Source organism: Heteronotia binoei, chromosome 15 (genome assembly GCF_032191835.1).
Source record: "Heteronotia binoei isolate CCM8104 ecotype False Entrance Well chromosome 15, APGP_CSIRO_Hbin_v1, whole genome shotgun sequence".
In the NCBI taxonomy this organism is placed as follows: Eukaryota; Metazoa; Chordata; class Lepidosauria; order Squamata; family Gekkonidae; genus Heteronotia; species Heteronotia binoei.
Genome location: NC_083237.1, coordinates 54,033,831 through 55,129,217, shown reverse-complemented (window position 1 = coordinate 55,129,217; position 1,095,387 = coordinate 54,033,831). Strand labels below are relative to the sequence as shown.

General features: G+C 47.0%; 7 protein-coding genes and 2 non-coding genes across 14 annotated transcripts; 4 read left to right on the top strand and 5 right to left on the bottom strand.

Annotated features, from left to right (window-relative positions):
• Positions 1 to 19,238: 19,238 nt before the first annotated feature.
• On the bottom strand, positions 19,239 to 49,357 carry LOC132583622 (1-acyl-sn-glycerol-3-phosphate acyltransferase alpha-like). Its single transcript, XM_060255240.1, has 6 exons — positions 49,167 to 49,357; positions 35,480 to 35,613; positions 33,144 to 33,319; positions 25,524 to 25,619; positions 24,149 to 24,221; positions 19,239 to 19,393 (listed from the first exon to the last, which is right to left on the bottom strand). Exons 1-6 carry the CDS (start codon positions 49,355 to 49,357, stop codon positions 19,239 to 19,241), a joined length of 825 nt encoding a protein of 274 aa, XP_060111223.1.
• A 62,066-nt stretch (positions 49,358 to 111,423) lies between these two features.
• PRR29 (proline rich 29) lies at positions 111,424 to 124,535 on the bottom strand. The gene is made up of 6 exons (XM_060255239.1): positions 124,455 to 124,535; positions 121,591 to 121,684; positions 118,213 to 118,328; positions 115,725 to 115,927; positions 114,755 to 114,825; positions 111,424 to 111,455 (listed from the first exon to the last, which is right to left on the bottom strand). Exons 1-6 carry the CDS (start codon positions 124,533 to 124,535, stop codon positions 111,424 to 111,426), a joined length of 597 nt encoding a protein of 198 aa, XP_060111222.1.
• A 27,213-nt stretch (positions 124,536 to 151,748) lies between these two features.
• Positions 151,749 to 938,021, bottom strand: ASIC2 (acid sensing ion channel subunit 2). The gene is made up of 10 exons (XM_060256113.1): positions 937,302 to 938,021; positions 270,421 to 270,571; positions 210,884 to 211,011; positions 183,209 to 183,359; positions 179,648 to 179,704; positions 176,938 to 177,091; positions 175,276 to 175,367; positions 161,826 to 161,905; positions 158,263 to 158,331; positions 151,749 to 152,715 (listed from the first exon to the last, which is right to left on the bottom strand). Exons 1-10 carry the CDS (start codon positions 937,992 to 937,994, stop codon positions 152,614 to 152,616), a joined length of 1,677 nt encoding a protein of 558 aa, XP_060112096.1. The 5' UTR covers positions 937,995 to 938,021; the 3' UTR covers positions 151,749 to 152,613.
• Positions 525,515 to 525,586, bottom strand: TRNAT-UGU (transfer RNA threonine (anticodon UGU)). The gene has a single exon. It is a non-coding gene; the product is annotated as a tRNA-Thr (tRNA).
• Positions 716,679 to 738,984, top strand: LOC132584269 (Golgi-associated RAB2B interactor protein 3-like). The gene is made up of 6 exons (XM_060256117.1): positions 716,679 to 716,805; positions 726,364 to 726,560; positions 729,956 to 730,205; positions 733,163 to 733,452; positions 736,424 to 736,479; positions 738,728 to 738,984. Exons 1-6 carry the CDS (start codon positions 716,722 to 716,724, stop codon positions 738,835 to 738,837), a joined length of 987 nt encoding a protein of 328 aa, XP_060112100.1. The 5' UTR covers positions 716,679 to 716,721; the 3' UTR covers positions 738,838 to 738,984.
• On the top strand, positions 746,817 to 758,628 carry LOC132584557 (Golgi-associated RAB2 interactor protein 6-like). Its single transcript, XM_060256462.1, has 5 exons — positions 746,817 to 746,839; positions 748,608 to 748,758; positions 754,594 to 754,790; positions 757,081 to 757,327; positions 758,275 to 758,628. The coding sequence occupies exons 1-5, from the start codon at positions 746,817 to 746,819 to the stop codon at positions 758,626 to 758,628; spliced, it is 972 nt and encodes a 323-aa protein (XP_060112445.1).
• A 14,668-nt stretch (positions 938,022 to 952,689) lies between the features above and the next one.
• On the top strand, positions 952,690 to 952,757 carry TRNAP-AGG (transfer RNA proline (anticodon AGG)). The gene has a single exon. It is a non-coding gene; the product is annotated as a tRNA-Pro (tRNA).
• A 3,360-nt stretch (positions 952,758 to 956,117) lies between these two features.
• ATP6V0A1 (ATPase H+ transporting V0 subunit a1) lies at positions 956,118 to 1,024,454 on the bottom strand. Of its 6 annotated transcripts, none has more exons than XM_060255329.1 (22): positions 1,024,293 to 1,024,454; positions 1,020,770 to 1,020,848; positions 1,019,014 to 1,019,111; positions 1,017,953 to 1,018,081; positions 1,010,003 to 1,010,106; positions 1,009,204 to 1,009,330; positions 1,005,614 to 1,005,696; positions 1,004,215 to 1,004,308; positions 1,000,408 to 1,000,620; positions 998,231 to 998,381; positions 996,086 to 996,225; positions 995,106 to 995,263; positions 992,904 to 992,994; positions 992,130 to 992,248; positions 990,388 to 990,601; positions 988,704 to 988,811; positions 987,353 to 987,427; positions 982,968 to 983,075; positions 981,715 to 981,732; positions 971,609 to 971,745; positions 970,277 to 970,429; positions 956,118 to 957,825 (listed from the first exon to the last, which is right to left on the bottom strand). In XM_060255329.1, exons 1-22 carry the CDS (start codon positions 1,024,407 to 1,024,409, stop codon positions 957,732 to 957,734), a joined length of 2,610 nt encoding a protein of 869 aa, XP_060111312.1. In that variant the 5' UTR covers positions 1,024,410 to 1,024,454; the 3' UTR covers positions 956,118 to 957,731. The 6 variants fall into 6 exon arrangements, with proteins under 6 accessions (XP_060111312.1, XP_060111313.1, XP_060111314.1 ...); XM_060255330.1 differs by having other exon boundaries at positions 1,010,003 to 1,010,085; XM_060255331.1 differs by lacking the exon at positions 987,353 to 987,427.
• A 14,837-nt stretch (positions 1,024,455 to 1,039,291) lies between these two features.
• Positions 1,039,292 to 1,088,308, top strand: CAVIN1 (caveolae associated protein 1). Its single transcript, XM_060255761.1, has 2 exons — positions 1,039,292 to 1,040,099; positions 1,084,450 to 1,088,308. The coding sequence occupies exons 1-2, from the start codon at positions 1,039,677 to 1,039,679 to the stop codon at positions 1,085,137 to 1,085,139; spliced, it is 1,113 nt and encodes a 370-aa protein (XP_060111744.1). The 5' UTR covers positions 1,039,292 to 1,039,676; the 3' UTR covers positions 1,085,140 to 1,088,308.
• Positions 1,088,309 to 1,095,387: the final 7,079 nt, after the last annotated feature.

Below are 1,095,387 nucleotides of genomic sequence, written 5' to 3'. Positions count from 1 at the left end.
TAGCTTTACCGTAAAGGACTTGCTGAGACAAGATAAAATGAGCAAATACATGTGATACCTTTGCATCAAAAGGCTGAAGAATTCAGTTTGTTCCTGTAAAATTTGGGCAATACGTGTGCAGATTTTCTTAGGGCTGTGTGAACTTGGATCTTGGAGAATCAGGTGACCTCAACAGTGTGATGCGGTGGCTAAAAAGGTAAAATGCAGTTTTGGGCTGTGTTAACAGAAGTATAGTGTCCAGGTCACGTGAAGTGATGGTATTGCTTTACTCTGCTCTGATAAGACCTCACCTGGAGTTTTGGGCACCACATTTTAAGAAGGATATAGACAAGCTGGAACGGGTCCAGAGGAGGGCGACGAAGATGGTGAAAAGTCTGGAGACCAAATCCTATTGAGAAAGGTTGAAGGAGCTGGGCATGTTTAGTCTGGAGAGGAGGTGGCTGAGAGGTGATAGGATCACCATCTTCAAGTACTTGAAGGGCTGTCATATAGAGGATGGTGTGGAATTGTTTTCTGTGGTCCCAGAAGGTAGGACCAGAACCAGTGGGTTGAAATTAAATCAAAAGAGTTTCCAGCTCAACGTTAGGAAGAACTTCCTGACCATTAGAGAGAATCCTCAGTGGAACAGGCTTCCTCAGGAGGTGGTGGACTCTCCTTCCTTGGAGGTTTTTAAATAGGAGCTAGATGACAGCAATGTGGATCCTGTGAATTTAGGGGGAGGTGTTTGAGAGCTTCCTGAATTGTACAGGGGGTTGGACTAGATGACCCTGGAAGTCCCTTCCAACTCTATGATTCTATGACCGGACTTAAATCAAGGTGGGCCTTTCTGGATCAGATCTTTAGCTAATGTTCTCTTTCCAGTAACAGCAAAGCGCCTAGCTGTGTTTCTTCACAAACCAAGGCACAAACATGGCTGCTTTTTCCTATTGTTTCTCCCTGGCACCTTTGTTAGAAGATACCCTGCCTCTCTCTTTGGAGGTTCCATTGACAGCCAGCATGTTTTTTTGGCTAGAGTGCCAGATTAGAGCTTGCGATACTAAGGTTCAGCTTCCCATTCTGCCACCAAAGCTTTCTGGTTGACCTTGGGCCAGTCCTTCTCTTTCAACCTTGCCCTACCTCACAGGGTGATTGTTGAGATAAAATGGAGGAAGGGCAAATGATGTTGGCCGTTTTCTTACTGACCTTACTCCGGAGCGACATCCCTCTTCACCGCGCAGCGTCTGCGTGGATTTCCCACCAACTGCTCCGCAGAACCAGGAAGAACCGCGGCTTTTGCGTCACAGATGTAAACTGGTTTTTAGTGGTTTACATCTGCGATGCAAAAGCCGCGGCACTTCCTGGTTGTGCGCAGCAGTTGGTGGGAAATCCGCGCAGACGCCGCGCGGTGAAGAGGGACGTCGCTCCGGAGTAAGGTCAGTGGGAAAACGGCCGTTGTAAGCTTCTTGTGGTCCCCACTGTGGGAAAAAAGCAAGGTAGAAATTCTCTCTGCCTTTCATAGACACGTTCCTGGACTATTATCAGTGTCTTAATCAGTTTTATGGAGAGCTTAAGCTGGGGGTGTCAAACTCATTTGTTATGAGGGCCAAATCTGACATAAATGAGACCTTGTCAGGCTGGACCGTATTGAGCCGGGCAGGGTCATGTCGGACTGGACCATGTGTGGACCTATTTAAAATTAGGTACCAGAGACGTAAACTTTATAAAGCACACAAACACAATTAAAAGGGTTTTAAAAAAAAAATAACTTAAAACATTCTTAAAACATTAGTACTAGGTCTTAAAGGTGCTTTCTTTGTATTTCCTTCCTTCCTTCCCCAGGGGATGTGTCTCAGCCAATAGAATGAAGAGAGGCTTGGCTCAGTAACTGCTGTGCAACTGAGAGCCTGGCAAAGCAAGCTATCCCTCCTCAAGGGAGGAGCCTCAGCCAATGGAGAAAATAGAGGTTTTGTATTCAGTTCCTGTGCAATTGAGCAAGTCTTACAAAGCAAGCTTTGATGCAGAAGGAAGCAAGAGAGAGGGAGAAGGAAGCAGATGACAGCCAGTTGCTTGGGGGCCTGATAGGAGCCCTCCGGGGGCCTGATTCAGACCCCGGGCTGCATGTTTGACATCCCTGGCTTAAGCTAAGTAGCTGTTCTATTGGAAGCAGAGGAAGACACAGCCTTTGCCCTCCAGGCACACACTCTTAAAAGGGGAAAGGCAGGGAGAGGAGAAGATAAGAGGATATCACCTTGGCAGTGGCAGTGCAAGGGAGCTGCAGTTAACTGTGCTGTGCAGTTAACTGGCCTCTTTAAGCAAGAAGACATCTCACAAACCTTGGGCTGGCAAATCTTATAATTTAGGCTTTGTCTGAAGAAATGCCTCCTTTTTCCAGTCTGAAACTTCTCTGACAATAAATTTCAGGGGCATTTCCCAAGTATTATGAGCAGAGGAAAAAAGGGGGTGGGATTGTTTGGTGCATTGGGACATACCGGAGCTTTATTTTGAGCAGGAATGCAGTTCCAGCTGGCTTAGTGTCAGGGGGTGTGGCCTAATATGCAAATGAGTGCCTGCTGGGCTTTTTCTACACAAAAAGCACTGGGACATAGTAAGATTCAGTCCTGGTTCTAGTCCCTAACCCTGCACAAACTAGAAGCCAGATGTGCTTTGCATCTGCCCTCGCTTGATTTCTGCTATATAAAGAAACTTCTGTGGGTTTTCTCTAATCCCCACAAGCCTGTTGCTACATAGAATCACACCCTCTGTCATCTCCCTCTCTTTCTCTCGCATTTTCTCTCTCTCTCTCTTTCTAGCAATGTACCTTTTCATTTGTACATGCTAAATCTAGATGGAAAATTGTGGCCTGAAGAAGCACATGCAACTACTTTAATTCCAAAAATAGAAACCAGTAATTTAAATATGAAAGTGGGAGAAAACTCCCATATTTTGCCAGTGGAGGTATGCCTTAGTTAATTATTTTATCTGTTGGAAGTGGTTTATAGGAAAGGTCAGGGGTGGAATTCTAGCAGGAGCTCCTTTGCATATTAGGCCACACACCTCTGATGTAGCCAATCCTCCAGGAGCTTACAAGGCTCTTTTTTGTAAACTCTTGGAGAATTGGCTACATCAGGGGTGTGTGGCCTAATATGCAAAGGAGCTCCTGCTAGAATTCCACCCTTGGGAAAGGTTAATCTAGGTTAGCATACTTCTGCCCCTATCCCTTGGTCACTAGAAAGGAACACTGTTGAGTGGAAGGATGACAGGGAAGAAAGATGTGTTTGTGTGAATTTACACAAAGCAAAATGCTAGTGCTCCATTCCCTTCTCTCCAGTAAATCCCAAAATGACTGTTGCTGAATCTGAATGTATTTGGTTGCAGCTGTTCTGTTACTTATTTACTTCATTTATACCCGCCTTTTCTCTCCAATGAGAACCCAAAGCAATTTACATCATTCCAGCCTCTTTCATTTTATCATTCTCACAGCACCCTTCTGAGGCAGGTTAGACTGAGAGTTTTGACCAGCCCAGGTTACTCAGAAAGCATCGATGGCAGAGCGGGGATTTGAACCTGCATCCCTCCCGTCCTTCATCATCATCATCATCATTTTATTTGTATCCCGCCCTCCCCGCCAAAGCAGGCTCAGGGCGGCTAACAACATTAAATCAATACATTAAATTATACAATAATATTCGAAACAATAACTAATTTAACAATTTAATTAAAATTCTAAAATTAATAAAATCGACATCCTGGTGCTATTACAACAGATGGTAAATTTTGTTTTTTTCACTTAGCAGTCTCTCTCTCTTTAATCAGTGTAGGCCATCCTAGAAAGGATGGTCTTGCAGGCCCTGCGGAACTGTTCAAAATCCCACAGGGCCCGCATTTCTTCCGGAAGCTGGTTCCATAGGTGTGGAGCCACTACAGAGAAAGCCCGAGTGCGGGTACTTTGTAGTTTTACCTCTTTCGGCCCGGGGATAGTCAGCAGGTTCTTTCCTGTTGACCTCAGTGCTCTCGGGTTCGTATGGGGAAAGACGGTCCCTCAGGTAGGCAGGTTCTCGGCCATATAGGGCTTTAAAGGTGATAACCAGCACTTTGTAACGAATCCAGTATGTAACTTGCAGCCAGTGCAGTCCACGCAGCCCCGGCTGTATGTGCTCCCACTTTGGGAGCCCCAATAGCAGTCTAGCAGCCGCGTTCTGCACCAGCTGCAGCTTCCGGGTTCAGCACAGAGGCAGCCCCATGTAGAGGGCATTACAGTAATCTAGTCTCGAGGTGACCGCTGCATGGATCACTGTTGCTAGGTCCCGACGCTCTAGGAAGGGGGCCAACTGCTTTGCCCGCCTCAAATGGAAAAAGGCTGACTTAGCAGTGGCTGCTATCTGGGCCTCCATTGATAATGAAGGCTCCAGTAGAACTCCCAGGCTCCTGACCTGGCACGCCGCTTTCAAAAACCAGGAGAGGTATTTCCCTCCCCAGAGCGCCCCGACCCAGGCAAAGGACCTCTGTCTTCACTGGATTCAGTTTCAGCCCACTCAGCCTCAACCAAGTTGCCATGGCCTGCAGTGCCAGGTCCAAATTCTCTGGGACGCAGTCAGGCCGGCCATCCATTAGCAGATAGAGCTGGGTGTCATCCGCATACTGGTGACACCCAAGCCCATAACTCCGGGCAATCTGGGCAAGGGGGCGCATATAGATATTGAATAGCATCGGTGAGAGAACTGCTCCCTGAGGCACCCCACAGTGTAGTGTGCACCGCTGAGACAGCATCAGCACCGCCACACCACCTCGATCCAGATGCCGCTGGAGGTCATCCGCCAAGGCGACCACTGTCTCTGTCCCATGACCTGGACGAAAGCCGGACTGGCAAGGGTCTAGGACGGAAGCATCATCCAGAAAACCCTGCAGCTGCAACGCCACTGCCCTCTCTATAATTTTACCTAAAAACGGTACATTGGAAACCAGTCGGTAATTTGCCAATTCAGCCGGATCTGCTGTACTTTTTTTCAGGAGGGGACGGACCATAGCCTCTTTTAAGGATGTTGGAAAAAGCCCCTCCAAGAGGGATCTATTTATGATGTCCCGTAAAGGACATCTAAGCTCCCTCAGGCAGGATTTAATTAGCCAGGAGGGGCACGGGTCCAAATCACAAGTTGTTGGGCACGCAGAGGAGAGAATTCCATCGACTTCCTCCAGGCTGAGTGGGTCGAAGTGATCCAGGACTAAACCCGAAGACAGGCACGGAGCCTCCAGTCCATGTACTGTATCCAATGTGATGAGCAGGTCCTGGCAGAGCGACGTGATTTTGTCTGCAAAAAATTTCGCAAAAGCCTCACAGCCTATTTCTAATTCCCTAACATTTGGTCTGCCTTGGGCAGTGTAATTAAATGTCCAATTATTTTAAATAATTGTGCCGGGCGCGAATTTGCAGACACAATCCTGGCTGCAAAGTAATCTTTCTTGGCGGCCTTGACTGCCATCTCATAAGACCTGATAAACATTCTGTAAGATGTTCTTGTCGCTTCGTCACGAGTGCGCCGCCACTGCCTCTCTAGTCGTCTGAGTCCTTGTTTCAGCTGGCGTAACTCCAAGTTATACCATGGGGCCAGCCTCATACGAAGGCACAGAGGACGTCGAGGTGCGATCTCGTTGATCGCCCTGGATAGTCAATCTTGCCAGGCATCAACCAGGGCGTCAAGGGAACCGCCAGGGGGTCAGGGATCCCACAGAGCCATTTGGAACCGTTCCGGGTCCATCAGGCTCCGCGAGCGAGCCAAAATAGGCTCTCCGCCCTTACAGGGTTGGGGCAGCATCTCCATACGAGCCTTGAGGGCTAGGTGATCCGACCATGGCACCGCCTCCGTCGCGATATCGCTCACCTGAATCCCGGACGCAAAGATCAGGTCTAATGTGTGCCCAGCCTGATGCGTAGGAGTCGTGACAAATTGAGAGAGTCCCAGTGTCGCCATGGAAGACACTATATCCATTGCCTGACTGGAGGCCGCGTTGTCGGCATGGACATTGAAGTCACCCAGGACCATAAGCCCTGGGTACTCCAACGCCCAGCCCGACACCGCCTCCATCAGGGATGGTAAGGCTCTGGCTGGTGCGTTAGGCAGACGGTACACCAGCCAGATCGCCAACCCCTCTCTGATGTCCCACGCCAGGCCGGCACATTCAATTACATCGATCATTGGGGCCGGGAGAGCCCGGAAGGAGTAACCCTCCCGTATGAATAATGCCACCCCTCCCCCCCGCCCGCCAATCCGTGATTGGTGAAAGACCGAGTAACCCGGGGGGGTCATCTGGGAGAGAGCCACCGTCTCCCCCTCTTGCACCCAGGTCTCGGTCACGCAAGCCAGGTCTACATCCTGCCGAAGCAGGAATTCCCTAAGGGTCTCGGTCTTATTATTTACAGACCTGGCGTTGCATAACACCAATGACGGACGCGGGCAATTCCTCTTGGTCCCACTACCTGTCATTGTTGGGATGGGAAGTAGACTGGAAGGGGGCCGAGCACTGTTTTGTCTCGGCCTCCTTCCCTTGCATCTCTGTCTATTCCCACCGTCATACCTTCCCCTCCCCAAAAGCACTGAGATTCCCTGGCCGGGCATCCACACCTATGTCCCGGTATGATCTTATTGATTGTAATAGGATGGCCGTACCCACCTAACTGAGTTAGATTATCTAAATTCACAGCGTAAGTCTCTAGTCCACCCTCCACCCTCAGCTCCTAATTGTCTGACTCACTGTAGTTTAATCAGTTTAATTAGTATCAGGACCCACCCTAGTCCTCCCTCTAATTGATTAGTCAAATAATCCCTCTCTTTCTTAGCACATCAATAAAATAGAATCCCCATTCCTATGTCCGAATTTAAAGTGCTGATATGAATAAATAAATAGGTCAATATGCATTTAAAGAAATAAATACATAATAAAATCCAATGCTAATCAAACGACAAATCTCTAATTAATAATAGTTCTAATTAGTGGTCGTTAACAGATAGGAATCGAGGATGTTAAATTAAAAGGTAGACTAGGACATTGTTCTTAAAGTGCTGTTGTTGATGTTAAAAGTTAGAATTAAAGTGCCAGAGTTTGCAGGTGTCCGTAGTACTCCGTAATGCTCTTAGAGTGTGGGTGCAGTTCTTAAAGTGCGGGTACAGTTCTTAAAGTGCGGTTTCTTAAAGTGGGTGGTGGTCGCAGCTCTTACCCACACTCTGAGCCTCCCGGCCTCCGAGCCCCATACAAAGCTTCGTGGCCGTGTCTCATCTCATTGATGTCCGCATGATGAGAATGAGAGAATGAGGATGAGAGAGTGGGAGGTGGGGGGCGGGGGTGAGGGCAGGGGTGAGGGCGAGAGGGGGGGGCGAGGACGGAGATTGGGATGTTCGCCAAGGCCAATGCCCCGGGACCAGTCCACCACTCGGCCCACTCCCCACTTCCATCTGCGGTGACCCTCAGCTACACCGCACACTCCGCTCACCACTTCTACCCCTCGTCGCACCAACCCGCACCACAGTCCTCCGGCGTTGGTTCGGCCCCTCTCAAACGCCAGCCCGCGGCCGCACCCCATCTCGGCGTCGGCCCGGGCATCAGCGATGTTCCCCTCACAGCAGGCAGCAAGAGCCCCTCGTCGTACCGGCCCGCACGGCCCGCGCTGTGCTCCCTTCTCCGGCGTTGGCTCGGCCTCTCCCGCACGCCAGCCCGTGGCCGCACCCCGGCTCTGCCTCAGCGTCGGCCCAGACGGCAGCAATGTTTCTCCTCCAGCAGACACCGAGAGTCACCGCCAACGTCGCCACTCTTATCGTCCTACAGACTGAGTTGTCACTCCAGTTAGTGGAAGTCTGCTACTAAGCTTGTTGTTGTTATAGCTATAATTGTTGTAAGCCGGCGGGAGCCCTAGCACCTAGCGTCGCCATCTTGTTCAACCAGCTGAATCATTATACCATACTGACTGTGAATGCAGACAGACCCATTATGATTTTTAACATTCTATCAAAGCTTCCAGGGTTTTTTTTTTTTAAAGGAAAACATTATAAACTGTTTACTTGCCCATAGGGCTTTTTTGGTAGAAAAGGCCCAACAGGAACTCATTTGCATATTAGGCCACACACCCCTGACATCACCATTGTTTCACACAGGGCTTTTTGCAGAAAAAAAAAAAGCCCTGCTTACCCACCCAATTTAAGAAAACAAAACACTGGGCAACTGTTGTAGGATGAATGAGTACAGACAACCTCTGACAGAACAATGATGCTTTCTGTCTAGAGTAGCAGGACAGAGGGAAGGGTCAGGCAGTAATTTGTAATGTGAGAGCAGGGATTTTGTATGTAGAGGTGTGTATTTGGAAAAGAATACCAGTATCTTCTATGTATAATTCAATCATAAAGCATGCTGTTCAGAAATCTTAGGTCATCACTGTCTTGCTTTTCACAACTGCAGCAGATGGGGAGAACAAAAGAGAGCATAGCAGACAATCCAACTGACAAGGGTGTCTTCCAACCATATTACTGTAGCCGATGTTCCCACCAAACAGGATCAAACTCCCCTAGCAGTTTCTGTATGAAGGGTTTCCACTTTCTGCCAAGTGTTGCACTGCCCCCACTGGCTTTGGAAAGACTTATTTGATTATAGAATGTCATGATTGTTTCTAGTTATCAAGAGTTCATACAAAGGGGTTACAGAGAAATACTCTTAATCATAAATTTTGCACTGGAGCTTTGCCTTTCTGCACAGGTTAAAACGTTTAGTTAGCGATTCTCTGCTTCCCCATGCTGCTGTTTCCTACAAAAGATGGCTAGGTTTCTTCAAGGGGGAAAACAATAGATGCTTTCTTTGTATCATCTGAGATGTAGGCAGGCTTGCTTCAGAACGTGTGGGCAAGATTGAGACAGAGGCAAGTGGTTCCTTGTGAAAACAAAACTGGAGCCCGATCACGGGATACAAGGTATTCTTGATAAGGATGAATGTAAGATTAGTGAGCAGCAAGTATCAGCCTTCTCATGATGTCTTGATGAGTCAAAAAACAGTGTTCCTTCCGCCACTTCAATGCATCTCCATTCCTGCAGCTACTATTCACCTAACTAAGGCCTAGTGCAGAAGGCAAGAGTTTTGGACTAGGATCCTGAAAGATCTGGATTCAAATGTCCACTTCAACCGTGGAAGCTCGCTGGGTGACCTTGGGCCCATCACTAACTCTCGGCTTGGTCTACCTCACAGGGTTGTTGTGAGGAGGGAGAAATGATGTTTTAAGCCACCCTGAACCCTGAGTGCGATGTAAATGAAAAGGCAATCCCTCCCATTTAAGCAGGGGGGGGGAGGGGGTGGAATAGCAGGAGGTTGTCAAAGCTGAGATGAGCGAGGGAGCCGACTCCTGCCTCACTGCAGTACTTGAAGTGTTTTCATCATAGCCTGACTCGTTCATCAGCTAGGCTCCGAGAAGAGTGTTGAAATCAGCTGAGGGCAGTGACGTCATATGTGGGAAGGTGCCGGACTTAGCTTCCTGCGTTTGAAATGCCCTTTTTTAAGTTCTGTTCGTGAGGAGACCTCCCAGCCTGCAGATCTCCGGAAAGAGGCAAGTTCACCTCTTTCTGCTCATCTAGGCGGGACTTGCTTATAAAGTGGGGACACTTTCTCTTATCTGTGAAATTTGGCAGGAAGGGTCCTACAGGCAAGGGGCTATAGAGCAGGGGTGTCAAACATGCGGCCCATGGGCCAGATCAGGCCCCCAGAGGGCTCCTATCAGGCCGCAAGCAACTCCCTGTTGCCTGCTTCCTTCCCCCTCTCTTGCTTCCTTCTTCAACACAGCTTGCTTTGTCAGGCTTGTTCAATTGCAGAGGAGCTACAGAGCAAAACCTCTGTGTTCTCCATTGGCTTACCCAACACATGAAGCAACATGTACAAAAGCTCACAATGCCCAGCCATTTCATGTTTTCCTCTGGGTCTTAAGGTCAAAGCATTGCCCATGAGATTTCTGTAATGAATGTCAGTAAAGCAAAAGTAGGTTTGCAACTTACAGATACATACCTGAAAAACATACCCGAGAGCCAGTTTGGTGTAGTGGTTAAGTGGGCGGATTCTTATCTGGGAGAACCGCGTTTGATTCCCCACTCCTCCACTTGCACCTGCTGGAATGGCCTTGGGTCAGCCATAGCTCTGGCAGAGGTTGTCCTTGAAAGGGCAGCTGCTGTGAAAGCTCTCTCAGCCCCACCTACCTCACAGGGTGTCTGTTGTAGAGGGGAAGGTAAAGGAGATTGTGACCGCTCTGAGATTCAGAGTGTAGGGGGGGATATAAATCCAATATCCAACACCTGAACAGCCTACTCTAGATTGCTATAGCATAGGCAATGTGTCCAGATTTTGATGGAATAATTCAGAGCAAGAGGTGCCAGTAATCAGAGACTGTTAAATAAACAAAATATTGCAAAAGTGCTAATGTTTTAAGCATGTTTTATTTAAAGTGTTTTTTTAAAAAAAAATATTTAATTGTGTTTATGTCCTTTATAAAGTTTATCTCTCTGCTTCCTGGCGTTACATTTTACAACATGCATGGCCAAGTCCGAGAAGGTCTCATTTATGTGAGATCCAGCCCTCAAAACAAATGAGTGACACCCCTGCTATATAGAGTCTCTGAGACCTTCCTTGTAACTGGGCTGGAAGCGAAAGAAGTCTAGATCTGAGAAGCAAACGCAGTGTCTCCTGTTGGTCTGAAATTTGGCAGGGAGGATCCTACAGGCAAGGGGCTGTACAGTCCCTGAGACCTTCCTTGTAACTGGGCTGGAAAGCAAAGACCGCGAACAATCTAAACAGGCGCAACAGCTACATTTATAGGAAATATTAAGGAACAAGCAATTTAATTTAATTTTTTCAATTTATACCCCGCCTTTTCCCGCAAATGGGCTCAGGGCGGCTTACAACATTAGAATGAATCAAAACATCATCACCACAAAGATATCGATCAGATTCGAGAGCAGGAGTCAATACAACAAACCACACCACATCGTGTAAACTGGAAGCTTTCGACACAGCTTGCGCACCTTGATGGTAGGGTGCTGGACGCTGCGGGAGCAATGGCTTCATAGGACGCCCACTGGATCAAGTAAAAGCCTGGTGGGAAAGCTCCGTCTTAAAGGTGCTGCGGAACTTGGATAGGTCCCGCAGGGCCCGGATCTCCAGCGGGAGTTCATTCCACCAGGTAGGGGCTCAGACCGAAAAGGCCCTGGCCCTCGTTGAAGCCAGATGGGTATCCTTAGGCCCAGGGGTCACAAAAAGATGTTGTGTAGCTGACCGCAGTGCCCAGGCGGCTCATATGGGGAGGGGTGATCCCAAAGATATGCAGGCCCAAAGCCGTAAACCTACCCAGAACTCGATGGGTAGCCAGTGCAGTTCGCACAGCACCGGATGCATCCGCGCCCAAATAGGCCTCTATGCCAATAAATATCCCAAACAAAATCACATGTACGGGCATCCGTAATGCTTATGACTAATCCGTGTGTCACACATTAAGGGTGGGTGGATTGCGCAGGTCGGACCTACAGCCATTGGGCATTTTGTAGGTAAGCCTATGCCAACCACTGCAAGTCAGCAGGCACAATGAGGACAGGCTGGCATGAACTTGACACCCACTGGAACACGCTGATTGAAATCTGGAGAGGGTGGTTGCATTTCCAGATCAGTAAGGAGCAAGTGTTTATAATGCAGGTTCCCCCCTAGTTCATGTGCCCCACAGCTTCTCCTGTGGCATTCTGAAGAGGGCGGACGCGGCATGAGCGATTCCCTGGACGCTGCTTCCCGCCATCGTGTCTTCTCACTCTTGGCTACCGAATGATTGCTGTTCAGGCACAGCAGCGCCCTGCAATACAGCTGCTCATAGCTAGATCAGCATCTTCCGCTGGAGCCTCATGAAAGAGGAGCGAACGTCAACCTCATGCCAGGGAAGGAACCTCATTTGATCTTCAGATAGGGCAACCTACTTAGCAGATAAGAGAAGATATCCCAAGGGTGTAGCAGGCTCAGTTGCAGGGCAGGACTTTTCAGGTGTTTCTGTTTGCGCTGTCTAAGCACCGTGGATTGATTTATTTGCTGCAGGTGTGAAGTTTGGACATCTCCCGTTTGTTGCATTCACTGGTGAGGCGCAAAGTTCCTTTGCATTCTGGGGTTTTGGAGGGCCTTGCAAGAGACTGTAAAGGCTCAGCTGAGGACTATCCTGCCTGTGGACAGACCCAGGGCGTTCTAGGAGCAGGAATGCAGTTCCGGCTAGCTTGGTGTCAGGGGTGTAGCCTAATATGCAAATGAGTTCCTGCTGGACTTCTTCTACTAAAAAGCCCTGTGTGGAACAATGGTGACATCAGGGGTGTGGCCTAATATGCGAATGAGTTCCTGCTGGGCTTTTTCTACCAAAAAAGCCCTGTGTGGAACAATGGTGACATCAGGGGTATGGCCTAATGGGAATAAGAACATAAGAGAAGCCATGTTGGATCAGGCCAATGGCCCATCCAGTCCAACACTCTGTGTCACAGAAGAACATAAGAGAAGCCATGTTGGATCAGGCCAATGGCCCATCCAGTCCAACACTCTGTGTCACAGAAGAACATAAGAGAAGCCATGTTGGATCAGGCCAATGGCCCATCCAGTCCAACACTCTGTGTCACATAAGAACATAAGAGAAGCCATGTTGGATCAGGCCAATGGCCCATCCAGTCCAACACTCTGTGTCACATAAGAACATAAGAGAAGCCATGTTGGATCAGGCTAATGGCCCATCCAGTCCAACACTCTGTGTCACACAGTGGCCAAAAATTTACATATATATATATATATACACACTGTGGCTAATAGCCATTGATGGACCTCAGCTCCATATTTTTATCCAATCCCCTCTTGAAGCTGGCTGTGTTTGTAGCCGCCACCACCTCCTATGGCAGTGAATTCCACATGTTAATCACCCTTTGGATGAAGAAGTACCTCCTTTTAGGCAAATGAGTTCCTGCTGGGCTTTCTCTACAAAAAAAGCCCTGTGCGAAACAATGGTGACATCAGGGGTGTTGCCGAATCAAATGAGTTCCTGCTGGTCTTTTTCTACCAAAAAAAAGCCCTGGACAGACCTATTTCTTTAGCAGGCAGTGTAGTTTTGTTGTGTGCGTGTGCTGAATGCCGTCCAGTCACTTCTGACTTACTGCAGCCCTATGAGTGAATGTTCTCCAAAAACTTCACTCACTAACCAGCGTTGCTCAGGTCTTGCAAACTGACGGATGCGGCATCCTCGATGAAGTCAAGCCATCTCAGGCTGGGTATTCCTCTTTTTCCTGATGCCTTCAACTTTGCTTAGCAATGTTGTCTTTTCCTGTGACTCTTGTCTTTTCATAATGTGACTAAAGTAGAATAGCCTCAGTTCCATCATTTTAGGGAGAGTTCAAGCTTCATTTGATCTAGAATAGGGGTGTTCTAGATCTGGCCACTAGGGTCGCCAATCCCCAGGCGGGAAGAACAAACCAAGCCCTAAGGCATCCACGAAAGACCAGCCTCAAGAATGAAAATATAAAAAATTATCAAACAGTTTAAGCAAAGGTGCAACAAATCACCCAGAAACCCAAAGTCCTTTCGATTCATAGTAAAAGTTCATAGTCTTTATGGTGGAAGTCCGGGAAAAAGTTGGTGAAGCCATGAATGAGGAGTCCAATGCTCCAGAGGTTTCTTTCACATGCCGGTGTAGGGACAATCGGCAGCCCAGCACGAGAACGCAACAGGGAGGCGCGTATTGCCCTGTTTTCAAGATTCGAAAAACATTCAAAAATTTACAAGAGGCACAAAGCTCAAATATTCTGCAGAATATTTGAGCTTTGTACTCTGCAGAATATTTGAGCTTTGTGCCTCTTGTAAATTTTTGAATGTTTTTCGAATCTTGAAAACAGGGCAATACGCGCCTCCCTGTTGCGTTCTCGTGCTGGGCTGCCAATTGTCCCTACACCGGCATGTGAAAGAAACTTCTGGAGCGTTGGACTCCTCATTCACGGCTTCGCCAACTTTTTCCCGGACCTCCACCATAAAGACTATGAACTTTTACTATGAATTGAAAGGACTTTGGGCTTCCGGGTGATTTGTTGCACCTTTGCTTAAACTGTTTGATAATTTTTTATATTTTCATACTTGAGGCTGGTCTTTCGTGGATGCCTTAGGGCTTGGTTTTTTCTTTCCTTTCCACATTACTCTTTGCGTTGCTAAATCCTCAGGTGGTGGCAGGGGATCCCCTGGTTTGGAGACCCTCCCCCTGCTTCAGGATCATCAGAAAGCGGGAGGTGGGAGAGGGAGATGTCTGCTGGGCACCCTATTATTCCCTATGGAGACCAGTTCCTATAGGGTATAATGGTAAATTGATCCCCGAGTACCTGGGGGGGGGGCTGTTTTTTGAGGTAAAGGCACCAAATTTGGAGCATAGCATCTGGTGACTCTCCTCAAAAACACCCTCCAAGTTTCAAAAGGATTGGACCAGGAGGTCCAATTCTATGAGCCCCCAAAGAAGGTGCCCCTATCCTCTATTATTTCCAATGGAGGAAAGGCATTTAAAAGGTGTGCGGTCCATTTCAATGTGATGGCCAGAACTCCCTTTGGAGTTCAGTTATGCTTGTCGCAACCTTGCTATTGGCTGCACCCCCAAAGTCCCCAGATATTTCTTGAATTGGGCTTGGCAATCTTACGGCCCACGCAGGGTTCAAATCCATCCCCCAGGCCATTTCTTTCTCCTGCTTCCTTTTCCAGGGCTGCTATAGCAGCCACAACATAGCTTGTTTCCTCCACCCAGCTCCCTCAATGGCTCTTTGCTTCCTGTTTCCTGTCTCTTGCCCCCCCCCCCCCCGCCAGGCACACAAAGAACTCCGTGGCTGCTTCCTGTGGGAGAGACAAACTTCTGTGTGCGTGTCTGTCTCTCACACACACACACATGCAGCTTCTGCTTCCTTCTTGTGGACTGCTGCTCCACCGTTGTTGTTGTGTTTTTTGGGGGGGGGGGGAGGAAGAGAGAGAAGAAAAAGTTGGAGTCCAATGATGGCAGCTTCAAGAACCAACCATGTTTTATTCCAGGTAAAAGCTTTTGTGTGCAAGCACTTCTGTGGAGAGAGAGAGGTTAGGTGAATGGATAGATTCTTCTGACAGGAAAAATTAGGTGGGGGCAGGGGATCCTCCGGTTTGGAGACCCTCCCCCCCACTTTAGGGTCGTCAGAAAGCGTGGGGAGGGGAGGGAAATGTCTGCTGGGAACTCTGTTATTCCCTATGGAGATTTATTCCCATAGAAAATCATGGAGAATTGATCCACGGGTATCTGAGCTCTGGGGGGGGCCTGCTTTTTGGGATAGAGGCGCCAAATTTTCAGTATAGCATCTAGTGCCTCTCCTCAAAATACCCCCCAAGTTTCAAAAAGATTGGACCAGGGGGTCCAATTCTATGAGCCCCAAAAGAAGGTGCCCCTATCCTTCATTATTTCCTATAGAAGGAAGGAATTGAAAAGGTGTGCCGTCCCTTTAAATGTGATGGCCAGAACTTCCTTTGGAGTTCAATTGTGCTTGTCACAGCCTTGATCTTGGCTCCACCCCAGTGTCTCCTGGCTCCACCCCCAAAGTCCCCAGATATTTCTTGAATTGGATTTGGCAACCCTAATTTACATTGAGGAAATTATTTTGGTTTACGCCATTCCGGCTGGCTTGGCATCAGTGGGTGTGGTCTGATATGCAAATATGTCCTTGCTGGGCTTTTTCTACAAAAAGGCCCTGTGCAAAAAAAATGGTGATGTCAGGGTGTGTGGCCTAATACTCAAATGAGTTTTTGCTGGGCTTTTTCTACAAAAAACTAGCCCTGAAGTGGAGTAATTTCAGATACCAAATGATGGCACACATTAGTAATGAAAACTAACTCTCAGTTCAGTCCTGGAGGATGCATTGTCTTGAGCTTCATTATCAACTGCAGTTCAGCAGTCTCTCTTTCTAACCTCCCTTTTAAATGCCTTTGAAAGAGCTACTGCTACTCTTAGGTCAGTAACTGAATGTTTTTTATGTTTTATTAACCTACTGTTTTAAACTGCTGCTAATTGATGTTTTAAAGCCAAACCTATGTTAGTTTTTATATGCTGTAAGCCGCCCTGAGCCACTCCGGTGGGAAGGGCGGGATACAAATCGAAATATAAATGGATGGATGGATGGATGGATGGATGGATGGATGGATGGATGGATGGATGGATGAATGAATGAATGAATGTTGGGATTTCTAGTGTCAGACTTATGTTGATTTATTCTCTGTATAATCCCACATGTGGTGGGATTGTCCCTTAGTGAAAAAATTCTGGATGCAGGTTGGCATAGAGATGACAAAGATTATGGGATGGAAAATAAGTATATCCAAAGCAATGGCAATTATTAATTTGGATGGTGTGGGATTAAGATCAAAAGAGGATAGTAAATGGATTAATTTGATGTTAGTAGCAGCAAGACAAGTGATAGCAAGGAATTGGAAAGAAGCTGAGGAATTGACAATTAATCACTGGAGGGATAGAATGAATAATATAATTATTTTGGAGTATTTAACGATGAAGATACGAAGAATGAACGGATTAAAGGTTAGGGAACAGGAGGAGGGGTGGTTTAGGAAGATGGTGAGATATTTGGAAAAGTTTAAACAATTTAAGACGATTGGTTGGTTAATAAGAAAATGAATGGATAAGATGTTTAAATAGAGTGATGGAGTTGTATTTGGACGAAATGTTAATAGTTATAAATTTATGGAATATTATAATTATAATGTATCTATGGCCTGGGACTCTCACAGAGGTGGATTGGTGGTGGAATACATAACAATAAAATTTTTTATTAAAAAAAAAATATATATATATTCTCTGCACCCTCCAGAACAGAATTGAGATCTAAGTTTCCTGTCTCGTTACCAACACTGGTATCTCTATGCCTACTGTCCCTAATCCAATCAAACCTGCTGTTATTTGACATCTGGAATCACCTTTATAAAGTTTCAGTCTCCAGTACCTCGTGTTACATTTTATGGCATGCGTGGCCTGGCCCAACGAAGTGACATTTATGTCAGATCCGGCCTTCGTAACAAATGAGTTTGACGCCTCTCATCTAGAATCCACAGTTTGGTGTAGTGGTTAAGTGTGCGGATGCTTATCTGGGAGAACTGGGTTTGATTTCCCACTCTTCCATTTGCAGCTGCTGGAATGGCCTATGGTCAGCCATAGTTCTCGCAGAGTTGTCCTTGAAAGGGCAGCTTGTGGGAGAGCTCTCTCAGACCCACCCACCTCACAGGGTGTCTGTTGTGGGGGAATAAGATAAAGGAGATTGTAAGCCGCTCTGAGTCTCTGATTCAGAGAGAAGGATGGGGTATATGCAGTCATCTTCTTGTTGTCTTCTGGGCAGCCCACAGTATCTGTAAAACTCTCCTCCAACAGCACACTTCAAATTGAGTAACTTTCTTCCTGTCAGCTTTCTTCATCGTCCAACTTTCACACCCATAAATAGTAATGGGGGGAATAGTATTGCATGGATTAACTTGAAGCATTTTCTACTACTCTGGGAGTGGGCCTTCATATTTCAAATGGGACTGGCGTTAGCCTTGCCCCGATCTTTATGGGGAGGGGAGAGGAAGCCAGGAGACTGCTTCAGCTTGGCCCTCTCTTTTGATTGCTCAGTACTCCGTTGCTTCAAAAGAAAGATTTCCTGGGACCCCAGAGAGATATCACATTTTGTAAGGAAGGAGCCCTTTGGTCCTCGATATCTGGTAGCTTGCTCTGCTTCTACAGCGCTAGTGGACAAATACTCTGCACATACTTAAAGGCATCTTTATTATTTAAAAAATACATCTTTGGCTTACAAAAGGCTTCCAAGGAAGATTTTAATAACACTTGAAATGAAACAAATAAATAGTACCTCAAATAAAAATCACAAAAATCTGACCGCAGCTTCCATAAATCAGTAGCCTGTTAAAATAACCCAGTTGTGGGACAAGCAACCCACTTTTCTTCCAATGAGCCCAACTCTAAGGAAGATCTGGTCTTGCCCTTCCATAGGGCACTGCCTAACTTCTCTTATCAAAGACCTACGGCCCCTGCCCCAGTTAGTGGCTTGGTTTGCTCTTCATAAATAAGATGTGTACAGAACGCAACAAGCGAAATCTTCTATTCAGGCACCAACACTACCTCTAAACTGTGGAGTCTTGTGAGCAAAAATTCTATTCTGTGAGCTACCGGCATGAAAGTTGTGAGCTACTGCATACATTAGTTGGCTCTGACGCCATTTTTTCATGAGTTCAGACTAAAATGTGTGAGCCAGAGGCTAAAAAACTCTGAGCTAGCTCACACTCAGCTTAGAGGGAACACTGCCAGGCACCTTTCTGTTGGTATGAGACTGTTTGCAAGCTCTGCAGTTGCACAGAGAGTTGCAACAGAGGCCTGTGGGCCTCAGAAGCTTATATACTCCTATCCCAGCAGTCCTTGTGCGACTGAAGTTCTCTGGCTGGCCTTGGGCCATTTCCATTCTTCTAGATTAACCTACCTCACAAAATGGTTTCTGAGGATAATACAGGAAGGAACGCAGGCTGGTCTGAGCTCCTTTAAAGAAGGGCAAGATTAAAGATGCACTAGATAGATAGAAGCACTGTTTGGGATTACTTAGGCATTTTTTGTTGTTTGACATCTAAGAACATAAGAGAAGCCATGTTGGATCAGCCCAATGGCCCATCCAGTCAAACACTCAGTGTCACACAGTGCCTAAAAAAACCCAGGTGCCATCAGGAGGTCTGTCAGTGGGGCCAGGACACTAGAAGCCCTCCCACTGTGCCCCCCCAAGCACCCAGAATACAGAGCATCACTGCCCCAGACAGAGTGTTCCATCAATATCCTGTGGCTAAGAGTCACTGGTGGACCTCTGCTCCATATATCTATCCAATCCCCGCTTGAAGCTGTCTATGCTAAAACAGATTTGAAGGTTGCGTCACCTCAGGATTCAAAGGCCTCTCTGTGTCTGCTCCTCATCCCTTTTGTGGTCAACTTCGCCTCAAAGAGGCATAAGTAAAAGATGTCATAGCAAAAAAGTTTGGCTTGCAGAACTATGATTGGAGTAGACCATGCTTTTGGATGACCCTGCAAGGATGATAGGTCAAGATGGACCCTGTTATTCAGGCCAAAACTGGCCTGCCCAGTCTCCCCAAAGTCTCTACTCCTCACCCTCCTTCATGCCCCCTCTCTGGAAGGGAGTAAGAGGGGACTCTCATGGTTTGGCATCCTTCCCCCTACTCGTTTCCCCACAGATTTCATTATAAGTGTCCTGCATCCTTTTGTGGATGCTGTCTGTAAGCGCTGTGATGTCTTCTGGACCAAGGTCTTTCGTTTCTACCTTGGGCAAAATCCGGATTGTAAGATTCCCTGTTGGAAGAAGAAGAAAGAGAGGATGCAGTTAAAGGTATGCAGGAGGACAGATCTTTGAGCTGTACCAGCACAGAAGTATTCAACACGGGCAGGAGCTAGGAGCTATCCAGGTTCATGTATTTCCTGTTCCAGCAGATGTTGCCAGTGATAATTTAAAACCCACAACATACATTTTTTTGGTTACTTTGAACTTTAAGTAGGGAGACTGCTGGAGGGAGGGGATGTTGAAGAAAGACTTCCTTGGACCTGATCCAAGTGTGAAAGCTAATGACACAGCAACATCTTTGCAAGGGCGAGATCAAGGAGTGAGCACAGCTATCTAGGTAACCACTTATTCACCCAAAGAGTAATGAACATGTGGAATTCACTGCTGAAGGAAATGGTGGCGGCTACAAGCACAGACAGCTTCAAGTGGGGATTGGATAAACATCTAGAGCAGAGGTCCATCACTGGCTATAAACCACAAGGGACATTCTGCTGGGGGAAGTGTATTCTTGGTGCTTGGGGGGGCAACAATGAGAGGGGTTTCTGGAGTTCTGGCCCCACTGGAGGGACCTTGTAATGGCCCCTGGATTTTGACCTCTGTGTGACACAAAGTGTTGGACTGGATGGGCCACTGGCCTGATCCAACGTGACTTCTCTTATGTTCTTACCATGTGGTCAACTAAAGGCAGGCCCATAGCCAGAAAATTTTGGGTGGAAGGGCCTGAGAAATAAAAAATTTGGTGGGGGGGGGCACAGAGCTTGGCTGCTGCTTCCCTCCAGCAGCCAGCCCAGCCGGCCCCAGCTCTCTCTCTCTCTCTTCCTCCCTCCCCCTGCTTGCTCCCTCCCCTCCCTGCTCACTCTCTCGCTCTCTCCCCCTTGCTCCCTCTCTCTTGCTGTTGCTCTCTCGCTCTCTCCCCCTCTACACCAGGGGTTCTCAAACTACAGCCCGCGGGCCAGATGCGGCCCGCTGAGGACGTTTATGCGGCCCGCCGGGTTATGGCGAAATCAGACCGGAAGTGACGTTCGACCTAAACTCGCGTTAGCAACGCACACTTCCGGCACTGGGCTGAGGCGGCGGAGACAGAGTGTGAGGTGATACCGAGGTGAGGTGAGTTCCCAGGCCGGGGTGTGTGGTGTGGGGAAGGGAGAGAGATGCAGAAGACGGAGAACTGACGGCCCGCGGCCTTGTACAGTAACGGCAGTCCGGCCCTCCAACAGTCTGAGGGACAGTGAACTGGCCCCCTATTTAAAAAGTTTGAGGACCCCTGCTCTACACTTTGGAAAGGGTGCACAACTTTCTGGCTTCAAGCGCCTTTGGCCCTCTCCAGCCAGACAACCCTGCAGCTTGAGGTGGACCAAGCAGGAAAGGGGTATTGCTGAGACAAACGGAGGTGGGGTGAAAAACACAGCGCTGCAAGCAAGTCCCTTCCCAGCTTGTTTCTGGCTGTATTGGGCTACTGGGCTTCAAAAGCGAGGCCGCTCTGTCCTTTCCCACACTCTCTCTCTCGCCTTCTCCCCCTCCCAATGGAGAGGCCCTACAGAAGGAAGGGAGGTTTCAATAGAGCAGCCTGTCTGCCCTGCCCGCCCCCCCCCCGGTAGCTGCGGGTCTGACTACAGGTGGGGAAACTGCACGTTTAAATGCTCCACCAGAGAACAAAAAAGACATTAGGATTTTCTAGTTAAGGAGACTAGGCAACAGAAATAAGTTCACCTGGAGAAATAGCAACTCTCTGATCGTTTTATCAAGTGATCAGCATTTTGCGAAGGCTGGCCTTGCATTGTGCAATGTACTTGGCAGTCCAGTATATTATTTCTAATTTATTTTACTTCATATATATATATTCCCATCTTTCTCCCTCAGTGAGGAACCCAAAGCAGCTTACTGTCAAGCATGGTAAAAGCTCAATGGTAATCTATGGTTTTAGGGCCCTCCATAAAGCTGGTCTGTGAAACATTATGGAGAGCCGGTGTAGTTTGGCTCTGTTGTTCTCTCCCCCCCCCCTCCTTGCTTTATTGCTTTGTGTAGAAGAATAGTGAGAAACGAAACTAGCAGCGGGAGAAGAAGAACGAACACCTCCCCATACATTCCTACATGGGAGTGTATGCCATCTGGGACCCCCTCCTTTGAGGATTCTTTGAAGTATGTCTTAAAAGAATTGTATCAATGTATTTCTAGCATCACTCTCAAGGTCCTGAACCAAGAGAGCATCTCGATTTAGCAAAAACGCAGTTTTGTATCTACTTGACTCGTTCTTTTGGAAATCGCATGCTTGACACTTACATCATTCTCTTCTTCTCCGTCTTATTTTCACAACAATCCTGTAAGGTAGGTTAGTCTGAGGACGCGTCAACAAATTCCATGGCAGAGGGGAAGATACAGACTTCATCTCCCAAATCCTAGTTCAGCCCTCTAACCCAGTATTTCCCATTTGCAGGGTCGCGACCTGGCCCCGGGTCACGGACCTCTGAATACTGAGTTGTGGGGAGACGGCAAAGGCAGTTCCCGGGCTTCCCTCCCTATTTAAACACCTTGGCAGGGTGTTTAAATGGGGAGGAGGCAGATCGCCTGCCTTTTCAGTCTCTCCGCCAGGCGGGGAGATGGCAAAGGCAGCTCCCAGGCTTCCCCTCCCGTTTAAATGCGGGGGGGGGGGAGGCAGATTGCCTGCCTTTGGAGGATCCCTGCCAGGTGGGGAGACATCATTCCCTGTCTCCCTGATCCACCCCAAAGTCCCCTAGCTCCACCCCCAAATTTTAGTGGGCAAGGAAGGAGCAGTTTAAAAATAACCAGGCCACGGGTGTGGGGGGAATTTGGGAAACCCTGCTCTAACCCACTACACAATGCTGGCTTCCATGGGTGGGGCGGAAGATGAATCATTGTGCTGATTACAAAATACATTTTAATGATAATATTTGAATCGAAAAGATTCCAGATAGAGAAATACCTGGAAGTTTGGGGGTGGGGCATGGAGGCTGAGGAAAGTGAGATGTGGGGAGGGAAGGGACTTCAGCGGGGTATAATGCCATAGAGCTCCCCATCCAAAACAGCCATTTTCCCCCAGGGGAACTGATGTCTGTTGCCTGGAGATAAGTTGTAAGCCCAGGAGATCTCCAGTCATCACCTGGAGATTGGCACCACTAGTATGTATATGTAATTAGTGTTCAAAATCTATTTCAATTGTTCTCTACAAATGAATATGATGGTTTCTCTAATAGGATAGTTTCTGTTATGTATGTGAGGGCATGCCTGGACATGTTGGGCGTTGTGTCCTGAGCTTGAGGCACAACACAACGGATTGAGAGGATCCAAAGATCTGCATCCCGATTGGCTGCTTAATTCAAACTGGCCAATCGGGAGGCAGTGTCAGAGAATCCTAGGACCTGCCAATAAGAATGCATATTCTAATGAAGGATCCAAAAAGGGCACAATCACTGGAGGTTTTCTGCTTCTTGGGGGTTGGGCTTCCACTGCCCCAACTGTATATATTGCCACATATTCTGGTACTTAGCAGTAGTTTGTAGTCACTTAGTAAAGATGCTGAATCACTAATAAAGAGCTTTAATCACTACGCAAGAGCCTCCTCATGCACTGAACCGGAGGCGAACTGGGTCTAAAAATATTGGTTGCCAGGAGACATAAGAACATAAGAGAAGCCATGTTGGATCAGGCCAATGGCCCATCCAGTCCAACATTCTGTGTCACATAAGAACATAAGAGAAGCCATGTTAGATCAGGCCAATGGCCCATCCAGTCCAACACTCTGTGTCACAGAAGAACATAAGAGAAGCCATGTTGGATCAGGCCAATGGCCCATCCAGTCCAACACTCTGTGTCACAGAAGAACATAAGAGAAGCCATGTTGGATCAGGCCAATGGTTCATCCAGTCCAACACTCTGTGTCACATAAGAACATAAGAGAAGCCATGTTGGATCAGGCCAATGGCCCATCCAGTCCAACACTCTGTGTCACATAAGAACATAAGAGAAGCCATGTTGGATCAGGCCAATGGCCCATCCAGTCCAACACTCTGTGTCACACAGTGGCCAAAAAATATATATATATATATATATAAATATATAAATATAAATATATATATATATATATATATACACACACACACACACACACACACACTGTGGCTAATAGCCACTGATGGACCTCTGCTCCATATTTTTAGGGGGCCCGCCCACAACTATAAGGCTATCATTTAATTTTTATAAGAAATAAATAAAATTTTCAAAAATACATGTGGAAAAAAGGTACAATTAAAACTTGTGAACTAAATATATATATTTCAGTAATTACAGTGTGCATATATTGTATATATCACTGGCAGTATGCAGTAGATACTACATGTAAATACAGACTGCATTTTCTCCAAGGGAGCTGATCTCTGCCAGCTGGAGATCAGCTGGAAAAGCGGGACATCCCCAGGCCCCACCTGGAGGCTGGCAACCCTAAATACAACGTAAATTTTAGTTGCATACTGGAACTTCAATAATATTTTCAAGCTACTAAAAAGTCATTAGCATTTTTAACATATTGCCTAATGTTCAAAGGGGCCCACTTGCCATTGGGCAACCTGACACCCTGGCCAGTCCACCACTGCACTGAACCCAGTATTTAATAGTTTCTGCAAAGAATATGTTGACCATGGCGGGGAATCCAGCTCTAAAACAAGATCGCACTTTGATCTGATTCCCAGGTAGGGTCTGGCATGTCGGAAGGACCACTGAATATGCTCCAGTCCAGTCCCCTGGTCACTCACCGGCAGTGAACCGCTTCTCTTTGGAAGAGTAGAAGTTCTGATAAGAAGAGATCACAACGGGAATGATGGGGACCTGTGGCGAAAGAGAGTTGGAAAGTGAGTTCTCTTGCATCGCTAGCGAATAATTGCGGGCAAAAGACTTGATGTTGTAATCAAAATCTTAACGTGGACTGTAAAAGTGCTTGCTGGTAATCTTATAGCTTAACACAACTCAGAGATAAAATATGCTGGGTTTATAATATGGTGGCCAAATCCCCCTTGCTCACTCTCTCCCCTTGCTCGCTCTCTTGCTCTCCCCCTCGCTCGCTGCCTCCCCCTTGCTCGCTCTCTTGCTTGCCCCCTCACTCACTCTCTTGCTCTCCCCCTTGCTCTCTCACTCGCTGTCACTCTCTCGCTTGCTCTTTCCCTCGCTCGCTCGCTCTCCCTCTCCCTCTTCCCCTCGCTTGGTCTCTTCCCCCGCTACACTTTGGAAAGGATGCACAACCTTCCAGCTTCAGGTGCCCTTGGCCCTCTCCAGCCAGACTGGACCTTACAGCTTTGATGCAGTGGGGGGAGGAGAGTAGAGTTGCCAGATCAAGCTTGAGAAACTCCTGGAGATTTGGGGATAGAGCCTGGGGTTGGGCAGGGACCTCCGTGGGGGTACAAGGCTGCAGAGTCCACCCTCCAAAGCATCCATTTTCTCCAGGAGAATTGCCCTCTGTAGGCTGGAGATGAGCTGTAACTCCAGGGGATCCCCAGGCCCTGCCTGGAAGCTGGCATCCCTGCTTTGTAGCTAAGCATATCCTGTTCATTTACAAAAGCAGTAAGCGAAACTTGTTGATATAGCCAGGGCTTTTTTTTTTCTGGAAAAAGAGGTGCCAGAACTCTACAGAGGGAAATGGAGAAACACATAGGTGTCCCTCATGAACTTAAAAAAAATTTTTTTTTTAATTTTGTTTCCACAAAGAGGACCCAGAACTCCATTCCGCCATGTTCCCCTGGATACAATACATTCAGCATTAACCAGCTCCTACAGGCAACATGTCACTGAAATATTCAGTGATATAACAGTGCTCCAGGAACTGTCTTCACTACTATCATACCCATCTGTGCTTAACCATTTCTTTAAAGACATCTAGATTCACCCTGACCTGGAGAGCCCAGGCAAGCCCGATCTCGGCAACTAACCTGGGTCCGCTCTGGCAACTACTTGGATGGGAGACCTCCTTGAAATACCAGCAGTTGGGAAGACAGGGGCAAGCTTTATTCAGCCACCTCTCTGAATATCCTCCAGGCCCCCAGTAGGGGTCATTCCCCAGAGGTTGCCGTAACATTCAGGTGCAGGTGCACGCGGGCACAAAATACAAAAACAACACCAACCACATTCACAATTTACCTGGGCCTGCACAGCAAGATGAAAAGCCCCCCGTTTGAAGGGCAGGAGGGTTTTCCCTTTGTTCCTGGTTCCTTCTGGATAAACCCAGATCCTCATCTGGACAGAGGCAGGGGGAGAAACAAGGGGAGGTTGAATGTAGTCCGATACCGAAAACTTTTATTGGCATAACAATAACTTTTAAAAAAAAAGATAGCAGTGCAAATCAGCCTATATGCCAATAAGGAGAAACAATCGAAGTATGCTTTGTAACATTAAGCTGCGATCGTACACACTAAATAATGCACTTTCGATGCACTGTGTGAACGTGCAAAACCCAGTTGGAAAGTGCATTATTTAGTGTGTGTGACCACAGTCTATATGGAGCAATAATAATAATAGGACGAAGTGACAAAAAGTTGTGTCACTTTTAATGGAGTAATAATAATAATAGGACGAAGTGTCACTCAAATATTACAGTAATTAAAATGCTTATAGTAAAAAGTTTAACTATCCGAAGAGGAATCATAGATACAACTTATTTCTCTCATTCACTCTTCCTGTCCTTTCCTCTTCCCTCTTTTCTTTCCTCTTTTTCTTGGCTCCAGAGTACATTTGTCAGGAACTCTGCCACCTGCTCAGTAACTTCTTCAGGGTTTTTGTCTGCTAGCAAGAATTCAATACCTCTATTGGTCGCAGCCTTAGAGAACTGAAAAAGAGGACTAATCGAATGTAAACGTAGCTGAGTAAACAGCGGACAGTTTCAGAGGATATGATGAACAGAGTCAGGTTCTTTACAGAGACATCTGCAGAGTCTTTCCTCATCGGGGATACCCTTGTATCTGTTGGAGATCAGTAATAGTGGGAAATCTCCAGCTACTACCTGGAGGTCAGGCAAAGCAAGAAAAACACCGCACTCCAAATGCTGCAATATAAGTGCAAAACACTTCTTTTACTCAACCACTATCCCTGTAATTCTTAAGTGTCCTTCAAAACAAATAAACAGTCCTTAGTAGAAACTCAAACTTTAAATGTTGCCAGGTATGAAACTCTGCTGTCTTCTTGTCTTTCTGTCGAGAGACGCAGATAGCCCAGCTGTTCCTCTTTGAAGAGTAATTCAACACGTGTAGTAGCAGCAACACGAGTCCTAGGTTCAAGTTCGTGTTTCCTTTACACTTCCTCTGGCCGCTATTTTTACACTCTGGAACCCGAGCTTAAGCAACAGCTCACAGTCATATCTTATCAGTATGCACGAACGGTCATTTTTAAACTCCCTTCCTGTTGAAATTACGTTTATGGATTTCAATGGATTCCCTATGTAATCTAATATGTAATCCACGCTCTCACTTTGCCCCGGATGTGTGATTTTATTTTGTTTTGAGGCTGCTGTTGCGTCTATACATCCAACTTTCTGGGTTGTACCTCTGAGGCTGCCAGTCACGGTTAGTGGTGAAACATCAGGTCTCACAATGCCAAGACCACGACCAGGGGTGGAATTCCAGCAGGAGCTCCTTTGCATATTAGGCCACACACCCCTGTGGACACTTAAGAATTAAAGTGGTTGAATAAAAGAGTGTTTTGCACTTATATTGCAACATTTGGTGCGCGGTGTCTGTTTGCTTTGCCTAAACTCCACACTGCAAGTTTCCTTATTTACCGCACCACCTGGAGGTTGGCAAGCCCATCTCCAGATGACAGAGATCCGTTCCCCTGAATGAAAGGGTAGCTTTGGAGGACAGACCTTATGGCACCACATGCCTGCTGGTGCCACCCATCCATGGCATCACATTCCTTCCCTTGCATTTTATGGTTTTAGCTTGCCGTTTTTAATTGCTTTAATTTTTGTTGATTGGCGCCCTGAGCCTGCTCGCAGGAAAGGGCGGAATACAAATTAACACAAATGAATAAAGACATAAAAGGCAGTGAATTTAAATCTCCAGGGATTTTGCAATTCAGAATTGGCACCCACAGAGAACGAAGCTGCTGCATGAAAGATGGCCACCCCAGAGCATTCCCAGCAGCAGGCTTTAACGATGACTCATGGAAATGATTGTCCTGCCATCCCCACCGGAGGTGCTGATGCTGCAGTCCTAAATAGAATTAGGCATAGGCGTAAACTACATGGAGGGCTTGAGCATTTCCCCCACCCCACCCCAGAGTTTCCCACCCAGGGCTCAGCCCCGGCTGGCAATCAGTACAGGACTTCAAGGCTCCGCAACCAAGCAACCAAATAGTGACAAACTCCTTTAATGTTTTTTTCCTCTAGGCTGAAAACAAGAAAGTCGGTGGTGTAGGGTTGCCAATCCCCAGGTGGGGACAGGAGATCCCCCGGTTTGGAGACCTTTCCCTCGCTTCAGGGTCGTCAGAAAGCGGGGGGAGGGGAGGGAAATGTCTGCTGGGCACTCTGTTATTCCCTATGGAGATTTATTCCCATAGAAAATCATGGAGAATTGATCCACAGGTATCTGGGGGGGGGTGCTGATTTTGGGGTAGAGGCGCCAAATTTTCAGTATAGCATCTGGTGCCTCTCCCCAAAATACCCCCCAAGTTTCAAAAAGATTGGACCAGGGGGTCCAATTCTATGAGCCCCAAAAGAAGGTGCCCCTATCCTTCATGATTTCCTATGGAAGGAAGGCATTGAAAAGGTGTGCTGTACCTTTCAATGTGATGGCCAGAACTCCCTTTGGAGTTCAATTATGCTTGTCACAGCCTTGATCTTGGCTCCACCCCTAATGTCTCCTGGCTCCACCCCAAGGTCTCTTGGCTCCACCCCCAAAGCCCCCAGATATTTCTTGAATTGGACTTGGCAACCCTATGGTGGTGTGATGTGATTTCCTACCCCTTCTTACAAATGCTAATGAGCTAGCAGAGCAGGAATAGAATAGATAAACATCCCCCGCCCCCCACTATCTCTGGAGAAATAAGGGGTGGGGACTGGGGAAAGGAAAGGGCTTTTGCTGCTAGATCCATGGAGGAGGCACAGATCTGGCCGGCCTAGGGGGTTGAAGGAGAACGCTTGAAAGGAAATTCTGATCTGCAAATTTTTTTGCTATACCATTAAGAACATAAGAGAAGCCATGTTGGATCAGGCCAATGGCCCATCCAGTCCAACACTCTGACCGTTTTCGCACACAGCTTACCACGGGGAACATTCCTGTTCTCTCCACGGAGTCTGTCGGATTTCCCATTATCTGCACCGAAGTTACAGGAAGTGCCGCAGCTTTTGCATAGCAAACGTAAACCACTAAAACCCAGTTTACGTTTGCTGCGCAAAAGCCGCAGCACTTCCTGTAACTCCAGCACAGATAATGGGAAATCCGACAGACGCTGCGGAGAGAACAGGAACGGGGAGAGCAGCGGTGGTGAAAACGGGGCTGCGGGGAGAGCGAGGGAGGCAGGGAAGAGCCCGGGGAGAGCGGCGGTGGTGAAAACGGGGCTGCGGGGAGAGCGGGGGAGGCAGGGAAGAGCCCAGGGAGAGCGGCGGTGGTGAAAATGGGGCTGCAGGGAGAGCGGGGGAGGCAGGGAGGAGCCCGGGGACAGCGGTGGTGGCGAAAACGGGGCCGCAGAGAGAGCAGTGAGGAAAGGAGGGGCTACTCTGGTGGAAGTGGGGGTTTGGTGGAGAGGCTGTGCTCCCCCTGGGCCCCACCGTGGCTACTAGACTGTGTGTAACCCCAGAAACTCTAGTGTCTGAAACCATATCAAAAGGTAAGAAGGCACTGTGAAGGGGCTATAGACACCACTTTGTTGATGTTAAAGGTGCTTTTGTTGTTCAGTCTCACAGTCGAGTCTGACTCCTTGCAACCCCATGAACAAAGTCATGCCAGTCCCTCCTGTCTTCTACCATCCTCCGAAGTCTGCTCAAATTCGTGTATGTTACATCAGTAACACTGTCCAGCCATCTCATCTTTTGCCGTCCCCTTCTTCTTTTGCCTTCTGTCTTTCCCAGCATCAGGATCTTCTCCAGGGAGTGCTCCCTTCTCATTTGGTGGCCAAAGTTTTCAGCTTCAGCATCTGACCTTTTCGGGAACAGTCTGGGTTGATTTCCCTTAGTACTGACTGATTTGATCTTCTTGCAGTCCAAGGGACTCTCAAGATTCTTCTTCAGCACCACAGCTCAAAAGCATCTGTTCTTCTGCGCTCAGCCTTCCTTATAGTCCAGCTCTCACAGCCATACATTACTATTGGGAATACCATCGCTTTGACTATACGGACTTTTGTTGGCAGGCTGATGTCTCTGCTTTTTGTTATACTGCCCAGGTTCACCATAGCTGTCCTCCCAAGGAGCAAAGGTCTTTTAATTTCATGGCTACAGTCACCATTTGCAGTGATCTTGGATCCCAGAAATGTGAAGTCTGTCACTACTTCCATGTCTTCCCCTTCTATTTGCCGAGGAGTCATGGGGCCAGAAGCCATGATCTTAGTTTTTTTGATGTTGAGTTTCAAGCCTGCTTTTGTGCTCTCCTCTTTCACCCTCAACAAGAGGTTCTTTAGGTCCTCCTCACTTTCTGCCATTAAAGTGGTGTCATCTGCATATCTGAGGTTGTTGATGTTTTTCCTGGCAATCTTAATTCCAGCTTGTGCTTCATCCAGGCCAGCATTCCGCATGATGTACTCTGCATATAAATTAAATAAGCAGGGTAACAATCTACATCCTTGTCGAACTCCTTTTCCTATTCTAAACCAATCAGTTGTTCCATATCCCGTTCTGACAGTTGCTTCTTGACCCTTATACAAGTTTCTCAGGAGACATGTGAGGTGGTATGGTACTCCCATCTCTTTAAGGGGATTAGAGTTGTATATAGGTTTGGCCTACAGGCCCTTAGTCAATCTTTGTTGGGAGCAGCCTTCACCACACTTTCCTTAATAAAGAGCTTTCTTCACTTTGATCTCGTCTCTGAATGCTTTGAGCCCACTATATTATAGAATATAAACTGATCTTTTCCAATCCTGCGGCCACTGTTGTGTTTTCCAAATTTGTTGTCATAATGTGTGCATCACTTTAACAGCATCACCTTTTAGGACTTTGACTAGTTAAAGGTGCTACTGGGCTCAGTTCTCACATTTGTTGACTGCTTCATTATCTGTACTAGGAGTAAGGCCTGTTGTGAAGAAAAATACCGGCTGTAGAAGGAGGCTCTGGATGAGTGCCTGCCACCCTTGCTGTCTTCCCACCCACCCAAGTGAAGGCATTGCCCCCCCCACCTCAAGGGGAGCTAATGTCTGCCATCTAGAGAACAGTTGTAAACTTGAGTGATCTCCAGTGCCTCCCTACAGGTAAATGGCATTGTACCTGTCTGAGGTCCCATCCCTTCTCAAACCCCACCCTCTCCAGACCCCACCCCTAACCTGGAGTTGGCAACCCTATCTCCTTTCCTTTATCTGCCCCTCTGACTTCAGCTTTCCATTTCCTTCCCCCTCCCTGCAGCTTCTACAGTGGGGGAGTCAAAGCAGTTTGCATCATTCTCCTCTCCCCCCATGTGATCTGAACAACAACCCTGAGAGGCAGGTTAGGCTGGAAGTCTATTCCTGGTCCAAAATCACGCAGTCAGCTTCCACAGCAAGAACCTGGGTCTGGCAGATGCCACTCTGAAGCCCTAACTTGCATGTCCTCTGTATTGCTATGTTGCATACATATTGTATAAAGTTCAGAGTTAGTTAATACAATAACACTGTATTGCTATGTTGCATACATATTGCTATAGTATTAACTAACTCTGAACTTTGTACATTGCTCAGAAATTGAGCAACCAGAAACTGTTTTGTATTCTGCCCTGGGTCAGAGACCCATGAAAGGTATCTGTGATGCCATAGTTTTGTCAATTTCAGTAGAATCGTACTTTATTAATGAGGCAGAAACAAGACACCTGTAAGTGAACATCCAGAGAAACTTATAAAATGTTCCCCTAAAGCTTTTCTGTATTGCCTTTTACTGTCAAATTTGTGACCATTGGTTTGTCCTATGCACATGATGTGTATACTTGCAGATCTTAAAGTGACTATTCTAAAAGTGAATTTCAAAAACAGGACACAGCAAGAGACCTCTGAGATACCACTATAACCACTGGCAAACTCCCACCTTTTCCTGGGTTTGGTCCAGTCCATGGGCATTGTTGGGGGGGGGGTGCTCCCTAAATTTACGGGGAGGGAGCTTCTCTATAAATTCATAGGTAGTGATAATGGAGGCCCCTCCCTGTGATGTCACTGGCTCCTCCCTATGATGTCACTGGATCAAATGCCTCTGGCTGGGCCCCAGCCCCACCCCCTGGGAAATTGAAAAGTCTATGCCAATGGAATTAGTTCAAGTCTCTGCCCAGTGTTGTACCGGAATAACTCTGCAGCACAGTTAAACTCCCCCTCACCGCAGGCTCTCTCTCCAGCTTGGAGCAGCAGCAGAGTCACATCCCCAGAAGTGATGTCAGAGCATCATGGCACTGCTCTAGGAATTCCCCAAATCTCTAGAGATCTGGGAAGTTCTAGAGCATTGCTATGATATAGCCAGATCAGGTGAACTGATCTTTGTAGTCTGGAGATGAGCTGTAATTCCAGGTGATCCCCAGGTCCCACCTGGAGGCTGGAATCTCTACCAAAATACAATGGTGTCATCTCTGGTTACATATAAATCCAAAGATAGACAGACGGACAGACAGACAGACAGATAGATAGATAGATAGATAGATCAAAGAGAGAGAGCTAGATAGATCGATGAGAGAGAGAGAGCTAGATAGATGAGAGAGAGATGAGAGAGAGAGATCGATAGATAGATAGATGATGATAGATAGATAGATAGATAGATAGATAGATAGATAGATGATGATGATAGATAGATAGATAGATAGATAGATAGATAGATAGATAGATAGACAGACAGACAGACAGACAGACAGATGAGCGAGAGAGAGATGAGAGGGAGCTAGATAGATGAGAGAGAGATGAGAGAGAGAGAGATCGATCGATAGATGATGATAGATAGATAGATAGATAGATAGATAGATTAGATAGATAGATGATGATAGATAGATAGACAGACAGACAGACAGATGAGAGAGAGCTAGATAGATGAGAGAGATGAGAGAGAGAGAGAGAGATTATATACAGCAAAGGCAACAATTGTTTTAAAGTGGAAAGACAAACAAAAACTAAAGTGGTAAGACAAACAAAAAACAAAATAAATTGCAGAGTACGAACTTTGAATCTATATGGTTTCTAATTCTACAGTATATAATCTCTCAGGGTGAGATTCCTGAATATTTTTAATAAATGCTATCTTTATTGGGTATTACCATCTCTGTATTATATACATCAATTTTTTTTGAATTTATATACACTGCATACGCACACACATATGATATTGTATCTGTGGTCACATTTATAAGGAGTAGTAATTCATTTTAACTCCCTTTTGTTATGCGTGATAAAATTTAATAAAAAGGTTACAAAAAAGATATAGATAGATATATTGATCGATATAGATAGATGATAGATAGATGATTGATTGATAGATGATAGATTATGATGATGAAAATAGATAGATGATAGATTATCGATCAATAGATAGATGATGGATGGATGGATGGACAGATAGATAGATAGATGATAGATAGATCTTCTCAGAGCCCACCCGACTCCTCAGCCCCCAGTTCTCACGTTCTCATGCCACATGGACTGTGCAGCCTGCCTTAAGATCTCTCTGGCCTCATCCTTCTTCCTGCGATCGATGAATATCATGCCAGCCAGCCAGCAGGCATGACCCACCGGGCCCAAATACATCACCTCCTTTTTGGCCACAGGGACACAGCGATCTGGGAGTACCTCCATCATCCCTGAGGAAGGAAAAGGAGCATGTCACAATTTGCCAGCTCATTTGCCAAGAGGGCATCTTAGTAACTCAGGTACAGAAATTCTTCATCTCCTGCTCACAGCAAAAGGTGTAAAATTTCTAAAAATTCTGAAGCTGGGAGAAACAGCTAGGATTTTTATCAGGAGAAAATAAGATTACGATCCCTGATGGATCAGACCAGTAGTCTATCTGTTTCGCATCCTGTCTCAGACAGTGTCCAACCAGTTCTTCTGGACAGCAAACAACAGGGCAGAGAGGTTGAGGCCTTCCCCTGATAAGAACACAAAGATGATCTCTGCTGGATCAGGCCAATAGTCCATCTAGTCTGCTGTGAGAGCCCTCTCAGCCCCACCCACCTCACAGGGTGTCTGTTGTGGGGGAGGAAAGTAAAGGAGATTGTAAGGTAAGGGAGACTCAGAGTAACGGGCGGGGTATAAATCCAGTGTTTCCTCTAAGCTGAGGTAGTGTGAGTTAGCTCACAGTTGTTTATCCACCGGTTCACACATTTTTGTTTTAGCTCAGTAAATATGGCAAACTGATTTATGCAGTAGCTCACAACTTCAATGCCAGTAGCTCAGAAGACTCCGCAGCTTAGAGGGTGTATTGAATGTAAGTAGTCTTATTAATAATATTGCCACATCGCTAGTTATTGCGCAAAATGACCGGCAGCCATGATCTCATTCCTCCCAGTGGATTAGGATTCTAAACACAAACAACTGTTGAAATCTGGTATTGGAATGACATTCTGATTTCTGGCTGCTGGTTTGGATTACCTGGATACATTTTTTGCAAACTCAGACTTGAGAGTTGGAATTTGGGGAGGGGGTGGGTCAAGAAACCCAACAAAAATCAAGAGGGGGAAGGTTTGGAGTCAAAAAGTGGTACTGAAGCTGGAGCTATTGATGCAGAATTTGAACTCTGGACAATTTAAAAAATCTCATTTTGTCTCATTAAAACTTTAGAATTTTGGTTGCTGGGGGGCACTACAAACTTGAAGGTTTTAGATTATTAACAGTCTATTGGGTTAGCCCTGACTTGGAAAGCCCAGACAAGCCTGATCTTGTCAAATCTCGAAAGCTAACCAGATTCGACTCTGGTGAATACTTGGAATACCAGCAGTCAGGAGGACAGGGCAGGCTTTATTTAGCTACCTCTCTGAATATCCTCCAGGCCCCCAGTAGGGGTCACAGGAGGTTGCCAGTTCTTCCAGGTGCAAATACGTGTGCACACACACGCACACACACACATACAAATTTACAAAAATACTCCCCCCCAAAAAGGTCTATTGGGTTGGATTTAAGGTTGACAGTTCTGGGTTGAAAAATTTCTGGAGATTTGAAGCTGGAGTCTGGGGTGGGGCAGAGTTTGAGGAAGGCAGAGTCCACCCTCCAGAGCAGACATTTTCACCAGGGGAAATGATCTCTGTAATCTGGTAATCAGTTGGAACTGCAAGAGATCCACCTGGAGGCCTCACCTCACCTGAGGGTTGGCAACCCTGTTTGGATCCAACCTGCTTTTTCTGTTGATGAAGAAAGGGAAGAAGGGTCCCTTTGATAATCAAAAAGGCCCTGGTGGGGATCATGAGGCCTGAATGGACAAAAGCCTTGTGGGCAGGGCTTTTGTTGTAGAAAAAGCCCAGCAGGAACTCATTTGCATATTAGGCCACACCCCCTGATGTCATCATTGTTTCATGCAGGGCTTTTTTTTTAATAGAGAAAGCCCAGCAGGGACTCAATTAGGCCACACCCCTGATAGCACCATTGTTTCAAACGGCTTTTTTGTAGAAAAAGCCCAGCAGGAACTCATTTGCATATTAAGTCACACCCCTGATACCAAGCCAGCCAAAACTGCATTCCTGCTCAAAAACAAGCCCTGCGTGTGTGAAAGAGGTTTTTTTAGGAGGGTGATGGGACAAGTATGAAAAACAACATTGTTTTCTAATTTTTTTTGGGGGGGGGACCTTTTAATACCCCATGTAGAATAGCCAGCTTCCATCTTTCTTTTTCAGCCAATAAGATTCAGCCATATCTTATTTTCATTCATTTCGTCTGCCTTTAGAGGTCAGTTATGAAATATTAACACAATCCAAACCTTCAAATGAGTTTCAATGCAAGGCTCCAGGTTAGCCACGCTAGCTACGTACCCAAGAGGTCAAGGTAGGTCTGGTGGTTGCACACCATCACATACGGCTCCTTCGTGTTCAAGTGCTCAGAGCCTTGCACTGCTATCTTGATGCCATAGAGATGTTTGAGTGGCCAAGTAAAGTTGCGTAATAACCTGTACAGGGCAGCAAAGGGAGATATTGAATAGTGTGGGCTAAGGACATTGTGAGACTATAGGGCTATCTGTATAGCAGGGGTGGTCAACCTGTGGCTCAGCAGCCACACGAGGCTCTTTCAAACATATTGTGTGGCTCTCTAAGCCCCCATTGCCCGGCTGGCCAGCTTGGAGAAGGCATTTCTCCCTTTAAATCACTTCTCCAAGGCCAGCCAGGCAGCAGCTTGGAGAATGCATTTAAAGTTAAAGTTTCTTTCTTTCCACCTCTCCCTCCCTCCCCTATTTTTCTTTCTTTCTTTCTTTCTTTCTTTCTTTCTTTCTTTCTTTCTTTCTTTCTTTCTTTCTTTCTTTCTTTCCTTCTTTCCTTCTTTCTTTCCTTCTTTCCTTTCCTTTCTTCTTTTCTTCTTTCCTTCCTTCCTTCTTTCTTTCCTTCTTTCTTTCTTTCCTTCTTTCTTTTCTTTTCTTTTTTCCTTCTTTCCTTCTTTCTTTCTTTCTTTCTTTCTTTCTTTCTTTCTTTCCTTCCTTCCTTCCTTCCTTCCTTCCTTCCTTCCTTCCTTCCCTCCCTCCCTCCCTCCCTCCCTCCTTCCTTCCTTCCTTCCTTCCTTCCCTCCTTCCCTCCCTCCCTCCCTCCCTCCCTCCTTCCTTCCTTCCTTCCTTCCTTCCTTCCTTCCTTCCTTCCTTCCTTCCTTCCTTTCTTTCTTTCCTTCTTTCCTTCTTTCTTTTCTTTTCTTTTTTCCTTTCTTCTTTCCTTCTTTCTTTCCTTTTTTCTTTCCTTTCCTTCTTTCCTTTCCTTTCTTCTTTTCTTCTTTTTTTCTTTCCTTCCTTCTTTCCTTCCTTCCTTCTTTCTTTCTTTCCTTCTTTCCTTCCTTCCTTCTTTCTTTCCTTCTTTCTTTCTTTCCTTCTTTCTTTCTTTCTTTCCTTCTTTCTTTTCTTTTCTTTTTTCCTTTCTTCTTTCCTTCTTTCTTTCTTTCTTTCTTTCTTTCTTTCTTTCTTTCTTTCTTTCCTTCCTTCCTTCCTTCCTTCCTTCCTTCCTTCCTTCCTTCCTTCCTTCCTTCCCTCCCTCCCTCCCTCCCTCCCTCCCTCCCTCCCTCCTTTCTTTCTTTCTTTCTTTCTTTCTTCCTTTCTTCCTTTCTTCCTTTCTTCCTTTCTTCCTTTCTTCCTTCCTTTCTTCCTTCCTTCCTTCCTTCCTTCCTTCCTTCCTTCCTTCCTTCCTTCCTTCCTTCCTTCCTTCCTTCGTCATCTCTCCCTCCATTAATAAACCCAAGTTCCATAATTTCTTCCTTCAACAGGTTAGTGGGAGGAACAGATTACATATCTAATTCTGAACCTGGAACTTACAGTGTCGATATAAAAACCTGAACAATGAGACCAAGAACAGACAGGCGAGTTATTCTGTCAGCCTGTGGATTTCCCCAGATTGGCAAGACAGCCCCAAAACATTTTTTTTAAATGGAGTGTTTAAAATGCATACACATCCCACCCATCGGAGAATGTCAGCTGAAATCTCCACAAACTGTGCAAGATTGTGGGTAGAATTCTAGGATTGCCTGGTAATTCAGACGTTTATCACATGGATGAGAGAATCTGGCAGTGGGAGGGCCCAGAGAAAGTGGTGGGGGGAAAGGGGGAAAATGTAGCGGGGGTGGGGGGAAGAGAAAGTGGAACTAGGAAATGGCAAAGAAAATAGGGCAGGAAAAAAAAGGTAAAATGGTGGTAAGGCATAGAAAGGGAAATCGGCAGTGGGAGACAGGAAAAGAGAAAGACAGCAGGGAGTGGGTGGTAGAGAATTTGGAGTCTGGGAGGGGGAAAATTAGATTTCCCTTTCTGATGACTATCGCAGGTCTCCACTAGCCCAGGAATATTTATGCCATCTGCATGCTAATGCCCGGCAGCTGTTTAATAAGACTCTTGTGCTTGTCTGTTGTCAGTCATCTCCTTAATGTTAGGTTTGATTCCTATTTTCTAAGTGCCACTCAAAATATGCAACACTAGATGACCGCCATCAAAACGCTAAACGGGATTATTTTCCTAATTGTTTTATTATAACGTGTTGCAGCCTCTTCTGGGGTGAGTCGCTAGCCTCGACAGAGAGAGCCTGCAGGACTTGAAATGCAGGTCTATGAGTCAACGGGAAGACTGCATCGCACACTGGCATTTCACAAAGGGAACAGTCATGCACGCTTCGCTGCAAGGCTGGTCTCCCATCAGGGATGACTGACTGAGTCTTCCACACCTGCACACACCAGGAGGGACTTCCAGGGGTGGTCCTGGAGCTAGGCTGGTTGATTGACACTTGCAGCGCTGCAATCCAGCATGGCCACGGTTCAGCAGCACCAGCAACAGCCATTGGCTCCAGGGCTGGATTAACAATTAGGCCAAGTAGGCACTAACCTATGGGCCCCCACACCTTTAGGGGCCCCCGGCTGGCTCCCCTCCCTCCCCAGTTTCCCCCCTGCTTGCAGCTCTCTCAGCCTGCATGCACATGGGGTTGCCAAGTTCAATTCAAGAAACATCAGTGGCTATTTATATATATAATTTTTTTGGCCACTGTGTGACACAGAGTGTTGGACTGGATGGGCCATTGGCCTGATCCAACAGGGCTTCTCTTATGTTCTTCTGTGACACAGAGTGTTAGACTGAATGGGCCATTGGCCTGATCCAACATGGCTTCTCTTATGTTCTTCTGTGACACAGAGTGTTGGACTGGATGGGCCATTGGCCTGATCCAGCATGGCTTCTCTTATGTTCTTCTGTGACACAGACTGTTGGACTGGATGGGCCATTGGCCTGATCCAACATGGCTTCTCTTATGTTCTTATGTGACACAGAGTGTTGGACTGGAGGGGCCACTGGCCTGATCCAGCATGGCTTCTCTTATGTTCTTCTGTGACACAGACTGTTGGACTGGATGGGCCATTGGCCTGATCCAACATGGCTTCTCTTATGTTCTTATGTGACACAGAGTGTTGGACTGGATGGGCCATTGGCCTGATCCAGCATGGCTTCTCTTATGTTCTTCTGTGACACAGACTGTTGGACTGGATGGGCCATTGGCCTGATCCAACATGGCTTCTCTTATGTTCTTATGTGACACAGAGTGTTGGACTGGAGGGGCCACTGGCCTGATCCAACATGGCTTCTCTTATGTTCTTCTGTGACACAGACTGTTGGACTGGATGGGCCATTGATCCAACATGGCTTCTCTTATGTTCTTATCTGGGGACTTTAGAGGCGGAGCCAGGAACAAGGGTGTGACAAGCATGACTGAACTCCAAAGGGAGTTCTGGCCATCAGAATTAAATGGATTGCACACCTTTTTAAATGCCTTCCTTCCATAGGAAATAATGAAGGATTGGGGCACATTCTTTTGGGGCTCATAAAATTGGACCCCCTGGTCCAATCCTTTTGAAACTTGGCGGGTGTTTTGAGGAGAGGCGTCGGATGCTTTGCTGCAAATTTGGTGCCTCTATCTCAAACCACAGCTCCTCCAGAGCCCCAGATACTTGTGCATCTATTCTCCATTATTCCCTATGGGAATTGGTCTCCTTAGGGAACAATGGAGTGCCCAGCAGACATTTCCCTCCTCTCTCCCCGCTTTCTAATGGCCCTGAAGTGGAGAGAGGGCCTCCAAACCAGGGGATCCCATGCCTCCACCTGGGGATTGACAACCCTAGCTCAAGTGCAGAAAAAGTGCAATGTCTGCCTGCAAATGTGTTGGTGTGCCCATAAACAACATGAACAGTGTGGGGAGGGGAGTCCCAGACAGTACTTGACCAGACATGCTTGGAGCAAGCCAAGACCCAGCATCTGAGCAATTTGCGTTGAACTTGGCTGGCTTCAGCTATGTAGATCTGGGAGGCAATGACAGGCATAATGGAGAATTGATCTGCAAATATCTGGGGGGGGGCTGTTTTTTTGAGGTAGAAGCACCAGATTTTCAGCATAGCATCCAGTGCCTCTCCCCAAAATACCCTCCAAGTTTCAAAAAGATTGGACCAGGGGGTCCAATTATTTGAGCCCCAAAAGAAGGTGCCCCTATCCTTCATTATTACCAATGGAGGGAAGGCATTTAAAAGGCATGTAGTGCCTTCTAAATGTGACAGCCAGAAGTCCCTTTGGAGTTCAATTATGCTCGTCGCAGCCTTGCTCCTGGCTCCACCCCCAATGGCTCCTGGCTCCACCCCCAAAGTCCCCAGATATTTCTTGAATTGGACTTGGCAACCCTAACTTGAGCCACAAAAATTGCCTTCCCCGAATAACTTTTGGAAAAGGTTCGCATTGAAAAAGCCTCTCGCCCAGGTTGCTTTTATCCTCAGTAGGGGAAAAGACAGCGGTATTGTGCCTAATCCCTCCCACTCATTTATTACATAGGAAACCTTTACGCTGCTTCTCCAGGATCCTGTTCAAGACAGCTTGCAATTAAAACAATAAATACTCAATATAGAACAAGCAAACCATAAAAACAAGACATAAAGTACATTAAATGAGCCATAAATCAGGCCTCATGCCAGAAGCACACTGTAAAGCAACTGAGAAAATAAAAATCTCTAAATAAAAGCCTGGGTTTAGCACCTGGAAGACCATGAAGTGGGCACCAGGTGAGCCTCAAAGGTTAGAGTATTCCATAGCTGAGGTGCTGCCACAAAAAATATGCCCCATCTCTAGTTGCCACCCACCTCACCCTAAAGGCAGGGGCACAGAGAACAGAGCCACATCTTAACTGGTGGGCTAGACAGTACAGGAAGAGATGGTCCTTCAGGTTTCCTGGCTCCAAGCTGTTTCGAGCAGGGGCTCTGAGACCAGAACAAGCCTAGTGAGAAATCGGTCTAGCTTTACCAGCCTTAGAATTCTGTGAACTTTAGTTGATTTTATTCTGGACTGGTGCTTTGGATTAGAGTAACTGTATTAAATTTAGGCACATGAAGCCTCAAGCTGATGAAGGTCTTCTGATCGAAACCGGTTCCCTAGCCATATCTGCTGCATCTCACCACACTTATCGGAGGGCTTTCGTGAAAGAAACTTTCACTGACTTGTGAACCTACGTCTCTGCTTTATTATGAGGACTCTGTTCTGTTGAGCCCATAAACTACTATAAATCCGGTGGTTTGATTATGCAGATGTGTTAAATATTTTGTACCAGACGTTCTTGTATGAGAATTTATTGGAATTGTTTCCTCATAAATGATACCTTGTTTAACCGTATGGATTAATTTGTATGATATTGTAGTGCTACACAGTTCTAGTTTGGATTACAACTGTACGGATTAACTGTGGATTCTTAATTCAGGCCAAAAGATCTTTCAGCACAGGGGCAATGCAGTTCCTGCAACCAACTCCGGCCAAATTCCTGACTGCCATATTTCGGACCAACCGAAGTTGCTGGACTGTTTTCAAAGGCAGCTGCATGTGGAACATATTCCAATAATTCATCTTGGACGTGCAGCGTATAGAACACTGCAGCTAAATCCAGTTTTTCGAGGAGCGGACATGCCTGGCATATCAGCCAATGCTGATTATGAAGGAGACCAGAGCTTATAGCCGTAGGCCTAGATCCAGGAGCAGTACCAAGCTACAAACCTGATTTGTAGGGTAGCCAGCTCTGGGCTGTCAAAATTCCTGGAATTTTTTTTTTTTGGGGGGGGGGGTGTTAGAAACTGAGACGGGAAGGGGTTGGGGAATGGAAGGGACCTAGAGAGCCAATTTGGTGTTAGGGTTCCTAGCCGTCCACCCGTGTTCCCTCTAAGCTGAGTAGATGTGAGCTAGCTCACAGATTTTTGTCTTAGCTCAGGAAAAATGGCTCCAGAGCACAATAATTTATGTTGTAGCTCACAACTTTAATGCCTTTAGCTCACAACTTTAATATCAGTAGCTCACAAAGTAGAATATTTGCTCATAAGACTCTGCAGCTTAGAGGGAACATTGGGGTTTCCCCCGATTTGGAGGCCCCAACCTGCCAGCACCGAGCTGAGTGTCGGGGGGATCCTTGCCCTGAAGAGCTCAGTCTGAGCCCAACATGCCCGGCGTGATGACATCATTCAGAAGTGACATCATCGCGTTGTGCAGGGGATGCTCTAGCATTTGGGTTGAGAACTCTGTCACGTTGCTCAGTGGATGCTCTATAGAGTTTTTAACCCAAATGCTAGAGCAGGGGTGGCCAAGGGTAGCTCTCCAGATGTTTTTTGCCTATAACTCCCATCAGCCCCAGCCAGCATGGCCAATGGCTGGGGCTGATGGGAGTTGTAGGCAAAAAAAATAATCTGGAGAGCTACCCTTGGCCACCCCTGTGCTAGAGCATCCCCCACACAACATGCACGGCATGATGACATCACTTCTAGGTGACAATATTGTGTCGCACATGCTTTGTGCACATGAGGGACATCCCCTGCTGAGAAGAAGACTGCAGATTTATACCCCGCCCTTCTCTCTGAATCAGAGTCTCAGAGCAGTTTACAATCTCTTTTATCTTCTTCCCCCACAACAGATACCCTGTGAGGTAGGTGGGGTTGAGAGAGCTCTCCCAGAAGCTCCCCTTTCAAGGACAACTCCTACAAGAACTATGGCTGACCCAAGGCCATTCAGCAGCTGCAAGTGGAGGAGTGGGGAATCAAACCTGGTTCTCCCAGATAAGAGTCCACACGCTTAACCACTACACCAAACTGGGTCCCAGAACCTGGCAAGATCTGGAGAATCAGAAGATCCCAGAAAGGACCCAGGAACCCCCCGCCGGCTTCCAGGTAGGACCCGGAAGCCCTACCTTGGGTCAGTCACCACTCTCTCAGCCCCACCTACCTCACAGGGTGCTTGTTGTGGGGAGAGGAAAGGGAGGTGATTGTAAGCCGCTCTGAGCCTCTTTTGGGTAGTGAAGGGTGGGGTGTAAAACCAACTTCTTCTTCGAATGCCGTAGAGACCACCATCCAAAGTAGCCATTTTCTCCAGGGAAAGTGGTCTCTGTATCCTGGAGACCAGTTGTAACTCTGGGAGATTTTCCGTCACCACCTAGAGAATGGCAGCCCTGCATGTTAGAGGGAAGTGCTCACAGACTGATTCTCCTTTACCCTATGGGGACCAGTCTCTTTCTGATAGCCCTGAAGCAGGGGGAGGGTTTCCAAACTGGGGGATCCCCTGCCCCCTTCTGGGTATTTGCAACCCTACCAGAAAGGCAAGAGTATGCAATATGCCAATGCTATACAAAAGCTTTGGTTGCCACCTTTATGCTGAACGCCAAAGTTCAGCAAGTGGGATTTTCCCCGTGACAAACAGCTGCATGCGTGACAATAGCTGCACTAGCCTTGCGGATTGCTTCATGCCACGCTGCTCATAATCAGAGCACTAGATATAGGGTTGCCAAGTCCAATTCAAGAAATATCTGGGGAATTTGGGGGTGAAGCCAGGAGACTTTGGGGGTGGAGCCAAGATCAAGGCTGTGACAAGCATCATTGAACTCCAAAGGGAGTTCTGGCCCTCACATTTAAAGGGACAGCACACCTTTTCAATTCCTTCCTTCCATAGGAAATCATGAAGGATAGGGACACCTTCTTTTGGGGCTCGTAGAATTGGACCCCCTGGTCCAATCTTTTTGAAACTTGGGGGGTATTTTGGGGAGAGGCACTAGATGTTATACTGAAATTTTGGTGCCTCTACCCCAAAAAAGCAGCCCCGCCCAGAGCCCCAGATACCCACGAATCAATTCTCCATGATTTTCTATGGGAATAAATCTCCATAGGGAATAACAGAGTTCCTAGCAGACATTTCCCTCCCCTCCCCCCACTTTCTGATGACCCTGAAGCGGGGGGAGGGTCTCCAAACCGGGGGATCCCCTGCCCCCACCTGGGGATTGGCAACCCTAAGTAGATAAAATGTTTTCTTTCCATTCAACGAAAGGGGAGGAATCTAAAGTGCAAAGTTTTACTAAGCAGGTGCGCCAGTAATATTCTACACTGAGCCTAGGGTGCCTGCGTCTGGGTGGGGCCTGAAAATCTCCAGGAACAAGAACTCATTTCAAGGGAATGGCGATCAGTTCCGCTGGAGAAAATGGCTGCTTTGGAGGCTGGACTCTATGGAACTATTCCCATTGGGGGGTCTTAGCCTCTCCAAATAGGGTTGCCAAGTCCAATTCAAGAAATATGGGGGTGGAGCCAGGAGACATTGGAGGTGGAGCCAGGAGTAAGGGTGTGACAAGCATAATTGAACTCCAAAGGGAGTTCTGGCCATCACATTGAAAGGGACTGCACAAGTTTGAAATGCCTTCCCTCCTTTAGAAATAATGAAGGATAGGGGCACCTTCTTTTGGGGCTCATAGAATTGGACCCTCTGGTCCAATCATTTGAAAACTTGGGGGGTGTTTTGAGGAGAGGCCCAGGATGCTATGTTGCAGATTTGGTCCCCCTCCTTCAAAAAAACAGCCCCCGTAGAACACCAGATACCCGCAGATCAATTTACCATTATGCCCCATGGGAATCGGTCTCCCTAGGGAACAACAGAGTGCCCAGTGGACATGATGACCCTGAAGCGGGGGGAGGGCCTCCAAACCAGGAGATCCCCTGCCCCCACCTGGGTATTGGCAACCCTATTTCCAAATGCCTCCCTCCACAGACTTCACCCCCAAAATCCCCAGGTGGTTCCCAACTCAGAGTTGGCAACCCTAACAGAACCAGATTTCGGGACAGGTAACAGCCAGCGTTTATGGATTGACATGGAGCTTCTCTATAAAATGTAGTCTGGCATTTGGCATAAGGCCATTTCCTACGTTCAAATCTTCAGTTTTTGTTCCAGATTTCAAGGCTTTCCCAAGGAACGTGACGCCTTGTCATTAGATAACTGACGCAATTAACATGCTACTGCTCCGCAGATTGTTTATCAGAGAGTCTGTCAGCTACCACAAGTGGTGATGAATCCCAGGCATTCAATGAATTCCCTGCAGCACTGAAGAAACGCTTCCTTTGGCCATTCCTGCACTCCCTGCACTCCATCAGTTGCATCAGGTGACCCTGAGTTCTGGGAAGGTCACATTGAATCACAGAATAAAGCAGGAGGTCAGTAGATCCCTGAATACTAATCCTAGCATAAGCTTTCATGAGTCAGACTGCAATGGTGCAAGGGAGCACACATCCACGCTAGGGATGGCAGCCTCCGGGTGGGACCTAGGGGTCCCCTGGAATTACAGCTTATCAACAGACTACAGAGATCAGCTCCCCTGGAGAAAATGGCTGCATTGGGGGATGGATTCTGTGGTCTTGTACCCTGCTGAAGTCCCTGTCCTCCCTGGGCTCCATCCCCAAATTTATTTGTTTATTTATTTCCTTCCTTCCTAGGGTTGCCAAGTCCCCCATGGCCTCCAGCAGGGGACTTTTTTCACTCATGCGTAGCACACGCGGCACAATGATGTCACTCGCAAGTGATGTCATCACGCTGGCGATGTTGCGTGCCGGCTGCTCTAGGAGCTTCCGGGAAAACCCTATTGCTAGAGCGTCTTGGGAAACCACAGAGTTTTCCCAGAAGCTCCTAGAGCGGCCAGCACGCGACGTTGCCGACGAGATGACATCACTTGCGAGTGATGTCATCACGCTGGTGATGTCGGGAGGGGGTCCCCCCAGCAGCCCAATTTCAGCTGGCATGTTGGGGACCTCTGGAGTGGGATTCCTTCCTTCCTTCCTGTGCTACCCAAGTGAGTACACCTGTTCAATTCTGCCACAGTCCAAGGTCCAGGTTAGACAGCCGCTGCTGGAAACTAATTTCCCAGGCACTGTAGAGACCCAATCAGGACAGAGGTGCATGAGTGAAAAGGGGCTTCAGCCTTCTCCCTGCACCATTTTCCTGATCCACAGTAGCCGCACGGGCATTACTTGCCCCATTAGGGCACTGCATATACATACTCCACAATGTGAAGCTGAATGGGACACACACGAGTACCAATCTGAATGGGACCCCTGTTAGGGATGGCAGCCTCCAGGTGAGACCTGGGGATCCCCCCAGAATTATAGCTCATTTCCAGACTACACAGATCAGTTCCCCTAGAGAAAATGGATGCATTGGAGCATTGTACCCAGGGCTTTTTTTGTAGCAGGAACTCCTTTGCATATTAGGCCACACATCTGTACTAAGAGCCCTGTAAGCTCTTGGAGGATTGGCTACATAAGAGGGGTGTGGCCTAATACGCAAAGGAGTTCCTGCTACAAAAAAAGGCCCTGATTGTACCCCCACAGAGGTCACTATCCTTCCCAGGCTCCACCCCCAAATCTCCAGGAGTTTCCCAACCCGGATTTGACTACCCGACCCCCTCTTCCTCTGCTGGTGGACCTGGCAGCTCTAGCCCCCCGTGGCACTTGGGAAGTTAGTTCCCAGAAGCTGCCAACTGAGTGGAAACTTTCATCCAACCCTTAAAAAAAATGTAACATCCACTTGGGCCCTAACATCGTCGTTGAAAACTCATTCTAGTAATCTGTGATGGAGAACTGCAGGCTTAATGGGTAATTGGAGTTACACACAGAAACACGCGTGCGTGCTAAGCAGGATTCTAAATCCTGATTAAACTCTGCTTTAGAATTCTAGCTAGTGTGTAGGGAGGGGATCAACTCTATTTATCTTGCATGCCTGCATTCATACACCATGACTAACTAGCTAGTTTTTTTTTTAAAGAACTGCAGTTCTCTGACAAGGAAGAAGGTGTGTGAGACATCTGCACTGGCCTGCCCACAAGTCGGGTTTGTGCACATTTTTTTCTTTAACCGTGGTTAGACATGATGCCAGAATGCACACAGGGAGCTTAGTAAGCTCTCCCAAAGTGGAATATCCTTTCCTGGAGATGGATGGGGCGGGGAGGCAGGAATGGAATGGCTGGACAGATATCTGTTTGGGATGCTTGGAACCTAGGGTTGCCAAGTCCAATTCAAGAAATACCTGGGGACTTTGGGGGTGGAGCCAGGAGACTTTGGGAGTGGAGCCAGGAGACATTAGGGGTGGGGCCAAGATCAAGGCTGTGACAAGCATAACTGAGCTCCAAAGGGAGTTCTGGCCATCACATTTAAAGGGACGGCACACCTTTTCAATTCCTTTCTTCCATAGGAAATAATGAGGCATAGGGGCTCATAGAATTGGACCCCCTGGTTCTTTTGGGGCTCATAGAATTGGACCCCCTGGTTCAATCTTTTTGAAACTTGGGAGGTGTTTTGGGGAGAGGCACTAGATGCTATACTGAAAATTTGGTGCCTCTACCCCCCAAAACAGCCCCCCTCAGAGCCCCAGATACCCACGGATCAATTCTCCATGATTTTCTATGGGAATAAATCTCCATAGGGAATAACAGAGTTCCCAGCAGACATTTCCCTCCCCTCCCCCCGCTTTCTGACGACCCTGAAGCGGGGGGAGGGCCTCCAAACCGGGGGATCCCCTGCCCCCACCTGGGGATTGGCAACCCTATTGGAACCGGACCAATGACTGATTAGCTGGCTTCTCTTTCTAAGGTTCTTTGGCTTCTGTGGGAATGGCTAGATCCAGTCTGAGGGACATCTCAGCCTGTGTAGTGTCCTGGATCATCATTTTCGGGGTCATCCTGCAAACTGCCTCCATCCCCACTTTGATATTTTTTTTTCCCCCAGCCCTCCTGCTGCCCTGGGAAAGGTCGGTAGTGAGAGAGGAGAAATGGGAGAGAAGAATGAGCTTGCCATGCTCATTTCCTGAAGGAAGAGGCCTCTCCGTGAGGTAGGAAATGATGTGTTTGGTTTTTATTTGGGAATGGGGCTTGGCCAAACTGAAAACAAACAGGTGTCCAATAGTAACCTTTGGGTTCAGGGGTGAAAGTAAGCTGCTATGGAGCACTGTAAGAGAGTGGGAAAACGGATACCTCCCACCTCAGAGAGATGGTGTAGCTTATGAAATGTTAGCTAATTCCACCCCCTTGTCTGTGTCACTCTCTGTTCCAGGTTGTTTTGGGCCTAGTCAAAACAATTCTTGACAAAAATCCAATGGTAGCTCTCCAGATTTTTTTTGCCTACAACTCCCATCAGCCTCAGCCAGCATGGCCAATGGCTGGGGCTGATGGGAGTTATAGGCAAAAGACATCTGGAGAGCTACCGTTGGCCACCCCTGGATAGATAAGATGTAAGGAAAGCCCCCTACTTTATGTTAGTTACTCCCACCCCTGTCTGTGTCACTCTCTGTCCCGAGTAGTTTTGTGCTAGCCAACACCAATTCCTGAAGAAAATCTCTTGGGAACTGTGCAAAACAAAAGTGGACTGCCCCCCACCTCCCTTCCAGGACTTAGAACATTCCTCAGAGACTTTTTGCTTGTTGAAGAAAGGGATGTGCCTACAGGCTTCTTCAGTGGGGGTAAGGGTGGTAGACTGTCCAGCTAAACCAAGGGTGTTGAACTCATTTGTTATGAGAGCCGGATCTGACATAAATGAACATATGAAGCTGCCTTATACTGAATCAGACCCTTGGTCCATCAAAGTCAATATTGTCTTCTCAGACTGGCAGCAGCTCTCCAGGGTCTCATGCTGAGGTTTTTCACACCTATTTGCCCGGACCCGTTTTAGTTGGAGATGGCGGGGATTGAACCTGGGACCTTCTGCTTCCCAAGCAGATGCTCTACCACTGAGCCACCATCCCTCCCTTGAGATCTTGTTGGGCCAGGCTAGGTCTTGTCAGGCTGGGCCATGTGTGTTCTATTTAAGATTAGGTAGCAGAGACAACTTTTTAAAGGACACAGACAAAGATGACTAAAGATTATTTTAAAAAAAAAAAACTTAAAACATTAGCACTTGTTGGTCTTAAAGGTGTCTTCTTTGTATTTATTTATTTATTTATTTATATTTTATTAAATTTATATCCCGCCCTTCCCTAATGGGCCCTACCCCACTGAAGAAGCCTGTAGGCACATCCCTCTCTTCAACAAGCAAAAAGTATCTGAGGAATGTTCTGGAAAGGCGGGGGCAGTCCACTTTTGTTTTGCACTGTTCTCAAGAGATTTTCCTCAAAAATTGGTGTTGACTAGCCCAAAACTATTTGGGACAGAGTGACACAAACAGGGGTGGGAGTAACTAACATCTCTTACCTATAGCGTGATTTCTCCCATGGGATCTGGGGAACTGGGCAAAGGAAGCCCTGGCTTTTTCCCTCCTTCTCTAGGGGACCAGGAGGGGGAGGAGATTCAGCCAATAGAGAAAATAGAGGTTTTGCTCTGTAGCTCCTGTGCAATTGAGCAAGCCTTGCAAAGCAAGTTGAGATGCAGGAGGAAGTAAGAGGGAGATAGAAGGAAGCAGACAAGAGCCATATGCTTGGGGACCTGATAGGAGCCCTCCGGGGTCTTGATTCAGCCCCAAGACCTCATGTTTAACACCCCTGAGCTAAACCATTCTGGAGGTGATGTGATCACTCCATAACCAGAGGTAATCCAGTCCCCCAGCCACTGAGCCAATGAATCCTATCCTTTTGGTTCAAGAACATGGATGCCAATGCGTCCTATTCCAGGAGCCGACCCACCTCATTCTCCTAGAACTGCCCGTTCCCCAAAAAAACCAACAACACTGGTGATAGAGCCAAGGCCTTCTACTCACTTCATATGATCTGGATTCCTCCGCAGGAATGGAGACAGGAAAATGCTCATGTTGGCTGCCCAGTATGTACACCAGCCAAAAAACAAAGCCATCTTGCAGTAGAAATTGAAGGTGGTGCTCCATCGGTAAAAGAGAGAGATCCCAATTACCAAGATGCTAAATAGCAGTAAGCTCCACTGGAACAGGTCCATCGCAATGCTAGATGGCAGGGTGGAGACTCAACAGGCCTAGGTAAGTCTGCCCACTGTGATGTTCTCGGTGAGGTGGAATTTGAAGGCAACCAAGCATACCAGGGAAGAGAAAGGCTTTCATGTACAGATAGCAAGGAATAAGCGGGAGCTGCCTGTGGGAGTTGCAGGGATGCGGGACAGTGTCGAGATATTGACACTGAGGTATATCAACAGAGACTTGTGGGAGGGACGTTACTTGAAGTTCACAACCCACACACACATTCCAGTACAGGTCCAACTAAGGGCAGCATGAGTAAGGACAGTCCAAAATGAGTCATCCTCTCAGTGTATCTTGGAGAACAGCGTGAGGATGAGCCAAAATGTGGGTTTGTCATCTGTGACTTTGTCTAAGTGCCTGACAAGAGGTTTATCTCAAAGGCTAGGATGGAAGGGCAACAGGTGAGATGGCAGGACCATAATGGTGTGAAGGTTCCTTCTGTGAGTTTTTTAAAAAGGATGTCAGACAGGTAAAGAAGACATTGGACTTTTTTGTTAGGATTGCCAGCTCTGGGAAGGGAAATCCCTGGACATTTTTTTTGGGGGGGGTGCAGGTGGAATCTGGGAAGGGTGGGACTTGTAGGGAAGAGGGACCTCAACAGGATATAATGCCATAATGTTCATTTTCCAAAGCAGCCATTTTCTCCAGATGAACTGATCTTGGTTACTTGGCGATCAAAACTGTAATAGCAGGAGATCTCCAGGTATTACCTGGAGGTTACTAGAAAAATACCAACAGTATCATAACCAATACTCCCTCTAAGCCATGGAGTCTTGTGAGCAAAAATTCTTCTTTGTGAGTGACTGGCATTAAAGTTGTAAGCCGCTGCATAAATTAGATTGCTCTGGGGCCATTATTCCTGATCTAAGTCAAAAGTGTGTGAGCCAGAGGCTAAAAAACTGTAAGCTAGTTCACGCTAACTCAGCTTAGAGGAAACACTGATCATAACCCCAAATTACAAAATACAATGGTCCAAAATGATATGGAAAATATTGTTATTCTCAAGGCTTTTCTTTTGTAGCAGGAACTCTTTTGCATGTTAGGCCACATCCCCTGATGTAGCCAATCCTCCTGGAGCTTACATTAGGCCCTGTACTAAGACCCCTGTAAGCTCCGGGAGGATTGGCTACATCAGGTAGGTGTGGCCTTATATGCAAAGGAGTTCCTGCTACAAAAAAAGCCCTGGTTATTCTTAAGTGATATAAAAAAAGTTCTTAGATGACTCCTTGTTTGGGACTCTTGGGACTTTATCTACTTACTCTTCAGAGGAAGTCTTGGTACCTTATAGGCTTGCCAATCCCCAGTCCCAGCGGGGATTCTTCCGCTTTTCCAGGTTCCTTCCCGCCCACAGTCAGCTGGCCGGAGGGGGGAAGCCCCGCCCCCAGAGGACCATGTGCCTTTCCACCTCCAGAGACTTCAGTCTCTGATTGAAAGGCTTTCTCTTGGAATGGTGTTACTTTGAAGAAGTTGGCAGCAACTCATGAGTAGAGAGGCCAATCCCTCGCTTCAGAGTCGCCAGAAACGGGGCGGGGGGGGGGAGGGAAACTTCTGCTGAGCACTTCATTATTTCCTATGTGGAGATCGATTCTCATAGGGTATAATGGGGAATTGATCTGAAGGTTTCGGGGGCTCTGGAGCTGTTTTTTGAGGCAGAGGCACCAAATTTTCTGTATAGTATCTAATGCCTCTCCCCAAAGTACCCGCCAAGTTTCAAAATGATTGGACCAGGGGGTCCCAAAAGAAGGTGCCCCTATCTTTCATTATTTCTTATGGAAGGAAGACATTTAAAAAGGTGTCCCTTTAAATGTGATGGCCACAACTCCCTTGGAGTTCAATTATGCTTGTCACACCCTTGTTCCTGGCTCCACCCCCGAAGTCTCCTGGCTCCACCCCCAAAGTCCCCAGATATTTCTTGAATTGGACTTGGCAACCCTAGTACCTTAAGAAGATAAGACAAGGTTCTTTAAAGGATAGCGGAAATTATTTCCTGTTGGTGGCATTCGTGTTTGGATCTGGAGAAGGACTTGTATTCACAGTGGATGAACACATGGGACTTCCAGATATTTTGTAAGGCATATAAAATAGAAATAAGAAACTTATTGTGTTTATCTGAGTATAACAATATTTGTCATATAATTTTGGACAACTGTATTTTGTTATTTGGGATTATGATATTGTTGGTATTTTTCTAGTGTTCTCTTGTATAACCCTCTCCCTTATTACTCCATTTACCACCTGGAGGTTGGCAACACCATTTTCCATCCTGGGTTTTGGCTGAAGCTCAACTTCTGAACAGCATTGTTTCTCTCACCGCACTTCCCTTACACACAGTATTGTTTGTGGTCATTGATCACCTGGTTCCTTTTTCCTTGAGTTCTATGAATAAAACTTAGTGTGGCCAGCTCTGGGTTGGGACATACCTGGAGATTTTAGGGCTGGAGCCTGAGGAGAAGGGACGGCGATGAGCAGGGCTTTTTTTTTTGTAGCAGGAGCTCCTTTGCGTATTAGGCCACACACCCCTGATGTAGCCAGTCCTCCCAGAGCTTACAGTACGTGCTGTACTAAGAGCCCTGTAAGCTTTTGGAGGATTGGCTACATCAGGGGGTGTGGCCTAATATGCAAAGGAGTTCCTGCTACAAAAAAGCCCTGTTTTCCAACCTTTTCGATGTAGCGGTACCCTTGACCTCGCTCTTCATATCTCACGACACCCTTATTTATTCCTTCCTTCCTTCCTTCCTTCCTTCCTTCCTTCCTTCCTTCCTTCCTTCCTTCCTTCCTTCCTTCCTTCCTTCCTTCCTTCCTTCCTTCCTTCCTTCCTTTTATATCCCACCCTCCCCACCGAAGCAGGCTCAGGGTAGCTCACAGCATAAAATCACAATCCCTTGAGGAAAACACCTATTTTTTTTTGAAAATTAATTTACTTTCTAGTTACGTGAGAGACATAATAGTTTATTGCTGTTAAATTTCTGTTTATTCATTAATGAATGATGTTGAAAAAGGTTGGGAAACACCGGTTTAGGATGTGACTCTGCTTAGCACAGTATGGTTAGACCTTGATTGGGTGCGCTGCAACTTGGCATCCGTTCATCCAAGAGCAGCTACTCCAAAATAAACCTAATTAGAAAACATGTCGAAATACTCTGTGCTATTCTTTCGGATCATTAAAAGTAAACAGGAGCTGAGGATGTGACCTGCCTGGGAGAGTTGTGCTGCAACTTAGGGGGAGGATCTCTCCCCCACACCCGTGAGGGTCCATTTTGCACCAGTTCGGCACACACCATTTTAGGTGCCTTAGTGAAGAGGGGCAGAGCTCTTGCTGTCGCCAACGAGGCCGCGCACACGGCGCCTGCTCTCTGCCTCACCTCCCCGTCCCCTCAACCCACTTATCTCCCAGTAGTCCCGTCTCTGTGTGTTTGTCTTGCCTTGCTGCCTCCCGCCCACCCCATGCAAATGGAATCACACTCAGAAGTAGGGCTGCCAAGCCCCCATCTGGGAGGGGGTTCCCCTGCCCAGGAGGTTCCCTACCGGCCAGCCCACATTGGGCCGGTGAGGGGAACCTCCCCCAACATCGCCAGTGTGATGATGTCACCCGGAAGTGACGTGATCACACCGGCGACGTAGCTCAGTGGCCACTCTAGGTGTTTCCGAGAAAACTCTATGGTTTTCCTGGGCGCTTTAGCCATTTGGGAAGGAAAACTCTATGGTACAATAGGTTACCAAGGGACTTGGCAACCCTACTCAGAAGCCTCAAGAGTCTTGGCCCCCGAGTCCCACCCAGCCTATTTCCCCCTGCACGCCCTCCTCATGGAATGGCATGTTGCTGAACTTGCTGCTTACCGGTCTGCCGTCAACCCAGGCTGGCAGCGGTGCCCAGCCATCAGTCCAAGGGATGCAGAAGGAGGAAAGCAGCCGGGTGATCTGCCAGGTGGGGGCAGAGGAGTCAGGCATCGGCAGCAGTAGCAGCAGGTGACACGTGCTGCTCTGCTCACTGCCTGCTGCTGATCGGCACAGCGTGTGCAAAAAGGAGGACCCTGAGGAGGTGGGGCCAGGCAGTGCCTCCTTGCTTGCGCTGCCAGCCTCACGTGTGTGCATTTTTCGGAGTCGCCCTGTGCCTGGTCGGCCTGGTTGGAGGCAGGTGGGGGGTTGGCCGGCATTGCGGTACATCTACATCTTGGTACCCTAGGAAGTGTTTGTGGTACCCCAGGGTGCCACGGAACCCTGGCTGGGAATCACTGCGATGGGGTTTAATTCAATGGAGCCCATCTTCCAAAGCGGCCGTTTTCTCCAGATGAATCGATATCTTTCACCTGGAGATCAGTTGTAATAGCAGGAGATCTCCCACTATCACATGGAGAGTGGCAACCTAGTCAGTCTTGAAGAACTGAGAGAGGAAACGATATTTCGGGCAAGGGAGGGGATAGAATGATGAAGGGAAGAAGCTGAGTCCCTCCCCTCCTCAGATTCCACCCCCTCCCCCAAATCTGCAGCCTGCAGCTGCCCACCGTCGCTATGCAATCTTTTATAACGAAAGCAAGAGATCAACCAAGAGAGCAGGGATAAGAAAGCCCATTTGCATAACTGAAACTAGGCAGCTTAACTGAACTGATAATTCCACAGGGTTGCCAGCCTCCAGGTGGGGCCTGGAGTTCTCCCACTTTTACCACTGATCTCAAGTTGCCAGAGATCAGCTCCCCTGGAGAAAATGGCTCAGGGCTGGATTAATAATTAGGCCAAGTAGGCACCGGCCTATGGGTCCCCATGCCTTTTGGGACCCCGGGCCAGCTCCCTCCCCTGCTTTTTCTCCTGCTTGCAGCCCTCCCAACCTGGACGAGCAGTCAGCAACTAAGCCGCTCTTTGCCCGACTTGCCTGTTGCGGCTGCTGCTGGCGTCACCAAGTTTGCCTCTCTCTGCCTCTCCTCCGCAACTTTGTCAAAGGGGCTTTTGAGAAGGTGCCTGAAGGTTGCAGTGGGGGCCGCAGGTGGTGGGGTAGGCACTCGGACTCTGAGATAATTTGCAAAGGGGCCTCTGCAATTTTGACTGCCTAGGGGCCTCCACAGGGTTTAATCCAGCACTGAAACGGCTGCTTCGAAAGGTGGAGTCTATGGCATTGTATCATGCTGAGACCCCTCCCCTCTGCAAACCCCGCTCTCTCCCAGATCCACCCCTGAAGTCTCCAGGTATTTTCCAACACACACTTGGCAACTCAGCCATTGGTGGGGGATGGGGGGTAGAGCTGGCAAATCCAGGTTGGGAAGCTCCTGCGGGTTTGGGGATGGAGCCTGAAGAGGGCAGGGAGCTCAGTGGAGTACGATGCCATAGAGTCCACCTCCAAAGCATCCATGTTCTCTAAAGGAACTGGTCTCTGTAGTCTGGAGATGAGCTGTGATTCCAGAGGATCCCAGGTCCCACCTGGAGGCTGACATTCGTAGATAACCAGGGGTGGAATTCTAGCAGGAGCTCCTTTGCATATTAGGCCACACATCCCTGATATAGCCAATCCTCCAAGAGCTTACAAGGCTCTTTTTTGTAAGCTCTTGGAGGATTGGCTACAACAGGGTGTGTGGCTTAATATGAAAAGGAGCTCCTGCTAGAATTCTACCCCTGTAGATAACTAACATGTTGATTAATAATCTGCAAAGGGCCCCCCCCCCCAAAAAAAGCTGATTGCTTTGGGTCTTTTTAAAGGAAGTGATATGCACACAATCTCACGAAGTTGGAGTCCCGTAGCACCTTTAAGACCAACCAAATTTTATTGAGAATGTAAGCTTTTATATGTTAAAAGCACACTTCATGAGACAATAGTATGGGTTGGAATTAGCAGTCCTACATATAGAGAGAGTGGGCAGTGAGTGAATTAGTATGCAAAATAGTGAAAATGTTTTTAGAAGATTAAAAGAACAATAAGTTGGGGTCTGGTATTCGTTGGTTTAGGTTGACTGGGTGGGAAAAGCAGCAAAGGCAATAAATGGCAGAATTGCAGATTGATAGCTACGTCATTAGGTTTCTTAATAGTGAAGAGTAATACATTAGAGTCTGTTGTAACGTTCCCTTGGTCTCCTCTAAAGCATGGGTTAAAATAACATTTTCCTGTAGAATGAAGCCACAGTGGGGAGGGACAGTGGCTCAGTGGTAGAGCATCTGCTTGGTAAGCAGAAGGTCCCAGGTTCAATCCCCGCCATCTCCAACTAAAACGGGTCCGGGCAAATAGGTGTGAAAAACCTCACACCCTGGAGAGCGGCTGCCAGTCTGAGTAAACAATACTGACTTTGATGGACCAAGGGTCTGACTCAGTATAAGGCAGCTTCATATGTTCATATGAAGCTGGAGTCTACTCTGTTCGAATACTAATACAAAATCACAATATGCAAAAAAGAAACATGAGAAGAATATCCCATGAGCTTATTTCAGTGCTCCAGTCAGGAAGGGCTGCAGAAGCAGCTTGCCGCGACATCCCAAGATGCTGGGCAGGTCAGGGGCCAGCCAGCAGCAGAAGCAACAAGTGTGGGAAAGGAGCAGCAGGATCTAGCACAGGTGAAGGCCCTTTGCTCATCTGTCAGGGTTGCCAAGTCCAATTCAAGAAATATCTGGGGACTTTGGGGGTGGAGCCAGGAGACATTGGGGGTGGAGCCAGGAGCAAGGTTGTGACAAGCATAATTGAACTCCAAAGGGGGTTTTGGCCATCACATTTAAAGGGACCGCACACCTTTTAAATACCTTTCCCTCCATTGGAAATGATGAAGGATAGGGGCACCTTATTTGGGGGCTCATAGAATTGGACCCCCTGGTTCAGTCTTTTTGAATCTTGGAGAGTGTTTTGAGGAGATCCACTGGATGCTATGCTGAAAATTTGGCACCTCTACGTCAACAAACAGCCCCCCCCCCCGAGCCCTAGACACCCACAGATCAATTCTCCACTATACTCTATGAGAATCAGTCTCCATAGGGAATAAGGGAGTGCCCAGCAGACATTTCCCTCCCCTTTCCTCGATTTCAGATGACCCTGAAGTGGGGGGAGGGCCTCCAAACCAGGGGATCTCCTGCTGTCACCTGGGGATTGAGGAACCAACAAAGAGCTATGTGGATAATGAAGCAGGAAAACAGGGAAAACTCTCCGCAAAAAACCAGCCTCCAAATTATAAATAAATAACAGTTTTCATTGATTACATAAATAACTGAAGTTTGATAATACAAAATATTCCATAAATTAATGAAAGTGTATAAGGAACACCAACCCACACCCAAGGTCCTTTAAGAGACAAATCAATGTCCAATCCTTTTCAATAGTTGGGTGTAGGTGAAATACCATAAACGAGATATAAACGGAAGTCCACACTCCGAGGAATACTATTTCAGTGAAGCAGTCTTCAAAGGAGACCTCCTTGGAATACCAGCAGTTGGGAGAACAGGGGCAGGCTTTATTTGGCCACCTCCCTGAATATTTTCCAGGCCCCCAGTAGGTGTTAGTCACCAGAGGCTGCCATAATTTCCAGGTGCTCACACACACATGCACAGAACAATGATAGAGAAAGAGAGAAAAAGTTTGGCTAGTCACAGAAACATGATACTGAGCACAGTAAATAAATCTCCCAAGAAGAATATTGCAAACAAGAAAAATTTACATCTTATTCAAGTAGATCCAGTTCACACTCAGGTTGCAGTCAAAGGAAGAGCTCTAAACCGGGGGCGGGGGGAGTCAAACATGTGGCCTGGGGGACAAATCAGGCCCTCGGCGGGCTCCTATCAGGCCCCTGAGCAACTGGCTGTCATCTGCTTCCTTCCCCCTCTCTGTTGCTTCCTTCTACATAACAGCTTGCTTTGCAAGGCTTGCTCAGTTGCACAGGAGCTACAGAGCAAAGTCTCTATTTTCTCCATTGGCTGAGGCTACTCCCTTGGGAGGTTCTCTCAATTGCACAGCAGAGAGCTACTGAGCGAAGCCTCTCTTCCTTCTATTGGCTGAGCCTCCTCCCCCTTCTGGTTCCCTGGGGAAGACTCTGGAAAGAGCCAGAGTTTCCTTTCTCCAGTTCCCTGGATCACATGGGAGAGATACAAAGAAAGCACCTTTAAGACTAAGTCTAATGTTTTAAGCATGTTTTAAGTTTTTTTTTTAAACAAATCTTTAATTGTGTTTGTCTGTGTCCTTTATAAAGTTTATGTTTTTGCTACCTAGACTTAAATAGGTACACACCCAGCCCGGCCTAATGTGGCGTGGTCCAACAAGGTTTCATTTGTGTCAGATCCAGCTGTCGTAACAAATGAGTTCGACACCCCTGGTCTAAACAGTACTTTCTCCATCACAAATGGCCAGCTAAATCCAGCATTGTATGTGGGAGTATGAGGGCATTGCCTCTACAGGAGAGACCCACAGAGACATGTTGTCTCCATGGAAGGCCATGTGAAGCAAGGGAGAGGATAAAGTACACAGAGAGAGGAGGGGTCAGAGGGCAGCTCCTGGGGGTAAGACAAAGGTCGTTTTCGCACTCACCTTAATCAGCAGCGACGACCCTCAAACGGAAACTGGTTTTTGGCGGTTTCCGTTTGCGCCGCAAAAGCGCCAGGACTTTCCGGCTCTTCTGGGTGCTCCGCGGCAATTAGTGCGAAATCCGTGCAGATCCTGCGCGGTGAAGAGGGTCGTCGCTGCTGATTAAGGTGAGTGCGAAAACGACCTAAGTGAGTAGGCAGATACAACGGGAGTTCAGAAATAACCCCTCTCCCCAGATTGATGGATTTGTACTTCTACCAACTAATTCCGATGTCTTCTATGGCCATGCTAGCCTGTTTCATTGCCAGAGGCTAATATTGCTACTCATCTGGAACATTACATACAAAATTCGAAAGAGAGGGGTAATGAAGCGTGGAAGTGAAAACATTTCTTTTTCTTACAGAGGAAACTGTAATTGGAGGCAGATAACACAATTTTAAAAACCACAGTGTGATCGTGACGTGTGTTTTATAGGTGGCAAGAGAAATCAACCTTTTGAAATTCAGATTGGGTTGTGTGCCACAACACAGAGACAGACAAAGAGACACGCAAATTAGCTTGTTTGTGTTGCTGTGTTTTGTTTTTGTTTTCTTATCCTCTTGTCTGAGGAGCTGAAGTGTATTTTTAAAAAAAAATGCTACTCACTTTCCCAGGCAGTAAGAAGATTCAGCGGAAGCTCTCCAGGATTATTGTGAGAAGAAAAGGCTGAAGATTTCACACGTTTCTGTAATAAGTTTACTGTTATCCCACCATTTCCATCCTCATCATTACAACAACCCTCTGAGGTAGGTTAGGCTGAGAGTGGGTGTCTGGCTCAGTGAGCCTTGTGGCAAACGGGAGCATACAGCATAGAGCAGAGGTTACTGGGGGAGTGGGGAGGAGGTTAGCTGTGAATTTCTTGCATTGTGCCAGGGGTGGACTAGATGACCCCTGAGGTACCTTCCAGTTCTATGATTCTATGAGATTTGAACCTGGGTTCCCAGGTCCTAACCAGGCATTTTAGAAGAAGAAGAAGAAGAAGATGTTGGATTTATATCCCGCCCTCCACTCTGAAGAGTCTCAGAGCGGCTCACAATCTCCTTTACCTTCCTCCCCCACAACAGACTCCCTGTGAGGTGGGTGGGGCTGGAGAGGGCTCTCACAGCAGCTGCCCTTTCAAGGACAACCTCTGCCAGGGCTATGGCTGACCCAAGGCCATTCCAGCAGGTGCAAGTGGAGGAGTGGGGAATCAAACCCGGTTCTCCCAGATAAGAGTCCGCACACTTAACCACTACACCAAACTGGCTCTCCAAAGATGGGTATATGGGTAGGCTTGCCATCGTCCAGATGGGGAAAGAAAAACAAAGAAGGGAAAGAAACTTAACCCAAATACTGGAGTAAGAAACCTAAAAGGTTAATATGCAATTAAAGGGCCCAACATTAAAACCAAAGTGTAAAAAAATCATAAATCAACATACATGTATTTATTGTAGAAAGGGACGGGACGGTGGATCAGTGGTAGAGCACCTGCTTGGCAAGCAGAAGGTCCCAGGTTCAATCCCTGGCATCCCCAACTAAAAAGGGTCCAGGCAAATAGGTGTAAAAAGCCTCAGCTTGAGACCCTGGAGAGCCGCTGCCAGTCTGAGAAGACAATACTGACTTTGATGGACCGAGGGTCTGATTCAGTATAAGGCAGCTTCAAATGTTCATATGTTCAAAGCTAAAACCATTTAAAGGCCCATCATAAGCCTCTATCCTATGTAAAATCATAAAACCTCAATGGGAACCCGGTGTGTTGGTCCCATCCTCCAACACACTGTTAGCTGTAATAGCGCACAAATAGAGACCAATTTTCATTAATGTCAATGATGACAAAATCATGTAATATTTTTTACACAATATTATTGCCTCTTGACATGGAGCATTACAGCAACAGGCAGAGTACATAGAGTCCAATAAACAAAGAAATGAATTCACAAAGTCCATTATAAGTTCACACTCATTTGTTCTCAAATGGAAACCATCAAGTCCATGAGAAGTCCAGTATGAAGTCCCAGTCCACACGAGGATTCTAGATAATCCCTTTTTCCAATGACTTCTTCCTCAGTGAAACCCAGATAGTAATGGCATGTACCAAACTGTGCCATCATAGTGGTTTTTATGTCCACCTTAGTCCCCCTTGTATGGACCAGTGGTCCCCAACCTTTTTGGCACCAGGGACCGGTATTGTTGAAGACAATTTTTCCACGGACTGGGGTGGGGGGGCAATGGTTTTGGGATAATACAATTGCGCACTTTATTTCTATTGGTTTGGTGTGGTGGTTAAGTGTGCGGACTCTTATCTGGGAGAACTGGGTTTGATTTCCCACTCCTCCACTTGCAGCTGCTGGAATGGCCTTAGGTCAGCCATAGCTCTGGCAGAGTTGTCCTTGAAAGGGCAGCTTCTGGAGACAGCTCTCTCAGCCCCACTCACCTCACAGGGTGTCTGTCATGGGAGAGGAAGGTAAAAGAGATTGTGAACAGCCCTGAGACTCTGAAATTCGGAGTGGAGGGCAGGATATATATCCAATGTTGTTGTCTTCTTCTTCTTCCTACTACTACTACTACATTGTAATATATAATGAAATAATTATACAACTCACGGCCTGGTCGTTAACAGGCCACGGACTGGTACTGGTCCACGACCCGAGGGTTGGGGACCCCTGGACTAGGACTTCATATTGGACTTCTCATGTATCTCATGGTTTCCATTTGAGAAACAAATGAGCGTGAATTTATAATGGACTTTGTGAATTCATTTCTTTGTTTATCGGACTTTATGTACTCTGCCTGTTGCTTTCAGGCTCCGTGTTAAGAGGCAATAGAACTGTGGGTGAAAATATTACAAGATTGTGTCATCATTGACATTAATGAAAATTGGTCTCTATTTGTGTGCAATTACAGCTAACAGTGTGTTGGTTCTATTTGGTCTTTCATGATGTAATCCTTAAATATTTTTTATCCTCCGGATGGGGCCTGGAAATCTCCCAGAATTACAGCTCATCTGTAGACTACGCAGATCAGTTCCCCTGAAGAAAATGGCAGCTTTGAAGGGCCGACTGTATGGCATTAAAGCCTGCTGAGCTCCCTCCCTTCCTCAAAACCCATTCTTTCCAGCCTCCACCCCCAAATCTCCAGGGATTTCCCAACCTGGAGTTGGAAACCCAATAAGACAGGGGTGTCAAACTCATTTGTTATGAGGGCCGAATCTGACATAAATGAGATCTTGTTGGGCCGGGCCGTGTCAGGTTGGGCTGAGCCATGTCAAGCCAGGCCATGTGTGTATCTATTTAAGATTAGGTAGCAGAGAGATAAACTTTATAAAGGACACAAACACAATTAAATATATATTTTTTAAAAAACATAAAACGTGCCAAAAATGTTAGCACTCGTTTAAGGTGCTTTTCTTTATATTTCTCCCATGGGATCCAGGGAACTGAGCAAAGGAAGCTCTGGCTCTTTCCTTCCTTCTCCAGGGGAATGGAGGTGGGGGGAGGAGCCTCAGCCAAGAGCAGGAAGAGAGGCTTGGCTCAGTAGCTCTGCTGTGCAATTGAGCAAGCCTTGCAAAGCAAGCTGTGATGCAGAAAGAAGCAAGATACAGGGAGAAGGAAGCAGATGACAGCCAGTTCCTAGGGGGCCTGATAAGAGCCCTCCGGGGGCCTGATTCAGCCCTGGAACGCATGTTTGACACCCCTGCTATAAGACTTTATGTCTAACCCAAATGCTTTGAGGAAGAAAGTTCAATCAGCAAAAATCTGCAAATGCCTCAAATAATGATGAATTTACAGGCTCAAATGTCATAAATTCCAGGTGTCTGAAGTCAAATCTGCAATGGGTGGCTCAAAACTGAGGTATCTCTTTATCCTGTCATTGAAAAGAAATTATGATCCAAAGATTGTTTTGAGGTGGTGACTGGAGATCTCCTGCTATTGCAACTAAACTTCAGGTGACAAGATATCAGTTCTCCTGGAGAAAACGAACACTTTGGAAGTTGGACTCTATGGCAGGGGTTGCCAACGGTAACTCTCCAGATGTTTTTTTGCCTACAGCTCCCATTAGACCCAGCCATTGGCCATGCTGGCTGGAGCTGATGGGAGTTGTAGGCAAAAAATATCTGGAGCGTTACCATTGGCCACACCTGCTTTATGGCATTATGCCCCAAACCCCGCCCTCCTCAAGCTCCACCCCCAAAATCTCCAGTTATTTCCCAACCCAGAGCTGACAAGCCTGGGTCCGTCTGTGTGATTGTCCTGTGGGCACCTCATTTTGAAGTAGTTGGCAGAAGAATTGGTCTTTGGACCAGGAAACACCATATGTCCCCTCGAAGGGAACTGGCCCTTGAAAGTGGGGGTATATGACGTGCCAGTGGAGGGCAAGCAGTTTTCAGATCCTTATTCAAATCTTCTTGGTGGGACTCCAAATAGAAGCTTGTGGTGGGAGAACGAGTGTTTGGACTGGTCGCCACTGTATGTCCTCTTGCAGGGCACAGCCTCTGGAGTGTGGTGATGAGAGTTATGGTCATTCCCATGGAGAGAGGATGTGGCTAACACCTCCAGAGCAGTCAGAATGCAATGAGACCAGAGTTTAGCTGCCATTTTCCTGTAAGATAGCTTCACTCTTGACCAATGTTCCCTCTAAGCTGTGGAGTCTTGTGAACAAAAATTCTTCTTTGTGAGCTACTGGCATTAAAGTTGTGAGCTACTGCATATATTAGTTTGCTCTAGAGCCATTTTTTTCTGAGCTGAGACAAAAATGTGTGAGCTGGAGGTTAAAAATTTGTGAGCCAGCTCACACTAACTTGACTTAAAGGGAACACTAAGAACATAAGAACACAAGAGAAGTGATGTTGGATCAGGCCAATGGCCCATCCAGTCCAACATTCTGTGTCACAGAAGAACATAAGAGAAGCCATGTTGGATCAGGCCAATGGCCCATCCAGTCCAACACTCTGTGTCACAGAAGAACATAAGAGAAGCCATGTTGGATCAGGCCAATGGCCCATCCAGTCCAACACTCTGTGTCACAGAAGAACATAAGAGAAGCCATGTTGGATCAGGCCAATGGCCCATCCAGTCCAACACTCTGAGTCACACAATGGCAAAAAAACCCAGGTGCCATCAGGAGGTCTATCAATGGGGCCGGGACACTAGATGTCCTCTAGTGCCACTGCTCTTGACAGCATCTCTGGCTGGACATAGTGGCTCCAGCAATCCATCGCTTGGATCGGGGCAGAGGAAGACCTGCTGTGTTGGAACCCTTTGAACTTGAGCTCCCCAAGTGTAACCCTCCCTTTCAATTGTAGGATCCTTGTAGGTTTTGGGTTCTGAGTCACTCAGGTTCATACAGCAGAGACGGCTGTGCTCCAAACAAGGGAGCTCATGAAGTCTATAGCATCGAGCTAACAAACAGAACCAGCTAAGCAGGGATTCCACCCCCATGAGACTGAAACAACTCGGCCAAATGTCAAAGGAGACGCAGACCATTCTGTTACGTTATGCAATGAATATGCCATGCCAAGGACAAAATAATCCGTGTCACAACAAGAGCAAAAGTTTGGTAAAGGAGTCAGAGGTGAGTGAGTTAAGCAGTTCTGAGAGTTCAGCGGCTATTAAATGGCAGGAAACAGAGAGTAGGAGTGTAAGGCAGTGTTTGCGATGGAAGCCTGAGGTGGAACCTTTTAGCAGGAGAGCCCCAGGGCCCGAGAAGTGTCCCGGCTATTGGGACGGTCTGACAAAGAATGCTTGCACACGAAAGCTCACAGCTTCAATTGAACTCTGTTGGTCTTAAAGGTGCCCCGGATTCAAACTTTGTTCTGATAAAGAGTAAAAGATGAGTGAATTAGGCAATTTTGTGAGCTTGAAAAGGTAAAGGTAGTCCCCTGTGCAAGCTCCAAGTCGTTTCCGACCCATGGGGTGACATCACATCACAATGTTTTCATGGCAGACTTTTGATGGAGTGGTTTGCCGTTGCCTTCCTCAGTCATCTACACTTTCTCCCCAGCAAGTTGGGTACTCCTTTTACCGACCTCAGAAGGATAGAAGGCTGGCTACCTGAACCCAGTTTCTGCTGGGATTAAACTCAAGTTATGAGCTTAGCAACTGCTTATGTGATAGAAAACAGCAGCCAGGAGTATATGAACAGTTTTTGTATTAGGGTTGCCAACTTGGCTTGGGGAATTCCTGGAGATTTGCGAGGGTCAGCAGGGTTCGGTGAGGCGAGGGACCTCAGTGGTGTATGATGCCACAGAGTCCACTGCCAAAGAGCCATTTTCTCCAGGGGAACCGAACTTTGTGGTCTTGGAAATCAGTTGTAATGTTAGGAGATCTCCAGGCTGTACCTGGCAGTTGCCATTTTGCATGTAAGCAGTGGGCTTCCACGAGAGCCAGTTTGGTGTAGTGGTTAGGTGAGCGGACTCTTATCTGGGAGAACTAGGTTTGGTTCCCCACTCCTCCACTTGCAGCTGCTGGAATGGCCTTGGGTTAGCCATAGCTCTCATAGACCTTCTTCCCCTGTAGTGGTTAAGTGAGCAGACTCTTATCTGGGAGAACCGGGTTTGATTCCCCACTCCTCCACTTGCAGCTGCTGGAATGGCATTGGATCAGCCATAGCTGTCATAGACCTTCTTCCCCTGTAGTGGTTAAGTGTGTGGACTCTTATCTGGGAGAACCAGGTTTGGTTCCCCACTCCTCCACTTGCACCTGCTGGAATGGCCTTGGGTCAGCCATAGCTCTCACAGAGCTGTCCTTGAATTGGCAGCTTCTGTGAGAGCTCTCTCAGCCCCACCCACCTCACAGGGCGTCTGTTGTGGGGGAGGAAGATAAAGGAGGTTGTGAGCTGCTCTGAGATTTGGAGTGGAGGGTGGGATATAAATCCAATATCTTCTTCTTTTAATAGGACCAGTGCTATAGAACTTGTTTATAAATTATCTGGAATTCGGGATTAGTAGTGATCAAGTTTGCCCTCAACTCTGAATTATTCAGACTGGTTAGATCCGCAGTGGATTGTCATGCTCCTGGCCTGCCTCGCCCTCCCCTGCGCTGCTGCCACCTCTTGGCTGCTCCTCTGAGATGGGCTCAGCCTGGGCTCATCTTGGAGGAGCAGCTGCGGTGGGAGGGGAGGGGGCAGCAGTGGCACGGTGCGGCGGCCTCGCCGGCTCCGAGATGCGGCAGCTGGCCATGCTCCCCGGCGCCGTTTCCACCCCTCCCCCCACTTCCATTTTTTGGGGGAGCGGGGGAAGAGGGTGGAAATCCTGGGGTCCCCCGCCAGGGTGGGAGGGTTGGGAAGCCTACTGTGCCTCCATAGACAGAGGCATCCAGGAACACCTCCAGGCTCTTCACCTCTGCTGATGGCATCAGGGCTGGTGCGTGGGAGTAGGCTAACCCACCTGGGGGCGCCACAAGGCGCCCCCTTACCAATGCAGAGTGCTCCTCCGACCCTGCCTTGAAAGCTTTCCCACTGCAGTATGCTCAGCACGCTGTTTTAGTGGTGCTAGTCGCTTTCAGGTTGAAAGCGGCAGGGTGGTGCTTTTGGAAGGAGCCGCACAGGTTGAAAGCAGCCGGCACTGCTGCACTTATTGCAGGGGGAAAGCGGTGGCGCAGCAGCACCGTTGTGTGCTCTCTCATCCCTGTCACTCTCTCGTCTTTGCTGGCCTGTATGATGACGTCACTTTTGGTGATGTCATCGTCCCACGCACATGCTTTGCTTGCATGCGATATGTGCTCCATAAAGGAAGCTTTGGGGGGAGGTGCAGCGCAGGGGGCTGCCTCGAGCGGAGAACCCCTAACACCGGCACTGGATGGTGTCAATTCGGTGCCATCGAAGGGTGGGACTCGAGAGCCAGATCCCACTCCCCACCCCCTTCTGACCCAGTAGGGTTGCCAATCCCCAAGTGGGGGCAGGGGATCCCCCAGTTTGGAGGCCCTCCCCCCGTTTCAGGGTTGTTAGAAAGCAGGGGGAGGGAAATGTCTGCTGGGAACTCTCTTATTCCCTAGGGAGATTTATTCCCATAGAAAATAATGGAGAATTGATCCGTGGATATCTGGGGCTCAGGGCGGGGCTGTTTTTTAAGGTAGAGGCACCAAATTTTCAGTACAGCATCTAGTGCCTCTCCCCAAAATACCCCCCCAAGTTTCAAAACGATTGGACCAGAGGGCCCAATTCTATGAGCCCCAAAAGAAGGTGCCCCTATCCTTCATTATTTTCTATGGAAGGAAGGCATTGAAAAGGTGTGTCGTCCATTTAAATGTGATGGCCAGAACTCCCTTTGGAGTTCAATGATGCTTGTCACAGCCTTGATCTTGGCCCCACCCCCAAAGTCTCCTGGCTCCACCCCCAAAGTCTCCTGGCTCCACCCCCAAAGTCCCCAGATATTTCTTAAATTGGACTTGGCAACCCTATGACCCAGACACAGGACTTCTGGCTTTGATGGATTCAGTTTCAGCCAGCTCTGACGCAACCAAACAGCCACACCTGCAATACCTCACCCGGCTCTTCAGGGTCTGGGCGGCCGTCCATAAGCAGATAGAGCTGGGTGTCATCAGCATATTGGTGACAACCCAGCCCATAACTTCGGACCATCTGGTTGAGGGGGTGCATATAGATATTAAATAGCATTGGGGAAAGGATTGCCTCCTTCGGCACTCCACATTCTAGTGGGTTCCACTGGGACAATTCCACACCTCCCCCCCCCCCCAAGAGCCACCCTCTGTTCCCGACCATGGGGAAAGGAGGTCAGCCACTGTAAGGCTAATCCCCGAATCCCTGCGTCAGCAAGCCAATGCAAATCAGTTCCTGGTACTGTGGACTGGTTAGTTAATGCATGAAAGCACACCAGAATTAAACAAAAAAAAAACAAATCAAGGGAGGGGGTTAAAAACTCCTAACAATTCAGATTTCTACATGGGTAGAAATGGAAGTTAAAATGGAAGTTAATAATGCCTTTATAGTTGCCTCTTTTTAAGGCTGTAGGACTTAATGAAGCATTAATTACCCTATTTATTTATCAATCTATTGGATTAGTCCGCCCTTCTTACCAGGAAAGGACAGCGTTAATGGTTCTCTCTTCCCTAATTAATGCTTGTAACAAATTTGTGACATAGGTTAGGCAGAGAGGTGGTTCACCTAAGATCACCCAGCAGGTGTCCATGATAGAGTGGGGATATGAAGTTGCATTTCCCAGATCATAGTCCAGCGGTGTGGAACTCATTTGTTAAGAGGGCTGGATCTGACATAAATTGGACTTTGTAGGGCCGGGCCATGTATTTCATAAAATGTAATGCCAGGTAGTGTTTTGTTTCGTCTGTGTCTTTATACAAGACACAGACGAAACAAAATTAAATTTTTTTAAAAAAATTAAAACGGGCTTACAATATTAGCAGTCTTGCAATATTTTGTTTAAGTCTCTGATAACTGACGACTTTGGTCTGAGGAGCCTTGGCCAATAGAAGGAAGAGAGGCTTGACTCAGTAGCTCTGCTGTGTGGTTGAGAGAGCCTGGCAAAGCAAGCTCTCCCTCCCCCCCCACTTCTTCCCCAAGGGAGGAGCCTCAGGCAATGGAGAAAATAGAGGCTTTGCTCCATAGCTCATGTGCGATTGAGCAAGCTTGGCAAAGCAAGCTATGAGGGAGAAGGAAGCAAGAGAGAGGGAGAAGGAAGCAGATGACAGCCAGTTGCTTGTGGGCCTGGTAGGACTTCTCCAGGGGCCTGATACAGCCCTTGAGCTGCATGTTTGACACCCCTGTCCTAGCCCAATAAAGGTAAAAAAGGTAAAGGTAATCCCCAAACATCAGTTGTTTCTGATTCTGGGGTGACATTGCTTTCACAACATTTTCATGGCAAGCTTTTTATGGGGTGGTTTGCCATTGCCTTCCCCAGTCATCTACACTTTATCCTCAGCAAGCTGGGTACTCATTTTACCAATCTCAGAAGGATGGGAGGCTGAGTCAGCCTTGAGCCAGCTACCTGAACCCAGCTTCCACTGGGATCAAACTTAGGTTGTGAGCAGAGCTTGGACTGCAGCTTACCACTCTGCGCCATGGGACTCAATGTCCTAGTCCAATTCTCTAACCCCTGCCTGGACCAGGGACTTGGCAGCCCTAAGCTTGCCTCTGCCTCCCACTCCTGGTATTCCTTGGAGGTCTCCCATCCAAATACTTGCCAGGGCTGGCCCTGCCTAGCTTCCAGATTCTGACGAGATTGGGTTTGACTGGACTATCCAATTTGGTGCAACTCTCCTTCCTCAGTTGCTGTGCCCTTCGTTGCTGCAGTTCCATTTTGCCCCATTCCCCAAAAGTAGGGTTGCCAAGTCCAATTCAAGATATATCTGGGGACTTTGGGGGCAGAGCCAGGACACTTTGGGGGTGGAGCCAGGAGACATTAGGGGTGGAGCCAAGATCAAGGCTGTGACAAGCATAATTGAATTCCAAAGGGAGTTCTGGCCATCACATTTAAAGGGACGGCACGCCTTTTCAATTCCTTCCTTCCATACGAAATAATGAAGGATAGGGGCACCTTCTTTTGGGGCTCATAGAATTGGACCCCCTGGTCCAATCTTTTTGAAACTTGGGGGGTATTTTGGGGAGAGGCACTAGATGCTGTACTGAAAATTTGGTGCCTCTACCCCCCAAAACAGCCCCCCCCCAGAGCCCCAGATACCCGCGGATCAATTCTCCATGATCTTCTATGGGAATAAATCTCCATAGCGAATAACAGAGTTCCCAGCAGACATTTCCCTCCCCTCCCCCCGCTTTCTGGCGACCCTGAAGTGGGGGGAGGGCCTCCAAACCGGGGGATCCCCTGCCCCCACCTGGGGATTGGCAACCCTACCCAAAAGGCTTGTACTGTCAAACGTGCAAGGCAGCTTTGGAACATCTGAGCCTGCCACACAGGCTCCAGGGCTTTTGTTGTAGAAAAACCCCAGCAGGAACTCATTTGCAAACTAGGCCACACCCCCTAATGCCAAGCCAGCCAGAACTGCATTGGAATTCCACTTTCATACAAGACTTTTGGACTGAAAGTGATATCCTTACAAAACAATTGAGGGAACTGCATTCCTGCTCAAAAAAAGCCCTGATGGGCACATTTCTTAATTTCCTGTTCCAGACTTTGATAGGACTTCAGCAGAATTTCTACTCATAGTAAAAACAAACAGCTCTTCTGCTGTCGTGGAAAGGGAGAGTCTTGAGGTCTGAGGAGGAGGGATGTGACCCCTAAGAAGGGACCCTTCCTTCGGAGGTGGACCCATATCCTCTCGTACTGAGGATATCCCTGGGGGGCAGGGGGAGATGGGCTTCGGGTAGTGGGTGGTTCAAAATTCGACAAAAGAAAAGCCCACAACAATCAACCAATAAAAACGTCTTCAAAAACAAGCAAGCTAAAAACACCAAGGAAACAAAGCAGGGAGCTGTTAAGAATTGAAAGGTAATTGCAAGTCAAGGGCCAATAAAAGCAGTTAATAGAACTGGCTGTAATAAAACTGGCAGTAAGAACCAGCAATTAGAAGTAGGATCAGCAACACAAATTAAGCAATAGTACAGAGCTGAGATGGCCAAACTGTGGCTCAGGAGCCACATGTGACGGTTTCACACATACTGTGTGGGTCTTAAAGCCGCCACCACCCCGTCGGCTGACTTGGAGAAGGCATTTGTCCCTTTAAATCACTTCTCCAAGCCAAGCCAGCCAGTTCCTTGGAGAATGTGTTTAAAGTTAAAGTTGCTTTCTTTCCACCTCTCCTTCCCCAGCACCTATTTCCCTTCCTTCCTTCCTTCCTTCCTTCCTTCCTTCCTTCCTTCCTTCCTTCCTTCCTTCCTTCCTTCCTTCCTTCCTTCCTTCCTTCCTTCCTTCCTTCCTTCGTGTCTTGCAGCTCTCAAGCATCTGACATTCGTGTCTTATGGCTTTCAAACATCTGATGTTTATTCTATGTGGCTCTTATGTTAAGCAAGTTTGGCCAGCCTGGTACAGACTGAAGACAGTATTAAGTGACATTAACTCAAAACTGTCTGGAATGAAAAGCGTTTTGAAAAATCTCTGGAGGGTCAAGAGAAAGAGTGCCTGATGTGATGCATGAGACAGAGACAGGGATACCAATTCCAGTTTTGGAAATTCCTGGAGACTTGGAGGTGGAGTCTGGGGAGGGCAAAATTTGGGGAAAGGAAGGAGTTCAGCAGGAATGCAATACTGTAGAGTCAACCCTCCAAAGCTGCCATGTTCTCTAGGAGGAATTATCCCTGCAGTCTGTTGATCGGTTGCAAATCTAGGGGAACTTTAGGCCTCATCTGGAGGTTACAACAAAACAAATAGGAGAATCACGGAAGCAACAGCAAACCAGAAGCCATGTTGGATCAGGCCAATGGCCCATCCAGTCCAACACTCTGTGTCACAGAAGAACATAAGAGAAGCCATGTTGGATCAGGCCAATGGCCCATCCAGTCCAACACTCTGTGTCACAGAAGAACATAAGAGAAGCCCTGTTGGATCAGGCCAATGGCCCATCCAGTCCAACACTCTGTGTCACAGAAGAACATAAGAGAAGCCATGTTGGATCAGGCCAATGGCCCATCCAGTCCAACACTCTGTGTCACAGAAGAACATAAGAGAAGCCCTGTTGGATCAGGCCAATGGCCCATCCAGTCCAACACTCTGTGTCACACAGTGGCCAAAAAAACCAGGCGCCATCAGGAGGTCCATCAGTGGGGCCAGGACACTAGAAGCCCTCCCACTGTTGCCCCCCCCCCCCCCAAGCACCAAGAATACAGAGCATCACTGCCCCAGACAGAGAGTTCCATAAATATGCTGTGGCTAATAGCCACTGATGGACCTCTGCTCCATATGCTTATCCAATCCAACCGTGAAATTAATAATTTACCAACTGTGAAATTAATAACAAAAAACCCTATTTGAAAAATAACATTTTAGAAATTTATCAAACATGCAAAATTTAAAGTGACAATATAATACTATAGCAATATCACAGTTACAAAATTCAGGGTGATACACCAATCACTATTCGTAGAATACTAACTCACACATACAATTATCACAGACACACCACTCTCTCCGACTCACAACAATGTCTATATGATTATTTCCCATCCAATATAATGCTACTTTTCAATAAACAGAAAAATACTTTACAAACAATGAAAAAAGTGCTTGTGTGCTGAAAAGGTCTTGAAGGGGGGGTCTTTAAATCTATGTTTGTTATTTCAGCACTATTCAAATCTGCTACTCAAAAGCACTCAAGATTCTCTTGGCATTTTGGAAACGGCGTGTCAAAAGAACGCCAGCATCTGGCTCCATCAGAGGTGGCTGCAAGGAGTCCTTTGAAAACAGTGACTGGATGAACTCTTATAAGCATTTTCGGCATACAAGCACTTTTTTCATCCGATTAACAGTGTCAGCTCTAGATCTTGCTTGGTTAATAATTCTAATAAGGTATCCACATTCCCTCAATTGTTTTGTAAGGATATCACTTTCAGTCCAGAAGTCTTGTATGAAAGTGGAATTCCTTTTAATTCTAAGAATTGACTAAAAGGTAAGTTTTGTCTCCGATGGGCAGGATGATGTGAAGAGTAGTGTAAAAATTGTTTTTATCTGGGTTTTCTGAAGTTCTTAACTGCCAATTTGTTTGTCTTAGTCCTATATATAATAGTATCCAGAAAAACCATACTATCCTTGTCAATTTTATGAGTAAAGGACCGTTTTCGCACACAGCTCACCACCCAATCACAATCCTGTTCCCTCCGCAGCGTCCGGTCAGATTTCGCATCATCTGCGCCGGAGTTACAGGAAGTGCTGCGGCTTTTGCGTAGCAAACGTAAACCGCTAAAACCCAGTTTACGTTTGCTACGCAAAAGCCGCGGCACTTCCTGTAACTCCGGCGCAGATGGTGCGAAATCCGACCAGACGCTGCAGAGGGAACAGGATTGTGACTGCGTGGTGAGCTGTGTGCGAAAACGGTCAAGGTTAAGAAGTCTGCTGTGAAAATGTTGTGATGCAACGTTGCCCCAGAGTCGGAAATGACTGGCACTTGAACAGGGGAATACTTTTACCTTTTTAATAGTTGGATGAACAGTATTCATCCATTCAGCCCACTGTCACTCCATTAGCATTCTTAAAGATGGCCAACACATCATCAGTGTGCCGTTTGAACCATAAGATATTATCAAAAAATGGATTATACTCTCTGTTGCAGAAAAAATGTTGTTCTAAATAAGCTATTCTAGGGTTGCCAAGTCCCTCCACCACTCTGTCACACCAGAAACTCTCTAGGATTTGCATTAAAACTCTATGGCAGGGATGGCCAACAGTAGCTCTCCAGATGTTTTTGCCTACAACTCCCATCAGCCCCAGCCAGCATGGCCAATGGCTGGGGCTGATGGGAGTTGTAGGCAAAAAACATCTCAAGAGCTACCGCTGACCACCCCTGCTCTATGGTACCACAGAGTTTTTAGTGTGAGTCCTAGAGCAGGGGCGGTCAACGGTAGTTCTCCAGATGTTTTTTGCCTACAACTCCCATCAGCCCCAGCCATTGGCCATGTTGGCTGGGGCTGATGGGATTTGAAGGTAAAAAACATCTGGAGAGCTACCGTTGGCCACCCCTGTCCTAGACCGTCTCCGGTGTGATGACATCACTTCTGGGTGACATCATTGCGCCGGGTATGGTGCGCGCCAACGGGGCTCTTGGGGGGCAGGGATTCCCCTGGCACCCTGCTCCCTGCCGGTGGGTTGGGGCCCTCCCAGATGGGTGATCCCCCGCCCCGGCGAGAGCTTGGCAGCTCTACCGTATTCACAACCCATAGCTGACAACTCTACCCCTTTGCCCCCAGCCAGTGGACAGAGGTGGGGCAGAACCTGACAACTCTACTGCCATCCTGTTGATATAGAGTTGTGGCTTTTCAGTCCAACACATTCCCTTACAAGGGCAGGGCGGCTCTGCTCTCTTGGCTGAAAATCTATATCAGATTAAAGTAATTAACACCAGATTAAAGCCATGCCGTAATGAAACTGTGGTGCAGATTTACATAGCCTCTGCATTCAATAAACATGACAATGCACCAGAGAGTGAAGAAACTTCCTGTAGTCGCCGTCTCCCTTGGACAGCAAAACCAATGGTGCCATTTAGGACCTGCCCAATGCAGTATGGGGACTTCCGCACAAGACTGGATACTGTGCTACTGTGATGCTCTATCAAGCATTTGCAAATGAATGTTCTTGTCCACACCAGGCAACCCAGTTGCAGAATGTCAAGTATAGCTCAAAGACAGCACAATATCCAGTAATGTGCAGATGTGGCTAAAGCAGCAGGTGGACTGCATTCAGTTTGGGGTTGTCACATTATATATGTCTACAGCAGGGGTGGCCAAACTTGCTTCATGTAAGAGCCACATAGAATAAACTTCAGAAGTTTGAGAGCCGCAAGACATGAATGTCCGATGTTTGAGAGGAAGGAAGGGAGGGAGGGAGAGAGGGAAATAAGAAAATAGGAAAATAAATGGGGGATTGAGCAGGGAGAGGTGGAAAGAAAGCAACTTTAACTTCAAATGCATTCTCCAAATTGCTGATTGGCTTAGAGAAGCAATTTAAAGAGATAAATGCCTTCTCCTAGCTGGCTGACAGAGTGGTGGTGGCTTCAAGAACCACACAATATGTGGTTCTAGATCCATGCTCTAGAACAGGGGTGGCCAAACTTGCTTAACGTAAGAGACACATAGATGTTTGAGAGCCACAAGACAGGGAGGGAGGAAGGAAGATGGGAGGAGGGAGGGAGAGGTGGAAAGAAACAAATGCCTTCTCCAAGCTGGCTGATGGGGTGGTGGGGGCTTTGAGAGCTATACATGTGTGAAAGAGCCACAGTTTGGCTATCCCTACTCCAGAATATGGTTCCTTGATATATGCTTTTTTTTTTCCCTGTTTGCATCTTGCAGTGGAAAAAAACCCTAATTGTTAGGTCACAGTGACCTGGACCTTTGGTTGCGCAAAGTGCCCTGCACACGCCTAAAATTAATAATGACAATTTCGGGAGGCTATTGCAATGTTATAATTAGGAACTCTTTATGAATCAATAACAATGCAGCCAGGAGACACTGGTGCGGAGTCAATACCTTGTCTTCTGGCTTGGGATTATCTTGGTCTGTTGTGGAGGTGGACCTCTGTGCTGCAACAGCATGTTCCTTTGGCTCGAGGCGCTTCCACTGCAGGACCGATGTCTTCCAAGGAGCCCAAAAGGACCTAGTATGAGAGGAAACCCGTCTACAATAGAGGGCTACCTCTGCAGCAGAACAAAAAGAACCTGACTGGAAAGAAGCTCTAGGCTCCAAACCATTGCCAAAGCGTTATGAGCAGGGGCACCCCACATTCTCACAGAGTCACAGTTATAGGCTGAAGCAAACTAATTCTTCACAGCTTCTGCAACAAGCAGGTGGTTGTTCCTGGTTCTTGTGGCCCTTTACAGCCATGGTTGAACCCGCGGCTTTTTTCCTGGAAAAAGGAGCAGTTAGGTGATTTTAAAGCTTGGAGATGCCAGGGATTGAACCTGGGACCTTCTGCATGCTAAGCAGATGCTCTGCCAGTGAGCTCAGTCACAACCTAGGAAACTTTTTTGGGTGGTCCAGAACTTGCTGTCTCCAAGGTACTTGACAAGGCGATCATGTCACTGCTTTAAATTGCCTGAAATATTCTGTGGGAGTTTTTGGAGATGCCTTTTTTTGTCTTCCTTACCTGGAAAATCTCAAAGGAGGCACTTGAAATTTGGAATCATCCACCTGACTCTTGCTATGCGGAGCACTCTGAGGTTCACCGCCAGTTGTGTGGTTGCTGAGAGTCTCTTCCCTTTGGTCATAGATAGAATCATAGAATTGGAAAATTGGAAAGGGTTCTCCAGGGTCATCTAGTCCAACCCCCTTCCCGTACAATGCAGGAATTTACATATACTTCCCCCTAAGTTCACAGAATCAGCATCGCTGTCAGATGGCCATCCAGCCTCTGTTTGACAACCTCCAAGGAAGGAGAGCCCACCACCTCCCGAAGAAGCCTGTCCCAGTTAGGAATCACTTTAACTGTCAGAAAGTTCTTAAAGTTTAGTAAAAAAAACAAAAACAAAACCCTTCTGATTTAATTTCAACTCATTGGTTCTGGTCTAACCTTCCGAGGCAATAGAAAACAACTCTGCACCATCTTCTATACGGCAGCCCTTTAAATACTTGAAGATGGTCAGGGCTTTTTTTGTAGAAAAAGCCCAGTAGGAGCTCATTTGCATATTAGGCCACACACCCTGACACAAGTGTTCCCTCTAAGCTGCAGAGTCTTGTGAACAAAAATTCTACTTTGTGAGCTACTGTTATTAAAGGTGTGAGCTACTGGTATTAAAGTTGCAAGCTACTGGATAAATTATTGTGCTCTGGGGCCATTTTTCCTGAGCTAAGACAAAAATGTGTGAGCCGGAGGCTAAAAATTTGGGAGCTAGCTCACGCTAACTCAGCTTAGAGGGAATACTGCCTGACACCAAGTCTGCTGGAACTGCATTCCTACGCGTTCCTGCTCAAAAGAAAGCCCTGAAGACAGCGATCAGATCACCTCTCAATAATCTCCTCTCCAGGTTAAACATACCCAGCTCCTTCAGCCTTTCCCCATAGGACTTGGTCAGCTGAGTTTGTTGGCCTCCGTAAGGCAGCTTTCTCGGTCGCACCTCCATCTTTATGGATTATCCTGACAGAGGCAACCTCTCTCCTATTGCTTCAGAAAGGCTGCAAGACTTTCCTCCCCTCTCCCCACCCCCAGGATAGCTTCGAAGTCAGTCAACTGGTGATTGCGTAGTGTGTATCTGAAGAAGTGCGCGTGCACACAAAATCTCCTATCTTGAATAAAAAACCTTGTTGGTCTTAAATAGGATTACCAATTCCCAGGTGGGGGCAGGGGATCCCCAGGTTTGGAGGCCCTTCCCCCACTTCAGGGTTATCAAAAAGCAGGGGTGGGGGAGGGAAATGTCCGCTGGGCACTTCATTATTTCCTATGGAGACCAGTTTCCATAGGCTATAATGGAGAATTGATCTGTGGGTATCCAGGGTTCTGGAGAGGCTGTTTTATGAGGTAGAGACACAAAATTTTCAGCATAGCATCTGGTGCCTCTGCTCGAAACACCCCCCCCCCCTTCAAGTTTCAAAAGGATTGGACCAGAGGGTCGAATTCTATATGCCCTAAAAGAAGGTTCTCCTATCTTCCATTATTTCCAATGGAAAGAAGGCATTTAAAAGGGGTGCAGCCCCTTTAAAAGGGAAGAGCCCCGTGGCGCAGAGTGGTAAAGCTGCAGTACTGCAGTCGGAGCCCTCTGCTCACGACCTGAGTTCGATCCCAGCGGAAGCTGGTTCAGGTAGCCGGCTCCAGGTTGACTCAGCCTTCCATCCTTCCGAGGACGGTCGAATGAGTCCCCAGCTTGTTGGGGGGAAAGTGTAGATGACTGGGGAAGGCAACGGCAAACCACCCCGTAAAAAGTCTGCCTTGAAAACATTGTGAAAGCAACGTCACCCCAGAGTCGGAAACGACTGGTGCTTGCACAGGAAACAACCTTGACCTTTAGTCTGGCCAGAACTCCCTTTGGAGTTCAATCCTGCTTGTCACAACCCTGCTGCCAGCCAAACCCCCTCCCCCTCAAAAAAAAAAAAGTCCCCCCATATTTCCTGAGTCGGACCTGGCAACCCTAGTCTTAAAGGTGCCACTGGACTCTAACTTGGTTCTATTGCGTCAGACCGGAACGTCTATCCACCCGTATCTGTGAATCATTCTGTTGGCCTATAGCTTTTTCTCTGCAAATTGGTTTGGGTTTTGAAGCCTATTTTTATGCAGAACATATTGGACTGCTTTATTACTGTTCCGGCTTTTTAATGCATTGATTCCCCCCAACCTCCGCAAGGAATGGGCAAAACCAACAGCTGCCCGTACATGCGCCGTCTCTTTTGTGGCCCCCGCCTTGTGCAATGGCCTGCCTGAGTTGGTCAGGAAGGCTCCACATTCCTGGTTTCCCACAAACTGCACAAGTCAAGAGAGCTTTTCCACAGGCAATAGAGTTGCCCTGGGCTAAATGATTCACAAAGTTACTTATAGAAACGCTATTAGGGACTGTGGTTTATGCTACCGGGTTTAGCTTGTTGACTCGAGGATCCTGCTATGGAATTTTGTGTCATTCGATGTGTCATTTTAATACTTATCCTTTGTTTCCATTCTGTTTTTAGACTTCGGTTGGCTCTACAACCCTAATCCCATTGCATTAGTTTATCACGTGTCCCATCCGTCGATTGGATTGACTCACTCTGCAATCTGCCTTGAGTCCAAGTGAGAAAGGAGGACTAGACGTAATGTAAATACATAAAATCATGCTTGTAAAATGCCTTCAAGCATCCAGGAAAGGTTGCTCATAATCAGGGCTTTTTTGATAGAAAAAGCCCAGCAGGAACTTATTTGCATCTTAGGCCACATCCCCTGACATCACCATTGTTTCACATAGGGCCTTTTGTAGAAAAAGCACAGCAGGGATTCATTTGCATATTAGGCCACACACCCTGAAGCCAAGCCAGCCGGAACAGTGTTCCTGTGCGTTCCTGCTCAAAAAAAGCCCTGTTCATAATGATTTTAATTTTAACCTAACTTTTTAAAGTTAGAGGGTATTATGGATATAGACAGTTGTTGTTGTTGGTTTTAGCAGGAACGCAGTTCAGACCAGCTTGGCATCAGGGGTGTGGCCTAATATGCAAATGAGTTCATTCCGGGCTTTTTCTACAAAAAACTCCTGGTTTTTAGCCATCTTTATAACGTGAACCACAGTGGGATGAGTTCTCAGCACTGTCTGCTAGTATCAGTTTGGAAGAGATGGAGGATGTAGAACAGGGGTGGGGAACTTTTTTTCTGCCAAGGGCAATATGGGTATTTATAACATCATTCGTGGGCCATAAAAAGTTATCAACTTATAGAAACAGTGCTCCGCCAAGGGAGAATGATTCAGACCGGCAAAATTAATACAAATAATTGTTTTTCTATTTGAAGTCATGTGGGGAGAGCCTAATCTGGCGCACACACACACACACACACCCGGCCCACTGCCCTAGTCAAATGCATAGGTCCAGGGGTTTTTTGTAGAAAAAGCCCAGCAGGAACTCAGTAGCATATTAGACCACATCCCCTAATATTAGCATATTAGAACACACCTCATTAGCATATTAGGCCACACCATCTGGGATAATCAAGTACAAACTGAACTGTGGCAGTAACTTTTCCAGGCCCTGCAGCAATTCTGACTGGCCAGCCAGGCCCCAGGGAGGCTGCCGCACAGTACATCTGGGCCCTGTGATCCCTGCCTGGCCCTGGGGAGGCTGCTGCACAGCAAGGCTGGGCCCCACAATCCTCGCTGGCCAGCCAGGCCCCAGGGAGGCTGCCACATGGCTGATTCGGTCCAGCAATCCTTGAGGGCCACATCAAGTGACCTTGAGGGCCGCATAAGACCCTCGGGACAGAGGTTCCCCACCCCTGATGTAGAACAAATGTGGGGTTTTTTTCTCCCAGGATCTGTCTCCATTAATCATATCCAGTACTCAGTCCCTTTTGTGAAAACTAGGAATGATAAAAGCCTAATGACATTGCTAGAGAGTCACTTCTGAAAACTAACAAAGATAATATCTTAAATGCAATTGGAATAATACCAAACCATACCATTCCATTGTTATTTATTTAGTTATGAAGGGAGGCTCTTCAGCTTTGACCTAGAATTTAAATAAATGCTTTGCGCCATATGGAAATATCCCTAGGCCCATAGCTTGTACCTAGAGTGAGGCCTGATTTAAATTATTATTCATTTACTTCATTTATATTCCAATTTTCTCCTCAGCTGGGGATCCAAAGTGTCTTGAAATTTTCCCCCTTATCCATTATCTCCCCTTGTCTAACATTATCCCCTTGTCCTGGAGAGCCAATTTGGTGTGGTGGTTAAGAGCAGCAGACATTAATCCGGAGAACTGGGCTTGATTCGCCACTCCTCCACATGAAGCCACATGAACTTGGGTCAGTCACAGTTCTCTCAGAGCTCTTTCAACCCCACCTACCTCACAAGATGTCTATAGATGGGGAGAGGAAAGGAAGGTGATTGCAAGCCATAATCCAAGTGAGTGGTGAGGTATAAATCCTATCTCCTCCTCCTCTTCTTCTTCTTCATCCTGAAAGAATGTGATTGTTCCAAGGTTACCCTAAAAGTTTCCATGACTGAGTAGGGATATGATTAGGGTTGCCAAGTCCAATTCAAGAAATATCTGGGGACTTTGGGGGTGGAGCCAGGAGACATCGGGGCAGAGCCAGGAACAAGGGTGTGACAAGCATAATTGAACTCCAAGGGAGTTCTGGCCATCACATTTAAAGGGACTGCACACCTTTTTAAATGTCTTCCTTCCATAGGAAATAATGAAGGATAGGGGCACCTTCTTTTGGGGCTCATAGAATTGGACCCCATGGTCCAATCGTTTTGAAACTTGGCGGATACTTTGGAGAGAGTCACTAGATACTATACTGAAAATTTGGTGCCTCTACCTCAAAAAACAGCGCCCCCAGAGCCCTCAAAACCTCCAGATCAATTCCCCATTATACCCTATGAGAATAATGAAGTACTCAGCAGACTCCCCCCCCCCCCCCATTTCTGGCACACTGAAGGGGGATCGGCCTCTCTACTCTCGAGTTGCTGCCAACTTTTTCAAAGTAACACAGACACCCCATCCCAAGAGGAAGGCTTTCAATCAGCAACTGAAGCCTCCGGAGGTAGAAACGCACATGGTCCTCTGGGGGCGGAGCTCCCCCCCCTCCGCCAGCCAGACTCCCCGAGGAGATGCCTGTAGCAGCCGGAGAGGATGCAAGGACTATGAGTCCCAGCATGCACCTCACGAAGGGAGGCCGCGTGGTTTCCCCCCCACCACCCCTCCCGCTTCCACGATCTTGGAGATCAGGGGGGGGGGAAGGCTCCTAATCTAGGGGTCCCCCGGCAGGGCGGGGGGGTTGGGAACCCTAGATATGATGCTGGTTAGGTGAATGGAAACTAAAACCTGGAAGCCCCAGGTTTGGCTCCGTACTTGGCCATGAATCATGCTGGGTGATGTTCATCAGTATTTTTCTGCCAGTAACATCTGCATATGTCAAATTGTTAATGTTCTGTTTTCTTCCAGTAACATCTGCATATGCCAAATTGTTAATGTTCCTTCCACCAGTTAGATTCAGGTGGGTAGCTGTATTGGTCTGAAGCAGCAGAACAAAGAGTTCAGTGGTACCTTTAAAACCAGCTAAGTTTTACTCAAAGTATGAACTTCTGTGTGCACACACACTTCCTCAGATGAAATGAGATGGAATTGTATGTGGCCAATGCACATACATATGGCCATTAACTGTGACTCCACCTTCATCTAAACCTAATCCAGCTTCGTTCTGCATACAGATAGAGAGATGAAATACATCCTTGTCTGATAACTGTGCCAACAGGAAACCATTTTGTTTCTCCATATCCTGTCCCAACAGTAGCTTCTTGTCTTGAGTACGTGGCACATTAGGTAAGGTAAGGTAAGGTAAAATTTTATTTGTATCCCGCCCTCCCCCACCAAAGCAGGCTCAGGGCGGCTAACAGCATCTAAAAGTAAACAATACAATAATAAGACATTAAATTAACATTAAAACCAATCAATAATTAATTAAAACATTTCTAAATCTAACAATACTAAATCTGGCAGTAAACATTATTGTTTGACGCTATGTCTGTCAGATGGTATAATGATGGCAGATCCCTAAGCCGGACCATTTTGGCGTTTCCTTTATTATACACCTATAGTTCAGTCGTTGATGAACGCCAGTTTAAAGAGGGTGGTCTTGCAGGCCCTGCGGAACTGATCTAAGTTCCGCAGGGCCCGCACCTCCTCTGGGAGCTGATTCCAAAGGTGTGGGGCCGCGGAAAAGGCCCGTGTGTGGGTATTTTGAAGTTTAACTTCTTTTGGCCCAGGGATAGTCAATCTGTTTTTTCCTACTGACCTCAGTGCTCTCTGGGGCTCATATGGGGAGAGACGGTCCCTCAGGTAGGTCGGTCCTTGGCCATATAGGGCTTTAAAGGTAATGACCAGCACTTTGTACTGGATCCGGTATACAATCGGCAGCCAGTGCAGTCCGCATAGCCCCGGCTGTATATGCTCCCATCTTGGGAGACCAAGCAACAGCCTGGCCGCCGCATTCTGCACTAGCTGCAACTTCCGGGTCCGGCACAGAGGCAGCCCCATGTAGAAAGCGTTACAGTAGTCCAGTCTTGAGGTGACCATCGCATGGATCACCGTTGCTAGGTCCTGACGCTCTAGGAAGGGGGCCAACTGCCTCGCCCGCCTCAGATGGAAAAATGCTGACTTGGCAGTGGCTGTTATCTGGGCCTCCATTGATAATGAAGGCTCCAGTAAAACACCCAGGCTCTTTACCCACTGCGCCGTCTTCAGCGGCAAACCGTCAAAGGCCGGGAGAGATATTTCCTTCCCCAGAGTGCCACGACCCACATAAAGAACCTCTGTCTTCGCTGGGTTCAACTTCAGCCCACTCAGCCTAAGGCACGTTGCAACAGCCTGCAGAGCCCGGTCCAGGTTCCCCGGGGCAGAGGCGGGTCGGCCGTCCATTAGCAGATAGAGCTGGGTGTCATCTGCATATTGATGGCAGCCCAGCCCAAATCTCCGGGCAATCTGGGCGAGGGGGCGCATATAGATGTTGAATAACATCGGGGAGAGAACTGCTCCCTGAGGCACCCCGCAATCTAGTGTGCGCCTCTGGGATCGCTCACCCCCAGTCGCCACCCTCTGTCCCCGACCCATGAGGAAGGAGGAAAGCCATTGTAAGGCCAACCCCTTAACCCCTATGTCGGCGAGGCAGTGGATCAGCAACTGATGGTTGACCGTATCAAATGCAGCCGACAGATCTAATAACATCAGTACTGCCACACCGCCTCGATCCAGTTGCCGCTGGAGGTCATCTACCAAGGCGACCAGGACCGTCTCCGTCCCGTGGCCTGGCCGGAAACCAGACTGGCACGGGTCTAGGACAGAAGCGTCATCTAGAAATCTCTGTAGCTGCAACGCCACTGCCCTCTCGATAATTTTACCTAAAAATGGTAAATTAGACACCGGTCGGTAATTTGCCAATTCGGCCGGGTCTGCTGTAGTTTTTTTCAAGGGGGGGCGGACCAAGGCCTCTTTCAGAGGCGCTGGAAAATGCCCCTCTAAGAGGGATCTATTTATGATGTCCCGTAAAGGACATCTAAGCTCCCTCTGGCAGGATTTAATCAGCCAAGAGGGGCAAGGGTCCAAATCACATGTTGTTGGGTGAGCAACAGAGAGGATTCCATCAACTTCCTCCAGGCTGAGTGGGTCGAAATGGTCCAGTGCTAAAACCGAAGACAGGCGCGGAGCCTCAGTTTCACTTACTGTATCTAATGTGATAGGCAGGTCTTGGTGGAGCGACGAGATTTTAGAACAATCAGGTGTTGTGGCATAACTGCTTCTTTTAAAACCAATCACAGCTTTTCATGATCCACTCAGTCAAAAGCTTTGCTGTAATCTATGAAACACCAGCCGATTTTCTTCTGAAATTATCTCATATGCTTCAGTTTTGCTGTTGTTGTTGTTCAATTGCACAGCCGATTCCAACTCTTTGCGACCCCATGGACCAAGTCATCAAATCCTCCTGTCTTCCACCATCCTCCGAAGCCTGCTAAAATTTGTGTTAGTTACATCAGTAATGCTGTCCAGCCCTCTCATCTTTTGCTGTCCCCTTCTTCTTTTGCCTTCTGTCTTTCCCAGAAAGTAAGCAGTGTAAATTTGGTTGGAAGAAACCTTCCTTTTCTGAATCCATCTTGAACATCAATATCTGTAGTTGGGGCATAAATGTGAATGTCCATTATCCTGATAGGCTTTCCATGAAGTCTGAGTGATTTTATTTGGTCAGTCTTTGCATTATAGCTCCTGACTGCTTGTTCTACATCTCACCTCAGCACTAGAGGGACTCCATTCCTTCTGTGTTTGTTATTGCCCCAAATAAAATACTTTGTAATTTTCTGACTGAAAATGTCCTAATCCAATCCACTTTAGCCCAATCAATACCAGCATTGGGGGATGGGGGAGGCGGCGACGCGGAAGATGGCGGATGCTTGAAGCAGTGGCTCCCGGCTCACAGTCCCTTCCTGCTTCTCCCGCTCCCGTTCCCAACCATTTCTTTCACCTGGCATGGGCAAACGAACTGCAGGGAACACCAAGGCAGTCAAGAAAACTCCTGCGAAAGCCACACCGACGCAGCAGGTATTAAACTTTCTTCCAATGAGCCCCGGGCCCTTACCTCTCTCTGAAATGGCGTCCAGCCCTTCCCCCGGCCCTGCTCAGGAAGAGGGCTCTCTATTAACGACCCAAACATTTCAAGAGGCGATTTCACGCTTGGAGGTCTCAATAGGGGTCACAATGGGGGAGAAGATCAGCAAAGCTATTACCCCCTTGCAATTAGAACTAAAAAAAATTAATGAAACACTTTCAGCAGTCACTCAAACTGCAGACTCAGCGCTGGAAATGGCTACGGTGGCCCACGAGGCTGTACAAGCCCTGCAAAGCTCAGACTTATGGCTCCATGAGAAGGTGCTTTACCTGGATAACAGATTAAGGGCTGCCAACCTGAAATTTAGATGCCTGCCAGAACAGGCGGAAGAGAATCAGGAGGTAAAAACCTTCTTAGCCTCGTGGCTCGCTTCAGCCCTCCACCTCCAAGATGGAGTCGCCCCTCTTATTGATTCTGCCTACCGTCTGGGGGCATTACAGCCCAAGTCAAAAGACTTTTCAAGAGACATACTTGCCACGGTTCCAGACTCCAGGACCAGAACCCTGATTTTACAGAGAGCCCGATCTGAAGAGGGTCTACTCTACAAGGGCAAAAAGATCTTGGTTCTAGCTGATCTTTCACCAGAAACCCTGCAGCATAGGAAAGAAATGAAGCCGATTCTAAATTCACTATTTGAACACAAAATACGCTTTCGCTGGGCTTCTCCTATCCAGATACTGGTTGTTCACCAGGGCCTTCGGCTAACAGCTTCTGACTTCACCTCCGGCTGTGATCTCCTTAAACAACTAAACATTGACTCTCCTTCATCTCCTGACTCAGGTGGGGCTACTTCATCTCGTTCAACTAACCCACCATTTTCTTTCAAGCCAAGAAGACGACGCTGACTTCTTCATGGTCGTTCAGTTCACCTCCTGTTACTTCCATCTCCTGCTACTGAACAGTCGTATTTGCACTGCCCATGCCATCTTGTTCTGGTTTAAGGGAGCGGGGTTTTTCTTTCCTCTTATTATGTCACATTGTTAAGGGAACAGCCGGGATGTTCCTTCCTTTTGCTCCCTTCATATTAGATTGTATATTTCTTATATACTGAGTAAAGTTGCATTGTTTCCTGGTAGGAAACAATGAACAGTTTGGTAAGATTTATGTTGTTAATATTGTTGATTTGTTTTTTCAAAGGGAAAAGGTACCTTTTACTGGTGTTTATTTATGGCCCTCTTCAGACGGTGCCTTTTGACCAGCACTGGTATGTCCTGGTATATTCTGGCCACGACCCTCGAACTCAGTGGATCCCTTTAGCGGTGTTTAGGTTTTTGGAAATTTTTACATTTATACTGAAAAGTGTTTTGTGTTTGTTCAATTTGGTTCAGACAAATATGGTTGTTGTTGTGAACCTAGACTTTGGCAGCCAGGTCACCAATCCTGGTACTCCCACCCCAATGTTCTCTCTTTGTTTATTCTGTGTTTTGAGAACAAGGGAAATCTGGTCATTGTCACCTGTTTATTCTATTTTTTTTTCATCATTGTTATACTGAGCCCCAGTCCGGGTTCTGCAGGCGTTATATGGATTTTAACAATGTTTTTTTTTACTTTAATGTACCTAAATTATGTCTGACTTAAAGCTAATTTCTCTTAACTGTAGAGGTCTCAACAACATTATTAAAGCCAAGCGGCTTTCTTCTGCTTTGACCAAATTACAACCTGATCTTCTTTTTCTACAAGAAACTCACATTAGGTCGGCAAGCTCCACCATACTTCGATCTAAATGGTTCCATACACAGTATGTAGCTCCCGGTTCTTCTAAATCACGCGGAGTCGCCATCCTACTTTCAAAAAATACCCGATTCGTTTTGTCAGCTCAAGAAGTCGATCCCCAAGGACGTTATATCTTTATAAAAGGTACACTCAATGACTCTCCTTTCACTTTGGTTTCTCTATATGCTCCCAATTCCTCACAAATTACCTTTATAAAAGATACGCTTTCTAAACTTGCCCTTTTCCAAGAAGGGGCAGTCATTATAGGGGGGGACTTTAACCAAATCATAGACCCCAAGTGGGACAGATCATTTAAGCCACACTCTCCCCCGACTTCTCTCCCAGCACCTATGCAATCTGTCCTTCATAATTTTAACCTATGTGACGTTTGGAGATTGCATAACCCGGGGGTTAAGGACTACACCTACTTTTCGGCACTACACAATACCTTTACAAGGATTGATTATTTTCTTATTTCTCCCTCCTTATTGAACCAAGTTTCTCACTCCAATATTGGCCTTAGGACACTTTCCGACCACGCTTGGTTGGAGTGCACACTGCATGTTGGTTCTCAGGACAGGCCTTTATTCAATTGGACATTAAATAAATCACTCCTTCTGAACCAAGAATTTTGTACACAATTAGAGCAAGAGATCAATCTCTATTTTAAAAACAATCTGGATTGTGGGGTTTCTAAAGAAATTGTGTGGGACGCAATGAAAGCTGTTCTGCGAGGCAAGTGTATTTCCCTGCATTCGGCCTACAAAAAAAGAAAATTAGAACTGAAACAACTCATTTTAGACAATATTAAACACTTGGAACAAAAACACAAGCAAACCTGCTCTAATAAAGTTTACCAAAAACTTGTTCTCGAAAGACAGAAACTAGACTTATTGGAAACATCCAATATTCGAAAAAATCTACTATTCGTGAAACAAAAATACTGGTATAACCATCCCCGTTCGTTGAAACTACTCTCATGGAAACTCAGGAAAGAGTTAGGTGAGAGACAGATAAAATGTCTTAGAGACAACTCTGGCAAAATACACTCATCAAACAAAAAAATCTTGGACACTTTCCATCAGTTTTTTCAACAGCTATACACCTCGTCCAATCCTCCTTCTCACCTAATAGACCACTTTTTTCAAAACCAGAAGATCCTTACCCAACTCTCCCACGAACACCAAGCCTTTCTAGATTCTCCGATTTCTTCTCTTGAAGTTGTTGACGCCATTAAGGCCTCTAAAATCAATAAAACCCCAGGTAGAGATGGACTACCTTCAGAATTTTACAAAAAATTCAATCTTTCCCTGGTACCTCACCTTACCACTGTTTGCAATTTCATTCTGGACTCCGGCTGTATGCCTCCCTCCTGGTCCCAGGCGAAAATAGTTATGATTCCCAAAAAAGACAAAGACCCATTAAATGTTAAATCTTACCGCCCCATTTCTTTACTAAATAACGATTATAAAATATTTACTTCCATTTTGACTGCTAGATTGAACACAATCATAGGGCTCTATATTCACACCAACCAATCAGGCTTTATTCCGAATCGCGATATCACAGACAATACTAGACAAACAATTAACCTAATTCAATATTGCACTTTTCAGCCATACGACTCTTGCATTCTTGCTTTAGATATAGAGAAGGCCTTTGATAGTGTAGAACCTCTCTTCCTTAAAAAAGTCTTATATCATATGGGTTTCGGACCTAGGTTCAGAACGGTTATAGATTCTTTGTATTCCTGTCCATCGGCGTTTATACAAATTAATGGCCAACAGTCCCCTTCACTTATCCTAGAAAGAGGAACTCGTCAAGGGTGCCCCCTATCACCACTGTTATTCGCCATGGTCATAGAGCCCTTTGCAAATTTGATACGGCTTTCTTCAGAGTTTTCTGGTATCACTGTCCAAAATGCTACTTTCAAAATAAGTTTATTTGCCGATGATATAGTCTTATATATTACAAATCCACTACAGTCTATTAAAGCTGTTTCCTCTCTCCTGTCTGATTACAGTAAACTTTCAGGTCTTACAGTTAACCACTCAAAATCAATTCTCTACCCAAATAAAATCTCCGATACTTCTAAAAAAGACATAATTGCAAACTACCCCTTCCATTGGGTCTCTGATTATTGGTCCTATTTGGGGCTGAAAATTCCCTTAAACATAGCTGGCCTATTAAAAACTAACTACACGGCCACGGCTTCTGAGATTACTACCACGCTAAAGCAATGGGATAAGTTGCAATTATCCTGGATGGAAAGAATCCATATAATTAAATCTTTCATTTTCCCCAAGTTTTTATATCTCTTTCGGGCTCTTCCTATTGAGATCTCTCAGCCTATCTTAAAATCCTGGCAACAAATACTGACCTCCTTTATCTGGAAATATAAAAAGCCTAGAATCAAAGTTTCAACTTTATGTCGATCAAGACAAAAAGGTGGCCTAGCAGTTCCCGACATTGCAAAGTATTATAAAGCTACTATTTTATCCCAGATGACCAAAATACTGTACCAACATCCCCCACCGCCATGGACGCCCATAGAGGAAGCTCACTTTACCCCACTGAAATACTACGAACTACTATGGCTTAAGAAAAATGAACGCCCACCATGGCAATTTATGAACCCATTCCTCAGGGCGCTCTTGTCAGTATGGGATTCGGAGCGTTATTTTCTAGCTCCAGGTCTCTCTACCATCTCATCCTTTGTAGGACAAAAATATTTCCTCCCTGCTCAACTACCCTTCTCTTTCAAGGTCTGGAGAGACTCCTCAAAAGTTTTTTTCTTTAATCTTCTTTCATCTTCTAAACAACTTCTACCTAAAAATGACCTAGACCAAGTTTTGACCAAGCCAGCACCTTGGTTTGAATACTTTCAAATCAAGCACTTTCTTCAGGACCCTAATGTGATTTCTTCATTTTCTCGCCCTTCATCTGACTACGAATATCTGGTTCTTCATTTTCACGAAGAGAGAACGCCTAAAAGTCTCATTTCACGGCTGTATCGAATCCTATTGTCCAAACTTGAAGCAACCTTACCCTCTTACACCACTCAATGGCATAAAGACTGTGGCATCACCCTTTCCCCCGACCAATGGGATTCTATATGGGCTAGTGATGCCCTACAATCTACTATTATAAATATATCTCAACAAAACTTTAAATTGATTGCACGTTGGTACCTTACTCCTAACCAGTTCTCCCATATGACCCAGTTAGGCTCTTCAGACTGCTGGAGAAACTGTGGGCTCAAAGCCTCTTATTTTCACTGTTGGTGGGACTGCCCTAAAATCAGATCATTCTGGACCTCAATTTGTGCCCATCTCTCCTCCCTAGTTGGGGTCCTGATCCCAGATGACCCATCAAGGATACTTCTTAATCATTGGTCTGATACCCGTCTCTCACCTTCTAAAAAATCCTTGATAGTTAAACTCCTGACAGCGGCTAAAACCACGATCGCGCAGTCCTGGAAAAACACATCGAATTTGACACTTGACAACTGGCTACTTAAGGTCTGGGAACACATTGTAATGGATAAAATTCAGGCAGCCATAGACCACAAAGATCCATACCAAGCCTACGCTAAATATCTGGCAATTTGGCTTCCCATTCTGGAAAAGCTTGACACCGATCCATTTTATGCTAACTCTTATTCTAAAAATAAAATGTATAAGGATTTCCTGTTGTTATAAATTTTGTTTTTTAACAAGTTAATTTCAAGTTACTTAAAGGGTATTATATCTTCCTTTTTCCTTTCCCTGATCTTATTTTATTTTTAAATACTGTGTTATAACAACTATAATTATTATTACCTTCTGTTTGTATTTTGTTTATTTTGTTTTTTAAATGTTGTTGTTTTTGCTCTGTATTTTGTCTATTAAGCTTACGACGTTATCTCTGTTAATTTTCACGGTAAACTTCTTGTGTTATGGATTGTAAGCTACTTTTATACCTCAATAAAAATGTTTAACTTGGGGGAAAAAAAAAATACCAGCATTGCAATGTTTAAACATTCTATTTATCATTTTATGATTCAAGCTTTCCTTTGTATATATATATACATTTCTTCTTTACAAGTTCCTTTTTTATCACTAAGAAAAAGTAGTTTATTGAACCATATGGAGATTTTTCAAAAGCAAGGACCCTCTCCTCCTTACGTTGTATAGGACGCCAGAGCTTTAACAGGTACTGTCTTCAGTTACCCCTTTGAGGATGGAGAAAGAAGCAGGGCTGTTTAGATAGAAAAAGTCCAGTAGGAACCAATTTGCATGTTAGACCACACCCCCTAATGCCAAGCCAGCCAGAACTGCATTCCTGTGCATTCCTGCTCAAAAAAACCCCCCACTTAAAAGTGTTTCTTTTGCAATCTTTAAAGATATAGGAGCTCTTCTTTATTTGAATCCTGGCAATCCTGAGGTGCCAATTGCAATAATTTCCTCTTCTTTATACCTGAGAGGTCTGAGTGCCTCACTTTGCCTCAGGACTTACACTGCCTCAATTTGCTCAGAACTTATACTGCCTCAATTTGCCTCAGAACTTATACTGCCTCAATTTGCCTCAGAACTTACACTGCCTCACTTTGCCTCAGAACTTACACTGCCTCAATTTGCCTCAGGACTTACATTGCCTCAGTTTGCCTCAGAACTTACACTGCCTCACTTTGCCTCAGAACTTACACTGCCTCAATTTGCCTCAGGACTTACACTGCCTCACTTTGCCTCAGAACTTACACTGCCTCAATTTGCCTCAGGACTTACACTGCCTCAGTTTGCCTCAGAACTTACACTGCCTCACTTTGCCTCAGAACTTACACTGCCTCAATTTGCCTCAGAACTTATACTGCCTCACTTTGCCTCAGAACTTACACTGCCTCAATTTGCCTCAGAACTTACACTGCCTCAATTTGCCTCAGGACTTACATTGCCTCAGTTTGCCTCAGCACAAGGTACTTAACCGTCTTCCATTTGGTTTTGCTATTTGAAACTAATTCCCTTGCTCTTCTATTAGTATTCTTCCAGCCTCGAGCAATTAATTTAGGAAATATCTTCATGGGCTCAAACTTTAAAGAAGTAATAGTCGTCATTAAACCCAGAGCCAAGGTTGGGTGTGGTTTTTTAAAGTGGAAAAAACTGACAGTGCATGGCAGACAAGTGCTAATCAAATGGTTAATAAAATCTTTAATAACTACCTTAGCAAGTTTCTGTGAGTTGAATCAAACCTCAGGCCAACTTCATGGCATACTCTTGAACAAAGTAGAACACTAAGCTGATGGAATTTCAATGTTGTTTAGGAGATTCCATTCACATTAATATTTTGAAACCAGGCAACTCCCCAACAATCTCTAAAGAGGAATCATACACTTTGAGCGAATTGATATCTGATGATTGATAAACTAGCCTATGCCTACTATCGTCCTAGATCTTTTAGGTACTTACTGGACCAACATCATTTCCTGATTGTCCACTGATATTCACAGGGGTCATTTTGTAGAAAAATAGGTGGCGGAGCTTATTAGCATAACTCATTAGCATATGCCATCACCACCGCCAGCCAAAAGCACCCCAATGTGAGAAAGGAGAGCCCCGGGCAAGCGAGGCCTGCTTGGGCTGGCTAGAGATCCAGCCAGCCCAAGCAGGCTTCGCTCGCCTGGGGCTTTGCCTCCCCATCCCAGTCAAAAGGCCAGCAAGCCACCCACTGTCCAAAATCACATAAGAAGTGGAGAAAGGGTGGTGTGGGCTTCTCCAGGGGTTAATGAGGGCTGCTGGGGGCACAGCAAAGCCCCTGGTGGCTGGCTGGCTGCCCGCTCTCCTAATCCAGAGATTGTTAAGAAGCTGTACCTATTATTCAATGGACAAGGTGGATGGGAAGGAGGAGGGGGAACCCTCAGAAAGGTTCAGGAGCTGTGCTCCTGGGAGCTCCTGCTGAATCTGAGGCCTGGGTATTCGTTATTAATCTTCCTTTCATGCTAAGAACTGGAGATTGAGTATCTGTTGAGAAATATGTGCCAGGACATTATATAAAACCTATTTAGTCCTACTACTGATGTAGATGGAGTCTTTGGACTTGGTACAAAACTTCAATACAGGATTATATGTAGACACAGACGTATGTGATATATACAGTCTTATATGGTACATATTTTCTTTTTTTTTTAAATGCTAGTTTAATTCTGAAATATATAGACCACATAATGGCAATGGGCATGCAGGCCAGATTGGATTCTCCCTGGATTTCTGAGCCCTGGTAATAATAATTATTATCATACAGCAGCGTGTGTAGTATAGGCAGGCAATCCTAAGATTATCTGGCAGCCAGAAGCTCGAGCTCTTTTACCATTATGCACCACTAGGTGGTGAACTAAACTTGTCTTTAAGGCAAGAGATGTTTCAGAGGTAGTTTGCCATTGCCCGCGTCTGTGTCATGACCCTGGTATTCCTCAGAGGTCTCCCATTCAAATACTAGCCAGCCAAGACCAACACTGCTTAATTTTCAAGTTCTGATGAGATCAGGCTAGCCTGAGCTATCCAAGTCAGGGCAGCCCTGGTAAAGTATAGTTATACTTTAGTCCTGGTAAAGTATATCCAGGGCTTTTTTTTTTGTAGCAGGAACTCCTTTGCATATTAGGCCACACACCCCTGATGTAGCCAATCCTCCAAGAGTTTACAGTAGGCCCTGTACTAAGAGCCCTGTAAGCTCTTGGAGGATTGATTACATAAGAGGGGTGTGGTCTAATATGCAAAAGAGTTCCTGTTACCAAAAAAAAGCCCTGAATATATCAGATAGGATTCAACCAACAAGGATGAATAAGGAAGGAGGGGGGTTCCTTTTGACTACCCCAAAATACAGGGCCTACTGTAAGCTCCAGGAGGATTGGGTATATCAGGGGTGTGTGGCCTAATATGCAAAGGAGTTCCTGCTACAAAAAAAAGCCCTGAGGAGAGCCCACCACCTCCCGAGGAAGCACTGTTCCACTGAGGAACCTCTTGAACTGTCACGAAGTTCTTCCTAATGTTGAGCTGGGAACTTTTGTGATTTAATTTCTACCCAATGGTTCTGGTCCTACCTTCTGGAGCCACAGAAAACAATTCTGCCCCATCCTCATTCTGATAGCCTTTAAAGTACCTGAGGACAGTGATCATATCACCTCTTAGCCGCCTCCTCTCCAGGCTAAACATGCGCATCTATGACTCTCTGAGGCTTAATGAGTTTACACAATGTGGGATGACTCTCAAATGTTTCCTTGTTAATCTACCTTTACGCTTCATGCAGTGCAACAGCAACAGCAAAAGGATTACTCCAAACTGTGTAATAGATGTATTTACCCTTAGGTGCACAAATATTTTCTAGAACTGCATGTCGAATCACAGATAATGGAAGACGCTTCGGTTTACTTTCTTCGATCTTCCTGTTACCTGCAGTAGATCCAGGCCTTGGATTCAGCAGGAGCTCACAGGAACACAGCTCCTGAATCTTTGTGAGAGTTTCACCTCCTCCTTCCAACCTTGTCCATTGAATAGCGGATGCAGCTGCATAACAATCCCTGGATGAGCTCCACCACCTATTTTTCTACAAAACAACCCCTGAGTAGATCTAAAGCTACCATAAGAAAGCTAAAGATAGAGAGACCATTACACCACTAGTTCCACAGCTTCCCAGTTTATTTCTAGAGTGGAACATTCATAGGTAGAAAACAGTCAGAGATTCATCTGTGATAATAATAAGTCAAACCCATTATTTATTTTAGCTATGCTCAGTCTGTGAAACTGGGATTTGGTTTGCAGATGATCTTTCAAATCCCGGCTTGTCTTCCAGATCCTCTTTGCTGAAACAAAATTCTCAAAAAAAAAATGTTTAGAAGTTCACAAGGGGCACCCATGTGTTTCTCTTTCATTTCCCTCTTGAGAGTACGGGCACCTCCTTTTCCAGGGGAAAAAAAAGACTGGGGTTTCATCATTCTCTTCCTGCTTCTTCTTCAGAGACCCAGGCTGGTATCGTGGACAGTATTGTGGCTAAAGCAGTGCTGAGAAACAAGCAAAGGTTAAGCCATCTTCATGCACTTCATGGGTTGGATCCAGCCAGCTTTTCTGCTGGTATTTTGACCATCTAAAAAGGCTCTGCTGGGGGATCACGGAACTTGTGTGGACTTTGGGATGTGTGTCAGGTGGGAGAGAGGTTGTATTAAGGAAGGGAACTGTGAGAGATTGAGGAAACAAGCTGACTGAATCCAACCCATCATGTATAACCAGGACTTTTTTTTGTAACAGGAACTCCTTTGTCTATTAGGCCACATACTTCTGATGTAGCCAATCCTCCAAGAGCTTACAGGGCTCCTAGTACAAGGGCTACTGTAAGCTCCAGGAGGATTGGCTACATCAGGGGTGTGTGGCCTAATAGGCAAAGGAGTTCCTGCTACAAAAAAAAGCCTTGTATATAACCATCATTAAGGATAACTTTGGTTAATCAGGGCTTTTTATGAGCAGGAACGCACAGGAACGCAGTTCTGGCTGGCTTGGCGTCAGGGTTGTGGCCTAATATGAAAATGACTCCCTCCTGGGCATTTTCTACAACCCCACCCCACCCCTGTGGTTAATAAAGTTGAAACCATGGTTTCAGATCCTGCTTTGAGATTCCCAGATAACCACAGTTGGTGACATTAATTCAATGAAGCTTTGATTTTGTGTTACATATGAACTGGCCCACCAAGTGCTTTCTTTTAAACTGGCAAAAGTTTATTTTCATTTACTTAGGTGAATTGTATTCTGCCCTTTCCCAAGAATGGGCTCAGGACAGATAACATCATCATGTGGCTGCACGGTTGTTATTGGGGCTCCCCAGGTGTTATTGGGGCTCGCCCTGGCCCTGGTCGAGGCAAGTCGGATGTCCTTTGGGCCAGGTACGGTCAGTAGGTGTTGTGAGCTAGATCGTAGTGATCTTCCGGGCACATGTAGGGAGAGGCAGTCCCGTAAATATGTCAGTCCCAGGCCATGTGGGGCTTTAAATGTCAGACCTTGAAATGGAAGTGAACAAGAAAAACAGAGGCCACATTATTCAAATCTTCCTAAATTCATGGTGTTTGGAATATGGCTCAGGTTGCCAGGTCCAGATTGGGAAGATTTTGGAGTCTGGGAAGGGCAGGATTTAGAGAGGGGAAGGACTTCAGTGGTCCCTAGTGCCCTAGAGTCCACCTTCCAAAGCAGCCATTTTCTCCAGGGAAACTGATCCTTGTCATGTGTAAATCAGTTGTAAACGCAGGATATCTCCAGCCACCACATGGGGATTGGCAACCCTAAATATAGCACCTTAAAATGGCAACTGTAACCAACTTTGATGTGCCTAGGCTTTGAATATATTTGGGATACCTTCCCAAGTCTAAGTGAAACAATTTATTTCTGTTGTAGCATTGTAAGTCAAAAATTTATTGTGTATAGCCAAATAGAACACAAACAACAAAGTTCCCTGTCATTGTTCTGAAGTTTAAATGGAAATCCCAGTCTTCAGTTTCCTACATCCAAGTTTGATCCTTTGGATTAAACTCATTTGGCTAGTCATTAAATCAGGGGGCCCAGCCCTTTTGAGCCTATGGGCACCTTAGTACTTCTGATACAGGTAGTGTGTAAAATGGCTGTTGGGGAAGGTGGAACCAAAGACAAAATGGCTACCACAAGAGGCGGAGCCAACCACAAGATGTCAGGGAGTGCAACCATGCATAACTCTAGTAGTAACATTCCAACATTTCAGGCAGAATCTCTGTTTAAATGAATACCTTTGAAAAATATTTTCCTGCAAACTTACAAGTTCACTGCATGATTGAAGGTTAAGATTTTTGTAGTGCGGAGGAGGGAGGGGGAAAAAGATTTCTGTACTGGGTAAAAGCCTCAGGGACTACCTTTACCTTTTTAAAAGCCTCCATCCAGTCCACTTTTCCAAAGCACGCTTGGCAAGCACCAGGAAAGGTATCTGTGGGTATGATGCTCATGGGCAAAGTGTAGGGGACCCTTGCATGAAAGTATCAGACCTTTGTAGAAAACAGTTGTTCTTAATGAACAAACACATCTGAAGCTGCAAAAGTTCCAAGTTTCACATAGCAAAAATTATTTGAGAAAAAGGAAGCAAGCCTGTTCAGTTGCAGGCATGCGATGAAGTTAGACAGGGTAAAGATAGCTGTTTCTGTACACTCGTACAGCTTTGCAGAATAACTCTTTGTCTGATTTCCCACTAGCCTGACGCCGCTCTCACGCTCCTCTTCACAGGGCTTCCGTCAGATTTCACACTGTCTTCCCCGGGGCTGCAGCTAGCTTCGCCTTTTCACACGGCAAACAGAAACTGGTTTTTAGATGATCTTGTTTGCTGCGCGAAAGAGGCAGAGCGAGTTGCAGTCTTGGGGCAGCTTATGCGAAATCTGACAGAAACCCCGCTGAGAAGAGGAGAGTGAGGTGAGGCTAGCAGGAAATAGGTGTTCGTTTTGGTTTGTTTTCTACATTCTGTGTGTGCGTGCGTGTGCCTGGAAGCCATGGCGATCTCTGGCAACTCCTACTGGGACATGGAGGAAGTTCAGAGAAATGGCATGATACAGCCTGCCTCTGGCTCTGGTATTCCAAGGAGGTCTCCCATAACCATTCAAGTGCAATAGGTCCCACAGGGCCCTAATTTCCACTGGGAGCTCATTCTGCCAGGTAGGTGCCGGAACTTACCTGCTACTTTAGAACAATCAAAACCAAAATCTGCAATACCTTTTATAAGAGCCAGCCAAAATGACCCAAGTTCATTGTGCTAGCCTTTATCAGAAATCTTCATCTGGCCAATTATCATAAAAAGAATTTTTAAGGGCCTTATCAAAAGGCTGATGATATCATACATTGCCTATACAATTTAGATATGCCAAGGCTGTATCATATCACTAAAACAGATAACCATCACCAGCATTTGATAACCACCTTGTCTGTGTTGTCAAATGTTGGTGATGGTTATCTTTTTTAGTGATTTGAATAGACATTTTTTTTGTATTTATTGTTACCCCGTTAGGTCCTGAGAAAGGCAAGGTGTAAAAAATACTCTAAATAAATGAGGAGGAAGTTGGGGTGGGGGATCCCCTGATTTGGAGGACCTTCTCCCAATTCAGGGTTATCAGAAAGTGAGGGGGGGAAGGAAATGTCCGCTGGGCACTCCATTATTCCCTGTGGACACTGATCCCCATAGGGTATAATGGAGAATCAATCCGTGGGTATTTGGGGCTCGGGGGAGGCTATTTTTGAGGTAGATGATCACAGTTTCAACATAGCATCTGGTGCCCCTTCTCAAAAAAACCCCACATTTCAAAAAGTTTGGACCAGGGGGACCAAAGTCCAATTCTATGAGCCTCCAAAGAAGGTGCCCCATCCTCCATTATTTCCAATGAAGGGAAGGCATTTAAAAAGAGCACAGTCCCTTTAAATGTTATGGCCAGCACTCCCTGTAGAGTTCAATTGAACTTTTCATAACCATGCTCCTGGCTCCACTCTGGAAGTCCCTAGATATTTCCAGGGTTGGATCTGGCAACCCTAGGAACTTGGAAGTAATAGGATAAAAGTGAGCAAAACTCCCCATCCAAATGGGTTGGACCCAACTGGCTTTCTGCTGGTGCAAAAGGAAAGAAGGAAAAGGTCCCCTTTGAGCACCCAAAAAGGCCATGCTGGAGACCACAGGACCCCTCCCTATGGACAAAAGCCATGTGAGATGTGAGCTGTACAAAGGAGGATATTTAATGAAAAAACTGACTGGATTCAATGCAAAATCTTTTTTTTTCTGGGATATTTAAAGCAGAGTGGAAATATGTGTAGTTTCATGATTGCCCCCCCCCCCTTTTAAAGCACCTGCAGGTAGTTTCTGATCAAACAGCAGTGGGGGTGGGGGAGGGTAACCCTTTCCTTGCTATTTGGTCTCCTCAGAAAAGTCTATCTCCACTGGTTTTTCCTCCTCCACTACAGTGTGGTATAGTGGTTAAGAGCAGCGGACTCTAATCTGGAGAACTGAGTTTGAATCCTCCCACCTGAGGCAGGGGTGGCCAAACGGTGACTCGGGAGCCACACGTGGCTCTTTCACACATATTGATTGGCTCTCAAAGCCCCCACCACCCCATCAACCAGCTTGGAGAAAGCATTTCTCTCTCCCAATCACTTCTCCAAGCCCAAGCCATATGGCAGCTCGGAGAATGCTTTGAAAGTTAACGTTGCTTTCTTTCCACCCTCCCTCCCTCCCCCCTTCCTTCTTGCTCTCAAACATCTGACATTCATGTCTTGCAACTCTCAAACATCCAATGTTATTAAGCAAGTTTGGCCACCCCTGACCTGAGGCCTGCTGGGTGACCTGGGGCCAGTCACAGTTCTCTCAGAGCTCTCTCAGCCCCACTACCTCACAGGGTGCCTGTTGTGGGGAAAGGAAGGTGAGGCGATTGTAGGCTGCTTTAAGACTTCTTAATGGTAGAAAAAAGGGGGGTACAAAATCCAATGCTTCTTCATCTCCTGGCAAGGCAAAAATACTATCTTTTTTCCCCCCTCAGGAGAAAAATAATCAACTGGGAATGGTGAATATGAGTGGATAAATTTCTGTGCAGCTGGCTTCCCCGCTGACCCTCTGCCCCACCTGCCAAGCTACTTCATTACATAAAAGAGAAGCCCTCGTGATAACAACGACAGGTGAAAGGTGGGAGGATGGGCAACGGTGTTTTCCCTGCCCTAAATCTGCCACTTTCAATTAATGTTCATTTAATCCTCAAGCCCACGGCTCTTATTACCCTGATGTAATGCAGATCACAGTCCTGTCCAAACCAGTTCTTATATACTTGTTGAAACAAGTGCTCCTTTATTGGGAAATAGATTCACCAAAATAATTGGCGATCGTCAAACCAGTTCGTATTTTGAATAAATACATACATCCAGCCAATATTATCCACAGCAAATACATTCATCATCTATGGCCATGGGAACTGTGTGGTGGAATTCGCCAGAGCCATTGCCTACCTGAAGTTCCAAACAGAAAGATAACCAGGTAACAAGCTTAAAGATTTATTTGCCAGGCAAATGGTGATGACAGAAACAGTTCTGCATAGAGAAAATCACACCCTTGCAGGGGTGGCAACACAATTATACTCTTAGGTTACTCTGGAGAGCAAGTCTGGTGTAGTGGTTAAGTGTGCGGACTCTTATCTGGGAGAACCGGGTTTGATTCCCCACTCCTCCACTTGCACCTGCTAGCATGGCCTTGGGTCAGCCATAGCTCTGGCAGAGGTTGTCCTTGAAAGGGCAGCTGCTGTGAGAGCCCTCTCCAGCCCCACCCACCTCACAGGGTGTCTGTTGTGGGGGAGGAAGGTAAAGGAGATTGTGAGCCGCTCTGAGACTCTTCGGAGTGGAGGGCAGGATATAAATCCAATATCTTCATGTACCTCACAGGCTGTCTGTTGTGGGGGAGGAAGGTAAAGGAGATTGTGAGCCGCTCTGAGACTCTTCGGAGTGGAGGGCAGGATATAAATCCAATATCTTCATCTACCTCACAGGGTGTCTGTTGTGGGGGAGGAAGGGAAAGGAGATTGTGAGCCGCTCTGAGACTCTTCGGAGTGGAGGGTGGGATATAAATATAAATCCAATATCTTCTTCTTCTTCTTCTCTTAGGTTGCTGGGCTTCCCAGGTCCCCTAGCCATCATGGCAGAGGTTTTTAGGGTAGTGATGTCATTGCACTGGTGACATTGCATGTGATGCTCTCACTTGGGGGCAGAACTCTTTTGTTTCTTGCCTTCAAAACCGTAGATTTTGCCCCAAAACCCAGAGTGCCGCCACACAACATCCCCAGCGCAATGATGTCATCTGGAAGTGACACTGTAACGTCGGTGTTTGGAAGTGGGGTTTCCCCCACTGACCAGCCAGCTGGATTGAAGCCCCCAAAAGCGGGGGAACTCCAGCTGGGACTTGGAGGGTGGCAACCCTATTTTAAGGTTACATATCACTGAACATGTGCAAAAGCTGTAACCTCAATTGAAACTGAAGACTTCTGAGTACATTTCCACTGCAGACCCCTATACATTCCAAGTGGCCACTTATTCAAACCAGAGTCCTTGATGCAGGGTTGCCAAATTTAACTCAGATAATATCTGGGGACTTTGGTGGTGGGCCGGGAGACTTTGGGGGTAGAGCCAGAAGACTTTCCCTAAAATAAATAAATAAAAACACAGCAGTGCAGTTCCCCTGAATATGGTCTTCATTTCCTCATCCAAGCAGCTTCAAATCATCTCTCTCTCTCTCTCTCTCTCTCTCTCTCTCTCTCTCTCTCTCACACACACACACACACACACACACACACACACAGAAACAAAAATAAAACAGTTTGCAATCCCACACTCGTGTGGTCTCACTGGGGCAATTTACTCACGAGCTGCTGAACTTCCAATAACACAGGGAAACCAAAGGTTCAAGTTTACCCTTTACTATGCAAACGACCTCTGAAAAGCTTGTACAACAAACAGAGGGTCTGGGCTGCTTTCACAGCTACTGAGAGCAGCCACATTGTTCTGCCTGCTCACCCCACCCCCATTCAGCCTTAAAGGCACAGACACACCATCCAAAAAGGAAACCTTTGCAAGCTTTCTCCTAGCATTCTGAAGAGGAAAGGCACTTGGTAGCTGTGGGTGTCACTTCTGGCCAGCTGACTGGGAGCGGGAAGGAGCCTGGGAAAGTGCGAGAACACCCACTGGGACCTGGGGATTGGCAAGCCTATCTTGATGTCTGTTACAGTCTCCTGGATTTGTTTATCCAGAAGGTTTTAGCTGACTCCTCTAGATAAGCTTATCTCAGCACTTAGAACATGCTTGTTCTCCTGTTTTTGCCAAAAGAACCCCACTTGCAAGTTGCAAAACAATTAGAACTTTTTCACACAGCCTATGTATTCCGGTATGGAAGCTGGTCAGTTACTGAACAGTAACAGGTTTCTGCTGGCATTTCAGACAGACCCGACTCAGTAACTGGCTGCTACCGGAATACTCTCACCTTTTCACACAGTCCCGCGGTTGTCCCGGTAGTGAGGCATGCCTGAGTCGTTACTAACAAAGAGCAGCTTCTTCCAGTTTTCAACCCCTCCTTCCGGGTTGAAATCGGTATGGGGCGCTGTGTGAAATGTCCAGTATCTAATCCGGGAGCAGTTTTCGCACCCTTTTTCGCCCGCCGGCACACGATCTCTGGCTTTTGTTTGGGGGGGGGGGGGGGGGACGTCGGGCTAAGATTGCTATAGTGGATAAAATCCGGTCCTAAATGCCTGACGATGAGCCAAAAATGGATTTTCCCTGTCTGATTGCAGCAGCATTAGCGAGTCATCACAACTTGCATCCCAGATCGGCACCATTTTTAAAAAAATCTTAGTGATACACGCATAACCACAGAATCAGTGAAAGGTGGCGGGGGCTCCCGGGTGCCTTAAGCACCACAACAGATGCATTCCGAGCAACTGCAAACGTTCCTTTTTAATTTGGGGTGGGGGGGGGTTTTGAATTTTGTGACACAATCGTTATTTAGTCCATGCTTCTAGAAATTAGTCCCTACGAGGCCGAGCCAATCAGTGGCATTGTTTATGCGCATACGCAAACGGGACAGGCACTCTACAAGGTGGATTATGCTTGGGATGTCTGATTGGGCAACAGCATTTCAAATAAGGATGGACAAAACAGGAGCACCTTGCTGATTAATTAAATGGTGCATCCGACCGCAGCCCAGGAGTATTTAAAAGTTAAGTAAGTATTTAAAAGTTAAGTAAGTATTTAAAAGTTAAGTAAGTATTTAAAAGTTAAGTAAGTATTTAAAAGTTAAGCAACTCCTGTGATAGTGATGGCTGACCCAAGGCCATTCCAGCAGGTGCAAGTGGAGGAGTGGGGAATCAAACCCGGTTCTCCCAGATAAGAGTCCGCACACTTAACCACTACACCAAGCTGGCTGGAATTCAAAGAAATTCAAAAGAAATTGAAAAAAAAAATTCAAAAAACCTCAGTACTTAAATATCCAAATCTATTTACGTTCAAAGACACCACATAACAAAGAAGAAAATTCCATGCATTATATTGCAGAAAACAATATAATCTTGTCCAAGTGCATGTACACAAAGTTCATGAAAAGCACTCAGTTTTTTTCAAAATCTTTCACAACTTCTGCATGGATTCCAATTCCCCGAAGAGGTCCGGCTCCAAAGGAAAAGGTCCTCCTTACGTGTCAGTTGACTCAGGACCATGTTTCGCATTAAGATGCTTTTCCCACAGCCAGTCTGTTCTAAAAGGTACAACCCCTCTAATTAAAAATACATTATAATATATATAAAAAACCCTCTTTATTCCTAAAACAACAAGGTTGAAACAAACATACCTGAAATATTCTCAGTTTTGACGTCAAGAAAAATACTTATTTCATTCCCATCAGGCACAAGCTCAATAACCATAATGCAGCACTCCAGCAGTTTAAAAGAAACTCCAAGTGTTGCATATAACCTACTTAAAGGTAACTTATAGCATTCCAAAAAACCTTTTACAGCAGTCAAAAAAAAAATCACAAAGTGGACCCAGTTGCAAAACATAAGTCAAATAAAACGAGATAAATCATTACATAACAAGCAAAGAATCTTTGCTTGTTAATAGATTTGGATATTTAAGTACTGAGGGTTTTTTGAATTCTTTATTGCACAGTAGTTTTTTCCTCCGTTCTGTCCTGTGCTGCCAGTTGCTGTTCCAATTGCATCCTCCACAGCATGTGATTCATAGGCTGATCATCAGTACTGAGCGTAACTGTTCACCTTTGCACTGACAGCAACCCATGTATGACTCAGTACCAGTTCAGTAGCTCTGCCAAGCTCAGGCATTTCAGGAATCCTTTTCTAGGCTGGGCAAGGACACAGTGGCCGGGCACGCTTCCAGGAGGAGAGGATTTCCTCAGGCCGGGCAGCAGGATGGTTGTTACACTTCATATGGGTAGCTCATGCTTTCCCCAGAATTCCAGCAGAGCCTATTGTGGTTTCATGGTTGGACTTTCGAGACACGAGTTCAAATTGCCACTTGGCCACAAAGCTTTCTGGACCTTGGATGGTTCACTCTCTTTCTTGGCCTGCAGGAGAGTTTTGGTGACAAAATGGAAGAGGGGAGAACCATGCTGCTTCAAGCTCCTCAGAGGGGAAGGGTGGATAAATAGAATCCCCTACAGTAGGGATAGGAGCCTGTGGCACAGAGTGGTAAACTGCAGTACTGCAGTCCAAGCTCTGCTCACGACCTGAGTTTGATCCTGGTTGTAGCTGGTGTGACGGTAATGAAAGGGTTAACAAGAAAACTAAGGACGCATAGAGCCTGCGTCAGGTGATCTGAGGGTGGGGGCCAGAGTGCTCAGAACTCTCAGAGGTGATTGACAGCTAACGGCTGAGGGCAGTTAGTGACAGACAGAGTCTGAGGGAGACTGCTGAAGAGAGCAGTTGGTCTGAGAAGGAGCTGAGACAGGAGCTGAGGAGAGTCTTCGAGAGAAGCAAAGCTCACTGTTCACTCTATAAAGACAGCCACGGGACTGTGTGTGACTAGAGAAGAGTCACAGTAAAAGACCTGAGAGGTCACAGACACAGAGACACTTCTCTTAAGAGCTAAAGAGGTGGTTGAGGGAAAGATGTGGGTCTAGAAGTCTGAAGGGCTGGGAGAAGAGACACCAGTCGGCTTAAGGGACTTGGCACATTATACCCAAGAGGCCAACCCAGAATAGTGTTGGAGAGTGAAAGCTGTATGATCTGTGAAACCTGAGAGACCTAAGTGAATTTGATATTACAAAGCCTGAACTACGAAAAAACTGTTAACTGCTTGAGATACAATATAGCCCATGTATATATTTCCCATTCCCCAGTTGAAGACGGTGTGTGTATGTTAATAAATTTCTGTGGTTTACTTTAAAGTTCTCTGGTGCCAGTATATTGGGAAAACTATCAAAACTGCTGTGGTCCCCTACCAACTAAGTTTATATCCATCTGAAAGCAAAACAAAACCCCCGAAGAGACTAGTAGTGAGAAATCCATATTACACCCACCCCTTGCGTTTCATAGTTGTGAGGTAAAATTCAAAAGGAAGAACTGAGGTGGAAGAGGGGCTGGGGTAGCCATAAGCCGCAGATAGAAGCGATCCAGTGAGACCGCGAGGCGCGCTGCTATAGCTGGGTTCAGGTAGCCGGCTCAAGGTTGACTCAGCCTTCCGTCCTTCCAAGGTCGGTAAAATGAGTACCCAACTTGCTGGGGGGAAAGTGTGGCTGACTGGGGAAGGCAATGGCAAACCACCCTGTAAAAAAATCTGCCAAGAAAATGTCATGATGTGACGTCATCCCATGGGTCAGTAATGACTCTTTGCTTGCACAGGGGATTACCTTTCCCTCTTTGCAGTGGGGATGCTGGTGAAGAATTTGTATTAGGGTCAGACCTGCCTTATTTCCACTTCGGAACTTAATTAAGAGGGTCCCCATGGCTGCTTTAAAGTGGGGCCAAAACGGACACGGTTAGAAATCCAGTCATGAATCTGTCACATCCTTCCTAGTTTAGCCTCAGAGACAGAGAGAGAGAGAGATGATCAGCAAGGCTCCACTTTAATCGATGAGTCTGAAAAAAAAGAGCAAACTCGCAACTTAGTTCTTCCCTCCTTCATCATAACATCGCAACAACAACCTTGTGGGAAGGCTAGGCTCTAACAGAGGGACTGCCCCAAGGTCACCTAGCCAGTGACAGCTGCAGGATGGGGATTCGAATCTGGGTCCAAGGCTTTAACCACTCCCGCCTTTCTTGGGCTACAGGGCTCAGACATTTATCTGTCTCCCCATCCTGGCATGGCCTGTGAATACTGACAACAGAGATAAGGCTGGTTCTGCGGCTGAGCCGCTCACATGATAGCTTGGGGAGAGGCATAATAAGGGAGGGGCACTGTTGGAGCTTGGCTCACTTCCAACCAATGCTGGTAGACCAGGGCTTTTTTTGAGCAGGAACATACAGGAATGCAGTTCCGGCTGGCTTGGCATCAGGGGGTGTGGCCTAATAGGCAAATGAGTTCCTGCTGGGCTTTTTCTACAGAAAAAGCCCTGAGTATAAGGCAGCTTCATGTGTTCAGGTACGCGGGGGAGAGACTTCCATCTTGCTCATCCTTCTGTTGTACTCTCACAGAAAGCCAAGCGTTAGCAGGGAAGAACAGTGTCTTCTTCATGTGCTCGAGTTTCTCTCTCTGCTCACATCTCTAAACTGTCCTCAGGCGAGGGTTGCCCCTGGCCAATGGCTGGAGAGGAGGAGGTTATAGGGTTGCCAGGTCCAGGTTGGGAAACTCCTGGAGATTTGGGGATGGAGCCTCAGTGGGGTACAAGGCCACAGAGTCGCCCTCCACAGCATCCATTTTCTGTGATCTCTGTAGTCCCACCTGGAGCCTGGTGACTTTACCTCAGACTTGGGACAGTTGAAGCAATACCAGAAAGAGACCTCTTCTTGAGAGGGATGCTTTCCAAACAGGGATAGCCTTGGGTAACTTCTCCATTGTTGCCATGGCACCCAGTGCAGTTCCCACGCAGCGGGTTTCCTCAGTAGTCCCCCCCCCCCCCGCATCAGTGATTTAATAGCATCATATCAATACACTGTTATACCATATTATGCATCAGCTTCCTTGAAGCTCCGGCCTCAGTTTTAAAAAGGTAAGTCTGTATCCCAATTTGTTGTGAACATATGCTTTTCCTAAGGGGGTAGAGACTTCCCCCCACCCAAATGAGAGCTGGGAACTCAGAGAACCTGATGCATATTTTGATGTAACTGAAGGCAGAGCTGAGTCTAGAGTCCAGCTGTTTGAGGAATAAATTCACACTTCGGCTCGTTACTTGGAAAAGAAATGTGTGTCTTTTAAAGTGCTGTCAAGTGTCTTCCGACTCACGACGACTCTATGAACTAAGGACCTCCAAAATGTCCTCTCATTAACAGCCCTGCTCCTGTCTGGCAAATTGAGGGCCACAGCTTCCTCGATCGACTCGCTCTTCTCATGGTGACTCACTCCATCTCTTTTCTTGTGGCCTTCAACTTTTCTGAGCATGATTGTCTTTTCCAGTGACCCTGGTCTTCTCATAACAGCCTTCGTTTAGTCTTAAAATAGCTCTTTATTATGAGAGAACTCCATATTAGGTAGGAAAGGCAAAGGCTTCTAAAGATCTAGCTAAGTCAGGAGGGAGAGAGATTGCAGAAAGCATGTCCCCTTATGGTGGAGAGAGGGGGAGAGACAGGGAGAGAGAGAGAGAGAGACAGAGGGTGTTTTTACATTCAGTTTGATCCAGAGTTTTAGCGTCTTCAAATCGCCTGCCACCGTTCCGCTTTAATCATTTTCCTTTTACATTGGTGGATTTGCTCTGCTCATATTGTGTAGCCAAACTGCTATATTTCCTGCTGAAAGTGTTTCAATTTGGGGGGGGGGGGCTCTGACCAGAGGACAGACAGAATACCAGTGCTTAGTTAAATGTATACGATTGCTTGGAAATCATGTCAACTCTGCAAAAAAATTACAAATTTTAATTTTACAAGATGAGGTTAGCAATGATATGTAAAAAATTCACGTGCTGTCAGTTCTCATGCAAATTACTGCACCTTGTGGCTTTAGGAGGAGTCTTTTAAAACACATGAAAACTTCTACAATACAAGTTTGAAACGCCGGTAGAGAAATGACCGGATCAAAACTAGTTTCGAGAAAAACGTTGCAGCAGCAGCGCCAGAACTCATCTCACCGAAATAAATGTAGATGCTTCGGGCAGCAATATGCAAAACAGTTGTGCGAACGTTAGGTAATGTAAAAGGTGAGTTTCCAATGTGGTGATAGAGGCTGATTACAGACCAGCACTTTGGGTTGACTCAGAGACGCCTCTAAAGTCAACCCAAAACCCCCATCCAGATGGCAACATCTGCCGCCCACCCCGTCCCGCACTTACCCCGTCTTCGAGGATGCTCCAACCGCTTCAAAATGGCATCACTTGGAAAGTAGTCCCTTTTCGCTGGGGTGGCTCTGAGGTGGCGCTCGGCCATCTGAAAGGCTGGAGGACGCCTTATGAGCGCCCGGAGAGCCGCGAGCGGGATGCGTGAGCATTCCAGATGCTCCCCAACCGCCCAAGGTCCGCCCCTTCTTCCAGCACCGTCTGGAAGCTCTGAGGCACTCTTCTTCTGGCTGGCTTTCTTCGGTCATCTGGTTTCAGCCAGAGAGTCACAAACTGCCAGTGTAAAAACACCCAGAGAGACAGAGACAGAGAGAGAGACAGAGAGCACGAAGGGAAGTGACTGGAAGGAAGGAACCCCTGAGGAGGATTGGCCCTGCCCCTAGGCAAACTAGGTGTTTGTCTAGGGCCCTTGCCTTCTGGGGGAGCTGAATTGGATGCCCCATGTGACTTAGTGACATTACCAGTTGAGGGGGGGGGGGGGGACCAGAAGTTAACCTTGCTTGGGATACCAGGCAGTCTAGGGCTGGCTCTGCCCCTGAGAGTAGAATTCTGGGTAAGAGAGAGAGAGCAGAAGAAGTGAACAAAGGGCCTGAGAGCACCCTATCTCCCCTGTACTGTCTCTCTACTGCCCTCCCCCGAGGCACCGAAATCTGTCCTAGGGTTAAGCGACACTGCAAAGTCCAGTTCTTCCAACAAATGAATGTTTTTTGTCAAACATGGTTTTGCCGATCGCTTGCAGGGACTATAACTAATTTCAAACCATGGAAACAGGCAGGCTGTCGGCAGTTTATAGGAATTCGTTCATCATTTCTTAAAATGTCCATTTGTCCCTGGGACAAGGCATGCACTAGCACGGACCACCGGGCTCCTCACAATGCCTCCATGGGAAAAGTTCTGAAGAAACACAGAGGAGAGCGAGAGCAAGATCTCTGTGAAAGGACTGCTAGTTTGTAAAAGATAAGAGATCTTGGCCTCGAATGCAAACGGTAGAGGTAACTGTTCTAAGAGTTTGTAGGATTCCCGTGTAAGCTGGTATTTTACGACTGGGGAAGTCAGGACTTTTGGGGGGCAGTTCTGGCTGGCTTGGTGCCGGGGGTGTGGCCTGATATGCAAATGAGTTCCTGCTGGGCTTTTTCTACAAAAATAGCCCTGGGGGAGGTCATTGTTCTTTCTGAAAGGAGGGGCAGAGGATCTGTTTGGAATGCTGAAAGTCCCAGTTTCAATCCCCGGCACCTTCAGTTAAAATGACCAAGCAACAGGTGAAGCGAAAGACTTCTGCTTCTTTATTGTGAGCCTGGGAACCACAGTGGGGTACAAGGCCACAGAGTCCCTCCTCCAAAGCATCCATATCCTGCAGGGGAAGTGATCTCTACCATCTGGAACTGAGCTGTCGTTCTGGGGGATCCCCAGGTCCCACCTGGAGGTTGGTATCCTTCCTTAAACAGTATATTAATTTTGAACATATGAAGCTGCCTTCTACTGAATCAGACCCTTGGTCCATCAAAGTCAGTATTGTCTTCTCAGACTGGCAGCGGCTCTCCAGGGTCTCAAGCTGAGGTTTTTCACACCTATTTGCCTCGACCCTTTTTTGGAGATGCCGGGGATTGAACCTGGGACCTTCTGCTTACCAAGCAGATGCTCTACCACTGAGCCACCGTCCCTCCCTGATGATGACGATCTTGGATTTATATTCAACCCTCCATTCAGAGTCTCAGAGCGGCTCACAATCTCCTTTACCTCCCCCCCTCCCCACAACAGACACCTGGTGAGGTAGGTGGGGCTGAGAGAGCTCTCCCAGAAGCTGCCCTTTCAAGGACAACTCATACGAGAGCTATGGCTGACCCAAGGCCATTCCAGCTAGGGTTGCCAAGTCCAATTAAAGAAAAATCTGGGGACTTTGGGGGTGGAGCCAGGAGACTTTGGGGGTGGAGCCAGGAGACTTTGGGGGTGGAGCCAAGAACAAGGATGTGACAAGCATAATTGAACTCCAAGGGAGTTCTGGCCATCACATTTAAAGAGACAGCACACCTTTTAAAATGCCTTTCTTCCATAGGAAATAATTAAGGATAGGGGCACCATATTTCGGGGCTCATAGAATTGGACCCTCTGGTCCAATCGTTTTGAAACTTGGGGGGTATTTTGGGGAGAGGCACTAGATGCCATACTAAAAATTTGGTGCCTCTACCTCAAAAAATAGCACCCCCAGAGCCCCCAATACCCACGGATCAATTTCCTATTATTCCCTATGGGAATCGTTCTCCATAGGGAATAATAGAGTGCCTAGTAGACATTTCCCTCCCCCCCCCACGCTTTCTAAAGGGAAGGAGGGCCTCCAAACTAGGGAATCCCCTGCCCCCTCCCTCTCACACACACACACTTACCAGATCTTCCTCCGGACAACTCTACTTCCTGTGAAAACGAAAGCAAAAGAAAGGGAGGGGCCGTTCTCAGAAGCCCTTTCTGCTTCCTGCCCAGCCTTAAAGGGGCAGATATTTTGCAAACGGCTCAGGAGCTCTACAACATGAAGCCTAAAGGTATGTTCTCCCCCCCCCCCGCTTCCAGAGTTTTAAAGAGCGGGAGATGAGGCTGCGAACCCAGAAGTCTCCCGCCAGAGCGGGAGGTTTGGGAAGCCTAATTCCAGCAGCTGCAAGTGGAGGAGTGGGGAATCAAACCCGGTTCTCCCAGATAAGGGTCCGCACACTTAACCACTACAGGGGAAGAAGGTCTATGAGAGCTATGGCTGACCCAAGGCCATTCCAGCAGGTGCAAATGGAGGAGTGGGGAATCAAACCTGGTTCTCCCAGATAAGAGTCTGCTCACTTTACCACTACACCAAACTATTATATACGTAGTCGGTTTTTAAAAACCCTCCGCAGGACAGAGAGGAAATGGCTACTGAAGGGGCAATGGTTGCTGTGCGGGTGAGGCCAGGAAAACCTGACATTTCCCACCCACATGACAGAAGGCTTTTCCATATGCTCAAATTACTCCTGAGTTGGTTTTGGAGGAGGTGGCAACAGGGCTTTTTTTTTTTTTGTGGCAGGAACTCCTTTGCATATTAAGCCACACATCCCTGATGTAGCCAATCCTCCTGGAGCTGACAGTAGGCCCTGTAAGAAGAGCCCTGTAAGCTCTTGGAGGACTGGCTACATCAGAGGGGTGCGGCCTAATATGCAAAGGAGCTCCTGCTACAAAAAAAGCCCTGGGTGGCACTGAACCCAAGCGTGAAGCTGGCAGCAACCGCTGCCGCTGCTTGTGTTCTCCCCAGCACAGTGTGCTTCATGCTATTGGGGCTGGGAGGAGGCCAGACAGAGCCTTGTGCACCCCCTCCTCCACATGTGTTTTGAATGCATTTGGAAACCCCAGGAAGGATCCTCGGAAGTCAGACAGGAAGGACTTCAAGGTACGGCGGCATGCTGAGAAGGCGTGAGATCACTGACTGCAGAGCGGAGGAGAGAATGTGCTTGGTGGAAGAACCGTTCAAGAAGATCAGCTTTCCTGGAATGTGATTGTAACATAACCTGATAAAACCTTTATGAAATGTAAACAGAATTGCGTCGCTAAAGTTCCTCCACTTGCAAGTGAAAAGCTGCAAAGAGTTCATTTTTACATTGCACCTAGATTAACATGGGGTAGGACCACCAAAAGCCAGCGGAAGCTAATTCAGGAGCCAGAGCTTATTTATTTATTAGTCTTATATCCCTCCCCCTGCCCCACAAGCCTGCAGGTTCAGCTCAAGATCCAAATTTCTTACTTTCAAAAAATTCCCTGCTAGATATTGGGCGCCCTCTGCTGGTTAGATGTTTCCCTGCAATAACTCCTGCCTGAAGAAGTGTGCGTGCAACAAAACCTATAACCCAAATTAAATTTTGTTCATCTTAAAGGTGCCACTGGACTCAAACTCTCCCCCCTTACAGTGTTCTGCCAAAGTAATTTTTAATTTTTATTCTTCCGTCAGCGGCCAGAGCACCCAAAGCCAATGGGACAGAGGGCAGGAGATCTCCCTCCAATGGTGAGCAAATAGCAACCTACTAACACACATCGGGATGTGGGTGAGACCGTGGGTAGGGTTGGAATTTTTGGCCTGGGAAATCCTTGGAGGGGTGGGGGGGCTGGGCGGGGTGCCAGGGGAGTTGGGGGAGAAATTTCACCTAGAATCTCTGGTAGACCATGGAGTCTGTCCTCCAAAGTTGCCATTTTCTTCAGGGGAACAGACCTCTGTTTTCTAGAGATCAACTGTACTTTTAGGAACACTCCAGACCACATCTGTAGGCTGGCAACCCTAAGCCTGGGCCATCCAGAAATGGAGACAAGTCTGGTCAGTGCAGAAGTTGGGCCACAGAGCGTTATCTGTCATGGAGACCATTTCTGTTTCTAACAGTCTATGCCGGGGGTGTCAAACATGTAGCCTAGGGGCTGAATCAGGCCCCTGGAGGACTCCTATCAGGCCCCTGATCAACTGGCTGTCATCTGCTTCCTTCTCCCTATCTTATTTATTTCCTTCTGCAGAACAGCTTGCTTTGCAAGGCTTACTCAATCACACAGGAACTACTGAGCAAACCCTCTATTTTCTCCATAGGCTGAGTTTCCTCTCTTGGGAAGGAAGGGAGGGGGAGGGATAGCTTACTTTGCCAAGCTCTCTCAATCGCACAGCAGAGCTACTGAGCCAAGCCTCTCTTCCTTCTGTTGGCTGAGGCTCCTCCCTCTTCTTGTCCCCGGGGGAAGAAGAAGAAGATATTGGATTTCTATCCCGCCCTCCACTCCGAAGAGTCTCAGAGCGGCTCACAATCTCCTTTCCCTTCCTCCCCCACAACAGACAGCCTGTGAGGTGGGTGGGGCTGGAGAGGGTTCTCACAGCAGCTGCCCTTTCAAGGACAACCTCTGCCAGAGCTATCGCTGACCCAAGGCCATGCTAGCAGGTGCAAGTGGAGGAGTGGGGAATCAAACCCGGTTCTCCCAGATAAGAGTCCGCATAGTTAACCATTACACCAAACTGGCTCTCAGGGGGAAGGAAAGAGCCAAAGCTTCCTTTGCCCAGTTCCCTTGATCCCTGGGAGAAATACCAAGAAAGCACCTTTAAGACCAACAAGTGCTAATGTTTTAAGCATGTTTTATTTTAATTTTTTTTTAAAAAAAAAATGTGTTTGTCTTGTGACCTTTATAAAGTTTATATCTCTGCTATCTAATCTTAAATAGGTACACACATGGCCCAGCCCAACAAAGCCTCATTTATGTCAGATCCGACCCTCATAACAAATGAGTTTGACACTCCTGGTCTATGCTGTGGATGCACAAAAATACATAGAGGCAGCCTGCTCCTGAAGGCCTCGATCCGACGAAGGCTGCAACATGCCAGTCCATGCCAATGCCCCAGCCCGAATCTGTTTGATCAGGAGCCCAGCTGGGTCCGAAAGCCGTGCCGCTTCCTTGTAGAGAGGTGCGGGAAGCCACTGTCAAAACCGTCCTTGGGTGTAGTCGTAGTATTCTGGAAAAGGCAAAAGAAAACTGCTGACTTCAGCCTTGTTGAGACATCAAGCGTGGAGGTCGAAAGCTGTCTGGATCCGTTCCAGAGATGTTCTGCGCACATCAAATATATTTCGCATGATTTAATCAGTGCAGATGGCGAGTATATTAAAGTTGGCAAAAAGGATGTGCAGGGGACTCCAGAGGACTGAGATCATGCTGTAGGGAGGAGCCTTGAGACGAGGGGTCCCGAAAGCCAGATGGTGTGAGAACACCCACAGACAGCACAGTGTAGCGCAGAGGTTGCCAAACTGTGGCTCAGGAGCCACAGTTGCCACATGTGGCTCTTTCACACATATTGTGTGACTCTCAAAGTCCCCACCAGCCCGTCAGCCAACTTGTAAATGGCTTTTCTCTCTTTAGATCACTTCTCCAAGCCAATCTACAATACATTTAAAGTTGCTTTCTTTCCACCATTCCCTCCCCCATCTACCTTCCTTCCTGTCTTGTGGATCTCAAACATCTGGCATTTATACTATGTAGCTCTTCTATTATCCCCTGGTGTAGTGGTTAGGGTTAGGGTGTCAGATTAGGATGTGGGAGATCTAGGTTCAAATCCCCCACTTGTGCCATGGAAGCTTGCTGGGTGACCTTGGGCCAGTCACACACTCTCAGCCTAACCTGCTTCACAGGGCTGTTGTGAGAAGAAAAGGGAGGAGAGAAGAATGTTGGACGACGCTTTTGGTTCCCATTGGGGAGAAGAGATGGGTAATAAGCAAAGTAAATAAATAGAAAAATACCAGGGGTGGAATTCTAGCAGGAGCTCTTTTGCATATTAGGCCACGCCCCCTGATGTAGCCAATCCTCCAAGACCTTACAAGTCTCTTTTTTGTAAGCTCTTGGAGGATTGGCTACATCAGGGGTGTGTGGCCTAATATGCAAAGGAGCTCCTGCAAGAATTCCACCCCTGATAAATACTTTACTTTTACTTCTTACTGTTTGATAGAGAAATGCAAGGATCTCCCTTCGCCCCTTCAAACGTCCTGCTGCTGCACTCCTAAGGTAAGTGGGGGTGGGGTCGCGTGATTTTGGAAAAACCCACCCTAGCCAAGGGATTCTTGGAAGGACAGAGGCAGGTTTGGAGCCCTGTTACCTGCAGGGGGGAGACATCACTAGCCGGCGATATTTTCATAAATAAACAAAAAACCCAAATTCTAAAAACACATCTTTACATGGAAGGTGTTTCCTAATACAACGCAGCCTCGTTTTGGAATGCCGTGTACCGTTCTGGTTCTCCAAAAGGACACTGCAGAACTGGAAAAAATGCAGAAGAGGCTGAGCAAGGCAATGAAGGGGTTGGACAGAGCTGGCACGTGGGAGTAGGCCAAGTAGGCAGTTGTCTCAGGCACCATTTGGCCTAGGGGCGCCACTTGGCCTACCCTCTCCCCGCATACCTGCTACCACCTGCCTCCCCGCGCCCGCTGCTGTCTACCATCCCGCGCCCACCTCCCCACACCCGCAGCACATGCAGTGCCGGCTAGGGTTGCCAAGTCCAATTGAAGAAATATCTGGGGACTTTGGGGGTGGAGCCAGGAGACTTTGGGGGTGGAGCCAGGAGACATTGGGGCGGAGCCAAGATCAAGGCTGTGACAAGCATAATTGAACTCCAAAGGGAATTCTGGCCATCACATTTAAAGGGACGGCACACCTTTTCAATTCCTTCCATAGGAAATAATGAAGGATAGGGGCACCTTCTTTTGGGGCTCATAGAATTGGACCCCCTCGTCCAATCTTTTTGGAAACTTGGGGGGTATTTTGGGGAGAGGCACTAGATGCTATGCTGAAAATTTGGTGCCTCTACCCCAAAAAACAGCCCCCCCCCCAGAGCCCCAGATACCCACAGGTCAATTCTCCATGATTTTCTATGGGAATAAATCACCTTAGGGAATAATAGCAGACATTTCCCTCCCCTCCCCCCGCTTTCTGACGACCCTGAAGTGGGGGGAGGGCCTCCAAACCGGGGGATCCCCTGCCCCCACCTGGGGATTGGCAACCCTAGTGCCGGCCAATGGCACTTGCATGCAAGCGCTCAGCCCAGCCCAACCTCCCCTGCTTCAAAGGGAGCTGGCCACAGACAAACAAGCGCGCATAAGCGCTCAGCCCGGCGCGGTCCTGTTTCAAAGGCTGTGACGTCATCAGGCCACGCGTGCTTTGTGCGAAAGGGAAGAGACAGGGGTGGGGGAACAGGCCTCAGCCTAGAGGCGCCGGAACCCCTAGTGCCGGGCCTGGGGTTGGAGCATCTATCCTACGAGGACAGGCTGAAGAGTCTGAGACTTTTAAGTTTAGAAAAGAGGTGACTAAGGAGTGGGGCGTGATGGAGGTTTATAAAATGATACATGGGGTGGAGAGAGTGGACAAAGAACTTCTTCTCCTTCTCCCAAAATATTAGAATTTGGGGGCATCCAATTAAGCTGATGGGCAGTAGGTTCAGAGTGGACGAAAGGAAACACTGTTTTTAATAATAAATTCTTAGTACAGCCTGGGATCTTTTTGGTTGCAGGAACTCCTTTGCATATTAGGCCACACACCCCTGATGTAGCCAGTCCTCCTGGAGCTTATAGTAGGCCTTGTACTATGTGCCCCAGAGAGCACTGAGGTCTAGTTCTCAGAACTTACTAACAATCCCTGGGCCAAGAGAAGTTAGGTTGAAGGCTACTAGGGAGCAGGCCTTCTCGGTGATAGCCCCTCGTTGGTGGAACGACCTTCCAGAGATGCTGCGAGCCCTGCGGGACCTGAACCAATTCCGCAGGGCTTGCAAAACATTTCTTTTCCAGCTGGCGTTCGAGATAGAACCTGATTAACCCAACGAGCGGACATCTAGCCGTCTTGTGTACATTATGATTACAGCATTTTAGCACCTATTTTATATATTTTACCTATTTTAAATAACTTATTTGTAATTGATATGTTTGAATTGCTCATGTTGTTTTATGTGAATCATGGGACTCCCATGTCTGTTAGCCGCCCTGAGCCCGCCTGGCGGGGAGGGCGGGATATAAAAATAAAATATTATTATTAAATATTATTATTATTACTAAAAGCCCTGTAAGCTCTTGGAGGATTGGCTACATCAGGGGTGTGTGGCCTCATATGCAAAGGAGTTCCTGCTACAAAAAGAGCCCTGGGTACAGCAAATCAACGATCCAGGTCGGCCGGTGGACATCCCTGCAACCACCTTCCCACTACAGAACTGATAGAATTGGGATAGTGCTGGGGAGGAGGGGAAGACCCACTGGAAAACACAGTATTGTCAATGCTTACCTTCTGCTGGTGGGACATCAGCTGTCACCGTCCCGGTTGCGCTTGGTGGCGGGGGTGGAGGGACCGCTTCGCTATTGGAACAAATCAAAAGGTAGTGACAGTAAAGCGAGTACAAGCAATTCTGTGTATCCCACATTGGGACCTCTCTGCACAGGTGCAGAATTCTGCATCCTACTCCCCCTAATCAGCTCGCATGTGTTTTAAAAGCCAAGGTTCTAGTCCTTATGGCAGTAGGAAAAAAAAACATCTGTACACTGCACAGGGCTTTTTTTGTAGCAAGAACTCCTTTGCATATTGGGCCACACATTCCTGATGTAGCCAATCCTCCAAGAGCTTACAGAGCTCTTAGTACAGGGCTTTTTATAAGCTCCAGGAGGATTGGCTACATCAGGGGTGTGTGGCCTAATATGCAGGGCTGGAATTCTAGCAGGAGCTCCTTAGCATATTAGCCCACACACCCCTGATGTAGCCAATCCTCCAAGAGCTTGAAGGGCTCTTTTTACAGGGCCTGCTGTAAGCTTTTGGAGGATTGGCTACATCAGGGGTGTGTGGCCTAATATGCAAAGGAGTTCCTGCTAAAAAAAAAAAAGCTCTGAGACTGTCCCTCCAACCTTTGCACTGCTGGGGTGCAAGTCTGAGTGCTAGGGCTTTTATTATAGAAAAAGCCCAGCAGGAACTCATTTGCATATTAGGTCACACCCCTGGCATCACCATTATTTCACACAGGGCTTCTTTTGCAGAAAACAGGCCGGCAGGAACTCATTTGCATATTAGGCCACACCCCTGGCATCACCATTGTTTCACATAGCTTTTTTTTGTAGAAAGAGCCCAGCAGGAACTCATTTGCATATTAGACCATAGCCCCCGATGCTGAGCCAGCCAGAACTGCATTCCTGTGTGTTCCTGCTAAAAAAAAAAAAGCCCTCCTGAGCGCTGCCCCCCATGCATGCTCATTCCCAGCTGCGCTCACTCATCCTGTCTTGCTTCTGGTTTGGGATCAGGGCCCACGTGGCGAATGTTAGGCTGTGGCCAAGCCAATGGCTGAGGCTGGGACTGAGGCTGCCACGCTGTGAAGGGCAGAGTGGTAGGACAGGGAGCGTAATGGTGATGGAAAACCAGGGGCTCTGGGTCATCGTCTTCATCCTCTTCTACCTGCCAAGGGAGATGGGTGACCTGCAAGGAACAAAGGATAGAGGGAAACTTCAGAAAAGCTGGATCCCAGGGTTTGGTTGAGGCACACAGGGTGGGAGCCTTGGAGATGCTGAACCAACCGGGGTCTGGTCAGTGCATGATCAGGAGCTCCAAGGAAGCTCTACGTATAATCCAGGAAGCTCCATATACACTGCCTGAAATTCCATGGTAGGCAGAATATAAATGGAATAACTCCACCCCCCAGCACTGATTTATTTATTATTAATTTATTAATTTCTTATATTCTATTTATATCCCGCCCTCCCCGCCAAAGCAGGCTCAGGGTGGCTCGCAACAATAAAATCACAATAAATTTCATGACATTAATACATCACATTTAAATTTCATGACATTAATACATCATAATTTAAAATTCAACAGTTAAAAACAACCTGGTGCTAGTATCATTTGGTGTTGTTTCACTTCCGATGGCTTCAGTAATTCTTAAATTTTCCCTACAATACCAGTGACTCAGAATCAGTTAAAAGCCAGCTGGAAGAGTGTGGGAACTGGGCGAGGTCCCACAAGGCCCTAACTTCCTCCGGCAGTTGGTCCCACCAGTTGGTGGAAGGCCCTAACTTCCTCTGGCAGTTGGTCATGATAACATGTCACGTTGGTCATGTGACCAAGTCACATAGGGTGCCCAATTCGGTGCCCCCAGAAGGCTGGCGCCCTAGGCTGAAGGAAAGGGCAAAGGTCTGGCAAACCAACCTTGTCCTGAATTCATCTATAGACTTAGAAGGGAGGCTTAAGCCTTCCTGTACTTTGCCCTATGCAAGAATGCTGAGAGCCTCGGAATGTGCTGCCCTTTTCACCTCCTTCCTGGAATACACATTTGGGGTAGACAGCTAAGGTAAACATCTGTATACTTCTAGTAAATGATTATGTAGAGCAGAATGTATAAAATAAAACACCACCATTGTCAAGGCAGCAGCAGAGACTGGTGTGATGAACCTCAACCCTGAGTCGTGTGACATTCCTACACTAGGCAATTGCCTACTTTGTCTAGTGACAGAGCCAGCCGTGTGTATTGTGTTGTTAGGCCCTGCCGGCTGAGACTGTTGGAGTTTTTTGCAAGTTCCCTCCCTGAAGTCATGAGATAATTAACTGTTTGCTCATGCGTGCTGATGTCTTAGCTAGCTTAAGGTTACAGACCAATAGAATAGCCTGCACGTATTTGCCACCAGAGCTAGGTGCGAACATGAATAGTCAGGGTGCTTCAGTTGGGTAATCAATATGTTGGGGCTGGACTGGGGATTAAGGATCGAGTTTCATTTTATGGTCCTTTGTTTGTGAACTTCTAGTCTTTCCTCAGATGAGGCTTTGAAGTCTCAGAGTAAACATGCAGGCTGAGAATTGTTAAAATAGTTAACTTTTTCAACTCCAGGTAAACCCTCCTTTTATTAGAAAGTAAAGTTTCTGTTTTAAAAGCTAATACATTCACTGTGCTGTGTTTTTAAATCTCAGCTACATTTACATTTGCCTAACAGAGCCCCGCGGCGCAGAGAAGTAAAGCTGCAGTACTGCAGTGCGAGCTGTCTGCTCCCAACCTGAGTTTGATCCCAGTGGAAGCTGGATTCAGGTAGCCAGCTCAAGGCTGACTCACCCTTCCAAGGTTGGGAAAATGAGTACCCAGCTTGCTGGGGGGAAAGTGTAGATGACTGCAAATCACCTGGTAAAGTCTGCCATCAAAACATCATGATGCGATGTCACCCCAGAGTTGGAAACGACTAGTGCTTGCACAGGGGACTACCTTTACCTTTTAACAGAGACATGGTTCCTCTCTGAGTTACATTTGGGTGCAAGGAAAAAGCAGTTTGGGGATCAGAGAGAGAGAGAGAGATTTCACTCCGTTTCTTATGGCCTGAATTTTCATCACACCCGCTGACTACAGCCAAAACAAAAATTGGCGCAAATTCGACACTGGCTCGTTTATGAACTTCACTCTTGAAATTCAGCATAGGGTTGTGTGTGTGTGTGTGTGTGTGTGTGTATATATATATATATATATATATATATATATATATATATATATATATATATATATAAGCTTACTGCATGATCCAAAGCTCTTTCAAGGCCACTGCTTTCAGCAGGTGAGAAGGGAGAAAGCCCTGGAATCTATGGGCTTTACAAAGCGCTTCCATTAGGTAGCTCATAAACACAAGGCTCAAGCTTTATTACTCCCCTGACTGACCAGCAAAGGACGATTTTGACAGGGCATGCCGGTGGTTGTGTGTGTAAGCATCCCAGTCCTAGATACCTACCTGGGCTGCAGGTTGGGCCGAGGTGAGCCCAAAGGAGGCTAGCGACGACATGGCTAAGTTATTCATGATCACCTGGTGCATCTGGGCATTTTGAATCAGCATAAGCTCCATCAAATCTGCCCCGAAAGAAAGAGAGAGAGAGAATGCAACAGAGAATGAAGGCAGGCTAATGGTTGACGAGAAACAGGAGGGGGAGGGGATAGCATTTGTAGTTAGTGTAAACTTTCATTAAAGCGTGGATCTTGGCCAGTAACCAAGGGATTTTTCCACACTGGGTTGTGCTGCAGTACAACGTCTTTTAAAATTTTTTAAAGCAATAAGCAAACAATGCTTTATAACAATGACGATTCTCTAATTTCTCAACATATAAACACTAACACCACACGGAAATCGTTCAAAGTAGTTCACTGAAGACCTGAGAAGAAATTCCCTTCCATAGCCTTATCGTTTCCAAAGACTATGCCCGTAGCCCAAAATTCCATAAACTTATGTGAAAGATCAGAAGAGTTTCTTATATTCTTTGGTGATGAGTTAATAAGGATGCTGTGTCTCCCCAGCCACCACTGGAGAATGGGGTGGAGGGGTGCCACATCCAAGTTGAGAAACTCCTGAAGATTTGAGGATGGAACCTGGGGAAGACAGGGACTTCAGTGGGGCCACCCTTCAAAGCAGGGGTGTCAAACTCATTTGTTATGAGGGGCGGACCTGACATAAAAGAGAGCTTGTTGGGCCAAGCCATGTTAGGCTGGGCCATGTGTGTACCTATTTAAGATTAGGTAGCAGAGATATAAATTTTATAAAGAACACAGACAAACACAAATATATATTTTTAAAAACTCAAAACATGCTTAAAATGTTAGCACTCGGTCTTAAAGGTCTTTGTATTTCTCCCATGGGATCCAGGAAACTGGGCAAAGGAAGTTCTGGCTCTTTCCTGCCTTCCCCAGGGGACTGGGAGGAGCCTAAGTCAATTGAAGGAAGAGAGGCTTAGTTCCGTAACTGTGCTGTGTGATTGAGAGAGCCTGGCAAAGCAAGCTATTCCTCAACAAGGGAGGCGCCTCAGCCAATGGAGAAAATAGAGGTTTTGTTCTGTAACTCCTGTGCAGTTGAGCAAGCCTTGCAAAGCAAGCTGTTATGCAGAAGGAAGCAAGATATAGGGAGAAGGAAGCAGATTGTTTCGGCCCCCAAACTGCATGTTTGACACCCCTGCTCCAAAGCATCCACTTTCTCCAAGGGAACTGATCTCTTCCGGAAATGAGCTGTAATTCTAGGGGATTCCCAAGTACCACCTGGTTGCTGGGACCCCCAACGCTATGTTCTCCCAAACAGAATTCAACCAGTTTCTTGGGACTCAAGAATCTGCAGATCAGCTTCTTAACTATATTGGGTTTTCCTCTCCCTTACAGATGGAGTCATTTGTTTGTCCTTGCTCTCTCCTTTTGGAAACCATACAGGAGAATCTTGGCAGCAGTGACAGGATGGGAATAGGACAGCAACAACAGACAAACAGTCCCATCTGTAAGGGAGGGGGAAAGCTGATGTGGTTCAGAAGCCCAGCTGCAGCCAAAACTCAGTTCAGAAAAGCCTCAAGTCACATGAAGTTCCCGAAGGTCAAGGAGAAAACGAGCACAGATCCTGCTGTTCACATCTTTCTGTCCTGACCATGTCTACTCAGAAGGCTGAGCCAGTGACTTCAGTGAAACTTCCAAGCAGGCCTGTTTTAGAGTGCAATTCTTTTATTAACAAAACAAAACATAAAGCCCAAGGAATCCTTGCTAGTTGGATCGCCTAGCTTTTAATAGCACAAGAGGAACTAAGAGCATTTTCGCACTTACCTTAAGCCGGAGCGACGTCCCTCTTCACCGCGCAGCATCTGCACGGTTTTCGCACTAATTGCTCCACAGCACCTGGAAGAGCCGCAAAGTCCCGCGGCTTTTATTTATTTATTTATTTATTGATTGATTGATTTGTATCCCGCCCTTCCCACAAGTGGCTCAGGGCGGCTTCCAGAAATTAACCAGTTTACATTTGCGACGCAAAAGCTGCGGGACTTTGCGGCTCTTCCAGGTGCTGTGTTGCAATTAGTGCGAAAACCGTGCAGACACAGTGCGGTGAAGAGGGACGTCGCTCCAGCTTAAGGTAAGTGCGAAAACACCCTAACTGACAATGTTCCTCTCGAGAAGCAAAAACAGCATCCTTCTTTTCATTTCTCCCTCCTTTCCAGGCAATGATTGGCTCTTGTATGATGATGGACACCTGCAAGAGGAAATGTTGTGAAGGATTGCAGGACTTTCCCTGCGGGCCAAAATACAATTAAAGAGCCATTTGAAGGGCCAGTCCAGGTGTCTGTAATGTTGATTCATTCATGGGAAGCTGGCAGACCAAGGCTGCAATCCGATAAGCCCTTTCCTGGGAGTAAGCCTCATTGAACAAAATGAGTCTTGCTTCTGAGTAGATTTGTTTTGAATCGTTCCCCGCAAGCCCTTTTGGTCCCATTGGCCTTGGATTGCATGCGTTTCATGGGAAAGCTTTTGAAATCCCTACGTCAGGCATTTTCAGAAAGGACTTGTGGAGGGTGAGGCTCAATGTCATTTTTGCTTCAGTTGGACTTCAACACAAACACCACTACAACAGCAAAAGCGAGAACGGTTTTTCCCGTTGGCTTTGCATTGGCGGTTCTCAAATATTTCAATAAACAGAAGCCCAAAGGTGAAACCTGCGTACAAAAACCCCTCTGAGTTGGTGCTCAAATTAATTATTGGAAACAAGAACCAAAAAATAAAAGAAGAACCAACCAGCAAACCAAATTTAGAGCCTTTTGTTAAAAACAGTATGGATAACTTCAGTGTTATCAAAAATACATGCATTTATTTTAAAATGGTTAAAAGCATTTAAGGGCCCAACATTAGCCTCATTACAAATTAAAATACATAAAACTCAAGTGGAAACCAATGCGACCCGACACGTTTTGGCCCTAAAAGGCCTTCAGCTCACGCAAACTGTATACATACAGGCTCGTGATACAAATGGAAACATTTACCAGGCAATTGAAATTATACATACATTTTAACAAAAAGCCCTAAATTTGGTTTGTACTAGCTTTTTTGGTTCTTGATTCCAATATTTTTAGGTTAAGTAGCCTCCTGCCCTTTGTTTCTTGTTCAACTTAATTAACCAACTCTTGGCCCATGGTCCATGTTTGCTGCCTTCCAGTCTAGAACAAACTCCATATAATCCCCAACACTGGAATGTAGCAGTCCCCCCCCCTCCCCCAATTCCCCCCTTCTAGTCCTAAAAGCCAGCTCTGGCATTTTCCTGGAGCAGTCAAAACCCTCTCGCTTGCCGTAGGCACGGTCTTCTCGTTTGCTGGCTCCCTACCTTCCCTGATTTGGCCTCCTCTGTTGGACAGAGGAAGAGAAGATGGAATCCAGGGCATCTGCTGGAGAATCGTCACCTCTGGCTGTTGGGGAACCTGGGAGAAAGAGAAACTCAGTCTGTTGGAGGGAATCCCATTCACAACAGCCACTTTTGCCTGGCTGTGTTTGTGCTACCTTTAACATCGTTGTAGAGGCTGCTTTAACAATAACAGAGTCAGTTTGGCATAGTGGTTAAGAGCACAGGCTCTAATCTGGAAGAACCGGGTTTGATTCCCCACTCCTCTGCATGCAGCTGCTGATATGACCTTGAGTCAGTCACAAGTTCTCACAGAGCTGTTCCTCTCAAGAGCAGTTTCTGTCAGAGCTCTCTCACTCCCATCTACCTCTCGGGGTATCTGTTGTGGGAAGGGGAAGGAGACAGTAAGCGGCTTGAAGACTCTTTCAAGTAGTGGAGGGCAGGGTATAAATCCAGCCTCTTCTTCATCTACAGAAAGGACGTGACTCACATTGGACATGAGGGAGGAGGAGCACCCCTCCCCCAGCCATTTGTTGCCGTGCCAACCTAAGCCCACTAGCTTCAGTGGCCTTAGTAGGGTTTAGTTCAACTCAGGGTGGTACTGAGAATATCTTCCAGACATGCTGGAAGAAGAAGAAGACCGCAGATTTATACCCTGCCCTTCTCTCTGAGACCCGTGGCGCAGAGTGTTAAAGCTGCAGTACTGCAGTCCTAAGCTCTGCTCACAACCTGTTCAATCCCCGGCGGTAGCTGGGTTTTTCAGGTAGCCGGCTCGAGGTTGACTCAGCCTTCCATCCTTCTGAGGTCGGTAAGATGAGTACCCAACTTGCTGGGGAGAAAGTGTAGATGACTGGGGAAGGCAATGGCAAACCATCCCGTAAAAAGTCTGCCGTGAAAACGTTGTGAAAGCAATGTCACCCCAGAGTCGGAAACGACTAGTGCTTGCACAGGGGACCTTTCCTTTTTCTTCTCTCTGAATCAGAGACTCAGAGTGGCTCACAATCTCCTTTATCTCCTTCCCTAACAACAGACACCCTGTGAGGTGGATGGGGCTGAGAGAGCTCTCATAGAAGCTGTCCTTTCAAGGACAACTCTGTGAGAGCTATGGCTGACCCAAGGCCATTCCAGCAGCTGCAAGTGGAGGAGTGGGGAACCATATGCGGTTCTCCCAGATAAGAGTCGGTGCACTTAACCACTACACCAAACTGAACTGCAGCTCTGAGCAAATAAATAAATTTTGCCCATTCTCGGGGGGCTGTTTGTTGGTTAAAAATTACCTTCCCTGAAGCTGTTTTTCCGCTTGCAGGAGAGATAAAGAGGAACAAGGGGCAAGAGAGAGTAAATTTAACAGACTAACAATGAAAGAATTAAAAAATATGTATTTGAAATTACATTCTGTGCATGGTATTAGGGTCCTAACATCCTTTCTAGCGTGATACAGGTGAAAGAAACAATTTATAACCTAGAAGTTTTATAAATAAACTAAAAAAAAAGAACTCAAGATGAATATTAATAAAAGATGTCACACTAGGCAGTAAGTTTATTTTAAGTAACGTTTAACATGGTGAAATATTTGTATCCACATTTACCTGTTATATATTATTTGTACTGATGTGGTTGTATCTATTTTAAACTCTATGCTAATGATTATTCTTTTCTGTGGTGAAATTGTACTTTATGCGCCATCTGTTTATTATGATTAGTGTACTGTGATTAGTCTTATAATTTTTTAAAAAAATTAATAATTATTTATAGATGTTTTATAGATGCGGAAAGGGACCAGCTGGGTATTAAGAAAAACCTTCTCACAGACAGAGCTGTTCAGAGTTGTTAAATCAAAAGAGTTTCCGGCTTAACATTAGGAAGAACTTCCTGACTGTTAGAGCGGTTCCTCAGTGGAACAGGCTTCCTCGGGAGGTGGTGGGCTCTCCTTCCTTGGAGGTTTTTTAAACAGAGGCTAGATGGCTGACAGCAATGAAGATCGTCTGAATTTAGGGAGAGGTATTTGTGAGTTTTCTGCAATGTGCAGGGGGTTGGACTAGATGACCCTGGAGGTCCCTTCCAACTCTATGATTCTATAAATTCAGCAGTGGAATCAGCTCCCTAGGGAGGGGCTGAGCTCCCCTTCATTGGCAGTCTTTAAGCAGTGGCTGGACAAACACTTGGCAGGGATGCTGAGTCTAGGTTGATTCTGCTTTGAGCAGGAGGTTGGACTGGATGTCCTCTATGGGGAGGGATGGTGGCTCAGTGGTAGAGCATCTGCTTGGTAAGCAGAAGGTCCCAGGTTCAATCCCCGGCACCTCCAACTAAAAAGGGTCCAGACAAGTAGGTGTGAAAAACCTCAGCCTGAGACCCTTGGAGAGCCGCTGCCAGTCTGAGTAGACAATACTGACTTTGATTTACCAAGGGTCTGATTCAGTAGAAGGCAGCTTCATATGTTCATATGGCCTCTTCCAACTCTGTGATTCTCCAACCCTACTCAATATCCCATTGCCAATTGCCGGCTCCTAACTTAACGTTGCTGTTGCTATCCAGAACTTTGCAGGGATTGATCCAAGAGGGCAGCCGGGTTGGTCTGAAACAGCTGAACGAAGCAGGAGTCTAGTCACACCTTTAAGACCAACAAAGTTTTATTCAGAACGGAAGCTTTTTGCACACGAAAGCTGACATCCTGAATGAAACTTTGTTGGTCTTAAAGGTGCCATTTGACTCCTGCTTTGCAGGGATCGGTGAGGAGTGGGAGAGAAGAAAGCAATTCACAGTCACCACCAGGGATCCCCCCCTCCCCTCCCCGCAGCTCATTCCAAGCTGGTTCTCTTTGGATTCCACAGCCCGAAGGGACCCCTCACCAGTTGCTGAATGAAGTGAACCGGTGGTGAGGCTGTGCTTTGATCCGCCCAGGGATCTCCGCCGGCTGACCCCAAGTCCATAGCAAAGTCCCACGCTGGCTGGTAGCTGCCGCACAGCAAGGAGGAAAAGACTTGGGAAGGTTGCCAAGGAATCTGCACGCAAACATGCCTGTCCTGCCCACAGGCGGCTGGGAGTTCAGTTTGTAAACTGTCTTATCACGAGGGCTGAAGGTGCTATAAGCAACCGAACAGAATGGGAGCACAAGAGACCGCCCTCCGTGTGGGTTAAAGTTGTGCCACCTGAGCAGGGAAGCTGAAATTTGGCACACGCTGATTACTAGAAACTTCTGGACCTCCAGGGCACCCGAATTAAGACACCAAGAGGGGTTATTAGTTGTTGTAGATTTTCTGGGCTGTACGGCTGTGGTCAGGAGTGGAATTCTAGCAGGAGCTCCTTTGCATATTAGGCCACACATCCCTGATGTAGCTCTTGGAGGACTGGCTACATCAGGGGTCTGTGGCCTAATATGCAAAGGAGCTCCTGCTAGAATTCCACCCCTGGCCCGTGGCCAGTTTGGTGTAGTGGTTAAGCGTGTGGACTCTTATCTGGGGAGAACTGGGTTTGATTCCTCACTCCTCCACTTGCAGCTGCTGGAATGGCCTTGGGTCACCCATAGCTCTTGCAGGAGTTGTCCTTGGAAGGGCAGCTGCTGTGAGAGCCCTCTCAGCCCCACCCACCTCACAGGGTGTCTGTTGTGTGGGGGAAAGATATAGGAGATTGTAAACCGCTCTGAGTCTCTGATTCAGAGAGAAGGGCAGGGTATAAATCTGCAGTCGTCGTCTTGGCATCGTGAGACCTGATGTTCCACTAGCAACTGTGATTGGCAGCCTCAGAGGTACAACCCAGAAAGTTGGATGTATAGACCCAACAGCAGCCTCAAAACAGAATAAAATCATACATCTGGGGCAAAGTGAGAACGTGGATTACATGTTAGATTACACAGGAAAGCCATTGAAGTCCATAAACATAAACGCAATTTCAACAGGAAGGAAGAGAGTTTAAAAATGAATAGGGCACGGCTTCCAGTCCTGAAAAACAAAAAATGCTCTACAGTTTACAACAGCACTACAGATTAGATTAGAAGTGCAATAGCTAATCCATATACAAAAGAACCTCCTCAGGAAAGTTCCTCCGTTAGCATGTCACAGCCTGGGAAGCTCTTACAAGATAATGCCTCAGCCCTACCCCACCTTCCTGAGTAGATATAAATTACCTACCTACCATCTTCTTCTCACTTTGACCCAGAGAGAACTCCAGTTTTCTGGGCTATACCTCTGAGGATGCCAGTTGCAGTTGCTGGCAAAACGTCAGGTCTCACAATGCCAAGACCATAGCCATACAGCCCGGAAGATCTACTACAACTAATGAACTCTGGCCGTAAAAACCTTCAACAACAAGAGGCGTTAATTACCACAAATATAAGAGCTGAATGCTATCAATAGGGATGCCAATCCCCAGGAAGGGGCAGGGGATCTTCTGGTATGGAGGCCCTTCCCCCACTTCAGGGTCATCAGAAAGTAGGGGAGGGGAATGTGTGCTGGGCACTTCATTATTCCCTATGGAAACCAATACCCATAGGCTATAATGGAGAATTGATCCACAGGTATCTGGGGCCCTGGGGGGGGGCTGTTTTTTTAGATAGATGCACCGAATTTACAGCACAGCATCTGATGCCTCTCCTCAAAACACCCTCCAAGTTTCAAAAGGATTGAACCAAGGGGTCCAATTCTATGAGCCCCCAAAGAATGTGCCCCTATCCTTCATTATTTCCAATAGAGGGAAGGCATTTAAAGGATGTGGGGTCCCTTTCAATGCGATGGCCAGAACTCCCTTTGGAGTTCAATCATGCTTGTCACAACCTTGATCCTGGCTCCACCCCCAGTGTCTCCTGGCTCCACCCCCAAAGTCCCCAGTTATTTCTTTAATTGGATTTGGCAACCCTAACAATTATGAACATATGAAGCTGCCTTCTACTGAATCAGACCCTCGGTCCATCAAAGTCAGTATTGTCTTCTCAGACTGGCAGCGGCTCTCCAGGGTCTCAAGCTGAGGCTTTTCACACCTATTTGTCTGGACCCTTTTTTGGAGATGCCGGGGATTGAACCTGGGACCTTCTGCTTCCCAAGCAGATGCTCTACCACTGAGCCACCGTCCCTCCCCTGCTCTCCAGGGTCTCCAGCTGAGGTTTTTCACACCTATTTGCCTGGACCCTTTTTTGGAGATGCCAGGGATTGAACCTAGGACCTTCTGCTTCCCAAGCAGATGCTCTACCACTGAGCCACCGTCCCTCCCCTGCTCTCCAGGGTCTCAAGCTGAGGTTTTTCACACCTATTTGCCTGGACCCTTTTTTGGAGATGCCAGGGATCGAACCTGGGACCTTCTGCTTCCCAAGCAGATGCTCTACCACTGAGCCACCGTCCCTCCCCTGCTCTCCAGGCTCTCAAGCTGAGGTTTTTCACACCTATTTGCCTGGACCCTTTTTTGGAGATGCCAGGGATTGAACCTGGGACCTTCTGCTTCCCAAGCAGATGCTCTTCCACTGAGCCACTGTCCCTCCCCCAAAGCAGACCACTGAGTCCATCAAGATCAGTACTGTCTACTCAGACTGGCAGCGGTTCTCCAGGGTCTCAAGCTGAGGTTTTTCACACCTATTTGCCTGGACCCTTTTTTGGAGATGCCGGGGATTGAACCTGGGACCTTCTGCTTCCCAAGCAGATGCTCTACCACTGAGCCACCATCCCTCCCCAAAAATTAAAAACATAAATATTAACTAATACATGATAATTTATTACAAATTAGATAAAAACAGATATAGACTCAACAGCAGCCTCGAAACAGAATAAAATCATACACAGTTACCGAAAACAGAAAACATACGTGACCAAGACCATAAGCATTTCAGCTAATTTGGCCTTCTTCAGCGGTCAAACATATATATTGCACGTTGGCTCCAAGAAATACAATAAATATTAAAACCGGGATCAATTAAAAATGATTTTATAAGAAATTTCAGGGACAAGGCAGGGATACAATACTGAGGCTTCATTTTCAAATATCTTCTGCCCTGGTCATAGACTTGGGTCTTCAGTTTTGTGTTTTCCTCTCTTGGTCCAATTGCACCAGAATTTCCTTGGACCAGAAATGAAATATATTTTGGAACAAGTTGCAACCCAGATTTGCTCTCACGGGTGAGGGTCATTGGCTTGTCTCATGATTAGGCCACACCTCTCAGTCGGGGGAGGGGGGGAGTTAAACCTAACCTCTCCCCTAAGTAGACAACAATGCATCCCAAGTCTGCAGACTGCTCAGCTAATAGGCAGTCAGAGGTAGGCTTGCCAGTCCCCAGGTCCCATCTTTTCCAGGCTCCTTCCTCTTGTTGTTTTTTGAAAGGTGTGTGTGTGCCTTTAAAGCTTTGGAGCTGGGCTGCTTGGGGGCGGGGTGACTCTGCAGAACAAGATGGCTGTTGGGGGAAGTTCCCTCAGTTTGTTTTACAGCCTCTCCAGAACTTGTTTGCATAGTAAAACAGACCCTCTGGTTTCCCACTGTGACTCTGATGAACTGGGTTGAGTGTACAGCATGCAACAACTTCCGTGGTGAGTAAATTGCCCCAGTGAGACCACAAAGGGTGTGTTTTCAAACTGTGTTTAGTTTGGCTGCTGCTGCTGTGTGTGTGTGAGTGAGAGAGAGAGGAAGCCAGCTGCTGGGTGAGGAAACTGTATTCAGGGGAACTGCACTGCTGTGTTTTCATTTATTTTTGGGAATGGGAAAGTCTCCTGGCTCCACCCCCAAAGTCTCCTGGCCTCACCCTCAAAGTCCCCAGGTATTTTCTGTTTCAGACTTGGCAACTCTAATTCTCAGAGGGGTGGGGGGGGGGGAGAGGAAGAGCAAATGTGAGTTTCCTTCCAGCCCCCTTTTGTTTCACCTGCTTCAGGTCCCAGCCTTTCAGCAATCATTCTTAAGTATCCACCATCATTTCAAGGAGCCTGGGGGCTGGGCTGGATAATCGCAAACGCAGCCCAATGAACTGTAGGAGAAATAGATCCAGGTGGGCAGCCCTGTGGGCAGTAGAACAAAGCAGGCGTCCAGTAGCACCTTTTAAGACCAACAAACATTTATTCAGAATGTAAGCTTTCGTGTGCATGCACACTTCTTCAGACGAGGAATGAGGTACACGGTGCCGGATTAAACCCTATGGAGGCCCCTAGGCAATTGAAATATTGGGGGGAGGGCCTTGCAAATTATCTCAGGGTTTACCTACCCCACTGCCCACGGTTCCCACTGTAGCTTGCAGGCACCTTCTTAAAAGCCCCGTTTACTAAGCTGCAGGGGAGAAGCAGAAAGAGGCAAACTTGGTGATGACACCAGCAGCAGCCGCACCTGGCAAATTGGGCAAAGAGCAGCTCAGTTGCTGGCTGCACATGAAGGATGGGAGGGCTGCAAGCAGAGGGGAGGGGAACTGTGGGGGAAAGCTGGCCTGGGGCCCCCAAAGGTATAGGGGTCCATAGGCCAGTGCCCACTTGGCCTAATTCTTGATCTGGCTCTGAAGGTACTGTAAGCAGAGCTTCATATAGCTGGTGGGGTTTAGCATGTAAAGTGGTACAAAGTTAAAATCCAATAGCAGAAGAGTAAAATTAACAAATTCAGAAAACCTTTGATCTGGGTTGCCTTAGCGTGGGAAACCAATAAAACAGTAAAATGTGAGAATGTCTGCTAATTATTCTATTGCTAATAAGCCTGGGTCAAAATAAGGTCGTTTCTTTCCCAGAGGTTTTTCCTGTCCAGCTTATTTACTTTATAACATGTAATATAAATATATACAATCATTCCAGTTTGCCATTAGAAAAAAAAATACATTAAAAGAAGATACATTAAAATACATGAAAGAAGTACTTTTCTCCCTTTCTCACAATACAAGAACTCGTGGGCATTCGATGAAATTGCTGAGCAGCCAGGTTAAAACGGATAAAAGGAAGTACTTCTTCACCCAAAGGGTGATTGGCATGTGGAATTCACTGCCACAGGAGATGGTGGCGGCCACAAGCATAGCCACCTTCAAGAGGGGTTTAGATAAAAATATGGAGCAGAGGTCCATCAGTGGCTATTAGCCACAGTGTGTGTGTATATATAAAATTTTTTGCCACTGTGTGACACAGAGTGTTGGACTGGATGGGCCATTGGCCTGATCCAACATGGCTTCTCTTATGTTCTTATGTTCTTATATAGAGTGGAAGATGGGTTTAGTATATGTAATGAGATAAACAGCCAATATCCCTTGTTTGAGTATGTCAGTACAAAAACATTATTCTGATACACTATCCTAAAAGAGAAACACACTGGAATACTGTGGATATATAGCCATACTTGGTGAAAGCGGGTTTAGCATATGTAATGGGAAGAGGTGCCTTGTGACTTTTCAGGGTGCCTTTAACGTGAAAACTGGCTGAGACCACCAGGGGTCGTAGTTAGCCTTAAAATGCAAACCCACAAGTGCGTTTCGATTCCCCCCCCCCCTTAATTGCAAAGTTGAATACTGCTGCTTATTATAGCAATGAACTGTGTGCAAAGCTACCAAGATAGTAACAAATAGTTAGGATTTTGCTGGCCTAAACTTGCGATCATGCAAAAATCTCTTCTCTCTGATATATTTTCCCCTCGCTTGGGATGAAACTGCAGTCCTCTTTTCTTCTAGGGCGTGTTAATGAAATGCAATAGAAATATGACAGTTAAAGCGGCTGTAAAGATGCCTCCAGAGAAACAAGGGCAACACTTGAGAGGTTTGAAACAGCAAGATTTATAAAAGAAGCAGAAAGGGGGATGGGATTCAGTGGCAATTCCAACTAAAAGAAGGGATTTCGGACGGGAGAGTGGAGTTTGTTTTCCGGGCTTCAGTTGCAGCGTCAAATGATCCCATAAGTGCTGCTCCTAGGGGCAGAGAATCCCACCCCCAACAGCATAATGTAGGGCTGCCAAATCTGGGTTGATTTGCTTATTCATAAATTAAACTTCTAGACTGCTCTCCCCCTTATACTCAAGGCTGAGAGCAGTGAACGGCAACATAAAACACATTCATAAGCCGATAAATATAATTCACAATAAAATAGCACACCTTTAAAATGTTACCAGATGGTGCCCGGGCTTTTTTTGAGCAGGAACACACAGGAACGCCGTTCCAGCTGGCTTGGCATCAAGGGGTGTGGCCTAATAGGCAAATAGGTCCCTACTGGGCTTTTTCTACAAAAAAGCCCTGGGTGGCGCTAAAACTACAGGGTATGCCTCGTGGAGGGCAGAAAAACAAAGGGGGGGGGAGTTCCAGGTGAGAGGGAAGCTGTCGCTGTCCTCAATCCAAAGCCTGGTGGAATATCTCTGCTTTGCAGGCCCTGAAGAACTGCAGAAGGTCCTGCAGGGCTCGGATTTTATTAGGCAGAGAGAGTTCAACTAAGTGAGTCAGGGCTGAAAGGGCCCCAGCTCTGGTCAAGGACCACTGGGTATATTTCATTCTGCAGAGTCTAGCGCTCTTGGGGGGGGAGGGTGTAAACTAGAGGAAACGGTCCTGAAGTTACTTGAGACCCTGACCACTTAGAGCAGGGGTGGCCAAACTGCAGCTCTGGAGCCACTTGTGGCTCTTTCGCACATATTGTGTGGCTCTCAAAGCACCTCCACCCTGTCAGCTGGCTTGGAGAAGGCATTTGTCTCTTTAAATCGCTTCACCGAGTCAAGCCACCTAGCAGCTTGGAGAATGCATTTAAAGTTGCTTTCTTTTCACCTGTCGTTCCCTTCCTCCCTCCTTCCCTCCCTCCATACTCAAACATCTGATGCTTATTCAATGTGGCTCTTACGTTAAGCAGGTTTGGCCACCCCTAACTTAGGTCAATACCAGAACCTTGAGCCTGATCCAGTACTCCACTGGGAGCCAGGGCAGCTGGTACAGCACAGGTGGAATATTTGCTGTTCATATGATCATATGAAGCTGCCTTCTACTGAATCAGGCCCTTGGTCCATCAAAGTCAGTATTGTCTAATCAGACTGGCAGCGGCTCTCCAGGGTCTCAAGCGGAGGTTTTTCACACCTAGTTGCCTGGACCCTTTTTAGTTGGAGATGCCGGGGATTGAACCTGGGACCTTCTGCTTCCCAAGCAGTTGCTCTACCACTGAGCCACTATCCCTCCCCTGCTCTCCAGGGTCTCAAGCTGAGGTTTTTCACACCTAGTTGCCTGGACCCTTTTTAGTTGGAGATGCCAGGGATTGAACCTGGGACCTTCTGCTTCCCAAGCAGATGCTCTACCACTGAGCCACTATCCCTCCCCTGCTCTCCAGGGTCTCAAACTGAGGTTTTTCACACCTAGTTGCCTGGACCCTTTTTAGTTGGAGATGCCGGGAATTGAACCTGGGACCTTCTGCTTACCAAGCGGATGCTCTACCACTGAATCACCATCCCTCCCCAATCCTTCGTGATGTTCCCGTAAGGACCTTCATGGCCACCTTCTGGAACAGCTGTAATTTCCAGATCAGTCTCAAGGGTAGCCCCATGTAGAGTGAATTACAGTAGTCTAATGGAGGTGACCATTGCGTGGGTTACTGTGGCTAGATCAGGGCAAGACAGGAAGAGGGGCAGTTGCCTAACCTGACACAGTTGGAAAAATGCCCGTTTGCAACATTTGTGATCTGGGTCTCCGTTGATAAGGAGGTGTTCAAGACCACATCCAAGGCCCTGACAGTCAGTGCCAGTATTAGGAGCCTACCAGGGTTGGGAAATACCTAGACGTTTTGGGGATGGAGCCTAGAGAGGGTGGGGTTTGGGGAGGGGGGGGACCATAGGGCACAATGCCAGAGAATACCCCATCCAAAGAAGCCAGTTTCGCCAGCTGAACTGGCCTTGGTTGTCTGAAGATCAATTGCAGGGGTTGTTTTGTAGGAAAATAGGTGGTGGAACTCATTAGCATAACTCATTAGCATACACTGCCTCCCCCAGCTAAAAAAAAACCCAAAGCAAGAAAGGAGAGCCCCGGGCGAGTGAGGCCTGCTTGGGCTGGCTAGAGATCCAGCCAGCCCAAGCAGGTCTTGCTTGCCTGGGGCTCTCCTGGGCTGCCCCCCCTTCCCAGTCAAAAGGCCAGCAAGCCACCTACTGCCCAAAATTACATAAGTCGTGGAGAAACGGTGGTGTCGGTTTCTCCAGGGGTTAATGAGGGCTGCTGGGGGCATGGCAAAGCCCCTGGTGGCTGGCTGGCTGCCCCCTCCTAATCCAGGGATTGTTATGGATCTGCACCTACAATTATATGGACAAAGTAGGTGGGGAAGAAGAGGGGGAACCCTCAGAAAGGTTCAGGAGCGGCGCCCCTGTGAGCTACTGCTGAATCTGAAGCCTGATCAATTGTAATAGCAGGATATCTCCTGGTGCCACCTGGAGGTTGGCAACACTAAAAATCAGGGGTCTGCAGTGGGAGGCTGAAATTAGTGACACTCTCCCCCTCTCCTCTGTTAATGGAATTTTCCCACTGGATCCAGCCAAGGGGATATTATTTGCTGCCAGCTCCAGATTGGGAACACCTGGAGATTTTGTGGGTGGAGCCGGAGGAGGGTGGAATTTGGGGAAGGGGAGGGGCTTCAATGGATAGAAGGCCACCTTCTGAAGTCACCATTTCCTCCAAGGGAACCGATCTCTGTCCCCTGGAGATCAGTTCTAATCCCAGGAGATCTCCAGCTACCACCTGTAGGTTGGCAACCCTAATCCCACATTTCTAGATTTTTGTTTCCCCTGGGTTTTAAGCATATGGGGGCATGAGAGATTCTGTAAAGAAAGGATAGGGGAAATGTTAATTTTCTTGTTACTAGTGAAACAGATAGGCAAGAAGATAGATATCCAGGTGGGCAGCCGTTTTGGTCTGAAGCAATAGAACAGAGTTAGAGTCCGGGGGTACCTTGAAGACCAACACAGTTTCATTCAGGGTATGAGCTTTCATGTGCCGGCCCACTTCTTCAGATATAGAAATGGAAGTTGACAGTCCCTATACATGGACAGGTGCCTCTCTACACAGGTGAACAGCAAATTAGCAAACAACTTAATGAGGATGTTTTCACATGTGCGACAGGCAAGAAATTCAGGAAACTGCCCCCCCCCCCCGACCCCGGTTCAAAAGCATTTCTTTACAGAATAGATATAATTTAAGATTACTGCCACAAAATGTGCCAATGTGCCCTGGTTTAGATGGCTTTAAAAGGAGGTTTTGACAAATTCATGCCAGGGAAAGGTATATTTGAGGGACATAGTCATAAAAACTTAAATGGGATTTTCAGATGCAAAGGCACTTTAAAAACCTATTCAGAATATTTATTTCCTGCCTTGGTTTGCTCATTTGTTAAATTTTATTCAGACATTTCTATGCACTCTTCTCTTCAGTGGGGACTCAAAGTGGCTGACAACATCATCCGTCTCCTTCATTTTGTCCTTGCAACATCCCTAGAAGGTAGGCTGGGCTGAGAGAGTAGGACTGGCCCCAGATCACCCAGAGAGCTTCCATGGGACAAATGGGGATGCAGATCACTATGCCACACTTACTAATGCGCACATATGCTCCCAGGGGTAGAATTCTAGCAGGAGCTCCGTTGCATATTAGGCCACACGCCCCCCTGATGTAGCCAATCCTCCAAGAGCTTACAAGGCTCTTTTTTGTAAGCTCTTGGAGGATTGGCTACATCAGGGGCGTGTGGCCTAATATGCCAAGGAGCTCCTGCTAGAATTTCACCCTTGCGTGCTCCCATCTCTCAGTCAAGCACCCTCTTGGGATAGGCAGCTCCACACAAACACACAACCCCCCCTCCCGCCTTTCGGATGGCATCGGCTATAACAACCCCAGATGGCATGTTAGCGGCTTCAGCAGCAGTGAGCAGAAGGAAGCCAGGGGATGAGGATTTAAGAGAGTTGCCAGCCTCCAAGTGGGGCCTAGAGATCTCCCAGCTGGCAGAGATCAGCTCCCCTGAATGAAAGAGCCCAATGTTCACGCTGAAAATGAGAAGCTTAACGCTGTGATTAGAGAATGTAGAATGGGGTTCCTAAACAACTGAGCCATTAAAGCTGATAGGCTTCCCAATCCCCAGGTCCCAGTGGGGGATCCCCCAATTTTACAGGCTTCCCCCCTCCCCCAGCCAGCTGGCCAGCGGGGGAAGCCCCACCCCCACAGCCATTATGCACCTCCACAAAAGATTCCCATAGGAAATGATGGGGAATTGATCTGTGGGTATTAGGGGCTCTGGGGGGCTGTTTTTTTGAGGAAGAGGTGCCAAATTTTCAGTATAGCATCTAGTGCCTCTCCCCAAAATACCTTCCAAGTCTCAAAAGGATTGGACCAGGGGGTCCAATTCTATGAGCCCCAAAAGAGGGTGCCCCTATCCTTCATTATTTTCTATGGAAGGAAGGCATTTTAAAAGGTGTGCTGTCCCTTTAAATGTGATGGCCAGAACTCCCTTGGAGTTCAATTATGCTTGTCACACCCTTGCTCTTGGCTCCGCCCCAATATCTCCTGGCTCCACCCCCAAAGCCCCCAGATATTTCTTGAATTGGACTTGGCAACCCTAAAAGCTGAAGAAGGAATTGAAACGTCATCAAAATCTAGAGAGACGTCTTTTTAAGAAAGCAGCGGCGCTGAAGCTGTGTTCCTTAGGAGCACCCACCTTGTGAATTTCAGTTGGACTGTTTCCAAGTATGGACTTACATCTATTCATTTGGGGACAGGGTTTTTGGCCCCCTTGGGGTTTCTGTGACATTAAAAGCCCTTAGCACTGCTGGCCTCTTATCAGCATTGTATTGTTTATTATGTGTTGTACGCAATCCTTGTAATATATTTTTGCAAACTGTAAGACGGTGCATTACTTGGTGGCTTTGATCAGTCCCCTGGAGAAAAGGGCTGCTTGGAAGGGTGGACTCTAGGGCTTTGCACCACCCCATCCCCTCCCCTCCCCAAGCCCTCTCCTGGATCCACCCTCAAAATTTCCAGGTATTTTCCAACCCAGATCTGGCAACCCTAGGAGTGCAGAGAAGGAGGACTGTGAGAGGGAGGGAAAAAGGAAGAGAGTGGTGATGGGGAGAGGATAGTAAAGTCAGCAGCAGGTGAAGGGGAGAGCCCTTCCTGTCTCCTCCCTGCCCCCCCTCCCTTTGTGTATATATGTCCTCGTGCGTATGTATCACTCAAGGCAAGCCACAGGTTTTTTTTTAAACAAGCACACTTGACTAAAACAAAGAATAAAGCAAAGCAGAAAACCCCCCATGTAATGTACTCAGTGACGAGTCGTGTTGAAGGCAACATACTTTATTAGCTGGTACATCACAAGAGGGCGAAACGTGGTCCGGGTCCCAAATATATACATGCCCCGGAACAACCCTCCATCTGGCCAGGTCCAATCCTGGCCAGTTAAACTTCCCGCCACAGATCTTGATAGGCGGAGCGTATTAGCGAGCTACATCCGGGGACCAGTGGGTTTCCCCTGGTCGCCTCTGTAGCGTTCGCTGTGTTATACCCGAAGACTTGGATGCAATACATAACACCCCAGCACAAGAGTAGCAGCCTCAGATATCAACATGATTGCAAATGGCGGCAATTCCGTGAGCGGATCGGACTGACCACCTCTTGAGACTCAAAGCAGAATATCTGAAGGCCAGGAGGGAGAAAACCCAGCTGGCTTCTGGGAGGGGGGAATTCTGTGGCTCCCCTCTTGCCCTCTTAAGCATGTTCATCTCAAATCCCAGGTGGGATCTTGTGACTGGCTGAAGGCACTCTTTATGGGCTACTCAGGGCTGCCAACCTCCAGGCGGTAGATGAACATCCCCTGGGATTATTCCTGATCTCCAGGCAATAGAGGTTCACCTGGAGAAAAAATAGCAGCAGAAGAAGAAGAAGGGGAGGAGGTGATTGGATTTATACTGCACCCTTCCCTCAGAGTCTCAGAGCAGCTTACAATTTCCTTCCCTCCCCTTCCCCACAACAGACACCCTGTGAGGCAGGTGGGGGTGAAAGAGCTCTGAGAGAACGGCTCTTGAGAGAACAGCTCTGAGAGAACTTGTGACTGATTCACACAGCAGCGTCATGTAGAGGGGGAGTGGGGAATCAAACCGGGTTCTCCAGATTAGAGTCTACCGCTCTTAACCACTACACCAAACCGGAAGGTGGACTCTACGTATTATATCCCATTGAAGCCCTTCAACAGTAACAGTATGTTAATTCAGTTTCAGTTTATTATTACTACAGCCCATGGCCAACATAGATCAGAACAAACCAATGTATATAACATACAGAAAGTGCACTGCCAATGAGAATATTATAGTATAATATATGAGGATTTAAGAAGGAGGTATTTAAGGGGAGAGGAGACCTTATAGCATTCTTGACGGGGTGTGGGGAGAAAATAAAGGAAGAAGAATGCAACGCCTAAGGGACATTTCTATCACTCCTTTGTGTAGCCTTTGCGAATTTTAAAGGCTGCGGCCAAAAATCTGGAGCAAGCAAGTGTAACTTGGGAGTTAGAATCTGCCAGAAGTATATTCCTTAATTCAGAGTCCGCAAGGCCCTTAAATTAATTTAGATGATGATGATATTGGATGTATATTCCACCCTCCACTCAGAGATTGGTAGGCTGCCTGATGAGCCCTAGCCAAAAATTGTACCGTGAGCTGCATTTAAAAATGTATAGCGAGAGAGCCCTGCTGGATCTCTGGGTTTCTGGTGTTCTGGCCCTGCTGGTGGCTTTCTGCATTGCACCTGGGGTTGAGCTATTGTGTTGGACGGGACAGGCCATTGGCCGGATCCAACGTGGCTTCTTAAATTTGGGGATGGAGGCCTTTCCAGATCTCTGAGGGGGCCTGCATGTCACCACCACCAGCAGCAAGAAATCTCCGGGAGATTTCTGGGGGGGACCCTCCCCTCAGAAGCTAAAAGGTGTTCAGGTATTTGAGTCTGTTGTCTCTCATGAGCCCCAACTGCCACCTCCACAGGAAAACCCTGCCAAGAGTTAATGAATTTCCTCTCCCGGCTGGGAGCTACAGCAAGAAACCTTGTGACTCGGTGGCGGCAGCTGGCTTTTGAGTTCCTGAGAGTTACTTTGTCTTCTCCGCAAATGAAACGTCTCCGCGAGACAGAGAAAAATGTCCTGGTGATGTTGAATGAGTTGGAACGGAGATGGGTCCTCTTGTTGGGACGGGGCAGGAGATTAATCCGGCCCCAACGGTCCTTCGTGTCGTTTATGAGGCCCCATCCATCAGTGTCGCCAAGCGCTGCTTCCCCTAGACCTCGAGCTTGCTTACTTCTGTTCATTAGAACACCAGAATGGAGGGGAAGCTGAGGCCCTTGGCCACTTGAGGCGGGGTGAGGGAAAGGAGAAACCTGCTGGGGAGAGAAGCCAGCAGAGAATCATAGAGTCGGAAGGGACCTCCAGGGTCATCTAAGCCAACTCCCTCAACAATTCTCAAGGTACAGATGGAACTCTCTGCGCAGGGCAAGTGATGATTTGTATTCTTGGTTCTTGGGGCGGGGGGGAAACAGTGGGAGGGCTTCTGGTGTCCTGGCCCCACTGATGGACCCTCCTGATGGCACCTGGGTTTTTTGGCCACTGTGTGACACGGAGTGTTGGACTGGATGGGCCATTGGCTTGATCCAACAGGGCTTCTCTTATGTTCTTAATTCACAAATACTTCCCCCCACACCTTCAGTGACATATGCTCCACACCCAAAAGATGGCCACTTCCCACCCCCCCACTCCCCGCCCCAGGATCTCTGGCCAAAGTGGCCTGAAGGAAAATTGCTTCCTGACCCCAAAGAGGCAATCAGCATTTCTCTGGGCATGTAAGAAAGGAGCAGACTTGGGGGTGAGCAGAGCAGGGAAACCGGAGACAGATGGGTCAGACCCACAGATCCAGCCTTTTCTTTAAAACATTTAAAACAGAAGCCTTTAAAAATCATTTTCCCCTTGTGAGCCAGTGTAGTGCAGGGGCTAAAGCAGGGGTGGCCAAACTGTGGCTTGGGAGCCACGTGTGGCTCTTTCACACATATTGTGTGGCTCTCAGCCCACGCTGCCCTGTCAGCAAGCTGGAGAAGGCATTTCTCTGTTTAAATCACTTCCCCAAGCCAAGCCATCCAGTGGCTTGGAGAATGCATTTAAAGTTGCTTTCTTTCCACCTCTCCTTCCCCATCTTCCTTCCTTCCTTCCCTCCCTCCCTCAGTCATCTGACATTCATGTCTTGTGGCTTTCTCACATTTATTCTGTGTGGCTCTTACCTTAAGCAAGTTTGGCCACCCCTGGGCTAGAGAATCAGAATAGGAGACCCAGCTCAGGCACGGAAGGAAGCCTGCTCAAACAGGGATGCCAACTCTGTGCTGGGAAATACTGGGAGATTTGGGGAGTGGAGCCTGGGGAGGGCAGAGTTTGGGGAGGGGAGTGGGGATGTCTATGAGGTGTAATGCCACAATGGAGTCCATGCTCCAAAGCAGGTGTTTTCTCCGAGCTCTGTCGCTTGGAGAACAGTTCTGATTTTGGGAGATCCCCAGGTCCCGCCTGGAGGGTGTCAACTCTACAAGTGACCTTGTCCACTCTTTCAACCTAGCCTACCTCACAAGGTGGCTGTTAAGATAAAATGGAGGAAGGCCAAACAACGCTGTAAGTTGGTTTGGGGGCCCTTCGAGGGAGAAAAAAGCAGGGTATAAATATAGAAATAAGAATATTTCCAAACCTGTGTTTCTCCAGTCACTTGCAGTTTACAGATAACTTTACATTTTCTTTAGAAGAACAAAACTGTATTTTGAAAAACGGTGCCACTTTGTTTAAGAATCAACCTAGCTTCTCTATGGCAGATGGGTCGCAATTGTTGAACACCTATAAGAAAAAAGTCAGAGTAGCTCTGCACCTTTTGGTTACTCTAGAGTAGTGCTTGCAGAAAGGGGCATGGGAAGGGCAGCTCTAAGCAGCATGGGAGGAGGAGGGACGGCCCCCACCCCCATTCCATGCTGCTGACCCCCAACCCTTCCTCCTCCCCATTGCCACCATCCCCCCTGTAAAGTGTGCCGGCTCTCTGCTCCATGGCTACGGTTGCCAGGCCCCACTCAAGAAACATCTGGGAACTTTGGGAGTGGAGCCAAGAGCAAGGGTGTGACAAGCAAGATTGAACTCCAAAGGGAGTTCCGGCCATCATGCTTAAAGGGGCCACACACCTTTTAAATGCCTTCTTTCCATTGGAAATAATGAAGGATAGGGGCATCTTCTTTTGGGGCTCATAGAATTGGACCCCCTGGTTCAATCTTTTTGAAGCTTGGGAAGGGGGTGTTTTGAGGAGAGGCACCAGATGCTATGTTGAAAATTTTGTGCATCTTCTTCAAAAAACAGCCCTCCCAGAGCCTCAGATACCCGTGGATCAATTCTCCATTATTCCCTGTGGGAATCAGTCTCCGCAGGGAGTAATGGAGTGCTCAGCAGACATTTCCCTCCCCCACCACCTGCTTTCTGATGACCCTGAAGTGGGGGGAGGGCCTCCAAACCAGGGGATCCCCTGCCCCCACCTCGGGATTGTTGGTGATTGTTGACACTACAAGTAAACCACAGCTAATGGGTAAGACACACTTGATGAAGCTGCGTGTTGCTATTAACAATTTTTACTTCAGTGTAAAACTTATGCATCTAATTGCTTATAGAATCCTTCAGAATTCAAAATACAGTGATAGTTGATAATTCGTGAAAATGCCATATCTGTCCAAAGACGTTATTTAAAGGTACAGTCCCAATAATGTCCACGTGTGCGTGTTGTCTCAGTCGATGCAAACCTCTGATGGGAAAGAAACACTTCCTCGTTGCGCAAAACAGTTGGCTTCACATTTCCATGCACTCGGGAACTTCACAATGTATATGCAGTGACATGATCCTAGGTTAATTCATGTTTCCGTCACCCTTCGTCCTGGCCGCATTTTGATTGGGAGTAACGTACATATACAATAAAGTAATGAACACATTCCGAAATTTTCATACAAAAAAACTTACAAAGAAACATACAAATACAATGTACAAATTAAAGACTCAAAAACGCACCCCATGCTACCAAAATCTCATCTCATGGCAATAGCTGCGCAGTCTCAGTACAGCATGAATATTTCTCGATGAAATCATTGGCTTTCTCTCTCTCGGCTTGGCTTCGCGAACGAAGATTTAAGAAGGGTGCAATAGTCCACGTCTGCTGCAGGCTCGCTGCTGGCTGACAAGACCAATCATTGGCTACGTCCTAATTAAACATCCACTTCTCCAGAAGCCCCACACCTGACTATAATTACATCTGTACTGCCACATTTATAATTACATCTGTACACTGGGTACTGGCAACCCTATGTGGCCCTCAAATCCCCCCTTCCTTCTTTTTGCTCTCTCTTTCCCTTTCCTGGCCACACTGTAACACTGCTGCATGGCTCAGCAGAGAAGTGGGGGGAGGAACCCACTTAGAGGGATAAATGGTGTGGGAGGGGATGGTGCAGAACACCATCCCCTCCCACACCATTTTGCAAGGGGGTCTTAGCTTCGCCTCCTAGGTCAGCTATGAGTGGAGTGCCCACACCACATTTCCATGTGGAGAGGGGACAGTTGAGGACACAAAAGACGCACGCACACCAACGAGTTCCCCATTATCTGGATAGTTGTGCAGAAGACAGAAAGAGGCAACATTTAGCAGATTTATAGTGCAATCCTACAGAGCTATTCCAGTCTAAGCCCATCAAAATCACTGGCCTTAGACTGGAGTAACTCTGCGTAGGACTGCACTGTTAGTGTATGTTTGTGCGATATGCGTACAAGCGAGGGGCCTGTGAACGATCAGGGGTAGGCGAATAAATGAGTTGGAAATTCTCCCCTGCCCCAAATTGTGCCTTCCGAGATATAATAAATCCTTAGGATTCAAAGCAGTCCAATTTGCCCGTCTCCCCAAAGTGCTGGCTATTACCTTTACAGCTTTCCATAGCTCCAGGCTCTCATCGTTCCTGAACCGCAGTTTCCAATATCCTCCCAGGTGGCAGCGCCATTCTTCAGACAACCTCCTCCCCGTGGCACTCTCTCTTAGGCCTGTGTATCTGTGGACAGGCTGGCATCTTCTGTGGTAGGTCCACCGGAAATCTTACTCACAGAGCAGTTCTAGGGGCAGTTACAACTTTCTAAGTCCATTGAAGCTTAGAAGAGTGCAACTCTGTTTAGGACAGCGCTGTCAGTCTCCTGCCTCTCCCTATTGCTTCTGGGATGTCACCAGATCTTACACACCGTCTTCCTATGCGCCTGAGGAGCTAGAAACCCAGTATTGGATCCTGTACTTTTGCCAGTTTGGTGTAGTGTTTAAGTGTTCAGACTCTAATCTGGGAGAACCAGGTTTGGTTCCCCACTCCTTCACATGCATCTGCTGATGTGACCTTGTGTCAGTCAGGTTCTTGCAGACTTGTCCCTCGCAAGAGCAGTTTCTGTCAGAGCTCTCTCAGCTCCACCTACCTCACAGTGTTCCCTCTAAGCAGAGTTAGTGTCAGCTAGCTCACAGTTTTTTAGCCTCCGTCTCACACCTTTTTGTGTTAGCTGAGGAAAAATGGCCCCAGAGCACACTAATTGATGCAGTCACTCGCAACTTTAATGCCAGGAGCTCAGAAAGTAGAATTTTTGCTCACAAGACTCCACAGCTTAGAGTATTGCTCACAGAGTGTCTGTTGTAAGGAGAGGAAGGGAAAGGAGATTGTAAAATGCTCTGAGACTCCTTTGGGTAGTGAAGGGCGGGGTATAAATCCAATCTCCTCCTCTTCTTCCTCTCCTCCTCCTCTTCCTCTCCTCCTCTGTAGACTTCTCTCCTGGCACTGTGGAGGCAGTTCTCTGCTATGGAGGTTGCTTTGGAATGATTTACCAAACTGAGTGCGGAGCGCGAAGGATGCCTAACATCACTTCCTGCACCTTGGAAGGGGCATCCCATTGTTTTATATCTGATGACATTTTATACGGGACAAAAGGTTCTGGCAAATCCAGCTGGTTTTACTTTGTGTGTCCTTTTTACCTTATTAATGAACTATTCAATTATTTTTGGATTCACAACTTCTCATTGCTCTTGCCCCTGTCTTGCCTGGAGTCTAGGGAGATAAGGTGGAAAATGCATATTTAAAATAAATAAAATGAAATATATCCCTGCGTCCCCTGTTTGCCCTTTAAACGATTCTCAGCCGCTGTCCATTTGCAGAGGGCAACAAGCCTTCTCGGTTCTTACCAAGGTTGTTTTTTTTTTTTTTTAATTTGGAGTGGGGATTGGTGATGTCTTTGTTTTTAATTTAGAAGCAAATATATTTCAGCATACTGAACAAAGATGCAGAAGCCGTATCGTTTTATTGCTTTCTCGATAAGCGGGAATAAAACTGCCCTTCTGATCCAACACTGCTGATAGGAGGCAATGCAAAAAAAACAAAACAAAACCCAACAACCCAGAAACCTGCAGCCACATTGAAATTAAATTGTTCATCCATATTATTGAGTGGTCATCAATGGATTAAAAAATCAGAGGCATTTATGCATTTTGGATTTATTATGCTGGGGAGAGGCTGCAAAGCACTTGAAGAGGCAAGAGGGAAACTGCTCTACCCAGGACCGATTCCAGGGCATGGGAGGGGCCAGGCAAGGTTCCCTCCCCTCCTCTGTCAGCCATCACGTCCTGCTGACACCCTCATTCCCTCCCCCCCATTAGGGTTGCCAGAACTAACTCAAGAAATATCTGGGGATTTTGGGGGTGGAACCAGGAGACATTGCGGGTGGAGCCAGGAACAAGGGTGTGACAAGCACAACTGAGTTCCAAAGGGAATTCTGGCAATTACATTTAATGGGACTGCACAACTTTTAAATGCCTCTCCTCCATTTGGAGTAATGAAGGATAGGGGCACCTTCTTTTGGGGCTCATAGAATTGGACCCCCTGGTCCAATCTTTTTGAAACCTGGGGGTTGTTTTGAGGAGAGGCATCAGACGCTATGCTGAAAATTTGGTGGCTCTGGCTCAAAAAACAACTCCCCCCAGAGCCCCAGATACCCACTGGCCAATTCTTCATTATACTCTGGGAATTGGTCTCCACAGGGTATAACGGAGTCCCTAGCAGACATTTCCCTCCCCTCCTGCTTTCTGATGACCCTGAAGTGGGGGGAGGGCCTCCGAACTGGGCGATCCCCTGCTCCCACCTGGGGATTGGCAACCCTACCGCCCAATTGGCCTGGGTGTCCCCCCCCCACACCCCTGCTCACAGCCACTTGCCCTTTCCCTGGTGTCGCTGGAGAGGACATGCATCTGGAAGCATGGGGGGGGGGGCAGAGGAGGTGTTGGCAGCAAGGGGCCTTCCTAGGATGGGGAGACCTGGTACGTTCGTCCCCGTTCCTTGCTAAATTTGCAGAGTGCACTAAAGGCTCAGAATGCAGCAGAGCTCCTTTGAACAGCATGTGCTTGTAAGACTGCAACGTTCCACAGAGCCACTTATCAGTTTAAAAGAAAATAAGGACTGATACGTTTAGGAAATAAATACATACTGGATAGTGCAGCATAGAGAAAGGGACAGCCGCCCTGAGCCTGCTTCGGCAGGGAGGGCGGGATATAAATCAAAATAAACTGAACTAAACTATTCTATTCTATCTAGCAAAAGGGTGGCCAAACGGCAGCTCAGGAGCCACACGTGGCTCTTTCACACATATTATGTGGCTCTTGAAGCCCCTACTGCCCCATCAGCCAGCTTGGGGGAGGCATTTCTCTCTTTTAAGTCATGTTGCCAAGGCAAGCCAGCTAGTGGCTTGGAGAATGTATTTAAAATTAAAGTAATTTATTTCCATCCCTCCTCCATCTATTTGCCTGCCTCCCTTGCGGCTCTCAAACATCCGACGCTCCTGTCTTGTGGCTCTCAAACATCTGACATCTATTCTATGTGGCTCTCATGTCAGGGAAGTTTGGCCAACCCTGATTTCTAGCTAGTGATGGAGATGGCAGAGAGGCAGCCTGCATCCATGGTGCCGAAGACGGAGACATGTGGCCTTCCTCTTTGTGTGCATGTGGGAAGAGGGAGAGGGAAGGAAGGGAGTTGTTTTCCCTCCCACCCAGCGATCTGCACATCCAAGGCTTCAGTGATGGAAGATGCTTAGTGCCTGCCTATCTGTCTGCAACTCTCTGGTCACTTGTTTCTTGGAGACTGAGGCGTGGCAGTTGGTTCTTCCAACACCTAGAAGCTCTGGACTTTGGCAGCTGTCCCACCTCAGGGTGTGATAATGTTGACCCTGCATCTTCCTTTCCTGAAATCTCCCTTTTCTTAGGGAGATCAGTGCAGTCCCCAGCAGGAGCTGGTTTCTCTGTTGCGTGACAAGGACCGATTCTGCACTTAGCACTTGCTAGGACTGTCCTTTCCCCCACCTCTCTCCTTCGACGTTGTACCTGCCGCACAAATATGCACTCCAGTGCGCATATTTTCAGTGACCGGTTAAGATCGAGGGTCTATCTCCACCACAATGTTTTCTTAACTTCCATGCTTGAGAGGAAATGAATGGATCTGAGTTAATTACTCTTAGCATTTCACAATTAAGGATACGTTTACACAGGGGTGGAATCCTAGCAGGAGCTCCTTTGCGTATTAGGCCACACACCCCTGTTGTTGCCAATCCTCCAAGAGCGTACAAAAAAGAGCCTTGTAAGCTCTTGGAGGACTGGCTACATCAGGGGTGTATGCAAAGGAGCTCCTGCTAGAATTCCACCCCTGCATTTACACATTAGTGTAATTTACACATTTGTGTAAATGCACACATTAGTATTTCGAAATATGTATTTGCTTCGCTGTGTTTCCTCCATAATTAAATCCAAACAAATGGTGGCTATATACACTTGGCTTGTTATTTCTGTCCAGTCTTTGCATCTGTTAAAACATCTTCATTGTGTTGTATGTCGATTTGCTGCTCACCTTCTGCCTATGTGTATGGATTGTTAACTTCTGTTTCAATGTATCCGAAGAATTCCACCCCTGGACCTCACCAAACTTTGTTCCAAAAAACTCTGGAGCTGCACATGAGTGCGATCTGGCTGCGACATCTGTCACTCCATTGATTACCAGGGTTCATGCGGCTGATCTGGCTGGCTAGGCAGGTGTCCTCTACTTCCCTCACTGCTCCATATACATCCTTCCCGCAGCTGCACGCTTAGTGGAAGCTCCTCTTCTAGAACCTCCAAACAAGTTCAACAATAACACTTTTCTTTGATGCAGTCTGAGAGTACCTCTGGGCATTTACAAAGTGTTCTTCTCACAACACCGAGTCCTCAAAGTCCAGGTGTCCCTAACCTTTTGAGCCTCTGGGAATCTTTGGAATTCTGACATAGGATAGTAGGCATAGCCACAAAATGGCTGCCATAAGGGGTGGAGCCACATACACAAAAGCTCATACCTTGAATAAGGCTTCTCTGGCCTTAAAGGTGCCACTGGACTGAAAACTTAATTCTACTTCTTCAGACCAACATGGCTTCTCACCTGGATCTTTTAAAGACCGGTTCAGCGATTATTGTTTCCCATAAAAAGTGTACATGGAATTGTAGTTTGGTGATTGAGAGTTCCTTGTTAAGTTCCCTAATCCCTTTCAAAAGGACATCTTTCGATGTGTTTGCGTCTGACAGAACTACACATGCCGTTTTGAAGGAAGTGTGGGAGAAAATGGGATAAACAGAAGGGCAAGGCTTCGAAACCAAATTAAGGCTACAGTGTAGATACACCTATTTATCTGGCCCTTGATCGAGAGGTAGGAGGCTGGATTTTGCACCTATTGCTAAGTTCCGTGTGTTCTGCAGTGCAGTTTTAAAATCAGGGGGATATTGGGTAGAACCAGGGAGGCCAAATTGCGGCTCAGGAGCCACATGTGGCTTTTTCACACATATTGGGGAGGGACAGTGGCTCAGTGGTAGAGCATCTGCTTGGTAAGCAGAAGGTCCCAGGTTCAATCCCCGGCATCTCCAAAAAAGGGTCCAGGCAAATAGGTGTGAAAAACCTCAGCTTGAGACCCTGGAGAGCCGCTGCCAGTCTGAGAAGACAATACTGACTTTGATGGACCAAAGGTCTGATTCAGTATAAGGCAGCTTCATATCTTCATATGTTCATTGTGTGGCTCTTGAAGCTCCCACCACCCTCTCAGCCAGCTTGGAAAAGGCATTTTTCTCTTTAAATCACTTAGCCAAGCCAGCTGGTAGCTTGAAGAATGCATTTAAAATTGCTTTTTTCCACCTCTCCCTCCCTCCCCCATCTTCCTCCCTCCCTCCCTCCTTTCCTTTCTTCCTGTCTTGCGGCTCTCAAACATCTGATGCTTATTTTATGTGGCTCTTATGTTAACCTCCGACCTAGGCTGTGTTCAGTTTTCTGTTGAGCATGGCTGTGAACTCTCAGCTTTCATCTGCTACCTAGGAAATGGGAAGCTTTTTGATTTATCTCATAAAAACATGAGAAGCCATGTTGGGTCAGGCCCATCCAGTCCAACACTCTGTGTCACACAGTGGCCAAAAAACCAGGTGTCATCAGGAGGTCCATCAGTGGGGCCAGGACACTAGAAACCCTCCCACTGTTGCCCCCCACAAGCACCAAGAATATAGGGCATCACTGCCCCAGACCAATTTCCATCAATACCCCATGGCTAATAGCCACTGATGGACCTCTGCTCCATATGTTGATCCAGGCCTCGGATTCAGCAGGAGCTCACAGGAGCACAGCTCCTGAACCTTTCTGAGGGTTCCCCCTCTTCCTCCCCACCTACCTTGTCCATATAATAGTAGGTGCAGCTGCATAACAATCCCTGGATGAGCTCCACCACATTTTTTTATTAAAGGTATAAGTTTTTGAATGCTTCTTCCCAAGGGCTTTTTCCCTGGGGGAACGCTGAGGAATGGAGTTCCAGAACCTCTTTGTGGAAACAAAATTCTCAAAAAAAAAGCATTTAAAAAGTTTATGAGAGGCACTCCTGTGTTTCTCCTTCGTTTCCCTCTTGAGAGTTCTGACACCTCTTTTTTCCAGGAAAAAAAAAGCCCTGCTTCTTCCCATCTGAAGAATCCAGCTACTCAGCTTACAGCGAACAATGCTCAAGTCGAGCGGCACCTTTAAGACTGACAAAGTTTTATTCAGGATAAGCTTTCGTGCAAAGGAAGACCAACAAAGTTCTGTTCAAGGTATAAGCTTTCAGATATCTGAAGAAGTGCGCAGGCACGTGAAACCTATACCTTGAATAAAACTTTGTCGGCTAAAGGTGTCTCTGGACTCAAACTTGGTCTGCTCTACTCCAGTTCGCCTTACCTTGTGCCATTTTCATGAGGAGGAGCATCAGAGCACATCCTGTATGATGGAATTATTTCATGCTGAAAGATCCTTGGGAAATAAGAAGGAAAGGAACATCACATGCTCTCTCCTATGGTGGCAGCAGCAAGCATGGACTGTGAAGGGCACCAGCATTAGACAGTGCCCATTGTTGCAGTGCCCCAGCAATAAGCTTTGGAGAGCCTTTCTTTCATAAAATGGGTTGTCCTCTTTGAACGCTGACAGGAAAGGCAAAGCTGACGCATAGCGTCCTGGGAGGAAATCCCAGTCTGAGACAAGCTGTAGTTGCTCAGTTGTGCGAGAAAGGGAATCTGTGCACGCTCAGAGGTTCTTTACTACTCTATGTCTGTTTCTGGTGGGAGAACGTGGTAAAAGGGGTCCAGTACCCTTCAGCTTCACACTTCAAGAACGTCTGAACGTGCCCTGCCCTGGGTAGCCCAGGCAAGCCCAATCTCATCAGATCTCAGAAGTTAAGCAGGGTCAACCCTGGCAAGTGCTTGGGTGGAAGACCTCCTTGGAATACCAGCAGTTGGGACCTCCCTGAATATCCTCCAGACCGCCACCAGGGGTCAGTCACCAGAGGTTGCCATGAATTCCAGGGGCAGGCACAAACACACACCAGAGTCGGAAACGACTGGTGCTTGCACAGGGGACTACCTTGACCTTTTCATGTAAGGCCAGGGCATTGCGCTTGATCAAAATTTGGTGCCAGACACCTAGCAGTTACTTGCCCACTGGCAAAAATCCTCCTTTTATTTGCCATCAAGTCATAGCTGACTTACAGCGACCCCCTGGTGGACTTTTCAAGGCAAGAGGCATTCAGAGGTGGCTGCCCACTGCCTGTTTCCATGCAGCAACCCTGGTATTCCTGGGAGGTCTCCCATCCAAACACTAACCTGGCTTAGCTTCTGAGATCTGATGAGCTCAGGCTAAGCTGGGGCTACCCAGGTCAGAAGCTTTAGCTCTGCAGAAACGTTCTTAAATTATCCAGTTTTGCGACCAGGGCTCATTTTGTAGAAAAATAGGTGTTTGGAGCTCATTAGCATAACTCATTAGCATATGCTGCCCCTCAGCCAAAAGCAACCCTATGGAAGAAGGGAGAGCCCCGGGCAAGCGAGGCCTGCTTGGGCTGGCTGAGACCCAGCCAGCCCAAGCAGGCCTTGCTTGTCTTGGGCTCTCCTGGGCTGCCCCCCACCCCCCGTCAAAAGGCCAGCAAGCCAACTGCTGCCCAAAATCACATAAGAAGTGGAGAAAGGGTGGTGTGGTCTTCTCCAGGGGTTAATGAGGGCTGCTGAGGGCATGGCAAAGCCCCTGGTGGCTGGCTGGCTGGCTGGCTACCCGCTCTCCTAATCCAGGGATTGTTATGCAGCTGCACCTACTATTCAATGGACAAGGTGGGGAGGAAGAGGGGAAACCCTCAGAAAGGTTCAGGAGCTGTGAACATATGAAGCTGCCTTATACTGAATCAGACCCCTGGTCCATCAAAGTCAGTATTGTCTTCTCAGACTGGCAGCGGCTCTCCAGGGTCTCAAGCTGAGGCTTTTCACACCTATTTGCCGGGACCCTTTTTTTGGAGATGCCGGGGATTGAACCTGGGACCTTCTGCTTCCCAAGCAGATGCTCTACCACTGAGCCACTGTCCCTCCTGTGAGCTCCTGCTGAATCTGAGATTCACATTAGCATAACTCCCCACCATGAATAGATCTGTCAACCTCTCTGCTGCCACGTAGTCCCACAGCACCGACACAATTTATTTTCGAAAGGAAGGCCTCTTTCTCCCACCTTAGTCTTTGCCCGGGCAGGTTGTAAACAGCATGTGTCATCCTTATGGAGAAACGAGCAGAACGCTCTTCCTACCTTCTCCCCCTTCCTGAAATTGCACCGGCTGCAATCCTTCCTCCCACCCCCACCCCGCAACCCCCTCCTTCGCCAGCATCCTTCAGTGCAGAGACCTCTCTGGAAATACATCAAATGTCCTGTCATCCTGGAACGGCTCCCCTGATATTTACTGGAAGATGAGCAATATATTTTTGATGTGCCAAGAGCACCTCGTTCGCAATTAGGCATTATCACAATAGACTTTTAAGCCATAACCTGGAAGATGAGTGGTTTTCATTCGGCCTGCAGATTCTTTTTCGGAACAGCTGGCGCGAGGCTAGGAAAGCATGGCAGAGCACCGAGGAGGAGGAGGGGAGCAGCCCCAGATTTGCATAGCAGTGGGGTGAGAGCGCTACTTGCTCTGGAATGAGAGGAGGCTGGAGGATTTCGGCGGGTGCTGAATTTCTGTGCCTTATGGTTTTCTTCTCACAACGTGTACTTCCAAAGAGACAGAGAGGTTGGAGCCAGGGTAGCTGTTCTGCTCAACGTTCCCTCTAAGCTGCAGAGTCTTGCGAGCAAAAATTCTATTTTGTGAGCTACTGCTATTGGAGTTGTGAGTTACTGGCATTCAAGTGGTGAGCTCCTGCATAGATTACTGTGCTCCAGGGCCCTTTTTCCTGAGCTAAGACAAAAATGTGTGAGCTGGAGGCTAAAAATCTGCGAGTGAGCTCATGCTAACTCTGCTTTCAGGGTTCTGCTAATGGATGGGGGTGGGGTAATTTTCGCCGGTTCCTCCCTTCTTGCTGCAGACCCCCGATTTGCCTCTCGTTTTTGCCTCTTTTGGGGTTTCCTGCCCCCCAAAAGCAGCATTTTGGGGAGATCAGTGAACTGGAACAGAAGGTGGGGAGGGCACAAAGCAGCGGGGGCGGCAGGAATGCCTTGCAAGCAGAGCCAGATTAACAAGTAGGCCAAGTAGGCACTGGCCTGTGCCCCCATGCCGTTAGGGTCCCCGCGCTGGCTCCCCCCCTGCTTGCAGCCCTCCCAGCCTGTATGGGCAGCCAGTAACTGAGCCGCTCTTTGCCTGACTTGCCTGGTGCGGCAGCTGCTGTTGTTGCCAAGTTTGCCTCTCTTGGCCTCTCCCCTGCAGCTTAGTCAGAGGGGCTTTTGAGAAGGTGGTTGCGGGCTGCAGTGGGGCAGGCGTTCAGACTCTGAGATGATTTGCAAGGAGGACCCCCAAGATTTTGACTGCCCAGGGGCCTCCACGGGGTTTAATCCAGCACTGCTTGCAAGAACGGAATACGGTATTTTGTCTGTGTCCAACCCAGAATGTTTTCCGTCACCACAAATTTTGCCTTTCGTTTGAAAGTGGGGTGGGGTGGCTTCCCCACAGCTGTTCATACCCGCTCCATTTTCTTTTCACCCCATTTCTGTTGGAAGGTGTTCGACTGAAATGCTGTTGAGATCACGTGAGTCCACAGAGTCGCCTGAGACGACACTGAGCTTCAGTAAATCAAATTAGCTGAATCAACATAGTGACATCATCATGAGCAGCCACAGTGACATCATGAGTGGGCACCATTCATGCCATCGTGTTGGCCAACACGATGCGGTTGATAGTGGCTGTTGGGGTGATGCAGCTGTGGCTGCTTATGATCATGTTACCGTGGCTGGTCAACTGCGTGTGTGTGTGAAGTGTCCTCAAACGGCAGCCGACTTCTGGTGACCCCAGCAAGGGGCTCTCAAGTTCAGTGACAAGCAGAGGTGGTTTGCCATGGCTTTCCTCTGCAGAGTCTTCCTTGGTGGTCTTCCTTCCAGTTCCTGACCCTGCTTGGCTTCAAAGATCAGGCTGTACCACGCTGCCTTTCCTCCCAATGCTCAGTTAACGAAAGATGACAAAATTTAGTTAACCTTTTCAAGAGGATGATGACAAATAGCCTTAAAAGGAGGTTTGGTTTCCCATTTTGTGGGTAAGGGGAAACAGAATAAAAGCATGTAGTTTTGGAACTCCCGCCCCCATACAAAGCCCTCCCCTCAAGCTCTCGCCAAGCGTCTGTGAGGGTGGAAATGAGACAAACGACACAAATGGGCCCCTTCCACAAGACCACCTTTAATAGCACTGTTAAGAATGAGGAAGCAGGTTAGGGTGGGCAGGCTGTGGGACTCGGCCTCCCCACCCCCCAGTCCTGAAACACGCCGTTTTACACGCTGGCCTGATGACAACAGTAGCTGTGGCTGAATGTGTGCCAATGGGGCAGGTGTTTGTGTGTATAGGTGTGCGTGTGGGGGGAAAGATATTCCTGGCGGTAGATGAGGCAAGCTGTTTCACCGGGTCCTGCTCACCTTCGTGACCCATGGCCGAACCCACACAAAGCTTGAGCTCTGTGACCCCAGTTGTGGATTTTAGACAAAAAACGGGGGGGGGGGGGGGCGGTGGTCCGTGAAGCGGGATCTTTGATCCCTCCCCCTTTATTCTAACTTGGCCCGTGGAGTTTTGAAGTAATGGTGAACTCGTGCCGTGGCCTTCTCCATCATATTGGGGGGGAAAAAACCCAGACAGCTTTTAGACAGAGACGTGGCTCGTAAAGAAAAACAAAAGAGGGAGATCTTGCCATCAAAAGGACTGGCATGCAGGCTTCTTCTGTACAGTTGGTTGGCAGTCTAGGAAATGGCGGCTTCTCGGTCGTCCGGTTTGTACAGTTCAGATACCGGGACACGAGCTCTGCCGGTGGAGACGACCCCTCCCCTCCCTCTCCTCCCATCTCCACACGGACAGGGGTGACGCTATCGAGTCCAAGGCATCTCTTGCTGGATTTTGGCAAAAAAAGAGAAAGAGAAGAGTTGGATGCATAGCGGGTTCCTCAGCCGTTTTCCCCCACCCCCGTTGCGGCGAACCTGCGCGCTGCTCCCTGGCTCTTGGGGAGAGAGTTCGTGCGTGGGGCCCGGGGAGGGTGTGGTCAGCACGCGATCTCTTCCAGCGTGCCCAGCGTCGTCTGCAGGGGGACTGTCACAGTGTGGCTGATGGGGTCCGAGTGATTTGGCAAAGGATCGCACGTGCTCTGCAGAGGGGGGGGGGGAGGGAGACAGAGAGAGAGAGAGAAAGAAGCTGGAGTAGTTTTCAGGGGCATGGAATTATGGTTGTCAACCTCCAGGTGGTAGCTGGAAAGCTTCTGCTATTACAATTGATCTCTGGACGACCAAGATGGAGAAAATGGCTGCTCTGGAGGATGAATATTATAGCATGATATAGAAGAAGATACCAGATTTATATCCCACCCTCCACTCTAAATCTCAAGAGCCTCAGAGTGGCTCACAATCTCCTTTCCCTTCCTCCCCCATAACAAACACCCTGTGAGGTAGATGAAGATATTGGATTTATATCCCGCCCTCCACTCCGAAGAGTCTCAGAGCGGCTCACAATCTCCTTTCCCTTCCTCCCCCACAACAGACACCCTGTGAGGTAGATGAAGATATTGGATTTATATCCCGCCCTCCACTCCAAAGAGTCTCAGAGCGGCTCACAATCTCTTTTCCCTTCCTCCCCAGCAACAGACACCCTGTGAGGTAGATGTTGATATTGGATTTATATCCCACCCTCCACTCTAAATCTCAAGAGCCTCAGAGCGGCTCACAATCTCCTTTATCTTCCTCTCCCACAACAAACACCCTGTGAGGTACTGATATGAACATATGAAGTGGCCTTATACTGAATTGGACCCTCAGTCCATCAAAGTCAGTATTGTCTACTCAGACTGGCAGTGGCTCTCCAGGGTCTCAAACTGAGGTTTTTCACGCCTACTTGCCTGGATCTTTTTAGTTGGAGATGCCAGGGATTGAACCTGGGACCTTTTGCTTACCAAGCAGATGCTCTGCCACTGAGCCACCATCCCTCCCCCAAATCAAGATCAGGACCAGGTAGGGGTGGAGCTGAGAGAACTCTCACAGAAGCTGCCCTTTCAAGGACAACTCTGAGAGAGCTATGGCTGACCCAAGGCCATTCCAGCAGCTGCAAGTGGAGGAGTGGGGAATCAAACTCGGTTCTCCCACATAAGAGTCTGCAGACTTAACCACTTCACCAAACTGGCTCCAGCTGAGGTCTTTCCCCTCCCCAAGCCCCATCCTACCCAGGCTCCACCCCCAAGGTCCCTGGGTATTTCCCACCCTAGAGCTAGCAATGCTTGGCATGATCCAGAAAGACTCCAATTCCAAACTCTCTTAGCCATAAACTACTAGGTGATCCGCAAAGCAACAGTCAATGGTTCAAGCTCAGCCTGACAGTTTTTGTGAGAAGGGATTATGAAAAGCAAATTGCTTTTGGGTTTCGAAATCCAACAGTATGGATTCAAAATATGAACGGCTCAAAATACTTTGCATCCTTCTAAACGTACTCTTCGAATTTTAAATCTTGAATTCCAGATCCGTGTTGCAGATTTCAGGAAGAAATTTAGAAATTGGAACCAAATCTGAACGCCAATTGTACGTTCTATGTATGTGTTGTTTGAAGATAATCTCAGTGCCAAAATGCGTGTTTAGGCAGCAGTTAGTATGAATGTTGGACAAGATCCAATCATAAAGTGCTTAAATCCTAATTGATTTTAATGGAGGGGATTAGGCACTTAACGTTAATCTCTTTGGCTGAAATCAATGGGATTGTAATCTTATTTTTTAAAAATGGAAGTCATGACATTTTCCTCAAGAAACAGTCAACAATTTTGCACTTTGAACCACTGCATTTCTGAATGGTGCATTTTCCAGGTGGTGGTGGTGTGGTGTTGGTTTAAGTTCTGAAAAGCAAATCCCTTTTCAGTTTTCTGACTCTTGACAGTTTGAATAGGATAATTTGTTCAACCTGAAGTTCAGGAAAATTGGCTATAAAAATATGCCTGGCGTGATATTTCCGTGGGAGAGATTTAAGCACGCACTTCACTCTCCATGGAAATCGATGAGATTTTAAAAACGTATAATTTTGGCTGGATCATGCCCATATTACATTTTCTCTCTCAGAGCCAATTCAAATGTTATAAAGTTCTTATGGGCCACCTTCATGACTTTCTATGAGATATTCCCTGCTAGGAACTCAGTTCTCACTAGTAGGGTTGCCAGTCTCCAGGAGGTGGCTGGAGATCTCCTGGGATTACAGCTGGTCTCCAGGCAACAGAGATCAGTTCTCCTTCAGAAAAATGGCTGCTCTAGAAGGTGGACTCTGTGGCATTCTACCCCACTGAAGTCCCTCCCCTCTCCAAACCCCGCTCTCCACCGGCTCCACCCCCAAAATCTCCAGGTATTTCCCAACTTGGAGGAACCAACTGCGGGAAGAAGTTAGAGCCTTGCAGAACCTCACCCAGTTCCGCAAGGCCTGCAAGACAACATTATTTCGGCTTGCCTTGAACTGAATTGCTGATATAGTAGCAAAAAAGGATACCCAAGAGCACTGAATGCCACTGGAAACTAAGTGATATTAGCACCAAAACTGTTTTAATTTGTTATAATTGCTAGTTTGGTGTAGTGGTTAAGTGTGCAGACTCTTATCTGGGCGAACCGGGTTTGATTCCCCACTCTTCCACTTGCACCTGCTGGAATGGCCTTGGGTCAGCCATAGCTCTGGCAGAGGTTGTCCTTGAAAGGGCAGCTGCTGTGAGAGCTCTCTCAGCCCCACCCACCTCACAGGCTGTCTGTTGTGGGGGAGGAAGGGAAAGGAGATTGTGAGCTGCTCTGAGACTCTTCGGAGTGGAGGGCAGGATATAAATCCAATATTATCTCCATCATCCTGTAGATCTGATGAATTGTTTAAATGTTAAATTGAGTGAATTGTCTTGTTACTATGATCTGCTTATTGTTGTGAGCCACCCTGAGCCTGCTTTGGCGGAGACGGTGGGATATAAATCAAATCCTTAGTTCTCAGGCACGGTAGAGCCTGATTTGGATCTGGATCAGGACCAGAACGTGTGAGGACAGAGGACCTAACCTTCCCTCCCACACCTTTTTTTGGAAAGCAGTTTCCCTAAATCACAGGAAGAGAACATACATGAGCACACTTTCTCCATGTGTAGGCACACTGCTGATGTGCTCATGTGCGCTCTCCTCCTCTGCACACTGACTGAATGCACAGAGAGACCATGCGCTCAGGGCTCTGGGGACCACTTAATCCAATCTGTCTTTTGTCACGGTGTTCCACGATGGGTATAATCTACCTTCAAGATTACAGGTTGGCTGTAACTACCGTTTAGCTCAAAAAAGGAGTCAGGATTTCTGAAAAGTCCCCCCCCCCCTTCTGCAATCATTGTGGACAGAAAACACATTTTAAAAATTTCATCTGATCCACGAAGGTATAATTTGCTTGATTAGCAGCATCGGAGCACAATTGACTTCTTTTTATATTTCCAGACGGAGAACTTCCATTTTCTGTCCCGGCACACTTCTGTGAACCACAGTAGTTTCACACAAAGCTTACTGCTAAACCCAGCCTTGCAGCCGTTTAAGGAGGTATTCATTTATTTGGCCTGAGCATCAAATACATGAATGAGGGACCAACCCTAGGAAGGTCAGAAGTAAGTCCCTTGTTATTTGCTTCGGGCTTATTCTCAGCAAAGTATCCTTCAGCTCCTAAATGGTTCTAACCAATGTTCCCTCTAAGCTGCAGAGTCTTGTGAGCAAAAATTCTACTTTGTGAGTTACTGGTATTAGAGTTGAGAGCTACTGCACAAATTATTGTGCTCTGGGGTCATCCTTCCTGAGCTAAGACAAAAATGTGTGAGCTGGAGGCTTAAAATCTGTGAGCTAGCTCATGCTCGCTCAATTTAGAGCAGGGGTGGCCAAACTGTGGCTCAGGAGCCACGTGTGGCTCTTTCACACATATTGTGTGGCTCTTGAAGCCCCCACCACCCCATCGGCCAGCTTGGAGAAGGCATTTGTTTCTTTAAATCACTTCTCCAAGACAAGCCAACGGCTTGGAGAATACATTTAAAGTTAAAATTGCTTTCTTTCCACCTCTCTATCCCTCCCCCATCTATTTCCTTCCTTCCTTCCTGTCTCGTGGCTCTCAAACATCTGACATTTATTCGATGCGGCTCTCACATTAAGCAAATTTGGCCACCTCGGGCTTAGAGGGAACACTGATTCTAACAGAGTTTGTCTGCCCAAAGTTTCCTCTGTTTCTCAGGGATGAAATAAATTTTCACATGAGACTTAATAGTGGTGCTTTCTCTCAGAAGTAGTTTTGAGCCATATTTCTTTTGAAAATCTAGACATCTTGGATCAGGCCGGTGGCCCATCCAGTCCAACACTCTTTGTCCAAAAGTGGCCCAGATTCAGGTGCCGTCAGGAGGTCCACCAGCGGGGCCAGAAGAATGAAGAGTTTCCCGTTATTCAAAGCTCAGAGTGAAGCTTGGTTGATCTAACAGAGGTCTTATTTGACTGCCCTTGTGAATTCTTTTCTCATGGACTGTTGCCACTCTTGAATTGTTGACTAGGATAACTTGGGTGAAGTCTGAAAATGTCCAGAGCAACATATGAACATTAGGCTGAGGAAGGAGAGAGCACCTCTGAATAGGAGCAGAGTGCATTCCCTGCACCACTGACAAATGCAAAGGTCTCACACCCGTGATTAATGTTCCTCATGAACGGTAGCCTGCCCAGCCAATCATTTTCTTCGGGTGTGCCCGCTTTGTGGAGGAGACTCCCTGGGCAGGAGTTGGGAGTGACATCCTTGGACACTTTACACAGCTGAGCTTTTAATGGAATAATTGCAGGGATTTTAATTGAATTTTATTAAGATGCATTAGATTAGGGGAAGGAAGGAGGGAGGGAGGCAAGGAAGGGAGGAAGGAGAGGGAGGAAGGAAGGAGGGAGGGAGGCGAGGAAGGAGAGGGAGGGAGGGAGGAGGGAGGGAAGGGTTGGGCTTGAAGGCCCAAAAGCACGGCAGGTAGGTATCCCTGCGCCTTTATTTTCCAGAAATTACATGTCACCCCTTTCCCCTCACCTTAACTTCAGGAAGCCTCCACAGAGTACCTGGCTGCACCACGTTCTGCTATCTGATCCTGGACTCAAGCCCCCAAACTTTTCAAAATGTCAGCATTCCACTTTGAAAGGCATGAAGTAAAAGGCAAGAAGAGTGCTCCTAAGCATGTGCGAACTGCCTTTCCTTTGGCAGGGCAGAGGGCATGGGTCCCCAAACCATGTCAAGCCCCTGGGTCTTCCCTCTGTCTTGCAGGGCAATGCGCCAGTGCTGCTTGCGCTGACTTCTGCTTTCGCATTCTCTGAAGTTAAGGCAAGAGCCCCGTGGCGCAGAGCGGTAAGAGTACTGCAGTCCAAGCTCTGCTCAAAACCTTAGTTTGATCTCGGCGGAAGGTGGGTGGATTCAGGTAGCTGACTCAAGGCTGACTCAGCCTTCCATCCTTCCGAGGTCGGTACAAGGAGTACCCAGCTTGCTGGGGGGAAAGTGGAGATGACTGGGGAAGGCAATGGCAAACCACTCCACTAAAAGTCTGCCAAGAAAATAGTGTGAACTGACATCACCCTGGGGGTCGGTAATGACTCGGTGCTCGCACAGGGGACTACCTTTACGTTTTAAAGTTAAGGCCCACGATAACGTGGGGTGGAATACTTACCACATTCTCATCATGGCTTCCTTCCTCCTCCTCCTGGCCCAGAAAGTCTAACAACTTCTCCTTGATCAGCTGCAAGAGATGGGAGACAGGCTTATGCTCTCAGGCCCAACAGACCCCTGGCACAGAACATCCGTATCGGAACACAAGGGAAACAGGCACTGACTTTGAATCAGGCTCGCTCTCTGCCTGGCTTCTTCTCCTTCATGGAAACTACCTCCACCTGGCAATACCTTTGCAGAGAACACAACTGGCATAAGAACCCAAGATAAGGAACAAGATGAAGCCATGGGAAATTTCTTCCGCTGCTTAGAAAGGACAAAACAGTAGGCAGAGAGGAGAAGACTTCCTTTTGGAAGACCTCAAACTCAGGGGTTGCTTTGTAGAAAAATAGGTGGTGAAGCTCATTAGCATAACTCATTAGCATATGCCCCCCCCCAGCCAAAAGCAACCCAATACTAGAAAGGAGAGCCCCAGGCGAGCAAGGCCTGCTTGGCCTGACTAGTGATCCAACCAGCCCAAGTAGGCCTCGCTCGTCTGGGGCTCTCCTGGAGCATCCCCTCCAGTCAAAAGGCCAGCAAGCCACCCACCGCCCCAAATCACGTAAGGAGTGGAGAAAGGGTGGCGTGCGCTTCTCCAGGGGTTAATGACAAAGCCCCTGGTGGCCGCCCAGCTGTCCGCTCTTCTAATCCAGGAATTGTTACAAAGCTGCACCTATTATTCAATGGGCAGGTGGGGGGGGGGAGACCCTCAAAAAGGTTCAGGAGCTGAGTTCCTGTTGAATCTGAGGCCTGCTCGATCTACAAGTCTTTCTTCATGTACTGGTGGGGTTACCAGCTCCAGGTTGGGAAATATCTGGAGATTTTGGAGGTGGAGCCTCAGGAGGGTAGAGTTTGGGGAAGAGAGGGACTTCAGTGGGCTATAATGCCATAGAGTCCACTTTCCAAAGCGGCCATTTTGTCCAGGGGAAGTCATCTCTGTGGCCTGGAGATCAGTTGTTATCCCAGGAGATCCGCAGCCACCACATGAGCAAATGTATCTGGCAACAGAGACACTTTCCCTCTAGTTCTGGCTGGTGACCAACCTCCAGCTACATCCCTTTTGTCTTTTCAGTCAACATCACGTCTAGACCAGGGGTGGCCAAACTTGCTTAATGTAAGAGCCACATAGAATAAACATCAGTTGTCTAAGAGCCACAAGACATGAGCATCAGATGTTTGAGAGTCACAAGACAGGGAGGGAGGGAGAAAGAAAAGCAAACAGGAGTGAGGGAGAGGTGGAAAGAAAGCAACTTCAACTTTAAATGCATTCTCCAAGTTGCCAGCTAGCTTTAAGCGATTTAAAGAGACAAATGCCTTCTCTAAGCCAGCCAACGGGGCAGTGAGGGCTTCAAGAGCCACACAATATGTGTGAAAGAGCCGCATGTGGCTCCTGAGCCACAGTTTGGCCACCTCTGGTCAAGACTCACGCTGTGTGTTAAATGACATAGTTTATTGGCAGGGCTTTTTTTTTGTATCAGGAACTCCTTTGCATATTAGGCCACACACCCCTGATGTAGCCAACCCTCCAAGAGCTTACAGGGCTCTTAGTACAGGGCCTACTTTAAGCTCCAGGGGGATTGGCTACATCAGGGGTGTGTGGCCTAACAGGCAAAGGAGGTCCTGCTAGAATTCCTTACAGGGCTCTTAGGACAGGGCCTGCTGTAAGCTCCAGGAGAACTGGCTACATCAGGGGTGTGTGGCCTAATAGGCAAAGGAGGTCCTGCTAGAATTCCTTACAGGGCTCTTCGTACAGGGCCTACTGGAAGCTCCAGGAGGATTGGCTACATCAGGGGTGTGTGGCCTAATAGGCAAAGGAGGTCCTGCTAGAATTCCTTACAGGGCTCTTCGTACAGGGCCTACTGTGAGCTCCAGGAGGATTGGCTACATCAGGGGGGTGTGGCCTAACAGGCAAAGGAGGTCCTGCTAGAATTCCTTACAGGGCTCTTCTCACAGGGCCTACTGTGAGGTCCAGGAGGACTGGCTACATCAGGGGTGTGTGGCCTAATAGGCAAAGGAGGTCCTGCTAGAATTCCTTACAGGGCTCTTCGTACAGGGCCTACTGGAAGCTCCAGGGGGATTGGCTACATCAGGGGGGTGTGGCCTAATAGGCAAAGGAGGTCCTGCTAGAATTCCTTACAGGGCTCTTCGTACAGGGCCTACTGGAAGCTCCAGGGGGATTGGCTACATCAGGTGTGTGGCCTAATATGCAAAGGAGCTCCTGCTACAAAAAAAGCCCTGGTTCTTGGTGGCTTTTGGAGGCATCAAATTGTGACCACACAGATCTCTCGGCTATCAAGGTGGATGTGAGGGGAAAAAACTGTGGTACTTGAAAGAGAGAACACAGTGATGAGGCGGCTGTGGGCTGCGGCCTGATGGTTCTGCTTGATTTAGTTTCCAAACTCTTGCAGTCTGAAGGCCATTCTGACATTTACACAGGCATTGTTTAGAATAAATAGAACTGAAGTGACTCAAAACCTATCAGGGTCACTGGAAGAGGGAGAAGGCAGGAAAAGGCCTGTAATGGCAACCGGCATGCGTTTTATTATTTATAACACCTCACTCCCTGTTCTTACAGCTTACATTATTCCCTTCTCCTCTGTTTTATCCTCCCAACAGCCCTGTGAGATTGTGGCCCAAGGTCGCCCAACAAACGTCTTGTCAGAAGTGGGGATCTGAACATGTGTCTTCCCAAATCTCAGTCCAGCATTTTACCCAGGGGTGTTTTTTTTTGTAGAAAAAGCCCAGCAGAAACTCATTTGCATATTAGGTCACACCCTCAACATCATTGTTTCACACAGGGCTTTTTTGTAGAGAGAAACCAGCAGGGACTCATTTGCATATCAGGCCACACCCCTGATGCCGAGCCAGCCGGAACTGCGTTCCTGCATGTTCCTGCTAAAGCAAAGCCCTCATTCTAACCATGGAAACAATGTCAAAACACTAGGGAGACAAATTGGCTTGTGTGAGCAGAGGGTGCTGGGGACCAAGGGGATACAAAAAGAGTGGGTACTAAAGATTAGGATTATTATTTTTATACAGGGCTTTTTTTGTAGCAGGAACTCCTTTGCATATTAGGCCACACACCCCTGATGTAGCCAGTCCTCCCAAGAGTTTACAGGGCTTTTCTTACAGGGCCTACTCTAATCCTCTTAGAGGACTGGCTACATCAGGGGTGTGTGGCCTAATATGCAAAGGAGTTCCTGCTACAAAAAAAGCCCTGTTTATTCATAGAATCATAGAGTTCGAAGGGACCTCCAGGGTCATCTAGTCCAACCCCTTGCAGAATGCAGGAAATGCATCAATACCTCTCCCCCACCCCAATTGACTCCTGCTTCATGCCCATTCTGTCTCCTTCTATGCCTTCCTTTCTCTCCTCTCTCCACAGAGTGGCTGGCTGCTAAGAGGAGTGGGCAGGTATTAGAAGGGCCAAGCAGGCTGACGAAGGAGGACACACTCTCTCTCCTCCTCCTGCTTTGACTGCTGCAGTAGCTAACTGACACCAGACGAGAAAGGGTCGACGCTTACCTCATAGATATAGTCAAATATTTCCAGAATGGTGAGGATGCTAGCACCAATAAAAAGGCCCATCTGACCTCCGATATCACCTGAGAGAGAAGAGCAGAGCACTGTGATGCAACAGGTTTTGTAACCATGCAAACCATTATGTTTTTATAACCATGCAATATAAATTGCTAGAGCCAGTTTGGTGCAGTGGTTAAGTGTGCGGACTCTTATTCAGGAGAACCGGGTTTGGGTTCCCACTCCTCCACTTGCAGCTGCTGGAATGGCCTTGGGTCAGCCATAGCTCTCATAGACCTTCTTCCATTGTAGTGGTTAAGTGTGCGGACTCTTATTTGGGAGAACCGGGTTTGATTCTCCACTCCTTCACTTGCACCTGCTGGAATGGCCTTGGGTCAGCCAGAACTCTCGCAGAAGTTGTCCTTGAAAGGGCAGCTTCTGGGAGAGCTCTCATAGCCCCACCTACCTCACAGGGTGTCTGTTGTGGGGGGAGGAAGTTAAAGGAGATTGTGAGCCACTCTGAGATTAGGAGTGGAGGGCAGGATATAAATCCAACATCTAGAAAGAGTGTGATGTATGGCAAACAACCTCAGATCATGGAGCCCGTGGACATCTTTCCTGGAGCCCGCCAAGTGCTTATAGAAAGCGAGAGGGGCTAGTCGGGTGTCTGCTCAGCAGGATTGGCTGTGCTGATTAAAAGGCATCCTGTTAAGCAGAACTTCTGCCTGAAATGTCGAAGCGTTACTGTTACCTTGCTCCCTGGCATTTTGTGGGTGGCTCCACCTTCTGCTCAGCCATTTTTTTATTGGCTCCAGCTCCTGTGGCAGCCATTTTCTGGTTGCACCCACCACCCTGTGTCAGAATTCCAAAGGTGTCCACAGGCTCAAAAAGGTTGGGGACTCCTTAATTCTAGGGAATTAAGTTGAGAATTTCAGAAGCACCTTTTCCAACGTGTGTGTTCAGACTCAGGGAAAAGAGGAACAACTGTTCATTCTATCCCCCAAAACCAGCCAGAGCCCACTGTCCTGTGGTCTCCATTCTTTGCTGGGCATCTCTGCGGTAACAGAATTTGAGAACTGAACCAGGAGTATCATGGTCAGAGGTTGCATCCTAGCAGTTAAAATACTTTTTAGAGCTTGCGTTATTTGCATTTGTTTGTCCTCCAGATCTGGAGAACTCCATCCTCTCCACAGCATTCAGAAAACCTGGCATCAGGATCTGGGGTGTGTGTTGCAAGTATACTGAAGACCCGGGTTCAAATTCCCCTTCACAGCACTGCTGGGAAGTTAAAACCCCACCAGTGTTCTGAATGTCTTGGAAGAAGGCCAAGATACAAAGAGAATCAATCAACAGTAAACTAGCTAATCTGAAACCCAAATCCTGACATTAAATAATAACAAGACAGCATTTTTTATAGCATGCTCAAAGCACTTCATTATTGCAATAACCTTTGCAACTGCTCTCTCTAGCAGATTGTTATTATTTTCAGTATGTTGCCTTCTGGGTGGGTGGGGTGGGCAGGGAGGGGCTGAGACTGAGATGCTTGCCAACTCGTTACAAAGACACATCCTGGAGTTGTGTACCTCCTATGTGCTTGCTGGCCCAATTCAGATTGGGACTGTGGTGCGTGGTGAGAAAACCTCTCCTTCCCTCCCAGCATCGTTTCCCTGACCTGAAAATCCCACGGAGAGCTGCTATTTTGCCCCTTTGGGGACACTGATATGTAACCCATCAGTATATCTAATTTTCCCCAGATCCCTGGGGCCATTCAGGTCAGGAAAATGGCACAGGGAGAAGGGTTAAAGGCCCTGATCTGAATCTGGTCTGTGCATACCTGGGAGCCACGGAACTCCAGAAGGTGTGTTTCTAACAGGTCTCTGTCTCACCATGCATCATAGTCCCAATCTGAATTGGACCTGCAAGCGGGGGGTTTTTTAATAGCACGAACTCCTTTACATACTAGGCCACACACCCCTGATGTAGCCAATTCTCCAAGAGCTTACAGGGCTCTTCTTACAGGGCCTACTGTAAGCTCCAGGATGATGTGCTACATCAGGGGATGTGGTCTAATATGCAAAGGAGTTCCTGCTACAAAAAAAGCCCTGCTGCAAGCACATAGGAGGCATGGAACTCCAGAACATGGTTGCCAGCTTTATGTTGTGAAATATCCGGAGATTTGGAGGGGTGGAGCCTGAAGGCCATGGAGTTTGGGGAGGGGAGAGACCTCAACAGAGTATAATGCTATACAGCCCACCCCCAAAGCGGCCATTTTCTCCAGGGGAACTGATCTCTGTCATTTGGAAATCAACTGTAACAGTAGGAGATCTCCAGGTGCCACCTGGAGGTTGAGAACTCAATGTCTTTGTAATGTGTGAATCAGCCCTAAGGCTACCTAATGAATTTGTGGTTCAGGTTAGTTGCTAAGTTGTATCTTTCTCAGTTCTGGGCCCCAACCTGGTGGAATCAGCTGCCTATAGAGATCCGGGCTCTACCTGGCTTGTTAGCCTTTCATGGGGCCTTTTAAAATGGAGCTGTTCCGCCAGGTCTTCGGGTGAGGCGACGGGCAGCTACCCATTAGATCGGTTGGCCTCCCCTACTGTACTATCTTATTGCACTGATTTGCTGCACCATCTCATAGTGTTCTGCCAGGCTATTTTGTTCTATTGAAACCTGTAATTGACTTTTATTATTATATGATTTTATTATTTATGTTGTGCTCCACCCTGAGCCCCTATGGGGGAATGGGCGGAATATAAATAATAATAATAATAACAACAAACAATCGCTGCTCAAAGAATGTCAAAACTCACAAAATGTATGACCTCATATAAGCATCTATTCCGACAGCAAGCTAAACTAAAGCCTCTCCTCCACCCCCCCCCCCCCAGCAGCTTTGCAGCAGAGTGGACAAAAATCAACCATTAAAAAAGTTCAAACCCATTAGATTTTAAAACTTTAAATCAGATTTTTTTAAAAGTGTCGGCTATAACACGTTTCTGCATTTTCAATTAACGTGGTTTGAAAATGAAATCTGAATTTAATGCAAACGTGTCTCTTTTCACACTGAATTTTTATAGCCCCGTTATGGGCTCATGAAAAGCTGCTTTTCCTTATAAAGGAAGAATGGCTGAACCCACTGTACAGTCTAGCAGCTTGTACAGCTTGTACACTTGTACTCGGGGCTTTTTTTTGCAGCAGGAACTCCTTTGCATATTAGGCCGCACACCCCTGATGTAGCCAATCCTCCATGTACACAGACTGGGGGGCAAAGACCAGGGGGTTTTTCACTGATCCAGGGTTTCCCAAACTTCCAGGGCACTCCCTCAAACCTGCTTCTTCTGAAGTAACTTCGTTTCCAGAAAAATCTCTCTGAAACTCATGCTGAGCCAAAATGGGGGTGGAAAGTGGGTGGTCTGCAACTTTTTCATACATTCCCAGGGTCCTCTCTTTCCACCCTCACACCTGCATGGACCTATCTGTTTGTGTGTTCTTCTTCAGCTTGCAAGCACTCCTAATGCCCATGTTCAATTGCCTGCACCACCCACACATCCCTTCCTCAACAGCACCGGCCAGTGTATGCAGTTGGAAGTGTTGTTGCCATTGCCATCAAGAATGCCAGTGCTGTGTACCACCCACACTGGGCCCTGGCAGCTGCTGTACCTCAAAATATGCTGACACATTTAGTAGGCCCTTCCTTCAACTGCTACTACTGGAATCCTGCCTCAAGCTACAACCAAGCTTGCTTGGTTTCAAGAAAATCTTTTGACAGCTATTTTTCATACTTTTCCTTGACTGAAACTCTGGGAAATTGCTGCGAAAGGTAGCAGAGAATTGTACTGCAATTAATGAATTAATTTCAAGTTATATAAGGTTCATACAAGCTTTTCTGCAGTTATCCCAAAAAGGATATTTATGAGGGGCTTGCAGCTTTTTAGTGCTTTAAAAGCAACCTCTTGTGCAGATATTTAGCCAGTGAACTTCTTTCATCCTTTTAAATATCTACAGGGGTACAGTCAGACGTACCATTAGCGGCAACACAGCTCCGTCTGGCTGACGGATTAAATGTGTTCGTTCAGACATCCACATCTGGCAATCGAGCGTCATCCAGGCTTGCTACGCCTGAATGGCGCATTAATTTGACAGCACAGAAAGTCCGGCCCTTTTTCAAAACAGCGGCACAAGATCGGCTTTTTGCTGTTTGGACAGCTCACGCGCGATACTGCCCCCCACTTAAAAAAAAAAAAAAGCCCCAGCAGACATGCGCATTGCCAGATCATCCAGGAATCTGCTTCTGCTTCTCCAATCAAGACAGGATCGGGGGGGGGGGGGGAATGTTATCCCACTATTCAGAACAGGAAAGAAATCTTTTTTTTCATTGTGGCAGTTCCTGGCAGTTCCTTGGTTTGAATCGGCAACGTTAATTCCGGAAACTTTCCCCCTTCCCCCCTGCCTCTGAAGCAAGGTTTGATTTCCCAGCTCCAAACAGTTGGGCGCATGTTCAATGCCCCCCCCTCCCAGCAATCACCATCTGATTAAGCATGCTCCAAGAAAAGAGCGTTGATAGTACTGAATGTCTGATCGAGCAACAACAGAATGAATCGCATTCTTGGATGCTCGTCTGAACTGCCCTGCATCGAATCAATATTCAGCGGTTCAGATTTGAGAGCTACACACCCGCTTTTAATGGTACGTGTGACTGCACCCCAGGAGTAGTTTAATTTTGGTGTCAGACAGCCGTTAAAAGCAGGACCAGTAAAATGGTGCCAAGTTCATAGTACCATCACTCCCAGTGCTGTTGAGATATACAGCAGTAATCTCCAATAATCTTTTTCTGCCCCACACCTCTAACTCTCACTCACACAGAAATCTCATAGAAAGGTCAGCTGGCTACAACTGGGGGTGCCAATTTTTCATTGACAGAGCTCTGCAACAGTATGATGAACAGAAAAGTTTCATCCAGTAAAAATGGAGGAAAGAAAAAAAGGGAAAGAATGAAATGGAAGGAAAGGAAAGGAAAAGAAAGACATGGAAAAAAAGAACATAAGAGAAGCCATGTTGGATCAGACCAGTGGACCATCCAGTCCAAAATTCTCTCATACAATGCCCAAAAAGCACCAGAATGTCCACCAGTGGGGCCAGGGCACTAGAAACCCTCCCACTGTTGCTTCCCCCCACCCCCAGCACCAAGAATACAGACAGAGCATCTCTTGCAGACGGAAAAAGAAAGAAAGAGGGAAAAAGCGGGGGGGGGGGGCAGCCAGATTACCCCAGCCAGCAACAATTCTGCTTAGGAGTTGTTTGGTAAAAAAATAGCTACTGGAATGCCCACTTCCCGCCCCTCCCAGCTGAAAAAAACACATACCCCTTCTTTGCCACCCAGGACTCCTGGGAAATCTCTCCAAAAGAACATACTGCAAGGCACATGAAAGCTCATACCCTGAAAAACACTTCATGGGTCTAAAGTGCCAGTGGACGCCAGCTTTTCTCTCTAACACTGGGAGAGGGGGAGAAGGAAGGAGAGGCAGCCCAGCGCCTCTCTGCACAACCCAGAGACGGGGGAAGGAAGGAAGCCAAACACAGCTCAGGCTTTGCAGCCTGTGTCAGTCTTCAAGGCTAGCTTTTCTCTGCACAACACAGAGATCTGATCCCTCCCCATTGTTTTCTTCTTTGTCCGCCTGCCCCACCTCCTCCCCATCTGCCGGCCCAGCCCCAGGGAAACCCATCTCTGGAGCGAGAGAAAACTTGTAAGGCACTTTCAGCCAAGTCAGGTGGGGAGGAAAGGGAAGTCATTGCAAAACTCCGTCTGGGCTCTGGTTGAGTGGTGGGCAGCGGGCACAGGACACTTCCTCCCCCCCCCCCGAGCAGAAATCCAAATTGCATGCAGAAAAAAAAAAGTGAGAAAGCCAGCCAGACAAGCCGGCTCTGTCAGGCTCATCTGCCCTTCAGCAGCTCCTCAGCCCTTCTTCTGCATCTGGCAGCGCCAGGCCAGCCAACACTTTAACTCCTGGGGGGAGCTGGGGGCTGCTTTTGCTGCAGGCTCAGCCCCTGTAGCCAGAAATCTCGGGGGGGGGGCAGGGCATAAATTTTTTTTGGGGGGGAGCATGGAGGCTTGCCTGCTTTTTCCAGCAGCCAGCTGCCCGGCCCCAGCTCACTCGCTCTCATGCTCTTGAGGGTGGGAAGAGCCTGGGGAGAGCAGCAGCGGGGAAAATGGGGCCATGAGGAGAGTGGGAAAGGCAGGGAAGAGCCCAGGGAGAGTGCAGTGGGGAAAATGGGGCCACAGGGAGACCGGAGGAGGCAGGGAAGAGCCCAGGGAGAGTAGCAGCGGCAAAAATAGGGATGCAGGGAGACTAGGGGAGGCAGGGAAGAGCCCGGGGAGAGTGCAGTGGGGAAAATGGGGCCGCAGGGAGACCGGGGGAGGCAAGGAAGAGCCCGGGGAGAGTGCAGTGGGGAAAATGGGGCCGCGGGGAGAGTGGGAAGGCAGGGAAGAGTGGCAGTGGGAAAAATGGGGCTGCAGGGAGACCGGGGGAAGCAGGAACGGGGTGGGAAGAACCTGGGGAGAGTGGAAGCGTGAAAATGGGGGAATGCCTTTTTAACCACTGGTGCCTGCCGGCTGCAGCAGGGGGCATGGCAGTGGGACGGGTGCTCCAACTCAGAGATAATTTGCGAGGGGGCCCCCAAGATTTCGACTGCCTAGGGGCTTCCACAGTGTTTAATCCGGCCCTGCTCTCTCCCAGCCTGTTCAGTAGCCATTTTCAGTCCTTGCCTTTAGCTTAAATGCTTTACTTTGGAGGGGACAGGAACAGAGCAAGGGAGGACCATTTCCAGGACAAGGGAAGGCTAAAGTACCCAGGAATCTGCAAAGGTGCACCTTCTACTGTTGAATCCAGCCAGTTCCTGTCTCCATCAACCTGCCTTGGCTGCAGAAGAGACTCTATTTAGGTCATCAGAGTTGTCTAAAAATAATCCCTGGGTTGTATATAACTTTCTAAAAAATAGTAAAAAAAAAAAAAGTAGTACGTTATATATTCCTGAAATTTATTTCTGTACCCTCAGAGGTCACTTAAAGGCTATTTGGTTTTAAATCAATGTGTTTAAAAGATGATAGAAAAACAGACTGATATGCCCTTTTATTCAGAATGAGTCTAAGTTTTCTTATATAAACCGGAATGCAATTCTGACCTTTTTATTTTCCTCCAGTGGCTGGAATCATTGATTTAAATTGCCTTGATTTTAGATCAAGCCTCCCAGTTTTTACAAAACCCTGGCAGAATGAGATTCCGTTGTCTACCTAAGCAGCTGGTAATACCTGGAAAACTGAGGAATTCAAACCTACCCTCTCTGTACAGTTTAAATCCAAGTCACTTCTGACTTATGGTGACCCTATGCAGGGGTCGTTTTGTAGAAAAATAGGTGGTGGAGCTCATCCAGAGATTGTTATTCAATGGACAAGGTGGGAAAGAGGAGGTGGAACTCTCAGAAAGGTTCAGGAGCTGTGCTCCTACGAGCTCCTGCTGAATCCAAGGCCTGACCCGATGCATTGATGTTCTTCAAAACAGCCTGTCATTGATGGCCTCGTTCAGGCCTTGCAAACTGCGGGCTGTGGCTACTTTGGTTCAGTCAACCCATCTCAGGTTGGGCTTCCTCTTTTCTTGCTGCCTTTGACTTTTCCCAGCCATTATTGTCTTTTCCAATGACTCATGTCTTATACAACCTAAAACGGCAATAGGTCTTTTTGCTGCATAAACGCAGTTTTAGCTCCTTCACTGAAGTCTCATATCCAGGGGTGGAATTCTAGCAGGAGCTCCATTGCATATCAGGCCACACACCTCTGGTGTAGCCAATCCTCCCAAGAGCTTACAGGGCTCTTTTTTGTAAGTTCTTGGAGGATTGGCTATATCACGTGGGTGTGGCCTAATATGCAAAGGAGCTCCTGCTAGAATTCCACCCCTGCTCATATCTCTTCTCACGGCAATCTAAGCCACCATGCTACAATTTGGCTCTTCTTTCCCACATGTTGGGCTTTCTTTTATAGCAGGAACTCTTTTGCATATTAGGCCACACACCCCTGATGTAGCCAATCTCCTGGAGTTTACAGTAGTCCCTGTGCTAAGAGCCCTGTGCTAAGGATTGGCTACACCAGGGAGGTGTGGCCTAATATGCAAAGGAGTTCCTGCTACAAAAAAAGTCCTACCCACATGAAACATTTGTTCTTGCGAAATTTTCAGCCTATTGCTGAGCACGCTTACTCAGAAGTGAGTCCTACTAATTCAACACGATAGTCCTGAGGATACGAGCCTAGAATGTAGCCTTCATTTTATTGATCTGCAAACCTCTCTGGTTCATTGAGAACTTCTGTCCAACCTCCGAAGCGTTTGCAGTTTCTCCCAATTTTGCATCGCCCGTGAATTAAATTATCTTAAAGCGATAAGCTGCCTCATCACTTATCACGGCTGTGCAAATCTGGTTTCTCTTTCCTACAGGCAATTCACTTCATTCATCATCACCAGCCAAGTTCATCTCTGCTATTCATTTCAAGCTCCTGACCGTTAGAGCGATTCCTCGGTGGAACGTGCTTTCTCGGGAGGTGGTGGGCTCTCCTTCCTTGGAGGTTTTTAAACAGAGGCTAGATGGCCATCTGACAGCAATGCAAATCCTGTGAATTTAGGAGGAGGTGTTTGTGAGTTTCTTGCATTGTGCAGGGGGTTGGACTAGAGGTCCCTTCCAACTCTACGATTCTATGTGAAAGACCTCAGCCTGAGACCCTGGAGAGCTGCTGCCATTCTAAGTAGACAATACCAACTTTGACAGACAAAGGATCTGATCAGTCCCGTAGCTAAGAGTCACAGGGGAAGGGGACCACAGGGGGGTTGTGAGAGGGGGACACGCGGGTGAGAGCAAGAAGCTGTGATTTGAATTGCACGTAAGCGCCGAGTCCCCTTCTACCTTTCTTGGAGCTCAGCCTGCAGTGATCAACTTCCAGTTCTGAAGTTCAAAAGAAGGCTGATTTGTATCTGTGCGCTCCCTCCCCATTTCCCTGCTTTCCTGTGCCCTTCCCCAACCGGGAGCAGCAGGGAATGCGCACGGCTTGTACACACTGGTTGGCGGAGACACATCCCAGCTGCCCTCCTCCCTCCCCACCCTGAAAGGACTCTAGCTGCCCTGTGCAATCTAGGGGCCTCTCCTCCCACCCACCCAAGAACTTCCTATTCAGGGTTAGGGGTCCTGAGGGGGAGGGGGCCCATAAAATCCACAAGGAGGCTGGGCCCTCTGGGCCCCATGAGGTGCTACAGGCCTGGATCTGATTAAGTTTTATGTGCTTTCACGACCAGCGAAGCTTGAAGGAAGTTATGAACATATTGGAGGAATCTTTCTCCTTCCCCTGCCTTTAAGTATCACAGAGACTCTCTGCACAAACCTCCCTGCTTGGAAAGGACAGGTTTGTATCCCCATGGCAACAGAGTGGATGCTTAAACGTAGCTTTTCAACAGCCCCGGGACAAACAAACAGAAATTAAACTTGTCTTCCTTTCATCCAGGCAACAGAAAGGTCTGGAGAATGACATTGACAAGAAGATTCGAGAGGAGCCGCTTTCAGGGCGATGGATGGGAAGCTAAAGCCTTGAAGACGGGGTGGGGTGGAAACAGGAGGAAAAGCCGCCGCCCCCCCGCCGACTGCTGATTCGCTGCAGAACTGAAATTAATATTTGGCAGGAGAAGTTCCAATGCAAATTCTCCTAAATGTATATTAATAGTTCCTCATCTTTAATTTAAAAAGAATCCCCAATTATGGATGCTGTATGTTCATTAAATGAAGAAGTATATTATTAATGACTTCACTGAATCGATCCTCAATGCTATGGCCAGTGTTCCCTCTAAACGGAGTTAGCGTGAGCCAGCTCACAGACTTTTAGCCTCCGGCTAGCATATTTTTGACTTAGCTCAGGAAAAATAGCCCCAGAGCACAATCATTTATGCAGTAGCGCACAATTTTAATGCCAGCAGCTCACAAAGTGGAATTTTTGCTCATAAGACTCTGCAGCTTAGAGGGAACATTGGTTATGGCCTATTAGGATTTAAGATTTTTTTTTGAAGTATCCCTCAAACTCAAATCTTGAAAACAGAAGCATCTTTTTTAGTGTTTAGAAAATGCATTATGGCTGAAACAGTTTAGAAAGGCCTTGGCACAGTTCACTGTGTCTTACTGTCTAAACCCTGCAGAGATTTCGGGAGTTTCTGTTAAGGCAGGGTTTTCCCAGAGTGTTTTCAATGGTTTTTAAGCGCAGGTCAGTTATTACGAAGGGGTTAAATGGCTTGCTCTAATTTTGTTATTTTTATTGCGTTTTCGTGAAGAGAGATTTTTGCTAGCTATCAAGATGTCAGCTGCTTTAAGTCCTGCTGATTGGGAAAAAAGAGGGATATAAATAGTCTGGGGGATATAACATATTTTATTTATATAAATAACATGAAATAAAATATGCTGGTTAGCCCTAAAACGAATGATTTTTGTCAATCCCCTGATGCAAAAGTTTAATCCTTGGTTCTTCTTTTACCAAGAGTATGTATGGAAAACACCGGGAATGTTTACTGTCTTCTCACAAGCAGTATGTAAATATTTTTAATGAATACCTATAAAATGTGTGGAAATTCAAAACTGGGAGTTCGAAAGAAAAAGTGAACCCTGCCCTTATGCCAAACGTATGCAACATTTAATTCTTGCTGCAGAGGGACAAAAGCAGGGCTTTTTTTTGAAGCAGGAACTCCTTTGCATATTAGGCTACACCCCCTGATGCAGCCAATCCTCCAGGAGCTTCCAGTAGGCCCTGTACTAAGAGCCCTGTAAGCTCGTGGAGGATTGGCTACATCAGCGGGGTGTAGCCTAATATGCAAAGGAGTTCCTGCTACAAAAAAAGCCCTGGACAAAAGTATGAATACAGCCTGCAGATTTGGGGTGGGGTGGGGGAGAATACAACTTATGCCACTCCATGGTCCCAGAGGACTGATCTGGTGGCAGTGTTGTTTGGCAGTATTGAGGCCCAGAGTCAGGACCTGAACCCACAGCACGCCTTCAGTTGTGGCTTTGGAGCTGTCAGATGGGGATTCAGACTGTAGGCTGTCACCCAACTCTGATCAAAGAAAGCAACTTCAAAAAAATCACAAAATGAAGCTGCTTAGCAACAGACCAGCGAAGGGCAGGTGACTTCTAGAACAACTTCAGAGTTGAATCTGATCAGCAACAAGGAAGAAGAAGACTGTAGATTTATACGCTGTCCTTCTCTCTGACTCGGAGACTCAGAGCAGCTTACAATCTCCTATGTCTTCTCCCCCCATAACATAAAATAATGAGGTGGATGGGACTGAGAGGGCTCTCACAGCAGCTGCCCTTTCAAGGACAACTCCTGTGATAGTTATGGCTAACCCAAGGCCATTCCAGCAGCTGCAAGTGGAGGAGTGGGGAATCAAACCCAGTTCTCCCAGGTAAGAGTCCGCACACTTAACCACTACAGGGGAAGAAGGTCTATGAGACCTATGGCTAACCCAAGGCCATTCCAGCAGCTGCAAGTGGAGGAGTGGGGAATCAAACCCGGTTCTCCCAGATAAGAGTCCGCACACTTAACCACTACAGGGGAAGAAGGTCTATGAGAGCTATGGCTGACCCAAGGCCATTCCAGCAGCTGCAAGTGGAGGAGTGGGGAATCAAACCCGGTTCTCCCAGATAAGGGTCCGCACACTTAACCACTACAGGGGAAGAAGGTCTATGAGAGCTATGGCTGACCCAAGGCCATTCCAGCAGGTGCAAGTGGAGGAGTGGGGAATCAAACCCGGTTCTCCCAGATAAGAGTCCGCACACTTAACCACCACACCAAACTCCAGTCTTACTGCTGGCTACAGAATTTCGACTGTCTTTTGGCCCTTGCCTTGCTTTCTATGTCGCACATCAGGGATCTCCAACACAGTACTCAGGGGAACCATGGTGCCCGCTGACACCTTTCCTGGCACCCCATTAAGTGGTTTTAGAAAGTGGGTCACTTTTTGTCCAGCAAGGTTTCTAACTGGCCGTCGAAGACCAGAACGGCAGTGCAAATTTCCAAAAAGTTCCTTCGGCCGCAGCTATCAGCACAGCATGAGGGTTTTCACTGTGTGACGGGAAAAGACAACAGCTGCTGGTGAACTTGGCCCAAAAGAGCTGCCGGAGATCCCTGTCTAGCCTCGAACAGAGCCAGAGCCTTTTCAGCTCTGGCCCCGGCTTGATGGAACACTCCCCCGTATGAGATCAGGGCCCTGCGGGATTGGCTTCAGTTCTACAGGGCCTGTAACTCAGAGATGTTTCACTAGGCCTTTGTACGAGGTAGCAGGTGTCTAAATTACACCAGCCTCCCCTTCTCTGCTCTACCTTGCTGTTTCCATAAGGTGTATTGACTTTTGGGGGGGGTATTTTTGTATTTTATGTACATGTGTATGTGTGTGTGTGCACCTGGAAGTCGTGTCAACCTCTGACCCCTTCTGGCAGCCTGGAGGATATTCTGAGAGGTGACTGAAATAAAACCTGCCCCTGTCCTCCAGACTGCTGGCATTTCAAGTACCTGCCAGAGTCGACCCTACTTAGCTTCCGTGATCAGGTTTGGCTTGCCTGGGCTATCCAAGTCAGGGCTATCTGGTACATTGACCACTTTTGCCCACTGCCCAGAAACTGGTCCAACGTGGGAGCATCTACATGCAGAAATTTTGGGGAGCACTCCCCAATTAGGCCATACTGCAGTCTGGTGTACTCTTAACTGTTACTACAGTTTTAATACTGGATAATGTTTTAACTGATTGTTTTATTTTTGTTGTAACCTGCCCTGAGCCCTGCAGGGCAGGATAAAAAAAAATCAAACAAGCAAAGACGCAAGCAAGCAATGAATAAATAAGATAAGCTGTATGTATACAAGAAGGTGTTTATGTTTGTTTTAAAAGAGCACAGAGTTTCTGCCTGATATGAAGAGTTATTATTAGAGATTTTCAGGGGTGGAATACTAGCAGGCGCTTCTTTGCCTATTAGGCCACACCCCTCTGATGTAGCCAATTCTCCAAGAGCTTACAAAAAGGAGCCTTGTGAGCTCTTGGAGGATTGGCTACATCAGGGGTGTGTGGCCTAATATGCAAAGGAGCTCCTGCTAGAATTCCACCCCTCGAGATATTCATGCGCTCACTCCCTGAGATTTTGTGGCTGACTCTGCCTCATGTGGCAGCCTTTTTGTGGTTGTGCCCCCCCGCACCAATCCAGTGTCAGAATTCCAAAGGTGCCCACAAGCTCAAAAAGGTTGGGGACCTCTGTCCCACACCACCTCCTGACTCCCCTTTTACTGAAACCAGATCCAGTCCTCAAGTTTCAATCCATTACTATCTCCATTCTCCACCCACATTGTCCAATTTATACACAGAGATGCACATGTCCTTTTTTCCCCCTTGCTACTCACCAAGTAAAGCTGCCACCTCATACGCTTTCTTCTGCTCAATGGTCTCATAGTTGAGGGCTTCAAAGAATATGTCCAGCACGAGGATATTCTCCCTATCGAGAAGAAAGAAAGGAAGTCAGGAAGAAGTCAGGAGCAAGGAGTTGCATCCATTAAAATAGGGGTGTTTCCTGCTGCTGTTGCATATTTTCTGTCAAGAGCTTAGAGATCTCGTATACCCAGTGTGCAGCTTGAGAGAAGTCTTACGCCTATCCAGGAGAAGAAGAAGATGACTGCAGATTTATACCCTGCCCTTCTCTCTGAATCAAAGACTCAGAGCGGCTTACAATCTCCTATATCTTCTCCCCCCACAACAGACACCCTGTGAAGTGGGGGCAGATTTATACCCCGTCCTTCTCTCTGAATCAAAGACTCAGAGCGGCTTACAATCTCCTATATCTTCTTCCCCCACAACAGACACCCTGTGAGGTAGATGAAGAAATTGGATTTATATCCCACCCTCCACTCCGAAGAGTCTCAGAGTGGCTCACAATCTCCTTTCCCTTCCTCCCCCACAACAGACACCCTGTGAGGTGGGTGGGGCTGGAGAGGGCTCTCACAGCAGCTGCCCTTTCAGGGACAACTCCTACAAGAGGTATGGCTGACCCAAGGCCATTCCAGCAGGTGCAAGTGGAGGAGTGGGGAATCAAACCCGGTTCTCCCAGATAAAGAGTCTGCACACTTAACCACTACACCAAACTGGCTCTCATGAAGGGTCAGCCCCAGTCAGTATTTGGATGGATGACTATCAAGGAATTCCAGGGTCATTAAGAAGATGAAGAAGAGACTGGATTTATACCCCACGCTTCACTCAGAGTTTCAGAGGGGCTTACAATCTCCTTCCCTTCCTCTCCCCACAACAGATACTCTGAGGTAGGAGGGGCTGAGAGCTCCAAGAGAACTGTGACTGGTCCAAGGTCACCCAGCTGGCTGCCTGAGAAGGAGCGGAGAATCAAACTCGGTTCTCCCAGATCAGAGTCTGCGCACTTAACCCCTACACCAAACTGGCTCTTGAAGAGATAGGCTGGAAATGGTGAACCACCTCTGAATGTCTCTTGCCTTGAAAACCCAACAGGGTTGCCGTAAGTCGGCTGTGACTTGACCCTGGAGGTTCCTTCCAACTCTATGATTCTATGTAAATTTAGGGGGCGGTATTTGTGAATTTCCTGCATTGTGCAGGGGGTTGGACTAGATGACCCTGGAGGTCCCTTCCAACTACGATTCTATGTGAATTTAGGGGGCGGTATTTGTGAATTTCCTGCATTGTGCAGGGGGTTGGACTAGATGACCCTGGAGGTCCCTTCCAACTACGATTCTATGTGAATTTAGGGGGCGGTATTTGTGAATTTCCTGCATTGTGCAGGGGGTTGGACTAGATGACCCTGGAGGTCCCTTCCAACTCTATGATTCTATGTGAATTTAGGGGGCGGTATTTGTGAATTTCCTGCATTGTGCACGGGGTTGGAGTAGATGACCCTGGAGGTCCCTTCCAACTACGATTCTATGTGAATTTAGGGGGCGGTATTTGTGAATTTCCTGCATTGTGCAGGGGGTTGGACTAGATGACCCTGGAGGTCGCTTCCAACTCTATGATTCTATGACAGCAAATAAATCAATGACTCTTACGAGATGTATTTTTCGGACTTGTTGAACTTTTTCTCGAGGTACTTGGCTGAAGTCTTGCTGGGGATCTTGACCATGGAGAGCTCCTTGTTGTAGCGGGTCAGATTGCACGGTGTTTGGCACACACAATAACTGCTGTCCTTTTCACCAAGAAGGCCTAAAAAATGAAGTAGGAACCAGGTGAGTAACTGGGAGAATCACCCGATGATGCACGTGGACAGGGAGGGTGGCTATGTTGGATCAGATCAAAAGCCCATCTCTGTCTCTAAAGAACAGCCACGTCACAGGTTTTTGAGCTGCAGACTGGCACTTTTGAGATGGCTGAAGCTGAGGATAAACAGAATTCTGTACCTGACCATTTATTATTCTGGAAAGTCTGATGCCTTCTTCTCACCCAAGGAGACCTCCTCCAATGGAAGACCAGCTTAGGTCAGATGAAGGGTCCTTAGGCTAGATTGGAAGGCATCAACTTTTGATGAAGAGAGTGTTGGGATCCAGGCCAGTCATTCCAGGACTGAGGTAAGACCTGAACTTTGATCACTTAGATCAGCGGTGGCCAGACTTGCACAACGTAAGAACCACACAGAATAAATTTCAGATGTTTGAGAGCTGTAAGGAAGGAAGAAGCAAGGGAGGGAGACAGGCAGGCAAATAGATGGTGGGGAGGGAGAGGTGGAAAGAAAGCAACTTTAACTTTAAATGCTTTCTCCAAGCCACCAGCTGGCTTGGCTTGGAGAAGTGATTTGAAGAGAGAAATGCCTTCTCCAAGCCAACTAACAGGGTAGTGGGGGCTTTGAGAGCCGCACGATATGTGTGAAAGAGCCACAGATTGGCCACCCCTGACCTAGATCCTGGTGCTTATACTGAATTTAATCTCTATCCAAATCCCAACCCTTCTGGCAATCCAGCCAAAATGCAATGTCACACAAATCTGAAATTTCACAACATTTCTCAAATGACAAAGCTGTCCCAGACCTTGCTTTTGAAATTTTACCGAATGATACTTTTCAATCTGCAGTTCGGGTGGCGAATTGTGAAACAGCAGCTTTAACTAGGGGTGTGTGTTCGGCATAAACTGAACTGAAAACAACACCTGGAAAATACCTTAAATAATAATTTAAGATGAATTCAGATCAGAGATCTGTATTTGGTTACCAGTATATCTAAGCCTGGGTTTTTTTCAGCTTTTATTCGGGTGTATCAGCTATACAGCAAGCTAGCCCCAGCTAAGGCATCACCTTGTTTGGAGCTGTCTAACTGCTCTTGCTCCTTGGTTTAAACTGAGCTGCAAGAGGAACCAGCCCAGGATCGTCTGGGGCAGCTGGTGCTGACAGCTCCAAGACACCATAGCTGATCCTCTTTTGCAGCTCTGTGCTCACTCACCGCTTGGAGAAGGTGTTTAAAAGGATTGCCTTCCTTTTAAACACCTTCCAGGTGAACTTGCTCTTCACAGCTCACTTGTGGTGCAGCTTGCAAAAGGAAGTTAAAGGGACCACATTCCCTATAAATGCCCGCCCCCCTCTCTATTGAAAACAATGGAGGATAGGTGCACCTTCTTCTGAGGTTTGTAGAACTGGCCCCCTGGTCCAATCTTTTTCAAACTCGGAGGGGGAGGGTTGATAAGAGGTGCTAGCAGCCATACTGCAAATTTCTACCTTAAAAAACAGCCCTCCCAGAGCCCCGGATACATCAGCTCGATTCTCCATTATAGCCTATGGGGACCATTGACTATAATGGTCCCCACAGGGTATAATGGAGCTAAAAGTATTTGGCAGTCCCAAATATTTCTCAAATCTGAATGTCATACTGATATTGGGATTTGGGAATACTGGGAAATACTGATGTTTTTTGGGTTCAGTACACCAGAACCCCCAAAATACAATTTTTTTTTGCATACCCCTGGCTTATCCTAATCAGGAGGCTACCCCATCTTGCCAAATCTAGAAAGCTAAGCAGGGTCAACCATGGCCAGTATTTGGAAGGGAGACCAACAAGGGTCATGATGCAGAGGCTGGCAATGGGAAACCACAGTATAATATAGTGAGTTCAATGCAAGGAAGAGGCGAGGTGGTAGTGAGCATAGCTCTTTTATTAGCACAACATATTATAGGGCTGCACTCTAAGACTGAAGACTGGGCCAACAGGGCCAAATATACATACACTCAAGGTTGCCGTGCTAGCATGCTATTGGACCATTCAAACCAGCAGCGGGGTCGTGATTGGAGCAGGGCAGCAGGGATTTGGATCCTGCCGCCTATTGTTCCCAAGTCCCCAAGCTCAGTTCTCCAGGCTCCAATGAGCCAGGCAAGAACCCCATACGATATACACATTCCAGATCACATATATAACACACAGGGTCGCCGTAAGTCAACTGTGGCTTGATCACAACCTCCTCCCAAACCTAAACCCTTTAACTTTCCCCACCCCTAAATCCAACGGCATCCAGAAATGTACATGTTAGGAAAGAGGGAATGCATCTGGAATTCTGCAAACAAATGCATGCTGAAAGAACGTGTGTGACGATTTTACCCCTCCCCGTCATCCTCCCATTCCACATTCTTTTACCCCTCCCCGTCATCCTCCCATTCCACATTCTTTTAGCCATCCCAGGCACCAGTGCTTAATTTCTGAAAACACAGATGATGCAGCTGCTCACGAAACCCAGAGAAGCAGACGTCACTGACGAGAAAATCCTGTGTCCTTCACAACTCACCTAAGGCAGGCTCCGCACATTCTTTATACTGCTCTGGCGTGCAGAATGGAGCATCCCCTGAATAAAAAGAGGAAAATACACATGGCCTATTTTTATGCCAGCTTTGCAAAGAATGTAGTGATTTGTACAAAAACATGATTTGCCATTTGGTCCTCCAACACACACACACAGCCAGACAAAAGGAAAAGGAAAATACCCTCCCCTCCATGTAAAATGCATCGATTTGTACAAAAACATGATTTGCCAATGGCTCCCCCAATACACACAAACACACGCACACACAAAACTGAAAAAGAAAAATGCCATCGCACCTGTTCTGTGTTCAATACAAGATCTGAAACCTTTATAGCTACTGGCAGGGCTTTTTGTAGAAAAAGCCCAGCAGGAACGCATTTGCACATTAAGCCACACCCCCTGACACCAAGCCAGCTGGAACTGCATTCCTGTGCGTTACTGCTCAAAAAAAAGCCCTGACCCTACTCAATATCCCATTGCCAATTGCCAGCTCCTAACCTAACGTTGCTGTTGCCATCTAGAACTTTGCAGGGATTGGCGAAGGGTGGGAGAGAAGAAAGCAATTCACAGTCACCACCAGGGATATCCCCCTCGCCCCCCCCCCCCCCCCGCATCTCTAGCTTTGGTATGCTGATTGGCTTATTTACTAAGCCACTACAGAATGTTTACGCTGATTGGCTTATTTACTAAGCCACTACAGAATGTTTATGAACAGTTCAATTGCTTAGAAATATTTCTTAAAATACCACCAGCACACCAGGCGTAGGGACCAGATAAAGTTACTGGTAGGAAAGGATAGGAGTGCTGTCTCATTTACACATTTGTAGTCATTTGTTAGACTGAGTTGCGTGTGTGAAAAATGGTAATACATGAAAGGCTGTGCATGAGCCGAACGAATGAATGTAAGAAGGTACAGTTTATTTGTAGTAATTCATGCTTTGGACTTCAGTAGTTTGCATTGTTCGCTCTCAGTAAATAGAGGTGGCTGGAATCCAATACAATTTTCCTGGGTAGTGAAAATAGGCATTGCACTTAATACATGAGTTATCTGTGCAGAGGGTGTTTAGAGCACTACAACAGCCTCCCAGCTACGGTCAGTTATTTCAGACAGTGATGAGGACAAGAAGCTAACTTGTCCTGGAAGCTGCGCACCATAGCCTTAAAAAAGCTGCTAAGCCAGAGCCGTGGCGAGTTACAACCTTTGGATCCGCTGGAGCATTTAAAAGGCCAGTTCAGCATTTATTGACGAAAGTCAAGCTAGAACGACTTTAATGTGGGATGCAGAGGGGGGCTGCCGCCTCCCAATTCCAGTTATAGGGGAATGATAATGTAACCACCCACACCACCACGAAAGAAGCCTGTTACTGTAACAACTCAGCAAGCTCAGAAAAGTCTACCGCCTGACTCATGAACAAAAAAAGTACAACAAAGTAGGAGTCAAGGGCACCTTTAAGACTGACGAAGTTCATCAAACTTCGTCTGCGTGGAGCACACAAAAGCTTACGTTCTGAATAAAACTTTGTTGGTCTTAAAGGTGCACTTGACTTCTACTTTGTTCTACTGCTTCAGACCAACACGGCTGCCCACTCGGATCTAAAAAAGGTACAAATTACAAATGCGCAGATGTGGAAGCAAGATAAAATACCAGAAAAGTGGGACTGGATTCTAAAAGTTATGCATTGGAGTGAAATGGACAAGCTTACAAGAATCTTAAAAGAATATGATTTAGAGAAGTTTAAAATTGAGTGGGAGAAATTTCAAAAATATGTTGAAAAGCAATGGAAGGTAAAAGGACACTTGGTGATTTTTGACAATAGTTGAATTTTTGTGGAATAATGGACTAAAATTATAAAACGAGATTAAGTGAACAATTCTTTTATTTTTTTCTTCAACTTTTTCTTTTGACAAGGACTAAAATATAAGAATGAAGATGGATTATAACTATTTTATATGTTTTTTTTCCTTTTCTTTCTTGCTGTTTTAAGGTTTTTTTAAAAAATGAAGATTCTTTAATTGATAAAATTACCTTTTATTTTTAGCAATTTAAGTAAAATACACCGGCGGGGGTCATGAAAAGGGAGGGAGGAGGAAAAAATGTAATGTATTTATATTAACCTTTTTAATCACAGATGATGAATATTATTACAATATATTGCAGAATAATAAAAATTGTTTTAATAATAATAATAAACTTTTATTTATATCTCACCCTCCCCGCCAAGGCAGGCTCAGGGCGGCTCACAAGACATGGAATGTACCATGATTATGATAAATACATTATAATAAAATACAATAAAATACATTTAAATAAATTAATTAAAACCACAACAGTTAAAGGTGCTACAGTACAACGCAGTATATATGTATATATCAAGATGGCTAGGTGTCACTTCAGGATTCCATCTTATAGGCCATTTGAAAAAGGACAGTTTTACAGGCCCTGTGGAACTGATTATAGTCCCGCAGGGCCCGTATCTCCTCTGGTAGTTGATTCCACCAATGGGGAGCCATTATTGAGAAGGCCTGCTCCCGTGTTGTTTTCAGTTTGGCCTCCCTTGGTCCAGGGATTTTTAAGAGATTTTGGGAACTAGATCTCAGTGCTCTCTGGGGATACATAAAAAAGGTACAAATTAGAGTTCATCTCTGGTCAGAACAAAAAGAGAGTTTGTGGGCTCAGAGGCTCAGTGGTAGAGCATCTGCTTGGTAAGCAGAAAGTCCCAGGTTCAGTCCCTGGCATCTCCAACTAAAAAGGGTTCAGGCAAATAGGCATGAAAAACCTCAGTTTGAGACCCTGGAGAGCCGCTGCCGGTCTGAGTAGAAAATACTGACTTTGATGGACCGAGGGTCTGATTCAGTACAAGCCAGCTTCACAGTGGCAGACTGGGTCTAAAAATATTGATTGCCAGGAGACAAAGGGGGCCACAGCTATAAAACTATCCATTTTTAAATAATAAATAACATTTTCAAAAAATGCTTAAGGTACAATTAAAAATTTTGTGAAATAAATCATAGGCTGTGATTCAGCCTCCCAGTTAACATTCAAGTAAGAACCACTTTGCTTCTAAACCGCTGCCCACCAGTTACACATAGCTCTGCTCACCGTACCTCATTCCGCATCTGAAGAAGTGTGCATGCACACATGAAAGCTTACGTTCGGAATAAAAATTCGTTGGTCTTAAAGGTGCTACTGGACTCCGACTTTGTTTCAATAAAATAGTAATGCAAAGTAAATTTCAGTTGCTTTACAGTAACAATATCAGAACTTCTATTATATTTCATTTTTAACATATTGTTTAAAGGGGCACACTTGCCATTGGGCAAGCTGACACCCTGGCCAGTCTGCCCCTGCAACTTCACATGTTCACATATCTGTGTTCATATGTTCGCTAGGTCAGCTCTACTGAATCCTTGCCACAAACTTGACTTGGCTTTGTCCCTACCTGGCCAGATCCAGTTTTTGCCTCGCTCTCAGGGCCTGCCCCGGACTTGGCACAAGTCGACTCGGATACCAGCAGAGCTTCTCGCAGCTCATCTCCGAAGACGTACCTGGCATGTGAACCATCCGGCAGTTGCAGTTTTCTACCACATAGCGGGTTTCGCAGTCAATCCTGCAGGCGGTGACGCTGTAGATGGGAAAGAAGTCCAGGCCGTAATCCGAGGAGCGGCACTCGCCCCATGGAGGCGGAAGGTATGTCAGCTGCGGGGGGAAAGAAGAAGAAGATGATATTGGATTTATATCCCGCCCTCCACTCTGAAGAGTCTCAGAGCGGCTCACAATCTCCTTTATCTTCCTCCCCCACAACAGACACCCTGTGAGGTAGATGAAGATATTGGATTTATATCCCACCCTCCACTCCGAAGAGTCTCAGAGCGGCTCACCATCTCCTTTCCCTTCCTCCCCCACAACAGACACCCTGTGAGGTAGATGAAGATATTGGATTTATATCCCGCCCTCCACTCCGAAGAGTCTCAGAGCGGCTCACAATCTCCTTTCCCTTCCTCCCCCACAACAGACACGCTGTGAGGTGGGTGGGGCTGAGAGGGCTCTCACAGCAGCTGTCTTTTCAAGGACAACCTCTGCCAGAGTTGTGGCTGACCCACAGCCATTCTAGCAGGTGCAAGTGGAGGAGTGGGGAATCAAACCCGGTTCTCCCAGATAAGAGTCCACACACTTAACCACTACACCAAACTGGCTCTCCACTACACCAAACTGGCTCTCCACCAAACTGGAAAGGGAGCATGATCAGCATATGTCAAGAAGGCATTCCCCCCTCCCTATGAAATTCATCCCTGAAATAGAAAACCTGAGAACGTACGTGCATTTTGTGCACTCATTCACACAACTCCTTTCCATATGTCACACACCCCTGGCATCTCCGAAAGGTGTACTAAATTATATCAGCTCAGCATCTATCTTAAAATGCTTCTTGAATCATAATTGTCATAATAAAGCCTTACACCCATCGTAGTTTTTAAATTACTTTCTCCTATGTGGCCACAGTGCCATGAGGAAGATTTCCGTCCGTCTGCTTTGGTTATTTTCCCATTTTTTTGTAGGGGAAAATATTAGAAAGGTTGTCAGATCTTAGATTTCAGTAAAATTCTCACAGGGGGTATGAACAGCAGTGCCCAGAAGCAAGTATTTGGCAGAGGGGTGGGTGGTTAAGAAGGAGCACAATAAAATTCAGAGGTTCCAGAGCCCTGCTCCTGTGAGCTCCTGTCTAAAATGAGGCCCGTGTACACTCCCCCCCCCCCCCCCCCCACTGGCCACCTTGATTCCAGCTTAATATTGCTGGCACAGTCCTTTCAACAATCCCAGTCTGATCCTAAACATTCTGCTAGGAGGGAGGTCCCATTAGGTTCAGTGGGAACTGCTGCTTGGTAAATATGCTTAAAACTACAGCCTTGAGCTCAGACGGAAGTTCGCTGCCTTGTTCAACACGCAGATTACAAAATGCAGCCGGAGTCTGCCTGGGAATCATGCAGGGCAGGGAGAGAGAGGCTTTAACTCTTTGCACTCCCGCTTTTTTGACCCTTTTTAAATATAGAAACTTTATAAGCAGGGTTTGCATTCATTTGATCCCCCATGGAGAGCAAGAATTACCCCAAAGCACCACGCCAGGAAGTCTTTGCAAATTCAGGAAGAGAATCAACGCTTTCTTGTTTTTGTCTTTTTAAGACTTTCAAACGAATAACCACATGTGAGCAGATGGCTAGTAAAACTTTTTAGGGGCTAATAACCTCCTTATTTGGAAGGTGCAGCAAACTAAGAGTTTATTATGCATCGGGGGAGAAAAATCTACTGAAATGAAGAAGGAAGAAGATGACAGTAGATATATGGATGCACTCTGAATAAAAGTATTCTGAAATGTCCAGGCAAATTATACCCAACGTGCTATTGTATTTAGCTGTCTCCTGAATTTTAAAATTACTCCCCACCCTCCCGAAAAGAACAAAAAAGTACTGTAGGCTGGCGCCGAAGTAACCTTTTGCACAAATTGGGATTCTGAAACGAGGATTCCCAAATGCAGATACAACGTCCCTAACTTAATTTGAACGCTGTGAATAAAAGAGTGACTTCGCCCCAACTTTTAAGTGGCCAGACTGGCCGAGAAAGAAGGCCTGTGCCAAGGGCTGTCATGAGACCCCCTCGACATCTGAAAGTGGAGGCAGCACCAGCTCAAAAGGCGTGGTCTTGGGGACACACATCGGTAGAAGAATCAAGAATTTCCCGATGACAGTGACAAAGTACCATCAGAGGGCCTCCATGCCTCATTTGCGTTCCTCCAGCAAGATAATAACCCGGCATCTGCTGCCGTTTAGTCATCTGGAGTAGGGAGCGACACCCATATGTTACAGATGGGATAATAAGAGAGAATAAATAATCGTCATCTCCGATGACCTCGGCGTCTGCTTCAGCGCCGCTTTCAAACAATCTTTTCAGTTATTCCAATTGCCGTATGGAGCTGTGTAGGTGACGGGATCGGAAATGATGGAATGATCACACATTCAGCCTCAGCGCTTCTCCCGCTTAGCTGGCCTTGGCTTTGAGCCACGTCCCTTCCAAGTCGGCCCCTGAAGTCTGCGGGAAAAGCACAACCTGAATGCTTGATTGCCCCCTCTTCGGATGTGCCATGAGTGACAGAGGTGGGGAAATTTGCACGGCTCTCACAGAAACGCTCCGATTCTAGGCTTGGAACGCCCCTTTTCCAGCTTACAGTCCTGGGCGGCAGTTGACAGAGACCGTGCTTGAGAGGCAACAGGCACAAAGTTCAGCTCTACCGGCCAAGCAAGGCCCAGGCTCCTTGCATTTATGCCAGGCCTAGCCAACCCTTATACTCTGTACCTTTTGCCATTTGCAGGGATCCATGTGGATGTCATCGTAGCCTTTTTGTGGCTGAAATTTACACAGACCACAGCTTAGCCAAAACTTCTGGACATGTCGCCCTTCAACAAGTCTGGGGAAATTTAGGGGGCAGGGATTCTGGTAGGGGCTTGGGCAGGCTGGAATCAGCAGCTCAAAGATTCTAAAGGTTGAAAAAGGTGGAGTCAAACAAGATGGGGAAAAGAAGAGGAGGAGGAGGAGATTGGATTTATACCCCGCCCTTTGCTAGCCAAAGGAGTCTCAGAGCGGCTTACAATCTCGTTCCCCTCCTCACAACAAACACCCTGTGAGGTAGGTGGGGCTGAGAGAGCTCTGAGAGAATTGCTCTTGAGCAGAACAGCCTTGAGAGAACTTGTGGCTGACCTGAGGTCACACCAGCAGGTGCATGCAGAGGAGTGGGGAATCAAACCCGGTTATCACATATAAGAATCCATGCACTTAACCACTACACCAAACTGGCATTTAACCACTACACCAAACTCACTGTGTTAGTCTGTCTGTAGCAGCAGAAAAAGAGCAAGAGACTACTGACATCTTAAAGACTAACAAAATATGTGGCAGGGGATAACCTGTCATGAGTCACTACTGACTTTTTCAGACATCTGAAATATTAGAAGAGATGTATTTATTATTCATTTTTCGAGTCCATTTTTATCCTGCTTCTTTGCTAGGGAGTTCAGGGTGGTGCCACACATAATTCTCCTCTTCTTCCATTTATGCTTTTTTTGTAGCAGGAATTCCTTTGCATTTTTGGCCACACCTACCCCTGATGTAGCCAATTCCCCTGGAGCTTACAGTAGGTCCTGTACAAAGAGCCCTGTAAGCTCTTGGAGGATTGGCTACATCAGGGTGTGTGGCCTAATATGCAAAGGAGCCCCTGCTAGAATTCTATCTCTGGACCCTGTACAAAGAGCCCTGTAAGCTCTTGGAGGATTGGCTACATCAGGGTGTGTGGCCTAATATGCAAAGGAGTTCCTGCTACAAAAAAGCCCTGCTCCTAATTAACTCTGTGAGGCAAGTTAGGCAGAGAAGGAATGATGTTCTCAAGGTAGTCCAATAAGCATTACGGCAAGTAGGGACGTGAGCCCAGTTAGACAGAGATGGCCCTGTCACTAGGCAAATTAGGCCAAGGGGACGTTGAATTGGGCTCTCTCCCCCTCCTGGTGCCCTAGGCAAATGCCCTGGCTGCCACCTGCTGCCCTCCTCCATGGTGGCAGTGTGTCCCACCGCCCGCACCCTTCTGCCCCCCCAGGGGGGGTCACGTGTGGTGAAGTAGGGTAGGGAGGGCACCTGGTCAGCTCCCGGCATGCAGCGCTCTCTTTAAGTGCCACAGAGAGCTTGTGTGCTGGCCTGCTGGCTTTGCTTCACCTCCCTTCCGGGGGGGGAACCCCACAGCACTGCGGAGGAAGGTGGTGGGCTTGCCTAGGGTGCTGTGTGCCCTAGGTCTGTCCCAGCAGCTAGATTTTCTTTTGGGGGATTTTTTTTGTACTTTGTGTGTCTATGTGTGTGTGCAGCATGCCTGGAAGTCGTGGTGACTTCTGGTGACCCTTGTTGGGTATGGAGGATGTTTCAGAAAGATGGCTTGGTATGGCCTGCCTCTGCCTCCCGCTCCGAGTATTCCTTGGATGTCTCCCTTCCAAGTACTGGCCTTTCTTGGCTTCTGAGATCTGATGAGATCAGGCTTGCCTGGACTATCTAGGTCAGGGTGACCCAGCCAGGTTTTCTAACTGTGATAGCTAGTAAGCTTTAATGCAGTTCAGTGGCCCAGAATGTCCATGGGACCACCAGCATATCACAACAGGCCTGTGCTTGCTCACATATGAACATATGAAGCTGCCTTATACTGAATCAGACCTTTGGTCCATCAAAGTCAGTATTGTCTTCTCAGACTGGCAGCGGCTCTCCAGGGTCTCAAGCTGAGGTTTTTCGCACCTATTTGCCTGGACCCTTTTTTTGGAGATGCCAGGGATTGAACCTGGGACCTTCTGCTTACCAAGCAGATGCTCTGAGCCACAGTCCCTCCCCTCACTTGGAATGCAGACTTGCGACTGAATTCTCATTACGCTTAACCATGTGCAACTATCATAGGTTTCTGCAGACCAGGAAAGAAATCCCTGGAGACCAGCAATGTCTGTCACTTCAATACATCTCACTCTATTCATCCTCCAAAGAGCTCAGGTTGATGTACTTGGTTCTCCATCACTCTTTTATCCTCACAACAACCCTGTGGAGTAGGCTAGGCTGACAAAGAGTGCAATGGGCCCAAGGTCACCCAGCAAGGTTCTTGACAGAGTGGAGATTTGAGCCTGGGTTTGTCAGATACTAGTCCGACATTCTAACTCAGGGATGTCGAACGCATTTGTTATGAGGGCCGGATCTGACATAAATGAGACCTTGTCAGGCCGGGTCATGTGTGTACCTATTTAAGATTACCGTAGGTAGCAGAGATATAAACTTTATAAAGGACACAGACAAAACAATTAAATATTTTCTTTTTTTAAAACTTTAAACATTTGTCTTAAAGGTGCTTTCTTTGTATCTCTCCCATGCAGTCCAGGGAACTGGGCAAAGGAAGCTCTGGCTCTTTCCTTCCCCAAGGGACCAGGAGGGGAAGAGCCTCAGCCAATAGAAGGAAGAGAGGCTTGGCTCAGTAGCTCTGCTGTGTGACTGGGAGAGCCTGGCAAAGCAAGCTATTGCTCCTCCCTTCCTCCTCAAGGGAGGAGCCTCAGCCAATGGAGAAAACAGAGGCTTTGCTCTGTAACTCCTGTGCAGTTGAGCAAGCCTTGCAAAGCAAGCTGTTATGCAGAAGGAAGCAAGAGAGAGGAAGAAGAAAGCAGATGACAGCCAGTTGCTCGGGGGCCTGACGGGAACCTTTCGGGGGCCTAATTTGGCCCCTGGGTCGCATGTTTGACACCCCTGCTTTAATTTCACGTGCAGCTGTTGGAATGACCTTGAGTTAGCCATGGCTTTCGCAAGAGTTTTCCTTGAAAGGGCAGCTGCTGTGAGAGCCCTCTCAACCTCACCCATCTCACAGGGTGTCTGTTGTGGGGGTGGGATGATATAGGAGATTGTAAGCCACTCTGAGTCTCTGATTCAGAGAGAAGGGTTGGGTATAAATCTACAGTCTTCTTCTAACTGTTGCATCACACCAGCAATTTATCACATTTAGATTTATTGGCAAGTCTGTGTTACAGTTAATTTTCCTGGATGTGTTCAGATATGTGCTTACAGAGGACAGAGTGGAGTTGTTTTCTGTTGCTCCAGAAGGTTGGACCAGAACCAATGGACTGAAATTAAATCAAAAGAGATTTGGGCTAAACAAGAGAGCCAGTTTGGTGTAGTGATTAAGTGTGTGGACCCTTATTCGGGAGGATCAGGTTTGATTCCCCACTTCTCCACTTGCAGCTGCTGGAATGCCCTTAGGTCAGCCATAGCTCTGGCAAAGCTGTCCTTGAAAGGGCAGCTTCTGGGAGAGCTCTCTCAGCCCCACCCACCTTACAGGGTGTCTGTTGCAGGGGATGAAGATAAAGGAGATTGTAAGCTGCTCTGAAAGTGGGCCCCGTGGCACAGAGTGGTAAAGCTGCAGTACTGCAGTTGGAGCTCTCTGCTCACAACCAGAGTTCGATCCCAGTGAAAGCTGGTTCAGGTAGCTGGCTCCAGGTTCACTCAGCCTTCCATCCTTACGAGGTCGGTAAAATGAGTACCCAGCTTGCTGGGGGGAAAGTGTAGATGACTGGGGAAGGCAATGGCAAACCACCCCATAAAAAGTCTGCCGTGAAAACGTGAAAGCAACGTCACTCCAGAGTTCAAAACGACTGGTGCTTGCACATGAGACTACCCTTACCTTTAAGCTGCTCTGAGACTGATTCAGAGAGAAGGGTGGGGTATAAATCTACGGTCTTCTTTCTGACAGTTGGTGTGGTTCCTCAGTGGAACAGGCTTCCTCGGGAGGTGGTGGGCTCTCCTTTGGAGGTTTTCAAACAGAGGCTAGATGGCCATTTGACAAAAATGCCAATTCTGTGGATCTGGCAGATTGAGAGAGGGAAGGGAGGAGGAGATGAGCCAGTGCTCTCCTCTTGTGGCCTTTTTTTATATGTCCAGGGTAATCCCATTTGCCCTTTGTGGTCAGGAAGGAATCTTCCTCCCAGACAGACTGGCCAGGGATCCTGAAGGGGTTTGTTTTGCCTTTCTCTGGGCATTGGGTGGGGGTCACTGGGAGAAAAGATGGAGGGTAGTTGTGAATTCTTCACCCAAAGGACAATTAACACATGGAATTCACTGCTACAGGAAGTGGTGTCAGCTACAAGCATAGACAGCTTCAAGAAGGGATTGGATCAACATCTGGAGCAGAGGTCTATCAGTGGCTATTAGCCACAGCTTATTGTTGGAACTCTCTGTTTGGGGCAGTGATGCTCTGTATTCTTGGTGCTTGTGGGGGGGGGCACAGTGGAAGGGCTTCTAGTGTCCTGGCCCCACTGATGGACTTCCTGATGGCACCTGGGTTTTTTTGGCCACTGTGCGACACAGAGTGTTGGACTAGAAGGGCCATTGGCCTGATCCAACATGGCTTCTTTTATGTTCTTAATTCCCTGCGGTGTGCAGGTTAGACTAGATGACCCTTGAAGCCACTTCCAGCTCTATGTTTCCAACACGTCATCTTGACCTTCCAGGGTTACAAGCCTATTGCATGCTCCCAGATTCCATTGTCTGGTGTCTGCCAGACCCCCCACAAAACAGACCGCTCCTCTTACTCCTTGGTCCACCTTTTCCCCCCTTGCATCCATGTACCAACCACACAAAGATGACTCTTATTAGCTCAGTGGCCTGCTTAAGAGAAAGTTTTGCCTACTGCCTGCGACAGAAGGACATTGAGGGTTCCTGCTGTAACCCTCGGGGGCAGAAAATTAGCATCTTCCTATCATAAACCCCCACTGGTGGCCTTATGATTCCATCTGGGTTCAACTACTGTAATAGTAAATAAAACAAAGTTTGAAACCGGTGGCACCTTTAAGACCAACAAGTTTCATTCATGGTACAAGCCTTCGTGTGCACGTAGAATTGTGCATACTCATGAAAGCTTATACCTTGAATAAAATTTGGTTGGCCCTACGGATGCCACTGGAAAATTCAAGAACTTTGTGCTGCTGCTTCAGACCAACACAGCCACCCACCTGAATGGTAAATACATTAGATTTGAGTCCAGGAGTACGTACGAGACCAACAAGCGTTTCAGGGTGTAAGCTTTTGAGAGCCACAGCTCCCTTCATCTGACACGAGCAGAACAGAAGTGGAGATCTGAGTCTTTTTATCCTGGGGGGGAGGGTCATTGTAAAGAATTCCTGTGAAGGATTCAAAGCTACAATGCATATTGTAATCAGACTGACTAGGGCAGAGGGGGGACATTTGGGGGCAGAAAATGAGCATCTGTAGTGAGATATTAGGGTTTGTAGAATCTTTCGGGCTCAAGTGCCGTGTTCTACTGGAGAAAGTTTTTCTTCCAGACGTTTCGTTCTCAGCTGCGGAGAACATCCTCAGTGGCGCAGCCGGAGCAGGCGTTCTGACCTTCTTGGCTGCTGTGCATTGTAGTGAGATAGGTAGGAGTCCCGTGGCGAAAAGTGATAAAGCCGCAGTACTGCAGTCCAAGGTCTCTGCTCATGACCTGAGTTCGATCCTGGTGGAAGCTAGGTTCAGGCAGCCAGCTCAAGGTTGACTCAGCCTTCCATCCTTCCGAGGTCGGTAAAATGAGTACCCAGCTTGCTGGGGGGGGGGGGAAGTGTAGATGACTGGGGAAGGCAGTGGCAAACCACCCTGTAAAAAGTCTGCCGTGAAAACGTCATGATGCGACGTCACCCCATGGGTTGGAAACGTCTGGTGCTTGCACTGGAGCTTTACCTTTAGTGAGATAAGTATTCCGCGGGGAGGGGTGTGTATAAATAGTTATCACTGCAAAGTCAAGGCCAAAGGGAGGAAGGGTCACAGCTCAATTTTACTCCTCAAATCTCGGAGAAAAGCAACCTTCCTTTGCTGCTGGTTGACTGCTGGTAGCAAAGAGTAATCACATCTCCCCTCCCCCCCTCCTTGTGTAATTACTTTGCTTTTGCCTTTGTGTCTGATCAATGGGTCCTACGGTCTCCTTTGCTATGTCTTAGAGCAACTGCGTTATCACCTGACCACGTCTTTATTAGCAGCATTTTAAATAAGTATCTCCAAAAGAGACATTAGAAGGAAAAGGTGCTCCGCTCTCTCAGAGTGCCAAAGGCTTGGGCAGGGGAGACCTCTTGCCCGAGGCCAAGTCATAATCCCTGATCCGTGGGCCAGATTGGGCCACGCCGTTTCTTACGGCTCTCGTGCCTTTTTGAGGAAGACAGATGGCTACAGCTTAGACATAAACAGGATAGGGCAATTCTGAAACGATAAAAATGAATCATTCCTACATCTCTATGGCATGGCAGTGAGTCCGCGCACATCATCTCCGAAATCCTTCCGACAGTGCTTTAAATTCATTCTGTATCACATGAGCACACGAAGACGCTTTATACCGAATCAGATCAGTGATCCATCAAGGTCGCTGTTGTCTACTCAAACTGGCAGCAGCTCTCCAAGGGTCTCAGGCAGAGAAAGGTCTTTCGCAACCCTTTCTAACTAGGACCGATTTTCCACTGGCCTTACCTCGCTCTCGCTCTCCTCTTCTCCGCGGGGCTTCTGTCGGATTTTGCACAAGCTGCCCCGAGCCTGCAACTCGCTCCACCTCTTCCGTGCAGCAAACAAGATCCAGTTTCTGTTTGCTGTGCCAAAAAGGTGAAGCTCGTTGCAGCCCTGGGGCAGATAATATGAAATCCGACAGAAGCCCCGCAGAGAAGAGGAACGTGAGAGCAGCGTAAGGCTAGCGGGAAATGGGTCACAGTGAATACGAAACCTTTTAAAAATCTGTGCTGTAAAACTGTCCTTGCCAAGGCGTTTTCCAATATGAGGCTTATATTGCCTTTCAGACTCTCCTGCGCTATGGAAGGGACAGCTAGTGCACTCCTTAGCAGAAGTTACACCCTGCTAAATCCACTGAAGTCAGTGGGCTTCAAAGAGCGTAAGAAGAAGAAGAAGATATTGGATTTATATCCCGCCCTCCACTCCGAAGAGTCTCAGAGCGGCTCACAATCTCCTTTACCTTCCTCCCCCACAACAGACACCCTGTGAGGTAGATGAAGATATTGGATTTATATCCCGCCCTCCACTCCGAAGAGTCTCAGAGCGGCTCACAATCTCCTTTCCCTTCCTCCCCCACAACAGACACCCTGTGAGGTAGATGAAGATATTGGATTTATATCCCGCCCTCCACTCTGAAGAGTCTCAGAGCGGCTCACAAGCTCCTTTACCTTCTTCCCCCCCAACAGACACCCTGTGAGGTAGATGAAGATATTGGATTTATATCCCACCCTCCACTCCGAAGAGTCTCAGAGCGGCTCACAATCTCCTTTCCCTTCCTCCCCCACAACAGACACCCTGTGAGGTAGATGAAGATATTGGATTTATATCCCGCCCTCCACTCCGAAGAGTCTCAGAGCGGCTCACAAGCTCCTTTACCTTCCTCCCCCACAACAGACACCCTGTGAGGTGGGTGGGGCTGGAGAGGACTCTCATTGCAGCTGCCCTTTCAAGGACAACCTCTGCCAGAGCTATGGCTGACCCAAGGCCATGCTAGCCGGTGCAAGTGGAGGAGTGGGGAATCAAACCCGGTTCTCCCAGATAAGAGTCCGCACACTTAACCACTACACCAAACTGGTAAGTGGCCTTAGGATTGCACTCTTAAGTAAACAAGATGGAGAGAGTGCAAGAGGGGCATGTATAATTCAGATGAGCGTTCTGACAAATACTGGCTTGAATCATATAGCGACAGGTGACCCCCCACCAAGTGGATAAAAAAATCTGGCAGGGTGGCCCGCCCATGGTTAGAGTATATCTTTCTGAAAACCTAGAGAGAAGAGAAGCGTGAGAGTGGCATTAGGCTAGTGGGAAATCGGTCTAGTTCTTTTTTAAGCTGGCGATGCTGGGGATTGAGCCCCCAACCTTCTGCATGCCAAGGAGAGGCTCCACCCACTAAGCCACGGGCCCTCCCCTGTATTGGGTGTACTCAAGGCTTGCCCGGCAGCACTTGGTAACTGGGTTAGGCTTCAGCAAGATTTGAACTGTGAACTTCCTAGCCGACAGTTCCAGATTCATGGCCACTATGCCCCATACTAGGAATTGTATTGATGGGCTACACATTCCCACAATGGGGCGAATAGCAGCTCCTCGGTGTCATTTCACATTCAAGTCACCACTCCCCACAATCCATGTTAGCCCTCCCCTCCCCACACCCCCCCAGGAATTAAGTTCCAAGCATGGAACTCCAAGGACACATCTGCAGACAGGACAAACCGGGGCACGAGGACTTCATAACATCCGAACAGGCCCTTTCAACAGATTCTTTTACTTTTTACCGTTTTTACAGCCTAAGTCATAAACAGCAAACCATGGGATGTAGAACGTAGAACAGGGGTGTCGAACTCCTTTGTTACAAGGGATGGTTTTGACATAAACGAGACCTTGTCGGGCCAGGCCATGCGTGTACCTATTTAAGATTAGGTAGCAGAGAGATTGAGAGCCCCGTGGCGCAGAGTGGTAAAGCTGCAGTACTGCAGTCGGAGCCCTCTGCTCATGACCTGAGTTCGATTCCAGTGGAAGCTGGTTCAGGTAGCTGGCTCCAGGTCGACTCAGTCTTCCATCCTTCCGAGGTCGGTAAAATGAGTCGCCAGCTTGCTGGGGGGGGGGGGGAGTGTAGATGACTGGGGAAGGCAATGGCAAACCACCTCGTAAAAAGTCTGCCGTGAAAACGTTGTAAAAGCAACGTCACCCCAGAGTCGAAAACGAACTACCTTTACCTTTTTTTAGCAGAGATATAAACTTTTTAAAGGACACAGACAAACATGACTAAAGATTTTTTTTTAAACCCTTAAAACATGCTTGAAAAATTAGCACTTGTTGGTCTTAAAGGTGCTTTCTTTGTATTTCTCCCATACAATCCAGGGAACTGGGCAAAGGAAGCTCTGGTCAGCTCTTTCCCCCTCTCCTCGGGGAACCAGGAGGGGAAGGAGCCTCAACCAATGGAGAAAATCGAAGTTTTGCTCTGTAGCTCCTGTGCGATTGAGTAAGCCTTGCAAAGCAAGCTGAGATGCAGAAGGAAGCAAGAAAGAGGGAGAAGGAAGCAGACAAGAGCCAGTTGCTCGGGGGCCTGATAGGAGCTTAATTCTAGGTTTCATAAGGTTGACGCACACAACAAAAGCTTATACTCAGAATTAAACTTTGTTAGACTTAAAGATGCCACTGAACTCCAATGTTGTTCGATTTTCTATGAGGCATCTCAAAACCACGTGGTGTAGAGGCTGCTTGTCGAACTAAGTTGTGAGAGATGCAGGTTCAAATCCCCACTCTGCTGCTCTGAGCGCACCTGCTGCCTTTCCGGACTTTGGGAGGCCTTGGCGAAGTTGGGGGTGTGTGGCAGTGAGTGTGCTCAAAGCCGGGCTCTGAGTGCACCTGCTGCCTTCCGGACTATGCTGGGGCCTCCCAAGGCTCAGGAGGCCTCGGTGGTGGGTCACAGTGACATCATCAGTGATGTCACTGGGGCTCGCGTGCGCGGCTATGATGATGATGATAATGATATTGGATTTATATCCCGCCCTCCACTCCGAAGAGTCTCAGAGCGGCTCACAATCGCCTTTATCTTCCTCCCCCACAACAGACACCCTGTGAGGTGGGTGGGGCTGGAGAGGGCTCTCACAGCAGCTGCCCTTTCAAGGACAACCTCTGCCAGAGCTATAGCTAACCCAAGGCCATTTCAGCAGCTGCAAGTGGAGGAGTGGGGAATCAAACCCGGTTCTCCCAGATAACAGTCCGCAGACTTAACCACTACACCAAACTGGCTATACCACTGGGGGGCGGAGGAGTGGGGTTCGGCCTGGGGTGCAGGTACCCCTAGCGCCGGGCCTGGCCCTGAAGCAAAGGGAAGGGCTCCAAACCACGGGATCCCCTGCCCCCGACTGGAGATTGGCAAGCCTAACAGAAACACAGACACAGATCAATGGGAGAGAGCAGGTGCTTGAAGTGGAGGGCTTCTCTCCAACACAGCTCCTACTGGAGAGAAGGTGATGCAGAAGCTCCTTCTAATCTCCCGGTCTTGGCTTGGGTGAGGATGACACAGCGGGGGCAGTCACGGTTGCTGGCTCGTCAGTTCAATCGGAAACAGGGCCCCTGTTAAAACAGACTTGCCAATCCCTGCGAGATGTGTGCAAACTTCAGCTCCGGCAGCACTAGGGAAGGGAGCGAGGGCTCCCACGCCTCACCGTGCTTGGACCACAGACGGGAGCCGTTTGCCTCTTCTCTCGCTCTCCCCGCTAAGCAGAAGGATGCGATTTTGTTCGAGACGAAAATACCAGCCAGAAATCCAGCGCTCGTTAAGAGGCACCAAATGGGACCACCCGAAAAAGAACCGCTTCTGTGCTTGCGAGACATTTACAAGCATCCCTTCCCGCAATGCCTCCCCCCCTCCATGTGTCATTTGAGCTGTCGTCAGCTGCAGCAATTGGGAACAGAGTCCTGTGGTTCACCTCCCCCTCCCTTCTCCATCTCCCAAGGGAAGAGGCACACATGGTACTTCTGAATTTCCTCTCTTCACACTTTCGTCTCTTCGGGGAATTTAATATCGCACATTCACAAAATTGGCACGACGGCACAGGCCGGGGAAAGGCTGCTTTATATAGTCACCAGAACAGAGGAGGGAAATTGTTCTGAACGGAACCACCTCAGTTGCAGGCAGAGACCACTCAAGTGTGGCGTGAGGGTCAAGAGCAGGGGTCCTCAAACTACGGCCCGCGGGCCAGATGCGGCCCACTGAGGACGTTTATGCGGCCCGTCGGGTTATGGCAAAATCAGGCCGGAAGTGACGTTCGACCTAAACTCGCGTTAGCAATGCACACTTCCGGCACTGGGCTGAGGCGGTGGAGACAGAGTGTGAGGTGATACCGAGGTGAGGTGCGTTCCCAGGCCGGGGTGTGTGGTGTGGGGAAGGGAGAGAGATGCAGAAGACGGAGAACTGACGGCCCGCGGCCTTGTACAGTAACGGCAGTCCGGCCCTCCAACAGTCTGAGGGACGGTGAACTGGCCCCCTTTTTAAAAAGTTTGAGGACCCCTGGTCAAGAGTGTTAGACTAGAGACAGGGGTGTCAAGCTCAGGAAGGCCAGATATGACATAATTGAGACCTTGTCAGGCTGGGCCATGTGTGTCATAAAATGTAATGCCGGGTAGGTGAAGTAAACTTTGTAAAGGACACAAACAAAATTAAAACAAAATTGAAACCTGAAATAAAATACGTTTGAAACATTACAACGCTTGCAATATTTTGTTTATTTAACAGTCTCTGATATCTGACAATTCTTGCTGTGAGGAACCTCAGCCAATAGAAGAAAGAGAGGCCTGGCTCAGTAGCTTCGCTGTGTGATTGAGAGAGCCTAGCCAGCAAAGCAAGCTTTCCCTCCCTGCTCTTCCTCTCCAAGGGAGACGCCTCAGCCAATGGAGAAAATAGAGGCTTTGCTCTGTAGCTCCTGTGTAATTGAGCAAGTCCGGCAAAGCAAGCTGTGATGTAGAAGGACGCAAGAAAGAGAGAGAGAAAGAAGCAGATGGCAGCCAGATGCTTGAGGGCCTGATAGGAACCCTCCAAGGGCCTCATCCGGCCCTTGGGCCACATATTTTAACACCCCTGGACTAGAATCTTGGAGACCTGGGTTCAAATTAGGGCTGCCAGTTCTGGGTTGGAGAATACCTGGAGATTTTGTGGGTGGAGTCTGGGACCTCAGGAATGTATTATGACACAGAGTCCACCCTTCAGAGCAACCATTTTCCTCCAAGGACTCTTGAAAGTCTGGAGATCAACAGTAATAGCAAGAAAGATCTCCAGGTGATACCTGGAGGTTGGCAACCCTAGTTCAAACCCAGTCCTCCATGACGCTCATTGGGTGCTCTGAGGACAGTCGCATTTTTTTGGCCTCACCCCACTTCATAGGATTTTTGTGTGGATAAAATGGGAAAGGGAAAAACATATATGTCCCCCCGCCCCAAGAAAATCTTGGAGTTGGGCTGCGGTAAGAATGTACTAGGTATATTTGAATGTTTAAAGTAAAGGTAGTCCCCTGTGCAAGCACCAGTCGTTTCCGACTTTGCGGTGACGTCACATCACGGCGTTTTCATGACTTTTTACGGGGTGGTTTGCTGTTGCCTTCCCCAGTCAAAGTGGATTCTGAGCCACTTTCCCCCCTGCAAGCTGGGTACTCATTTTACCGACCTCGGAAAGATAGAAGGCTGAGTCAACCTTGAGCCAGGTACCTGAACCCAGCTTTCGCCGGGATCAAACTCAGGTCATGAGCAGAGAGCTTGTACTGCAGTACTGCAGCTTTATCACTCTGTGCCACGGGGCTCCTTATTTGAATGTTTATTCACCCCAAAATATCTTCTGGCACATATAAATGGGTAGAATGTCAGGGAGGCGAAGTTGTGCTTTTTTCCCCACAACGTGCTTTTTCCAAGTGTGACGGCTGCTATCATGGGGAGTGTTTGAACACGGAACCCTACCCCACCCTTCTTAGAGAAACTGCCACTCAGTTCTTCTCACACTGATCAGCTGGTTCCAAAAAAATGGTGAAGGGAGATGCAGTTGAGAAGAGGTTTGGCACGGAAGAAAGTCTTGCATCCTCTCATATCCCATTTAAATCCCCTTCTCTCCACCCCAATTTCATATGGCTTTGTTTCATTTTTGCTCTTTGATACCCTTCCCTGCCATCTCTACCATGATGTTCTCTGGAATCTGAAACAGATTCCCTATCAAACGTCTCAAATTTTTCCTAGAAGTACTCCCTCTTTAAGGGGCCAAGTCATACATATTTTGGAGTACACAGATCGGGTCTGGGGTCCCCACGCTGTGTCCTTTGTAACAGTCAGATGTGAGTTCTTCAAGCCCCCCCCCCCCCAAGGCAACAACCAGCTATAGGGTTGCCAAGTCCAATTCAAGAAATAGTGGGGACTTTGGGGGTGGAGCCAGGAGACTTTGGGGGTAGAGCCAGAAGGTTGTGACAAGCACTTTGGGGGTGGAGCCAGAAGGTTGTGACAAGCATAATTGAACTTCAAAGGGAGTTCTGGCCATCACATTTAAAGGGAGCTCACACCTTTTACACGACTTCCCTCCATTTGAAATAATGAAGGACAGGGGCACTTTCTTTGGGGGCTCATAGAATTGGACCCCCTGGTCCAATCTTTATGAAACTTGTAGAGGCACTGGATGTTATGCTGCAAATTTGGTGCTTCTACTTAAAAAAACAGCCCCCCCCCAGAGCCCCAGATATCCACAGATCAATTTTCCATTATACCCTATGTGGAATCGGTCTCCATAGGTAATAAAGGAGTGCCCGGCAGACAGTTCCCTCCCCGCCCCCAGCTTTCTGATGACCCTGAAGTGGGGGAAGGGCCTTCAAACCGGGGGATCCCCTGCCCCCATTGGGGATTGGAAACTCTAACCATCTATGTAGGTTTCACTCACAGGCCAAACACTGTTCCCAAAACTGTTTCAGGCTTGGAAAATGGCATGAGGAGGGGGGAAGACTGATGCCTCTTCTCCACACATGGTACAATCTTGGTCTACAGGAGACACTGACAGATTTCGGACTAGGGCTTATTTCGGGCAGAGAGCCCTTTTGCCTCCAAAGCTTATCTCCGTTTTTACACAAGCTGCCACAGAGCTGTGAGTTGGCACACCTCTGTCCTGCAGCAAGCAAGATCCTCTTATAAGCAGTTTCTGCTTGCCACGGGAAAGTGGCATGCCACCTCGCAGCTATGGGGCAACTCGTGCGAAAACAGAGAGAAGTGCTGGGAGCAAAAGGGCTCTCCACCTGGAACCAGCCTAGTGCATCACATTTTAAGAAGGATGTAGACAAGCTGGAACGGGTCCAGAGGAGGGTGACAAAGATGGTGAGGGGTCTGGAGACCAAGTCCTATGAAGAAAGGTTGAAGGAGCTGGGCATGTTTAGCCTGGAGAGGAGGCAGCTGAGAGGTGATATGATCACCATCTTCAGGTACTTGAAGGGCTGTCATCTAGAGGATGGTGTTTTCTGTGGCCCCAGAAGGTAGGACCAGAACCAATGGGTTGAAATTAAATCAAAAGAGTTTCCGGCTCAACATTAGGAAGAACTTCCTGACCGTTAGAGCAGATCCTCAGTGGAACAGGCTTCCTCGGGAGGTGGTGGACTCTCCTTCCTTGGAGGTTTTTAAACAGAGGCTAGATGGCCATCTGACAGCAATGAAGATCCTGTGAATGTAGGGGGAGGTGTTTGTGAGTTTCCTGCATTGTGCAGGGGTTTGGACTAGATGACCCTGGAAGTCCCTTCCAACTCTATGATTCTATGAAAATTGGTCACTATGTGCGAAGGAAGTGACATCTGACCGTTACACCGGATCGGGACTGTGCATTCACATTGTGTACTTCATAATGTCTAAATTGGCAATGCCGTCTGGATCTGATGGGACAACTCAATCCCTGTTCCCTCTAGAAATCAGGCATCCTACATCTTTCTTCTTGGCTTTTTACGGTCTCCATGCTGTGCCAAAGTTTTGCGGGACGACTCCCCGAGGCACATTTCAGCCATCCCACCCAATATCGTCCCAACTGCATCTCTAATCTGTTGCTTAATTGAAACCTCTTAGATTTTTTATGGCTGAGCTGGCAGAAACGGCTGTTCTAGGGAACCTTTTCATCTTCCTTAGCATGCCTGCCGCGGCTGCTAAAAACAGGGCTGGGCGGAAGAAAGGCCTTCCAACCCCCAGCAGTTCATTCCATGGTGGTATGGCGTTCGCAATTCACAGTGTATTGATTCCGGAGAATATGATTTTGAGCCGCTTCCCTCCCTCCAGCTGGCAGGCACCTGGCGCATTCGCTTGCAAATTCTGCTGGGTTTCCCCAGCGCTTTTGTCCTGGAAGCGGTACAGGCTGCGCGCTGCTTGTTTGTGCAGGTGGTGGACAGAAACATCTGGCTGGGTGAGACAAGAATACGATGCGTGGGATGATCCCATGGAGAACTTCTTGTCCCCCTCTCCGCCTCCATTATCAAGGAATAAGGACCAACTGCGCTGAAGACAGCCAGCCAGCCATGGCTATCTTCTCGTGGGTCAGTAACCTTTGTTCTGGCAACAGCGTCCTTTGGGGAAATGATATGCTCAGATGGCCAGAGTACCCACTGAAAGGAACGGGGTTGTATTATTATGGCACTGTTGATTGCACACGACCATGTTTTTACTGCACTGTTTTCTCATTTTTGTAATCCAGCTTTTGCATTGTTTATGGTAAGTCGCGTCCTTACATGGTTTTTTTTTAAATTGCATCGTTTTCTAATTTTTTTTTTTTTGCAATCTGGCTTTATTGCCTTGTTTGCTGTACGTCTTGCAATTTTTATTGCATTGTTTAAAAACTTTGTGATCTGCTTTGAAGCTTAGTAAGAAGGAAGGATCATAAATAAAGTCACTAAATAAACACATATTTGCTTCAAGGTTGCTCATTTCCTAAGGGGATATTACAAGAGGGAGGGCCCACAAAGGATTGCAGTGAAGTGAAATCCTGTCCTGTGCCCCCCACTTCCTCCCCCCCGCCTTTGTTTCTGCATCTGCCCCCCCCCCACTTGCCCCAAATGCCTGTTTTTCCTCCTCCCAGTTGGAGAGCCAGCTTGGTGTCACGGTTAAGAGTGGCAGACTCTAATTTGGAGAACCAGGTTTGATCCCCCCCCCCACATGCAGCAGCTGGGTGACCTTGGGTCAGTCTCTGAGTTGTTCTCTCAAGAGCAGTTCTATCAGAGCTCTCTCAGCCCCACCTATCTCACAGGGTGTCAGTTGTGGGGAAAGAAAGGAAGGAGATTGTGGGGAAAGGAAGGGAAGGGTGGGGTATAAATCCATCTCTTCCTCTTCTTCCTCCTCCTTCCCCCTCCCCAATGCACCCAACTGGTCCTTTCTCATTCACCCAACCCATTTAACTTCCCTCCAAGGGTGGAATTCTAGCAGGAGCTCCTTTGCATATTAGGCCACACACACCCCCCTGATGTAGCCAATCCTTCAAGAGCTTACCAAAAAGAGCTTTGTAAGCTCTTGGAGGATTGGATACATCAGGGGTGTGTGGCCTAATATGCAAAGGAGCTCCTGCTACAATTCCACCCCTGCTTCCCTCAACCAATTCCTCATTTTTGTTTTAGCTGGTTACACCTGATTTTTGTTTGCAATGTCTCCACAAGTGCATTAAGTACAGATATTGCTGCCTACATTTGGAATATTTGTTAACCCCTCCCTTCCCCACACCACCACTTTGATATTTTTGCGCAGACACGGGGGTCACCCTAGGTTTTCAGAAAGATATACTCTAACCACGGGCGGTCCACCCTTCCAGATTTTTTGATCCACTTGGTGGGGGGTTACCTGTCGCTATATGATTCAAGCCAGTATTTGTCAGAACGCTCATCCAAATTTTACACACCCCTCTTGCACTCTCTCTGCCTCCATCTTGTTCACTCACAGTCAGTGTGTCCCTCTAAGCTGAGTTAGTGTGAGCTAGCTCACAACTTTTTAGCCTCCAGCTCACACATTTTTGTCTCAGCGCAGAAAAACGGCCCTAGAGCAAACTAATCTACGCAGTGGCTCACAACTTTAATGCCAGCAGCTTACAAAGTAGAATATTTACTTACAAGACTCCACAGCTTAGAGGGAACGTTGCTTACAGTGCAATCCTAAGGCCAGTTACACTCTTCGAAGCCCACTGACTTCAGTGGACTTAGCAGGGTGTAACTTCTGCTAAGTAGTGTACTGACTGTCGCTTGCATAGCGCAAGAGAGCCTGAGAGGCAATTTAAGCCTCATATTGGAAAACGCCTTGGCAAGGACAGTTTTACAGCACAGATTTTAAAAGGTTTAGTGTTCACTGTTTCTCCCTGCCTTCTGCATTGGGGTCCCCGCCTTATGGAATGGCTTGGTTGAGGAGGTCAGGAAGGCTTCCACAAACTATGCAGAACTGAAGAGCAAAGTTGGAGTCCAACCAAGTTTTATTGAGAATGTGTTAAAAGTAGGGCTTTTTTGTAGCAGGAACTCCTTTGCATATTAGGCAACACACCCCTGATGTAGCCAATCCTCCAAGAGCTTACAGGGCTTTTCGTACAGGGTCCAGAGATAGAATTCTAGCAGGGGTTCCTTTGCATATTAGGCCACACACCCCTGATGTAGCCAATCCTCCAAGAGCTTACAGGGCTCTTATTATAGGGCTTACTGTAAGTTCTTGAAGGACTGGCTATGTCGGGGGTGTGTGTGTGTGAAACCTAATATGCAAATTAGTTCCTGCTAAAAAAAAGCCCTGGTTAAAAGCACACTTCATCAGGCGTATGGGATGGCATTAGCAGTCCTACATATATAGAGAATGGGCAGTGAATTAGTATGCAAAATAGTGAAAATGCTTTAAACAGATTTAAAGAACAGCAAGTTGGGGTCTGGTAATTGTCAGTTTGGGCTGACTGGGCAGAAAAACAGCAAAGGCAAAAAATGTCAGAATTGGAGATTGCTGTTAATGTTGTTAGGTCTTTTAACTGTGAAGAGTAATAAATTAGATTCTGTTGCAATGTTCCATTGGTCTCCTCTAAAGAGTGGGTTAAAATAACAACATCTGCCTGTAGAATCAAGCTGGAGTCTACTCTGTTCAGATACTAATACAAAAATACATTAGAATACAGCCTGTTGGCATATTTAGAATTTTGAAACAGCATGTTGGGCCCAGCAACAAAATGGCTGCTGCAGAAGGTGGAGCCAGCCACAACACAATCGCCACAGCTTAACTTCAATAATACAGTGCAGATCCTTGAGCTCCAGTGGCAGCTGCTGCAAAAGCACCATTTTTAAAAAAAAACCCAAAAAAACTGCACAGCCAATGAAATCTCCAGTAGTCAGTCAGAAGCCTTGTGGGGCCAAAAGCCCTACCTGGCCTCAATCACTTCCTCAAACAACCTTGACAGGTGCCAGAAAAGGGGTCAGCAGGCACTGTGGTGCCCATGTGCACCATGACGGAGACCTCTGCTCTAAGCCCTGATCTTACTACTGGTTTTCTTGGTGCCTCCTTCCTCCTACTCCCCTTCGTTCTTCCATGACAGAGGTAGCCAAACTACGTCTCGGGAGCCACATGTGGCTCTTTCACACACATTGTGCGGCTCTTGAAGCCTCACCACACTGAGCTGGCTTGGGGAAGGCAACTGTTTCTTTAAATCACTTCTCCAAGCCAAGCCATATGGCAGCATTTAAAGTTAAAGTTGCTTTCTTTCCACCTCTCCTCCCTCTCCAATCTATTTGCCTTCTTTCCTTCCAGTTTGGTGTAGCGGTTAAGCGCGTGGACTCTTATCTGTGAGAACCGGGTTTGATTCCCCACTCCTCCACTTGCAGCTGCTGAAATGGCCTTGGGTTAGCCATAGCTCTCACAGAGTTGTCCTTGAAAGGGCAGCTGCTGTGAGGGCCCTCTCAGTCCCACCCACCTCACAGGGTGTCTGTTGTGGGGGAAGAAGATATAGGGATTGTAAGCCACTCTCAGTCTCCGAGATTCAGAGTACAGGGCGGGATATAAATCTAATATCTTCTTCTTCTTTCCTCCCTCCCTCCCAGCTCTCATACATCTGATGTTCATGTCTTGCGGCTTTCAAACATCTGACATTTATTCTATGTGGCTCTTATGTTATGCAAGTTTGGCCACCCCTGGTCCATGATGTCCTCACTCCTTCCTTGTACAGTCCTCCGTTGTCCTGCAGCTTGTCTCTTCGCTTTCCCGTTCAAAGCCTTTCACGGATCACCCCAGCCACCCTTGATCTGCTCCTCCAGCAGCCCTGCAATCCCCTCCCCTTCTCCCCTTCCTTGTCTCGCAGCCATGCAATTTTCATGACCGTTGCTGAACAAACTTCCTTGAACCCAAAGAGAGAAAGAAATCACACTGCCAAGCAGCTGAACGGTCTAACGTAATTGGTCCTAATTGGAAGCGGGATGATCTTCTCTGTCTTCCCCGCTCATTTCCAGACTCTTAATACGAAAACCTGCAAGATGACGAGCAGTTAAAGGGTGCCGATTTCAAAAGCGTGTTTGGGGAAATGTGGATAGACGGGGAAAGTAATTAGCAGAGACCTGCACGTATCCAAATGTTTGAGGATGAAATTAGCATCGACTTCACAGTCACTGGCTCTGAGATTCAGAGGATGCTGTGGGCAATTTTTCTTGGGGCGCACAGAAGTGTCTGTGAGGGGGGCTAGCCCAGCTGCTAGCTGGTTGGAGACAGTTTGCCTCAAGAGTCAGATTCTAGGATACTATTCTTGGGCAGCAGCCAGAACGCCATCTTATACCGCTGTAACCATCTAAATCCACTGAAGTCAGTGGGCTTAGAAGTATCACTGCTTAGGACACACTGTGAATGGCTGCTGGCAATTATATTATTTCTATCCTAGGGGGAAAGACTTTCTGCTTCAAGGCCTACTTAGGCACTATCAGGGATTTGGGGAGGGGGCTTAATGTGTGGCTGCTGGTACCCAGATTTCCGCTCCCACATATTCCCAGCAATGTCTGGTCAAAGCAATGAATGATGGGAAACCAAAGGGGCCAACGATTTTGACTTGGCTCACTGGTCAAGCTGTTGTTTGCAGCAGGGCTTACGGGGTTCTTCTTACAGGGAGCTGCTGGAGGATTGGCTACATCAGGGAGGTGTGGCCTAATATGCAAAGGAGTTCCTGCTACAAAAAAGCCCTCGTTTGCAGTCTCCACTGACCGATCGCTGAATCCCGTGGTATGTGAGGAGAGTATAGGGAATAGGGGAGCATTTGGGCACCTGGCAGAAGACCCATGGAAGGGTAGAAGGAATCCTCCCTTCTTCTTTCTGTGGAGAAGGGTGGGAGATGGGTTTTCTCTCTTCCTCTTGTGTTGGCACTTTGTTTTGCAAAGGCCCACATGGGAGAAGGGGAAGTCACATATAAAGGATATTATAGCATTGGAGAAAGTCCAGAAAAGGGCAAATGGTTTTTATTTAAATGGTTTATGAATATGTGTGTTTGATGTGTTGGTATGTTTGTGGAAGAGCACCTCATTTCGTTGCTCTCTTTTTGTTGAGAACAATGACAATAAATTCATCTATCTATCTATCTATCTATCTATCTAACTAGAATGATTAAAGGGCTGGAACACTTTCCCTATGAAGAAAGGTTGAAACGCTTGGGACTCTTTAGCTTGGAGAAATGTCGACTGCGGGGTGACATGATAGAGGTTTATAAGATAATGCATGGGATGGAGAAAGAAGTACTTTTCTCCCTTTTTCACAATACAAGAACTCGTGGGCATTTGATGAAATTGCTGAGCAGACAGGTTAAAATGGATAAAAGGAAGTACTTCTTCACCCAAAGGGTGAACATGTGGAACATGTGGAATTCACTGCCACAGGAGGTGGTGGCGGCCACAAGCATAGCCAGCTTCAAGAGGGGGTTAGATAAAAATATGGAGCAGAGGTCCATCAGTGGCTTTAAGCCACAGTGTGTATATATATATATATATATATATATATATATATATATATATATATATATATATAAATTTTTTTTGGCCACTGTGTGACAGAGTGTTGGACTGGATGGGCCATTGGCCTGATCCAACATGGCTTCTCTTATGTTCTTTCCTCCAAGGAGCATTAGACAACACCTTTCAAGCAACATTAAACTGATGTGTGGTGATTGCTGCTGCCCTATGAGGAAAGGCTGAGGGGCTTTAGAATGTTCAGTCTGGAGAAGAGGAGGTGGAAGGTGGACATGATTGCTCTCTTGAAGCATTTGAAAGGCTGGGAGGGCAGGGAGCTGTTCTAGTTGGCAGCAAGAGGACTCATAATAATGGGTTTGAATTAAGGGCAGGAAAGTACCCTGCTGGAGATTAGGAAAAACTTTTTTTACAGTCAACGATGGAATCAGTTACCTTAGGAGGTGGTGAGCTCTTCCTCACTGGCAGTCTTTACGCAGCAGCTGGACAAACACCTGTCAGGGATGCTCTAGGGCTGATCCTGCATTGAGCACAGGGTTGGACTAGATGGCTTGTAGGGCCCCTTCCCACTCTGTGATTCTATGAGTCTATTGTGACTCTCCATCCCCCTTCCTTCTCACATGGAGACTCTTGGTCTGAAACCGATTCCGTCTGCTGGTGATGCACACCCCCCTCCCCAAGATTCTAAACTTGGATTAAACTCTGATGATGTTCTCAGTTTGTGGTAAGAAAATGAGTCTCAGTGAAAGCACATCTGTGCAAGACAGACAGAATGAGTTTCTAACTAGGATGGCTTGATCATGTGCAAAGGAGAGAGGATAGAGGCATGGATGTCTGGCAAGAAGTCACGTTCATACACGTGCCAATCTGGCATTGGTTAAAATATGTCAGGGCATTTTTTTTGTAGCAGGAACTCCTTTGCCTATTAGGCCACACACCCCTGATGTAGCCAATCCTCCTGGAGCTTACAGTAGGCCCTGTAAGAAGAGCCCTGTAAGCTCTTGGAGGATTGGCTACATAAGAGGGGTGTGGCCTAATATGCAAAGGAGCTGCTGCTAGAATTCCACCCCTGATGTAGCCAATCCTCCTGGAGCTTACAGTAGGCCCTGTAAGAAGAGCCCTGTAAGCTCTTATAGGATTGGCTACATCAGGGGCGTGTGGCCTAATAGGCAAAGGAGTTCCTGCTACAAAAAAAGCCCTGAAATATGTCATTTTTCACCTCCTCCATTTTGTGCTCACAATAAACCCTGTGAGGTAGGTTAGGCTTAGAAAGAGTGACTGGTGGGCTTCTAGGGCAGAGTGGACATTTGAACCTGAGTCTCCCGGATCCCATCTCAATGCTCTAACCACTATACCATGCTGGCTCTTCTTCAAGAGCAGGTCAATTGCAAGAAGCACAAAGGTGCTCACCAGTTCGGATAGGGATGCTCACTGCAGGCAAGCAATTTATCCCCCTCTCTGTGACGTGGCGCAGAGTGGTAAAGCAGCAGTACAGCAGTACCGTGGTCTGAACTCTCTGCTCATGACCTGAGTTTGATTCCGGCGGAAGCTGGATTCAGGCAGCCAGCCCAAGGTTGACTCAGCCTGCCATCCTTCTGAGGTCGGTAAAATGAGTACCCAGCTTGCTGGGGGGGAAGCGTAAAAGCCTGGGGAAGAAAATGGCAAACCACCCCATAAAAAGTCTGCCGTGAAAACATTGTGAAAGCAAAGTCACCCCAGAGTCGGAAACAACTGGTGCTTGCACAGGGGACCTTTCCTTTCCTGTGACATCAACTATGCTCCGTAGTTTCATGGCCCTTACTCCCGTTCATTAGCTGATGCTTGCAGGAGGTAGGTAGGCCAAGGCTGATACGTGCTGACATCACAGAACTTCCCTCCACTAGACATTACCAGAAAGCTGGGTAGGAGAAAGATCCGGGCTGAAGGCAGCCACATGATCCCCACAGCATCTAATTAGCAGATGCTAAAATGTTTTGGCCTGAAGGGCTCTGCCTGCACGACCAGCTGGCTGCTGTGCGTGGTCCTGGGAATACCCCAAACAACAGATTTGCAGGAACCTGTTTTCATGAGCAGGCTGCTTTTGCTAGACTGAGCTTGAAAATCTCCAAGTGCCATTTTCCCACCGGCGATTCGAAATGCACTGCGGGCCAGGTCTGAACATGCAAAATTCGGTTTTGCACGGCTCAGTTTATTTTGGGTCTTGCATTCAGGATCCGTGTATTTGGATTTTTGTCGTTCAACTGCTCTCTCTGACAACCGCAAATTCATAGTCACAAGGCAAGTTTAAACTAACTTCAGTCCTGCCAAACAAGGGTTCTAATGCACAGGGCGGAGTGTGACATTTGGGCACCTAAGGCAGAAAATCTGTATGGTACCCCTTTTAAGACAGTGCAGAATCTCCCTGTGGATTGTGCCTCATCTGATAGGGCTGTCAGCATTCGGCACGCAGATTGCGTAAGGTAAAGAAAGAAGAAGACTGCAGATTTATACCCCTGCCCTTCTCTCTGAAGCTAAGGCTCAGAGTGGCTTACAATCTCCTATATCTTCTCCTCTCACAACAGACACCCTGTGAGGTGGGTGCGGCTGGGAGACCTCTCAGAGCAGCTGCCCTTTCAAGGACAACTCCTGTGATAGCTACAGCTGACCCAAGGCCATTCCAGCAGCTGCAAGTGAAGGAGTGGGGAATCAAACCCGGTTCTCCCAGATAAGAGAGCTTTGGCTGACCCAAGGCCATTCCAGCAGCTGCAAGTGGAGGAGTGGGGAATCAAACCCGGTTCTCCCAGATAAGAATCCACACCCTTAACCACTACACCAAACTGGGTCTCTGAAGCTCCATGTACAAACACAGCCTCACCACCACTTACTCATTCACTCTATGGTTTATATAAATAAAGATGAAATTTTATAATTCAGTCTCTGACAAATGTCCATTTCATACCCATACCAGATACATTCGCATGTGGAAGAGTTATCAATCTCCAATCCATTCACAATTTGTATTTTGAATGGACTGGAGATTGATTACTTTGTGAATTACTTGCATGAGGAATGGAAGAAATCCTGGTTGAAGCATATAATGAAATGTGTTCTAATATAAGAGGGGTATTTTTTTAACCAATTGGACTGTAAGGTTTTTTTTTACCAATTGGATTGTACATGCAAATATATCTGGCATGGCTACATACAGGGCTTTTTTTGTAGCAGGAGCTCCTTTGCATATTAGGCCACACACCCCTGACATAGCCAGTCCTCTAAGAGCTTACAGGGCTCTTAGTACAGGGCCTACTGTCAGCTCCAGGAGGATTGGCTACATCAGGGGTCTGTGGCCTAATATGCAAAGGAGCTCCTGCTACAAAAAAAGCCCTGGTGCATACTTAAGGCATCATCTCACCTTTATTTTCAATAAGTCCAGAGTTCCCACAAGGAACTTACAAGGAAGGCACCACTTTTCCCTTCCTGACTTCAGAAGAAATCAACACAGAAAGCCCAGTAGGCTGGATCCAGCCAGCTTTTTCATTCAATCTCATCCAGTTGCCCTCATTACAGCCCATGTTCTGCGTGGCTTTTGCTCATGCAGGCCCCATGACCTCTAGCAGCACCTTCATTTGGTGGTCAAAAAGGGACCCCTGTTTTTCTTTTCCACCACAGAAAAAGCTGGTCGAATCCGACTCAGGGTGTGTATGGCAGAAGAAGAAGACTGCAGATGTATACCCTGCCCTTCTCTCTGAATCAGAGACTCAGAGCGGCTTACAATTTCCTTTATCTTCTCTCCCCACAACAGACACTTTGTGAGGTAGGTGTGGCTGAGAGAGGTCTTACAGCAGCTGCCCTCAAGGACAACTCTTGTGATAGCTATGGCTGACCCAAGGCCATTCCAGCAGCTGCAAGAGGAGGAGTGGGGAATCAAACATGGTTCTCCCAGATAAGAGTCTGCACTCTTAACCACTACACCAAACTGGCTCTCTGTGTCAACAAAAGTCAAAATGTTGTCAATTGGTAAATGGCAAAGATGAGATGGCTGGACAGCATTACTGATGTAACTAACACGAATTTGAACAGGCTTTGGAGGATGGTAGAAGACAGGAGGGCCTAGCATGACTTTTTCCATGGGGTCGCAAAGAGTCGGACTCGACTATGCGACTGAACAACAACAACAAAAATGGCAAACAGATTGGCATACATGAAAGAGGCTGAACTCACCCTTTGTTCTTGCGTAGCCACAAAAGTCTGGAATCCGGGTGCCACTCCGAATCCTAACTCTTGGACAAACGGTGGCTCAGACTGACTGTGGATCTGGACTTTGACTCCTGCTTCGAATGTAGTTTCATCTGTCAAGAGAGCAAGAAAAGTTTCCTCAGCTGGGCTGTCTCTTGTGGTTTCAGTGCTCATCCATGGACAGATGCTGCAAGCTGGAACAGTAACCATAATAATTCTGTGCCAACAAAAGTCAAAATTTTGTCAACTGGTAAAAGGCAAACACATTGGCATACAATCGCTCAGTTTTTCAAAGGATATTTTACCTTGGCAACCAACAGGGAGAGCTGAGTGCTTTTAAGCAACACAGGAGGGCAGTACTGACAGGCACACACAATTTCTCTTTTTAAATTTGGATTATTATAGTCTGCCTTTCTCACTTGTACTCAAGGCGGATTACACACAGAGAGTCAATACAATCGACAGATGGGATATTCAATAGACAATGCAAATGGATTAGGGTTGTAGAACCAACCAGAAGTCTAAAAACAGAGCTGAAGCAAAAGGTCAACATGACACACTAAAGCAGAGGGATTGAACTCATTTGTGGCTCAGACTGACTGTGGAGTGGAGGAGGGGGGAATCAAACCCGGTTCTCCCAGATAAGAGTCTGCACACTTAACCACTACAGGGGAAGAAGGTCTATGAGAGCTATGGCTGACCCAAGGCCATTCCAGCAGCTGCAAGTGGAGGAGGGGGGAATCAAACCCGGTTCTCCCAGATAAGAGTCTGCACTCTTAACCACTACAGGGGAAGAAGGTCTATGAGAGCTATGGCTGACCCAAGGCCATCCCAGCAGCTGCAAGTGGAGGAGGGGGGAATCAAACACGGTTCTCCCAGATAAGAGTCTGCACTCTTAACCACTACAGGGGAAGAAGGTCTATGAGAACTATGGCTGACCCAAGGCCATCCCAGCAGCTGCAAGTGGAGGAGGGGGGAATCAAACCCGATTCTCCCAGATAAGAGTCTGCTCACTTAACCACTACAGGGGAAGGTCTATGAGAGCCATGGCTGACCCAAGGCCATTCCAGCAGCTGCAAGTGGAGGAGTAGGGAATCAAACTCGATTCCCCCAGATAAGAGTCCGTACACTTAACCACTACACTGAACTGGCTCTCCAGATACAAACTTTATAAAGGACACAGGCAAACCCAATTAGCAATATTAATTTTTTACTCAAAACACAAACAAAAGCAATTGATTCCTAGCAGTGAAAGCAACTGATTTACTGGGGAGCCCACAAAAGCCCCAATAAATGTATTTAATCATATGCAAGATTAGGTTTTCCTCCCAAGGGATACCATAAAAGAGGGAGTACCTTGCATTTCCGTACATTCCAGTTGCTTGTGGGCCAGGTAAGAGTCCCGGACAGGCCAGTTCTGGCCCCCAGGCCTTATGTTTGACACCCCTGCACTAAATGATGCAGAATCTCACAGCAGGATCATGGCTGAAACAAGCTACGCACAGCTGTATAGACCAGAGTCCCTAATAGTTTTTTTAAGTAACTTTGTGAATCATTTAGTGCAAGGCAACCCTATTGCCTGCATATGCTAAAGAGGGGACAGGATGGTAGGGGACCAATTTCACACTAAACTTTTAATCCTGGTTTAACACTGTCTCCAAGTTGACATTCTACACTAAAATCCTAGAATCATAGACTGATTTCGCACTCACCTTACGCCGCTCTCACATTCATCTTCTCAGCACGGCTTCCTTCTGATTTCACACTATCTGTCCCGGGGCTGCCGCAAGCATTGGCGTTTTCGTGTAGCAAACAGAAACTGGTTTTTAGCAGTTTCTGTTTGCTGCATGAAAACGCCAATCCTTGGTTCAGCCCCGGGGCAGAGAGTGGGAAATCAGAAGGAAGATGCGCTGAGAAGACGAACGTGAGAGCAGCGTAAGGTGAGTGCAAAATCGTCACAGAGTCATGGAGTTGGTTTCTCTGATTCTAGTGTAGAATGTCAGTTTGGGGGACAGAATTGAACCAGGATTAAAGGTCTAGTGCAAAATGCATTTTGAGACTCAGATTTCCATCAGGAGAACAAGTTACAGCAGAGTTTGCTAACCTTTTCTCTATGAGCTACTTTCTTCATAACGGAAAATATCCCAAGCAATTGCCCCCTCCCCCACATGTTACCTAGAAACAGAAGTTGCATAGGAAGAGTACCAGAAATGAAGCTATTCAGCTAAGCAGCAAAAGGAAAGATCCTATGAAATAGCAAGTTGTTGGGGGTTTTTAAGCCTAAAGCAGACTTTTTCCTGGTTTTCTACAGGCTTCACGAGCTATTCTACAGAAGCCAGGGAGCCACTGGAGGACTGTAACACTGGAAGCCCCTGAACTAGGGACGAAAAGAGACAGGACTGTATGATATTGCAATTGGGATCAGCACTATAGCGCTAGAAGGGGTAATGGTGATGGTTAACCGTTTCCTCCTGGAACAACATTAGCGGAGCTCTGCCGGATCAGATCAGTGGTCCATCTAATCCAGCATCCTGTCTAACACAGTTGCCAACCAGTTCCTCTGCAGGGCCAACGACAGGGCATAGAGGCCAAGGCCTTTCCCTGATAAGAACGTGTGGCGGAACCGGCCCGATTCTGCCTTCAGACCCGGTCCCGTCTGCTCCCTATTGAGTCGCCAACTCCTGGAGGGAGCTATTTCTCCTCCTGCCCCTTGGGCTCGCTGCCACCACCTGCTCAGTCTAGGGGTTCAGATTGAGAGGAACAGGACTCCCAATCCCCCTCTCCAGCTATGAGGCCCGGCCTCAAGGTCCTCTGCCACCCTGTACTTGGGTATCACAGAGACCTCAGCACTTCTTTGGGGAACCCCTGTAGGATTGGCACCTTATCCAACTGCATGCCTTCCCCCTTCCCTGGGGCCCCCTTCTCAACACAGCGTGGTCTAAGCGGTTTGGGGATCTATGTGGTACAGAGATGAACTGTCAGCATTTAAAACAGCAAAGAAAAAAATATTTATTTAAAAGAGAAAAAGAAAGGGAAAGAAAAACAAAACAAAAACAGTTGCCTTTTAAAAGTTAGTACAGCACAGTACCCGTACAGCAAACAGCATGATACACAAAATGTGGTTTTAAACGCGTCCTGCTGTCCCTGATCTAAACACGCCCTGCCCTTTTGGATGACTTACTTTGTCTGGCTGCCTGGGGCCTTTTCTCTTGAATAGGCCGCATGCACAGGCAGGAGCTCCCACACTGGCAACCTCTTCCTTCGAGCTGCAGCTGAGAACTGAAAACTCTTCCTCCTAACTCACATGCAGAGAACAAAAGAACTTCCTGTCTCTCTAGGAGACTTTCCCCCTAGCGTTGTTGGTTTGGCTCTGGAAGGGAGGGGGGAGTGAGGGGAAGGCTAGGCCCAAGCCTGCTTCGCAGTTTCATGTTTTCCCTCCCAATGAAGCTCCAACCTGGATTAAAATGGCGTTTCTCCACAGAACGTAAGAAGAGCCCTGCTGGATCAGACTAGTAGTCCATCTAGTCCAGCATCTGGTCTCACCCAGCAGCCAACCAGTTACTCTGGAGGGCCAACAACAGGGCAGAGAGGCCGAGGCCTTCCCCTGATAAGAACATAAAAAGAGCCTTGCTGGATCCGACCAATGAGGGTCCATCTAGTCCAGCATCCTGTCTCACACAGTCGCCAACCAGTTCCTCTGGGGGGCCGACACCAAGACATAGAGGCCAAGATGTTCCCTTGATGTTGCCTCCAGGCACCGGGATTCAGGCACCAGGCTGCCTCTGAACATGGACGTTCCATTTAGTCAGCATGACTAGCAGCCACTGATAGACCTTTCCTCCATTAATCTAATCCCCTTTTAAAGCTGTCTGTGCCTGTGGCCACCACTGCATCTTTTAGCAATGAATTCCACATTGTGCACACTCAGTGTGTAAGGTTCATCCTGTGCACACTCAGTGTATAAGGTTCATCGAAGCCGCCCTGAGCCACTTCGGTGGGAAGGGCGGGATATAAATCGAAATACAAATAAATAAACAATTTACTGCTCATCAGCTTCATTGGATACCCTCAAGTTCTAGCATTTTGGGAGTTGGAGTAAAAGTGCCCTTTGTGATCGCTCTCCACCCTATGCATGCCCCTTCCCCGGTCATCTCTTTTCTAAACTTAAAAGTCCCAGACTCTTCAGCCTTTCCTCAAAGGGAAGGTGCTCCTACTGCTAGTTACCTCAATTGCCCTCTATCTCGTGGCACAGAGTGGCAAGCTGCAGTACTGCAGTCCAAGCTCTGCTCACCACCTGAGTTTGATCCCGGCGGAAGCTGAGTTCAGGTAGCCGGCTTCCATCCTTCTGAGGTCGGTAAAACGAGTACCCAGCGTAGTGTAGATGACTGGAGAAGGCAATGGCAAACCACCCCATAAAAAAAAAGTCTGTCAAGAAAACATCGTGATGTGATGTCACCCCATGGGTCAGTAATGACTCGGTGCTTGTACAGGGGACTACCTTTACCTTTATACTTTTCCTGCTACAATTTTGATGGTGGAAACTAGCACACATATTTTTGTAAAAAAAACTTTTTTGAAGGAAAGATTTTGCATTATGCTTTTGGGGATTTGAAGTAACCTCTGTCCCTCTCTCCCACCCTGCCCCAATAATGCCTGTATCAACTTTCCTCTCAGCATCCCCCTAGGATGCCAGCTGTCTCTTTGGGTCGCAGATGGCAGGGATTGGCGATCCCACTGTTTCTCTTTCGCGTTCTGGCATCAAAGACATTAATTTGTTAAACCCTTCTCTCCAGATCAATCTTTGTTTAAACCCCCCTTGACACGCCAGCTTCTGGCCATACGCTTACAAAATGGAGTGAGGAGCCGATGGAGGGAAAGATGGGCGCATTTTCGGGACTTCTGCTGCCTGAAACTTCTTTTAAAAGGCTTTTGTGACTGCGGCACAGAGGATAGCCTATTAATACATAAGCTTTTCAGATTCTTGCCTTTCTATCTCAAAAGTACAAAAACAGCTTAAAGATAAATAGGATGTTTTTTTTAAAGCCTGCCTTATATAACGCCGAGCGGCCTCTCTGGCAGCCCGGCTGCTTCTGTGAACACCCGCAGCAGCTGTGGGGTTTCTTTTTTCGGGTAGGCCTTCCAACCAATCCGAGGTTTGCGTCGATCAATAAAAATTTGGCTTTGAAACTTGGCCCCTTTCAATCAATCCTTTCAGCGTTTGTGTGGATCCTTCTTGCGCTGGGGGTTTCATCTCGCGCATGGTTGCGTCAGGCAACAAGACACCCTTCCCTCAGATGTGCGGATTTATCCTTACAGACGGTCATCGTTATTGTTGCCTGCTGTTGCGATGGCTCTCCAGCGTCCAAATGGATAGATATTAAAACCCATTCATTAGTCAGCGCAGGAAAGCAAGGAGACAAAGATGTGGCACAGAGAAAGTCCAGAACAGAAGGGGAAGGACACACGGGGAGAGTTTAATTTCAAAACTGGGCCACACCAAGGCTTGATCAAGGCTTAAGGTGACCAATGTTCCAGGAGCTCAAGCTTGATCTTTGATGCCAGAGTTCAGTGGCAGAGATGGAAAACAGAGGTGAATGCCCATGTTCAGAGACCACTCCCCTACCCGCAAGGCCCTGTGGAAATGATGCACCGTCTCCAAACAACAGAACAAATTTGAAGTCCAGCAGCAACCTTAAGACTGGCAAAAGCTTATTCAAGGCAGGCCTCAGATTCAGCAGGAGCTCACAGGTGCGCAGCTCCAGAACCTTTCAGATGGTTCCCCCTCTTCCTCCCCACTTACCATGTCCATTGAATAGTAGGTGCAGCTGCATAACAATCCCTGGATTAGGAGAGCGGTCAGCCAGCCAGCCACCAGGAGCTCTGCCACGCCCACAGTAGCCCTCGTTAACCCCTGGAGAAGCCTGCACTACCCTTTCTCCACATGTGATTTTGAGTAGCAGGTGGCTTGCTGGCCTTTTGACCGGGGGTGGGGGCAGCCCAGAAGAGCCCCAGGCGAGTGAGTCCTGCTTGGGCTGGCTGGAGCTCTAGCCAACCAAACAGGCCTCACTCACCTGGGCTCTCCTTTCTTGCATCGGGTTGCTTTTGGCTGGGGGGGTGGTGGCAGCATATGCTAATGAGTTATGCTAATGAGCTCCAACACATATTTTTCTACAAAACGACCCCTGATTCAAGGTAAGAGCTTTCGTGTGCAGGCACACTTCCTCAGATACTGCTTCAGCGCGCTGGATCCGTCCCCAAACAAGTTGAAGAAAAAGGATAGAAAGAACTTTTTTCTCCCACTTCTTAATACAGAGGGTAGCCATGTTAGGCTGCAGTAAAACAGCTAGATTAAAATCTAGCAGAACCTCAGAGACCCTTGGATTTAATTACACTTAGAGGCACCCAATGAAGTCGATGGGCAAAAGATTCCAGACAGACAAAAAGAAGGACTTCTTCATATAACAAGTAGTTAAATTCTGGGATGCACTGCCTATATATGTAGTGATGGGCATAAGCATAGATGACCTTTTTTTTTTTGCATTTTTTGGTACTGTGCATGCGCGTGTGCATGTCTGGAAGTCATGGCGATTTCTGGTGACCCCTACTGGGGCATGGAGGATATTTAGAGAAGTGGCTTGATACAGCCTGCCTCTGCCTCCCAGTCCTAGTATTCCAAGGAGGTCTCCCACCCAAGCACTTGCCAGGGTTGGCCCTGCTTAGCTTCCAAGATCTGTTGAGACTGGGCTTGCCTGGGCTATCCAAGGCAGGGCTAGCATAGATGACTTCTGAAGGGCACAGAAGAGATTCATGGAGGAAAGGTCCATTACTGGCTACTGGCCATCGGAACTAAAGGGGACCTCCACATTCAGAGGCAGTAAACCCCTGAACACCTACGCTAGGAGGCAACATCAGCTTCTACGCCTCGTTTGTTGGCCCTCCAAGGCAATGGGCTGGCCACTGTGTGAAACAGCGTGCTGGACCACCAATGTGATTTAATTTAATTTAAAAAAAATTTATACCCCACCCTATCCTGCAAGCAGGCTCAGGGCGGCTCACAACCGTAAAAACAAACATCAGGGGAAAAACATCATAAAACGGTTTCAATAAATCAGAGCAGCCTATTCCTGGAGACAGACACTATTTCAGGCATAGGCAGCAAACACAGAACAGCACGTATGGCCAATGACTGTCAACTCTATGCAAGCACCATGATTGTAAAATGGAAGGGGGAAGCAATGACATTCAGAGGGATGCCTGCTGGATCAGTTAAAGGCCTGGTGGAAGAGCTCCAACTTGCAAGCCCTGCGGAACTTTGACAAGTCCTGCAAGGCTCGAATCTCCAAGGGGAGCTAATTCTACCAGGTAGTGGCCCAGACCGAAAAGGCCCTGCCCTTGTTGAAGCCAGCCGGGCGTCCTTAGGCCCAGGGACCGCAAGAAGATGTTGTGAAGCAGACCTCAGACCTTAGAAGCAAGCCCAATCTCAATGCCTCATATGGGGAGAGGCATTCCCATAAATACGCAGGACTCTTCTTACAGTCTTATCTTTGCAGTGCTGGAGGTGCTACAACACTATGGCCCAAACAGAATATATATTGGGAGAGACTGATTTGAGAGCCAGTGCAGAACAGTGCTTGAAGTGGCAGATGGGAAGAGATGGGCTCAAATCCTCACTCAGCCATGAAGCCTGCTGGGTATCCTTGGGCCAGTTAATCTGTCCTGATTGGACCTACCTCACAAGATTGCTGTGAACATAAAATATAGGTGGGAAGAACCACAAATGCTGATTTCAGGGTCTTGAAGGAAGGTAGGGATGTAAATACACTAGACAAAAGAGGGAGAAAGTGAATATATCCCCCTCCTGTGGGACTAGCAGCACCCCCCCCCCATATCTTTGGGTTTACAGAGAAGCAGCAGCATCCTCCATGGGGAAGGAGCTGGAACTGGCTTTGGGGCTGTGCCAATGTTCTGGGCCCAACTGGATTGATTTAGATTGTGACCTCATGAGCCAGGATCGAGTGTTCTCAGGGCTTTTTTTGTAGCAGGAACTCCTTTGCATATTAGGCCCCACCCCGCCGATGTAGCCAATCATCCAAGAGTTTACAGGGCTTTCCTTACATGACCTACTGTAAGCTTCAGGAGGATTGGCTACATCGGGGGTGGGGGGTGGGCCTAATATGCAAAGGAGTTCCTGATACAAAAAAGGCCCCGAGTGTTCGTATTTCTGTGCGGTGTCCACCATACTTTTATTTTAAAAAATTAATTTGATAAAAAATTAAATGACAGAGACAATGTTTCACAAAGACAAGAGACTTGAGTCCTCCGCGCTTCTTCCCAGGGAACTTTCACACCATGTGTCTCTCTCTTATTTCAGTAAGGCTCATGCTGGAGAACTCCTCAGTAGCCTTCTCTCTTTCTCAGGCCAAATCTGTCTGATTCCAGCTGAGCCACTAGTAATAAAAGTGATGCATCAAAGTACAGGTTCCTAATGAAAGTACAGGCTGGGGGGAGCTACAAGGAACTGAAGCGTTGCATCGAAGTATAGGAGGCGGAGGGGAACATACGCTGCACACTCAATGGAAAGGAATGCCACGTGCAATTTGAGGCGCATTAGAAAGGAGACAGTGGCCGTTGTGCTGTTATTACTTTCACTGAGATATGCAGTTCATATCTATCTTTTTTCCCCCCTCGCCCTTCACTGAAAAGGTTCAGGGCTGAGTGTTCTTTTCCCCCTTTCTTCAATTTATCCTCACTACCACCATGTGAGGTGCATGCAAATGAAACTGCCTACTATGGAAGCAGACCTCTGGTTTCATCGAGTTTAGCATCACGTATCAGCTCTCAGAAGTCTCAGATAAAGCATTGCTCCTGTTGCTTAGTAACGAGGGACTTCTCCCTCACCTGCATCTTCAGAGTCAGGACAACAGGAATGCCTCGTTCGTTCTGAGGGCCGGAGCGTCACTTTATCAGCCTGGGCCGTGTGTGTCATAAAATGTAATTTCCAGGTAGGGGAGATGTAAATTTTATAAAGAAAACAGATGAACACCCACACTCAGCCTAATCCACTTTACTGGCTTGCTGAACCTCAGCCAAAAGAAGGAAGAGAGGCTTGGCTCAGTAGCTCTGCTGTGCAACTGAGGGAGCCTAGCAAAGCTAGCTCTCCTTCCCCCACTTCCTCTCCAAGGGAGGATCTTTGCTCTGTAGCTCCTGTATGGTTGAGCGAGCTGTGATGCAGAAGAAAGCAAGAGAGATGGAGAAGGAAGCAGATGACAGCCAGTTGCTCAGGGGCCTGAGAGGAGCTCTCTGGGGGCCTCATTTGGCCTCCGGGCTGCATGCCTGACACCCCTGCTTTGGATTCTCCCCACCTCCCATAACATCATCCGTGATTGGCTGGGATCTCAGTAGTTTAAAGAAAATGGCACCAAAGCAAGAGATCAGGAAAGCCCTGGCTGTGAACAAGCGGGGGGTCTTTTTTTGGGGGGGGGGCTGGACCACCCCTCCCCTGTGACAATTTTTCTATTTGAAACTGAAGCTCATGAAATATCAGGGCAGCCCAAGTTAATAGAGAAGAGGTGAAGAGATTTATACTGTCCTTCGCTAACCAAAGGTGTCTCAGAGTGGCTTACAAATCTCCTTTCCTTTCCCCTCCCCACAACAGACACCCTGTGAGGTAGGTGAGGCTGAGGGAGCTCTCTCAGAACTGCTCTTGAGCAGAACAGTCTTGAAAGAACTTGTGGCTGACCCAAGGTCACATCAGCAGGTGTATGCGGAAGAGTGGGGAATCAAACCAGATAAGAGTCCACACATTTAACCACAACACCCAACTGGCTCACATCTACCACCTGAGGCAGCCAGGGTCGATGCTGTGTAGTGGTTGGAATGTCAGAGTAGAATCTGGGAGACTTAGGTTTGAATCCTCACTCTGCCAAGGAAATTGATGGGGGGACCCTTGGGCAAGCCATTCTCTCTCAGCCCAAATTTTTTGTGAAGAGAGCAAAATGTAAGCCATTTTGCATCACCGTTGATGAGATAGGCCAATGATATATAACAGTGCTGCTCAGCGGTAGAGCAGCTGCTTGGGAAGCAGAAGGTCCCAGGTTCAATCCCCGGCATCTCCAAAAAAGGGTCCAGACAAATAGGTGTGAAAAACCTCAGCTGGAGACCCTGCCAGTCTGAGAAGACAATACTGACTTTGATGGACCAAAGGTCTCATTCAGTATAAGGCAGCTTCATATGTTCATATGTTCAACAAACAGGGCTTTTTTTGTTGCAGGAACTCCTTTGTATATCAAGCTGCACACCCCTGAGTGTCAAGTCGGCAGATTCAATAACCAGTCGTTGTTGAAACAAAATAACTAGTTTATTGATGCTGTTGTTCTCGACTACGATAGCATTGAAAGACTAAAGATCGTACAGTAGAGTGCAATCATATAGGTACACTTCAACGGGATTCTTTAGGGAGGGGGGACTATGCAGGGCACATTCACACATTGATGTTACCACTTCGTTCTCAGGCCTGCTTTGGCCTTGAGCGTTGTAGGCTCCAGACTCCCCCTGAGCAGAGCCTGAGAAGGCGCAGATAAAAACGTTCACATATTCACATTTCAAAGCAATCCTACATAACAAAGTAAAGGAGGGGGGTATGGAGAGTTCAAGCTAGCAGCAGCTGAATACAGTTTGGCTTTAGCCAGGATGCTCTCTGCCTGAGCCACACTAGGTACAGACTTGACCAGAGTTTTATGCAGACTTGACACTGAGGTAACCAATCCTCCAATAGCTTACAGGGCCTAAGGTACAGAGCCTACTGTAAGCTCCAGGAGGCTTGGCTACACCAGGGGGTGTGGCCTAATATGCAAAGGAGTTCCTGCTACACAAAAAGCCCTGATAACAAATGCAGTAGCTGCTTCACCTAGTGATACAAGCAAAACCACCTCTGCAAGCATTAGAGCAAATATTATCATTGGACTGCACCTTCCTGCTTTATTTGTAATTTTGTTTCCTCTGCCCTTTGGGAAATGGATTTTTATTTCTACTGCTGACTGGCTTTGTTCATGTAAAAGCAACCCTCCGGTGCCCTCTCCCTCCCTCCGTTCCTCAAATGAAACCTTGGATTCTTCCTGCTTTACCAAGTAGATGAGGGAATGAAAGAGAGCTGGGTGATATCTAGAGTTACTGCAGGCAGAAGACTTCTGCCGGATTAGACAGAACAACACAGAGCTCATTTTGGAAGCCTACAAACTGGCAAAGAGAGTCACCCCCCCCTCCCCCCCCACAACCTCCCACTATCACATCATCCGCTGTATCTCATCCAGCTAAATTATTTAGGGCAGTCTGCAGCTTAATGACTCCTAGGATGGAGTCAGCTGAAGAGACGGGGTGGTGATAAACTGTGAGGTTTTTGCAAGAATCTTTGCAGATAAAAACTGCTCTGATCCCCTCTGACTTGGAGGCTGGCTTGGCTGGAGATCAGGCGGCAGAGAAATCCTAATGCGGCCCTGCCAGTTTGTTGTTATGGTCAGATTTCAAGTGATCCCTCTTCTGATGGACACCAATAGGGCCAATGGGGTTGTGAAAGCCGCCACCTGGAAACAGGTCCCTTGCCCCTTTTGACTTGTAAAAACGTGCAGGGACTCTACAAGCAAAGACAGCGGGTGGAATCCAACCAGTTTTTCCACTGGCGAGAGGCAGCAGTTCCCCATTGACCTCCACAATGGCTATGTTGTGGATCATGGGCATAGACAATAGCCCTGTGAGATTGAGGGCACAGATAATAGCCCTGTGAGACTGAGCAGGAAAGCTTGCTGGATTCATAAGTGAGGTAATTTCCCCCAGCGTGCTGAAAGAGACTGGTTTGGATCAGGGATGGATGACTACGCTGCACATTATGTGGGGCTAAACTAAACGTAAAGGCAACCTGGAAACTTAAATTGGTTCAAAACACAGTGGCTAGAAAACATCGTTTTCATCATACTACTCCAGTTTTAGAAGTCTTACATTGCTTGCGTGTTTGATCTACTGTCGAGTCCCAACTGACTTATGGCAATCACAGCAAGGGGCCTTCAGGACAAGTGAGAAGCAGAGGTGGTTTGCTATTGCCTTCCTCTGCAGAGTCTTCCTTGGCGATCTCCTATCCAAGTACAAACTAGGGCTGACGCTGCTCCCTGAACAAACGAGAACGTTTGCACAGCTTTTTGTCTGCACGGTTTCCTAAATTCTGTAATTCTAGTTTTATTGCATCATTTATGGGATGTCAGGCCAGGGGTGGGCAAGCTTGCTTAATATAAGAACCTCACAGAATAAACGTCAGGTGTTTGAGAGCCACAAGGCATGAACAAATATCACATGCACATCTTTATTAAAACTCTTAATGCCTTCTTTGCACCAAAAGATAACATATGTATGTATGCACTTTACAACACAAACATGCTAGAAGGAGACTTTTTTCAAAAAAAGAAAACTGGGAATAACAGTCTCCATAAGACCAGCAAAGGAAAGGATTAGGGAATTATTTCTGGCACCAGTGGGGGGAAAAAAACCCACACATGGACCATATTAAATCACTGACCACCGTTTGCATCATTATGCATCTCTTTGCCTTGATACCAAAGTTGGTAATTACAGCTCCTACAAGAGCTATGAAACTAAGGGGGAACCCTGTGCCACCCTTTTTAATTCCATCCCTCCTCCCAGTGGCTCCCTAGGTTCTTGTGCTCTCTTTCTCTGCTCTAAGTCCCAGGGTGACCTCTGTGGTAATGGAGAAGAGCTTGCAAGCCTGCCTATTTTCCCCGTCTTCCCTGCTTTACACACAGCGTAAGTAGTCACCTACCTATGGGTCAGTGCTCAGATGCTAACTGAGGTCCCAACACTAAGCAAGCTTACTTGAGAGTAAGCCTGCATTAAGTTCCTCCTCGACCTCCGGGAGTCACACAATACGTGTGAAAGAGTCGCACGTGGCTCCCGAGCCACAATTTGGCCATCCCTGTCTTAGGCTGTCTGACTGTATTTTGAAGAATATATTTTGTTATCTGCCTTGAGTCTCCATAAGAAAGGAAGGCTATAAAAGAAGTAAATGGATAAATAAATTAAAAATCATGTCAATTCCTCCTCACATAAGGAGGGTGGGACAGCGGCGGAGGGCTTCCTCCACAGCTGCACGGATGCTCTTGAAAGTGCTACTCGGTTGCTTCCTCCCTCTCTGTCTTCTATAGAACACGCAAGAGGATTTCTCTCAGAACAGCTTTTTTGTTAAGCTTTTTTTTTTCTTACGCTGCTGGTTTGAAAGACGTATCTGGCTTCCAGGCGTCATTAATTATTTCTCTGGGTATGTGTATACCGGGGTTTATTGAGATGTTTTTATGGCTTGTTATTATGTACGCACTGTAAACTACCCTGAGCCCACATTTTGTGGAGAAAATGCCACCCGGAAACGTTATGACTAAATAAATAAATAATAAAGCAGTGCTTTTAAATTGTTTTATCGACTGCTTCAGATAATCATCCCATCTTTGTTTATTTTTTAAACCATGTCGTTCCCCATCCCGGGAGGCTGACGATTGACGGATGGCACCAATAAAGCATTGATGTTAAATAACCAACGGAAATAATTCTAAGATCAACGACACTTATTGGTCTGAGAAAAGCACTCGTGTACAAACGTCCGTGTGGGGGAAAACAGAGTGGAAATCAGAAGTCAAATACTTTTAGGCACTCGCCTTTTGACACCACATAGGTTCTCAAACTTGCCTACCTGGCAGGGCTGTTTTGAGGGAAAAGTGGAGGAGGAGAGAGTGACGAGGGAAATGGCTAAAGAAATAAGTAAGGAAGCAGCAAACACTTTCAATAATTTTATATATCCCGCTCGCTTACTGCTTAATCTCCAAACACACACATTTTCCCCTCAAGATTGCTGCCTTTTTCTTGAACACTCTACCCCAACCATGGAACGCTAAAACTCAGGGTGTGATCAAGACAAAGGCTCCAGAAAGCCCACAAGTTGTGCTCTGGATCGGCCTGGTGTCATATGTAGGGTTGCCAATCCCCAGGTGGGGGCAGGGGATCCCCCGATTTGGAGACCCTCCCCCCACTTCAGGGTCATCAGAAAGCGGGGGGAGGGGAGGGAAATGTCTGCTGGGAACTCTATTATTCCCTAGGGAGATTTATTCCAATAGAAAATCATGGAGAATTGATCTGCGGGTATCTGGGGCTCTGGGGGGGGGTGTTTTTTGGGGTAGAAGCACCAAATTTTCAGTATAGCATCTAGTGCCTCTCCCCAAAATACCCCCCAAGTTTCAAAAAGATTGAACCAGGGGGTCCAATTCTATGAGCCCCAAAAGAAGGTGCCCCTATCCTTCATGATTTCCTATGGAAGGAAGGAATTGAAAAGGTGTGCCGTCCCTTTAAATGTGATGGCCAGAACTCCCTTTGGAGTTCAATAATGCTTGTCACAGCCTTGATCTTGGCTCCACCCCTAATGTCTCCTGGCTCCACCCCCAAAGTCCCCAGATATTTCTTGAATTGGACTTGGCAACCCTAGTCATATGGATGTTCTTTTTAAACCTGGGCACTTCCTGCTCTCTGTGAGGAGGAAAACTCTCCATGTGGAAGCAGCCAGTGCTTCCCAGTGTTCAGAGCAATTCACGTGTGTTTCCTTGCGGTAATCCTGTCAACAATCATCTAAGGCAAAGGTGTCAAACTCATTTGTTATGAGGGCCAGATCTGACATAAATGAGACGTTGTCTGGTCAGGCCGTGTCAGGCCGGGCCATGTGTGTACCTGTTTAAGATTAGGTAGCAGAGATATAAACTTTATAAAGGACACAGACACACAAGTAAAGATTTAAAAAAAACCCTTAAAACATGCTTAAAACATTAGCACTTGTTGGTCTTAAAGGTGCTTTCTTTGTATCTCTCCCATGCGATCCAGGGAACTGGGCAGAAGAATTTCCGGCTCTTCCTTCCCCAGGGGACCAGGTGGGGGAGGACCTTCAGCTAATGGAGAAAACAGAGGTTTTGCTCTGTAGCTCCTGTGCTGTTGAGCAAGCCTGGCAAAGCAAGCTCTTACGCAGAAGGAAGTAAGAAAGAGGAAGAAGGAAGTAGATGACAGCCAGTTGCTTGAGGGCCTGATAGAAACCCTCTGGGGGGGCTCATTCGGTCCCCAGGCCACATGTCTGCCACCCCTGATCTAAGGTAAGCAAGAATAATCATCTTGATTTTTTTCCAGTGGGGAGGCTGAAAGCCTGGCCTAAGTCCAGCCTAACATCCATGCTAGGATACATTAGGCCACAGCTTTCTCCAACTTAACTCACATTTTCTGCAGCACGATGGTATCTATGGGGAATTTATTGCTAAAGCACCATAGGGCCCAATTCAGATCAGGCCTGGAGGGGGTGAATAACTTTGCCTCCCAGCTCTTACTGTTTTTTGTGGTGGGGGTTGCACACAAGTTCTCTGCAACTGCTGGCTGGCTGGCTGCAGGAATACCAGTTGGGTTGGGGGAATCCATCTTTGAGAGCCAGTTTGGTGTAGTGGTTAAGTGCATGGACTCTTATTTGGGAGAACCGGGTTTGATTCCCCACTCCTCCACTTGCAGCTGCTGGAATGGCCTTGGGTCAGCCATAGCTCTCATAGGAGTTGTCCTTGAAAGGGCAGCTGCTGTGAGAGCCCTCTCAGCCTCACCCACCTCACAGGGTGTCTGCTGTGGGGGGGGGGGGAGAAGATATAGGAGATTGTAAGCCGCTCTGAGTCTCTGATTCAGAGAGAAGGGCGGGGTATAAATTTGCAGTCTTCTTCTTTGGACCTAAGGTGCTCAGAACAAAAGTGGCAAGTAAACCAGGGAACGTCCTGATTCTTAGCTCTTAGCCATATTGGCCCTCACCGAGAAACAACAGGTTGTGTATGTGCGTCCATCCACAAAGAGGCCCTTGCAAATTTGGGTTTCAAAACTGGTCAGCCATTAGTTGCGGATGACACTAAATTGTTCAGGGTGGTGAGAACCAGAGAGGATTGTGAGGAACTCCAAAGGGATCTGTTGAGGCTGGGTGAGTGGGCGTCAATGTGGCAGATGCGGTTCAATGTGGCCAAGTGCAAAGTAATGCACATTGGGGCCAAGAATCCCAGCTACAAATACAAGTTGATGGGGTGTGAACTGGCAGAGACTGACCAAGAGAGAGATCTTGGGGTCGTGGTAGATAACTCACTGAAAATGTCAAGACAGTGTGCGTTTGCAATAAAAAAGGCCAACGCCATGCTGGGAATTATTAGGAAGGGAATTGAAAACAAATCAGCCAGTATCATAATGCCCCTGTATAAATCAATGGTGCGGTCTCATTTGGAGTACTGTGTGCAGTTCTGGTCGCCGCACCTCAAAAAGGATATTATAGCATTGGAGAAAGTCCAGAGAAGGGCAACTAGAATGATTAAAGGGCTGGAGCACTTTCCCTATGAAGAAAGGTTGAAACGCTTGGGACTCTTTAGCTTGGAGAAACGTCGACTGCGGGGTGACATGAGAGAGGTCTACAAGATAATGCATGGGATGGAGAAAGTAGAGAAAGAAGTACTTTTCTCCCTTTCTCACAATACAAGAATTCGTGGGCATTCGATGAAATTGCTGAGCAGACAGGTTAAAACGGATAAAAGGAAGTACTTCTTCACCCAAAGGGTGATTAACATGTGGAATTCACTGCCACAGGAGGTGGTGGCGGCCACAAGTATAGCCACCTTCAAGAGGGGTTTAGATAAAAATATGGAGCACAGGTCCATCAGTGGTATTAGCCACAGTGTATGTGTGTATATAATTTTTTTTGCCACTGTGTGACACAGAGTGTTGGACTTGATGGGCCGTTGGCCTGATCCAACATGGCTTATCTTATGTTCTTCTGTGACTCAGAGTGTTGGACTTGATGGGCCGTTGGCCTGATCCAACATGGCTTCTCTTATGTTCTCATGTTGTGCGGGGAGGTAGCTTGGAATGGAAGCAAACAGACGACAGGCCAAGGAGACCCATCTTGGTTGCCGCCATTAGCGCCAGAAGGGCCAGAAGGCAGAACAACCCTCTTCTCTCCTTTCCCTGCCGTTCCCCATCTGCTACAACCTGACAACCTGTAGACGAAGAAGCCAGCCTTTGCCTCCTCTGCTTCGAGCCACTTTGCAAGAAGCGAAGCTGTGATTTTCCGATTCCCCGAGAAACAGGAGGTGTCGCAACAGAGCGCATTACGCATGCCGGCTATTTTTAGCCGAGCAGATTGTGCTCGCAGCCAAAAATCCAGAGGCCATATGCCCCGAGGTGTATTATTTAAAAGCACATTATGCAATATCTGGGACAGAACGGTGCCGTCCCTGGTTCCTCGTGGGGAGCGTTACCTGCTACGCTTGGAAGTCTCGTGCGGAGCGTGCCCAGCAGGCCTGAAAACCCAAAGGGACAGATGCAGGCATGGCTAGTGGCACCCCCACCGCCCCCCCAAAAAATCTGTTCAGTGGGATGCAACAGCCCACCAAGAGAAATGCAGAAGTGTGTAAAAGACAAGACAGTAGGATTTCCCTGGGGAGAGTCACACTCTCCATGAGAAGCCAACTGTGCGAGAACAGCAACATCACAAGTCCACTGGCTTCTCCCTGTGCCTGGAACTCCTCTCCCCGAGGCATCCCCTCTTCCTTCACATCTCTCCTGCAAGCAGGCCTCAGATTCAGCAGGAGCTCACAGGAGTGCAGCTCCTGAACCTTTCTGAGGGCTCCCCCTCTTCCCACCTACCTACTTTGTCCATTGAATTGTAGGTGCAGCTGCATAACAATCTCCAGATTAGGAGAGCGGGCAGCCAGCCAGCCAGCCACCAGGAGCTTTGCCACCCCCCCCAGCAGCCCTCATTAACCCTGGAAAAGCCCACGCCACCCTTTCTCCACTTCCTTTGTGATTTTGGGCAGCAGGTGGCTTGCTGGCCTTTGGCTGGGGTGGCAACCCAGGAAAGCCCCAGCTGAGCGAGGCCTGCTTGTGCTGGCTGGATTTCTAGTCAGCCCAAGCAGGCCTCGCTCAGCCCGGGGCTCTCCTTCTTGCAATGAGTTGCTTTTGGCTGAGGGGGGTGGGCGACGGTATATGCTAATGAGTTCTGCTAATGAGCTCCACCACCTATTTTTCTACAAAACGACCTCTGCCTGTAAGCAAACCTTTTCTATGCAAAGGCTCTGCTTTAGCTATTAGTCCCCATCCTCAGCTTTTTTTGTAGCAGAAGCTCCTTTGAATATTAGGCTGCACCCCCCTAATGTAGCCAATCCTCCAAGAGCTTACTGTAGGCCCTGTACTAAGAGTCCTATAAGTTCTTAGAGGATTGGCTGCACCAGGGGATGTGGCCTAATATGCAAAGGAGTTCCTGCTACAAAAAAAAAAGCCCTGCTCATCCTCTACTGAAAGGAAGCTGGCGCACACACAGCTCCAACCATTCACATCCAATGTTCCCTCTAAGTTGTGGAGTCACGAGCAAAAATTCTACTTTGTGAGCTACTGGCATTAAAGTTGTGAGCTACTGCACAAATCAGTTTGTTCTAGAGCCATTTTTCCTGAGCGGAGACAAAAATGTGTGAGCTGGAGGTTAAAAAATTGTGAGCTAGCTCACACTAACTCAGCTTAGAGGGAACACTGGTCACATCCTTCTCCTGCTACTTTGCCTCTTACATTTTCCTTTGTACTCTGCTTTTCTCCTTGAGGGGGATCCAAAGCAACTTAGAATGCTGTTCTCTCTTTCCTGTGTTTTACCTTCACCTCAGCCACCCTGTGAGGTATGTTAGGCTGAGAGAGACTGGCGGGCCCAAGGTCACTGAGCAAGCTTCAGGGCACAACAGGGATCTGAGTTCAGGTCTCCCAGATCTTAGTCTGACACCCTAATCAATACATCATTTTGGCTCCCCAGTTCCCAATATTCCATAATTCTCTAGTGTAACCAAGGAAACCAGGATGGGGCTCGGCAGAGCAAGGAACAGGCTTCGTTCTCATTGGATGTCAGGGCAAGGGAGTCATCGGTAACAATTTAAAAACCTTTCTCCAACAGGGCTCCCAAATGCAACCTGGAAATCTTAGCCTTCAAAAAAGGGGAGGGACAGTGGCTCAGTGGTAGAGCATCTGCTTGGTAAGTAGAAGGTCCCAGGTCCAGTCCCCGGCATCTCCAACTAAAAAGAGTCCAGGCAAGTAGGCGTGAAAAACCTCAGCTGGAGACCCTGGAGAGCCGCTGCCAGTCTGAGTAGACAGTACTGACTTTGATGGACCGAAGGTCTGATCCAGTATAAGGCAGCTTCATATGTTCCTCCTCCACTGCACTGGCTCTGCCAATAATATACACTGGCTGCCAATAATATACCGAGTCTGGTACAAGGTGCTGGTTATCACCTTTAAAGCCCTATATGGCCTAGGACCTGCCTACCTGAAGGACCGTCTCTCCCCACATGTTCCCCAGAGATTGCTGAGATCGGGAACCCAAAATCTTCTCGTTATCCCCGGGCCAAGGGAAGCCCGCCTGCAATCTACCAGGGATAGGGCTTTCTCTGTAATGGCCCCTTCCTGGTGGAACCAGCTGCCGGAAGAGGTGAGGGCCCTGCGGGACCTTGCTCAGTTCTGCAGGGCCTGGAAGACAGCCCTCTTCCGGCTGGCCTATAACTAACCGGCATAGGAAACTAAGTGTAGCTCTATTAGACTTCTGCTTTGTTTTAATGTTTTTATATTTTAAATGTTTTTAACTGTAAATGCCTAAACTTAATATTGTTATGTCGGATTTCATGTGTTGTGAGCCGCCCTGAGCCACCTTGGTGCGAAGGGCGGGATACAAACCATAAATAAACTAAACTAAACTAAACTAGACTCCATGAATGAATAATCTTGTCAATGGCTGGAGCAGACTGATTTAACCTACCACCCTTTTATCAGATGCTCAATTGTCCTCAACATCCCAGGTTTCTTCTGGAGCATATTTTATACTCATTCAGGCCCCTTTTAAAAGTTTTTTTCCTTGTGCTTAATTTACAAAGTCATACTCTTCTCCATACCTGGAGAGACCCTCAAAGAGACGGGGACATTGTCTTTGGGTGGCCTAGTTTATTGTCTGCACAGGGACTAAGACTGCCACTTTGGGGATGGGAAATACCTGGAGATTTGGGGGATGGAGCCTGAAGAGGACAGGGTTTGGGGAGAGGCGGTACATTAAAGGGATATAAGGCCATACTGTCCACCTTCCAAAGTGGCCATTTTCTCCAGGTGAACTGATCACTGTCGCTTGGAGATCAGTTGTAATCCCAGGAGGGCTCCAGCCACCACCTAACCCTAACAGAGAGGATGAGGCCCACCATTTTTTTAAATATATATTTTATTGTGCATATATCAATACATCTCATTTTATGAGGGCCACCATGTGCTCCCATTCATCTCTTGTTACATAGCAGCCAACTGGAGAGCTTGATAACCTGTCAAACCGATTCCACCCACTAGCACTGACCTGGATAGCCCAGGCAAGCCCAATATAATAAGATATCGGAAGGTAAGCAGGGTTGACTGCTTGGTTGGGAGACTGTCCTTGAAATACCCTGTCGGGAGGCAGAGGCAGACTTATTCAGCCACCTCCCTGAATATACTCCAGGCCCCCTATAGGGGGTTAGTCACCAGAGGTCAACATGACTTCCAGGTACACACACACACAAAATAAAATAAAATAAACTTATTCTATCCATTCTAAGGATCTGGCAAAATGGCTGCTACTGAATTCCAGGGCATAAGAACATAAGAGAAGTCATGTTGGATCAGGCCAATGGCCCCTCCAGTTCAACACTCTGTGTCACAGAAGAACTTAAGAGAAGCCATGTTGGATCAGGCCACTGGCCCATCCAGGTCAACACTCTGTGTCACAGAAGAACTTAAGAGAAGCCATGTTGGATCAGGCCAATGGCCCATCCAGTTCAACACTCTGTGTCACACAGTGGCCAAAAAACCTCAAGTGCCATCAGGAGGATCACCAGTGGGGTCAGGACACTAGAAGCCCTCCCTCTGTTGTCCCCCCCCCCGCCAAGCGCCAAGAATACAGAGCATCACTTGCCTCAAACAGAGAGTTCCAACAATACGCTGTGGCTAATAGCCACTGCTGGACCTCTGCTCCATATGCTTATCCAATCCCCTCTTGCAACTGTCTATGCTTATAGCTGCCGCCACCTTCTGTGGCAGTGAATTCCATGTGTTAATCACCCTTTGGGTGAAGAAGTACTTCCTTTTATCCATTCTAACCTGACTGCTCAGCAATTTCACTGAGTGCCCACGAGTTCTCGTATTGTGAAAAAGGGAGAAAAGTACTTCTTTCTCTACCTTCTCTATCCCATGCATAATCTTGTAAACCTCTATCATGTCACCCCTCAGTTGATGTTTCTCCAAGCTAAAGAGTCCCAAGCATTTTAACCTTTCTTCATAAGCTCCTGACAGCAAAGCCCCCTTCCTCCTATGTACTTTCCTGGCATAGAACTCCATGGTGTTTACTTCTGTGGAGGACTGCTTCCTGACAATGCAACCCTAGGTTAAGTCACCATCCATGGGCTCAGTCTGGAGTAACTCTGCTTAAGAGCATTGTTAGCGAGATGTCAACAAGAAGAGGACAAAGGCCTGTGGCAAAGAGACGAAGAAAAAGATGAAGAAGATGGAGGAGGAGGAGAGGGAGGGAGAGGGGGAGGATTGGATGTATACCCTGCCTTTCATTTAGAGTCACAGAGTAGCCTACAGCCTCGTTTCCCTTCCTCTTCCCACAACAGACACCCTGGGAGGTAGGGGGACTGAGAGAGCTCTACGAGAACTGCTCTCGAGAGAACATCTCTGAGAGAACTGTGACTGACAAGGTCACCCAGCAGCTGCATGTGGAGGAGTGGGAAACCGGGTTCTCCAGATTCGAGTCTGCTACTCTCAACCACTACATCAAACTGGCTCTAACAACAACCACAGTGGTCCAGTGGGAAGACAATTCTGTTGCAATATGCTAAGAGCTGCCATCTGTGGAATATAAAAGCAGCAATGCTCCCGCTAAACCAGGTTCTAGATCCCCAGATCCCCCTGAGGAAGCTCAGTTCAAAACACACAGGGGTTATTAACATATTGGAATAAAATGGTCTTCCCCACTGCACCATTGTGTTTTTTTTCCCCTTTGTCTCTTTAATGTTAATACGAAGTGGAAACTTCTTGGCTCACGGTTTATAGTCCCAGCTATGAGACCGCTATCAGCAATCCTTATTTTCCTCACAGCTTCGCTCCTGAAGACCTGGGTGTCGCTTGAAATCAAAGCGCTTGGCTGAGTCTTATCCTAATGCTGCTGGCAAACATTCCCCTCTTCTTCTGCCCCAAGATGGAGAACAAAAGAGTCTTCAGGCAAGGATTAACTAGGCTTAACATCGTAGTAATACTATGAAGCATCTATCATTTTACCAAGCAGCCCCGTGGCGCAGAGCGGTAAAGCTGCAGTACTGCAGTCCGAGCTTTCTGCTCACAACCTGAGTTTGATCCCGGTGGAAGCTGGGTTCAGGTAGCCGCCTCGAGGTTGACTCAGCCTTTCATCCTTCCGAGGTCGGTAAAATGAGTACCCAGCTTGCTGGGGGGAAAGGGTAGATGACTGGGGAAGGCAATGGCAAACTACCCCATAAAATGTCGTGATGTGATGTCACCCCAGAGTCAGAAATGACTGGTGCTTGCACTGTGGAGTGGGGACTACCTTTACCTTTATTATTTTACTCCTGTCTTGTACATGAGTGTTTTGTAGAGCTCAGAAAAACCACCCATGTCTGAATGCTGGTTAGAGTCCAAGCCTGCACTGAACTTCTGGCTCTCAGTACAAGTTTGGTTTCTCCCAGGTGAACCTGGATTGTCCTGGGCAGGTTGTGGGGGATGTTACATGCTTTAGTCTGGCAACAGAGCAGGAAATGGAAGATCAGTTGCACCAACTGCAGAATCCCCCAACTCAAAGCGAATGGGTGAATTCCAAGTTTGAGAGCTCAGATTTTAACAAATTTGTCATCCAAATGTCGTAACAGACAAACGTAAGTACGGAATACAAAATAACTAAAACAGAACTTGATAAAAATATGAGGCAAGTCAAATAGAATGCACCTCTCTGTCCCAACTCTTCCCTCTTTCCCCATTCCCTTCCGTGATTTTCTATAAAACGGAGATGTCAAAGTTTCTTCCTCCTATTGTATCTGAAGAAGTGAGCTCTGTCTCATCAAAGCTAATTCTGAAATAATAAACAAACAAACAGATTGGCCGTTTGTAAGATACAAGAGTAAGCTAGCAGAGAGGTTAGTTTGCCAGGAGCCACATTTTTAAAGTATAATTTTTAAGTATATTCATTCCCCACTCCACTCCAAACTGCCTCAGAAAGCAAAAATTCTGATTATCAGCTATACAGTACGTATCGCATAGCAATTAAGAGTGTTGGACTGGGATCTGGGAGACCCAGATTGGAATCCCCACTTGGCCACAGAAGCTCAGTGGGTGACTTTGGGCCATCACACACCTTTAGCCTAACGTACCTGGCCATGATGGTTGTAAGGATAAAAGGCAACAGAAGAGAATGGTGTAAGCTACAATATACGGGAAGGAAGGGCGGAAACTATTTCAGTTATACATGGCTCTCTGGAGAAATTTAAACTTCAATGCCTAAGACAGCTGTGTCAAACATGCGGCCTGGGGGCCGAACCAGGCGCCTGGGGGACTCCTATCAGGCCCCTGAGCAAGTGGCTGTCATCTGCTTCCTTCTCCCTCTCTCTGGCTTCCTTCTGCATCACAGCTTGCTTTGCTAGGCTTGCTCAATTGCACAGGAGCTACAGAGCAAAACTTCTATTTCCTCCTTTGGCTGAGGCTCCTCCCTTGGGGAGAAAGGTGGGGGAGGCAGAGCTTGCTTTACCAGGCTCTCTCAATTGCACAGCAGAGCTACTGAGCCAAAACTCTCTTCCTTCTATTGGCTGAGGCTCCTTCACCTCCTGGTCCCCTGGGGAAGGAAGCAAAGAGCCAGAACTTCCTTCGCCTGGTTCCCTATATCACTTTGGAGAAATACAAGTGCTAATGTTTTAAGTATGTTTTATTTTAATTAAAAAAAAAACCCTTTAATTGTGTTTGTCTATGTCTTTTATAAAGTTTATATTTCTGCTACCTAATCTTAAATAGGTACACACATGGCCCGGCCTGGCCCAACAAGGTCTCATTTAGGTCAGATCCGGCCATCTTAACAGATGAGTTTGACACTCCTGATATAAGAGGCCCCAGGCCTACCTTATTGCACTGAAAAGATGCACAGAGGGGCTGCAGATTTATTTTTTTTAAATGCTTCCAGAAATTTCATTCTGATATCATACGATGACCAGGTGCAAACTCATAATGAGGAAGGGCATCTGCCTATCTCAGCGGGAAGCAATTCACACCTTCCGGTTTTCCAATTTTGTAAGATAGATGGGTCATATTTTGCTAGCAGAAGAGGTAAAAATATGGGTGGAATGGCACAAAGTCACGCTGCAGTCTGCACGCACAAGCAAGAAATCAGGTGCAGCTACCTGCCAAGCAGCTACAGCTGGGCAAGTGTGAATCAGGAGCTAATCTTCTAATATCCTGTATTTCTGTGCATGAAGACTAGAGCAGTTTAGGTTAGAAGAGAGCCGCTGACTAGTGTTTGGAGTTGCAAAAATTCTTCCTGGAAACATTGCAACTCTGAACATCTTTCTAATATTCATCCATCAAAGACTGATGGCCTATTCCAACTCTCAAAAAGCCCACTTCCTCAAACACGGCTGTACAGCTGTTGTGCTTGGAAAACATGGAACCCCCTCCTCACTGACCCCCTCCCACTTTTCTCCCATATCACTGATGTAAAGGTAGTCAGTCCCCTGTGCAAGCACCAGTTGTTTCCGACTCTGGGGCGATGTCGCATCACGAAATTTTCACAGCAGACCTTTTACGAGGTGGTTTGCCGTAGCCTTCCCCACTTTCCCCCCAGCAAGCTGGGTACTCTGTAGCAACTATCTAAAATTGTGCTCTGGGTTTCCCAGGATGCACCCAGATTCAATGGGATTCCCCCTGCATCTCCTTTCATTCCACTGTTTAGCACTTCACTAAAAAATTGTGGTTTGCTTGCTTTTCATAAGTCCACCACCCCATCCCAGCTCCCATAATGGCATCCGAAGGGTGCTTCTTGTAATTTACAAAGTGCAAGATACAGTTTTTCATAACACAACGTTTCAGGTAGTGAGTTGCAACGTTCCCTCTAAGCTGCAGAGTCTTGTGAGCAAAAATTCTACTTTGTGAGCTACTGGTATTAAAGTTGTGAGCTATTGTTTTCTGGGGTCATCCTTCCTGAACTAAGACAAAAATGTGTGAGCTGGAGGCTAAAAATCTGTGAGCTAGCTCATGCTAACTCAGCTTAGAGGGAACACTGGTGAATTGTATCCTCTCCCTCCGTCCAGCCAACTGTGAAGTCCTCCTTTGGTCCAAGGAGTCTTCCTCTGATGGAACAGACTCTCGTCCTGGAAGAAGGATGCAAGTTGGGCTAAGTGGGGTAGCGGGATACAAGCCAACCTGGCACAACATTTTTATGTGTAGCATGAAGCACATGCAGCCTCACCATAGTGGAAAGCAGTTGGATGCACTGGATCATCCATGTTTTCTTTATTCTTAAATTACCCTGTGGAGTATCTGTGATTATACACTCACTCATTGGGAACTGCCGTGTAATGAGGGAAACCAAGCCTGTGGAATAGAATCTTTTGACAATGAACTACAGTTCTTTGAGCGTGAGAAGGGTATCATGACAATTAAAACAGGTAAAAAAACCTGATCTGCATTTGTACAGCTTGCACACCCTGGGAATAATAGCAATCTATCCTACAGGCTTTTTTGTTTTAAGGATGAATGAGTTAGTGTAAAAGTGACGATGTTCAACACTTTCTTCCTTCAGGGAACCCTTTTGACTTGTCTGCTGAGGAACGGCTGTGTGGCACAGAGGATTCTGGGGAAACATTCTAAGACAATACATCATGTGGCGTGCGAGCTAAGCCAACTGGGTCTCCTTGCTGCACACGTTCAGATGATCATGGGGAAAACTCTGAGATCCGTCTCTGCCTCACGACTCTGCTACAATGGCTAACAACTGTCCCCTGTGCATTCATTTTATGTAGCGGCTAGTGTGGAACTAGGGAGACCCCATGGCGCAGAGCGGTAAAGCTGCAGTACTGCAGTCCGAGCCCTCTGCTCATGACCTGAGTTTGATCCCGGTGGAAGCTGGCTTCAGGTAGCTGCCTCAAGGTTGACTCAGCCTTCCATCCTTCCGAGGTCAGTCAAATTTTATTTTATTTTTTTATTTTTTCAAATTTATCCCACCATCCCCTGGTGGGCTCAGGGCGGCTGAGTCCCCAGCTTGCTGGGGGTCAAGTGTAGACGACTGCAAAAGGCAATGGCAAACCACCCCGTAACAAAAAGTCCGCCATGAAAACATTGTGATGCAACGTCAACCCAGAGTCGGAAACGACTGGTGCTTGCACAGGGGACTACCTTTACCTTTTTAGTGTGGAAATGCCCAGCAGTAGCCTTAAAATAAAAAACAGTCGCCACTGCTAAAATCTGTAATCTTTCATTGAAATCTGCCTCCATTCCTGAGGACTGGAAGGTAGCAAATGTCACCCCCATCTTTAAAAAAGGTTCCAGAGGAGATCCGGGAAACTACAGGCCAGTCAGTCTGACTTCAATACCGGGAAAGTTGGTAGAAACCATTATCAAGGACAGAATGAGTAGGCACATTGATGAACACGGGTTATTGAGGAAGACTCAGCATGGGTTCTGCAAGGGAAGATCTTGCCTCACTAACCTGTTGCATTTCTTTGAGGGGGTGAACAAACATGTGGACAAAGGAGACCCGATAGATGTTGTTTACCTTGACTTCCAGAAAGCTTTTGATAAAGTTCCTCATCAAAGGCTCCTTAGAAAGCTTGAGAATCATGGAGTAAAAGGACAGGTCCTCTTGTGGATCAAAAACTGGCTGAGTAATAGGAAGCAGAGAGTGAGTATAAATGGGCAGTCTTCGCAGTGGAGGACGGTAAGCAGTGGGGTGCCGCAGGGCTCGGTACTGGGTCCCATGCTTTTTAACTTGTTCATAAATGATTTAGAGTTCGGAGTGAGCAGTGAAGTGGCCAAGTTTGCGGATGACACTAAATTGTTCAGGGTGGTGAGAACCAGAGAGGATTGTGAGGAACTCCAAAGGGATCTGTTGAGGCTGGGTGAGTGGGCGTCAACGTGGCAGATGCGGTTCAATGTGGCCAAGTGCAAAGTAATGCACATTGGGGCTAAGAATCCCAGCTACAAATACAAGTTGATGGGGTGTGAACTGGCAGAGACTGATCAAGAGAGAGATCTTGGGGTCATGATAGATAACTCACTGAAAGTGTCAAGACAGTGTGCGTTTGCAATAAAAAAGGCCAATGCCATGCTGGGAATTATTAGGAAGGGAATTGAAAACAAATCAGCCAGTATCATAATGCCCCTGTATAAATCGATGGTGCGGTCTCATTTGGAGTACTGTGTGCAGTTCTGGTCGCCGCACCTCAAAAAGGATATTATAGCTTTAGAGAAGGTGCAGAGAAGGGCAACTAGAATGATTAAAGGGCTGGAGCACTTTCCCTATGAAGAAAGGTTGAAACGCTTGGGACTCTTTAGCTTGGAGAAACGTCGACTGCGGGGTGACATGATAGAGGTTTACAAGATAATGCATGGAATGGAGAAAGTAGAGAAAGAAGTACTTTTCTCCCTTTCTCACAATACAAGAACTCGTGGGCATTCGATGAAATTGCTGAGCAGACAGGTTAAGACGGATAAAAGGAAGTACTTCTTCACCCAAAGGGTGATTAACATGTGGAATTCACTGCCACAGGAGGTGGTGGCGGCCACAAGTATAGCCACCTTCAAGAGGGGTTTAGATAAAAATATGGAGCACAGGTCCATCAGTGGCTATTAGCCACAGTGTATGGAGCACAGGTCCATCAGTGGCTATTAGCCACAGTGTATGTGTGTATATAACATTTTTTGCCACTGTGTGACACAGAGTGTTGGACTTGATGGGCCGTTGGCCTGATCCAACATGGCTTCTCTTATGTTCTTATGTTCTTATGCTATATGGTAACAGGGGACTGTGGCCCGCAGTAAGTAAGCAAGCAGCTCTTTCCAGAGATCTCCATGTGGTATTCATTGTGCTGGCTCCACCGCCAAGAATGCACATTAGAAAACACTCAGCACATGCTTCAGACTGTGCTGGAGTGAAAGAACTGCAATAAGAAATCTCAGGGTTAGAGGGAATAAAGTTTGACTAGGGTCACTAGCAGGAGCAGCTTTGATTGGACAGATTTATGGAGGGGAGGATTCATCAGTGGCTTAACCATGGTGACTGAAGGGAACTTCCACATTCGGAGGCAGGCACTGCCTCTCGATCAATGCTGCACTTGTTCAGAGCGGCAGTGAGTGGCGGTAAGCAAAGGAGGCAGACTGGAGGCCCTCCAATGGAGAGGCCATACAGATGGAGGGGGGGCGGTTTGAGTGGAGTGCCCTTCCCCCCCAGGCCTGAGGCAATCCCACTGCCAGGTGACAACATCAGGGGGAGGCCTCACCCTCTATTGCTATTCATTGGCCCTCCAGGGCAACTGGTTGACCACTGTGTGAGACAGGATGTGGGATTAGACGGACCACTGGTCTGATCCAGCAGGGCTCTTCTTTTGTTCTTATCAGGGGAAGGCCTCAGTCTCTCTGCCCTGTTGTTGGCTGTCCAGAGGAACTGGTTGGCCCGTGTGAGACAGGATGCTGGACTAGATGGACCACTGGTCTGATCCAGCAGGGCTCTTCTTATGTTCTTATCAGGGGAAGACTTTGGCCTCTCTGTCCTGCTGTTGGCTGTCCAGAAGAACTGGTTGGCCCCTGTGTGAGACAGGATGCTGGACTAGATGGACTATTGGTCTGATCCAGCAGGGCTCTTCTTATGTTCTTATCAGGGGAAGACTTTGGCCTCTCTGCCCTGTTGTTGGCTGTCCAGAGGAACTGGTTGGCCCGTGTGAGACAGGATGCTGGACTAGATGGACCACTGGTCTGATCCAGCAGCACTCATCTTAAGTTCTTATATGGGAATATCAAGTGGGAGCGTGTGAGGAATTCCAGAAGGCGGGAAAAACTTATTAAACCCCCCCTCCCCACATTTGCATCTATGGATCGCCAGGTTTCACTGCTTTTGTGGCTACGTGAATATGACCACCCTGTTCTTCAAATAAAATATGAAGTTTTTATTTTCAAGGGGGAAAAAAAAGAGGGAAAATGGAAAATGGAATTAGACTGAGAAAAGAAAATGCGACGAGAGTAATAACAGCACTGAGAATGAAAGTAATAAAGGGAAATTTCAAAGACAGGAGATACTTCAAATTGTGGAACAATTTTACAAAAAGCTATATGGAGATAAACAGATTTCAAAGGAAGATCTAGACGATTATCTTAAACAGAATAATCTTAACAAATTCACAGATGATCAACAGAAAATTTTAAATGAGCCAATAATGATAAGAGAAGTATGTGAAGCAATAACCTTTCAAAAAAAATGGCAAATCAACTGGTCCAGATGGTTTACCTGCAGAATTTTAGAAAGCCTTTGAAGATTGCTTATCAGTTCCATGTAAGCAGCTTATAGAAATGATCCAAAGCAAGGCTGAAATACCATTTTCATGGCAAGAAGCTACAACATCTCTAATTCCAAAAGAGGGTACAGATCTGAAAGATGTAAGAAATTTTAGGCCAATTTCTCTCTTGAATGGGGATTACAAAATTTTTGCCTCAATTCTGGCACAACGTCTGAAGAAAATTTTGCTGACTATTATACATCGAGACCAAGCAGGATTTTTGCCAAGAAGATATCTGAAAGGCAATGTTAGGACAATATGTAACATATTGGAGTACTATGAGAATCATCCAGAGAAGCAGTTAGCCTTAATCTGCTTAGATGCAGAGAAGGCCTTTCACAACCTTCGTTGGCAGTTTATGATACAACAACTGAATAGTATGGAATGTGGCATTTGAGGGCATTTGCAGATGACTCGGTCTTCATTTTAGAACAACCATTTGATTCAATTGATTCTCTGATAAATAAGATTAACCAATTTGGTCACTGGGCAGGAATGAAGATAAATTATGGCAAAACAAATTTTTTTGGCCAAAAATATGACAACAGAACAAATTCAATCTTTCCAAGAAAAGTCCAGATTTTCTTATGAGAAGAAAGTGAAATATTTGGGTATTTATATTTCAAACAAATGTAGTACTTTAAAGGCGGATAGTTATGACAAACTGCTTTAAGAGATTAAAAGAGACTTGGAAAAATGGCAGGACTTGAATATATCATTAATGGGAAGAATAGTTTCAATAAAAATGAATATATTGCCAAGATTGTTATTTTTATTTCAAACTATTCCGGTACTCCTAACTAATGCTTTTTTTTCCCCAAGAGTTGAACAAGATGATAGCTGTATATATCTGGCAGGAAAAAAAAAGCCAAGAATTAAACTAAAAACGCTACAAGACTGTAAAGAAAGAGCAAGTCTGGGCCTCCCAGATTGGCAACTGTATTATAGGGCCTCGGTATTGCCATGGCTAAGAGATTGGGTCTTACTGGAAGATAGAAGACAGTTGTCTCTGGAGGGCCATGAACTTACCCAGGGCTGGCATGCGTATTTGTGGAACCAAAGACTAGAAGGACGTTCTTATTTTAAAAACCACTGGCTATGGAAATCTCTCTATCATACATAGACATGGTTAAAACCAAAAATCTATACAAGAATTCCGAGATGGGTATCTCCGGTTGAAGCATTTACATCACCAAATCTTTTTAAACCAGATCAATGTTATAAATATGAGGAAATACTGCAACAAGATAATCAACTGAAAACCAAGGAAGAATTACAGAGTTAGAACATTAATTGGTGGCTCAGAACGCAAATAGTGTCCAGATATGTTAAAGATAAGACAGCAGGGTTTAATGTTGATCGATAACCGTTTGATAAAATTTTCCTGGGTCCTCAGGAAAAACTGATCTCGAAAATATACTCTTATCTACTACAGATGAAGATGCAAGATGAGATTGTGAAGGACTATATGGTATAATGGGCTAAGAATATAGGGCAAAGTATTATGCAAGGTGAATGGGAAACCCTTTGGAAATCCAATATTAAATTAACCAAATCAGTATCTTTTAAGGAACATTTGTATGTTTTACAGATGGTATGTAACTCCTCAAAAGCTTTCTAATGTATTCTAATATGACTAACAAATGTTGGAAATGTACAAAATAGGTGGGATCATTTTATCATATGTGGTGGACTTGTGAGAAGGCGAAAGACTATTAGAAGATGTTACATGAACTATTGCAAAAAATGTTAAAGATGCAGATTCCTCTTAAACCATAACTGTTTTTGCTGAATATGTATCCTAGTGATTATACAAAAGAGACAAGACATTTAATGGCACATATTAATACTGCAGCTAGGGTTTTGTATGCTTAGAAATGGAAGCTCCAAGAACTACCCACGAAACAGGAACTGATTTGGTAAATACTGGAAGCAGCAGAGATGGACCATTTATTGCTATTGCTTGCTGGGAAATCCAAGGAAGAAGCAAGGGAATACTGGGAGAAGTTATATGAATGGCTAGACACTGCTTTGGTGTGAACTGTGGTTAATATTCTTCAATTTATATGGTTGAAATACAAGCTAAATTGATAACCTAAATGGGAACTTACAATATAATTCTATACGACTACTGTGATGAGAGGCTAAGCATGTAACAGTGTGATGAAATTCTTTTATTTGAATGTTACAGCGACATGCAGAATGTACTCTATTTTTCTTAACAGATGTATTATTACTTTTCTATTTCCCTTTTCCCTCTTTTTTTGACAATAAAAATTTCATATTTGATCACCCTGTCCTTCAATGTTGTATTCCTAGTACTATGGCATCATTCATTGTCCCATACGTATGACATCCCCCCCCCTTCTGTACTCTGTAATTCATTGTGTCTTTTTTGTATTTGTGTGTGTGCATGAGTCATGGGAGTCATGGTGACCTCTGGCAACTTACCCCTACTGGGAGCCTGGAGGATATTCAAAGAGGTGACTGAATAAGGCCTGCCTCCACCTCCCAGCTCTAGTATTCCAAGGAGGTCTCCCATCCAATAACTTGCCAGAGTTGCCCCCTGCTTGGCTTCTGAGATCTGACAAGATTGGGCTTGCCTGGGACATCCAAGTCAGGGCATGCACCTTGAATCTTAGTGAGAGAGTTGGACTATAAATAAGCGTAATAAATAAATACAGTGATGCTCTATGGTAGGGATCTGTGGCCAGTAATCTGGCTGTTATGAGTATAAACTCAGCTCTCCTTCCCTGCCCAAGCTCCTTCCATCCAGCACCAAATAGCTTCCTATAGCACAACAATGGAAGTTACCAACGGTGCCTACAAAACAACAATGGATAGCTGAAGTATGGCAAATAGCAGCTTTAGATAAACTTGCTATGTCGCCGAGGTTCCAACGAAGGACAATGACTTTTTAGATAAATGGTTACCCTTTTTTGATTACATTAATGACAATGGAGATTTTCAATCTAATATTCCAAAGAAAGATTAACTTTTCTTATTAAAAACGTATGCAATTGATCGCTAGTGTATTATTTTATTATTGGTGATTGTTAATGTAAACTGATTAGTATTACAAAATACTGTATTATCTATTTTTTTAACTTGTAGTTTATTATGGTTATTGTTGTTCTAGAAATTTAATTAAAATTTTTAAGTTAAAAGAAAAAAAGCACCCTATGTGATCTCCCCCATACCAACTCTCAGTCTCCATGACCCACATCCCTGTACTCTCACTGTCTCTATGGGACAGTTTTCTCCAACTGTGTATCTCCTTGACCCCTTATCCATCGACCCTTCCATTCTCTCTGCTTCCCAAGCATTCTGGTGTACCTAGAAACCAATCCCACCTGTGTACACACACATGAAGCTGCCTTATACTGAATCAGACAATAGGTTCATGAAGATCAGCATTGTCTACTCAAACTGGCAGCGGCTTGGGTCACAGGCAGAGGTATTTCAAATCACCTACTGCCTGGTCCTTTTAACTGGCAATGCTGGGGATTAAACAGGGCCTTCTGCATGCCAGGCAAATGCTAGATAAGATAGATAGATAAGAGAAATTTATTTTTATATCCCGCCCTCCCCCGCCAAAGGGGGTGCTCTGCCACTGGGCCACACAGCCCCTCTCCATGCCTCTCCAGTGTCTCCAATGAAGATCTTTCACATCACCAGCCATCTGGTCCTTTTAACTTGAGATGCTGGGGATTGAACCTAGGACCTTCTGCATGCCAAGCAGGTGCTCTGAGCCAAAGTTCCTCTCCATGCGTCTCCAGTGCCTCTGGTGAAGATCTTTCACATCACCAGCTGCCCAATCCTTTAACTTGAAATGCTGGGGATCGAACCTGGGACCTTCTGCATGCCAAGCAAATGCTCTACCACTGAACCATGGCTCCTGTCTTCCTCAGGCCTAGGAAAAGTGGGAATCTAAGGTCTTTGTGCTTAACCAACTACCAGGGGTGGCCAACGGTAGCTCTCCAGATGTTTTTTGCCTACAATTCCCATCAGCCCCAGCCAGCTTTCCCACTCACCTTGTTTCAGTATCATTGCTCCTTTTCCCTGTGGGACTGTTGCTGGATTTTGCACAAGCCAGCGAGTTGCCCCACCCCTTTTCAAATTCCCTCCACGACAGACAGAAACCGGTTTTCAGAGGATCCTGCCTGCTGCAGAGGGAACTTGAAGAGAGATGGAGCAACACGCTGGTTCGGGGCAGTTTGTGAGAAATCCAGCAGCAGCCCCACAGAGAAGAGGAGAGTGAGACCAGCGTAAGTTTAGTGGGAAACTGGTCCTAGTCTCTAGAGGTCAAGAGTGCTCAACCACTGTGGGGGCATCTGAAGATCATGATAGCATCTGAATAAGTGAGCTATCACTCAGTTATGCCATTGGACTTCTTTTCTATTTTGCTTCCAGAAACTAACAGTCTATACTAGGGGTGTCAAACATGCGACCCGGGGACCAAATAAGGCCCCCGGGAGGGTTCCTATCAGGCCCCGGAGCAACTGGCTGTCATCTGCTTCTTTCTCCCTCTTTCTTGCTTCCTTCTGCGTAAGAGCTTGCTTTGCAAGGCTTGCTCAATTGCACAGGAGCTACAGAGCAAAACCTCTATTTTCTCCACTGGCTGAGGCTCCTCCCTTGAGAAGGAAGGCTGAGCTTGCTTTGCCAAGTTTTCTCAATCGCACAGGAAAGCTACTGAGCCAAGCCTCTCTTCCTTCTATTGGCTGAGGCTCCTCCTCCCCCAGTCCCCTTGGGAAGGAAGAGCCAGAGCTTCCTTTGCCCAGTTCCCATGGGAGAGATACAAAGAAAGCACCTTTAAGTCCAATGAGTGCTAACAATTTAAGCATGCTTTAATATCTCCGCTAGTAACAAAAAAAAAGGTAAAGGTAGTCCCCTGGGCAAGCACCAATCATTTCCGACTCAGGGGTAACGTTGCATCACAACGTTTTCATGGCAGACTTTTTATGGGGGGGTTTGCCATTGCCTTCCCCAGTCATCTACACTTTCCCCCCAGCAAGCTGGGGACTCATTTTACCGACCTCGGAAGGATGGGAGACTGAGTGAACCTCGAGCCAGCTACCTGAACCCAGCTTCCTCTGGGATCGAACTCAGGTCGTGAGCAGAGAGCTCGGACTGCAGTACTGCAGCTTCACCACTCTGCGCCACCTAATCTTAAATAGGTACCCACATGGCCGGGCCCAACCAGGTCTCATTTATGTCAGAACCAGCCCTCATAACAAATGAGTTCGACACCCCTGGTTATACCACTGGAATGGCCACGGTGGAATAAACCAGAGGAAACCACGTTAGTGGAGGGGGAAGGGGTGAGAGACAGCCCTGGTGTGCACAAGTGCGTGGCAACTCCTCTTCCTCTCTCCGATTGTTTCCCCAGCCCCGTGCTAACAATGCTTAATTATTCTTGCGGCAGGCTGAATATTTATAGAAGCTCGTATAATATCCATGTAAATAACCAAATCAGGCAGTTCTGATTGTTACGGATATAAATACCCCTGCTGCCGGCGGCTTTCAAGATGAGACAGTGGAGATGGATTGCCGCTGGCGTGTGGGAAGCTTGTTTGGATAAACATTGACATTTGTCAATCTCTCCCTCAGGGCCTGGGGGATGTGGCGAGCTCAGCGCGGGAAGAAACACAGTGGAACAAGGCAGCCCTGGGCAGGTTCTCGCAACTCACAGGCAACTACTGGGCAGCAGCAGCTCTCACTTTCACCCCTCACCGACCTGCTCCCTGTCGCTCCAAGGGAACAGGGAATTGTAGGAAGGTGTTCTGACACGTACTGGGTCAGATCCTGTCAGCTTTCTTGCTCCATCTCGCCTGACTCTCTTCCTTCCTGCACTTCCCCATCACAGAATTGTAGAGTTGGAAGGGACTTCCAGGGTCATCTAGTCCAGCCCCCTGAAATATGCAGGAAGCTCACAAATACCTTCCCCCACACACACGCACATACATCCCCAGTGACCTCTGCTCCATGCCTAGAAGCAGGGCTTTTTTGCAGCAGGAACTCCTTTGCATATTAGGCTACACCGCCCTGACGTAGCCAATCCTCAAAGAGCTTACAGGGCTCTTAGTACAGGGCCTACTGTAAGCTCTTGGAGGATTGGCTACATCAGGGGTGTGTGGTCTAATATGCAAAGGAGTTCCTGCTACAAAAAAAAGCCTTGCCCTGAAGATACAGCTTTAGCTATGGCTATTACAATACATCATACGCAGCTTTGGAGGTCCCGTGACCTCCAGTGCAGACTGCTTGGGGGTCAAAGGGGATCTCCCTTTTCCTTCACACCAGGAGAAAAGACTGCTGGATTCAACCTGTTGACAAGAAGACTGCAATCCTCATCTTCTGCACAAAAGAGTATGGGTGCGTCCACAAGGCAACGGCTTTCTGGGTTGCTTCCGCTGCTGCTGTGAATGCAGGGGGCATTTGCAGTGGCAACACAGAATCTGCACAGCTGTTTTCCCCCTGCACTTTCCACGCCGCACACCCTGCGGCTGCAACCCTTTCCCTCAGCCACTGGAGTGCTTTTTTAAAAATGATAATTGATGCATCAGGATAACGCCAAGCTATAATGGTATATTAATTACCAATTTAAAAAACTGGGGGGGGGGGGGAACGACTTCCAGCGGTGGAATGGCAGCCGTGGGGGATTGATGGTGTGGGCAGGACTCATACCTCCCCGCAGGGCTTTTTGTTGCAGAAAAAGCCCAGCAGGAACTCATTTGCATATTAGGCCACACCCCTGACGTCACCATTGTTTCACACAGGGCTTTTTATAGGAAAGACCCGGCAAGGACTCATTTGCATATTAGGCCACACCCTCTGATGCGAAGCCAGCCGGAACTGCATTCTGGTGCATTCCTGCTAAAAAAAAAAAGCCCTGCCAAGGGGGTTGGATGGTGATTTTTTCCAAAACACAGAAAGTGGGCAATTATATCGGGGAGGGACGGTGGCTCAGTGGTAGAGCATCTGCTTGGTAAGCAGAAGGTCCCAGGTTCAATCCCCGGCATCTCCAAAAAAGGGTCCAGGCAAATAGGTGTGAAAAACCTCAGCTTGAGACCCTGGAGAGCCGCTGCCAGTCTGAGAAGACAATACTGACTTTGATGGACCAAGGGTCTGATTCAGTATAAGGCAGCTTCATATGTCCATATATTGTGTGGCTGCTCCAAAATACAAAGTAGAACAGTTATCCTGCTCCAGTTTAGACATTGAAACTGGAGCAAAACCTCTGTGTAGAAGTGGTGCTAAGTCCCACCGAACCAAACTTGACTTCTGATTAAACAAGCTTGTTAGTCCTACTCTGCAAAAACTATCTTTTCGTGCTCTTAGCACTCATGTCTCAATGTTGCTGAATGTTATTTTTAAACCCCATGCAGGCTTCAGCCAAAGCATATTTCACATCTGAATTACCAATATCCAGGAAAGAAAACATCACAAAACCATAACCTTGTCAAGATTTTCTTTTTTGGTGGAGGAGATGCGCTTGCGGAGCGAGGAAATGCGCTCTCACATAAGCTTCAAAAGCTCCCCCTTATTTCACATGTCCCTGGTTTGAATCCTGGAGCTTGAAAAAAGATGCTGAGCTGTAAGATTTTTTTTGTGACCCCCAGCTTAAAAAAAATTGGCATTGGCTTCTCAGAATATTTATTTATTTAATTTGATTTTTAGCCCACCCTTCCAGTAGAACAGGCTCAGTGCAGGTTTCATCATAAAATACCAACACACCTCCAGGTCTGCTAAAGAGCCCCGTGGCACAGAGGGTTAAAGCTACAGTTCTGCAATCCTAAGCTCTGCTCACAACCTGAGTTTGATCCCCGGCGGAAGTTGGGTTTTTAGGTAGCTGGCTCGAGGTTGACTCAACCTTCCATCCTTCCGAGGTCGGTCAAATGAGTACCCAGCTTGCTGGGGGGAAAGTGTAGATGACTGGGGTAGGCAATGGCAAACCACCCCGTTAAAAAAGTCTGCCGTGAAAACATTGTTAAAGCAACGTCACCCCCAAGTCAGAAATGACTGGTGATTGCACAGGGGACCTTTCCTTTTTCTCTCCAGGCCTAGCCCAGACGACAACGCTCTACTTTAGCGTACTTTATTCAGGGGAACATGTAGCCATCAATGTCAAGGCTGGTGCATTTGGAGCATTTTTTTTTATTTTTTAAATGCTGGTCTCGATAATCCTCTAGTCTGAGCAAGCAATTCTTAATTTGGAACCTGCAGTTGGGGGCCTCGTGAATCCTACAGAGATGAGTCCTTCCCACTCCCTTCTCCTCGCTTCGATCCCCTGTCCTGCTTCCTGCCACATTGATTTTACTCTCCTTTCTCCTCCAGCTGTTCTCTCACAGCCCCGGAGTCACCATCTGAGGACAAGGGCTGCCTGCCTCTGTGCATTCCTGCCCGAAGCTGCCTTTCCCTGGGCTACAGGTTGATTTCCACTGAGCTTGATCGACTCCCTTTGCCCTCCAGGCCTCTTTGTTACTGCAACTGAACTCCAGGTTAGTGCGAAGCTTCGGACTTTGCGACCGGTTCCCTTTCATAAGAGTCCAGTGAGATGCTAAGTGATGCTAACAGTTGTCTCCATGGTAACCCTGCCAGGCAAACTCCCGCATCCCTGGACCACGAGACACAGCTGTTTGTCACCTGCACTTTGTCTGTGCCCCCTCCCTGAAACAGCAGCTCTTGTTCACAATGTTCAAATGCTTCCTAACGCTTTGCAGGTGCAATGCCTGGGGATGCTGTCTCTCCTCCCCGCCCCCCCCCCCCCAACGTTCCCTGCTGCTGCCACACAAATCCATCACCGTCACCACCTCGCTCTCGGCAGCTCAGGTTGAAGAAAGCAATCAACAGTTACAAAGCTTGGTGTTGAATGTACTGTACAGAGCCAAATTTGGCTCGAAATCTAGTTTCCCCCCTCCCCACCGCCATAACGCATCATCCTACAAAATGAGAACAGAGATTAGATTTCTAGCTGCTGGAATGATGAGCTTCCCCGGAAGCCATGCTTGCTTTTGCGGAAGCCATGCTGCCCCGGCTCATCAGGGAGAGATGCAGGCTGAAGCCAGACTCATGCTGAGAAATACTGAGGAAGAATGCAGAGAATACCACCTTGTTCACACATGTGCATTAACCATGCAAGGGTTACGAGATCAAGCAATAACCCGCATGTCTGAATGAGCACTTTTCTGGACATTATAATTTTGGCCAACTGAGCAAGCATAAAAACAAGGTTGCAATTACCTGTAACTGTTGTCCATTGAGTGGATTCAGTGTGGGCACACGTGTGGGATTGCACTGAAGACATGACAATTAAGGGGAGACTGTGCTATGTATAAACCTCTTCCTATGCATTATCAGGGCTTTTTTTGTAACACAAACTCCATTGCATATTAGGCCACGCCCCCCTGAGGTAGCCAATCCTCCAAAAGCTTACAAGGTTTACAAGTACAGGGCCTACTGTAAACTCCAGGACCGGCTACATCAGGGGTGTGTGGCCTAATATACACAAAGGAGTTCCTGCTACAAAAAAAGCCCAGTGCGTTATTGACAACTTGAACAAATAGGGCAAAGTGTATGTTTTTCCAGTTAGTACGTGTGAGTGGAAGCACACATTTCTGAGGAGTACAAGTTTGTGAAAACCAATGCTGAAAAACACGCGCGCTGACCGATTTACACAACTTGTGAATTGAGGGGACCATGCACAGCAAGATTCTCTGTTGCGCACAGACTGTTTGCCAAACCTGTAACAGATCGAAAGGGCTTGCAGATAACCACAGATAGAACCAGGCCTCAGATTCAGTGGGAGCTCACAGGAGCACAGCTCCTGATCCTTTCTGAGAGTTCCACTTCCTCCTTCTGAGAGTTCCATCTCCTTGTCCATTGAATAGTAGGTGCAGCTGCATAACAGTCCCTGGATGAGCTCCACCACCTATTTTTCTACAAAATGACCCCTGGATAGAACTATGGAGAGGGAGGCTGGGGAACTTCCCCCTCACTGGCAGACTTTAAGCAACAGCTGGACAAACATTTGTCAGGGATTCTCTAGCTAGGTGATCCTCCATTGTGCCGGGAGTTGAACTAGATGGCCTGTAGGGCCCGTTCCAACTCTGTGATTCTTTGATTCTGTATAGCTTCGATGCTTTTAAAGAGGTGTCAATTCACACATTCAGCTCCAGCTCCAGTGTGGAGAAACTCAAGTGATGGACCCCTCTGTGCAAATCAACATCGCGCCTCTCACTCTCTAGCCAGTCTGCATGTCCTCGACACCATCGGTGCAACACATATTCCAAAGCTGAGCTCAAACGGGGTTCTGAGGCTAAACCCTCATAAAGCTGAGGCTGCAATTAAGCTGCACCTCTGATTTTCTACCGCAGGGCCTCTTGGCCGAAATTTCAAAAACGCAGCTTGTTGGAAAGCAGCTTAAAATAGCTGTGGGTGGGTGCTTCTGTAGATTGGAAAAGGTCGGGCTGAAGTACAAGACCTACATCCCTTTCAAAGGTTGCCGGAACGCAGACACGTGTGGGTCTGATCTCCACTTTGGGAGACACGGGTTTCAATTCGCAAACAAGGTTACCCCTTCAGTGCATGTTCTTTCAACAAAAGGTCCACAGGAGCTGTGTGAGCAGTTTCCTATTAGTTGGTTTTTTTAAGCTGAAAAGCTGCACTGAAAGCTGTGATTGGAAATGGAAGAGGAACTGCTAAGTATTTCTGCTCCTCTCTCCTTTCCTCGGGAGCTCAAAGCAGCGCCTTCTCTTTGCATTTTAGCTACAAAACAGCACTGCAAGGTGGGTTCACTTGAGAGAGTGACCAGCTTATGTTCACCCAGTTAGATTCACGGCAGCAGGAACAAAACCTGGACTTCTCCAGGCTTAGTCTTTCCTAGACTTCCCAATCCCCAGGTCCCAGAGGGGGATCCCCAGGTTTTACAGACTCCCCCCTCCCCCAGCCAGCTGGCTGGCGGGGGAAGCCCCTTCCCCCACAGCCATCATGCACCTCCGTGAACGATTCCCATAGGGAATGATGGGAAATTGATCCATGGGTATCGGGAGCTCTAGGGGGGCTGTTTTTTGAGATAGAGGTGCCAAATTTTTAGTATAGCATCTAGTCCCTCTCCCCAAAATACCATCCAAGTTTCAAAAGCCCCAAAAGAAGGTGCCCCTATCCTTCATTATTTCCTATGGAAGGAAGGTGTATAAAAAGGTGTGCTGTCCCTTTAAATGTGATGGCCAGAACTCCCTTTGGAGTTCAGTTCTGCTTGTCACACCCTTGTTCCTGGCTCCGCCCCCAACATCTCCTGGCTCCACCCCCAAAGTCTCCTGGCTCCCCCCCCCAAAGTCCCCAGATATTTCTTGATTTGGACTTGGCAACCCTAGTCTTTCCTCTTCCTACCACTTTCCCCTTGCAAAAGTCACCCTCTTCCAGCTGCTCCTCTCCTAGCAAGGAAAACATGCTCCAACAAAGAAATCCCAAATGCAGCTACAACTTTCTGTGTCCAGTGAAGCCTGTAGGCCCCTCGAAGGGTGCATCTCGGATTGTGCTGCAAATCTTACCCGCTTAAGGTGGGAACGCAGCACGAAGGGAAAAGAAAGGCCAGATGGAGGAAAGGGCCTCTGATAATGGAAAGGAAATGTTAAGCTCTTCCAGGGAGGTTTGACGACTGCTCTGCGTAATCGGGCATGGCATCTCCATCGCCAGGAACAGCATTCCCACCTTGGAAACAGGGTTGCCTTCTCAGCACACGGGTTTTCCATTAAGAAGGGTTGTTATTAGATATGCAAACTGCCATTCCGTGTTGGCTTCATTCAGTTTGTGAAAAGGTTAGATTCGAGACTGTCGCGCCTTGGAGACCAGCAAGAGTTTCAGAGGAGAAGCTTTTGAGAGTCGAAGCATCCCTTATTCTGAAACTCTTGTTGCAGCAGCAGCAGCAGAAGAAGAGGAGGAGAAGGAGGAGGAGTTGGATTTGTTGGAAATTTTGTGAGGGAAATTATTTAAACTTTCTCAGATAGCTCAATGGACCGCCAGATCACAAAAGAGTTGAGAGATCTTTAATATTGAAAAATATATTTTATTTCTAAAGGGGTAGGGACATTGGGATGAAAATAATAACACTATTCTCTAAGCTATCATGAACAAGCTGTTACTCAGTCAGCTCACTCCAGATCCTAACACAGAACTGCTAAATGCTCTTCTTTAACCGTAGTTTTCCAAGCCTCTGCTTAACATTCCATCAGCTCTAGTCTGATTGACACATCTAACGCTATAATGACTGAACTTTAGACATTGCCAAGGCATACAATATACAAATACAATATAAATATTCAAAATTCCAACAGGATTTATACCCCACCCTTCACTTGGAGTTTCAAAGTAGCTTACAATTGCCTTCCCTTCTTCTCCCCACAAGGGAAACCCTGTGAAGTAGCTGACGCTGAGAGAGCTCTCAGAGAACTGTGACTGGCCCAAGGTTACCCAGCTGGCTTCATGTGAAGGAGCAGGGTGGGGCTGAGAGGGCTCCCACAGCAGCTGCCCTTTCAAAGACAACTCTGCCAGAGCTATGGCTGACCCAAGGCCATTGCAGCAGGTGCAAGTGGAGGAGTGGGGAATCAAACCCGGTTCTCCCAGATAAGAGTCCGTGCACTTAACCACTACACCAAACTGGCTCTTTAAGGAGAACAATACAGCAAACTGCCCCACTCAGGTGGTAAAAGGAAACAGCCAAAGGTACTGGGGGACTTAATGACCAGGCGCTAGAAATGCCAAACAATTACAACTCCCCCCCCCCCCCCCATAAAATTGCACTCCTTGCCAGCTGCGGTCAGGGTGCATTTACTCAGTTAATTGTAAAAATAGCAATTGCATTGGAAGCCCAGAAGCTTTGCGTAGCATCCCTGACCCTCCACATTTCTTGGTTTAAGGGGAAAATTATAAAGATGATCTGTCTCCAATGGTAACAAGAGAAAGAAATTTAACTTAAAAATAGAAGCATGTCATTCATGGAAGGCTTGAACTTATTGTGAACGATTACGGTAACTTCCAAAAAGGTTAACTTGCTACAGCTCCAAGCCCCAGTAAGATGGAGAAGAAGAAAGCTCCTATATTGGATGAAACAGACGAGAAGCAAATGGCTAAAGAGACTCAGCATCTAACTAGTGAGAGGGTGGGGCAACTACTGAGCTTACCGGAATGAGAGAATGCTCTTAACCAGGGGTGGAATTCTAGCAGGATCTCCTTTGCATATTAGGCCACGCACCCCTGATGTAGTCAATCCTCCAGGTTCTTGGAGGATTGGCTACATCAGGGGTGTGTGGTCTAATATGCAAAGGAGTTCCTGCTAGAATTCCACCCCTTCTTTTAACCCTTTCCTTCCCAGATTCTCTTGCCACTGGTACTGGACAACATATTTACTTACTTATATAGTTCTAGCCTACAGCAACTCAACACATAATCTTCATTGCCTGCCACGATCTCCACGGAGTGCTGGCACGAGATTTTTTCCCTTCGTATCAGGATCTCACGAATATGCTGTAATAATCTGCTTCCTCCCCATCTGGCCTTCCTCCCCATCTCCCCTTCTAACATCTGGCCTGATGAAGAATTCTGGGGAACTGAACATTTTTGTGCCATTAGGTTGGTCCTAATAAAATAGTGTCACATGGGCTGCATCCACACGTCACTGGATATTGCATGGTTGCCACACTATGAAAAAACAACAACATGAGATCACAGTTCATAGTATTTATTTATTTATTTATTCCGTAATTTATATCCCGCCCTTCCCACAGAATGGCTCAGGGCGGCTCACAACGACGACAAAACGATAAAACAATAAAACAGAAGCAAAGTTATTACATTTAAAAGTTAAGCATTCAAAAACCTAAAAACTATAACATTATAACATTAAAACTACACAGTATAAAACACAGCAGTTTAGCAGGCTACATTTATCCAATCAGGCGTAGGCTAACCGGAAGAGGGTTGTCTTGCAGGCCCTGCGGAACTGAGTAAGATCCCGCAGGTCCCTCACCTCTTCCGGTAGCTGGTTCCACCATGTTGGAGCCATTGTAGAGAAAGCCCTGTCTCTAGTCGCCTTGAGACGGACTTCCTTAGGCTCAGGGATGGTGAGGAGATTTTGAGTAGGGAAAATACACTGTTCACAGTGTTTGTTTATCTGGTTGTCACACTATAGCAATCATTCGTAAATAGGCTACACTGTGTGAACAAGTTGCAAACTATTGCTACAGCCAGACGAAAAGGCAGTTTCCAGTGCTGTGTGGATGCAGCCGTTGACTGTGGAGTTGGGGTTTTTTTTGGCTTTCAGGGTCTATTCAGAAATACCTTAGAGTTCTACGTTTGACCAAGTTTGATGCGTCAAGTATTCGTTTCAAAGGGAACTTCAGTATACATATGATTATATGCAAGTCGTGGTATCACGGCTCAGGCTGAGCTGGCTAAAGCTGAATCCAACGAAGACAGAGGTTCTCTATCTAAGTCACGGCAGCCAGGGAAGGGTGATCCCTTTACCAGCCTTTGATGGGGTCCCACTGACACCAGCATTGAGGGTTAAGAGCTCAGGAGTGCTCCTGGAGTCTTCCTTATGGAGGCCCAAGTAGCAGCCACTGCCAGAACCACTTTTTTACACTTTTGGCAAACACGGCACTTGGTCTTCTACCTTGAGCTCGGTGACTTAGCAATGGTGACCCACGCCTTGGTCACATCGAGAATTGATTACTGCAATGCTCTCTACCTGAGTCTGTCAGGGGAGGGCGGGATATAAATCTGATAGATAGATTAGATAGATAGATAGATAGATAGATAGATAGATAGATAGATAGATAGATAGATAGATAGATAGATAGATAGATAGAAGAAGAAGATGATATTGGATTTATATCCCGCCCTCCACTCCGAAGAGTCTCAGAGAGGCTCACAATCTCCTTTACCTTCCTCCCCCACAACAGACACCCTGTGAGGTGGGTAGGGCTGGAGAGGGCTCTCACAGCAGCTGCCCTTTCAAGGACAACCTCTGCCAGGGCTATGGCTGACCCAAGGCCATGCTAGCAGGTGCAAGTGGAGGAGTGGGGAATCAAACCCGGTTCTCCCAGATAAGAGTCCGCACACTTAACCACTACACCAAACTGGCTAGATAGATAGATGATAGATAGATATGAATGAATGAATGAATGAATGAATGAATGAATGAATGAATGGGGCTGCCCTTGACTCAGATTCAGAAGCTGCAGCTGGTGCAGAATGCTGCAGCCAGGCTACTAATGGGACTTCCCTGGCAGGAGCACATTCAGCCTGTGCTGAGAGTGCTGCACTGGCTGCCTGTTGCATACCAAATCCGTTTCAAGCTCCTGATATTAACCTTCAAAGCCCTATATGGCCTAGGACCTACCTATCTGCAGGACCGCTTTGCCCCACATGTTCTCCAGAGAGCCCTGCGACCAAGCTCTCAAAATCTTTTGGCTGTCCCTGGGCTAAAAGAGGCTAACTTCACCAGAGCAAGAGCCTTCTCAGTTGCAGCCCCAATACTTTGGAACACCCTCCCAGAAGCCATTGGGGCCCTGCAGGATTTATTGCAGTTCCGCAGGGCCTGCAAGACTGAACTGTTTCAGATGGCATCTGACATCTAATGGGAAAGGGCTGCCACCACATTTGGATCTATCGCGCTTTAGTACTAACTGCCTAGAACACGTTGAGAAAGAAAATATTATACGCCTGGAGTGACACCATTGCAATTCACCTGATTGTTTTATTGTTTTAATATTGCTTATTGTTTATTGTGTATTTTATGCTGTTAGCCGCCTTGAGTCTACATAAAATGGGAAAGATATAAATATAACATATTTAAATAAATAAATAAAGTTCTAAGGCCAGGATATGGGACACATCAAGTACACATCACTGTAATAAGTGAAGTTATCAGGATGACAAAGCCTTTTCAGACATTCAGTTTTCGGCATTTTTACTTTGCATCTCAGGTGCCCAAAGGCTGAGCAACTAGAAAATAAAAAAAAAACACAGCTGTTTATTATACAGTGCTCAGAAGTTTAGGATTCAAAATGGCCCATACGGGATTCCATTCAAAACTCAAAAACAGCATACAGCAACAAGACAAAGTTGCACATCCAATAACAAAGAATCACAAGAATGGTTGCACATGTATATTAACCAAAGGACTCGACGCGTTGGCCCTGAGGGCCTTCTTCAGAGGTCAAAATTATACTAACACACATAAGACTGTTAACTATATCAATATAACATTCTGAAACCCTTGATGGTGACGGTCGAGCTGAGCAGGGCAGGTCGACAAACACAAGACCCATCAGAACAGGCAGGGAAAGGCAATCTCCAGCAAAGTGCTGCCACACTGAGCAGCGCCTTTCAGTTAGAACTGTGCAGGGGAAGGAAAGACAGCGGCAAAGAGGGAGGAGGGGGAGATAAATCTTTCCAACCGGCAGCATAATAAGAATGACAAAGCTGCAAATGCCACTAGCAGGCACACAGAATGCAAGCCCCAAGAACAAAATTGAGCTCTCAGTTCGGCATCGATAAGGCCTGGCCGTGCGTTCCTCCCATTCACAAAGCAGTTTCAGAGTCGGTCTGTGGTGGAATAGTTAGATTTGAGTCCAGTAGCACATTGGAGACGAACCAGAGTTTCAGGGAGCAAGCTTCTGAAATCCAAAGCTCCCTTTGGCAGACACTAATAGAGCAGAAATATAGATCTGACTCCTTTTATCCTGGTTAGAAGCATTTCCCCTCTGGTCTAATCAAGCCGATTACTGTATATATTATACCTTTGCATCATTTACAAGCATTCTTTACAAGACCCCCTGTGCCACACACACACACACACACCCTCTAAGCAGGCTAAAAGAGCAACATTTCTATTCTCCTCATGTCTGATGAAGGCAGGGTTGCCAGGTCTGGCTCAGGAAATATCTGGGGACTTTGGAGGTGGAACTAGGAAATTGGGGGTGGAGCCAGGAGCAAGGTTGTGACAAGCATGACTGAACTCCAAAGGGAGTGCTGGCCATCACATTTAAAGGACTCATGCTCCTTTTCAGTGCTATCCCATCCTTGGAAATAAAGAAAGATGGGAATACCTTCTTTTGGGGCTCATAGAATTCGACTCCTTGGTCCAATCTTTATGAAACTTGGGGGTGGGGGTGGGTTGAGGAGAGGCACCAGATGCTATGCTGAAAATTTGGTGCCAATTCTTCAAAAAACACCTCTCCCCAAGTCCCAGATACCCAAGAATTGATTCTCCATTATACCCTATGGGGACCAGTCTCCATAGAAGAAGAAGAAGATATTGGATTTATATCCCGCCCTCCACTCCGAAGAGTCTCAGAGCGGCTCACAATCTCCTTTATCTCCCTCCCCCACAACAGACACCCTGTGAGGTGGGTGGGGCTGGAGAGGGCTCTCACAGCAGCTGCCCTTTCAAGGACAACCTCTGCCAGAGCTATGGCTGACCCAAGGCCATTCCAGCAGGTGCAAGTGGAGGAGTGGGGAATCAAACCCGGTTCTCCCAGATAAGAGTCCGCACACTTAACCACTACACCAAACTGGCTCTCCAGTTAGGGTATAACGGAATGCCCAGCGGACATTCAAACCCCACGCCCTGCTTTCTGATAACCTTGAAGCGGAGGGAGGGCCTCCAAGCCAGGGGATCCCCTGCCCCCAACTGGGGATTGGCAACCTTAGATGGGGAGCTTTGACCTTTTGAGTTGGTCTCTAAGGTGCTCCCAGTCCTGGCCAGGATGTCCCAGGCTTGCCCAGTCTCAGAAGCTAAGCAGGGCCAGTCCTGGTTAGAACTTGGATGGGAGACCACCAAGAAAGCCTAGGGTTGTGACACAAAGGCAGGGAATGGCAAACCACCTCTGAACATCTCTTGCCTTGAAAACCCCACTGGGTTGCCATAAGCCAGCAGTGATTTGATGGCATTTTCAACCCCCGGGGAGCTACTAGATTCAAATCTAACCTACCAAAACATTTTCCTTTCCTCTTCCAAGTCTTCTCTCAAGATCCACTTCCTCTGCAAAGGCATTCCTGAGCCAGCCCTTCTTTATTTTAGATGCACTCCCTTGACCACTTGACTTTCCATCCCTGTTCTCTCCCCTCCCCACCCCCCATTCTACAGTTTTTACCTCTGAGAGTTCAGAGCCTTTTGGAAATATGGCACATGTTTTACACGAAGCACATTCATAGCTCCGCTTTGCCACTGTGCTGCAAACAATGGTTTACTACCAAGTTCAAGGCCTCATCCCTGATACCTGCAGTGGTTGTTGTAACTCTAAGATACCCTGTACCTTCTTTCTTTTGCCACTGTTGACAGCTGCCCTAAATTTAGTTTCTGGTAAATTGCCCCAGAATCCACTGCCCAAAGGCAAGGCCTTCTAGCTTTCACTCTTAGCCCAAGCTTGGATGCATTCCCTTCCTTCTTACTCACAAGGACAGCCCTGAGGTCACAGATCAGATCAGACAACTGTTAACATGGTTGTAACAAATGTAACAAAGCTGAGAAAATCACTGCTGCTTGGCTGTGGGTCTGACAGTTATGACCTGATGAAATGTTCAGCAATGTTTAAGCAGCCAGCTTGAATTCCCAACACACCAGGGTAGCAAGAACTCCTTTGCATATTAGGCCACACCCCCTTGATGTAGCCAATCCTCCAGGAGCTTACAGGGCTCTCAGTGCAGGGCCTACTGTAAGCTCCAGGGCTACATCAGGGGTGTGTGGCCTAATATGCAAAGGAGCCCCTGCTACAAAAAAAAGCCCTGCAGCACACCCTTCTTCTGATTTTGCACTCACCCAACACCGCTCTGACGTTCCTCTTTTCAATGTGGCGTCCTTCCGATTTCCCACTATCTGCCCCAGGGCTTCAGCTTGCATCGCTGTTTTTGCGCAGCAAAGAGAAACTGGTTTTTAGCGGTTTTTTCTTTGCCTCGCAAAAACGGCGATGCAAGCTTTAGCCCTGGGGAAGGTAGTGCGAAATTGGAAGAACGTTGCGCTGAAAAGAGGAACACCAGAGCGGCATAGGGTGAGTGCGAAATCAGTCACAGTCTATATTTCAGCTCTAATTTATGCAAAGAAAACAATCCAGGGACATGATTTCTATCAAGCAACAGAGGTGCTCCTATAAATCCCCCCTCCACACTTAAATCCCAGTCGGATGTCGAATTATCTCGCCACCAATAATGAAAATCTACCCTTGTCCCAAGTTTACACTCCAGCCCTCACAATCCCCGTTGAAGGGCCTGAGAACATAGCCCAGAAGTACACTTCCTTGTATCCATACTTAAACGATCTTTCCCCAGGTCTGAAAAGAATGTTTAAAAGGCCCCCCCCCCCCCCACTTGCTCCCTGAGTAATGGAAGAGCGCAGAGGGCCCTGAGAAAAGATTGGTGGAAGAGGGAGCGTCAGGCCAAAGCATGACTCATTGGGAACAGGAATCAGCTAAAAGGGCAAAACAGCTTTGGCAACAGCTCCGCTCGTTCAGTTCAAGTGCTCCAGAGAGACCGCCCCTTGCCGCTGGAACAAATCATTCTGCTCAATGATCCAACTGAGACAGCCGGAACCCAGCTGACCTTTGCAGGACCGTTTCTTTTTAAGAAATAGCTTGAAGAAGCGGATCAGACACATTCAGGGGAGGAGAGGTCTATTGGCGACCGTAAGCCTCGCTAACCGAGTGAGACTTCTGTGCCTCTAAAGGCCGGACGCCTGGGGCCAGCAACAGGAGGAGGCCATAGGAACAACCATGGCTTCCTAGGCAAGAGATGCTTCCTCAGTGGCTTGGGAGCCACACATGGCTCTTTAATGTGCCACCTGGGGTTCTTCTGAGCACCATTCCCCAGTGTGGCATCTTCTCTATGTTTCAGGAAAGTGGACAAGGCCTTTGTGCGGCGGGGCTTGCAGCTTGAAACAGCCACAACTGGAGGAATGGGTAAGCTGCAAGCAACCTCGAAAACCTCACGTCAGCGAAGCAAATGGCTTGTGGTTGATGGTAATTTTGAATTCGGTTCTTCACAAAACGCAGAGTGAGCACCACTGTCCTAGATGCTTCAAAGAGTCGTAAGAACATAAGAGAAGCCATGTTGGATCAGGTCAATGGCCTATCCAGTCCAACACTCTGTGTCACACAGTGGCAAAAAAAAAAACAAGTGCTGTCAGGAGGTTCACCAGTGAGGCCAGGGCACTAGAAGCCCTCCCACTGTGCCCCGCCCCAAGCACTAACAATACAGAGCATCACTGTCCCAGACTGAAGAGCTCCAAAGATAAGCTGTGGCTAATAGACACTGCTGGACCTCTGCTCCGTATGCTTATCCAATCCCCTCTTGAAGCTGTCTATGCTTGTAGTCACCACCACCTCCTGTGGCAGTGAATTTCATGTATTAATCACCCTTTGGGTGAAGAAGTACTTCCTTTTATCCGTTCTAACCCAACTGCTCAGCAATTTCATTGAATGTCCATGAATTCTCGTATTGTGAGAAAGGGAGAAAAGTGCTTCTTTACCTTCTCTATCCCATGCATAAACTTGTAAACCTCTATCATGTCAACCCTCAGTCGACATTTCTCCAAGCTAAAGAGCCCCAAGCGTTTTAAGTTTTCTTCATAGGAAAAGTGTTTCAACCCTTTAATCATTCTAGTTGCCCCTTTCTGCACTTTTTCCACAAGCAGGGCATGAAGGCAGAACTCTCTCACACTTGGCATCCACAGCTGGGATTCAGAGGCATGCTGTGGAAACTGGAGGTTCTCTATCCTGAGAGCCAGTTTGGTGTATTGGTTAAATGTGCAGACTCTTATCTGGAAGAACCGGGTTTAATTCCCCACTCATCCACTTGCAGTTGCTGGAATGGCCTTAGGTCAGCCATAGATCTCGTAGGAGCTGACCTTGAAAGGGCAGCTGCTGTAAGAGTTTTCTCAGCCCCACCTACCTCACAGGGTATCTGTTGTGGGGGAAGAAGATAAAGGAGATCGTAAGTCGCTCTGAGACTCTGATTCAGAGAGAAGGGGGGTATAAATCTACAATCTTCTTCCTCCAGTTGAGACTATAATGAGACTTTGAGAGAGATGCATTTATCTAGCCTCTTTTTAATGCAATCTAAGCTGGGTGTTATTCCACACAGTGGATTCAATTCTGTACAGCAAGAAGAAATGCTAGTTTTGTCTGTCCTGACCCTAATGCCATTCAATTTCCTTGGGTGATCTGAAGTTCTCACATTATGAACAAAGGAAAAAGCGTTTCTCTATCCACTTCCTCCATACTACACGTACTTCTCTAAACCTTTATCATTTTTCCCCTGAGGAATCTTTATGCTCTGCTGCGGAGCACTTGGAGGTATTCAGCAGGCAAACGCTAGAGAAAAAAATGCTGGATGAGGTGAAGGCCGGCAGGCATCACTTTTTGAGGGGCGGGGGACTTAGTAATAGCCTGCTGTCTCTGTTGCAAATTGATGCTTGGTTTAGAGTCTCCCAACATTTTGTGATTGGTCTCATCCCCGTGGCAGCCATCTTATTATTGGCCCTGCCCTCATAGCAGCCATTTTGTGTTGGCACAAATTAAACCAGGAGACCCATTACAAATCCCCATTCTGCCACAGAAGCCCGCTGGGCGAACTTGGAACAGTCCTTCTCTCTCAGCTTAATTTACCTCATGGGGGTGTCAGCTGTGAGGATCAACTGGAGGAGGGGAGAATGATATTATAAGCAGCTTAGGGTCTCATAGGGAGAAAAGGGGTGCATAAATATCTGAATAAATAAAAACCAAGCCTCATTTTGGGCAGGAGCTCACAGGAGCTCCGGTACCTCTGCATTTTATTGTGCTCTTTCTTTCTTACACCCCACCCCCAATACTTATTTCTGGGCTCCACTGTTCAATCCCCCTGTGAGAATTTTGCTGAACTCTAAGATTGGACAAACTTTCTAATATTTCCCCCCCACAAAAAATGGGCAAATACTCAAAACACCCAAAGCAGAAAGATGGAAATCTTCATCATGCCACTGTGGCCACAGAGGAGAAAGTAATTTTAAAAGTACGATGGGAATAATTTATTTATTTATTTTGTTTGTTTATTTATTTATCAAATTTGTACCCTGCCCTCCCCTAATGGGCTCAGGTTTTAATCTGACAATTATAATTCAAGACGCATTTTAAGGGAGATGCTGAGTTGATATAATATAGTTCACCTCTCGGTGATGTCAGGGGCACGCGGCATACGCAAACGAGTTGTGCTAATGAGCTCCGGCACCTCTTTTTAAACAAAATGACCCCTGATAAAAACTATAAGAAGAGCAGGTTTTTATACTCCATTTTTCTCTACCCTGAGGAGTCTCAAAAGAGCTTGCAATCGACTTCTCTTCCTCTCCCCCACAACAGGCACCTTGTGAGGCAGGTGGCACTGAGAGAATTTTGAGCTAGCCCAAAGACACCCCACAGGCTTCAACAAGTGCAGGAGTGGGGAATAAAACCTGGCTCTCCAGATTAGAGTCTGTTGCTCTTCACCGCTACACCATGCTGGCTCCCTGGCCTAAGCTCACAGCACTCCCCAGAGTGACGCTCAGCCATATTTATTGGATACCTGCACCACCTGTCGCCTTAGGTGCATGGCGGAAGTCTTTGTGTGCTCCTGCCTCTCTGCCACACAAAGCACACGACTCAGCCCTGAGGCATGGAGCGGAGAGGACCTTTGTCCACTCCTCACGCACCAGAAACGGTTGTGTAAGTGCGCAAAGGAGAAATGCCTCCACTTCTATGGTGGCCAAGCTGTTGTCAAAGGCGGGAAAACGCCAATGACCTTTCCTTTCTGCGAAAACACAGCTAATTGCCTCGTTTTCTCCATTCATTAGGAAAAGGTCCAAGACGCAATGAGACGGGAGAACATTTGCATGCTCTCCTCTGGGTGATATCCCTTCCTGCCTTCCTTGAAGGTCAAGGGCAACCAGGACTGGCTCAGAAACAAGCTCCCCGGCCAACACCCCCCCCCTCCGTTCTTCCTCCTCATTCTCCCGGGGTTTATTTATTCTTGTGCCTGCTGGCGCTTTTAAGGATGTTATTCATCCAGTCGGACTTTTTATGTTCCCGGCAACATCAATCAAGAACCTTGTCACTTTTTTACAGCCATGACTAAATATTGCTACCAGGTAATGCAGCCTCTTAACGTTATTTAAAAGAGAGCCGCGTCCTTCCCTTTTGTGAGGCTGTTGGCGCCTGGGCCGAGGTTGTTTTATGGAGGAGTTTAATAGTAGAGCCCAAGATGAAGTCCTACTTGGGAAGAAAGGGAGCTGCGGCAGAGATTTACAAGCAGAAGAAAAGCTGGTTTCTCTTGGCAGAGAAAGGCAGAGAGGTCCGTGCGGCTGGTTTGATCAGTGGAGAAGGGTGCAGGCTGCAGTGTCCAACTTGCGTGCACAATCAGAATTCCGCGGTAAGGAAAGTGAAATTCTGTGGCCTGGAAGAAAAGACCTTGAAGCTGCCTCTGAGCCTCAGACTCCAGAGAAGGGATGTTACAAGAGAGTCAAATAGATAGGCAGGGCAAACTGAGGGCTCCTTCCAGTTTCCTCTTCTGCCCCTGTCCCTTTGATGTCTAGATTGTTAACCCTTAGGGAAGGGTGTCAAATTTACAGTTCAGGGGCCAAATCAGGCCCCTGGAGGGCTCCTATCAGCCCCCCCCCCCAAGCAACTGGCTCTCATCTGCTTCCTTCTCCCTCTCTCTTGCTTCCTTCTGCATCACAGCTTGCTTTGCAAGGCTTGCTCAATTGCACAGGAGCTACAGAGCAAAACCTCTATTTTCTCCATGGGCTGAGGCTCCTCCCTTGAGGAGGAATAGCTTGCTTTGCCAGGCTCTCTGAATTTTTTTTTTTAAATGTGTTTACATACGCAGCAGAATGAGGTGGGAAAATAGGCTGTAATGGATCAACCGTTAATGATTTGGAGGGGAGGCAGTATATTTATCAAAGTTCCTTTGTATTTATAAAGAAAGCCAGTTTGGTGTAGTGATTAAATGTGCAGACTCTTATCTGGAAGAACCCGGTTTGATTCCCCACTCGTCCACTTGCAACTGCTGGAATGGCCTTGGGTCAGCTTCTGTGAGAGCTCTCTCAGCCCCGCCCACCTCACAGGGTGTCTGTTGTGGGGGAAGAAGATAAAGGAGTTTGTGAGATGCTCTGAGGCTCTGAGATTCGGAGTGGAGGGCAGAATATAAATCCAATATCATCTTCTTCTGAAGCCCCTCTAAAGAAACAACCAGAACAGCATGCAAAGGGACAGAACAGAGCCTTTCTCCCTGATGGGCTAATGTACTGCAGGAAGATTTTACATGAGAACACCTTAAAAATGCCTCTCTCCCCACTTGCTGTCTAAAATGGTGCAATCCACTTTGCCACCTCAAAAATTCTACCGTCTCTGAGGACCGGTATGGTGCAGTTGTTAAGAGTGTCAGATTAGATCTGGGTAATCCAGGTTTGAAGCCCCACTGGTGCCCTGAAAGCTCACTGGGTGACCTTGGGCCAGTCGCATAGTCTCTAACCTACCTCACAGGGTTGCTGTAAAGATAAAATGTAGGACAGGTGAATGATATGAGCCATTTTGGGTCCTCATTGAGAGAAAGGCAAATTATAAATGAAGCAGATGAATGAGCAAATAAACTAATGTGTAGATTGCGCCTGAGTAAAAACAGAAGAAGAGCCCTGCTGGATCAGACCAGTGGTCCATCTAGTCCAGCATCCTGTCTCACACAGTGGCCAACCAGTTCCTCTGGAGGGCCAACAACAGGGCAGAGAGGTCAAGGTCTTCACAAAAACATAAGAAGAACCCTGCTGGATCAGACCTAGTCCAGCATCCTGTCTCACAAAGGGGCCAACCAGTTCCACCGGAGGGCCAATAGGGCTTAGAGGCTGAGGCCTTCCCCTGATAACAACATCAGAAGAGCCCTGCTGGATCAGACCAATAGTCCATCTTCTGTAGCATCCAGTCTCACTCAGTGAACAACCTGTTCCTCTGGAGGGCCAACAACAGGGTACAGAGGCCCAGGCCCTCCCCTGATGTTGCCTCCTGGCTCTGAGAGTCAGAGATTGAGTGCCTCTGAATGCCACCAACAGATCCATCTTTCACAAATCTAATCTAAGTACTATGCAGCAGGCAGTAGTAGAGGACTAGTTTCTTTTTGGTGACAACTCAGTTCTAAGGGCTGGGAGGACATTTAAGCGTTGTTAGGGGTGGAACATAAACAGCAACCTGATCTGAAGGATGTCTGCTACAGAACACCACAGCTTTGACAGTAAAATCTGGCCTTCAGAAGCAGAGGTTGATCCAAAAAAGATGATAGATAGATAGATAGATAGATAGATAGATAGATAGATAGATAGATAGATAGATTGATGATAGATAGATAGATAGATAGATAGATAGATAGATAGATAGATAGATGATAGATAGATGATAGATAGATAGATAGATAGATGATAGATAGGTAGATAGATGATAGATAGATAGATAGATAGATAGATAGATAGATAGATAGATAGATAGATAGATAGATAGATAGATAGATAGATGATAGATAGGTAGATAGATAGATAGATAGATAGATAGATAGATAGATAGATAGATAGATAAATTTATTGTCTATGAGAGCAACGAAATGAGGTGCTCTTCCACAAACATACCAACACATCAACACCCACAAAAGGACATATACATAAACCATTTAAATGCATCTAAAAACACATAACCATTCATAACCCTGCATTTAGCTTAACCACGGCACTTGGATAGAAGCTGCCCTTGAATCTATTTGTCTTTGCCTTCAACACTCTATTTGTCTTTGCCTTCAACACTCTGAACAAGCAGATTTTGTCCAGTAAATAAATTTGCACAAATCATAGTTTGGTTAGTTAAAACAAAGTAATTTGTAGCAAAAAATTATAAGACTTGAATGAATTGGAAAGCAGAAGTGTGGTACAGAGAATCAGGTGTTTGCGTGTGGGGGCGGGGAGATCCTTTAGAGGGCATCTCTGAAGCTGTTTGGTTGAAAGTAAAAAGCCTGCAAAGTCCTCCATAAACTTAGGAATGAGAGAGAATGCTGTAAAAATCTTATAAAGATGTATTACATGCCAGCAAGAACTGCAAAAATTACAGCCATAGGTTCCCACTGTATACTAGCAATACATGAAATATCCAGATATTTTTTTACCGAATCTGATGGCAATGCACAGTTGTTAAAAAAATCTGAACAGATGCTCATATGTGCTTAAAACAGACCTTCTATAGAGATTTCCAAAAGAAGTAAAAAGGGGGAAGTCGACAAAAATTACAAAGGAAAATGCTGGAAATGTCAAGACATAGAGGGAACTTTTTACCATATGTGATGGACTTGTAAAAAAGCAAAAAACATATTGGATGGAAATACACGGGGAAATGCAGAATACTTTAAAATTCAAATTTCCTATAGAAGCCAAGAATATGTTACTAGGAATACTGTCTAACAAATTATCAAAAGCTTTGGAAGGGATATTTAAATATATGGTGACAGCAGCTAGAATTATTTATGCAGCAAAATGGAAATCAGAGGCCTGTCCAAGCTAAAAAAATTGGGAAAACAAACTCATTGATTATCCAGTAATGGCAAAATTAACAATTTATTCGAGAAACAGATCCATCTTGAAATATGAGGAGAGAATGAGTGTCTATTTTGCAAGCAGGAGATAAACAGAATAAGAAACAGTTCTTAAATGTACTGTAAGACATATAAATGTACTATAAGGCATGTAAATGTAATATAATGCAGAAATAGAAGGAAAACAAGTTTTGAATATAAATGTACAACAAAGTGGACTTTAAACAAAATATTGCTTATTTTTTATTGTGAGATAGATAATAGACTTTCCTTCAAACTTTGGTATATTAAAAGTTATAGCCAATTTGTATATTGTAGTATAAAGTTATAGCCAATTTGTAGTATTGATGAAATATGTAAAACAGAATATTAATGATGAAACTACTGCAGAAAATGTCTGAGATTAAGCGTTATTATGCAATCAGGAGATAAACTTAGAATGAGAAACTGTTTAAAAATGGTCTATAAATGTATTGCAAACCATATAAATGTAGTTTAATGTAGAAAAAGAAGGATAAGTTTTCAATATCAATTCCTTCAAACTTGGGAGTATTAAAAGTTACAGCAAGAATGTAGTATTGATGAAATATGCAATATAAAATGTATAAATGATGAAATTATTGTAGAAAATGTCTTAAAAACTCTAATGAGTGGGATGCTGGGGAGAAATAGCTCTTTATCTCTTTGTTTAATACATCCTGTATAAAAATGTACTTGTTTCTTAATCCCTATATAATCTCTTTCTTTCCTTTTGGAAAAAAAAGAAACATTAAAAAAAGTGAAAAGGGGGAAATGTGTTTCCATAAAAAGTTTCTTTACAGCAGAAAGAACCTTGACAGCTCATCTGGAAACAGAAAATAGTAGCTCAAATGAAAATCAGGTTAAAGCTAGCTTAAGTCATAGAATAATAGAATCATAGAGTTGGAAGGGACCTCCAGGATCATCTAGTCCAACCCTCTGCACAATGCAGGAAACTCACAAATACCTCCCCCTAAATTCACAGGATCCTCATTGCTGCCATCTAGCCTCTGTTTCAAAACCCCCAAGGGAGGAGAACCCGCCACCTCCTGACGAACCCTGTTCCACTGAGGAACCGCTCTAACGGTCAGGATGTTCTTCCTAATGTTGAGCCAGAAATGTTTTTGATTTAATTTCAACCTCTTGGTTGAAAACAATTCCACACCATCCTCTATATGACAGCCCTTCAAGTACTTGAAGATGGTGATCATACCACCTCTCAGCCACCTGCCTCTCAGGTCCAATCAAATTGAGCCTGAACTCTCCCTGGAAGCCAAAATGACTAATCAGAGGCTATTGTACATCAGTCACATTATGAAAAGACAAGAGTCACTGGAAAAGACAATCATGCTGAGAAAAGCTGAAGGCAGCAGGAAAAGAGGAAGACCAAACATGACATGGATCGACTCAATCAAGGAAGCCACAGCCCTCAGACTGCAAGACCTCAGTAAGACTGCCACCAACAGGACGTCCGTAAGGCTGCCGTTAAATCAGAAGAAACATGACAGCATTTAACAAACACAGCTTGGGTCAGGTGCCCTTGTACTACTTATGCTGAGATCAGGGGAGGCAAAATGGCAACGGGCAGCCACTGGTGTACCACCAGTCTTGTTCTGTCCTCCCCCAAATCAAGGCACTCGTATTTTTGTACCCAGCAGGCAAATCAGGTGGAGAAAAACAGATTTCAGATGTCAAATTTTCCTCATTTTTGAGCCAAAATCTCTTTTAAATACCAAATCTCCACAACATAGGGGAAACTAGGCCTCAAGCCTACTCCCATCTAGCTTTCTCTGTGAAAGAAACATCTTTTTTTGGGGGGGGTACGGAGGAGCATTCAGTCATATGAATTTCCATTTGCTGCCTACAGAAGTATAGCCTAGATACAGGTTTAATGCCTCAGTGTTGGAGTTTGGGGCTCAAAGAGATATGGTTTGAAATCAGTTCAGTAACCTCAGCTAGTCTTGGCTAACCTTATTTATCTTTACCTCATTTGCCACATTGTTCTTCCCTCCTCCTCCCAACAAAAAACACTCATGTGGTAAGTTAGGGTAAGAAAAAAAGAGTAGGCTCAGGGCTTTTTTTGTAGCAGGAACTCCTTTGCATATTAGGCCACACACCCCTGATTGAGTCACTCCTCCAAGAGCTTACAGGGCTCTTAGTTCAGGGCCTATTGTAAGCTCCAGGAGGATTGGCTACTTCAGGAGAGTGTGGCCTAATAAGCAAAGGAGTTCCTGCTACAAAAAAAAGCCCTGGGATTTTATACCCTGCTTTTCTCTACCGCAGGGAGTCTCAAAGCAGCTTACAATCACATTCCCTTCCTCTTCCCATAGCAGGCACCTTATGAGACAAGTGGGGAAGAGAGAGTTTGGAGACAGAACTGTGATTGGCCCAAGGTCACCCAGCAGGCCTCATATGAAGAAGTGGGGAATGCAACCCAGTTCTCCAGATTAGAGTTTGCTGCTCTTAACCACTACACTATGCTGACTGCTGGGGAAGAGAATGTGATGGGTCCAAGGTCAGCCATCAAACTTCCACAGCAGAGCAGGGAAGAGAACCTGGTTCTCGAGAGCCAGTTTGGTGTAGTGTAGTGGTTAAGTGTATGGACTCTTATCTGGGAGAATCAGGTTTGATTCCCCCCTCCTCCACTTGCAGCTGCTGGAATGGCCTCTGGTTAGCCATAGTTCTCACAGAGCTGCCCTTGAAACAGCAGCTTCTGTGAGAGCTCTCTCAGTCCCACCCACCTCACAGGGTGTCTGTTGTGGTGGAGGAAGGTAAAGGAGATTGTAAGCTACTCTGAGAATCAGAGTGAAGGGCAGGGTATTAATCCAGTATCTTTTTCTTCTTCTTCGTCTATATCCTAGACTGATACCCTAACCACACCACAGTTGGCTCTGGTATTCTGTGATGTATAGACATGGACATCCTGATTTAATCCTGGTTTGTTCTCTGGCATCCTTCTCTCTCTGGTTACAGAGCAAAGCTGACCAAACCTTTCTCAAGACAAACCAAGATTGGCGTGATCACCCGCAAGCTTAATTCTAGTTTCAGAAACTGAGCCTTATAGCTAAATAGTGTCAGAGCTGAACTGAGCCTCTGCGTGTGACGAAGAGTCCAACTCTCACAAAACACCTTTTGCTGGAACAAATTTTGTCAGCCTCTGTCACTGGATGCTTTTCTCTGTTTCGTTGCACGTTCCCCTCTTACCTGTTTCTCCCCATATCGGCAAGTACTCGTCTTGCTGAATGTCCAGCATGATCTCCAGGCCGTTGCCCGTCCCGCCCTTCACCGTGGTCAGCAGAGGGTGCCCATCTTCTCCTGAGTTAAACATGTAGCACTTCCCGTATTTCGTAAAAACCTGAGGGGAAGAAAGACATAAAGAAGGCTTTCACTGTCACTGCTGGGTTGCCTTCTCGACACGTTCAAGGACATCGGTCTGAAGGCAAATGTCTCTGCAGCTGGCTAGCAGGGAAGGCCTGGAAAGTTACCAAATTTTCCTACCGCTGTCTCTCAGCCCCGGCCTCACTCCCACTTTCATTTACTGACTGGCCTGGAACCCTTGTACATACGCTCTATGTAGGGCTGCCAATCCCCAGTTGGGAAAAATTGCAAACGGCGTAGCACTAAAATAGCAATTATATTGTAACAACAACAAAGCCCTTAAAGGGAAACGTCCATATCCAATTAGAAATAGATTTCGTCTTGCTGCATGAAGAGTGTCTCATTACAAAGGTCGTCACGATGTAAATAAGCCCAATAGAAGAATCAAGTCAATTCAAGGGACCGGTTTCGGTTTCAAAAACCTTCATCAGCCAAGGCTTTAGCTTTGCAGTTTAGCACATCATGGCTTCAAGCCACATAAAGAATTGCTATTTGAAGCACCAGTCCTTCCTATTTAGGATGAAAGTTCAGTTATTTTCCGGCTGGTAATTGCTTCTATTTCTAATTCGATACGGACGTTTCCCTTTAAGGGCTTTGTTGTTGTTACAATATAATTGCTATTATGGTGCTACACAGTTTGCTATCTTGGTGTAGTGGTTAAATGTGTGGACTCTTATCTGGGAGAACCAGGTTTGATTCCCCACTCCTCCACTTGCAGCTGCTGGAATGGCCTTGGGTTAGCCATAGCTCTCGCAAGAGTTGTCCTTGAAAGGGCAGTTTCTGGGAGAGCTCTCTCAGTCCCACCCACCTCACAGGGTGTCTGTTATGGGGGAAGAAGATAGAGGAGATTGTAAGTCGCTCTGAGTCTCTGATTCAGAGAAAAGGACGGGGTATAAATCTGCAATTCTTCTTCTTTTCCTGTCTATGTGAAACTGTGGTTCTTTATTGCTGTAATCCCCAGTTGGGAGCAGGGGGTCTCTTAGTTTGGAGGCGCTCCCCCAGCTTCAGAGTTCACAGAAAGCAGGAGAGGGGAATGTTCACTGGAAACTTCATTATATCCTGTGGATATACTCCAAAGGGTATAATGGAGAATCGATCTGTGGGATCTGGGACTTTTGGGCGTATGTTGTTTGAGGAAAGGCACCAAATTTTCAGCATAGCATCTGGTACCTCTCCTTTTAACCCCCCCCCCCCCAAGTTTCAAAGAGATTGGACCAGGGGGTCCAATTCTATGAGTCCCCAAAGAAGGTGCCCCCATCCTCCATTATTTCCAATGGAAGGAAGGCATTTAAAAGGAATATGATGGCCAGAATTTCCTTTGGAGTTCAATCGTGCTTGTCACAACCTTGCTCCTGGCTTCACCCCCAATGTCTCCTGGCTCCACCCCCAAAGTCCCCAGATATTTCCTGAGTCAGACCTGGGAACCCTAGCTCGACCCTCATCTCAGGAACATCTTCTGGTAATCCCTGGCACAAAATACATCCGCTTGGCCTCATCCAGAGCCAGAGCTTTCTCTGCCCTGGCCCCAGCATGGTGGAACATGCTCCCTAGTGAAATGAGGGACCTGTGGGACTTATTGCAATTCTGTAGGGCCTATTAAACAGAGCTGCTCCGTCAGGCCTTTGATTGAGGCAGCAGTTGTCTAGTTCTATTGGCCTTCCCTGCTCTAACCCAGCTGTAGCTGTGCAACATACCATCTGTGTTATCATTTGTGCTATGGGTGTGACCTGGTCCCACTTGTCAATATGCCATCCTTTAAGTCTGCAAGCAGTATAAACCCAGCAGGACTCCCAAGCTCCCAAAATTATCATCAAAAAAGCATGGACTTCAGAAGGTCGTCTTCTGAAAAGAATTCTATTAGTCGCCAATTTCACCTCTGCTGGAATCCTCAGATGGACGGTGTGCAGACCCCTACTTATTCATCCAGGCCATAAGGCAGATTCTTACCAAAATCATACACTTGCATGCATACGAATCTTCTTCAAAGAGTTGTATTATACATACGCAGGCATACAGAAATACACAGAACTTCAATTCCAGGGGAAAGTCTAGACCAGAGGTGGCCAAACTGCAGCTCGGGAGCCACATGCTGCATGAAGCCACATGCTTTCACCCATATTGTGCGGCTCTCAAAGCCCCCACCACCCCCATCAGCTGGCTTGGAGAAGGCATTTGTCTCTTTAAATCACTTATCCAGGCCAAGCCAGCCAGTGGCTGTTGCTTTCCTTCCTTCCTTCCTTCCTTCCTTCCTTGCAGCTCTCTCAAACATCTGATATCCATGCCTTGCGGCTCTCAAATATCTGATGTTTATTCTATGTGGCTCTTACATTAAGCAAATTTGGCCACCCCTGGACCCGACCCTAATTCACTTAAAACATCTGGTAGGCCGTAGGTACAGTACACTAAAAAAAAAAATCTGTTCCCAATTCCGCCACCCATATAAATAATGTAAATTAAACAAATTTGCATAATTTCCTCTCCTTTGGAATAATTATTTCTGCAGTTCTTAGCTACTATCATTTATTTCCATTTTGTTAGTTCTGGGTAATAATCACAGTAAGTATTATTAAGGGGCTAAACAATTTAAGAAATAGAAAATTATTTAAAAACAAACAAACAGATAATGCTGTCCTAAGTTTCAAATGTAAATATACATGGTAAAATGGAACAGAGATAAGCAGGGGTGGAATTCTAGCAGGAGCTCCTTTGCATCTTAGGCCACACACACCTGATACAGCCAATCCTCCAAGAGCTTACAAAAAGAGCCTTGTAAGCTCTTGGAGGATTGGCTACATCAGGGGTGTGTGGTGGAAGCCTCAGATTCAGTGGGAGCTCACAGGAGCACAGCTCCTGAACCTTTCTGAGAGTTCCACCTCCTTGTTCATTGAATATTATGTGCGGCTGTATAACAATCCCCGGATGAGCTCCACCACCTATTTTTCTACAAAATGACCCCTGGTGTGGCCTAATATGCAAAGGAACTCCTGCTAGAATTCCATCCCTGGAGTTAAGGGAAGACAAGGGAAGGAGAGAGACACACCCAAGGAAAGTCTCAGTTAAATGGAAAAGGCAAATGAAAATGGATGTGCCCTAAAGGCAAGGAATGACGCTGGGCACCGCTCTTGCCTCCTACCACTGGAAATCTTATTTTGCTACCTCCTCTGACTTGAGATTTCAATGGCAAAGATACATATTCTACCCATATCCCTTCCAATGTAGCTGTTCAACCACAAGAGCTGATATCATAAAGCTGCAAGATTCTCAGGAAGCAGAATTCTGTTTACGCAGAAGTAAATCTCAGTCAGGTCATGCGATTTATTTCTTAGTAAATACATCCAAGGAGCCCCGTGGCGCAGAGTGGTAAAACTGCAGTACTGCAGTCCAAACTCTGCTCACAACCTGAGTTCAATCCAGGAGGAAGCTGGGTTAAGGTACCCAGCTCAAGGCTGACTCAGCCTTCCATCCTTCTAAGGTCAGCAAAATGAGTGCCCAGCTTGCTGGGGGGAAAGTGTAGTTGACTGGGGAAGACAATGGCAAACCACCCCGTAAAAAGGTCTGCTGTGAAAATGTCATGATGCGATGCCACCCCAGAGTTGGAAACGACTGGTACTTGCACAGGGGACTGCCTTTACCTTTATAAATACATCCGAAGTGTTAGCATTAAACTGCAGTGCTATGTTAGGGTTGTCAGCTCTGGATTGGAAAATATCAGGAGATTTTGAGTTGAAGTTCAACTTGAGTTGGGGAGGGGAGCAGGGCTGTTTTTGTAGCAGGAACTCCTTTGCATATTAGGCCACACACCCCTAATGTAGCCAATCCTCCAAGTGCTTACAGGGCTCTAAGTACAGGGGCTACTTTAAGCTCCAGGAGGATTGGCTACATCAGGAGTGGGTGGCCTAATATGCAAAGGAGCTCCTGCTACAAAAAAAGCCCTGGAGGGAAGGAACCACAGCAGAGTATAGCGCCATAGAGTCTACCCTCCAAAGCAGCCATTTTCTCCAGGGGAACTGATCTTTGTTATCTAGAAATGAACTGTAATAGCATGAGATCTCCAGGTGCCACCTGGGGGTTGGCAACTCTACATTATTTAGCAGCCAGCCTCATTAAAAACAGGAGGTCTTACAGCTGAGGAAATATGGAAAGGTTTGTGCTCTTAACCTCATATATAAATTGTCTGCCCAGCAAAAATCCACCTCATGCAACTGATGAACTAGGCTCTAGTCTTCATAATGCTTATGCTGAAATATAATTTGGGTTGTCTTTCATGTGTTACAAGACTCCTGTTTACTTCCACTGTGTGAGAGAAACAACCTCAAAACTACCACTTGGATACCACTTGGCATCCAAAATTGGTATTTTACATTCTAGACAGCTTTGCTGCACAACAAAGCCAAACCTCGACATTTCTGTCACAATTTAATTCTACCTCATTCCAATGTGCCACATCTGACGCGTCCTTAAATCCACAGCTTCTGCAAAGGCTTCGACATGCTATTTTCTTGGCGGGGTGTTTGATGGAGGTGAATTAATTACTTCTGGGTGACCTCAGCGCCAGTGACCTATTGGATCTCGACAGTTTGGGGAGCATCCTTGAAGGGTTGTTATTGCATTGGAAACTGAAGCGGGGATGGTGAACGCCCCCTGAAAGGATCACTTGGGGCTCACAAGACTGGCTTCTGAGGTCCAGCTCATTTGGAGGCTGTGCTGGCATAAGGGTGTAGCATTCCCTTTCAAAGAGCTGGTTTTGGAAGCAGAGGGATTAATCAAAGCTGCCGAGAGAACGCAAGGGAGAAAGCTGAGCCACTGCAGATGCTCTCAATTCTTTGACCCTCGCGTCTTCTTCCTCCTGAAAACAAAAAGGTCACACCAAAGACGTGGAGAGCATCTTAAGCCAGGATGTCGTGTTTCCACTGGGCTGCCATCCCCCTCTAAATGAACAAAGCATGGCTTATCCGGAGCCGCTCTCCCTATCAACGCAAAACTCCAATAACCTTTTCGACTGCCACCTCATCGCTCTTCAGAGAGCCAAAGCAAAAGAGAGAACTGGCTGGCACAATGGGCTGCGTCCCTCCTTAATGAGGTTGTTTGCCATTTCCCCAGCCACCGAGACAAAAGGCTATTTAACAGCCTCCGCTGCTCTGCTCCACACCCCAGCCAAGTCAAGAATAAGAGCCACTTCATACTTGACGGGGCGATCGCATTTGCCGCAGCCGCGTTTGGCTTTCCTGTGGCAAACACATAAAGCATGAAGGGCAGACTCGTGTCTGACCACGGGAAACACGTGCCAGTCTGTCTGATTTGCCTCTGGCTCCTCAGCACGCGTCCACTGCGTGTTTCAAGACATGTGCCTGCCTTTCACAGTCGGTGTTTCTAAGTTTCTCCTGCATTCTCTTTAAAAGTCTGTTCCTGTTTGCCACTGACTGTGTATCTCTACATTATTAAAGGGGAAAACCCCTTTGTGCCTCGAATTCTGTGGCCCTGTCTAAAGTATGCACATTCCTTGATGTTTCCCCCTCATTTGCCAATTTATTTCAGAGTTCTTTCCACTTTGCTTTATACATCCTGATTTTCAAAGTCAGCGTGTCAGCCCACAAAGCCCTGCTACTTGACCACAGGCATCCTTTCCCCCTCAGATTCCCTCAGTCACTGAGATTCCCTCAGTTCCCTGAGATTCCCTCAGCCACTCTCTCGCAGCCTAACTTACCTCTTGACCACAGGAATTTTCTTCAGCTACATCCAAGATACATTCAGTCACTCGCTCTCAGCCTTAAGCTACCCTCAAGAGCTGTTGTTGTGAGGACAGAACAGAGATGAATGCTTTAAATTGCTTTTGAGTCTCCATTAGGGAGAAAAGTGGGTTGTAAATGTACAAATACATAAATACCACATAAGTTTGAGAATATAAGAATATTTTCATAGCTGTTAAGAGCAAAAAACTTGCTTTAGAAAAACAGAGTGCCAGCAGAGTGAATCCCAATTTCACACACTAAACCTAGAATACATCATGGTTTGGTGTTAATGTGTTTCAAACAACGCAACAGATTGAAGTCCCTAGGGAACCCTGAATTACTATAGCTTGGCCAAAAAATCAGTGCTAAGTCTCTCCCAAATCTCCACATATCACAGACATTTCGGGACATGTTCTGGGCCTCATGCTAAATTCATATATGCCACAATGGTTTGGCCTAGGTGTATCACACCACCACAACAAGGAATATGTTCTAATAGGCCCAAACACTCTTGTTACACACAAACTGATAATGGGAGACAAGAAGCGTCATAACACTAGAAACCAAGAAATCGATGGAAACTGGTTATGGAAGTAGTTTTTTCACACAGTACATAATTAACTTAGGGAACACACTGATACTACGTGGGACACTGATGACCACTATTTGGCTTTTTAAAAGGATCAGACAAATCCTCAGGGGACACAGCTCTGTCAATGGCTGTCAACTGTAATAATTAAATGGAACCTTTCTGTACAGAGACCATGCGTCTCTGGAAAATAAATACGGGGGATAAACAGAAAGGAGAACTTCAACTTGATATCCTTTTGGGAGAGTCCAGAGTCTTTTGTTGGAAGCCGAAAGCCGAGTCTTGGCTTAACCCAGCAAGGAAAATGTGATGTTGTTAAATAATGACTGAAGGATTAGAGTTATCTTTTGGTTAAGATAACAAGCTGGTAGAAGATGAAGACTAGGCAATATGGGCATCACACGAGTAGGTACCCAGGTGATCTATTAGGCTCCAAAGATCCTTCCCCCCATGGATGTTACCATAACTCCTAACCAAGTCCTTGAGAGCAATGGCGATCTCCTCCCCCCCCCACCAAAGTTTCCCATTTTTCTGACCGTTGGTTTATTCTTCATTCCAGATAATTAGCACTTTGGGGAAACAGCCGTGAAGACAGCAATTTGTTTAATTTATGATCCTATGCATGTCTTAGCTGTTAGGAGCCTGACCGCTAGCATTTCCTCAACCACTGCCTAGAATATTAGCTCCGTATTTCTTTTTAAATACCCACGCAAGCAATGCTAAATTGTCCTGATGGTTGGAAAGGTGATTTACCACACCTCTAAGAGCCCTCAACAGCAATCACCAGTCAAACGAAAGCCTCATACTGATTCGCTGTTAACTGCACCAAGCTAAATCAGAAGCAAACGGGAAAGGCCTCGTGATCTGCAGACTTCCTTTGGTTTTTGGAGATTGATATCTGAGGGGACAGGAAGCCCGTCTTCAGCATCTCTCTTCAAACCCACAAATCTTTCCTGGCAGTGCTGAAATCATAACCCTTTGTTGCAAAAAAAAATCTTCCCATGCGTGGGTAATGATTCTGGTTACTCAGTTGCAAACTGATTCATAGGAATAATCAGTTTTCCCTCTCTTCTGGCCACTTGCCAAATAAGGATTCTTCCTTATAACAAACTGAACAAGGGACCAATTCAGTTGTCACCCTTTATATATAACTTACTGCTTGAATAGTGCCTGAAACTTGGGAAAGAAAGAAAGAAAGAAAGAAAGAAAGAAAGAAAGAAAGAAAGAAAGAAAGAAAGAAAGAAAGAAAGAAAGGAAAGGGAGGGAGGGAGGGAGGGAGGGAAGGAGAGAGAGAAAGAAAGAAAGAAAGAAAGAAAGAAAGAAAGAAAGAAGAAGAAAGAAAAGAAGAGGGAGGGAGGGAGGGAGGAGGGGAGGAGGGAGGGAGGGAGGGAGGAAGGAAGGAAGGAAGGAAGGAAGGAAGGAAGGAAGGAAGGAAGGAAGGAAGGAAGGAAGGAAGGAAGGAAGGAAGGAAGGAAGGAAGGAAGGAGGGAGGGAGGGAGGGAGGGAGGGAGGGAGAGAGGGCAGCAATGGGGCCTTTCCTCTATTCAGTCCCCTATTTAGTCCAAGAGTCCCTCCAATCTCACTTGAAGCACCAAATTATCATTTCATGAGGGAAATGAATGGAAATGGTGGTGAGGTTCACAAAACTCTTGTCCATGTTGCTCTTTCAAACTTTCCTACTCCCTCCCATCTGAGCTTTGTATCAAATACATTGTGGATGAGCCTGAAGCTCCCCTCACAGAGGCCCTGCTTCAGGCTAGATTTGTGCCTTGCCAGAGATGGTAACCTTAGTGGTGAGAGAAACTGTCTCTGTACCAATCCACTGGCCTCATCTACTTCTGATCTCTGCCTTGTCCCCCATTTTATTTTTATTTATTTACTTCATTTGTGCCCTGCCTTTCTCCTCAATGGGGACTCAAAGCAGCTTATGTTCCTCTTCTCCATTTTATCCTCACAACAGCCCTGTGAGGTAGGTTAGGCCAAGAGAATATGACGGGCCCAAAGTCACCCTGTAAGCTTCCATGGTGTGCGTGGGGATTCGAATCCCCATCACCAGATACTAGTCCAACACTCTTAACCACTACACCACACTGCATTCAACTATTTAACATTCCTGACACTGCTAGAGGTGGGGGAAAAACACTTTGTGGTTGTTTACCGGGAAGACAAAAGATGAGGAAGAAGAAAAGGTTTTTATACCTCACTTTTCTCTACCACAAGGAGTCTCAAAGCAGCTTTTAATCACCTTCCCTTCCTTTCCCCAGATCAGGTACTTTGTGAGGCAGGTGCAACGGAAAGAGTTCTGAGAGAACCGTGACTGGCCCAAGGTCACCCAGCAGGCCTCAGGAGGAGGAAGAGTGTGGAATCAAACCCAACTCTCCAGATTAGAGTCCACTGCTCTTCAGCACTACACCACGCTGGCTCACAGCTACCACAGCTGTCCACTTTCTGAAAACCTTTCCGGGTAGAAGTGGCCTATGCCAGATGTGGTGTGAACAAGGAAAACGGCTCCTCTGGAGGTCGGAAGGCTCCCTTGTGACAGAGTGTCTGTTTTGCAACTACTTGTCTGGAATGTCAGCAGGCTGGGGACTCTTATCACTGCTTCTAGCTTTCAGGCAAAACCGTATTAATAGCAGCTCACACCTCTCTTTGCCTCAGGCTCTTTCTGAGGCCTTCATGAGTCCTTATTTGAGTAAAGCTTGCTGGTGGGAAATTCGCAGCAGCATCTTTCCAACAAAAACCTGGAACATTTAATGGCTCTGGACACACCTCCTAGTTCCTTATCAAGCTCTCCACAGGATGTTCCATCACGAACACTGAAAATAAAACCTCTCTCTTGTAAACACATCTCTGAGAGCTTTACGAGCTCTGCTCTCTACATCTCCTGACCTCATCGCTTCTGTCATCTTCAGGAGATTAAACCTGACACTTTAGAGGCTGCATAATCTCGGGCTGGCAGACGTCCGACTCAACTTGGTCAAAGGCAAACACGCGCGCACAAGCACGGTGCTGTGGGGAAACTGACAGCCCAGTTCCTCGAAAAGGGCATCCATTTTGGACAGTGGGGTGGCGGCGGCTGCGTCAGCACTTCTTATATGACAAGATTATAATGGTCACAGCCAGATGGTGTGCAAGGGCATTGAATCAGGAACCAGGCAGCATTGCAGCAGGTAGTAAAACACCCACCCGCAAGACATCACAGGGCCTCTGAACACGTCTCTGACAAGGGAACACAGAGTAGATAGTAAACTAGGGCAAAATACTCGGGCCTTACATAACAAGCCACCTGTGCTCAAAAGATTATGCCCCACTGATCTCCTAAAAACTCTCACAAGATTTTTTGCGACTATTAAGAGTGACATTGGCTGCTTCATTGGTCCCAGATCTGTTGTATTCACTCAGAGCCAGTCTACAGTTTTTTTTTTAATCTGCTTCATTTAAACCTTGCCTTTCTTCCCAATGCTTATAGACAAAAGTACACATGCTTATTCCAAAAACCTTGCAGGGGCCCAAATGAAGCCACACAAAATCATCAGCGACAAATGCATACGAAGATACATGTATGACCTGACACGTTTCGGCCTGCAGAGGCCTGCTTCAGAGATCAAAATATGACTAAATCCCAGTTAAACTTACAAATCAATAAACAATTAATATAGGACTCTTAATGGAATGTTCCAATATGGAAATAAATGACACAGGTAATGATACAAATAATATTGCAAATATACACCTTCCAGTTTAGGCCCAAAGAGTAAAATCCCCTTATTGGGGCCAGGGTAACATCACCGATACATGCGGAGGCTTCATCTGGGCCTTCTCTTTATATCTTTGGACTGTGACTACTGGCTAGGGGGGTAAAAAAGACCAAGCTGAGCCATCACCACCACCTTCCACTGCTACCCCTCAGACGGCAGCATGTCCCTCCTTTGCATCAAGATCGGGGCTTTTTTTTTGTAGCAGAAACTCCTTTGCATATTAGGCCACACTCCCCTAATGTAGCCAATCCTCCAAGGGCTCTTAGTACAGCTTAGTACAGTAGGAGAGCCAGTTTGGTGCAGTGGTTAAGTGTGCGGATGCTTATCTGGGAGAACCGGGTTTGATTCCCCACTCCTTCACTTGCACCTGTTGGAATGGCCTTGGGTTAGTCATAGCTATTGCAGGAGTTGTCCTTGAAAGGGCAGCTGCTGTGAGAGCCCTCTCAGCCCCACCCACCTTACAGGGTGTCTGTTGTGGGGGGAGAAGATGTAGGAGATTGTAAACTGCTCTGAGTCTCTGATTATGAGAGAAGGGCGGGGTATAAATCTGCAATCTTCTTCTTCTACATCAGGGGTGTGTGGCCTAATATGCAAAGGAGTTCCTGCTACCAAAAAAGCCCTGACAGATGATTAGAGGACAAAATACACCAGCTGAAGGGGGGGGGGGGACGAAGTCTGACATTTCCCTTGTGCCCCTTTTTAAAATTTCTGGACTGAGAAAGAAGAAGGCAAATGAAAATGTATGCTGGGAGAGATCTTCATTTTAAAGAAAAATCAGAGTGGACAGGAACAAGGAAATGTTTGCAGGCAGAATGCAACGTAGACCGTATTTTTGCCTGCCCTCTTGATGATCCCCCTAAGGCCACCCAATTCCATCACAAATGCTTAGTGGCCACCAGGTATACAGGCCTGTGCAGATATTACATTCATGCAAACTGGGAGTTTTCTGACCACATTTATCAGGCATGCCCAGTCTCTGCAATACACCTGATATGTGCAATCATTGTATTGTATGAACTGGCACACAGGGACTTTTTCTTCATGGAACTGCCTCTGCAAATGTGAGCCGGACATAGTCCACTTCTGATATGCACGGCTGGTGGGCTCCAAGTTCACGTAAATGAACCTGGATGAATTAGAATTAGCATCCTGAGTGAACAGGATATGGTGGGCTATAAAGGTAATAACAATCAGCTCTAGCGGGAGACATTTAGTGACCAGGACTTCCAAAGAGGGGCTTACAATCGATGTTTTAGAAGTAAGGCATCAGAGAGATGGACCATTGATCAACCAGATCCCTAAGACTGCTGGATCATGTTAATCTCAGATGAATTAAAGAGGACAATTCCAATGAGAGCTCGGACAATGATGAGGATTCCAACAGTAGAAACATCAGAGTAGGGCAGTGGTAATTTCAGAACGGATGTCAATCTTAAAATCAATGACTCTTCGAAACAAGTCGGAAGGATACAAAAATACAATCACAATGCTTGAGCCTCTGGATGAAGCAAAAGTAAAATCTCCAAAACTGTCACTAGGAGTAGAACCATTAAGGATCCTGAGACTGCGCACAATGCAAAGATCAACCAGGTGAGAAGCTGCTTGGTTAATCACTAAATCTTGGAAGTCCTGTGGACTAAGAATGAAAGAGGAATCAGGTCGTCACTGTCCCACTGGAGGTGGGCCATTAGAGTGTCATTACTGGGGCCCAATCTAGCATTCATATCACCCGCTATAATGAGCGAAGAGAGTGGGTAGCTGGTAATTAGGGAATCTAAATAATTTCTCAAAGTAGACTGTGGCCCCTTTAACTTCTTTACCATCCAGATCTCTTACAAACAGCTGCGTTTGCCCAGAATCCTATACTGATATCAACACAATTATGGTAGACAATCAATGCTCCCTCTAAGCTTTGGAGTCTTGTGAGCAAAAATTCTGCTTCGTGAGCAACTCGCATTGAAGCAGCGAGTGAGCAATTTAGCTACTGCATAAATTAGTTTGCTCTGGGGCCATCCATCCTGAGCTAAGACAAAAATGTGTGAGCCGGAGGCTAAAAAACTGTGAGCTAGCTCAAACTAACTCAGCTTAGAGGGAACACTGCTTACAATCACAGCTGATCGGTGGGAAGACGCTCAGAAAGATCCTCCACTCTCCCTTTCTCAGAAGAATTATGCTGTCTACCTTCTCAGGCTGACATTTTCACAAGCCGTTGTATCGTGGGGAGAAAAGAATGGAGACCCTCCTGTGAGAAGAACCTGAACCAGGGGGTGCTTGCTCTTCACCTGTTTGCTAATTGGGGAGCCCACGCCTAGGCCGTGGCACTGCTCTACACAAGCTGACATAATCCAAGGAGGTGACCTTCCGTGGAGCCTCGTTTTCTGCCGAAGGAAAATGTCAGAGGCCAGAGTGATGGACGTTTGCGTAAGGATTTCTTACATTGGCCTCAGCTCATCCTCAGCTTTGAGGCTCTTTGCAAGCCTGATTGATGGCAAAGACCTTCAAGGGAAAGATGTTTAACATTTCAAGAGCGGTTTTATAAACGGATTCAATTATACACGGGCCAGCGTGTGGATAAAAGCAAAGCTGCCTGGCGTGTGGGTCAGGGTTTTAACGGGATGGGTGCAGCCTGCTCTTCTTAGGCTCAGAGATTCTTCAGTTCTGATTAAAATGGGGAAGGTATCAAAGAGATAGCGAGCGGGTCTCCAGAGGTCATCCAGCCTACCTCTGCCCAACAACGGCAAGGTTCTGCTGCCTGAAAAAAACAGGTTGCTTACCTGTAACTGATGATCTTCGAGTGGTCATCTGTGCAGTCACACACATGGGGGGGGGGGTCTTGCCGCAGGCAATGAATCCATTCCTCGGAGTTCCAATAGCTCGCCTATAGCGCTTTTGGCGCGCTCCCCTCCCGCCCTGGGGAGCAGGCAGCGACAGCGCATGCCTGGAGCGGGGGGGGAGCGCCCATTCCACTCAGTTTCTTCCAGCCGCCGTTGGCACTGACACTATACAAGGTTAAGCAACAATTACAAGAGGCCAGCAGCGGGGAAGGCTGGGTGGGGCGTGTGTGACTGCACAGATGACCACTCGAAGATCATCAGTTACAGGTAAGCAACCTGTTTATCTTCTTCGTGGTCTCTGTGCAGTCCCACACATGGGTGACTAGCCAGCTGAGTAACCTGGAGGAGGGTGCTGGTAAAAGAAGATAGTTAGTCACATAAGAAAATACCTCATAATCCAAGACCTAGAGGCAGAGCCAAAAACACTCACCATACTTCAGTGGAAGATGGACCGGAGGACTGCTTGGCCGAAGGAGGCGTCCCGTCTCGCACGAACGTCCAAGGCATAATGGGAGACGAACGTGGAAGGAGAGGACCACGATGCAGCCGCACGATGTCCTCTAGAGAGACGCCTTGTAGAAAGGCCGAAGACGTCGAGACCGCTCTAGTAGAGTGAGCCTTAAGGCCTTCGGGAGGAGGCTGTTTAGCCAGTTCGTAACACAACCTGATGGCACTAACCACCCATTTGGATAGTCTCTGGGTAGAAATTTTATGTCCCTTGCGAGGTTTGCCGTAGGCCACAAACAGGTTAGGGTCCTTACGAAAGGTTGTGTGCGATTGAGATAGAAGGCTAACGCCCTTCTGACATCCAGAGAATGCAGCGCTCGCTGCCCCTGGTCCGATGGGTTAGGGAAAAACGTTGGTAGCGAAGTTGAAGTAGACAAATGAAACTTGGAGACAACTTTAGGGAGGAATGTAGGATCCGGTCGCAAGACAACCTTGTCCCTGTGAAAGATGGTGTAGGGAGGGTCAAATCGGAAGGCACACAAGTCACTTGCCCGCTTACCAGAGGTAAGGGCTATTAGCAATGCTGTCTTCCAGGAAAGAAGATTGAGGTGTATTGTCGCCATGGGTTCAAAGGGTGCCTTCATGAGACAGGAAAGAACAAGGGATAAACTCCACGTTGGGACGAACGGTTTAACAGGTGGATGTAGGTGCAGCATTCCCTTGAGGAAGGATTTAGATAAGGGGTGAGAGAAGACCGTCCTGCCATCATAGTGTCATGGAATGCGGAGATGGCGGAGAGGTGTACTTTAAGTGAAGAGTAGCAGAGGCCTGATTTCTGCAGGGATAAGAGATAATCTAGGATCAGGTTTAGAGGTGTTACTTCAGGTGTTAGATGATAGGGTGCAACGAAGGAACAAAAGCGCTTCCATTTGCGTTGGTACGAAAGTCTGGTGGAAGGCTTCCTTGCGTTGAGAAGGATATTGGTCACTTCTGTGGAGAAGCAGGCGAGTGTATCCTCCAAGCAGTGAGGGCCAGAACCCGAGGGTTGTGATGAAGTACCTGGCCGTGCGCCTGCGATAAGAGGTCTCCCACGACCGGGAGGCGTCGGTAAGTGTGTTGTGACATTTGCAGCAGTCTGGTGAACCATGGTTGCCGTGGCCACCACGGTGCGATAAGGATGCAGTCCGTGCCATCCCGTGCGACCTTTGTCAAAACTCGTGTCAGTAGGGGGGTTGGCGGAAAAATGTAGTGGAGGGGACCCCTCCAGAGATGCAGGAAGGCATCGTTGCCCTTCCTGCAGTAGAAGCGACGACATTTGGCATTGTCCCTGGAGGCAAAGACGTCCACCTTGGGAGTACCGAAGCAGCTGAAGATCCGACGAAGGTAGGTCAGATTGATGGACCATTCGTGGTCGTCTATGCGTAGCCTGCTTAGTGAGTCGGCCAGCACATTCTCCACACCTGGGAGGTGGATGGCGGTCATGTGGATGTTGTGTTTGATACACCATTCCCAGAGCAGTATGGCTATGCGGCACAGTCGAAGAGATCTGGTGCCTCCCTGCTTGTTCACATAGAAGACTGTTGCCATATTGTCTGTGGAGATCTGAATATGGCGACCCCCGATGAGAGGGAGGAAGGATTGGAGAGCCCTGTGTACCGCAATCAGTTCTAAGCAGTTTATGTGCAGGGTCCTCTCCTGAGGAGTCCAGAGACCTCTGACAGTCTTGCCTTCTAAGTGGGCTCCCCATCCCCACATGGAGGCGTCTGTTGTCACGGTAGCCGTTGGAGTAGTTGGTAGGAACGGCATACCCCCGAGGAGGTTCTCGAGGATGGTCCACCAGGTGAGAGAAGGAAGGACTCTCTTGGGGACGGTGAGCAGGGTGCTCTGAGGTTGCACATGAGGACGGTAGGCACGTACGAACCAGAGCTGAAGTGGTCTCATTCGTAGTCTGGCGAAGAGGAGAACTGCTGTAGTAGCGGCCATCAGACCCAGAAGGCGTTGAATAGTTAGGGCCGATTGGATGGGATGCAGCTGGACCAGCCTGGCAAGGCTGATGATTGTCATAGCACGGTCTTCTGGGAGGAAGGCACGGTGTATAGAGGTGCGGAGATGGGCCCCTATGAAGTTGAGATGTTGAGTGGGGGTGAAGTGCGATTTGGTGACATTCACCCTCAGGCCTAGAGACGCCAGGAGGAGAAGGGCTGCGTGGAGATTGGCCTCGAGCTGATTTGGAGTTGGTGCAATGAGGAGCCAATCGTCTATGTAAGGGAAGATTGTGATGTTGCGGAGTCGAAGAGCAGCTGCCACCACCGCCATGCACTTTGTAAACACCCTGGGTGCTGTGGAAAGGCCGAATGGAAGGGAGACGTACTGAAAATGATGTTGGCCCATCGCAAACCGGAGATATCTGCGATGCTGAGGTCGGATAGTCACATGGAAGTAAGCGTCCTGAAGATCTAGGGAAGCCATCCAGGAATTCTTTGGAATGAGGGGCAAGATGGACTGTAGCGAGATCATTCTGAACTTCCTGTACTCGATGAATTTGTTCAGCTTCCGAAGATCTAGAATAGGACGCTTGCCTCCATCCCTCTTGGGGACCAGGAAGTATCTTGAGTAGAACCCCATTCCCCGATGTTGGGGGGGAACAGGTTCTATGGCCTTTTTCTGGAGCAAGTCCAGAATCTCCTGATGGAGGTGATGGGATGGGGGGGTAGTGACAAAGTAGTGGTGGCGAGGTAGCGAAGCGAACTCTATTGCGTACCCCAGGCGTACGATAGTGAGTACCCAGGAGTCGGTCGTAATTGAACTCCAAGTCCTGTAGAAAGGGGAGAGACGCGTGGGGTAGGGTGACTGTATGGGGAAGTCAAAGAGACTGCTTGGTAGGAGGGGACGATTTCTTGGACTGCTGAGAACGCTGCCTTTGCTGGAAAGAAGGCTTTTGTTGAGCAGGTCTTCTCTTCCAATATTCGGCCTGCTTAGGAGAACGCTGACGTCTTTGGAAAGATGGTTTCCAAGGTTGTTTGCGAGTGAAGGGTTGCGTAGCTGTTTGGGATACTCCTAGGCGCTTGGCCCTTTTACGACCATCGTCAACGGAAGACAAGACCTCATCAGTGGAAGCATGAAAGAGGCCCAGGCCGTCGAAGGGAAGATCCTCTATCTTCTGCTTGATGTCGGGTTGAAGATTGGTGGATCTTAGCCAAGCATGACGACGCAAGGCAACTGAGGAAGCGAAGACGCGGGAGGAACAGGAGACCGCATGGCGAATAGAATTAATCTGTTGTTTGGAAACCCTGGAGAGCTCAGAAACCAGGGCTGATGCTGTTCTCTGAGAGGAATCAGGAAGTGAAGGTATCAGTGGTGTGAATTGGTTCGCGAGATTAAAAGTGTAAGCAGCGAAATAAGCTAGGTAATTGTTAAGCTTCGAGTTGGTGGAGGCAAGTGTGAAGATTTTCCGTGCCAAGGTGTCTAATTTCCTCCCTTCACGATCTGGAGGCGTGGGATGTCTGGAGGGTTTGGTCTTCATGGCAGAGTGAACAATAATAGAGTTCGGAGCCGGATGTGAGGCGAGGAACTTAGCGTCGGGGGCATGGACTCGATAGAGGGAGTCCAGCCTCTTTGAAGTGGGGGGTACTGAGGCAGGCTTGTCCCAAGTTTCCTGAAGACCCTCCAAGTGCACCGGTAACATAGGAAGCAAGGACCCGGGCGGAAAGTCTGACTGCACCAAGTCATGTACCATGTCCGACACTTTGGGGGAGTCCGCCTGGAGAGGTATTTTCAGTGCCTCCGCCATCGAAGTAATTAGGTTGAGGTACGCCTTGGATGCATCCGACGGAGAGAGCCGGAGCTGTTGCGCAGGGTCGGAAGGGATAGATGGAGAGTGGTCTTCCGAATCCGAAGAGGCTGGGGACTCCCTGTCCGAGGAAGAGCCCGCCGTGGAGGGAGAGGGTGGTTGAACGATCGGTTCCGAGATGGGAGCTGCAGGCTCCGAGGTCTTGGGAGGAGACCGAAGTCGAGAATCCGGGGCCACGGATACAGTGGCAGAAGCAGTGCGGGGTTTGGTCACGTCTCGGTACCGAGGGTGCTCCCGGTGCTGATGTGAGGAGCCAGCCTCTTGCTCAGAGGACAGGAGGCGGTTAAGGAGTCTGGGTGAGTACTCGAAATGGCTTCGAGGGTCACGAAGTCGAGAAGGGCGGTCGAAGTGGAGTTGAGGTGAGTCCTCGCGTTGGGTTGAGCGTGCGTAACGAGGCCGAGGCGAACCGCCATAACGGATCCTTGGAGTAGCGGGATCACGATGGTAGTAAGAGCCTGACTCCTGATATCTATGATGGACGTCCCAATCGGAGTGCGAACCGGAATGGTGACGAGACCGACCCTGTCGAGGTGAGGGCGATCTGGAGAGAGGAGAGTATTCATATCGCCGTCTGGAGTAGTAATCTTGCTGTTCAAAGTAGACAGAAGAACCGGAGTCGTGGCGGCTACGCGGAGAGCATGATCGGATTCGAATCCGATGGGAGGAGACTTGAGTTGCGGATTCACGGTACAGCGGAGAGAGTGCAACGTCGTGGAAGGAGTCAGGTCGCAAAGATGGGCGTAGGTAGGTCTGTGTCGGGTCGGTGGTACGGTCGGGTTCAAGGATCTCAGAAGGAACCACGCTATGTACTGAAGGTGATCGAGATCGAATCGGAATCACCTCCACGGCCGTGGAGGTGTGAGGTGTAAGCCGAGGCATGTCGGTGATGACGTCAGCCGGGGTCGACAATTCGGACGGCAGAAGTGGTTGAGTCGAAGTCGATTGAGCAGTCGAGGCCATGGTGTTATGGGGCTTTATGGGCGCCGAGTCCGCCGATTCGGAATGGCGAGCCGATTCGGAATGGTGAGGTTTCTTCGGCGCCGAATCCGAGGGTCGAGGCTTCTTAGGCGCCGACTCCGATTCGGAATGACGCAGTTTCTTCGAAGACTTGTGGCCGGTTTCGGCGTGCTTCGAAGGTCGTTTCCCGGACTTGTGCGTCTTTTGAGACTGAGGCGCGGCCGGGGAAGCCGAATCTCCCGCTCGAGGTGGGGGAGGCGGCGCGTCGGAGGTGGGCATAGCCCGCAAGGACCGTTCTAATAGGAAAGCCTGTAGTCGTGTAGCGCGGTTTTTGCGTGCCTGCTTGCCGAAGTTCGCACAATGCGGGCAAGCGTCGACTCGATGGCCTTCCCCGAGACAAAAAAGGCAGTGACTGTGGCCGTCTGTGGTGGGGATTTTAGCCCCACAGTGCCTACACTTTTTGAAGGTAACCTTCCCTTCCATACGCCCCGGACGGTGGGGGGGGGGGAAGGGAGGGAGGGAACGGTAGGAAAAGGGAAAGAAAAGCGCAGAAACGGTGTATTTTTTTTTTGTTTTGTTTTTTCAGGACGAAAAAAGGGGGAAGAGAAAACAATACCAGATAAGGCGAAGAGTGAAGGCCAAGAAGGAGATGAGCTGAGGAGAAGACGAGCTAAGGAAGAGCGCAGCGAGGAAGGTGTTGTCCGGGCGGCGGAAAGGAAGAAACTGAGTGGAATGGGCGCTCCCCCCCCGCTCCAGGCATGCGCTGTCGCTGCCTGCTCCCCAGGGCGGGAGGGGAGCGCGCCAAAAGCGCTATAGGCGAGCTATTGGAACTCCGAGGAATGGATTCATTGCCTGCGGCAAGACCCCCCCCCCCATGTGTGGGACTGCACAGAGACCACGAAGAAGATCCAAACCTCTCTCTCTCTCTCAAAAGAAGGGGGGATTACGGCATATTAGGTGACTTCTCTTTGCACAAGAAACGTACCTTGATGACCTCAACCAAGTGTGTGAACAGACTTAACTTAAAAACAGTGTGTGCTGAGATGATACGAAAGGTCTATCTTTGGCATAATAAGTGTGAGAATATACATTCATATATGCAAATCATCAAGGCATATGCATATGAAAATCCCAAGAGCCCCATGGCACAGAGTGGTAAAGCTGCAGTACTGCAGTCCTCGGCTCTGCTCAAGACGTGAGTTTGATCCCGGCGGAAGCTGGGTTCAGGTAGCCGGCTCGAGGTAGCCTTCCATCCTTCCAAGGTTGGTAAAATGAGTACCCAGCTTGCTGGGGGGAGAGTGTAGATGACTGGGGAAGGCAATGGGAAACCACCCCGTAAAAAGTCTGCCGTGAAAACGTTGTGAAAGCAACATCACCCCAGAGTCGGATGCGACTGGTGCTTGCCTTTTTTAATGAAAATTCCACCAATCGCTTGAAGTGGAATGTGTGAAACTAGTCTAGTCAAAAGGACTGCACCAGAAGTGGTGCAATATAGCAGGGGTGGCCAACAGTAGCTCTTCAGATGTTTTTTTGCCTACAACTCCCATCAGCCCCAGCCATTGGCCATGCTGGCTGGGGCTGATGGGAGCTGTAGGCAAAAAAACATCTGGAGAGCTACCGTTGGCCACCCCTGCAATATAGGGTTGCCAGCTCTGGGCTTAGACATTCCTAGAGATTTGGGGAGTAGAGCCTGGGGAGGGCAGGGGATAATGCTATGTACCTTCACGAACACCGCACCTGGTATACCCTTGGAAGAGTGTTGCACTCTGTAGAAAAAAATCTATTGTGATCCTCAGCCGGAAAGACATCCGGCTGTCCGCAAGCTTAGCCGGGGCCTTTTCTGCCCTGGCCCCAGTTTGGTGGAACTCTGTGCTGAGAACATCTGTGCCCTGTGGGACTTGTTACAGTCCTGCAGAGTCTGTAAGGCAGAGATGTTCACCAGGTGTTCAGTTGAGGACAACAATGGTTTCATCCTGGCACTCCCTTCCCTCCTGTGAGATAGTGGCACTACCGGCTTCTTTTGTGCCATCTTCACTACATTTCTTTCTTACTGGTTTTTTTAATATTGTTTTTAATTGATGCCAAGATCGACAAGGAGATTGACAACAGGCTGGCCAAGGCAAATCGTGCATTTGGCCGACTGCACAAAAGAGTGTGGAGCAATAAGCATCTGAAAAAAGGCACATAGATCAATGTTTACAAAGCGGTTGTGATGACAACCCTCATCTACGGCTCCGAATCGTGGGTTTTATACCGTCATCACCTGCGACTCCTTGAGCGCTTTCATCAGCGCTGCCTTCGCACCATCCTCAACATCCACTGGAGTGACTTTGTGACGAACACTGAAGTTCTCAAGCGGGCGGAGGTTACCAGCATCGAGGCACTGCTGTTGAAGACGCAGCTGCGCTGGGCAGGGCATATTTCTAGGATGGAAAACCACCGCCTTCCCAAGATTGCCCTGTATGGCGAACTCTCCACCGGCCATCGAAATAGAGGGTCACCAAAGAAGAGGTACAAGGACTCCTTGAAGAAATCCCTTGGCACCTGTCGCATCAACCATCACCAGTGGTCTGACCTAGCCTCAGATCGCAAAGCATGGAGGCACACCATCCACCAGGCTGTCTCTTCTTTTGAGAACGCACGCATAGCTGGTCTTGAGGACAAAAGGAGATTGAGGAAGAATCGCACTGCTACAGCACCAACCCTAAATCAGACTTTTCCCTGCAGCCACTGTGGCCGGACCTGCCTGTCCCGCATTGGTCTTGTCAGCCACCAGCGAGCCTGCAGCAGACGTGGACTATTGCACCCTTCTTAAATCTTCGTTCGCGAAGCCAAGCCGAGAGAGAGAGAAATTGATGTTGTACACTGCTCCAAGTCCAGATAGCCAAGGGAGGGTGGTTGGAAGTAAATAAATAAAATGCACCCTGCACAGCACCCATTTTCTCCAGGGCAACTGATCCCTGTTTTCTGGAGATGAACTGAAATCCCAGGGGATTAGCAGCCATCATCCATAGGTTTAAGCCAAGGAAATGAATCACCATGAATTAATAACTAGGACAATATGTAAACAATCTCATTCACAATTCATTTCATATATAAATATGCCACATCCAATAGCAATTCATTCACAATACAAAGGCGTTCCAGAATCACAAATCATAATAGGTTTCAACTTTGTAAAGTGCAATGTCCTCTTTTTTTCACTGCGTAGAGTATAAAGAAAGTGCTAATGCCAGTTCTGCGCCAACTGAATAAAGTGCTTGTGGGTTCCTTGTTCCCAGTTGCTTTTATGTTAATTTCACATTCAAACTTGACAAATATTGGCACAGACATAAGGTAAACCTTTGATGAGTACTGTTGACTTTGCAGCAGTTTCTCAGTAATGCTTTCTCATAGAGGCATCAATGTTGGCACAAGAAGGGCGGCAACAACTGGAGCAGAGGTCCATCAGTGGCTATTAGCCACAGTGTATTGCTGGAACTCTCTGTCTGGGGCAGTGATGCTCTGTATTCTTGGTGCTGGGGGGGGGGGAGGCACAGTGGGAGGGCTTCTAGTGTCCTGGCCCCACTGATAGACCTCCTGAGAGCACCTGGGTTTTTTTTGCCACTGTATGACACACAGTGTTGGACTGGATGTGCCATTGGGCTGATCCAACATAGCTTCTCTTATGTTCTTATGTTCTTCACTCATGGTGCTATGATTGAAACTGTCCTTCTTGCGCTGACATGATACCTCTTTGAGAAGGAATTATTGAGAAATGGCTACAAAGGTCGACAGTACCGTCAAAGGGTGAAACCTATTGTGATTTGTGAATTTGGAACATGGTTGCATTGTGAATGAATTACTGCTGAATTTAGAATACTGATATACCATACCGTACCAAACCTTTAATTGCATAATGAATACTGATATATAAAATGAATCGTGAATAATATTAACATATTGCTGTAGTTATTAATGCACAGTGATCAATTTCCTTGGCTTCAACTTATTCCGTAGATCTCTCTACCACCTGGTGGAAGGCAACCCCAGGCACGAAGAAATAAAGACAACATAAATTCTAATTTTTGCAAGGAGATTTAGAAGTAGGAAAATCTGTTTGGGAAACTCCCCCCCCCCCCAATAATTTCTCCTAATGTGAAAGCAATGTTTTGAGGGGTGAGAAGGATGCACTCCCCCTACCCTCAATTCCGTTCTGCAGTTCTACCCGACAGAGCTGAACAAAAGGGAAAGAGGCCGTCTTCTCTGGAAGACAGAACTTTAAGCAATTTTGAGTTCAGACCAAGGAAGTCAACATGAATGGGAGGAGGGACATCTGTCCACTTAGCAAAGTTCTTTTTCTTCTCAGCATAATTCCTGGCCTCTGGTGGCATGCCTGCCCCCTCATTCCTCCTTCAGGGATGAGACTCAAGTGCCCCGGTGTTCTTCAAACATGTCACCCCAGATGCTACCAGCTCAGAGCTGGGAGGAAAAGACAGAATTCTCCAGCCAAATCCCTGCAAGCTCCACTCGGCATCTTTCACAAACAGCTTGCATACCCCATGGATCCACTTCTAAGCTACTAAAAACCTCCCCAGCCAATGAGTTCAGGGTTGCAATTCTAGCGACTCCCCCTTCATTGTTTAAAATCTGCAAGTTATTATTTAGGACACACAGACTGTGGGGCACAGAAGTTGAAACTGGAGGAGGAAGGTTGACGTTTAAATCCAGCCTCAGCTATGGAGCCCTCTTTGCCAATTTCTCTGTCTCTCCAGCAGTTTCTGTTCAAACCCTTAATAGTACATCAAGTCTAACAGAAGGAGTCTTGGACTCCGATGCCAGAAAAAAGCTTTTTCTTTTAAACTTCGATATACTACCTCACTTGTCAAAACTCCAGGCAGCTTAGCAAAGACAAACAGAATCATTTAATACCAAAATGCATAATAAAGACATCGTTAAAATGCAAATGAAGGAGCTAGTCCTCTGGAAACTCATTGGCCGGCACCAAAATTCCATCTCTGTCTCTCTCACGCTCATGCACGTGTCTTGTGAGACAGCCCTGTCTTTGTGGATAACAAATGCTATGCTTGTCTATGATAGCTAATGCTGAAAAAAAACAGAATAGACACCACAAATGAGCATTTTTGCCAAGCTGAATAATCCTGTATTTTTGAGGCACTTAGTTATAGTAATACTGGGGGAAAAATATATGATTCTTGATTTTATAACTATGTAGTGTTTCTAACAGATAAGTTGAAAGAAAAAAAAACTTTTTTTTCACAGATTTGATTATTATTTTTTCATCTTTGAACTTTCTTCCCATGGCTTGATGTTAAATACAAATTAGATGATTAGGGTTTGTAGAATCTTTTGGGCTCAAGTGCCGTGTTCTACTGGAGAGAGTTTTCCTTCCAGATGTTTCGTTCTCAGCTGCGGAGAACATCTTCAGCGACGCCACTAAGGATGTTCTCCGCAGCTGAGAACGAAACGTCTGGAAGGAAAACTTTCTCCAGTAGAACACGGCACTTGAGCCCGAAAGATTCTACAAACCCCAATGATGTTACCAGCCATGAAAACCTGAAATCTTTGACAAATTAGATGTTTTCGCTGTTGGCTATTTATTTAGATCAGCCGACTGAGAATCCAGCCAGAGTTGTACCAGGTCAGGGCCGAATGGCAAAAGGAAGTTTAAAAAACACACACTAAAACATGACCATTAACATTTAGAATAAAGTACATTTCTTCCACTGCCCTGACATGTGGCCTTTTAGCAATATATCTTTGGTGTAGGCAGGAAGAAAATGGGGTACAATAGGAGACAAACTCAGGAACATACTGCGTGGAGGAGAAGGTAAGGGATTGTGGATGCAACCCTTATGCTTTATAACTTTCCTGACATCTCTCTCAGATACAACCTGCTCCCGGTGGGAAAAAGTGCGGGGGGGGGGGGTTAGTGACAAGGCAAATGCACGCTGCATATTCTCAGAGAAACTTCTCTTCCCAGTTCTTTTACTGGAAGCAGACTCTTAGGCTAAGTCATGGTGAGGTTTCAGTAGAAATGAGGGGGAAGGAGAGAACAGGCAAAGAGAGTTTGCCTAATACTGGGGCCAGTAACACTGCATGGGGTCTTCCGTGACCAGCTGCAATCAAAGCAGGTTGGTTAGGACCATTGGCATAGGAGCTTTGTTGTCCGGGGCTAACATAAACTAGCTTAGAGATCCGTTAAACCAGCAATGGCCAAAGCTCAGTATTGAAGCTGGTGACCTTCCTGTTGCTACAGCTGGGCCCTGGATCCTGCAAAGATTCAGAGGAGCTGCACTATGTGCAGACTCCTTTACATGGTTCAAGCTTCGGGGCTGAGTCTGGATTAAATTTTCCATCAGCAGTAGGAAACTTTCCTCCTCCTTCTCACTGATCTCTACGAAACGGAAGGATGGACGACCCTGAGGAAGAGCATGTGTGTGTGTGTGGGGGGGGTCAGCTGCAGGAAGAGGGAAGCAGTGGGATTTGCCAGTCTCGTCTGGATCCAACCCTTTCCCTCTGCCTCCCTGCTTTCTTTGATCTTGGAGGAGACTCTGAGGGTTCTGGAGGTGGATGGGTTGGCTCAGGGGGCTCCCTGCCTTCTTGTCCCACTGACTCTTGAATGGGAGCCTGCAATAGTAGAGAAAGCTAAGGATCTTCCCCTAGAGGTTCTGTAGTACAAGTTGCTTTGGAGACCACGAGGGTTCCGTGGTCCTTAAGGCACCTTCCCCTGAGGACTCTTCCTCCCAAGTTACAGCTGGGGTCATAACGGGATTGTCACGGAACTTTCAAGACAGTCTTGGGAAGCCACTCATTTATCCAAGCACAGAATCCCAACTGTTAACTGTGGATGCTGGGATTCAAATCAAGGTTTGGGACATTGCTGGTCACAACCAAGAGACAGATCAAGATAGTCTGTAGCAGTAGAAAGTGCAAGAGTCCAGGAGCACTTTAAAAACTAAACAAATTTGTGGCAGGGTAGGAACTTTCGTGAGTCATTGCTTACTTCTTCCTTGTTGTAAGCAGCCCTGAGCCAGCTAGTGGGAAGGGCAGGATATAAATCAAAATGAATGAATGAATGAATGAATGAATGAATGAATGAATGAATGAATGAATGAATGCATTCAAACATGCCAAGAGAAACTTATTCTTTTGGAAAGCACAGCTTTCTCCAAAGTTTGGGGAGTGAGTAGCATCAGGAGAAAAAATGAATTTTAAGTTCTCAGTATATTACTATCTGCACACCTGAGTACATAAAACAGATATATAAAACAAGTAGTAGATCATAACATGCTCTAAAACAAATCCATGTCATTCTAATTGATTCAGCTAGCTGAAAGCCAACTTGACCAACGGAGAGTTTAACAAAGCCTCCAAAAATGAGAGGAGATGCTTCTTTTTTGGGGGGGGGGGGGAGGTCATTTGCATTGCACAGATTTCCCTGTGACCAGATAACTTGCTCCCCACAACATGCTAACTCAGGGTTAATGGGGCTGCAGGCACCCATTTCGCAGTTCACAGCAATCACTTGGCTCTTTTAACTCTACCAAAGATCCCAGAGTGATGAATCACTCAGACCTTACTCATCAACCTTTAATTTTAAATCAAGCATCCTTGGACTAGGCAACATGGTTAAACGCAGGGCTTTTTTAAGTAGAAAAAGCCCAGCAGGAACTCATTTGCATATTAGGCCCCTGATGCCAAGCCAGTCGGACCAGCGTCCCTGCTCAAAGAAAGCCTTGATTGAATGTGAGGCTGATTCCTTCTACCACAATTTGCCCATGTTCCTACAAGGCTTCCTCAAAATTGTCTCCCCCTATCCACATTTGCCTGCCCTTTCTTCTCAAAAAGAACACCAAGGTTTTACATACACACCTGGTACCTGCCCTCTCTCTTCTGAACTCCCTCCCCCATTCCCTTCAATGTGCCTTTACGTTCTACAGCTATTGTCTTCCATCTTTACAGGCCCAGGATCCGCTGAGCATATTTATTTACAGTATTTATATGCCCACCTTTCCCCGCAAGCACTTTAAGACCCAACAGGGGGTAGTAACAACAATATAAAAGCAACTGGAAAAAAAAATAAACACTAAAACGGATACACAGCTGCCCTGAGCTGAGAGAAAAGGTGGGGTATAAATATTTTCATAAATAAAAGTACCTTAAAACTTTATTGAAAACCAATCCAGAAACACCCCGTGGCACACTTGGAGGACATGCCCCAGTAGAAGTCTATTCCCCCTTTTGCCATAACTCAGGGATCATGTGACAGGAAGAGAGGGAGATAGAGTTACGATCACATCAAGCTCAAGGTTAGGGTCATGGACAGCAGACAGTGCGAAACAGAAAACACAAGCCAGGCACTGAGAATGGTATCATAGAGAGGAACAAACTAACGGTCAGAACCAGGGACTTTCCAGTCACTGAGCGATCTTCCGTTGAAATGCTGGTATTCATCTCACTGCACGTGAAATGAGAGACAAGGAAGCCTGGCTTACTTTCCATGCATGAATGCAAAAAATGCTGAGCCATGGTGGGATTTCCCATGCAAAAAAAGTGCTGAGCCATGGTGGGATTCATGATCCATTTGAGGGTTCCAAGAAGGGCTGCCAGCTCCAGGCTTGGAAGTAACTGGAGATTTTGGGGGTGGAGCCTGAAGAGGGTGGGGTTTGGGGAGGGGAGGGACCTCAGCAGGGTATAATGCCATATTGTCGACCTTCCAAAGCAGCCATTTTCACCAGGTGAACTGAACTGTAACCTGTCATGATCCTGAGCCTAATGAAGCCTGCAGGCCCCAGATAAGCCTGCCTAGGAGTTACAAAAGAGCCTACATTTCCCAGGATCCCTTCTGTCCCTGATTGGGTAGCAAGGTTTTTGGAGGGGTGGGGCCTGGGAGGAGAACATAAAAGGGCCAAGCCCAGGCAGGGGGCGTTCTTTTCCTGGAAGGCTGAGATGGAGGCAGGCTGTAGCCTGGAGAGCTTGCAGCAGGGGGAAAGATCCCTCATCCAAGGCAAGGGGTGAGTATTGGTTAGTAGAGTAGGGACTGTATAGTTGCACGCATCAGGACTTTTGTTTCTTTGCACCAACCTTTATTATCTTCATATTCTCTTTAGCACTAAATATTTGTCATCCATTTATTATTTGAGCACTGTAAATAAGCTGCTGTTGTTATACTCCTTGGGTCCTCAGGTCTTCTTGGTCACAATTAGGAGGTATCTATTAATAAGGAAGATACAGGGATGGTTGGGTGCTCTGGGCCCTCCAGAGTGGTGGCAGCCAGTAGAAGGCCCTGCTAGGCCCGACTGTGTGACATTACCCCAGGAGGTCTCCAGCCACCACCCGGAGGTTGGCAACCTTAATCTTAAACTATAAGATGAAGAACACTGTTCTGGAGTTGTTCTGCACATTTCAAGACAGCAGTTCTTGGTCGGCTACCGACATCAACCACCTGTACACAACTAAACGTATCTGTTCAATACAAAAGTTAAACCTCATTAGGACACATTTCCCCCTCCAAGTGTAGGCCTAAAAATATAATCCACTGATAACCTTCCTCCTCCCCCAATCTAGGACCTGCCTACCTGAGGGACCGTCTCTCCCCACATGTTCCCCAGAGAGTACTGAGATCGGGAACCCAAAATCTTCTCGTTGTCCTCGGGCCAAAGGAAGCCCGCCTGAAATCTACTAGGGATAGGGCTTTCTCTGTAGTGGCCCCTTCCTGGTGGAACCAGCTGCCGGAAGAGGTGAGGGCCCTGCGGGACCTTGCTCAGTTCCGCAGGGCCTGTAAAACAACCCTCTTCCGGCTGGCCTATAACTAACCGGCATAGGAAACTGAGCGTAGTTCTTTTAGATTTCTGCTATGTTTTAATATTTTTAACTATGTAAAATGCTTAATTTTAACTCTGTAAAATGCTTAATTTAATATTTTAATGTTAGATCTTATGTGTTGTGAGCCGCCCTGAGCCACCTCGGTGGGAAGGGCGGGATATAAATCATAAATAAACTAAAACTAAAAGTATTTCTCTTCACTTCAACCATTTTTTGTAAATTAGCCACTCATTGTTGAAGGCAAATGTCTGGTGACTCTACAGAGAGACACCAGAAGAAGCTTCAGGGCTGCTTCTAGGTTGTTTCCGCACAGAGCAGCTGAGCTTTCAAACAAATGTTAATTTAGATTTATTTAACATTTGTCAAAGTGTGGCTTTTTTTTTTTTTTTAAAGGCTTTTGTTTCAAGTTTCACAGACTGGGGTTTTCTTAACTTTCAATTTTTAAAAAAAAAAATCCAACCATTTCCACACTAACACACCAGCTGAGGGGTCTTTGAAAAATCAGTCATGGAGTCTGTGTATGTGCGGAATTCTAGGGCACGCTTTAGGGTGTGCTGTCAATAGAAAAAGGGTACAGACTGAGCTTTCTGAAGCTCATCACCCCCAGGTATGAATTCAGAACACACAGGATTTGCACGGGGACAACTGATAACGGCAGGAAGAAGATTTATACCTCACCCTTCTCTCTGAATCAGTCTCAGAGTGGCTTACAATCTCCTTTATCTTCTTCCCCCACAACAGACACCCTGTAAGGTAGGTGGGGCTGAGAGAGCTCTCACAGAAGCTGCCCTTTCAAGGACAACTCCTATGAAAGCTATGGCTAACCCAAGGCCATCCCAGCAGATGCAAGTGGAGGTGTGGGGAACCAAACACAGTTCTCCCAGATAAGAGTCTGCACACTTAACCACCACACCAAACTGGCTCAAATAAAAAAAATCAATTCTTCCAGGCAATTTATCTCTTGCTGATTATTTTATTGAGATTACAAACAAAGCTTTGGCAGTCTGAAAACCATTGGCCTACTGTTAAACCTAAAGTTAAAATTGGAATTTTACTTATTCTTGTTTGATTGTATTTACATTGCTTCCTTCTGTCAAAGCAGCCAGAGTGACATGCCCAACAACCCTGTGAGGCAGGCAGGTCAGTAGACAATGTCCCATATTACCCAGCAAGCTGCACAACTTGAGTAGAAGAAGAAGATATTGGAGTTATACCCCACCCTTCACTCTGAATCTCAGAGTCTCAGAGCAGCCCACAATCTCCTTCACCTTCCTCCCCCACAACAGACACCCTGTGAGGTGGGTGGGGCTGAAAAGGAGAAGAAGGAGATATTGGATTTATATTGGAGAGCCAGTTTGGTGTAGTGGTTAAGTGTGCGGACTCTTATCTGGGAGAACCGGGTTTGATTCCCCACTCCTCCACTTGCACCTGCTGGAATGGCCTTGGGTCAGCCATAGCCCTGGCAGAAGTTGTCCTTGAAAGGGGAGCTGCTGTGAGAGCCCTCTCGAGCCCCACCCACCTCACAGGGTGTCTGTTGTGGGGGAGGAAGGTAAAGGAGATTGTGAGCCGCTCTGAGACTCTTCGGAGTGGAGGGCGGGATATAAATCCAATATCTTCTTCTATCTTCTTCTATATCCCACCCTATGCTATGAATCTCAGAGCGGTCACAATCTCCTTTACCTTCCCCCACCCCCCACTCATACACACAACAGACACCCTGTGAGATGGGTGGGGCTGAAAGAGCTCTTGCATTGCTGACCCAAGGCCATTCCAGCAGGTGCAAGTGGAGGAGTGGGAATCAAACTTGGTTCTCCCAGATAAAAGTCTGCACACTTAACCACTACGCCAAACTGGCTCTCCCCAAAGACAGGGCTTTCCCCAAAGCTGCCCCTTCAAGGACAGCTCTGCAATAGCTATGGCTGACCCAAGGCCATTTCAGTAAAGATTTAAACCCAGGCATCCTTTATCCTGCATGCGAGGCATTTCTGGAGTTTCAGCTGAGTATGAATTCCACATTTTATGGCCCAAATCTGCACACTTGGGTAGTGCTTTCCACAACTTTAATGATGATAATGATATTGGATTTATATCCCGCCCTCCACTCCGAAGAGTCTCAGAGCGGCTCACAATCTCCTTTACCTTCCTCCCCCACAACAGACACCCTGTGAGGTGGGTGGGGCTGGAGAGGGCTCTCACAACAGCTGCCCTTTCAAGGACAACCTCTGCCAGAGCTATGGCTGACCCAAGGCCATTCCAGCAGGTGCAAGTGGAGGAGTGGGGAATCAAACCCGGTTCTCCCAGATAAGAGTCCGCACACTTAACCACTACACCAAACTGGCTCTCCTTTAAGGCCAAGAATTTGCAAAGGGATTCCCACACAGATCCAACATACAGATTTCAGTGTTCAAAATTCACAGCCAGGGTTCCCTCTTCCCTGCCCCGCCTGTTTTGAAAGCTGGAGTTAGTGCTAGAACTCCAATATCGCTTTGTTCCAATCATCTCCTTTCATTCCCCAGATGCCTCACTGGCAGCTGCTCGGCAATGAACTTTCTTCTGCAAAGCCTCCGAACACGACAAGCCTGGGGAGTTAAGATTCCTGTCCTGAATAGCAAACACCTTGGGATTAATCCTTTAAAATGGAGCTCAAGACCAATCTTTATTCAATGAGCTACTTTCCATGCAAATGAAGTTCTGAGGATCCCAAGCTTTTTCTGTAATTAGTGTCAAGTTAATTAAAAAATAAAGCCTTTAACAGGTGTTTATTTCATGTGAGTGAGATGAAGCTGACGCCCGCTCATCATTATCTCTCATCTCCCATATGGTTCTGGAAGTGGAAAATAAACCGGAAGAGGAACTGCGGTGGCTACCTGGCCCATCCTAAGGCCTTCTCCTGTTCTTTACCTGGGCAGTCAGAGGGGGAAAGGTCTCTGGTAGGAACTTGGAAGCAGAGATCTGGGTGGCTGAAGAAAACCCTCTGCTGTAAGGAGCTGTCCAAGGTTAGCACAAGCTAGTTTGGAGAGTGGTAGAACTAGCAAATGGTAGAGCCCACCGCAAGGCTTATGCAGGAAGCAGATAACGACCCTTCTGGTAGCCCAAGTTGCTCCCTGGATCCTTCAAAAATCCAAAGAGTGGAGCTTTCCTCCCTGCATGAAAATGGAATGTGGGATACCTAGAGCTACTAGTTTCAGAAGGGGAGCCATGTTGGTATTCAGCAGGACAGGAGGAGGAGGAATTTATACTCTGCCCTTCACTCAGAGCAACCTCCTTTCTCTCCCACAACATGCCTTCCTGTGAGGAAGGCAGGGCCGAGAGATCTCTTTCGAGAACTGCCCTCAAGAGAACAGCTCTGAGACAACGGTGACTGATCTAAGGTCACCCAGTTGCCTGCATGTGGAGGAGTAGTGAATCAAACCCGGTTCTCCCAGATTAGAGTCCACTACTCTTAATCACTACACCCAACTGGCTTATATAGGAAGCAGATAACTATGCCCTGAGTTGTACTCTGGATCCTTCAAAGATCTGGAGAGTAGAGCTTTCCCTCCTGCATGAGAATGGAATGGAAAGCTACCAGTTTCAGCAGGGTAGCCATGTTGGTGTTGAGCAAAGCATTCAACTCAAGTAGCACCTTAGAGACCAACGAAAGGGTCTCTAAGCTTTCAAGTTAAAAGCTTTCAAGTTAAAAATTGACAAAGCTGTATCTGATGAAGGGAGCTTTGACTCAAGGCTTATATTCCAAAAATCTTGTAGGTCTGTAAGGTGCCACTGGATTCGAATCTAGCTCTTGAGCTACCAGGTGCTCACTTGTATCTACTCTGGAGAGTCTTGCTCTTCTTGTTTTGCCTACTCAGACTGGCAGCAACTCCCAAGGTTCTTAGAAATAAGTCTTCCACACCACCTACTGGCAGGTCCTTTTAACTGGAGGTGCTGGACATTGAACCTGGGACCTTCTGCATGCTAAGCAGATGCTCTGCCACTGAGCCACAGTCCCTCCTCAGGGTTCATCTTCTCTCCCAGACCATTATTTCCCCCCAGGTTATGGGGAGAAGGGGTTGTATGGGGAAAGCTACATTTTCATGCGCCTTGTGCTGTTTCACAGCTGTTCATCGTAGACTTTGATTCATAAAATCTGGCCTCTGTTGCATGTACTGCTCTGGCCTTAATTTCACAACAACCTTGTGAGGTAGGCTAGGTCGTGGGGATGGGCTCAATAAGCCTCCTGGCCAAACGGAGGTGTGGGGGGTCCTGCTGCCACAGAACCTACTTTTGTATCTCCTTCTTCTTCTCCCTTCTCTCCGTAAAGGAGGCTTCGCTTAGGGCTTGCAAAATTGCCTTGATAAAACTGACCTTGATAAATTGGCACTCCAGGCTGCGAGCAGTAAAAATGAAATTCAGCAAAGGCAATGTAAAAGTATTACAAGCTGGAAAGACAAACTAAATATATAAATACGATCTGAGGAGCGGGGGAGGAAACTGGCCGGGTGCCAGCACAAGTGGGAAGGAGTCAAAGGCTCAGAATGGTTCACAAGATCGGCGCGAGTCAGCAGTGCGCAAACACTGTGAAAAACCGAACAGAGGCCAAGGTGGGACTTCTCAAGCCATATTGGCTTGGCAAAGCTAACCGTTGTCAGAGGTGCCAGATACGAGGGATGGGGGGAAAGACATGGCCCCTCAGGGTAGAATAAAGAATTAGTGGCTCACCAGCCCCCCCAGCAAGAATCCATCATAAACCAAAAAGGCAACTGGGTCCTAGCTTCCTGAAGGAAAATGGTAAAAACTTGCACAAAACCCCCATAAAACCTAAGAAAAGAGAAGGGTCCTTCTACAATACATACAGGGTCTACGGAACTCACTGACACAAGATTTTTTTAAATTATCAATTTTCTGAATGGCACCAAATACGTTCATCTGAACGTATCTCTCAATGCACAATACATTTATCCTGGGTACGTCTCTGGATTGGGTCACAATCGCAAACAGGTTCTGGGCTTTCCATGCTTTGCAGGCACTCGGAGTCCGAATTCAAACTACAGGATCAGGGAGAACAGGCTTAGACCTCCCCTTCCCCACATGCCATTTCCCAAACTGAAATTGTCCCGGGACTGCTATTTACTCTGCTGGGTAAATCTTGCATGTGGTCATATTACTACATGCACAGCCCCAAGTGGGGCAAACGCTGGCCCTTGAGATCATTTCAGGTCAGGCAAATGGCATGGGAGTGGTCTAGGCCCTTACACCCCACAGTCCTGATCTCAAAGAAAGTCCTGTGTGTCTGGGAGGAGAAGGAGTAGATTGGATTTATACCCTGCCCTGCACTTGGGAGTCTCAGAGCAGTTTACAATCTCCTTCCCTTCCTCTCCCTGCAGTAGACACCCTGTAGGGTAGGTGGGGCTGAGAGAGCCCTGAAAGAACTGCTCTTGAGAGAACAGCTGTGAGAGAACTATGACTGGCCCAAGGTCACACCAGCAGCTGCATATGGGGAGGGACGGTGGCTCAGTGGTAGAGCATCTGCTTGGGAAGCAGGGTCCCAGGTTCAATCCCTGGCATCTCCAAAAAAGGGTCCAGGCAAATAGGTGTGAAAAACCTCAGCTTGAGACCCTGGAGAGCAGGGGAGGGACGGTGGCTCAGTGGTAGAGCATCTGCTTGGGAAGCAGAAGGTCCCAGGTTCAATCCCTGGCATCTCCAAAAAAGGGTCCAGGCAAATAGGTGTGAAAAACCTCAGCTTGAGACCCTGGAGAGCCGCTGCCAGTCTGAGAAGACAATACTGACTTCGATGGACCAAGGGTCTGATTCAGTATAAGGCAGCTTCATATGTTCATATGTTCATGAGGAGTGGGGAAACAAACCTGGTTCTCCTAGATTAGAGTCTGTGCTCTTAACCACTACACCAAACTGGCTCTCAAGTCTAGCACATCTATGACCTTACCCAGGGACAGACCTGGGAGAAATGTAGTTAGACCCCCTAGAAATTTCCAGAGCAGCAAGGAAGCACAGGTAGCAAGAGAGGAAGGGTAATCATCGCCATGCTCAACTTGTGACTCTTCATTTCCTGTCTGGGTGGCCACTGTCACATAAGGGAATGCTGAAGTAGAGAAAAGGGCAACTAGAATGATTAAAGGGCTGGAGCACTTTCCCTATGAAGAAAGGTTGAAACACTTGGGGCTCTTTAGCTTGGAGAAACGTCGACTGCGGGGTGACATGATAGAGGTTTACTAGATAATGCATGGGATGGAGAAAGTAGAGAAAGAAGTACTTTTCTCCCTTTCTCACAATACAAGAACTTGTGGGCATTCGATGAAATTGCTGAGCAGACAGGTTAAAATGGATAAAAGGAAGTACTTCTTCACCCAAAGGGTGATTAACATGTGGAATTCACTGCCACAGGAGGTGGTGGCGGCCACAAGTATAGCCACCTTCAAGAGGGGTTTAGATAAAAATATGGAGCACAGGTCCATCAGTAGCTATTAGCCACAGTGTGTGTGTATATATAAAATTTTTTGCCACTGTGTGACACAGAGTGTTGGACTGGATGGGCCGTTGGCCTGATCCAACATGGCTTCTCTTATGTTCTTATGTTCTAACTACTTCTCTAAACCAATGAGTTGATTCTTATGTACGCATCATCTTAGGCCTATGCAAACCTGAAGCATAGCTTCCTTTAGGGATATCACAGATTGCAGATGGTCAACTAATGGCCCAGATCTGGCCCACAAAGCTTTATCTGGTCTTAGGCAACCTATCAAATTTTCATACAAGCATAGTAACTGCCCCTCCCCCCCAAAAAATCAGCTGTGAGAAATAAATAAAAGGAAACTGTTTTCAGAAATTGCAAGAAGTAAATGACCCACATGTATGTCCTCTTTCTCATGCTAAGTTGTCTACGTAATGCCTAAGCCATGATTGATTGCACGCGCGCTGGACCTGTGAAATCTTTATTGGTAGATAAGAGAAGTCATGTTGGATCACGCTGATGGCACATCCAGTACAATACTCTGTGTCACATAGTGGCCAAAACCCAGGTGCCATCAGGAGGTCTACCAGTGGGGCCAGAACTCCAGAGGCCCTCCCACTCTTGTCCCCAAGCACCAAAAATAGAGCATCACTGCCCTAGACACACTGACTGACCTCTGCTCCATGCTTTTATCCAGTCTCCTCTTGAAGCTGTCTATGCTTGTAGCTGCCACCGCTTCCTGCAGCAGAGAATTCCATGTATTAATTACGCTTTGGGTGAAGAAGTATTTCCTTTTATCTGTTCTCAACCTGCTGCTCATTAATTTCATTGAGTGCCCACAAGTTATTGTATTGTGAGAAAGGGAGACAAGTATTTATTTCTTTCTACCTTCTCTGTACCATGCATAATTCTGTAAACCTCCATAATGTCACCTCTCAGTTGGTTCTCCAAGCTAAAGAGCCCTAACCTCTTTATCCTTTCTTCATAGGGAAGGTGTTCCATCCCCTTAATGATTTTAGTTGCGCTTTTTCCAAAGCTATATTGTCATTTTGAGGTACAGTGACTAGAACTCTACATAGTATTCCAAATGAGGCTGCACATAGATTTATACAGGTGGAAGCTACTGACCCCCTGAGAAAGAGACTTCTTTTTCAACCATATACAATTCTGCACTCTGGGGAGGTATTCCACCAGCCTGAGAGCCCATCCAGAAAAGCCTGGAACCAAGAATATAACTTTTTAACGTTCAGAATGAGAATGCAACCTTTTAGCGTTTAAATATTAGTGACACTATAAACTTTTAGAGGCTATTTGTTGCCTTTTATGGCCGGAATAATTTTTATTACAAATCTGGGCCTGAGCGAACCAATCTTGGATTTATTAAAGGTGTATTTTAAACACCAGCATGACAATGCAACTTCGGCCGGAAGATCCAATAAGCCTTATATCTTCCCTTCTGCAACACTTGTTTCGGCGTCAGTGGCTGTTATTAAAGAGGAATAACAATGCTCCCACTCAATCCCAGCTCACAGATACATGCCATTTAAATCAATAAGTCTTAAGTATGTATAACGGTATACTCAATTACAACTGTGAATGCTGTTTCCAGTGCGCCAAAAGCACTGCAGTCCTTGGCCCATAAAACAATGGGACTGGGATGGGACCAAGGCCCTTGCTACACATTATTTATTTGCTTCATTTATAGCCTTCATTTGCTTCATTTGTCCCCAGTGGGGACCCATAGACAGCTTATGCAATTTCCCATCATTCATGCTAACCTTAGAGTCAATATCCCGCGAGGAAGGTTAGGCTGAGACTGGGGGACTGCCCAAGGTCACCCAGCAAGCATCCAATGCAAGGTGGGATTCTGAAACCAGGTGTCATGACTCAGGGGAGTATTACCAATTGCTGCCACCACTCTGGGTTAAAGGTCCCCCTTGAGAAGGCACAGAGTACCCTCTCAAGCCCTTCCAGGCCTCCCTTAGCTTAGGCCAAGTAATGGGCATGAGGACCAGGCAGAGTTAACAACAGGGGGGGGAAGTTTATTTATAAGATCAATTCAGTGCAATATAAACAAACAAGGTGAATTAAACAGTAAAAGAAGAAGACGATATTGGATTTATATCCCACCCTCCACTACGAAGAATCTCAGAGCGGCTCACAATCTCCTTTACCTTCCTCCCCCACAACAGACACCCTGTGAGGTGGATGAAGATATTGGATTTATATCCCGCCCTCCACTCCGAAGAATCTCAGAGCGGCTCACAATCTCCTTTACCTTCCTCCCCCACAACAGACACCCTGTGAGGTGGATGAAGATATTGGATTTACATCCCGCCCTCCACTCCGAAGAATCTCAGAGCGGCTCACAATCTCCTTTACCTTCCTCCCCCACAACAGACACCCTGTGAGGTGGATGAAGATATTGGATTTACATCCCGCCCTCCACTCTGAAGCGTCTCAGAGCGGCTCACAATCTCCTTTACCTTCTTCCCCCACCCTGTGAGGTGGGTGGGGCTGGAGAGGGCTTTCACAGTAGCTGCCCTTTGAAGGACAACCTCTGCCAGAGCTATGGCTGACCCAAGGCCATGCTAGCAGGTGCAAGTGGAGGAGTGGGGAATCAAACCCGGTTCTCCCAGATAAGAGTCCGCACATTTAACCACTACACCAAACTGGCTCTCCTGTGAAGGAGAGAAAGAGTGAAGGGAAAATAAACAACTGGCCTAACGCATCTGGATTTATTGTCCCTAGACTGTCTCAGTCAGACCTGGGCCTAAACCTTCCTCTCAGGGCAAGGGTCTCTTCCTTGCAGTAGCCCTTCCTTGGCTCTGCCTCCTAGGGAAAAAACATCAAGGCTTCCCTCCTCTCAGGCCTTTTATTCAAGCCCTCCTCTTTCTCTGATTGGCCCAAAGTGGTGGCAAAACCTTACAGGGCTTGTGGGAGTTGTAGGCCCTTCCCACTACTACCACTCAGGCTTTCCTGGGCCTACAGGTCTCTAAGGCACAGCCCAGATCATGCCACCAGGTATCCCAGGTCCTTGTCCAAAACTCTGACAGCTACACCACTTTGTATCCTTTTGAAGTCCTGATGATCAGATGTGCTGTGAGTTCTAGTCCAGAAACTCAGTTCCCAGGTCAAGAACAGAGATAATTTAGATTGGGACCACAGCACATGTGGAGGGGGGTGTGTGTGTGAAGCCTTCCTCCAGAAACATTTTCCTGACCCGAAATGACATCAGCAGGGTAGTATTTGCCATACCAGTGAAACCACAAGACTACGGGCTGGATATACGTTTTCCCCAGTGGCCAACTAGTGTCCTTCTGGGGCCATTTCAGGCCAAGATTTTGCACCATGGTTCTAATACAAATTGTCCCCTATAAGCCTGGGGATCAAATTCCAACCACCTGCAGTGGATGTCTGATCTCCAAGACCTTGGAAAAACATGAGGAAAACATAACTATAGCATCTTAAGAAGAGCATCTTAAAAGGAGAGTCTACAAACTTGCCTGGTCCACTGGTGAATCATTTATAAAAAGATATAGTCTTGGTTTCTTTCTGATACCCCACCACATCTTGTTCACCTGTTCCCTGTAGTATCTCTTATCTCATACGGTGCTCCTGCCATACACATTGTCATCTCTTGCTTGGATGCATGTTCCCATTTTTTCCTCAGAGAAACCATATTTTTCACCCTCCAAACAAATCCTTTCAGAACTGCCTCATCACTTCATCATTCTATGATCAGTCCTTGCCCCCAACCCGTTACAATGCTCCTGAACATTCCGTGACATCACAGCAGCCTAACCAATAACAAATAAGGAATTTGCAGGGATCCATGGGAAGGGAGGAAGCAATTTCTTTAAATTTAGGGGCAATCCCCCCTCACCTTTCTCAGCCATACAAAATGTGAATGCTAGCATCTTGAGGCCACAGTGCCAAAAGGCAGCGAGTATAACGGCTAGCTTTCATTAGCTTTAAAAATTCAGGTGTCACCCCCCTCCTCCCGCTTTCTCCTTGGGCTGTCTTATTAATATTTAAGAGCTGGCGCAAACGGTTCCTGCTGAACAGGCTTTTTCCGCTGCTAAGCTTTGCTTAGGATTTTTACAGCTCAAATATGTCTTGCCAAACAGACACATTTGCCAACTGACTGTGGTGCTAATAGCTGTAACTCTGAGGAAAAGGGGACATCCGCCCCATGTCACTGTTTCGGATATCACCGTGGTCATGCCTTCGCCTCACAGATTCCTTGACAAGATGCCTGCAAGTCTTATTACCTAGGGAAGTTTCAACAATTGCCCAGGGAGGGTCCAAGAAACTGCCGGAGTGGGGAAGGGAAGTTAAGGGCCTGGATTGCTTATGGATATTGTAATCCTGTTCCCTGAATTATCAAATTAAAAATAAAAGCCTAGCCTTTGCAGTGGGCAGGGGAGGGGTCTTGCCTCCATTTCCCCAGATTCATCTCTGTGATCTCTTGTTTATTTTCTTTAGCTGCACAGAGCAGCCTGAGGGATCCATCTCATAACACTTCTCTAAAGGATCTAATAACAACACAACATGGATCTGAGTCTCAAAACTGGAGAAGAAGGAAGGTTCAGTGTCCTCCCAGCAGTTTTCCCAGACTGGAAATGGTCCACCCATCACAGACTAGGTAGAGATACAGGGTCCTCCCTCCCCGCTCCAGGAGCAGGCTTTTAGTATGTCATAAAGACCGAACATGAATCAACTGAGGAAGCCATGGCCCTCCATTTGCAAGACCTGAGCAGGACATTTGCAAGATCTGAGCAGGACATTTGCAAGACCTGACAGGACATTTTGGAGGACACTGATTCATTGGGTCACCAGAAGAAGAAGGGGAGCAGATTTTGTGACCCTGACCAAAGTGCTCTCCGGGGAACATGTGGGGAAAAGCAGTCCCTAAGGTATGCAGGTCCCAGGCCATATAGGGCTTTTAAGGTAAGAACCAGCACCTTGAAATGAATCCGGTATGTGATGGGCAACCAGTGCAGCGCAGGTGGAATGTGCTCCCGCAAATGGCGGCCAATTCCCTCCTCCAAGACAGCCACAACATCGTTGCTTGGCTGCCCATTCTCTGCCATGAAGCAGTGTTTGATGCTTCTTTTTTTAGATTGTGGGTGGGGAACTATCAGAGGACAGGCACCTTGTCTGCTGCTTATGTCTCCAACCAGAAAGCCTCGAACAGTCACTGAAATATTTCTCAGGTCAAACCATCCAATTAGGGCTATACTTTTTGTTTAATAAAGCCCACACACCCTGTTTGATCAGAATCCATAACAAGCCTAGAAAAATCAGCTTGAATTCCACATATGTCCCATGCCAGCTTTGTATCGCCTTCAGACCTGAAAAAAAAGGCTTACCTCTTGTCTCCAATTTCTAATTCTGTCCACAACAAACAATATCTCCTTTCCCGTCACTGGTTACACAATGTTGGCAGCGATTTGCAGTAAACAAACACGACCGATTACCATCAACAACCGATTACCGTCAAACTGGGAGGGAGCTAGACACCATCACGTCAACCTCTTCCTCTGTAAGGGCCAGACAGCTTACAGATCAGCTCCTCTTTGCATTTCAGGAAACAGAATACAAGAGCACAAAAGCCAATGTGGTATCATGGTTAGGAGTGGCAGACTTTAACCTGGAGAACCGGGTTTGATTCCCTGCTCCTCTGCATGAGGCCTGGTGGGTGACCTTGGGTCAAGTCACAGTTCTCTCAGAACTCTCTCATCCCCACCTGCCTCACAAGGTGCCTGTTCTGGGGCGAGGAAGGCGATTTTCAGTCACGTTGAGAATCCTCATGGTAGGGCAAAGCAGGGTATAAAAACCAATTTATCTTCCTCTTCTTTAAAGGTAAAGGTAGTCCCCTGTGAAAGCACCAGTCGTTTTTGACTCTGGAGTGACGTCACATCATAACGTTTTCACAGCAGACTTTTCACAGGGTGGTTTGCCATCGCCTTCCCCAGTCATCTACACTTCCCCCCCAGCAAGCTGGGTACTCATTTTACTAACCTCGGAAGGATGGAAGTCTGAGTCAACCTTGCGCTGGCTATCTGAACCCAGCTTCCGCTGGGATCAAACTCAGGTCGTGAGCAGAAAGCTCGGACTGCAGTACTGCAGCTTTACCACTCTGCACCACGGGGCTGTTCTTTAGCTGGCATTAAATTTTGTTAGTCTTTAAGGTGCCACTGGATTCCTCTTTACATTTTCAGCAACAGACTCATACAGCTATCTTGCTGGAATTATCAGCCACCCAGACACACCACCATGTGCCACAAACACAGAGAAGATGCACTGCAGAACAGGTTCTTGCAAAAGACAATCACCTCCAGAAAAACTCAAGCAAGAGAGCCAAACCGCACAATTTAGGGAAAAACAAAAGCATAAGAATGACAATTCACAAAGACTGCCTTGATGGAGCATTGCAAAAGTCTAACTGGCCCAACACACCACTGCCAACAGATGCCCCTTACAAAACTCACAAGCTGGGCAATATTGATGATAGTTAACTTATATATGCCCATGGGGTAACAACTGGAGATATCCTCTCTCTCTCTCTCTCTCTCGGCTTGGCTTCGCGAACGAAGATTTAAGAAGGGTGCAATAGTCCACGTTTGCTGCAGGTTCGCTGGTGGCTGACAAGACCAATGTGGGACAGGCAGGTCCGGCCACAGCGGCTGCAGGGAAAAGTCTGATTTAGGGTTGGTCCTGTAGCAGTGCGATTCTTCCTCAATCCTCTAGAAATGAAGGTTTTGTTCTTTTGTATCATGGCCATTGACTTGGATCAAAGGGAGATATCCATGGATAAAAGGGGTACTCACCCAAGGGATACCCACCCAGGACTTCCCTGCCTCCTCCTGGTGAGCCCAGAATGCCCCTCCCCAGGGAAAAAGGCATCTTCAGGAACAGCATAGTGGGAGTCAACTGGTCTGCAACAGGAGAGGGGGAAATTGGCAAAAATCGCTTCCTGTTCTCCTCCACAGAAATCCTCCCCGCTGAATCCAAGCCATTAACAGACCACTGCTCTGTGATGATGTTGACTCTTTATTTAAAGGCATCGAACCAAACAGCCATCAGACCTTGTGGTAACAAGCTCTGCAAGTTAATTGTTTATTGCGAAACAAATCGTTCTTTACTCATCCAGAACCTGCAGCCGATCGATTCCTTCGGAGGATCCTCAAGCTCCAGTGTTAAGAGAAAAATAATTTTCCGTTGTGTATAGTTATATCTCATTCTAAACATGGCCTTAGTGGTGAGTCCTTATATCCAGAAATGGGGGGGGGGGGCGTAATGTACAGACAGTAGTTTCTATTGTCCTTGGGGGAAGTTCCCAAGTTTGCAGAAAAATATGAAAAATTAAAGAGTTGAAATTCCTCCCCACCAAAACAACAGAGGAGAGTCGCCCATGTTTGTACAGACCATGTAAAGAAATTTCCCCAAAGGGTCTGGGCATCAGCTCAGCATCTACTTCAGCTTGGCTGGATATAAACCACAGCTGTGCCAGAAAAGGTGCCGAGCCACTAACAGTGGGTGGGAGGAATGGATGGAAGAAGATGGATTTCCCCCCAATAAGTCTCAAAGGTCCCCCACCTCTATTGTTCCCTTGGGGCATCTTTTCCCCTCTAAACTGAACATATGAAGCTGCCTTATACTGAATCAGACCCTCGGTCCATCAAAGTCAGTATTGTCTTCACAGACTGGCAGCGGCTCTCCAGGGTCTCAAGCTGAGGGTTTTCACACCTATTTGCCTGGACCCTTTTTTGGAGATGCCAGGGATTGAACCTGGGACCTTCTGCTTCCCAAGCAGATGCTCTGCCACTGAGCCATCGTCCCTCCCCCAACTGAGACCAATTTCGCACTAGACCTTTTAATCCTGATTTAGTCCTGTCCCCAAACTGACATTCTACACTAGAATCAGAGAATTCTATGACTATATGACTCTATGATTTTAGTGTAGAATGTCAGTTTGGGGAAAGGGCTAAACCAGGATTAAAGGTCTGGTGCAAAACTGGTCTCAGAGTTCCAGCTTCTAGTATCTGCATAACACAACAAAAAAGCAAATTGTACAGATAGTCAAATTGTTAGACACACCATACAGTGCCACCAGAAATTGTGTATAAGAAAACTATGATTTGAAAAACACCACATGTAATGGTTAATAAGATGACAACTTTTTTTAAAAAAAAAATGCAAAGCTGCAAAATCATAGAAAAATTACAGAAAGATAGCCTAGTAATTTCAGATCCATTCACAACTATCCAAGGAATTTAATCATGCAGTAAAGAAACAGTTCAGTCATAACACAACGATTTCCCTAGCTGGAACAGCTTGGTGATAGCTTAAAAGGGCGGGGGGGGGGGGGGAGAGACAGAAGCAGTACTTTCCACTGTGGGTAGCTGCCTTGTGGAACTCATTGCCACAAGATGTGGTGATGGCTATTGGCTAAGATGAATTTAACCCTAAAACAACATTTCCCTATGAAGAAAGGTTGAAACGTTTGGGACTCTATCGCTTGGAGAAACGTCGACTGCGGGGTGACATGATAGAGGTTTACAAGATAACGCATGGGATGGAGAAAGTAGAGAAAGAAGTACTTTTCTCCCTTTCTCACAATACAGGAACTCGTGGGCATTCGATGAAATTTGTGTGCAGACAGGTTAAAACGGATAAAAGGAAGTACTTCACTCAAAGGGTGATTAACTTGAGGAATTCACTGCCACAGGAGGTGGTGGCGGCCACAAGCATAGCCAGCTTCAAGAGGGGTTTAGATAAAAATATGGAGCAGAGGTCCATCAGTGGCTATTAGCCACAGTGTGTGTGTGTGCGCGCGCGTGTGTGTATATATATATATATAAAAAATTGCCACTGTGTGACACAGAGTGTTGGACTGGATGGGCCATTGGCCTGATCTAACATGGCTTCTCTTATGTTCTTATGTCACTTCTTTCCACACCCCAGTTGTCCTTTGCGGAAGTGGTATGCAGAAAGAAGCAGTTATAGTTTCCTTTTAGAACACTATCACCTGTATAGTAGTAAACAATAACTCCAATATACAGCCACTTACCACTTACAGTTAAAATACTGTGGGGGGACAACAACTTCAGCTATCTTTGCATTTTTTGCCACTGAGGTAGTTTTTTACCTCAGACCAAAGAACATATTGGGGTGGTAAAAGCACCCCCCAAAATCATCAAGAAAACTGATGCAGAGAACCATTTCTAAGTGCTTTGGAAAGTTATCACGCTTCCAGACAGCCTGAAGACCCTTCCTGCCATCCTGGAAAATATTTACCTCACCCTGGAAATAGATATTTGAAGGGCAGGAAATGCAAACCATGTATCAACAATGTTAAAGAGAACTGTTAATTCTAGATGTTTTCCTTTAAAATTCATAAAAGTTTGTTAGCTATCTAATACCTTAGGATCAAGCTGTAGTGGTTTTTATTCCTAATAAAATAAAACTGGAGGGAAACTAGCATGTCTAGCCTAATCTTACCAGTTCAGCAAGGTCGGTACTTGGATAGGAGAATACCAAAGAAGATTGCAAGCGGAAGACAATGGCCAACCACCTCTGCTTCTCACTTGCCTCGCTGGGGTCACCCTAAGTCAGCTGAAAATTGATGGCCCTCACATACATAATGTAATAAATTATACCTTTGCAGAGGAACCATTCTGGTGTGAGTGATTTGCTACCCAAAAGGGGGAAGGTGAATCTAAGCAAAAGGAACGTTCTGCCATTCTGTCAACAAGCTCTGGATGTTTTACTACTCTGAAACACAAAGATTTTCTGTCGTCATGAACAAAACCAGTTTTGTTGGATTTTTCTCTCTCTCCCTAGATACACTGGAATTTGGCTTAGGGTAGGACTTATTCCCCAAATGCAATATATGTATAAGGTTGTTGGTTATTTTTTTTTTTTTTAAAAAACAGCGTTGTTAGAGAATGAAAAAGGGGGATGGAGAACAGGTCAATTGTCGCCTATTAGCCATGAAAGCAAAAATGGGGCTTCTGGATTCAGACACAAAGTGTCTGAGATTGTCAGGATCTGAGGAGAAGTTAGATTACGGGTGTCAAACTCATTTGTTATGAAGGCCAGATCTAACATAACTGAGACCTTGTTGGGCCGGGCCATGTCGGGCAGGCCATGTGTGTACCTATTTAAGATTAAGTAGCAGAAATATAAATTTTATAAAGAACACAGACAAACACAAATTTATATATTTTTAAAAACTTAAAACATACTTAAAACGTTAGCACTCATTGGCTTTAAAGATGCTTTCTTTGCATTTCTTCCATGGGATTGGGCAAAGGCAGCTTTGGCTCTTTCCTTCTTTCCCCAGGGGACTGAGGGGGAGCCTCAGCCAACAAAAGAGAGACTTGGCTCAGTAGCTCTGCTGTGCAATTGAGAGAGCCTGGCAAAGCAAGCTATTCCTTCCCCCTCCCTCCCCAAGGGAGGAGCCTCAGCCAATGGAGAGATTAGAGGTTTTGCTCTGTAGCTCCTGTGCAATTGAGCACGCCTTTCCAAGCAAGCCGTGATGCAGAAAGAAGCAAGATATAAGGAGAAGGAAGCAGATGACAGCCAGTTGCTCAGGGGCCTGATTGGAGCATTCTGGGGGCCTGATTCGGCCCCCGAACTGCATATTTGGCACCCCTGAGTTAGATGGTGAGGGCAGCTGATCTGCTATATTTTTTTACTTCTGACTAGGCACTGCTGACTTCTGACTAGACACTGCTGGAGAGAACCTATTGGACTAGGCTGCTTCCATGAGGAGCTTTTTCTCCACTGTTGTCCCTAAATGGAAACTCTTTTTTTGTGGAGATTAGCCACCCAACATCTTCCTCTTCATTCTTCACCTTCCTGGTCTCCCTGTCCTTGACATGCTCTCTCTCAAAGCTGGTTGTGGTGGGTCACTATGTACATATTTTGTGCGTGTTTTATGTTCTGTGATTTAATGTGGCTGTATGTATGTTGCTGTGGATAAAACGTAGGCCTCTAGAGTAAGAAAGTGGGGGGCTGGATGGGTGACTGAAGTATGTTATGACTGTATGATAGCTGTATGCTAGGGGTAGAGTTGACTGGTTTGTAGAGAGAGTGTTTGTTTGTTTTTTGGGGGGGAAGAGAGTTGAGTGGGTGGAGAGTGTGGAGTGTGAGAGAAATCTGTGTTCTTTCTGGAAGTTGTTAGCCTAAGTGGTAAGTCAGGAAATGAAGCTTTGCTATTAACATAAATGGCAAGTGAGAAAATAGACCTTTGTGGCTAGGTCTATTTAAGGAACTTTCGAAAAAGAACAGTATCTATCTAAAACCATTACATTTATAAATTTTGCTGAAACCATTAACTTCTAGATTTATTCAATTGCTTCAAACCAACATGGCTACCCACCAGGATCTGTTTTATTTAGAGTAAAAGATCCCCATTTACCTCGGAGCCACCCCATGTGTTGATTTTTCTGTCATTCTAACAAATATAGCCAGGACTTTTCTTTTGTAGAAAAAGCCCAGCAGGAACTCATGTGCATATTAGGCCACACACCCTGATGTCACCATTGTTTCACACAGGGCTTTTCTGTAGAAAAAGCCCAGCAGGAACTCATTTGCATATTAGGCCATATCCCCTGGTGCCAAGCCAGCTGGAACTGCATTCCTGTGCGTTCCTGCTCAAAAAAAGCCCTGAATATAACTAAAGACATCCTGTTCTTTGGGTCCAACTAAGAATTCTCAAGCAAGAGCTCTTGGTGGCAGTGAACATAGGCAGGAAATGCCAAGGATGGCAGCATAACTTACATTGCCTCTAAACAGTGTATTTTCAAAGGTCCTATCCACATGGATGTCATTTGCCTTCTCTCAGCCCCTCACAGAGTCCTAGATAGCCCAAGCTAGCCTGATCTCATCACATTTTGGAAGCTAAGCGGGGTCAGTGCTGGCCAGTATTTCGATGGGAAGGAAGTCCAGGGTCGCTTTGCAGAGGCAGGCAATGGCAAATCACATTGCCTTGAAAACCCCAAGTAGCTATCATAAGGTAGTTGTGAATTGACCGCAAAACAAAACAAAACAAAAAACAGCCAGTGGGGAAAGGCAGATTGTGGAGGAAAGGGTACAGAACTCCTAGGGGGATGATCTGTTACCAATATGCATGTGCTATGATCGGCCTGAAGGCTTCAGAGTGTGACCTACAGGCTCCAGAGAAGCCTGTATAGGAGTAGCTACAGGGCCAACATGTCCCAGGATCCCTTCTGTCCCTCTGATTGGGTGAAAGCAGCTTTGGAGGCAAAAACTGGTCGGGGGTGGGGGAGGAAAGTATAAATAGGCCTAGGTGGAGAGGGAAGTTGTTCTCTCTGGAAAGGCTGCAGGTAGAAAGGTTGTCCCTAGAGAGATTGCAGACAGATGAGTTCTCTCTGGAAAAGCAGCAGCAGGGGGGCTCCCTCACTCAAGGTGGTGAGTCTGTTGGTATTAGGAAGGGAATGTCTAGTTAGATGCACCAGGGCTTTTATTTCTTTATGCCAACCTTTATTTCTATATTAACTGTGCACCAAAGGTTTTACTATCCAATTCTTGTTCTAGAGCACTTACAATAAACTTTTTGTTGTTATACTACCTGGGTCCTCTCGTCTCTTCAGTCACAGATAAAAGGTTTTGTTAATAAGGAACCCAAGGGTTTGGTGAGCCCTCCCGGACAGACCCTTACCGGAGAGGTGGCAGCCAGTAGAAGGCCCTTCCTGATACCCTGCAGTGTGCCTCTATATTTGTGGTGGCAACGAATGCAAAATGGAGAATTCTCACCATGGGGATGCAGCCTAGACAGACCACTCATCTGATTCAGCATGGCTGCTCTTATACCCTTCTCTTTCCAGTGGTAACCTCTTTCAGTATTGGGTTAAATGGTAAAAAAAAATCATTTGACTTAGAAGCACAGAAGCTTTACATAGTTTCTCTGATCCTCCAAGTTTCCCAGTTAAGGGGAAAATGCTGTTCAAACAAATTACAAGGATGAGCTGACTCCAATGGTAGCGAGAGAAAGAAATTTTCCCCAGGAAAATAGAAGCAAATCTTACATGACATATTTACTTCGATACTTTCAGGGCTTCTGTTGTAGGAAGAGCCCAGCAGGAACTCATTTGCATATTAGGCCACACCCCCTGACAGCACCACTGTTTCACCCAGGGCTTTTGTTGTAGAAAAAGCCCAGCAGGAACTCATTTGCATATCAGGCCACGTCCCCTGATGCCAAGTCAGCCAGAACTGTGTTCCTCTGTGCTCCTGCTCAAAAAAACCCTGGGTACATTTAATTTATTGTGAACAAATTAACTTTAGAAAAGTTAGCATGCTACAGTGCCAAGCCCATGAAAGAAAGAGGTCCTATATAAAATGAAAAAGACAATCAACGGCCAAAGAGGCTCAACGTCTAACCAACGAGAGGGTGGAACCAACAGGCAAGTGTATCCCAGTGAGAGCATTCTCTTAACCCTTTCCTTCCCAGATCCTCCAGCATGAAGAGTTACAATATCCAGTGTTCATTACCAGAGTTTCTCACAGAGATTCCACTTGACAGGAAACCAATAATGCAATCCTATGCAGAAGTATTCCAATTTAAGCCTACTGAACTCCATGTGCTTAGAATAGATAATACGGCATAAGATTGCAATGACAGTATTCAAGCATAAGAGGGTATTCCTAAATAGGTCTACTCAGAAGCCTACTCAGGTATATCCAATGGGGCCCACACCCAGAAACATGTTCTTAGAACTGTACTGCTGCGTGGAGAAACCTTTACAAACTCAGATCTCTGTTTTGTTTTGTACATTTTTGTATTTTATTTGAACTGGCTGTTAGACACACTGAATGACTGGAGAAGCAGGCCATAAATATTCAAAGAAATAAATGCCTCTTTGAAAGAAAACAGCAATTTGTTTGGTCTCCTTAATCTGTACTTGTAACTACAAAGCAATGAAGCAACACTTCATGCACATTCTAAGCAGATATTCTTGAAACATATTAAAATTATATCAAAGGCAGTGAGTGCCTGCATGTGCCTACTCTCAAAATGCTCTGTTTTCCAATTACTAAAGAGAAAAGAATTTCACAGGCAAGCTGAAACATTTATTTCTAGAAAACCCACAACACAGAATCTTAGTAGACAGAGGCTTCTAAAAGGCATGTAACCAAACAGAACACTATAGGCTGCAAAATTCAAAATTATATAGTCAGTACTTCATCTACAACCTGGTCATCTATAACCAGGGTTGGCCCTGGTTATTATTTGGATGGGAGACCACCAAGGAATACTAGGACCACCACTCAGAGGCAGGCAATGGCAAACCACCACTTGAATGTCTCTTGCCTTGAAAACCCAACTGGGTCACTAGAAGTCAGCTGTGACTTGACGGTACAGAGAGAGAGAGAGAGAGAGAGAAAGAGAGAGAGTCATGATCCGAGAAGCCTGCCTAGGAATTACAAAAGAGCCTACACTTCCCAGTATCCCCTCTGTCCCTCTGATTGGGTGGCAAGGTTTTGGAGGAAAACTGGCCCAGAGAGGGGTGGGGCCTGGGAAGAGAACATAAAAGGGTCAAGCCCAGGCAGGGGGGGTGTTCTTTTCCTGAAAGGCTGAGCTGGAGGTAGGCTGTTTTCTGGAGAGCTTGCAGTAGGGGAAAAGTCCCTCATGGAAAGCTAGTGGTGAGTGTTGGTTATTAGAGTAGGGACTGTATAGTTAAACATGTCAGAGCTTTTGTTTTATTTTCACCAACCTTTACTGTAGACATATTTCTCTGTTTTACCCAATTATTTGAGCACTGTAAATAAAACTGTTGTTCTTATACTTCCTTGGGCCCTCACGGCTCCTTGGTCACAATTAGAGAAAGAAAGAAAAAAAGAAAGAAAGAAAGAAAGAAAGAAAGAAAGAAAGAAAGAAAGAAAGAAAGAAAGAAAGAAAGAAAGAAAGAGGATCTCTGGCTGATTCTCATCTATCTGCCCTCCAGCTTTGCAAGGATTAGATTTATAGTTCAGAGTTACAGCTGCCCGAATAAGGTGCCCCCTAGAAAGTGTTTTCTGGGAAAAAGACAGGTCCAGGTTAAGTAATGTATACAATAGACCCTATGCAAGCTAGAAACCTCAAACATGCAGGGGAGTTCCCTCTGATCCTCCTCTACACACCCTCCAAGTTATGCATAGATTGGACTTAGGGAGGCAGAGTTATGCCCCCCCAAAGAAGATGCCCCAGAAAAGCGCTTTTGAGGGAAATGTCAGGCGCAGGCTCAAAAGTGCAAGCTACACATAACACCAAATGCACAGGGAACCTGTTGCTTTGAAGTTGCTTTGGAAACCTGTTGCTTTGAAGTTTGGTAAGCATTTTGATTTAGCAGAGACATTCTGTCTGGAAATGTATCTGTTCACAAACTGCCATGAACTGCTTGAAAGTTCATGGAAAGTTTGTGCTGTCACGTACCTGCCATGAACTTAGCTTGCGAACCAGAAACCCATCAAAATTCATCATGAGCTTCAGTTCATGAGCCAGTTCATGCCCACTCCTATTGTTTAATAGCTAGGCTAAAGACAGTTAAAGGCTGCAATCCTTGTAACTCTGAGTTGGGTCCAACCAGCTTTTCCACTCCATCTTGTCCAGCTCTCCTCCTTCTCTAATGTTCTATTTGGCTTTTTGTCCAATGAGCTCCAGGGTAGTCTTTTTGGGTGGTCAAATGGAAGGCCTCTTGCCTTTTTCACCAACAGAAAAGCTGGTCAGATCGCATCCATTATCTCCAGTCTGCAAGTGAATTCATCCCAAAAGAAGAAGTGACCCTCCACGTATTTTTAGAAGACAGGTTCAAAGCTGAATTGTTCCCTGAGCCTGTGAGATTGCATGGTTTTTAATGCCAACATCCAGAAAGATTCATGCTGCAACAGCACCCTTATCAATATCATGGCTGACGGATTAGCGTCCTCGCATTTGTTCTACAGCGAGGAACGTTAAATCCCTTGCCAAACGGTGGTATTTCCAGAAGTGCTGACTTAATGGGGCCTCTTTGCTCCTCTGTTCACACATTTGAACTTTCAGAAGCTCCAGTGTTCCCCCAGTGTCCTGCCAGATTACATTTGCGGATCATTACGTAAACATTAAAGCGCCCGCATTTGTAAAGCATCTCAATTTATTTATACACTTCGCCACCACAGGGATGAGCGAATTCTTTGGTTGGAAGGCCTTCTGACCAGCACAAAAATAATGAGACTTGGTACCCCCCCACCCCATACTAAAACATCACGCATACACACACACACACACAACCTAAAATGTGCCAGCGTTCAAAGGCTTTTTTTGCCTTTCAAAGAGGAAGAACACTCTGACACAGTTCCTGTGTGTTTCAATTTTCAACTGGAATGTTCAAGAGAACATTCATAATCTGTTTATAACTTGTCTACAGTCCATTATATCATTTTATATTAGTCTGCTTTTTAAATTGTATATTTTAAATTGTCATTTTATTAGGATGTTAACTGCCCCTGAGCTCCTTTCCTGGAAAAGGGCAGAATACAAATTGACTAAAATAAATAAAAATAAGAACTTACTAGATGACTGTACTCCATGGCAAATCAGAGAGGTACGGGGTGGGGTGGGGGGAATGGCTGCTGCCAGGGTACTGGGGAAGTGAAACTATGAGGAAACCTGTGATGTGGAAGCCCCATTGCAATGGCACTGTATCAACAGCTGCAGTAGCAACAGGGAAGCTACAGACGGCTGTCCTCATGTGGAAAACGCCCACATCTCCAACTTCCTGATCCTTTCAACTGGAGCTGCTGAGGGCTTTCTGCATGTAAATGCTGTAAAAGTTGCTTCTGACTTATCAATGTCCTCTCCAGCATCCTCTTGTGAACAGCCTTGCTCATGTCTTGCAAACTGAGGTCTGTGGGTTCCCCAGGTCTTCCTCTTTTCCTGCTACCTTCAGGTTTTTTTTACTAGCATTACTGTCTTTTTTATCTTGTCCTCTCATAATGTGACCAAAGTGTGATAACCCCAGTTTAGTCTTTTTAGCTTCTAAGCGGAGTTCAGGCTTGAGTTGGTCTAGAACCCACTTCTTCATGTTTTTGGTGGTCCACGGGATTCATAAAACTCTCCTCGAATTCCATATTTCAACACATGCAGTTGAGCTACCACTGAGCTCCACCACAAAACATAGTCAGTGCTGGATCTCAATGTTCCTCACTGCAGGTCACTCAACCTCTAGAGCCAGTTTGGTGTAGCGGCTAAGTGCGACCAACTCTTATTTGGGAGAATCTGGTTTAAGAACATAAGAGAAGCCATGCTGGATCAGGCCAATGGCCCATCCAGTCCAACACTCTGTGTTACATAAGAACATAAGAGAAGCCATGTTGGATCAGGCCAATGGCCCATCCAGTCCAACACTCTGTGTCACAGAAGAACATAAGAGAAGCCATGTTGGATCAGGCCAATGGCCCATCCAGTCCAACACTCTGTGCCATAGAAGAACATAAGAGAAGCCATGCTGGATCAGGCCAATGGCCCATCCAGTCCAACACTCTGTGTTACATAAGAACATAAGAGAAGCCATGTTGGATCAGGCCAATGGCCCATCCAGTCCAACACTCTGTCACATTCCTCCACATGAAGCTACTGAAGTGACCTTGGACCAGCCACAAGTTCTCAGCAGAGCTGTTCTCTCAAGAATAGTTTCCTGAGAGCTATCTCAGCCCCAACTACCTCACAGGGTGTCTGTTGTGGGGAGAGAAAGGAAAAGGAGATTGTAAATTGCTCTGTGACTCCGAGTGAAGGACAGGGTAAAAATCCAACTCTCCTCTTCCTCTGTATACAGGCCATTGCCCCCTTCCATATAGCAACCAGTCAGCTCTGACAGTAGAAATTCTGCATCAAATTCTCTAAAGAGTAAGTTTTATTAGGGGTACAAATCCATAAAACCCAATATGCCTCCTGAGTACTGAGTAGGAGTCACTAGGATTTCCTCCATTATAGTTCATATTTGATTAAACAGCCCTCCTGAATTTGTTAGTAAATCTTCCAAAGACACAATCACTGAAGGGGCCTGGCATGAGTTTGCCCATGGCGTTGCAAAGAGTCAGACTCGACTGTGCGACTGAACAAAACTATTGTTTTCACTATCATCATTATCCACCTTGAGTTCCCTTCCAAAGGTGGGCAAAAATGTTCTAAAAAAGGAAATAACTATATATTCCATGAATAAATCTTAGTCCCTGACAACAACCTCACTGAAGAAGAAGACTGCAGATTTACACCCCACCCTTCTCTCTGAATCAGCCTCAGAGTGGCTCACAATCTCCTTTATCTTCTTCCCGCAAAACAGACACCCTGTGAGGTGAGTGGGGCTGAGGGAGCTCTCCCAGAAGCTGCCCTTTCCAGGACAACTCCTGCAATAGCTATGGCTGACCCAAGGCCATACCAGCAGCTGCAAGTGGAGGAGTGAGGAATCAAACCAGGTTCTCCCAGATAAGAATCCGCGCACTTAACCACTACACCAAACTGGCTCTGGAGAGAAAAAGCCAGGTTGATGTGGTGGTGGTTAGAACGTCAGACTAGGATTTGGGAGCTCAAGGTATGAACTCCTTTCTGCCATAGAAGCTCTCTGAGTAATCTTGGGTAGTCACTCTCTCTGAGCCTAACCTACCCCACAGGGTTGTTGTGAGGATAAAATGAATAAGGGGAGAACCACAGGTGCTGCCCTGAGCTCACTGGAGGATTGGCTCAATAAAACTGTTCTCAACAAATGCCAAATAAGTATGTTTCATCTCCCAGAAGCCCACCAGAAGAAAAACCATTCAGTACTTCTGGAAATCAACAGACTTTCTTGCTGTGCCTGCTCGTTCAGAAGCTGCCCCAAGGAGACCACCGGGGAAAACCAATTTCCTCAGGTGGACCCTTTTCCACTAATCTCGAAGGCACTTGCGTATGCGCCTCTGTACACAGACACGGCAGAATTCTTCCCGCGCCATTAAATTAAATTGAGCAAGAAGGGACCAATTTGTAGGGAAAACGCCAAGTCAGACACTCGGAGCTACCACTATGAAGGGAGCTCACGGCTGAAATCTTTGCAATAGTAAGGAAAGCAAAGCAGACAGGACCTTTTTTGAACTCTCTCCCCCCCCCCCACATTATTAGTGAGTAAGAGAGCCAAGAACCGAATCTCTCCCAGGGGGGCTGTAAAGCCGCTCTTCTTGGACAGGTCTGAAGACTGACTGCGAATTAAAGATTTTGCACGATGTATTACAAGCCCGTGGGTAACATACGGAGCTTTCTTGGCCTAATCCGCTGATCAAGCTGAGCACGGCATTGATCTGGAAATTTAACAGCTGATCAATGATTAACGCGATTGGTTTCCTTCCTTCCCTTTTTTCCCAGAGCATGTTCTCTGAGTCAAGGCTTTTTGGGGTCTCTGGAACATTTGCAAGAGACTTGGCGATTCAATTACGATTCATTTCGGAGAGCCAGTTTGGTGTAGTGGTTAAGTGTGCGGACTCTTATCTGGGAGAACCGGGTTTGATTCCCTACTCCTCCACTTGCACCTGCTGGCATGGCCTTGGGTTAGCCATAGCCCTGGCAGAGGTTGTCCTTGAAAGGGCAGCTGCTGTGAGAGCCCTCTCCAGCCCCACCCACCTCACGGGGTGTCTGTTGTGGGGGAGGAAGGGAAAGGAGATTGTGAGCCGCTCTGAGACTCTTCGGAGTGGAGGGCGGGATATAAATCCAATATCATCTTCTTCTTATCATATATATATATATATATATTATATAAAAAATAATTAATTAATATTAAGAAGAAGACTGCAGATTTATACCCCGCCCTTCTCTCTGAATCACAGACTCAGAGCGGCTTACAATCTCCTCTACCTTCCCTCCGCACAACAGACACCCTGTGAGGTGGGTGGGGCTGAGAGAGAGCTCTTACAGCAGCTGCCTTTTCAAGGACAACCTCTCCCAGAGCTATGGCTGATCTAAGGCCATTCCAGCAGCTGCAAGTGGAGGAGTGGGGAATTAAACCTGGTCCTCCCAGATAGGGTACACACACTTAACCACTACACCAAACTGGCTCTCTTTATTAAATATTAAATATAGAAAAGAATATATTTTAGAGTTATAGAAACATTCACGAACTAAGTGCCGCGTCTACATTTATAGATGGGAAGATATAGTGAATACAGACATCACAATATTCAAAACAAATGCTGAAATAAAATTACCACAATTCTAATGTGTTGATTATATCTGGGATTTCAGTTTCATCGTTAGGTATCTTAATATCGGGAACCATACTGATATAAAATCATTTCGGTAATTAGAAGAGTCGTTTCATCGGATCAGTTAATTCAATAAGCTTTCTAAAGGCTCCTGGGCGTGACTGCAGAGCCATTTGTCCGACGGCACTCACAGCAGATCTGTCAGTGCTCTGAGCTGGAAAAGGGGGGAGACGCTCAGCTAAAAGGCAGATCTCCCTCCCACTTTGAAACTTGAGCTCCCAACTCTGACACAGAGCATACTGAGCAGAAAGAGAAATATAATCACCTTCTAGCCAGTGTGGTGTAGATCAGGGGTCCCCAACCCCTGGGCCACGGACCAGTCTATGGCTTATTAGCAACCAGGCTGCATAGGACGGGAGTGGTGGGCAAGTGAGCCCCTGCAGCCACTCCCACCTGAACCACCACCTGAGCTCTACCCCCTGTCAGATCAGCAGTGGCACCATAGGAAGAAGACCATAGATTTATACCCCGCCCTTCTATCTGAATCAGTCTCAGAGCGGCTTACAATCTCCTTTATCTTCTTCCCCCACAACAGACACCCTGTGAGGTAGGTGGGCTAAGTGAGCTCTTCTCACAAGCTGCCCTGTCAAGGACAACCTCTGTAAGAGCTATGGCTGACCCAAGAACATTCCAGCAGTTGCAAGAGGAGGAGCAGGGAATCAAGCCCAGTTCTCCCAGATAAGAGTCTGCGCATTTAACCATCAACACCAAACTAGCTCTCTGAAGCCAGACTGAAGCTCGAACCAGGTCACACAGGAAGTGAGCGGTGGGCAAGCGAGCAAAGTTTCATCTGCACCTACAGCCACTCCTGCCCACACCACCACCCGAGCTCCACCCCCCCCACCCCAGTCTGTGGAAAAATTGTCTTCCATGAAACTGGTCCCTGGTGCCAAAGGTTAGAAACCGCTAGTGTAGATTATGACTTTTCAGATGGTGTAGAAATTACACTGTCGGATCTGGGAGACCCACATTCAAATCCCCACTCCGGCCTGGAAGCTTGCTGGGTTACCCTGGAGCAGTCACACACTCTCGGTCTAAACCTGCCTCGCAGGGTAGTATAAAAGAAGAGAATGATGTAACTTGCTTTGGATGACTACTGGGGAGAAAGGTGCACACCCCCACAAACAGGATCCTTATGTTGTGTGCATGCATAAAAAGTAAGAATTTATTCGGAGAAGACTAAAGGGAGCTTGAAGGATCTTAAGTTTAACACGCATGGTCAGAAGCAGACTGGGAAGTGAATGCTGTCCTGGAGCAAGCCAAACAGAGCAGTCCTGTGGCATTACAAACCACTGAGTTGGCTCAGCAGGACCGACAAGAGGCATTCACTTACCCACTTTTTGAATTCGTGTGTCTGCATGTGTGTGTGTGTGTGCTTGGAAATCATTCGCTTCCCAGTCCGCTTCTGACCATGCGTGTTAAACTTAAGATCCTTAAAGAATGCAAATAGGAGAGGGGAGAAACCTGCAATATAATTTGCAGCTTGTTCATCCGATGATACCCACAGTCGTACTCTGCAGTGACCAGTGAAGCTGAATTCTTGCTAAGCTTTCTTTAAACCACGTCTTCACCAGTTGGCTTCTTTCAAGCTCCCTTTAGTCTTCTCCAAAGAAATTCTTGCTTTTACGCATGCACACGACATAATGATCCTGTTTGTGGGGGTGTGCACCTTTCTCCCCAGTAGTCATCCAAAGCAAGTTACATCATTCTCTGCTTAGGTTCTGAGATCCGAAGAGATCAGGCTTGCCTGGGCTACCTGGGTCAGGGCCCCATTTCTTCATGACAACTGGCATCATTGGTGAACTGACACTAGGTACGATAGCTGGCAGAGTGGCCTGAGCTGGTGGAGTTGCCGGTGCTTGCCTGTTTGCACCTGCCTGTCAGTGGCTCTCCAGAGTACCAGCAAGCCAGGAAACTGTCCTGTGAGTGCAATGGCCAGTCCACCCCCTTGCCATTTCAGTGTAGTGGTTAAGTGTGCAGACTCTTATCTGGGAGAACTGGGTTTGATTCCCCACTCCTCCACTTGCACCTGCTAGCATGGCCTTGGGTCAGCCATAGCTCTGGCAGAGGTTGTCCTTGAAAGGGCAGCTGCTGTGAGAGCCCTCTCAGCCCCACCTACCTCACAGGGTGTCTGTTGTGGGGGGAGAAGATATAGGAGATTGTAAGCCGCTCTGAGTCTCTGATTCAGAGAGAAGGGCGGGGTATAAATCTGCAGTCTTCTTCTTCTTCCACATTGTAAGAAGAGCTGAATGCAGACTGCCATTCATTTGGGAGTTCCACGCAGTCGGCTTGTTTTTTAAAATGTCAAAAGTCAATCAATTTATATCGCCCCTAATAAACATTCAAAACACTGCAATCACTCTGCTCTCTTGATCTCTAATAAATGCATTTTATTTGCCCGAGGAAATAAAAAATTATGGAGTGTTTTGCTAATTTCCCTGGTTTGCATAATTTTTCCCAAATTGCAACTTCAGAATGAGAGGATTCTGCCATGCAAAAAAACCAACAACAACCGCCAGTTTTAGAGGATGATAATTTTTTTTTTCTTGTCAGCTCTGCCCCCGATCACACTCGGCTCCCTAATCCCCAATCTCCCATCAATTTATGCTAAAAATAAATCAGCTCTAAGTACTGACCCAACAAGTTACTACGAGTCAATTATGTTTTCGCTGATGACAGATGGAGTCTCTCTCCCGTCTCTGGCTCCCCGTCTCTGCTCACTCCTTCTCCCCTCACAAGAAGCGGGGGAGAGCACCGAGACTCCATTAGCCACCGAGCAATGTACCAAGGAAGCATTACGCTGATTAAATAATTGCAATAATAATAGTTCATGCACGTAAAGCAATGTTTAAGATGACAAAAGGTTTCTGTATTCCACCCGCCTCGCTTTTCGCGGACACAATAAACTATCCCCCCCCCCCAAAAAAAACAATCTCTTTACCAGGCTTCATTTGAACAAGAGATCAGGGGGGGTTTTTTGAGGAGGGATGTCATTCACCCATCACATTAGCCCCCAGCTTGTAAACCTCGGTTAGCTGTTGTTGAAGGCAGACAGTCCAGAAACTGTGGCTTGTTGGTGGACAGCGGACACAGCACGTTGTCCATCACAGTCTGTACTAACTGCAGTTGGCTTTGACACCTGAATTCCCAACCACAGTTTGTTGAACTGCCACGTCCAAGGTAGCCACCTAAGCACACAGATTTAGTGTAGGGGAGATTGTCACACACACACACACTCCACTGAGATGTGGAGTTTGCTTTCTGTAAACCGAGTTATCAAAATGATGGTTGATCGCAGACTTTTACTAAAGCAGTCTTTGGGGAAGGGTGATCGGCAGAGGGACCGGTAAACCAACGGAGGCTGTAATAATTCCACAAGTATGCTGTGCCAAAGTTTTATTGGAAAAACGGTAGAGCTTTTCCTGGTCTCTGCTTGAACAGAATCTATCAGCCAACAACCAGAACAGGAAGTGAAACCAAACTACAGCACAGGCTTTCCAACCCTCAGGAATCAGGGGAAAATAACTAGAGAGCCAGTTTGGTGTAGTGGTTAAGTGTGCGGATTCTTATCTGGGAGAACCGGGTTTGATTCCCCACTCCTCCACTTGCAGCTGCTGGAATGACCTTGGGTTAGCCATAACTCTGGCAGAGGTTGTCCTTGAAAGGGCAGCTTCTGTGAAAGCTCTCTCAGTCCCACCCACCTCACAGGGTGTCTGTTGAGGGGGAAGAAGATATAGGAGATTGTAAGCCACTCTGAGTCTCAGATTCAGAGATAAGGGTGGGGTATAAATCTGCAGTCTTCTTCTAAATAGTTCAATAATCAGAGGATACGAAATAGTTCAAGAATCAGAGGATACGAAATTACGGCCAACTGACCCTTATATTTGCTCTCCAGCTTCCTTAGGTCTTTATGCTTTTTGTGGCAAAATGCCCAATTATCTATCAGACCTAACCACTCCAAGTCATCGCAGGGCATCTATGTTGGCTAGACTAAACGCGTTTCCCTCCAAAGTTTTACAAGGGAGATATCAGCGAGTCCCTTTAGCCGACAGACTTTGCTCCTGTGGAGCAAATACCCCTGACTCAATCCAGCATATATTGCTTGATTGTTCTTTATACCATAACCTCCGTAAAGATTTATTTGGCAAGCTTTCTTTTTCTCCAGATTTGTCTATTCTGCCACCCTGTTATTATTTATTGAGTGATACTGAGGGGGTGGTTAGTGAGGCTGTGGCAAAATTTCTGGCTGACATCCTTAAATTTAATTCTGACCATGTTTGAATGCATCTGTAAGCTTGGTTTTATCTTGATTTTATCTCCAATGTTTAAAGTTTTATATTCTGTGAATTTTTATCTGAATCTATTATGCCATTAAAGGTTTGGTATGGTAGTTCAATAAGGGAACATCACCAAACGCACAACTTGCCACACTATAACAGGGGCTAAGAGGTAGAAGGTCCCGTGTTCAATCTTGGCAGTTAAAAGGGTTGGTGGACAGATGATGTGAAAGACCTCTGCTGAAACCCTGGAGAGACTAGACAACACTAACCTTGAAAGACCAATGGTCAGAAGTTAAGCAGGTCTGGATCCGGCCAATGGCTGGACAGAAGACCTCCTTGGGATCCTATGTACACTGCTTCAAGTTCCACAATGGAAGGAAGGCAAGACAGAAATGTAATAAGAAATTAAAAACACAGGTAATTAGTTTCATCACAGAACTAGAAACCACAATGGTAGTTGGCTCAACAGTCTTGGGGCCTGTTTAAGGTTACCCGCTGCAAAACAACAAACCAGCAGCATCTGCTAAACAGTTTCCAATGGCTGAATGAGCAGGTGCATGTCCAAATTCAAGCTTGACTTCAGCCTACCAGGCGAGGCCCAAAAGGGCCCCTCCTCAGGTTCTGTTCTCATTCTGGCTGTCAACAGAAAAAAATTCACTTGGCTGCTTTTGAAATTATTGTTTAAACATAGATATATATGCATACCAGCAAAGCGTCAATAAAAGGTAAAGGTAATCCCCTGTGCAAGCACCAGTCATTTCCGATTCGGGGATGACGTCGCATCATGTTTTCACGGCACACTTTTTACGGGGTGGTTTGCCATTGCCTTCCCCGGTTATCTACACTTTACTCCCAGCAAGTTGGGTACTCATTTTACTGACCTTGGAAGGATGGAAGGCTGAATAAACCTCGAGCCGGCTACCTGAACCCAGCTTCCGCCGGGATCGAATTCAGGTCGTGAACAGAGAGCTTGGACTGCAGCACTGCAGCTTTACCACTCTGTGCCATGGGGCAGCTTTTTGAGGCACAGGAGCGCAAGATCTTATATTACTGAATAAAAGGAAAGGCTTCGGTGAGAAGAAAAAGCCATTGTGAATGTGTTTGTGCTAGTCCAACAGAATCGAAATAGGCTATCGGCAAAGAACGATGTCCTTAATCTGCATCTCCACTGACTGAGCATTGGCCAGCCCTGATCAATCGCTGGATCAATCAGTGATCAAATCCTGCAGCCCTCCCAAGGACATTTGCCAGCTCTGATCAGTTGCAAAGTAGATCAGGGAGGTGGTGGTGCGCCAGACACCCAAGGATTACGCCAAACTCTGGCGGTGTGATTGTTTCAGCCTCTGGTAGCTCACTTTAACAAATAATTCAGAAGCAAACCCGGAAGAGAAACAATGGATGAAAGCTGCAATAAAAATCTACCAAAAGATATAACTGTCAAGACTTAAATATTTTATGGTATTGGGGGGGGAATTGTGCTCTTTCGGGGAGCGACTATAAAAGGTATGAAAAAAATTCCGCTGTCTTCATTTATTTATTTCAAACTCATACAGTCATTCTTTGCAGACAGAGTAAGGCACAATGATATTAATAAGAGTAAACCAAACGAACAAAACTCGGTTTGAAACAAATATGCATTGTCTCCTCCGGCTACAGAAGGGGGTTTGTGACTCAAATGAAAAGTGTGTATTTTTTTTTTTTAAAAAACCTATGGCAACTGCTTTATTCTCTCCCATAGGAATCGATATACTTTGAGGGCAGTGGCCCCTACTGACCAAACTCTGAGATATCAAATGCAGAGATCGAAGAAGAAGAGTTGATTCTTAGACCCTGCTTTACTCTACCTTAAGGACCCTCAGAGAGAAGAAGAAGAAGAAGATATTGGATTTATATCCCGCCCTCCACTCCAAAGAGTCTCAGAGCGGCTCACAATCTCCTTTACCTTCCTCCGGCACAATAGACACCCTGTGAGGTGGGTGGGGCTGGAGAGGGCTCTCACAGCAGCTGCCCTTTCAAGGACAACCTCTGCCAGAGCTATGGCTGACCCAAGGCCATGCTAGCAGGTGCAAGTGGAGGAGTGGGGAATCAAACCTGGTTCTCCCAGATAAGAGTCCGCACACTTAACCACTACACCAAACTGGCTCTCCAATTGTAAGCATGTCTAAGCATTCTAAGCATGTCTAGAGCAATTCTAAGCATGTCTACTCAGAAGTAAAATCCATTTGACTGAATGGGACTTTCTCCCAGGAACCTGTTAGCCACAGCCTATTGTTGGAATTCTCAGTCTGAGGCAGTGATGCTCTGTATTCTTGGTGCTTGGGGGGCACAGTGGGAGGGCTTCTAGCCCCACTGGTGGAACCCCTGATGGCACTTGGTTTTTTTGGCCACTGTGTGACACAGTGTGTTGGACTGGATGGGCCACTGGCTTGAGCCAATATGGCTTCTCTTATGTTCTTAGGATTGCACTGTCAAAGTGGCTTATAATTGCTCACCCCACAACAAGCCCCTTCAAAACTGACTGATCACCATCTTCAAGCACTCAAAGGGCTGCCATATAGAGGGTGGTGTAGAATTGTTTTCTGTTGCCCCAGAAGATAGGACCAGAACCAAGGGATTGAAATTAAAACAAGAGTTTCCGGCTCAACATTAGGAAGAACTTCCTGATGGTCAGAGCGGTTCCTCAGTGGAACAGGTGTCCTCAGGAAGCGCTGGGCTCTCCTTCCTTAGAGGTTTTTAAACAAAGGCTGCTAGATGGCCATCTGCCAGCAATGCTGATTCTGTGAACTTAGGGGGAGGTATTTGTGAATTTCCTGCATTGTGCAGGGGGTTGGACTAGATGACCCTGTGGGGTCCCTTCCAACTCTATGATTCTATGACTGGCCTAAGTTCGTCCAGCAGGCTTCATGTGCTTCATCCAGGAGCAGGGATTCAAGCCTGGCTCTCCAGATTAGAGTCTGCTGTTCTTAACCACACCACCACACTGGCTGAAACCAGTGTCATCCAGCACAGATTGCCAAGTATCTGGCATAAGGTTGCAGGGAGAGGTGGACTTCTGCAGGACCTCGGAGAGTTCTCAACAAAGAGACATTGCTTTGACAATCTGTAGTGGCCAAACTTGCTTAATGTAAGAGCCACATACAATAAAGGTCAGGTGTTTGAGAGCTGCAAGGCATGAACATCAGATGTTTAAGAGCTGTAAAACAAGAAGGGAGGGAGGGAGGGAGGAAAATAGATGGGGAGAGAAAGCAACTTTAAAAGCATTCTCCGAGCTGCTCGCTTTAGATCTAAAGAGAGAAATGCCTTCTCCAAGCTGGCTGATGGGGCAGTGGGGGCTTCAAGAGCCACACAATATGAGTGAAAGGGCCACACGTGGCTCCCGAACCACAGTTTGGCCACTCCTGCTGTAGTGCTTCAGAATCCCTAAATGGCAAAAGCAAGCTTAATGACTGAGCAACCACCATCAAGAGCAAGAATTTAAAACACAAGGCTCCAAGTTAGATAGCATCCCTCTACCTCCTCTGTCTTCTCTGCTGAAAGCTTACAAGGGAGCAGTCTTACCAGTTCCTTTGGAGTCTAGTTCCTTGCTTGAAGAACTGAATCTCCATCCTCAAGAGCAGAGTCAGGTGCATGCTCTCTACTGGACTGGATTCCTTGCTGTCGAACCTCCTGACATCTAGTCCGTCAATGCCCCTTCTTCCTTGGAATAATTGTTGGAGATGTCCAAGGATGGACACATGGCCAATATTAAGAATGCTGTGGAAGAAGTCCTCCTTGCCATACCATCTTCTGTTTTTTTCCTATGCAAAGTCATAAGAGCTGAACCAGTTTCACGCCTGTTTGAAATCACAGAGCTCACACGCAAAGCATAAAGCCTCTTCTTCCACTGAGTGGGGATATGTTGATGCTGCAGAATTTGCAGCTTCTTCCTTTATTTTGCAAACAACCGTATCTGAGAGAAGAGGAAGCCGAAAAGCACAGGAATAGATTTATTGCCAGAGGGTGGCAGGGGGGGTGAAAGACAATCATGAAAGACACCCAGCAGGCAGGTGAGGGAGTTTGGGATCGATGGGGACAGCTTGCCTTGACGAGCGCTGATGAGGAAATGTTGTGCTTGGGCACTCTGAGAAACCAACACCACAGGGGGCAGGCAGACAGAAGACACAAACCATCCAGGAACTTCAATAGCAGCAGGTTCTCCCCGAAGTGGCATTACATTTCCGTAGATATATGCGTGAGGTCTTCCAGGAGTTCAGCTCCCACGGGAAGGAGACCCATCCCCCATGGTGGCTTCTACAGCCTCAGGAACATCAGCTACAGAGAGGGGAAGGTCTCCCTGGGGAAGCTGTGCATGCCAGGAATGCACAGTTCAGTTCAGAGCCCCATTCACTATCCACCTAACGTGAAGGAAACGCTCTGGAACAGGCACAAAAACAGCCACATAGGATAGAAGGTGGATTTGGGTCGTGACACCTCTGTATGAAATACAGAAGACGACCATAGATTTATACTCCACCCTTCTCTCTGAATCAGAATCTCAGAGTGGCTTACAATATCCTTTATCTTCTTGATCTTCCTTTATCTCCACTTACAGCTGCTGGAATGGCCTGGAATGGCCTTGAGTTAGCCATAGCTATCACAGGAGTTGTCCTTGAAAGGGCAGCTGCTGTAAGAGCTCTCTCACAGGGTGTGGGGGGAGAAGATATAGGAGATTGTGAGCCGCTCTGAGTCTGATTCAGAGAGAAGGGTGGGGTATAAATCTGCAGTCTTCTTCTTCCCCCACAACAGACACCCTGCGAGGTGGGTGGGGCTGGGAGAACTCTCCCAGAAGCTGCCCTTTCAAGGACAACTCCTGCGAGAGCCATGGCTGACCCAAGGCCATTCCAGCAGCAGCAAATGGAGGAGTGGGGAATCAAACCTGGTCTACCCAGATTAAGAGTCCGTGCACTTAACCACTACACCAAACTGGCAGAGCAGCCAGTGATGAATGGCTCCCTGGAGGGAAACCTGAGCCAGAAGAGAATCTTGAAAATCAGGGCAGAGCCTTGGCAGGTTGGGATACAGGAGGTGCACTGCAAAGGAAGAGCCTGGCAGACGAGGAGGTAAAGTCTGGGGCAGCAGGGAGAGAGAGCGAGCAGAGGCACAGTTCAGTCAGTCCAGTAACAAGGTCAACAACAAAGCTTTACTGAATTACCTCTGAATCTTATTCACTTTCCAGACCCAAATACAAGATATCTGCCAGAATGAAGATGAATGGTCTGGGAACTATAACAGCAACCACCCAATAACACTTTTGTAACAAAAGGCCCAGCCACAGGACATCCACGATTATATATTAGGCTCTGAGATCCTGGTTCAAAATGCTGACTGCTTACAAGTTGCTTATAACTACCTTGAAGTTCCCACAGTTCATGCCACTCATCAGCCATCATGGAGTGTGGTGCAGTGTTCAGAGTGTTGGATTAAGATCTGGGAGACCAAGGTTCAAATCACTACTCTGCCATGGAGAGCCAGTTTGTTAAGTGTGCGGACTCTTATCTGGGAGAACAGGGTTTGATTCCCCACTCCTCCACTTGCACCTGCTGGAATGGCCTTGGTATGCGCAGTTGTGGAAGCAAGATAAATTACCAGAAAAATAGGACTGGATTTTAAAAGTTATGTCTTGGAGTGAAATGGATAAACTTACAAGAATTCTAAAAGACTATGAGTTGGAGAGTTTTAAAATGGAGTGGAAGAAGTTCAGAAGATATGTGGGAAAAGAATGGAAAATAAAGGGACATCGGGTGATTTTTGATAATAATTGAATAATGAAAATGGACTAAAATAACTGAGTTGGTTTATATAGGTTTTGTTTACTCTCTTGTAGGATGATATGTAGTTTTCTTTTTTAAGGAAATTCTTTAAGTGATAAGGTTACCTTTTTAAATTAGTATTTTAAGTAACTGACACCAGCGGGAGTCTTGATATGGGGGGAGGAGAGGATAAAATTGAGTAATGTATGGGATAGATATAGTGTTTTTCTTTTTATGTTATTTATTTATTTCATTCGATTTATATCCCACCCTACCCCACCGAAGCGGGGTATTGGATATTATTACCATATGTTACTAAATAAAACTGTTTTAACAGTCATAGCTCTCGCAGAGCTGTCCTTGAAAGAGCAGCTTCTGGGAGAGCTCTCTCAGCCCCATCCACCTCACAGGGTGTCTGTTGTGGGGGAAGAAGATAAAGAAGATTGTAAGTCGCTCTGAGACACTGGTTCAGAGAGAAGGGCGAGGTATAAATCTGCAGTCTTCTTCTTCTTGCTGGATGTCCTTCACTCTATCACCCATTCACAGTCTAACCTACCTCATAGGATTGTTCCAAGGATAAAATGGAGGACAGGGGAATGATGAGTCCCAACTGGCGGGGGGGGGGGGACAGGGTATAAATCACGTAAATAAACAGAGTTCAAACAGATATTCTCCAAAATGTTCCCTGCTTCAAAAGGAGCAAGATAGCTCTTGCAGTGTCCTTGGATGGAAGACACCTCTAGTCTTCACCAGGGATTTGAACTGGAAGTCTCCTGCAGACCTCTGCAGTGCTGTTCTTGGTGCTGAAACACTCAACACTGCACAGCGAAGGGCAAATAGTACAGTACCATTCTGCAGTGTCGTTTCACTGCTTCAGGCATTGTCCTGATCAGACCTGTATCTTGCCTTGACGCTTGGTGGCCCAGCCCCAGCATTAAACAAGAAAGGGTCTTTTCGACTTCAGTTACTGATCTTGGAAATGGCAGGTGTCCCTAAAAACACTTCCTGAAAAACTCCCCAAAGAGCCACTGGCGGCCTAAACAGATTATATAGAGCCAGATGGCTCAGTGGTTTGATTTGGTGTAAGACAGTTTCTTGCAATCAGCTGCCTTGCTATTCTACCAGCCTAGAATCCACTGCATGATGGAACTTGTGCCATTTCCCTGGGAGCATAATAGAAACCCCTTTCCATCCATAGACACCCCTTTCCATCCATCTGTCAATCATTTTTTAAAATCCTACTCTTCCTTCCATTTCTTAAAATCCTTCCTTTCATTTCTTAAAATTTTCTACTCTTTCTTCCATTTTTTAAAATCCTACTCAAAAATACCTCTTCCATTTTATCCTTGCAATAATCCTGTGAGGTTGGTCTGCTGCAGAGTGCCTGGTTCAAGGCCATCCAGTGACCCATGACTGAGTAGGGACCCTCCTATCCTAGACTGGCACTCCAACCACTTCACTACTCTAGCTCTTTACTTGTTTCTGAGAGTTAATGAGACCTCCCCCGCTTTGTAAATCTGAATGGGAAGAGGAAGTCAATGATCAATTTCTCTGTGTTTTAACAATTTATTGATAACATATGGTTACAAAACTTAATTATAAATTTCCTGTACTAACCCATATGATATTTCAATCCCCCCTCCCTCGTTTGACTTCCCCGAAGTTATATATTTAAGTTCAATACTAAAGGTACCAGTAACTAATCAAAGTTCAATATTTTTTTCCCCTCATCAATACTAAAAAATTGTCCAATGTCTTTTTACATACCACTCTTTCTCCATATATCCTTTAAATTTCTTCCACTCCTTTTAGGATATATCTAGATCATAGTCTCTTAGAGTTCTAGTTAGTTTGTCCATCTCAGTCCACAATAAAACTTTCATAATCCAGTCCCATTTCTCTGGTATTTTTTCTTGTTTCCACAGCTGCGCATACAATGTCCTAGCAGCTGAGAGCAAGTACCAAATTAATGTCCTGTCTTCCTTTGGAAATTTTTCTAATTGTAATCCAAGCAAAAAAGTCTCTGCATTTTTTAAAAAATCATAACCCAAAATTTTGGAGATTTCTTGTTGTATCATCATCTAAAATTCTTTCGCTTTTTCACAAGTCCACCACATGTGAAAAAAAGAACCTTCCTGTTTTTTACATTTCCAACATCTATCCGACATTTTCTTACTCATCCTAGCCAGTTTTTTCGGAGTCATATACCACCTATACATCATCTTAAAACAGTTATCTTTGATACTCGGACAAGTTGAAATCTTCATCGAGTTCTTCCAAAGGTGCTCCCACGTCAATGATCAATTTCTCTCACACACACACACACACACACACAAAGGACCAGGGTTCAAACACACCTTCGTGAATTACCATGAAAAAAAAGAAGGAAAATGAGGTCAACGATTCTTTCAGCCTTCTTTTTGAAGTAACCAATTAGCACTCTTATCACCTGGGGCACCATAAGGCATTTTGTGTCCCTAGCCGCACCAGTGCTCTGCATGAAATGCCTCAGCGCTAGCAAATAACAGAAAAGTCCTCATGACCCAAGGGCCATTATACAGCATAGGTTTCACGTCAGACCTGACATGCCTGCTTTTTCTTTTTTGATCAATTAATCACACATCTAAAGTTACCATTGCTTTCATTGCTACCAATGTTCTGGATGCTCATTAAAATGCCCCCTGCTTTGATAAGAAGTCTCGGCTTATGCAAAGAGGCGCATACAGACCGCAACTCTCCCGCTCACCCCAAATTGCTTCCATTGCTTCCCCTTCTGAGGACATCTGGATGCTATAAACACTGGCAGCAGCTGGCAATCTATAGCAGAGCTAAGACAAATATCTAAAAGACGCCCAACATCAGAGAGACTTGAAGGTACATTACAGCTCCTACAGGCAATGGCCTGCTCACTCGATGCTTCAATCAAAAGATGAAGACAGGGGGAAAGAGCCCTCAAAGGCTGAAGATTCATCAAAGATCACTCATCAGCCTGAGGCATTCTCTTTTATTTTTGACTTAGGGACGACGGGAGATTAAAGGGAACGGGAAGGGGAGGTGACCCTGGCTTTGTGCACACTTTTACAACCTGCTCAGAGTTCCTGCAGAATCAAATGCAGCTAGCCCCTGTCACCCAGACAGCAATTTTTGTTTTGTGCAACTATGCAGTACTTACTAGCAAGTAAGTCTATTTATAAACAAGGAAATGAAAGTTAAACGGGGGTTTGGGTGAAGGCTGGTCTACAGTTCCCTATGAAGCAAGGTTAAAATGCTTGGGGCTCTTTAGCTTGGAGAAACATTGACTGAGGGGTGACATGACAGAGGTTTACAAGATTATGCACGGGATAGAAAAGGTAGAGAAAGAAGTACTTTCTTCCCTTTCTCACAATAAGAGAACTCCTGGACACTCAATAGAACTGCTGAGCAGTCGGGTTAGAATGAATAGAAAGGAAGTACTTCTTCTCCCAAAGGGTGACTAACACATGGAATTCACTGCCACAGGAAGTGGTGGCAGCTACAAGCACAGACAACTTCAACAGGGGACTGGATGAACAGATGGAGCAGAGGTCCATCAGTAGCTATGAGCACTAAGGCATAGATGGAACACTGTGTCACAGCTTGGAGAAACGTCGACTGCGGGGTGACATGATAGAGGTTTACAAGATAATGCATGGAATGGAGAAAGTAGAGAAAGAAGTACTTTTCTCCCTTTCTCACAATACAAGAACTCGTGGGCATTCGATGAAATTGCTGAGCAGACAGGTTAAGACGGATAAAAGGAAGTACTTCTTCACCCAAAGGGTGATTAACATGTGGAATTCACTGCCACAGGAGGTGGTGGCGGCCACAAGTATAGCCACCTTCAAGAGGGGTTTAGATAAAAATATGGAGCACAGGTCCATCAGTGGCTATTAGCCACAGTGTATGGAGCACAGGTCCACCAGTGGCTATTAGCCACAGTGTATGTGTGTATATAACATTTTTTGCCACTGTGTGACACAGAGTGTTGGACTTGATGGGCCGTTGGCCTGATCCAACATGGCTTCTCTTATGTTCTTATGTTCTTATGTGTCTGGGGCAGTGATGCTCTGTATTCTTGATGCTTGGGGGCAACAATGGGAAGGCTTCCAGAGTCCTGGCCCCGCTGATTGCACTCCTGATGGCACCTGGTTTTTGACCACTGTGGGATCCAGAGTGTTGGAATGGATTTTATTTATTTACCTTAAATTTCTATCCCGCCCTCTCTGCAAGCGGACTCAGGGCAGCTAACAATCAATTTAGATATTTGCATTTACAATTTAAAAACCAATAAAATACAATTACAATTAAAACATTCTAAAAAACATTCTATGGTGCTGTTTTTAATATAGGCGGATTCTTTTCCTGGTGGTGATCGGATGGTAATCATAGCTCTTCAGAGATGTGGGGTGGCAGTCTTCTCCCGGGTCAGATGTTAAATGCCTGTCGGAACAGTTCGGTCTTGCAGGCCCTGTGGAAGATGGAAAGATCCCACAGAGCCCTTATAGCCTCCGGGAGGGCATTCCACGTTCCTGGTGCTGCCACCGAGAAGGCCCTAGCCCTTGTGGAGCATAACCTGGCCTCCTTTGGTCCAGGGATGTACAGTAGATTTTGTGTCCGTGAACGCATCCATTGGTCACATCCAACATGGCTTCTCTTATGTTGTTGATGTGCTTTTCTGCTGGTCTTGCATGAGCAGAAGCTTCTAGGGCTGGAGGAACATGTCCTGCACCAGAAGACCTCTGACATGTAGCAAAAGCAGAAGCAAGGCTTAGGGCAGGGGTGGCCAAACTGTGGCTCAGGAGCCACATGTGGCTCTTTCACAGATACTGTGTGGCTCTCGAAGTCCTCACCACCCTCTTGGCCAGTTTGGAAAAGGCATTTCTCTCTTTAAATCACTTCTCCAAGCCAACTGGCAGCTTGGAGAATGCATTTAAAGTTGCTTTCTTTCCGCCTCTACCTCCCTCCTGCCACCCCCCATCTCTTTGCTTTCTTTCCACCTTCCCTGTCTCATGGCTCTCAAACATTTGATGTTTATTCTATGTGGCTCTTGTATTAAGCAAGTTTGGCCACCTCTGGCTTAGGGTCTAAGTCCATAGTCCCGTCATGATTCTTAAAGTCCCGAGAGCACCGATTTCAAACCCCAGAGGCTCTCAAGGGAGAAACTTTTGGTGGCTAACCCACAAAGGCAGAAGTCTCTCCCTCTCACAGGTCTGTCAAGGGCTGAACGCAGATTAGTAATCTCCAAGATGTAATTTACCATAAAACACATATAACCATTTAGATAGTTTTCTCCATGCACAGCTGAAATTGGCTTTGCTTAAAATAGCTTCCACACACAAATCTTTAAAAAAAGGTGTTGGTTGGCCTGTTTGTTTGTTTGGTTTTAGCAGCACTCATGCGTGACACAAAAAACACAACAAGAAGAAGAAGAATTGCAGATTTATATCCCGCCCTTCTCTCTGAATCAGAGACTCAGAGCGGCTTACAACCTCCCATATCTTCTCCCTCCACAACAGACACCCTGTGAGGTGGGTGGGGCTGAGAGGGCTCTCACAGCAGCTGCCCTTTCAAGGACAACTGCGAAAGCTATGGCTGACCCAAGACCACTCCAGCAACTGCAAGTGGAGGAGTGGGGAATCAAACTAGGTTCTCCCAGATAAGAATCCACACACTTAACCACTACACCAAACTGGCTCTCTCAAACTCTCCCAAGACAGACCCAAATGCACCCCCAAGTAATGCATGTAAAACCAGGTCTTTAGTGAGTTGTTTCATTTATATCCCACTTCCCCTTCCCCCAATATAGAACCCAAAGTGGTGTGTCTTACAGCTCTCTCTCTCTCGGCTTGGCTTCGCGAACGAAGATTTAAGAAGGGTGCAATAGTCCACGTCTACTGCAGGCTCGCTGGTGGCTGACAAGACCAATGCGGGACAGGCAGGTCCGGCCACAGCGGCTGCAGGGAAAAGTCTGATTTGGGTTGGTGCTGTAGCAGTGCGATTCTTCCTCAACCTCCTTTTGTCCTCAAGACCAGCTATGCGTGCGTTCTCAAAAGAAGAGACAGCCTGGTGGATGGTGTGCCTCCATGCTTTGCGATCTGAGGCTAGGTCAGACCACTGGTGATGGTTGATGTGACAGGTACCAAGGGATTTCTTCAAGGAGTCCTTGTACCTCTTCTTTGGTGCCCCTCTATTTCGATGGCCGGTGGAGAGTTCGCCATACAGGGCAATCTTGGGAAGGCGGTGGTTTTCCATCCTAGAAATATGCCCTGCCCAGCGCAGCTGCGTCTTCAACAGCAGTGCCTCGATGCTGGTAACCTCCGCCCGCTTGAGGACTTCAGTGTTGGTCACAAAGTCACTCCAGTGGATGTTGAGGATGGTGCGAAGGCAGCGCTGATGAAAGCGCTCAAGGAGTCGCAGGTGATGACGGTATAAAACCCACGATTCGGAGCCGTAGATGAGGGTGGAGCCAGTACCGCGCACACTGCGCTTCACCTAAAAAATTCCTCTGCGCAGGCCTGAAGGGCATATCTTACAGCTATTGTTCTTATAAATTACTGTTATCTGTATTTTGACTTGGCTGATGTATTTTTATATATGTGTATAAATATAATAACGTATTCTTTCTCCCTTTCCCTTTCACCTTTTCCCCCTACCCTTGTTGAAACCAATCAAATATTTAAAATAGAACCCAAAGTGGCTCACATCTCCTCCATTTTATCCTAAGAAAAAAAACAAGCCTGTCAGGTAGGTTAAACTGAGACTCCGTGACTGGCCCAGGGTCACCCAGCGAAGCTTCCGTGGCAGAGTCGGGATTTGAACGCGGGTCTCCCAGATCCTAGTCTGATGCTCTCCACCGGCCTCCCCAACCTTTTCGAGACTGTGGACACATTTGGAATTTTGGCATGGCAGGGCAGGCAAAATGGCTGGCACAAAATGGCTGCCACGGGAGGCAGAGCCAGCCACAAAATAACTGCCATCAGTCTCACGGTTCAGGTCCTTGTGCTATGGCGACAACTGCTGGCCAAGCAAAATTTTTAAAAATCGACACAGCCACAAAAGAAGATAGGACTCTAATTTGGTACCTGTTATCAGCTGCTAGGACTTTATACGCGCAGCTTTGGAAGCAAGAAAAAATACCAGAGAAATGGGAATGGACCATGAAAGTTTTATCGTGGTGTGAAATGGACAAATTAACCAGAACACTAAGAGACTATGACTTAGAGATATTCAAAAGGGAGTGGAGAAAATTTAAAGGATATATGGAGAAAACTTGGAAAGTAAAGAAACATTGGACAATTTTTTAGTTGTAAGAATATATATATTGAACTTTGAGCAGTTAGAAGTGCCTTTAGTATTGGTTTGAACTTATAACCTCGGGGAAGTCAACATTGGAGGGAGGGGGGATGGAAATGTCATATGGGTTAATGGGGAAAAAAAAATTAAGAAATAGTTAAGTTTTGTAACCATATGCTACCAATAAATTGTTCAAACCACAAAAATCGACACAGCCAATCAAATCTCCAATAGTCAACCAGAAGGCTTGCTGGGCAAAAGCCTGCCTGGCCCCACACATTTCCAAAAAAAGTGGCAGGGCACCAGAAACAGTATCAGCATGCGCCACGGTGCCCCTCCTCTCGCCACCACCTCAAGCAGTCAGCACTGTGGGAACTGGCAAGAAGAATATTATCGCTCTTCCTGAGAGGGCGAAGATATGTGGGAAAGTTTTCTTTACTACTTGCTGGGACCTTATCGGCGGCCAGCTTAAAGTGGTTCTAAGCTAACAGCATCCAATTCACCTGACAAGCATAACATCTTCCAGAAAAGCTATTAAGCCTCCGACAGGCGAAAGCTTAGCAGGCGTAAGAACAAGAACTGCCTTTCTAGATTATAGATAAACAAAGCTAGAGATGGCTGCAGAAGGGAAGAGCTGAGGCAATTCCCTCAGAGAGTAAATGTGGAAGTGATAACTCAGAACAGAATAAAGTGGGAAGGTGATTAATGTGCCCCCCTATGCTGGCAACGGAGCACGATTTCCTCCTACAAAGGGACGGATCTGAATACTAATTTTTGGCTCAATGCTCTAGAACAGGGGTGGGCAGACTTGCTTATTGTAAGAGCCACAGAGAACAAATGCCAGATGTTTGAGAGCCACAAGACATGAACATCAGATGTTTGAGAATGGAGGGAAGGAAGGCAGACCCTGTTTATCTTCTGATAACGGACCAGATCGGGCTAGCCTGGGCTCTCCGGGTCAGGGCAGCGTTTCTGACTGATTTCGCACTCACCCTACGCCGCTCTGACATTCCTCTTTTCAGCGTGGCGTCCTTCTGATTTCCCACTATCTGCCCAGGGCTTCAGCTTGCATCGCCGTTTTTGCACGGCAAAGAGAAATGGAAGGACGCCACACTGAAAAAAGGAATGTCAGAGCGGTGTAGGGTGAATGCAAAATTGGTCTCCTCTTTTTGTCTCTCTCTGCCCTACAGACTCACTCATTCCTGTAGGCTGGCCTTGAGTCTCACGGAAATAAGGGAGGGGTTTTGGCTCAGTGGTCCAATCCCTGGTATCTCCAGTTAAAAGATCTGGCAGTGGGTGATGTGAAAGACCTCTGCTTGAGACCCTGGAGAGCCCCTGCCAGTCTGAACAGACAATACTGACCTTCAGGGCTTTTTTTTTGCAGCAGGAACTCCTTTGCATATTAGGCCACACATCCCTGATTGTAGCCAATCCTCCAAGAGTTTACAGGGCTGTTAGTACAGGGCTTACTATAAGCTCTTGAGGGACTGGCTACATCAGGGGTGTGTGGCCTATTATGCAAAGGAGTCCCTGCTACAAAAAGAGCCCTGCTGACCTTGATGGACCAAGGGTTCGATTCAGTATAAGGCAGTTTTACGTGTTCATGAGCCTGCCAGTCGCTGTGTGCAAAGTAAGTTCTTCCTGCACAAGCAGGGAACTCTGACAGCGCATAGCCTATGGCTGTTGCCTCCCACATGAGCACCACCTACAGCTTGAGAACAGGCTGCCAGCAGTATGCAGAGGATACCACTGATGCATGAGCAGAGGGGGAACCGCTAGGGAGGGAAGGGGCTGTGGATCAGGGGTAGAGTATCACCGCAGCATGCCAAAGGGGTCAGCTTCAGTCCCCGGCATCTCCCATCAAAAGGGCCAGGCAGTAGGTGATGTTCAAGACCCCTGCTTCGGACCTTTCACTCCGTCTGCAACAAGGGTGTAGTAATTCTCACCTTCCTTTCAGAGCTGCTGCAGGATTTACAAGAAAAAAGTACGTGAAGCGCTCTGACTGCTGCAGAGAACTCTATGAATGCTGTTAATTGTTCCAACCCATCAATTTTCTCTTCAAAATACATTGGTCTCTTGGCCTTCCTCCAAGGAGTTCTGGACTCTCCCCCACCTCCATTTTGTGCTCACAACAGGAAGTTTAATCTCAGCAATAGTCACGAACTCTAGGTCACTTACAATTAGGGGTGGAATTCTAGCAGGCGCTCTTTTGGTATAGTGGTTAAGTGAGCCGACTCTTATCTGGGAGAACCGGGTTTGATTCCCCACTCCTCCACTTGCACCTGCTGGAATGGCCTTGGGTCAGCCATAGCCCTGGCAGAGGTTGTCCTTGAAAGGGCAGCTGCTGTGAGAGCCCTCTCCAGCCCCACCCACCTCACAGGGTGTCTGTTGTGGGGGAGGAAGGTAAAGGAGATTGTGAGCCGCTCTGAGACTCTTTGGAGTGGAGGGCGGGATATAAATCCAATATCCTTCTTCTTCTTCTTTTGCATATTAGGCCACACACCTGATGTAGCCAATCCTCCAAGAGCTTACAAAAAAGAGCCATGTAAGCTCTTGGAGGATTGGCTACATCACTGGGGTGTGGCCTAATATGCAAAGGAGCTCCTGCTAGAATTCCACCCCTGCTTACAATGCAACACTAAACACCAGTTGCTCTCTTCTAAGCCCACTGAACTCAAGGAGCATATAAGGGCGCAACACTGTTTTGGGTTGCAGTGCAAGATAGCTTCGTGGGTATGCTGGAATTGGAACCTGGGTCAGGGGTTTTTCTAAGCATGCCTTTGGGATAGGGTTGCCAGGTCTGTGCTGGAAAATACCTGGAGACTTTGGGGGTAGATCTGGGAGAGGGCGGGGTTTGCGGAGGGGAGGGGAGAGGCCTCAGCATGATACAATAAAGGCCACCCTTCAAAGCAGCCATTTCCTCCAGGGGAGCTGATCTCTGCCAGCTGGAGATCTCCAGGCCCCACCTGGAGGGCTGGCAACTAATTGGGAGGGTTAACTTATGAGGATATTCTGGGTATAGTGCTTTCCTCACCACCAGCTTTCCCTCATTCCTGTGAAGTATTTGGGGAAGATGAGGCAGGAGAAGCGACTCTGCAGACCACACAGGACCAAAGCCACACCCCCCCCCCCCCCGGTCTTTTTCAGCCACAGATGCTTTCTGACCTATTAACATGCTTCAAACCCAGCCCAGCTTCCTCCTTCCCTGGTTTCCATCTGAGGCTGTACCATCGATCAGCACGCAGCTCTCTAACAGACAGAAGCTCTTGGGTGGATGCAGGCTGAAGGCCAACACAGCGAGGTCACTGTGCAGGAGTAGCTAATGCCAGCGCTGTGCTGACACTCCCAAGGTTAGAGGCTGTTATGGACCATTTGTTCCAAATCTTGGGGGGGGAAGCAGCCACACAGAATGCCGCAGCAGCAGGAGGAGGAGAAGTCCTCTGCAACGTGCCCTGGTCTGCCGTTTCCTCTGCTCCTAACATGGACTGTTCTCTCCCCCCACACACACACACCAGGAACAAGAAGGCGGGTACGTTGGCAGAGGCCTCTGGCTGGCAGAGACACAATGATGCCACCCTGCTTTGCCAGTTCTAGTGACTTGGAGGAAGCATCACTGTGGCAAGCAGAGCCAAGCGGGTTACAGAGAAAGGCAGGAAGGAAGGAAGGCAGGCAAGGCAAGGCTTAACTGGAGCCAAGATTCAGTCAAAGCTCCTGATTTTAGCATCAGGAGCTCAGCCCTGCAAAGTCAGGAGGAAAACTGAAGGCAAGAAAAGCTCCTGGGCAAGTACAGAGTGCGCCTTTCATTTCATCACAGAGCAGCTGCAACCAACATGGCAGCCCCCAGTTTGGGATTAAAGATGACGTTGCCACTGCACACAGTCTGGCCTGCGATTCCTGGTTGCGTAGCTGGAACGACACTGCAGTTAGAACTGGGAGTCCGCTGTTTGGAAGCAGGAGCCTTTGCTGCATTTCGCATGCTGCTGAAGGTGGTCCTTGTCTTTGATAAGACCGGTTATCTTTTGCTGAGGGAGGACTCCTATGTAAGTCTTTGGAGACGACCGATTGGATCTGAGCTCCATTTGTTTTGTTTTTGGAATTTAGATTAAAGGACCTGAGACCATCGGGGATGGAAGCTACTAGAATGCTAATTTTGAGCTTTCTGTATGAATTGGACTTCCTGAGCTCTTGAGATACAGCAGATGAGGAAGCGAGCCGCGGCTGCCCCAAAGCACGCAATGTGTTATCTAGGATAGTATGTCCACCAACAGCTTTCCAAGTATTTTCTGAAAGTGGGTGGGGCCAGGAGAGGGCACTGCTGGAGATCTTGTTGGCGACAGATTTTTAAAGGCTGCGTCAGCAACGGCTGCCACCATTGCATTACTGTGCGTAAAAAGTTTTTTTTTTTGTATTTTTGTTAAAGAAAATTGTGGGGGGGTACGTCTAGACTTCATAGTGACCACTGGCATCTGACCCTTACTGGGGGCCTAAAATATATTCAGGGACGTGGCTGAATAAAGAAGACGACGGATTTATACCCCTTCTCTCTGAATCAGAGACTCAGAGACGCTTACAATCTCCTATCTCTTCTCCCCCAACAACAGACACCCTGTGAGGTGAGTGGGGCTGAGAGGGCTCTCACAGCAGCTGCCCTTTCAAGGACAACTCCTGCGATAGCTATAATAATAATAATAATAATAATAACAACTTTTTATTTTTATCCCGCCCTCCCCGCCGGGGCAGGCTCAGGGCGGCTCACAACATAAAATACATTATACATTAATTTACTATAAAATCACAGTTAAAACAAATTACAAATTATTAAAATTAACAATAACAATATCAACATGGTGCTAAGCATTAGATCTTCAGTAGAATTCAGTAACTAAAAGCATTTTCAGTGGCACTTCCCGGTTTGTCAATGGTTGAAGGCTATTTTGAAGAGGTGGGTCTTACAGGCCCTACGGAATTGATCTAAGCATCGTAGGGCCCGCACCTCCTCCGGGAGTTGGTTCCACAGCAGTGGAGCAGCAATAGAGAAGGCCCCATGGCTAACCCAAGGCTATTCCAGCAGCTGCAAGTGAAGTAGTGGGGAATCAAACCTGGCTCTCCCAGATAAGAGTCCGCGCACTTATCCACTATACCAAACTGGCTCTTTGCCTGCCCCTGCCCTCCTGACTGCTGGTATTCCAAGGAGGTCTCCCATCCAAGTACTTGACAGAATCAGTCTTGCTTAGCTTACAAGATTAGATGAGGTCAGGATTGCATGGGCTATTCAGGTCAGGGCTAAGAAAATACTTCTAACCTCTGCATTATTGTGTGGCTATGCAAGAAAATATTTTAAACCAATATGTCCATTTTAAAAGGCATTTGGTTAAAGAGAGCCTCTGCTTGAAATAATGAAGCGCTACTATTAATTATGTATATCCTCACTCCCAGTTTGGTGTAGTGGTTAAAAGCAGTGGACTCTCCTCTGGAGAGCCAGGTTCGATTCCCTACTCCTCTTCCACTCGCAGCCAGCTGGGTGACCTTGGGCCATTCACAGCTTTCTCAGAACTCTCTCAGCCCCACCTACCTCACAGGAAGGGAAAGGAGAATGTAGGCCATTCAGACTCCAAGTGAAGGGCAGGGCATAAATCCAATTCCTTCTCTGCTTCTTCCCTGACATTTTGTGGTTGGCTCTGAATTTTGCAGAAGCCATTTTGTGTTTGGCCCCACCTCCTGTGGCTGCCAATTTGTGTCTGTGCCCACCCCTCTGTGTCAGAATTCCAAAGGAGCCTGCACACTCCAAAAGGCTGGGAATCTAGAACATCTGACTCTATTCCCATTCACAAATTCCGCATCCAAACACCCACCTGAACCTCAAATCTGTTTCTCATTGGTGGCAGCCAGCAGTAGGCAGGGAAAACCAGCCCCAACTCCTATTCTTATTTGCTTTCTGAGCCACAACGCAGCAGAACGTTTCCTGGTGCAGCACCATCCTAAGTAATCATCCTATGAACATATGAAGCTGCCTTATACTGAATCAGACCCTCGGTCCATCAAAGTCAGTGTTGACTACAGTATTGACTGGCAGTGGCTCTCCAGGGTCTCAAGCTGAGGTTTTTCACACCTACTTGCCTGGACCCTTTTTCAGTGGAGATGCTGGGGACTGAACCTGGGACCTTCTGCTTCCCAAGCAGATGCTCTGCCACTGAGCCACTGTCCCTCCCCTAGGATGTAGAATACCGACCAAGGGTCCCCAACTTTTTAAAGGCTATGGGTACATTTGGAATTCTGATAGGGCCTGGAGGGCAGAGAAACAAAATGACTGTCACAAAATGGCTGCTGGAGGAGGAGGAAACAGCAGCAAAATGATTGCCACAGCTTAACTTCAGTAATACAGTGTAGAGCAGGGGTGGGTAGATTGCTTAATGTAAGAACCACACAGAATAAACGTCAGATGTTTGAGAGCTTGAAGGAAGGAAGGGAGGGAGGGAGAGAGGGAAATAGATGAGGAAGGAGAGGTGCAAAGAAAGCAATTTAAATGCATTCTTTAGGCTGCTGACTGGCTTGGCAAAGTGATTTAAAGAGGCAAATGCCTTCTCCAAGCTGGCTGATTGGGGTGGGGGTGGCTTTGTGAGCCACACGTGGCTCCTGAGCAGCAATTTGGCCACTCCTGGCATAGATCCTTGTGCTGTGGTGGCAGCAGATGCCAAAGAATTTTTTTTTTAAAAAAATCTGCACAACTGATCAACTCTCCAATAGTCAATCAAAGGCCTTACCTGACCCCACCCACCTACTAAAACACTTGGTGGGTTCCACGTTGGAGACCCCGATATAGGTCATGTTCCAGGGTTTTGCCAGCTGTAGGATTCCACAGTGCGTGGATGGGATGTACTCTTGTCGTCCCGGTTTCTTGGTTTCAAGGGACTCTTTCCTCATTCCCAAATCCATCTCTGCCTCATAAATATTGCACGGCTCTCAAACACGCAAACACATCCTGTTCGTAACACTTGAGGATTCAATGCAATGCTAGTGGCAACAGGAGACTATACTAAAAATATCTGCCAAAGCAGAGCTGGTCCCTCTCTTTCACCGCCACTTCCCCGACTCGCTCTCCCGGCCTTCCTTCGTTTTACAACTCAACCTGCAGTGAAAGAAAAAATAATGAACCTTGACAGGGTTGGAGAGTTAATAGAAACCTTCAGAGAAAAATGTGTCGTTCATTTTTCTTCTCCAGTTTGGAGCAACCATTTTGTTTGAGCTGTTTCGCTTTGCACTCCTAGCCAGATGTCTTCTCCAAGGAAAGTCGAAATGGGCATTAAAAATTATGTGAACCTATGCATATATTATGCAACCGTCTTCTTTTACGCATTCAACGAACTTAATGTAGGCACTGCCTCGGCCGGCTCTTTTCTCCAAGCAGTGTGTTATTTTTTGCAATCAGGAGAAAGGGTTATTCATAGAACTATCTTGAACAAGCCAATCCCCACCACTGCTGCTAAAGATAAAGAACTGTCTTATGCCAAGTAGAAGAATTAGCTCGGCTAACCCAGCACAGTCTACTCTGGGCCAAAAGAGATACATCTGCCCTAGGCATAGTTAGAGATGCAAAAGTTTCCAGAAACGTTAAAGCCATAAGAAAAAAAAACAGAGTTTGAGAAAAGCAGAAATATGTGCAGTATTAACTTTCATAAGGACATAAGAGAAGCCATGTTGGATCAGGCCAATGGCCCATCCAGTCCAACACTCTGTGTCACACAGTGGCCAAAACACACACACACACACATTAAAGGTTTGGAACACTTTCCCTATGAAGAAAGGTTAAAACGCTTGGGGCTCTTTAGCTTGGAGAAATGTCGACTACGGGGTGACATGATAGAGGTTTACAAGATTATGCATGGGATGGAGAAAGTAGAGAAAGAAGTCCTTTTCTCCCTTTCTCACAATACAAGAACTCGTGGGCATTCGATGAAATTGCTGAGCAGTCGGGTTAAAACGGATAAAAGGAAGTACTTCTTCACCCAAAGGGTAATTAACATGTGGAATTCACTGCCACTGATGAACCACTGATGAACCTCTGCTCCATATTTTTATCCAATCCCCTCTTGAAGCTGGCTATGCTTGCAGCTGCCACCACCTCCTGTGGCAGTGAATTCCACATGTTAATTACCCTTTGGGTGAAGAAGTACTTCCTTTTATCCGTTTTAACCCGACTGCTCAGCAATTTCATCGAATGCCCACGAGTTCTTGTATTGTGAGAAAGGGAGAAAAGGACTTCTTTCTCTACTTTCTCCATCCCATGCATAATCTTGTAAACCTCTATCATGTCACCCCGTAGTCGACATTTCTCCAAGCTAAAGAGCCCCAAGCGTTTTAACCTTTCTTCATAGGGAAAGTGTTCCAAACCTTTAATCATTCTAGTTGCCCTTTTCTGCACTTTTTCCAATGCTATAATATCCTTTTTGAGGTGCGGTGACCAGAATTGCACACAGTATTCCAAATGAGACGGCACCATCAATTTATACAGGGGCATTATGATACTGGCTGATTTGTTTTCAATTCCCTTCCTAATAATTCCCAGCATGGTATTGGTCTTTTTTATTGCAATCGCACACTGTCTTGACATTTTCAGTGAGTTATCTACCACGACCCCAAGATTTCTCTCTTGGTCAGTCTCTGCCAGTTCACACCCCATCAACTTGTATTTGTAGCTGGGATTCTTGGCCCCAATGTGCATTACTTTGCACTTGGACATATTGAAGCTCATCTGCCATGTTGACGCCCACTCACCCAGCCTCAACAGATCCCTTTGGAGTGCCTCACAATCCTCTCTGGTTCTCACCACCCTGAACAATTTAGTGTCATCTGCAAACTTGGCCACTTCACTGCTTACTCCCAAATCCAGATCATTAATAAACAAGTTAAAGAGTATGGGACCCAGTACTGAGCCCTGCGGCACCCAACTGCTTACCGTCCTCCACTGCGAAGACTGCCCATTTATATTCACTCTCTGCTTCCTATTAATTAGCCAGTTTTTGATCCACAAGAGGACCTGTCCTTTCAGACCGAAACTTATTTTGCTGCATTAACAACATAAAATGCATCATTTATAACTTAGAGCATAAAATTGTACTAAGTTTTATTTTATTCACTTACAATATTTATATCCTACCTTTCTGCCCAGTCAGGGCCACTAAGGCATTTAGGAGGCATATTTTAAAAATATGAGTGCCTTTGCTTTCTGGGGAGGTTAACAAAATGGGGGGAGGCAGAGAGAAAAAGGGGTGGCCCTCTGCGTCGCTCATAAGAACATAAGAGAAGCCATGCAGGATCAGACAGTGGCCAAAACCCAGGTGCCATCAGGAGGTCCACCAGCAGGGCCAGAATTCCAGATGCCCTCCCACTGTTGCCCCCCAAGCGCCAAAAATACAGCGCATCACTGTCACAGGCAAAGTGTTCCATCTATACCTTGTGGCTAATAGCCACTGATGGATCTCTTCTCCATATAAGAACATAAGAGAAACCACATTAGATCAGGCCAATGGCCCATCCACACTGTGTCACACAGTGATCAAAACACAGGTGCCATCAGGAAATACACCAGGAGGACCAGAACTCCAGAAGCCCTCCCACTGTTGCCCCCCCCAAGCACCAAGAATACAGAGCATCACTGCCCCAGTCAAAGTGTTCCATCTATACCTTGCCACTAATAGCCACTGAGGGACCTCTGTTCCATGTTTATCCAACCCCTTTTGAAGGCGTCTATGCTTGCAGCCACCACCACCACCACTTCCTGTGGCAGTGAATTCCACCGCTTAATGACTCTTTGGGTAAAGAAGTACTTCCTTCCTCTCAGTGCACTCTATTGCTTCAAGTGCTGGTCTCCCCCGTTTTCCTACAATACCAGATACGAGCTGGGCAGAAAAGCATCTGTGATGGATTAGAGGCAGAGGAGTAAAATATTTGACAGAATATGAAGATTTACTGCCCCAAAAGGGCTGCGAAAGACATCATCCAGGCAATGAGTGAACTTTACAACTGGGAGATAATACATCAAAGAGAGAGCATGTTTCAACGCTTCTTTATTGAGCCAGCTGGACCCGGCAGGTTTTGGACTCCAGAACCTCACATCCAGATTGGCTAGCGCCTTCTTTGACACATGTTGGGGGAGGGGGGAAGGATCGTTCCCTTTGTGGAGGGCAGGCATGTGAGTGTAACCATCTGAAATAATGGAACATTTGGGGATATGAAACAGGAAGAGGCAATAAATGACATCTCCGGCTTGAACTAGGGACCATTGCTATACCCTCCTCCAAGAGAAAACTGCAGGTTCATGCCACTTCAGTTTTCCTGGGGGTCCTGGATGGGTGGGGTTAACCCTTTAACCTTCATTCAGTTTTATTACTCCAAAATGGCTCCCCTCCTTTGCTGTTAGCATTTTAAATGAGCAAACAGTTTTTAAAAGATCCCCCCCTCTTCTTTAAGAAGAAGAAAACTGCAGATTTATACCCCGCCCTTCTCTCTGAATCAGAGACTCAGAGCGGCTTACAATCTCCTATATCTTCTCCCCCCACAACAGACACCCTGTGAGGAGGGTGGGGCTGAGAGGGCTCTCACAGCAACTGCCCTTCCAAGGACAACTCCTGTGAGAGCTATGGCTGACCCAAGGCCATTCCGCAGGTGCAAGTGGAGGAGCGGGGAATCAAACCCGGTTCTCCCAGATAAGAGTCTGCACACTTAACCACTACAGGGGAAGAAGGTCTATGAGAGCTATGGCTGACCCAAGGCCATTCCAGCAGCTGCAAGTGGAGGAGTGGGGAATCAAACTCGGTTCTCCCAGATAAGAGTCCGCACACTTAACCACTACAGGGGAAGAAGGTCTATGAGAGCTATGGCTGACCCAAGGCCATTCCAGCAGCTGCAAGTGGAGGAGTGGGGAATCAAACCCAGTTCTCCCAGATAAGAGTCTGCACACTTAACCACTACAAGGGAAGAAGGTCTATGAGAGCTATGGCTGACCCAAGGCCATTCCAGCAGGTGCAAGTGGAGGAGTGGGGAATCAAACTCGGTTCTCCCAGATAAGAGTCCGCACACTTAACCACTACACCAAACTGGCTAAAATGCTACCGTAATAAAAGAAGAGTAGTGTTTTTTCCTACACTCTGTTTTTCTCTACCCTACGGAGTCCCAAAGCAGCTTCCCTTTCTCCTCCCACAACAGGCACCTTGTGAAGTAGGTGGGGCTGAGAGAGCTCTGAGAGAACCATGACTGGCCCAAGATCACCCAGCAGGCTTCATGTGGAAGAGTGGAGAATCAAACCCAGTTCTCCAGATTAGAGTCTGCTGCTCTTAAGCACTACACCACACCAGCAGGGGAAGCTGGTTTTGAACACTGACACCAAATGGAGGTTAAAGGATTAAAGGCAGGGCTTTTTTTTAAAAAAAAGCAGGAACACACGGGAATGCAGTTCCAGCCGACTTTATGTCAGGGGGTGTGGCCTAACTCTCAAATGATTAACAACGGTGACATCAGGGAGTGTGGCCTAATACGCAAATGAGTTCCTGCTGGGCTTTTTCTACAAAAAAAAAAGCCGCGGTTAAAGGTCCTCTTCCTTCCCTGCTCCCAAGCGAACTGAGGCTGCACAAGCCTACAATTTGTGGGCAAGAGACTCTTTGTCTGCTCAGTCTGAGCACTCCAAGACAGTCGCCCTAGGAAGCAACCCAAGGCAGTTGTACGCCCTCTAACATTGCATCCATGAAAAGAGGAGCATTATTCTCGCCTCCCTGCCTGAAACCCTCCAGCCACAACATTATACATTGCTGGAGGCGCTTCTCTGCGTACCCCGTTCATTTACGCTGCAATAGGAGCTTGCCCTGCACTGATTTAAAAGCAGCACAGATGGGGTTTTTTATCACAGTAACATTCATCTCATGCAAATTCTTCAGGCAACGCGCCTTAATATCTTGTGCCGTGCTGGGCTTTCTTTTGTGCACGCCAAGAAGAAAAGTTATGCTCACCTTGCTCTCTGAGGCACCGCTTGCAAGAATTCACCTACAGCTCCTACAACAACAGTTCCTATGGGCCTCGTGTACGAGACAGAAATGTATAAGCGCAAGCCTCGCATGGACACCTCCCAAAATCTTATCTTTCTACTACAGTTTGGACCAGCCAAAGATACAGTCTAAGCCCATTTAATTCCGCTGGCTTAGAAGGCTATAACTTAAGACTGCTTTGTTGGTGACTGCAACATCAAATGAAGTCTGGCAGAAAAACAAGGATGCGGCTCAGTGACACAGAATCCTCTTAGCACGGACAAGGTCCTTGGTTCAATCCCCGGAATCTCCTTTTAAAGGGAGCAGAAACTGGGCTCATGAAAGATCTTCAATTTGCAGAGAACCTCCAACAGCCAGAGTAGACAATACAGACCCAGGGTGGCCAAACTTGCTTAATGGAAGAGCCACACAGAATAAACATCAGATGGTTGAGAGCTGCAAGACACGAGCATCAGATGTTTGAGGGAGGGAGGGAGGGAGGGAGGGAGGGAGGGAGGGAGGAAGGAAGGAAGGAAGGAAGGAAGGAAGGAAGGAAGGAAGGAAGGAAGGAAGGAAGGAAGGAAGGAAGGAAGGAAGGAAGGAAGGAAGGAAGGAAGGAAGGAAGGAAGGAAGGAAGGAAAATAGATGGAAGGGGGAGAGAGGTAGAAATACAGCAACTTTAAATGCATTCTCCAAGCCACTGGCTAGCTTGGCTTGGAGAATGCATTTAAAAAGAGAAATACCATCTCCAAGCGAGCTGATGGGGCAGTGGGGGCTTTGAGAGCCACACAACATGTGTGAAAGAGCCACAATCTGGCCACCCCTGATACAGACCTTGATGAACCAAGGTTATCATTCCATATGAAGCAGCTCAAATAAGGGGCTGTGGCTCAGCAGCGAGCACCTGATTCGCAAGCAGAAGGTCTCAGGTTCAATCCCTGGCATCCCAAGTTAAAGGAATCAGGAAGCCGGGGATGTGGAAGACTTCCTCCCTAAGATCCCAGAAAGCTTGTGTGAACATATGAAATATGAAGCTGCCTTATACTGAATCACATGGCCAGATCTAGGGGTGGGGGGGGAGAGGGGAGTGCTTGCCCCGAGCACCGACGGAGGGGGGGGCAAATTGGGTATGCAGTCCATTGTATTCTATTCATAAGAGGGCGCCATTTTTTAATTTTGCCCCCCCTTGAAAAACATGTAGATCCGGTCCTGCTGACTCAGACCCTGGGTCCGTCAAAGTCAGTATTGTCTACTCAGACTGGCAGTGGCTCTCCAGGGTCTCGAGCTGAGGTTTTTCACGCCTACTTGCCTGGAGCCTTTTTAGTTGTAGATGCCAGGGATTGAACCTGGGACCTTCTGCTTACCAAGCAGGTGCTCTACCACTGAGCCACCGTCCCTCCCCTAAAAGCTGCTGACAGTTAGAGAAGCCAATGTGCAGCCAACAGTCTGACTCAGTCCACAGCAGCTCTGGGTGTTCAGTGGGACATCAGAAATCCAAATACCACCTACAGAATTCCCTATCTCAAGCACAATGCTGTTCAGTGGAGCCAGTGCATATACTAGTCAAGGGTTAGAGCACTGACTTATAAAGCCATCTAAAAAAAAATCTACAAAAAAGCGCCATCTATAAAGCCATTGAGAGCCAGTTTGGTGTAGTGGTTACGTGCACAGGCTCTTATCTGGGAGAGCCAGGTTTGATGCCCCACTCCGCCATTTGCAGCTGCTGGAATAGCCTTGGGTCAGCCATAGCTCTCATAGACCTTCTTCCCCTGTAGTGGTTAAGTGTGCAGACTCTTATCTGGGAGAACCAGGTTTGATTCCCCACTCCTCCACTTGCAGCTGCTGGAATGGCCTTGGGTCAGCCATAGCTCTTGTAGGCATTGTCCTTGAAAGGGCAGCTGCTGTAAGAGCTCTCTCAGCCCCACCCACTTCACAGAGTGTCTGTTGGGGGGGGGGGAACGGTAGAGGAGATTGTGACCGCTCTGAGACTCTGAGATTCAGAGTATAGGGCGGGGTATAAATCCAATATCTTTTTACATGCAGCAGGGAGAGTCTTGAAAAAATTCCTCAAGCTGTACAGAAAACATGAAGTTTGCCCATGCCCCTTTTATTGGATTCCCTGGTGTTATACAGGGTCTCTCTGCTCCACTTTCCACACACCCTGCCAGAAAGCACATATTAGGTATGCACAAGATCTCAGGTTCAGTCCCTGCTGTCTCCAGCAAAGGATTCCAGTTAACAGGGCTAGGAAGGAACCCTGCTGAGCCTTGAAAAGCAGCTGCCCATCAGAATACTAAGCAAAACGGAGCCACGGTCCGATTCATTACAAGGCGGCTTCATACAAGCTCAGAGAAGGTGCTTAGAGATACACGGGGGGGGGGGGGGGAGCTGTTCTATTATAGTTATCAATTCAAATTGAGCCTCTGCAGCATGTAAAATAGCAGGCAGCGCACTGCGGGATGCCGCTGCATTCGCGCACGTGCACTGACATGTATGTGCCCTAGCAAAGATGCACCCAGATATGACTTCTAAACACCGCAGGGAAAAGGATGAAATGGAAAGAATGCCAACTAATCATTCACACGGACAATGTTTCAAACAAGAATCACTCAAAACAGTCTCAATAGGAAACAGGGGCAAAATAGAGCCAGTCGTTTAGGAGCAGGGCAAAGTAGCAGATTGCTTCGTATCAAAACGGCAACAGGCTCAAAGGGGCAAATGATCAAGGGATCAAAATGGCACTTCTGAATGCTACTAAAAATCAGTGGAGTGAGGGAAAGAGAGGAAGAACAAAGGCATTGATAGAACACTAGAAATCTACTGTTCATTTAACTAAGGCTTACAACAGACAACTTCCTGAGGCCTCTCCACTAAGGTCTTTCTTCACTTTGTACTCAACATCCAGACCTACGAAGGATTATGCCAGGGTTTTTTTTGTAGCAGGAACTCCTTTGCATATTAGGTCACACCCCCTGATGTAGCCAATCCTCCAAGAGCTTATAAGGCTCTTAGTACAGAGCCTACGGTAAGAAAAAGCACAAGGATCACAACCAAAAATATAAAATGCTCTGAGGCTAGGAAAACATGAAAGGGCTGAGCATTGCAAGCTTCTCCCATCTGTTCCCACCCCGGGTCTACTTAGAGTGGCAATGGCTCTCCACTGTAACATCCCCCCTTTGGCTGTGGGGTTCCCAGATTACTCACTAGGTACCAGTTCTCAGTTCCATTCAGCAGAAACAAGCTGGCTCAAAGTATCAACTCTTCATTTGCAAGGAGGCAACTCTAGCAAGCAGCAACTTCAGTTGTCCATACAAATGCTGGAAAGTGAAACTCCACTGAAATACATTGCAGCACAGACAAAATTGCAAGAAAAACACACAATAGGGGGCCAGCCCTGACACTAGGCAATCGCCTAGGGCTGGCCTTCTGGGTACGCTAAATTGGGCACCCCCATGTGACTCAGTGACATTATCAGTGCCCCCCCCCCCCAGAAGGTAGCCTTGCCTAAGATCCCAGACTGTCTAGGGCTGACCCTGCACAATAGATTTTCCATTAAGGTCTAGGCTTTACTGCTAGAAACAGGCCCAGAGTAGTCTATCTGGATGCAGAATCCTTAATGGAAAATCCATTCTGCATTTTCTATGCAGCTTAGCAAGCCCAGAAGAGCTTCCTGTTGCAGCTGGTAAAAACAAGGCAGAAGGAACCCGGAACTTTGGCAGCCTTGGAGCTTCAAAGGGTGAGGACAGGAGGGGGAGAAAAAAGTCTACTTAGAGTGGCGGTCTCCAGTGTAATATCACCCCCTTTGGCTGTGGGGTTCCCAGATTAATCACTAGGTACCAGTTCTCAGTTCCATTCAGCAGAGACAAGCTGGCTCAAAGTATCAACTCTTCACCTGCAAGGAGGAAACTCCAGCAAACAACAGCTTCAGCTGGCCATAAAAATGCTGGGAAGTGAAACTCCATTGAAATACATGCAAGAAAAACATGCCTTCTTAAAGCCCTGGGCGGGGCAGTTCTGGACTGCAGGCCATAAATTTGACACCCTTGCTAAAACTAATTCTGAACCTTAGCCTGGTGTGTGAAGGCAACAGCACTACAAGCAGGAGTGAAACTCACAGTCCTCTGCTCCTGCCACGGCAGCAGCCACCAATGCCATGGGAGCGAGGCAGGTGGAAGTGACAGCACAGCAGGCAAGGAGAGGGAATTTACAGCCACACTACAAGTCTTGCAGGCCACTGCTCGTTATGGTCTAGCTGTGCTCCAGTTGTCCTTTCCCCATCTTCAGTGCACTCTTTCTCAAATCTGCCTTTCCCTGATCTTTTGGGGGAGTTCAAATCCCTTACCTTGATGGGAAGGTGTGCCTTTTCAAAGCCTCTGCTCACAAAGCCTCTTCCCCCTCTCTAGCCCTTATGGCCACCCTTCTTCCCAATGCACCTCCAGGGGACTTCTTTGGGGCCTTTCCCCCCACTTGGGAAATCACTGCAACACTACAAAGCTCTCACAATTCTTGATTGTTTAAAAACACAGCTGATGGGGAAAATGCAAAGAAAATTCCTTTATAGACTCTCTGATGACCATCACCAGTGGTCTGACCTAGCCTCAGATCGCAAAGCATGGAGGCACACCATCCACCAGGCTGTCTCTTCCTTTGAGAACACACGCATAGCTGGTCTTGAGGACAAAAGGAGATTGAGGAAGAATCGCACTGCTACAGGACCAACCCTAAATCAGACTTTTCCCTGCAGCCGCTGTGGCCGGACCTGCCTGTCCCACATTGGTCTTGTCAGCCACCAGCGAGCCTGCAGCAAACGTGGACTATTGCACCCTTCTTAAATCTTCGTTCGCGAAGCCAAGCCGAGAGAGAGAGATGACAATACAAATGCCTATGCATTAACAGCGACTATGAATGCAAAACAGAGAATCCTTGCTGTGTGGATGCAGCTGGAGTCCTTCCCAGTCCTGCTCCCAGAAATCCTTCAGCACTGCTAGAACTGGACAACCAAGTGTGGCTCACAAGCAAGACTAACTCAGCCCGCATTTACTGACCAGAGGAGGAGAAGGAGGAGAAGACGACCGCAGATTTATACCCCACTCGTCTCTCTGAATCAGAGACTCAGAGCGGCTTACAATTTCCTTTATCTCCTTCCCCCACAACAGACACCTTGTGAGGTGGGTGGGGCTAAGAGAGCTCTTACAGCAACTGCCCTTCAGGAACAACTCCTATGAAAGCTAGGGCTGACCCAAGGCCATTCCAGCATGTGCAAGTGGAGGAGTGGGGAATCTTCCAGATAAGAGTCTGCGCACTTAACACTACGCCAAACTGGCCCTTAACCACTCTCACCAAAATGCACTAAGTGCATTTAGCGATACTTCTGGAATTCTCCTCGCCCTAATTTCTCAGACTTTGGAGTTCCAAACCAACTCATCTTGCTGTGGAAATGTGTTAAGAAGACACCCTGATTTGTTTTTAATTCTTAAAACATATACTTTACAAAGCTTCAAGTTAGTCCAGTTTGTTCCCATCCCATATTCCTGATATGCATATCGCTTTTTTAAATGTTCTATTAATCTTAATGCAAATGTTTCATACAGGTGCCTCAAGACTGTTTTTTTGTGTAGTGTTTGACCACGGTGCAGAAGTGTACGTGGGCACAGGGAAACGCCGCAGGAAAAAGAACCTGAACACAAAACCAGGAACAACTGTGTTCACATTGCTTATTTACAGCATAGTGTTATTTATAATTGTTGACAGCATCGTACAGGTTATTCACACAACAGGAATTAAAAGGGAAGGGGGGAAATGCACATCAACAGGAGGCCCAAGAATGTTGCAACTAACTGCACATGTCCCAGTTCTGGTGCTAATTTTAAAAATTCCCCCAGTTAAACCAGAATTCAGGAGCAATAAAGGAAAAGAATGAGAGACATCTATTCATTCCTAAGCATAATTTGACTTATTAGTTCAACATCAGCCGCTGAATATGAATTGAACAGAGGCCTGTAAATTGTTTAGCACTCTGCGAGCGCCATAGAAATAGCAAATCACATTTGCATAAGAAGTGGTCACTTTATGTAATGGAGTAATTTTCTCCGCTTGTGGTGAATTCATAGGTATTAATTTTCATTTTGGGCTTATGGTAGGGTATCTGCTATTCACCCAACACACCTGCCCACTCAGAACAGGAGAAAAGATGCAGATGTTGCAGCCACTTCCAGCTGCCTTTAAGTATATGCTAGGGAGGAGAGGGGAGAAGTTGGTGGATTCCCTGGATACACAGTGCTCAACTCAGACAGAGGGGCATGGTCCATCAAACATGACTGGTATGAGCTCCAACTTTTAACTGGCAGACAAATCAATCGCAAACTTTAGTTCTTTGATGAGTAGGGAAGAGAAGGAAAAGCATACAGCTCCTGAACTCTTGAGACAGTTTGGTTCCGGTACTTTATGCTAATGGAGACCAAAAAAGGAAACATTAACACAACAATACACACATCCAACTGGAATTCATCATTAATTAAATCAGGGGTGATGTGACATCATGATGGTTTCTCGGCAGACTTTTTGCTACAGGATGGTTTGCCATTGCCTTCTCCAGTCATCTACACTTTTCCCCCAGCAAGCGGGGTCCTCATTTTACCGACCTCGGAAGGATGGAAGGCTGAGTCAACCTTGAGTCAGCTACCTGAGCCCAGCTTCCGCTGGGATCAGACTCAGGTTGTGAGCAGACCTTGGACTGCAGTTGTCAAAATGCACTCGGACTTTTCTTGGGGACTACAGTTAAATTTAAGTACAGCGCATGTGTATATATTTGTATATATACGTGTATATATTTAAATTATATATGTGTGTGTATATATTTAAATTTTTGTTTGATGTGAATTTCCTTTTTCTGGCTGATGTGTCTGACTCTGCCTAAGTACTTAAAATTATGTTTAGAGATATTTGCATACATATTCCCCCCCCTGTCACTTTTTAGGTTTGAGGGTTTTGTTGCAGTTGTTTCCATTCTTTGGGAACACAAAGTCTTTCATTTGGAAGCGGCAGAAGGGAACAGAACTTTTAAACTTGGAGATCTATATTCTTCTGTGTCTTAAATTTCCTCTTTAAAAAATATAAGCAGGAAGATAAGACATGGGGCACAACGCAGGAAAATAAGAAACGGGGCACAACGCCTCTGAGCATATGAAGATCTGCATCTAAGTGAGGATCTTCCTCATCAGCTTTTGCAACAGTGAAAACATTATTATACAAGGGACACACAAGGAGGCTTCTGCTACATATGAAGCTGCCTTATGCTAAACCAGACCCTCGGTCCATCAAAGTAAGTATTTTCTATTCAGACTGGCAGTGACTCTCCAAGGTCTCAAGTCCCAAGCATATTTGCCTGGACCCTTTTTAGTTGGAGATGCCGGGGACTGAACCTGGGACCTTCTACTTACCAAGCAGATGCTCTACCATTGAACCACCATCCCATTTGGGGAGGGACAGCGGCTCAGTGGTAGAGCATCTGCTTGGGAAACAGAAGGTCCCAGTTTCAATCCCTGGCATCTCCAAAAAAGGGTCCAGGCAAATAGGTGTGAAAAACCTCAGCTTGAGACCCTGGAGAGCTGCTGCCAGTCTGAGAAGACAATACTGACTTTGATGGACCAGGGGTCTGATTCAGTATAAGGCAGCTTCATATGTTCACCCCTCCCTATAAAATATATCAGAGGTGGCCAACGGTAGCTCTCCAGATGTTTTTTGCCTACAACTGCCATCAGCCCCAGCCAACATGGCCAATGGCTGGGGCTGATGGGAGTTGTAGGCAAAAAACATCTGGAGAGCTACCATTGGCCACCCCTGAAATATATGGTCCATCTGGACAAGCATCTGGTTCCCCACAACAGCCAACCAGATGCCCCCAGAAGACCAAACCCAAGCCATGGAAGTCAATTAACATCTAAAGACAAAACTGCCTCTGAACACAGAGTTTCTGTTCAGCCATTTATGGCTAACAGCTGTTGCCCAAACTATCCTCCATGAATCGATTAGTAAGGCTCTCTTGGTGATTATATTGTATGTATTGTTTTTTATTTCAAAACTAATTGTATATCAATTTCTTTGGTATTAATCAAGTTTTTAAAGTTAAAAAAAAAAACCACCTATCCTCCATGAATCAGCCTCTAGCACGTGTCCAAACTGGCTTGGGAGCCACACATGGCTCTTTCGCAAATATTGTGTGGCTTGCAAAGTCCCTACTGTCTCATTGGCCAACTGTTGTGGGGAACCAGATGCTGGTCCAGATGGACCATATATTTTATAGGGAGGGATAGTGGCTCAATGGTAGAGCATCTGCTTGGTAAGCAGAAGGTCCCAGGTTCAGTTCCCAGCATCTCCAACTAAAAAGGGTCCATTTCTCTCCTTAAATCACTTCTCCAAGTCAAGCCAGCCAGCAGCTTGGAGAATGCATGTAAAGTTAAAGTTGGGGTTTTTTACCTCTTCCTCCCTCCCTCCATCTTCCTTCCTGCCTTCCAGCTCTCAAGCATCTGGCGCACATGCCTTGTGGTTCTCAAACATTTGACATTCATTCTATGTGGCTCTTAAATTAAGCATTTGCATATTAGGCCACACACCCCTGATGTAGCCAATCCCCAAGAGCTTACAGGGCTCTTCGTACAGGGTCTCCTATAAGCCTCCAGGACGATTGGCTACATCCAGGGTGTGTGGCCTAATATGCAAAGGAGTTCCTGCTGCAAAGAAAAGCCCTGACAGGCAGTGACTCAATCATCTCATATATGTAACACAGGTTTGCTGAATGCTCAAGAAGTAAAGCAGTTTGCAAATGGAAAAGAAACATTTCCCTCTCTTTTGGTTGTTTCTTAAAGGGGAACTCAAAAGCAGAGCAGGATTAACCCTGTAGGGCTAACTGGTTTGCAGATCTCCCCAAATTTCGGGAGGGCCCACAAGAACTGGGTCTTGATATTGCATGTCCCGTGAGGGCTGAAGCATTACCCATTTGAGATCGCAGATTTTACCAGCCACAATTCCAGCCACTTGAGATGGACTGGAAATCTCCCCTGGAGCAAAGGTTATTAACAGGCAGGGGAGGGGAAGAAAGAGCGAGAGACCCCACTCCTTGGCCTCTGCAATTCCTGCCAGTCTGCTTCTGCTAATAGAATCGTTAACTTCCCTTGCTGAAATGGGATTGAACATTTTTAATCACCCAAATCTAAATGTATTAAGTGTCACATCTTCTCCCCCCCTCCCAATCCTATACATAATTTATTTGGGGGGGGGGGGCTACCCCCAAGCTTATCACAGGGCCGCAGAGACAAGCTACCAAATGGATGACAGAAGTAATTAAATCAAACTACCCTGCTCCTCCCATTCTAAGCTTCGTCGTGGAAAGCATATGGATAATAAAAGAGGAGAATCTCAGAAACCAGTCAAAAGGAGTGGGCTTTAGGCCTGTGCATGGGTTTTAGCCTCTTGCTCCAATGCTCTCCTTATAGAACAGTGGCCCTTCAACCTCCGCAGAGCCAGGATTCACTGACTCCAAATCACATGACAAGAAGAGAAGAAACCAGATTTACTTATGATCTAACCGGAAGGTCAGGGGTGGCCAAACTGCAACTCAGGAGCCACATATGGCTCTTTCACACGTTGAATGGCTCTCAAAGCCCCCATCACTCTGTCAGCCAGCTTGGAGAATACATTTAAAGTTGTTTTCTTTCCATCTCTCCCCTTCCCATCTTCCTTCCTTCGCCTTCTCCAAGTGGCAAGTTCACCCAGAAGGCATTTAAAAGGACTGGAAAAAGAAAGGAAAGGTCCCCTGTGCAAGCACCAGTCGTTTCCGACTCTGGGGTGATGTTGCTTTCACAACGTTTTCACAGCAAACTTTTTATGGGGTGGTTTGCCATTGCCTTCCCCAGCCATCTACACTTTCCCCCCAGCAAGCTGGGTACTCATTTGACCGACCTTGGAAGGATGGAAGGCTGAGTCAACCTGAGCCGGCTACCTGAAAACCCAGCTTCGGCCGGGGATCGAACTCAGGTCGTGAGCAGAGCTTAGGACTGCAGTCTCTCTCTCGGCTTGACTTCGCGAACGAAGATTTAAGAAGGGTGCAGTAGTCCACGTCTGCTGCAGGATCGCTGGTGGCTGACAAGACCAATGCGGGACAGGCAGATCCGGCCACAGTGGCTGCAGGGAAAAGTCTGCAGTACTGCAGCTTTAACACTCTGTGCCACGGAGCTCTTAAGGACTGTGATCCCTTTAAATTCCCATTAACTTTTTCCATCTGGTAGTCCCAACAAATGCTGAATATTTTCTGAATTTGGGGTCTCAGCCATTTTGGATAGCTGGAAAGAAACCCTCAATCATGTTGAAATAATATTTATTCATTTTTGTTAATTTATATTCCACCTTTTCGCACAAGCGGGCTCAGGGCGGATAACAACAAAAGTTAAAACAATTTAAAACTGCAGGCTAAAACCATAAAATACAATAAAACAAATATGTCACGGGTAATGGTTTTCATTGGGCGCATTCTATATATCAGTACCGTAGTTGGCCCAGAGATGGAATAATAAATTAAGGTAAAATGATATAGCATCCTGACAGGCAAGCATGACAGGCAATAGCATTGTTTTCTATTTTTCTGGCTCAGATATAGCCAAACACACCCCTAATGTATAAGCAGAAGTGATAGCCCCATGTCTCAGGATTTCTAGGATTTCCCCAAAACTCCTTAGTAAAACTTGACCACCCTATCACCGCCCTGCTGCTCCTTTCAGCATGCATGCAAGGAGAGGTGGGAACTGGGAAGTGTGACTTCCTTGCTCTCTACACAGGCACACCAGCAGCTGGTGGAGGCTTGATAGAGCCTTGTAACCCACAGCTGGAACAGTTTCATGATCCACAGACTGAAAATCACGCTAGCAGGATACCTTCTGGAAGTTAAAAAAAAAACCCCACCGTGCGTGGTTCTGCAAAATTTTAGGAAGGTCACTAAGAGCTCTGCATTTCATAAGGCATTCAAACTAAATAACCATTATACCAACATATTGAGCTATAACAGGATGTTTTACTCCCGCGTCCAATTAGAAAACTGCCGTTCTAAGAGGACTTTGCCTGCACAAAACATTTAACAGCAGATACCTCCAGGATTTATCTATTAAAATCTATTTATATCAGCCTTTACATCTGATAATATAAGCAAGTTAGGTGTGAATTCTGTTCTTTGAACTGAAACCAGCAAACCAGACCAAAAACCTTCAGAGATTTTTATCTTTTACCGGAAAAAAAGAAATCGTTCTCTTTCCTAAGCAAGACAGGAGAAAATACAAACTGGCAAAAATTAACCCTATATTATTGCACAAAACAACTGTTGCAATTGTCAAAGTTCCTAGCATTTCTTGATGATATTATAATAAGTAATATTTTAAAAGTAAACGAGGTTTGGGTTCCTGACTTAAACTGCTTATGGAGATTTTCCTCTAAACCCAAGTCACACACACATACATGGAAATCTTTTGAGACTTCTATCTAGAGAAATCTGAATTCCCTATCACGGTAGCGCATTTTTCGAGAAGATTATCAGTCTTACCTTACTCTAAATCTATTTTGTCTTAATCATGTGATTAAGATCTAGATAAGTGATCGGTTCTTAACTATTTTTCGAGATAATCAACAGGTGAATATGATAATACATCTGATCTGTGTGTCAGGGTTCTTTCCTAAAGCAAGATAAGAAGGCCAAACGTAACCCTTAATCTCTGCTAAAAAGCAATTAATCCAATTTCTCTGTAACTGTTTCATCAATTAACCATCAAAGATTAAGGTAACCTGAAGCAATCAGAGCTCACTGGCAGTCAAAACATGCATAAACCCACAGTCTTCAGATAACACACACCATCATCAATAAAGCTGGCGATATAATCAGGTACTGCAACAAAGCCATTTTATGCTTTTGATCGCCGACGTTCCTTTGTTTCTTGTGCAGGCTTGCCAATTGCCCTTGCCTGGTTGCCAAATGATGAATAAGAATCGCCACCAAGTAACCCGGTGAGAAAAAGGTTTACAAAAGTCATTTTCATTTTTCTTTTCTGTCACCAACATGCAACAAATCAGATAAGGCTCGGTCACTATACTGCAGGCGTGGCCAAACTTGCTTAACGTAAGAGCCACACAGAATAAATGTCCGAAGTCTGAGAGCTGCAGGACATGAACATCAGATGTTCGAGAGCCAGAAGAAAGGAAGAAAGGAGGAGAAGAAAGGGGGAAACGAAGGAGGAAAGGGAAAGGGGAAAGGAAAGGGGAAAAGGAAAGGAGAAAGGAAGGAAGATGGGGGAAGGAGGGGTGGGGAAAAAAGCAACGTTAACTTTAAATGCATTTTCCAAGCTGCCAGCTGGCTTGGTGAACTGATTTAAAGAGACAAATGCCTTCTCCAAGCTGGCTGACAGGGTGGTAGGGTCTTTGAGAGCCACACAATATGTGTGAAAGAGCCACACGTGGCTCCTGAGACGCAGTTTGGCCACCCCTGCTATACTGTCAATACAGACACTCTTAGGCAAGCATTTGTAAGAATATTTGTAGACCAGGTGGGCAGCTGTGTTGGTCAGAAGCAGAAGAACGGATTTTCAGTGGCATCTTTAAGACCAACCAAATTTATTCAAGGTATCAGCTTTTGTGTGCATGAAACATGAAAACTCATACCTTAAATAAACTTTTGTTGGTCTTAAAGGTACCACTGGATTCAAAATTCTGTGGGTCTACTTGCCAGGCTGTCTGGACTACCAATTAGTATTATTTCGCTGTGGAAATGCACCAAAGAGACACTGGGGCTGTACTGAAATGGAATTCTAGTAAACTGATAGGGTGGATCAGCTTTGGAGGGGAAAGGAGACTAAACAAACAAACAAACAGAATCAACATCCGTTCTGCAAAATAAGCATATGTCGGGCCATGTGCATAATTTGCCAAAGTCTGCCAGATTCAAACATGATGCCTTGGCACAGAACGCGGATTTTTGACAGAAGTTAAAAACCATCATTTCACTTTAGTTTGCAACACAAAATACATATCCGTGCGGACGAGCGCACCCCCCCCCCGAGACAACTTGTCCAGGATCATTTTAAAAATGTTCTTGACCAACAAAACAGCAGCAATTAAAATAAGCCCTGCAACAGCAGCAGTGATATGACAGCCCACCCATTTTGTCTCTTAGAAAAGGTCATTCCACTTGCCCTTTGCAAATGCCTACGAAAAACTTGCACATCAAATATCTCAAGAGATACAGATTCTACAACCTTCATCCTGAAACAGTCCATATTTCCTTCACAGGCAGGATTCTCATCAAGGCCTCTTGGTAATGATAATACTTAAAATTTAGAGAGTTCTTTAAGGTGCTCAATTGACACCCTTTACATACATGATCTTAGTAACAACACCCTTGTAAGGTAGGGCCAGCAAGACTGTTCTCCTGTCGTTGAAGGGGGGGGGGCAGCAAAGGATTGGATGTTTGCACACCCTTTTAAAAAGGAAAAAGTAACTCACTTTCAACAAGTTTGCTTTAAGAAGAAGACCACAGATTTATATCCCGCCCTTCTCTCTGAATCAGAGTCTCGGAGTGTTTTACAAACTCCTTTATCTCCTTCCCCCACAACAGACACCCTGTGAGGTGAATGGGGCTGAGAGAGCTCTTCCAGAAGCTGTCCTTTCAAGGACAACTCCTATGAGATCTATGGCTAACCCAAGGCCATTCCAGCAGGTGCAAGTGGAGGAGTGGGGAATCAAACCCGGTTCTCCCAGATTAGAGTCCATACACATAACCACTATACCAAACTGGCACCCAGACAGAAAAATTTTCAGTTCCCAAATAACATTTGTGCAGTTCTAGAATTCAGCTTTTGCAGAAGTTACAGTATGTGGAACTGACATTAAAGAAGACTGATACTCCGTAGAGTTAAGTCAGTGGCCCAAATTGTTCTAGAACCCCCAGCTTTGAATAAAGGCACCCATTTCTCACCCTGACCTCAGGCAAGCCCAATCTTGTCAGATCTCAGAAGCTAATAGGGTCAACTCTAGTTAGTTCTTGGATGAGAGACCTCCAAAGAAGTCAGATGGGTGGGAGGCAGGCTTTATTCAGTCAACTCTCTCGAATATCCTCCATTCCCCCAGCAGAGGTCAATCGCCAGAGGTTGCCATGACTTCCACATACACACACACACTCACAAATGCATGCTCGCATGGACATTAAAAATACAAAAAACCCTGTATTTTTGGCAAAATTTTGAGTAGCTTGTTACAGCATCAGAAAAAATAACTTGGGTTATGGTTTTATCTTCTCTCTCCTATTTAATTGGATTTTTATATAGGTTTTTGTGCAATTGAGATCCTTACAAGAGATCCATGTGTATATTTTGACTACAAAAACATACCCCCCGAAAGGCACCCATTTCTCCCACCACCACCAAAGATGCTCCCTGTAGACATGTTATAGCGGTACACAGAACAAACTACAACCACACACCACTGTGCAGTTTGGAATTTTTCTTAGTAAGAAAAGCCCCGTTTCTTCAGTTGGCGACGAGTTCTCCTGAATGGCTTTGCAAAGACAATTCCTGCCCATCAAATGAAGCAGCTAAAGACATACATCTGCGAGTGCTTTTTCCCCACAGAGCATCCACAGTCTAGACTGGGGGGCAAGGACTGCTCGACAGACACCTTCTGTTCCACTTTGTAAGGTCCAAGGCACCATGCCAGCCTCAAGGACATCCCAAGGTTCGGAACCAGCAATTATGCGGTTAGTTCCAAGGGTCACCTGCCAATCTTGGCCATCTTGGCGGGGCGGGGGAGAGATGCAACGTATAGCAGCTGCCAGATAGAAGCTATTTTCTAGGTATCTTCCCTCCCTTTGCTATAAACGGCCAGTAGAGAGCAGGTGCGCTGAGGCTTATTAGGTACACCTGTGGCAGATTTGCCATCTGCTTCGTCTCTCCCCCCTCCCCTCCACGTGCAATGCGCATCATGTCTGTATTGGCCTGTCAGGAAGTTACAAAGAGATTCTATAGTCTCAGGTGGGAAAAGAGAGTATTTGTGAAGGACTTAGGCAGACATTTAAACTGTGTGTAGGATTTAGCTGCAGCACGCACTCTGGGGAGTCTGGCACTGAATGGCCCTCAACATCTACACTGCGGTGGAACTCTGCACATTATTAGATGTTTCTGCCATCCAGCGATCTATTTGGTTCCTGCTCCCTGGCCACCCAACAGTTCAGATGGGCTGGCAAACCATTAGATGCCATCGATTTCTTCTCCAGAGTTCAATATGAAATTAATAACAACAGAACTACTGCACAAATACCTCCTGCACGCAAGTCCGGCCTGCAAGGTCAGCCAAAGTTTTACCTTGCCTTTCTTAAACGTGATCAGGTTCGGGGCAGAGGTCTATCAGAAATGATGCTCTGTGGTTTTTTTGCTTTTTCCCATCAAGTCACAGTTGATTTATGGTGACCCAATCATGGAGTCTTCAAGGCAAGAGATGTTCAAAGGTGGTTTTCCATTGCCTGTCACTGTGTCATGACGACCCTGGTTCTTATACCCTGCTTTCCTTTGACCTAAGGAGGCTCAAAGTGGCTTACAATTGTCTTCCCTTCCTTTCCTCACCATAGGCACCTTGTGAGGTAGACAAGGCTGACGGAGTCTGGAGAGAACTGTGACAGGTCACTCATGTGGAGGAGGGATGAGGAATCCAACATGGCTCTCCAGATTAGAGTCTGCTGCTCTTAACCTCTAAACACACTGGGACCGTTTTCGCACACAGCTTACCTCGAAGTCCCAATCCTGTTCCCTTGCAGCATCCGGTCGGATTTCCCACCATCTGCGCCGAAGTTACAGGAAGTGCCGCAGCGTTTGCGTAGCAAACGTAAACTGCTAAAACCCAGTTTACGTTTGCTACTCAAAAGCAGCAGCACTTCCTGTAACTCCGGCGCAGATGGTGGGAAATCCGACCGGACGCTGCGGAGGGAACAGGATTGTGACTGCGAGGTAAGCTGTGTGCAAAAACGGTGTGGCTCTTAGGCTTGCAGGAGAGCGAGAGAAAGTACTTGGACTGGAAGAAGAAGAAGAAGAAGAAGAAGAAGAAATTGGATTTATATCCCGCCCTATACTCTGAATCGCAGAGTCTCAGCAGTCACAATCTCCTTCTCTTTCTCCTTCCCCTCCCCCCCCCACAACAGACACCCTGTGAGGAGGGTGGGGCTGAGAGAGCTCTTACAGCAGCTGCCCTTTCAAGGACAACTCCTAAGAGAGCTGTGGCTGACCCAAGGCCATTCCAGCAGGTGCAAGTGGAGGAGTGAGGAATCAAACCAGAGAAGACTCTGCAGAGGAAGGCGATGGCCAACCACCTCTGTTTCTCACTGGCCTTGAAAGTCCCTTGCTGGGTCACCATAAGTCCACTGCAATCCCAGCAAGGGGTCAGCCCTTTACACACACACACATACACAAGCAAAGGAAATGGATCCCTGCTCAGAATAAATCACAATGGGGCACAGAGACTTTGGGGGGAAAGATGTAAACTGGGGGGGGGGGGGGAGTTTGCACCATTAACGGATAAACCAGATAAACGGAATCAATTAACAGGAAGGAAAGTCAAACATAATTGCCTATAATATCTTCTGACAGCCCAACCATTTTTCCTCAAGATGCCAGGGGTGGGAGGTGGGAAAGAGAGTGAAATGACTCCTCTATTAAGCAGTTTCAACTCCTTCCCCATATCATGCCTCCAAGTACCAAGGAGGACCAGCTCTGAGAAAGAAAACACTTCTCCCGGGGAGCCAGGAGGCCTTTTAGATCTTCAAGCACAACAGGGCCAATCAATCTTGCCTCCCTCCCCACGCACATCCTCCGTCCTTTTCTTTGCTCAGCCTTGGCAGAGAACTTGTTCACCCAGGACTTGTAAATGCAACCTGCCTTGTAACGGAGGGAGAGACAGCTAAAGACCAACTCCTCCGCGGCCCCTGTCAGAAGATTCACATTTCTTTTCGGCCTGGAACACCGTTTGCTGCAAATGTGCCATTCGCAAAAACAAAAGCCTTGCAAAATCCAGAGCGCCTCAACACTTGGCAAGCCGTAAGCTAACCACAGACTCTCCTAGTGCAATGCTGAGAACTGGGTCCTGGAAGGGAGCCTCACTGAGTAGACACAAGTAGAGGCCAGGTTCCACTGAGGCTGGGGTCTGAGACCAGAGCTGTCTCACCCTCCAGGGTTGCTTTTCGTTGGTACGCTGTCTTAGGATAGAGCAGGGGCAGCCGAACTTGCTTAACATAAGAGCCACATAGAATAAACTTAAGATGTCTCGGAGCCATAAGACATGAACATCAGATGAGGGAGGGAGGGAGGGAGGGAGGAAGGAAGGAAGGAAGGGAGGAAGGGAGGAAGGGAGGGAGGGAGGAAGGAAGGAAGGAAGGAAGGAAGGAAGGAAGGAAGGAAGGAAGGAAGGAAGGAAGGGAGGGAGGGAGGAAGGGAGGGAGGGAGAGGTGGAAAGGAAGCAACTTTAACTTTAAATGTGTTCTCCACACTGCCAGTTGGCTTGGCTTGGAAAGTGATTTAAAAAGACAAATGCCTTCTTCAAGCCAGCTGATGGGGCAATGGCGACTTTGAGAGCCACAGGTGGCTCCCGGGCCACAGTTTGGCCATGCCAGGGATAGAGCCTTAAAACGGAGCAAGAGGAGAGGGTTTCTCTTCACTCACTGTCTGCCTCTCAACACCTCTTGCCAGAGTGGTATAGTGGTTAACAGCAGCAGGCTGTGATCTGGAGAACTAATGTTCATTCCCCTTTCCTTCACATGCAACCTGCTGAGTGACCTTGGAACAGTCACGGTTCTCTCCAAACTCTCTCAGCCCCACCAACCTCACAGGGTGTTGCGGGGAGAGGTAGGGAAGGTGATTGTAAGCCGCTCTGAGACTCTGTTAGGTAGAGAAAAGCAGGGTATAAAAACCAACTCTTCTTCTTGCCTTGAAAACCCTGCAGAGTCACTGTAAGTCAGCTGTGACTTGATGGCTCTTTCCACCACCAAGCCTTGACGGATTGGGGCCCACTTCGTCAGGTGCATTAGGTGGGGTTTCACTTGGCAGAGGCCATACACACACAGACACACAAAATTATGAAGGTGAAAAAGCTGCACATAGCAAGGTCAACGGGCCATGAAACGCAAGAATATCAAAGGGGTGATGTGATTGTATAAAACTCAAAAGTAAACACAAAAAAAGAGGAAAAGCAAGTAAAATTCAGATGTATCCAGTATCAAGGCACAAGCATGGCGCACTACCAAACCAATCTGGGAAAATTCACCTGAATCTTCTCTCAAAATACTAGTGATGTGGGATACTAGAATAAACGCATCATATAAATGGGAGGGACTGGAGATGTGTTTGATATTGTGACGGGGTTTAGAACATACTTGATGATATTAATCCGTCTTTGGACATCTTTAATGACAAACAATGTAATGACTTGGATCCAGAGTATCTCTCCTCCCTGCCCCCCTGTAGAGTATCCCCCCTGCCCCCCGCAAAGACACAAGAAGACTTCCTGGAAATACCACTGATCTCCAGGCAACAGAGATCAGTTTACCTGGAGAAAATGGCCACTTTGGAAGGTGGACTCTATAGCAGGTGAGGCCAAACTTGCTTAACATAAGAGCCACATAGAATAAATGTCAGATGTTTGAGAGCTGCAAGACATGAACATCAGATGTTTGAGAGCTGGAAGGAAGGAAAACAGATGGGGGAAGGTAAGAGGTGGAAAGAAAGCAACTTTAAGTGCATTTTCCAAGCTGCTGGCTGGTTTGGCTTGAGGTGATTTAAAGAGACAAATGCCTTCTCCAAGCTGCCTGATGGAGGGGGCTTTGAGAGCCACAGGTGTGGCTCCCAAGCCACAGTTTGGCCACGCCTGCTCTGTCGCCTTATATCCACCAATGAGGTCCCCTTCCTTCCCCAAACCCTGCCCCCTGAGACTCCACCCCCAAAATCTCCAGCTATTTCCCAGATGGCAATCCCAGCTGTCCAGCAACTGCTTTGTTAGGATTATACTAAGAAAAATGTAGAAATTAACAGATCGTGATTTTTTTGTTTTTTTTTAGCAACAGCAGGCAAAATGGTATTTTGCTGGAAACAGCAGCTCCAGGGTTAACCGCACAGTGCATATTTCAGCAGTTAAGCCAGGAAAGCGCATTCCAGAAGAGAGACAGCATCTAAGAACGATTTACAGGGAAACAGTCTCTGTACCTTATTTGAACAATAAGCTTAATGATCAAACGGACCTGTGCGTGCTCTTTTCACACATTTAAAAAAGAAACGATTTAAAAAAAAAAGAAAACCAAAAAGAACATTTGGTAGCAATTAAAGATGAAACCGAGCAGAACAAATGCAAATTAGATGGAATTAGTTGGTCCACCGGGGCCCCTTTCAACTCTGATTCTAACAGCCCCAACCTATACATGTTTACTTAGAAGTAAACCCCGCTGTGTTCAATGTGACTTACTCCCCAATAGATGGGATCAGAATTGCAGCCTAAACCCATACCTTAGCTTTGAACAGCCATTTGCCTGTATTGTCTATTGATGCTCCTTCCTATCGAAAACACCCAAAATCTGGAGAGAAGAGAAAACTGCTTATCTGGAAACATCCCTGACTGCAATCTCACCTTCGCTGCAAAGGGTAGAAAAGAGAAAGGAGGATACTTTGAGTGAACTTTAAAACTAATAACCCCAGAGCTTTTTTGTAGCAGGAACTCCTTTGCATATTAGGCCACACACCCCTGATGTAGCCAATCCTCCAAGAGCTTCCAGGGCTCTTATTACAGGGCCTATTGTAAGCTCTTGGAGGATTGACTATATCAGGAGGGTGTAGTCTAACATGCAAAGGAGTTCCAGCTACAAAGAAAAAAGCCCTGATAACCCTGTTTTACCGAGAAACTCAAAAAGGGGTGGGAGAAACCAGCTTAACTTCTTCCATTCTGAACACATCCATCTCTTTGGAGGGAGACTTACATCAATTCCCCACTAGCCTTGTCCTGGTCTCACATTCCTCTTCTCCACAGGGCTTCCATCCGATTTTGCACAAACTGCTGTGAGGCTGCAGCTCATTCCGCCTCTTTCCTGCAGCAAGCAAGATCCTCCGTAAACTGGTATCTGCTTGCCATGGGAAAGAGGCAGAGCGAGTCGCAGCCTCATGGCAGCTTGTGCAAAATTGTACGGAAGCCCCGCAGAGAAGAAGAGCACAAGATCGGGACAAAGTTAGTGGGGAATCGGTCCTGGATGAGCCAGATGCAAAGGAAGGCAGGGTCCTCCAGGCTGGTATTCAAAGTCAGCTGTTCTGCTCTATCAGCTGAACCATCCTAGGTGCTTCTTACTACATTTGCAGAAGCTTTGTGTCTCAACCCCTCAACGAGTAGCAACTGGGCTGCATGTTGGTAGCCAATCTACAGGTGCAGAGAAATCACACCAAATTCAGTTTCTCAACAGCTCAGTTTTTTTCTTTCTTTTTAAACAGCAAGTCTCCAGTCCTTCCAGTTGCAAAGAGACAACTGAAAGTACAGGGGAAAGATCTGGGAAATGCAAACACTACTGCTGTGTTCTCTGAGTGGGGCTACTTTTGAAATTGGCCCAGAAACATCACTGGGTGCAGAATCCCATCACCCATCTGCTGATGGTTACCAGCTGGCACACAAAGACATATGAACCTTACAAAAGAGGAGTCCAGTTGGCATTGTAGAGATTAACAAAACTTGTGGCCGGGAATCAGCATTTGAGAGTCACACCTCACCTCTTCTACTGAGGATTGGATAAACATATGGAGCAGAGGTCCATCAGTGGCTATTAGCCACAGCATATCATTGGAACTCTCTGTCTGGGACACTGATGCTCTGTATTCTTGGTGCTTGGGGGGCTCACAGTGTGAGAGTCTAGTTCCCTGATCCCACTGATGGACCTCCTGACGGTGCCTGTTTTTTTTGGCCACTGTGTGACACAGAGTATTGGACTGGAGGGGCCACTGGCCTGATCCAACATGGCTTCTCTTATGTTCTTATGACTCTGGCTCTATTCTACTACAGACAGACTCAACACAGCTACCCATCATGATGTATTAACCGTGGCTCATGAAATCTGAACTGGCCACCCATTTGTTTCCAGGTCCAACTAAAAGAACTTAAGAACCCTGCTGGAGCAGACCAATAGTCCAGCACTTTGTCCCAAATGGTGGCCAACCAGTTCCTCTCAAGGACCAGCAACAGGGCATAGAGGCTGAGACCTTCTCCTGATGTTGTCTTTTGGCTCTGGGATTCAGAGGTTGACTGCCTCCGAATGGGATGCGCCCCCTCAGTCAACATGGTTAGCAGCCTTTGAATCTATCTAATCCCCTTTTAAAACTGTATATTTCCATGGCCATCACTACATCCTCTGGTAGCGAATTCCACATTTTAATCACTCTCCATGTAAAGAAGTATTTCCTTCTGTCTGTCCTGAATCTACTGCCCATCAGCTTCACTGGTTCAAGTTCTAGTATTTTGGAAGAGGGAGAAAAATTTTAATTTTGTCAACTCTCTCCACCCCATGCATCATGTCTTCCCTTAGTCATCTCTTTTCTAAACGAAAAAGTCCCAGGCTCTTCAGCCTTTCCTCATCGGGAAGGCTCTCCAACCCCCCTAATCATATCGGTTGCCCTCCTCTGTACTTTTTCCCCTGCTCTTCAATGTCTTTTTTGAGATAACTGCACACAGCCTTCCAAACGAGGCTGCGCCATAAATCTACACAGAGGCATTAAAATATCAGCAATTCAGCTCGTTTCCTCATAATCCTGAACATAAAGTTTGCCTTTTCTTCACTGCTGCAGCACACTGCGTTGACGCTTTCATTGAGCTCTCCACTACAACCCCAAGATCTTTTTCTCTCTCAGTCTCAGCAAGCAATGATTTTGACCTTTCAGGTTCTGAATGACCAACCCTCTAATGCCCTCGAGAATAACTCCTCCTCGTATGAATCCCAGCTCTACCTCAGTTTTTAATATCTTCTCTAGAAGTGGAGCCTTTTTTTTTCATTGTAGCCCCAGAGTTCTGGAATGCCTCTCTTTTGCTGTCAATCTTTCCGGAAGCAAACCCAGGATTCTGATCAGAGGCTCTCTGTTGGCTTGCTTCCGTTGCCGCTTACCGTGTTTTCACCTTGTAAATCCTGTCTCATGCTTCCGTGTATAGCTTTACAATTAATATAAAGATTGTGAATTTCCCCAGATAAATAAATCCTGGGGGGGAAGCTGGACTGGCTTTCAAGTGGCCATGAAACAGTCTTCAATTATTGGAACCCGGTAAGTTAAAACTGGGGATTTGCACCTGAAAGCACTTCCCAGCAAATGCAAACAGCAGCACTTCAATTTGGATGCTAAGAAGCAAAGCGACCGGAGCATTCAAAAGAGTGGATATTGGAGACGGTGGAGCGGAAGTTAAAGGAAAGGTTTCATACAGCCTGCCAGCGAACCGATCAGACAGTATCTCACCTTTGGATGTTTTGCTGAACTCTTCCCTCCCCCCCTTTCTGGCTCGGATCCTGTACCTTTAGCATTTTTTTGTGTGGCGAGATGAAAAATCGATAGGAAAAACTCTCTCTCCAAACAAGTGATAATGGGGACTGGTTTCGTCTGTCAAATTTCTCTTCATCCTGAGACTGCTAAAAGCACCGGAAGCCCCACTAGAGAAGGCAAAGGACAGCATTCTCGGCTATGGAGAGGATCTAATGGTCACTCCCGGGCAAATTAGCTGTCTGGTCTACTCAAAACTCTCTCTTCTCCACAGTTCCCAACTTCCCCTTGGTACTTTATCTCTCCATTTCTATGGTGATTTACTTTTCTGCTTGTACTGAGATTTGGCTTTTTGCATCTTCTGTCAGGGACCTCCAAACACATTGACACTTTTCAAACAACCCTATTTACTATTAAGACCTGAAGCATGCAGCTGTGATGCAGTTGACAAGGTGCTGAAATGTAATCCAAGAGAAGACCTGGATTCAAATCCCAGCTTGACAATGGGGGACGCTAGAATTTTTTAAAAGCTCCCCAACCTAAAAGGATGGGGCCATCAGGCCAGGGCTCCCTGCTTCTCATAGCAATGCGGCTGCTAGAAGCATGGAGATCTGCCACCTCTTGCTGAGCAGGAGGGTAGAGAGAGGACGGACTGGATCCGCCCTGAGCCCGTTTACGAGCAAGGGCAGAATATAAGCCCACTAAATAAATAAACTGGCAGGCTGGGTCTTCTTGCACCTGGCAGCTGCTACAAAGACAGAGATTCGCCACCTCTAGCTTTCCCATCTTGCTCGCCGAGCAGGATGGGAGAGAAGGGCAGGACCAGCTCAGGGGCCCTGAGTTGGGAGGCCTCCACAAGAAGCCAGAGACAGGACTCCCAGAGCCCCCCCCCCTACCCCATAGCTACAGGAATGGGAGGCAGTCCAGGCAAAGAGGGAGAACATGACAGGTAAGACTAGAAATAAACACAATTCAAAACTACATTATAAGACTCTTCTGCAAGGGGTAGGGCCGTGGCTCAGTGACAGAGCATCTGCTTGGTATGCAGAAGTTCCCAAATTCAATCCCCAGCATCTCCACTTGAAAGGTCCAAGCTGTAAGTGATGCAAAGGAGCCCCTGCCCTGCTTGCACCCCTGGGGAACGGCTGTCAGTCTGAATAGATAATCAGGGCAGGGGCTGATTAGGCAACCATTAGGCAACCTGATTAGGCAACCATTAGGCAACCTGAGGCAGCTGCCTGGAGTGCAGCCCTGGGGGGAGGGCATGGTTTTGGCCCTCTCGCCCGCCCTTGCCTCCAAGGTGAGGGAAACAGTGATTTTGGCGGCAGCCACCAGGCCTTAGCACACACGCATGCCGCTCGCCATCAATCCGCTCCTCGTATCTGTGCTTCCAAGCACAGGCGCAAAGGGAGGGGCGATAGCATGTGCACTGAGGCCGGAAGCCCTGTGGTGGCCACTGTTGAGCCCACCCTCGCTGAGGAAGCGAGGGGTGGCGGGGGCACCTGGCCTGGGGTGCTGGCTCCCCAGCGCCAGCACTGCGGACAATACTGCCCTTGATGGACCACTAGCCTGATTCAGTATGAGGCAGCTTCATGCACCCGTGTGCCACCTAGCAGAGAAACAGCCAGAGGGGGAAAAACAGTACCAGGAAAAAATCACAACCCAAGAACAGTATCTCGTAAATTGGGGGGGGAGTCCATTACATAAGAAGAATGATAAGGGTTGTTAACAATGGAGCCGCAGATACAGCCCTGACAGTAAAACACACCGTTTATAAAGTTGGGAGGAGTGCGCGTTGTTCTTTCAGCAAGTGAGCCGTTATAAAGCCTGAGCCCTCAATCAAAACTGGGGGAGGGGGGGAGCTGCAAATCCATATGCATGAAGCACAAGAGCTCCAAGTTTCCTGCTTCTCTTTGCACGCACACCGAGATGAGCAACGGGACGGTGAGGTGAAGTCACTCGAAGAAGAGTAGCCTTTAATACCCCTGCTTTTCTCTGCCCCGAGGAGTCTCAAACTCAAAGCTTCTTGTAATTAATCACCTTTCCCTTCCTCTCCCATAACAGGCACCTTGTGAGGTAGGAAGGGATGAGAGAGCACGGACGGAACTGTGACTGACTCAAGATCCCCCAGCAAGCTTCATTTTGCAGAGCTGGGAAGCAAACCCAGTTCTCCAGATTAATCTGCTCTTAACCGCTATACCAGGGATAGCCAAACTTGCTTAGTGTAAAAGCCACATAGAATAAACATCAGATGTTTGAGAGCCACAAGGCATGAATGTCAGATGTTTGAGAGCTGAAGGACATGAACATCGGAAGGAAGGAAGGAAGGAAGGAAGGAAGGAAGGAAGGAAGGAAGGAAGGAAGGAAGGAAGGAAGGAAGGAAGGAAGGCAAATAGTTGCAAAGGAGGTAGAAAGAAAGCAACTTTAACTTTAAATGTATTCTCCAAGCTGCTGGCTGGTTTCTCCAAGTGATTTAGTGAGACAAATGCCTTCTCTAAGCCGGCCAACAGGGCAGCGGGGGCTTCAAGAGCCACGCAATATGTGTGAAAGAGCCACGTGGCTCCCGAGCCACAGTTTGGCCACCCCTGCACTATATCATACTGGCTCTCAGTGGTGTAAAAGATTTCCTCCATGGCTTGTTCCTCACTCCTAGGGATAGGCACAGACCCGAACCTGAGCCAAAGCCTGCGCTTATCTTTGCCCGCTTTGGAGTTCACAAGCTGTGGTTCGGGGAAGGTGCCTTCTCCTGAACACTCACTGAACTTTTCTGCTTGGTTCAGCTGTTGTGGTCAGCACACTCCTTATAGGTGGCATCAAGTCCCATACCCAGCACGCCCACATCGTCCATCAGAGATGCAAGTGCATCACCGATATGCTTCCATCACTTCCAGGAAATGCAGGCGTGCCAGCGGAGGGGCCTGACGCTACCCGGAAGTTACATGAGCAAGTCGGGAGGCCAACAAGCTCATGGCACTTCCGGATGACATGGACAGGTTGGAGGCAGGATCTGATGCCACCTGCACCAGTTCAGTTCAAGTTGGTTTTTATGTTCGGGGGAGTTGGTTCACGAGCCCTGGACTGAACCAGGCAAATGAGAGCCAGTTTGGTGTAGTGGTTAAGTGTGCGGACTCTTATCTGGGAGAACCGGGTTTGATTCCCCACTCCTCCACTTGCAGCTGCTGGAATGGCCTTGGGTCAGCCATAGCTCTCACAGGACTTGTCCTTGAAAGGGCAGCTGCTGTAAGAGCTCTCTCAGCCCCACCTACCTCACAGGGTGTCTGTTGTGGGGGAAGAAGCTATAACAGGGATGTCAAACTCATGAGAGCCGGATCTGACATAAATGAGACCTTGTTGGGCTGGGCCAAGCAACGTGTGTAGCTATTTAAGATTAGGTAGCAGAGATATAAAGTTTTTAAAAGATACAAACAAACATGACAAAAGTTTTTTTTTTAACTTAAAACATGGTTAAAACATTAGCACTTGTTTGTCTTAAAGGTGCTTTCTTTGTATTTCTCCCATGGGATTCTGGAAACTGGGCAAAGGAAGCTCTGGCTCTTTCCCTCCCTCCCCAGGGGACCAGGAGGGGGAGGAGCCTCAGCCAATGGAGAAAATTGAGGTTTCGCTCTGTAGCTCCTGTGAAATTGAGCAAAGCCTTGCAAAGTGGAATAAACATCACGCCATCATTAACATTAACATAACTGAGATAATAGCACTATTAGATTATATTTTAGACTGTTTTTAGATTATTTAAATATTTAATTGTTATCTGTATTGAACTGTATAATCTTGTTTTATTGTTTTAATATGGCTTTTGCTATGTCCTGTAAGCCGCCCTGAGCCTGCCTCAGCGGGGAGGTATAAATAAAATTTATTATTATTATTATTATTATTATTCTTAAAGTGTCGAAATGCAGAAGGCGCAAGAGAGAGGAAGCAGACAAGAGCGAGTTGCTGCGGGACCTGATAGGAGCCCTCCAGGGGCCTAATTAGACCCCCGGGCCGCATGTTTGACACTCCTGAATATTATAGGAGATTGTAAGTCACTCTGAGTCGCTGATTCAGAGAGAAGGGCGGGGTATAAATCTGCAGTCTTCTTCTGTGCACACCCCTACTTACTACAGTACGCTTGGTGGGGCTCAGCTCGTGCTTCTTGCGCTCAGCCCCCTTGCTCTGCAGTTTTGCGACCTGACCTTGACACCCGCAAGGTCATTCTGTTGCCACCTGACTTCCCATCACGCGCTTTGAGCTCCTGTGCTCAGCAGCTCCCAGAAAGAATATTACTGAAAGTTGTTAAGTGGGCTAAAATGCGGTTTGGCACCCACACCTTGGCAAGGCCACCTCTCTTCTGCCAGCAGGAGATGCTCGGAGGTCAGAGTGCACCGTCTTCAATCTGTCTCCTGCTCAGCCTTAATTCATGACAAACCCAAGCATTCGCTTGAGACCCTAATGAATGAAATGAAATATGGTTTTCTTGGCTCTGTTTCAAGAACTCATCCGGGAATCAATCTTGAAATCAGAGAAATACATTTTCATGCATTTTAAGTCAGGGCGTGTAGACGGGGAAGAAGGGCGGCAGCGGGGGGAGGACAGACTTCATCTCCCCAAACTTTTTTGTTTTAGAAGCCAAAAAAACTCCAGCAAGGCTTCTAAAAGCATTGTTGATACTTTGCTGCTGCCAGAATGCACACCTAGCCCCAATACTGTGATGACCTCCGTTAACATGGCCAGGAGACAGAGGTTGTTGGGGAGGGACGGTGGCTCAGTGGTAGAGCATCTGCATGGTAAGCAGAAGGTCCTAGGTTCAATTCCCGGCATCTCCAAAAAAAGGGTCCAGGCAAATAGGTGTGAAAAACCTCCACTTGAGACCCTGGAGAGCAGGGGAGGGACGGTGGCTCAGTGGTAGAGCATCTGCTTGGGAAGCAGAAGGTCCCTGGCATCTCCAAAAAAGGGTCCAGGCAAATTGGTGTGAAAAACCTCAGCTTGAGACCCTGGAGAGCCACTGCCAGTCTGAGTAGACAATACTGACTTTGATGGACCGAGGGTCTGATTCAGTATAAGACAGCTTCATATGTTCATATGTTCAACAGTGCCAGGCAAGCTGTCCTGCGCAAGACTCTACTGAAACAAAGAGGAGTGGTGCAACAGGTAAAGTGACCACTTCCCAAAACCCAAGCCCTTATGTACAAAAAAAACTATAGTCTAGCACAGGGGTGGCCAAAACTTGCTAGAAGGAAGGAAGGAAGGAGGGAAGGAGATGGGAAGAAAACAACTTTAACTTGGACCGTTTTCGCACACAGCTCACCTCGCAGTCACAATCCTGTTCCCTCCGCAGCGTCTGTCAGATTTCCCACCATCTGCGCCGGAGTTACAGGAAGTGCCGCGGCTTTTGCGTCACAAACGTAAACTGGGTTTTAGCGGTTTACGTTTGCTACGCAAAAGCCGCGTCACTTCCTGTAACTTCGGCGCAGATGGTGGGAAATCCGACCGGATGCTGCGGAGGGAACAGGATAGTGACTGCGAGGTGAGCTGTGTGCGAAAACGGTCCTTAAATGCATTCTCCAAGTCACCATCTGGCTTAGCTTGGAGAAGTAATTTAAAGAGACAAATGCCTTCTTCAAACCAGCCAATGAGGTGGTGGGGACTTCAAGAGTCAAACAATACGTGAGAAAGAGCCACATGTGGCTCCTGAGCTGCAGTTTGGCCACCCCGGTCTTGCACAATACCTGGCATTATGGTAGTGGTGGGGCAGGGGGGTTGGGGGAAGGACCTGTAAATTGCTGGGATTCCAGACAGAGGGAAGGAGAAACAGAAAGACACAGAGTAGGGATAGTGGGTGGGTTTTCCAATGTAGTGTAGTGGTTAGAGTGGAAGACTAGGATCTGAGAGACCCAGATTCAAATCTCCACTCAGCTATGGAAACATGCTGGGTGACCTCGGGCCAGTCACACACTCTCGGCCTGGCCTACCTCACAGGGTTGTTATGAGGATAAAACGCAGAAGGGAGTGATGGAAGCTGCTCTGCGTCCCTGCTGTGGAGACGGGCAGGGCAGAAATGAAAGAAATAAAATTAAAACTGTCCCCTACAGTAGCATCTCCCTTTTCCCTAAAGCAGCCGTTTATTTTACCTGGGGGGAAAGGAACAGGGTACATCAGGAACTCAGCAGGATGAGAATTAATCTTGGCTTCTTCTTGGGGCATCCATACCAGATAATTGGGACAGGTGCCGCCAACTACCTGGATCTCACATTGTAGCTCCTTTGCTCTCTACAAAAAAGAACTAGCGAAGAACTCTTTAGAACACAGCCTGACCTTGTTTGTTCAGCTGTGCCTTGGACACCGCTTCTCGGTCCCGCCAGAATACAAACTGAACCTCAGCAGCCGGCTTCCTGTACAAGATGTTCCAGCACAAATGAAGCCCTGGAGGTAGAAGCCATCTTACGGCAACTGCCGCAAGCCCTCTCCCTCTTCAAGAATCCACAGGAAACAGTACAAACGCTCTGCCAGAAACCCTCGCACAGAATCTGGCAGGCGGGCTAGGGTGCGCGGTTGGATTGGTGGTGAGCAAAGATCCCTGCTGCTCCAGGGCAAATGGGACCCTTACTTCTAGAACGTGTGCCGAGTTCAAGAGGCGACACAGCCCCAGGCAGGATGAGCTGTTCTAGGCCCATGGGAGATTTCCCCGACAGAGGCCCTCCGTGGGGGCGGCTACTGCTCAGAGCGAGAGGCAGGAACTCTCGTCTTATGCAATGTTGTTGATATTCAACGGCTCTCCTTTTTTTCCCAGGCATCTTAGGGAATGGGCAAAGGTTCCATTTATCATCTTATTTAGCAAAAAAAAACCAAAACCCAACCCCAAACCCTCTTGCATGTGTCATTCCACGATAAACAATCCTGAGTCGGATGTTAGCCGGAAAACTTATTCCTCGGAGAGGCTGTTTTCACATTCTGCTTGTTTGTTTGGTTTTCCTAAAGTCTGTGTGTGGAGAGGGAGGGGGAGAGGAGAGAAGGGAGCCACCCACCCCAACTCATCCACTCCGCCGAGCATCTCCTTCTGCAGGGATCAGCCAGCCGGTCCAGCCACAATCAAACAAATTGCTACAATTAGGATCCTTGCAACAGAAAGGGCAAGCGGCGGGGTTCAAACCCAGGTCGACCCACCCCATCGTAATACGCACCTCTCCTTCGCCTAGGAGATCACCCCAGGTTATCCTGTCCTAATGAACAAATGCAGATTTTATTCCAATAGCAATAATGATTTTTAAAAACCATGATACAGTTCTGCCTCCAGTAGCTTCCTTTTCCGCCTGAAGACCCCAATTAACACACAGCGATCAGAGATCAGCCTCGGTACAAACGATTGTGTCAAAGGCCAGCCGTGGAGAGGCTGCTGGACCCAGCCAGGAAACCCCAGGGCAGCACTAAAGAGGTATTTAATTCCGTCCACATCACACTGAGAGGTCCAGGAAGCTCCTGTTCAATCACGACGCTGCCCTCAAGGCCACTTCCCTGCCCCCTGGCTGTTATCTTTCTCATCTGGCAAATGAAAGGAAGCCAGGAGTACAGCACCAAAGAAGCTATAATCACCTGAGCTTCCAGCGCAGCCCCACTCGGACGTTTCCTTGCAGTTGTGTCCAGGACAGTGGACTTCCGAGGTAACTCTGTCACATACAGGTCCCTAGCCTTCTCAAGCCCGTGGACACCTTTGGAGTTCTGTGGCAGGGTAGGGGATGCAACCCCAAAACAGCTGACGCTGGCCAAGGAGTCAGCCACGAAATGTCAGACTCTGTCACGAGCTGGGGCCAGGCCAGGCGAAGTCCAGGGGCAGTCCAAGGTCTGTAGCTGGGTAGCAAGGAAGGTCCAAAGCGCCAAAACCGAATCACCGTCCAGGAATCGCAGGTCAGAGGTTCAGAAGCCGAAGTCAGGGGGTCCAGAGGTCAATGCCAGAGTCAGGGGGTCCAGAAGCCGAAGTCAGAAGCCGAAGTGGCTGCTAGGACGTCAGGTAAGTGACTAGTTGCTTCCACAAAGCCTTCTCTCAAAGCCCACAGCTATATAGCCCTCTGCTGTCTGTTGCCCATTTGGGCTAATTGCTGACTCAGAGGGCGGCCAGGATCCTGCTGAGACTCAAGCACCCTCACTCCTAGAAGGGCCAGAATCCTTTCAAAACTCAGGGCTCAGGGAGCGTCTTGCTCATGAGCGTGCCGCCCTCCTCCGATCCCTGAGGTCCTGACAAAGGCGGTCACGCACACGAGCCACCCGAGAGGGCGAGGCAGGGGGGCTTGGATCTTCTCCAGCAGGAGGCAGGGGCACTGGTGCAGGTGGCAGGGGCACAGTTTCCTCTGCAGGCTCGGCTTCTTCTGCAGGGCCCCCAGCACCCATGACCGACTGGCACTTTCCCACATGCTAAATAGTGCAGTTTCAATCCACTTCAGCTGCGGTTTGCAAGTGGATCTTGCCATTTCACACAATAAAACTCAATTGCAAATTGCACTGAGGGTCGATTGAAAGCATGTTATTTAGTGTGTGCGAAAGCACCAAGAAACTGAGGTCCGATGTCACGCTCATGCTGCGATCACACATGCTAAATAATGCAGTTTCAATCCACTTCAGCTGCTGTTTGCAAGTGGATTTTGCGATTTCATACAATAAAACCCAGTTGCAAAGTGCACTGAAAGTAGATTGAAAGTGTGTTATTTAGTACGTGTGAAAGCACCGGAGACTGAGGTCAGACATCACACCCATGTTGCAATCACACACACTAAACAATGCAGTTTCAATTCACTTTCAAACTGCACTTTACCACCTCACACAATGAAATCCAGTTGGAAAGTGCACTGAAAGTGGATTGAAACTGCCTTATTTAGCATATGTGATTGCAGCCTAATATTAACTCTTCAGGATTTCAGCCAAAAGCTGAATAATGTTTTAAAATAAGCATGCATTTTAAAATATTTTCTTACACCTGCACAACTTACCTTCAGTAAGATCAAATCTAGATCGAACTGAGCCTGAAGATCAAATCTAGATTGAGAGCCAGTTTGGTGTAGTGGTTAAGTGTGCGGACTCTTATCTGGGAGAACCAAGTTTGATTCCCCACTCCTCCACTTGCACCTGCTGGAATGGCCTTGGGTCAGCCATAGCTATCACAGAGGTTGTCCTTGAAAGGGCAGCTGCTGTGAGAGTCCTCTCAGCCCCACCCACTTCACAGGGTGTCTGTTGTGGGAGGAGAAGATATGGGAGATTGTAAACTGCTCTGAGTCTCTGATTCAGGGAGAAGGGCGGGGTATAAATCTGCTATTCCTATTCTTCTTCTCCCCTTAGAAGCTACTGTATAAATTAATGTGCTCTGGGCCATCCTTCCTGGGCTAAGGCAAAAATGTGTGAGCAGGAGGCTAAAAAACTGTGAGCTAGCTCACACTAACTCAGCTTAGAGGGAACTCTACATGACAATGTATTTATTCCTGTGTGTGGGCAATGATGTGCCCTGGGAGAAGCCAAAGATGGGATGGGCCTGGTAATGGGCCAAGGTAGGGGATCCCTGGGTGCTCTCTGCCTCCTTAAGATCTGGAACCGTCTTTGCATGCCCTTCCTGAAGCAACTGAGGTCGTCCTGGCCTAATAGCTTTCTCCACCTCCCTCTCTCTTTCCAGCCAGGCCACGTCCATCACTGCCGGCATGGTAGGAGCTGTGCTCATCCTGGTTCTTTTGTTCCTCTTAGTCCTCTGCATCAATCAGAGGAAGCAGCAGGAATCACAGTTCTTACAGAGCTGTTCTTTCAAGAACAGTTCTCTCAGCCCCACCTACCTTAGTAGGGCCAGTTTGTTGTAGTGGTTAAGTGTACGGACTCTTATCTGGGAAAACCGGGTTTGATTCCTCGCTCCTCCACTTGCAGCTGCTGGAATGGTCTTGGGTCAGCCATAGCTCTCATAGGAATTGTCCTTGAAAGGCAGCTGCTGCAAGAGTTCCCTCAGCCCCACCCACCTCACAGGGTGTCTGTTGTTGGAGGGGGGAGGTAAAGGAGATTGTGACCACTCTGAGACTTTGAGATTCAGAGTATTGGGCAGGATAAAATCCAGTATCTTCTTCATTATCTTCTTACAGGGCGTCTGTTGTGGCGAGGGGAAGGGAAGGAGATTGTAAGCCACTCTGAGACTCTGAGTGAAGGTGTAATGTACTGGGTTCGGAGACGTTCAACAGAAAACATACTTTATGCGCGAGCACATGACAAAGAGAACATGGCGGGGCTGGGTCCCCGCTTATATGCATTCACCTGGAACAACCCACTCCCAATCCGCTCCAATCCTGACCAGTTAAAATTCACACCACAGATTTTAATAGGTGGTCAGCATCTGTCCCTTGCAGTCAGGTGACCTGCAGTTTCCCGCGACTCACCACATTGCATGTAGTCGCACTGTGCTGGAAATTCAGGGACCAAAATGCAGTACACAACAGAAGGGCAGGGTAGCAATCCAATCTCTTCTTCTTCCTCCCTCCTCTTCTTCAAACAAAGAGTTTCACCACCAGGAAGCAGTTTACCACAGGGACGAGGCCACCGAGGTAACGTGTGGAACACAGACCGCAAAAGACACTGAGGAGGGACCCTGCAAGGATTCTGATCTGTAAAATGGGCATGACCTGTCACAGCCCCCATCTACAACTCAAGATGTTAACAAACTCCGATTTCCCACTAAACTTACGCCGCTCTCACGCTCCTCTTCTCTGCAGGGCTGCTGCTGGATTTCGCACAAACTGCCCCGGACCAGCGTGTTGCTCCACCTCTCTTCAAGTTCCCTCTGCAGCAGGCAGGATCCTCTGAAAACCGGTTTCTGTCTGTCATATGAACATACGAAGCTGCCTTATACTGAATCAGACCTTTGGTCCATCAAAGTCAGTATTGTCTTCTCAGACTGGCAGGGGCTCTCCAGGGTCTCAAGCTGAGGTTTTTCACACCTATTTGCCTGGACCCTTTTTTGGAGATGCCAGGGATTGAACCTGGGACCCTCTGCTTCCCAAGCAGATGCTCTACCACTGAGCCACAGCCCCATTCATGGCTCTCCAGGGTCTCGAGCTGAGATTTTTCACACCTATTTGCCTGGACCCTTTTTTGGAGATGCCGGGGATTGAACCTGGGACCTTCTGCTTCCCAAGCAGATGCTCTACCACTGAGCCATCGTCCCTTCCCTGACCAGCAGTGGCTCTCCAGGGTCTCAAGCTGAGGTTTTTTTCACACCTATTTGCCTGGACCCTTTTTTGGAGATGCCAGGGATTGAACCTGGGACCCTCTGCTTCCCAAGCAGATGCTCTACCACTGAGCCACCGTCCCTCTCCTGTCATGGAGGGAACTTGAAAAGGGGCGGGGGCAACTCGCCGGCTTGAGGCAGCTTGCGCGAAATCCAGCAGCCGCCCCGCAGGGAATAGGAGCTCACTCTGTAATCACAGCCCTCTGGCACTTTCTGAGCCGACGACCAAAAAAAAGCAAAGAAAGTAGTCCAGGAAATGCCCTCCCGCCACCATATAATCAGACAGAAATCTGCCGACATGCAAAAACGGGGGGAAATAAAACGATGGGCTCCACCTACGTAACTGTAGGGCACGGTTATTTATTTTTGCCCAGTAGCATCCGTAGGTGCATTTGAAGATTTGCAAGCTGCAATGTGGAGATTTTTTTTATCGTTATATTAATTTATGACAAAACCAGCTAATGAATTCCCCGATGCTTTCATGCCCCAACTGCTGAAGCAGAGTTGGGGAGGGGGGGGGGACCCTAAAACTGTGTTTCCAGGTTTTCCCCTCCCTCCTGAGCTGTAAATCCTGTTTTGAGAACTGCAGTTCATTATATCATAATAAGCATTTCTTCATAATTGAATAGTGTATGAAAATCTCCATGCGCCCGAGAGAGGATATGCGCGCGCGTGTGTGTTTCTGGGAGATTAACAACTGCTTTAATTTTTAATTTGTGCCTTCTCGCCGCCATTATTATTGGAAAACTTCAAAACTCAAGGGCATTAAAAAAAAGGATTTCGGGTGGGGGGGGGGAGGAAGGCGGTGTTCTGAATTTCTTTTTATTCAGAAAAGTAAATCACAAATGTTAAAAGGGCTGGTGGTGGGGAACCCGAACACGTGTATGCAAAATGCCACTTCCTCACAGCACATAATGAAACTGCATTCTCTGGAGTGGATGATTAAAAGAATGTTTTCTCCCCCCCACCCCACTCCCCACTCCGAACTGCCTGTGACAGATAAATAAACGAATCAACCATGTAACTACTGGATTCGTATAGCAGAGTTCCTAATACCTCAGAGCCAGTTTGGTGTAGTGGTTAAGTGTGCGGACTCTTATCTGGGAGAACCGGGTTTGATTCCCCACTCCCCCACTTGCACCTGCTAGCATGGCCTTGGGTCAGCCATAGCTCTGGCAGAGGTTGTCCTTGAAAGGGCAGCTGCTGTGAGAGCCCTCTCCAGCCCCACCCACCTCACAGGGTGTCTGTTGTGGGGGTGGAAGGTAAAGGAGATTGTGAGCCGCTCTGAGACGCTTCGGAGTGGAGGGCGGGATATAAATCCAATATCATCTTCTTCTTCTTCTTCTTCTTCTTCTTCAAATACATACATAAATAGTTCTAGCTCCCAGCTCCAACAATGTACATACAGTACCTTGGTCTGGACATGGGGTGGCCAAACTGTGGCTCGGGAGCCACATGTGGCTCTTTTCCATATATTGTGTGGCTCTTGAAGCCCTCATTGCCCCCTTGGACAGACTGAAGAAGGCATTTCTCTCTTTTAAATCACTTCTACAAGCCAAGCAAGCTGGAAGTGTGGAGAATGCATTTAAAGTTAAAGTTGCTTTCTTTCCACCTGTCCCTCCCTCCCCTTCCCTCATCTGTTTGCTTTCCTTCCTCCCTCTCTCCCTTCCTGTCTTGCAGCTCTCAAACATCTAACATTTATTCTATGTGGTTTTTACATCAAGCAAGTTTGGCCACCCCTGGACTATGACCAGTTCCAAATTCTGAGGGACTCTGGACCAACAGTGCTGAGAGGCTCCATAAACCCACCACCAGGTCCCCCGATACCTTTCCACCCCTCCCCCCCACATCCATGCCCTCCCTTGCCTGTGCATTCTTCTCCCACTCGCAAGCCCTCCCACTGCCCATGCTGAGTTGCTTGCACTCCCTGCACATACTTTCCCCAGCAGCACTGGCAAATGATACCACAGCTACCAGCAGCATTGCCTTTATGCACCGCATGCCTTTCCCCCCAATGATGCTGGTGGTCAGCTTGGAGCAAGGGCGGCTGAAAGCTTCAAGCAAACAGACAGGGAAGGGCATACAGGCAGGGCAGCAGGGAAGGTGAGTGGTAGGGGTCAGCAGCAATGGGCCCCACCAGGAGCCCGGGCAGATGCCGCACCTGAGCATCTGCTGACACCCAGGGGTGGAATTCTAGCAGGAGCTCCTTTGCATATGAGGCCACACACCCCTGATGCAGCCAATCCTCCCAGAGCTTACAAAAAAGAGCCCAGTAAGCTCTTAGAGGATTGGCTACATCAGGGGTGTGTGGCCTCATATGCAAAGGAGCTCCTGCTAGAATTCCACCCCTGCTGACACCAGTCCTGGACTGGACAAGAAAGACTTGATGTCAGTATGCCTACCCCAGCCTGCCCTAGGTTGGTTCCAAATGAGGTGGATTCTCCAGTCTGCTCTTATTGCCCTGACAAACACAGAGGGGTCCACAAGAACAACAGAGCTTTTGCACAAGGGTATTCTCCACAGCACCCCCCGACACCCACCCACCTTGTCGCCAGCATTTTTTCCACCTGCTCCTTGCTTTTCGAACAGCAGTAGCTGTATCACTAAACGATGCTACAGTGATGCATCGACTAACCATTTTTAAAACAGCTGGCAAAAAGCCTGATGGAGTTGGGTTACTTGGGTATAAGAGGCACAAAGGGAAATAGTTCTGGACGTGAGTGGTAGAGATGAGGAGTTCTGCATGTTCCCTTTCACACTTTCCCCAAATCTGAACTGGGCATGATTTTTCAGGAAAGACTATCAAAGCGGTAGAACAAGTTTTGAGCCCAGTGGCACCTTTAAGACCAGCAAAGTTTTATTGAAGGTGCGAGCTTTCATGCGCAAGCACACTGCCTCAGACACATTGGAGTGGAGGTGCCTGAGGAAGTTCGCACTTGGAATAAAACATAGCTGGTCTTAAAGGTGCCACTGGGCTCACACTTTCTTCTGTTGCTTCAGAGGTGCGAGCCCTGCGGAGTCTTGACCAATTCCGCAGGGCCTGCAAGACCATCCTTTTTAGGTTGGCCTTCGCAGACTGCTGACTAAGGATGGCCGAATTGATGGACCCGCCACAGTGACTCTGCTCAGTGATCTTCGCCATTATGCAAACAGACAGAATAGCGCCAGGAACACCACTGTTACTGTTAAATTATGTCGAATGTAAATTGGAATGGTTTTTTAAGATAATGCTGATTTTAAAATTACTGTATAACTTTTTTTATATGAATATGTTGCTAGCCGCCCTGAGCCTGCCTAGGCGGGGAGGGCGGGATATAAATAAATTTTTTATTATTATTATTATTATTATTATTATTATTATTATTATTATTATTATTATTCAGACCAATCCCCCACAACAGACATCCTGTGAGGTGGGTGTGGTTGAGAGAGCTCTTACAGCAGCTGCCCTTCCAAGGACAATTCTTATGAGCGCTATGGCTGACCCAAGGCCATTCCAGCAGGTGCAAGTGGAGGAGTGAAGAAGATATTGAAGAAGATATTGGATTTATATCCCGCCCTCCACTCCGAAGAGTCTCAGAGCGGCTCACAATCTCCTTTCCCTTCCTCCCCCACCACAGACACCCTGTGAAGTGGGTGGGGCTGGAGAGGGCTCTCACAGCAGCTGCCCTTTCAAGGACAACCTCTGCCAGAGCTATGGCTGACCCAAAGCCATTCCAGCAGGTGCAAGTAGAGGAGTGGGGAATCAACCCCAGTTCTCCCAGATAAGAGTCCGCGCACTTAACCGCTACACCAAACTGGCTCTCAACAATGCAGTACAGAAAGCTAAAAAAACAAAAAACAAAAGTGCAGTTTGGGGACTAATGCAGCAAAAAATGCTCTGTGCAGAAGTAACTCTTGACAGCTGCAAACCTGAGAGTTGGATCACAATCCCTGGGGAACATTATCTTGTTTCCCCCCCACTATCACTGTTTTAGTGCGTTTCATAAATTCATCACTAACGAAAGTAGGAAACACAGAGACAAGACCCAAATAAATTCAGGGTTTTTTTTAAAGATAAACCTTTTAGAACCAGAATCAAAAGCCATGTTAATATCTTGCATCAGAACAAAACAGAGAAAGCTTTCAAGCCGTTCGTTCATTCTATTCCCTTTGCTGGCGCTGTGGACTTGAGAACAACATTCCAGTATCACTGATGTCGTAACTGACTGGCTTGGATCTTGCTGAAATTCACCACGGGTGGTAGAATTTCTACCTGCAGACCATGACTTCTTAGCCTCCTCCCTCTGGCTGCAGTCCCAAATCCCCCCCTGGGAGAACCAGTTTGGTGTAGTGGTTAAGTGCACGGACTCTAATCTGGGAGAACCAGGTTTGATTCCCCACTCCTCCACTTGTAGCTGGAGAGCCAGTTTGGTGTAGTGGTTAAGTGCCTGGACTCTTATCTGGGAGAACCGGGTATGATTCCCCACTCCTCCACTTGCACCTGCTGGAATGGCTTTGGGTCAGCCGTAGCTCTGGCAGAGGTTGTCCTTGAAAGGTCAATTGCTGTGAGAGCCCTCTTAGCCCCACCCACTCACAGGGTGTCTGTTGTGGGGGAGGAAGGTAAAGGAGATTGCAAGCCGCTCTGAGATTCTTCGGAGTGGAGAGCGGGATATAAATCCAATGACCGTGGGTCAGTCACAGTTCTTGAAAGAGTTGCTTTGTCAGGAGAAGTTCTGAAAAGAGCTCTCTTGGCCCCACCTACCTCACAGGACGTCTGTTGTGGGGAGGGGAAGGGAAAGCAGATTGTATACTGCTCTGAGACTCCAAGTGAAGGGCGGGGTATATGTCCATTCTCCTCCTCCTCCTCTTCCTGCTGAATGGTATAGGGTTCCATTTTGCCACATGTGGGAAACTTATGTTGGAATAAATGCTATGAATCTTTAAAATGTACCACTAGACCTTTAAAGGCCCTTTACGGCCAGGGCTCTGCGTATCTTGGGGACCACTTCTCCCCTTGGGGTCTGAGGTCTGCTGCTCAACATCTTCTCATAGTCCCTGGTCCTAAGGATGCCCGGCCGGCTTCAATGAGGGCCAGGGCCTTTTCGGTCTGGGCCCCTACCTGGTGGAATGAGCTCCTGCGGGACTTAATTAAGGTTTCACAGGGCCTGTAAGACGGAGCTGTTCTGCCAGGCTTTTAATTAACCCAGTGGGCATCCTTCGAAAGTCATCACTTCCCCCAGCATTTCAACAGCCACATGTCGTTAGATGGTTTTACCGCCTATGTCTGGAAGGTCGTTTACTGTGCTGCACCTGTTTTTGTAATGTTTGTTTTTATGATATTATTTTAACTCTATTGTTGTAAGCAGCCCTGAGCCTCCTTGCGAGAGAGGGTGGGATATAAAGTCAAAGATTAAATTAAATTAAACTAGACTTCAGTTTTAAGTTGAAAAACAACAGCAATGATCCAAAGTATAGACAGACTCTTGCATAGTGCTTAACCTGATAAATGGAAAGTACCTCCCCCCCACACCCCGCTTTAGCACCAAGCAACTCAGCATTCAGAAATTCTGTGGCTGGACCTGTCCTGTCCCATAACCAAACGCTGTCTTTGATCTACAGTCTTCAAAAAAGGTAGACACCTTAATTGTGAGGAGGCTGCAACACTAGTTGCTGCTGCATCACCAAAGCAACTCCCAATTGCTTTGTCTCAGCCTTAACCAAAAGTTGCACCATCGGGGCTTTTTCTTTTTTTGCAGCAGGAACTCCTTTGCATATTAGGCCACCCCCACCCCTGATGCAGCCAAGCCTCCCAGAGCTTACAGGCCTCATTACACAGCCTGCTGTAAACACTTGGAGGATTGGCTACATCCGAGGGGTATGGCCTGATAAGCAAAAGAGTTCCGGCAACAAAAGAAGCCCTTCACTCCATAATACTCTTGACCAGGGTTTTTTTTTTTTTGTAGCAGGAATTCCTTTGCATATTAGGCCACCCCCACCCTCGATGCAGCCAAGCCGCCCAGAGCTTACAGGCCTCATTACACAGCCTACTGTAAACACTTGGAGGATTGGCTACATCCGAGGGGTGTGGCCTAATAAGAAAAGAGTTCCTGCAACAAAAGAAGCCCTTCACACCATAATACTCTTGAACAGGGTTTTTTTTTTTTTGTAGCAGGAATTCCTTTGCATATTAGGCCACTCCCCCTTGATGTAGCCAATCTTCCAGGAGCTTACAGGGCTCTTAGTACTGGGTCTACTGTAAGCTCCAGGATGACTGGCTACATCAGGGGTGTTGCGGTCTAATATGCAAAGGAGACACAGGTCTGCATCTGAAGATACCAAATGGCAACCAGTACAGAATACTGTAGATGGTTTTCTGTCAGATGCAGAAAACAGATCGCTCCCAGTCTTCATTGGCAGCCGGTTAGTTTTCAGAGCCCATTTAAGGTGCTGGGACTTAGCTTTAAAGGCTCTCATGATCATGGGGGCTCGCATGTGCCTGCAGGACCATCTCTCCCAGAATAAACCATGAGACCCCTTCACTCCCCCCAGCACTGCTGAGCTGTTCCTTACTCTGCCACTAAAATCCAATTTGCTGAGGCCCAGTTACAAGCTTTTTTGGTGGTTGGCCCAGCCCTTTGGAAAGGCCTTCTAGAGAACTTGGAGAGGGGTATGACCCCGGCAGGGGCCGCAGGACAGAGCTTTCTAAGAGGCCTTTTTGATATCTGTTGATGATTTAAGGGTGTCAGGGGTGGTTTGGATGAGCAGCAGTCTTATTCAAGTGGGTGTATGAGTGGTTATTAGTGCTGGCTGTGCTGATGGCAGTTTCACTTTACACTGCTTTTATTACCGCTGTTTTCTGTGATGCTGTCTTTTATTGCTCGCACCTGCCTTGAGTCCCAGCTCTCATTCAAAATAAAGGGATAGAAATGGCCCCTCCCAGAAATGCTTTAAGCCTTGGTAAGGGGCGGGGGGGGGGGAGAGAAAGAGAGACACACAATAGGGATACTCCAGACAAAAAGGCAACAGGTTACATCCCAGCTAAAACGGGGGGGGGGGGGGGAAGGAACATGTGCCACCCCAGTTAACAAAACAGTACAAAAAGCCAACGGTGCAAGAAAGAGAACATTTATTAGATAATTATAGCAGACGTTTATATTCCAGCGCAATTCAGAGGAAAAGTTTTTATATTCCACTCCTCATGTATTTCACATCAACTTCATCAGGGGATCTAATATTATCATCGTATCTTGTACGTTTCTCATTCCAAGATTCCTGATTGAACCTAGGACTGGAATACAAACATATTTCCTCTTATCGTGACTATAATACAAAAACAGGGGTGTCAAACGCACAGCCCGGGGGCCAAATCTGGCCCCCAGAGAGCTCCTATCAGGCCCTCTGGCAACTGGCCATCATCTGCTTCCTTCTCTCTCTCTCTCTCGCTTCCTTCTGCATCACACTTCCTTCTGAAGCCACCACACAGCTTTACAAAAGTCATTACAAGTTTAAATGGCCACTTAATTTGGAGGAAAAATGCCCCCAGAGCACACTGATTTATGCAGTCGCTCACAACTTTAATGCCAGTAGCTCACAAAGTAGAATTTTTGCTCACAATTTTTGCAGCTTAGAAGGAACATTGGTCAGGGCTGCTTGGAGCAAAGCCCTTTGGCAGGTGGGACTGAGAAGGCTCCAGGAGCAACTGCAGCAGTTGTAGAGTGCCCATGAGACTGTTGAACCCAGCCCTTTCCCAGGTGGGAATGGAGAGGGTTTAAGGGCTCCTGAGTTGCAGACAGAGGCCGGCAGCCAGGAAGGCAAGGAGGGATCCTGGCTGGTCATGCAGTTGGTCACACAGCAGCTAGATGCTGAGAAGGAGCAGCGCCAGGCCACTCCTCCAGAAGCCATGTTGGATCAGGCCAATGGCCCATCCAGTCCAACACTCTGTGTCACAGAAGAACATAAGAGAAGCCATGTTGGATCAGGCCAAAGGGCCATCCAGTCCAACACTCTGTGTCACAGAAGAACATAAGAGAAGCCATGTTGGGTCAGGCCAAAGGCCCATCCAGTCCAACACTCTGTGTCACAGAAGAACATAAGAGAAGCCATGTTGGATCAGGCCAAAGGGCCATCCAGTCCAACACCCTGTGTTACAGAAGAACATAAGAGAAGCCACGTTGGATCAGGCCAATGGCCCATCCAGTCCAACACTCTGTGTCACAGAAGAACATAAGAGAAGCCATGTTGGGTCAGGCCAAAGGCCCATCCAGTCCAACATTCTGTGTCACAGAAGAACATAAGAGAAGCCATGTTGGGTCAGGCCAAAGGCCCATCCAGTCCAACATTCTGTGTCACAGAAGAACATAAGAGAAGCCATGTTGGATCAGGCCAAAGGACCATCCAGTCCAACACCCTGTGTTACAGAAGAACATAAGAGAAGCCACGTTGGATCAGGCCAATGGCCCATCCAGGCCAACACTCTGTGTCACACAGTGGTCAAGAAAACCAGGCACCATCAGGAGGTCCATCAGCGGGGCCAGGACACTAGAAGCCCTCCCACTGTTGCCCCTCCCAAGCACCAAGAATACAGAGCATCACTTGCCCCAGACAGAGAGTTCCAACAATATGCTGTGGCCAATAGCCACTGATGGACCTCTGCTCCATATGCTTATCCAATCTCCTCTTGAAGCTGGCTCCAAGTCAGACTCTACACCAGGTGAGAGACTTGCTGGGGTGATTCATGGGGCTCGTGTCACTTGAGGGAACGCAGCACGGGATCCTGTACCTGTGGTGGAAATAAACCGCTCTTCAGCTGAAACCCCTTGGGACTCACTTGGTCTTATTTGCCACACTCCCTACCAATCATAGGGACTGACACTGCTCACCTTTATTTCCCTCCCCGCTTACAGGTTCCCCCACCCAGGTAGATTATTTATTATTTATCTATTACTTTCAACTTTTATCCCGCCCTCTCCGCAAGCAGACTCAGGGCGACTAACAAGCGAATTCAATACAATACAAATGAAATTTAAAACAACAAAATACAGTAAAATACAATTTAAAACATTTATGGTGCTGTTAACGTCAAAACAGGTGAGATCTTACTTTCCTTAATCTTAATCAAGTCCTCCTCTGAGGCTGCCAGTTTCCTAATCCGAGCCCCCAGACTCTGATCTGCTTGGGCCAAAGCAGGGTTCTCACCAAGGTCTCTGAAGCACTCTACCATTTTGTGTTAAGGAGGACTGTCATGATCTCCAGCCTCAGGGGGATAAGTCCTGCCAAGGGAAAACAGCAGGAGGGCTGCATGAATCGGCCCAGGATGGTTGTTTTTCACTGCACCAGAACATCCTCTGCCACGTTGTGTCTGAAAGCAGATCAGGAAGGAAAACCCCTTTGGGAAAGGGAAGTGCTGGTCCCCATACTTATTGACTTGGCTCTGCCAACAAGAGAGGGCTTTGAAGCTGGAGGCAAGGTTTGGATGCAGGGTGTGAGAACATGCACAGAGCCAGAGAAACACTAGAGCAAGAGTGGCCAAACTGTGGCTCTTTCACTTGTGGCTCTTTCACAGACATTATGTGGCTCTCAAAGCCCCCACCGTCTCATGAGTCAGCTTGGAGAAGGCATTTATCTCTTTAAATCACTTCTCCAACCAAGCCAGTCAGCAGCTTGGAGAATGCATTTAAAGTTAAAGTTGCTTTCTTTCCATATCTCCCTCCCTCACCCCATGTATTTCCCTCCCTTCCAGCTCTCAAACATCTGATATTCATGTATCGAGGCTCTCAAACATCTGACATTTATTCTGTGTGGCTCTTACATTAAGCAAGTTCGGCCACCCATGGACTTGAGTCACCTACATTTCCCTGGTATCCTTTGATTTGGAAATTGGAAAATCCACCTATCAGTTGCCTGCTGGGCAAAGGCAACTCTGCTTCCAGAAGATGATGATGATGATACTGGATTTACATCCTGCTCTATACTCTGAGTCTCAAAGCGGTCACAATCTACTTTACCTTCCTCCGCCCCCCAAAACACACAAACACCAGACACCCTGTGAGGTAGGTGGGGCTGAGAGAGCTCTTACAGCAGCTGCCCTTTCAAGGACAACTCCTACAAGAGCTATGGCTGACACAAGGCCATTCCAGCAGCTGCAAGGGGAGGAATGGGGAATTAGACCCGGTTCTCCCAGATAAGAGTCTGCACACTTAACTACTACAGGGGAAGAAGGTCTATGAGAGCTATGGCTGACCTAAGGCCATTCCAGCAGCTGCAAGGGGAGGAACGGGGAATTAGACCCGGTTCTCCCAGATAAGAGTCCGCACACTTAACCACTACAGGGGAAGAAGGTCTATGAGAGCTATGGCTGACCTAAGGCCATTCCAGCAGCAGCAAGGGGAGGAATGGGGAATTAGACCCGGTTCTCCCAGATAAAGAGTCCGCACACTTAACCACTACAGGGGAAGAAGGTCTATGAGAGCTATGGCTGACCTAAGGCCATTCCAGCAGCTGCAAGGGGAGGAATGGGGAATTAGACCCGGTTCTCCCAGATAAGAGTCCGCACACTTAACCACTACAGGGGAAGAAGGTCTATGAGAGCTATGGCTGACCCAAGGCCATTCCAGCAGCTGCAAGGGGAGGAGTGGGGAATCAAACCCGGTTCTCCCAGATAAGAGTCCGCACACTTAACCACCACAGGGGAAGAAGGTCTATGAGAGCTATGGCTGACCTAAGGCCATTCCAGCCGCTGCAAGGGGAGGGATGGGGAATTAGACCCGGTTCTCCCAGATAAGAGTCTGCGCACTTAACTACTACACCAAACTGGCTTTCTAAGAGAGAGAGAGAGAGAGAGAGAACAAACAAGCATAGGTAGGACCACCTGTGTTTGGTGGAGTGTGCTACAAACTTGGTAGTATAATTCAATTTGCACCACTGTGCCCTCTTGACAGTATTCACAACACCATAGCTGAGGCTAGTCCAGCCCTTAAGTAACTTGGCTGTGAGCAGCTGGGTTTGGTCTTTCCTGTTCTGCGGCCAGGAATTCCTGTTCTGCAGCCAGGAATAACAGGTGCCTAGTGGAGTAGAGATCTCATGGCTCTCCTGTGTCTTTATCCGCAGGGGGAAAGGGGAGGGGAGACGAGACCAGCCACCCGCAATATTTCACCCAGCAGCAAATTAACACCGAACGTTTCCATCTGATTACCGCTGAATGAGCTCCTTACTCTCAGAGGAGATGAAGACGGCATAAAAACAAAAAAAAACCACTTTAGCGGTTATTGACTCTGGAGCCTTGGAAGGTGCTCCATTAATCACGCCTCTCGCTATGCTTTGCTTTGCAGGCGGGTAATAAGTAGCAAAGGAACCTTCTCAGCCTCCCCCCCCCATGCACCCCATTCAATTTGCACCTCTTTTCCTGCATCACAACAAAACCGTTTTGTAGCTGCAATTTCCTGGCCCATGTCATCATGGATGAGGCGGCTACTTTTCCTTGAACAGATCTCTGAATCGGGTCAATGGAATAAGCATGGAGCTTGAAAACAGTAGGGTTTCATATGAATAACAACAATAATCCTGGAAGCATCTAGGGAAAAAAGCCATGGAAATCTACGTGGAGGCAAAAGAATCTAGCAAAAGTAAGAAAGCGTGGTATGAATAATGGCTGTAGATACAGTGCACTGTTTCCCCAAAAAACATTCTGCACCAAACTAACCCAAGTTCTGCAGTCAGAAAAGCTGGATTCTGCAAAATGCATACATTTGGGAAATGAAGCAAGCAAGTATGCCGTGATCTCCTGATTTGCACAATTGGATCTGCTTCTGGTAATCTTCAACAGAAGACAAGATCTATGCTCTGAGGCACTCAAGCCTCAACTGAAAGAGGGAAGAGACGTGGTAGAAAAATGAGATGTTAGAAAAGAAGAAGACGACGACCATAGATTTATACCCTGCCCTTCTCTCTGAATCAGAGACTCAGAGCAGCTTACAATCTCCTCTATCTTCTCCCCCCACAGCAGACACCCTGTGAGGTAGGTGGGGCTGAGAGAGTTCTCACAGCAGCTGCCCTTTCAAGGACAGCTCCTGCGATAGCTATGGCTGACCCAAGGCCATTCCAACAGCTGCAAGTGGAGGAGTGGGGAATCAAACCCGGTTCTCCCAGATAAAAGTCCGCACACTTAACCACTACAGGGGAAGAAGGTCTATGAGAGCTATGGCTGACCCAAGGCCATTCCAGCAGCTGTAAGTGGAGGAGTGGGGAATCAAAGTAGCAAAGAAATCTTCTCAGCCCCACCCCCCCATGCACCCCATTCAATTTGCACCTCTTTTCCTGCATCACAACAAAACCGTTTTGAACCGGAGTACCGGTTCTCCCAGGTAAGAGTCTGCACATTTAACCACTACACCAAACAGACTGCATTGCCTCAAAATGTAGATGAAAGATTACATTTCTCAAATAAGTATTATATTAGGTATTATCCAGACCCTGACAAAAAAAAAAGATTATAGGAGCCACTCTAAAAATTTAGAAGCCAAACTAACATTTTCAGGTGTCAGGATTTTTTTGTTTTAATGTCCGTACTTTTAAAGTATTACTACTGCAAAAACTTAATGCTAACCTATTCAGTCTTTTTAGTAATTTCATTAAAACTATGCTTAAAGTGCTGTAGTGTGTCAAATATAGGGGTAATCCCAGTTGCTAACACAAAGAAAAAGCTCATCTCTAACCCAGGCTAACTTCTCACCTAATTTCTCATGAATCCATTACTGTTTTTGTTTTTTTAAAAATGATTTCATTGAATTTTGGAAAGCACTTGGTTAAAAAAAAAACGATTCCCCCAACTACTACTTAAAAAGTGTAAAGTTTACAGAGCAACAAGCAATAATAAAAACTTCATGTGCAACTGTGTCCTACAACAGAATGTTCTGACACAAAAATATAAATAAGCTCTCTAACTCTAGAAACACAGAGAGATGCTACAATAAAATGACTGCTGAAAACACCAGGCACCCCAATGAAACATCTAGATAACCTGGCAACCTGGGATTTGTCGAACCCTGCAGTAATCCGTGCCAGGGGAAAAGTAATACGGCATGCAAAGCCACACACTGGAACCTCTCTCCCTGCTGTGCTTTTCAAAATTTGTTTGGGAACGTGATTCTCCTAGGGTTGCCAGAAATAGCTGAAGATTCGGGGGAAAGGCAGGGACCTCAGCAGGTTACAATGCCATCACCCTCCAGAATAGCCGTTTTCTCCAGAAGAACTGACCTTCTTCCTCGCTTGAAGGTGTGTATGTGTGTGGGGGGGTCCCCTGCTGCCAAACTTTGTCTTCCAGCCGCTGATCAGCTGGCCAGCGGGGGAACTTTACCAGAAGAAAGCCTAGGCCACATTGCTGGTATGACACACAGAAGCTGGTTTTACCATAGAGTTTTTTCTCAAACACCAAAGCATTGCCCAGATGTCACTGGCATGATGACATCACTTCCTATGCGACACTGGCAATGAGGCCTAGACCTTTCTCTTCGCAAGGCCACACCCCCCCACACACTGATTGCCAGGATGGACCTGGGGGAGGGATGGTGGCTCAGTGGTAGACCATCTGCTTGGGAAGCAGAAGGTCCCGGGTTCAATCCATGACATCTATAACTAAAAAGGGTCCAGGCAAGTAGGTGTGAAAAACCTCAGCTTGAGACCCTGGAGAGCCGCTGCCAGTCTGAGTAGACAATACTGACTTTGATGGACCGAGGGTCTGATTCAATATAAGGCAGCTTTATATATGTTCATATATGTTCAATAGAACCTCTCTCTCCCTGATGTGCTGGCAACCCTAATTGTAAGAGTGGGAGACCTCCAGATCCCACCTGGAGGCTGACAGTCCAAGACTCTCCCCATCCACAGAGTGAAGTGGAACAGTCCATTCTGTGACCTCCAAGATTCTATGTACACTGTGATGTGTGTGTAGACTGCTTCCCAAGTTCAAGCCACCATCACACCTTGTGGAAGTGAATTCCGTAAGTTAATTACACAAACCGAAGAGGTTCATCACCAAAGTCAGCCACAAAGTAAACAGAGAGCCAAGCCAGGATGTAATCAAAAGATACGGCAGGTTTTCTAAAGCTGCAATCTGAAAATGTGCTATTTATTACAGATTTCATCTTTCCTCCCTCACAGCTTTTGCCCTTTCCTGAAAACACAGACCGGTTTTTTTCATTAAGTTCTAGAATCTTCGCATTGTTGTGCGACTGAGGGGGAAACACAGCAGGACCTCCAAAGCAACCCCTAAAAGGTTACAGATGAGCAAAAATTACTGAGTTGGAAAGAGGGCACTGATGGAATCCTTCTTGGATCCGTCTTCGGAGACATCTTCTTCTCCACTGTCATTAAAGTCCTTGGCTCTGAAAGAGGGGGGGGGGCCAACAGCAATGCAATTTCCCTGATGACAAGGCTGGGAGACATTGTCAATAAAAGAGAGAGGACCCCAAGTTTATTTATTTATCTTTTTTTCCACTGGAGGAACCAAACGACCTTGTGGGCGAGACTCCACAGCGGAGGGATGAAAATCAATAGCACGAGGTTTAAGGTTTTGCACTCCGAGGCTAATAAAAGCAATAACAACTCAAATGATGAAAGGGTCAGGATGTAAGTCATCGGAGGAAGGGTGGGAAGGATCGCTTCATCTGAAGGAGCGACCACAAAGGATGCTGCTAAGCACATCTTTCCAATTCTCTCTTCCTGTCTAAACGGCCCGGCTGGAGGTAGTTAAAGCGGCACTCATTCAGAGGAGCAGTCCTATTTCATTTGAATTATCTCTAGAGCAATGTGTTAAAAGTGATCTGGGGGGGGATGGGTAGAGAGGCCTTTTGCAGCAAGAGGCAAAACTGCTGTAATGTGACGGAGGAATGGAGATCAGGCCAGGCTGAAGGGCCTGGGAAAGGAAGAGGACACAGGAAGTTACCTTACAATGAGTCAGACCCCTTGGTCTATCAATGGGTGCGATCAGACAGGCTTTCTGGCCTGCCGTAGTCACGCCCCCAACTCCAGATTTTCCCGGCATGATCCGGCCTCTGTGCCACTCCCACCCTTACCTCATCCTGCAAAGCCTCCCTCACACATTAAACAGCCACTGGGAACTTCCCAGTGACCACGTTTCTGGCTGCCTGAGTGGCCAGGGTGCGCCTTGGACACACAAGAGCAGTGTGAATGCTCCTCTTAGACTGTGTGCAGCTCGTGCCTGTGTCGGGCACTGTCTGATTGCCACGGTGCACCTCAAAGAGCACCAGCTTTTTAAAAGCCAGTGTCACTTATCATATACTCTGACCAGCAAGAGACTTTCCATGGCTTTTTTTGTAGCAGGAACTCCTTTGCATATTAGGCCACACCCCCTCTTATGTAGCCAATCCTCTAAGAGCTTGCAGGGCTCTTAGTACAGGGCCTCCTGTAAGTTCCAGGAGGACTGGCTACATCAGGGGTGGAATTCTAGCAGCAGCTCCTTTGCATATTAGGCCACACCCCTCTTATGTAGCCAATCCTCCAAGAGCTTGCAGGGCTCTTAGTACAGGGCCTCCTGTAAGTTCCAGGAGGACTGGCTACATCGGGGTGTGTAGCCTAATATGCAAAGGAGTTCCTGCTACAACAAAAGCCCTTCATCTTTTACATCCCCTACTGCCTGGCCCTTTTAATGGGAGATGCCAGGGCCTGAACCTGCAGCCTTCTTCATGCAAAGCAGGCGTTTTATCAGTGAGCCACGGGATCTTCTCCCTAGGAAAGGAAGAAGCCAGGGAAGCATGAGATCCTACAGAAGGTTGGGAAAAAGAATGAGCCCAGTGAGATACGATGTGGAAGAGAATGAGATGCTAGAGCAGAATGTCACTTGGAAGAGAAAAAGGTCCCACAGAACAATGCTGATGGCTCATAACTAGAGGGGTGAGGAATACCGTATATATTGGACTAAACTGTTGCGTCTGCAACGTGACTACAGCTTGAACAATAGGTAATTTCTTGCTCCTGACATACATAATCTGGTCACCAAAGTTACTTTGACAGCCAGTGTGGTGTACTGGTTAAGGGCGCTGGACTCCAAATCCAAATAAATTTTTATTTCAATATAAGATCAGCTTGGCAAATCAGCAATAATAAAAGGAAAAACATATGCAATGCAACACAAAATAATGAGCACAACTTAAGGGGGGGGGGGGGACAAAGGAAGCAATACCCTCCTCAAACAAGTAAAATTACCAGGACTCAATCAGCTGTTTGCATAGTCCACATGCCCAAAGGCAAAATTTGGCCACTTTGTACATTGCCTCTTGGGAAGAGTCAGCAAGGAGAAGAGAGACATAAAATTGTCCAGTTCTTCCAGGTATAGCTGAGAGAATCAGAATGTTGGACTAGTATTTAGGAGATTCCTACTGATGCCAGGCAATCTCGCTGGGTGACCTTGAACCAGTCACACACACTCAGCCTAATCTCCCTCACAGGTCTGTTGTGTGGATAACATAGAAAAGACAACAATATAAGACACTTTGGGTCCCCACTGAGGAAAAAGGCCATCTGACAGCAATGAAGATCCTGTGACTCCCCACTACTGTTTCATTGCCACAACAACCCTGCAAGGCAGGTTATGATGAAAACGATGGACCCAAGGTAACAAATTGGGCTTCATGGTTTGAGGAAGGATTTGAACACAGTCTAACACTCTAGTCCAGGGGTGGCCAAACTTGTTTAATGTAAGAGCCATACAGAATAAAGGTAAGATGTTTGAGAGCCACAAGGTATGAATGTCAGATGTCTGAGAGTAACAGGATGGGAGAGAGGGAGGTGGCAAGAAAGCAGCTTTAACTTTAAATGCATTCTCCGAGCTGCCAGCTGGCTTGGCTTGGAGAAGTGATTTAAAGAGACAAATAAATTCTCCAAGCCGGCCAACAGGGTAGTGGGGGCTCCGAGAGCCACACAATATGTGTGAAAGAGCCACATGTGGCTACTGAGCCGCAGTTTGACCTCCCCTGTTCTAGTCTTAATGTGACCACGCAGTCTGTCAGTATTCAGTAACTGTCATCTGGAAACCTCTTTTTTTGTTTTTGTTTTAAACACTTCCATTCTACCTGCTTTTTCCTCTCCCAATTATAAGCGTTCCTGCTTATTTTCACACCTTCTTACAAAGATGTCTTTCTGGCATTCTCTAATATTTTTTTGTTCCCAGCCTTGTCTATTTATGGTGGACAAAAGGGATGCAAGACTGGAACTACAAAAAAACTGGATGCAAGAAAGAGAGAGAAAGAAAGAAAGAGAACACAACAATAAGCCATTCCTTAATAGGAACAAGAACAGCCTCATTTTAAAAGGGGACAGTCTTGTGCCCCTTACACAGAATGTAATAGTCAGGATGCTGCAAGAAAGCAATTAGGAAATATGGGTTAAGAAACAAAACGTTACAGATTACAATGGAAGGATGCGTACAAGCGTTACGTTTTTGAGTCCTTTGTGAATGGCAGCTCCTGGCCATGTCCAACAAAGTGAATAAAGAAGTGGGAGAGAATGAATGGATGCAGTAGAGGGAGCGTTAATTAATCTAGCTGTATGGGGAAAAAAATCTTTTAGCAGTTTAAATAAGAATATTTTAAATGGCAGTACAGCCAGGATGCTGTAGAAATGAGTGTTGGGCTTCGATCGGGGAGACTCAGACCCCAGGCTAAACGCATACGCACACACTGCCTAGCTTACCTCAGAAGGTTGTTGTGCTGACAGGAGGGGGAAGGAGAAACCACAAATGCCACCTTGAGCTCCTTCGAGGAGAGGATAAAGAGGTACAAAACAAATGATGTCTACTGTAGTGGTGAAAGGGAGTGTGCACACCCCTCAATGGAAAGCATTTGGTAAAAAATAAGGAAACACGTAGCACAGCGGCGCGCAGTGGATGGAAACAAAGGCTTTGCTCTTTTTTCCATTTTACAAAAGGTATATGTGCACATAGGTCGTCTTCACACTCCAAAGATGAAAGCAAGCCTCTAAAAAGAGTGGCAAACCTTGTTCTAGAATGGGAGCATGAATGTGGGTTCCATGACGGCATCGGCACTATCCAATAGAGGCCTGCGACAGTTGAATTATTCACAGGGCACTTGAGAGGCAGAACTGTCTCTTTCCCAGTTCAGAATGAAAGGTGCTGAAACACCTACAAAGGCTCTATGACAGGTGAGGAGCAGCAGGAAGTTCCTTGAGTAATTCAAACAGCTCCCACCATTGTGAAAAGATTATATCCATCTACAGCTGAAGCACACCTGATACTGACTAGGGTTGCCAATCACCAGTTGCGGGACAGGGGATCCCTTGGTTTGGAGGCCCTCCCCCCACTTCAGGGTTATCAGAAAGCAGGGGAAGGAGGGAAATGTCTGCTGGGCACTCTATTATTCCTTAAGGAGACCAATTCCCATAGAGTATAATGGAGAATTGATCTGTGGATATCTGGGGCTCTGGAGGACCAGGTTTTTTTAGGCAGAGGCACCAAATTTTCAGTTGAACATCTGGTGCCTCTCCTCAAAACACCCACCAAGTTTCAAGAAGTTTGGACCAGGGGGTCCAATTCTATGAACCCCAAAAGAAGGTGCCTCTATCCTTCATTATTTCCAATGGAGGGAAGGCATTTAAAAGGTGTGAGGTCCCCTTAAAATGTAATGGCCAGAACTCCCTTTGGAGCGCAATCCTGCTTGTCACACCCTTGCTCCTAGCTCCACCCCTGAAGTCTCCTGGCCTCGCCCTCAAAGTCTCCTGGCTCCACCCCCAAGGTCCCCAGGTATTTCTTGAATCGGACCTGGCAACTCTAATACTGACACAGTTAAATTTCTCTCTCTCTCTCTCTGTTGATGCTTCACAACTGAGTAAAGGAAAGAAGGGAGAGAAAGGTGCCTTTTTCCGCCCCCTCTGCTGGCAAAAAAACAGGTGCTGCAGTTCCTGCAGAGAAGGGACCAGCCTTCAGTCCCACAATTCCCCACCATATGCCTGGAATCCTTCATTTGAGACACAGGAACGAAGGGGGCTGCAGGCCCTCCATCCTCCTGACAGCAATCAGAGCAGCCTCACTCTTCCTCTCCAAGACTTCAAACAAGTCCTCCTTCAAAGGTGATGGCCAGGTGTGACAGGAAAAGTAAATTTCAAGGCAATCTAAAGAACTGAAGCCCTGATCGAATGAGAACTTGACAAAGAGAGATGTAACGCTTATTACACGCTGAGGGAAACCGAACGCAGGAGAAGCCGGCTGACGAGTCCCTGAGATTCAGAGGAAGCTGCCCTGTCTATGCAGACACGGAAACCCGGGATGTTTCAGCAACTCATATCTGCCAGCTGTCTCGGTGCGTTCACACATTGCTGGACAATAGTCTCAACAATAAGCCTTAATACAGCTCCTTCAGTGTTCAGAACACTAGGGCTATATTTTCTGGCTGCGATTCCTGGATCAACCTTGTAAGAAGATGATGTTGATGACGACGACGACGATACTGAATTTATATCCACCTTATACTCTCAGAGTGGTCACAATCTCCTCTACCTCCCCCCCCCCCACAGACCCCCTGTGAGGTGAGTGGGACTGGTAGAGCTCTTCAGCAGCTGCCCTTTCAAGGACAACTCCTGCGAGAGCTATGGCTGACTCAAGGCCATTCCAGCAGCTGCAAGTGGAGGAGTGGGGAATCAAACCCGGTTCTCCCAGAGAAGAATCCACGCACTTAACCCTACATCAAACTGGCTCTCAAGGCAGGCAACTATGCTTACTGCCGTATTGCTGGTGGGAACTGAGGCCAGCCCTAACCTGGAGAGCCCAGGCTAGCCCAAATTCGTCAGATCTCAAAAGTCTAGCTGGCTCAGAATGTCTCATGTCTTGAAAACCCTACAGGGTTACCATAAACCCACTGTGATTTGGTGGCACTTTCCACCACCAGCTGAAGCTGAGGGCCAAACAACCGTGTTCTACAGACCAGGGGTGGAATTCTAGCAGGAGCTCCTTTGCATATTAGGCCACACCCCTCTGGTGTAGCCAATCCTTCAAGAACTTACAAGGCTCTTTTCTGGAAGCTCTTGGAGGACTGGCTACATCAGGAGTGTGTGGCCTAACATGCAAAGGAGCTCCTGCTAGAATTCCGCCCCTGCTACAGACAGAGGTGATGTTAGGGAATGGATGTTCCCAAGCATTCTGGGATGCAATTCAACTGGGAGCACTGTGCAAGAGAAGGAGACTGCTTCATCCCCACCTACCCCCTCCACTCTCCCAGTTTTAACAGGGTCCCGGAGCACTTTAGTTTATTAGTTCCCCAAAGTCACGTCTGTCAGCAAAACGTGTTGAGGAATCACAACCTGATTCGGGGCAGACATAACACCTAGTTTGGCCCTGAGAGAACACAGTTTTTCTGGCTAGTAAGTTTATAACAGAGTCAGGATTTAAACAGGGGACCTTTTGGTTCTTTTAGCTTTTTGTTCCATCAGCACACATTGAAGCATTGTTTTCCTGCCCCCTCCCCTTCCTCCTCCTTTATTGGCCAGACAGAAAGAAGGATAATCGTGTGGAATTGTTTTCTGTGGCCCCAGAAGGTAAGACCAGAACCAGTGGGTTGAAATTAAATCAGAAGAGCTTCCGGCTCAACATTAGGAAGAACTTTTTGACTGTTAAAGCGGTTCCTCAGTGGAACAAGCTTCCTCGGGAGGTGGTGGGCTCTCCTTCCTTGGAGGTTTTTAAACAGAGTCTAGTTGGCCATCTGACAGTCCAACCCCATCCAGTCCAACCCCACCCCCCGTGCCATCTAGAGGTCCACCAGTGGGGCTAGAAGCCCTTCCACTGTGCCCCCCCAAGCACCAGAATACAGAGCATCACTGCCCCAGACTGAGAGTTCCAATGATAAGTTCCAATGAAAAGTTCCAATGATAAGTTCCAATGAAAATCCTCTGGATTTAGGGGGAGGTATTTGTGAGTTTCCTACACTGTGCAGGGGGTTGGACTGGAGGTCTATGATTCTATGAAGCCTGTGTGCCAATTCACTTTTTTTGTTTTTGTTTGGAAAAACCGGGCGGGGGGGAAGGCCACCACATCATCTTCAGAAGGGACAGCATCAGGAGCCTTAGCAGGAGTTGATACAGCATACAACTCTGAAGCAGAGCATTGATGCTTTACATGAGGGACGGTGGCTCAGTGGTAGAGCATCTGCTTGGGAAGCAGAAGGTCCCAGGTTCAATCCCTGGCATCTCCAAAAAAGGGTCCAGGCAAATAGGTATGAAAAACCTCAGCTTGAGACCCTGGAGAGCCGCTGCCAGTCTGAGAAGACAATACTGACTTTGATGGACCAAGGGTCTGATTCAGTATAAAGCAGCTTCATATGTTCATATGAGAGTAAGTCTTCTTCAAGGAGGTGGGGCCAAGATGACAGGCCCACTGCAGAATTTCCAATGGTAGGCTACCGACCGGAACTGTAGTAACATCTGTGGGTCAAACTAGATAGGACGTCCCCGCCATCCTTTCAGATGCATATGAAAAGCAGCCTTGGAGAATTGCAGCTGGGAGACAAGAAATGGTGCAGGGGTGGGAAAACTTGGCTCTTTCCCTTTCCAGCCATTTGTCGGATTTAAAAAGTCAAAATTCAGCTCAGGGAATCTACTCTTTCTGCAGTTTTGAAAGGGTGACGTTTAGGCAGAGAAAACTTTTAAGCCTGCCCTTTTAACTATTCTTCTAATTAGCTATAAAGGTTGCTTTTACACTTGAGAGGCAAGGGAAAGAGATACAAAGCTCTAACACATCTAATTTGGACCAAAGGATGCCAAACGCTACACATTTTTAAATTATTGTTTCTTAAAATAAGCCACCCAGGACTCTGAACTGAACCAGATCAGCAGTACATGACCAGCCGTAGTGCCTAATCTTTTTTCCCTCCCTGCAGGGCACTGTCCTAGTCCAAATCACAACTCTTCCCCAGGTGTTATTACCAGTTAATCCTGTAGTGGGAAAAAGGGGGGTAAATAGGTGCTATTGAGTGGTGAATTATAGATCTTCCCCAATACCATTGCTCTGACCCACTGCAGAACTCCCTAGATTTCTTTTGCAAAGTAAACACTTCACAGCATGGATCTATCACATCGAAACAGCATTGTGCTTACCCACAACTGGCATTCAAGGGGTCGTCTGTGCATTCCCACATATGAATTCTGCACCTGGATTCTGCAGAAGCAGCTTTGGAGTACCTAGAACAGGGGTGGCCAAATTGTGGCTCAGGAGCCACATGTGGCTCTTTCAAACATATTGTGTGGCTCTCGAAACCCCCACAACCGCATTGGCCAGCTTGGAGAAGGCATTTCTCTCTTTTAATCACTTCTCCAATCCAACCCAGCCGGCAGCTTGGAGAATGCATTTAAAGGTAAAGTTGCTTTCTTTCTACCTCTCCCATTCTTTCCTTCCTTTCTGCTCTCAAACATCTAACATTTATGGTCTTGCAGCTCTTAGACACCTGACATTTATTCTATGTGACTCTTACGTTAGCAAGTTTGGCCACCCCTGCCCTAGAGCTCTAGCCAAAGAACTGACACTAATCCAGGGGTGTCGAACTCATTTGTTATGAGTGCCAGATCTAACATAAATGAGACCATGTTGGGTCAGGCTATGTTGGGTTGGGCCAAGCCATGTCAGGCCAAGCCACACATGTACCTATTTAAGATTAGGTAGCAGAGAGATAAATTTTATAAAGAACACAAACAAATACAAATATTTTTTTAAAAATTAAAACAAGTTTAAAACGTTAGCACTTATTGGTCTTAAAGATGCCCTTTTTGTATCTCTCCCATGGGATCCAGGGAACTGGGCAAAGGAAGCTCTGGCTCTTTCCTTCCTTCCCCAGGGGATGGGGGGGGGGACCCTCAGCCAATAGAAGGAAGTGAGGCTTGGCTCAGTAGCTCTGCTGTGCAATTGAGAGCCTGGCAAAGCAAACTATTCCTCCCCCCTTCCTCCCCAAGGGAGGAGCCTCAGCCAATGGAGAAAACAGAGCTTTTGCTCTGTAGCTCCTGTGCAATTGAGCAAGCCTTGCAAAGCAAGCTGTGATGCAGAAGGAAGCAAGACCGAGGGAGAAGGAAGCAGATGACAGCTAGTTGCTCAGGGGGCTGATAGGAGCCCTCCAGGGACCTGATGCAGCCCCCCAAACTGCATGTTCGACATCCCTCTTGCAAGGAAAAGCTTTCTCCACTCATGACCTCAGGGGAGGGCAAGTACCCTTCCACATACTCCTTGCTGGGTGCCACAAGTGACTCCCCGTAGGTCAAGAGAGGAGAGTCAGCAGTGGGGAAGGGCAGCTGGTTGTGTGACTGTACAGAGGGTTATTCGAAGCACATCACACAACAGACAAAACAACTTGTTTTTCCTTCTATGGGGTGTCTGTGCTGTCATGCCTACATGTGATGGACAAGCTATCTAATAAGATGTGGGTGCTGGAGCCGCCTTCTGAAGAAAAACAGGAGCACAGGAAAGACAGCCCTAAATTATGCATCAGCCCTGGGCCAGGCATGAAGGGCAGAGCACGAGATGAAGGTCAACGACGCTGCCCAGTGCTGACGACAGAGTTTTAGCAGTGGCACGCCATGAAAGGAAGGATGAGAAAGCAGATATCAGTTCTGACAGGAAAGAGGAATGGCCTGCACTACCTATTAAAGTGGCTGTGGTGCTGTAAAACTTCCCCTTATGCGGGGTCACTGTAGCAAGGAATTACAAAAGGATGAAAGTGAAAGAAAGCAAAGTCAATCCATGTTCTAAATGTTCTAGAAAGCCAGTTCGGTGTAGTGGTTAAGTGCGCGGACTCTTATCTGGGAGAACCAGGTTTGATTCCCCACTCCTCCACTTGTACCTGCTGGAATGGCCTTGGGTCAGCCATAGCTCTCGCAGGAGTTCTCCTTGAAAGGGCAGCTGCTGTGAGAACCCTCCCAGCCCCACCCACTTCACAGGGTGTCTGTTGTAAGGGGGAGGTAAACGAGATTGTGAGCCGCTCTGAGACTCTGAAATTTGGAGTGGAGGGTGGGATATAAATCCAATGTCATCATCTTCTAAATTCTAAAGAGTGTAGAATCCTCTGGCACAGTGTCCCGAGAGTGCAGAAGGAATAGTGGAAGCACAGCATTCTGGGATGGGGAGAATGGAGAGATGACCTCAGGTAAACTGGTTATGTCAGGGCAGACTTTCCCTAGTGGAGGTAAAGAGCTAAAAGATGGTGTCTAAGGGTCCGGGGCTGACATGCACATCAACAGAGATTAACATAACCTAAATGCCATCTAAGCCAAATATGACACCTGCCTTAGTCTTCAGAAGTGTGAGGATGAGCTTGAAGCAGAATCTGGCTGAGCGGCTCCATAGAGAGTGTCCTAAGAGTGCATAGAGAGCCACTCTCTTCCGAAGAAGACAGGAAGAGGAAGAAGAAGACTGCAGATTTATACCCAGCCCTTCTCTCTGAATCAGAGTCTCAGAGCAGCTTACAATCTCCCATATCTTCTCCCCCCCACAACAGACACCCCGTGAGGTGGGTGGGGCTGAGAGGGCTCTCACAGCAGCTGCCCTTTCAAGGACAACTCCTATGAGAGCTATGGCTGACCCCAAGGCCATTCCAGCAGGTGCAAGTGGAGGAGTGGGGAATCAAACCTGGTTCTCCCAGATAAGAGTCCGCGCACTTAACCACTACAGGGGAAGAAGGTCTATGAGAGCTATGGCTGACCCCAAGGCCATTCCAGCAGGTGCAAGTGGAGGAGTGGGGAATCAAACCCGGTTCTCCCAGATAAGAGTCTGCACACTTAACCACTACAGGGGAAGAAGGTCTATGAGAGCTATGGCTGACCCAAGGCCATTCCAGCAGCTGCAAGTGGAGGAGTGGGGAATCAAGCCCGGTTCTCCCAGATAAGATTCTGCGCACTTAACCACTACAGGGGAAGAAGGTCTATGAGAGCTATGGCTGACCCCAAGGCCATTCCAGCAGGTGCAAGTGGAGGAGTGGGGAATCAAACCCGGTTCCCCCAGATAAGAGTCCGCGCAGTTAACCACTACAGGGGAAGAAGGTCTATGAGAGCTATGGCTGACCCCAAGGCCATTCCAGCAGGTGCAAGTGGAGGAGTGGGGAATCAAACCCGGTTCTCCCAGATAAGAGTCTGCACACTTAACCACTACAGGGGAAGAAGGTCTATGAGAGCTACGGCTGACCCAAGGCCATTCCAGCAGCTGCAAGTGGAGGAGTGGGGAATCAAGCCCGGTTCTCCCAGATAAGAGTCCGCACACTTAACCACTACACCAAACTGGCTCTTGGAAAAAGAACAGCCTGCTCATCAGGCCCTTCAGCATGGCAAACATTGTCAATGTGCTTTTTCTCGACCGAAAGTCAAGCAAAAAATGCAAAAAGTGAAGGGTTTGGGTAAGCACGGAAGGTACAGAAACTGAATAGGACCTGAAGTGGCACTATTGTGCAAGCCTACTGAATTGTCCTCCCACGGAATCCTACGAGATAGATTTACAGAAGCATTTAGGAAGGCAATGACAAACCACCCCGTAAAAAGTCTGCCATGAAAACGGTGTGAAAGCGACGTCACCCCAGAGTCGAAAACGACTGGTGCTTGCACAGGAGACTACCTTTACCTTTTTTCAGGAAGCTCAAAAATTCTGGGGCACTTCAGGGTATCCATTAAATCAACATGTTTATGTTGTGGGGCTCAGTGTCCGGGGATCTTAGCAGAATGCAATACCAATGTCCCCCAAAGGATATGTGGCTGGAGATGGAGTTATTGTCTCTGGGTCAGCAGCGACCACTAATATTTTCTGTGGAACATTTTCCATTCCAAATATGTAAATAAAGGTAGTCCCCTGTGCAAGCACCAATCGTTTTCGACTCTGGGGTTTTCACGGCAGACTTTTTACGGGGTGGTTTGCCATTGCCTTTCCCCCACTTTGCCCCCAGGAAGCTGGATACTCATTTTACCGACCTCAGAAGGATGGAAGGCTGAGTCAAACTGGAGCCGGCTACCTGAATCAGCTTCCATTGGGATCGAACTCAGGACATGAGCAGAGGGCTCCAACAGCAGTACTGCGGCTTTACCACTCTGCGCCACGGGGCTCTTAAATATGTAAATACAGTCTGTTTATCTAAAGTTGTGCCGCACATCAAACATGTTAGATATATACAAACACCAATCCTTGTACATAGGTCAGGTGGTGTAGTTGACTTCTTTCACTGACTTCTTTTGTTGACATCTTTCATTCCATCCCAGTGCTATAAGATCTGCTGGACCTGGACAATGGGTCATGCCTGTGAAGCAGAACCTGCCATGTTAGTCTCTATTGTCACTCTGTAGTTTTAGATTTTAAATTGGTCTTTTATTGTTTTATTGTTGATTGTTTTTATGATGTAACCTGCCCTGAGCCTGTCCTATGGGAAGGGCGAGCTAAAAAATAGAAATAAATAAAGTTATTTAATTTTTTCTAACATGATTTAAACTTCTATTTAAATTTGAATCAGGGAAATTTTTCCAGTCTATTTCCCCCCCCTGACAAATTTATATCACTGTTAGTCAGCTGCACAGAGATTGCAGTCGAATTATTTGGATTCATTTATCATTGGAAATATTTATATAGATCCAAGGAAGTGAACACTACACCAAGAGCAACAAGAACATTAAAAACCCACACACAACTCAAAGTGTTCAGCAACAAGTTAAAACAGCATCTGGTTAAAAACACAGCCAAATCCACCCAAAACAATTTACTCTTCACCCAATGCCTTATGGGTTAAAACCATTTTACAAGCCAGCCTAAAAGCAATGAGTAAAAGCACCCTCTGCACTTACCCTGGTAAGCCACCCCAACTGGTCCTACCACAGAAAAGGCTTGTGACCTGCTACTGTACTGTTCCTACACAAGGAGGCTTTCTGAGGAGTGTAATTTGGCACATGGGAGCATATGAACATATGAAGCTGCCTTATACTGAATCAGACCTTTGGTCCATCAAAGTCAGTATTGTCTTCTCAGACTGGCAGCGGCTCTCCGGGGTCTCAAGCTGAGGTTTTTCACACCTATTTGCCTGGACCCTTTTTTGGAGATGCCAGGGATTGAACCTGGGACCTTCTGCTTCCCAAGCAGATGCTCTACCACTGAGCCACCGTCCCTCCCCTGCTCTCCAGGGTCTCAAGCTGAGGTTTTTCATACCTATTTGCCTGGACCCTTTTTAGTTGGAGATGCCAGGGATTGAACCTGGGACCTTCTGCTTCCCAAGCAGATGCTCTACCACTGAGCCACCGTCCCTCCCCTGCTCTCCAGGGTCTCAAGCTGAGGTTTTTCATACCTATTTGCCTGGACCCTTTTTTGGAGATGCCAGGGATTGAACCTGGGACCTTCTGCTTCCCAAGCAGATGCTCTACCACTGAGCCACCGTCCCTCCCATATCAGGTGTTGATACGGTGCAACAGGTATGGGGATCCCAGGCCATGAAAGGCTTTAGAAGATGATAATCTGTACTTTCTGTTGGGTCCTGGGCAACTGGTGCAGTACTAGGATGTAACAAGATCAGTGTTCCCTCTAAGCTGCAGAGTCTTGTGAGCAAAAATTCTACTTTGTGAGCTACTGGTATTAAAGTTGTGAGCTACTGGCATTAAAGTTGCGAGCTACAGCATAAATTACTGTGCTCTGGGGTCAATTTTCCTGAGCTAAGACAGAAAATGTGTGAGCTGAAGGCTAAAAATCTGTGAGCTAGCTCATACTAATTCAGCTTAGAGGGAACACTGAACAAGATTGTCTGGACAGAGAGGAGCAAACAGGATTTTTACAGGCACCTGTGACCTCTGTCGCACTATCAGAACCACAAGACTAGAGACCTTGTCCAAGGTACTGCAAAAGCAGGGATGCCAGCTCATCTCCAGACTACGGAGAACAATTCCTCTGGAGAAAATAGATGCTTTTTAGGGTGGACTCTGTGGCAGTGTACCCCACTGAGCTTCTGGCCTTCCACTCCTGAACCTCCAAGAGTTTTCCAATGTGGAACTGGCAAGAATCACTCCAACTAACTGAGTCCAACTTCCACCAGGAAGAGGAAGACGAGCCAAGTGAACCCATACCCAACTGAGGTTTCCTCATGAGAAAGAATCAAGTCTGTGATTGTCTTGTAATGAAACCTCAGTTCTGAACTTCAACTGTTTTGTCATGGGTGCTAATAACAACACTGAAGTGAAAGTATTATAACATATTATTAGCCCACTCATCATCATCAATGATGGGGAGGGACGGTGGCTCAGTGGTAGAGCATCTGCTTGGGAAGCAGAAGGTCCCAGGTTCAATCCCTGGCATCTCCAAAAAAGGGTCCAGGCAAATAGGTGTGAAAAACCTCAGCTGGAAACCCTGGAGAGCCACTGCCAGTCTGAGAAGACAATACTGACTTTGATGGACCAGGGGTCTGATTCAGTATAAGGCAGCTTCATATGTTCTTCATATGTTCATATCAGTCTGTTTAATACCGTCAGAGACCCATTAAATAGCACAACATAGCACAGCATAACAAAATATGCAGTATAATCAAATAACAAAATGTACAATTCAAGGCAGACACAATTTAAAACCTAGACATACAAATTCCAATATTCCAATTTTAAAATTTTAGAATTAACATTTATAAAATAATTAAATGTTTTTTGCCTAACAACTTTTTCCAGCTTCTTATAGTTTGAATAGTAAATGTCACCACCTTTAAGGTAATTTCCTGGTCTCCGTCAGCTATAAGCTTATCTAAATAAGATCCGGTATTCCTCCCCAGAAGCTGACTACAGATCAGGGATATATAGGCCATCTGGATATTCTGATTAAATCTGCACTCGAATAGTCGACTCAGAACCTACTGCATGGAATAACGAGGGGTAAAGAGAACTACCTTAACTTGTGGGTAATTTGCCTATCAAGTAAAACCCTGTCATCCAACAAAAAGCCCTTCCTCCAAGAATTCGGAAAGGGAAACGGACCACAAACATGAAGACACAGGCTGCGGAGTTCTCAAGAGCTGTGGGATCTATTTGTGCTTCAGTGCCAGGAGAGGCCCTGATTAGGTGGACACTGGCCATCAAAGTGGTACTGAATGAGAACAATGAGGCCTTGCTGTCTTCCTAATCCCTGTTTGGCAGAAAGAAGCACACGCCTGGTCTTGCCTGGGAGCCTTAGCAACAATAGAGTTCGATGCAAGACCAACACAAGGGGTCCAACTCTTATCTGGAAGAAACGGGTTCGATTCCCCACTCCTCCACTTGCAGCTGCTGGCATGGCCTTGGGTCAGCCATAGCTCTCACAGAGGTTGTCCTTGAAAAAGCAGCTTCTGTGAAAGCCCTCTCAGCCGCACCCCACCTCACAGGGTGTCTGTTGTAGGGGAGGAAGATAAAGGAGATTGTAAGCCACTCTGAAACTCATTCAGAGAGAAGGGGAGGGTATAAAACTATGGCTTCTTCTTCTTCAACACGTGTTTACAGTTTGCTATGAGGTAGGGACAGAAGAAGAGATAACTTGTGCATTCATTCCCTCCTAGTCTGGAAAAGCCATATTTGGGAGAGCATTCAATTGTACACGTAATCCTGATGCCAAGGTCATAAGTAAGCCAAGTTCCACATAAAATACAGATCGTCCAAAATTCCATATTGATCAATGAACCCAAGAAAAACAAGAAATGCAACGATTAGGCTGGCAAGCAGGGATGGGCACGGACCCCTCAAAAATGAAAGTTCATGGATTTGACAAACCATAAACTTTTCCATTTTACAAACCAGTTAGTGTTTCATGAGGTTCATGATAGGTGGGGTACTTTAAAGGCCTTTTTGTAAGTCACACTACGGCAATGACCAATGCGGAAGTCAACTCAGAAGGTCTCAGGGCTCCCTTGTATCACACTGCTGAAGCAGCACAATGTGGAAGCTGACCCAGAAGACATTTAAATGCCTTCTGAGTTGACTTCCACAGACCAAATGAACCACCAAAAAACCCTGAGTGGTCCAAGGATTCGGCAAACAGACCACAAATCAGGCCCCAGTTCATGCGAAAATTAGGTCTGTGGTCCAGTCCATGCCCATCCCTACCAGTGAAGTCATCAGCTAAGACAACTGAGGCACTCCATATAGATGAGCTCAGGGGGGTACTGCCTGGACAGACATAGTCAACATCAGCTAAACAGATGTCGTAACCAAAGGTAGAGATAATGACTCAAGCAACCAATCACAAAAACGTTGCTGTTTGCCATTACTGGAGGGTCCATTCCACACCATACTAGGCACCAAGGTACAAAGTGTTCACTCCTTACCCTGACTAATAAGGAGGTTCATGGTGAACAGATACGAAACCCTGAACCAACAGTGGGCCATGTTGCTACTTCAGAGGAGTGATACAGATGCTGCACCTATTTACTTGCCCAGCCTCAAGCCAGCCACTTCTCCACTGAAGATGAAAGCCAGCGCAGTGGTGAACAACAATAAACTGGCTCCTAAGAGGCTGGCTGAAAGGAAAAGTCAGGAATCAATGTCAAAACTGTGCAGGGAGAATGCCCAGGGTGAAGGCAAAAAGGGCTGCTCCCAAACTACCTTTGGGATAAGGCACAAAATTCTCTCGCGGCTGCTCATTAATTTTAAAACAAAGAGCTCGATCTTTGTCAAGCAGGAAAAAAACACACCTGTGGGAATAAGTGAAAACAAACATCCACATAGTTTCTCACAGAGAAATAAAAGCATAAGCTAAAAACCGCTGAGGAAAATATTCCTAAGAAGAAAGTTATGAGGAGAACGTTCAAAGAACCGTCTCTGGCTTCCTCAGGTTCAGCAACATTTCAAGGGAGAAAATTCACATGAGGGAACAAAAAAGGGCAAGTGCTCCTCTACTTCTAACGGAGAAACAAACTTCAACTGAAACGAGAAAAGGGAGGCTAAAGCGGAGGGAAAATGTTCCTGAGGAAAAAGTTGTGAGCTGCCTCTGGTTTTCACAAGTCCAGCAACCTTAACACATTGAAGTATGACCCAAAGGAATAAAACAGGGACAAATGTCACCTAACACAGAAAATAAATGTCTAAGCTAAAATAGGAAAGAGACTAAAGCAGAGGATGAACGTTCTTGAGGACAATACTATGGACTTGTTTCTGAAATGGCAGGTGGAAAAGAGCTGAGATGTCATTCACCCCACTCCCTGAGGCTTGCACGGAAAAGCAAATGTCTCCCTTGGGGAAGAGGACCTGAGTGCTAATTCTAGAGCTCTAGAATATTCCATAGCTGCTTCTACACACACATGAGATTGCACAGAGACCATGAAGAACATGCTTATCCTGACAAGCTACCTGCATTAGGTGCACAGCTTCCCTACAAGATGCTTCCTCTTATAACGACCTAAGAATGTAGGCTATTAAAATCTGTGTTTAATAGATAGAAAAACATGGCTAAAGCCAGGGCTTTTTTTGTAGTAGGAACTCCTTTGCATATTAGGTCACACAACCCTGATGTAGCCAATTCCCCAAGAGATTACAGGGCTCTTAATACAGGGCCTACTGTAAGCTCCAGGAGGGTTGGCTATATCAGGGGTGTGTGGCCTAATATGCAAAGGAGTTCCTGCTACAAAAAAAGCCCTGAAGTACGGTGAGACTCGCCCGAACTGATCCAGCAACAAGTGTGGATTTAAAATAGAATTTCAAACTAGGTCTCCCTGATTACTCCTCTCTCCCCTAGTAATGCCCCTTGGCAGGGAGAGAAATATTCAGAAAACACGGCGCTCCCTCTACCACCAGTGAGCTTGTTTAGCTCTTCTGACAGAAAAATGGTGATGGTTTTTGGAAGCACTGAAAAAGCATTATTATGTTTTTCTATGTAATGACTTTTAACTTGGTATCCGAAAGTGCTGGAAGTCCTACCCATCGGGACGGAACGATATGGCTCTGTCCAAAGATTTCTAATTTTTTGCCTTACTACTAAACTTCTGCTAATTTCAACTTTTATTTTTCCTACCTTTCAAAAACCATGTGCTAAGGTAGCAAAGGGTGCAGGAGTTTGCAGCTCTGTCTTAAGGACTAGGTACATCTGCAGTTTTATTTGTAGAAAATGAAGACATTTATACCTTTACATTCTATAAATGTGTCAATTAGTACAATTTTATATACTGAACTGTAAATTATGCATTTCATGCTGTTTATACAGGAATATATGTTTAGGTTTAACAGGAAAGTTGTTGTTGTTATGCCATCAAGTGGCACCCAACCTATGGACACCTTGTTGGGTATTCAAGATAAGAAGACGACTGCAGATTTATACCCTGCCTTTTTCTCTGAATCAGAGACTCGGAGCGGCTTACAATCTCCTTCCCCCACAACAGACACCCTGTGAGGTGGCTGGGGCTGAGAGGGCTCTCACAGCAGCTGCCCTTTCAAGGACAACTCCTGCAAGAGCTCTGGCTGACCCAAGGCCATTCCAGCAGCTGCAAGTGGAGGAGTGGGGAATCAAACCCGGTTCTCCCAGATAAGAGTCTGCACTCTTAACCACTACAGGGGAAGAAGATCTATGAGAGCTATGGCTGATCCAAAGCCATTCCAGCAGTTGCAAGTGGAGGAGTGGGGAATCAAACCCGGTTCTCCCAGATAAGAGTCCGCACACTTAACCACTACACCAAACTGGCTCTTGATGAATGAAAGAGACATTCAGAGGTGGTTTGCCATTACCTGCCTCTGTGTAGCAACCCTGCACTTCCTTAGTGGTCTCCCATCCAAGTAATCTGACCCTGCCGAGCTTCCAAGATGAGATCAGGCTGGCCTTGGCTATCTGGGACAGGACAAGCACCGCATGCATTTGAACTATTTCCCAGAATTTCAGTTTCTGTCACCCCAATGGGAAAAAACAGTCCCCCCCCCCCCGCAATGGCTTCTGAAATCCAGCAATTTTACATCTGTAGGATCAGCAGTAGAACTTCCCCCACTTCAGAATAATGATCCAAGCAGCTGATATCCACCATCTCTTCTTGCCACTGCCTTTGAAGAAAAACCACAAAGATGCAGAGGCTTCAAATAAGAATAACAGAAGATGATTTAAAGGGCACAGAAGAAAAGCTGGACAAAGACCCACCCGCTGTCCTCCCCACAGAACTGCCCAAGCAATGGAGACAGGCCCAATCGGGCCACAAGCAAGACGGCGGGTGGGCTGCAGCAAATGATGCCGCCCGCTGAGCAAACAGCTCCAGGTGACTCGAGAAAGCGATCTGTCACGGCTCTTGTTTCATTAAGGGACAGCACTGTCTGTTTCCCAAAAAGCAACGGCACTCGCTCCCTGTCTTTTCTTCTCCCAGCAAAAGCTGGAAGATATTCTGCAGGACGAAGCCAGGTTGAAAGGCAGGAACCTTCCTCACCCCGGCCTCTTTGGGGTTACTATAACATCATCGTAGCCCTGAGGCATAATGGTTACCGCTGAGTTGAGAATTACGGCTCCGAGTTGGAAGGGAACAGAGCAGAATTAACAAGCAGGTGCGAAGAAATTGCTTCGTTATTTCCTGACCTTGCGAGCGCAGCCCTCGCTTGCTCCGCACGCTCTCGCCAATAAAACCTGTCTGTATCTCGATTTAGCTACAAAAAAAAAAAAGCCTTGCAACCTTGGCACGACCTGTGAAGTGAGGGGAGGGGGCAGGTGCCGTAAGACTCCACGACCTGGAATATCACCTGGTAATAATCTCTTCGGGTCTGCCATTTGCGCTAGAGCCCTGCAGGCTCCTCTTCCTATTTTAAGTACCAGAAGTCATCCACGGAAGACACAAAAGTAGAACAGGTGTTTTTGAGCATCCAGAGGGCATATCTGCCAGGCCACCAAAGGATCACAGCTAAGCATCCATGCAGACATACCAGGGATGATGTAACTGCCAGGTGGGCTTGACCCCCGCCAACTCTTATTTTAGAAGAGAGCTGTGTTTGGTGTAGTGGTTAAGTGTGCAGACTCTTATCTAGGAGAACCGGGTTTGATTCCCCACTCCTCCACTTACAGCTGCTGGAATGGCCTCGGGTCAGCCATAGCTCTCATAGACCTTCTTCCCCTGTAGTGGTTAAGAGCGCTCGCTTCTGCCTTAACTTCTTCCACAGTCCTACTTCCTCCACTTTCCTCCCTTCAACTCAAGCATATTTTCTAGGTGTCCCCAACCTTTCTGAGGCTGTGGGCACCTTTGGAATTATGGCAAATATCCATAGGCATAATCCTGAAAATGGGCGCTCCAGAAGGTGGAGCCAACCACAAAACGCCAGGGATCAAGGTTCTATACAAGCCTAATAGTTAACTCTTCGACATTTCAGACAAGATGCCTTTTAATCTGCCCAGCCAATCAAGAGCCCTGCTGAGAAACAGCCACACCTAGCCCCGCCTACTTTATAAGAGCACCTGGCAGGTGCCAGGAAAGGGGTTGACGGACAGCACAGCACCAATATTGGGGACCCTGTCCTAAGCCACCTCCAGATGTCCAGCTTTGAATCTCCAATGCAGAAAAAAGTAGGGATACAGATATAATGGTCAAACAAACAATTAATTTCAAGCTATTAACAAACACAACAAACAATGCCACTTGGGATATACTGGTTAACTTCATCATTCCAAAAATATCAAGTCTTCAGAAGAGGAGGCAGTTATTTCTACCATTTGCCCCCTCCTGGTTCTCTGGAGAGCCAGTTTGGTGTAGTAGTTAAGTGCATGGACTCTTATCTGGGAGAACCGGGTTTGATTCCTCACTCCTCCACTTGCAGCTGCTGGAATGGCCTTCGGTCAGCCATAGCTCTCGCAGGAGTTGTCCTTGAAAGAGCAGCTTCTGGGAGAGCTCTCTCAGCCCCACCCACCTCACAGGGTGTCTGTTGTGGTGCTGGGGGGGGGGAGGTAAAGGAAATTGTGATCACTCTGAGATTCAGAGTATAGGGCAGGATATAAATCCAATATTGTAATCATCTTCTTCTTTGCCCCCTATGCTCTTTGCAAAGGAACTGGAGCAGAACCCACAAGGAAAAATTTTGGGGAGCTCAGTGAGGGGGTGGGGGGTGAGGGAATGGAACAGTCTACATGTGGTTGGTTGCATGCCACAGCACTTCATCCTAATTTTGCATTTTTGTAAAAAAAAAAAAATGTTGCAACTGGCTGCAAATTTAGTCTGGGGTGATGAGAAAGTCAAGCAAAAGGTTGTTTCACCCAGGCGTTGCACATCCTGCAGTATCTCTAGATTTGATTATTAGCAGCCAATGACGAACCTGCCCACTGAAAAGCATGCCCTCCTCAATGTTAATCAAGAGTTCAGTAGATCCAGGTGGGCAGCCCTGTGGGTCCCAAGCAGTAGAACAAAGCAGGAGTCAAGCGGCACCTTTAAGACCAATAAACTTTCATTCAGAATGTAAGCTTTCGTGTGCATGCACACTTCTTCAGACAGGAAACGAGGTACAGTAAGCAGAGCTACATATAGCTAGCAGGGTTTAGAATGCAAAGTGGTACAAAGTTAAAATCCAATAGCAAAATAGTAAAATTAAATTCAGAAAACCTTTGATCTGGGTTGCATTAGCATGGGAAACCAATAAAACAGTAACATGTCAGAATGTGAGAATGTCTGTTGATTATTCTATTGCTTAAGAAGCATGGGTCAAAATGAGGGCATTTCTTTCCCAGAAGTATTTTTTCTGTCCAATTAATTTACCTTTTAACATGTAACATAAATATATACATCGTTCTAGTTTGCCATTAGAAAAAAAAATACATTAAAATATAGTGGAAGATGGGTTTAGTATATGGAATGAGATAAACAGCCCATATCCCTTGTTTGAGTATGTCGATTCAAAATCATTAGGCTGATACACTATCCTAAAAGAAAAATACATTGGAATACTGCGGATATATAGCCATACTTGGTGACAGTGGGTTTAGCATACTTAATAAGATAAAAAAACCCAATATCACTGTTCAGTCCTGGGGAGGTGTTTGTTCCAAGTTTCATAATAATTTGTAATTCAGTAATTTCCCTCTCCATTCTGTTCTTGGAAGTTCCTCTGCAGTAAAACAGAAACTCTGAGGAGTTCAGCTTGTGATGACCCATTCACACAATCCAGTCAAGGTCTCATCCTGCACTTCCTGAGTGACAACTATATATGTCTGAAGCAACTTTCTCAGATTCTCTGTGCAGCAGCCCATTGGCTTGTCACCAAGCGGTCAACATGTATGTGGGAACTGGCCCCCAAAGACAGCCATGCTGGTCCATGGCCACAGAAGGGCTCGTTTCTAGAAGTTCTGCATCGCTTCCAGAGGGCTCCAAGCTTTATCAGGCCTCCGAAAGAAGTTGATTCAGAAGCTTAGAAGACCTCTCTAAATCCTCCTGATTTACGGCACAAGACCCTGCCTCTTTGGCAGACAACACCGAGATTATGATGGGACACAATGAAGGAGGTGGATCAGGATGCTGAGGGTTTTACGATAATTATAATGATTACTCTGGCTAACGAGGCAGCGTTTTATGCAACGCTGACTACCAGAGCCTTACTGAGGACTGGGACTTTCAAGGACTGTCTCCGCCTGCTTTCTTTTTCTCGGGTTTCTTGATACAATCCAGAAAACAAATTACAAAGCAATAAGCTATCTGAAACAATACTTCCACTCTGATTTGCACAAACGTGACCCAGCGAGGGAGCTGTCATTTCCTACAGCTGCAGGAGACAGAAAAACAACCAAAAAAAAAATCCACCCACTTTTAGAGGAGGCTGGTCAGAAGATGGCTTGGCACCAGCTTATTGGAGGTGAAGGAACAGCAGTTGCCAGGTGAACTGGGAACCGAACCAGACAGTTTTAGGGCCGTCTCCCTGCCGGGAGTGCTGTCCAGAGAACAATGGTGCTGAACAGAGCCTTTCAAACTCTAGCAGTGCAAATCATTGGCTAGATCTCCTCTTGAGAACAGACCGCTCAGCATCTTGCCAGTCTAATTACACATAAATGCAAAGATGCCCCTTTCTCAAAAGGCACTTCTTCAGTTGGGCAATTGTCGCACTCGCTACCAGCCAGTTAAATGAAACTGTACATTTGAGGGCAACTTCAAACATGGAAATTTCTTAAGGCACACATCTAAGATTTTTTAGATGGTTACCTAATTAGACAATATGGAAAGGGGAAAGGAAAGGTCCCCTGAAAAAGCAGCAGTCATTTCCGACTCTGGGGTGATGTTGCTTTCACAATGTTTTCACGGCAGACTTTTTATGGGGTGGTTTGCCATTGCCTTCCCCAGTCTTTCACACTTTCCCCCCAGCAAGCTGGATACTCATTTTACTGATTTACTCGGAAGGATGAAAGGCTGAGTCAACCTCGAGACGGCTACCTGAAAACCCAGCTTCCACCGGGGATCGAACTCAGGTCATGAGCAGAGCTTAGGACTGCAGTACTGCAGCTTTAACGCTCTGCGCCATGGGGCTCGTTAGACAACATGGGAACGCAGCAAACCCAGGCATGCCACAAGTACACTTGCCAGGAAGCCATAGCTAGCTACAACACCTTGCCAAATGTTTCTCGGCTGGTTTTTTAAAAAAATCAAGTATATCATTTTCCCATTTCCCTACTTGCACTTTTTTTTTAAAGCAGCCACTCCACTCGGGATTCTGGACTGCTTCTGGTCACTGCCCCAAAGACTTACCACCTTCTTCAATTCTACAGCCTCTGAACAACCTCCCAAGCCTATCCATGTGTGCCCTTCAGACTGGACTTCTGCCAATCTGGGAGAGGAGCTGTGGCTCAACAGTAGAACATCTGCTTGACATGCAGAAGGTCTCCGGTTCAATCCCTGGCATCTCCAGTAAAAAGACGACGACTGCAGATTTATACCCAGCCCTTCTTTCTGAATCAGGGACTCAAAGCGGCTCACAATCTCCTTTATCTTCTCTCCCCACAACAGACACCCTGTGAGGTGGGTGGGCTGAGAGGGCTCTCACAGCAGCTGCCCTTTCAAGGACAACTCCAGTGACAGCTATGGCTAACCCAAGGCCATGCTAGCAGGTGTAAGTGGAGGAGTGGGGAATCAAACCCGGTTCTCCCAGATAAGAGTCCGCACACTTAACCACTACAGGGGAAGAAGGTAGAAGAAGAAGAAGAAGATATTGGATTTATATCCCGCCCTCCATTCCAAAGAGTCTCAGAGCGGCTCATAATCTCCTTTACCTTCCTCCCCCACAACAGACACCCTGTGAGGTGGGTGGGGCTGGAGAGGGCTCTCACAGCAGCTGCCCTTTCAAGGACAACCTCTGCCAGAGCTATGGCTCACCCAAGGCCATGCTAGCAGGTGCAAGCGGAGGAGTGGGGAATCAAACCCGGTTCTCCCAGATAAGAGTCCGCACACTTAACCACTACACCAAACTGGTATATGAGAGCTATGGCTGACCCAAGGCCATTCCAGCAGCTGCAAGTGGAGGAGTGGGGAATCAAACCCGGTTCTCGCAGATAAGAGTCCGCACACTTAACCACTACACCAAACTGGTTCTTAGGCCAGGATCAGGTAGTAGGTGGTGTGAAAGACCTCAGCCTGAGACCCTGGAGAGCTGCTGCCAGTCTGAGTAGACAATACTGACCTTGATGGACCAGGAATCTGTTCAGGGAGGAGATATGGCTCAGTGGCAGAGCATCTGCTTGACAAGTAGAAGGCCCCCAGTTCAATCCCCAGCATCTCTAGTTAAAAGGAGCAGGCAGAAGGTGATGTGAAAGACCTTGAGGAGCTGCTGCCAGTCTGAGTAGACAACACTAACGCTGATGGATAAGGCAGATTCATGTATTCATGTGCCCCAACCCTCAATGTGCTGAGCTTACAGCAAACTAGGGCAATGACACTCACCTCATGCCTCAGGCAAGCTCTGGCCAGCTGACCAAAAGCAGCATTAGTCTTGCAAAGTGGCATATGATAGCATTTATAACATCAACTCCAAGCACCAGGACAACCACGTCTGTCTCCTCTACCGGACACACACAGAACAAGGGAGAGTGGTAGCAACTGAAGAAGAGATGCAGCGATAAAAGGAAGGGGAAGTTGGAAACAGAAGGAAGCAACAGAAAGAAGAAGAGGTAAATGGAAGACAGCGAAGAGGAGGTAAAAGTGTAGCAGAGGCTAGAGTGCTAGGCTAGGATTTAGGAGATCTCAATCTCCACTCCACCATGGAAGCTCGCTGGATGACCGTGGGCCAGTCTTCCAGGCACTGTCTACCTGACAGAGTTGTTGTTACTGTGAGGAGGAAAATGATGTTATAAGCCAGGGGTGTCAAACATGTGGCCTGGGGGCCGAATCAGGCCCCCAGAGATCTCCTATATGGCCCACGAGCAACTCACTGTCTGCTTCCTTCTCCCTCTCTTGCTTCCTTCTGCATCACAACTTGCTTTGCCAGGTTTGCTCAACTGCACAGGAGCTAGAGAGCAAAGCTCCTCCCTTGGGGAGGAAGTGGGGGAAGAAGAGCTAGCTTTGCCAGGCTCTATCCATAGCACAGCAGAGCTACTGAGACAAGCCTCTCTTCCTTCTGTTGGCTGAGGCTCAGCAAGCCAGTGAGGTGGATTAGGCTGAGTGTGTGTGTCTGTGTCCTTTGTATAGTTTGTATCTCCCTGACCTGGCATTACATTTTATGACGCACTTGGCCCGGCCTGAAAAGGTCAAGATCCGGCCCTCATAGCAAATGAGTTCAATGACCCTGTAACATAAACTATTTTGGGTGCCACTGGGGATGAAAGCAGAGTATAAATCTTTTAAAAAACGGATGAGATGACAGCAGGCCTGAGTTAGAAAGAGCAAGTAAAAAGCACAGAGATGGAAGAGAAGCAAAACTCAACAGGAGTCCTGGACCCTCCCATGGCCTTGACAGACAGTGGGCGGGGGGGGGGGGAGGTGCCACTGCCAAGGGAAGTATTACGGAAATGCCTTGAGAGAGAAAGGTACTGGTGCAGAGTTTGTGAAACCGCCAATAAATGTGCATAAAATATTAAACAGGGGCAGGGGGGTACTACAAGGGAAGGCAATGGCAAACCACCCCGTAGAAAGTCTGTCATGAAAACGTCGTGATGTGACATCACTCCAGAGTTGGAAACAACTGGTGCTTGAACAGGGACTCTTTACTTTTTTTTACTACAGGCTGATTTGTCCCAGGTCCAGTCCCTCCCAGGGAGTGATCCTGCTAAGCTGTGACAATTTACACTGCGTTTCCATGAACAGACTCCCTTTGAGAGCAACTGCATTACGTCTCAACTGTTCACAGCGCTCCGTGTCGAAGTCCTAGTATCTCTCCTTGAGGAAGACTCATTTTAAGTGGCATTGTGTAAAGGTAACACCAGAAATTTCCTTGGCTTTTCTTTCCAGGAGAGAGCATTTCTAATCGACTCAGGCAGGCTTCGAAGGAGAGAAGACGCCCGAATCCTAAAGATAAATTCACAAGCAGGCACCAACCCTGCTTTTTCCAACTCACAGCAATCAGAACAGGAGACATAATGAATGAAAAAACCCAGGAGGGCTTACACTAGCTTCTGTGCTACTGTTATACAGAGTTATAACAGGAGGAGGAGGAGGAGGAGGAGGAGGAGGAGGAGAAGAAAGAATAATAATAATTATTAAGAAGATATTGGATTTATATCCCACCCTCCACTCCGAAAAGTCTCAGAGCGGCTCACAATCTCCTTTACCTTCCTCCCCCCACAACAGACACCCTGTGAGGTGGGTGGGGCTGGAGAGGGCTCTCACAGCAGCTGCCCTTTCAAGGACAACCTCTGCCAGAGCTATGGCTGACCCAAGGCCATTCCAGCAGGTGCAAGTGGAGGAGTGGGGAATCAAGCCTGGTTCTCCCAGATAAGAGAGCTCTGGCTGACCCAAGGCCATGCTAGCAGGTGCAAGTGGAGGAGTGGGGAATCAAACCTGGTTCTCCCAGATAAGAGTCCACACACTTAACCACTACACCAAACTGGCTCTCCATTGAATTTATATCCCGCCCACAATCTCCTTTATCTTCCTCCTCCATAACAGACACCCTGTGAGGCGGGTGGGGCTGAGAGGACTCTCACAGCAGCTGCCCTTTCAAGGACAACCTCTGCCAGAGCTATGGCTGACCCAAGGCCATTCCAGCAGTTGCAAGTGAAGGAGTCGGGAATCAAACCCAGTTCTCCCAGATAAGAGTCTGCACACTTAACCACTACACCAAACTGGCTCTCACCCAACAGCTACAAGACCGAGCAGAGAACAAGTAAAAAAACAAACACACCGAAATTTTACTCCCCTGCCACCACGAACACTCTCTCCTTGGCCTTCATTAAATCCTCCTCAGCTTCTGCTCTTTTCTTCCCTTCCCAGCGGCAACAATAACACAATAACCCAGTAAGGTAGGGCAGTACACAGAGAGAATGCAGTCCTTTTTTACACAGCCACTGTAATGGTCTCTTCGCTAGTTTGGACTTAGAGCCATCGCCGGGCATCCTAACTGGCCCTTCCGTGCCCTCCGCTGTTGGACTTCAGAAAAGAGGTATGCTTGCTTTACATTAAATAAACAAGGTGAAGGAGGTAAGGGGGAAGAGTTTAAATTGTGGAGGTTAGCGAGCCACAGGAGGGAAACAAAACCTTTGCTGGCAGCATGCCCACCCCATAATTTCTGAAATATTAACCTCCAAGTGTGCATGCTCCTGAAACCCATGAAGCACACACCAATAAAGCGTTTTGTTCCCGGGGCTGAAAGCAATCTTGCTTTTCGACTTAAAAAAAAAAAATGTTTCCCCGACTGCTTGTTTCCAGAACCTCCATTATCAAACCAATACCTCTCTCCAGATTCACACTGAGAACCAACTGGATTCTGAAATTGGTTTCAACTTCAACGCCACCCACTCGCCCCAACCCATCCCGTTAGGGAGCCATGCTTGTGAGCACCTCCCCCGCCCCGAAAAAGTCCGCCCCGCTGTCCACATAATAAACCTGCGCAGCCATCCTTCTCGGAACATAATGTCTTTCTTTGCCAACAATTCCCCAACCCAGAGGACAGTGGAGATTAGTCTCTTCTGCCAGATGGAGGCTTCCAAGAATGCAAAGCCCCTCCCACATCAGAGGACCACTCAGAGCCCAGAGAGAATGAATGAGAGGGTGAGGATTGTTTACACACTCGCACCCTCCTTTCACAACTCCAAGCACAGCCAAGCTGCTAACTACCCTTCAGAAACAGAACTATAGCTGACACATCCTTCCCTACTGGGAATCGGTCAACTCTCACAGACCAAGAAACAGGTAGTCCACCAGAATATTCCTTTTCCTACCTGCTCCAGAAAGGATCAGGGTGAAGGGGTCCTAACCGTGCCTCTTCTCTGCTAAAAGCCGAGCAGCTCCCCCTCCTCCCCCTCATCTTCTTTCCTACAGGCAGGGCCCCCAGAGCACCAAAACTAAGGCTGTGCAACAGGTGAGGCGCTCCCCCACTGAAAACAGAAAAGGCATCACCTGGATTTTCAGTTTATGGCGCAGCTGTAAAAGCCACAGGTCCCTTGCTGAAAAGAGAGGAAGGGCCGGGCCACAACCGGTTGGTTTCCAACTTCAGCCTCGCCCAAAGCTCCCTTTAACAACTGCAGAGTGTGCCTCTATTCAACAGGTGCAGTGTCCCTCCCCAACACAACCCTGTACCTCCCGCTGGGAGCAGCTGCACCGGTTGGGTTTCCTGTCCATCAGGCAACTAACGAAGGCGCCATCCAAAGAAGCCTCGTAAAACACACCGCCAGCATTTGCCCACCCGGCTTCAGCGAGACTGTTAATCCCTGGGGGGAAGGCTTCTGCTCTCCCCCGACCGGCGTCCCGCACTTTCTGCAGAAATCCAACCGGTGCAGCTTCACCATTGAGGCCCTGGGGGAGAAAGCTGGCTGGATCCCCGCTTCGGAGTTTGGCAAGCGCGAGAGTTCCCCCACCCCCGGCGCGCGCGACAGAGAGAGGACTCACGGCGGAGAAGTTGTGGGGGCCGCACTGCTCGCCGCGGAACTTGCAGGAGAGCAGCATGTCGTCGAGGCGGTGGCCGAGGCGGTCGACGAAGTCCTCGGAGATGCCGCCGAAGTGGCGCGGCGGCAGGAAGCGGCGGAAGTCGGCCAGCTTGGCGAACCAGCGCAGGCGCTCGGGCTCGGCGCGCAGGAGCTCGGCGAGGAGCGGCCGCGCCGTCCGGTTGGGCAGCAGGAGGCCGAGCCAGTGGCCGGCGTAGTAGAGGTCGCCCTTGGAGAGGCGCGGGAAGCGCAGCGGGTTGTTGTTGCACACGGTGACGGCCGGGAAGGCCAGCTGGCGGCTCCACTCGGTGCGCACCGTCGTGTGCGAGGGGAAGGCCAGCCAGTGCAGCAGGCGGTTCGACGACCAGGCCAGCAGCAAGCCCAGCGACGCGCCCACGGCCAGCAGCCACAGTGCCCGCCGCGCCGGGGCCGCCCCCCGCCAGCGCACCGCCCGCAGCCCCGGCAGCCGAGGGCGCACCAGCGGCCGCCCCCTCGGGCCGCCCCCCCGCCCGCGCCCCCGCCGCCGCGCCGCCGCCGCCATGCGCGCTCCCCGCCTCCCGCGCCCTCGCAGCGGGGCCAGCCGCCGAGCAGCGGCGGCAGCGGCAGCATCCAGAGGGGCGGCGGGGCGGCCCGAGCGCCTGCCCGGCCGAGGGGGCGGCCGCTCCGCTCACTTCACACGCGCGCCGCCCGGCCCGGCCCAGCCGCCGCCGCGCTCGCCCACCCGCCTCGCCGAGCCCGGCGCCGCTCCCCGGCCGCCAGCCTCATCTCCGCAGCTCCGAGCCGCCGAGCAGCAGCAGCAGGAGGAGGGACGACGAGGAGGAGGAGGAGGAGGAGGCGGCGCTCCGCTGCCCTGGCCACCCCTCCAAGCGGCCTGCGCCCAGCCAAGGAGCCACACAGCGCCCCCCACCGGCGGAGCTGCGCCGCGCCAAGGAAGGAAGGCAGGAAGGAAGGAAGAGCGCCCAGCGGCCACCCCTCGGCCCGGCCGGCCCGCCAGCCAGCAGCAACTGCCGCGGCTCCTCCTCCACGAAGGGCGGGGCGGGGCGGGGGTCGCTCGGGGAGGAGAAGCCAACCATCCGAAGCCCCGGCAGGCCCACGCGGGCTCTTTTCTCCCTTTCGCGCGCAATACGAGAACGCGGGGACGCCCCCTGACATTGCCGAGCGGTCGGGTTAGGGCGGATAAAAGGAAGGCCTTCTTCACCCCAAGGGGGATTAACGCGTGCGATTCGCTACAAGCCTAGCCAGCTTCAAGAGGGGATTGGAGGAGCGTCTGGAGCAGACGTCCATCAGTGGCTGTTAGCCACAGCGTATCGTTGGAACTCTCTGCCTGGGGCAAGTGATGCTCTGCATTCTGGGTGCGTGGGAGGGACAACAGGGTGAGGACTAGTAGTGTCCTGGCCCCACTGATAGACCTCCTGACCTGGCACCTGGTTTCTTTGGCCACTGTGTGACACAGGGTGTTGGACTGGATGGGCCATTGGCCTGATCCAACATGGCTTCTCTTATGTTCTTCTGTGACACAGGGTGTTGGACTGGAGGGGCCATTGGCCTGATCCAACATGGCTTCTCTTATGTTCTTCTGTGACACAGGGTGTTGGACTGGATGGGCCTTTGGCCTGATCCAACATGGCTTCTCTTATGTTCTTCTGTGACACAGGGTGTTGGACTGGATGGGCCTTTGGCCTGATCCAACATGGCTTCTCTTATGTTCTTCTGTGACACAGGGTCTTGGACTGGATGGGCCTTTGGCCTGACCCAACATGGCTTCTCTTATGTGACACAGAGTGTTGGACTGGATGGGCCATTGGCCTGATCCAACATGGCTTCTCTTATGTTCTTCTGTGACACAGGGTGTTGGACTGGATGGGCCTTTCGCCTGATCCAACATGGCTTCTCTTATGTTCTGGCAAAGTTCTCAAAAACAGAGGGGAGGGAGGAAGCCAGGTTGCTGCTCCATCCTCTTGATCTCCTCTTGCCTCTCCTTCCTAGGGGTGTGGTTACAGAGGCTGGGGATGTTGGAGCAAGAATCTACATAAACCCAGTCTGACAGCTACAGTATGACAGCTGGTGATCTAGCTGCCAGGCTAGGTCACAGTGACCTGATCAGCAGACCGGCTTGAGCCGGCAGAAGCCAAGTGATGCAATCTGCTGAGTCAGCACGGCCAGGATTGGCTGCTTGGACTATATATGATCTGTGTGTGCATCACACAGGTCTCTCCCTGTGAGATGGTGGTTAGGCGAAGCACTTTGTCCGTGGAGGTGATATTGTATAGACTGCACAAGAGAGCACTTGTTGTGTATATATGTTAATACACCTTTTGGCACTAGTTGCACGTGTCTGCCTGATTTTCTTTCCTGAAGCCCTGTGTCGGGCAAGTCATCTCCCTCACTCTGCTACTCCCGCTCCGACAGGGTTATGGGCCCAGGGCGGTTCCGCTGCGCGGAGGAGAGAGTTGAGAGTTGAGCTGACTGTGAGTTTGGAAAGAGCCGGAGGCGAGGAACGCCGGTGAAGGACACAGAGGCACCACCGTTCTCTGTTTGAGAGCCAGGGGGACGTCGGCAGCCAGCTGTGAGGAGGAGTCGGCACGATGGCTCAGCAACAGCTTGGGGTAGCCGTTGAGAAGCTCACCTCAGCCAACTACGCGGTGTGGAGCCTGAGAATGCAACACTACCTCAAGCGTGAAGGGCAATGGCTGTTCGTGAGTAACCCCCCTGCTGACTTATCTCCTGCCGAGACTGTGTTATCGGATAAGGCACTGGCCAACATAGTGCTATCTATAGGAGATGACCAGCTGGTTTATGTGCGAGGGAAGGACACTCCCAAGGCTGCCTGGGACGCGTTGAGTGCGGTGCATGTTAGCACCACTGCTGGTTCCCTCATGGCCTTGACAAGGAGGATGTTCCGCACCGTTATGCCGGCTGGAGGGTGTGTGAAAGATCACATCAAACGGCTAACGGACTGTTTCGTTGAGCTGGAGGCAAGAGGCAAGACTGTAGCTCCAGACGACAGAGTGTACATTTTGCTGTCGTCGTTGCCACCTGAGTACACTCCCCTGATAACTTCTCTGGAGACGGTGGACGTAGCGACCCTGACCATGGAATACGTCTGTGCCCACCTGCTTGACTTCCAAGAGAGAATTGCGGCCGTGAGCTGTCCGGGGGTGTCGGCCGGGCAGCGTGCTGTTATCGGTGTGTCCGGGAAGACAGCCAAGAATGAGCCAGCTTTTGCTGCTGGCAGGCGTCCGAAGGTGGAGGAAGTGGAGCCGACTGCGTTTGCAGTCCGTCGCTGCTATGGATGCGGGTCGTCGCAGCACCTGCTCCGAGCTTGCCCTGAGAGGGAGAAGAGGCGGGGGCGTGTGCGGCGAGAGCGGAGGACCGCCAGCCCGTGTGAGGAAGCAACCCGGCTGGTCACGTCTGCAGTAGAGAGCACAGGGTCTGCTTGGATTTTAGACTCCGGGGCAACGAGCCATCTCTGCTGCGAGAAGGAGTTGTTGAAAAACATTGACAGTCCTGAGCATAAGTATGTGAGATTGGCTGATGGGACCACTGCCAATTCTGTTTGCTCAGGCAATGTGGAATTTCCTGCACTGAAATGTATGTTGCAAAATGTGTTGTATGTACCCTCACTGCAGTCTAACCTGTTGAGTGTTAGCACACTGTTTGACCAGGGATACCAGGTGAGATTTGAGAAAACCTGCTGCAAAATCCTGGGAGGTGGGGGAAAGTTGCTTGTGACAGGAAAGAGGGAAGGTAAACTGTATGTGGTCCAGAGTGATTGTGCCCAGGTGGCTCAGGTGTCGAATGAGCCTGTGCACAATAATTGTATACATTTGCTCCATAGGAGACTTGGGCACTGCGGATTCAGGGCGTTAAAGAAAACCCTGGAGCTTGTGCCTAGTTTGAAAGTAAATCCTTGCAAATGTTACTTGGATTGCCAGGTCTGCAAGAAGACCAAAAGCAAGGCGTGTGCTGTTGCTAAAGAAAGCTCAAGGGAAAGCACACGAGCCCTGGAACTAGTCCATTTAGACGTTATTGGCCCATTGCCAAAGAGTCTGTCGGGGAGGAGATACCGCTTGGTGGCCACCGACGACCACACGAGGTACGCGTGGGTTTTCACCATGGTGCATAAGTCTGAGGTGTATAAGACATTCACCAAGTGGGTCAAAGCAGTGGAGAGACAATTAGGGGTTAATCTCCTGGCTGTACAAACCGACAGAGGGGGGGAATTCTTATCTAACCAGATGAAACGTTGGCTGGAGAACAAGGGCATCGCCCACCGTCTGACGAACCCGGCAACGCCCCGAGAAAATGGGCATGGGGCTGTATTGCAGAATGTGATGTATTGCATGTTAGAGGATGCACAACTGCCAATCACCTATTGGGCAGAAACCATACATGCAGCTGTTTTTTTGCAAAATAGGGTTTGGTGTAATACTGTGAAAAATGTGCCTTACAGGTTACTGTTGAACAAGACCCCAGATTTGAGTTCTTTAAAAGTCTTTGGGTCACGGGCTCGGGTTGGCATCCACTCCACGAGTAGCGGGGAGGGGGATGTCCGGGCAGAGAGCCTAATTTTTCTGGGCTACAAGCCAAGGGCCAGGTGTTATCGTTTCTGCAATAGCAAATGCAAGATAACACTTAGTAAGAGTGCCCAGTTCAATGAAGAAAGCAGCTGGCCAAGGTTGCACTCCTTGCAGAAACAATTTGTCCTGCTGCCAAGTAGCGATAACGATGTTGGAGCGCAGCCCAGAACTCCAGCCCAGGAGGTGGCACCCAGTGGGGCTGGAGAAGGTGAGCCGAATGCTGGCACAGAGCCTGACGAGCAGAGTCAGGAGGCAGAGCCTCAAATGCAGGAACTGGAGGTAAAGTGTGAGAGTCAGGAGGTTCAACACCCAATTACAGGGGCAGAGCAACCAGCCCAGGAGGTGGGAACAGAGCAACCCGAAGAAGACAAAGCTGGTCCAAGCACAGGGCCACGGGTGTCTGCCAGGTCCACCAAAGGCCAACGTCCCGCTAGGTACAAGTGTCCCTATGTCACTCTGACTGTCAATCCAGACCCACCCGGATTTGAGGAAATGTTAAAAGAAAAGGCTAAGAAATGGAAAGCCTGGGTGGCAGAGTGCGAGGCAAGGGAGAAGGAGGCTGAAGCCAAGCGTCTGAAAGAGCTGGCTGAACAGGAACACGATGATGTGTTTTACAATCATGATGAGTTCCTGAACGAATTCCGGAAAGGGTTCCGAGCTACGTAAATATGAACTGTAATGTTGCTGGTGGACATGTATGTAAACTGTGTAAAGTGTTTTGGTGCACTGGGTTTAAATAGATTAGGAGGTGTGTTGGAGCAAGAATCTACATAAACCCAGTCTGACAGCTACAGTATGACAGCTGGTGATCTAGCTGCCAGGCTAGGTCACAGTGACCTGATCAGCAGACCGGCTTGAGCCGGCAGAAGCCAAGTGATGCAATCTGCTGAGTCAGCACGGCCAGGATTGGCTGCTTGGACTATATATGATCTGTGTGTGCATCACACAGGTCTCTCCCTGTGAGATGGTGGTTAGGCGAAGCACTTTGTCCGTGGAGGTGATATTGTATAGACTGCACAAGAGAGCACTTGTTGTGTATATATGTTAATACACCTTTTGGCACTAGTTGCACGTGTCTGCCTGATTTTCTTTCCTGAAGCCCTGTGTCGGGCAAGTCATCTCCCTCACTCTGCTACTCCCGCTCCGACAGGGGAAGCCAGGGATTCTGCACCTGCACCAGGGACACACACTGCTCATGACACACAGTCACAGCTGATTTCTGGGACTCGGTGGGGTTTTCAAGGCAAGAGACCTTCGGCGGTGGGTGGTTTGCCATTGCCTGCCTCCACATGCTGGGAGGTCTTTCATCCAAATACTGGCCAGGGCTGACCCTGCTTAGCTTCTTGAGGTCTGACAAGATCAGGCTAGCCTGGGCCATCCAGGGCAGGGAAAGATGCAGAGACCACTCCTGATATCCCAGGGAAGATTGGCCCTTGCCAGGAACGTTCCCTATCGGCCTTGAACGGCAACTTATGGCCAGGATCAAGATGGGTGAAGAAGCCTCACAGCATTATGGGACATGCCACACAGCACCACCAGGGTTTTGGGGTGCTGCTGATTACACTTGCCAACCTCCAAGTGGCACCTGGCGATATCCTGCTATTACGATCTCTGCGTGACCAAGATCAGTTCCCCTGGAGAAAGTGGCTGCTTTGGAGGGTGGATTCAATGGCCTTTTAGACTGCTGAAGTCCCCTCCCCTCCCCAAACTCCACCCTCTTCAGGCTCCTCCCTCTAAATATCCAGGTATTTCCCAACCAAGGTCTGGCGCATGGCTCGTTCTTGGGTCACTTGGGCTGTGATCACACACGAAAAATAATGCACTTTCCATCCACTTTCCCACTGGATTTTACTGTCTGGCAAAACCCAGTTGGAAAGTGCATTGAAAGTGAATTGAAAGTGCATTATTTCATGTGTGTGATCACAGCATGGGCGTCCCAGTCTGTCCCTGCTTGTACTGAAAACATGTTCCTGATCAAATTCTCTGACTTAGATTAATGAATGCTGTGTGGCAGTATGCACACAATGTGTTCACCCCACCGGAGAACGCACCTAATAAATATACATAATTCCAACTGAGAAAGCCATCTGCGGTCCAGGATGAACCGGGTCGTCATGATCACATCGGTTTCTTTAATTATGAATAATTTTACTTCTGCACCTTCAGCAGGCTGTTGCTCTCCCTGCAGTTTTCCTTAGGGGACCTTCCCTTTTTACTGTCCCACAGTTAGATGAACACTGCATTCTGCAAAGGCTTAGAACCACATTATCTTATTTCTTTGACGCAGGTTGAGTTGATCCACACTTAAAAAAAGAGAAGAACTCAGCATTGTCCAAGGAAGTCCCTTCTTTATAATGGCTCCATATATCTCAGTATGGACCCCGGGAACTGAAAATAGATGCCAGAGTTAAACACTGGCTTGCATGTTTTTGGTAGGAAAAAATAAAACTGTATGAGGGGACCTGACAGAGGTTTATATAAATGGGAACAGTGTGGAGTAAATGGGCAGAGAAAATGTGCTCTCTTTAACTGGAGGTGGGTGTCAGCTCTGGGACTATCCTCAATTAAAGAAGGCTTCCAATGTGATCAGAAAGCTGGCTTTATTGATAGCTAGAACTGTAGTGTTACATGACTGTGTCAGAACTGGCTAACCTTTGGGGTGGCCAGTGCTTTATACCTTATCTTGGGCCATTATGCAGCCCGTCAAAATACAATGCAAAAAAAGCCAGCTTAAAGCAATACAAATTAGTTCCCACCAACACCTTTTCTCACTTGACACTTGGCAGCTGAGCCATCTCTGCAAAAACATAAATGTGATGGGCTTTTTTTGTAGCAGGAACTCCATTGCATCTTAGGCCACACACCCCTGATGTAGCCAATCCCCCAAGAGCTTACAGGACTCTTAGTACAGGGCCTACTGTAAGCTCCAGGAGGATTGGCTACATTAGGGGTGTGTGGCCTAATATGCAAAGGAGTTCCTGCTACAAAAAAAAAAGCCCTGAATGTGACTTTGAGGTGCAGGCCTACTCCTTTCTATAAAGCTGAAATGAATATATGTGCTTGTTACAATGGATAGAGCACAGCTAATGCAAAGCAGGCATAGTGCATCCCCCTCTCATTCTTAAGACATCCAGTATACAGACATAGAAAAATGGCAAGGATGCTTGACAGCGGAGGAGGGTGTGTGTGTGTGACTTGGCATCTTATTGATAAATTATTTCTTCATGCAGCGCCCAACCAACTTACAAAGTTATTGACTTAAGATCCGATGATGACAACTAGTTCTGCTTTTTTTAAAAGTAGGATTACCCTGATTCATGTAGAATATATTTCTCAATAGCTATTAGGTACGATGAATGGAATATCTATAGTAAGAAGCTTTATACCAGATAAAAGAAAAATGATTGGCAGCTCATATGAACATATGAAGCTGCCTTATACTGAATCAGACCCTGGGTCCATCAAAGTCAGTCTTGTCTTCTCAGACTGGCAGCGGCTCTCCAGGGTCTCAAGCTGAGGTTTTTCACACCTATTTGCCTGGACCCTTTTAGTTGGAGATGCCAGGGATTGAACCTGGGACCTTCTGCTTACCAAGCAGATGCTCTACCACTGAGCCACCGTCCCTCCCTATAGAAAAGCTCCGTATAAAAAAGTAAATTGCAACAATGGGCGAGTCCTATGAGTATATGTTCCCTGTAATAATTAAGTGAATAATTTGGGGAGAAAGTTTTGAATTCATCCCAGGGTCTTCTAAATGTGTCGTTTTAGTGTGATAACAAATTTTATCAGAGCATTGTTATCTGTATTTTTAAGGTGATTCCTTCATGGAGAGTGTTTTGGCCAACAATAAAATGGAAGGCTTTGCACAAGTTTTTAGAAAAGATACTGGCTTACTCCTTCACTACATATAGCTCAACAAGAAGAAGACAATAATAATTCAGTAATAATACTGAAGAAGTGGCAACATGAAATGCGTCTGTTATTATTGGTTAATTACATGCTGTAGGACTAATCAACAATGAGCTCTGTTGAAAATTGTTTTTATTGTCTATTATTGTGAAATTCATAACTAAAAGAATGGTAGCCCATATATCACAGTTCTATTTTTATTTCCTGTAGTGTATCTTAACTGTGATCCTATAATTGTTTTTTTTGCTCCAAGATCCGATAATGGCAACTAGTTCTGCTTTTTTAAAAAACAGGATTACCCTGATTCATGGAGAATAGATTTCTCAATGACTATTAGGTATGATGAATGGAATATCCATAGGAAGAAGCAGGGGGAGCTGCCTGTTGGAAGCCAGCAACAGTTAACAAGTTTCCCACGGAGGGATGTGAACATAAGAAGCTGCCTGATCCAGTTGGACCGCTGGCCCATCTAGCTCTAATTTGTCCATGCAGGGACTCTCCAGAGTCTTTCCTGATACCTGCCATCTTTGTAAACGGGAGCTGCCAAGGGTTGAAATGCAAAGATGGGGCTCTTCCACTAAGCCATAGCCCCTCCTCTAGCTAGGGTTGCCAAGTCCAACCCAAGAAATATCTGGGGACATTGGGGGTGGAGCCAGGATCAAGATTGTGATAAGCACAACTGAACTCCAAAGGGAGCTCTGGCCATCACATTTCAAGGGACCGTACACCTTTTAAATGCTTTCCCTCTATTAGAAATAATGAAGGATAGGGGCACCTTCTTTTGGGCCTCATAGAATTGGACCCCCTGGTCCAATCCTTTTGAAACTTGGCGGGTGTTTTGAGAAGAGGGAGCAGATGCTATGCTGAAAATTTGGCACCTCTACCTCAAAAAACACCCCCCCCCCAAAGCCTCAGATACCTGTAGATCAATTCTCCATTATACCCTGTGGGAATCGGTCTCCATAGAGAATAATGAATGCCCAGCAGACATTTCCCCCCCCCCTTGCTTTCTGATGACCCTAAAGCGGAGGGAGGGCCTCCAAACTGGGGGATCCCCTGCCCCCACCCGGGGATTGGCAGTCCTGCCTCTAGCTGGGCCCCCAATGGGCCTTGTGTCTTGCTCAGCAAAGGCACATTAGGTTATTAAATTGACACACACACACACACGCCCCAGGATCTGAACTGCACGGAATTAACACAGCTTTGCCTTATTAATTTCTAGGAGACAAGTAGCCCTGTTGCGTCAAATGAGAATGTTTTGTCTTAAGTGCACTGGGCATAACCCAGCAAAATTTATTATGACTGACATCCTGGTGTGTGTGTGTGTGGGGGGGGGACTTAAGGCTAGAGTGTTTTCCACACAGGGCTGGGCTTGTGTAGCTTTCTTTTTGCAGCTGTGGCAGCTAATACAGCACAGTAGCAACAGGCCTTCCACATAGCAGGTGTCCCTAGTACTGGGACAACAGGCTGCCCATCTTGATCTATCAGGTTTTCCTGATTTTTCAAATGGTCATTTAGTAATGTTATATCATCCAAATACTAACCCAGGCAAATCCTGCTTAGCTGTTGAAACCTGAGAAGACTGGGCTAGCTTGGGCTATTCAGGTGAGGGATAGCATTCGCCGTGCTTCAAGTGCTATTTGCATACATCCTCAGAGTTTACTAACAAGTTCCGGGGGTGAGGGGGGGGGGGAATTACAGCCATCTTGTGACTTCGCACATTCTTATTTATCGCTTTCACACTGTCTCGGTTGCACCACACCTCAAACGCTGCACTTTTCATCAACCAAGTCAGCTCACACTTTCAGCTGTCAGTTACCGAGTGATGTCAAGTCTTCTGATTTATGTGCCTCTATGAAACGGGTCCTTCCAAAGTCCCTCAATTTTCCTTGCGGCTCAAGGACCTTGTGGAACAAATTTACTGTCTTCCCCCTGACAAGGCAGTGGATTCCGCTGTATGCACTCCTCTTGTTCAGCAAGCCATCTGTTTTGGATGTCCTCCTCCCATGGGTCTTTTTGATCTATGAGTCTAAGCTGGGCATCTTTTCATTGTCTAGTAATCATGTACCAAGGCTTTTTACATCACTGCCTGGGATTCACTGCATTCAGCATGTGTCTTTCAAGACTTCCCATCACTTTGCCAGATTTCGTCTCCCAAGCAGCTCAGATGGAAATTTTTAAAGCCTGGAGTTATGGTCAAGTAGGTTTCCAGCATTCTTTAAATGTATCCATTTCACAATTTGGCACGCATTTGATTGCTCTGTTTACGAGCTTAGCATGTTCGCGCATTAGATATATTCTCATGACATTTCAACCTCTTTTACACCAAGCCATCTGCATTTTCATAACGTTTCAGCACTTCTGTGCCAAAAGCATCTTCATCCTTAACAGTAAAACACATAAAGGAGAGCCAAGCCATCTATCAATACAGTTCATTTTTTTTTTTTGCAACAATCCATCTGTATTCTCTGCATATTTTAAACTTTTTAATGCAAATCTTCTTTCTTCTTCCAAGAGAAACAAGCATGCTTCAGAGCGACCTTAAGACTACAAACTCCATGATACATTGTGACAGCGAAACAATGGCCAACCAATGCAAATCCGATGCAAATCTCCATCTTGGAAAATGGGATTGGAAATGAAATCTCTCTTGCAGCTTTGACACTGAATTGCTTCTATCTTTTATTTCAAGCTCAATACATCTTCTGGTTGAGAGGGAAAGGGGGAAAGAAAAGCCCCTTGATGTCGTTTGGCTTTGATTTACCCACTGATGTTGTTTGGTTTTGATTTATTTGTCTAGCTGCACATTTTGTTGTTCTGCATTCTAGCTCTGACAACATCATTTCGCAAGGCTTCTTATGGATGTTTCATATTCGGGACATCAGTGTCCCACACTTGTTCATCAAGGATGGCTGATACTATCTCATGCGCACACATGCATGTTTTGATAATGTTTCCTGGCATCCTGGACATTGCCGGCTCTGTCAGCAGTCAGCCATTCAGTATATTATTATTATTATTATTATTATTATTATTATTATTATTATTATTATTATTATTATTATTATTATTATTATTAATTTCAACTTAATTGCTCTGTCCCAGCTCACATTAGACTCAGGGCAATGTACAACATATATTACGACAATATACTAGTTAAAAACAGCACAATAAATCGATTAAAATATACAATCTCAGATGGCACCCTATACATTTCTGCAGTCTGGACTGCCAGGGCATCATGGGGGGTGGGGAAAGAACTAGCAAAGCTTCTGAGGGGGGAAGAAGGTTCCAGCCAGGTAACAGCCCATTGTTGCCCTCAACCAAAAGCCTGGTGGAACATCTCTGCCTTATAGAGATGTTTGGTGTAGGAGAGCCAGTGTAGGACAGCCAGTTTGGTGCAGTGGTTAAGTGTGCGGGCTCTTATCTGGGAGAACCGGGTTTGATTCCCCACTCCTCTCTTTGCACCTGCTGGAATGGCCTTGGGTCAGCCATAGCTCTGGCAGAAGTTGTCCTTGAAAGGGCAGCTGCTGTGAGAGCCTTCTCAGCCCCACCCACCTCACAGGGTGTCTGTTGTGGGGGGAGAAGATATAGGAGATTGTAAGCCGCTCTGAGTCTCTGATTCAGAGAGAAGGGCGGGGTATAAATCTGCAATTCTTCAATTATTCTTCTCATAGGCCCTGCAGAATTGCAGAAGATCCCACAGGGTAGGGCTGTCAAGCCCCCGGGCTGGGTGGGGGTTCTCCCACCTAGGAGGTTCCCAATCCACCAGCCCATATTGGGCAGGTGGGGGAAACCTCTCCCGATGTCACCGGCGTTATGCCGCACACTGGGCTCTAGGTGTTTCCAGGAAAACTCTGTGGTTTTCCTGGATGATCTAGCAATTTGGGAGGGAAAACTCTGTGGCAGAGGACTTGGCAACCCTACCATAGGGCCTGATGTCATCTGGCAGAGAGTTCCGCCAAGTCGAGGCCAGGACCAAAAAGGCCCTGGGCCTGGGTGAGGGACAGAGCACAAGGTTGCCCAGTACAATGGCTATCCATCCCTCCATCAGGAACTAGCTGCTCTGCAGAAGGAGAAATCATGAAATAACAGACCCCTTCCGTGAGTTCGCCTTAACTAAATGCATATGCAATTTTTCTTACTTGCCCTGGGTTTTTCTTTTGTAAAAGTAAAGTGGATGTATAAATAAATAGCTCCAATGACTTTGATTCTGAAGCTTGGAACAGAAGGAATTCGGAGAATTTGCACAAGAACCAGATACCTGCCAGGTGAGCCTCACAAAGAAGAGAATTCTACAGACAAGGCATCACCACCAGGATCTAGTTGTCATATGCTTCACTTCCATGAGTTGAGAGCACAGAAACTTGCACAGAAGCAGGTAATGTTTGGTGTAGTGGTTAGTTTGTGGAGTCTATGGAGGCTTATCTGGGAGAACTGGATTTCATTCCCTACTCCTCCACTTGCAGCTGCTGGAATGGTCTTGGGTCAGCCATAACTCTTGCAGAGTTGTCCTTGAAAGGACAGCTTCTGGGAGAGCTCTCTCAGCCCCACCTACCTCACAGGGCATCTCTTGTGAAGGAAGAAGATAAAAGAGATCATAAGCCACTCTGAGACTCTGATTCAGAGGGAAGGGCGGGGTATAAATCTACAGTCTTCTTCTAATGTAACTCTGTTGCAGCATTAAGGAATGCTACAACTCCCTAGAAATGAAGGCTGTTTCTAAATGGTGCTTCTTCAAGTGATGGAAGCAGCAATGAAAGATCCAAATTGAAAGGAGGGGAAATAAAATCTTCAGGAAGAGATGTATGAAGGATCAGCACAATGGGTGTTAATTCTCAGTGCAAAAAGTGGAACAGAACCCAAGCAAGGGAGGCTCAGAAGTAATTTGCGAGCATATTCTCATAATCTGGCCTGTTTCTGTCATTTCAGAGACAGTTTGGTGTAGTGGTTAAGTGTGAAGACTCTTATCTGGGAGAACCAGGTTTGATTCCCCACTCCTCCACCTGCAGCCACTGGAATGGCCTTGAGTCAGCCAGTCTCGCAGAGCTGTCCTTGAAAGGGCAGCTTCAGTAAGGGCTCTCTCAGCCCTACCTCACAGGATGTCTGTTGTGGGGGAGGAAGGCAACGGAGATTGTAAGCCACTCTGAGATTCAAAGGGAAGGGCAGTATATAAAGCCAAAATCTTCTTCTTCTCATCACAACCTATGAAATTGTACACATTGGATGGGATCGTGCATGCGTGTCGGATGTGCTACAAGTTTATTTGTACCAAGCCCAAAGAACTGATGATGGGAGGGGCTGTGGCTCACTGGCAGAGCATCTGCTTGGCATGCAGAAGGTCCCAGGTTCAATCCCCAGCATCTCCAGTTAAAAAGATCAGGTAAGAGGTGATGTGAAAGACCTCAGCCTGAGATCCTGGAGAACCACTACCCTTCTGAGTAGGCGATACTGACAGACCAAGGGTCTGATTCAGTATAAGGCAGACCAGAGTTCTGTGGGCAGCTTCATGGGATGCTCAAGCCCTGGGAATTAAATCAAACAGCTTCAGGGGCTTCTAGCTCACCCCGCTTTGAAGTCTGGGTAGAATCGTGGAAACAACATCATGGTTAACTCTAGTAGCTGCAACCCAGAGTTCTATGGATCAGCACAATGACCCATGAATGGCCCCAAGTCAGCCAGAGTTGGAATGCCCAGGATTTCCTTCTCATAGCATTTATATTGGGGGGGAGCCCCCCTTTCTGAATCCTGACTGTGCAAACAGTCCTTTATAAGTCCGCCGCTGTTATTCTCACATATCACCCCTCCATGTGATCCAGTCTAGCTGAGCTGGCTTTTCCTTCTGCAAAAGCAGAAAGTCTTAAAGTAGGTTGCTGAAAATACTCTGATTGTGCCTGAGGCCTGGGGAAGTGTGTGCAAAAGCTGTTATTTCAGGAGTTCCGCCATAGTTGCAAAGGACCGGTCCCTGGAGGAAAGATTACCACAGAACCATCAGAGACAGCAGTTGCCACTTAACTTCCTGCTGGACTACCTGAATATTGTTCTTCTGCCGGACAGAGGAGGGGGGAGAGGCTGTGGCCCACAAGACCTCATGCCCTGCAAGACTGGGTAGAAGAAGGGCACTTGTAGCTGCTGCAAAAGGAACCCGAGGGAGTTTATCATTGGGAGGAAGGCGAGGACAAAAGGGAACACCCATCTGCTGAAGTTTGGTGTAGTGGTTAAGTATGCAGACTTTTATCTGGGAGAACTGAGTTTGATTCCCCACTCCTCCACTTGCAGCTGCTGGAATGGCCTTGGATCAGCCATAGCTCTTATAGGAGTTGTCCTTGAAAGGGCAGTTTCTGGGAGAGCTCTCTCAGTCCCACTCACCTCACAGGATGTCTGTTGTGGGGGAAGGAGATAGAGGAGATTGTAAGCCACTCTGAGATTCTGATTCAGAGAGAAGGGCGGGGTATAAATCTGCTGCGATCAAAACGATCCACGCTGTCTCCACTGGAATGCCACAGGCTTAATAGCAGCTTGAAGCAGCTATTTAGACCAGTGCTTCTGAGCATAACCATGCCCCAGAAAGAGCGTAATGCTAGCCTTACAGGTTAATGGAGAACCAAATTTTCAATTAACTGGCAAGAGCCTTTCCAAGAAAATCGTCATGCAGAAGACAGTCTTCCCCTCTCCTTACAGTCACTCCCTCTGTCATAGCATAGATTGTAAGCTCACAGGGGCAGGCCCCCTCCCCGCTTTGTTTGCTTACAGTACTCTGTAAAGCATCCTGTATCCCCTAGTGTTGTTTGTACCCCATGGTTGCTTGATGGATAGGGTTGCCAGGTCCAATTCAAGAAATATCTGGGGACTTTGGGGGTGGAGCCAGGAGCAAGATTGTGACAAGCACAATTGAACTCCAAAGGGAGTTCTGGCCATCACATTTAAAGGGACCGTGCGCCTTTTCAATGCCTTCCCTTCCCTCCATTGGAAATAATGAAGGATAGGGTCACCTCCTTTTGAGGCTCATAGCATTGGACCCCCTGGTCCAAATTTTTTTTAAACTTGGAGGGTGTTTTGAGGAGAGGCGTTAGATGCTACACTGAAAATTTGGTGGCTCTATCTCAAAAGACAGCCTCCCCGTGCCCCAGATACCTGCGGATCAATTCTCCATTATACCCTATGGGAATCAGTCTCCATAGGGAATAATGGAGTGCCCAGCAGACATTTCCCTCCCCCCCACTTTCTGATGGCTCTGAAGCAGACCCTCCAAATCAGGGAATCCCCTGCCCCCACCTGGGGATTGGCAACCCCACGGAGTGAGCTTTTTAAAGCATTTGCAGGGCTGAGACTCAGGCTGAAGACTGGAGAGCTCTTGCCTTGAACGAATTATAGCTGGATATGGTCTAGAAAACAGTCTGCATCTTCTGAGCCAGAGCTTATCTCCGGAGCTGCCCCTGGAAAACTAAAGCGGTAATAAAGATCTCCTTAGAGCATGTGCAAAGTGCATGTCCCTCATCTCTGGGCAATGTTAGGGAGCAAGGTTTCCAGGAAGGTCTATGCACCTTTTAAAAAAATTGTACAGTTGTATTCAGGGAAAGAAGGGGCATAACCAGCTCTTTATGTAACCCATGCCACTACAGTCTCCTGATGGGCTCTGATACGGAACTGAGCTTCCTTCCAGTCACAAAGAATAGCTGGAGATGTGCAGGCAGCATCCGTTGAAAATTCAGTCAAATGGCAGGATGGAGGCTGGGCAGACCTTGCTTTTGCTAAAAGGAGCCAGGATGGAACTCATAAGGCCAGGGGCTATTTCTTTGCCTTTCTTCTGCCTGTCAATCCACTGGGGCAGTGTGAGCTACGATGAGGTAACCAGGGCAGAGATGTCCCGCCACACATTTGTTTGAGGACAGTGATGGTCTGGCGCTCTCGTATCCCACCTGCCCCACTTTCCTCCTATATTTCATCTACCCAGGGAGCTTGCAGGTACTGTAATTATCATCATCTTGGACTAGGATGTAGTATTATTTGCGTGAGGGATTGTTATTGCGTTTTTAAATATTATTTTAAGCTACTGTATGTACCTGATTTGATGTAAGCCATCCTGACTCCTGCTTGCAGGGAAGGGCAGCCTAGCAAATTAAAAGGAGGGCGGTGGAGGAGGAGGAGGAGGAGGAGGAGGAGGAGGAGGAGGAAGAAGAAGACAGAGCTTGAGTGCAGCACTTGCCTGCTAGAGTTGCCATTCTCCAGGTGGGATCTGGAGATCCCCTGGAATTACAGCTCATCTGAAGACTACAGAGATCAGTTCCCCTGGAGGAAACGAATGCTTTGGAGAGTGGACTCGGTGTCCTCCCTAGGCTTCATCCAAAATCTCCAGGAGTTTCCCAACCTGGATGTGGCAGCCCAACCCCACATCACCTGCTGGTGGCCACAGGGCCTGGCAACCCTAGCGCCTGCCTGGCAGCCAGCTTGGGGGGAGCATGAGGCAGAACACACACACACTCATCCCTTAGTTGCCGTGGAGTGGTCCCGGTGAACTTCTGCCTCAGAATCACTAAGACCGCCCCCACAATCCACAGCCCTCTGTCCATACCTTCCCAACCGTACAATTCCAAATGAGTTTTAAACGCAGTGTTCAGGAGGCAGAATCTATCGTGCTAAATCAGCTGGCGTATGCTAATGCGATTCACTTGTACAGTTTAGTCTGCCGGCTGAAGTTGGATCCCCTGGGCATCAAATCTGGAATTCTGGCAGCTGCACGGTTAGTATCAACATTCAGTCCACAGGACCGCTACGGGAGCTTACAATGGAATCATAAAAGAAAATCACTCAACCTCCCCCCAACTGTCAATCCAATTAATACACACACACACGCATAATAAAATTACAAAGTTTTTTTTTTTTTAAGACCAGGTCTGAAACATCTAATTACAATCCTAATGTACTTTGAAAAGACAAATGCTGACGGATCAGAGCATAGCCCAGAGCGGGGGTGGCCAAACTTGCTTAATGTAAGAGCCATATAGAATAAACGACTGATGTTCAAGAGCCACAAGGGAAGGAAGGAAGGAAGGAAGGAAGGAAGGAAGGAAGGAAGGAAGGAAGGAAGGAAGGAAGGAAGGAAGGGTGAGGAAGCAAGAGGTGGAAAGAAAGCAACTTTAACTTTAAATGCATTCTCTAAGCCGCCAGCTGGCTTGGCTTGGAGAAGCGATTTAAAGAGAGAAAAGCCTTCTCCAAGTCGAGGCAGTGGAGGCTTCAGGAGCCACACAATATGTGTGAAACAGCCACATGTGATTCCTGAGCCATAGTTTGGCCCAGGACTTTTTTTTGTAGCAGGAGCTCCTTTGCATATTAGGACACACCCCCTGATGTCGCCAATCCTGCAGGAGCTTACAGGGCTCTCAGTACAGGGCCTCCTGTAAACTCCAGGAGGATTGGCTACATCAGGGGTGTGTGTCCTAATATGCAAAGGAGTTCTTGCTACAAACCCCCCCCCCTGGTTTGGCCAGCCCTGGCCCAGAGTGAGCAACACAGCATGTCTGGACATTGGAGGGCGCTACATCACTCGTAAGTTTGTATGCCTCTCTGGGAGCTGCCCCCTAACCCCTCCTCTCTCCCTTTCTCCTCTCTATCTGTTCTCATGGCCTTCCATGGAGACTTATGACTTTTCAGGTCACTCCTGTAGAGACAATACCCTCATACTCCCAAACACATGATACCGAATTAGCTGTAGGGAAAGTAGTCTTTAGAATAGGCTTTTGACTGCAACTCGAATGTGAAGTGGATCTACATAATAAATGTAAGTTTACCTTTTTTTGCAATATACTTCTTGGGAAACACAACACTTGATCTTAGCCAAAAGGCTGAGAAGTTCTGTTTTCTCTTCAGATTGTATAAATCTTTTGCCTTTTACTTCTTGAGAGATTTATTTACTACACTCAGCATCGTGCTTTTATGACTGGGCAAAACGCTTCTATATCAACTAAATATCCCAATAGGGTTGGTATTCCATTGTAGGACCAAATGTGGACTGTGGAGGAGGAGGAGGAGGAGAAGAAGAAGAAATTGGATTTATATCCCGCCCTATACTCTGAATCTCAGAGTCTCAGTGTGGTCACAATCTACTTTACACCCCCCCACACACACAACAGACACCCTGTGAGGTAGGTGGGGCTGAGAGAGCTCTTACAGCAGCTGCCCTTTCATGGACAACTTCTGCAAGAGCTATGGCTGACCCAAGGCCATTCCAGCAGCTGCAAGTGGAGGAGTGGGGAATCAAACGTGGTTCTCGGAGGTAAGAGTCCACGTATTTAACCACTACACCAAACTGGCAGAGGAGGAGGAGGAGGAGGTGGAGGAGGAGGAGGAGAAGAAGAAGACCTGGATTTATACCCCACCCTTCACTCAAGAGTCTTAGAGCGGCTTATAATTGTCAAGAGTCACTTTTTCTTGTTCCTCTTGTCATGTGTATTCAGTTGTACAATGCTAGGCTGTGCTTCAATGCTATGCTGTGCTTGCTATGTCTTTGATATAACTGTAATTTGTTGCTTATCTGGAGGGAGGATGGCATGTCTGGGAATTGGCTAGTTGCTAGGTAACCAAGGGCAAGAGCTGGAGGAGATGCGAACCATGAACTGATAGCGAGCACCTGCAGTAACGAGAGCTTTGCAAAACCCTGCGCAAAACCCCTGCTTTTGCTTGGTGCGCTTTGGCTTGAATTATAACAGTCAGGGCAAAGGTTTATAAGTTGGGGGAACTGAGAGGTCAGTTCCGACAACGCATGTATATGCCCATGAAGCTGGAATAAAGATCTTGAACTTCAACTGTCTTTTCTTTGACTCTTGGTCTGACAATAATCTCCTTCCCTTCCTCTCCCCACAACAGACACACAGTGAGGTAGTTGTCTTTCAAGAACAGTGAATGACCCAAGGTCACCCAGCTGGCTACACGTGAACGAGTGGGGAATCCAACCTGCTTCTCCAGATTACAGTCCACCACTCTTAACTACTACGCCATACTGGCTCTCAGAGAAATGTCAGGTTCAAGCAACTGGGAGGAGACTGAAAGTCCCATCATAGTTTTCATTCTAGCCCAGAGGCCCCCCAACTTTTCCAATCTGTGGGCACCTTGAAATTCTGACACAGTGCGGTGGGCACAGCCACAAAATGGCTGTCACAGAATAGCTGCCACGGGAAAAGAAACCACCTATAAAATGGCTGCCACAGCTTATCTTCAGTCATACTATGAAGGTCCTCACGTTGTGCCGGCAACTGCTGCCAAACAACGTTTTAAAAAATCTGCACAGCCAATCAAATTTCCAGTGGCCAAGAGTCCCTCTTGACCCTACCCACTTTTTAAAAAAACACTTGGCAGGCAGCAGAAAAGGTGTTGGTGGATGCCATGACGCCTATGGGCAGAATGATGGGGCCCCCTGTTCCAGTCAGACAACTCAATAATCCCTACAAAGATGCTGCTTTAATTGGAATGGTAATCGGAGAGCCAGTCACATGCTGGGGAGGTCTGTTGGGGAGGCGGGCTGCCTCCAATATCCCTAGGTTGAAGAAGCTGGGTGTGTTTACCTTGGAGAGGAGGTGGCTGAGAGGTGATATGATCACCACCTTCAAATACTCAAAGGGCTGTCATATACAGGATGGTGCGGAATTGTTTTCTGTGGCCCCAGAAGGTAGGACCAGAACCAATGGGTTGAAATTAAATCAAAGGAGTTTCCGGCTCAACATTAGGAAGAACTTCCTGACCGTTAGAGCGATTCCTCAGTGGAACAGGCTTCCTCGGGAGGTGGCGGGCTCTCCTTCCTTGGAGGTTTTTAAACAGAGGCTAGATGCCCATCTGACAGCTCTGAAGATCCTGTGAATTTAGGGGGAGGGGTTTGTGAGTTTCCTGCATTGTGCAGGGGGTTGGACTAGATGGCCCTGGAGGTCCCTTCCAACTCTATGGTTCTATCATTCTAAGTCATGACTTTATTAGGAAATGGCCGCGTTCTTTTAGAGGTCTGTTTTTTTCTGTCCCCTCCCTGTTGTTTACTGTTATCAAAATGGCAGCAAAAACCACTCTGCCATTTCATTCGATGTTCTTGAAAGCAGCTGGCCCGGAGCAGTAAAACCACATTAGCCATACTACAGGGAATGAATGTTTTCCTTTCTGTTTCCTCCTCCCTGCCTGCATTCGTTCCTAATGCATGGCCATGAACTGAAAATCCGAGGCGGAGAGTGAGCGGAGATGCATGCTACAGAAATAATCCACTCCTGCCCTCTGACGAAGAGACTGCCTCATGGAGCCTGAACGATTTGAGTCGGGCTGCCAGACAGCGAGGATTACTCTGACCGCCTCAGATAAAAACTGTGTTCTGGTGGGGAACAGGGAGTCTGGACTGCCGGTAGACTCTAGGCTCTGCCAGGCTTTGCCAAGCTCTGCCCTTGCTTGTTGAGCTTATTCATTATACTCTGCTTTTCTCCCTAAAGGCGACCCAAAGAGGCTTGCAACATCGTTTCCCCTCCATTTTAAACTCGTTTTTAGACCCTGCAATGTGGTTGAGGCTGAGCAGTGCTTTTTTTGTAGAAAAAGCCCAGCAGGAACTCATTTGCATATTAGACCACACCTCCTGATGTCACTATTGTTCCACACAGTCGCCATTGTTCCACTCAGAGCCAGTTTTTCTACAAAAAGCCCAGCAGGAACTCATTTGCATATTAGTCCACATCCCCTGATGACATCCTATCCAGAACTATGTTTCTGTGCATTCCTGCTCACAAAAAGCCCTGAGGCTGAGAGAGAAAGACTGACCCAAGGTCATCCAGCAAGTTTCCATGGTAGAATGAAGATTCAAACTCGGCTCTCCAAGATCTAGGGTAGTCAACCTCCAGGTGGCAACTGGACACTTCCTACTATTACAATTGATCTCAAGACAATCAAGAGCAGTTCCCCTGGAGGAAATGGCTGCTTTGGAGGGCAGGTTGAGATCTCTTCCCAAATCCCACCCTCCCCAGACTCCACCCCCCAGATCTCAAGGTATTTCCTAACCCAGAGCTGGCAATCCTACCCAGCTCATAAGAACATAGGAACATAAGAGAGGCCATGTTGGATCAGGCCAATGGCCCATCCAGTCCAACACTGTGTGTCACATAAGAACATAAGAGAAGCCATGTTGGATCAGGCCAATGGCCCATCCAGTCCAACACTCTGTGTTACAGAAGCACATAAGAGAAGCCCTGTTGGATCAGGCCAATGGCCCATCCAGTCCAACACTCTGTGTCACAGAAGAACATAAGAGGAGCCATGTTGGATCAGGGCAGTGGCCCATCCAGTCCAACACTCTGTGTCACATAAGAACATAAGAGAAGCCATGTTGGATCAGGCCAAAGGCCCATCCAGTCCAACACCCTGTGTCACAGAAGAACATAAGAGAAGCCATGTTGGATCAGGCCAATGGCCCATCCAGTCCAACACTCTGTGTCACATAAGAGAAGCCATGTTGGATCAGGCCAATGGCCCATCCAGTCCAACATTCTGTGTCACATAAGAACATAAGAGAAGCCATGTTGGATCAGGCCAATGGCCCATCCAGTCCAACACTCTGTGTCACACAATGGCCAAAAAAACCCCAGATGCAATCAGGAGATCCACCAGTGGGGCCAGGACACTAGAAGCCCTCCCACTGTTCCCCCTAAGCACCAAGAATACAAAGCATCACTGCCCGATTTCGCACTCAGCTTACCCTGTGGTCACGTTCCTCTTCTCTGTGCAGCATCCGTCGGATTTCCCACTATCTGCGCCGGAGTTACAGGAAGTGTCGTGGCTTTACCGCAGCACACGGAAACTGCTGAAGACCAGTTTCCGTGTGTTGCACAAAAGCTGCAACTCTTCCTGTACCTCTGGCGCAGACAGTGGGAAATCCGACGGACGCTGCGCAGAGAAGAGGAACGCGACCGAGGGGTAAGCTGAGTGTGAAATCGGTCAGAGTGTTTCATTAACACACTGTGGCTAATAGCCACTGGTGGACCTGTACTCCTAGTCTGTCTCTTTAAGCATTACCCTAAGTCGATTCTCAGTTCCACTTGGCCCCATCCCCAGCCCACCCAGATAGTGCTGTGGGAGCTCAGAGGATGGATGGTTTTAAATTCCAACATGCCCAGCTTCAAGCCTGTGTGAATCGGTGTAAAATGGATGGATTCTTATGCTGGTCAAGGCCATACAGTGTCTGCGCCTTGACAGAACTTTCCACCACAATTACCAAGGAGAGCATCTGGGGGGTAGAAATTTTACAAAGGAAAACTGGGAATGTGTCTTCCCTATGAAGTTTGGGAATGAGACAGTCAATTTATTCTGCACACCCATTTTCTTGGGAGCCTCTACATCACCCTCGTAATGGCCAGACCCAGGTTCAAATCTCAGCTCTGCCATATGGAAGCCTGCTGGGTGACCTTGTGCCAGTCACATGTTTTCTCAACCTAATGTGCCTTACAGGTTGTTGTGAGGAGAAAACAGAGGTAGAGAGAAAGATGTAAACTGTTTTGGGTTAGGATATACAGTAAATACAGTTAGGATATACAGTAAATACAGGTTAAAACGGATAAAAGGAAGTACTTCTTCACCCAAAGGGTGATTAGCATGTGGAATTCACTGCCACAGGAGGTGGTGGTGGCCACAAGCATGGCCACCTTCAAGAGGGGGTTAGATAAAAATATGGAGCAGAGGTCCATCAGTGGCTATTAGCCACAGTGTGTATGTGTGTGTGTGTGTGTGTGTATATATATATATATATATATATATATATATATATATATATATATTTGGCCGCTGTGTGACACAGAATGTTGGACTGGATGGGCCATTGGCCTGATCTAACATGGCTTCTCTTATGTTCTTAAATGGAGTAAGTAAAGAAAAAAAAATTATCCCACCCTTCAAGGAGCTCTGAGCAGCACCCATGGTTTTTTCCTCCTATCATGTTATCTCTGGAACGACCCTGTGAGGTGGGTTAGCCTGACAGAGAGTTAGCTGGCCAAAGATCACCAGAGAGCCAGTTTGGTGTAGTGGTTAAGTGTGCGGACTCTTATCTGGGAGAACTGGGTTTGATTCCCCACTCCTCCACTTGCACCTGCTGGAATGGCCTTGGGTCAGCCATAGCTCTCATAGATCTTCTTCCCCTGTAGTGGTTAAGTGTGCAGACTCTTATCTGGGAGAACCGGGTTTGATTCCCCACTCCTCCACTTGCAGCTGCTGGAATGGCCTTGGGTCAGCCCTAGCTCTCGTAGGAGTTGTCCTTGAAAGGGCAGCTTCTGGGAGACCTCTCTCAGCCCCACCCACCTCACAGGGTGTTTGTTATGGGGGAGGGAGATAAAGGAGATTGTGAGCCGCTCTGAGACTCTTGAGTGGAGGGCGAAATAAAAATCCAAGGTCGTCTTCTTCTTCAGCGAGGTTTGCAGCCGAGAAGGGATTTAAACTTGTGTCTCCCCTAGCTGTCTTAGGGTTGCCAGATCTGGGTTGGGAAATACCTTGATATTTTGGGAGCAGAGCCTAAAGAGGGTGGGATTTGGGGAGAGAGGGACCTCAGCAGGGTACAATGCCATACAGTCCAGCCCCAAATTTTAAGTTGTAATACTGGGAGATCTCCAGGTGCTACCTGGAGGCTGGCAACCCTAGCACTCCATCAACTATATCACACACATTCGCCAGCAGAATTTCAAAGTCATTCATCCTCCAGATCCTAGACTGACAGGAGGCTCTTCAAAACACAGCCCTCCACAATCTGAAATGACAACAGATGTACATAAATCAAACTAAAAATGTCAGAGGACTTATGGAACAGGGAATACATTTTCATTCTGAACAGTGCTGGTTCTCCTTTTCCTGTTCCATACAATGAAAAAAAAAGTGAATTTTTGTCCTCTAATTGCCTGTCTTCTGTAATCCTAATAAAAACAAAGACATTTGAACACAGTTATTACATAACACCACTCATTTTGGCAGGGGTATCTGATTTCTGAAGTCAAGGTAGGCACAACTTAGATTGTGACCCATCTGTTTCTGGCTGGCCACAAGGTGGATCTTAATAAGATCTAGGCATATACTTCCTTCTCTTAGGCAAGACTGCAGAATCCAGTCCCAGTTCTCTCAGAGCTCTCTCAGCCCCACCTGCCCCACAGGGTGTCTGTGTGGGAAGAGGAAGGGAAGGAGATCGCAAGCAGCTCTGAGACTCCAAGTGAAGGGTGGGGTAGAAATCCAGTCTCCTCTTCTCTTGCTATATCCTCCAAAGAGCTTTATGCTCTGGAAAGAAGAACCTCCTGGAGATCCCTGGCCCAAAAGGTATCTCGCTAGGGTTGCCAGTCTTGGAAAATATCTGGAGACTTTTGGGGATGGATCTGGGAGATGGCAGGGTTTCAAGAGGGGAGGGGCCTCAGCAGGGTATAATGCCATAGAGTCCAAAGCAGCCATTTTCTCTAGAGGAGCTGATCTCTGCCAGCTGGAGATCAGTTGACCAGGCCCCACCTAGGGTTGCCAAGTCCAATTCAAGAAATATGTGGGGACTTTGGGGGTGGAGCCAGGAGACTTTGGGGGTGGAGCCGAGATCAAGGCTGTGACAAGCATAATTGAACTCCAAAGGGAGTTCTGGCCATCACATTGAAAGGGACGGCACACCTTTTCAGTTCCTTCCTTCCATAGGAAATAACGAAGGATAGGGGCACCTTCTTTTGGGGCTCATAGAATTGGACCCCCTGGTCCAACCTTTTTGAAACAGTGGGTATTTTGGGGAGAGACACTAGATGCTATACTGAAAATTTGGTACCTCTACCCCAAAAAACAGCCCCCCCCCCTGCAGAGCCCCAGATACCTGCGGATCAATTCTCCATGATTTTCTATGGGAATAAATCTCCCTAGGGAATAACAGCGTTCCCAGCAGACATTTCCCTCCCCTCCCCCCGCTTTCTGACGACCCTGAAGCGGGGGGAGGGCCTCCAAACTGGGGGATCCCCTGCCCCCACCTGAGGATTGGCAACCCTAGCCCCACCTGGAGGTTGGCAGCCCTATTTCCAGCTGTCCTCAACTAGAGTCAGGGCCTTCTCAGTCCAGATACCAGCCTGGTGGAACTCTCTGCCTAATGACATCTGGGCCCTGTAGGTAGGGTTGCCAATCCCCAGGTGGGGGCAGGGGATCCCCCGGTTTGGAGGCCCTCCCCCTGCTTCAGGGTCGTCAGAAAGCGGGGGGAGGGGAGGCAAATGTCTGCTGGGAACTCTATTATTCCCTATAGAGATTTATTCCCATAGAAAATAATGAAAAATTGATCCACGGGTATCTGGGGCTCTGGGAGGGGGCTGTTTTTTGAGGTATAGCATCTAGTGCCTCTCCCCAAAATATCCCCCAAGTTTCAAAACGATTGGACCAGGGGGTCCAATTCTATGAGCCCCAAAAGAAGGTGCCCCTATCCTTCATTATTTCCTATGGAAGGAAGGCATTGAAAAGGTGTGCTGTCCCTTTAAATGTGATGGCCAGAACACCCTTTGGAGTTCAATGATGCTTGTCACAGCCTTGATCTTGGCTCCACCCCAATGTCTCCTGGCTCCACCCCCAAAGTCCCCAGATATTTCTTGAATTGGACTTGGCAACCCTACCTGTAGGACTTAGTGCAGTTCCACTGTTCCTGTAAAACAGAGATGTTCCGCCAGACCTAAGAATGAGAAGAGCAACCATTGAGTCCGGCCTCCATCTCTACTCTCCCCTTATGAGGAGAAGACATAAAGTGTCTTTAAAATGCCATTCTGAAATAGTTTTATTACTGTTTTAATGGATTTAACCTGATTATGGTTGGTTTATAAGTGTATTTCTTGATGTGATCTACACTGCCCTGAGCCCTGTGCACAGGGGAGGGAGCACTAACATTCAAATAAATAAATACATATTTAAAATTAATCTTCTCCCCTGAAATTGAGCTTCCTGTGTGTGTGCGCACGCGACCCCACCTGGGGCAGCCATTTTGTGGTTGGCTCTACCTCCTATGGCAGCCATTTTGTGGTGGTATGCACTGCCCTGTGTCAGAATTCCAAAGGTGCCCATGGGCTCAAAAAGGATGGAGACCCCTGATATAAACAACCAAGTGGATCTTTGCTAATATCAATAAACGTAGAGGGAACAAAGATTCTAAAAAGAAAAATCCCAGCAGGTACTTCACTCACAGTGTGAACCAGGCTTCTTTCCAGATTTGCAAATACCAATAATCTGCCAAGTTAGCCTTTATTGGCATAAAATATATACATACATATATATATATTAGTGCAAATTAGTTTTAAAAGGTAAAATGAAATTATTGCGTACATATACATCAGAGTAAGCGTAAACATAAAACGTTTCTATGAGATCCCTTGAAGTGCCTTTAAAACATCTGTAGATGTCAGGCCTAAGAAGACATGTGTCTTTCAAACCTCAGTCCATCTCAACGTCATGTGAAGTGCTGCTCACTTTATATATGAACTGGTATAGCCCTTGAACTGGCCATTTGTATTTTTTGTTTCCTGCATGTTTGAGCTTTATTGTGTAGAGTGAGTTAAGCTCTTGTAGCCTTTCTATAGCTGCTCAAGTCCAATACAGTTTGTTCCTTGAATAACACACCATTTCTTTATTTGGAAGTACTAGCATCCTTCATTGTCTATAAGAGATTATATACAATTATAAGAATTTTGAACCTGGTTATACACTGTGCTTTAGCTACAGTGCCAGTTTGGTGTAGTGGTTAAGTGTGCAGACTCTTATCTGGGAGAACCAGGTTTGATTCCCCACTCCTCCACTTGCACCTGGCTAGCATGGCCTTGGGTCAGTCATAGCTCTGGCAGAGGTTGTCCTTGAAAGGGCAGCTTCTGTCAGAGCTCTCTCAGCCCCACCCACCTCACAGGGTGTCTGTTGTGGGGGAGGAAGGGAAAGGAGATTGTGAGCCGCTCTGAGACTCTTCAGAGTGGAGGGCGGGATATAAATCCAATATCTTCTTCTTCTTCTTCTTCTTCTTCTTCTTCTTCTTCTTCTTCTTCTTCTTCTTCTTCTTCTTCTTCTTCTTCTTCTTCTTCTTCTTCTTCTTCTACTATAAACCTCCAGGCAGTCCACCCTCTAAAGCATCCCTTTTCTCCAGGGGAGCTGATCCCTGGAGTCTCAAGATGAGGTGTAATTCCAGGGGATCTCCAGGTCCTGCCAGGAGGCTGGCATCCCTAGTTTAGGTTTGACCACTATTTGTTGTGTGCCACTTCTTTTTAAGGGTCTGGGTAGGAACTGAGAATCTGGGATTTTCCCCTCAGAGTGGGGTGAGTAGTAGTAATAGTAGTAGAAGTAATAGACAACATTGGATTTATATTCCGCCCTCCACTCAGGGTCTCAGAGCGACTCACAATCTCCTTTATCTTCCTCCTCCACAACAGACACCCTGTGAGGTAGGTGGGGCTGAGAGAGCTCTCTCTGCCCTTTCAAGGGCAACTCCTACGAGAGCTATGGCTGACCCAAGGCCATTCCAGCAGCTGCAAGGGGAGGAATGGGGAATTAGACCCGGTTCTCCCGGATAAGAGTCCGCACACTTAACCACTACAGGGGAAGAAGGTCTATGAGAGCTATGGCTGACCCAAGGCCATTCCAGCAGCTGCAAGTGGAGGAGTGCGGAATCAAACCCGGTTCTCCTGGATAAGAGTCCGCACACTTAACCACTACAGGGGAAGAAGGTCTATGAGAGCTATGGCTGACCCAAGGCCATTCCAGCAGCTGCAAGTGGAGGAGTGGGGAATCAAACCTGGTTCTCCGCACACTTAACCACTACACCAAACTGGCTTTCAATCACTGTTTTGTGATCAGAAATCACTGTCCTAGAGTAGCATGCTAACAGTTACACCACATTGCCAATAGCAGTCAGACCTGGATTAGCAAATACGCCAAGTAGGCACCGGCCTATGGGCCCCCACACCTTTAGGGGCCCTGGGTTGGCTTTTTCCTCTGGTTTTCCCTGGTTGTTAAATGTTTCTTTTGTGTAATAAAATTGGTTTATTAAAATTGTTGGTTAAGAAAATTAAAAACTTCTTAGGAGATAATTTGTGAGCCCCCCCACCCACCCTCCCACCTGGCATTTTGTCTGCCTTAGGCCTCCACAGGATTTAAACCAGCACTGATAGCAGTAAAAAGAGCAAGAGTCTAGTAGGGCCTTAAAGACTAACCAACTTTGTGGCAGGGGATGAACGTTTGTGAGTCACTGTGCACTTTTTCAGATGAGTCACCGCTCATTTCTTCAGGTATTTGAAGAAGTGAGCAGTGAGACTCACAAAAGCTCCTCTCCTGCCACAAATGTTGTCAGTCTTGAAGGTACTCCTGGACTCTTGGGGCGTTTTCGCACAGGGCTTACCCCCGAGCGACACCCGTCTTCATCGCGCAGCGTCTGCGCGGATTTTGCACCAGCTGCTCCGCAGAACCCAGAAGAGCCGCAAAGTCCCACGGCTTTTGCGTCGCAAATGTAAACTGGGTTTTGGCGGTTTACATTTGCGACGCAAAAGCCGTGGGACTTTGCGGCTTTTCCGGGTTCTGCGGAGCAGTTGGTGCGAAATCCGAGCAGACGCTGCGCGGTGAAGAGGGACGTCGCTCGGGGGTAAGCCCTATGCGAAAACGCCCTTGCTCTTTTCTACTGCTACAGACTGTCTAACAGGTGAACCCATCTTGATCTATGAATTACTTTGCCAGTCCAATCCTAAGAATAAACTGAGCGAGAATCTGAGTAGACTTATTTAAAGCTGCATTCTGCATCTCTTAACAGCCTTACATATCAACAAATTGAATGCTGATTACATTCAGATGGTTGGCTGCCTTCTGTTTTTTCTTTTTAAGAAAAAAGGTTAAAACTACAATAATATAGCGGGCTTAGTGCACGGAGAGACGAGGTTGCAGTGATCAAAGCTCTTTTATTAGGTACTGCATGGTAATGGCTGAACTCAAGGACTGAAGAACTGGGCCAACGGAGCCAACTATATACACTTCAAGGTTCCCACGCTAGGACGCTATTGGATCATTCAAACCAGCAGGGGCCCCGTGATTGGAACAGGGCAACGGGGGTTTGGATCCTGCTGCCCATTGTACACAAGAAAATCTTCCTCCATTCAAAATTCAACAGACTAAAAATCAGAACCGTCTGTCTAAAGAGCCCTCCCCCAACTTTTAAAAAGTACATCTGCTTCCAAAGCAGGAAAACAGCCATCGCTACTTTCGCAGTGCTATGGCTGTATGTATCCTTCGAGAACTAATTTAGCTTTACTGCTTTTAGCAATTCCCTTTTTAGATACATCCCTACGAAGCGCCCACTGAGGTCCCTTGGCTTTGCATATCCTATTGGATTTTGAAACATAGTCGAATGCAGTCCAGGACTCCAAGATGCTGAAGTCTGGACATCTCCCAGAACAGTTCTCTATATAGCTTGAAAACATTTCTGAAGTTATATTATGGAGTCAGCAATCAACAGGCCATAATTATATAGTGGCTGTCTCTCTTGACACAATGGCTGGATACAGACTGCCTAGGTGGGCCGACACAGGAATGCACCACAGCTGGATTTAAATTGTGCATTCAAACGCACACATCTGGGTCCCACCTGGCTCCTGCCCTTATGACATCCTCTGGCGCCTTTTTGCCACTTTAAAAAGCTACCACTTACTAAGTGGTAGCAAATCTCCGAAGCGTTTCCCTGTCACCTTTCCCGGCTGTCTGGATGGCCCGGGAGCACCAGGTTAGCGCTTCTCATATGCTTGAGTGGTCTGACCACTCCTCTGGAGTGCACACAGCCCATCCTTCTTCCAGCAATGGGGCATGCGCTTTCTGACTGCCCTGGGACACCTTGGACTGTGCCAGCTTTTTTCTGAGCTGGGAGGTTGCTGCCCCAAGCTGCCTGTCTTTACCCAGCCAATATGTGGTTTATTCAGGGCTTTTTTTGTAGCAGGAACTGCTTTGCACACTAAGCCACATACCCCTGATGTAGCCAATCCTCCTGGAGCTTACAGTAGGCCCTGAACTAAGAGCCCTGTAAGGAATTCTAGCAGGACCTTCTTTGCATATTAGGCCACACCCCCTGATGTAGCCAATCCTCCTGGAGCTTACAGTAGGCCCTGTAAGAAGAGCCCTGTAAGGAATTCTAGCAGGACCTTCTTTGCATATTAGGCCACACACCCCTGATGTAGCCAATCCTCCTGGAGCTTACAGTAGGCCTGGTACTAAGAGCCTTGTAAGCTCCAGGAGGATTGGCTACATCAAGGGGGCAGGGCCTAATATGCAAAGGAGTTCCTGCTACAAAAAAAGCCCTGGGTTTGTTTGTTTATTTTGTTTCAGGTGCGCAGCTGAGTTATCTGGTAGTAGAAGAACTTTCTTACGTGTATCCAGGGGTTCTTTTGCAGAAAAATAGGTGGTGGAGCTCATCCAGGGATTGTTATACAGCTGCAATATTATTCATATGAAGCTGCCTTCTACTGAATCAGACCTTCGGTCCATTGAAGTCAGTATTGTCTTCTCAGACTGGCAGCGGCTCTCCAGGGTCTCAAGCTGAGGTTTTTTACACCTGCTTGCCTGGACCCTTTTAGTTGGAGATGCCGTGGATTGAACCTGGGACCTTCTGCTTACCAAGCAGATGCTCTACCACTGAGCCACCGTCCCTCCCCTTCTTAATGGACAAGGAGGTGGAACTCTCAGGAGGAGGAGGAACTCTCAGAAAGGTTCAGGAGCTGTGCTCCTGTGAGCTCCCACTGAATCCGATTATGTCAGCTTGGACTCACAAAAATGTATATTCTGGAAAACTTTGCTGGTGCACCTGGATGTGAATGTTATTTTTTTGAGATTGTTTAATATCTTGCCCTTCATCAAAGGAACCTGGGATGGCATCAGGGGTGGCCAACGGTAGTTCTCCAGATGTTTTTTTTTGCCTACAACTCCCATCAGCCCCAGCCAGCATGGCCAATGGCTGGGGCTGATGGGAGTTGTAGGCAAAAAAACATCTGGAGAGCTACCGTTGGCCACCCCTGGCATACATGGTTCTCCCCCTCCCTTCCATTTTATCTTCAGAACAACCCGCCAAGGTTAACAGCCTCAAAAATGGCCCTGGTGTTCTCCAGAAATTACAGCTGTGACCACCTCTCTGGAGGGAATGGCAGCTTCAGAGGACAAACTCTAAGGATGCCAACCTTCTGGGATTATAATTGTTTTCCTTCCAGGCCAGACAGAGATCAGTTCTCCTGGAGAAAATAGCCACTTGGGAGCTGGACTTTATGGCATAACCCACTAAGTCCCTCTTCAAATCCCACCCTCCTTAGACTCCACCCCCAAGTTTCCAGGTATTTCCCAACCTGGACCTGGCAGCCGTAACTCTATTGCATCATATCTTTACTGAACTCTCTCCCTTCCAGGCACCACCCACAAATCTCTAGAACAGGGGTGTCAAACATGCTGCCCAGGGGCTGAATCAGACCCCTGCAGGGCTCCAATCAGCCCCCCGAGCAACTGGCTGTCATCTGTTTCCTTCTCCCTATCTAGCTCTTGCTTCTTTGTGCATAACAACTTGCTTTGCAAGGCTTGCTCAGTCACACAGGAGCTAAAGAGCAAAAACTCTATTTTTTCTATTGGCTGAGGCGCCTCCCTTGGGGAGGAAGGGGAGAAGGCAGAGCTTGTTTTTTCCAGGCTCTCTCAATCACACAGCAGAGCTGCTGAACCAAGCTCCTCCCCCTTTTGGTCCCTTGAGGAAGGAAGGAAAGTGCCAGAGCTTCCTTTGCCCAGTCCCCTGGATCCCGTGAGAGATACATAAAGACCAATGAGTGCTAATGTTATAAGCATGTTTTAAGGTTTTTTTTTTTTAAAAAAAAATACTTAATTGTGTTTGTCTGTGTCCTTTATAAAGTTTATATCTCTGCTACCTAATCTTAAATAGGTATACACATGGCCTGGCCCGACACGGCCGGCCCAACAAGGTCTCATTTATGTCAGATCCGGCCCTCATAACAAATGGGTTTGACACCCCGCTCTAGAACGTTCCCAAGCCAGAGCTGGCCATCCAACTGAGGTTGAAAGAGGCTACATCCACAGATCAATGGATATCGTGTTATTGTTGTGCTATAGCATCCATTTGCCACTGGCCTGTCCTGCCCAGTCGCTATTACACAACAACAGCACAATATCCAGCAATGTGTGGATACAGTCAGAGAGTGATTCACCCAAAGTCACACAGTGTACATCTTACAGGATGAGGCTTTTCAACCTAGGTCTCTCTGCTTCAAGCAAGGCACCATGACCAGTACACCATACTGCTGCTTGACCGTTAGCTCAACATGTTTCCCAGTCTGGCCCTGGGATGTGCAACCATGTGATGCTTCCTCCCCTCCCCCAAACGTTTCAGAAAACTCTTACACTGTAATATGTAAGCCTTAGCCAAGGAACACATACTTCAGGAAATAGGGCTGTGGGGCTTGGGTCTGTCATTGACTGGCCTTCTCTTTTTAGATCTGAGGCACAGAAGTGAGAATTTTAATCATGGGTGTTCTGATATAATTCTCCTAGACTGTTTAGGGCTTTGAAGTTAAGTACCAAAACCAGTGCAGCTAATAGAGCACAGCATGTAGGTGCGCTCTCAGAGGGGTTCCCTTAAGAACCCGGGCAGCCACATTCTGGACCAGTTGAAGTTTCCAGAACAAGAAGAAGATGAAGATATTGGATTTATATCCCGCCCTCCACTCCGAAGAGTCTCAGAGCGGCTCACAATTTCCTTTACCTTCCTCCCCCACAACAGACACCCCTGTGAGGTGGGTGGGGCTGGAGAGGGCTCTCACAGCAGCTGCCCTTTCAAGGACAACCTCTGCCAGAGCTATGGCTGACCCAAGGCCATGCCAGCAGGTGCAAGTGGAGGAGTGGGGAATCAAACCCGGTTCTCCCAGATAAGAGTCCGCACATTTAACCGCTACCCCAAACTGGCTCAGCCCTGCTTAGATGGAGTTACAGTAGTGCAGGGGTGGAATTCTAGCAGGAGCTCCTTTGCATATTAGGCCCTGATGTTGCCAATCCTCCAAGAGCTTACAAGGCTCTTTTTTGTAAGCTCTTGGAAGATTGGCTGCATCAGGGGTGTGTGGCCTCATATGCAAAGGAGCTCCTGCTAGAATTCCACCCCGCAGTAGTGTAATCTAGAGGTGACTGGATAACTGTAGCTAGATCAGTGTGTGACAGGTTGGGGACCTGCTTCAGGGCTTGGGGAAGATGAAAAAAATGCCGCCCTGGCTGTACTTATGACCTGTGCCTCCAAAATAAGAGAGGCATCAAGAGTCACACCCCAACTCCTGATGGAAGAAGGTCTCCCATGTCAAGGTTTCTTGTTTCCTCCCATTTCACCTTGTTTAATATGGAGACACTATAGATTGGATCTGGCCAGCGTCTTTGCTAAATCTTGCCCAATTTGGCTTTTCATTGAAGTTCCTGTCACTTTTGGTGTTCCATGCAGATCCCATGATCGACCAAAGAGGACTCCCTCATCCCTTTTGCTCCACTGTAACAGCTGGTAGGACCAAAACCTATTCATTTATTTAGTACAATGCTATCCTGCCCTGCCTCTGAGGTGTTCAAGATGGTGAGCATTAGCCTATGTATTACAAAAAATAATTGTGGAAATAATTGTGTTTACAAGAAAGCATCTGGCAAAGAAGAAGAAGATGATGATATTGGATTTCTATCCCGCCCTCTACTCCAAAAGATCTCAGAGTGGCTCACAATCTCCTTTACCTTCCTCCCCCACAACAGACACCCTGTGAGGGTGGGTGGGGCTGACAGAGTTCTCCCAGAAGCTGCCATTTCAAGGACAGCTCTGCGAGAGCTATCGCTGACCCAAGCCCATTCCAGCAGGTGCAAGTGGAGGAGTGGGAATCAAACCCCGGTTCTCCCAGATAAGAGTCTGCACACTTAACCACTAAACCAAACTGGCTCTCTGATACATACTGGGAGAAGGTATTGTGGTAATTCGAACCTGAATCTCATCAGATCTCTATACCAAACTGACTCCCTGATACATACTGCGAGAAGGTATTGTGGTGATTCGAACTTGAGTCTCACCAGATATCTACATCAAGCTGGCTCCCTGATACATACAGTGAGAAGTTATCGTGGTGATTCGAACCTGAGTCTCACCAGATTTCTACACCAAACTGGCTCTCTGATACATACTGGGAGAAGGTATTGTGGTGATTCGAACCTGAGTCTCACCAGATCTCTGTGCAACATTCTAACCATGACGTCAATGGGTTCCATCAATGCCTGGCTAGTGTAAAGCTGCTGCTGGTGGCTGGCAAGGGGGTGGATCCTATCCAGGAAGACTCCCCAGCCAAGAGACCTAGCCAGAACACTGTCTTGCTCTATACGTTAAATGTAGATCAGGCAGAAGTTAGCACTGGGAATAGCCCCCTTGGATATAGTGAGACACACCAATTTAAAGAAACTTAATGGGGAAAGGGAAGATAAGGGGCACATTTAAAAAATCCATCATATCCTCCAGGGAAAGGAGGCACTAACTTTAGAAAGCAATTGTAGTTCCTGGTTACTGAAACCTAACCGGTTTCAGCTCTCCCTTCCCCTCCCCTTCTGCTTCTACTTCTTTAAACAGAAAGAAAACAGGAGGTAGCAGAGAAAGACTATACTGGGTCAGCTGTCAGAGAACCCCAGTTAAGGCCCTGAAGCTGACTTTGGGCCCCAGAAATCCCCCCCTCCCAAGTCTGCCTCCCTGGCTGGCCCTGCAATTTGCAAATGAACTCGTGTCTGCGCCCTGATACCTACTGGGAGAATCTCCCGCAGAGAAATTTCTCCACATTGTCAGAGTAACAAATAAAGGATTGCAAGCTGTTTGTTATTGTCTGCCGTTCCTTCTTTAAGAAGTGCTTTTTCCCTGTTCTGGTCCATCTCTTTATTATTTCAGAGAGGTTGCACTGCACAATGGCGCCTGGTGTTTAATCAACCTCCGCAGCTTTTTTATGGCTTTGTAGACACAGCCATAGGAGAAACTTGGGCTTAATTAAAAAGGAGTCCGCAAGATTGCAGGCTTCTTTTTATTGTTGAGATTCGTGTCACTGTTATTATAGTTCAAAGGTTCCCTCCAGGTCCAACAAGACACAAAATTCTGGGGTTGTTATGCCTGCCCAGAGACAGCCTCAGAAAAATTTCACACTCGGTGGATATGTTTCCAAAGCTTCCTTTATGCTTGGGCTCACTCCAGAAGTTGTTTTCAGGGAGAAGAACCAGAGGAAATACAAACCCGGATTGTTCTGAGCAAGTGCAAACTGTCAGCTCTACCTTGGGTGCTGTTTTCAAATCCAGACACACTTTAAAAAGGGGAATATGAGACTGTCTCTGAGCATATACAGGATTTAATCTGGGTCTGGGCAGTAATCACATGGTAAGTGGATCGGCATTTGATTTCTGATAGAAGTGGTGATTTGCGAACTGAACTGGTTTGTGAGCCATTTAAACTCCTGCTTTCTGTTCCCCATCGCTTTTGGCAACAAGCAAAGGGATGGTGGCTCAGTGGTACAGCATCTGCTTGGGAAGCAGAAGGTCCCAGGTTCAATCCCTGGCATCTCCAAAAAAGGGTCCAGGCAAATAGGTGTGAAAAGCCTCAGCTTGAGACTCTGGAGAGCCGCTGCCAGTCTGAGAAGACAATACTGACTTTGATGGACCAAGGGTCTGATTCAGTATAAGGCAGCTTCATATGTTCATATGTTCAAGCAAAAAGCAGAGGGGGAAATGGATTGGAGCAGCTCTTCAGTTTCCAAACATCACTTCGCAAACCATGAACTGGCCAACATTCGTGACAAACTTTCGTTCATGAGCCGGTTCAAGCCCATCCCTATTTGTTACTGGCAAGCTATATAACTGGCCAGCTCCCCAGATCCAGACACTGCAAGATCTCTCCTTTCCTCACTGTTCTCGCCACCCCCCTCCAGTCATTTTATTCCTGCATGCAGGCTTCATGTAAATCAAATCAACAAGTGGATTATGAAAACAGACACACACAGTCTCTCCTCTAAGGAATAAATTTTCCAGCTAACATCCGATGCGGGATTATTCGCCATGGAACGGCACACAGAATCTTTGTTAAAAAAGATGACAAATGGAACCTTTCCACACGTCCTAAGATACTTCAAAAGACTAGACCACACAACTGAAGAACACCGCATCGTACGACTGAAGAATACCTGCCATTCCTCCCCCCCCCGCAAAAAGGCATACATTCCCTCCTTATCATGGAGGAATCACTAATGGGTGTGAGCCCTCCTGTATGGTGGATTGCCTCTCAAATTCTGCGCTCAATTTAAAGGCAGCAATCACATTTGCGGGGAGGGGGGCACAATAGGGACTTTTGTTCACTCCAAGTCCAGCCCTCAGAATCTTTGTATGGTTTTGCTATATAAAGCGTCAGTATTCCAGACGCTGCTGACAGCATTATTCCCGATGAGCCTGTCCAAAATTTCATATGGAAATGTACATACATCCATTCACTCCCCCCTCTTCCAAGTCTCTTAATTTTTGTTGCCAAAACTAAATTCCCATGGAATGTAAAGTATGGAAGATCAGAGCGTCTCTGAGAATGTACAGAGGGCAAGTCTCAGTTTAAGGCGGACCACAGGAAGTCAGAAGCAAGTCTTGGGCCAAAAGACCAAATGGGGGGTCATTGAAGTGGAGAACCTGGCTCACTGCGAGTTTCCTCTCCTGCGGGACCTCTTGATCCGGTGACACCTCCAGGACCTGAAAGACATCACTCACAATGTGCTTTACGAGCAATATCGCATGTGCCATCTCAACGAGAGCCACACGCTGGGCAAGGGTAGTGAGCGACTGGGCTCAGTCAACGGGGAGCCGGAAAGTCACCTTTGAACTGTGGGAGGCAGCACTCCAGAAGCCTCGTGCCCTTTCCCCTACTCTGTGGACTGACTTCTTTTTGTCCTCCTGAGCGAAATCCCTATGAGACATTCCCCCCCAACCCCTTCCCCTCCCCTTCTGAGCATATGTAGCCTCTCTGACTCCAGCTGAAGTCCCAGACGCCTTTCCCTTCCACCAGAAGCAAAGGGCACAGGTCACATCCAAAGATAGTAAACCTCTGAAACCTCAGGGGAGGGCCTTGGCCTCTATGGCCTGTTTGTTATCTGTCCAGAGCCTTTGGTTGGCCACTGTGTGAAACAGGCAGGTTTGTGGAGGAACGGTTGATCAATGGTTACTAGCCACAATGATGGTGCAGACCTCTCTCCATGAATCTGCTGGTGGTGCTGGAAAGGCCCATCAAATCATAGCTGATTTACGGTGACCTTGTAGGGTTTTCAAGGCCAGATGTGTTCAGAGGTAGCTTGCCATTTCCTGCTTTGGCGCCATGACCCTGGTATTCCTTGGAGATCTCCCATCTGAATACAAGTTAGGGCTGACCCTGCTTAGCTTCTGAGATCTGATGAGATCAGTTAGCCTGGGCTTTCCAGGTGAGAGCCACAAATCTCCCTAACCCCCCCTTTAAAGCCACCTATGGCTTTAAGATGAGAGCCAGTTTGATGTAGCAGTTAAGTGCATGGACTCCTATCTGGGAGAACTGGGTTTCATTCCCCACTCCTCCACTTGCAGCTGCTGGAATGGCCTTGGGTCAGCCATAGCTCTCATAGGAGTTGTCCTTGAGAGGGCAGCTACTGTAAGAGCTCTCTCAGTCCCACCCACCTCACAGGGTGTCTGTTGTGGGAGGGAGGAAGGTAAAGGAGGTTGTGACTGCTCTGAGACTCTGATATTCAGAGTATAGGGCAGGATATAAATCCAATATCATCATTATCTTCTCCTCCTCCTCCTCCTCTTCTTCCTTCTCCTCTCGTGGCCGTCACAGCGAGGCATTTTCAAATCAAAATCTATAACAACAGGACAGCAGAATAAACCCACTAGCCCATCTCAAGCATCACAGCGTGACTGGGGACCTCCTTTCCACAGGACATTCGGCAGAAGTAACTGAATAACAAAATTTTAATATCAACGTAGTTGGCAGTATCCGCCGTCTTTAGCGCACCATTATATTTTAAAACGAGATCAATAGCGCCTATTACTGTTTTATGTAACTGTTTTATTTGTTTTATTATGATGCACTTATGTTTTATCTTGTTTTAATGTCGGCCTTGTGGCCTCCAAGTGTAAGCCGCCCTGAGTCTGCTTCGGTGGGGAGGGCAGGTCAGGATGTAAATCAGATAAATCAATAAAAACTCTCAGGCCGTCCAGGGATAGCAAATGCCACAAGTTCAGTACTAATTGAGTAAAGAAGCATTTTGCTTTGCCTGTCTTGACTCTATTCTCCCCCCCCCCCGCCCAAAAAAAATCACAGTATTATGGGAGAGGGACAGAACGTTTCTGCCCACTTTCCCTACCCCATGCATAATTCCATGGGTTTCTATCACATTCCCCTTCCTTAAGCTGTCTAAATTTTTCAACACTGTGACTGGAAAGCTTCTCTCCAGACAGCCAGAGGGACATGTGGGCAGCCAGTTGGAGCCTCTGAGAGTCTGCAAACCTCAGAAAATTATTCTGACTTCACCCAGTTTGCACATTTGCTGACCAGTTGAGGTTCCAGCGGCACAGGCAGAGGCCAGCGGCTGACACCAGAGAAGCAGGGGCCCTTGACCCTTTTAGGCAGAGCAGAACACAGGAAAGCTGACAGCGGATGCGAGGGAGGAATGGTTGAGAAGACTGGTTATGAAACAGAACAAAGCTCCCTGGATTGGCTGGAGCACTTGGCTTGCCTTTATGCAATTTAAAAAGATGTGGATTTAAAAAAACAAATAGTGATAACTTCGGGCTAAATTCTGCACTCTCTCTTGTCAGCGTAACTGTCCAGAATCTCCCAGCTGCCTTCTGAGTAACTTGCAGGTTTACCTCTGGGGACAGGAGAACGTTTCCTTCCTTGCAACGGAGCCACATTTTTGGGGTGGAATAATTCGTTTGAGCAGGAACGGTTGTCAGTCTGAAAAGTATCTTCAAAATTGGGGGCAATGCAGTCTTTTTCCAAAGCACCGTTACTATGACGACAGCACGGGGATTTGCATACCCTCCGATATTTTTTTTTTTCCACAAAAGAAACGTGGAGCTGGGGCACATCCATGGGGAGGGTTCCTCTTCCCCTTAGAGTGGAAGATGCCATGACTCGCCAACAGAACCATGGCTCTGCCGGCAGAAGTGCCCAGGTTCAATCTCCGGTATCTCCAGTTAGAGGATCTCAGGCAGCAGTGATCGAGAAAGATCTTGCTCAGCCCACAACCCCGGAGAGTCAAAGCAGACAACGTTGAGCTAAGTAACAGTTATGTTGGAAGAGGAAGAAGAAGATGATGATGATATTTGATTGATATCCCACCCTGTACTCTCAATCTCAGAGCAGTCACAATCTCCTTTACCTTCCCCCCCGCCACAGCAGACACCCTGTGAGGTGGGTGGGGCTGAGAGAGCTCTCCCAGAAGCTGCCCTTTCAAGGACAATTTCTGTAAGAGCTATGGCTGACCCAAGGTCATTCCGGCAGCTGCAATTGGAGGAGTGGGGAATCAAACCTGGTTCTCCCAGATAAGAGTCCACTACACCAAACTGGCTCTCAGCTTGCTACAAAGGCAGTTTCGTGTGTTCAAAGGAGGGCATTTATGGAGACTTGGAACACTCATATCACCATCGGAGGCACATCCCTCCAGTTCTTGCATTACCGAAAACTCACAGCCAGCTGTATTCATTTACTCTGCAATAAGCTGCCTTGCACTGGTTTCAAAGCGGGGTGTGTTAGTAACCTGACTGGGCATCAGACCGATCTGGATAAACAGCAACCTAGCTATAAATATCTAGGATCAGACCAATAGTCCATCTAGTCCAGCATCCTGTCTTATCACAATGGCCAACCAGTTCCTCTGGACAGCCAACAAGGCATAGAGGCCTTGGCTTGCCTTTGATGTTGCCTTCTGACTCTGGAATTCAGAGGTTTAGTGCCTGTGAATTAGGGTTACTAGGTCCCCTTGCCTGTCCTGTGGGGGGAACTGGGGGGTGTTCTGGGGGTGGGCGGGGATGGCACATGAGGGACACTCTGGTTTTTTAAGCAAACTCTATGGTTAAATTGGACTTAAACCATAGAGTATGCAAAAAAAACCAACCCAGAGTATCCACGGCACAATGCCCCTGATGTGATGACATCACTTCCGGGTGCTGCATAATGTCCCTGTTTACAGGAAAGTGGCCAGCTGGTTCATGGCAGACAGCAAACCCAAAAACTGGGGGATCCCCTGCTGGGACCTGGGGGGTGGTGGCAAAACTCGGAGCCTGAATGTTGAGCTTCCCATTGGTAGGCTTATCCTCCAGGAATATATCGAATCCCCTCAATAGATAAATAGATAGTTAGATAGGTAAGTAGGTAGGTAGTCCTTCTTGGGCCCTTGCCGCTTCTGCTCTTGTCCAGGAGCAGACAGGAACACCTTGCTTAGGCCACCAAAATACCTTGAACTAGCCATGAATATACATTGCTAAGCCAGGGTTTTTTTTTGTAGCATGAAGTCCTTTGCATATTAGGCCACACCCCTCTTATGTAGCCAATCCCCCAAGAGCTTACAGGGCTCTTAGTACAGTGTCCAGAGATAGAATTCTAGCAGGGGCTCCTTTGCATATTAGGCCACACCCCTCTTATGTATCCAATCCTCCAAGAGCTTACAGGGCTCTTCGTACAGGGTCCAGAGATAGAATTCTAGCAGGGGCTCCTTTGCATATTAGGCCACGCCTCCCTGATGTAGCCAATCCTCCAAGAGCTTACAGGGCTCTTCGTACAGGGTCCAGAGATAGAATTCTAGCAGGGGCTCCTTTGCATATTAGGCCACGCCCCTCTTATGTAGCCAATCCTCCAAGAGCTTACAGGGCTCTTTGTACAGGGTCCAGAGATAGAATTCTAGCAGGGGCTCCTTTGCATATTAGGCCACGCCCCTGATGTAGCCAATCCTCCAAGAGCTTACAGGGCTCTTAGTACAGGGTCCAGAGATAGAATTCTAGCAGGGGTCCTTTGCATATTAGGCCACACCCCCTGATGTAGCCAATCCTCCAAGAGCTTACAGGGCTCTTAGTGCAGGGCCTACTGTAAGCTCCAGGAGGATTGGCTACATCAGGTGTGTGGAGCCTAATATGCAAAGGAGTTCCTGCTGCAAAAAAAAAAAGCCCTGGTAACAACCAAATACATCCCCCCCCCCAAAAAAAAAATCAGCGTAATTGTTTTTCATGCATCCTGTACCTGGTAAAAATAAACAGCCTTGCATTTGCCAAAAATGACATATTTAAGTGTTTTGTTGTAAAAACATCTCCCACTCACGGCAGCAGTTACTAATAAATGTTCAATTTTTTTTTTTTTGATCATGTAAATACTCTCTTGACTGTTGTCTAAACAGTGGTGTACAAAGGCGAGATCGAGGCGTGTGACTTGCGGTGTTGCTGCTGGAGAGTTTGGCAGCTGCTGTTTCGCTGAGCATTAATCCCTTCCCTCTGTTAACATAATTGTCTCTTTAAAACACCTCCCAGTGTGGCTCTGAATCAAAGATTATCATACCGAATTTCAAGAGCACGGTTTCATTTTGTTTAACGGTTTTAACAGCTACTTTCCCAGAAAGTGGTGGGATTTGGGCCAAGGGTAGGCTCCATAAAGCAACTTCAGTTTTACTGTGGAGTTTGGGGGGGGGGGGGAGAATCATAGTCACACCGACATGAAGACGTCTCTTCTGAATTTGCACTGCAAGTGATGTTGCAGCATCGGCATGACATCTATTTCCCCCTTATGTTTCCTTCACTGCTCGACTGAGCAATGCCAGAAGAGGGGAGAACAAGAGACCTGTCAGCCTTAAGTCTCCTGGAGGCCCTCACAGGGATCCAGAAAGGCCCAGACCCCTCGCAGATTTTGAGCAGCATTGGTTACTCCCCCATCTTAGGAAATTCCTGCAGATCTGAGAGTGGGGAGCACAGAGTTTTGGGGAGGGAGCTCAGCAAAGACATCCAGGGGTGGTATTCTAGCAGAAGCTTCTTTGCATATCAGGCCACACACCCCTGATGTAGCCAATCCTCCAGGAGTTTACAGTAGGCCCTGTACTAAGAGCCCTGTAAGCTGCAGAAGAATTGGCTACATCAGTGGTGTGTGGCCTAATATGAAAAGGAGCTCCTGCTAGAATTCCTCCCCGGCAGACATCTATTTCTCCTTCACGCTATGGGATACCAAGAAGCCCTCTGTTCAAAGATGCCATTTCCTCCAAGAAAATAGAGATCTGTAGTCAAGGTTGCCAGCCTCCAGGTGGTAGTAACCTTCGGGTGGTCACTGGAGATCTCCCTCCAGATGGTGGCTGGAAATCTCCCACTATTACAGCCAGGGCTTCTTTTGTAGCAAGAGCTCCTTTGCATATTAGGCCACACCTCCCTGATGTAGCCAATCCTCCAAGAGCTTACAGGGCTCTTAGTATAGGGCCTACTGAAAGCTCTTGGAGGATTGGCTACATCAGGGATGTGTGGCCTAATATGCAAAGAAGTTCCTGCTACAAAAAAAGCCCTGATTACAGCTAATCTCCAAGCAACAAAGAAGAAGATGATATTGGATTTATATCCCGCCCTCCACTCCGAAGAGTCTCAGAGCGGCTCACAATCTCCTTTCCCTTCCTCCCCCACAACAGTCACCCTGTGAGGTGGGTGGGGCTGGAGAGGGCTCTCACAGCAGCTGTCCTTTCAAGGACAACCTCTGCCAGAGCTATGGCTGACCCAAGGCCATGCTAGCAGGTGCAAGTGGAGGAGTGGGGAATCAAACCCGGTTCTCCCAGATAAGAGTCCACACACTTAACCACTACACCAAACCGGCTCTCCTGAAGATCAGTTCACCTGAAAAAAATGGCCATTTCAGATGTTGGACTCTGTGGCATTGTACCACAAACTCCACCCACCCAGAGAATATTCAGGTATTTCTCAACCCAGAGCTGGCAACCCAATCTATAGAGAGTCAGTTTGGTGTACTGGTTATGTGTATGGAATCAAATCCAGTTCTCCAGATTAGAGTCTGCCACTCTGTCAACCACTACACTAAACTGGCTCTCCATGTAATAGCTGCTAAAGCTTACTTCCATTCACACAGTGAAGATCCTTGTGTTTTTGTGGCAGCCAATGAAGAAGTAATGTTTTAAAAATCTGCACAGCCGATCAGATCTCCAGTGGCCAATCAAAATCCTTGCCAGGAAAAAGCCCCACCTGGGCCATGCCCACTTTCTATAAATACTTGATGGGCACTAGGAAATGGGGTTGTAGACACCATGGTGCCCATGGAGACTTCCGCTTTAGCACACAGAGTTTTTTTGCAAGGGTTAGGACTTCACCCCTGGTGCAATGCTGTCATTTGTGCTGAAGGATGCATCATCGTGTAAAGATGACAATCAGCCCCGCCCCCAGGTTGGCCAGTCAGTTTCCACCTGCCAAGCAGGTGATTGTTGGCCAAAATTAACTGGAGGTTTCCTGCCATAAGAGGACAAATAGTAACTACCTGGAGATTGGTAACCCTAATTTTGAGCGCCCTCATCATAATAAAATATGAAGACGCACAACATAAAGAACAAAGAAAAGAGAAAAGTAACAAGAAATGCTTTTGCACCTTTTTTAAAAGGCCTCCTTTGAGCTTGAAAAGAGCCCCGTGGTGCAGAGTGGTAAAGCTGCAGTACTGCAGTCGGAGCCCTCTGCTCACGACCTGAGTTCGATCCCAGTGGAAGCTGGTTCAGGTAGCCAGCTTGAGGTTGACTCAGCCTTCCATCCTTCCGAGGACGGTAAAATGAGTACCCAGCTTACTGGGGGGAAAGTGTAGATGACTGGGGAAGGCAATGCCAAACCACCCCATAAAAAAAGTCTGCCTTGAAAACGTGAAAGCAACGTCACCCCAGAGTCGGAAACGACTGATGCTTGCACCGGGGACTTTTCCTTTTCCTTTCCTTTGAGCTTGAGGACTTTCCCTAACCCGCCCCCCCCTCCATGGCCCAGTCTCCCCCATGCCTCGGTTCCTTTACCCATTTCCCCTGGCTGCTTCCCAGACCCTTGACATTGTCTATGAGGATGCAACATGAGCAAAAGCGACATCATTTGGACTTAATTGACTTTCTAGCTCATGTAACATCTTAAATTTATCTCCAAAGTTAGATGCTAACACTGCCAATTTTTTTCTCCACTCTCCTCTGAAAGGAGATGTTAGGCCTTGCTAGGCAGAGAGATATAAGGGCCTTTTGCTCTTATTGGTATTTTCTGTGGAATGCAACCATCTCAGAGCCTTTTGCTCATTAAAATGACGTTGCCCTTGAATTGTATTCTGGAGTGGATTGTTTTATGTTATTAAGACAGCATATAACTGTTGTCCCAACATATTATTGTATACCAGTTTATTGTATGTTAATTATCTATTTCTACTCTGAACAAAGCAGGAATCAAATGTCACCTTTAAGACCAACCAAGTTTTGTTGAAGAAGAAGAAGAAGAAGAAGACATTGGATTTATATCCCGTCCTCCACTCCGAAGGGTCTCAGAGCGGCTCATAATCTCCTTTACCTTCCTCCCCCACAACAGACACCCTGTGAGGTGGGTGGGGCTGGAGAGGGCTCTCATAGCAGCTGCCCTTTCAAGGACAACCTCTGCCAGAGCTATGGCTGACCCAAGGCCATTCCAGCAGGTGCAAGTGGAGGAGTGGGGAATCAAACCCGGTTCTCCCAGATAAGAGTCCGTACACTTAACCACTACACCAAACTGGCTCTCCAGTTGAGAACGTAAGCTTTCATGTGCTCTCTAAGCACACTTCATCAGACGAGGGGATCAGGTATTGTGGGCTGAAATACATGCAGTTTGTTGTTTAAGAGTGCAAACTGGCTGTGGTCACATGATAAAACAGTGTAGCTTGGCCATTTGGCCTGGATAGCCATAAAAGGTAATAAAGTCCCCTTTATTTATGTCCTTTATTTATGTCTTTTATGGCTATCCAGACCAAATGGCCAAGCCACACTGTTTTATCATGTGACCACAGCCAGTTTGCACTCTTAAACAACAAACTGCATGTATTTCACCCCACAATACCTGATCCCCTCATCTGATGAAGTGTGCTTAGGGAGCATGCGAAAGCTTACGTTCTCAATAAAACTTGGTTGGTCTTGAAGGTGTAACTTGACTCCTGCTTTGTTCAACTGCTTCAGACCAACACGACTGTCCTCTTGGCTATTTGCACTATGTAAAGTTTTTAAGTTTAATTTAAAAGATAGAGGGCAACCAAAACCAAACAAACAAACAAAAACCTGAGTGTCATTGGACACAAGTTATCAGCTCTGCAACTAACATCTAAGCATAACACAGGCTACACCACGACTTTATATAATCTTTCTTTTCCTATTCTTTTTACAGGGAACTTCCAACCTGAAGTTCTGGAGAACTCGAAAGTTTGCACACTGCTACATGTTATTGGGCTGGTCCTGAGCAAAGTCATTGCGGGGGCTGTGTTCTGGGTCTGGGGATTTTTGTTTTGGATCAGTACAGCTGACAATTTCTACCTCAAAGCTCCACCACTTCTGCATAAGGTTGCCAACTCTAGATTGGAAAATACCTGGAGATTTTGGGGGTGGAGCCTGAGAAGGTGGGGTTTGGGGAGGGGAGGGACTTCAGTGGGGTATAATGCCATAAAATCTATCTTCCAAAGCAGCCATTTTATGCAGGGGAATTGATCTCTCTTGAATTTTCAAATTTTCAAATTCTCAAATTTTCTTGAGTCCCACTTGTCCCAATTGGAGTGATATGAAGTACGCCTCTTTGAGAAAGAAGAATTTGGAAACGGTCGTCTAGTTGACAATACTGTCGGGGCTATTTGACATAAATCCATGATTGATAAATATTGAGATAAGACTACGCCTGGATTTATAAATCATCTTTAATGAGAACTGGGATTATACGAGCACTCTGCTCTGTTAAAGAAAAGGAAAAGGAAGATCAGAAGTGGAAAGGTGGAGCTATATTTAAATGGTCTGAGTTTATAGTGACTGAATATGGACTTCTGTATTTATGGATTGGATATGTATTGAGATTTGAATCTTGTATGATTGACCATCTTAATTTATATTGTACTAGGAAAGAGAATTTACATAATTTGTAATTTTTGGTGACTTCAGTTAGTAACTTTTCATGGCTTTTCTTGACATACACCACCTGGAGGTTGGCAACCCTACTCCTGCAATGCCCTTTGTCCTCAGCCAAGGGCATAAAGTGACTGCTTCTTTGGCAGTGCCTGAATGGACTGGCCCCTTAACTTACTGGGAGACTTCCAAGTGGACTGCTGAGCCAAGTAGCCCCCACCAGGGTGGTAGCAATGCGCCACCCACTCAGCTCAGAAATCGGCCTCAGGGCTTCCCTGTGAAATCGGATTTCACATTTCACAGCTAAATAAACTACAGCAAGCCAGAAAACTCACAGTTAAGGCACACGTTCCCAGTAACAACCAACGCCGGAAGAGGAGGAGGAGAAGGAAGAAGAGGAGGAGGAGGAAGATGAGGAAGAAGAAGAGGAAGAAGAGGAGGAAGAAGAGGAGGAGGAAGATGAGGACGAAGAAAAGGAAGAAGAGGAGGAGGAGGAAGAAGAGGAGAAGGAAGAAGAGGAGGAGGAAAATGAGGAAGAAGAAGAGGAAGAAGAGGAGGAGGAGGAAGAAGAGGAGGAGGAAGATGAGGAAGAAGAGGAGGAGGAGGAAGAAGAGGAGGAGGAGAAGGAAGAAGAGGAGGAGGAGGAAGATGAGGAAGAAGAAGAGGAGGAGGAAGATGAGGAAGAAGAAAAGGAAGAAGAGGAGGAGGAGGAAGAAGAGGAGAAGGAAGAAGAGGAGGAGGAAAATGAGGAAGAAGAAGAGGAAGAAGAGGAGGAGGAGGAAGAAGAGGAGGAGGAAGATGAGGAAGAAGAGGAGGAGGAGGAAGAAGAGGAGGAGGAGAAGGAAGAAGAGGAGGAGGAAGATGAGGAAGAAGAAGAGGAGGAGGAGGAAGAAGATGATGATATTGGATTTATATCCTGCCCTCCACTCTGAATCTCACAGAGTGATTCACAATCTCTTTTACCTTCCTCCCCCACAACAGATACCCTATGAGGTGAGTGGGGCTGAGAAAGCTCTCACAGAAGCTGCCCTTTCAAGGACAACTCTTGCGAGAGCTATGGCTGACCCAAGGCCATTCCAGCAGCTGCAAGTGAAGGAGTGGGGTTCTCCCAGTTAAGAGTCCACGTACTTAACCACTACACTAAACTGGTGTAAACTGCAACACAACGAGAAAATCATTGATCATTACTACAGACCCTGATTTCCATATACTTCTGCCATTCTGATCATTACATCTGTTAGCTCTCTACCTACATAATCGCATATGTTTCCACAAGTATCAGAAGTCTTCTATGTTTCTAAGCTAAACACACTTTTATTCCTGAACTTACCGTATTTTTTATTTGGTTCATTTATAACCTGCCTTTTTCCCCGACGGGAACCAAAGTGGCTTACATCGTTCCCCTGTCCTCCACTTTATACTCATAACCAGTGTTCCCTCTAAGATTATTATTATTATTATTATTACCTTTAATTTATACCCCGCCCTCTCTGCAAGTGGACTCAGGACGGCTAACAATCAGTTCAAAATTTTAGACAAAAAATACAATTAAACGATCAAACTTCAAACAATAAACACTATTAAAACATTTTAAAACCATTTTTACGGTGCTGTTAAATAACTACGTACCTAGGTGATATTGTCCTTTACTAACAGTTAAACCCATAGTAGTTCCAATATCTCAGTAGTGCAGGTGGCAGACCTCTCCCGGCTTAAGTGCCAAAAGCCTGTCGGAATAACTCAGTTTTGCAGGCCCTGCAGAATTGATAGAGGTCCCGCAGGGCCCTGATGGCCTCCGGGAGTGAATTCCATATTTCAGGTGCTGCCACTGAGAAGGCCCTAGACTGTGTAGAACACAGCCTGGCCTCCCTTGGTCTGGGGATGGACAGTAGATGTTGCGTCCCTGAATGCAGTGCTCTCTGGGGAACATGTGGAGAAAGGCGGTCCCAAAGATAGATAGGCCCCCGATCATAAGATGAGTTAGTGTGAGCTGACTCACAGTTTTTTTTAACCTCCAGTTCACATATTTTTTGTCTTTGCTTAAGAAAAATGGCCCCAGAGCAAACTAATTCATGCAGTAACTCCCAACTTTAATGCCAGTAGCTCACGAATTAGAATTTTCTATCACAAGACTTGACATTATTGCTCACAACAACCCTGCGGGGTAGGCCAAGCTGCCAGGGCTTTTTGTAGCAGGAACTCCTCTGCATATTAGGCCACACCCTTTAATGTGCCCAATCCTCCAAGAGCTAATACGACTGTCAGTACAGGGCCTACTGTAAGCTCCAGGAGGACTGGCTACATCAGGGGTGTGTGGCCTAATATGCAAAGGAGTTCCTGCTAAAAAATAAATAAAAAGTCCTGCCAGCTGCTAAACCACACTGGCTCTCACTGGCTACTAGACCACTCTGGTCTTTTCTTTTGGATGCCTGAGACCTAGAAATTTGATGTCCCTTTAAACATCCTTCCTATTATGGAGAGCCAGTTTGGTGTAGTGGTTAAGTGTGCGGACTCTTATCTGGGAGGACCGGGTTTGATTCCCCACTCCTCCACTTACACCTGCTAGCATGGCCTTGGGTCAGCCATAGCTCTGGCAGAGGTTGTCCTTGAAGGGGCAGCTGCTGTGAGAGCCCTCTCCAGCCCCACCCACCTCACAGGGTGTCTGTTGTGGGGGAGGAAGGTAAAGGAGATTGTGAGCCGCTCTGAGACTCTTTGGAGTGGAGGGTGGGATATAAATCCAATATCTTCTTCTTCTTATTATTATTATTATTTTATTTTACTTGATTTTTACCCCGCCTTTCTCCTCCTTGGGGAACCATAGCAGTTTACATCATTTGCTTTCCATCCATTTTATCCTCACAACAACACCCCTGTGAGGCGGTTTAGGCTGAAAGCATCTGTAGGGTCACAAGGTCCCCCCAGTGTGCAGGGTCCCCAGTTTCCAGTGCTCTCCCCTGGAGCCGGCCATACTGATTGGCAGGGGAGACTTATTGCCCCAAATGCAAATATTGCCCCTGAGATCACCTACTTGCCTACATTACTTCCAGGTCGTCCCCAACATCCCCACATCACCAGGAGATGTCATAAGCATGGTGTGCTTCTTCCCTCTCCTCTCCCAGAGCAACCCAGTAAGTCTCCTACCAGCTTGTTGTTTAAAGCTAATTATTAAAGCAACTGTTGGCAGTGTATATGGCCAAATCTGCAAACAACCACCGGAAACAATAACACTATCACACTCTCTGTGCGTAAATGCGTTCTTATTTAGTGCAAAACAAAATAAGACAAAGGAACACTTAATATTAGAAAAACCCCACAAAGTCACCGCATCAATCTCTTAAGGGCAAATGCCTCTTCAAAATGAACTGTTGTGTGGATATGGGTGGAGTCTTTTCCACTCGTGATTTGTACAGAGAGAAATAAGGAACCGCTTATTGAAGGAATCCTCATGGTTTCGCTTACCAAGTTCTTCTTCAGCCTTTTCTCCCAAAGTTTCACAGAGCCGCAGTACTTTTTTCTGTGACATGGATCAATGCATGCTCTCAACATCTGCTATCGGCCCAAGGTCCCGCAACAAGATTCCAGGGCAGAGTGGGGATTTGAACTTGGCTCTCCCGAGATATTTTCAAGATTCTAGGCCATTTACTGAGCAGAGGAACCAGATCTTCGGCTGGTTTGCTTAAGCCTGCACAGGGCTTTTCAGCACACCGATGTCACACGGTACCTTTCCCTTCTCGCTCCAAGCAAGATAACATTTTTATTTGCAGACTGTTACTGCATATTTGGTTAGAGCCCCTAGAAACAGGAGGAGGCCACCAACTACATCCGCAAATGATCAGACGCTTACGGAGAAGCTTCTTAGTTAAACACTTGAAGTAAAGAGAAGCAAATCCTCTAAAATGAAAGCTTTGTTTGAAACATTTGCCTTCCAGTGACAAATTCAGCTGAAGAACATGAGTTGCCTGAATAAGCAGCCATTGCTGCTGATGTTCTGAGCACCAGAGACCCAAATGTTTGGACAGCAGGCTTTGAACAGATGCAAATCAGCAGAGCTCTGTGATGAGACGTATTCTGTGATGAGATGCGTTCCAGTTCTGGAACCTGCACTGATCCAAAGCCCAGACACAGGGAAGAGCAGTACAGGACTCAACGTTATGGAATAATACCTGAATCGGTTTAAGACTGGGGTTAGGACCCGGGTTTCCATAGCTCTGGGCACCCCCTGGAAGAGGGTGGGCATTTGTCATTAGGCAGGCCTATTTTACTAATGAGGACCATTATTGGAGAAACCTTGCCTTGCCTGGGAACTCTCCTAGGTCCTGAAGATCCAACTTTGCTTCACTACCTGGACTTTGGCCATTGAAACCTACTGCCAAGGTGTTCCTTCTCCATTCAACCCCATTGGAGCCTTGCTTAGTCTCCCATGAGATCTCCAGAACAGGACTCCCAATTTTAGGATTGATCTTCCTCCCGCACCCCCACCCCACCCGCACTATAAGCCTGGAGTTATTATTGTTATAGATCAGAGATAAAGGTAAAGGTAGTCCCCAGTGCAAGCACCAGGTGTTTCTGACTCTGGGGTGACGTCGCATCATGACGTTTTCATGGCAGACTTTTTACAGGGTGGTTTGCCATTGCCTTCCCCAGTCATCTACACTTCCCCCCCAGCAAGCTGGGAACTCATTTTACCGACCTCAGAAGGATGGAAGGCTGAGTTAACCTTGAGCCGGCGATCTGAATCCAGCTTCTGCCGGGATCGAACTCAGGTCATGAGCAGAGAGCTTGAGTGACTTATGAACTACACATTGCTCTTTTGAGCACCATTCCCCTGGTACCTCCTTCCCATATTCCAGCAAAGTGGGTAATTCTTTTTTGTGTGTGTATTTTTGTATTTGTGTGTTTTTGTGTGTGTGTGTGTGTGCACCAAGAAGTCATGGAGACCTCTGATGACTGACCCTACTGTGGGCCTGGAGGATATTAAGGAAGGTGACTGAGTGAAGCTTGCCCCCGCTTCCCAACTCTTGGTATTCCAAGGAGGTCTCCCATCCAAGTACATGCCAGAGTTTGACCCTACTTAGCTTCCAAGAAGGGTCAAGAAGCAACTGTCAGAACGGGATATAGAACAACTGATTGGTTTAGAATAGGAAAAGGAGTTCAACAAGGATGTATATTGTCACCCTGTTTATTTAATTTATACGCAGAGTATATCTTGCAGAATGCTGGCCTGGATGAAGCACAAGCCGGAATTAAGATTGCCAGGAAAAACATCAACAACCTCAGATATGCAGATGACACCACTTTAATGGCAGAAAGTGAGGAAGACCTAAAGAACCTCTTGTTGAGGGTGAAAAAGGAGAGTGCAAAAGTAGGCTTGAAACTCAATGTCAAAAAAACTAAGATCATGGCATCTGGCCCCATCACACCTTGGCAAATAGAAGGGGAAGATATGGAAGTAGTGACAGACTTCACATTTCTGGGATCCAAGATCACTGCAGATGTTGACTGTAGCCATGAAATTAAAAGACGTTTGCTCCTTGGGATTACAGCTATGGTGAACCTGGGCAGTATAACAAAAAGTAGAGACATCAGCCTGCCAACAAAAGTCCTTATAGTCAAAGCGATGGTATTCCCAGGAGTAATGTATGGCTGTGAGAACTGGACCATAAGGAAGGCTGAGAGCAGAATAGATGCTTTTGAGATGTGGTGCTGTACAATACTGGAGAAGACTCTTGAGAGTCCCTTGGACTGCAAGAAGTTCAAATCAGTCAGTCCTAAGGGAAATCAACCCAGACTGTTGATTTCCCTTAGGTCAGGTGCTGAAGCTGAAGCTCAAATACTTTGGCCACCAAATGAGAAGGGAGCACTCCCTGGAGAAGATCCTGATGCTGGGAAAGACAGAAGGCAAAAGAAGAAGGGGACGGCAAAAGATGAGATGGCTGGACAGCGTTACTGATATCACAAACACGAATTTGAGCAGACTTCAGAGGATGGTGGAAGACAGGAGGACCAGGCGTGACTTTGTCCATGGGGTTGCAAAGAGTTGGACTCGACTGTGCGACTGTTCTAAACTCACTGTAATCAGCCAGTGCAAATGCAGTGTGTGGATCGGGAACTCTTCATGCATGCACGCTATATTTGACGTCTCATTATGTATTAAAAATTGGGTTTACATTTGGTTCCATTTGGCACAAGCCACACTAATGCCAGCAGCATCTGGAGGAGCCTGCAATTAGCAAGAAATTATGTACAGGGAGGAGATGTTTCCCAAATCCGGACAGATGATGTATCCGCTTCTCCTGGAATGACAGGGCAGCATCCTTTCTTCTGGCTGGCACAAGACTAATGATGCTCCCGACAGAAAGAGTAGGAAGAACTCAGGGCAGAAAGTAACCAAGCCAGCTGTCAGTGTGATTCTCCCAGTAATTACAGAATAATACATTGTGAAGTATTAGAAGATGATAATGTCGTGTCAGCCTTGGTGATACATTCTGAAGATTCTGGGAAAATGTGGTCTGCTAATAGCGGAGTGAACAATCTCTCTGCGTTGGGTCAGGCCACAATGGGTTGTGGAGTTTTCCCCAACATTGCTGGACTGGAATAAAAGGCCACCTGCTGTGCTAGACTCCAATCAGAGAGGTCTGGGTTCAAATCCCTCACTCAGCTCCCAACTCACCGTGTGGCTTTTGGAACATGGCTTAGTTTATCTCATCAGACTGCTGCAAGAATAATCTGGAATTGTCTCATGTAATAATAATAATGATTGTATGCTTATTGTTTGTTGTATAGCCAGGGGATCCTAAGATTGCCTGGCAGCTTAAGGTTCGAGCTCTTTCAGCGTTATGCACCAGTAGGTTGTGAGCTATTTGGGGGGCTGAGAGAGCTCCAAAAGAACTGAGATTGACCCAAAGGCTGTGTGTTCATGCACTACAGGGCTCATATTAAATATCAAGGTAGGAGCTGTGTCTCAGGGGTAGAGTATCTGCTTGGTATGCGGAAGGTCTCAGGTTCAGTTTCCAGCATATCTAGTTAAAGGATCAGGTAGTAGGCCATGTGAAGGACCTCTGCCTAACACCCTGGAGAGCCACTGTCAGTCTGAATATGTTGTGCCCTGCCTCCCCAGCTTGTGTGCCCCCACCGGTGGCCATTGCTTTGTCCTGTGGTGGACCTGCTCAGGATGCGGCTAAGGGTCTCAGAATGGGTGAAAGGCTGGGCTCAGTTCACTCTCATGGCTCTTCCTCCACATGGATTCCCTCTCTCTCTGTGCCACCAATCTCCAGCTCCAATTCCTCCTCAACCCCTGCCCCAGCTGCTTCTTTATACCCCTCCCAGGTATCCTAGCCCTTCCCCCATTCACTCTCTCCCAGGGCTCCGCCCCCTTGATGATCTCTGGCACCCAACCAAAGCTCTGGACCCAACCACTCCTGTTTGGGCCTGCCCTTGGCTGTTGGGGCGTCTTTCTTCCCCTCCTGTGGGTCTGTCATGGTTCAGGAGGTGCTGCTTTGCCCTGTGCCATGGCTACGGTTGCCAAGTCCAATTCAAGGAATATCTGGGGACTTTGGGGGTGAAGCCAGGAGACATTGAGGGTGGATTCAGGAGCACGGTTGTGACAAGCAGAACTCCAAAGGGAGTTCTGGCCATCACATTTTTAGGGACCGCAAACCTTTTAAATGCCTTCCTTCCATTGGAAATAATGAAGGATACGGGCACCTTCTTTTGGGGCTCATAGAATTGGACTCCCTGGTCCAATCTTTTTTGAAACTTGGAGGGTATTTTGGGGAGAGGTACCAGATGCTATGCTGCAAATTTGATGCCTCTACATAAAAAACAGCCCCCTGTAGTTCCAGAAACCTGTGGATCAATTCTCCATTATAACCTATGGGAATCAGTCTCCATGGGGAATAATGAGGTGCCCAGAAGACATTTCCCTCCCCCCACTTTCTGATGAAGTGGGGGGAGGGCCTCCAAACCTGGGGATCCCCTGCCCCCACCTGTGCATTGGCAACCCTAGCCATGGCAGCCGTAGCTTTCCGGGGTGGGGGTAGAGTTCTCCTAGGCTGCCTTCCCAGCTTTCTGCAGCAATGCAGTGATGGGGCAGAAGAAGAAGAATTGCAGATTTATACTCCGCCCTTCTCTCTGAATCAGAGACTCAGAGCGCCTTACAATCTCCTTTATCTTCTCCCCTCAATAGACACCCTGTGAGGTGGGTGGGGATGAGAGGGCTCTCACAGCAGCTGCCCTTTCAAGGACAACCTCTGCCAGAGCTATGGTTGACCCAAGGCCATTCCAGCAGGTGCAAGTGGAGGAGTGGGGAATCAAACCCAGTTCTCCCAGATAAGAGTCCGTGCACTTAACCACTACATCAAATTAGCAGCGCCAAACCAGCAGCACTCAGCCTGCCCTTGGAGTCTTGCCTGTTAACCTTTTGGGGCACTCCACCTCTTGCTCTGTGGCAGGGCCACATTTCCTCTCCAGCTGTCTAGCCATTGTCATGGACTCCTGGCTTGCTTGTCAACCTGTCCCTTCTTCCGGGCACCATGCCTCAGATTTGGGCCGCTCCAGTGGGCTACTGGGGTTGTTTAGCTTCATCAGGGGATAGGGGGTCCGGTATGAGTCCTGGACAGGAGTAGATGGGACAGAGTAGACAATACTGACCTTGATGGATCAATGATCTGATTCAGCACAGAGCAGCTTAATGTATGCAAATGGTTCAGAGTTTCAAAAATTAAGTACTCAGTATTGTGGATAAAAATTTAATCTCCCCAATGGAGAGCCAGTGTGATGGAATGGTTAGAGCACTCGGTTAGAGTCTTGGTGGACCCAGGTTCAAATCCTCACTTAGCCATGGAAATTTGCTAGGTGATTCAGGGCCAGTTTCTCTCTCTCAATCTAACCTACTCCATGGGATATCGTTGGGACAATCTTAATGGAGGAGGGTCTGCTTTGGGTCCCCACTTCAGATAAAAAGGAAAGGAAAAGTTCCCTGTGCAAGCACCAGTCGTTTCCGACTCTGGGGGGACGTTGCTTTCACAACGTTTTCACGGCAGAGTTTTTATGGGGTGGTTTGCCATTGCCTTCCCCAGAATAAAAACAAACATTGATAAGGTCTCAGGCCCTCTCATAAAAGCATCACGGCAGCCTCGCTGCATCAAACCTCAGGCTCATTTTGCCCACTGCAGACGTTTAGATGGCCACAAAAAGCAGGGCAGAAAAGCTGCTGCTTCTCAGACCCGTAGCTACAGTGGGGCCCGAAAGGGGCCAGGCCACTCCATTCAACCCTCCCGTCCCATCTGTATGGCCCCTCTAATCAAGCAGCACTTTCTTGCTTCAAGCAATCCCCTTGCGGTGGCTGCCTGCCCTCCCCAGCGCTCATGCCCCAGAGATGGGACTCACTCCTGGGATCACCTCACCACACTGGCACAGAAGAGCACTGGGAAGGAGAGAGACCCTCCAAGCACTGGGGTGCTGAAGGAGGAAGCCTTCCTTGGAACAGAGAAGCAGAGAAGGTGTTTTGGGCCAAACCGGGTGGCCCTCTTGCCCCTCCAAACAAAAAAAAATGCTGCAATGGGCCCCCCCAAAAATGAAATCCTGGCTACAGCCCTGCTGCTTCCCCTCTTCCCACTGTGATATGGGAAGTCCCAATTCGAATCCCTCCTCCTTGGACAGGTCTCTCTCGGAATAGTAAAATAAATCCAAAGGTCCTTCTTTTGCTGGGCTGTTGGTGCTCTGCATGGTTTTCTGGAAGAGCTGAGTATCTGCCAGAGTATCGGAAGTGTCTGCTGGGGCAGGGGTGGCCAAACTTGCTTAACATAAGAGCCAAAAAAGAATAAATGCCAGATGTTTGAGAGCTCCAAGATAATGAATGTCACATGTAGGAAGGAAGGAAGGCAAATAGATGGGAGGAGGAAAATGTCAGGCGTGGGTTCATTGAAGTTCACAAGAAGCAAGCTTAGTAGTTTAAAGAAAGTTGCATTTATTGGACACTTCAGTGTTACTCCAGGCCAGCAGGTAAATTGGAACTGATAGAGACTGTTTCAATCTATGGCTATTTATCCTCTACTTCAAAAGCATTCACATCTACCCCACAGTTCCTAAAACAAAAGGCTGCTTTTGCATATGATACATTCCCAGCGCTTCCCTCTTATCTCTTCCGTTGGTGGTTACATTGCCTAGAGGCGCTGGCCTTGGAGCCTCCGGGGAGGAGGTGAGAAGCTGGCACCTACGGGCCGCTTCAAAGGCTCTTGGCAACCTTTGATAGTCCTGGGAACAGGCTCTCGACTTTCCCCCCTCCCTCCTAGCTGACCCCGTTGCGGGTTAGTAGGGGTTCCCCCCAGCATATCTGATTATGGTTAGTAGCAATAATTGAAAGCACAGTGAATGAACAGAGCCTGACAGAAAGGAGAGGTGGAAAGAAAGCAACTTTAACTTAAAAGGAATTCTCCAGTCTGCTGACTGGCTTGAAGAAGTGATTTAAAGAGATAAATGCCTTCTCCAAACCAGCTCACAGAGCAGTGGGGGATTCGAGAGCCACGCAATGTGTGTGAAAGAGTCATATGTGGCTCCTGAGCCACAGTATGGCCCCCCCTGTGCTGGAGTATCTAATGTGTGTGTGTGGGGGGGGGCACTGTTCAGAAGCTCCAGCAGCCAACCGTTTCAGAGAATGGATGGGTATACGAACACAGTCCTTTACTAGCACTTCGTTTCGAAAACTGACCTGATTTTTCTTTTGAAGGCTGAAATGAGCTGCAGTGCTGAAAGATCCATGAACAGATCTTCTCAGTGATTTTAGACAGCTGATAATATTTAGACAGAGCCCTGATGAACCAGCCTTCAGGGAGGAGAGAAGGTTCCAAGGATGCTGAACTCTTTTGTCACGAGGGCCAGATTTGGCACAGATGGGATTGTCAGGCCGAGACATGCTTGTCATAAAATGCAATGCCAGGTAGCGGAGATATAAACTTTATAGAAGATGAAGAAGAAGCTATTGGTTTTATATCCCGCCCTGCACTCCGAAGAGTCTCAGAGCGGCTCACAATCTCCTTTCCCTTCCTCCCCCACAACAGACACCCTGTGAGGTAGATGAAGATATTGGATTTATATCCCGCCCTCCACTCTGAAGAGTCTCAGAGCGGCTCACAATCTCCTTTCCCTTCCTCCCCCACAACAGACACCCTGTGAGGTAGATGAAGATATTGGATTTATATCCCGCCCTCCACTCCGAAGAGTCTCAGAGCGGCTCACAATCTCCTTTCCCTTCCTCCCCCACAACAGACACCCTGTGAGGTAGATGAAGATATTGGATTTATATCCCGCCCTCCACTCCGAAGAGTCTCAGAGCGGCTCACAATCTCCTTTCCCTTCCTCCCCCACAACAGACACCCTGTGAGGTAGATGAAGATATTGGATTTATATCCCGCCCTCCACTCCGAAGAGTCTCAGAGCGGCTCACAATCTCCTTTACCTTCCTCCCCCACAACAGACACCCTGTGAGGTAGATGAAGATATTGGATTTATATCCCGCCCTCCACTCCGAAGAGTCTCAGAGCGGCTCACAATCTCCTTTACCTTCCCCCCCCCCCACAACAGACACCCTGTGAGGTAGCTGAAGATATTGGATTTATATCCCGCCCTCCACTCCGAAGAGTCTCAGAGCGGCTCACAATCTCCTTTACCTTCCTCCCCCACAACAGACACCCTGTGAGGTAGATGAAGATATTGGATTTCTATCTCGCCCTCCACTCCAAAGAGTCTCAGAGCGGCTCACAATCTCCTTTACCTTCCTCCCCCACAACAGACACCCTGTGAGGTAGCTGAAGATATTGGATTTATATCCCGCCCTCCACTCCGAAGAGTCTCAGAGCGGCTCACAATTTCTTTTACCTTCCTCCCCCACAACAGACACCCTGTGAGGTAGATGAAGATATTGGATTTATATCCTCCCTCCACTCCGAAGAGTCTCAGAGCGGCTCACAATCTCCTTTACCTTCCTCCCCCACAACAGACACCCTGTGAGGTGGGTGGGGCTGGAGAGGGCTCTCACAGCAGCTGCCCTTTCAAGAACAACCTCTGCCAGAGCTATGGCTGACCCAAGGCCATTCCAGCAGGTGCAATTGGAGGAGTGGGGAATCAAACCCGGTTCTCCCAGATAAGAGTCCGCACACTTAACCACTACACCAAACTGGCTCTCTAGATAGAAGATACAGATAAATACAATTAAAGATATTTTTAAACTTAAAAACACAAACATGCTTAAAACTCTTGTGATATTTTGTTTAAAGTGGAAATCTGGGGAGAATAGTGGGATCTGGCAATGCAATTTTTAAAATAAAGCATCAAGAAAAAAGTACAAGGATCACAGCAGAAACTAAAAATATAAAATGATCTGAGTCTAGCAAAACATGAAATAGCTGGGCATTGCAAAGCTTCTTCCCCTCTCCCCCGTGGGCCTTCTCAGATTGACAATGGCTCTCCAGTGTAATACCTCCCTTTGGCTGTGAGTCCCCAGATTAGAGTACTCACTAGACACCAGTCCTCAGGTCCATTCAGCAGAGACAAGCTGGCACAAAGCAACAACCCTTTATTTGGAAAAAGATTCAACCGGTCATAAATGCTGCAAAAGTGAAAATGCTTTAGCTCCACTCAGCTGAATCACATCGCAGCACAAAGTTGCAAGGAAAACTCGGAATGGATTTTCCATGAAGGTCTCTGGGCCCAGATAGACCATCTGGGTGCAGAGACCTTAACGGCAACTCCATCCCACATTTTTTTTTGCAGCTTTGCAAGCCCAGAATTGCTTCCAGCTGCAGTCAGCTATGGCAAGGCAGAAGAAGCTAGGAATGTCATTGTCAGCAGCCTTGGAACTTCAAAGGGTAAGGACAGGGGGAGAAAATTGCTGCAGGTCTGACTGAATCCCTGGGTGGGCCGGATGCATCCCATGGGCCAGGAGGTTGACAGCCCTGGTTTAAACCTTCCCTCTTATGTGATTTTTTTCAACCACCTTTCCATGGGCTGTTATTAGCTCCGGAAGGGAAAGAGACAGGACAGGAAAAAGACAGGCCTCTTTGCCTGTCTTTTTTCCCTTTGCAAAGCTAACAAAATCACAGGCTAGTCCATTTCAAATGGCAAAGCCACATGGGGTGGGAGCACTCAGCCCCGTTCTGAATCAGGGTCTTCTGCAGCTGCTATTTCCCCTCCGCAAAATGCTATGAGAGGTTCATTCATGGACTTCCCAGAGTCTGATTGGCCCCTCACTTCCATTGCAAAGCATATGGTGTTTTCGCCCTAGAGAGGAAGACTTGTCAGTTCACCACAGCAAAAATTAAACAGCAGTCCGCTAGCACCATAAAGACTCACAATTTATTCCAGCGCAAGCATCAGTGGGCTAAATGCCACTCTGTCAGATGCATGAATGGTGCAGTACAGACATGTCTCTGCAAACTGAATTTCACACCTACCTTATTTTGCCAGTTCCTCAACAGTTGGGAATGGTCCACATGCGGCCCCAGTGGATCGTTTACTCTTTGGATTGGATTTTTCACCTTCTGCGCCCTACAACATAATGCAACGCAACTACGCTGGGAGAAGCTCTGCCTTCTGGCCACTCTTTGTTCTACCTTCCCCTCTTGTGCCCTTCTCTTGTTTGGCATTTGGGCACATATGCATCTGCCAAATGAATGCACACTTCATGGATCTGACAAAGCAAGCCCTGACTCACGAAAGCTTATGCTGGAACGAATTCTGTCAGTGTTCATTGCAGATGCCAAGGCCTTGAATGGCAGTGCTCAGAATCCATAGAGAATTGTGGCCATCAGCAGCCGCCAATTGTTACCAGAAAGTCACATGTTCCTTTGGTCTCTTTCTTTCTCTACTGACTAGGATCTCTTCACTGACTAACGTCAAAGCCAAATTGTCCATCCAAGAGAGAGAAATAGGAGGCAAGGAATGCGCCAGGCAGGATGGAAGGAAATGCAGGAATAGGTTAGTGCAGGGGTGTCATTTGTTATGAGGGCCGGATCTGACATAAATGAGACTTTGTTGGGCTGGGTCATGTTGGGTTGGGCCAGGCCGTGTCGGGCCAGGCCGTGTCGTGTACCTGTTTAAGATTAGGTAGCAGATATAAAAACTTTATAAAGGACACAAACACAATAAAAAACCCCCCAAAACCTTAAAACGTTAGCACTTGTCGCTTTCTTTGTATTTCTCCCATGGGATTCAGGGAACTGGGCAAAGGAAGCTGTGGCTCTTTCCTTCCTTGCCCAGGGGACAGGGGAGGGAGGAGCCTCAGCCAATAGAAGGGAGAGAGGCTTGGTTCAGTAGCTTTGTTGTGTAATTGAGAGAGCCTGGAAAAACAAGCTCTGCCTTCCTTCCCTAAGCGAGGAGCCTCAGCCAATGGAGAAAACAGAGGTTTTGCTCTGTAGCTCCTGCGTGATTGAGCAAACCTTGCAAAGCAAGCTGTTATGCAGAAGGAAGCAGATGACAGCCAGTTGCTTGGGAGCCTGATAGGAGCCCTCCGGGGGTCTTATTCAGCCCCCGGGCCACATGTTTGACACCCCTGGGTTAGTGGTTAAAGGTAAACCCTATGCCTGACAAGGAGGAATTTGTAGTCAAGGCAGGTCTAGACAACAGTGGGAAGGTTTCTGGCCCCACTGGTGGACCTCTTGATGGCATTTGGTTTTTGGCCACTGTATGGCAGAGAGTTGGACTAAATGAGCTATTGGCCTGATCCAACGTGTCTTCTCTTATGTTTTTATAAATGGAATACTCTGTCTGAGGCAGTGGTGCTCTGTATTCTTGGTGCTTGGGGGGCAACAGTGAGAAGGCTTCTGGAGTTCTGGCCCCGCTGGCGGACCTCCTGATGGCACCTGGTTTTTGGCCACTGTGTGGCACAGACTGCTGGACTGGCCATTGGCCTGATCCAACATGGCTTCTCTTATGTTCTTATATTCTTAGAAGAACCAATGGGAGTGGCAGAACCTAGAGAACCATCCAACAAGCCACCAGCAGGATACAAGTCCCCCATCCAACATTCCTCCCCCTTCTACTGCAGTTCCTTTCACCTTCAGGAAAGATTATTTTTGGGGTCAGGAGACTCATGGGGATGCAGCAGCCTCATGTGTAAGGATTTGATGTTGTTCAGTCGCACAGTCGCGTCCGACTCTTTGCAACCCCATGGACAAAGTCACGCCAGGCCCTCCTGTCTTCCACCATCCTGCGAAGTCTGCTCAGATGCCTGTTAGTTACATCAGTAATGCTGTCCAGCCATCTCCTCTTTTGCCGTCCCCTTCTTCTTTAGCCTTCTGTCTTTCCCAGCATCAGGATCTTCTCCAGTGAGCGCTCCCTTCTCATTTGGTGGCCAAAATATTTGCGCTTCAGCATCTGACCTTCCAGGGAACAGTCAGAGTTGATTTCCCTTAGGACTGACTGATTTGATCTTCCTGCAGTCCAAGAGACTCTCAAGAGTCTTCTCCAGCACCACAACTCGAAAGCATCTATTCTTCTGCGCTCGGCCTTCCTTATGGTCCAACTCTCACAGCCACACAGTACTATTGAGAATACCATCACTTTGACTATATGGACTTTTGTTGGCAGGGTGATGGCTCAACTTTTTATTATACTGCCCAGGTTTTCCATAGCTGTCCTCCCAAGGAGCAAACATCTTATTTTCATGGCTACAGTCACCATCTGCAGTGATCTTGGATCCCAGGAATGTGAAATCTGTCACTACTTCCATGTCTTCCCCTTCTATTTGCCAAGGAGTGATGGGCCCGGATGCCATGATCTTAGTTTATTTGATGTCGAGTTTTCAAGCCTACTTTTGTGTAAGGATAGAACTGGGTTATTGTTGGATTTTTTCCCCCAAGATCAAAATGACCTCCAGCTGGGGAAAGGAACATGGGGAAAATCCACGCACCTCTCTGTTGGCTCTTTGCTGCATCTTGTCCCCTTCACCTCCGATCTGATGCTTTGACTGATTCACCACAAGGAACACTCCACTGCAAGGTTCAGGGTTCAAGTCCTGACTGATCCTGCCAGTGCCAGCCGTGAGAGGCACGGCTGCCAGATATATACCGGCACTGAGTTCACATTGCTCTATTTTAAACATGGATACATAGCTTTGAATTCATTATTGCCACTAACAAGGAGCGCACAGAGCTATTATATCTATTATATGATCTCTACGCTACAAGTCTTTTCCAGTCTCTTGCTTTCCACACCAACATTTCAATAGATTCAAGATGGACAAAAGGAAATATATCTTTACGCAACAAATAACTAAACTGCGGGATTCACTGCTATGGCTCTGAGCAAAGACGGCTTTAGAAGAGGATTAGACTCATTCCTGCATGAGAGGGCTCATACCCACGATGAATAAAGGGAACCTCCACAAACAGAGGCAGTAAACCACTGGATCCCAGTGCCAGGAGGCAAAAACGGAGGGAGGTCTTGGTCTCTATGCCCTCTCTGGCCCTCCATGGCGACTAGTTGGCTGCCGAGTGAAAGAGGATGCTTCACTAGATGGGTGGGGTTGCCAACCTCAAGGTGAGGCCTGAAGATTTCCTGTTATTACAAAAGACCTCCAGACTGCAGAGATCAGCTCCCTTGGAGAAAATGGCCGCTTTGGAGGGTGGACTCTGTGACACTGTAGAATGCTGAGGTCTCTCCCCTCCCCAAATCCCACGCTCCCCAGGCTGCACCCTCAAAAACGTTAAGTATTTCCCAGAGCTGGCAACTCTGCTAGATGAGCCACTGGTCAGGTCCAACAGGTCACCTTTTCCGTCCCCAATTTCAGAACAGTGGATCCCCCAAGGCTGAATAGGGACAGAGGATTCTTATCTCACTATATTTGCTAATTTACTTCCCCTAAACATTTCCTCTCTGCTCTAATCAAGCTAATTCCTATGCACGTTTTACCTTTGTATCCCGAGTTCCTTCTTTGCAGCATCCCTCTCATCTTTTGACTGTGATATAAGGACTCAGCAGTCTCCACTGTATCTCTTCTGATGAAGGATGTGTTGACAAACTCTTACACCCAAAAAGTCTTGGCAGTCTCTAAGCTGCTACTGAAGTCAAATCTAGCTATTCTACTGCAGACCAACAATGCTACCCTATGAAACTGTTATGTTCCTCAGCTGTGATGAGTTATGCAGTCAAATTTTTGAAAAGTTAAAATAAGAACCCAGTTGCCTCACAGCAAGTGGGATGGGCTCCTAACCAGGGGTCATTTTGTGGCAAAAGAGGTGCTAGAGCTCATTAGCACAACTCATTTGCATATGCCACACACCTCGACATCATTCAAAAGTGTACTGAATTATACCAGCTCAGCATCTACCTTAAAATGCTTCTTGAATTATCATTGTCATAAGAAAATCTTACTCCCATCATGCTTTTAAAATTTCTTTCTCCTATGTGGCCACTTTCTCCTATGTGGCATGATGAAGATTTCCATCTGTTTGCTTTATAGGTTTTGGTCATTTTCCCATTTCTGGTGGGGGAAAATAGAAAATTTGTCAAATCTGAGAGTTCAGCAAAATTCTCACAGGGGGTTTGAACAATGGAGCCCAGAAGCAAGTATTTTGGGGGGGGGAGGGAGGGGGAGATGAGAAAGAAAGAGCACAATAAAATATAGAGGTTCCAGAGCTCCACTCCTGTGAAATCCTGCCCAAAATGAGGCTCTGCTCCTAAACATGTAACACTGCATGCTGGACGTTTTCTCGGGAAGCAACTTGCAATCATTCTTGGCCAGTGATTCATTAAGTTAGGAGACGTGAGATTCGGACCACAGCAGAGGGTGCATTTTAAACAGGAAAACTAAGCCCTCTCAGGAAGTATCTTTTTGGAAAGGTTAATAACTTAAATGGACCTTAAATGGCGAATACGTAATAAGATGGCATCAAAAAAGAATCTAGCTGCACCCAGATCAGGTTGATAAGTGACCCATATCCTGCTATCCCTTCCAAAAGACTGGAGCAGCTTGCAAAGGGGACCTCAGTGGCCTCCCAATCAGATGATGCTGAAGTCATTATCTTAGATTCATCCGGGCTACCGGTGACCCCAGACCACTCACTTGGTTGATGGTGTGTGCTGAACAGACATGCTAGAGCATTAATAAATCTAATCTGGCATGCTGAAATGCACTGAAAAGGTGAACTCGCTGTCATAACGTCACTGTCATAATGTTAACGAACTGTCGTTAACATCAGAACACTGGAAGGGATCCAAAGGCCGTATTATGACTCGATGACAAAACTGCACATACATGGAGTTCTTCCCTAAATCAGCCACAAAATGCCTTGGGAAGGAACTTACTTGGTCCTGGTTATCAATTCCCAAACTTTCACAGCATCAATCATAGGGGAATGGCCTTCTGGCTGCATTCCAGTGCAAGTTTGCACTGCAAACAAGACGGAGTGAGGAGCAGCTATGGTTTTTGCTCTGTGTTTCGCACCAGGGTGGGATTGACCATTGGAGAGCATATTATGGCATCCACACAAGAAGGGGTGCTAGATTTTACCAGTTGCCATTTGGCTTCTAAAATGAAATGTCTAAAAACCCCTAAATACTTTAAAAAGGAGAAAAATCCCAAATTCAAACCAGAGGATTTCATCGATAGCCTGTGCACTCAAGAGAATCTGCACCCCGGATGACTCACACATGTAAACCCACCATAAAGGGTGATCAGATTCATCTAGAGGCAAGAAGGGCACTGAATTCATCTCCCAAAAAACAAACCAGCTGCCCAGCCCATTCAACATGCCTGAGAGGCAGGGTGGTGTAGTGGTTAGCACACCAGACTAGGATTTAGGGTTGCCAAGTCCCCCATGGCCTCTGGCAGGGGACTTTTTTCATGTGCATGTAGCGTGCGCTGTGTGATGACATCACTCACAAGTAACATCATCACGCCGATGACATTGTGCATTGGCAACTATAGGAGCTTCCAGGAAAACTCTGGTTTTTCCTAATGCTCTAGCAATTTCAGAGGGGAACTCTATGGTACCCTAGAGGTTTTCCTCCCAAATTGTTAGAGCGTCTGGGAAAACCATAGAGTTTTCCCAGAAGCTCCTAGAGCGGCCAGTGCATGATGTCACCAACACAATGACACTCCAATGACATCACTTCATTAGAAATAATGAAGGATAAGGGCACCTTCTTTCCCTATGGAGACCAATTACCATAGGGTATAATGGAGAATTGATCTGTCAGTATCTGGGGCTTGGGGGGCTGTTTTTTTGAGGTGGAGGCACCAAATCTGCAACATAGCATCTGATGCCTCTCCCCAAAAGACCCTCCAAGTTTCAGAAAGATTGGACCAGGGGGTCCGATTCTATGAGCCCCAGAAGAAGGTGCCGCTATCCTTCATTATTTCCAGTAAAGGGAAGGCATTTAAAAGGAGCTTCTCAAGTATGTTGGCAGCCAGATCCCACAATCAAAATGCTTTTTTCGTAGGAGGAGCTCCTTTGCATATTAGGCCACACCACCCTGATGTAGCCAATCCTCCTGGAGCTTACAGTATGCTTCGTATTAAGAGCCCTGTAAACTCTTGGAGGATTGGCTACATCAGGGCGGTGTGGCCTAATATGCAAAGGAGTTCCTCCTACAAAAAAGAAAAGCCCTGAAAGTGACTACAGGATTACCCTCCTTTTAGTTATTCAGCCTTCCCAATAAAGGGTTAAGGGGACTTCACAAAGAAAAGAGAATTGTTCCCAGAGCTCATACCACCTCTCCAGGCTTGGTTGGGTTGCTGCACTGGATACCTCATTTAATAACACCAACTGTCTAGCACTGATACACAATTAAACATCTGTATTTACAACCAGCCTGAAGGGAACTACAAAAAAAAAAAATCAGTGAACTGAAGTTCAAAAGAGCCTCACCTCTTTTGCAAAGTCAATCGCAGCAGATTCAAACATATTCTGGCATCCAAATCAAGAATACTAGTAAAGCATATAAACTATAATATATTCTAGCAGTATAATAAAACATTAACATTCATACATGCTCAAGGATCCTATGCACCTATAAAACCCTCTGCTGGGAGACTGTGAACACCAGCCAGGGAAATAAAGCTCTCATTACAGAATGGAAAGTGTAAAGTACATTTAAAGGGTGAATAAGACATGGTAAGTAACTGGGTGATCAACATAACTCACTGCAACGGTGCTAGTGAGCTTACAGAATGCCATTGAAATGGGGATTGTGATCACTGAAAGGGACGCACATGCTAAAAGGTATGTAATTTGAAGAAAAATGGGAATGCTGCCAACAAAATGTATCATACATAAGTACAGACCCAAATTAGGAACATACAGAAAAGTAAGACTAGATAAGGGAAAAGGCTATTTTAAATTTGCCATTGTGTTATATTCATCATCTAGAAGTACAGCTAATGTAAATGGTTGTTAAAAAAAACAAAACCAGACTAAATTCAAATCAGAATCGAGGCCGCATGACATTCTAAGACTTAAGCCTGCAAATCTATTCCACCTCCTTGCAACACAACAATTTACAGAGAGCCACTCCATTAAAAGAAGAAGAAGAAGAAGAAGAAGATATTGGATTTATATCCCGCCCTCCACTCCGAAGAGTCTCAGAGCGGCTCACAATCTCCTTTACCTTCCTCCCCCACAACAGACACCCTGTGAGGTGGGTGGGGCTGGAGAGGGCTCTCACAGCAGCTGCCCTTTCAAGGAAAACTTCTGCCAGAGCTATGGCTGACCCAAGGCCATTCCAGCAGGTGCAAGTGGAGGAGTGGGGAATCAAACCCGGTTCTCCCAGATAAGAGTCCACACATTTAACCACTACACCAAACTGGCTCTCCACAAGTCTCCAAAAAGTCTGCAAAATTATTTTTTCAATGATCAAAAACTGCCAATCGTTACATTTATATACTTTCCTTACAAAATGGACAACGTTGTTCTTCTGTAGCCACAGTCTGAATGCAAGAGCAATGTTCCACCGCATGTGTTCTACCAGAGCGGATACTCATTGTCGTTATGTTTTAAATGGTACATAATGCCGTTATGTGTTGTTGTAACCTGCCCTGAGGGAGGGCTAGAAATCAAATGATAAATAAAATCTTAAACCCACCCAAGGCCCACCCTCAAATCACCAGGAATTTCCCAACTAAAAGTTGGCAACCTAACCTAAGACCAAGACCGATGACCCACTAGTCTTACCTCGCTCTCATTCTCCTCTTTTCAGCAGGGCTTCCGTCAGATTTCGCACAAGCCGCCCCTGAGGCTGCAACTCGCTCCGCCTCTTTCATGAAGCAAACGAGAGCCTCTAAAAACCAGTTTGCCGTGTGAAAAAGGCAAAGCTAGTTGCAGCCCTTGAGCAGATCGTGTGAAATCCAACGGAAGTCCCACGGGGAAGCGGAGTGTGAGACCGGCATGAGGCTAGTGGAAAATTGGTCCAAGTCTCTTTTTGTCACACGATTGATATCAGAATGACTGGGAACATCCCTAAAATTCTTAAGTGTTCTAAAACCAATAAAGGGGAAATAATGAAATCCAAGGATATGTTTAACCGTGTGTCAGTGTTTACATATTGTTCTGTGGATGCAAGGGAACAAATATCAAGAAGTACAGGAAATGTGATTCTGAATGGGTTTCATTTTTTTTTTCTAGAAGCAATTCACAACTGGGTATTTGTCCAGAGCACCTAGCAGAAGACTGACTGACCACCCTTAGCAGTAGCCTACAAAACAGTCACATTTCCAACATTTGACAACATTTAAACAAAGCTTAGACCAATTTCGTACTATGACTCGTTCCAGGTAAAGAGCCCTTTTGCCCCAGGGGCTTCTCTCCATTTTTGCATAAGCTGCCATTGAGCTGCGAGTTGACGTGCCGCTTTCCCACAGAAAGTAGAAACTGCTTGTCATAGGATCTTGCTTGCTGCGGAAGAGTGGCGTGCCAACTCGCAGCTCCGGGGCAACTTGTGTGAAAACGGAGAGAAGCCCCAGCAGCAAAAGGGCTCTCCACCCTCCAAAATCAGTCTTAATTTCATTTCTAGTATTTGCCTCCCAGCCAGCTGGGACAGAGTATCAGTCATCTTTTAGGGAAAAGAACTTGCCCTGTCTTGAGTCAACATGTTTTTTTAATACTCTGTGTGTGTGTGTGTGTGTCTGCGTGCGTAAAGATCATTTCCTTTACATTAGCGAGAAGCACAGCAGAACAAACGAATTTTTAAAAATCCCCAATGTTAAATTAACAAGGACTAACTTATAATTAATTTAAGATGAATGGAAACCACTGGGTTAAAGATCTTTTCAAATAATTAGCAAGCAAATTGCACGCACACACAAAAAAAGAAAAGAAAAGGCGCAAGTGAGAGTAATTATATGGCAAGTATGCACTGGGATCTGAAGCTGCCTGCCCATTTGGCAAAACACCAGCTGTGAGCTGATACAGATCTCATTCCGGGCAAGAAGGCCCAGGGAAATGAGGAGAAAGGCATAGGAAGCTCACAGCCTCAAACAGACAGACGAAGGGAAACTTGCATGTTTCCAGGGGTGGAATTCTAGCAGGAGCTCCTTTGCGTATTAGGCCACACACCCCTGATGTAGCCAATCCTCCAAGAGCTTACAAGGCTCATTTTTTGTATGCTCGTGGAGAATTGGCTACATCTGGGGGTGTGTGACCTAATATACAAAGGAGCTCCTGCAAGAATTCCACCCCTGCATGCTTCTAATCCAATTTGCCAAAACTTTGCATTGGTTCTGTCCCATCTCCCCTCCCCCTGCCCCAGCATGAATCAGAGCACAAAACTGAACATTTCCTTCCAACATATAACCTTGGCAATAGAACCAGAGATCAATTCGGGAGGTAGAAATCACTGCTGTGCTTCATTCCAGAAATCTTGCTTAGGGAAAGTGGGATATTGAAAAATGGGAAGGGGGAATCCACAGCATCTTCCCCTGCTGAGGTGTGTGTGTGTGTGTATTTTAAAGATACTCTGTAGTTTTCCGATTGAATTCCTGGTAGCGGTTGAGGGAAGCAGATGGCTGGCACCTTCTGGATTCTCTGTGGTCTTCTAAATCATGGCTTCTTGCTAGGTCTGCCAAGCTCCCACCTGGGAGGTTCTCAGGAGGAACCGGAAGTGACATCATCACATCAGCAATGTCACATGTCGGCCACTCTAGGCATTTCTGGGAAAACTCTATGGTTTTCCCGAATGCTCTAGCCATTTGGGAGGGGAAACTCTGGTACGATAGGACCAAGGGATTTTTCTCCACATGGAATGCAACTTGCTATGTGTCTGGATCAGGAAACCATCAGCAGGAGGGGGGGAAATATCTGGCACCCAGTGGGTTTGGAAATGCGGATCTGCCTTCACTGCTCCTCAAGGAGAGGCCGGCTGGCACTGGAAATGCCAGTTGTGCCACTGAAGTCACAAGGCCCCAGTAAAGAGCCCTGCCTAAAAGCACGGTCTGGTGCCAGCTGGCCCAAAAGATGGCCAGCGGCATTCCCCAGCCAGAGATAAAGCCACACCCTCACCTGAAGCCTTGTAGGATTTCCCTGGGACATCCAGGTGGGGCTCTGGTGACTCTTAAAAGAAGAGTCAGAGAGAAAGAGAGCAAGAGATGTTGGAAGTGGAGGAGTGTATGCTGCCTCCTGCCTCAGACTTCAGAGATGGCATCATAGATTTAGAGACAGATAGACAAGTTAGGACACACAGAGAGCATTCTTTCCTTCCTGCTATATCTGATACTATTCTTAGGGACAAGACTTCCTTCTGGCTTAACACCCCCCCCCCTTCCCTCTCTTCCTTCCCCCTCTTTCTCCCTCCTTCCCTCTCTCTCCCTCTTTCTTCCCCCTCTCTCTCTCTCCCCCCCTCTCTCCCCCTCCTAGTTTGGTGTAGTGGTTAAGTGTGAGGTCTCTTATCTGGGAGAACTAGGTTTGATTCCCCACTCCTCCACTTGCAGCTGCTGGAATGGTCTTGGGTCAGCCATAGCTCTGGCAGAGGTTGTCCTTGAAAGGGCAGCTGCTGTGAGAGCCCTCTCAGCCCCACGCACCTCACAGGGTGTCTGTTGTGGGGGGAGAAGATAGAGGAGATTGTAAACCGCTCTGAGTCTCTGATTCAGAGAGAAGGGCAGGGTATTAATCTGCAATCTTCTTCTTCCCTCCCTCCCGCTCCCTCTCTCCTTCCCTCCAGCTTCCCTCTCTCCCTCCCTCCAGCTTAACATCCCTCTCTCTCACACACATACACTCAAGGAAGGGGGCACACTCTCCATCTTTGACACCATGAATGCAGGACACGCATTTTTGCATCTGCATCCATCATAGCTAGTCGATTCTAACCCTACCTCTGATCCATACTATCTAGAATTGAGTTCCCTAATAAAGAACTCTTGCTAGTTTGAAACTGACAATTGGATCAGTGCAATTTTGTATCTTTGCTAGCACACACACATATTCAGAAGCTCCTGCTACCTGTAAGCCTCCTGCACTCTGCTGCCTAATAGAGATTCCTGGCTATTCCATACCAGTGAATCTAATAGGTCACTGTGGCCCAGAAAGAGTTCAATTTGCCTCCAGCAACCAAAACAAAGAGGTCAGCTCTCGTGCAATTTAATCAAAGACAGGTCAGGTGTGCGCTGGTTAGCAGTTCAGAGAGAGACAGGAAAAGACCATGACACAATTGGCTTACATTGAGGGGAAGCGATGATGAGTTATTTTGGCTCCTGATACCTTTTCTGAATGGTGCGACCTTTTGATGAAGGAGTAGATCGAGGGACAGTGAGTTGAGCCCCCTTTTCTCTTTGTACTGAGCCTATGGAATTTCATTCAAAGGACACTGGAAGACTCTAACCTGGTAGCCCTGGCCTTTGACTCCCTGCATTTTTTGGAAGCTTCTACATGATATCATGCTTTTCCTAAACATGACTCCTAGGGCTGCTGGGACTTTCTCTTTTATAGGGTTGCCAAGCCAACTTCCAGCTGGATGTGTTGAAAACAACCTAACGGTTATAGTGACAAAATCACTAAACTCTCTATATGACAATGAATTATTTATAATGAAATAGCATTGTGTTACAAAAATATATAATTCACAAATACACTATCAGTAGAATTCCAATGTACAGGAGGCTGACTAAATATCCTGCTTCGAAGTTTTCTTCCAGCAAAGGTGCACTCTACATTAATTCCTCAATGGGACTGTAAAGGTAAGTATTTCCAAAATAATTGTTATTCATTCCTACATACACCATATAGGGGTGGCCAACGGTAGCTCTCTAGATGTTTTTTGCCTACAACTCCCATCAGCCCCAGCCATTGGCCATGCTGGCTAGGGCTGATGGCAGTTGTAGGCAAAAAAAATATCTGGAGAGCTACCGTGGGCCAGCCCTGCATAACATTTCATTACCAATTACATACATCAATCAAAAACATATTTACTTACTTATAACTCCCATAAGATTTACAACATTCCATTGGAAAGTAACCTCACACTCTTCCTACTTCAACATTTACTGCAAATACAGTACAAAAAACATCTCACATTTACTCCCCAAAATACCGTTAGGTTGTTTTCAACACATTGTCCCAGTGACTTCTCTCTTTGTATTTGTAACTTCCAGATGGAGCCTGGCAGTCTCCTAGTATTACAGTTGATCTCAAGATGACAGAAATCAGTTTCCCTGGAGAAAATGGCTGCTTTGAAGGGTGGACTCTATGGCACTATACTGCACCGTGGTCTCTCCCCAAACTTTTCCTTCCTTGGGCTCTACCCATCAAAACTCCAGAAAAAAGCACCTAGAACTAAGGGCAAAGAAGGATCTCCCTTGTTCTAACTCAAGCGAGGAAGTGCAGGGTGGCAATTGGAGAGGATGTTCTACTCACAGTCAATCTGGGAAGGGGCCTGAGCTCTTTTCCACGTCTCCCCCTTCTACCAATTCAATGGACTCCCCCCCCCTTCACAGATGAACTGTGGGATCCCTTTTATTTGAAGCTCAGCTATGAGGAAAGAAGTGGTGTGTGGGTGGGTGTGCAGGGGACATGAGGTTGCCCAGCACAAGCATTGAGGTGCTGCAGGCCTCATTTTGGGCGGGAGCTCACAGAACCTCTAAATTTTATTGCGCTCTTTCTTTCTTACCGCCCCCTCCCCCCTGTCAAATACTTGCTTCTGGGCTCCATTGTTCAAACCCCCTGTGAGAATTTTGCTGAACTCTAAGATTTGACAAACTTTCTAATATTTCCCAACACACAAAAAAAAATGGGAAAATAACCCAAACATATAAAGCGGACAGATGGAAATCTTCCTCATACCACTATGGCCACATAGGAGAAGGTAATTTAAAAAGTATGATGGGAGTAAGGTTTTATTATAACAATTATAATTCAAGATGCATTATAAGGCAGGTGCTGAGCTGATATAACTCAGTCCACCTTCCAGTGCTGTCAGGGGTGTGTGGCATATGCACATGAGTTGTGCTAATGAGCTCTGGCACATCTTTTTCCACACAATGACCCCAGGGGAGCTGGCACATTTGTCACCAATGTGATGGAGAAATAGGGGATGGAGACAGCAGTGAGCAGAGTGGGGATGTGATGTGTGGAGGCTATTCCAGCCTGCCCCCACCCCATGGCTGCTGCTTCTATAACGGGTAGGGCTGCCAACCCCCAGGTTGGTGCAGGAGATCCCCCGGTTTGGAGGCCCTTCCCCCGCTTAAGGGTCATCAGAAAGCGGGGGGGGGAGGGAAATGTCTGCTGGGAACCCCATTATTCCCTATGGAGACTAATTCCCATAGGGTATAATGGAAAACTGATCCATGGGTATCTGCGGCTTGGGGGGGGGCTGTTTTCTGAGCTAGAGGCACCACATTTGGAGCATAGCATTCAATGCCTCTCTTCAAAACACCCTCCAAGTTTTAAAAAGATTGGACCAGGGGGTCCAATTCTATGAGCCCCGAAATAAAGTGTCCCTATTCTTCATTATTTCCAATGGAGGAAAGGCATTTAAAAGGCATGCAGTCCCTTTAAATGAGATGATCAGAACTCCCTTTGAAGTTCAATTGTGCTTGTCACAACCTTGCTCCTGGCTCCAACCCCAGTGTCTCCTGGCTCCACCCCCAAAGTCTGGCTCCACCCCCAGATGCAGCCAACTGGGTGACTTTGGGTCAGTCATGGTTCTTTCAGAGCTGGTCTCTCAAGAGTAGTTTTCTCAGAGCTCTCTCAGCCCCACCAGCCTCACAGGTTGTCTGCTGTGGGGAGGGGAAGGGAAGGAGATTGCAAGCCGTTCTGAGACCCTGAATAAAGGGCAGGGTATAAACCCAACTCCTCCTCCTTCTCAGCAACCCACTGAGTTGCAGATTTGAAAGAATAATTTTTTAAATTATTTGTACTGGTTCTTGAAAAGCCAATCATTGATAAAACATCAGTATTCCAATACAGAGAAACAAGGGAGATGCTTACCATGTCTTATCCTTTTTTACAAGAGGAACGAAACAGACGATTTTAAAAAGTGGTCATTCCATAAATCTTACCTCATTATGCTGCATATAATTCAAAGAATGGCTGCCATATTAAATCATATTTATCTTCAGTGGCTTCTTCTATTAGAAGTGATTTTTTTCTTTCATAGTCAGATCCAACAATTGCAAAAATCGTCTGATTTATTTCAGCCATGTAGCTTTCTAATTTTTGCAGTACAATTCTGGCTATTAAAGATGTCCGTGCAAACCGTAATTTCTGCTTCATTTACGAAAGAAGAGACCCAAGAAGCCAATATATGTCCTAAAATTATTTTATTGATGGTAAAGGATGGCTTAGACCCTGGGACCAATTTAAGGCTATTGCTTCACTCCTTTCCAAAATGGCACTGAGGTGGGATAAAAAGATTGTATTACACTAATGATGGAAACTTGCTAGCTACCTCCCCGGAAAAAGAGGCTTGCTTCAGAAGAGAGGTGCTCCACGGTACAGGGCACCTTGCTAGGGAGGCAGGCTGTGGAATGGGATATTTGGATCCACCCCACGTGAGTTTCTCTATCCTGATTGGCAGCAGCTGTCTGGTACAGAAAGATCTTGCCCATAAATTGCTGCCTAAGATGCTTCAACTGAATGTGCTAAGGACTGAACAGGGGACTTCCAGCACGCAAAGTAGGTGCTCTAGCACTGAACTATGGCCCTGCTCCTTTAACGACTGGAGAGCCAGTTTGGTGTAGTGGTTAAGTGTGTGGACTCTTATCTGGGAGAACCGGGTTCGATTCCCCACTCCTCCACTTGCATCTGCTGGAATGGCCTTGGGTCAGCCATAGCTCTGGCAGAGGTTGTCCTTGAAAGGGCAGCTGCTGTGAGAGTCCTCTCCAGCCCCACCCTCCTCACAGGGTGTCTGTTGTGGGGGAGGAAGGTAAAGGAGATTGTGAGCCGCTCTGAGACTCTTTGGAGTGGAGGGCGGGATATAAATCCAATATCTTCATCTACCTCATAGGGCGTCTGTTGTGGGGGAGGAAGGTAAAGGAGATTGCGAGCCGCTCTGAGACTCTTCGGAGTGGAGGGCGGGATATAAATCCAATATCTTCATCTACCTCATAGGGCGTCTATTGTGGGGGAGGAAGGTAAAGGAGATTGTGAGCCGCTCTGAGACTCTTCGGAGTGGAGGGCGGGATATAAATCCAATATCTTCTTCTTCTTCTTCTTCTTCTTTATACTTGGGCTGTTTTTGTGATATATGAATGTAAGAACACAAGAGAAGCCATGTTGGATCAGGCCAATGACCCATCCAGTCCAACACGCTGACGGACGGCTGGCTCAGGGCGGCATCAAGCCGAACCAGAAGAGAGCCGGTTGGAAAAGGAGTGCCCGGGAATGTCCCGACAGCCCGCAAAAGAGGGAAGGGCTGCGGGCACCCCGTAGAGTAGAACATCTGGAGTGCTCATACACTCCGTCCGTGGCTCTCCAGGTGCTTGCTGGCTGTCCAGACAGTTGGGGAGGCATTTCAGAGCCACCTCAGAATTTAGGTACCACTTTCAAGGTGGTGCCTTTTCCAGGCAGCTCCCAGCCGGCCAAGGACGAGGTGGGTACAGGACAGGGATCGCAGGTAGATGTGTGTGTGTAGAAGCTCTTTTTAGATCCACCTGCCTCCTGTCCCTGGGGTGGCTTTAACTACCCATCTGTAAGCAGCCTCTGTGTCACACAATGGCCAAAGTCCAGGTGCCCTCAGCAGGTCCACTAGCTGGGCCAGAACTACAGAAGCCCTCCCACTGTTGCCCCCGAGCCCCAACACAGAGTATCACAGACATAGGGTGTTTTCGCACTCACCTTCAGCCGGCGCCGCGACCCTCTTGACGACGGAGGATCTGTGCTGATTTCCCACACGAAGCGCTGGAGCAACCAGAAGAGCCGCCAATTTCCGGCGCGAAGCCCGCTCAAACGTAAATCGCCAAGAAGCAGGAAAACGCTTGAGCGGGCTTCGCGCCGGAAATTGGCGGCTCTTCTGGTTGCTCCAGCGCTTCGTGTGGGAAATCAGCACAGATCCTCCGTCGTCAAGAGGGTCGCGGCGCCGGCTGAAGGTGAGTGCGAAAACACCCATAGTCTTCCCTCTGTCCCTTGTGGCTAATAGCCACCAATGAACCTGTGCTCCATATGTTTATCCAGTCCCCTCTTGAAGCTGTCAATGCTTGCAGCCACCACCACTTACTGTGGCAGTGAATTCATGTTTTCATTACTCTTTGACAAAGAAGCACTTCCTTTTATCTGTTCTAACGTCTAGCCAAACTTCTAGCAGATTTTTGGTTCCTTCTAAATCGAATATTCCATGCTGAGATCACTCTTGATGAAAGAAGGAGGCTTTGTCCTACATGGAAGTACAATTTCCTTTTTATCTGTACAATGAAATTGCCCCACCGTAACACCCTTGCATTGCATTTTAATGAATGCTTGTTTTTCCCGTTGTAAACCTTCCCAAGTTCACACACAAAGTTTTATTGTTGAAAATCCCTGGGTTCATATTCGGACTTTAATTGCACTGGTTTATTTTCTTCCTGATGGGAAAAGGAGTCTCCAGAATAACAAAAGCATTGATTGCAATTTCTGTTTCAGCACTCTATCCGGCAGGCCTTAAGGTGTGGGGGTCAAATCAAATGAGGCAGACAGGAGACGGTAAAGGAGGATGCTTAACTTCTGAAATGAGAAGTTCAGACCTATCTGGAAACTGGTCTATCCAATTAGAAATCCCTGATTCTGAATCTCTGATGTAGGTATAGTTGCCAACCTCCAGTTGGTACAAAAATAACGGGGAAACACAACATGGCAATAGACAAAATATGAAAAAAAACCACTGTGGTAAATGGAAGCATCTATGATAATATCTCCCAATGTTTAATATTGTTTCAATATTTCAATCCTAATAGTTCACGGATATGCACGTTATTTGTCTCAACCTTTTCTCTTCCAAAGTTCATAGCATAACACATTTTACAATGAGAGCACAGCTCATATAAAGTGCAAAACATTTTATAGCATCCAGATGAGCTTTTAAATATGTTCAAATTCCAGTGTGACCAAAATCCTCAAGATTCACAGTAGCCATGCGACAACATGCATCCTAGGCATTTAATCATGTTTCTGTCCCTTCTTCAAGTCACATCACTCTTCCATCAGTGGAAACACATTTCACAATGGAGCATATGAACATATTAAGCTGCCTTATATTGAATCAGACTCTGGGCCCATCAAAGTCAGTATTGTCAGACTGGCAGCAGGTCTCCAGGGTCTCAAGCTGAGGTTTTTCATGCCTATTTGCCTGGGCCCTTTTTAGTTGGAGATGCTGGGGACTGAACCTGGGATTTTCTGCTTACCAAGTCCCTCCCTAAACCCTTCCCTCTTCAGGCTCTACCCCCAAAATCTCCAGGTATTTCCCAAACTGGAGATGGCAACCCAAGATGCAGGACTCGATTAGTGGGCAGGAAGTAACACTGCTCTTGCTCAAAGATGCTCCCTTTAATAAATCTTTGGGCGATTTCCCACACAGCTTACCGAGGAGCGAAGTCCCTCCTCACCGCGCAGCGTCTGCTCGGATTTCCCACCAACTGCTCCGCAGATTCAGGAAGTGCCGGACCTTTTGCGTTGCTAACATAAACTAGGGTTTTAGCGATTTCCATTTGAGAGGCAAAAGGTCCGGCACTTCTTGATTCCGCGGAGCAGTTGGTGGGAAATCCGAGCAGACGCTGCGCGGTGAGGAGGGACTTCGCTCCTCGGTAAGCTGTGTGGGAAATCGCCCTTTGAATAATATGGTTCGTATCACAGTGCAGACAATCTGGTTGAGAAGGCCTTGGCATCATTACAAACACCCTCTTGGCCCCTCCTACAATTTGAGGTAAAGCATCTTAGGCAACTTAAGTTAGACCTAAAAGCAGCCAGTTGACACCTAAGATCTTTAAGAGAATGGATCTTTAATAACTAAGCATAAATCCTCCTGGTAAACAAAGCACAGACAATCAGCACACAGCAAGCTATACCGCATACCAACGAGCTAGATACATTGCAGTCCTCTAGAATGAAACCAAAAGGGAAAGACTAGCTAACTTATGCTGACAGGAGTAAGGCCTTAACGTTCCACCCCCAGGAATGGGCACAAGATTTAAAAGCTTGCAAAAGACTGTCTCCTAGTGTTGGTTCAGTGTTCAGTCCTCCAACACAGACTTCCCTCTTTGGTGCTTTGTGCCAGTGTAGGCCAACAGTTTTGTCCATTTTTTTTCTGCAGACTGGGGCTACCTTTCTGGAAACAGTCATACTTCAGGGGCGGGCAAACTAACCCTGTTCTGACCAAATACCCCCAAAGTTTGGTTAGCAGATTTTAGGGATCCACAAAGGAAAATGAGAACTGATCAATCTACCCCAGTGGTGTTGAACTCATTTGTTATGAGGGCTGGATCTGACATAAATGAGACCTTGTCAGGCCAGGTCATGCCATGTCAGGCTGGGCCACATCTGCACCTATTTAAGATTATGTATCAGAGATATAAACTTTATAAAGGACACAAACACAATGTTTTTCTTTAACCTTAAAATAAAACATGCTTAAAACATTAGCACTAGTTGGTCTTAAGGGTGCTTTTTTTGTATTTCTCCCACAGGGTCCAGGGAACTGGGCAAAAGAAGCTCTGGCTTTTTTCTTCCTTTCCCAGGGGACCAAGAAGGGGAGGAGCCTCAGTTAGCAGAAGAAAGAGAGGCTTGGCTCAGTAGCTCTGCTGTGCAATTGAGCAAGCCTGGCAAAACAAGCTGTAATGCAGAAGGAAGCAAGAGAGAGGGAGAAGGAAGCAGATGACAACCAGTTGCTTGGGGGCCTGATAGGAGCCCTCCGGGAGCCTGATTCGGCCCCTGGGCTACATGTTTGGCATCCCTGATCTAGGCTCCATGGACAGTTTGAGCAAATGGTAAAGGAGCCCAAGAGGTCCTCCTTTTCCCCAGCCCATGTGTCCATCTACAGCGGTCCCTCTTTTTCCTGTATCTTTTAAGGCTTTTTTTTATGTGCCCAACTCACAAATGTGTATGTGTGTTTTCCAAAGGCACTTTTCCTCCTCTCATTATAGACATATTCAGTCCACAAGCAAAGCATTCAGGTCACACCCATTCTAGTAATAAAAGCAAAACGCCAACATTTAAGTAATACCCTGTCCAAAACTGCAGAACTGAAACTCGTCTGCACAAAATTCAGGACATACACTCACAATTGATTTCTGTGTTTCTCGTGTCTTTAGAGAGCCGTACCTCAACCAAAGAGGCATCTCTTTGAAGTCACTTTCAGGCTATTAATAATGTAGCAAAACACCAACAAATAGAACATTTCGATTGAGACACACCCTTCTTCATGACTTGATGTATTGCAGACCACTAAAAAGTCTCAGGCGCCTAGCCTAGGCTCACACTGGTCCTTGTTGGGGAGTAGCAAGCCCCTCTTTCAGGACACGGTTTATTCAGCCTTCTAGGGAAGAGCCATGGCTCCCTGGCAGAGAAGTGCCTTGGCGTGCAGAAGAAGAAGACTGCAGATTTATACCCCGCCCTTCTCTCTGAATCAGAGACTCAGAGTGGCTTACAATCTCCTATATCTTCTCCCCCCACAACCTTCTCCCTCCCCCTCTCTCTTCTCTCAGCCCCCCTGTGAAGTGGGTGGGGCTGAGAGGGCTCTCACAGCAGCTGCCTTTTCAAGGACAACTCCTGTGAGAGCTATGGCTGACCCAAGGCCATTCCACCAGGTGCAAGTAGAGGAGTGGGGAATCAAACCTGGTTCTCCCAGATAAGAGTCTGCACACTTAACCACTACACCAAACTGCAGAGGTTTTCCAGTTAAATTTCTGACACCTCTAGTTAAGACAGCCAGATAGCAAGCAATGTTACACCTCACTGATGTCACTCCCCCCCCCCCAACCCACCTTCCTCAGGCTCCAGTTGCAAATTTCCAGGAATTCCTCAACTTTTAATGGGCGATTCTAATTTGTGAAATTTTCCTTTAAGCAACATTTAAAAATGTTTCAACCCCAGCTTTCCCTCATAACATCTTACAATAAAAATCAGTCTAAACAAGAATAACATTAAATAAAATAACACCAAACAGTGTTTAATGGTGCAGTTTTTAAGAATAGTTTCCCAGGAGCAAGCCACAGTGAGAGGACTTCAGTAGAATTCTGAGTAGACCTCCTCAGGCTAGCACTGTAAATGGATCAGTGGGCTAAAATTATCTGACGTTATTTCCCCCCCTGTTCTTTTCTTTCAAGCAGACAGGCTGATGGTTTGCTATAATGCTGTTGCTTAGAATACCCAAGATGCTTTCAATTTCTTCGGATGTTTTCACAAATGACAGTCAAGCTATGATGCTATGTAAAATTGTACTGCCCAAAGAGGATTGGAGAGAATTTGTTGCTCTGTAAACAGGTACACCTGTCCCCCTCCCAGATCCCAAGGCAAGGTGTTTTGTTTGTTTTTAAATCCAGTTCTGTAGGTTTTCATCCTGATGGAGCTTGAATAGGGAAGATGGCACAAGCACAGCATCTTCATGTTTTTGCTTCTAGCATGTTGTTAGAAGTTTTGCTCAGAATGGCTTGGAAATGGATGCTGTGGTACAACCAGGAAAAGTGGGAGCACACTGAGGGTTTAGAGCAGGGGTCCTCAACCCCTGGGCCATGGACCGGTACTGGTTCATGGCCTGTTAGCAACCGGTCTGTGTGTTGTATAATTATTCTATTTTATATTACAATGTAGTAATAATAATAAGAAGAAGAAGAAGACGACGACATTGGATTTATATCCTGCCATCCATTCTGAATCTCAGAGTCTCAAACCCACTTACAATCTCCTTTATCTTCCTCCCCCACAACAGACACCCTGTGAGGAAGGTGGGGCTGAGAGAACTCTTACAGCAGCTGCCCTTTCAAGGACAGCTCCTATGAGAGCTATGGCTGAGCCAAGGCCATTCCAGCAGCTGCAAGTGGAAGAGTGGGGAATCAAACCCGGTTCCCCCAGATAAGAGTCTGCACACTTAACCACCACACCAAAATAAAGTGCACAATTGTACCATCATCCCCACCCCCCCACCCCCAGTCCATGGAAAAATTGTCTTCCACAAAACCAGTTCCTGGTGCCCAAAAGGTTGGGAACCACTGGTTTAGAGGCTTCTAAAGACACAATCCAAATCCACTTCAAAGAGTGTGGCCCTAACAGTCTGATGTGATGTGAAACGGTTTGATCCCAGAATCTGGATAAGAAACAAACAAGCAATCACTGCCCTGGGTTTGAAGAGGTTGGCAAGAACTTTAGCTCAGATGCAAGATTTTGTGAGCAGATGTTACGGACTTGGCTTTGCTGGAAACGTACCAAGAGAAGAAAGTCCTAAACCAAATGCTCTGTCTCGAAACACAACGCAACACAGCATTTTAATCTTTCTGCTTTTCATTTATTGTGAGAAACGTGCTCCTAATGAAGGTAAACAAGGGCATCCATGCTGGTTTCTCATAAACACACTGGCCCCTGGCCAAAACACTTCTCGTTACCCAGGCTTGTCACGATGGGATTGAACTCTGGAATTGTTTTGACAGTTTGCTTGTAATTTGAGGATTGTAATGAGGATGATTTAGGTTGCTCTTCGAAGATCTGGATTTTTGCATGCTTTTTATGCTCTGGATTTCTATAAGTTTCTATGTTCCAATTTTTCAATGCATTTTTATGCTTTGTTTTTTTTATTGGCTCAATTTTTAATGCTTTGTCCGTTTAATTATATTACTTTCTATTATTTGATCTTGTTTGTGTGCTCAGTCACGCCCTGGCTTTCCTCGTGGTTCAAAGAGGGTTGCATAATCATGCAAAATATTTTCCGTTGAAACCAAACCAAAACAGCAAACTCCAAATCACCGTCCCACCACCCTCCAAATCTCCAAGAATTTCTCAACCTGGTGGTGGCAATCCTGCAGCTTAAATAGAGACACACCCTTCTAAACTGCCTGATTTGTTTGTTTTACTCATATCACTCATGTATTTGCTAGGGTGTAATGTTTTGAATGACAAAGGCATAGAGAAGAAGAAGACGGCAGATTTATACCCGCCCTTCTCTCTGAATCAGAGTCTCAGAGCGGCTCACAATCACCTTTATCTCCTTCCCCCATGACAGACACACTGTGAGGTGGGTGGGGCTGAGAGAGCTCTCCCAGAAGCTGCCCTTTCAAGGACAAGTCTTACAAGAGCTATGGCTGACCCAAGGCCATTCCAGCAGGTGCAAGTGGAGGAGTGGGGAATCAAACCAGGTTCTCCCAAATAAGAGTCTGCGCACTTAATCACTACTAGTGGGAGGGACGGTGGCTCAGTGGTAGAGCATCTGCTTGGGAAGCAGAAGGTCCCAGGTTCAATCCCTGGCATCTCCAAAAAAGGGTCCAGGCAAATAGGTGTGAAAAACCTCAGCTTGAGACCCTGGAGAGCCGCTGCCAGTCTGAGAAGACAATACTGACTTTGATGGACCAAAAGTCTGATTCAGTATAAGGCAGCTTCGTATGTTCATATGTACACCAAACTGGCTCTCTTATGTGCCATCTCAAGCAAGTCTTGAACATACACATGAATACACACATGAAGCTCCTTGTACTGAATTAGGCCCTCAGTCCATCAAAATCAGTATTGTCTACTCAGACTGGCAGCAGCTCTTCAGGATCCCAAGCAGAGGTCTTTCACATCACTGACTGCCTGGTCCTTTTTAACCGGAGAGGCTGGGGATTGAACCTGGGACTTTCTTCATGCCAAGCAGAGGCTCTACCACTGAGCCATGGTCCCTCCCTAGACTGAGTGGGACTTACTCCCATCTCAGGATGGCACTGCTAGCTTCCATCTGACAAGTTTTCAGAAGCTGGCAGGCCTGAGAACATCCTTCTGGTTGCTAGGCAACCACAGCATCTCTCTCTTGCCCTGGAATGGAGGAAACAGGTGTCTCCAGTCTGAAGGTCAGCAAAGACAGAGGCTCGCAGGTGTGGAGGCAGCCTGAACTTGGCTATCTGCTCCCCCTTATGGGACTGGAACCTAGACAAAACACTGTGGTGGTAAATTTCCAGGTGAATCCTGGCAATCTTCTGGAATTACGACTGATCTCTGGCTACAGAGATCAGCTCCACTGGAGGAAATGACCGCTCTGGAGGGTGGAATCTATGGTATATCCCATTGAGCCCCTCCCCCAAATCCTGCTGTCCCCAGGCTCCTTCCCCAAACCTCTAGGAATTTCCCCCTGCAGCTGGCAATCTTATTAAATGCCTGTGTTGTCCAGTGACTTTGCCAACAGCTGTGTACTAAATTGCTGGGTTCCCCTCGGAGGCAATCAGTAAATTATACTAATTAATCTCAGCTCTTCTCTTAGCCAATTGTTACAACTTTTGATTTAAATCTCTCCTCCACCCTGCCTTTGTAAGGCCAAAGATAAACAAGTATGTTTATAAAAGTTTTGGGCCTGGTCCATCATTCAGTTTCATGCTCTGTACATTGGTTAGGTCAGTGGCAGCGATGCACAAGAGAGAGACTCTCAACACAGATGAAGATGCTACAGTTACCTGCAGCTGCTGGAATGGCCTTGGGTTAGCCATAGCTCTGGCAGAGGCTGTCCTTGAAAGGGCAGCTGCTGTGAGAGCCCTCTCAGCCCCACCCACCTCACAGAGTGTCTATTGTGGGGGGAGAAGATATAGGAGATTGTAAGCCGCTCTGAGTCTCTGATTCAGAGAGAAGGGTGGGGCATAAATCTGCAGTCGTCTTCTTCTTTGAATCATAGAATCACAGGGGCCATACAGGCCATCTAGTCCAACTCCCTGTTCAATGCAGGATCAGCCTAGAGCAGGGGTGGTCAAACTGTAGCTCGGGAGTCACAAGTGGCTCTTTCAGATAGGCTTCCCAACCCTCCCGCCCTGGCGGGGGACCCCAGGATTTCCACCCTCTTCCCCCGCTCCCCAAAAAAATGGAAGCGGGGGGAGGGGGAAATGGCGCCGGGGAGCACGGCGAGCCGCCCCATCCCGGAGTGGGCAAGGCCACCGCGCCACGCCACCGCCGCCCCCTCCCCACCCACCGCAGCTGCTCCTCCGAGATGGGCCCAGGCTGAGCCCATCTCGGAGGAGCAGCCAAGAGGCGGCAGCAGCGCAGGCAAAACCAGGGGAGGGCGGAGGCAGGCCAGGAGCATGGCGAGCCGCGAATCCGAACCCTTCTAGGATCCGGACTCGCGGCTCGCCACGCCCTCGGCCCGCCTCCACCCCCCCTTCGATTCCACCCCAGAGGCGGAGCGGGCGAGGCCGCCGCGGCCGCCTCTTCTCCGCTCGCCGTGGCTGCTCCTCCAAGATGGGCTCAGGCTGAGCCCATCTCGGAGGAGCAGCCACGGCGAGCGGAGAAGAGGCGGCAGCAGCGTCGCCCGCTCCGAGACAGGGCGGCTGGCCACGCTCCCCGGCGCCGTTTCCCCCCCTCCCCCTAGCTCCACCCCAGTGTCTCCTGGCTCCACCCCCAAAGTCCCCAGATATTTCTGGGGTTGGACTTGGCAACCCTACTTTCAGACATTGTGTGGCTCTCAAAGTCCCCCCATCGCATCGTATCTGTAATGTACTGGGAGACGAGACGTGTTGAAGGCAACATACTTTATTAGCGGGTACATCACAAGAGAGAGAAATGCGGGCCGGGTCCCGCTATATATACAAACCCCCGGAACAACCTTCCGTCTGGCCAGGTCCAATCCTGGCCAGTCAACCTTCCCGCCACAGATCTTGATTGGCGGGGTAGTTTCGCGCGCTACATCGAGCGATCAGTGGCCTTCCTCTGGTCACCTCTGTAGCGTCGCTGCGCAGTAACTTCTGGACCGCATTGCAAGACACAACAATATCACTTCTCCGAGTCAAGCCAGCCAACGACTTGGAGAATGCATTTAAAGTTAAAGCTGCTTTCTTTACACTTCTCCTCCCTCTTCCCTTCCCCATCTATTTGCCTTCCTTCCTTGTAGCTCTCAGACATCTGACATTTATTCTATGTGGCTCTTATATTAACCAAGTTTGGCCACCCCTGACCGAAAGCATCCCTGACAGGTGTTTGTCCAGCTGCTGCTTAAAGACTGCCAGTGATTCCACTGTTGAACAACTCTTACTGTAAAAACGTTTTTCCTGATATCCAGCTCCTGCTCTTAATTTAAACCTGTTTTTGCGAGTTCTGTGCTGCCAACAGGAACAGATCCCTGCTCTCCTCTGCCAACTCTTCAAATATTTAAGGAGAGCAATCATGTCCCCCCTCAACCTCCTTTTCTCCAGACTGAACATTCTCAAGTCTTTTCTTCATAGGGCTTCATCTCCAGGCCTCTGATCATCCTCATTGCTCTCCTCTGCATCTGGTCCATTCTGTCCACATCCTTCTTGAAGTGAAGCCTCCAAAACTGCACACAATACTCCAGGTGTGGCCTGACCAATGCGGTCTACAGTGGGACTGTGACATCTTGCAATTTGGATGTTATGCCTCTGTTGATACACCCCAAGATGGCATTAGCCTTTTTTGCTGGTGCATCACACGGCTGCTCATATTTACCCCTGTACCCCAGGATCTTGAAGAGTATGTCTGTCTACTGCTAGAGAGCACAACCCAGTAGGCCACATCCAACCAGCTATTCTGCTGGTGAAAAAAAGAGAGAGGTTCCCCTTTGGCCACCTAAAAAGGCTTTGCTGTGGATCATTGAACCTGCATGAACAGAAGCCACATGGAAGAGGGGCTGTAGTAGGGAGGGGATTTGGTCAAGATGGACTGAAAAAGCTGGCCGGGTCCAACCTAATGATCTTATAAACATGGAGAGGGTTGGTGTGCATGGAGCATCTTGAGGTTGCTCTCAATTGTGGGTGCCAACCTCCAGGTGGTGGCTGGAAATCTGCTGCTTTTGCAACTGGAGCCTTCACTCGAGGCTTTTCTCTGGCCTATCTCCTCGTGGCTGCTAAAGAGCTTTCCGGTTGTCTCTGTTGCATGTTATTTTGTTAGCTTCATCCCAGCTCTCCAACCCATCAAAATGTTCTTCCACCCAAGAATTCCTCCCAGTCTTTCAGTCTTTGGCACTATACCCTACCCATGAGCAGCAGCCCAGTTAGAAATTAGTATCTGGCAGGAAGGAGGGAGCTGAAGGAAGGCGCCGTCAAGTTCCAAGCACAGAGCACTCAAGCTCTTGGTTAGGCTAATGTCTTTGGCTGAAGCAAGTACATTCTGCTAGAATGCCATACCCAAGAGAGACAGAGAGGAAAGCCAACAAATTGCTAGAATGTAAACTCTTCTGTTGGGACAGAAAGGTCATCCAAAGTAGGGAGGGGATAGGACAGATGTTACATAAAGTCAGGACATGAGGAAGAAGCACTCTCTTGCATCTTTCTGTTGACACGGGAACACGAGTCAGTGTGGTATAGCAGTTAAGAACAGTGGACTCTAACATGGGAGAACCAGGTTTGATTCCCCACTCCTCCACATGCAGCCAACTGGGTGACCTTGCGCCAGTCACAGTTCTCTCAGAGAAGTTCTCTCAAGAGCAGTTCTCTCAGAGCTCTCTCAGCCCCCACCTACCTCACAAAGTGTCTGTTGTGGGGAGGGGAAGGGAAGGAGATTGTAAGTTGCTCTGAGACTGCGAGTAAAGGGCAGAGTATAAATCCAACTTTCCTCCTCCGTAGGGACTCCATCTTGTCCACATGACTATGGACAATGTAAATTGCAATGCAGGCACAGTTCACCAGACGTATAACTCCATTCAACTGAAGACTTTCTTCTGAGGCCTTAGTGGCAGTGGGTGATACCAATTTGTTTTTGGCACCCGAGGGAGCAAGGGGAAGGGGCCTCACAATGGGATATGTTTTTACATGGTAGTATGCGTAGTTTAGCCAGGAGATCCTAAAATTGTCTGGAAGCCAGAAGTTTTAGCTCTTTAGCATTATGCACTTTAATATTTTTTAAGGCAAGAGATTTTTTTAGAGGTGGTTTAGTATTGACTGCTTCTGCGTCATAACCCCCGGTATTCCTTTATTTATTTCATTTTGTTCATTTCTATTCTGCTGTATCCCATGTATGGGCTCAGGGTGGAGTACAATAGTTTAAACAGTAACAATAAAACAATAGGCAATTAACAACAAAGTAAAGCAAATAACACAATAAAAGCAATACAACAATTAAAATACTCCATTTCAGGTAGCAGACAAACTAATCAGACCATAGTATGGACAATTCAGCTCCTTACCTGCAACCAATGGAGTCTGCAGCAGGGGGCGCTGCCTTTGCCTCAGATGGAAGGAAAAGAGCAGAGGAGTTGGCTGCTCCAGCAGCCAGTTTCCTGTCTTGGGGGGAGGGCCCAGACTTAGTCATCTGACTTCCCCTCTGTCTGCAGTCTTGCCTTGTGTTTGGTCCACCCTCCCACCCTGGGTATAGTGCAGGCTTTGGCTGGTCGCCCAATTGCAATGGGAACCGGGTAGGGATTCTTTTGCCCCTTCCTTGATTGGTGGTAGGAAGGGGTGTTTTTCGCCTACGCTGCACTGCTGTCCCAAGGATTGTGAAATTGGCTAAGGTGGTGCTGTAGTTGAGGTTGGTCACTTAGGGTTGGCAGGTTGGATTGGATTTGGCGGCTTGGTGAGCACCATGCAGCAGTCCTATTTGGGCTGGGGGGTATTGCAGGGTCTCCCTCGGGGCTGTGCAGCATGGAGGGGGGAGAATGCAGACTGCCTAAAGGATGGCCGGGATTGATCTCCGCTTAAGCCACGTGGTTTGGGCGGGGGGGGGGGGGAGATCTCTTGGGCGTATCCTGAGCAATATGCCAGCCAGACAGGAGCCACCCCACGGGGAATTGGCTTTGGTCCGGGGCAGGGTGGCTCACCCACTGGCAGCAAGGGAGATGTCCAAAGGACTTCTGGCTTTGACCGTGCCACCAACTTATGCCTTGCCTTTGCTGCCAGAATTTTAATAAAGTGGCTCTTAGTTCACCCAGCTTCCTGTGTCTGTCTCTTTATTCCAACTGGTGGGGCAAAGCTGGCATCAAGAAGAAGAAGAAGATATTGGATTTATATCCCGTCCTCCACTCCGAAGAGTCTCAGAGCGGCTCACAATCTCCTCTACCTTCCTCCCCCACAACAGACACCCTGTGAGGTGGGTGGGGCTGGAGAGGGCTCTCACAGCAGCTGCCCTTTCAAAGACAACCTCTGCCAGAGCTATGGCTGACCCAAGGCCATGCTAGCAGGTGCAAGTGGAGGAGTGGGGAATCAAACCCGGTTCTCCCAGATAAGAGTCCATGCACTTAACCACTACACCAAACTGGCTCTCCAAGGATACATCAATAGGCCCAATAGAAGATGGAATACTGTGACAGGATGGAATACTGTGACAAGGGAGGCCAGATCTGAAGTTCTACGGATGCCCCCTGCCTCAGCCAAAGGCCTGGTGGAACAGTTTCATTTTACAGGCCCTACAGAAAGGTAGTCAGTTGGGTAGGGCCTTGATCTCTCAGGAGCATATTCCACCAGGCAGAAAATGCTCTGGCTCTGGTCGTGACAAGGCAGATGTCCTTCAGGCTGGGGACAACCAACAGACGGTGACTAATTGAACGTATATTCCTTCGGGGCAAATATGGGGAGAGGTGGTCTCTCAGACCTTGGAGGTTGCCCTTACAAATACTAGCCAAGGCCAACCCTGCTTAGCTTGCTAGATCTGAGAGATTGAGCTGGCCTGTGCTATCCAGGGCAGGGCCATCACAGACTGGAGACTTGGGTTGCCTGCAGGGATTGTCTGACCTCCTAGAGTCCAACCTGAAGGAGAAAGAGGGGCTTGCAAGTCTTTTCCTTCACAGAGGCCATTTTAAAATTCTGATTTGTTGTCTCTGCCTTCCACTTTTGTGGCATCCATTCCATAAGGACTCCTTCCACCCCATCATTCAAAACAGTTGATAAGGTTGAAGAGCACCAGTCTAGGATGGAGCCCTGTAGATGAATCCTCCTTCTAGATCAGGGGTGGCCAAACTTGTTTAATATAAGAGCTACATAGAATAAATATCAGATGTTTGAGAGCCACAAAACATGAATGTCAAATGAAGGAAGGAAAATAGATGGAGGGGAGAGAGAGGTGGAAAGAAAGCAACTTAAAGTTCATTCTTCAAGCCAGTGGTGATTTAAAGAGAGTTTAAAATGATTTAAAGAGAGGAATGCCTTTTCCAAGCCAGCCGACGGGGTGATGCTTCAAGAGCCACACAAAATGCGTGAAAGAGCTGCATGCGCCTCTTGAGTCACAGTTTGGCCACCCCGCTCAAAACTGACCTACCTCACAGGCTTGTTGGGGGGGGGGGAGAATGACGTTGTAAGCCACTTTGACTCCCCATTGAGGAAGAAAGTGGGATATAAACTTTTAATAAATTAATAAAAAATAAACAGCCCATCACTCTACCACAAAGAAGAGGATGCTGTAAAGTCACCTCCACCCCTGAGAGGAGATGGATGGAGAGTAATAGGGTCTCAGTTCATTACTCTCAACGTTCCACAACTGAGAATGGTACATCTGCCCATCTATCTCCAATTTTGATATATTTATTTCCTTCACTATTCCACCACTCCCAAATTAAACCCAAACAAATGGTGATCATATAAGAAGAAGACTGCAGATTTATACCCCGTCCTTCTCTCTGAATCAGTCTCAGAGTGGCTTACAATCTCCTTTAACGTCTTCTCCCACAACAGACACTCTGTGAGATGGGTGGGGCTGAGAGAGCTCTCCCAGAAGCTGAGAGAGCTCTCCCTTTCAAAGACAACTCCTACAAGAGCTATGGCTGACCCAAGGCCATGCTAGCAGGTGCAAGTGGAGGAGTGGGGAATCAAACCCGGTTCTCCCAGATAAGAGTCTGCACATTTAACCACGACACCAAACTGGCTCTCAATAACTAAGCTTGTTATTCCAGTTTGGTCTTGGCCTCTGTTATGGTCTTTTATTATGTTTATGCTGATTTGCTGCTCACCCTCTACCTATACGTATGGACTGCTAACTTCCATTTCAATGTATCTGAAGAAGTGTGAGAGCACACAAAAGCATATATCTTGACCAAAACTTTGTTGGTCTTAAAGGTGCCACTGGACTCAAACTTTGTTCTGCTTATAAATCTATCGGGTTTGCTATCCTGGGGAACAGAGTCAAACGATATGCTGAAAGGAAGTTCTATTGTGTCCACGGCTTCCCCATGATAGAAGATTAGCTCGGCAGGATTTATTCTTGACAAAGCTATGCTGCTTTCTGTTTCTCAGTGCATTCTTTCCCAGATCCTTAGCGGCTGGCCACTTTATCTGTTTCCGTGCTTTCCTTGGTATCAAAGAGGGGCTGACTGATTTGTATTAACTTAAGTACATTTCAATTTGTTCCGGTGGCAAGCTTTTACACAAATTGTGACCTAATGAGATACGACAGGGGGAGATTTCTTTATTTTATTTTTTTTAGGATAAAAATAGCTCGGAAGAGGAGGGGCTTCTTCAGATTGGAGGCATGGTGGCAGGGAAGGGAGATTTAATCCAGGCCTTGAATTAAACAGGAGCACAGCTCCTGAACCTTTCCAAGGGTTCCCCCTCCTCCTCCCCACCTACCTTGTCCATTAAATAGTAGGTGCAGCTGCATAACAATCCCTGGATTAAGAGAGCAGGCAGCCAGCCAGCCACCAGGGGCTTTGCCACACCCCCAGCAGCCCTCATTAACCCCTGGAGAAGCTCTTGCCACCCTTTCTTCACTTCTTATGTGATTTTTGGCGGTGGCTGACTTGCTGGCCTTTTGACTGTGTGGGGGTGGCCAAGAGAGAAGAAGAAGATATTGGATTTATATCCCGCCCTCCACTCCGAAGAGTCTCAGAGCGGCTCACAATCTCCTTTACCTTCCTCCCCCACAACAGACACCCTGTGAGGTGGGAGGGGCTGGAGAGGGCTCTCACAGCAGCTGCCCTTTCAAGGACAACCTCTGCCAGAGCTATGGCTGACCCAAGGCCATTCCAGCAGGTGCAAGTGGAGGAGTGGGGAATCAAACCCGGTTCTCCCAGATAAGAGTCTGCACACTTAACCACTACAGGGGAAGAAGGTCTATGAGAGCTATGGCTGACCCAAGGCCATTCCAGCAGGTGCAAGTGGAGGAGTGGGGAATCAAACCCGGTTCTCCCAGATAAGAGTCCGCACACTTAACCACTACACCAAACTGGCTCTGAGTATTCTTAGGCTTAAATACAACCTGGGGAGAGGAAAGGATTGAGCCTTTTTTTAAAAAAAGATGAGATATTACTTTTCGAAAAATAAAACATGTTCATTTGGATGTCTCCTCTGGATTGAGGGATAGAGCCCCAGGTGAGCAAGGATTGCTTGGGCTGGCTGGATCTCTAGCCAGCTCAAGCAGGCCTCACTCGCCCAGGGCTCTCCCTTCTTGCGTCGGGTTGCTTTTGGCTGGGGGGGGGGCAGCATATGCTAATGATTATGCTAATGAGCTCCACCACCTATTTTTCTACAAAACGGCCCCTGATTTAACCAGTGCCCTTTCCCTAATGCAACTCCTTCCTGCAGAGGGATTCATAGGGGCCTTCAGGCAGCTACGAGTGGTGATTTGCCTGAATAAAAACCAGCACAGGAGCAGGGGGGAGTAGAGAAGCATTAAAAACTACCCCTCAATCCAGAGGAGACATCCAAATGAACATGTTTTATTTTTCAAAAAGTAATATCTCATCTTTTTTTAAAAAAGGCTCAATCCTTTCCTCACCCCAGGTTGTATTTAAGCCTAAGAATACTCAGCAGGAAATTTGGTCACATTGAATTTGTCTCAATGGCTGGTTCCAGACCGGCAGCTTGGGGCACATGGGAGATGTCCCCAATCAGGCCGGCTCAAAATGGAGTGGCAGAAGCCTGTCTACACACTCCCCCGCTAAGCGCCTGTATCCCGCATGGGAGACGCTTTGGGGTGGTCAGGTGGCTGTAGCACACCATTCCTTTGGCACTGTCGGTTGCTTTTTTCCCATACATTTTTAGTGGTCATGCGCATATATGCTCATGCACTCTGGGCAGGTTTTTTTTTTGTTTAAAAGAATACTGGTGAGTGCCTAGAGTGAATTGGTGGGTTCACACCACCAATCCACCTCGCTTGTGCACTTCCACATCCAGATGCCAAAGAGGCGAATGGTGTGCAGCTCAGAAATTTGCTACCACTTCAAGGCGGGAGGCAGATGTGCATGTTTAGACGTGCTTTTCTGATTTGTTTCTCAGCTGCCCCTGGGTTGCCTTAAACTGCCGGTCTGGAACCAGCCTTTGACAACTTGCTTTTTTGAAATTGAAGAGCCCCATAGTGCAGAGTGTTAAAGCTGCAGTACTGCAGTCCTAAGCTCTGCTCATGACCTGAGTTTGATCCCCGGTGGAAGCTGGGTTTTCAGGTAGCCGGCTCGAGATTGGCTTAGTCTTCCATCCTTCCGAGGCCGGTAAAATGAGTACCCAGTTTGCTGGGGGGAAGCGTAGATGACTGGGGAAGGCAATGGCAAGCCACCCCGTAAAAAGTCTGCTGTGAAAACGCTGTGAAAGCAACGTCACCCCAGAGTCGGAAATGACTGGTGCTTGCACAGGGGACCTTTCCTTTCATTTCCTTTTTTAAAAAACAAAAGGACAACCAGGACAATTTGGGCGCTGAATGAACCTTCCCAGAAACACGTATTCAACAGCCCAAGGAAGTCTTTCAGAAATACACAAGTGGGCGCAAATAATTAAAAGCCCTGTCTATGTAATAGTCTGGTCTGGAACCAGCCTTTGACAACTTGCTTTTTTGAAATTGAAGAGCCCCGTAGTGCAGAGTGTTAAAGCTGCAGTACTGCAGTCCTAAGCTCTGCTCATGACCTGAGTTTGATCCCTGGTGGATGCTGGGTTTTCAGGTAGCCGGCTCGAGGTTGACTTAGTCTTTCAGAGGTATGGGAATGCATACAGCCATCACTGACTGACTGATCGCCTTTTTGCTATCTGCACATTGGAAATCATTTTTTGTAATGCTGATCAGAGACGCTCCTCTCTTTAGCAACTCTGAGATGGCGGAACGGAGTAAGGCAAAGTACATTTTCCAGTGACCAGGACGTGGGGCTCCAAGTCAGTGCATAGCTCCCTTGTTCTTCTCTGTGGGGAGACGTGGCAGAATAAATTCTGCTAAAGAACAAAGCTAGTACAATACATTGCCATGTCGGACCTGATTTAGTTATATAGGGTATAGAAGTGACTTACTTTGATGGAGAATTTTAACTTTCTATTACCTTAACCCTAACATTGTCTTGATACACACACCCAAAAAAGGTTACCAACACTGGTTTGAGAAATTCCTGGACATTCAGATGGTGATGCCTGAAAAGGGGAGTGTTTGGGAAGGGGAGGGAGTTTCAGCAGGTAGAGTCCACACTCCAAAGCTTCCATTTCCTTTATGGGAAACCAGCATCAATAGTATAGAGACCAGTTATAAGCAGGACTTACTTTGTAGCAGGAACTCCTTAGCATATTAGGCCACACACCCCTGATGTAGCCAATCCTCCAAGAGCTTTCAGGGCTCTAATTACAGGGCCTACTATAAGCTCTTGGATGATTGGCTACATCAGGGGTGTGTGGCCTAATATGCAAAGAGTTCCTGCTACAAAAAAAGCCCTGGTTATAAATCTGGGAGAACTCCAAGGCCCCACCTTGATGTTCCTCATTCTACACCAAGGGCTTGATCCAACCAGTTTTTATGCTGATGAAAAATGGTCCCCTTTGACCATTAAAAAGGCTGTGCTGAAGATCATAGAGATCAGGTCTCCAGCTATAGCACGCGACCTCCTAATTCCCCACCCCATAGGAGAACATGCAACCAAAAGTGCCATCACGTGAACATATGAAACTGCCTCATTCTGAATCAGAGCATCAGTCCCCCAAGGACAGTCTCATCTACTCAGACTGTCAGTGGCTCTTCAGGGACTCAGGTTGAGGTCTTTCACATCACCTCCTACCTGGTCCTTTCGACTGGAGATGCCAAGGATTGAACCTGGGCCCTTCTGCATACAAAGCAGATGCTGTTCCACTGAGCCACACCTCCTTCCCCCATATATCATAATACATCACCATGACACTCTAGCAATCTCCCAAAATGCTAGAGAGTTACCACAGAGCTTGGGAGGATTGCTAGAGTGTCACTGTAACACATGACATCTCTTATAAATAATAAATAATAATAATAAACTTTTATTATTATTAGGCCACACATCCCTGATGTAGCCAATTCTTCTGGAGCTTACAGGGCTCTTAGTACAGGGTCTACTGTAAGCTCCAGAAAGATTGGGTACATCAGGGGTGTGTGGCCTAATATGCAAAGGAGCTCCTGCTAGAATTCCATCCCTGCCTGAAACTATTTTAGGATTGCACTTCAGATTATCCTGTTTCAGACTGGGGGTGGGAGACTTAATGGGTGAATGGTACCCCGTGCGTTTTTCAAAAATTCCCACTTTGGGAAAAGCTAACATGCTTTCCCCCTCAGCATGCCAGTTTTCAGTCTGCGGTGAGATATTTTCTACCTGGAACACTCCAATATGTGTTCCCCCTCCTGCGAGTGGAAATAGGACAGCTGAGATGATTCTATCAGCTGTCTAAATTGGCCCTTTGTGTTTTGCCGGGGCTCTGATCTGCCGCACTTCTTTCCGAATTGGCATTCTATTGGTTCATCATGTGTCAGGGGCATTAATCTCCTCATTATATGAAGATTGAAACTTCTCAGAGCTCAGCTCTACCACGGGAAGCCAGTGCTGTGGAACCACTGATGGAGAAATATTCTCCAGTGTCCCTGCTGGCCCCCACCTCACCCCATGCAGGCAGCCTTTCATTTCACAAGTGGATTATCATAAATATTGCGCCATTAAAGTGGCATTCCTCAGATCTGGAATGTATTGAACAAATCATATGCATCGGCTTCTCCGAGTGGCTTGCAGATGAAAGCTCAAAGCTGACCTTCACTAACCGCTACTTTGAGTCTCTTCCCTGAATACTTATTAGCTGTTTACAAGGCAGGCCTACTGGCAAAGAAACCAGATGTTTTGTATCAGAAGCTGTTTCTCCAGTCGACGGACGCTGTTTGGCAGGTTTTGCTATGGAGCTGTTAAGTTTTCATGGCGTAGTTAGCAATGATCTATGTTCCCAGCATCCTGAGTTGCTGATCAGCAACTTGCTGGATGGGTGGATTCAACCGCCCTGGTTCTTCTTTCTAAGGGGTCTACCAGCAAATCCAGCTGTTGGTGTCCACCTTATGAAGAACGCATGGGCAGGAAGACTAGATGTGAGAGGTTGTGTTCACACTCCCACCAGGCTGCTCTACCGGTAGGGTTACCTTCCTTGGGTTCAGAAATACCTGAGAATTTGAGGATGCAGCCGAAGGAGGGCAGGCTTCAGGGAGGGAAGGGGCCTCAGTAGAGTATAATAATAATAATAATAATTTTTAATTTATATCCCGCCCTCCCCGCCGAAGCAGGCTCAGGGCGGCTCACATAACATAAAATACTGCATTACAGTAGTACAATAATAAAACAAAATAAAAGACCCCAATTTACAATTATTTCTCAGTTAAACATTAAAACATCAATAAAACAAGAATTTAAAACCACAGATTAGTTTGGTGCTACGAATATAGCATAGCTTGCATAGCGATGGTATAACGTTTTTAAACTGAAAATGTAAATTATGGTTTTATATATTTTATTTGTTTAATTGTGTAGATACTGTGAGCCGCCCTGAGTCCGCTTGCGGAGAGGGCGGGATATAAATCAAATGTAATAAATAATAAATAAATAAATAAAATAATAATTCCACATTAAAAAGCCAGCTGGGTCTTGCAGGCCCGGCGGAACTAGTTAAGATCCTGCAAGGCCTGTATCTCTTCTGGTAACTGGTTCCACCTGCGGGGAGCTGTAACCGAGAAGGTCCTCTCTCCTGTCATTTTCAATTTGACCTCCTTCGGCCCAGGGATTGTCAGCAGATTTTGTGAGCTAGATCGCAGCACCCTCTGGGGAACATATGGGGAGAGGCGGTCCCTAAGGTAGGCAGGTCCTCGGCCATATAAGGCTTTAAAGGTAATAAACCAGCACCTTGTAACGAATCCGGTACACAATTGGCAGCCAGTGCAGTTCCCGCAGCCTAGGCTGTATGTGCTCCCACTTAGGGAGTCCCATTAACAGTCTGGCCGCTGCGTTCTGCACTAGCTGCAATTTCCGGGTTCAGCACAGGGGCAGCCCCATGTAGAGGGCATTACAGAAGTCTAGCCTCGAAGTGACCGTTGCGTGGATCACTGTTGCCAGGTCATCGCGCTCCAGGAAGGGAGCCAACTGCCTTGCCCGTCTCAGATGAAAAAAGCTGGATTTAGCAGTGGCTGCTATCTGGGCCTCCACTGACAAGGATGCCATAAGGGCCGGCCTCCCAAACGGCCATTTTCTCCAGAAGAAGTGGAATAAATGTTCCGCCAGGCCTGCAAGACCGTCCTCTTCCAGCTGGCTTTTTAATGTGGAATTATTATACCATCGCTATGAGAGCTATGCTATATTCGTAGCACCAAACTAATCTGTGGGTTTAAATTCTTCTTTTATTGATGTTTTAATGTTTAACTGAGAAATAATTGTAAATTGGGGTCTTTTATTTTGTTTTATCATTGTACTACTGTAATGCAGTATTCTATGTTATGTGAGCCGCCCTGAGCCTGCTTCGGCCGGGAGGGCGGGATACAAATTAAAAATTATTATTATTATTAAATAAATAAATAATACGAAGAAGCTATCTATGTAGTCCAGAGATAAATTATAATTCTGGGAGAGCTCTAGCTCCCACCTGGAGATCTTCATAATCTCCCAGAAAGGATCAAAATGTATTAGCTGACCTTCTCTTAGGGTTGCCAAGTCCAATTCAAGAAATATCTGGGGACTTTGGGGGTGGGGCCAGGAGACTTTGGGGGTGGAGCCAGAAGACATTGGGGGTGGAGCCAGGAGTACGGGTGTGACAAGCAGAATTGAACTCCAAGGGAGTTCTGGCCATCACATTTAAAGGGACAACACACCTTTTAAAATGCCTTCCTTCCATAGAAAATAATGAAGGATAGGGGCACCTTCTTTTGGGGCTCGTAGAATTGGACCCCCTGGCCCAATACTTTTGAAACTTGGGGGGTATTTTGGGAAGAGGCACTAGATGCTATACTGAAAATTTGGCACTTCTACCTCAAAAAACAGCACCCCCAGAGCCCCCGATACCCGCGGATCAATTCCCCATCATTCCTTATGGGAATTGTTCATGGAGGTGCATAATGGCTGTGGGGGTGGGGGGAAGCCTGTAAAACCGGGGGATCCCCCGCTGGGACCTGGGGATTGGGAAGCCTACCTTCTCTGGCTAGGGTTACCAAGGCTATTTGGAAAGTCCTGTAAATTTGGGGACAGAGTCTGGGAAGAGAGGAGAAGTGGGTGAGCTCAGTAGGGTGTGATACCATAAAGGCCACCCTCCAAATCCACCATTTCCTTCCAAGTGGTGGCTGAAGATCTGGAATTACAGTTGATCTCCAGATGACAAAGATAAGTTCCCCTGGAGAAAATGGCTGCTTTGGAAGGTGGACTTTTTGACATCATATTGAGGCTCTTCCCTTCCTCAAATCCTACCCTTCTCAGGCTTGGCCTCCAAAATCTTATTTCCCCCCAACCAAGCTGACAACTCTAGAAACGGATGTTTATTGTCTGGAGACCAACTGTAATTCTGGGAGAAGCCCAGGCTCTGCCTGGAAGTTGGTAACCCAATCTCTGGCTTGGTGGTATAATGAGTTTTTCTTCATTCTGGCCTTTGCTGAGTAGTTCAGAAGGTGGATTTTTGCCAGCCTGCTGTCCTTCAGTTTGCGGTTTGAGTCGCAATCACCGTGGGATCCAGTCTCTTCTTCTTCTTGCCCCCATTTTCCTTTCAGTTTTTTGATTCTCCATGAATTGTTTCAAGAACCCCAGAAAATCTTTCTGTAGAGGACGTCAGAAAAGGAGACAGAAATAGAAAACGTGTTTTGGCTCTGGCTCCAACACAGTAGAACACTCTCCCACATGAGATCAGGGCCCTGCGGGATCTGCTTCAATTCCACAGGGCCTGTAAAACCGAGATGTTCTGCCAGGCCTTTGGTTGAGGCGACGGGTGTCTCATTATTCTGGCCTCCTCTGTTCCACCCCACTGACCTGGAATGTTCAATGACTGCTGGGGGGTGCTTGCTCACTGCCCTTTTAAAATCTTGGGCACTTTTATACACCCACAGGAGCATGCTGCTAGCTTTACGGGCCATCTTATTGTGTGTATAAATTGTACAACTTGAGAATGTTTTTGAAATGTTTTATCTGTGTTTTTAATTGCTGCGAGCCAACCTGAGCCCTGAGCGCAGAGAAGGGTGGGATAAAAATCTAATATATAACTCTCCTCTAAGAACCTGTTTACTCTTTATCAAAGATTTCAGGTTTTCACGGCTGGTAACATCATTAGGGTTTGTAGAGTCTTTCGGGATCAAGTGCCGTGTTCTACTGGAGAAAGTTTTCCTTCCTCCAGCTGCGGAGAACATCCTCAGTGGCGTTGCAGGCGGAGCAGGCGCTCAGACCTTCTTGGCTGCTGTGCATTGAGTGGGGCCAGGGCTGCTGGAGAGCTGCTATTTCTAGGCTGGAGGGGGTGTGATGAAAGGGCAATTGGTTTGTGGATGTGCCCATTGTTTGGTGGGGCTTCCTGGAAGGGTAGTGATAAGGAAACTGGCTGTTGAATGTGACCATTGTTCTGTGTTAATTGCTGGGAGGGTTGGAAGGGGGTTGAAGATAAGGAAGATGGTTGTTGACTGTGCTGATTGTTCTGTGGAATTTGCTGGTTGTTCTGAGACTTTCTGCAATTTATAGTCTGTAGGGTGTTTTGCAGAGCTGGGTACCAAGATTGGTGGATGAAAATGCCTTCTTCCTTTCTGTAAATTGTGCTGGTGTTTGTAAATCTCAACAACACAGTCAACAACCATCTTCCTTATCTTCAAACCCCTTCCAACCCTCCCAGCAATTAACACAGAACAATGGTCACATTCAACAGCCAGTTTCCTTATCACTACCCTCCCAGGAAGCCCCACCAAACAATGGGCACATCCACAAACCAATTGCCCTTTCATCACACCCCCTCCAGCTTACAAATAGCAGCTCTCCAGCAGCCCTGGCCCCACTCAATGCACAGCAGCCAAAAGGTCTGAGCGCCTGCTCCGGCTGCAACGCCACTGAGGATGTTCTCCGCAGCTGAGAACGAAACGTCTGGAAGGAAAACTTTCTCCAGTAGAACACGGCACTTGATCCTGAAAGACTCTACAAACTCTAATGTTTACTCTTTATTTATCTTATTATTTTTTAAAAGTTATATATTAAATTTTTATCCCACCTTTCCCTGCACGCAAGGCTCAGGTTGGCTCACAACAATTTAAAACACATTATCCTGTGAACTCTGAGTCTGTCCTGCCTAGGGTTGCCAAGTCCAATTTAAGAAATATCTGGGGACTTTGGGGATGGAGCCAGGAGACATTAGGGGTGGAGCCAAGATCAAGGCTGTGACAAGCATAATTGAACTCCAAAGGGAGTTCTGGCCATCACATTTAAATTCCTTCCTTCCATAGGAAATAATGAAGGATATGGGCACCTTCTTTTGGGGCTCATAGAATTGGACCCCCTGGTCCAATTGTTTTGAAACTTGGGGGATATTTTGGGAAGAGGCACTAGATGCTATACTGAAAATTTGGTGCCTCTACCTCAAAAAACAGCACCCCCCCCCCCAGAGCCCCAGATACCCGCGGATCATTATTTTCTATGGGAATAAATCTCTATAGGGAATAACAGAGTTCCCAGCAGACATTTCCTTCCCCTCCCCGCGCTTTCTGACGACCCTGAAGTGGGGGGAGGGTCTCCAAACCGGGGGATCCCCTGCCCCCACCTGGGGATTGGCAACCCTAGTCCTGCCCAGGGGTCGTTTTGTAGAAAAATAAGTGGTGGAGCTCATCCAGGGACTGTTATGCCGCTGCACCTACTATTCAATGGACAAGGAGGTGGAACTCTCAGGAGGAGGAGGAGGAACTCTCAGAAAGGTTCAGGAGCTGTGCTCCTGTGAGCTCCCACTGAATCGGAGGCCTGGTCCTGCCAGCGTTCATGGGCGCTTGAGTCAAAGCCCTTTTGGAACACCAGGCCTCAAACCCAGGCTGCAGGGGTGAGAGTGAGCTGGTTCGGTGTACTGACAAGAAAGTAGCCAAAATAGTCTGTAAAAATGTGTAAAATAGATTAAGCTTAACAGCAGTCAAACAAACAAGATCAGATTTACCGTTTTAATTAACTATACTTTACATTCTCAGTCTCTAGAGGGGGAAATGTTCCACCCCATCAGTTTTTCTGTTCAGATCTCTGTCTAGACCTCTTTAAAGGCCATGAAGTACAGGGAAATCAACTCATATAGACAGGCAGGACCTGGGGATCTCCTGGAATTACAGCTCATCTCCAGACCGCAAAGATCAGTTCCCCCGGAGAAAAGGGATGTTTTGGAGGGCGGGCTCTGCAGCATTGTGCCCCACAGAGGTCTCTGTCCTCCCCAGGATCCCTGTCTGCCCCAAATCTCCAGCAGGTTCTTAACCTGGATCTGGCAACCTTCCCTTCCCATTCCCCACTGGTAGGCAGGAGTTGACCTGGCACCCCTACATGAGTCTGCTGCCCCCTTCCCAATCTATCAGTGATCACTAGTTTGTGAGACTACAGAGCAAGGGTGGCCAAACTGTGGCTCAGGAGCCACATGTGGCTCTTTCACACATATTGTGCAGCTCTCGAAGCCCCCACCACCCCATCGTTCAGCTTGAAGAAAGCATTTGTCTCTTTAAATCACCTTGCCAAGCCAAGCCAGCCAGTGGCTTGGAGAGTTCACTTAAAGTTGCTTTCTTTCCACCTCCTCTCCTCATCTTCCTTCCTTCCTTCCTTCCTTCCTTCCTTCCTTCCTTCCTTCCTTCCTTCCTTCCTTCCTTCCTTCCTTCCTTCCTTCCTTCCTTCCTTCCTTCCTTCCTTCCTTCCTGTGATGTTTATGTCTTGAGACTCTCAAACATCTGATGTATACTCCATGTGGCTCTTAAACTAAGCAAGTTTGGCTACCCCTGCTACAGAGTGTACATGCGGAGCTTCTCTTCCCCATGCTTGAGAACGTGGTTGGAAACGGCGACTCCAGTCACAGGGACTGAGGCTACAGGTGTACACTTTTTATACACATAGGCCGGGGTGACACCAGTGCACTCATGCTCAGTTCAGGTTTATGAGCCTTGGTTTTTATGTAGGGTTACCAACCTCCAGGTGGTGGCTGGAGATCTCCTGGTATTCCAGCTGATCTGCAGGCAACAGAGATCAGTTCACCTGGCAGCTTTGGAAGGTGGACTCTATAGCATTATAACCTATTGAAGTCCCGCTTCTCCCCAAACCCCACCCTCTGCAGGCTCTGCCCCCAAAATCTCCAAGCATTTCCCATCCCTAATTTTATGTGCCCTGTGTCACTCAAAGAAGGCTTCTTAGAAGACATCCGCCCTGAACAGAGAAGGGGGTGATGGTACTACAATACTGGTAAGCAAGGCTTTTTTTGTAGCAGGAACTCCTTTGCATATTAGGCCACACAACCCTGATGTAGCCAATCCTCCTGGAGTTTACAGTAGCTCCAGTACTAAGAGCCTTTTAAGCTCTTGAAGGATTGGCTACATTGGGGTGTGTGTGTTGACTTAATATGCAAATGAGTTCCTGCTATTAAAAAAGGTTCTGCTGTTAAGAAATGTAACCATATAAACCTTTGCAGAATTAGTCCAGTCCAGTCCAGGGGTGGCTGAACTTGCTTAACCTAAGAGCCACACAGAATAAACTTCAGATGTTTGAGAGCCGCAAGACATGAACATCAGATGTTTGAGAGTCATAAGCAGAAAGGAAGGCAGGCAGGAAGGAAGGCAAATAGATGGGGAAGGGGGAAGTAGGGGGAGGTAGGAAGAAAGCACCTTTAATTTTAAATGCATTCTCCAAGTCGCCAGCTGGTTTGGCTTGGAGAAGTGATTTAAAGAGACAAATGCCTTCTCCAAGCCGGCCAACAGGGTGTTGGGGGCTTTGAGAGCTACACAATATGTGTGAAAGAGCCACATGTGACTCCCGAGCCACAGTTTTGCACCCCTGCTCCAATCTAAGCCTACTGAAATCGATGGGCTTCAACTGGAGTAACTCTCCACAGGATTGCACTGTATGTTGTTTCAACACCCGGATCCAAGACATGTTTTTTAAACATTAAAGAGAGCCTTGATGTGCAGAGCAATGCTTGGCAGGTGTCACCTCTCTGGCCAGTGTTTAAATCCTATCTCAGAGAAGACACTGGCAGGCTATTGGCTCCCTTCAGACTTAACACAAAACCCTGGTTGAATTAGACTCAGGGCCAAAAACCAGTTTACATTTGCGACGCAAAAGCTGCGGGACTTTGCGGCTCTTCCGGGTTCTGCGGAGCAATCGGTGCGAAATCCGCGCAGACGCTGCGCGGTGAAGAGAGATGTCGCTCCACAGTTAGGTCAGTGCGAAAACGCCCTCAGACTATGGCTACTGTGGTTGTCAGAATGTGGGCTGCTCCCGCAATGGTGGTTAGGGTCTGTCTCAGGCCCATAGCCATGGGGGGGGGCGGCCTCTCCATCGAACCCCCCCCCTTGACCTGTATGGCCCCTCCTGGCAGCCCTGCTCTCCATGACTCTTGTAGCCCCCGCTCTCTCCGCTGCCGCTGCTGCCTCCCCCTCCCTTCCTCTCTCTCACCCAGAGGCCTCCCTGCAGCTTTTCCAGCTGTTTAGCTTATTGGCGCGGGGGGGGGGCCTTGAAAAAGCCCCAGGAGCTGGCACTTCACCAGGTGGGAGGGAGGAAGGGAGGGGAAGGAGCCGTGGAGGGGGGCAGGGGCTGCCCCAGTGGTGGGGAGATCAGGGCCATCAGAGCAGCAGCAGTAGAGAGAGTGGGAACCGCCAGAGTGGGGGCCCTCAATCTGAAATTTTATTCCGTGGGCCCCCCCACCTAAAATTTTCAGGCTACGGGCCTGGTCTGTCCTGCGGGAATCTGAAACCATGGTTTATTCGCCACAGTTAGTTTGTGTTTTTGTGTGATGCATAAATGCAGACATCTTGGCTTCCTTCATCAAGAGCCAAACTCACACACTCCCTGGCTACCGAGTTCTCAGCCTAGTCTGCAAGCAATGAAACTAGAGTTTGCTTGGACTGAAGTCCCGTAATTGCCTGTGTATCAAATCCTGGCTTCACAGACTAATCCTAGCGAAAAGAAATCCCAGTTTCACATTTCATCTGAACTGAGCCTGTCAGCTTTGTGTAAACCTGTGGCGTCTGGAAGAGTGTGTTTATTTGCAAATAGACAAGTCAAGCAGCCAGGGATCAGGCAAGCCCCGAGGGCTCCTTTGCGCCAGCCGGCTGCAAAACTCAAGACATCTTTCTCCTTCGGTGTCTACACTTCAACTGCCAAATTGGGTTTTGTCCAACATCAGCCCAAACAGGTGAGGTGTTCCCGGTTAGCTAGAAGCCACTGGCTGTCAAACACCGTCAGTGTGCCTTTCAATGAGTATCTTCTAGCCATGCAAGCCCACTAAAGAAACATATTTTATTTTGTTTTTATGCTTTAAGGCGGGGGGGGGGGAGGGAGAAGCCTGGAGGAAAGCTTATCTCCTCGCTTTGCACAAACAATATAATAGACTAAACGCTTTTGCCAGAGAGAACCTCGCTCCGCAGACCAGGATGTTGAGCGCGCCCTTCTTTGAAAACGAACATGTAATGTTGTTGCCCTTGAGGAAAGCCTCTGTTGAGACACACTGGGCATTTTTATTCACGCCACTAATTTCTTCCTTCAGCACCTGCCTCCCTAAATACTTGATTGCCTGTTGCCTGAGAGCATCTCCTAGTGAATTAACTCCAGTAATGATATCTGCAGCATTGTTTTGTATGTTGCCCAGAATTCATCGCACGGAACTGTCTCTTTCCACACTGCCCGACAAAGAGTCTTAACAGGGAAATGTGTGTGATGACTTCCTGATACAGGTGGACCCGGAAAACGATGAATAGCCTGAAGTGAACTGCAAACACGATAGGCTAGGCCCATCCCGGCAGGTTTTTGTATCTCCTGCATTTAGAACAGGTGTGCAAATGCTGAATTAGGAAGAATCAGAACTGGACTTTTAACAGGATTTCTCTGGCTTCCTGTCACACATAAACTACATTTGAACCACCAATGCCTCATTAGAGGAAAGAAACAGGAAGACATTATGGCTTCTTGGGAGAAACTTTGGAAGGCAGTTAAAGAGAAAAAACCTCAGTATTATTCTGGAAACTAGTCTCTAATCCATCACGTAGTCACCAAATATATTTAATAACCCTATTTTGCCAGATGCCTGGTTGCATCATTATAAGATGGAAACAATTACAAGCCCATTTAATTGTGATATCATCCATAACTTACCAACTTGGCCTCCAGTGGGGTGTACAGAAGGAAAGCAGCTCATTGATACTTTGAAGCCAGGGAAAGCCCCAGGCATTGTCCTAATTCCACCTGAGCGATTTAAAATGAATGCAGAATTGTGGAACCCAGTTCTGGCAGCTTTGTTTTCACAAATTGATCAATCAGGGAAAATTCTCAAGGACTGGAGAGCAGCTATCATCATCCCCATATATAAAAAAGGTAACAAAGAAGATTCAAACAACTATAGGCTGATCAGCCTGTTAAGCGTAACAAGCAAGCTATATGCTAGACTAGACAGTTACTGTGGAAATTTAGAAACTGGCTTGAGAACAATTTTTGCCTAGGTGAGGAACAGGTTGGCTTCAGAGAAGGTTGTGCCTTATTAAACCACTGCATGCTATTGGACCACTTGATTGTAAAATATTCCTCAAACCTGTGTGTCATTATATGCTGCATTTCTAGATCTGAAGTCAGCCTTTGACTCTATCTCTAGGACCATCCTATAGGATAGATTAAGAGCCACCAACATTGATAGACGGCTGTTATTTCTTATTCAGGCCCTTTACAATCAAACAACCATCCGGGACAAATATTCCCATCAAGGCTATTTGACAGACCCCATTTCTACCAACAAAGGGGTTAAGCAAGGATGCCTCCTGGCCCCCTACTTATTTAACTTCTATATCAATGATTTGGCGTTGCATATAAATAAACCAGAATGCCACCCACCGAAGCTAGGTAAGAAACATATAGGGGTGCTCCTTTATGCTGATGGTGCTGTTTTACTTTCAAGGACCCCCTTAGGCCTCAGAAGAGCCTTGAAAGCTTTCGCTCAATATTGCCTTGAAAACAATCTAGAGGTAAATTACGCTAAAACCAAAGTAATGGCCTTTGGCAAAAAGACACCCAGATCACACCAGTGGTACTTAAATTCTGTTCCCATTGAACAAGTTTCATGCTTTAAGTACGTGGGGGTCATGTTTCAAGCGAATGGAAGAAGAACCACCAATATAAACATGGTTACCTCAAATGGCAAAAGGAGTGCGGGGGCTATCCAAAAATTCTACTGGGGCAAAGGGGGTAAATGCATAATTGCGGCCCTTAGATTGTTTAAGGCGAAATCCCTCTGCCAGCTAACATTTGGTGACCAAATCAACATCACTACAAACTACAAAACACTGGAGAGTGTTCAATCAAAATTTTTAAGAACAGTTCTCCAGCTACCCAAGGGCATTACGAATGCATTAACTAGGATAGAAACTGGCATGATTACAGTAGAAGCGAGGTTTTGGATCTTGGCCATCTAGTTCTGGTTGAAACTTACCTATGTTTTTTTTCCTAAGGGCTTGATCAGTTTAATTCTGCAAGATACCTTGGTCCCAAGATGGATTAGGGCCATAGAGGACAGAATTCATTATTACAGCCTTTTCAAACAATATCTCAGTTCTCTCACTTATGATAACGCTAGGAAGATAGTGAAACAGAGAATATTGGACGTTGTCAGACAAAATGACCTCAATAGCACAACCAAATGGCGAGCTCTGACAGAACCAATCAACAGGGTGACCCCGATGCCCTACCTATACCGCTTAACAATGAATACAGGAGCACGTCTACTCTTATGAGGTGGGACGTTCTCCCTTCAGCGGTGGTGGAGGGGAGATACAAAAGGTGCCATTCCAAGAACGATTATGTCCCTGCTGCAATGATGGTATCGAATCTCTAGTCCATGTCATATTTGACTGTGAGGCTTATAATGATCATCGAGAAGTACTTCCATTTTCCACGGCCATACCTTTTACCAGTAGCCAAAAATTGCAACTCCTTAAGAACCTTCTTAGCGATAGGAACCCTGAGGTTACATACAAATTAGCAAAATTTGGCTGGCTTGCCACAAGAATAAGGAAAACTCTAATAATTCAGTCAGGAAATGGCTAAACACCTTTGCCAATCTGTTCGCCGTAACTGCCATTTTTGTTATATTTGTAGTTTTATAACAGTATTTTATGTCTTTTATGTATGATTTTATGGACAATCAGTTTTAATTTTGTATGATTTTGCTGCTTTAAATGCTGGCTTAGGCAGTGAATAAACAATTTATTTGTTAAGGGAAGAAAAAAAAGAGGTCTAGGCAGGGTTTTTAGTTTATCCTTGGTTTTAGCAATTATTTTACATCTTCAGTGTCAGTGTCTTAAAGTCTGTATTCGTATTTTATGTATATTTTAAGAGGTGTCATATTTTAGTGCATAATAATTATTATATATTTATATCACCTTTTATTGGCTATGAATTGGATTTTATGAATTGTTTGCTGGTCTATGACTGTTATAAATAATAAAAACTACATTTGCCTATGACACTGAAGACCATTGAGAGTTTGGTTGCCAACTCCAGGTTGGAGATTTTGGGGGGTGGAGCCCTAGAAGAGCAGGGATTGGGGATGGGAGGGATTTCAATGGAGTATAATGGTATGAACTCCACCTTCTGAGGTGGCCTTTTCCTCCTGGCTTCAAGAGGGGATTGGATAAACATGGAGCAGAGGTCCATCTGTGGCTATTAGCCATAGTGTATTGTTGGAACTCTGTCTGGGGCAGTGGTGCTCTGTATTCTTGGTGCTTGGCAGGGCAACAGTGGGAGGGCTTCTAGTGTCCTGGCCCAACTGATGGACCTCCTGATGGCATCTGGATTTTGTTTTGGTTTTTTGGCCATTATGTGACACAGAGTGTTGGACTGGATGGGCCATTGGCCTGAACCAACATGGCTTCTCTTATGTTCTTATGTGTCACAGAGTGTTGGACTGGATGGGCCACTGGCCTGATCCAACATGGCTTCTCTTATGTTCTTATGATCTCTGTCACCTGGAAATCCATTGTAATCCCAGAAGATCTCCAGCCATTGTAATCCCAGGAGATCTGGAGACTGGCAACCCAAGCTTTTCCATATCTTATCTTTTTTGTGTTTACATTTTTATGTTTTTATGGTTTATTATGAATGCCCAGTAAGCAAAATGTTCATTCTAGACTGAAAACTTGACTCTCTATGGAATAGGGGTTCCAAAGTCATAATTCCTCTAGGGCACAAAACTCTCAGTCATGCCAACCTCCAGGTGGGACCTGGAGATCCTCTGGAATTACAGCTCATCTTCAGACTATAGAGATTAATACCCCTGGGGAAAATGGATGCTTTGGCAAGGGTCCCCAACCCCTGGGCCATGGACCAGTACAGGCCCATGTCCTGTTAGCAACCGGCCGCACAGGAGGAGGGCAGTGGGCAAGCGAGCACCTACAGATGTTCCTGCCCAAACCACCACCTGAACTCCACCCCATCAGATCAGCAGTGGCACCAGACTGGAGCATGAACTGGGCTGCACAGGAGTGTCATTGTCTCCTATCACCCCCAGATGGGACCATCTAGTTGCAGGAAAACAAGCTCAGGGCTCCCACTGATTCTACATTATGGTGAGTTGTATAATTATCTCATTATATATTAAAGGTAAAGGTAGTCCCCTGTGCCAGCACGTCATTTCCAACTCTTGGGTGACGTCACACCACGATGTTTTCATGGCAGACTTTTTACGGGGTGGTTTGCCATTGCCTTCCCAGTCATCTGCACTTCCCTCCCCCCGCAGCAATCTAGGTACTCATTTTACGATGGAAGGCTGAGTCAACCTTGAGCCGGCTACCTGAACCCAGCTTCCGCCGGGATCGAACTCAGTTCATGAGCAGAGAGCTCTCAGACTGCAGTACTGCAGCTTTACCACTCTGCACCACAAATGTATCATCTCGAAACCATGCCCTCCCCACAGTCCATGGAAAAACTGCCTTCCACGAAACCTATCCCTGGTGCCAAAAAGGTTGAGGACCACTGCTCTATGGCTTTATAGCCTGTGGAGGCTCCTGTCTTCCCCAGGCTCCATCCCCAAATCTACAGGAGTTTCCAAACCTAGATCTGGCAGTCCTACTTCCCCATTCTTCACCAGTGGCCAGGAGGAACCCGGCAACCCTAACCTGCACAGTTGTGTCATGTGGCAATCCGGGGGCAGGGACTGTTCTTTGGACAAGAAGGGGAGGTGTGAAAAGTTCCAAGCAGAAGCAATCTAGAATTCTAAGGAAAGGAAAAGGAAAGGCCCCCTGTGCGAGCACCAGTTGTTTTCGACTCTGAGATGACGCTGCTTTCACAACGTTTTCACAGCAGACTTTTTACAGGGTGGTTTGCCTTTGCCTTCCCCAGTCATCTACACTTTCCCCCCAGCAAGCTGGGTACTCGTTTTACCGACCTCGGAAGGATGGAAGGCTGAGTCAACCTTGGGCCGGCTACGTGAATCCAGCTTCCACCGGAATCGAACGCAGGTCGTGAGCAGAGAGTTCAGACCACAGTACTGCAATACTGCTGCTTTACCACTCTGCGCCACAGGGCCCCTATAGAAGCAAGGACCTAGACTCACCCTGGTCCAGCTTGTGGCTCTGCGGAGAAGGGTAAGAGGGAGGACAGCCTTTTGATGGGTGGAGGGGGCGGGCCAGGCCAAGTGCAGGAAGCAGGTCCTGCCCCCAGCCTGATGCTGGCCCTATGAGCTGTCTCTGGGGTTGGTTGGAGGGAAATTTTGCTTGGGGTGCCTTCCTTGGTGCTGGAGCCACAGTAGCCCTCTCCCAGATGTCCCCCCCGGGATACTCGGTCTTTCACCAATCACGGATGAGCGGGCGGGGGGGAGGGGTAGCACTACTCATACGGGAGGATTACTCCTTTCGGGCTCTCCCGGATCCAAAGATTGATGGGATTGAATGCACCGGTCTGGCATGGGATGTTGGAGAGGGGTTGGCGGTTTGGCTGGTGTACCGTCCGCCCAACGCACCAGCTAACGCCTTACCATCACTATTGGAGGCAGTGGCGGGCTGGGCGTTGGAGTACCCGAGGCTTATGGTCCTGGGTGACTTCAACGTCCATGCCGACGACACGGCCTCCACTCAGGCGATGGACCTAGTGTCGTCCATGGCGACACTGGGACTCTCTCAATTTGTCACGACTCCCACGCATCAGGCCGGGCATACATTAGACCTGATCTTTGCAGCCGGGATTTTGGTGAACGATATCGCCGGAGAAGCGGTACCATGGTCGGATCACCTAGCCCTTAAGGCCCGTGTGGGGATGCCGCCCCAACCCTGTATGGGCGGAGAGCCTATTTTGGCTCGCCCTCGGGGCTTGATGGACCCGGAACGGTTCCAAACGGCCCTAAGGGATCCCTGGCCCACTGGCAATTCCCTCGATGACCTGGTGGAAATCTGGCAGGGCCAGCTGTCCAGGGCTATCGACGAAATTGCACCCCGGCGCCCTCTGCGCCCTCGCACGAAGCTGGCTCCATGGTATACCTTGGAGTTACGCCAGCTGAAACAAGGGCTCAGACGACTAGAGAGGCAGTGGAGGCATACTCGGGACGAAGCAACGAGAACATCCTATAGAACGTTTATGAAGTCTTATGAGGTGGCAGTCAAGGCTGCAAAGAAAGATTACTTTGCAACCAAGATTGCATCTGCAAACTCGCGCCCAGCACAATTATTTAGAATAATTGGGGATCTTACAACGTTGCCACAAGGCAAACCAAATGTTAGAGAATTAGGAATAGGCTGTGAGGCATTTGCGAAATACTTTGCAGATAAAATCTCGCTGCTCCGCCAAGACCTGCCTACCACATTAGATACAGTGAGTGAAATTGAGGCTCCGTGCCTGTCTTCAGGTTTAGTGCTGGACCACTTCGACCCACTCAGCCTGGAGGAAGTCGACAGAATCCTCTCTGCTGCTCGCCCGACAACATGTGATCTGGACCCTTGCCCCTCCTGGCTGATTAAATCTTGCCAAGGGGAGCTTAGATGCCCTTTACGGGACATCATAAATAGATCCCTTTTAGAGGGGCATTTTCCAACACCTCTGAAAGAGGCTTTGGTCCGCCCTCTCCTGAAAAAAGCTACAGCAGACCCGGCCGAATTGGCGAACTACCGGCCGGTGTCCAATTTACCGTTCTTAGGTAAAATTATTGAGAGGGCCGTGGCGTTGCAGCTACAGGGGTTTCTGGATGACGCTTCTGTCTTAGACCCATGTCAGTCTGGTTTCCGGCCGGGCCATGGGACGGAGACGGTGCTGGTCGCCTTAGTAGATGACCTCCAACGGCAACTGGATCGGGGCGGCGTTGCGGTACCGATGCTGTTAGATCTGTCGGCTGCATTTGATACAGTCGACCATCGGCTACTGACGCGCCGCCTCGCCGACATTGGGGTCGAGGGGTTGGCCTTGCAATGGCTTTCCTCCTTTCTCCTAGGTCGGGGACAGAGGGTGGCTATCGGGAGCGAGCGGTCCCGGAGGCGCACACTGGATTGTGGGGTGCCCCAGGGAGCAGTTCTCTCCCCGATGCTGTTTAACATCTATATGCGCCCCCTTGCCCAGATTGCCCGGCGGTTTGGGCTGGGTTGTCATCAATATGCAGATGACACCCAGCTCTATCTACTAATGGATGGCTGGCCCGGCCCCGCTCCAGGGAATCTCGACCGGGCATTACAGGCTGTAGCGACATGGCTCAGGCTGAGTGGGCTGAAGTTGAACCCAGCGAAGACAGAGGTCCTATGCGTGGGTCGCGGCGCTCTGGGAAGGGAAATAGCTCTCCCGGCCTTCGATGGTGCGCCATTGAAAGCAGCGCGCCAGGTAAAGAGTCTGGGTGTTTTACTGGAGCCTTCATTATCGATGGAGGCCCAGATAGCAGCCACTGCCAAGTCAGCATTCTTCCATCTGAGGCGGGCAAGGCAGTTGGCCCCTTTCCTTGAGCGCCGGGACCTCGCAACAGTGATCCACGCAACGGTCACCTCAAGACTAGACTACTGTAACGCCCTCTACTTGGGGCTACCTCTGTGCCGGACCCGGAAATTGCAGCTAGTGCAGAACGCGGCGGCCAGGCTGTTGTTGGGACTCCCGAAACGGGAGCATATATGGCCGGGACTACGTGAACTGCACTGGCTGCCGATTATATACCGGGTCCAGTACAAAGTGTTGGTCGTTACCTTTAAAGCCTTATATGGCCGAGGACCTGCCTACCTGAGGGACCGTCTTTCCCCATATGAACCCCAGAGAGCACTGAGGTCAACGGGGAAAAACTTAATGACTATCCCTGGGCCGAAGGAAGTTAAATATCAGAGCACCAGAATACGGGCCTTTTCGATCGCGGCCCCTACCCTATGGAACCGACTCCCCGAGGAGGTGCGGGCCCTGCGGAGCCTTGAACAGTTCCGCAGGGCCTGCAAGACCATCCTTTTTAAATCAGCATATTCGGACTGCTAAGAAAAATGGTAATTAAAGATCCGCCAATGCGGTCCAAAGATCTATACCGCAGTATAATTGTATCTACTAGACTGGTTTTTAATTTAATGTTTTAATGTTTTATTGTTCTATAATGTAATTCTAATGTTTTATTTATTATGGTGTGTTTTTATGGATTGCTGTTAGCCGCCCTGAGCCTGCCAAGGTGGGGGAGGGCGGGATATAAATGAAATTAATAAATAAATAAATAAATAAATAAATTCTAAACTCACTATTAAATGAGCAGAAATGGGGAGGCGGGGAAAAACAGTTACATAAAAGGCTCTCAGTTAACATTCATTATTCTGGCAAATAAAATAATAGCTGTTGCGATACTTGTCATACATAACAGCAGGAAAAAAACCTGAGAAATAAATAAGTCTCAAAACTTAGCTTTGGAAATAAAGTGTGAAATTTTAGATGAGTCACATAACACCCTGTCTCAGTTCTGGCGACAGGAATCAAAGCAAACCTTAGAACGCATTATTTGTGTTAAATTCAGTGCAAAAAGCTGTCATTCCCAGACTTGCTATGCTCTCCGAACATCCCTGTGTGCCTTCCTAACAGAAGAGGGCTTTGGAGCTCCTTATCTGAGAAAGCAGTGGAATTGTGGGAAAGGAGACGAGAGTAGCATTTCGGCTGGCTTTGAATCCAAACCTTGGGGCTTAGAAACATGCTTTTTAAAAAGGTGCACTCAGATTCTTGGACTGTTGCATTCTGTACCTGACACAAAATTCTGCACTGGTATAATGTGGTCCTAGAATACATAATTAGACTCTTGTCTGGCTTCAGAGCAGCTGAATGAAACCTCTGTCTGGAGTCTCAGAAAGACAAGACCTGAAGTCTCACCCCGAAAAAATTGGCTAAGATGAGCAAGAAAATGTCAGATAGATGTTGGAAGTGTAAAAAACATGAAGGTTCTTTCTTCCATATGTGGTGGACATGTGAAAAAGCGAAAGAGTATTGGAAGATGATACAACAAGAAATCTCCAAAATATTGGGTTATGACTTTAAGAAAATTGCAGAGACATTTTTGCTCGGATTACAATTAGAAAAATATCCAAAGGAAGATAGGACTCTAATTTGGTACCTGCTATCAGCTGCTAGGACATTGTATGCGCAGCTTTGGAAGCAAGAAAAAATACCGGATAAATGGGATTGGACTATGAAAGTTCTATCGTGGAGTGAAATGGATAAATTAACTAGAACATTAAGAGACTATGATTTGGAGATATTTAAAAAAGAGTGGAGGAAGTTTAAAGAATACATAGAGAAAGAGTCGAATGTAAGAAGACATTGGACAATTTTTTAGTAATAATGGGGGGGGGGGAACGAAGAAGCAAGAAGGGGGGGGGAAATATTTATATAACGAATTTTGATTAGTCAGATGTATCCTTAGTATTGAATTAGAATCTATAACCTCGGGGAAGTCTATATTGGAGGGAGGGGGGATTGAAAAGTCATATGGGTTAGTATTGAAGCAACGAAGGGAAATTAAGTTCTGTAACCATATGCTATCAATAAATTCGTTAAAACACAAGACCTGAAGTCTCACCCACTGAAACGCATTATAGGGTCAAATTGCACATTATGGTTTTTGACATATTGCGTCTGCATTCTCCAGTCTGACTTGAATCAATCCGTCACACGCCGGCTGTAACTCCCCTGCTGGAAACTCGCTTCCAAAGTGCACGGAGCCCCAATTTGGAACAGGACTGTGGGCTGCAGGAAAAGAGGGGTTCAACCTTTACCCCTGTTATATACCGGACTAAAGTAAAGACCGTTTTGGGCTTTCCTGCTTGGCTCATTGGAGCCATACAAACAGAGCTTGGGGAACTGGGAAGAATGGGCAGCAGGATCCAAATCCTTGCTGCCCTACACCAATCACAGCCCCTGCTGGTTTGAATGGTCCAATAAAGTGCTTGCGCGGGAACCCAGAGTTGTATATATAGTTGTCCCAGTTGGCCCAGTTCTCCAGCCTTAATGGAGCAGACCCTACCATGCTGTTCTTAATAAAGACCTCTTATCACTGCTACCTTGTCTCATCAGTGCCTGAAACCCTCTGTATTATAACCCCCATGTTCTTTTCCAGACCCAAAGCTGACCCAGAGAGAGTTCTATTTGCCCTGCTGGGGTCTACAGGTAGCCCATTAAACAGCATCTCCTATGGCAATTTGAGGGCAGAGAAATGGGGGAGACAGAATCCCCTTCTCTCTGCATACTGTGTTCCTGATCCAAATTGGGGCCTCGGTGCTTTGAAAATGAATTCTCAGTTTGGATCTTGCAGTGGATGCGTATATGGCTGGTTCAAAGTCAGGACATGGCCCACAACATGTTGAGAATCATGACTGATGAAAAGTCTAGCTTTACTCCCTTTAAGCTGTGGAGTCTTGTGAGCAAAAATTCTACTTTGTGAGCTACTGGCATTAAAATTGTGAGCTACTGCATACATTAGTTTGCTCTGGAGCTGTTTTTCCTGAGCTAAGACAAAAATGTGTGAATCAGAGGCTAAAAAACTGGGAGCTATGAGTTCTGAGCCCCGTGGCGCAGAGTGGTAAAGCTGCAGTACTGCAGTCCTAAGCTCTGCTTACGACCTGAGTTTGATCCCAGTGGAAGCTGGGTTCAGGTAGCCAGCTCAAGGTTGACTCAGCCTTCCATCCTTCCGCGGTCGGTAAAATAAGTCCCCAGCTTACTGGGGAGAAAGTGTAGATGACTGGGAAAGGCAATGACAAACCACCCCATAAAAAAGTCTGCCGTAAAAACGTTGTCAAAGCAATATTACCCCAGAGTCGGAAACAACTGGTGTTGCACAGGGGACTATCTTTACCTTTTGTAGCTCACACTAACTCAACTTAAAGCGAACACAACACTCTCGACCCAGGTAAATCGATTTCACCTGTACTTTCCAGGTAGGGAGATTCATGAGAGATGTTTCCAGACATGCAAAACCCAACAGCAAAGCAGCATAACAAGTTCATAAATGGTCAGAAACGCTGTTCTTCTGCCTTGTTCCTCCGCTGACACACGCAGCCCAAAGGGAATTCAGGCACCGCGGCCTGTCCTTGCTGTGGCAGCAGCGGTGACGAGCCTGTCACAAACAGTCCTAGCTGTCAGCCGTTGCGCATGAGAACAAATGTGTACAAAGCATCTATTAATAAATCTGCCTTGGAAATCAGAAGATGGTTTCTAGGTGTTTGGGAGAGGGACTGCGCCGAAGCAGCCTCCCGAGAACAGTCACCGGATGAAAGAATCTCACTCGATTTAAAACAGAGCCGAATGCTTTCTTGAGGGGAACTGTGATCTGACGCTTCAATGAATTCCCCACGGCGATTGAGTCTCTCTCTCTCTCTGCCGCTTCCATCGTATGCAGAGGTTCTCGTGCAGCCTTTTGCAAGCGATGCTCAGGGCTTGCTCCCTGGCACTTTGTTATGGGGACGTACAATGGGCTTGTATGCGCACCAAGTGAGCCCCTGTTTTCCCGACTTCCCTGCAGCAGAGTCCTCTCTTCCTGCTTTGAAGTGTGGGAGATGTACCACAGGGATAGACATTGCGAAGAATATCGTCAGGTGTCAAGTTCTAAGTGCTGGCAGAGAGAGGGGTTGGAGGTAGGATAGAGGAACTCCAGAATTTCAAAATTAAGTACTCAGCGAGGAAGTCAGATCTCAGTGTGGAAACAGGGAGTTAGAGTGGTGATGCGGTTATCGCATCGGAAAAAGACTGAGAGATTCAGGTTCGGATTCAGGTGAACTGATCTTTGTCATCTCTAAAGCAACTAAAGCATTGTGTATAGCCAGATTGAAAAAAAAAACCCTCTAATAATTGTATATAAATGCTTATAGACAATAAAGAATGCTACAACTTCTAAAAACTTAAATAATAAACTCTGTATGTGTACTTGAGCAGCTAAAGGAAGTCAGCTAAAGAAAGAGCCTAACACATTTTACACAATAAAGATCAAATATACAAGAAACAAAAAAAAAAACTACAAAAGCCCAACTCAAAGGCTACTCTAGTTCATACATAAAGTGATTGGGGCTTCACAAGATGCTGATATGAACTGAGCCTGGAAAGACTACGGGGATTAGTAAAAATCCTGTTTCAGGTGTCTTCTTCAGGATTTATAGCTACAGACGTCAAAGGTTACAAAAATTGAAGTATATAATCAGCATGACAATGCCATCTCATTTGCATATTAGGCCACACACCCTGACATCACTATTGTCTCACACGGGGCTTTTCTGTAGAAAAAGCCCAGCAGGAACTCTTTTGCATATTAAGCCACACCCTCTGATGGCACCTTTTCCACACAGGGCTTTTTTTGTAAAAAAAGCCCAGCAGGAACTCTTTTGCGTATTAGGTCACACCCCCTGGTGCCAAGTCAGCCGGAACTGCATTCCTGCTAAACAAAACAAAACAAAAAAAGCTCTGTCTATAACAACACAGGAGCCCTGTGACACAGAGTGGTAAGCTGCAGTACTGCAGTTCAAGCTCTGCTCACAACCTAAGTTCGATCCCAGTGGAAGCTCATGGCTCATGGTTGACTCAACCTTCCATCCTTCCGAGATTCATAAAATGAGTACCCAGCTTGCTGGGGGTAAAGTGTAAATGACAAGGGAAGGCAAAGGCAAACCACCCCATAAAAAGTCTGCCATGGAAACGTTGTGAAAGCAATGCCACCCCAGAGTCGGAAATGACTGGTACTTGCACAGGGGATTACCTTTACCTTTACTATAATAAAACAGTTCTAATACTTTAAGAACATTTTTTTGAGAAATTAGATTCATTAACAAAATTCATAGAAGGACAATGAGAGCAAGGGAAGCAGAAATTTGCGAAACAAAGGTAACAGTGCCATTTATTATGTCACAGAGAAAGCAAAAGCTACGTAATCCAGGAGATGGGATGTTTTATCAAACTAAGATATAAGAATGGGAAGGGCGGGGGTATTTAATGCAAGGAAATGATAGATGGGCAACATGAACCCTGTATCAAATCTGGATCTGTTTGCACATTCTTTGATACTTGACTGTAACAAAGTAGTGCTGAATACCCTCCCTTATAATGGCCAGATGATAAGTTGGATGAATAAACAGGCAGCTAGAGAACATCTATCTTATCTGCTGCATAATAAACACAATAATACTCAGGGGTCATTTTGTAGCAAAATAGGTGGTGGAGCTCATCCAGGGATTGTTATGCAGCTGTGCCTACTATTCAATGGACAAGGTAGGTGGGAAGGAGGAGGGGGAACTCTCAGAAAGGTTCAGGAGCTGTGCTCTTGTGAGCTCCTGCTGAATCCGAGGCTTGATAATACTACCTGGAGGATGGCAACCCTAAATGCTTGAGCCAATCACACACACTCAGCCCAACTCTACCTAAGAGGGTTGCTGTGAGGATAAAAAAAGGGCACCACTGGTGGGAAAGAACAAACGTGGGTGAACCTCAGACTTTATTGTCAGGGCTTTTTTTTGTAGCAGGAACTCCTTTGCATATTAGGCTACACCCCCCCCCTTGATATAGGCAATCCTCCTGGAGCTTGCAGTACGCCCTGTAAGAACAGCCCTGTAAGCTCTTGGAGGGTGCAAAGGAGTTCCTGCTACAAAAAAACCCCCTGCTTCTTATCATGGCAGCCTCGCTGCATCAAACCATTGGCCCATGTAAGTCTACCATCTCCAGACAGGTGGCCACAGAAAGCCCACAAACAGGGCAAGAAGGCTGCATTTTTCCTTCGCCCAACAGATGTTCCCCAGCAAGCAGACTGACTCTGAACATGGAGGTTTCATTTAACCAGAAGGGCTATTATCCAAGTATTTGCCTAATCTTCTTTTAAAACTATCTAAACTAAGGAGCATCACCACGTTGCCTGGCACCCAGTCTCCTGCATTAATTATGCACTTCACTGTCTTTTCATGTCATGAATCTACTGCCAATCAATTTCCTTGGGTGACCCCCACAAATATTGATAACTGTGGGAAGTGAGAAAGATGTCTTTATCGGCCTTGCTGCTACGCATGCATAATGCTCTAAATCGTTATCCACTTTCTCCTTAATCATCATTTTTTAATTTCTAAACTAAAAAGCCCCCAAACTCATTAGCTTTTCCTTGGAGGGAACGCTTTGATCGTTTTTACTTCTGCACTTTTTCCAGCTTTGTGATACCCTCGGTACTTCACATGATATTCCAAACATACCTACACCACTGATTTATTCAAAGGTATTACAATACTGGATGATTTATTTTCGGCCAAAAAGAGACGGCGGAAGAAACTAAACCAACCAAGCAAAGCCCTCCAAAGGAAGTTTAGAGTTCTAGTAAGGGTCCAAAAGTTAAAAAACATTTTTAAAAATTTTAAGTTATAAACTAGAGTACATGTATTTATTACAAAAAAATCTAAAAACTTTGAATGTCCCAAATGAAGCTTCATAAAATCATCAAAGTGACAACTGCACAAAAAAGAACCATGTATGACCCGACGCATTTTGGCCTGCAGAGGCCTTTTGCAGAGGTCAAACAGTACAAATTACAATATACAACAAAGTCTCTGTTACAATCGTAAGGCAATAAACCAGGGGTGGCCAAAGTTGCTTAATGTGAGAGACACTTAGAATAAACAGCAGATGTTCTGAGAGCCACAGTACATGAATGTCATATGTTTGAGAGCCATAAGGAAGGAAGGCAAATAGATGGGGAGAGAGGGAGAGGGAAAAGAAAGCAACTCTAACTGCATTCTCCAAGTCACCAGCTGGCTTGGCTTAGAGAAGTAATTTAAAGAGGCAAATGCCTTCTCCAAGCTAGCCAACGGGGTTGTGGGGGCTTCAAGAACCACACAATATGTGTGAAAGAGCCACATGTGGCTCCTGAACCAATTTTGCTACCCTGGCAATAAACAATGATTTATTTTTTAGATCTACTAAGTTGTAGAATGGGATTTGCCTTGGGGGGGGGGGGGGGAATGTGACTGCTGCCAACTACTGCCAGATTTCTTGGTCAGTCGCACCAATGTAGATGATAAATCAGGATATACCCCACCCCCTCCAGTACACATCACTTTACAGTTATTTACATTGGACCTTATTTGCCATATTGACACCCACTCAAATAGCTTGGCAAGATCCTTTTGGAGCTCATCACAGTCTGGCCCGTTGTTCACAAATCATATAAATCAGTCATAAGTAAAAACTGCGTTAAAAAGAAAACTCCCACCATTTGGTGTTTATCTAAGTAGACCTTGGTTACATGAATAGCTGCCAACCTGTTTGAGTTGGTAGCGTAATTGAGCATGCACAGTGATTGGGGGGGGGCACTATGCAAATCTGTTCGACCAGCATCTGAGTATTTCAGCACGAACCAAAGTACTAAGTATTTCAGCACGAACCAAAGTACCCGAGATTTCAGCTCAGATCTGATCGTCAGTTTTTCGACAGTAGGAAATGTTGACAGTGAAGTTGGTGGTATCCTCAACTGTGTGAGAAACCATGTCAGTTGGACGTTCTGGGAGAAGACTCATAAAAGATGAAGATGGCAACAAATCTCTCCTTGAATATTTTTTTATGGTCCTCCACAGGCTTGGGGGTGGGGCATGGAGAAGGAGAGAACCCTGTAAAGAATCAAACTTGGAACTGCAATCAAACAAATTAAAGATAAAGACGGAACTGTGGTGCTGATGTTGAGAGCAGCCACGGAAAAGGTGCAGCAGGGACTGGAGGCCAGCAGCCTGAAGCCAAGCCCTGCCTTAAGGCTGCCAAAACCAGCCACTGGAACATGAAGCCACCGCCTTCTTACACTCCAAAGAGGCTCGATGTAATGTGTATAGGAGAGAGTGTGTCTGCATGCCAGCCTAGGTGTGAGGATGCATATGGAGAGGATGGCCAGGTGGCACTAGGAATGCTGCAAAGGATAAATGACTCATTGGCACAGCATCAATCCATCCGCAACTCAGGGGTGGCCAAGCAAGAAGGAGATTGTGTAGGTCACCTGCAACGGATGCCAAGATGCCAAAGAGGTTGTGAAATCCTCTTCTACTCTTAACGCTACACTCCTCTGCTATGTAGAGTACAGAGTAAATCAGCTTAAACAGAATTTGGAGAGTTGCATCCATTCAACTTCATGCTTTGCTTTCGCTAGGGCATTACAAATGGGCTTGTCTCTGAGTATATGCAGAGGGTGGGGTTGTCTCTGAGTATATGAAAGAGGGCTCAGCCATGAACCTGTTTTTCACTGTTAGCTTCAAATTATATGAAGGGATAATCAAAAAGAGAGTGAATTCCCCTCTGAGTAACCCAACTCTCCTCCACACATCTGGGAAGTGGGGTTGGCTCCAAGCAAGCCTTTACTCCTGTATGTATTATGCATTGATAAAGGAGACTGTGAGTTTGTCCAGAGCTCCCAGAGCGAATGTTCAAATAGAGAATGTGCTCACTTCCGTCTCCATCACTATATCTAAGAGTAAAATGGCGGGTTCCTGTGTGGATAACAAAATTGGTGGCCTCCACATATTCACAGAAAAACATGATTTTGTACATTGATCAAAATAAAAAGAAGACTGATTTTATTTATTGGTTTACTTTACATCTTAGCTTTCTCCCGGATGGGGACCCAAAGTGAAATAACATCATTCTCCTCCCCTCCATTTTACCTCACAACAGCCTGTGAGGTAGGTGAGGTTGAGAGTGTGTGGCTGGCCCAAGGTCACACAAGAAGTTTCCATGGCAGAGGTGGGATTTGAATCTGGTTCTCCCAGATTCTTGTCCAGCACATTTAACCACTCCATCTCGCTGGCTGATGAGAACTAAATATCAAAAGATTTCAGGTTTTCACGGCTGGTAACATCATTAGGGTTTGTAGAATCTTTCGGGCTCAAGTGCCGTGTTCTACTGGAGAAAGTTTTTCTTCCAGACGTATCGTTCTCAGCTGCGGAGAACATCCTCAGTGGCGTTGCAGCCGGAGCAGGCGCTCTGACCTTCTTGGCTGCTGTGCGTTGAGTGGGGACTCAACGCCCACTCAACGCACAGCAGCCAAGAAGGTCAGAGCGCCTGCTCCGGCTGCAACGCCACTGAGGATGTTCTCCGCAGCTGAGAACGATACGTCTGGAAGAAAAACTTTCTCCAGTAGAACACGGCACTTGAGCCCGAAAGATTCTACAAACCCTAAAGAACTAAATATGTTCTAGAATAGGGTTTAGCAACCTTTTACAGTCAAAGAGCCACACTATATCAACTTTCAGAACAAGAGATCAACAAAGAGCTGGTACAAGAAAATCCATGTGCAGAACTGAAAACTGACAACTTCACATTACAGATAACTGTCATTTCAATTATAAATTTATACAGTTTCTGGCTCTCAAATCCTAGTTGTTAGGAGTCCTTTATTAGGAAGTGGCACACAGGAGAGCTCAAAATCAGTAATAATTGCACACAGGAGGACCCTGCAGCATTGTATCAATGAAGTGACACACATCTGTGCACGGTTCTCCACTGGATGATCGGCAGCTGTTTGCCTTTATCATTTCTGCAAAGCATCTCTACAAAACCCTTCAGTCCAATGAACACCTTTGCCCACTATTCCCTTCACATTCTGGCTATTCTAGCATCTCACTTACCCCTCCAACAGACCTTTACTTATAGATTTAATTTGGGAGGGGGAGGTTGTATTTGTGTGTGTGTGCATGTGTGCACAGCTGGGAGTCATGGTGTCCTTTGGTGACTAACCCCTACTGGGGTCTTGGGAGATATTCAGAGAAGTAGCCGAATGAAGCCTGCTCCTGCCTCCTGCCTCTGGTGTTCCAAGGAGTTCTCCCCTCCAGATAATTGCCAGAGTCAACCCTGCTTAGCTCCTGAGAAATGATGAGATTGGGCTTGCCTGGGCTATTCAGGTCAGGGTAGTTTTGTTGTTTTAAAGCATCGTATCAACATATCGAGAGCCAGTTTGGTGTGGCGGTTAAGTGTGCAGACTCTTATCTGGGAGAACCGGGTTTGATTCCCCACTCCTCCACTTGCAGCTGCTGGAATGGCCTTGGGTTAGCCATAGCTCTGGCAGAGGTTGTCCTTGAAAGGGCAGCTACTGTGAGAGATCTCTCAGCCCCACCCACCTCACAGGGTGTCTGCTGTGGGGGGAGAAGATCTAGGAGATTGTAAGCTGCTCTGAGTCTCTGGGCGTTTTCGCAGTGACCTTCAAGTGGTGCGACCACCCTCCTCACGCCGGCGGATCTGCAGGGATTTCGCACCAGAAGCACCGGCGCACCCAAAAGAGCCGGCGACTTCCGTCGCGAAACCAGCTCAAACGGAAACCGCCAAGAAGCAGGAAAACGTTTGAGCTGGTTTCGCGACGGAAGTCGCCGGCTCTTTTGGGTGCGCCGGCGCTTCTGGTGCGAAATCCCTGCAGATCCGCCGGCGTGAGGAGGGTGGTCGCACCACTTGAAGGTGAGTGCGAAAACGCCCTCTGATTCAGAGAGAAGGGACTCTCTGGGAGAGATTGTTAACCTGTCCCTGACAAGTGGGACATTCCCAGAGATATTAAAGGAGGCTGTAATTCGCCCACTTTTGAGAAAACCTTCACTGGATCCTAGCGTGCAAGCTAACTACCGCCCCAGTTTTGAACTTGCCGTTCCTGGGAAAGGCAGCTGAGAAATCGGTGGTGAAGCAGCTGCAGGTTTTCCTGAGTAAAACACCCGCCCTGGACCTATTCCAGTCCGGCTTCCACTCGGGCCATGGGACGGAGATGATACTAGTTGCCCTCACAGATGACCTAAGAAGGCACCTGGACCAAGACAGGTCAGCACTGCTGATTCTTCTTGACTTATCAGCAGCATTTGACATGGTCAACTACGACCTATTGACCCATTGCCTTGCCGTTGCCGGGGTGCGGGGGTGGCGGCCTTACAAGGTTTTCCTCCTTCCTCTGGGGATGCGGACAAAGGATGATGCTTGGCGAGCAGACCTCCCTGTGGCACCCACTTATATGTGGAGTGCTGCAGGGAGCTATTCTCTCGCCTACATCATTGAACATCTATATGGGCCCCCTTGCCCAGATTGCCTGAGGTTTTGGACTGGGCTGTCACCAGTATGCTGATGACACCCAGCTCTATCTGTTGATGGATGGCAGACCTTCTTCCACCCTGAACAGCTGTCGGAGGCATTAGAAGCCATGGCTGGATGGCTACAGCAGAGTCGACTGAAGTTAAATCCAACTAAGATGGAGGTCCTGTACCTGAATCGAGGGGAGGTGGGTGGGTTCATGCATCCAGCTCCCAACCCTGGGTGGTGCCGCCCTGGTACCGGCCCAGCAGGTGAAGAGACTGGGAGTGATTCTGGATGCCTCCCTCTCCATGGAGGTCCAGGTCACAACAGCTGCACAGTCTGCCTCCTTCCACCTACATCAGACCAGGCAGCTAGCACCATACCTATCCTCCCAAGATCTGGCTACCATGATCCATGCAATGGTCACTTCCAGACTGGACTACTGTAACGCGCTTTATGCTGGCTTGCCCCTGAAACTGATCCGGAAGCTGCAGTGGGTGCAGAATGCAGCAGCTCACCTGCTGACTGCATCACTTATACGGGTGAGCATACGGCCGGCGCTCCGTGGCCTGCACTGGCTGCCTATAGAGTACCGGATCTGTTTCAAGGTGTTAGTTTTGACTTTTAAAGCCTTATGCAGCCTGGGACCAACATACCTACGGGAACGTCTCCTTCCATATACGCCCTGCAGGTTGCTTTGCTCAGCCTCCCAGGATCTTCTGATAGTCCCCAGCCCAAGGGATGCCCGTCTTGCCTCTACCACGGCCAGGACTTTTTCGGTTCTGGCCCCGACCTGGTGGAATCAGCTCCCTATGGAGATCCAGGCCCTACCTGGCTTGCTGGCCTTTCGTAGGGCCTGTAAAACGGAGCTGTCCCGCCAGGTCTTTGGATGAGGCAGTGGGCATCTATCTATTAGATCGGTTGGCCTCCCCCTACGCCCTCCCGGCCCGCTGCACCAATGTATTGTGGTGCTGTATTGTGGCATTACTTTTGTGCTATACTATCTTGCTTCATATCATCTTGCTGAACTAACCTGTTGCACTTTACTGAATGTTGAGGATTTTATTATGATTTTATTGTGATTTTAATTCAGATTGTTGTACTCAGCTCTGAGCCCCCCAAAAGGGGGAAGAGGCGGAATAGAAATAAAATAAAATAATAATAAAGGGTGGGGTATAAATCTGCAGTCGTCGTCGTCCTCTTTCTAGAGCCATGGCTTGCAGTTCCCCATCCAGCCCAGAAAAAGATGGAATGTTTAGAGCAGTGACTACCGCTTGAGAGCCAGTTTAGTGTAGCGGTTAAGTGTGTGGACTCTTATCTGGGAGAACCGGGTTTGATTCCCCACTCCTCCACTTGCACCTGCTGGAATGGCCTTGGGTCAGCCATAGCTCTGGCAGAGGTTGTCCTTGAAAGGCAGCTGCTGTGAGAGCCCTCTCCAGCCCCACCCACCTCACAGGGTGTCTGTTGTGGGGGAGGAAGGTAAAGGAGATTGTGAGCCGCTCTGAGACTCTTCGGAGTGGAGGGCGGGATATAAATCCAATATCTTCATCTACCTCACAGGGTGTCTGTTGTGGGGGAGGAAGGTAAAGGAGATTGTGAGCCGCTCTGAGACTCTTCGGAGTGGAGGGCGGGATATAAATCCAATATCTTCATCTACCTCACAGGGTGTCTGTTGTGGGGGAGGAAGGTAAAGGAGATTGTGAGCCGCTCTGAGACTCTTCGGAGTGGAGGGCGGGATATAAATCCAATATCTTCATCTACCTCACAGGGTGTCTGTTGTGGGGGAGGAAGGTAAAGGAGATTGTGAGCCGCTCTGAGACTCTTCGGAGTGGAGGGCGGGATATAAATCCAATATCTTCATCTACCTCACAGGGTGTCTGTTGTGGGGGAGGAAGGTAAAGGAGATTGTGAGCCGCTCTGAGACTCTTCGGAGTGGAGGGCGGGATATAAATCCAATATCTTCATCTACCTCACAGGGTGTCTGTTGTGGGGGAGGAAGGTAAAGGAGATTGTGAGCCGCTCTGAGACTCTTCGGAGTGGAGGGCGGGATATAAATCCAATATCTTCATATACCTCACATATTCAGTGGACCCCTTTAAAAAGTCTGGGACTTTGCTTGTATTTAATTACGGCAACCACTCCTGCCTATTTTATTTGTAAGCATGAAAATAACACTGACTGTGGAATTAGGATCACCAAATGCCTGCATCCTCCACACTCTCATTTCCATTCCTGCTATTGAGGCAAGAGAAAAGAGAGAGGGGTGGCCTCTAACTGGGATGTGACAGCACTTTCAGCACCCTAGGAATCCCTCCAATCTCTATGGTCTTTGCTTGGAAGTGACATCACTTCTGGGTCACCCACTGCCTTCCTCAGCCCCTGCTCCAGAAACTTCCCAAAGGTCGGCCTGGTAGCTCTATCCAGAATTGTCTTCTTCAAACTACAGGAAGTCCGGTCCAGATTTTGCCTCTCTCTCTCAGATACGCAGTAAGGCTAATCTGTTAAACACCTCTGCTCACTTCCTCGGCTTCTGTTTTACTGAAAAGCAGCCCTGATTCTGCATCTCAGTGGTGCTGTCAGCAAAAGTAGGCCAATAAAGAGAGACGCTTTATCGCTCACTGCACATTTGCCTCTCGCTGTGTGGCGGGAGCACCATGCCGAGACCAATCCGGCACGAAAATGAACATGTGAAGTGGCCCTAATTGAAAGTTTGATCAATGTAGGCTTCCCCCCCTCCTTCCCAGTGCCTTAATTGTATAAACATCCGGCGTAATCTTTGGGTTTGCTGCTGCTCCTCATGAAGCACACCCTCCGTGGTGAGTTGCTGCCCAGCTACTATTTGCATGTGCTGACTGCAAGCGGGTCTTCTCTCGAGTCACTTGGGGGGATCCCGTCAAGAAGGGGTTTGCTTTGATGGCGGGCAAACGCTGACTGTGGGAACGTGTATTTCGGTTAAACAGTGAGTGGTAAAAAAGACTGTTAAGTGCTGTTTGCAGCCACCCCCAGGGCAGAATGCACAGCTATAATTATTCTGTAATTGTGCCTGGCCAGATGTCTGTGTGGGAAGGAAACAGCTCTCTGCTTCTGCATAAAGACAGCCAAATGAACAGACACACTTACACAGCAGTAGAGATCAGAAATGGGTTGCCTATATGGAGGGAGGGGGGATGAGAGGGCATCCCCACTGCCCTGAAGCCCCACGATACAGGAATGGGAACTAGCTGAGGGCAATGGGGAAAGACGGAGAGGGGTTCACCACAAAGGGAAAGGAAACAGAGAAAACAGTAGCTTAGCAACGGAGGTAAGAACATAAGAGAAGCCATGCTGGATCAGGCCAATGGCCCATCCAGTCCAACACTCTGTGTCACAGAAGAACATAAGAGAAGCCATGTTGGATCAGGCCAATGGCCCATCCAGCCCAACACTCTGTGTCACAGAAGAACATAAGAGAAGCCATGTTGGATCAGGCCAATGGCCCATCCAGTCCAACACTCTGTGTCACAGAAGAACATAAGAGAAGCCCTGTTGGATCAGGCCAGTGGCCCATCCAGTCCAACACACTGTGTCACATAAGAACATAAGAGAAGCCCTGTTGGATCAGGCCAGTGGCCCATCCAGTCCAACACTCTGCGTCACATAAGAACATAAGAGAAGCCCTGTTGGATCAGGCCAGTGGCCCATCCAGTCCAACACTCTGCGTCACATAGGAACATAAGAGAAGCCATGTTGGATCAGGCCAGTGGCCCATCCAGTCCAACACACTGTGTCACATAAGAACATAAGAGAAGCCCTGTTGGATCAGGCCAATGGCCCATCCAGTCCAACACTCTGTGTCACAGAAGAACATAAGAGAAGCCATGTTGGATCAGGCCAGTGGCCCATCCAGTCCAACACTCTGTGTCACAGAAGAACATAAGAGAAGCCATGTTGGATCAGGCCAATGGCCCATCAAGTCCAACACTCTGTGTCACACAGTTGGCCAAACCCCACCCCCAAGTGCCATCAGGAAGTTCACAAGTGGGTCTAGAAGCCCTTCCACTTTGCGCCCCCCCCCCAAGCACCAAGAATACAGAGCATCACTGCCCCCAGACAGTTCCAGTAATATATTGTGGCTAATAGCCATTGATGGACCTCAGCTCCATATTTTTATCCAATCCCCTCTTGAAGCTGGCTATGCTTGTAGCCACCACCACCTCCTGTGGCAGTGAATTCCACATGTTAATCACCCTTTGGGTGAGGTAGCCTGAGATTGTCTCTTCCCAACAGCAAGCTGCGAGCAGGGGAGGATGAGGATGGGATATGGTTTAGGGAAGGAGCTGTGGCTCAGGGGTAGAGCATCTTCTTGGAATGCAGAAGTCCCCAGGTTAAGGACCGGGCAGCAGGTAATGTGAAAGACCTTTGCCCAAGACCATGGAGAGTCGCTGCAAGTTGGGTCGCCAATTCCCAGGTGGGGGCAAGGGATCTCCCAGTTTGGAGGCCCTCCCCCCACTTCAGGGTCATCAGAACGCAGAAGGGGGGTGGGAAATGTCTGTTGGGCACTCCACTATTCCCTTTGGAGACTGATTCCCATAGGGTATAATGGAGAATTGATCCATGCGTATCTGGGGTTCTGGGGGGGGGGGGGCACCAAATTTGCAGCATAGCATCTAGCACATCTCCTCAAAACACTCTCCAAGTTTCAAAAGAACTGGACCAGGGAGTCCAATTCTATGAGCCCCCAAAGAAGGTCCCCCTATCCTTCATTATTTCCAGTGGAGGGAAGGCATTTAATAGGTGTGCAGTCCCTTTAAATGTGGTGGCCAGAACTCCCTTTGGAGTTCAATTATGCTTGTCACAACCTTGATTCTGGCTCCACCCCCAAAATCTCCTGGCTCCACCCCCAAAGTCCCCAGATATTTCTTGAATTGGACTTGGCAACCCCAGCTGCAAGTCTGAGTAGACAATACTGACCGTGATGGACCAAGGGCCTGATTCAGTACAAGGCAGCTTCATTTATTCATGCCAGCTCTGGGAATTCCTGGAGATTTTTTTGAGGTGGAGGCAAGTTTGGGGAAGGGAGAGACCTCGGTAGGGTATCGTGTCTGGGAGTCCAGCAAAGTGCTGTGGTGATATGGAATCAAGCAGTGTTCATGCACATGTGAAGCAGCCCTTATTCTCTAAGACAGGGGTCTCCAACCTTTTTGAGGTTGAGACACTTCTGCAATTTTGAGAAATGTTAGTAAAAATCACCACAAAATGGCTGCCACAGGCACAGGGCTGGCCATGATTGAGTCGAGAGGAAGAGGCAGGCTGTACCAAGCCACTTCTCTGAATGTCCTCCATGTCCCAGTAGGATTTGCCAGTGTTCACCATGACTTCCAGGCACAGGTACACACATGCATGCATGCACAGACACACAAATGCAAAAAACACCAAAAATCCCCCAGTGCATTTCTAAACAAATGTATACCCTTTCTAAAACGAATGAAGCCAATTGGCTTAGAAGGTTGTCACTCTGATTATAATTGCACTCTAACTGATTCTCATCATCTAGACTCACATATCTGGAATCATGTATCTCCACTAGGTTGGGAAATACCTGAAGATCTTGGGGGAGGAAAATGAGGAGGCCATGGTTTGGGGAGTAGAGGGATCTCAGCAAGGTAAAATGCCACAGAGTCCATCCTTCAAAGCAGCCATATTCTCCAGGTGAACTCAACACCACTGCCTGGAGATCAATTGTAATAGCAGGAGATCTTCAGTCACCATCTGGAGGTTTGCAGTTCTAATCTCCCTTTATGAAACTAGATGCTAATTATGCTACATGGATCATTGCCTTTTGAGGGTCCCCTTCTCTAAGAGAGGCACAATCAGATGCAATCCATTTCCATGCCTTTCCGGCAGCTACCAGAGAACTGCAGAACAATCTTTCCTTGGAGATGCAGAAGATCTCTTTACTGATCTCCAAGAGAGCTGTAAAAACTTGATTTATTTCAAAGGGTGTCTGTATGGGTTTTATGAACATGAACATATGAAGCTGCCTTATACTGAATCAGACACTTGGTCCATCAAAGTCAGTATTGCCTTCTCAGACTGGCAGCGGCTCTCCAGGGTCTCAAGCTGAGGTTTTTCACACCTATTTGCCTGGACCCTTTTTTTGGAGATGCCAGGGATTGAACCTGGGACCTTCTACTTACCAAGCAGATGCTCCACCACTGAGCCAGCGTCCCTCCCCTTTATGAACTTATCAGGCTGCTGCAGCATATTACAACAGTTTAAAATAAACTGTTTTTAATTTGAGTGATTCTTATCCTCCTTGAGGTCCCTGAGGAAAGGTAGGTACAAATGTTTTAAAACAAGAAAAAGGAACTGGTCAATTGATCTTGCCTGATCAGAAAATTGACTACCATACCACTCCAGAAGCCAAGCAAACAGTTTTAGATCAGACTCATTTGCATATTAGGCCACACCCCTGACATCACCGTTGTTCTGTCATTGTTTTTCTGTGAAAAAGCCTAGCATGAACTCATTTGCATATTAGGCCACACCCCTGACACCAAGCCAGCTGGAACTGCATTCTAGGCCACACCCCCTGACACCAAGCCAGCTGGAACTGCATTCCTATGCGTTTTTGCTCAAAAAAGCCCTGGCCATAGTTATCCTTATTTTTCTAACATCTGTCCCTCTTTTAGCAGCTTTTTAGGACTAATCTTCCTTCTTTCTTCCTATTTTTAAAATGTAATCTCCATCGCATCCCAATCCACCCCCCCCCACATGCTTACTTACATACAGGTTTAATTCATTTTTATTGATGTTTTCTAATCATAATTTATTGGATATGTATATGTCTTAGGAAGTGCTTGGTGACTTGGTGCCTGATGGCCCAAAGACGTCATCACCTTTGCAACAAACCTGCATCAATGGATCAAACTTGCTCTTGCAAGAACTTGGCTGCCATGCGAGATGGTGGCTGAGTGGTAGAGCATCTGCTTGGGAAGCAGAAGGTCCCAGGTTCAATCCCCAGCATCTCCAAAAAAGGGTCCAGGCAAACAGTTGTGAAAAACCTCAGCTTGAGACCCTGGAGAGCCGCTGCCAGTCTGAGAAGACAATACTGACTTTGATGGACCAAAGGTCTGATTCAGTATAAGACAGCTTCATATGTTCATATGTACTAATTGGAGTTGCTCACCAAATGAAATTGAAGCCCTTGGAAGCAGACATCTCCTCATCGTTCCATCTTTGTGCTAGAAAAAGCTGCACCTGGAGGATCTGGGCACGTCACATAGCACAGTAGCCTGAATGCTCCCCCCATAAATGCTGATTGTAAGAGGAAAACTTTCTGGCCCTGCTTATGTGAAACCCCTTAAATCCACACACCTGTCCTTGTTCAGGTCTGCCAAGTCGTGCCAGCTTTACCTGCTTCTGGTTGCCTAGCAATTATAGGAAGTGAGCCCCCAACTTCTTCAGGATCACTGAGCTATATTTGGGTAAGCGAATACAACATGTTTTATCCTCTTCTCTTCCCTCTTCCACTGGAACATCCATGTGACTTCTGCCGAACAGAGGCTGGTAGGAGGACAGCTTAAGGACTTGGACAGATGGCCCATTTGACCAAAGGGTAGATTGGCCAGGGATTTACTGCTAACTCTGTACAGGCAATAAGTTAGCAACGAGAGCGTTCTGTGCAGATGGGTGTTTTATCACAGCCACATTAAACTCCTACAAAATTCTTCGGGCAACGTGTCTTAATGTCTTACATCTTGCTGGGATTTCTTCATGTGTTCCGGGAAGGAGGGGAAGGCTGTGTTCCGGTTACTTTATGAAGCTGCTGCATTCACAGAAGGTTCGGGAATTTGCCACCAGACTCCTCCATAGCTGATACAGGCCAAGGGATAGAGACATTGGGCCAAATCCTGCACTGATATCCTCTTTCTTCTTCCTTCCTCACAGACGTTTGGCTGGGGAGTTCAGGCTCAGCGGCAGAGCATGTGCTCTGCTGGGATCAGCCCTTGGCATCCCCAGGCAGGAAAGGTGGGCTCTCCTTCTTCAGATATTTTTAAACAGAGGTTGGATGGCCATCTGACAGCAATGCTGATTCTGCGAACTTTGGCAGATCGTGAGAGGTGATATGATCACTGTCTTCAAGTACTTGAAGGGCTGTCCTATAGAGGATGGTGTGGAATTGTTTTCTGTTGCCCCAGAAGGTAGGACCAGAACCAATGGGTTGAAATTAAATCAAAAGAGCTTCCGGCTCAACGTTAGGAAGAACTTCCTGACTGTTAAGAGCGGTTCCTCAATGGAACAGGCTTCCTCGGGAGGTGATGGGCTCTCCTACCTTGGAGGTTTTTAAACAGAGGCTAGATGGCCATCTGACAGCAATGATGATCCTGTGAATTTAGGGGGAAGTGTTTGTGAGTTTCCTGCATTGTGCAGGGGGTTGGACTAGATGACCCTGGAGGTCCCTTCCAACTCTAGGATTCTATGAGAGGGAGGGCAGGAAGGGTTGCATCAGTGCTTAGTTCCTGTGGCCCCTTCTTACATGTCCAGGGAAATGCTGATCACCACTTTGGGGTCAGGCAGCAATTTTCTCCAAGCCAGCTTGGCCAGAGATCCTGGAAGGTTCTGGACATGGAGCAAGTATCACCATGGCCAGCGGGTGGGAGTAGGCAAGGTAGGAAGCTGCCTCGGGTCCCACCTTGCCACAGGGCACCTTCAGGCACCCTCTCCCACCACTCTGAGAGCAGCGGGACTGCGGGCCAGTGTGCGCTCTCCTCCAAGCCCTACTTTCTAGCTGGACTTGCTCTGAAGCTTCCTCCTCTTGCAGGGGAGGCAGCCTCAGAGTGAGGCACAGCTGCCCCACAGCCGCTTTCACCTGCCCAATAGTAAAAACACAACCAAAAGTTATAGTGACCAAATAACTATGTACTCATATCAATAACAATGAGAGAAACACAGACAACAATTATCCAAAATCTTGAAAGAAGGAGTCCCGACGTACAAGAAGTCGACTGGACCAGTCCTGCTTCGATTATTCTTCTGGCATGGGGTGCTCCATAATACACTATTGATAAAGACGTGGTAGGTCAGTGCCAATTACGTCGAACCCCTTACTACACATTCCCGAAAACTGCAGGGAAATGTTTGATCGATCTCACAGGGACCGATAGGTCTCCAACTAGATTCTAATCATAATAATGGGGAGGGACGGTGGCTCAGTGGTAGAGCATCTGCTTGGGAAGCAGAAGGTCCCAGGTTCAATCCCTGGCATCTCCAATTAAAAAGGGTCCAGGCAAGTAGGCGTGAAAAACCTCAGCTTGAGGCCCTGGAGAGCCGCTGCCAGTCTGAGTAGACAATACTGACTTTGATGGACCAAGGGTCTGATTCAGTATAAGGCAGCTTCATATGTCCAATCAGGCACTACACTCCAAAAATGGCTCAAGGAAGTCAGGCGGACAAATGGGGCTGTGTGACCTCGCTCCTGGCTGCCTCCCCTGCAACGGGAGACAGTCTCTGAGTGAGACACAGCAGCCCTGAAGCCCCTTTTGCCCGTCCGGCAGCTGGGTGGATGAAAGAGGTGGCAAAACCCCCAGCACCACCCCTGGGTGTCGCTGGTTGTGTGGGGGGAAGTATCTGTAAATTTCCTGGATTAGATGACCCTGGAGTCCCTTTCCAACTCTATGATTCTGTGAGCTCCAGTGAAAAAGATCTCAGGTAGTCAGGCTGGGAAAGACCTCTGACGGCAACCTTGGAGAACTGCTGCTAGACAGAATAGACAATGCAGGCTAGGCTGACCTGTGTCCTGCCTCCAAATAAGGCAGCTCTGAATGTTCCATTAACAGGCAGGCTATCTATGGAACTCACCCATATTCTCAAGCATGCGGAACTGAAACGTTGTTGGAGATGTTCTCAGCTTTGGCCATGACAGATGCCCATGATGCACCTAAATTGCAGCGTCAGGCTGTACAAATGCATGATATTTAGCAGGTTTGGGATGCTGTTGAATATTTGCAATGCGTCTATCAATTGCCTGATAGCTTTTGTTGCTGCAAATCTTCTTCCGCTGCAGAAACCTCGTTTTTGTTTCCCGGTGATAACACAGACTTTAAAATGAGCTCCTCATTCAGCCGACTTGGGCAGTTTCTTATTCCCTTCTCATTTCGGCATCATTAAGATGTCACTCGCCTAGGCTCCCGTGATGTATATGAAGAAATTAACTTGCTATTTTCCCTCCCTGTTTGCCATTTCGAATGTCACTCAAACCTGTTCAAGATGGGGCATTTTGGCCCAGTGTGAATTAGTCATCAAAGATAATGCCACAGCCAAGTTTCCTCTGGGTGCAGGGGGTAGGGTGGGGGAATCTGCACAAAGAAATTTGCATCTTTATGAATTATTTTCCATAATTAATCTCTCTGATCATCACGGGGAGGGACAAAAACCTGTGAGGGATTCTGAAATTTGGCCCTCTGGCCAAAATCAAAGCTTGTGCACAGTTTTCCATCTGGCTCCTGAGATTTTACCAGCATGCATTCAAGTCAGTGTTTTACACATAAGGGCTAGAAACTTGTGGGTTTAAAAAAAAAAAGCTGAGAATTACTTATAATGAAAGAATGCAAAGGGCTGGTGAAGAGTGTCTCTGTTTTCATGCACTTTTGGATGGTGTACTGATGGAGCTGTCCAGTGCTGAATTTCTACACCAGACATTAGAAGTCAATCAAGTCCAGATTTGCTTAGTGATCTGGAACCCAGAACCCTAGCCACAGTTTTGTAAAGAGTAGTCATGGTAGTGAGAGGCACCCCGTAAATACCCATAATTTTGGCATGTTTTTTCCCATGTCACTGCACACAACTGAGAGCCAGTTTGGTGTAGTGGTTAAGAGCAGTGGTCTCTAATCTGGAGAACTAAACTTAATTCCCCACTTCTCCACATGCAGCCAGCTGGGTGACTTTGGGTCAGTCATGGTTCTCTCAGAGCTGGTCTCTCAAGAGCAGTTCTCTCAGAGCTCTCTCAGCCCCATCGACCTCATTGGGTGTCTGCTGTGGGGAGGGGAAAGGAGGGAGATTGTAAACTGCTCTGAGACTCCGAATGAAGGACGGGTATAACCCCAATGCCTCCTCCTCCTCCTCCTCCTCTTCTTCTTCTTTTTCTTCCCTGGCTGTGTGAATTGAATTGTGAATGGCAAGACAAACATAGCCTCTCAGCCATGTTTGATGAGCTATCAGCAGGGCTTTTATGTTTGATGAGTTATCATCAGGCCACACACCCCTGATATAGCCAATCCTTTAAGAGCTTACAGGGCTCTTAGGACAGGGCCTACAGTAAGCTCCAAGAGGATTAGCGACATTAGGGGTGTGTGGCCTAATATGCAAAGGAGTTCCTGCTACAAAAAAAATCCCTGGCTATCAGAGCTTCAGGAAGCCTCCCATGTAGCATTTCCTGGAAGGAGGAGGAAGCACCTGCCAGTTGACTATATGTGATGGGTACACATGCACAGCTTGTGAAGGCCAGGCTTGGTTTGCTGTGGCTCCTCCAAGAACACTCGTACATTGTCGCTCATGCCAAAGACTATGAGGAGCCTTTGGTGAATCTACTTCTAAGGAACAGGCCAAGAATTGCACAAAGCAGCCTGACCGTCTCCTGCTGCAAGCAAAGACTGGCTCTCTAATGCTGTTCACTCTGGCACTTTGTCTCCAAGTGTTTTAGGAGCCTCCAGTGATGGAGCTTTCAGTGTTTCATGGGAGAGATAACTTCCCAGCAATAGATCTCACTGCCAAGGAACTCTCCTGGCTGTTCGCCCTCAATTCTCCTTTGTTATCTCCAGCCCATTATTCTCTGTTCTGTCGTGGCTGCCCTCCTCTCCCCAGTCCCGTTTCTCCTCCAGGTGCTTGCCCCCTTCTGGAGCAAGAGCCAGGGAGCATTCTAATTATTCTCCCACCTGTCAGATGCAGCAGGAGGGGTGGAGAGTTCCAATCTAGGAAGGGAATTGGGTTGTGGGGTTTAATCTATGTGTGGAAAGGAGTTGCAAGATTTCATTCAATCTTTAAAAAAAAAAACAGGAAGACAATGGTTAACTTATAAGGGAGGGCTGGGCAGGTCAACCCTTTCCAGAACTAAGTAGGAATCCAGCAGCACCTTTAAGACCGACAAGGTTATATTCAGAATGTAAGTTTTCATATGCATGCATACTTCATCAGACAATGGGATGGGGTACAGTGAGAAGAGCTACTTATAGCTGGTAGGCGGTGCTGTAGAATGCACAAAGGTAGAATCCAATGGCAAAATAGTGAAATTAACAAATTGAAAGAAGATTTGGTCTGGATAGCAACCAATACGGATGCCCACCTGGACCATTCCAGAACTAGTCCTCATGACAGAGATATCCAGATCTCAAATTCCACTTGCAGAGATGGGATGGACTTATTCACAAGTGAGCAGAATGCACACTGCACATGCCTTGTTTCCTGTGGTGTGTGGGGCTTGAGTTCTAGGACTCTAACAGGTTGTACCGTTGAACTATTCCTCAGATTTCACCTGAGAGCAATTCAGAGCACCAAACAGGTCCTTGAGACCCCTGATATAGCAGAGGTTGTTTTGGGATGAGGGAATGGTATTCAGTGAGGGGCAGTGGTGTCTAGCAGTTAGAATGTCAAGCTGGATCTGGGAAACCCAGGTTCGAATCTCCACTCTAGCATGAAAGCTCGCTGGGTGATCTTGGGCCAGTCACACACTCTCAGCCTGATTTACCTCATAGGGTTGTTGTGAGGACAAAATGGGAGATAGAACAATGTCAGCCACTTTGGGTCCCAAATTAAGAGAAAGGTGGGGTATAAATGAAGTAAATAAAGTAGGACTTTTTTCTGAGGGGACACCCTGGAACAGAGTTCCTAAGCTTCTTTGTGGAAACAAAATTCTCAAAAAAGAAAAGAAAAAAGTCTTAATTTCATGAGGGGCACTGGGGGAGCATGATGTTACATAAAGGTAAAGGTAGTCCCCTGTGTACGCACCAGTCGTTTCTGACTCTGGGGTGATGTCACCTCATGACGTTTTTATGGTAGACTTTTTACAGGGTGGTTTGCCATTGCCTTCTGCAGTCATCTACACTTTCCCCCCAGCAAGCTGGGTGCTCATTTTAACAACCTCAGAGGGATGGAAGGCTCAGTCAACCTCGAGCCGGCTATCTGAATCCAACTTTCACTGGGATCAAACTCAGGTTGTGAGTAGGGGTGTGCATTAGGTTCAGCCGAACCGAATTAGCCGCCGAATCACCACTGATTCGGCTGTATACAGAATCGGCTGCAGCCGATTCCAATTGGGGCCCATTATGCAGGAGCCGAGTACGGCTCCCCGTATGCTTCCGTATATATATTCGGAAGTATACGGAATTCAATGCAAAAGGTGGGAAAGTGGCTTCTGCAGCCTCAGGGGAGCTGCTTGCCTACTTTCCTGCCTTTGGTAGCCTTTTCCCGCCTCTCCCATAGCCTCCTTGGGATCGGGGGGGGGAGGGGGAAGAGGAACCCCAGCAGCCAATCCAAAGCATGCATTTGCAAAATGCATTGCAAATGCATGCTTTGCAGGGCTGTTGTGTAGCTGATGGCCCAGCCATCAGCAACATTGTTGTTCTTTTGATCTTTTGCTTACTTGGGTATCCAAGTAAGCACTGTTGTCTGGCCAATCAGAGAGCAGTGCTATTTTTTGAAACTGCTCTCTGTAGGGCCAGAGAACCTTTTTAAGGAGTCTTCCTGGCTGGACTCCTCCATTGCTGCTGTGTTGCTGTGTGTTGGTTGGTGTGAGAGATTGTGCTGCTGCTGGCTGGCCCTTGGCTTCAGCTGCTGCCTGCTGCTCTCTCACTCAGCCTTACCAGACTTCCCTGGAGTAGAGAAGACAAGGTAAGACAGTCTTGGGGTTCTTGTTTTTATTTTAGTTGGTAAAAGGACTTTTTAAGACTCAGAGTCCCTTTACTTATCCAGATTTGGGTGGTGGTGGGGTAGCTTATTTAGGGTTAGGGGGCTAGGGGTTTCTGCTTGGGGAGGGAGCCTGGGGTGGGGGTTTTTGCCAATTTGCCCATATCTTAATTTAATGAGAGGATTTTTAAAAGTGCAGTGTCCTTTTACTTCTCCTGATTTGGGTGGCTTGGATTTCTTGGGGTTAGGGTAAAGGGTTTTTTTTGGGGGGGGGAGGGGTTGGCAAAGTTCCTGTATTGTTAAAAGTTAAGTTTTTTACTGTTTTAAAAGTATTCAGTGTTTGATTTGTTGTTTCTGTGTTGTGCTGCTGTTGTTACTTTTCTCTTCTGGTTCTTGGGGTGTGTGTGTGCTGTTTGGCTTAATTTTCATTGTTTAAAAGGCCACTTTTGTCCCCCTTTTCCTGGTTCTGGTTTTGGGGGGGGGGGGTGTTGTTGACTGATTTGGCCTGAGGTTTCTTATTGGTGAAAAGGCCACTTTTTTAACAGTTGAGTTGCTTGGCCTTTTCTCCTGTTGTTCCTTTTCCTGGTTTGGGGGGGGGGGTGTTGTTGACTGATTTGGCCTGAGCTTTCTTATTGGTGAAAAGGCTGGCATCTGTAGATTGTGTGTTCTGTGGCAGGGAAGCTGGCACCTGGGTGAGAGACCCAGAACCAGCAGGCTTGTTGTGGTTGGCCAGCTCTCCCCGTGTTGTTTGGGGCAGGGCTGGGTTTGCTGCAGCCAGGTCTGCGGAGCAGACCTTGAGCAGATTGTGTTTTGTGTGGCGGTGATGTTGGCAACTGGGTTTATATTGGTTCCAGGCCTGCACTGCAGGGTTCATAGAGTAGAGGGATGTAGTGCATTTGGGTCCTATAGAGATTCCCTGCTGTGAAGTTAGGTTTGGCTTTGGGTGCCCCAGGAATTGGACCCCCTGGTCCAATTTTTTTTGGCCTTGTGGGTTTTGTGTGGGACAGTGCCCTGAAGCTGCACAGCAGTTTGGGGGGCTCTTCTCAAAACCTCCTACTCCCCAGAGCCACTTTTCCCATGACAATTACAGTAAGGAAGTGGCTCTAATTGTTTTTTTCTCACCATTGGGAGCAGTGTTCCTTTTGGGGTGCCCACAGATGGGTGCAGTCTTTTTGGGCCAGGGGGGTTTCATGCTGGGGAGTCCCCTGAAGCTGCCCTGCAGTTTTTGGGCCTCTCCCTCAAACCCCCCTCTGGCCAGAGCCACTTTTCCCACAGCAATTGTAGTGGAGGAAGTGGCTAATTGGGCTTTCCCCATCATTGTTGGCAATGGGCCTTTTGGGGAGCCCAAAGACAGGGACCCCCTGGCCCAATCTTTTTGGGACTTGGGGGTTTTGTAGGGGAGAGTCCCCTGTGGGTTCCCTGCAGTTTTTGGGGCTCTCCCTCAAACCCCCTGCCCCCCAGTAGCCTCTAATTATGCCCTACGTTGCCATTGATTTCAATGGCCCATAGGGTATAATGGTGGAATAGGGGCACCCTCTTTGGGTGCCTCTGGAATGGGATTCCCTGGCCCAATCTTTTTGGGACTTGGGGGGTTTGTAGGGGAGAGTCCCCTGCAGGTTCCCTGCAAATTTGGGGGCTTTCTCTCAAACCCCGTCCCCTCCAAGCAGCTTCAAATATACCCTATTTACCATTGATTTCAATGGCCCATAGGGTATAATGGGGCCGTATATTCAGAAATAGCCACGCATCTACCATATATGCGGCTATTCCGAATGCGGTATTCAGCAGTATACGGGATTCCGAATTTTTTTCCCCGTATACTTCCGAATCCGTGTAATTCCGATTTTTTTTTTTTTTTGCACATCCCTAGTCGTGAGCAGAGTTTGGACTGCAGTACTGCAGCTTACCACTCTGCGCCACGGGGCTCTTACATGAAGTTACATACTTTAGCAAAATATGTTAAAACATGGTTGCTTCAAGCTCATTATTCAGCTTGACCCAAAAACAAGACCCAAAAAAGAACTGAGGAAGTTGGTGACATATCTAAAGTTTGGAAACGGCTTTAAAGTAGAAACCCGTAGCACATGAAAAATAATATTGTTTCAAAGAATCCTGTGTGTTTCTCCTCCATTTTCCTCTGGAGAGTTCCAGTGCCTCTTTTTCCAGGGGGAAAAAGGCCCTGAAATAAACAGATAAATATGTGCATGCTAAGAAACGCTGCTCTTTAGTATGGGTACATATTTTTAAAATTCTGCTAATTAATGATTAAACAGTGTTACACTTACATGTAACTATTGTTTATTGATTTAGGTGGGTAGTCATGTTGGTCTGAAGCAAAAGAACAGATTCTGAGTCCAGCAGCACTGTTGATCTGAAAGATGCCACTGGATTCAAACTTTGTTTTACTGTTTATTGAATGTCTTCTGTGCAGGCACACACTGGGACTGCCTGTGTACAAGATGGCTGCAGAGAGGGAACTTTCTAACTTTAGAAGACTGAAAATAATAATAATAATAATAATAATAATAATAATAATACTTTATTTTTATATCCCGCCCTCCCCGCCGGGGCGGGCTCAGGGCGGCTAACAGACATGGGGATCCCATGATTCATATAAAACAATATAAACAATTTTAAATATATCAATTACAAATGAATTATTTAAAATAGATAAAATATATAAAATAGGTGCTAAAATACTGTAATCATAATGTCCACAAGATGGCTAGATGTCCACTCGTCAGATTAATCAGGTTCTATCTCGAAAGCCAGCTGGAAAAGAAATGTTTTGCAAGCCCTGCGGAATTGGTTCAGGTCCCGTAGGGCTCGCACCATCTCTGGAAGGTCGTTCCACCAACGAGGGGCTATCACCGAGAAGGCCTGCTCCCTAGTAGCCTTCAACCTAGCTTCTCTTGGCCCAGGGATTGTTAGTAAGTTCTGAGAGCTGGATCTCAGTGCTCTCTGGGGCACATATGGGGAAAAGATGCTCTTCCACCTCCCCAGCACATGTGTGGAAATGGCTTCACAACATGAGAGAAGAGCACTTTCCCCTCAGTTCTCTTGAGCTGCCAGAGACTCTACAGAACAAGCAAAAGTACTCATAGTGAAGCAAGAGAGAAGAAATGTATGTCTGCACAGAAGACTCTCAATGAACCATAGTTATAGATGAGTGCAGCGCTGTCTGCGTTGTTGATCTTCTGTAGAGTCCCACATTGGGAGTATAGCAAGCTGCTCACCAATGAGGTGGTGTAATTAATAATTATCATATGGCATTGTCTGTAGTATAGCCAGGAGATCCTAAGATTCTCTGGCAGCCTTAAGTTCAAGCTCTTTTAGCATTATTCACCATTAGGTGCCAAGATAGACTTGTTTTTTGGGTCTGAGAGAACTGTGATGGACCCAAGGTCACCCAGCTGACTTCATGTGGAAAACTGTGGAATCGAACCCGGTTCTTCAGATTAGAGTCGACTGCTCTCTCTTTTTTGCATTTTTGTATTTGTGTGTGCTCATGTGTGTATCTGCACCTTGAAGTCATGGCGACTTCTGGTGACTGATCCCTACTGGAGACCCAGAGGATATTCAGAGAGGTGGCTGAATAAAGCCTGCCCCAGCCCTCCTGGATTTGGTATTCCAAAGAGGTCTCCCATCCAAGTACTTGCCAGAGTTGACCTAAGATTTGATGAGATCTGGCTTGCCTGGCCTATCCTGGTGAGGGCCATGAGTCCACCACTACACCACACGGAGGTGGTGTGAGCCTCTTAATCAAAGAGGGAAATGCAGAATCCCTCTTCTTGCTTCATAGACTCTTCTGGAATTTATGTCCACAGCATAGTAACAGAAAAATGTCCTGGACTTTGTCTGTGTTCTGGTTCCTGTGTTCATACAGGTTGAAGACAGCTTCCTCCACAAGCATCTTTCCCCTTTTCACAATGGATACACATTGATAGGCATTTGTCTGTTTCATGAAGTTTGGCCCCAATTTATCATTTCTTTTTTTAAATTGAGGGGGTTGGGACCATTTCTCCTCATCTTCCTTCAAATGAGCCTGAACCTCACCAGAGAATGAAATGACTCTTTGCCCTCTAAGAGCCAGAAAGCTGGTTTTGCGTTCTTAAATCTTATCACCTGTATCATCCTCCTCAAAGCTGGTGTCTTGAGAACATTCCAAAGGAAGGAAATTTTGTCACGCTTGCCATTGGGAGCCATCTTATTTTTCCCTCCAAAACAAGTGAGGTTATCAGGCAAAAGCCAGGGCTGTGCCGATAAGCCCAAGAGAGGTTTATCTCCATTCCAGAAATAGCGGGGTGATGCAGTGAGGAGTCCAGCTGTCATTTTCAGCAAAGCACCCGGCGATACAGAAATCGTATCAGGAAAGGGACAGTCAAAAGCTCTGCGACTGGGTGTGGAGATGGGAACTGCCAGCCATCTGAACCCTTGGCAAAGATTCAGATGCCCTGTGGGGAATACAGTCTGCTGCGTATGTATGCACACACGCACATACACACATTTCTGATGTATTTTTATAACAACAGATTGTGGGTTTTATTTATTTAGCTTTCCTATCCCTTCTCCCCCCCCTCTCCACCATATGCACGACTATTTTGAGTTAGCTGATGAAATATCGCTGCCTCCAGAATTCACTTACTGTATATTTATTGCCTGCCCTCGATGTATGCACGGCGGCATGAACAGAATGGAACCAGAACTAATCTAGTTAAGTGGCAGGAAGTGGATTCATCACGACGTTTGGGAGACTGGCTGCTGCGTACACCCATGTCACCTCCAGCGCACGAGGCGGAGGGATTAGGGGCTGCCGCAGCAAAGCAAAGCCCACGGACGGGTAAATGATGAGCCAGGGAATCTCACCGGGGATCTGGGGCTCCCCACGCAAAATATGAATTGCACTGCAGGATCAAACCGAGATTCATCAAGTCCAGCATTTGTCTTCCAGAAGGGACTTGGCAGATGCCCAAAGAAGTGTTTATCCCCACATTGATTCGGCAAGAATAGAAATTGCAGGGGGTTGGGGGGGGGGTGCCCTGGGAATCCATGCTGAGAAATTTGCATGACAGTCAGCCTAGGGAAAATTTGTTCCCTGCTGCACCACAAATAGAAAGGGAAACATGCAGTGGGAATCTTCATCAAGATCAAGGAAGTGACTCTTCTGTAATCTGGCAGACGGTGGCTACTGGAGGATTGGTCACAGGAAAGCAAACTGTGGCTCGGGAGCCACATGTGCCTCTTTCACACATATTGTGTGGCTCCTGAAGCCCCCACTGCCCCGTTGGCTGGCTTAGAGAAGGCATTTGTCTCTTTAAATCACTTCTCCAAGCCAAGCTAGCTGGAAGCTTGAAGAATGCATTTAAAGTTAAAATTGCTTTCTTTCCACCTCTCTCCCCCTCCCCATCTATTTGCTTTCCTCCCTCCCTTCCCCTCTCTTTTCCTTCCTGTCTTGTGGCTCTCAGACATCTATTCTATGTGGCTCTTACATTAAGTAGGTTTGACCACCCCTGCTCTAGAACAAAGCAGAGTCAAGTAGAACCTTTAAGACCAACAAAATGTTATTCAGAATGTAAGCTTTTGTGTGCTCTAAGCACACTTCATCAGACAGTAGGATAGAATGGCAAGCAGTCCTAAATATAGAGAAAGTGGGCAGTGAATCAGCATGCAAAATCATGGAAATGTCCCTTAGCAGATTAAAAGCATCACAAGCCAGGGCCTAGTGCCTCCAGCCTGTGTCCACTGGGCTAAAAAAAACAAAAATAGTAATAAACGCCAGAATAGCAGATTGATGTCCATTATGAGAAAAGGTTGAAGGAGCTGGGCATGTTTAGCCTGGAGAGGAGGCGTCTGAGAGGTGATATGATCACCATCTTCAAGTACTTGAAGGGCTGTCATATAGAGGATGGTGTGGAATTGTTTTCTGTGCCCCCAGAAGGTAGGACCAGAACCAAGGGGTTGAAATTAAATCAAAAGAGTTTCCAGCTCAACATTAGGAAGAACTTCCTGACTGTTAGAGCGATTCCTCAGTGGAACAGGCTTCCTCAGGAGGTGGTGGGCTCTCCTTCCTTGGAGGTTTTTAAACAGAGACTAGATGGCCATCTGGCAGCAATGAAGATCCTGTGAATTTAGGGGGAGGTGTTTGTGAGTTTCCTGCATTGTGCAGGGGATTGGACTAGATGACCCTGGAGGTCCCTTCCAACTCTATGATTCTAAGTATCCTGCAATAAATGAGAGTCTGCTCTAGGTTCAGGTTCCGTTTAAGAAGAACATGCAGTTTGTTCTCTCCCCACCCCCCACCCCCTTGCATATCCTCGCACCCTTAAACAGAAGCGACTCGCCCTGCTGACAAAACAGGCTGCAACAGCTTGTGAAAGAATCTCATCCCAGAGACAAACGGCGCATCGCAGAGCAACAGCCTGCAAATATTACCACGCCGATCTTGGTGACACACCACAGAATCATGACACCAGACAGCAGCTTTCGAAGCTGAAGGTCTGCCGATGTTAGGGTTTGGTCATGTTGTACTGCTGCTTCACACCCGTGAGGATGCAAGAAAGGCCTCGGCGCAGTGATCCTTAATGCCTTCTGACTTCTCCAACGCTCCACACATTCGTCTCCCGATTAGAGGAACCCGGAGGCTCCGATGCAGATTTCTATCTGAGGAGTTATTGGGAGGGAGGTGTCAGCATTTGTGAAGTGAAGACTTGGCAGCTGTTATGCGAGTGAGGCGTGAGGAAGGGAAAGGCTGAAGGATCTGCAAGTGCGAGTCACAGATCTCCAAAGAGATGCTTTGGAGTCAACTGGCTTCTCGCTGCTGCTTCAAATGCAAATGGGACATTTGGCTCTGCCCAGGGATGTTGCCATCTCACCCAATTGATAACAATGAATAGGAGAACACAGAAAAAGCTAGCCACGATATAGAAAGAACTGTGTTCTGAGACGCTACACAATGTAAAGAATGAAAACTCTACATTGTGTAGAAAACAATGCCAGTTTGGTGTAGCGGTTGTGTGCAGACTCTTATCGGGGAGAACCAGGTTTGATTCCCCACTCCTCCACTTGCAGCTGCTGGAATACGCTTGGGTCAGTCACAGCTCTTGCAGAGCTGTCCTTGAAAGGGCAGCTTCTGTGAGAGCTCTCTCAGCCTCACCTACCTCATGTGTGATGTTCCCTCTAAGCTGGGGTATCTTGTGAGCAAAAATTCTACTTTGTGAGTTGTATTAAAGTTGTGAGCTACTACATACATTAGTGTGCTCTGGGGTCATCCTTTCTGAGCCAAGACAAAAATGTGGGAGCTGGAGGCTAAAAATCTGTGAGCTAGCTCACGCTAACACAGCTTAGAGGGAACACTGCTCACAGGGTGTCTGTTGTGGGGGAGGAAGGGAAAGAAGATTGTAAGCCGCTCTGAGACTGATTCAGAGAGGAGGGTAGGGTATAAATATGTGGTCTTCTCCTCCTCCTCTTCTTCTTCTTCTCATAAGCAGTAAATCCAGTTCAATGTTACAACAAATACAATAGTAGTGTTCTCATAGGACTCTAAGTATAGAGATGTAATCTTCCCAAAATATTGTTGTATTCAACTATGGCAGGGGTGGCCAACGGTAGCTCTCCAGATGTTTTTTGCCTACAACTCCCATCAGCCCCAGCCAGCATGGTCAATGGCTGGGACTGATGGGAGTTGTAGGCAAAAAAAATATCTTGAGAGCTACCGTTGGTCACCCCTGAACTATGGATACATTAGTCCATCATCATCAGTATCAATATCCAAAACATCTACGACGTGATTTCTAAATTGTCCACACATTTCAGAGAGAAACAAAGCCCTTCTTCAGGATGGTGTATCATAGGAATATTTCCTTATAAGATCCAACCACTTTTCTAAATAAGGTCCCGATTAAAGCATGCAAACTGGCACAGCTTACTTGGTTCAAGACTTCAGGAAAATGCCTCTCATCCAATTGGCCAGAGGTGGCACTGCTAAATGAACAATGAAGGTGAGATATGAGGGGGTCTAGTGATGGTCTAGTGGAGCTTCAGAAAGCATTTTGCTTTTGCACAAAATTTCAGATGCTTAGGTTCAGGGGTGGAATTCTAGCAGGAGCTCCTTTGCATATTAGGCCACACACTCAGTGGCAGTGTCTCTCCAGGGTCTTGGGCAGAGGTCCTTCACTGACCTACTGCCAGATCTTTTAACTGGAGATACCGGGGATTGAACCTGGGACTTTCTGCATGCCAAGCAGAGGCTCCGACATGGAGCCACAACCAGGGGTTGTTTTATAGAAAAACAGGTGGTGGAGCTCATTAGCATAACTCATTAGCATATCCCCCAGCCAAAAGCAACGCAATGCAAGGAAGGAGAGCCCTTGGCAAGCAAGGCCTGCTTGGGCTGGCTAGAGATTCAGACAGCCCAAGCAGGCCTCACTCACCTGGGGCTCTCCTTGGCCGCCACCTCCCCTCAGTCAAAAGGCCAGCAAGCCACCTGCTGCCCAAAATCACAAAAGAAGTGGAGAAAGGGTGGCATGGGCTTCTCCAGGGGTTAATGAGGGCTGCTTAGGGTGTGGCAAAGCCCCTGGTGGCTGGCTGGCTGCCCACTCTCCTAATCCAGGGATTGTTTTCAACTGCACCAAATGTTCCATGGATGAGGTAGGTGGGGAGGAAGAGGGGGGACCCTCAGAAAGGTTCTGGAGCTGCGCGCCTGTAAGCTTCTGCTGAATCTGAGGCCTGGCCACAACCCATCATAAAATGGCTATGAAGCGGAAGGGTCCCACAAAATGAACATATGAAGCTGCCTTATACTGAATCAGACCCTCGGTCCATCAAAGTCAGTATTGTCTTCTCAGACTGGCAGCGGCTCTCCAGGGTCTCAAGCCGAGGTTTTTCACACCTATTTGCCTGGACCCTTTTTTGGAGATGCCAGGGATTGAACCTGGGACCTTCTGCTTCCCAAGCAGATGCTCTACCACTGAGCCACCGTCCCTCCCCTTATGTCAGAAATGTCAGAAGGTCCCAAGCCAAGTGTTTCCCTACAACAGGGGAAAAAAGAAGAAGACTACAGATTTATATCCCGCCCTTCTCTCTGAATCAAGAGACTCAGAGTGGCTCACAATCTCCTATATCTTCTTCCCCCACAACAGACACCCTGTGAGGTGGGTGGGGCTGAGAGGGCTCTCACAGCAGTTGCCCTTTCAAGGACAACTCCTACAAGAGCTATGGCTGACCCAAGGCCATTCCAGCAGCTGCAAGTGGAGGAGTGGGGAATCAAACCCAGTTCTCCCAGATATGAGTCCGCACACTTAACCACTACATCAAACTGGCTTTCTGGAAACTGTTTCTGAATGGGTACTCTGGTAGATACAAAGGGTACACCTCCAGAGGTCTTCTGAAGCACCTCCTGCCACAAGGAAGTAGAGAAAACCTGGGATGAATTCTTTGCTTCAGGGAAGAGCTGCTGTTTGGTTTGAGGAGGGTTTGTTCCCTGCCTAGTCACAGGAAGAGCTGCCCAAGCTGAGAGAGTTCTGAAGTGTGATGGATGAGAGTAATGAGATTTTGTTCTGGTTGAGAGATAGATTGGTTAACAGAAGAGGGGCTGATGTGTTAGGTAGGCACCGTTATGGTGTGGTTTTATGTCATCTAGGATCGTAAATTTGTAAGTTGCTTTGAGACATGTAAATCAAGAGAGAAGTGAAATTAAAAACAGCTGAAATAAATAAACAGAGAAAGCTGGTGTCTAAAGCCAACCTGCAGGTGCCCACCTAAGATGACTCCGGCTGGGAAGGGCTCAGTGCTTTGCTGGACCAACTCCTGGTAAGGTGGGACTCAACCCCCCACGCCTGTTCTATTCAAGACATTTGGATTTTATCCCTGTGATGCTTGCAGGGCCAGGGGTTGCATCCCCCTGTGGAGATGCCCTGTGGAGAGACAGTTTGGTGTAGTGGTTAAGTGCACGGACTCTAATCAGGGAGAATCAGGTTTGATTCCCCACTCCTCCACTTGCAGCCAGATGGGTGACCTTGGGCCAGTCATAGTTCTCTCAGAGCTGTTCTCTCAAGAGCCATTCTCAAAGATCTCTCTCAGCCTCACCTACCTCACAGGCAGTGTTCCCTCTAAGCTGAGTTTCCGTGAACTGGCTCACAGATTTTTAGCCTCCAGCTCCCACATTTTTGTCTTAGCTCAGGAAAAATGGCCCCAGAGCATACTCAGCCGCCCTGAGCCACTTCGGTGGGAAGGGCGGGATATAAGTCTAAATATAAATAAATAAATAAATAAACAAACAAACAAATAAATAAATAAATAAATAAATAAATAAAATAATTGATGCAGTAGCTCACAACTTTAATGCCAGGAGTTCACAAAGCAGAATTTTTGCTCACAAGACTCTGCAGCTTAGAGGGAAGATTGCTCACAGGGTGTCTGTTGTGAGGAGGGAAAGGGAAAAGAGATTGTAAGCTGCTCTGAGATTCTGAGTGAAGGGCAAAATATAAATCCATCATCATCATCAGGGGTGGAATTCTAGCAGGAGCTCCTTTGCATATTAGGCCACACACCCCTCAATCCTCCAAGAGCTTGCAAGGCTCTTTTTTTGTAAGCTCTTGGAGGATTGGCTACATCAGGGATGTGTGGCCTAATATGCAAAGGAGCTCCTGCTAGGATTCCACCCCTCATCATCATCATCCCCGCCTCCTCCTCCTCCCCACAGTGCCATGTCCAAATGTAACAGAGGCACTGAATTAGTAATCAATTACAGTACCAGCTGGTACTGGCCACTGCTCCCTTTCTTCAAGGTTAAGCCAGTGGGGAAGCTGGACTGTCTGAGTCAGGTTGGTAAAGGTTATTCTGTTTTCCTCTTGGGCCAAGAAGGTCACCTTCTGAACATCTGGGAGGCTCTGTATTCCCTACTGCATAAAGGCTCCAAGACAGACAGACAGACCACCCTTCCCAGTTTCCCACCAGCTGCTGCCCCCTTATCTCCTTCTTCAGTTGGGACCTTTTATCCTGCTCCCTTGGATACTCCCAGTTCCTGCTTCCCTGCTGTTACTCCTGAGCAGGCCCATTCTCTCGAGGAGGTTTTTATCCCAGATGCCTGCCCCCTCCCCCCCCCCCCGAAGCTAATGCTTGTTGCCTTCTTCCGGTCCACTCCTCCTTTGCTCTTGCAGGCCCAAAAAGCCTTCTTCTTAGCTCTGCAACTGAGCTTCTATTTCCCTTAGGGCTGGGCCTTGCTCTACCTCTTCTTTCCTAGAGCTAGAGTGTCCAGGGCTGTGACAGTCCCCAAGACGCAAGAAGAAAGAGAGCATCAGGAAACAAAAGAGGTCATCATGGCACCTTTGGGTGCTCTACTTTAAAATCTCTGGCTTAGCAGTCTGAAGATGGCCCCAGCAGGCCCCGCCCTGCTCAAGTGTCTGATTCAGCCCTGGAAAAGGAACAAGAGGGACCAGCGGTGCTCTTTTGTCCCTGACGGTTTCCCTCAGCCACAAGCTGCCAAGCTGATGATGTGTGGAAGACCCTGGAGCTATTTTGCAGAATCACATGACTCTCAGGATCATGCAGGGTTGCCAATCCCCAGTATTTGCCTATCTATACCCATGAGCCCTCTATCTTGACAATCCCCAGTTGGGGGCATGGGATCCCTCAGTTTGGAAGCCCTCCCCCTGCTTCAGGGTTATCAGAAAGTGGGGCACGGGGGGAATGTCTGCTGGACATTCCATTATATCCTATGGAGACCGGTTCCCATAGGATATAATGGAGAATCGTTATACCGTATCCCATAGGGCATAATGGAGAATCAATCTGGGGGTTTCTGGGGCTGTTTTTTTGAGATAGAGGCACCAAATTTGCGGCATAACATAAAAACAACCCCCAAGTTTCAAAAAAGAGTGGCCCATGCGGTCTAATTCTATGAGTCCCCTCAAAAAGGGACCCCTGTGCTTCATTCTTTCCAAATGTTTATATCTCTGCTACTTAATCTTAAATAGGTACACACATGGCTCAGCTCGACATGTCCCAGCCCAACAAGGTCTCATTTATGTCAGGTTTGGCCCTCATAACAAATGAGTTTGACACCCCTGCATTGAACATATGAACATATGAAGCTGCCTAATTCTGAATCAGACCCTGGGTCCATCAAAGTCAGTATTGTCTTCTCAGACTGGTATCGGCTCTCCAAGGTCTCAAGCTGAGGTTTTTCACGCCTACTTGCCTGGACCCTTTTTAGTTGGAGATGCCGGGGATTGAACCTGGGACCTTCTGCTTCCCAAGCAGATGCTCTACCACTGAGCCACCGTCCCTCCCCTGCTCTCCAGGGTCTCCAGCTGATGTTCTTCATGCCTATTTGCCTGGACCCTTTTTAGTTGGAGATGCCGGGGATTGAACCTGGGACCTTCTGCTTCCCAAGCAGATGCTCTACCACTGAGCCACCGTCCCTCCCCTGCTCTCCAGGGTCTCCAGCTGATGTTCTTCATGCCTATTTGCCTGGACCCTTTTTAGTTGGAGATGCCGGGGATTGAACCTGGGACCTTCTGCTTCCCAAGCAGATGCTCTGCCACTGAGCCACCGTCCCTCCCCAAAGGAATATGTACCACTTTGGCCAGATGATGGATGACAGGATGACAGGATGCATTTCCACCTTTAAGGAGAAGCACAAAGCCGCCTCCATTTTCAAAACTGGCTCATCATAGGGAACTGCTGGGCTTGAGCCTTCTCTATCCTAGCATGCACAGAGAGATATTTTTCAAAGTGGGGAAGCGTCCAGGTGCTCGGTCCCATAACTGCAGTCCAATGTGGTGGATCACGAAAGGGTACATCAAACGAGACTGCTGATCATGTAGCTTGATGTGGGTTAGCTTACAGGAAATGGAAGTATTAAGGCAGTGTGTAAATTTCCTAGTTTTGGATGATTGTGTGTGTGTGTGTGTGGGGGGGATATGTAGCAAAGAGAAGGGGGGGAGGGAGAGAGTGGGGAGAGGGAGAGGGAGAGCACAGATTCATTTCCTTCCTATTTATGACTTTTTCATCAAAATGTAAATCGAGACCCAGGAAAAGGAATCAAACAGATAAGACTTCAGCAAGAAAGGAGAGACTAAAAGAGGAGATAATTACAAAGTGCCTCCAAGGGAGGGAAAAAAGCCCCATTCCTAATTCTTATTTAATGGCAAAGGGGACCATCCGCAGATGTCAATTAAACCGAAATGAAAAACCGTCTGCCTTCCCAATCGATCTGTTTCTAGGAGAGGCTAGACAAACAATTTACTTCTCACGGACGCAATAAAATTAAAAAGGGGAGAAGGGGGAAAAAAGTTTGCGGGTAAATCTCTGCAAATAACTGCATGCTCTTCCTACACATACAGGGGAAGAGAGGGAGAGAGAGAGAGAGAGAGAGAACATAGCTGTAGTTATTGAGTAACTGTGAAAAGAAACACAATCTTGTGTTAATGCATCGGTCAACCTGATTTGCCAGGATATGGGCAAATTCAATTTAAGCTAAAGCGGCACCTCAGCAGACCGGCTCAGCCTCCTTTTCCCGTGAACACAAGCACTGAGATCCTCTTCCACTGGGAGGGGGGCTCAAGTTAATTGCTGCTTTCCACAGACTCAGAGCAATGGCCCGTCTAACCTCATATTGACTGCTCCAGCTGGGAACAACAGTCATGTTACCTATATAGTTCAGTCAGTAAATCCGGATTTGACTCCCGCAGGAAACTGCGGTTTTATGCAAAGTCAGGCTCTGAACCTTCTAAGCTGTGAGGGCAGTGGTCTTCAGAACATGGGGTGGGACTTTCAGGTAGGTCATGAGCAGGGCTCATTTTGTAGAAAAAATAGGTGGTGGAGCTCATTACCGTAACTCATTAGCATATGCCACCCCTCCACCAGCCAAAAGCAACCTGATGCAAGAAAGGAGAGTGCCAAGCGAGAGAGGCCTGGTTGGGCTGGCTAGAGATCCAGTCAGCTCAAGCAGGCCTCTCTCACTTGGGGCTCTCCTTGGGCCTCCCCCCACCACCACAGTCAAAAGGCCAGCAAGCCACCCACCACCCAAAATCACATAAGAAGTGGAGAAAGGGTGGCATGGGCTTCTCCAGGGTTTAATGAGGGCTGCTGGGGGCATGGCAAAGCCCCTGGTGGCTGGCTGGCTGCCCGCTCTCTTAATCCAGGGAATGTTATGCAGCTGCACCTACTATTCAACGGACAAGGGGAGGAGGAGGGGGCCATCAGAAAGGTTCAGCAGGAGTTGAGCTCCTGCTGAATTCAAGGCCTGGTTATGAGCCTCCATGAAGTCACTGTTTTTGTTGTTGTTGCTGCTGCATTGCAGAGAGGAGTGAGAAGAGATCACTCTGCAGTGGAGAAGATTTTTTAAAGCACAAGCAGTTTCAGAGGCAGCACCTTCCCTCTGACCACTCCCTGTCCTTGACCCTCAGGCCTCTGATTCTCTATTTGTGTTTGCAGCACAGAACCACCACCAGCCTTCCCACAGTGAGGTTGCGGATCTGGCTCCTCCTCTTCGTCTTTGTATATCCCCATGCTGTGATTATTGACGGTGGGCTCTGAATCTGAAAAGACTGAAAACCATGCGCTATCGGGCAATACAAGTTATTCTTGTTAGATTGTATGCAAACTTTTAAAATGCTAGTGCGTGTACTAGATCTTTGCCTAATACATCTAACCGTGAAGAAGGCCTACATATCTGCTTACCAGCTGTACTTTAAAAGGTTGTGTGTTATGTCGCTTCAACTTGGGATGCCAGACCTGAGGATCCCCTGGAATTACATCTCCAGACTACGCAGATCAGTTCCCCTGGAGAAAGTGGTTGCTTTGGAGCAGGGGTCCTCAAACTACGGCCCGCGGGCCAGATGCAGCCCGCTGAGGACTTTTATGCAGCCCGCCGGGTTATGGCAAAATCAGACCAGAAGTGACGTTCAACCTAAACTCGTGTTAGCAACGCACACTTCCGGCACTGGGCTGAGGCGGTGGAGACAGAGTGTGAGGTGATACCAAGGTGAGGTGAGTTCCCAGGCCGGGGTATGTGGTGTGGGGAAGGGAGAGAGATGCAGAAGACGGAGAACTGACGGCCCGCGGCCTTGTACAGTAACGGCAGTCCAGCCCTCCAACAGTCTGAGGGACAGTGAATTGGCCCCCTATTTAAAAAGTTTGAGGACCCCTGCTTTGGAGGGTGGGCTCTGTGGCATTGTGCCCCACTGAGGTCCCTGTCCTCTCCAGGCTCCATCCCCAAATCCCCAGGAGTTTCCCAACCTGGATCTGACAATGTAAGAACATAAGAGAAGGCATAGAACAAAGTAGGAGTCAAGTCGCGCCTTTAAGACTCAACAAAGTTTTATTCAGAATGTACGCTTTCGTGTGCTCTAAGCACACTTCATCAGACAAGGAATCAGGTACAGTGAGCAGAGCTAGATACAGCTGATAGGCAGTGGTTTAGAATGCAAAATGGTACACATTTAAGATCCAATGACAGAATAGTAAAATTAATAAATTGAACAAACTTTTGATCTGCATAGCATGAGTGTGAGAAACCAATAAAACAGTAACATGTCAAAATGTGAGAATGTCTGTTAATCGCTCTATTGTTATAAGCCTAGGCCAAAATGAGGGCATTTCTTTCTCAGAAGTTTTTCCCATCCAACTAACTTACCTTTTAGCATGTAACATACATCTAGTTTGCCATTAGAAGAAAATTACATTAAAATATAGTGGAAGACGGGTTTAGTATATGTAATAAGATAAACAGCCAATATCCCTATTTGAGTATGTCAATACAAAAAATTATTCTGATACACTATTCTAAAAGAGAAATACATTGGAATACTGTGGATGTATAACTATATTCAGTTGAGTATAGCCATGTTGGATGAGGCAATGGCCCATCCAATCCAACACTCTGTGTCACACAGTGGCCAAAAAAACCCCAAGTGCCATCAGGAGGTCCATCAGTGGGGCCAGGACACTACAACCCTACACCCCATCCCCTGCCTGTAGACAGGGAGTTCCTGGCTTCTCTAGTCTTGTATCAATTTTGGACCTTTCTATGCAAAGTAAATCCTCTGCCATTGGCCTAAGATCTTTCCTCAAAGGTCTCTGGCATAGGTAGTCAGCATTTGAACCCACACAACCCCCCAAAACCAAAGCTGAAAAAAGTGTTGTGGTCCATTCCATAGTGCCACACCAGCAAGTAGATTTAGGCAATTTTCTCCTGAAATGGCTTTATTGCATTGCTGTGTCCTATGCAATACCCTATTGTTTTTCCATTGGTCTCCAATGTTGTACTCCAGTTTTAACAGCTGTATTAGTATGCTTTCTTTATTGCATTGTTTGGTGATCACTTTAGTCTGCCTGGAGCCTCAGGGAGGAAGACGGACTATAAATGAAACCAACAGATAAAAGTGATGGAGGGGTCTATTCTGATATAAGCAAAGTTTAGTGTTAGTAAACATACAGTTTAGTGTTAGTACAGAAATAACCATCATAACCTCTAAATTTTAAATGACTTTTTTGCCTGCAGCTGCTTAGTAGTGAGGTAAAAGCAGACTTTATCTATTGCAAGACATTTTATGTGCTGTTGCACATATTAGAATGCTCTGACCTGGTATTAAAAACTGATCTGAGGGCAGAGCCCCAGTGACCCCCAGCACAATTGAAGCCATGGGCACGGTGTTATTTCCCTCCATTGTTTTAGTGGGCAGGGAACCAAAGAAATAGTGAGAGCCTTTTCCAAACTGAAAAACTGGAAAAAGCCAGAATCACCCACCATCAGTGAGTGCTTTAACAAGTTTTGGCTTATTGCACTATTAACATACTATCAAAGGGCTAGTAGGAATAAATCTATGGAACCTGGTTTATTTAAATACTGAAAGAGGAGGAGGAGGAAGAGAGACCTCTGCTTTCCTCATGTTTGCAAGGTTTACTTTTAAAGTTGTTTTTCCCTGGTTTCTTAACCGTTATACCCTCCCCCACCCCCCACCCCTCCCAATAAATGGCTATGTCTGGTTTTTGCAGTGTCATGAGAAGAATTCGTTGTATGGCTTTGGTGAGCAATGACTTAAATCGCTAGGTAAAGATCCACTGTATTCTAATGTATTTTTGTATTAGCATTTGACTAGAGCAAAGTCTACAGAAAACATCTACAGGAAAAAATGTTATTTTAACCCTTGCTTTAGAGGTGACCAATGGGACATTACAACAAACTCTAGCTGATTACTTTTCACACTTAGAAGGCCTGGTGACCTGGACATCAATCTCCAATTCTGATGTTTATTGCCTTTGCTGTTTTTTTCTGCCAGGTCAACCCAGAGTGATGATTGCCAGACTCCAACTTGCTATTCTTTTAATCTGCTAAAACAGTTTTCACTATTTTGCATACTAATTCACTGTCCACTCTCTACATATGTAGGACTGTTAATTCCATCCCATACTGTTGTCTGATGAAGTGTGCTTTTAGCGCACAAAAGTTTACATTGTGAATAAAACTTGTTGGCCTTAAAGGTGCTACTGGATTCCAACTTTGTTCTATTTTCCCGAAAAGGTTATGTTTGGTGTCATGAGAAGAATTCATTCTATGGCTTTGATGAGCAGTGACTTAAATCACCATTGCCAAATAAAATGCACCAGACTCCTGTTTCAATAACTTAGGGAATTTTAGGAGGGCAAAGTGGCCATTAGCCCCTTCCTCTTTTTTCGCCAGAATACAATATAAGGGGCTTTCAACATAATTCTCTTGTTCTTCATCTTAGCCTCACAACAGCCTTGTAATGTAGGTTAGACTGAGAGTGACTGACTGGCCTGAAATCACCCACTGAGTTCCCATGGGAGAGTGGGGATTTGCAGGGCTTTTTTTTTGTAGCAGGTACTCCCTTGCATATTAGGCCACACCCCCTGATGTAGCCAATTCTCCAAGAGCTTACAGGCTCTTCATACAGGACCTACTGTAAACTCTTGGAGGATTAGTGTGGCCTAATATGCAGAGGAGCTCCTGCTACAAAATAAGCCCTGGGGATTTGAATTAAGACAGCAACACAATACAACCCTAAACAAGGTTACACATACTTTGTTTAGGATCTACTGGCCCTGGTCTGACTCATGTAAAAGCAACTTCATATGGTCAAGGGTACCCATCCTTGCAGATTTAAAATGATTTGTAAAAGGGAGGACTTCTCCTTCAAATTCTCAACCCTTGAACTAGCTTGCATATGTGCATAGAATCACATCTGAAAGGACCGTGTTGCCTGTCTTTTCACTGCAAGTACACCTGCTGCACATCATAAGAACATAAGAGAAGCCATGTTAGTTCAGGCCAATGGCCCATCCAGTCCAACACTCTGTGTCACACAGTGGCCAAAAAAAAATTATACACACACACACACACACTGTGGCTAATAGCTACTGATGGACCTCTGCTCCATATTTTTTATCTAAACCCCTCTTGAAGGTGGCTATGCTTGTGGCCGCCACCACCTCCTGTGGCAGTGAATTCCACATGTTAATCACCCTTTGGGTGAAGAAGTACTTCCTTTTATCCGTTTTAACCTGTCTGTTCAGCAATTTCATCGAATGCCCACAAGTTCTTGTAAGAACATAAGAGAAGCCATGTTAGATCAGGCCAATGGCCCATCTAGTCCAACTTTCTGTGTCACACAGCGGCCAAATATATATATATATATATATATATATATATATATATATATATATATATATATATATATATATATATATACACACACACACACACACACACACTGTGGCTAAGTATAGATATGCTGACCTAGCTTCAATAATCCATGCAATGGTCACCTCCAGGCTAGACTACTGTAACTCACTCTATGCAGGCCTGCCCTTAAGACTGACCCAGAAACTCCAACAGATTCAGAATGCAGTGACAACGCCATGGATGGCACATATACAACCTTTGCTGCGCCAGTTACACTGGCTCCCAGTGGAGTACCAAGTCAGGTTCAAGGTTTTGGTGTTGACCATTAAAGCCTTGAGTGGCCTGGCACCTGCATACCTTCAGGACCACCTTCTCTGATGTGTACTCAGGAGAGTGTTACACTCCACTGAGAACAATCTACTGGTGATCCCTGGCCCCCAAAATATCCAGCTGCCCTCAACCAGAGGCAGGGCTTTTTTGGCCCTGGCTCCAACCTGGTGGAACTCTCTGCCAAATACCACCTTATGCAGTTCTTCAGGGTTGTAAAGGCTTTTGTTTTGCCAGGCTTTTGGTTGAGGACAACAACAATTTCCATCATGGCTGGCACCTTTCTCTTCTCTCTCATCTTTTTTCGCTTTGGCCTCCTCCTCATCAGGGCTTTTTTTGTAGCAGGAACTCCTTTGCATATTAGCCCACACACCCCTGATGTAGCCATCCTCCAAGAGCTTACAGGGCTCTTGTTACAGGGCCTACTACAAGCTCGCAGGGGTGGCCAATGGTAGCTCTCCAGATGTTTTTGCCTACAACTCTCATCAGCCCAGCCAGCATGGCCAATGGCTGGGGCTGATGGGAGTTGTAGGCAAAAAACATCTGGAGAGCTACTGTTGGCCACCCCTGTTTATGGGATTAGCTACATCAAGAGTGTGTGTCCTAATATGCAGAGGAGTTCCTCCCCCCCAAAAAAAAGCCCTGCTCCTCGTCCTGTTTGCAAGACAGCAACACAGTCTAGAACAGGTTCATTACTGAATTAGAGATGCCATCTAGAGACTATCTAAAAATATAAGAATTACATATAATATAAGAATGTTTAGTGTTGGGGGAAAACATAGACATTGTGGGAATTTCAGAAACTTGGTGGAATGTTGAGAATCAGTGGGACACGGTGATACCTGGATATAAGTTATATTGGAAGGATAGGGAAGGAAGGGTTGGAGGTGGGGTGGCTCTGTATGTCAGAGAGGGGATACAGTCCAGTAAGACTGAGGTAAAAGAATTAGATTCCCTTCTAGAAGTGCTTTGGGTCGAAATAGAGGGCCCAAAAGGAAATTTAACTATGGGAGTTTGTTATCGTCCACCAAATCAAAAGATAGAGGATGATTATAATATGATGGAAGGATTAAAGATAGCGGCTAAGTGTAAAAACTGTGTCGTAATAGGTGATTTTAACTATCTGCAGATTGATTGGGTCAATATGTGTTCAGGTTGAGAGAAAGAGATTGAGTTTCTAGATGCTCTCAGTGACTGTGCTGTGGAGCAGATGGACACAGAACCTACCAGGGGTGGGGCGATCTTGATTTGGTCCTGTAATGCCCAAGACTTGGTGAGAGATGTAAAAGTGATTGCACCTCTTGGGAGCAGTGACCATAACATTATTGATTTTCATCATTTGTATAAATAGAGAGTCGCACCAAAAGACCAGCACAACCACGTTTAACTTTAAAAGGGGTAAATTCTCTGAGATGAGGAGGCATGTGAAGAGGAAACTGAAAGGAAAGGTAAATACAGTCAAAACCCTTGGGGAAGCTTGGAGGCTATTTAAAACTACAATCCTAGAAGCTCACATAAAATATATACCACAAGTTAGGAAAAGGCACAAAGAGGTATAAGAAAAAGCCTACGTGGTTAACAAACAAAGTAATGGAAGCTGTAAAAGGTAAGAAGGACTCCTTTAAGTGGTGGAAAGCTAGTCCAAGTGAGATTAATAAAAGGGAACACAGGCTGTGGCAAATCAAATGCAAGACTGTGATCAGGCAGGCAAAAAGGGACTATGAGGAGCATATTGCAAAAAACATAAAGACCAACAATAAAAATTTCTTCAAATATATTAGAAGCAGGAAACCAGCCAGGGAGGCAGTGGGGCCCTTGGATGACCAAGGGGTCAACGGATTACTGAAGGAGGATAGGGAAATGGCTGAGAAGCTGAATGCATTTTTTGCCTCTGTCTTCACTGTGGAAGATGAGAAGTGTTTGCCTGCTCCAAAACCACTTATTTTGGAAGGGGTGTTGAAAGACCTGAGTCAGATTGAGGTGACAAGAGAGGAGGTCCTACAACTGATAGACAAATTAAAAACTAATAAGTCACCAGGTCCAGATGGCATACATCCACGAGTTCTGAAAGAACTCAAAGTTGAACTTGTGGATCTCCTGACAAAAATATGTAATCTTTCATTGAAATCTGCCTCCGTTCCTGAGGACTGGAAGGTAGCAAATGTCACCCCCATCTTTAAAAAGGGTTCCAGAGGAGATCCGGGAAATTACAGGCCAGTCAGTCTGACTTCAATACCGGGAAAGTTGTTAGAAACCATTATCAAGGACAGAATGAGTACGCACATTGATGAACACGAGTTATTGAGGAAGACTCAGCATGGGTTCTGTAAGGGAAGAGCTTGCCTCACTAACCTGTTACATTTCTTTGAGGGGGTGAACAAACATGTGGACAAAGGGGACCCAAAAGATGTTGTTTACCTTGACTTCCAGAAAGCTTTTGATAAAGTTCCTCATCAAAGGCTCTTTAGTAAGCTCAAGAGTCATGGAGTAAAAGGACAGGTCCTCTTGTGGATCAAAAACTGGCTAATTAATAGGAAGCAGAGAGTGCGTATAAATGGGCAGTCTTCGCAGTGGGGGATGGTAAGCGGTGCACTGCCGCAGGGCTCAGTGCTGGGTCCCATGCTCTTAACTTGTTCATAAATGATTTGGAGATGGGAGTAAGCAGTGAAGTGGCCAAGTTTTCAGATGACACTAAATTGTTCCGGGTGGTGAGAACCAGAGAGGATTGTGAGGCACTCCAAAGGGATCTGTTGAGGCTGGGTGAGTGGGTGTCAACGTGGCAGATGAGGTTCAATGTGCCCAAGTGCAAAGTAATGCACATTGGGGCCAAAAATCCCAGCTACAAATACAAGCTGATGGGGTGTGAACTGGCAGAGACTGACCAAGAGAGAGATCTTGGGGTCGTGGTAGATAACTCACTGAAAATGTCAAGACAGTGTGCGATTGCAATAAAAAAGGCCAACGCCATGCTGGGAATTATTAAGAAGGGAAGTGAAAACAAATCAGCCAGTATCATGATGCCCCTGTATAAATCGATGGTGCAGTCTCATTTGGAATACTGTGTACAATTCTGGTCACCGCACCTCAAGAAGAATATTATAGCATTGGAAAAAGTGCAGAAAAGGGCAACTAGAATGATTAAAGGTTTGGAACACTTTCCCTATGAAGAAAGGTTAAAACACTTGGGGCTCTTTAGCTTGGAGAAACGTCGACTGTGGGGTGACGTGATAGAGGTTTACAAGATTATGCATGGGATGGAGAAAGTAGAGAAAAAAGTACTTTTCTCCCTTTCTCACAATACAAGAACTTATGGGCATTCGATGAAATTGCTGAGCAGTCATTTTAAAACGGATAAAAGGAAGTCCTTCTTCACCCAAAGGGTGATTAACATGTGGAATTCACTGCCACAGGAGGTGGTAGCAGCTACATGCATAGCCAGCTTCAAGAGGGGGTTAGATAAAAATATGGAGCAGAGGTCCATCAGTGGCTATTAGCCACAGTGTGTATATATATGTGTGTGTGTGTATATATATAATTTTTTTGGCCACTGTGTGACACAGAGTGTTGGACTGGATGGGCCATTGAACTGATCCAACATGGCTTCTCTTATGTTCTTATGTGACTCAGAGTGTTGGACTGGATGGGCCATTGGCCTGATCCAACATGGCTTCTCTTATATTCTTACGTTCTTAAGAAAGACTTTTATTAATTTTAACACTGTTACATTGATTTTTTAAAAACACCTGTTGTACATTGCTCAATGCACTTGGGGACTGGGCGATTCATAAATTTAAAACATAAATACACAAAGGGCTGCATCCTGGCAACCATACACCAAGTGGAATAAATGCACGCAGCTCCTTTAACAGGATGGCACACACACAAATCCCTGGGCATCCATGCACTATACCCCCTAATCTGCTACAGACACCATACTTATTTTCAGAACGTCCTGGATAGAAGCAGCTTTAGGCAATGGGCAACTGAGGCAGCTGCCCTGGGCTCTGCTGCTGAAAGGGGCTACAACCTGCTCCTCCAGTGCAGGAGGGAGAAGGAGGTGGAGGAGGAGGAAGAGGAGAAGGAGAAGGAGAGCAGGCTCCCATCACAGCTTGTGCCTCTTAGCTTATAGTCGCTCCTGTGGACCTGACACAGGGCAAGAGCCATCCCTTGCTTGGCCCTGGAGAGGGATACTTTGGGCAATGGGTCTACAAGTGGTAGCGTTTCTGGGGGCTCTTTCTGGACTTTTGCCCAGGATTCCTAAATCATGAAGATCATTGCTGTTCATGGCTTGCTTAAAAGTATACTGCTGATGCATTAAAAAAAATTCTTCTAGTCCATAATCAGCTATCTAGAGATGTGGTGAGCTCCCCCTCACTGACAGTCTTTAAGCAGCAGCTGGACAAATACCTGCCAGGGATGCTCTAGGCCAGGGGTGACCAAACTTTCACACACATTGTGTGGCTCTAAAAGCCTCCAGAGCCCATCAGCCAACTTGGAACAGGCATTTGTCTCTTTAAATCACTTCGCCAAGCCTAGCCAGCCAGCAGCTTGGAGAATGCATTTAAAGTTGCTTTCTTTTCACCTTTCCCTCCTCCCTTCCCATTTATTTTCCTTCCTTCCTTCCTCTGGGCTCTCAAAATCTGATGTTCATGTCTTGCGGCTCTCAAACATCTGACTTTATTCTTTGTGGCTCTTATGTTAAGCAAGTTTGGCCACCCTTCCTTCCTTCCATCCATCCTCTGGGCTCTCAAACATCTGATGTTCATGTCTTGCGGCTCTCAAACATCTGACTTTATTCTTTGTGGCTCTTATGTTAAGCAAGTTTGGCCACCCTGCTCTAGGCTGGCCCTGCATTGAGCAGGGGGTTAGAATAGATGGCCTGGATGGCCCCTTCCAGCTCTGTGATTCTATAATTCTGTAAGAACAAATTGCTAGTCCAAGCATGTGTCTGCATCCATGGAGATCTTTTTCTCTAATTCTCACCCTGCTGGCTTGCTTCACCACCCTTTCTTCCTTTTCAGGTTGTTCTGGATGTGGTTCCTCTTCCCTGTTACAGAAGTATGACTCTTGCACTTGTACCTGGCATGAGTCTGGTCTCATTATGTGCTTGCTTGCTTGCTTTCTGGGGACATTGAGGCATCCTTTCATTATTTTCTGGATGCTGTAGTAAACCCTGAACGTCAGTGGTGCAGGACAAACTGTTATCAGAGAGTTGCAGAACAGTTCCAAGCTTACAGCATATTGCTTGATTTAAGGGAGAACGTCTGCACTGGGCTGGATCCAATCAGTTTTTCTGCTGGTGGAAAAGGAAGGCAGGATCTCTTCTGAACATGCAAAAAAGATCCCGTTGGGGATCATGGGACTTGCCTGGCCAAAAACCATGGGGGAGGAGAACTGGCCAAGACTGAGCAAACAAACTGGCTGGATCCAACCCGTTATGGGCATTCCATAATCATTTCTTTCATTTTTTTTTTAAAATAAAATATAGCTGCTGGGTTCCCAATTTAATGGAGAAAAGTGGCATGGGGAGCGTGATGGGGTATCTTTAAACCTGCTGTTCTGTCAAAACTCACCACTCCCAACCTGCTTTTTAACCACCATCAAAGGAAAATTTACAGTTATTCCAGAGTGAGGCCCAGACAATAGCTGGCAATCAGCTGAATTAGTGGCCTGGGATGTACAACAACTGAACAGCAGTTAGTGTTGGGAGCTGTAATCTTGCAAACAGATCTGAGAAGAAAGAGAAGCTGGTATGTAGCTCCCTTTGCTGTGATTTTTCTCCTCCGTCATTTCTACAGGGAAGAAGCATTTAACGGTACAATTCCTCACCATGGAAAGGTCACTAACAGACAGTGTTCCCTCTAATCTGAGTTAGTGTGAGCTAGCTCACAATTTTTTAGCCTCCAGCGCACACGTTTTTGTCTCAGCTCAAGAAAAATGGTCCCAGAGCAAACTAATTTATGCAGCAGCTTGCAACTTTAATGCCAGTAGCTCACAGTTTTAATGCCAGTAGCGCACAACTTTAATGCTATTTGCTCACAAAGTAGAATTTTTGCTCACAAGACTCCAGGGCTTAGAGGGAACACTGGCAGACCAAACTATTTCTCGATCAGAGCTTCCCCGGGGGTACCTCCCAAACCAAGGCTCTCCCAAAAAATTCAGGAAGATAAAGCGGATGGATCTGCAGACAGACTGATTCTGTAGAAGATTATATGGAAAGATTAGTAAGATTAAAAAAGATTTTCACAAAGAATCAGACGCTACTTTATGCCATGCTTTAGAGGAGAACAGACCATGGTTTGGAGAACAGGACGTGTATTGAATTGACTTGCAGAAAAAAGTTGTCCCCATATTTAATGACTGTGCCGGAAACAGAAAGCAAATGTCCCCTCCATCTCCTCAAAGGGACCGGCAAAGTTACAGACTTCTGCAAACAGGGAGTGACTATAATTTGGAGAGGGAACAGCAGAGAGGAGCCTGCAACCATCTTCTTTATGATGCTGGTTATTAACTCCTGTCCCTATCACAGCCTGCTGATTTCCCTTCATATTGCACATAATAGTTGGCACATTTTAATGACACCACTTTGTTTTCACATTTGCAGTTGCTCATTTTCAGCTTCTGGAGGGTAGGAGAGAGAGCAGGAGAGGAGGGACACATTATCCGGAATGTCATTATTATAAAAGGCATTTATTAGGTAACAAAATACCTGGGAGGCGTGAGGAGAGACGCTGTTGGAGGAAAGGCAATGCTCAGATGGGCTTATTTTTTTTTATTTTTGTCACTTCTTAAGTGCCTAAAAACAGACCTAGGTAGAATTTTTTTGCTGATGGAAGTGGGGCAATTTTCGCCCATTACAGACCTCCAGCTCCGTCAACCAGCCTCCCTCCCCCATTCCTCAGGAGAAGCATTGGGGATACCTTGGACTGAAACAGGTGTGGAAATCCTGCTCACTTCCATTGGTGGATACTTTCTGAGGGACTCAAATCATTAACAGGTACCTTGCAGAGATTTTTAAAAGGGGATTATCCTCCCCACAAAGTGATAATGCAAAAAAGGGTGTAAATAAATTGAAGGGGCAGAGAATGCAAATCATATGGGGGCACGCTTTAGGAAAGAAATGAGTCTTTAAAGCAGAGGTGTCGAACTCATTTGTTATGAGGGCTGGATCTGACATAAATGTGACCTTAAGAACATAAGAAAAGCCATGTTGGATCAGGCCAATGGCCCATCCAGTCCAACACTCTGTGTCACAGAAGAACATAAGAGAAGCCATGTTGGATCAGGCCAATGGCCCATTCAGTCCAACACTCTGTGTCACAGAAAAACATAAGAGAAACCATGTTGGATCAGGCCAATGGCCCATTCAGTCCAACACTCTGTGTCACAGAAGAACATAAGAAAGGCCATGGTGGATCAGGCTAATGGCCCATCCAGTCCAACACTTTGTGTCACACAGTGGCCAAAAAACCCTAGGTGCCATCAGGAGGTCCACCTTATCAGGCTGGGCCACGCATGTAATAAAATATAATGGCAGGTAGCGGAGATATAAATTTTATAAAGGACACAGACGAACACAATTAAAGATTTTTTTTAAAAAAAACTTAAAATAAAATATGCTTAAAAGATTAGCACTCTTGCAACATTTTATTTAACAGTTTCTGATACCTCTTGCTCTGCATTATTGCATCAAAACCTGGAGACAATGTCTGTGCTGTAGGAATCTTGTATGCTGTTCAGGTTTTGTTCAGGTGTGTGTGTGTATAGAAGTTGCAAACTTACTTTTGATTTATTAGTATTCATTACAGAAGTCTCATGGTCAATGCTTTCAGCCTAAGATCCAGGGAATGGGAAAGTTTCCTGGCTCCACCCACAAAGTCTCCTGGCTCCGCTCACAAAAGTCCCCAGCTATTTTTTGAGTTGGACCTGACAACCCTATCAGTGTGGTGCTGAGTAGAGTGTTGGACTGAAAAAAATCCAGGTTCAGACCTCCACTATGCCTTGAAACTCTGTGGCTGTCTTTGGCTCAGTCATTCCCTCTCAGTATAAAATATCTCTCTGACTTGTAGGAATAAACTGGAAGAGGGGAGAGCTGCCTACACACCACCCTTGGATTCTGAGAGGGAGTGTGGCATTAGACAAATTGGCAAATAGATTGGAAAGATGCCGAGAGTTCCATCCCCTCTATTTCATCAAGCCTGACCAAGAATCACAACTACCACGTTTGAGTTCTACTAGAAGCCTCCATAACAGGGAGCGGCAATTTCAGCCCTATTTAGACAAGGTGTTCTCCACAAACGGGCAGAGTGGTCAATCAACAGCTAAACCTACAAGCAGCTATTTGCCCTGATAGCTAAATGGGACTGACACGTACAGAGGCAGCGTCCTTCTGAATACCAGATGCATTGCTAGGGACAAGCAGCAACTGAAACCCATCAAGCCTGAGCCCCTGCTTCAGAATGCTCAGAGGGATCTGGATGGGCAATGCCGGGAAAATAAAAAAGCTGGGTGAGACAGACCTGAAATGTGATTCAAGAAGGCATTTCTAGGCTCTGGGGTTCTTATAGTCAAGTGAACTGTCTCCCCCCAAGGCCTCAGTTACATGTTACAGTATATTCCATGCTTATTTGAAACAACTTGGGTTTCTTTCTTTTACAAATTTAACTGCCAGAACTGCTTTATCAATGAGGAGGATGGTGTGGGGACAGAGGGAGACTTTAACTCTTTCTTCCTCTCACATCTTCTCACTGGAAAAAGCCAGGCATAAGCTGTTTCCCCCCACCCTCCCCCAGTACTGGGGGGAAATAGGTAAGTTCCCCCGCCCCGGGAGGGGTTAGTAGCTGGAGGTGGCTTCATGCAGCGAGAAAATGGTAGGTGAAGAAACGTTTGGTTTTCTTCCTCTTCCCCCACTGCACAGATAAAACAATCCTAGCAATTAAATTTCCAAAGGAAGTCATCTAAAAGAATCCCAATAGAAATCCTAAGGTGCCGCTGAGCTCTTAGTGAACAAAGTCATAAGGAAATGCTGACTTCTATGATGCAAGGTTAGCAACAGGAGGAGGAGGAGGAAGAAGAAGAGGAGGAGGCGATTGGATTTATACCCTGCCCTTTACTCCGAGTCTCAGAATAAGAGCCCCATGGTGCAGAGTGTTAAAGCTGCAGTACTGCAGTACTAAGCTCTGCTCACAACCTGAGTTTGATCCCTGGCGGAAGCTGGGTTCTCAGGTAGCCAGCTCGAGGTTGACTCAGCCTCCCATCCTTCCGAGGTTGGTAAAATGAGTTCCCAGCTTGCTGGAGGGAAAGTGTAGATGAAGGCAAAGGCAATGGCAAACCACCCCAGTAAAAAAAGTCTGCCATGAAACCGTTGTAAAAGCAACATCACCCCAGAGTCAGAAACGACTGGTGCTTGCACAGGGGACCTTTCCTTTTTCTTTTACTCGGAGTCTCAGAACAGCCTTCCCTTCCTCTCCCCACAACAGACACTCTGTGAGGGATGTGGGGCTGAGAGAGTTTTCTGTGAACTACTCTTGAGAGATCCACTCCAAGATGACTTGTGACTGACCCAAATGAATGTGGAGGAGTGGGGAATCAAACCAGTTCTCCCAGATTAGAGTCCACGCTCTTAACCACTACACCAAACTGGCTACACGAAAGAGGAGAGAAGGAGATGAGAAACAGCTTGCCTATAATCAGACCAGACCAACGCTCCACCCCATATGCATTGTGAGACCTACAATGTCTCTGACCCAAAGAGAGCCAGTTTGGTGTAGTGGTTAAGTGTGCGGACTCGTATCTGGGAGAACCAGGTTTGATTCCCCACTCCTCCACTTGCACCTGCTGGAATGGCCTTGGGTCAGCCATAGCTCTGGCAGAGGTTGTCCTTGAAGGGGCAGCTGCTGTGAGAGCCCTCTCAGCCCCATCCACCTCACAGGGTGTCTGTTGTGGGGGAGGGAGATAAAGGAGATTGTGAGCCGCTCTGAGACTCTTGAGTGGAGGGCGGAATATAAATCCAATGTCTTCTTCCAATGTCTTCAAAGAACACATGACATATAGCAGGTTATTGCCACAAGGGCTTGTAGTCATACCAGCTGCGAGTTCCCTGTGGGTGCTCAATTCTGAAGCGCTGCAGGAGCCCAGTTTGGATCAGGACCATGGAACAGGGGGAGGAGGGCTTTGGACTTCATCTCCACTCTGTTTTTCCATCCCGAAATGGTATCCAGTGAATGTGCAGTCCCCTGATAGGGCCAATAAAAATGTATCAGGTCCAGAAAATGGCCAGGGGAAAAGGCTGGAACATCTCTCTGTGCCACAGCCCCAATCCACATTGGGTCCGTGTAGTGCTTCTCAACTAGCTTCTTGCTGAGAGGCCCCATTGGGATTGCATATGACATGCAACATGAAGCCTGAGATTCTTCTTACAGCTAGGAGTGCCTGCTGGTTCAGCTCACATTCTGTTCACCCATCATGGGCAGGGAGCTACAAGCCTGTCTCTTGGGTTACTTTTTGTTGGGGAAAACAGGAGTGCAGGACTCCCAACCCAAAGGTAAAGGTAAAGGTAGTCCCCTGTGTAAGCACCAGTTGTTTCCAACTCTGGGGTGACGTCGTGTCATGATGTTTTCACAGCAGACTTTTTATGGGGTGGTTTGCCATTACCTTTCCAAGTCATCTATCCTCCCCTCCCCCCCCCCAGCAAGCTGGGTACTCATTTTACCAACCTTGGAAGGATCGAAGGCTGAGTCAACCTTGAGCCGCCTACCTGAACCCAGCTTCTGCTGGAATTGAACTCAGGTTGTGAGCAGAGCTTGGACTGCAGTACTGCAGCTTACCACACTGTGCCATGGGGCTTAGAGAAAATAGGACTGCAGGACTCCCAACTCACCTCTAAAAGGGAGGGGACTGAAATTGGCAGGGACCCTGCAGTTTCAGAGAAAGAGAGAGACAACTGTTGCAAAGTAGCTCTTATTTATTATTTAAGTACAAAGCCATAATGCAAAAAATATTCAACCAAGTGGCAATTTCATCATATTAGAAGACATAAAAAGCCAATACTTATAAACAAAGAGTGCTCTTATACCTATTTAGGAATACACATTCCGGCTTCCCTGCAAATCACCTACGATGGGGGTGATTTGGCAAGGAGCCCCGAACAACAGCAGACACTGACATACAGAAGAAAAATCCAAAGTAGCTGCCAATTAAAACATGATGAAACCCAAATCCTTCCCCTTGCTGGCCAGGTGAACTCTCCTCCAAGTCCATGCATTGGGTTAGAAACACCCAGCACCCTTCCTATGTTGAGGCAGGAGCCATATAAAGGTAGAGGTAAAGGTAGTCCCCTATGCAAACACCGAGTCGTTGCTGACCCATGGAGTGACGTCACATCATGACGTTTTTATGGCAGACTTTTTACAGGGTGGTTTGCCATTGCCTTCCCCAGTCATCTACACTTTACCCCCAGCAAGCTGGGTATTCATTTTACCAACCTCAGAATGATGGACGGCTGAGTCAACCTTGAGCCGGCTACCTGAACCCAGCTTCCACCAGCATTGAATTCAGGTCATGAGCAGAGCTTGGACTGCAGTACTGCAGCTCACCACTATGCACCATAGAGCTCTTTAAAAGGTAAAGGAAATCCCCTGTGCAAGCACCAGTGTCATGGGTGCTGGGGGCCCTGCAGAAGAAGCCGAGCCTGCAGAAGAAACTGTGCCCCTGCCACCTGCACCAGTGCCCCTGCCTCCTGCTGGAGAAGATCCAAGCCCCCCTGCCTCGCCCTCTCGGGTGGCTCGTGTGCGTGACCGCCTTCGTCAGGACCTCAGGGATCGGAGGAGGGTGGCACGCTCACAAGCAAGACGCTCCCTGAGCCCTGAGTTTTGAAAGGATTCTGGCCCTTCTAGGAGTGAGGGTGCTTGAGTCCCAGCAGGATCCTGGCTGCCCTCTGAGTCAGCAATTAGCCCAAATGGGCAACAGACAGCAGAGGGCTATATAGCTGTAGGCTTTGAGAGAAGGCTTTGTGGAAGCAACTAGTCATCTACCTGACGGCCTAGCATCCACCTCGGCTTTTGACTTTGGACCTCCTGACCTTGACTTGACTTCTGGACCCCCTGACTACGGCTTCTGAACCTCTGACCTACGATACCTGGACAACGATTTGGCTTTGGCACCTTGGACACTCTTGCTCACCGGTTACAGACCTTGGACTGCCCCTGGACTTCGCCTGGCCTGGCCCCAGCTCGTGACAACCAGTCATTTCCGATTCTGAGGTGACGTTGCTTTCACGACATTTCCATGGCAGACTTTTTACGGGGTGCTTTGCCATTGCCTTCCTAGTCATTTACACTTTACCCCCCAGCAAGTGGGGTACTCATTTTACTGACCTTGGAAGGACGGAAGGCTGACTCAACCATGAGTCAGTTACCTGAACCCAGCATCCACCGCGATCAAACTCAGCTCGTGAGCAGAGTTTGGACTGCAGTACTGCAGCTTACCACTCTGCGCCACAGGGCTCATCTCCGGGAGTCATATACTGATATCAAAATTATTTTGACTTGCAGGCTGAACTAAGAACTAAAAAGGTGATTTTAACTACCCGCAGATTGATTGGGTCAATATGTGTTCAGGTTGAGAGAAAGAGATTGAGTTTCTAGATGCTCTCATTGACAGTGCTATGGAGCAGATGGTCACAGAACCTACCAGGGGTGGGGGGATCCTGGATTTGGTCCTAAGTAATGCCCAAGACTTGGTGAGAGATGTAAAAGTGATCGCACTGCTTGGGAGCAGTGACCATAACGTTATTGATTTCACCATTTGTATAGAGAGTTGCCCCAAAAGGCCATGACAACCACGTTTAACTTTAAAAGGGGTAAATTCTCTGAGATGAGGAGGCATGTGAAGAGGAAACTGAAAGGAAAGGTAAATACAGTCAAAACCGTTGGGGAAGCTTGGAGGCTATTTAAAACTACAATCCTAGAAGCTCAGATAAAATATATACCACAAGTTAGGAAAGGCACAAACAGGTATAAGAAAAGGCCTGCAAGGTTAACAAACAAAATAATGGAAGCTGTAAAAGGTAAAAAAGACTCCTTTAAGCGGTGGAAAGCTAGTCCAAGTGAGATTAATAAAAGGGAACACAGGCTGTGGCAAATCAAATGCAAGACTGTGATCAGGAAGGCAAAAAGGGACTATGAGGAGTATATTGCAAAAAACATAAAGACCAACAATAAAAATTTCTTCAAATATATTAGAAGCGGGAAACCAGCCAGGGAGGCAGTGGGGCCCTTGGATGACCAAGGGGTCAAAGGATCACTGAAGGAGGATAGGGAAATGGTTGAGAAGTTGAATGCATTTTTTGCATCAGTCTTCACTGCGGAAGATGAGAAGTGTTTGCCTGCTCCAGAACCACTAATTTTGGAAGGGGTGTTGAAAGACCTGAGTCAAATTGAGGTGACAAGAGAGGAGGTCCTACAATTGATAGACGAATTAAAAACTAATAAGTCACCAGGTCCAGATGGCATACATCCAAGAGTTCTGAAGGAACTCAAAGTTGAACTTGTGGATCCCCTGACAAAAAAATGTAATCTTTCATTGAAATCTGCCTCCGTTCCTGAGGACTGGAAGGTAGCAAATGTCACCCCCATCTTTTAAAAGGGTTCCAGAGGAGATCCAGGAAATTATAGGCCGGTCAGTCTGACTTCAATACCGGGGAAGTTGGTAGAAACCATTATCAAGGACAAAATGAGTAGGCACATTGATGAACACACGTTATTGAGGAATACTCAGCATGGGTTCTGTAAGGGAAGAGCTTGCCTCACTAACCTGTTACAATTCATTGAGGGGGTGAACAAACATGTGGACAAAGGGGACCCACAAGATGTTGTTTACCTTGACTTCCAGAAAGCTTTTGATAAAGTTCCTCATCAAAGGCTCCTTAGTAAGCTCGAGAGTCATGGAGTAAAAGGACAGGTCCTCTTGTGGATCAAAAACTGCCTAATTAATAGGAAGCAGAGAGTGAGTATAAATAGGCAGTCTTTGCAGTGGAGGACGGTAAGCAGTGGGGTGCCGCAGGGTGCAGTACTGGGTCCCATGCTCTTAACTTGTTCATTAATGATCTGGAGTTGGGAGTAAGCAGTGAAGTAGCCAAGTTTGCAGATGGCATTAAATTGTTCAGGGTGGTGAGAACCAGAGAGGATTGTGAGGCACTCCAAAGGGATCTGTTGAGGCTGGGTGAGTGGGCGTCAACGTGGCAGATGAGGTTCAATGTGGCCAAGTGCAAAGTAATGCACATTGGGGCCAAGAATCCCAGCTACAAATACAAGTTGATGGATTGTGGATTGTGAACTGGCAGAGACTGACCAAGAGAGAGATCTTGGGGTCGTGGTAGATAACTCACTGAAAATGTCAAGACAGTGTGTGATTGCAATAAAAAAGGCCACACCATGCTGGGAATTATTAGGAAGGGAATTGAAAACAAATCAGCCAGTATCATAATGCCAGTATCATATATATCAGCCACTATCATATATACACACACACATATATTGGCCACTGTGTGACATAGAGTGTTGAACTGGATGGGCCATTGGCCTGATCCAACATGGCTTCTCTTATGTTCTTAAGAAATGTAAGCAGTTCTTCTAGAGCAAAGAGCATTGTCAGAACAGGGGGCACCGTCAAGCTTTAAAGGAGCATGGTACAATAGCTAAACATGCAAAGCCTTCTGGGAGAGAGAACCAATCAGAGAGGCATAAGCTAATTCAGGCTGTTTTACAGAAACGCCCTAGGCTCACTCATATTTTTGCCACACTTTTCATGGATTGAAAGAGATGGAAATGTGTCTTCTTGAGAGAGTATTTACTTTGCACGCGGAAAGTCCCAGGTTCCACCCCCAGCACCTCCACTTAAAAGGCTTATGGAAAAGCAAATGGGAAACACCTCCACCTGCGACCTTGTAGAGACACTGGCAGCCAGTGTAGACAATACTGACCTTGATGGGCCAATGGTCTGACTCAGAAGGCAGCATCGTGTGTACTACACAGCATGTGTTGAAAGAGCATGGTACAATGCAACTGGCAGTGCTCATGTATAGTTCTCACGCTACCTGATGAAAGTTCTCCCCTCCCTTGGCAACCTGTGAGTCCATGCCACATGGCCCCCAATTGTGCAAAGAAATAGTAAGCAAATCAGACAGCCAAAGATTAGGAATACATTCAGTGCTTCCTAAAGAGTCTTGCTGTTAGTTTAAGCCTGTGCTACTGAGGTTACTACACGCATGTACGTTTTCCACACAACCTTATAGAGGGATCATTTCCCTTCCAATAATTTCATTACCTCACCAACCATTCATGACCCTGGGGGCAGAATCAATTTTGATGACTGCACAGATGCAAAGGCACCAGCAAGGCAAAGGAAATGAAACTCCCCTCCCCAACAGCTACCGTGCAGCTGCAAAGCTGGTTGGTAGCTGCTCCCCTTGGACAGCCACGAAGCAAATAGATCTGAGGCTCAGCTCAGAAATGATCGCCGTTGTTGAGCACGGTAGGTTCGCTTACCAAACATGACAGGTTCGCTATACCCATGCTTACAGGGGCCAGTCTGCTGTACGCAGTAAAAAGAGGGATGGGGAAGGCTATTCCAAGACCCCTTTTCCTTTTTCTCCTGCCCCACCTGAACTGATCAAGTTTTGCTGCCCAGCAATTATTGTCTGTTGCCCGTAATCCCAGCTAGAGAGTTCATAGCCTTCTATAGCATTGGCAGTTCTCTGCACTGAAGCATCCCCAAAGCTCCATTGCGCTTCTAACAAATTCAAATTGAGAGCTTTGTAAGATATTTTCAAAAAAGGGCTGGTTATTCAGGTGTGCCAGAGATCTGTCCAGTCTACATCTGCCAGGTCCTGACCTATCTCATGGGAGGGGCTGTTGGGACTGATATACCTGGATTAGCTGAGATGCTAATTGAATTGCCAGACAGCTCAGCTGAAATCCTGATTTTGCCAATCAGGAACATGGTGGCTGGCTGGCTGTCCACTCTCCTAATCCATGGATTGTTATGCAGCTGAACCTACTGCTTAATGAACAATGGTGAAAAGAGGGGGAACCCTCAGAAAGGTTCAGGAGCTGTGCTCCTGTGAACTGCTGAATCTGAGGCTTAGCAGTAGTATATGCGAAAAGGATCTAGGGGTCTTAGTGGATCATATGCTGAACGTGAGTCAACAGTATGATGCGGCGGCTAAAAAGGCAAATGCAATTTTGGGCTGTATCAACCAACAGAAGTATAGTGTCCAAATCACGTGAAGTGATGGTATCACTTTACTCTGCTCTGGTAAGACCTCACCTGGAGTATTGTGTTCAGTTTTGGGCACCACATTTTAAGAAGGATATAGACAAGCTGGAACAGGTCCAGAGGAGGCCAATGAAGATGGTGAGGGGTCTGCAGACCAAGTCCTATGAAGAAAGGTTGAAGGAGCTGGGCATGTTTAGCCTGGAGAGGAGGCGGCTGAGAGGTGATATGATCACCATCTTCAAATATATGAAGGGCTGTCACATAGATGATGGTGTGGAATTGTTTTCTGTGCCCCAGAAGGTAGGACCAGAACCAATGGGTTGAAATTAAATCAAAGGAGTTTTCAGCTCAACATTAGGAAGAACTTCCTGACAGTTAGAGTGATTCCTCAGTGAAACAGGCTTCCTCAGGAGGTGGTGGGCTCTCCTTCCTTGGATGTTTTGAAACAAAGGCTAGATGACCATCTGACAGCAATGAAGTTCCTGTGAATTTAGGGGAAGGTATTTGTGAGTTTCCTGCATTGTGCAGGGGTTGGACTAGATAACCCTGGAGGTCCCTTCCAACTCTATGATTCTATTCTATGATTCTATGAGGCCTTGACTAACTACATTTCATAGACAGATCTGGAAAAAGTATCTCTGCTCATGATGAGACAGACACTTCTCCATTCATTCTCTTCTTATTCCCCCTTGTGAATATTTAGCCTAGATTTAGCCCTGCATTCTGCACATGGTCTGGACATGGGCTTTTGAGCCGCTGTCAAAAACTACTTTGGGTCAAGCCGTGGCTTTCTGGGTTGAATTGAATTGGACAGGATATAGAGTACAAACTCAAAGTGATTTCAGTAAGAGAGTAAATCTGGGCAAAGAGCCATGGAACAAAATCCAGTGAGGGAATGCAGGAAAGCGTTGGAGCATTTTTTTTTTCATGTGAGGCTCAAATAGCTTTTTTCATATCTTGCGTCTGTGATGTGAATACAAATCCTCAACAGTGGGTGCTTCCCTTCAAGGAATGGTTTTGGATACCGAATCTGACTGGAGCTGTGAATCTGTCAAGTGGTAACCCAGAAGTTCTAAGCTGAGCACAGATCCATGAAAGTGGAGATAGATAATCCTTCTGGTGGTCAGGGGTTCAAACAAGAGATGTCAGAAGAGTTCCCTGAGGTATATCTGATGCAGCAGCTCCAGCGCCAGAGGAACATAATTTGCTAACCTTTCTTCACACTTGCATGCAAAAGGCAACAAAGAGATTCAAAGATGCTTTTAGTGTCATATGTGACCAGGCCTTTTCTACAAAAGAAAGGAGAACAAAAGCAAATGTGGTAAAACTGATTAGCAACAGCATGTCAGAACAATTCCTCTGAAGTGTGGCCCAGTGGCAGAGCATCTGCTTAGCATGCAGAAGGTCTGAGGGTTCAATCCCCAACATCTCCAGGTAAAGGATCAAGTAGAGGTGATGTGAAAGACCTCTGCCTGAGACCCTGGAGAGCTGCTGCGAGTCTGAGTCAATACTGACTTTGAGGGATCAAGAGTCTGATTCAGTATAAGGCACTTTCATGTGTGTGTGTGTGTGTGTGTGCGTGTGTGTGAGAGAGAGAGACAGAGACAGACAGAGACAGAGAGAGAGACAGATCTAGGTGGGCAGCTGTGTTAGTCTGAAGCAGTAGGACAAAGCAAGAGCCAAGTTGCACCTTTAAGACCAACAAATGCACAGCAGCCAAGAAGGTCAAAACGCCTGCTCCGGCTGCAACGCCACTGAGGATGTTCTCTGCAGCTGAGAACGAAACGTCTGGAAGAAAAACTTTCTCCAGTAGAACACGGCACTTGAGCCCGAAAGATTCTACAAACCCTAATGATGATGGCAGCCGTGAAAACCTGAAATCTTTGACAACAAAGTTTTATTCAGAATGTAAGCTTTCGTGTGCTCTAAGCACACTTCATCAGACAATAGTATGGAATGGCAAGCAGTCCTAAATATAGAGAATATAGAGAAAGTGGGCAATGAGTTAGAGAGAGAGACACAAACACACACAGAGACGGCTGTTTCTACATTCAAGATTGATTCTGATTTTATGAGCACTGAATCCGCCTGCAGAAAACTCCTGTTCAAAAGTACTCTTGTAAAGTGAGGAGCAACTCTGGGGTGAAACCGCTTTCGATGCCCTTTCAAGAAAATAGGTGTAGACGACTTAAGATAACGCAACGCAAGACAGAAGTGACAGAGGTATGCAATGTAGATGAACATTTTAAATGTGCATCAAGAGAGGATCTTCCATCGAGTGTAGAAACAGCCACAGAGACACACACGGAGAGAGAGACTTTTCAGGACCCGGGAGAGCTCCAGGGAAAAAGATGTTTTAACAGAAGTTGGAGTTCCATGGAACACTTAAGTCACAGAGCAATGAGACTAAAATGGGCTCAGATGAGCCAAGATCATATGGTTTGTTCAGTAAAAATGCAAACAATTTCTTTACCCAGTGAGTAACTAAACTGAGAAATTCATTGTCAGAGGACATATTGATGGACATAAGAATAGATGGCTTTTAAAAGAAATTAGATCTCTGGAAGACAGGTCCATCAAGTGTAATAAATAAAGACAACCTCCATATTTATAGATAGTCAACATCTGCTTACCACTGCTAGGAGGCAACATCAGAAGGAGAATGTGCAACCAGTTGGCCACTGCGTGAAACAGAATGCTGAATGAGATGGGCTACTGATTTGATCCATCTTATTTATTTAGGTACTTATATCCCACTTTTCACGCCAGTGTGCACAAAGTGGCTTTCAATATTGTTCTTCTTCCTCCATTTTAGCTTCCCAACAATGACCCTGTGATGTAAGTCAGGCCAAGGGAAAGTGACTGGCCCAAAGTCACCTAATAAAGTTTCCATGGCAGAGTGGGGATTCGGTATCTGTGTTTCCCAAATCCTAGCCTGACAATCCAGCCACTATATCAAATTCGTATTCTTATGCAGGGATTGGAAAGGAGGCTTAACCCTTCAGCGTTCACTCAGTTTATCCTATAAAACAACATAAAATGCTAACGGTGGAATACAGCACACAGCTTCAAGGAGCAAAATATAATGCAAGTGAAAGTGCTAAGTATTCTCTCCTTTCCCAGCATGGCCCTAAGGCAAACTGAGGCTGCATGAGCTTGCAATTTGCATTTTACGGCCAGTCTGAGAGGTGCAATTTTTGTCTCATCTCTCTGAGCCCTCAGTGAACAAGAGCATTCAAAAAGGGAAGAATTCTGAAATGAAATCTCTAGCATTGTTTGGTATGTTTAACCTATTACAAAAATTTAAAGGGTGATATCCTGGATGACTGCCCAGTATGCATAGAAGGTAGGTAGGTAGGTAGGTAATTTTATTTATATCCCGCCCTCCCCGCCGAAGCAGGCTCATGTTAGGAAGAAGGTCCTAACATAAAGAACAGTATCTTAGATGCTCATATTGGAACAGTGGCCTTCCTAAGAGAGTCAGAAACATCACCTCACCTGCTCTGGCCTGTTCTTCAAAATCTTCCTGGCCAGTCTCCCTGAAGTTTCCTCTTTCAGCTAGAGGCAGGTAACAATTTTGAATCACTTCTTGACACTATTCATGCTCCAGGCTCACTACAAGCTTTCATCAAGTCAACTTATGGCTTGGAGGTGAATCTGACCCTGTAATTCTCTCTGGTTGGCTACTGTGTGAGACAGGATGCTGGACTAGATGGACCACTGGTCTGATCCAGCAGGTCTCTTCTTATGTTCTTATCAGGGGGAGGCCTCGGCCTCTATGCCCAGTTGTTGGCCCTCCAGAGGAACTGGAAGGCCACTCTGTGAGACAGGATGCTGGACTAGATGGACCACTGGTCTGATCCAGCAGGGCTCTTCTTATGTTTTATGTTCTTACAAGTTTCAGTGATGCTAAAAGCTGCAAAGGGAAATTTATGGTACAAAGGAGAAAACGGATACTGTCACAGGACTTTTGTGGCATTATCTTTGGAAGATAACAAGCAGAAGTCAGAGAGGCCTCGACTGGGCTTTCTTTTTCAAGGTCCTTTCTTCCAAATCAATTATTCTACCCTGCTAGCTGACTTGATCCATAAGTGAAAGCCACAAAGCCCTAGGCCTTCACCCCCTGCTGTAAAGCACAGGCTTTTAAAAAAGACATTGGGAGTCCTCTAATTTGTAAAAGGACTTGACGATTGGGCTTCCCGTGTGTGGGGCGCCAGCATTTCCATTTCACCAGCTGCAGCCAAGTCTATCTGCAAGATTCCAAGGGCCATCAGCTCCCAGAGAGCTGAAATATGAACAGTGACTGGGTCAATTGCAGAATAAATGAAAGCGTATTATAGTCGCCGTTTGCATTCCTTGGCGAAAATGAACAGCTCGCTCAGTTTTATCCCGTTTAACGTAATTGCCCAATTTAGTTCATTAGCCCCGTTTCTATCTAATTGAGGTGGAAAGCATGGAGATATCTATAGCGATTGAGACTTTGCTCCTTGCCCCTTATATTTCAGCAGGATTTGTTCGAGCGTCTATTAAAACGAGATTGTGGTGACATCATGTCCATGAAGCTCTTTCCTGCAGTGCTGCACTGCTGAGAGCAATGGCTACTCCGTCAAGGGCTTCATTGGGAAATCTGTAGCCTAAGGTTGGGAAGTGGCCTACCTGGGACTGTAGCCATCACAGTCTTGTTTTAATAAGCACGGGTAAGAACATAAGAGAAGCTATGTTGGATCAGGCCAATGGCCCATCCAGTCCAACACTCTGTGTCACATAAGAACATAAGAGAAGCCATGTTGGATCAGGCCAATGGCCCATCCAGTCCAACACTCTGTGTCACAGAAGAACATAAGAGAAGCCATGTTGGATCAGGCCAAAGGCCCATCCAGTCCAACACTCTGTGTCACACAGTGGCCGAAAAAACCAAGCGCCATCAGGAGGTCCACCAGTGGGGCTAGAAGCCCTCCCACTGTGCCCCCCCCAAGCACAAGAATACAAAGCACCACTGCCCCAGACTGAGAGTTCCAACAATAGGCTGTTGCTTATAGTCACTGGTGGACTTCTGCTCCATATGTTTATCCAACCCCCTCTTGAAGCTGGCTGTGCTTGTAGCTGCCACCACCTCCTGTGGCAGTGAATTCCACATGTTAATCACCCTTTGGGTGAAGAAGTACTTCCTTTTATCAGTTCTAACCCAACTGCTCAGCAATTTCATTGAATGCCCACGAATTCTCGTATTATGAGAAAGGGAGAAAAGTACTTCTTTCTCTATCTTCTCTGTCCCATGCATAACCTTGTAAACCTCCATCATGTCACTCTGCAGTTGATGTTCCTCCAAGCTAAAGAGCCCCAAGCATTTTAACCTTTCTTCATAGGGAAAGTATTCCACCCTTTAATCATTCTAGTTGCCCTTTTTTGCACTTTTCCCAATGCTATAATATCTTTTTTGAGGTGTGGTGGCCAGAATTGTACACAGTACTCCAAATGAGGCCACACCATCGATTTATACAGGGGCATTATGATACTGGCTGATTTGTTTTCAATTCCCTTCCTAATAACTCCTAGCATGGCATTGGCCTTTTCTATTGCAATCACACACTGTCTCGACATTTTCAGTGAGTTATATACCATGACCCCAAGATCTCTCTCTTGGTCAGTCTCTGCCAGTTCACAACCCATCAACTTGTATTTGTAGCTGGGATTCTTGGCCCCGATGTGCATTACTTTGCACTTGGCCACACTGAACCTCATCTGCCACGTTGACGCCCACTCACCCAGCCTCAACATATCCCTTTGGAGTGCCTCACAATCCTCTCTGGTTCTCACCACCCTGAACTATTTAGTGTCATCTGCAAACTTAGCCACTTCACTGCTTACTTGGTACTGTGGTCTCAAATCCCTTTTCTGGTGCAGAAGGCAATATCTGAAAGTAGACTGAAAGTGCATTATCCCATGGATGTGTTTGCAGCATTGATGTAGGAATGCTTTTTTTGTTCCTACAGAGGAGCATACCATGATGCAAGTCAGAAATTCTACAGCCCGGACAAAAAATTTCCCACTTCCTCCGTTGTTTGTGGGGTCTCTGCAGAACAATTTCCTCTCGATGAACAAGTCTGTTGCAACCTGTTTACAGGAAAGAGGAAACGAGGCAAAAATCATTTGCTACTGAGTGGTTCACCCAATATTGTTAATTAAATGACTCATCCAATTCCCCTTCCTTTTACTGCCCCAGTGGCTCATGCCTTGGCCACCAGCCCTAATAATCCAGGAGAAACAATAGATTACCAGCCCTAATAATCCAGGAGAAACAATAGATTTGGTAATGACAGATGGTATCCTCAAATAGTCATTATAGGGGTTTATGAAATAAAATGTGTATGTGTGTAGACATATACATCTTGTGTTTTAAGAAGACAGTACTATTCAGAGGACCTCAAAGACACTCTTTGAGGTGAAACTCTAATAATCCCTGCAGAGAGAAACCAGGAGGAAGAAAAAAGGAGCACTATATCAAACGCTCCTGAAGCTTTGGATGTGATCTCTCCCCCACCCCCTTTCCCACCTATCACAACAGGACTCCTCTGTTTCAGCTCACCAAAAACTAATCCTGGCCACAAACTGCCTCTTACACTTTTTTTCTGAGAACTAGTGGCTGGAAGATGAATTGCCAAAAGGGCACATCGAGGTCAGAAAGGGGAGCTGCTATTCAGGCAAGAAAGAAGAGTTCAGAGGAAGGAGACCTTGCTGGAATTCCCCAGATCCCTCCAGCCAGGTTAGATGAAAGGCGGTGTCAAGTGACCAGAAACTGACCCTGGGTCTCCGACCGTAAAGGCGAGAAGATTATAAGCAGAGTGGATCAGCAGCCAAGCTGGCTTTTCCTCAGTTAAAAGTGTCCAGACAGAAATGTACAAAAATGGCCACATAAGAGTTTCAGACACATATTTTGACCCATGAAGAATTCTATGGAAGAGGAAAGCTTGCCTCCTATTTAGACAAAAATGGGTCATCTTACCTGTCAACTTGTTCCCCATGGGACTCATATTTGTCCTTTGTAAAACATTATTAAGCTTCCCCCCACCCCCAAACTGGTTGGCCTTGGCTAGCCTGATTTTGTAAGATCCTTTAAGTGAAGCTTGAGTCAGCCTTTACTATTTGGATAGGAGATCCCCACCAAGGATACCATGGAGTCATAGAAGTAAGTAAGTAAGTTTATTTTTATATCCCGCCCTCCCCCGTCAAAGGCAGGCTCATAGAGTTGGAAGGGACCTCCAAGGCCATTTAGTCCAACCCCCTGCACAATGCAGGAAATTCACAACTACCTCCCCCCCACCACCAAACATATACCCAGTGCCCGTGCTGCAAACCCAGGAGATGGCAACAACAACAAAAACCTCTCCAAGATCCCTAGCAAAACTGGCCTGGAGAAAAATTGCTGCTTGACCCCAAAGTGGTGGAGAGATTCTCCCTGGGCATGTAAGAAGGGGCCACAAGAATTATGCAGGGGCAGGCAGTAACAAACTACCTCTATTCGTCTCCTGCCTTGAAAATCCCATGAGGGATTGCCATTGTCAACTGCAAGTTAACAAGAAAAGTCTTAAGGGAATCCAGACTAGAGCAAGGTGGGACCAGAAATTGGTGGCAGAAAAGAAAACTGAGCCAATTCAGAGCAGCAGGGAGAAGAGAAAGAGGGGACCTTTCAGCATACTCATGAAGCTGCCTTATTCTGGGCTGGACACGTCCTCTGTCAGGCTCAGTCTTATCTGCTCTAACCAGCAGCAGTTCTCCAGGGTCTCGGATGGAGGTCTTTCATATCATTTATTATCTAGTCCTATTACTGGGCATGATGGGATTGAATTTGGGATTTTGTATATACATAGCAGATGCCCTATCACTGACCCACAATCTCAATCCTATACAGATGAAGCTGCAATACTAAACCAAACCATTGTCCCATATCTTATGACAAGGGGAGACAGGCCTGTGATAGAAGGAAAGTTACAATTTATCACCAAGGTCCACACATGTGAAAAGAGTGAAGTTCACAGGGCTTGCCTTGTCCTAGGAAGATATCTGTACTATTGAGAAGGCATTGTGAGCCAGCTCCGGATACTCTCATAATAAACTCTAATCTATCAAAACAATCTCTTTCTCCATTACAAAGTTTACATCTATCTTTTAAATCTGGATCGGTTTGATATCCTTTTAAGTTCCCTTCTCCTAAAGAATCCTGGGACTTGTCATTGGACAAGGTTGAGGAGAATTCTGGCAGACAACATTTTTTTTTCCTTCCTCCACTCTACCCCTTGATTTTGAATCCCAGTCTGCCAAGAAAATGTCATGATAAGAACATAACATAAGAGAAGCCATGTTGGATCAGGCCAACGGCCCATCAAGTCCAACACTCTGTGTCACACAGTGGCAAAAAATGTTATATACACACATACACTGTGGCTAATAGCCACTGATGGACCTGTGCTCCATATTTTTATCTAAACCCCTCTTGAAGGTGGCTATGCTTGTGGCCGTCACCACCTCCTGTGGCAGTGAATTCCACATGTTAATCACCCTTTGGGTGAAGAAGTACTTCCTTTTATCCATTTTAACCTGTCTGCTCAGCAATTTCATTGAATGCCCACGAGTTCTTGTATTGTGAGAAAGGGAGAAAAGTACTTCTTTCTCTACTTTCTCTACTATGATGTGACGTCACCCCATGGGTTGGTTATGATTTGGTGCTTGCAAAGGGGACTACCTTTACCTCAAGATCCAAGTCCACCCGTCTTGTCTTTCCATGGTTCTTTTAGAAAGACAAGATGGGTGCACTTGCATCTTGAGGCCCACATGTGTGCATGTAAACATGCCTTTGAAATCCAGGGACCGGGGGTGGCTGTGTCAGGCCCAATTGCCAATCCGAATGCAGTCTAAGCCAAGCATCCTGCTGTGATTTTCAAATTTTCAAAACTTTTCAAATCAAGTGATACTTCCTGGTCTCTTCTGCAGCACCTTCTGTTCCAGTGAGGTCCAGAGAAGCCAGAACTGGCTGTTTTTCCTCCCAGGAAGAGGCATTTTGCCAGAGAAGCAGATGGGCACCGGGCTGCAGATCACAGTTCTAACCATTGTGCCACATGTACATATGCCCGCAAGCATGTGCAGAAAGCAGTTCCTTGTCACTGTTGGAAGCAGGAAAGGTGATGCTGAGAGGAACAGCCTCCTTCCCCTGCTTTTTTCTCACCTGTGATCAAAGCATCAGGCAGCTACAGTTTTTTTGCTATCAGTCTTCTGCAGGCTGACACAGCGCTGACAGGAGGGAAAGTGTTGAATCAGCAAGAGAAGGAAAGAGATACCTTGAAAGTGGTGATTCTTGCATGCAAAGTTTACTCCCCCCTCCCCATGCCCCGAGCACACAAAACAGGGCCCGCTAAGGCTTAGCTTATTTGTAATGCTAACACTCTGGGATGAAAAATGAAAAATGGTTACAGGAGGTGGTAATTTTGCATGGGAAAGTGACAGGGGAGGACAGCCCCTTTTTGGAATCCCAGCGGGGAGGGGGGAGGGGATACGTGCAAAGAAATACATGCACAGATGTTTATATTTAAAATAAAAAGCAACTTTGGGAGCTTGTGGTTTGAGGTGAAAGGGCTCTGAGGGGGTAATGAAACTTCAACCTTTCTTTGGGGCTAGATTCTCACCTTTGTTGACTCTTTTATTTGTATGCTAATTTGCTGCTATTCACAGGTTTTACCAGCTGCTTTAATCCAGTCTTAGTTATACTTATCGCTCAGTTCAGGGCTTTTTTGGAGCAGGAACACACAGGAATGCAGTTCCGGCTGGCTTGGTGCCAGGGGTGTGTGGCCTAATATGTAAATGAATTCCTGCTGGGCTTTATCTACACAAAAAAGCCCTGGGTGAAGCAATGGTGATGCCAGGGGTGTGGCCTAATATGCAAATGAGTTCCGGCTGGGCTTTTTCTACCAAAAAACCCTGGCTCAGTTACATACACATCTTGACTCTATCTAGTCCAGGGGTCCTCAAACTTTTTAAATAGGGGCCAGTTCACCGTCCCTCAGACTGTTGGAGGGCCGGACTGTTGTGGTGGCTGCCGTTACTGTACAAGGCCGCGGGCCGTCAGTTCTCCGTCTTCTGCATCTCTCTCCCTTCCCCACACCACACACCCCAGCCTGGGAACTCACCTCACCTCGGTATCGCCTCACACTCTGTCTCTGCCGCCTCAGCCCAGTGCTGGAAGTGTGCATTGCTAACGCGAGTTTAGGTCGAACGTCACTTCTGGTCTGATTTTGCCAAAACCCGGCAGGCCGCATAAACGTCCTCAGCGGGCCGCATCTGGCCCGCGGGCCGTAGTTTGAGGACCCCTGATCTAGTCCTTCTTGACAACTAACCCCTTGATAAGTAAGGCTTGAGGAAGTCTGTTTCAAAGTATCTGAAGAAATGTGGATGCACATGAAAGCTTATGCCCAGAATTAAACGGTCGTTGGTCTCAGAGGTGCCCCTGGACTCCAACCTCCTTTGCAGCTTCATTCTCCCACGTAGGATACAGAAGGAGCCTGCAGAGGCCTTTGTGCTTGTGATTCTTCTTGAGTACAAGCTGATGGTGAGACTTCAAGGTCTCCCTGGCTGACTGCACTTCCCCTTCTCCCTCCGGACGTTGCTGACTGCAGGAGACACAGACTCTGAGTTCTGCTTGGGCGCCTGCATCTTTTTCATTTATGTGGCTAATTGGGGGCCAAATTAATGAAGCATCTAGTGGGGATTACTGACTGTTGCCCTCTGGCCATGGTTACACTTTTCTTGCAGAACCTTGAAAGGATTAAACACGGCTCATTTTTTGGTAACAAAACAAATATATTTATGTAAGCCTATGCAAGACCAGGCAGCATTAAGCTCAATGGGGCTTGTTTCTTCTGAGTAAACATGTCCATAATCAGGCTAGCCAGAGTGTCTTCCTAAAAGGAGCTAAAAAACTCAATGCCCAGAATCAGGGTGGGGTGGGGTTTGGAGCAAGAAGGCACAGGAACGCAGTTCTGGTTGGCTTGGCATCAGGAGGTGTGGCCTAATATGCAAATGATTCCTGCTGGGCTTTCCCTACAAAAAAAAAAAAAAGCCCTGCACGGAACAACATCCTGATTTATCACCTCAGCATACCACCGCCTTGTGTAAAACAGACAGACTGGGATGGGCTGTGGCTCTGTGGTAAAGCAAGCAAGAAGGTCCCAGGTTCAGTCCCTGGCTTCCCCAGTTGAAAGGATTAGATAGAAGGCAACAACCCTGCCCAAATAGCCCAGGATAGCCCTATCTTGTCAGATCTCAGAAGCTAAGCAGGATCAACCATGATTAGTATTTAGATGGGAGCAGGGCTTTTTTTGTAGCAGGCGCTCCTTTGCATATTAGGCCACACCTCCCTGATGTAAACATTCCTTCTGGCGCTTATAGTGGGCCCTGTACCAAGAGCCCTGTAAGCTCCTGGAGGATTGGCCACATCAGGGTTGTGTGGCCTAATATGCAAAGGAGCGCCTGCTACAAAAAAAGCCCTGGATGGGAGACCACCAAGGAATATCAAGGTTGGGATGTGGAGGCAGGCCAATGGCAAACACCTTTGAACATCTCTGGCTTTGAAAACCCTTTGGGGTCACCATAAGTTAGCTGTGACTTGATAGGAAGAAGATCTGGCCTGCTGGTCCCGCCTTTTTAGGTCAAGAGGGCTAAAATTTCTGGGGGCACCTGAATTTTTAAAAAGCCCTCCAACTTAAAAAATCCTGGCTACGGCTCTGGGTTAGCGTACTCGCTCAGTCACCCAATTCTCAGGTCCACTCAGCAAAGACAAGCTGGTTCAAAACATCAGCCCTTTATTTGCAAGGAGACAACTCCAACAACTAACAACTTCAGCTAACATACAAAACTGGAAACTGAAACAAGAGCTCCATCCAACAGGATCAAACCAAATCACACAGACCTTAGGGGAGGAGCAAGCAATTCCATTACATACATACAATATACAATAAATACACCACAGAGCTGAGGGGCATCATTATTGGGCTGTGCTTGGGGCATCAGCTGGCCTTAATCCAGCCCTGCTAACATGCTCCTGAATCACATGCCTTTTAAAAATAAACCCTTGTGCATCTCACTTTTCCCGGGCTCAGAACTTAGAAGGGAAAAGAAAAGAATTCTGAACATGATCAGAGGCACTCCAAAGGAGGTGGCAATTAATTGTCAAGCTGACATGGCTCAGACAGAAAGAAGGCAGGGTGAGGACTGTCTCTGTGAAAGCCTAAATGGCTATTGACTTCCTGTTTCTTTTTGGAGTGCCCTGGAAGTCTGAATTCAGCACCTGACAGCTGGCAAAGAAGCATTGGCAAATCCAGTGCACCTCGCTTTGGGGATGTGTTCTGCCCAGTTTTGTTTGGGCTCTGCAGGCTTTCCATGCTTGATCCTGATTAAGTTCTTCATTAATCTACTGAGCCTATTACATTCAGAAAAGACAAGCGTGAACAGGTCGGCTTAAGCAATGCAAACAAAAGGAGGGAGGAATCCCCAGGCTTTGGCACAGGGAAGCAAAGCAAACGCTGCAGAGTGATTCTGCATCAGCAAGCTGTGTTCTTTGGCTGGGGTGGGAGGCGAAATCCAAAACTCTTCAAATATACATGCATGGAACTTCAAGGATAGGATCCAAAATATCCAAACTGAATCTACACTTTTGGTGGGGGCAATGGGATAGGGGAGGGAAACGGTCACACAAATTCTCCAGATTTCTTTCTGACAACTCAAAATGTGTATTCTCTTAATATGATTTTTCTTCCCTACGTGAGGGCATAAGAAGAGCCTTCCTGGATCAGACCAGTGGTGTATTCAGTCCAGCATCCTGTTTCACAGACAGGACAATCAACTGCTGTTATTTATTTGCTTTTTTTTTTTTTGCTACAAAACCATATTTTGCTCAAAATCCAGAGCATCACAACATCAACAATGCAATGACACCACTTCCGTGTGATGATATCCCTATTTGGGGGTGGGGTTTCCCCCAAGAGCCAGCTGGAGGGGTGATGGATTAGAGCCCCCCAGACTGGGGAATCCCCTGGCTGGAGTGAGGGTCTGGCAACCATAGGGTAAGTGTTTGTGTGTGTGTGTGTGTGTGTGCATGTGCCTGGTAGTCACGGCTGACTTCTGGCAACCCCTAGTGGGGCTTGGATGTTTCAGAGAGGTGGCTCTATTTGCTGCTTCTGCCTCCCAGCCCTGGTATTCCTTGGAGGTCTCCCATCCAAGTACTTGCTAGGGTCAGTTCTGCTTAGCTTTTGAGAACTGACAAGATCAAGTCTGTCTGGGCTCTCCAGATTTGGTATTTGTTTAGAATTCTTTTATGCTGCCTTTCTAGGGCATCTGCCTAAGGCAGCCTACAAAATAAAGGTAAAGGTAGTCCCCTGTGCGAGCACCAGTTGTTTTCAACTCTTGGGTGACGTTGCTTTCACAACATTTTCACGGCAGACTTTTTACGGGGTGGTTTGCCATTGACTTTCCCAGTCATCTACACTTTCCCCTCAGCAAGCTGGGTACTCATTTTACTTTAGGACTGCAGTACTGCAGCTTTACCACTCTGCACCATGGGGCTCTTAGCCTACAAAATGAAGGATAATAAAAAATAAAATACAGACTAAGGCCTTCTTCTGATGCTGCCCCTTAGCACTGGTATTCAAGGGTTGATGGCCTCCAAATGTGAAAGTTCCCTTTTTGGCTTGTAGCCACAGGTGGACTTCTCCTCTACAAACATGACAAATACTTTTTAAAATCCACTTGGGTTATTGGACAACATTAGGTCCACCGATCAAGAATCCCAGATGTTATGGATGCAGCTGGACTGACCATGCATTCCTAAACAGAGTTACACCCTTCTAAATCCATTTACATCAGTGGACTTAGAAGGGTGTAATTCTGCTTAGGACTGCACTTTCAGGGCCTATAGAAAACATAACATACTGCACTGGTCAAGCTGAGAACTTACGTAATTCTTTTGGTAAGATCAGTAACTTAAAAAAAACGCTATCCCTCAATGCCCGATTTCAGAAGTGAATCTTTGCACAATGCAGTGATTTTTTATCAACATTCTGACTCGAAGGGCTGTGTTTCTGCAACATTTTGTTTCAGCTGCACTCATTGCCTAGTAGCTAAAAGCAAGAGAATACTTAGCCACACCCACAGATGAGAAAACATCGAGTCCAAACCTCAACATCTCCTGGGGGTGACTGAAGCCCGTGAAGGAACTGCAGCTTCCCAGTGGCAAAGCAGGAAGTAGGACGCTGGTGTGTCCTTGCTGGTCAGTAGTTTAGAAGAAGAAGATATTGGATTTATATCCCGCCCTCCACTCCGAAGAGTCTCAGAGCGGCTCACAATCTCCTTTCCCTTCCTCCCCCACAACAGACACCCTGTGAGGTGGGTGGGGCTGGAGAGGGCTCTCACAGCAGCTGCCCTTTCAAGGACAACCTCTGCCAGGGCTATGGCTGACCCAAGGCTATGCTAGCAGGTGCAAGTGGAGGAGTGGGTAATCAAACCCGGTTCTCCCAGATAAGAGTCCGCACACTTAACCACTACACCAAACTGGCTCTCAATTAGAAGCATGCAGAACCTGGGAGAGCACACTGTGAGAGGTGGAAGCCCAACGCTGATGAGAACTAATGTTGGACCAGAATCTCAGAGACTCAAGTCATGGCCAGCCCTGGGGGGCACCAAGTAATTCTTTCTCTCCCACCCTCGCTTCCTCAGCAAGAGAAACAGACAAGCGCAGCAATGCAGCATTGCTCCTGTGTATCGTCTACTTTTATTGGTTTTACTTGCTGTTTCACTGTTTTAAAATGTTATCTGCCCTGAGCCCATCTGGGAAAGTTATCTTAAATAAATAATTGGGGTGCATGCTGCCTGGCCACCATCACTCAGCCCTGGAAGCACAAACTCAGGAAGCTGAGCGATGGTGGCTGGGAAGAGCATGCGCTGTGAGGCTCAGGAGCTGAGCTGCACTGCTGCCACGGCGCTTGCCCTTCCTGGGGGCAAGACTGAAGGGGAGAAAGGAGCAGGGGAGGGATGGTGGCTTAGTGGTAGTGCATCTGCTTGGGAAGCAGAGGTCCCAGGTTCAATCCCTGGCATCTCCAAAAAAGGGTCCAGGCAAATAGGTGTGAAAAACCTCAACTTGAGACCCTGGAGAGCCGCTGCCAGTCTGAGAAGACAATACTGACTTAGATGGACCAAGGGTCTGATTCAGTATAAGGCAGCTTCATATGTTCATATATATGTTCAGGGCCTCACCTTGGGCACCATATGCCCTGAAGCCAGCCCTGACTCAGGTTCAAGTGCCCACTCTTCCGGGTAAGCTTGGGGTTGACCTTGGATGAATGACTCTCTCTCTTTCTCCCTCCCTCAGCTTAAAACTACCTCACAGGGTCACTTGGAGGATAAAATGGAGGGCAGGAGAGTGACATAAGCTGCTTTGTGGATCCACTGGGGGAGAAAAGTTAGGTATGTATATCTAAATAAATAAGCAAACTTCAAATGACTCTGCAGTTCTTCATACTTGTTTTTGCATACTAAAAAGCAGCCACACGGGAACCCCCGATCTGGATTAGAACAGGGCCAGAAAAGAAATGGATCTCTTCCCCGTGCCACTTGCTTTCCAACTAAAATGGACAGGCCTTCCAAAAAGCAGTCAAAAATGACAGCTGCGTAAGGGCTTGTGACCCAAGCAAATAGGGCTGGAGGGTCCGAATCCCCGGACAGAAGATCACTGCTACAGACTGCACTGTTACTTGGTAGTAAAATATTCCTCCTCTCCCTGCAATGTCCCTTTCATCCCTTTGTTTTACAGCCTAATCTCCCTAGCTAACCATGGCAATCACGAATTAATTGTTAACTATACAAATCAGGGCAAGGGAAATGACAGTAGGACAATCGGGGAGATCTGCTGGGTGCACAGTGGGTTGTCGACAACATCGCCCAGATTCTCTATTAAAACTCAGTGCATGAATCATGGCAATTCCTGGCTAAATAACCATTGCAGAAGTAGCTGGGGAGGACCGAAATAATCCTAGAAAGGGGTGGGCTAGGAAGCAACAACACTCCAGTTTGGTGTAGTGATTAAGTGCGTGGATTCTTATCAGGGAGAACCGGGTTTGTTCCCCCACTCCTCCACTTGCAGCCAATGAAATGGCCTTGGGTCAGCCATAGTTATCACAGAACTTGTCCTTGAAAGGGCAGCTTCTGGGAGAGCCCTCTCAGCCCCACCCACCTCACAGGGTGTCATGTCTGTTGTGGGGGAAGAAGATATAGGAGATTGTAAGACACTCTGAGTCTCTGATTCAGAGAGAAGGGCAGGGTATAAATCTGCAGTCTTCTTCTTCCATTGCAAAAAAGTGTTAAATAACCCCAACATGATGCAAATGTTCAATGAAGACATTTGATATGTTTGAGAACAGGAAGAAGACTGGATTTATACCCCACCCTTCACTTGGAGTCTCAGAGCAGCTTACAATCTCCTTTCTCTTCCCCACTCCACAACAGACACCATGGGGCTGAGAGAGCTCTGAGAAAACTACTCTTGAGAGAATAGCTCTGAGAAAGCTGTGACTGGCCCAAGGTCACCAAGCTGGCTGTGTGGGAAGGAGTAGGAGGATAACACCGGGTTCTCACAGATTATAGAGTCCATCACTCTTAACCACTAAACCAAACTGGCTCTCAGTGGTATAGTGGTTAGTTAGAGTATCAGAGATGCAGCAATACGATCTGCACAAATCCCGAGATTAACAAAATTTCATTCTAGGGAATGAATGGCTGTGAACAGGGATGCAATCAGTTCCACCCGATATCCATAACCTGATAAACACCAACGAGAGGCTCACAAGATTTGACTTGCCATGTAAAGTATGGAAGATGAAATCGAATACGAACAGGCTTTGGCGGCTGTGCACACTTGTTGTTTGAATGGGACAAAATACCAGGGCCTAAATGCAATTGTGATGCAGCCCACCAAACTATTTCCCATCTGCCACAGGGACAGGAGCATCATGCTTTCCAGAGAGATTTGATGGAGCTCTTTGAACTCTCCCCAGCTGTGACTGTGTGGTTTGAAAATCTAAAGATTAGTATTTAGCGGGATTGCCCAATTGGCCTGCATGCCTGCTATATCAACTTGGTTATATATTTTATATTATTATATACTTATACTGCCATAAGATAAATAAATAAATGGGGGAGGAGGGAGAGAGAGAGAGAAGGAGGAAGAGGAGTTAATGATTACGATGATCATGATGGAGGATAAACAGGCAGGCAGACAGGCAGACAGACACACAGATTAGGATTTGGAAGACGCAGGTTTCAGTCCTCACTTTTTCATAGGATTTTGCTGGGTGACCTTGGATCAGGCACACTCTCAGCCTCACCTACCCCACAGGGATGTTGTGAAGATAAAAAGGAGGGGATGAGCATGATGTAAGCCACTTCAACACCAGGGAGAAAGGAGGAGTAAATGAAATGAATTAGGTTTGTATGGTTACATTTCTTACCAGCAGGGCTTTTTTTTGTAGCAGGAATTCCTTTGCACATGCCCCTGATGTAGCCAATCCTCCAAGAATTTACAGGGCCCTTAGTACAGGGCTTACTGTAAGCTCCAGGAGGATTGGTTACATCAGGGCGGTGTGGCCTAATATGCAAAGGAGTTCCTGCTACAAAAAAGCCCTGAGGTAAATCATGATATTCTTTCAAAGATACATCTGTGCCAAACATGCTTTTACTTAGAATGACTATCAATATTAGAAAATAAGTAAAATGACAGCAAGAATGGCCTTGTAGACTATGATCTGGGAAACCCAGGTGCGAATCTCTGTTCTGTCATGGAAGCACACTGGGTGACTTTGGGCCAGTCACTCTCTCTCAGCCTAACCTACCTCACAGGGTCATTGTAGTTGTTGGAAGGATAACATCAAGGAAGGGGATATTGTCTTGTAGGTAACTTTGAGTGTTCACCGTGGAAGAAAGTGGGATATAATATCTAAATAAATCCTAACCTCAGCAGATCTCCTTTGTAGTTGTGTAGTGCCCAGATTTTCTGTTCTTCCCCACTGCACTGAGCATTTGGTCACATAGAATCATAGAGTTGGAAGGGATCTCCAGGGTCATCTAGTCCAACCCCTTGCACAATGCAGGAAATTCACAAATACCTCCCCCTAAATTCACAGGATAGAGCCCCATGGTGTAGAGTGGTGAAACTGTAGTACTGCAGTCCTAAACTCTGCTCACGACCTGAATTCGATCCCAGCGGAAGATGGGTTTTCAGATAGCCGGCTCAAGGTTGACTCAGCCTTCCATCCTTCTGAGGTCGGTAAATGAGCTTGCTGGGGGGAAAGTGTAGATGACTGGGGAAGGCTACGCCGTAAAAAGTCTGCCGTGAAAACGTTATGAAAGTAACGTTACCCCAGAGTCAGAAACGACTGGTGCTTGCACAGGGGACTACCTTTACCTTTAAAAAAAATTTCATTGCTCTCAGATGGCCATCCAGCCTCTGTTTAAAGACTTCCAAAGAAGGAGAGCTCACCACATCCTAAGGAAGCCTGTTCCACTGAGAAACTGCTCTGTCGGGAAGTTCTTCCTAATGTTGAGCCAGAAACTCTTTGGATTGAATTTCCACTCATTGGTTCTAGTCCAACTTTCTGGGGCCCCAGAAAACAATTCTGCACCATCCTCTATATGACAGCCCTTCAACTACTTGAAGATGGCGATCCTATCACCTCTCAGCTGCCTCCTCTCCTCTAAACATGCCCAACTCCTTCAGCCTTTCCATATTTTGCATAAACCTAGACCATACTTTGTACGGTCTCTAAGCTAGTGTCACGTTGTGTCAGGCACAACTGGCCAGCATGGCTCTTACCGTCAACAGGTTTTGCTACTAGAACTGCAACTGAGCGATGACTAGAAGGTGAGTCCTTCCCCCAACACTGCAGCACGCCAGGTGTTTAGATTCATTATAGAACAAGAAAAGTTCAGAACAAAATGTGTGTGAAAGAGTTTGCATCATTAGCGCAGAGAGAGGTTATGCTCGGGGTGTTTCATCTTCCTTGCAAAACACTCCAGGACTGGACTAATGAGGGTCTGATGTGTTGGCACAGCGCCAGGGAAAGTGCCACGCGGGGAGCTGTTGAGATAAACAGGACAACAGAACAGAGCAAAAGGACTCTGAGTTCATCTTGTCCCCCCTGCCCAGAAGAAAGATGGCCCAGCCCAGCAAGCCCCTGGATTAGGCAGCGCGCAATCTGGTATGTGAGATCTCACAGGCAGTGGACAGAATGGGTGCATTGTGGAAAGGTTGTGATGCTTAGAGATAGGAATGCGGGACTCCTCCCTGTTCAGAAATGGGTGAGGCACTCAGAGCTATTAACCCTCATATCAGAAGAAGAAGAAGAATTGCAGACTTATCTTCTCCCCCCACAACAGATACCCTGTCAGGTGGGTGGGGCTGAGAGGGCTCTTACAGCAGCTGCCCTTTCAAGGACAACTCCTACGAGAGCTATGGCAAATCCAAGGCCATTTCAGCAGGTGCAAGTGGAGGAGTGGGGAATCAAACCCGGTTCTCCCAGATAAGAGTCTGCACACTTTAACCACTACACCAAACAGGCCTTGGGTAGCTTTGTGACCATCCTGCAATGATAAATCATAGTGAGTGAGGCAGTGGCAGATTTGGGAGCATCAAAGCAAGCAGCAGCAGGGGATTTCTCCTTGGAGGAAATCCTTCTTTTCCTTGGAATCAGCTGAAAGTCCTCCTTCTCTTGGAATTAGATGATTGTTTGATTCCAGGGAGAATTCTCAGATGAGGAGCTCAGTGTCTGCTTGGGATAGCCGGAGAACCCTCTCAACAGCTGCTCTGGAAGGAAATTAATACTGTGGGCTACAAGGCTCCTGGTTTGGGTCTTGCGGTGCCTGATACCTTTGGGTCTTGCTTTGAAAATGCCACTTTAACATAATGACCTTCTTTACAGATCAGGTGAATAAATTGTTCCAAGGGCGTTGCCTGTACATTGAAGTTTCCAGAACCATAGAAATGAAAACAGAAGTATTGCAAGAGCTCACCTGCTAAATCAAACCAAACCCCTTGCAAGAGCTCAGCTGCAAGATCAAACCAGACCCCCTTGAAAGACCTTAGCTGCAAGATCAAACTACACCTCCTTGCAAGAGCTCAGCTGCTAGATCAAACCACGTTCCCTTGAAAGAGATCAGCTATGAGATCAGACCACAACTCCTTGCAAGAGCTCAGCTGTGAGATCAGACTACGCAAGAGCTCAGCTGCAGGATCAAACCACACCCCCTTGCAAGAGCTCAGCTGTGAGATCAGACCACGCAAGAGCTCAGCTGCAGGATCAAACCACACCCCCTTGCAAGAGCTCAGCTGCTAGATCAAACCACACCCCCTTGCAAGAGCTCAGCAGTGAGATCAAACCACACCTCCTTGCAAGAGCTCAGTCACTGTACAAGTGTAAAGTATATTCATATTGCAAGACAGAGTTCTTCTCCACAAACCCCCACCCCGTCAAAGAAATGAGAGAGACATAAAGAACACTGCGGGGCAAGGAATTGTTTTATAGCATAATAGTAATCTTGCAGCCTGCAGCGTAGCTGCTAGGCTGCTTAGATCCTTTTGCCCTCCAGGGCGGGAGAGTTGGTCCGCGCGCTGTTTGGGCGCGCTTTGCAGGGGGCGGGGTTTAGCCGCTTCAACGGCTAGCTCCCCGTCCCTCTCTTCAGTCCTGCGACGATCGGGGCAGGGCTGGAGGCCGTTTTTGTTGGCGGTCGTGTCGGCGGCTTCGGGAGCTCCTTCTGAGGCTTCGGGAGCTCCTTCTGAGGCGCGGCGGCGGCTGATTTGGGGGAGAGCGAGTCGGCTTCTGGCAGGAGAGAGCGAGTCGGCTTGGTGCTCCTCGGGAGGCGCGGCGGCGTCGGAGTTGTGGAGCGGAGCGGCGTTTGGCAGGCTGAGTTGCTCTGGGGGCTTGGTGGTTTACGGTCCCGGAATTGGGTGGCACGGGATAGCTTGCCAGTTGCTGCAGCTTCAACAATAGTAGCTTTCAGCTTCCAGAGAAACTATCCCACTTCTCTACCAACATCTGTAATTCTGTTAAAATCTCCCGGGATGTTTGGCAGTGTGCAGAATTCTGAGAAATTAGTAATCTCAGCAGGGGTTGGCTCTGGTTAGCATTGGGATTAGACAGCCTGGTGGAGTTGTGGGTGTCTATCTGGGTTAGCTGAGTTGCTTCCTTGCTACTGCATGAGTTGTGGGTGTTTATCGTTCTCCATCAGTCTTGGAAACCTGCTGAGGAAAGAGGAAAACAACTTTTCTCTCATGTAAGCAGAGGCCGCTGCACTGGTAACATCAACCGGATTGAGGTGTCATGGTATGAAACTTAATCTACCATCCAGAAAGGTAGTCTACCATAAAAGCAACAGCACCAGTGGCAGATATACGAAACCACAGCTTCCCCCGTGGGATGATTTAACGTTCTACAAACAAGAAAGCCGCAAGCCCTGGTGCTCTGCCACAATGCACAGGGCGACAAGGGCCATGATTATGCTGCAACCAGTGAGGCGGAGAAAAACATACTACACACTCACACAACAGGCAAAGCCGTGTTTTCTAAAGATGCATTTTGTAGAAGGAAGAGAAGTTTCACTTCTCATATGTAGGGATGCCAGCTCTAGATGGGGAAATACCTGGAAATTTTGGAGGGGTGGAGCCTGGGGAGGGCAGGGTTGGAGAAGGGAGGGACTTCAGCGGGGCACAATACCATAAAGCAGGGGTGTCAAACATGCGGCCCAGGGGCCAAATGAGCCCCCCCCACCACCACCAGAGGGCTTCTATCAGGCCCCCCAGCAACTGGCTGTCATCTGCTTCCTTCTCCCTCTCTTTTGCCTCTTTCTACAGCACAGCTTTTTGCCAGGCTTGCTCAATTGCTCAGGAGCTACAGAGCAAAACCTCTATTTTCTCCATTGGCTGAGGCTCTTTCCTTGGGGAGAAAGGGGGGAGAAATAGCTTGCTTTGTCAGGGTCTCTCAATTGCACAGCAGAGCTACTGAGCCAAGCCTCTCTTCCTTCTATTGGCTGAGGCTCCTTTTCTTCCTGGTCCCCTGGGGGAGGAAGGAAAGAGCCAGAGCTTCCTTTGCCCAGTTCCCCGGATCCCATGGCAGAAATACAAAGAAAGCAGCTTTAAGTCCAACAAGTGCTAATGTTTTAATCATGTTTTATTTTAAGTTTTTTTAAAAAATCTTTAATGATGTTTGTCATGTCCTTTATAAAGTTAATATAACTACTATTTAATCTTAAATAGGCCCGGCCCAACAAGGTCTCATTTCTGTCAGATATGGCCCTCATAACAAATGAGTTTGACACCCCTGCCATAGAGGTTACCTTCCAAAGCAGCAATTTACTCCAGAGGAACTGATCTCTATTGCTTGAGATCAATTGTAATAGTGGGAAATCCCCAGGCCCGCCTGGAGTTTGGCAACCCTAGCTGTGATGGATGAGGGTTGGTGGGGCAGGACATTTAGGAAGACTGGCCAGCTTTGAGGTAACACAGGGGCTGGGGAAAATCTTGTCCAGTTGGATAGGCTTGGATTTACAGGCAGGAGTCATCTCTTTTGATATAGCACCTCTTTATTGGCTGAGCCATTTCTGGCAGGATTCATGCTCTGGAACTCGAGGCCTAGATTTTTAAAGGCCTTTTTACACATGTGGGAAAGAGATCTGAAAAGGAGCTGCCCCTTGCCTGCATGTGACTATGGAGGAAAATGTAACCATGCAAAAGACAGCATTCTCTTTAGGCACACACCCTTTTGACTTTTCTAGCAGAGAGGGAGCAGGGTTTCCAGGTCACTCCTGATCATCAGCAGCAGTGGGGGGAGTAGGTAGGGCTGCCAAGTTCCTGGGCTGGGTGGGGGTTCTTCTGCCCTAGAGGTTCCCAACCCACCAGCCCACATTGGGCCAGTGGGGGGATCCTCCCCTGACGTCACGGGTGTGATGACATCACTCAGAAGTGATGTTATCGAACTGGTGATGTAGTGTGCTAGCTGCTCTAGGAACGTCTGGAAAAACTCTATGGTTTTCCCGGACACTCTAGCATTTTGGGAGGAAAACTCTATAATACCATAGTTTTCCCTCCCAAATTGGTAACGCATCTGGGAAAACCATAGAGTTTTCCCGGACGCTCCTAGAGCGGCTGGTGCACACTGTCGCTGGCGTGATGATGTCACTTCCAAGTGACATCATTGCACCACGCGTGCATTGCTTGCGCAAAAACAGTCCCTTGCAAGAGGCCAGGGGTGACGTGGCAACCCTAGGAGTAGGGCTGTCAGATCCAGATTGGGAAACTCCTGGGAATTTAAGAGTGGAGCCTGGGGAGGACAGGGACCTCAGTGGGTTACAATGCCACATAGTCCACCCTCCAGTTCATTCATTTTCTCCAGGAGAACTGATCTCTGTAATGTGGAGATGAGCTGTAATTCTGGGGGATCCCCAGGTCCCACCTGGAGGCTGGCCTCCCTAGAGGGGAGATCAGATGCTCAGAATTTGTAAGTCTTCAGAAGGATAGTGACCCTTCTGGATTCTAAGCCGAGCCCAGGGGTAGAATTCTAGCAGAAGCTCCTTTGCATATTAGGCCACACCCCACAGATGTTGCCAGTCCTCCAAGAGCTTACCAAAAAAGAGCCTTGTAAGCTCTAGGAGGATTGGCTACATCAGGGGGTGTGGCCTAATATGCAAAGGAGCTCCTGCTAGAATTCCACCCCTAGCCGGGCCACATCTTTCTTGCTTACTCAAGGGTCGTTTGCCTCAGTGGGGAGTGAAGTTAGCCTTCCAGGGGCAGGAGCACCATGAAGGCTGCAGGAGTGGGAAAGGAAAATGCCAGCTCTAGGGTCTGGACTCAGCAATCCGACTGTGACTGTGCTGCTGTTCCATGTACCTGTGAGCCAGTGTGGATGAGGGTGGGGGTGGTGTAGGCTGCCAGGTCCAATTCAAGAAATATCTGGGGACTTTGGGGGTGGAGCCTGGAGCAAGGTTGTGACATGCATCACTGAACTCCAAAGGGAGTTCTGGCCATCACATTTAAGGGACCGCACATTTCTTAAATGCCTTCCCTCCCCTGGAAATAATGAATAGGGGCACCTTCTTTTGGGGCTCATAGAATTGGACCCCCTGGTCCAATCTTTTTGAAACATGAAGGGTGTTTTGAGGAGAGGCACCAGATGCTATGCTGACAATTTGGTGCCTCTACCTTAAAAAACAGCCCCCCAGAGCCCCAGATACCTATGGGAATCGGTCTCCATAGGGAATAATGGAGTGCCCAGCAGACATTTCCCTCCCCTCCCCCTGATTTCTGATGAATCTGAAGCTGGGGATTGGCAACCCTAGGGGAGTGTCAAAATAAAACTGGTGAACCCGGTTCAGCTATTGGTATCCACAAAGTTCCCCAATGAGGCAAATCCAAGCTCTCCAAGCCAATTTCACGGAAACCATTATGCACAGGGAAGATGTTAATTAACTTCATTTTTACCCCGCTTCTCTCCCCAGAAGTGACCCAAAGCAGCTTGCACAATGCCATTCCTCCACTTCATCCTCAGAACCCCACAAGAAGGCGGGGGCTGCTTCTCACAGACCCTGCTAGCGGTGATCACAATAGTGCTTCTTATAGTCACTGGTTGGATATAGAAGTTGCTGACTGCAGGAGTGCCCAAAATATTTAAAAATTATTGCAATGGCACCAAATATATGAAAATAGTATTATTAGGTATAATTTTCTCTAGAAACGCATAGAACCAGTATTAAATACACACATACAAACAGGGCCTTTTTTTGTAGAAAAAGCCCAGCAGGAACTCTTTTGCATATTAGGTCACACTCCCTGATGTCACCATTGTTTCACACAGGGCTTTTATGTAGAAAAGGCCCAGCAGGAACTCATTTGCATGTTAGGCCCCACACCCCTGATGCCAAGCCAGCTGGAACTATGTTCCTGTGAGTTCCTGCTCAAAAAAAGCCCTGTGCAAAAAATTACAAGTTAGGTTCACAAAATAATATTGAAAAGTTAACCATTCAATTAGTATTACAAAGCAATATCAACACCATTCATTCATTCATTCATTCTATCAACATTGTAGTCCAGCAAGTAAATATGAGAATACAGTATCCAAGTTCATCTGTTCAATTCATCATTCATACATGTTCAGTTCCTCAGATTAAGTTCACAAATTCAACAAGTTCATGTAAGAAATCCCAGATACAAGCCTCATTCCGGTCACCTTCATCAGTGAACTCATTTGAAGTAGACTATGGATCACACATATTTAGCAGAATTCTGTGTATTAATTCCACTGGTAATAGCAATTATTTTCTACGCAGGCACCATACAATTGGTTTAGAGCACGACTGAAGTGTTACTTCCCTTCCTGGTTTAGCCTCAGCTAACCCACCATTAACGACAGATCTCTCTCTCTCTCTCTCTCTCTCCCTCTCCCTTAGTCAGGGGTGGAATTCTAGCAGGAGCTCCTTTGCATATTAGGCACACCCTCCTGATGTAGCCAATCCTCCAAGAGCTTACAAGGCTCTTTTTTGTAAGCTCTTGGAGGATTGGCTACATCAGTGGGGTATGGCCTAATATGCAAAGGAGCTCCTGCTAGAATTCTACCCCCACCCTTAGTGGTCCAGCTGAGGCACTTTTACAACTGCCTTTTCTTACTCACAGGATGTGATTGAAGGAAGAACTGTTCCCAATGCCGAGAGCTTCAGTAGTTTATACAAAACAGAAATGGCATTTATGAGAGAAATACCAATATTGATGTTTCCGGAGACATTTCCAAAGTGCCTGAGATTAACGCCTTCTAAATCAATGAGAATATATGCAGTTCCGAGGCTCCCTCAGTTGAGCTGTAGTGCGTGGATCTGAGAGTAAATATGGTGGGGTGTAGGCAAAAACACAAACTCACATACAAGTGCACACACCCCTTCCCTGCCCTTTCCCAATAATTGAGAACCCCCTTCCCTTCAATCACATCTTCTGGACAAGAAAATCCAGCTGTGCAGCCTGTCCCACTAGGAGAGAGAGAAATAAACCTGTAGCTGAATAGGGTAGTGCCAATTGCTAAATGGAACTTCCATGTCTAGAAGCAGAATTCCATTTTACCCAACCCCGCTGCATTCTCCCCATCCCAAAGAGTACCTATATCCAGCTATCATGAGACATATGTGGGGAAAGTGGGGGAATCAGAAAGGTGGAGGGGATACAGCAGCACAATTAATATAGCCAAGAAATACAGCCTTGTACATTGTGGCAAGGAATATATATGGCCTGATTACACCAAAAATAACAATCTGCCATTAACCAATATGGAAAGTCCAATGGTATCCAGAAAATATGCTACTCTCATGCACAGTTTATTAATCCTCCCCAAACCGCATTAGACTGTTAACGAGCTGGACTCCAGATACACTTTGTAGTTTTCCACAATTCATTAATTCTTAAAAGCCATTTCAGGCTATTAATTAGTTAGACTCTGAATCCGCTTCTAATATTCCACACTGCTACTCTCTGAGTTTCTGTTTCAATATGCAGTGCAGAGTTTCTGGTGTTATATTAACTGGTCGGCTATTTGTCATGGGCGAGAGGATCCCTTCTGACTTCTAAATTTCCCTTTCTTTTTCTTCTCATGGGTGCCTTCCTTTAGAGACCTGATAACAAAAACTCTCTGGAGAAGAATCAAGGAAGATTTCAGACAGATAAGACCTCTTTAGCTGTCAGCTAGGGAAATAAACAAACTCATGGAATAAATTATTTCCCAGAAGATATCAGTAGCCTCAATACACTTTAGACATAAATGCTTGGCCTTAAGGGACATAGAAAGGATTTAATTATATGTAAGAAGAACCACAAACCGGTCCTCAATACATGCTGTGCTTATTCAGCCACAAGGCAACTCTGTAGATGCTCAGAGGTGCTCTCTTCTAAAATCTTCCTTCCTATATTCAGGGCTGAGACCTCTCACATCTAGTGCAATTGTTATCTGCTTACTTCCAACAAACTCTGAGCAATACATTTATATCTCTTATGTTCACAACAATCCTGTAAGGTAGGTGAGACTGAGAAAGTGACAGGCCGCAGGCTTCCAGCACACTTCCATGGCAGAGTGGAGATGCAAACCTGGATCTCGCAGATCTAAATCCAACACCCGAACCGCTCTACAATATTAACTTCTGCACACTAACCTTGTGGACAAGGATTGTTCTAAATGCTTTTACTAATAAGTTGATCTTAATAAATTGTATCTGTATGAAGTCCAATCACAATAGATGTGGGCAGGGCTTTTTTTTTTTTTTTTAAGCAGGAACGCACAGGAAAGCAGTTCTGGCTGGCTTGGAAGCAGGGGGTGTGGCCTAATATGCAGATGAGTTCCTGCTGGGCTTTTTCTCCCAAAAAAGAGCACTGTGTGAAGCAATGATGATGTTGGGGTGTGTGTAAGTTCCCACTGGGCTTTTTCTACCAAAAAACCCATGGATGTGGGGAGGGGGGGGGAGAGAGAGAGAGAGAGAGAACAGTCTAGTAGTGAGCATATCCCCCAACTATTATCAGTCTCCCAGGATAATCCTAGGTCAGTGACTCCTTGGGTTGCCAAGTAGCATAGAGCAAGGGTGGCCAACGGTAGCTCTCCAGATGTTTTTTTTGCCTACAACTCCCATCAGCCCCAGGCATTGGCCATGCTGGCTGCAGCTGATGGGAATTGTAGGCAAAAAAAAATCTGGAGAGCTACCGTTGGCCACCCCTGCCATAGAGTTTCCCCTCCCAAATGGCTAAAGAGTCCAGGAAAACCATAGAGTTTCCTCAGAAACACCTAGAGCGGCCACTGCACGCCCACACCGGCACAATGACATCACTTCCGGGTGATGTCATTGCACCGGCAATGTAGGGGGAGGTTCCCCTCACCGGCCCAATGTGGGCTGGTGGGTTGGGACCCTCCTAGGCGAGGCAACCCCCACACGGACCAGGGGCTTGGCAGCCCTTGTGATTCCCATTACTAATGTTGGGAATGGGGAGAACTCCATACCTGATAAATTCCTCAGAGGGCAGGAAGGATAAAAATGTAGTCACTGCACATGTTCAGAGGCACTTTTAACATCCCACCACTTTTCCCTGTTCCTCTGTAACACACAGTCCTTACCTGCACCTCGCCCCTTTCCCTCTCTCCCGTCCTTTTGCCCTCTACCAAAAAGATAAACTGCTACCATATAACAGCAATAAATAATGGTAATCTTGAGGGCTGAGAATAGGAAGGAACCAGACAGTCTTTTGTTCTCTCCAGCTTTATTTATTTTTGATAAATAAACAGAGCATTTATGATGCTCTATTTGGGGAGAGAGCCCTAGCACTGAAAAACAGGATTTAGACCCTGTTAAGAACTAGATCAGATTATGCCCTTTGCATTCCAATTTCACAAACAATCAGGAATGGATGAAGATGAAAGTGGTTTTTTAGTCTCTTGGAGTCGACCCCCTGATTTTTTGGGGAGGGGGGGAGAGGAGGAGGAGAAGTTGTATTCATTTTCATATGGCTTGGGATGCAGACTGACAGAAGTTAATCTCCTCTTTTCTGCTCACTGGCTGCATTTTCTGACCTTCCCCCACCCTCCCACTGGGGATAAAATGGGATTAGAAGTCACTGTGAGGTCTAGCAGAAGGGAAAGGGAACCGTTCTTGCAAGCCACGCGTATTGGACTCAAGATTTGCCTTTGGAATGTGGAGGGGAGGGGACTGGAGTTCAGACCCTCCAGATAAAGAATCCTTTAATGCAGAGAAAAATCAAGTACAAAGATGGTACACTCATTCATGGTAATGCACGAACGAGACTTTGATCTTTCTTTGAGCATGTATCAAGTGATTTAAATTCAATGCATGTACAGCTGAATATACAATTTAAAGCCCCTCATTTATTCAGTTTCGTTTTTATAAAGTGTACATGCGTCGGCTCTTCTTGCACGAGTCCTCTGCAAACGTTCCGTTCTGGTCCATTCATGTGAACGGGGAACCCTCCAGGAGCTCATGGGTCCCCATGATGAACCTGATGCACATGGCTGCTACCTTGTGTGAACTGAGCAACATGTGGATTTTCCCATGCACATACCATGTCTGTTCATGCCAATCAGGACCCTGAAGAACAAGGGTCTTGGTTCATGTGGATGGAAGCTGCCAGCACATGGAAAGTCAACCCAGTCCAAAAAATGGCAAGCACGGGGCTTTCTTTTGTAGCAGGAACTCCTTTGCATGTTAGGCCACACACTCTGATGTAGCCAATCCTCCTGGAGAGCCAGTTTGGTGTAGTGGTTAAGTGTGCGGACTCTTATCCCCACCTGAGTCCCTGAAGAGCCACAGACAATCTAGGCTAGAGGGCAGGCCCATAGCCACACGGAGACTTCTTCGGGGTCACCAAACTTCAAGGTGCCTAGTGCTAAAGCCAGATTTTGGACCAAGAGACACAAGTCTTCAAGCAAGCCAAGTCCACAGAGTCTGAGAATGCATGATTTTGGGTGCCAGGGGCTTTTTTTGTAGAAAAAGCTCCGCAGGAACTCATTTGAGAGCCAGTTTGGTGTAGTGGTTAAGTGCACAGACTCTTATCTGGGAGAACCGGGTTTGATTCCCCACTCCTCCACTTGCAGCTGCTGGAATGGCCTTGGGTCAGCCATAGCTCTGGCAAAGGTTGTCCTTGAAAGGGCAGCTGCTGTGAGTGCCCTCTCAGCCCCACCCACCTCACAGGGTGTTTGTTGTGGGGGAGGAAGATAAAGGAGATTGTGAGCCGCTCTGAGACTCTGAGTGGAGGGCGGAATATAAATCCAATGTCGTCGTTTGCATATTAGGCCACACCCCCTGACATGAAGCCAGCTGGAACTGCGTTCCTGCTCAAAAAAAGCCTCTGGGGTGGCACAAAACTTATTTTAAGGGGTGCAGCGCTGTTTAAGCACAAGACTTTTTTTGTAGCAGGAACTCCTTTGCATATTAGGCCACACACCCCTGATGTATCCAGTCCTCCAAGAGCTCGCAGGGCTCTTAGTACAGGGCCTACTGTAAGCTCCAGGAGGACTGGCTACATCAGGGATGTGTGGCCTAATACGCAAAGGAGTTCCTGCTACAAAAACTGAGAGTCAGTTTGGTGTAGTGGTTAAGTGCGTGGACTCTTATCTGGGAGAACCGGGTTTGATTCCCCACTCTTCCACTTGCACCTGCTGGAATGGCCTTGGGTCAGCCATAGCTCTGGCAGAGGTTGTCCTTGAAAGGGCAGCTGCTGTGAGAGCCCTCTCCAGCCCCACCCACCTCACAAGGTGTCTGTTGTGGGGGAGGAAGGTAAAGGAGATTGTGAGCCGCTCTGACACTCTTGGGAGTGGAGGGCGGGATATAAATCCAATATCTTCATCTACCTCACAGGGTGTCTGTTGTGGGGGAGGAAGGGAAAGGAGATTGTGAGCCGCTCTGAGACTCTTCGGAGTGGAGGGCGGGATATAAATCCAATATCTTCTTCTTCATCATCATCTTCTTCTTCTTCTTCTACAGAAAAAGCCCTGAGCACCATCACTATTTGAGGATACACTGGACCCTTCACTCCTTAGGAAATACACAAGATGGGGATGGGTTCCCCACCTTATTTCAGATGTAGCACAATCAGTCTTGTGTTATGGGTTCTTCTCAGTTCCCACATGTGCAGTGTACAATTAGGATCATGGTGCCCGCCACCCCATACCACTTTCCCTGAAAATCCATAGGGAAACAATGAACATGCTTCCTGGGTTAACCCATATGTTTCCCCAACAGTGCCTCACCTCATTGTTTCAGGTTGGAAAAATAAAACGGGGAAGACTGCAACTCCTTTCTGACGTGCACTGCGATCCTGACCCAAACCAGGTACCACACATGCAGGAATTAAGAACCCACAAGTCACATGTGACTGTGTTACAGGTAGGGTTACCAACTCTGGGTTGAGAAGCACCTGGAGATTTTGGGGGTGGAGCCTGGGGAGGGTGGGGTTTAGAAATGAGGGACCTCGGTGAGATAAAACATCCACAGAATTCACCTTCCAAAGCAGCCATTTTCTCCAGAGGAATTGATCTCTCTCGCCTGGAGCCTTGTTATAATTCCAGGAGATCTCCAGGGCCTAGAGACTGGCAACCCTAGCAGGGTGGGGACACCAGGCCCAATCTGTGTACTCCATAATGTGTGAAAAGGGAGAAGGATCTGCAAATCAGGAACTGGGAACCGACATCAGCCTCACAATTTCAGCTCTGGTGTCTGGCCTTCATCCATTTGATACAGGATTTAAAAATAACGGCACAGAATCCAAGGAAGGCTTTGCAACATCATCATTCATTCTCATCACATCCCCAAATATATGCTAAAAGCAAACCCATTAAGTTGCTTCTTAACTACTCCGCTTGAAGATTTGTGCATGTAGATATATATCTTCATTGTACTCTGTTGTGCTTGTAGATTTATATCTTTCTTATGCTACAGTGTTTGTACATTTTTATCTGATCATCTTCTACTCTGCCTGCTGGCATTCTGGGTCAAACCGTGGAACACCTGCTTGGAAAATCTTTCTGAAGGTTTCAGAAAACTGGCCTGAAGTCTGCTGGCAAAGGGACTGGAGGCTTTCAAGGAGATCTGATTTGCTGGAGTTGCTCGGGCTTTTTGAAAGCTTACTTTAATTAATTAGTAGCATAGTTTAGGAAACCTATGCAAAACAAGAAACCGATATAGAAGCAACCTATAGTCAGAGATCAGCTGCCGAGACAGCAAGAAAGGAGATCAAAATTCTTCTGAATATTTTTTTTTAAATGTGATAGAAAATGTGGAAAATGGCATCTCCGGCAGCCAGCCACATCGCGGCCTGGCTATCGGGGGATTTTTGCCACCCTAAAGGATAAGAGCGGACATCGCAGCCCCTTTTAGGGCGCGTTCTTGTGGAGGTGGGGCTTGATCAGGTAACCGTCAAGCCCCTTCCTCCTTCCTTCAGTCCCTCGCTGTCGGCTCGGAGTGTTGGAGCGCATTTCACTCTGCCGAGCTTCGGGAGATCGGGCCTTGTGTTTAGGCCGTTCGCCCTGGCGGTTGAGTCCTGCGTGTCCAGCTGTAGATCCGGAGGTGCTTTGGGCTGCGTCAGGTCTGTGAACATTGGGATCATCGCTGGATGAGACAGGATCATCGCTGGATAAGTCATAATTTTAAAAAAAGAGAGAGAGAGAGAGGTGGTTTGTGGCGCGCGGCGGGGAATTCAGTGCAGTGGGGCCGGGTGCTTTTGTGGGCAGTGGTGTGGTTTGGCATTGGGGTGCTCCCGCGGGTAGGCCTTGCTACTTATCAATCCCCCCTTCCCCCCCATCACATTTCCCTCATTTTTCTTGTGCCTCGTGGCTTGGCTGCCATCTTGAGGCTTGTGTGCTTGGCAGCCATTTTAGGTGCAGGGGCGGCCATTTTAAGGGTGGTTGTTTTTGGTGGTACCTATTATAGGGCTGCTGTGTGCAGGTCTGGGCTCTGGTGCCTTTTTTAAGTTTTAAGCATTTGTGCCTTTTTTATTGGCTCCTTTTTGCATTGGGGATATGTCGGGGCGTAAAAGGTCTGGAAAAGGAAAAGGCAAGCAGCCAGCACGTAAGGTGCCTAAGCCGCTGCAGAAGCGTCCTCCGCCGCCTTCATCATCCGATGAGGAGGGGGAGGATGAAGTGAATGCGGCTATTCTTTTGAGGCTGCGGGCCCTAGAACAGGCTTCTGGGTTGCCACCTTCTGTGATTTCTCAGAAGAGGCCTGTATCAAAAATGGCTTCGCAGGCGGAGATACTAACTAGATTATCCATTTTAGAGGGCAGGTCTGCTGGAGGAGATGTGGGTCTGAGTGCCCCTGATACAGGAGCTGGGCCTTCTTCGGGTGTTTTGGGTGCAGGTACTGCATTGGTACCTGCTGGATTGCCAGGTAAGTCGGGAGATGGCTCTACTGCCTTCACGGGGTTTTCTTGGCCATGGGGGCCTTGGAGGCCTGCGGCACCTAATGCAGCTGGTTTGGCTTCTGGGGGTTTAAATACTCCCTCCACTTTGGGTGGGGGCTCCCAGACTAGCTGGGCGTGGCCGCATGGTCAGTTTGGACCATTTGGGAGTTGGCCAGGGGCTGGACAGCAGGGGGTCGCACCTTCCTTAACTGGGGGTTGGGGTTTACCTTCCCCATATGGGGCGGTCCCTTTTGGCACTATGCCCTTTGGTGATGTTGCCTTACTTTTGGGTGACCACCTTTTGCCGGCCACTAAAGAAAAGATCCTCAAGGGAGAATATGTGGATATTTTCTCTCTTTTATTTTTCCTTTTTTTCTCCCTTTTTATTTTCTCCCTTTTTATTTATTCTCCCTATTATTCTCCTATTTTATTTTGGGAGCTAGAAAAGAAGGATAAGGAGGATCTTGATGACAAGGAGAAGGAGAAGCTGAAAAAGAGGAAAGTGTATCGGACCTGGGCTAATCGGCTGCCAGGCTTTTTTGTGTATGCGGGAGTGATAGCGCGTGCTCAGCCTTGGGGGGCTGGAAGTGCTAATCCAGTATATGGACGTCATATACAAGGGGTGCACGATGTTTAGCAGCCCTGCCTGGATTTAATATGACGAAGACTTCAGGATGAGAGTCGCTTTGTACCCTTCCCTTCCTTGGGACCGTATACATCAACAATTGTGGTTGCAAGTTATGTCACCTGCATGCCCCAATTTGGGAGACCGCTCTGACAGCAGTCACCTGGTTGCTAAGGGTTCCGCTTCTCCTTCTGCTTTGTCATCGTCTTCCCGCAGTTCTGCGGGGCAGGCGGTTCAACCCCGCTTGCTTTGTTGGGAGTTTGGATCACAGGGCGTGTGTGCAATAGGAAAGGTTGCGATTTCAAACACAAATGCCCCATGTGTGCCGGCCCACACTCCTTTAGCAGCTGTCCAAGAGTTCGGCCGCGTAAGGGCCAAAAGAGACAGGGCGGGAGTGGGGGTTCCTCCCAAGCTGGAAAAGGGCCCCAGCCCGATAAAGGTGAGACCTCTTGAGCAGTTGCTTAATAGGTACCCATGCAGGGGTGACAGTTTATATTTGTTGAAAGGTTTTACAGTGGGTTTTAGGATTCCTTTTCAGGGTTCTCGGGTGCTAACTTGTTCTCGGAACCTTAGTTCAGTTAAGGGTTTGGAACACGTAGTGGAGGCTAAGATCGCCAAGAAGCTGTCGGAGGGTAGGATTTTGGGCCCATTTTCTAGTCCTCCAGTGGCTAATTTTAGGGTTTCCCCTTTAGGGGTGGTACCAAAGAAGGCGCCTGGTGAATTTCGATTGATTCACTACCTTTCTTACCCCAAGGGTTCTTCCGTTAATGATGGGATTCCTGAGGAACTATGCTCGGTCAGGTATACTACCTTTGATCAAGCCGTTGGCGTCATTCGACGCTGTGGGCAGGGGGCTGAGTTAGCGAAATGCGGTATCAAATCTGCGTTTTGCCTTCTCCCTGTCCATCTGGATGATTTTGAGCTGTTAGGTTTCTCTTTTGCAGGAAAATTCTCCATAGACAGGGCTTTGCCTATGGGCTGCGCTGTATCATGTGCAGCTTTTGAGTGTTTCAGCACATTGTTGGAATGGGCCATGCACGAAAAAGTGGGATTATAGGAAGTGGCTCATTATTTGGACGACCTCCTGTTTGTCGGGCCTCGTGGTACTGGGCGTTGCGCTCAGTTGTTGTCCGGCTTCATTGAGCTGGCCGCTGAGTTGGGTGTGCCATTGACTGAGGAGAAGACTGAGGGCCCGGCCCAATGCCTTGTATTTTTGGGAACTGCATTAGACACCCTGGCGCAATCGTCCAGAATACCTTGTCAGAAGCTTGAGGATTTAAGGAACAGGGTCAGTTCTTTTCTCCTTAAGAGAAAGGTTACGCTGCTGGAGCTTCAGCAGTTAGTTGGGCATCTTAACTTTGCTTGCAACTGAATCAGGGTCTCTGAGGATGAACAAAGTGAATGGGAAGATTCATATGGAAGAAGGAAGTCCTATAAGTATATTGCTTCCTTGTTCTGATATTAAGAGATTGAACATGGAGGTTCAGTCATCTTGGCTAGCCATGGGTGGATCTCTCCTCCCCAGATCTCCTCAGTGAGATATAATATGCCATGAAATATGCATATGACCATCTTCTGCAGTACACCATTCAAATTTCCATTTTTAACTATTTTATTCTATTCTATGAAGGTTTCCAATGGCACAGAATCCGACTCTACGCACATCAGGAAAATGCAGAGGTATGTTGTGGTGGCACAAACTATATGCACAAATTACAACTGCATACCGCTCTGCAGTTCCAGATTTTCCATTTTAAAAAAGCCCAACTGCAAACACTAAAATGATTGGGGGGAGAGAAATAATTTGAATTGGTCACCCCGACAGACATGTGCTTGATTAGTCATTGCTCAGAAAGAACAGCTTATTATATTACCCAACAGGTAAACACATAGCTCTGAAAAGAAGCAAGTCAAATTATTAGCAATATAAATTAACCTTGAGCCACTGAAGCAAATAAGCTTCTGAGTATCAACGGATTTAAATTATATTTTTTTTTCTCCAGAGAGGGAAACATAAATTAGGCTCAAGGTAGATGGACTACAGCCGCACATGGTCTTTTTCTTCTAAATTAGAATCCCAAAGTGTTGTCTACATACAGAGAAAGAGTACATAGGATGGATCTTTTAAAAACTCACCGTTATGAGTCAAAGTGAAGCTGAGTACTGTATACACAAGCACTCTTTTGTAAGAACATAAAGGCTGATAATAGATGGGCAATTTGGGGCAGTTGGAAAGCGTCCCGAATCGGGACAGCTCTTTTTGAGCCATCCCGAAGCCTCCAGTTGGTCCTCCACAAGCCGTCCCCATCCCGTCTGTGAGACGGCTGGGCGCCTGCACACGGGAAGGTGCCTCAGAAGCCAGATTCCTTTTTTTCTCTGCAGGTCAAGCACTCATACGCACAAGTGCTCAAGCGCTCTGAACGGTTTTTGTCAGAAAAAAAATCCAGAAATTGCTTGGGGCGGCTTGGCAGTTTCACACTGCCAAGTCGCCTCACTTGCACCCTTCCCCGTCCAGACTGCGGGGAGGTGAATGGCGGCCAGCTCAAAGATTTGCTACCACTTTGGTCTCAGGCGCCTGGCGGTCTCAGGCACCTGGTGGACGGGGTGAGGATAGGAGGCAGATGTTGCCGTCTGGAAGGATTTTTTGGGTTGATTTCAGAGGCGTCTCTGAGTCGACCCAAAGTGCCGGTCTGTAATCACCCAAAGTGTCTTCCAGGATCAGACCAAGATCACTATCACCTCTTGCCAGAATCCCAGAAACCTACTGAAGCTTAGAATGAGATCCTCTTGGAAATTTACTGTGGGTAAATTTGGTAGAGAGCCAGTGGGTGTAGAGATGAGGATCGCCAGACTCCAGGGCTTTTTTGCTAGAAAAAGCCCAGCAGGAACTCTTTTGTATATTAGGTCACATCTTCTGACACCAAGCCAGCCGGAACTGCATTCCTGTGCGTTCCTGCTAAAAAAAAAAAAATCAAAAAAAACTCCTGCCAGACTCTAATCTGGAGAACCAGGTTTGATTCCTCACTCCTCCACATGAAGCCAACTAGATGACCTGCTCAGCCCCACCTACCTCACAAGGTGTCTGTTGTGAGGAAAGGAAAAGAAGGCGATTGTAACCAGGGTAAAGAAAAGCAGGGCATAGAAACCTACTCTTCTTCTTCTGGTTCATTGGTGGTCTTGGTCCTTAAATGCAGATTTGAAGACTTTGCTCCTTCTAGTCACGAAATAGAGAGGGAAGCACTCTTAGCATGCACAGAGACACTCCTTTATGTGTTCCTAGGTGCTCGACACCTGCACTGACATAGATTCTGATGCTGCACACCAATGATCCCTCCCCTGCTCAAATCACTACCCCCCTTACTCCCTCCTCCTTTACCTCTTATATATATAGAAATGGGCTTTTTTCGGGAAGAACACACAGGAATGCAGTCCTGGCTGGCTTGGTGAAAGGGGGTGTGGCCTAATATGCAAATGAGTTCCTGCTGGGCTTTTCCTACCCAAAAAAAGCCCTATAGAAATGAATCCATGCTTCCTCTCATACACACACACACCACTGCAAATCCTTATCAACAAAAGCTGAACATTCCAATCTGAATGGTAATGGCGTGTTTACATATAAATGCATCCATGGGACTGACCTTAACCCTGTCTACACTCTCCTTCACCTAGAGGGGGGGGGGAACCCTGATCAGAGGGGTTCAGAGCATTAATCCACAAGACATTTCCTGACTTTTAGAAATTGATCGACTGCCATTTGCAGATGAATTTAAAGGCTAATCGACAAGCAAAAGGAATGCCAATGAGCTGAGCAAACACACTCAGGTTCTCAGACACAGGTGAATCTGCCCATAACACTCACATTAAAATACTTTAGGCTGGAATAGTCCTTTCAACCTCATTGGAACTTCAGGGTGTTTTTTTTTTAATCAAGTGCTTTCACTGAGTTAAAGTGAGGGAAGAACAGACAGGGTGGGCTGTAACCAGCTTTTCTGCTGGTGAAAACTGAAGGTGAGGCTCCCTTTGGCCACTGAAAAGGACCATGATGGGAATCCTAAAACATGCATGGACTAAAGCAACTTTCCTACAGGGGGGTTGTCAAGAGGAGGAGAATGGGATGAGATACAACAAACAGAATTTTAAAAACTGGCTGGATGCGACCCAAAGGCTGGCCCAAGACATTTGGAGAAAACCCAAATCCCCAGCCCTCCTTTTCATAACGGTACAGTCCTTCCAAACAGCACAGGTTGCTCTCGCTTTAGCCCAGGGGTGGCCAAACTTGCTTAAGGTGAGAGCCTCATAGAATAAACGACAGATGTTTGAGACCTGTAAGACACGAATGCCAGATGTAGGTAGGTAGGTAGGAAGGAAGGAAGGAAGGAAGGAAGGAAGGAAGGAAGGAAGGAAGGAAGGAAGGAAGGAAAATAGATGGGGAGGGAGAGGTAGAAAGAAATCAACTTTAATTTTAAGTGCATTCTCCAAGCTGTTGGTGGGCTTGGCTTAGAAAAGTGATTTAAAGAGACAAATGCCTTCTCCAAACCAGCCATTGGGGTGGGAGCTTTGAGAGCCACACAATATGTGTGAAAGAGCCACATGTTTTCCCAAACCGCAGTCTGGCCACCCCTGCTTTAGCCTCTTTGTTCTACCATGTTTCCACACAGTTCCTACACATTACCATTGTGCTTGTATACCCAGCACATTCCCAATACATTACTGCCCCTGCAAACCAGACCCTTCTGCCTCCCATTCTAAATCTGCCATCAGAGGTAGCAGCTACCACACTTTGCTTTACAGCAGGACCACTTTAGGGCAAGGACCTGTTTTTCCTCTTCTGTGAACAAATGAAAATGTGTATGTATGTGTAGGCTCAGAAATGGTTCCTGAAGGGTTTCATTTTGCTTCTGTTAAGTACTGTGATGCCTTTAGATTGGCTGATTTGGATCACCCTCCCTCCATGAATCACAAAGGAGGACTGACCTTCAATCCCAGAATCCTTGGGAACAGCATTCCTTAGAGAAGGGGTCCCCAACCACCAGGCCATGGACCAGTACCATGGCCTGCTAGCAATCGGGCCACAGGTAAAAAGGCAGGGGAGGGAACCTCAGAGTGAGGCTACACCACCTCTTTTGTCTGCCCAGGTCCTGGGCTGGCGGAAGGGGCAGCGCTGCTGCGACCTTAGCCTACTCCTCATTTATTGACCTCTGCTGGTCAGCTGATCGGCAGGGGTCTTTAAATGGGAGGGGGAGGCAGACTGGCCTTCTGCCGCCTGGCCACTTAGTGGGGAGGCAGCAGAAACAGCCCCAGTCTCCCCCCCCCATTTAAAGACCCCCATGAAGGGCAGGGATGGGGGGCAGGCGGGGGGGCAGCCTGAGGCAACAAAAACCCCAGTGCCACCCCCCCCTCACAAACTGGTCCATGGAAAAATTGTCTTTCATGAAACCGGTCCCTGGTGCCAAAAAGGTTAGGAGCCACTGCCTTAGAGATATCACAAGGTAGAATTTCCAACTTTCCTACCGAGTGTGAAGGATAGCAAAGATGGACACTTGGCTCTCAGAACAGAAGCTAACATTATCTGCATGAATTCACAATATTCCTTTTCCTCTCCCACCACAATTGATGCCAAAATGAATCCTCATCCTTGTCAAATTCTCCCCAGAATCCACCACCACCGATTGTACTGTCAGTCACATGTCAAATGTATGACGTTCTGGATTTGATACCTGGTATTCTCTGCTTCTGACATTTGACAAAATGCAACACTTTGTTTTATTTTATGGTTGGCATTGAGATTGACACATGTCAGAATCTCCTCAAATGCATAATGCTATAACAACAAATTTGAAAAAAAAGAAACCTGGTGATCCTAGGATATCCAGAAGGCCAGCCCTCTGTGGTAAAAACAGGATTCTAATAGAAGGCAACTCTAAAGTCCTCAGAAAAATAGCCATTCTACTTTTTTTTTTTTTACTTTTACTTTATTTATGATTTATATCCCGCCCTTCCCACCAAGTGGCTCAGGGCGGCTCACAACACAAAATCCAACATAAAAATATTAAATTTAAGCATTTAACACAGTTAAAACATTTAAAACATTAAAACATTAGGGATAGCCTAAATCTAGAAGAGCTACACTTAGTTTCCTGTGCCGGTTAGTTATAAGCCAGCCGGAAGAGGGTTGTCTTACAGGCCCTGCGGAACTGCACAAGGTCCCACAGGGCCCTCACCTCTTCCGGCAGCTGGTTCCACCAGGAAGGAGCCATAACAGAGAAGGCCCTGTCCCTAGTAGATTTTAGGCGGGCTTCCTTTGACCCGGGGATAACGAGAAGATTTTGGGTTCTCGATCTCAGTACTCTCTGGGGAACATGTGGGGAGAGACGGTCCTTCTAGGAGTCCTGCGCAGCTTCTGATCTACGGAAAAACAAAAGAGGAGCCCAGTAGTATAGTCTTCAGCCTCTATGTACCCTAGTAGCCCATTTAACAGTCAAAAGGACAGAAGGAAGCAGAGTGAAAAGTTGAATGAGCAGTACATGTAGGGTTTGGGTAGCAGAAAGATTTACAGATTACTGCATCATAGTATGGACAACTTTTATCCAACTACTGGGTTGGATCCAGCCAACTTTTAAAACTAAGTTTTGCCCAATTGCCCTGTCCACTACTGTCCCGCTCTCACAAGGCTTTTGTAGATGTAAGTCCTATAACCAGCCAAGGCTTTTTTTGTTTCAGGAACTCCTTTGCATATCAGGCCACACACCCCTGATGTAGCCAATCCTCCAAGAAGTTACAGGGCTCTTAATACGGGGCCTACCGTAAGCTCCAGAATGAGTGGCTACATCAATGGTGTGTGGCCTAATATGCAAAGGAGTTCCTGCTACAAAAAAAAGCCCTGGCTCCAGCATAAACAGTTGAGTGTTCAAGGCAACCCCTTCCTCCCTTTTCTATCAGCAGAAAAGCTGGGTGGATCCAACCCATTGACAAGATTTGTCAATACTTTCTATTAGAAGGCCAAATGACATTGGAGTTCTATTGAATGGAATTCCCAGTGCATGATTTGCCCTAAAAGCAGCCACTGGAAGGTCAGATACTCAATGGGCCCATGACTCTGGGGTTTATCTACAGTGTTTCATGCATCAAAATCCACCCACCTGCCCCCTGACACCACTTTAAAGCCTGGTAAGGAAAAAGGCAGCAGCCCCGTGGCACAGTGTGGTAAAGCTGCAGTACTGCAGTCTGAGCTCTCTGCTCACAACCTGAGTTCGATCCTGGCGGAAGCTGAGTTCAGGTAGCCGGCTCAGGGTTGACTTAGCCTTCCATCCTCCCAAGGTCAATAAAATGAGTACCCAGCTTGCTGGGGGGAAAGTGTAGATGACTGAGGAAGGGAATGGCAAACTACCCCATAAAAAGTCTGCCGTGAAAACACCCCAGAGTCAGAAATGACTGGTGCTTGCTTTTGCTGTTGCTTTACCTTTTAAGGAAAAAGGCATGCCCACAATGTGCTTATCTCCTCCCCCCTCCCCCCCCCTTGGCATGGTTTCACCTGCTAGGGAGAAGCATTTTTGGTACAGGGAACAATAAGGGGGAACTGGAGAGCCAGTTTGGTGTAGTGGTTAAGTGTGTGGTCTCTTATCTGGGAGAACCGGGTTTGATTCCCCACTCCTCCACTTGCACCTGCTGGAATGGCCTTGGGTCAGCCATAGCTCTGGCAGAGGTTGTCCTTGAAAGGGCAGCTGCTGTGAGAGCCCTCTCTAGCCCCACCCACCTCACAGGGTGTCTGTTGTGAGGGAGGAAGGTAAAGGAGATTGTGAGCCGCTCTGAGACTCTTCGGAGTGGAGGGCGGGATATAAATCCAACATCTTCATCTACCTCACAGGGTATCTGTTGTGGGGGAAGAAGGTAAAGGAGATTGTGAGCCGCTCAGAGACTCTTCGGAGTGGAGGGCGGGATATAAATCCAATATCTTCCAATATCTTCTTAACCCCTCCTTCCCCAGAGGTGCAACCCACATCCCTACTGAGGCTCCTCTTTAGAGTCCAATGACACATCCACATTCCAATCACGATAGTTTAGCTTTGAGCCCTAACCTAAGACTGGACTCTATGGTGTACTTATTAGCCATCTAGAAAGGCTAAATGAGTTAAAATAAAGCCACCAGTCCTTAGAAAGGTTATCAAGTAAACATCCAAGCCACTGCTGCCACATCACCCCATGACAACAAGTCTCAGTTGTCCTATCTGGACCCAAGAGGGACCTTTAAGGCTTTTCAGTAGGAATTGTTATTCTGACAAACTTGTACAGATGCTCACTGGATCATTTTAAACTTCAGGACTTTAGACTGATGACCAGTCATCCTGATTTGAGCTCTCTCTACCTTAAAATGAGTCCATTAGCAATTTTATATCTACGTGTAATTTACCATCTGGAATAGGAAGTCTGGCCGGGGTGGGGTGTGTGTGTGTGTGTGTGGAATTCATCTGATACTAAATAAGGACCAAGCGAGAGCACTTGGGCTGAATTTAGACGACCAATTTGAGCTGACATAGGAATGGTCCCCCAGGCAGATTTAAAAAACCAAGGTCAGACAGGCACAGCTACGGCCTGTCCCACACTCACCTCATCCTCCTACATCTCTGAGATGGATCAAATACCTATGGGAAGTGGTGGCAAATTCTTTTGCCGCACTCCATCCATCTTTCCGGGCGTCTGAACGCAGGAGTACACAAGCAAGGCAGATTGGCGGTGTGAACCTGCCAATCCGCTCTAGGCACTCACCTCTATTCTTTTTTTAAAAAAATTACTGCCACAGAGCACATGAACACATGTGTGCATAAGCACATGGCTAATAAAAATGCAGCCCTGGGGCAAAGAGTGGTAAAGCTGCAGTATTGCAAGCTCCCTGCTCATGACCTGTGTTCGATCCGGTGGAAGCTGGGTTCAGGTAATCAGCTCAAGGCTGACTCAGTCTTCCATCCTTCTAAGGCTGGTAAAATGAGTATCCAGCTTGCTGGGGGTAAAGTGTAGATGACTGCGGAAGGCAATGGCAAACCACCCCATAAATGTCTGCCGTGAAAATGTCATGATGCGATGTCACCCCAGAGTTGGAAATGACTGGTGCTTGCACAGGAGACTATCTTTACCTTTAATAAAAATGTAAAAGAAACCCAAACTACGCTAAGGGGATGGCACGCAACAACCGTGTGAACACGCCAAAGTGCCCCTCACGCAATATACAGGCACATCGTGCAAGAGCATCTGATCAGGATCTGGCCGCTCCATTTTGGGGCGACACAATTTGGGATGCCTCCAGTGAACACAAAGCCACCCCTCTGCACCCAGCCTTGGACACCTTCTTTCAGGAGGTAAAGAAATATACAACTCAGATGCACAATATACGTGTGAATTTCAGCAATAGGCAAGGAAGCACATATTCCTAAAAAGCAGAGTATCATGGCAAGGACGGAGTCCTCTACTTGCATGTGTAATGGGAAATGTAATTATGTGTTCATTTTGTACTTCGGAATCCATGCTTTTCCCCTGACCTAACACACTCAACTATTCATGGAACAACAGTGGCGCGATAACAGGTACAGAAATAGGGAACTTCTGATCAAACTCAGTCCTGCCACAAAGTTTGCTGAGTGATAGGATTGCCATCTTTCTTCATGATGGAGGTGCCACATAGGTTTGTGAGGTCTTGGAGTTGGACCTGTGGTTTTATGAGCCCAACCTCAAAGCCTGTAGGGAAAGAATTAAAACTCAGAGCAGCCAGAATCCAAATAGGCGGAGCTACCTTCTGAGCCCATTCCCAGCCTTTTCTCCACATTCTAAAGTTCAACCCAATCTCCTTGTCTGTCTACTTTGTTTCTTCCGCGTTCTCTCTCTTTGAGGGAGAACAATACAGGCGTTGCCAGCATGATATCGAATGGTAAACTCACTGACCCCCTGTGTCAGTAAAGAAAATGACAAAACAGGCCCGCCTGCAGTAAAGAGAGAGCTCTTGGCCTATTCTGGAGACTTGCATAGTATGCAGAAAAATATGACTTTGTAGATTAAGCAAAAGGGCCAAAAAGAAAAAAAAAGAAACCTACCTTTAACTAGCCTAAAGAAAACTGAAAACTTTCCAGAAGGGACGGAAGATTGACTGCAACTGAGAATCAACTGAAGAAGAAAATAGGAGAGAGGGCACAGCAGACTGTTCAACTACCTGAGAGCAGAGAGAATCCCGAAGGAAAAGATATTCAGGACTGGGATGGATCGCCCAATTTATCCCCCACCCCGTTCCCCACTATGATTCCTCTCACTATATCTCAAGTTGATAGCTCCTGTTATGATAATGAGAGCAGTGAAACTGGGTCACCCGCAGGCAAAACAGGGGTATCTGCATACGCAGGGGACTCACTGGGTATGCAGAAAAATATGACTTTGTAAATTAACCAAAAAGAATGAGAAAACTATGGCTGGAGGAGGACAGAACATGCCCCAGAAGAATGGAATGTTGAGTGCGTCTGAGTGTGTGATAAAACAAAATGGGGAGGGGGATAAATTCCCCTACTCAGCACTCTGGAAGGGGAATTTGAGGGGGGGGGGGCGGGTTTCCAGTTTTTTTTGTCCTCCTGCAATTCCGTGCAAATTCTCAGCTTGTTTGACATAATAACAAAGCGGCTGCACTCCATGACGATCTTGCATACATAGCCTACCAGCTATGTATGGCTCTGCTCAGCTATGTATGGCTTTGCTCACTGTGCTGGATCCCTCGTCTGATGAAGTGTGCTTAAGAGCACACGAAAGCTTACCTTCTAAATAAAAATGGGTTGGTCTTAAAGGTGCAACTTGACTCCTGCTTTGATCTTGCAAGTAGTAAAGGCAGGGCACCCATAGTCAAGGTAGCGGGTCTCAATGTACTTGACATGACAGCTGTCTGTCCAGATAAGTGGATCAAAGGAATGGGAACCCCAAAGGCCTGTTGAGGAGCAGGTATGTTTCAGGAGCACCAAATGTCGAGTCAGTTAAAGAAGAGTTGGGGGGAACAGGCTATAGAAGTCTTCCAAAGCTGATAGTTTCCTCCTCCCTCAATTCCTTGCAACCCCTAGGAAGGAGAAGGAGAAAGAAGGAGGAGGGGGGAAGAAGGAGGAGGAGGAGAATTGGATTTATGCCTCGCCCTTCACTTTTAGTCTCAGAGCGGCTTACAATCCCCCTCCTTTCCTTTCCCCACACCAGACACTCTGTGAGGTAGGTGAGGCTGAGAGAGCTATGAGAGAATGGCTCTTGAAAGAACAGCACTAAGAGAACTATGACTGACCCAAGGTCACCCAGTAGCTCCAAGTGGAGGAAGAATGAGAAATCAAACCTTGTTCTCCATATTAGAGTCCGCCACTCTTAACCAGTACACCAAGGGCTGGCGCGTGGGAGTAGGCAAGGCAAGCAGCTGCCTAGGGCGCCACCTTGCCGCAGTGGCAGGGGCGGGTGCCCTCTCCCCATCCCCACCTACTCCGACCCTGCTACTCCACATCATTCTTTTTTCACCCCAATTGTTCGGAGTGAGGAAAGGAGGACACAGTCCCTTCCCAGCTCCCTCTGAAGCATGAGAGGACTGGGCAGGGGGCGGGCCGCATCCTTCTTTTTTCGCTCCGATTGCTCAGAACGAAGAAAGAAGAACACGGTCCCTGCCCAGCTCCCTCTGAAGCGCAGACCGCCCCTTGCCCAGCCCTCTCCCACTTCAGAGGGAGCCGGGCAGGGGGGCGCGTCCTTTTTTCTTCACTCCGAGCAAACGTTCTTTCTGAGGGATCAGAGCTGAGAAAGAACACTTGCGCAAAGCGCGCCGTCACAATGACATCACTTCTGGGTGACTAAAGTCCAGGGGGGCGGGGGCATGGGGTTCTGCCTGGGGCAGCAGACAAACTCGGCTCCTTTCAGTGTCTGAAGCTCAGGAGACCTGGCACCTTGAGTGGCCCAATTCACACAATGGCCGTGATGTATATTGGATGCACTGTAGGGATCTGGCCCTGCTGGTGGACCTCCTGATGGCACGTGAGCTTTGGCCACTGTGTGACACGGAGTGTTGCAATGGATGGGCCACTGGCTTCTCTTATGTTCTTACAGATGGAACACTCTGTCCGGGGCAGTGATGCTCTGTCTTCTTGGTGCTTGGAGGGCAACAGTGGGAGGCCTTCTGGAGTTCTGGCCCTGCTGGTGGACTTCCTGGTGGCACCTGGGTTTTGGTCACTATGTTATGGTGACTATATTATGGTCACTATATATGGACTGGACAGGACACTGGCCTGATCCAACATGGCTTCATTTATGTTCACATAGATGGAATACTCTATCTGGGGCAGTGATGCTCTGTCTTCTTGGTGCTTGGAGGGCAACAGTGGGAAGGCTTCTAGAGTTCTGGCCCCGCTGGTGGACTTTCTGATGGGGCCTGGGTTTTGGCCATTGTGTGACACAGAGCATTGGACTGGATGGGCCATTGGTCTGATCCAACATGGTTTCCTTTCTGTTCTTATGATGTGCGCTCCCAATATGCCCAGCTGGCAGGCTCCTGCTTTATGTGAATGCAACATTTGCAGAGGGCTCCTGTCCTGTAGCTATTAAGGACACAGAGTCCTTGTGAGAGACAAAATGACTATTTGTCTGAGGATGGTTGGGCAAACCTGTCTCTCCGTCTAGCATACTTCCTTAGCTTCTTATAAAGGTAAATTATGAGTTAAAGGAATTTTGTGCAGGACTTTGTTTACAGAAGAGTCCTGTAGAAGTGGTGAGAGTAATTTATTACATGTCCCTGATTTCTGTTGCTTCTATCCTATAGCCACAGCAGGAGGCTCTTTAATTACAGGGATTAAAGCCATCGCAGAGAACGCAACTGCTAATCAAACACTAAACAATATTAATGAGTTTGGCAAGGTGCCCAGAATGCAGTTTGAACTGAATGGTGGTGAGATGATGACTTTCCACCAGGGGGCTTGGAATCAAACATGGCAACAGGCAAGGGAACTGGCAGCCCATGAAATTCCCATATCCAAGATTACTCTGTTCATAAAATCTTACAGTTTTCAGTCCGGAACTGCTCCACACATTCTCAAAAGCCACGTGGTATAGCCCTCCCTGGGAATGCACCACTTCAGAACGCCGTACGTTTAAAAAAAGCTTTCCATATAAAAAAATGAGCAAAGAGAAGGCTAGAACCTTTCCCCAAAAATGTAAGCTTTCCTTGGGCAAAGGAGCTTTGGGAGAACCAAAAATACAATTCCCTCACCTGTATTTTGAAGTGGTACAGTCCCAGGAGGGCTGTACCATGTGCTTGTTCCAGGCACGTAGCTTGGCCTTAAAACTGACAGCTCTGGCAAATAGAAATGAGGGACTGATTTCTATTTTTTTAGAAGCTAAACACATAACAGAGCCAGTGTGGAGTAGTGGATGTATTGTATTAGGAGCTGGGAGACCCAGATTCAAATTCCCACAGGGTAATGGAAGCTCTGTGAATATCCATGAGCTAGTCACTTTCACTAAGCCTAACCTACCTCGCTAGGTTGTTGTGAGGATCAATATACAGGAAGGGAGACTGAGGTTGTAAGCTCTGTTGAGTCCCTACTGGGGATGAACACGAAGTATAAATCTCCGTTCAGTAACACTTTAAAGACTAACAAAATTTGTGGCAGGGTATGAGCTTTCGTGAGTTACTGCTCACTTCTTCATATACAGCCAAGAAGGGATGGTACACCCACATGTGGTGGGAGTGCCCTGAGGCCAAGAAATTATGGGAAATGGTAGTGGGAATGATAAAGAAATTCTTTCAGGTAGAGCTGAGAATTAACTTTGAATTAATGCAGATGAGTGTATTAGGGAATGAGACAATAGGGAAGAATAATCAAGATTTACTAAAAGCAATGATATCAGCGGGTAAAGCGGTAATAGTGGCAAGATGGAAGGATAAAAGTAAATGGAAGGAAAGAACTTGGCATAATTATCTCTCTGATTTTGTTCAGTCAGATATAGCTGCTATAATGTCTCAAGAAGAATCATGGGAGGAAAGAAGATCAAGAATTAAGGAAAAGTGGCGGATCTACCTGAAATGGGCGAAGGAAGAAAGGAGAGTGGACATTCAGTGGAAGCTTCAAGTCCTTTGTCCCTGGCTGGAAGAAGAAGAGGATGTATAGACTAAGAGTTGGGGGGGGGGGGAATGTAAAATGGATATCAGAAAGTGTGTAGAGAAATGGATAATGAATAATAATAATAATAAAATATACATATAAATATACAGCCAAGAAGAGCTGAACAGTGACTCACTGAAGTTTTTACCTTGCCACAAATTTTGTTAGTCTTTAAGTCACTACTGGACTCTTGCTCTTTTCTGCTACTACAGACAGTCTGACACAGCTCCCCATCTTGATCTATAACTTTCTAAATAAGTATTTGCTCCATCAGGGCTTTTTTTGTAGCAGGAACTCCTTTGCATTTTAGGCCACACCCCTCTGATGTAGCTAATCCTCCAAGAGCTTACAGGGCTCTCAGTATAGGGCCTACTGTAAGCTCTTGGAGGATTGGCTACATCAGGGGTGTGTGGTCTAATAGGCAAAGGAATTCCTGCTACAAAAAAAGCCCTGTGCTCCACTGTCCATGGTGGGGATTTGTTGAATCAAGAAGGCGCCCAAAGCTGCTTCTTTAGGACAAGCAAATATCAAAGCAAAATCTTTGAAGACCTTTTGGAATTGACAAAATTTTGCTCCTGGCTTTTGCAGGGTTTAGTCTCCTGGTGTGTTCACACTACACTATATAATGCGTTTCACATCCGGATTTTACTGTGTAAGAATAGCAAAAATCTGGATGTAAAATGCGTTATTTAGAGTAGTATGAATGCACCATTCTTCTGATTCTGAGTTCTGAAGGAAGGGCAGAATAAGGGCTGTGAGACAGAAATACACTCAGCACCACAAGTCAGTTCTGAAACTATGAAGACCAGTATGCCCTTAAGCATGCAATGAATGCCTTCCTTTCAACACAGTGTAGCCGTGACCAACACACATAATCTAAGCTTAGAGGGAAGGACTTCTAGGCCAAGGGTTCACAACTTTGTTGAATCTATAGGGAGGGAGAGTAGCTCAGTGGTAGAGCATCTGCTTGGTAAGCAGAGAAGGTCCCAGGTTCAATCCCCGGCATCTCCAACTAAAAAGGATCCCGGCAAAGAGGTGTGAAAAACCTCAGCTTGAGACCCTGGAGAGCCGCTGCCAGTCTGAGTAGACAATACTGACTTTGATGGACCCAGGGTCTGATTCAGTAGAAGGCAGCTTCATAGGTTCATACACGTTTTATAGGCATTTTGGAATGTTAAGAACATGGAGTGAGCACCTGCCACCAAGTGGCTGTCATGGTGGACACAGTCTAGTCACAAAGCAGTGGGAGATTCAAGTCAAGCATCCTCCTATCCTGGAGACAGCTATTTCTGTATGGATGTTCCCTGCAGACAGAAAGAGGTTGCTTCCTGTGCAAGTCTGAAACACCACCCACTCCCAGAAAACCAGGGTTGCTTCTTGGCTCTGGGGGAAATATAGTTTAAGAAGGGAGGAAATGAGCACACATTAGGCTCCACTGTTCTAGCTCATTAAATATGGGCATCACTCTCTTGCAGCAATAAAGAGAAGGCAGTTTAGACCGGTTGCCAACAAGGAGTTTAATCACTCCATGAGCCGTTCTCCCTAGCAGGAGGCTCATTCAAGGTCTGATGTTCAGCGGATTCTGCAGAGCCTGAAACAACTTCATTTGAGTACTGTGATTTCAAATTTAAAGTGCCAACCATGCCATGTTTTTAAAGAGAGCCAGTTTGATGTAGTGGTTAGGAGTGCAGACTCTAATCTGGGAGAAATGGGTTTGATCCCCCACTCCTCCACACGCAGCTGCTGGGTGACCTTTGGTCAGTCACAAGTTCTCTCAGAGCTGTTCTCTCAAGAGCAGTTCTCTCAGCCCCACCTACCTCACATGGGGTCTGTTGTGGGAAGGAGAATGGAAAGAAGATGATAAACTGCTCTGAGATTCTGAATGGACAGCAGGTTATAAATCCAATCTCCTCTTCCCCCTCCTCCTCCTCCCCCTCTTCTTCTTCTTCTTCTTCTCCCTGCAGCTCCTGAAGAATCTCTTAATCTCTTCATAAGGTCATGATGAGGGACAAGGGGATAAGAAATGGAAGAATGATGGATGGGAATGAACACTGAGGCAGCTTAGCGTTCTGTCTCCAGCGGTGACCGGTTATACAACCTTGTGAAGCTGACAAAGCATTATACAGGCAGCCATCCTCCCCTCCCCTTGTTCCTCTTCACTGTCCGTTCATCAGGAATATTCAGCCTCTGAACATGAAGATTCTGTTCTTAGCTATTATGGCTAATATCAATGGCTAGACACATCCTTCAAGAATTTGTCCAGTCCCTTTTTTAAAAGCTGCTGGTGCTTCTGGCAATGAATCCTGCACATTTATTGTGTCTTGCCTGAAGAGCTCTCTTTTGTTTGTCCTGTACCTGCTGCAAATCAATTTCATTGGACAATCCTGAGTTTGGGTGCTTTGGGAGAGAATCATTCCCTTCTCTCTACACCATTTAGAATTTTACGAATTGCTATCATATCCTCCCTGAATCATCTTTAAAAAAACCAAAAAAAAACCTCTTTGCAACTCTTTCTTCAAAAGATGTGCCAAGCCCTTAGCAAATTCACCATCCTTCACTATGCTTCCCTCAAGTCAACAATATCCTTTCTGCTTGGGACAAAGTGACTGGAGCTGTTCACAAACAGCTGCACCACAGATTTAAACATAATGTAATGACGTGGAAATACTTGTCTTTTTATTTGCAGTCTAATCTGCTAATCTAATGCAGACTATAACTTGTTAAACTGTCTGTAGTATTCTTACCTAATGTTCCCAGAAACACTGCTAGAATGACTTTCTCACCTTTCCACTGCTCTATTTGAATGTTTATGCTGAGTCCTTTTCCACCGCTCTCTGAAGTCCCTCCCCTCCACTAACACCACACCCACTTCTTCAGTAAGGTTCACCTAACTGGCTTCCCTAGCAACTTGGCCCTTTTCCCTGCAACTGTATGGCATATTGTGCCGCAACTGCTATCTGAGTACCACGTAGGCTTCCCAATCCCCAGGTCCCAGCAGGGGATCCCCCGGTTTTACAGGCTGCCCCACCTCCACAGCCATTATGCACCTCCATGAACAATTCCCATAGGGAATGATGGGGAATTGATCTGCGGGTATCAGGGGCTCTGGGGGGGGGGCTGTTTTTTGAGGTAGAGGTGCCAAATTTTCAGTATAGCATCTAGTGCCTCTCCCCAAAATACCCCCCAAGTTTCAAAAGGATTGGACCAGGGGGTCCAATTCTACGAGCCCCAAAAGAAGGTGCCCCTATCTTTCATTATTTTCTATGGAAGGAAGGCATTTTAAAAGGTGTGCTGTCCCTTTAAATGTGATGGCCAGAACTCCCTTGGAGTTCAATTCTGCTTGTCACACCCTTGCTCCTGGCTCTGCCCCAATGTCTCCTGGCTCCACCACCAAAGTCCCCAGATATTTCTTGAATTGGATTTGGCAACCCTAGTACCATGACTCTGAATTGATCCAATACTGTGGGGGCTTGACCTAGAACAACACACCTCAGTGGAAAACAAAAATACAAAAAGGCCCAGCATATATTTTCTCAATTTTAAAAGATAGATATTGGATTTATATCCCGCCCTCCACTCCGAATCTCAGAGAGGCTCACAATCTCCTTTATCTTCCTGCCCTACAACAGATATCCTGTGAGGTGGGTGGGGCTGAGAGGACTCTCACAGCAGCTGCCCTTTCAAGCACAACTCTGCAAGAGCTATGGCTGACCCAAGGCCATTCCAGTAGCTGCAAGTGGAGGAGTGGAGAATCAAATCCGGTTCTCCCAGATAAGAGTCCGCACACTTAACCACTACACCAAACTGGCTCAGACTCCTGGCTCAATGGGTGCTCACTGCTAAGAGAGAGTCTCCTGACACCTTTGTTCCAGTACAGTTCTTACACATCTTAAAGGCTGATTCACATATTACAAAGTCCTCATGGCCCTCTCCGTGCATACACAACATGTCTGTCCTGGTTGGGTTCATCAGCAGTGCTGAGAATTCAGTGCCTGGAACTTAGATTCACAGGCATGTAAGTGGCCAATTCAGATAGGGACTGCTTCAGGGTTAGCAGAAAGTGGGGAGGGGCTGGATGTTTGCTGGACATTTATTTATTTTATTTCTATTTTAGTATATTTCTATTCCGTCCAGTCCCCGTAGGGCTCAGGGCGTAGTACAACATATGATAAAACAATAAAATACAACAAAAACATTTTATAAACAGACAACTCAACAGCACTCAGAAAACTTTACCATATCATCACATATTGCCCAACCTGGCCGTCTCACATCATGATATCTCATAGAGATGGCAGACATTACTCCATTTTATTGCACAGGTGACAGTGCCAATAGGGGAGGCCAACCGGATCAAGAATAGATGCCCACAGCCTCAACTAAAAGCCTGGCAGAACAGCTCTGTTTTACAGGCCGTATGGAAGGCTAATAAACCAGATAGGGCCCAGATCGCTGTAGGAAGCTGATTCCACCAAATTGGGGCCAGGACTGAAAAAGCCCTGGCCCTAGTTGAGGCAAGGCGGGTGTCTCTTGGGTCCGTGATGGCCAACACATGTTGGGAGGCTGAACGTAATGACCTCCCGGGCATATATACATTATACTTTCCTATGGAGAATCAACCTATGGATATCTGGGGCTCTGGGGTAGCTGTTTTTTTTGAGGTAGAGGCACTAAATTTTTAGCATAGCATCTGCCTTTCCTCAACCCTCCCCCCCCAAAAAAAAACTCTCCTCAAATGCCTCTCCTAAAAAAAATACCTCCAAGTTTCAAAAAGATTGGACCAGGAGAGCCAATTCTATGAGCCCCAAAAGAAGGTGCCTCCATCCTCCATTATTTCCAGTGAAGGGAAGGCATTCAAAAGGCACACGGCCCCTTTAAATGTGATGGACAGAACTCCCTTCCGAGTTCAATCCTGCTTGTCACAACCTTGCTTCTGGCTCCACCCCAATGTCTCCTAGCTCCACCCCCAAAGTCCCCAGATATTTCCTGAGTTGGACCTGGCAACCCTAGATCTGGCACTGGCAAACTCTGCTTCTAAGAGAGATGAGATTGCCAACTTCCATCTGTACCAGGCAAGGAGTGTCTTTGCAATTTGTTGCAAAATTAAAGAAGTGCAGGAACCGGCATTTCCAGACTCACAGAATCGTTGACACAAAAAATCCATTAATCCTGGAGTACTCTGTAAGAAATTATTTTTAGAATTTTTTTTTTTTGTTCCTTCAGTTCCAGTAGGCGCTGAGGGGAAAGTCTTGTTCAGGCTGATCTCTTGTGTCAGCTGTGGTGACTCAGGAAGGCAGGCGAATGTCTGCTAAATGCTGCAGGGCCGAAGGTTCACTCTGAGCTGAGGCAGGGACTGTGCACTGTGAATAAATAATTCAGGGTTTAAGAAAACAGGAACTGCTGTGTTGCTCGAGACCAATGGTCCAGCTAAACTTGGCAGTCTGTCTTTTGAGCAGAGGCCTAAGGGAGGAACACTAGAAGGCTGTGATGGATGGGGAGATCCATCCCTCATCGCTGGGCCTCAGCATCTAGTACTCGCCAGGCCTTGGAAAATGGACTTGTCTTGCTCACAAACGCATGACAGATCTATCAGTCGCCTCAATGATTCATCGAATCCCTTTAAAGTCCCAATGAAGGCTTCGTTCTTATGACACAGGAGCAGTTCGCTATAGCTCCATCCTCTGCTGCTCTAAATAGTGCCAGAATGCAGAAACGATGATTTGAGGGTCAAGCTGTGGCCTTTTAAAAAATGAACTGAATGGATTCAGGTTGAACAAAAAGCAGGAGGGAAGGGAGAGGACCAACGGAGTCAAACAGGGCTGTGTTCTGGAAGCCCTTCTTTTTAATTTTTTTCTATCTGATCTTGCCCCCTTTTTGACCCAAGTGGATGGCCGCAGCCCTAAACTGGGTACCACTAATCTCTCAATTTTCGCTTTATGCAGATGATGCGGTCCTATTGTCCTGCTCCCGAGTAGGTTTACTTCGGCTATTAAATTGCTGCCAAGTGTACTGTAAAATCAATCAATTACAATTAAATTATGAGAAATCAAAAGTGTTAGTCTTCTCCAAATCTAGAAAGCAATACACTTGGAGGGTGGGTGACCACGAGCTCGAACAAGTAAAACACTTTAAGTACTTAGGTTTGCATTTCCAGGCTACTACATCAAGGACCCAACAACGCAAAGTAACAGTTAATAACAAGAGAATGCAACATCTCCCCCACCCACCAGTGTGATAATAGCTGTCAGAGTGTCAGATTAGGATCTGGGAGACACAGTTCAATCCCCCCCCCCACTGCCATGGAAACTGTTCTGGGTGACCTTGGGCAAGCAGAATGGGCAGCTCACTGCAGCGGGCTCTAGGCTTTAAAAAAGCTGGTGTGGTTCAAGGCATGTCGTGGCAAACAGTCAGTGCATGCCTGGCTGCCAAGAGAGGTATGGGCTGTGCATGCACCACAGGAGTGGTCACACTGCTCATGCGCGTGCAAGACGTGTCCATGGCACACCTTGGCTGTTCAGACAGCTTGGAAATGTGCCATGGAAGTGCTTCAATGATTTGCCACTCGGGAAGGTGTCAGAAGACGAGGAAGGCACAATTGTGGCCCAGGGCCCAGGTGTGCATATTTAAATGCACCTGTTTAATCCAGGGTGGGGATGGCTTTGTTGGTCCTCTCCCTTCCCTCCTGCTTTTTGTCTGAATGGGGCTGCTCTCTCTAACCTTCAGTCTGCAGGATTGTAGTTGAGATGATAAAATGGAGCTGGCGAGAACAAAGTTGTGATATATATATTTAGTCTCCATTGGAGAGAAAGGCAGGGCATAAATATCTCAGTAGATAACATTTATACCTTGGTGAGGTCAGGGGGGTGGGATATCCATACAGAGATACCAGCATTCAGCCTCAATAGTTCTCCTATTGGTTGAGTTCAAGCTCCATTCTGTTTCCAAAAGCAGCCTTTGGGTGCTCCCAATTACAGCATGTAAGTGATGGTCTGTTTGCCAGATTTGGAACTCAATGGTAGACTGCTTCTATCTATCTATCTATCTATCTATCTATCTATCTATCTATCTATCTATCTATCTATCTATCTATCTATCTATCTATCTATCTATCTATCTATCTATTTATTACATTACGCTTATATCCCGCCCTCTTCGCAAGCGGACTCAGGGCACCTCACAACATTACATTACTACCATTAAAACCAATAAAACATATAAAACATAATTACATATTTAAATTATTTAAAAACCATTTCATGGTGCTGTGTTAATACAATACAATATAGGCAGTTCTAAAAATTCGGTGGTGACCACCGGTACTCTATGCATGAAGGTTCTATATAGCTGGATATTAACGGTCACATCCCTTCGTGGATTTGATCTCTTTTGATTTATTTCTATGGTCACCTAAGCTGGTTAACCCTCACCACAGGTTGTGGTAATTTAATTGTTACGTGAGGAAGAATTTCATTTTTGGTCACTCCTGAACCTCTAACCAGCTTCCTTAAGTGATCCTTGGATTAGTTTAAAGGGGGTATGGGTAGAGCCCTTTCAGATGATCCAGAGACCAGAAATGTGGTTCCAATGTTCCCAGAAAAGTCTATAAATAGGAAATCTGCATATCTGTTCTCCATACTATGGGATACAATGGGTACCACAAATAGTTAAGTTACACTAGCAAGATATGAAATGTAGTATACAGGTGACCCAAGAAATGTTAATTACTAAGACATTCTGAAAGAGGGCACTTATATGTCACATTTTCCAGACTAAGGAGAAAAACATAAACCTCAGATTGCTTTGAGGCATATGAAGAAACACCTTTTACTTCAAGATTTGGGCTTGACAAGAAAAACCCACTTTCAATTTTAAAAGTTTTTGTCTCTCATAGCAGATGATGGGTGGGAGAGGGGTCATTTGCTCCCATGTGACAGCCTAGTACCAAGCATCAAAATTCTGGAAATGCTATTGGACATCCTGGCCAGAGACAATGAAAATGTCAGCCCACACCTTGGCTGGAATCTGATAACCTAAAAGGGACACTGAGACTTGGGGGCAAGAGGGGGCTAGATTGTACCTTCCTGGAATTTCAAGAAAGGATTCTTTGACTGACAAGGGGGTGGGCAGGCAGAGAAGATAAAATCCCTTGGAATAAAGAGAAAGGGGTCCATTTTGGCTGATTCCATCTGGAGGAAGGAGCTCTCCCATCTGAGTTCGATCTTGATAGTTGCCATTGCTGTGTGGAGCAGACAAAGGGCTGGCTGCCTGCCAGGACAAAGACTTGAAGGGAACATCTAAGTTAAAGTCCTTGCCTTAGAATAAGACCAGCCAGGGCATGTATACTGTGAAGGACAAGGGAATTGTGTGCTTATTCGCATCCTTTGCTCAGTCAAGTCAAGTCAAGTTAGCCTTTATTGGCATAAAATATATAAATATATATATCAGAGCAAATTAGTTAAAAAAGGTAAAACGGAACGATTGCGCACATATACATCAGAGTAAGCATAAGCATAAACTGTTTCTATGAGATCCCTTGTCGTGCCTTAAAACAGAGTAAAGAAACTTAACCACCTTCTCAGTGACACTAGATGAAGAATCGTTCAAAAGTCTATAGACCTTAAGTGCATCAGGACAATCAGCCATGCTAACTAAAAGAGGATGTAAATACTTGTGATGAAGATTTGTATAGAAATGACAATAAAGATGAATATGAGTCATTAACTCAACACATTTTTGTTTATAGAGGCAGTATCTGGCTGAATAGGCTGTCTTGTTGAACCTACCATAAAGAATGGCAGAGGGCATGGCATTACATCTGGCAAGGGAAAAAGCTCTACGCTGCTGTGGCACCTGCAAGGCAGATAGATATGAGGCCATTTCCCCAGTACTCAAGGTTAAACAATTTTATTTGGTAATATATGGTAATTATATCCAATACTAATAAAATATTAATAAACAATTACTACCTTCCCCATACATTACGCTTTCCCCTCTTCCCCTCCCCCCAAATCTTGACTTCCGCCGGTGCCAATTGCCCAAAATTCTAATATCAAAAGGTATCTTTAACTTTAAAAGAATCTTAATTAAAAAAAGAAAATATATATATATCATTTTGCAGAGAAATAAAAAAAACCACAGTTCTTATACTTGCCATTTCCCTGGTACTGAGAGGAATCTCAGAGCTCAGTGGGGAACAAGTTTTCGTAGCCAGACTGTATAGTTCTTGGCGCTCAATATCTAGCAATCTGTTTTTAATTTGTAGGACTGAGACGGTGAAGAACAGCATGGACAGTAGTTCTAGAGCTAAACTCATTGCTTGCTCAGTCTGTTGTTGTATGGAGGGTATGTTTGTAGACTTTTATTTTTAATAAATTCTTTACTATTTAAAATGGCGGCGGTCATTCTCAATACCACATAGACTTTCAGTGTCTGGAGACAGTATTTAAATAGGTGCCAAGGAAGGGATACAATCAGATGCTAAACTGCTATTTCCCAGGTACTGCACAAGTGCAGAAAGCTGCCCCTGTGGTAACCAGACATTGAGTAGCACAGAAGGGACAGCAACACAGAAGGAAAGTTGAGGGTATTTGGCCCTCTTGGAGGGTAATTCCTAAAATGACCATTTCATGGCAGTGTCCTGAAGGAGAAATAACAGAGAAATCCCGCTGAGGATCAGGCAAGCCAGAAGAGCAGTGAGCTGCTAGGGGGAGACTTGGGCCTATCACTGGGTGCCTAGATGCCTCAGAGAACCAACCAGAGGGGTGAGGCTATTCCACCACAAGGCACTTTCACACTTCCTGTAAATTTGAAATCTGGCACACACATAGCCCATGACACTGTGGTTAATAGAAAAGTGCAACATATCCTATAAAAGTGGGAGGTGTTTGGAATTCCATCCTTAGAAATGGATTGTGAATGGTTCCTAACTCCCCCCTCCCCCCCAAAAAAATTAAAGTACTCCCAGATCACCAAAAAAGTTAGAATTATGTCTAAGCATAGACCGCTACACACTGAAAGCTGGTACAGCATAGTGGTTAGAGTGTCAGATTTGGATAAGGGAGACCCAGGATTGAATCCCTAGTTTCCCAAGAAGCTTTCTTAGTGACTTTAAGCCGGTCACACACTCAGACTGATCTACCTCATAGGATTATTGTGAGGATAAACTGAAGAGAAGAATGACTTCTTATGCATTTTATCTATCTCAAATTACTTTAGAGCTTTCTTATTAATTCAGCTGAATGTGCAGCCCACTCCTGTTATAAAGAGAAGATTAAGAGAGATTCCTTACTCAAGACTGCCTTTGTGGTTGTCCTCAGGAGAAAATTGGTACTTTTGTTTTGTTGAGAGAGTCCTCTGTATTAGTCTCAGAAATAGACTGTGCCCTAGCAGATTGGAACTGAGACGGTTCTGGCCCATGCATGACCTGGCTGGCTCTATGGTAGACTGCTGCTCCTTTAACACAGCACCTAGATAACGTTTCGTCTTTGTCCAACCACAAACTAGTTTTACTCCTTTTATCAGATTTCCAAACCTTACCCTTGCTGTTGCAAGATTTCTCCATTAGTTTAGTGGTGTGTCCAGATGATGCTACTTAACAGATGGGTTTTTGACTGCTCAAGACTTTTAGTCAAGGAGCTTTTAATCAGGGGAAAGGAAAGGAATAAACATATGGTGCAGAGGTCCATCGGTGGCTATTAGCCACAGGGTATTGATAGAATTCTCTGTCTATGGCAATTATGCATTTTATTCTTGGTGCTTTGGGGGAGGGGGGAACAGTGGGATGGCTTCTAGTATCCTGGTCTCACTGATAGACCTCCTGATGGAACCTGGTGTGATTTTTTTTTGCCACTGTGTGACACAGAATGTTGGACTGGATGGGCCATTGGCCTTATTCAACATGGTTTCAGGAAAGGAAAGGAAAGGAAAGGAAAGATGGGGAGAGAAGTCGGGTACAAATGAAGCAAATAAACAGAATTGCAAGAGAAGCCCAAAAATTCTACATTTTACATGTACTGATTAAGAGACAAACTTTACTCTCCAAGAGAGCAGCAGTCTACCATAGAGCCAGCCAGGTCATACATGGGCCAGAACTGCCTCATTCCCAATCTGCTAGGACACGGTTTGGACAGTCAGAACAGCAAGGGGGTCAGGGGCTGTGAGCCAGAAGACGGAGATTAGCACAGGAGCTGTCCAAGGATACTGACAAGTGAGACATCTCCAGTACACTTTCTCCCCAATCCCAAAAGCAATTTTTGCAACAACAAAGGCTCCGGGATAAATTTATAAAAGGGTACACGTACCCATCGAAATTTCAAAAATAGATGGGCACAGGAAGAGATGCAAGAATGACAGTTTGCCTCGTGCCTGACTAGCTAAAATGTGCATCTGTCACACAGACAGCAAAGGCGGGAGGGAAGCCAGCCTCACACTGCAGGTGAAAAGCACACCGCGATGTCTCTACGTCTAACATCTGTTTTCACCCTGCTTTTTACCAGACGTTTCTGCTGTCACTGCTAACCTACTGTACTTTTTCTCCCCTTCAACTCATGGTGGGATTAACTCCCCCCCTCCTGGATTGTTTGATGCTGCATCAGGCTCTGCGGAATGCAAAACAGACCTCTAGCACAGCAGCGTATCCAGAGGTCTTGGCAGGACAGGGGTGATCAATAGCAGTTCCTTTGAAATCAGATGGGGAAAATATTATGTGCAGCGGAGAGACGATTAGTTCGCTTGCTCCAAGCTGCGTGTAGGGAGGGTGCCCTGCAAGATTCATGGAAGGCATTATGATAAAAAATCGGGAAAGAAAGCCCAGAATGGAAGGGCAGCTCAGAGGGCAGAAACACAGCCTGTTTTTCTTTTGCTTGTGATAGGAATGCCTTTTGCCTTCCGATAGTGAGGGTACCTCTGAACTAGGGTGGTCAGTACCCCTCCTGGTCACCAGTGGAGAATAGGAGAGTAGGGTTTGTTGGCATGTTCCCTGGTATGCTCTGGATTTGTGAGGCTTAATAATAGACAGTACACTGACTTGTGCTAACTATTTACATTTATTTACAAGTTTACATTTATTTACAAGTTATTATAGTTATTCTAGTATACACTTGACAAAGTGCTTCACCAGACAACACATTTGAGAGGAGAGATGAACTGTACAGGCTATTCACAGGTATATACATACAGCTATACAGAAACACCAGTCAGCATACAGTGCTGAGTCATCCTGCATAGGCACAATTACTCTGGACAGAGCCGGTATGAACCAGATAATGAAAGCTGTCAGGAACTGTCACAGATCATGAACTGTCATAGATCACTTGCAATAGACTCCAGCCTGAAGTCTTACTAGCAAGCATATGCTGACACTCCCTTTAAGACTCAGGCGGTGGTCGTGAGGGCTTTTTCATCTTTGACGTCGTCTCCAGCAGCTGGATGGTCTGGGGGAGTGTCGACATACAGCCACAGACCTTCACGCTTAAGATAATGTTCCATCTGAAGAGCCCACACATTATAATTAGCAGAGGTGAGCACCGTGAATAAATAATTCAGGGTTTAAGAAAACAGGAACTGCTGTGTTGCTCGAGACCAATGGTCCAGCTAAACTTGGCAGTCTGCCTTTTGAGCAGAGGCCTAAGGGAGGAACACTAGAAGGCTGCGATGGATGGGGAGGTCCATCCCTCATCGCTGGGCCTCAGCATCTAGTACTCGCCAGGCCTTGGAAAATGGACTTGTCTTGCTCACAAACGCATGACAGATCTATCAGTCGCCTCAATGATTCATCGAATCCCTTTAAAGTCCCGATGAAGACTTCTTATGACACAGGAGCAGTTCGCTATAGCTCCATCCTCTGCTGCTGTACATAATGCCAGAATGCAGAAACAATGATTTGAGGGTCAAGCTGGGGCCTTTTAAAAATGAACTGAATGGATTCAGGTTGAACAAAAAGCAGCAGCTGGTCCTCAAATCATTCCCGTCCTCCGAGCTGTTATCAGAAGCCTGGCTGAGCACATCTTCCACCTCAGCTCCAGAAACAGCAGCTGCAGACATCTACTCAGTCACAGGTCACCACAGCAGTTCAGTCTCATTCAGAACCTCCAGAGCATGCCACAGCGGAAGCGTGCTGGGCCCATAACCCTATTGGTGTATTCGCTGGTATGCTCTGCATTTGTGATGCTTAATAATAGGAAGCACACTGACTTGTGCTAACTATTTATATTTATTTACAAGTTTACAAGTATTATAGTTATTCTGGTATACACTTGACAAAGTGCTTCACCAGACAACACGTTTGAGAGCAGAGATGAACTGTACAGGCTATTCACAGTTATATACATACAGCTATACAGAAGCACCAATCAGCATACAGTGCTGAGTCATCCTGCATAGGCACAATTACTCTGGACAGAGCCGGTATGAACCAGATAATGAAAGCTGTCAGGAACTGTCACAGATCATGAACTGTCATAGATCACTTGCAATAGACTCCAGCCTGAAGTCTTACTAGCAAGCATATGCTGACACTCCCCCTAAGACTCAGGCGGTGGTCGTGAGGGCTTTTTCATCTTTGATGTCGTCTCCAGCAGCTGGATGGTCTGGGGGAGTGTCGACATACAGCCACAGACCTTCACGCTTAAGATAATGTTCCATCTGAAGAGCCCACACATTATAATTAGCAGAGGTGAGCACCGTGAATAAATAATTCAGGGTTTAAGAAAACAGGAACTGCTGTGTTGCTCGAGACCAATGGTCCAGCTAAACTTGGCAGTCTGCCTTTTGAGCAGAGGCCTAAGGGAGGAACACTAGAAGGCTGCGATGGATGGGGAGATCCATCCCTCATCGCTGGGCCTCAGCATCTAGTACTCGCCAGGCCTTGGAAAATGGACTTGTCTTGCTCACAAACGCATGACAGATCTATCAGTCGCCTCAATGATTCATCGAATCCCTTTAAAGTCTCGATGAAGACTTCTTATGACACAGGAGCAGTTCGCTATAGCTCCATCCTCTGCTGCTGTACATAATGCCAGAATGCAGAAACAATGATTTGAGGGTCAAGCTGGGGCCTTTTAAAAATGAACTGAATGGATTCAGGTTGAACAAAAAGCAGCAGCTGGTCCTCAAATCATTCCCGTCCTCCGAGCTGTTATCAGAAGCCTGGCTGAGCACATCTTCCACCTCAGCTCCAGAAACAGCAGCTGCAGACATCTACTCAGTCACAGGTCACCACAGCAGTTCAGTCTCATTCAGAACCTCCAGAGCATGCCACAGCGGAAGCGTGCTGGGCCCATAACCCTATTGGTGTATTCGCTGGTATGCTCTGCATTTGTGATGCTTAATAATAGGAAGCACACTGACTTGTGCTAACTATTTATATTTATTTACAAGTTTACAAGTATTATAGTTATTCTGGTATACACTTGACAAAGTGCTTCACCAGACAACACGTTTGAGAGCAGAGATGAACTGTACAGGCTATTCACAGTTATATACATACAGCTATACAGAAGCACCAATCAGCATACAGTGCTGAGTCATCCTGCATAGGCACAATTACTCTGGACAGAGCCGGTATGAACCAGATAATGAAAGCTGTCAGGAACTGTCACAGATCATGAACTGTCATAGATCACTTGCAATAGACTCCAGTCTGAAGTCTTACTATCAAGCATATGCTGACAGGGTTACCAGATCCAAGTTGGGAAACTCCTAGAGATTTGAGGATGGAGCTTGGGGAGGTCAGGCATCTCAGTGGGGTCAATGCCATAGAGTTCACCCTCCAAAACATTCATTTTCTGCAGGGGACCTCATATCTATAGTCTGGCGTTTACATGGCCTGTAATTTCAGGGGATCCCCAGGTCCCGCTTGGAGGCTGGCATCCCTGCTTTGAACCCATATAGGGTGCCCTCCCCTTCCCAGACAATGGCTACTCCAGACAAACAACTACAGAAGCTGTTTAAAAGCCAGGCCTTGAATTCAGCAGGAGCTCACTTGGAGTGCACCTGAATCTTTCTGAGGGTTTCCCCTCCTCCTCCCCACCTACCTTGTCCATTGAATAGTAGGTGAAGCTGCATAACAATCCCTGGATTAGGAGAGCGGGCAGCCAGCCTGCCACCAGGAGCTTTGCCACACCCCCAGCAGCCCTCATTAACCCCTGGAGAAGCCTATGCCACGCTTTCTCCACTTCTTATGTGATCTGGGGTGGTGGGTGGCTTGCTAGCCTTTTGACTCAGGGAGGGAAGCAAGGAGAGCCCCAGGTGAGCAAAGCCTGCTTGGGCTGGCTGGATCTCTAGCCAGCCCAAGCAGACCTTACTCACCCAGGGCTCTCCTTTCTTGCGGCAGGTTGCTTTTGGCTGGTAGGGGAACAGCATATGCTAATGAGTTATGCTAATGAGCTCCACCACCTATTTTTCTACAAAGCGACTCCTGTTAAAAGCCATTTCATCACAAGGTAATGCAAGCCAACTTTCTAATGGGGAGTGAAAATAGCCTTGGAGAAGACCACACTGTGGCACCAGCAACTGTCACTGGGTCATTCATTATCTTCTCCCATGAACTGGTGGCATTGCAGGAAAAGGCAACTGGTGAGATGACAGTGCTCATTAGTGTATCCGAAAGGTCCAAGTCAAGTTGTTTCTGCCTTGAGATTTTGTGTAGACTTGTAGACTTTTGTAGCCAATGGCTAATTACGATATATGAACTGAACTGAAGTAAAGTAAAGTTGTTCCTGAGGCTCCAAGACAGGAGCGTCAAACTCATTGGTCTGACATAAATGAGGGCCGGGTCTGACATAAATGAGGGCCTTGTCGGGCCAGGCCATGTGTGTCGTAAAATGTAATGCCAGGTAGCGGAGACAAGAACTTTATAAAGGACACAAACACAATTAAAGATATATTTTTTAAAAAAATTAAATAATACATGCTTAAAAGATTAGAAGCAGAAGCAGAAGAAGAAGAAGAAGATATTGGATTTATATCCCGCCCTCCACTCCGAAGAGTCTCAGAGCAGCTCACAATCTCCTTTACCTTCCTCCCCCACAACAGACACCCTGTGAGGTGGGTGGGGCTGGAGAGGGCTCTCACAGCAGCTGCCCTTTCAAGAACAACCTCTGCCAGAGCTATGGCTGACCCAAGGCCATTCCAGCAGGTGCAAGTGGAGGAGTGGGGAATCAAACCCGGTTCTCCCAGATAAGAGTCCGCATACTTAACCACTACACCAAACTGGCTCTCTTGCAATATTTTATTTAGAGAGCCCCGTGGCACAGAGTGGTAAAGCTGCAGTACTGCAGTCCAAGCCCTCTGCTCACGACCTGAGTTTGATCCTGGCAGAAGCTGGGTTCAGGTAGCCTTCCAGGTTGACTCAGCCTTCCATCCTTCCGAGGTCGGTAAAACAAGTACCCAGATTGCTGGTCGCAAAGTGTAGATGACTGGGGAAGGCAACGACAAACCACCCCATAAAAAAAGTCTGCCATGAAAACGTCATGATGAGACGTCACCCCCGAGTCGGAAATGACTGGTGCTTGCACCGGAGACTCCCTTTACCTTTAATATTTTATTTAACAGTCTCTGATAACTGAAGGAAGCAAGAGAGAGGGAGAAGGAAGCAGACTTGCTTGCAGACCTGATAGAAGCCCTCTGGGGGCCTGGTTTGGTCCTTGGGCCGCATGTTTGACACACCTGGTCTAAGAGTTGTCAGGCCGCAGCTCTGCTTGCTTCTGGCCATTTACTTCATTTATACCCTGACTTTCCCTCCAGTGGGAACCCAAAGCAGTCTACAATGTTTTCCATTTTATTCTCACAACAACCCTGTGAAGTAGGTTAGGCTCAGAGCATAGGACTGGCCCAAGGTCATCCAGAGAGTCCCCAAGATTCTAATCTGACATTACACCACACTAGCTGTATAGGGCAGCGGGATAACTGAGAAATCTTTCCTGTACAGTAAATGGCCAGTCTGCCTCCAGTTTAAAACACAACAAGGTCTTTTGAGCATTATGAAGGATGCTAGTAGAGAATGGATCTATCTAATTTACAGGACGTAATCCATTAGGAAGTTCTCCTGTCTAAACCTCAGCGAAATGCACAGAAGTTGCACCAGACAACTACATTTCACCACTCTCCACAAAACTTTCGCTGACTTTGGAAAGTGAGACAACAAGAGCCATGTAGTGCAGTAGTTAGATTAGGACTGGAGAGAGCCAGGGTGCTATCCCACTGGGAAACTGAGGTGATAGTATCTTGAGGTGAAATAACCCAATTCAGACAGATCCATTTCAGAGGGATCAGACAGCCGCCATTGAAGCGCAGGATCCCAGAAGCCATCGGGGGTTGTGCGTTCACACTGCTAGCATGGCTCAAGTACAGACCGCTGCGGAAAGGGTCATTTTGTAAAAAAACAGTTCCTCGTATGTGCGCTCATGCAGAGAAGCACACAAGCGCACCTCAGAGATGGATTGGGGGGGGGGGGACCCAGCGGTGCTGGAAATGGCTTGGCACGATCACACAGCTCTTCTGCTCCTGAGTTGTGCTGGGGCATTCAGACAGCAACCAATTATGCCACCTACATCCAAATCAGGGGGAAGCTACCAGGAAGATCCAGGTGGCTTTTTAATGCAAATAGGAGGCATCTGGGGACAGGGGAGGGACAGGTGCAGCTCGGAGGGCAGATGTGCTCTTGTGATCGTGTGCTTTTTAACTGAATGGGAAGTGTGGCTAGGTCAGGTCAAATCTCGTGTGTGAAAGCACCCCCCGGCTGTGATCACACATGCTAAATAATGCCGTTTCAATCCACTTTCAATGCAATTTCCAACTGGATTTTACTGGGTGAACTGGCAAGATCCAGTTGGAAAGTGCATTAAAAGTGGATCGAAACTGCATTATTTAGCATGTGTGATCCCAGCCCCTGGTTCAAATCCCCATTCTGCCATGAAGCTCACTCGGTGACCTTAAAATAATCTCCTCAGCCTGTTCTACTTCAGAAGGTGGTTGTGAGGATAAAATGGAGGAGAGGAGTATATGTGCGCTGCCCTAACCTCCTTGGAGGAATCGTGGGATATGAAAGCGTTAGAGAGATATTTTTTTAATCTGTATGAGCCCACTTTCCTCCCAAATGAGCACCCAAAAGCGGCTTATGACTTTTATTGTCCTCTCCTTCATTTTATCCATTCTGCCAGCAGCAGGAGGTTGGTTTTAAGAATCTGTGAGGACAATAAGCTCACAGAGGCAAAATATTGTCGAATATAAGAGCTGTAATAATAAAAGCAACTGAAGGCAACACCATTGCAAAGGCAATATCTTACATCCCTTCTGTTGCTAGGAGCGCTTTACAGCAATGATAGTGCCCCCAGGCCCTGATCCTCAGCACCCTCATTCCAATCTCAGTCTTCTTCCGCCAACCATTTTAACAGGGGACATTGGGTTACCAGATGTCCTCATTTTAGAGGTCATCTCCTCTTGATTTTTTGGTGTCTGTCCTCCTTTGGCCTCTTTAAAAAATAAAAAAAACAGATGAAAATGTCCTCTTTTTGTGTTAGGAGGCTGAGCCTGTTTTGCCGTATTGTCCCCCACTGGCGGCAAGATACAGCTTAAACAGTAGGGATATTGAAAATGAGATTTGTCATGGCGATCACTTGTTTGAAGTAGTCGGTCACGAAATATACCCTCTTTCCCCCCAAAAAAATATGGTAACCCAAGGGAACAACGTGACCTTCACAGACAGAACAATACAGATCTGCAAACATCCAAACTGAGTAAAGTATGTTCTGCTTTCAAGATAGCGTTTGAGAGAAAAAATACCGTAAGGTTAGTGACTTAAGAGAGGTGAAAGCAAGGGATGACCTTGGACTATTAAGCCTCAAGGCAACTCTGTTGGGGGGAAACTGCATAAAGAGAGGGCTTGCCTTTAAAGCAGCCTCACCCACCCTCCTAGTGGAGGTAATGGCCACTAGAAAACCAACTAGAAACAAACTTTCATTGACAAGCAATGTGGTCAAGCAAGAGGCCAATGGTTCAAAAGGAGAAGCATCAGATGAATCAAAACTGGCAAAAGGCTCCATTGAAGAAATACGGCAGGCCTGATCAGAAACAGGTTGCATAGACCCACATAGAACTGTTCACAAATACAGTACAGCCATCCAGAAACCCCTGAGATGCCAAGATGGCTGTCAAGTGAATCTACTAAGCTAGGAGCCAAGCCAGCCCCACTCAGGGAAGGTAGGTAATCAAATGTGAGAGGCAAAGGGCAGGTCGAAGGCAAATAAACCTTGAGCAGAATCCAGGAGGCAAAACTCTTCAATTTAAGATGTTAAGATTGGTGAGTAAATGGCTTCTGCACATTCAGCAGCACCATAAGGGTGTCGTTAGAGAAGACTACAGGAATGGGTTGAGGAGCCAACCTGTAAGTTTGTGCTCAAAAACCAGAGTGACATCTTTGACATGATGACATCACTTCCGGGCAGGGGTGGAATTCTAGCAGGAGCTCCTTTGCATATTTAGGCCACACACCATTGATGCAGCCAATCCTCCAAGAGCTTACAAAAAAAGAGCATTGTAAGCTCTTGGAGGATTGGCTACATCAGGGGTGCGTGGCCTAATATGCAAAGGAGTTCCTGCTAGAATTCCACCCCTGCTTCTGGGTGACATCACTGCATCAGGCACATCACGCAATGTCCCTGCCCACCCGAAGAATGCCCCCCAAATCCCCTCACTGGATGGGCAAGGGGACCTGACAACCCTAGCCCTGTTGGATCAATCCAGCCTCCTGTCTCACACAGTGGCCACCTAGTTCCTCTGGATGGCCAATAACAGGGCACAGAGTCCGAGGCCTTCCCCTGATAAGAACATAAGGAAAGCACTGCTAGATCAGACCAGTAATCCATCTCGTCCAGCATCCTGCCTCATACAGTGACCAACCAGTTCCCCTGGATGGTCAACAACAAGACACAAAGGCCTTCCCCTGATGGTGAGGGTGAATGGAAACATAGAAGTTAGCATCCTATAGAGATTTAGACAGGGGTGGAATTCTAGCAGGAGCTCCTTTGTATATTAGGCCACACATTGTGATAAACGGGTTCCCCTTGAACCTCCAAAAGAAAAACGAAGTCAGTCAGGTAGATCCATTTCATAGTTTTTACTGATATCAGCAGGAGCTCAAAATACAGGCAAACTTGGCTCATTAACAAAATCCCATGCAATTTATCCTGATCCCGACCGACAGGCCCCTCCCCTGCTGTCTCATTGGATGAGACAGCAAGGTTTACAACTTTCTGGTACGCCTTGTACACAAAATTTACATATCAGCTCCTTAATATGAACCCCCACCTTCAACATGTAGTCCACATCCATGCAAATGAAGCAATTACCTATGCTGGGTGTGAAACTGAATATGCATAAAGCTATTAAGCATGCTCAGTGGTCCCACTTTTATTTCTCGCTGCCAAGATGGCCTTGAGATGTATTAAACTCTGTCTAACACAGAGACTTCACTATAATATGTAGCATCCCTAATTTTCACTCCTGCTTCTCTGTTGGCTGAAGTTAACCCTTGCACATAGGGTTTCACTTCAGCTCAAACATCAAAATCATTTCCCTCAACACCCCTGATGCAGCCAATCCTCCAAGGTCCAGACAGTGCCAGTGAGTTACAGAAAGGCCCTGACATCTGGGCTTTGAGAGACAATCCCAGCCTGACGCATGAGGTCCAGGGTGTCTTATTGCTCCTAGCCTTTGGGGGTGAATAGCTGGCAACGGCAGCACACACCAACATTATATGACTTACCCAGGCATAAAAGGTATAACGAATGTTCATTCGTATGCATAACTTCGATGCTAAACTGGGCAGGCTTTTTAAGCAGAGACTGCTGAGCCATTTCAGAAGAATCTGAAACAGAATAGTAGGCAAAAAAGCCAAAGCACAAAAATCCAGATGAGCACACTAGAAGCTGACCTATCCAATCAGGGGTGAAGAAAGAACTAAGGGAAAATATTGCTCCTCTCTCATGCAGCAGTTTTGGTGAGAAAACCGCCTTTTACACCAAGAGGGAGGAATGCCTTTTCAGTCTACTAAAGCTAGATAGTTCTTTTCTGCCATCGACCTGTGCGTGCACAGTCAGTCCCAAGTGTGGGATGGCACAGAAGAACGATGATAAACACCTGCTCCCTTGGGGAGCTGAGAAAAACAAAAGATAGATTTGTTTACAGCTCTATGCCGCTACACCACACTGGAGACAGGCAGGCAGGCAGGCAGACAGACAGACACTGAGCTACTTGACTTAATAATTTAGCTGTGAGGCAAAACCCCAAATTTTGATGCTGAGGAATTAATCAGGCCTCTCAATTCCACGTGAATAAATAGGGGCTGCCAGGTCTGACTCAGGAAATATCTGGGGACTTTGGGGGTGGAGCCAGGAGCAAGGTGGTGACAAGCACAATTATACTCCAAAGGGAGTTCTGGCCATCACATTTAAAGGGACTGGGCTCCTTTAAAATGCCTTCCCTCCATTGGAAATAATGGTAGATGGGGACACCTTCTTTCGAGACTCATAGAATTGGACCCCCTGGTCCAATATTTTTGAAACATGGAGGGTGTTTTGAGGAGATACACCAGATGCTATGCTGAAAATCTGGTGCCTCTACCTCAAAATCAGCTCCCCCCTCAAGTCCCAGATACCCATGGATCAATTCTCCATTATACCCTAAGGGGACAGGTTTCCATAGGGTATAATGGAGTGTCCAGCGGCCATTCAACCCCACTCCCTGCTTTCTGATAACCCTGGAGTGGAAGGAGGGCCTCCAAACCAGAGCATCCTCTGCCCTCAACTGGGGGTTGGCGACCCTAGAATAAATCCCCCTTCTGGCACAAGACATATTCCTAATGTGGCCTTCGTGTTACAAATGGTATCTTTCCACTTAGCATTCTGCAACAGTTCTCTAACTTCCCACAACCTCTTAGCACAGGTGGGAGGAATGGCTAGGAAAGCAGGGAAGGCGGAGGCCCAGCATCCTTCGGTGCGCCAGGAAAGCTGGGAACTGTGGGAACAGTGCCACATCCCAGTGACCTAGAGGTAGGGTTGCCAATCCCCAGGTCCCAACAGGGGTTATCCTGCTTTTCCAGGCTCCTTTCCACCCCCAGTCAACTAGCCGGCGGGGGGGAGGCCCCGCCCCCACAGCCACCATGTGACTTTCCACCTCCAGAGGCTTCAGTCTCCGATTGAAAGGCTTCCTCTTGGGATGGTGTGCCTGTGTTATTTTGAATAAGTTGGCAGCAACTGGTGAGGAGAGACACCAATCCCTCGCTTCAGAGTCGCCAGAAACGGAAGGGGGGGAGGGAAATGTCTGTTGGGCACTTCATTATTCCCTATGTGGAGATCGATTCTCATAGGGTATAATGGGGAATTGTTCTGGAGGTATTGGGGGCTCTGGGGAGGCTGTTTTTTTAGGTAGAGGCACCAATTTTTCAGTATAGCATCTAGTGCCTCTCCCCAAAATACCCCCCAAGTTTCAAAACGATTGGACCAGGGGTCCGATTCTATGAGCCCCCAAAGAAGGTGCCCCTATCCTTCATTATTTCCTATGGAAGGAAGGCATTTAAAAAGGTATGCCGTCCCTTTAAATGTGATGGCCAGAACTCCCTTGGAGTTCAATCGTTCTTATCACACCCTTGCTCCTGGCTCCTCCCCCAAAGTCTCCAGGCTCCACACCCAAAGTCCCCAGATATTTCTTGAGTTGGACTTGGCAACCCTACCTAGAGGTGCTTAAAGGCCCACACCAAATCCCCTTTAAACCAGAGCCTGGACTGACCAATCTGATATAAATGGATTTATCCCAAAATCTGGGATAAAAACAAATGTTCTGAGCCTGTGGAGGCTGACAGGAACTCAGGCGTAGATGTAAGATTTTGTGAGCAGATGTTCCATACTTGGCCTAGCTGGAAATGTACCAACAGAGAAGAAGAAAGCCTCAAACTGTCTTAAAACATGAAACATGGAAACGTTTTAATCTTTCTACTTTGAATATATTGTCAGAAATACTATCCTAATAAGGGAAACATTAAAGCATATATGCTGGTTCCATCACAATCACATAATGGGGCCAGGGGAGTGGGGATTTCAAGAGCCTTTGTTTCCGTCTTAAGGGGCTTCAAAAGTTGGCAGGCCTAAGCAGAGTCTTGTGATTGCTAGGCAACCACAGCCTCTCTCCTCCCTTGGAAGGGGAGAGACAGGTGGCTCTGGTCGGAAAGTCAGCAAAGGCAGAGGTCGGCAGCTGTGGAGGCAGCCTCATCTTGGCCGTCAGCTCCCTTTTATGGGCCTGGCACCCCGAACAAATGCCCATGTTGCCCAGTGACTTTGCCAAGAACTATGCACCAAATTGCTGGCTCCCCCTGAATCGTGATCACGGCCCTGTGAAGAGATGAGCTTTTTGCATTTCAGTCACCTCTCCTAGCTGATTAATTAAGCTTTATTCAAATGGTATCTGCTTCGTGTCCTCATTATGAAAGGAACAGCTACCCGGTGAGTCCCTTCACAATCAATAGCCCCAGGTAATGTTGGTTAATGGTGCTCCGGCCATGAGAAAATCAATAGCAGACAAATATCTTCTGGGTACATGATGAAAGACGGCAGATGGAGAAATTCTAAAAGAGCTCAGAGGAAATGTGTAAACGGCAGGTTCAGGTGGCTGGATTCCTGATCCCCCCCTCCCCTCAAAACAACCTAGAAGGCTTTGATATCAATACTTTATGTGGAATTTAAAATTTTAGATCGTCCGATCCCTGAATGCACACGACTCAGGGCGGAGAACAACACAGAACAACAACAAAAAAGGAGATTTACTAGATTTAAAGGAAAGGCAAGCCAATCTTTCTAGAAACTTCTTTGAAGGCTGGAGTAGTAAAAAAGCCATTGCCAATTTAAACAATGTTTCCCAGATTTCTGCCACTTTGTTATGCCATCCTGAGAAACAGAGCTAATGTGTAATGGTTGTTGCTGCCGTTGTTGTTATTTGATTAATCGCCCCATCTTGGCTAGTGCCAGGCTCTGGGTGATGTAGGACATTAACATAAAATACATATATTAATATCAATAAAATAAGTTACATTAAAAACAGGTTATAAACTCCGATGGTATCTCATTTAAAGTGCTATTGTTCAGTCATTACATCGGGATGGGAGGATCCCCTCAAGAGTGGGTGGGGAGAAGATGATAGATAGATAGATAGATAGATAGATAGATAGATAGATAGATAGATAGATAGATAGATAGATAGATAGATAGATAGATAGATAAATTTATTGTCATTGTTCTCAAGAAAATGAGAGCAACGAAATGAGGTGCTCTTCCACAAACATACCAACACATCAACACCCACAAAAGGACATATACATAGACCATTTAAATGCATCTAAAAACACATAACCATTCATAACCCTGCATTTAGCTTAACCACGGCACTTGGATAGAAGCTGCCCTTGAATCTATTTGTCTTTGCCTTCAACACTCTATATCGCCTACCTGACGGTAAAATCTCAAATAGCAAGTGGCCTGGATGTGAAGGGTCCCTTAAGATCATTTGTATCTTCCTTCTACATCCCATATCATACAGATACACCAATGAGGGGAGAGAACATCCACAAATCTTCTGTGCTCTCACCATCACCAGCATGGCAACCGTCACTCTTGTGGATCAAAAACTGGCTGAGTAATAGGAAGCAGAGAGTGAGTATAAATGGGCAGTCTTCGCAGTGGAGGACGGTAAGCAGTGGGGTGCCGCAGGGCTCGGTACTGGGTCCCATCCTCTTTAACTTGTTCATAAATGATTTAGAGTTGGGAGTGAGCAGTGAAGTGGCCAAATTTGCGGATGACACTAAATTGTTCAGGGTGGTGAGAACCAGAGAGGATTGTGAGGAACTCCAAAGGGATCTGTTGAGGCTGGGTGAGTGGGCGTCAACGTGGCAGATGCGGTTCAATGTGGCCAAGTGCAAAGTAATGCACATTGGGGCCAAGAATCCCAGCTACAAATACAAGTTGATGGGGTGTGAACTGGCAGAGACAGACCAAGAGAGAGATCTTGGGGTCATGGTAGATAATTCACTGAAAATGTCAAGACAGTGTGCGTTTGCAATAAAAAAGGCCAACGCCATGCTGGGAATTATTAGGAAGGGAATTGAAAACAAATCAGCCAGTATCATAATGCCTCTGTATAAATCGATGGTGCGGTCTCATTTGGAGTACTGTGTGCAGTTCTGGTCGCCGCACCTCAAAAAGGATATTATAGCATTGGAGAAAGTTCAGAAAAGGGCAACTAAAATGATTAAAGGGCTGGAACACCTTCCCTATGAAGAAAGGTTGAAACGCTTAGGGCTCTTTAGCTTGGAGAAACGTCGACTGAGGGGTGACATGATAGAAGTTTACAAGATAATGCATGGGATGGAGAAAGTAGAGAAAGAAGTACTTTTCTCCCTTTCTCACAATACAAGAACTCGTGGGCATTCGATGAAATTGCTGAGCAGACAGGTTAAAACGGATAAAAGGAAGTACTTCTTATGTTCTTATGTCACTGTCCTTATGCAAGGCTTGGTGGAATATCTCTGCCTTACAGGCCCTGTGGAACTGTAGTGTCAGACTACGATCTCTGGGAGATGGGGGTCAAATCTTTACACTATCATGGAAGCTCACTGGGTAACCTTGGGTCAATCACACACTCTCTGCTTAACCTACTTCGCAGGGGTAGGGTTGCAAGGTCTCACCTGGCAGCCAGCAGGGAGCTCCTGGGTCGTTTCTGGGATCCTGTTGCATGTGTGTGCAAAGCGCACACAGCACCATGTAGTCACCCAGAAGTGATGCCATCATGTTGCTAACATCAAAGGGGGGCGGTCTAGTTTTTGGGCAAAACTCTGTGGGTTTTTTACTTCAAAACTTGAGAGAGTCACACCCTGACATCAGCAATGCGACGACATCACTTTTGCATGACATCATTGAGTCAGGGACATGACACAGCAACATCCGTGTTTGGGGGTGGGTGGACTGAAGCCCTCAAAAGTGGGGGAGACTATTGTGTGGCTCTTGAAACCCCCACTACCCTGTCGGCCAGCTTGGAGAAGGCATTTCTCTCTTTAAATCACTTCTTCCAGCAAAGCCAACCAGTGGCTTGGAGAATGCATTTAAAGTTGCTTTCTTTCATTTGAAAACAATTTTATTATTCTGCAATATATTATATTAATACTTATCTATTATTAAAAATTCAATGCAAATACATTGCATTTTCCACCTCCCTTCCCCCCTTTGCGTGACCTCCACCGGTGCATTTTAATACTAGGGGAAAAAAAAGTAAAAGGTAATTTTAACATTTTAAGAATCCTCATAAAAACCTTATAACTATAATAAAATTAAAATAAGGAAAAAAAAACATTTACTATGATTATCATCTGTTATAATCCTTTACTCCTTAATCCTTATCCTAAAAATAAGTTTGAAGAAATATATATTCCCAAAGTCTCATTTTTAACTATAATCCTTATCAAAATAGTTGAAAAAAAAAGGAAAGGGTATAATCACATTTTTTTAACTGAGTCCATTTACTATTCCCTTAGTGTTCAACTATTGTCAAACATCACCAAATGTCCTTTGACCTTCCATTGTTTTTCAACATATTTCTGAAATTTTCTCCACTCATTCATAAAGTTCTCTACATTATATTCTTTTAAGAATCTTGTAAGCTTGTCCATTTCACTCCAATGCATAACTTTCATAATCCAGTCCCACTTTTCTGTTATTTTATCTTGTTTCCACATCTGCGCATATAATGTCTGTGCAGCTGAAAGCATGTACCAAATTATCGTTCTATCTTGTTTCGGAAATTTTTCCGTTTGCAATCCCAACAAAAAAGATTTCTGGTGCCTTCTTAATGTTGCAGCCCAACATTTTTGAAATCTCTTGCTGAATCATTTGCCAAAATTGCTTTGCCATTTCACATGTCCACCACATATGGTAGAAAGATCCTTCATGTTTTTTACATTTCCAACATCTATCCGACACCTGATTGTTCATTTTCGACAGTTTCTTAGGTGTCATATACCACCTATAAAGCATTTTAAAACAGTTTTCTTTAATATTGTTACATGTCGATATCTTCATAGAGTTCTTCCACAAGTACTCCCATTGTTCCATCTGGATTTCTTTGTTTATATTTATCGCCCATGTTATCATTTGAGATCTGACTACTTCATCTTCTGTAGACCATTTCAATAACAGTTTATAAATCCTTGAAATCAATTTTTCATTATCACCAAACAGCATTCTCTCCAGTTCTGTTTGTTCTTGTCTTACACCCTCATTTTTAATATCCTGTTCAAGCAAACTCTTAATTTGTTGCAATTGAAACCAATTATACTTATATTCTAATTCTTCTGCCGATTTTAATTCCACCTTACCGCCATGTATTTTTAACAATTGTTTATATGTTAACCATTTCTCTTCATTAATATCTGAATATAACTTTATTACTTCTGTTGGCACAATCCAAAGCGGTTTCCTCTCATCCCCATATCTTTTATATTTCGACCAGGTTTTCAACAAATTACGTCTTATATAATGGTGTAAGAAGAAGCCATCCATCTTACTTTTCCCATAACAAAGATATGCATGCCAGCCAAAAACGTTTCCATGGCCTTCTAGCGTTAATAATTTTCTATTTAATAACGTCATCCATTCCTTGATCCATACCAAACAAACTGCATCATGGTACAACTTTCTATTGAGAAGCATCTCAATCCTCCATGTCTCAAAGCCGGAAGTCCCTAAAGTTGCTTTTTTTCCACCTCTCCCTCCCTCCTCCCTCTCCCAACTATTTGCCTGTCTGCCTGCCTCCCTCTCTCCCTTCCTGTTTTGTGGCTCTCAAACATCTGATGTTCATGGCTTGCAGCTCTCAAACATCTGACGTTTATTCTATGTGGCTCTTATGTTAAGCAAGTTTGGCTACCCTGAACTAAGCCATCTGAGCAGGAAATAGAATCACCCCACCTGTCAGTGGTGTCCCTGGCTTCTTCCCATGTAAGTGTAGGGCTGCCATACTAGGGTTGCCAAGTCTGTGTTGGAAAATACCTGAAGACTTTGGGGGTGGATGTGAGAGAGGATGGGGTTTGAGGAGGGAAGGGGCCTCAATGCCCTAGAGTCCACTCTTCAAAGCAGCCATTTTCTCCAGGGGAGCTGATCTCTGCCAGCTGGAGAGAAGTTGTAAAAGCAGGAGATCTCCAGGCCCCACCTGGAGGCTAGCAACCTTATGCCATACATATCTATAGGGAAAATAAAAGCACTACATGTGAGGACAAGAATGCATTGGGAACTAATATGCACCTCCATGTTTCACTAGGAACAACCTCCTCAATCCTTTTCCCATTTCATTTGACAATTTTGTTTATTGAATTGCAAACAACACCTGGATAGCTATGATCTCACATAATGATTCCCCCCCCCAGCTCTGAAACCTCCTTAGACTTAGAACATCCTGCATTAACAAGCTTACATTCTAAGTTAAGATTCAGGCCTTACTAGGCTTTAAGAAAGTCAGAAGTGACCTTGTAGTGTTTGCATGCTTTTCAAATAAGCGATGGCTTTTTTTGTAGCAGGAACTCCTTTGCATATTAGGCCACACACCCCTGATGTAGCCAATCCTGTACTACAAATCCTGTACTAAAAAACATGTAAGCTCTTGGTCGATTGGCTACATCAGGGGTGTGTGGCCTAATATGCAAAGGAATTCCTGCAACAAAAAAAAGCCCTGGAAGTCTCAACACTCTGCAGCCCTCGGGGGTGGGGGGGAGGCTGCTTTCCTGTGGGACTCTGTCCTCAAAGAAACCCAACTCACTTGGCCACCTTACTGTTCTCTACTTAGAGACCAATTAAGACCTTCCTATGCAAGGGTGGGGGGTGGGGGGTCTGCCATTAGCGTTAGTTTTAAACTAAATGCAGCATTTTATTCTATTGGTACTTTTCCTAAATGGCTTGGCTGCTTTTTTGTGTAGTTCTTTCAGAGTTATTGATCTTATTGTGGCTCATGGCTTAGATCTGTGAACCAATTTGAGAGCAGAGACAATGGACTGCAAAGAATGACACAGAATAAATGGATATATGGATATTCTGTATGTCACTACCAACACCTACCATAAAACAGAAAGAGGGCAGCGGCTTTCAAATCTCTCTCCAGTCATGCTGTGGAATGGGCTACATCTCTATCAACCTGGATAACTCCAGTTGGTGCAGAATGCTATGGCTAGAGGATGCCAGCCTCCTGGTGGAACCTGGAGATCCCCCGGAATAACAGCTCAACTTTGGACTATAAAGATCAGTTCCCTTGGAGAAAAATGGGTGCTTTGGAGGGTGAACTTTGGTGCATTGTACCCCCCTGGGGTCCCTATCCTCCCCAGCCTCTACCCCCAAATCTCTAGGGGCGTTTTCGCACTCACCTTAATCGGTAGCGACGCCCCTCTTCACCGCGCAGGATCTGCGCGGATTTCGCACTAATTGCCGCGGAGCACCCGGAAGAGCCGGAAAGTCCCGCAGCTTTTGCGGCGCAAACGAAAACCGCCAAAAACCAGTTTTCATTTGCGCCGCAAAAGCCGCGGGACTTTCCGGCTCTTCCGGGTGCTCCGCGGCAATTAGTGCGAAATCCGCGCAGATCCTGCGCGGTGAAGAGGGGCGTCGCTACCGATTAAGGTGAGTGCGAAAACGCCCTAGGAGTTTCACAACTTGGATCTGGCAACCCTACCCTGTATGAAACAATGGTGATGCCAGGGGTGTGGCTTAATATGTAAATAAGTCCATGCTGGTTTAAAAAAAAACAAACCAAAACCCTTCCTGCACTCATTGGAGTGGGGTCTTATACCTGATTGATTTACAACAGGTCTTTTATCTGCTACAGCTCCTCTTCTTCATTCAACCCATTTCCTGTGGGTTTGGTGTGTAAAACATTTATCTATATTTGTACTTATGCATCTGATGAAGTGAGTACTGGGAGTTAACTGGTTAGTTAGTCCAGTATCCCATCTCAAAATTAGCAGAGTACACCTTGGCTACATACAGTAAAAGCCACATGTGGCTCTTTCACACATATTGTGTGACTCTTGAAGCCCCCATTGTCTCATCGGCCAGCTTGGATAAGGCATTTCTCTCTTTAAATCACTTCTCGAACTCAGCCAGTGGCTTGGAGAATGCATTTAAAGTTAAAGTTCCTTCCTTCCTTCCTTCCTTCCTTCCTTCCTTCCTTCCTTCCTTCCTTCCTTCCTTCCTTCCTTCCTTCCTTCCTTCCCTCAAACATTTGAAGTTCATATCTTGTGGCTCTCAAACAATGATGTTTATTCCATGTGGCTCTTACATTAAGCAAATTTGGTCACCCCTGATCTAGATGGTGAAACTTCAGAGACAGAACTAATCTAAACTACCTTGAGTCTTCTGGATTCAGAGAGGCATCTAGCCTCCATTGTAGCAAAGAAGAGAGCAGTATTCTCCTTCTTTGCTATATGTGTGTGAGAGAGGGAACAGAAGGAAGAGAGGCAATTTTCCTGAAATCTATCAGTCTACATCAAAGGAACAGCGACAGGAACAGTGACAGGAGAGTAAACAGGAAGAAAATCCACAGGGTTTGCCTGTCTCTCACCAGCTGGTTTGCAACCCAGCCCCCCTTCCCCTGGAGGCTGAGGCTTGAGACAGCGTCTTGGACTGCGATCACACACACTAAATCAGGGGTGGCCAAACTGTGGTTCAGGAGCCACATGTGGCTCTTTCACAGCTATTGTGTGGCTCTTGAAGCCCCCACTACCCTGTTGGCCATTTGGAGAAGGCATTTCTCTCTTTAAACCACTTCTTCCAGCAAAGCCAGCCAGTGGCTTGGAGAATGCATTTAAAGTTGCTTTCTTTCCACCTCTCCCTCTCTCCTCCCTCTCCCATCTATTTGCCTGTCTGCCTCCCTCCCTTCCTGTTTTGCGGCTCTCAAACATCTGATGTTCATGTTTTGTGGCTCTCAAACATCTGACGTTTATTCTATGTGGCTCTTATGTTAAGCAAGTTTGGCCACCCCTGCACTAAATAATGCACTTTCAATCCACTTTCAGCGCACTTTTCAAGCGGATTTTACTGTGCGGAATGGCAAAATCCTGTTGGAATGCATTGAAAGTGGATTGAAAGCACATTATTTTGTTAATGTGTGTGATCCCTGCCTTGTTGGTCTTCTCTCTCAACATTGAGGTCAATCTCTTTAAGTGTCATTCACTTCTATGGCATGTGAAGAGTCCATCCATGTTTCAAAGTGCACTGGGGGGTTATTAGAGTCTCAGATATATTCTCCCATATTTAGTAATTAATCTCCGAACAAGGTTACTTGAAGTGTGGGGGAAGAAGAGAGAAGGAAGGAAGAAAACCAGGTCCCTCCCCCCCACACACTTTCCCTTCATCTCAGTAAATGAAACTGAGATGGAACATTCTGCTTTGACAGCTGCTGTGATGATAATTAGTTAATGTGTCTAAAGTGCTTTGAAAATCCAAATTGCCATGTGAATGGCTTTTTTCTTTAAAGTTACTAGTTCAGTGAAAGGTGTGAAAGAAATATTATTTGCAAACACTTAGGACATTTCTTCCACACCAAGCAGGGAAAGAGGAAACTAAGATGGAATAACAAAAAAATCTTTGCAGGGGTGTTCCCTGGCCAGAAGCTTCGGGATAGACACAGGGAAATAGCAAAAAGTGATTGCTCAGTCCCTTTGACAATCTATCTATTAACAATCTGCAACATGTTGTTAGCTGGGTTATAAATGGATAATACGACATGATTCCATGTTATATATTTTGATTTTCAGGACTTTTATTCATGATTTAAATGCATATGTGTTGTATGTGGGGGGAGGGACGGTGGCTCAGTGGTAGAGCATCTGCTTGGGAAGCAGAAGGTCCCAGGTTCAATCCCTGGCATCTCCAAAAAAAAAAAGGGTCCAGGCAAATAGGTGTGAAAAAGCCTCAGCTTGAGACCCTGGAGAGCCGCTGCCAGTCTGAGAAGACAATACTGACTTTGATGGACCAAAGGTCTGATTCAGTATAAGGCAGCTTCATATGTTCATCTATCTTATTGTCCATTGTGTGCCACTGTATTATTTGCTACAGCCTTTGAACTAAGACAATAAAGCTCTTGAGTGACAAAAGAAATAATCTGTGCATGGGTGTTCACCCTCTATATTCTGCAGGAGTCAATGGCCAGTGCTGGATTAAACCCTGTGGAGACGGGTTATAAATGGATAATATTACATGATTCCATGTTATATATTTTGATTTTCAGGACTTTTATTCAAGATTTAAATGCATATGTGTTGTATCTGTCTTATTGCCCATTGTGTGTCACTGTATTATTTGCTACAGCTTTTGAACTAAGGCAATAAAGCTCTTGAGTGACAAAAGTAATCATCTGTGTATGGGTGTTCACCCTCTATATTCAGCAGGAGTCAATGGCCAGTGCTGGATTAAACCCTGTGGAAGCCCCTAGGCAGTCAAAATCTTGGGGACCCCTTCGCAAATTATCTCAGAGCTGGAACACCTGCCCTGCTGCCTGAGCCCCCCACTGCAGCCCGCAGGCACCTTCTCAAAAGTCCCTTCAACAAAGTTGTGGGGGAGAAGTAGAGAGAGGCAAACTTGGAGACAGTCAGTCAGGGGAGGGATGGTGGCTCAGTGGCAGAGCATCTGCTTGGTAAGCAGAAGGTCCCAGGTTCAATCCCTGGCATCTCCAAAAAAGGGTCCAGGCAAATCGGTGTGAAAAACCTCAGCTTGAGACCCTGGAGAGCTGCTGCCAGACTGAGTAGACAATACTGACTTTGATGGACCGAGGGTCTGATTCAGTATAAGGCAGCTTCATATGTTCATATATGGAGACCATGCCAGCAGCCGCACCAGGCAAGTCGGACAAAGAGTGGCTCAGTTGCTGGTTGTGCATGCAGCCTGGGAGAGCTGCAAGCAGCGGGGAAATAAGGGGGGGGGGGGAACTGGCCAGGGCCTCCAGGGCTGGATTAACAATTAGGCCAAGTAGGCACTGGCCTGTGGGCCCCCACGCCTTTAGGGGCCCCAGGCCAGTTCCCCCAGTTTTTCCCCCTGCTTGCAGCCCTCCCAGCCTGCATGTGCAGCCAGCAACTGAGCCGCTCTTTGCTCAGCTTGCCTGATGTGCCTGCTGCTGGCGTCATCACCAAGTTTGCCTCTCTCTGCCTCTCCCCCACAGCTTTGTCAAAGGGGCTGTTGAGAAGGTGCCTCAGGCTGCAGTGGGGGCCATGGGCAGTGGGGCAGGCGCTCCAACTCTGAGGTAATTTGTGAGGAGGTATCTGAGATTTCAACTGATTAGGGGCCTCCACAGGGTTTAATCCAGCCCCGAGGGCCCGTAAAGGTGTGGGGACCCATAGGCTAGTTCCTACTTTGTCTAATGGTTAATCCAGCCCTGTCAGTGGTCTAGATGTAGCAGAGCATTTCCATGGTTGGAAGGATTTCTGCCCACAGATTGTGAATTTCTTACTTCCCTCTCCCACTACTGCCCCAAATGCCCCTGCAGCGCTGCTCCTGGGGGTCACCTTTGCCCAAGGATCAGCACTTAGGGAGACATTTTTTGGGGGAAAGTTCTGCTTCACAGAAACAAATCATTCAGTTCACAGAAACATGATGCTGTATCTAAACCAATTATGCCTCCTTATTAGAAGGAGGAAAGTCCAGAACAGCAACTCATGCAGAGAAGCAACAGACAAACTCTTCTGAAAAGAAATAATTTCCTGGAACTCTGAGTTGGGTTTAACTGACTGATCCTGCCACACCAGTGCCAGCGTGTAGCCATAAGACCTGTTCCCAACCCAGCAGAGTTTTGTTAGGAAGATGCAAGCTCAGAGTAGTGACTTGTGCGGAGATGACAGTGGACAACCTTCTCTGTGAGGCATGCAGGACTTTTAATTATGTATTTCTGACAGTATACCACTAGTTCTCATGACACAAAATGTGAGAACTACTGACATAACCATTAAATGAGTGCAAAAAACAGAGATTGGGATAAAGTTGGGCAGCTAAATGTTTTGATTTGTGCTACTGGAATGTTTCCAAAATACTTCTAGTACCAAAACCATCCAGAGCTAAAACTACAAGCAAAAGAAAGCTGCTACATATGGAGACGGAGAACTCTTAACTCCTTGTGGTTATATGGTACCAAAGGTCTAAATGTTCCCCCCATAGAAATAATTGTTTAAGCCAAAAACAGAGGCAGGTGGAAAAAAAATCAAAACAACAAAGAAGTTAAATGAACAGCAAAATGTCAAAATCAAATTTCATACAAATTGAGACACAATTATCTCCTTGACAACAACCCAAATTAGACTTTGCTATTATATTCGCACACATGCATGCCTAGAGTCTTGGCTGTGGAGTGGCAAAACCTACAGAGAGAAACTTCTGTAAGCCATTTGGCAGGATCTAGTGTCCTGGCCCCACTGGTGGACCTCCTGATGGCTCCTGGGTTTTTTGGCCACTGTGTGACAGAGTGCTGGACTGGATGGGCCATTGGCCTGATCCAGCATGGCCTCTCTTATGTTCTTATGTCAAATGAACCTCAAAACACGGATCATGGAAGAAGCACAATGCCATGTGTGCATGTCCCAGCACCGCAGTCCCTCCCAGTCTGAGGGAGGGCTTGTGCCCTGCTTGTTCACTGTATGGCAGTCACTCTTATTTCTGTTTTTAAATATGTACAGCTGGTTCCTTCAGAACTGTTCCTCTAACAGGCTAGCCCTTTGCCTGCCACTGACAGGCAACTTCCTTCAGCTCCAATCCCATTTCTAATAATTTGAGGAGAAAAATGATGGGGATGGCATGAATGGTATTTCCCTGATCTCCATGGTAAAGTCAATAGACACCATAAGGAATACTAGAGTGTCATCCAGAAATTACAGCACATTCTCCAACACTTGGGGTTTTTGGCCACTGTGTGCCACAGAGATGGCACTTGGTTTTTTGGTCACTGTGTGACACAGAGCGTTGGACTGGATGGGCCATTGGCCTGATCCAACATGGCTTCTCTTATGTTCTTATGTGACACAGAGCGTTGGACTGGATGGGCCATTGGCCTGATCCAACATGGCTTCTCTTATGTTCTTATGTGACACAGAGCGTTGGACTGGATGGGCCATTGGCCTGATCCAACATGGCTTCTCTTATGTTCTTCTGTGACACAGAGCGTTGGACTGGATGGGCCTTTGGCCTGATCCAACATGGCTTCTCTTATGTTCTTATGTGACACGGACTGGATGGGCCATTGGCCTGATCCAACATGGCTTCTCTTATGTTCTTATGTGACACAGAGTGTTGGACTGGATGGGCCATTGGCCTGATCCAACATGGCTTCTCTTATGTTCTTATGTAACACAGAGTGTTGGACTGGATGGGCCATTGGCCTGATCCAACATGGCTTCTCTTATGTTCTTAACACTTCACCCAGATGCAATGTCACATCCTCCAAGTGGGGGAGGGATGGTGGCTCAGTGGTAGAGCATCTGCTTGGTAAGCAGAAGGTCCCAGGTTCAATCCCTGGCATCTTCAACTAAAAAGAGTCCAGGCAAATAGGGGTGAAATACCTTGGCTTGATCCTGGAGAGCCGCTGCCAGCCTCAGTTGACAATGCTGTCTTTGATGGACTGAGGGTCTGATTCAGTAGAAGGCAGCTTCATATGTTCATGATGCTCTGGGAATTTCCCCAGTATCTATGGTCTTTAACATACAGCATCACTCCAAATATATCCCAGCATTTACTAGTACAGGGCTGGCAACCCCAGGCCTTGGATTCAGCAGGAGCTCATTACAGGAGCGCAGCTCCTGAACCTTTCTGAGGGTTCCCCCTCCTCCTCCCCACCTACCTACCTTGTCCATTGAATAGTAGGTGCAGCTGCATAACAATTCCTGGATGAGCTCCACCACCTATTTTTCTACAAAACGACCCCTGGGCAACTCTATCCACTAACAACAGTGTTTTCTTTCCCTATCCCTTTCCCCACTAGAAGGAGCCTTCCCCTCCAATCCCTCCTGTCCATCAAACATGCAGGAGTTTCTATGGCTGATTACAGACTGCCACTTTGAGTTGACTCAGAGACGCCTCTGAAGTCGACCCAAAAAAATCTGTACAGATGGCAACATCTGCTGGCTGTCCTCCTCCCATCCTCACCCCATCCTCCAGGCACCTGAGACCGGTTCAAAAAGCTAACACTTCCACCATCAGTCACCTCCCCGCCATATGGACGGGAAAGGGCACAAGCGAGGCAACTTGGCAGTGTGGAACTGCCAAGCCACCCCAAGCTGGTCCCAGGGTGTTTTTTTTAAATAAACCATTCAGAGCACTGGAGCGCTTGTGTGCATGAGCACTTGCCCCTCAAGTGAAAAAAAAGGAATCCGACTTCTGGAGCACCTTTCCGTGCGGAGGTGCCCAGCTGCCACACAAATGGGATGGGAGCGGCATGTGGGTGAGTGTGTGGAGGCACTGGGACCAATGTTCCCTCTAAGCGGCAGAGTCTTGTGAGCAAAAATTCTACTTTGTGAGTTACTGGTATTAAAGTTGTGAGCTACTGGCATTAAAGTTGTGAGTTACTGCATAAATTATTGTGCTCTGGGGTCATCCTTCGTGCTCTGGGATCATCCATCCCGAGCAAAGACAAACGTGTGGGACTTGAAGGCTAAAAATCTGTGAGTTAGCTCACAGTAACTCAGCTTAGAGGGAACACTGGTTGGGACAGCTCTTTTTGAGCCGTCCCAATTAGGGACGCCTCCAAGCCGCTCCAGAATGCCCATCTGTTCTCAGTCATCATGTGCAATGTGTGTGGCCCATACATACTACTTAAAAGGGCAGCCTAACAGGGACCAGGTATTAGGAACATATCTTTAGTTGAGGATCAGAGAGAGGGGAAGGAAAAAGCCATTCAAGCAGATGGCCAAACAGCTTTGGAGGTCATAACCGGCACCCACAAGACAGCAAGAAGCAAAGACTGGGTAAAGCGTGTGAGGAAAAACCCCCTTACAGAACATCAGAGTCACCAGCCTGGTTGCCAGAGCATCTGGAGAAGTAACTCACACACGTCTGGCCAGAGAGTGTGGGTTTGCCTAACCAGGCATGGAAGGGACTTGTACAGTGCTAGCAGCCATACCGCTACTATAGCACTCGAAACCAGTGAAAGTGCTAACCAGGAGAACACATGGTTTCCCGTCGCTCCGTGTGACGTCCATCTTGGCCGTGGAGCGGGAGAAGTTGCACTGCCAGGAGCTATCCAGGTGAGCAGTTTTCAGCACTGACCATGGAATCCACTGTGGGAGGCTAACACCACACGCAGCTATCTTCCTACCATGCCAGACTCCGTTCCAGCGAAGCAAACGGCTCATGTACTCGCCAGATGTCACCTTTACATACAGCAATCAAGCTTATCCCGGGCGTGGACAACTGTCCAACCGCCACAGTCTTTGGCCAATGGAACTCTAGACAAAGACTGGTGCCAATGGAAGATTGAGGAGGAGAAAGACCATCTCCACCTTGAGCCAAGTAAGTAAGTAAGTAAGTAAGTAAATTTATTTTTATATCCCGCCCTCCCCCGCCAAAGGCAGGCTCAGGGCAGCTCACAGACATGGAATACCATGATTCGAAGTGTCTTTGTGCAGACTGGGTGTTACCTTAGGCAGCAATCTGGCCATCTATTGTCACCATTGCAGCTAAGTTCAACCACCCCCATGTACCTCCACCCCAGTAGTTACACCCTTTCTTTCCCTTGACAGCTACCCTGGAGCATCCCACCTTGGCCCGTTGTTAACTGGAGGTCCAATCAGGTAACTAGTGCCAAGACCTCATTGGCCATGAGCAGGCAGCCAATTAGGTGTCCCCTCCAAACCAGCCATTGGCTACTGCACAAGTCCAGCCCTTATGGTCACTGCGGAGCCTCCCCTTTTTCTGAGGTCATGCACCAGCTGACCACTTTCCTCCTCCCTCGTACCTCCCACCCCCTGAGGGCTCAAGGTAGTCCTTATAACCTGTGGCCTAGCTACCCACAGGTGTGCTTCTAGCAGTATCCCAATTCTGCTGTCTAGATCCATCCCCGATTCTTAGGCGAAGTTTCGGGTCCCCTCTCCCGCGTCCTCGCTCGTCGTCATTGGAGCCTTCCTTGAAGACTACGATCGGTAATTATCACCCTGTTCGTTTACCCATGTGTTTCTCTATGTCTCTCTCTAATTCTCTTAGGACTGTATGTATGATTTTTATGAGTATTTTATCTTGTGTGTGAGATCTATATTTTACTTAATTAGTGTCCCTGGCATATTTGAGCAATAGTTTCTGGACGTGGAGCCTATATATATAGTCTCTGATCCTTGAGCCGCCCTGAGCCTGCCTTGGCTGGGGAGGGCGGGATACAAAAATAAATTTAAAGCCAGTTTGGTGTAGTGGTTAAGTGTGCCGACTCTTATCTGGGAGAACCGGGTTTGATTCCCCACTCCTCCACTTGCACCTGCTAGCATGGCCTTGGGTCAGCCATAGCTCTGGCAGAGGTTGTCCTTGAAAGGGCAGCTGCTGTGAGAGCCCTCTCCAGCCCCACCCACCTCACAGGGTGTCTGTTGTGGGGGAGGAAGGGAAAGGAGATTGTGAGCCGCTCTGAGACTCTTTGGAGTGGAGGGCGGGATATAAATCCAATATCTTCTTCTTCTTCTATTATTATTATTATTATTATTATTATTAAGTGCCCTCCTGTCAATTCCCCAACCTCAGTTTTGAGGGCATTTCGGCTTACAAGCGAATGTGCTGTGTCTCAGAGCGGTTCTGTTCTGTTAATCAACAAAGTTTTTCATGCCTCATTTTTCAGCTTCCTTTCCCTTGAATCTGTGTACCAAAATTCCACTCCCTGCAGAGTGCCATCCTAAGCAGCCACCTAAGCCTTGTCTAAGGCTAGCAACACGGGGGGGGGGGGGGGGGGTGCATTCCTTGCTAGAATGGCATATTTTCAAATGGATCATCCCAGGCTTGGTTCCAGCTGTTTATGGTCTAGAGTACCTCTCTGGCAATTGAAGCATGCATTTTGGATTTACCACAGGATATCTAACGGTAGCAGAATGTGTCCCTTGGACATGAAAGGACAATTGGAAAATAACTACAGCCCCAATGATAAATATTAATAATCAACACTCAAAGCCTAAGAGCTAATGGGCCGCTCACTCAGTGTACCAATAAAAGTGGCGACTGTGCCATTAACTCAAATTACACCTGCTATAAATACATCCAGCATTCCTGTTCAAACGCTGGAGGGAGGGGACCCGTTATGGCATTTCACTGCTGCTTTAATTAAGAAAAAATGCTCCTCTACAAGAGCACAATCTATGGCAGGTTAATTAAAATGTTATTTGTTAAAAAGCCCATTTACGGGCTCCTCCTGAAATCGCTTGGCTCTCTTCCTTTCTTGGACAAGTGAATGCAAAGCCAGGAAATGGAACCCATTCTTGGGGAGGGGGGGAATCCTTCCACTTGTTCAGTGGCTGGGTGAACATCACACAGAATAAAGTTGCATGCATAAACAGACCTGACAAAGACCAACACAAAGTGTGCATAGGGGTAGAGCAGGGGTGTCAAACATACAGCCCGGGGGTCAAATCAGCCCCCTGGAGGGCTCCTATCAGGCCCCTAAGCAACTGGCTGTCGTCTGCTTCCTTCTCCCTCTCTCTTGCTTCCTTCCACATAACTGCTTGCTTTGCAAGGCTTGCTCAATCCCACAGGAGCTACAGAGCAAAACCTCTATTTTCTCCATTGGCTGAAGCTCCTTCCTTGGGGAGGAAGGAGGGGGAAGGGCCAGAGCTTGCTTTGCCAGGCTCTCTCAATCACACAGCAGAGCTACAGAGTCAAATCTCTCTTCCTTCTATTGGCTGAGACTCCTCCTGGTCCCCTGGGGAAGGAAGGAAAAAGCCGGAGCCTTCTTTGCCCAGTTCCCTGGATCCCATGGGACAAATACCAAGAAAGCACCTTTAAGACTGAATGCTAATGTTTTAAGGATGTTTTAAGTTTTTTGAAAAAACAAAATCTTTAGTTGTGTTTGTCTGTGTCCTTTATAAAGTTTATATCTCTGCTTCCTAATCTTAACATGGCCTGGCCTGGCCTGGCCCGACATTTGTGTCAGATTCGGCCCTCATAACAAATGAGTTTGACACTCCTGGAATACAGCATAAATGAGTGGTATAATCAGGGCTTTGTCTTGTAGCAGGAACTCCTTAGTATATTAGGCCATACCCCTGATGTAGCCAATCCTCCTGGAGCTTACAGTAGGCCCTGTACTAAGAGCCCTGTAAGCTCTTGGAGGATTGGCTACATCAGGGGGTGTGGCCTAATATGTAAATGAGTTCCTGCTACAAAAAAACCCCTGGACATAATTCTTTTTGAAGCCCTTTGAAAAGCACGCCCCTTTTCAGCATTTGAGAATAAAAGGGCAGCAGAGTGCCCATGCACTGAAGAGAGAAAACATGTCCCCATTGCCCACATTGGTGTACACTGACTACAAAACCCCTGCAGAACCATGCATCTGTTTGGTGTAGAGCGGGGGTGGCCAACGGTAGGTCTCCAGATGTTTTTTGCCTACAACTCCCATCAGTCCCAGTGGCCAATGGCTGGGGCTGATGGGAGTTGCAGGCAAAAACATCTGGAGAGCTACCGTTAGCCACCCCTGGTGTAGAGACCCAGTTTGGCGTGGTGGTTAAGTGCATGAACTCTAATCTGAGAGAACCAGGTTTGATTCCCCACTCCTTCACATGCACCTGCTGAGTGACTTGGGGTTAGTCACAGTTCTTGAAAGAACTGTTCTCTCTAGAGCAGTCCTCAAAAGAGCTCTCTCAGCCACACCTACCTCACAGGCAATGATCCCTCTAAGCTGCAGAGTCTTGTGAGCAAAAATTCTACTTTGTGAGCTACTGGCTTTAAAGTTGTAAGCTACTGGGGTTAAAGAGCAAGTCTGGTGTAGTGGTTAAGTGTGCGGACTCTTATCTGAGACAACCAGGTTTGATTCCCCACTTCTCCACTTGCACCTGCTGGGATGGCCTTGGGTCAGCCATAGCTCTGGCAGAGGTTGTCCTTGAAAGGGCCCCACCCGCCTCTCAGCCCCACCCACCTCACAGGGTGTCTGTTGTGGGGGAGGAAGATAAAGGAGATTACGAGCTGCTCTGAAATTTGGAGTGGAGGGCGGGATATAAATCCAATATCATCATCATCATCATAAAGTTGTAAGCTAGTGCATAAATTGTTGTGCTCTGGGGTCATTCTTCGTGAGCTAAGACAAAAATCTGTGAGCTGGAGGCTAAAAATCTGGGAGCTAGCTCACATCAACTCAGCTTAGCGAGAACACTGCTCACAGTGTGTCTGTTGATAGGAGGGGAAGGGAGTTAAGGGAAGAGTATAAATCCAGTCATCTCCTCCTCCTCCTCCTCCTCTTCTTCTTTTCATGGCACACTGGCACACGAAGCTGCATTCTACTTCTCCAGACCCTAAATCTAACAATATCAGTATTGATGAGTAATGGCTCTAGGACTGTGATCAGAAGGACAGTTTGGCCTGATATAGTTGCTTTTCCCTAATGGATTAATGGGCTCAGTCACACAGTCACATCTGGCAGCCGTTCCCCAGTTGCATTCATCCCATCATAAGACGAGTTGGAGACAGAGTAAATAGACAGTAGTTGAATTCTGGTGCTAACTGATCCCTGCACATTCATCCCACATTTCCAGATGTCTGAACTCTCCTGGTGCATGCTCAAACCAGTTTGGAAGTGTGAACCTTTCGTTCCAGTTTTGCCATTCTGTTTTTTTAAAATGGTGACGCATATTTGCATGCGCACCCAAGAAATTATTTTAAAAGTCAAAAGTTGTTTTTTTCCAAAAAATAACACTAGACTGTACACTCCGTGGTTGACACCCAGCACTAATCTGAATGACCAACCATAGAATGAGCATGTGATGCAGCCAGATCAGGGTAGAGTCTGATAAAAAAAAAAAATCTCAGCTACAAAATTGCAACAGAGTACTGAGCACCACCTCCAAAGCACCTCAAGCTGTCAGTCTGACCGCAGCCATGGATTTCAGGCTTTCACATCACCTGCTACTTGAGCCTTTGGTGCCAGGGACTGAATCTGGGACCTTCTGCAAGCAAAGTGGATGCTCTGCTTCTTAAGCCACTGCAGGCCGCTCCTGCCGCTGGGTCAAGGCTTCAGAACGACAGCAATTTGTCTTCTGTGATGTCACCGTGGGACCAGATTTGATTCCTTCTTTGTAGTTCCATTTTGTTATTGGCTTAAAAGCTTCTGCCCCTCTACCAGCCACAGATTCCCATGACAACAAGGACAAACAAAACGAGCGCTACAAAATAAGCAGCCGCAGCTACTAACATGTCTCAGTGCAACTTTAAAGCATTAAATGAAGCCAGCCAGAAAAGCTGATGTCAGAAAATATCGGGATGAATATCAGGGTGATTGGCCAGTATGTGAAAGAGGAACCTGGACTAGAAGGATCACTGGTCTGATCTGATAAGGCTCTTTTGATTTGACATTTGCCCTTTTCTCCCCAATTTCTAATCCTTTTGAAAAGGTGTATATTTCAACATCACTCTTACACTCCTCTTATCCATGCATGCATCTTACAGATGGCATTTGCATAGTACACAGAGGCAACATTCATGCACGTGGTCAATAACAGCCAACCAAGAATTCCAACAGTTGACCCACAAACTTTAGTCCCCTCTCAGTTGAGCCCCTTTCCTCCAAAAGCGCAAGCCCTTCTCTGCCCCACCTTGACCACTGATCTTAAAAAACAAACAAACAAACTTCTCAGCACTTAGAATGTTCATAAACATTCCACAGCAGGGAAGTTAGCGGCTTGAGGGGGTTAATTTCAATGAAAACATGAAGCTGCCCAATACTGAATCAGACCATTGGTCCACCAAGGTCAGTATTGTCTACTCAGACTGGCAGTGGCCCTCCAGGGTCTCAGCCGGAGGTCTTCCTTATCACCTACTGCCTGATCCTTGCAACTTGAGATGCCAGGGATTGAACACAGCCCAAGCAGAGGCTCTACCACTGGATCACAGCCTCTCCCACCTGTAAGGTTCTCATCAGTTAAGAACCAAACAACTCACACCAAAACAGCACAGCTCAAGAGATGGGGGGAACATACTTTGGAAATATCACCCCCCCCCCCCTTCCTCAGTACTTTTGGTGGCAAAGAGAGAGCTTTCCTTTGCTCCTGAAAAGATTCTCAGGGAGGAGGGAGAGAAACTGAGTGTGCAGGATTCACACCATGTCCCCTGTCCTCCACACTTCATTACCTCCCTGCTTTTGTGCTCCAGAGTCAAATGAAGCATTAGACTGGTTGTTTTCCTTCAGCCAGGGCTCTCTAACTGTGTGAGAAAAGAAGGCATGAAAAATATTCAGCTTTTGCCAAGTTTGGATCCTGGGCAAAGCTGCAGGGCACACTGCAATATTTTTTTTTCCCTGCAAGGCTAGTCTCTGCTTCCAGTACAAACCTTCTCTAGTTATGTCTCAGGGAGTCCACATGCTTTACATGTGTAGTGGAGGAAGAGTGACATGGAGAACCAGGAGAGGACTGTTAAAAACAGAGGACTTTTAATTTCTAAGTCTTGACTAGATGTAGAGAAAAAAAAACACCTTCATTTCTCCCTGCCAGCTCTAGCCCAAGCATCGAACAGTATGATGGAGTGGATGAACAGGGCCCATAAATAAATAAGCAGACAAGTCCTAATAATACTTTTATTTCTCTGTTTCAACAACTAATTATCTGGTGGTGGGAGGATTCGTCTTTGGTCTTCCATTGTGCAAGCAGCACGCTTTAATGAATCTCTCTTTGTTTCCCTAGCATTAATAATTTAAAATGTGGATACTCCGTTGTGTTGTAAAAGGAGGCAGGTGGCGGGGGGCGGGGGGAATGCTGCTTACAGCTGCAACAGGGTACAGGTCTGGAACAAAGGAGAGAGATTTTGGAAGGCGGCCCTGCCTTCGATCAGCTCCTGTTCCGTGATCCCTGCCTGGTCTCCGGAATGCATCTTGGCGACTGGCATTGCTGTCTGTTGGCAGAGCACCAGGATTCTAGGAGTCTTTGGGCCAGGCGTCCCCACTGGGCCCTGTAAACTAGGAAAAGTCAGAGCTGTGAGCCAAGAATTCTCTTCCAGTGCATCGCTGGATGCTTCACACAGAGAGGGAAAAAGGTGGCACAGTTGAAGTGGCAGCCACGGAAAACGGCCAACCTTGCCAGCTTTCCAAGCTGGCCCTGGTGCCTGTTTTAATTTTCTTCTAAGTTGCATCCTGTCTCTATTCCAAGAGCAAAAGAGGAGGGGAAAACATAAAGCAGAGAGCTGAGTAATTAAAGCAACAAAAGGCTGAATGCGAGGGGGGAGAGAGACAGAGAGAGACAGAGACAGAGAGACCCATTTCACATAATGCTTGTTCTGTGGTGAAGAGCTGTTTTGCTACTGGGGATTCTCTATTTTCACACAAGTTGCCCCAGAGCTGCGAGTTGGCGTGCCGCTATTCCGCAGCAAGCAAAATCCTCTGACAAGTGGTTTCTGCTTGCTGCGGAACAGCGGCGTGCCAACTCGCAGCTCCAGAGCAACATGTGCGAAAATGGAGAGAAGCCCTGGTAGCAAAAGGGCTCTCCGCCCCGGAACAAGTGTAGTGTGAAATCAGTCAGAGGCAGAGACAGAGAGACAGACGCTTTCACACATGCTAAATAATCCAGTTTCGATCCACTTCAGCGACCATTTGCGAACAGTTGCTAATGTGCATTGGAAGTGCATTATCCAAATATGTGAAAGCAGCCACAAACTGAAGTCCAGTCGCAAAGGTTACTGAAAGTGGATTGAAAGTGCATTATTTAGTGTACGTGAAAGCGCCCATGTTTGATAACATTTTATTTTGCCTTTCCTCCAAGGAGTTCAGAGCTGCATTGAAGCCTCACAATTACCTGATTAAATCATTGGTTCAAAAATAGGCTCTTAGGTACAGCTGCACCAGGAGGCTGCAGAACATGCCACAGATATCCCATACCATCACACCCATCCCTGCGCAAGGAAATAAAATCCAACCGATGCCTTTGGTAGCCACATCAGAAGTCCTCGTGGCCACAAGCAGACTTTTTAGTCATATCAGTGACACTTTGAGGGGGGCAAATGACAAGGGACTGGTTCTGCCCAGGAAGTGAGGGCCAACTTGACGCTGGAAGTGAGGCAGGCAGAGAGGAAAGTCTGTGAAGTGACAGGCCACTGGAAGATACAGTTACGGCAGGAGTAGGGAACCTTTTTTCTGCCAAGGGCCATTTGGATATTTATAACATCGTTCGTGGGCCATACAAAATTATCAACTTGAAAAACAGTACTCCACCGAGGGAGAATGATTCAGCCTGGCAAAATTAATACAAATAATTGTTTTTCTATTTGAAGTCATGTGGGGAGAGCCTACACCCTAGGCATACCACCCTACATACACCCCTGGTCTGCCACCCTAGGCAAATGCTTAGGTCCAGGGCTTTTTTTTTTTTATAGAAGCCACCACATGGCTTGGCCCAGCAATCCCCAAGGGTCAGACCAAGTGATCTCGAGGGCCATAAACGGCCCTCGGGACAGACGTTCCCCACCCCTGAGTTAAGGTGTGGGGGGAGACCACATGAAGTTGCCATATAATGTAATCTCTCACTTTGGTTATGGGTTCCCAGGTTAGAATGCTCACTCAGGTACCTGTCCTCAGGTCCATTCAGCAGAGACAAGTCTTGTTTTATTATACAGCTTGGATAAAGCTTCTTGTGGAAACAGGGTCCTAGATATTCCAGAAACACTTGTTAGCTGTGTGGCTGTATGCCTGAAGCATTTGGTTTGTCTGGAACAGAATCCTCTTCTTCAGTGGACAGAACAGGATCCATTTTGGGTGAATAGAGGGAAAAGCATGAATAGACTTCTCTGCTAACTACCACTAAGGATTTTGTGTTATATGTCTCACACTTTTCCTGTTCCACCATATGGTTGTTGATTAATTATTTTACTATTTGTACAATAATAATAATAATAATAATAATAAATTTTATTTATATCCCGCCCTCCCCACCTCGGCAGGCTCAGGGCGGCTAACAACATTTTATAAAAACATACAATAGTAGATAAAAACCTTTAGATTTAACAATATAAAACATTAAAACATTAAACTTAATAACATTAAAACCAATCTAATAAGTTAATTCCTGTGGAATGTACATTTTGAAAAAGCATTTACCTTATTTCATTATATCGTCTTAGCCAACCTCTAAGGGAACCAGGAGACTAGAGTATAAAGTTACTTCTGTTTCTAACAGTATTACTAAAAATATTAGTAAGTCTGTGTTCTTCTGAGAATTCTGAGTGTGTTTGAAGTGTTAAATTGAGTTATAGGATGATTTTCATGGAGGCAGTGCCTTCCTTATCGCCCTCTCTCTCTCTGATTCTCACTTTCATTGCCAGTCCCCAGTTGGGGACAGGGGATCCCCTGGTATAGAAGTCCTCCCCCCCCTCAGAGTTATCAGAAAGCAGGAAGAGTTGAAAGTCCACTGGGCACTCCATTATATCCTATGGATTGTCTATAGGGTATAATGGAGAATCAATCCATGGATGTCTTGGGCTCTGAAGGGCTGTTTTTTTGAGGTAGAGGCACCAAATTTTCAGCACAGAATCTGGTGCCTCTCTTCAATGCCCCCCCCCTCCAAGTTTCAAAATGCTGTACAAAAAAACCTTCTTTGGGGGCTCATAGAATTGCACCCCCCTCCAAGTTTCAAAAAGCCACACTGGGGGTCAAATTCTATGAGGTGAGAAGGTGCCTCCATCCTCTATTATTTCCAATGTATGGAAGACATTTTAAAGGAATGTGGTTCCTTTAAATGTGGTGACCAGAACTCCCTTGAGAGTTTAATTGTGCTTGTCACAGCCTTGCTCCCGGCTCCACCCCCAAAGTCCCCAGATATTTCTTGAGTCGGACCTGGCAATCCTGGCCTCAGGGAAGGCACTGCGGAGAGATTCGCAGCACTAATTTTTGCTGAGTATAAGCTAGGGTTGCCAATCTCCAGGTTTGGGCAGGAGATCCCTCAGTTTGGAGGCCCTCCCCCCACTTCAGAGTCATCAGAAAGTGGGGGCAGGGGGAGGGAAATGTCTGCTGAGCACGCCATTATTCCCTGGAGACCAATTTCCACAGGGAATAATGGAGAATTGATCTGTGGGTATCTTGAGCTCTGGGGGAGCTGCTTTTTCAAGGTAGAGGCACCAACTTTGCAGCACGGCATCCAGTGCCTCTCCTCAAAACAACCCCCAGGTTTCAAGACAATTGGGCAAGGGGGTCCAATTCTGTGAGCCCCAAAAGAAGGTGACCCTATCCTTCATTATTTCCAGTGAAGGGAAGGCATTTTAAAGAACATAAGAGAAGCCATGTTGGATCAGGCCAATGGCCCATCCAGTCCAACACTCTGTTTCACAGAAGAACATAAGAGAAGCCATGTTGGATCAGGCCAATGACCCATCCAGTCCAACACTCTGTGTCACAGAAGAACATAAGAGAAGCCATGTTGGATCAGGCCAATGGCCCATCCAGTCCAACACTCTGTGTCACAGAAGAACATAAGAGAAGCCATGTTGGATCAGGCCAATGGCCCATCCAGTCCAACACTCTGTGTCACAGAAGAACATAAGAGAAGCCATGTTGGATCAGGCCAATGGCCCATCCAGTCCAACACTCTGTGTCACAGAAGAACATAAGAGAAGCCATGTTGGATCAGGCCAATGGCCCATCCAGTCCAACACTCTGTGTCACACAATGGCTATACACACACACACACACACACACACTGTGGCTAATAGCCATTGATGGACCTCTACTCCATATTTTTTTCTAACCCCCTCTTGATAAGAACATAAGAGTATGGTGTATGGTCCCTTTAAATGTGGTGACCAGAACTCCCTTTGGAGTTCAATTATGCTTATCACAGCCTTGCTCCTGACCCCACCCCCAATGTCTCCTGGCTCCACCCCACAAAGTCCCCAGATATTTCTCGAATCGGACCTGGCAACTCTAGTATAAGCTCACTGCAAACTGAACTGGAGTAACTCTGCATAGGATAGCACTGGGATAGCAGCCCTTAAGGTTGCAGTCCTATGCTCTTAGGTACAGCTGCAGCAAAGCGCAGTGAACACAGCGAGATTTACTGCTGAACAGACAAGTGTAGGACTGCACCATAAATCTCCCAAAAGGACACTGTGCCTTTTCAACGGGGGCTTTACTAGAGATCCTCCACACCTGTTACGTGGGCACACTGTATGTCTGACATGCTGGAATTCAGTTCTGCCCAACAGCCTCACCCACACTTGGTTCCAAACCCTGGGCTTTTCAGGCACTTAAATGGCTTCTGGTGTAAAAATAAAATTTTTCCGATTACAAGATCGATCTACCCTGTTCTCATAAAAGCTGATTAATTCAATGGGCAGGAACTCCCCGCATGCTCCCCAGCGAGGATAATGTCCATAAATTGAGGAACATAATAGAGAGACGGAGACTTTTCTCCAGGCTGCACTGTTAAGCGGTGATTAACTTGATGGTCCATTAGCCATGAATAAAGGCCTCACCAGGACACGCAGCACCATTGTCTGCACAACACAGAAGTTGCAAGTAAATACCAGAGGGCCGGAAACTTGGATTAAAGTAAGAGGGGGCGAATCAAAACCAATAGTTAATTTCCAATAATGAAAGCCAACACGGTTCAAATCACAGCCTCCAACCTCGAAAGTGTTCCTAAAATTTATCCCAGATGTGTAATCTGGTGATGTTACAGAGTAAACCAAGAAGAAAAAGAAGAATAGGGGAGGAGGAGATTAGATTTATACCCAATTCTTCGCTCAGAGGGAATGGTTTACAATCTCCTTTCCTTTCTACTCCCCACAACAGACACTCTGTGAGGCAGGTGGGGCTGAGAGCTCTCCCAAAACTGCTCTGAGAGAGCTTGACTGACCCAAGGTCACTCCAGCAGGTGCATGTGGAAGAGGGGTGGGGAAATCCAACCTGATTCTCCCCGATGAGAGTCCACACACTTAGCCACTACACCAAACTTGCTCTTTTTAAATTACAGAGTAAGCCATTATTTTATTTTAATTTTTAAAGGAATTTACATACTGCCTCACCAGAGACCTACTTGAGGCGGCTGACAAATAAAAACAATACCATAAAACCATGAAAACAACATTAATTAAAGCCATGGACATAAAAGAACGTACAACAACCCTCGATCTGTTTTAAAAATATCCCTCAAAGAGTCCTCAGGCTAAAGCAGTGAGGCTCATTCAGCAGCTTGGGAGCCAAATGTGGCTCTTTGACATGCCAACTTTAGCTCTTCTGCACCCTTTTGCACAGTGTGGAACCCATATCATTTTCCAGGAAAGTGAGCAACAACATTGCCCAGTAGAGCTTGTGGTTAAGCAGGTGTCAACCACTGTTGCAAGAACAGCTAAAACTGCCAGCTTCCTAGACCTTATGCCAGGGATGGAAGTACAGGGCCAATCTTCTCCAGTAGCACCCCCCTGCCCCAATCCTTCTCCAGGGCTTCTGAACTTTCTTCCAAGCACTTGGGCCCCTGATGAGAGGACAGCAAACCGGCCACTGAGAACAGAGTACAACCATCAGTATCCAGGGCTTTTTTGGGGGAGGAACTCCTTTACATATTAGGCCACACCTCCCTGATGTAGCCATTCCTCCAAGAGCTTACAGTAGGCCCTATCATAAGAACCCTGTAAGCTCTTGGAGGATTGGCTGCATCAAGGAGGTGTGGCCTAATATGCAAAGGAGTTCTTGCTATAAAAAAAAAAAAGCCCTGATCTATCACCATTGTAGTAGCTGCCCAGGAAGGCTGGTGATTTTACTTCCCTTTCCCCATGGCCATCTTACTCTTCTCTTGGTGATCTTATTCTCCCTCCTGAGCTACTGTGCCTCATGCTGAGGAGAGAGCAAGAAGGCAGACAGGGATTCCCTTCCCCTCTCTTCAGATAAACAAGGGCTGGCTAAGCTACAACTCTGGTGAAGAGACCACCCTATATGCCCAGAGAAACCCCAGCAAATTAAAAAGGTGACACGTGTAATATTTAATAATTATATCTTATATCATTGTGTCTGCATTTGTGGTGTTGCACTTTATATACAGTAATCACACGGCGTTTTTGAGTGACAGTAATTGCAAATGTGGCTCTCTGTGAATCACAGAGTAAGTATCACAGGGCTAGAGGTTGACTATAGATCAGATATAAAACACCTTAGTTATAAAAAGGGCTTTTTTGTAGAAATAGCCCAGCAGGAACTCATTTGCATATTAGGCCACACCCCTGACATCACCATTGTTTCACACAGGGCTTTTTGCAGAAGCCCAACAGGAACTCATTTGAATATTAGGCCACACCCCCTGACACCAGCTGGAACTGTGTTCCTGTGCATTCCTGCTCAAAAAAAGAGCTCTGGTTATAAGCTTGGGTAAGAAGGAGCTCTCTTTGGGTCCCCCAGCCTAAAGTCTTGGCCACAGTTTGATGCCCAATACCAAATTAATTTTGTTTCCATTCACATTTAGAACCCTGATGGAGTTTGGTCCTTTATTATGAATGCAGTAAATATCTTGCAGAGCACATATGTTTGTTAAGAGTACACCAGTTTTTGCCACAGTAAGAATGTGTATCCATCAACAGGTGGTGGACATATGCCAGGGAAACCTGCTCAGTCGTGGATTCCCAGTGTAAATCTACTCTCCTTGTTTGTTACAGATCCACGTTTTTCCTGCTAACCAAGCAAACACAAATGCTAACCAAGCAAACACAACTGTGTACAGTTCTGGTTTAAAAGGTAAAAAAGATAAAAGTTATCCCCTGTGCAAGCACTGAGTCATTACTGACTCATGGGGTGACGTCACATCATGATTTTTTCTAGGCAGACTTTTTATGGGATGGTTTGCCATTGCCTTCCCCAGTCATCTACACTTTCCCCCCAGCAAGCTGGGTACTCATTTTACTGATCTCGGGAAGATGGAAGGCTGAGTCAACCTTAAGCTGGCTACCTGAACCCGGCTTCCACTGGGATCAAACTCAGGTTGTGAGCAGAGCTTGGACTGCAGTACTGAAGCTTACCACTCTGTGCCATGGGGCTCTCTTACAGTTCTGGTTCATGCACCTCAAAAACGGTATTATAGCATTAGAAAAGGTGCAGAAAAGAGCAAATGAAATGATTAAGGAACGTCTTCCTTATGAAGAAAGGTTAAGGAGCTTAGGGAGTTTTAGAATGGAGAAATGACAACAGATAGAGGTTTACAAAATTATTCATACGATAGAGAAGGGAGAGAAATAAGTCCTTGTCTCCCTTTCTCACAATACAAGAACTCATGGGCCCTCAATGAAATAAATGAGCAGGAGGCTTAGAACACATTAAAGGAAGGACTTCACCCAAAGAGGAATGAACACACGGAATCTGCTACAACAGGAAGTGGTGGTGGTGGCTACAAGGACAGACAGCTTCAAGAGGGGATTGGATAAACATATGGAACAGAAGTCCATGAGTAGTTTTTAGCCACAAAGTATAGATGGAACACTCTGTCTGGGGCAGTGATGGTCTGTATTCTTGGGGGCAACAGTGGAAGGGCTTCTGGAGTTCTGGCCCCACTGGTGGATCTCCTGATGGCTCCAGGGTTTTGGCCACTGTCTGATGCAGAGTGTTGGCCTGGATGGGCCACTGGCCTGATCCAACATGGCTTCTCTTATGTTCTAGTTCTTATTTTAATTCCTTCCACCGTTTGAACTCTTCCAACGAAGGAAGCCACACGATTTGTTTTGGCACTGCAAAGCTTTTCACATTCCTCCAAACAACAAGTCCCATGATTATGAGTTCCTAGAACAGCTTTGTTCCCAGAAGATTTTCATGTGGAGTTCAAGGGACATTAAGCGGTGCTCTGTATTCTGTGCAGACATTCAGCTAAGGGATGTTGGTGCTGAAGGGAAGTATTTGATCTCTGCAGAGGGCCCAGCAGGCAAGGAGCTCCTAATTATAAAAGTGGTGTTTGCAGCTGCGCCATGATATATTGTGCAGGAAGGGGGGGGAGAGCATTCATAGCTTGCCAAAGGAGGCCATTTCCTCATGAGCAACCTGTTGGGGACCAGCTCTCCTTATGTGAACCATTTTCCAAATGTGAACCATTTACAAGTCAAAATGGGTCAACATTTCCCATTCTTGCACTGAGCCCTGGTAATGTTTTCAAGGTTAATCCTCCCCTTTGCCTTGACTGATAAAATAGGGTTGCCAGGTCCAGTTCAAGAAATATCTGGGGACTTTGTGGGTGGAGCGACTTTGTGGGTGGAGCCAAGACACATTAGAGGTGGAGCCAGGAGCAAGGTTGCAACAAGCATAATTGAACTCCAAAGGGAGTTCTGGCCATCACATTTAAAGGGACCGCACACCTTTTAAATGCCTTCCCTTCCCTGGAAATAATGGATAGGGGAGCCTTCTTTTGAAGCTCATAGAATTGGACCCCCTTATCCAAATCTTTTTTTAAACTTGGGAGAGTCATTTGAGGAGAGGCATCAGATGCTATGCTGCAAATTTGATGCCTCTACCTCATACAACAGCTCCCCACCAGAGCCCCTGATATGCACAGATCAATTCTCCATTATACTCTATGAAGAATCAGTCTCCATAGGGAATAATGGAGTGCTCAGCAGGATTCCTCCCCCCCCCCCTTCTTCTTGATGACCCTGAAGTGGTGGGAGGGCCTCCAAACTGCCCCCAACTGGGGATTGGCAATCCTAGATAAGGGAGACATTCTCTTGTACAGGAGAAAGAAAGGAAACACTGCTGGCTAAACTTGCAAATCTGTCCTCCTCCTTCCACTACATGGCAGCAACAAGAAGGGTGGAATAGGCAGGAACGACAGCTGCATGCAGCCATTCCTGCTCTGTTACTGCCTTCACCCCGTTCCTCCCCTTTTCTCTGCAAAAGCACAAATGTGAGTAGGGCTGGGGATTTAGGGGCTGGGGCATGAAAAGGAAAGGGTTTAGGGGAGGGGAGGGACTTCATGGAGTATAATGCCATAGAGCCCACCTTCCAAAGCAGCCATCTTCTCCCAGTGAACTGATCTCTGTTGCCCAGAAGGTCAGTTGTAATCCCAGGAGTTCTCCAGCCACCACTTGGAGGATGGGAACCCTAGATGCTACAGTAACTAGAGTAAACACACCCTTTCCCCTCCCAGTCACAGTATAATACTATAGAAAGCCAATTTGGTGTAGTGGTTAAATGTGTGGACTCTTATTTGGGAGAACCGGGTTTGATTCCCCACTCCTCCACTTGCAGCTTCTGGAATGGCCTTGGGTCAGCCATAGCTCTGGCAGAGGTTGTCCTTGAAAGGGCAGCTGCTGTGAGAGCCCTCTCCAGCCCCACCCACTTTACAGGGTGTCTGTTGTGGGGGAGGAAGGTAAAGGAGATTGTGAACAATTCTGAGACTCTGAGTGGAGGGCAGAATATAAATCCAATGACTTCTATAGCTCAGCTCAGTTTGGGAAAAGAAAAAATAACTTTTAAAGAGCTAAGAATAGAGAATTAGTGCACAGCACCGGTGAACTGCCTAGGGTTGCCTCTCCTAACCCCCCCCTCCCCCCCACACACACACACATTTCAAAAAGATTGAACCAGGAGGTCAACTCTATGAACCCCAAAAGAAGGTGACTCTATCCTCCATTATTTCCAATGGAAGGAAAGCAATTAAAAGGAGTGTGGTCCCTTTAAATGTGACGGGCAGAACTCCTTGCAGAGTTCAATTGTGCTTGCCACAGCCTTGCTGCTGGCTCCACCCCAAAGTCTCCTAGGTCCATCTCCAAGTCCCCAGATATTTCCTGAGTTGGACCTGGCAACTCTGTAGAACCATAACGAAGGTAGCTGGGATTTGGGTGATGTGTGCTTCGGAGATGTTGACTGAGGGATGATCTAGTTCGTGTTAATGGTGGTTCATTTTCATGTTTATCTACAGCGGTGATCCCCAGTGTGATCTGCATGGGCACCATAGATCCCACCAATGCGCTTCTAGGGACTCATTTGCTTCTGTGACCAAGCATCTCTTCCTCAAAGCAAGGAGTCAGTCCTAACATTCCACCATTTCACTAGAGAAGGTCCTTCAAAAGAACCCGGCAGATCTTTATGTCAACAGGTAGCAAACAGCTGCCTCTATTGTAAAAGGACACTAGGCTTACAGCTCCCCTACGTTTTGGGCTTGGCCCCAGGACTCCACGGCAGCCATATTGTGATGGCATCCTTTCCACAGCTTCTAAATTCCAGATGTGCCTGAAAGCTTAAATAAAATTGGGGACCCCTGAGTTGGTAGTGAGTAAGTAAGTAAAGTAAGTAAGTAAAGTAAGTAAAATAAATTTATTTTTATATCCCGCCCTCCCCCGCCAGAGGCGGGCTCAGGGCGGCTCACAGACATGGAATACCATGATTTAAAAATACAATCTAGACAAAACAAATTTAAATACAATTCAATTACATAGTGAGAACATCCACGAGGTGAAATTGTGCTAGATCTGGGGTGGCCAAACTGTGACTCAGGAGCCAGTTTGGTTAAGTGCAGGTGTAGTGGTTAAGTATGCGGACTCTTATCTGGGAGAACCGGGTTTGATTCCCTACTCCTCCACTTGCAGCTGCTGGAATGGCCTTGGGTCAGCCATAGCTATCGCAGGAATTGTGCTTGAAAGGGCAGCTGTTGGGAGAGCCCTCTCAGCTCCACCCACCTCACAGGGTGTCTGTTGGGGGGAGTAGGTAAAGGAGGCTGTGACCGCTTTGAGACTCTGAGATTAATTGGATACAAATCCATCTTCTTCTTTCGCACATATTGTATGGCTCTCTAAGCCCCCACCGCCCCATCAGTGGAGAAGCATTTGTCTCTTTAAATCACTTCTCCAAGCCAAACCAGCTGGCAGCTTAGAGAATGTATTTAAAGTAAAAGTTGCTTTCTTTCCTCCTCTCCTCTCCTCTCCTCTCCCCTTCCTTCCTTCCTTCCTTCCTTCCTTCCTTCCTTCCTTCCTTCCTTCCTTCCTTCCTTCCTTCCTCTCAAACATTTGATGTTCATGTCTTTCGGCTCTCAAACATCTGATGCTTATTCTATGCGGCTCTTACATTAAGCAAGTTTGGCCAACCCTGTGCTAGATAATGGTGAAAGCAGAGAAGAGGGAACAGGGAAGCCACCCATCTTTGACTCCAGGTAGCCATTTGGAGTAAAGCCATATTTCACTCTCTGCCTGGCTCCTGCTGTGATGTTCCTGCCCACACACACATCATCCCTCCACACAAGTGTTAAAACTATATCACAACATCCCTTTCTTGTCCTCTCTTGCCCCCATCCACGACATGCAAAGAGCCAGAAAGAACTTAATAGCAGCTAAATTACAGATAGGTTAATGATGCAATTGAGGTGAAGGGTAACTGCTGTATATTGATCTGGTAAATGAGTTGGAAATGCAAAATTACAGGCGTTTGGGACTTTTATGCATTAAGGATGTGTGGCCCCAAAGGGTGCCTCGCTTCACCTGCCATTCACCCTTGCCATGCTCTTCCAACTGGTTGGACTCCTCTGCTGAGTTTTATGTCTTCAGATTTTATTAGTGTGCATTAAGACCAGGAAGGCTTCCCCACCCCCTTAAAGAATGATGTACCTCAGGAACAAAGCCAGATGGGGGTGGGGAAAAGGCAGACTATAGCTATTCCGTGATGCAAGATAAGTACTGTGAATGAGCGCAAAACATCTCCCTTCATTAGCATTTCACCTTCCAGTCCAGAGCACCAATGCTGAAAACAGTCTTTGGAGCCATGGCTCAGATTCTGCATGTATAGGGAGATATACTCCCTTCTTATTTGAGAGCGAGGTGTAGCAGTTAAAATGTTGGGCTGCGAAACCCAGGTTTGAATCCCCGCTCTGCCATAAAAGCTTGCTGGGTGACCTTGAGCCAGTCACACACTCTTGGCCGAACCTATCTCACAGGGTTGTTGTGAGGATAAAACCGAGAGGAGTCTGATGCAAGCCGCTTTGAGAGAAAAGTGGGATATAAATAAAGTGAATAAATAAATAAGTTTTTTATTTATAAAGCTCCACGAGCTTCTAAGAATCATGGAACCAAACAACATGTTCAGGGAATGACCGCAGGGCCTGGCTTTTAGAAAGAAGGTCTCAAACAGGCTTGGAACACTGTGGGAAGGGAAGGGTCCTGACTTCTCCACAAGCCATTTTCCCACATGAAACAGTGTTGAGGATGGGAGGTATTGTTGGAGTGAGTGACTCAGCATGCCTGAACATTGGGGGGGCACTACATCACTCTAAGGGTGTATAGATTGAATGAGATGCCAGTTTGGTGTACTGGTTAAGTGTGCAGATCTTATCTGGGAGAACCAGGTTGGATTCCCCACTCCTCCACTTGCAGCTGCTGGAGTGGCCTTGGGTCAGTCATAGCTTTTGCAAGAGTTGTCCTTGAAAGGGCAGCTTCTGTGAGAGCTCTCTCAGCCCCACCTACCTCCCAGGGTGTCTGTTGTGGGGGAGGAAGGTAAAAGAGATTGTGAACTACTCTGAGATTCGGAGTGGAGGGCAGGATATAAATCCAATATTATCATCTTCTTCTTTGTCTTAACCTGGGAGCTGCCTTCTGACCCTCCTCTTTTTCTTTTGTCCTCACCCAAGCTTCACATGACTTTCCATGGAGACTTTGTCCTCTCCCAAACTTCACATGGCTTTCCATGGAGACACATCTCTCTGCAGCTCTCTCCTGTAGATACAACACCCTCATACTCCTAAACACATGATGCGGGACAAGCTGGCCATTTGTGGCAGGGAAAGTACGCTTTAGAGTAGGGTTCTCGCTCTCCTTTCGACTGCGACCTGAATGTGAACTGGATCTACTTGAATACCTTTTTTACCTTTTCTTGCAATACACTTCTTGAGCAATTTATTTACTGTACTCAGGAAATAAATCTCTGCTGTATTATTTACTGTGCGCAGGTAATAAATCTCTGCTATATTAAGCAAATATCCCAATAGTTCTTTCTCTATTTTTGCTGCCTTTTGCTGCACCCACCTCCAGCAGGCCCTGAAACCACAGGTATGGAGGACACATGACCACACTAAGGATATCACTTGGACCCAAATAAGAATAGAATCCAAAAGGGAAGCCACCTTTACACAATGGAGCAATCTTCTAAGAACATGACGCCTTCCTCCCCCAAGTTCAGCTCCAGAAAATATGTGTCTGACTGAAATGCTTCCAGGATCAAGAGTTCCCAGAGCTGCCAGGAGTAGATAAATCTCCTCAATTGCTGCCTGCAAGCTGTTGAGGGAACATCCAGGCTGCCTAACTGCTTGATGCCAGCTTGGTGTAGTGGTTAAGTGTGCAGACTCTTATCTGGGAGAACCGGGTTTGATTCCCCACTCCTCCACTTGCAGCTGCTGGAATGGCCTTGGGTCAGCCGTAGCTTTCATAGACCTTCTTCCCCTGTAGTGGTTAAGTGTGCAGACTCTTATCTGGGAGAACCGGGTTTGATTCCCCACTCCTCCACTTGAAGCTGCTGGAATGGCCTTGGGTCAGCCATAGGTCTCATAGACCTTCTTCCCCTGTAGTGGTTAAGTGTGCAGACTCTTATCTGGGAGAACCGGGTTTGATTCTCCACTCCTCCACTTGAAGCTGCTGGAATGGCCTTGGGTCAGCCATAGCTCTCATAGGAGATGTCCTTGAAAGGGCAGCTGCTGTGAGAGCCCTCTCAGCCCCACCCACCTCACAGGGTGTCTGTTGTGGGGGGAGAAGATATAGGAGACTGTAGAAGAGGGGGAACCCTCAGAAAGATTCAGAAGCTGCGCTCCTGTGAGCTCCTGCTGAATCTGAGGCCAGTCAGGATGTATCTATTTATTATGTATTTTAATTTTATCTTATGGAATTTAATGTTTGAATTGAACGGGTTTTTTTTACAAATGATGTTACCCACTCTGAGCCTGGTCTCTGGGTTATAAATTTAATAAATAATGAATATCATCATCATCATCAGGGGTCATTTTGTAGAAATATAGGTTGTGGAGCTCATGAACATAACTCATTAGCATATGCTCCTCTCCCGGCCCCACTGAAAGCAACCCGATGCAAGAAAGGAGAGACCTGGGCAAGCCAGGCCTGCTTGGGATAGAGCTCCAACCAGCCAAAGCAGGCCTGTCTCTCCTGGGGCTCTCCTGCGCTGCCCCCTCCCCAGTCAAAAGGCCAGCAAACCACCCATCGCACAAAATCACATAAGAAGAGGAGAAAGTGTGGTGTGGGCTTCTCCAGGGGTTAATGAGGGCTGCTGGGGGCATGGCAAAGGTCCTGGTGGCTGGCTGGCTGCCCGCTCTCCTAATCCAGGAGGTTTTAACTGCACCTACTATTCCATGGACAAGGTAGGTGGGGAGGAGGAGGAGGAGGAGAAGGAGGAGGAACCCTCAGAAAGGTTCAGGAGCTGTGCTCCTGGGAGCTCCTGCTGAATCTGAGGCATTATTATTGTTGTTGTCGTCGTCGTTGCTGTTGCTGCTGCCCCAGAGATGGCAGCATCCAGTGCCATTTTACCCACTGATCAGCTGATTGATTGGAGGGGAGGTTTAAATAGCCCAGGAAGCCACAGCGGTTCACCACCCCTTCTGAGCTGGGGAGCCAGGGAAGGACCCCCACAGGCTGCAAGTCGCAGCCCTCAAGTGGGGCGGGCTGCAGCTCTGCAGAGGAAGGAGGGGTGCGGAGGGGGGGGGGGCGGGTGATAAGTCTGCCTGGGGCACCATGCCCTGGCAAAGAACATCAGATAGTCCAGGTTATAGGAGCTGCAAGTTTTTAGCACAGCCTTTGACGATAAATACTAGCCCTTGGTGAACAGTGTATTCTTGAATATATTATATAACACCTTTTGAAGTTCTCATATTTTCCCCTGTCATTTTCTCTGCTCCACTCTTTTCCTGGCTTTTATGTGGAACACCATCTCTCGTCCTTCTCCTTACCCATCCCCCCCTTTTGCAACAAAAAAGCCCAGTACGAACTCATTTGCGATTAGGCCACACCCCCGACACCAAGGCAGCTGGAACTGCGTTCCTATGCATTCCTTCTCAAAAAAAAGGCCCTGCCCTTAGAGAAGAGATTGGGAGAGAGAAGACAGAAGAGGAAACTGGATCTCATCAGACAGGTCTGATACCCTGGAGAGCCAGTCAACATAGAACACGCCATCTGGATGGACATAAGGCAGATCTGTATGTTCATATATTCTCAGTTTAACTGAAGGCTTAACCTCAAATGGGGATTTTTACTGTGAAAACATTGGGTCATGTATAGGAGTATTCCCCGAGGGATCACGTTCCATGTTTCTTAGAGAGAGGCAATGCTCTTTAGTTTTTTGGACTCAGGCACCAGATATATGGGGGAATCCCCCTGCTAAAACGAATGCCTTCGTTTAGGTTTTTGCTGAATGTCACTGACTGATCATTGACCTTGTGGACCCCCAAGCAAGAGAACTGCAGCATTCCCACTGAATTAGCCCCCTTCCCTTAAAGTGTACAGGTAGCACCCTCGTGTGGCGAAAATGAACTAAACCATGCGATTCTCCCTATAGAGTGTTTGCAACAAGTTCGACTGTGCTGCTGCACTGACAACACTGTGTGCACTTCTGGTCCCTGAGAGGCAGTTAAATATGTGAAATGATCAAGGGGTTGGAACATTTACCCTATGTGGAAAAGCCAAAAATATTTGGGGATGATTAGTCCAGAGATGTGGTGACGAGGGAGGGCATGGGAGGTAGCTAAAATTACAGAGTGCAGGAAACTTCAAACAGTACCTGTGTGTTTTCACAGGAGAGCAAACTGGGCTCCTCCCCGGCCATTTCTAATGCAGAAAATGACACAGAGGAAGGCTTCAAAGCCCCCTCCCCTTATGCCACCGTTTTGATTTGAATTGGGAACTCGTTTATCAGATTAGTGTGGTCGCGGTTGTTTTTAAATGCTAGGAGCCCCGCACACAGAACGCCCAACATATCAGAATTCCGCCCCCAACCCCCCAATAAAACTGATAGACTACCTTCAGATGGCTGGCAATTTAAGCTGGTGGTGCACCAGAAAGCTTCCTGCTGCCTTGCAACACAAAAGCAAAAATCAATCCTTCAATCGATCGATAAAATGCAATTTCTAAGAAGGAGGTGTCAGTGCCCTCAGTTATTGACTTCACTACCGCCAATGGGAGAAGGCTTTGAAAGTCAGAGCAGGGTTTGGGTGCAGAATGTGGCAACGAGAACAGAGATAATACCCTTAAACAAGTCCCCTTGGATTCCAGTTTGATCTGGGGTAGTCCATCTGTCTCCACCAGATTGCCTAGATGTGGACTGCCTTAACCCCAGCAGCTGCTTTAAAAAACAAAAAAGGTATCCCAATCTGATGGGTGTGGTCAGCTCCAATTGGTGGTGCATGAATGTCACAGGCAGACCTGATTTGTTCAACAGCATTACTATACGTTACTGATGCTACACCCATGACTAACTTGTGGGATCACTGCCACAGGATGCACTGATGATTGCCAGCTTCAAAACCCACTTTTCCCCATGAAGCTTTCAGTGCCTTAATCTCCATTCCTTTCTGAAATTAAGCCTGTGACTGCAATTAGAATGAAGGCATATTCTTCCTTGATCATTCCTCCCTCGCTTGCCTGTACTGTCTCAAAGCTAGACAGTAACTTTCGCAGGAGAGGGAGTTGTCTTGGGGTTCTCAGTAAAGCACTGAATACACTGGTGGTATGATATGGATAGATGGATAGATGATTTTGCTGCTGCTGCTACATGAATCGCCCCATCCCAGCTGTTGCTGAGCTCTACATGATGTACGGCAGAGTGAAAAATACATACATATAGACCCATAAAGCCATTTAGACTAAAACAAATTAAACCCCAATGGCATCTGGTTAAAGTGCTGTTGAACAGGTCACTGAACATTACATTGGGGCGGGGGGCCAGCACGGGACAGAGGGGAGGGGTGCCAGCACGGCAATCGTAGCCACCGTACGCAAAAGCTTGAATAGATAGATAGATTATGATGAAGATGAAGACAGACAGATAGATGAATGGAGACAGATGATGATGATGACGATAGATAGATGATAGACAGACAGACAGACAGATAATGAAGAAAAACAGACGATGGAGACAGATGATAGATGATAGATAGATAGATAGATAGATAGATAGATAGATAGATAGATAGATAGATAGATAGATAGATAGATAGATAGATAGATAGATAGATAGAGACTGAGATAGAGAGATAGATAGATAGATAGATAGATAGATAGATAGATGATAGATAGATAGATAGATAGATAGATAGATAGATAGATAGATAGAGAGACAGACAGACAGACAGACAGACAGACAGACAGACAGACAGACCCTTCATGCACACCTGTTATTACCAGAAGCTGAAAAAATACAATAGTTTTGCTCCTCAACTGTGACCAGCACCAATAGGGCTTTGGCTGGCTTCTGTTCAGAACAGAATCCAGAGAGCAAACCAGATGTGTCCTTCATCTCAAACCATAAGAAACAAGACACTTCTAGGAACATTTAATGGACAAGGAATGGAGACCAAACAACAGCAAGCTACCCAAAGCAGCCGAATGAATCCCTTCCTCACCACACACCAAAATGATCAATGGGAAATCATGCACACACCGCTTACAAGGCCTCCCCCTTGCAGCCCATGATCCAGACAGCTTCTGTCATACACCACCATCTTGTCTCACTCATCCCACCCTGTGATTTAAGGCAGGGGCAGGCAATAAGGCAGGGGTGGGGAACCTCCGTCCCAAGGGCCATATACGGCCCTTGAGGTCACTTGGTGCGGCCCTCGGGGATTGCTGGGCCAAACCGAGCCATGTGGCAGCCTCTCTGAGGCCTGGCTGGCCAGCCAGAATTGCTGCAGGGCTTGGAAAAGTTACTGTCACAGATCAGTTTGCACTTGATTATCCCAGATGGTGTGACCTAATATGCTAATATTACGGAATGTGGTCTAATATGCTACTGAGTTCCTGCTGGGCTTTATCATAGAATTTATGCATTTGCCTAGGGCAGCGGGTTGGGGGGGGGGTGTGCGCCAGATTAGGCTCTCCACACATGACTTCAAATAGAAAAACAATTATTTGCATTAATTTTGCTGGCCTGAATCATTCTCCCTCAGCGATGAGTTGATAATTTTTTGATAATTTTTGATATGGTTGATAATTTTTATGGCCCACGAATGATGTTATAAATATCCATATGACCCTTGGCAGAAAAAAGGTTCCCCACCCCTGCAATAAGGAGTCAAAAACAAGGCAGGGGAGAGGATTTTGGCAAGCATGCATCAGTGTGAAATCCCTGCACTGCAGTTTGCTCACCTAGTCTCACCAATAAGGAGATTAGAACAGTGTGCTGAGTCCAAATCCCTGTTTTGTTTTAGTCAGGGCATGATTCCTCCTACTTCTGATTCCACAACCTGCAAAACAGCTGCACAATAAGCAGGCATAGAAAAACCAATAGTGATGTCATAAAACAGCTTCTGATGTGGCAACAGAGAAGGTGGGTTCTGAAGAACAGGAGCTTGACAGGATAGGCCACATCAGTCAGGGAGCTCATAGGTCTAAGACCCGCAGGTGAGTGACATAGGACATGAACGACAAAAAAGAAAGAGGTTCCGGGGCTCAAAAGTCTGCCTATATGCTGCATCCACAGACCTGGATGACCTTCCCCTTAGCATCAGGCATCTGGAATCTGGCTGTGATTCATCTATGGCCAACAGAAGGCACTCTGTACCTCCTCAGATAAGCTGTCTCCTTGAGGAATGCTTCATGTGTTCCATGTCTGAGACTGGGCATTGAAAATACCAGGCCAAATTTGCATACTGGTGAGCCTTCTCTTCAACTTAAATAAAGCTAACAAGTGAGCTAGTAGCCCAAGAAAACTACATTTAAGACTGAAGAGCAAAATGAGCAAATAGCCACATTAATAATGTGAAGCATTCACTGGGTGCTTGAACAGCGCAAGTCCCCATACCAACAGAGGAAGTGTTGCAGGCCTTATGCAAAGTGCAGGGGAGAAAAGGGTTAAAAGCTTTCCTCTATGCCATTTGCTGACCTGGAATGATCCCAGGGAGTGACTTTTTGCCTGAGTTCAATCCCGGCGGAAGTTAGGTTCAGGCAGCTGGCTCAAGGTTGACCCATCCTTCTGAGGTCTGTAAAATGAGTACCCAGCTTGCAGGGGTAAAGTATAGATGACTGGGGAAGGCAAACCATCCTGTTAAAAGGGCAGCCGTGTTGGTCTGAAGCAATGGAACATCAAATTGCACCTTTAAGACCAACAAAGTTTAATTCAGAATGTAAGGCTTCGGGCGATTTCCCACACAGCTTACCGAGGAGCGAAGTCCCTCCTCACCGCGCAGCGTCTGCTCGGATTTCCCACCAACTGCTCCGCGGATTCAGGAAGTGCCGCACCTTTTGCGTTGCTAACGTAAACTAGGGATTTAGCGGTTTCCATTTGAGACGCAAAAGGTGCGGCACTTCCTGAATCCGCGGAGCAGTTGGTGGGAAATCCGAGCAGACGCTGCGCGGTGAGGAGGGACTTCGCTCCTCGGTAAGCTGTGTGGGAAATCGCCCGAAGGTGTGCTAAAAGCACTCTTCATCATACAATAGGCTGGAATGGCAAACAGTCAATATAGAGAAAGTGGGCAGTTAATTAGTATACAAAATAATGGAAATGTTTGTTAGCAGATTAAGAGAAGCACAGTTTGGGGTCTGGTGATTATGTTAACTGGGCTGCCTCTTATTTATGGCACTTCACATACACATCAATCTGCGATTCTGACTTTTATTGCCCCTTTGTGATGCAGCCCAGTTAATATAAACTAACAATCACCAGACCCCAAATTGTGCTTCTCTTAATCTGCTAACAAACACTTCCATTATTTTGTATACTAATTCACTGCCCACTCTCTCTATATTAAGGTCTGTTTGCCATCCCAGCCTATTGTCTGATGAGGTGTGCTTCTAGCACATGAAAGCTTACCTTCTGAATAAAACTTCGTTGATCTTAAAGGTGCAACTTGACTCCTACTTTGTCCCGCCCATTAAAAGTCTGCCATGAAAACATTGTGATGTGACTTCACACCATGGGTCGGCAGCGACTCCGTGCTTGCACAGGGGACTACCTTTACCTTTTAAATTGACAAGGATATGCCTTTTTTGCCTGTGAAGCAAATAGCATCTCCTTGGGGCTGTTTCACAGACAAAACTAAGGTCACCAACTTCCAGGGCAGGCCTGCAGTTCTCCTGAAACTACAACTGATTTCCAGACTACAAGATCAGCTCCAAAGGAGGGGAGGAATCCAAGGGCACACCCCACTATGTGAGAGAGGAAGCCCCATTCCTTTCGGAGTCCCAATCCAACTCCTGTTGTCACTGCCCAGAGAGGAAAAAGCAGGTAAGTAAGCAATGATTGCAGCTTGCTATAGCAAAGCAGTGAGTCTCTGGAAGGGTTGCCAGCCAGCCTCTGGCACTTGGCAAAAGACTGGAGGGTGGAGACGTGGGGATACAATCGCATCAACAGTATTACCTCATTTCCACTGAGAACATGTCGCTCTAAAATTCTGTGGAAACTCTGTGGCTTTATCATAAAGTTTATGCTGACCTAGTGAGGTGTGACATCACTGCTGGAACCATAGAGTTTCTGCTGAATCCTAGAGTGCCTTCACCTCACTTCCACGTTCACCTCATAAAATTATATCGTGCTGTCGATACAGTGGCAATTCCCCCACACACACCTGCATTTCCCCTCTTCCAACCTACCTAGTGGGTGGTGGGTTGGAAGATACAGCAGATCTGTTAACCAAAGTCCTCTCAGGTGTTCCTAGCAGACCTTTCTGCTCTGGTGTTGATGTGAGCCTCAAATGGTAAAATTGCACAGCAACTTCCCTCTTCAGAAATAAAGAGGGTTGGATCCAGCTATCTGTCTTGCTAAATTGTGCCCACTTCCTCTCTTTCTTACTGCCTCCCATCCCACCTGGCTTTTGTTCATGAAGGCCCCATCATAGCTTTTTGGGGGGCAAAGGGGACCTCTTCCTCCCTTTTCTGCTAGTGGAAAAGCTGGCTGGAGCCAACCCAATACCTCTCTCCCCCCCCCTCCCTCTCTCTCACACACACACACCCTCTTCAACACAGTAATAAATAGCCCCTGCTCAGAACCTGTTTTCCATCTCCCTCCCCATCTCTAGCTACAGTTCCAAGATGCCTTTACAAGCCACAGGAGCCCATTATGGGAATGACTTTTTCAGCAAAAGAATGGGGCCACTTCAGCGCCAACTGCGGAAGGGGGAATATGGGTTCTTTAAATATTCCCCCATGTTTGAAAGTGACTTTGTTCAGGTAAGCCACTGGGGTGGGGCAGAAAAGGTGGAAGCTGAAGAGGCTTGGGGACAGGGGGTTTGTTTCTAAAATGAGCCATTACTCAGGCTCAAATCAGGTTGGAAGTTGCATGCAGAGGTCAGTAAATGGGGGTTAGCACACTCAGCTGCAATGAAATAACATTAAGTATCAATGCCAGTTTGTACTATCTATCTATCTATCTATCTATCTATCTATCTATCTATCTATCTATCTATCTATCTATCTATCTATCATCTATCTGTCTGTCTGTCTGTCTATCTATCTGTCCATCTCTATCCATCCCTCCTTCTGTCTGTTTTTGTCTGTCTATCTATCTGTCTTCTAGATCTGGGGTGACCAAATTTGTTTAACCTAAGAGCCACAAAGAATAAATGTCAGATGTTTGAGAGCTGCAAGACAAGGGAGGGAGGGAGGAGTGGAAAGAAAGTAGCATTAACTTTAAATGCATTCTCCAAGCCGCCAGCTAGCTTGGCTTGGAGAAGTGATTTAAAGAGAAATGCCTTCTCTAAACCGACTGATGGGGTGGTGGGGGCATTGAGAGCCACACAATATGCATGAAAGAGTCACATTTGGCTGCTGAGGAGCAGTTCAGCTACCCCTGTTCTAGACTGTAGTCCAACACTGTAACCACCATACCAAACTGACAATTAACACTACATCTAACAGTGGCATGGATAGCTTGCACCAATAAAAAAAAACAACCAAGTCAGGCCACATACAGACAAGGGGCCCCCACATACTCTGGTGATTCCCGAGGCATGGAGAAAAGTCATCATCATTGATTATTCAAAAGATATCAAAAGAGCCTGAGGAAGACGGAGTATGCTCTAGGAGCACAAAATATCAATAGCAGGTGAGAGGCTACTACAGGAAACAGAACTGGGGAAATCAAGCTCCTGAAAGCTTATAAAGAATCATGAGGAAAAGACGTGTGTGAAAGAGAGAGGGAGAGAGAGATTACTCGGACAATTCAAAAATAGGAAAAAAATCAATTTCAGAGAAGAATTAAGGCACATATTCATGCTCCAAAAACAATGCAAACGGTACATTGAGCTGCCTCTCTGTTTCATGCAGTATTCCCTCTAAACTGAGTTAGTGTGAGCTAGTTCACAGATTGTTGGCCTCCAGCTCACACATTCTTAGTTCAGGAAGGATGACCCCAGAGCACAATAATTTGCAGTAGCTCACAACTTTAATGCCAGTAGTTCACAACTTTAATACCAGTAGCTCACAAAGTAGAATTTTTGCTCACAAGACTCCGCAGTTTAGAGGGAACATTGGTCACGACAAGTGAATGGTATAGTTGTTATATGAAATGTTGGACTCACTTCCCAATTTGGCTCCATGCAGCTACACTTTCCCAGTTTTGTTTTGGGTTTTTTTGCCTCCATTCTCTTTCAGTGAAAAATCCTTTGTAGACTTACTAGACTTAGTTTGGTTTAAGCCCATTGAAACATGGTCCCCTCACTGCTCACTTTTGATTCCAGGTTACTTAACGGTAAAATTCAACAATACTGTCCAACCTTTATCAGACTTTACAGTTCACATCCCACCATTGCAAGAGCTGTCAGTTAGCTCCAACTCTCTGTTTTTTTCTTTTTTAACCAGTTACTAACTCATGGCAGAATCTGTTCTTTTGCCATATGACTGCTTAGTTTACTTGGGAATCTTTGGGTGAGGCCTTTTATCAAGAGCTGCCTTTTTGGAAGTCTATTGTTTCCTGGATCATAAGAACATAAGAGAAGCCATGTTGGATAAGTAAGAACATAAGAGAAGCCAATGGTCCATCCAGTCCAACACTCTGTGTCACACAGTGGCCAAAAAAACCAGGTGCCATCAGGAGGTCCATCGGTGGGGGTGGGGCCAGGACCCTAGAAGCCCTCCCACTGTTGCCCCCCCCCCCCCGCCAAGCACCCAGAATACAAAGCATTACTGCCCCAGGCAGAGAGTTTCATCAATATGCTGTGGCTAATAGCCACTGATGGACCTCGGCTCCATATGTTTATCCAATTCCCTCTTGAAGCTGGCTGTGCTTGTAGCTGCCACCACCTCCTGTGGCAGTGATCACACCATCTACATGCTTGTTGCAAGAGAGAACTTCAGAATCCTGGAGGAAGAACTTCTCTCAACCAACCTGAGTCTCCCGTAATAAATCTTTTCCAGCAGTATTCCTATTTGGAAGTAAATGCCACGGAAATGAGCAGCAGTCAAGTCCGTGAGCCTAGATACAACTGGGCTTTAAGGCCAGTGTGGTGTAGTGGTTAAGAACATCAGACTATTTGGGAGGCCCAGTTTTGAATGCCCACTGGTGCCCTGGAAGCTCACTGAGTAACCTTGAGCCAGTCACACTCTCTCAGTCAAACCAACCTCACAGGATAAAATGGAGGAGAGGCTGATGCCAGCCACTTTGGATCTCCAATAGGGTGAAAAAATTGATATAAAGGAAGTAAGTGTATATAATTGTATGTAAATTTTGGGGGGAGAAAGTGCCAATGAAACTAATGGGTCTTCTGAGTAGGTACACTTAGGCTGAGAGCCAGTTTGGTGTAGTGGTTAAGTGTGCGGACTCTTATCTGGGAGAACCAGGTTTGATTCCCCACTCCTCCACTTGCACTTGCTGAAATGGCCTTGGATCAGCCATAGCTCTCCCAGGAGTTGTCCTTGAAAGAGCAGCTGCTGTAAGACCTCTCTTAGCCCCATCTACCTCACAAGGTGTCTGTTGTGGTGTGTATGTGTGTGTGTGGGGGGGAAGTAAAGGAGATTGTGACCGCTCTGAGATTCAGAGTATAGGGCAGGATATAAATCCAATATCTTCTCCTCCTCCTCCTCCTCCTCCTCACAGATACAAAGCATAAACATCCACACTGACCATTCATTGGAGTTTCCACCCAAGAGTTGTTTGGCTGCCCTTTTCATTGTCTTTTTTCTCCTGCTGCACGAGAGGGTTTTTTTCAATTGTCCACCACAATCTCAGACTGGGCCCTGTACTATCTGTCTATAGTCAGATATACTTGGCTTCGGCATGTATGACCCCCAGCTGGTGCTCCTGTTAGGATGCCAGGTTCCCATTGGCCACTGACGTGGGTGGGGGTTAGGTTGCCACCAGCCCTAGGTTGGAAAACTGGAGATTTGCAGGTGGAAGCCGGGAAGGACAAAGCCTTTGGTGGGGCTTAATATCAGAGTCCACCCTCCAAGGCTGTCATTTTCTCCAGGGGAACTGATCTCTGTAGTCTGGAGATCAGCTGTAATTCTTGGGGATCCCCAGGTCTCACCTGGAGGTTGGCCACTCAAGAGCTGCTTCCCCTAGAGTGCTCCCATCACATCTCTGTGCCTTTATCTTCCTGGTATTCCTCAGTCCTAGCCATGTCACCGTCAGGCTGGAGTAAAGTTGTCAGCCCCCACCTCTACCCCAGCATGATGTCCCTGGCATGATGACATCATTGTGATATCATCACATCAGGGACATTGCACACGGCAATGTTGTCCCAACCCCTCACTCACAAAAAGCTCCCTCCCACTTCCTGCCAGCGAGGAAGTAAGACTTGGCAACCTTACTTTTAATCCAGAGGCCTCTCATGGTCCTACCTCTTCAGCTGCTGCTGGACTTTGAGGCCTGACCTTGGCCTTCTGACCTTCTCCCACTGCCAGCTTCTTCCTAGCCCTCCTCAGGCCCACCTGGAGGGGCACTGCTTCCCTCATCCATCCTGGCACAGTCCTCTCCTAGCCTGGTGCTACTTCCGCTTCCAATTTGCAGCCTGCTCACCGCCTCTTCTTCCAACCAGTCCCCTTCCTTGGGTCCTCACCTGTCTTTTGATGGCCCAGGTAATGAAGCCGCCTTTGCCTTCCCACCAGTGTCCCAGCGCTCCTTCCAACCCAGCCATCAAGAGCACCCCTGTGGCAGTATTGTGATTATATACAGTACAGTACAGTACAGTCCTCTGAAATCAATGAGCTTAGAAAGGTATCAACAGAAGTATAGTGTCCAGATCACGTGAAGTGATGGTATTGCTTTGCTCTGCTCTGGTAAGACCTCACCTGGAGTATTGTGTTCAGTTTTGGGTACCACATTTTAAGAAGGATATAGACAAGCTGGAAAGGGTCCAGAGGAGGGCGATGAAGATGGTGAGGGGTCTGGAGACCAAGTCCTATGAAGAAAGGTTGAAGGAGCTGGGCATGTTTAGCCTGGAGAGGAGGCAGCTGAGAGGTGATATGATCACCATCTTCAAGTACTTGAAGGGCTGTCATCTAGAGGATGGTGTGGAATTGTTTTCTGTGACCCCGGAAAGTAGGACCAGAACCAATGGGCTGAAATTAAACCAAAAGAGTTTTTCCAGCTCAACATTAGGAAGAACTTCCTGACCATTAGAACAGTTCCTCAGTGGAACAGGCTTCCTTGGGAGGTGGTGGGCTCTCCTTCCTTGGAGGTTTTTAAACAGAGGCTGGATGGCCATCTGACAGCAATGAAGATCTTGTGAATTTAGGGGGAGGTATTTGTGAGTTTTCTGCATTGTGAAGGGGGTTGGACTAGATGACCCTGGAAGTTCCTTCCAACTCTATGATTCTATAATTCTATGAAAGGTCTAGGATTGCAGAGATAACCACTTTTCTTACAGATCATGCATGTTTCCCTGCAATCTGCACACGTACTAGGTTCAACTATCGGTGAACATTGACTGCACAAGGTTTTTCTTTTATCTTTGATAGTTAATTAAAACAGTGAGCAGAAATATTAGATCGGTTGCCTTTTAATAGAGATTAAGAGTTAAATTTGGCCTTCTCATCTTGCTTTAGAAAAGATAATGAGCACAAATCACCTGTCTGATTAACTCATCACTAGTTAAGCACCAATCGTTTATCTAGATAATAATCACACGTTTAAGCTAAGAAAGATTAGCATAAGATAAGACTGTAATTTGTCCAAAAATGTATTGATAAGTAAATCAGATTTCTCTAGATGGAACTCTAGGAAGAGATTAGGTAAGATGTCTCTCTCTCTCTCTCTTTCTCTCCCTGCCCCCCTCCAGGTGGGCAGCCATGTTGGTCTGAAGCAACAGAACAAAGTCTGAGTCCAGCGGCACCTTTAAGACCAGCAACATCTTATTCTAGGTAGGAGCATTTCTGTGCTTTCATATCTGAAGAGGTGTGCATGTACATGAAAACTTATACCCAGAATTAAACTTTGTTGGTCCTAAAGGTGCCTCTGGATTCAGGCTGTTTTCTCTCTGTGTGTGTGAGAGACAGAGAGAACCCTGGGTTTCTATATCTCTATATCCCCTGCTTAGTTTGTGATCTGACAGGATCTCTCTCTCTCTCTCTCTCTCTCTCTCTCTCTATCTCTCTATCTATCTATCTATCTATCTATCTATCTATCTATCTATCTATCTATCTATCTATCTATCTATCTATCTATCTATCTATCTATCATCTATCTGTCTGTGTCTGTCTGTCTGTCTGTCTAGCTGTCTGTCTGTATGTCTGTCTATCTGTCTGTCTGTCTGTCTAGCTGTCTGTCTGTCTAGCTGTCTATCTGTCTGTCTAGCTGTCTGTCTGTCTGTCTATAAAACAAGTGTCCTAACTGACCCTTTGAAAACGGTCCAGAAATCTCAGTTGGTCTAATATGTGGCAGCTAAGCTACCATCAGGGATCAACCGAATCATTTCAACCCTGAGATGAAATGAAAGATCCGCACTGGATGCCCACCTGTTTCCAGGCATGATTCAAAGTGCTGGTTCTTTTACCAACTGGCCACAAAAGGCTTGGGGCCAGGAAACCTGAAGGACCATCTCCTTCCATACTATTCAATCTGCCAGTATCATCATCATCATTATCACCATCATCATCATCATCATCTGGCATTGTGTGTAGTATAGCCAGGAGAGCCTAAGATTGTCTGGCATCCAGAAGTACTACCTCTTTTAGCATTATGCACCACTAGCTGGTGAGCTGCACTTGAAGGTTTTTTAGGCAAGAGATTGTTCAGAGGTGGTTTGCCATTGCCTGCCTCTACATCATAGCCCTGGTATTCCTTGGAGGTCACCCTTCCAAATACTATCTGGGAGAACTCTTATCCAAATACTCTTATCTGGGAGAACCGGGTTTGACTCCCCACTCCTCCACTTGCAGCTGCTGGAATGGCCTTGGGTCAGTCATAGCTCTCGCAGGAGTTGTCCTTGAAAGGGCCGCTTCTGTGAGAGCTCTCTCAGCCCCACCCACCTCACAGGGTGTCTGTTGTGGGGGAGGAAGGTAAAGGAGATTGTGACTGCTCTGAGACTCTGAGATTCAGAGTATAGGGCGGGATATAAATCCAATATCATACTAACCAGGGCCAATCCTGCATTGCTTTTGAGGATTGGCCTAGTCTGGGTCTATTAAGATCTGCTTCTCAGCCCCTGCTCTCTGTGCCCCTGCCTTCAGAGGTAAAGCAGACAATGACTAGAGACAGGATATGGGATGTGGTGACCCCTAACCTTTGGAATACTCACTCCCTTGAGGCTTACCTGGCACCTACTTTTACTTTCTTTTAGGAGTCAGGCTAAGACACATCTTTTATCAAGGCTGTTAATTAACGATTTCATCTTATCAACTTTTTAATGGTCGGCTTCATTTTATGGATAGTTTTACCCAATGGCTTGTGCTTTAATGGCTTGTGTTTTAATTGTAAACCGCCTCAAGCTGGACTCTGAAGAGGCAGTGTAGAAATATTCAAAACAGAGAGTGTCATTTTTAATGCAAATCTGCTGTGGAGTGTTGAATGCCGATTAGAGTTAATTAAACAGGGTGAGATTATTACGGTGTGTGTATCCCATTTTCTTTTGTCTGCAGCATATGAATAGAAGATCAGCGTAGGTGTGAGGACACGTATTCTAATCCCCCCATATTGAATCTGACCTACTTGGATGCTGCTCAAGAAACAGTATCTGGGCTACTCAGCTATGATGTGGGCCAGGATGACAGCATCAGGCAAATGCCAAAATATCTAAAAAAAATACTCTTCTAGTAACTGCTTGTGAAGGGAAGTAAACAACTTAAACCTGACCAAGTTGACATTGATCTGAACAAGCCATTTCATATAAGCAGGGACAGGAATACAAGCAAATTATGGGTTAAGAAGAAGTAACATTTTATGCAACAGCAGAGTTGATTGGAACACATTCTCTTTGCATTCTGTTGAAGGCTGTGGTCACACTATAGGCTTGGTGTGATCTGGCTGTGCCTCTAATTACACCATTTTATCTTGTAGTAACAGGAAGCTTTAATCAGCCATCTCACCCTGAACCAGCTTCACTGCATGCTCGGCTTATGGTCAATCATTCACAAAGACCCAGCCTCCTGCCTGGAGTGGGGTCTCCCCCAATTTTGGGGCCTCCAACCTGCTGCCATGGAACTGGCCAGTGGGGGAGCCCTGCCCCCCAAAGAGAGCTGGCACGCTGTGACATGCCTGGCATGATGATGTCACCTGGAAGTGACATTATCATGCTAGGCATGTCACAGGGAAATGTTCTAGCATATGACAGTTTTTTAAAAAATGTTAGAGCATCCCTCGTGTGACACGCCTGGCATGATAGCATCACTTCTGGGTGATGTCATTGCATCCCGTGCACTTTGCGCAAGTGAAGAAGATCCCCCCACTTCGCTGGGAGCCAGGTAAGACCTGGCAACCCTAATTGTTCAGACTGATGTGACATCCTTTTTTTTTTTGGTCTTTCATCCCTGTGCACAAGCATGTATATGAAGTTCTGGCTTGTTTTTGACAGCTCCACAATCCTTCTGCCAAGTACTCTGGCCCCTCTCAGTTTCCTTCCCTTCACCTCTTTTCCTTGGAATATATGGGGAGGGGAAGTGCAGATTTACATGAGAATAGTCCCATTGACTCCTATAAATTTACCCTTGTGTCAGTCATAGGATGCTCTCAAACAGCAGCTCTGATGCAGAAACAGGAGAGAGGGGGGTTCTTACTCAAAAAGAACTCCCCTGAGGATTCCCAATCCAGAATGACTACTTGGCTACAATGATTGAAAACCCAGGGGTGATTATGCACTTATACACACATTGCTACAAGAGGAGGAAGAAGAAGAAGAAGAAGAAGAAGAAGAAGAAGAAGAAGAAGAAGAAGAAGAAGAAGAAGAAGAAGAAGAAGAAGAAGAAGAAGAAGAAGAAGAGGAGGAAACAGCGGCAGAAAAGGAAGGGAACGTTCAGACTTCCCAAACAGCTTCACAATAGGGGAGTTCAGGCAGCTAGAAATGCAGGGTGAAAGTGCTGACATCCATAAAGACCAGACTTTCCCCAATGTCTGTTCGCTTTGAAGATGGGTCAGAACGGGGTGTTTATCACTGGGGTGTGGAAGGTAGATGTTCCTGACTGATTGTGTTTATTAAATCCACAAGGGAACTACAGCAATATTGGATCAAACTGGATCAAACTGCTCATGTGACCGCAGCTGTGCCTTTTCTCTCCAGGGGTCACACCCTGGCAAAGTCAGTCTTGCCAGTTTGCTGCAGGAGCTGGCTAGGGTGACCTGCCGTTTGCCATGACTCTGAGAAACCTCTCCTCCAATCTCTTGAGCAGCTTTCCACTTTTAAGTTGAAGGTTCAACATTTTGACATTAATAAGACAACAAGCAAGAAAATTAAGAGCAAAACACAGCTCTATTGTTGTTGTTGTACGGCATTATGTGTAATAAAAGCCAGGAGATCCTAAGATTCCCTGGCAAACAGTATCTCTAGCTGTTTTAGCGTTAGGCGAGCCAGACTTGCTTTTTTCCCCCCTAAAGCAAGAGATGTTTCAGAGGTGGTTTGCCATTGCCTGCTTCTGTGTCATGACCCTGGTATTCCTTGGAGGCTGCCCTTCCAGATACAAGTCTGGGTCAGCTCTGCTGAGTTTTCAAGATCTATCTGGCTAGCCTGGGCTATCCAGGTCAGGGCTTAAACACAGGTTGCTATTTATGAAAAAACAAGTGGCTGCCAGGAATACTATAGGTGGAGTGCTGCCCTGTCACTGACACATACACTCTGCCAGCCCACAGCACAGAGATCCTGCTGTGTGCTTGCTTCTTCCTTCCTTCTTTCCTGGGGGGGGGGGCAGGGGGTCCTCTTCCTCCCTCCCTCCCCTGTGGTTGAACCAAGGCGAGCACTCAGCAGGTTCATTTTCCACAGCCCCAACTCAGCGCCGGGCAGTGAGGAGAGCGAGTAGCAGCTATGCGGCCCACCCAAAATCCTTGGGCTGGGATTGACAAGGAAGGGTCGTCTGTTCAAAGCATAAAGGAAGGACAAAACTGACAGGTGGCACAGTGTTCAAGAGGTTGGTATGCATATTGGTCACAGAAACTGCAAACTTTTGACTTCTGTATTACGTCTGCGTTCTCCCTAAGTTGCAGGAGTTTCTTTCTGCAAACTGTTCACTATTCTATTGAAGACTGCCCCCTTTGCATATGAACAGCTGCACCCCACACACACATGCAGATCAATAAGGAGCGCCGGAGGTATTAGACATTTCCCACGTTGAAAAGCTGGTCAACTGTGCCTCTTCCCTGTCCCTCAGATCAGCAAGCATGGAGGTCCAGTAGAGATCACCAACGAGGAGCAAATTGTGACTGTTGGGATGAGCTTTACAAGCCCTGTCCTCCTGATGCCCGATGTCCTGCTTGTGGCACGGCCCGTTTACCTGCCTGCAGATCCTCCTCCACTGCGTGGCACCAGGGTCTCTCCACAACGCAAAGTGAAATATGAGCTCAGCAGGTGAGTCTTTTGGCCTGTTTCCACAGCATGTTCAAGACAGCACCCTCAGAGGAGTGCACCACAGAAAGCAAGTGAAGTAGGATTTATGGGAAGTTCCTGGAAGGATACCACCATTACTGTGTTACCACGTTATTAGCTTTTAGTGGTAGTCATCAAACCTGTGGCTAAACAGGAGGATAGAGGGACATTCCATCTCCCTATAGAAATTACAGAGCATGGTGTTTTCCAAGCATTGTGATACATATCACTTCTTAAGGCACCCTTAGGGTTCAACTAGACCAGAGCCGAGGTCAGACGCACATAAACTGACGAGGTGGGCATGGATGAAAGCCAGATGCATGTCGGATTTTATGCGGTTGTCCAAACATCAGCATCTGGCAATGGTCATTGGCTCGTTCGTGTCCCGAACTGCCACGACTGAGACGCGGACTTTTTTGATAGTACATTAAATCCGGAATAAGAATGCTTCCATCGACTCCCGCGCGTACTTTCTATGTTTGAACGCTCCATTGTAGCCGATTCATCACAAGCGCACATCCGCTTCCCTGCGAGAGCCCACTCCAAATGATATCATTGCGCCAGCAATTATTGACTCAGCCTTCCAGCCTTCTGAGGTTGATAAAATATGCACCCAGCTTGCTGAGGGGAAAAGCATAGATGACTGGGGAAGGCAATGGCAAACCACCCCGTAAAAGGTCTGCCATGAAAACTTTGTGAAAGCAGCATCACCTCAGAGTCAAAAATGACTGGTGCTTGCACAGGGGACCTTTCCTAAAGGGGGGGGGGAGAGGCAGATCACCCACCTTTGCTGTCTCTCTGCCAGGGGAGGAATATCACCAACCTTTGCTGTCTCCCCGCCAGGCGGAGAGACAGCAAAGAGAGTTGCCATCCTCCCCCCCCCCATTTAAACACCACGTCGGGGTGTTTAAATGGAGGGGGGAGGAAGATCACCCACCTTTGCTGTCTCCCCGCCAGGCGAAGAGACAGCAAAGAGAGTTGCTGTGCTCCGCCCCATTTAAACACCACGGCGAGGTGTTTAAATGGGGGGGAGGAAGATCCCCCACCTTTGCTGTCTCCCCGCCAGGCGGAGAGACAGCAAAGAGAGTTGCCGTGCTCCCCCCCCCCATTTAAACACCACATCGGGGTGTTTAAATGGAGTGGGGAGGAAGATCCCCCACCTTTGCTGTCTCCCCGCCAGGCGGAGAGACAGCAAAGAGAGTTGCCGTGCTCCCCCCCCATTTAGACACCATGGTGGGGTGTTTAAATGGGGGGGAGGAAGATCACCCACCTTTGCTGTCTCCCTGCCAGGTGGAGAGACAGCAAAGAGAACTCCTGGGCTTCCCCTTCCTTTCTGGGTGTTTAAATGGGGGGGGGGGCAGATCACCCACCTTTTCTGGCACCTTTAAAAAAAAAAAGCCAAGCACAATATCCCACGTACTGCGCTTGCGCGACTGTGGAATGCCATCTCAAAAAATGAGGTCCGGTTGAGACCTCTGATCAACCAGCGACGGGACCAACGCTGCTTAGAACTGAAGGATGGAGGGATGTCTGATCAGGAAATTCGTTGTAAAAAAGCTGCGGGGTATAATAGCGACGGGTTAGGGATGGATTTAATGGTGAGTGTGAACGCGGCCCAGGGGTGGCCAAACTTGCTTAACGTAACAGCCACATAGAATAAACGTCAGATGTTTAAGAGCTGCAAGACATGAATGTCAGATGTTTGAGAGCTGCAAGACAGGAAGGAAGGAAGGAAAGCAAATAGATGGGGAGAGAGAGAGGTAGGTAGGTAGGTGGGGAAAGCAACTTTAAACGCATTATCCAAGCCATTGGCAGGCTTGGCTTAGAGAAGTGAAGAGAGAAATGCTTTCCCCAAGTCAGCTGATGGGGCTTTGGGAGCCACACAATATGTGTGAAAGAGCCACATGTGGCTCCTAAGCCACAGCTTGGCCACCCCTGAACTAGATAATATGTGTGACATGAGATGGGTTGGGAATCCACATACGGCAGCAAACAAGACCACCCCCTCCAGGGAAAATGGCACAGGAGGAAAGGCTGAAACCCTCCTCACTTCTGCACCACCTTCACAAGCTGAATATAACCCTGCAGTTGTTAGGAATGGAAGTTATCAAAAGACCTCTCCCAACTCATGTCATTCACCCATATCATCTAGCTGAGCAGTTTTTATATTTCTTCCAAGCCCCAGTGTCCCCTCCAGCGGAACAGATCTGACAGTGAAAGCAAGCTTCTCCCTCGGCTTCTGTGAAGCCAAAAGACATGGAAGTTTGCTTTTCTGACACTCCTACTTGAGCCGACAAATCACTGTGGTGGGTGTAGTATAAGGATCTGAAAAAAAATGGGGTTTGACTTTCCAGTGGAGAGTCTCTACTTTAGCATGAAAGCTCACTCTGTAACATCACAGCCTTTCATCAGCATACTCTACCTCATACAGTTATTGTAAGAAAATAAAGTGGGCAGGATAATGTTTTAAGACACTTTGGGGCCTCTTTGAGGAGGAAAAAAGGGGTATCAATGTATATACTATAAGCCCTGAGGTCCAATTCAGACTCTTTAGCAACCGAGGAATCCTCCAGCAAGACTTACTGAAGGAAACCTGGTATTTGCATCGTAGCACAATTTCTGTAGGACTACCAAATTCTCCTTGAAATTTCACATTTAGAAAGTGAATGATATTTTCTTTGAAAAATGACAAGCCACTGGTCCTTAAGATCATCCACCTATGATACTGAACTATAGAAGAGCAGATTCACTTGAAATAGTACTAGAAACAGTGATTTAATAAAACCTGTCACCATTTCAAATTAGGGTTGCCAAGTCCAATTCAAGAAATATCTGGGAACTTTGGGGATGGAGCCAGGAGACTTTGGGGGTGGAGCCGGGAGCAAAGTTGTGATAAGCACAACTGAACTCCAAAGGGAGTTCTGGCCATCACCTTTAAAGAAACCACACACCTTTTAAATGCCTTCCTTCCATAGGAAATAATGAAGGATAGGGGCACATTCTTTTGGGACTCAAAGCATTGGACCTCGTGGTTCAATCTTTTTGAAATGTGGAGGGTATTTTGGGGAGAAGCACCAAATGCTACGCTGCAAATTTGGTGCCTCTATCTCAAAAAACAGCCCCCCCCAGAGCCCTAGATACTCCATAATTTCCTATGGGAATACATCTCCATAGAGAATAATAGAGTTCCCAGCAGACATTTCCCTCCCCTCCCCCCGCTTTCTGATGACCCTCAAGTGGGGGGAGGGCCTCTAAACCGGGGGATCCCCTGCCCCCAGATTGGCAACCCTATTTCAAATCTTGTTTAACAGCATAGAGGACTAAGTGGCAGATGAAAGCTTCACATGTGTTTGAACCTCAGCCTCGTGTCCTGGCAGGTTGTTCCCTTTGCGTTTGGTGAAGATCTCCATCCATGATGCAGAGAGGCAACAGCTGAAATTTAGACTAGCGAGCGGACGCACCTTCTATCTCCAGCTGTGCCCTGAATCGTACAGGCGAGAATACCTCTTTGATTCCTGGACCAGGATCATCCAGTTATTGTGGCCGCCCTCAGATATAATGTCTGCAATGAAGGAGGAGGTCATTGAGACCAGCCGCATTAGGAGTTCTCCACCTCCAAGACCTAAAGTGAGTCCTCTATGTAGGACAGCCATGTAGGAGAACGAGTGGGGGAAAAAACATGAAGGATGGGAATTGGGGAGAAGGGAGTGAGGCTGCTTGTGTCTGCAGACAGAGCAAGAGTCTAATAACTTGGCTGACAGCTATTTTCTGAACAAGTCCATGTTTGGAATTGAGGACAGGCTAAAGCATAAGCAAAACTGACTTCGTATTTTCACTCCCATACAAACCAGGAAACAGGCAAAGGGATCTAAAGCCCATTTATTACAGTATTACACCAGCATGAAACACAGAATACAATGTACCATACTAATTGCCACGAATGGTTAAAATTTTTAGATAAAACTGTAAGAAACTTTATAAACAGGGCTTTTTTTGCAGCAAGAACTCCTCTGCATAGTAGGTCACACCCTCCTGATGCAGCCAATCCTCCAAGAGCTTACAGGACTCTTATTACAGGGCCTACTCTTGGAGGATTGGCTACATCAAGGGGGTGTGGCCTAATATACAAAGGAGTTCCTGCTGCAAAGGAGTTCTTGCTACGCTGACAAGCTCAGGTACACTTCCAACTCTCTGCTTTCTGCCTGAAGATGGGAGAGAAAGAAGATAGGATTATCCTACCCATTGTCTTTCTTGCTGGAATCATTAGCATTCGTAAGAAGGTGAGCTGATGTGCCAGCAAACAGACTTCCTCCTCTAACTAGAGAAAAAACTGGGCTGGGAAGACTTTTGCTGCTCACCAACCCTTCAGGAGACAATGCATTTCTTCACAGATGCCCATAATCAGTCCTGCAGCTATGGTATATGCTGAGTGTCCTTTAGAGGGCAGGCTTGCAGCATCTAAGGGGCCACACCTGGCTTTCCCGTGGATTCCCCCCCCCCCTGTTGGTTCTGGCTCCTTACTGCTTTGGTTTATCCCCTGATTTCTGCACACATTTTTGTGCCTTTAGTTTTTACCTTTGTTGCTGGAGGGGTTTTTTGGTTATTTTTGGTTTTTGAAACCACATTTACCCTGATCTTTTTCTGGAAACCAATTTGAGTTGGATTTTTCATCGTGCATGATGTTTCTGCCAGTCTTCTTTGTCCCACCCATGTTTCAATAATTGGGCTGTTTCATTATGAAACCCCTCCCTCCCTCCCCCCTCCCCCGAAGATGAGTGTGTTCAGTTTTGGGGGGGTTTTTAAAGGCCCTAAAATATTGATATATTGATATTGTGCTATAATGAGAGTTTCAGCAGGTTCTCTGAATTTCCAGCTCTCATTTTTAAAAGTTCCTAGTAGATATAAGTTTCCCTTATATCTCCATGACAGAAGAAGCTGAAGACTTATCTAGGACTGCCAAGCCCCCGGGTTGGGTAGGGGTTCTCCCGCCCTGGAGGTTTCCAACCCACTGGCCCACATTGAGCCAGTGGGGGGAACCTCCCCCGACATCGCTGGCATGATGACGTCACTTGCAGGTGATGTCATTGTACTGGTGACATTGTGTGTGGCCGCTCTAGGCATTTCTGGGAAAACTCTATGGTTTTCCCGGACACTCTAGCAATTTGGGAAGGCAAAACTCTATGGTACCTATTGTACCATAGAATTTCCCTCTCAAATGATAGAGCGTCTGTGAAATTCATAGAGTTTTCCCAGAAACACCAAGAGTGGCCATGCGCAATGTCACCAGTGCAATGACATCACTTCCGGGTGACGTCATCGCATCGCACACGCGCTTCACGCGAAAGTCCCCCACCTGAAAACACAGGGGCCTTCCAACCCTAGACTTACCTTTAAAAAAATGAAAGCTGGGAATTCAGAGAACCTACTAAAATTACCATTACAGCACTATATCAATATTTTAGGGCCAGTTTAAAAGAAATAGGGGGGGTGCTGTTACAGCACTGATGAGCACCCTTCCTTGAAAATCCTCACTATTTAGGGCAAGTGCAGAAGAACATAAACTGACTCCACAACTCTGAAAATGCACAGAGAGGGTAGGCTTGCAGAAGAACTCGTGGATCGGCTGCCAAGATAATCAGTCTAGTGTTTGGAAGTCAAGTGTTTGGAAAAGGTCTTAGTTTGACTGTTTCCTGGGCTGTTTAAACACCCCAGTCCACAGAAAGGCTTGTCGGATTTAGTCCTTTATTTACTGACTTCTTGATTACAGTTTTCACAAGCGGAGTAATAAACTGCAAACTTTCACTCCACAAAAGGAGAGCCTAAAAATTACAACAAAAGGTATTGTGTAGTTTAAAAACTGCCAGATGTTTTGCCACACACAATGGGGTTTATCTTTATTTCTGAGTAGCCAAGTTGATTTAGCTTCTGAAGGTAAAGTCCTGCTTAAGCTAAATGGGAGATCAATTCAAATCTTAGATCTGAAAATTTGAGGCTGTCAAGAAGAATATGAGCCAAAGAATCAAGCCTCCTCAGACTAGTCATGATTGCTGGCTCATAAATTATCATGTTTGGGCATTGCCCGTGATATGACAGAAACAATGAGTAAATAAGAATTGAACCAGCTTATTAGAAGACTTTGATTATGAGAGTATGCTGATTAAGAATGCTTCCCTGCCTGCTAGCCAGCTGGCTGGTAGCAGGAAATCTCACCCAAAAATTATGTTTTGGGACACATCTGGAAAAATCAGAAGTGGCCTGAAAACCCAGATGTGCAGCCCCTGAAGCAGCACCTTCCTTATTTTTTTTTTTTAATATGGCCGTACAATATTGATATAGTGCTGTAATGGTAGTTTTAGTAGGTTCTCTGAATTCCCAGCTTTCTTTTTTTTTAAGGTAAGTCTTTAGCCTCTTCCATCATGGAGCACTAAGGTGTAACTCAGAGCCTTGGGCTCAAAGCTGTGTTGGGGATCTCTAGTTAACTAACCTCAGGTTGAGGGAATAGGGGAGAGGATGGGAAAATAGAAATCTACTTTCTTAGCATTCCACCAAGCTGACTGTCCCATGATGTGTTCTTTCCCTCCCAGGCTCCATCTCCTAAGCCCCCAGTTAAGAGTACAACTGCCTGGAGTGAGCTAACCTTCACCAACAGCCTTGCGGAAGACAAAGAAACAAGAAAAATCAGCACGGCCAAGTCTCCCACAAGCCTGACCAAAGCCCAAAATCCGGGCTCGTCTTCCAGAGCAGCACAGGAAGCTGAGCTTGTCCGTCCTCCACCCTCTCAGGCCTGGAAGGAGGAGCGGGCAGAGAGAAACCCCTCCCACAGGAGTCAGGCGGGGGAGAAAGTGAGGCGTGAGAGCAGTCACCCCACCAGGAGGTACTAGGAGGTGCAGGTCTGTGGGAGAGGTCAGAGAGATATGGTGGCGGGGAGACTGTGCAAACTCATTCCTTGGAGTTCTCCAAGAAAGACTGGCCAGCAAAAGAAGCTGCCTTATACTGAGTCAGGCCCTTGGTTTATCAAGGTCAGCAATGTTGACTCTGACTAGCAGCAGCTCTCCAGAGCCTCTGGAGGAGAACTTTCACATTACTTAGTGTGTAAACCTTTTAGGTCAGGGGTGGCCAAACTGTGGCTCAGGAGCTACATTTGGCTCTTTCACACATATTGGCCGCGGTCACACTCACCATTAAATCCATCCCTAACCTGTTGTTATCATACCCCGCAGCTTTTTTACAACGAATTTCCTGATCAGACATCCCTCCATCCTTCAGTTCTAAGCAGCGTTGGTCCCGTCGCTGGTTGATCAGAGGTCTCAACAGGACCTCATTTTTTGAGATGGCATTCCACAGTCGCGCATGTGCAGTACGTGGGATATTGTGCTTGGCTTTTTTTTTTTTTTTAAAGGTGCCAGAAAAGGTGGGCGATCTGCACCCGCCCCCCCCCCCCCATTTAAACACCCGGAAAGGAAGGGGAAGCCCTGGAGTTCTCTTTGCTGTCTCACTGCCTGGCGGGGAGACAGCAAAGGTGGGTCATCTTCCTCCCCCCCCCCCATTTAAACACCCCACCATGGTGTTTAAATGGGGGGGAGCACGGCAATTCTCTTTGCTGTCTCTCCGCCTGGCGGGGAGACGGCAAAGGTGGGTCATCTTCCTCCCCTGGCAGGGAGACAGCAAAGGTGGGCGATCTGCCTCCCCCCTCCATTTAGGAAAGGTCCCCTGTGCAAGCACCAGTCGTTTTCGACTCTGGGGTGATGCTGCTTTCACAAAGTTTTCACAGCAGACCTTTTACGGGGTGGTTTGCCATTGCCTTCCCCGGTCATTACACTTTCCCCCCCAGCAAGCTGGGTACATATTTTACCGACCTCAGAAGGTTGGAAGGCTGAGTCAACGATTGCTGGCGCAATGATATCATTTGGAGTGGGCTCTCGCAGGGAAGCGGATGTGCGCTTGCGACGAGTCGGCTACAATGGAGCGTTCAAACATAGAAAGTACGTGCGGGAGTCGTCGGAAGCATTCTTATTCCAGATTTAATGTACTATCAAAAAAGTCCGCGTCTCAGTCATGGCAGTTCGGGACACGAACGAGCCAACGACCATTGCCAGATGCTGATGTTTGGACAACCGCATAAAATCCGACATGCATCTGGCTTTCATCCATGCCCATCTCGTCAGTTTATGTGCGTCTGACCTTGGCCATTGTGTGGCTCTCAAAGCCCGCACCACCCCATTGGCTGGCTTGGAGAAGACATTTTCTCTTTAATCTCTTCTCCAAGTCAAGCCAGCTGGCAACAAAGCCAGTCGGCAGCTTGGAGAATGCATTTAAGTTAAAGTTGCTCTCTTCCCACCTCCATATCCCTCCCCATCTATTTCTCTTCCTTCCTTCTCTCAAACTTCTGACATTCATTTCTTGCAGCTCTCAGCCATTTTACATTCATATCTTGTGGCTCTCAAACATCTGACATTTATGCTATGTGGCTCTTACATTAAAGCAAGTTTGGCCATTCCTGTTCTAAATCTAGATAACTGGGATTGAATCCACTATGTTCTACATGTGAAGGCAGGCAACGCTCTAGCAGTGAACCACAGTCCTTATGCCGAACAGTTATCTGCAAAACTGATATAGCTGTGAAACCTTATGATGTCTCCTCCATCTAGGGTTGCCAGGTCTGTTTTGGAAAATACCTGAAGACTTTGGTGGTGGATCCAGGAGAGGGCAAGGTTGGGGAAGGGGCCATAGCAGGGTACAATGCCACACCCTTCAAAGCAGCCATTTTCTCCAGGGGAGCCGATCCCTGTCAGCTGGAGATCAGTTGTAAAAGTAGGAGATCTCCAGGTCCCACTTGGAGGTTGGCAACCCTACCCCCATCTATTAATTTCTTTCAAAATACTCAATTTAGGAAGCACAGTGCTAGTCCCACCACCCCACCCCTCACTCTCCTATCCAGGGCTAAGGAGGTAGTTTTATCATATTTTCACATGTGAAGCGGACCGACACACTGCTGTCAAGATTGGGGTCGCAGTCAAAACCAGAAGCCCCCTGTTGTGTTATCCCTGCTATCCAGAGGTGGAATTCTAGCAGGAGCTCCTTTGCATATTAGGCCACACACCCCTGATGTAGCCAATCCTCCAAGAGCTTACAGGGCTCTTCGTACAGGGTCCAGAGATAGAATTCTAGCAGGGGTTCCTTTGCATATTAGGCCACACACCCCTGATGTAGCCAATCCTCCAAGAGTTTACAAGGCTCTTTTTCGTAAGGTCTCGAAGGATTGGCTACATCAGAGGTGTGTGGCCTAATATGCAAAGGAGCTCCTGCTAGAATTCCACCCCTGCTGTTATCCTGTGTAATGTTGAGGCATATTTTCATGCACTGTGACACAACAGTGTGATCATCCAATCCCGGTGCATGTTGTTGGCTGCTCCAGGCAGGTATAGATGAGAATATGATCACAATGCAGGTAAGTATGCCAAAACATTATGAGGGAGAGGGGAGAAAGATTCCGCCCTGAGCTACCATTTTCACCGGCAATCCATCATCAAATGCAAGATGCTGTCCCACTTCCAAATCAGTTCTGACTTTAATCAGTCCTTAGTGCAAAATAAAAATACAGCAAAGGGTTGGGGTTTTTTTGGGGTGGGGGGAATGCTTGCCAGTGTTGTATTAACCTTCTACGTGACCCAAATACCAAGAGAGTGTCACGGGGGAGGGGGGGCATTTCAGTTAAACTTCTACAGAATAACGAACATATGAGTTTGAAGTATTTTTAAGTGTGTGAAGTATATGGTAGTTCAGACACATTAAAAGAGGAGGGGAGATTATGGGTTTTTTAAAAAATGGCTTTCTTTTCCTCCCAGTTTCAAAAGATCCTTCAAGGAAAGTCATTCTAGTCGAAGCAAGTCTGGACAAAGAGGTAAGAGTTGCCCGGAACAGTTTATTTGACATCAATAAAAGGAAATCTGATGTCTCTGTGACACCCTACAATACACCATGAGTGGGTCACAAAAACCATGCGCAGGCAGAGCTGACATGAAATTCAGTACAAATTTGAAAGCAGATATGTTTCAAATCCAAAATGCTGAGTTTCAGAATTTTCCCATCCAGCCCCTTAAGGCAACACAGTTTAGTCATTGCTTCCTTGCCAAAAGGAGGAAAGCAATCACACCAGCCAAGGAACAATAGTCACCTGTGAATGGCTCAGAAAAGAATTAGGCAATTTATAGGGGATATTGCTGGCAATTTGCCAAAAATGGAGCGTTAATATTCAAAGGCAGGATACCTTTGCTCACCAAGATGCTGGAAGTTAGATATGCAAAGGCCTGCAAAATAAGCAGAAAAATTCAGGGAAATAAAACATTTTTTCCAAGCTCTTCTCCCCCCACCCCACCCCACCCCAACACTTCCAGTTGTTCCAATGGAAAAATCAGAAATTTGGGGGAATGCGGGGGGGGGGGGAACCCTCCTATGAAATACTTTCTCTTTTCATATGAGTGATGTGTTTTTAAAAACAAGATGGCATGATCTAGACATACACATCTCTTAAATTCAATATGCATTTCTGCACCTAGAAGGATAGCTAATCGTCCGGAGGGGAGCACCCAGCACTTCTGTTGCTTTTCAACTGTTGCTCGCCTTCTGTTGTTCTTTCAATCACTAAGTGGGGCAGAAACTGCACCACAGCCTCAGAGGATAACTCTGGAAGTTTCATTGAGAACCAAACTCTCTAACCAGATAGCAAGAATTAAGATAGCATAGGGTGCATCAGCATACAGTTTGCTCTCAGGTACTGGGTATATTTGCAATTTTGCTTGTACAAAATGATGTATACATTTTATAATGCATATGTATAAATTTTGAATTTTAAATAAATATGTAAAATATTGCAATTTTATAATGCTAACTAAGTTTCAAATGATGCATTTTATGTTGTTAAATTAGTATAGATTTGATAGGATAGTAAATATTGCTTATGTTTCAAATTTTCCCTCAAATTTCTTTCTTTTCTTTTCTTTTTTTGCTTGCCTTTTCCTGTGGCTTCAAAATTTCCGGGAATTTTAAATCTCTACTGGGGACAGGCAATTAGAGACAATTATCTACTTCATTTATACCCCTCCCCTATGCAGGAAGAGCCTCATGGCACAGAGTGTTAAACCTGCAGTACTGTAGTCCCAAGCTCTGCTCACAACTTGAGTTCGATCCCCAGTGGAAGCTGGGTTTTCAGGTAGCCGGCTCGAGGTTAACTCAGCCTTCCATCCTTCCAAGGTCGGTAAAATGAGTACCCAGCTTTCTGGGAGGAAAGTGTAGATGACTGGGGAAGGCAATGGCAAACCACCCCATAAAAAGTCTGCCGTGAGTATGTTGTGAAAGCAACGTCACCCCAGAGTCAGAAATTACTGGTGCTTTCCTATAGGGACCTGGAGCAGCTAACATTGTCCTGCTCTCCTCCATTTTACCCCCATGATAACATTGTGAGGTTGGTTTGGTTGAGACTGTGACCAGCCCAAGGTCATCCAGAAAGATTCCATGGCAGAATGGGGATTTGACCCTGGGTCTCCTAGATCCTAACAACTAAACCACACTCTAACAACTACACAACACCAGCAGTGCTTAGGAACTGTCTTTTTATCTGATCCAGCAAACAAGCACTTTCATTCTTAATAGGACATTACGTAAAGGTGCAAGCACCAAGTAATTACCAATCCATGGGGTGATGTCACATCACGACTTTTTCTTGGCAGACTTCTATGAGGTGATTTGCCATTGCCTTCCCCAATAATCTACACTTTCCCCCCAGCAAGCTGGGTACTCGTTTTACTGTCCTTGGAAGAATGGAAGGCTGAGTCAACCTTGACCCGGCTACCCGAACCCAGCTTCTACCAGGATCAAACTCAGGTTGTGAGCAGAGCTTGGACTGCAGTACTGCAGCTTGGCCCTCTGCACCACAGGGCGCCAAACAGGACACTAGTAGAGACCAAAATGTCATCAGGACAATTTTAAAAAATACCTTGCCAGATTTTTCCCCCCCTTTGGAAAGAAAACTCTGGCTAGGATCTGATTAAGCTTTCATTTGTGCATTCTCATTCTCTGTGCAAATCTCACTCCTGTCTTAATCCATGCTTGTATTCTCTCTCTCTCTCTCCCCACATCTCTGCTTTATTCAGATGCTAACCGGAAGCCCAGCAAGCTTCTCTCTCTCATCCAATCTTACTCCTGGGGCAGCTCCCAGAAGGTTAACCAAGGTACCAGATCCCAGTCCAAAGAGAGGAAATAGCAGAGTGAAGGGAAGATATTCAAAGAGGAGCAGTCTCTACCATGTCTGTTTTGTACCCACTGCCTGGCCAGGGGGAACGGCAAAGGAGGAGCAGCAAGTGTGTGTGTGTGCTTGTGTTCTTATTAATAAAACATTTGTTCAATTTTCTTTGATTGTGTGTTGACTGCTCCTTGGAGAGATCTGTGGAAACGGTCTCTGATAGTTTCCAAGATTTCCCCTGTTACTTCATCTTTCTTGTTAGCTGATACTGATGCCAGACTCCTGCTATACATACTGTTGTAATGTTTAATATTTTTAAGGTTTTAAATGTTTTAAATGCTTATATATTTAAATACTTGTTTAATTTTATGTTTGACTATCTGTTGTGAGCTGCCCTGAGCCACTTTTGTGGGAAGGGCGGGATATAAATCATAAATAAAAATAAATGAATGAATGAATGAATGAATGAATGAATGAATGAATGTATGTTGCTATTTGTTTGGCTGTGGCTAAACTCCTGGCAGTGGCTTCTATTCAAGGATGGAAACGGGATGGTATTTGTAAGACTGGTCCTCTCCGAGACCGCTGGGTCACTCCATTGTTAAATTTAAAAAAAAAATTAAAAGATTTGTAACTTTGCCTTTTGAGTAACGCTCCCAGCTAAGGTGATTGACAAAATATAAAATGCACAATAGAAATTGGGAAAAAATGAATGCAATATAAATGAAATATACTAAGGGCTTTTTTTGTTGCAGGAACTCCTCTGCATATTAGGCCACACATCCCTGATGTAGTCAATCCTCCTGGAGTAGGCCCTGTACTAAGAGCCCTGTAAGCTCTTGGAGGATTGGCTACATCAGGGGGTGTGGCCTAATATGCAAAGGAGCCCCTGCTAGAATTCTATCTCTGGACCCTGTACTAAGAGCCCTGTAAGCTCTTGGAGGATTGGCTACATCAGGGGGGTGTGGCCTAATATGCAAAGGACCCCTGCTAGAATTCTCTCTCTGGACCCTGTACTAAGAGCCCTGTAAGCTCTTGGAGGATTGGCTACATCAGGGGGTGTGGCCTAATATGCAGAGGAGCACCTGCTACAAAAAAAGCCCTGAAATTGAAAGGCAAAGCCTAATGAAGAGATATGTAGTAATTGCCTTTTACAGCATCTGATGATCAAATCATGTTATGTAATAAGTCTGTGTTGGCAGCTGTTCCACTGTTTTGTTTTATTTATTTATTTTAAAAAAAACAGGCATTTGCCAAGAGGAAAACATTTAGCTTGGGAGCCTTGTTGCCTGAGGAGCAGATTATCTTTGCCCTGCCTGATGTACCTGATATATATCATTTCCCAGAGTTGATATTAGCTGCAGAAGGGAAAGACAGTGCCTGTCTGGTGCCACTGCTGAGAAGGCCCTGTCCTTAGGAACTTTGGGCAACCCCTGCCACTTCAGTGCACGTCACTGAATGCTGCATCGGAGCATTAAAAGCAACCTGATTACCACTTGGAAAGAGATACTCCCTGTGCTGCAAAAATTGTGTCACCAGAATTAGACTTCTGGTTGTCACTGCCACAGTGCCACTAGCAACCTCCTGAATGTATGTGTAGACTCTTGGGGGACCATGGCTTCTAACAATGGAAAGGAATGTGACTAGTGTAGGGCTTAAGGCATTAGGCATTTTTTTATTTCCTGTTGTATAAAGGTTGGAGGGCAGGAGGTCAGTGCTTTCTCTCTGATGTAGGACAGTCTCAGACACATAAAGCTGGCTATGGTTATCCAGTGACAATGAGATAACACTTTGAACACCCTCAGAAGCATTATTATAATGTTTATTTACTTATTTGGAAAATGTATATGTTATGGTGAATTACAATAAAAGCAGTAGAAAACAACTATTTAAAACCATTAAAACAAGCCATAAAAACAACACACAGTTGTTAAAAAACAAGCCAAGCATAAAAAAAATAATACTATCACATGTCTAAAACATACTATCACATGGTTCAGACTTGATTTTTAGCAATGGGAAAAGGGCTTCAAAAGTAAGGCCTCTTAAGCCTTTTCGGAAATTAATCTCTAGACTCTGATTGGTTCTCCAGCTCAATTCCAGCCAAAAGCCCCCTCCCTTCCTCCAGTTTCCCACTGAGGCCACCAAAATAAAAATATTAAATAATCAGGCACCCTTCTTGGGGCTGGACTGAGTTCCAGGCGAGAGACCCACTAGCACTCCTTTGTCAGGCCTTGATTTAGCTCATCCAAAATCCTACCCCAAACATTTGTACGGAATTTTAATGTCTCCCCCCAACCCAAATTATATGTGCCAATTTTTTTTTCCTGAAAAGCAATCTGTGATGTCATAACAGCTCTGCCAATAGCAGCATATGGCTTCTAGACAAATACATTTTTTTAGAAAAAGCTTCCTTCTCTCCCTACACCCATTCTCTTCCTTCATAAAGCAATCCGCAGGCTGTTTTCTGTTTCTCCCTCCAGTTTCTCACCAGAAAAAGCTGCCACTGAGCTGCTTTTATGCCTGCTGGGAAAAATTTATATAGATTTGTTCTGAAATATCTTTTGAGGTTTTCCTCCTCCCATACATTTGTGTGGCTAAAGGGGACTAGACAGAAACCCTGCAGCTCTTGCTAATTAGTGCAGGCAACAAGCTCAGTGGTGCAGCTGCATCAACAACACTGTATACACATCGACCTAGCTACATCTGTGAAATGATCAAGGAGTCTGAACCATTTCCATAAGCGGAAAAGCCAAAATGTTTAGGAATGCTTCGTGTAGAGAGGTGATGATTGGGGAGCACGTAGGGGAAGTAGATAAAATCATGGAGACTGAAATTTTTCTCCCTTTCCAAAAAAAAAAGTACCAATATGTTTCCACAAGACAGCAAAACAGTGCTCCCCTAGGCTATTTCAAATCAACTTTCTGATTAAAATTAAGACCACATCAACCAGATAAACAGAGCTACGTTCACCTGTAACTGATGTTCATCAAGTTGTCGTCTATGCAGGCACACACTGGGACTGCACATGCATAGGCCAGCCACTCAGGAGATTCTTCCAGCTCTTTCTAGACTTTTAATACCGAAGGGGAGCCCTTCCTCTTCAGAACATGCCTGATAACATTTTCCTGCTGAAATGGTCACATGCTCTGAGTTGCTCCTCTTCCCTCTATTGACACCCAAGCTGCCACAAGGCTTCACTAGAAAAAAAATGACTAGCTATAGAAATATAGAGAGTTCACAGTGGGGAAAGGAGGGAGAGATGTGCGCCTGCACAAAAGACAACTCAGTGGGCGGGATCATACGGGGAATGTGGTGCAGCAGTATCCCAGCTTTGAAAAAGCAGGCGCTCTTTGATGCATGCTGCATGCTGATGCATGCTGCATGCTGCCACAATCACACAGCCCTTGCTCTGCTGCCGGGAGAAGCACAGGTTGCGGACATGCAAGAGGAGCATTCAGACTGCTCCTGCACATGCAGGGGGCTGCATTGCATGCTCTGGCCATTCAGACACACTCTAAAGCACCCTGCGTGTGCTTTAGAGATTTGCTACTAGGAAGTTCCCAGTAGCTATTTAATCCTAAGAGAGCTAAGTAGAAGCAGGATTCAGGGGGCAGATGTACATGTTTGTTCACACACATTAAATCCAGAAGGGAGGCGTAGCTAGGTCAGGCCAAATCTCTTGTGTGATCTCACCCAATGAACAATAGTTACAGATAAGTGTATCGCTGGTTCTGTCTTCAGTCTTCTATGCAGTTCCGCATCGGGAGACTAATAAGTTACTCACCATGGAGGTGGAGTGAACTTGCACTGAAACAGAGAACACAGGACTGCTTTGCCAAATGATGTCTCCCTCGTTGCCTAGATGTCCACAGAATAATGCTTCACAAAAGTGTCTGAAGATTACCACATTGCAGCTCAGCAGATAATGGAGCCCCTTGAGCAAAAGCTGCCAGTGCAGTCTGAGCTCTTGTCTAATGTGCTCAGATATTAAGCAGACATGGTAGTTCCATCTGTTGATAGCATAATTTGATGGCAAAAACTATCTTCCTCAACAAGGTTTAGGAGGAGGCTTGTTTCCCTTTGGATGATCCCAAATTACAAAAAAACAAAAGTGTGGAACTTTATGAAAAAATTTTGTTCTTTGTAAATAAAACAATAAAGCTCTTTTAATAGCTAGAGAGTGCAGAGTACTTCCTGCACTAAATGAGAGTGGCGGGGGGGGGGAGAAGAGTATAATATCCGGCGTCAATTGATTTTTTAAACTACCTTTGGTAGAAACTGTACACTGGGGCATAGAACTTCTTTTTTCTGGATAAAACTTCAGGGAGGGCCAGCCTGAAAGACCACTAGCTCCCCCACCCTCCTGGTTGATGTAAGAGCCAACAAAAAGGGCACCTTCATGGACATAATAGATCAAACTCTTTGGTTATGAGGGCCAAATCTGACATAAACGAGACCATGCCAGTCCGAGCCATGTCAGGTTGGGCTGGGCCGTGTGTACCTATTTATGATTAGGCAAAGAGTCAGACTCGACTGTGTGACTGAACAACAAAAGCAGAGATATAAACTTTTTAAAGGACACAGACAAACACAAAGATTTTTTAAAAACCTTAAAATATTAGCACTCGGTCTTAAAAGTCCTTTCTTTGTATTTCTCCCATAGGGCCCAGGGAACTAGGCAAAGGAAGCTCTGGCTCTTTCCTTCCTTTCCCAGCGGACCAGAAGGGGAAGGAGCCTCAGCCAATAGAAGGAAGAGAGACTTGGCTCAATAGCTCTGCTGTGCCTGGCAAAGCAAGCTCTCCCGTCCCTCCCCCTTCCTCCCCAAGGGAGGAGCCTCAGCCAATGGAGAAAATACAGTTTTTGTTCTGTAGCTCCTGTGCTATTGAGCAAGCCTTGCAAAGCAAGCTGTGATGCAGAAGGAAGCAAGAGAGAGGCAGAAGGAAACAGACAAGAGACAGTTGCGCGGTGGCCTGATAGGAGCCCTCCGGGGGGGGGGGTCTGATTCGGCCCCCAGGCCGCATGTTTGACACCCCCGTAATAGATAATTGAGACAGATGCTAAAGGCTCAAAAGCTGTCAACTTAAGAACTACAGATAGAGACAATTGGGGGACTATATGGGCCCCTGGGAGATATTAGGTGAAATAAACCCTTGAGAAACATCTTCCAAAACTAGAGAGAGCTGCCTGAATGGAACAAGGCTATCACTGTGATAACCTTATAGGGTTGCAAGGTCTGACTCAAAAAGTATCTGGGGACTTTGGGGGTAGAGCCAGGAGACTTTAGGGGTGGAACTAGGAGCAAGGGTGTGACAAGCAAGATTGAACTCCAAAGGGAGTTCTGGCCATCACATTTAAAAGGACTGCACGCCTTTTAAATGCCTTCCCTCCATTTGGAAATAATGAAGGATAGGAGCACCTTCTTTGGGGGCTCATAGAATTTGACCCCTGGCAATGTTCCTTCTAAGCTGTGGAGTCTTGTGAGCAAAAATTCTACTTCATGAGTTACTGGCATTAAAATTAGATCCCAGTAGGCAGCCGAGTTGGACTGAAGCAATAGAACAAAGCAGTAGACAAATGCACCTTTAAGACCAACTAAGTTTTATTCAAAATGTAAGCTTTCGTATGCTCTTAAGCAGACTTCATCTTATGCTTAAGCGCATACGAAAGCTTACACTCTGAATAAAACATAGTTGGTCTTAAAGGTGCACTCGTCTACTGCTTTGTTCTATGGCATTAAAATTGTGAGCTACTGGCATTAAAGTTGTGAGCTACTGCATAAATTACTGTGTTTTGGGACCATTTTTCCTGAACTGAGACAAAAATGTGTGAGCCAGAAGCTAAAAAATTGTGAGCTAGCTCGCACTAACTCAGCCTAGAGGGAACACTGCTCCCTGGTCCAATCTTTTTGAAACTTGGGAGGGATGCTTTGAGGAAAGGCATCAGATGCTATGCTGAAAATTTGGTGCTCCTACCTCAAAAAACAGTTCGCCCCCCGCCCCTGAGCCCCAGATACCCATGGGTCAATTCTCCATTATACTCTATGGGAACCGGTCTCCATAGGGTATAATGGAATGCCCAGCAGACATTCCCCCCTCCCACTTTCTGATAACCCTGAAGTGAGGGGGGGGGCCTCCGAACTGGGGGATTCCCTGCCCCCCACTGGGAATTGGTAACCCTATAACCTTAACGAAGTTATCATTGTGACCACCAAGCAAGCTGTCAATCTATATATTGTGGTGCAGCAAATCTCAGGTTCTGAGGGCAAATTGAAGGATCAAACTGCTGCCCAGACCAGTTTTGTAAGGAACACATCCTCAAAAGGGCGCGTGAAATGGTGGCTACAGTGGACAGAATGCTTTATGTGTGCGGCCCGATCAGGCGAAAGAAATGCCCATGCCACTACAGAGTCAAGTCTGGCATGCAGGGACAGTGGCTCAGTGGTAGAGCATCTGCTTGGGAAGCAGAAGGTCCCAGGTTCAATCCCTGGCATCTCCAACTAAAAAGGGTCCAGGCAAATAGGTGCGAAAAACCTCAGCTTGAGACCCTGGAGAGCCACTGGCAGTCTGAGAAGACAATACTGACTTTGATGGACCAAGGGTCTGATTCAGTATAAGGCAGCTTCATATGTTCATATGTTCATGCATGTACTGGATGTGTTGAGAGGGCACAAGTTGACATTTTTTTTTAGATTAATAACCGAGCCCAACCTTCATATGTGTTCAGTATTAAATTTACACGTGTTGCAGCAAATTGCATGCAGGGGCCACTGATTAACCAAGTAGGGATAGATAGATCAACCCAATGATCTTAACTCTGCCACTAATACTGCCATGTATTTTATGAACATTCTTGGAACATACTAGTAAGAAGACTCTTTTTATTTGAATTGCAAGTATTTGCAATAGCTTGGATGGATGGACACATGGAAATAGGCATCCTGCAAGTCTAACTGTCTAATAAACATCCTGAACTTTTTAACAATTGTGGGGGGGAGGGGTTGTGGGAAGCTGAAATCTCTAAGGTCCAGGAACGGCCACAGGCAATGTTCCCTCTAAGCTGTGGAGTCTTGTGAGCAAGCATTCTACTTTGTGAGCTACTACATAAATTAGTTTGTGCTGGGGCCACTGTTTCTGAGCTAAGACAAAACTGTGTGAGCTGGAGGCTAAAAATCTGTGAACTAGCTCACGCTAACTCAGCTTAGAGGGAACACTGGCCACAGGCTATGATCTTTTTTAGGAACTAGAGTAAAACCCACAACCACAGTCAGAGTCAGGTGCCTCCTCACTGCCTCCTCTGTCCCACATGTCTTATGTTTATGCAGATCCCATGATCTCCATCAGAGCTTTTCGGGCTGAAGTAAGAGGACCTCCTTCCTTTTTCACTAACAGAAAGGTTTCAATAGCAGAAATGGTGGGCCCTTCATCTCAAACCCTATGAAACACGGCACTTCTAGGCCATTTCAAGGACAGGGAACCGAAACCAAAAGACAACAAGATGCCAAAAGGGGATGAATGACTCTCTTCTTTACCCCATACCAAAATGGTCCATGGGAAGTCTAACACACATCATGTACAAAACCTCTGCCTTGAAGCCCATGATCTAGATAGTTTCTGTCATACACCATCTTGTCCCACTCTTCCAATGCTATGGGACCGCTGGGAGATAAGGAGGCCAGAAGCAAGGCGGGGGAGAGAGTTTGGGCAGCAATGCATCAGTGAAATCCCTGCGTTGTGGTTTGCTCATTGGATTTTGTCACTACACCTCACCAGACAGGAGCTTAGAAAGGTGTGCTGAGTCCAAATCCCTGTTTTGTTTGGGGAAAGGCGTGATTCCTCCTATCCACCCACCCCAATTTAACAACCTGCAAAATGGCTGCACCACAAGTAGGCTTAAAAACCAATAATGATGTCATAAAACAGCTTCTGATGTGGCAACAGAGGAGGTGGGTTCTGAGGAGCAGGAGCCTGACAGGACGGGCCACATCAGTCAGAGAGCGCATGGGTCAATCTAAGACCCACAGGTGAGTGACACAGGGCATTAACAATTTAAATGGAAGAGATTCCAGGGCTCAAATTCTGCCTAGAAGCTGCATTCACAGACCTGGATAACCTTCCCCCTAGTACCAGGCATCTGGAATCTGGTTGTGATTAATCAGTGGCCAGCAAAAGACACTCTGTACCTCCTCAGAGGCACTGTCTTCTTCAGGAATGCTTTACATGTTCTGTGTCTGAGACTGGGCACTGAAAATACTGGGCCAAATACCCATCCTGGTGAGCCTTCTCTTCAATTTAAATAACATTGCCCCCTGGTAGGCAGGGGCAATGACATTTAAGACTGGAGAGCAAAAATGAGCAAAAATATTATGAGCAAATGAGCAAAAATATTAATAACATGTACTATTTTTGGGGTGCCTCAACGGTAAAAGTCCCTATACAAATGAAGGAAGTGCTGAAGTCCTCATCCCTAGTGCGGGGAGAGAGAATGGTTAAAGCTTTCTCCCTGCACCATCTTGCTGTCCTGAAATAATCCCAGGGAGTAACTATCTGGCTCAAAGTAATTTACAAGTAATCCACTAGCACAAGCTAGTTCTACCCATGGGGCAAATAGCATCTCCTTGGGGAAGATTACAAAGATCAGCTCCTATGGAGCAAATGGCAGTTTTGGTGGTTGGGCTGTCTGTCAGGCATGCCAGAGAGGCTAAGAGAAACAGAAGCTCCAGAAAGACAGCACAAACCCACAGAGTTCCCTTCCCTTTCAAAATTCTGCACTACCCCCAAATCTCCTGAAAGTTCCCAAGTGAAAAGTCAGCAACTCTAGATATAGCCAATATCGCTTATGTGCCCATGGCCATAAAATCCAGGACAGCTGCATGCTCTCAAAAGTTCTGAGTAAGATGACCTCCATCGTGCCCACCCCTACAGTTGTCAGTCCCCTGGACTAGATGGGGTTTCCCCCACTTTTGTGGGCTCCTCCCTGCCTGCAAATGCCCCCAAATGTGGTGCAATGACATCACCTGGACATTTGCCCCAAAACCAGAGGATTGCTGCATGATGTCCCTGGTGCAATGATGTCACCCGAAAGTGACACCATCATGCTGCCAACATCATTGTGGTTTGGGGGCAAAACTCTATGGTACATTTTCCCCAAAAAACTAGTGTTGCTGTGTGATGTCAGCAGCATGATGATCTCACTTCCAAGCAGGGGTGGAATTCTAGCAGGAACTCCTTTGCATATTAGACCACACATCCCTAATGTAGCCAATTCTCCAAGAGTTTACAAGGCTCTTTTTTGTAAACTCTTGGAGGACTGGTTACATCAGGGGTGCGTGGCCTAATATGCAAATGAGCTCCTGCTGGAATTCCACCCCTTCTCCCAAGTGACATCATTGTGCCAAGGACATCACGCAGTTACACTCTGGTTTTTGGGCAAACTATGGTTTTGAAGGCAAAAACTCCTCAGAGTGTTTTTCCCCAAAACCAGAGCATTGTGTGCAACATCACCAATGTGATGACATCACTTCTGGGTGACATCATTGCATCACTGCCCACCCTCCGAATTCTCCCTAATCCTCTGCCGCAACAGCAACGGGACCTGGCAATCCTATCTCCCTGCCTGCTTATCTTGAAGTATTCAGGAGTCTGAGAATTAACCTCCTACGCATAGTTTTTAAGGTTAAAGAGTTGTCAATGGATCCATAAAACTTCATATGTAGAAGTATTATATCAAAAGCCAGAATTTGGGCCAAATTTCTGAATACATCTGCTTTTATTAACTTCTCCCTATCCCAGCTCTGTTGACAATTCCAAGATGTCTTTTCGAGACATGGGAGCCAGGAAAGACTTCTGTAACACAAGAATTGGGCCGCTTCAACGCCAGCTGTGGAAGGGGGAATATGGGTTATTCAAATATTCCCCTATGTTGGAAAGTGATTTTGTTCAGGTAAGCAGCTGAGTACAGCAGAAACAGTGAAGGCTGAAGAGCCCTGAGGACTTCATCTTCAAGTACTTGAAGGACTGTCATTTAGAGGATGGTGTGGAATTGTTTTCTGTGGCCCTGGAAGGTAGGACCAGAACCAATGGGTTGAAATTAAATCACAAGAGTTTCCGGCTCAACATTAGGAAGCACCTCCTGACCGTTGGAGCAATTCCTCAGTGGAACAGGCTTTCTTGGGAGGTGGTGGGCTCTCCTTCCTTGGCCATCTGATGGCAATGAAGATCCTGTGAATTTAGGGGGAAGTGTTTGTGAGTTTCCTGCATTGTGCAGGGGGTTGGACTAGATGACCCTGGAGGTCCCTTCCAGCTCTATGATTCTATGACTCAAGAAATGAACCATTTCTTGGGATCAAATCAGCTTGCTGCAAGTTGTACACACTGTTCAAAAATATGCAGGTTGCATTTCTAATATATACAGATTGGACTGCAGTCTCTCCAAGCCCACTGAAGTCAAGCAGGTTTGAGAAAGGGCATACTTGGGAAAGAATGCATAGGCCTTGACATTAAATAGGGTTGCCAGCCTCTAGGTGGGGCCTGAAGATCTACCACTTTTACAACTGAGCAGAGATCAGCTCCTCTGGAGAAAATGGCTGCTTTGAAGGGTGGACTCAATGGCATTGTACCATGCTGAGGCACCTCCCCTCCCCAAACCCCACCCTCTCCCAGATCCACCCCCCAAAGTCCTCAGGTATTTCCAACACAGACCTGGCAACCCTACATGAATGCACCAAAACAAGGGCTGTAGTTTGGAAGTCAAAAGCAGAGAAAAACCTCCATGTGGAATCAGCTTGAGAAGTGACGCCATTTCCCTTGTAACCAAGCTAGGGTTGCCAATCCCCAGGTGGGGGCAGGGGATCCCCCGGTTTGGAGACCCTCCCCCCGCTTCAGGGTCGTCAGAAAGCGGGGTGAGGGGAGGGAAATGTCTGCTGGGAACTCTTATTATTCCCTATGGAGATTTATTCCCATAGAAAATCATGGAGAATTGATCCGCGGGTATCTGGGGTTCTGGGGGGGGGGGCTGTCTTTTGGGGTAGAGGCACCAAATTTTCAGTATAGCATCTAGTGCCTCTCCCCAAAATACTTTCCAAGTTTCAAAAAGATTGGACTAGGGGGTTAAATTCTATGAGCCCCAAAAGAAGGTGCCCCTATCCTTCATCAGTTCCTATGGAAGGAAGGCATTGAAAAGGTGTGCTGTCCCTTTAAATGTGATGGCCAGAACTCCCTTTGGAGTTCAATTATGCTTGTCACAGTCTTGATCTTGGCTCCACCCCTAATGTCTCCTGGCTCCACCCCCAAAGTATCCTGGCTCCACCCCCAAAGTCTCCTGGCTCCACCCCCAGAGTCCCCAGATATTTCTTAAATTGGACTTGGCAACCCTAAACCAAGCCTAACATTCCCCTCCTCCAGCTAAAGGGGATACCTTTTCTCTAAAACATGTCTGCCAAGGGCGACCTCTCCCTTCTACTTGGTATCTCCTTATTATGGACCTGAGCCAGCACAAAATCTCTACTTGCTCCAGATCTCTTGCACAAGAGGAAATGGAAGGAAAAGACCAGGTGGTAGCTCCTTGAGCCAAGTCTAGGTTATTTCATCCCCACTAGCAATTCTCCTACCCAGCAAAAGATCTTACGCAACCGATTTCTGAGCACTGTAATGGTGCAAGCAGAACTGTGCTGAGTCGCTTTACATTTTCATTTCCGCATCTTTGGATCCCAGCCTATATTTGCTTCTCAAGCAACGTGCAGGTGAAACATCAAACACAGGAGGACAGAGCCGCCTGCCACATTGTTCTCCATCGTTGTCTCACGTTCACAGAGAAAAAAAGACATGCAGGAGGCTTCTTAGCATGAACAAACAGTTGGTTAAGAAAATGAGGACGTTATTCCTTCCCCACTTGTTGAGGTACTTGCCGAGTCTGGACCAAAAAAGAAATGCATAACTAATGTGCTTGATTTTTCATAATTAATGATTTGCATAATACGCGTGTTACGCCGTCTGGATTTTGGCACCTGGGATGCAGCAATCCTGAGTTATATGATTATGTTGTTTTATACTTTATGCAAATCTTCTTTAGTGTGTTGTGTACTGATCAGAGTTAATTAAATTGAGGGAGATTATTCCAGTGTGTGTGTGTGCGCGCATCACATTTTCTTTTGTCTCCAGCATGTGAACAGAACAGAAGAGCAGTGCTTTAGGCAGGGGCGGAGGAGGGGAAACTGCATTGTAACCCCCCCCACACACACACACACACACCTCCCATGCTGATCCTGACCCACTTGTCTGTTGCTCATGAAACAACATCTAGGTTACTCATGTATGATGTGCCCAGGATGACATAGGGTTGCCAAGTCCAATTCAAGAAATATCTGGGGACTTTGGGGGTGGAGCCAGGAGACTTTGGGGTGGAGCCAGGAGACATTGGGGGCGGAGCCAGGAGCAAGGGTGTGACAAGCATCATTGAACTCCAAGGGAGTTCTGGCCATCACATTTAAAGAGACAGCACACCTTTTAGAATGCCTTCCTTCCATAGAAAATAATGAAGGATAGGGGCACCTTCTTTTGGGGCTCATAGAATTGGACCCCCTGGTCCAATCCTTTTGAAACTTGGGAGGTATTTTGGGGAGAGGCACTAGATGCTATACAGAAAATTTGGCAGCTCTACCTCAAAAAACAGCCCCCCCAGAGCCCCTGACACCCGCGGATCAATTCCCCATAATTCCCTATGGGAATCGTTTCTGGAGGTGCATAATGGCTGTGGGGGTGGAGCTTCCCCCGCTGGCCAGCTGGCTGGGGGAGGGGGGAAGCCTGTAAAACCAGGATATCCCCCGCTGGGACCTGGGGATTGGGAAGCCTAGGATGACATCATGAGAATGTCAACTAGAAATCATTCAAAAAAACACCATTCTGGTAACTGCTTGTGAAAGGAAGCAAACAACTTAAACCTGGCCAAATTGATTCAGAACAGGCTGTTTCAAATAAGCAGGGAGAGGAATGACAGCAACTTGTGGGTTAAGAAGAAGTAACATTTTAAGCAACAGCAGAAGTGATTGGAATGCATTCTCATTGCATTCAGTCTAAATGTACCTTTTCTCTCCAGAGGCACACCCTGGCAAAGTTGGTTTTGCCAGTTTGCTGCAGGAATTGGCTAGGGTTACCTGCCACTCACCGTGACCCCCAAGAAACCTCTCCTGCAATCCCTTGAGCAGTTTCCAACATTTATTTATTCATTTATTATATTTATATCCCGCCCTCCCCTCTCTGGGTCAGGGGCAGCTAACAACAGTTAAAATACATAATGTTAAAATAAAACACAGTAAAATCATTAGAATTCATTGTACACATAGAATACATTTGCAGTTTCAGGCCTAAAATCCAAGATGGCGTCAATATTACTAGTTTGCATTTGGCGCTGCGTACGATAATGTTAAATATTGTTTAGCGCTTTAGATGTATACTGGGATAGGTTTGGATATCAGTGCTGTGGTATAGTGGTCGCTTCCCCGTTAGTTGTTAAAAGCTAATTTAAAGAGTTTTATTTTGCAGGCCCTGCGGAACAGCGGCGAGTCCCGCAGGGCCCTGATGTTTTTGGGGAGGGCATTCCAGAGGGCAGGGACTGCTACCAAAAAAGCTCCAGTTCTGGTGGTAGCCAGCCAAGCGTCTTTTGGCCTGGGGATCACAAGAAGATTTTGGGTGCTTTTACGTTGAAGATTCTACAGTCTGAAAATTAATAAGGCAACAAACAAGTGACCTAAGAGCTAAACCACACAGGATGCTGTTTATGAAGAGACCAGCAACTGCAGGCGGAGTGGTGTCAACCAGCACTGAGAGCAACACACACACAGGGTGCTTTCACACATGCTAAATAATGCAGATTCAATCCGTTTCAGTGATGGTTTGCAAGTGGATTTTGCCATTTCATGGTAAAATCCAGTTTCAAAGTGGATCAAAAGTGCATTATTGAGTGTGTGTGCAAGCACTCATACTCCCTGCCAGCCAACAGCACAGGGATCCTGCTGGAAGCTTGCTCCTTCCTTTCTTGGATGGGGGGCAGGGAGCCCCTGTGGTGGAGGCAAGGAGAGCAGGCAGCCAAAGCAACGGGATGTGGCTGTACATTTTGTCCCTTTATAACTCTTGACTTATTTCGCAAAAATAATTTTTAGACTATATTTGACATAGGGTTCCCAGCCCCTAGGTCCCAGAGCCATTTTCCTGGCTTTTAAGGGCTTCAAACCACCGCTGGAATCCCCACCCCCATACATGGACATCACCATGTGATACCCCCCATGCAATGATGTCACACAGAAGTGATGTCATCATGTTGCCAATGTCAGGGAGTGATGCTCTAGTTTTTGGACTCTCTATGGTTTTGAAGGCAAAAAACCATTGAGTTTTGCCCACGCAGTAGGCATATGCTAACCCTAACCCTCCCACCCTCCCCCAAAGACATCACTTCTGGGTTCACATGTGGCAGAAGATCCCAGAATGGACCCAGGAGCCCCACACCTGGCAACCCTAATTTAGACATCATAACCCCTCTCTAGGAAGGAATTGTCTTATTGCTGGTGGTGTGATTCACATTTTGGGCATGTCCAGTTATTTGCTCTTTTGGGACAGAAGCAGGGCTTTTTTTTTTTAAAGCAGGAACGCAATTTCGGTTGGCTTGGCATAAGGGGGTATGGCCTAACATGCAAATGAGTTTCCACTGTGCCTTTTCTATTAAAAAAAGCCCTATATGAAACAATGGTGATGTTAGGGGGTGTGGCCTATGGCAAATGAGTTCCTGCTGGAGTTTTTCTACAAAAAAAACCCTGGATAGAATTAATTCCTCTTATCAATTTTGCATTAGAATATGCATTGACCTTTGAGGATGCATATATATTTTTAAACTATTTGCCTGTCTTCTGGAGGTAACTGAGGATCAACCAAAATGGACCCTCCGTTCCCTTACTGTTGCTAAAAGGCTTATATTACAACACTGGAGAGATAAATGGCCACCTCCCATAATTCACTGGACTGTGCACCTTAAAGCCCTATCAGCATTTGAACATATGGACAGGCCTCAGATTCAGCAGGAGCTCACAGGAGCACAGCTCCTGAACCTTTCTGAGGGTTCCCTCTCTTCCTCCCGACCTCCTTTGTTCATTGAATTGTAGGTGCAGCTGCATAACAATCCCTGGAGTCGAGTGTAATCCCTGGAGTGGGCAGCCAGCCACCAGAGGCTTTGCCACACTCCCAGCAGCCCTCATTAATCCCTGGAGAAGCCCGCACCATGCTTTCTCCACTTCTTATGTAATTTTGGGCGGCAGGTGGCTTGCTGACCTTTTGATGGGGGGGTGCAGCCCGGAAGAGCCCCAGGAGAGTAATGCCTGCACAGGCTGGCTAGATCTCTAGCCAGCCCAAGCAGGTCTCGCTCGCCCAGGGCCCTCCTTTCTTGCATCAGGTTGTTTTTGGCTGAGGGGGGAATGGCATATGCTAATGAGTTACGTTAATGAGCTCCACCACCTATTTTTCTACAAAACGACCCCTGCATATGGCACATAGAAAACAATTACATGTGGACGTACTTTTATGACCTGGAAACCTTTTATAGATGCTTATGTGTAGACTTGCCACCACTGTTCTCATATTTTCTATATGCTCTCTGTTTGAGGTCTGTAATTATAAAAACTATTTAAAATAGTTGGGCCCAGAGAGAGAGGGAAAGAGAGATCAATAAGGAATGCCGGATGGGTTAGACCTTCTCCATGTTGAAACTGTGCATTTCCTCTGCCCTGCCCCTCAGATCAGCAAGCAAGGGGGTCCAATAGAGGTCACCACTGAGGAACAAATTATGACAGTCGGTATCAGCTTTACAAGCCCTGTCCTCCGGATCCCAGATGTTCTGCTCGTGGCACGGCCCATTTACTTGTCTGAAGATCCGACCCTGCCGCATGATACGAAATTCCATCCTGGACGCAAAGTGAAATATGAGCTAAGCAGGTAAGTCTTTCAGCCTGGTTCCACAGTATGTTCAGACAGCACCCTCAAAGGTGTGCCCCACAGGAAGCAAAGGAAGCAGGGTTCAAGGGAAGTTCCTCAGTCTTAGTCCTGGAATGAGACCACCAGGCCTCAGATTCAGCAGGAGCTCACAGGAGCACAGCTCCTGAACCTTTCTGAGGGTTCCCCCTCCTCCTCCCCACCTACCTTGTCCGTTGAATAGTAGGTGCAGCTGCATAACAATCCCTGGAATAGTAGAGTGGGCAGCCAGCCAGCCACCAGGGGCTTTGCCACACCCCCAGCAGCCCTCATTAATCCCTAGAGAAGCCCACTCCACCCCTTGGGTGGTGGGTGGCTTGATGGCCTTTTAATTGGGGGGGGGGCAGCCCAGGTGAGCCCCAGGCAAGTGAGGCCTGCTTGAGCCTGCTTGGGCTGGCTGGATCTCTAGCCAGCCCAAGCAGACCTCACTCGCCTGGGGCTCTCCTTTCTTTCATCAGGTTGCTTTTGGTGGGGGTGGTGGCATATGCTAATGAGCTCCATCACCTATTTTTCTACAAAATGACCCCTGGATACAATCATTACTGGGTTACCATTTTAAAGTTTTAGTGGTGGTCATCAAATCTGTGGCTGAAAAAGAGGACAGAGGGTTGTTCCATCCTCTTGAAGAAATTAAGGAGTATCATGTTTTCCATGCACTGTAGTTTATATCAACATCTAAGGACAACCTTAGAGTTCAACTAGTTCAGGGGTGGGGAACCTCTGTCCCGAGGGCCATATACGGCCCTCGAGGTCACTTGATGTGGTCCTCGGGGATTGCTGGACCGAACCGAGCCATGTGACAGCCTCCTTGGGGCCTGGCTGGCCAGCGAGGATCGTGGGGCCCAGCTGCACTGTGCAGCAGCCTCCCCAGGGCCAGGCAGGGATCACAGGGCCCAGATGTACTGTGTGGCAGCCTCCCTGGGTCCTGGCTCGCCGGTCAGAATTGCTGCAGGGCCTGGAAAAGTTATTGTCACAGTTCAGTTTGCACTTGATTATCCCAGATGGTGTGGCCTAATATGCTAATATTAGGGGATGTGGTCTAATATGCTACTGAGTTCATGCTGGGCTTTTTCTACAAAAAAGCCCTGGACCTATGCATTTGCCTAGCGCAGTGTGCTGGGTGTGTGTGTGTGTGCCAGATTAGGCTCTCCCCACATAACTTCAAATAGAAAAACAATTATTTGCATTAATTTTTCTGGCCTGAATCAATGTCTCTCAGCGGAGCACTGCTTTCTAAAGATAACTTTTTATGGTCCACGAATGATGTTATAAATATCCATATGGCCCTTGGCAGAAAAAGGGTTCCCCAACCCTGAACTAGTGGGTCAGGGGGTCATTGTTATGAGAAAATGGAGGAGTGTTGTAAGCCACTTTGGGTCTCCCTTGTGAAGAAAAATGGGGTATAAATACATACAACATAAGCTCTGAGGTTCAATTCTGACTCTTTAACATTTGAGGAATCCTCCAGTGTAACTTGCTGAAGAAAATCTGGGATTCGCATCCTAGCACCATTCTGCAGGACTACCAGATTCCCCTTGAAATTTCACATTGCTCTTTTATTTATTATTATTATTATTATTATTATTATTATTATTATTATTATTATTATTATTATTCATAGAGGTGAACAAGATTAAAATGAGAATGACAAGCCACTGGCTCTCATGATCACCCTCCTATGATGCTGAACTAAAGACGAGCAGATTCACTCAAACTGGTAATAGAAAAAGGGATTTAAAAAAAAACAACTGTTACCACTTCAAATCCCATCCATCAGCAGTTGTGGGTTGCGGTTGTATTCAGTTTAAGATCTGTAATCATTAAGCAGGGCCCATCCAGTAGTTATAACACGTTTGCCTTTATTAAGCAATCAGATACATAACTGTGTAAAAATGGGATATATGTATGTACATATACATACTATTTTACATAAATATAAACTCAGAAAGTATAAAATGGAAAAAAGAGCCCATCCAACAGCATAGAACAACCTTAGACAGCTGAAAGTCTCACACGTGTCCAAGGCTTTTGTTTTTTAGCAGGAACGCACAGGAACGCAGCTCCAGCTGGCTTGGTGTCAGGGGTGTAGCCTAATATGCAAATGAGTCCCTGCTGGGCTTTTTTCTACAAAAGCCCTATGTGTGACAATGGTGATGTCAGGGTGTGTGGCCTAATATGCAAATGAGTTCCTGCTGGGCTTTTTCTAACAAAAAGTGTGTGCATGTGTCTGAACCCCAACCTCATGCCCTGGCAGGCTGTTCCCTTTGCGCTTGGTGAAGATCTCCATTCACAATGCAGAAAAGCAGCAGCTGAGATTTAAACTGGTGAGCGGACGCACCTTCTATCTCCAGCTCTGCCCCGAATTGGACAGAGGAGATCGCCTCTTTGATTCTTGGATCAGAATCATCCAGTTATTGTGGCCACCCCCGGAGACAAATTTGGAGAAGAACAAGGCCATCAAGTCCAACCCCATCAGGAGTACTCCAGTTCCAATACTTAAAGTGAGTTTTCTGTGAAGGACGACCACCTTGCAGAATGAGTGGGAAGAAGAACGTGAAGGACAGGAACTGGGAAGAAGGGAGTGAGGGGCTTGTGTCTGCAAACAGAGCAAAGATCTACTATCGTTACTGAACTATTTTATGAAAGCAGGGTTAACTTACCAGGTCTGTGTTGGAAAATACTTGGAGACTTTGGGGGTGGATCCAGAAGAGGGTGGGGTTTGGCGAGGGGAGGGGCCTTAGCGTGGTACAATGCCATAGAGTCCACCCTTCAAAACAGCCAGGGGAGCTGGTCTCTGCCAGATGGAGGTCCTAAGTGATAGAGCATCCCCCTGGCAATGTGCCCAGCATGCTAATGTCATTTCTGGATGATGTCATCATGCCACATGCATGATGCACTCATGAGGAATATCCCCTGCCAGGACACAGGTAGGATCCGGCAACCAGTTCGGTGTAGTGGTTAAGTGCGCTGACTCTTACCTGGGGGAACCGGGTTTGATTCCCCACTCCTCCACTTAACAGCTGCTGGAATGGCCTTGGGTCAGCCATAGCTTCCACAGGAGTTATCCTTGAAAGGGCAGCTGCTATAAGGGCTCTCTCAGCCCCACCTACCTCACAGGGTGTCTGTTGCGGGGGGGGGGGGGGGACGGTAGAGGAGATTGTGACCGCTCTGAGACTCTGAGATTCAGAGTATAGGGCGGGATATAAATCCAGTTTAAAAAAAACCCCTAGTCTATATGGGAGAGAAACCATTTTTAAAAGCACTTTCCCAAATCTCAAGCTGGAAAAATAGGGAACGGAGGTGTGCCTTGGGTTTAGGGGCTGTGCTGAGGGCACTGATTAACTAGCCTCAGATTAGGAGAATAGGGCAAGCGAGGTGGAGATTAAAATCTGCTTTCTTGGCAGTCCTCTAAAGCTGACTGTCACATGATCTATTCTTTCCCTCCCAGACTCCGTCTCCTAAGTGCTCAGCTAAGACTGCATCTCCTAAGTGCCCAGCTGGGAGCAAGCAGACCATCACCAAAAGTCTCATGGGGAAAAAGAATAAGAAAAAAACCAAAAAGGCGAAGTCTCCTGTGAAAGTAGAAAAAGCCCAAGATCCAGCCCCACCTGCCAGAAGAGAGCAGGAAGCTGAGCCTGTCAGTCGTCCGCCTCCTCCACAGATCAAGGAGGTGACTGAAGAGCCAAAGGAGGAGCTAGTGGAGAGAAAGCCCTTACACCACAGTCAGGCTGGGGAGGAGAGGAGGCGTGAGAAAAGCCCCCCTGCCAGCAGGTACCAGAAGAGCACTGGGTGGGGGGGATGAGTAGGCAGGTATAGGAGGGGGAGACTATGCTTCCTTGGATGTTTCAAACTAAAAACCGGGCAACACATGAAGCTCCCACAACAGAGTTGCCAGATCCAACTCAGAAAATATCTCGTGACTTTGGGGGTGGAGCTGGGAGACTTTGGGGGTGGAACCAGGAGACTTTCCCATTCCCTAGAATAAGTAAAAATACAGCAGTGCAGTTCCCCTGAATAAAGTCTTAATTTCCTCAACCCCCAGCAGCTACACTTCCACTAAATGAAAGTGAACACACACACACTCTCACAAAGCAGCCAAAATAAACACAGTTAGCAAGCACACACTTTTGTGATCTCACTGGGGCAGCGGAGAGGTGGGAGGTGGCAAGGGTAAGCATGGCAGTGGCGGGGAAGAAACACTATGATTGATGGGAAATGTTGGGGGAGGGGTCGCCCACCACCCAACCCTTTGGCCAGGTAGTTGCACCAGCCCTGAAAGTGACAAATGCACAAAAAGAACCATATATGACCTGATGTGTTTCAGTCCACAAGTGCCTTCTTCAGAGACAAAACAGTAGAGAATACAACATACAACGAAGTCCCTGTTATACTTGTAAGGCAGTAAGCAATTGATATAGGATTGGAATAGGGCTGCCAAGCCCCTAGTCCGGGCAGGGGTTCTCCCGCCTGGGAGGTTCTCAACCCACTGGCCCACGCTGGGCTGGCAGGGGGAACTTCCCCCATGTTGCCGGCATGACGACATCACCCACGAGTGATGTCATCGCACTGGCGATGTCACATGCTGGCTGCTCTAGGCATTTCTGGGGAAACTCTATTGTTTTCCCAGACGCTCTAGCAATTTGGGAGGGAAAACTCTATGGTACAACAGGTACCATAGAGTTTTCCCCTCCCAAAATGCTAGAGCGTCCAGAGGCTGTGGGGGGACTTGGCAACCCTAGATCGAAAATGGAATGTTCTCAGCAGCACACGCACCAGGTAAATTTGGCTGTGCCATGGATCTTGAGCGCTCTGCTAACCTGATATTTTGTCATTTTAGCAGAGGATCACTTTCCTATGTGACACTTCTTGTTATTTGTGTCACAGGCAGAGTTTAATACAGAACTGGAAGGAAACCAAAAAAGTTTGCTGGATTTTATGTTTGCACTGAAGATTGATGGAAGTCAAACAGATTTATAACGGGGACAGCATCTTGCATTTAACACTGGACTATCACCAGAGGTGACATTCTAGCAGGAGCTCCTTTGCATATTAGGCCACACACCGCTGATATAGCCAATTCTCCAAGAGCTTACAAAAAAGAGCCCTGTAAGATCTTGGAGGATTGGCTACATCAGGGATGTATGGCCTAATATGCAAAGGAGCTCCTTCTAGAAATCCACCCCTGACTACCACTGAAAATGGACAAAATCTTCCTCCCCTATTCCTCATAATGCCTTACCTGCACTGTGGCCATATTCTGTGCTTTCTTACCTATTCCTGTCAGCAGCAGCCAGCAACATGCACTGGGCGAGAATGAGCACGCTGCTGTGTCACAGCACATGAAAATGTGTTTTAATATTACACAGGATAGTGGGGATAACACCAGAAGGGTTAATTGGTTTTGACTGCAACCCAGTATTGAGAGCAGTGTGCCATACTTGGCAGACAGAAGAGCCACGACTTACTGGTAGAACATCACTTTGGCTTGCAGAAGGTCATGGGTTCAATCCCAGGCATCTTGAATTGAAAGGATTACATAGCAGGTGATGTGAGAGCTACTGCTAGTCAGAACAGTTAATGCTGACCTTAACAGATCATGGTTCCAAATCCGTGTAAGGCACCGATGTTACATTGGCCCTGATAAGGGGATTTTACTTATACTCTTAGGGCCTAAACTGGAAGGTATATATTGCCAATATTACTCTTTCCAGTATATATAATTGCTCTTAGCCAGATACTTCTGTGTCCTTCCCCCAATTTTATTGTGTGTCATTCAATTCCAAATGGGAATGGAGCATTTTTTTATCTTTGCAAACTAATATAAGTCCTTTATTGGAGGGAACTCCATTCTAGGCAGGACAGAGAATAGGATTCTAATCTAGTCTAACTAGCTAGGATGGATTGAGATGCAGAGAGCGTACCCAGCTCTCGTGGTATCAAGAAGGGAAGGGGAGAAGATGTCATTCAGAAGGAAGATTCCCTGAAAGTAGCAATCTACACATCAGAGCAGTAGAAAGGAAGGATGGTCAGTGTTCTCCTGGCCTATCTATCTCTAGCTCTCTATAGTTCCCCTCTGAAGTCTAAGGCTAAGAGACAGTGCAAAGGCCTTCAGTTCCAACACATTCAGTCCTCTGTGCAAACATCAAATCCAGCAAAAGGGAGGGGGTGTTTCCTTTCCAGTCCTGTATCAGCCTTTACACATATTCACAGGCATCTTTTCTATGACCAGGTATAATGATAAATAATATAAAACACATGTAAACCAACCAAACACCATTGCCCAATGATGTGTATAGCCATATACAAGAAACAAGTGACATTCCCTTTGTACATGTGCAATTTTATTAAAAAGGATTTTTTACAGGACAGGAAAGTACTTATATCTGTTACCAAAGATCAATGTTTTTGGATGAAGTTTTTAATATTTATAATTTACATTTTTGGAATATAATGTGGGCTTTTAAAAAAATTGACAGTGATAATTCCATATTCAAAAGGGATTTCCCCCCCCCCAACCTAAATTTGGTCCTCTGGTCTGTTCTGTGTTGAAATTTTTCACCCCACTTTTTGTTTGTTTTAAACTTTACACATGACACAAATAACAAGAAGCGTCACACAGGAACATAACCATCAGTTAAACATCTGTGAAACAACGCAGACATCATTATAGAAACCTTGTATGCAGGATTCACTTTGTAGAAAAATAGGTGGTGGAGCTCATACAGAGATTGTTATACAGCTGCACCTACTATTCAAGGTGGGGAGGTGGAGGAGAACTCATCAGAAAGTTTCAGAAGCTGTGTTCCTGTGAGCTCCTGCTTGTATCTACAGGAACTGCATGGCTTTCAGTCATGTTAAAGGGGGCGGGGAAGGATTCAAAAAAGCCTTTCTGATTTATTTTTTCCTCTCCTGTTCCAGAAGGGCCAAAAAGGAAAGCCATCCTAGTCAAAGCAGGTCTGGACAGAAAGGTAAGAGCTGTCTGGAGCAATTTATATGACATCAATAAAAGAAAATCTGATGTCTCTGTGACATCCTACAATAGACTATGATTGGGCTTCAAAAGCCACATGCAGTCAGGGCTGAAATGAAATTCAATACAAATTTGAAAGACAGACCTCTTTCAAATCCAATCTGTTGAATTTCAGAATTTTCACATCCCATAATTGAAGTCAACATTGTTCAGTCATTGCTTCCTACCAAAGGAAGGGAAACAGTCATAATGGCCAAGGAACAAATGCCAGAAAGAGTTGCGTGAGATGACCAAAATGTCATCACAACAATAAAAGTACCAGTGTCATCTTGCCAGGTGGTTTTTTTCCTTAAATGTGTTTTGGAAAGAAAAATCTCTGGTTGTGATCCAACAGTCCATCCTCCGCTAACAGAAGACAATCCTGTCAGCAGAATCGGACTTTCTCACTTCTAACCCCCTTGGCAGCCCAAAGTCCCTCAGGTCCCTCAGAAATGGCATGAGGGGTGAATGTATTTCATATATATCTGAAATTATTGGCTGATGAAACTTCCTACAGTCCAGAGAAGAAGGATAAATCTGCTTCTGTGTGTGACACTGGCCATCCAATTCTGGTCACGCAACAGTTTGTGCTTCTTTGTGCTGTATCTTCATCCTCCCTTTTCTCAGCTTATCCTTCACCATCAACCTGTCATGCAGGATGCCATTTTTCCCTTTTCATCAGAGTCAGCACAAGGTATGCTAGTACCTAAGGCAAAAAAACAAAATGGCTCCCCCATGACAAAAATGGCTGCTAGCTTTTTTTTTTTCTTCCAAAAATGCAGTCCAAGATAGGTTGCCCCATCTGGTCTACTTGTCTGGCTGGCCCTAATTTAGACAGCCAGAAGGGTGTTGTAGTTAAGAGCAGCAGACTCTAATCTGAAGAGCCAGGTTTGATTTCCGACTCCTCCTTCACATGGAGCCTACTAGGCGACCTTGGACCAGTCACGATTCTCTCAAAACTCACTAAGCCCTACCAGCCTCACAAGGTGCCTGATGTGGGGAGAAGAAGGGAAAGGTAATTGAAAACTGCTTTGAGACTCTTTAAGGTAGTGAAAAGTGTGCTATAAAAACCAACTCTTCTCTTCTTTCTTCTATGTACAATCCACCCTCCACAAACCCGCCTGAAATATAGAGAACTCTCTTTTGGTTTGATTTCTTTATTCAGACATTTATACTGTGCTTTTCTCCCCAAATCGGCTTATATCATTCTCCCCTCCGCCATATTATCCTGATGACTACAACAACCCTATGAGGTAGCATGGGTTAAGACAAAGTGACTGACCCATACCAAGCTTCTATGACAGAGAGAGGATTCAAAACTGGGTCTCCCAGATCCTAGTCTGATGATCAAAAACCTAAACCATGCTGGATTTTTGTTTTGTTTTAGTCTTTATTCCTGTGTCCTCTGCATAATTCTTTCACCTCCCACATTCAACCACTCATATGACATACAACTCACTTCTGGTCCATAGCCAAGGGCCCATGGGGCCTGGCCCACTGACACTTTTTAGGGCTCCTCCCTCCTATCCCTAGGCCACCCCCCTCCTGTGTGATTTGAACTGCATGGAAAGGCCTTGCAGGAGCAACCACTGTCCCTCCAATGCCATTTAAAGCAGGGGTGTCAAACATGCAGTTTGGGGGCCGAATCAGGCACCTGGAGGGCTCCTATCAGACCCCCGAGCAACTGGCTGTCATTTGCTTCCTTCACCCTATCTCTTGCTTCCTTCTGCATCACAGCTTGCTTTGCAAGGCTTGCTCAGTTGCACAGGAGCTACAGAGCGAACCTCTATTTTTTCTACTGGCTGAGGCTCCTCCCTTGGGGAGAAAGAGGGGAGAGGGAAAGCTTGTTTTGCCAGGCTGTCTCGATTGCACAGCAGAGCTACTGAACCAAGCCTCTCATCCTTCTATTGGCTGAGGCTCCTCCCCCTGCTGGTCCCCTGGGGAAGGAAGGAAAGAGCCAGAGCTTCCTTTGCCCAGTTCCCTGGATCCCATGGGAGAAATACAAAGAAAGCATCTTTAAGACCAATGAGTGCTAACATTTTAAGCATGTTTTAAGTTTTGGAAGAAAATATATTTTTATTTGTCTGCGTTCTTTATAACATTTGTATCTCTGCTACCTAATCTTAAATAGGTACACACATGGCCCAGCCCAAAATGACTTGGCCCAACAAGGTCTCATTTATGTCAGATCCGGCTCTCATAACAAATGAGTTTGACACCCCTGATTTAAAGGGCCCACCAATCAGCTGATCAGCAGACTCTTTAAATCACACAGGAGGGAGAGGGATGGCCCCCAGTCTCTCCAGCTTTCTGCACGCACCCCCATGGGCCCCTCCCCAGTGGCCCCCAACTGCCGTGCCTCCTATCTATGGGGCTGACTCACTTCCTTCATCTCTTATTCTCCCCATCATTGGTTTTTTTGGTTTTTTTCCTCAGCCCCCATCCAAATCCCATTCCTGTCTGCCTGGACCTTAATCCACGCTTGCTGTCTCTCTCTCTCTCTGGGCTTCTTTCAGGTGCTACTCGGAAGCCCAGCAAGCTTCTTTCTATCATCAGATCCTGCTTTTGGGCCAGTCCCAAGAAGGAAAGCCAAGGTGTCAGATCCGAGTCCAAAAAGAAGAAGCAGTCAACAGAGGGAAGGGTCTGGGCCAATCCCAGGAAAGAGAGCCAAAGTGTCAGATCACAGTCCAAAAAGAAGAAACAGTCAGCAGAGGGAAGGAAGGATGTATAAAGAGGACAGCCTGCCTCTACCTCAAACTCTGGCTGCAATAAATATGTTGGTCAGAACGTTTTTAATGTATTTATTCCGGCAATGTAGAACCTACCTCTCCAGAGACCAGACTGAGAGATCTAACCAGTAAAAACAATACTGTAAAACCTCAAAAACAGCAGTATCAATGGGTGTGATCAGATGGGGAGTTAGCTGCAGGGGTCTCTCGGCTTTGAAAAAGCCACCTCAGTTAGAGACAGCAATCAGATAGTGCCTGCCTGACAGCCGACACGGGCACAGGCCGCACACACACTGAGAGGAATGTTCACACCACTCCTGCACATGTGCAATGGCATGCTCAGACCGATCACACAGCAGGAAATGCACCATGGAAGTGCTGCAACGACTTGCCACCAGGAAGTTCCTGCTGGCTATTTACTCTGTTCCCAGGCCATCCTGCCACAAAGAGAGGATGAGCGGCCTGCAGGGAACAGATATGCACATGTGATCACACACACAAAATCTGTGGGCGGGGCAGGGGTGGAATTCTAGCAGGAGCTCCTTTGCATATTAGGCCACACACCCCTGATGTAGCCAATCCTCCAAGAGCTTAAAAGGCTTTTTTTTTGTAAGCTCTTAAGAGGACTGGCTACATTAGGGGTGTGCGGCCTAATATGCAAATGAGCTTATGCTAGAATTCCACCCCTGGGGTGGACGGTAGCCATGGCGGGCCAAAAAGCCCATCTGATTGCACCCAATGTTAAAAATTAGTTGTTCAAAGCTAGCCACGGATGTGAAAACAGCATAAGGCAGCCTCTGTCCAGCCAACCCCCCTCTCCCAATAAATTATTCCTCAGGCTACAAATGAAGCATAGAACAACTGGAAAAGTTAATTATCGTAAGAACACCTGCCTGGGAGGAGGGCCTATTGAGCAGAACTAAGTAAAATTCTGAGTAGATGTGCTTAGGATTACTCTCTAGAAGCCTGAATAAAGCCATACAACTCTGGTGCCTAACAGACCTTAAGGTGGTGGTGGAAAGTGCCGTCATGTCACAGCTGACTTATGGTGACCACCGTGGTGTTTTCATACATAGGAGGTTTGGCATTGCCTGCTTCTGCATCATGATGCTGATATTGTTTAGAGGTCTCCCATCCAAATACTAGCCAGGGCCGACCCTACTTAGCTTCAGAGATCTGATGAGGTCAGGCAAACCTGGACTATCTGTAAGGTAGGCACAATAATAGCCTCAAAGAGAAATGGCATACCAAAGGCATGGTCTCGGCTTGACTTCGCGAACGAAGATTTAAGAAAGGTGCAGTAGTCCACGTCTGTTGCAGGCTCGCTGGTGGCTGACAAGACCAATGCGGGACAGGCAGGTCCGGCCACAGTGGCTGCAGGGAAAAGTCTGATTTAGGGTTGGTGCTGTAGCAGTGCGATTCTTCCTCGATCTCCTTTTGTCCTCAAGACCAGCTATGCGTGCGTTCTCAAAGGAAGAGACAGCCTGGTGGATGGTGTGCCTCCATGCTTTGCGATCTGAGGCTAGGTCAGACCACTGGTGATGGTTGATGCGACAGGTGCCAAGGGATTTCTTCAAGGAGTCCTTGTACCTCTTCTTTGGTGCCCCTCTATTTCGATGGCCGGTGGAAAGTTCGCCATACAGGGCAATCTTGGGAAGGCGGTGGTTTTCCATCCTGGAGATATGCCCTGCCCAGCGGTACCACCCTTGAAAGGCATGGTACCACCATTGAAAAAGCCCTGTCTCTAGTTATGACTTACCCTCACCTTTTCAGGTGGAGGTACAGAGTAGGGTTGTGGGGGGGGTTGTTTGTAGGGGGAATCCCCCACTCCCATTGTGAGTATGGCACCACTAAAGAAGTGGGAGCTTGTTCCCGCAAAAGCAAACAAGTGGCATGCCTACCCCAGCCCTGAAATATATATGATCTAGGCACAGATGGGCAGCCAGAACAGATATTTCAGTATAGGGGTAACACAATCCCTAAATCCCACCCCTGACTGGGGCCTGAAGGCTGCCTTTTAGACCAGCTGGATTTTCCAGTTTTCAAAAGCAACCCCATTTAGGGCACATTACAGTACATCAGAGCATGGCTCACTGTGGCCAAAATATGCCACACTGTCTTCCATTGGGTCTGCAAAGGGGTCCAAATACCTTATTTACTCTAACGAAGACAACCCCACCTACAAATGTTATACTAAAGTTTAATTACTGTATAAGATGTACACAAATCCAATACAACCCCCTCAACCATGTTCTTCTTCCTTTTGGGAAAATGCAGTATTATTTCTAGAAGCCAGCAAAGTTCAGTCTTTTTTTTCTGTTTCATAAAGAATGGGTTGCATGCAGAGTGGGTTGGAAAATTCCTGGAGATTTGGAGGTGAAGCCTAGAGATCATGGAGTTTGAGGAAGGAAGAGACCTCAGAAGGGTATAATACCATTGAGTCTAACCCTCCAATGGGACTGATCTCTATAGTCTTGAGTTCACATCACTGTAATTCCAGATGTTTAGAGCCCTCTGCCAGGCTGGGAGCAGGTGGAAGAGAAGGAGAAAGTGTGTATGTACTTGTGTTATTATTAATAAAACATCTATATCTTGCCTTTTGATTAACCCTCCTACTAGGGTGGCTGACAAAACATTATAAAATCCACAATACAAATGGGAAAAAAAAACCCGTACAAGAAACACAATATAAATAAAACATGCTAGTGATACAGCAAATTGATCGGCAGAGCCTAAGAGACATAAAGTAACTCAGATACTACCCAAGGCCCCTTGAAATAAAACTGTCTTTGTAGGGCATTTAATTGTCACACTATGTTATGTAAGAAGTTTGTGTAGTCATTTGTCTCAGTGCTTAGTTTTCTAAGGGGGGAAAAAAGCATCGGCCAAGAGGAAGATATTCAGATCAGGAGCCATTTTGCTGGGGAGCAGATTAACTTTTTCTCATCTGCTGTTCCCAATAAAAAACCATTTCTCAGAGTTGGTATTAGCTGTGGAAGGGAAGGAATGCATCTGACTTGGTGCCACTGCAGAGAAGACTCCGTCTATAGAAACTCTGAGTAACCCTGAGACTCCAATGCATGTTGCTGAATGCTGAGTCTGAGCAAGGCTTTTTTTGAGCAACAATACACAGGAATGCAGTTCCGGCTGACTTGGCATCAGGGGTGTGGTTTAATATGCAAATAAGTCCCTGCTGGGCTTTTTCTACAAAAAGCCCTTTGTGGAACAATGGTGACATTAGGGTGTATAGCCTAATATGCAAATACATTCCTGTTGTGCTTTTTCTGCAAAAATAGCCCTGCTGAGTCTGAGCATCTGAGCACAAAACGCAATCTAACTACTACTTAAAAAGAGACATTCTCTGTGCTACAAGCAACTCTGATGGAGTAACATTTCTTGCTGGTCGCCAGAATTAGACTTCTGGTTGCCACTGCCAACCTCCTGACTGTATGGGTAGACTCTTGGTGGGGAACTTTGCCTCTGATACTGAAAAGGAATGTGACTAGTGCAGGGCTAAAGACGCTAGCCACTTCTTTTCATTTCCTGTTGTCTAGAGGCCATTATGGGGGAGGGGGAAAGGGCAGCATTTCCCCTCTGATCTAGGAGCCTTGAATTCCATTGGGAACAGCAGGCTGCAACATTATGGCCATTACGAGGCAAAGGAAATACAAGGAGTGTTCATCCATCCTGGTCATTTTCATTCTGCAGTTGGAACACATCTTAAACTGGGCCTTCTGAGACACGCCCAGACTTTGAAAAGGTAAAGGTAGTCCCCTGTGCAAGCACCAGTCGTTTCCAACTCTGTGGTGATGTCGCATCATGACGTCTTCATGGCAGACTTTTTTTACGGGGTGGTTTGCCATTTCCTTTCCCAGCCATCTACACTTCACCCCCAGCAACTCATTTTACCAACCTCGGAAGGCTGGAAGACTGAGTCAACCTTGAGGCAGCTACCTGAACCCAGCTTCTGCTGGGATCGAACTCAGATCGTGAGCAGAGCTCAGACTGCAGTACTGCAGCTTACCACTTACTGCCCCACTAAAACAAAGAAGTATTCCTCACACAATTCCTGCATCAAGATTTGGAGCACTGAAGGAAATGATCTTCTCGTTGTGGTGGCGAAGACTTCTTAATTTGACACTTGCTGTGTTTAAGGTGTATGCGTTATCTTGGTGGGACAAATAACATCTCCCCAGAGCTGTTTCAGGTCAGGAAAATGGCAGGGGGAGGAGGTTGAAGCCCCATCTCTCAGTTCATCATTATCTGAACTATCTGGAGAGCCAGTTTGGTGTAGTGGTTAAGTGTGCGGACTCTTATTTGGGAGAACCGGGTTTGATTCCCCACTCCTCCACTTGCACCTGCTGGAATGGCCTTGGGTCAGCCATAGCTCTGGCAGAGGTTGTCCTTGAAAGGGCAGCTGCTGTGAAAACTCTCTCAGCCCCACCCACCTCACAGGGTGTCTGTTGTGGGGGAGGAAGGTAAAGGAGATTGTGAGCCGCTCTGAGACTCTTCGGAGTGGAGGGCGGGATATAAATCCAATATCTTCATCTACCTCACAGGGTGTCTGTTGTGGGGGAGGAAGGTAAAGGAGATTGTGAGCCGCTCTGAGACTCTTCGGAGTGGAGGGCGGGATATAAATCCAATATCTTCATCTACCTCACAGGGTGTCTGTTGTGGGGGAGGAAGGGAAAGGAGATTGTGAGCCGCTCTGAGACTCTTCGGAGTGGAGGGCGAGATAGAAATCAAATATCTTCTTCTTCTTCTTCTTGAACTGGTCCCCTGTTGCATCTGGAATTAAATTCTAAGCACAGAACTCCCACGCCACTTCTGTCCACCTAACCCAGGAACAGTGCATTGTATGGTAAAGTTTTGAGTGTGAACATGAACTCAAGTTTCTACAGCCTTAGTCCACGCCTTTATTCCTTGTGGTCTGCAGCCTTTCCAGACCTTTTCCAGATTGGGGACTAACCTTTAATTCCACGCATACTGTAATGTACTGAGGTCGGAGACGTTCAGACGGCAACATGCTTTATTAGCAAGTACATCGCAAAGACGACATGGCGGGGCCGGGTCCCCCGTTATAGGGCCTTTTCACACTTACCTGTGGGAACTGGGAGTCAGTATTGTGCCGCCTTGCAGTAATCCGAGACAGGGATGGGAGTTTTCAGACACATGTTTTTTCCCCCAGTAGGGTTCCGTGATTGAAGCAAGCCATTTCACACTGTTCCGCTTTTATCTCGCTTCCACCAGCGTCAGCCGTTTTCACCTGCTGGCGCGCGATCTCCGTCTTTTTTTTTGGGGGGAACGTCGGCTAAGATCGCTATAGCAACGTATCACAACAGCACCACCATAGAGATGGCTACGCTCCATTGAGATAAGTTACCAAGTTTCAGCGGCGGTGATCTCTGGCATCTTAATGGAACCCAGGCATCCCTATGGTGATGCTGTTTTGATATGTCGCTATAGCGCTACAGTGCTATAGTGATCTTAGCCCGACGTTCCCCCCCCCCAAAAGGAGATTGCGCGCCGGTGGGCAAAAAAGGGCGCGAAAACTGCTCCTGGATTAGATACTGGACATTTCACACAGCGCCCCATACCGATTTCAACCCAGAAGGAGGGGTTGAAAACTGGAAGAAGCTGCTCTTTGTTAGTAACGACTCAGGCATGCCTCACTACCAGGACAGGCGCGGGACTGTGTGAAAAGGTGACAGTATTCCGGTAGCAGCCAGTTACTGAGTCGGGTCTGTCTGAAATGCCAGCAGAAACCCGTTACTGTTCAGTAACTGACCAGCTTCCATACCGGAATACATAGGCTGTGTGAAAAAGTTCATATACATTTCCTGGAACAACCTTCTTCCTGGTCAGGTCCAATTCTGGCCAGTTAAACTTCCCGCCACTGATCGCCATAGGCGGGCTGCGTCCGTCCCTTCCAGGCACCGCCCACAGGCGTGCTGTGCTGTACTTTCCGGGACGAACGCCAGACGCAACACATACAGAGATGCCTGCAAGCCCATGCTAGGAAGTCATACGGCATTAGTCATGTGACATGAAGAGGACAAACCAGCGTATCTGACCCTGCCTCCGCTAAAAATGTATCCTCAGTACTGCTAAGTCATCTCACTAGCCATCCCGCTGCTCCTTCCCCAGCCTATGTGCAATCAGGAGGGGTGAACACATGAAGCTGCCTTAGACTGGGCCGGACTCCTGGACTAACAAAAATCAGTTTTGTTTACTGTTATGTATTGAACCTAAGTAACCGGACCTCATGGCGATGGCGACCAAAGGCGATCCTGGGTCCCCGGATGGAGCTTGCCTGAGGCCCCACCCACCAAGATCTGTGGCGGGAAGTTTGACCGGCCAGGATCGGCCTGGTCGGAAGAGGGGGGTTGTACCAGGAGATGTATATAAGCGGGACCCGGCCCGCGTGCTCTCTCTCTTGTGTGATGTACTATTAAAGATACTATGTTGCCTTCAAACCGTCTCGGTTCTCAGTACATTACATTTACTCTGACTAGCAATGGTTCTCCAGGGTCTCAGGGGCAGGGGCTCTCCCATCAAATCCTACCTGATCGTTTTGAACTGGAGATGGTAGGGACTGAACCTGAGACCTTCTGCGTGCAAAATGGGATACTCTGCCACTGAAAGGGGCTCTCTATGACACAGGCTAGCCCCTCCAAAAAGGGCAACCACAGGGATCGACAACCCAACAGATGGGGTTCTGTAACGGACACGATGATCCTGACCTGTGTGTTGAAGGCTGTAGCCTTATAATGTGCTCGTCGGCTTCTCTCTTTACTGTGCTCCCCCTTGGGGAGAGACAGCCTCTATTTTGAGCCACTCACTTCTGCAGAAGGAATACTAGTGTATCGAATATCAGCTGGCTTTCTAGTTAGATGTGGAGGAGTAGGTGGCATTAAAACATAGCTACTTATTTTTCCCAGTCACACCTAGACCTCAAGGCATGTTGCAGAGGCTGAATATATGCCAGAGGAGGAACTTTTCCACAGCAATATGGGTTCCTCTTAAATATCACCTTTCGTATCCAACCCTCCTCTCATTCTGGACACCAACATTTCTTTCACAACCTCTTTGGCTAATTTCTGGTCCCCTTCTACCATCTAGTGGAGAACTGGTGTAAGGCTGCATGCTAATTCTATGATATTATGTACCATCAAATTGTAACTGAGTCATAGTGACCAAAGGAAGTCCCACCTCATGGGGATTTCCAAGTCAAGAGATGGGCAGAGGTGACTTGCCACTGTATTCCTCTGTATATCAGCCCCTGTCTTCCTTAGTGGTCTCCCATCAGAGTACCAGCCATGGGAAACCCTGCTTAGTTTCCAAACTCTGATGAGATTAGGTCTGAGCTATCAGGGCTCCTATACTCTAATTAGAGATTAGGTCTGAGCTATCAGGGCTCCTATACTCTAATTCTCCCCTCTCCCCCAAAGAGGAAGATGGATTTGCTAATGATAAATCATGGCTGTAACCCCCCTGCCCTCTTCTCATCCAGCACTAACATATATGAACATATGAAGCTGCCTTATACTGAATCAGACCCTTGGTCCATCAAAGTCAGTATTGTCTTCTCAGACTGGCAGCGGCTCTCCAGGGTCTCAAGCTGAGGTTTTTCACACCTATTTGCCTGGACCCTTTTTTGGAGATGCCAGGGATTGAACCTGGGACCTTCTGCTTCCCAAGCAGATGCTCTACCACTGAGCCACGGTCCCTCCCCTAGGACAAAGGACCAGGAATGATGAATCTGGACAGACAGTATGTTCAGACCAAAGCTAGAATCCCTGAAAAGGAACTGCTGGTTGAACAGGAAGGATTGGTATGAGATACAGCAACTGGTTTGTTGCACACAGCTGTGATTGGAACCTGTGTCATGCATTTTGGTTTAATTTATATCCAGAGAGACCCTGAAGGTCAAAAGGCAGCCACATGAATTCAGAAAATGTTATTTTTTAGGTTCTGTCCTGACATCTGAATTTGGATTCTGAACAGTGTGGAAGGGGTTCTGCAGAAGGTGTGTCAAGGCACAATTTAAAACATGCCATCTGAATGGAAGGCTAAGATTTGAAAAGTTCATCCAATGGGAAAGGATTTTTTCTTTCATCTCCGTGTGAAATTGGTATTAATTTTCTAGCTTTGCACTGGACTTGAACTGGCAGAAATGTGGACCAATGAACAAACAGAAAAACCGGGCAGGTGGATCTTCAAAACTTCTGTTTCATCACTTTCTCCAGAAGGTTATTTCCAGGTGTCGCTTCCTGGTGATACCATCATTCTCTAGGGAGCCGGTTCCTCCTTAATGACTGCACTTCAACTGCTTGGTGTCCTTGTTTCTCTGACACAATAGCTCTGAAATGACAGGCCCATAACTCAGTGGGAAGCTAAAAGCAAGCTGAGAGCAAGAATAAGAGTCCCTAGATATTTACAGGCTCTTGATTAACCTGTTTTATCTTTGAAAGTAAGCTGCAGTAATTGTTATCTTGAGGAAACTGAGATGGACAAAGTTTCCAACTGCACTAACTCCCATGAGAATTACCCACCTGGGAAGACACAGCTAAAATACTACAAGACGGAGGGAAGAATTCTGGAAACAATCTGGAGAGGAGCTGTGGATGAGTCATAGAGCATCTGCTTTGTACACAGAAGATCCCCATTTCAATACCAGACATTTCCCATTTCAAAGGATCAAGGGGTATGACACAACTCTGTTGAGATTCCAGTGAGCTTCTGTCAATCAGATTAGATAATAGTGGCCTTGTTAGACCAAGGGCCTGACTCATTGTAAGGCAGCTTCCTGCACTGATTAACAATTTGGGATACACCTGATTTTTGAGGAGGAGGAGGAAAAAGAAGAAGAATTGGTTTTATACCTCGCCCTTCACTACTCGAAGGAGTGTCAAAGTGGCTTACAATCATCTTTCCTTTCTCTCCCCACCCTGTGAGGGAAGTGGATCATGCCAGGATGTAAGATCAAATTAAAACATGCTAAGCCCGTGGCACAGAGTGGTAAAGCTGCAGTACTGCAGTCCAAGCTCTCTGTTCACAACCTGAGTTCGATCCCGGTGGAAGCTGGGTTCAGGTAGCCGGCTCAAGGTTGACTCAGCCTTCCATCCCTCCGCGATCGGTAAAATGAGTTCCCAGCTTGCTAGGGGGAAAGTGTAGATGCCTGGAAAGGCAATGGCAAACCACCCTGTAAAAATTCTGCCAAAAACGTCATGATGCGACATCACCCCAGAGTTGGAAACGACTGGTGCTTGCACAGGGGACTACCTTTACCTTCAACATAACATTACCTCCAGGAGCTTGGTTTAGTGGTTAAGAGCAGTGGACTCTAATCTGGAGAAACGGATTTGATTCCCCACTCATCCACATGCAGCTGCTCAGTGGTCTTGGGTCAGTCACAGTTCTCTCAGAGCAGTTCTCTCAGAGCTCTCTTAGCCCCACCCACCTCACAGGCTGTCTGTTGTGGGGAGAGGAAGCGAAGGTGATTGTAAGCTGCCCTGGGGCTCTGAGTGAAGGGCTGGATATAAATCCAATTTCTTCTTCTTCCAATGGTAATTGATACATTTTGGCAATTTTCCGTTTAGAAGCTCCTGCTAATCTGAGGTCCTAAATTGTCATTTCCTTAGTTTGCACATAAACCCAGCTCTGTCAGGATGAGACCCCCACCCCCACCCCACCAAGAAGCATGCTGTCTTCCAATTGGCCGACCAGTGGCACAAATGGGATGGGACAGGGAGATGGGGTTCATTAGATCTGTAGAAGGCACTGTGGCTGTCGCGTCTCCTCAGCCCAGCACACTGATTGCACCACGGGCAAGCGAGCAGGGCTGTCACTGCAGTTCATTGTCAGCGTTACTCCACAGATGCGCACGATTGTCGCAGCTGCTGACCCCTCGAACCCCCCTCTGTGCAAGACAATCCTCCCTCCCTTCCCCTTAATTCCTTGCAGGCTCTGAGTTCTTGGACTTTCCCATCCACTTGGGCACATCTGCTGCTATCGCTCCCTCTGCTGAATCGTGCCACTCCTCCATGAACACTTCCTTGCATATAGCTGAATTTTTCTGTTGATCAGGGCTTTTTTTGTAGCCGGAACTCCTTTGCTTATTAGGCCACACACTCCTGATGCAGCCAATCCTCCAAGAGCTTACAGGGCTCTTAGTACAGGGTCCAGAGATAGAATTCTAGCAGGGGCTCCTTTGCATATTAGGTCACGCCCCCCCTGATGGAGCCAATCCTCCAAGAGCTTACAGGGCTCTTAGTACTGGGCCTCCTGTAAGCTCCAGGAAGACTGGCTACATCAGGGGGGTGCAGCCTAATATGCAAAGGAGTTCCTGCTACAAACCCCCCTTCCTGCTGTTGATATTACCATGAATTATCATACTAGGACTGCCAGCCCCGGCTTGTAAAATTTCTGAAGATTTGGGGTGGTACTGGAGAAGGAGCTTGGACAAGGCCACAATGTCACTCTAGGACTTCTGTTTCTCAAAAACTGCATGATATACCATAGAGTTTGCCCTTCCTCTGGGGAAACTGCCATTTCCTCTGGGGAAACTGATCTCTGCAATATGGAGATCAGATATAATTGCAGGAGAACCCAAGACCCCACTGGAGGTTGGAAATCCCAATGCACATGCACATATAAGGTGGCAGCACCCAGTCCTACTTGCTGATTCTTGCAGGCTTCCTACCTGCCTGTTCCCCCATCATCTGCCTCAGGCTGGAATGATCAAGCTGGAGCCCTCAGTTAAATATAGCTAGGTAGCCAGTGTGGCATAGTGGTTAAGAGCAGAACACTCTAATCTGGAGAACCAGGTTTGATGCCCCACTTCTTTACCTGTTGGGTGACCTTGGGCCAGTCATGGTTCTCTAAGAACTCTCTTAGCCCTTCCTTCCTTCCTCACAAGTAGCCCCCTGGTCTGGGTGGTGATTCCCCCACTTTTGCAGGTTCCTCCTTACCTGCAGATCGCTCAGAAGTGACATCATTGTGCTGACATTGTGCGGTGATGCTCTATGGGCAAAACTCTATGGAAAATTTGGGCTCAAAACCCTAAACCAGGGGTGGTCAAACTTGCATAAGATAAGAGCCACATAGATAAACATCAGATGTTTCAGAGCCGCAGGCCAGGAAGAAGGGGAGGGGAGGGAGGGAAGAAGATAGGTAGGTAGATGGTGGGAGGAAAGGACAGGTGGAAAGAAAGCAACTTTAACTTTAAATGCATTCTCCAAGCTGTTATATGGCTCGGTTTGGAGCAGTGATTTAAAGAGAGAAATGCATTCTCCGAGTCATCCAACAGGACAGTGGGGGCTTCAAGAGCCACACAATATGTGTGAAAGAGCCACATGTGGCTCCTGAGCTGCAATTTGACCATTCCTGCCCTAGAGTTTTACCTGGACCTGGATAGCCCAGAGAAGTCCGATCTAATCAGATCTCAGGAGCTCAGCGGGGTCAACACTGGAAAGTACTTGTATGGGAGACCTCCTTGAAATACCAAAACTTGGGAGGCGGGCTTTATTCAGCCACCTCCCTGAATATTTTCCAGGCTCCCAAGTAGAGGTCAGTCACCAGAGGTTGCCATGACTTCCAGGTGCACACACACTCACACATGCAAACACATACATGCACGCATGCACATATAAATATAAAAATATCAAAAGAAAAACGGGGGGGGGGGACACAGTTTTGCCCAAAAACCTAGAGCATCACTGCATGACATCAATTCCATGATGCCATCACTTCTGGGACTCAGGAGCCTCCCACCAGATCACAGATCACAGGCCCTAGCAACCCTACTCACAAGGTGCCTGTTGTAGGGAGAGGAACGGAAAGGAGATTTTAAGCCACTTGGAGACTCCTCAACCTAGAGAAAAGCAGGATATAAAAACCAACTTGTCTTCTTTTTCTAGTTACGCTGCTGCTGCTGCTGCCATCAACAAAAGTCTCTGCTCGCTATCCATCAAGTCACAATAATGCGCTGTTAGACCAGTAGTGTTCCAGACTCACACTTTGCTCCCTTCTACCATTCTTGCACAAAGGTAGTCCTCTTACAACGACAGCAGCAGTCTCCCCCAGGATCAGAACTGCTGAGTTCCAGACTTTTGGGGGAGCTTTCACACATGCTAAATAATGCAGTTTCAATCGACTTCGCAGTCCTGGTATTCCATGGAGGTCTCCAGCCCAAGTACTTGCCAAGGTCAGCCCTGCTTAGCTTCCAAGATCTAACAAGATCAAGCTTGCCTGGGCTATCCAGGTCAGGGCGATCCCATGAAGCAAGAAATGTTCATAGGTGGTTAGCCCTTGCCCACCTCTGCATCACAGCTCTGGTATTCCTTGGAGGTCTCCCAGCCATTCACTATGGGGCCAACCCTACTTAGCTCCTACAGTCTGCTAGCCTGGGCCATCCAGGTCACGGCGGGCATGCATTTTAAAAAATATTGTTGTTAAAACATGTGAGAGCAGGGCTATTTTTGTAGGAAAAGGCCAGCAGGGATTCAAGTGCATATTAGGCCGCATCCCCTGACAGCACCATTGTTTCACACAGGATTCTTTTTTTGTAGAAAAAGCCCAGCAGGAGTTCCTTTGCATATTAGGCCACACCCCGGTGCCAAGCCAGCCGGAACTACATTCCTGCTCAAAAAAAGCCCTGTGTGAGAGAAAACCTACTCAAGTACCTCTTACAGATTCCTTTTGGCAAGGGCTTTTTTTTTTGTAGCAGGAGCTCCTTTGCATATTAGGTCACACACCTCTGATGTAGCCAATCTTCCAAGAGTCTTCAAGGCTCTTTTTTGTAAGCTCTTGGAGAATTGGCTACATCAGGGGCATATTGCCTAATATGCAAAGGAGTTCCTGCTACAAAAAGGCTCTGCTTTTGCCATGAAAATTACCTGAAAGAGGTCTATCTGTATTTACACACATAGCCCCCTCCTATAACAATAAATGTTCCCCAAGAAGTATAGACAGGTTTTCAACACAAGGCTCCCTTCAAACCCTGCTTGTATGCAATGCTAACACAATACATATGTGTAAACAACCATGGTTCTTCTCAACAAGCATGTATCTATCTTCTACAATGTCATCAAGAAGGTGAAACTTCAGAGGCCTGGCAAAAATATCATCATGTTCTTGACTTGCAATATGAATCACCCTAAAAGTTAGGGTTGCCAAGTCCAGTTAAAGAAATATCTGGGGACTTTGGGGTGCACCAGGAGACATTGGGGGTGGAGCCAGGAGCAAGGTTGTGACAAGCATAATTGAACTTCAAAGGGAGTTCTGGCCATCACATTTCAAAGGACTACACACCTTTTAAATGCCTGCCCTCCATTGAAAATAATGAAAGATAGGGGCACCTTCTTCGGGGGGGCTCATGGAATTGGACTCCCTGGTGCAATCCTTTTGAAACTTGGAGGGTACTTTGGGGAGAGGCACTGGATGCTATGCTACAAATCTGGTGCTTCTACCTCAAAAAACAGCCCCCCAGAAACCTGTGGATCAATTTTCCATTATTTTCCATCATTCTCCATAGGGAATAATGGAGTGCCCAGCAGACATTCCCCCCCCCCCGCTTTCTGATGAGCCTGAAGCGGGGGGAGGGCCTGAAAGCCTCCACCTGGGGATTGGCAACCCTACTAAAAGTGTGGGGGGAGAGTCAACTACTGTAAGTCAGGCAACCCCCTGATGTAGCCAATCCTCCAAGAGCTTACAAAAAAGAGCCTTGTAAGCTCTTGGAGGATTGGCTACATCAGGGGGTGTGGCCTAGTATGCAAATGAGCTTTTGCTAGAATTCCACCTCTGCTGCCTGCCCCTTGAGTGCCACAAGCAGAGAACAACTGCTGAAAACAACAGACTGGTAATCCTTGTCCCAAAAGGCATCTGGCTGTCCTTGACCAGAGCCATGGCTTTTTTGGCTCTGGCCAAATGACACAGGCCCTGTGGGACTTGATCCAATTCTGCAGGGCCTACAAGGCAGAGATGTTCCACCAGGCTTTTGGTTGAGGACAGCAACAGACACCATCCTGGCTGGCACTCCCTATCCTTTTCTGAATTCCTTTTCCATTTTTCCTAATACCACCTGCCAGGGCTGGAATTCTGGCAGGAGATCCTTTGCATATTAGGCCACACACTCCTGATGTAGCCAATCCTCCAAGAGCTGACAAAAACCAGCCTTGTAAGCTCTTGGAGGATTGGCTACATCGGGGTGTGTGGCCTAATATGCAAATGAGCTTTTGCTAGAATTCCACCTCTGCTGCCTGCCCCTCCCACAGGGTGGTGCATGGTCTGAAAACTGACATGTCAATCAGCTTATGTTAAAGCCACCTGAGAATTGTTTTGATCTAAACTTAATTGTCATTGTGTTTTATTGTCTGATGTTTTAGCATTTGATTGTTCATCACCCAGAGCCTTAGTAATCAGGGGTTGGGCAATTCACAAATCAAATTTAGGAATAAATAGACTGCAGCAAAAGAGAGGCCCTGACAGAATCAGTAAGGCTGCAAGTGAAAAACGTTGCTGGCTGGATGCAACTGAACTCCAGACGATCCAAGACTGATTCTTCACTAGCAGTTGCTCTGACCCCAGGCTTTTGCTTTCCCTGACTCAAGTGATCCATTATCCACCACAGCTCCCTCCAATTTCCCTTGCGTCTTCCTGCTCTTGTTTTCGGGAGATCCAGAAGCTGCAAGGGAAATTAGAGGGAGCTGCAGATCAAAATGAGCCTGCACAACAACTGGTAGGGAATTGATGGCTTGAGCTGGTGAAAGCAGAGGCAGAGAAACTGCTAATGAGGAAATGGTCCAGGACAGCATTGCTAATCAGATGCTTCTGGGAACCCTGAACAGGATAGGAAGCTGCCCCTGTTCCAGGAGTTTGTGACTGGTGTCTGACCATTTTCGCAGTAGTGAAATTCCCCGCACTGACATTTTCAAAACTATGGGAAATTTTCCTCAGTAGATTTTTCTTCACCAGGCACAAACCCAAAGTTTTCTCCTTCTTACCCTGAACTTTTTGAATCCCCAGTTTTAGCGAGTTCTGAACATGCAGGTTCCATTTAGCTATCACAGCCAGCATGGTTATTTATTTATTTATTTATTTATTACTTTACATTTATATCCCGCCCTCTCCGCAAGCGGACTCAGGGCGGCTTACAATATCATAAAAACAATCAATTCCATAAAACATATAAAACCAGCTATTAGCTATTCAGACCGGCCTCCTCCAATGCACAGAAAGGGGAAGGGAGAGGAGAAGCCAACTTTAGAGATGATGTTCAGCCCCTTTAAATATAGCTTGATGCGTGCCTACACCCCTCAAGAATTTGTAATCCCAATAGCCTCAGCAAGCAAATCAAACTATGCTGGAAAAAGTGCAGTCGGTCTTCTGCTTCTTTTAACACAAAACTCTCAGGGAGGGGGGCAAGGGGGAACTTTTCTGATTGTATTATCCATCAGACACTGAGCACATTTCCCCCGCAAGCATCTGTACACCCCAAAACAGCCAAATGCATGTGTGGAACCAAGGTATCCTAGAGAGCCAGTTTGGTTAAGTGCGCAGACTCTTATCTGGGAGAACCAGTTCTGATTCCCCACTCCTCCACTTGTAGCTGCTGGAGTGGCCTTGGGTCAGCCATCACTCTTGCAGAGCTGTCCTTGAAAGGGCAGTTTCTGTCGGAGCTCTCTCAGCCTCATCTACCTTTCTGGGTGTCTGTTGTGAGGGAGGAAGGTAAAGGAGATTGTAAGCCACTCTAAGATTCAGAGTGAAGGGCGGGGTATAAATCCAATATTTTCTTCTTCTAGAGTCAGGATTGGCTGCAGTACATTTTCTTGTGTACACTCAGTCACAAACCCGAGTCCACTGCCATCTGATGCAAGGAAAGGGAACTTAATCTGAAACAAACTCCATCGAGAATGCAGTCTCTTGACTGTGGAGAATTTCTGGTTTTGTGAGGTGAAGGACCCAAATCTCCTAGAACCTGGTTCTGGAGCTCCAGGTATTGTAGTGTTTGCAGTGAGTTAGATAATCCAGTTTTCAGTCAAACCCTGTTAGCCCAATCCAGTCAGCATCCTTGATCTATCACCATGGAAACCAATCTTCCCTGCATCTAAGCCAGCAACACATACTCCATGCTTAGACTTAAAAGTACAATGAGATTTGGTGAGGAGAGAGAATCTTTTTTTAACACACTCAATTCTCCCATCCACTTAACGTCCAAATAAAATATTTTCTCGGGATGATGTGGCCCCTTCCCTTCCAGCTCTTACTCTTGGCTTAGAATTGGCTTGGAATTAAAATTCATCACCTTTCTAAGCCTGACAGACAAATGTTTAAATCAAGAGCATGGATTTGTGGGTTATTACAGCCATCCCTGATGCCCAGTTTGCAAATGACAAATGTTTTGGAAAATGCCCTCTGTCAGCAAAGTAAATGTTTTCAGTCACTTAACAAAAAAAACAAGTATAAACAATGTAAGCATTTCCCAGCCTCAATGAAAACATTCTTTTGGGCTGCAACCCAGCTCACTCTGTGTCTTGATGTCTTTCTATTCTATCAGATGAAGAGTTCTGTGAAACTCCAAAGTCTGCAAACTCTTATCATGGAAACTCCTACCAATAAAAAAAATGTGTTTTTCTTCTTCATCTCCTACTTTGGGATTACACAGTTATCACAACAACCATCTACCACAAGGAGCTGAGTTTTGATCTAACAGACTTGGATCAGGGGTCATTTCGTAGAAAAAGAGGTGCCAAAGCTCATTAGCACAACTCATTTGCATATGCCACACACCCTGACATCACCAGGAGGTGCACTAAATTATAGCAGCTCAGCATCTACCTTAAAATGCTTCTTGAATTATAATTGTCATAATAAAACCTTACACCCATCATACTTTTTAAATTACTTTTTCCTATGTGGCCACAGTGGCATAATAAAGATTTTTGTCTGCTTTATATGTTTTGGTTATTTTCCCAATTTTTGTGAGGAAAAGTATTAGAAAGTTTGTCAAATTTTAGAGTTCAGCAAAATCCTCACAGGGGGTTTGAACAATGAAGCGCAGAAGCAAGTATGGGGGAAGAGGGTAAGAAAGAAAGAGCACAATAAAATTAAGAGGCCTGCCTGGATTCAAATGTTTTTCAACCATCGGACCTTGGTCAAGTCACCCTCTTCGCTGTTGTTCACCATCTGTGAAGTGACCTTAATATGAACCGACCAAACAGGGTTAACAACAAGAACGAAACAATGAAGTCAAAATGCTCATACAGACATTAGTAAATTAATTTTGTAATCTCTAACCACAGAGATATATATTCCTGGCAGCCACTGGAGTATCCACTCCCCCCCCCCAATCCAAATAGTTGTACAGCCTGACCTTAATGCATGTTTACTTGTGAATAAGTCCCAAAGAGATCGATGCAGTAAGCTTGGAAGTTTGTGTGCAGAATCTGTGTGAAGGGAAGATTTCCACACCTTCATTCAGTCATAATTCTGGTATCTCTCCTCTGCAATCCAATGGTAGTTTTAGTGCGCAATGAAGCAGCTCTTATGTGCCATTATATATGGCTTGGCTTGACCTGCGCTGGAATACTCGCCATTAAAATAGCACATCACAGCTCGAGTTTCAATCAAGAGCACAAAAAATGTCCCACTTTCTATAGCTCGCAGTCATCAAGGTATGCTGGACTAAACAGGTGATGCCAGACGGGCGTTTAAAGCCATCTGGGAGACGGGAGGCAGGTGGACCAAAAAAAGTGCGTCCAGCCGGCTCAAAAAGGCACCACTTTCAAAGTGGTACCTTTTTGCTGGGACACCTCTGAGGCGCCTCCTCAGCCATTTTGAAAGCCAGGAGGTGCCCAGAGGGCACCCGGGGAGCTGCAGACAGGACACAAGAGCGTTCCAGACGTTCCCTGGGCGCCCACGGCCCGCCTCTTTTCTGTGCGCTGTCGGGAAGCTCCGGGGCACTCGATTTCCGGCCGGCTCTCTTTGGGACAGCTTGAAGCCAACCCAAACTGGCCGTCAGCCAACCTGTATTAAAATGCTATAGAAGTATCTTAAAATCTTGGTAGACTTTGAGCGGGTGGAACAGGGATGGATTGGCTGTCATGGCCACCGAGAAACACGCTATTCAGCTGATGCCCTAGGGGGCCATCTCTCCGGAGCCTTCTTGCCCAGCGAGGAGTCTGGTCTGGGTGGTAAAGAGCTTCCCCTGGGTGTAGGGAAGACACCAGGTTGTCTCTGGTACATTTTGGTGCACCCTCAACAAAAGAGAACTCAGCAATCCTTCATTATTCTCCATGTGACAGCAAAGCCTATGGTAGTGATTGGCTGTGCTGCTGTGATGTAATGAAATGTCCCAACTGAGCCGATAGAATGTTTGCAAATGGTCCAGCTTCTGTGAAAGGGGGGAAGTGAACGGTCATCTTTTGGCTAAGATAATTTCTCTCATAAACCCTAGAATAGGAAGGACTTTGTGGGGAAGTACAGAAATGCTGACTTTTGAAACTGATGGCAAAACAGAAGTATAGTGAAGAATTCACATCATGTGAAGTGATGGTATCGCTTTACTCTGCTCTGGTAAGACCTCACCTGGAGTACTGTGTTCAGTTTTGGGCACCACATTTTAAGAAGCATAGACAAGCTGGAATGTGTCCAGGGGAGGCAACAAAGACAGTGAGGGGTCTGGAAACCAAGTCCTATGAAGAAAGGTTGAAGGAACTGGGCATGTTTAGCCTGGAGAGGAGGCTTCAGGCTCCTTAATTTAAAAAAATTAGAAAGAAGGTCTAAACTAGAGTTTCCTTGGTCTACTGGTTAGAGTATCAGACTAGAATCTGAGATACTCAGCTACAAATTCCCATTCTGATCAGGGCTGACTTCAGTGCATCTGGCGCCCGAGGTGAGGTCCTGCCCTACTGCCCCACCCACCCATGCTGCCCGCACTCTTCCTCCCCCCACCCTCACCCCCAGTGAGGACAAGAGCAAGCGCCATGGCAGTAGCACAGCTCCTGCACCTCAGAGCACATGCGCCACCCAGCTGCCATCGCTCAGCCTCCCCTGTGCTTCTAGGGGCTTCTGGAGCGACGTGAGGTGGAGCGACGGCACCTGGGCAGTGCGCATGTGCTCTGAGGCACAGGAACTGTGCCATGCTTGCCTATTTCTCTCAACAAGAAGGCGAGGGTGGGCGGGAGGGCTCAAATTGGCACCCTTCCAGGGCTGTGCCCTCAACAGCCACCTAGGGCTGCCTAATGGACAGGCCAGCCCTGATTCTGATACTCAAGCTAGCTGGGTGACCTTGGCCAAGCCATACTCTCACACCCTAACTTACCTAACAAGAGAACAAAGTTTGATGCCAGTGGCACCTTTAAGACCACCAAAGTTTAATTATGGGTATGAACTTTCCTGTACATGCACTTCAGATATCAGCTCAAGCAGGGAGGGGAGGGACCTCTGTGGGGATGCGATTCCATAACATAGGGATGTGATTCCGTGCTCAAAAGCAGCCATCTTCTCAAAGGGAAATTATCTCTGTCTTGCGGAGATCAGATGTAATTTCGGGATATATTCAACTCCCACCTGGAGGTTAGCAACCCTAGGGGGCTAAGCTCTCCCCCCAAAAAACACCCTCCCAACAACTAGAAGCAACACCAATACTCTTAAGAAATGAATGCCCTCAATGATTAATTCTAGGCAACCACAGCAGTACTGTCAGCCTTCAAGCCTTGTCTCTGTCAGTAAAAGGCACAGGGAAGGGCAGGGCCCTCTCCAGGACTGTTTTGGCTTTTGAGGGAGGACTTGTCAGGGCCAGGCCCTCCAGCAAGCACTAGGCAACTTGCTACCACACAGCTTGCATGACTAACCTAGGCCCAGTTGCTCGCCATTGTCCAACACCCACAAAAGGCAGTGTGGTCTAGTAGTTAGCATTTCAGACTAGGATCTGGGAAAACCAGTTCAAATCCCCACCCTGCCATGGAAGCTTGCAGGATGACACTGGGCTATTCACACATTCTTAGCCTTACATACCTCACAGCGTTGTTTTTGAAAATATGGAGGAGAGGAGAATGAACTTTGAATCCCCAATGCTTTGAATCCCCATTGTTACGAAGGTTATAAATGAAGTACGTAAATATCAATACAGACAAAGATGGAGGGGCAGAAGAAATGTGGGTGGGTGGGAAGGAGAGAAAGATATAGGGTGGGTGGGAAGGAGAGAAGGAAGCAGGGGGATGTGAGAGTATGGGGGTTGGCAAGAGAAGGAGGAGACTGGATTTATACCCTGCCCTTCACTTGGAAAGGAACCCTTCTGAGGACAGTAAAAGGAGTCCCCAGCTTGCTTGGGGGGGGGGGGGACGTGTAGATGACTGGGGAAGGCAATGGCAAACCACCCCATAAAAAGACTGCTGTGAAAACGTTGTGAAAGCAACATCACCCCAGAGTCGGAAACGACTGGTGCTTGCACAGTAGACCTTTCCTTTTCCTTCGCCTGGAGTCTCAGAGCAGTTTACAATCTCCTTCCCATTCCTCTCCCCACAGCAGACACCCTGTGAGCAGTGTTCCCTCTAAGCTGAGTTAATGAGCTAGCTCACAGTTTTTTAGTCTCCAGCTCACACATTTTTGTCTTAGCTCAGGAAAAATGGCCCCAGAGCACACTAATTTATGTAGTAGCTCGCAACTTTAATGCCAGTAGCTCATTAAGTAGAATTTTTCGTCACAAGATTCCACAGCTTAGAGGGAACATTGCCTGTGAGGTAGATGGGGCTGAGGGAGCTCTTTCAAGAATGGTAATTGGCCCAAGGTCACCTTGCAGCTTCCTGTGGGAGAGTGGGGAATCAAACCTAGTTCTCCCAGATAAGAGTTCATGTTCTTAAATACTACACCAAACCGGTTTTCCAAGAGGGAATAATACGGGGAGGGAGATACAGGGCAAAGTAAGGTGTCCCTTGCAAAATCCTTGCAGGTTTGGTGTAGTGGTTAAGTGTATGGACTCTTATCAGGGAGAACCGGGTTTGATTCCCCACTCCTCCACTTGCAGCTGCTGGAATGGCCTTGGATCAGCCATAGCTCTGGAAGAGGTTCTCCTTGAAAGGGCAGCTGCTGTGAGAGCCCTCTCAGTCCCACCCACCTCGCAGGGTGTCTGTTGTGGGGGAGGAAGAAAAAGGAGATTGTGAGCTGCTCTGAGACTCTGAAATTCGAAGCGGAGAGTGGGATATAAACCCAATATCTTCTTCATCTTCTTCTTCTTCAGTATGCAACTGGGCTGAGCAGCCCCCACTGCACAACTGACCCATAGTTTTCCCAGGCATAACTTGCCAAGCAGCAGGAAAGAGGGAAAAGCTGAAGATAGAGGGGAGCAGATAAATGCATGCTTGCTAATATGTAGGAAGAAGAAAAGGAACCAGGAAAAAAGGCTACGGGGGCTACCAAGAAAGGGAAAGAGGATATAGCGTGGGAGGGTTAAATGAGATTCCTCTCCTGCAAGTCTTTGTGGGTCTCCCACTTGTAAACATCTAAATAAATCTCCCAACAACTATCCCTCTTTATAGAGCCCGACTCTGGGAATCTTCTGAGCCTCATTTAAATGGCTGCAATTAGCTGGGGTCTTCTGTACACCAGAAGAAGAAAGCCTCTCTGCACATGCGCAAGGTCAGTGCCAGATTAAACTCTGTGGAGGTCCCTAGGCAGTTGAAATTTTGGGGGGCCCCTCACAAATTATCTCAGAGTCTGATCGCCATCCACGGCCCCCGCTGCAGCCTTCTTAAAAGCCCCTTTGACTAAGCTGCAGAGGAGAGGCAAAGAGAGGCAAACTTGGTGACAATGCCAGCAGCAGCCACACCAGGCAATTCGGGCAAAGAGTGGGTCAGGTACAGGCTGGAAGGGCTGCAAGCAGGGGGGAAATCAGGGGGGGGGGAGCCAGCCTGGGGCCCCTAAAGGCATGGGGGCCCATAGGCCAGTGCCTACTTGGCCTAATTGTTAATCCGGCTCTGCACAAGGTACACTTCCTTCAAATCCAGCTCCCCACCTGACTGGGATCGAGGGGCAGAATAGGAGATGTCCCCACAGAAGAGCCCAAGAAAGCTCACGCTGCTTGCGGCATCTTTTGCTCATTTCAACCGCTTCCAAAAACGGTTTCCTGTGATGTGCTGATTTCAAAGCGCTGGTTTTGCTATTAATCTGCGATGGCAACAACATTACAGCAAAGAGTCCTCTCACCTGGGCTATCCTTCAGAGAAAGACGCACCAGGTAATTGCTGCCCTCATCGATCAATGTGGAGTTCTTTAAATATGCAGAGGGTTCGTTTATGCTTCCAGACTTCAATTTCTTCAAAGCACACCGATGATAAAAACGAAAATAGCCCCTGGAGGAGGCTTTGCCGTGCGTGAAGCTCTCTGCCATCTCTGCAGCTTTGCAGCCAATGGCTCAGCAAATAAACCCAAGCATTTTTAATGGGATTGTTCTCAGATTGTCTGAAATCACACCCCAGATCCAGCTTCTATAGCACGATTTGAACCTGCGTCTCCCAGGATCCCAGTCTAACCGGCATCACTGTGACTGGACAGCATGTCCTCATCCTCCTATTATACCATCTAACTGGCCTCCCAGCAATGACTGCCGTTTCAACTGGGGTCAATACTGTTGACATCTTAGGGGCAACTTAAGGCTGCCCATGATAACTACGCCCCATGTGCTCAAACCATCCATGCCGTCTTAAATAGTTTTTAAATTTATTGGCTTAATTGGTTTAACTCTTCTGATGTTTTACTGTTGATTTTACTGTTTTAGCATGCTGGAATCCACCCTGAGCCCTTATGGGAAAGGGCAGACTATAAATGTACAAAATAAATAAATAAATGATGTAGGAGTGTCTGAAAAGCAGACTTGCCATGGCACGGGGCTGTACAGGAGCAAAGAGATAAGGTTGCTTTTTCTCAAGAGAACCGTCTCGCTGGAGGCTTGGAATCAGGGCTGGATTAACAATTAGGCCAAGCAGGCACTGACCTATGGGCCCCCATGCCTTTAGGGACCCCGGGATGGCTTTTCCCCCTGCCCCCCCCCTTCTCGCAGCCCTCCCAGCCTGCACAGGCAGCCAGCAACTGAGCCGCTCTTTGCCTGACTTGCCTGGTGCAGCTGTTATTGGCATCATTGACAAGTTTGCCCCTCTCTGCCTCTCCCCCACAGCTTTGTCAAAAGGGCTTTTGAGAAGGTGCCTCAGGCTGCAGTGGGGACCACCGGCAACAGGGGCGGGTGCTCCAACTCTGAGATAATTTGCAAGGGGCCCACCGAGATTTTGCCTAGGGGCCTCCACAAGGTTTCGTCCAGCACTGCTTGGAATAAACATAAAGGTCCCTTTAGAGGTAAACAAGGAATTGTAATTCTTGGCAAACATGTGGCTCCTTAATTTCTATAGGGGGTGCAATGTCCCTCTGTCTTCTTTTTCAATCACAGATTTGACTCTTACTTCTAAAAATGAATAACAGTCACATAGTAATGGTGCCATTGCTCCAGGGCTGAGACTGAGGAACTTCCTGGGAGCCCTCATTCCTTTAAATCCAGTGGTGCATAGTTGTGGGGATACTATCAGAACAGGCTGTGGAACCCGGGCTGAAAGATCTATACGGTGTCCCTGCAGACAGAGAATGACTCCTTCGTGTGCTCCAACGCACCTCTGCAGTTTTGCATTGCAAAGGAATAACAGCAATGGCAAAGTGGGCTGCTGGGCAAAATGTTTGCCATTGCAAAGCCAGCTCACGGGGAAAACTTTGGAGACCCCCCCAGGTTGGAAAACCCACCCAGTCAGGTTTACCAACCTTCAGGTGGGGCCTGGAGTTCTCCTGGAATTACAACTGATCTCCAGACTACAGAACGAGTTCCACTGCAAAGAATAACTTTTTTGGGGGGGGGGTCGCACATGTGTGTGTGTGTGTGTGTGCATGCATGTGTGCACCTGGAAGTCACGTTGACCTCTGGAGAGCCAGTTTGGTGCAGTGGTTAAGTGTGCAGACTCTTATCTGGGAGAACCGGGGTTGATTCCCCCACTCCTCCATTTACAGCTGCTGGAATAGCCTTGGGTTAGCTATAGCTCTTGCAGGAGTTGTCCTTGAAAGGGCAGCTGCTGTGAGAGCCCTCTCAGTCCCAGCCACCTCACAGGGTGTCTGTTGTGGGGGAGGAAGATAAAGGAGATTGTGAGCTGCTCTGAGTCTCTGATTCAGAGAGAAGGGTGGGTATAAATCTGCGGTCTTCTTCTTCTCCTTCTCTGGTGACTGACCGCTACTGGGGGGCTGGAGGATATTCGGAGAGGTGGCTTAATGAAGCCTGCCCCTGCCCTCCTGCTGGTATTCCAAGGGTGGTCCCCCATCCAAGAGTCGACCCTGATTAGCTTCCAAGATCTTGTGAGAGCAGCCTTGCCTGGGATATCCAGGCCAGGGCAAGAAATGGCAGTTTGTAGGGGGGGGGGGGCAGTCTATGGCTTCTCGTGCCCGCATGACGCCCGTTTCAGGCACCACCTCCAGCTCTCCAAGAATTCCACCAAAGCAGAGTTGGCAATCTGACTAACCCATTTGCTTTCCAGCTCTCTGCTCGTTGCCATCGGGCCTTGGGCTGGAGCAAGACTGAAAGCAGATGAGAGACTCGTCTGTGCAAAGCCCCCCATAATCTTTATTGTTATTTAAATCAGCATCAAATCGGCTCTGGCTGCCCCCTTTGTCCGCCCCGCTGCCGGAGCGTGGCTAATGGCATTACGACAGATTGGGCAGCCCAGTGAAAGCAGCAGCCCCAACAGAGTAGCAGCTGGAAGCAAGCAGAGGAGCGGATGTCAAACGGAATAATACAATTCCCTGGCAGGAATGCACCCTGGGTTCTTCTTCTTCTAAGAAAGGCGGCTGGCAGCAGGGCTGGGAGGTCACCAACGCAGCACCTGATGGAATCTCAGCACTGAGATTGGCATCTAGGTTGTTTTTCTGCTCCACGAGGCTTTTATTTCTGGGAACTTCAGCCGTTGCAACTCCAAAAGGAGCAGGTTAACATTCTCGGTTTGTTAAACAAAATGCAACACGCCCTCCCCTCCTTTATGCACACAAACCACTAGATTTCTCTGCACTTCATTATGTACACTTAGTGTCATTCTACTGTACATCTTAAGACAGTTTCCGTTGCTCCGTTCTCTAATTTCGTAGCCTGGCTCTATTCCGTTGTTTACTGTATGAAATAAAACGTTTCACTGCATTGTTCTCCATTCTTGTAATGCCTGCTTTATTGTGCGTATTATTCTGTGTATTTAGCATACTGTGCTCTAGTGTTGCTGGCTGGAAGTATTACTTCTTACCGCCTTGCTTTTAGCTGTAATCCGCTTGAGTCACAACAAGAAAGGCAGAGTATAAGTGAATGAATGAATTAATTAAAAGTGTTGGACTACGATCTGGAAGTGCCAGGTTCAAATCCTCAGGCTACATGAAACTTCTTGGTGACCTTGGGCCAGTCGATCTCTATCACCCTACCTATGGTTGCCAGCCTCCAGGTGGGACCTGGAGATGAGCTCCCCTGGAGAAAATGGCTGCTTTGAAGAGTGGACTCTAGGGCACTGTACCATGCTGAGGCCCCTCCTCTCCCCAAACTCCACCCTCTCCTGGATTCACCCCCAAAGTCTCCAGGTATTTTCCAACATGGACGTGCAACCCTAATCCCACCCGACATCACAGGGCTGTGGTTGTGAAGATAAAATGGAGGACAAGAGAACTCCAAAATCCTTGGAAGAAGTGTGGAATAAAAATATACTAAATATATATACTTGTTAGATAGATAGATAGATAGATAGATAGATAGATAGATAGATAGATAGATAGATAGATAGATAGATAGATAGATAGATAGATAGATAGATAGATAGATAGATAGATAGATGATAGATAGATGATGATAGATAGATAGATAGATAGATAGATAGATAGATAGATAGATAGATAGATAGATAGATAGATAGATAGATAGATAGATAGATAGATAGATAGATAGATAGATAGATAGATAGATAGATAGATAGATAGATAGATAGATAGATAGATAAATTTTATTTGTATCCTGCCCTCCCCCGCCGAAGCAGGCTCAGGGCAGCTAACAACTCAAAAGCAAACAGTACAGTAATAAAACATCTAGTTAGCATTAAAACATTAAAACCAATCAATAATTAATTAACAATTCTAAATCTGTCAATAAATAAATAAATCTGGCGGTAACATTGTTGTTGATAACTATCGCTGTCAGTTGGCATAATAATAGCAGATCCCTGAACCGGGCCATTTTGGCATGTTATACACTTATAATTCAGCCATTCATCAGCGCCAACTTGAAGCGGGTAGTCTTGCAGGCCCTGCGGAACTGATCAAGGGCCCGCACCTCCTCGGGGAGCTGATTCCAAAGGCATGGGGCCGCGGTCGAAAAGGCCCGTGTGCGGGTATTCCGAAGTTTAACTTCTTTTGGCCCAGGGATAGTCAATCTGTTACAATGTCCTTGTTTTGTTGATGAGTCATGTGAACATAGGAACATAAGAGAAGCCATGTTGGATCAGGCCAGTGGCCCATCCAGTCCAACACTCTGTGTCACATAAGAGAAGCCATGTTGGATCAGGTCAATGGCCCATCCAGTCCAACACTCTGTGTCACAGAAGAACATAAGAGAAGCCATGTTGGATCAGGCCAATGGCCCATCCAGTCCAACACTCTGTGTCACAGAAGAACATAAGAGAAGCCATGTTGGATCAGGCCAATGGCCCATCCAGTCCAACACTCTGTGTCACATAAGAACATAAGAGAAGCCATGTTGAATCAGGCCAATGGCCCATCCAGTCCAACACTCTGTGTCACAGAAGAACATAAGAGAAGCCATGTTGGATCAGGCCAGTGGCCCATCCAGTCCAACACTCTGTGTCACAGAAGAACATAAGAGAAGCCATGTTGGATCAGGCCAATGGCCCATCCAGTCCAACACTCTGTGTCACATAAGAACATAAGAGAAGCCATGTTGAATCAGGCCAATGGCCCATCCAGTCCAACACTCTGTGTCACAGAAGAACAAAAGAGAAGCCATGTTGGATCAGGCCAATGGCCCATCCAGTCCAACACTCTGTGTCACACAGTGGCCAAAAAACCCAGGTGCCATCAGGAGGTCCATTAGTGGGGCCAGGACACTAGAAGCTCTCACCCTGTTGTCCCTCCCAAGCACCAAGCATACAGAGTATCACTTACCCCAGACAGAGAGTTCCAACAGTATGTTGCAGCTAAGGAGTTCCATGCTGGACACTTTATTCATAGAGACATGTAGGAGTTGTTTGAATTGGGACCACAGAACAGGGAGAGGAGACTTAACCTTCCTCCTTGCCATTTTGGCAAACTGAGATGTCTCCACAGCACTGCTATTTTTCCCACTGGCAAAACTTACTTGTACTCAGGACTTTTTTTTGTAGAAAAAGCCCAACAGGAACTCATTTGCATGTTAGGCCACACCCACTGGTGTCACCGTTGTTTCGCGCAGGGCTTATTTGTAGAGACTCATTTGTATATTAGGCCACACCCCCTGACACCAAGCCAGCTGGAACTGCGTTTCTGTGCGTCCCTGTTAAAAAAAAAAGGGCCTGCTTGTACTGATGGCTACATGCAATTCTCCCAAGTGGGGCGACTAATTACTCTTTGAAGGAGGAGGGTTACGTTCCTTCTCCCTAGACACTGTGGGCCAATTTTGGTCAGGCTCACATACACATGGAAATTCATAACCCAGCATAGAACTTCCAGAACTTGTCTTTGACCCAACACGTGGGAAACAGGAAGCCTTTGTAAGGTACAGAAAAATCATTAGACCTGATTCACACATAAATATTCATTCCCTGGTGGGTGTAACATACACAGATATCATTACAGATATCATAACTTCTGTATCATTTCAGATGTGATGGTTTTTGATTATGTCAGTTCACACACTCAGGTGTCAGCTAAAACAGTCTTCGTGCATGTCCATCGCTGGATTTTGTCTGCATTTAACACCTGCAGACTTGAAAAATTGGTGAAGTGACTCTTGAAGATTTGCGACTGAATGTGATCATCCAGGGTTGATCGTGAACAAGTCTCTTCATGTTCACAGCTGCCAATTTAAACCACATTCACTCCTAACTCTTGCAGGCTCCCAAACCAGGTCAGTTTTGAAGAAAGGGGAGGGATAGCTAAGAAGTCCTAGAAGCCCTTGCACCTTGATCCCAAGCATATGAGCAAAGGATATGTACATGCTCAGAAGTGCTTTTCTTTATTACTGCTTCATAGAATCATAGAGTTGGAAGGGACCTCTAGGGGCATCTAGTCCAACCCCCTGCACAATGCAAAAAACTCACAAATACCTCCCCCTAAATTCACAGGATCTTCATTGCTGTCAGATGGCTATCTAGCCTCTGTTTAAAAACCTCCAAGGAAGGCGAGCCCACCACCTCCCAAGGAAGCCTGTTCCATTGAGGAACTGCTCTAACGGTCAGGAAGTTCTTCCTAATGTTGAGCCGGAAACTCTTCAGTTATACTGAGCGTCAGTCTTGGTAACTAGCATACATTGGAGTAAGATCAGCTTTACGGCTGGTGAAAAAGAAAGGTGAGGTCTCTTTTATATTTATTTTCTTCACATGTATAGGGTTGTCAGGTCCGCTCGTCATGCCAGCAGGGGGATTTGGGGGATGTTCCAGGACATCCCCAACATGATAATGTCACCTGGAAGTGATGTTATCACATTGGAACATTGTACGGTAACGCTCTGTTTCTTTTGGCAAAACTCTACGGTAAAACCAGCTTCAAACCATAGAGTTTGCCTAGAAACCAGAGCATCACCATGTGATGCCCCAATATGATGACATCACTTCTGGGGTGATGTCATTTTGTTGGGGATGTCACACAGCAATGTCACTGTTTGGGGGGGGGGGGATCCCCAACCAGACAGCTGGCCAGCAGCAGGGAGAAGCCCCGAAAACTAGGGAAACCCACTCTGGGACCTGGGGACTGGCAACCCTACTACTTTACCACCCAATAAAGGCTATGCTAAGGTTCACAGGACTGGCCATATACAGAAGCTATGTGGGGCAGAGACTGTAGCAAGGGAGACAATTGGAAGGACTAAGTAAAAAAAAAACATTGGCTATATTCAATCCATTAGTTCAAAAACAAAAGCCACATAATACCTTTTATTAAGATGAGCCAAAAACAAACCGGTGTGCAAACTTTCCAGAACTCTTCCCTATGATTTCATCTTTGAGAATACTGAATTTATCCATTAGAGAGATTAATTCCTTCCAATGCATAACACCGTGGGAAAGGAGTATAATCATGGGGTTTCCCTCACCACTAGGAAACATTACACAGTTTGGTTTTTATTGACTCTTTTTCTTGTGCATCAGCTAACATTACTCTCTGGTATATTCTTCAGCCAGCAACGACAGTGCTAGACTGGAAGGCCCGGATTTGAATCCCTACTCCACCAAGGAAGAATGCTGAGTGGCCTTGAGCCAGCCACCAATTCTCACCCTAACCTACCTCTCAGGGTTGTTGTGAGGATAAAATATGGAAGGGAAGAATGTTGGAAGCCACCTTGGGTCCCCACTAGGGAGAAAAGGAGAGTATAAATTAAGTAAATAAAAACAAATTAATGCAGCGATTACCTGTCAGCCTTTTAAGAGATGCAGATGTTGCTTTTGCTGTGTGACATTTGATCTGCTAGTGGTTCTTGTAAATATTTTAAACTGTATGTTTCTACATGCTTGCTTTTTCCTCCCAGGAGACCATGTTGACACCAGTTCCACACAGCACCCTTTTATCTATGTAACCTCCTTCGCATTCTACGCAACAGGCTTACATAAAAGGCCTAAGAAGCAAAGCATGAAATCTCCCCCCATGCTTCCTCCTTTTCTTCCCCTTTACATCCCTCCAAATGAAGAGTTCTAGAGAACCGGAATGGTTGCATGCTGTTTTGTGTCATTTGGTAACCAATGTGGCTGTTGCAGCCTCTGTATTCTTATCTCAGAAACTGTAACACAACCCAGTAACTATTACTAACCAGGGCGCTTTTTTTGCTGTTACTAAACAGTGCTGCCTGGCCTGGCATCAGGGAGTGTGGTCTAATATGCAAATGAGTTCCTGCTGGGCTTTTGCTACAAAAAATAGAGGGTGACTTTGCTACAAAAAATAGAGGGTGACTTTCCAAGAGATCATGAAGAAACATGAAGAGATCATGGTGAGAGCCAGTTTGGTATAGTGGTTAAGTGCGCATACTCTAATCTGGGAGAACCAGGTTGGATTCCCCACTCCCGCACATGTACCTGCTGAGCCACCTTGGGCCAGTCACAGTTCTCTCAGAGATGTTCTCTCAACAGCAGTTCTCTCAGAGATCTCTCAGCCCCACCTACCTCACAGGGTGTCTGTTGTGGGAAGGGAAAGGAGATTGTAAACTGCTCTGAGACTCCGAGTGAAGGGCAAAGTATAAATCCAATCTCTTCTCTCTTCTTCTTCATTTGAATCAGGGGTTTTCACATTCACTGCTCATACCTTTAGCCACTATACTACCCCTGTTCGCTGTATTAGACAATAAAAAACAAGGACTGATCCATTAAGTCTGTACAGCAGGAAGCCAGATGTCAGATGTAATTACAGAGGAGTTTAGTAGCACCTTAACAACATTCCTTTTAGCATAAGCTTACACTGGAATAAATTCCCTCAGTCTCTAAGGTGTCCTTCGATATCCATTGTATTTAAATGCTGGATAGATTCTGGCCCAGACTGCCAACCACCAGGTGGGACCTGAAGATCTCCTGCTATTACAGTTGATCTCCAGACAACAGAGATCAGTTCCTCTGGAGAAAATGGCTGCTTTGGAGGGTGGACTCTATGGCATTATGCCTTGCTGAGGTCCCTCCCCTTCCCAAACCCCACCCTCCCCAGACTCTACTTCCAAAATCCCCAAGTAATTCCCCACCCAGACCTGGCAACCCTATGATTACTACTGTACAGAGTCAGGACAGAGATTGCTCTTTGGAATATACTCAAGTATGTCATTTTGGCCTGACTAGCATGGCTTGGAGCTCACTTCATCAGATGTGTCAGAGTATACATCTGGTTAGACGTTGTATTGCAGGGGTGGCCAACGGTAGCTCTCCAGAAGTTTTTTGCCTACAACTCCCATCAGCCCCAGCCAGCATGGCTGATGGCTGGGGCTGATGGGAGTTGTGGGCAAAAAAACATCTGGAGAGTTACCGTTGGCCACCCCTGTTGTATTGTATCCCCTCCCAGATCTTAGCGCACATGTATGTGCTTGCTTCACTTAATGAAGATATATCAAAGGTTGTGGGCAGATGTGCTATTTGCTCTATAATCATTGCTGGAATCCCACAGATTTAAAGTGCACGTTCAGACACTCACATCTCTATACTGTTCCCCACTTGTCAGCCTCCTGTACACACATAAACCCCTGGCGCATTCTTTTCAGAATTTGGGAGAGTCCAAGATTTACAGATCCCCAGCACAGTTCAGGATGTCTGGACTTTCCCCCCATGCAATCAAGCCACTGAGGAAGGATGTCTGGACTTTCCCCCCATGCAATCAAGCCACTGAGGAAGGTACCCCTCTGTTTTGCCACCATTATTTTTAGTTAGCAATATGTGCGTGATCACAACAATGCCTCCAAGCATCTTGCTAACTGCTTCAACTAGGTGTTTATGCGTATGCATGAACAAAAAAATTCCCTGGTATTCATATACATGCCTATGTGCATGTGCAAGCCAAGAACTTTTTAAAATCCCTAACTGCCCCCATGGTTGCTGCACAGCAGAAGTCTGGATAATCATCCATGGGGTCAGAGTGTGGTGATGCAAGTATCAGGGGAGCAGGGGTTTTTTGGTAGAAAAAGCCCAGCAGGAATTTATTTGCATATTAGGCCACACCCCAATGTCACCATTGTTTCACATATGGCTTTTTGTAGGAGAAGCCCAGCAGGAACGTATTGGCATATTAAGAACATAAGAACATAAGGGAAGCTATGTTGGATCAGGCCAATGGCCCATCCAGTCCAATACTTTGTGTCACACAGTGGCCAAACGTATTTGCATATTAGGAACTTATTTGCATATTAGGCCACACCCCAATGTCACCATTGTTTCACATACGGCTTTTTGTAGGAAAAGCCCAGCAGGAACGTATTGGCATATTAAGAACATAAGAACATAAGAGAAGCTATGTTGGATCAGGCCAATGGCCCGTCCAGTCCAATACTTTGTGTCACACAGTGGCCAAACCTATTTGCATATTAGGAACTTATTTGCATATTAGGCCACACCCCAATGTCACCATTGTTTCACCTACGGCTTTTTGTCGGAAAAGCCCAGCAGGAACTTATTTGTGTATTAGGCCACACCCCCTGATACCAAACCAGCTGAAATTGAGTTCCTGTGCATTCCTGCTTAAAAAAAAAACCAAAACCCTGCAGGGGAGATATCTGAACAAGACCCTCTGGAACAAAAGAACCCTGGATGAAACTAGAGACATGATCAGTAACCAGAAAATACATTGTCGGACCACAACCTAAGAATGTATCCTCCTCTCCAAATCAGACTTAATGTCCATTTCAATTCATCTCACGAAGCCTGACTCATCAGCTAATGTGCTGGGTGGACACCTCATGTGAATCAGCGTGTGTGTTAGAGAGATTAAGAAAGCTGGAGGTAAATAAATTTTGGGCAGAAGACCTATCATAGGTTGGGGTCATTTATTTATCTTGGACAATGAAGGCACGTCTTTGTGCAATAATGCTGAATAGCGAGCAAGTGCAGAGAAATATATGGATCTCGTGCCATTTCTATGTCTGAGAGGAGACTGCCGCAGAGCCAAAGACAGGGGCACAAGTACATCATACATAATTGATTCAACAAATGTCACCTCTTTCTATTCTCACAGTCTGTCCACAAGACACATGAAGGGAATACAGGATGAGGGTGAGGGAGAAAAGAAAGAAAAATACAAGTATGTTTAGCTTTGAGAAAAGGAGATCAAACTAGGACACGCAAGCCATTTACAAAGGCCCAAAAGGCTTTGAAATATTTGAAGGGGCAGGGAAGAGAAATATTTACCAGAGCCTCTGAGGAAGGTTAGATTCTCTCTCCTTTCGTAACCTTAATGTTAATCTAAAGTTTAAAAAAATCTTTTACAATTGAAACCTTTAAAATGGTTAGAAAAAGATTATATATATATACACACACACACACACACACAGCCCTTATATGCAATTAATTCATGCCCAACAAAAATTTGCATCTGTGCATAAAGGATCAATGAGTACCTGCAACCACTGGATGCCATCTTTCACACAGGTGACCTAAGAAGGAATTCACTGGCATATTAGGCCACACACCCTGATGCCAAACCAACCGGAAGTGTGTTCCTGCTCAAAAAAAGCCCTTTGTGGATGAGACGTAGCAAAGGGAGCTTACCTCAGGTACTATCTGAGGAAGGATATTCTGTGGGCTATCCAGGTGCAAATTATCTGGTTTCACCGCTGAGGCCAAGGGTGCAGACTCTTCAAGCAAAGGTCCAGATTCCTTTCCTTTTTCCTTTCATTCCCGGAGAAGCCCATTGATTTACAAATCTTGAGCAATGGAAGACTTTTTTTTTTTTGAGATGCAAAATGGACTGAGACAATTTTTGCAATTGCTAGAGTGCTCTTAGGATCCTTATCACTGAGCAAAAGAGTCAGGGTTTGCCAGAGTATAGGGGGATATAGCATATTCACAAGGCTCCTTGCTTCCTTGTAAACGTCCATCCGAAAAGAAAGAGGGTGTACTTGGAGACCACTTTGACGCTGGAATGTGCAGTTCCAAGTCATCTTTCTGTCCGTTTCAATTTTTGCCCACTGTCAACTAAGGGACAGGCCTAAAGTGTGAAGCAGCAATTACTATTCTGGACAAGGCTCTAAACCAGGGGTCCCCAACCCCCAGGCCATGCACCGGTAATGGTCCATGGCCTGTTAGCAACCGGGCCGTGAGTTGTATAATTATTTCATTATATGTTGCAATGTAGTAATAATAATAATAAGATGACATTGGATTTATACCCTGCCCTCCACTCCAAATTTCAGAGTCTCAGAGTGACTCACAATCTCCTTTGTCTTCCTCCCCCACAACAGACACCCTGTGAGCTAAGAGAGCTCTCCCCAGAAGCTGCCCTTTCAAGGACAACCTCTGCCAGAGCTATGGCTGACCCAAGGCCATTCCAGCAGGTGCAAGTGGAGGAGCGGGAAATCAAACCCGGTTCTCCCAGATAAGAGTCCGCACACTTAACCACTACAGGGGAAGAAGGTCTATGAGAGCTATGGCTGACCCAAGGCCATTCCAGCAGGTGCAAGTGGAGGAGTGGGGAATCAAACCCAGTTCTCTCAGATAAGAGTCCGCACACTTAACCACTACACCAAAGGTTTTGGTCCCTGGTGCCAAAAAGGTTGGGGACTGCTGGTCTAAAGGGTCTTCTGCCAGAATGATCCCACGGCAGTACCTGGGCTATGTCCAGGGTATGAGGGGCCAGACCCAGTGTGATATCATGGTTAGCATGCCAGACTATGGCCCTTTTCACACTTACCAGTGGAAGCCGGAAGGGAGTCGGTATTGTGCCGCCTTGCAGTAATCCGAGACAGGGATGGGAGTTTTCAGACACATGTTGTTTTTTTCCGATAGGGTTCTGTGATTGAAGCGAACCATTTCACACTGTTCCGCTCTTATCTCGCTTCCACCAGCGCCAGCCATTTTTGCCTGCCGGCTCGCGATCTCCAGCTTTTTTTTTTTGGAACGTCGGGCAAAGATCGCTATAGCGCTATAGCGACGTACCACAACAGCAACACCATAGAGATGGCTAGGCTCTATTGAGATAAGTTGCCAGGTTTCAGCGGTGGCGATATCTGGCATCTTAACGGAGCCCAGGCATCCCTATGGTGATGCTATTGTGATATGTCGCTATAGCGCTATAGCGATCTTAGCCTGACGTTCAAAAAAAAAAGCTGGAGATCGTGCGCGCCGGCAGGCTAAAAAGGGCACGAAAACTGCTCCCGGGTTAGATACTGGACATTTCACACAGCACCCCATAGCGATTTCAACCCAGAAGGAGGGGTTGAAAAGTGGAAGAAGCTGCTCTTTGTTAGTGACGACTCAGGCATGCCTCACTACCGGGACAGCCGCGGGACTGTGTGAAAAGGTGAGAGTATTCCAGTAGCAGCCAGTTACTGAATCGGGTCTGTCTGAAATGCCAGCAGAAACCCGTTACTGTTCAGTAACTGACCAGCTGGCATACCGGAATACTTAGGCTGTGTGAAAAAGATCTATGATGTGGGAGACCTGGATTTAAATCCACTGCCCAGCCATGAAAACTTTCAGGGTGACATTGAACCAATCACTTTTGTCCATCTCACAGGGGTTATTAAGAGGATTATGGGGAAGGAAGAAATATGTATGCTTCCCTAACCTCCTGGGAGGAAGGGCAGGATAAAAGAGGGGGTGTGTGTGTCTGCGTGCGAGAGAGAGAGAGAGAGAGAGAGAGATCTGTCAGACCAGGGGTGGCCAAACTGTGGCTCGGGAGCCATATGTGGCTCTTTCACACACATTATGTGACTCTTGAAGCCCTCCCAACTTTTTGGCTGGCTTGGAAAATGCATTTGAAGTTAAAGTTGCTTTCTTCCCACTTCTCCCTCCTCATCTCTTTGCATTCCTTCCTTCCTGTCTTGCAACTCTCAAATATCTCATATTCATGTCTTGCGGCTCTCAAACATCTGACGTTTATTCTATGTGGCTCTTACATTAATCAAGTTTGGCCACTCCTGTGCCAGACGCTCCCCATTACTTCTTGATGGACAATTATGCCAAGACAGTTTCTGCCTTGTTCAGTGCCCCAAAGGGTCATTGCTTGGCTGAATCAGGGCACAAACACAAGAGATGTCCTAGGCAGATTTTGGGTACCATTAAGTGCTGGCACAGTAGGAGGAGAAGAGATCTAATTTGTGGGGCACAACGTACCAGAATATTCTCCTGTGCCACTTTGTCAAAATGAATGGGACCCATGCTCTCTGTTCATTACTCCTGAGTGCAGATTGCCATTTGGATGTTCTGCCTCAGATCTCAAAATGTCTCCTTGCAATATTCTAATTTCTTTTACCTCTTTTGCTGTCTTTGTTGTTCCAACCAGACTATGAGACTAGCTGAGGCTCTTAATTGAAACGATTAATCAAGAACACAGAAGGAGCAGCAACACAAACATAATGCTCCAAAAATCCAAGTATGCAGATGGGTTGGCCGCAGAAATCTGCTCTCCGAAGGAAATAGAACAGAAATGGTATTTTGCTGACTGATCTTGCAGACTCCAGAAAAGGGCCAAGATTCTACCTTGCCACGAGACTACCCCCACCCCCAAAATCTACCCACTCTCAGTTGACAGGCACAATCCAGACTGCGGCAGGTCCCAAAGAGAGCAGGCTTCCCACAGGAAAGGCACCTGCCCAACAACTTTGATGCAGGCAAGTGAAACAAACTACATGCCCCAGGGGAAAACAGGATCCCTGGACAAGCATATCAGAGGGGTGGGGTGGGGAGAGAAACATCTTCTAATCCCAGAGCCATTTGAGATTAATATTGTTGTGGTGCATCATTAAAAGATGGCCTTCTTTTGCTCTGACCTGGATAACCCAGGCAAGCCCGATCTCATCAGATCTTGGAAGCTAAGCTGGGCTGACTCTGAAAAGTATTTGGTGGAAGACCTCCTTGGAATACCAGACGTTGGGAGGGCAGGGGTAGGCTTTATTCTGCCTCTTTTCTGAATATCCTCCATGCCCCCAGTAGGGGTCAGTCACCACCATGACTCCCAGGTGTGTGGGTGGGTGTGTGTGCACACGCACACACACACGCATGCACATTAAAAATATATAGTCCTCTCTTATATTGTATGGATGACTGTTCCCTAAAGGGCATCTGAGTGGGTTTGAGTTTAAAAAGTTGAGACCCTTTTTAGGAGGGTCTGAGTGAAAGCAATAAGAAATGGTGTGACATGGGAAGAGCCACTCTTCGGAAATTACTAATTCTCACTGGGTTTTTATCACGGTTTAAGTGCATTTTTGTTATACTGTGAATTACCTTGGGAACTTTTTAGCTGGAAGGTTGTCTATAAATACAATGATCGTTCAAGGGCAGTGATCCCCAACATGGAGCCGCTAGTTTCCAGGTCCCCACTTTTTCCCAAAGTGAAGAGCCGAACGTGGATTTCTTATATTTCATGGAAGCAGCAGGTGCTCCCAAACAGCCCAGCAGGCACCGCTTTTGTGTCTTCAGGTGGCATCCATTCAGAAATACTTACCTCCATCACTTGAGGATGTTTCACTTTGGAACCCTGCCACATGGTGTGACTGGCTCTAACATCCATAGCAGCCATTTTCTGCTCTACCATGCCTCCATTTGGCAGCCATTTTGTGGTGGTGCCCCATACTGCTTCAAAAGCACAGAAATGCCCACAGGTTCAGTCAAGTTTGGGACCCCTGTTCTAGAGCTAGCTAATGATGCTTGCACAGCGACATTTATTTACTTGTAATATTTTTATCCTGACTTTCCACCCAATTAGAGCCCTCGGGGTTTTGATGACTTGAAGAACCTTGTTAGAGCAAAGCTGTCTACTATTCTGTAGTACGTACCTATATCCTTCCTTGGGGGCCAAAGAGACAGCAATTTGGCAATATAATACAGCCAAGTCTCAATTTGGACGCTGGATGAAAGGAAGAATATTTGTGAGGCTCCCAGCAGATGTTGTTTGCTTGGAGGGGGAGCTTCTGCTGTTTGCAGATTAGTACTAGACAGCATGCTAGCCTGCGTGGGTGTCTGCCTGTTCAACATGTGTATTTGTAAATAAACATATAGTGCAGGCACGCAGCACGCCTGCGGTGTGCTCTTTCCTCACAAGAAAACAACTACAATAACAGCTACCCTGGAAACTCTTCACTGCTCCCGCAAAGCAACATGAAGGAATAAGAAAAGAGAGTGCCTCTGGGTATGTGCAGGGTGCTCCCTTCCTGACACCTACACATCTGAGATTTATGAGGTTACAAGACCTGTGCTCCCTGCCCCTCTCCTTTAAAAACAAAGCCAAGCCATTATCACTGCCTCCAGCCTTTGGTCGCACACCCACCCGGGTGTCAAGTACCAGGCAGAGAAAGAATCAGACAACAGTGGTTATTCTTGTCTCACATTTACACTCACTGGAAGACAGATCCAGGTGGGTAGCCATATTGTTCTGAAGCAATAGAACAAAGTTAGAGTCCAGTGGCACCTTGAATACAAACAAAGTTTTATTCCAGGTAAGAATTTCCGTGTGCATGTACACTTCCCCCAACAGAATGAAATGGAAACAGAAATGACAATCTTATGTATAGAAGTCGGGCAGAAAATTAGCATACAGAATAATGAAAATGTTTTTAACAAATTAGTTATATGGCTATCACCTGTTGGGGGGGGACAACATCACAAGGACATAAATATGCTAATTTACTGTCCACCTTCTATATGTAAGATTGTAATTTCCATTTCCGTTACATTCTGTCTGGAAAGTGTGTGCGCGCAAATGGAAGATCACACCCTGAATAAAACTTCGTTGGTCTTAAAGGTGCCGTTGGACTTTGAACCAGTGGGTATGAAGTCTACTGTATATGTAAAACACTTACTCAGTGCTCTTCAGCACAGTCACTTCCTGTATCAATAACACACAGAGTTTAATGTAAGGCAGGGGTGTCAAAAGTGTGGTCCGAGGGCTGGATCAGGCTCCCAGAGGGCTTCTATCAGGCCCGCGAGCAACTCACTGTCATCTGCTTCCTTCTCTTCCTCTGGCTTCCTTCTGCATCACAGCTTGCTTTGCCAGACTTGCTCAATTGCACAGAAGCTACAGAGCAAAGCCTCTGTTTTCTCCATTGGCTGACCAGTACACGAAGCAATTTATGTACAAAAGCTCATAATGCCCAGCCATTTCATGTTTTCCCCTGGGTCTTAGGCTCAAAGCATTGACCATGAGATTTCTGTAATGAATGTCAATAAATGAAAAGTAAGTTTGCAGCTTACATACCTGAACAGCATACTCAAGATAGCTACAGCAGACATTGTCTCCATATTTTCATGTAATAATTCAAAGGAAGAGGTATCAGTTATCAGAAACTGTTAAATAAACAAAATATTGCAAGAGTACTAATCTTTTAAGCATAATTCATTTTAAAGTTTGGGGGTTTTTTTAAATCTTTTACTGTGTTTGTCTGTGTCCTTTATAAAGTTTTTATCTGTGCTACCTGGCCTTACATTTTATGACACGCATGGTTCAGTCTGACAAAGTCTCATTTATGTCAGATCTAGCCCTCATAACAAATGTGTTTGATACCCCTGATAAGGCATCAAGAGTAAAGTCATCAAGAGAGGGGGAGACAATAGACGAATCAATGAAATAACATAAAACAAACACCCAGACTTCAGTCTCAATAGAACCAATAGATAAACACTGATTAACTTAAACCAATGGCCTGCTTGGGGAGAGGGGATACCACCGTATTATATTTATGTAGAAAATATATATTTCTCCCTTCTACTCACAGCAATACCCAAGGCAGCTTCCAACAGGAAAGATAATAACTTCAATAACTGCAATATAAATCAGTGACAAACAAAGCACAAATCAAGACCAACGGCTGAGATAAAACAGCCATAAAACACCACAGTAGCATTTCTAAAAGGCTTTTGTACAAGCAAGAACACAGCCAGTTTCAAAGGCCTTTCCCCAAGAGCCAGAGTTCTAAATTATGCCTGAAGGAGTCAGCCAGCTGTATCTCCAAGGACAAGGAATTCCATAGCCTGAAGGAAAGAGCTGGAGGGGAGAGGAGGGGGGGGCAGAAAAATGCTGTCTCAGACACTTATCATCTTCACACCTGATTCTGTGAGCTTCCACAATATGACACCACCATCCAACCGCTAGGGCTGCCAATCCCCAGTTGGGGGCAGGGGATCCACCATCTTGAAGTCCCTTCCCTTCATTATCAGAAAGTGGGGGGGGGGGAGGGAAATATCTGCTGGGCACTCCATTATACTCGGAGATCTGTTCCCAAAGGTATAATGGAAAATTGATCCATGGGTATCTGGGGCTCTGGGGGGCTGTTTTTTTGAGGTAGATGCACCAAACTTTCAGCATAGCAGCCAGTGCCTCTCTTCAACCCCCTCCCCAAGTTTCAAAAAGATTGGACCAGGGGGTCCAATTCTATGAGCCCCAAAAGAAGGTGTCCCTATCCTCCAGTATTTTCAAATGGAGGGAAGGCATTTTAAAGGCGTGCGGTCCCTTTAAATGTGATGGCCAAAACTCCCTTTGGAGTTCAATCATGCTTGCCACACCCTTGCTCCTGGCTCCATCCGCAAAGTCCCCAGATCTTTCTTGAGTCAGACCTGGCAACCCTAATCCAACCTCAATCTCAGGCAGTTCATATGGGTGGAATCAATCCTTGAAAGCCTTTGTAACTTTAGAGGTCAAAACCAGCATCTTGAGTTGAGCTGAGAAACAAACTGGGAGTCGATGCAGTTGGTAAAGCAATGGCAGCAGGGGTGTTGTCTATACAAAGCTGGAATGGAGTGTCTTTAGTGCACTAACCATACTTTGTTCCACATCTCTGGGTGACTTCTTCCTGTCGCACATAGAAATTAAGAAGTTGGGAGGCAAGATGGAGACACCAAATGTCTACACCAGTGGTGCAGGACAGTGATGTGATGTCTTAGCACCACTTCCTGCAACCTACTCACCAGTAAGAAACAAAAAACAGAAATTCCCAAAACCATCCAAACCAGTACCAATTTCTCACTAGCATTGCTCCACCCCCAGGCTTCTGTTTTCCCGCAGTGCAAGTGATAAATTTCCCACCAGTTTCTCCGGGGACACATTTTGATGCACGGCTCCCTCCAGTTCCTGTTGCAGTTTCAAAATCCTTAAAAGACAGCATCACAAAGCCGCAAGGGGAACTAGAGGGAACTGCACATCAAAATGCACCCATGGAGCAACTGGTGGGAAATGGATCACTTACGCTGGGGGAAACAGAAGCCTGGGGGTGGAGCAATGCTAGTGAGAAACTGGTACGGGTGTTTCATGAAGGAGATAGTGGTCAACCAACTGTATCAAAAGCCACTGAGGGGGCCAAGACAACCAGAAAGAATGCACTCCCCTGGTTGGCTCAGTGACACAGATCATCAGTCATGTGACAACCAAGACATATTCTGTCATATATGCAAGCTAGAAGCCAAACTGAAATGGGTCTGGATAACCCAGTCCAATATCATTTTAAAAGTAGTGTGGGAGGAGAGTTTTGCACCAAAAAGTAAAAGCCTGGATGGCCCAGGTTAGCTTGATCTCATCAGATCTCAAAAGCTAAGCAAGCTCAGCCCTTGTTAATATTTGGATCAGAGACCACCAGAGAAATCCAGGATCACTATGTGGAGGCAGGCAACGGCAAAACCCCTCTTGATGTCTTGCCTTGAAAAACCTGTGGGGTGGCCATCAACCAATTGCAACTTGAAGGCACTTCTCACCACCAGATTAAATGAAACTTGAACTCACCCTGGAAGCTAAAATGACCAAACTGAGGCTTTCATGCTCTGGTCACAGTATGAGAAGCAGGGCTTTTTTTGAGCAGGAACACACAGGAACACAGTTCTGGCATCAGGGTGTGTGGCCTAATATGCAAATAAGTTCCTGCTGGGCTTTTTCTGCAAAAAAGCCCTGTGTGGAACAATGGTGACATCAGGGGGTGTGGTCTGATATGCAAATGAGTTCCTGCTGGATCCCCCCCTAATTTAATAAAAGCACTGATGAGAAGACAAGAGTCACCGAAAAAGACAAGAATGCAAGGAAAAGTTGAAGGCAACAGGAAAAGAAGAAGGCCCAAGACAGATTAACTCAAGTCAAGGAAGCCAGGACTCTCAGATTGCAAACCCAGAGCAAGGTTCTTAATGACAGCATATTTTGGAGGTAATTTTCACAGGGTCACCATAAATCAGAAGCAACTTAACAGCACTTAGTACACACACAAAAGAAATAAACAACTGCAAATTAAAACATCTTCAAGTCATTGCTAACAAAACCAAAAAACAGCAAAAAAAAAGTACCGTAATTAAAAAAAAGTCAAACAAAGGTCTGGGGGATTAAGTTAAGTTTTCTTCAAAGAGAGAAACTCATTAAGTTCAAGGATAGGCAAACATCTATGGGAGGGCATTAAAAGTTGAGATGCCACAACCAAAAAAGGTCCTGATTCCTACCATTCTCAAATTTGATAAAGGAAGGTGATGCACCACGGCCTCGGACATTGGGTAAGGGTAGTCCTTCCATTGGTTCAACTCCTCTCAGTCCAGCAAGGATCCTCTACCTGCAGATGGAGGCTGAAGTTCTCCCAGAATTCTAACTGATCTCTAGACTACAGAGTTACACAATATGTGTGAAAGAGTCACATGTGGCTCCCAAGCCACAGTTTGGCTGCCCGTGATCTAGATCCATTTTCTAGTCACATCAGGGCTATACTACTGTAATGCATTTCACATAGATCTCCCTCAAATTTAATTGAAAGACTCCAGTTAGTTCAAACCAATGATTGAGTTTTGGGACCTAGGCGGAGTATGCCTATCACTCCCATTCTGTAGTCACTCCACCGGCTGCCCCTCAATTACTGGGCTCAGCTCAAAGTATTGACTATCACATACAAAGCTTTTCATGACCTTCTTCCCTCGGTGCAGGATCATCTCTCTCCCTGTGCTACCAAAACAGTCTGGCCTTCAGCAGATGCCATCTTGCAAATGGGCAACATTTATAACCACCCATGCTCATGCTTTCTCTGCTGTGGTCCATCTTATGGAATGGCCTCATTGATTAGGTTAGCCATGCTCCACTTTCCTGGCTTTCCGCAAGCTATGCAGGAAAGAATTATTCAAGAGGACTTTCTTGCCCAGGTAAATAGGGCTGTACGGTAATGAAATCATTCAGAAGAGGAGGAGGAGGAGGAGGAGGAGATTGGATTTATACCCCACCCTTCACTTGGAGTCTCAGAGTGGCTTACAATCTCCTTCCCTTTCTCTCCCCATAACAGACACCCTGTGAGGCAGGTGGAGCTGAGGGAGAGCTCTTTCAAGGACTGCTCTAAAGCAGTGTTTCCCATTTGCGGGGTCACGACCCGGTACTGGGCCATGCAAGCTTCAATACTGGGTCACCAGCGGCAGCCCAACAGCCCCCTCCCCCCCTCTATCTTCGATGCGGCATGCAGCACCGCACTCCAGCCCGTGCCCCCCACGCCGCCACCACCGACTATAGCACGTTCTGAGCGTCCCCCAGGCAGAAGATGATCAGGGAGCGATACTGAGACTGTGCGCTGGCTAGAAGCTCTCCCCTGTCCCTCTCTGATGTTCAGAAACATCAGAGAAGGACGAAGAAAGCTGCTGGCTGGCACACAGTCTCTGTATCGCTCCCTCAGTGTCCTCCACCGGGATCACGGGGAAGAAAATGAGCCACCGGGGGGGGGGGGGGGGAGTTTGGGAAACCCTGCTCTAGAACAAGCAGTTATTTCAAAAACTGTGACTGGCCCAAGGTCACCCAACAGGTACATGTGGAGGAGTGGGGAATCAAACTCACTACTCCCAGATTAGAGTCCATACACTTAACTACTACAACCAAACTGGTTCTCAGTCTGGGAATCCAGCAAAATCATCCAGCAAGTTTCCATGGTTGAATGGGGATTTGAACCTGGGCCTCAAAGTCATTCTTTAAAAACTGCTTCCTTTTGAATTAAGGGTTTGTATGCAACAGGTATAGTCACAGTGAAGGAAAGACACTTTTGCACAAGCCTGATGGAACTCATTCTTAAGAATTCATGCCATCCAAGGCCAAGCCCCGGTGTTCAGAGCAGGTTAAAATGACATTCTAATTAAGTCTTCTTCCCTTCTTCCAAACTGCTAGCTCTCTTTGGAAACGAATCAAGGAAAGCAACTGGGGGTGCTCCTTCATGAGCATTTTGCATCTCAGAATGTCCCAAGTGGAACTTTTGGGAGCCTTGCTGAATAAGAAGATGCATTTGCCTGCAGTGTAGTTAAGCCATAATAATTACGCAAGTATAAACATATGCAGATTACATCCCTCCACTCATTATTGCTGGATGAATGCTTGAGGCGATAACTACCATTTAAACCAAGAGAGCTAACAAGATGCTTTTGAAATATTTTTTTTTTCATTCTTAAAAAAAAAAAAAAGTTCTACACAGTTGTCCAAAGATCATCCTCATCATCCTTAAACAAACTTGTCCTGGGGATGGGCAAAATATTTTGCACATGGAAATGAAGAAGGCAAGTGAAGTATATTAATAAAAATTCAATTATACACTTATTGCTTGTGAGATGCTCTGCTAATTGTACTGCGACAAGATTTATATCGGAGAGAGGTACTCAGTCTCCACCAGCCAAACAGATCTGGAATGTATTTCATTGCGTTTTGTGTTCACAGTTTGTCAGAGAGTCAATTAATTCTCACTGGGGGCACGGCTCATAGAGAGGTCTTTCTGAATGTCACAGCAGGGAGTGTGGGCCTGTGGGAACAGGCATCTTAAGCTGGAAAGGGACTTGATGGAGGCAGAACTTCTCAACGCAGTGTGGCCATGGCTGGAACACACATTCTCTGCCCTAAAAACGCCTCCTGAGTTAGTGAGTTTGCATTTAAAATGCTTCAGTAAGCCTCCCCAAAACTGATGAGGCTGCAGGCACTTTCGGAATTCTAACAAAGGTAGTGGATGGCACCATAAAATGGCTGCCGCAGGAGGTGCGGCCAATCACAAAATGGTTGCCACAGGGACAATCACAAAATTGTGATTGCTCCCCTGGGGTCTCAAACAGAGGTCTTTCACATAATCTATTGCTGGCCCTTTTTAATTGGGAGATGCCGAGGATTGAACCCGGGACCTTCTGCATGCCAAGCAGATGCTCTACCACTGAACCACAGCCCCTTCCCTGTACTCCCCTTGAAAAGCCAGGTTCAGCCACCTTACACAGAAGTTGCCCTTAGGACACCAGGCGCTGCTGTGGCTCAAAGTGCTTTTGCCCAGCTTTGACTGGTGTATCAGCTGCATCCATTCCTGGGTCACTCAGATCTAGCTATATTGACACATGCTTAGTTACATTTAGACTGAACTACTGCAATGAGCTGTACTTGGGGCACCCCTTAAGAGTGCTCGGAAACTGCAGCTAGTGCAGAAAGCTGTGGCTGGAGAGCTGGTCTATTGGGATCATGCATCCCCTATAACTAGGGTTGCCAAGTCTGTGTTGGGAAATACCTGGAATCTTTGGGGGTGGATCTGGGAGAGGGTGGGGTTTGGGGAGGAGAGGAGAGGGGGCTCAGCATGGTACAAAGCCATAGAATCCACCCTTCAAAGCAGTGATTTTCTCCAGGGGAGCTGATCTCTGCCAGCTGGAGATCAGTTGTAAAAGCGGGAGATCTCCAGGCCTCACCTGGAGGCTGGCAACCCTAACTATAACTACAGAAATTACACTGGTTACCAATTAGGGTAACCATTCCCCAGGTGGGGGCAGGGGATCTCCCAGCTGGCCAGCAGAAGGAAATTTCCCACACCCCAGCCCAAACAACAATGTTGTGTGTGGCATGCTGACATCACCTGGAAGTGATGTAGGTGCACTGATGACATGAGGGAGTGACACTCTGGTTTGGAGGCAAAACTCTATGGTTTGAGGGTGATTTTACCATTGTGCTTTGCTCAAAAACCACAGCATTGCCCCCAATGTCACTGGTGTGCCTATGTCACTTCTCTGCCCACTCCTGGAATTGCCCCCCCCCATTCCTCCACTGGCCAACGATAGAACCTGGCAACTCTGTTATAAATTCACTCCAGGGCCCAATTCAAGGTGTTGGTTTTGACCCTCAAAGCCCACATGGCTACGAACCTCAGGATATCTGAAGGGCTGACTTCTCCTATATGTTCCCACCCAAGAATTCAAATCACAGGGGCTGTCCCTGACTGTCCCATCAGTCAAAGACACCTGTTCGGTATGTACGCAAGAGCATCAGGGTAGCTCCACAGTTATGGAACAATCTTGGGAGCCAGTTTGGTGTAGTGGTTAAGTATGCAGACTCTTATCTGAGAGAACCAGGTTTGATTTCCCACTCTTCCACTTGCAGCTGCTGAAATGGCCTTGTCAGCCATAGCTCTTGCAGAGTTATCTTGAAAGGGCAGCTTCTGGGTGAGCTCTCTCAGCTCCACCTACCTCACAGAGTGTCTGTTATTGTGGGGGGGGGGAGGTAAAGGAGATTGTAAACTGCTCTGAGACTCTGAGATTCAGAGTATAGAGCAGGATATAAATCCAATATCTTCTTCTTCTTCCTATGGAGGTGCTCCCGGCCTCCTGGTCTTTACAAGACAGCTGAAGATGGTTTTATTTAGCACTGCACTTGATTAAAGCAACCCTAAATTATTATTTTAAAATACTCTGTCTAATGTATTTTATTTATATTGTAAGTTGCCCTCAGCCTCCTAAGGAGCGGTGGGGGGGAAGGTAATGGTAGTCCCTTGTGCAAGCACCAATTGTTTCCAACTCTGGGGTGACGTCGCATCGCAATGTTTTCGTGGCAGACTTTTTTATGGGGTGGCTTGCCATTGCCCTCCCCAGTCATTTACACTTTACCCCCAGCAAGCTGGGTACTCATTTTACCAACCACAGAAGGATGGATGGCTGAGTCAACCTTGAGCCGGCTACCTGAACCCAGCTTCCGCCGAGATTGAACTCAGGTCATGAGCAGAACTTGAACTGCAGTACTGCAGCTTACCACTAATCAATGGTTTAAATAAAATAAATAATAAGTTTCACCCCCACTGAGAGCTCTCTCCCGCCCCCAATCTCCAATCTCCTGAGGTACCACCCCCAAACCTCCAGGAATTTCCTACGAGGGCAAGAGCCTTTTCCGTGGCTGCACCAGCCCTCTGGAATGCCGTCCCTGAAGAGACCAGGGCCCTGTGGGATTTGCCACAATTCCGCAGGGTCTGCAAGACATACCTGTTCAGGCAGGCTTTCAATGACTAATTGGAGGTGCTCTTAACATCTACGGAGGGGGGGGGGTGCGTAGTAGCCACCATCCCACAGCATTAACATGAATGATTCTGAACAAGACAAAACACCATCTGAAATTGTATTTGAAATTGTATTTAAAATTGTTTTAATAGTTTAAATTGTTATTAAATTGTTGACTGCTGTTAGCTGCCCTGAGCCTGATAGGAGAGGGTGGGATACTGTATAGTTTTAACGTTAAGATTTTAAGGTTTTTAGGTTTTAAACGCTTCGACTTTTTAAAATGTAATAACTTTGCACTCTGTTTATTGTTTTATCGTTTGTTGTGAGCCGCCCTGAGCCATTTTGTGGGAAGGGCAGGATATAAGTCATAGAATAAATAAATAAATAAATAAATATAAATATAATAAAATAAATAAATAAAATAGTTGGAGTTGGCACCCTTACCATGCTAAGATGAAAAAAACAAAAAAGGAAGCACTTTGCTTTTTAGAAATATCCTATATGTGATAATAAGGATGGTTTTTAAAATGGGTGAATGATTCTGCCAGGAGCTTACAGAGGAAAGAGAATATGTTTGGATTTAAAGCAAAAAAAATTGGTGTAACTTACTGCCCAGGGTTGGAAAGTTCCTTTCACAAATAAGAAATAGGTTAACAGATATGCATCCAAGTGTCACCGCAAATGGTCCATTTTCATGATGGAGAGAGAGGTTCCGCCCGGTGAGAGAGTCTGGTGTTTTATAATACACCCATTAAAGGCCTTGGAGGAAAGCACACTGGGATTTACAGGTGAAGCTATTATTTCAGATAAATTAGTTTAAAGTTCAGCATTGGGAAGCAGAAAAGTGAAGTGCTTGCAAAAAAAAAAAAAATGGAACCGTTTGTATTTGTGCATACCATCTGAATACTGCATGGATTTTCTGTTACACACAAAATTTGGCTTTCAGTTAGACTAGAAACCTCAAGTGAAGAAATGCTTCTGTTTCATCCGTACCTGCCCTTCTCTTTTTCTATGCATCCTCTTCCTGTTTATTTATTAACTAAGGTATTTATTCCACAGCCTTTTTCCTTGGGGCTCAAGACAGCTTACAAGTCCAAAAATTTAAAAGCATACAAAATATAGGAAGGCCCCATTTACCAAGGAAAACGTCTACAGATGAAACCCCATTCACAGAATCATAGAATCACAGGGTTGGAAGGGGCCATACAGGCTATCTAGTCCAACCCCCTGCTCAATGCAGGATTAGCCTAGAGCAGGGGTGTCGAACTCATTTGTTATGAGGGCCAGATTTGACATAAATGAAACTTTGTTGGGCCGGGCCATGTCAGGCCAGGCCATCTGTATACCTATTTAAGATTAAGTAGCAGCAGAGATAAAAACTTTACAAAGGATGCAGATAAACACAATTAAATATATATATTTTTAAATTAAAACATGTTTAAAACATTAGCACTCATTGGACTTAAATATGCTTTCTTTGTATCTCTCCCATGGGATAGAGGGAAGCTTTGGCTCTTTCCTTCCTTCCCCGGGGGACCAGGAGGAGGAGGAGCCTCTGCCAATAGAAGGAAGAGAGGCTTGGCTCAGTAACTCTGCTGTGCAATTGAGAGAGAGACTGGCAAAACAAGCTCTCCCTCTCCTCCCCTTCCTCCCCAAGGGAGGAGCCTCAGCCAATGGAGAAAATAGAGGCTTTGTTCTGTAGCTCCTGCACAACTGAGCAAACCTATAAAGCAAGCTGTTATACAGAAGGAAGCAAGAGATAGGGAGAAGGAAGCAGATGACAGCCAATTGCTGGGGAGGGGCTGATTGAAGCCCTCCGGGGGCCTGATTCGGCCCCTGGGATGCATGTTTGATACCCCTGGCCTAGAGCATCCCTGGCAAGTGTTTGTCCAGCCGCTGCTTAACAACTGCCAGTGAGCTCACCACCTCCCTAGGTAGCTGATCCCACTGTTGTACAACTCTTGACTGCAGAATGTTTTTCCTGATCTCCAGCCGGTACCTTCCTGCCCTTCATTTAAACCAATTCTTGCAAGCCCTCTCCTCTGCTGCCAACAGGAACAGCTCCCCACCCTCCTCTAAGTGACAGCCCTTCAAATCCTTCAAGAGAGCAATCGTGTCTCCCCTCAGCCTCCTCTTCTCCAGAATGAACATTCCCAAGTCCCTCAGCCTCCTTTCCTCATGGAGCTTTGCTCTTTAAGCATTCAAAACCCTTGCAAACAACACGGCCTTCCAGCACTTCTCTCCCCTCCTCAGGGAGCCCCCCCCCCGCCTACAGAGAAAAAGAATGACCCCTTAAAGATGCCAAGCAGGCTGCCTCAAGCTGAAATCCAGGCAATATTTATTTTTATTTGTTTATTTTGGTAGATTTATAGTCCGCCCTTCCCCATAATATCCTTTATTAAAACAAACCAATAAAGGGCACTTCATGAATTTTGGTTTGGGATTTTTACTTTAGACCAATGAAGTTCTTTGGGACTATCTTGAATGCCCATTCTGGGCCACGTCTCTAGGCTCTTTATTAACTTCCCTGGTGTCCAGCAGGCTCTCTAATGCCACTCTCGTCTCTAGAGTCTCTGAGAGGTTTTCACCCACAAGCTGACAATTGGGTCTCATTGCAATTTCGGCAGTCGCCTGGGGGCACCTTGGCACTGGCAGCGGTTGCAAAATGGTGAGACAGCAGAAACTGACTGCTTTTCCATTTCAGCCACTTCGACTGCTTTCAAAAGAGCATTTCCTCCCCTCCCAGATAGAAAGCAGGAGGCTCCCAAGGCCGATGATACTCACTCAGTGGCTCTTGTACAGCATACCTGAAGCTGCTTTGAGAACTGCTCTCCAGTGCTGGAGAGCCAGTTTGGTGTAGTGGTTAAGTGTGCGGACTCTCATCTGGGAGAACCGGGTTTGATTCCCCACTCCTCCACTTGCACCTGCTAGAATGGCCTTGGGTCAGCCATAGCCCTGGCAGAGGTTGTCCTTGAAAGGGCAGCTGCTGTGAGAGCCCTCTCCAGCCCCACCCACCTCACAGGATGTCTGTTGTGGGGGAGGAAGGGAAAGGAGATTGTGAGCCGCTCTGAGACTCTTCGGAGTGGAGGGCGGGATATAAATCCAATATCTTCTTCTTCTTCTTCATCTGAGATAACATCAATCCCATCAGGCAGTGGGTGCCTCTGGATAGTTCCAGGAGCAAAGGGCGAGGCATCACACTTGCCGGATAGCAGCCAGGGGTGGCCAAAGTGCAGCTTGGGAGCCACTTGTGGCTCTTCCACACATATCGTGTGGGTCTTGAAGCCCACATTCCCCATGGCCGGCATGTGGAAATGGCAAGGTAGGTGGCTGCCTCAGGTGCCAACTTGCCTGCAGGGTGCCTTCAAACACCCCCTCCCACCGCTCTCGGCTTTTTGGGTGGCAGACCCAGGAAGCTGAGGGTGGCGGGACTGCATGCCAGCGTGTGCTCTCCTCCAAGCCTGGCTTCCTGTTGGACTGGATGGGCCATTAGCCTGATCCAACATGGCTTCTCTTATGTTCTTAACAGCCCTGCTCAGTTGTTTGTAATTTCAGCAGCTGTGTCCACTTCCTAGCCGGGCTTGGAGGAGAGCAGCCTCACTCTGAGGCTGCTTTCTCTTGCAGGGGAGCGAGGCTGCGCTGCCTCTTTCATCTGCCCAGGACCAGCAGGATGAAACAGGGGCATGGCCTTGCTCCCGGCTGCCTCCCCTGCAAGGGGAGACAGCCTTGGAGCGAGGCACAGCAGCCCTGCCACCCTGGGCAGATGAAAGAGGTGGTGCGGCCTTGCTCCCAGCTGCCTTCCCTACAAGGTGAGAGAGCCTTGGAGCGAGGCACAGCAGCCCTCCCCCCGCCCTGTCCTCCTGCCTGGGACCCAGGCAAACGAAAGAGACGGTGTGGCCTTGCTCTGACCCCCATGAGGGGGGCGCAGGTGTGGGGCTGGCCTGGAGTGGCAAAACCCCCAGCCCACACCTGCCACCGCCACCCCGTTGACTGGCTTGGAGAAGGCATTTGTCTCTTTAAATAACTTCTCCAAGCCAAGCCAGCCAGCAGCTTGGGGAATGCATATAAAGTTAAAGTTGCTTTCTTTTCACCTCTCCCTCCCCATCTATTTTCCTTCCTTCCTTCCTTCCTTCCTTCCTTCCTTCCTTCCTTCCTTCCTTCCTTCCTTCCTTCCTTCCTTCCTTCCTACATCTGACATTCATGTCATACGGCTCTCAGACATCTAACGCTTACTCTATGTGGTCTTATGTTAACAAGTTTGGCTGCCCCTGCTCTAGTCTTTGGAGGGGACAAGTACAGAGTGAGGTCAGTGGCCTCTTGAAATTTTGAAAGGCTTCACCATGCTAGTGAGCCAACTTCCATTGAGCTATTACCATCTAAAAGTTGATGAAGGGGTTCTGTTATAGTCAGGCTTCAGAATCAGCGGGAGCTCACAGGAGTGCAGCTCCTGAACCTTTCTGACAGTTCCACCTCCTCCTTCCCACTTTGTCCATTGAATAGTAGGTGCAGCTGCATAACAATCCCTGGATGAGCCCCACCACCATTTTTCCCCTACAAAACGATCCCTGGTTATAGTGTTCTCTCCTCTGCTCATAGGTCACGGGTATAGGGGAGGAACAGTGGCTCAGTGAGCATCTGGTTGGTAAGCAGAAGGTCCCAGGTTCAATCCCCGGCATCTCCCAACTAAAAAGGGTCCAGGCAGGTAGGCGTGAAAAGCCTCAGCTTGAGACCCTGGAGAGCCGCTGCCAGTCTGAGTGGACAATACTGACTTTGATGGACTGAGGGTCTGATTCAGTATAAGGCAGCTTCATATGTTCATATGTCCTTCAGCTTGGCCATAGCCAGAGGCATTTCTGGTAGGGGAGGAAGCAGTGAAAAGCCTGCTAGCGCCATCTAAATAAAATCTGCAATCTCCTCTGCTTACTGGTGCTTAAGCCCTTGGCATGCCCAGAGGTGTGAGCGGCAGCTCTTGCCCTTCAGCTCCTAGTTAGAAGACTGTAATCTAGAACTCAGTGGAAGATCTAAGAGAGAGCGAAAGGATGACTGGCTCCTTATGCAGAAGCCCCTGACCCTCTGTTTACTTTTTAAAAGTTATTGTAAGTCGCTTTGCTTTTCCATGATGGGCGACAAATAATATAAATAAAGACCGTTTGAAAGTATGCGACACCATGTGCGTCATCCCGGGGAGGCTTGAAGATCTTGTGTGAATTTTGTCATCAAGGTGCCACATAGTATTGCCCTTAACCAGGGCTTTTTCTGCAGAAAAAGCCCTGGTAAGCAGGAATGCATTTGCATATCAGGCCACACCCCCTGACATCGCTGTTGTTCTGCACAAAGCTTTTTTGTGGAGGAAGTCCAGCAGAAATTAATTTGCATTTTAGGCCACACCCCCTGACACCAAGGCAGCTGGAACTGCATTCCTGTGCGCTCCTGCTCAAAAGAGTCCTGCCTTTACCTTGTCTTTAGTTAGGTTGATGGCAGATGTGTCCAGGCCTTTTTTTGTTAAAAAAAAAAAAAAAAAGCCCAGCAGGAACTCATTTGCAGATTAGGCCACACCCCCTGACATCACCATTGTTTTGCACAGGGTTTTGTTTTTAAAGGCCCTGTGGGAACTCATTTGCATATTAGGTCAGGCCCTTGACACCAAGCCAGCTGGAACTGTGTTCCTGCTCAAAAAAAAAAAAAGCCCTGGATATGTCACAGTGCAATCCCAAACAGAGCTATATGCCATCTTTAATTATATGTTTAGTTTATAAGATATTGTATTTCATCATATATTAAGTATTTCATTATATTTATTGTATTTATTTATTGAATGGGTTTGTTTTTTTATCATGATGTTACCCACTCTGAGCCTGGATGCAGGGAGAGCGGGATACAAATCCAATAAAATGAAATAAATATACTCTACATAAGATGGCACTCTCAGCAGCCCAGGAGGTGATACCGGAAGCTCCAAGCTAAGGGTTTTTTTTTTTTAAAAAAAAAAAACTTTTTAAAACTCTCAGTAACTAATTGGTGGAATCTAATGTCTGCACAACATCCTTGTGAGCTTCTCTTCAGATGGCACAATGCCTCATTAAAGTGTGCAAAATCCCAGGGACTCCTGCTAGCAGTGTTTCCCTATGCAAAATAAATGCAAACTTAAGGAACGATAAGGGTTGTTTTTGCAAGAAGGGCTACGTAGAAGGATTCATGTGGCTGCTTCATTATGAAACCTCCCAGTTCCTCAGGGAATATCCACACAAGCCTTTCCAGTCTCTTTCTGAAACCAATACGCATGCCATGGGGTCATTTCCTAGAAAAAGAGGTACTGGAGCTCAGTTTGGTGTAGTGGTTAAGTGTGCGGACTCTCATCTGGGAGAACCGGGTTTGATTCCCCACTCCTCCACTTGCACCTGCTGGAATGGCCTTGGGTTAGCCATGGCTCTGGCAGAGGTTGTCCTTGAAAGGGGAGCTGCTGTGAGAGCCCTCTCCAGCCCCACCCACCTCACAGGGTGTCTGTTGTGGGGGAGGAAGGGAAAGGAGATTGTGAGCCGCTCTGAGACTCTTCGGAGTGGAGGGCGGGATATAAATCCAATACCTTCTTCTTCTTCATTAGCACAACTCATTTGCATATGCTGACATCACCGGAAGGTGTACTAAATGATATCAGCTCAGCATCTGCCTTAAAATGCTTCTTGAATTATAATCATTGTCATAAAACCTTACTCACATCATATCTTTAAATGTCTTTCTCCTATGTGGCCACAGTGGACTGGCATGAGGAAGATTTCCATCTGTCTGTTTTATATGTTTTGGTTATTTTCCCTTTTTTTGTAACATCTTAGAGTTCAGCAAAATTCTCACAGGGAGTTTGAGCAATGGAACCCAGAAGCACGTATTGGGGGCGGGGGGGGGGGGGTGTAAGTAAAATTTAGAGGTTCCGGAGCTTCGCTCCTGCCTAAAATGAGGCCTGCCTCGACCGCTGGCTTTTAATGGTACAAACCTTTTCATTTCGAGGAAGTTTTTGTGACACTCTTTCGTGACAGTGCAGGGCAGCCTCTGTTCTGTATTTCCACATGAGATCTACATGACATTTAACAGTCTGCCTACTGTAGTCTTGAAATGTTACTGACACATTGAACACCTGGGAGAATGTATTTTTCCCTTCAAATCTATGATAGGTACTGAGGATCCGAGTCAGCTTCCATGTTGCACAACTGCACTCGGCTCAGAATTTTGACAGTTACCTAGCATTGACTTTTCAAATAAAACGCTTTTGTTCCTCGTACCCTTGGTAAATCTGGTCTTTATCTTTAGGAAATGAACATATTTGTCACAGTCTCTTTGCCTTTCAGAGCTAACCCTGGACTGGCAGATTCTCTGTCAACCTTCTTGCAAATATGACACCAAGCATCCGTTTTCATTCACGTTGTTTATGCATCTTGCTAGTATTGTTTATGTGGAGTGGAATATCTCCCCGCCCCCTGAAATTCCCCTTTTAAGATACAGCACTGATTCATCTTGTTCTGTTTCAGAAGAGGAATTTCTCTTTGTTGTTTTCTATTACACCATGTATGCACCCTTTTGTACATTTAACCCATATAGCAGTCCTGCCGTTATTTAAACATAAAAGCTATAAACTTGGTTTACATCAAGTGGAGGATGTGAATTTGGTGCTGTTGTTCTGATTCCTGGCCTTTTGGGAGACATGGACAATGGTGGAATAGTCATTATTTTTGGTTGTGTTATGGAATGCTGCTTCATTGCTTAACGTTGCTTTTCTTGTCCAGTGACAAAAGTTCAGGCCTCATTTTGGGCAGGAATTCACAGGAGTGGAGCTCTAGAACCTCTAAATTTTATTGTGCTTTTTCTTTCTTACCCCCTTCCTCCAGATACTTGCTTCTGGGTTCCATTGTTCAAACCCCCAGTGAGAATTTTGCTGAACTCTGACAAACTTTCTAATATTTCCCCCCACAAAAAAGGGGAAAGCAATCAAAATATATAAAGCAGACAGATTGCCACTATGGCCAAATAGGAAAAGTAATTTTAAAAGTATGACGGGAGTAAAGTTTTATGATTTTTTTAAAGGTTCCTTGCAATACAGAATTAGCACATCATTAAGAAGAAGACCGTAGATTTATACCCCACCCTTCTATCTGAATCAGAGTCTCAGAGCGCCTTACAATCTCCTTTATCTTCTTCCACCACAACAGACACCCTGTGAGGTAGATGGGGCTGAGAGAGCTCTCACAGAAGCTGCTCTTTCAAGGACAACTCTTGCAAGAGCTATGGCTGACCCAAGCCCATTCCAGCAGCTGCAAGTGGAGGGGAATCAAACCCGGTTCTTCCATACAAGAGTCCGCACACTTAACCACTACTCCAAACTGGCTCTCCTGATTTTATGATGACAATTATAATTCAAGAAGCATCTTAAGGTAGATGCTGAGCTGATATAATTCAGTACACCTTCTGGTGATCTCAAGGGTGTGTGGCATATGCAGATGAGTTATGCAAATGAGTTGTGCTAATGAGCTCTGGTGCTTCTTTTTCTACAAAATGACCCCTGCAGAAGTTGATTGTGAGAAAAGACAATTCTGGAATGCTTTGCCTTGAACATGACACATGGGACCATCATGAAGTAGGAAGGTCTTTTTAGGTCATCCAGGAGATCATCCCATCCTACAAAGGGCCAGAGCTCAATCAGAGCCCTGCTTAGTGTTCAGTGAAAAGCACAAAAGGTTGGAACCAGCCAGCTCTTTTTTCTCCATCTCACCTAATTCCTCTCGTTATCACAGCCCATGTCCCATGTGGCTTTTATCCATGCAGGTCCTATGAATCTCAGTGTTAACATTTTGGGGTAGTCAAAAGGAACTCCCTCCTCCCTTTTTCTCCAGCAAAAAAGCTGGTTGGAGGATCCCATCCAGAGACTGAACTCAAGATTTGTTCTCACAGTTCCAGGGGTGTCTCTTCAACAAACCTTCCCATCCTAGTTGCAAAAAAATCCTTCTTTCTGGTTGTGGGTCCCCGCTTGAAGCTGGCTATGCTTGTAGCCGCCACCACCTCCTGTGGCAGTGAATTCCACATCTTAATTACCCTTTGGGTGAAGAAGTACTTCCTTTTATCCATTTTAACTTGACTGCTCAGCAATTTCATTGAATGCCCACAAGTTCTTGTATTGTGAGAAAGGGAGAAAAGGACTTCTTTCTCTACTTTCTCCATCCCATGCATAATCTTGTAAACCTCTATCATGTCACCTCACAGTCGATGTTTCTCCAAGCTAAAGAGCCCCAAGCGTTTTAACCTTTCTTCATAGGGAAAGTGTTCCAAACCTTTAGTCATTCCAGTTGTCCTTTTCTGGACTTTTCCCAATGCTATAATATCCTTCTTGAGGTGCGGTGGCCAGAATTGTACACAGTATTCCAAATGAGACCACACCATCGATTTATACAGGGGCATTATGATATTGGATGATCTGTTTTCAATTCCCTTCCTAATAATTCCCAGCATGGTGTTGTTGTTTGTGCCTATCTCTCCTGCCCTGCACATGGAACAGGTAGCACTTCTGAGAGGGCTACCATGGAGGTCCTGGCCTTAAGTCTCCTGCCTAGCAGCCTAAATTTTTCCTCCAGGACCTCACGACTGCATTTCCCCACATCATTGGTGCCAACATGCACCACGACCATTGGCTCCTCCCCAGAACTATCAGCTTATCTACAACACGTGTAATGTCCGCTACCTTCTCACCAGGCAGGCAAGTCACCATACGGTCAGTACGCATTTTTGCCACCCAGCTGTCTACTTGCTTAAGAATCGAATCACCAGCTACCAAGACCCCCCATCTCTCCATGCCCAGGGATGGTGCCTTGGCGCGAAAGGATACCCGTTCACCAACTGAAGAAGAGGTCCCTTCTGAGCATTCACCTTATCCTCAGCATGGTGCCCTGTTCCCTCTTGGCCCTCATGCTTCCTGGCAGCAATGGGGCTGCCATGTTCAGAGTGGGGCTCATCTAATACATCCCCGAGAGTCTTCTCCGAGTGTCTAACTGACTGTCTCTGCTTCTCCAGGTCAGTCACCTTTACCTCAAGAGTACGAACCTGGAGCTCCTTGCATTGAGCACATACCCAAGACTTCTGTCCGGTGGGCAGATAGTCATACATATGACATTCAGTGCAAAACACTGGAAAAACCCCACCCCCCTGCTGGCATTCTACCTTCATGATAGTTTTTTTGAAATATAAAGTCCCCGTTTAAATCCTGTTTGTTTATGTGGCTCTCCTTCTGGAGGGTCTACTTGCCTTATTGGGAACACAAGGAAAATAGGAATCCAGGTTCCTGGTCCTTACACAGCCCCCAGGCTAAGTCACAGGCCAAGAGCCCTTTTGCTCGCGCCAAAGGCTCGCACCTCTGGCAAGGCACAGCTGAATAATGCAAAGAGGGTGGGGCCTCAGTCTGCCCCAGGAACACAGCCACTCCTAATCAATCAGCAACAATCACCTTCAGCCCACTCAAACCAAACAAACAGCAGTTCCCCAGCAGCCACAAACTCAGAATTTTCAGCAATTACACAGTCACACAAACTTAGAAATTCTCAGCAACTTCCCTAGCTTTTTAGAAAGCCAAACCTCACTCTTATAGCACTTCTTATCTGCTCTCTCTCAGGGATCTCTGAAATATAATTCTTTGTTTAAACTAAAAGGTTTTGAATGTGTAAGGAAAACAAGCATTATACTTGCCTTGTCATGTGGTTTTAGCCTGCTGCTGAAATCCTTCAGATCTTTGTCTGCTGCTTCCACATGGGGATGGGGAAATGATGCACTATTCCCATGGTGGTGATAGCAAGCAGTGTCAGGTATGGTGGGGACAGTGTCCAAAAACCTTAGGGTTCCCACTTACCTGCTGTGGCAGGTACTTTCCTGCTGCTATTGCATGACTCCAGGTACTGCTTGAATGAGCAGTGCCAGGGCAGGGGGAGAAACTGGAAGACCTGGAAGTGATCTCGTTGACACTCTAGGCCAGGGGTGGCTTGGGAGCACATGTAGATCTTTCACACATATTGTGTGGCTCTCGAAGCCCCCACTGCCCTGTTGGCCAGCTTGGAGAAGGCATTTCTCTCTTCAAATCCAAGCCAAGCCATCCAGCTGCTTGGAGGATGAATTTAAACTTAAAGATACTTTCTTTCTACCTCTCCATCCCCCCTCCCCCATCTCCCTCCCTCCCTTCTCTCAAACATCTGACATTCATGTCTTGCATCTTTCAGACATCTGATATTTATTCTGTGTGTGGCTCTTACATTAAGCAAATTTGGCCAGCTTTGCTCTAGGTGTTTCCCAATCTCTCTGGTAAAATTGTTGATGCATCAATAGCATCTTTTGCCCTCATTTCCCCCCTCCACCCCACGTTTCTCAAGGATACCTGGCATGTGCCTAGCAACCCACACCATTGGTTACTGCCCCCCCTCCCTTTTTCCTCTAATGCACCTATCCAAAAATGCACATGGGAGGACAATTGTGCTGCTCTGCTCATGGTTTGATATTCACCCCTTTGCTTTCTCTGAACCTACTGAGCATCAGTGTAATGCTGCAGTGCGGGAAAGAGGAAGAAAGCCCTTCAAAGGCCTAAGGGGAGTGATGTTGGTGGTGCAGTGTGGGCTGCCCTGCACCATTTTGAAAGCGGAGCTTATCTTTGCCTCCCTCCCTGTAACGGTGAAGAAGGGGCTTGTCGATACGGACACTTTTCCACTGCCACTCTGAACATTCCTCTTTGAACTGGAGTGTAATCAGGTTGCCAAGTCCAATTTAAGAAATATCTGGGGACTTTGGGGGTAGAGCCAGGAGACTTTGGGGGTGGAGCCAGGAGACATTAGGGGTGGAGCCAAGATCAAGGCTGTGACAAGCATAATTGAACTCCAAAGGGGGGTTCTGGCCATCACATTTAAAGGGACGGCACACCTTTTCAATTCCTTCCTTCCATAGGAAATCATGAAGGATAGGGGCACCTTCTTTTGGGGCTCATAGAATTGGACCCCTTGGTCCAATCGTTTTGAAACTTGGAGGATATTTTGGGGAGAGGCACTAAATGCTGTAATGAAAATTTGGTGCCTCTACCTCAAAAAACAGCCCCCCCCCAGAGCCCCAGATACCCGCAAATCAATTCTCCATGATTTTCTATGGGAATAAATCTCCATAGGGAATAACAGAGTTCCCAGCAGACATTTCCCTCCCCTCCCCCCGCTTTCTGACGACCCTGAAGCGGAGGGAGAGCCTCCAAACCAGGGGATCCCCTGCCCCCACCTGGGGATTGGCAACCCTAGAGTGTAATGTACTGAGTCCAGAGACGTTCACCTGCAAACATACTTTATTAGAGAGTACATTGCAAAGACAATATGGCGGGGCCAGGTCCCCGGTTATATACCATCACCTGGAACAACCCACTTCCCTGGCAGGTCCAATCCTTCCTGGTTAAAGTTCCTGCCACAGATCTTAATTGGCGGTCACCCTCAGTCCCTTACAGTCAGGTGACCCACGGTTTCCCGTGGCTCACCTCAGCGCGCGTAGTCGTGCTGTGTTGGAAATCCAGGGACCGAAATGCAAGACACAACATGGAGGGAGGAAAAAAAAAAGAGCAGGTTTTATTTTTTTTCCAGCTCAAAGAAGGCCTTGGCAATTCAATAAGTCATGCTCAAAATGAGTCGGACATCATGTGGATGTTTCTCTTTGCTCTGGGACAGCAGCTTGCAGAGAGCCACATTTACAGTTGCAGTCAACCAAAGCAGCTGCTCTTCCATCCCTGACATGAGGCCTTGAAGTTTATCCATCCCTCCGGTGGCCGCTGTTTCAAGGTGGGAACAGTTGGTCAGCCACAAGTCCCACCTGTCAAGGGCCTTTCTCACTTTTCTGAAACATGGGGCAAGTACCACACTGAAGATATTGGATTTATATCCCGCCCTCCACTCCGAAGAGTCCGCGCACTTAACCACTACACCAAGCTGGCTCTCTCTAGCATGAGATGAGGTTTTCTCGGATAGCATGAGATTCTGCACAAGTACTGTATAAATTGAACTCTAGCAATATAGAGGACAGCATTACAATTTTGTATGGAAATTATTTTGGAACAACTTGGCGCAACGTGATTTGTGTGATGTATATGATGTTTATGATTGGCTGATACAGCATTTTTGTAACGAGAATATATCGATGTATGAATTATCTATGAATTATTAGTGCAGCATTCTCTTTTTCATAGTTTGTCTCCTTATCCGCTGTAGCCCAGTGTGTGGTAAGAAGTTTGGGATGAAGCAGTGGTTCACTACAATTAAAAACTGATTTATTTGAAAAGATCCAGGAAAGCCAACATCATATTAATGAACAAGCATTTTGGTAATTTTCTGGTACCTTGGAGGAGTTGTGGTTTGGGTTCTTTTTTGAGCAGGAATCCAGTTCCGGCTGGCTTGGCATCGGGGTGTGTGGCCTAATATGCAAATGAGTTCCTGCTTGGCTTGGCTTTTTCTACAAAGAAGCCCTCTTGTGAAACAATGGTGATGTCAAGGGTGTGGTCTAATATGCAAATGAGTTCCTGCTGGGCTTTTTTTGTGGCTGTGGCAGACAGCTTGACAGGTGCTATGTTCTCTCTCTCAGCCCTTTCTTTAACATTGGGCGTTTTCGCACTGACCTTAATCAGCAGCGACGTCCCTCTTCACCGCACAGGATCTGCGCGGATTTCGCACCAATTGCTGCGGAGCACCCGGAAGAGCCGCAAAGTCCCGCGGCTTTTGCGGTGCAAATGTAAACCGCCAAAAACCAGTTTACATTTGCGCCGCAAAAGCCGCGGGACTTTGCGGCTCTTCCGGGTGCTCCACAGCAATTGGTGCGAAATCCGTGCAGATCCTGCGCGGTGAAGAGGGACGTCGCTGCCAATTAAGGTCAGTGCGAAAATGCCCTTTGTTTGTTAACACATAGTTAACATTGTGTGTCAACACATAGTTTTGTTTGCTACCTTCATTTGGAAGTTTCCTGTGTTGATGGTGATCTGGTGTCCTGCTTCTGAAATGGCATGTGATTTCCTCAGAGCAGACAACCTTTATGAAAGACGATTTCTGTTAATGTAATGCAAATGGAATCCTTTTCCTCTTATGCCCATTCCATTCGTGCCCAGTTGAGAACACGTGCCAGAGTACAGTCATCTTTTCTTGTTCCTTTTGAAGGGCAAGTGGTTCTGGCAGGGATTCTAAGGTGCAGACATCTGTTGATATTCAGTTGATAAAGATCAGATCCTCTGCAGAAAATGGCTGCTTTGGAGGGTGGCCTCTACGGCATTATACCTTGTTGAGGCCCCTCCCCTCCCCAAGCCCCACCCTCTTCAGGCTCCACCCCCAAAATCTTCAGGTATTTAAGAAGATAAGAAGATATTGGATTTATATCCCGTCCTCCACTCCGAAGAGTCTCAGAGCGGCTCACAATCTCCTTTACCTTCCTCCCCAACAACAGACACCCTGTGAGGTAGATGAAGATATTGGATTTATATCCCGCTCTCCATTCCGAAGAATCTCAGAGCGGCTCACAATCTCCTTTACCTTCCTCCCCCACCCTGTGAGGTGGGTGGGGCTGGAGAGGCTCTCACAGCAGCTGCCCTTTCAAGGACAACTTCTGCCAGAGCTATGGCTGACCCAAGGCCATTCCAGCAAGTGGAGGAGTGGGGAATCAAACCCGGTGCTCCCAGATAAGAGTCCGCATACTTAACCACTACACCAAACTGGCTCTATTTCCCAACCCAAAGCTGGCAACTCCAATCTCACCTGGTACTTCCTGAATTTCATGGACTAGGCTGTTTACAAATCTTTTCCATTTAAATTTAATTTTTGAAAAATATACATTTAGGTTTATAGAATATCTATGGATAGCATGACATAAAGTTCAACAAAGTTCCTATGTCACAAAAACATTACAAAGTATAAATTTTTTAGGAGAGTCTTACCATTTTTGCAGATATCAGCTGCATATGTTTTAAAGAATTATTCCACTGCAAATACATTTTTTAACATCTTGGGATCTTTGTAAAGCTGTAAATCTGAGCAATACATACATCTGTTTCATTTTAACCTAGCCTCCAGGGAAGACTCTTTCCTTTCTACACCTTTCCAAAGGTCAGCCTCACTGCAGTTAATGTATTCACCAGTAATATTCGGCAATTTTTAGAAACTGAAAATACATAATTAAGCAGAGCTAATTCTGGAGCACAACTCCCTCTAAATATCAGTTCCTGAGTACAGCACAACCGGAAACATTGTGCCTAACATGTTTCCTCCTCATATGTGAAATATTTGCCTTTCCTTTATAACAGGGGTGGCCAAACTTGCTTAATGTAAGAGCCACATAGAATACACATCAGATGTTTGAGAGCCGCAAAACATGAATATTAGATGTTGGAGAGCCGCAAGACAAGAAGGGAGAGAGGGAAGTAAGCAAATAGATGCGGGGAGGATGAGGGAGGGTGAAGTGGAAAGAAAGCAATTTTAACTTTAAATACATTCTCCAAGTCACCAACTGAGTTGGCTTGGAGAAGTGATTTAAAGAGAAAAATGTCTTCTCCAAGCTGGTCAACAGGATCGTGAGGGCTTTGAGGACCACACATATGTGTGAAAGAGCCACATGTGTAGGGTTTCCAAGTCCACTCTGCTCTCCGGCGGGGGACTTTCTTAATGTCAGTGATGGCACTTGCGGCTGGTCTAGGCGATTCCGGGAAAACTGGGGGTTTGGCCACCCCACCCCCCTTCATAACATGCTATATTAAAATCTGCGTAGGGGGGGATCTCTCTCAACTATATGAAGAAGTGGGCTCTATTCCACAGAAGTTCATGCTGGAATAAAATCTGATTAGTGTTTAAGGTCCCACAAGGCTCCTGTTTGTTGCTGCTGCAATAGACTCACACGGCTCCTCTTGGAGTATTTAGCTGACGTGACTAATTAGATGTTGATGGACCTCTCCTCTGTGCATTTGTCAATCTTTTTTTTTTAAGAGCCCACTGAGCTAGCCGACAACTCTACAACTTGTTAATTATGCAGCAAGTTTAAATGAGCACATGAACCTAACGCTGAGCTATGTGTCTTGTTATTTCAAAGAAAAAGAATGGGTTTTCCAAGGTTTTGAGATGCCAGAGTTTTCTCACAGTGAATCAGATCATAATCTGTTCACGCTTGCTGGCACAGTTCAGACATCATGTGAAAAAAACATTGGCAAAGATGCCCCTTTTATTTTCCATCTCCTAGACCTCAAGAATAGAGTGACTGGCAGTCACAATGGTATCCCCGGAACCTAGAAACATATGTGAGGCTACACCAGTCTGGTACCTGCCTAAAATTTCTCTTCAACCCCTTATTGAGCACTAAAATCCTGAAGAAGAGCAGGCACTGAGAGCTGACTCACCTTCTGGCTCAGGTTCAGGCTTGCCATCAGACCCTTCCCCTGACGATACAGTAGGGGATCCAGATCCAGTGTCACCTAATAAAGGCTTGAAACTCTATGCAAACAGTTCATACAGCTAAATTGTTGGAAATAGAGAGGTGACTTCCAGCTTTCCAAAACCTCGGGGGTGGGGGGGATCTTAGGCAAGCTCTATGCAGAAACTCCTAGAACCACTATAGCGGAGGGCACTGCTGATATATCAAAAGTCCTTTGGCAGAAACCAGCTAGTGTAGCTGCCACATCCAAAAAGATGGAGAATTTATATAGAGCACAACAAGAGGACCATATTTATTTATACTCCCACCCCCTGGCTTCATCCCTCACAGCTGAAGACATGCAAGTAAAACAGCACACGGGTACACATTCATCACTAGCACACAGAGAAAGGCGGAAGATCAATGCTATTAGTAGAAAGGTCTACTCCTCTGCTGTGCTCAATTTACGCATTGCCAGGGCTATTTTTGAGCAGGAATGCCCCGGAATGTAGTTCCAGCTAGCTGAAGCATTACACTTATCTAAAGAACAGATCAATGCAGGAAGGCGCTCCCGGACTCTTCCTCCTGGGCCATAGCTTCAGCACTCAGTGCTGAGAAGACACGCTTGGTTGCACTCCACACACACAGCTCTCCCTCCTGACACCTGGCAGAAGGTAGAGGACCTTCTGTTTGAAGGGACGACATTATTTGCCTCATCGACTGACAATTTCCTGTCTCAAATTAAGAAGAACAAGCAAGCAGCTCATTCATTTGGCATAACAACAGGTCCCACAGCTCTGTACAGGCCCTGGCAGACATAGAGGTTTCATCAATCACAATCACCATATTCTCAGCCCTCGCAGTCTCACCTAGGACAACATCCTACCCAGCATCCTTTCTCAGGGCTGATGCCACAGGGCAAGTGCAGCCCCAATCATAGATCAAGACATTTGGGCCCACATAAAGTTGCCAATCCCCAGTTGGGGGCAGAGGATCCCCTGGTGTGGAGGCCCTCCCCTGTTTCAGAGTTACTGAAGTGTGTGTGCGCGTGTAAATGTCTGCTAAGCACTCCATCATAACCTATGGAGATGGATCCCCATAGGGTATAATCAAAAATTGATCTGTGGGTATCTGGAGTCTCTGAGGAAGGCTGTTTTTGAGGCAGAAGCACCAAATTTTGAGCATAGTGTCTAATGCCTCTCTAATGCCTTACTCCCCCCCCCACCACCACCAACTTTCAAAAATACTGGAGCAGGGTGGTCCAATTCTATGAGCCCCAAAAGAAGATGCCCCCATCCTCCATTACTTCCAGTGAAGGGAAGGCATTTAAAAGGAGCATGGTCCCTTTAAATGTGATGGCCAGAACTCCCTTTGGAGTTCAATCCTGCTTGTCACAATCTTCCTCCTGGCTCCACCCCCCAAAGTCTCCTGGCTCCACCCCCCAAAGTCTCCTGGCTCCACCCCCAAAGCCCCCAGACATTTCCTGAGTTGCACCCGGCAACCCTAGCCCACAACATCAGCCACTTTCTAAGGAGTCGCAACAGGCTCTGAAAGGTTCCTTCTGATTAGGGCCTGGAATAGAGCAGCCACATACCGTCTTTAAAAACAGGCTGGCTGGCTTTAGTGAAACATGGTGAGAGGTCACCAATGACATTTGAGTCTTATCAATAGTTAAGTTATGAGTTAGAGTTTTGGCACAGGCCACCTTTCAGTGTCCTGATCAGGTCTTGAATAACTATGCCAGAATTGCAGCAGAAGCTGTCATCCTTTTTCCCCCAAAAAAGGAGTGGTACAAAGAGTTTCTGAATCAGACTCTGTCACAGGGTTCTATTCACATCCCCACCCCCACCCTCCCAGGACTCAAGAAAGATGGCGGCTTTGGGCTTATCCTGGATCTGAGGGATTTGAATTTTTTTTCCAGAATGTTAGAAAGTTCAAGATGTTGTAATTAGAGCTGGTTTTACAATTGTTAACATTCAGGACTCTTGTTTCCATATAGCTATCTACTCCTGTGACTGCAGGTTTCTGTGTTTTTTTAAAATATAATCACATTTCATACCAGTACATTACTCTCCCCTTTGGGTTGGCAACTGACCATGCTTAAGGATGCGACCTTTGCAGAATTGGTTTTCAAGTAAATTTCGCCCTGCTGTGCATTCCCAGCATACTAGGCTCCCAGTTCCCAGGTCTACTGCACGACAGTTGGCTGGTGGTTATGTGACAATAACCTCCTAGCTGGGGTACCTTTCGAGGGAAGAACGCCTCAGCTTTCTATCACCTCTGAGCAGGGCCAGCCCTAAACTGTCGGACACCCTAGGCAAGGCTAGCTTCTGCTGCTCCCTCCTGCACTGATAACCAACACTCCCTCTAAGCTGTGGAGTCTTGTGAGCAAAAATTCTACTTTGCGAGCTACTGGCATTAAAGTTGTGAGCTGCTGCATAAATTAGCTTGCTCTGGGGGCCATTTTTCCTGAGCTCAAACAAAAATGTGTGAGCCGGAGGCTAAAAAACTGTGAGCTAACTCAGCTTAGAGGAAACACTGCTGACAACGTCACCAAGTCATAGCGGGGCACCCAATTTGGTGCCCCCGGAAGGCCAGCGCCCTAGGCAATTGCCTAGTTTGCCTAATGGCAGGACTGGCCCTTCCCCATTGCAGGCCTGGGGAACCCACTGTGGGTTATTCTTCGTGCAATATCTGTGGTCACCGGAAGAAAGAGGTTTTCATAATAACCTCTTAGAGTTATATGTGGCGTATTATGCCCTTACCTCATTTGCAGAGCTCATCAAGGGAAAAATTATTCAGGTCATCATTGCTATGGCCTATATAAACCGACCGGGAAGGACGATTCCAGCAGCCCTGTGCAGGGAAGCCACTGTAGCTTGCAACTATTGTCACTCAAGGTCATGTTCTTGGTAGCCAGTTCTGAGACCTAGTTTACACGCTGTTGTTTTTTACCTAGGGTGGTCTCTAGTTTCCACCTTATTCGGGACATTATTCTCCCAGTATTTTTTCCACCCCCTACCTACCTCAGAGGCTGAGAAAACATTACTTTGCAGTAGCTCAAAGAGGAGGGCCTGCCTCAGCACAGACCATCTGTAGGTAGATAATCTCAGGCATTTGGACAGGGTGTGAACAGGCTGGACTACTATGCCCATTCTACATGAGTGCAGGCAGAAGCACCAGCATTCTGGACAGGGACTACCTTGGAGAACATTTTCCAGGCGGTGATGTGGTCATCATCAAACACATTTGTCACATACTACATTGTGGACATGAATATGAGAAGGATTTCAGTGGTTGGCAAAGCCGTGCTGCACTCCTTATTCAAGCGAAACTCATCCCACCTCTAAGATAAGAGCCAGTTTGGTGTAGTGGTTAAGTGTGCGGACTCTTATCTTGGAGAACCGAGTTTGATTCCCCACTCCTCGACTTGCACCTGCTGGAATGGCCTTGGGTCAGCCATAGCTCTGACAGAGATTGTCCTTGAAAGGGCAGCTGCTATGAGAGTCCTCTCAGCCCCACTCACCTCACAGGGTGTCTATTGTGGGGGAGGAAGATAAAGTAGATTGCGAGCCGCTCTGAGTCTCTGAGATTCGGAGTGGAGGGGAGGATATAAATCCAATATCTTCTTATCATCTTCTTATAATCTCTCAATGTGGGACTGCACAGAAGACTGAAGATGAAAACAGTATTGCATTTACCTGTGACTGTTGTTCATTGAGGAGTCTTCTGTGCAGGCACATATTTCCTCCCTCCTACTCTGCTGTGAGTTCATGAGATGCAGTTACATTCTGTCTCTCCCCCCCCCCCCCTCCGGTATTTATGTATTTTGTGTGTGCATGTGAATGTGTGCACCTGGAAGTCATGTCAGCCTCTTGGTGACTGACACCTATTGGAGGCCTGGTGGGTATTAAAAGAGGTGGCTAAATAAAGCCTGCCCCTGTTCTCTCAACTTGGTATTTTAAGATCTCCCATCCAAGTACTTGCCAGGGTCAGCCCTGCTTAGCTTCTAAGATCTGACAAGACTGGACTTGCCTGGGCTATCCAGGTCACAGCAGATGCACACTTGCAGCGGCTCAGGAGGCCTGATGGGAAAGGAAGAGTTCCTCTACAGAGCATGTGATGTTTAGGTGGGAAAAAGGACATTAATCAGCTCTGCAGAGGAGGGGCTCCCCCTGTAGTGCCAGAAAAGGCCACAGCCTTCAGTGGCTAGCCCATGCAAGCACAGTCCCCAATATGTGCCTGCACAGAAGACACCTTAATACAGTTATAGGTAAGTGCAATACTTTTTTTCCCCCCCACTGTAGCACTTTCCTCTTTTTTATGTCAATTCTGTGCTGGCAAAGCTTATCTGAATTCTACAGTAGGACCCCTTCAGTGAAGAAAGATGTTTGTAGTGCTTGGAGACAGAACAAGACAGAAGAAAAGCCCATTTCAACATCGGTAGATAAGACACAATAGCAGTTCAGAGACGCATCAATCCAAACAGGGATGGCTTTAGCGCCTTGAAGATGTAATGCTGACAGACTGTGAAAATGTATTTTCTTCAGCAGCTCATCAGAGATTGTAAGCAGAGCTGTTTGCACTCTGCATGGATATGTAGAAATTCTGCAACAAGAACGGCACAGTTCTGCAATCTGTATACATTATACATTCAAATCAGTATTATGCCTTGAGGTTCTCTTGGCACTTACCCTGCTGTCTTTTAGGCACCAGACTAAAACATCCCTTTCCCCCAGGCTTTTAATAAGGAGTTGATCATGTAGAAAGTCTTGCTCTGTCCTCAGGATCACCTTTTTATGTTTAATGGCCACTTTCTATTCTCTGGCCTGCTGAAAACACGTTTATTCAATGGCTGTGTGGGTTTATTGTGTTTGCTGTGAGTAATACACTGAAGAGATGACATAGAAATTTTCTAAATAAGTAAAATGTGTACCAAGTTGTCTATTTTGCACAGTTGCTTCTAAGGATAGTACAAAGCCACCTATTTTTTTTTCTCATCCTCTCTGCTGAAGATATGAACTAGATATTAAAAAACAGGGAAGAATGGTCCTTTACAAGAAGATGATATTGGATTTAAACCCTGCCCTTTACTACCTGAAGGAGTCTCAGAGTGGCTTTAAATCTCCTCTCCCTTCTCCTCCCCACAGCGGACACCCTGTGAGGTAGGTGGAGCTGAGAGAGCTCTGAGAGAAGCTGCTCTTGAGAGGAATAGCTCTGCGAGAACTTGCGACTGACTCAAGGTCACATCGGCAGGTGCATGTGAAGGAGTGGGGGATCAAACCTGGTTCCCCCAGATAAGAGTCTGCACACTAATCCACTACACCAAACTGGCTCTCAGCTTACCATGAATGTTCCCAGTGGCCAGTGATATGGAGGGTCACTGCCAGTCAGCAGTGAGAAGAAGAGGAGATTGGATTCATACCCTGCCCTTCACTCCATGGGCGTTTTCGCACAGGGCTTACCCCGGAGCGACGTCCCTCTTCACCGCGCAGCGTCTGCGTGGATTTCGCACCAACTGCTCCGCAGAACCAGGAAGAGCCGCGAAGTGCCACAGCTTTTGTGTCGCAAATGTAAACCGCCAAAAACCAGTTTACATTTGCGACGCAAAAGCCGCGGCTCTTCGCAGCTCTGCAGAGCAGTTGGTGCGAAATCCGCGCTGACGCTGCGCGGTGAAGAGGGACGTCGCTCCAGAGTAAGCCCTGTGCGAAAACGCCCCAAGTCTCAAAGCACTGCACAATCCTTTCCCTTCCTCTCCCCACAACAGACATCCCATGAGGTAGGTGGGGCTGAGAGATCTTTTGAGAACTGCCCTTGAAAGAATAGCTCCAAGAGAACTGTGACTGACCCAAGGTCATCCAGCAGCTGCATGTGGAGGAGTGGGGAATCAAACCCAGTTATCCAGATTAGAGTCCTTGCTCTTAACTGCTACTCCAAACAGAGCTGATGTGGGTGAGTTTATGCCCACTGCCATCATTGCCATTAGGCTTGCAAAGCCCTGCTCCTGCAATTTCCAGGAGCTGTTTGAAGATGTGGTGTCATTGATGCTGTGGTGTACTCTGCACATACTCTGAGGCACCCTCTCCTTTATTCTTTGCTACTTACTTTCCAGAGCTAAGCCCTGATATTTAAAATAGATCTTCGGAGCACCGACTCCCTAACCAATACTGGCCTCATTTGGTTCATTGAAATGACAATTTGCAATGTAATTGCATGGTGGAAGGAATCCTGCAAAGGGAGATGGCCTGTCATAATCCAGCTCTGTAGAGCTCAACTGATGGATCGCACTATGAGACATCCTGTCCCCTGTGGACTTTGCACATGGGACAGTTGTCCATTTCCCCTGCAGCAGTGTTGGCTTAGCCAGCCAAGCACCTTACAATATGCTTGCCTAAGCAGATGTGTCCCTTTCTCCAGGCAAATTTCTACAGTGCACTGCTGATAATTTTTGCAAAAAGAAATTAAGGTTTCAGGCATTGCACATGGAGCTGCTACCTCACCTCCAGGTATGTGTTCTGGCAGTCAAGTCTGAGGTAAAGTGATTCCATTCTCTTTGCATCTCATTCTATTTTTACGGAGCATGCCTGGTTCAGCGCCTGCCAAAATCAATAGCAGACTCACTTGGATGTTTCTCTCTTGCAATCTTAAACCTCAGATCCAATTTCACAGGCAGCCGCAACATTTCCTCAGTGGTGTTCTTGTTTCTAGCTTAGCTGGAAGAAAAACACACATGCGTGCACACAAACACATAAAAGCAAACCCTGAATTTATGAAGATCTCCTCGTGTCAAACGCTCTTATATCAAGCATGTTGTTCAGAGACAAGTATTTGCTTTGCTGCTGTGGAAGGCTGGAGCCTGTGGAAGACTAGAGGGCTTCATTCAGGGGCAGGAAATGATAACAAGCAAGACAGACATGGAGTTACTGCTAGTAAATTCATCAGAAGGCTGCTTTTGATCTAATTAGTAAAACCCTTCTCAAGTGTTATCTCAGTGACAATGGAGGTGCACTTTGCATATGCTCAGAAACACTGGAAGTTGGTTTGTGAGTGGAAGTAGAACCCTTTTTTAACCCTAACCTGCCTGGAGGCAGGTGAAAGCAATCACAAAAGGGTAGTTTGAATATACAATGGAAGTAGTTATGCCTTAAATTGCCTGGAAAATCCCACTGTTCAAGAAGAAGAGAAGGCTTTTAATACCCCGCTTTTCTCTACCTTAAGGAGTCTCAAAACGGCTTATGTTCTCCTTCCCTTCCTCTCCCCACAACAGACACCCTGTGAGGCAGGTGGGGCTGAGAGAGTTCTGCGAGAACTGTGACTGACTCAAGGTCACCCAACTGGCTTCATGTGGAGTGGGGAATCAAACCCAGAACTCCAGATTAGAGTTCACTGCTGGTAACCATGCTGGCTCCCCACTCAAACCAATGAATGACATTTTCAGATCTGCACTGGAATTTGACAAGTATGTTATTGTGAATTTTGCTGGGCATGTGTGTTTTCTTTCTCAGAGCTGCCCTGCAGCATGGGATTGGTGATGCTGAAAGTGCAGGAAATGGTTCTGCATATGTCTGTGTCAAGTCGGCAGATTCAATAACGAGTCGTTGTTGATACAAAATGAATAGTTTATTGATACTGTTGTGCTCGGCTAGGTTAGTATTGAAAGACTGAAGATCATACAGTAGAATGCAATCATTTAAGGTACACTTCAAAGGGATTCTTTAGGGAGGGGGACTATGCAGGGCACATTCACACATTGATGTTACCATTTCGTTCTCAGGCCTGCTTTGGCCTTGAGCGTCGCAGGCTTCAGACTCCCCCTGAGCTAGGCCTGAGAAGGCTCAGATAAAACTTTCACACATTCCCATTTCAAAGCATTACTTCATAACAAAGAAAAGGAGGGGGGTGAGGAGAGTTCAAGCTAGCAGCCATGGAATACAGTTTGGCTTTTACCCAGGATGCTTTTCCCCTGAGCCAAAGTTAGATACAGACTTGACCAGAGTTTTATACAGACTTGACAGTGTGCTTGATTAAACTCACCAGCCTTGTAAGATTTGGAGTGTTCGTGAAGCTAAATGGTAAGTCTCCTGCAAGAATGCAGATACTGCAGGAATACAGAGTGAGCGCTTCTTGATGGAAAGTGCAAAAACATCCTTTGCTGATGAACGTAGGATGTTTTTGTCACAACTGTGTTGGACTTGGGGAAAAGTGCCAGAATTTTGCATACTCTGAATTTTCTGGAGTATAATATCCAACAAATTTTACTACTGGTAAATTTCAGCATCATTACTAGAAACTTTAAGGTCAAGAAATAATAGACAACTGTAATTTAGTTAATTCCACCTTGAAATGTGTGCGATAGAGAACAGGCCTCCTAGCATACACAGGGCTTCTAACTTCCCATAAGTCCTGAGTGAGTCTTAACAGAAAGATGCATTATTGAGGTTGTGTTTATCTTAAACCTATTTTAATTAGAGGAACTGTGGATTGTTTTTAACAGTTCTTGGCAACTATCAGCATTGTTTAGCAGTTCTTGATAACTATCCACTGGACAGTTTATTATTTGGAATAGCAGCAAATCATGAGTCCTCGTAAAAGCCAGGAGAAAAAGCGGAGAAGGGTGAACTCCGATCAACACACTCTGGAAAACTCTACGAAACAGCTGAAAAATGATGACTATTTTTACTAAGAACACTGTAAGTGACTTTGCAGCTTTCTATTCTTCAAACAGATTATTGAGGTGTGTCACAGTTGTTCCAACATATTTCTTGGATGAGGGCAGGAAGATCTTAGTCAGGACTTCTGAGTGGAAAAAAGGGGGGAGTTTGCACTAAATGTGCCCAAAGGAAGTCAGCATTCCTTTGTGTGGGGATCACCAGTTGCAGAAACATGAAGCTGCCTCACACTGAATCAGACCCTTGGTTTATCAAGGTCAGTACCGTCTACACTCTTCTTAGACAGGCAGCATCACTGACTACATGATCCCATTAATTGGAGAGGCTAGGGACTGAACCTGGGACTTTTTACATGCCGAACAGACACTCTACCACTGAGCCACACTCCCTCTCTATTGTGGACTTCCAGGGAACAACCCTGTCAGTGAAGTGCAAAACCTTATTTGTGTAACCTTATCTGACCATGGCACTTCAAGCTGTAGCAGGGTGCCTCAGGCTGAGCTGACGGAAGCTGAATCCGACGAAGACAGAGGTCCTGCACCTAAGCCGTGGCGATCCGGGAACCGAGGTCTTACTACCGACCTTGGATGGGGCACCACTTACACCGGTGCCCAAGGTCAAAAGCTTAGGGGTGCTCCTGGATTCCTCTTTAAATATGGAGGCCCAGGTGGCAGCAACTGCCAGATCAGCCTTCTATCATCTATGGCTGATAAGGCAGTTGGTCCCCTACCTCGAACACAGCAACTTGGCGACGGTGATCCACGCCACGGTCACCTCAAGATTGGATTACTGCAATGCCCTCTACATGGGGCTGCCCTTGGCTCAAACCCGGAAGCTTCAACTGGTGCAGAACGCAGCAGCCAGGTTGTTAATGGGTCTTCCTACACGGAAACACATTCAGCCTGTGCTGAAAGCGCTGCACTGGTGGCCTATTGCATACCGGGTTCGTTTCAAGAAGCTGGTTCTTACCTTTTGAGGCCCTATATGGCCAGGGGCCCTTTCCCCGGAGAGCACTTCGGTCTGGATCACAAAATCTACTTACAATTCCTGGCCCTAAGGAGGTCAGGTTCGTGTCAACTAGAGCCAGAGCCCTCTCTGTAGTGGCCCCAAGCTGGTGGAATGAGTTGCCGGAAGAGGTCAGGGCCCTGCGAGAGCTCATACAGTTCCTCAGGGCCTGTAAGGCGGCACTCTTCCACCAGACATACGTGAACTAGGCTGTTAGCCACTACAGTTTATAGCAACATGTGAACCACCAACAATAATCTAATGTATAGCAGTTGCAGAGAGGATAATTTAAGATCTGCTGTACAGAGAACTATAAAATTGGAAAATGTGAGATCATGGAACCGAAACATTATGTATTTTATGTCTATTTTACTCTATGTCTTATGGTTTTAATGCTGTGTTATTACGTTGAATCGTGCACATGCACGTCTGCGTGAGCCGCCCTGAGCCCTCCTCGGCAGGGAGGGCGGGATATAGGTGGAATAAAACAAAATAAATAAATAAATAGAACATCCCCTCACCCTTCTAAGGCTGTGATCCTGCTGCCTGGTGCCAGCACAGGGGTGGGAACGTAACATCCTATATCCAGGGAAAGGGACCACGTGGCTCTGTTGTCATGGTAACGAGAACGTGGAAAGCATATGTATTTTATTTAAGATAACAAGATGTTGAAGAACACAGAATGCAAGCAGCTGCATTTCCTGGGGATGCAAGAGCACCCCCTCAATTTCATTACAATGGGGTTCCGCAGCCTTGCTGAACTACTGGACACATTTCCCCAGGTTTTGAGAACAATATTGGGCTGCCATGGAGAAAGGGCACAATCACAAAATGTTGAAAGGCTCTATAATGGATGCTACGGATTCCAAACTGGTGCTGCCTGTAGGCACTGTGTGACACAGAGTGTTGGACTGGATGGGCCATTGGCCTGATCCAACATGGCTTCTCTTATGTTCTTCTGTGACACAGAGTGTTGGACTGGATGGGCCATTGGCCTGATCCAACATGGCTTCTCTTATGTTCTTCTGTGACACAGAGTGTTGGACTGGATGGGCCATTGGCCTGATCCAACATGGCTTCTCTTATGTTCTTCTGTGACACAGAGTGTTGGACTGGATGGGCCATTGGCCTGATCCAACATGGCTTCTCTTATGTTCTTCTGTGACACAGAGTGTTGGACTGGATGGGCCATTGGCCTGATCCAACATGGCTTCTCTTATGTTCTTCTGTGACACAGAGTGTTGGACTGGATGGGCCATTAGCCTGATCCAACATGGCTTCTCTTATGTTCTTATGTGACACAGAGTGTTGGACTGGATGGGCCATTGGCCTGATCCAACATGGCTTCTCTTATGTTCTTGTATGGAGCAGAGGTCCTTGAGTGGTTATTAGCTGCAAGGTATAGATGGAATGCTCTGTCTGGGGCAGGGATGCTGTGTATTCTTGCTGCTTGGGGGGGCCACAGTGGGAGGGCTTTTGGAGTTCTGGCTCTGCTGGTGGACCTCCTGTTGGCACTTGAGTTTTGGCCTCTCTGTCACAATGTTGGACTGGATGGGCCACTGGCCTGATCCAACATGGCTTCTCTTATGTTCTTTTGTGCTCTTACTCCATCGGTGGAGAAAAGCCAGGATTGCCTTTAGCTTTAAAGAAGAGGTATTTTGGGTAAGAAGCAAGCAGATCCCAAGAAACACATCAGGAGCCACCATGTTGGAGACTAAGGCACTAGAACCATGGGAGATGGCCTTGTCTGTAATGAAAGCCTACTTGGGGCCACACACACTGTCCCTGAAGCATTGCTCACTAGGGTTGCCAAGTCTGTCTTGGAAAATACCTGGAGACTTTGAGGGTGGAACTGGGAGGGGGGGTTGGGAAGGGGGGACCTCCCAATGGTACAATCCTGAAGAGTCCACCCTTCAAAGCAGCCATTTTCTCCGGGGAACTGATCTCTGCCAGCTGGAGATCAGGCTCCTGGAGGCTAGCAGCCAAGATCAGTGTGTAGTTCCAGGTAAGCTTGAACCCAAGCACACCTCGTTTAAAAAAAAAAAAAGCTCTCCTTAAACAGTGTTGGTGAAGAGAAAAATACACTCTGGTCATGCTCAGGAGTACTAGCTATAATCGCTTCATACGAATCATGGCCAATCCCTTTAATGGAAAACAGGTTTCACCATCTCTCTCTGGCTTATTTCTAAGGTCTTGTTTAGTGAAGAGGTTTAAGCAAACTGCCATTTCCTTTTGCTCTGTTTCTTTATTGGGCTTTCTGGTGCTGAGAAATTTGCCAGTGTGATTACATTATTTTAATAAGAGGCAGGGCTTTTTTTGTAGCAGGAACTCCTTTGCATATTAGGCCACACACCCCTGATATAGCCCGTCCTCCTGGAGCTTACAGTAGGCCCTGTACTAAGTGCCCTGTAAGCTCTTGGAGGATCAAAGGGGTGTGGCCTAATATGCAAGGGAGTTCCTGCTACAAAATAAGCCCTGATAAGAAGTAATAATCCTCAAACCTGATTAAACATTTGGCCCTCTGACCTGGAGTATTTCTCCCTAATCTAGGGTTGCCAGCCCTGGGCTGGGAAATATCTGGAGATTTTGAGGGCGGAGCCTGAGGAGGACAGGGTTTGGGGAGGGGAGGGACTTCAGCAGGGTATAATTACCATAGAGCCCACACACCCCCACCCAAAGCAGCCATGAACTGATCTAGGTTGTCTAGAGATCAAGTGTAGCAGGAGATCTCCAGGTGCCACCGGGAGGTTAGCAAACCTACCATAACCCCACATTTTTTTTCCAGCTTTGTGCTTAGAAGCCTTTTGTTGACATTCTTCACAACTCAAGGGCTGAGCCCTGAGACCATTTTGTCTCTGTAATAGGTCTCTCTCTTTTTGTAGAAAAAGCCCAGCAAGAACTTGTTTGCATACTAGACCACACCCCCGGATGTCACCATTGTAACACACAGGGCTTTGTAGAAAAAGACCAGCAGGAACTCATTTGCATATTAGGCCACACCCCCTGACACCAAGCCAGCCAGAACTGCATTCCTGTGCGTTCCTGCTCAAAAAAATGCCCTGGTAATACATGTTCAGAACTACTCCTTCCTTCATCCACCTGGCCACAGGAAGAAGACTGCTAAAGGTCAAGGCAACAGCAGTTTTGCCAGGATTCCCAAACCTCAAGCCCTGCCATCACCAAGCAATGCTGTATCATTACAATGCAGCTGTGCAGGGAAAGGGGAAGAGAAACCCTTTCAAGATGGTTTCTTTCCCCCTATAACAGGAGGAATGATGGGCTGCCCCACACAATATTGAAAGGAGGGCCTAGCTCCATCCCCCTCCCTATAATTGCTAGAGGGTAGTATCCAAATAGATCCTCCTCTCACAGCCACTCTGAAATTTCTAAACCAGAGAAAATGAGGTTTATGATTTCTCTGGAAAAAAGGGGCTGGGGGACAGGAGCTAGACAAATTGCGCTATGATTGGGTGTGACATTGTTTGGACACTCCTTTTTACTGGAAGGGCTTCACGCTGTTCATGTGGGGAGAAATCCCCATCCGAACAGCTGTGGAGTTTTCTTTCCCTCCCCCATTCCTGCTTTAAATTCACTTCAAAACAGAAACTCAGCAAAACTGATGAAGCAGGCAAAAAGGGAAATTTAAAATGAATACTTAAGTAAAAGTGGGGGGAGAAGAAAGAAATCATGAAAGCCTTGTGCTTGTACTTTAAGAACTATGTAGGAACAAATGAGAATAAATTTAGACTCTGGGACAGAAAGGGATTTGGAAGAAGATGCAATAGCCCATGACTTAGCACTGACTGAACCAGCTCAGAAGAAGAAGAGGGAGAAGGAGAAGAAGAGGAGGAAGGAGGGAGGGAGGGGAGGGAGGAGGAAGGGGGAGGAGGAGTTGGTTTAATATCTAGTCCTTCACTCGGAGTCTCAGAACAGCTTACAATCCCTTCCACTCCCTACAACAGACACTTGTGAGGTAGGTGGGGCTGAGAGAGCTCTTTTGAGAACTGCTCTTGAGAGAACAGCTCTGTGACTGGCCCAAGGTCACCCTGCTAGCTACATCTGGAGGGGTGGGGAATCCTAGAAGGGAACTCTTCTAGGAAAAAAAATGGAAGTGATTCAATCCACTGGGACCATACTCTAGGACACGGGTGGCCAAACTGCTGCTCGGGAGCCATATGTGGCTCTTTCACACATATTGTGTGGCTCTCAAAGCCCCCACTGGCCCTGTCAGCCACCTTGGAGAAGGCATTTGTCTCTTTAAATCACTTCTCCAAGCTGAGCCAGCCGGTGGCTTGGAGAATGCATTTAAAGATGCTTTCTTTCCACCTCTCCCTCCCCATCTATTTGACTGCCTGCCTGCCTGCCTGCTCTAAAACATCTGATGTTCATGTCTTGTGGCTCTCAAACATCTGTCATTTATTCTATGTGGCTCTTACATTAAGTAAGTTTGGCCACCCCTGCTCTAGGATTTACCCAAAAATCTATGTTTTAACCATGTAGGGTTTTGCCTAAATCCTAGAGCATTGCTCAGATCAGGACCGAGGTGCATGAGTTGTGGGGGCATCAGCCTTCCCCTCCTGCAGTTTTCCCCCAACTTTAAGTAGCACAGGAAGCTATTTGCCCACAGGGGACTGCAGAGATACACTGATATGGCATATGGTTGCCAACCTCCAGGTGCCACCTGGAGATCTCCTGCTACTGCAGCTGATCTCCAGATGAATAAGATCAGTTCACTTGTGGGGGGGTGGCTGCTTTAGCCCTGACCTGGATAGCCCAGGCAAGTCCAATCTTGTCAGATCTCGGAAACTAAGCAGGGTCAACTCTGGCAAGTACTTGGATGGAAGACCTCCTTTGAATACCAGCAGTTGGGAGGCAGAGGCAGGCTTTATTCAGCCATCTCTCTGAATGTCCTCCAGGCCCCCAGTAGGGGTCAGTCACCAGAGGTTGCCATGACACACATAAATACACACATGCCATGACACACATAAATACAAAAATAAGAAAAAATGGCTGCTTTGCAGGGTGGATTCTATGACTATATCCTGCTGAGGTCCTTCCCCTCCCCAGGTTCTACCCCTCCCCCCAAAAATCTTCAGGTATTCCCCGACCCAGAGCTGGCATCCCAGAAGCTTCCCTCGCAGGGCAAATAGTAGGTCTCTGAAGTCAATTCTGGTTGGGAAAAGGCTGGGAAGAAGAATTGTGACCTCTTCTGCTCACAAGCCAGGGTCCAGATCTGAACTGGACCTAGGCATGCTTGAGAATTGAACTCAATTTATTTATTTATTTATTTATTACTTTTCATTTATATCCCGCCCTCTCCGCAAGCGGACTCAGGGCGGCTTACAACATTATAAAACAATTAATCCGATAAAACATATAAAACCATAATCTCAAGGTACAAGTCTGACCTAAGCTCCTCATGGTGTCCAGATGTTTGACACATGGGCTTTGCAACGTGTGAATTTGGCTCTTAGGCATCTGCGTGGCATTTGACAAAAGACTTTCTCCCATTCCTTCAGTTTCGTGTAGTGGTTAAGTGTGCATGCTCTTATCTGGGAGAAGCAGGTTTGATTCCCCACTCCTCCACTTACAGCTGCTGGAATGGTCTTGGGTCAGCCATAGCTTTTGTAGGAGTTGTCCTTGAAAGGGCAGCTGCTGTGAGAGCCCTCTCAGTCCCACCCACCTCACAGGGTATCTGCTGTGGGGGGGGAAGATAAAGGAGATTGTAAGCCGCTCTAAGTCTTTGATTCAGAGAGAAGGACGGGGTATAAATCTGCAGTCTGCAGTCTTCTTCTTCTTCCTGCGCCCCCCTCTTCCCATTCTCATTTCACCCTTTGTTGAAATTATAGATTGTAACTTCCTTGAGGCGGCTGCTTTCTTCCTGATTATGCATCTCTGTAAAATGCCACCTACATTAATGGCATTGTAAGTGCTAGTTTATAAAACACTTTTCCCGTTTATAGAATCTTCTCTGGATTGTGGCCCAAGGTGAATGTCACCACAAGTGAACTGGCTATGATAAACCTTTGTTTTTGCAGCTATAGAACTAGCTGTAGAGACAGAAAAGAGAAGAAACTAATATCAATGGGGCCCTAGTAACTCTTAAAAGTAAAGGTAAAGGTACTCCCCTGTGCAAGAACAGAGTTGTTGCTGACCTATGGAGTGATGTCACATCATGACATTTTCTTGGTAGACTTTTTACAGGGTGGTTTGCCATTGCCTTCCCCAGTCATCTACACTTTACCCCCAAGCAAGCTGGGTATTCATTTTACCGACCTCGGAAGGATGGAATGCTGAATCAACCTTGAGCCGGCTACCTGAACCCAGCATTCACCGGGATCAGGCTGTGAGCAGAGTTTGGACTGGAGTACTACAACTTATCACTCTGTGCCACAGTGGTCCTACCTAGTAACTCTAACTGGCCATAAATTGAATGCTGTCATTTTCCTGATGATTATGCCGGATAAGTAGGTTCCACCCAATCTGTTCCAGGCTTCACCCAATGAATCACATGGCTTGGGGTGCCAGGGGGCCTGGCAACTGTATTTATCATGGATGGGATCAAGTGGTCATTAAGCTGGTGCTCAATTGACCAGTGCAAGGGGGAAAATAGGAGGGAAAGGATGTTGGCAACACATCAATATCACTTTTGGGTTCCAGTAACACTCTAGGAATCTTCCAGCTTTCTGTGGTTTTTTCCAGGGAGACTGGGTAAAATCCTAGACTATCAGTAATGTGACTTCCAGGTTCCAGCTGGAAGTGACACAGATACAATGCTGGTGTCCTTTTTTATGTCACATGGGATGTCATGGATGAGGGTCAGTCCAGTGATGCTAGGACTTCCATACACTGCTAGAAATTTTACCATATGGTACCGTCGCATATCTGCCATATGTGTTTTGTCATATTCAGTTTTGAAGAGATGGGATCTTTTAAAAGGCTCAGAATAAAAAAGCTTCCGGAAATTAACTGTGCGTTAAATGTAAAATGTAGTTGAGTTGTTTGTGCTAGATCATTGCCTCTCACCCCTGATTTATAGTGCAATTGTTATCCTAAACAGGCATGCATAGAATCTTTAGAAAAACCAATCAAGTCTGTGGGTCAGCTGCATGCTCTGAGATTTCTACTTGCTGGCCAGAGAATTAGCCCCCAAATCTGTTTCTAAGGGCTAAACTAGAAAGCGGAGAAAGAGCCTCAAGTCTGTAACACTGGACATTCTTTTAAACTTAATTATCAGGTACGGACAGCAGGGAAGGCGGCATGTATAGCCCAGTCTCATCAGATCTCAGAAGCTAATCCAGATCAGTACCCGGAAGGAAGACCACCAAGGAAGACTCTGCAGAGGAAGGCAATAACAAACCACCTCTGCCCATAAGCGGGCTGTGACTTGACAGCTGTTTACACACATATCAGAAATTGGGTCCCTGATTCAAGCTATGGCAAGAAAGCAAGACTGGGATACCAAAGCCTTCCCTCCCTGCTTTTTGGAGTTGCCAGCTCTGGGTTGGAAAATACCTGGAGATTTTGTGGGTGGGGCCTGAAGAGGGCAGAGGTTGGATAGGGGAGGGACTTCAATGGGATATAATGCCCTAAAGTCCACCCTGTGGCTCCCAACCTTTTTGCCACAAGGGACCAATTTTGTGGAAGACAAATTCTTCCACGGGCTGGGGGGTGGGGTTGGCTGCCCCATCCTTGCCCCCCCATGGGGGATCTTTAAATTGAGAGGGAAAACTGGGGCTGCTTCTGCCACCTCCACGCTAGGCAGCCAGGCAGCAGAAGTGGCCAATCTGCCTCGCCTTCTCATTTAAAGACCCCCACTGATCAGCGAGGGTTTATAAATGAGGAATAGGTGAAGGTTGCAGCAGAGCTGCCCCTTCCGCCCGCCCGGGACTGGGCAGATGAAAGAGGCAGTGAGGCCTTGCTCCAAGGCTGCCTCCCCTGCAAGAAGAGGCAGCATCAGAGTGAGGCCGCGTTTCCGCTTTCCTCCTCCTGGGTCCCTGGTGGATAAAAGGGGTGGTGTGATGCCTCTGTTTTGTGGCCCGGATCCTAACAGGCCATGGACCGGTACTGGTCCGTAGCCCAGGGGTTGGGGACTCTTGCTCCAAAACAGCCATTTTTTCCCTACGGAACTGATCTTTGTCACCTGGAGATCAGTTGTAATAGTAACGCTCTCTACATGGGGCTGCCTCTGTACCGGACCCGGGAACTGCAGCTAGTGCAGAATGCGGCAGCCAGGCTGCTACTTTGTCTCCCAAGACGGGAGCATATACGGCCGGGGCTACGCGGACTGCACTGGCTGCCAATTGTATATCGGATCCAGTACAAAGTGCTGGTCATAACCTTTAAAGCCCTATATGGCCAAGGACCGACCTACCTGAGGGACCGTCTCTCCCCATATGGGCCTCAGAGAGCACTGAGGTTAGTAGGCAAAAACAGACTGAATATCCCTGGGCCAAAAGAAGTTAAACTTCAAAGCACCCGCACTCGGGCCTTTTCAGCCACGGCCCCACAACTCTGGAACCAGCTCCCAGAGGACGTGCAGGCCCTGCGGAGCTTAGACCAGTTCCGCAGGGCCTGCAAGACCGCCCTCTTCAAACAGGCGTTCACCAATGACTGAGCTAATGTTTACTGCTAAATTAATAATGTTTACCGCCAATGTTAGTTTTAGGAATGTTTTGATTATTGATTGATTGGTTTTAATGTGAACTTAATGTTTTATTATTGCACTGTTTCACTTTTAAATGTTGTTAGCCGCCCTGAGCCTGCTCCGGCGGGGGAGGGCGGGATACAAATAAAATTTTACATTACATTTACATTACATTACAGTAGGAAATCTCCAGCCACTACCTGGAGGTTGGCAACCCTAAATCTAAATGATTCCATGGAACCTACCTTTGTCCTATTGGGCAAACATGTCACACAAGAATACTGCCACATGTTTGCTCCTATAAGGCAAATACTAATTCCCTGGGACCATTTTAGATAGGGCACAGCAGAAGGGTTAAGCCCCCTGCCCTGGGCCCACAGAGGTCTGTCAACTGCATTGTCAGGGAAGGGTGGAGTCTGCAGACAGGGCTCGGCAGGGGTGGGAGGGATTACATCTAGTCCATCTTGTGCAGTGTTTTTTTCTGCAGGGGATCTTGACTTTGGAGTACAGTTGCCACCTCTGGGTTGGGAAATACCTGAGGATTTGGGGGATAGAGTCTGGGAAGGGTGGTGTTTAGCGAGAGGGGGGAATCTCAGCAGGATATAATATTATAGAATTCATTCTCCAGAACAGGCATTTTCTCCAGGGGAACTGATCTTGGTTGAACATATGAACATATGAAGCTGCCTTATACTGAATCAGACCCTCGGTCCATCAAAGTCAGTATTATCTACTCAGACTGGCAGCAGCTCTCCAGGGTCTCAAGCTGAGATTTTTCATGCCTACTTGCCTGAACACTTTTCAGTTGGAGATGCCGGGGATTGAACCTGGGACCTTCTGCTTCCCAAGCAGATGCTCTACCACTGAGCTACTGTCCCTCCCCTAAAAAGATGGTTGTCTAAAGATCAGTTGTAATAAAGCTCTCTCGGTGTTACCTGGAGGTTGGCAACATTAGTAGTCCAGAGATCGGTTGTAATTCTATTGTGGTGTAAAGTGCCATTAAGTCACACTGACCTATGGCGATCTTGTAGGGTTTTCAAGGCAAAGTGGCATTCAGAGGTGGTTTGCCGTTGCCTGCTCTTGGCTTCATCTCGGTCAAGACCCTGGATTTTCTTGGATGTCTCTCTTCCTTCCAAACACTAACTGGGGCTGACCCGATATAGCTTCCGCCATCTCACAAGACTGGGCTAGCCTGGGAGAACTACATTCCCCACCTGGAGGTTGGCAACCCTAGTCCCGTAGTCCCATTGCCACCAGATCCAGATTGGGAAACTCCTGGAAATTTGGAAATGGAGCCTGGGGAGGACAGGGACCTCAGTGGGATGCAATGCCAAAGAGTCCCATCCTGCAAAGCATCCATTTTCTCCAGGGAACTCGTCTCTGTAGTCTGGAAAAGAGATGTAATTCCAGGAATCCCCAGGCCTCACCTGGAAGTTGGCATCTACACCCTCCCTCTCCTTCCACCTGTAATTGAGTTCAAAATCTGCAGAGAACTTCAGGCATGGAATTCCCAGCACATCGTATGTGGCGCTTAGGGCCAAAAGCTGAAAGTGGGCCGCTTTTTGAATAGGCCACAGGGCTAGGGTTGCCAAATCAGTTCAGTTTGCTTTATTACGGTCCATGACCAAATACACAACACAATGCAGGCCAACAACAACCACAAAAAAATTGTAAAAATCAAGATGGACCTAAATAGGTAAAGCATAAGATATTTAAAAAATAAATGTGAAAATAAAATATAGGACATTAGTATGAATAATGAGATATAACAAATAACACAGTACTTGTCAAACATCTTCTAACTTGCCAAGTCCAATTCAATAAATATCTGGGGACTTTGGGGGGTGGAGCCAGGAGACATGGGGGTGGAGCCAGGAGCAAGGTTGTGACAAGCATAATTGAACTCCAAAGGGAGTTCCGGCCATCACATTTAAAGGGACCACACACATTTTAAATGCTTTCTCTCCGCTGGAAACAATGAAGGATAGGGGCACCTTCTTTGGGGGCTCATAGAATTGGACCCCCTGGTCTAATCCTTTTGAAACTTGGCGGGTATTTTGGGGAGAGGCACCAGATGCTATGCTGAAAATTTGGTGCCTCTGCTTCAAAAAACAGCCCCCCCAGAGCCTCAGATACCCACAGATCAATTCTCCATTATATCCTGGCCTACTGTAATCAGTCTCCATAGGGAATAATGGAGTGCCTAGCACACATTTCCCTCCCCCCCCCACTTTCTGATGACCCTGAAGTGGGGGGGAGGGCCTCCAAACCGGGGGATCCCCTGCCCCCACCTAGGGATTGGCAACCATACACAGGGCGGCTGAGTGGCTCACCCGCTCTGCAAATGGGAACTTTCAACTTGGAAGAAAAGGTTGATGGGGGGGGGTGTCCCTGCAGCCTTTCTTTCCTCTGCAGGAGGAGGAAACTCAGGGCTGCTTCGCTACACCGGCTAGTGAGCCTCATTAGGATGCAAAGCTGAGCTTAGCGCAGCACCGCAGGGACGTAACCTGAAAGCCTCCCGCTAATGAGTGGGTTCCACCCAGTGCGTGTCGAATTGCTTCTCCTCGCTAGCCGAGGCGGATTGTGCTGGGCCATCCGCGTAGAGAATACGTGCCTCAAAGTTGACCCAGGGCCAGGAGAAAGGGACGGCTCTTCTTCGTCCTGCCGCACGGGCAACGGGCAATTTCTCATCAAACTGGAGCGTTCTGAATCTGGATCCCACACCTAATCAGCTGCTGGTTTGCAACACGCCTCTGCTGTCGTGGTTGGAGGAGTCTGTCATGGGTGCTGGGGACCCTGCAGAGGAAGTTGAGTCTGACAAGGAAACTGTGCCCCTGCCACCTGCACCAGTGCCCCTGCCTCCTGCTGGAGAAGATCCCAGCCCCCCTGCCTCGCCCTCTCGGGTGGCTCGTGTGCGTGACCGCCTCCGGCAGGACCTCAGGGATCGGAGGAGGGCGGCACGCTCACAAGCAAGACGCTCCCTGAGCCCTGAGTTCTGAGAGGATTCTGGCCCTCCTAAGAGCAAGGATGCTTGAGTTATGACAGGATCCTGGCTGCCTCCCTGAGCCAGCAATTAGCCCAAACGGGCAACAGCCAGCAGAGGGCTATATAGCTGTGGGCTTTGGGAGGAGGCTTTGTGGAAGCAACTAGTCATCTCCCTGACATCCTAGCATCCACTCCGGCTTGACTTTGGTTCCTGACTCCCTGACTTTGGCTTTTGACTTCTGGACTCCCTGACCTCGGCTTCTGGACCTCGGACCTGCGATACTTGTACACTGATTTGGATTTGGCGCCTCAGACCCTCCTGCTTACTGGCTACAGACCTCGGACTGCCTCTGGACTTTGCCTGACCCGGCCCCAGCCGTGACAGATTGCTTCCACCAGACAAACACCCACTCCACAGGATGGATGCTGAAGCAAGTGAAACCACAGAACTACTGGCTGCGCTCCAAGCCCAGGTACAGCAGCTAACACAGGCAGTAGTGCACTTGCAGCAACAACCTGCGGCCAGTGCTCCAGCCAAGTGCCCAGTTTCCCCACCTGACAGATTTGGGGGTGCCGTGGAAGAATTTCCTGCCTTCCTAGCACAGTGTCGGCTGTACTTTGAACTGAGAGCACGGGACTTCCTCAATGACAAGACAAAGGTGTGTTTCATCATCAGTCTGTTAAAGGGGCAGGCGGCCAAATGGGCCACACCCTTGCTGGTCGCATCCTCTCCCCTACTAACTAATTACCAAGGGTTTGAGGCCCACCTGTCTGCTGCTTTCTCTAGCCCAGTCCAAGCAGCCACAGCCAACCGGAAGATCAGGGCACTGAAACAAGGCAAATCCTCGGTGGCTCAGTATGCCACCGAATTCAAGCTCCTGGCCCAAGACTTGGCGTGGAATGAGGCTGCCCAGATGGACCAGTTTACCGAGGGGTTGGCAGAGGAGGTCCTGGATGAACTGGCCAGGGTGGAGCCACCACCCACGCTTCAACAACTTATCACCCTCTGCCTCCGCATCGATGGCCGCCTGGAAAGTCGCCGCCAAGCCAAGACCAGAGGGCGCCAGCTCCCTGCGCCGTGCCACTTGGCTCCTCGCCCATCCTCAGCTCGTACCAGCGCCGAGGACGAGCCTATACGGCTTGGAGCTGCTCGACCCTGCCTGACCCCAGAGGAAAAGGCCAGACGCCGCACACAGAATCTGTGCCTCTACTGCGGCACGGCAGGCCACTATGCCTCTGGCTGCCCTGCTAAGCATCAGATACCCGGGCCTTCACCGCCACCGCCGCCAAAAGGGCAGCCCCAGGCGTAAGTGGACCCCCCAGCCTGGGGCGACTAGCTGGGTCCTCCGAACAGCGGGCTGATACCCCGGGCCCGTTCCTGCTACCAGTCAAACTCCGTCTGCCTAACGAACGCTGGCTGTTCGTGTATGCCATGCTGGACTCGGGAGCAGCCCACTGTTTTATAGATGCCGCCTTTGTAAAACAGCACCAGATCCCGGTGCAGACGAAAGAGACTCCGTCGCTGGTGGAGGCTATTGACGGGCGCCTCCTCCGTTCTGGGCCTGTCACCCAGGAGACCTGTCCCATCACCTTCCACGTCCAGCAGCACCAAGAACAGCTGCAGTTTAATGTCGCCCGCATGCCTCGCTTCCCACTGATTCTGGGCCTTTCCTGGCTGAAGCTGCACAACCCCATCGTGGACTGGGCCCAGCAGGAACTACGTTTCCAAGACCCATGCCCCCATCTGACTCCTCCCACCACTCTGGCAGCTGGCATCCCGAGTGGTGGTCCTCAGCTCCCTCAGAAGTATGCGGATTTCGCCGATGTCTTCGAAGAGACGGGAGCGGATCAGCTTCCCCCTCACCGGCCCTATGACTGTGCCATTGACTTGGTACCTGGGGCACCACTCCCGGTGGGGCGTCTGTACCCAATGTCGGAGCCTGAGTTGGCCGCTCTGCGAGACTTCCTAGATAAGAACCTGAAACGCGGCTTCATCCGACCCTCAACCTCTCCCCTGTCTGCTCCAGTCCTCTTCGTGAAGAAGAAAAGTGGGGAGCTCCGGCTGTGCAATGATTACCGGGCCCTGAACAAGATCACCATCCGCGACCGGTACCCTCTACCACTGATCCCTGAACTCTTGGATCGCTTAAAGGGGGCCCAAATCTATACCAAGCTGGACCTCCGTGGAGCGTACAATTTGGTGCGCATACGACCTGGAGACGAATGGAAGACCGCATTTGGGACCCGATACGGGCAGTACGAGCACCTGGTGATGCCCTTCGGATTGACCAACGCCCCCGCTGTCTTCCAGAGGTTCATGAACGACATATTCCGGGACCTGCTCGACCGCTTCGCAATCATATATCTAGATGACATCCTAATTTACTCCCGCAATCCTGCCCAGCACGCCGAGCACGTCCGCCAGGTCCTGCAGCGCCTACGAACCCATGGCCTCTACGCCAAGCTGGAGAAGTGCGACTTCGACCTGCGCTCTGTCGAGTTCCTCGGTCACATTGTGTCCCCGCAAGGGATCCTCATGGACCCGAAAAAAGTAGAAGCGGTCCTGACCTGGCAGGCTCCTCAGAATCGCAAAGACCTGCAGCGATTCCTTGGTTTTGCCAACTACTATCGGCAATTCATCCCGGCCTATGCCTCCCTGACAACACCCCTGACTCAACTACTCCGCCCCAAAGAACCCTTCTGCTGGTCCCCAGAGGCCGATAACGCCTTCTCCACCCTGAAGACCCGTTTTGCCACCGGGCCACTCCTGAGATACCCTGACCCCCAGCTTCCCTTTACGGTGGAAGCTGATGCCTCCAACGTGGCCCTGGGAGCAGTGCTGTCCCAGCGCGAGGAGCCGTCTCAGCCACTCCAGCCCTGCGCCTATTACTCGCGCCAGCTCACGGCTGCGGAAAGGAACTATACCATCTGGGAGAGGGAGTTGCTCGCGATCAAGGCGGCTTTTGAGGTTTGGAGGCACTACCTCGAAGGGGCTCGCCACCCTGTTCAAGTGCTCACTGACCACCGGAACCTAGAGCACCTCCAGACCACCCGCCGTCTCAACCAGCGCCAGATCCGGTGGTCCCTATTCTTCTCTCGCTTTGACTTCCGGATCTCCTACATCCCCCATACCCAGAACCGGAAAGCAGACGCGCTGTCCCGGAAACCGGAATACGCCCCTGCTTCAACTGAGGCCGCGCCCGCTGCTCCCATCCTGCCGCCCTCAGTATTTGCAGCCACCTCCACTTCACCCACACTCGTGGAGGACATTCGTGCTAGCCAGGCCAACGATCCCTGGGTCCAGCAACACCTCCAGGCACTCCAAGACGACTCAGCAGGCGAGTTCACGACTCGAGGCGGTCTCTTGCTACACCGCGAACGCCTCTATGTGCCGCCCGGGCCCTTGCGGGCAGAAGTGCTACGCCTGACTCATGACTCGTTACCCGCCGGGCACTTTGGACAGCATAAGACCACCCACTTGCTGACGCGAGAATTCTGGTGGCCACGAGTGCGCTCCGATGTTGCCCGCTATGTCAGCTCCTGTGATGTCTGTCGGCGGGCCAAAGACGTCCCGGCCAAACCCTCGGGGTTGTTACAGCCCTTGCCCACACCCTCAGGACCCTGGGACACCATCTCGATGGACTTCATTACAGAACTCCCACGATCCAAAGGTCAGACTTGCATCTTGGTGGTCGTCGACCTATTTACCAAGATGGCCCACTTCATTCCGTGTCCGAAACTTCCCACAGCTCAGGAGACAGCCCAGCTCTACCTGCAACACATCTTTCGTCTGCACGGACTCCCAGCCCACCTGATCTCAGACCGGGGTCCCCAGTTCTCCTCTCGGTTCTGGCAAGCCCTCCATTCCAGCCTGGGTACTCGGGTGCACCTGTCCTCAGCCTACCACCCACAGACTGATGGTCAGACAGAGCGCACCAATGCCACGCTAGAGCAATATCTCCGCTGTTACACCTGCTACCAGCAGGACGACTGGACCAGTCTGTTGCCTCTAGCGGAGTTTGCATACAACAACGCGGTCCACTCGTCCACCCAAATGACCCCGTTTGCTGCAACCTACGGGTACCACCCTCGGTTCTTCCCGGCGATCCTGCCACCCACGAATGTCCCCGCCGTCGAGGCCTACCTGCAAGAACTCCGCGCCAGCCAAGACTTGCTCCGGGATCAGCTACAGCGGGCCAAGGAAGCCTATAAACTGGCTGCGGACCGGAAGAGACAGGAAGGCCCCCCAATCCAGCCAGGGGATCAGGTGTGGCTCTCAACTCGCTACCTGCGCCGGCCTGGTCGGTCTCACAAGCTGGATGCGCGGTTCATTGGACCCTACCCCGTCACGGACCAAATAAACCCCGTCGCCTTCAGGCTCCAGTTGCCACCCCACCTCCGCATTCACCCTGTGTTCCATCGCTCCCTCCTTGTTCCAGCTGCACCCCCTGACCCAGCTCGGCCTCCTTGCCCACCGCCGCCACCACCGGTGTTGGTGGATGACGAGGAAGAATATGAGGTGCGCCAGATCCTGGACTCCCGGTACCATCGTGGAGGCCTCCAATACCTGGTGGACTGGGAGGGATATGGCCCAGAAGACCGGTCTTGGGAGCCCGAGGACAATCTTCATGCCCCGGACTTGGTGCACCAGTTCCACAACGACCACCCCGACCTTCCAGGTCCCTCGACGGAGGGGGGCCCTGGGGGGGGGGATAGTGTCATGGGTGCTGGGGACCCTGCAGAGGAAGTTGAGTCTGACAAGGAAACTGTGCCCCTGCCACCTGCACCAGTGCCCCTGCCTCCTGCTGGAGAAGATCCCAGCCCCCCTGCCTCGCCCTCTCGGGTGGCTCGTGTGCGTGACCGCCTCCGGCAGGACCTCAGGGATCGGAGGAGGGCGGCACGCTCACAAGCAAGACGCTCCCTGAGCCCTGAGTTCTGAGAGGATTCTGGCCCTCCTAAGAGCAAGGATGCTTGAGTTATGACAGGATCCTGGCTGCCTCCCTGAGCCAGCAATTAGCCCAAACGGGCAACAGCCAGCAGAGGGCTATATAGCTGTGGGCTTTGGGAGGAGGCTTTGTGGAAGCAACTAGTCATCTCCCTGACATCCTAGCATCCACTCCGGCTTGACTTTGGTTCCTGACTCCCTGACTTTGGCTTTTGACTTCTGGACTCCCTGACCTCGGCTTCTGGACCTCGGACCTGCGATACTTGTACACTGATTTGGATTTGGCGCCTCAGACCCTCCTGCTTACTGGCTACAGACCTCGGACTGCCTCTGGACTTTGCCTGACCCGGCCCCAGCCGTGACAGAGTCCTCCGCGTGGTCTTTCTAATGGGGTGGCCTTTCTAAGCCCGCAAGCCCTTGAGCGTATCTGATCACATTGTCAGGGGAGGGGGGGTTTAAAATAGGAAGAAGTGGGTAGGTTGAGTCCAACTCCTCCATGCCCAGGGGGGAAATGCAACTGAGGGGGAAAGCTGGTTTGGGGCCCTGAGGTGGTTTGGTTCCTGTGGCGGTGGGGAGGGGGGGGTGGAGACAGGAAGAGACACTCTTTTTGAAACATCCTATAAATCAAGGCAAAAGAAGAAGGGGATGGCAAAAGATGAGATGACTGGACAGCGTTACTGATGTAACAAATACGAATTTGAACAGACTTCAAAGGACGGTGGAAGACAGGAGGGCCTGGCGTGACTCTGCCCATGGGGTCACAAAGAGTCGGACTCGACTGTCCAACTGAACAACAACAACAATAAACCAAGGGTGGCCAAACTTGCTTAACTTAAGAGCCACATAGAATAAACATCAGATGTCTGAGAGCTGCAAGATATGAACATTAGATGTCTGAGAGCCACAAGACATGACCATAAAATGTTTGAGAGCCACAAGACAGGGAAGGAGGAAAGTAAATAGAAGGGAGAGGTGGAAAGAAAGCAACTTTAACTTTAAATGCATTCTCCAAGCTTCTCTAAGCTGGCCAACAGGGCATGGAGCCACAGTTTGGCCACCCCTGTTATGAACAATTTTATAAGCCCTCCAATCCCTCAAAGCCCAGAAAGTATTGGCCTTCCCCTGTCCAGCATGCTCCCAAGGATTGAACCTGACACGCACTGTAGGCAAAGCATGTGCTTTCCCAGTGAGCTGTGTTCCCTCTCCTGACCTGGAAATTATTCCTTCAAAAAGAAGCTGGTATTCTCTGCACATGTTCAGAAACCCTCATTGGCTAAGCCCTTGTGCAGATTTCAGCCCTGTTCTTCTCTGTACACGCACAACTGTCTTGGAGGAAAATAAATGTTTGCGGTGACATTCAGAGCAGTCTGGATGATTGTCATGTCAGGTATTCCATCCTGCTCTCTACATGTGACTTCCCCTGCCGTTTTCTCCCAGAGCGTCTGTTTAAGGCAACATGAAAATTGCTGGGATTAACTGAAGAGGCCCCAAGTGCCTTGTCCTTCTGTGTTTAAAGATGCATTCCATGCTGCTGTTGTTTTCAAGGTCAGGAAGAGTGTTCCCATCAAGGGTGCTCGATCATCCACCAGTTCCACAGGCTTCCTGCTGGCAGGGAAGAGACGCTGAACGTTCAACAAAATGATCAAATGTGTCTAATTGCAGAATAATGCCGAGGCCACATATATTGTTCTGTCACCTCAGCCTCCAATTTAAAGACATATATTGTTATAATAAAAATTAACTTTTATTATTTTGAGTTAAGATGTAATCTCATTTGAAGTCTAAAACAATGTTTGAGTCCAGCGGAATCTTTAAGACTGACAAAATTTAATTCTGGGCAGGCCTCTGATTCAGTGGGAGCTCACAGGAGCACAGCTCCTGAACCTTTCTGAGAGTTCCTCCTCCTCCTCCCCTCCTTGTCCATTGATAGTAGGTGTAGCTGCATAACAATCCCTTGATGAGCTCCACCACCTATTTTTCTACAAAATGACCCCTGATTCTGGGGATAAGCTTTTGTGTGCAGGCACACTTCTTCAGCAGACTGTGTGTGCCTTTTGTAGCTCTGTTCACATAACGGGCCCAAGACTGACCCAACCATAACAAAGTTCTTGTACTTCAACAGAACAAAGAATGTGGCCACTTAGTCATGGATCCTGGCCTACCAACTGCTTGACACCAGCCTCCAGGTGGGATTACAGCTCAGCTCCAGACTACAGAGATCAGTTCCCCTGGAGAACATGGCTGCTTTGGAGGAGAGACATGCAAGGGTGTCAAATACACAGCCCGGGGGTCAAATCAGGCCCCCGAGCAAATGGCTGTCATCTGCTTTCTTCTCCCTCTCTCTTGCTTCCTTCTGCATCACAGCTTGTTTTGCTAGGCTTGCTCAAAGCCTCTATTTTCTCCACTGGCTGAGGCTCCTCCCCTTGGGGAGGAATGGGGGAGGGAGAGCTTGCTTTGCCAGGCTCTCTCAATCGCACAGCAGAGCTACTGAACCAACCCTCTCTTCCTTCTACTGGCCGAGGTTCCTCCCTCTCCTGGTTCCCTGGGGAAGGAAAGAAAAAGCCAGAGCTTCCTTTGCTCAGTTCCCTGGATTACATGGGAGAGATACAAAGAAAGCACCATTAAGACTGAGTGCCAAGTGTTTTAAGCATGTTTTATTTTAAGCTTTAAAAAAAAAATCTTTGTGCTTGTCTGTGCCCTTTATAAAGTTTATATCTCTGCTACCTGGCATTGCACTTTACACACACGGCCTGGCCCAACAAGGTCTCATTTATGTCGGATCTGGCGCTCATAACAAATGAGTTTCACACCCCTGCTCTATGGCATTGTATCCCAGTGTGGCCCCTGTCCTCCACAGGCTCCATTCCCAAATCCTGACCTGGACCTGGCAACTATACCCCATCATCCTATCCCCTGCCAGTGGCCAATCCTATTGACATCCCTGGTCCCATTTTTGTAACTCTTGAGCAGGCAGCAAAAACAGTCATTTTATTGACCTTGGAGAGCTCCCATGCATTCCTGGCATTATAGGTCAAGCCAGATTGAAACCATTTTTCTCCTCAAGAGCCAACATTGTCCCACTTAAGCTAGGTTTTCACATCTCCCTCTTGTGTGCTGCAGAACTCCCATCCTTTGACAGAGCAAAGAACTCTTCATTTCTCTCAGGAAATGCTGAGCTGAGAACAAATATTCAAAGACTTTCGGAGGAATGAACAAAGGAACTATTATCTGCTTGTTAACAATGAAATCCCTGCGAAAGAGCTTCAGAGAGCTCTGCTTAATTGCCCTTGATAGACAGGAGAGGCTGTGTTGAAACTGAGGGGATTAGGAGCCAGAGAATTTTAGGATCAGAAGAATCCAGGGAAGGGGGGGGGGCTAGTTTATTCTCTACCCCCATCAGGAAACCTCTTATAATCCAGTCCATGATTGGTAACTAACAAGAGCCAGTTTGGTGTGGAGAGTCAGTTTGGTGTAGTGGTTAAGTGTGCAGACTCTTATCTGGGAGAACCGGGTTTGATTCCCCACTCCTTCACTTGCACCTGCTGGCATGGCCTTGGGTCAGCCATAGCCCTGGCAGAGGTTGTCCTTGAAAAGGCAGCTGCTGTGAGAGCCCTCTCCAGCCCCACCCACCTCACAGGGTGTCTGTTGTGGGGGAGGAAGGTAAAGGAGATTGTGAGCCGCTCTGAGACTCTTCGGAGGGGAGGGCGGGATATAAATCCAATATCTTCTTCTTATCTTCTTAAGACAGGTACAATAAAGAGCAGTTTGGAGGCTAGTACTACAAGGGTACTGGCATTACATTCGGCCCTGTGTAAGCTCTAAGAAATAATCAGAATTTTATGCATAGAAATGGTTAATCTTGCAAGCTGTATAAATAATGCATATTTACCCATATCAGTTCATATTTGCATAACGTTGCTTCCCCTAGCCATAGGGAGAAAAGAAGAGTTATGCAGGACACTGAAATCTCACCCCTTAACTGCAGGGAGTATGGCTCAGCCCCAGGGTCAATCCTGCCATAAAAGCAAGCCAGGTAATTTTCAAGAGTAGAAATGACTTAGAACTTTAGCCTCCATGGACTGAAACCTTCAGTTATGTCTCAGAACTCTTATCTGCAGAGATGCACACCCCTATAGAGCTGCCAATTTTTACTGATGCTTTTTGGAAGGACTTACTGCTTGCCCGTGTAATCCAGGTCTCCTAGCTCTCCTTGTACAGATAGGCAGCTCTATAGGGGTGTGCAACTCTGCAGACAACCCTAGACTGTCTGGTTTCCTAGGCAAGCCCAATTTCTGGCACACACACAACCACCCTGCACTGCTAATGTCACCAAGTCACATGGGAGGCACCGAATTTGGCGCCCCCAGAATGCTGGCGCCCTAGGCAATTGCCTAGTTTGCCTAGTGACAGGGCTGTCCCTGCAGATAGGGATGCCATTTGCCTAGGGTTATGCTAATAAGACCAATCACTGGAAGAATATTACCTCTGTAACCAAAATAATGCGTGTGTGTGTGTAATAAAAAGGTAAAGGTAGTCCCCGTGCAAGCACCAGTCGTTTCCGACTCTGGGGCGACATCACATCACAATGTTTTCACAGCAGACTTTTTGGTACGGGATGGCTTGCCATTGCCTTTCCCAGTCATCTACACTTTCTCCCCAGCAAGCTGGGTACTCGTTTTACCGACCTTGGAAGGATGGAAGGCTGAGTCAACCTTGAGCCGGCTACCTGAAGCCAACTTCCACTGGAATCGAACTCAAGTCATGAACAGAGCTTGGACTGCAGTACTGCAGCTTACCACTCTGTGCCACAGAGCTCCCTGACAGATAGAGATAGAAAAGAGAAGAAACTAATATCAATGGGGCCCTAGTAACTCTAAACACTAAAGGTAAAGGTAGTCCCCTGTGCAAGCACCAGGATGTTACCGACCCACGGGGTGATGTCACATCATGACATCTTCTTGGCAGATTTTTTATGGGGTGGTCTGCCATTGCCTTACCCAGTCATCTGCACTTTACCCCCAGCAAACTGGGGACTCATTTTACTGACCTCGGAAGGATGGAAGGCTGAGTCAACCTTGAGTCAGCTACCTGAACCCAGCTTCCGCCAGGATCGAACTCAGGTCCTGAGCAGAGCTTGAACTGCAGTACTGCAGCTTTACCACTCTGTGCCACGGGGCTCCTAGTGTGTGTATAATAGTGTACTTATACATTTAGCATAACTTACTCCTTTTATAATAAATATTCTGTTTATAGTTGTTACTGTGTTTGTACGAAATTACATAGATTTCATACACAAATCTGTTCATAAGCACTACAGAATACACAGGCACGAACATCCATGTGACCAAAATTATGGAAGAATAGAAAAATGAATTCTTGCTCTTCCTAAAGGAATTCCAGCCAGCTCTTTGGAATTCCAATACGCTGGCAAACTGAAGCAATTTACTCTTTCTCCAGGAGCTCTCCCAACTCTCCTAAAGCACCATGTTGAGAACAGCAGCAACCGTACTTTAGCAGCAGCACTTGATGTGCCCTCCGGATTTTAAAATGGGTGTGTTTTATTGCCCTTCAGAGCTGTGCACAGGAGCGTCTCTCCTCTTCTCTATACACATACAACTGTCTTGGAGGGAAATGTCTCAGGCAGATTCAAACTAAAGTTCTGCATTTAGGGAGGGAAAATCCAACGCATCATTATATGCAGGGCTGGCGCTAGCAGTTCTGCCGCTAGAGGCAGCCCCCTGTGCCACGCCTCCCCCCCCCCAAAAAAGCTCCCTCTATTGAGGTGATGTCATCGTGCAGGGCGGCAGGGAGGAGAGAGTGATGGGCGGCGCACAACAGTGCTGCCGCGTCACCGCTTTCCCCCTGCAGTAAGCTCTGCGCACTGTTTTAGCGGCGCTGGTCGCTTTCAGGTTGAAAGTGGCCGAGTGGTGCCTTCTGAAGGTGCCGCTCGGCCGCTTTCAACCCAAAAGTGACCGCAGCCACTAAAACAGTGTGCTACGTTTACTGCAGGGGGAAAACACTCCTTCGATCCTGTCTTCAAGGCAGATTTGGAGGAGCGCTGTGCGTGGGTAAAAGGGAGCCTCGTGGTGCCCCCAGGCGGGGTAGTGCCCGAGGCCGCTGCCTCCCCCACCTACTTCCACGTGCTGGCCCTGATTATATGATGGGGCGAGACTTGTCTTGGCAGTAGTATGTGCAAAAAAGAGCTAGGGGTCTTCGTGGACCATACACTGAACGTGAGTCGCCAGCGTGTTGCGGTGGCTAAAAAGGCCAATGCGATTTTGAGCTGTGACAACAGAAGTATAATGTCCAGATCACGTGAAATGATGGTATCGCTTTACTCTGCTCAGGTTACGCCTCACCTTGGCCGTTTTCGCACTCACGTTTTACTGGCGCCACGACCCTCCTCACGCCGGCGAATCTGCATGGATTTCGCACCAGAAGCGCCGGCGCACCCAGAAGCGCCGGCTACTTCCGTCGCTAAGCCAGCGCAAACGGAAATCGCAAAGATGCAGGAAAACGTTTGCGCTGGCTTAGCGACGGAAGTAGCCGGCACTTCTGGTGCGAAATCCATGCAGATTCGCCGGCGTGAGGAGGGTCGTGGCGCCAGTAAAACGTGAGTGCGAAAACACCCCTTGAGTATTATGTTCAGTTCTGGGCACCACAATTTAAGAAGGATATAGACAAGCCAGAACGTGTCCAGAGTGGGCAATGAAGATGGTGAGGGATCTGGAGACCAAGTCCTATGAGGAAAGGCTGAAGAAGCTGGTTATATTTAGTCCGGAGAGGAACAACTGAGAGGTGATATAATCACCATCTTCAAGTACTTGAAGGATGATGCAGAATTTTTCTGTGGCCCCAGAAAGTTAGACCAGAACCTACAGGTTGAAACTAAATCAAAGGAGTTTCCAGCTAAACATTAGGAAGAACTTCCTGACAGAGCAGTTCCTCAGTGGAACAGGCTTCCTTGGAAGGTGGATGGCTCTCCTCCCTCGGAGGTTTTTAAACAGAGCTTAGATGGCCATCTGACAGCAATGCTGATTCTGTGAATTAGGCAGATCATGAGAGGGAGGGCAGGAAGGGTTGCATCAGTGCTTAGTTCTTCTGGCCCTTTCTCACACACTCATGGAAATGCTGATTGACACTTTGGGGTCAGTCAATAATTTTTTTCTAGGCCAGTTTGGCAAGAGATCCTGGAGGTTTTTGCCATCTTCTGGGCATGGAGCAGGGGTGACTGGGGATGTATGGGGGGGAGGTACTTGTGAAGTTCTTGCATTGTTCAGGGGTTGGACTAGTGACCCTGGGAGGTCCCTTCCAACTCTAGGATTCTATTCTATGATTCTATGTAACAAATGCAATCAACATTCATGATTGAAACCAATAATTCATAAAAAAACACAATTGTAACAAAGGATAGGCTACTTACCGCCCAGAGAGCCAGTTTGGTGTAGTGGTTAAGTGTGCAGACTTTTATCTGGGAGAACCGGGTTTGATTCCCCACTCCTCCACTTACAGCTGCTGGAATGGCCTTGGGTCAGCCATAGCTCTGGCAGAGGTTGTCCTTGAAAGGGCAGCTTCTGGGAGAGCTCTCTCAGCCCCACCCACCTCACAGGGTGTCTGTTGTGGGGGAGGAAGATAAAGGAGAGTGTGAGCCACTGAGACCCTGAAATTCAGAGTGGAGGGCGGAATATAAATCCAAATATCATCTTCTTCTAATATTAATTGTTCTAAAAAAAAACCCCTTCATGTTCATAACAATATGCTAAATTTATAAATGCACTGGATGACAGATAGAAAGACAGACAGAGACACACACAATTTGGGTTACAGAGGTTATTGGTAATTTTTTTTTCTGGCGATTGATCTTATTACCAGGGGTCATTTTGTAGAAAAATAGGTGGTGGAGTTCATCCAGGGATTGTTATGCAGCTGTACCTACTATTCAATGGACAAGGTGGGAAGGAGGAAGTGGAACTCTCAGAAAGGTTCAGGAGGCCTGCTTATTACTATATACTTCTATACCCTGGTTCCCCATTATTTTAATTAGATTTGCCTAGGGTTGGCAGGCCCCCCCCCAGGCTCCAAGCCTCACTGGGGCTCTTATCTCCAGTGGGAGCAAAACTGGGGGTAGGGGTGGGAATCAACATTATGTGATGTCATGGCAACTTGGGAATCCCCCAAATCTCTATGGTTTTACATTAGAGATTGAGGAATTCCTAGTGTTGTGATAAGTTTAAGTACTGAGCTAAAGGCGATGTTGCTGCCTTGCTTCCAGGGCCGGGCCTGGGGTGCACGGCCCCCAAGGCAGGCCTGACGCCCACCCACCCCCTCCTCCACAGCGGCGCACCCCACCGCCCACACAGTGAGGGAGGAGAGATGGAGGCAAGGAAGCCTGCGTGAGAGCGGGAAAGGGGGCAGGAAATTTGGGGAAATTGGGGAAATCGGGGCAAGAACGAGAAGGGCAGCAGGAGAGCGGGGAAGCCACGGTGAGAATGAGAAGGACAGCGGAAGCCAGGGCAAGAACAAGAAGGGCAGTGGGAGAGCCAGGGAGGCATCTGTGAGTGTTGGGGGTGCCCAATTCTGTGCCTCCCAGGGCCGCGCCCCAGGCAAACGCTTAGCGGAAAGGCTGGCCCTGCTTGCTTCCCAAGTTCACCTAGCAATGTTGAGCTGGAGGAGGAGGAGGAGGAAAAGTCGTTTTTAGGATTCCCAGTGTGGTCAGAGATCCAGGCTCCTCCTTTTCCTGTCAGAGTAGAAAATAATCAAAATGACAATCAGCGCACCATAAGGGGAAGGCACTCTGTACATGGTCAAGGGTTTCCCGGCTCTTATCATTACTCTGGGATGGAGCCCTTAAGCATTTGTAACAGATCCTGGGAATCAGTCCTATCTCAAATTAAACCCGTTCTCATCTCTTCCTCCCACGTCCCACCTGCCAGGTCAATAAATCCTACGACTCTGCGGCAGCCGCTTGCAAGCCCAGTGCAAGAGGCTCCAGGGTTGCAGCCGAAGCCTCAGAAGCGATTTGCAGAGGGGCTATCAGGCTGCTCCTGATCCGTACCAGATGGAGGCTGTTGCTACGACAACCACGAGGATCCATTCTCTCTGTGCCAGAGGCCCACAGCCCACGTTCCTTACAGAGGAAGGGCTCGGTGGACGAAGCCTGCAAGGGGGGTGGGCGAGGGCAAAGGTGAGAGCGTCAAGTGCCTGTCCGCCTGGTCACTCTTTACATTCAAATGTCATGGCGTGGGGAGGGGTCATATCCCGCTGACACCAGCATCTAAAACAGTACAGAGTGACTGCAGCGGAGAAGTAAACAGACTCCAGGCTGTTGCTGAAACGCAGCTGGAAAACACCCTGGCATGAACATACCCCCAAACAGTTTACGATAAAAATAGGGAGTCGATGTTTTCTGCTGATGCATGTCCTCTGCCTACTCCCCCCCCCCTTCTTTTTACAAACTGGCTCAGCCCCATGGGTATGTCCAACGGGGTCTGCCAGTTTTCAAGGCATCAGGTTGTGTACTTTAGGAATATCTAGCCCCGGCTATGATGCATGCAGGTTCACCAGTAGCCCCCCAGTATCCTCAGATTTAACCATCTCTCTTGATACGACCCTGTGCAGCAACTATGCTCCTTGCTACAGGGTCTCCAAACAGTCCCTGTGCTCTGGAGAGGCAGCCTGGGCCTTTCTTCTGTTGCTGCCCTGACAGAATACCCATCCAGATGGGCTGATGCAGGCACCTACCCGTAGGCGGCCTTCCAGTAATTAGATAAAAGGGCACATGGGATAACTTGAATGGGTTCTCCCTTAACAATTTTAATTAACTGCTTTACCTATCTGCTTTTAATTATGTCCTTTAATTAATTTAATAGATGGCTACTTTCGGTCATGGAGCTCTTGTCATCTAGCTTGGGTCTTGACCATGTCTGGAGAAAGGTGAGGTGTATAGAAGAAGAAGATGAAGATATTGGATTTATATCCCGCCCTCCACTCCGAAGAGTCTCAGAGCAGCTCACAATTTCCTTTACCTTCCTCCCCCACAACAGACACCCTGTGAGGTAGGTGGGGCTGAGAGGGCTCTCACAGCAGCTGCCCTTTCAAGGACAACCTCTGCCAGAGCTATGCCTGACCCAAGGCCATTCCAGCAGGTGCAAGTGGAGGAGTGGGGAATCAAACCCGATTCTCCCGGATAAGAGTCCGCACACTTCACCACTATACCAAACTTACCAACCACAGGGTGGGACTGTGAGTCTCCCAAAATTACAGCTGATCTCCATGTAGGGAGAGCTGGTATGTTAAGCCAGATCCCTTGCTAAAGTTAGCAGAGTGCACTTGTTGCAAAATTAGGGCTGGATTGAGTCTCAGGCCTCTGCTAGGTAGAGATAGTCTCCTGCGCAAGCACCAGTCATTTCCGACTCTAGGGTGACATCACATCACAACGTTAAGCCTATGCTATTTCAATTTCTATAGTAATTAGCTTGAACCTTTGATTCCGTTTCCCAGGAGGCTTTGGGACACTTTAGGTGATGTGACCTTCCTGGTACAGATAACACTGTACTCACGTGATTTTTTGCCTCATATGACTTTTGGAATGCTCATATACTATCAAATTCTAAACAGATAGAGTATGAGAACCTAGCTTCCTGGACTCTCTTGGACACCCTAACTCTCCTGATTTCCTTGACCTTCTTGAACCCAAAAGACAGAAAGGCTTGAGCTCTGTTGTGTACATTACTATATGTCAGATGCTCATTATAGAGTTGAAAAGCAGTTACATTAGCTCCTATGGAAGGGGGGAAAGTACTTAAGTGTGAATGTAGTCTTGTTCTGAACCAACCATGCTCATTATGGGCCTTGGGTCAGAGCTCCCAAGGATATTGTCCGGAGTCCGCAGTTTCACCCTGGACTACAGACTCAGTCAGCCTCCTCCCGACCGAGGCCGAGCCTATCGCCAGCCCATGCAACAACAAAGAGTTGACCACTGAACATTCCTCCAGCATGGAACCCCCTACTTGGTGCCCTAGCCCACACCCGGATGCTCCACAATGATCTGTTGACACCGCTGTTGATACATATGCATCAGAGGGAATTCTACCAGCCTCACCCCCCTTGTTATAGAGCCAACTTCCAGATTAAAGAATCATGGGGATTGGGGAGGGGGAGGTAGGTACAGGGATGGAAATTTAATGTTCTTTTACGTGCATACACCGGCGAGAAAGAGTCCATAGCCAGAGATGCCAGAGGGACAGAGAGAGAGAAGAAAGGCTTGGGTGGCAGCTGTGAGGGATTACAGGTGTTGTTAACCTCCCCGCAGCAACCGTCTGAGGTGCTGCATACCAACAAAAAAGCACATCAAGGAGCCTCTAATGCCTCGCTCCACTGAACTGGGACCCTTGAGACCTGACAAGATATCCTTTATACAATTACTGTGAACAATATTTAAGTATTGAATTTTGGATTACTGTATACTGCATACTAAATTCTTGATTGGTTTTTGCATATAGCTTTAATCTTCAATAAATGGTTTCAACTTTGGAACAGGTTTCCCGCTCCCCTCTCTGAAACCATTGGGTCACTGCCAGTCATTCCCCCCCCTTTCCCCCCCCAAACCTGGTGGGAATGAGAGTCACAGGGAAAGGTTCCTGCTCTCCTAAAATTCCCCAACAGCGCTAAAGGCTTAGAACTCAGCAGAGGTCCTTTGAACAGCATATACTTGGAAGACTACAATGCTACACAGAGCCGCTTATCAGTTTAAAAGAAAATAAGAACTGGTTTATCTTGGAAAGACACACTTGATAGTGCAGCATAGAGAAAGGAACAGATTTTATTCTATCTAGATGGTGATGAAGATGCAGAGAGGCACTCTGCGTCTCCATCCGTGGTGCCAGTGATGGAGAAGAATGACCTCCCTCTTTATGTGCGTGGGGGAAGAGAGAAGGAAGGAGATGGAAGAAGGTGTTTTCCCTAAGAGTAGCAATCTGCACATCAAAGGGTTCAGTAGCAGAAGAGTAAACAGGAAGATGTTTAGTGTGTGCCTACCTATCTGTCAGGGAGCCCCGTGGCGCAGAGTGGTAAGCTGCAGTACTGCAGTCTGCTCATGACCTGAGTTCGATCCCAGCGAAAGCTGGGTTCAGGTAGTCAGCTCAAGGTTCACTCAGCTTTCCATCCAGGCCCATAGCACCCTAAGGGATCCAGAGGGCCCAGCCTCCTTGTGGATTTTACGGGCCCCCTCCTCAAGCCTTGGCTCCCCCCTCGCCCTCAGGACCCACCACATGAAACAGGGAGCGGCACCAGCAAACTCTCCCCTGAAGCACTCTGAGCAGTGTCAGGGGAGTGGGCAGGCAGATTCTGACAGTTGGGTGGGTAGGTGGGCAGCCAGCCCCACCCCCTGCTCCCAGTAGTCCTTAGTCCGGCCATGGAGAGCTGGGGGCTCCATGTGCTGCCTTGTTTTCCACTGCCATGAGCCTGAACGGTAAGTTCTTGAGTGGGTGGGAGGAGAGGCCCCTAGACTGCACAGGCTGCAAGGACAGGTAGAGTCCTTTTGAGGTGGGGGGGGAGAGGAGGGTGGCCAGGACGTGTCTCCCCCAGTCAGCGTGTACAAGCCGCACTAGTTCCCTCCTGCTCCTGGTTGGGGAAGGGCACAGGAAAGCAGGGAAATGAGGAGAGAGTGCAGAAATACAAATCCTTCTTCTTTTGAACTTCAGAATTGGAAGCTGATCACTGCAGGCTGAGCTCCAGGAAAGGTGGAAGGGGAATCGGAGCTTACATGCAATTTAAATCACACCGGAGGGGGGAAGGAGAGACACCCTCTCCAGCTTCTTGCTCTCACCCCCATGGCCCCCCTCCTATGGCCCCCTCTGACTGTGACTCTTAGCTACAGGGCTGCTTCCATCCTTCCAAGGTCAGTAACATTAGTCCCCCAGCTTGCTGGGGGTAAAGTATAGATGCCTGGGGAAGGCAATGGCAAACCACCCTGTAGCAAAAAGTCTGCCGTAAAAACATCGTGATTGGACGTCACCCCATAGTCGGAAATGACTGGTGCTCACACAGGGGACTACTTTTACCTTTATCTATCTGTCAGCAACTCTCTGGACACTTGCTTCTTGGAGGCTGAGCACAGGGACATCACATCTGGTTCTTCCAGCACTCCAGACCGCAGAGGTCAGTTCCCTGGAGGAAACGATGGCTCAGTGGTAGAGCATCTGCTTGGTAAGCGGAAGGTCCCAGGTTCAATCCCCGGCATCTCCAACTAAAAAGGGACCAGGCAAATAGGTGTGAAAAGCCTCAGCCTGAGACCCTGGAGAGCCGCTGCCGGTCTGAGTAGACAATACTGACTTTGGTGGACCGAGGGTCTGATTCAGTAGAAGGCAGCTTCAGATGTTTATATGTTCAAATGACTGCTTCAGAGGGTTGATTTTATGGCATCAAAGCCCCACTGTGCTCCCTCCAGTCCACATGCTGCCCTCCCCAGGAACCACCCCCATAATCTCCAAGTATGCCCTAAGCCAGAGCAAGCAACCCTACATATATAAATATTAAATAATAGTCTCAAATGGAGGCCTTTACTAGCCCATCTGCTAGAGACGCCAGAGGGCTGAACTGGGAGTTTCCTTATTGCTTTCATACATATTAGATATTGTGCGATCATTTGTGCCATTTCAGTCAGACACAACCACATTTTCCTGTGTTGTGAATGATTGCTGTATAGCAAAGATAGCATGGCATTTAAGGAGAGGATGGATGTAGCTTTTGGGTTGGAGCCAACCAGCTTTCCTGTCGAAGGTGGGACAAGGGGCCACACCTTGAACCATCAGAAAAGGCATCATCAGACCCACCTGTGCAAGGACCATGAGAATATGGGCTGTCCTAAGGAGGAGAACTGGGCAAGATTGAGAGAAGAAGAGGAAGAAGACTGCAGATTTATACCCTGCCCTTCTCTCTGAATCAGTCTTAGAGCGGCTTACAATCTCCTTTATCGTCTTCCCCCACAACAGACATGAGGTGTCTTCTCCCACAACCCTGTGAGGTGGGTGGGTCTGAGAGAGCTCTCACAGCAGCTGCCCTTTCAAGGACAATCTTTATGAGAGCTATGGCTGACCCAAGGCCATTCCAGCAGGTGCAAGTGGAGGAGTGGGGAATCAAACCCGGTTCTCCCAGATAAGAGACCACGCACTTAACCACTACACCGAACTGGCTCAACTTAGACCCTCTGAAGCAGTCATTTCCTCCAGACAACTGGGAGGGAAAGCCAGCTGGATCCAACCTTCATTTAACTTCGGCATCAAAATCCAGATTGGCCGCTGGCCTCAGACAGAGACAGTGAGGGTCACTGTTTGGCAGCAACAGTTAGCTTCATTATGCTAGCTTTATCATTGCCCAAGTACTGTGCTAGGAGCTGTACAGAATGGAGCACAACATGAACTTGCCCCTCAAACCTTCACCGAATCTGCAGTTACTTCCTCAGAGCCTCCACAAGAAACTGGGGGGGCCTTCAGACAAGATTTGCCCTGATGCTAATTGGGTCCAATTGTATTTTTGGCCATTTGGAGATATTATTTAAACTATTTGCCCCTTCTGCTCAAGGTGGCTTACAGTTTTAAAAACCCAGCCATCAAACATAAGCAGCATAAAAACTGCCGATAAAATAGAGAAGACCATTAAAAGGCTGATAAAATAAAACTCACTAAAAGCCTGGGTAGAAAGATATGTTTTAGCCTGGCACCCAGAAGAAAGTAAAGGAGATGCCAAGCAAGCCTCAAGGTGAAGGATATTCCAGAAGTAAGATACCACCCAAAACACTGTGGTGTGTTCTGCACACACTTATGGTTGCCAGCCCCGTCCCCCGCCCTCCAGAGAGAACCAGTTTGGGGGAAGTGGTTAAGTGCACAGACTCTTATCTGGGAGAACCGGTTTTGATTCCCCACTCCTTCACTCACAGCTGCTGGAATGGCCTTGGGTCAGCCATAGCTTTCGCAAGAGTTTCGCAGGGTGTCTGTTGTGTGTGGGGGGAGGGGGGAGGTAAAGGAGATTGTGACCACTCTGATACTCTGAGATTCAGAATATAGGGCGGAATATAAATCCAATATCTTTTTCTTCCTCCAGTCTAGATGGGGCTCTTCCCTGTTTGCAAATGGGCTGAAATGCTATGTGATGATGTCACCCAGAAGTGATGTCATTGTGTTGGCAACACTCTAGTTTTTGGGCATAACTCTATGGTAAAACTGGGTTAAAAACAGAGTTTTGCCCAAAAACTAGAGGGTCACCACATGATGCTGGTGGCGTGATGATGTCACTTCTGGCTGATGTCACTGCACCCTGCACACGGAAGCTCTCAGAAAGACCCATTGATCCCCCAGCCAGCAAAAGGGTAGAATCTGGCAACTCTACATGACATTGGATACCAATTTAGCAGCTAGGTATTATCAGCATTCTTTGAGGGAGAAAGAAATAATAGAAATAAAATCAAATAAATACATTCAGGAATCAAGTTTCTAGTCCTTGTGGCATAAGGAGTGTGGGGGGGGGGGAACCTTGGAGAAAGAAGAATTGCTTGGAATGCAGGGAGGGTAACAGGCAGGCAGCTCCACAGCCATAAAATGGGCCTAGAGAGCACTACATTAATTTTACCCTAGGAGTAGCAATCACTGAATGAACTGAAAGCTGTGTGATTTGCAGAGTTGCAGAATTCAGCTGTCCTTGGCATATACGTCCCTCCTCCCCAACCACCAAGTACTCACAGCTTGGTTTATATCACAGTCAACCGTAATATAATTTCTGTATTTACAAACAGAAAGAAGATTGAAGGAGCTCTTTAATCACTGCCAGCACAACCAGCTTCCCCCTCAGCCTCTTCTGGACAACTCAAAGCTCTGCTGCAGAACTGGGCTGCCAAGGCAGCCCATGTCCTTCCACCAATGGATCTCACACACCAACAGATCCCACATCATTTTGGCTACAAGAGCACAGTCCAGTCCTTGTCTGGCAAGCATCCAAGTCCCCTCTTACGCACACAGACAACCATGGAAACTGGAAACTGTGGCCATGGAAATCACCCGTCTTGTCAGGGTTCTGGATAGAGTTCAAATGATTCTGAGCGAGTGACAGTCTCATGGGGTGGAACTTGCTTGCAAAACTCCCCATTCATATTCTGCACCTGTAATTGTTGCTTTTCAATTGTCTCATTTATGGACAACTCTTGGTATTAAACGGGGGTTAAGGAAGAGGAGCAGAAGATGAAAAAGCATGGCAAGGGAGGCCATTTGATACTTAAAACCAGGGCTTTTTTGTAGCAGGAACTCATTTGCATATTAGGCCATACACCCCGATGCAGCCAATCATCCTGGAGCTTACAGTAGGCCCTGTACTAAAAGCCCTGTAAGCTCTTAGAGGATTGGCTACGTCAGGGGTTTATGGCCTAATATGCAAAGGAGTTCCTGCTACAAAAAAAGCCCCACTTAAAATGATAACCTTAAAATTATTGCCTTTAACATCGAAGTTAGTATTGGTCCATCAAAGTCAGTATTGTCTACTCAGACTGGCAGCAGCTCTCCAGGGTCTCAGGCAGAGGTCTTTCACATCACCTAAAAGAGGTCCCTTTAACTGGAGGTGTCAGGGATTAAACCTGGGACCTTCTGCATCCATTTGGGCTGGCCCATGGCTAAGAGATAGCCATGCAGATGGTCCCTGGCATCTGTCAGTAAAAGGCTCAGATAACTGATGATGTTAAAGACTTCTGAGATCCAGGAAAGATCCCAACCCCCACTGAGGTCCCTCCCCTCCCCAAACACCACCCTCTCAAGGCTCCACCCCCTGCCCCCACTCAATTTCAGGAAGTCCCCACACGGGCTTGTCCCAATTTCTCAAGCAGTCTGTTCAATTCTTTCTCTCTTTCTTTAGCCACAGTGCAGTCATTCCTCTGATGAAGTCAAAATGCTGACACAAACTGCTGTTTACGAACTGCAAATAAGAAGAAATAATCATTTCTCTCCCAGCATCAGTGTTCCTCACTTATAAAATGGGAACTTTAACTGGTTGCCTGTGTCCAGGTCTTTCTGTGGCACTCTCAGCTTTTTTTGAGCAGGAACGCACAAGAACGCAGTTCTGGCTGGCTTGACATCAGAGGGTGTGGTCTAATATGCAAATGAGTTCTTGCTGGACTTTTTCTAAAAAAAACTGTGTGAAACAATGGCGATGTCAGGGGGTGTGACCTGATATGCAAATGAATTCCTGCCGGGCTTTTTCTACCAAAAAAGCCCTGGGCACTCTTATCTACCTACCACTATTTCACCCTTCCTCCAAGGAACTCAGAGTAATAAATCATTCTTCCCTTCTCTATTTTACCCTCACAATGACCCTGTGAGGTAGCTTAGGCTGAGATGGAGGTGACTTGTCTAAGATCCTCCAGCAAGCTTCATGTTTTGATTGAGGATTTCCATTCTCCTTCCCTTTATTTAACCCTCACAACAACCCTGTGAGGTTGATTAGGCTATTACAGTTACCCATTAAGCTTCACAGCTGAGTGGGGATTTGAACCAATCTCTGCAAGGCCCAGTCCAAGGCTGCGGTCAGACGACAGGCTAGGTGCAACCTGGCCATGCCTCTATTTTATCCGGTGTTACTTGTTCCGGAGAGATTTGTCCAAACATGCCACCTTAACCTGCCTCATCACATGTTTACTCCATGGCTGATCATTCAGCTTATTGTTGGGCAGTAGCCAATGAGCAAGCGGGCAGCATCTCTCTCTCTTTTTCTTTCATGCATGCGCTTAAGCACATAGCAAAAGCAACAGCTCCTTTTGGACAGCTCCACAATCCCTCTGCCAAGCACTATGGCCCCTCTCAGTCTCCTTCACTGTGCCTCTCTTCCTTGGAATATGTGGGGGGTGGGGAGTGTAAACATCATGCAGGTTGTCATGAGAGTAGGCCCACTGACTACACTACATTTACTCTTGTGCTAATCATGGGATGCTCTCATACAACTCTGGAGCAGGGAAAGAAACATGAGAGACTAACTAGGGACTATTTCCACAGCTTTCCAACCCCAAGAAACATTATAATGGGGTTTTTTTTTTGGAGGGGGGATTTGTCACTCAAAAATAACTCCCCTGGTAGCTCCCAATTGGTCCTGACAGTGTGCTTGGGTGCAGAAACACACACAAGTGTTGATTCAAAATCCTGGGGCAAATATCCACTTAGGTGCACATCACTAACTTTTTTTTTTAATGGAGGCAAAAATGGAAGGGAAGGTTCAGACTTCCCAAATGGCTTTACTTCGCAACAGGACAGTTCATACAACTAGAAATGTGGGGTGAAAGTGCAAACATTTATAAAGACCAGACTTTCCCCAGTGTCAAATAACTGCAATTCAAAGACGGGTGAGAATGGAGTTATGACAACTGGGGGACAGGAAGCAGATGTTCCCGTTAGACCACACATTTCAAATCTGGAAGGGAACAGCAGCGACACCAGATCAAACTGCTTGTCTGACCACAGCCCCAAATTCGGTAAACTATTACATTACATGGGGAAAGGCTATGCTGGAATCCTTCATGTGAATTTGTATTGTTTGGGCACACACTTCAACATATGCATCATGTGATACGGCTAATGATTCCGGGTGGCTTTGAGGAAGCCATTTCACAAATGGTTCCACCCTGTGGCTATTTTGCAGCTAGCTCCAACTGGGTGGCTGAAACCTCCCCCAAACCCTAGAAGTTATATCATTATACATGTTAGGATTCACAAATACTCTGGGGAAAACCATGGCGTTCTTGTAAATTCTAGAATATCCAAGATGTCACTTCAGGTTTTTACCAAAAATTGCAACAAAACATTGGCATAATGCCAGCACATCCTCCCTTCCCCACATTTCCTCACACTGGTACCAAAGGTAAATGGGCAGGAATGGATGCTGGTGTACATCTCTATCTGCACCAGGGCAGAGACCTACATCTCTGCCCTGCACCATTCAGATGGGCTTCTTGGCTCAGATGCCAGCATGCAAGTAACTCTGCCATCCTACTCACTCTTCTGCTAATCTCCACCCAACTCTGGCCACAATCCTGCAAGGACTCACATTTCAGACCTGGAGTTCAACTGTGATGCACAGCTGGGTTTTTATGATGTGTCTTATCATTGCTCACTGCCTTAGCTGCCCTGATTGAGGAGAAAGTGGAAATACTAATAGGATTGCCAAACCCGAGGTGGCGGCAGGGGATCCCCCAGTTTGGAGGCCCTCCCCCCACTTCAGGGTCATCAGAAAGCAGGGGGGGGGGAGAAATGTCTGCTGAGCATCCCATTATTCCCTATGGAGACTGATTCCCATAGGGTATAATGGAAATTTGATCTGTTGGTATCTGGAGCTCGGGAGGGGGGGGGGCTGTTTTTTGAGGTAGAGCCACCAAATTTTCAGCATAGCATCTGATGCTTCTCCTCAAAATACTTACCACGTTTCAAAAAGACTGGATAAGGGGGTCCAATGAGCTCCAGGAGAAGGTGCCCCTATCCGTCATTATTTCCAATGGAGGGAAGGCATTTAAAAGGTGTGCAGCCCCTTTAAATGCGATGGCCAGAACTCCCTTTGGAGTTCAATGATGCTTGTCACAACCTTGCTCCTGGCTCCACCCCCAAAGTCCCCAGATATTTCTTGAACTGGACTTGGCAACCTTTAATACTAATAATGTGAATACACTGAATATCTATATGGGAAACATGCATTTTTGGGTGCCAGGAATGAAGATGCAAAACCTTTCTTTGGTCGGTGTTCCAAAACCAGTGCACCTGTGCATCACACAAACAGCAAAACAGAAACTCAAAGGTAGTTTGGGGCTTGACAGTCCCCATTAGTCACCGAAAAACTATGCTGATAGGCTTTGCTGGGTAAGCCGCGAACTTACGGCCTTTTCTAGGCTTGCAGCCAGGAAAGAGCCCAAGACCACCTCCTCTGTTTTTATTTTTTATTTTATTTTTTTGCATGGCAAGCTGAAAGACTGGCCTCCGAACCATGGCTCACAACCCCGGCCAACTGCAGACAGGTCTGAATCAGCAAAACCCCCAAGCTGAACACAAAATCACTCACGGAAGGCATTTATCAAACAGAGTAATGCAGACCAGGAGAACTTTCTGTCCAAATCCATGAATTTGAGGAGTCACCTGCTGAAAGGAAAGGCAATGCAGAGAAAGGAGATTTGGGCCTGGCAGAGCAAAACCATAAAACAAGATGGTGCCATGACCATCAGCCCAAATAAGCACTGAAGGCATGCTTGACCTGTAGGGGTTGCAACAGCACTAACAGAAGCAGAATCTCCAACATCTGGTAAACGGGAGCATTCTGTCATTGGAGATGAGCAAGACGTCAAGGGGTGGAATATGACTGCCCAATGAAGCTTCCTTTGAGCAGGTCTCAGGAAAAACGGCATATTTATTTTCCAAAGAAATAAATAAAATCTGATGGGAGATGATATGTGTGAGGCAGATGGCTCAGTGAAGTGACCCAGCAATATATACATTCAGATCAGGTTTAAAGAAGAAGGAAGGAGGCAGAAGGCAGAAGGAAGAAGAAGAAGACTGCAGATTTATACCCCACCCTTCTCTCTGAATCAGAGACTCAGAGTGGCTTGCAATCTCCTATATCTTCCCCCCCCCACACACACACACAACTGACACCCTGTGAGGTGGGTGAGGCTGAGAGGGCTCTCCCAGCAGCTGCCCTTTCAAGGACAACTCCTGCGATAGCTATGGTTAACCCAAGGCCATTCCAGCAGCTGTAAGTGGAAGAGCGGGGAATCAAAGCCAGTTCTCCCAGATAAGAGTCCACACACTTAACCACTACACCAAACTGAGTCCCCTGACCAAGTTACCCTCACAACTTCCTTCTTCTGCCATGCATGCATATGTATTTTGGCAAAAGGGTAGCTGTGACAGTCTGAAAACAAAAGTGCAGGTGCACCACAAATCCTAGCAACATTTATTTCAATACAAGCTTTCACGAGCCAGAGCTCACTTTCTTAGAGATATATTTCTGGAACCTCAGTTGCACGTGGACACACATGAAGTTGCCTTACAGATTGTTGGGCCACACAGGTCAGTATTCTCTATCAGGCTGGCAGCAGCTCTCCAGAGCCTCAAACAGTGGTCTTCCACATCACTTACAGATTTTTTTAAACTGGTGATACCAGGGACTGAACCTGGGACCTTTACCAAGCAGATGCTCTGCCACCGAGTCCCCCTCCACGGCTTGAAATGATAAGAAAGGTCTAGGGGTTTTGAAGAAGAAGAAAAAGATATTGGATTTATGTCCCGCCTTCCACTCCGAAGAGTCTCAGAGTGGCTCACAATCTCCTTTACCTTCCCCCACCCCCCACAACAGACATCCTGTGAGGTAGATGAAGATATTGGATTTATATCCCGCCCTCCATTCCAAAGTCTCAGAGTGGCTCACAATCTCCTTTACCTTCCTCCCCCACAACAGACATCCTGTGAGGTAGATGAAGATATTGGATTTATATCCCGCCCTCCACTCCGAAGAGTCTCAGAGCGGCTCACAATCTCCTTTCCCTTCCTCCCCCACAACAGACACCCTGTGAGGTAGATGAAGATATTGGATTTATATCCCGCCCTCTATTCCAAAGTCTCAGAGTGGCTCACAATCTCCTTTCCCTTCCTCCCCCACAACAGACACCCTGTGAGGTAGATGAAGATATTGGATTTATATCCCACCCTCCACTCCGAAGAGTCTCAGAGCGGCTCACAATCTCCTTTACCTTCCTCCTGTATCCATCTACCAGAACCAGCCTCCAAAATTCTGTCACACTGCAGTGTCAGCAGTCCTTTTAACAGCAAACTTTACAGTTCTGTGCCTATTAAGGTTGCCAGGTCTGTGTTGGAAAAAAAAGCTGGAGACTTTGGGGGTGGATCCGGGAGAGGGAGGGGTTTGGGGAGGGGAGGGGCCCCAGCATGGTACAATGCCCCAGAGTCCACCCTTCAAAGCAGCTATTTTCTCCAGGGAAGTTGATCTCTGCCAGCTGGGGATCAGTTGTAAAAGCAGGAGATCTCCAGGCCCCACCTGGAGGCTGGCAACCCTACAGCCTATCAGTAGAGCAGTGAAACAGGACCACTCAAGTTAAAGCAAAGGATTATGCATAATTAGGGGGCTTCCAGGTATTCAGGAAAAATATTATTTTGGGCTGCATCCAAAACTTATGTTCTGTTAATACTAGAATGCCCCAACAATACAAGAAGCTTTCCTCCAATACAAGAAGGGTTCTGCTGGTAGAAGAATTGTGTTCCACTGGTGGAAGACTCCTAAGCAAGAGGGAAGCTCTTTGCACCAGAGAATTAATTTGCAACGAGTTAGACCCAATTTTCCCACTCTGTTACCGGAAGGTTCCACCATTAGTGAGATAGATACACTGGATTCAACTGCTTGTCAATCAAAAATAAACTCCATTGCCTTCCAAGAATCACACAGAACACTGAGAGCAGCTGGGCATCTATTGGGTGGGAAGCAATTATAGGAGGGGGGAGTAGCCTCAGGGTTGCCAGCCTCCAGGTGGGTGACAGGAGAAAACCCTAAGGTTCCGTGATAACCAGCCTCCAAAGAAGCATAAAGACACCTATGCAAATACACAAAACACACTTCTATATTATTACAAACACTCAGTTTCAGTTTGCTTTATTATGGTCCATGACCAAATACACAGCACAATGCAGGCTAACAACAACCACATAAAAATTGTAAAAATCAAGATGGACCTAAATAGGTGAAGCGTAAGATATTTAAAAAATAAATGTGAAAATAAAATATAGGACATTAGTATGAATGATGAGATATGACAAATAATACAGTAATGGTCAAACATCTTCTAGCTTAATAAATATAGTACATATAATAAAAAAATTAAAAATTATACAGCTCCAGAAAAAAGAGAGTGACAGGAGAAGACCCTAAGGTTCCACGATAACTAGCCTCCAAAGAAGCATAAGGATACTTATACAAGTATACAAAACACACTTAAGAACATAAGAGAAGCCATGTTGGATCAGGCCAACGGCCCATCAAGTCCAACATTCTGTGTCACACAGCGGCCAAATGTATATATATATACACACACACACACACACTGTGGCTAATAGCCACTGATGGACCTGTGCTCCATATTTTTATCTAAACCCTTCTTGAAGGTGGCTATGCTTGTGGCCGCCACCACCTCCTGTGGCAGTGAATTCCACATGTTAATCACCCTTTGGGTGAAGAAGTACTTCCTTTTATCCGTTTTAACCTGTCTGCCCAGCAATTTCATCAAATTTCATCGAATTTCATCACTTCTATATTATTACAAAGACTCCCAGACAAACCATCTTATAAACATACCCTGATATACAGAACACCTAAAGTGAAAACAAAGGAAAGACAAAATTTAGAAAGTTCATAATAAGCAGTCCCACGTAGTCAACAATCAGTCCTTCCACATTCTAAGGAATCCTCAGTCCAATTGCTCCTGAGGAGACCCCGTAGTGTTTCTGAATAGTCCCAACTTGCTGTACTTTAGCATGAATGAGAAATGGAATGGGGGTGGGGCTATGAACATGAACAAACAGAGCTCTAAATGGCTCCTTGTTTGAGATCTATGGAACCAAAGTACACAGACAGGACTGTGGGATAAAGTTGTATGGGGGCAAAACCTGCTCTCCTCCAAAATACTAGGGTTCATCAAGCATAAGGGGCATGCTTAGCTTGCACTCCAATGTACCTTTTACCCTTCTCCCTTGTAAGTGAACAGCTGCTGCCTAGTTTTATAGGGAAAAATAAAACTATGTACTTGGAGGCAGGATAAAGGTGGCATCAAAACACAATCCCTCCCCAACAGTCCACTGTGGGAAGCATTCTCCAGGGGCTCTGTAATAAACTGACCCACCCAACACAGATGCAAACATTATAATGTGCAGGGCTTTTTTGTAGCAGAAACTCCTTTGCACATTAGGCCACACACCTCTGATGTAGCCAATCCTCCTGGAGCTTACAATAGGCCCTGTATTAAGAGCCTTGTAAGCTCTTGGAGGATGGGCTACATCAGGGGTGTGTGGCCTAATATGCAAAGAAGCTCCTGCTACAAAAAAAAAAGCCCTGAATGAGTATTTTCCCATTAAACAAACAATGGTCCCTGACCTGGGAAGCCCAGGCAAGTGTGATCTCATCAGATCTCAGAAGCTAAGCAGGGCCAGCCCTGGCCAAGTATTTGGAAGGGAGACCTCCAGAGAATACAGGAGTTGGGAGGCAGAGGCAGGCTGTATCGAGCCACTTCTCTGAATGTCCTCCACGCCCCAGTGGGAATTGCCAGAGGTCACCATGACATGACTTTCAGGCAGGGGCATGCACACACACACATAAGTGCAAAAAATCCTCCATACAAACAATGCTAAAAAAAAAAAAATCCTTATGGACTCAATACACACAAATATTTATTCATACACAGGGGACCTTTCCTTTAACTCCAACGGGGACAGAAAGTGGCTTACAGCAGCATTCTCCTGTCCTCCATTTTATCCTCACAACCACCACCCTGTGAGGTAGTTAGGCTGAGAGTGTGTGACTGACCCAAGGTCACCCAGGGAGCATCCATGGCAGAGTAGGGATTTGAACCTGACTCTCCCAGATCATAGTATGGCACTGTAGAGCAGAAGTGGAATAACGGAGAAATGCCGCACCTGCGAAACACGTTCTTGCCTTTTGTTGTTGTTGCCGCCGTCTCCCTCACGCAAGAAATCGTCCTGCTGTTTTCCTTCTGCAACACCAGCCTCCTGCCCTCCGTAGCTCAATGTTCACCATAAATCTACAGTCCTGAACGCACTGGTGATGGAGGGATTTATTACACAAGACCAAACAAAAACTTAAATCACGGCATTTACGAGCAGAAATGGGAGACTCTGCTCTCCGAACCGCTGCAGCACTTCTGATGGCGTTCCAGTTGTAAAACCCAAACACACCACTCGGGTGGCTGGCTGGGACCAGTGCGCGGTTGTAAATCTCCTGTCATTAGTGCCTCTCTGCTTCTCATTTGCGGCAACAAGTGCTTGAGAGTCATAAATCCCCATCCACTTTCCTAAAGAGACCCATTTGAGATGCTTCAGTGAAGCTTGGATTATTCGCCAACATCCCGACTTCCTTAAAAGAAACCTGAAGGATGTTGGAGGAACTAATAACCCTTCCCCCATGACATCAGGAAGACCAGGGGCCTGGAGATCAACCCCTCTGAGGAAAGGCTGAGAGACTTGGGAATGTTCATTCTGGACAGGGCTGCCAAATCCAACTCAAGAAATATCTGGGGACTTTGGGGGCTGGAGCCAGAAGACTTTGGGGGTGAAGCCAGGAGCAAGGGCGTCACAAGCACATTTGAACTCCAAAGGGTCTTCTGGCCGTCACATTTAAAGGGACCTTTTAAACGCCTTCCCTCCATTTGGAATAATGAAGGATAGGGGCACCTTCTTCTGGGGCTCATAGAATCGGACCCCTGTCCAATCTTTTTGAAACTTGGGGGGGGGGGGTTGAGGAGAGGCACTAGATGCTATGCTAAAAATCTGGTGCCTCTACCTCAAAATACAGGCCGAGCCCCAGATACCCACGGATCAATTTTCCATTATGGGAATCGGTCTCCATAGGGAATAATGGAATGCCCAAAAAACATTTCCTCCCCCCCCCACTTTCTGATGACCCTGAAGTGGGGGGAGGGTCTCCCAACTGGGGGATCCCCTGCCCTCACCTGGGGATTGGCAGCCCTAATTCTGGAGAAGAGGAGGTTGAAGGGGACATGATTGCTCTTAGAGGAGGGAAGGGAGCTGTCCCTGTTGGCAGCAGAGGATAGGAATCACAATTAAGGGCAGGAAGCTACCAGCTGAATTAAAGGCAGGAAGTTACCAGTTGGCTTGGTGTCAGGGGGTGTGGCCTAGTACGCAAGTGAGTTCCTGCTGGGCTTTTTCTACAAAAAAAAGCCCTGTGTGAAACAATGGTGACATCAGGGGGTATGGCTTAATATACAAATGAGCTCCTGCTGGGCTTTTCCTACTAAATAAAGCCGTGAACAACTCCATCTTTCTTCCAGCCAGTTTGGCATAGTGGTTAAGAGCAGCTGCTGGGGTGACCTTGGGTCAGTCACAGTTCCTTAAGAACTGTTCTCTCATGAGCCGTTCTCTCAGAATTCTCTCAGGCCCACCTACCTCACAGGGTGTCTGTTGTGGGGAGAGAAAGGGAAGCTGCTCTGAGACTCCAACAGAAGAAATTCTAGTCTCCTCCTCTTTTCCTTTTTTCTGTCTTGCAAGAAAAGACTTGTTAAACTCAGTATAGTCTGAGACACCAGTGACACCTGAGATAAATGATTATTTGCTCAGGGTGAGGTAAGGAGGGATGAGTGGGAAGTCAGCTAATGTATGTATAACCTTATTAAGTTTTCCCCCCCTCACTGCTTATATTAAAGTTTGAATTTCAAAGCGGTACAAATTTTTCCCTAAGTGGCTGGTATTGGAGATGCTCAAATCCTCTCCAAATGACTGCCTCCTCTCCTCTTCCATTAAGAAAACCCAAATATGTGCAATAAGGAATCAGAATACACAGCTGGAAGAAAAAGATGTCCCCAAAACCCTTGTATGAAAATGGCTGTGTAGGTACTATGGTTGCCATCTCTGGGTTGGGAACCATCTAGGGATTTGGGGGTGGAGCCTAAGGAGGGTGAGGTTTGCAAAGGGAAGGGATTTTGATAGATATAATACTATAGAGCCCACCTTCCAAAGCGACGGTTTTCTCCAGGTGAATTGATCTCTGTCGCCTGAAGAGCAGTTATAATAGTGAGAGATCTCCAGCCAAAACCAAGAGGTTGGCAGCCCTAGCAAGTACCCAGAAGTCTACAAGTGCTACAGTACCAAATTTATCCCCAAAGACTTGGGACAGAAAGCTCTGACCCCCATCAGTTTTAGTCAAGGGACGTTTCTGAATTGGACTAGGAAACACGGCAATATATATTTACTGTACTGAGAATGATTTTCAGGAACTGCTTACAATTCCTCTGGCATAAACAAACTCCCACCTTGATCTAAATCAGGCTGACACTCAAGAAACAGCCTTGAGACGTTTTCATTGACAAAGTAGTTTTGCCGCAGAGGTGGCAGAAACACACAGGAACAGAACACAGGAGAGTTTGAGTTCTAGGAAAGGGTTGTGAGCCCCACAATAACGGCAACACCACGACCTTCTTTACAGGCGATATACCCATGGGGTGGGGGGTCCTCCTCAATCATGCCCCAGGCCTTGCCTTTTCCCATGGCTAAGCCGATTTCATTAATTCACGGCTCCATTAACGCTTGCTTAACTGCCTTAGGTATTTGCCCTAAAGATCTGAACAGTTTGCTGCAGGGCATAAAATCTGAGTTTTCCTGCCCTTGGGAAGAAAATGAGGACGCCTGGAATAATAAAAACAAGACAAAGGAAGATAATTTTAAATTAATCTTGGGATTAATTATTATTGAAACTTTCCAAACATTTCATGGGCTGTAATTAAGAGCTGTTCAGTCTCTCCTGTCATACTACATGACAATTAAACAAAAAAATTGTACTTATATAGTGCTTTGAATGCCCTAAAGTACCTCACCTACCTTACCCAACCCCCCAATCTGATAGGCTAATTACCTGTTACATTTACCATGGGGATATTCCCAGGTTGTGTGAACAGGCATGTTCTGAAATTGTTCACTTCCCAGGTGTGTGGGGGGACTAAGACATTTGGGGGGAGGTACACTTTCACCCAGTTTCCTACCATCCTCCTGATCTAAAACAGCCCAGGGGATGAACAAATGAAGCTGCCATTTACTGAGTCAGAACTTTGGTCCATCAAGGTCAGTATTGTTTACTCTGACTGCCAGGGGCTCTCAGGCAGAGATCTTTCACATCACTTACTGCCTGATCCCTTTAACTGGAGATGCCAGGGATTAAACCTGGGACCTTCTGCGTGCCAAGCAGGGGATCTGTCCCTGAGCTACAGCCCCTCTATATGATATTTGTTTGTTGTGGAAGTGTAACATGCATCTTAACAGCACAATTGCGGTAGTGTCCCTGTGGGACTGTTTCTGATCAGGAATATGGCACAGGAGGGAAATCTCTCTCCATATGCCATGATCTGAATCAGACCAACATGGCCTTGGAAACACATTCCTTCAGAATATGCCTTGGTTTTGGGGGCTCCTATCTGCCATGGACTAGCTGGCTAGTGGGGATGTACAGGGATGTCACCACACGCTGTCCCCCAACACAATGGCATCACCGGAAGTGACATCATCATATTGGGGCCACTGCACAGGGATGCTCTGATATTTGGGCAAACTCTATGGTTTTTGAGGGCAAAAAAAACCCATGGAGTTTTGTCCAAATACCTAAGCATCCCTGCACAACATCCCTGCACACCCCCTGAACGCCGCCCAAATCCCCCAGCTGGATTGGCAAGAGGACCTGGCAACCCGAACCAGAAGTGTTCCATCTATTGGGAACCCCAAAACAATTTTAAAGGATTCAGAATTAGCAGAAGCCTATGTGATTCCCTTTTTGTTGTTGTTCAGTCGCACAGTTAAGTCTGACTCTTTGTGACCCCATGGACCAAGTCACGCCAGGCCCTCCTGTCTTCCACCATCCTCCAAAGTCTGCTCAAATTCATGTTTGTTACATCAGTAATGCTGTCCAGCCATCTCATCTTTTGCCACCTCCTTCTTCTTTTGCCTTCCGTCTTTCCCAGCATCAGGATCTTCTCCAGTAAGTGTTCCCTTCTCATTTGGTGGCCAAAATATTTGAGCTTCAGCTTCATCATCTTCCAGGGAACAGTCTGGGTTGATTTCCTTTAGGACTGACTGATTTGATCTTCTTGCAGTCCAAGGGACTCTCAAGATTCTTCTCCAGCACCACAGCTCGAAAGCATCTATTCTTCTAGCCTGCTCTTATTCTCACTACCTTGCTGAAAGGGAGAATGACAGTGGATAGCCACACACTACAGAGATCAGTTCCCCTGGAGCAAAGATGTCCAACATGCAGCCCCCAGGCCAAATGCGCTCTTCCTGATATTTACAGTAAGACAAAATAGTTGAGCTATTCAAGTTCACTTCCACTACAATTTCCCCTTGGAACTGGGAGATTATGAAGAATTATTGACAAGCATCTGCCCTATCAGTGTGTTTCAGTTTCAGGGGTGCTTTCACACATGCTAAATAACTGCCGTTTCAATCCACTTCAGCAACCGTTTGCAAGCAGATTTTGCCATTTCACACAGTAAAATCCAGTTGCAAAGCGCATTGGAATTGGACTGAAAGTGCTTTATTCGGGGTGTGTGAAAGCACCCTTTGTGATGCTCATGCCTCACTCTTCATGCCTTGTTACCCTCTGTAGTCTCATCCCCACCATGCATCTTCCAGCCAGTCTCAGAAATGGGAGAGAGAGAGGACCAGTGATCCCACCACCCCTTTCCCATAGCTAGCCTTCCCTCTGTCAGGAAGTGGTCACACTCCTCTTTCTTCCTCAGCCTGACCGATTGTCTTCCTTCTAAAGGTCAGTTGTCCCTCCCTTCTAGCCCAACACCAATCCTGCTTTCTTTCCTGCCCCTGCCTGCTGGCCCATCTGGCCAATCCCAGGCTAAGCTGCACCTTAGCCTCCATCCTCCCCTGCTTCTTTCTTTCTCCATTGGTTTCCCGACCCCACCCCACATGTCCTTGTTAGATCCTGACTCCAGCCCCATTCCTCTCTAGCCTGCCGTTATTCTCATTGCCTTGCTGAGGCCTCTCATACTGGCAGGGCTTTCTCAGGGCCTCACCCGAGGGAGCTTCCACCACGGTCGGCCTTCGGTCCCAACAGGACTTTTCTCGTGGTGCCATCAGTCTTCTTGTTGTTGCATTGCTGGACCTTATTGATGACATTGCTGGCACTATAGCTGGTGCCTCCTGTACTCTTGGAAAAGCACTGGGCAGTACTGCATTCCTGGTCATCAAGAAAGCTGCACAACATCCCACTGGTGGTGGTGGGGAATATCCTGGCTGAGCATGGGCTCCAAACTGACTGAGCTGAAGTGAATTATACTCACCAAGAAAACACAGGCAAATATAAGAATCCCAGAACTGTCCTGGAATGTGTGGTCAACTAGGTAATGTTTATGTCAGGGGTAGCCAAACTCGCTTAACAAAACAGCCACACAGAATAAACATCAGATGAGGAAGGAAGGAAGGAAGGAAGGAAGGAAGGAAGGAAGGAAGGAAGGAAGGAAGGAAGGAAGGAAGGAAGGAAGGAAGGAAGGAAGGAAGGAAGGAAGGAAGGAAGGAAGGGCGGCCAAACTTGCTCAACATAAGAGTCACATAGAATAAACATCAGATGTTTGAGAGCTGCAAGACATGAATGTCAGAGGTTTGAGAGTAAGAAGACAAGAAGGAAGGGAGGGAGGGAGGAAGTGTGGCCAAACTTGCTCAATGGAAGAGCCACACAGAATAAACATCAGATGGTTGAGAGCTGCAAGAGATGAACGTCAGAGGTTTGAGAGCAAGAAGACAAGGAAGGAAGGAAGGAAGGAAGGAAGGAAGGAAGGAAGGAAGGAAGGAAGGAAGGAAGGAAGGAAGGAAGGAAGGAAGGAAGGAAGGAAGGAAGGAAGGAAGGAAGGAAAATAGATGGGGGAAGGAGAGATGAAAAGAAAGCAACTTTGACTTTAAATGCATTCTCCAAGACACCAGCTGGCTTGGCTTGGAAAAGTGATTTAAAGAGACAAATGCCTTCTCCAAGCTGGCTGATGAGGTGGTGGGGGTTTCAAGAGCCACACAATATGTATGAAAGAGCCACACGTGGCTCCCAAGCCATAGTTTGGTCACCCCTGGTTTATGTCCACCGGGCTCTAGGAAAGTGCATCTCTGTCATGAAACTGCTGACAGCCAAGCTGATAGCCACCATCTGGCAATGTAAACCTGAAGTCATTATTGAAATAATACCCTGTCTGGAAACACCCACAGTTCTTGAGAACAGTTCAGTGTTAAATGCCTGCATTCTCATCCATTTTATCAAAATTGATCCGTGAATAGCACAAAGCCTGTAACTGTGCCTTTTTGTATGAATAAAGCTGATTACACTGATTATGGGCTATTTTTGTATTACTACTAAAAATCCATTTTGTAAAATTGCTAAACATGTACTTCACTATTGTTATCAATTTTTTTTAAAAAAATCATGCAGCCAGCACTCATACAGATTTCCAATCATATGGCCTACTTTTGAAAAAACTTGGGTGCCTCTGGCAGTTTCAGATGATACCGCAGAGCAAAGGTGTTAAACTTGTTTGTTATGAGGGTTGGATCTGATACAAAAGTTATTTTGTTGGGCCAGGCCATGTCTGCCATAAAATGTAGATATAAACTTTTAAAATAACACAGGCAAACCCAATTAATGATATTTTTATCATTATCAAAATACAGACAAAAGCAATTGATTCCTAGGAGCAAAAGCAATCGATTTAGTGGGGAATCCACAAAAGTCCCAATAAATGTTTTTAATCGTATGCAAAACTAGTTTTTTTTTCCCCTAAGGGATACCATACCTAACCCTAGAACAAAGTGAAAGCTTACATTCTGAATAAAAACTTTGTTGGTCTTAAAGGTGCGACTTGACTCCTACTATGTTCTACTGCTTCAGACCAACACAGCTGCCCACTTGGATCTACATACCTAACCCTAGCCATTTCCTTTCATTTCTTGGCTGCTTTGAACACACACAGCTCACTGTGTGCTCCCGCACATCCACTCTCTTCCCCAAGCAGTGTCCTGCCTTCCTTCTCTCATACCAGTTGTCCATGGGCAGGATGAGAGCCCCGGATGGGCCAGTTCCAGCCCCCAGGCTGCATGTCTGACTCTACCATAGACTCTAGGAGAAATGGAAATGACATCACATCTCTGCTGAACTCCCCCCTCCCCACAAAAAACTCCATGCTTTGCAGCACCATCCCCAAATCTCCAGGAATTTAAAGCAGAAGTTTGCAACCCTAATACATGCTCCAGGAAATTAGGCAAAACTTCATAGCTATATCATTAGATAAGCACCATGGTTCCTTCAGGAAGCCTGTATGCTCAGAAATTCCAACAAGTGGCTAAACGCAAGAAGAAGAAGACTGCAGATTTATACCCCGCCCTTCTCTCTGAATCAGAGACTCAGAGTGGCTTACAATCTCCTATGTCTTCTCCCAACACAACAGACACCCTGTGAGGTGGGTGGGGCTGAGAGGGCTCTCACAGCAGCTGCTCTTTCAAGGACAACTCCTGGAAGAGCTATGGCTGACCCAAGGCCATTCCAGCAGGTGCAAGTGGAGGAGTGGGGAATCAAACCCAGTTCTCCCGGATTGAAGCCCACACACTTATCCACACACTTAAGGAAGACCAAGATTTCTTTTTTCTGTAAAGATGTCTCTGCAGCTCGCATATTAGCTCGGAGATGTTTTAAAATTCATCTCGATTTTTTTGTCCTCGACTGAACATATGCCAGGAAGGCATGGGCGAGGGGGGGGGCGGAAGGAGGCTAAAAACGTTTTGCAGCCTTGAGAAAGAGAATGAAAAATTAATCCCCGAAAGAAGACAAATTTGCCTGGCTGCACTCTCTCTCCCTCTCATTTACTTGTTCTTCCTTTACTAGTTTTAACAAGGGTTTGAAAGTTTTATCTCCCCCCCCCCCACTCTTGCCCATTACTGATGTTCAGCCTGAGCAAAGCATTTAAAATCCTGTGTCCTGAACAGCAGTTCCATGAACAAGAACCAGAGCTGTAATGGAATCTCATAGGCCTTAATTGGTGAGTTGTACAGCACAGATTCATAGCATTTGAAGGGGAGTCCTTCATTTATTTTGCACAGGAAATCCCAGGGCACTTTGCCTGTGCAAAGGTGGCAAGACATTCAACACATTTTTTACTTACATGGCCAAATGCACAGATGAAGCCAAGGATTTAACTTACTCCCAGGCTGCCTATGCATTGGGAAAACAAGGGGTTTGCATTTAGATTAAATGGTCTAATAGCAGAATAGAACTTTGACACCTTCCCCCATACACACACACACTGCAGCACACTGCTCTCCATGAAATGATGATTCCAGGGTATAGGGCAGGGGTGGCCAAACTTGTGTAACGTAACAGTCACATAGAATAAATGTCAGATGTTTGTGAGCCGCAAAACAGGAAGGAAGGCAAATGGGGGAGTGAGGGAAAGGTAGAAAGAAAGCAACTTTAAATTAATTCTCCAAGCTGTTGGCTGGCTTGGGGAAGTGTTTTAGAGACAAATGCCTTCACCAAACTGGCCGGCAGGGCAGTGGAAGCTTTGAGAGCCACACAATATGTGTGAAAGAGCCACATGTGACTCCCGAGCCACAGTTTGGCCACCCCTGGTATAGGGGAACTTGAGGAATAACATGGCAGTATTGGTGCAAATGGCTAATTTAGTCTGGCTCCAAACCAAAGGTTCCAAGCAATGGTTTCACTGCATTTGTCATGGTATTGCTGGTGATGATATGGAAAATCTCTACATTCTTGACATATTGCTTCAAATGGTTTGACTGGTATCCACAAGGACAGTAGTGCTGACCGCTGTGACAGTCGCCACAAGGGCCAGGGATATCAGGGCTCACCCTCCTTAGCAGTTCTGCCATCCGTGTTGGCCCAATGGCTTTGGCTGTCACTATGAGGGACACACCAGAAACCTGGAAGGACAAGGCAGGTAAGGTTGGGTGATGGTATCATTTGCCCAGTCAGGCTGGTAGGTCTCTTGCCAGGGCAGCAGGAAAGGATCTTAGAGGGGCCAGCCATTTGTCTAGACAGCAAGGCACCAGAAGAGGGGAAGAGTCTGTAAGGGCTTGTTCAGGACTACTTAGCTTTTAACACAACGCAGTTTCCCTTTGGTATCTCTTTCACTGGTTTTATGTCTCTCCATTTCCCCATCCATTCCCATTGCTTCTAGAGCACAGAGTCCCTCCTGATATCAGGCCCTAAATTTCCTTCCAGTTTGGTGCAGTGGTTAATGCATGGACTTTTATCTGGGGGAACTGGGTTTGATTCCCAACTCCTCCACTTGCACCTGTTGGAATGGCCTTGAGTCAGCCATAGCTATCACAGGAGAGAGTCTTTCAGCCTCATCCGCCTCACAGGGTGTCTGTTGTGGGGGTAGAAGATATAGGAGATTGTAAGCCGCTCTGGGTCTCTGATTCAGAGAGAAGGGTGAGGTATAAATCTGCAGTCTTCTTCTACTTCCAGCTCTCCTTTCTGGTTGTGCCTTCATTTCAGTAAAGTTTCGGCTTCCTGTTCCTTTCCATCACATCATTTGCCCAGACTATGATTTCCAAGAGGTGCAAGAGAAGGAAGATACAGCACTAACAGGAAGACCTCATCTAGACCTTGTATTGCATTCCCTGAGCTTCAGAACAGCAGAGACACCAAACAAACTTAGATAAGCAAAAAGTGGTTATCTAAGTCAGCAGTATTCATCTTTTCTAGATCCAACTTTAAACTCTAGTTGATACGAATGCAAAAGCATGCATGTGACAGAAAGTCTCACAGCATCACAGTCACATGACAGAAAGAGGAGGTGCCAGTCTCTCTGACCCCCCCAGTGGTGTAAAAAGGAATTCCACATGCTCTTGATACATGCACACAAAAAGCAGGTCATTCCAAAACGTAGCCTAAAAACACAGGCTCTGTAGGAGTTTGTAAGCCTGAAGCTAGGGCTGCACAATCCATTTGAAGAGCATGAGCTATAGGTTAAATACTAATGCTCTACGGCTGAATGATGAGCTGAAATGTCACAGACTCAATGTCCTTGGCATAAGCAGACCATGTTCAGTTTTAACAATTCTAGACTGCTACATGCATTCTGTCAGCAGCAATTCAGCACCACAGACAGCTCCACCATCCAGTTCTAGTCTGAGCTGAATCCTGAACAAACTTGTCCATAAATTAGCATGTTTACAGACCTGTGTCACATGACTGCGACTCCACCGATGCAGGAAATGTACACATTTTTTAATCTTGTTAGCTTGGCTCTGTGCCCTTTACGGGGAAACCACATTTCCCAATCACTCAAGTCACTTGGGAAAACATTTATTTATCTAGGGTACTTTTAATTCGCATTCCTACACTCATTTGTGGACTCAAAGCAGCTTACGTTATTGTCACATGAAGCTGCCTAATACTGAATCAGACCCATGGGTCCATCAAAGCCAGTATTGTCTATCCAGACCAGAAGAGGCCAGGGACTGAACCATGTACCTTCTGCATGCCAAGGAGATGCTCTGCCACTGAGCCGCAGCCCCCTTTTCATAAGAAGAAGAAGAAGAAGAAGAAGAAGAAGAAGAAGAAGAAGATATTGGATTTATATCCCGCCCTCCACTCCGAAGAGTCTCAGAGCGGCTCACAATCTCCTTTACCTTCCTCCCCCACAACAGACACCCTGTGAGGTAGATGAAGATATTGGATTTATATCCCGCCCTCCGTTCCGAAGAGTCTCAGAGCGGCTCACAATCTCCTTTATCTTCCTCCCCCACAACAGACACCCTGTGAGGTAGATGAAGATATTGGATTTATATCCCACCCTCCATTCCGAAGAGTCTCAGAGCGGCTCACAATCTCCTTTATCTTCCTCCCCCACAACAGACACCCTGTGAGGTAGATGAAGATATTGGATTTATATCCTGCCCTCCACTCCAAAGAGTCTCAGAGCGGCTCACAATCTCCTTTCCCTTCCTCCCCCACAACAGACACCCTGTGAGGTAGATGAAGATATTGGATTTATATCCCGCCCTCCACTCCGAAGAGTCTCAGAGCGGCTCACAATCTCCTTTCCCTTCCTCCCCCACAACAGACACCCTGTGAGGTAGATGAAGATATTGGATTTATATCCCACCCTCCACTCCGAAGAGTCTCAGAGCGGCTCACAATCTCCTTTCCCTTCCTCCCCCACAACAGACACCCTGTGAGGTGGGTGGGGCTGAGAGAGCTCTCACAGCAGCTGCCCTTTCAAGGACAACCTCTGCCAGAGCTATGGCTGACCCAAGGCCATTCCAGCAGGTGCAAGTGGAGGAGTGGGGAATCAAACCCGGTTCTCCCAGATAAGAGTCCACGCACTTAACCACTACACCAAACTGGCTCTCCGACACACACACAAACACAGATATATGCAACAGAAAACCCAAACTAACAGGTGGTAGCAGCTCTGCCTTGGCAAATAGAAGGGGAAGACATGGAAGTAGTGACAGACTTCACATTTCTGGGATCCAAGATCACTGCAGATGGTGACTGTAGCCATGAAATTAAAAGACGTTTGCTCCTTGGGAAGACAGCTATGGTGTACCTGGGCAGTATAATAAAAAGTAGAGACATCAGCCTGCCAACAAAAGTCCGTATAGTCAAAGCGATGGTATTCGCAGTAGTAACGTGAGAGCTGGACCATAAGGAAGGCCGAGCGCAGAAGAATAGATGCTTTTGAGATGTGGTGCTGGAGAAGAATCTTGAGAGTCCCTTGGACTGCAAGAAGATCAAATCAGTCAGTCCTAAGGGAAATCAACCCAGACTGTTCCCTGGAAGGTCAGATTCTGAAGCTGAAGCTCAAATACTTTGGCCACCAAATGAGAAGGGAGCACTCACTGGAGAAGATCCTGATGCTGGGAAAGACAGAAGGCAAAAGAAGAAGGGGCTGGCAAAAGATGAGATGGCTGGACAGCATTACTGATGTAACTTACACAAATTTGAGTGGACTTCGGAGGATGGTGGAAGACAGGAGAGCCTGGTGTGACTTGGTCCATGGGGTCGCAAAGTCGGACTCAGCTGTGTGACTGAACAGCAAAAGCAACAACAAAGCAGCTCTGCCATTATTGGGAATGCTGTATCTTCCCAGGCATGACTGGATGCATACTTTTTAGAAACAAATCTTTTAACTTGCGCCACCCACATTTTTCAAATATGTAGTGTAGGTGTTTGTGCTGCTTCCTGGTTTAGAGCTACCAATCAACAAAAGAGTTGACCAGTCCACCCTTCAAAACTGTGTTTTATCAGGTATCCAGTAGCAGGGTCTAAAAAGGCCATAATAATACGCTGGCCAGGATAGGGCGATTCATCAAATATAATAAATAATAATAATAAGAGTTCATAGAATCTTTCAGGCTCAAGTGCCGTGTTCTACTGGAGAAAGTTTTTCTTCTAGACGTTTCATTCTCAGCTGCGGAGAACATCCTCAGTGGCGTTGCAGCCGGAGCAGGCGCTCTGACCCTCTTGGCTGCTGTGCACCCTATAACCTTAAGGTTGTGTTTTCATGGTATGGCAACCATATGCTGACATGAAACCAGTTTTGGGGAGAGTCCTGAACCAGTCACTGAGCCTGAAATAGACTCAAGCAGAAAGGAGTAAAAAAAATGTGGCATTCCTGTTTGGTAGGAATATGGCTGGCAATTGGTAGAGACTTACCAGAAGAATAACATTTAGCCTCTTCCCTCTGTTATGTGCGTCTTGGCAACAAATGCTTTCGGCTGGCTGCTTGGACAGGCATTTGCGATTGATCACACGCCAGATGCTTTGGTGAGAACTTCCTCCTGTTTCCAGGCTGTCAGCCTGGGAAGCTGATTACAGGCCTAGAAGCGATGCTTGGGAGTGTCTGTCAGTGCAATTGACTCGGCGAATGGGATGGCTCTGGCCACACTACAGGAGAAAAATTACTACTTGTTCCTCCCAGACATGGCATCCTCCTCGCTGCAAACCCACCCTTGATTCTCTGTTGAATAAATCAGTGGCAGAGGTTTCAGTAGCCTTCAAAAATAAACTGGATAGCACAGAGGGAATGCCTTTTCTGCTCTTTATGATAGCCATTACCTAGCCTTCCTGCCTTCACAGGATAAGCAGTGGATTCCCTTACAATTGCATTGAACTCTCATATCCACAGGACTGCCTCTCCCAATACGCTATGTTGCAATACCTTTGTTCATCTCAGCCAGGCCTTCTGAAGATTAAAAAAAAAGTAGTCCCCTGTGCAAGCTCCAGTCATTTCCGACTCTGGGGTGACGATGCTTTCACAACGTTTTCACGGCAGGCTTTTTACGGGGTGGTTTGCCATTGCCTTCCCCAGTCATCTACACTTTCCCCCCAGCAAGCTGGGTCCTCATTTTACCGACCTCGGAAGGATGGAAGGCTGAGTCAACCTCGAGCCGGCTACCTGAAAACCCAGCTTCCCCCGGGATCAAACTCAGGTCATGAGCAGAGCTTAGAACTGCAGTACTGCAGCTTTGCCACTCTGCATCACAGATGCCCCCCTGCAAAAGTGTAAGATCAGCAGATGCTCAAAGCTAAGCATTTTCTTACATGGCACCCACCATGTAGAATGGCCTGCCTGAAAGATCAGAAGGGCCTCCATGCTTCTATCATCCCTCACAATGTATTAAAATGGAATGGTTCAGGAGGATCATGACGAATTTTAGGAAGCCCTTTGCTCCTTTGTCCACTGTGCCCATAGGGAGGGACAGTGGCTCAGTGGTAGAGCATCTGCTTGGTAAGCAGAAGGTCCCAGGTTCAATCCCCAGCATCCCCAACTAAAAAGGGTCCAGGCAAGTAGGGATGAAAAACCTCAGCTTGAGACCCTGAAGAGCCACTGCTGGCCAGGGAAGGGACAGTGGCTCAGTGGTAGAGCATCTGCTTGGTAAGCAGAAGGTCCCAGGTTCAATCCCCAGCATCCCCAACTAAAAAGGGTCCAGGCAAGTAGGGATGAAAAACCTCAGCTTGAGACCCTGAAGAGCCACTGCTGGCCAGGGAAGGGACAGTGGCTCAGTGGTAGAGCATCTGCTTGGTAAGCAGAAGGTCCCAGGTTCAATCCCCAGCATCCCCAACTAAAAAGGGGTCCAGGCAAATAGCCATGAAAAACCTCAACTCGAGACCCTGGAGAGCCGCTGCCAGTCTGAGTAGACAATACTGACTTTGATGGACCGAGGGCTTCATATATGTTCATGTGTACACTATATCACTGTACTGTTTCTCTGGTTTTGTTCCATTGTTTGCTGTTATCACACAGTTTTGAGTGCACTGCCCACTAATTTTGTTATCCCTTTTTATGGAGATGTTAACTGTATGGCTGGGTACAGACAAGCAGCTTTGGGTACACCGGAGGTGTCCCAAACTGTGCCGCCTCAAACTGGAGAGGCCAAATCTCAATCAGAAGCTCCGACGCGATGCATCCATGTATCGCAAAGGGTGCTTTGGCACATTCATATGGTTGTTGTACACCATCCTCAATCCGTCTCGCTTGCGTGCTCCCACGGTCAGACACCCGGAAAGACAGATGGAGTGTGGCAGAAGAATTTGCTACCACTTCCCAGGTGGTAGCTATTTGATCTGTCTCAGAGAAGTCAGAGGATGGGTTGAGTGAGTGAGCAGGATGGGTAGCAGTTCTGCCTGTCTGACCTTGCTTTTTTAATCTGCCTGGGGGCTGTCCCTAAATTGGCTCGAATTGGCTGTCTGAATTCAGCCTATGTATTACATACTGATCCGGCTGTATTGTTGCTAACTGTGTAGGCCGGGAGTGGAATTCTAGCAGGAGCTGCTTTGCATATTAGGCCACACACCCCTGATGTAGCCAATCCTCCTGGAGCTTATAAGTCTCTTTTTTGTAAGCTCTTGGGAGGACTGGCTACATCAGGGGTCTGTGGCCTAATATGCAAAGGAACCCCTGCTAGAATTCCACCCCTGGTGAAGGTCATTTGAAGATTCCACCCCTGGTGTAGGTCATTTGAAGAGAGCCAGTTTGGTGTAGTGGTTAAGTGTGCGGACTCTTATCTGGGAGAACCGGGTTTGTTTCCCCACTCCTCCACTTGCACCTGCTAGCATGGCCTTGGGTCAGCCATAGCTCTGGCAGAGGTTGTCCTTGAAAGGGGAGCTGCTTTGAGAGCCCTCTCCAGCCCCACCCACCTCACAGGGTGACTGTTGTGGGGGAGGAAGGTGAAGGAGCTTGTGAGTCGCTCTGAGACTCTTCGGAGTGGAGGGCGGGATATAAATCCAATATCTTCATCTACCTCACAGGGTGTCTGTTGTGGGGGAGGAAGGGAAAGGAGATTGTGAGCCGCTCTGAGACTCTTCGGAGTGGAGGGCGGGATATAAATCCAATATCTTCTTCTTCTTCTTCTTCTCAGTGAGAAACACAGACTATAAATGAAGTAAAAAAAATCATAGCCTGAGATTGCCTTCAAACCATGAGACTTTATTTATTTCATACATTTTTGCCACACCCTTCCAGCAAGGAGCTCAGGGTGGCATACATGGTGCTCTCCCCCTAGGGTTGCCAGCTCTGGATGGAGAAATACCTGGAGATTTGGGGGAGGGGGAGGTTTGGGGAGAGGAGGGGTCTCAGCAAGTCACAATGCCATAGAGTCCACCCTCCAAAGCAGCCATTTCCTCCAGGTTAACTGATTTGGTCATCTGGAGATCAATTGTAATAGCAGGAGATTGCCAGGGGTCCTTTGAAGGTTGGCAACACTATCTCTGCTCCATTGTCTTATCCTGACAGCAACAGCACTGTGAGGTACATTGGGCCAAGAGAGAGTGACTAGCCCATGGTCTCCCAAACAGTAGGGATCTGAACCTCTCAGATCCTGGTCTGGCACTCAGAAGAACCAACTGTTCTTGAGCATGTGAGCACCTCAGGAATTCTGACACAGAGTGGTGGGCACTACCACAAAATGGCTACCACAGGAGGAAATGAGGGGTAATTTTAAAAATACACTGGGAAAGAAGAATGAAAGACAATAAAACCAACACTGTGTTAGCAGCTGCCACTGAAACCTTCTTTTAATATTCTCAGGCAATCAGATCAACACTGCCCAATCAGGAGCCTTGCTAGACAAGGTCCCCACACATCCCCACCCACTTTCTACTTGGTGGTCACCAGGAAAGGTGTCATCAGGTACCATGGCAACTGCTGGAAGGAGGAGGAGGAGTTGGTTTTATACCCGGCCCTTCACTACCCAAAGGCATCTCAAACTGGCTTATAATCTCCTTCCCTTCCTCTCCCTACAAGAGACACCTTGAGAGGCAGGTCGGCCTGAGAGAGTTTGGAAAAAACCATGACTGGCCCAAGGTCACCCAGGTGGCTTCATGGGGAGAAGGAGTGAGGGAATCAAAGAGAGCCAGTTTGGTGTAGTGGTTAAGTGAGCGGACTCTTATCTGGGAAAACTGAGTTTGATTTCCCCACTCTTCCACATTCAACTGCTGGAGTGATCTTGGGTCAGTCATAACTCTCTCAGACCTCTCAGACCTGTTCTGCTCAAGATCAGTTCTTGGAGAGTTCTCTCAGCCCTTCCTACCTCACAGGGTGCCTGTTGTGGGGAGGGGATTGGGAAGGAGAGTATAATCTGCTCTGAGACGCCTTCGGGTAGTGAAAGGGTATAAATCCAGTCTCTTCTCCTCTTCTCCAGATTAGAGTCTGCTACTCTTCACCAAACTGGAACGACGTTGGGGAGCCACACTCTTACTACACACCACACTGGATGTCAACCTGTTCTTTAGTTCTTAATAAAAGCAAGGACAACCTTCAAAATCCAGTAAGTCAGACGGACTAATAAATGCAACACTCACATGCACCCACTCGCCCACAGAAGCACACAAGGAACAAAATCAAGCACTCTTAAAAACCCGACAACACTGAGCTGCCTGGAAGCTGTTCCAGAGACTGTGGTCTAATCCAGTTAATTTCTAGACTTTAATTTTACAGCTAACAGCTTTTTGAAAAATGGCTCTTGAAAGCTCCATAGAATCTAGGAGGCTGAGAGATTGTTTTTTCAGCATTTACGAAAAAAAAATCTATTAAAATGCCACACCTAGACGCAAAGTGACTGTAACTTGGCGAGGGGTGGGGGGGTGGCCATTAAAAATCTCCATCTGCAGAGATGCCATAGATGGATTTTGCTTAACCCACAGAGTCTAAGAATTCCATGTTATGCCTGCTGAAGAAGAATAATTAGGTTTTTATACCCCACTTTTCTCTACCCTGTGGCACAGAGTGGTAAAGCTGCAGTAACTTCAGTCAGAGCCCTCTGCTCACGACCTGAGTTCAATCCCAGCAGAAGCCCTTTCTCTTCCCCACAACAGTCATCTTATGAGGCAGGTGGGGCTCAGAGAGTTCTGAGACTACTGTGACTGACCCAAGGTCACCCAGCAGGTTTCAAGTGGAAGCAGAGTGGGGAATTAAACCTGCTTTAGAGTCTGCTGCTCTTTCCCTACTACACCATGCTGGAAGTAAGTACCAGTGAATTCAACAGAATTTACTCCCACATAGGAGTAAATAGCAATAGCAGCCTCAAGTGTGAAGAACATGTAAGATTGATTACTTAGCCTTTCACACTCCCTGCGTGAGCAGAACGCAGGCAAAACCTATTTCATGCATGCTTAGGAGTGAATGGAGGGTTTGGATCAGCGTTGGTGGAACCAGATGGTGGTCATTTTAAAATTAACACATGGTACCATGCAAGAACCTTTTATGGAAACAATCTGCACTGTTACCCCTCCACAACAGTAACTTCTGGGGAGACCAGGGCTTTTTTTGTAGCAGGAACTCCTTTGCATATTAGGCCACACCCCTCTTGTGTAGCCAATCTTCGAAGAGCTTATCACAAGGCCTACTGTAAGCTCTTGGAGGATTGGCCATATTGGGGTTTGTGGCCTAATATGCAAAAGAGTTCCTACTGCAAAAAGTGCATTGGGGGAGACTATTTAGTTCAGACACTAAGGGTCTTTAAAGAGGGGGGTATTTTTCTAACAGAAGGAGAAGGAGCCCATGGACAAAGGACATCCAGATTTGGGGAGAAGATTTGTGAACTATCGAGCTGCATAGGTTCTAAGCATGTTGTCAAGCCTCCCCCTTGCAAAGGTTGCTATGGAAACACACCTCACCCACATCTAGGCTTGAACTTCTGCTCCAGGGCTCCTATTTACCTGCCCCCTGGGACCTGGTAGCCAGAGAAGTCAGTGCATATGTTTCCAGGGGAGTTCAGGGCCAGTGCAAAGGTTTCAGCTAAATGCCATTGTGGGGGGGGGTGCATTACATTCTCTCTTAAAAAGCCAGGCCTCAAGATTGCCTTGAAATCTATGTTCTTGCCCAGATGGGCGAAGACTATGTCCATTTGTGGTACTGAAAGGAAGGTAACTCTGACATGTCTTTTTGTATGAACAGAACTGAAAGCAACAGCACATGAAATATCTGTAGGGTTGCCAAGTCCAGCTCAGAAAATACCTGGGGACTTTGGGGGTGGAGTCAGGAGTCTTTGGGGTGGAGCCAGGAGACTCTCCCATTCCCTAAAATAAATAAAAATGCAGCAGTGCAATTCCCCTGAATAGTCTTCATTTCCTTGTCTCCCCAGCAGTTCCAGTAAATGAAAGTGAATGCACACTAAAAAGGAACCAAAATAAACAGAGTTTGCAAACACACACTTTTGTCATCTCACTTGGGCTTTATACACAGGAGCTGCTGTATTTCCTACCAACTTCTTCAGACTAACACAGGCAAATGAAAAGCGAGAGAGGTGGAGTTTTCCTCTATCTCATAAACAGGTTTCTATACAAAGACGTTTGAAATGAATCCAAAACAAGCAAAGAGACTGTTCTCTCCCTCTCTCTCTCACACACACACTGGCTCTGGTTCCTACACCAAAGCAAGCAGAGGGACTTGGCTCTCACTCTCTCTCACGTACGTTGCTCTGCTGCTAGCCCCTCCCATTGGAGCTTTCACTTCCTGCTCAAATTTAAAGGCATACACACATTTTAAAACACGATATGTTTGCAGCCTTCTAAACCTGTGGGAGATCTAAAGGGTGTAAGTGTGGTGGAGCCTGGAAAGCTGGGGGTTCCCCTGCTGGGACTTGGGGGGTGGGGGGACTGGGAAGCCTAAATACCTGTGTGTCACTCAGGAGCTTTATTATTTTTTTTGCAGACCTCCCCACAAAGTCTTCAGATGAGGATGGAGTAAGAAGAAATTGTGCACCCACAACTATTTGAAAGGATATCACTGGGGTGGGGTGAGGGATTCAAGCTACCATTAATCCCATCCCTTTTATCAGCAACTAATTGAAGAAAAGATAAACAAAACAGGAGAATCCAATGACACCTTAAAGACTAACAGGACCAGGGGTGGAATTCTAGCAGGAGCTCCTTTGCATATTAGGCCACACCCCCACAATGTTGCCAATCCTCCGAGAGCTTACAAAAAAGAGCCTTATAAGCTCTTGGGGGATTGGCTACATCATGGGGGTGTGGCCTAATATGCAAAAGAGCTCCTGCTAGAATTCCACCCCTGAACAGGGGAATCCAGGTACACCTTAAAGACTAACAGAAGAATGTAGTGGAATCTTAAAGATTAACAGGAGTATTCAGGGACACCTTAAATACTAACAGGAGAATCTAATGGCACCTTAAAGACTAACATTTTGCTGCTACAGACTAACAAAGTACCCATTTAGGACTATCCAGGAGGGACAAGGGTTCTCAGTGGCTGCCACCTAAATAAATCAGACATCATTAGCATATGTAAACGCTTGTTAGCACAGACATATTTACATATGTAAACTCTTGCTCGCCCTGGTACTGGGGAGGATTAAGCTGTATGATCATTTGGATGGAGATAACTTGTAAAGTAAACAGATCTTGGTCCGGGTGGATTTGGGCATCTGAAACTCCTGTAGTTCAGCAGTATGAAACTGGACCAGAAAGCTAGGCCAGTGTACAACGAGATCTGGCTGGGAGCCATGCGCTCCAAAATCTATCTTGAGCAAATGACCTATCTCTTTTAAAAGATCACAGCACCAAAAGGCATGCAAAAAACATCATTCCTTGCGATGACAATGAAATCCCTCTGCAAGGAATGAAATCTCTCCAGTGAGAGTGCCCCCTCCCCAATCCAAGGCCAAGGGATGAAACATGCCTTCAGCAGAGCACATGTGCACCGGAGAGTAAATAAGCAAAAATTTATGCTGCCGGGAAAGGCAATCGAAATCCAGATCCAGCTGTCTCAAAGAAAGCCGAAGAATTGCAAGGAAGCTTCAGGATTTGAAAAAAGTTGCGGCACAAAGGACTGCAGTTTAATGTGTTGAGCTCCAGCTGCCTGGCTACTCATCTGGTCCCGTTTGCACTCAAAGGTGCAAAAACAAAACAACATTCAAACAAGGGGGAGGGAATATATAAATTACACCTGTACAGTGTGCATTGTCATTCCCTGCCCCTTATCCATCTCCTGTTTCTCTAATCTTGTTTAGCTTCAGGGAGGTCTGCCTAGAGAAATACCTCCCCACCCCCCCAGATGCTGAAGTGATCCAGAAATGAAGGGTGATGACTCAGCTGGCTCTCTCTGATGGAAGGCGGGAACAGGCTGTTAATTCATGGCTACTGAACCTTACCCTAATGCAAACTTCTCTTGCCTTTTTTTGCAAATGTCAGGAGAAGGACAGAGTGGGAGCTGGTCTGTGGGCACAGTGCTGATGCAGTGGGCAAGAGAAGGCCTGCGCAAAAGCAAAGACCTTATAGGAGTTGCTCTGAAGGAGGCTCTGAAATAGGACTGACATGGCCCCCATTCAAGACCTGCCCAATCTAGATAATATTCTCTTCATTTTGTGAAAGCGCTGCTGTTTAAAAATCACACACCAATTGTGGTTTTGCAAGTCGTCCATCAACACAATAACCCAGTGAGGTAGGGCTGCTGTACTTCTCATTTTATAGATAAGGAGCCAAGGCTTCAAGAAGAGATAACTCATGGCTGAGCCCCAAAAAAGGCAAGCCTTAACATCATCTGTGATTGTACAATGTAAACTTAGAACCTGGTGCAAGAATTCTGCACCATAAAAAAGTCAGCCAAAAAGCAAGTTTCTAGTCCTTAAGACTTGAAAGGTAGACTTGAACATAGCAATACCTGGTGAAATTTTAGAATCTTGGACTGACACATCCATGAAACTGGTGGAGCTTAAACCCATATTAAAAGCTGTAACCATCCATAACAGACCATACTGACTACATATCAGCATTTTCTTTCACAAGTCCTGCCCCACTAGACATAAGTGGCTATCTGGGCAAGGAAATATCCTCCTGCTAAAGTTCACTAACTTTTTAAACAGTAGCAAATTCACTTCTAATTAAGCTGCTGACAGAAATGAGAGAGAGCGGACTTGTATTCTCGCAGATAGACAGCTGGGGCACCAACAAGGACCAATCCCCAAAGGGACCACATAAGAGACAATCATACGGCTGGCAAGAAGCCCTGTGAGGCACTGATCTGTCTGGAGAACCGAAGTCCTCACCTGTGAGCATTTGTCTTTCTGCACTGCTGAGGCTTCAGAGACAAGAAAAGCCAGCAGTCAGCTCTCAGGAGGTATGTCTGCACCAGTCAGTTTTTGAGAGGTCATGACTGGTAAATTTGTCATGGTGCTTATAATAGCTCAGGGGTGGCCAACGGTAGCTCTTCAGATGTTTTTTGCCTACAACTCCCATCAGCCCCAGCCATTGGCCATGCTGGCTGGGGCTGATGGGAGTTGTAGGCAAAAAAAATCTGAAGAGCTACCATTGGCCACTCCTTGAGGTCACAATTTTTTTTTAAGAAGACCAGGGGTCATTTTGTAGAAAAATAGGTGGCGGGGCTAATTAGCATAACTCATTAGCATATACTGCTCCCCCCCAGCCAAAAGCAACCCGATGCAAGAAAAGAGAGTCGTGGGCAAGCAAGGCCTGCTTGGGCTGGCTAGAAATCCAGCCAGTCCAAGCAGGCCTCACTCACCTGGGGCTCTCCTGGGCCACGCCCCCTCCAGTCAAAAGGTCAGCAAGCCACCTCCCACCCAAAATCACATAAGAAGTGGAGAAAGGGTGGTACAGGCCTCTCCAAGGGTTAATGAGGGCTGCTGGGGGTGCGGCAAAGCCCTTGGTGGCTGGCTGGCTGCCCGCTCTCCTGGTTTCTCTTCAGATCGCATAAATCTTTCGCCAATGGACAATGTAGGTGGGGAGGAAGAGGGGGAACTGTAAGAAAGGTTCAGGAGGGCTGAGAACAGATGGGCATTCTGGGGCGGCTTGGACGCGTCCTGCATCGGGACAGCTCAAAAAGAGCTGTCCCAACGCCTCCGCACACTCACCCGAATGCCACCCCCGTCCCGTCTGTGCAGTGGCTGGGCGTCTCTGCACAGGAATGCACCCCAGAAGCTAGATTCCTTTTTTCCCCTTGGGGGCAAGTGCTCATGCGCACAAGCACTCCAGCATTCTGAATGGTTTATTTAAAAAAAACCTGGAACCAGCTTGGGGCGGCTTGGCAGTTGCACACTGCCAAGTCACCTCGCTTGCGCCCTTCCCCATCCAGACAGCGGGGAGGTGACTGACGGCCGACTCAAAGATTTGCTACCACTTTGGAAGCGGTAGCTTTTTGAGCTGGTCTCAGGCACCTGGAGGACGGCCAGCAGATGTTGCCGTCTGCACAGATTTTTTGGGTCGACTTCAGAGGTGTCTCTGAGTTGACCCAAAGTGGCGGTCTGTAATCAGCCAAGCTGTGCTCCTGTGAGCTCCTGCTGAATCTGAGGCCTGAAGAAGGCTACTGCCTCTGTGCTGTCCCTCAGGGGTCAGAGCACATCATACTGCTGGACAGCCATACCAAGTCAAGCGAAGGAGCCAGGTTGCTCGCTGAATATCACTTTTATTGTTTTGGGAAGCAAACATGTCTCTAATTAACTTCACAGGAACTTTTCAGGTCCCCAAGAGTCAAGGGGAAGAGGCATTGCTCCTTCTCCAGTTCCCAGCATCTATCATAAACCTTCAGGCTTTCAAACCAGGCAGTGTGCCCAGAGTCCTGACCCTGACCACTGATGCTGAAATTTGTTCCAGCCTTCAACACTTACTCCAGGCAGGTTCACCTTTAAAGAGGTAATGTCTCACAGTGGAAGCTCATACAAAAACAGCATAGGGGGCTGGTGCACTGGGAACTAGCGTGGAGGTTAAGTCAAGGATGTCAAACATTTGGCCCACAGACTGGAACCGGCCCATCCAAGGCTCATATCCGGCTTACAAGCAACTGGTCATTACCTTTATTGCCAGATGACAGAGGCTGTGGATTATGTCCCTGTACACAGTCCAAATGTTAATGAGTAATGGGGCAGTGGCAGTGGGAGAGTAGGCATCAGAGAGATACTGTAAGGAAATACCAGGGCTTTTTTGTAGAAAAAGCCTGGTAGGAACTCATTTGCATATTAGGCCACCCCCCATGACATCACCTTTGTTGCACACAGGGGTTTTTTTGGGAAGAAAAAGCACAACAGGAACTCATTTGCATATTAGGCTACACCTGATGCTAAGCCAGCCGGAACTGCATTCCTGTGTGTTCCTGCTCAAAAAAAGCCCTGCAGGTCTGGGCTTATAAGCAAATTTTGATAGGAAAATTTGCTTAAGAATTCTCTGTTCCAAATTCCTTTTAGCTCTGGCCAGGAGCTTCTGCAATTCTGATATTGTAGACGTAGTCCAGCTGCAACTCTTTTTGCAATCAAGAATTTGGGCCTGGAGTCCCAGAAGTATATCACCTTTACAAAGCAGAATATTTTGCACTGGCCAATATTCAGACAGATGGAACTGCTCAACACCACCAGCACAGCTCAACTACACAGTCAAGGCAGTTGCCCCTGGTTCCCCCCTTATATTCCTTTTCCTTAACGAGACACACTGGGTGCTTTCACACATGCTAAATAGTCCAGTTCCAACCCATTTCAGCAACCATTTGCAAGTGGATTTTGCCATTTCACTCACAGTAAAATCCAGTTGCATTGAGAGTGCATTTTTTATTGGGTGTGAAAGCACCCACAAAGTTGCTACAGAACAGCTCAGCAGGGGGAAGGCGGTTTAAAAGGCAGGCGGGTGAGTGTGGAATAATGCAAGGCAGCAAGCTGTGCAAATCACTTTGAAAGCAAAGGTTAGCTCTGTCCCCCCCACACACACACTTTGAAAGCAAAGGTTAGCTCAAAGGTTAGCTCTGCCCCCTCCACAGATTGAGTGCCTGCTCAGAGGTCCCTCCCCTCCCCAAACCCTGCCGTCTCCTGGATCCACCCCAAAGTCTCCAGTTATTTTCCAACCTAGACATGGCAACCCTAGTCCGTACAGATGCTTCTCTGCAGCCACTGCAAAGGGTGCTCTTTGCAGATGAAAGGCGAGAGTCCTGGGAACACCACTAGCTGGACTTGGAACAAGCATGATCTTAGTGGATACAGGCTATGGCTTTCTCACCTTTGGAAGGTCGTCTTCTTTGTAGCCTGCCTGGTGCTGCCTACCCATTGCTCTTTAGGCAATAGGCTAAATGTATCTGTTTGCTGAAGCCTGCGCAAACAGACACATTTAGCCTGACTCCAAAATGGCAATTGCTAGGCACCAAGGAGGCCACAAAGGAAGCTTGCATGGGGGTAGAGGAACATGGGTAGCTGTGTTAGTCTGCCTGTAACAGCAGAAAAGAGTCAGAAGCCGCTTAAAGACTTAACAAAATTTGTGGCAGGGTAGGAGCTCGAATCATGAGTCACTGAAAAAGTGAGCAGTGACTCATGAAAGCTTATACCCTACGGGAAAAAAATTGGTTAATCTTTGAGGTACTACTAGACTCTTGCTCTTTTCTGCTTCCTAAGGCTTGTATCTCACTTGTCTGTTACATATTTTTGTGTTATTTTACTTTGCTCAGGCACTGTTGGGTTTTTTTACTGCTATGTCAAGATGCTTTTATTCGTGGTAGTTTTACTTGTTTTATTGATCCACGATAGTAACTTGTACTTAATTGTTTCACTTTTTATTGCTACTTGCCTCAAGGTGGTCTCCGGAGAGGTAGCATACACGTTCTCTTAGCAAATTAATATATCCTAGCAAATAAATGTATCCTAAAGTCTTATGTGCATTTTGTGTGGCAAAGATGTTTATCATGGTGTTTGCAGTCGCTGACATAATTTAATTAATATTTATCCCCGCTTTTCTCCACAATGGGGATTCCAAACTGACTCTCAACGTCATTCCACCCTGCTCCATTTTATCTTCACAACATCCCTGCGAGGTAGTTTAGGCTGAGAAAAAGAGTGGTCAAACAAGTTCCTATGGCAGAATGGGGACTCAAACCAGGGTCAACCAGATCCTGGCCCAACACTCCAACTGCTACACCATGCTGTGTCTTATGAAGTGTGAATCAGAATTGTGTGTTGACAAACTCATAGGAACTTAAGCCAGCGTGGTGCAGCGATAAAGAGCAGGGGACACTAATCTGGAGAACCAGGTTTGATTTCCGGCTCCTTCACACGAGGCCTGCTGGATGACCTCCGGCCAGTCACAATTCTCTCTCCAAACTCAATCTTCCCCGCCTGGCTCACAAGGTGGCTGCTGTGGGGAGAGGAAGGAAAGGTGATTGTAAGTCATTTTGAGACTCTTTAGGTAGAGAAAAACAAGGTATAAAAACCTACTTTTGAGAGCTAGATTGGGGTAGTGATTAAGAGTGACAAACTCTAATCTGGGAAACTGGGCTTGATTCCCCACTCCTCCACATGGAGCCTGCTGGGTGATCTCAGGCCAGTCACTGAACTCTCTCAGCCCCACCTGCCTCACAAGGTGTGGGAAAGAGGAAGGGAAAGCCACTGTAAGCCACCTTAGGGTAGAGAAAACCAGGATATAAAAACCTTCTTCAGCATGCCACGGCCACACACACAAGGCAATCTTGAAGCACCTCTCTACAAACACACCCTTATGCATCACACTTTATGGAGTCTACATCACCCAAACTTGTGTAGGTAGCAAGCATCCGTACTGCACCAAGCGCCAATAGCTCTGAATGCTAAATATTATTATGATACCAGAGAAGACCCGGCCTAGGACTTTGGTACTGCATTCACAGGCAAGAAGTCTGGGATAACATGGGACTCTACCCTGCCCCATAAGAAACTGCTGCAGCGGTTCCTACAAATGAGTTGACAAGCCCTCGGACCTACCAGAAGGTGTCCCTGGAGGGCAGCTGCCGCCCGCTTGACGCCACTGCTGGCATTAACTGCAGCCAGCATTTAAATGCACTGCAGCATGAGCACAAGACTGCAGATCTATTACAGCAAATACTGAAAATCCCAGGATATTAAAAAAAAAAAAATTCCCTAGCCTTTAGAGACCATTTCTACTAGCTTGAAAAGTCCGCTTGATTCAATTAAGCTGGGATTTCTCTCTATTCCAATGCATTGCCTTTGCATCAGAACACTAGGGTGTAAATAAAAAGAGGAGGAATGGAATATTCCCTGTAGGTCATTTTAGCTAGTGATATTACTGTGTGTGGCATGGCTCGCTCACTTGAGACACCACATTTGTTTGGCAGGGCACACCTGCTCCCTGCTCTGGCCTGGGGAGTCCCTAAGGATAGTCCTGTCTTGAGGCAAGTGGAGCTGGTTAAGTGACCCCTTGAGAGAGCTCTTACAGCAGCTGCCCTTTCAAGAACAACCTCTGCCAGAGCTATGGCTGTCCCAAGGCCATTCCAGCAGCTGTAAGTGGAGGAGTTGGGAATCAAACCTGGTTCTCCCAGGTAAGAGTCCGCGCACTTAACCACTACACCAAACTGGCTCTCCCGAGAATGTTGGGCTAGGGTCTGGGAAATGTGGGTTTGAATCTCCACTTGTCTGTGCAGGATCTTTGGATGACTTTGGGCAGGTTAAACATTCTCAGCCCGACTCGCTTCACAGGGATTGCTGCGAGGATAAAATAAAGGAAAGAATAGCGGAAGTCACTTTGGGTATCCGCTGCAGAGGAAAGCAAAGTAGAAACACCTTGATAAATGAGAAAGAAAAATCTCTTTGAAATAATGGAAATAGCTGTAGCCTCCCCCATTCCCTATGTCAGATTATTTTGGAGGCCAGTTTATTTGTTCTGCAAATGAAGAAGGGTCGATGATTTATTCCATAATTAGTAGATCCATAGTTAGTAGGGTTGCCAGGTCTGTGTTGGAAAATGCCTGAAGACTTTGGGGGTATTTGGGAGAGGGTGGGGTTTGGGGAGGGGAGGGGCCTCAGTGTGATACAATGCCATAGAGTACACCCTTCAAAGCAGCCATTTTCTCCAGAGGAGCTGATCTCTGCCAGCTGGAGATCAGTTGTAAAAGTGGGAGATCTCCAGGCCCCACCTGGAGGCTGGCAACCCCAGTAGTTATGATTTCTTGCAGTTATTTTTTAAAGGCAAAAAAGAACCTGCAGAGGAAGGGGGGCAATCTGCACTGCGTAGGATGAATGTAACTCCTTCTCCAGCAACATTTATCCTCTGCAAATTCCTCACCATGGCAGGTAAACATATATGTTCCCTTACTGAACAAACAGCATCTCTGAGGGGAGGGGCAACTGAGATTTTAAAAGGGGCGTGACAGGAAGAATAAATCCCTTCTTCCTTGAGCAGTAAGTGTTGCCAGCCTCCATGTATGGCATGGAGATCTCCCAGAATTAGGGTTACCAAGTCCAGTTCAAGAAATATCTGGGGACTTTGGGGGTGGAGTCAGGAGACTTTGGGGGTGGAGCCAGGAGACACTGGGGTGGAGCCAGGAGCAAGGTTGTGACAAGCATAACTGAACCCTAAAGGGAGTTCTGGCCATCACATTTAAAGGGACCACACACCTTTTGGAAATAATGAAGGATAGGGAGAACTTCTTTTGAGACTCATAGAATGGGACCCCCTGGTCCAATCTTTTTGAAACTTGGAGGGTACTTTGAAGAGAGGCACTGGCTGCTATGCTGCAAATGTGGTGCCTCTACCTCATAAAACAGCCCCTCCAGAGCCCCAGGTACCCACGGATCAATTCTCTATTGGAAATTGGTCTCCATAGAGAATAATGGAGTGCCCAGCAGATATTTCTGAGGACCCTGAAGCGGGGGGAGGGCCTCCAAACTGGGAGATCTCCTGCCCTGCCCCCACCTGGGGATTGACAACCCTACAATTATAACTGATCAACACAGATCAGTTCCCCTGGAGGAAAAGACTTTTGGAGGGTGGATTGTATTAAACCTCACTTAGGTCCCTTCCCTCTCCAAACCCCACTCTCCCAGGCTCCTCCACAAATCCAGGGCCATAGTCAGGATTTCATGTTTGGTGGGGCCCTCAGCAGCATTTTTTGTTAGGGGGGGCCAGGGGCCCTAAACATATTCTCTGTTTCTCAGATAAACCTACACCCCGCGCCTCCATTTGTCTAGCTCAGTAAACCTTCCAACTGGCTGCAAGTAGGCTTCTCCACTTCCACCGCCCCTCCTCCCCCACCACCGTGCCAATATGAAGCCCCTACAGTAGCAGCGCTGCACTTGTTCAGAGTGGTGGCAAGTGGTGGTGAGCAAGGGGGGCAGATTGGAGACCCTCCAATGGAGGGGCCATATAGATGGAAGGGGGGTTGAATGGAGCGACCTGGACCTCCCGCCCCCAGGGCCGCACTGTAGCTATGGGCCTGTCCAAATCTCCAGGGATCTCCCAATCCAGAGCTGATAAATCAGGCCTCTCTGAAGTCACTCTTATCTGTTTAAAAGGCCATGAAAGATCCTAATCTGAGGTCTCAGGTTCCACCTGCCTTGTCCCTGCGTGACCACTGCTGTAAACAATCCAATGTTCCTACGCATGCCAAAGGATAAAAGCTGAACAGGAGAGTGACTGATGAACCCAAGTGTGTTGCTATAGTTATTATGAGGTATAAATAAAACAGCAACAACCAAGGCTCTTAAAATATGATTCTTTCTCCCCCAATTTCAACTGGAATATATCCAAAGCAACCCATTAAGCCCTGCTGAAAGGAATCTTGCTCCATCCAGCAAAATTTCTTCTACAACCCACCCCGCCCCCCCAGCCCTGAAATAGCACCCTGGTTTTAAATTCTGATTGAAATGTTCTTGCAGGAAATTCCTGCTTATTTAATTTCTGGGTGGGTGGGACACTTGGGTGCCTCCCACATAGATGCAAAAAGATGCCTGCAAGGGGACAGCCAAAAAGGTTGGCATCCCCATACTCTGTCCTCACGTCAGTCACTGATGTCCCCTCTACAATCCCCATTATGTCAGTGCAGCCCACCTGTGCCGCAAACCCGCCCTTTCCAAGCAAGGCACTGTTAAAGCTATTTTATATAGCTCTGCTCCTCCAGAGATTTGCTGTGGGTATATGGTTACCTGGTCTGATTTTGGGGGTGGAACCTGAGGAGGGTGGGGTTTGGGGAGGGGAGGGACACCAACGTAATAGAATGGTATAGAGCAGGGGTGTCGAACTCATTTGTTATGAGGGCCGGATCTGACATAAATGAGACCTTGTTGGGCTGGGCCATGTCGAGCTGGGCCATGTGTGTACCTATTTAAGATTCGGTAGCAGAGATAAACTTTATAAAGGACACAGGCAAACACAATTAAAGATCTTAAAACGCTTAAAACATTAACACTCAATCTTAAAGGTGCTTTCTTTGTATCTTTTCCCATGGGATCCAGGGAACTGGGCAATGGAATCTCTGGCTCTTTCCTTCCTTCCCAAGGGGGCCAGGGGGAAGGAACCTCAGGGGGAAGAAGCCTCAGTCTATAGAAGGAAGAGATGCTTGGCTCAGTAGATCTGTTGTGCAACTGAGAGAGCCTGACAAAGCAAGCTCTTCCTCCCCCCCCCCCCCTTCCTCCCTAAGGAAGAAGCCTTAACCAATGGAGAAAATAGAGACTTTACTCTGTAGCTCCTGTGTGACTGAGCAAGCCTTGCAAAGCAAGAGAGAGAAGGAAGCAGATGACAGCCAATTGCTCGGGGCTGATAGGAGCCCTCTGAGGGCCTGATGAGGCCCCCAGGCCGCATGTTTGACACCCCTGGTATAGAGTCTACCTTTCAAAGCAGCCATTTTCTTCAGGGGAATGACCTCTGTTGCCTAGAGATCAGTCATAATAGTGGGAGATCTCCAGTCACTACCTGGAGGCTGGCACCCCACATGGGTGAGGCTTGCACATGTTCACCCCACAGTACCCCCTTTGAATTCAATCAGAGGAGGCTTTCCTTCAATCCAGTTTAAAGAAGAAAGCAGCAGCTGCCCCATGAGTCATGATGTTGTGTGGAAACTCCAAAAAATGCGGGGAGAGATTCCAAGCCTGAGTGGAATCAGCCTTGGAGAGCTTCCCCACATTGTCCAGACACGGCGCCCATCTTCTGATTTACTTTGTAAATTAGCAGACAAGCAAAGCATCCACAGCAGGTTGTGATTAATCCTGTTCTAGAGCAGCCAATGCCCCTGCTGCTACTGTGTACATTTCTTCAGCTCTGTTCCTTCATTTATGGAATTCAAATGCGGCAACCCTCAGCTTCACAATAAAAGGACTGGATCACAACCTGTTCGGTAGCAACCCACACACACATTCTGTACATTCCTGTCTGAGTCTTGACAAAACAAAACATCTTGCGTTTTACACATGAAGCTGCCATTCAGACCATTGGTCCATCAAGGTCAGTCTGGTCTACACAGACTGGCAGCAGCTCTCTGAGATCCTAAATACATAATAGAAGCCATGCTGGATTGGGCCAATGGCCCGTCCAGTCCAACAATCTGTGTCACACAGTGGCCAAAACCCAGGGGCCATCAGGAGGTCCACTAGCAGGGCCAGAACTCCAGAAGCCCTCCCACTGTTTCCCCCCAACCACCAAGAATACACAGCATCATTGCCCCAGACAGAGTGTACCATCTATATATCTTGGGGCTAATAGCCACTCATGGAACTTTGCTCATGGTCTCAGGCAGAGATCTTTCATATCACCTACTACCTGGTCCTTTAAGTGGAAATGCCAGGGATTGAACCTGGAACCTCCTGCATGCCAAGCAGATGCTCTGACTATTGAGCCACAGCCCTTTCCTTAAAATTTATTATTTTAATTCATTTGTGATTGAAAAGGGATAATTACAAGCAGTTTTGGTATAAGCTTTGGCAAAACTGGTTTCCAGAAATGACAGCCTGGAACAGACAGCACACTCAAAAATCTCAAACTGAATGTGTGTGTGTGTGTTTTAATTTTACTATGTGCCTATTAAAAACTGAAGATGGTGGTAGATGGGTGAGGACAGCGACAGTGAGAAAGATTAATCGTGCAAGAAAACTGCATTGGTGGTATGGTGGTAATATACAAAAACCCTGAGACTACACAAACAACACACAACCAAATTTGTTCATACACCTCCTCACAGTTCACTGAACAATCAGCTCCCTGACCAGCAAGCAAGCCCTGACCCAAACCTGGTGCCTGAATATGACTAAAGGAGTCATACTACTTGTTCTTGCAAAGCAAACAGATGTCTCAAGCAAGCAAGCCTAACCATTGATCAGAATGAAAGCAATGGAGGATTCTTTCCTGTTCCACTAAGGAACCATTCTGCCAGGAAACTATTATTAGTATAATCACCATTTTTTGCAGAAAAAGCCCAGCAGGAACTCATTTGCATATTAGGTCATACCCCCTGGCATCACCATTGTTTCACACAGGGCTTTTTTGTAGGAAAAGCCCAGCACAGACTTATTTGCATATTAAGCCACACACTCCGATGCCAAACCAGCCGGAATTGCATTCCTGTACGTTCCTGCTCAAAAAAAGCCCGGAATGTAATTATTATCAGGGGAGAGTCTGCTAGACAATAACACACCAACACAAAACCCCTCTTTGTGTGATACAAATACAAACTATTAACAATGTAGACAAACTCAAGTGTTTACTAGCAAACAATTTTTTTAAAGTGACAGACAATGTCTAAAATTAAGCAAAATAAATACAGCTGAAAATCCTTCTGATAAACAAAGCACACAGTATTATTAGGGTTTGTAGAATCTTTCGGGCTCAAGTGCCGTGCTCTACTGGAGAAAGTTTTTCTTCCAGACGTTTCGTTCTCAGCTGCGGAGAACATCCTCAGTGGCGTCGCAGCCGGAGCAGGCGCTCTGACCTTCTTGGCTGCTGTGCTTGCACTCAACGCACAGCAGCCAAGAAGGTCAAAGCGCCTGCTCTGGCTGCAACGCCACTGAGGATGTTCTCCGTAGCTGAGAACGAAACGTCTGGAAGAAAAACCTTCTCCAGTAGAACACGGCACTTGAGCCCGAAAGATTCTACAAACCCTAATGATGTTACCAGCCGTGAAAACCTGAAATCTTTGAAAGCACACAGTGTTCCCACTGTCGCGTAGAACAATGTCCAAACACGTTGTAACTTTAATGATAGTCCAATGACACATAGAAAAAACGGTGCTATATCGTTTTGAGTCCACAGACTTCTTCCCGGTACCATCTTCCTGATTAATAATGCAATAGGTAAATGGTGCTTTTCAATGTCTGCTGCTCTCTCATTTTATATTGAAATGTAACATTTTTTCCTCACTTCCTTAATGTTGTTTCTCATTTCTTCCCTTGAACGCGTTACAAATTACCTTCACACATAGTGTTCCAAATACAATAACACACAGCAGACCACCATGATTACAGTAATAATTAAACCAGGGGTTTCCTAGCTGACCACTTCCAGACTGCTAAGGGCCAGGGGGTATAGTAGTTAGATCGTTGTACTAGGATATCGCAGACCTGGCTTCAGTCCTCATATCGCCAGGAAGCTTGCTGGATTACTTTGGGCCCTTCATTTTCTCTCAGTTCCATAGGTTTGTTATGAGGGTTAAAAAAGGAAGGGAAACCACACAGGGTAGGCTGCTCTGAACAACTTTGGGGAAGGTAACTAAAACTTTACTAAGCACATGAACGCACAAAGCTGCCTTATACTGAATAAGACCATTGATCCATCAAGATCGGTACTGTCCACTTAAACTGACAGCAGCTCACCAATATCCCAAGTGGAGTTCTTTCACACTACCTGCCATCTGGCCTTTTTAGCTGGAGATGTTGAGGATTGAACCTGGGACCTTCTGCATGTCAGGCAGACGCTCTACCACTGAGCCACAGCTAGACTAAGATGGATGGGGAACGCTGTTAATGTTTTTCTGCCATCAAATCGCAGCTGACTTATGACAAGCCTGTGGAGTTTTCAACGCAAGAGACACTGAGACATGGTTTGTCATCATCTGCCCCTGTGTAGTGAGCCTGGAATTCCTTGGTAGTCCCCCATCCAAATACTGACCAGGGTGAACCCTACTTATCCCTGACATCACCATTGTTTCACAAAGGGCTTTTTGGGGGGGTGTCATGGGTGCTGGGGGCCCTGCAGAAGAAGCCGAGCCTGCAGAAGAAACTGTGCCCCTGCCACCTGCACCAGTGCCCCTGCCACCTGCACCAGTGCCCCTGCCTCCTGCTGGAGAAGATCCAAGCCCCCCTGCCTCACCCTTTCGGGTGGCTCGTGTGCGTGACCGCCTTCGTCAGGACCTCAGGGATCGGAGGAGGGCGGCACGCTCACGAGCAAGACGCTCCCTGAGCCCTGAGTTTTGAAAGGATTCTGGCCCTTCTAGGAGTGAGGGTGCTTGAGTCCCAGCAGGATCCTGGCTGCCCTCTGAGTCAGCAATTAGCCCAAATGGGCAACAGACAGCAGAGGGCTATATAGCTGTAGGCTTTGAGAGAAGGCTTTGTGGAAGCAACTAGTCATCTACCTGACGTCCTAGCATCCACTTCAGCTTTTGACTTTGGACCTCCTGACCTTGGCTTGACTTCTGGACCCCCTGACTACGGCTTCTGAACCTCTGACCTACGATACCTGGACGACGATTTGGCTTTGGCACCTTGGACACTCTTGCTCACCGGTTACAGACCTTGGACTGCCCCTGGACTTCGCCTGGCCTGGCCCCAGCTTGTGACAGGGGGTAGAAAAAGCCCAGCGGGAATTCATTTGCATATTAGGCCACACCCCCTGATGCCAAGCCAGCCGGAACTGCATTTCTGTGCGTTCCTGCTAAAACGAAAAAGCCCTGGTGACTTATGATAAACCCGCTCAGAAGTACACCTCGTACTTGATTTGAATCTGACACGCAGCTCTGCATCATGTTACTGATTAGTCTAACATGGACACTGCAGCTTCCAAAAATATGCCATGCTGTGGTCCAGCATTTCATACCGGTAGTACAACCACCATTACATTTTTTTATTTTTTTAAGAAGATGAAGGAGCAAACAAATGAGGATTGTAGATGAAAGAGAAAAAGAACAGTCCAATGCATATCGCCAAGAAACTAAAAGCAAAACCCTGTGTTGCAGGCTCAGGCTAAATGCCGGTCTCAGGGTTTTTTAAAAGGCTGAAAACCACAAGTCCTACTATAACAAATTAGTTTATGGAAACAAAAATTATATGCAGGAAAATACCTAGTATTTGTAGCATTTTTAAAAGTTCAAATTACCTCTGTATGATTACCTTACTGTACATTTTACTGTAAATTTTACAATGACCTGCAAAGTATGTCAATGTTATTATTCACATAATGCAAACGGGAAGGGGTATGTGTGAGAAATGTAATGGCTTGCCTAAGGCAAGATCTGAACTGGGAGGAAGACATTCCCTGATTTCCTTGTACTGTGCCTTCTAAACAGAGACAACAACCTTCTAAGCCCATTGACCCTCAACTGACTCAGAAGGATAGTAAGTCTGCAACTGCAGTTTTATCATCCCAGCTATATGTTTATGTGATGCTACGCAAGATGAAGAGTTTCATTGGACAACAGAAATTAATGTTAAAAAAAAATACTTTACAGATCCAATGGGCCACGGCTATGCTGTTTCGTCCGCCACTGGTGCTTGAAGCATCTTTGATGAGGATAAGCCCTACCTTGGAGTTTACCCACAAGAGACACCTGCCTGCCAACTCAACACCTTCAAGGAGACCCTGCTGCCAGGAATAGAGTCCATCAAATATTCATCAGTCCCAGCTCCACTCCTGAGCCACCTCCAATTTTCTCCCACATTCACAGTCAGGAATCGGATTGACCCAGAATATGCAGGCAGCAACCTCTCCTTTCTTTTCAGCACATCAACAAACACACCACAGCGTAACTGACAATTGCTTAGTTCTGATCACCTGGAGATTCTTATGGAAGCAAGAGAATCATGATCAACAGCAGAAGAGGAGACGGCCACAAATTATGGTGGAACTCAGTAGCCAACAATTATTGTCACCTAGCCAGCTGCAACTCTGCTGGGGATGCCAGCCTCCAGGTGGGACCTGAGCATCCCCTGGAATTAAAGCAGATCTCCAGACTACAGAGATCAGCACCCCTAAAGAACATGGACGCTTGGGAGGGTGGACAGAACAATGTACCCTATTGAATAGAGAAGGCAGAAAAAGAAGTCCTTTTCTCCCTTTCTCATAATATGAGAACTCGTGGGCTCTCAATGAAATTGCTGAGCAGTTGAGTTAGAACTGATAAAAGCACTTCTTCACCCAAAGGGTGATTAACACGTGGAATTCACTGCCACAGGAGGTGGGGGCGGCTACAAGCATAGCCAGCTTCAAGAGGGGATTGGGTCAATATATGGAGCAGAGGTCCATCAGTGGCTATTAGCCACAGCGTATTGTGGGAACTCTCTGTCTGGGACAAGTGATGCTCTTGGTGCTTGGGAAGGGCTTCTAGTGTCCTGAGCTTCTAGTGTGAGGGATTCTAGTGTCCTGGCCCCACTGACGGACCTCCTGATGGCACCTGGGTTTTTTTGTCCACTGTGTGACACGGAGTGTTGGATTGGATGGGCCATTAGCCTGATCCAACATGGCTTCTCTTATGTTCTTATGTTCTGAAGTCCTTGTCTGCCAAAATCTCCAGTAGTTTCCCAATCTGTATCTGGCAACCCTACCCCTTTTTCCCCCACTGGTGGCCAGAGGGGGACCTGGCAACCCAAAACCTCACCATTTACAGGTAATATTACCATAATATTATGGTATATATAATAATTATAATATTATTACCATAATATTACCTGTAACAATAAGGTAATAACTACATGGATTGCACGCTAACAGTGTTGACAAAGTAAATTACCGGAGTTCAATCTGATCCCAATATCAGACTGAGAAAGTACTTCTTTTCAAAGCGTACAAGACTTAAAAAGTTTCCAAAGAACCTGAACTCCTGGTGGCCGCACTGAACATTTGGCATGTCCTCCTGCCCAAACCCCGCTGAATAAATAGAAACAGGCACTGACGCATGGCAGTGCTCCCCTCATTTCATTTCACACATGGTTTGCGCAGCGGCCTTCCTCGCCCAGTCTCTGTGTAAAACTGCGGCAGAAATGCAACATCTATAAACTTATGGCAAACTGCAAAATATGCTCATGTTTATTCAGTTGCAATCCATTGTTGTTGGCTCAACAGGCCCTAATTCATTTGTTATTCATGGGAATAGCACAAACGCTCCATCTGCATTTGCTGTTAGTTAATAGTCACTTAGGGTACATCTGCACAAGCCAGTTGTCAAATGAAACATACCGTACTTGCAGACAGGGGTGGCGCTGGGGGTTTTGCCACCTCAGGTCACCCTGACGCTTACGCCCCGCCCCTCACAGCTGTCTTGCAGGGGAGGCAGCTGAGAGTGAGGCCGCAGGGCCTCCTTCATTTACCCGGGCACCGAGTGGGCGAAAGCGGCCATGGAGCTGCTGTGCCTCATTCTGAGGCTGCGTCTCCTGCAAGAGAAGGCAGCCTCAGAGCAAGGCTGTTTTCCAAGCACACACTGGCCTGCAGTCCCACCACTCTCAGAGCAGCAGAACCGTAGGAGAGGGTGCCTGAAGGTGCCCTGTGGTGAGGAGGCATCCAAGGCAGCCACCTATCTCACCTACTCCCTGCTGGCCACGCTTGAAGAAGAAAAAGAAGACTGCAGATTTACACCCCGCTGGATTCAAGTAGCCGGCCCAAGGTTGACTCAGCCTTCCATCCTTCCGATGTCGGTAAAATGAGGGCCCAGCTTGCTGGGGGGAAAGTGTAAAAGACTGGGTAAGGCAATGGAGAACCACTCCATAAAAAGTCTGCTGTGAAAACATTGTTAAAGCAACGTCACCCCAGAGTCGGAAACGACTGGTGCTTGCACAGGGGACCTTTCCTTTCCTTCTCTCTGAATCAGAGACTCAGAGCAGTTTACTGAGCAGTAACTTCCCTCCACACAACAGACACCCTGTGTGGTGGGTGGGGCTGAGAGGGCTCTCACAGCAGCTGCCCTTTCAAGGACAACTCCTGCGATAAGCTATGGCTGACTTAAGGCCATCCCAGCAGGTGCAAGTGGAGGAATGGGGAATCAAACCTGGTTCTCCCAGATAAGAGTCCGTGCACTTAACCACTACACCAGACTGCCTCTCTCTTGCTTGCAGATCCCATTAGCACTCCGGGGGTTGTAGAACTCATGGATCCTATTTCACACAAAGAGTTAAACAGCTTGTGAGACATTCTGTCTACTTGCAGAGAATTGCAGTTGCTTAGCTCTCCAGGTGTTTAAAAATAAATAAATTAGAGTTAGAGTTACTAATTTTGTTTACCAGTCCCTATTCTTGTACTTTGAACAGCATGATAATCTGCAGACTATAGAAGGTCACCTCATTCATCTCTGTGTTCTCAACAGCTTCAATTGCTGGAGGATTTTAAAGACATGAGGTGCTATTGAAGGCACAGAAACACACCAATGCATTTGGATATAGCACATATCCTTTGGTCTTCTCATACGCTGCAAGCAAATAAAGCAAATAAAGTCAATCACTACAAACAATTACAGCACACTTCAGAAAATCATAGTTAATACTCTACAGCAAACACTGACAGAGCAGTAATTGTTATGTGATCTTAAGGCTGCTTCCACGTGGAGATTTTGGTCCACCTTTGCTTCGAAACTTTAGCATTGGTTTGGAGAGCTCCCATGCAACATTGTCCTCTAATCCTGCAGTCCTCAATCTTTCATATTTTATGTCCCAGCAATCACTCTGTCAAAGAGCCTGGCTTCCACTGTGATGGAAATGAAGACCCACTTTTCCCAAGAAGGACATTTATATGTCTAGAGGCTTTCTGTTAACATGCCAAAAGGTCAAAGATGGACAATCCACAGCAGGCAAGGTGAGCGAGAGATGGCATATCATAATTACAGATAGACCCAGGGTTCAACAGTGAGCAAGTTCTTAGTAATTATTATTAAAACCCTGCATCTCACCTTGACTATTTTTGGATCTCAGCTGGAGAGAAAGACTACACCAAGCCAGGTCTGAGAAAGATTGGATTGGAGCAAAGCAGGGGAAAACCCAGAACCTTCCAAGTTTTTCCCAGCTTTGCTTCAATTTTTCACAAACGTGGCTTGGTATGATCAGAGCCAGTTTGGTGTAGTGGTTAAGTGCACGGACTCTTATCTGGGAGAACCAGGTTTGATTCCCCATTCCTCCTAGGGTTGCCAATCCCCAGGTGGGGGCAGGGGATCCCGCAGTTTGGAGGCCCTCCCCCCGATTCAGGTTCATCAGAAAGTGCGGGAGGTGAGGGAAATGTCTGCTGGGCACCCCATTCTTCCCTACAGAGACTTATTCTCATGGGAAATAATAAAGAATAGATCCATGGGTATTTGGGGCTCTGGAGGGTGCTGCTTTATAGGTAGAGGCACCATATTTTCAGTATGGCATTCAGTGCCTCTTCCCAAAATACAGCCCAAGTTTCAAAAAGATTGGACCAGGGGATCCAATTCTATCAGCCCCAAAAGAAGGTGCCCCTATTCTTCATTATTTCCTATGGAAGTAAGGCATTTAAAAAGGTGTGCGGTTCCTTTAAATGTGATGGCCAGAACTCCCTTTGGAGTTCAATTACGCTTGTCACATCCTTGCTCTGGGCTCCACCCCCAATTGCTCCTGGCTCCACTCCCAAAGTCTTCTGGCTCCACCCCCAAAGTCCCCAGATATTTCTTGAATTGGACTTGGCAACCCTAATTCCTCCACTTGCAGCTGATGGAATGGCCTTGGGTCAGCCATAGCTATCGCAGGAGTTGTCCTTGAAAGGGCAGCTGCTGTAAGAGCTCTCTCAGCCCCACCCACCTCATAGGGTGTCTGTTGTGGGGGAGGAAGGTAAAGGAGATTGTTACCACTCTGAGATTCAGAGTATAGGGTGGGATATAAATCCAATATAATCTTCTTCTTCTTAAGATTTCAGTCCAATTGCATATCCACATCATGTGGATATCTTGTGAATATTAAGAACCCACCTACATAGTCACCACGTGAGACCCCTCTCCCCAGCTGCATTTTCCTACTGCGCTATTGGTTGGGGGTTTTTCTAGGGCATACGTTTATAACACTATAGCAATATATCAATTACTAATTCTTCTAAAATGCCCTCTAGTGGTAGGGATGGAGGTGGAAGGCAGCTGTGGAGGATTAAGACAAGTGGTAGAAAGTGAAATTTCCATGTGTAGGGTTGCCAGGTCTGTGTTGGAAAATACCTGGAAACTTTGGGGGTGGATCCAGGAGAGGGCGGGGTTTGGGGAGGGGAGGGGCCTCAGCATGGCACAATGCCATAAAGGCCACCTTTCCAAGGTGCCATTTTCTCCAGGAGAGCTGATCTCTGCCAGCTGGAGATCAGTTGAAAAAGTGAGAGATCAAGGCCCTGCTGGCAATCCTATCTGTAGGTGCGCCATAATTCTCTGCATTCATAGCAGCAATTAGAGCTTTAGGCAGAGAATCATAACCACCACATGGATGCAATCTAAAAGTAACTAACCCAAGGTCACCCTGTAATAGAATTGTCAGGTCCCTCTTGGGATGGGGGGGTACAGTGGCCAGATCCATATAAGAACATATGAAGCTGCCTTATACTGAACCAGACCCTCGGTCCATCAAAGTCAGTACTGTCTACTCAGACTGGCAGCAGCTCTCCAGGGTCCCCAGCTGAGGTTTTTCACGCCTACTTTCCTGGACCCTTTTTAGTTGGAGATGCCAGGGATTGAACCTGGGACCTTCTGCTTACCAAGCAGGTACTCTCCCACTAAGCCACTGGGTCCCTCCAGGTTGGGAAACTCCTGGAGATCTGGGGAAGGAGCCTGGGGGGACAGGGACCTAAGTGGGGTACAATGTCCCAAAGTCCACCCTCCAAAGCATCCATTTTCTCCAGGGGAACTGATCTCTGCAGTCTGGAGATGAGCTGTAATTCCAGGGGATTCCCAGATCCCGCTTGGAGGCTGGCATCTGTAAACATCATAAAAGAGTAGGGATTGGTATCTTGGTCTTCCTGTCTAGAGACCACTGTAATACAGTCCCACACCCACTGTAATACAGTCCCACACTGTCTGGAGACCATAAGAACGTAAGAGAAGCCATGTTGGATCAGGCCAATGGCCCATCCAGTCCAACACTATGTGTCACACAGTGGCAAAAAAAAACCCCAACAACAACCAAGTGCCATCAGGAGGTCCACCTGTGGGGCTAGAAGCCCTCCCACTGTGCCCCCCCCCAGCACCAAGAATACAGAGCATCACTGTCCCAGACTGATAGTTCCAACAATATGCTGTGGCTAATAGCCACTGTTGGACCTCTGCTCCATATGCTTATCCAATCCCCTCTTGAAGCTGTCTATGCTTGTAGAACACTGTAATACAGTCCCACATCCAGTACCTAGTGTCTGGGAAGAAAGAAAGAATATATGCAGACAGCAATGTGGATTCCAGCCCATCACAGCAATTTGCATGGTGGGCAAACTCTCATTTGGGTGTGCTTTCAGACAGGAAATTGTAAAGGCAAAACTGGCTAAAATATGTCTGGGAAATCACATTTCTAGGCATTACAGCATCAACCTTTAGATGCCCCGAGAGTCATTTGCCTGTGTTTTTAAAGTTTCAAGCTAAAAACTTCCCATTTCATTCATATTTCCTGTGGTATTTTCCCCTCAGCTTGCTGGATTGCTCAGGCATTCAAAAAAGGTGCGGGAGATGTTAAGAGTGAGCGACCATTTTTATGGGACACCATGCAAACTTCTGAGCATCACAGAACTCCTTATCAAACAGAACAGAATAATTGTTACTTCTTCACTATCCAGAACTCCAGTGAGGAAAAAAAGCTCCACCATAAATAAGGAATGATTTATAAGCAATGAATAAATAAAATAATGAAACCTTGTTTTGTTACGGGGCTCATGCCATATAAGAGAAACTGAGCATAAACCCATGTGCAGGCTGACAGACGTGAATTCTTTGGCTTTATCCCTTCACGCTTTACAGCTGACATAGTATAAGGTGGTGATACTCACTCTGTGGCTTGGGGAGAGCCACATCTGCCATTACCATCAACCAGGGGAGGGTCGGTGGCTCAGCGGTAGAGCATCTGCTTGGGAAGCAGAAGGTCCCAGGTTCAATCCCTGGCATCTGCAAAAAAGGGTCCAGGCAAATAGGTGTGAAAAACCTCAGCTTGAGACCCTGGAGAACCGCTGCCAGTCTGAGTAGACAGTACTGATCTTGATGGACTCAGTGGTCTGCTTTGGGGGAGGGACAGTGGCTCAGTGGAAGAGCATCTGCTTGGGAAGCAGAAGGTCCCAGGTTCAATCCCCGGCATCTCCAAAAAAGGGTCCAGACAAATAGGTGTGAAAAACCTCAGCTTGAGACCCTGGAGAGCCGCTGTCAGTCTGAGAAGACAATACTGACTTTGATGGACCAAAGGTCTGATTCAGTATAAGGCAGCTTCATATGTTCAGATGTTCAAAAAAGCCTTAGTTACTTCCATTCCTGGCATGAGACCTGCAATACAGGGAACCAACTGCCAACTACAAGCCCCATCTGGCATTTTGAAACACGAGGAAGGTGCCACATTAGGATATGGTGGCTAGAAGAACCAGAAGTGCCATGTAAATGAACCACATGTGGCTCCTGAAGCATTCAGTAAAGGTTTGCCCTTAAGGAAATGCCCCATTCGTATCTCACCTGTGCTTTGATTCATTAGATAACCTTAGGCAAAAACCATACTTTACCTGAAGCTCCACCCTTCCCTGTCTTCAGTTGGCATATGGCAATAACAGTCCTAACCTACTCTAAAAGTTCAGAGCCCAGTTCTGCAAGGCTTGCAAGACAATATTATTTCAGTTAGCTTTTAACTGAATGACGACAACCACCACCACGATATTAGATCCAATTGGATGTCCAAGAACACTGAATGCCATCCTAAATCATACGGAATTAGCACCAAACTGTTTAAACTGTTTTAAATTGTTTAATGTTTAATTTGACTGTTTTTATTGTTATTCTATTATGTTTGTGAGCCACCCTGAGCCTGCTTCGGCGGGGAGGGCGGGATATAAATCAAATCAAATAAACTAGACTAAAACAAAACCTCAATGTGCATATTTTGGTTATATTCATCATATTGCCCACCCCACCCCATTCCAGTGAAAATATGAGGGGGGGAAACAATTCCATTGCAGACCAATAGTTACAAAGGGGCATGTGAAGGCAAAACTCCCTACAAAAATGCCCCCTCTCCAACAAATTACATCTTGAGTATAGAACATTTCCTTAACTGTGTATGCACACATGTTACTCTACTGTCTATCCTAGGAAGGAATGAGGGACGTAACTTAGATTGCCAACTCTGGATTGGGAAATTCCATTTCAGAAATGAAAGCAATTTTCAAAAACAGCCTCCCCGTTTTAAATCCTAGTCACATACAGCAGTCTCAGGCTCTGTCTTGCAATATCTATTTGAAGAAGAATACAGGTTTATGAATTAAAAAGAATTCATAGTTATCCCTGAATAACTGTTGGTCTGTTACTGATTTATGTATATAAGCCTCACAAAGCCTTCTAAACTTGGTTTTTACGTACTAGGCCTTACGTTTGTACTGATTCAAGTTGTGTCCATATGCTCCTTCCGGATGCTTTTCCATTTATTCACCATTTTATTAATGTTTTTTTTAAAATAAAAAATGCCCGTCAAGGTATTTCAACCCCATTTTCCATTCTTATGATAATTCCACCCACCGTCAAAAAGTATTTATTGTGATCTTGTAGCACTCCCATGCAAGCGCTAACCCTTTAAAAGGATAAAAATCACTGGCCAAATAGGAGACAGTTCCCATCAAAAACTGACCACATTTTTACAGATTGAATAAGGTATAAGTGGAAGAGATGGTCCAGAGACCACATTAACCTCTGGCCCTGCCACCCTCCCTCTCTCCCCATTAACCGAAAACCTAAGATCTTCTCAAATTCCTTTTGAGAAGAAATTCAGAATGATGTATTATTATTCTGCATTATTGTTTTTCTTCCCTCTGTTTAGAGTCCTCTCAGGCCTCTCAGTTACCTATCAGAGAGATGGATGAAAAACATTAAGTCTGCCCTTAATGATCTTGTGGTTTTATGACTGTGAAATGCAAAAAACGATTTGGTCAGATAATGGAAGAAGGGCTAGGCATAGTCCTTCACACTTTGGAATGGGGGCTTTGCCAGTGCCCACCCTAAACAACAAAGCATCCCTTGACACTTTAAAATCCAATTCAATGTCAATTAATAAATTAAAATAATTTTTGGCATATGGGACTTATATTTTTTGGGTTTCGCTGTTTCTTGTTGAATTACAGAGCCTCCCCCCATCCCTCACAACAAAACTTCTGGCTATGTGCCTACCAGAATGAAAAAGACAAACGGCATATCAGGACTACATGAAAATCTTTTGCCTGGCACCTCGGAGTGACAGCTGGTCACGCTGTGCTAGACCAATTGTCTGATTTAGCATGAAGCGAACTAATATGGAACAAAATAAGAGAACATATCAAACACACCACCACTCCAGAACTAGGATCTGAGAGGATAAAAAGGTTCTTGCAGCCTACCTAATGCTCAGAAATGACCAATAGGCCACCTTGGTCCAATGGTTCCATTACTGTGGTGCTACTACCAAGAAGGACCTGCTGTATGCCAGTTCCAGACTCCACATCATGGGGGTTAGGTATAAATCATCATGTTTTAACAATTTATTGATAACATATGGTTACAAGTCTTCATTATAAATTTTCAGTACTTACCCATATGGCATTTCAATCCCCCCTCCCTCCAATATTGACTTCCCTGAAGTTATAGATTCAAGTTCAATACTAAAGGTACTACTAACTGATCAAAGTTCAATATATTTTTTTTCCTCATTAATGCTAGAAAATTGTCCAATGTCTTTACATTCCACTCTTTCTCCATATATCCTTTAAATTTCTTCCACTCCTTTTTGAATATCTCTAAATCATAGTCTCTTAGCGTTCTAGTTAGTTTGTCCATTTCACTCCACGATAAAACTTTCATAGTCCAGTCCCATTTCTCTGGCATTTTTTCTTGCTTCCAAAGCTGCGCATACAGTGTCCTAGCTGGTGTTAGGTATAAATCATGAGGGTGCTTAAATTCTCCTATACGCTCCAATCTGTGCTTATAAATTAACCTTAAACTGGGTTATGTATTTAGCTTCGCCTCTCCTTTTTCTATGAGAGGCAGTGGCTCAAAGAAAGAAATCTCAGTCCCCAATTTGCAAGACTTGAGCAAGGCTGTTAGCAATAGGACATTTGGGAGGTCATTAGTCTGTACAGTTGCCATATGTTGGAAGCAACTTAATGGCATTTAACGCATATGCACTCTTTTTCTTCCCATAACTGTCTCCCGCTATAATGGGGAAAATTTGCTCACCTTTTTCAAAATGTTACTGTTGTGCTATATAGGGATTGCACTTTATAATTGGTAATCTTCATTTTTTAAATGTTTAACACACTTTTTTTTTCTGTACCTTCCCGTACAACATCAGAAAAAGTAGGAAGACACACACACCCCACCCCAGGCCTGGATAGCCAGAGGACCGAGAAAACAACTCACAAAGGTGTATGTTAGTATCAATGCTCCCTCTAAGCTGTGGAGTCCTGTGAACAAAAATCCCACTTCATGAGCTACTGGCATTAAAGTTGTGAGCTACTCCATAAATTAGTTTTCTCTGGGGATATTTTTCCTGAGTGAAGATAAAAATGCATGAGCTGGAGGCTAAAAAACTGTGAGCTAGCTCACACTAACAGCTTAGAGGGAACACTGGTTAGTATACAACTTGTTATTTTTAAGGTCCCAGGTAGGGTTGCCAACTTCCAGGTGGTAACATCTCACTACATGTGTGGCAGGGATAAGCTTCTACAAGAAGTGAGCAGTGAGTCACCAGTGACTCACAAAAGCTCCTAACCTGCCACAAATTTTGTTAGTCTTCAAGGTGCTACTGGACTCTTGGACTGATTTCCCACTCACCTTATGCCACTCTCACATTCCTCTTCTCAGTGGGGCTTCCTTCCAATTTCACACTATCTGTCCCGGGGCTCCTGCTAGCATCAGCTTTTTCGCGCGGCAAACGGAAACCTCTAAAAACCAGTTTCTGCTTGCCATGCGAAAAGCCGACACTAGCTGCAGCCCTCAGGCAGATAGTGTGAAATTGGAAGGAAGCCCCGCTGAGAAGAACGTGAGAGTGGTGAAGGTGAGTGGGAAATCGGTCTTGCTCTTTACTACTGTCTTTGAGATAGACTGAGAGCATGTGACAGGCCCAAGGACCCTCAGCAAGCTTTCCTGGCAGAATGGAGATCTGATTCTGGGTCTCCTAGATCTTAATCCTATATTATAACTTTAGCAACACACCGGCTTCCTCTATTCTCTCTTTCTTTTTGAATACGAAAGAGTGTTCCATTTTGAATCTCAAAGTGGTGCACGCCAGACCTAGGTTTACCATATCTGCTGTAAGAAAAAGCCCCCTACTTTTCATACACATGGACCTCGTGATCACCAGTATGGTTGCCAGGGTGCCTGGAGTTTTGATTCTCACACATCTGCTCTAAGAAGTTGACTTTGCCCACGGTTTCTAAGGCTTATGTGGATACTATAAGCCTCAGCTTTGCAGCAGCATTCTACATCTCTGGATGGGTGTTAGCCAGAACTACAGACGAGCTTCCAGCTGCTCCTTGCGTTCCCAGTCTTGGCCACTGCAGTGGAAGAAGCCACACCGCCATGAACTGTACAGACAAACAGTGTCCAGCCTGTTTCCATGAACCAAAGGCTGACACCACCAGAATCCATCTTGTTTTCCTGACTCCATTACAGCAAAGCAAGAGACTCACGTATTCAACAGCTGCTTCAACTTCTGCATAAGGCAATCAAGCTTATCTTAGGCATGGATCCTGCCAGACCGCCTAAGCCTTTGTCTAACGGAACTCAAGACAAAGACTGGTGCCAAGAGAAGACTGAAGAAGAGGAAGACCATCTTCAGCCAGAGCCAAGTTCCTTTGTGTAAACCGGGTGTTACCTTAGGTAGCAATTTGGCCATCTATTGTCACCTTTTTAGATAAGTTTAATAGTCTTAAGCACATCTCCACCCAGTAATTTCCCCCATTCTTTTCCCCAAAAGTCATCCTGGAGCCTCCCCCTTGGCCCATTGTTACCTGGACAGCCAATCAGGTAACTAAGGCCAAGTCCGCCCATTGGCTAGCTATGAGCATCCAATCAGGGGTTGCCAACTAACCGGCTATTGGCTACTGCACTAGTCCAGCCCTTATGGTCACTGCAGAGCCTCCCCTTTTCTGAGGTCATGTACCAGCTGACCACCTGTCATCCACCCCTGTACCTCCCATCCCCTAAGGGCTCAAGGTAGTCTATATAACCTGTAACACAGCTCCCCACATGTGTGCATCTAGCAGTACCCCAGTTCCGCTATCTAGATCCATCCCTGATTCTGGCCACAGTTGAGGGTCCTATTTCCCCCGTCCTCTTTTGTCGCCATTGGAGCCTTCCTTGAAGACTACAATTGGTAATTATCACCCTGTTTGTCTATCCATGTGTTGTCTCTATATCTCTCTCTATTTTTCTTAGGACTGTATGTATGTTTCATGAGCACATTGCCTTGTATGTGAGTTCTATATTTTTCTGGAATAAATTTTAATTGTTTTACTTAATTAGTGTCCTTGATAAATTTAAGCATTAATTTCTGGACGTGGAATCCTGTATACATAGGTAAAAAGATCCTGATTAAGCCAGGTGCCCACCTGACAATTCCCCAACCTCGTTTTGAGGGCATTTTGGCTTACACTGCCAGACCCAGGTCTGAGAGTTCTGCAACACCTTTTTATTGTTGTTATTCAGTCGCACGGTCGAGTCCGACTTTGCAACCCCGTGGACTAAATCACACCAGGCCTTCCTGTCTTCCACCATCCTCCAAAGTCTGCTCAAATTCGTGTTTGTTACATCAGTAACGCTGTCCAGCCATCTCATCTTTTGCCGCCCCCTTCTTCTTTTGCCTTCTGTCTTTCCCAGCATCAGGGTCTTCTCCAGTGAGTGTTCCCTTCTCATTAGGTGGCTTCAGCTTCAGCATCTGACCTTCCAGGGAACAGTCTGGGTTGATTTCCCTTAGAATTTACTGATTTGCTCTTCTTGCAGTCCAAGGTACTCTCAAGATTCTTCTCCAGCACCACAGCTCAAAAGCAACACCTTAAAGCCTCACAAATCTATTGTAGCATTTTAATGGCACAATTCTAATTTTTTTAAAAAAATCTAATATTTCTAACATCATGATTATATTTGACATAACATACAGTTCACGCTTATGCAGTTTCTTTCAGCCTAAGCCCACTGAAATCATAAGAAAGGCATATAGACAGTCTAGGAAATTATATTTTTTACAGTACAAAAAGGCCATAATAAGAGGCACAATCCAACCCAAGCTAAGAGCAGCATATACAACTCTCCCAATGAAATCACTTTGAGAATTACCACAGAATCCTAACCAGGGGTCGTTCTGTAGAAAAATAGGTGGTGGAGCTCATTAGCATATGCTGCCCCCCACCAGCCAAAAGCAACCTGATGCAAGAAAGGAGAGCCCTGGGCGAGCTCTCCTTGACCATCTCCACACAGTCAAAAGGCCAGCAAGTCAGCCACCACCAAAAATCACATAAGAAGTGAAGAAAGGGTGGCACGGGCTTCTCCAGGAGTTAAGGAGGGCTGCTGGGGGCGTGGTAAAACCCCTGGTGGCTGGTTGGCTGCCAGCTCTCCTAATTCAGGGATTGTTATGCAGCTGCACCCACTATTCAATGGACAAGGTAGGTGAGTGTGGGCGGGGAGGGGGGCCGTCAGAAAGGTTCAGGAGCTATGCTCCTGTGAGCTCCTGATGAATTCAAGGCCTGATCCTAACCATCTTTTTACTGCAGTTGCCAGATCCAGATTGAGAAATTCCTGGAAGTCTGGGGGCTGCAGACTGGAGAGTGCACGTTTTGGAGACGGTGGGACATCAGTTCACCCTCCAAAACTGCCATTTTCTCCTTGGGAACTGATCTTGGTCATCTGGGGATCAGTTGTAATAGCAGGAGGCCTCCAGGTCGCACCTGGAAGTTGGCAACCTTAGTTTTTACTCAGAAGTACTTTTGAGTAGCCCTGACTACGCAAGACCAGGACAAGATCTTGCCAGATCTCAAAAGCCATGTAGGCTCAGCCCTGGTTAGTATTTGGAAGGACAGCCTTCAAGAAATACCAGGTTTTTCATTAGACAGAAAGGGAAAATACTAGAATGTCCAACCCGAAACTAGACACTTGGTAAACCTACACTCCCCTTCCAAAAGCAACTGCATGGCTGGAGAACCAGTTCCAGATCCAACAAGGAAATTCTTAGGTTTTTCTGAGAAGTAACCAGAAAAAGATTTTTAGGACTACTTCCCATCAGCTTTTCGCTTTTGCATTTATAGCAAATGAACACCACAATTTGCACAGCAAGTACCTACGGAGGTTAATATATGGTCCCTAAGCACTCCTCCTAAACCAGTTCCACTGCAGTGGTTTTCTAAACGTTCAGTCTTGGTGGGTGTGCTTCCCAGCTCAAGTTGACAGATTGCAGGAGAAATCCTCTTTCCCCTTCCAGATGGATTGGGTGACCCAATGTATTCATGTAGGAGGCTGGTAAAGAAGGACAAACACAGTTTCTATTTTCATTTCCTCTTAAAAAAAAAAAAAAAACCAAGGGGCTTCCAAACTGACTCTGTGCCCCAGAGTTTTGCTCTCAAATCAGAGCATCCCCAACGTGATGATGTCACTACTGTGTGATGTCACTGCATTGACAACATTGCTGTTTGGGGGTGGAGCCCCTCCCAGAAGGCTCCTTCCCTCCCACTGGCAAGAGGTAAGGACCTGGCAAACCTTCCTGGAGTTCTCCTGAAATTACAATTGGTCTCCAGACTACAGAGGTCAGTTCCCCTGAAGAAAACAGCCACTTCAGAGGGCTGAGTCTGTCATTATATCCCCCCTGAGCTCCCTCCCAAAGTTCACCCTCAAATCTCTAGGAATTTCCCAAGCCAGAGCTGGCAACCCTGTGGAGACACTGGGTCATTAATTGTCTGCTTAACCTACTACTCCACAGGGTTGTTTTGAGGATAAAAATGGAGGAGAGGAAATGTATTCCTGCTGCCCCGAACTCCTTAAAGCCGGGGTGTCAGACATGCAGCCCGGGGGCTGAATCAGGCCCCTGGAGGGCTACTATCAGCCCCCACCCCCACCCCGAGCAACTGACTATCATCTGCTTCCTTCTCCCTCTCTCTTGCTTCCTTCTGCATCACAGCTTGCTTTGCAAGGCTTGCTCAATCGCACAGGAGCTACAGAGCAAAACCTTGTTTTTCTCCATTGGTTGAGGCTCCTCCCCCTCCTGGTTGCCTGGGGAGGGGGGAAGGGCCAGAGCTGTTCCCTGGATCCCATGGGAGAAATACAAAGAAAGCACAAGTGCTAATGTTTTAAGCATGTTATATTTTAAGTTTGTTAAAAATATATATATCGTCATGTTAGTCTGCGTCCTTTCAAGAGTTTCTGTCTCTGCTATCTAATCTTAAATAGGTATACACATGGCCTGACACAGCCCAGTCCGACCCAACAAGGTCTAATTTATGCCAGATCCAGCCCTCATAACAAATTAGTTTGACACTCTTGCCTTAGAGGAAATGGCATAAAGGTTGCAATGGTAAAATGGTTGCAAACTGAGTCTGTTTGGGCTGATCTCTAGGGTCCAAGGGAAATTTGGGATTTTTCTCAGAGCAGGAGCTGGGTTTTTGCTTATTTCAAAGTCTGTCTAGATAAGCACATGTCTGCTGTTTTTTTAAAAATTTAACATTCTACAGCGAAAACAAAACCTGTGCTTCTAACAACACACTTCAGCACCCTGTCATATTCAAAATCGGCGTGAACGGGAAAGTTGTCCCACACTTGCAAATGTCTGCTTCCAGGATCTCCAAGCTGACTCAAAGACTGAATACAGAGCCAAGGAAGTTGAATTTATGCCTATATTTACAGCTCATCGTTCAGCCCCTGTTTGTTCCGTCCTTCCAGACGGAGAACATCTTTTCACTTTTCTATCGAAACCATGAATTCTGCGCCAAGGGCCAGTGGCCCTTTCCAGAGGCCTGAAATGGATCTAGGCGGCATAGCAGCCTTACGAGGCTGAAGAAGAAAGATCTGATCACTGACCAAGCTAGTAAACTGAGCAAGCCTAGGGTTACCAGCTCCAGTTAGGGAAACTCCTAGAAGTGGAGACTAGGGAGGGGAGGTTTGGCAAGGGGAGGGGAGGGACATCGGTGTGCCATAATACCTCAGAGTCTACCACCCTTCAAAGCAGTAATTTTCTCCAGTCTGGAGGCCAGTGGAATTCCTTGAGATAGACAATCCTAAGCAGGCCACTTGGACAGATATTATTTGAAGATGGGTCAGAAACAGGGAAAGAGAGGACCAGACACGTACTCAAAACAGGAGCTGCCGAACTAACTACCAGGCATATTTTATTTATATATAACATTTGAATCCCATTCTTCCTTTTGAGTAGCTTCAGGGTGGCGTATATGGCTCTTCCTTCCTCCATCTTAACTTCGCAGCAACCCTGGTTAAGGGAGAATAACTAGCTGAAGGTCACTCAATAGTTTTCCAGTACTCTGACTGCTACATCATATTACCTCACAGTACCCCTCCTCAGGGCTTTTTTTTGAGCAGGAACTAACAAGAATGCAGTTTTGGCTGGCTTGGCATCAAAGGGTGTGGCCTAATATGCAAATAAGTTCCTGCTGGGTTTTTTCCCTACAAAAAAGCCCCGTGTGAAACAATGGTGATGCTAGGGGGTGTGACCTAATATGCAAATGAGTTCCTGCTGGGCTTTTTCTACAAAAAGCCCTGCCCCTCCTCACTTCCTTTCCTAGGCATTGCAAGGAAGTCAGAACCAGAAGTCCCATTTGTTTCTCATTCCCAGCTCAATGACACTCAGGCCCGGACATCTAAGGTCTGTGAGCTCTTTGGGGCGGGAACTCATCTTTTGCTAATATTAAGGATCAGCATAGTCAAATATTTAATAATTATTACAAAATGTATTGACTTAGAAAACCAGCACGCTGCCTCTCCAGAGGTCATCTGCTGGAGGCAACAAGCAATTAAAACAAACAAACCATTAGAAACAAGCCAAGGCATCAAGACAGCACAAGAGAAACATAAAACAGGTTAAAACAATGCTCATAAAACACAGTCCTCAGACTAGAAGGGACTATAAAAACAGCTTTAAGAGATGGAATCCGTTAGTTAAAATACTGTGTAGAGACAGAGAAATGTTTTGGTCTAGCGGGGGGGGGGGGGAACAGTGGCTCTCCGGATGTTTTTTTGACTACAGCTCCCATCAGCCCCAGGCAGCATGGCCAATGGCTGGGGCTAATGGGAGTTGTAGGCAAAAAACATCTGGAGAGCCAGTGTTCTCCACCCCTGGAAGGGAGAGGAAAGTAGGCACCAGGTGAACTGGCGGGAGAGGGGGGTCACTGCAAAGGCACCACCTCTGAAAACACTCCACAAAACACAGCCTTGCAAATAAGCTGACAAAATGACTAGCCTACAGATATTTTCATCAGCTACTTGATCCAAATTTACAGCTATTTGAAGCCTAGAAGAAACAGAAAACTTGAGTTCCAGAAAATCTCCCTAGACCAGGGGTGGCCAAACTTGCTTATCGTAAGAGCCACATGGAATAAACGTCAGATGTTTGAGAGCTGCAAGACATGAAGGAAGGAAGGAAGGAAGGAAGGAAGGAAGGAAGGAAGGAAGGAAGGAAGGAAGGAAGGAAGGAAGGAAGGAAGGAAGGAAGGAAGGAAGGAAGGAAGGAAGGAAGGAAGGAAGGAAGGAAAGGTGGGGGAAAAGCAAATTGATAGAGAGGAAGAGAGAGGTGGAAAGAAAGCAATTTTAACTTTAAATGCATTCTTCAAGTCACCAGCTGGCTTGGCTTGGAGAAGTGATTTAAAGAGACAATTGCCTTCTCCAAGCTGCCTGATGGGGTGGTGGGGCTTTGAAAGCCACACAATATGTGTGAAAGAGCCACATGTGGCTCCTGAGCAGCAGTTTTGCCACCCCCACCCAAGACCTTGCCATGTTGCCTTGGGTGGTCCCTCTGGGCCACAAACAATTGCTCTCAAATTCTTCTGTGTCCCATTAAGAGCAGTTTTCTTCTCACATAAAAAGGTAAAAGTAGTCTCCTGTGCAAGCACCAGTCGTTTCCGACTCTGGGTTGATGTTGCTTTCACAACGTTTTCACCGCAGACTTTACGGGGTGGTTTGCCATTGCCTTCCCCAGTCATCTACACTTTCCCCCCAGCAAGCTGGGTCCTCATTTTACCGACCTTGAAAGGATGGAAGGCTGAGTCAACCTCGAGCTGGCTACCTGAACCAGCTTCTGCTGGGATCAAACTCAGGTCGTGAGCAGAGGGCCCCGACTACAGTACTGCGGCTCATAGAACGCATCAATTATTGTCACTAGTCCCAAACTTTTTTGTCCCTGGCAGAATGTGCGCTCCTTCCACACTTCCAAAACTCTTAGCTAGGTAGCAGATTTTCTACCAACCAATAGACCCAAAAGAAAAAGCATCCAAAGTTGAATGTTGATCCCACCCCCCAACACAGTACAGTGACAAAGCATCAAGTGACAGCTGTGAGCCACTGTTTTAGAGACTCCAAAGAGACGAAGCTGCAAACCAAAAAGTCCCCACTTTTAATTGCACATTTACCACAAACCGGCTAGGAGACACACACTCGGGAGACAGTGAGGTGAGTATTCAGTGATGGCGAAACTGACAATTAATTTGAAAAACAGATCAGTTACGAAATCTGAGGAGAGATGGAAAGCAGGAGACAAATCTAGATTGAGAAGCAGTCTGAAATACTGTATATAAACATATTGAAATGAAGTTGTAGCATGAGAAGTAGGATTAAATGTTAAATGTTGAATATAAATGTATCTCAACAGAAGTTACTTTTATTGTAATTTACAGACAGTGTTTCAAAAATTATTTAATGTAATGAATGGGGTGTTGGGGAGAAACATTTTCTATTCTTTGTTTATGTGACATATAATTGCCTTTATTTTTCTGTATGTTCTTTATATTATCTGTTTGTTTTCTAGACGGGGGAGGGAGGGGACTTTTTTCCTCTGTGGGACCACGGTGGAACAGAGTTCCAGAACCTCTTTGTGGAACCAAAATTCTCAAGAAATGTTCATAAGGGGCACCCACTGTGTTTCTCCTTCATTTTCCTCTTGAGAGTTCTGGGCAGCGTTCCCTGAAAGCAGAGTTAGTGTAAGTTAGCTCACAGTTTTTTAGCCTTTGGTTCACACATTTTTGTCTTAGCTCAGAAAGGATGGCTACAGAGCACACTAACTTATGCAGCAGCTCACAACTTTAATGCCAGTAGCTCACAAAGCAGAATTTTTGCTCACAAGACTCCACAGTTTCGAGGGAGTACTGGTTCAGGGACCTCTTTTTCCAGGGGGGGGAAAAACCCTCTATGTGTGTGTCTGTGTAAAGAGACAATAAGATGAAGCGGTTAGAACATTCAACTAGGCTATTTTATGTTTTATTTATTTTACTTCATTTCTACCCCTTTCTCCCCAAAGGGGACCCAAACCAGCTCACATTATTTTCTTTCTCCTCTGTTTTATCCTCACAAGAACCCTGTGAGGTAGGTCAGGCTGTAATCGGGCCCAGGGTCACTCAGTGAGCTTCCCTGGCAGAGCAGGGTTTCAGACTTGGGCTTCCCAGATACAACAACATTCTGGCCACTATACCACAGAGATGTGGGTTAATATTTCTACACTGCCTTGGAGCTCTCCGGGTGACCAGGGGGGCAGACATGTTCTCTCATCCTGCGCAACCTCACAGTGTTGTGTGATAAAACAGGGAATGAGGAAGAGGAGATTGGATTTACAACCTGCCCTTCACTTGGAGTCTCAGAGTTGTCTGCAATCTCCTTCCCTTCTTCTCCCCACAACAGACGCCCTGTGAGGTAAGTGGAGCTGAAAGATCTCTGACAGAAACTGCTCTTGAGAGCAGCTCTGAGAGAACTGTGACTGGCCCAAGGTCACTCAGCAGCTGCATGCGGAGAAGTGGGGACTCAAACCCGGTTCTCCGGATTAAAGTCCACCACTCTTAACCACTTCACCAAACTGGTTCTCATGGGAGGGAGAACCATGTTGGCTGCCCTACGTTCCTAGATGGAAGGCTGGGGAAAAAACGTACCGTGCAGAGCAATGTTCCCTCTAAACTACAGAGTCATGAGCAAAAATTCTGCTTTGTGAGCTACTGGCATTAAAGTGGTGAGCTGCTGCATAAATTAGTGTGCTCTGGGGTCATCCTTCCTGAGTGAAGACAAAAATGTATGGGGTGGAGGCTAAAAATCTGTGAGCTAGCTCACGCTAACTCAGCTTAGAGGGAACACTGGTGCAGACGTATGTACACTGGTGACTTGAGGCAAGGCATTCGCTCTCCCCCCCCCCTAGTATGAGGAATAATATTAAAGACCTATTTTCAAGGGATGCAGTAAGAATTCCAACCAAATAAGACACAGAAAGTGCTCTGAACACTTGAAAACACTACAGATGTGCTAAATATTCATACTATTATTAATAAATGAATTCCTTACAGGCCAGATTGCTTTCTTCTGTGATCACTCCAATTAAGTCAGGCTTCCAAAACTTTCTTCCACCGTCACGGTTGTTTAGAGTAAGCAGGACAATCCTTAATGCGAAGAAAAATATCTTAAGAAACAACCAAAAAAAAAATCAAGTCTCTGGGTTGAGGGCAGCCACGCAGCAAACTCATCTCTGATGCCCAGCCTGCTGCTGGCAGTAAAAATAATCTTATACACACGGTCAGGAAGCCTGGGTTACCAGATCCGCGTTGGGAAATACCTGGAGATTTTGGAAGTGGAGCCTGGGGAGGATGGAGTTTGGGGAGGGGAGGGACTTCAATGTGGTATAATGCCATAGAGCAGGGGTGGCCAACAGTAGCTCTCCAGATGTTTTTGCCTATAACTCCCATCAGCCCCAGCCAGCATGGCCAATGGCTGGGGCCGATGGGAGTTGTAGGCAAAAAACATCTGGCGAGCTACCGCTGGCCACCCCTGCAATAGAGTGCACTTTCCAAAGTGACCATTTTCTCCAGTTGACCAGATCTCTGTTACCTGGAGATCATTTGTAATCCCGAATGATATCCAACCACCACCTACATGGGGAGAGATCACACTGCAGAGGTAAACTCCTTATTGAGGTCTATGGCTTGAGACCAGAGACAGCAGAGGAAATTCCGCACACGCCATGACAAAAAAGGTAAACGGGCCCGGCAAGTACCTCCTTCTACCACAGGTGTGTGCATGCATGTGTGTGTAATACTTACTCTGCTCTCCCTGGTCTCAAGCTGCTAGACCTCAATGAGGGCTCTACCTCTCCACCACTCAGTACACACAGGACTCCTTTGCACTGTTAGCAACATGCTACAAGAAAGAGACACGCTTGTTGAATCACTGGCAACCCAGACAGTTTCTGTTTCTTTTCTCAGGAGACTTTCCTTCACATTAAGGTCTGTGAGCATTCCTTTAGATGTGGCATAAAGGCTACCTTTGGCAGGAACCAATGATTTATGTTTGACCCCTCAGTCTGTCCCACCCCCTTCTAACAGGCAAGTGGGTAACCACATTAGCCTGCCTGTAGCAGTAGAAAAGAGCAAGGGTCTAGTAGCACCTTCAAGACTAACAAAATTTGTGACGGGGCAGGAGCTTTTTGGGAGCCACTGAAGAAGTGAGCAGTGACTCACAAAAGCTCCTATCCTGCCCCAAATTTAGTTAGTCTTGAAAGCGATACTGAACCCTTGGCTCTTTTCTATTGGCAAATAAAATTGCCCCTCCTAGCCAAGCCCCGCTTCTGTAAGGGGGTTTTCTACAACCACCTGACATTCAGCAATCCGGGGCGGGTGTAGGATTGCTAACCTCCAGGTGAAGCCTGGAGTTCTCCTGCTTGGTGTCCAGAAGACAGAGATCAGTTCCCTTGGAGAAAATAGTTATTTTGGAGGATGGACTCCATATGCAGGCCTCAGATTCAACAGGAGCTCACGGGAGCTTTCTGAGGGTTCCCCATGCTCCTCCCTACCTACCTTATCCATTGAATAGTAGGTGCAGCTGCATAACAGTCCCTGGGTTATGAGAGCAGCCAGGCAGCCAGTCACCAGGGGCTTTGCCAACTCCCCAGTAGCCCTCATTAACCCCCGGAGAAGCCCACGCCAGTCTTTCTCCACTTCTTATGTGATTTTGGGCACTGGGTGGCTTGCAGACCTTTTGACTGTGGGGGGCAGCCCAGGAGAGCCCTGGGTGAGCGAGGCCTGCTTGGGCTGGCTGGATCTCTAGCCAGCCCAAACAGGCCTCACTTACCCAGGGCTCTCCTTTCTTGCACTGGGTTGCTTTGGGCTAGGGGGTGGAGGCATATGCTAATGAGTTATGCTAAATGAGCTCCGCCGCCTATTTTTCTACAAAACGACCCCTATGGCATTATACCTTGCTGAGGCCCCTCCCCTTCCCAAACCCCACCCTTTCCAAGCTCCACTCCCCCAAATCTCCAGGTATTTCCCAACCCAGAGTCGGCAACCCTACTGGAGGGGTATTTTCCCTATCTGCTTAGTACCATGGCAGGGAAAACTTCGATACGTTTCTCTAGTTTATGGTATTGCTAAAAATCTAGGAACAAATCCAGGAAAACAGCAGCCTCTCTAGCAAACAGGAGGCGCTTGTAGTATCAAAGACAGCGTGCTACGGGAGTCTCATACATCCCTCCAGGTCTGTCCACAGTGAGCATCAACTTATTTTTCTGGCTACAGTCCTGCACCTTTAAGAGCAGCTGGACACCAAGAAATGAAGCAAGAAGCAAGTCGCTTTGAACACTTGATCGCAGAAGGGAAGCTTCACCTGTTTCATTTGTGGGTTTCTTGTTGACATCCGAAGCATACAGTCAAGGCCAAAGGGCTGAATTCACATACGGAGAGCCACGTATTTGCACAACTGAGGTTTTTGTTACCTGATTACACAACGTCTTGACTATCACTGCACGTGTAAACCATCTCCTCTTGAAAAGCACGGTGTCTGAGGAGGGAACGCAAATGACCTATCCGTGGTGGCTCGTCCACACACACAAGTCAGCACATGGTGTGACACTCAACAAGTGACACACGTGTGAACCAGAAGAGAGAAGGCAACGGCGCACCTCACGTCTGGCTGCTTCCCACACAACTGCCACAGAAAACAAACAACGTCAGCCCACTAGAACAGCACATTTCACTCCTTGCCATGCTGGCCCAAGAGCTCTGTGCTTCTTCTTGGAAGCACATCAGCCAGACAGACATAAAACAGGAGGGCAAACCTTCACACAGTGTTTTGCTTACGGAAACTACCCAGGGGCCACAGGTTCCTCCCACCACTTCCCAGAAAGCTGGTGCACAAAGCCTTTGGTCCGATACCGAACTTCCAAGAGCCACTGTCAGCCAACAACTGGGGAAAAGTATAGACCCTAGACACAGCGAACTTTACTCCCTTGGCATGGAGCAACACCCACAACCTCACATCCAAAGCCTTCTGCTGCAAGGATATCAACTGAATGCACTTTAGTCCAAGATACCCACTCAACCACAAGATGACAAACTCCGTCTCCCGCTGGTACTCACAGTTGTGAAGTTCTTGTGGTTGCACTCATGTCCCCTAAACTTGCAGTACAACAACATCTCCTTCATGTCATGGCCCACGCGCCCCAGGAACTCGCTCATGCTGAAGACTTTGGCTCGGTGATGCTGGAAGTTGGCCTTCTCTTGTAGGATAGCCAGAACGGCTGGGTCGGCGAGGTGGGGCTGGAGAATTTGCAGGTTGACATCCAGCAAGGCCAGGAGGTCGCCGGCATGGTACAAGTCATTGGTGGTGAGGCGGGAGAAGCGGAACCCGTTGAGGTTGCAGATGGTGACAGCCGGGAAGACCAGGCTGTGGGCGACAACTTCGTCCACCTTGGTGACATGCTGGTAGGAGAAGTAATAAACCACCCTCTCTGAGCTTTCCACCAAGAGGAGGCCCAGGGAAGCCACGAAAGCCAGAGCCCACAGGGCCCGCCGTACGGTCATGGGTCCGTAGACGAAGATGTGGCGGATGCCATGGAGAGTCGAGGTGTTGGCGAAGATCTGCAGGCTGGAGGGCTGGAGGCTCCCCAAACTGCCCTCGCTGGTGCTGTCCTTCAGATCCATGGAGAAAGACTTGGCCATCGGGGTGTCGCTTCCCTCCTCTGCCGGCAGCCAGCGTCTCGCGTGCTCCAGCCAGTGCTCATGGGGTGACAGAGGCAACCAAGGCAGCCAGCCAAGAGGGCAGCTGTGCATTTAAGGTGGCAGTGGGGAGTGGGGAAAGAAGGATCTCCTGCCCGTTCCCCCAGCAGCCCGGCAAAGGCGGTGGGGGGGAGTGTAAAATGTTTATTTAAAATCCATTTCAACTCCAGCGTTTGGTTTCCTCGCTGCGATAAGGAGGGCTGGTTTTATTTAGGGAGACACCAAGGTGATGTGGAAAGAGATGTGGGTGGGAAGGCAGGGCTCAGCCAATGGCAAGAAAGCCCTCCCTCTGCCTTCTCACACACACACTCACACACACACAGAGTGATGAGATTAACTGTTGGGGGGGGCAGCCTGCTTGCAACCCATCAGCTAACCAAGTCAGAGCGGCTTGCGACCCATCCACTAATGCTCTGATGCGCGAGGAGAGCCGGCGGACTGCAGAACAGAGCTCGGCTCTTCCGAGATGGCAGGACACCCCGACACCCCCTCCCTGTACGCGCGTGATCTGTGATTTTTCCAGTCCGTTGGATTCCTGCATTCTCTTCTGCAATCCCTTCTCGGATCTCTCTCCCTTCTCCAAAACCGGCTGATCAGTGTGATCCTTCCTCTCTGCTTTGTCTCAGAGGAACAAGGGCAGGACAAGCAGCAGCTCACCGCTGGTCAGGCCTCGGTTGCCCCATCAAATCATCTGGGAAAGATCTGCCGCTCTGGCAGCAGCCGCTGCAAAGAAGGAACACAGCCAGCATCAAGTCCCGAAGATGCTTTTCTGAGAAGAATTTGCCTGAGAACGAACCAGCGCTGCATGTGTCTGGCTGGCGCCAAATGAAGTTTGCTCTTGCATCCTTTAACGATTGCCTCTGCCATCTGTACAGGGCCCGTCTTTCCCCTGAACCTCCATACTTCCTCCTCTGATCTGGAGCTGCTGAACCTGCAAAGTTGAAGAAGAGCAGAGCATCAGGGTATGTCCATACCAGATAATGTTGTTCTGATATGATTTATGCTATGCTGCAATAAAACCAGTGTGGGTAACACAGCCTCATGGTACGTTCACACTATACTAACTAATGCATTTTGCAACTGGGTTTTTACTGTGTAAGAATAGCAAAAACCCAGTTGCAAAACACATTATTTAGTGTAGTGTGAATGCACCCTCAGACTAGGATCTGAGAGGCCCAGGTTCAAATCCCCACTCTGCCACGGAAGCTCAGTGAGTGACCTTGGGCCAGCCACCCACTTGCAGCCTAACCCACCTCACAAGGTTGTCGCAAAGATCAAACGGAGGAGAAGGAAATGGTGTCTGCTCCTTGGGGTCCCCACTGGGGAGGAATGCAGGTTATGAATGAAGTCAGTAAAAAATAACTAAATGGGAGTTGGGGAATGTCCTAGCATTCTGGTAGCCTCAAGGGGGGTAGCCGTGTTTGTCTGAAGCAGCAGAACAAAGTTGGAGTCCAGTGGCACCTTTAAGAGCAACCAAGTTTTATTCAAGGTATTTTGATATGGGCACAGTCTGTCATAGACAAATGTTGCAATGTTTGTCAGAAAATAGACAAAGAAATCTGGGTATCTCAAACATGATTCTCAGCATTCACCTGAATATGTTGCAAAGCTGGGGGAATGTTGGTAAAATGCATACCGATGGTTGGCATAATGTATCGTATGAATGCTGGTATTTACCCGTTTTAGACATTCCTTGCAATATGTACACATGAACTCAGACACAATCTTTTAAATCCTGCTCATTTCAATGGGAGCATTAAGCAACTTAACCTCCTCTACAATCAATGATACTTAAAAATCCATGTCTGGTTGCATTGTAATAATATTTAGCAAAGAATGACTCTCCCTACAGACTCATTCCCAGCTTATCCAGCCTGTATTCAAGTTCTTTGTTGATGTTTATCTTGCACATTTTTAAACATTTCATTTTTCTCCCAGATTTGTAGCCTGCTCTCCTAGCCAAGGTCCCTTTGAACCTCCCAAGAGACTTGCATTTAGGCTCCCGCAGGTGATGAGTCGACTGGCCCAAGGCTGCTGAAATGAGCCTCAGCACTATCCTACTGAGAGTTACTCCAGCCTAAGCCCTTTGAAATGAACAGAGTAAAATCTGTGTGTGGATTTGAACCTGGGTCCTTCTAGTTCAGGGGGTGGCCGAACTGTGGCTTAGGAGCCACATGTGGCTCTTTCACACATATCGTGTGGCTCTTGAAGTGCCCACTACCCTGTCAGCAGGCTTGAAGAAGGCGTTTGTCACTTCTCCAAGTCGAGCAGCTGGTGCCTTGGATAATGTGTTTAAAGATGCTTTCTTTCCACCTCTCTCCTCCATCTATTTGCCTTCCTTCCTGCCTGCCTGCCTGCTCTAAAACGTCTGATATTCATGTCTTGTGGCTCTCAAACATCTGTCATTTATTCTGTGGCTCTTAAATTAAGCAAGTTTGGCCACCCCTGTTCTAGTTGACTAGCTATTCATGCCACCACAGTGAAAAGAAAAATCTCCAAGAATAAATGAGACCTTTTAGATGTTTATTCCAACAAACGTATGGCAGCTCTTTACATCCTGACCTTGCTCTTGACAGGTATTTTAAAAGCCATTCTAAAAACCTATCTACATATATCTGTGTGTTGACAAATATAAGCCCTATTTTTAAAAATTATAACACCTTGATTTTGTGCATGCCCAACCATTTTGTAATTCCTTGCGCATGTGCTTTTGCCTCGTTTTCTCTTTGCATTGCACACACACACACACATGCTTAGCAGCAGTGTACAGGAGATACATGTGTCTGGTTTTCCATAGATTCTGCAGGGCTGACAGTCTGATCCTGTGTGTGGTTAGTCAAAAATAAGTCACGGCGTTATCAGCAGGGCTGATTCCTAAGTAAATGTGCACAGAATTACAGAGCTTTTTTAAAAAAGAAGACCCCGTTTAGTATCGTTACCAAACATACACATCTTCACTTCGGCGGAGAGGGCGGGGTATAAATAAAATAAAATAAAAATAAACAAACAAACAAGCCCCAGCCTGATTATCTCAGGCAAAGACAGCCCTTAAACAGGATGCGTCTCAAGGCGCATGAGACATAACGTACAGGAACCTTGCATTTCGAAACAAATGTTAGGCTTGTAATGGAAAGAGTGCCAGTTGTGAACACCGCGTCCATGGGGGAAACCAAAGGATGCTTGTAGTGTTTTGCTTTTTTTTTTCCCCAGGGCACCAAGGAAGAATCTGATTGACTTCCACAGCCAAGTCTGGATTGTCTCTCACTTGTTGGAGAACATCAGGCAAATGAATGCTCCCTTTCTGCCCTCGCAGATGGATGCTGGCCGCCATTCAGGCACAATCTGCTGTCAAAGAGTGAATGTGGATCCTGCCAGCAGGCTGGGAGAAGAGAGAGTGATGCACTGGAGGGCACCAGGGGGAGGGGTGACCAAACGTTGGCATGTCTGTCTGGGAAATCCTCTTTCCTTGGGGCACTTGCACAAGAGCCGGTTTGAGGCAGCACGGCATAACAGTTAGAGCAGGGGTTGTTGAACTCATCCGTTATGAGGGCCGGATCTGACATAAATGAGACCTTGTTGGGCCGGGCCATGTCGGGTTGGACCAAGTCATGTCAGGCCAGGCCATGGGTGTACCTACTTAAGATCAAGAGTCGAAAACAACTGGTGCTTGCACAGAGGATTACCTTTACCTTTAGTAGAGGTATACATTTTATAAAGAACACAGACAAACACAAATATATATTTTTAAAAACGTAAGACATGCTTAAAACGTTAGCACTCATTGGTCTTAAAGATGCTTTCTTTGTATTTCTCCCACGAGATCCAGAGAACTGGACAAAGGAAACTCTTTCCTTCCTTCCCCAGGGGATGAGGAGGGGGAGGATTCTCAGCCAATAGAAGGAAGAGAGGCTTGGCTCAGTAGCTCTGCTGTGCAATTGAGGGAGTCTGGCAAAGCAAGCTATTCCTCCCCGCCTTCTTCCCCAAGGGAGGAGCCTCAGCCAAAGGAGAAAATAGAGGTTTTGCTTTGCAGCTCCTGTGCAATTGAGCAAACCTTGCAAGGCAAACTGTTATGCAGAAGGAAGCAAGAGAAAGGAAGAAGGAAGCATATAACAGCCAGTTGCTCGGGGGCTTGATAGGAGCCCTCCAGGGGCCTGATTCAGCCCCTGAACTGCATGTTTGACACCCCTGAGTTAGAGAATTGGACTAGGATTCCTCCACTCTGCCATGGAAGTGTGCTAGCTGGTCAGGGGCCAGTCACATATGCTCAGACAGACCTATCTCTCTGGGTTGTTGTGAGGCAGAACATGGAGAGGAGAAGGGGGAGATTGGATTTATACCCCATCCTTCACTTGGAGTCTTAGAGCAGCTTACAATCTCCTGCCCACAACAGGCACCCTGTGGGGTAGGTGGGGCTGAGAGAGCTCTGAGAGAACTGCTCCTGAGAAAGCAGCTCTGAGAGAACTGTGACTGACCCAAAGTCACCCAGCTGGCTGCATGTAAAGGAGTGGGGAATCAAACCCAGTTCTCCTAGATTAGAGTCTGCCACTCTTAACCACTACACCAGGCTGGCTCTCAAAGTAACCACTGTAAGATGTTCTGGGTCTCCACTGGAAAGAAAGGCAGGAAATAAATGAAGTAAATAAAAAAAATGGCAATATGGGGGAATGAATTTTAAGAATAAACAACTTGCTTTTAGAATTAGGGCTCAGCCTTGGAAAGAGTGAAGTAAAAATAAGTCAGTCATTCAGAGCATGTGCCTTTGTCTCGAGAAAGAAAGAAAAAGCGTTGTAGTGGGTAGAGTGTCAGTCCAAGAACCAGGAGACCCTGGTTTGAATCACTAGTCTGCTTTGGAAGCTTGCTGGGTGACCTTGGACCAGTCACTGTTTCAGCCTTACCTACCTCACAGGGTTGTTGGGATGATAAAATGAGGAAGGGAGAATCACAAACCCTGTTCTGAGCCTCTTAAAGGAAAGGCAAGATAAAAATCTAGACCGGGGGTGGCCAAACTTGCTTAATGTAAGAGCCACATCAAATAAACACCAGATGTTTGAGAGCTATAAGACATGAACTTCAGATGTTTGAGAACTGGAAGGAAGGAAAATGGATGGGGAGAGAGAGGGAAGTAGAAAGAAAGCAACTTTAAATGCATTCTCCAAGCTGCTGGCTGGCTTGAAGAAGTGATTCAAAGAGAGAAATGCCTTATGCAGGCTGGCTGATGGGAAAATTGGGGGCTTTGAGAGCCATGCAATACGTGTGAAAGAGCCACATGTGGCTCCTAAGTCACAATCCAGTCACTCCTGCTCTTGACCATCACACAGGGCCCTTTTCCCTGACCAACTGGAACCAGGCCATGACAGATGCTTGTGAACCTTTGGACATAATAAGAACATGATCATCCAAAGCTAAACCTCATAAACGTGCCAGATTCAAATCAAGGCACACCGGAATGGCCATAAGCTCTAAATGCATCACTTTACAAACTGAAACAAAGACAAATTTTGAACTGCATCTTTTTCACACAGACCTGCTCCAAACTCAGTGAAACTCCAGTTCAGGTCCCATTTAGAAATGATCAAGCTCATGCTTCAACACTGAGTTCTGAGCAACAACCTGTGTGTAGGGATTCTGTGCATGCCCAGAGGCACTGACCTATTACTGCTGTTTTGAATTTTCCAAAACTGATATTGATGTGAAGTGCCAGGGCTGAAGTATACTTGTACTACTGCTTTAACTACTGCTCTACTAACCTGCTGCTGCTAAAACTCAGTTCTTCAAATACATTGTCTCCAACCTAGCCTGGGCAGATACTGTTTCCTTAAATAACCTTATTCCCTTCTCAAGGTTTCTAAGAAACTGGCCAATGACAGCACAACTCCAGGCAATGACTGATAAGAAAAGGGAAGTAGAAAAATCCTATAGGCCAATACATATAGTCTGGGAAAGAAAGGAAGGGGTCTTCCCAGTCGTGTCAATCACAGCAGTAATTTGCTCTAATTGGTTTATTATTTCAAGACGACCATTCCCCCTTGCTCTTGTATGGCCTTAAGTAAACTGGTATACCTCAGTCCCTAATGCAGGTTAAATAAATGATTCCAATGGCTCGCTTTACAGGTTGTTGCAGGGATTCCTAAGTGAATGTATGAAAAGCATTTTGACAACTTAAAAAATTAATCCAAACAAGAGAGGAGTATCATTCCAAAGGGATCAGTGTTCATTTCCCCAGGTATTTGGCTATGTTCCCCGATCGTTGGGCTATTGCACAGTAGCAGACATTCACCTAGGATTCTCCTAGGTCGGCAACCTGATGCAATTGCAATTCATGATGTCAAACAGTGCAGTAAGTGCAATATCTAATGATAATATGCAGCTGCCATCAAATCATGAGGGCCAAAACCTTTTTTAAAAATATAAAATGTAAAACTTGGTGCTTAGAATCTGGGCCAAATGAAGACACTTAAATAACTAGAGTCTGTGAAATTCTGGGATGTAGCAGCCCTAGCTAGAGCCCAAGGAATGTCTATAGCAAAAAAAAAAAAGTCCCCCCACCCACGCAAAAAAAAAATCCTAATTAAGTAATAACCTGGGACATCTAGTTGAGCAGAGATCCACTTAAAAGTAATCACTTGGTGCACTTGAATCTCTGGGAATATGTTAAGAGGTGGGCAGAATGAATCTGGTTAAAACAAGTGAAAATGGAAGGTGGGTTTGTTTGTTGGGGAGGGTGTGAGAAAGTCACACCTGTATTGAATTACATTATATTGGAATATTGTGGGGGGGCTTTAAAAACAGTTTTTAGAAGCTGTTGGATCTCACCACTTTTAACACACTATTTGCTTAATACAATTCTAGGGGATAATATTCCTTATCTGTTGCCAGACAGTGACCCAAATACAAAGTACTTGGTTGCTAAATTTCTGTCTAGCATATTTTTCTTTTGTGGATATTATATCATTCTTGTACTCATTGCTCAAGATCGTCTGGTCATAGGAGCTCTGAAAAGGAAAGTAAGTAAATAAGTATATTGCATTTTTTTTTTCATTCTGCGACTATTGTATTCTTTACTACAATCAAAAGGGATTCAGCTGCTGACCTTTGTTTTGCTTACAATTTCATTCTGGCAAACCGGCGTGGCTCAATTGTATTTGATTTGGCTGTTGGTCGTAACAATCTGATAAATGAAATATAAGCTTTAGAGAATAAAATATTTTTCCTCCCTGCCTTACGTTTATACCCAACAAAGGCCAAAACAGTTGAAGACAGTCTTCCTTCGTCTGTGTTATACTCACAACAGCAACGTTTAATTCTGGGTATAAGATTTCGTGTGCATGCACACTTCCTCAGATACCATTTTGTGTATAAGCTTACGTGTACATGCACACTTTTTCAGATACTATTCTGTGTAAAAGCTTGCGTGTGCATGCACACTTCTTCAGAAAGCTTATACCCAGAATTGAACTTTGTTGGTCTTAAAGATGCCACTTAAAGATGTTGGTCTTAAAGATGCCACTCAAACTTTGTTCTGTGAGGTGAGGGGCCACGGGACCCTAACCAGCATCCACAACAGAGTGGGGAGTCGAACCTAGTGCAAAACCTCTAATCACCTCACGCTGGCTCTACAAAACCTTGCAAAGTGGAAATTTAACCTTTCTCTGTGTCATGTCCAGGTGCCAGAAATAATTCCCACTGTTAGCAGGTTGCAACGGCGCTCCATTTGTCTTCGGAAATTGACTCAACGGAGAGTTCCTTCGACGGACCCCTGGCCTTATTCGTCTCCAGGCCCTTGCTGGGGAGCGGGGGGGGGGGTGAAAAATTGGTGCCCTCGCAAGGAGCCATGGGAATTGTAGTTTTGCAAGCCGCGCGGAGAGTTCCCAAATCCCTTCACAAACCAAATGCTCAGTTTTCTGGAGGTATCCCTAACGCCAAGACATAAAGGCAAAGCATCGGTTAAAAAAAATGGATTCTGTAGACGTTAGACAGGCATGGAGTTAGACAGGACTGGGTTACCGCTATCTGCACGCGTAAAGAGAAAGGGAGGTGTAGCAAATGATGGAACTCTAGACAGCGTGTTGCACGAACAAGCGAATGTAGTGCTATTGCAGAACATGACCACAAGGTGGCGGAAGGTTACAACGGGGGAAATTATTTCTTTACGAGAGAATTAAACCTGTGCTGTGACCATTAGCCTGGGCCTTCCATCGCCCCTTAAGAGGAAATGTCCCGCCTTTTTGGGGTGTCCGTCCTCTTTTGGAGTTTAAAAAAAATGATGAAAATGGCCTCTTTTTGGGTGGGAAGGTTAGGAATAGTCCAAGTTAGCAGTAGGGTTGCCAAGTCCAATTCAAGAAATATCTGGGGATTTTGGGGATGGAGCCAGGAGGCATTAGGGGTGGAGCCAAGATCAAGCCTGTGACAAGCATTATTGAACTCCAAAGGGAGTTCTAGCCCTCACATTTAAAGGGACGGCACGCCTTTTCAATTCCTTCCTTCCGTACGAAATAATGAAGGATGGGGCATCTTCTTTTGAGGCTCATAGAATTGGACCCCCTGGTCCAATCTTTTTGAAACTTGGGGGGTATTTTGGGGAGAGGCACTAGATACTATACTGAAAATTTGGTGCCTCTACCCCAAAAAACAGCTCCCCCCAGAGAGCCCCAGATACCTGTGGATCAATTCTCCATGATTTTCTATGGGAATAAATCTCCATAGGGAATAATAGAGTTCCCAGAAGACATTTTCCTCCCCTCCCCCCGCTTTCTGACGACCCTGAAGCGGGGGGAGGGCCTCCAAACCGGGGGATCCCCTGCCCCCACCTGGGGATTGGCAACCCTAGTTAGCAGTTATCACATCTTAAATACGAGGGTGTGTGTGTGTGTGTGTTTAAAATAAGATTTGTCATAAGGATCCTCTTTATTTTGCTTTTCAAAATATGGTAACTCTACAATAGTCTGGAGGGGAAGTTTGGGCAGCGATTCAGTTTTACTCTGAAAGGAACCTGAGTCCAAGGGGGGAAGGTGTGTGCCATCCCCTTAATTGTTTCCCAAAAAAACCAAGGTATTCAGTGGAGCTGTCACTGTGGAATATTTCAGCATATAAGAGTAAGTGACTCTCCAGTGGGACCCTGCAATCAGTGTTCCCTCTAAGCTGAGTTAGTGTGAGCTAGCTCACAGATTTTTAGCCTGCAGCTCACACATTTTTGTCTTAGCTCAGGGAAAATGGCCCCGGAGCAAACTAATTCATGCAGTAGCTCACAACTTTAATGCCAGTCGTAGCTCACAAAGTAGAATTTTTGCTCACAGGACTCCATAGCTTTAGAGGGAGTATTGCCAGCAACTATAACCTTTCTCCTACAAGGTAGAAATCCTTTGTAACGAGGCCCAATGAAAGTACATAAACATTGAGGTGATATTTTTGTTCCGTTTCCCTGAATAATGTACCTCAGGTTAGGTGGTTTACTGCACCTGGTTTCCCAAATGCAGGTTCCCTCAAAGGTGTAGGTTTCTTTCCCCTTTTACTTCATAGGCCTTAATTTTTTAGAAAACACCTGGTGCTTTTGGTTTTTACTATGTTGTTTATCACCTAAAATAAGCGTCCTCACCTACTCACACTTTAAAAAAATAAAATAAAAAACCTGGCTCTTCTGAAGGTTTTAACCAGCGCCTACAAGCCCCTACCTGAGGAGAGAAGGTTTTATCCTTCCCCTTTTTATAACCTAGGCTTGTTTTGCTCCTCCCACCCAGGGGAGCTCTGTGGGCTCTGACTGGCTGACAATCATTTGGATTTGCATGAGGCTAGAATCTCAGGGATTGGTTCAGAGGCCAGAGGAGAGGTGGGACTTTGGGGGGGTTATTGTCACAGCAACCCAACACTACAACAATGCTACAACAGCAGGTATTTTCCTGTATTTATTTTTTATCTAATTGGTTTTATTTGAGTTTTAAAGGGATACAGAATAGCGGGGGAAATGGGAAACAGGAGGAGCACATAAGAAAATTATAGTTACCAAAAACATGTGTAAAGGGCAATTTTACAAATATTAAAGACATTCCTTAGTCAAAAGGTATACGTATACAATGGCAAACAAAACAAGAAGATATAGCTTGGGAAAAATATGATCTGATATGCATGGAATAATGACTTATTATCCAGGCTTTTTTTTTCCGAGCAGGAACGCACAGGAACACAGTTCTGGCTGGCTTGGTGTCAGGGGGTGTGACCTAATATGTAGATGAGTTCCTGCTGGGGGTTTTCCACAAAAAAGCCCTGTGCAAAAGTTTTGCTCACGAGACTCCACAGCTTATTCTGAAATCCTTGATGCCGATAGGTAAGATTGGCAACTGGCCATTCACAGGAGTTCTGTGTGGTTGGTCCCCCTTGTGAAATGACCTACCTGAGGAAGTCATAAAGACCCCCACATTCCTATACTTTCACAGAATGTGCAAAACAAAATATTCAGGAGGCTATTTTTAGAAAGGGATCAGAATAGTAGTATAATGGAACAGCTCTGGAGGTTGCTTCTGTAAGGGATAGTATTGTAGCCTATTGCAATGTTTATTGTATATATCACCTCCCTTTTTACTACAGTATCCTCTGCCTTCCTTATATGTGCAGTTCTTCATGCAAAGGAAAGTTCCAAGTTGGAGACCCTGTCAGAATTTCTTGCATATGTGAACCAGGTGTTATGTTTTGTTTTTGTGGCCAGGTTTTCATGATGTAAAACCTGTTTTATCAGATGATCCATGACGGCTTATGCCACAATAAACCTGTGAGTCTTTAAACCACAAGGTTCTTTTTTTATTGCCTTCTTTTAAAAAGTCTGTCTGAAGTCACTCACACTGATTTTGGCCCCCCAGGGTTCTACATTCTACATGTCCAGAGGCCAGGGGAGGAATTCTCAACCAGAAAGATGCTGTGCATATGCTCAGAGAGCCACTGAATATTGTATGTTCAGATGATAGGAACGTTTCCTGTCATTTGGCCTTCAATTTTTGTTTCACAAATGCATACCCGTTCTTTGAGGTAGCATCCTTATGTTCTGAAATTTTAATGTGTAAAGGTGTGCATTAGATATCTCCATAAAGTAAGTAATCTTGCTTTGCCTTTCTGTAAAGTGCACTAAAGGCTTTACATAGATTCCTAGTTGTCCTTACAAGCCTGTAAGGCAGAACAATGCTTGTGTCTGATGAAGGGAGCTTTGAACCTCAAAAGCTTGTATCCCCAAAACCTTAGTAGGAGTCCAGTAGCACCTTTAAGACCAACAAAGTTTTATTCAGAATGTAAGCTTTCGTGTGCTCCAAGCACACTTCCAGATGAGGAATCAGGCACTGGATTCCTACTTTGTTCTACCGCTTCAGACCAACACCGCCGCCCACTTCAATCTATCCCCAAAACCTTGTTCATCTGTAAGGTGCTACTCATATTATTGGAGGGGGGAGGAGCCAATCTAAATTGATTGCCTAAAGCCTCCTAATGAGTTTATGGCTCAGATAAGGTTTCAAATTGAGGACTTTCTCCTGCAATCCTATGCCCATTGACTTGTAAGTATCCCTCATGTATAACAGAAGAGATTGGATTTATGCCCCACCCTTCCCTCAGAGTCTCAAAGCAGTTTACAATCGCCTTCCCTTTCACTAACAGACACCCTGTGAGGTAAGTAGTTCTGAGAGCTCTGCTCTTGAGAAAACCACTCAGAGAGGACTATAACTGGCCCAAGGTCACCCAACTGGCTGCATGCAGAGGAGGAGTGGAGAAGCAAACCCGGTTTTCCTGATTAGAGTCCACTGCTCTTAACCACTACACCAAACCAGCCCTCCAGAAAACAAGTTTACCTGTTCTAATACTAGAACGTGGTGTTGCCCAATGACACTGGTTAGCAGTACAGCCATGTCAGCCAGTGTGGTTAAGAGTGTATCTGGGAGACTTAGGTTCTAATCCTCACTCTGCCTTGGAAGCTTGCTGGGTGGCCTTGGGCCAGTCACACCCTCTCAACCTAACCTTTTCACAGGGCTGTTGTGAGGAAAATTGGGAAAAGGAAGATGTAAGCTGTTTCGGAGCCCCACTGGAGAGAGAGGCAGGGTACAAATGCAGTAAATAAACTCAAGACAAACAGTTCTCCCCTTCCATTAGGTGTGGCACTGGCCACTGCTTTATACTGATTTAAAAGAGAGCCGGACGAATTTGTGGAGGACTGATCTATTGCTGGCTGTCGGCCACAATAGCAGAACGGGATTTCTGGCTGCTGAGTCCACAGACCCAACTTGTGAGGTGCTCCCTGGGGTACCCAACTAACCACTTTTGCAATCAGGGTGCTGGACTAGATGGGCCATTGGCTTGATCCAGCAGTGCTATTCTTTACGTTCTTACACTGGGGGGGAAGGGGCAATTTACATAACCAGGAGCATCAGTCACGGAATCCAAGCCCACATAGATCAGACACTAGCCCAGGCTCATCACTTGGTGTTACAAGTTGGTGAACAGCCTTACCTTGCGTACGATCAGGAAACGTGCTTGAGCTGCAGCATTGGTGTGAGTCAGATGTTTCAAGCTCATTTGTTACGAAGGCAGGATCTGACATAAATGTCACTTTGTCAGGCCGGGCCTTGTGTGCCAGAAAATGTAATACCAAGAACCAGAGATATAAATTTTATGAAGGAACAGGCAAAGCCAATCAACAAGGAGGCCAAACTTCTTGATAACAGCACCCCAATGGTGGAACCAGCTGCCAGAGGAAGTGCGGGCCCTGCAGGACCTTAATCAGTTCCGTAGGGCTTGCAAAACCGTCCTTCTCCAGCTGGCATATTAAGATGGAACCATCGCATCAATAAGCTATGTTTTCATGTATATTAAGAATGTAGCACCATTAATTTATACTGTAATTTAAATTTTAATCTAATCGCTGTTTTTAGGAAACGTATTTTAATGGTTATGTTGTATTTATTGTTCTATCATGTTCTATCCACCATGTCCTGTAAGCCACCCTGAGCCTGCTTCGGCGGGGAGGGCGGGGTATAAATAAAAACGTATTATTATTTTTTACTCAAAATACAAACAAAAGCAATTCACTTCTAGCAGTGAAAGCAACTGATTTACTGGGGAACCCACAAAAAACCCAATAAATGTATTTATTCATATGCAAGGTTAGTTTTTCCTCCAAAAAAGATACCATAAAAGGGGGAGTACCTTACATTTTCATACCTACCAGTTGCTCGTGGGCCAGGTAAGAGCCCCAAATGGGCTGGTTTCATCTCCTGGGTCTTATGTTTGACAGCCCTGGTAAGACTTTCACAGGTCTTGGGGACCCAGTACGAGCTGTGAAATGGCTTACTTCAGAACGCCATTCAAGCCAGCCAGGCCAAAGAGGGCCAATGAGTGCAAAGGAGCTTTTTAGCTTTTCATGAATTCATATCATTCAAGCACTGGGGTTGAAGGAACCCAGATGGTTTTTTGTAACCAAGGAGTGTGTTATAGCACAATGACTCAGTTTTCAGATGTGAAATTTTTGTCAGTGAACCATTTTTGTCCATTTGCTTCAGAACTACAGCCTAACTCACCACGATGTCTTGCTTCTAATGTACAGGTCGCATCTCTCACAGCTCTAGAAACAATTCCACTCTAGTGTGAGGAAGCTGCAAAACATGCACTGGTCTCCTTTGGTTTGGGGTGTGCTGAAACTTTACATGCAAAACGGTCCTGCCACATTGCTGAAACCAATGGAGCAACTGTGACCTCTCAAGCTCTTTTCATTCTTGGACCTTCTTGCCATTTATTTTAGATTTTGTACTCTCATTCATCTGCTTTGGTGACTCCACTGTCATTACATTTCTTGAAATGTATGTATTTGCTGTATTTAAAAAAAAAAGTACCATATACATTTGGGCTAGTGGGTCACTTGTTCTTGACAGGGTTATCATGCAAGGGCTGTGAATACAAGGGGAGGAACGGTGGCTCAGTGGTAGAGCATCTGCTTGGGAAGCAGAGGGTCCCAGGTTCAATCCCTGGCATCTCCAATTAAAAAGGGTCCAGGCAAATAGGCGTGAAAAACCTCAGCTTGAGACCCTGGAAAGCCACTGCCAGTCTGAGTAGACAATACTGACTTTGATGGACCAAGGGTCTGATTCAGTATAAGGCAGCTTCATATGTCCATATGTACACATGCAAAATAATGCACTTTCAGTCCACTTTCAAATGATTTCACTGTGTGAACTGGAAAAATCCAGTTGGAAAGTGAACTGAACATAGATTGAAAGTACATTATTTGGTGTGTGCAGCCAAGAAATACTTTATTAGGCCTTTATTTGGTGTGATTGCAGCCAAGAAGTACTTTATTGGGCCCTGACTTGGGCAACCCAGGCAAGCCTGATCTTGTCAGATCTCAGAAGCTAAGCAGGACTGACCCTGGCAGGTAACTGGATGGGAGACCACCAAGGAATACCGGGGCTGGGATGCAGAAGCAGGCAATAGCAAGCCACCTCTCTGAATGTCCAAGCCCCATTAGGAATCGCTAGAAGTCAACCATGACTTCCAGGCATGCACACACACACTTACATAACAACACACACAAAAAGGACTTTATTGACTCAACTAAAATGTTATTATCTCGGATACTCCCAATATGTGGACATGGCAAAGCTAACCATACTCCTACTGAAGTAATTCTTATTGTGCAATCTGCATAGGGTATGATGGTCTGGAGTGGGGTGGTGGTGGTGGAATAAGCCAGTATAGGCCAGAGTGGAGCATTTTGTGTTGGAGGGACGGATGGCTCAGTGGTAGAGCATCTGCTTAGGAAGCAGAAGGTCCCAGGTTCAATCCCTGGCATCTCCAAAAAAGGGTCCAGGCAAATAGGTGTGAAAAACCTCAGCTTGAGACCCTGGAGAGCCGCTGCCAGTCTGAGAAGACAATACTGACTTTGATGGACCAAGGGTCTGATTCAGTATAAGGTAGCTTCATATATGTTCATATGTTGCATCTCCAAATGTGATCTCAAAGCAAGGCTTCAGAACATCGGTTTCCACACAATAATCAGCCAGATAACCAAACATCCCCTGTGCAAACTAGCACACATGTTCAACTTATCCTAAGCCACCTTTTACTGAAATAAGACTTTTTTGGCTCTGGAGGGGGGAAAGGAACTTTATGCATACTCAGGGGCACTTGAACCTTATTTACCAGGGTCTTCCTTCTGCCCGGTCAAGTTGCAGCCCAGTTACAGCAACCCTGAATGGTTTTCAGGGCAAGGATTCACAGGTGATTTGCCTGCCTCTGTGTAGCATCCTTGGGGGTCTCTCATCCAAGTACTACCCAGGGTCAACCTCGCTTAGCTTCCAAGATCTGATGAGATCAGGCCAGCCTGAGCTATTCAGGCCCCTTAGCAACAAAACAAAAAGACTACAGTTACCAAGAGAAATCACTGCAGGCTTTAAGTCTATCGAGAAAATATCCAGGCTATCTTAAACGTGGAATGTCTTTATCCCCCTTTCCCTGCTTTCAATCTACAGCTCGCCCTGGGAAATCAACATCTCTTTTCGACGCCTCCCCCCACCTTCCAGGCTGCAAAGGTTACCCGAGGAAATGCAACTTCTTTTGCTTGAATTCACCAGTAGAGGGCAGCACGACACCAACCCATGGGGTCACTGTTGATTAATAGGACATTTGCTATTTCATGGACTAGCGGCATGAAGTGAATCTTCAGACGGCAGAGATATATTTACACACTACTTTCCCCTACCATAAGGAGTGTCAAAACAGCTTACGGTCGTCTTCCCCTCCTCTCCCCACAACAGATACCCTGTGATAGGTAAGGTTAGAGAGCTCCGAGAGAACCGTGACAGGTCCAAGGTCACCCAGCTGGCTTCATGGGGAGAAGTGGGGAATCCAACTCCACTCGACAGATTAGAGTCTGCTGCTCTTCTCCACTACACCACATTCGATTCCCCACTGTGCACAGGAGGAGTGAAGAGCCGTGGCGTGCGAAAGGCTGTGACATCTCCATCCACCTCTACCAAAATATATTGGCGCTGCGGGGAGGAGAAGACTCATTTTGAGTTGACTTCTGCTGGGACTCCAACTGGTCCCTCTAGCGTTTCCACCTGCAGAGGTACAGCTTAGACCCAAGCTTGCCTCCTCTGTTGTAGTTTGCAAAAGTCAGCCCAGCGTTAACTGCCATCCGCCCCCGCCTCCCACACTCTGTAACAGATCCAGTCGGCACGCGGGAAGCGATCCAACATTGCAAAACCCTTCCCGGCACTCGGGATAGTGCAAGCTGTTCCATCTCCTCTCCAGGCTCCCTGACAGATTCTTTTAATAATTGGGCTGGCTCCAGCCACAACAGAAAAACCTCTTTCTCCTTCCTTCTACCTCTTTTTGCAGGTGGAGGTACAGTGAAGAGTGTACACGGGAAAAGTACATCTGTGCCACCCTGGGGTGCATCACAGGTCAGAAAAAGAGATTGGACGGATACCTTGCCCTTCACTCGGAGTCTCAGAGTGGCCTACAATCTTCTTTTTCCCTTCCTCTCCCCACAACAGACATTCTGTGTGAGGCAGGTGGGGCTGAGAGCGCTCTCAGAGAACTGCTCTTGAAAGAACAGCTCTGAGAGTTATGGCTGACCCAAGGTCACTCCAGCAGTTCCATGTGCAGGAGTGGGGAATCAAACCAAGTTCTTCCAGGTAAGAGTCCACACACTTAACCACTATACCAAACTGGAGCAGGGTGCCAAAGAAGATGAAGATGACCATAGATTTATACCCTGCCCTTCTCTCTGAATCGGAGGGTCAGAGCGGCTTACAATCTCCTTTACCTTCCTCCCCCACAACAAAGACCCTTTGAGGTGGGTGGGGCTGAGAACTCTCCCAGAAGCTGCCCTTTCAAGGAGAGTTCTGGGAGAGCTATGGCTGCCCCAAGGCCATTCCAGCAGGTGCAAGTGTAGGAGTGGGGATTCAAACTTGGTTCTTCCAGATAAAAGTCCGCACACTTAATCACTACACCAAACTGGCATCCAAGGCAAAGTTCTGGTCATCTGAAGGAGGCACTTCTGGCCAAAAACAAGATGCAGCTAACTCCAGCGTGCCACGAATCAGAGGTTTGGTATTTTGGGTTTACTCCCCACCTCTAAACTTACTCTTTCTCTCTCCCACTGCCCCCGTCTCATCTTCTTTGTAGCTGAGCAAACAGATCCAGGCAGTCAGCCAGGGTGCAAAAACTGGTGACCTGGGGGCAGTAATCTATAACAGGCATTAGAAAGAGAAACTACCACCCACAAGGGAGGAAAGGCCTCTGCAAAATAATACAGCAGGCTCTCCCAGAGCAAGTTGCGAAGCTGTTGTTCAACATATGGCAGAACACAGGAGAGCCAAAGGACGAAGGGAAGAGTCACTGCTGAAAACTCCTGCCTCTTAATGCTCACACTGGAAGTTGGCTAGTCTAGAGGGTGCTGTGAGTCACCCAACCATAAAATGGGGGCTGTTTTTAGAGGTGGGTGGGTGGGACAGAACAACCTTGATGCAACCCCACTTGGGACAAGCGGCACAGAAAACGCTAACTAGTTTTGTAGCTGCTTGGAGACAAGAAAGGTAACTTGTCCCTTTTCCCTACTATGGCTTCTAAGATACATTGTCTTCAGATAGTCCAAAGGATGGCTGAACTAAGATTCCAGGGGCTGGGATAAGGTCTAAGCATTCTTCTTCCCTCCCCATTAGAGTTTATGTCAGCTGGTTTTTAAAAATTGCAGGATTCACATATTTTGGCTTTCCATGTCCCTGATTTTGGAGAGCCAGGCTACAGAATGGATTTCCTTTTATGTGGAGCAGCCACAGTTTGGCCCTTCCTTGTATCTCCAGCATGGAGCCAGTGAGGGCCACAGTGCCCCGACACCTTTCCTGGAGCCCACCAAATGTTTTTAGAAAGTGGGTGGGGCCAAGGAGGGCTTCTGCTGAGAAAGGCTTCTGATTGGCCACTGGAGATTTGCTTGTCTGTGCAGATTCTTCCACATGTTGCTTTGGCAGCTGTGGATCTTCATGGAGTGACTAAAAGCAAGCTGCAGCAGCCATTTTGTGGCTGGTCCCGCCTCCTGATGTAGCCATTTTGGGGCTGCACCCAGTACGTTATCTAAAAATTCCAAATGTCCCCAAGGCTCAATAAGGTTGGGGAGCCTTGTGCTAAAGGAACACCCGTGCACAGTACGTATCGCGTTTGACTGGTTTAATAGTTACAGTGACTGGCTGATTTGGATAAACAAGGGAGACTTCACAACACATCTAAAGGTTCGTCCAAAGACATGTAAACACAATGGGAGAGGCTGCCCTCCTGCTTGCTTTCTCCAGCCCTGGGAATACCACAGGTCCCCTGCAAAAGCAGGTATGCTTCTCAGTTTCCCCTCCACCAGACCAGAGATGAGCTCTTGGCTTCGGTTCACTGCCCTGAGGACCTCCACCTACAGCGAAACACTTCTCAACACTTCTCAAACACTTCTATGCACACACACACACACACTATGTAACACACACACACACCCGTTTTAGAAGAAAGCACACCGAGCCCAGAGAGTAGGCAGGGGCTTGCCCTTTGGAGATTCCTGTTTTCTAAGGGAAGCCCTCCCCGGTGCCTGAATGTTCCCAGTGCAAGGTGTGGTTAACAGCAGCAGCTCCGCTTGCAAAAAATATTCCTCTCATCAAGAGATGGCTGTCGGGGTCACGTGGGGGTGGCTTCCTGGAGGTTGAAAAGACCCTCTCCTTCCTCGGAACAAAACAAGCTGTTCGAACTTGCAGAGAGAGTCAAAGTTTCCTTGGGAAAAACGAACCGGGTGGAGCCAAGTTGCAGGTCAACCCCATCACAACCTCCCCTCCCTCTTCAGCCAGAGGAGGGAGAATTCCAGCAGCGCTATTCAGGCCACTTGCCCCCAAAGATCGGTTTCCTTTCCAGGCCAGGATTCCCAGAGGCTTCTTCCTCCCACACAAGATGGGGGATGTTGCACAGAGAGGGGATTTGGGGACAGCGTTTCATGTGCGGTGCAGAGACTGAGCACAAAGTGGAAGGGGCGTGGGTGGGGACAGCGTGCCCTAAGTGGCAGGGCCATGTGGCAGATGCCTGTGGGAGCCCCCCCCCACCCGTTCTGCCGCTCCCGTTCCCCACCCCCACCCCAAATACGCTTTCTTGCAGTGAGTGACTTAATCAAGGGAAGGCACGGCGGAGACTCTGGTAAAGATGGCAGAATGCTTCTACAAGCGACTGACTGGCCTGTAGCAGAGATCCACAATGCCCCACCCTTGGTCAGATCTCTGCCTATGAAGAAAAAACGGGAGGTGGTATTTAGGGAACGGGATGAGAAGCAGCAAAACAAGCATGTGGGGAAAACAGACTTCCTTGTATTGCCAACAGAAGTTTTATGCAGTGTTAAAAGTGTCCCTCCTCCCAGCGTGGTGGCACACAAAGGACTAGAATTTTGGAACCCAGCTGACTGCTTTCTGCTAGCCCACGTGCAGGAAATGGGATGGCTGCACCACGGTAGAAGTCCTGGGGTGATTGAGGATATTCTTCCCTTTTCTGGACATCCATCCGGAAGCAGCCAACACTGCCCTCTGCCCAGGCCCTGCTGAGGAGACTTGAATGCAGAATTTCCACAACTGCTTCTAAGTTCCGGGGTCTCCTTATAGGTCTTCTGCACAGCTTTCAGGGGGGGAAAACAGGTCATTTTCACAACAGGAGAACTACACAATTTCAGAGCATTTAACTCAGGCACACGAACGCATGCAGGAGGAAATCCGGGTTTTACTGCCACGCTCCGAACCGAGCGTCTGAAGTCTAGTCATCAAACTTCCCATCACGGATGCTGTCGAAGGAGAAAGGGAGGAACTTGAACCCGGTGCCGGTGTAGAACTTGTTCTGGAATTCCACCCTGGTGAGACAAAAAAAAAACCAAACACCCAAGAAGTAAACAACCATCAGTTGCAGCCTCAGCAGACGTGTCAAAGGCAGATTTAGGACTCAAGCGTGACAAACAGCCCTTTCACTTAATGATTTCTATGCTCCCCCACTGGCCATGTGTTATTTCAGAAAGCCAAAACCCTGTCCAGGTTGCCCTTCTAAAAAGACTGACGCTGCTACAGACACAGACATAGAAGAGCAGAGAAGGCTGTGTGACGAAGGGTGGACAAGGTCCTGTCCCCAATACTTGGAACGTCCCTTTAAGGTCAGCTCTAAGCCCCGGGGCTAAATGCTTCCTTTTAAGAAGAAGATGATATTGGATTTATATCCCGCCCTCCACTCCGAAGAGTCTCAGAGCGGCTCACAATCTCCTTTCCCTTCCTCCCCCACAACAGACACCCTGTGAGGTAGATGAAGATATTGGATTTATATCCCGCCCTCCACTCCGAAGAGTCTCAGAGCGGCTCACAATCTCCTTTCCCTTCCTCCCCCACAACAGACACCCTGTGAGGTAGATGAAGATATTGGATTTACATCCCGCCCTCCACTCCGAAGAGTCTCAGAGCGGCTCACAATCTCCTTTCCCTTCCTCCCCCACAACAGACACCCTGTGAGGTAGATGAAGATATTGGATTTATATCCCGCCCTCCACTCCGGAGAGTCTCAGAGCGGCTCACAATCTCCTTTCCCTTCCTCCCCCACAACAGACACCCTGTGAGGTAGATGAAGATATTGGATTTATATCCCGCCCTCCACTCCGAAGAGTCTCAGAGCGGCTCACAATCTCCTTTACCTTCCTCCCCCACAACAGACACCCTGTGAGGTAGATGAAGATATTGGATTTATATCCCACCCTCCACTCCGAAGAGTCTCAGAGCGGCTCACAATCTCCTTTACCTTCCTCCCCCACAACAGACACCCTGTGAGGTGGGCGGGGCAGGAGAGGGCTCTCACACCAGCTGCCCTTTCAAGGACCACCTCTGCCAGAACTATGGCTGACCCAAGGCCATTCCAGCAGGTGCAAGTGGAGGAGTGGGGAATCAAACCCGGTTCTCCCAGATAAGAGTCCGCACACTTAACCACTACACCAAACTGGCTTGGTTACTGGGAGGTTAGGAAGCCAGCTCTCCCCCTGAGTTCCAAAGATGGCTAGGAACCTGCTTTAAAAAAAAACCCCAAACAATTACAGGTGGGAGTTCTGAGTAAAACAGAGCAGCCTCAGACACGAGGAAGGGGATTCTGCCTCACGAGAGTACTCCATTTCCAGCAGGCATCTTTCAGGAGTCCCCACATTGTAATCCACAGCCCCCCAAACACCTCCGCTTCCAGTTTCCCTCTGGATACACAGAGGGGTGTGCTGGTCAGTGTGGCGTAATGGATCAAAAGCGGCACCCAAGGTTTAAACCCCCACCTGCCGTGAAGTTTGCTGCCTGACCCTGGACTAGTGGATCTCAAACTGCCTAACCTGCCTTAACAAGGATGAAACAGGGAAGAGCTCTTCGGCTGAAGGGGAGAAATCATGTAGAAAAAGGGTTCTAGATATCTGTCTTCCCATTCGTCCTCTAAGCAGCTCAGTACAGGGCATAGGGGAGCTTGTCTTGTTTGTTTTGTCATTGTGAGCAGGCCTCGGTTTCAGCAGGAGCTCAATCTGAGGATTTCCCCTCTTCCTCCTCACCTACCTTGTCCGTTGAATAGTAGGTGCAGCTGCATAACAATCCCTGGATTAGGAGAGCGGGCAGCCAGCCAACAGGGGCTTCGCCACACCCCCCAGCAGCCCTCATTAACCCCTGGAGAAGCCCCCGCCACCCTTTCTCTACTTCCTATGTGATTTGGGGTGATGGGTGGCTTGCTGGCCTTTTGACTGGGGGGCAGCGGCCAAGGAGAGCCCCAGGTGAGCAAGGCTTGCTTGGGCTGGCTGGATCTCTAGCCGAAGCAGGCCTCACTCGCCCAGGGATCTCCTTTCTTGCGTCGGGTTGCTTTTGGCTGGGGGTATGCTAATGAGCTCCGCCACCTATTTATCTACAAACGACCCCTGATTGTGAGCCTTCACACCCAGGCTTGACTGGTCTTAGCCAAGCGGTAATACTGCATGCTGGCTCCAACACAGGCAGCACAGGCCTTCCCCCTCTCCCCTCCCAAAAGACCTTTGAGTAGCTGCTGCACAAGGCGGTTTTGCAGAGTTGGCACGCTGGGTTGAGGGGCCACCAGAAAAAGCCATTGCCTCTCCCCTTGCACAACCACACTCTCCGGCTGAGCCGGCTAAGCACACCCACATCAATACCAGACGGATTTCATTTTATTTTTTGTGGGGGGGGGGGAGGGGAGAACTAGCCTCTAAAATCTTTGAAAATGTTCTATATCCTCTGTGCTGGATACGTATACTTTTTACATGTCAATATTTAAAATGCAAAGGAGCCCCATGGCACAGAGTGGTAAAGCTGCAGTACTGCAGTCTAAGCTCTGCTCATGACCTGAGTTTGATCCCGGCGGAAGCTGGATTCAAGTAGCCGGCTCGAGGTTGACTCAGCCTTCGTCCTTCCGAGGTCGGTAAAATGAGTACCCAGCTTGCTGGGGGGGAAGTGTAGATGACTGGGGGGGGGAAGTGTAGATGACTGGGGGGGGGGAAAGTGTAGATGACTGGGGGGGGGGGAAGTGTAGATGACTGGGGGGGGGAAGTGTAGATGACTGGGGGGGGGAAGTGTAGATGACTGGGGGGGGAAGTGTAGATGACTGGGGGGGGAAGTGTAGATGACTGGGGGGGGGAAGTGTAGATGACTGGGGGGGGAAGTGTAGATGACTGGGGGGGGGAAGTGTAGTTGACTGGGGGGGGAAGTGTAGATGACTGGGGGGGGAAGTGTAGATGACTGGGGGGGGGAAGTGTAGATGACTGGGGGGGGGAAGTGTAGTTGACTGGGGGGGGAGTGTAGATGACTGGGGGGGAAGTGTAGATGACTGGGGGGGGAAGTGTAGATGACTGGGGGGGGAAGTGTAGATGACTGGGGGGGGAAGTGTAGATGACTGGGGGGTGGAAGTGTAGATGACTGGGGGGGGAAGTGTAGATGACTGGGGGGGGAAGTGTAGATGACTGGGGGGGGAAGTGTAGATGACTGGGGGGGGGAAGTGTAGATGACTGGGGGAGGGGGGGAAGTGTAGATGACTGGGGGGGGGAAGTGTAGATGACTGGGGGGGGAAGTGTAGATGACTGGGGGGGGAAGTGTAGATGACTGGGGAAGGCAACGGCAAACCAACCCGTAAAAAGTCTGCTGTGAAAACGTCATGATGCGACGTCACCCCAGAGTTGGAAACGACTGGCGCTTGCACAGGGGACTACCTTTTTTAATATTTAAAATACTTGCATTACTGCTAATCTTATATCCAATATATCATTGGTACCTCCAAATAATTTTCAATGCATGAGAAGGTTTTTAAAACGTTCCCATATGAGCAATCCCCCTCTGCCCTTCTTTCCCCCACAATGTAGCCCTATTCCCTCTTGTTGTTTTTAAAATTTAAAATTATATATTTTTAAAAAACAACACAAAAAACCTAAAGACATATGTTGTCACAAAGTGAACGGCAAAAAAACATCTTCCATTTGGGACGAAGGCTAGAGCTGGAACTCCATAGCCAAGAGTTGCCTGTTCCAATTCACACCCCACAACCACACCAAGAAAAGCAACATGAAGTCCTTCCAAAAGATGGCCAGTGAAGCCAACTTTCTTCCTACCAGCAGCTACATCTTCACCTTAAGGGTGGGGTCAGGATGCTGGCAAGCCCCTCCGCCCACCCGCTCTCCGCATTCTGGCCACGCTGCCGTTTCCACTAATGAACTCAGAATGTGGAGTGAGCGGCGCTGGACGGCTGCCTGATCACAAACAGGCACCAAACATGGAAAGAAAAACCTCATGATTCATTAGGAAAACAAGCCTCGTGCTTCTCTCCTAGCCCTGCGGTGAGAAACATTTTCCGTCCCTTTGGCCTACCAGCTGTGAGGGGCGGGAGGGGCAGAGATGAGAAAAGAGAGATTTGCAACAAAAACCCATCAGGGCTAAATGTTTCAAACGCTAGGGCTCTTGGGGGACAACAAACATCCTTCTTGCAACTGCAGCGGGACAAAAGCAGAAGTGAGTGGCAGCCAAGACTGCCGTCGACAGTGCCAACAGTGCCACAGGTAAACAGAAATGCCTCCCCAAAAGACTGCAAAAGGTCAGGCTGGCCTTTTTCAGAGGATTCCCCTCTCCCGTTCGAAAGAGCCCTGCCCACTTGCACCAGTCAGGCTTGGCTTACAACCTGTTTTCATGGAAGGTTATAAACGCTTGCATATTTGGGGGGCGGGGGGGCTCACATGACGTAAGAGCATAAGAGAAGCCATGTTGGACCAGGCCAATGGCTCATCCAGCCCAACACTCAGTGGTGCACAGTGGGCAAAACCCAGGAGGTCTACTAGCAGGGCCAGGACTCCGGAAGTGCTCCCACAGATGCCCCCCCCCCCCATGCAAAGTATCAAGAATACAGCAGCATCACTGCCCTGTGAAACAAAATGCTTGATCCATAAACAAAACTAGCAAATCTGGAGACAGAGGACAGCGTCAAAGCCAGCTTCTTCTCTGCTAGGATGGATATATTTGATCCAAGCGCCCCGCCCCCCTCTTGCATTCGAAAGTGGCACAGCCAAAACATGGAAAGGAACAGCAAGAAGCACTTGCAAAGTGCTTTCTGCGCTCAAAAGTGTGATCACAGCGGATTTTTACAACGGCACTGCAGGGTAAGCCTGTATTCCTATCCCACCACTGCAGATAGAGATGCGGGGGAGGGGGGGTTGTGACTGTGAGAGATGAGGGGCCTTTTAAAGCGCTCCTAGTGAACACAGTGCTTGTTAAGTTTGCAAACTGCACAGTATTGTTTTAGTTATCAAGCCAGTGCCCAAGATTAACGTGGACTCTTTCTTTTTTTTTTTTTTGGTGGGGGGGGGAGGTACAGGCTTTACTCTTTCTGTCTCTGCTTTCACAACCTCCAGTTTCTGCAATTTGAGTGTGCTGCAATTCTCCTGACATTGATCAGCTGCGCATTTGACAAAGACTGTACATTTTAGAGGTGCCCCTGAAGAATTTACATTTTAAAAGGTGCCTCTGTGGCTACCCAAATAGGGTTGCTGCCCCCCCCCTTCAACCACCAGCAGGAAGTTTGGGGGGGGGGAGGTTTAGGGCTGCCAGCTCTGAAGATTTCAGGACAGAGCCTGGGAAGACAGAGACTTCAGTGGGGTGCAATGCCACAGAGTCCACCTTCCAAAGCAGCCATTTCCTCTGGGGGAACTGATCTTTACCAGGCTGGAGATGAGCGTAATTTCCAGGGGGTTCCACCCGGAGGCTGGCATTCCGATAAAGTGCTGCACCAGAGGAGCTCTTCCTGTGACTCAGTCTTTTCCCCAAACCAGAGCTTTGAAAAGCTCACATGACTCCAAACGCGGGATGCAGCAGCAGGCAGGTCTGTTGCTTGAAGACTGCAACCAGTCAAGAAGAAGAAGAACTGCAGATTTATACCCCACCCCTTCTCTCTGAATCAGAGTCTCAGAGCGGCTTACAATCGCCTATATCTTCTCTCCCAACAACAGACACCCTGTGAGGGGGGTGGGGCTGAGAGGGCTCTCACAGCAACTGCCCTTTCAAGGACAATTCCTACGAGAGCTATGGCTGACCCAAGGCCATTCCAACAGCTGCAAGTGGAGGAGTGGGGAATCAAACCCGGTTCTCCCAGATAAGAGTCTGCACACTTAACCACTACAGGGGAAGAAGGTCTATGAGAGCTATGGCTGACCCAAGGCCATTCCAGCAGCTGCAAGTGGAGGAGTGGGGAATCAAACTCGTTTCTCCCAGATAAGAGTCCGCGCACTTAACTATACCACCAAACCGGCTCTCACGTCAACCTAGCCTTCTAATGAAAGTGCGGGGCACTCAAGGCCAGGCATCAGAAATGCCCCTTTCCCAGATGTCACCTTGCAGGGTAACATTCCATGCGTGCAGCCTCTTAAATATACTAAGAAGGGGGAAATGCTAGAGCACATTGCAGAGAGAGTGGGCAGAGAACTACACCTGCCCGTGGCTGCCTATGCCTGTTTTCCACACACCCACTAATCCGCCCACACCCCTTGCACGGCAAACAGCCTCCCCCGCCACGGTGAGAAATGCCAATCGTGCCGCCAGGCTGGCAGTCCTCCCGCCTCAAGCCAGGGAGCATCGGTTGAGGTCGCAGGCTGGAAACAGCTGTGTGCCTTTTGGTCCACCTCAACTGTTTCGCAGAGTGGCAACGCAGGAATGGAGGCATTTAACTATACCTTTCAGGTACCAGTCTGGTTGCCACTAAAGAGAAGAGCTGGAAGTTCCAAGCCCCGTGCCTGTGCAACAGGCATTGCGTGATCCAAAGGCAGGCAAGAAATTTCACAGTGTGCAGCTGAGGGGTGGTGGTGGGGGGGATGGGGGGGGCGGGCTGGGCTTCTTGTCTCAGTTTCATTGCCTTCCAATGAACGAGCTGCAGCCCAGCCCAGGAACATTTATGAATTGCCAGCCAGCGATCCAGGGAACATGATGTCTGGAAATACGACCCAGCGCATGCAATGCCCCCCTCCCCCAAGTGGCAGGCTTCCATTTGCTGCTTAGAACAGCGAGAGACTACAGGGGCCAGTGAAGACAGGGCTCAGAGGACTAGGAGCTGAGAGGCCATGGTCTGAATCCCTACTCCTGCCTCAGAAGCCTGCTGGGTGCTCTCGGACCAGATCCACGCTTCTCAGCCTTGCCTACCTCACAGGGGTTGTTGTGAGGGTAAAAATAAGCAGCTTGGGCTCCCCAGCTGGGGAGAAAGATGAGATACAAAGGAAGTAAATAAACAGGTCTACTCCTGCACTAGATCCACAGCACCTCCTTACAGGTTATGTTCACAAGCAAGGGGGAGAATATGGACAATAATGGTGTCTTGCTAAAGAGCACTTTGTGCATGTCCCACAATGTTGTCCTTTCTCTGCAAACTGCAGAGACACACAACCCATTCTATTCAGACAGCTCTGATGCTTTGGTGCCAACTAAGCTGGGAACCAAATTCATTCCTTCGCCCCACATGCACACCGAACGCTCCCACCCTGGCACCTTCTGTGGAATGTGCAGCTCTTCCCCCCCCCCCCACCCCAGTCATCTACACTCCCCCCCCAGTCATCTACACTCCCCCCCCCCAGTCATCTACATCCTTCTGTGGAATGTGCAGCTCCTCCCCACTGGCCGCTCATTGTTTCCTCCTCTTGCCCTGACCCGGATAGCCCAGGCAAGCCTGATAGTGTCAGATCTTGAAAGCTAAGCAGGATCGACTCTGGCAAGTACGTGGATGGGAGACCTCCTTGGAATACCAGAGTCGGGAGGACAGGGCAGGCTTTATTCAGCCACCTCTCTGAATATCCTCCAGGGGTCGGTGGGAAGGGCGGGATATAAAATGAAATAAACTTGAAACTCCCCATTCTACAGGGCCTGTAAAACCGACCTCTTTCGGCAGCCCTGCAACAACTAACGTTGTCGCTGTTCGCTTGCGGAGTGGGCGACGTATAAATCCAAAGCAAATAAATAAAGTAAAATTAAAGAAGCCAGGCTGTGTGTGACGAGATCCGGGGCTTTTTCGGTGGCAGCACCAGCACTTTGGAACACCCTTCCAGAAGCCATAAGGGGCCCTGCGGGATTTGTCTGCGTTCCGCAGGGCCTGTAAGACCGAACTGTTTAGACAGGCCTTTGCTGTTTGACTGAAAAAGGGCTGCCACCGGACATCTTATAGAATGCTGGCGATCACAGTCGAGAATTCAACACCGCCTATACTGTACTGAAACAGCGCTATGGAATGGTTTTAAAAATGATATAAGTACATTATGGTTTTATACGTTTTATTGGATTGATTGTATTTTATGATGTTGTGAGCCGCCCTGAGTCCGCTTGCGGAGAGGGCGGGATATAAACTGAAAGTAATAAATAAATAAACAAACGTTATTTTCTTCTCCTCCTTCACCCTTTTGGCCTGGAGATTCCTGCTCTCCCGGTCTCCTCTCTAGCACATTATGCAAAGGCGGGTTTTTCTGTTCTGGACCCGAGCAAGTCCTCTGGCATGGCTAGCACACCAGCGTAAGACAGATCCGCCTGAGGAAGGATAAAGGAAGCTTCGCCCTCCTTACAATCTTTCCAGCGCCAGGTATGCAAATCTTTCCACAGAAGCGTTTCAGCCGCCTCTCTTCGGGGAGACGAAATTCACCTGGCAAGCCCCTGAGCCTCTCCTCGCTTGAAGCCCAATGCTCAAAGGGCCCCTTGGGCAGTTAAGCAGGCAGAGGCTGAGCAGCCGGCAGCATTAGCTGTGCAACAGGCACTCGCTTCCTACGCAGCCGCGGCCATATCAAAGTCCAGGCTTCGCCGCGGATATAAGTTTTTCAGCCAAGGCAACCTCTGCCCGGAATGTGCCGTTGCCTGAAAAATAAGCAGTGAGGAGATAAACCGCTCCCACCCGGGAGTGGCAGAGGGAGGGAGAGAGGAAGACTGAAAGACTCTCTTTCTCTAGCAATTTAGAGAAATTCACTCCATGCCAGGAAGGTAGAAGCAACCACGGCTTTTGCATTCCTAAGGAAGGTGGCATCGCCCCGTGGGAAGGTGGGTCCTTTAATCCCAGAAGGCCTTGGGATCAGCCCCAGAGATCACCTGTTCAGAAAGGTCCTGGTTGCAGGGCCTGAAAAAAAGTCTACCTGAGCCCATGAAGAACTGTCCAGGCACTGGGCTGAGTGGTCCAACTCTGCAGAAAGAGGCCCCATTATCTGGAGGAGAGCCAAATCCATCAGCCTCTACCCCTTTTGCCCCTCAGAATATTTGTATCTCACTGCCTTGTAAATGGAGAGTGGGGTGGGAGGAAAGGGGAAAGACGTTGCTTGTCCAGGAACTACTACCTGGAGCAGGGGTGGCCAAAGTTGCTTAATGTAAGAGAGCTACAAGGAAGGCAGGAAGGCAAATAGATGAAGGGAGGCAGGGGGGAGGGAGCGAGAGATGAAAGAGCAACTTTCAATGAGTTCTCCAAGCCACTGGATGGCTTGGCTTGGAGCAGTGATTTGACGAAAGAAATGCCTTCCCCCTAGCTGGCCGACGGGGTGGGGGGGGGCTTTGAGAACCACATAATATGTGTTAAAGAGTCACAGGTGGCTCCTGAGCTGAAGTTTGGCCACCCCTGATCTGGAGAGACCCAAATCCCTTTCCCATAAACTTATTTTCTTTCCGCCTTAAAAGATCGGTACAACAACAAAAAAACTTTTGAAAATTTCCTAACCAAGTTTTCACTCCGACAGAGTGGAAACTGCCCAAAAAGCTTTCATTGGGGAGGGGGGCGGGGGGGGTTCCTTCCTTTGGTTGCTTCCTTCTGAGTCATCGTCATCATCACAACCTTTACTGGCGTAACAGCACGAATCAAATGAACTGCTGCTTCTGAATCTAATTGCCTCTTCTGTGCGCATTGTGAAAGCTCCACTTGGAACGACTTGGCCTGCTCAGACGGCAAACTGATGCAACACAGAGAGAACCGCCCTTCTCCTTCTCCCTACTTTACGCATCCAATTCCAGTTCACTGATGGCTTCTGAAACTTCTGAATTCTCTCTTGGGCTGTCCCCACCTCACCCCCAGCGAGGAATCATCGGAGCTGCTCCAGCCCATTGGCAGAGGACTCCTGCAACGCCTGCTGGGCTCTGTGGGTGACCCCTGCCCTCAGCTTGCATGACTCACGGGGGTTCCTATCTCCAGACACAGCTGGCCCTCCTGGAAGCTCTCTTGTTTTCCCTTGGCTGGCAGAAGAAAGGGCCAGGCGGAGGACGGCGATCCCCCTGCCTGGAGTGCAAGATTGAGATAATGGCTGATGTCATGGCTCGGAGGTGGGGGGGGGGGGGATGCAGCTGCTATTGTTCTGCTGCGCTGGGCTTTCCTGACAAGGAAGGGTGCCCAGCCAGCCACCGGGAGTCAAACAGGGCAGATGTTGAGATTGCAAAAGCAGGCCGAGGGAGGGGAAGCAGTACGGGAGTCACCGCTGGGTTAGAAGACATGTAAAGGGAACGTGTAGAACAAAGCAGGAGTTAAGTGGCACCTTTAAGACCATATTCAGAATGCAAGCTTTTGTGTGCTCTAAGCACACTTCATCAGATGAGTGTGCTTAGAGCACACAAAAAGTTTACATTCTGAATCAAACTTGGTTGGTCTTAAAGGTGCCACTTAACTCCTGCTTTGTTCTACTGCTTCAGACCCAACTTGTCTGCCCACTTGGATCTGTCTAAAGGGAACGTTTGACGGCCATGTCTAGAATATAGCTGCGGTGCACAAAAGCAACTTAGAGATAAAACCAGACTGGAGAAGAATTTATTCTTCCTGCTCCCAAATCAAAACAATCAAAGGGATGAAGCACCTTTTTCTACAAGAAGAAGAAAAAGCAAAGTTTGGATTTATACCCCGCCCTTCACTATCCAAAGGCATTTCAAAGCAGCTGGAGAGCCAGTTTGGTGTAGTGGTTAAGTGTGCGGACTCTTATCTGGGAGAACCGGGTTTGATTCCCCACTCCTCCACTTGCACCTGCTAGCATGGCCTTGGGTCAGCCATAGCTCTGGCAGAAGTTGTCCTTGAAAAGGCAGCTGCTGTGAGAGCCCTCTCCAGCCCCACCCACCTCACAGGGTGTTTGTTGTGGGGGAGGAAGGTAAAGGAGATTGTGAGCCGCTCTGAGACTCTTCGGAGTGGAGGGCGGGATATAAATCCAATATCTTCTTCATCTTCTTCTACAAATCTCCTTTCTCTTCCCCTTCTATGAGGGAGGTGGGGCTGAGAGAGCTCTCCCAGAACTGCTCTTGAGCAGAACAGCTTCGAGAGAACTTGTGGCTGACCTGAGGTCCCATCAGCAGGTGCATGTGAAGGAGTGGGGAATCAAACCCGGTTCTCCCAGTTAGGAGTCCACACACTTAACAGCTACACCAAACTGGCTCTTAGGAGGTTAATGGGTTTAGGGATTTTAAATTTTAATATAGAAAAGAAAGACAGGTTGTATTATAAGAAGTTACAGAACTGAACAATGTGTAGTCGCAGAAATCTCTCTCTCATAGTACTGGAACTCAGGATCACATAATGAAGTGGGTTGCCAGCTAGCTCAGGATAGAAGGCAGCCCTTCAGACAATTAATCGTTCCCCTTGTGGAACTCACTGCCACAAGATGCAATAGTCAAGACCATTAGCTTTAAACGAAGGGCTGGATGAATTAATAGACTGCAAATGGCTATTAGCTAAGTGCGCTACCAAACTGATGTGGGGGTTCTCCAGGCTGCCTCAGGAGTAGCTGGATCAAGCTCCCTCTCTAGGGGCTGAGTGCACTCCTTCATCCTGGAGCTACATCACTGTGCCTGACAGACAAACAGAAGCACTGCTAGCCTCAAATCCTAGCCCACTGCAAACGGGTCTTGTGTATTAGCATTAGACTTGAGACTGGCAGACCTACCTTGAGAAGGTGAAAAATACCCCCCAGGCACAAATTGTTGAATAAGCTCCCAGAAAGTGAAATGAACCTCTGAAGCTGAGAGAAAGGGATCAAAGAGGCAAACGGGATGGAAATACGAAGCCGAGGTCTGTCAGTGGCTACTAGTCGTGGTGACTAAAGTCAGCCTCTGAATCCCAGTGTCAGGAGGCAACATCAGGGGAAGGTCTTGGCCTCTGTGCCCTGTTATTGGCTCTGCAGAGGAACTGGTTAGCCACTGTGTGTGGCAGGATGCTGGACCAGATGGCCCACTGGTCTGAGCCAGCTGGGCTGTTCTTATGTTCTTATTAGGGGAAGACCTTGGCTTCTCTACCCTGTTGTTGGCCCTCCAGAGGAATAGGTTGGCCACTGTGTGAGGCAGGATGTTGGACTGGATGGACCACTGGTCTGAGCCAGCTGGGCTGTTCTTGTGTTCTTATTAGGGGAAGACCTTGGCTTCTCTACCCTGTTGTTGGCCCTCCAGAGGAATAGGTTGGCCACTGTGTGAGGCAGGATGTTGGACTAGATGGACCACTGGTCTGATCCAGGAGGGCTCTTCAGATGTTCTTATCATAAGGTCTTGGCCTCTAAGCCAACTGTTGGTCCTCCAGAAGAACTGGTTGGCTTCTTTGTGAGACAGGATGCTGGACTAGGTAGACCACTGGTCTAATCCAGGAGGTTTTCTCAGGGTTACAGGAAGCTGGTTGACAGCTGTGGGTCTTAGGAGCCACTGCTTTGAGACAGAAGTCTCTTGCTACCAGAGCTCCTTTTTGAAACCAGTAGTGCCAGTGCAAAGCCTAGGCTGGGCCACAAAGCTACAACTTCTCTTCCCCCCCCGCTCCCCGTTGGTACGAGAAGCTCAGAAGTCTCCCGAGCAGCGACTCACCAGTGCAACCGGAGGGCGTGCAGGAAAGCAGAGAGGCCCTCCATGATCAGCAAGATGGCCACCGTCAGGGTGGCAAAGACGGCGAAGAAGAAGAACAAGGCTAACCCTCCACCCAGGTTGCTGATGTGGAGCCCGATGTGGATCACCATGGTCAGAGGACTTCAGAGAGCTCTGAGGAGAGAAAGGCAAAAAAAAGGTGAGGGGTGCTGATCAACACAGGTCAACTCTGGAGGAGAAAATAAAAGGATGCTGTCATGTTGCTGGCAGTGCCACCTGCCAAGAGAGGACAAGCGGGCACAAACAGGAAATATAGCATATAAGCAAACCCACCCCCCTGAAATGCGCTCAAAGGCACCGTGCTTCCAAATCCAACCTCAGTTGCTTGTCTGCTCCAAATTTAGTAGGTATTTTGCACTCTTTGATTCAATTGTCACCATCAGTTTGAAATCTGTCCCAGGCTTCCTCATCTAGAGTTCAAGGGATTCTGACATGGAATGGGAGTGGTGAGGAGAAGTATGCCAGGTGCCCCTAGAGATTCAGCAACAATCTGCACTAAACCTCTGGATCCCAGAGCCAGGAGGCAGCATCAGGGGAAGGCCTCAGCCTCTTTGCCCTATTGTTGGCCCTCCAGAGGGACTGGTTGGCCATTGTGTGAGACAGGATGCTGGACTAGATGTTGGTCTGATCCACCAGGGCTCTTCTTATCAGGGGAAGGCCTCATCCTCTACGCCCTGTTGGCCCTCCAGAGGAACTGGTTGGCTGCTATGTAAGACAGGATCTGGACTAGATGGACTACTGGTCTGATCCAGCAGGGTTCTTCTTATCAGGGTTCTCCTTATCAGCCTCTTTGCCTTCTTGTTGGCCCTCCAGAGGAACTGACTAGCCACTGTGTGAGACAGGATGCTGGGCTAGATGGACTCTTGATCTGTTCCAGAAGGGCTCTTCTTATCTGGAAAAGGCCTTGGCCTCTATGCCGTTGTTGGCCCTCCAGAGGAATTGGCTGGCCACTGTGTGAGACGGAATGCTGGACTAGATGGACTACTGGTCTGATCCAGCAGGGCTTTTAAGTTCTTATCAGAGAAGGCCTCAGCCTCTTTGCCCTGTTGTTGGCCCTCCAGAGGAACTGGTTGAACACTGTGTGAGAATGGATGCTGCGCTAGTTGGCCTGATCCAGCGGGGATCTTTTATGTAAGCCCTGTGGGTGTTCAGAGGCAAGTATGTACTCAGAATTATTTGGCCTGCAACTGAGGAAAAACAGCTTATCACAACTGCTGGCCTGCAGCCCACTCCCCAGACATCCCTGTCCCCATTGTTGGGGTCCGGACAGTCAGCCACAGAGCAACCGACTTACGTGCATGAGCCAGGCTGAGTGCCCAGAGGCGCAGGTACGAGGCTGTGTTGGAGATGCATCCCAGGCAGTATTCGATGGTGTGGATGGCCTGGTGGACGACCGTGTCTGCGAAGTCAAACTGCAGGAGGAAATTAAGCCGATTCTAAGTGAGAGGCAGAGCATAGAGCAGCGGCTGGAGAGCTGAGAAAGCCGGGCACAAGCAAAAAGAGCAGCAACAGCAGCAGCAGGTCATTCTACTGCAAGGCTAAAGCTCCCAGCAGGCATTGCAACGGGATGATCTGTTCCTCTCGCCCCCTGGACTCAGGAGGAGTTCTTCAGCCTGCAGGACACTTGCTCTATTAAAACACACAGAGTCAGGAAAGAGAAAGCCTACAATGTCTGCAGTCCTGCACTTCTGGCACCCAAACGAAAGCTGCAATTTGGGTGGCCAAGCAAGAGCCGCTCTACCCCTACATCTCTGTGAAGCAAGTCTTACTTGCTTGTCTCCCAGACAAAACCCAGAAGTGCCAAACTGTGTGCAAGGAGCCCTGCCCCCCCCCCCCCACACACACACAAAGAGACCAGGCTGGTCTAACAGGAAACAAAGCCCTCTGAAGAGAAGCAGGCAATGCTCAATCACAGAGTGACCCAGCAAGAAAAAAATGGCAGCCCAGGACACGTTCTTGCCTGTTCGTCACTCTATTGGCATTTGCTTACATTTGGCTTCCTCCGCAAAATCCCATCATGTAAGGCTGGCCTGAAAGAAGTGACCAAAAGGGCTACAAGGAAGAGGCAATGGAGGAAGAAGGGGAGGAACAAAAGAAATTTAAGATTTGCAAGAGGCACTGTTGCCAAGGAACCTCTTAGTATCCGATCAGTTCAACCTCCAACAGGGCAATCCTGAGGATGCTTTCTTGGGAGTAAGGCCCAATGAGCCAACTCAAGTAGGATTCCGAGTAGACCACAAAACTGCCAAGATTAATACTGGGAAGGGAGAGCCAAGTGCTGTTCTTGCTCCTCTCTGGCATCTAATGCATTAAACATTTCAGACCAGTAAAGTCAAACTATCTGTCAAAACCGAGGCCTCTTGTTTCACAGCTGCATAAAGAATTCTTTTTAAAAGGCTGCTTTAATAAATACGATACACTGAGCAAGCAATGAAGTTACTCGTGCCCTGGAATACACTTACACTGCATTTTTTGAAAAAAAGAATCAAGCTAGCTCAGACTCTCTATTTTGCTGAACTTGTTCTGCAATTTCTTTACATAACAGATTCCAAGGGATTCCAAGTCTTGGCAGAAAAGCAAAGGAAGGCCCTCAAAATCTCACTCATGAACAGCTGAAAAACCCCATCCAGTCACTTTTCCTACTTTGGAGACAGCAGCAGCTTTCAAGTATGGTCTCATAGACATGAGCAACGTTCCCTCTAAGCTGCAGAGTTTTGTGAGCAAAAATTCTACTTTGGGAGCTACAGGGGTTAAAGTTGTGAACTACTGGCATTAAAGCTGTGAGCTACTGCATAAATTAGTGTGAGCTACTGCATAAATTAGTGTGCTCGGGGGCCATTTTTCCTGAGCTGAGACAAAAATGCGTGAGCCAGAGGCTAAAAATCTGTGCGCTAGCTCACGCTAACTCAGCTTAGAGGGAACACTGGCCATGAGGGCTAGAAACTTGCTTTTTAAAACCCCCCTGAAAGCAGAGAATCTCTGGATGTTTAGTTCAATTCCCCCCCCTCCCAAAAACCCCCCCTCACATTCTGCACTTTGTATCTCATAATTTTGCAGAACCGCAGAGAAAGCAGAGATCCGGAACATGCTGCTGGAAAAGTACAGAACAGGAACAGAACCCAGCACTGCCAGCAAGCGACAGGAAGCCCAGAGGGAGATTTTCGCCCTTCAGCTTTAACGTACGGCTGTCAGCAGCAGCAGCAGCTGTTTCAACACCCACACTGAGATTCTGAAGCACTATTTCCACTGAATTATCAGCTAGCCACCCAGACGGTTCTCATACTGCTGTGGGCTTGGCGCAGTGGCTGAAGGAACAAAGCCCCAGAAATTTCTTGCACCATGACAATGGGGGCTTCCCAGCTTTGCTTTGCCCCACGCTATGATGCTTTTGGGCCCATGCAACGGTTGCATTAAGAAGTCCAAAGGAGCTAAAGCTGTGCACGGCCTGCATTCAATTGAAAGCAGCTCTTGGGCATGACTCTCTACAGATGCAGAATTGCATCACTCCGCCCCCCCACCCCCGCATCTCTACAACAAAAGTTTCATACACCTTTCATTGGAAAACCACAGTTCAAGCTCTATATTGCATAAACATTTCACTGGAAAACCCACAGTTCAGGTCTATTATTGGAAATACCAGTAAGAACTGTGGTGGGATCGCCTCCACCTCTTTTAGGATACGGCACCCCTGTAACAGCTGTTAAGTGAGTCCCTCGGCCCCTCTAGAGAACCGGCTGCATCACGCTCAGTTTCAGCTTGGAGAAATGTCGACTGAGGGGTGATATGATAGAGGCTTACAAGATTATGCATGGGATAGAGAAGACAGAGAAAGAAGCATTTTTCTCCCTTTCTCACAATACAAGAACTCATGGACATTCAATGAAATTGCTGAGGCATCGGGTTAGAACTGATAAAAGGAAGTCCTTCTTCACCCAAAGGGTGATTAACACGTGGAATTCACTGCCACAGGAGGTGGCGGCGGCTACAAACATGGACAGTTTCAAGAGGGTAATGGATAAGCATATGGAGCAGAGGTCCATCAGTGGCTATTAGCCACAGCTTATTGTTGGAACTCTCTGTCTGCGGCAGTGACGCTCTGTATTCTTTGTGCTTGGGGGGGGGGGGGACAGTGGGAGGGTTTCTAGTGTCCTGGCCCCACTTGTGGACCTCCTGACGGCACTTGGGTTTTTTGGCCACTGTGTGACACAGAGTGTTGGACTGGATGGGCCATTGGCCTGATCCAACATGGCTTCTCTTAAGTTCTTATTCCAAGGGGCTGAAGGCAGGGGTGGAGTCGTTGCGGACATTCTTGCTGACACTGGCTTGGTCCGGGCCTGCTCCATCTGCAACCCCCACCTCAATACCCAGCCTCCTCCAAGCCTGCTACTGAGTGGCTATGCGGTACTGTGCATCACTTGCCGCACCTTTCTCGGAGCAAGCGTTAAAAACAAAGGACCGTTTCTTGGTTCCCCTAGAGAGGCAGCTTCTGAACACCAAAGCCAAGCAGGACACCAGACCGCTGACGAGCAGACGATGCTTTCTCCAAATGCTGGTGGGCGAACACGGCAGAGGGTGCAATCTGCCGATAGCACCGCTTGCTCAGAGTCACTTTTGTTTTCAGGTCCTGAACAGGGACATTCCTCTGTCCACTCTGACCAGATGGCTAGCCAAGGAAGGCCTGGTTTATGCACATGAGAGAGTGAGGGGGTGGAACAGTGGGGCTGCACAGCCCCAGCCCAGGTGGTAGACTGCTCCTCCCGCTGAAAAAAAAATTAACTAGAAAGCTAACACTGCAGAGAGAGAAAAAAAGAGTACTCTTTCAAGCTGTGATGGATCTCTCTACATTAAGAAAACTCCCTGTAGACCGAGGCCAATGCCTGCCTCAGTAACATCTCTCTCAGCCCTATCTGAAGAGGACTTTCCTCCACTTGGTTGTGCCCAGGACTTTTTTTGTAGCAGGAACTCCTTTGCATATTAGGCCACACACCCCTGATGTAGCCAATCCTCCAAGAGCTTACAGGGCTCTTAGTACAGGGCCTACTGTAAGCTCTAAGAGGATTGGCTACATCAGAGGGGTGTGGCCTAATATGCAAAAGAATTCCTGCTACAAAAAAAGCCCTGGTTGTGGCAAATTGGACTCTGGGGGGCTTTACAAGCATTGTACCTTCCAAATCTTTAGATCTATCCCAATGTTCCCTCTGAGTTAGTATGAGCTAGCTCACAGTTTCTTAAGTCTCCAGCTCACACATTTTTGTCTTTGTCTTAGCTCAGAAAAAAATTGGCCCCAGAGCAATCTAATTTATGCAATGGCTCACAACTGTCATGCCAACAGCTCACGAAGTAGAATTCTTACTCACAAGACTCCACAGCTTAGAGGGAGCATTGATCTATACTAGATGAAGTCCTCTGCTATTTAGCATTTAAAGAGAAACGCTGCTGAAGATGGAGCAGCCAAGATGCAAAGACTCCTGGGTGGAAGTGCCCACTTCCTCTACCGAGCACTGGAGGGGGGGACTGTCTCATTTAATCACAAGTGGGAGCTTTGGATTGGTGGGGGGGAGAAGAAAGGTGCTCTTTCAACCACGCATTTTCAAAGGTCAGGTGTTCCACTTGGGAAATTAAGGCCTTCTACTCGCATCGCCAGGCCTGAAAGGTTACTTTACAGGACGGCAGCCATAAGCACAGGACACAGACTGTAGACCAGGGGTGGCCAAACTTTGGCCCAGGAGCCACATATGGCTCTTTCACACATATTGTGTGGCTCTTGAGGCTCCCACTGCCCAATTGGCCGGCTTGGGCTGCGATCACACACATCAACTTAATGCAGTTTCAATACACTTTTAGTGCACTTTCCAGCTGGATTTTACTGTGTGAACTAGCAAAATCCAGTTGGAAAGTGCATCAAAAGTGGATTAAAAGTGCATTATCTAGCATGTGTGATCGCAGCCTTGGAGAAGGCATTTGTCTTTTAAATCACTTCTCCAAGCTCGGCTAGCTGGTAGCTTGGAGAATGCATTTACAGTTAAAGTTGCTTTCTTTCCACCTCTCCCTCCCTCTCCCATCTACTCCCTCTCCCATCTATTTACTTTTTCCCACCTTTCTTACCACCCTTCCTGCCTTGCGGCTCTTGAACATCTGACATTTATATCTTGCAGCTCCCGAACATCTGATGTTTATTCTGTGTGGCTCTTATGTTAAGCAAGTTGGGCCACACCTGCTGTAGACCGATGTCTGTCCAAGTCTCCATTAACAAAGTGGAAGAAGCAAAGGAGGAGAGACCAACTAAATCTGGCCTGCGGATCCTTGGATGGATTTCCACTTCCCAAGTTATTCACGTTTCTCTGGGAAATACGGTTGCCTCTTTTCCCCTCCCCTCGCCTATTACATCCATCTGCAAAGAAGGACCACATCTCATCCTACCAGCCTCTTAGTCAAGAGCCAGCTTGCTAAAAGGAGCAGTGGACACACTCACTTGGCAGGAACACAAAATACGTTTTTGCGGTAACCCTAGTAACATACAGCAGAAGGGAAAGAACAAACAACCCCCCCCCGTTTTTTCCAAAGAATCAGATTCTTTCAAGAAGTGTGCTGTGATATGAAGAGATCAAATGAGCGATGCTGGTACAGGGCCTTCTTCTCAGGTGTTCTGGCTGTGGAATAATAATAATAATAATAAAGGTAAAGGTAGTCCCCTGTGCAAGCACCAGTGGTTTCCGACTCTGGGGTGATGTTGCTTTCACAACGTTTTCACAGCAGACTTTTTTACAGGGTGGTTTGCCATTGCCTTCCCCGGTCGTCTACACTTTCCCCCCAGCACGATGGGACTCATTTTACCGACCTCAGAAGGATGGAAGTCTGAGTCAACCTTGAGCCGGCTACCTGACGCAGTTTTTGCTGGGATCGAACTCAGGTCGTGAGCAGAGGGTTCTGACTGCAGTATTGCAGCTTTATCACTCTGCGCCATGGGGCTCATAATGTATGGAGAGTGAGCTACAAATTAGTATCAGGAAAAGGAAAAAGGAACCCTTCCGCCGGGAGGGTGTCAGGAAAGGCAAGCCAAAGACAGTAGGGTTCAGGGGGAACGTAAGAGCCCTCCTGGATCAGACTATTGGTCCATCTTGCCCAGTATTCTGTTTCCCGCAATGGCCTACTAGCTGTCCTGGGGGGGGGGGGCAACCAGGGCACAGAGACTGAGGCCTTCCCCTGATGTTGCCTCCTGACATTGGAACTCAGAGGTTCACTGCCTCTATATAGGGGCTCTCTTTATTATGGGGGCCCTGAGCCTAGTTCGGCGGGGAGGGCGGGGTATAAATTAAATATTATTATTATTAGCCACTGATGGAACTCTCTTCCATGAACCGACCTAATCCCCTTCTAAAGCGATCTACACTTGTGGCCTGGATAGGTGTGACCTGGATAACCCAGGGCTAGCTTGACCTCATCGGATCTCAGAAGCTAAGCAGGCTCAGCCTCAGCCAATAGTTGAATGGGAGACAACCAAGGAAGTCCAGGGGCACGATACAGCAGGAGGCAATGGCAAACCACCTGCTAGACTCTTGCATTGAAAAACCAACCAGATGCGAACTTGATGGCAACAACAACAAAATGCCCATGACCGTCGCTACAGCAAGGGGCATCAAATTCCACAATTTAAAATCACTTGAGTAAAGCAGTGCTTTCTTTTAGCCATTCTGAACCCCTCAGTGTCATTAAAACATGTTACTGCTTTATTGGTTTCTCACGCTCATGCTACCCAGATCAAAAGTTTGCTCAGTTTGTTGATTTTACTATTCTGTCACTGGATTTGCACCATTTTGCATTCTAAACCACTGCCTACCAGCTCTGCTCACTGTACCTGATTCCTTGTCTGCATGCACACACGAAAGCTTGAATTCTGAATAAAACTTTGTTGGTCTTAAAGGTGATACTTGACTCCTACTTTGTTCTACTGCTTCAGACCAACACGGCTGCCCACTTGGGTCTACCCTCAACATCATTAAGTTCCTTTAAGTTCTAGCATTATGGGAAAGGGAGAGAAAAGCCCTCTCTATCCACTTTCACTTAACCAATCAAAAATCTTCTGGTGATCCCCGGTCCCAAAGATATCCACTTAGCCTCACACAGAGCCTTTTTGGCTCTGGCACCAGCCTGGTGAGACGCTCTCTCAAATGATATCCGGGCTCTGCAGGACTTAAATTAGATGAAGAGATTGGATTTATACCCTACCCTTCACTTGGAGTCTCGGAGTGGCTTACAGTCGCCTTCCCCTCCCCTCAACAGATACCTTGTGAAGTAGTTGGGGCTGAGAGAACTCTGAGAGAACTGCTCGAGAGAACAGCTCTGAGAGAACTTTTGACAGACTGAGGCTGATTCCGCATTTGGCGTTTGCCTCCCTTTCGCTCCGAGGTTGTTCCATGCGGGTGTGACTTCCCGATTCCGCACTAGAGGATTTCTCCCGGATTCAATTCCCAATCTGTTCCGTGTGTTCTGATTCCGCATTACTGCTGCTCCCGGAGTTTCCCCCACAATCGTAGCAATTTCCGCCTCCATCAAACGTTTCCCTTTTCTTTTCTTTTTAACACGCATGTATGTTTGCGTTACAATGCAATCGTCTTTGTTTACGTTACAGCATAATGCCAGAGGCATAATACTGGCAAAGTCACGTTTTTTCCTTTCGCCTTGCCATTGGCAGGTTATCCAACCCCAGGAAATCTGAGTTGGTGATCCACCATTTTTATCCATACACGCTGAATGTTAAGCACACAGTTTTCCATTAAAAGCTATAACAAATTACAAACAGAAGGATGAAAGTGGGGTAGGGAGAAGATTTATGCAGAGGGGTTAAGGGAGAAAGTTTTCCCAACCTATCAAAAATATAAACCTATAAACATAATCAAATTCCCATTCCCCTTTGAGGCCATATGGGGGGGGGGATCGATAAAGGTGGCAATCACACATCTTTAAAGTAGTTCGTGTAACATCGCTATTTGTTTAGTTGCATTGTAAATAATAGAAGTGATTTTTATCGGGGGGGGGGAGAAAGTAATCACAATGCAATGATACATTATCAAAATCACGTGGAATACCATAAAGAATGGGGGCGGGTAGAAGCAAGGGATGTATTCAGTAAAAGAAAATCGCGTTACGTCATTATATATTTTTCGCGTTGTAACGCGAAACGTGAGTTGTTTAAAAAAATTACTCTATTTCAGGAAAATATTGGATAATTTTCAAAGGGAGTAAAATTAAGGAAGTATGACGAAATAACTGGGTGGAATCATGGGCGTGGAGTTATGTGGGTGTGTTCTACTGATGCGAGAAGTTTGACAGCGCACTGGCGTGAATTCTGCACATAAATTTCGAGCCCTGGAACCGCATCAAAAATAAACTTCTCGCATTTTGCCGATCTCCTAAACTCGGGGCGACACCGCTTTGGAGGCGGGTCAAACTGCTACCCCAAGTCAAGATATGCAGAAACCAACATCTGCCCCAGGAGAAGCGCCGGAGCAAAGGCTAATGCGGAATCAGCCTGAGGGTCACCCAGCAGCTGCATGTGGAAGAGCAGCTGCACTCTCAACTACTACAGAGAGCCAGTTTGGTGTAGTGGTTAAGCGTGCGGACTCTTAACTGGGGGAACCGGGTTTGATTCCACACTCTCCCACCTGCACCTCCTGGAATGGCCTTGGGTCAGCCAAAAAAGGGTAGCTGCTGCAAAAGCTCTCTCAGCCTCACCCATCTCACAGGGTGTCTGTTGTGGGGAGGGTGGGGAGGTAAAGGAGATTGTGACCGCTCTGAGACTGAGATTCAGAGTATAGGGTGGGATATAAATCCAATATCATCATCTTCTTCTACACCAAGCTGGCCTCAATTAATTCCACAGGGCCTGTAAAATGGAGCTGCTCCAGCAGATCTATAGCTGAAGCAGAGGTAACCATCTAGTCTGGCCTCCCCGTGTTCCCTCTTCCTTGCCTGTTTGTTTTGTTCTGATATTGCTTCAACATTCAACTGTTGTACTTGATACAAAACTCCCTCAGGTCGCATTAACTTGTTTTACTGTTTCACCTGTCATCTGACATTGTTTTAATTGTTAATCTACATTTATTGCTTTAAGCGCTTTATTGTTATTGTTGTTACCTGCCCTGACCCTGCTTGCAAGGGAGGGAGGGAGGGCTAAAAAATCAACTAAACTAAACTCTATTCCGGGGTGGCCAAACTTGCTTAATGTAAGAGCTAAACAGAATAAATGTCAGAGGAAGGAAGGAAGGAAGGAAGGAAGGAAGGAAGGAAGGAAGGAAGGAAGGAAGGAAGGAAGGAAGGAAGGAAGGAAGGAAGGGAGGGAGGGAGGGAGGGAGGGAGGAAGGAAGGAAGGAAGGAAGGAAGGAAGGAAGGAAGGAAGGAAGGAAGGAAGGAAGGAAGGAAGGAAGGAAGGAAGGAAGGAAGGAAGGGAGGGAGGGAGGGAGGGAGGGAGGGAGGGAGGGAGGGAGGGAGGGAGGGAGGGAGGGAGGGAGGGAGGGAAGGAAGGAAGGAAGGAAGGAAGGAAGGAAGGAAGGAAGGAAGGAAGGAAGGAAGGAAGGAAGGAAGGAAGGAAGGAAGGAAGGAAGGAAGGAAGGAAGGAAGGAAGGAAGGAAGGAAGGAAGGAAGGAAGGAAATAGATGGAGGAGGAAGGGAGAGGTGGAAAGAAAGCAACTTTTAACTTTAAATGCATTCACCAATACTCTGGCTGGCTTGGCTTGGAAAAGTGATTTAAAGAGACGAATGCCTTCTCTAAGCTGGCCAACGGGGTCGGTGGGGGCTTCCAAGAGCCACAGAGTATGTGTGAAAGAGCCTCATAAAGCTCCCGAGCCACAGTTTGGTCACCCTTGCTCTATCCCACGCATAATTTAATAAACCTCTATCATGCTGCTTTTCCTCCCTCACGCCTGTCATCCTTGCTCTGAGCTGAGAAAACCTGTTCAGTGATTGCAAAAAATATTTCTAAATTCTGTCCAAAGGAACGTGGGCCGCCGTGAGGTTCTTCTAGGCAACCCCCGTGAGCGGCTGGCTGTGAAAAGAGAAGGAAAAAGAATCATGCGCAGGGTCACACCCCAGAGAAGATAATGCAGAGAAGCCGCTTAACCGTATTACTGCAGATCAGACAGACACAGGTGAAAAAAATAAAACAGTGACAAAGCTTATTTTTGTTCTCCTAGGGAGGTGATTAATGACACCCTCCAGTTGCGTGAAGCAAAAGGAATCATTACGAAATGGAGATGCTGTTCCCAGGGGGCTGGGGAAGGGCGGAGGCACTTGAAACATAAATCACAAGCGTGTATGAAATGACTTATACAAATGGGAGAAACGGTCTGGACAAATACAGGCAGAGAAACTGGCTGCGGGCTTACCACCTCTTCCACGGCAGGCTTGAAAACATAAGGGGGGAATATTCAGTTTGGTCGTGCGCCATTTGGAAACACTTAAGAGCACCACATTTAGTTGATCGACACAGCTGTGCATTTTGCGACTCTTGGGCCGGAAACGAGTTCTCTTCTCCCCTAACACAATGCACGGGACATAAACAGACGGTCCAGCGCAACCTTCTGTTTCTATAAATGTCTGTAACTGGGATGAGTTACTGCCCCCACTGTGGCATAAAAGACTGGGTGCATCCTAGTGAATAAGGAGGGTGAGCAGTGAAATTTTTCAGCTCCATTTTCCCCGTCAGGAATTGGCGGTCTTCAAGGAGGGTGAGATCTCTCCCATTAGGGGCAATGTTAGCCTGTTTTAAAGGGCTATGAACATATGAAGCTGCCCTATACTGAATCTCACCCTCAGCCCATTAAAGTCAGTATTTCCTACTCAGACCGGCAGCGACTCTCCAGGGTCTCAAGCTGAGGTTTTTCACACCTGGACCCTTTTTTAGTTGGAGATGCCGGGGACTGAACCTGGGACCTTCCGCTTACCAAGCAGATGCTCTACCACTGAGCCACTGTCCCTCCCCTATCGTAAGGATTACTGATCGTAAAGTTATTTGAGCAGCTGGAGATACAGTATAAAATTATTTTTTATTACAACAGGGGTCATAGAACAATGGTAGAGCATCTGCTTTGGATGCATAAGATTCCAGGTTCGATCCCTAGAAATTACCACTTGAAAACTGACAGAAGCCCTTTGGTTTTGGACAGTGAAAGTAAGCCGTGCACTGACCCAGCATAAGGTAAGCCCAGACGGTTATATGCACACTCGGGCTTGTCCGTCCTAAAATTTAAAGTTACTACCCTTGGAGGTTGGTCACTTCCCACATGACTTCCTACTTGTTTGGACAAAGATCCAAGTGGGCAGCCATGCTGGTCTGAAGCAGTAGAACAAAGTAGGAGTCAAGAGCACCTTTAAGACCAACCAAGTTTTATTCAGAACATAAGCTTTCGTGTGCTTGGAGCACACGAAAGCTTACGTTCTGAATACAATTTTGATGGTCTTAAAGGTGAGCTTGACTCCTACTTTGTTCTACTGTATGGACAAAGTTATTATCTGTTCGTAACTGCCAAGGTGAAAAGGGGCTGGTTCTATACGGAAAGGAGGACTTGCAAGGACACGCCTCTTCTAGACTTCATTTCCATGGGCAACTCCACGATACCAAAAAGAGGGAAACGCTTACCTCCTCCGCCTCCTCCGAATGGGTGGAGAGCTGGTCGTGCTGGATAATCTCAGCATCCTCTTCGGTCGGCCCATTGCCTACACGGATCCCACCAAAATTCATAGTCCCCTAAAAACAGGCAGCCAGGGATGCAGGGGGGGCAGGAGAGAACAAGAGGAGACACACAAAATGGTCCACACTTTAGTATAAAGTAGGCATGCAGGGTCACTGGTCAAAAAACAGCCTTCCTGGGAGGCGGTAACCTCCGCTGAAGGTCCACAGGTGCCGTTAAGGGCAACACAGTAGAAAAGACAGACAGGTGCAGCAATCTACATTTCAGTGGGGCTTGCCCAGGAGAACTTCCCGGCAGGCTGAGCACTGTGGAACGCATTTACAGAAGCAGCGCCATTCACATTTTCCATGTCAAATGCTAAAGCAGGGGTGGCCAAACTGCGGCTCAGGAGCCACATGTGGCTCTTTTACACATATTGTGCGGCTCTTGAAGCCTCCCCATCAGCTGGCTTGGAGAAGGCATTTAAAGTTAAAGTTGCTGTCTTTCTGCCTCTCTCTTCCTCCCTCCTCCCATCCATTTTTCTGCCTGCCTTCTTCCTGCTCTCAAACATTTGACGTTCACGTCCTCTGGCTCTCAAACATCTGACGTTTATTCTATGTGGCTCTTAGGTTAAGCAAGTTTGGCCACCCCTGTGCTAAAGTGCTGCGAGCTGGCCTCGGTCATGGCGTATCTCGCTCCCTTTCTCTCAGTGTTCACGTAGGTCAAGAGACAGCAGGGAGATCTCTTAAGAACCTACGCTCCAAGTGTTTGATCTCCACAGTGCACCTTGGGTGGCTTCCAAATAAAGTCCTGCACTGTGCTTGCTCTGCCAAGTTCTGAACAGCAGAAAAGCGTTGGGATGACAGACGCCTTCCAGCAATCACCAGGCACACAGCCTTTTAAAGACAACTGCTGGCATATACCTGTTGGCAAAAGGAAGAAGCAAAAGCAAAGTATAAGGCACCCTCCCTTGGGTGCGGTTGGCACCAATTAACCCCCAACAGAACAGGGGGCAAAGGTCAGACATGTCCTTACAGGGGAGGTCTTGACAAAGCGGCTCCTTTTTTGGTCAGCTATTTGGGACTTGATGGTCCACAGCATCTGCAGCCCTCCCTGCAATTACTAGAAAGCTAGGTGTAGGCAGCTAGATTGTTTGAAGAAGTAGGATATCTGAGACACAATGGCATACTGTTTTAGATCAAATCTACAGTACGTAGGCAGGGCTACGCAAGTCTTGTGCTTTTAAGAGAAAATTAAATGACAGATGCAAAAAAAAAGCCATATTCCTACTCCAAGGATAGCTGAATTTCATACATAATGTGATATGATGATTATGATGATGATACTGGATTTATATCCTGCCCTATACTCTGAATCTCAGTCTCAGAGCGGTCACAATCTCTTTTACCTCCCCCCAACGCCACAACAGACACCCTGTGAGGTAGGTGGAGCTAAGAGAGCTCTTACAGCAGCTGCCCGTTCAAGGACAACTCCTGCGAGAGCTATGGCTGACCCAAGGCCATTCCAGCAGCTGCAAGTGGAGCAGTGGGGAATCAAACCCGGCTCTCCGAGATTAAAGTCCATGCACTTAACCACTACACTAAACTGGCTCTCAACTAAATGCCCACCACCCTGAAGGAAGTCTGCCTAGCCGCACCCAGAGTCAGAGCTTTCTCAGCTCTGGCACCAGCCTGGTGGAACACTCTCCCAAGAGAGATCTGGGCCCCACAGGTTTTGATGCAGTTCCACAGGGTCTATAAAGTGGAGATGTTCCACCAGGCCTATGGTTGAGGTGGTGGGAACCCCAAATTCTTATCAGTCTGCCCCTGTTCTGTGCTGTTCTTTCTGTATTGCTTTCATCTTGCATTGCCTCATCTGCCCAACCCTCCTCAACCTAATTATATCTACCAAGGGCTTTTTTTGTGCAGGAATGCACAGGAACGCAGTTCCGGCGGGCATGTTGTCAGGGCGTGTGGCCTAATATGCAAATGAGTTCTTGCTGTGTTTTTCCTGCAAAAAAGCCCTGTGCAAAACAATGGTGACATCAGGGGGTGTGGCCTAATATGCAAATGAGTTCCTGCTGGGCTCTTCCCCACAAAAAAGCCCTGCATCTACCTGTATACATATAAGGCGTCCCAGGAGCAGATGAATTTTGACGTCATTGACAGTGATCTAATTGGATAAACTGAAATTATGTCTAAATTATTTATTACATTTTAACTGGTTATTGTGTTGTTTGTATATCAATGTAACCCACCCAGAGCATGCTTGTGGGGTAGAAGCTAAATAAACAAACTGCAGATTCCCTACATAGGATACCATTTCTCCACACCACTGGTAGCCCACGATGTGCTACCAACTGTAACTTGTGTGCTTTTGCCAGTTACGCAAAACATCACCTCTCAGTACCAGATACATAGAACAGACGGGGGAAAGGCCCTTCCAGCCCTGGTTGCGACCAGAGTTCCCTCTAAGCTGAGTTAGTGTGAGCTAGCTCACAGTTTTTTAGCCTCCATTCTTTAAATTTTATTTTTTATTTTATTTTTGCAGGCTTATATTCCGCTTTCCCGTAGACGGACTCAGGGCGGATCACAACATAAATTAAATAACAATTAAAAACCAAAAACAATACAATAAAACCAGTATACCAAGAGGCAATAAAACAGAATACATCATAGGCAGCATAGGTTCACACATTTGGGTCTTAGCACAGGAAGGATGGCCTCAGAGCAAACTAATTCATGCAGCAGCCAAACTGCTTGCTCACAGCTTTAATGCCAGTAGCTCACAAAGCAGGATTGCTCACAAGGCTCCACGGCTCAGAGTATTGGTTGCCACTCCCCCTCCCAAAAGCATCTGAATGACTGGCTGCTGGAAACTAAATGCCAGGTTACATGGGATTTTTGCCCAATGTGTCTAAGCCACTCTCATGCCCATCTCTTTAAGGGTAAAAAGACTGGATTTTGTACAGCAGACCAAACACCCTGCTGAGCATATGGAATGCACCACCCTGTGCCAGGCAACTGGGAAGGGTCAGCTGCTCAATACCACCATGCCAGATTTTTGCAATGATGAACTGAATTATTTGTTCCAAAGAAAGTAACAGTGCAACAACAAACAGGTATGTGGCTTTAAAGAAGAAGACTGCAGATTTATACGCCGCCCTTCTCTCTGAATCAGAGACTCAGAGCGACTTACAATCTCCTATATCTTCTCCCCCCACAACAGACACCCTGTGAGGTGGGTGGGGCTGAGAGGGCTCTTACAGCAGCTGCCCTTTCAAGGACAACTCCTACGATAGCTATGGCTGACCCAAGGCCATTCCAGCAGCTGCAAGTGGAGGAGTGGGGAATCAAACCCCGTTTCCCCAGGTAAGAGCCTGCACACTTGACTGCTACGCCAAACTGGCTCTCTGTTTGAAAGAAATGAAAAAAACCTGCTACACCAAACTGGCTTTTAAGAGCACAGAGAACACACAAGCAACAGAGAGCCATTTCACCTTCCAGCAAACATCCGTTAGTCACACCCTTGATAATGGCACAGAAGATGACTGCATATGCTTGACAGACCCACCCTGATATGGAGAGCTGAATTATCAACTCAGCGCCACAAAATGTGCTAAAAGAGCGGATAGCACAAAATTGGGGAAGGCCAAACATATGACCTCGGAAGGATCAGCACTACTGGAGTATGTATAGCCTGGAAATTTAAAGCCTAGGTAAGGCATTGAAACACATCCGCACACAAAGAGAACTGACTACACAGACACAGGCAAATAGACAGAAACTAAAGGCCTTGCATTTGGAAAGAAGGGGCCTTTTGACACTGAAGGATCTGTTTATGCTACGCCAGCAAACCTTGTTCCAAGGAAGCTGAAGGTTCCTCAGAGGCTTAGCAGGGATTTTACGGCAAGTCAGCCTCAGCTGATATTACAGACCTTCCCTGGAGATACACAGCTAACAGGGGAACGTTGCATTTCTCTCAGGGCGTGAGAGGGACGATGGTTAAGGCCCGACAAACCCGGCCGATCCTCCAGGCAAGCAAACGCACGCTAAAGTCTAGAACATGTCCCAGAATCCTCTGCAACACAGAGATCCTTCAAGCATAGAGATGAGCCTCGAAACAAGGGCAGGCAGCGTGAAATCAGCTGTATTATGCGGTTGCATCGTCTTGTCTGTGCATCCAAGCATAGGATTTGGAGCATGTGAGATTATTGGAATGTATCTTTCAGAGGAAAGGGCTGCTGTGCCGATCCTCCTCGTGGGGACAGATACTTTCCGAGTGCCCCCTCCAGGCACCTCCCCCCCCCATTCCTCGCCATGTGCATCGCTTGGCAACTTTTTAATCCACTCACTGTTGCAGCCGCTGCTGCTTCTAGTGCCTGCGGGCTCTGGGCTGGGCTGACAGGGGGTTCCTCGGGCTGCCCTTCCTGATAGTGAATGGAAGGAGAAAAAAGGAGGAGGAGGAGGAGAAAGCAGAAGATAAAACAAAAAGAAAAAGAAGAGAGGCGGATGGAAGGGGTCATGGGAGGATGAGATGGTCAGAGAAGGAAGAGGGAGTGTCTTTAACCAGCTGCACTTTGAAGGACGGTTGCATCTTAACAGACACGCATTATAGGCAGGAGGGGAGCAAGGAGAAAAGCAAAGAGATGCGGGCTGATATGCTTTGGGAATAGAGTGCCACGAGGCCATCGCAGTCACAAGCCCAAAGCGAGTCTCTGCAAGAATCACTTTAGCGGGTTAGTTTCATTGCAGCCAAAGGCGGCCTTGACTGCAAGGAAGCATTCAGGATGAGCTCACACTGAAGATGGTTCCCAGCTGATTGTCTTAACAAACTTTGGACAATGCTATTTTGATTTGGGTATACAGAGCACCCAAGTTCCACGCGCCTAAATGGACTTTGGGATTTTGGTTCATGAGAATACAGAGCCCAAGGCTACCCAGGAAGTCTTTTTTTGGCCACTGTGTGACACAGAGTGTTGGGCTGGATGGGCCATTGGCCTGATCCAACATGGCTTCTCTTATGTTCTTATGTTCTCCTGAAACAGAGATAGATCAAGACAGGTCCATCTCTAGCAGTAGAATAGAGCAAGAGTCTAGTAGCACCTTAAAGACTAACAGAATTTGTGACAGGGGAGCATCTTTCGTCAGTCACTGGTCTCATCTTCAAATACCTACTGGACTCTTGGTCTTTTCTATTGAGACAAAGAGGGATTTTTTTTAAAAAAAAATTCTGATATAGGAGTCTGCCGTTCAAGAGAGAAGGGGAAGGGACAGAGAGGAGAGTGCCAAAAGCCCAGGCTTGTCTAAAAGCAGCTCTTTCAAACCTGACCACTGTGTGACAAACACACACATCTGGTTCAAGATCTCGGGAGACGGATCCAGATGACCACAGTCACGGGTCAAAAGCTCAACTCAGTGAAGCACTTCTGTGCCTCCAACTGCAAGTAGGATTTAGGTTGCAATTCCTCAAGCATCAACTTGGAAAAAAGGTCTCACTGTCTCAACATGTTTACCTGGAGTTAAGCCCCATTACATATTTTTAATCCCACCGTTCCAACATTATAACATCACCAAGGCAGCTTACAAAACTTGCTCAGGACGAGGGGTTCTCTAGATGCACAACTTCTGTGCCAAAATCCCTGTGGAGCCCCTTGGTTCAGAAACCATTAAAAGGGCAGGAAAAAGAAATCCGGATTCACTTACCAGGTGTTTTCTCCACAGGTACTGATGGCGGAGGACCAGGGGTTTGGCAACCAGCATCCACGGCACACACAGCATGGCCACCACGACCAGGAAGCACTGGAGACCTTTCTGTGGGAGAAAAGGGAAAAAAGAAGATAGGATACATCCAGCGATGGGATTATTAGTGGGATCTAACCCATTGCTTGCTTCCCCTTCAGAAAAATATTTTGCATATGTTGATTTCGTTCCCCTGCTTGTTTGGGGAAATTCAAGCTCTGTGCTCTCAAAATGTTAAGAAGAAGATGATGATATTGGATTTATATCTTGCCCTCCACTCCTAATTTCAGAGTCTCAGAGTGGCTCACAATCTCCTTTTATCTTCCTCCCCCACAACAGACACCCTGTGAGGTAGGCAGGGCTGAGAGGGCTCTCACGCCAGCTGCCCTTTCAAGGGCAACTCCTGCAAGAGCTATGGCTGACCCAAGGTCATTCCAGCAGCTGCAAGTGGAGGAGTGGGGAATCAAACCTGGTTCTCCCAAATAAGAGTCCGCACACTTAACCACTACACCGAACTGGCTCTCTGTACCAAAGGATAAAGGCACTGTACCAAAGGATAGCGCACCAGCATCATCCTCTGCCTTTGGAACCTTCAGAGCAGAGGCCTGCAAATTATGGATTGGGACCTGTGGGTAGATGGCAGAATCCCCCCCAGAAGAATCAACCCCCTATCCAGCTGCCTCTTTTGTTACTGCACATGGGCAGAAAAAGCGGTGGCCCCACACTTAAGGTCTTTCTGCATGCACTCCAACGGGAACAGCAGGAGAAGCAAATAAATGTGAACAATTTACATTCATTTTCATTGTGGAAAATGTGGAGCACACACCCATTCTGGAGTCACTCTTTGGGGAAGCGGTGTCTGAATAATCCTGTCAAACTGAGATAATGAGATATGAAGTTCCAGGACAGCTAGGCGAACTGAAAACTAGTAAGTCTCCAGGCCTAGATGACAATATTTTGAAAAGCAAAAAAGAGGACATATTTCCCAACTGACTACTTCAAACAAGTGAGCACTACAACAAATCTCATTTTAAATATCCCTACTATTTCAGCTGTGATAATTGCTACTAACTAGGAATATTCCTAACTTTACAACCCGAAAAGAGGACATCTTCATCCATTTTTAAAAAGAGCCCAAAAGAGAACAGGCACTAAAAAAGAGGACGTCCTCTAAAAAAAGGACATCTGGTAACCCAACATATACCTGAGGGCGCAAAAGCTTGTCACGAAATTGGCCTGGGAAGTGGCAGAAATCACTATGATTTTTAAAAAGGGAATTACTGGCCAGATGGAATGGGTAGCATCAGTTCCAGGAAAATCAGTAGAAACTCTCATTAAAGGCAGCATTATGAAACACACCGAAGAACAGATCTTGTTTAGAGAAAACAGCATACATTCTTACAGTGGAGGCAATCTCTATCCAGCACAGACAGCTTTCAGAGACTCTGGCTTCTCTTCTTCCTGTCATGTGATGGTGATGTCATGAATTTGTGCCACGTGCTTGCAGCTTAGTGAGTTCCCAAAGGCCTGGGGTCCCAGTTTAGGTAGAGGCATCGACGCAGATCCTTAAGATTCCTGCTCCCGCCCCCAGCCTTCATTCGCCTTAAAACCAACGCAAGTAATATGAAGCCTTCGCTAGACCACTTACTTGACCGCGATATAGCGCTGTGCCGTTGGGGTCGTAGGAGAAGAGGAACATGTTGATGAAGTGGATGAGGAGACTCGGTGCTTCCTTGGAGGTGTTTGCATCGAAAGCCAGCCACTTGTAGAAGATAAGGATGACCAAATAGCCAAAGAGCGAGCACATAAAGATCATTTCGGGGATAAACCCAAGGAAGATGTTCAGAGGCTTGTTAAAATAGCTGTATGGGGAAAAGACATATCAGAAAGACCTGAATTGTAGGACAGTTCTTTCGTTCGGCTACTGATGAAACCATCAGCGTTAGTGATTAAAATGTGGAATTTGCTGCCAGAGGATGTAGTGCTGGCCAAAGCAACGGACTGCTTTAAAAGGGGTAAGATAAATGAATGGAGGGCAAGTCTATCAATGTCTACTAGCCATGGTGACTGAGAGGAAGCTCCATGTTCAGAGGCAGTCAACCTCTGAATCCCAGAGCCAGAAGGCAACATCAGCGGAAGGCCTCGGCCTCTCTGCCCTGTAGTTGGCCCTCCAGAGGAACTGGTTGGCCCCTGTGTGAGACGGGATGCTGGACTAGGTGGACTACTGCTCTGATCCAGCAGGGCTCTTCTTATGTTCTTGACTCTTTCCTTCTAGATTTGCAACTTTCAGACTTCTCCCCCATCACGACTTCTTTTGAACACTGACTCATCTGCAGACCAACCACTGTGCATCTCGAGCATGCACTTCTTTCATGTGGAATGCATTCATTTATAGCCCACTGTTCCTCGCAGTTAAAAGGGGCTTACAAATCATAATTGAGAACATCACAATTTAAAACCAATAAAATAAAACAAAACTCCTTCCCCTAAAAAAATGATACCTTCAGTTTATGCTGAAAGTCCTGGCAAATAAAGACATATGAACATATGAAGCTGCCTTATACTGAATCAGACCCTTGGCCCATCAAAGTCAGTATTGTCTACTCAGACTGGCAGCCGCTCTCCAGTGTCTCAAGCTGAGGTTTTTCATGCCTATTTGCCTGGACCTTTTTTTTTTTAGTTGGAGATGCCAGGGATTGAACCTGGAACCTTCTGCTTACCAAGCAGATGCTCTACCACTGAGCCACTGTCCCTCCCCTTGCAACGCCTCCTTAAAATGTCTAAAGACACCTTGTCAGGAAGCTTCTGCTACTAAGTGGGAGCTGCAATGGAGAAGGCGTGGGCTCTGGATGATGCCAGGCAGGCCACCTTAAGGGGGCGGGGGGAACAGCCAGTAGCTGGCACCCTTGAGACTGGCGAATGGGAGGCCTGCGTGACATGACCATTCCTTAATGTGAACTAAGCATAACACTCTCCACACTGCAAGGCAATGTCAGCAGCAGTGGGAAAGAGGAATTTCAGGGGTGTTTGTACTCCACTAAGTAGCTCTCTCATCATAATACCCTCCCTGAAGCTTCCAAGGTCTTAAGATTTCCTGGAAATACTTGGGAAAACCCACTGCTCTGTTCCTCCTGCCTCACCTTCAGAAAATGCTCAAGCCCTTTTAAACAGGCAGCTTTGTGCGACCTATTTTCCTTTCTATGGTTCCTCTTTCCTAAGAAGAATTTTGAGATTTGGGAGGCATTTTTGTTACAGTATGAAAAAGTCTGAAACACCTAGGACTGAGAACGAATGGAGGCAAGAAGGTACTACGTAGATTTCAGATATATATATGCTGATCAAGCCAGAAGGAAGCCCACCCTCATCCCTCTGATGGAAGAGCAAGCTCACATGTGGTTCAGCAGACTGAGCGAGACGCCAAAGAGCATGTGGATGATGCCTAGAATGACAGACATCTTCATCTTGAAGGAGTTGAGGAAGGTCAGTTTGTTGGTGGCGATGTTCCAGATCTGACACAAAGGGAAGACAGAAATGAGATGGCGCAAGGGGGGGGGAGTGAACACAGCACAGTGAAACGAAACCCAATCCATATAGCACACACACAGGCACTATTGCCAGTGGAACTATCTTGCCTGTTTAGACTACAACAATATAACCACATACGGTCCTTTTCAACAACGTTTACTTCTCTGTGCCTCTTTGAGACTGACAACGGCACAGCTGAAATGAAGAACCACACAGTCCTTCTGATCTCAGATACCATCTTAGGAAAAGTGACGTGAAAGTCATGCGGGGGGCAATGAAAATTCCAGTAGCCGGGTAAGGGGTAGTTGCGACCTCCTTTCCCTCAGAATGCAGTTCAAGGGCTTCTTGCCCCTTCCCATAGATTCCAGCCTTTCACTTTCCTGCCCAAGAGCAATCTACAGTCCAAAATATCTATTAAACTCTTTTCAGCGGAAGCAGCGTGTATGATCAGCTCGCTGTCACTGATCTGTCAGATGAAAACGGATGCTTCCTCCATGAATGTATAGAACTGGAAAGCAGATGTTTGGACTGTGCTAATTCAGCCTGATTTTGGGGGGGGGGGGGTGTCATATTTCTTAATGCTCTCCTTGCATGTGAGAACTACGATAATCAGAGGTAGGAAGAAAGAGGCGTTCTTACTGGGTCGATGCCAAAGGGATATGGTCCCCCGAAAACTCCCTTAATGGCAGGATTCAGCTGAAGCACTGGTGCTTCCAGGAGAAGCTGGTCTCTGCACGGAAGACAGCAGGAAATTAAACAGAAGTTGTATGCAGAATATAACAAGGGCCCAACCAGAGCAACAACAAACTAAATGCTTAAAAATACTACCAGAGCATCTTTGGCTCAGCTAAGGGAGCGGCGCAAAGGGACAAGGGGAGCAGTTGTTAATAAGTTATTCTAGCAGTATTGCATTACAGAGATGTGAAGCAGGGTCTTCCCCTCCCTCAAATTACTGAAGAAAAGCAATGTACAATGACAAGTGATCAATTATATAGGAAGAGGAGGAGACTGGATTATTCAGTGTAGCTATGGGATGGAGAAAGTAGAGAAAGAAGTACTTTTCTCCCTTTCTCACAATACAAGAACTCGTGGGCATTCGATGACATTGCTGAGCAGACAGGTTAGAACGGATAAAAGGAAGTGCTTCTTCACCCAAAGGGTGATTAACATGTGGAATTCACTGCCACAGGAGGTGGTGCTGGCCACAAGCATGGCCACCTTCAAGAGGGGTTTAGATAAAAATATGGAGCAGAGGTCTATCAGTGGCTATTAGCCACAGTGTGTGTATATGTATAAAAAAATTTTGCCACTGTGTGACACAGAGTGTTGGACTGGATGGGCCATTGGCCTGATCCAACATGGCTTCTCTTATGTTCTTATGTTCCCTTCCTCTCTCCACAACAGACACCCTGTGAGGTAGGTGGGGCTGACGGATCTTTTTCACAAACTGCTCTTGAGAGAGCACTCTGAGAGAACCATGACTGACCCATGGTCACAGCAGAAGTTGCATGTGTAGAAGGAGTGGGAAATCAAATCCAGTTTTCCCGATAAGAGCACGCACTCTTAACCACTACAGCAAACTGGCTATCTGTACGCTGATGGTTATTTATTTTAATTTATTTAGCTGATTTCTATTCCACCCTTTCCCATGAATGGACTTAGGGCAGACTTATGTACTGTGCTGAGGTAAATCGGGGCGGTGGTGGTGGTGGGAGCAACTTGTGGTTCTTGAGGTAAATTATTCTTCCTCTCCACTCCCCTGGTGACTCACACAGATGCCTTTAATGTAACAAAAAACAGCAAACAAGCTTACTGCCATTTTCAAAGAGTAAAAGCTTGTTTTGGTTGTCAGATTATATACCTCAAAACGTGTCACCAATATTAACAACTAAGTTGGATAGCAACCTCTTTTATAATGTCCCGTTGTCGCCAGATGCCTTCTCAGACACACACCCAGCTGACAAGGCTACTTGGACCTGGAGAGAATGGAATTTGCTTTTAAAGTTGAATCAGATCCAGTCCTTAGACCTACTGCCTCTGCCCTGAGAGATGAATGCCAGAAGCATGGATTTACCTGTTCAATCCCCACACTACCTGGTTCTATCAAGATTACCTACCTTGCTCAGCCCGGGATAGCTAAACTTCTCATTTCCATGCTAAGCCCTATCTATGTCTCTCTTTGTCTCTCCTTTGGCCAAGCCTTGTCTGAGGTGCTGAGGCATTTCTCAAAACTCATCCCCATCTCTGGTTCCACAGCCTCCCACTGGACTAGAACAGGGATGGCCAAACTACGTGTGGCTCTTTCACACATATTGTATGGCTCTCAAAGTCCCCAACATCCCGTTGACTGGCTTGGAGAAGGCGTTTCCCTCTTTAAATCACTTCCCCAAGCCAAGCCAGCGGCTTAGACGACGCATTTAAAGTTGCTTTCTTTCCAAAGTTGCTTTCTTTCCACCTCTCCCTCCCTCCTCCCTCTCCCATCTATTTTCCTTTCTTCCGGCTCTCAAACATCTTGACATTCATGTCTTGTGGCCTCAAATATGTGGTGTTTACTTTATGTGGCTCCTATGCTAAGCAAGTTTGGCCACCCCTGGACTAGAATAGACCCCCTGTAATCAGGGATTAGTCCTGGAACTAAAGCAGTTCTTCACAAAGGGGGGGGGGGGAGGTTCAAAGAAAATCTTAGATCTGAAAAAGTGGAACACTGTTTCAGTGGCACATCTCTTGTGGCATCTTGTACTGTCATGCTTTTCCCCCATCCCCACTCTGACGCACACATACACATTCTGCTGGAACCCTTCTGAGCATTCCCACAAACTCCCCCTGTGTCTCATCACTTACGTCCAGTTCCCCTCTCTGAACATCGGACGGACGCTCCAGGACGAGCCGAACATATTGAGCGATTTCGAGAAGCAGTCGTTGTAGATCATACCGGTATAAATGGAAAAGGCGCCCATCAGAAGAACGATGTAGCGGCCACTGAAAATCATGCTGAACATCTAGGCCAGTTAACAACAAACAAACAAGAACTGAGAAGAGTGTGCAGAGGGGGAGGGAGGAAGCAACAAAAAAAAAAGAAGGGATTTCTCTAGAATGCAAAAAGCCAGTACAACTGAAGCTAGGGAAACCCCCCCCTAACTCGAATGCCCACGAGTTCTTGTATTGTGAGAAAGGGAGAAAAGTACTTCTTTCTCTACCTTCTCTATCCCATGCATAATCTTGAAAAGATTATCTCCAAAGGGGCATTCAAAACATCTTATAACAGAGAACAATAACTACTATACCGGAGCAATACATGTTTTTAAAGCAATAGGAGTAAAACAGAAATAATAATAATAAAAAAACTAAAATTATCTCAGTGCCAAAAATAGGGGTGGAAGCACACAGCTGTACTGCAACACCCTTTCAGGTGTTCTGCACCTAAAGAATCTTTAAAAACCAAAGCTCTTTCTTCAAGTGGCAGACGAAGTCCAACCAAAGAAACATGATCAACCGAAGATAAGCTGCAGCCAAACTTGTTTCCATCCCAGCCGTTTTCCAGATCAAATCCCAGCGCACCTTCAGACTTTATTCTAGGGAATGAAGCTCATTCCCTAGAATATTTAGACATAAAGGCTGCAAAGAAAGCTGCTCTGCTAGGGAAGGTCCTTTCTAATTTTCAGTTTTGTCAGTCCACAGCATTAAATCCTCTTGTCTTGGATACATGACCAAAGGCACTAAAAACTGCCCAAGGAACCAGAGACCGCATTCTGCTTATACTCACATGCCTGTGTCCCTCCCTCTTCCCCCCACCCCTCCGAGTAAGGAGCCATCCCCAGTACCTCATTTTCATTCTTCTGGGACAGGATGCGGCTCTCCCGGACCACCATCCACACAGCGAAGAGAGTCATGAGAAGCCCGTGGCCAAGGTCCCCAAACATCACGGCAAAAAGGAACGGGAAGGTGATGATTGTGTACGGAGCTTGGAAAGAGGAATGCCAAAGTTAGCACATGGAGAAACAACGTGGAGAACATCTACTGCTCAGGGAAGCTTTTTTTTTTTTTTTAATGATTTGGGATCCTTAGAGGTTTTAGTAGTTAGTCTTATCAGATTATAATTTCTTAGTATGACTTTTGGGCATGGTTCTGGTAGTTTAAGCCTCGACACGTTAAAAGAAACATTTGTGCAAGCATTAATCAAATCCTTATGGAGATTCAAGTGGAAAAATGCAGCCATTTTGGAACAATTTTTACGCTATCTTTCCTTACTCATTCCGCTTAACAGTTCTGCACAACTTGACAGACCACATGTATTTTTAACAAATCAAGGCGGCATTAATTTTAAAAAAACCTCACACAAATGCCATCATCCAGCCAGTTTTGCATCGCACAGAGTCTGGTCCGAAAGAGAGTCTAAAAGACACAAAAGTTCTTTTGGAAAACTACATACTTCTAGCTTTTTCTTAAGTTTAAAAGTAAGCCAACTCTTCAGCTCTGAGCTCTCCCTCTCTAAGGCCAGATTAATTTCAAAACCATCTTTGTCTCTGTCCAAGGAGAACCAGTTTGGTGCAGTGGTTAAGTGTGCGGACTCTTAACTGGAAGAACCGGGTTTGATTCCCCACTCCTCCACTTGCACCTGCTAGCATGGCCTTGGGTCAGCCATAGCTCTGGCAGAGGTTGTCCTTGAAAGGGCAGCTGCTGTGAGAGCCCTCTCCAGCCCCACCCACCTCACAGGGTGTCTGTTGTGGGGGAGGAAGGTAAAGGAGATTGTGAGCCGCTCTGAGACTCTTTGGAGTGGAGGGCGGGATATAAATCCAATATCTTCTTCAATAAAATAAACAGACTTTTCGCTGTAGAAAGCTACTAAGCCTTCATGGAGAAACCCTGGATTATGCAGAAAAGAGAAACTAGAAGTCTCACTAAAAAGGTAAAGGTAGTTCCCTGTGCAAGCACCAGTCATTTCTGATTCTGGGAGGCCGTCGCACCATGACGTTTTCATGGAAGACTTTTTATGGGGTGGTTTGCCATTGCCTTCCCCAGTCACCTACACCCCCCCCCCCCCAGAAAGCTGGGTACTTGGAAGGATGGAAGGCTAAGTCAACCTTGAGCCAGCTACCTGAACCCAGCTTCTGCCGGGATCGAACAGGTCATAAGCAAAGAGCTCGGACTGTAGTACTGCAGCTTTACCACTCTGTGCCATGGGGCTGCTTGAAGTCTCACTGGCTTGGGTTAAATTCAGATGGGCAGCTGTGTTGGTCTGAAGCAGCAGAACAAAGTCTGAGTTCAGTGACACTTCCGAGACCAACAAAGTTTTATTCGAGGTGTCACCTTTTGTGTGCAAGCACACTTTAGATACGTTGTTACTTGCCCTGAGGCCTGCTGTATGCCGGGGAGGGTGAGTCAGAAATATAATGAATAACTAAATAAAAATATATTCTTAAGATATTTCAAAGGTCTGGGAAAGAAGTATAGGATTTTATCCACAGTATGGGGGAGAGCAATAAAGAAGTTCTCTGCTGGCTGTCAGAAACCACTGCAAGGGAGGAGAAGTGCCTCAAAACCTCAAATGCCCCCTTCACCTGCCCCCAAGAGTTCTGAACGTGCCCCAAGGTTTGTGCATCACCCCATGTGGAGAGGCACATGGCCTCCATTAAAAACCAATGAACTAGGAACTGTCAAACCACAACCTGAAATTATGGATTGCAGCTCTTTTCGTTAACCACAGTAACCCTTAAGGATGGTTTTTGCCTGACTCAACGGCTTGATCCTAGCTGATTTGCCACTGCTGCTCTTTTCTATTCCCCAGCAAAAATTAAGGTGGGATGAAGCCAATGTTTGTCAGGACAAACTGAGATCTGAGTGATTCGCATGTATGGGGAATTCTGGTTTCAGGAACTAGCTATAGTTAAAAATAAGCCACGGTTTTGCAATATGTTAGAACTGCCCCCCTAAGGGCAGGCTTGCTTCGGTAGGCCCTGCCCCATTACCTGGATTGATCTCACGGTAAGTGCTGATGCCGTAGGCATCCACAATGTTTTGGAACCCAGCGGTGAACTTGTTGGTCTTGTTATACGTAGGAGGAGTCTGATTGGTCTGCATCCGGTTCAAGATGGAGGGGACGGTGGAGCCGCTGTGTTCCTGTTACACACAAGGGGTGGAAGTTAGAAAGACTGCCCCGTTGCAGATCTCTTTGTCTTGGGGATTCTACTCTGCAGTGTGCTGACATAGAAACTGAGAGCCAGTTTGGTGTAGTGGTTAAGTGTGCAGACTCTTATCTGGGAGAACCGGGTTTGATTCCCCACTTCTCCACTTGCACCTACTGGAATGGCCTTGGGTTAGCCATAGCTCTGGCAGAGGTTGTCCTTGAAAGGGCAGCAGCTGTGAGAGCCCTCTCCAGCCCCACCCACCTCACAGGGTGTCTGTTGTGGGGGAGGAAGGTAAAGGAGATTGTGAGCCGCTCTGAGACTCTTCGGAGTGGAGGGCGGGATATAAATCCAATATCTTCATCTACCTCACAGGGTGTCTGTTGTGGGGGAGGAAGGGAAAGGAGATTGTGAGCCGCTCTGAGACTCTTCGGAGTGGAGGGCGGGATATAAATCCAATCTCATCATCATCATCATCTTCTTCTTCTAGAACCCACAGGGAGCCACCTGGTCTACCCCCTGGGTGCAAACAGAATGTTCTACACCTAGATAATCTAAAAGGAAGAGCCCATGGCTCAGTGGCAGAGCATCAGCTTGGCATGCAGTAGGTCCCAGGTTCAGTCCCTGACATCTCCAGGTAAAAGGACCGGACAGTAGGTGATGTGAAATACCTCTGGCCTGAGACCCTGGAGAGCTGCTGACAGTTTGACTAGACAATACTGTGATGGACCAAGGGGATGATTCAGTATAACACAGCTTCACGTGTCCTGTGTTCATGAGTTATCCAACTAATCTCCCATCCCACTCCACTCCCATTAATTTTTAAGTTAACCCATAATTCCAAATATGCATTTTACAAGTAAAATGAACTTTATCCGTACAGAGTCTTCCGCCAACCCCAGGATAATTATAGGACACATTTGTCAAGATTTCTTTGCAGAATGAAAATAAAGAGAAGTCAGGGGAAGGGAAATCTGCTCTTTCTCCTGGGCCACCACCAAGAAAGCAAATTCTGGAGGAGGAGGAGGAAATGGGTTTATACCCCACTCTTCACTTGGAGCCTCAAGGCAGCTTACAATCACCTTCCCTTCCCCTCCCTGCAACAGACACCCTGTGAGGCAGGTTGGGCTGTGAGAGCACTTTCAAGAACTGCTCTTTCAAGAACAGCTCTGAGAGAACTGTGACTGACCCAAGGTCACCCAGCAGCTGCATGTGAAGGAGTGAGGAATCAAACCCGGTTCTCCCGATCAGAGACCACTGCTCGTAACCACTATGCAAAAATGGCTCTCTGTTGTAACTGAAAGTTACAATAGCTGGTTTCTTTCAAAACAAGTGAAAAAGCAAGATCGGATAAGATTACCCTTTTGGTTTTTTAGTGAGTAAGTAGATTAGCTGGGAGAATGATTGAATCTGCTAAATGCCTTCTTAAAAAATATGTCCAGTGTAAATGCAAAATAAAAAAAAAAAGTGTATGAGCAGCCAGCAGGCTTCTAAAGCAGCAGTAAAGCCCACTCCTCCCCTCTCATGAGATTGTGCTGTCCCAGTGCCAGAAGGAATCCTGCCCAAAGCAGAAAAGGGATTCCAAGTAGCAGTCGTGTTCCTGTTAGTTGCTAAAAAAAATTTATCAAGGCAAGTCTCCTCTTCAGAGCATATTCCAGCATGTGGACCAAAGGGCCTTGCTTGTTTTCAGAACTGGACAGCCTTCATACAAGCACACACATCTATCCTCCTTTTAGAGACAGGGTGTTCTCCGTGCTATGATCCTTTAAGAGGACTGTCGCTACAACACCCATGGAAGAAGAAATCTGGGGAAGATGAAGAACAGGAGGAGAAAAGCATGCTTGCTACAGACAGGAAAGCAGTTCTTCGTGCATATGCACACGAAGGACTGGGCACCGCTGTTGCTCGGTCCTGCCCCAGAGAGAAAAAGACACTTCTGTACAAAAACAAAAGAAACGGGGAAGCATAACAGTGTTTCATAGCATGTGGGTGGAGCCAGAGCACCACTGGATTGTACTTACTGTACCACGTCTGAGGGCAAACTGGATAGAGTCGAGGTCGGAGACAGGACACCAGACTTCGGCAATGAGGCATTTCTGGGTCACGTCGATGTTGCAGAGGTTCAAGGTGTGGTAGATGGCCTTCATCTTGCGCACCTTTATGAACCAGACACGGATGTTCTTCGCAGCCGCTTGCAGGACCCTTTGCCGATGATCCTCGGTTTGATTCAGCACCTGCCGTGGGAGAGGGGCTGAGTATCGTGAAGCTGACAGGTTAGAGATACTGTCCCTGCATCACAGACCAGTTTAGAGACGAAAGTGCTGCCTGTACTGGAAGCCGCAGACAGCGAACACCAGGGCGGGGGGGGGCAAGGTAATGCACAGGACACATTCTGCACTCTTCAGACAAAACATATGTGTCCCAGCAATGTAAGTTGCCATGTAATCATTTCCTTTAGTCTATGCTGATTCAGCTCACCATGCAAACAAACAAAGTAAAAAGATGCCAGGTGATGGGTGACAGCTTTACTGTCATACAAAGGCACCTACATATTTCACCACACAGGCTGCATCAGGGGATCAGAGAATTCACCTAGGGCTGGACTTTTCCACAGCAATGAAGTTCTAATAGAACTCGTACAGTGAAACCATATAAGGGCTCTGTATGACAATAAAGCTGTCCCCTATCACCAGGCATCTATTTTTCCCTTTTTGCTTGCTGGTGCATCACTGGCTGCCAGTCCAGTTTTTCTTTCTCTTCATCTAACCATGGACAGATCTATGGAAAGCATTCAGCTAGCCATGGACAAACAACCTATGGAAAGCATCTACTCTCCCAAACCACAATCACTGGAAACACTTCTCCTCCGTATCTCAGGCTCCTGAAATTCCACCATATTTTTCAAGCTCACTTCCACAGCCATGAGGGCTAGAAACTATTTCTATCTCCCTTCTTCTCCCATGCCTATAGTCATGATACAAAAGATGCCAAATTCTGCATCGGACAAGCTTCGCTGCAAAGAAAACCAGAAAGTGAAAAAATGAATACAGCCCTTTCATTTCAAGAATAAGATGGTCAGCTAAGGGGTGAGGGAGACCAAGTATGCAACAGAGGGAGATGGGGGTGGACAGGACCACCCCTGCTCACATGATTTACAGTTCCAGGCCGCACACTTGCAGCTGCATGCTACCCCCTTAGACAAAGCACATTCTTGACCCAGCCCACCCCTCCAACTATTCCAGAGGCAAGAATGAATTGTACACATTCCCAATGAGGGAAGGTTCAGCCCTTCTCTGGATCTGCTGACGTGTGCCGGGAAAAGTACAGTAGGAAAGGAGGACTGTGCGGGGCCTGCGAACTTGTAAGGGAAAGAGGCACAAGTCAAACTCACTTGGTCAAGACAACCAGAACAATGCAGCACTTAGCTGTATCTGACTTCCTATGACTCAAGGGGAGTTACAAAAAAACAAAAACAAAAAACCCCCAAAGTTCCATCAAGAATGAAGCCTGCAACAAAAACATGCTAATAAAGTTCCATCAAGAATGAAGCCTGCAACAAGAACATGCTAATAAACCTACTAAGTAAGCCACAGCAAAGACCTTCACTTTTACAAAATTCGATTCGAGTGGCACCTGTAAGACCAACACAGTTTATAAGCTTTCACGCGCGCACATCTTCACATTCTTCAGATGTGTGCATGCACACGAAAGCTTATACCTTGAATAAAACTTTGTTTGCCTCAAAGGCTGAATTCTAGCAGAAGCTCCTTTGCATATTTGCATCACCCTCCTGATGTAGCCAATCCTCCAAGAGATTACAAGGCTCTTTTTTGTAAGCTCTTGGAGGATTGGCTTCATCAGGGGGGCATGCAAAGGAGCTCCTGCTAGAATTCCACTCCTGGTTTTGTCTTAAAGGTGCCATTCGACTCAAACTTCATTCTGCTGCCTCAGACCAACACAGCCGTCCACCTGAATTTGTCTTAACTTTTACAGTTCCTGGAAGCCAATTAAACCAACTGGGTCTCTTTTTATGGCTTCCTGAAATCCTGACGTACACCTGCAGGATTCAGCAACAAATACTTCACACAAGCTTGGGACCCAGACAGAGAAAATGCTGCTTAGTCCCTATTTACCGACAGGATCTTCAGTCAGGCCTCTGCCACACAGTTGGCAGGAGAAACAGTACAGACTGGGTAGGGAGAAGTGCAGGTCTTGAAAAGACTAAAGCTAGCCCAGAAGCTAACTGGAAAAATAATATTCGTAACACCACCTTCTGAATACATTTGAGCTGGCCTATCCTGCCCAAGCTCTTATGAGTGTGCAAAAGTTTTCAGTCTTCAAGGGCAGCTCTGTACTGATCAAATGGCAGTAGTCAGTCCTCAAGCTTGCAACAAAGGCATGGACAGCAATCTTCAGGATCGATCTTCAAGAAATGGGTGTGTCAGTTACAGCTCCAAAGGAACTCTCCTGCAGAAGGTCACCACTTGTTTATAGAAGCTGCAAAACCGGAACCAAGCAAGCTTCTAAGAAGCTTCAACAGAAGGAACGGCACCCTGCTCCATCAACAAGTGGACCCTGATTCCCTTCCATCACCATCTTTACCCTTCTTGAACAACCTATTGCTGAGCCACCTGGTGGGAAGGGCGGGATATAAATTACAAATAAATAAAATAAATTACAAATAAATTCATACACTTGATCATTTACAGGGATGGAATTCTAGCAGGAGCTCCTTTGCATATTAGGCCACACACCCCTGATGTAGCCAATCCTCCAACAGCTTACAAAAAAGAGACTTGTACGCTCTTGGAGGATTGGCTACATCAGGGGTGTGTGGCCTAATATGCAAAGGAGCTCCTGCTGGAATTCAGAAACACAGCAGACAAGTTAGAACCTTAACAAATATCAGGTAGTAAACAGAGGACCTAGCGCCTTTACCAAAAGCTCCTAGGGTATCAAGAGATTGCAAAGAATAATAGCTCTTAATATCAACTATAAATTGCCAGCCTAACAGCAAGATATGCAGATCCATGTAGCTGAAAGCCATCAAGAGTTCAAAGACAATTAGTGAGGAGCCTTTCCTCACCCCCCAAGTCTCTGGGAGAAGAATGCCCAATGGGGACATCAATTTTGCCTATGCAATAAACCCAGGCTGGAAGTCAGACTGAAGGGGGAGGAAAGATGCCTGGCTAGAAATCCCAAGGACCATTAAAGAGCCTGGTGAGATCTTAGAAGATCTAAATCAATATAGCACGGCACAGGGCTTTTTTTGAGCAGGCACGCACAGGAACACAGTTCCGGTTGACATGGCATCAGGGGGTGTGGCCTAATATGCACATGTCTCCCTACTGGGCTTTTTCTACAAAAAAAAGCGCCCTGCACAAACCTGTTCTGGCTAGAGCCCTCTGTTGCGTGAAGTGGTCACTTACAAAGCACAGAGGGAAGACGGAAGAATACTGCACTCTCCTCCATTAGTCAGACCAATGCTCGACCCTTAGAAGTCAGTCATTCCTAAGATGGCCCACGCACACATTTGTGTTTATGTATCAACTTAAGAGTGGCCCACAGGCAAAAATGCAAAGAGCGGGCACTTTGCCCCTCTTGTTCTATAAGGCAGGCAACAGAGCACCTGTGCACCTAAACTCCCACAGAGGGACTGCAGAGTCACAAACTCCCTACAGATCCAGGTCTAAGACGAAAGGCACCTGGTGCATCCAAAATACCTGTTGAATTTGGGACAAAGAGCCATTTAGGGATAGGGGGTAAAGCCACCATGAGTGAAAGCTGAGGAAGCCACCCTCCTCCCTCCCTCACCCCGTCACTCATACCATTTGGAGGTCATCAATCCTAGTGTTGACCCCGGCAGCCATTTCCTTCCTTTCCTGTGGCGTTTCTGGGCAGGGGTACAGAGAAGCACGGAATCTGAAAGACACACAGGCTATCTGTGATTACTAGGACGGCAATGCTCGATATTTGAAAAATTAGCTTCTCTGCGAACGACGAGGGATAAAGTGAAGTAAACAAGACTTCTGAAATCAGATATTTCCAGACAATATGCATGAGGAATAGCCCTTTTTTGTTAGTCAATATGCCCACATCCTCTAAGAAAAATAGCTTCATTCAAGTTCGGTATTTCATGGTACATATATTCAGGGGTGGAACTCTAGCAGGAGCTCCTTTGCATATTAGGCTCACGCCCCTGATGTAGCCAATCCTCCAAGAGCTTACAAAAAAGAGCCTGGTAAGCTCTTGCAGGATTGGCTACATCAGGGGTGTGTGGCCAAATATGCAAAGGAGCTCCTGCTAGAATTCCACTCCTGCATAGATCCCTCCTTACCAAAACAGGAAAAAAGTCAAGTCAACCTGTCACCAAATTTTAATGGAATGCTCAAAAAACAAGAGGAAGAAAGCACACCAAATTAATCAGAAGACCTAATATGGCCTGTAGCGACACCCACTGTGCTGTGTTCACAGACTGGAAAGGCACAGTCACACATTTTAACTACAATAATGTTATTGGCACCTCCCTCCATCAGAGGTCCTGTGAACTACAATTCCCAGAATGCACGGGGGAAGGCAGTAGAAGAATTCCATCTGCTAAGCCAGGACGGCTGAAGCCTCCACCCGAGGTCCAGTCCGGATGGCTCCACTGAACGCACACGCCAGCCCCAGCTGACAATCACTAGCCTCATTTTTGCCAAATCAGTTTTGTCCTGGGGTGAAGCTGTGGTCCTCTGGTAAAGCCCCTGCATAGCAAGCAGTCCCTGATTTAATCCCAATCCTGGTTTAAAATCAAGACTAGCTGCTGCCACCAGTCAGAGTAGGCAACAGTGACCTTGACTGCCCAAGGGGCTGAAGAATGCAGTAGAAGGCAGATTTCATGTATGTACTGGTGTCATCTGTAAGCAGAGGCACAAGCTAAAAACTGCAATGCAGATGAGTCACCTGCATCACTCTTAGGATTGTTCTCTGACAAGCAAACACAGGCCATGTCTTTTACACATTACAACCAGAGGGGCAGTGGGTCTTTCCTTCCAAAGTCCGCCTCTTTTTTTCTTTATGACAACTTATCTCATATGTCAAGACCAACTCTGAAAGCTTTTAGAGGAAACTTGCTCCTGCATCATCCCCCCCCCAAGGGGTGGGGGGACCCAGAAAGGGTTTCAAGACTTGCTGGAATCCTGGCAAAAAAGCAAAACCCAAACCATCTACTTTTGCTTCACTTACCCTTCACAGATCTTCTTTACTCTGTTTTTCAGCTGGTCACCTTGGAAGAAAATAATGAACACTGACTTGTGCACGTAGTCGCCCTGGAAGAAAAGGGAAACTGATGCAGGGAGAAGCCTGAGACCAACAGCAGAATGGCACGACTTTTACAAAGCCCTTGAGAAGAGTCAAAGGGCTGGACTTAGCCCAAGAGGATGCCATTTCAAATCCCTGCTCAGCCAAAAAGAGTGCTCTCTGTGCATAACGGACCTCATTAAGGGTTCTGTACCTCATTAAGGATCCCCTCTATTAAGAACAGAGGGGAAGAGGGGAATTGTGAGCCCTGCCTTGAGCTCCTTTGAGCAAGATCACATAAGATGGGCTCAAAAACAAACACAAGATTCTCAGCCATGCCTTTGTCATCCTCCACTTGCACAGAGGTGGGGAGGAACATTTGCTGGGGAGAGGATGCAAATTATCCACCCACTGCAACTCCTACCTCCTCCCACCAGCAGCTATTGCCGATTTCCTCAGGAACCATTGGTTTCAATGACAAGTTAGAGGGAAAACAGATGGGGCTGAGAGCTGAAACAACCACCTGCTTCCTACCACTTTTCTAGGGTTGCCAGCTTCCAGGTAGCACCTGGAGATCTCCCACTATTACAATTAATCTCCAGACACCAAGATCAGCTCCCCTGGAGAAAATGGCTGCTTTGGAGAGTAGACTTAATGGCAGTGTACCCTGCTGAAGTCCCTCCCCAGGCTCCACCCCCAAAATAACCAGGTATTTGCCATTCCTCCCTGTAAACATCCCCTCTTGGCTTTGCACAACTGCAGTCCTATTTGCAAATGTGAAATTCTGGCCTCCCACATTCTTATGACACACTTGAGCCTATGACTCAAGATTAGAAGACCTTTGGCCTCTTCTGCACTTCCCTGTCCCCAGAAATGCCCCCAAGGACAGATCCATACAAGTAAAACCATAGCAGAGGGAAAGGGAAGTCTAATGTTTGTAAAGCTATTGTTCCAGGTCACTTAAGCAAGTGAGCCACTCCAGACACGGCAGAGTAAAGCAAAAGAAACCCTTTATTTGGAACGCCTTTTGCTGGATGAGCTATTTATTTAGCAAATTTTTACCCCATCCATTGAGGTGAAAACCAGCATAGCAATAAAACAGTCAGATTAGGATCTGGGAGAAGCAGGTTTAAATCCCAGCTTTGCCATGGAAACTGACTGGGTGATCTTGGGCCTGTCAAATACTTGCAATATAATCCACCTGACAGGTCAAGCCAGGAAGCCATATTAGTCTGTCTGTAGCAGTAGAAAAGCACAGTAGTACCCTAAAGTCTAACAAAATTTGGGATAGGGTATGAACTTTTGAGAGTCATGGCTAACTTCTTCAGATACAACTAGAATGTGAACCCATCCTATATATTGGAAAGTGGAATGATTTCAGAAGTTGAATGACATTAGCAGACAAATGACATTAACAGGCGTGATTGGATTAGGTGAGATACACAGAGAAGAAGACGACTGCAGATTTATACCCCGCCCTTCTCTCTGAATCAGAGACTCAGAGCAGCTTACAATCTCCTATATCTTCTCCCCCCCACAACAGACACCCTATAAGGTGGGTGGGGCTGAGAGAACTCTCATAGAAGCTGCCCTTTCAAGGACAGCTCTGCGAGAGCTACAAGTAACCCAAGGCCATTTCAGCAGTTGCATGTGGAGGAGGGGGGGATCAAACCCATTTCTCCCAGATAAGAGTCTGCACACTTAACCGCTACACCAAACTGTAGGCGTGAAGAAATCAGCATTGGTAATGAGCCAGGAAACCTAGGTCTCGATTCAGCCCAGGTGGATGCGTTGTCTTGAGCTTCCTTATTAGTTGCAATTCAGCAGTCTCTCTTTCTAATCTGACCTGACAGGGCTATTGTGAGAATAAATGGGGGAAAGGAAATTGACATAAGCTACACAAGGGAGAGAGGTATGGTATAAATGAAGTAAAATCAAAAGAGGTTAGGCTATCAGATGTGACTAGCCTAAGGCCACCCAGCAAATTTTGTGGTAAGCAGAGATCTGAACCTGGGTCTTCCTGATCCTAGTCCATCACTCTAAGCCCTGTGCCATATGAACTACTAACCAATTTGTGCTGGGTTGGTACCTTGAGCTGTTGGCAAAGCACCTGGCTCATATCAAACCCATCAGCTGAACACCATAAATGCACCCCTACCAGCTGACCATTTGAATCCTCTTTAAAATCATAGCAGTAGCACTACAAAAAAAAAAATGGTACAAAGGCAGTCCATTATCCCCTCTACAAAATCAGCTATAGAGTAACTCTGGCTTCAAGAACTCATAGCCTGGACTTCTGTGGCTGCAGTGAGGTGCTTTTTCAACCGCAACTCCTGACGGTAAGCAAGATCCATTCCAAAAGTTGCCCTAGGGGCAGTTTTCAGGGCCACAACTTGTTCATCCGACATTGCCGCTCTCTGACGAGGCTGTCAGAATTGTTCAGGGTCCACCAAGAAGTCCCACTGGAGCCAACAAGGCTGCTCACTGTGCTTCTGCTGAACAATGCGGGGGTGGAGCGGGGTGAAAAAAAAATGCACCCAATTAATTTAGGCTAACGTAAAAGGGAACTGAAATGCAAACCAGCTAAGCAGCTGACCGAGGACCTGATCTGAAGTAAACAAGCAGAAGGAAAAGAACTTGAAGGGAAAGGAGCCGATGGTGTATTTCATCAGCATCCAAAGCCCTTGAACTCTCCGGGGAGGCCAGCAGCGCATTCTTCAGGCAGCTGGCTGGATTCAGATAGCAGCTCCCCTCTTCCTGCATTTGTTCAAGCAAGGCACGGGGCTACCACCATTAGGAAACTCTCATGCAACCTTGTGAGAACGGCGGCAGTGGGTGCAACCTCATTGTGCTGGGCTTCCGAAAATTGAGGCCCCGTTTTCTCTGCTGCCAGGGAGGGGTTGCGCTGGGTACGGCTCAGAGGCTGTAGGAGCAGCTTTGCGCCGGAGAGAGACGGATCTGAAGGAAGTGGAATTATAACACAGGCTCTCCCGTATTTCAGATCTGGCTGCACACATGTTCTCTGTTAAGGGCGAAAGCAGCTGCTAAGTGCAACCCCCCCCCCCCCCCGCTCCAAGGATCATAATGGACTGCACTTAACCAGAGTGAGAGTCTACAGCCTGTAAAAATACACCCACGTAGGAAAGCAGAGAAAATCTGAACAGGGTAAGAAGTTGATGCAAAAGGAGTGGGAAAAGGCTCCCATATTAGCCTCTGGAAACCCTTGGAACATCCCACTATCATCCTAGTTTCTCACCATGCTAGACTTTAATCTCTTTTAATATTTGGTTCTATTATTTTTATTTTGTAGGCCACTGCAGTTGCTTCCTGAAGAAGCAGCACAAAAACATTCCAAATAAACCCCAGTTTCACCATCATAGCACCCAGTGGTCAGTTTCCATATTCCAATAGTCCACATTCCAATACAGAAGGGCGAGATCTGCCACAAAGCAACTGGCGTCATTAAAAAACTGTTCTGCCAGTTTCCATCCGGAGAAAACACAGCTGACAACGGTTGTGCAAATGGCCTTCCATACCGTCACAGGGTCCTCCAGCGGATTTTCAATCTCAGCCTGACGCAAGAAGACGTTCCCACGACACACCCTCCACAGCATCCGCTCAAACGTCGGGATCCGCTCACGGTTGATCACTCCGGCCACAAACCTGAACACCACAGGTGGAAGTAGAAGAGAAACATATATCTATTTTTATATATATATATATATATATAATCAATATGCACTGAAACACAGCTACATGGCCTCGAAGAACACAGACTCTGCAAAATGAAGTGCAATAGAGTGCAAGCAACGTTGGTTGCAAGAATGTGAAAAGACTTCCAAAGACAAGGGTTTTTAGTAAAATATGGACTCTAAACCAAATTCTGTTTCTTCCTGTATTAAACCACATCTGTCAATTTCATGCTGTGTTTACATTAAGGCTCAGGGCTTGTGTGTGTATGTCTGACCTGGCAACTCCTCTTGGGGCTTGTGCATTCAGAGAGGTGGCTTTCTAATGCCTGCCTCTGCGTCCCAGCCCTAGTATTCCCTGGAAGTCTCCCATCCAAGTACCTGCCAGAGTCGACCCCTGCTTAGCTTCCGATCTGACAAGATCGGGCTTGCCTGGGCTATGTAGGTCAGGTCTTTTAAGGCTCAATTTAAACCACAAACCACGGTCAACTGTGATGCAACAAACTGACAAACCACTATTTGCATCCTATCTTTGGCGGTATCTCTGAATTATGAGCAAGACTGGCCACCCATCAGTCACAGGTCACTCAAGAGGGAGATCCTGTGAAGCACTCCAGAGACAGCAGCAGCCCGCGGCAGCACTCACCCCAGCCGCAGGGGCGCTCCTCTGCCCACCTCGCTCGGCTCCAGCAGCGACGAGGACTCCTCCAACAGATCAGGATCCGCCATCTGCTGATGATGCAATTCAGCCTGAATTCACAAATCAATTAATATCTAATGAAACTAGTTAGTGGCATGCAGGGAGATGAGGAACCAGGAGATGGATGAAGAGAAGCAAAGAAAGAGCAGAGGAGGAAAGAGGAGAAAAGAAGAGACAGCGCAAGAAGAAAGCAGAGAAGTGGCCAGCAAGGCTGAGGCCAAAAAGAAAAAAAAAAGAAGACAAGCAAGATGCCCATGAATGAAACACACAGCTAGGCAAAAAGCTGCCTGGACTGCAAGTTAAGCTCCAAGGAGTACACTGAGGAGAAAAAACACAGATATTTTTTTCAAGCCTTTCTTGGCCAAAAGGCTTTGGCCTTCTTTAAACAGCACTATACAATTTGTGTAGTTCCCCGGTAACGCTCAAGGGGCAAGGAGACTTCCAAAGTTAGGTACCATCAGACAGCTCCTCAGCTCAGAGAATGAGTCAAGAGAAGCCTTAGAAGCTGATCTGAGGAGGAAAAGTAGTTATGGGATCAAGGAACCAATCGAAAATATTTATATTCTGCCTTTCCGATGGAAACAAGGTGGCTTTATACAAGGATCGAAGCATCCTATTATTTTATTATTAAGTACATCTTTATTCTGCCCTTCCAACAATGAGCTAAGGTGGCACACATTCAGGGCTTTTTTTGAGCAGGAACACACAGGAATGCAGTTCTGGCTGGCTTGGCATCAAGGGGGTGTGGTCTAATATGCAAATGAGTTCCTGCTGGGCTTTTTCTACAAAAGTCCTGAGTGAAACAATGATGATGTCAGGGGGTGCGGCCTAATATGTAAATGAGTTTCTGCTTGGCTTTTTCTCCACCCCCCCACCCCTGCACACATTTTTCCAACATCCTCCATCTTACTACAACCACCTTGTAAGGTAGGCTAGACTGAGCAACAGTTACTGATCTAATGGAAATCTTATGCAGCAGCCTCTCTGAGTTCAAGATTTCAGCAGGGATTGGCCACACATTTCTCGCTCTTCAATGCCTTTAGGGCTAGAAATCTGCTACTCTTTTAAAATGAAATATTTGCCTCCAATTTTGTGGCCCTTGTTTTCTCTGTTCTATTGGAATTTTAAGATTATGATGATATTGGATTTATATCCCACCCTCCACTCTGAATCTTGGAGTCTCAGAGCAGCTTACAATCTCCTTTACCTTCCTCCTCCACAACCAACACCTTGTGAGGTGGATGGGGCTGAGAGAGCTCTTCCAGCAGCTGCCATTTCAATGACAGCTCTACCAGAGCTACGGCTGACCCAAGGCCATTCCAGCAGCTGCAAGTGGAGGAGTGGGGAATTAAACCTGGTTCTCCCAGATAAGAATTCACGCGCTTAACCACTACACCAAACTGGCTTTCCCACAGAAACTGCCTTTCCCTGACTAGCTTCTGTGCTTGCACAGCCCAGATTACATAATCTGTCAATCTTGCAGCGACTGCATAGGAGGAAGCCGATTTGATTTCCTGCGTTTGCAAAAGGCTTTTTGAGGGGCAACTCTCATTGCGCCTTACACAATGGAGTTTTTATGCCTTTCACTCCCAGTACAGCTTGTTTCAGACAAAGCAACGGCGGCAAGAAAGCATATCCCCAGTTATCTCTCTCTCTGGCTGGAATTCACAGGTTAGTCCTTTCTCCGACTCTTGGGAACTTAACTTGCCCTGGTGCTAATGAGCAGCTTCAGGAAGGATGTTGATGCCGCGCCCTCCGGGGGGGCAGCATTAACATGGCAAAACAGTTACAATCATTTCCACCACAACAGCCCATAAACAGTAAAGAAAAGGAAACACTCCGGAGGAACTAAGCAGCGGACAACAGCACGAAGCAGCACATTCCATCTTCTGACGTGGGCACGTGCCTTCTGCCAGCTGCCCCTGAAGACACACCCATCCAGTCATGTTGGCAGGTCCCAGGCCGAGCAAAAAGAGGCACCTGGACTTGCCTGTCTGAGCACAAAGGGACTGCCAAGGTTGGTTTTGCAAACAGCAATATCCATTTGGTAAACCTTTGGTCGTCAGGTGTGAGGAGGCAGCAGCGTTTGGTCTGCAGTACTACCTAGGCTAACCTCCTCCCTCCCAAATTCCTCCTTGGCTCTGCAATTATTGTCCACTTCAGAGTGTTAAATCGTATTGTTAAGATCAAGCGTAACCTCCTCTGTGACAGATTTCTGCATTCTTTAGGGCTGCCAACTCCAGGTTGGGAATTTTACGGCAATTCAGGGTGGAGCTTAGTGAGCGCAGTGTTTAGGGCGGAGTATGAGATCAGCAGAAATATAAAGCCATACAGTCCACCCTCCAAAGCTGCCACTTTCTCCAGGGGAAACTGATCGCTGTCCTCTGGTGACCAGCTGCAATCCCAGAAGAACATCTGGAGGACTGCAGCTGTAATTCCCACCTGGAGGTTTGCAGCCGTAATTCCCTTCCCAGCTACTAAGGGCTATCCACAGAAGATGCGATTCCATCCCCATCACTGCCAGACATGGGCAACAGGAACCGCCCACATGAACACAAGTGCATTTCCTCCACCAGGCGAAGTGCCCCCAATTGTTGCACTGTTGACAGCTCTTCCCTTCTTAGGAAACCATCGCTTTTAAACCATTAACCCTTTCCCTTCCATGCAGGATAACCCGTTCGCTCCCCATCCCCGCTTTTGCACCGTCTGCCACGCTGCGACCTCACCACAGAATGCAACACGGCAGGCATTAATCACACCACAACACAGAACTGTTCCAAAAAACCACACATGGGGGGGAAAACAGAGGGTTTTTTTTTAAAGAAGGACCTTGAATTGTATTTGCCAGAATAAACACAAGTGAACAAATGGCGGGAAGACTTGCTTCAGACTGAAATCAGGATGTAAGGCACTTCTGGTTCTTGCCAATTCTGCCACCAATTGCTAAAGTTTATTTTTTTTTTTGGGGGGGGGGGGTGTAAGGAGACAGGTAGGTAGCAGAAAGAGCAGATCATGCCTGGGCAATTCACACTGCAAGCAGTCCTGCCCATTATCAACTGGTATCCGGCTGAGTCAGCCTGCCCCTACAGGCAAAAGGAGTAATAATTCGAATTAAAAGGAACAAGCACATTAGCTTGCTTACTCTACACAGCTAAGCAGAACCTCCATGTTTAGAGGCAGAATGCTGCTATTAGCTGCTGAGAGGCATACAGGGGAGGGCTATTGTTTGCTGTGCCTGTTGGTTTTTTTGCAAGCTGTCTGGAGAGAGAAGGAGACAGGATGCTGGACTAGAGAGACCTGACGGACTGATGCAGTGGAACTCCTCTTCTGTTTTTTTTTTAAGTAGGCAACAAACTCAAAGGTATCTTTAATTGACAACTGCATCGGGCAGGCAATTCAAGGTCCTTCCGGTTTAAAACAAAGGCACCCAGATTTAGCCCTGAAGCAAAAGGTGAAGTAACTAAAACCCAACAGATTCACTTTTCAGTCTCCAACACCTTCAGCAAAGACCACCAAGAGAAGGAAGAGAGACGACAGATGAAATGTGTAGAACTAAAGAGTGCAAATGGGTGATGGAAAAAGAAAGAAAAATCAGAGGGGAAGAGATGGGAACTGCATGCCATTAACCATTACTTTTCCAGTCTTCTTCCCGTCTAGTCTGGGGCACGGGGCTAAGAGATCCAGAGATATTTCTCCAGCTCTTACTGCTCTTCGCAAAGTAAAGACACGAAGACTGAGAAAAGGATCAGCAGTTAACAGAAATCAAAACTGTGGGGTTTTCTTATTTCCAGTGGCAAGAAATGGCCGTGCTGGTAAAAGACGGGCCCTACCGGTCACAGCCAAGCCCACTTGCCCCCTTTGCACCAACACCGCCCCGCAACTACAAGCACAGCCTGCAGGTCAAGGACTTGCCTTTCGAACCATTTCCCACTGTAACATTGTGCAGACGCTCCCAACGATTTACAAAAAGTTTTCAGGTGTTGAATACAATTTGCAAGACTTTCAGTGGTTTTAAAAAACAAACAGCTGGGCCATATTGCTGCAATTGGCCCCCCGGGATAAGAATGTTTATTCATTTAGGTGATGACGCTTACAACTAACTTGTGACTCTGAACAAGCTACGCTTTGCTGGACAACTGCACAGTGCAAACTATTCACATTGATCTGCTGAATCTAAGCAGCTGCTTGAATGATCCAGAATCCTGAACACTTTAGAGAGAACCTACAGGCATTTGCTCTATTCGCTAAGCACTGCTATCCTCGGCTTCACTGGAAAATCATCCTCACCGAACAGCAGATAAAATGATCCAGAACAGGAGTGGCCAAACTGTGACTCAGGAGCTACATGTGGCTCTTTAACTTTAATATTGTGTGGTTCTTGAAGCCCCTGTTGCCCAATCAGCTGGCTTGGAGAAGGCATTTCTCTTTTTTAAATCACTTCTCCAAGCCAAGCCAGTGGGCAGCTTGGAGACGGCATTTAAAGTTAAAGTTGCTTTCTTTCCCCCTCCCCTCCATCTATTTTCTTTCCTGCCTGCCTGCTCTCAAACATCTGACGTTCATGTCTTGTGGCTCTCAAACAGCTGACATTCATGTCTTGTGGCTCTCAAACATTTGACGTTTATTCTATGTGGCTCTTAAATCAAGCAAGTTTGGCCACCCCTGATCCAGATGGGTGGCCATGTCAGTCCGTCTGTAGCAATGAAGACCAGGAGTCTAGCAGCACCTTAAAGACTCACAACATTTGTGGCGTAACTTCCGTGAGTCACTGCTCATTCTTGAAAAGTTCATCCCTCACCACAAATATTGTTAGTCTTTAAGCAGATAAAGTGAGTATGGCTGTTTTTCAACTCTACCACTTAAAATCACAGGCAGGAACCACATCCATATTAAAATTGTATATCCATATGCACTGGCATGTACTCAAAGGCAACCGGTTTTCACTTCGCCTGCTGTTTGTCAGTCTGGCCTATGTTCTGGGTAAACTGAGAAAATAGCATTTTAAAGTTAGTTGCCTTTGACTGGCTCTTGGGGAACCACATTCCAAAAATGCCCAAAGGAGAAAAGCAGCAAGAAACGCTCAAATCAATACAACAGACAACATCTGCAAAACCTAGTACGTGGCCAACAGCTGTAATTACAGTGCAACGTTTACATAACCGACCTAATTTGGAAACAGGGAGCCAATTCTGCAGGGTCCTTAGACTCCTTCATCAGGTAGGCAATTGCTCGATTGGTACTTGAGGCTGGAGATTTTCTCGCACGGTTGCACGTTGCCCAAAAGAAGGGGAGAATCTGGCTAAGCGCAAATTGGATGCCTTTTTGAACGCTACACTTCCTAGTGTTTTTCTACACTGGGATTAGGAACTTAATTTTCATTTCAGAAAGGAGGTTGGAATCTTTTTCCTATGAGGCACAGCAGCACCTGCTCCATTTGCAAACCAGGTTCCATCAGTCTACGACCACCCGAGAAACGCAGCCAAGACATGGCCGTTTATAATCTGGTATAGGACTTAAAAACGTTAACGCGTGCCCTTTCTTCCCCTGTGACATGGCTAGTTCACAGGAAAAGAAAGTTTGGAAGTCTCAGCTGGGCCACGTGACCCTGGCTCACAACAAACTGAACGGGAGCTGGGTTTGAAACTGAGCAAACGGGCCTTCCACTAAGCAACGCTGACTCCACAAAGTGACTCACTCCAGGCATGAGCAAAGGAACAAGCTCATTAACCTCCTCTGTCCCAGTACAAGCAGCGACAGCTGAGGCAGAGCTCTCCCGGGCTGCTGCTCTGCTGCCTAGAAGGTGTCAGAAGCGGGACGGAGCGGTGGGAGAGTTAGGCCCTCGCTGCTGTCTTGCCCAGCTCCAACTGCCACTGGATCCTTCAGCTGGGCACTGGTGAAGATAACGTAACCTGAACTTTTAATTTGCTTGTGTTCATGTTTCTATTAATTTGCAAGAGGCAGGGAACCATCCATCTGCACAACAAGATTCCGGTACTGAATATAAGCCTTTGGCCATTCACCCACTCCAGCCACGTAAAGTTTCTGACTGAAGATACTGTTTACCACCTGATGTGTGGGTAGATTGTTCTTACCCTTGGTAGAATGGTGCAGATGACCAAGCTACCTAGGTGGCATGAAGTCCACTCCAAGGTACAGGTAAAGTTCACCTGTCTGTACAGGTAAACTGAAATGAGGATCCAAGTTGCCTCAGCAGAGCACTCTGATGATCACTTGGCACGGGAGAAGGTACAAGAACTCTTCTTGGCAGATGCATCGTGGCACTTGTTCACCAGGTGGCAGCTGAGCTGCATAATAAAGAGGACATTCTTGTGACAGAGAGCTATATTGGGGACAATTTAGAAACCTGGGGGGAGGGGAGACTGCAGGCAGGCTGCTGGTTGCCTATTTACTATCTTATCACAATGTACTTTGCACAGAGATCAAATGTCCTATTGCCTTGTAAATCAGGAGAATGAGCAAACAGCCCCTTCCTTCCTGCAACCAGCCAAGTTCCCTTTGAAACAAAGCAATTTTGCTAATTAATCGATGAGCAACATGAGATTCCGTATCTCCATTCCAAGTACTGCAAAAAAAAATCTGCTTCTGAGATTTCCCCAGGAATCTTTGTAGCTAGATAGTCTATTTAAAATACACTCCGAAACTGGAGTTCTGCATCCAATGCCCAGATTCCCAGAATCTGCAACGCCCAGCTTACTGGTGTGCACCCAGAAAGACCAACCCAGAGACCACAGCTTGCAAACTGGCATTCAACACATGAAGACAAAGCATCCAAATCCATAACTTATTGTTTTCCTAGCACACCCCACACCATCATTCAGAAAGTGAACAGAGAAGCGGGCAGCAAAAAGTTTTCTCAAGGAGGCAGTGGGGAGAGACCTTTGTTTTGTTCACATAAGCAACTGTTTGGACTGTTGTATTAGATGGTCACGACGCTGCATCCTTGTGCGGGGCTTAAGCCATCTAAGCTAGGCATAAGACATCATGATCCGTTGCACCAAGCCTGTTAATTCAGCCAGTATCTTTAGAGTTTAAGCTTCAAGAACTTAAACCGTTAATGCGATCATAACCCTTCCTAAGGAGCACTCAAAACAGAAGTTTCTGCAAGGGATTGATCTGGCTTCGCTTATGGCTTGCTCCAAGGATTGCAAATCTTTAATGATACATCACATGCTGATCCAGCATTCCTAGTTTTCACCACATCCCTTTCTGCATTTTCTGAAAGCCTAAGAGGGCTGGGAAAATCCCAGGCATCTGGTTGCCCAGGAGCCTAAAAATCTAGAGGATATGTCCTGTAACATCAAGTCCGAGAACCAGCAGGGCTGCTGAATCCGACACCTGGTATGTGCAGACTGTGCAGCCTCCTTTCTTCTTTTTTTTCTAATAGCACTTTATACTTCTGTACATGTGTCTCATCTCTCTGCTCTTACTTGTTTTGACAAGGTTGGAGATATTCCAAGCCCTTAATCCTCCAGATGTTTGAAAATTTAACACTAGAGAACCTAGTGATCTGGAACAAGAATAGTTTTTTTCCTAGATGTGCTTTCCAAAATGCTTAATATATTCTGCTGTGCTCTGAAACTTTTTTACAGAGCCAATGTTTATGCACTGTTCAGAGGCTGATAAGTCATTCTGACAGTCATTAGGAGAAGCTCTTGACTGGAAAGAATTATGCTTATTAAACCTACCAACGGTTGCCGTTAACACAGGCGATGTGTGTTTGCATGAACAATGCGAAACCTGTTTGTAGAACTCTCTCAAAACCAATGAGGTACTGCTGCCCAAGAGTGCAACTTAAGCAAGCATTCTTGAAAAGGAACGTGGTGGGTTGTGATGGGCCAGCCCAGTGCATAAGAAAGGGGAAAAACCTGATATTCTGACCTCATCAAAAAACTGTTGAGTTTTGCGCAGGATGAATTTTAGCTCAGTCAGCTCCAGGAAGTTCCTTTTCAGGGCTTCCTGGTTGGTGTTTATTTCTTTGAGTTCATTTTCAATTTTCTCAAAGTTTGCCTAGAGAAAAAAAAAGGAGAAGGAAGGGGGAGAAAGTCAGCCAAATAATTAGCTGTCAACATGCCACAGACGTAGCCTTCTTTTGCAATGCTTTGCTACAAAAATTGTTGGTAATATGCAGTTATTTTATTTTCTACAGCATGCTATGCCCATTTGTACAAAAACAGGGCAAAGCAATTTCCAGACTGTTAACGAGATGTAATTCAAAATTAAATAAGGAGTCCTGCGGCATCTTAAAGACAAACACAGTGTTATTCCAGTAAATGCTTTTGGGGACTAGGGTCAAGACTTGGAAAAGTGCGTTCAAGTCCATAGAAGCATACGCTGGAATATAAATTTGGTACAGTCTTTAAGACTCCTACTTATTTTTGCTACCACAGGCAAGGCTACCCCCTTGGATGTATTCAAAGTCTGCTTTTTCTGGTCAACTATAAGCTTAGAAACCTATGCAAGTCTTTGATCATGCAAACTCCCCTCATACACACAATACATAAGCACTGCTTTAGAGGGTTAATATAAACTGCTAACACAACTACAGATATAAAATACAGATGGCTACAGATATAAATAAGGTATTATTACTGGTCGTCTTGAGGGGGGAGGGAAATAAAAAGGAAAAGGGGGAAAAGAAGCATTCGATGTATGTTATATATGCTATGTATTGTTTGAGTTATACGGAAGCAGGATTCAAATACTTCAATAAACAAACTTAGCAAAAAAACCACACCACAACTAAAAAAAAAAACCCCTGGAAAAGTCCAGGTACTTCAACCAGTATCCTTTCTCAATTTCTCTCTCTAAATCTATGCTCAGAAGACACTTATCTTCCCTCATTTTGATTTCACTGATCTTCATTTTTGCCAACCTATTCATTTAAAAAAAGCAACAACCACCAAGGTCAAACAAAATTCCACAAGGCCAGTGGTTTTTACCTCCAGGTCAATCATGTCTCGGGGAAATGGCACCTCCGGATTCTCACCAGTGTCTGCAATGGGGAGGTTGGCTTTTTTGATCTCCTTTTCAACAAACCCTGAAAAGGGATGGGGGAGAACCGCATGGGGAGGGAGGAAAGAAGAAGCAGAAAACTGCAATAAGTCATAAAGGGCCAAATACCCAAATCATTCCATGGAATTTCTTTCACCCCTTTCCACTCCCATCATCTTAACCTTTAACATCAAAACACACCTCCTCCTCCCAGTTTTATTTAAAAATATTTTAAAATACTGGTAATGAATAAAAAATAAAGACACACATGGGAAAAAGTAGACGCATAGCAAGCCAACTTTGTAACATTTCATAAGGGCAAAAGGAGAATCTGCATCAGTGATATTACCAAGCCAACTTTCTTTGCCACAATCGGAAAGATTTTGGGTGGGGCAAACAAAAGTCCTTATGGTGAGGAGAAATAATTGCTCAGATCAAAACCTATTTTCCTTTTAAGCTTGTTAATACTTATAACATGTATACCTCACTTTTCTGTTAACAAACTCAAGAAAGCTTACAATATTAAAATGCATATAGAGGAGAGTTAAAAATAGATTAAAACTTAAAAGCATACGACTGCATGCTTGCCTACAAAGCCACCCCTTACAAAGTGGAAGGCACAGTGTATGTCAGTGTGCACTGAGAATGCCAGAGGATGCAGTGATGGCCACAGAAATATACCACTTTCAAAGGGGGTTGGATAGATACATAAGTCTATTGATAGTTACGAGCCTTGGTGATGAGGGGAACCTCCACATTTAGAAGCACTAAGCCTCTGAATTCTAGAGCAAGGAGGCAACATCTGGGAAAGGCCTAGGCCTCTCTGCCCTGTTGTTGGCCCTCCAGAGGAACTGGCTGGCCACTGTGTGAGATGAGATGCTTGTATAGATGAACTACTGGTCTGATCCAGCAAGGCTCTTCTTATGTTCTTATAAGGAAAAACCTCAGTCTCTATGTCTTGTTGGTCTGATCCAGAAGGGCTTTTCTCATGTTCTTATCAGGGAAGGCCTTGGCCTCTCTGCCCTGTTGTTGGCCCTCCACAGGAACTGGCTGGCCACTGTGTGAGACAGGATGCTTGTCTAGATGGACTACTGGTCTAATCCAGCAAGGCTCTTCTTATGTTCTTATCAGCAAAGGCCTTGGTCTCTATGCCCTGTTGGTCTGATCCAGAAGGGCTTTTCTTATGTTCTTATCAGGGAAGGCCTTGGCTTCTCTGCCCTGTTGTTGGCCCTCCAGAGGAACTGGTTGGCCACTGTTTGAGACAGGATGCTGAACTAGATGGACCACTGGCCTGATCCAGCAAGGTTCTTCTTATGAACTTACGTTACGTTCTTATGAGGCTGCTTAGCAACGACTGACGAGAGAGCAGAGAGGAAGATGAAGAGGCAGTCAGGCAGGCAAGTAGCCAGACAGCAGTTGCAGCCACCACCATGAGCCCCTCCATTTCTTCCAGACAGGTGGGGAAACTTCTTTAGGAATACTATATCTCCACCCTGCAATCCCAGCAGGGCCTTTCCAAACACAGGACCCACAGCAAACATCCTAGCTGAGGATTGCCCTGTTGTGTTGCATTTTGCATTAGATTTCTTAGGGATGGTTCTAGCTCAAAAATCTATGGCAGCCACAAGAACTAGGCAGAAATTTACATGATCAATAATCATTCCACGCACAGAAATTATTTTGTAAAATGAAGCAAGGACATACTGAGTTTCCTGTCCATTTCTTCACACCTTCGGACTTCATTAACAAATTTACGCTGGAAGACGTTCACATCAGGATTTAGCTGAAGATTAAAACACAAGCACACACACACAATTTCCATCACAAATAGCTCTGTATATACAACAATTGAGAAATACAAACTTACTACTTTACAGTCCTTCCCTTTGGACAGTTCACAATTTTAACTGGAAGGGACCAGACAGAAAATCACTAATAGTATACCTTCTGTGTAGAAAGTGAATGGTAGAAGAAAATATTGGATTTATATCCTGCCCTGTACTCTGAATCTCAGAGTGGTCACAATCTCCTTTATCTTCCCTCCCCCAAAAACAGACACCCTGTGAGGTAGGTGGGGCTGAGAGAGTTTTTTACAGCTGCCCTTTCAAGGACAACTCCTGTGAAAGCTATGGCTGACCCAAGGCCATTCCAGCAGCTGCAAGTGGAGGAGTGGGGAATCAAACCCGGTTCTCCCAGATAAGAGTCCATGCACTTAACCACTACAGGGGAAGAAGGTCTATGAGAGCTATGGCTGACCTAAGGCCATTCCAGCAGCTGCAAGTGGAGGAGTGGGGAATCAAGCCCGGTTCTCCCAGATAAGAGTCTGCACACTTAACCACTACAGGGGAAGAAGGTCTATGAGAGCTATGGCTGACCCAAGGCCATGCCAGCAGCTGCAAGCGGAGGAGTGGGGAATCAAGCCCGGTTCTCCCAGATAAGAGTCTGCACACTTAACCACTACAGGGGAAGAAGGTCTATGAGAGCTATGGCTGACCTAAGGCCATTCCAGCAGCTGCAAGTGGAGGAGTGGGGAATCAAACCCGGTTCTCCCAGATAAGAGTCCGCACACTTAACCACTACAGGGGAAGAAGGTCTATGAGAGCTATGGCTGACCCAAGGCCATTCCATCAGCTGCAAGTGGAGGAGTGGGGAATCAAGCCCGGTTCTCCCAGATAAGAGTCTGCACACTTAACCACTACAGGGGAAGAAGGTCTATGAGAGCTATGGCTGACCCAAGGCCATGCCAGCAGCTGCAAGTGGAGGAGCGGGGAATCAAACCCGGTTCTCCCAGGTAAGAGTCCTTTAACCACTTCACCAAAGTGGCTCCAAATGGTCTTTGGAGTCTAAGGAAAGTCTGGCATATGTGCTGTTTCCAGGAATTAAATGGAAGGCAAGAGAACTTTGTACGCTGAGGGCCACAGTGATGAAGAAAGACATCGGCTGGTGAAATACTTAAATACAAAGAACTGCTATCTGATGGATATTTATCTTTTCTAAGTTTGGCTCCAGTTCACTGAATGGACTGTAACGCAGCACTAGTGGCAGTTAATACCAAAATAGAAACTAGAGATGGTTCAACTGCACTGTAAGAGAGAAAAACAATCCCTTTGAGCACAGGACTGGGTCCCCGATACTCTCCATACAAGCCCAAAAAGATTAATTTTCTCACAAGTTTGTTCCCTTTTTCTCTACTTGAAGGAAGTAAGATCTGTGACTGCCAGAGCAAGAATACTGTTTATGGTGGTCCCATCTTTATGGAACAGGTTACCAGTTAAAGCAAGGCTATCTAACCAGAGGGCTTTCACATCTGGTTAGAAAAGAGGTTCAGGACTGGTTTGCTCCTAATATTAACATAAACACTTAAGTGGTATTGAGAGGGAGATAATTTTGAAGAAAATAAAGGTTTGCATAAAACATTTTGTCAGCCAAAGTCAGAAGACTTTTGCATCTCTTCAGAGAAGAGGTTAAGGACTGGCTTATTCCCAATATAAACACTGAACTGTGATAACCTTGAAGAAAATAGGAACACTCTTGAGGAAGACTTGACAAAAATGAGCCTTCATCTAGGTGCTCATTGTAATACATAGGTTGAAAATCCCAGTTACCCCCTCTCACTTTGTCTCCTTTAAAGCAGATTTCCTCCAATTAAATAGGAGACTGCCTCGTTGGACAACAGAAGATCCATTCAAAACAAAACGGATAGGGTGAAACATATATGGATGAAAGTCTTAGGGAGTCATGGTCAGTACATGTCATCTGGTGATTGCTAAGCACACATCCTTCTTAAAAACAAAAGAACACTTGTTTCATGAAGTCATACCTGCCTTCCAAATTTAGGAGGGTCTCTTGTGTTTGACTGGTTAAGTGAGTTATAGTATTGCCACATTTTTCTAAAAGGCAGCCACTGTTAGCTGTCACATAGCCTTCCAAAAACCTTTGTGAATATTCAGGTTGCCTTGAGGCACGTCAAGTACTTGGAAAGGAGCTGGCCTCAGTGGGGTCTCAGTGCGTAAACCTAAGGGGTGATCAGAGCTCTTTGAGCACAACTAACCCTCTTGGATACCTGTCGATGTGCCACATTCTGTTCTTTTGGAATTAGCTCTGAAATGCTTTTAAGTTTCTATTAAAATATTATTTTGTAATTTCTGGCTTGCAAAGACCCTCTGTAAACGTACAAGTGCTATCCATGCAAGCCATTCTGCATGACACAGTTACTGTGATAAAACGAGATCGAGCAAGACGGGTAACCATTTTGATATATAGCAGCAGGAAAGTGCAAGAGCACCTCAAAGACTAACAACATTTGTGGTTATGATCTTCCGTAAGTCACTGCTAACTTCTTCAGATATGATAAAATGGTTAGTACCGCAATCTTGGAAGTGCCAGCATGCGTTTCCCTTTAAAAGCCTGGTTTAAAAACTTCCCTGAGATCCTGACCCCATTCCACACACCAAAATCTTCAGCCTTTCTTTTTGTCTTTCAGGGCTCCGGAAGGACCATTGGCTCAAGGATATATAACCCATATTTTATATACAGAGGTTCTCTAGTTCAGTCCATGACTTCTCTAGTTACATGGGCTTTGGGTAGCAGGCCTGGGGAATGCCTGTCTACCCATGACAGAATAGGTAATATCATGACTCAGGTGGGCCTTTTTTTGTAATATTATAAGGATGCACTTCTCTATAATGCAACAAAAGATTTATATGATTATGGTAAAAAGTGTTCCTTTTTACCATAATCATATATCACAGTGTTTGCTTGTCCTGAAGCAGAGTAAGGTCGCATTATTTAGGCAAGCTTTTTCCTGCCTGCCTTGGTTTTTATTTTTTTAACTGATATAAAATTTTATTCCAATATATTAAAACATAGCATAGAAAAGAAACAAGAAAAAAAAACAAGAGAACTTTAAATTACAAAGTATTACAAGAAAATGTTACATTATGGCTGATATCTTCAATCGCATTACAGCAAAGTAGCAATATCCTTGATGTTATACAATATAAAATCTATGGATCTGCAGTACGTATTTAAACTGCCTTGGTCTTTAACGGTGTTCAATTGTGTTAATGTTTCAATATGTCAGGTGAAGTTTCTGGCCAGCTTTAAATGTTCTTGTTTTATGATAAGCCTCTTTGAGCGATGTGAAAAAATGATATATTAGACAAGTAACAGAAAAGATCATCACAACACACTAGCTTCTATCATACAGAGAAAGGTAAGTACATACATCCCGAAACTGGACTTTTCCAAGTTCTCCCAGCTCGCTGACGCAGCAGTATGCCGCTTCGGACTGAAGGAAAAGCTGCGCGAGGGTCATTTCTTCGCTCCGGAAGAGCTCCCCCATGATGAAAGAAGGGCTGCTCAAACCAGGGTCAAAATCTTCTTAAACCTTTAAGCATAAAGGCAAGATTCCTCAGGAATGAATCCATTCACAGGTACACAAAGACACATGATGAAGCTGCCTTATACTGTACCAGATTGCTGGTCCACCAAGGTCAGTATTGTTTACTCAGGCTGGCAGCAGCTCTCCGGGGTCTCATGTTGGGATACATCACTTACAACTTGATCCTTACTAGATTCCAGGAATCAAACCTGGGAGCTTCTGCATGCCAAGCAGATACCACTGAGCCACGGCCCCTTCTCTAGTTTGAAGCTGCCTCATACTTAATTAGACCCTTGTTCCATCAAAATCAGTACTGTCTAGTCAGACTAGCAGCAGCTTCCCAGGGTCTTTCACATCCCCTACTGCCCAGTCCTTTTAATGGGAGACAACGTGCCAAGCAGGTGCTCTACCACTGAGTCACAGCCCCTCCCCATTCTATTCTCCCTCTTTCCACCTTTTCCCCCAGTGACCTCCTCAATAATATTTCAAGCATTCAGACCCCTCACAAGGATTAAAACTCAGGGTTACAATACAGCAGCCTCTGTTCATCGGGGATTAAAAAAAAAAAACCCTCTTCCTCCCTTCTACTTTAATTTAAAGGCAGCAAAATATCTCTAGCTTCAAGCCTGCAAGCATTTAGCGTTCTTTCAGACTCAGGCTGCAGCCTATATGTTTCAGATGGTCCTGTTGACTCTCACATGATGTGAACTGCTGCCTTTAGGTAGCTTCTGGGGAAAGGCCCATTTCCAAAACCACACCGATGAGCCCCACATCGCTTACCACCCCCTGTGCGGTCTATCAGGTCCAGGGCCTGAATGCTTCATGAGCATCACATGACACCTAGCTGCCTCTGCAGGCTGGTGCCCTAGAAACATAAGCAGCAGCCTATCAGCTGACAGCCACGGGGAGGAAATGCTTTACTGTCACACAGCACTGCAGCAGATTTATCTGGCTGCATGGGAATTTACAGTTCAGTCCCACTAAGAGACCAAGGACCATTTGCGCTCCAGAATCTATAGAGATTGCACAAGGACAGCAAGATCTAGCTGGATTGTCACTAAACCACTAACTGGAAGTTTGCAGTTGGAAGATAAGCAGCAATCAAAACAAAGCAATGTGTTTTCTTCAACGTAGCCCCTGCGGCTTTCTCACGCAGGGAAAAACAGTACATGGAGATTTGTCCACAGAGGCATGCTTCCTGCTGACACATCTCAGGCATCAATGAATGGCATGGGTCTGTTTGTTTGTTTTTTTCTTGCCTCGGAACCTGAAACCTTAAAACCAGCCCGAGGGGGCTTCAGAAACGTTTGCTTGGAATTTAAAATAAAAGTGTAAAAGGACAGTTGCCTCAGAGCTAGCAAATGACACACCTTTATACAGAATAACAACTGGACACTGGAATCTAATGAAAATAATGCACTATCGATGGATGAGAACCAGAATATGATCAGCCACACACAGAGCGGTCACCACACTGTGTGGTAACTTTGAGGCCAGAAGCTAGATGCAATAATTAAACAGCAAGTCCAAGCTGCCATCTTAGCTCATGCCAACAAGCAAGAGATGCAGGCATTTCAAGGGCACTAACAGGACCATCATTATTGGACTCTGAGCTCCATTAAGCCCAAATATCCAGTGTGTTGTTAATGTACAAACCAAGGGGAGGCTCAGCATACCCACACACTATATTACAAAGAATGCTTTTAATGCCTGCAACTTAAACAAAGGATGTTCTTTATCAAACAGTAGGAGAGAAATGCCTGGACCTAGAATGACGGATGAAATTTCACTGTCATTTTGCATAATTCTGTCCTTTCTCACTTCAAAAAATAATAATGGAAAAATTTCCCATTTTTACTTCTGCTTAAAGGGATAGCTGTATGCAGATACAGATATAGATAACGGAAAAACAGCATTTTTGTCTTGCAAAACCTACAAGAGGAGGGCGAAGAATAATTTGTCAAGGAAACAACCCCTTCTGATTGCAGTAGATTAGGCTCTTCCTGGCATTAATTAAATTAATTCTGCTGCAAAGGAAGGAGTTATTTCTATCGTCGCCATCCTAAGGCGACAAGAGGAAGCTGCTATCCTGCCTTCCCACAAGATCCATTTGCCCCTCCCTCAAACAACATACATGCAACACAGTGCAGCATATACACATATATTTTGATGAATTAATCTTGCAGCACCACAAATCCACTTGCAAAGATTCATTTCCACAGTACTGCAAGACCCTTATGCATGTGCTACATCATGCCACAGGTCAAAAGCCACAACGATTTGTCTTTATAGCGCCTTATATTCATTTAGATAGCAGCAGACTTAACACAACTGGACCTCTGCAACTGGGCTTCAAGCAATAAGGCAATTGAGCGTCTTCCCTCGAATAGCAAGAGCCATTTTCCTTTACCTTTTGTCACAAAAAGATTCACCAACTCCTCATCCCTCAGGAGCACCGTGAACCTGCCATACCAGGCAGGACCTCAGTGCCCCCTACAGCAGCAAACTCTAAAGGACACCCCAAACCTAACCCCCAAGGTAAAGAACATCCTCCCTAGCTTGCACAGATGTCCTTCCTTTCATCCCAAAGTGACCCAGAGAAAACATTCCAAGGGAGTAACAGCCTAACTCAAAACCACACCCTCCTCCCATACACAATCCATAGCATCATTCCGCCCACAAAACAAACCTGCTCCTCCTCGCCTCCGTGGACTAGAAGGAACCACACACCCATATGTTTTATTTAAATTAAAAGTGTGTAGTTTTTTTTTACATGCACACATATAGTTAACATATACAATATATAAATATATTTAACACACACTAATACATACACCCACATATGCACACACATATACACACACACACACACACACACACGGCATTTTTGAGCAAGAACACAGATCCTGCTGGCTTGGCAGAAGGTGTGGCCTAGTATGCAAATCAGTTTCTGCCACGCTTTTTCTACCAAAAAGCCCTGTGAGAAATAATGGTGATGTCAGGGGTGTGGCCTAATATGCAAATAAGTTCCTGCCGGGCTTTTTCTACAAAAAAAAGCCCTACACACACACGTATATACATATACATACATATATACACACACACCACGGTTCCTCCCAGCTTCGCAAGAGCCATCCTAACAACCCTTAACCACATACACCCCTACCTACCCCTTTGGGGATGTCACACACGTTCCCACCCCCAACAAGGTCTCAGCATCCCACAATACATTGCGAGACCTCCCATCTCCCCTCAGCCTCTTTGAAGGACATTAAGAGGGGGGGAAGGTCGTTATTCGTTCCCACAACAGACCTTGACAACCACCTCCGTCTGAAGCCCCGTCACCACCTCTCGTCTGACAAAAAAAAATCACCTCCGTCACCGCCTCGGCTTCCGTCGCTGACGTCACCACGGAGGTTCTCAGAGCGTGCCCTCTTCCGCCAGACCCGGCAGGTAGCTTAGCAACAAGCGTCGCGTCGGATTACGGTTGCGCAGCGGCTTTGGAGGGCCCAGCGCCATTTTGGGGGAGGAACGGGACTGCGCAGGCGCAGTGGCTCCTCTGATGGGTTGATTGACGTCACTGGGAGCAGGAGGTGATGGAGTCGGCGGTGGGAGGGTGTAGGTGGCTGGCCGTAGAGAGGCTTGGGGAAGCGGAATGTCCTTCGGTGACGCCTCATGAGACTATTATAATTTCATTTTAATAATTATTCTTATTGTTTGGTGCATTGGTTAAGAGCGGAGGACTAATCTGGAGAACCTGGTTTGAGTACCCACTCCTTCACATGCAGTCAGCGGGGAGACCCTAGGTCAGTCACAAGTGCTCTTAGAGCTGTTCTGTTAAGACCAGTCCTCTGAGAGCTCTCTCAGCACACGCACCTCACAGGGTTGGGAGGAAAGGAGATTGTAAACCTTTGGGTGGTGAAAGAAGGACAGGGTATAAATCCAATCTCTTATTATTATTCAATAATACTTTGATTATTGTTATGTCTTATTTTTATTCAATTGGGGTTGGGGTTGTTTTTATTCAATTGGGGTTGTTATTGGGGTTTTTTAGAAAAGCATGTTATTTATAATCCACCTTCGTCACTAAGGCAGATTACAGTACGTAAATCAATGCAATTAATAGCAATAAGCAATACAACAAATTTTGAGCTCCAAATTCACGCAAAAGCTTATACCCAGAATTAAACTTTATTGGGCTTAAATTTGTTCTGTTGCTTCAGACCAATGCGCCTGCCCACCTGAATGTAAGTCAACGCAGTCAATAGAATTAGACAACTAATAAGCAGTGTAATAGAACTGGGATTGCCGAAATCTGAAACAAGCAAATAAATATAGAACTCTCCATGAGGGTTTTTACTAATGTGTATACCAAAACAATTTTTATACTAAGCAATATTCAGTGATATTCCAAAAATCCCCCTCTACAAAAAGTTGTACAATGTTCCTTCTTTGCAGAGCTACACAAAGTCCAAGAAATTCCAAAATGGATATGACTGCTTCCCAAAGCAGGTGTGGCTGCAAATGGACTGCTCTTCTGTCATCTTCTTGGAGTTTCCTTCTTCAGGCAGCTCACCAAAGGGGCTGGCATGTCATAAAAAATAATTAAAACAGTATTTTAAACAATATTTTAAATACATATTTTCTGGAATCTTATTCAAGATACGCCCATGTATATTCACTAAATTATTTCAATTGGCTGTGCTCTTGTCTCCAATGGTGAGCTACCTGAAGAAGGAAACTCCAAAAAGATGACAGAAGAGCAGTCCATTTGCAGCCACACCTGTTTTGGGAAGCAGTCATATCCATTTTGGAATTTCTTGGACTTTGTGTAGCTCTGCAAACAAAGAGAGAACATTGTACAATTTTTTGTAGAAGGGAATTTTTGGAATATCACTGAATATTGTTCAGTATAAAAGTTGTCTTGGTATATACATTAGTAAAAACCCTCACGGAGTGTTCTATATTTATTTGTCTATTTATACCCATGAGCTCTCTATCGTGACGAAATCTGAAACAAAGCAGAAATATGACACAAGCAAGCAGGAAGTTGTATTGCATAAGTAGGTGTTGTCAGATCTCAGAAGCTAAGCAGGGTCAGCCCTGGCTAGTATTTGAGTGGGGGGACCTCCAAGGAAATCCAGGGTCGCCAGGCAGAGGCAGGCAATGGCAAACCACCTCTAAAGACCTCTTGCCTTGAGAACTCTATGGGGTCACCGTACGTCAGCTGTGACTTGACAGCACTTTCTTCCACCAAGTAGAAATACCATGTAGTGAGACAGCAAGAGAAGATGCACAGTTGGATTACAGCTATTAAATAACATTTAAGTATAATACATATTTTAATAGTATTGTCATTATTATTACAACTAATAACAATGTAAAGAATACATTTCTGCATACCGCAAAAGTTTTGTTGTGAACTGCCCTGAGCCCTGCTTGCAGAGAAAGGGTGGTTCATAAATCCAGTTAAATAAATAGAATTGTATAAGGTGGGAATTGTCCTTTTAACAGAGCTAAAGATGTGGGAGCCGTGTCCTGGATAGCCCAGGCTTGTCAGATCTTGGAAGCTAAGCAGTGTCAGTTTAACAAATCCAAAAATAATGTTTCACTGGTTTTATGCATGGTAGTAGAGAAAACTGTTCCACAGAGATGCGGCCCAAGAGCACTGTAAAAATACCTTAAGTAGAACATACTACTTCATTCAGGACAATTTACTTCTGAAGAGTTGTGTGACAGGCTGAAATTCAGTAGGTGTAACTCTTCCTCAGCTTCTTTGCACTGCGAAAAGAATGCTTCAGTGGCTGAATGTCTGCCTGTTGTGCACCGGTTGGGTGTTAAATATAACTTCAATAATTCTGTACACATTTCTTTTTATTATGCTTTCCAAAGGCATGTATAACATATGGTTTTCCTCAGCTTCTCTTTTTTATCTTCACAATGGGTGATAACAGACAGGCATTTTAAGCTGCCCCAGGGACAAGAGGCAGGTGGATCAAAAAATTGTGTCCACATGCACACATCTGCATGCTGTCCCCATCCCACCCCTGAGTTGCTCTCGGCTTGCCGAAGCATCTTCCCGGCCATCTGGAAGGCTAGGAAGAGCCTGGGGAGCTGCAGACAGTTTTCAGAAGAGGGACGGGTCATGGGTGCCCCAGGGACCATCTGGAGCACTCATGCACCCATGACTTGTCCCTCTTCTGAGCTCTGTCAGGATGCTTCCAGGTGCTCTATTTCCAGCTGGCTCTCTTCCAGGGCAGGGAGGAATGGTGGCTCAGTAGTAGAGCATCTGCTTGGTAAGCAGAAGGTCCCAGGTGGTTCAATCCCTGGCATCTCCAACTAAAAAGGGTCCAGGCAAATAGGCGTGAAAAACCTCAGCTTGAGACCCAGAAGAGTCACTGCCAGTCTGAGTAGACAGTACTGACTTTGATGGACCGAGGGTCTGATTCAGTTTAAGGCAGCTTCATATGTTCATCAAGCGTACACACTGAGTCGGCCGGCTGATATCAGCCAATGTCTATTTATTTATTTTATTTGAGTCGCCCAACGATGGCCCAAATCTGTATGTACACTGTTCACCTCCATTTTATACTCAACAGCAACCTTATGAGGTAGGCGAGGCAGAGCACGTATGACTGGTCCAAGGTCACCCAGCAAGCTTCCATCTCAGAGTGCAGAACTGAACCTGTCTCTTCCAGATCCTAGTCCAAGAGAGAAAGAGAGATTCACACAACGAAGGTCATAGGTTGTAAGTAGTTTTAATATTTGCATTCTAGTCTCTAAAGATAGGATTTTAGTGTACTTCTTAATCTCTAGTTTACTAAAGACATTATTATTGCTTCCAGTCAATCTGTTTTTCTAGACCAGAGGTGGCCAACGGTAGCTCTCCAGATGTTTTTGCCTACCATCAGCCGCAGCAAGCGTGGCCAATGGTTGGGGGTGATGAGTGTTGTAGGTAAAAAACATCTGGAGAGCTACCGTTGGCCCACCCCTGTTCTAGACCCTTTGGAATGATCAGTTCCAGAGTGTGCATACATCCCCCTTCACATTGGACTGGAATTGTGCCACAGAGGCTTCTTAGATAATCTCCGAAGCAGATGCCATCTGAGTAATCAGTGCAAAAGACCTTGCTGTGTGCCTGCCTGAATTAGAGTCTTTCTGTGTAAAAGTGACTCATCATCCACAGACACTGGCAGCTTTTGTTCTCCTGGGGATGGGTCAGGAAGGATGGGTTGTGCCCTCAGAAATATTTATCTGTTTAATGGTCTGTTATTTTCAACATGAGTTAAAAAGAAATGCAGAAGGGAATCTATTTCCCACTGCATGGCACTCTACTCAAAACATCCCAGTAAAAACAAAGATATCCAAGCTACTTCAACATGGGCACAATTCCTTGTTGTGATATCATAGCCGCTGTAAATGCAGAGACATTTGCAACAGCACAGAACATCCACACAGGAATATTTTCCTTTTTTCCCCTTGGTTTCCCCTCAACCCAGAGTATTTTTTCCTGACTTTTAAAAACCCAAGTATGTTATGTTTCTATAGTGGTATACCTACTGATTTTTGAAAAATGGCTGCTGGTGGAGGAAGGGAGGAGGGCATGTTCAAGATTCCAGATGCGGACAGAAAGGTCCCAAAATCCACACCAAACCTGCTTTGAATGTGGCTCTTCTGAAAAAATTGTACCAAAGCCAGTTTGGTAAGAAGAAAAAGAAGATGATACTGGATTTATATCCCGCCCTCCACTCTGAAGAGTCTCAGAGCGGCTCACAATCTCCTTTACCTTCCTCTCCTACAACAGACCCCCTGTGAGGTGGGTGGGGCTGGAGAGGGCTCTCACAGCAGCTGCCCTTTCAAGGACAACCTCTGCCAGAGCTATGGCTGACCCAAGGCCATGCTAGCAGGTGCAAGTGGAGGAGTGGGGAATCAAACCCGGTTCTCCTAGGTAAGAGTCCACACACTTAACCACTACACCAAACTGGCTCATTCTAGGGCGCTTTCACACATGCTTAATAATGACATTCTAGGGCGCTTTCACAAATGCTTAATAACTTTCCAGTGGCAAAGTGTATTGGAAGTGAATTGAAAGTGCGTTATTTGCGCTTTCGCGCATGCTAAGTAAAGCACTTTCAATCCACTTCTGCAACCCTTTGCAAGTGGATTTTGCCATTTCACATAGGTCTTTCCAGTTGCAAAGTGCGTTGATTGTGGATTCAAAGTTGTTGTTTGTGCTTTCACAGAGTTTCAGTCCACTTCAGCAATTTTGCAAGTGAATTTTGCCATTTCACACAGTGAAATCCAGTTGCAAAGCAGATCGGAAGTGTGTTGCTTAGTGTGTGTGAAAGCGCAGAAGCTGGAAAGCAGAGGATTGATACTGTGTGAAAGATTTTTAAAATGCTTTTTTTTCTGGGGTGAGGAAGTACAGAGTGAGCGGTCTGTGTGCAAGGAACCTCATTTGATTAAGGAATGACTGGTGGGGGTAGCATCTGGCTGATCAGATATCTGCTGCAATCAGATGACATGCACAAACCACATTATACTTCTGACAAACACAAGGCTAAAGGTCAAGGACTTTATATGATCTAGGAAACCTTCAGTCTAGCCTACAATGTGTCGAATCCCTGCGGCTTTAACCGAATTGTGACTTTGTTTCTTGCCTGCAGAACCAGAATTCTTAACCTTCATAAGGGGGAGGAAGGAAGGGAAAGTGCACGGGAGCCCAAGTGTTTCCAGCTTGTTCCTGGTGCAAATAAATTGTGATGTGTTCATGACGTCCGAATGCAAGCGTCATCAGCCGTCCACCATTTGACCAATAATGTGAGCTATTCCACTTGTGTAAATGGCAGCCTTCTTTTTTCCTTGCCTACAGATTTCATCTGATAGCAAGGGTGGGAGAGTGTGAATGCCTCTTTTATCCCAGCCAGATCCCCATGTCTCATATAGAAGCCAGTATCCCTGATCTCTCTTCTATCCCCAGATTAAGCTACAAGGCCCAGCTCCTCCTTCTGGCTGTGTACTGTAACTGCGCCTTTTTCCCTAAAGACCACTCACAGCACAGTTCAGGAAGGAAGCATGAACCACACACAAGCACTCATTACATAGGCAAACGTCTAGGACTGCCAGCTAGCTAGAATTTTATTGTCTCAGACTTTCCTCTTGGCTGGTTGCCAGAATTGTTAGGGTTCAAAGCCGGAGAAAGTTCCAGCCAAGCAGTTTCTGCTACTAATGCTCATGCGTACATTGTACTGGCGCATACTCATGCACAAAGGGTTCCCATATTTTGAAGAGCAGAAAAGAGGGCATATTTCTCAGCTGACTACTTCAAACATGCGATCACTACAGCAGTTCTCATTTTACGTTCCCGTACTATTTAAGCTGTAGGAATTGCTACTAACGAGGAATGTTCCGAACCTTCCAACCACAAAATGGGACTTTTTCATCTATTTAAAAAGTGCCCAAAAGAGGATGGACACACAATAAAAGAGGATTTCTTCTAAAAAGTGGACATCTAGTAACTCTGCATTTGTAATGGTTGCACTGTGAAAACCTTGTTCTGGGAATTAGCAATGCCAGCCTTCAAGTGGGACCTGAGGACCCCCTGGAATTACAGCTCACATTAAGACTATAGAGATCAGTTCCTCTGGAGAAATGGCTTTTGAAGAGTGGACTCTATGGCACTGTACCCCACTGAGATCCCTTTCCTCCCCAGGCTCCACCCCTAAATCTCCAGGAGTTTCTCAACAATCCTCTCCCCGCCCCCCTCCGCTCCCTGGCTACCCTCCTCGGGATGCAAAGGTGTGTTGCTCTGTGCTGTTCCAGACAACTCTGCTCCTTAGTTAGAATTAAACATGGAGGCAGCACTATTTGTTAGGGTGCATTTGACAAAACACCATGTGCGTAAGTTGGTCTCCAAGATGCTGTGCCAGTCAGCCCGTCTGTATTTTTATATAAAGACCATGACAAAACAAAGCTCTAATTGGAACAACAAAAAGGGCGAGCTGCATATAAATAACCCAGCTAAATGTAATCATTTGTTGTTTAGTCTGCTGTTGCAAGTACAAGGAGTGGTCATTGGAGAGTCAAGGAAATGCAGTCTTGGGAGAGCTATCCTCGGAAGAGCCAATGTCATTTTCTGAAATATCTGTGTAAAAAAAATTCAGAAAATGGTCTGAATCATTCTAAGATCGGAATAAGATTTCTGGGTTGGATCCAGCCAGCTTTTCCATTCCATTTCACTCAACTCCCCTCCTTACTGCAGGCCCCCATACCACATGCCTTGATACTGCCAGGTCCCATAGTTGTTTGCACAGCAAAAAGAACCCTCTCCTCCTCCTATGCCCCCAGAAGAAAAGCTCTTTAGATCTATTCCTCTGTTTTTAATTCCCCTGTAAGTGCTTTCATAAATAATGGTTGTCAACATCTCAGCAGCAGACAGATCATGCGCCTCCTCTTATGCTGCACACTGTCTGGAGCGATTGCCAGGGAGTGAGCATTTTAGATGGTGATTATCTTTCGTAATCATAACCAATCAAGAATGAATGCCTTGTGTATGCTTTTATTGATACTAGGCCTAGCTCTGCTTAGTTTAGTTTAGTTTATTTATGATTTATATCCCGCCCTTCCCACCAAGTGGCTCAGGGCGGCTTACAGCATATAAAATCTAACATAATAATTTTAAATTTAAACATTTTAAACAGTTAAAAACATTAAAAAACATACAGCAGTCTCATAAAACTACACTCCGTTTCCAGTGCCGGTTAGTTATAAACCAGCCGGAAAAGGGCTGTCTTGCAGGCCCTGCGGAACTGGGCAAGGTCCCGCAGGGCCCTCACCTCTTCCGGCAGCTGGTTCCACCAGGAAGGGGCCATTACAGAGAAGGCCCTGTCTCTGGTAGATTTCAAGCGGGCTTCCTTTGGCCCGGGGACAAAGAGAAGATTTTGGGTTCCCGATCTCAGTACTCTCTGGGGAACATGTGGGGAGAGACGGTCCCTCAGGTAGGCAGGTCCTAGGCCATATAGGGCTTTAAAGGTAATGACCAGCACCTTGTACCGAACTCGGTATATTATTGGCTCAGTGTAGGTAAACAAGATTTCAGACATTTTGCTGGATTAACTTCTGGAATATACAGATCTCTGTGAGCCTCTCTTTTCTCTTTCATGTATCATTTAGCTATGCTCTTAACGCTCATAAATCATGAGAGAGAGTGTGGAATATTTATGTGTGTATGTATATAATGGAACAGTCTGCTCCTCCCCTAATATCTATGTGATTTAGTTTGGTCCTATTGGGTAGAGTTTTTGTTTGTTTCCAGTTTTTATGTTAGCTGAAGATGTTGGTGGTTGGCGTTGTCTCTTTGCAAAGAAATGGCTGATGTTTTCAGCCAGCTTGTCTCTGCTGAATGGAACCAAGAACAAATGCCTGAGTGAATACTCTAACCTGGGAACCCACAGCCAAAGGGGGACATTATAGAGGGAGCCACTGGAATTTCTGCATCTTGCTTGGAAAAGCCATTACACCGTACAAACAAACCAGAAAGCTCAGTACAGCCTGAACTTCTCCTAAACAGAATGACTGTTTATCATGGCACTCTGGGCCTCCCACTCAGACAGGACCATTGTCACTCCAATCAAGCTGAAGAGATGACACGGGGGATTGCAACCACCATGGGGTAGTGGTTAGACTAGAGTCTGGGAGACCTCGGTTCAAATCTCCACTCTGCCACAGAAGTGCTCTGAGTGACCTTGGGCCAGTCATATTCTCCTGGTCTAACCTACCTCAGCAAGTTGTTTTGAGGATCAATAGAAGAGAACGATGGACGCTGTTCTGGTTCTTCGCTAGGGAGAAGGCAGGGTATAAATGAAATGAATAAATAAATCAGATTCCATCCTTCAGAGAAGAAGTGACCTTTCGTCTATAAAGGGGGAACTGTATGCATATGCCCAGGAGCACTTTGTCCTGAGGGCCTTTCTTTTTTTAAGTTTTACTCTTTCCACTTGGAGGAAAAAATACATGCCAGATCCAGGTTGGGTATAACCCCTGGAGATTTAGGAATGGAGGATGGGGACCTCAGTGGGATGTAATGCAGCAGAGGACAGGGTCTTCAGCAGGGTACAGTGCAACATTCTCCAAAGCATCAGTTTATTTATTCTGCAACCACCTTCAGGCACACCTCTGTGCTGCCTTCTCCTACCAGCTGGTTTAAACCAGGCAGCAGAAGAGAGCAGCCCAGCCAAGAGTTGTTTCTTCCCCCCCCCCCCCCCCAGCATTCTGAGACTAGCAATAATCTCACATTACTAGACTCGTGCCACTTGTTTAAAAAAAAATTAAAATGGGCACGCCAATAAATAGCAGAAGATACAGCGTGAGTGGAACAACCTGGATGTGGGCATGGGAGTGGCCTTTGAGGGGCAGGAAGCAAAGCAAGAGAAAAACCAGCACAAAAACACTCTCAGAAAACCCAGAGAAAAAGTGAACAGAAAGTGAACTAAGTGCTTGAAAGGAGGAAGAACAATGCAGAATGAAAAAGAAAACCCTCTGGGCACGCATGGCAAAAGCAGTGCAAAGCACCCATGCATAATAGGTCATTGCCTTTTCCAAAAGAACGATGGGATTAAATATGTACTAGGAATCATGCAGTGCCTACCAGTGGTGTGGTGAGGCCTCCATGCGCCCTATTACAGAGCTCCATAAAGCTTCTGGAGACCACTGGGATCTCCTAGAAGGCTCTCCTTTAGTGTAATTCTTTTTATGCTTTTTTTTTTGCATTTTAGAAAAATCTGTGCTTTATATGCGTTTGTTATATTTGATAATATTTGACCCATCAGCTGAACCCCAGGTTTAAGTGAGACACGCCATCCTATGAGAAAGGGGATGGCAGGCAGATTCTTGGAGCCTTGGACATTTGTATATGTGACATTTAAAAATCAAACTCTGGATATTGTGCCATGTGAAGATGGAGGAGGGAAGCTTCACAGTGTTGCTTTTAGAAGTTTTTTATGGGGGGCGGTACCAAGAAGTTGCTCTTATTTTAAGGTGCATAAAAAGTAAAAGAACTTGGACCAGCAGTTGCTGGGGGGGGGTTCCCATTTTTTTTTCTCGTTTCAGTTTTTATTGAATTTCTCATATATACAAAACATAACCAAAAGAAAATATAAACAGTAATGATCAATCGTAGTACAGAGCGTTGCTTTTCAGAGGTCATATACGTATATTGTTTTTTCTTTTAAAAATAAATCAACTTTTCACATAACGGATTATTTGGTATATATTTATTCTGCAGCAGATACTCAGTTAGTGAAAACCATGGCCCTATGCAGTTGCTGGTTTTGAGGGACAAAACCACAGCATTTTTGCTGTCCTGGCTGCCAGAAGAATGTCATGTATCTAGGTAGGGTTACAAACTCTGGGTTGGGAAATTCCTTTGAGGGAGGGACGGTGGCTCAGTGGTAGAGCATCTGCTTGGTAAACAGAAGGTCCCAGGTTCAGTCCCCGGCATCTCCATCTGAAAAGGGTCCAGGCAAGTAGGCGTGAAAAATCTCAACTTTTGAGACCCTGGAGAGCCGCTGCCAGTCTGAGTAGACAATACTGACTTTGATGGACCGAGGGTCTGATTCGGTATAAGGCAGCTTCATATGTTCATAAGTTTCTGGGGATTTGGAAGCGAATCCTGAGGAGGGTGCAGTTTGAAGAGGGGAGTGACCTCAGTGGGATATAATGCCGTAGAGTCCACCCTTCGCATCTGCCATTTTCTCAGCAGCATAATCTCTGTAGCCTGGAAATCAGTTGTAATCCCGGGAGATCTCTAGGCCTCACCTGGAGGGCGCCAATCCTATTTCCACAGCAAGGCTAACTGGCAGCCTTCCCAAAATCTAGACCTGGGGCATGCATTCTCCATCCCATCGTTGCAATCAGTTGCAAAGCTGGATTTGGCGCTGAAGCTTGGAAGTCCGGCAGGTTTACGGTCGCCATGGTACTCCCTGGCACTAACACAATCGTGCACTGCACCCACTGAACACCCAGTGACTCACCCAGCAAGCTCCATAGCTGAGCAGGAATTTGGACACACACGTTATCACAGCTGAGTCCAAGACTCCAGCCACTGTACCCTCCCATGTTCTTGCTGGTCACAAGGAGAGGCCAAGGGGCAGCGATCCAGAGGCGCCTAAATCAGACTAAGACAACAGCTTTATCTGTCTGGCTTGCAAAACAGGTTGTCAATAAGCTGCCTTGTTGCTTCATATCGAGAGCAGGAGTTCTTGCATGCTAACATGTTTCTCTTCTGAAGCTTCCATCGGTTTCCAGATTATTAGAAGAGGACGCTGGAAATGACTGCCGTCTAGCTGTGCCACTGGAAAATGTCACCCTTGTTGTCAGAACCTGTTCACTGACTGTGCGAGAAGACAACCAGAATCTTCCTCCTCCTCTGTGTATATACATCACACATAAACAAAAACGTGTCTCAAGACACGCTCGTTCTTGTGAACGCATCACTGTGGGCACAGAGCAGCAGAGCCAGCAGTGTGTGCTGAGTGATCGGAGCGACGCGCGCCCGCAGTTGTTCCGTGCCTTTAAAAGGAAACCTGAACAGCTTGTGCAGGCCCAGCTAAAGACAGAGGTCTCTGAGCTATCCCAGCTGTGCGTCCTCTGTGCAGCTGTTTCCAGCCAGCCGCTCTCGAACATTTGCGGTTATGCGCAAAACAGCAACAGCCTGTCCAGCTGCTTTACACAGAGCGTTTTTATTTCTTCTTCCTCCCGGGTGGATTCCCTGAACATATTTGTGAGGAATCCCTCCCTGCCTTTCAACTTTGCAAAAGCAGAGGCTGAACTTTTTTTTTTGCATTCCTCCAAAAGCGTGGAGTGAGCGAGCCCTGCCCGAGCTTGCATGCTAGCGCTGTTGGCCTCCTCTCCAACTATTTTAATCATTTCAGAAAAAAAAGGGGTGGGGCAGCCAGGCATTTGGCAAGAGGCTCCTTTCCTCCAGCCGAGGTGGAGTCAGCCAATGGCTCGGGAGCCTGGAAAATTTTGCAGGACAGTTTCCCCGGACAGCTTGGCAAAGGCTGTGCCATTTCAATTGAAGCACACATCCACGCGCTGCGCTCTCAGCTTCTGGCTCGCCTCCCAGCTCTGAGAGAGAGATCTCAGATTCTGTCTCGCCTTCCCTCTTTCGCTTGACCCTCTGGTGACAAAACTTCCCCAGGCTCTGCTCATCGGGACGCCGGAGCAATCATGGCAGAAACCGCCCTTCAGATCGTCGAGCAGCCTGCGGCCCCCTCCGAGGCCTCCGAGGAGCCCGCCGGCGAGGAGCCCATCAAGTCTGACCAGATCAATGGCGTGATGGTGCTTACCCTCCTGGACAAGATCATTGGGGCCGTCGACCAGATCCAGCTGACCCAGAGTCAGCTTGAGGAGAGGCAGCAGGAGATGGACGGGGTGGTGGCCAGCATCCAAGGGGAGCTGGCCAAGCTCGCCAAGGCCCACACCACCACCAGCAACACCGTCAACAAGATGCTGGAGAAGGTCCGCAAGGTCAGCGTGAACGTGAAGACCGTCCGGCAGAACCTGGAGAAGCAAGGCGGGCAGATCAAGAAGCTGGAATCGAACGAGGCGGAGCTGCTGAAGCGCAGGAACTTCAAAGTCATGATCTACCAGGTAAGAAGACCTCTTTTGAGCTCTTCTTCTTCTTGTGAGGTTGTTCGTTTGCAGTCGCTGCTGAAGGCCCTGAAGCCCGATGGCACCTCTGACCCTCCCTCCCCCCTCCAAACAGGACTTCCCAAGACTCCCATATTTCAGCACACCATATATAGGTCTTTCTGGGTTTCTCTCATCACTGGAATCTTGGAGAGAGAGAGAAGGCATTGAAAGTTAAGGCATATTGCTTCCAGTTTTGCTAAGAGAGGGATGCCGGCCTTTCGGTGGGATTTGGGCACCCCCTGGAATTATAGCTGATCTCCAGACTGCAGAGATCAGTTCCCCTGGAGAAAATGACAGCCTTGGAGGGTGGACTCTATGGCTTTGTACCTCACTGAGGTCCTTGTCTTTCCCAGGCTCCATCCCCAAATCTCCAGGAGTTTCCCAACCTGGATTTGGCAACCCTACCCCCCTTCCTCTGCTGGTGGCCGGGGGTGGGGCTGGCAACCCTAATTGCAAAGCTGGCTTTAGGCGGCCCCTCCCCACCAATGCACACCTTGTTCATAATTGTAACAGGGCACGTACAGCCCATTGTTACGTATGGAGACAGAGAGTCAAGTGGTGTCCTTCAAGTTACAATGAATGAAGATACAGCTTCTCTAGTGTCTGCCCTTTCACAAGCAAGCAGAATTTCAGTTCTCCTCGTGAAGGATGTGTGACAACATTGTGCCGTGTGTGTGCATTTGCTGCTTTGCTTGAAAAATTAAATCCGATGCGGCGTGGGTTGCGGATTCTTTCATTCGTGACCCTCGGTGTCCTGGAGCTTTTCACAGTTTCCGTGTGAGAGGCTGCTTTGTTCTGCTTGGCGTCCGTGTTCCCAGCATGCTCCCCCAGGCCTGTCTTTGGATCTCATAATACCAAACGAACAAAAATAGGCAGCCCCGAGCTGGGTTCCCACTGCTGCGGGGGTCCAAGCTTTGAGGCCTGCAGTGGAAGGGGAAGTGGGGCTTCGCAAGGAAAAAGGGGAACCTGCGTCAACCCGTGTCAGCAGGACAAATGTCAAAAAGGCCTGCATGATTCTGCCCCCCCAAAAAAACAGCAGAAGAAACGTTACTGCATTTCTTACTACCGCAACGTGAAAGGGGATCTAGTTATGTCTGGCAGAGGAATCTGACAAGTAGCTGACCGATATAGCCCTCTGATTCACAGCTTGGGCATTCCCAATTATATCATGCCTCAAAGGCGGGAATACTCCAATATAGAAGGATTATGAACTACCAGGTTTATAAATACACTTAACGGAAGCGGTATGGATCATGGTGGGGACGATTCAGCCCCTCCACACGTACTGGTTGGGGAAAAAAAACAGCTGTTAAAGGCATAGCAAAGGAAAGAGAAGAAAATAAGGGCTGGCTCCAATGTTCCCTCTAAGCTGCAGAGTTTTGTGAGCAAAAATTCTACTTTGTGAGCTACTGGCATTGTGAGCTGCTGCATGAATTAGTGTGCTCTGGGGTCATCCTTCCTGAGCTAAGACAAAAATGTGCGAGCTGGAGGCTAAAAATCTGTGAGCTAGCTCACGCTAACTCAGCTTAGAGGGAACATTGGCTGGGTGAGTGCTACTGACTTGTCCACTGATGCAAGAGGGGCAGCTCTTGCCCTGTTCACTTCCTCACTGCAACCCCATCCTGCAAGGCTTTTTCTGTGATCCCCAGCACAGCTTTTTCAAGGGTCAAAAAGGGGATCCTCCTCCTTCTTGCACCAATGAAAAAGCTGGAAGGATCCACCCGAAAGAAAGGAAAATCTGGAGTTCTGTATCAGCATAGCTTAGGACATTTCATTAATATTAATAATAAGGTATTTCTTCACTGGAGTCTAAAGCAATTCCAAGACAGTGTCACAATCCGCCCGGGTCTTGTGGGAGCAGGATTGGCAAGCTTGCAAACGCTTGCCACATAGGAGAGCCCTGAGGTGCCACGCGGCTTGAATTGCAGGATAGTAAATCTTAGAATCATTAAAGCACCCTGCAGGTCCAGTTTCCCATGCTATGCATTTATAAGTGAACAGTGATGGTGGTTCTGTTAGATGCTGGTCTAGTGTAATATTGTGGTTAAGATAACTCACTAAGCAAGCAAGTCAAATCACATCCAAGCCTTGACTTGGTTAACTAAGCGTGCACCCAGCATGCATCTTTTGGAGATGGCGATTTAGGACGTGGGTTTGGATTTAATCTAAAATGCTATATATGTGGTGCCCATCAACACCTTTTCTAGCACCTGCCAAGTGTTTTTAGGAGTCGGGTGGGGCTAGGTAGGGCTGTTGCCCAGCAAGGCTTCTGATTGTCTATCGGAGATGTGATTGGCTGTGTAGATTTTTTTAAAATGTCACTTTGGCAGCTGCTGCCTCCACAGCACAAGGATCTACAGCGCGTTACTTTAAGTTAAGCCGTGGCCATCATTTTGTGGCTGACTCCACCTCCTGTGGCAGCCATTTTGTGGCTGAACCCACCATACCGGGTCAGAATTCCAAATGCGCCTGCAGGCTCAGAAAGGTTGCTGTAATATAAGTACTGAAGCTGCAATTCTGTGCATGCTCATCTGGGAGTAAACCCTGTAGAATTCAGTGGGACTTGTTTCCAAGTAAGTATGCACAAAATCAGTCTGCAAGCCATAGCAGCAGCAGCAGCTTGCTATGAGCATTTGCTGGATACTGATCAGATAAAATCTCTCTGACCATGCAAATGTTGCATCCCTCTGCTTTAATTCTGGTTTGGTCATTTGGCCAAAAAGGCAATACAATAAATACAAAGACCCTCACCACTCGCAGGTGCACGATTCACAGTTTCAGTTATTCGTATGATGTGGTTTCCAGCCCGGTGTTGCTCCCATCGCGCCATGAATGTAACCATTACATTTGTTGAGTTTTGTAGGAGAAATTCATGGTAATCGGGAGCATGGATTTCTAGGGAACGGAGAGGGTCTGGTTTAATCACATCCATAAGGTTATTCTTCAGTGATTCAGTAATCAGGCAGAACAATGTTTCCAATTGTCATTATTATCATCTTTCTGTTTGTGAGCCAGTTTGGTGTGGTGGTTAAGCGTGCGGACTCTTATCTGGGAGAACCGGGTTTGATTCCCCACTCCTCCACTTGCACCTGCTGGCATGGCCTTGGGTCAGTCATAGCCCTGGCAGAGGTTGTCCTCGAAAGGGCAGCTGCTGTGAGAGCCCTCTCCAGCCCCACCCACCTCACAGGGTGTCTGTTGTGGGGGGAGGAAGGTAAAGGAGATTGTGAGCCACTCTGAGACTCTTCGGAGTGGAGGGCGGGATATAAATCCAATATCTTCATCTACCTCACAGGGTGTCTGTTGTGGGGGAGGAAGGGAAAGGAGATGGTGAGCCGCTCTGAGACTCTTCGGAGTGGAGGGCGGGATATAAATCCAATATCTTCATCTACCTCACAGGGTGTCTGTTGTGGGGGAGGAAGGTAAAGGAGATTGTGAGCCGCTCTGAGACTCTTCGGAGTGGAGGGCGGGATATAAATCCAATATCTTCATCTACCTCACAGGGTGTCTGTTGTGGGGGAGGAAGGTCAAGGAGATTGTGAGCCGCTCTGAGACTCTTCGGAGTGGAGGGCGGGATATAAATCCAATATCTTCATCTACCTCACAGGGTGTCTGTTGTGGGGGAGGAAGGTAAAGGAGATGGTGAGCCGCTCTGAGATCCGGAGTGGAGGGCAGGATATAAATCCAATATCATCATCATCTTCTAATCTCATTACTGCTAGTTTAGGAGCAGGGCCTTTTTTGGGGGGGGAGTAGGGTTGCCAGCCTCGAGGTGGGGGCTGAAGAGCTGGGATTACAGCTGATCTCTAGAGTACATAATTTGCTTATTACTTGTTTATTTGAAAACTTTTATTTCACTTCTCTTGGAGAAAATGGCTGCTTTGGAAGGCAGGCTGCATGACATGATAGCCTACCGGGATTCCTCCCAGGGCCTGACCCTCAAATCTCCTGGTATTTCCAAACCTTAGAAGAGAGAGGCAAGTCTTGACCAAGGAAGAGCACCATGCAGATGGGGAAGGGGAAGCTTAACAGCACTTTTCCCATTTTTTTGCCAGGGAGCGGAATTTTCGCCTCACGGTATGAGATGACATGAGATGTCAGTCTTGAGTGATGAGGGCCAAAGCCTCCCAATGAGCTGTCTGGTCAAGCTGGGGCTTAAACAAGGATTCTTGCTTCCCAACGCCATGTTTTAGCAATTGCTCCATTCCGACTGACCCGGAGAGGAGCCACCCCATAGCTCTCTGTTGTGTAGAGCCCAAGTATCTCAGGAGCCGGACCGTTTGTTTTAAACCTTGGAAAGTGAGCTTCAAATCCCAGCTCTGCCTTCAGACCCAGCGTGTGGCCCTTGACAGACTACCCAGTCTTATTTTCTTTGGTAAAGCGGGACTGATCGCAGCCAGCTCTTCAGCCTGTGATAATGAAGGCAATATAACAGTGTCGTTACAGAACGACTGCGGGAAGGGGATGCAAATGAGCTATGAATTTGCAAGTCCTTTTGTATTTATTTATGTAGTATCTGACCATCCCACTTAGAATTGCCGTCTCTGGATTAGCACATACCTGGAGATTTTGGAGGTGGAGCTGGGTGAGGGTGGGGCTTGGGGAGGAGATGGACATCAGAAAGGTGCCTTGCTCTCCAAAGCAGCAGTTTCCTCCAGGGGAACTGTTCTCTGTCACCTGGAGATCAGTTGTAATACCTGGAGATCTCCAGGCCTGTAGTTCCACCCTCGACGCTTTTTAGTCCATCTTCCAACATGGAACTCCCCATTTTATCCTCCCAACAACAGCAGCCCATTTCACACATTACAGTGAACACACACACAGCCTGCATGGCACATGCGTACCTCCACTTGCAAGAAAATGTCAATTCTCATTCACTTTACAAATGAAACTGGGGATCAGTGCCCTGGGTATATGTGAGGTTTAAATTTGCCCATACAAGAGGTGGATTTAAATGGAGAATGAATCAATGCATGTATAAAGAACCACCAAGCGCGCACTGTACACAGACCGCATACTTGGGAATGCTGTACACAGATAGTGCAACTCGGGAGCAGATCTCCTGTGAGCTAGGGGAGGCTGAAGAGAGAGCAGCCCAAGGTTACCCAGCAAGCCTCATGGCAAAGTAGGGATTTCAGTATGGGTTTCCTCAGCTGAGCCCTTTAACCACTACACACTCACCCACAGGGCTGGTGTCACCATACTGGAAGTGGGGGCGGGGGGAGAACTGCTGAGGCCCAAGCCATCTACCAGGAGTCACAGCCATTGGTTCCTTTGCCCATATTCCTCTCCTGCCACCCACCCACCAAGGTGCCCCAAGCTCTTCTCCAGTGCCACCAGGGAATGGTAGGGTTGCCAAATCCAGGTTGTGACAAACTGGCAGTCTTTAAGCAGCAGTTGGACAAATGCTCTGTCTGGAATGCTCTAGGCTGATCCTGCATGAAAAGCAGGGTGTTGGACTAGATGGCCTCCATGGCCCCTTGCAACTCGAATAAGAAGATATTATATAGCCCACCCTATACTCTGAATCTCAGAGTGGTCACAATCTCCTTTACCTCCCCCCCCACACACACACACACAACAGACACTCTGTGAGGTGGGTGGGGCTGAGAGAGCTCTCACAGCAGCTGCCCTTTCAAGGACAGCTCCTACGAGAGCTATGGCTGACCCAAGGCCGTTCCAGCAGCTGCAAGTGGAGGAGTGGGGAATCAAACCCGGTTCTCCCAGATAAGAGTCCGCACACTTAACCACTACAGGGGAAGAAGGTCTATGAGAGCTATGGCTGACCCGAGGCCATTCCAGCAGCTGCGAGTGGAGGAGTGGGGAATCAAACCCGGTTCTCCCAGATAAGAGTCCGCACACTTAACCACTACACCAATCTCTGTGATTCTGAACTGGGGATCACCGGGAATTACAGCTCAGCTCCAGACTACAGAGATTAGTTCCATGGAGAAAGTGGCTGCCGAGAGAGGGGGGTTGATGGCATTGTACTCCCTGAGGGTCCCTGCCCTCCCCAGGCTCCACCCCCAAATCTCCAGGAGCTTCCCAACCTGGATCTAGCCACTTTTCCCACCCCCCAGTGGGTTGCCAGGTGCCCCCTGGCCATCTCTGGGAGCTGCGGGTAGGGTGGCCAGATTCAAGTTGGGAAGCTCCCAGAGATTTGAGGATGGAGTCTGGGGTGGGCAGGGACCTCAGGGGGGCAAAATGCCACCGAATCCACCCTCCAAAGCATCCATTTTCTCCAGGTGAACCGGCAGCTGTAGCTAGGACGTGAGCTGTAATTCTGGGGAATTGCCAGCTATATTCCCTACTATAGCTGTGAAGAACAAAGGCTTCCCACTGAGCTTAGCCGGGCAGGCTGCAGGCAAAAGAGATTCCCTCCCCAGCAGGCAGCTCCGTAGCACAATGACTGCAGGGGCCCTGGGGAAAGCTGGGGATGTGCCTGTTCCAGAACTTTGCCCCCTTGCAAAAATGTTTCTCTGTATACAATGGAGGAGGAAAAATAGATTCGCTTTCAAAAGGGAATTTTTTCCTACTGAGGTCAGCCTGCTCTCGTAGCTCTGGATGCTTCTCGCCCTGCCTGGCACGGTTTGTTTTATTTCAGAATTCCTCTCTTCTGCACACCACAAAGCGGGACCGAGGATTGGGCTGCTCTGATAAATACTAAAAAAAAAAAAAAGCTCGTTATAATTTGCAGGAAGGTTCATGCCGTCCTGCAGTTTCCCAGCTGCGCATTCAATCTCGGATTTGAGATTTGGGGGATTTCTGCCTGGGGATGGTGGGCGTGGTTATTTTAGGTTCTCAAGGCCATGCAAGCTTATCGCTGGGCTGTGGAAGAATTATTATTATCACCCACATCAACGGTGGCAGATTACTTCAGAAGCTATTATCACAGCTCTCTGTAGGGGTGTGACCCCGTGAACGTAACAGGATGTAGATTAATGTTTTGCAGCCACAGGGGATCAGCATGCACCAGTGAGGAGGGTGTCCTTGCACATGGCAGCACTGTTGAAGGAAGGGTTGTCAGCTTCCAGGTGGTGGAGATCTCCTGGGATTACAACTCATCCCCAGGTGGTAGAGATCAGTTCTCCTGGAGGGAGTGGCTGCTTTGGAAGGTGGACTCTATGGCATTCTGCCCCATTGAAGTCCCTCCCCTCCCCAAACCCCACCCTCCTTAGGCTCCACCCCCAAATCTCCAGGTATTTCTCAATCCCAAGCAGGCAACCCTGATTGGAGGACCAAAGCTGTCTTTTCTGGGGAAGCAGGAAAGCCCAGGTCTGCTGTTATATTACTGCAGTAAAATCCAGCTTGTTGATATTGTACCAATGACACAGGACGCCTGTCCCTTTACAACTCACTCTGAAAATGGCTGTGTGCTCATGTGGGTAGAAGGAAACCTGCAGCATGGTGAACACTTATCTACTCAGCATTAAATAATTTTGAGATTGCTCCCACCCCTTTAAATGATGGAATGCCAGCTTTATCCCCATTTGAACTTTTGCACAAACCACATTTGAAATAGCTCACCTTGAAGTGCCAACAGATGGTGATTTGCAGACCTACATTTGGCCTCTTTGCATTTTCAAGTGTGTGCATGAAACATCCTAGTTGCACGCTTATGGTATATGTAACGACTGTAAACTGGCCCTTCGTGACCACGAAAACAGAACCTCCAGGGTTCGGCTTTTATCCTGGAATGAGAGAGTGGTCATTTCTCCTTTAAATGTTCTGAACTTATGCTCTGGAAACACCACTTGTATTTTGAAGAGCAGCCTTGAATCGTTTAAAATCCACCCCCAAAGCCTTTTCAGGGCCAGCCATCCTTAAGGACCAACAAGGCACATTTTGTTCTTCGTGCATTCTCAAATGATAGCGTTCCTCGTTTCTCCTTTCATGTGCGTTCAAGGAATTGTGCTTGCCTTGCTAATGCAACGTGGAGAATCTTTTCACATTTTTAAAAGATCCTGACGGGATCTTAGAACTGGTGGGGAGAGAGCCCGGTGGTGCCCTTGAGTCTCTGCCTACAATCTGAAAAGAAATAAGCGTGGTGGTTCGTAGCAAAATCCCAAAACACAAGGCATGTAATATCTTTCATCAAGACCAAGCCAAAGATATTTTGGTGAAGTTTAATAACAAGTCTTACATAGATTTAGGGTCTGCATAAAGCAGGAGTCAAGTTTCACCTTTAAGACCAACCAAGTTTTATTTAGAATGTAAGCTTTTGTGTGCTCTCTAAGCACGTTTTATCAGACGAGGGGATCAGGTATTGTGATTTAGGGTCCTTACTCCAGACGCAGTTACCAGGTGTACTTAGAAATCCTTACACATTTGACTTTTGGAGCAGTGTCAGACATTTTCTCTAAACTAAAGCGCAGTGGATGACAAGGGGGTGGAGTATTTGTTTTATTTATTTTGCAGGGGATTGTAAGGAGATGGAAGAGCAAACAATAAGGAATGCAGCTGTTACCCTTGGCTGTCAGAAGTAAGGTCGCCGACTCCAGGTTTGGAAATACCTGGAGATTGGAGGGTGGAGCCCGGAAGAGTGGGGTTTAGGGAGGGGAGGGACCTTGGCAGGGTATAATGCCGTAGAGTCCCCCTTCCAAATCAGCCATTTTCTCCGGAAGTGGAATTTAAAAAAAAAACCCATATAAATTAATGATTATTTTATGTAGTCTGCAGATCAGTTGTAATTCCAGGAGATCTCCAGCCCCAGCCTGGTGGTTGGTAACCCTATGAACCCACAGCCCCTCTGGCTCAGTAACGTCTTGTTGAGGGGTTGCCAGCACATTTCTGAGCTTCCCATTAGAACCACAAAGGCTAGAAATCGACAATCCCACTGAAGTTTTCAAGATTCTGTGCTGCGTAATGATGTAGCTGTAATGATGCTTAGCCTTCAGTCCAGGATCTATAGTCCCGTTCACTCTGTAAGCAAAAACAGAGAATTCATGATTAGGCCCAGGCTGCACAATCACACAGTGGCACCCCTCTGTGCATAACCCAGTTTAAACTGCATCCTGTTGAAGTTTGACTAGGGTTGCCAACTTTGGGTTGGGAAATACCTGGAGATTTGGGGAATGCAGCCTGAGGAGGGAAGGGTTTGGGGAGGAGAGGCACATTAAAGGGATATGATGCCATAATAGAGTCCGCCTTCCAAAGCAACCATTTTCTCTGGAGGAATTGATATCGGTCATCTGGACACCAACTGTGTTAGTGAGAGATCTCCAGGTGCCATCTGGAGGCTGACAATCCTGACACAATGCAGCCGTTCTGGTCCCTGAGAAGAACATCTGCAGCTTCTAAGTGTTGCCAGGTGATTCTGTAAAACAAGTTTCCCCCTTAAAGAAAAAATCCATCTCAAAGCTGCAGAAGACCCTATAAGGATATGGTGAGACCTTCCCCCGGGAGTCAGCTATAGGATTGTTCTCTCCCATCTATTTTTGGTATCACTGATGACCTCGAAGCTGCAGTTCCCAAGTGAAGCTCGTGGAATTCGGCTCCGTGGTTCCCACCAGCTCCAGTTAATTGACAGCATCTCACGCTAATCGCTGGTCTCTTGCAAAGTACAGTCGAAGTGACTTTCCTCCGCCTCTCTTCTGCACAATCCAGATGCTTGGTAATTCTCATCCCTTGCAGACGGCGGAATCTGATGATTTATGATTTAACGTGTCGCTGCGCTTGTTTTATTTTAAAGCAGCTGCGGCTAGAAGTTTGGCCCTGCTGGAATGCCGTTTATATTGTCAAGATGTACCGAACAGCGTAGCCGTCAGTTAGCCAGAGCAAGAGAGATTAAGGAACATGGACATTTCCCGTTCGTATGCAAGCTAAGATAAAACCGCGTAAAAGGAGAAAAGAACAAGCCTTTTGTCTTTCAGTCGCCAGCTGCTTGGGGCAGGAAATTGTCTTCTCTGCTTATTTGTTTCATAAATCGCCATGGATATTGAAGGTGCAATAAATATGGTGCTTTGTAGTGGAAAGTGCCATCAAGTCACAGCTGACTTATGGTGACCCGGTAGAGTTTTTGTTCAGAGGTGACTTGCCATTGCCTGCCTCTGCACAGCAACCCTGGACTCCATGGGGGTCTCCCATCCCAGTATTAACCATGACTGACACCAGTTAGCTTTGTAAGAGCTGCTGAGATCAAGCAAGGCTGAGTCATCTAGATCAGGGCATGAAGGTAATTAAAAAGGTAAAGGCAGTCCCCTGTGCAAGCAGTGAGTCGTTACTGACCCATGGGGTGAATTCACATCATGACTTTTTCTTGGTAGACTTTTTACGGGGTGGTTTGCCGTTGCCTTCCCCAGTCATCTACACCTTACCCCCAGCGAGCTGGGTACTCATTTTATCGACCTCGGAAGGATGGAAGGCTGAGTCAGCCTTGTAATTGCAGGATCAAATAAGTGACTGCAGCACAACTTTACAATGGAAGGACATATACCCCATTCCCACTATGAATAAAGTTAGTGCTGCCTTGTGGTTTTGTCACAGAAAGGACTTGTTGGACTAAAGAATCCGTGAATTAGAACTAGAAAAAAGGATCAATCCCAAGAAAAGTGTTTTTGGGAAGAAATCTCAGGAAACAGTCTTATGTATAAGACCAAAAACATGCACTTGCCCCGCCCTGCAGTGGAATTATTAGGCGGGATCTCGCCAGCTTTTCTGTTGATGAATGAGAAGAGCTCCCTCTGAAGCGATGTGTCCAAAAGGCTACCTAGGATGTGGGTCCCATGTGGACAAAAGCCGTGTGTGTTGGGGGCAGAAGTCAAGTGGAAAAGTTGGCAGTCGTTGACCCTTTTGTTCTCATTTGCACACTTGCTGTCTTAGGGGAACTGACTGTCTACCTGTGGTCTTTTTCCAGAGCCTTGGAGCTGATCAGCCATCCTCCTGAAAGCCAGGAGAAAGACCAGAGATCTTTGTTGATCGTATGTCATTTCAGGGGAAGGAAAAGCGAGTTTAAACATTTAGAAAAAGGAAAGCCTCAGGATGTTTAGACTGCACTCTTTCAGGGATGATGTTGGTGCGGGCCTCTTCCTCCACCTTCTGCAGGTTTGGTCGTGCGCTGGGAGCAGCGTCTGGAAGGAGGATAATTTAAAAAATAATAATAATTTAAGCAGCTCCCCATTGACCTGATAGAGTCAAAGGCAAGACAGAAATTCAGATAAATGCATTTTCAGAGGAAAAGCCAAGTAGGGATTGCTAGTTGTGCCTGGAGATCTCCTGCTTTCACAACCGATCTTCAGACTACAGAGATCAGTTCCCCCAGAGAAAATGGCTGCTTTGGAGAGTGGACTCTGGCATTGTATCCTGCTGACAGCCCTCCCCTCCCCAAACTCCACCATCTCCAGGCTCCAAACCCTAATCTCCAGGTGTTTCCCAGTCCCGAGCGGGCATCCCTGGCTGCAAGTAGTGCGGCTAATCAGCAAAATACGAAGCTGAATTAAAATTCTGTCCCTGGTTGAGTAATGGGATTAGAAATGAGCAAAGGCTTCTTGGAGCTATGGAAGGAGCTGATTTTGACGATGACGTCAAGTTCCCCATGCACTAGCAAATAGTTTACCTTCCAAGGAAAAACTATCATTATCTTTCTAGCATTAACAATCGCTGTTTGGAAAAATGCAGGCACCCATTTACCACCACCATCACCACCCCACCAGCAGAGGAAAAGCACCTCAGGGATTGCTTTGTTCACCAGGAAAACATTAGGGAAGGAGAGTGTTACAGCTACCTTCTCTCCCCTCACTGTTCTCAGCCAGATCTGCATGAACAAAAGTCATTTTCAAGTATGTAGCTGAACTCAAAACTCATCTGATCCATTACAAGTTGTAACAGCTCTAGAAACACAGCCTCCTTGTCTTCTGAGCTCCTTCCCATGCCCGAAGATCTGATAGGAGCGCTTGCTTGTATTGCACAACCAAGAGTATCTGAACAGATGCAAACAGGCACAAGCGTGGATAGTTTCAGGTGGGTAGCCATGTTGGTCTGGAGTAGCAGAACAACGTTTGAGTCCAATGGGACCTTTAAGACCCAACAGGTTTTATTCCAGCAATGAGCTTCTGTGTGCAAGCATGAATAAGTGCTTATGCGCGAAAGCTCAGGGCTTTTTTTGAGCTGGAACGCAAGCTGGTTTGGCACCAGAGGGTGTGGCCTAATATGCGAATGAGTCCCTGATGGGCCTTTTCTACAAAAAAGCCGTGTGAAACAACGGTGACATCAGGGGGTGTGGCCTAATATTCGAATGAGTTCCTGCTGGGCTTTTTCTACAAAATAAGCCCTGCAAAAGCTTACACCTTTAATAAAACTTTGTTGGTCTTAAAGGTGTTGCTGGACTCAAACTGTGTTTAAGCATGTGTGGTTACATTAAAGAAGTGGCTCACCAGTTATGGGAAAGAAAGATTGCAAGAATTCTCAAGAAAATGTGAAAGCCCAGGAAGAAAGGCTCTGGACTGTAAAAACAGGGTGGGGTTGTAAAGCGGCAGGAGGCCGTAATGCTTGAATGGTGGGCTGCAGTCAGCTTGGGGAGCCAGAGGTTGAGAGCCCTGAAACACCAATGTGCTTAGAAGAAGAAGAAGATATTGGATTTATATCCCGCCCTCCACTCCGAAGAGTCTCAGAGGGGCTCACAATCTCCTTTACCTTCCTCCCCCACAACAGACACCCTGTGAGGTAGATGAAGATATTGGATTTATATCCCGCCCTCCACTCCGAAGAGTCTCAGAGGGGCTCCCAATCTCCTTTTCCTTCCTCCCCCACAACAGACACCCTGTGAGGTGGGTGGGGCTGGAGAGGGCTCTCCCAGGAGCTGCCCTTTCAAGGACAACCTCTGCCAGAGCTATGGCTGACCCAAGGCCATTCCAGCAGGTGCAAGTGGAGGAGTGGGGAATCAAACCCGGTTCTCCCAGATGAGAGTCCGCACACTTAACCACTACACCAAACTGGCTCTCCAGTTAGTCGCCTTTGGCAAGTCAGGTTTGTTTCAAGGCCACCAGGCAGGGGTGTTTTCCAAATGCATGATCTTTCTCATCCTTATCGGCCACAAATGATTAACAAAACTGTGCATGAGCCAGTCAGGGTGTGTGTGTGTGTGTGTGTGTAAAAACCATTTTTGCAGATAGGGTTGCCAACCTCCAGGGGGTCGCTGGAGATCTGGGATTACAACTGATCTCCAGACAACAGAGATCAGTTCACCTGGAGAAAACGGATGCTTTGGAAGGTGGACTCTATGGTGTTATACCCCATTGAAATCCCTCCATTCCGCAACCCTGCCCTCCTCAGGCTCCACTCCTCCAAAATCTGCAGGTATTTCCCAACTTGGAGCTGGCAACCCTATTTGCAGAGGACTCTTCAGCAAGACCATGGCTGTCCCCTCTGCTCACAAGTCCTTGCTGCTGCTGTAATTAACCGAGCCCGCGCTTGGCGCCCCTGTGCTTCCGCAGAAGCCTCTGGGTCCCCCCGTTGCCACGCACTGATCATTCCTTTTCCTCACCATAGCCCGAGAGGACCCGCGGTGCGCCCTGCGAACCTTCACCAGAGAGCGTGCCCGCTGACTTTTCACCAGAGAGTGCGCCCTTTGACCTTTCGGAAGACAGTGACCCCTATGACCCTTCTGAAGAGACTTGGCTTTCTGGCCCTTCGCCAGAGAGCGTGCCGTGGCCTCAGCCAGCGCGGGAGGAAAAGGGAGGCAGCCGCCTTGGGCCATCCGTGGATGATACTAAGCCTCTTCTGAAACGCTGAAAGCACAAGACCAAACCCCACACCACTGCCTGCTGGCCCCTGCCCTCCTCATTTGACACCAAGGGTTCAGCCCGCATGTGTGTAGAGCGATTCAAGCTCATGTTCTTTGCTTGGGGAGGTCTTTTGCTAGGATTGTCAGCTCCTGCGTGGTTGGGAGCTACCTGGAGATCTGGGGGTGGAGCCTAAGAAGGGTGGGGTTTGGGGGAGGGGCCTCACTGGAGCATAATGCCACAGAGTCCACCTTCCAAAGCAGCTCTTTTCTCCAGGAAGAACTGATCTGTGTAGTCTAGAGATCAGTTGTAATCTCAGGGGATCTCCAGCTGCCCCCTGGAGGTTAGCAACCCTACCATTTGCATTAGTGGTTGTGTGTCTGGAACATTTGTTTGTGCCACTTGTGGGAGGAACGGATGGAAGGGCAAGACCTGAATGAGAAATCTGGGGGTCCGTGCACTGTGCAGCACCCCCCCCCCCACTCACACACACACACCAATGCAATTTGACAGTCTCACTCAAGCTGTAGCTTTTCCCCATGTTTCAGTTTCCCTTACCCTTATACGGTAGCTTTCCCTTTCCCTTATATGGTAGCTCACAACTTTAATGCCAGTAGCTTACGAAATAGAATTTTTACTCGCAAGACTCCATAGGTTAGAGGGAATGCCAGCAGGGACTCACGGCCAAGGTCCAGAAGTTTCTAACAATGCTTACCTAGTATGTCCACCAGTGACTTGGCCACAGATGGAGGCTAAATATGAGGATGGTTTCAGAGGGTAGCCATGTTGGTTTGCAGTAGAACAGCTAGATTTGAATCCAGAAGCACCGTGTCAAGTATCTGATGAAGGGAACAATGACTCTCAAAAGCTCCTACTGCAAAAATCTTGTTGGTCTCTCCTAGATTTAAATCTAACTGTGAAGAATAACCCCAAGGGCTCTGAAAGCCAGAGTGAGACATGTCATGCTCTCATGCGCCTGACCAGCACCCCTCTGTTGAGATCCTCTTATACTTCCTGGGCCTCTTAACTGTACCCCAAAGTAGTTTTGTCTTCTGGCTCCCCAAACATGTCCCGGCTCCCATGGAACTGCTCTCTCTCTCCCCTACTAGGGCTGCAATCAAACATACTGAATAATGCACTTTCAATCCACTGTCCAACTGGATGTTGACAATTTACACAGTACAATTCAGTTGGAACAGTCATTGAAACTGGATTGAAAGTGTATTAGTGTGTGATTGCAGCCCAGGCCTGGGACTTACCTGAACATCAGCCAATCCCTCATTTGCCTCTTGTAGCCCTTTTTCAGCTTTATGCTGGTTCTCTAATTGGTCTGCTCACAGAATTAGAGGGTTGAGAACAGCATTCTTAGCAGTTTGGCCTAAATTCTGGAAACTTCAGGTAGGCTGGGTGTGTTCCGCTGCAAGGGGCTGTGAGCATTGGTGCTTCTCTGCTTTCATGCGCTCACAGTCTGTTCTGCAGAGGCTCAGGCTCTGCCTGTCTGTTTCTTGCTAGCTGCTGAGCACTGCATGGCAAGCTGATGTGATGATGCTGTGCTTTGTTTGAATCTGCTTCGTTTGCCAATGCAAGCAGGCCCGTCCTAGCTGGGGGCATTTCTTGGCCCAGCTTTGTCCACAGTGTGGTGCATGCCAAGCGTGCGAGAGGTCAAGGAACCTGGACATAAATTTGCCAAAGATTTTTTTTTTCCTGGTGGAAGGAATAAAGATATGACAATCCTTCAAGAATGGGGATTCCTGTTTCTAAATGTGCCCCCGTTTTGTTCACTCATTCTTCTTGCCAACCCTCTGTGTTCATATCACTAGATCTCTCCAAGGGAATCCTAGAAGGCAGGTGAAATAATTATTTTGAACATTGGTCTGCTGTCTCTCTAGACAAGGGACAATGTGTGTGGAGGAACACAAACATTTGCAACATATGGGAGGAGGGGTTGTCATCAAGCTGCAGCTGATTCATGGCAACCTTAAAGGGTTTTCAAGGCAAGTGACATTCACAGGGGGGTTGCCGTTGCCTGCCTCTGCGTAGCAACCCTGGTGTTCCCATGGAAATACTGACCAGGGTCAATGCTGCTTAGCTTCCAATATGTGACACCTTCAGGCTAGCCTGGACTATGCAGGTCAGGGTTACATGTGATTAGTGGTTGTTTTCTGCCGTCAAGTCACAGCTGATTTATGGTGACCCCATAGGGCTCTCAAAGCAAGAGACATGCAGAGATGGTTCACCATTGCTCGCCTCCACACAGCAACCCTGTTATTCCTTGGAAATCTCCCATCCGGATACTAACCAGGGCTGACCCTGCTTAGTTTCTGATATCCAAAGAGATCTGGTCAGTTTGGTGTAGTGGTTAAGTGCGTGGACTCTTATCTGAGAACTGGGTTTGATTCCCCACTCCTCCACTTGCAGCTGCTGGAATGGCCTTGGGTCAGCCATAGTTTTCGTAGGAATTGTCCTTGAAAGGGCAGCTGCTGGGGGGGCGTGGTGACTGAGCTTCAGGCCGGTTGCATCCCTCTTACACTCCTGCTATTCCTGCAGAAGATTAACAACTGCTCCCAGAAAACACAGCCAATTCTGGAAAGAACATCAAAGTCAAGCATGGGAAAGACTAGAGCAAAAAAGGGTACTAAAAACCTTCCCTATAGACCTCCCAGAAAGGGTAAAAGTGACTTAGAATCTGAAGCTTCTGAGAGACTTCTCTGTTAGAGGAAATGGCAGCCGAAGGGAGTAATCCTCCCCAAAATGAACAGACTTATTGCATGCCCTTACAGAGATAAAGAACGACATTAATAGTGATTTAAGGTCTCTTAGTGGGGAGGTTGGACAATTAAAAAAGGAACTTGGATTTCTCAAACAGTCAGTCGAACCAATTAATAAGAAATTGGATAAACTCACTGCAGCACTGAAAACAATGGATAAAAAAGCTGAAGCTGCATATCAGATGGCAAAAAAGACAGCAGAGGATTTGAAAAACTTTAAAGACTTTGAGTCTTGGGCCAAAAATAAGATTAAACTCCAGGAGTTAAAATTAAGAGAAAGATATTGTGGAATATCTGTAAATTTTGGAGAGACAGAAAACCTTACTACAGCTTTAAATAGATGGCTGAGTCAGATTCTTCTCACGGAAGGAGAAGCAGAACTTTCCCAAGAGATTGTCACCTCTGCCTTCCAATTAAATAGTTCCAAAAAGGCTCCTGATAACGTTTCCCCGGACATTGTTGTTGCATTTAAACAACTACAGATGAAGAACAAACTTTTTAAAATCGCCAGGGAAAAACAAGAACTGTGCCTTGAAGACACGACAGTTTTTTTATTTCCTGATATCCCAGCTGAAGTAATTAATGCAAGGAGAAGATTGTTGAGAGGAACAACAAAGGAATTCTATATAGAGGGTTACCACTAGGCCATCTAGTGGTCAATATGGGAAATCAAACTTTTACTGCCTATAATGAGGCATCTGGCAAGGAACTAATAGACAGTGTAATTAAACTAAAGTCTGGATGAGTTTGAATTGGAAAAGTATGTTTTGAATCGGGAAATTATGTTTTCTTGAGGAGTATTAATAGGAGAATATGTATATAGTCAGAAGATAGGATAAAGATATGCTAAATGGGAATGGAAAATGGGGAATGAATTGTTAAAGCTAATGGAGTAGCAAGGAGGTGGCGGGTGTGCCCTCCCAGACCTCCAACTGTAGAGATTTTTCTACAGCACCCAGTTTTGGAGGTAACCCTGTCCAGCTTTCTTTTGCAGGCATGAGAGAAGATAGCTAAAGTTTTAAAAATTAAGTATGAAAAGATGAAAGTCCATGAAGAAGTAAAGAAGTTTTGGAAAAAAAACGGAAAGAATATACCGTATTTTTTGCACCATAAGACTCACTTCCCCCCCCCCCCCAAAAAAAAAGTGGAGGGAAAAGTGTGTGCGTCTTAAGGAGCGAATACTGCAGAAAATTCACACAAATGCCTCTAAATTCACTCAAACATCTCTAAAAACTAGGTGCGTCTTATGCAATTATGATTAGAATAAGAATTAGGAAAAGTGGTACGAGGATCGGGTGAAATCGGGTAAAGAAAGGAAATAAGATAAAGAGGAAGGAGTTTATTTATTTGTTGTTAGTATTCAGTTTGATTTGTAGACGGTAATAAGCAAAAATTAAATGTATTTATTTGAGATGTATAAATAAGTTGATATATGCACACTTAATAAAATATTAATACTGAGAAGGCAGCTGCTGTAAGGGCTCTCTTAGCCCCACCTACGTCACAATGTGTCTGTTGTGTGTGGTGGGAGGAAGTAAAGGAGATTGTGACTGCTCTGAGATTCAGAGTATAAAGCAGGATATAAATCCAATATCATTATCATCTTCTACTCTGGGCAGCATGAGATTAGGTCCTAATTAAAAACAAAAAAATTGCAGATTGCGCAAATTAAATGTTTGAACAGGATTCTCCTTTCTTCCTGATCTCAGATAGGTGAGTTCTCCAGTAAGGAGAAATGCATTTTGCACATACAGATACAGTTGGCTGCTTTCAGACCTCTAAAATTAAATCCTGGAGCGATACAATGTGTAAATCTTCTGCTGCCCAAATGTTCTCTTCTACGCAAATATTTATAATATCTGTGTTCTTTTTGGCACAGCACAGGACAGCCACAGACTTGGTGTCTGCTCTTGGACAAATCCTTATGTATAAAGGGACTAGCAGTAAATCCTGGATGGATTATATTTAAGGATTTTTCTGCCAGGAGATTTACTGGGTTGGATCCAACCAGCTTTCTGTGCCGGTGGAAAAGGGATGGTGGGGCTCCCCCCCCCCCCTTAGCCCCAAAAGCTGAGACCTGCATGGACAAAAGATACATGGAACATCAGCTGCAGTAAAGTGGTGGATTGAGTGAAAAGGCTGGTTGGATCTCTATTTGGATGTGTTATTTTCCAACAATCTCAGCTGAAGTGGAACTGATTAAGGACGGAATGGATGTGGAAGAGAAATCAGTGGGCGGGGCAAAGGTTAGAAGTAGGATGGAATGTTGGAACACCACCAATTTTGTGGGGCACTGACCATCGCTATATGTAACTAACTTTAAAGAATATCCCTCAGTTTCTCTTCATTTCCATATTGTTCTTCATTCCCTCCCCCCCTCCCAAATTCCCCACTTTTGTTTTCCTTTTTGTCAGTCCTCCTTTTTTCTCTAGCTTAGTCCACATCAACCTTCCAGGATCTCCATCTAGTTCACAGCCTGTGATTTCTAAAAAGAAAAAAAAAGCACCCCAAAACCTTTAATTTAAAACCACATATATTGAACTGGTCGCTCTTTCCTTCCTGGTCTCAGATAGGTAGCTTTCGCTGACAGCCAGTGTGGAGTAGCCATTCGAATATAGCGACTCTGATAGACCCCGATTCAAATCCCTGCTTGCCGAGAAACTTTACCGAGTGACTTTTGTGTGTCAGTCGTTTTCTCTCGGCTCAGCCCGCCCCACAAGATTGTGGTGAGGATACAAAATGGGGAAGAGGGAACCACACACGCTGCTCTGAGTGCCTTGGGAAAAGAGTGGGATAAAGACACGCTAACTGGAACATTGTGATTTCCAAATATAAACAAACATTTTAAATATATCTTTAAAATAAAACATTGTGATTGTAAGCCCTTGGCAGGTAAGGACCTGCCTGTTTATTCATACGCTGTAAGGTGCCCTGCACACAGATCGCAATGTTGCTGTATTACTATTAATGCAGCAGGTAGCAACATCAGTGTTTTACCATTACTGCTACCTGGATCCAGCTTTCTTCTGGGCTTATGCAGGGCTGTAGCATTTAGGCTTGCTGCAAGGAATATGCTTCCATTTTGCTACAGAATATATGTATAAATTTTTCCTGTTCCAAAGCTTTAAGCAAAATATAGCATAAAGTGCAAAAAAGACTTCAAACCAGGCATGCCTAATTAGCCAGCCAGTGCTCTTGAGGTTTCCCAGCCTTTAACTGAAAGCCTAAATTGTATTATGTTTAGTTACATTTAGATGCAGGCTAATGAGGCCTGTTTTATTCCCAGTGACTTGGAGTTCTTTGCGTTAGAACGAACGTTCACTGCAGCAAGATGCTGGCTGGAGACCAGGGAGAGGCCTTGTCCTCCCGACAGAATAGAGCTTGCGTGGTTGGAAGAATTGTAGGGCATGCAGAAATTCAACAGGCAGAGCTTTCCCAGGATCTAGGGACAGAAGAAAAGATGGTCCTGTTGATCTTGGCCCCTCCTGCTTGCAGATAATCAGTTAAAGGCACATTGGGGAAGGAGTTGCAGCTAGGGCGGCCAGCTCTGACTTGGAAAAATACCTGGAGATTTGTGGAGTGGAGCCTGGGGAAGGCCTGGTTTGGGGACGACGGAGATGTCAGTGTCCACTTGCCAAAGCAGCCATTTTCTTCAGGGGAACTGATCTCTGTACTCTGGAGATCAGCTGTAATTCCAGGGGACCCCCAGGTCCCACCAGGAGGCTGGCATCCCTAGACCCATGGCTTAGAGGTAGAGCATCTGCTTTGCATCCAGAAGGTCCTAGGTTTAAGCCCCCACATCTCCAGTTAAAAGAATCAGGTAATAGCTGATGTGAAAGACTTCCAGTTGTAGGGTTCCCTGATCCCCCCCAGCCACTGGTGGGAGGTGGGAGTAGGGTTGCCAGATTGAGGTTGGGAAACCAGAGGTTTGGGACTGGAGCCTAGGGGAAACAGTGGGGTACAGTGCCCCAGAGTCCACCCTCCAAGGCAACCATTTTCCCAGAATTGACTGATCTTTCCAGTCTGGAGATTGGCTAAAATTCCCGGAACCCTCAGGTCTCACCTGGAGGCTGTCATCCCTATCACTTGCAACCTTGGAGAGCCACTGCCAGCCTGAGTAGACAGCACTTCCCTCAGGGCACCAATGATCTGTTTCAGTATAAGGCAGTTCCACGTGTTCCTATGTCAAGGTCTAGAAATAGGGCAGCTGTCCTGAGGTAAAAAGAGGAGGGCCTGCAATCCGTACGGAAAAACATGAGCAACGCCGTAGAACAAAATAGTGTTTCAAGTGGCACCTTTAAGACCAACAAAGTTTTATTCAGATTGTAAGCTTTCGTATGCAGGCGTACTTCTTCAGACCCTCGGCTGAAGAAGTACACATGCGTACAAAAGCTTGCATTCTGAATAAAACTTTGTTGGTCTTAAAGGTGCACCTTGACCCCTACCTTGTTCTACTGCTTCAGACCAACACGGCTGCCCACTTGGATGTATGAGCAGTGCCATTTAACCTATGCTGTTTCTGGGCAGCTCACCACCTCTGGCTTTCCTAAAGTTACATGCGCTGCCATGAAACAAATCCATCCTCTGCCTCCTCCCAGATGCGCCCTCCACAGATTCTGAATGCAAGCCACTCCGCCACACCTTCGGAGAGAGAGGAATGTAGATGTGTCCGCCGGAGTTGTGTGTTCTTGGCAAGGTTCAGAGCGTGCCTCCTCCTGCTCCACTGGCCTTGAATTCCTTCCTTAATCTCTCCCTCCTCAAAGACCCACCCAGGGAGCTAGGAGAGGGGAGAGAAGAACCTGAATGGAATGCTCTGCTGCAACAAAGAGCAGGATTCACACTCTGTTCCAGGGCGGTGGGGGGCGGGGGGAAGAATGGGGCAAGGCAGAGCAAGGGTCCCAAGAAAGCTGCCTTTTAAAAGAAGCCGCTCCCAGCTTTGGATATTTCATTGATTCAATTTATAAAATAGTAGGTACAATGCAGAGAGGAGACGCGGTTGCGGTGATCATAGCTCTCTTTATTAGTTACAGCAGGATAACGTGTAAGCTAGAGACCGCTGAACTGGGCCAACAAACCCAACTATATACAGATCCAGGTTCCTGTCCTAGAACACCATTGGGTCATTTGAAGCGGCAGGGGGCCTGTAACTGGGCCAGGGCAGCAGGGATTTGGATCCTACCGCCCGTTGTTCCCTAGTCCCCAAGCTCAGTCCACAGGTTCCAATGAGCCAGGCAGGAACACAGGTAAAACGTATTGCAAGAGTCCGCATACACAAGACAATTTATTGGAAGTATGTAAATATACTGGCAATTCAGTCTGTGTATATATGTGCAGTTCTGGTGTTCTGCAGTAATAGAGACTGAAGATGCAAGATATTGAAGATGGCCCTTGTAGCACAATGCAGTAGCTTTCTTATTGAATGGCCATGAACTTCCTTTCTGTTTCTCACAAGGGAAAGGAAAGGTCCCCTGTGCAAGCACCAGTCATTTCCGACTCTGGGGTGACGTTGCTTTCACAATGTTTTCACGGCAGACTTTTTACGGGGTGGTTTGCCATTGCCTTCCCCAGTCTTTTACACTTTCCCCCCAGCAAGCTGGATACTCATTTTACCGACCTTGGAAGGATGGAAGGCTGAGTCAACCTTGGGCCGGCTACCTGAATCCAACTTCTGCTGGAATCGAACTCAGGTCATGAGCAGAGAGTTCAGATCACAGTACTGCAGTACGGCTGCTTTACCACTCTGCACCATGGGGCCACTGTTTCTCACAAAGAAGCGCTTAAATAGCCATACTTGCATTTTGTTAGGGATTGAGCAGAGTGCTCAAAGGCTTTAAAGCGCAGCAGAGCCCACCTGGTCACAGCGCCTGCAGAAGTGCGGAAACAAAAGTAACAGAGTCTCATTGTATATGAGCTTATAATATGAACTCCATTCCCTAGATAGGAAAGAGGAGAGACAGGTTCTTTAACTAGGCGGATGGAGATGCGGGAAAGCATCCCGCTCTCACGGTGCTGAGATGGAGAGTCACGGCGAAGAAGTGTGAGTGAGGGGGCAAGCCGGAAGGAAAAAGGAAATAACCCCTGTGAGTATCAGTGGACACATCAAAGGGATAGCAGCGGATTAGAAAAGAAAGGATGCCCTGGGACTTAACTTCCTAACTCTCTTGTGGTTTTCCTTGGTTGTCTGGGGAAAGAGGCAGTGTACAGTCCTCGACTTCCAACACATTGCATGTATTGTCTCTTCAGACTCTGAGTGCATTTGAACTGATTGCAACTGATTGCTCCCAGAACAGCCTCACCATTCTATAAAACTAATATGTCTGTCTTTACCCTTGCGGGGAGGGGAGCTGAATTACGTCTACTCATAAGTAAGTCCCATGTTATTCAATGGGGCTTATTCCCAAGAAAGTGTCATTAGGTTTTTGCAGCTGGGACTTGAGGCTCATCTCCGGCTCATCTCAGAACTAGGACGATCTCCAGACAGCTCATCTTCAGACTAGAAAGATCCATTCCTCTGGAGAAAGTGGCTGCTTTGGAGGGTGAACTCTTTGCATTGTTCCCCACTGAGGTCCCTGTCCATCTCCAAAATATGCAGGAGTTTCCCAGCCTGCATCTGGCAGCCCTAATTGCAGCCTAATTCTCATTAGGAGATAGATCCAAGTGGGCGGCCGTGTTGGTCTGAAGCAGTAGAACAAAGTAGGAGTCAAGTGGCACCTATAAGACCAACAAAGTTTTATTCAGAATGTAAGCTTTCGTATGCATGCATACTTCTTCAGACAAGGGGGTAGGGTCCAGTGGGCTGAAATACATGCAGTTGGTGGGCTAAGAGGGTTAACTGATACAAAGGATCAAATGGCAAAATAGTGTAATAAATAGGAAGGCCATTTGGTCTGGATAGCAATAAAAGGTGATAAAAGTTGCCTGTTAATTGCTGTTGCTGAAAGTCTAGGTAAAACTCTTACACTCTTAACCCACCAACTGCATGTATTTCAGCCCACTGGACCCTATCCCCTCATCTGAAGAAGTCTGCATGCACACAAAAGCTTACATTCTGAATAAAACTTCGTTGGTCTTAAAGGTGCCACTTGATTCCTACTTTGTACTCATTAGGAGACAGTTAGTGTTTGCCTGGCAAATTCCTTATTTTTGTAGCAGGAGTTTCACTCGTGCCCCTTCTTTTATCCTAGACAGTTCCGCTGTTCTCACCTCTGTCCTGCATTAGCCGTTCCCTCCACCTCTGCCACTCCCCTGCTTTCATAACACCGGGCCCCACTAGGCTGGGAACATCACTCGTCTTGATGGCCTTTTATACATCTGAGGGGAGTGTTTACGTGTGTTGTAGCAACCAGGCAGTTTGAGTGTGCCCATAAAGGCTGCCGCATCAAGTGAGTCACTGCTCAGGAACGTGGACTTGGACAGGGAACACATGGTGGGGGGGGGGGGAGAAAGAAGCAGGAAGGAAAGCTGTCCTGTGGAGCTAACAAGCCACAAAAGGGGAGAGCAGTACATCAGAGGCTGTCTGCTTGGCCTCCTGCGCCTTGCACAAAAGTGCTTGGCATGCAGAAGGTCCCAGGTTCAATCCACGGCATCTCCAGTTAAAAGGATCAGGTAGGAGGTGGTGTGACAGACCTCTAGCCTGAGACCCTGGAGAGCTGCTGCCGGTCTGAGTAAACAATACTGTGATTCACCGAGGGTCTGATGCAGTACAGGGCAGCTTCGTGTGTTTATCCTGTGACCTGCAAATTCTATAGGCGGGAGGTTCCAGTTCTGATTCTCTTGCAGCCTTTATGGTACTGCTGGACCTCGGTTTAATTTTCCTGTTATTCTATGTATATGGTAGAACAAAGGGAAAGTTTGCAATCTGTGGCTCTCTGCGCCAGTTATTCCTTTTGATCCAATCCTTTGTTCAGCATACAGGGTCCAATTTTCTCCCTTCTTACCCCAGTAGATTTTGATGCTACCCGGCTACGTTTGGAGTCTGCGTGGGGGTTTCTGTATGGCTTTGTTGCTCAGGCATCCTTCTTCCAGGCTCTGCTACAGCTTTCCCCCAAAGGAAAAAGGAAGGAAGTGCCAATCACAGCTGACTTATGATGACCCCCAGGGGTGTCGAACTCATTTGTTAAGAGGGCCAGATCTGACACAAATGGGACTTTGTGGGGCCAGGCCATGTATGCCATAAAATGTAATGTGAGGTAGTTGAGATATAAACTTTATAAAGGACACAAACACAATTAAAGATATTTTTTTAACCTAAAATACAAACATACTTAAAACTCTTGCAATATTTTGTTTAAAATTGAAAAGTGGAGGAATAGTGGGATTTGGCAATGTAGTTTTTAAAATAAAGCATCAAGAAAAAGCATGACGATCACAGCAGAAACTAAAAATATAAAATGTTCTGAGCCTGGGCAAAGAATGAAATAGCAATGCAAGCTTCTTCCCTCCCTCCAGGGTCTTCTCAGATTGGCAGTGGCTCTCCAGTGTAATATTCCCCTTTGGCTGTGGGTTCCCAGGTTAGAGTACTCACTAGGTCAGGTCCATTCAGCAGAGACAAGCTGACTCAAAGTTTCAATCCTTTATTCGCAATGACACAACTCCAGAAGCATGAGATTGAGCTGTCTATACTGGAATGCTAGAAGTGAAATTGATTTCCACTCCATTGAAACGCATTCCAGCACAGACACAGCTGCAAGGAAAACACGGCATGGATTTTCTGTTAAGGTCTCTGGGTCCCATCTATCTGGACACAGAGACCTGAATGGAAAATCCATGCCATGTTTTCCTTGCAGCTTTGCTTCCTGCTGCAGCCAGCAAAGACAAGGCAGAAAAGGCAGGGAACTGAAAAACCAGGGAACTTTGTCAGCTTTGGAGCTTCACAAAGTGAGGACAGGAGGGGGGGAGGGGGAGAAAAGATCCTCAGGGGCCTGATTAAAGACCTGAGCGGGCCAGTTCTGGCCTGCAGGCCAGACATTTGACACCTCTGCCATAGGGTTTTCAAGGCAAGAGAGCTTCAGAGGTAAGATACAGCTGTGATGTAGTAGTTAAGAACTGTGGACTCTAATCTGGAGAATCGGGTTTGATTCCCCCATTCCTCCACATGAGGCCTGTTGGGTGACCTTGGGTCTGTTACAATTCTCTCAGAGCTCTCTCAGCCCTAGCTACCTCAGAGGGTGTCTCTTGTGGGGAAAGAAAGGGAAGGCAATTTTAAGCTGCTCCAAGACTCCTTCTAGTAGTGAAGAGTGGGGTATAAAACTAGACTTCATCCTCCTTCCTCATATGGTACAATCCCAATCTGGGTAAGGATCCTGAACACCTGGTAATTAGGTTCAAAGCACAGGACCCCCCCCCAAGGAAACACAGGAAGTTTATTTTAAAATTCTGTACCAAGAAATCTGTTTGTTGACCAGAACTCCAGAAATGTGCTTAGAAGATACTATGTTGGTGGTTATCACATTTTGCTCTCATTCCTTTTGCCCACATTGAGTATTGAGTTGATCAGCAGGGAGGGAGAAACAGGAATATATATGAGAGAGCAGGGCTTTTCTTGAGCAGGAATGCAGTTCCACCTGGCTTGGTGTCAGGGGTGTGTGGCCTAATGTGCAAATGTGTTCCTGCGGGGCTTTTCCCACAAAAAGCCCTGTGCAAAACAATGGTGGTATCAGGGGGTGTGGCCTAATATGAAAATGAGTTCCTCCTGGGCTTTTTCTACCCCAAAAAAAGCCCTGTGGGAGAGCAATAAGCCCATAGAGTAGGGACTAAGATTCATGAAAAAGATTTGAAGCTAAATCTCTCCTTTAACATACTAAAATAACACAGTCTGTACAGTCGGCACAAATATCTTTTTTGTTTGTTGGTGCAGCAGACTCAAGAGTTCCCTTGCTAGAATACAAAGCCAAACATTTCTGCTCAGGCTTGTTCAGGTCTTTTCCCCTCAAACAATCCACAGTGCTGAATGACTTAAAACTTACTGCTCTTTGAAATAATGAAAGCAGAGTCTCAGGATCTTACCACATCCTAGATTATGACCTTTCCTTTGTGGCTTGGTCATGCCCACACATATGCCTAGAAGTAGGAATGCTGCAGATTTTGCACCCAGCGTGTTCAAGAGTCAGGTTTACCGTGTTTGATTTGGACAACTAGACGTGAGCCAGTCAGCGCTGACTGGGCTTGAGTGTTCATTTGAATAGGTTTGTATCAGGTTTTTTCGAGAGTGTGTGCGCATGCAAATGCTGCTGATCTAAACAGTTCAGCGGCCATTCACGTGGCTGTGCGTGTGTGATAAGTGCCGTCAAGCCATTTCCAGCTTGTGGATAGGGTTGCCGGCTCTAGGTTGGAAAATACCTGGAAATTTTGTGGGTGGAGACTGGCGACGGTGTGGTTTAGGGAAGGAGGGACCTCAGCAAGTGCCATAGAGCAGGGGTAGGGAACATTAGCTCTCCAGATGTTTTTTTCCTACAACTCCCATCAGCCCCAGCCAGCATGACCAATGGCTGGGGCTGATGGGAGTTGTAGACAAAAAACATCTGGAGAGCCAACGTTCCCTACCCCTGCCATAGTCTACTCTCCAAAACAGATGTTTTCTCCAGGAGTGCCGATCTCTGTTGCCTGGAGATCATTTATAAAAGCGGAAGATCCTCAAGCCTCACCTGAAGGTTATTGACTCTGGACCCTGTGAACTCTGGACCTTCAAAACACCCTGTCGTTAAGTCTTGCTCAGGTCTTGCAAACCGAGGGCCAGGGCTTCCTCGATTGAGTCAGTCCATCTCATGTTGGGTCTTCCTCTTTTCCTAGCATGATTGACTTTTCCAGTGAGGCTCATCTTCTCATGATGCGACCAAACTACAATTTTCGCTTCCAGAGAGAGTTCACACGGCTAATGGCTACTTAAACAAGGGACAAATTGTAGAATTTTTTTTTTTTAAATACACAGGATTTATTTTGGATTGATTTATATGGTTTTGACCAGGGGGTGTCGAACTCATGAGGGCTGGATCAGACATAAATGAGACCTTGTTGGGCCGGGCCATGTTGAGCTGGGCCATGTGTGTACCTATTTAAGATTAGGTAGCAGAGATGCAAACTTTTTAAAGGACACAGACAAACAAAACTAAAGATTAAAAAAAAAATCAAATAAATCATGCTTAAAACTTTAGCGCTTGTTGGTCTTAAAGGTGCTTTCTTTGTATTTCTTCCATGGGATCCAGGAAACTGGGCAAAGGAAGTTCTCCAGGCCCGGTGCTAGACACAAGGCCAAACCCCACCCCTGCCCCCCAAGGAGTCATCTTGCGTACGCTTCGTGCAAATGCTCGGCCGCCCCTCTCCCGCTTCAAAGGGAGCTGGGAAGAAGCCGCCTCCTTTCTCGTAGGGTCCATGTGAGCGGGGACGGGGAGGGGGCACTTGTCCCCTGACCCTGCAGCGAGGTGGGTCCCCAGGCGGCTGCCTATCTTGCTGACTCCCACGTGCCAGCCCTGAAACTCTGGCTCTTTCCCTCCCTCCCTCCCCAGGGGACCAGGAGGGGGAGGAGGCTCAACCAATGGAGAAAACTGAGGTTTTGCTCTGTAGTTCCTGTGTGATTGAACAAAGCAAAGCAAGCGGAGATGCGGAAGGAAGCAAGAGAGATGGAGAAGGAAGCAGACAAGAGCCAGTTGCTCAGGGGCCTGATAGGAGCCCTCTGGGGGCCTGATTCGGCCCCCGGGCTGCATGTTTGACACCCCTGGTTTTAGACTATACAGTTGTCTGTTTAAAAGCATTTCTGCCAGGAATAGGGCAAGGTCAATGGGAGCAGGACTCAGGCTGTATGAGAACATGTGTGCCTGAAAAGCCAACTGCCCTATACTGTACCTGTTAGGAATGAAAAGCTTGCCAAACCTCCGCAAATGGGTTCACAAATAGATAAACGGTCCACTGAAAAACTGGCTCCATGCCCTGACAGGGATAGCCCAGGCAAGCCCAATCTCATCAGATCTCAGAAGCTAAGCAGGGTCAACTCTGGCAAGTACTTGGGTGGGAGACTTCCTTGGAATACCAGAGCTGGAGGCTGAGGCAGGCTGTATCAAAGCACCTCTCTGAATGTCCTCCATGCCTCGGCTGGCACGCTTATTTGTACTATGGAAAAAATAAGATGGGCGGTCTTTTTTCTCACCACTATATTAGAAATAGCTTATTAAACACTTGGATAAAATATAAGAAATATGGTGATGAGAGAAAGCCGCTCTGGATAGTGCCAGCAGAAGTAATAAAAATGACAGCTGAATCTGATGAAGAAAGAGTGATGTCATATAATCAACTGTTAAAAATTCAAGGTGACAAAGTTGAATTAAAGTCTGCAGAAGAATTAAATAACAAGTATGATTGGTTTCAAATGCAACAAATAAAAAGCTTGATGGAAAATGATATTAAATCTGATGGAATTAGACGTGAACAAACAGAATTGGAAAGGGTTCTGCTCGGAGATAACGAGAAATTAATATCGAAAGTATACAAACTACTACTGAAATGGTCTACAGAAGAAGTAGTAAAAACTCAAATGATTAAATGGGCAATTAATGTGAATAGAGAAATACAAATGGATACATGGGAGTATCTTTGGAAGAATTCGATGAAAATATCAACATGTCAGAATATTAAAGAGAATTGTTTTAAGATGATGTATAGGTGGTATTACTGGCTAAGATGAGTAATAAGATGTCGAATAGATGTTGGAAATGTAAGAAACACGAAGGTTCTTTTTACCATATGTGGTGGACTTGTGAAAAAGCGAAAAAGTTTTGGCAGATGATACAACAAGAAATCTCTAAAATTTTGGGATACAATTTTAAGAAAGTTGCAGAGACTTTTCTGCTTGGATTACAAATGGAAAAATTTCCAAAAGAAGACAGGACTTTAATTTGGTATCTGCTTTCAGCTGCTAGGACATTGTATGCTCAGCTGTGGAAACAAGAAAAAATACCAGAGAAATGGGACTGGATTATGAAAGTTTTATCATGGAGTGAGATGGATAAATTAACAAGAACTTTAAGAGACTATGATTTGGACGTTTTCAAAAAAGAGTGGAGGAAATTTAGAGGATACATAGAGAAAGAGTGGAATGTAAAAAGACATTGGACAATTTTTTAAAATGAATATGAGAAAAGAATGACATTGAACTTTGATTGGTTAAGGGTACCTTTATAATTGAACTTAAGTATATAACCTCGGCGGAAGTCTAGTTATGGAGGGAGGGGGGATTGAAAATATCATATGGGTTAGAGATAGTAAGGATATAATTAGATATTGTAACCATATGTTATCAATAAATTGTTTTAAACCTGAATGTCCTCCATGCCTCAGTAGGAGTCTCCAGAAGTCACCATGATTTCTAGGCATTCACGCCCCCCCTCAAAAAAACCCCCAAAAAACTGGCACCCTGCGCATAACTGAAGAACGGGAAATGAGCTGAACTGGTGGGGTGTTTGAGCATCCCTACCCACAAGCAGAAAGCGATCTGGGCCCCACTCCTGTGTTTGTCGCAAGATGGGATTTATGTGCAACGGTGGGAACTGGCCCCATCTTCCCGAATGCTATGCAGCCAAGGAGGGCTGATAAGGATCGAGGCTGTCCGGATGTGGCTGGTTTCCAGGTGTAGTTGTGCCACTCTGGAGAGGGGAGACGGCTTTTGTTTCGGCGTCATTGTGCTGCTTCCCAGGGAAGGAAGTGATTCCTGGTGTTGTTGGTCCAACAGTGGCTCAGAGTCTCTCTGAGAGATGAGGAATTGCCCTAGCAGGTGGTGTTGTGCAGAAAAGGACAGCCCCAGGGCCTTGATTGCAATGGGGGGGGGGGATATCCTGATTCCAAACACCCACCCATTTCCCCCCAGAGGCCAGTTGCAAAGTTTGTCCCAGATTTGCAGATCTTATTACCAAAGCAGATGTCAGCCTTTCCTACTTAACAAGGTTCTGGAAAGCATCTTGGTTGTAAATAGCAGGGAACTCAAATCAGGAAAACAGGTTCCATTCGACAGGATTGCAAAACAGTTGCTCCGCAACTCAGAAAACCCAGAATTCAAAATGCATCATCCTTCCAATAAATTAGTCCTTTCTAAATCTCTGATTGCTTGGTGAGCTGTTCTTGCATAAACTTTTAACAGGGGGACTGGGAGTCTCTGGAGCATTGCTTCATGCGTCTGGGGAGCGCTTTTCTCTTCCAGATCTTAAAATAGAAGACATTGACTGGCTGACATCTGAAGTGGATGTCAAAAGAATTTCCTTAACAACAGCAATTATTGATCTAAGCGGGTTGCTCTGGGCCAGGGGTGGCCAAGCCGTGGCTCGGGAGCCACATCCAGCTCTTTCACACATATTATGCAGCTCCCAGAGGTAAATGAGGAACTTAATGCAGACTGATTCTCAAGTCTTCCCTATGCTGGTCTTATGGGGACTGTTATTCCCAGCTTTTGTCCTTTAAATGTCTCCTAAAACGGTTGTGTTGTATAGTGCATAAATATATATTTTATCCTTCTGTGCAAAGAAAGTACTAAGAGTTTTCATGAAGACGTATGTGTAATATTTGTTCATGTCTTGCAGCTCGCTAACATCTGATGCTTATTCTCTTAGGTTAAGGAAGTTTGGCCACCCCTGCTCTGGACAGTGCAAAATCAGTACACATAAAGTGTAACTCTTACAGGCTTGCCAACTCTGAGTTGGGAAATACCTGGAGATTTTCAGGGTGGAGCCTGAGGAGGGTGGAGTTTGAGAATGACTTCAGTGGCATATAATGTCTTAGAGTCCACCTTCTAAAGCAGCCATTTTCTCCAAGGGAACTAATCTCCGTCACCTGGAGATCAGTTGTAACCTCAGGAGATCTCCAGCCACCACCTGTAAGTTGGAAACCTTAAACCCTGATCATACTGTTAGTGTTGTATTGCATTCCAGGGCTTCAGAACATCTACCCTGAGAGAGCGACTGCAGGCCCAAGTGAGTTTCATAGCAGACTCACTACTTGAACCCCAAACTCCCCATGACATATCAACTGCTCCTCCATACTGCACAGCTATGCTCCTCCGCAGAGCTTTTTTTGAGCAGGAACGCAATTCCAACTGACTTGGTATCGGGGGTGTGGCCTAACATGCAAGTGAGTTCCTGCTGGGCTTTTTCTACCAAAAAAAGCCCTGTTTGAAACAATGGTGATGTCAGGGGGTGTGGCCTAATATGCAGGTGAGTGCCTGCTAGGCTTTTTCTACAAAAAAAAAAAAGCGCCCTGCTTTTCTCCATCCTGACCCAGTCTGATGCCTGTAGGGTTGGCATCCCCTAATACAGTTGTTCTACCTTGTGTGACTACAGCAGTATGACTTCCTGGGGTGTGTTGCTGCATCAGTCTAACATCACAGCTTGTAGAACCAAAATTGAGTCCAGTGATACCTTAAAGACCAACGAAGTTTAATTCTGCGCATAAGCTTTCATGCGCATGCAGACTTCTTCAGATACCAGCTTAGACCCAGAATAAAACTTCGTTGCTCTTAAAGGTTGCACTGGGCTTGAACCTGGTTCTGTTGCTTCAGACCAACGTGACTGTCCCACCTGACTCTAGCACAACTTGTGATGTCTCATCATAAGAACATAAGAGAAGCCATGTTGGATCAGGCCAATGGCCCATCCAGTCCAACACTCTGTGTCACATAAGAACATAAGAGAAGTCATGTTAGATCAGGCCAATGGCCCATCCAGTCCAACACTCTGTGTCACAGAAGAACATAAGAGAAGCCATGTTGGATCAGGCCGATGGCCCATCCAGTCCAACACTCTGTGTCACGTAAGAACATAAGAGAAGTCATGTTGGATCAGGCCAATGGCCCATCCAGTCCAACACTCTATGTCACAGAAGAACATAAGAGAAGCCATGTTGGATCAGGCCAACGGCCCATCCAGTCCAACACTCTGTGTCACACAGTGGCAAAAAATTTTATACATACACACACACTGTGGCTAATAGCCACTGATGGACCTGTGCTCCATATTTTTATCCAATCCCCTCTTGAAGCTGGCTATGCCTGTAGCTGCCACCACCTCCTGTGGCAGTGAATTCCACATGTTAATCACCCTTTGGGTGAAGAAGTACTTCCTTTTATCCGTTTTAACCTGGCTGCTCAGCAATTTCATCGAATGCCCACGAGTTCTTGTATTGTGAGAAAGGGAGAAAAGTACTTCTGTCTCTACTTTCTCCATCCCATCATGTTTGTATTCTGCAAGCAACTCAAGGTGGCTAAACTGGACTTACCGTGTTTTCTTCCTTCCAGCTACCTGACATGGCAGACTAAGCTTAAGAGAGACTAATTCACCTAAGGCCACCCAATAAGAAGATATTGGATTTATATGCTCTGAGTCTCAGAGCGGTCACAATCTTTTTTACCTTCCTCCCCCACAATAGACACCCTGTGAGATGGGTGGGGCTGAGAGAGCTCTCCCAGAAGCTGCCATTTCAAGGACAACTCCTGCAAGAGCTATGGCTGACCCCAGGCCATTCCAGCAGGTGCAAGAGGAGGAGTGGGACTCAAACCTGGTTCTCCCAGATAACAATCCACACACTTAACCACTACACAAAACTGGCTCTCAATAAGCCCTGAGGGCCAAGGTGTACATTGATTACTTGCATGCCCAGCCGCCTGTTGGGACAATTAGGGTTGCCAGCCTCCAGCTGGCACCTGGAGATCACCCACTACTATAATTGCTCTCCAGAAAACCAGGATGCGTTCCCCTGGAGAGAATGGCTGCTCTGGAGGGTGGACTCTATGGTATTGTACCCTGCTGAGGTCCCTCTCCAGGCTCCACCCCCAAAATCTCCAGGTATCTCCCAACCCAGAGCTGGTAACCCTACAAATAACAACCCCAGAAGCCCGCCCCCAGGCTGTTTTAGCTTCCAAAAATCGCAGTGGGGGGAAAGGATGATTACACAAGACAATGCCTTGAGATCATGACCAGAACCTTCCCTTCCTCCCTTGGGGCTTTTATTTATTTATATTTCATTTCATTTTATTTCTATCCTGCCCTTCCCGGAAACAGGTTCGGGGCAGGTTACATGAAGATGCTTCAGTACATCTCGCCTGAGGGAGAGTTCTAGAGAACTTGAAAGCATTCACACCATATTGTATCTATTGGGATATTTGGTTAATATAGCAGAATTTTGTGCAGTCGCAGAAGTGTGATACTGAATGCAGTCAGTAAATCTTCCAAAAAGATATACTGCAAAAAAACAAAACCCGCTTTTTTAAAGAGAGCCAGTTTGGTGTAGTGGTTAAGTGTGCGAACTCTTACCTGGGAGAACCGGGTTTGATTCCCCACTCCTCCACTTGCACCTGCTGGAATGGCCTTGGGTCAGCCATAGCTCTGGCAGAGGTTGTCCTTGAAAGGGCAGCTGCTCTGAGAGCCCTCTTAGCCCCACCCACCTCAAAGGGTGTCTGTTGTGGGAGGAGAAGATATAGGAGATTGTAAGGCGCTCTGAGTCTCTGATTCAGAGAGAAGGGCAGGGTATAAATCTGCAGTTCTTCTTCTTCTTTACTTACATTTATTCAGTCACATCCAGTTCAGGTTGCAGTCCAAAGAAAGAAGCCTAATCTAAAGACTACTTTTCCTATGCTCAGCTTGTCTGACATCATGTGTTTGAGAGTATGAGGGTATCGTATCCACAGGAGAGACCTGAAGAGACATGAGTCTATCAAAGATTTCAGGTTTTCACGGCTGGTAACATCATTAGGGTTTGTAGAATCTTTCGGGATCAAGTGCTGCAACGCCACTGAGGATGTTCTCCGCAGCTGAGAACGAAACGTCTGGAAGGAAAACTTTCTCCAGTAGAACACGGCACTTGATCCCGAAAGATTCTACAAACCCTAAAGACATGAGTCTCCTTGGAAGGCCATGTGCAAAGAATGAGAGGACAAAGGGAGGGAGAGAGGAGGGTCAGAGGGCAGCTCCCAGGTTAAGCCGAAGAGAGGCATCGTATTCAAGGAGATAACACCTACACATGGAATGATATAGCACCCCCCAGTGTTCAGGCATGCTGAATTGCTCGCTCCAACAGTCTAATTTAGGTTGGTCTTAATTAAAAGGCATTACATGGCTTTTTCTAATGTCTCTCATTCATTCCCTGCTTTGTACAGACAGCACACACACACACACACTCTCTCTCTCTCATATACACACATAGTTCTCCATTTTGTTAGTTAGTTAATTTGTATTCCTCCCTTTCCCAAGAATGGGCTCAGGGCAGATAACATATTAAATAACAGTTTAAATTATACAGATAAAATAAAACAGTATAGTAAGCTAAACCCAATTTATAAACACATTATAGATGGTTGTTCACGGGCAATTTCGGTGTCCCAAGGGGCGGAGGACACTCTCTGCTCTGCACAGCAGCTGGTGGATTGTACTGAAAAGCCGTTTTCTAGCTTTTCTTGGTGGCAAAATTGCACCATGTTAAAGTTAGCGACGTTTGTTTTTTTTTTCCCCAAACAGCCCCTGCCTATGGCAAGCACATTGCTCCGGTACTCAAGCATTGTGGGGGCAGAAAAATGGAGTCAAAGCTCTCACGGTCCAAACTGTGAACAAGAATTGCTATAACTTGGAAGAGATATGCGGACAGACGGAGGGGAAGGGCAGAGACAAGAGGAGTTATGTTTGGGAAAGAATTTGATAAGTAGGGCTGCATACAGTCTAGGCTTTAAACAAATAGTTCTAATCCAGTGCCAAGAAACGTTGCAACTTGTATTCTGCATTTTGTATCTATTAAGAATGCTTTTTGCTTTTCTCCCTGCAAGTGAGGTGCAAGGAGCTATAGAGAACATGAGAGCCCTGCTCCCCTGACACCTGAAAATCCTGCTTTCTCCTCTTCCCATAAGTTTTTAGGCCTCCTTTGGCTTTTTTTATCCACACTTTTTGCAACCTTAAAGGCTAAAAGCATTCTGGGAAAATGAGATTTACTCAGATCTTCGCCCAGTTCTGTACACACAATCATGGAATTGTAGAATAACATCCTGCCTAGTGCCTCTGGCAGGCAAGATGCAATATATAAACTATAGTTCACCTAGGGCTGCCAGCTCTGGGGAAATGGAGCCTGGGAAGGGCGGGGCTTGGGGAGGGGAGGGACCTCAGCAAGGGATAATGCTACAGAGTCCATCCTCCAATGTTCCCATTTTCTGCAAGAGAACAGATCTCTAGAGATCAATTGTAACAGCAGGAACATAAGAAGCCATGTCAGATCAGGCCAGCAGCCCATCCAGTCCAACACGCTGTGTCCTACAGCGGCCAAAACCCAGGTGCCAACAGGAAATTCACCAGTGGGACCAGAACTCCAGAAATCTTCTCATTCTTGCCCCTCAAGCACCAAGGATACGGAGCATCACTGCCCCAGACAAAGTGTTCCATCTATACCTTGTGGCTAATAGCCACTGATGGACCTCTGGTCCGTATAAGAACATAAGAGAAGCCGTGTTGGATCAGGCCAATGGCCTGTCCAGTCCAACACTGTAGCCAACACCGAGGTGCCATCAGGAAATATACCAGGAGGACCAGAACTCTAGAAGCCCTCCCACTGTAGCCTTCCAAACACCAAGAATACAGAGCATCACTGCCCCACCGCAGACATAATAGTCACTGATGGACCTCTGCTCCATAGGTTTATCCAGTCCCCTCTTGAAGCTGTCTACACTTGTAGGCACCACCACTTCCTGCAGCAATTAATTCCAAGTGTTCATTACTCTTTGGGTGAAGAAGGACTTCTTTTTATCTCCAGACCAAACATGGAGGATGCCAGCCTCATAATGAGGTCTCCAGAACTCCTTGTCAGACTGGATTTTTTCAAAAAGTAGTTGGTGGTGGAATGTTCAGGTCATTGTTTTAAAGGCCAGCCATTTTTGTGGCTGTCTAGCGCGGATTTCTAGTGGTTTAAAGAACGAAAGAGCCCCCCCAAGCGAAAATTTGTAGTCAGATGGAACTAAACCTGTCCGAGGACTTCCCTTGCATGACTGAGATACAAACAAAGCAGACCTAGAGGAGGGTTTCGTTGAACAAACGAGGTGTTTGAAAGTGGTTCAAGTTTCCAAAGCCGCAGGATCCTTCATCAGGCCCTGAAGTTTTGTGGGTAAAGTTGGATCCCCAGGCTTGTTTGGAATACACCCCCTCCCACTGTCTTGCTTCATCTTCCGCCTCCGCCTGTGAGGTTCCCCAGTCCTTCCACGCCTCGCCTTCTAATCATACAACTCCAGGGGTCATAAATCTGTCCAGCTTTTCGGCTTCAGCTGCAGCACTCTGTACTGCGGTGGCTATTTCCAGCACATCCCGGGAATGCCGAGTGGGGGGGACGCACACTATGTGCTGCTTGGGTGAAAACCAATCTCAGTCCAAATCTGCTTCCCTCCTCGCCCACATGCCTGCCCACATGCCGCCTCTTTGCACGCACTGCCACTGGGCAGAACTGGGGGTGGTGGTTCTGAGAACGGGGTCTCAGTTTGGCTGAACTATCCAAGCGTGGAGGGGATCTAAGTCTCCACTGCACTGCCACTACAGGTGAGGCCTGCTCTGTGATTAAATGTTCCTCTGCTCGGTTCAGATTTTTAAAAACCCAAAGCCCCTGACCTGGGTAGGCCAGGCAAGCCCAATCTCATCAGATCTTAGAAGCTAAGCAGGTTCCACTCTGGCAAGTACTTGGAGGGGAGACCACCTCGGAATACCAGCGGTCGGGAGGACGAGGCAGGGTTTATTCATCCATCTCCCTGATTATGCCCTAGGCCCCCAGTAGGGGTCAGTCACCGGAGGTCACCATGACTTCCAGGTGCACGCACACACAAAAATTCCAAAAGAAACCTCCCCCCCCACACACACACACACAAAAACAGCTAATCAGAGAGATGGCTATGTTCAAGCTTAACACCTTGGCTTCATCAACGCGAAGGCATGAAAGCAGCAGTAAGCAGGGCTGGAGCAGGCTCAAACACCATCCACATACCCCATTCCCCCTCACCTGCTGGTGGCGGTACCTCCATTTCCTGCTCGCCCCCCCCCCCCAAGTCTCCTCTGGCAGGGGAATGTAGGGTTGCCAGATCCGGGTTTGGAATCTCCTGGAGATTTGGGAAGGGGAGCCTGGGGAAGACAGACACCTCAGTGGGGTTCAATGCCATAAAGTCCACCTTCCAAAGCAGCCATTTCCACCAGGGAAACTGATCTCTGTAGTCTGTAATTCTGGGGGATCCCCAGGGTTTACCTAGAGGCTGGCATCCCTTAAAAGCACAGATGTGACAGAGATTTGGGGGGGGGGGGAATCTGTGGCCCATCCCCCCCCCTTCCCCCTCATTCTCTATATTCCCTGGCAAGATGCAAAGTAAAAATATAGCTTGCCCGGAAAAGGGAATAAACCCCTTTAAAGGGCACCTGATTGAGAATTCGTAACAGGATAGAATGCCACTGCATCTGAGAAGTTCCCTTGCAAAAAATAAAAGGTAAAGGTAGTCCCCTGTGCAAGCACCAGTCGTTTCCAACTCTGGGGTGACGTTGCTTTCACGACGTTTTCACGGCAGACTTTTTACCGAGTGGTTTGCCATTACCTTCGCCAGTCATTTACACTCCCCCCCCCCAGCAAACTGGGGACTCATTTGACCGACCACAGAAGGATGGAAGGCTGCATCAACCTCGAGCCGGCTACCTGAACCCAGCTTCTGCCGTGATCGAACTCAGGTCGTGAGCAAAGGGCTTGAATTGCAGTACTGCAACTTTATCACTGCACCATGGGGCTTGTAAACCTGAGACACAGCTGGGGGGGGGGGGATGACAACAGCAGTCAGCTGCCCCTGCCCCCCCTTGAAAGTGGACTTTAGCTCCACCCCTCCTTCTACTAGGGATGGAGGAAGTATCCACCATACTTCCACTGGCTGCACCTCAGCATCCACCATAAAGCCAGAAGGGTTGATTTTCAATCCAGGGAAAGCCCTGCAAACACTGCAAGTTGTACTCAGAATGAGCATAGCATCCTTCAGTACAGGAGTTTCCTGCTCTCCATTGCAGGGGGAAAAACCCCTGGGGAAGCAGCCCTCATTGTTGACATTCAGTTTGGGAGGTTTTATATGGAAGGGTATTTAGTGATGTCAGGTCTTCCTCCTGCAATCTGGAGTGCCACGTGCCCAGACACGTGCCCATCTTGGGATGGCCAAGGAGCATCCATTATACAGGTGTGCTGCTTGTTCCAGCTGGACAGCATGTGCTTGTCAGGTTCTCCCAGCCCAGCCCAGTTTGGGAAGGGTCAGAAGGCGACTCCAGGACACTCTTTGCAGGAGGAGGGTATGCCTCAGACCGGGTTGGAGGGGAGGTTAACTACACCTTGCTCTTGCCGCTCGCTCACTCTCTCTAGATAGCTTCCGCATCTGCAGCCCAGAGTTGTACCGCAGCCCTGAGCTCTTCCTCCCTGGCGTACCCAATTTCCTCCGCTTAAATCGCCATCCCCACCGGCTCCTCCCCCTCCCAGTAACCTACCTTCAGCTTTATTGGGACCTGTTGGGCGACTCGTGGGGCGTGGACCAGTATCCGTTTCTCCCACGATAGGGCGGGCGTCCCCCTGGGGGAACTCACTCGCGCCTTGGCCGTTGTTGGAGCAGTAAGTAGCATCGATCGATGCATCGCCCGGCCGGTTGTCCCCGGCCGCCAGTTTCCCAGGCAGGAGGCTGGAGGTCAAGACCGGGGAGGAGCCCAAGGGCTCGACCTCCAGACAGTACCATGCAGGAAGACTGCCAGCTTCTCTGTCTTGCACATTGCATGCAGCCTTGAGCATGGGGGCGGTGGCAGAAAGTGCCACCATGTTGCAGGTGGCTTATGGCAGCCCAGTAGAGTTTTCAAGGAGGGGATGTTCAGAGGTGCTTTGCAATTGCCTGCCTTTGCATAGGAACCCTGGATGTCCTCGGTGGTCTCCTGTCTAAGCACTAATCAGGGCCAGCCCTGCTTAGCTTCGGAGATCTGATGAGCATGTTGCTCTTAATGCTTCTTTGTTTCCAAAGAATAAGCTTTTGTAACTGGCCGATGGCAGGCCCAGAACTGTTCTCCCAAATGTCACTGTCATTTTGGAAAAAGCAAAAGAGTCCAGGAGCAACTTAAAGACTAACAGTTTGGTGTAGTGGATAAGTGTGCGAACTCTTATCTGGGAGAACCGGGTTTGATTCCCCACTCCTCCACTTGTACCTGCTGGAATGGCCTTGGGTCAGCCATAGGTCTCATAGACCTTCTTCCCCTGTAGTGGTTAAGTGTGCGGACTCTTATCTGGGAGAACCGGGTTTGATTCCCCACTCCTCCACTTGCAGCTGCTGGAATGGCCTTGGGTCAGCCATAGCTCTCATAGACCTTCTTCCCCTGTAGTGGTGAAGTGTGCGGACTCTTATCTGGGAGAACCGGGTTTGATTCCCCACTCCTCCACTTGCACCTGCTGGAATGGCCTTGGGTCAGCCATAGGTCTCATAGACCTTCTTCCCCTGTAGTGGTGAAGTGTGCGGACTCTTATCTGGGAGAACCGGGTTTGATTCCCCACTCCTCCACTTGCACCTGCTGGAATGGCCTTGGGTCAGCCATAGGTCTCATAGACCTTCTTCCCCTGTAGTGGTGAAGTGTGCGGACTCTTATCTGGGAGAACCGGGTTTGATTCCCCACTCCTCCACTTGCACCTGCTGGAATGGCCTTGGGTCAGCCATAGGTCTCATAGACCTTCTTCCCCTGTAGTGGTGAAGTGTGCGGACTCTTATCTGGGAGAACCGGGTTTGATTCCCCACTCCTCCACTTGCACCTGCTGGAATGGCCTTGGGTCAGCCATAGGTCTCATAGACCTTCTTCCCCTGTAGTGGTGAAGTGTGCGGACTCTTATCTGGGAGAACCGGGTTTGATTCCCCACTCCTCCACTTGCACCTGCTGGAATGGCCTTGGGTCAGCCATAGGTCTCATAGACCTTCTTCCCCTGTAGTGGTGAAGTGTGCGGACTCTTATCTGGGAGAACCGGGTTTGATTCCCCACTCCTCCACTTGCACCTGCTGGAATGGCCTTGGGTCAGCCATAGCTCTTCTAGCAGTTGTCCTTGAAAGGGCAGCTGCTGTGAGAGCCCTCTCCAGGCCCACCCACCTCACAGGGTGTCTGTTGTGGGGGAGGAAGATAAAGGAGATTGTGAGCCGCTCTGAGACTCTGATTCAGAGAGAAGGGCAGGGTATAAATCTTCAGTCTTCTTCAGATACTCATGAAAGCTCATAACCTGCCTGAAATTTTGTTACTCTTTAAGATGCTCCTGGACTCTTGCTCTTTTCTGCTGCTACAGGCAAACACAGCTGCCCATCTTACCATTTTCAACATTGTCAGATCGCAGACCGGAGATGAAATCAGAGGGAAAACCTGGAATCCTGACCCTTAGCGCTGTTACAGCTTGCTCCCCTTTTAGAAAAATGCTCTTCTCTCTTTCCCCTGTGGCCCAGAAAGTCAGGTCATCAGACTATGGCTGTAATCACACTAAATAAAGCACTTTTAACCCACTTTCGATGCATCTTCCAACTGGATTTTGCCAGATCCAGATGGCCAGCCGTGTTGGTTTGAAGCAGTAGAACAAAGCAGGAGTCAAGTTCACCTTTAAGACCAACAACGTTTTATTCAGAATGGAAGCTTTCGTGTGCTCTAAGATGAGGAATCAGGTACCGTGAGCAGAGCTACATATAGCTGGTAGGCAGTGGTTTAGAATGCAAAATGGTACAAATTTAAGATCCAATGACAGAATAGTAAGATTAACAAACTGAGCAAACCTTTGATCCGGGTAACATGAGCGTGAGAACCAGTAAAACAGTAACATGTCAAAATGTGAGAATGTCTGTTAATCACTTTATTGTTATAAGCAAGCCTGGGCCAAATTGAGGGCATTTCTATACAGTTTACACGGTGAAATCCAGTTGAGAAGTACATTGCAAGTGCATTATTTAGTGTGTGCAGTCACAGCCTATGACAGAAATACTAGTTGTAAATACCGATGGTCTTTTTCTGCAGAGCAAATGCTGACCAATTCCATTCCTGCAGCATTCCAGTGCAGCTATGCTGAACCGATGAAGCGAAGGGAACTTTGCTAGGGAGAAGGTGGACTTTGCTAGATCTGCAAGGATCATCCTTTCATTGTAATATCCCGACTTTCCTTTGAGCTGCTCTGGAGTGAATGTCATATCCTGCTTTATGCACCAGAGGGCATTCTTTGACATTTGATGCTCAAGCATGCCACAAATATATTTCAGTCATTGCGTGATACTTGAGAAAGTGAGTTTTCACTAGCCAAACAGATGATATCTCATTCACATGTAAATGGGGGTGGGGGGAGGAGTGTGTGGTTGCTGGGTGAATAGTTTTACAGTGGCTAACGGCCTGAAATAAATTTATTCAAGACAGGGATCCTGAACCTCTTCAAGTCAGCAGGCCTATTATGAACTCTGACACAGCGTGATGGGCGCAAGCATAAAATGGCCGCCTGAGAGCCAGCTTGGTTTCGTGGTTAAGAGTGGCAGACTCTCATCTGGGGAACTGGGTTCGATTCCCCACTCCTTCACGTACGGCCAGCTGGGTGATCTTGGGCCAGTCACAGTTCTCTGGGAGCAGTTCTCTCAGCCCCACCTACTTCACAGGGTATCTGTTGTGGGGAGGGGAAGGGAAAGGAGATTGTAAGCCGCTCTGAGACTCCCAAGTAAGGGCGGGGTATAAATCCAGTCTTTTATCTTCTTCTGGGAAGCGCAAGTGCAGGAGATAAGGGGTAAATTTTTTAAAAATACAAGAAAGAATAAGAGAGAGAGAGAGAATAAAACCAACACTTGTAGCGGCACCTGTCACCAGATTGTTATTTTAATCTTTACGGTGAAAGACCTCCCTCCCCACAATCTCTCTCATATCACCATTAGTGCTGAAGCTGATGTTATATATATATCCTTCTGATCAAGGAATTATAAAAGCAGGAACCTGGAATTGCTTTATTGGTCAGCAGCAGGGCTTTATTTGTAGAAAAAGTCCAGCAAGAACTCATTTTCATATCGGGCCACACCCCCTGACGTCACCATAGTTTCACACAGGGCTTTTTTGTAGAAAACGCTCAGCCGGCATTCATTTGCACATCAGGCCACACCCCTGATGCCAAGCCAGCCGGAACTGCATTCCTGTTTGTTCCTGCTCAAAAAATTTTTTTAAAGCCCTGGTCAGCAGTTTAAAGGATGAACAAGCAAGTAATAGGGTGTAAAGGGAGGCTTGTCCCCCATTCCTTGACTCAAAGTACTTTTTAGAGTGACCCTCTCAACACCGGTGAGGATATTTGTGAACAACACAGAGGTAGTTCTAAATGCAGTGTTACGGGGTTGCTAATGGATTCGCAGCCATTCAGGAAAGTGGATCTACCACTGATAGTGAACGTTTAATTTTTGGTCTTAAATGAAATTCTCAATTTTATTAGAGAGCTAGTATGATACGTGGCATCTAAAGGTAAAGATCAGGGGTGGCCAAACTTGCTTAATGTAAGAGCTACAAAGAATAAATGCCAAATGTTTGAGAGCTGAAATACATGAATGTCAGATGTTTGAGGGAAGGGAGAGAGGAAGGAAAATAGATGAGGAGGGAGAGGTGGAAAGAAAGCAATTTTAACTTTAAAGGCATTCTCCAAGCCATCAGAATGGCTAGGCTAAGAGAAGTGATTTAAGAGAAATGCCTTCTCCAAGCTGGTTGGGGGGGGAGGTTTTGAGAGTCACACAATATGTGTGAAAGAGCCACTGAGCCTCAGTTTGGTTACCCTGGTATAGATCCTAGTATAGCAAAAGAGAAGCTCTTCTCTGTACCAGCCTTGATGTAAGATCTAAATCTTAAGATCAGGGTTGCTGGAATTTTTTTCTTCTTCCTGCAACCTAGCAGTGACACAAATCGCTCGTTAGAAAGCCAGTTTGGTGTAGCGGTTAAGAGCAGAAGACTCTAATCTGGAGAACCCGGTTTGATTCCCCACTCTTCCAAATGCAACAGCTGGGTGACCTTGAGTCTGCCACAGTTCTCTCAGAGCTGTATTCTCAAGACAGTTCTCAGTCAGAGCTCTTTCAGCCCCACCCACAGGCTGTCTGTTGTGGGAAGAGGAAGGGAAGGAAATTGTAAACTGCTCTGAAACTCCCTGAGTGAAGGGCGGGGTATAAATCCTTCTCCTCCTCCTCCAGTTTGGTGTCGTGGTTACGTGTGCGGACTCTTATTTGGGAGAACCGGGTTTGATTCCCCACTCCTCCACTTGCACCTGCTGGCATGGCCTTGGGTCAGCCATAGCTATCGTAGGAGTTGTCCTTGAAAGGGCAGCTGCTGTGAGAGCCCTTTCAGCCCCACCCACCTCACAATCTGTTGTGGGGGGAGAAGATATAGGAGATTGTAAGCCGCTCTAAGTCTCTGATTCAGAGAGAAGGGCGGAGTATAAATCTTCTCCTCCTCCTCCTCTCTTAAAGAGGTAACCCACACATGTGTGTCCCCTGTTTGCCCAAGATCCTCAGTTGCCTGTGAGCTTCAGCTCTGGGAAATGCCCAAGATAATATAGGAGCAAATTAAGGTTCTTTCAGTGAGGTTTTCTTTTCTCCCCCACCCATGTCACAGGAAGGCAGTTCCGACTAGCTTGGTGTAAGGGGGTGTGTCCTAACATGCAAATGAGGTTCTGCTGGGCTTTTCCTACCAAAAAAAGCCCTGCCCCCGACCCATCCCCTGCTCCACAGAGAGCAAAAGCTTCTTATCTGGACATTGGTTTCTTGCCCAAGAAAATAGGAAACATGCCCTCAGAAATCTCACTGCCATCTCTCCTTGTCTCTTTCAGGATGAAGTGAAGCTGCCAACTAAGCTGAGCATCAGTAAGTCTTTGAAAGAAGCAGAGAAGGAAGGAGAAGGAGAAGAGGTCCCTGCAGATGAGGAGCATGTCGATGAGGAGCATATTGAGCTCTCCTCGGATGAAGAAGTGGAGGTGGAGGAGATCATAGAGGAGTCACGGGCAGAACGCATCAAAAGGAGTGGCATGAGGAGGGTGGATGACTTCAAGAAGGCCTTCTCCAAGGAGAAGATGGAGAAGACCAAGATGAAGACCAAAGAGAACCTGGAGAAGACCAAGCTGAAGACCAAAGAGAACCTGGAGAAAACCAAACAGAATTTGGAGAAGACCCGACACAACTTGGAGAAGAGGATGAACAAGCTGGGCACCAAGATCGTCACCAACGAGCGCAGGGAGAAGATGAAGACTTCCCGGGATAAGCTGAAGAAGTCCTTCACCCCCGACCACACGGTCTACGCCCGCTCCAAGACGGCGGTCTACAAAGTGCCACCCTTCACCTTCCATGTCAAGAAGATACGGGAAGGGGAGGTGGAAGTGAAGGCCACTGAGATGGTGGAGGTCGGTGGGGACGAGACAGAGAACACGGATCTGATGAGGGGTGAGAGTCCCGAAATGAGCACGCTCCTGCAGATCACGGAAGAGGCAGACACGCTGCCGGCAGACAAGAGCGACAGTGAGTAAGGCACGAGGCAGAAGAACGTCAAGAGCTGAACATGTAACCTTCCACGTTTCCTCTTTTTTTGGCCCCGCACGGGCCTACACGCAAACACACACACACACACACATACGATATAGCAATCTTACATCCTCCCTACCCAGAAATGTAGCACCAAGGTGCGTTTTTGTATATTTCTGTTTCGGCGTACAACATGGGACTTTCTGGCAACACATCAAACACCATTCCTTGCTGCTGAAAGCTTGCTCTACTGGACCGCTGCCATCTTCACCCCAACCCACCATCCTGCCTCCTCCCCCAAAGTGCTGCTGACAAAATAACCCATTTGTATGCCCCAAGAAGCATGCCTGCCTCTCCGCTACGATGCTCGGTGTCAAGAGTGCTTCCTGGGGACCAGAAAGCAGATTGGACAGAAAAAAGAAGGAGAAACAGGAAGTGTGGAACCAAAGAATGGGTGGGTGGGCGGGCTCTTGAAGCTGTGTGGCACCACGCACCTTTGATACGGTGGGGGACGGAGTGGAGATTGGTTGGAAAGGAACTGAGGAAATGATTGGCTGAAGGAAAGGAAGTGATGCCATGAGAGCAGGGTTCCCAACCATTATGTCCTTGCAGGCGCCTCTGAAATTTTGAGAAGGGGGTGGTGAGTGCCCAAAATGGCTGCCACAGGAGGCGGAGCCAAACACAATATTCTCCTCCTTGTTAATCACAGAAGAGAAATAAAAAAAGAAATGAAGGAAAGCTCAAGGAGATGGAGGGGGAAAGAACAGATGGAATTAAAAAGAAGGGAAACATGGAAGGGAAATGGAGCCGCATACTGACTAAGGGAAGGGCAAGCACTTAGTCCTCCTGACCTATTTTGGCTGCGGCTGCTATGGCAGCGGAGAACCCTTTCTTTTGAATGAGCGCAGCCAGCCAATAGCAAGCCCAGCCTTATGATGCTCTGCCCACTTTCTGAAAAGCTCAGTGGGCATCAGGGGAAGTAATGGCGGGCAATGCTCCCTCTAAGCAAAAATTCCGCTTTGTGAGCTGCTGGCATTAAAGTTGTGAGCTACTGCATAAACTAGTTTGCTCTGGGGCCATTTTTCCGGAGCTTATGACAAAAATGTGTGAGCCGGAGGCTACAAAACTGTGAGCTAGCTCACACTAACTCAGCTTAGAGGGAACACTGCTGGCGGGCACTGAGGTGCCCACCGGAGCCACGCTGGGAAGCCCTGCATCAGAAGGTGCAAGAGCAGGGTCTGTGCTCCAGCCCTCCCAAATCCTTTCCCCACACACTCAAAATTCGAGGGGGCCCTGGATCTGTACCCACAAAAAGGACCAGCAGCTGCCACTGTGGAGCCTGAGAGGCAGGAAGGGAGATCTTTCTGCAGAGAACACTGAATGCCGTTTTCTTTTGCTTTTAGCTCTGTCTGTCACCTGGTCAAGATGGCAGAACGGGAGGGCAGATGAGTTTAGCAGAGATAGGGAGTAATTGCAGGGAGACCGAGGGCAGGAGAGGAAAGCTCTTGTCCAGTCAGTCAGCAATCTTGATACCGCCCCCCCCCCCCCCACGTCCTGGGCTGGATCCTTAGTGTTGCTGATGGTTTTGCTGCAGCACTGAGGATGTAGGCTGACCGACCGGTGTGTTTTCTGCTGTGGCTGCCTTGCATCACCCAGTTTTCAACTAGAGCAATCGCTATTTGGGTGCTCTCCAGGGAGGTAACGCTTAGCTTAGGTTTGATTCCCCCTTGGGTCATTCCCAGTTCTCTCTCAGAGCTGTTCTCTCAAGAGCAGTTCTGTCAGAGCTCTCTCAGCCCCACCTACTACCTCACAGGGTGTCTGATGTGGGGAGAGGAAGGGAAAGGAGATTGTAAGATACTCTGAGACTCCGAGTGAAGGGGGGGTCCGGTATAAATCCAATCTCCTCCACCTCTTCTTCCTAACATCTGCTGAACCTCCCAACTGGGGAGAAAACAGGGAGCTGTGCAGTGGAGGGGGGGGGAGGGGCACAGAGACACTCGGCCACTTTCCTCATTCACAGCCACCCACCTACCCTTTTCTTCTGCAGATCCCCCTTTGCTTTGCATTGGACCGAGAGGCTTTCTTTGCTCATGTTTGGTGCATGCCGCTGCCCTCTCCCGCGTGATGTGCCAGAGCACCCTTCCTTCTTCCTACCGTCTGCTGGAATCCCCCTCCCCAAGCTTCTTCTCCGGGGTAGTCCAGGAGGAAAGGTCTGCAATGGGCTTGGCCGCGGCAGTGTGTTCTGCCTGCCGCAAGGTCTCGGGCGGTTGGTTCTGTGCCCAGCGACCTGACTGCAACCTGCCCCCAAGCTACCTGGTGAATGGCTTGGCCAAATCCATCCAGTTCCCAGCAGAAGACATGGCCGCGGGGGGCGGGGGGACGTGTCAGGGCTGTAGCCAGGATTTCGTGTGTGGTGGGGCCCACAGCAGGATTTGTTGTTGGGGGTGGGTGGGTCACGGGGCCTCCCGGTTTGGTGGCCCAGAGCTCTCAGCACTGTAGGCTGAGACCTGCAGCAACGCTAATACTTGTTCAGAGTGGCAGTGAGCAAAGGGGACAGGTTGGCCGCCCTCCAACAGAGGGGCCGTATAGTTGGAAAAGGAGGGGGGTTGAAAGGATAGGCCTTGCCCCCTTGGGCCCCACTGTAGCTATGAGCCTGGGGGAGGATACTTCTTATTTGGGCCTCCAGATGGGCTTTTGGGGGGGGGGGTCCCCTGGAATTACAGCTCATCTCCATATTACAGTTCGCCTAGAGGAAATGGATGTTTGGAAGGGTGAATTCTGTTGCATTGTCCCCCGCCGCCTCCACCACAAATCTCTCAAGCGTTTCCCAACCCCACCCTCCCATCCCCCATCAGTGGCCGAGGGCGAACCCTAGATCATGCACATCAATGTCCAGGGGGCTGTTGCCGGCCCCTACTGCCCTCCCCTTTCCTGTGAACCTTCCCATTATATCGCAGGTCGCTATGGATCTTGTGCCCAGAAGAAGAGGAGAGAGCCCGGAGTTTTTAAAAAGACACTTAGCGTTTGAGGCTGCCGCACCTGGGGCAGAGACCACACCCCCACCGCGGGGGCAGCAGGGTGGGGGGGGGCGCGTGCCAAGCAGCTGCTTTGTTCCTTTTCTAAGACTGCATCCTGGTGAGCAGCGTGACTAATAAACTTCCTTTTCTAAAAGAACAGGTGTGAAGCGTTGTGGTGTGGGAAGAACTGGGGAGCAGCGGGGTGTCATGGCTTCTTTTCTTTTCTTTTTTTGCCAGATCCAGGAGATGTTGACTTCTGTGCCCCAAAGGACTGGGTTGCCAACCTCTGGATAGGGCTTGGAAAACTGCTAAATTGGTTTCCAGGCTACACCGATCAGTTCCCCTAGAGAAAATGGCTGCTTTGGAGCGTGTGCTCTACGGCATTGTACCCAGCTGAGGTCCCACTCCTCCTCAAACCCCACTGGGCTCTGGCTCCACCCTCCAAAATCTCCAGATATTTCCCAACCTGGAGCTGGCAAACCTTCCAAAAGACCCCTTTGACCACACCCACACCCCCGCCAGCCAAGATCTTGATTTCTGTACACTCAACAAACTATAGCTCTCATTTTGCCCTCCAGGGGGCAGCAGCTCCCCTCTGCAGGTCACTTTCTCATCCCTACTCAGTTGCCAATCCAGAGCTGGCAACTGTTGGTGGCAGCCACTGAGGAAGCCCATCCCAGGACCACGAGTGAATGTGCCTGAGACACACAATAGGCCTGGCTGGGAAGAAGGAAGCTGCAATATGGGAACATGCAGGGAAAGGCTATGCAGCCAGCTGGGTGACCTTGGCCAGGTCACCAGTTCTCTCAGAGCTCTCTCAGCCCCACCTACCTCACAGGGTGTCTGTTGTGGAGAGGAGATGGGGAGGCAGTTGTAAGCTGCTCTGAGACTCCTTTGGGTAGTGAAAAGCAGGATGTAAAAACTAACTCCTTCTCGAGCTGGGATAGCTGGGATGTCTCGAGCTGGGGTAGCTGGGATGTCATGTCCTGGCTTTTGCCAGAAGTGACATCTTCTCGACACACGCAGTGCTATTTCCTCCCTCCCATTTTTATCACGAAAAGCAGCAGGAGGGAGGCAGCAAAAGCAGGCGAATGCTGGCTACCACAGGGTAAGTGGCAAGCCTAAACACTACGCTTGCTTGGAAGTAAGCCCCACTAAATCCAATGGGTCTTCCCCATCACGCCGGTATGCACAGGGCTGCAACCAGCATGCACAAAGAGCTTAGAAGTCGGGTCTTGTCTACACTTGGGAACGGACAGCGAAATCCAAAGAACGTTTCCCAGGGAGAAAGCCCCTCTGAGTAGATCTGCTCAGGATTGCTGTGTCAGTCTGAAAGGAAGGCTGATTCATCACCCAAGTCATCTCTGCAGCCACTTGGAGCCATCTAAGCCAGCAAGGATGCGACACAGCTGCTGGGGGCATGTGAGGAAGAAGCAAGCACCACAGACACCTGTCTCCACCTGGATCACCATCACCCAAGCAGAATCCAAGGCTCCTGTGAGCGCCCACTGCTGAGGCTCAATGGGGTCCATACCACCTGTAATGTACTCGGAGACGAGACGTGTTGAAGGCAATGTACTTTATTAGTTGGTACATCACAAGAATGGCTACCGCGGCCCGGGACCCGCTTAATATATGTTTCACCCCCGAACGGCCCCCAGACTGGCCAGCCCAATCCTGACCAGTCAAACTTCCCGCCACTGATCGTGATTGGCGGAGGGCCTTCGCGCGCTTCGCCTGGCGACCTGGGACTTCCCCTGGTCGCCTGTGCCACACGGTGCTTCATTCAGCATGATACACAACACCACCTGACTTATAGCTACCAGCTAAAGGCAGCAAAACACCTTGAATTGCTCCCAAATGAGAGGAAGACAAAAGTGCCCCCCGGTCAGCTTTAGCAGGCTTGCCAGTGATGCTGGCTATTTCCCAGCTCTGAAGAAAACACTCTAAAAGTGCAAAAGTTGGGACACCTTGTGGAATGACTTTTTTTTGGGGGGGGGGGGGTGGTGGTGTTATGTGCACATGTGTCTGTACCTGATTTTTTAAATCTTTATTTTTAACATACACCAAACCAATATGACAATACATTAAAACAAAGACAAATGCATACTTGCTACAGAGAAGATACAAATAAGGAATGACAAGTATTAGAAAAATATCAAGTCCCGATAATAAGCCTTATTAGGAACCACATTTTGCTGAGTCAAATATGATGCTGCTGGAAACCATACTGCTGTAAATGGTGTCTTCTGATGACTGGCCCCTACTGGAGAGGTGGCTGAATAAAGTCTGCCCCTGCCTCCGGACTCTGGTATTCCAGGGAGATCTCCCATCCAAGTACTTGCCAGAGTCGATCCTGCTTAGCTTCCAAGATCTGAGAGATTTGGCTGGCCTGGGCTTTCCAGGTGTGATGTCAGTTTTAGACACAACAGCTTCGCAAGGTGCAGCATTGCTAATAACTAGTGAAGGAGACAGAACCACACGGTGCAGAGTAATGAAGGGACAAACAATAGCACAACACAGATTTATGGATGAGGTGATATCCACATTTCAGTAGGGGAGGGGAGTATCTTAACATTCTTACTGCTGCTGTTTCTCGGGGGGTGGGGGGGTGTTGTTCAAAGCAGAAGGTGGGAAGTATGGTTTGGGTCACTTTCTCATCCCTACTCAGGAAAGGCCCATGCTGGCTTATTCTCACCATTGATCCTGTGCTTTTTGAATATAAACGTTCTCAGGGAATCTGAAATTTAAGGTAGAAATGAATAAATCAGTTAAAACACATATATGCACCCAAGATATATACCTATATCCTTCAAAACATTTTTGCAAAAGGTACATGGGAATGTAAGTTTGCTTGTTTTTTAAAAAAAGAATTTATTTTATTGCAATCATTTATACCAGGGCTGGCCAAACTTGCTTAACATAAGAGCCCCATAAAATAAACATCAGATGTTTGAGAGTCACAAGACATGAATGTCAGATGTTTGAGAGCTGAAGGAAGGAAGGAAGATGGGGAGGAAGGAGGGGAGGGGAGGTGTAAGGAAAACAACTTTAAATTCATTCTTCAAGCCACCGGGTGGCTTGACTTGAAGAAGCGATTTAAAGAGACAACTGCTTTCTTCAAGCTCGTCAATGGGAGGGGGGGGGGGCTTCGAAAACCACACAATGTGTGTGAAAGAGCCACATGTGGCTCTGGAGGCATAATTTGGCCACCTCTGATTTATACCCTGCCTTTCTCCCAAATGGGGACCTGAAGTGGCTACTAGCATTCTCTTCTCCATTCTGTCCTCACAGCAACCTTGTGAGGGAGGTCAGGCAGAAAGTGTGTGACTGGGCCAAGGTCACCCAACAAGCTTCCAGGGCAGAGTGCGGATTTGAAGCTAGGTCTCCCCGATACTAGTATGACACTCAACCCCTATACTCAGGGTTCTTTTTTGTAGAAAAAGCCCAGCAGGAACTCGTCTGCATATTAGGCCGCACCCCCTGGTATCACCACTGTTTCGTACAGGGCTTTTTAAATAGAAAAACCCTAGCAGAGACTCATTTGCATATTAACAACAACAACAACAACAATAATAACTTTAATTTATATCCCGCCCTCCCCGCCGAGGCAGGCTCAGGGCGGCTCACAGACATGGCATGTGCCATGATTACGATAAATACATTATACAATAAAATACATTCAAATAAATTAATTAAAACCACAACAGTTAAAGGTGCTATAGAATAATAATAACTTAGGCCACACCTCCTGACACCAAGCCAATAATAACTTAGGCCACACCTCCTGACACCAAGCCAATAATAACTTAGGCCACACCTCCTGACACCAAGCCAATAATAACTTAGGCCACACCTCCTGACACCAAGCCAATAATAACTTAGGCCACACCTCCTGACACCAAGCCAATAATAACTTAGGCCACACCTCCTGACACCTGGAACTGCATTCCTGTTAAAAAAAACCCTGCCTATACCACAATGGCACTTCAAGGTTTAATTCTTAAAAAGCCATAATGACCGAGTCTAACGTTTTGTAGCGTGGAGTACGTTGCAGTAATCCAAGGTGTTACCTTGGCAGTGGACACACTGACTCTCTCGCATTCCAGAACTGGTACAACTGGCGTACCAGAGGATGACTGATAAAAAGTGCTCCTTTTTATGGCCCTGCTTGAGAATCCAGAAACGAGGCCAGATCTGGGAGCACAAATGCCAAGGGACTGTGACCAATGTCCCCTCTGAGCTGTGTGTGTCAGTGGCTACTGAAGAAGAAAAAGACTGTAGATTTATACCCCGCCCTTCTCTCTGAATCAGAGATTCCGAGTGGCTTACAATCACCTATATCTTCTCCCCCCCACAACAGACACTCTGTGAGGTGAGTGGGGCTGAGAGAGCTCTCCCAGAAGCTGCCCTTTCAAGGACAACTGTGATAGCTATGGCTGACCCAAGGCCATTCCAGCAGCTGTAAGTGGAGGAGTGGGGAATCAAACCCGGTTCTCCCACATAAGAGTCTGCTGCACACTTAACCACTAGACCAACACTGGAAGCCTCACTCAGTAGCAATCTGGAGCTACTTGGAAGGAGACACAGGCCTTATGCTGTATTAGACTCTTTGGTCCATCAAGGTCAGGATTGTCTACTCAGAATGGCAGCGGCTCTGCAGAGTCCCAGGCAGATGACTTTCCCATCACTTACTGCCTGCTCCTTTGAACTGGGGATTGAACCTGGGACCTTTTGCAAATATAGGTTGACAAAACTATAGTTACACCCTTTAGGCACTATACAGGATGGTATAATATAGCACAAAATGAAGAATTTCAGCAGGTCAGTCAAATGTATCAAGAACAGGGTTTAGTTCAGGGGTCTTTGCTTTAAGCAGGACTCTTTTTTGGTAGCAGGAACTCCTTTGCATATTAGGCCACACACCCCTTAAGTAGCTAATCCTCCAAGAGCTCACAGAGCTTCCTGTAAGCTCCAGTAGGATTGGCTACATCAGGGGTGTGTGGCCTAATATGCAAAGGCATTCCTGCTACCAAAAAAAGCCCTGGAAGATAGAGATGCTGCGGGGAAGAAGAAAGTGGACACCAGGACACCCACCTGTGGGATCCAAGTTGGAGACCACTGCCTTTGTTTCACTTTCTAGGGCCTTGCCCCACCCCCTTTCCAACAGCAAAGAGAGCGCTAGTGGTGTCTGGTGGGGGGGGGGCAGGTTCCTTTGATGCGATCAGCTGCTCAAGTTGACAGGAAATGGTGAGTGGTCAGGAATACCCTTCAGCCCGGGGAAAAGCCCCAACACCATTTGAGTCAGAAGTAACAAGAGACAGCAGTGACCTTTGAAAGTGAAAAGGGACAGGATGTCCATGAAACAGAAAAAGGAAGCATAGTGAATAACACACGTTTCTGCTGGATCTGCCAGGGAGAAGGCAGTGTGGTGTAGTGGTTAGGAATAGGATCTGGGAGTCCCAGGTTCGAATTCCGACTTTGCCATGAAGCTCACTGGGTGACCTTGGGCCAGTTACATATGCTCAGCCTAACCCACCTCATGTGATTGTTGTGAGGCTAACAATGGAGGAGAGGACAATCTAATCATAAGATGTTGAATGTGATAAATTGTATGTTGTTTTGTTGTTGTTCAGTTGCCCAGTCGAGTCCAACTCTTTGCAACCTCACGAACAAAGTCACGCCAGGCCCTTCTGTCTTCCACCATCCTTCGAAGTCTGCTCAAATTCGTGTTAGTTACATCAGAAAAGCTGTCCAGCCATCTAATCTTTTGCTGTCCCCTTCTTCTTTTGCCTTCTTTCTTTCCCAGCAGCAGGGTCCAGTGAATGCTCCCTTCTCATTTGGTGGCCAAAGTATTTGAGCTTCAGCTTCAGCATCTCACTTTCCAGGGAACAGTCAGGGTTGATTTCCCTTAGGACTGACTGATTTGATCTTCTTGCAGTCCAAGGGACTCTCAAGAGTCTTCTCCAGCACCACAGCTCGAAAGCATCTGTTCTTCTGCGCTCAGCCTTCCTTATGGTCCAGTTCTCACAGCCATACATTACTAGTGGGAATACCATTGCTTTGACTATACGGACTTTTGTTGGCAGGCTGATGTCTTTACTTTTTATTATACTGCCTAAGTTTGCTGTAGCTGTCCTCCCAAGGATAAACTGTATACACTTATTATCATTATTTTAGCTATGGTAGTGAGCAAAATGGTCTTACTGGTTCCTTAGTCACAAGTAGCCAGTCATACAGGAATCTGACAAAGCTCCAAAATCACTGAAGAGGCCTGGCTGGAATCTGTCTCTGGAAGCCTCATACAGAAGACAGTAGACTTTATGTTATTCCATAGAAATGACACCCCACCTTCTCCTTTTCAAAGTCTTCAGACAAAAGCATTTTACAAAGACATAACTGCAGGCCATGCGAATGGCACAGAAACACAGTTAACGAAAGATGAAACACGGCGGAAGCCTGTCTTCAAAGTGCTTAAACAATCAGCCTCCAAATGCCCAAGAGAATAAAAAAAAGGAGCCGGTTAGCTCTCGATTAGTCATTCTGCCATGGGTTATGACACAAGAAGGGTGTTGCTACCTTAAAAGGCCCTACCCATCGTGGCTACAGATGTACGATCTGCTGCTGGAACTGTGCGATATGTGCTTTCCAGGCGGGCAGCCGTGTTGGTCTGAAGCAGGGCTTTTTATGTGGAAAAAGCCCAGCAGGAACTCATTTGCAGATTAGGCCACACCCCACTATTGTTTCACACAAGGCTTTTTTGTAGAACAAGCTCAGCAGGACCTCATTTGCATATTAGGCCACACCCCTTGACTCCAAGCTAGCCGGAATTGCATTCCTGCTCAAAAAAAGCCCTGGCCTGAGGCGAGAGAACAAAGTTTTGAGTCCAGTGGTGCCTTTAGGACCAACAAAGTTTTATTCAGAATGTAAGCTTTTGTGTGCATACACACTTCTTCAGACAAGGCATGTAGGGTTGCCAATCCCCAGGTGGGGGCAGGGGATCCCCTGGTTTGGAGACCCTCCCCCCCACTTCAGGGTCGTCAGAAAGCAGGGGGAAGGGAGGGAAATGTCTGCTGGGAACTCTATTATTCCCTATAGAGACTTATTCCCATAGGAAATAATGAAGAATTGATCTGCAGGTATCTGGGACTCTGGGAGGGCTGTTTTTTGGGGTAGAGGCACCAAATTTTCAGTATAGCATCTAGTTTCTCTCCCCAAAATTCCCCCCAGGTTTCA

What these genes read in the sequence shown, in the direction of transcription:
- LOC132584557 (XM_060256462.1), top strand. Translation starts at nt 746,817, where the DNA reads ATGGGTCAATCTAAGACCCACAG. An exon ending in GGTCAATCTAAGACCCACAG is followed by an intron (nt 746,840 to 748,607) that starts GTGAGTGACACA and finishes TCCCTATCCCAG; the next exon opens with CTCTGTTGACAATTCCAAGA. An exon ending in CTCCAGTTCCAATACTTAAA is followed by an intron (nt 757,328 to 758,274) that starts GTGAGTTTTCTG and finishes TTTCCCTCCCAG; the next exon opens with ACTCCGTCTCCTAAGTGCTC.
- CAVIN1 (XM_060255761.1), top strand. Translation starts at nt 1,039,677, where the DNA reads ATGGCAGAAACCGCCCTTCAGATCGTCGAGCAGCCTGCGGCCCCCTCC. An exon ending in TCAAAGTCATGATCTACCAG is followed by an intron (nt 1,040,100 to 1,084,449) that starts GTAAGAAGACCT and finishes TGTCTCTTTCAG; the next exon opens with GATGAAGTGAAGCTGCCAAC.
- LOC132583622 (XM_060255240.1), bottom strand. Translation starts at nt 49,357, where the DNA reads ATGGACCTGTTCCAGTGGAGCTTACTGCTATTTAGCATCTTGGTAATT. An exon ending in AGTCCATGTGGCATGAGAAC is followed by an intron (nt 25,620 to 33,143) that starts GTGAGAACTGGG and finishes GCCTCTGTCCAG; the next exon opens with ATGAGGATCTGGGTTTATCC. An exon ending in ATCTTGCTGTGCAGGCCCAG is followed by an intron (nt 24,222 to 25,523) that starts GTAAATTGTGAA and finishes CTTTCGCCACAG; the next exon opens with GTCCCCATCATTCCCGTTGT.
- PRR29 (XM_060255239.1), bottom strand. Translation starts at nt 124,535, where the DNA reads ATGGACTTGGGGTCAGCCGGCGGAGATCCCTGGGCGGATCAAAGCACA. An exon ending in AGGAGGCCAAATCAGGGAAG is followed by an intron (nt 118,329 to 121,590) that starts GTAGGGAGCCAG and finishes CTTTCGGGGCAG; the next exon opens with ATTTGATGGAGCTTATGCTG. An exon ending in TGATGTCCCACCAGCAGAAG is followed by an intron (nt 111,456 to 114,754) that starts GTAAGCATTGAC and finishes TGCCTTTTCCAG; the next exon opens with AATACTACGACTACACCCAA.
- ASIC2 (XM_060256113.1), bottom strand. Translation starts at nt 937,994, where the DNA reads ATGCACAGCTGCCCTCTTGGCTGGCTGCCTTGGTTGCCTCTGTCACCC. An exon ending in TGAGGTGGCAGCTTTACTTG is followed by an intron (nt 161,906 to 175,275) that starts GTGAGTAGCAAG and finishes CTTCTCTCTCAG; the next exon opens with GTGATATCGGAGGTCAGATG. An exon ending in TATTTGACTATATCTATGAG is followed by an intron (nt 158,332 to 161,825) that starts GTAAGCGTCGAC and finishes CATCTCTTGCAG; the next exon opens with CTGATCAAGGAGAAGTTGTT.
- ATP6V0A1 (XM_060255329.1), bottom strand. Translation starts at nt 1,024,409, where the DNA reads ATGGGGGAGCTCTTCCGGAGCGAAGAAATGACCCTCGCGCAGCTTTTC. An exon ending in CGCTGGAGGACCCTGTGACG is followed by an intron (nt 1,005,697 to 1,009,203) that starts GTATGGAAGGCC and finishes CTTTTCTTCCAG; the next exon opens with GGCGACTACGTGCACAAGTC. An exon ending in CCCAGAAGAATGAAAATGAG is followed by an intron (nt 995,264 to 996,085) that starts GTACTGGGGATG and finishes TAACTGGCCTAG; the next exon opens with ATGTTCAGCATGATTTTCAG.
- LOC132584269 (XM_060256117.1), top strand. Translation starts at nt 716,722, where the DNA reads ATGGGGCCACTTCAGCGCCAACTGCGGAAGGGGGAATATGGGTTCTTT. An exon ending in GTGAAATATGAGCTCAGCAG is followed by an intron (nt 726,561 to 729,955) that starts GTGAGTCTTTTG and finishes GTGTCCTGGCAG; the next exon opens with GTTGTTCCCTTTGCGTTTGG. An exon ending in CTCCACCTCCAAGACCTAAA is followed by an intron (nt 730,206 to 733,162) that starts GTGAGTCCTCTA and finishes TTTCCCTCCCAG; the next exon opens with GCTCCATCTCCTAAGCCCCC.